This window comes from Nomascus leucogenys, chromosome 4 (assembly GCF_006542625.1).
Source record: "Nomascus leucogenys isolate Asia chromosome 4, Asia_NLE_v1, whole genome shotgun sequence".
NCBI lineage: Eukaryota > Metazoa > Chordata > Mammalia > Primates > Hylobatidae > Nomascus > Nomascus leucogenys.
This window is the reverse complement of record NC_044384.1, coordinates 98,623,744-99,759,049: the sequence shown is the minus strand read 5'-3', so window position 1 is coordinate 99,759,049 and position 1,135,306 is coordinate 98,623,744. Positions and strand designations below refer to the sequence as shown.

The window sequence follows — 1,135,306 nt, the reverse complement described above, 5'->3', positions numbered from 1 at the left end:
CCAGCTGATCCGGACCTCCCTGAGCTGTCGCTGCGCCCCTGAAGCCCCCAAGGCCTGGCCCAAAGAGGGTGCCCTCGCCTTTCCCGCACACAGCCCTGAGTCCTGGGTGCCAGCAGAGAAAGGGGCCTGCTGCTGGGGGCTGGAGTCAGGAGCTTTGCCTTTATTGTGGCTGGTTCTCACCACACCCTCAGAGTGGCCTCGCCTGTTAATCCCACGTTGCAGAGGAGGAAACAGGCTCAGAAAAGTAAAGCGACTTGCCCGTGATCACCCAGCTTTTTCTCCTCTGTCAAAGCCGCTCCTTGAAACTCTCCTGGGCGTGGACACTGAGACTCTCACACTCAGGTGGGAAGTGTGTCACCCAAGTGTGGGAAGTGTCATCCCAAGATGACAGCTTGGGAAAAGGAAGGGGACGCCTACCAGAAGGAGTGACCCTCTGGTGGACGGTGCTGAGGTGTCCGTGGAAGGTGGGGGCAGGTGCTGGGAAACTCAGGCCCACCTCATCCAGCAGGCGTCCCCCTGCAATATTGCATTTGTTAGTCCCTCTTTCTACATCAGCCCCATACCCACTCATTAGTTCTTCAAATTCTCAGGCAACCCCTCAGCAGGCAGCCACTGGCGAGGGCTGGGGAGCACAGTCCAGACCTGCCTGGATGCCAGGCAGCTGGGTGACCTTGAGCAGAGGCTCAACCCCAAGGCTCAGCTTCCTCATCTGGGAGAGGGGGAGCAGGGCATCACCTACTTGGCAGGCTGTGGTGGGGATCCAGGGACCCGTTCATTCTGAGCACCTACCAGGGCCTGGCCTGTGGACACTGCTCAGTCACCGGCTCACCCAGGCACTCCTCAGCCCTGGTTAATCCCCCAGCCACCTGCCTACTCCTGTGCCCACCTGTGGCTTTGGTCCCCATTTCCCGATAATCCTCAGGGCAGGTGCTGGCAGTCAGGGGGTCAGGGTTTTCCCCGCTCACCCAGCAGGTCTCCTAGGACAAGCCTCGGATTGGACAGATGACCAGGCAGGCAAAATGGGGGTCCTTCTCTGCCCTCCCCAATCTCCCCTGGTGGGCAGAGGCCGGTGGGGACAGAGGCAAAGAATCCCACCCAGAGTGGGGATAAGAGAAGGGGATGGCTCTGCGGTGGCCCTCCTCCCTGTGGGCAGGGCTGCTGGGGACAGGGTCAGATGAGGTTGGGCTGATAAGCGGCTGCTGAGCGGTGGCAGTGAGGGACATGTGGGGACCCCCACCCCTCCTAACAACGCAGCACCAGTGCCTAGGAGCCAGCGGGTGAGAGGCCCACGGTCCTGGCTCTGCCTGTCTCAGCGCCTGCTGCCTGCCTGGCACAGGGCCCCTGCAGCACTGGTTTTAATCGATCACTTTCTTTCCGCAAGCGGCTCCTGGAGGTGCGGGGGCGGCTTCCCCTTGACTCCAGTCTCCTGGAGGATGCAGCTTGGCTAAAAATAACTTGAATTACTGAGCTCCCACCCTGGCGCAGAGGAGGGGCCTGGGGGCTGCGGGGGCGGCTCCTGGAGGGAATGTTGCCGCAGCCAGGAGGGGGGTTCCCTGACAGGAAACGGAGAAGAGTGAGTGTGGCGGGTGGGAAGGAGTGCAGCTTGTTGAAGGGAGGCTGGCCCTTTCTCGCCCATTCCTCCAGGCTCAGGCCTGCCCCGTGGGGACAGTGCTTCTGGAGAAAACCTGGGGAAGGGCTGGCGCTGACCCCTGCACTTGCGTCACTGAGGGTGAGTGGCCTGGCTGTGGCGGGGGTGCTCCTCCCAGCACAGACACTGGATTTGGAGGAGACTCCCCCTGTAGATGCTCTGGGCAGGAGCCTCCTCCGTGTCCTCCCGCAGGGCACCAGAATGCAAGCCGTGTTGGACATCAGGCAGAGGAGTCAGGTCTGGTCTCATGTCCTGTTCCTTCTGTGTGACACTGAACTCAACTTTCTTATCTGATAACTGGATGCAACTGCAAAATCAAGCATTTACCTCCATCCCCATTCTGCAGGCAGCCTCCCATCTGTCTGGAGCAGCAGCATCAGGCCCCCTGTCACTCCTCACCCCCTTGGTGCCTGCAGAGGGGGCAAGTCCCGTGACCACTCTTCAGAGCAGAGTGGGTGCTATGTCCAGGTTGGGCAGGCAGGACCTGGGTCTCTCAAGGTGCAGCAGGGCAGGTCAGGGAGAATGGGGACTCCAGGGCCTCATGGAGAGTGGAAGGTGACTTCAGGGCCCAGGCAGAAGCCTGGGGTCAGGTGGCATGGTAATAGTCCCAGCTACTTGGGAGGCTGAGGCACAAGAATCACTTGAACCTGGGAGGTGGAGGTCACTGCTGCCCCCCTGCCATCCCCATCTTCACACCCCAGGGCCGGGCCAGAGCAGGATGCGATACAAGCAGTTCAAGGGCAGGTCCAGGGCTGCATGGCGGAAGGGGGACAGGAGGGCAATCCCTTGCACGCACACGGAGGCGGTGGGGACATACTGGTGTGGGACCAATCCGTCCTGCAGCAGGGAACAGGCTGGGAGCCTCCAGCCCCCGCCATTGCCTCAGTTCCCTCATCTGTAAAAGAGGTCTGGATTAGATGCTCTCTGAATTTCCTGACAGCATCTGGGGAAGATGGAGCATAGCAGCTGCCCTTGGGAAAACAGCAACAGCTACGACTTCAGCTTCCCTGCCCTTCACTGAGCACCTCTGGCGCTGAGATGCTCTGTGAGGACAGCACTGAGGTTATCCCCCGTCACACATGAGAAGACCGAGGCTCAGAAAGGGGGACTTGTCTGAGGTCACATGGCTTGGACATGATAGGCTGATTTTGAACCCGGCACTGTCCAACTGCAGTCTGTTTTCCCATTCCATCCTATTCTAAACATAGGGCCTGGGGGACGAGACGTGCTTTTGGGGGTGACTCAAGGTGGGGTGCAGGGGCATGGATCCACATAGAAGTTCCCTACAGCTGTGCCCCCTCCCACACCCCCTCCCATCCCCACCCAGGTTTGGTTCAGGTCACAAGGAGCCTCATTCTGGGACACCAATGGGACTGGGAAGTGGCCGTGCTTGCGGGAGGTTGGGAGGAGAGGAGGGAGTGTGAAACTGCTTGAATGGGAACAGGACCAGTGATAACAATAATGACAATAACTCCCACCCCCGACCCCAGAGACATTTTTAGCAACACTGTTCCGAAGGAGAAACTCAAATATCCGGTGACAGGCAAATTGAGAAATCAGCCGCAGCTCCGACAGCAGCATGGGTGAATCCTGAACCATCATGTGGGTGAAAAAGCAAATTGCAGGAGACTACATTCAGTTCAAAGCCATTTTTATAAAGCCCCCCTGAAGTACAACTAAATGATATAGTTTTAAGAGTTCAGGTGTGTATGATGACAGAACTATCTACAGGCTAGGAAGTGGTAAACCAAAATTTGTCATACTCGTGGAGAGGCAGGAGCTGGATAGGGAGACCCACGTGGGGGACCCCACCCACGGACACCTGCCACAGGCCCACAGGGTGCCGGGCACTCTTCATGGTGCTGGGGAGATACAGGCATGAGCAAGGCAGACATGAAGCCCGGGCCTTGTGGAGCTTATGGTCTAGCAAGGCAAGTTACGTGCCCATTCTGTGTTGTATGGTGGGTCACTGGTGTCCATTATACTATTTTGCATTGTCTGCATTGTCCCTTACAGATATTCTTTTTTTTCCTTTTTTTTTTTTTTTTTGAGATAGAGTCTTGAGACAGAGTCTGATTCTGTCACCCAGGCCGGAGTGCAGTGGTGCCATCTTGGCTCACTGCAACCTCCGCCTCCCAGGTTCAAGCGATTCTCCTGCTTCAGCCTCTCGAGTAGCTGGGATTACAGGCATGCACCAGCATACCTGGCTAATTTTTGTATTTTTTGTAGAGACGGGGTTTCACCATGTTGTCTAGGCTGGTCTTGAACTCCTGACCTCAGGTGATCCACCCACCTCAGCCTCCCAAAGTGCTGGCATTACAGGTGTGAGCCACCGTGTCCAGCCACAGATTTTGTTTTATTTTATTTTATTTTTTATTTATTTATCTTTTGAGAGGGAGTCTCGCTCTGTCGCCCAGGCTGGGGTGCAGTGGCACGATCTCGGCTCACTGATAGCTCCGCCTCCCAGGTTCACGCCATTCTCCTGCCTCAGCCTCCTAAGTAGCTGGGACTACAGGCGCCCGCCACCATGCCCTGCTAATTTTTTGTATTTTTAGTAGAGACAGGGTTTCACCGTGTTAGCCAGGATGGTCTCGATCTCCCGACCTCATGATCTGCCTGCCTTGGCCTCCCAAAGTGCTGGGATTACACTCATGAGCCGCCGCGCCTGGCCTTATATTCTTTTATATTAATCAAATACTGTATTTAGGCCAGGAGCAGTGGCTCACGCCTGTAATCTCAACACTTTGGGAGCCTGAGTCGGGTGGATCATTTGAGTCTAGGAGTTCGAGACCAGCCTAGGCAACATGGTAAAACCCAATCTCTACTAAAAATACAAAAATTAGCCGGGTGTGGTGGTACTACATGTCTGTAGTCCCAGCTACTTGGGAGGCTGAGGCACAAGAATCACTTGAACCTGGGAGGTGGAAGTCACAGTGAGCCAAGATCGCACGACTGCCCTCCAGCCTGGGCAACAGAGTAAGACTCAGTCTCCAAAAAAAAAAAAAAATATATATATATATATATATATATATTTAAATACTACTGTTTTATCTGTTTAAATACTATATATATATAATCTGTTTAAATGCTATATATAGGCCAGGTGCTGTGGCTCACACCTGTAATCCCAGCACTTTGGGAGGCCGAGGTGGACAGATGCCGAGGTCAGGAGATCAAGACCATCCTGGCTAACACGGTGAAAACCCGTGTCTACTAAAATACAAAAAAAAATTAGCTGGGCATGGTGGTGGGCACCTGTAGTCCCAGCTACTCGGGAGGCTGAGGCAGGAGAATGGCGTGAACCCGGGAGGCGGAGCTTGCAGTGAGCCAAGATAGCGCCACTGCACTCCAGCCTGGATGAGAGTGAGACTCCGTCTCAAAAAAATAAATAAAATAAAAATAAATAAATAAATACTATATACATATACACACACATATATACTATCTATAGTATATATGTGTATATATACCATATATATGTAGTGTATGTGTGTGTGTGTGTATATATATATATAGTATTTGGTATTTAAATAGATTAAAGGAATAAACACAAACTTAATTGACCTTCTTCTCTCCAGTAAAACATCCCACCCAAGTGGGGAGGTTCGGGGGTCTGAGCTCCTCTCCCTGCTACCCCTCATGGACATCCCATCACACTCACCTAGAGGGGGTATGAATCCCAGATCCCTTCCCCCATCTCAATCTCCCAGCCCAGCTGAATGTCCCACAAAGTTATTCTCTCATTCACCAGCAGGTAAGGGTCAAATATCGTTTGGAGTGCCAGGCTGGAAAGTGGGACAGAGTTCGCTACCTCTGGGAACACCAAAGCCATTTGGAAAGATAAAATGCAAGAGAAAGACATGCAGGGTGGAAGGGCGAGGTAGCTCACGCCTGTAATCCCAGCACTTTGGGAGGCTTGGGCTGGCAGATCAGTTGAGGTCAGAAGTTCGAGCCTGGCCAACATGGTGAAACCCCGTCTCTACTAAAAATACAAAAAATTTAGCTGGGTGTGGTGGTGCAAGCCTGTAATCCGAGCTATTTGGGAGGCCAAGACAGGAGAATCGCTTGAACCCAGGAGGCGGAGGTTTCAGTGAGCCAAAATCACACCACTGCACTCCAGCCTGGGCAACCAAGCGAGACTCCATCTCAAAAAAAAAACAACACAAAAAAAAGCATGCAGAGCCTGGCAAACATCCCTCTCCTGGTTCAGTGCTCTTGCACTATATTGATAGTGATACAGAGTGCAGGAGATGGGAGGTAACATGTATGACCTGTCTCAAGCTGTTCATTCCCGTCAAAGGCAGGGGGGTCAGGAGGGCTTAGTCTGCCATCCATCCATCCAACCATCTCCCCATCCATCCAACCCTCTATCCATCTGTCCATCCATCCATCCATCCATCCATCCATACATACATACATACACATACATCTATCCATACATCTACCCATCTATCCAACCAACCATCTATCTATCTGTAATAGGCAGACTAATGTCCCCCAAAAGATGTCTCCCTCCTAATCCTAGAGCCTGTGATTATGTTACTTAACATGGCAAAGGAGGATTAAGGTTTCGGATGGAATTAAGGTTGCTAATCATCTGGTGTTAAAATAGGGAGATTATCTTGGATTATCTGGGTGTGCCCAAGGTAATCATAAGGGTTCTTTTCTTTTTTTTTTTTTTTTTTGAGACGGAGTTTCACTCTCGTCGCCCAGGCTGGAGTGCAATGGTGCAATCTTGGCTCACTGCAACCTCTGCCTCCCAGGTTCAAACAATTCTCCTGCCTCAGCCTCCTGAGTAGCTGGGATTATAGGTGCCCACCACCACACCCAGCTAATTTTTGTATTTTTAGTACAGACGGGGTTTCACCATGTTGGCCAGGTTGGTCTCAAACTCCTGACCTCAGGTGATCCACCCACATCGGTCCCCCAGTGTGCTGGGATTACAGGCATGAGCCACATTGCCCGGTGAATTTTTTAAAAATTTGAATCAAAAAAGCCAACAATTGTGAGTCTCTGCAGCCAGCTCCTCACCTGAAGGCTGCCCCTTGAGGCCACTGTCCCTTGTTACCTCTGTCCTTGCCCCCGGGTACCTGGAACTCTTTGCCTTGTCCAAGGAGTAGGGCAAGAGGCCTGGTCCAACCAGGATTTGTCCTACTGTTGTGACTTCTGCCTCCTGCTCCTCAGCTCAGGCCTCATGCCTGCCATACCTTCTGCACAGCCCTGGGGCTCTGAGGTTCACTCTTGCTCCCACCTAAGCCACCAGCCCATCAATTAGTAATGAATGGCCATGACACCCACATTCTTGGTACCAGTGAGGAGCACCTGCTCAAGGGTCAGGCTGAGCCTAGTTCTTGGGCTGTGTGATCTCAGGACTACCCCTGTCTGGGTCTTCACACCCTCATCTGCGGAATGGGAATAATGATAGCTCCTCCTTTCAGGGCTGTGGTCAAGCTCAAGAGAACTCATGTTGAAGACCAGCCTGCACAGGCCCTGGCGTACAGGAACCCCACCACCATCACCACCTGGAAGGTGCTAGATTGTTATATTGGGGGATGGAGTTGTTGGCACTTAGCTCCTCCCCACAGGAAAGGACCAGTTTCCTGTCCATGAGTTGTTAGCTTTGACATGCTGAGCTATAGCCCCATGGAGCCTGATCACAGGGGAGCCTGCGATCCACTGACCAGAGAGTTGCCCAGTATCTTGTAGGGCCATGGGCACAGTACTCCCCAGCCCAGCTCATGTCACGATCTTCCAGGAACAGCCTGTACCTTGGCATGGCCCTGAGAAAGAGCAAAGACAGTGTTGCCCATCCTGTTCCAATCTTGTCACAGGAAGGATATGTGTCTGGCCATGTCCAGCAGATGCTTCAGGCCAAGTGTGTAGCCCAGGATAGCTTCCTGGGCAGCTGGCCCCAGGTTGGGTGTGGGGGAAGGGAGGGCAGAGGTCAACATTGAGAAGGGACAGCAAAAAGGGCTCAGGGTAGAATTTCAGACCCGATTGCCTAGGGCAGATTGGGGTAAGGTCTTCTCAAGCTTCTTACAGGGCCAGCCGCCATGAGGGTCACCCAGGTACCACGTTGGAGGCCTGCTTAGCCGACCTCGACTAGATGTGAGTGGCTCTTCTCTACACACCCAATTGAGACCACAAATCCCAGATGCATGAACCTGCTGGGTCTGGCCCACCCCAAGCCAGGGGGCAGTGTGGTCAGAATGCCACACCATATGACAGGAGCTTGGTGTGCCAGTCTTGGCTCTGCTATTGCTTTCAGGATGTCCCTTTATCTCTCCAGGACTCAGTTTCCCCTTCTGGAAAATGGAGCAATATGCAGTAGCCCACCATTTGTGGAATGCCTGGGGACTGTGCCCAGAGATCTTTTGATATTTAATCTCATTGCTCACCCGATTCTGAATACGAAAGTTGAGGCTTCAGGAGGAAGCAGGCTGCTCGAGTCCATGATCCATGGAGGCAGCTTGTACGTAGGTCTGGCTGACTGGGTGCTGGTGCAGAGCTGAGCTGGGGCAGCTGCCTGCCAGCTCTGAGACCACTGTGCTGCTGGGCTCGGTCTGCCCCACCCCATCCTCCCCTAGAACAGGTTTTCTACTCAGAAGTTGGCCTCTAAGGATCTCCCACCTGAAGGGCTGAAGCTCTGGATGCTCATTTTTCCCTGACTGGCTTGGGAGCCTGGTGAGATGTAAGGGACCCCCTGTTTTTCATCCCTCTCTTCACTCTCTCCTTCTAGCTGCATTCTCTGCCCAGCTCTGGATCCTGGAGGTGAGATCAAATGGGAGAATTCTGTTGGCCCAGGCAATGTCATCTTCCTTCAGATGTGTGACACCTTCCTAAGTCTGGCCAGGCAGCAGGGGCAGAGACTCAGGCCCACCTGGGACCTGGTGACCCAGGCTGTTCAGTGGCAGTCAGAGGTGGGGTCACAGACTAGGGGTGTTCATTGTACAGACACCCTTATATCCTGAAGGGGATCCAGCTGGGATTAGGCGGGATGCCAAATAAGACAGGCAGCATGTGGAAGCCCAGGACGCGGGTTCAAGTCCTACATCCACTAGAGCAGGCTAGGAGAGCTTAGATAAGTCACTCATCTGTCCATCCATGCATCAACCACCCACAATCCATACAACACACATTTATAAGGCATCCTCTGTGTGTTAGGCGCCATGAGCAGGTGAAAACCTGCCCTCAGAGGTTGCAAAGGTGTAAGCATGGGAACAATATTATAAGAACAGAGAGATGAGAGCAGGCTGTGTGCGAGCAGGGTCCTGGTGTGGTGCAGGGTACAGCTTGCCCTAGTGGGCAATGATGATGCAGCAGAGGTGGACCCAGAGATGACCAGGCAGTCGGGGCTCCAGGTTGGGTGCACACGTGTGCATGTGTCACAGGACTCTGACTCCGGGGGCTGTTGGTAGAAGCCTGGAGGCCCCATATCCCTGCGGTAGTCGCCACACTACAGCAAAGTAGTGTGTTTGACAGGAAATGCCTCGGCAGCCATTGCAATTTAGGTTGCAGAGCACAGAGCAGTTGCCCCCGCGATGGTCAGCAAGCCCAGACCAGCAGAAAGGGGTGGAGAGAAGGGGGCTTCACCTGCTCTACCCTCAGACTCTGCTCCCAGCTTCTGGCCTCAGGCTACACCAAGCCCCAGGATCCAGTGTGTGCATTAAAGGAAGTCCACAAAGCCTTCCTGGCCTTCTTATCGGGATGGCTTTGGGAAGGCGTGGGTTGGCAGCAAAGCCTCTAGGGGGCCACCCTGGAGTTAGGCTTAGGGACGAGGGGGTGGCGTGACTTTTTTGTGGCAGCTCTCAAATGCTGGTGTCCAGCCTCCCAGTGCAGTCCCATCTCCTTCCTATCTCTAACCTACCTCGTTGTGGTGGCTTCATCTCTGGCTGGGCCAGAACCCCACTGGAAGTTTACAGTGGACACCTCTCTGAGGCCCACTCCAGCCGACTGGGTGGGTGAACTCAGCTTAGTCTCTTGACCTCTTTGGGCTGGGAGTGCCCTTCTGAGCAGGTGCCTTTGGGCCTCCAAGTCCCCAGGGGAAACAAAGAAAGGGACTTTCGATCCTAGCACAGAACCAGGAAAGGAAACAGGTCAGGAAGGAGGTGGCCGAGGTACTTCCTGCATGCTGGATCTTGATGACAGGAGGCCCCACATCCCAGATCAGCCTCACTCTAGACTCCAGTGTGTCCACCCCACTCCCTCCTGGGGTAGGGCCCATCTAGCTGCTTCCAGCCAGTTGCCTGGTGCATGGTCGGTGCTTGCAGAGGGAGTGCCCTGACTCTCTGTCTGTGCTTTCTGTAGGGGAGGATCCACTTTCAGACCCTCATGCGCCCTGTTCCCTCTGCCTGGGACAGTGTACATCTCACCTGACGGAGCCTGAAGGTCACTGCCTCTGGGAAGCCCTCCAGGACCACTTTAGTCAGGCCAGGCCCTGCACGCTGGTCTTGCTTTGTCCAGCTCCATCTCCTCTTCTGAGTGAGGGGACTCCCCAAGGGCAGGCCTGGGCCCCCAGCATCCCCTGGGCTGTGCCAGGGCTCTCAGGAGAGCTTTTAACTTCCTCTTATCTGCCATTCCTACTCCTGAACGCAGTCTGCTATCTTTCCCCTGGAAGAGCTGAGCAGGAGGGGAAGCAGCCACTTCACCTCACCAAGACCTCTTGGAAGCCGCTTTCTGGGTTTTTGCCCCTCCCCTAGCAGCCATCTTCCCTGAGGGCTACCAGGGCTTTGGGCATCCGTCTCTTCTCTTCCAGAGCTACCTTCTGTGGGAGAGATCGTGAGCGGAAGGGAACAGGGCTAGGAAAGGGGGCTGGGGGCTCCAGGGGAAGATCCCTGAAAGACACACTGCACCCCAGCTTTCTGTCCCTGCAGCATGCGATGGAGGCTGGGGGTGGGGGATGGGGGAGATGGCAGGGGCTGGTCCTCGGTCCAAATCCAGGTCACTCCCAGCCTGTTCAGCAGCAGCTCAGTAATTAGGGGCCAGCAGGACGTGGGCAGGCAGGTGGCAGGAAGCCTAATTGTCTGATTTTTCAGGTAATTAACAGGCGGCTGTCTGGCCAGTCCCCACGGGGCCCAGCATCCGCCACCCCATCCCCTGGGCAGCCCTAGCTACCTAATGAGGCCAATTACTGAGTGGTGCCCAGGTTCTCATTAGCCACCTGGAAAGGTCATGTGGGACTGGCACCGGGGGGCAGGGCTCAGCCAGCCATGGTGGAGGCTGGGCCTCTCCCCCAGAAATTGGGGTGCAGCATGGACAGGCTGCTGGGCTCTGCTGCTGCGTGTTGAGGGGTAGCCCGTCCACCAGCTGGGACCTCCCTCCACAGCTCCCTTTTCAGGATAGCAGCTTTAGGTCAAACGCCAAACTCCCTTGCCACCTCCCAGCTATGTGGCCTTGGGTATGTCAAGCCCCAATCTGGCCCTAGGATTCCTGGATCAGAGATGATGGACGTGAAGCCCAGTAGGTGCCCCACACATGGGTGGGCGCTCACCTTCCAACACCACCAATTCCTGTCCTGACTCTACTTGTGAGGAGCAAGAGGCCAGAGGGGATAGAGCCTGAGGTCACCAGCATGTCAGAAGCCCACTCTGCAGGGCCCTGGAGGCTGAGGGCAGCAGCGACAGCTCCCTGGGATTCACCCCAGGGGACCTCAGCACCTGGGTGGGGAGTCTTAGGAGGGGTCAGTAGAGGTGGCCAGACCAGGTTGGGGGTGCTCTAGAAATGGCTGGACATCCAGGGCATCTGAGCTGGAGGAGGAGGGGAAGCAGGCAATCCCCAGGAAATGAGGGGATTCAGAGACCATGGTGGAGCCTTCCCCCTCCCTGGCTGCTCTGGGACATGTAGGGAAAGAGCCCAGAGTCCCCAGGCTCCTGTCCGAGGCAAGAGCTCATTTTTTCTTGGTCAATTCTCGCCATTTTCGGCCCAGGAAATAGGGGGAGGTCTGCATCCTGGGATGTTGAGCCTTTTGGGCTTCTGTGGCTCTTCTGTTTTAAGAATTTTGTGACCTAATTCCATGCTGACAAATTCCATGCTGTTCCGGCTCCTGTAATCGTCGGCTGACACTACTTTTGGTCCTGCTGCTGGCCTAGAATCTAAGTTAAGGGTTTCCAAAATGTGTTCCCCAGGAGCCCTTGGGTAGAGGTGGAAGCGAGGGGTGAAGGGATACCTGACCCCACAACTGGAGCAGCTTGCCTTTGGTCACTAGGAAAACATTGGTAGCTGCCCCTTTGTGAGCTCTTGCCTTGTGCAGGGAATCCACCTCTATGGTTGTGTTTTGTCCTCATAAAACTCCAAAAAGAAGATAACATCACAGTCCCATTTCCCAGATGAGGATGCTGAGGCTATTCCAGGCTAAGGCTGAGCAGCTTGCCTCAGGTCTCAGAGCTTATAGGAAGAGCCGGGACTTGGATCCAGTTTCCACTCTGAGCCACCGGGAATATGGGTTCCTTAGAAAGAAAACTAGCTGCAGAGTTGGGGATGTGTGTGTCACATTCATCTAAACTTGTTTCCTCCAAGTCGGGGTGTGGACGCTGGCCTCTGTGTCCCAGGGGAGCGTGGTTCTAGTGCCAGGTCACCCAAGGACCCCTGCATCCCGCCACACGGTGTGGTGTCTGTGTGTTTGAGGGCCCGTCTGCCTGTTTCCCTTCCCTCTGCTGTGGGCTCTGCTTTGCTCACGGTCCAAACCAATAAGATCTAGCCCAGAAATAGCATATGTTTCCAGCCTCTGCTCCTCCAAGTCATACATCGCCTGGTGTGATGTGTCCCTGTGTCAGCCTGCTTCAAGACTCAGGGCGGGGGTGGCTGAGGAGGGAGTGTGAGGAGCTCGCAGGGCCACCTCCAGGTTGAGAAACTTAGAGGTGAAGAGCTGGGTGAGCCCAGGACACAGCCTCAGAAGGCAAGTGGGGACCAGTATTCCCTAGGCCTGGGGCTGGGTTGGGGGCTCAGCCTGGGGTGGGAGTCAGAGGTTAATGGCCCAGATTCATCCTGGGTCTAAGGGTTGAGACTTTAGAAACTAGCTGGGCGCGGTGGCTCACACCTGTAATCCCAGCACTTTGGGAGGCCGAGGCGGGTGGATCACCTGAGGTCAAGACCAGCCTGAGGTCAAGACCTGAGGTCAAGACCAGGAGTTCGAGACCAGCCTGACCAACATGTAGAAACCCCGTCTCTACTAAAAATACAAAAAATTAGCCAGGCGTGGTGGCACGTGTCTGTAATCCCAGCTACTCAGGAGGCTGAGGCAGGAGAATCGCTTGAACACGGGAGGTGAAGGTTGTGGTGACCCAAGATCGTGTTATTGCACTCCAGCCTGGGCGACAAGAGCGAAACTCCGTCTCAAAAAAAAAAAAAAGAAACTAGAGTTGGGGCCCAGAGGTTTGGGCTTCAGTCTTGTCTAGCAGTCAGAGGTCCAGACTCAGCTTGGAGTTAGGAGTTAGAGGGCCGGGTTCACTGTTCACCCCAAACTGACCTTTGACCCTGCCCCCAAACTGAGCTTGGACCTTCATCCTCATCAGGACTCAGGCTGGTCCCAAAGGCCACAACTGCCTGAGGAAGAGGTCCCCAAAGACCCAGAAGCCTTCCTATTTTCTGGAGACAACTCGGAGCAGGACTAGTAACAAAGAGATGCCTGAAAAATGGGCATCTAGGGCGTGGACATGACCACGCACAGGGTGGTAGCCAGGTGCGGTGGCGCGTGCCTGCAGTCCCAGCTACTCAGGAAGCTGAGGCGGGAGGATCGCCGGAGCCCAGAAGTTTGAGGTTACTGTGAACTATGACAGTGCCACTGCACTCCAGCCTGAATGACAGAGCAAGACCGTGACTCTAGAAAGAAAGCAAAGGGCTTGGACCGAATCTTGTTCCCGAAGGCCTCCAGCCCTGGCTGCCTGCCTGCTCCCAGGGTGTGCTTCCCCTGAAAAGTTGGCTGCTCATCTCTGAAATGTGGGTGATCACAGCACCCACCTTCACGTTGATCATGCTCCCTCCGCGTTGCCGATTTCTACCCTCAAGGCTGTAGGCTCGAGGGACCAGGGGTAGCTGAGCTATTAAGTGTGGATGAGTGTTCGAGGTGGGTGTGTGAGACACCTAGTGTGGGTTCGTGCCCCTTTCCTACCTCCATGGCATGGGGGCCTCAGGGACGGAGCTGAGCCAAGGCTCTAGGTCTCCAGTCACAGCCCAGGGCCCCATCACTTCCCAGGCTACCTCCAAGAGGTAGCCCTGTGGCCTGTTCAGGCCTCATATGTCCCACCTGAGCAGGGGACAGGAAGTACTGTCCAGGGGACCTTTTCTAGGCCTCCGTTCGGCCAGCTGGGTTTTCCCGCCTCTTCTCCATTCTGGGCCCAGCGTGGACAGACATCTGGGGACCAGCCCACATGGCGGCCAGTGGAGGAGCCAGGGTGGGGTAAGCAAGCAGGAATGAGAGGCCAGCGGGCAGCGGAAAAGGGTGCGAGGGGGAAGCCTTATCACAGGCTTCTCTGTTCTCACCTCCCACGGGGCCTGGTCACAAACCAGCCTCAGGCACCAACCCACAACTGGGGCAAGAGGTCTCCCCCTCCCCAGGGGACCACAGGAAGATTCAACCAAGGGGGAAACCGGTTCTGTGTGAGGGGCAGAGGGGTGGGGGCTGGAGGAGGAGAGCACCCCTGGGGGACAGTAGTGGTGGCGTTCAGAGCCAGCAAGGGAGGGGTGGGCGACAGGGGGATTGCTCTGCTGCCCAGGATGGGAGGCCTCCAGGGTTTGGCTGTCAAAGCCCCAGTCACCTCCTCCAGCTGAGCTATTAATACCCAGCTACGACCCACGCACCCTTGCTGGGAGGACGCCGAGTTCCTCAGGGGGCTAAAAATGGTTTCCCATGGGGGCAGGCAAGCCCTCCTCCCTCTCTTCTTGTCAGAGGAGCTGAGGCCGAAGGCCAGGCTGGCTTGGAAGGGGACCGGGGCCAGAGTGGAGGTGCAGAGAGAAGCGAGTGGCTGAGGATTCCAGTTGGGAGTAGGAAGGCGCTCATCCAGTCCAATCCCCATTGCTCAGAAACCCGAGAGGGAGGGGGCTTGCCAGTGGCCGGTTCCAGGAGGGGACCACACCAAGGTCTCCTGGCTCCTTGCCCCCATCCAGACTTTCTCCTTTCCCTCAGGTCTTCGTTTGGTCCTCCCCAGGCTGCAGTGGGGCTGGAGACTGAGGACTGCCTGTCACCTCCTGCCAGGAGGGGCCTAGAGGAAAAAAATGGGGCTCCAGGGAGAGGTCGGAGCCTCTGGTAGGAGCTGGGCTGCCTAAAGCATAGCCACTTATGTTTCTGTTTCATGTGCAAAGTCTTGTTTATCCACAGCATTGTCTGAGAAGGGAATTACTGGCAGCACCATTTTACAGAGAGCAAAATTGAGGCTCAGTCATCTCCCCAGAGCTTGAGCTGGAAGGAGCCAGGCTGCCTGACTCCAGACCCTATCCTGTGTTGCCTCCTGTTATGAGTTATTGGAAAAGGAGACTTCCTGGTTTGTTTGGGGGGCCCATGAAAAAGGTGTTTCCATCCCAATGTCCTGGTCATCGCAGTGTCCGGGCCCACTGAGGGGCATGGACCAAGAATGAGGAGGCTGCACGGGTGCCCTTCTGCGTTAACCAACCCTCCTGCCTGGACCCATCGGCCACTTCTTTCTCCATTCCTGGGGCTCAAGGGCACATCCTCAAGGCCTGTGCTGGTCTTCTGGCCTCAAGGCCACCCAAGGCCACCTGTTTCCTGCTGTGTCCTTTTTTCTCATGGCAGATGCTCTAGGGTCCAGACATAGACCCCAGAAGAGTGCAGACTTGGCCAGCAGATTCCAGACAAGAGAGTGGCTGAGAGAGGTGTCAGCCCCAGAGGCCCCCCCGTGCTGGAAATCCCGACAGCTGCCTGGCTAATAGGTCCTGGGCACCAAGCCCTGACCCCGGGCAGCCAGCGGCCGTGTCAGGTGTCCAGAGAAGTTGGGGGAGGTGATGGCTGCAGCCAGGGCAGTCTGCCTGTGGTTAGCGAGGCTGTCAACACCTTCTGGGTTGCCAAGGCAGAGTGGGGTAGGGGTCTGGGAGAGGGGTCCTGCCCTGGCCTGGAGAGACAGTCTCTGGCCTGGCCTGGAGGTAAGGGTAGAGACAGCTTCTGCCCTAAGGGTTCTGGGAAGGCTAAAGGAAGTAGGCTGAAGAAGACCTGGCTCTACCTGAGGAATATAAGGAGGGAGACAGGCCCCTGGCCTTTGGAGCTGGTAGAGGGGGTTTATTTCCTAATGGCTGGTGGGGACTGGGGTGCTGAGGGGTTGTCTCAGACTGACTTCACTTCTCCATCCAGGAAATGAGCTGGCCTAACTCTGCCTGGATTTTCCTCAGCCCCTGGGGAGGATCCTTGCCTTTGAGCTGGGGTAGGGAGAGACTGGCCACCCTCAGAGACCGGGTTCCAAAGGAGCCTCTCCCAGGATGGGCCGGGTGGCTGCCACCTCCTACCTACTCCCCTGCCCCCCATGCCTTTGGTTCTCCTAATGTCCTAACATCCACATGCTCTCCTGCTCTGGGGCCACTCTCCAGGCAGTCTTCCTAGATTGATACAGGCTGGGAGGAACCATGTTCCCAACACCCAAAGCAGGCCTGGAATGCCCCTGCCTGCCCCAGCTCTTGGGAACCCTCCCCAGCAAGGCCTGGCCTGAGGCCGTGGACCTCCACCTTCCTTTTCCTGTTCTCTTCTCGGTGCTGTCTCTCTCCAGGCTCTCTCCTACACAGCAGCCCTCTGGTTCTCCCTTGTGTCTCTCCATCTTGTTTCCCTGGGTTTTATCTTTGTCCCTTGGTCTCAGACTCAGACCCGGCTGTGTCTCTGGTTCGGTCTCCATTTCTGCCTCTCTCTGCCTCTGCAGTTCGACAGGTGACTCCCTGTCCTCTCTCTAGCTCTGCCTGGCTCTCTCTTGTCCTGTCTCTGATTATCTCCGCCTCTCTGTCATTGTGACTCTGGAACCCTCTCTGCCTGGCCAGGATGCCTGCTCAGACATCTGCTCTAACTGCCACGCACTGGGCCCCATGAAGAGCTTAGGGGACTTGTAGTCTCAGCTCTGGCCCAGTGCCAGGGGAGCTCCTGTGATTCCCAGGAGGCAGGCGAGGGAGAGACAAGACAGAGGGCTGCGTGCCTGCTCTGCTTGTCCCTTGGGGAGCCTAATGACGCTGGGCCTCCCCTTGGTCAGGCCATTGGCCATGCCCCCCGACCCTGGCTCCCAACTCCCAGCACCACGTGGCTCATGGTCACCCCCCACGCCCCCCACTATGGCTGTGTGACCCTGGATCAGTTTCTGAGCCTCGGTTTCCTCTTCTATAGAGTGGAACCAATTCCAAGGCCAGCTTCAGCAGGCATCAGAGGGTTAAATGTCAATGCACGTGGCAGGCATCTGGCACTGTGCCCAGCATGCTGTGGTGCTCAGTAGAGTCCCCGTTACCATCACCGTGGCGGTTGTTCTTCAGGATCCCCAGAGCCGTGGCCAGTCGGATGGGGGCTGGGTGGAGCCTCTGCCGCTTGTCCCTATGTGCACCCTGCGTCCCACGCCCGTCCTTCCTCTGCTGGGCAGTAGACGCCCCCACAACCTGGGACCTGCCTGTCTTCGGAGCCAGTCTGAATTGTACACAGTGATGCTCACCCAATCAATTTTCACTGGCTTGGGGATATATTTTTTTAAGAAGACATTTTTTCCAGGGGGAAAAACACGCAGGAGCTATAATTAGTTGGGAAGAGGAAAGAAGAGCGGAGTGTGTGAATCACTAGCCCCAGTGACAGACTGTTGGAGCCGAGCAGAAGTTTCAAGAGAAGCCACTGGGGTGTGGGTGAGTTGGGGTGGTGTGTCGTGGGGATGGCGCGCTGCCGCAGGCAGGCTGGGGTCCTCGAACACCAGGTCCAGGGATGGGCACCTTCACCCCTCACCCTAAAGAGTCTTTTTGCCCCGCCTCTCCCCAGACCCTGTCACCCGACACCCTATCCCAGCGTTCAGCTTCTCTGCAGCCCCTGTCTGCCCTGACCGAACCCAGGACCTCTCCCCTCCCCAGTCCTTGCCGACACAAGCCTGAGCAGAGAGACTAGCACTCAAATGAGGAGAGAGAAACTGTAGAGGATTTGAGCTCCAGGGTTTGGAGACTGTCCAGTCCAACTCCTTATTCATTCATTCATTCATGCATGCATGCATTCATTCACTTAGTCATCAAATACTGAACTACTGCTCTGTGTCTAGCTCACAGACAAGCAAACTGAGGCCCAGGGAAGTGCCAGGCCTTGCCCAAGGCCATACATCTGTGAGTGGTGCAGCCTCTCTGCCTGTCCGTCATCACTAGCTCTGCTGAGCCAGGCCCTGGCCAGGGCTCTGACCACCAAGGTGACCACAACTGGAACCCACTCTCACAGAGCCCCTATCCCAATGGGGAGGCAACCAGGTACCCGTTAGACAAGGAACCTGGAGATGGTTCCTGACCAGCCTGGTGGACATAGAGGACTTCCCAGGGGAGGAGGAAAAGCAGCATGACAGCGGCCATCATGCTGGGAAGGACCTTAAGTGATTCAGTGTGCCTAAGCTCGGGGAGTGCCAGGAATTGGGGTCAGGGTTGCTAGAGACTGAGGCTTCTTGGACCAGGTCATTACAATGCCCATTTTGCCCACATTTCTCCTGAGCTCCTGCCTGAATGGGCGTGACCTGCTGGCCAGGGGCACCCTGGGGCAATGCTCACCATGTGGCCTTGGTCCTTGGAGACCCTCCACTAGTTCTTCCTGATGCCGGGAGCACCAGTCAGTCAGTGGGCCAGACAGTCAGTGACCAAGGAGTCTGGCCCTGGGTTTCTCCCTCCCTCCTTCTCCCCTGGCTGAGGACCAGCTGCCTGACTCTCTAGGGGCCCCAGCTCAGGCCTCAGGAGGGAGCACACTGGAGCAGTGTGGCCTGGAACTGAGAGCAGAGGCCCCAGGTCCCCAGGGAGGGGATGCTTCCTCCCCTGGGAGAGCGTGGCATCATTCGGCACACAGAGAGCTCCCTTCTAACCCCAGACCAAATTAGCCTTCCAAATTATAGGCTGCGTTTCCTCTAAATTGGAGACTGGGTGGGAGAACAGAGGCCCGGCTCTCCTTCCTGCTTCCTGTTCACAGAGGGCCCTCAGTTGGTCTAGTCCCAGATCACAGGACCAGATTCAGAAAGAATTCAGGACACACACACCCTCCTGCCCCTCAGTTCAGGGATCCCCAGGTCCCAGACCAGCATCCAGGGCTCAGGGGAAGCCTGTACCCTTCTGGGGTTTGACAACGAACTTAGAGCCAGCATGGTTCAGATAAGGCCAGCCCAGAGTTCTGAGGTCATTTTCGGGGGGAGGTCATTCATTCAAAACACACTTTCTGGGTACATTCTCTATGCCAGGTACAGGACAGAATGAGAAGGTGCACAGGTGGCTGTAGGAACGCCTGGTGAGGTTAGGGAGGGCTTCCTGGAGGAAGAGGCATATAAACTGAGACCCCAAAAATGAATGTGCTCTTGGTGAGGGGAAGAGAGCGGAAGACAATTATAGGCGGAAGGAGCATTGAACGAAAATCCCAGGAGCAGAGAGTGAGGGAGTGGGCATCAAGAAGTGGGTGGAAACATTGGTTTGCCCAGACTGGGGGGTGGGGAGGAGTGTCAGTCAGCCACATTGGGAGGATTGCATTTCATCAGGGAGGAGGCCTGTGAGCAGGGGTGAGGGGGTGGGGGTGCTGTGCAGAAGCAGGGCTGGACCCACTGCCTGACCCAGACAGAGGGCTCCTTGGGCTCTCTCACACTGGCCTCCCTTAGGCCCCTCCACATGGCCTCAGGCCTTTGGAGAAATAATTAAATTTACTTCAAGAAAAACATGGGACATGGGTTTTATTTCATGTGACCTGAAATGAAGGTGCCTTTCTATGTTTTTGCTAATTGGCTTGGGACTTTTCGTGGTTTTCTTTTAGAAGAAAATTATTTTAGATGTTGAGAATAAATGCAATTATTGTTTGGTGCTGCATGCAGAAATAAAAGGAAAACACCTCCCTGAGCTCACCCACTCCTGTGTCACAGAAGAGATAAGTGAGGTGGGGAGGGGAGACACCTGCACGACAAGGACCCATAGCCGTGACAGCCACAATAATTGCTCCGGGGCAGGAGAGGGATGGCTTTCAGGGCTCAAATAGGACAGACGATGCTTAGTGGGGAATATTCCTAACGGGGTGGAAGAGAGGAAATGGGAGATCCTCCAGCTTCTGATCTCACTTGCATACCTCTCCAGACATAGAGCTCACTGCTTACCAACTGCCTGGTAAATTTGCCTAGCTGCAGCTGTTGGACAGTCCTTCTTGAGTGAGGTGCTTCTCCCCTCAAACTCCCAGCCAAGGTTTTCTGCATCCTAACCTCTACCCACCCTCTGCCCTCAACTTTTCATCTTTCCCACCTTGGCCTGAATGGAGTCTGGGGCCAGGGTGGACTCCGTGGGTAGGGCCCTGGGCTTCTGCAGGCTGCATGACACTAGCTGTCCATTTGATCTGTCCTGGGAATATGGCCCCAGATGGCTGAGGTGGGTTCCAGGCTAGAGCCTCCCCAGCTGGCTGCCAACGTGTGCGCATGAGGAGAGGCACACAATCTGTTTCCTGGACGCCTGGGCTGTCAGCCTGCACATCCTGCCTGGACTGACCAGGTTGAGGACACAAGCCAGCGGGTAGAGGCAGGGCCAGACAATTTCATGGGCATTGACAGACAAGTGGAGCATCCCATTAGTGACCTCCCTCACTTAGCACACATCTGTTTGGCCCCTGTCACGTGTCTGGCCCTGTCATGGACACTGGGCCCTCAGAAATGAATTAGCCACGAACCCACACCCTGCCCTCCTAGACCAGGAGCCCTAGGTCTAGACAGGCATGGGGAGACCACAGGGAACAGTACAAAACCTGCGGTCCTGGCCATACCAGCAAAATCAACTCCAGACTTTTGGGAGTAAAATCCAACAGAAGCCACCTTCCACCCAGCAGCCAGAGAAGGACCTCTCAAAATCACCCCTGACCTCCTGCTCCTTCTGCATGGCCTGCCATGGCTCCCCAGTGCTGGACCTATGAGGCCCTGTGTGCCCCTGATCCCACCCACCCTCCAGCCTCCTCCCTGGAACTCGACTCCCTCCCTCCCTCCACTCCAGCTGCCCCGAATGCTCTCGGGTTTTCATAGTCCCTCTGGCCGTCTGGCCCTTGCCCAGGTTTTTCTCTCTGCCTGGAATATGTTCTCTGTCCTTTTCACCTGCTAACTCCTACTTACTCTTCAGATCCCAGCCCTCTCCCAGGGCAGCTTGCTCAGCCCCCAGACTATGACAGCTCTCATGGCACCTGCTCCTATAGCCCCTTGCTCTGCTCCTCATGGAATCTGCAGTGAGAACCTTAACTGTATGCTTATTCGATCGGTGTCTGCACCCACTACAAAAAGCAGTCTGTGTTCTCTTGGTCACTGCTGTATCCCATCACTTCACCCACTGGATGAGCCCTGGAGCACATGCTTAATCAATATATGTTCAAGCCGGGCACGGTGACTCACACCTGTAATCCCAGCACTTTGGGAGGCTGAGGTGGGTGGATCACCTGATGGCAGGATTTCGAGACCAGCCTGGCCAACGTGGTGAAACCCTGTCTCTACCAAACACACAAAAAGTAGTCAGGCATGGTGGTGCGCACCTGTAATCCCAGCTTCTTGGGAGAATGAGGCGGGAGAATCACTTGAACCCTGAAGGCGGAGGCTGCAGTGAGTTGAGATGCACTATTGCACTCCAGCTTGGGCGACAGAGTGAGACTCCATTTCCAGAAAAAAAAATACATATATATGTGTGTGTGTGTGTGTGTGTCCAGTGTGGAGTAAACAAATATAAAAACATATCTAGTATCAACTGAAATGTTGCCATTCCATTGTTGTAGTTAACATCATGAATGGACTTCCTAAGCTGATTACCCCACTGTGGGAATCAAATTGGATTCCTACTTCGTTGGCGTCTCTTTCCAGATTTTAACAATTTACCATCCCATTCTCTGCCCTGTGATTTTTTTAAAGCTTATTCAATGTTCTGCAGCATTGTGATTGTATGCTGGCTACACTGCTTTTAGAATGCTCTTTCTCATGAAGCAAGGAAATAAATTTGTTTGAAATGACAAAAATAAATAAATAAATATAAAAACCAGGGTTTCCGCTAGTAGAAATTTAAGGTCAGGATATCAGGCCAATAGCATTGAAAATGCACGTCAAGACTGTGTACGGTGGCTCATGCCTGTAATCCCAGCACTTTGGGAGGCCGAGGCGGGTGGAGTGCCTGAGCTCAGGAGTTCGAGACCAGCCTGGGCAACATGGTGAAATCCCGTCTCTACTAAAATACAAAAAATTAGTCGGGCGTGGCGGTGTGCACCTGTAGTCCCAGCTACTCAGGAGGCTGAGGCAGGAGAATTGCTTGAACCCAGGAGGCGGAGATTGCAGTGAGCCAAGATCGTGCCACTGCACTCCAGCCTGGGTGACAGAGTGGGACTCCATTTCCAAAAAAAGAAAGAAAGAAAGAAAATGCACGTCCATACCTTCATGCTGAGGATATCACAAAGATGGTTACCCTCAATCATAAAATGTAACCATCCCTGAGCCAGCCCCAGTGTCACTGGCAGTGGCTGGTTCCCAGGCAGCCGGGAAGCTAACCACAGCAGCAGTAACACTGACCATGTGTTGGGAGCCACCTGGGCACCGAATGAGTGAGGAAATTTTTTCAATGAAACACATTCGAATGTAAGAATTTAAATGTGTTTGAAAGTATCAAAGCAGGTGTAGCCAAGCTTCACTCATTGACAGCCATTTCTTTTTCTTTCTTTTTTTTTGGTGGGGGGGGGTGTGGATGGAGTCTCGCTCTGTGGCCCAGGCTGCAGTGCAGTGGTGTGATCTCAGCTCACTGCAAGCTCCGCCTCCCGGGTTCACGCCATTCTCCTGCCTCAGCCTCCCGAGTATCTGGGACTACAGGCGCCCGCCACCACACCCGGCTAATTTTTTGTATTTTTAGTAGAGATGGGGTTTCACCATGTTAGCCAGGACAGTCTGGATCTCCTGACCTCGTGATCTGCCTGCCTCAGCCTCCCAAAGTGCTGGGATTACAGGCGTGAGCCACCGCGCCTGGGCATCGACAGCCATTTCTTCAGTGCCAACTCGGTGCCAGGGGTTGCCTGGGCACTGAGGTTGTGGACAGACAGACCCTGCCTTTGCCCATCAGGCTGAAGCCAGGAGGCTCAATGGACCTGACCAAAGGGAAGGGAAGACATTTTCTCCCGTGGGAGGTGCGATCTCTGGGTATAGCTGCCATCTACAACGCAGCACAGACTGATCCTGTCCCGCAGGGCCCTGAGAGGCTTGGGCCAGCCTGGAGCCCTAGAACCTTCTGTCCCTCTGCTGGGGGCCTGGGCCGTCGCCCACGCCATCTGCGGCCAGCATTCAAGCAGCTGCGATAGCAGGTCTGGGCAGAAGGACCCACGGAGACAGGCTGGCAGCCTGCCCTGCTCATGCCTTCCCTTTCCGCAGGGCACCCTTCTGCCACCAGCCCGTGGGATGCAGCCTACAACCAGCTCCTGCTAAGGTCATGTACGAGTCACGGCTCAAAGCAGCCCCTCCCTGCTGCCTGGGCACAGCTCAGTGTGTCTCGATGACCCAGGCTGCGTGATGTGTGTGTGCTGGGTGGGGGTGTGCAGGGGATGGGGGTGCTCTGGGAGGAACGAGGCCTCCCCTTCCCCTCAGACTCAAGGCAGGACTGAGTCTCCCCATCAGACCAAAGTCCCCGAGGGCCCTAACCAGGAACATGATGCAGCCAGCCAGCTTCCCTGGGGCCAAGCCTCCATCCCCACCTGGCAAGACCTTTGGGTCAGTGGCCCGGGATCTTCAGCGGCCATGCTGATGTGCCTCAGCCCAAGGCTGCACCCAGCTGTGCCCTGTGCAGGCAGGCAGGGCTCTGAAGGATACAGGCAGCTCTTCCTCTGCCGGGATAGTGGGACCATCTATCAGGGAGACAAGCGGTAGCCAGAGGGCAGAGCTGGTGGAAGGAGCTGTCTGGAGGAGATAACCTGGGGTCACTCAAAGGCAGCTCATGGCCCCACTCTCAAGCCACCTAGACCTGGGCTCTGACACCCTGCCCCCATGCCTGCTGGCCACAGACATCTGGTTGCCATATCTCAGAGTAAACCCTAAGGCCCTCTGTGCACAGCTTACTCGGGACCTGCAGTTGGCATGGAGTGTGGTTCCTCTTTGTATTCTGTGCCATGGCAGGGCCCCTATTATGGTTCTGTCTCACTCATTTACAGACTTTACAGATGGGGAAACTGAGGTCTGGAAGTGGCTTTGGTCTGCTCTGGTCCGAGGGAGCAGGCACAGGGTCTTCACCCCCACCTCAGCCTCCCGAGCATTGGACGGGGAGGAAGCCACATGGCGCTGCACCACTGGGCATTTATTGTGCGTGTCCCCACGTGTCTGCGGTGCATGGCCCCTGTCCTGTTCCTGCTGCCCTGTGGACGAGGTCCTCCTTTTCTAGATGGAGACAATGCCCAGAGAGGTGAGGTCACCAGCTCAAGGTCACACCACTAGAAAGTGAAGTTTGAATGCAGGCCTCTTAGAGCTGCATTCAGAGCCTCAGCTGACCAGTGAACAGCACTGTCTGTCCAGAGGGGCCTCGGGTGCCCAGCAGAGGCCAGAACAAACCCCCAGGGAGAAAACGGCTAAAAGCTGTCACCCCCAAACTGTCAGAAGACCCTGGGCTGATCTGGCCACCCCACCTCTTATTTATCAAGTAGGACTCAATACATCTCTCTGAACAGATTAATAACTCAATATTGAGCAAATACATGGGAATAAATAATACAACATTTCCCCTTTCTGAGCCCCTGAGGTTGGTCTGGCCCATCTTTAGGGCTTCACACACTGGTCCTGACAGCTCCCTGGGACACATCTGTCCATCATCTGTTGGACTCTCAGGAAGAACCATCAATAGTGACAGTGCCACCTGTGGGAGCCAAGAAGAGCCCAGGCCTTGGATCACAGAGACAGGGAGGAGGAGTGTGAAGGAGTGAGGAGCCCCTCAGCCTGGACTGGGAGCCAGACTCATCATTGCCCTGTGGTGGAGACTTCTGCAGCCCTTGCTGTCAGGGTCTCTAAGGGCTGGCGTGTTCAGGTATTGAAGGAGGCCAGGGCCAGTCTTGGGGATGAACCCTGGCTTTCTTCTCTGCCCCAATGTCCAGAGCAGTGGACATAACCCAGAAGCAGTTGGGAGCTTTTCTGGAAAGTATTTTCCAGATGAATGGTGGGAAGGGGCACCTTGCGGAGTCTTGGAATTCATCTGGCAGGCAGTGGAGGAATGGGGGCCTTTAAGGGGCCTGGGACCTTTCTGGCCATGATCAGCATCGAGGGGCTTCTGGGTCCTCTTTAGCCTGGGCCATCCTGGGAAGGGACAGGTGTGTGTAAAAGGAAGCCTCTGGGTCCTGGGGAGGGAGCCAGGGGAAAAGATGGTCACTCAGAAAGGAGCCCACAGGCTGTCGGATGGGTGCCAGCCCCACCACCCCAGCCCCTGGGAGGCTTCCACACCGAACGGGTCCTTCTTTGAATGCGGCTGAGGGCCTCCATCTCCACCCAAGGCTGGATTCATGAGAACCTGAGGGTGTGGAAGGGTTTTTTGCCACATGACATGGGTTGAGTCACCTCATGCTAACCCAGAGGGGAGATCCAAGCCTCCAGTTCCCCTGAACCAGAGACCAGGCCCAGGCACGCTTCTCAGCAAAGCTCCCACCCTTAGGACCTGGGTGGTTGCTGGCTGCAGTATCCCAGCCAGACCAGGCAGATGACACTACTGACAAGAACAGAAACCTGGGGAACAGCACCCTTCTGCTCTTGCTCTGCGCCAGACACTGGCTGAGTTCAGCTTCCCAGCACTCTCTCATTTAACTTAATTCTCACGATCCTGGGAGATTTGCCCAATTATTTACCCCTGTTTTACAGATGAGGAGCTGAGGCCCAGGGGAGTTGAAGTTCTTGCCCAGAGTCACAGAGCACCAATAACCCTAGTACACAGATGCACACTCAGAGAGACTGAGACACTGCTCAGCTGTCTCGTTGCTCACGAGCACACTCCTTGCAAGGGGGGTCTGTGATGGCAGAATCCTTAATGGCAAATCCCTGGGAAACTGGAAATGTCCATGGCAGGTCTTTGCACAGGACTCCATTGAGGCAGACATGGAAGCTGGCACAGAAGGCAACGCAAGCTCGTGGTTGGGGGAAAGGCAGCTGCAGCTTGTATAGATCAATCCCACTTATGCGACACAAGTGTCAGAGATAAAAACCGGGGACGAGGCACGGTGGCTCACACCTGTATTCCCAGCACTCTGGGAGGCCAAGTCAGGGGGATTACCTGAGTCAGAAGTTCGAGACCAGCCTGGGCAACATAGTGAGAACTCATCTTTACAAAAAATACAACAAAAACTTAGCCAGGCATGGGGGCACTCACCTGCAGACCCAGCTACTCTGAAAGCTGAGGTGGGAGGATCACTTGAGCCCCTTGCTGCAGTGAGCCATGATCACACCACTGCATTCCAGCTTGGGTGACAGAGTAAGACCCTGCCTCAAAACAACAAAAACAAAACCAAAGCTAGGTGGCTTGGGGAGCAGATGGGACAGCCTGCTACATGCCCACTGGAGGGTAGACACAGACAGGGCCCAGGACCACACCGCCACATGTCTGCATGCTTGCACGCACACAGACCCCCCAGCCACCCGGCAGACCCTCCAAGCCTCTCTGCCTGGGCCTCCCTGCCTACCTGGCTGGGATGAAGGGACTGGTGGGCTGGGCCCAGGTCCACAGCATGGAGTCCTGGCCGGTCCATGGCAGTCTGGGGGCCTTGGCTCCGCCCTCTCCAGCAGCTCCCTCCTCCTTCCTTCCTCTCCTTTTATCCTGCTTGTTCCCACCTCTCTGTCACCTCTGAGAGGTCCCGAGAAGGAGTCCTCAATGGCACCAGCCACACACATGACATGTCATGCTGTTCAGTCACATACCGCATTCCTGCCCCCAGCCCGTAACTGCAACAGGCTGCCCCGTAAAGGCAGCTTCCCTCACTCCATCCCTCTTTTGCGACCACAGGGTGTGCCTTAGCCTTGCAGAACCTCAGTTTCTTCATCTGTAAGATGCGGAGAATGCCACACATATCTGGAGAATAGGTGTGTCTCGTGGGCTATTTGTGAAGATGCATTGTACACCCCAGTTTCATTGCTTGAAAGATGGGGAGAATAATTTCTTCCCATAAAGATGAAAGCATACAAAAGGCTTCGTGCAGAGCTTGCAGAGAACAAGGCCTCACTAAACGGAGACAGTGCTCTCACGATCACGCCAGGCCCTGCACTGCCCCACCTAAACCTCTGGGGTTCTGGTCTCACACTCCCCATTTTCCTAATGAGGAATCTGGAGCTTAGCAGGGTTAGCGATGTCCCCAAGGTCACACAGCTGTAGGTGGTGGAGCTGGGGCTCCAGCCCGGGGTTGTCCTATACCTGCAGGCTCAATTCCACTGGATGACCTGTTCAGCCCACGTGGAGGGCGTCTGTGGCCCTCACTGGAGGGCAGCCAGTTTTGCACAGGGTTCTTTGTCTGAGCCCCCAGAACACCAGGGGAGGAGGCTCAGGCACGCCTGCCTGGCTCTGCGTTCAGCCCTCTGGACAGGGCTCTGAGCCCAAGTGGGTGGCTGGGCAGCTGCCAGCTTGCAGAGAGGGGCTGAGGGCTCTGCAGGAGCTTCTGCTTCCCCTGGCACCACTCTCCCAGGTCCTAGGGTGGGGTGCAGTGGGGGCAGGAGCAGGTGGTCTTAGGTTAATTCACTCTCCTTTTCTCGTGTGAGGACCCCTGAGGCCACAGCACCTCATGCAGTGTGGGGAGACCAACCTGGCCTTGCCTGGAGCCAGCTAGGCTCTGGGCAGATGGTCTCTGCTGCTCAGCTTTGGAATTCCAGGCACATCCTGAGGCTGCAGCAGAGGCTGTGGGGGATAAAGCCAGGGTCTGGGCCTGCATGGCTGGGAGAGGCCAGAGCAGACACCCCCAGCACCTGCTGCGGCAGCACGAGGAGTGACGCTGCAAGGTCTCAGGAGGACAGGCGCTGTGAGTCCCTAAGAGGCCTCCACCTGGCCTGCGCCCCTCTCCCTGCTCTCATGCCTTCAAGGGCTCCCTCCCCACTGTTTGCAGGATTATAGCTGAGTTCCTTGGCTGGGTGCCTGAAACTCCCTGTACATCCCAATTTCACTGCCTAAAAGATGGGGAGAATAATCCCTTCCCATGAGGATGAAGTAAGGTGTGTGCCTAGAACAGAGCCTAATACACAGGAGGGGCTAAACCATGCAGGTTCCTCTTCCCTAAGACTTCTGAGTTCCCTGAGACTTCCCTGAGTTCCTCTTACCTGTGACTCCTGAGAAATCAGGTATCACAGTTTAAGCTGCCTAGTGCACGGTGCTGAATGGATTAAGTACCTTCTCACTGTGCTGCACCCCTTGCCCAGCAGCCTGGCCGGTGTCTCTGTTTCTCTCTCACTCTCTCTTTTTCTTTTGTTGAGACAGGGTCTCACTCTATCTTCCAAGCTGGAGTACAGTGGTGTGATCATAGCTCACAGCAGCCGTAAACTCCTGGGCCCAAGTGATCCTCCCACCTCAGCCTCCTGAGTAGGTTCAAGCCACCATGCCTGGTTAATGTTTTATTTATTTATTTATTTATTTATTTATTTATTTTGAGACAGAGTCTCTCTCTGTCGCCAGGCTGGAGTGCAGTGGCGCAATCTCGGCTCACTGCAACCTCTGCCTCCTGGGTTAAAGCGATTCTCATGCCTCAACCTCCCGAGTAGCTGGGATTACAGGTACGTGCCACCACACCCAGCTAATTTTTGTATTTTTAGTAGAAACAGGGTTTCACCATGTTGGCCAGGATGGTCTTGATCTTCTGACCTCGTGATACGTTTGCCTTGGCCTCCCAAAGTGCTGGGATTACAGGCATGAGCCACCGCGCCCGGCCAATGCCTGGCTAATTTTTTAATTTTTTGTAGAGATAGGGTGTTGCCATATTGCCCAGGCTGGTCTCAAATTCCTGGTTTCAAGCAATCCTCCCTCCTTGGCCTCCTAAAATGCTGGGACTACGTGCATGAGCCACTGCACCCAGCCACCTCTGTCTCTTGGACTTACAGGGAACACAGGGCAGAAGTTCACTCACCTCCTGCTGGAAAAATAGACTTTGTAGGCAGCAAGGGCTGGAGGCAGGGGGAAGAACAGATGACTCTCCGAGGGCCTAGAGAGGGAGGGGAAGAGGGAGGCCTTGCCTGTGTCCAGGCATCCCAGGCTATGCTATGTTGAGGCAGGGCACTGCCAAAGACGGGGAGCATGAGGCTGACCCACCAGGTGTGTTGTCATGGTGCCCACCCCTTCCCCCTAGGGAAGGACAGCAGTCCAGTCTCACACCCGCTAGAGACTCTTGGAATTCAGCAGGGAGTGGTCAAACAGCACTATGGAGAGTGGAGCCACCTCATACCCACAGGGAGGACAGAGGCCTCCAAAGACCTCCACCTGGGGGCACACAGGGTGCAGGATGCCCATGGATGAAATCTGAGCAGACTCCCTGGAGGAGGGGGCCTCTAGGATGCCCGTGTTTGGGCAGAGAGAAGCCTGAGTCCCAGAAAGGTGGAGGATGGACAGGGAAGGTCCATGAATGTGTAACACAGGCCTGGGCAATGGCCTGGCACCATGGGCCACATTCTTTGGGGAGGATGATGGATATGATCCTATGGGAGGGAATAAACTCATTGGGGGAGGCTGGACAACAGCCGCTGGGTCCAATGTGAGCCAGGGATCACGGAGCAAGTTAGAGGCTAACCACTTTACTTCTCCCTTCCTTCAAGCTATGATTTTCTTAGGGCAGATTCCCAGGAATGGGATTGCTGGATTAAAGGTTGTTCATATTTTTAGGCCTTTTGATTCAAGTTGCCAAATGGCCTGCAGAAAGCATCTCCAGATCCCCCGCCCTTGGTTGGTTACGGCGCAGCGAGGGAGAGCCGAGACACCGTCCCACCCCCACTTCCGAAGGTCGGTTATACCTGTGGTCTGGGACGAGGCTGCCTGAGCTCTCCCTAGGATAAAAGGACCTGCTGTAACATCATGGCCCACGCCATAGCCTCATGGCCCCTTCTCTGGGCTTCCCTCGCTCCCTCTGTGGGAACATAGGAGTGGGTGAGCCAGCCCTACTCTCGTGGAGTCTCATGGGTATTCCCACAGACAAACAAGCCCCACAGCACCAGGACAGGGTGGTGGGCACAGCGAAGGCATTTCACTCAGCCTGGGGCTAGGCAGCTTCCTGGAAGCGGCAATACCAGCCCACTAAGGAGGCAGCCAGCTGGGGACAGGAGGGATCAGGACAGGTGGGCCTTGGGGTGGCCTTGTCCCTGTGCCTCTCTAGGGCTGGGCCTGACCCCAGGATGAAGCATCCTCATTCTATCCCTTCTGTCTAGCCAAGGGCTGGGGCTTTGGGTTCCCCTCCCTCACATTCCTAGTCATTGAATTTCTCTGGGCCTCCGTCTCTATACTCACAGTCCAGTGGGAACCTCTTGGAGGAGTTAGAAGCACTTCTGTCAAGTCTTCACCTTGGAGCAGTGGTTACTGCTAGCCCGGGTACCTGGGAGGGAGAGTTCTTCTGGCAGGGGAAGCATGGCTGAGCCCACTGGGCACTGGCTGGAGTCCCGGGACTCCCCCAGCCCAGGGTCAGGCTCAGACTGCAGCATTCAAGGAGCCCTGCTGCCAGAGGAAAGACACCTGAGGCCACCTTCCTTCTGGGCCTGACCCCTGCGTCTCTCTGCCCTCTGTTCCTTGAGACCCAGTGCCAGGGCAGAGTGGCCTAGCACCCTGATCCTCCCAGCCACCCGCAGGGTCACCAGACGGTGTCCCCCATCTTCAAGGCAGAATTTCCATCCCCCCTGTCCTCCAGCTGGGGCACACTCCACAGTGGCTGCTTGGACAGCCCCTGACGGTGCATCCCCAGGGCTCTTCCCCCAGCAGGGTGAGGCACCCAAACTCACCCCCAGCCCAGAGGCTGCGGGGCGCTGAGGGATGCCTGGGAGCTATTGCTCCCATCCCCCAGCAGGCACAGCCCAATACCAGCTGCTCTTATCCCCCAGGGCCTGGTGGTTCAGACAAGTTCCCCCACACCTGATGAGACAAGTCCCTTTATGATCCCCATTTAAATGAGGCTCAGAGAAGGGAAGTACCCTGCCCAGGGGCATACAGCTGACGCCCTCTGAGGGTGACATTGGAAACCAGTCTGACTCAAAGCCAGACTCTCAGCTGTGCCGCAGAGCTCACCCCACTGGGATACTGTCATATGTGATGCTTACCACCTGGCTTGGCTGTGTCCAGATTTTTTTTTTTTTTTTTTTTTTTTTTTTACAGAATCTTGCTCTATTGGTTGCCCAGACTGGACTGCAGTGGTGCAGTCATAATTCTGTGGCCTCCACCTCCCGGGCTCAAAGGATTCTCCCACCTCAGCCTCTAGAGTAGCTGGGGCTGTAGGTGAGTGCCACCACACCCGGCTACTTTTTTTTTGGATTTTTTTTTTTTGGTAGAGATGAAGTCTCACTGTGATGCCCAGGCTGGTCTCGAACCCCTGAGCTCAAGCAATCTTCCCACTTCAGTCTCCTAAAGTGCTAGGATTACAGGTGGTTTTCAGAGCTTTTGTTCATCAGAGGTCTCTGATCCTTACCACAGCCCTTGGGGAGGGGATGTACTTACTGCCTACAGGTGGCAGCTGAGGCCCAGAGACCGAAGGGCTGGATCACATACCGATCACTCACAGACACCGGGTGCCAGTGGAGTGACACCTATAGAGAGGGAGGTGCTCAAGAGGTTCAGGGGTGGAGGCTGCTGGGCTGGGGGAAGGTGGGAGGAGGGTGCTGGGCTGCAAGGGGCTGTCTGCCTATCCCAGGCCCACCACCCCAGGGCTGCACTTTCAGCCGCCCCAATATTTTATTGCCTGAGTGGCAAAAAAGCTTTCAGCACAAACAGTGCCGTGTGAGTGTGGAACAAGGTCTACTAGGCTGGCCTTTTGAGGCCAGGTCTCCCTACCTCTGTGAGGACTCTGTCACCTGCCCCAGCTACAGCCCTGGATAGCCTTGCCATCAGAGCATCATTGTACTTTCCTCAGAGTGCCTCTTCACCAGAGGACAGAGTCTGAGGACAGAGTAGGATCCCCTCCCAGAAACCCTCAGGACAGGCAGGGTGACTGTAGGGGGCCTGATGGTGTATTCTGCCTAGCAGGTATGATGCAAGAACTTACAGTATCTGGACTGCCAATAGCGCTCTACAGGAGTCCAGCCAGTGTGCGGATGGGGAGACTGAGGCCCAGAAAAGCCAGGGACCTGACTGCAGGCCCACAGCCCTTCGGGAGCAGAGCTGGAGTCAGGATCCAGAGCCTCAGCCTCCTGGCCCCGCCTAGTAACACTCAGGTCAGCTGTGCTTCGCCCGCAGGCCCCAGCAACCTCCCCTGCCTAGCACAGCCCAGCTCAGGCAGGTGCCGGCCACCTCAGGGCTTGAGCCTGGGGCAGAGGCTGGAGTTGGCTATGTTGGAGCTGTGGCCCTGCCCTGGATCCAAAAGTTGCCTGAAGCCCCATCTCCCCTCCCATCACTCCCTGACGGCAGCTGCCGCAGATCATCCAGGGATCTCAGATGGGGCAGCCCCCAGTGTAATGAGGCCAAACTCCCACTTCTCTCCCAGACATCTTGGGGTAGCCTCGACCTCTCTGTTCCTTGGATGGACACAGTTCAGTGGATACCTTGAAACTGAAGGAGGTTAAAACTGGGCTCAGAGCCAAGGCTTTCCCCTTCTGCTGGAGGCTCAGCACCTAACCCCCTCCCTGGGTCTTGGGCTTGGCTAGCCTCGAGGAGGCTTTAGGAACCAAGGACTCTGAGGCTGGGGTGTCAGCAAGATTGGCAGCCAGGACAGAAGGGGCCCTTGGCCAGGTCTGGATGACAGAGCACCCCCGCTTCTACCCCCCCACTGCCTGATGTTGGCTCAGGCTGAGCCCAGCACCCTCAAACCAGGGGAGCAGCCTCACCCCCACCATGTGCTCCTGGCAGCCTCTGTCAAGGAGTCCAGAGAGAGGGTGACAGGGCAGGCACGCTCTGGGGAGGCTGGGCTGGGCATTTCCTGCCAACAAGTGCCAGGGCTTGAATCCCCTGAAGGGGTGAGTCTTTAGCTTTAGTCAGAGGAAGTGAGGCAGGGCAAATGGGCAATGTGTGTGTAGTGCTGCCGACCTGGCAGCGACCATGGCTGCGGGGATGGGCAGCCGTAGGGACTGCAGAGCAGGCCTGGCCCTGCAGGTCTCCGGCAGCCATGCAGCCATGTCTGCCCTCGGTGGCTGTGTACTGCCCAGCACCCAGGGCGGTCACCCTGAGACCAGGCCCTTGTGGTGACCAGCCCGATCCCAGCTGCATCCTGACCCAGTTGCTGAGTCTCTGTTCTGCCCGTCACCTGCCGTGGGGTTTCGAAGGTCACTTGATCTCTCTGAGCCTCAGGATTCTCATCTGGAAAGTGGGGAAGACTGTGGAACCCAGGTGCCCCTGGCTTCCCCCTCCCCAACATCAGGAGTTTACTCCTGAGTTAGAAAGAGCCCACCAGGGTAGAGTCTGCTGCGTTGAGAGGGGTGCCCTGCTTTGTTGAGCAGAAGGGGCATCTGGGCCCGGGCAGCAGGGCCTTCTCAACATGGACTGCCCGGATGGCTTGTGCTGCGCAGATGGCCCAGGGTGAGCCCCCAGACCCATCAGCCTTGAGAGTCATCAGCATTCCCATGGGGCTCAGCAAATTGAGCTTCCCTACTCACCCCTGGGTGATGAGTTATCAACACTATTGCCGTCTGCAGGCCCAAGGCTGTGAGCACCCTCCAGGAGGCCTCCAGCCTGTCCCGCAGGCCCTATTTCCGAGGATGTGGCTTGGGCCCCCAGTGGCTGGATTCTCAGGCATTTTTCCTGACCCAGCTCTGACCATGCGGGATAAGAGGTGCAGTTTCTGTCTTGGTCCCCAGACTAGGGTCTCTTCATCAAGAGCAAGACAAGGCCTCCCAAGCCTCTCCCTGCTAGGAAGCCTCCAGCAAACCTTGGCCACATGGAGAAGGGAGAAAACGTGGCACTCAGGGTCCCAAACCCCCAGGCCCTAACAAAGGCAGGAGGCAGGGCTGGGCATGGGGAAGAGAGTACCCTGGGTAAAGCCCTGTCCCCCTGGGCCTCTGTACAGCCTAGTATCCATGGAGGGCTCAGGCTAGCCCAAGAGTGAGCAAAGATGGCCTTGGGCTAGCTCACATCATGGAAAGTCACTGGGAACAAAAGGCTGGTCACGGTCCTGGCAAGGACTCAGACCACAGAGCCTCTTCTATTTCCTGTCCCCCATGGGCCAGGGACCCCTCCCCAAGGAGGCATTGCCCCATCCCACTTCAATGCTTCCTCTTGGGGACCAGGACTGGCTGGGGGCAGAGACTACAAGTAGAAAGGCTTACACCTTAGAGTCACAGACTTGAGCGGAGCCTGGGGGCCCATCTCTCCCAGCCCCCTTTCCGCAGATGGGGACACCAAGGCTTGGGGAAGGGAAAGAGCAGAGCAGAGCCAGGTGTCTTCATAGAAGGCCAGCGGTGAGCCCAAAAGGCAAAGGTGTGGGAACTGAGGAGGGTCCTGGGACGGATGTGGCTGGGCCAGATGGGAGACCGTCCCGGGCTCCGGCCAGCCTGGGCAGTCAGCCTCCCTTCCCGGGCCCGGCTGGGTGGGGGCAGCAGGGCTCAGGCGGGCGGGCTGTTGATCCAGCCCGACAATGATGAAACGGCCCCTTTGTCCTGCGGCGCCAAAGTTGCTATGACTGGAGGAGGCGTGACGTGAAAGGGTCATTGTTCCCACTTGGGCAACCACTCAGGGAGCTGGAGGACCGGCCCAGAGCAGGCTTCATGCCAGCACTGCAGCCCTGCCTGCTGCCTGTGGCCGGTCGGGGTGTCCTGGGCTCCCTGCTCCTACTGTGGCCAGTTCCTCCCTAGGGCCAGGGCCAGCTTGGGCACAGGTATCCCTCCCCACCACTGTGTCCCCCTCCCTTTCCCTCCTTCCTCCTGTCTGGAATAGATCACAAATGGGGTACTCCACATACATGTGAACGCTGCTAGGTCGGACGCCTGCAGGTACCAAGGAGAGCTGGCGGGTGGGGGGTAAAGAAGGTGCTTTATCCTGGGACAAGGAAACATGCCAGTGACATTCACATCCTGAGGCTGTGACCTCAGGAACATCTCCCCCCCACTCCCACCCCCCAACCCTGGCACCTCGTGGATGGAGGGAGAGAGGGCCAGAGAAGGGAATTGGGCAGCCCTGGGCACCTTGTGGATAGAGGGAGAGAGGGCAGAGAAGGGAAGTGGGTGGCCCCGGGCACCTTGTGGATGGAGGGAGAGAGGGCCAGAGAAGGGAAGTTGGCGGCCCCGGGCCATTCAGCACAAGCTCGTGGGCTGATGCCCAGGCTGGACCTCACTCCCCACCAGCCCCCAGACATGATGGACCTCCATTCTCTCTGGAAACCTGAGGCCCCTTCTCCATGCCCCCCATTCCTCCCTTGTCCCTTCAATCCACTCTCCCCTGAGCAGCTGTGCCCCATGAGATCTTTCTAAAACCAAAACTTAATTGGATTCCACCCTAGCTTCAAACCTGCCATGCCACGTCCAGAGAAATCCCAAGCTCTTGTGTGGCATTCAAGGCCCTCCCTGCATAGCAGCAGCCAGGGCTGGGAGCCCCTGTCTGGATCCTCCCTTAGCCCCTGTGCAGGAACACAGATCACAGTAAAGACTATTTCATCTTCCCAGATCCAGCCTCCACCCTTTTGCTCCCACAGGTCCTGTCTCTTGAGTACACATTTTACCTCCTCCGGGTCCCATTGCCTCTGGCCTCTGGGGCTCAGGGCTGGGGTGGTCAGGAGTGGCTGGTCTGGGCTGAAGTGAGAGTCTCCTTCTCCCCACCCTAGGTGGCCCACTGGCTTCAGTGCCCAGAACTACGCTCTTCTTGGGCTCTCCACTGCCCCCAGCAGCTGGCATCAGGCTCAGCCTGACCCAGGCTAATTAAACCCTCCTCCAGCTCAGAGGAAGCTCTGGCTCCAGCTCTAGACTTTTTCCCTGGAGGGACAGAGCTAATTAACCGAAAGGGTTTAATTAATCAATTAGCGTGGCCTCCAGACCCCTCCACTTAGCTGTGGCCATGGCAGATATTTATAAACAGGAGCTGCCAGACCCTTCTCTGGCTGGAACCTGACAGAGGGGAGGGCAGGCAATCATGGTGGGCACAGGAGCAGTAAACATGGCTACAGAGGCAGGACGTCCTGTCAGAGCTGCAGAAGTGCCAGCCCCAGCTCCTGAGTACCACCAAAGGCCTGGGCAGATGCAGTCAGTGATGCTCGGACATGTGAGGGGACACAGTGAGGCAGATACTCCAGGGCCCCATGCAACACCTCTTTGTGCACAAGTCACACAGGTCTGACACCCAGAGCTAGGTAAGTTCCCAGAGGTGCCCCAGACATATGGCCAGGGGTGCTGATGACGTCCAGCTGGACACAGCACCCTGGCCACCAAGACCTCCAGGGATGGACCTGCACAGAGGGCCATGGGAGCTAGAGGAGGCACCAGAACCCCAGCTTGGGGACAAGGTGAGGGAAGGCTTCCTGGAGGTGGAGACATGTGCACTAAACTCAGGGAAAGAGCAGACAGGCCAGGCACGGTGGTTCACACCTGTAATCCCAGGCGGGCAGATCTCTTGAGGTCAGGAGTTCTAGACCAACTTGGCCAACATGGCAAAACCCCATCTCTACAAAAAATACAAAAATTAGCTGGGCATGGTGGCTCATGCCTGTGATCCCAGCTACTCAGGAGGCTGAGGCAGGAGAATCACTTGAACCCGGGAGGCGGAGGTTGCAGTGAGCCAAGATCGTGCCATTGCACTCCAACCACACAAGAGCTTGGGATTTCTCTGGACGTGGCATGGCAGGTTTGAAGCTAGGGTGGAATCCAATTAAGTTTTTGTTTTAGAAAGTTCTCATGGGGGACAGCTGCTCAGGGGAGAGTGGATTGAAGGGACAAGGGAGGAATGGGGGGCATGAAGAAGGGGCCTCAGGTTTCCAGAGAGAATGGAGGTCCATCATGTCTGGGGGCTGGTGGGGAGTGAGGTCCAGCCTGGGCATCAGCCCACGAGCTTGTGCTGAATGGCCCAGGGCCGCCAACTTCCCTTCTCTGGCCCTCTCTCCCTCCAATAGTCAGAATGAGACTATGTCAAGAAAGAATGAAAGAATGCAAGAAAGGGAAGGAAGGAAAGAAGGAAGGAAGGCAGGCAGGCAGGCAGGCAGGCAGGCGGGCGCAGTGGCTCACGCCTGTAATCCCAGCACTTTGGGAGGCCAAGGTGAGCGGATCACGAGGTCGGGAGATCAAGACCATCCTGGCTAACATGGTGAAACCCCATCTCTACTAAAAACACACACACACACACAAAATTAGCCAGGCGTGGTGGAGGGCGCCTGTAGTCCCAGCTAATCGGGAGGCTGAGGCAGGAGAATGGTGTTTACCTGGGAGGCGGAGCTTGCAGTGAGCCGAGATCGCACCATTGCACTCCAGCCTGGGCGACAGAGCGAGACTCTGGAAAAAAAAAAGAAAGAGAGAGAGAAGGAAGGAAGGAAGGAGAGAGAGAGAGAGAAAGAAGAAGAAAGAAAGAGAAAGAAAGAAAGAAAAGAAAGAAAAGAAAGAAAGAAAGAAAGAAAGAAAGAAGAAAGAAAGGAGAGAAAGAAGGAAAGATAAGAAAAGAAAAGAAAAAAAGAAAAGAAAAGAAAAGAAAAGAAAGAAAAGAAGCCAGACACAGTGGCTCATGCCTGTAATCCCAGCACTTTGGGAGGCTGAGGCAGGCGGATCATCTGAGGTCAGGAGTTCAAGACCAGCTTGGCCAACATGGTGAAACCCCATCTCTACTAAAAATACAAAAATTAGCTGGGTGGGTGGTGGGCACCTGTAATTCCAGCTACTCAGGAGGCTGAGGCAGGAGAATTGCTTGAACCTGGGAGGTGGAGGTTGCAGTGAGCTGAGATCGTGCCATTGCACTCCAGCCTGGGCAACAAGAGTGAAATTCTGTCAAAAAAAGAAGAAAGAAGAGAAAGAGAGACAGAGAAAGAGGGAAGGAAGGAAGGAAGGGAGGGAGGAAGGGAGGGAGGGAGGGAGGAAAGAAAAGAAAAGAAAGAAAGAGAAAAGAAAAGAAAAGAAAAGAGGGAGCCAATTGAAGGGGGTGGTGGCAGGTGGAGAATGTTGCAGGGGGAGGAAACAGCACGCACAAAGGCTGGAAGCAGGAACAGCAGGAGGTTCATCTCCACTAGAAGATGTCCCCTTCTGGGAGATGCCCCCAGACTACCTTACCTGTTGGAACTGGGTGTCCCTGACTCTCTGCCCCTCCAGCCTGTGCACTCCAGGAGGACAGCCCTGACTCGACACTCCCTCCCAAGCCTTCCCAGCTGTTGCCAGCTCTTCTCTTCCATTTCCCCTGCCCCACCCAGGTAACCTACAGGTGCATCGCAGTCCCTTCAGAAAGGGAGCTCCGGGCTCCTTCCCACAACATGCTGCTTTCCTCGGGCTGGCATGGGTGGGAGCCCAGCTGGTGTCAGGGATGGGAGGGGGTCAAAACCCAAAGGTCTCCTGACCTCTCAGGCCTGGGGTAGTTGAGAGCAGAGACTCTCAAGGCAGCCAGACCTGCGCCCAGACCCCAGTGGGGCCCCTTCCTGACACATGGCTTCACAGTTCTCTGTCTTGGCTTCCTCATCTGTCCGTGGGGGATAATCCAGAACCTCCCTCCGAGAGCTGCTGGAGAGATAAGTGAGTTTATCATGTAAAGTCCGCAGGACACGTGGCCCAGCACAAGGGCCATGGCTGTGTGTTATTATTATGGCTTTTACTGCAATTTGAACTGCCAGGTGACTGACTACATCGGAACAGATCCCAGCCAGGGCCAGGCATGAGGGGCAGCCGTGGCAGGACCTCACGCCGAGGAATGATTCAGCCCCCAGTGCTGTCCTGGGCCCCTGCCGTGTGCCTGGCACTGCCAACACGTGGCTTCTCTAGATCAGCAACAGTAATAGCTGAACGTAAAAGACAAACAACTCTGCTTTCCTTTCAGAAGCCAGTCTGGAAAAATGGAAGCAGAGGTGTTTGTCCCAGAAATGCCACTTCTGGGCACGAGGCCCAGGGAAAGAATCTGAGATGCGGAAGAACCACACCCAGACTCCCTGCCCAGAGGTGCTGGTGAGACCACCTGAGTCCCAGCAACCAGGGAGGGACAGTGGCATCCAGCCTGCCTCTCTCCCAGCTGCCAGGGAATAGGGCTGCAGGGGCCTGGTGCCAGGGGTCTGGGGAGAAGTGTGAGCTGGGTCTTTGCTCCTGTAGTTCCTCCACCGGGAGCCCCATCCCAGGCCCCCCTGCTAGGTTCTGTGGGGTGAGGAGAGAACTGGGTTTCGGGCATGCGAATTGGGGGACCAGGGGCAGGCTCAAAGGGGCGTGGTGCTGAATCTGAGGGCCAGGTCCCTCAGGGTCATTATTCTATCTCTCGTCAGTGGAAACAGGGAATTGGAGAACTGAACGGGGGAGGAGGCTGGTGTGAGATCACACAGCAAATTGGCAATGGTTGGGCCAAAGAGGTGCCCCTCAGCAGGGGTGGGGATGCCACAGCTAAATGAACTCACCTGGGCTCCTGTTCCGGAGGTCTTGCTGAGCGACAGGCCCTTCATCCTGCTGTCTCCTTTTGAACTGGCAATTGTTATCCCCACTGTACAGATGAGGAAACGGAGGCCCTGAGATGGGCCGTCAGGGCTGTGCTGTCCTGGGGGACTTCCAGAATGCATAAGGATCTTGGGGCCCCCTGGCTCTCCCTGGGTGCCTAGCATGTGGCGGCACAATGAGGGTGAGGCAACCTTCCCTCAGGGGAGGTGAGTGGGGGCTCGGGGTCCTGTGGGCCCATGCATGCACCGGCTAAGCTTAATCCTTCTGCGTGGCACAGCGGCTGGCTTTCAGGCTGTGGACGTGGCGTCAGACAAGCTGGGACCCTCTGTTCACACCATGGGTCTCGATTCCCATGGGGCCCAAGTCCTGCTGGTCTGCAATGTGTCCTTCCCGCACCCTCTCCAGCCCTCCTGACCCACCCTCAACAACTGTCCTGGCCTCCTCCCTGTCCCCTGGCCTGCGAGCTTGCCTTTCAGGCCGCTCTCACTCACCAACTAGATCTTCATTGTGACAGCCAGACCCATCAGCCCTGTGCCTGATGCCCTCTAGGGGCTCCCCTGTCCCCTAAAGAGGCTCCTCCCTGGCCCATGACGCCCTGTGGAAAGGCACTGCAGCTTCTCCTCTGCCTGCAGCCCTGAGGCCAGAGGAGGAGTTGAAGGCACGGAGGGAGGCGTGTGGAGACCCCACACATGCACGGAAGCTACACGGCAGACAGTGGCCCCTGGAGGTGTGCAACAGGACAGCCCTGGGAAGGGGGCTGGCTGCCTGGGCAAAGAGGGGTTCTAGCAAGGGCCGGAGTCTGTGTCACAGTCACCTGTGGGGGCTCATCCGACCCAGCCAGAGACAATGGGGCCAAGGCCTCTAAAAGTTGCTAATGATAGTCTTCAATGACCATGCCTGGAAAGGGATGACTTCACCCAGGACGCACCCTGATGAGAGGAGGCTACAGTCACAGGCAGGCGGCTCCTCCATTGCTATGAGACCTGCATGGGCTTGTCTAGTCAGAGGATGGCGAAGCCGTGTGCGTGTGTGTGTGTGTGTGTGTGTGTCTGGTCCCTCACAGAGCCAAGGCCTAGTGAAAAGCCTCAGGGCAGCAGGATGGGGGGCCCAGCTTCTACCTTGCCTCACTCTATGACATCCCTCTGCAAACCTCACCTTCTCCATCAGCACAGGGCTGGGAAGCAGAGTGATTCTGAGCCTTCCCAGGGCTCTCAGGTCGGCTGGGTCTTAGGAGTCAGGTGAGAGCACTGTGACCTGGTGGGGCCCAAAAAAAGCAGGGGAAAAGATGTCAAGGATCAGGACCTGAACACCCTCCATCGGGGCACCCAGAGGTTAACATGCTACTGTGCTGCCTCCAGAGAAAGCTGGCTCCCATATCAGGCCCTCTGGCTTCTGCCAAGGATCTGGGGGTAGGTGTTGGTATCCCAGACACATCCATTCTGACACAGAGGGAGGTACAGTGCAGTCATGGTGTTGGCCCAGGTGCACAGTACATGGGCAGTGGCAGGGAGGGACAGGCTCCAGTGCAGGCTTGCCACCTACCCCCACCCTGGTCCATTCATGAGGCATGACTGCCCTCTGGGGAGGGGCCCCGTGGGGGTGGCAGGCAGAGCAGGGCCCCCTCCTGAGGGCTCCCTCTGCCCCCAGGCTCAGAGCGGGACCACCCTAGGGAAATGTTCATCTCTACTGCGGTCTCCTTGTCGGAACCCCTTCAAGGTCACCGCTCCACAGCGCTCCAAGTGCTTCCTCGTATCCAGCCTTAGTCCTCATGTTGCACTTGATTCATTTATCAGAGGACAAGTTGAGGGCCCCATTATCTTGCCACCCAGTGTGACATCACCGAGCTTCCCTCGGGCATATTCCCTCCCTGGGACTGCCCAGCCGGCACAGGAAATGGCTGCTGGATGAATGTGCAAGTGAGTAAGTGTCTTGGATCCTCCTCCCATGGGAACACTAAGCGGCTAAGGAGTGGACCAGGTGCCCGGGGCCAGGGCTGAAACGGAGGCAGAAACAGGGACCAAGGAGGCAAACAGGCTCAAGAGAGCAACAGGACTGGGGACAGAGATAAAGCAGGTGCACCCCCGGAGAGCCAAGTGTCCAAGAGCTCAGGACCGCTGGCACGGAGGGCCTCAGCCACAGATGGCCTGGAGCAAGCAGGGCCCGCGGGGGAGAGCATGGCAGAAACGGGGTGGGATAGGAGGAGCTCAGGACACGGGGCCATGAGATGGGAGCCCAAAACCCGGTGGTGGGGGACCACAGTCCAGTAAGCGTGGCCCGGCCCAAGGTCACAGAGCAAGGACCCAGGGCCCCAGCCACTCAGCCATGACCTGGCCCTCTGTCCCCCAGCAGGGAACCTTAGCCAGGCCCAGTGCTGAGGCAGGAGTTTCTACAGGTAAGGAGGACACAGACGGTCAGAGAGACCACTGGCCCCAGAGTGCACAGGGGTAAGTGGCGGGGCTGGCCCTCTTCAGGCACTCCCAGTCCTCCGTCTGAAGAGCCGGCTCAGGAGGTGGCTGCCGCTCCCACCCCCACCCCGTCCTGTGCTTGGGCACGCTGGCACTGCCAGGCACTTACTCGGTTTGTCGAGGGCCCAGCCCCCAGCCCAGCACCCGCGGGCTTCCCCAGGCCTGGGCGAGGGCAGCAGGAGGGAACAAAGGCCCAGTCTCTGCCTGCTCAGGCCCCCACCCCCTTTGCCTGCCCCTGGCACAGAAGGAACAGGGCCCTGAGGGAGCCCAGGAGCAATAGCAGCACCGCTCCCTTGTCGAGGATGCAGGGAGAAGCCCCCTCCCACCCACACAGGCCTGCCGGCTGAGCGGCAGGCTTCTCCCATGCTCCAGATGGGAGTGTTGGGGGGTAGAGCTGAGGGACTGCAGTCACATAGCTGAGATTTGCACCCAGGCCCCACAGTGGGCAGAACCTGCCCTCTACCCCTCGCCACAGGCTGCGCATGATGGTTGTGACTGTGTTCTGGTGCAGAGTAACTGAAGAGCAGAGACAAGGGAGAGAAGAGGAGAGCCTGGGCACCCCAACAGGGCGAGTCCCAGGCTGAGCCGCCCTCACCCTCTCGGCCCGCCGCACCTACCTTCCACCTGGGTCCAGCTCAGTGCTGATCACACAGTTTGCTGAAGGGATAGAGCTGGGGAATGTCAGAAATGGGGAAACTGAGTCAGCTTCCAGGCCTCTTAAGTCCTTGACTGGGGCTCACCTGATCCAGCCAGAGGCAAGGGAGACCTAAGCCACTCTGGAGCCTCCATTTCCTGATCTGTAACTCGGGGCTTGTTGCCTACTGGGGGCCTCACTTCCCCAGACTGTGGCCCCCATCGTTCTCCAGACCTCCTCCCTGCTCTAGCTCAGGGCCTCGCTTAGACCCCCACCCCCAGGGGAGCCTGGACCGAGGCCCGCGCCCACCCTTCCTCGTACATGCCTGAGCACGGCTGATTCCTCCCTGTGAGCCCAGGCCAATAATGTGCTCATCATTGCCACAAAGCTGAAAAGCACTCAGGAACCAGGGGCGATCGGCCTAAGGGACCTGTCCAAGGCCACCCAGCCCTTAAGAAGCAAAGAAGGGCTGATCTGTCACTGCCCACTGACATCCCAGGACCTGCAGGGGCAGGGTTAAATGCACATTCCCCTCTCACCCACACAGCAGCAAGAGAAAGGGTTAGGGTCCTGGGGGCTGCAATCTGGGCAATGCCTAAGCAGACAGCCTCGGACAATGAAGGGCGAGTCAGGGCTCAGTTATGTGAACTTGGTATATACAACCTCTCAAGCCTTGATTTCAGCAGAAGCCCACAGAGAAGGCCCTGATGCCTCTGCCTGCCAGTGCCTAAGGGCTGGGGAAATGCCACCTGCCCCAGCTTCATCCAGAAACTTTGGCTGCTCCCTCCCATCTGCGGGGCACCTTAATTAGTCTAAGCAAGTGCCCAGCAGACCCCAAGCAGAACCAGGCAAATGCCTCACACAGAGGAGGCACTAGGATGCCTGTCGACAGTACTCCTTCCCCCTCCTTCCCAGGCCCCAAGCCCTTATCGGACACGACTCATTTTAAAGAAAAAATAATATTTATTTGCAATATAAACAAAGTCCCGTTGTTGGTTCGGGATATATATATGTATGTGTGTGTATATATATATGTAGGGTCACAAATCTTCCTTCATAAGATCATAAAGCAAAACTGGCCACCTTCTGGCATACCCTCATTTACACAAATCTGGTACATCTTTCTGGGTTTTCTTTTTAAAAATAAAAGAGAGAAAAAGAGAACCATGTACAGCATGGAAGCTTGTTGTCAATTTCTCGACTGTGGCAAGATTTTAATCTGCTGCCCTAAAGAATCCCTGAAAGCCACCCCTGTGAGGTAAGAAGCAGTGGGGCAGAGTTTTTCTGGGGCCTCACTCACATGCTGAGTGCTGCTCCATCAGGGACCCTGGCCTGACCCCTCTGCCTGTCCCAGGCCCCCATGCAGTCCTGACACCTGGTGGAACTGAGGCTGGAGAAAGAACAAAACTGGTGGAAGATAACGGAATCCGTGGCTTTGTTCTGTGGAGGCAGGGGGAAGTGAACAGAGTCTCACTCCCCTTCTGCTGATCCATCCTTGCCCCACTTGCCCCTGCCCTAGGGTTGAAATGGGTGCAAGTCTCCTGGCAGTAGAAGGCATGGGCAAGATGAGGGCAGGGCAAGCTTCCAAGGGGACAAGGGGGCTGGGAGTGGCTAGACCAAAGCGACAGCTAGGGAGAGGGAAGAACCTGGAGGTAGGGCTGGGCCCCACCACCTAAGCTCTCCCCAGCCACTGGGCCTCCACTCCCAGTTACAACAAGAGAGAGGAGAGGGAGAGAGAGAGAGAGAGAAACAGACAGACAGACAGAAGTAGTGGCTAAGTATATAAAAGGGCTCAGAGCCCAGGCCCTCCTAGGGGCTGAGCCCAGGGGGCTAATGCTACTGCCTGGCAGCCCCCTGCGGCCCACCTCCTGGGGGACAGCGGCAGGGCCCCAGGTTCCCCACCTTCTGCCTCAGGGAGGTCTGCAGGGACCACCAGAGGGATGGATGAGAGGGCAGAAAATGCAAAGACCACCATCCAGCCCACCAATCACAACTTGCAGCAGTCATCACAGGCGAATGCAGGGCTAAGTCAGACTAGGCCAAGGGTGGGAGGCAGCACGACCCGGGGTCCCAATACCTGAAGAGCAGTAAGCCACCCCTTCAAGAAGGGCCCGCCGAGGAAACGGAGGCTTCACACATGTGCAAAACGCATTTGGTCAAGGTCAACATGGGGTCTGTCTTTTCCATTAAAAAACAAAAACAAAAACAAACACGATACTTGCTTTTTGAAATTGAACAAAAAACAAAACTGATAACATTTCTCTCTCTTGCAGGATCAGGAAAGGGATGAAATACTGGGTTATACAATCCACTGTTGCATGTAGCCTGAAAATAACACTTTTTGTTAAAAAAAAAAAAAAAAAAAAGAAAGAAAAATCAAGAAGAGCTCAAACACTCTTTGTGCTCCAGGGAGCTTGGATTTACCTGCCAAAAGTAAAAAGTAAACTCAGGTCTGTGGATGTGTCTTTAAAAAATAGCCAAACTGGCTGGGCCATCAGCAGAAAGGAGCGTCCTGGACAGGATGAGGCCCTGGTGGACGCCCAAAGCCACACGTCCGAGAGATGAGGCCTCTCCAGCAAGCCCTGCCGTGGGAGACCTTGCCTGTGGGCCCCGCCCCCAAGGATGGTGAGGGGCGCTCCGACACCGATCAGCCTGGGCCTCTGGGCACAGGCGACATCTGGGGGTTCCTCAGGCCAGAGGCGGCAGGCTTGGGCTCTCCCACCTAGCCCTGTGGAGAGCCGAGCAGGGGCCTGGTGCCATGCCCCCCCGTGCACCAGGCCTCACGTGGACTCCAGCGTATTGAGTGGGAACAGGTTGTGGTTGGTGGGCGTGGAAAAGTAGAGCTGCTCACTTGGCGCGTGGTTGTCGCACGGGCTGCTTAGCCCCAGCGTCCGCTCAAAGTCCAGCAGCTGCCCCATGAAGTTGAAGTTGGGCGAGATGTTGGACTTTTTCCTCTTGACAAAGTCGTAGGCGTCATTGAGTGACAGGTTCATCTTCTGCATCAGATAGGCCACAGTGACCGTCACTGAGCGGCTGATGCCTGCCAGGCAGTGCACCAGGACACCACACTTCTTGGAGCGGGCTTCGTCTGAAACACATTGGCATGGGTCAGGGAGGTGCCTCCTTCAAGGAGCCTTCCCACATGGGTGGGCAGGTAGGGCTGGGCCACAGAGGGCAGCATGGTCGCTGGCTGGTCTTGCCCGACCCCTGAGGGACTTGGCCAAACCCAGTGTGGGTAGGGCAGCAACTTGGAATAGAGGTCAACAGCACTGCTGTGGAGAGGGCTCTGCACACTTTAGCCCCAAGGCACTGGACACCCGTGTCTCAGTTTCCTCATCTATAAAATGGGCCTATTTATGCACAGTGGTCTCATAAGGACCTGAGCCAAGTGAGGGGTCAACAAACATGAACTACTGTAATGCCTGTGATCATGGCTAGTCCTGCCACTGCCATGTGCGTTATGACTGCTGTCACGGGTGTCACCTGCATCCTCTTGGGTCATCTGCACCATGGCCAGTAAGCCCATTTTATCAATGAGGAAACAGACACACAGACAAAGTGGCAAGCCCAAGGCCACACAGAAGCTCCTCCTAGCTCAGTGCCCGCTGCTGCCAGGCCATGACCTGGGACTGGGGGCTGGGCTGGTTCTCTTGGAGCCGCTCCCATGGGTTGTCCCGGAGAGTCTCCCAGGAAAGTGGCCTGAGGGAGGCTCCTCTGGAAGGAAATAGGTGGCCTGGCCCTGCACTTTGCTCTGCCCTCTGCCCAGTTAGTCCCCAAGGCCTTAACTCCAGCTCCTAAGACACAGGGACTGGGATGATGGCCACACTATCACTTGTGATGGGGCTTCATAAGTGAGGTGTGCTTAAATGGGCCCCACCCCTGCCACTTGCTAGACCTTCCGCAGCAGGCCCCTGTGTCAGTGATATCTCCTACCACAGCCAACTGGATGTGGCCAACCTTCCCATCCCCTTTCCCCTCCGACCCTCCCAGCTTCCCCCAGTGCCACCCTCAGACTCCTCTGTGACACATAGAAGCTCAATAAATACTGGCTGAGCTACTGAACAACTCAGTCCTGTAATCTCTCCTGGACCCTGGGGCAGCTGCCTGTGTGCCACAGCTGTGCCAGGGACATAGATTCACAAGAGGCAGCCATGGGGTCCTAGATGTCCCCACCACCCTGACTCTGAACCCTCCAGGAGCCAGGCACACAGCTAGCACTCAATCAATGCCTTCCTACAAGATGACACACGGGTTCACCCACTGTTCTTCGTTGCCTTTGTCCTGACAGAGCTTCCTCTCCCATCCCCGCCCAACCAAGGATTAAGCATACAGTAGGTGCTTCCTCCAGACTCAGGGACTGACAGGGGGCCCCACGGCTAAGGCACTGGGGCAGGATCATCTGGCGAGTAGACAGACATTGTGGCTTCATGTGGAGCTGTGTGGTCTGACCTCGAGATTGGGGGTGGGAGAAGGGGGTGCTGGGACCAGCCTCCAGTGGTGACACCAGGATGTGAGGAATGCCTGGCCTCCAAACCCACCTCCAGGTGATCCAAAGAGAGTCTGTTTCTGCTGGCTTTATTTTTGGCCTTTTCAGGGTGTAGCTGGTGACTGATCCTGTCCCACTGACTCCTAAGGGATGCCTGGGCCTCAATTCCTTCACTTGTCAAATGAGGAAAAAGGTCCCCCTACCCATATGGGGAGGGGCTTTCAGGAAGGATAAAGGTACCCACTAGCCAGGCCCAGCCTGGCGAAGCCTGCTTCCCTCTCTCTATTCCACTCCCTCGTTGGGGGAGTTCAAATGCTGAGGCAGCACCCCTAGCCCTCTTGGCCCAGGGGGTTGGGGGCAGGGCTGAGAAGCTCCCGGCAGCCCCAGTTGCAGCCCCTCCCCCAGGCCTCAGCTTCCTTCCTTCCTCCCAGCCAGGCACCTACTTTTGGTTCCCAGTAAGCGGATGAGGCGGGGAAGCCTCCCACTTCCTGTTGTTAAAGCTAGCCCAACCCAGCCGACACCAAAACGCCCTCCACTGGACACAGCTGCCATCGGGAAAAGACAGCCCAGGCCACCCCCACACCTTGCCACTGGAGGCTGGGCAGAAACACTGGGTTACCAGGCTCAGAGATGGAGCATTTACATTCATCCTGAGCCCCCGTACCCCTTCCTTGCACCCTGGGCCAGGGGAGATGACCTGTGGTCTCAGCATCCAGCTGGCCAAGGAGAAAGCAGCGGGGACCCGAGTCTGCTGAGGCTGGGGATACAGGGACTCAGAGGGCACTAAGCCAGACAGCAGGACACACTGCTCTGGGGAAGGCCTTTCTCCACTCCTCCACCTTCTCTTACACTCCTCCACCTTCTCTTACACTCCTCCCTACACTCCAAGCAAGTCCTACAGGCTGCAGAGAGCATCTGGAGCTTGACTGAGCTAGCAGTCACCACATTTCAACAGCTGCCTGTTTGGGGTGTGCCTCTGGCTCCAGGGCTACCTTTCAGCCCATCTTAGGTCCACATTAAAGCCCAAAGGGGCATTATGACAACCCCGTCCTGGAGAGACACGTGTGCTGAGGCGTGATGCGGAGCAAGTGAGACCAGTGGGAGGTCTGTGCGCTGTGATGTTTCAGCTTGCTAAGCCCGAAACATCTAAGCCAGGAAAACACAAGCTGGACAGCAGAGAGCCCATGAGGTGCTGCCAGCTAGGGGGAGCTCAGGACTCAGGAGACTGCTCAGGCCCCAACAGGTAGAGGGGCCCAAGGGACTCGGTGACTCACAGTAGGCATAGGTACACCCACGGGCACATGCTGGCACACGCAGGGCACACACAGGTCTCAACAGGCCCAGAGGTACCCAGTCAGGCGGGGGCGCCACCCAGAGTCCTGCATACACCTTGACGCGCCCACACCCCCCTGCCCAGCACACAGCACCTACCAATGAAGCTGATGGCCTCAGGGAAGAACTGGGAGAGGTTCTGGCTCCAGTGGTCAGAGATGGGGATCTGCTTGTAGGTGAACTCGCCGCCGTGCTCGAAGGCGTTGGGTAGGTTGGGTGTGACATTGAGGATATACTTGATGCCGTACTTGCCGAGCACGTCCAGGTTGGTGGAGTCCTTGGCGCAGCCGAGGTAGAGGTAGGGCAGGATCTGGACAGGGAAGGCTGGTTGGCTGGATGGCACAGGGCTGCCGTCCGACTCGGTGGCACTGCTGGGCAGCTCTCGGTCCGACTCGCCGTCGGAGCAGTCAGAGCTGATGCGTAGGCCCCCCAGGCCCAGCACTGAGGTGGGTGGCGAGCTGCTCGGCGAGGAAGAGCTGTCCACGTTGGTCTCGCAGTGCTCAGAGTACTCTGTCTGAAACTTGTTGAAACCACCTGTGTCCGGGGTGAGACAGGGCCTGGGTGAGAGGCTGGCGAGAGCCCAGATGGGCTGCACAAGACCAGAGATGGCCAGGACTCCCCACGCCAAACACCACACCACCGACGGTCAGCATGGGCCATGCCAAGCGTGTTACACGTGTGCCCTCTCTTGTGTTCTCTCCATCTAAACCATGACCACTTCACAGATAAGGAAACTGAGGCCCCAGGAGGTGAAGTGATATGCCTGGACTCCAAACTGGTACCCATAACACTTCAGGGCCCCCAGCCATGCCACCAGCTTTAGGGCACTTGAGGACAGGCCCCAGCTAATTCCTCTTCTGCAGCTCCCACGCACACCTAGCACCCATGGGTGTTCAGTAACAGCTAAGTGGTAAAGAAAAGCAGACAACCCCATCTTAGCCAGCACCTCTGGGTTGGCAAACTCCTCTTATAGATGAGACCACAGGTGCCAGAGCCACATCTGGCTCAGTTAGAGGCAGAGAGGTCCTTGGCTTCCTGAATGGGAGTCTAGTGGTTGCCCAGCCCCGAAACTAGAGCTGGGGAAGGTAGTGGGAAGGTACTGGCTGGCCCCTTCCCCCCAGCAGGGGCAGGGTTTTGAAGGGGGACCTGGCTCCACTTCTCTAGAACCCTCCCTTAGAACACAAGCCGCCCCCCACCCTTGGACCTGCAGCGGGGGAGGGCCACTGGGGCGATACAGGGACAGGAGAAATGGGGAGCCCCTTGCAGCGAGGCATGGGCCCTGCGCCCGAGGGTGCCGCAGGCCTCCCCTACCTCCCGCCCGCACGCCCGCCCCGCTGCCAGCAAGAGGCCATTTTGGAATGTTAATTGGAAACACCGGCCTCAGCCACTCGCCCCCCGGTGCTGCCTCTCCCTTCTGCAAGCTCCGGGGCAGCAGGCTAGGGACCTGGGGGTCCCGAGAGACCCGGGCCAGAGCAATGGACCCTGCCCATACCCTGCCCCAAGCGCCTCCTAGAGGCGGCAATTCTCCGGTGGAAGGAGCAATATCCGGACACAGGAGACCCCAACCCAAACGGTCTCCATGCGCTGGAGATGAGGATGGTGCTATGAAAGGTGCCCTTCCTGATCCTGGCCTTCCAGAAACACGAATTCCAGGCTGGACCTGGGCGCCCTGCCGCTTTTAGGGTTCTGGGAGACGGCGCCTTCCACCTCTGAGGGGCTCCAATGGAGCCTAGGCACTACTGTCGCCCCATCAACAGGAAAAAAAGGAAACCTCAGGCAGGGGAAAGTTTGTTCCACCCACTCGAATCGTGCCGAGAAAGGGGGCGCAGAGGGAGCCCCGCGCCTGCCAAACCACACAGTGGGGACCCGGCTCCAGGAGGGCGGATGCGGGCCGGGGACGACGTGGCGCCCAGAGGGGCAGGCCGAGCGCGTGGAGAGGAAAGCGCCTCCGAGGGGGGCGTCAGGGAGTCGCGGGGAGCCCCGATCCCGTAAGGCGTCTCCGTGCTGCCCTCACCTTGGAGGTAGTAGGCCTGGCAGCCGTCGTCGCGCAGCTTCTGTAGGAGCAGGCCGAGCACGGAGGCGGGAGCGCCGGGCTCGGGCTGCCACTCGGCCGTGGCCTCGTCGTAGAGCAGCACGGTGGCCGCCTTGCAGCGCGTGGCGAAGCGCTCCTTGTCGGCGTGGTTGGGGATGATGGAGCGGATGGGCAGGTTGCCCTTGCGCAGGCGGCGCAACATGAGGCCCGGGATGGCCAGGTTGATGGCCGTCTCGATGTGCGACGACTCGAAGAGCTCGTGCGGCCGGCAGTCGAGCAGCAGCAGGGACGCGCCGCCGCGCGCCTCCAGCTCCTCCTGCAGCCACTCGGCGCTCTTGCAGGGCATGGCCCCTGCCCCCGTCGCCGCGCCCGCCCCGGTGCCTGCGCCGGACCCCGATCCCGCACCGGGCTCGGACCCCGCCCGGGTGCCCCCAGCCGCCGCCGCCCCCGAAGTCGACATGTGCGCCCGCGCTGGGGGGCCGCGGAGCTGGTTTTTCATGGGGAGCGCGGGCGGCCCGGGGCCGGGGCCGGGCAGCCCTGCTCTGGGACGGCGCCCCGGCCGCGCGGGCCCCAGCCGCGTCTCCGGGCGCCCGCCTCCCGCCGAGCTGCGCGCCCGCCGCCCCGGCCTCCCGGCCTCCGTCCCGCCCGCCCGGCCCTCCGCGCGCACCGCGGCCTGACAGCCCCAATTAAACAGCGGCTCCGGCGGCCGCGCGCCGAGGCGTTCTCCGGGAGGCGGGGCCGCGGGGGCCGGCCCCCGGGCTTAAAGGCGCAGCGCCTCCACCGCCCCTCCCCAGGGGGTACGCGGGCGCGCTCGCGACCCGAGCCCGGGAGACCAGCGGCGGGGCCCTCCCCCACTGCCTCCGCACCGTCGCCCCCTGGACTAGCCCGGAGCTGACTACCATCCGCCTAGGGGCCCCGGCCCAGACGCCCTCACGGGTTCACTCTGCGTGTGTTCCCAAACTCTTCTGGACACTACGGGAAGAGAGGACCTGGGGGCGTCCTATGCCTGGCACCCCCACCCCACATTCACAAGAGCATAGTTTTCCTGGGACGGGGCGTGGTGGGGGGGTGGTCAAGCTGAGCAACCTCTCCTCCTTCCGCCTGTCATCCCATTCATTTTTTCTGTCATCCAGTTCATTCAACAAATGGGAATTGAACGCCTACTACGTGCCAGGCACTGTGCTAGGCGGTCACCGTTTCAGGGGACCTCATCATTCCCCTGACGGTCACAGGCTCCAGACCTGAGGCGGAACGTCTCACGCCAGCAGGCCTGATGGGAAATCAGAACCTGGGCAACTGGCAGGGTAGGAAGACTCAGGGCCGTGCCACCTTCCGTGGGCAGGGGTGGAGAAATCCTGGAAAAGACCAGCTCTGGGAAGGGAACGCCAGCCCCTTAAGAAAGCTTTACAAGCGGGGTGGTGACAGGCGCCCAGTGAAGCGCCACGTGACTTTTTCCACGGGGCCGGTGGGAGGGGAATGCTCCTTTATAATCAGCTTTCCTTCCCCTGCCTCCCTCTGAACAGACCAATCAACTTCCGCGGTAGGCGGGCGCCTGCCATGCAGATGGCCAATCCTGGCCGAAAGAGGCGGTGGCGGAGGGAGGCGGGGCCCGCCGCGGTTTCCACCCAGCTCGGGGAAGTGGGCGGGGCCTCCGCCAGCCTGTGTGTCGATTTGCAGGCAGGCGGGGCAGCGGAGGTGAATGGACCCGCAGGTAGCGCTAGAACAAAGCGGCTAGACGCAGGCGGCGCGCTTGCGCAGGACCTGCAGTGCTTTCCCTACGGAGCCTGGGTAGCAGCTCAAGGCTGGATCCTGCCGTCTATCTGGTCCATTCTTTTGCCTGGCGGGGTGCCCCTCCTTGGGGCTTAACCCCCCGACTCCGCCCGAGGCTGGTCGGCTCTGAGACACCTTGCCCCCATCCCTGACTGGGGGAGCGGTGATGCTTGAGGGACGGCCTCTGGAACCCCGAGGATTTGAGCTTTCCGCTAACCTCTGACCAGAAGGCACGAAAAGTGGTGACTCAGGAGCAGTCCCCGCCCGTCTTTCAAGCGAGCGATAGTCTTTCTGAAGGGTTTCATCCTGGGCCACAGGGCTGTGTCCCAAAGGAGCAGGGGTCTCTCCCACAGTCACACTCTCAGAGTGTGAAAGGAGAAGCAACTCTCCACCCAAGGTTGTCCTGGGGGTCCTGGGCCCGTGGAAAGAGCTTCCAGGGCCCGAGAGGCCAAGACCCAGATTCTGTCCTGCCACTTGCAGGTGTGTCGTGTGACCTTAGTATGGTTCTTCCCTATGGGCCTCGGTTCCCCCAGTGTAGGAGAGTGCTAGTGTGGACAGAGCCCAAGCCGTCTATGAATCCATCCAGCTGGGAGGACATGGTCTGAGGCCAGGCCTCTCGGCTGTCAGGCTGGATGCTGCTTGTCAGGGATGGAGGCAGCACTCAAAAGAAACTCCCAGGGGAGGGTGAGCTGCTGAGCAGTGCACCATTCACTCAGCAAGCCTTGCTGAGGGCCTCCTGAGTACTAGCCTGCCTGGAGCCGGAGTGACAACAGTGGAGCCTCCATCCTCCACTCAGGCCTGGCTACCTCTCCCCTCTGCTCCAACATGGGGCTGGATGCCGGTCTGGGTGCTCCCCCAGGCCTACCACAGGATGAACACAGACCCCCCTTTCTCTAGGGAAGAGACTGGTCTTGGTGTTCCCTCCCCAGACGGGTCCATGGTAGCTCAAGAAGGTGTCCAATAAGTCAGGGTGACATCCCTGAGGGGCAGGCCAGAGTCACATCAACAAGAGGCTCATGCCGTCCTCAAGTGAGACTGGGCGCGTGTCCCACGGTGCTGAAGCATACTCGCTTCTGAGTGCCTGGTGAGGAATGGGCCATTGCTCTCACTAGCAAGGGAACAACTCAAATGGGAGCCTTCTCTGAGCCTCCCCAGCCCCCACTACCCACGCATGAGGAAGAACTACCTTAGAGAGAGGAAAGGGGTCCCGCCATCCCTCACATTAGCCTGCAATGACTCCTGTCTCTCTCCCTTTAGACTCCTCTAGTGGGGCATACACCCTGGAGGAGAGATCTGTGAGAATGTGTGAAAAGCTCCCGCAGCAGGAGGAGAGGGCGTCCTCCAACAGGGAGGTAAAGAGAGGCAGATTTGGATGAGTGCAGGAGAAGGGGGAGCGTGTGGGGGGGGGGTGATGGTGGAAGCAAAGGGTTGGCAGGAAAATTAACCAGCCCCTGAGGTGCCAGCAGGACCCTGGGCCCCCACTGGGCAGGTTGGAGGAGGTTGGAGGAAAGGCCCTAAGTCTTGGTTCTCACTGTGGGGAAGAACCCTCAATCCCGGACTTACAAGGCCCAGAGCAGTGCAGGAACTCGCCTGTGGTCATATGGCAAGAGACCAGAGCTGTCCCTGTCCGGGGCCTTGCCTGGCAGCTGTAGGCTTCTCTCAAGGGAGAGGGTCTTTCTTGGCAGGAACCTGGTGCCCTGGGTGATTCCAAGGCCTTGGAATCATTCTTCCTCTTTAGAAATGTGGTCTTTCTTGCCTTTAGGGTTCAGGCCTTCCCTCACCTGCAGCTCCCAGGAGAGGTGTCCAGCTCACTAGGGTCTCCCTGAGGGGCAGGGTTGGGGAGTGGGAAAGAGGCTGCCGGAAAAGGTCTGTCCCTGGGGATGAGCTGGTTTCAGGAGGGAGAGGGGAAGTGCAGGTGGGACATGCTTGAACTCTCTGAGAGCTGTCCCTCCTTCCCACACAGCCTCAGGCCTTTGCGCAGGTATTTCCCCTGCCTGGACAGTTTTCATCCTCAGCCTTTGCCTGCCTTCTGATCCCAGCTCAGAGTCTCTGAGCACAGAGGCCTCCTCTCATCATCCAGGCCCAGATTAGCTTCCCTGATGCGTGCTCCAAGGACCCCATCCCCTCCTCACCCCATCTTTGCTCTGCACCCTATCACCGTCACTGTCCACCACCCAACACCATCCACCACCACACCACACTTGTCACCCAGAATCCCCAGGGGCAAGTCTGCCCTCCCTCAAGCCTGCTGCTCCTCCTGCCATCCCTTCTCATCGCATTCAGCCAACTGCCAGGCCTGAACCCACAAGGCACGTCTGGAGCTGCCTTCCCTGTCTGCACACATCCAACCTCAGAACCACACAAAGAAGGGGCCTTCCTGGCAGCACAAGGCCTCGCCATGGTGGGAATGTTTCATGGCCCTTTGCTATTCCTCTGGGGGGAGCTGAGGGTCCCTAAGAGCAGATGTGAGCTAGTGTGTACCCCCTTCCCCCCAACACACACATTCATATGGCTGGTTGACCAAGGAGCTGTATCATCAGAACAGTTCAAGTGCCTAAGAAACAGATTTACCTTTTCCCACTAGTGCCCATGGATTTCTTGCAAACGGGCCACCATGCTTCTAATGGACAGGCTGAGGCGAGGGGAGGGTCAGCTCCCTGCCCTCCTGGTCCTAAGGAGGCTGGCACAAATCTAAGCTAAGGAGGCGGCTTTCTACTATGGGTCTGTCTCACATCCCACTGTAAGGGATGAGCAAGGGCTGAGCAGTCTGTGGTGCCTGTTGCTGGAGAGTAAGCCAGCCTCTGCCCAGACCAGCTCCACCAGGCTGGAGAGGTGCTCCGATGGAGGCCTGCTGAGACATAGACTTGCTCTGCTTGCCCTTGAACTTTGGGACAGCTTCTTCCCCAACCCTTGGTGGGGTGCCTGCCTGGGCCGGTGTTCAGACAGCAGCATCTAAGCCAGGCCAGGAGAGGACCGTGAAGGGCTGGCAACTCTTCTGCCCTGTACAGAACTCCTGGCTGCACACATACACATATACATGTAAGGATACATACAACACAGGCACCAACACACATAGTCCTACCCATATAACCACATATGCCCATGGGCACATAAGTGTATGTACAGAAATACACAGATACGGACCTATACATCTGTGCAGAAATACACAATACATGTGCACACACACTCTGTTGTATGTAGACACACACGCTTCCAGACCCACGTCTGGGTGCTCGCCACTCCTATTAGGGGAATACCCACAGACATGTCCTCCAGAGGGGCGGTTACCAGGCTGGTGGGATCCACGGTCCTCTCCCCTCAGCCCTCTAGTCACCTAGGCTCACATTGTCCTATTGGCTGTTGCTGGTATCTCCATAGCAACAGGTTCTGGATGGAACCGGAGTCCACCCCTGCCTTTCCAGCAGGGGCCTGCCAGGCCCTGGGTAATGGCAGTGTAGTGTGGGAAAGCTGGGACAGCTCTGGGGTGGGGGAGCCACGTGCCCATTTATCTGCGCCCTCTCCTGCCCAGGTGTGCAGGGCAGACCTGGTGAGAGTGCAGGGCCTGGGGGAGCAAGTAGCCCTGGCAGAAAAGTGGGTCACACCCAGGATGATTAGAGCACAAGACATGGCAAGACGGAAGCAAGGGCCTGGGAGATCTGTGGGGAATCCCCAAGGCTGCTTGGAGAAGGCAAAGGGAAGGGGGAGGAGAGAGCCTGGCCAAGAGGGAAGCCTCCCTGTTCATTCTCAGACATTTTCTCAGCACCTGCCCCATACCAGGGAGTGTGCAGGACAGCGAAGGGGGGACTCAGATGGCACAGACCAACATAATTCTTCTCTCTCAGAGCTCCCCACCCAGCAGTGACAGAGCAAGCCCTTGGCCAGCCTCTCCACATGGAGTCCCTGGGGTCACTCACTTGAGGGTGTACCTTTCCAATCACAGCCCAAGGGGCCAGCCCAAGGATGGAAAACAGAGGACACACATCTACTGCTCTTCCATGCTTTGTCCCTGGCAGACATTACTAGTCAACCACAGCACATTTTCTTGCTGAGCCATGCCCTGGTCTCAAAACCCTTCCAAGCAGGCATGACCAGCCGATTGTCATAGGCAAGAAAGCTAAAACCTATTTGCTTAGGTTTTAGTTCATAGCCAGACCAGCTATGCCCTCCCTGTCCCCACTGCCAGCTCAGCTCACCCTGACTTCCTCCTGCTTGCTCCCTACACTGTGTGCCAGATACAGTGCCCCTGCCTCCACATGTGTCTTCATTCCATGCCCCCACCCTCTGAAATCATCTCCAGCTTCTGAGGGGCCACAGCTTCAGAAGGCCTTCCCTGCCTCATTGCAACAGTCTGCACCTTCTCCTAATCCTTTCCTGTGGGGCCCAGCATTTTACTTCATTTTGTTTTATTTTTATTGTTAGTTTTTTTGAGACAGTATCTTGCTCTGTCACCTAGGCTGGAGTGCAGTGGTTTGGCCACAGCTCACAGCAGCCTCGAACTCCTGGGCTTAAGTGATCCTCCTGCCTCAGCCTCCCAGAATGCTGCGATTACAGGTGTGAGCCACCACACTGGGCCAAGTCCAGCATTTTCTACCCTCTACCCACTTAAGGGCACCTCAGCCTGCAGGGTCTAGGGTGGGGCTTCACCTCTGTGGCTTCTTCCCCTAGGTTAGCCTTCCTTTCATCATTGAAGTCCCATCTCCTATGAGGTCACCAAGGTCCTGGGCCCCACCCTGCCCTCCATTCCAAGCTCTCCCAGGCATGGGGCGCCCCTCAGAGCAATGGGGATCTGCTGGGCTGGTCAGCCTAGGCAAGTGAGCATTTAAAACTCTGCTTGGAGCCAAGTTGGGACTGATGTCAAGAGGGCCTGGTTTCTGTTCCCGCAGAAAGACCACACCCTGCTTTGTCCCCACTCCATTGCAGCCTCTTGCTTTCACATCCTCAGCCCTGTATTCACCCCAGATTCCCCAGTGGGGTGAGCAGAGCAGGACCTGTCTGGCCGTTCTATAGATAGGAAAGCTGAGGCCCAGGAAGGGAAGTGTCTTGCCCAAGGGCCTGGCTCCAGCCTCAGCCAGTTACTCACTCACCCACCAGGCCTGGGGTGAGTCACGGTGGCCCAGGTGATGGGAAGGAAACACATAAACACGGGCAATTGGGAAGGACGGTCTGCAGGGAGGGTGGATGCCCGCCTCAGGCTCCCAGTGATGAGTTCCCACACAGGCTGTCTTGGGCTTAATGGGCTTGCACACTCCCAACTGTCTCAAAACATCTTCCCTTCTGGCCTCGAATCCAGGCTTTGCATCAGCCCTGGGAGCACTGCCAACCCATTTTACAAATGGAGAAACTGAGGCCCATGGCCACAAATCAAGCAGTGGCAGGGGGCTGGGCCCCAGACTAAAAACCTAGAGCTCCTTTCCCCCGCCCAGGGGTTCCCAGCTGGCTCTGACTGTGGCTCCAGTCTCCTCCAGGCTCAAGTACAGTCCACAGGGAGCCCTGCTCTGCCAGCTCTTTCCCGTCTCTGGGGAGGCCCAGCGCTAGCAGGGTGGGAGACAGACTGGGAGGACAGGCAGCTGTGCATGCCCATAAAGAGAAGGGCTCTGTCTTCCACAGAGCATTCGTGCTACCAAATGCCTTTTCCACTTCCATGACAGAGATGGCTAATCCATCCCAGTACTCAATTTCAGAAGCCATCTGGCCACCACTACACAGCCCAGATTCTCCCCCTTCTCCCCTAGACCACCTGCTGCGCCTCCTCCCCGGGCCTCTGCCTCCATCCCGACAGTCATTCCCCACACAGCAGCCAGAGGGATCTTTTGAGAAGGTGGAGGCAGCCTCTCCTCCTCCACAGCCTCCCACTGTCCCTGGCATAGAGTCTACACTCTGTATAGAGTCTACACTCTGCTCTGTGACCCCTCCTCTCCCTCTTCTCCTCATCCTGGATTCTCCAGCTGCTTTCACTCTCTCAACTGAACTTCCCCAGCCTAGGCTCCCTCTGCAGGGCCTCTGCCCTCATTGATCCCCCTGCTGAAACGCTCTTCTCCCAGCTCTCACCTTTGACTACCTTCTTATTCTGTCCCCGAAACCCACTCATCCTCTAAGGGCCACAGTGGGCACCTGGGAAGTGGCAGAGCCAGGATTGGAACCCTGGCCTACTTCTAGACTCTTCTGTGTTGTCAGCCATGAGCACATGGTCCTGTGATTTAAACATGTTTGGGGCCAGGCATGGTGGCTCACACCTGTAATCTCAGCACTTTGGGAGGCTGAGGTGGGTGGATCACTTGAACTCAGGAGTTCGAGACCAGCCTGGGCAACATGGCAAAACCCCATCTCTACAAAAAAAAAAAAAAAAATAGCTGGGTATGGTGGTGCTCATGTCTGTAGTCCCAGCTCCTCAGGACACTGGGTGGAAGGATCTCCTGAGCCTGAGGGGCAAAGGCTGCAGTGAGCCATGATCATGCCACTGCACTCCAGCCTGGGCGACAAAGCGAGAAGCTGTCTCAAAAAACCAAGGCAAACAAAACCCACAAACAAAACAAAGCATCTTTGGCCCTCCGTTGCCACACTCGATGATCCCAGAAGCCTCTTACTTCCATTCCCTCCTTGGGCCTTGGCCTGTTCTGTATGACCTGCCCAGAGTCACTCAGTGAGAGTCTCTGGAGCCAGAGGGCTCCCTGCCATGAAGGGATGGACCTGCTGGCACCTTGCCTGGCAGGCCTCATCTTGGCCTTGGACCATAGCCCTTGATCTCCCCCACCCAGCTACAGCTCCTCCGTCCTCCACAGAATGAGCCCAAACTCCCACCTTTTCATGGACCTGAGGGTCCCTGGGGTCTTAAGCCTGGGTTTTAGTCCTATACCACACCACCACCCCCCTTCAAGCCTGGAGGAGGGGCTGGGCTGGGTCAGGGGCTCTGACTCACCTGGGCACCCCATCTGCTGACACTGAGGTCATCCCTAGAGAGCCAGGAGAAGACACTCAACAGCCCAGGGAAATCAGGTGTGCTGCATCTGATGTCCTCGGGCCTCAGAGGCAGGCAGAGGAGAAGGGGAAAGGACTCAGATAAGCCCAGGTGGACTGGGTTCCCTGCTCCAAAGCCACAGGTGAGGGCTACACCTTCGCCTCTTGCATCCCCTTCCCCACGATCCTCAGCATCTCTGCCCTGGGATGATCTCTCGCCCTGCCTTACACTCCAGGGCTTGTGGGCTGCACGCCATGAGCCCGCCTGGGAGCCTGAGGGATGGGAGCCAGGGCTTTGCAGGAGCAGGAATCCTTAGCTGCATGCCCACCTGGCCACCATGGCACCCTTGGCCCCCTGCTCAAAGTTTCTGATCTTTTGAAGGCCACCTCTGCCAGGAAGGGCCTGGAGCCCAGGTGGTTTTAGCAGGGGATGGGGAGGGGGAGAGGACATCTCGGGCAGGCATTTGCTCAGCCAGAGCAATGGCAAGAAGTAGTGATGGGGCTGGGGTTGCCCTGGTTCTGTCCTTGCCAAACCAGCCTATGGTTTTTTGATTGGGAGAGCTGGCAGTGGGAGGTTCCTGACAGTGAAGACAGTCCAACCTTTGAGGCGGGGAGGGCAAAAGAGGCCAGGAGTTCTCATGGCACCTCGTGGGCGGATGTGCCAGGGGCTTAATTGCCTCATTAGCATCTGCCTGCTGCCTGGGCCTGTCTGGTCCCCTCCCTGCCTGCCCACGCGGCCCCGTTTTTCAGGAATCCTTCCTATGAGGCATTGATGGTGACAGTGAAGGTGACCATGACGAAGCTGGGAAATGGCTTGGGAGCCAGCTGGCCTGGCCCAGGTGCGGGGTTGCTGGCTTGAGGCCTCATAGCCCAGCACCATTCCACGTGGTTCAGCTGGCCAGCTGCCTGCCGGGACCTGGGTGCAGGCTGTTCCCAGGTAGGCAACAGCAGGAAATAGTCCAGGGACTCCCCTTCCTGCCCTGGCCCCGCCCAGCCTGACTCCGGCCACAGGGGCACATGCTTCAAGACTTGGATGACTCCCTTCCTGAAAAGATCAGGCCCTCGAGGAGGGAGGAGTTCAATGGCTCTCTCAGGGCTCCTAGTGGGCTCTCCAAGGTGGGGACAGGATGGACGAGGGCCTACTCTGCCTGGGACCCTGCCCACCTCCCTGCCCCTCCCTGTGGCTTATGTAGTCTCCCAGCAGAGGACAGCACTGCCCTGATACCCATCTCCAACAGGACAACCCTCTAGCCTGAGCCCTAGGAGCAGCTGAGAGCCCAGGGCTGGTGGGCTGAAGAGTGTTGGGAGGCATTTGGCTGGAACTGGAGCCCTCCCCAGAGACCCTGAAGCATCAGCCAGCCCACAGCCCCAAGGCCCCGCCCAAGAACTCAGTTTGAGGGGTAGCTGGATTCCCTAGGCCATGGGCACTACCCAGACTTGGAGCTCCCAGGAACAACTAAAAGGCCCGAGGAGCTGGAGCCCACGGAGCTGGGGAAACACAGCTCTGCTGCCTGCTATACACTTGGGGGGCCTCTGCAGTGCCCCAGCCCCTGGGCCTTAATCTCTCCATCTATAAAGCAGGGCAGTACCTTCTGCCTCCCCTGATTCCCAGGGAGTATGGGGCAGCCAGGGAAGTTCCACATTGGGCCCATCAGAGGAAAAGGAAAGGCCTCTTTGTCCTAAGTGGCTGGGTATGGGCCCTCGACTACCCCTATGCACTTTGGGCAGCAGGAGTGGCCTTGGCCTGACCCACCCGTGCCAGAGAAGGTCAAGTGCTGACCACCTGGCAGGCCCTTTGCCAGGCATAGCAGGACAGCCCTATGTGGCCCTCAGGTGACCAAGGTGTGAGTGTGCCATGTGTGTTGGGACAGAGCAGGGATAAGATTGGGTTGGGGTGGAGATAGGGGAGCTCCAATCTTGACCACCACTGGCCTCCCCTCTCCAAGCCTCAGTTTCTTCCTCTATAAGGAGTCCCCAGATCCCGGGCTGTGGAGAACCGCCTGAGCTCCACCTCCTATCAGGTCAGCGTCGGCATTAGATTCTCATAGCAGCGCGAACCCTATTGTGGACAGTGCATGAGAGGGATCTAGGTTGCACGCGCCATATGAGAATCTAATGCCTATGATCTGAGGTGGAACAGTTTCATCCCGAAACCATGCCTCCAGCCCAAGTCCATGGAAAAATTGTCTTCCACGAAACTGGTCCCCGGTGCCAAAAAGGTTGAGGACCGCTGGTCTATCAAATGGGGCTTCAGTCTACCAGGCAAGAGTGTTGCAAGGCAGCAGATGAGCTATGTTAAGGGCCTGGTCCTGCCTTCTGCTCAACCTCTTTGTGCCCAGAAAGTAGAGAGAGGACCTAGGGGTAGTCAAGGATTCCGTGTGGGAAGCCCCCTGGAGCAAAGGGATGAGAGGGGGCCTGTGAGCAGCTGTGCCAGGCAGTGTGGGCAGAGGGGGCTCTGAGCAGAGAAGCTGGCCCCCATAGGGAAATGGGGACAAAGGAGCTCGTCTGAGCCTAGAGCCAGGGGCTGCCCATCCCAAGGCTGATGTCGCAGTCGGAGAGTAGCGTGGACACTCCCAACACCCTGGGCCTGCCCGTGCAGGTCCCATCTCCTGGGGAAGGCCCTGCCTGCCAGCCTTTGCACCCACGCCGGCCCACTCGCCTGCCTGTTCTCCCACGGGGAAGAAACATCAGCGTAGGGAGAAACTCTGGGTCACCAGGACCCAGCTGGCTCAAGTGAGGTCCCACCAGCCCCCGCTGGCTTCTGGTCAGCCATCCTTTGCTGTCACCTCCATCAATTCCTACCCTTTGCTCAGACCCAGCAGGTAACAATTCCTGATGGGACCCTCAGGGAGCTTTCCCTGTTGTGGGGTTTTGACCCATCCTTACTGCCTCCTCACTGTTCTTTCTGTACCATTTTCTAAAGTGGGTTCTGTAGAATCTCAGGCCTGCCAGGTATGCTGCAATAAAAAGGACCATGTGGTCAAATGTCTGGAAACACTGTGAACTCTATGGCCCAGTGGCTGCACTGCATGGGAGTGTATTAAAGGCTCTGACAATCCTTCAGGGAAGTAGTTGTCTTTACTTTGTTCATCCTGGCATTTCCCAAATCCTGGTGACCATAGCACCAGTTTGTTTTGCATAACCTCCGCTAACAGCCCATGGAACCGGGCCTTCGCTGTGTCCTCTAGGGAGGATGTGGAACTCTGTTGCCTGGTGGCTGTTCTACGTACCATATTCTCTTCCCTGGACTTCCCTTCCCGTTTTTCGGATGGGAAGCTGAGGGCCATCGAGTTCGTCACTCAGAACTCCATACCCTTGGGCCTGCTCAAGTGGCCCTGGGATCTGCTTTTCACACACAGGTCCAGCTGCCCCGGTGGGATCAGAAACCACCCTGGCCCAGCTGCTGGGGCTAAGATGTCTCACCAGGCGCCAGGATGCGGCTGGAGAGGAGAGGAGTGAGATGAGCTGGCCGCCAGGCCATGCTTCCTCCACTGGCACCGGCTGGCTCCTTGTGCTTTCCAGCCTGTGACTGCACAGGGCCAGACAGGGGCCAGACGTGGGGAAGCCTCTGTGGCTCAGCATGGGGGCTGCGGACAGGGCCCCCTCCCCAAGCCCGGGCCAGAGTTGGGTTACGAGCCCTGAGGGTCTCCTAATGAGTTCCGCATGCTAGTGGATGCCTCAGAGAGGAAATGGGAAGGGGCTGGGGAAGGGAGAGGGGGCCTGAGAGGGAATTGGAAACATGTGTTTGTGGAGGAGGAGGAAGAAAGGGAGGAGGAAGGGAGAGGGAGGAGGGGAGCAGGAGGTGGGAGGAGAAGACGTTATCCCCAGGCGTTCTGGTGCTCATCCCCAGCAAGGTTGGCTGCCAGGCACACAGGCCCCTGCAGGAGGCCCCCAGGCCAGTGGTCTGCTGCGGGAGTGGTGGGAGAGGCCCCTTAGAGGCCTACTCCTCTCCTTCAGACAGAAAAAGCCCAAATCCCTTGCTCTGCTTGGCTGGGGTTCAGAGCCACTAGCTGGGGCAGGATAGAACCAGGTGGGTGGGAGGGTCTGTGGGGGCATGAGAAAGCCACCCCACATCTCATCGGCCAGCCAACAGTGAGATGCACATTTGAATCCAGCCCAGCCACCTGCACCCTACCCGAGAGGCCATGGTGCCTCGAGGCCACTGATCCCTCCAGCCCTGACACCACCTCTGCCTCTCTCAGCCAGCAACCGGCAGAGAGGCGGCCCCACTCTCGCACCCTGTCCTGTAGGGCTGGGTGAGGCACCTGGCTTGGCCTGGTGGTTGGAAGCCTCAATAGGAAAAGGCTGTGCAGGAGTCACGTGGGCACGTGGGGTGGGGTGTCCAGTGAGCAAGACCCATGGCAGTTACTGAGCAAAGTCCAAGGGCCTTACAGGGCACAATGGCTCCCACTCCCAGGAGCACTGGTTGAGCCCCAGGTTGGCCCAGCCGAGCAGCTGAGGCTGAGCCTGGAGTGGGCCTTGTAGCCAGCTGGTAATCAGCTCCCATTCCCACCCATCTCCCTGGGCCACCGATTGCAGTCCAGCAGGGACAGTGCCAGCTCTTAGCGCTTTGTGTGAATTGTCTCGGCAAGTCTTCCCAGCAGTCTTATGGGGTCACTTTTGCTCTTACCCCATGTTATGGATGAGGAGGCCGAGGCACAGAGAGGTGAAGTCAGAGTATTCCCAGCAGCAGGAACAGCAGGTGCAAAGGCCCTGGGGCTGGAATGTGCCTGGTGTGTCCAAGGAACAGTGAGAAGGCAGGTGTGGCTGGAGGAGAACGAGGGGAGCGGGGGAAGAGACAGTGGGTAGAGGTGGGCAAAACCGAGCAGGCCTCAGCTGTGGGGAGCACTCCTGTGGCCTGTACTTGGAGGAGGCTGGGAACTGCTTGGGAGGTTGGGCAGTGATGGCATGAGCTCTTTTACAAGTGTTCTTACTTTTTACTCTTGCATCTCAGCAGACTCTGGCTGTGTTGAGAACAGATGGGGTGGGCTGGGGGCAGAAGTGGGAGACCAGGTAGGAAGTGAGCAGGCAACATCTCAGCAGGTCTTGGCTCCTTGAGGGTCTCACTCCAGATGGCCTAAGAGGTGGGGAGGCCTGAAGGTGGGGCGGCTGGAGGTATGCTCACCTGACCCGCCCCAGCCTGAGGCTTCCATTCCCCACCAGAGGGGACCACGGAACTAAGACTCCCCTAAACCAGAGGCATTTATCCCCAACAGGAGATTTCGGGATACCTCTCAAAGGGCCACGGTGGGGCTTCACAGTGGCCCTATTCCTGGACACACTGTAATTACCTGGGGAGCGGGACCCAACCCCAAGAAGCAGGGGCAGCCCCGGGAGCACAGGTCAGCTTCACGGTTTCAGCCAAGGCGGCTCAGGGCAGCAGCCTAGATATGGGCCATTGCTGGCCTCTGCGACAGAAAGTACCTTCTGTTTCCAGTTAGCAGGTGCATGAGTGCTGCTGCCTGGAGGGCCAGGGAGCACTAATTACGTTGCTTCTCTTGCTTCAAGTTTCAGAGGCTTCTGAGGAACAAATCCAGGAGCAAGTTGTCTTAGGAGGAAGGTTCTGGGACCTGAGCTGGGGTGGACAGGGGGGATGTGATGGCCCTAGAGAGCATGGCCAGCACTCCCATTCCAACCTTGGGCACGAGGACATGCCTTTGGGGTGGCTGTGGCTGGAGTCAGAGTTTGAGGGGTCCAGTGCAGAGGTGGCGTGGGCACCATGGGAACTTCTGAGGGAGCTGGATGGTTCTAGAGAGACCTTCCAGGTCAAGGCAAGGACCCTGCCCAAGCCTAGCCAGGGAGGGCGGAGGTCTGGAAGAAGATACCAGGTGGGTAGGGCATCTGCAGAGCACATATGGCGTCAGCCAGGCTGGAGACCAAGACGACAACATGGGCTGGATAAATGTGGGCCCAGGTGCTCCGGCCGCTCATGGCTCTGAAGTCAGTCCTGACTTCAAAGTTGAGTCCAGATGCCAAGCTGGGAAGCATGGAGATGGACAAGGGCTGGCGTCAGTATGTGTGGCTGAGTGACACTGCTCAGCATGGGCCTTGGCTTCTGCAGGCCAGGCCTCTGCCCACTGGGTACCCACAAAAAGATGCCAAAGTCCCACTTTCAGGAACACACGCTGGTGCCTAAAAGAGAAGCTTAGGGCTGAGAAAAGGAAGCCGTAGGAAGACATCACTTCCTCTCCTGCCAGTGTTCCTTGTACCAGCGTTCCGATTTCTCATGGGTGGCAGGAGAGAGCGGGCAGGGGCAGAAGTGTCTGCCACAAGCAGCACTCCAGGCGGACAGGGCTCTAGATGGCCTCACCTAAAGTGAAAACAACTACTGGCCTTGCTCTATAAATAGGTTCTTGGGAGAGTGTTTCCACACGGGTAGCTCCTGGCAGGAGGAGGGGTTGGCACAGGATACACTTCCTAATGACTTTCCTGCAGGCTCTATGGGCTGGCTTCAGCCTCGTCTTGAGCATGGCCGTGGGGGCCCCATGGGTCACGGAGGCAGGGTGAATCTTCTAGGGAGGCACTCCCCACAGTGGCCGAGCGAGGGAACCCAGGGTGCCAGGGCGGCCTGGCTGGGGCAGGCTGAGCCTACCAGGCAGCAGGAAGAGGCCCTGTTCCAGGACGGCAATGCTCACAGAAAGTGGAGCCATGCCCCAGGGAACCAGGACCGCCTGGCCTGCCAGCGCTGCCTTAGCACATGTGGTTTCCTCAGCAGCCTGGGCGGGCAGAGCAGGGGTGGTAAGGAGAGAACCCCCAAGGGTTCTCTAGGGAGATTCTGCTACCCCTTAAATGACCACACACCAATTAAATTTGGAGCCATCAGGGGCCCATCTCAAGCAAATCATTTCGGAAATGAGGTTAATGACAGGGCACTGGGTTGACAGGACCAGTGTGACTCACCATGCCCTCGCTTATTCAGTGGGCTGGACTTCTGGGATTCGGGGCAATCACAAACACCCACCCTCAAGCCTGTGCTCTCCCCAGAGGTGGCCTTAGTGACAGCAGAAGAGATAGCCTTAGAGTGCTTGCTTTCTCGGGTGGGGAGGGGCCCAATCCCTTCTCACCACCGAGGACACCCATGGCAGGGGCCATGGGATCAGGAGATGAGAACTCTAGCTACCTAACATTACAAAGCCAGAGGGACCCTAGGACCACAAGCCCCCCCATCCCCACTGGCACATGGGGCCAAGTTCCAGGGAAGGGGCCTGACCCGCCAGGCCAGTGGTGGGATAACATCAATGGTCATACACTAACCACACTTTCTTGCACCAACCACTGTAGTGAGTGCCCAATGACACAAGCACTATTGTACAGAGGCCCATAAAGGTCACAGAACTAGTCGGAGAGAGCCAGGGTTTGGACCTGGGCCCGGGGTTGGGGACCTCCTGACCTCACCACTCTGCCCTTGCCCCACAGAGCACCCCCCCGCCCACCCACCACTGAGAAATCATGATGCTGTGGCAATCAAATCACAGGACAGAAGGCCAAGGACTGTGCTGGGTGGCAGGATGGCCGAGTTCCCACAGCAGACTGGCATGTGCTACCTGAGTCTCTGAAGTGGGTGACTAGGTGGCCACAAGCCTGTGGCAACCCCTCGACACAGCCTGTCAGGTGCTCCCAGGGTGTGGTGACTTGGGTGAGAGGCGGAAAGGCTTGCCACAGGCCGGGGCTGGACTTGATGGCTTCTACCTGGAAGCTGCCTGCCTTGGTCATCTCGGCCACCTCTCAGCTTCTCCAGCAGGAAGTACAGGTTTATCCCAGGAATCCACAGAAACTGGACAATGGTAGGCAGCAGGCTGCAGTTTAAATCACAGACATCTATTCTTTTATTTCACATTGGGAAAATTAGGGCATGAAGGGGTTGGGGAGGCGAACGATGGGGAATTGCTGCTGATATGCACTTTACTGACAAAAACGCTAAACTAACTTCATCTTCCTAACACAAAAGAGATTCCTGCAATTTGGTTTCTGAGAGCTCAGTTACCAAATCCAAAATTAGGAGAGATGACGGCTGAGCCGAGCCATTTGCATTTCCAGAAGGGCTGCTTTTGTGCTTGGCAGCAAGAGTGGGGGATCAGTAGCAGCCCCAGCTACAGGGAGCCATCGGGTAGGGCTGGCAGAGTGTCACTTAGGGAGATTCTGCAAGAAAGGCTCCGTCATGTGGCCCCCACACCTCGCCAAGCCACCTCAAACCCACCCAGGCCCCACACTCCTTGCTGCCTGTGAGGGCCCTACACTCCCAGGCAGTGTGGTGTGCAGCTCAGGGGGCCTGCAGCATGTCCACGGGGAGGGGGTGGGGGTACAGAACTGAGGCTAGAGGGACAGTGCCCACAGCGGTCACAGCTGCCTAGGACCCCGTTTCCCTCCCCCCAGATTCTCACTCAGAGCAGTGAGGTCCTGAGTCAAGCTTCGCATGAGCAAGAAAAGGAACTCAAGAAGAACTCAGGCCCCAGGTGAGAGCCTTAGCACCCACCCCACCCCCAGCTCTGCCCTCAGCATGGTGATACACATTGACCCCCTGGCTTGGTGGAGGCAGTCTCTGTGCTGCTTTTTGTTGTTTGTTTTTGAGACGGAGATTTGCTCTGTCCCCCAGGCTGGAGTGCAGTGGCATGATCTTGGCTCACTGCAACCTCCGCCTCCTGGGTTCAAGCAATTCTCCTGCCTCAGCCTTCCAAGTAGCTGGGATTACAGGCATGAGCCACTGCCCGGCTAATTTTTGTATTTTTAGTAGAGACGGGGTTTCTCCATGTTGGCCAGGCTGGTCTTGAACTCCTGGCCTCAAGTGATCCTCCCGCCTCGGCCTCCCAAAGTGCTGGGATTACAGGCATGAGCCACCGCCCCCAGCCTGTGCTGTTTTAAAGAGCAGCATTCCAAGAAGAACATCCTGCCCACAAATTCCGGGTCTGGCTGGTGGCTCCATCAAGGGAGGGGTGTGGGCGTGGACACCCAGACCACTCTAGCAGAGCCCTCCGACAGTCCGTGGGGCTTGAGCATGGGCCTATCCAAGCTTGGCCCTGGCTCTGGCCTGTCTCTATCTGGACAGCCCACGTCAGGCTGTCCCAGGACACGCCGATATCATACTACAAGAAGTGTGTGGGGGCGAGTCCTTCCTCCTGACCCCTTACATCTAGTAACCAGTGGAGCTTCCAATGGCAGTCAACAATCAGGGACAAATACCACACCACTACTCCTAAGACCACCTCCCGCAACTCCACATGTCCTCCAGCAGACAGAGGTGGATTTCACAGAGATTCCAAACTCGATCCTGATGTAAACTGAAGACAGGGGTGATGGCAACCTAGGTCTGGCCTGAGAGCAAGACCTGCCACACAACGCCTTGGAGACCCTGCGCATGTCCTGCTGCCCCCAGCGAAGGGCCGTCATCTGTCTCTGGAGATGACCTTGCCCTGGGCTGGTTGCTCAAATCATCACAGTCTCCACCCATGGTAAGTCCAAGTCCAGGTCCGGAAGCCACAACAGGCAGCCCAGTGCTGGTCCAGTGGCAGGAGGGCTGGCATGGGAGGGAACCGACATGACTGGCCCCACAAGTTGTACCTCCTCTTAGCAGGCTGACCTGCAGTTGCCCAGACTCTCCTTCAAAGCCTCCTGAGGTAGCCAAGAGACTTACCTGCCAGCATGGACCAGCAGGCCTGCCAGGCTCTTCCACACATCGGCAGGGCCACGTGGGAAAAGTGCGGCAGGTCCCAGCAGCCGCCAGAGCACCCTGAGCCCGCAGCTTCTTCCCATCAACAGTGCAGGGGGAGTATGGTGTTGATAGCAGACCCTGTAGATCCAGTGGGACTGGTGGGGATGGGGAGTGATGGGCTTCTCTTGAGCACCTGCTCTGCACTGAGCACAGTGCATTGCTTACCTTGTCACCAGAGGAGGGTATCACAACTGCTTCACACAATAAGAACCCAAGATTCAGAGAGGTTAGGTCACAATGTTGAGGCCACACAGGTGGCAACAGGCAGCTCCCTCCCCACCCAGTGTAGGCCAGAGAAAGCGTCCCGTCATCAGGACTCAACACAGCTGCCCTCTTGTCAGTCCAGGCTCTGAGGCATGCAGGCTCTGCTTCCACCTGGAGGCTGCAGAGGCTGTGAACCCACTGACCATGTGGTACTGACAGCGCCTGGGAAGATCTACCATCACCTCCCATTCCCCAGGGCAGGGCAGGTGTGTTTGAGGATAAAGACCTCCTTGGCTGGCTGAGCCCCAAGAAGCTGAAGACAGAAGGCATGGGTGACACATAGACACAGGGAAAACACTTGCCCTGGGTTCCCCAGCACAGGGGCAGAGGTAGGACCCTATGGAAGCCTTCAGGAGCAAATGGAAACTCGGGTGCCTGAGGCCTCTGAGTCCCAACAGAAGCAGTCAGTGGGGGCCAGCCAGAGGGAGGTGGGTGCATGCAAGGGCTCTGACTGCCCTTGTTCCCCGACACCCTGAACACCTGCAAACAGGGGTGTCCTGGCCTCGGAGGCAATCCTGGTGGAGGCCCTCCCAAGTCACCATTCTCATTCTGTTTGGGCCCAGGGGATGGGAAGATTGATTAAGTGTCATCCAGCATAAGCCACTCCTGCAACAAGTGCAATGAAGTCAGGTTTAATTTCGAGATTCCTGTGCCCTCACTCACGCAAGGAGGAAGTCACCTGGCTCCAGTGAACACATGTGGAACAGAAATCAGGGCCACTGAAAAGCCACCACCCACTTGAGAGGGCTTGTTCCCAACAAACCTGACTCAGATGGGCGCACTTTGGGCCTTTAGTCAGATTTAGAGAAAACCCCCGGCTCATCCAATCAATGTGCAGTCAATTGCTACGCCATGGCAGAGGTAGGAAAAGCCAGTCGCGTGTCCAAATGATGAGTGAAAATCAAGGCATCGTGGGGCCACCTCCTCCAGAGGACCCCGAGGGAGCAGACATTTTCAAGTGGCTCCTTTACATTAAGCAAAATGTAGTCCTCTCGGTTGGGTCTGAAGCATCATTTGTGTGTGAGCCCGGCCCACTGGGGACCTCTGGCTGCCAGGTGGAGAGCCTCCTGGTGCAGATAGCAAGGTGGAGGGCAGAACTGCAAAAATCCAGGGCTCCGGTATGGATGTGATTCCCACAGAGTTCAGTCCCCTTTATTTACCCAAGTCCCACAGTACAAATCCCTGGCCTGCCACCCGCAAATCAACCGAGCTCCTGATTCTTGCTCCCCTGATCACGGTGTTGCTCTCTGCATTATTAGCTGCTGGTTCTCCAGACACTGCTTCAGCTTGTCTTCTGTCAGTGTTAACCGCTGCTCCAGGATGGAGACTGTCTGCAAAATAAACAGTGGTTGGGTCAGAACACAGAAGGGCCACCAGGCTGCTCTAGGGACCCCCTTGGCCAGTCCCCACTTGGCCGCCTCAGCCACTGCCCAAATGCCAGCTGGCTCTTTCCACCCAGGGGTTCTGTCAGGCCCCTTGTCTCTGGTGCTATTGGGACAGCCCTTGCCTTTATGTCTGCTTCTCCTGGCTCTGGATGGCTGATCTCTGATGTTTGTGGGCAGGGGGTGGGGACACAGTGAGGGAAACTAGATGGCAGGTCCCATAGCCTTTGGTCATTTCTAAAGAGAACCAAGGGGTCAGGAACCCCCCACCCTGGTGGCCTGGCATTTATATTGGAGTTCTGGAGCAAAACCAGCTTCCTTGTCTGAACCAGGCACTGTCCATAAACAACTGGAGACCATCAACCACCTCCACTCCAGCGGTGAGAAAACTGCACCCACAAATGATGGCACTCCACTTGGGTCCTTCCCCTCACACCTGTAAGAGCCTCCCAGGCTGGCAGGGGACAAAGGCAGGGAGGTGACTCTCCTTATCCCAGGAGGGTCTCTGCCTGTCCAAGTCCAACCAATACTACTATAGGATATGTCATCTGGGACTTCAGCCCAGGGCAATCACAGGACATGACAACTTCATCTCTCTGAGCCCACTTTCTCCTCCCAGTGCACAGGACAACCAAGCTCATGGCCTAGGTAACTCAGCAGCCCAGTAGTTGCTCACTCTGACCATGCTTGTCATCATGCTGCCTTCCTGAAGCTGGGCCCTTGCTCTCCTGGCCTCTCTTACACACCCTGCACAATGGCTCACCTGCGGACCTGGCTGCCTGGCCTGCCAAAGGCCCCCAGCTGCTGGAGCTGCATGTGCTTCATGGGCCAGGGCCAGTCTTGTAGACATAGCTCCCGGAGAGGCTGGGAAAAGCTGCCTTCCTCCTCTGGCTTTGGACAGAGTGTCAGCAGAGGGGCGGCAGCACTGTCTGGGAGTCCGCATGCTCCCCAAAGAGGGGCTGGACCAGAGCAAGCCTGCCCCACTCATCACTTGTGCAGGTTGGACCATGCTGGCCATGACGCCTTTGGCGTCATTTCACTTCCCTCTTTAGGGTTGGCTGAGTGCCTTACTGTATGCCAGGCCCCTGCTGGCCACTGGATGAGCCCATGTGAGTATGGCAGCCTTGACTCCAGTACTGTGCAGCCCACAGGCATCAGGAGGGTCAGTTTAACCTCACCCGTGTGCTTTCCCAAGAGGTTTTGCCCCCTTCCCTGGGGCTCCATGAAGTCCCGGGCTTTGGTCCAGTGGAAAGGAAACTTTCTTTCATACATGTAATAAAACATTGAAACATTTTAGGAGGGAGTTTCCCCCTCTAAGGCTGCTATAAATTCTTGCAGCGTCCTGCACGGACATCAGCTGCTGTGGAGGGTGCTCCGCCTGGTGGCTGGCCCCTTCTAAACGAGCCAATCGGGGCTATGAGGCTCTGAACCCTGTGTCACTGGACAGAGCCGGGAAAAATTGCTGCCCATGGAACACAAACTGCACCCTGAGAGGCAGAGCTGAGCTGAAAGAGACCATCACATTCCCCCTGTGCTGGCCAGCCAGCCGGGGAGGGGGTCTGCAGCTTGTAAAAGTGGCAGCGGAAACAGTCCCTGGCTGGCCTGGGGCAGCATTCCTGGAAGTTTCCACTGGCTGCTGTGAAACTCACAGGGCCAAAATCATTCTTCATCCAGACTTTTTCCGATGGCCCCAAACTCAAGGCCGCAGCAGAGGAGCCTGTTTTTCCTCTTCTGCCTCTTTTTTTTTTTCAAACTTTTCACAGGAACCCAAACGTGGAGATAGTGGGCCCAGAAAACGTGGGTGAGGTGCTGGGCCAATGTCAATACAAGGGGCCTCCACTTGGTTCCATAGGGGCCCATACTTCAGCTCAGTAGGAATGTGACCACTGAATGTGTCTAAATTATTTGAAAAGAGAAGCATCACCTGTTTCACAACCAGCCCCCTGCATGAAGGGTGCCACCCCATTGAGGCCTTCCTCTCAGAGCTTTGAGGATCACTTCACAGCACAGTAGACAAACAGGCTTTTACGAGGCCCAACACCCCTCAAGGCAGTTTCTCCCCTCCAGCCTAGCTTCAGAGGAGCTGTGTCATCTCTGTGTTGGTCTCGGCTTCCCCTGTTCCTTCTCTGCCAAGGTGCCGGGTGGTGGCCACCATCAGGGAGAAAGAAGTCCACCAGGCCCTTCCCAGCACATGTGATCCCAGCTGCCCCCACTCTGAGCCAGGAGAAGGCCTGGAAGAGCAGGATGCTTTTTGGATTTCTGTACATTAGAATGCTGTCTGGCATTCTCTGCTCCATGTAGTTTAAAAAAAAAAAAATCCTTTCTTAAAAATTTTTATATTTTTCTTAAAAATCAAATTTTCTTAATAAAGCATAGGGCCTCATTTTCACAGAAAATGGTGACTCCTCATAGACAGTCAAACATGGAAATCTCTTTTTTTTTTTTTTTTTTTTTTTTTTTGAGACGGAGTCTCGTTCTGTCACCCAGGCTGGAGTGCAGTGGCACAATCTCGGCTCACTACAAGCTCCGCCTCCCGGGTTCACGCCATTCTCCTGCCTCAGCCTCCTGAGTAGCTGGGACTACAGGCACCCGCCACTGCGCCCAGCTAATATTTTTGTATTTTTAGTAAAGACGGGGTTTCACCGTGGTCTCGATCTCCTGACCTCGTGATCCGCCCGCCTCAGCCTCCCAAAATGTTGGGATTACAGGCGTGAGCCACTGCACCCGGCTGAAACATGGAAATCTCAAATGCTGCTGGTGTGCCTTCCCTCTACAAGGGGAAGGAAGGGGTTCCCCCATGATGGAAATGCCCCATCGGGCATCCAAGTGGCAAAGTGAAGACACACTCAGGGCTGGTGGCACACACAGGTGGGAGGGCTAGCAGGCCACCTGCAGGGAGTCTGTCTGGGCCACAGGCCCAGAGCAGCCAGGACAGGCCACCACAGTGCCACCGTGCTTCCCCAGCTGCACGGGAGCTGTGGGAGGAGGGCAGGAGAGCATCTGAGGTGGCAGAAGGGGTGTGGGGGGGGCATCCCTGGCACAGACTGGTTTGGAGCCATATCATGTGGCCTTGTTCAGAATATGTATGATCTTTACCTGTCGGTTCAGAACAAAAAGTAAGCACATCCCCATATACCCATATGAGGGTTCAGAAAATATGTGCTACCTGGGTGTACACAGGCCACTGCCGTTTCCGCCTGCTGCCTAGTGGCCCAACTCCCAGCGGGGCCCAGCCAAGCAGGCTGCTCTCATCGCCTCATGCTCCGTCCACCCCGGGAATTCTCCTGCTACACAGCGCCTGTCCTCGCCAGGCTGGAGACAAGGCCACACCTGCCCTGGAGGGTGAGGAGCGCTCTGCAGGCAAATACCTCTGCGGCCTCCCCGGGTCCACACTCCATAGCCTGGAAGCCACGACTTTCATTTATTCAAGGAAAAATGAGCGCTGACCTTCCAAACAGCTCCTTGATCACACTGCCTCTCACCCTGTGCTCTGTACAGGGGAGCAGGGGCCAGAGGTCTGGTCCTAGCCTCTCAGAAGGTCCCCAAAGAGGTACAGGCTGTGTCAGGTGCCAGGTGTCAACAAGGGAAACTGCTTTGCCTGACACAAGCATCCATGGCTTCTGGCTTTGGGGCAGGGTAAAGGGAAACTGACGAAGGGGTTGAGGAGTCCAGGGCTCTGGCTGCTAGAGGGGCAGCCTGGGCAAAGTGGCCAGGAAAGATGGCCCATCTCCCAGAACTCCCTCTTGCTGGGGTCCAACTCTCCCACAGTGCGGCCCCTTCTGTCTGCCGACCTTGGAGAAACCAGGCAGCTCATTCCCTCTCCTGGGACTTGGTGCCACCCTGGGAACATTCTTAAGTCCTCCGTGTAGTTGGGGTGTGGAGCCTAAACATGAGGGGGACCAGCAGGAGGTCCTGGGACAGGGCTCAGGGCGGTTCATCCTGATGATTGACTCTCTGCTCTGTGGGCTTCTCTTGGCAGCTGACTTTCATGGGACACTCATGTGTGCCAAAAACTTCAACAAACCTTAAGCGTAGGGGCTTTTATCATCCCCATTTTACAGATGAAGAAACTGAGGCACAGTGAGATTAAGTAACTTGCCTAAAGTTACACAGCTTATCAGTGACAAGCCTAGGCTGTGAGCCTAGGTGACCTGGCTGCAGTGCGCATGCTAAAGCACTGTGCAGTGTGCATCTTGGCTCTGTCCCCATCAAGAATGCCAAAAGAGAGGCCTGCTGGTGTCCCATCCCACTTCTTCCAGCCCTGATGCCCAAACCCAGGCAGCCTGAGGAAAGACTCGGGGATACCTGTCCTCACCCAGCAGCGGCACCTGCTGTCCTGGTTTAGGCTGCCTGGCCTAGCTGCTCCAAATTAAATGAGCAGAAGCTCCTACCTCAGCCATAGTGGGAATGGACAGCCCCCAGGGTCACCCAGCCCCTCACATTGTCAGGCCTCATGTGTCACCTCCCCCTGAAAAGCAGTCTCTTACCTGGCTAAACATTTAGGTTTGGAATTATTACAAAGGTCGTAAGGATAATTCATGTGAGCCATGAAAACTCAATGCTATAGGAACTGAAAGGACATAGTGACAAGAACCTCCTCCTGGATGCACCACGAGAAGCTGCCCCAATCGCTTCACTGTCAATGCTTCTTTCACCAGCACTTGTGCCACTGCAGCATTAAGTGATCAGCCCCAAAACACGCTGTGGAACTCGCCTAGGTCACTGCTGGGTGCCCCAACCCCTGAAGACAAGGTTCATCTTTAAACAAGGTACCTCTCTCGCCCTAAATCGGAGTGACAGGAAGCCGGAGTGAGGACCCTATGGCCGGGGCACTGTCACTCCTCACCCGATACTGTCTGCCTCCCAAGTCAAGGCCCTCATGGCCAGTGTCAGGAAGCTTCATGGGGTGTGGTCAGCAGGGCTCCAGAAGTTTTATCTTCAAAGTCACACCTGCCCCAGGTTCACCTGGGGGCTCATTTCTGAACCCTTTTCCTACTCGGTTATCAGCAATTTCCTGGAAGCCATGGCCCTTCTCAAGAAAACCTTGGCCTTGAAATCACTTGTTTGCCATCGAATGTATTCTGTTGTTCTCGAGACCAAGGGTTAGCAAACTACAGCCAGCTGCCCCTTTGTGTAAATAAGGTTTTATGGACATGCCTGCTGGCTTCCATATGGTCTCTGGCTGCCTTCTGGGTCCAATGGCAGGTTGACAGAGGCTGTATGGCCCACAAAGCCTAAAATCTTTACTGTTTAAATTTGCTGACCCTTGCCTCGCTCTTCACTTACTCAAACTTTCACAAAGCACCTCCCCGTGCTGGCCTGTGCCTGGCCCAGGATGATAATACGCAGACTCGGCTGGGCCCACAGGGTGCACCCCAGTTCAACGAGGCAGATGCCACGCAGGCGCATAGACAGTGGGCTGCACTGGGGGGACAGAGGGGCAAGAGGGGCAGGAAGAGGATCGGGACCCAAAGAATGGTGTGCGCGAAGGCCCTGAGCTGGCCACTAAGGTAAGAAACAGGAGGGATAGACCAAAGGAGGCGCGTGTGCTGGAGCAAGAAGAGGGGGCCTCGGGGCAGACAGGAGATGGGGCTGGGCTCTGCAAGTCACGCCAAGCAGCTTCATCTTCACCCTCAGAGCAGGAGGGTGCTAGGCTGAGGGGATTTGAGACCCCTCTGGCTACTACACAGGGACAGTCTGGGAGTGGCTTCATAGCTGTGGGAAGGTGAGGTGCAGGCAAGAGAGAACGAGAGGGGATGACAGTGGCTTGGACTGGGGCAGGAGAAGCCAGGAAGGAAAGTGGACAGAACCAGACAGAGCCACAAAGAATGAAGCACCAGTACCTGGTGACGAGTTAGATGGGGGTCTGAGAGAGGAGATGTGCTCCAAGACCAAGAACACAAGACAAGGACCGGCCCTGCAGGAGAGGCAGAAGACGGGCTCCAGATTGCACAGGCTGAGTATGAGGACCTCCAAGAATGCTGAGAGGGTCTGGCAGGCATGGGGTGGTCTGAGAAGCCTGAGCCAGCAGCAGAGTTGCACTGCATTGTTAAGACTGGGACTACTGAGGATCCTATCGAGGGCAGCCAGTGGATGAGGAGGGAAGGAAGAGGGGAGAGGGGGGAGGGCAGTGGACCCACAAGGCCCCTGCAGGCTGGAGAGCAGAGTCCAGCGCAGGGGAGCCGAGGGCCTTGACAGGACCCAGGGTGATGTCAGCGATTGGGCTGAACATCCTGGAAAGCTCCTTGGTGGGGATGAAGGAGGGACTGCCCAATCCAGATGACCCAACAGGCAGAATGCCGAGATGCTGGGGACCAAAACCAAAAGCATGGTGACAGGCTAGCTTGGGCTGGCTCTCAGTAGCTGGACAGTGGATCTAGGGGCTCGGGCCAGGTGGTAGGGCTTCCAGCCATGATTCATCAACCTGAGCTCTCCAAGGAAAATCCCCCCAAGAAAGGGTGAACAATGACATTCTATTTGAATCCTAAATTTTCCTGCTCAGGGGAGACACTGTGATCTGTCCTATTGGGGCAACATTCAGAGCGCGAGTGTGCCTTCTCTCACTCGCAGTTCAAGATGTGTAAGAAGTTTTATGTAACACCTTAAAGGGCCTTCTGAGCATGGTATAAAAAGAACTGATTTTAAAATGACAGGCTTTTATTTTTAGCCCCCTAAAAATTGTAGTGATGCCCAAAGAAATTGCACCGAAATACAAGTCCTCAGAGACATGTCTGGCACCTGGGCCCCCAACTCCAAGTAGAAGAGGAACACTGGGGACATTTCAACAGATACCCCCAGTCTGCACCTCACTACCTCAGATGCGTCCTTCTCTACTGACATAGAGTAATTAGGTGTCTGCTGAAAGCCTGCTATGGGCCCCACAGGCCTCCGAGATTGGAACAGTTGAGCCCAGATGCCATATCATCCTCCACGCCCACCAATGGCACAAACTGACCAGTTCAGGTGTCCTGCCTGGGACAGAGCCTGGGTTTATGCAGCTCTGCTGGCCTCTGAGGTGGCTGGGGGGAGAGTCTTAGCTCCTCTGAGGTATGTGATGGGGACTGGGGCATCACGAGAGTTCAGAGGGGCCTCCGTATGACCCTCCAGCTGGCGAGGGGCATGGGCAGTGCGACACTCCCATGGGCTCTGCAGAGGTACAGGAAGAGTTCCTCTCTGGACAGGAACAGAGGAGGTGGGAGCATAGTGCTTCCGGAGAGGGTGAAGCCTCCACCCTCATACGTGGCGAAACAGAGCAAACAAGGACAGGTGCGACTCACCTGGCTGCGCCTCACACCCCGTGGAGTGACGTACAGTCCTTTATGCCCACTTTCTCCCCCCAGGTCTAGTTACACCCCAGCACTCTCCCTGGGCTACGTGGGCTTTTCCTTTGTCCCTCCTTTCTCCTGCTGGCCACCTCCTCCCAGTGTGATCTCCCCTTCTTTCAGCCCCAGCCTCTTTTTCTCCCTGGCCTGGTTTTCTCTTGAGGTAGGCTTGTCCTGCACTTTTTTCTTAGCCTTTCTCCCAGTTCTCATTTCTATTTCCTTTCAAGGCCTCTTCATTCCCTTTTCACTCTGTGTTTGGTGAGAGGGCGAGGGGAACAGGAGCAGAGCGTGTGTCTGGCCACCTGGGACTGAGCTCCGGGTGGAGTCAGGCCCCTGCCACGGCTCACCTGCTATAGGGCTGATGCCAGGGCTGCCCGGCCTGGGAAGAAGAGCATCAACTCTGACAGGAAGCCTCTGGGAGAAAGCAACACAGGATGAGCCAATGCAAGTGCTTTCCAAGTACTAGGTGCAGCAGGTGCAAAGGCCCTGAGGCACACTCTTGGAACTGTCAGGAGGCCAGGGTGCTTGGCCTCAAGTGGTTGAGCAGGGAAGAGGTATAGGCCCCAGGGCCCTCAGCTCAAAACAGAAGGGAACAGAGAAGCCTCCACTCCCTGGCACTGCCTCACCAGGCTCACAGGTCTGAGTAGGCACAGCCAGGGAGGATGCTGCTACCACATGCCTGTGGCCAGTTTGTAGAACGCTGGTTCCAGAATAAACTCTGGGAGAAGAGCCTCGACCTAGGAACTGACCACAGCCACCTGGTCCTACAGTCCCTGAAACGGAAGTGAATGGACAGACTGGCACTTCAGAGAACAGACCAAGGGCACACCCTCAGAGACAGGTCCCTTCCAGGAGCTGCTCCTCCTCCCATGACCATTGTCGTCACCACCTTTGCTGAAGGCTTCCCTCATGCATTCATGTACAAATATGGCAGGGAAGCTGAAGCCGTAACTTCTCCAAAACTGAGGAGTTGTGGGACACTCACGACCCTCCTTGGGGGCAGCCAACAACATCATTCACTCCCACACCTCTGTCAGGCACCCACCACAGGCAGCCAACAAGGGACCCTAGCTCTTGGTGGCTTCCAAGCACTGACACGGCTGCAGCACCAGTCCCGTCTGGGCTGGGAGGAAAGCTACTCCACCACCACTGACAGCAAAGAACATCTTAGGGGCAGGAAAGAACAAGGGTGGCCAGATCCTTAAAAATATTTCTCCAAGTACAGGCTTCACTCGAGGCTTCCCCACTCCATCCCCCTGCCCCCCCAGCTCTGGGGCAGCCCCTCTTCCCAGGGGCCTCCTGCTCACCTTGGCCAGGGCCCTTCCCCCATATCCACAACCTGCTCTTAGCAGAGCCCTGGGTGGTGGTACCTGGGGCCCTCCTTGGTGAGTGGTACTGGTTCTTGTGGGAGCCTCTTCTGAGCTGGAAGACAGGTGGCATGGAGGTGGACAGGGTGGTTGGGCCAGACTGATGGGTGGAGGCGGAGCCAACATCCAGCCATGTGTCCCACCAAGCACTCTGCCTGGGCTGGGAACACAGTGGCAAGGGGAGCTGCAACTGGCCTGGGTTGTCAGGTTTGCAGGGAGGCCAGGAGATAAGGCATCAGTGGCTGATGGGGCAAGATGGAAAGCCACACTGACTGAGAGAAAGGAGAGGCAGCAGCTGGGTGATGCCTGGGAGAGGCAGTAGGAGGGTGAACACACAGGGTCATGCTATCCCAGGCCCCCTGGCGGTCACACTGGGTTGGTCAGCGTACCATTGGCAGGGGCGGCCACATCAGGGCTCCGCCCTCACCAGACTCAGGCAGGCACTGCATCCCCCGCCCCGGCTGGGCTCCTCCTGCACTAGGGCCTCCCAGGCAGGGCTCAAGGCACTTCCCTCTTGGCACTCAGGTGCCCCTCCTGCCTGCTCCTCTCAGTCCCTATCCTCACCCTAGGCTTCCTGGTGACTCCCCTTGCCCTGCTCCTGGGACACCTTTCACCTTCTGCCTCCTCACTGCTTCTCCGTGCCCCTTTCCTATCCAAGAGCTCAGGAATAAAGGCCAGACTCTGCGGCATGGCATTCCCGTGGCCCTCCAGGCCCTATGCTGCCCACCAATACTGCCTTCCCTGCCCAATCCCGCCCACCTGAGGCCCGCCCGCTCTCCTACCCTAGGAGCCTCCTTGCCCTGGCCCCGCTGCTAGGATGCCTGCCTTCCTCCCCTCATGGGTGTGGGCCCTTGGAAAATGCCACTGAGGGATTCCTAGTGGGGAACCTTGGTCCCATGCGGTAAGCACGAAGGCTCCTCAGCTATATGGCCTAGGTTCAAAGGGAAACTTGACCACTAACTTGCCGAGCAGCCTTGGGCAAGTTACCAGACTCAGGGCTTCAGTTTCCTTGTCTGTAAAACACATCTTTCAAAGTCACTGCAATATTCATATTAATAGCTAATATGCATGTAGCACTTGCTCTGTCTGGCTGGGCACAGGCATGCACTATGGGGAACATGACTCCTCTAGCCATTGCCCTGGCTGAGCTCTGGGATGTTGGGGGAGCCATGGGCACAGATGGGGCTTGACGAGGCCCCAAATAGGGCAGCATGTGGTCAGGTTTGGGAGGGTGTGAGCCATTGATGCACGTGGTGGTCTGGCTGCTTCTTTAAGTTCTCCTGTGATGAAAAGCTCCTTTTAATCATTTCCCGGGTTGTGGTTGATGTGGGCGCCCCCACGAGGTCTCCCTGGTGGGGCCGGAGTTCTCAGGTCTCCTCCCCACCAACACAGGAGCCAGATAACTGGGCCAGAGGTGGCGTGGCCCCCGCTGCTCTGAGTCTCAGGGAGAGGGCGCAGTCACCCAGCCACACCACTGAGGACATTTGTGGCAGGCCAGAGTAAATGTCCTGGGGCTGGCCATTGACTCAACACCCCTGGTCTCAACTGTGCTGCACTGAATGTCTAACTTTCCTTTGGCTTCACTGCAAAGATGAAAAATGTTGAATTAATCTCCCCTGTAGCATGGTTTTAACTTTACTCAGATTCTCTAGATCTAAAACAGATACAATGAAGGGGGAATCTCTTTGCTGTGGGGTCTCATGAGCTATCAAAACAAAGCAGGGCTGCCGGGCCCCACTGCCTACCCTGGCTCTGCGTTGTATCCTGCCAACTCCAGCTTTGTCACTTGGTGTACGCCTGTGTGTGTCCACATGCAGGACCCTGACTTGCTGGTGGTGCCCTTGCTAGCCTGCTGCCACATGTCAGCAGTGACTGGGGGACCAAGGGGCCAGCCTAGCCCTCTGCAGACAGGGCCTGCAGCACCTTCACACCACCCAAGGCTCTGCCTCCTGGCCCCAGCCACCAACCAGTACCTAATGGTCTGCAGCTCAGGAGCCTTCATGTCAGAGGGTACAAACGATGCCCCTCGAGCAGCCTGTGGACATCAGTCAGTCTGCATGCCAGTGACGAGGACAGAGATTGTTGTCTTTTCTTCCTCATCACTGTCTTCCTGCTCCTAGGCAGCACCTGGTACACAGCAGGTGCACACTGAGTACTGACTGGATGGACAAATGCCCAGCCCTGAGTGCTGTGGGAATGCAGGGAACACAGGTCTGGTGCCTGCCAGCCCAGGTCCCCCAGGCCAAAGGGCAGGCCTAATCTAGGGATGGGCCCACCCAGCTTGTGAGGAATACTCACCCCAGCGTGGGTCTTGGACCTGGTGAGCTTGAAGGGATAGAGGGAGAGTGGGGCGGGCAGTAGGAGGGGCCAGGCCCCACTAGCTAGTCTTGGGAGGGAGGAAGCCTTATTGCTTTGGCAGGTAGGGGCGGGGGTAAAGGAAGCAGTCCAGTTCCTCCCCTTCCCACCTCTGTCCTGGTCTGATGATGACTAAAATCTTTGAGGCCTGAACCTCAGAGGGGAAGGAATGGAGCTCCCCTCTCATGCTGATGTCTGACATGCTAACATGCCCAGGATCACACACAGCCGATTCACACAAAAAAACAATTTCTAAAAAAATTCCTCCCAATCTCTCTAGGCCCAGCAACCATCTTTTTAACCACTCCCCCAACCCCACAGTCTGCTGCAAACAACAGAAAATGAGCTTTTGGTCCCTTGAGCCTACAGTCCGCGGTTCTGTTTCACATTATCTCAGGGATATAGGATTTCTCTGACGGTTTTGCATCCCCCAGCCCCCACCTCTACTGAGAATTAGCTCTCTTTGGGAACTACATGAAACACTATTTTCTATTAGTGGATTAGCCACCAGATTAAGGAATCTTGGCTATTTGCCTTCCTCATGGCTTAAAAGCAACTCCTTTTAAATGAACACAGCTCCCTTTTCCATATCACTCTTTCCCCCAAAAGGAGAAGCTATAAAAAGTGGGTCCACTCAGACCATTCATAAAACTGGATGCTCCTGGGACCCGTGGGGTGCTGCTCACACCCAAAGGGAGGACCTGAGCCACAGCCCCACTGACACTGGGGAGGGTTCAAGCACATCTCTGCCAGCCATGTACAGGCCACCAGGGAAGCCAAGTAACTGACCGGGATAAACCCCAAGATGTAGGACACCAGTCATGCTTGGCCATAGGCTTTGCTGGACTCTGACTCCAGGGTGAGTCCAAACAGGGCTGAGCATGGGGTGTGGACCTTGGCCTTGGCCGCCTTCTGCAACCCATTTCTTCAGAGGCTGACTTTTCCAACAATCCATATAAAGTAGTTAGTTAACTACTTTCCCAAGACCCAATAAGACATGATCATCCTAAGCCAGACATCTTGATAGCTTGCTGGAGGCCTGGAAGTCTCAGTATAGCCTGGCAAGTCGGGCTGCAGCTACCACCCAGCAAGGCCACCTCCGGGAGGAAGAAGGGCACAAGCCACCAGGGATGGAGTCTTAAGGCTCCCCCATCCTGCCAAGCATCCACTGATCCACAGTGGGGAAACCTGGGCAATCATCTTGGCGGGCTTTCTGGAGCCACTGGCTGGGCCCAGATCAGAAGGGCAAGGGGCACATAATTGCTTCCCAAATGCCATGCTAAGTTCAAGACTTCCTGTGCTTCCTCTGCTTCCTCCGCCATGGCCACTGTGGGCATGATGAGGTTTTGTACCCATAGTACAGGCCTGGATCAGGGCCCTTTACAGACTGCATGGGAGGAAGCAGCAGGCCCGACTACAGCCCTTCCTGGCCCTGCTGTGGTGGTGCCTCATTCAGGAAAACACCAAGAGGTCACGGGGTCAGCTGTGATGAACTAGGCTGTGGCTTGCTTAATCTCAGAGCCGTGCAGGCCAGTTTGGGGTTCCTGTCATAACACAGGCCCCTTTCTTGTGGCCTGTGTTTGGCCTTTCCTTGGAGGGCCCTCAGGTCCCAGAGGAGCAAGGGCAAATCACGTGGAGTCCCCTCCCTTCCTCTTCTCAGAGCAAGCCTAGATTCAGCCCGAATGAGATGTCCCTGCAGGGGCCTCTCTCCCTGCTCCCTGCCTCTGCTCTCCACCACCCGCTCCCGCCCACCATCTCCCAGCCCTCCCCCATCTCCAAGCCTGCTCAGAGCCTCATAGAGGAAATCTCATACGTCCGACCATGAACATTCCCAGGCCCCAGAGATAACCACGGCCACTGCCGAGCCCATCTGGCAGGCAGGGGCCTTCAATCTTTGGGAAGGGGGTGCTTTCTGCCACAACCACAGACGGGATAAAAGATGGAAAACAAGAGTTTTTTGCCAGACCCCCATGGGAGCTGCCATCCAGTCCCCCTGCAAACACGAGCTTGCCCGTTTTTGAGTGCTGTTCGCAGGCTGCGTGTCACGAAGGAGGAAGGGCACTGGCCCTGACCTGCGACTTGGGGAAGACACAGGCTCCCCTGTCCTGCCACATTTGCGAAGCCAGAGGAGCCTTTGGGAAAAATGCCAAAAATAGTAACAGGGCTGGGGAATGGCCAGGGGCCCAGGCAGACAGACATTTCCCCCAGTCCCTCTGCCACCAAGTGTGTCCCTGGCACAGACCAGACAGTGTCTTGAGTCCCTCGTCCCCCAGAAGTAGCCTCTTAACAGAAGGAAAACAAGCCTCTTGTTTCCAAACCCCCACAAAGAAGTTCAGGTTGTCCTGAACATGACTCTGGCCAAAAAGGCAATCCATGAAGGTCCACAACAAGGAGGGTGGCTACATCCACTCTCGACCAAGTAGGTGAGCTGGCTAGATGTGCTGATGCAGAGAGGGGACCGATTTTTGCAGAAACAACCCACCACCACCCTTATGGCCCTGTCTGCGAGTGGGAGCAGTGTTAGGAGGGCTGCACACGCCCTCCTGGGATCATGGGAAGACGCACCGGGTGACTTTCACTCTATGCCCTCCCAACGAATTCTGTCTGGGTGCACGTGGGAGGACCAATCCCCAGGAAAAATTGTATAACTATAAAATTAGGGGTCTATTTCCATAAGCAACAGCAGGTCCTCCCAGGAAAAAGGGATACAGAGAGCCCCTGAGAGTAGTGAGGCAGCTTGGCCCACATCAGGGCCAGGCACTGCCAACTTCCCTGCCAGTGTGGAACCAGATGCCTCACCTGAGCAGCCTGTCAAATAGGAACTTCCAGGACTACCATGGGGGTGGGGGTGGGGGGGAGCAGGTTTACGGTATCTCAAAGCAAATAGGCCATTCTCTATCCCCAAAGCAAACAGGCAAAAATCCTTGGCCTTGCTGAGTTAGGACAGCAAAACGCAATGACTTGAACATTTAACAAAATCAAATGCCAAAGAGACCCAAACAAGCAGGGCTGGCGGGCCTGCTCCCTGCCTGCTCCCCACCACATGCATTTTCAAGTCCCGGAGCCCAGCAGCTTCCATGAGTCACAGGAACTGGAACGTGACATCACAGCATTGCTGTGGCCAGCCTGAAACACTGGGTGCCATAAAAAAACAGTTGGAGCAGGAATTTCATGGCTCGGTATTTTTAAAAAGCAGCAAGACATGAAACTGGAGTCAAAAATAACTTTGCTGTGGGCTTCTGAGGCAAAACCACCAAGCCGCGTGTTGGGCCTATGCAGGGCCCCCTCACAGCAGCCTCCCCAGCTCCTGGGTCATTGTCCACACCCCCGAGATCCACCTCCTTGCCCTAAGGAAGGCCCAGGGTCTCTGCAACTTCCAGACACCACTGGAACCTGTTACTCCTGAGGGCAGCTGAGCACTGTGCAGCAACCCTCTGGCCTCTTGAGGGTCCATGAAGGAAGCCACGGAGCCAGCGTGGAGGTGAGCTCATGTAGCAGTGGCTATTTGTGGAAACAGCCTCTCTCCCTGCTCACTCGTGAAGTTTTCCGGCATCTGTGAAAAAGACCCCTAGATCACCTGGCAGCACCCCCAAGAGCACAAGGGGAAAGAGTACCAGGGTCAGGGCCAGGGCCTCTGCTTGCACACCTACTGAGCGCCCATCCCTGGGCAGGCAGGCCTAACAGCCTTGGGGTCCGGCCTAGAGTCCTCCAGGGGTGCTCAGAACGGAGGAGCCTGGCCTGGGGACAGGCAGATGAAACAAGGCCCCAGGGGAAGTCCTGGCCCCACCTGAGAGGCTGACCTCTGCTGCCCACCCCATGAGACAGGCAGACAGAGGGGCAACACTTAACATCTCCCCTCGGTGGAAAGCCAAAAAGAGGCAGAGCCGGGTCTGAGCAGCTGCAGCTTCTGACTCCCTGTCTGGTTTTTCTCTGGAACCCTTGGGCCTCTGGGGTCAAGCCAACTTTCTCAGAAGACTTGAGGCAAGCCCAGCAGGTGAGTGACCCCAGGGCAGCCACAGGCGTGTGCTCTCTCCAGAGGGGATAGGGGAGGGGTGGGTCTCAGGACAGGCTCAGAGCAGGGCCCTTGGACCCTGAGGGAGGGGCGTGCGATCTCTTAGTGGGGCGGGGAGCTTGCAGCATGTGACGCCCATGCTCCTGACCTCAGGCCTAGCAGCTCCTGAGAATTCCCATAGGGGGCTCGAGGAACAAAAAGCCCTCCAAAGAAAATCTTCAGTTCCATTGTTAGGAAATACATGTTCCCTAAAAACCATTACAATATCTACATTCAAAGAACAGCTGTCACAGATACACCATATATATCTTCAAAGAGCTTCCATCTTGGCCCCTGTTGCCTAGGTCCAGGTGGAAGGGTCTGATCTAATGGGCCCCATGACCCATGCCTGATTTTCAACAGTGTCTATGTGCACCCCAGTGCTTCTGTCACCTCCTGTGCCCTCCTCCTTCCTGGGGTTGGGGAATGACTTCTTTCTCCCCTCTCTTATCCTCCTGCCTGGCCAGACACTAGTCTCACTGGCAACTCAAAAGCATTTCTGGGACTTGAGTCCAGCAGTATGGGGACTGTGGAATGTCTACTCCTGTCATTCCTGTGCCACAAGCCTGCCCCAGAGCTTTCCCATATTGCTCCCAGGAGAACATCGACTCACTGCTGTGCTTCACAGAACAGCTGGCACCAGTCTAGCACACCCAGTTAACCAAGAGCCGCACAGCAGAGCTCAGAGGACCCAATGAGGCGTCTCTCCCCATTTTACAAGGGAGGAGACTGAGGCTCTGGGATTGACGTCACCTGCCCAAGGTCACCCAGGTGATGAATGGTGGAGGTGTGCCCAGGCTGACGGGCAGGTGGCTCACTGGGTGAACAGAGCAGCCCTAAAACTCAAGAAGGAACAGTTGCTCCCCACAGCTGGTGGGGAAGTGTAAAGCTGAACAAACCCCAGCTGCTCAAAGTATGGCATCAGGTGGGATCAGGGCCCAGAGAGGCTTGGCGAAGAAACCAGTGACGCCCCAAACAGCAAGCTCAGTGTTTGCTGGGGCAAGGAGGGGTCATCCCCACACAGGGGCAGGCCAGGGCAAGGGTGTGTGTGCTCTTTGGCTGGTGACCTAAGGGGCCTGGCCTGCTGGGCTCTCTGATCACAGAGCCCTGGGCAAGAGCTTCTGGCCTTACCTTTCAGGGAGGTCAAGTTTGGTTTGCAGAATTTCTTGATGAAGCCATCCCTAACTCCACCAAACTGGCAAGGGAAGCTAGGGAAGCTCTGACCCACAGTGGTTGAGATCAGGATCACCTGGCCTCCTGGAGAAGCCCCAGGCTGGCTGGACCACGAGGCTGGTCCAGGCACAACAAGCCGTTATTAACACGTTATCTGCACCTGGCATGATGCTGCTGCCACGCGCCAGGTAGGAGGATAAAGTGAGGGCCACAAAGGGAAGTCCTTGGAAAGTGGCAGGCCTCAGATAAAAACCAGGAGGATGACAACTTTGATGAGTATGTGATCCCCACACTCTGAGGACTTTCCATCTAAAACAACTATGTGGGGAGGCCTGAAGACTGCACCTGCTCGGCTCACAAGGTCACCCCAAAGTCTATTTTCCCCATATAAATACACTTTTGAAAAATAATGTATGGATTTTATTAAAAAGGCACTCATAAAAAAGTAAAACACCAACCCCATTTCTGGAGTTAAAGGGTTTCTGATGCTGTACAAGTCCCACGGGCAGTTTGGTTTCCTCTTCATCTGAAAGGCCTCTTGGCCTGGGAAGGCTGGGGGAAGCTGCCCCACTTGCTGGCTTGCTCCAGAGACCAGGAGCCTTGCAGGGGCCAGCCAAAGTGCTGTTTGTCTCATCGCCCCTGGGATGGGGCCATGATAGCACTGCCCTTGTTCGCGTCTCAACTTCTCTGTGTCCCTATCTCCACTCTACCCCAGACCCTCAGCATGGGTCAGGCCTCGACTTTTCCTGGTGTCCCATCAGGTGAGGGTGAACTCCTGGGCTGCTGCTTCTGTTACCCCACACCAGAGGGCCCATGGCCTTGACCCAGTGTCTGGACTCCCACTTGTTTCCAGTGATTCCAGTTGCCAGCTCCTCTGGGGAGGCCTGGCTCTGACCTCGGCAGATTCAGTCCTGAGTTCTTCCTGAAGGTGGGACTGGGTCTCACACAGGGCCCACCACACAGAGTGGGCTCAGTAAATGTGTGTGCATGGAAGGAACCTGCCACCTCTGCTCTGAGGGCCAAGGAATGGCTCTCCTGGGTAGGGAAGGGTCTAGCTTCATGAGGCAGTGGAAAATTGGGAGAGCTATTTCTGGTGCTGTCATGCAGATCCCCCTGGCCCCCAAGCCTTGGATAACAACAATGGCAGCAACAGGAACAGCACCCAACACATCAGCAGTGCACGGCGTTGTCAGGTACTGTTCAAGGAGCTTCCCAAGAGGCGTATGAAGTGGGTACTATTATCAGCTCTGTGTTCCAGATTTGGAAAGTAAGGCACACAGACTCAAAGTGACTTGCCCAAGGTCACTGAGCTAGGCGGTGGGGAAGCCAGACAAAGCTTGAGCCACTCCTCTCCCTTGGCTCATTCAGCTTCCTGGCTTCCAGGCCTTTCCTTTACACAGAGAAGCTGCTGAAGGGGTCACCCTGGGGAGGACTGAGATTGGGCCCCTGACCCTCAGACTGGTGCCAGACAGGCCACAAACATCCACAGAGGTGACCTTGCCACATGGGGCCATACCAGCCTGTTGAGCAGGAAGGCAGGCTTTGAAGACTGTGAGCCTCTGAAATAGGGTGTCCTACCCAGGGGCTGGAGACTCTGTGACTCACTCAGAAAACATCCCTGGCTACTGCCCCCTGCATCCCCATGGCTCTCCCCTGGAAGGATGTTCTGCAGGATGGAGGCCTGAAGGACCCGGAAGGCAGCTTTCCTCTCAAAGGCCACTCTGAAGTAGACTTCCCTGTAGGGGAGTGAAGGGATGGTGGGGGCGACGGAGGAGAACAGCACAATTCACATGGATGACTTTGTAGTAGGAATCAGTATTGGGGTGGCTGGGCATCCCACCCCTCCAGAACACAAAGGCTCTTCAGGACTGGGCAGATAGCGAGGAGTGCTTGCTGATGGGGTGGCACCCGAGACCAGTATCCACAGACCAAGTAGGAAGCCCAGCTGAACAAGCCGCTTGGGAAGATGGATGGTGGTGGCCGCCTGGCACTAAGCTTCAGGGGAGGGCTGAGTCAGTCTGGACCATCCAGAGCAGGGCCTGCTGTGGGCCTGCCTCTGCTGGGCCAATGCCAAGAGAAAGGCACAGGGAAACTTTCAATCCCCTGGTGGAGATAGCTCTGGCTGTGGCTGGAACACCTCAGCTAGAGAAAGCCCCAACTCCAGGAGAGAAAGGTTGGCCTAGAAGACAACCAACAGCCAAGCCCGATGAGAACTTGCCAGGATTAGCACAAAGGCGCTATGCACAGTTCTGAAAATGGGTTGAACTTTAAGGCCTCAACTGGTGCTTCATCTGCAGAACTCAAGTTTCCTCGGGACGCATTGAGTCCGTCAAGAACATGCCTCGCTTTATGGCATCCAGAAACACACAGACACTGTCCGTTTTGCAAAGCAGGTGACTGGCTGATATTGTTGGCATCTGGTCGGGGGTGGCCTGCCAGTTGGATTTGCAAAGGGGCTGAATGGTGTGAGGTAGGAACAGGGTGCCACAGAGGCATTGAGACATCCAGACACCCAGCCATGGGCCAAAGGCCACAGACCACAGGCCACAGGCCAGCCTTCACTTATTCTCTGCAAGTTTTTTAAAAGATACTATCATACTCCTAACTGTGAACACATAACAAAACCTTCCATGTGCACCCCTAAAACACAGTGACAGGAAATGTTTTTAGTGTTATACTCCTCTGGATCCAATGAAGCTATTTTTAACCACCTTCTCAGACTTAATTTCCAATTTTATCCTATAAAGTTCTAATTGATTCCACCTCCCCTAATCTCTCACTTGGCGAGGCTGTGAAAAACATGAGGCAGTTGCTGACGGGTTTGAAGTGGGGTGATTTTTAAGTCTTTGCATGCTGCTCACATCTCTCTCAGCACATGCCTTCTTCTCAGGGCTTAACAGCCTCTCAGCAAGGTCTGTACACGGTGCCCTGGAGTCCCACAGCCCCCAGTCATGACATCTGGCCTTTCCCTTCAAGAGTGCTTTCTTCAGTGGGCCCAAGGTGTGCCATCCCAGCTGGGCTCTGGTGACACACCCTGGAAGAGCTTTTCTCACTTAGCCCACGATCCCAAGCTGGGGAAAGGATACCATGCCATCCCAGCTCCATTTCCATTAATGACATCAAGGGCCCTTTGCATCCTTCATGTAAGCTGGATTGGAGACCACTCTTCCTTGCTTCCCCATCCCCCGCCCCCTGGCTTTAACACCTCTTTTCCTAGTGGGCCACATGTGTCCCTCTTGCAGCCTCGCTCTACCCATGTGCTGGCATGGCAGAGGATGATCTGCAGAGTCCCAGCCTGGCCTCAGGAGCCAAGGAGATGAGGAATTGGGGAACCTCTAAATCCTGCCTTGCCCCCCACCCCATGACCACATATCCACATGCCAGCCACCTGGAGCTTCACTCATTCCCTGGACATGCCCATGGCCTCTCCAGAGCCGCAGGCAGCCAGGACCTCTCTTCTTCCCTCAAGTGAGATGGCCCTGCCAAGCATGCCCCTAGTGCCGGCCACCACTTGTCAGGGGATTTTGCTCTTACTGAAACTGCTACACTATGAGCCTGTGTTATGGCTGCCAACCTACGCTCCAGAGGGCAGGGCCCATATCCATCTCAGTGACGAGAGTGGCCAGGGCCACAACTAACATTTATTGAGCAGCTACCTAGGGCCAGGCATGGGCCAAACATTTCCCAGATTCATCTCCCTTAATTCTCACCATGAATGTGGCAGGCAGAGCCCACAACCACCAGCACATTACAGATAAACACAGCCGGGCTTGGAGAACAGAAGGGATTTCCCCAAGGTTGCACAGAGGATAAGGAAAGGGCCAGGCTCAAACTCAGAGCCTAGGCTCTCAGAAGCCCTGACTCACTACTCAGTTCCCTGGCGTGCCCCTGCAGTGCCCATCCAGCAAAGAGTGGGAGGAATAAACAAACACAGTGTTTCTTTCAAAGCTCTTCAGTGGCCCAGGCCAGCTCTAGGTGAGCACACTCCAGTAGTACCCAGCATTGGGGATTCTGGAGTCTAGTGGCCTGGCCAGGGCTTGAATGGCTCCAAGAGCCAGGATCCCCGGGAAGGCTCTGCAATGTCATTAATCTGGGCTGGAAAACAGGCCCATTATAATTATGTTTTTAAAAATCCAATACCTGTTGTCCAACTTCAAATGGTCCAAATGCGGGACCAAGTGCAGATGACGGGTGAACCCACAGTGTGGCCTACCTGAGTGAGGACATCCAGCTGGCCCACAATGTGCTCCAGCGTGCTAGTCAGTGTCTGGGGCACGCTCACAGGCTCCTGGGGCTGGCTCTGCACAGACTCCACACTCCTGCCTTTTCCTGGGGGGACAGGGAAGTCCACTTCTGGCTAAAGACAGAAAGAAAAAAGTTCCTCAGTCTATCCAGTGCTTGAAGAAATACTGTGAGAGGAATAGCTCCTCCAAAGGATGAAAGGGAAAACCACCAGCAAATTTGAGAAGGTAAGCTCTAAGTGTCAGTGAGAAACAGCAGCGTGGCAGCGTTCCCACATCTGGGTCCACACACACACCTTTCCAGGAAGAGGCCTTAAGTGGGGAGTGGAATCAGAACACCTCGTGGTCCAGGCAGGAAGGGGCCTGGGGAGGAGGGCAGGTAGGCCAGTGAGTGGCCTCAGCCTGCTCTTGGAGCCCCTCAGGGAGGCTAGCTGCCTCCCATCTCTTCAAGCAGCTGGCACTCACCAGCAGGCATCCAGGTGAGTCCAGAGATGCTGAAGCCTGGCCTGGGCCTGAAGTCCCTCCTCTTCCTGGTCAGCTCAACTCTAATTCCCCACCCTTCAATATGGGGATGTGCCAGGCTTCACAAATGCCTTTCCCAGGCCTGAGAAACCGTGGCCCAGAACTTGGTGGAAGTGTGTGTGTGGTGGGGAAAGGGGTGTTCCAACCCCACCCTGGCCCAGATCCCCTGGAAAAACAAAGATTTCTATGTGCATGTCCCAGGCTGGCACATGGCTGGCAGGAATCAGAATCCACAGGAAAGGCACCCCTGGGCTGCTTCAGATAGGACTCCAGGAGGTGAGAGGCTTCGTGTTTCTGTGTAAGGCCCTTCAGCCCCTAAATTCAGCAAAGTCAGCTCCTTGCCTTATGCACAAAGGCTTCTGTGGACCGAGGAAGTGCTGTGCACATGTTCAGTGGGCGGGATACTGGAGCCATGGGTGTCCAAGGGCAGGGCTGGTCTTACAGCCTGCAGTTCCTCTGTGGACTTGTTCCCGTGGGAATGCGGTTCAGCACGTGGACCCTACCTGCATGTTTTCCTTTATTAGGTAAGTATTCTATTCTCATAGATCACAAACTTTCAAGGGCATGCTGATTTGAACTTGGAAAAATCTGGCCCTCATGGTAGCTACAGGAGAACTTGAATGTGAGACATGAGCCAGAGGGATGTTCTTGAGATCATAAGCAGCACCGTGTCCACACACCTATCATCAGCATGTCGGCCACTTCTGTGGCCATTTCTAAGACTTCGGCCATCAGGGCTGGGTCTCTCCCAGTCCTCCAGGAATCAATGTGCTTCAGATCTCAATGCTTACCCAGAAGCCCATCCCAAAAGGAAATTTCAGAAGTCCACCAGTCTTGCTGGGAGAGACTTCAGCCTACCACAGTGGACCCTAGACTAAGGCAGTTCTGTCAGGAGACACAGCAGAGTGCAGTGGTGAGGAATGGTGACTCAGACAGTCACTAACCAGCTCTGGGCCTCCACTTCCTCATCTATAAAATAGGGATGAAGACTGGGCCAGTCCTTCAAACGGCTGGGCTGTGAGACATGCTTATCTGAAGCTACCAGCAGGCCTTTCTTAAGAAATGTTCAGTGCTGTGCCCACTCCTTCCAGAGGACCCCCTAACAGTGCAGACACACACTCTTCCACTGGAGGAAGGGTGTGAGCAGGGAACTGTTTTGTCCCACAGCCAGCATTGTCATGGAATGGGCCAGAGTCTGGTGCTGCTGGCTGCCTAGGAAGGAGGGAATGGAAAATGTGAGTTTCCGCAGAATGGCCCAGAAATGGACAGTGCTGAGCTCAGCCTCTGGAAGCACAGTGGACGCTGCAGGGAGGCAGTGTGAGTACCACTGACTTTAGCAATAGAAACCCTCCTGGATGAGCCAAAGCTGAGCCAGCTCCAAGGGAGTATTAAAGACAGCAGCCACGGCGCTCCAAGCTGGAGAGGTGGCCTTTACAACAGAGGGTTGCGGCAGCCACCATGTTTTCCCACCTATACCACACTTTCATGGGCTGTCTCCATTTGACAATAAAGAGAACTAAGGCTCAGTCAGAAAATGACTGTCCAAAGGTAACCAGCCTCAAACTCCAGGGCTGCCTTGAGCCATTTCCCTGCCTGCTTGCCCATTCCCATCAGAAAATATCACAGCACTTAACACTCCATCAGTCCAGCAATCACCATGGTTTACTTGCCATCCACTGTGTGCCCTCATTTAATGTCACCTCACTTAATACGTGTAACCTCACTTCATCCTTATGATGGCCCTTCCCAACAGGCATTATTAACCTTATTTTTCAGACATGGACCCTTGGGCTCAAAGAGGTTAAGTAACTTGTTCTAAGTTACCCAGCAAATAACAGAATTGGGATCTGAACCCAAAGTGCAGGCTCTTCCCGGACATGAGACAGCCTCTGGCAGGTGACATTGACTGTAGCTGGGCTTCCATGTGCACAAATCCTCTCCAACATCCCCGTGGAGGCCTCTGAATCCTGAGTCTAATGCCTTTTGCGTCACTTGCCCAACCCAGCTGCCCTGGAATGATTGCCCAGCACAGAGCTGAACGCAGAGCAGGCCCTCCACAAACACTCAACACCTCAAAGAACAGGGCCCACCAAGGTAAAATTCCTGTGTAATGAAACCTCCCCACTGTCTGCACTGCAGCAAAGGGCCAGTAGCCCCGCCCCTCACAGCTCTGTAGCCACTCACCTGCATGCCAGCACTCTGGAGCTGTGGCATTTCCCTGAGAGCTGGGCAAATAAGCAAGAAAGCAGAGATAAGAAAATGACACCCAAGAGTGGGAAGAGACAGTCGTACCAGAGCCATGAGTAATGACAGTGGCAGAATAACCCAAGCAGCATTTAAATGCAAAAGTCACATCAGCATTTTGTCTGTTCAACATCAAGGAGTCCTAGGGGTTTTGCCTGGTGGTTCTCAGTTAAGTATAACATGAATAAAATGACACAAAGAGGCCAGACACAGTGACTTACACCTGTAACCCCACCACTTTGGGAGGCCAAGACGGGTGGATCACTTGAGGTCAGGAGTTCAAGACAAGCCTGGCCAATATGGTGAAACCCTATCTCTACTAAAAATACAAAAATTAGCCAGGCATGGTGGTGGGCACCTGTAATCCCAGCTACTCGGGAGGCTGAGGCAGGAGAATCACTTGAACCCAGGAGGTGGAGGTTGCAGTGAGCTGAGATCACACCACTGCATTCCAGCCTGGGCAACAGAGCAAGACTCCGCCTCAAAAGAAAAAGTAATGCTCACTAAAATAACAACAAAGATTAACCCACACATATACTCGTATAGGCCTACAACAATTCAACAACATTTCACTTTTGCCAAATATAAACATCTTAATACCAAAACAAAAGAAGTTGACTCTCAAGAGATGGCTCTAACTTTGGGAAATATCACTTGGGGTCTGCAGGTGTCTCCTCTCATGCCACCCTGGGGTGGGACTCCGGCCTCTCACAGTCGGTTAATGTGTTGCCCTCCTCAGTTCCTGTTTCCTCTGCTGCCTGCTTTTCATACACCACCAGGAGCTCAGCACATCACACACAGTAAGAATTGCCTAAATGTCTGTGGCTGATACTCAGCTACCCAGACACATGAGGAACCAAACCATAACATTTCATTAAAAACAAAAGAAACAGCTTGTAGATCTTCCTTGTGACAAGAAATCAACCCATCTGGAGTTGACTTCTTGAGAGGTCTCTGAATTGACCGTGATCTCACTCTTCCATCAAGATACAAGTATGGATAAGGAGCTGTTGCCTAGGATATATAAAGCTGGGGAAAGTGTTAATTCCATCCTAACAAGAAAAAGACTGACAATCTAAAAGAATCATAACTTCTCTAAATCACAGAGCTGAAGTCACAGAGCAACCAGTAGCCTGAAATCTAAGGAAAGACAGACACTTCCAACGAAAATAGAAAGTGAGCATCAGCTGTGGGTCACCTATGGCAAAGCATGAGGAGAAGAGACACCAAATGCCATATGAGTGGGTAAGTTATAGTTTTAACAAATTGCTGGAGACCAAGTGCAGATTAGGGTAAGAGTGCAGAACCCCCAGGTGCCATAGACACAAGTAGAGCTTGCACCCATGCACAGGTTCTCCTCCACAGACCTCCACTGGTCTTTCATGACAAAAAAATGAGGGCAGAACAGTAGATGGAAGAAAACCATTCTTGGAGGTGCAGGCCTAGGGGAGGGGAGTGAGTAAGGAAAGGTATGAAGCCCTGCCAGGATCTCTCCCCTGGAGAAGAGCATCCTGAAGCTACTAGGGAGAAGCAAATATAAAAACACCTCTTCCCTTGAGGGAGAGGCAGCAAACTATCCTGAACTGAGATTATCAAGGTCTCCTTTGAATGAGGAAGGAGCAGGACCGCTAAGAATGTCTCACTTTTGAGACCCAGGGAGACAGAGTCTGCTTAAGACTGAAGCTGGGTCAAGACAACAGGGCCCATGCCAACCCCCTGCAAAACAAAACAAAACAAACAAACAAACAAACAAAAAAAACAAAGAACAAAGAACAAAACAAAACAAAAAAATAGCAAGCACCAAGCAATAAGCAACAGCAGCCTATCTAGGGAGGAGGGCCAAGAGCATGGAAAAAAGCATGCCCCTCTGACGGGCATGCCCACAGGGCTGGCTGAAAGGTGAGAGTGAGAAAAATGACTGAGAAAAGCCTCCATCACCCAGACCTCATCCTAGGTACGTTAGGTAACACTAAACTAAGCTCAACTCCTGATGAGACTATTTACCTCAGTCTTTACTGTCCTAAGCATGATGCCTGGCATTTAATAAAACATTATGAGACACAAAAAGGCAGGGAGAAAAAAAAACCCCACTGTCAAGAGACAAAGCAATCAGTAGAAGCAGACTCAGATGACCTACATGTTGAAACTATGAGATACAAAATTTAAAATAACTATGATTAATATGGTAAAGGCTCTACTGAACAACACACATGATCAAATGGAGAATTTCAGCAGAAAGGCAGAAATTGTAAGAAAGAGTCAAATGGAAAGAAAAGAAATAAGAAACCCAGTAACAGAGAAGTATGGCTACAATGGGCTCAATGGGAAAATAAATTAGTGATCTTAAAGATAGATCAATTCCTCAAACTGAAACACAGAAGGATAAAACAGAACAGAGCTTCCATAAGCTACAGGACAATACTGTCTCTAACAAATGGACAATTGAAATTCTAGAAGGAGAAGGGAGAGAAATTAGATATTTCTTATAATACAAATTTGCTGGTAAAAAATTGTCAGCTTTGGTTTGTCTGGAGGGGAAAAAAGGTCTTTATTTCCCCATCATTTCTAAAATATTTTTGCTGAGTACAGAACTTTGGGTTGGCAGTTTTTCTTTCAAACTTTAAAGATGTTACTCTTTCAGTTTGCATAGTTTCATGAGAATTCTTCATAATTCTTACATTTGATCCACATATATATGTCTTTTTTTCTCTGGCTACCTTCAAGATTTCTTAATCCTTGGTTTTCAGAAGTTTGAATATAACTCATCTAGGATTTTGTTTTGTTTTGTTTTTCTCCAGCTTGTTTGCTGTTTCTCTGAGCTTCTTGGAACTATGGTTTGATGCCTTTCATTATTTTTTGAAAATTCTTGGCCATTATCTTTTCAATAGCACCAAAACAACATGAAGTATATATTATTAATAGTTTCCTAGGGCTGCTGTAACAAATTGTCATATTTGATGGCGTAAAACAATCTAAATTAATTCTCTCACAGTTCTGGAAGTCTGAATCAAGGCAGGGCCACATTTCCTCTGGAGGCACTAAGGGAGAATGCTTCCTTCCCTCTTTCAGCTTCTGGTGGCTCCATAATTCCTTGGCTTATGGCTACATAACTCCAATCTCTGCCTCTGTCTTCATATGGCATTCTTCTCCTTTCTCTGTGTGTCTCTCTTCTGTGTGGCTCTTCTAAGGACACTTGTCATTCAATTTAGGACCACCAATCCAAGACGATCTCATCTTGAGATTCTTAATTACATCCACAAAGATCTTTTCCCCCAAGTAAAGTCATCTTCACAGTTTCTGGGGGTTAGGATGTAGACATATCTTTCAGGGAGGCTCTCATTCAACACACTACAAAATGCTTAAGTATAAATCTAACAACATATGTGTAAAATGTGTATGTTGGAAACTACAAAACACTAATGAGAAAAATTGAAGACCTATACCAATGAAGAGATATATCATGTTCACGTATTAAAGGCTCAGTGTTGTAAAGATGTCAATTTCCTCCCAAATCACCTATAGACATCAAGAAGTTGATTCTAAAATTTACATGGAAAGGCAAAGGAACTAGAAAAGCCAACACAATTTTGAAAAAAAGAATAAATTAGAGGAATCACATTACATGATTTCAAGACTTAGTCTAAAACTATATTAACCAAGACACTGTGATATTGGTAAAAGGATAGACACATAGATTAATGGAACAAAGAGAATCCAGAAACTCTAGACCAATATCCGGCCAGTTAATTTTTAATAAAGGTGCACAAGCAACTTAGTACAGAAAAGTTAGTATTTCCAACAGTTGATTAAACAACTGAGTATCCACACGCAAAAAAATGAACTTCGGTACATACCTTGCACCACATACAGAAACTAATTCAAAATGGATCATAGACCTAAGTGTAAAATCTAAAACTATAAGGCCGGGTGTAGTGGCTCATGCCTGTAATACCAGCACTTTGGGAGGCTGAGGCAGGTGGATCATCTGAGGTCAGGAGTTCGAGACCAGCCTGGCCAAAATGGCAAAACCACGTCTCTACTAAAATGCAAAAATTAGTCAGGTGTGGTGGCGGGCACCTGTAATCCCACCTATTAGGGAGGCTGAGGCAGAAGAATCGCTTGAACGTGGGAGGCAGAGGTTGTAGTGAGTCGAGATTGTGCCAACACATTCCAGCCTGGGCAACAAAGCAAGACTTCGTCTCAAAAAATAAAAATAAAAAACAAAAAACAAAATCTAAAACTATAAAACTGATACACATTTTTCCTGTAAAACATAGAAAATCTCTGTGACCTTGGGTTGGGCATATTCCTTAGATATGACACCTAAAGTATGATCCATAAAAGAAAAAATTGAAAAAATGAACTTCAAAATTCAAAACTTCTGCTCTTTGAAAGACACTGTTAAAAAGGATGGTGTACATCATTAATCATTAGGATAATGGAAGTTAAAACCACAGCGACATACAACTATATGCGTATTAGAATAGCCTAAAGGTAAAAAAAACTGATCATGCCAAGTGTTGGAAGGGAGGTGGAGTAACTTGAACTCTCATATACTGCTGGCACGAACGTAAGATGGCATAACCATTTTGAAAAGTTTGACAGTTATTAAAAAGCTAAACATACACCTATTATATGTCCCAGCCATTCCACTCCTACGTAATTACCCAAGAAAATGGAAGCATATTTCCATAGAAAAATATGTACATGAACGTTCATGGCAGCTTTATTTATAATAAAATTGCAAATAGCCCAAATGCTCACCAACAAAACAAAACTGTGGTATATCCATTTGATTAAATAAAAAGGAATGAACTACTGATACATATAACAATGTGGGTCAATCTCAAAATAATTAGGCTGAGTGAAAGAAACCAGACCAAAAAGAATATATAACTGTATAATTCCATTTATATCATACTCTAAAAAATACAAACTAATCAATAGTGACAGAAAGCAGATTAATGATTGCCTGGGGCTGGGAGTGGAGTGAGTAGATTGACTACAGAGAGGCAAAAGAGAACATTTTGGGATGATGGAAAGATTCTATATCTTGATTGTGGTGGTGGTTACATGACTGTATCTGTCAAAACTCAGAGAACTGTTTGCTTTCCAACATGGTGAATGTTACCATTTGTAAATTATAAAGCCTGACTAAAAACAAAAAACCTGTGGTTACAACTAAAATGTCCTTAGGGGACCAACCTACCCATCACAGGACACAGTTGACACCATCCATCACTGCCACTCTGCCCTCAAGGTGAAAATCACCAGCTCTCCACTGGGCATTACCAATGGGCCAAACCCAAGGCTGAAGACCCCAGGTGAGGCCCACAAGGTCCACCATCAGTCTGAGAATTACAGTTTCCAAATGCAAAGCCAGAGTCATAACTCAGTGCAGTTCAATTCCCAAAGCCCCAGTTTCCCAGTGGAATTCGAGAGAGCAGCAGAGATTCCCAGGCAGGGTCTCTCAAGCAGCAGCCATGCAGTCTATGGAGTGTCAGGCCTCTGCTGCTTAGGAGTCTGCACACACCTGGTCAGCAGGCTGGAGCTTGAGCAGAGATGGAACACACCCCTTTTAGGGGGTGAAATGGACAATTCTTAACAGCTGCTCAAGGTGGAACTTTCTACTTTTAATTTCTAACACTGGACCATGCCCTTTGCCCAGCCCGCTCCTGAAACTGAAACTCTGTAATAAACAAAAGCATCCAGGAACTGGTCCAAAGCTTGATTCTAGGCAAGAGAGGGGAGAAGAAGGTGACCTGGGGCCAAGAGCTGGACTATCACACTCACCCTTCCTGTACAGACCCAGGTGAACAGCATGTCTGGCCACTGCTCACTGAAAACCAAGGCACGTCACTACATTTCCAAAGCAGAGCTGCCCTGTGCAAAACTGGAAGAAATGGACACAAACACACCCCCAAGATTAAATCTTTTCAACTGAATCTTTGATTGGACTGTTCACTATACAGCCTGCTAAGTGTGGATGAGGAGACTCACAGACACAGATGTTTCTTAGTCCTGGCCTCAGGCCTTTGACAATTTGCCTTCATGAAAAGTTGACAGGCAGCCATGTCTGTCTACCTCCATGTTTGCTAAACCTGCCCCTGAGGCGGGAAGCAGGGAACACACCGAGCTCACTTGGACTCAGCCTCATGTCCATCTTCTCAAGAGGAAAGGCACGGGCGTTTTCTCAAATCAAAGCTCAAAAGAAGCCTGTACTGAATTCACCACACGTATCTGCAGGCTAGATACACTACAGCCTTATTTGCCCTGTAATTTAGGGTTCTGGCCTAGAATCCAACAGGAGAAGAAACTTCTGATTCCAAACATGGCCCTGAACCCAAGAGAAATTCTGGTTTCCTAAAACCATCTAACTTTTGGCAGTCCTGCCAGTCCTGCCTCCAGGCAACCTGAGCATGAGGGTGGGGTTTGGTCCCACCGCTGGCTTTCATCTAGGGGGTATGAAAATGCAGGGTGCCTTTTCACATTCCCCATGCCAGACTGTGAGTAGGGCAGGTGCTGGGTCATTTTTGAAAGTTCAGGCCGGGCGCAGTGGCTCACGCCTGTAATCCCAGCACTTTGGGAGGCCGAGGCGGGCGGATCACGAGGTCAGGAGATCGAGACCATCCTGGCTAACACGGTGAAACCCCGTCTCTACTAAAAATACAAAAAAATTAGCTGGGCGAGGTGGCAGGCATCTGTAGTCCCAGCTACTTGGGAGGCTGAGGCAGGAGAATGGCGTGAACCTGGGAGGTGGAGCTTGCAGTGAGCCGAGATCACGCCACTGTGACAGAGCGAGACTACGTCTCAAAAAAAAAAAAAAAAAAAAAAAGAAAGTTCAGAGACATGGGGCCTGGAGGTCCACAGTCCACACAGCAACCTCCAAAACCAAATCAGATGCTCTACAACTATAGATCACAGTCAGGCCTCAGAGCCACTCCTTGACCTCAGGCCCCTCTCTGCCTATGGGAAACCAACATGGTGTCCTTTGGACTAAAACTTGTGAAGGGGCCAGGTGTGATGGCATGTCCCTGTAGTCCCAGCTACTCATGAGGCTGAGGTAGGAGGATCACTTGAGCCCAGGAGTTGGAGGCTGCACTGAGCTATAATCCAGCCTGAGTGACATTGCGAGAGATCCTATTTCTAAATAAATATATAAAATAAAAATCGTGAAGGGGTTGAGGGGTAGGTCTAAAATGAAGGATGGGGAATCTGCATGCCTGACCAACCCCTGGATTCCAGGCCTTGTCACACACAGAACCAGGACCACCTGGTTCCCAGGACCACAGGCCATCTCCCAGTCCCCTCTCAGAAAGTGGTCCCTTTGAGGCAGGGATCACAGGTGCCTGTCATCCTATTTCAACCTGTGTTGCTCACAGGCCTTGGGCATGTAGGAGATGCTGTATGCACAAACCAAGACTCCGTTCTCCTCACCCAGGCCCATGGCAAGATGGAGGACCTGCCCCAGGGCTGTGATGGCCACTCCTGGGCTTGACCCCCATCAATCTGCTGACTCTCCAGCCTCTCTCTGCAAGTATTTCCAAGAATTTTCCCCCACACAAAGGGGTGATTTTTCAAAACAGTGAAAGGATTTCCTTGATAGGCAAGAAATGGCAAGTTATTTGGTGTCTGACATGCCCCCAGGAGAAAGAAGTTGATCTGGGAGGTCTATCTTACTGAAGTGACACACATAGGTGAGGGAAGCCAGGAAGAAGAGAGCGAGATGAAGCAGGGAGGTGACGGCTAAGTAACTTCAAACCAGCAGAGGCAGTGAGGAAGCAGCAAGAACATGCCTTGGCACAGTGCGGTTCCTTCCCTGGAGGGGTTCAGAGCTGGTTGGAAAACAACCCCAGCCTTTAGGGGCTGGAGCCCTCCAGGTCATCACACTTGTTACAGTGAGAAATGCACACAAGGGTGGGGGGCAGCAAGGTGGAGCCGGTTTTAGGAACACAGAGCGGGAGGGCTGCATGGTGGAGGCTAGGAAGCCTCAGGAGGAAGCAGGTCCATCCTGGGCCAAGCCCACACTCCTGCTGAGTCTGTTCTGGAGTTCCTGGAGCAGATGCACCTCTGGAGCATCTTCAGAAACCACCACATAGGCAAGCAGGCGACCTGCCCTGCCCAACACCTATGTGGGAACATTCCCTCTCAACACACACCTGCTTCCTTGAGGGCGGCTCTGGTTCAGTTCAGCTCCACGTACACTCCCAAGGGCTCACTACAAGCTGGTGCTGAGTATCTTAGGGTTACCTGCCCCCTACCTGGAGACAGAAATGCCTACCCTCTCATAGCACATACCTGAACCGAAGTACCCTGGGAGGGAGATCAAGGATTCCGATAAAGCCCAAGTGCTGACTGTAGATTTCTTGTATATTAAACTGCTTTGAACTAATTTTAGAATTGGAGAAAAGTTGCAAAAAATAGTACAGAGAATTTCCATATATCCCTCTGCTAGTGTTAATGTCTTACATAACCATAGGACAATGATCAGACCAGGAAACTAACGCTGTGACAATACCATTAACCAAAATAGGAACCCCATTTGAACTTTACCAGTTTTTCTACTAATGTCCTTAGATCCTGATGTTCCAGAATCCTACCGATGCATTTATTATGTATTTAGCCTCCTCCCATCTGTGTCAGTTCCTTAGTCCTCCCTTGTCTTTCATGACCTTGACACTTCTGAAGAATATTGATCAGTTATTTTATCAAATGTTCCCTGACTTGGGTTTTATCATTAGATTCAGGTTATAAATGTTGGACACCACCAGAAAAGTGATGTGCACAGTATCACAGGGTTCATGTGGAAGGGCTTATATTACAGGGAATGTTGACCTTGATCAATGGTGACACTGACCTCTCTGCCAGGTTTCTCCAATGCAAAGTTACTATCTTTCCTGTGTAGTTAATTTTTGGGGACTGTGGATATTTGAAAGGGAACGTGTTGCTGTCATTACAAACTCTGTGTGTCAGCTCCGCTTGCAGCTGCCCCACAGATGAGGCATCTAATGAAGACGAGCGGCAGAGCCGACATCTCTGGGAGACGCCACAGCTCTCAGTGACAAAGAGGAACAGTAGCGGTTTATTTATAGATCCACTTGAAGACAGCTCATTGTAACTACTGGAGTTGAATTTTTAAAACCTCGGAACAAAGGCTGGCTATTTTAAACTCTCCTTGCACTTAGTTCAATGGAGAGTGTTAGAGCCATCGACCACACCCCAGGCATCACTCCCAAGCTCCGTAATTCATACTTTGTGCAGCATCACAGGACACGAGCAAAGCCTGCCAAGATAGATAAACAGGACTGGCTCTGCCCAACCCGCAGAAGCAGCAGCCCTCCACCAGAGCCCTCAGAGCCACCTGAGCAAATCAGTCAGAGCCCTCCACCAGCAGCCCCACGATTCCCAGGGAGGGGTTGCAGGAGGCTGTGTCCCATGGGGTCAAACGGCCTCTCCTTTCCTGGAAAATGAAGTCGCAGACAGCTGTTATGAACCAAGGTTACATCACCTCTTCCCTTCCCTCCCCCTGCAGGCTTCAAAGACAGCCAGTGCCCCCCAGCGGATGCCTGGCCCAAGATAGCCAGCAGTAGCTGGCCCACCTGTGCCTGACCCACCTCCAGGAAGGAGTGAGGAGCTCACAGTACCAAACTCTCCTGGAGGACATCAGGAGTGTGGTGTGAGCCCAGACGCGCCTCTTTCCCCAAGCCCAAGACAGCTCCAGGCCAAAGCCCTCTCAGCTACTCCATCTACCAGAACCATGGCTCGGGGAAGGGGGAGCAGAGAACATGGGTTTTCTCAAAGCTTCCCGCATCCTTATTTGAACAATGACACAATGTGGGAAAATGTGAATGTGGACTAGATATTTGATATGAAGGAACTATTAATTTCATCAGATGTGATAAGAGCACTGCTATTATATAACTAAGAAATGGCCTTATTTGGAGTAAAAAATGATATATCTGGGATTTTTAAAACCACTCAAACTCTTCTTTAAAATGTGGGGGAAACAGATGAAATGAAATTAGCAAAATGTTGAAGCTAGGTGAGTGGTACATGGGGTTTGTTACATTATTCTATCTTTTGTGCTAGCTTGAAATTTCCACAATACAAAGGTTTTTCTGTTTTGTTTTGTTTTAATTAAAAAAAACAACAAAAAAAACCTTCCTGGCGACTGAAAGGAGCTGTGGAGCTGAGGCCAGGCAAGTGGGACTCCAAGAGGAAGCTCAGCCACAGGATCACCTCCACTCTGGTGTCCTGGGATTTGCAAGCATAGGAGGCAGATGACTTTGTCTAAGTCTACGGAACGTTCTGACCAGCCTTTAGCACTGCCACAGAGAAAGCCCCTGATGGCAACAAGTACTCAGCGAATCCTGCAGCAATGTCCGGACCTTCAAAGAAACTAATTGTAAGATAATCTCCATGGAAACCATCTATTCTGATTTTTTTTCCATGGCAACCAATAAGAACATAAACACAAGCACTATCCAACACCCTTACACCACATGGCAATGCTGCTGTCCAATCTGGAAAATATAAACCACAAAGGGTTTTTTTCCATTTAAAATGAAAAGAAGTTCTGAAACTTCTAGTCTAGGCATGCAGACGCTACCACCCTCTGTTGCCCCGCCACTGCCCACACCACCCCATGTCATCTGCCCCCCAAAACTGACAAATAAGGCCAGAAGGTAGCTTCCTTCTTTTAGTCTGAGACCATCAAAAATGCCAAAAGAAAAGACAGCCCGCCTCTAGCCTCACACACTCAACTTATGCTGCCCACAGACATGAGAATGCTTTGACTTCCTGAGCATTTTTTATGTGCCAGACACATACTGAGCACCATGGCAAGAGCAAGGCCCCAGCCCTCCAGGGAGAAAAGTTAGGTCTGTAAATAACAGACAACAGGAGAGGGGGGCTGCTCCAGGTAGGAGAGTGCTCCGGGCAGGTGGAGCAGGAAGAACTCACTGCTGCCGGCCTCCCAAGGAAGGCTGCATGGAGGAGGTGCCATCTGGAAAGAGACTAAAAGGATGAGCGCAACACCACTAGGAGCAGTCAATGGTGGCCCCCAAAATCAGTCAGACTTAAGAGACAGGTTTATTTCTACCTGTGGCTCATTTATTTCATTTTCAGGTTTCTGAGCTTAAAAAAGTAGAATGAGGCCGGGCGTGGTGGCTCACGCTTGTAATCCCAGCACTTTGGGAGGCCGAGGCGGGCGGATCATGAGGTCAGGAGATCGAGACCACGGTGAAACCCCATCCCTACTAAAAATACAAAAAATTAGCCGGGCGTGGTGGCGGGCGCCTGTAGTCCCAGCTACTCAGAGAGGCTGAGGCAGGAGAATGGCGTGAACCCGGGAGGCGGAAGTTGCGGTGAGCCGAGATTGCGCCACTGCACTCCAGCCTGGGCGACAGAGCGAGACTCCGTCTCAAAAAAAAAAAAAAAAAAAAGTAGAATGAAAACAAAAGAACAGAATAAAAGGGAAGAAAGATCCTTAAATGCCAAAGCCCTCGGTTCTTGTCTACCCTGTCTGCTTTGCAGCAAACAATTGTTACAAGACGATTCTTGTGGCCTCTGTGGGCTCTCCTGTGGAGAGGTGATGATGGGGCTTTAGATTGCCTGTCATCACTATCGGCAAAAAGGCAGTGTCATAGCAGTGGCCCCAGTGTGTGAAGCAAAAAGTCCTTCAAGGCATGCAGCCTGGCTCTGCCTGGGGCCATGTGTGCCTTGTAGGAAAGCATCACAGTGTTGAGACTCCACTTTCTGTCCTGTGACTCAGGTTCATTTCCCCACACACACATGTGGAATCTCCAATAACCCTGAGCCCAAGCTTTGGCTGCCAGGGGAAAAGGAAAACCCAAAACAGTTCTGGAACTCTTGAAAGAGATAACGAAGCTCTCAAAGGAGTGTGTGGGCCTGGGTTTATATGCCAAATGTGTACTGATGCACGCAGAGCTGGACCCAAGGGCCTCCAGACTTTGTCTGGATTCCTGAGTCAGGTTGCTCTGTCTTCCTGATACTGTGATTGTCTTAATACGCTTTTCCCTGGATGTCTGAGAACACACCTCCCATTGGTTTAAGTCATTAAATAGGCCTTCCTTCCTCAACATCATGCAACTCTCCTCTGGAGAGGAACCTACTTGCTTTTAGAATGGATGGGAATTTTTCTAGTGACAGGAAACACCATTAGCCCCTCAAGGGGGCAGTTCAGAGAAGGGAGTTCTGGCTTCCACTCCAACCTTGCCACCTCTACCCTAATCGCTGTTTCAGGGCTTGTTTCTGCTCTTGCTACCTGGAGGCACCTCTTCAAAAGGCTCTGCAGGCCGGGCACGGTGGCTCACACCTGTAATCCCAACACTTTGGGAGGCCAAGGCGGGCAGATCACCAGAGGTCAAGAGTTTGTGACAAGCCTGGCCAACATGGTGAAACCCTGTCTCTACTAAAAATACAAAAATTAGCCAGGCGTAGTGGCAGGCCTGTAATCCCAGCTACTCAGGAGGCTGAGGCAGAAGAATCTCTTGAACCGGAAGGCAGAGGTTACAGTAAGCCAAGATTGCGCTATTGCATTCCAGCCTAGGCAAGAATGGCTAGACTCCGTCTCAAAATAAAAATAAAAATTAAAATTAAAAAAAAAAAAAAGAGGCTCTGCAAATAAGACCTTCATCTGGGGTTCAAATGTTAAGCCATATACACCCAAGCCATCTCTGGCTCAGACAGAGACTCTCACCATCTGCTTCCCTAAAGCCTAGCAGGCTGTCTGGAGGATGGGAGCTGGCCTAGGCATCCACATGCGCAGGGTGAGAAGTGCGAGACAGGACATCAAGACAGCAAGGGAGACACCAAGGATAACACGGGAGACAGGTGGCCTGGAGAATACAGATCCAAGAATAGGTGACTGGACTAATGGCAGGAGTACTAAGGGGCAGGACAGAAGGCGGGACAGAACAACAGGCCTGGCAGAGGCTCACAGCAGAGCCACAGCGAGTCCCATCTTCCTTACTACTGATGTCCTCAGCTGGTAATAAAACCACATGCCTGCCTGTCTGGTTGTAAACAGAGCCTTGGTAGATGCCTTTGGGTTGAAAGGGCCCACGAGGCAGCACTGGACTTTCTTTCTTGCTTTCTTTATTTTTGAGACAGGGTCTCACGCTGTCACCCAGGCAGTGGTGCAATCATAGTTCACTGCAGCCTTGAACTCCTGGGCTCATGCAATTCTCCCACCTCACCCCTGAACAGCTGGGACTACAGATGCATGCCACCAAGCCTGGCTGGGCTTTCTTTAAACAGTGCACTGAGATTAGAACCAAGGTTGGCTGGGCGTGGTGGCTCACACCTGTAATCTCAGCACTTTGGGAGGCCAAGGTGGGTGGATCACCTGAGGTCAGGAGTTCAAGACCAGCTGGCCAACATGGCGAAATCCCATCTCTACTAAAAAAATACAACAAATTAGCCGGGTGTGGTGGTACATGCCTGTAATCCCAGCTACTCAGGAGGCTGAGACACGAGAATTGTTTGAACCCCGGAGGCGGAGGTTGCAGTGAGCCGAGATCACGCCACTGCACTCCAGCCTGGGTGACAGAGCCAGGCACTGTCTCAAAAAATACCAAAACCAAACAAACAAACACATAAAAAAAGAACCAAGGTCATACCCTTTTCCTGTTCTGGAAAGCAGCAGACTACAGCGGGCTGCGAAAGGACACTGATTTTCTGATTGCCTCTCCCAAGCTGTACCCACGACGAGTCATAGAAACTTCGAAGATAAAGAGACTTACTTCTTCCCCTAATTCCCCTGCCCGGGATGCCATGGTCACAATAGGCTAGACTGTTTTCCAAAAGACCAGTGGTTCTCCAAGTGAGTCCCTGGATCAGCAGCATCAGCATCACCTAGAAATCTGTTAGAAATGTGAATTCCCTATTAAATCGGATACTCTGGGTGTGGGGCCCAGCAAGCTGTGTTTTAACAAGCCCTCAGAGTGATTCTGAGGCACACTAAAGTTTGAGAACCACTGCAGGAGGCTTACTACGATAACTGTCAAATGTTAAAAGGCCTGTCTCTTCACCATCACTGCCTGGGAAGCCCAACTAGCACCTCCTAATGGATTTCTGCAAATGCTGTCCTCATGCTTATCAAAGGCAACTCCTCCCTCGTGGGAAACATAGTGACTATTTAACATTGTACCTGGCAATAACATCAGTGGTAGCCTCTGGACGAAAAAGGAGCTGGGACCCTGCCCTGGGCCTGGGTGGCCCCACTTCCAGGAGCACTGGCATCTTTGGTGCTCCTGGATCTTGCAAACACCACATTACTCACCAGCCACTGGCCAAAGGTGCTCTGTTTCAAGCCCCAAAACTGTAGTTTGGGGGCTGGGCACGGTGGCTCACGCCTGCAATCCCAGCATTTTGGGAGGCCGAGGTGGGTGGATCACCTGAGGTCAGGAGTTCAAGACCAGCCTAGCCAACATGGTGAAACACTGTCTCTACTAAAAATACAAAAGTTCGCCGGTGTGGTGGTGTGCACCTGTAATCCCAGCTACTCAGGTGGCTGAGACAGGAGAATCGCTTGAACTCGGGAGGCAGAGGTTGCAGTGAACTGAGATCACGCCACTACACTCCAGCCTGGGTGACAGAGAGAGACTCTGTCTCAAAAAACAAAAACAAACAAACAAAAAAACAAAAAAAACAAAACCTGTAGTTTGGTAACAAATATTGAATCTTTTTTATTTTTAGTATCCACTCTCTTACCACTGAAACTAAGAAACCCAGAGCACTTTCCACGAATTCTATTGAGATAAAGGTGGAGGAAAATGCAACCCGAGTATGAAAGGGGACATCTTATCTGGAGGCCCCTGCCACCCAAAGCAAAGACTGCTGTGGCCTCTCTTCTGCAGGAAGGTCTCTTGCAGAGTGAGCCCATGAAATGAAAAATGCACAAAGGACACAATGTCAACTGCTGGGGAGAAATCGGGGTGCAGAGAATTGAGACAACCTGCGTAAGGTTACAGGAGACACGCCACCTCAGGCTGGGTCCCAGCCTCGGCTCAGACCAGCACACTGGGGCAGCGCAGCTCTTACTGCCAACTAAGTTCTTGAAGTGGCTCCCAGGGCCAGAAGTTTCTAGTATCTACCTTCCACCTTCCTAGTGGGGCTGCCTGAAAATCCTTTCCAGGAAAGACATGCTTGTAAGCTGCCTGTTCTCATACCAGGAAGGTGCCTAGCCAGATCCCTGGCATCCCCCATGCTGTGCCCAGCCCCAGTACATCCCATGTAATCCGGAGATGCCCCACAGAACTGGAACCACAGGGTCTGCAGGGGGATTACACGGATGAGTACAAGGGAGGTGCACCTGACAGAGCATTGTGGGAATGTAGACACCAGGAGACCCTGAAGCAGCACTGACAGGGGTCCACACATGAGCATGCATGTGCACACACACAGGGGAAGGCATGGTTATCTGTCCCAGGGGTGAGGATGCTAGGCTCCTTTTTCCCACTGAGAAATGAGGAGACGCCCCCTTGCTCTTTTCCAGTCAGGGTCTCTTCTTAGTGTTCCTGCACTTCAGTCCCAGAGACAAGGACTTGGCTGGGGCCCAGGCTATTCACCAGCAGGTCACCTCTGGGCTCAAAGTTCCTCCTCTGTGTGGCATAGGGGGCAGGAATGAATTTCCCCCAAGAGCCAGAGATGGGCCACCTGGTAAGTCCCAGGAAACATGAAAAAGAAAGCCCCCACTGTTCCTAAGTCATCCCATAAAGCTGGCCCTGGCAAAGCCCCACAATAGCCACACGAGGTGGAATGGTGCCCCTTAGAAGAGGGTCTGCTTTGCCATTTCCACCAAGCTCTCATTCACACTGATAAAAAGGACTGTGGGCAATGCCAGCTATTCAGCCAAAGGGTGTGAGCAAAGTGAGAGCCACAACACATTAATAGGCACATCTTGACCCCCAGAGATGCCCTGAGCCCAAGGGCACGGGCAGCTTGAGGTGTTGGGGGTTTGGGCCCCATGAAGCCATGCCTTTTCCAAGTTGGGTAACTTGCCTGGGCATCTTCTGACTTGCCTGCAGCAGGCAGAAAGCCAATAGTTCCCTTTAATGGTATTGTTTTTTTAAGAGATGGGGGTCTCACTACGTTACCCAGGCTGGTCTTGAACTCCTGGGCTCAAGCCAGCCTCTTGCCTCAGCCTCCCAAAGTGCTGAGATTACAGGTGTGAGTCACTGCATCCTACCAACTTTAATGGTCTTGAAAAAATTAGATGCCAGGATTGGGGTCAAGTGGAGAAGGGAGAGGCTCTTCTCTAACACATATAAATCTGGGGTTCACTCCCACTCCAAACACCTACAACACCGCTCTTGCTAAGAATCCCTTGAACCCACACTTCTCCCCTCTACAGAAAGCGAATGCCAAACCATAAATCTATGTTCTCATTAAGCGACCCAAGTCCTCCCAAGTGAGAAGCAAATCTGCCGCAAGGTCTGAGGGCTAGTGTCCCCTAAAATTCCTGTGTTGAAATCCTAACCCCAAAGTAATGGTATTAGGAGGTGGGGCCTTTGGGAGGTGATTAGTTCATGTGGGTGGAGCCATCAGGTTTGGATTAGTGCCCTTATGAAAGAGACCCCAGAGATCTAGCTAGCCCCTTCCACCACGCGAGGACACAGTGAGAAGGAGCCATCTATGAAGCAGAAAACAAACCCTCACCAGACACTAAACCCGTTGGTGCTTTGCTTGGACTTCCCAGCCTCCAGAACTGTGAGAAATAAAATTTCTATATTTATAATCTACCTAGTCTATGGTATTTTGTTATAGCACCCTGAGCAGACTAACACATAATCTATGAGGCAAGGGATGAGAAAATACTTAACCAGTATAAGGTACATTATTTGGGTGATCGTTACACTAAAAGCCCAGACTTCACCCCTACACAATATACCAAGTAACAAAACTGCACTTGTACTTCTGAAATGTATACAAATAATTTTTAAAAATCCATGAGGCAGATGAGGTGGAAATGGGTCTCCTCTTCCTGCTTCTCCAACCCTCTAATTCCTCAGGCAAGGCACCTGGAGTGAGAACCCAGACCTTAAAAATCCACAGGCACCCAGGACCCCCAGATCCAAAGCATAAGGGAAAATCTAGTGCCAAGAATCTCTAGGCCAGGAATCAGGGTCCCACAAACCCCTAAGTGAAGCCCACCCCTGTGGCAATGCCCCAAAACAGAAATGTGGGAGCTGAAGGACAGGCACAGGAGGTGGCTGGTGCTTTACTCTCAGTATCAGAGGAACTAGGAAGAAGAAATAGGCCATCCTTCGGCACGGATGAGGCTCAGGTCAGATGTCCTCAAATGACCCACCTCCCTCTTCCAGAGGACAGTTCAAGCACTGAGGCTCTGGGGATCCTGGGCATCCTGTCCTGAGGAATTCCATGGCAGAAGGACAAGTCTGTTTCCACCCACTCACAGATCTGCTCTCTCATCTGGGAGCACAGAGGACTTGGGTCTGCCATCAGGAAACACAATTTTGATGCCTGCAAGGGTCTAAAAACCTCACTGGCCCTCACTACGATGACCTGCGGAGAGGGGTCAACATGGAAAATTATAAGTGCTCCCATTATTGCCCGCTGTCCCTCACCCCAGCAAGTTTTGAACACATAATCTCCTGGATTGGCTTTCAGTCAGGGAGGGGAAAAGAACCCTTTTTAAAGTAGCTAAAGCTTGGTGGGGCAGGCATGGTAGTTCACACCTATAATCCCAATGCTTTGGGAGGTGGAGGCAGGAGAACTGCTTGAGCCCAGGAATTTGAGACCAGCCTGGACAAGACAGGGAGACCCTTTCTCTACAAAAAATTTTAAAAATTAGGCCAAGTGCGGTGGCTCACGCCTGTAATCCTAGCACTTTGGGAGGCCGAGGCAGGTGGATCACCTGAGCTCGCGAGTTCGAGACCAGCCTGGCCAACATGATGAAATCCCGTCTCTACTAAAAATACAAATTTTAGTCAGGCGTGGAGGTGCATGCTTGTATTCCCAGCTACTCGGGAGGCTGAGGCACAAGAATCTCTTGAACCCGGGAGGCGGAGATTATAGTGAGCCAAGATCACGCCATTGCACTCCAGCCTGGGTGACAGCACAAGACTCTGTCTCAAAAAAAAAAAAAAAAAAAAAAAAAAAATTAGCTGGGTGTGGGGGCACACGCCTATAGTCCCAGCTACTCAGGAGGCCGAGACAGGAGGATCGCTTCAGCCTGGGAGGTTGAAGCTGCAGTGAGCCACAATTGTGCCACTGTAGTTCAGCCTGGGTGACAGAGCGAGACCCTGACTCAAAATAAATAGCTAAAGCTTGATGAGCACTTGTCATGTGCCAGGCAGATGCACCACGCATGAAATCCCACGAAGGAGGGCCCAGCTTCTCTCCAAACGACAGAAGAGAAAACCGTGCCTCACAGATGTCTGGCCACTTTCCCAGGGCCACACCCCAGGCATGGTAGAGCAAGGATTTAATCACAGGTTGGCTGGAAGCTAGAACCCAGGCTCTTAACCACAGATGAGCTTTCCTCCTTAAAATGAGATCTTGAGAGGTGAGTGGAGAAAAGCACTCAGCCCTAGAACTCAAGGTTAATGTGTGAACCGGACAGCAGCCAACCCTTAGAACTCAGAAAGTGGGGTTTTTTTTCCTCCCATTTCACTGAATTACCTAGAACTCTGTGTTCTCCTCCCACCCCACCCAGCGCAACCTTTCTTCCCCATTGCATAACGGGCCCTCAGACATTTGGAAGGAGGGCAAAAATAAGTCAATCAAGCAAATGCATTTTTGCTATTTAAAAAGTGGTTAAAAATGCTTCTGTGGTTGAGCAGAAGTCCATCCTATAGTGGCAGGGGTTTGGGAGGTGTTAAATTCAAGGTCAGCCAAGATACAGGGGTCTTTATGCCTCGGGGACAGGCCCCAAAGAACAGACAGCAAGAGGGTGGACAAGAGTAGAGGGGGCCAGGGCTGTGGCAGGGAACAGAGCTAAGCACTAGACCCTTGAAAACACTAGCACGGGCACCCGATGCAGACCACTCCCAGGGGCCCCCATCCCTTGCCCACACTCAAGCCCCTCTGGGAGGTGCTCATTTGCCTGCAAATGGCTCTTCTAACCTTCCTCTAGCCTTGTAGCATGTCACAAGGCAAAACATGGAGCTTCTGTCCACCCTCAGCCCAGAGCATGGCCTGGAATCCTTCATCTGCAATCTTCTAAGCAGAGAAGGTTCCCCAGCCACAAGCCCTGAAATCCCTCCTCATGCACAACTCAGCCAAGAATAGAGGGAAAATGGAACCCATTATTCTCATTCTGAATGGCTGGGAAATGGCTTTTGCTTTTCAACATGAAATGTGCCTAAAAATAAGCTGTGAATTTCAACCAGAGGTTGAAAATAGCTCTGCAGTGAACAGAGCTCTATTCAGAGTGGGCTCAAGGACAACCTTCATTCCAAGATCTGAGAGCTGAAGTACTGCAGTCAGAGAAAGGGTCATGGGCAGGGGGTTTTCCTGGGCAGAAGGACCATCATAGGCTCACAGGGCTGCCCTTGCCGTGGTCTGCTAGTGGGTAAGTAAAGTAGGGGGTCCATGCAGGGTCTGCCCCTCTGGCTTTCGACTGCTACACTGGAATGGGGACATGGTGAGGAATTCAACACCTACACCTGCCCAATGGGCTTCCTAGAATCCCCAAATGCCCAGGAGTGTTTCACAAGGCTTCAGGGCCTGAGGCCCAGGGTGTAGACAGAGCTGATGTAGGCAGAGGATCATTAGATTCATGAGTTCTTGGGGCATGGCTATGGTGCCCATGAGCTCTTTGAGAAGTCGAGCCACACTGGTCAGCCACCAAACCACTGACCAGATATTCTCCCAGAGCCAGGGGAGCCTTTAGTCAGGAAAGGCAAAAACACTCTCCAATTTTTAAGTGAAGAAAACCAAGTAGTTGCTAAAGGCAAAAGGTTTTTTTTTTTTTTTTGGTTGTTTACCATCACCTCCAGAAGACTGAGACCAAACAAGATTCCTACAAAATGACTTCTGTTAGAAACCCAGGCTGAGACACCTGGGCCACTATTGCTGCTGGTGGTGGGAGCCCAAATCTGGCCCAATTGAACAGAGTCCTCACACTCAGGGCTGCTGGAATAGCAGTCCTCGTCTGCATGCCCCTCTCCCACCTCATCCCCGTGCTCCTCCCACTGCTAAGACAGCCCCATCTCTAGACACATTCCCACACTCCTCCCACTGCTAGGTCAGCTTCTTTTCTGGGCTCCCCACTGAGGCAAGACTTATTGCAGTGATTCTAAGCTGGGGACAATTCTGCCCACCAGAGGGACATTTGGCAGCATCAGAAGACTTTTTTTTTTTCCAGAGACAGAGTCTCACTCTGTCATCCAAGCTGGAGTGCAGTGGTATGATCGTAGCTCACGATAGCCTCCAATTCCTGGGCTCAAGCGCTCTTTCCGTCTCAGCCTCTCAAGTGACTAGGACTACAGGGGAGTGCCATCATGCTCAGCTAATTTTTAAATTTTTTTGTAGAGACAGGATCTTGCTGTGTTGACCAGGCTGGTTTGAACTCCTAGGCACAAGCGATCCTCTAGTCTCAGCCTCTCAAAGTGCTGAGATTACAGGTGTGGGCCACCATGTCTGGCCCACATCTTTACTCACTAGATGCTACCGGCATCTAGTGAGTAAAGGCCAAGGATGCTGCTAAATATCCCACAATGCACAAAACGGCCCCCCACAGCAAAGAATGATCTGGCCCAAAATATCAATAGTGCTGAGGGTGAGAAACCCTGGGTTACTGGAAGGCCAGTACATGGACAGTGCTGGAGGGACAGAGGCTCATCAGACTCACAAGCTCCTGAGACATGGCTGCAGTGCTCCTGGGCTCCCTATGGGGCTGAGTCACTCTGGCCAGCCATGGAACCAGTCCCCAGATATGGTCTCAGTGCCAGGGAAGCCCTTGGGCAAGAAGGGCGAGAGCACACTCATCAGCTTCCCTTCCTATCTCAGAAGAAAACTGAACCACTGAACAGTGTTATAAAAAGTAGCTCTCCTCAGTTTGGAAAGATGAAGATCTGGAAATAGACGGTGATGGTTGCACAACACTGTGAATATATTTAATGCCACCAAATTGTACACTTAAAAATTGTTAAATTGGTAAACTTTGTGTTATATATGTATGTATCACAATAAAACAAGGCAAAACAAACTAAAAACCTAGCTCTCCTCTTGGCCTGGGAGTCCTCAGATTAGAGAAGTCCTGAAGGTTGACACCACATGGCATGTGTGTGTCAGTGAAAGTGTATCTGGAAGAGGACTTACATCCACTCAGGGTCTCAGAGGGGCTTATGACAAATAAGGAAAAGAGGTCCGATCTGAACCAAGAATGATTTTAGGATTAACAAGTCACTTGGCGGGGGTCTCAAAGTTCTTGTCAGAGCCTGCCTATGGGGGTATTCAGGTACCATGTGGAAATGTTGGTTTGGGAAGACCAGGTATTTTGCCTGGGGCCACACATCCAGGGTTCAGACCCAGTTCTCTGACCCCAGGACCCACATCCTTTCCCCTATTTGAGGCCCACGCAGTGAGGGCCAGTGGGCAGAGCTGTGACTACAACTCCAACGTGAGTCTGTAGATAGTATGGGAACAAGTGGTTGCTCTAAGCACTGCCGAGCTGTTCACCCACTCATGCCCCATCCTGCCATGCTGGGATCCCCCACTCATAGCTCTGGGAAGCAAAGGTGCTCCATACTCCATTGCTGAGCCAGGACTAAAGGAACAAGAAGCAGTTCATCCAAGTTATTTTCCTAATAGCTGTAAGAACATGGGATTCTCCCCCAGCTGGTAGATATTAACCATTCCCAAGCGGCAGATGTCAGTGCCCTCCCTTGAAATGCGGAAAAGCAGCCAGCAGTCCTCTGCCACCCAAGTTTCTAGCTTTGCTCAGAGGGGTCAGCCTGGTGGGACCCCAGGTCCAGGCATCTGGGGAAGGTGACTAAGCCCCAGGTGTCTCATCTGTGAATTGAGCAGTATATTTACCCACTCATTCTGATGAGATAAGGAATAAACAGGGTAGTGAGCATAAAAGGCCTTGGCTGTGGCTCACCAGAAGTGCCTAATAGAGAGGGATTCACAGGAAAGAGGGCAGGGACCTAGAGGTCTGCTGGGTCCCAGGGGCCTCAACCCTGCAGTGTGAAATGCCTTTCTGGGTAGAAGATGAACTGGCAGCAAACAGTGCATCATGCAGCCCAGTCATCCCCCAACAAACCCAAAAGCTGGAAACTGGCCACGGATTAGCAAGTACAGAGGACAGCCAAGAGACCAGCCAGGACGGCAACCCTTGTAAGAAAAACCATAAATCCCAACTGGGCCAATGCCTAGAGGCAGCCCAGGACACAAAACAGGGGGCATGTGTGTGTGTTGGGGTGGGGAGATGGAGGGTCTATCTGCTGCAGCCACAGAAGCCCTGGGACAGACTCAGGAGGCTTCCTAGTTCTATTCTGGGCCCCAGCCTTGACTTGCTGGAGGCCTTGGGTGAGCGGCTTCCTGTTGTTTGGGCCAGTATCCGTGTGGGGGGGGCCACGCTCTCTCTATGGTGGAACGGAGAGACATCTGAAGAGCCTGTGGCCATAGGAGCTTAAAACCCTCAAGGTTCCACAACCTTGGCTTCAATATTTATTTCAGCCCAAGCTGAATATGACCTTATTTAATGAGACTGTATCAGTTACCAATTTTTTCCCCAAATATTTATCAAAAATATTAACTATTTAAATTCAGGAACACTGAATATTCTTTTACCAACAGAGGTACTAAAAATGGTTTGTGGCTGAGGAACTTCCTCTCCATGGTTAGAAAAAAAAAGGGAGGGAAGTGAAAGCAACAGGGCTGGGCCTTTCCCATTTGTCCCAGCTGTGGCTTCAGGCCCTGAACTCTCTAGGAGCCCCACATTTGGGTCCCGTGACCCAGGGTTCAGTATGGGACGGGTCCCTCGTCTCCTAAGGCCTCAATCAAACAGCAGCAGATGCCATGGAAACACGCTCCCACCAAATGGCACAGGCCTGGGGCACCCGGCAGCTTGCTGTAACAGCCTCTTTGTGTCTTATTCGTTCACTCTAGATGGAAAACAAAGCACCAAACTTCCAAAGTATTTGGTAAATGACAAGATCTTACTAGGGTCCCTTTCCCGAGACAGGCCTAAACCTCCTCCCTCACCGTCTCCAAGCCCGGAGCTGTTCACCATGACCTAGCCCACCAGAGTCACACAGCTCAGGATATGCCTGCCAAGCCACTTACCAGATTCCCCATGGAGCTGGCCAGTGTGGCTGGGGGCCTCGGCACTTTCATGACTTCTCCATGATCAACAATATCAAAGTTACTCTTCCAAACCATCACCTGCCAAAACCAACAGGCACACCAAGTCAGGAGGAGAAAATCCCCTTGCCAGTCCTTCACTGAGGAAATGGGCTCAGAGGCCATGCCCAAAGTTCTGAGCCATGGTGGGATAGTGGTCCCCACCTGACACCCCAACTCAATTCCGGGACCTACCCCACCTCCCTGGGGAGCAGGCTTTGTGGACAGGCCTCAAGAGGACCTGGATGTGACCAGGATGGACTACCATAGCGTGACACCACCAGGCCTTCGCACTTGCTGGTTCATCTCCCTAGGGTGTCACAGGCCCGAGCTTCATGGGGTTGGCTCCTTCACAGGCTGAAGTGTCTGCTTCAACAGCACCACCTTCTCAGAGAGGCCTTCTGTGAATGTTCATCATAGCCCTCTATTTACTTCCTTCATAGCATCAGAGTAGGGAGTTATTTAATCCCCTTTTCATTGTTTATCATCTGCCTCTGAACTAAAATAGAAGCTCCTGCAGGCGGTGGCCTGGCCTGTTACACTGTGAGAAGTGGTTAACACATGGACTCCAGGCCAGAACACTCCTTACTGAATGGCCCAAGGCAAGGGACTCAACCTCGTGCCTCAGTTCCTGCATCTGCGAGACGGGGATGAGCCTAGTTCCCATCTCATGGGGCTGCTGTGAGGCTCACAGGAGACAGCCTGGCAGACGCGGGCACACAGGAAGTACTCAACAACACACTCATCATCCCAAGGCTAACTCAGCCATGAAAAACACGTCCTATTCCGGGTGTCCTCCTATCAACAGGACCATGTCCCTCGGCTCCTTGAACACAGCTGAGGGAGGCACCTGGCTGGGGAGCAAGAGCGCTCCCTGCTGGAGGCTGCTGGCCATGCATGACGGTGTGCTTCCAGGGCCACTTCCAGGATGGCTGGCTTGGGCGTCACAAGAGAACTGGGGAGTGTGTGGCCAGCGGTCACTGAGGCCACAGAAAAACCACCATATCCACACAAGATGAACACTCCATATGCCCTGGACACCATCTTTGTCTGTCAGGACACAGCTGTGAGCCTCGTTCTTCAGGAGGCTCCTCACCACTCTCCGAGCAGCTCCACTATTTCCTCTCCCAGATGGATGGTGTCTAGGGTCATGTACATATCACCTTACAAACAGAACGTTAGCACACACGCACCCTTGTTTACAGGGTCTTCATGTCACTGCAAATCTAACTGCTGAATAAATTCCTAACAGTAGAGTGGCTATCATGAATGCAAATAGACAATGCCAGTGTCACTCTGAAAAAGCTCAGAGTATATTAAACAGGCAGCCTGGGAGCTGATGGCAGCGCTGCTGGACCTACTTTCCAACAGGCTGCCTCTCCTACTATGTCAGTTGATTCTACCATGACTCTATTTACTGTGGGAAGTTACCAGTTTCCCTGTCTTCTAAGCAATAAGCCAGGCTTCATGCTCAGGGAAGGCTCAGGAGTCACTTTTGCCTTCTTCCTCCCTCGTCTGCTAGAGCAGGACTGGTGCTGGTGTGGGAAGACGCCTGCTGTCTCTAATCCAGGCTGTGGTCAAAGAGCCTCCAACTACCCTCTGCCTTACTGGAAGAGACTCAACCAAAATTGGTAAATTTGGCTGAGACCAGGACTCATATAGGCCAATAGGACTCTTCTAGGCTGAGCAGCCAGAGCTAAGAGACTGGGCAGCGGTGGAATAAACATTCTCAGCCATCCATCAGGTCAACAGTGGCACAGAACAGCCACCCTTTCCTCCTTGCCTCATCAGGGGCTGCAGTTCTCTGGACAAGAGGACCATGCGGACACTGGAGAAACACTGCTGACGGGTGGACTCTTCAGTGCTCCTGGCCTCCCCAGTGCCAGGGTCTGAACTAGGCCCCAGAAGCAGGATGCCTGCCAGGAGACAGGTCATTGGTGGGTAGCAGTCAGGGCAAAAGGCACCAGGGCTGACAGGCTGAAGCCTCAGAGCAGAGGGTGACAAGGTGGGATAGGACCTCTTCACAAAGTCCTCTCTCTGCAGCCAAAAATACTGAAAATGCTGACCCCTCAAACAGTGTCCAAGGGGGCTGGGAGCAAAGGGCAGCAGATGACAGAGCAGAGGCTCCCAGGGCAGGAGAATGACTCTGAAGTGAGACAGGCCCCAGTACTTGCCCCAGCTCTAGCATCTGCTGGGACTTAGTTTCCTCATCTACAGCATGGGAAGATGAGAGAGCCTCATCTCCCACATGGAGATGTCATGAGAATTAAGTGAGGTATGAAGCTCTTGTCACATTGGCCATATTCCCAGGCCTAAAGTAAGATCATCTTAATAATAATCATTATTTATTTATTTGGAATCAGGAAAATAACTAAAAAAGCAACTTTTCATGACAACCATAGCCTAGCCTCCTTCCACTAAGCACTAGCCTGAGCAGTGAAGATTCTGAGATGCGGCCATGAGGTCGGCACCTGCAGGAGGCCCATTCTGGGGTGGCAAGGGATCTGGATCTGGGTACCCCCAAGCTCCATCAGGGCCTTTTTAGTTGCTGAAAGCCACCAAGGAAGCCGGTGAAACCCAGCCTATCCCCCAAACACCCTGTTTGGTTCTGAGCAGAAATCAGCTCAGATTCCCTTCTTCATCATTTCATTCGACTACTCTTTACTTACTTGTTCATCAGAGCCTCCAGAAGCAAAATACTCCCCCGTTCTTGAAAAGGCAACAGTGGTGGCTGGTCCCTGGCAGAACAAACAAAAAATAACACACATCAAAGGTCATTCTCCATTCTAAATGCACAGGAAGAAAACGAGACGTTCCTGAATGAAAGCAGCAGCAGGATAAAGGACCAAGAGTCCATTCAGCCCACAGTCCTCCGTAACCTGTAGCCCAGGAGCCTGCCTGCAGCCAGGTGCAAGCGCCACCGCTCAGGCTTCTGTTCCTGAGCACCACAACAGGGACAAGGCCAGGCTATGAGAATGTGGGTGACAGAGATGAGTGAATGGGACAGTCTGTGCTGGCAGCCCTCCAGGGCTGGCCTCATTGTCCCACTTTCCCAGTAAGAAACCGCAGGTCAGAGAGATGCACTGAGTCACCCCAGCCACAGCACTGAGACCAGAACTTGGTCCCTTTGACCCAGACCAACCCCAATATCCAACATCTCCCCAACACCGCACAGCTGCTGACCAGAGAAATAGGGATCTCCAAGGAAGAGCCATTGGCTCAAGCAGACAGGGCATAGTTCAGGGCACAGGTGACAGGAAGGAGGTTTCCAAAGGTTCTTGGGCAGCAGAGCAACGTGACATGTCTCTCTAATGTGCATTCACTTTTCTTATGTTCAGGCCATGGGTAGTGATGTGCCCACTCTGGCTTCCCAGATGCTGAAGGTCTGCGTGACCATCTGAAGGGGAATGCCAGGCACGCGCCAGGCCGCACTCCAAGGGCTGGAGAGCAGTCCAGGCCGGAGGGGATGGGGGATGCATGATCTCCTAGTAAAGGAGGGTTCTTCCCCACATACCTAAAATCCATCCCAGAAAGGTGCTCAGATTAAGGATCTGTTTAGCTATGACACCATGACCACAGCTACCACCATCTCTTCCTCCCAGTTGAACTTTTACTGTGGCCAGTACCTGGTATTCCCAAGCAAAATCAGATAAAAGAGGTTCTCTCCTAGAAGACAGCACAGCCACTGTCACCAAGTCCACCTCAGTCCCCCCAGACCAGTGCAGGGAGTGGCAAGAGCCCCAACTGCCCATGAGATGGGCTCTGGCAGCACATCTACAGCTAACTCATCAGTGAGAGGAACACTGGGAGGTACCTTCCACTCAATGCCAGAAAAGACCAGCCAAGTTCTGGGAGGGAAAAGGGACCTCGAGGCCGTGGAGGAAGGCAGCTTTTGTCTCCCAGAGAGACAGGCAAGTTGAGAGGTGCCATTCAGCCTCAGACACACTGGACAGCAGTGAGTATGCCCACCCATGCTTCCAGAGTCCACCTTCGGCTCTTCCTCTCAGAGGTGCTCGTAACACCTCTGATGAAAAAAGCGAGTACAACATTGGTGAACACCGAGCACTCAGGCACTCAGAGCACAGCAGCACCTGCATTTACCCACTGAATCCTGAGAGGACAGTCTGTGCGGTGACCCTTTGCCTTAGTCCACTTCTGTTGCTATAATGGAATATCTGAGACTAAGTAATTCATAATGAGCAGAAATGTATTGGCTCACAGTTCCAGAGGCTGGGAAGTCCAAGATCAGGGGGCCAGCATCTAGGAAGGGCCTTCTTGCTGAGTCATCCCACAGCAGAAGGACAAAGAGAGGGTGACAAAGAAAAGGGGGCCAAAGTCATCCTTTTATAAGAAACCCACTCCCGTGGTAACAAACCCACTCCTCCAAGAATGGCATTAATTCATACATATGGGCATGGCCTCATGACCCAAACATCTCCCATTATGCCCCACTTCCCAACAACCCCACAATGGGGATCAAGTTTCTAATACATGAACTTTGGGGAACACATTCTAACCACACTACCCTTCCTAAGGGTGCCACGTCCAAATGCAGGGAACAAAGCCTGAGAGGACACAAAGACAAAGCCTCTGGCCTACACCTGCCCTCCTGCCTTCTTCACACAGGTAGAGCTGCAAGGGCCCAGGAATGCCCCACTCCCAGCAGCCCTGGGAATCCTAAGCCACCATTAACCAGGATAATATAGATCCACTTTTAGTAACAGGGGAACAATGCCCAATAACATCAATGTGAGGGTGAAATCCCAAGTGTAAGACATCACAGGCTGTGTGGCCCCTGCTCATGCAGGGCCTGACTGCAGGATGGGGGTAGGGCATCCATCACTCAGATACCCTTTCAGGTGGACAGTCACCAAGGGGTTAACAGAGGGGTGTGAGGTAATTTCAGGTAACTTTTACTTGATTCTTAGAAATTCTGTCATTTTTCCGTTACTTTGAACCTTTTTTTTTTTTTTTGAGACCGAGTCTCCCTCTGTCGCCCAGGCTGGAGTGCAGTGGCGCGATCTCGGCTCACTGCAAGCTCCACCTCCCGGGGTCACGCCATTCTCCTGTCTCAGCCTCTGAGTAGCTGGGACTACAGGTGCCCGCCACCACGCCCAGCTAATTTTTTGTATTTTTAGTAGAGACACGGTTTCACCGTGTTAGCCAGGATGGTCTCGATCTCCTGACCTCGTGATCCGCCCGCCTTGGCCTCCCAAAGTGCTGGGATTACAGGCGTGAGCCACCGCGTCCGGCCGAACCTTTTTTTTTTTTTGAGGCAGAGTCTCACTCTGTTGCCCGGGCTGGAGTGCAGTGGCGCGATCTTGGCTCACAGCAAGCTCCGCCTCCTGGGCTCACGCCATTCTCCTGCCTCAGCCTCCCGAGGAGCTGGGATTACAGGCACCCGCCACCACGCCTGGCTAAATTTTTTTTGTATTTTTATTAGAGACGGGGTTTCACCGTGTTAGCCAGGATGGTCTCGATCTCCTGACCTCGTGATCCACCCGTCTCAGCCTCCCAAAGTGCTGGGATTACGGACGTGGGCCACCGCACCCAGCCATGAACCTTTTTTTTTTTTTTTTTTTTGAGACAAAGTCTGGCTCTATCGCCCAGGCTGGAGAGCAATGGTACAGTCTCGGCTCACTGCAACCTCTGCCTCCTGGGTTCAAGCGATTCTTGTGCCTCAGCCTCCCAAGTAGCTGAGATTGCAGGCACCCTCCACCACACCCGGCTAATTTTTATATTTTTAGTAGAGATGGGGTTTCGCCATGTTGGCCAGGCTGGTCTGGAACTTCTGGCCCCAAGTGATCCACCCTCCTCAGCCTCCTAAAATGCTAGGATTACATGCATGAGCCACCACACCTGGCCTACTTTGAATTTTTTAATAATGAATATATGGCATTGCTACATTAATACGAACACCAAACAACAAAACTACTTTCATTGTGAGGAAAAACAAAGACGAAACAGAGAAAAGAGAAGGAAACCAGTACATGGAATGTCAAAAAAGATGGGCCTTTTGCCTGCCAAGAGCTCACTGAGTAATGGCAGGTTTCCAAGAAGTCACAGCAACTAAGGGACAAATACTTGCAGGTCACTCTTCTTTCCTGTCATGGCTCAACCACCAGAGGCCAAGTTGGGAAAACGTGGTGGAGTCAGAGCAGCAGCAACAGCAGCAGAACCAACAAAGCCTTCAGCTCAGCAGGGGTCAGGACCAGAGCGCAGGCGTTGGAAGCCCTGCAGATAAGGAGTGCTAGCGCTCCTTCACGAGACCAAGCCCCAGGAAGCTCCAGCGATGAAGCAAGTGATAAGCTGTGCAGATCTGCAGTCCTCCCTAACAGTGCCTGTTTACCAAGAGGACCACGCAGCCCCTGTTCCAGGTACCTTCCACGAAGGCTCCTGTTCCTCTGCCTAGCAGCCCAGGGCACTCAGAGGACAGCACAGAGAACACCTGGGCTCTGCTGTGGGCCAAAGCCAACATGTACTGTAGAAGAGACTGTCCACTGCTGACATGCTTCAGGGCCTAGTCTGGAGGCCCCAGACTACTTTGGCCCCTGCCGACCTTCCAGGCTCTCTCCTTCTCCCTGCCCCAGTGCTCCTCAAACACCATGATCTAGACAGAAAAGGTCCTCTCTTTCTCTATATTCTTTCTGCTGTCACCTGCACTGAGTTCTTAATTCAGGTATTTTCAATTTTTTTGGTTTTATATAAATCCATTTAAGGCTACAAATTTGCCTCTGATGATACCTTCAATAGATCCTGGAAGTTTCCAGTATGCAACATTTTCAGTCATTCACTTCCAAATGTTTAGTTTCCACTGTGATTTCCCCTTCAGCCCATTGGTTGTTTGGGAGTGCATTCTAGAATCTCCAGGCTGGGCATGGTGGCTCACACCTGTAATCCCAGTACTTTGGGAGGCCGAGGCAGGAGGATCATTTGAGGTCAGGAGTTCGAGACCACTCTGGTCAACATAGCGAAACCCCGCCTCTACTAAAAATACAAAATTAGCCAGGTGCAGTGGTGTGCACCTGTAATCCCAGCTACTCGGGAGGCTGAGGCAGAAGAATCACTTGAACCCAGGAGATGGAGGTTGCAGTGAGCCGAGATCATGCTACTGCACTCCACCCTGGGCAACAGAGCGAGACTCTGTCTCAAAAATAAATAAAATAAAATAAAGTTTCCAAACCATAGGTGCTTGAGGAGTCTCTTCTTACCATTGCCAGCAGCCAGATATGATACATGTTTTTGGAGACTGTTCTACCCTCATGATGGCTTATTCCTTTTATTTAATCAATCACTCTTCATGCATCAGGGTATCCACTTGGGGCAGGGATGTTGCCAAGTCCATCCTCTCCAAAGGCAAGACCTGTCTCTGGGTGTCTCTGCACACCCCTGAGGACTCCTCTGAGCAGCGGCTCCTGGCTGGGCCTTCAGCAGTGTGGATGCCGGCCTGCCCCCAGCTACCAGAGGCACCCACCTGTGGGAAGCCCCAGTCTCCCTCTGACTCCAGGCCAGGTCCATTAGCAGGGATGCCTCACAGGCTCAATAAGGGCCTCCCTCCCTCCCTTGAAAGACCAAGCAGAGTCTTCAGGGAGATGGTCCTGCTTAACCAGTCATGAATCCAGACACAGCCTGGCCTCCCTGCTACTCTCCTTGCTAACTGGGCCATACCTGGCCCTGGAGCTTGGCTGGACCCACATCCAGTCATTTTACCACACATCACCTTCTGTTGCCAATTTCCAGACCTAAAAAGGACCCACACTGCCTGCTTTCTTCAAACAACAAAGTATCAACAGAGAAAGATTTTTTTTTTTTAAGGCAAAACAAAGGAGCCCATGGTGTTTAGATTTCACAGTCGTGCTGGCTCTCGCTCTGCTGCTCCGACAGCTCACACTGACCTCACTGCTCTCCTCATCCTCCTCACCTTCTCCCCCCTGACTCTCGGAGGCCCCTGTGTGCCTGAACTCTGACTGCGTGCCCACAACAGCTATGCTGGCAAACCCACCACCACCTCTCAAGAGCTGCAAAATATTTTGTGTTGGCTCTCATATGCACGGTCTTCCAGTGAACAAATAGGATTGTCACACCACATGCCCCTCAGTCAGAGGTGAAAGCAGAGTGGCCATCACACAGAGAATGGGACTAAGGAGGCCCAACAGGCCTCTGGAGTGAGTGCTGTGGTCTCCAACCCCTGTGCTCAGACAGAGAAACAACAATCCAGCCCACTGGGATGCTTCTTCCAGAGCCCCACCAAGAGGCTTCTGCACTCACTTACCAGGGTCTGCTGTGAACTGGGCTCTCGGGGCTGAGTGGGGCCCATAGGAGGCCATCATAACTCCACGGACACGGAGTGACCTCCTGACCCTGGCTGAAGACACCTGCTCCCAGCCCTCAACTCTGGGCTGCTGGCAGGGGACAAAGGGCCAGGCCGACCTCTCGGTTTCTTAGTGTGAAATAAATGAGCTGTTCTCTCTCTGCATGTCCTCTCACCTCTCACAGGAGGTGCCCGACCACCCAAGCTAGGTGTGACCCTCCCAAGCATCAAAACAGTCCTCCAAAATGCCTAGACAGGAGCCACAGAGCTATCACAGAAACAAGGGAGAGGTGGCCCATTCCCAGAGCTGCCTTCCACCTGGGGTGGACAGAGGGACGGCCCACCGGCCCAGCCACTGTCACACAGCCACCTCCCCTCCTTGAGGGTGCGTCCCTTTTGCTGCTGCTATCCCAACCTCAACCTAGGGCCCAGCATGGCACAAGCACCCTGTAAGCATCAGTGGGTCCCCTACTCTGAGCTTGCAAGTTCCTGCCAACTAAGCCTCAAAGCATAGCCCTGAGCATAGACAGCAGCGCCTGTGCAGGTCTGGGTCCAGGGCAGGGGCTGCTCACCCACATGGGGTCGGGGGGAGGGTGGCGGGGGCGCATGGCACCGTGTGCAGCTCAGTCACTCTACAGCGACATGCACACCAACTGCACAGCCACAAACACCAGATTTAACTCCCCACCCACAACCCGCCCACCATCCTCTCCCAAATAGCTCTAGAGAACTTAAACCAAGTAAGTGTGGCTCAAGATTATGTTTCAGAAAATACAGAAAGATAAATCTGTATTTCTAGCACACTGCCCCCCACGCTTGCCACACATGGGGCTGTGAGGGCCTCACACGGGGCCTGAGGCTCTGAACGACAGTGGTAGTTGGTAGGGAAGCCTTCCCTCTCCTGACCAGTGTTCCCTTCTGTAAAACGAGGGGGTGAGATGGGATGATAAGGCTCCATTGCAGCTCTGACAACCCAAGTCTGTATGATATCCAGTGAGAGGCAGGGACTCCCTTTCCTCCTGCTTAACGTCACAGTTGTGTCACATCCCCTGACCAAGACTTTCCAGAGCCTCAAATAGGGCCTGGCACCAGTGCCACCACACGGGTCTCCTGATCCACCAGCCATCCTCCAGGAGTCAGGTCCTCGAGATGACTGGAAGGACAGGCCTGACAAAGGGCAGTGCACACGGACGTGTACACCAAGGCACCTGGCAAAGCAAACCCACGAGGGCAGCTGGTGGGGACACCGAGTCTGGGTCAGGGAGTCTCCCCAGCCCCCAACCAGGGGACAGATTCCATGAGCTGCGTGACAAGAGAAGCCAAAGCAGTATGTTCTGGGGGAGACAACAACCCTAAGCAAAAGTAAAAGGCAGATGAACCCCTGAGAGATTCCGAAGGTGCGCAGGAGAGGAAGCACGCACCTCCAACCCCGGGGGCAGAGGCCACAGCCCCATGCAAGAAATGGGGTGGCTAAGGCACCAGACACCCCCATGGACTTGTTTTCCTAACAAAGAGACTGCCCACCCACTCAGCATCACCAGGACCGTGTCCACAACAGAAACTTCTAATGCCCTTTTATTTATTTTTTATTTTTTTATTTTTTATTTTTTTTGAGATGGAGTCCCGCTCTGTCGCCCAGGCTGGAGTGCAGTGGCGCGATTTCGGCTCATTGCAAGCTCCGCCTCCCGGGTTCACGCCATTCGCCTCCCTCAGCCTCCCAAGTAGCTGGGACCACAGGTGCCCGCCACCTCGCCCGGCTAATTTTTTTGTATTTTTTTTTAGTAGAGACGGGGTTTCACCGTGTTAGCCAGTATGGTCTCGATCTCCTGACCTCGTGATCCGCCTGCCTCGGCCTCCCAAAGTGCTGGGATTACAGGCGTGAGCCACCGCGCCCGGCCTCTAATGCCCTTTTAAAGAGCTCTCACCTAAAACGGCATCACATCATTTTCCATGAGCTCAAGTGGAAAGGGATTAACATCTATGAGGACCTACGGTGTCCGGTGCTGGGAAATTTAGACACATCCTCTCCTACTATGAGACAGACAATGGGATGTCAGTCTCACAGATAAGAAAAGAGGCTCAGCAAAGTCAAGGTCTTGCCCAATGTCACATAAAAAGAGGCAACACTGGAATCATCTGACCCAGTGCCCAAGCCCATTCCTCCCCTCCTGAAGCTCAGGCTGTTTCAGATGAACAAGATGGGAGAGGACCCATGGTTTTTCAAAACCAGAAATGGGGGGGTACAAACTGTTTGTTCCTAAAAATACTGGGGTTTTCCTGAGAAAGCTAAGTATCATCCCCCACCAGACAAGGCTGTGTAACCTCCCCAACTGAACATATCCCAGCACTTGGCCTCAATCAAAGATGTTTGCAAAGGTGACCGATGCAGGCTCTGGTGTTCCCAGGGCAAAGGCTGTGGAAGGAGGGCAATGCACCATACCCTGCAGGCAGCACCTCCCCCATCTGTCCACTCTCGTCTCAGGATGGGCAGATTTGAGAGACAGAGGGCCCTTTGTCACCCAGAGTCCCCAAGCCAGGGAATGAATGTTTTTGTCCCCACCAAAATTGATATTGAAATTGAATCCCCAGCCAGGCATGGTGGCTCACGCCTGTAATCCCAGCACTTTGGAGAAGGTGGATCACTTGAGGTCAGGAGTTCGAGACCAGCCTGGCCAACATGGTGAAACCCTGTGTCCACTAAAAACACAAAAAATTAGCTGGGTGTGGTGGCGTGCTCCTGTAATCCCAGCTACTCAGGACACTGAGGTGGGAGGATTGCTTGAACCCGGGAGACGGAGGTTGCAGTGAGCCGAGATCGCGCCACTGCACTCCAGCCTCGGCAACAGAGTGAGACTCCATCAAAAAAGAAAGAAAGAAAGAAAAGAAAGAAAGAGAAGAAAGAAAAGAAAGAAAGAAAGAGAAAGAAAGAAAGAAAGAAAGAAAGAAAAAGAAAAGAAAGAAAGAAAGAAAGAAAGAAAGAAAGAGAAAGGAAGGAAAGAAAGGAAAGAAAATAAAGAAAAAGAAAGAAAGAAAAAAAAGAAAAAGAAAAAGAAAGAAAGAAAGAAAGAAAGAGAAATTGAATCCCCAAGGTAACAGTGTTGGGAGGTGTGGCCTTTGGGAAGTGATTGAGTCACAAGGGCTCCGCCCTCATGAAGGGGATTAGGTGCACTTATGAAAGGGCTTGACAAAGGGAGTTTGGTCCTTTCTGCCCTTCCACCTTCTGCATGTGAGGACAGTGTTACTCCCCTCAGAGGATGCAGCATTCAAGCCCCATCTCAGAAGCAGAGGGCAGCCTTCCCCAAGGCTAGTACCTTGATCTGGGACTTCCATCATCTGGAACTGAGAAATAACTTTCTGTTCTTGATAAGTTACCCAGTCTCCAGTATTTTATTACGACAGCACAGAACAGACTAAAATAACCCCTTACTCTCACAAAATGAGCCTGCCCAAACAAACGGCCTCTCAAATGGGCCCATGTGTGCCACTCATGTGCCAGAGAGCCACCAAACCACCTGCACGCTGACTCCTGGCTGATAAGCTGCCCTCAACACCAGCACACAGGTCCAGCCCAGGAGACCCAGGGCTACACTGGGTGATAATCATCTTAGCTGGCACTTGGCAAGTCCCTCTGTCCTGGCGCTCCCTGTACCTTAGGAGACAACTGAAAGGTACATCGGGGTGAGTTTGGCCTCAACTCAGACAATAGAGTTGCAGCCCAACAGCACTGCACCCTGACCCTCCTTTTTCTACCCCAAACCTCCCCCACAGTTTCCCCAGAGGGCTTGCTGGGGCCCTTCTCCTGGCACCCGCAGAGCCCCCATGCCCAGGTCAAGGTCTGCCTCGTCCCACAGCAGCTCCCTGTGGCTGACCTCACTGCTGCTCACCCCCAGCCTGCACTGTCCACTTCTCAGATGCAGAAATAGAAGCTGTCCCACCAGCCCTAAGAGGCAGTGGCCCTCTCTCTCGCAGCTCTCCCAAGCCAACTCTGAGGACACAGCAGGTCCTCTGCATCCAAACCAAAGTTTCATGGGGCTCCTTTCTGCTGGATCAGAATGGGGTCATGTAGCAGCAAGATGGGGACACAAGCCGACATAAGCCTGCTGGTACCCTACCCAGACCTGTGAGCTAAACACAGGAGTGACATCTGTGGGAGTTACGTGGATCTCATGAAGACAGAGTAGACTGGTGGTTACCAGGGCTGGGATGAGGAAGGGGAGCCAGGGAATGAAGGGGTTAAAAAAAAAGAGAATATAAATATACTTATTACCACTGAACTGTACACTTAAAAATGGTAAAGATGGTGAATTATATACATATATGCTACCCCAGTAAAGATATATAAGTAAATAAAAACAAGAAGGCTGAATGCAGTGGCTCAGGCCTGTAATCCCAGCACTTTGGGAGGCCAAGGCAGGTGGATCACCTGAGGTCAGGAGTTTGAGACCAGCCTGGCCAACATGGTGAAACCCTGTCTCTACTAAAAATACAAAAATTAGCCAGGTGTGGTGGCAGGTTCCTGTAATCCCAGCTACTTGGGAGGCTGAGGCAGGAGAATCGCTTGAACCTGGGAGGTGGAGGTTGCAGTGAGCTGAGATCGCACCACTGCACTCCAGCCTGGGCGACAGGGCGAGACTCCGTCTCTGAATGAATGAATGAAAGAAACAAGAGTGAAATTACAAATGGAATTTTAAAAGTCATATGTACATGTGATAGAAACTGCATAGACACAGGTACTTGTCCCAGCTCTGGCACCCTAGAAGTCATAAGACCCCCTACTAATCCAGACAGCTCTCATTTTCACCACCTGGACTAAAAAAAAAAAAAAAAAAATGCTTTCCAACCTGCCATCCTCCTTTTCCATAGGACAGAAGCCCCAGGCACCCGAGACCCACTCGGGAGCCTTGGGCTGCTCAGCCACACAACTCAGGAAGTGGCTGATAGCAGCTGCTCTCCATCAGGCCCTTGGCCACCAGGATCCTACCACATCGTCACCTCCCGGAACAGAATGTGAAAGATGAAGTCACCAAAGAACCAGCTGCACATCTTCCTGGAAGGTCTGGGTGAATGGGAGCCCATGAGGACTCTACACCCACTGCAGAGTGCCCAGGCGGAACCCAGCCCCTTTGTCAGCAGGCCCCTGTGATGTGGCCCCCAGCCAGGCCCTCATCAGTAATGAACATCCTCAGAACCAGTTGGGTGACAACACAGGCCCAGCCCCTACGGATTTCTACCCCCGGCTGGAGCAAAGCTGCCTCTGATCCTAGCCACAGATCTCCATAAGCACTAGGTATTCTGCCCAGCCAGTGGACCCCTATCTTAACCAAATGCCCAAATTAAGGCTGCTCGATTGCACTATGCTCCCTTAGGAAGCCAACATTAGCTGACTCTGTTTTTTGGGGGTTTTTCTGTTTTGAGACAGTGTCTTGCTTTGTCACCCAGGCTGGAGTACAGTGGCACAATCACAGATCACTGCAGCCCCAGCTTCCCAGGCTCAAGCAATCCTCCCACTTCAGGCTCCCCACAAAGTGCTGGGATGACAGGAGTGAGCTACCACGCCTGGCCCATTAGCTGACTCTGAATCACTCCAAACCCAGGGGCAGAGCTAAGCATGACAAGGAGCCACAGCAAACCCTGGCAGACCTGGGTCCCAGGGGTGCCAGGCTGTGGTATGGAAGTGAGCTGGTCTTTGCTGGAAGTAAATAAGGCCTTCTCTTGGGCATCCCTGCCCCATACGTACTCACACACTCACACCCCTACCTCAGCCCTCAGCCTGGCTCTTCAATCATGCTGCTGTACATCATTAGTAAGGACCCCAAAAGAAAGCCCTCTCAAGGCAGCAACCCCACACTGCAGGTGGGAGGGGCACAGGAATCAGGCCAGGTTTGTCCGCATCGGGACCTTTCAACCCAGGCCAGCTGTAGAACCCAGTATTGAGTTGCCACCACCAGTTGGAGTGCATGGTTGGTCTCACCATGGGTCTTAAAGAGGAGGGATGGGAGAGAATCAACCTCTAGAAAGGAGCAAGAATTAAAGCAAGTGCAGAGGTGGGGGCAGAGTCAGGGTGACCCTGGGCAATTTGTCTTCCTGAATCAGTTTGCAGAACCCTGAGCAAGCCAGGCCCAGGGGTTCCTACACCTGGATACCTGGAGTACCCCACAGAGGGGCTGGGTGTCGTCGGTATCCCAGGATGAAGAGCCCCTAAAACTTGTGGTAAATCAATCCTAAGTTCCTGTATTTGATAGGGAGTTTAGGGGGCTGGGAGCAGAAAATAATTTGAGCCGCATACCCTGACTCCCACCTTCATCTGAGCTGTACCCTGGGAGATGGGCAGGGCCTACCCACCTTCCCCTGCCCTCCAAGTACTTTCTAAGACTCAGCCTACCTCTCAGCCAGCCTAACTCATCTCATGCTGCCTTTAGCTCTGTCAGCCTCCCTGTGGAGTCCCCCTCTTCCCAGGCCAGGAAGCCCAGGAAGTAGAGCTATAACATCCATTTCTTATCCCTGGTGCCCAGCCCCGTGAGCTAGAGAGCCGATGATGAATGAACAAACAGACAGATGGCAAAATGAACAGAGGTCGGTTCGTTTCTCTTCTTCTCCTTTCCTCTGGGCATTGTGAGCCTGGTGCCCTGAAGAAGAAATGACCCAGCCCTATCCACACCCCAAACCATCAGCTGTCCCTCAGCCTGGTTCCCATATCTCTAGGTTTAACAGCAGACAAGCGACCACACAACGGAATGCGCCATGGTCCTTGCTTCACTTCCCGGAGAGAACAATGTCAATAGCTTTCGTTTATGTGCCGGATGTGATGCCAGAACACCAGGAATGACATTTTAGATCCCACATTCAAGTGTTCTCAGGCTAAGTGTGAGTTAGCTGTTTAAAGAACACTCACAAAAAGATGTGATCACTTGATAGGCATCTGTTTCAAACTGTTTCTGAGTTTTTTTTTTCTTTTTTAGGGGAGCAGGAGCAGTAGCAGCATTCACATGATTTTCAAATGCCCTCCTGGGCCTAAGATCCCAAACAGTTACACATGAAACTGTATAACTGGCTGTCCAAGGGCTTGGCTTGTGAACAGGCTTACACCAGGGCCAGCAGCCACCCCCTCTGGATGTGCTGGCCCAGGGAGAACAGGCCCACTAGTCCTGCGCACTGGATATGTCTCTGACAGGGAAGGCAAGGGGTCACAACAAGGCTGGGGGCGGCAAGCAGCCTCCAGACCTTGAGGAAACAGAAGAAAAGGCCTATGTCCCCATCCCCTAGTCATAGCCAAATGGCCCCCAGGTACCCTAACTCAGATGGCAGTGGAAACCCAAACAACAGCTCAGAAAGCACCAGGCTAGACATCTCAGACCTAGCTGATGGTCCAAGACACATAAGCACCCCCAGGGCCTCCCTCAGCCTGGCAGGCAGATTAGGGACAGACTTGAATTCAGTGGACTCCAGACCTCCCATCTCAAGTGGGCATGGTGACTACGCCCCAACAGGAGACATTCTGATGACTGCTCTGATCAGGAGGGCTCGGACACTACTTCCTAGTGGAAGTACTAGATGTGAAAGGCCCGGACGCAGGCCAGCTCCTGGAGAGAACTGCATGTGGCCTACTCCCCACAGCCGGCCCCCAGGGACCCAGCCCACCCAGGGAGACCAGGGAACCGGATGCTTTGAAGCTCACTGAGAAAGGAGGCCTCTGCTTCCTTGATTCCATTCCAGGAATTCTCAAACGACAAACATGAAGAAGATTTCCCTTCTTCATCCCAGCCTCTTCAAGACACGTGAGGTTGCCTCAGTCTCTAGACACACTGATGTCTGCCAGTCCGAGGGCCTCCATGAAACCCTGATATCAACTCAGAGCACGGGTTCCAAGACTCAACTCAACCTCTGGACCAAGGGATGGCTGAGGCCATTAGGGCACAGATTCCATTCAGGCCCCTAAGGGGCAGCTTGCTAACCATGCCCAGATGCAGCCCCCAACCCCTGCCCAATTCAACACTTATATACCCTTCTCAGCTGCACCAGTCCCAGGCCCAGCAATCTGCCCAGGTCACATGGAAATGCCTCCATCCATCTCCCTGCAGGCCGTGTGGGTGACAAGCCTGTTTCTGCATCTTGCCCACTGCCCAGACAGTGAGGGTACCACCACTCCACACCACTCAGCACCCGGCCGACACCTCTCACCTGATGCCCGTGGAGTGTGTAGAGCAGCCGACCCTCCATCAGGTCCAGGATCTTCAGGGTTGAGTCACTGGAGGCTGTGATCAGGTAGTTTCCCGACGGGTGGAAAGAGAGCCCGTTCACTGCTGCACTGTGCACTGGGGGAAGGACATCAGTCAGGTGCTGGCTGGGAGGCACAGGGAGCACAGCTGAAGCCCAAGACGGGCAATCAGGGCCAATTGAGGCTCAGCACAGGCCTGATGGGGCTGGGTCAGGATGGTCATTGCTCAAAGGAGCTGTGGGGAACCCAACGAGGATTTCCCAGGAGAGGGGCACAATCGAAAAACAGGAAAAGGCCTGTTCAGAGCCAAGGGCAGGCAGTGGAAGACAGGCAGACAGTAATAGATGCAAAAACCAGGGGCAGCAGACGATTCCTCCATCCTCTCCCACAGCACCAAGCGGTCAAGCCGGAGCAGAATAGAGTACTCGAACATACAAACATAGCCTTTGGTCTGTCCGATATGCTTTCTTTAAAGAAACCAATGGAAAACAAAACCCTTCAAATGTCAATACGATGCCACTGCCATACAGGGAGGACGTGTGCGGGGGCAGATGAGCAGAAAGCTAAGACACTCTTAGGAAGCAGTCAGGCCTGCATTCGGACCCCAAGCCTCCTGCCTGGGCTCACCCCATGACCTTTTTTGAGAGACGGAGTCTCGCTCTGTCGCCCAGGCTGGAGTGCAGTGGTGTGACCTCAGCTCATTGCAGCCTCCGTCTCCTGGGTTCAAGAGATTCTCCTGCCTCAGCCTCCTGAGTAGCTGAGACTACAGGTGTGCCACTACGTCCAGCTGATTTTTCTATTTTTAGTAGAGATGGGGTTTCACCATGTTAACCAGGCTGGTCTCAAACTCCTGACCTCAGGTGATCTGCCTGCCTCGGCCTCCCAAGGTGCTGAGATTACGGCCGTGAGCCACCACATCCATCCTGAGCAAACATCTTAACCACATTGAGCCTCAGTTTCTCCATCTGTACCATAGCACCTATGTGTAAGAGGTGCTGTGCGGATGCTAAGTTAAGCACATGAGGTCTTTGCAGAGTGAGCCATCCAATGCCAACATGGATGTTCCTCTCCTTTGCCCCATGTTCCATGCAACTCCAGGTCCTGCCACTTCACCCACTCAACAGCTTGGCCCTGTCCATGACTCTCTTTTCCCTACCATCCCAGGCTAACCCCACCATCTTTTCTGGTGTCCCTCACTCTCCAAGATCCAGCCACCCCAGCTCTGTCAATTCCCCCAGCCACAGAACTTTTTTACCCCTTGTTTCCAATGGGCCTGGGAGACTCTTGCCCTCCCCTTTCCCTGACCTTAAAGCTCAGTACTGGAAGCTGCCTTCTCCAGGAAGCCTCCCCTGGCCTCCCAATTAGGGCCACCCCCTTCATTTGTCCTTCCAAAGCACCACAAGCCTCCCATCGGTTCACTCTTCACATTCACATGCAACTATCTGACTCACATCTGGATCTCCCTTGAGACCATGAACTCCATCAGGCAGGGGCGGTGTTGAGTCCCTGGCTCCCAGCTCAGTGCCTGGCACCGAGCAGGACTCAGAAAGTGGTTGGTGAGCAGGTGCTTAAGCTGGGTATCCAGAAGCCCCAGCAGGTTACACAACTCTCCCTCAAGGTCAACAGCATGTTCTAGATGAAGCTGGGGGCACACTTGGGCAGTCTACATGGGGACAGAGCAACTCCACAGCCAATGCGTGGATCAGCTTTACCACAGCCTCCTAGGGTGGCTTCTGAGGAAAACCCCAGTTTCCTTCTTCCCATTACCACAGGCCTGATGAGGAAAACCAGTGGGGCTAAAATAACCATGAACCTGCCAAGTCAGAATTGCCACCAACATAAAGGCAGATTCAAAACCAACCGTCATCTTAGCACTGAAAGGCTGCAAGAACCACTACTGGGTTGGTAAACACACCCAACACGAAACGGCCCTCAACAAGGCCCACGGGGTGCACGCAGTCCCTCAGATGCCAGCCCAGCTGATGTGCTGATGTGCCGGGGAGTCTGGATACGTGTTCCCAGGCACTTAGGGGGAAACAGCCAAGGCTTTACGTAACATGATATTTATATCTGAACAACACCCTCCTAGCACCAGGATCTCCAGGAGGCAGCCTGGAGAGGTACCAGTGGGGTCTCTGAAGCCAGCTCTTGGAGGCAGAATTCAGAGACCTCCCCCAACCAGAAAGTCTGCACTGGGATAAAGGCCACCCCCACCCCTCCATGAGCAGAAGCTGCCAGAGGAACAGCCGGTGGCAGGAGGGTGCAGAAGGGAGGGCATGCTCAGGGAGCTCTGGGCTTCCTAGCATCACCAGGGTGACAGGGTCAGTGTATGGATGCCACACCAGGGGCCCCCACCTGATCAAGCCCATCCAAGGGAAAGAATCTCTCCCAGAGGAAGGGCAACAGAATCCCCACTCCACATAAATGCCAGGAATACCCAAGCCTGGGTAGAAACACCTAGAACCATTTACTCCAGAAGAGGGGCTGGCCTGGCATACCAGGCTTTGGGGGATACCCCAGACACCAGGACCCACCCCACCTTTCCCCACTTGCTCCCCTGCCTCACCCACTGGCCACACCAGCCTCCACTGTCGCTCCTCCTGCCTCTGTGGAGGTGGTGGGGAGCGGGTGGTCTATGGAGGCCTCATCGTAAGAACCACCCCTGCGTGAGAGTCTACCATGAAGACTAGGCTGTCACATGAGGGCATGAGCCTTCTATCGTGATGCCTTGAGCACCAAATGTCTGAGAATGATCCACTTTTTGTCAAGTCCAAAGCTGCAGGTCTCTTCTTGGCTCCATGGCAGAGATCAGTGATGACACACACTGCCACCTGGGTGGCAGCTGTGAGCTTGTGGCTCTTATCCCATCTCCACCCCCAAAGAGAGAACTCTGACTCCGGGTCAGAGATACACCAACATCAAACTTCTACAGATCCTCAGGGGCCCAGGGATGAGGCCACCACAGCCCCTGCTCCCAAATACCAAGAACTAGTCATGACTTGTGGGCAGTAGCTGGTCTAAGCAGAGACCTGAGTACCCCCACTCCATGCTGCTCTGCCTATAGAGGCCTTGGCAAACCTAGGCCCACTACCTAATGGGCTGCAAACCAGCCAAGGGCCCAGAGAAAGCCTGGGTGCCCAAGCAGGAGGTACCTCTCTGGAGAAGACCATGCCAGGGCCAAGCCCCACCCCAACATCCTTTCACAAAAGGACCGCTCATTTTCCCCAGGGTGGTCTCTTGCGACGCGCAACTGATGTTACTAGTGACATGGTGGCTCTGGGTTGACAAGAGGCTTTGGATTCATACCAGAAAGGTGCTCTGATACCAGCAGCAAAGGACACCCAAAACACCCCTCTGTGTAAATGCCGTGTAAATGCTCACCTCAGGACGGTGGGAGAGTAGGTTGGCTAGATCAGGTGGGACAGCACCATTGTACCCCAATCAACCCTTTTAGTCTCAAAACACCAAGTACAGGGTACAGGCCTGCCCTGCTAGCTGCAACTACTTAAAACCCTCCGGCCGAGCACGGTGACTCACGCCTGTAATCCCAGCACTTTGGGAGGCCAAGGTGGGAGGATTGCTTGAGCTCAGGAGTTCAAGACCAGCCTGGGAAATACAGTGAGACCCCAACCCCATCTCTGAAAGAAAAAAAAAAAGATAAAACCCTCCATGACAATGTATGAGGCCAGGCAGGGGTGCAGGGGTGCACTAAAGACCAACGGACAGAGAGCCTGGGACTCTATGAGTTCTAAGCCCTGCTGACAGCCAGCCAAAGAGACCACCTCTCCCAAGGAGCCTGGGGACTAAATGGCTAGAGTCACCGAAGTGCAAGGAACCAAGAGTGAGACAGTCAACAGAATGCCAGACTCAAAGGCCCTGAGGTGGAGACTCAGACCCATAGCTTTCCAGGTGTGTGACTGTGGGCTGCATGCTCCGCACCTGTGAAATGGAGGGTAGACCTACTTTGCTGGCCACCCAGGCCTGTCACTGGATAATGGACCTGCACGTGCTGTAAGGCACGAAGCACATTACAGGTTCTGGGATGGGGGCTGCTGCTTAGATGCCTGAACAGTCTTAACGTGGGCTCAGAGCATATGGAGCTAACCCACCACCACAGGGATTGGCACTCCCAGGGCTCCACCAGCCCAACTCCTTGCTGAATTGAGAAATCAGAACTGCTCTCTGCAGTGATAGGCCAGAGCCAAGAAACTCCTTACCTGGGAGGAGAGTCAGCCAGCACAAGACAAATGGCTCCAGCTGCCTCCAATAGCCCAAAGCCCCAAGTGGGCTTCAACTCCAACAACCCCAGCAGGAACAGGAAGTGCCCTCATAGAGCACAACCATGGACGGCTGGACGCAGGCAGGCTGCGGCCTGCTAGCCACACACTGCAGTATCATTAACCAAATCCTCTCACAACAGCCCATCAGCCTCCAACACCCGAAGGTCATTCTGGAAGTGCCTGGTGCCCATCCAGAGTCACTAGGGGAGACACTGAATGTCACTGTGTCCGTAGGTTTCCCTTGGGTTTCCTAGGGATCAGGGACAGAAAGCAGATCAGGCGTCTGTTGCCAGAGTCCTGGGAGCCCTTCCTGGGGAATGAGCCTCCAAAGAGATTCCACTGCACCTATGGGGGTGGGTGAGCCACTTGGGTAAAGGGTTTCCCCCTAGTTTCAGCTGAAGGTTTTCTGGGGAGCCCCAAGACCAGAGCAGACCATGTCCTCCCATCAGCAGAGGATGAGAGGTATGTTCCCCCTACCCAGGGAGCTCAGATCAACCTGGCTCACTGCACCCCTAAGGGTCAGCCTAGAGGCTATGGGATAACTCTACTATCCTGTGAACACAGACCACTGGTCACGGCATTGAGCAGGGAGGTCAGGGGGAACCGGCTGTGTTTATGGGGTACTCCAAATCCCGCTAAGCCTCCAATCTACACTAGGGGTGGCTTAGGGATGAGACACTGCAGGCCCACTGAGAGACTGTCATAAGAGGCAAGGCCAGAAGCACAAGCAGACTGCAATCTCCCAGCAGGGCCTGTCAGCCCACACACTCAGCTCCACTCAGGACTCAGCCCCTGGAGCTCATCTGAGTCCACCCACACCTCCCCAACCCTGCCATCATGGAGATCCGCCCCTGCCCTCCGCCAAGCCTGCTCCCTCCAGGACCCCGGCTCCCTCTCCCCAGTACCCACCACTCTCCTCGGCCGCTCTGCATTGCTCCACCTCCTGACAACCCTCTTCACAAGACCCCACTCTCCTTCGCTCCCCAGCCTCTGCCCTCCTCAGATCTCCCATGCTTGGAGACGGGGTTCATACCTCTCACTCTGGCTGCTTTGTGGACCTTTATCTTCTGTGGCCCCTCAATTATAGGGGCTCAGAATGTGACCTCAGCCATTCTCATATCCCAGATCCCTGGGTCCAGCTGGCCCCTCCACCCCAACAGGGTCAGCTTCTCTGCTTCTATTCAACCTCTGCAACCCATCCCCCACTCTGATGCCAGCCCCTACTTTGATACCGGGCACAGCCGGACACCTACCCATCACTGGAACACATGGGGCACACCAGCCCCCAACCCCAGCAGGCTCTGGACACCGCTATCCTCTCAGATGTCCTTCTTCCCTTCATACCTTAAATGAGGAGGCCAGTCCTAGCACTGCCAATCAGGCCACATCTTTGAGGCCCCAAGCCGGAGATGGCATCCAAGGCCCTTCCCAAGGGGTACCTGCTGTTATACATGTGAACACCAGGCCCAGGCTCCTGATCCATCAGAGATGGGCCTGGACCCTCCCAGGGTCACCTAGAGATCCTCTCTGCCCAGTGTCGGGACTTATGTAGCACAAACCACATACCCAGCCCTGTGTTATAATCCTTTTGTGGCTTTTCCCATCAGAGCCTCACAAAGCCATGAGGAAGGCCTATTGCCACCCCTTTTACAGAAAGGAACCAGAGCATGTGCTCCTGACCACTGTCCTGCCTCGTCACCTTCCACTCCCATCTCTCCCTGTCCAAGTCCTCCCTCCTCTGCACCTGCCCATGTTCCCCAGGCAGCTGTGCAGATGTGCCCCATCCCCGAGCCCCAGCCCTTCACTCAGGCCTGGCCCAGAGCAGAAGGCTGAAGGAGGCATGGGAGAGGTATGGGCTCCAAGTGGAGGCAAGCCCCACTGCTCTTCTGTTCCAGAAGCCTCTGTCTGAAAGAGCATTGGTAACAAACCCCAGGGCTTCCTATGGAGGGGGGTGGGGTGGGGGAACAGGTTCTTGTGGCTGGCCCCTGCCACCTGGTGGTGCTGTAGGGTACTACAGGCCTTAACCAACCAGGTTGGCCTCACCAGACCAGACAGGACCAAGACAGTGTCATTGTCATCATCACTAACATTGTACCTCCTTCCCCCCATTTTGTGCCAGCCACCCTCTCAATTCTTAATATGAAACAACTCATTAACCCTCCCAACGCCTTCTGCGAGACAGGCCCCATCATTGTCCTAGAGGCCCCACAGAGTCAAATCACCTGCCCAATATCACACAGCCAGGAATGCTTTAAAAGCCAGCGGCAGAGCCCACTCTCCACCACGTGCTGTTCAAGACCAGGATCTTCTCCCCATTCTGGGAAGGTGTGCTCACCTCCATTACCCCAAAGAAAGTGAAGAAAGTGCTGTCCTTGAACACCGTCAGCTAGGAAGGGTGTGTGTGGCGGGGGTGGGTGGGGTCGGAACCCCACACCTGTGTCCAGCCATGTCCTTCCCATTTCAGGTGTGGCTTAAGGAAGCGAGCCCAAGAACTTTAAGCTTAGTCCCAGGTTAACAACCACGGTTCTTCAAACAACTCCAGCTCTGCCTCCTTCCTGGTCTCAGCCCTGGTCGTCTTGCTCATCTCTGTTTTGCCAGCTACACAATTCCCAGTTTCTCCAATGACCCCTCACCAGCTCCCTTCCCTGAGCCCATCCCTGGAACTGGGGCGCCTCATGGCCCTGCCCACTCATACTTGCTCTCAGGCCAGTTCCCTACCCAATACTCTCAGCTAACTCATCCTGGGCACATCTAAGTCTGCCCTCGCCCTCCAACTCCCACCTGGAGCCTGACATGAGCCCATGTCCACTGCCTGCCACCCTGCCTTCCAAGGGCTACCATCCTGGGCCTGGCCCCTAGCTAAGTCAACCCTCCCTATGACTCTACATCTGTGGAGGACACTGTAAGACCAGAGGTGGCCACGGTCCCACCAATGCTGGCCTCTACTGACAGCCCTGTTCCCTTTACCACAGGTCAAGGGCTGTCACCTTGGCCCTGGAGGGCAGAGCCTCCATCACCAGGAAAGGCAAGTGGCATGCCCCTGAGAAGTGGTCCTCAAGGGAAGCCCTGGACAGAGCCCCAGTGAGGACTCCCCATCTGGCCCTGCAGTATATGTGAGATTCTGCCACTTCGGAGGTGGGCATTGAAGGGCTCAGAGGAAGCCAGGTAGCACCAGGCTCCATTTCCTGGCCAAGGTTCCAAGCCAGGCCAGCCATGCCACAGACTCTCACCCCTGGAATCCCAACAGACCCAGGACACCTTCCCGCCCAAGGCCATCTCAGGCCCATTTAAGCACTACAGCAGCGAACAACATCCAACACCAGCACAGTCCCACCAGGGCTGCCCTTGGGACCAGGAGGCTGTTCACCACTCACACTGATAATGCTGCAGCAGCCGGTGAGTCCGCACGTCCCACACCTTCACTGTGTTGTCCATGCCGGCAGCGGCAATGCACGTCCCACTGGGGTGGAAGTCCACGTAGGTGACAAAGCTGGAAAGACAGGGGCCACTATGCACTATAGGAGGTCTGCCCTGGTTCAGGATGGACCCAGAAACATTTAGTGCTTTCCCATCCCTGTGTCCTGCCCATGCTGTTCCCTTGACCCAGACACCTCCTTTCTGTCACATTTGTTTACCAGGTGGCCAAGGGAGAGCAAGAAGAAGTAAAAGGTGAGAACAGTGGCCAGCAACTAAGGTGGACTGACCAGGGAGCACATCCCACTGCCAATTTTAAATACAAGTTGAGAAAGCTATCTTCAAACCCAAAAGTCAGCCGGGCTCCCCTGGGGTTTTCAAAGTTGGAGCTGGTATCCTTCCCAGGGGTGGCTGCAGGGCAGATCCTGCCAGCTGAGGCACAGGTGGGAAGGTCCAGCAGGGCTACAGGGCCATTGGCCCACTCCTCTCTAGGAGACAGGCCAAGGACCCTCACTACACTCATATGTGATACCCAGGCTGGTACCATGTCCACCTCTCAAGGAGAAGCCCTTGTGGCTCCCAGCCCAACAAAGAACGGCAGAAGCTGGGGTCTCTATTCAAATGCGGGCACCTCTCTCTCCTGATGATGTGGCACAATATGAACAGGCTCCATCTGCTACAATAACCCAACGAGAATTTTATAAAGCCATCATCATGGATAACATACCAAGAGGCTTTAAAATGTAGTTTGGGTGACTGAGTGTCAACTGCTCACAGACAGACATGTTGTAATCCTGAGAAACAGAAAGTGAAGGAGAAAAAGAGGAGCACAAATAATTACACAGCTCCAAAGAATTGCATGGCTTGAGGTTAAGCACTCCTGCTATTCGTGGCATGGGGCCAAAGCTTCCATCCACACAGCAAAAGATATAATGCTAGGTTGCCAGACCTCACAAAAAGCACCAGACAAGGGGCAGCAGTGATAAGGCTGCTGGTCCCACGGCTCCAGCCACTGAAGGCCACTGGGCCTCCTCATGCCTAGGTCTGTGCTCTGTGCTTGAGCGCCTACAGGTGGAGGACAGCATCTGGGGACTCACCTGCCATGCTCACAATACGAGTGGACACATTCCCGGCTGCTCTTGTCCCACAGCTTAACAGTCTTGTCATCACTGGCAGACACGATGAGCCGCCCGTCGGGGGAGAACCTGAACCGGGTGGGGCGCAAGTCACACCACAGACCACAGACTAACAGACGACATGGGCGCCACACACCTTCTTCCACAGCCACTCTTCCCCGAGTGCCTACTATCTGCCTGCAGGAACTACCCAGGGTCACATGCCCTGCTGTGATTTTTTTTTTTTAATTTGAATACCCTAATTTGTCTTTTCAGGAACAAATGCATTGCATCCTAGGAGGCAATGTTACTTCTGTTTATTTGTTCATATCTTAAATTATACTTTGTTTCTGAAAATAGTTAACTTTTAGCACTTGATCAGTTTTCTTTTTTCCTTCTAAAGAGTTTTTCAGGAAACTGTGACTAAATTTTGGTTTTGGTTTTGTTGTTTTTTAGACAGGGTATCACTCTGTCACCCAGGCTGGAGTGCAGTGGTGTGATCTCAGCTCACTGCAGCCTCAACCTCCTGGGCTCAAGAGATCCTCCCACCTAAGCCTCCCGAGTAGCTGAGACTATAGGCGTGCACCACCACACCCAGCTAATTTTATTTTTTATTTTTGTAGAGATGGGAGTCTCACTATGTTGCCCAGGCTGGTCTTCTAACTCCTGGAGTCAAAGGATCTTCCCACCTCATCCACCCAAAGTGCTAGGATTACAGACATGCACCTTCAAGTTTGGCCTATGACTTAATTTTAAATGTTATAAAAATGTTTCCTTTATTTTTTTCTTCCTGAATCTGTGAAACTTATTGATCTTTCCTGTTGCTCTTGTTTTCATTTTCTTACGTAGCTTCATGCACAACCAGCCCCTCTCCCATCCCAACAGCAAACTCTGACCAAAAGGGAAAAAGAGAAATTCTTCCTGACTTACAGGAAAACCAAACATAAATAAACAAAAAGAAAAGAAAAAAAAAAAGGTGCCTGCCTCACGAGGGAGCACAGAGCAGCCTCATGCACATAAAGCCCCAGCACTGCCCCGACGCACAGCACATGGCAACATGCAGCCGACTGCCTGCTGGCAACATTTGCACAAAGGTGGCCAAAAGCTCACCATCAGTGTCATTACTCTGGGACCAGGTCCTCCGAGTCTACATTTGACTCAAGTGTGGGTCAGCAAGACACAATCTGCCAACAAAAGGCATGAGGTCCTGGGGACTGCCACCAAAGGCCCAGTATGGACTCGACACCCCAGTTTGCTGGCCTGGCCCCTCCTGATCTCAGGACCCTAGTCATAAAGCCTCTAAGAGCCATCAGGGGTCTCCCAGGACAAAGGAATGGGGGTGCCCTGGAGAACAGTAACTTGTATGGGGTCCCCAGAAGAACACAGCTCAATAGTCCCCAACTTCTGACTCATGTGGTTTCTTAATGTCACCTGGCACCCCAACCCCTTCCTCTGAAGCAAAGATATTTGACCCATGGGGCAGCTCTGTTGAAAGGAATGAAATAAGCTAGAAGTAGGACTATCTGTCTGCAATTCTTGGACCTTGAAAGGTCCTTTGGGTCACCTGGCCCCCTCTCTGCATAGCACTGGCTCCCTGGCCAGCGGGAAGGCTAGCCTCCAGGCTAAGCCCCCCATCTCCGAAGCCTGTGCCCCCATCTGGGAGCTCTGGAGCAAAATCATCCTCTGAGAATATCCCAGAGGAAAGTAGGCAAGCCTTACTGTCAGAGAGAGTTGGGTTCAAACTCCAGCTCTGCCACAGACCCACCATGTGCCCTGGGACAAGATACTACTATTCTGAGCCCCCATTTCCTCATCTGCAAAATGGAAATGTACCACCTAGCTTGCAGAACTGTCTTAAGGAACAAAAAGAAAATGTGTAGTGGTAGTACTGAAAGTACCTAATTGTTTTTGATAATAAATGGCCCCTGTTGACCTAGTTTGTGCTTTGCCAACACAGATGTCAGAGGGTCATCATGGCTGACTATGGACTAACTTACATGTCATGCATCAGCTCCATGAAGCTTCTCGACAACTTACAATGCAGGAGCTATTATTGTTCCCATTTTACAGATAAGGAAACTGAGGCTGAGGAAGCTTAAACAATGCCTAAGTAACTTCCCCAAGGTCACAAGTTGGTACCTAGCAGCCCCTGGGCCAGCCTCCAACCCCCAGGGTTCCTCCAAGGGTCTCCAGACAGAACAATGCTCACTTGGCACAGCGGACCCAGTTGATGTGCTGGCTCAGGGAGAACAGGAATTTCTGGCGATGAGTTGCCCACACTTTGACTGTCTTGTCGTCAGAGGCTGTCACGAAGGACTGGCCATCACTGCAGAAGTGGACACTCCTCACTGTGGCTGTGTGTGCACGAAACGCAGTTGACTCACCTTTGCTACAAGGACAGGCATCCAAGAGTGAGGAAACCCATAACAGTGACATGAGAGCCCACAAGCACATCAAAGCTCTCCTGCTCCTCAAGCACCCCTCCCAAAGTTAGCCAAGCCCAAGTACCCCAGTCTCCACGAGGGAAAGCCAGAGCCTCTCCTATGTGAACAGAGCACCATCTCTAGGCCCCATCCACATGAACACAGCATCAGGTGGCATTTCTTTAGGGATAGATGGGGTCAGCCCAGAACTCCTCTTCCAACCCTGAGGGGAGGGCTCCAACTGCAGCCCCAGCCTCTGATGGCACCTCTTCCAAAGCAGAGTAGAAGTCTCACTGTGACCAGTCCAGAGCCAAGCTAGGGGACCTGGGTGGGGATGGCTGTGGCACCAGGGCCCCAGACTCCAACAAGCCTCCTCAAAGTGTATGACTCACACATTGGGTACCCAGATGCGGACAGTCTTGTCTCGGGAGCCGGAAGCAAGCAGGTGTCCCGAAGGAGAGAAGTTCACACAGGTGATGGCATCCTTGTGGCCAGTGAAGCGGTAGGCGCGTGACTGCGGCTTCATGTGCCAGACCATGAGGCATGAGTCCATGGAGCCACTGGCTGAGGAGGACAGTGGGTGATGCTATGACCCGCAGCTCTAACGGGCTTCAAGCCTCCACCAAGACGTTGGAGAGGCAGGGGGAGCAACTGGCCCAGCTCCACCTTCCCTGGCATCCACAAACAGACCGTGAGAAGTCTCCCATGGAGCAGAGCACATCTCGAGGTATGGTCTGGAGGTGGAGAGCCTGTGGCCCAGAGTTCTCCAAGGAGCACACCCACATGGGAACAAGACCGAGCGAGGCCCTTCCCATGCTAGCCCTGGACTGCAATCCAGAGCTCTGGGAAAACTCATTCCCATGGGGCCCAGGGTCTCCCCCCAGACACATCCTGAGGGCACCAGAGAGCAAGTCCTCCCTGGCTGGGAAGCCAGACCCTCCCATTGAGAGGGCCCAACTCAGTACGAAGCCTAAAGGAGGTCCCCAAAACTGACCAAAAATCACTTCAGTTCCCTCTTAACCTTTACACATCAGAGGGTCTTGATGACAGGATGAAGGGGCAAGCCTCCTCTGCAGCAACCAGAAAGTGCAGTCATAAAAGCTGTGTACGAAACCTCATGCAACCAAGGAAGGGGGACACTCAGCTGCAGCATAAGAGCAGTGGGGTTGAGGGGGGTGCCCAGCTCTGCTCAACAGCCTTCTCACCGACAAGGCTCTTCAACAAGGTGTGCCTTATTACTGTGGGCAACAGAATCAATAAAGCTTCAAGGAAAAGGAGTCACTGTTTAGGGACCACACCAAAAGACAGACCCAAAAGGTGGCTAGGGTGTGCAGAAAAGACCCAGATCCCAGTCCCACCCTCAAAAGCTGTGTGGCCTTAGCAACGCCCCTAACCTCTCTGACCCTCAGGCTCTGCATGTAAAATGGAGCTCATGAAGCCCAGTGCCCAAAGAGCTGGCACACAGAAGCAAGAAGCAGGTCTAGACAAAGCTGTGCAGCCCTTGTGCTCTGCTTCTCACCCACCAACCCTCCAAGGTAAAAACTTGGCCTGTTCAGCTCATAACCTAGCACCTAGACAAGGTGCCTCTTCTTACCCAGCTGCTTTGTGTTGATACTGAAGTCCACACAGGTAACTGCATCTCGGTGGCCCTTAAAATGCCTTTCCAGCGAGGGGTCCTCCTGAGGGAGAGCCAGGGTCAAATGTGTAAAGCCTGGGTGAGGAAGGGGCTTCCCCAGGGCCAGCACTTTTCCTACAACAGCCAGGGGAGTAGGGTTAAAAATGCTCAAGGCATGATCTTATATAAACAAAATCCTAAGGAATCCACTTAGGATTAGTTTTTACTAGGAATAGTTTTTACTATTCGAATTAATACATCAACTGCGGAAATGCTTCAACAAAAACAAAAAAGAACAAATGAGTTCAGCAAAGTTGCAGGATACAAAATCAAGACACAAAAATCAATTGTCTTTCTGTACACTAGCAATGAATAATCCAAAAAATAAAACTATTTATGATACATAAAAAAAATAGGAATAATTTAAATTAGCTGGGCATGGTGGCGGGCGCCTGTAATCCCAGTTACTCAGGAGGCTGAGGCAGGAGAATGGTGTGAACCCGGGAGGCGGAGCTTGCAGTGAGCAGAGATCGTGCCACTGCACTCCAGCCTGGGCGACAGAGCGAGACTCCGTCTCAAAAAAAAAAAATAACAGGAATAATTTAACAAAAGAAGTGCAGGACTTATACAGTAAAGACGACAAAACATCACTAAGAGAAATGAAAGAAGACTTAAAAAATGGAAAGACATTCCACGTTCATGAACAGGAATACTATTGTTAAGATACAATACTACAATACTACTCAGATTGATCTACCGATTCCACATAATTCCTATCAAAATCCCAGGTGTCTTTTTTGCAGAAACTGACAAGCTGCTCCCAAGATTCACATGAAAATGCAAGACACCCAGAAAAAAAAAAAAAATCTTTAAAAAAAAAAAAAAACAGATACTGTAGAAAGCAATTTGGCAGTTCCTCAAAAAGTTAAACATAGGTCAGGAGCAGTGGCTCACACCTGTAATCCCCACACTTTGGGAGGCTGATGCAGGAGGATCACTTCAAGCCAGGGGTTCAAGCCCAACCTGGGCAACACAGCAAGACCCTGACCCTACAAAAAAATTAAAGAATTAGCCACACGTAGTGGCTCATGCCTGTATTCCCAGCTACTCAGGAGGGTGAGGTGGGAGGACTGCTTGAGCACAGGAGTTCAAGGTTGCAGTGAGCTGTGATCACATCACTGCACTCTAGCCTGTGCAACAGAGCAAGACCCTGACTAAAAAAAAAGTAGTTAGCCAGGCACAGTGGCTCACGCCTGTAATCCCAGCACTTTAGGAGGCCAAGGTGGGCAGATCACCTGAGGTCAAGAGTTCAAGATCAGCCTGGCCAACATGGTGAAAACCCCTCTCTACTAAAAATACAAAAATCAGCCGGGCGTGGTGGTAGGCGCCTATAGTCCCAGCTATTTGGGAGGCTGAGGCAGGAGAATCGCTTGAACCTGGGAGGAGGAGGTTGCAGTGAGTCGAGATCGCACCAGTGCACTCCAGCCTGGACGACAGAGTGAGACTCCTAATCAAAAAATAAATAAATAAAATAAACATAAATAAATAAAATAAAAAATGAAGTAGTTAAACGTGGTTAGCAAATGACCCAGCAATTCTAGGTAAACACCCCAAAGAGTTGGAAACATGGTTTACACAAAAACTTGTACACAAATGTTCAGAGCAGCATTTTCCTTAATAGCCAACAAGTGAATGAACCCAAATGATCCATCAACACATGACTGAATAAGCCAAATGTAGCATATTCATACAACAGAATATTATTCAGCCATAAAACGGACTGAAGTGCTGATGCTTGCTGCAACATGGGTGAACCTTGAAAATATCCTAAGTGAAAGAAGTCAAACACCAAAGGCCACATTTTATCTGATTCCATTCATATGAAAAGTTCAGAATAGTCAAATCTATAGAGACAGAAAGTATTAATATATTAGTTTGCCAAGGGTTGGGAGAAAATGGGGAAAGGGAAGAAGCGGCGTGACTGTTATTGAGTATGGAGTTTCTTTTTGGGATGATGAAAATATTCTGGAATTAGTGATTACAGTTGCACAACACTGTGAATATACTAAAAACTACTGAAATGTACACTTTAAAAGGTGAATTCTATGGTGTATGAATATCTTAATAAAGTTAAAACACCAGAGAGAATATTCTGGAGACTCTCTCCATCCAATAGCAGCTTGTGTCTTAACACTTGAAGGGTTATAATTCAGCCATCCAAACATCTCCCCCTACTCTAAGTATCAGAAACCTCAAAGAAGCATTTTGGGTGCTCCAGGAAGCCCAAAGGCTCCTCTTGGAAAAGGATGTCCTTGGGGCACAGCAAAGCCACTGCCACCCTACAGAGCAGTAACCAGAACAAAGGCCCTATGGCCTTGTGCCCAGCTCCACCCCTAACTCACCTGTCAGAGTCTCCTTTCAACAACAGCCTGGGGGAGGGTCCCCAACAGGGCCTTCTGCTCTCACCTGAGTTTCTTGAAAGAACATGCGTAAGAGAGTGTCCGCCTCTAGGCTCAGTGGGCAGAAGCAAGTTCAGGTCCACCCCTGACCAGTAGGTCCCGTGGTATCTCTCAACACCGCCTCCCCTCTGTAGTTCCCTACATGTGGGCCTCATCTCCCTCAACAGTGGTTTATACATGAGGGGACAGGAAGTGAGGTAGAGTACCAGATTAGGAGTCAAAAGGTCTGTATCCTAGCCTGGACTCTCCGTCCATGTCCTCAAGTGCCTCAGGGCATCACAGGCTACCACCCAGCCTCCCTGACTCTCCAATCAGCCAGAGGGCCTTGCCCGTTCAAAGGAATCTCTCGAAATGAGGACCTCTGGAGGAACGTGGACTCAGAGAGGGCGGCTCCGCCCGGCTCACACTGCAGGCCCGGGCATCCCAGCGTCCTGCTGTACCTACCTGCTGGAGCAGGGTGTACCCTCAACAAGACCCCACGCAGCCACCCACTGCTAAAGACAGGGAGAATGGCTAGAGAGGCCCGATACCGGCCCCAGGTCACACATGAGTCAGGACTTGGCCGTGTGTCCCTCGCTAGGATGCAAACTATGGAGGCAGAGGCCTGTTTGTTCGCTCCAGAAACCCAGCGCAGGGCCTGGCGCAGGAGGCGCTCAGAAAGTGCCCGACCCAGCGCCGCCTGCACAGACGGTAAACTGGACCTGAAGAGGACCACCCTGGAACCTGGCGCCCCGCCCGCCCGTCGCAGCCATCGCTCTGGCCACTAGACGCCCAGTGTCCCAGCGGGGAGATTGACGCCTGGGGAGTTGCATTCGGCTGGGCTTACCGCACAGGGCGCAGCCATGGCTGGGCTGGCGGCGCCGAAGGCAGCTGCGGTGGCCGTTGCGGCCCGTTCAGTTTCCGCGCCCCCAACGGCCACCAATAGCAACGCGGGCCGCGTCGGCACGCCCCGCCCACCGCAATTAAAGGAGAAGCGCCTCAGCTTTTTGCCCGACGACTGGTATGACCGGCGCCCGGCGCCACGGTCTCCGTGCCCAGTTCCCCAAGCCCAGACAACTCACAGACAGAGCAGCCAAAGGCCTCTGGCCACCGCCACTCGTTCCGCCTGAGAAATTAAAAGACCCAGGATGAGGGGTTCACCTCACCAGCCCGTCGTCCGGCTACTCTAACAGCGAGCGCAGCCTGCTGGGAAATGCAGTTCCAAGCCGCCCACGCCCCTATGTCTGGAGGAAGGTGGAACTACACTTCCCAACATGACATGAGGGCGGGCCGGGTTTTACCACCCGAAGCGACGGCCTTAAGGATCCCGGAAGCGGAGGACACGTGGGTTGCTGTGACCAGATTGCCTTAAAGCACCCCCGCGCGCCGGCGCAGCCAGGTTTTCCCCGCAGGAACCTATTGAGAGCTGAGTATTCGCCCCTCGGGAACTCTCAGTGGTTCGCCCGTCCGAACGTTCTTAAGACAAGTGTCGATTTAAAGTAACATGAGTTACTCGGATTCATAACCATGGAGTGGAGAGATCAAAGTTCGATTCTCAGTTCTCGCCCTGATTGGCTGTGTGTTCTCAGGAAAAACGCCTCTGCTCTGTGCCCCAGTTTCCCCATTTGTAACACGAGGGAGTGTGGTGCAGCCCGGCCCTGTCAGGATCCTTAAGGCCTGAGAAGCTGTTAGAATCCTAGTCTTTAAAAGAAGGAGAGGCCGGGCTCAGTGGCTCACGCCTGTAATCTCAGCACTTTGCCACTTTGGGAGGCCTAGGTGGGTGGATCACCTGAGGTCAGGAGTATGAGACCAGCCTGGCCAACATGGTGAAACCCCATGTCTACTAAAAATACAAAAATTAGCCGGGCGTGGTGGCACGCACCTGTAAACCCAGCTACTCGGGAGGCTGAAGGAGGAGAATTGCTCGAACTCCGGAGGCAGAGGTTGCAGTGAGCCAAGATCTCGCCGCTGCACTCCAGCCTGGGCAACAGAGGGAGACTCCGTCTCAAAAAATAAATAAATAAATATAAAATAAAATAAAATTTGAAGGCCACCAGCAACCATCTGAATAGACTCCCTGCTTGGCCAAGGCATTCAAATTTAACCTGAAAGAGTGGTTCAGGCCATGATGGGAAGTGGGGGTTGGACATGCCTCATTATACCCTACAGCATTAACATCAACAAAAACCTTAAGTCTGATAAGAAACTTTTACGATCTATTTTCTCTGAAACCTGCTACCTGGAGGCTTCATCTGCATGGTAAAACCTTGGTCTCCATAACCCCTTATCTTAACCGAGATATCCCTTTCTACTGATGATAATTCTTTCAACCAATTGCCAATCAGAATATGTTTAAATCTACCAATGACCTGGAAGTTTCCCACTTGGAGTTGTCTTGTCCTTCCAGATCAAACCAATGCAAATCTTACATGTACTGATTGATGTATTTTGTCTCCCTAAAATGTATAAAACCATGCTGTGCCCAGGCCCCTTGGGCACATGTTGTCAGGACCTCCTGAGGCTGTGTCATGGGTGCGTCCTTAACCTTAGCAAAATAAATTTTCTAAGTTGAGACCTGTCTCAGATATTTTGGGTTGACAGTTTGGCAACCACGAAAGGATTCTGAGTGGAGGTGCCCCTGACCTTTGACAGATCTCCTGTCGGTGCTTGGTACCAGCTTGAGCTATCTTTATGGCTCAAATCTACAGGACAATTTGCTAAGGCCTGGGAGCCCCCCTCCACAAAATTCCTGATCTTCCCAAATTTGGTTAACATCTAAAGTTTATTTTACTGTACAACTCCTTTTTCTGGAGTTTTACTTGTTTCCAACAAGGAAGGCAGGTTTTCCTGCTTCCCTGACGATGGAAGGCAGGTAATTCCTTTCTGGAGTTTGAGCTCGCTTCCAACAGAGAAGGCAAGTTTGAGTTTTCCCTACTTCTGGGTTGGTAGAGAGCAGTCTTTAGCCTAAGACCTGTTCTTAGGTAAGTAGCCGAATTGGAGATTTTCTTGGCTGAAGTTAAGGTTAACAACCAGCTGGTCTTAATTTTCCTTACCATTAGAGTGCTCAGTAATCATATAAATTGTGCGATCAAGCCCGGCGCGGTGGCTCACGCCTGTAATCCCAGCACTTTGGGAGGCCAAGGCGGGTGGATCACGAGGTCAGGACATCGCAGACCATCCTGGCTAACATGGTGAAACCCCATCTCTACTAAAAATACAAAAAATTAGCAGGGCGTGGTGGCTGGCGCCTGTAGTCCCAGCTACTCGAGAGGCTGAGGCAGGAGAATGGCATGAACCCGGGAGGCGGAGCTTGCAGTGAGCGGAGATCAAGCCCCTGCACTCCAGCCTGGGCGACAGAACGAGACTCCGTCTCAAAAAAAAATAAATAAATAAAATAAATAAACAAATTGTGCGATTTTTTTTTTTTTGCTTAACTGATTTTTGTTGTTGTTTGTTTCTGTTTTTGTTGTTTCATTCTTTTTCCCATTGAGGTTGACGAATTATATCTGACTTGATCAAATCTGAAGGAAAGTTCCAAAGTTTGGGGAACAAGGCCTCTGAATTGGCTAAATTCCCACAACAGAAAAAGAAAAAAGCCTGGGCATGGTGGCTCATGCCTGTAATTCCAACACTTTGGGAGGCCGAGATGGGTGGATCACCTGAGGTCAGAAGTTCGAGACCAGCCTGGCCTACATGGTGAAACCCCATCTCTACTAAAAATACAAAATTAGCTGGGCATGGTGGGGGGCATCTGTAATCCCAGCTACTCAGGAGGCTGAGGCAGGAGAATCGCTTAGAACCCGGGAGGCAGAGGTTGCAGTGAGCCGAGATTGCACGACTGCACTCCAGCCTGGGCGACACAGCGAGATTCCGTCTCAAAAAAAAAAAAAAAAAGAGAAAAACAGCCAGCAAAAAGAAAAAATAAGGAGAGATTTTTTATTTTGATTACCTAAGGGGCTTTATTTACATAACAAGGCCACCTTTTTGCTAACCAAGCCAAACTGAAAGAGGAATGCCATTGCCCCAAACTGCAATTCCATAGCTAAGGTTCTGCCCACTTTTTTTCACCAGGACAGCCTGGGTTTGGTTCCTAAATCAAGCCCTTTTTGGTTTGATATTTGTGTTACTTTTGAAATACCAGCTATTTGTTCTAGCTAAAATATGGTAATGATATTTAAAAGGATTTTTTTTAAAGGAGCTTAATGGCTAAAAGTCAGCTTACTTAAAAGCTAACATCCAAGATGGTGTGTGTGTGTGTGTCTGTGTGTGTGTTTAAAAGGCTTTTATGGTTTTTTCCTCTCCTAGTACTTTGGTTTCTTTCAGAAAAAAAATTATTTCTTCTCTATCAACTGAATTATTTTTTATTTTTATTATTTTTGTGTGTGTGAGATGGAGTCTCATCCCCGTTGCACAGGCTGGAGTGCAGTGGAGCGATCTCAGCTCACTGCAACCTCCACCTCCTGGGTTCAAACGATTCTGCTTCCTCAGCCTCCCAAGTAGCTGAGATTACAGGCGTGCACCACCACGCCCAGCTAATTTTTGTATTTTTAGTACAGGCGAGGTTTTGCCATGTTGGCCAGGCTGGTCTTGAACTCCTGACCTCAGGTGATCCACCTGCCTCAGCCTCCCCAAATGCTAGGATTATAGGCATGAGCCACCGCACCCAGCCCTGAATTCTGTTTTCTGTATTTCTTTTTTTTTTTTTTGAAAAGGAGTCTTGCTCTGTCACCCAGGCGGCTGGAGTGTAGTGGCTCAATCTTGGCTCACTGTAACCTCCACTTCCTAGGTTCAAGCAATTCTCCTGCCTCAGCCTCCTGAGTAGCTGGGATTACAGGCATGCACCACCATGCCTGGCTAATTTATGTTTTTTTGTTTGTTTGTTTTTTGTTTTTTGAGATGGAGTTTCATTCTTGTTGCCCAGGCTGGAATGCAATGGTGCAACCTCAGCTCATTGCAACCTCCACCTCCCGGGTTCAAGCGATTCTCCCACCTGTCTCCCAAGTAGCTGTGATTACAGGCATGTGCCACCACACCCGGCTAATTTTTTTGTATTTTTAGTACAGACGGGGTTTCTCCATGTTGGTCAGGCTGGTGTCAAACTCCCGACCTCAGGTGATCTGCCTGTCTTGGCCTCCCAAAGTGCTGGAATTACAGGCATGAGCCACCGTGCCTGGCCAATTTTTATATTTTTAGTAGAGACCGCATTTCACCATGTTGGCCAGGCTGGTCTCAAACTCCTGACCCCAGGTGATCTGCCCACCTCAGCCTCCCAAAGTGCTGGGATTACAGGAATAAACCATCGTGCCCAGCCTTTTTTTTTTTTTGAGACGGAGTCTTGCTCTGTCGCCCAGGCTGCAGTGCAGTGGCGCAATCTTGGCTCACTGCAACCTCTGCCTCCCGGGTTCACGCCATTCTCCTGCCTCAGCTTCCCGAGTAGCTGGGACTACAGGCGTCTGCCACCACGCCCAGCTAATTTTTTGTATTTTTATTAGAGACAGGGTTTCACCATGTTAGCCAGGATGGTCTCGATCGCCTGACCTCGTGATCCACCCTCCTCGGCCTCCCAAAGTGCTGGGATTACAGGAGTGAGCCACCATGCCCGGCCTTTTTTTTTTTTTTTTTTTTTGAGACAGAGTCTCACTGTGTGGGCCAGGCTGGAGTGCAGTGGCACAATCTTAGCTCACTAGAGCCTCCATCTCCTGGGCTCAAGCAATTCTCCTGCATCGGCCTCCCAAACAGCTGGGATTACAGGCATACGCCACCATGCCAAGCTAATTTTTGTATTTTTAGTAGAGAAAGGGTTTCACTGTATTGGCCAGGCTGGTCTTGACCTCCTGACATCAGGTAATCCACCCACCTCAGCCTCCCAAAGTACTGGGATTACAGGCGTGAGCCACCACTCCCAGCCTGAATTCTGCTTTCATTTATTTCTGCTGTCTCTCCTTTCTCTTGCCACCCTCTGCTGCATGAGGAACCTAAAATAGTTTCTAACAGCCTGAGATTCCTTAAAGAAAACAGAGAAGGTGTAAGACTCCCTTTTGGGGAGAAAACTCTGTTTTTCCTTAGGGAACCCCAAGAGTGTATATGGACAAGTTTATTTCAGATCTTAAACTGCTTGCTTTTGTATTGTGTTACCTGATTTCTTTTCTTTTTTCTTTTCTTTCTTTCTTTCTTTTTCTTTCCTTCTTTCCTTCTTTTTCTTTCTTTCTTTCTCTCTCTCTCTATCTCTTTCTTTCAAATAGTTATTACAAGAGAGGTTACTCTTGGGTGTTTAAAGTAAGGAAAAGTGTGTAGTTTAGGCACTTAAAGAAATGTCTTGTTTAAAAAAAAGGTGCACTGTAAATCATCATGTGGTCTAGCCTTATAGTAACTCTCTTTTCGGAGACCCAGTATTCAGATTGGGCTCTTCCCAGAGCTCAGAGAGCCAGTTAAAAGATAAAGACTAAATTTAGAACTACCTGTCAAAATAAAAGTGGTTTCCTTATACAATCTTATGATAGATTTCTGTAATTTTATGTTTGATTTGGCATCTTTTTTTTTTTTTTTTTTGAGACAGAGTCTTGCTCTGTCACCCACAGCCTGGAGTACAGTGGCATGATCTAGGCTCACTGTAAACTCTGCTTCTTGGGCTCAAGTGATTCTCCTGCCTCAGCTGTGATTACAGGTGCATACCACCACACCCAGCTAATTTTTGTATTTTTAGTAGAGATGGGGTTTTGCCATGTTGGTTTCAAACTCTTGACCTCAAGTGATCCGCCTGCCTTGGCCTCCCACAGTGCTGGGATTACAGGCACGAGCCACCACGCCTGGTTGGCATCCATCTTTAATCTCTTTAGTACCACTAGACTTTTCCTCTCTGTACCTTGAGATGTAAATTCAGCTATCCAATTTTTCACCTAAGAGTTTCCTTTATTTTTATTTTTATTTTTTTCAGACGGAGTCTCGCTCTGTCACCAGGCTGGAATGCGGTGGCACGATCTCAGCTCACTGCAACCTCCGCCTCCTAGGTTCAAGCGATTCTCGTGCCTCAGCCTCCTGAATAGCTGGGATTACAGGCACGTGCCACCACACCCAGCTAATTTTTGTATCTTTAGTAGAGAAGGGGTTTCACCATGTTGGCCAGGATGTTCTCGATCTCCTGACCTCATGATCCACCCGCCTCGGCCTCCCAAAGTGCTGGGATTACAGGCGTAAGCCACCGCGCCAGGCCAAGATTTGCCTTTAATATGCAAATTTAAGACTGTCTATCTGACAACTAACTGCCTCAGGTAATAAAATGGGTTATCAAGAAATTGGAAGTCTGAAATAGAAGGGAAAAAGGAGGACTTATGAATCTATAAGATCTATTTCTGTCTACATGTCTAATACATCTAGGCATTTATGTGTCGTGTAGATGGTTTCACTGCTAAAAATATATATATGTAAGAGCTCTAATTAATTGGCTTAAAGGAAAAAAGGCACTTAAATCAAATACTTTATCTGAAAAAATACAGACTTTTTCTTTTTTTTTTTTTTTTTTTTTGAGACAGAGTCTCATTCTGTCACCCTCACTGGAGTGCAATAGTATGATCTCAGCTCACTGCAACTTCCACCCCCGGGTTCAAGCAATTCTCGTGCCTCAGCCTCCCAAGTAGTTGGAATTACAGGCATGTGCCACCATGCCTGGCTAATTTTTGTATTTTTAGTAGAGAAATGGGTTTCACCATTTGGCCAGGCTGGTGTCGAACTCCTGACCTCAGGTGATCTGCCCACCTCAGCCTCCCAAAGTGCTAGGATTACAGGTGTGAGCCACCACACCCAGCCAGAATGACTTATTTTACAATGACCCATGATCCTATTTTGTGACATAGTTACTGGATCTCTGGGATGTCAATTTTTCTGCCTGGAAGCCTCTGTGGCCACAGCACCTTTCCCCAAATTCTTGTCTTGCATCCAGGAGGAATCAGGTATGCAGACAAATGAAGGGTGAAGAAGAGTTTTTGTTGTTGTTGTTGTTGTTGTTGTTGTTTTTGAGATGGAGTTTTGCTCTTGTTACCCAAGGTGGAGTGCAATGCTGCAATCTCGGCTCACTGCAACCCCTGCCTCCTGGGTTCAAGTGATTCTCCTGCCTCAGCCTCCCAAGTAGCTGGGATTACAGGCACCCACCACCACGCCCAGCTAATTTTTGTATTTTAGTAGAGACAGTGTTGCATCATGTTGGCCAGGCTGGTCTCAAACTTCTGACCTCAGGTGATCCACCCACCTCGGCCTCCCAAAGTGTTAGGATTACAGGCATGAGCCACCACACCCAGCCAAAGAAGAGTTTTATTTAACGTTAGAATAGCTTAGAGGAGTGGGTAGCTCCTGTCTGTAGGCAGGTCATCCTGTTGAGTGCTCAGCTCTCAGCAGAGAGGAGGACTTAGAGAGGGTGGCTCCTCTCCGCAGGCAAGTCATTCAGATGTCTCTGCAGGTCTCTGAAGCTCTCAGCAGAGAGGGTAGTTCCTCACTGCTGGCAGGTGGTCTGTGAAGCTCTCAGCAGAGAGATTACTCCTCTCTGTAGCTGATCATCCCATCCTGTCATCTCTGCCCTCTTCATCCTTTGGCCATGCTCTGCCCTACTCTGACTGAGCCCAGGGCTTTTATGGACCTCAGAGGAGAGGAAGTGTGTGCCAATTGGTCCATGGGCAGCCATGGGTGGGCCCAGGAGAGGCACCATGAGTCCCCACTCCCCACCCCATGGGACTGGCAGCCTGGACCCCAGCCTTCAGGCCTTCTCTGCCCTGAAGGTGGGACCTTACTAGGGACCTTCCCCCTTCCATCCAGGACTCTGCCTCCCACTGCCATTCAAATCTCCGGGGCTTAGCCCCAACCCTGCTCTGAGATCAGAGCAGGCGCCAGAAGTGGAGAGAGGCCAGGCAGTGAGAGCAGACACCCCCGAGCCTGCAAGGATGGGGTTAGTGGGTGGGGGAGGTCCTCCCTGGGGCCCCTGAGGGTGCAGGCTGCAAAGACAGCCAGGTCCTGTGCCCTAGAGGACAGCTGCACCCAGGAAGGCAGATCCTGCCTGCTCCCAGCCCTCGCCCAAGAGCACAGGGAGGTTAGGATCCATAGCTGCAGTTTGGGTGGCTGTAGCCCTGCCCAGGAGGGTGGAGCTCCTGCCTGCTCCATAAAGCAGGAGCCCTGGGTCTGCAGCTGCAGTTTGGGCAGCTTCAGTGGCACCTGAGGAGCTCCCGCCCCAACTCAGAAGAAGCGGGGCTCCCAGAGCTCCCACCATCTCCATGGTGTATGCAGCCCGAGCCGTGTCTCTGTGCTGCAGCCAGCCTGATGGCATAGCCACTGCCATCAGTATCAAGTGTTTTAAGCTTTTTATATTTGACAAACTCCTCAAAAGCACATTCTAACTTCAGTTTGCATTTTTTTTAATTAGTCACCTGAAGTCCAGAAGAGATATATTAGACTTGTTTGAGATAAATAATAAAATCATACGGGAAGTATTGTCAAATATGAAATGGTGTTTAACCTTCTTTGGATTATATTTATATAAATGTGTTATTATGTGTTCCAGAATTGTGTAAAATTCCTGTGATTCTGATATGTCTTAGCATATGTTATCAGAAGTAATTATGGGTCAGGCACGGTGGCTCATGCCTGTAATCCCAGCACTATGGGAGGCTGAGGTGGGTGGATCAACTGAGGTCAGGAGTTCAAGACCAGTGTGGCCAACATGGTGAAACCCCATCTCTGCTAAAAATACAAAAATTAGCTGGGCATCATGGCAGGCGCCTGTAATCCCAGCTACTTGGGAAGCTGAGGCAGGAGAATTGCTTGAACCCAGGAGGCAGAGGTTGCAGTGAGCTGAGATCGCGCCATTGCACTCCAGCCTGGGTGACAAGAGTGAAACTCCATCTCAAAAAAAACAAAAAAGTAATTATGGTTATTATGTAAAATTGTTGTATGCCACAGAAGTAACCAAATTTCCTTGTCAATTGTGTCTTTAACTATGACTGCTCTCAGACTTTATCATCCACAGTTGTTTTACTTTTATCCTTTACAAAAGATGTTTTTTGGCCGGGCGTGGTGGCTCACGCCTGTCATCCCAGCACTTTGGGAGGCCGAGGTGGGCGGATCACTCGAGGTTGGGAGTTTGAGACCAGCCTGACCAACATGGAGAAACCCCGTCTCTACTAAAAATACAAAATTAGCCAGGCATGGTGGCACATGCCTGTAATCCCAGCTACTCAGGAGGCTGAGGCAGGAGAATCGCTTGAACCCAGGAGGCGGAGGTTGCAGTGAGCCAAGATTGTGCCATTGCACTCCAGCCTGGGCAACAAGAGTGAAACTCTGTCTCAAAAAAAAAAAAGAAAAAGAAAAGATATTTTTTATAATCAGCTATAGGACTCTGACAGGTGCTCTTGAATGCAAGTTTCTGATAACTTTGGAGACTGTGCCAGAAGAATAGAGGAAAAGCTTCCAAGACTCCCATGGAGAGCTGAAATGTTCATGAATATCAAACAGAACAGGGATTAACTGCATGGACTGAACTAATAGAAGACTGAAAAAATCCTTTTATGATTTTTGCTTAAAACATTGCTTATCTGGCCGGGCATGGTGGCTCACACCTGTAATCCCATCACTTTGGGTGGCCCAGGCAGGCAGATCACCTGAAGTCAGGAGTTTGAGACCAGCCTGGCCAACATGGCAAAACCCCATCTCTACTAAAAATACAAAAATTAGCTGGGCATGGTGGCACATGCCTGTAATCCCAGCTACTTGGGAGGCTAAGGCAGAAGAATCACTTGAACCCAGGAGGCAAAGGTTGCAGTGAGCCAAGATCGCACCACTGCACTCCAGCCTGGGTGACAGAGTGAGACTCCATCTCAAAAAAAAAAAAAAAGAAAAAAAAGACTGGGCGCGGTGGCTCATGCCAGTAATCCCAGCACTTTGGGAGGCTGAGGCGGGCAGATCACCTGAGGTCGGGAGTTGGAGACCAGCCTGACCAACATGGAGAAACCCCATCTCTACTAAAAATACAAAACTAGCCAGGCATGATGGCACATGCCTGTAATCCCAGCTACTAGGGAGGCTGAGGCAGGAGAATTGCTTGAACCCAGGAGGCGGAGGTTGCGGTGAGCCGAGATTGCGCCATTGCACTCCAGCCTGGGCAACAAGAGTGAAACTTCGTCTCAAAAAAAAAAAAAATTGCTTAACTTTTGTTTTTCAGAGCCAAGAAAACTTTCTTTTTTCTTTTTTTTTTTCAAGACAGTCTTCCTCTGTCGCCCAAGCTGGAGTGCAGTGGTGCGATCTCGGCTCACTGCAACCTCTCCCTAGCAGGTTCAAGCGACTCTCATGCCTCAGCCTCCCAAGTAGCTGCGAGTACGGGTGCACCACCACACCAAGCTAATTTTTGTCTTTTTGGTTTTTTTGTTTTTTGTTTTGAGACGGAGTCTTGCTCTGTCTCCCAGGCCGGAGTGCAGTGGCGCGATCTCGGCTCATTGCAAGCTCCACCTCCCGGGTTCGTGCCATTCTCTCACCTCAGCCTCCCCAGTAGCTGGGACTACAGGCGCCTGTCATCGCGCCTGGCTAATTTTGTTTTTGTATTTTTAGTAGAGACGGGGTTTCACCGTGTTAGCCAGGATGGTCTCAATCTCCTGACCTCGTGAGCTGCCCGCCTCTGCCTCCCAAAGTGCTGGGATTACAGGCGTAAGCCACCACGCCCGATCAATTTTTGTATTTTTATTAGAGTTGAGGTTTTCCATGTTGCCCAGCTGGTCTTGAACTCTGAGCTTCAAGTGATCTGCCTGCCTCAGCCTCCCAAAGTTCTGGGATTACAGGCATTAGCCACCCCACCTGGCCCTGTTTTGAGCTATTTGCAGCTTTTAACAATTGAGTAAAGTGTATTGCTATAAACAAAATTTGGAACATATTTCTCTCTACCTCATTTTTTCCAAATTTGAAAACTATTTGTGAGTATTCTTTCTTTTCTTTTTTTTTTTTTTTTTTTTTGAGACGGAGTCTCGCTCTGTCGCCCAGGCTGGAGTGCAGTGGTGCGATCTCAGCTCACTGCAAGCTCCACCTCCTGGGTTCACTCCATTCTCCTGCCTCAGCCTCCCAAGTAGCTGGGACTACAGGCGTCCACCACCACACCCAGCTAATTTTTTTTTTTGTATTTTTAGTAGAAACAGGGTTTCACCATGTTAGCCAGGATGCTCTCAATCTCCTGACCTCGTGATCCGCCCACCTCGGCCTCCCAAAGTGCTGGGATTACAGGCTTGAGCCACCATGCCCGGCCATGAGTATTCTTAACTTACACTATATATTTATTTGTGTAAGTGCAATAAGAATCTGTTTTCTTTTGTAACAGGACACAATTGGAGACACTGGTTATTCTATCAAGGCTTTGACTGGAATGGCATGCTTTCAGACAGAAACACACTCCTTTAAGGAATCAAAGTTGACTTATAGAGCCAATAAAGCCCCTAAGGAAAACTGGCACCTTGTCTATACAGTACCTGTGCAGGGTTCCTGACCTGTGGTAAGTAAAGAATGTCACTTTCTGACAGGCTTAGGAGCCCCAGGTTATCTTGGGACCTCAAGAGGAGACAAATTTACGCAAACTCACATAGGTATTAATATTTGACAGCACAAACCCGGGGCTGGGCTCCAGGCTTTAAAAAAGTCTTATCTGAGATTCCTTATAAAACAAAATTCCATAAAAGCCAATTACAAAAAGATCCTATGTGGTAAATAGTTATTCTTGCTGCACTTTATACAAATAATCAGGCCAAGCATAAGACTAAAGCTTATTTTTGCAGACAAATCAATCCTACCATGATTTGTCTTTTGTGAAAACGGGGACTAGAGAGACAGAAATTATGTTTCAAGATAAACTATAGTACACTTGTTATTAGATTCTAGTCTTACCTAATGTTTTTCAATTTTTATTATTTTCTACAGTTTGGACTGAATTCTAAATTTGTCCTGGCTACAGGTCTCCAAAATGCTTTCCTTTTTTTTTTTTCCTTTCTTTTCCTTTTTTCCCTTCCTTCTTTCTTTTTCTTTTTTCCCCTATTTTCTCTGATTTGAAATCACTGAAAATTAAGCTGTGCTTTCTTAAAGCCCTGTGAACTGAAGCTAGACAACTTAAACTTCAGAACAAAATAACAGCAACCTATTTACATACATAAGCCACTTTCATACCTGCCTACCAATGTATGGACTTCAGGGTAATATGGCCTATATCAGTTTTCCAAGATTGTTCTTTTGTCGTTGTTCGGTTGTTGTTGTTTTTCTCCCTTCCTCCCCCTATTTTCTCTTCGTAGGACATGAGCCTTCACAGCCTGCTAAAAATGATCTTTCCTAATAACGTGGGACCTACTCCTCTAGGAATAAACCATCCTACCAATGAGAGATCAGACGAAACCTGAGACCAGAGTCTCATTTTCTTTTTCTTTCTTTTTTTTTTTTTTTTTATTAAGACAGAGTCTGGCTCTTGTCACCCAGGCTGGAGTGCAGTGGCACAATCCCGGCTCATTGCAGCCTCTGCCTCCTGGGTTCCAGCAATTCTCCTGCCTCAGCCTCCCAGGTAACTGGGATTACAGGTGTGTGCCACGTATACAGGCTAATTTTTGTATTTTTAGTAGAGACAGGGTTTCACCATGTTGGCCAGGCTAGTCTCAAACTCTTGACCTCAGGTGATCTGCCCACCTCAGCCTCCCAAAGTCCTGGGATTACAGGCAGGAGCCACCACGCCCAGCCCAGAGTCTCATTTTCTTCTAAAATGCTTTCTCTGAAAGATTTTAAAAAGAAAAGGAGGCCAGGCACAGTGGCCAGGTGCACTAAGGCATAAGTGACTATTTCCTCTACCCTTCTTTCATATATATTAATAAATTGTGTACTTAGTGAAAGGCTAATCAGAAACTCAAAGGAATGAAATCGTTTGTCTGTGATCTACCTAGGACCTGGAAGCCCCCTCCCTGCTTCGAGTTGTCCCACCTTTCTGGACCAAATCAATGTATATCTTGCAAGTATTGATTGATGTCTCATGTCTCCCTAAAACGTATAAAACCAAGCGGTGCCCCAACCACCTTTGGCACATGTCATCAGGACCTCCCGAGGCTGTGTCACAGGCACGTCCTTAACCTTGGCAAATTAAACTTTCTTTTTTTTTTTTGAGCGGAGTTTTGCTCTTCTTGCCCAAGCTGGAGTGCAATGGTGTAATCTCAGCCCACTGCAACCTCTGCCGCCCGGATTCAAGCAATTTTCCTGCCTCAGCCTCCCGAGTAGCTGGGATTACAGGCGTGCACCACCACACCCAGCTAATTTTTTGTATCTTTAGTAGAAATGGAGTTTCACCATGTTGGCCAAGCTGATCTTGAACTCCTGACCTCAGGTGATCCACCCGCCTCAGCGGGTGTCATGGCGCTGGCCAGGTAAAGGCTCCATTTGCATAATAAAAGCTTAAGGTGGGATGGTCAGTCTCTTCTCAGGCTATGTAAATAGAACACCTGGTCAAACCAATTCCCAGGGTCCTATGTAAATCAAACACTGCCTTGTCAAGCCTCTCTATAAAATCAACCGCATCTTGCCCCAAGCCCAGAAACCCACTTGGGCGCCCCGTTACTCTGAACAAGGAAGCTCTCTCTTCTTTCTTTTGCCTATTAAACTGTCCACTCTTAAATCCACTCTGTGTGCGCGTGCATGTGTGTGTGTGTCTCCACGTCTTTGTTCTCAACGAACCTTGGGTATTTCCCCAGACAATGACACCGCTTCAACTATACAAGCACCCTCCCTCTAGGCCCAGGGACTGTCATGGAAGAGGCAGGTATGTGAGACTGTAAGGGCCAGTTTTGAGGGATAGAATTTGGTCAAGGTCAGACTCTCCAAATCAAGGATGGGTACAAAGATGCCTAAACAGCTGGTAAAACAAGGGACTTTGCCTTCTAAGCTACTATGTGTCACCTTTGCATCCACTCCAACTGTAAATAATTTCCTGCTTCCTATGGAATTAGAAGAAAAAAATTACTGATAGGATAATGATACCTCATAACAAAGCCTTCTGGGTATAATACTCCCAGTTATGAGTTGTGCAGATTTTTTTTTTTTTTTTTTTTTTTTTTTTTTGAGGCAGAGTCTCGCTCTGTCGCCCAGGCTGGAGTGCAGTGGCATGATCTCTGCTCACTGCAAGCTCCGCCTCCCGGGTTCACACCATTCTCCTGCCTCAGCCTGCTGAGTAGCTAGGACTACAGGTATGCACCATCATGCCTGGCTAATTTTTGTATTTTTAGTAGAGACAGAATTTTTCCATGTTGGCCAGGCTGGTCTCGAACTCATGAGCTCAAGTGATCCACCTGCCTTGGCTTCCCAAAGTGCTGGGATTACAGGGGTTAACCATCACACACAGCCAAGATATATATTTCAGAATTTTTTTTTTGTCACAACAATGCTTATGTTTTGTATAGCTAATTGCTGTAAGCCTGTAACTAAAACCAAGATTATAGTAGCTCAGCTGGGCGCAGTGGCTCATGCCTGTAATCCCAGCACTTTGGGAGGCTGAGGTGGGTGGATCACTTGGTCAGGAGTTCGAGACCAGCCTGACCAACATGGTGAAACCCCATCTCTACTAAAAACACAAAAATTATCTGGGTGTGGTAGTGCGCGCCTGTGGTCCCAGCTACTCGGGATGCTGAGGCAGGAGAATTGCTGGAACCCCGGAGGCACAGGTTGCAGTGAGCTGAGATCACACCACTGCACTCTAGCCTGGACAACAGAGTGAGACTCCATCTCAAAAAAAAAAAAGATTATAGTAGCTCAACGTACAGAAGGTAAAAATAAGTCAGTTTTGTAACCTCACCTTTGGCTTTTGTTTGTTGGCTTTCTACTTAAAAATAGTAATAATATTAATAATAATTTTAAGGAGTAATGAATGCTTGTCCATGTCCATTCATATCTGGCCTAAAATAATTAATTGGCTGTAAGTCTTGTTGGCTCTAAGTCCCTTAGCCATAGGGAGTCCCACTGAGGGACAGGATGGACCCAGGGCAGGCAGCCATGCCACCCCAGCAATGCTATGGGAGAAAATTAAAATCTGGTGGCCATTGATGTTGCCTCTGGCAAATCTTGGCCAGAATGGGGAGAATGTAAACCAAAAATAAAATTTGGGCCAGGTGGCTCACACCTGTAATCCCAGCACTTTGGGAGGCCAGGGGGGGAGGATCACAAGGTCAAGAGATCGAGACCATCCTGGCGAACATGGTGAAACCCCATCTCTATTAAAAATACAAAAATTAGCTGGGCATGGTGGCTCATGCCTGTAATCCCAGCTATTTGGGAGCCTGAGGCAGGAGAATCGCTTGAATCAGTGAGCTGAGGTCATGCCACTGCACTTCAGCCTGGTGACATACTGGCAAGACTCCGCCTCAAAAAAAAAAAAAAAAAGAATAAATAAATAAAATTTGAAGGCCCCTGATAACCATCTGAATGGACTTCCTTCTTGGCCAGGGCACTCTAAAATTTAACCTGAAAGACTGGTTCAGGCCATGATGGGAAGTGGGGGTTGCACATGCCTCACTATATCCCTCCAGCATTAACATCAACACAGACCTTAAGTCTGATAGGAAACATTTACAATCTATTTTCTCTGAAACGTGCTGTCCGGAGGCTTCATCTGCATGGTAAAACCTTGATCTCCACGACCCCTCATCTTAACGAAGATATTCCTTTCTACTGATAATAACTCTTTCAACACATCACCAATCAGAATATGTTTAAATCTGGCCAGCCGCAGTGGCTGACACCTGTAATCCCAGCACTTTGGGAGGCCAAGACAGGCAGATCGCATGAGGTCAGGAGTTCAAGACTGGCCTGGCCAGCATGGTGAAACCCTGTCTCTCTCTACTAAAAATACAAAAATTAGCCAGGCGTGATGGCACGCATCTGTAGTCCCAGGTACTTGGGAGGCTGAGGCAGGAGAATCGCTTGAACCCGGGAGGCAGAGGTTGCAGTGAGCCAAGATTGCACCACTGCACTCCAGCCTGGGTGACAGAGCAAGACTCTGTCTCAAAAAAAAAAAAAAAAAAGAATATGTTTAAATCTTCCTATGACCTGAAAGCCCCTTCAGGTTGTCCTGCCCTTCCAGATCAAACCAATGTAAATCATACATGTATTGACTGATGTCTCCCTAAAATGTATAAAACCAAGCTGTGCCCAGACCATCTTGGGTACAGGTCGTTAGGACCTCCTGAGGGTCTGTCATGGCTCATTATTAACCATTTTGGCAAAGTAAATTTTCTTTTTTTTTTTTTTTTTTTTTTTTTTTTGTGAGACGGAGTCTCACTCTGTAGCCCAGGCTGGAGTGCAGTGGTGCAATCTGGACTCACTGCAAGCTCCGCCTCCCGGATTCACGCCATTCTCCTGCCTCAGCCTCTCCGAGGAGCTGGGACTACAGGCGCCCGCCACCACGCCCGGCTAATTTTTTGTATTTTTAGTAGAGACAGGGTTTCACCGTGGTCTTGATCTCCTGACCTCGTGATCCGCCCGCCTCGGCCTCCCAAAGTGCTGGGATTACAAGCGTGAGCCACCGCGCCCGGCCTGAAATAAATTTTCTAAATAGACTGAGACCTGTCTCAGATGTTTTGGGTTCACACCACCAACATTCACATCTTATTCAGTTGTTCTCTTGCCTGCCAGCCAAACATTTAGGGCAGAAAAATTAAGGAAGAAAAAAAATTAAATACAGAAAAATTGCAGTGAGCCATGATCACACCACTGAATCCCAGCCTGGGTGACAGAGCGAGACCCTATCTCAAAAAAAAGAAAAAAAAAAAAAAAGAGTTTAGCTTAACCTGCAGAACAAGCCCAGTGTCTCTTTTCTGTTCATCATGGGATATAAAAGCACGTGACTTTGAAATTAGCCGAACCTGAGTTCCACCACACTTCGCTTTCTTCCTTTTGCAAGCCATGAAATCTACAGCAAGCTAGTGAATATTTCAAAGCCTCTGGTCCCATCTTTTTAAGATGAAAAAAAAAAAAAATAGGCCTGGCGCTGTGGCTCATGCCTGTAATCCCAGCACTTTGGGAGGCCGAGGCGGGCAGATCACGAGGTCAGGAAATTGAGACCATCCTGGCTAACACGGTGAAACCCCGTCTCTACTAAAAATACAAAAATAATTAGCCGGGCGTGGTGGCGGGTGCCTGTAGTCCCAGCTACTCGGGAGGCTGAGGCAGGAGAATGGCATGAACCCGGGAGGTGGAGCTTGCAGTGAGCTGAGATGGCACCACTGCACTCCAGCCTGGGCGACAGAGCCAGACTCTGTCTAAAAAAATTTAAAAAAATAAAAAATAATAATAAAAACATTAATTGGAAGAATGAATGGATTAATTTAAATAAATTGTATCAATAAAGTTTCTGGAACACAGTAAGTCCTAACCTCCTAACCAAAAAAAAAAAAAAAAAAAAAAATCTACCCATTAAATGTAAGGCTTCCTTTATTGTTGTTGGGTGGTAGTTTTGGTTTTTGTCAATTTTAGCTATGGAATACTCTGGTCTACAGAAGCTTGTAACTTAGAAGATTGAATTTAGAGGCTGGGCGAGGTGGCTCAAGCCTATAATCCCAGCACTGCATTCCAACCTGGGCTATAGAGCAAGACTGTGTCTCTGAAAAAAAAAAAAAAAAAAAATTGAATTTAGAGAAACTCTTCCGTAAATGGTTTTCAAACGTTAGATTTATTCAAAGTGAGAGTCACTAGAAGATTTTACTCACCCTCCTAATCTTTCCAGATCCTTCTGTCTCCCATCCCTATTCACCAGGGAGGAGGAGCTGAAGGTGCCCCACCCCCTCTTGCTCATTTCTTCACCAAAAAATGCAAAGTCTCTGACAACATGTAAACAGCCCAGGATCTGCTGCTAGTACAACCTGCATAAACCAAGTGCCTCTATTCCCTGACTGGGCAGGCCCCTACCCCAGTACTACCTCCATTAGATTGGACTCCAGTTCTGACTGAGGCCTCCGTGTAGGGGCAGAGCTCAGTTTTGAAGGAGCCTCAATGTTGGGGGGACCTTCTTATTGAGGAAGCTGGAAGAGAGCTATTTTAGCTATCTTTTTCTTTTTCTTTTAAAACTTATTTTATTTATTATTATTATTATTATTATTATTATTATTGTTATTATCATTTGAGACAGAGTTTTACTCTTGTTGCCCAGGCTGGAGTGCAGTGGTGTGATCTCAGCTTACTACAACCTCTGCCTCCCAGGTTCAAGCGATTCTCCTGCCTCAGCCTCCCAAGTAGCTGGGATTGTAGGCACCCACCACCACACCTGGCTAATTGTGTATTTTTAGTAGAGATGAGGTTTCACCATGTTGGTCAGGCTGGTCTTGAACTCCTAACCTCAGGTAATCCATCTGCTTCAGCCTCCCAAAGTGCTGGTATTACAGGCATAAGCCACCACGCCCGGCCGTAGCTATCTTTTTCAAGTCCCCTTGTGGCAGGAAGGTGTCTACCCTGGTGCAAGCCCACAGGTGGACTCCCCTACAAGAGCCTGTCGTCACTCCCCAGCCTGCTGACCATGAGCCAAGGCCACCCAGGGTGGGGCAGAGAAAGAAGTGGGAAAGTCAGGGATCCCACCCACCAACTTAGCCCAGCCAGCCCGAAACCAGAAAGCCCCATCAATGCTATCAGTTTGCCCTACCAGCACCTGCTGGTGGCCGGGGTTTGAAACTCTGAGCAGGACAGCTCAGGGTTTGTCCCAAGGTCAGGCAGGCCTGTGGATGAGCCCAGGCCCTGCCACCTCTGAACTGGTGATCTAGCAGGAGTCATACCACCTCTCCCCACTGCAGTGTTCTCAACTGTAAAATAATCACAATAATATGCCTGCCATGATAGAGGAGGGGAGATTCCATGAGCTCTTCATTAGTGTCAGAGCTTGATGTTGAGCTGACACTTAATATGAACTATGTGACTTCATACTTTCCCTGCTCCGATGATCTGGCCCACACCTCTCTGCCTCTGCTCCCACTGCTCTGCCTGCTCCAGCCACATTGAGCTTCTTGCTGTTCCTTGAACAAGAATGTGCCAGCCACTCTCTCATCTCAGGACTCTTGCACCGGCTGTTGTCCCAGTGTCCCCATGGCTCTATCTGTCACTTCCATCAGGACTTTGTTCAAACATCAGCTTCTCAGTGTAGCCTTCTCTGACAACCCTACTTACAAATATCTGCCCACTCCTCCCCTTTCCCTGCTTTATTTTCCTGCAGTGACTTAACACCGTCTGATGCACTGGACCTGTTGTCTTCTCCCCATGAGAATGTCCACTCCAGAGACAGATGTGACTGTGTTCCTGCACCCAGCAGAGGGCCCAGATAGAGTGGGGTGCAATAAACATTTGGTGAATAAATAAATGACTCATTCCAACATTGCTCATAGATTGTAATGGAATCTGTGATGCGCAGGACTGGTTCTTGGCTGGAGAGAAGGGGAAGGGATCAAGGTAACGAAGGAAAGCTGCTCTCAGCAGGAGATAAGCTTTGGAACACAATGAGGGGTGCAGATGGACAGGAGAGAAGAGAAAGGGTGGTTTGGGTGCAGGGTGCAGACTAGGAAAAGGTCTGATAACAGGACTGAACATGTGGTGTCTTGGGAGTGGGACAAAGCAGATGAGGACCAGGAGTAGGGCCAGACTGGAACGGCACATATAGGCAAGGTCCCTGGGGATCCGCCTCTAAGGGTCAGGAGGCACATGTCCCCTGCTAGGACTGAGATGCACCAAAAGAGACCCCCCACAGATGGGGCTATTGCACTAGGCCCACCTGTTGTGGGAGTGACCCCACCTGTTGTGGGAGTGACCCCTGCAGAGTGCCCCTTCCCAGGGAGTCACATGGCAATTCTGGGCCTCAGTGGTACCCACTGTGGAACTAGTGTGCCCCTGTGGGTCAGCTTTCTCTAAAGGCAGGCCACACCCCAGAGTGAGGAGAGGTCTAACGGGATTATAGCCTTCAGCCTGGCCCAGCCCTGCTCCTCCATCCAATCGCAGTGGCTACTCTGGCAAAGCTCACACTGGTGGAGACATTAGGAAGTCCCCCTGCAGAAGCATCCAGCTTGGACCTTGCAGGCAGTGGATGGCATGACTGGCGCTGCCATGTGATTCCTGAAGACAGTGATTCAATGGACCCAGGGGTCCCTGGGACCAGTTTCCAAGCAGTGTGAGAACACATAGCTGGCCAGTAGCCACACTCACCCCATCCACTCAAGTCAGATGAGGAAGCCTCTGTGTGCTGAGTCCTTCTACCCACACCCAATGAGCATGACCCATGCCCCTCCTCCACTACTGCAGAATACCCCTTCGAGAGATGCCAGGCCTCTGTTTCACATCATCCAAGGAGAGGAAAAGGAGCTGGGGCAAAAGATCCCACAATATCGAAGGTCCCCACCTCAGCCTTGCACACATGGGCTGACAGCGAGGCGCAAACACTCGCATGAGTTCTGAGCTCAACACTAAGAACCTTTCCAGTAGATCATGCAGACAGAGCTTTGGAGCAGCGGTTCTCAGCCCCAGCTGCTGTTGGCAGAACCCCTGCAAGTGGAGCCCAGGCACTCGCATTTTATGAAAGCTCCCCAGGTGAGTCCAGTGGGCACCCAAGGCTGAGAACTGCTGCTTCTAGACCAGCATTGACCACAAGAGTTTTCTGGGAGGATGGAAATATTCTATCTGGGTTGTCCATAATGGTAGCCACTGGTCATATGTGATTATTGAACACTTGAAATGTGGCTACTGTGAGTGAGGAACTGAATTTTAAATTTTATTGAATTTTAATTCATTCCCATGCTATATGTGGCTAGTGGCTACTGTATGGCCAGTGCGGTTCTAGACTATAGACTGGCTCTGTGGCTGTGGGCAAGTCACTGAGCCTCTCAGACTTCAGTCTCCCGGTGAGGCCATGGGGGGCATGATGCCCAGTCCACAGTAGCTGTGGCAACCCTTTGTCCCTGTGCCCCACCGCCTAGCTGAGGGAGTTTTGGAGACAACCCAGCCCCAGGGACCTGAGGCAAAACAGAAGGATGCAGGCCACAGAGCTGTCCTCAGAGCATTTGGGGAGAGAAGATGGGGCCGGATGCCCAAGAGGCCAGATCATGGGATTTCCCTCTTCCATAGAGCCCTGAATTGTGCTGTGAAGCAGCCCAGAACAGTGCTAGAAAGAAAATAACTGACAACTTTCACTTACTGCAGAGTCACTCTATACCAAAGGCCACATGAGTCTTGACCACAACCCACAACAAGGAGCAGTGCATTTTACTGATGGAGAAACTGAGGCACAGAGTTAGTAAGTGAGAAGCCAGGATTAAAACCAAGCCTGTCTGCAAACCTGAACCATTAATCCTAATGCATCCATGAAGAAGGACTAAGAACTCTGAAATAGGGCCGGGCGCGGTGGCTCACGCCTGTAATCCCAGAACTTTGGGAGGCCAAGGTGGGTGGATCACAAGGTCAGGAGATCGAGACCATCCTGGCTAACACGGTGAAACCCCGTCTCTACTAAAAATACAAAAAAAATTAGCCGGGCGAGGTGGCGGGCGTCTGTAGTCCCAGCTACTCAGGAGGCTGAGGCAGGAGAATGGCGTGAACCCCGCGGGGCGGAGCCTGCAGTGAGCCGAGATCGCGCCACTGCACTCCAGCCTGGGCGACAGCGAGACTCCGTCTCAAAAAAAAAAAAAAAAAAAAAAAGAACTCTGAAATAGTTCAAGCCCCAGAGGAACTTAAGAGGGCCTCAAGATTTTCACCCAAACAGCAGAGATGGAGGCCAAAACTGTCCTAAAGTGGCCAAACCCATACCAGAAAATCCTTTATTGTCTCATATTTCATCTTTCATCTTTTTTGTGTGTGTGTGTGGCAAGGTATCACTCTGTCACCCAGGCTGGAGTGCATTGGTGCGATCTTGGCTCACTGCAACCTCCGCATCCTGGGTTCAAGCAATTCTCCTCCCTCAGCCTCCCGAGTAGTAGGGATTACAGGTCCATGCCACTACACCTGCCGAATTTTTTTTTTTTTTTTTTTGTATTTTTGGTAGAGATGGGGTTTCACCATGTTGGCCAGGCTGGTCTTGAACTAGTGATCCTCCAGCCTCGGCCTCCCAAAGTGCTGGGATTACAGGCGTGAGCCACCATGCCCGGCCTGTCTTGTATTCCATCTTAAACAATAAGTAAGTTTAGCATCTGTTCCTTAGTGCAACTGCGTCTTTTTTTTTTTTTTTTAAGGGAAAGGGTCTCACTATGTTGTCCAGGCTGGAGTACAGTGGCTATTCACAGGCGTGATCATAGCGCACTACAGCCTCAAACTCCTGGGCTCAAGTGATCCTCCTGCCTCCCCCTCCCAAGTTATCTGGGACTACAGGTATGTGCCATCGCACCAGGCACAACAGCCTCTTTTTAATATCAAATTAATATTTTAATGATGGACTAGTTAACTCCAAGTTAGGCTGATACTCAGGAACATGCACTATTTATGCTTTTATGGTTTCATGTCCTCCTCTCCATGAGTTTGAGAAGCAGGGTCACAGCTGGTCATTAAATGGGGCAAGCCAGTCAGGGCCAGGCCCACAGGGGGCTTTGAGCACAGGGTTTCCAGAATCTAGGGAATAGCTGATATAAATGCCCCTTGCCAGGACTGTCAGAGTCTGATTTGGTGGGTCTGGGTGGGGCCAGGAGTCTGTATTTGTAACATGTCCCTTCAGTGAAAAAAACAGCCCTGCCTTGCCCTCAAGGAGCAAGGGGACTGTCACCTGGCTATGATGCCCTGGCCAGGGACACAAGACTAGACAAGTCCCAACTCTGACCCCAGCTTGCTGGAGCCCTTCTGGTTTCAATGGATGGATGTGGTTAGGGGCCTCCCTGGAGGAAGCGGCTGGAGGCCTCCTTCGCCTCCCCTTCCTCATCATGGCACACTGGCCTCCTCACTGCCCTCCCACAAGCCAAGCTCAGGCCCTCCTCAGGGCCTTTGCACAGCTATTCCCTCTGCTTGGGCTGCTCGTCCGCCAGGTCATCATTCTGCTGGCTCATGATATTTCAGGCCTCAGCCTGAACATCACCTCAGAGTCGCATCCTCTGACACCGCCCCAGCACCCTCTCATGCCTCTCTGCTCCTCACTCCTGACATGTTGTGAGTTTATCATTCATTTCCCCCTATGACTATGAGCTCCCTGAAGGCAGGGACCACACCCTGCCGGTCACCGGTAAATGCGGAATACTTGGCCCTGGCCTGGCACAAAGAAAGATCACTCAGATTTGTCTGATGAATCAATCCCCAGAATCAGTGAGCCTGAGTGCACCAGGGAATCCCTCCCACCATCTCCAGCGATGCTTCCACTCAGGGACTTTCTGTAGAGTGAAGAACAGGGGATTCAATTCCACAAGTGTTCGGGGAATGCCAGCTGTGTGCCAGGGCCTGTGCTGGGGTCACCAGGCTCTAATGGAGTGGCAGGTGTATACCAGCCCCTGAGCCTGCCTCAGCGGGAGAAGTAGGTGACTAGCACCAGAGTCCTTGCTCCAAGGAAGCCAGAGAGGAAAAGGACCACCAAGCAGGTTGAGCTCAGGGAGTGTCCTCACGGGGGTTCAAGCTCAGCACCAGGAGGGCCCCTCGGGTGGCAGGATCAGGGGTTTCTGAGAAGAGGAGGAGAAAGCATTTTGTGTGTTCAGGGGGTACTGAAAGACAAGCAGGTATTCCACAGTGACATGGGTGCCCCAGACCATGGAAGGATAAGTGTGGGACAGAAGAGATGCACATCTTTTTTGGGCTGAGACAGGCAGTAGCAGGCCTGTCTGGTGCAGACTCACTTCTGCTGCCTTCTGCCCATCAGCTTCCTTGCCTCTCAGGTACTGTCCTGCCCCCCACAACCCAGCTCAGCTGCAAGGAACTGAGGGGCTCATTCAGGTGACAAAGGCCCCCCTCTGATGAGTCATCTTTGGGTCTCAAGTAGGCCTAACCCCCCCACAAGTCATTCACACACTCACTGCCAGAGCAGCCACCCTGTGCAGGGGCGAGACTGATCCCCAGAGAGGATGGACCTTGTCTTCCAGTCCTGGACGAGCACAAAATGGACTCGGACAGACGTGGGGTGATTGTACTTGTCAGCCTCCCTGGGGATCACTGTGTGCTCCCTCACGCAAAGCCCCTCTATGGTTCCCCATGCTCTTGGGATGAGGTCGGACTCTCCATTGCCCGCCTGCCCCACCACCTCTTCAGCCTCGCCTTGCACCCTGCTCCACCAGGATCACCCCATGGGCCAGACCTTTCCAGCCCATTACCTGCTCTAAGCTGTTCCCTCTACCTGGGAGGCTCCTGTGTCTGGGCTCTTTTGGAAAAATCCTGCCCCCAACGTTGGTTCAGATATCCCGACCTCCCATGTGCAGCCTCTCCTCTGGACCCCCCACCCCCACTCCGGGGCTCTGGCTGCTCAGCCTCCCTCAGGCCGGCTCCTCCTCCACTACGGCTACAGGAGCCAGATCTTAATCTAGCTGAGGATCCCTGTTGTCCTGGAGGGAGGGTCCTGTCAGTTCACTCTGCTGCCCTCTTTATCAGACGTGATGGATGAAGGTGTGTGCACCTGTGTCTGCATGCATGGCTGAAAGGGCGTGCATGTCTGTGCATGTGAGTGTCTGTGTGCATGCATAGGTATGCGAGTGTGGGTACAGCTGTGTCTGTGTGTCCATGGCTGTGCCTCTGTGTGCACGTGTGTGTGTGTTTGACTGTATCTGTATGTGCATCTCTGAATCTGTGTGTGCATGGCTATGTCTCTGAGTGCTGTGTGTGGTTCATGTGTGTGTGCCTATGTGAGACTCTGTGCCTGATCCTGTGCCTGTGTATCTTGGTCTGGGTTCCTCTAGAGGCCAACCCTGGGAAAGGATTCAAGAATAACTGTAATTCATTTATCTGGAGGTGATTCTAGGCAACAACCGGAGGGGGGCGTTATGAAGCAAGTGACTTCTGTGGGAGAGCCGGGCTCAATCCTGCTGGAGAGCTGTGGACAGGCTGCAGACCATGCCAAGGTCACCCCAGCTGAGGCATGAGGGAGTCGAGAGGTTTTTCCACCCATTCTCGGCAGCTCTGGTTTTTAAAAATGGCATCTCTTGTCTGCCCTACACACAGGCCTCAAGGCCCCTGGGCAAAGAAAGCCCTCAGGCACAGGGTCTCCAGTACTGGCAGCTGGAAGTCAGGCTTGTGTCACCCGGATTTGTCTGACAAATCAATGGTGACACATTTTTTTGGTCTGACAAAAAAATGGCGAGTGGGAGGGGCCCAGGTGGAAAGTCAACACAAGCCTCTCCACTGTGTGTCCATGTTTATGTGTATGCGCTGTGCCCTATCGTGACACCTGGACGCAGGGACTCCAGTGACCTCTCCTTGCACAAGCCTCTGCTGGTTTGGGAAAGATTGGCACAACATCAGCCAAACTCTGGCCTTGCCTTTTTTCCCTCCCGGAACCAGGCTGGCTGAAGATCTGAGCCATGGATCTGCACCCACTTTGGGGAGTTCCCGCCCTTGGGCTAGAGTAGAGGCCAAGAGTCAAAGTGTGGTGGGGGCTGAGGCAGCAGGATCGCTCGAGCCCAGGAGTTCAAGGTTACAGTTATGTTTGCATCGCTGCATTCCAGCCTGGGTAAGAGAGCAAGACCCTGTCTCAAAAAAAAAGAGTGGTGGGGGTAGGGACAGGGAGATGAGGAAGGCCCTACAGTGGAGAAACCACCAGGACCAGAACCCAGCCCTCCTTTGTCTGAATCTTGCTGCTCACAGGAGCCTGGACAGTGGCCAGGGAAGGTTCGAATGCCACACAGGTGAGCTTGGCCTCTGCCCTGTAGGCAGTGGGAAGTGCTGGGAGCTGGGCGTTCCTGTAAGGCGCATAGTCAACGTTGTGAGTAGGGCTGGATGTCGAGCTGTGAGAGGGAAACTAGAAGGTGGAACATCTAGAGGAGGCTTTTAAGAGAAGCAGAGCGGCCAGGTGCAGTGGCTGACACCTGTAATCCCAGCACTTTGGGTGGCCGAGGTGGGCAGAACACTTGAGGTCAGGAGTTTGAGACTGGGGTGACCAGCGTGGTGAAACCCCATCTCTACTAAAAATACAAAAAAAATTAGCCGTGTGTGGTGCTGCATGCCTGTAGTCCCAGCTACTCGGGAGGCTGAGGCAGGAGAATTGCTTGAACCCAGGACGTGGAGGTTGTAGTGAGCCAAGATCGAGCCACTGCACTCCAGCCTGGGTGACAGAGCAAGACTCTGTCTCAAAAAAAAAAAAAAAAGGAGCAGAGCTGGGCAGATGGTGCAAAGCCCTAAGTGTGAGAGGTGACTAGCCCAGGGCCAAAAGGGGTGTGACTGGGATGACACCGGCAGGGGGTTAGTTCTCCTCTTTGGGGAGGGGTAGTGGCCAGTTACCACTGTCTCAGCAAGGTTCAGAAATTCAGGAGCTATGGGACAGGGCCAATGACAAGGGGCCAAAGAATGGGGAAAGGGGGAGCTGCCAGGTCTCACTGGGAAGATCTAATGGTTATTGGGCCAAGGGGATTAGAAGGGGTTACGGAGGAAGTGTGAGAATAAATTGGGGAGGGTGTCAAGGAGCAGAGGAGGCTGGGGTGACACTGGAGGAGTTTCAGCACCCTCAACAAAGAGGGAGCATGGAGGCCCCTAGGCCTGGAGACCTGAGGAGCAGCAGGTAGAAGGGGGCCCAGCCCCAGGGAGACAGTGACAGCACAGAGATGCAGCAGGGGCACTGGGCAGTGCCAGGCTGTGAGGCACCAGAGTATCCAAATGCACAATTGGGAGCAGTATCAAGGACTGAGGCAGCTGTGGGGTTTAGGGAGACAGTGAGAGGCACCCCTGAAGCCTACTGGGGCAGAGCAGAAAGGAGCTGGGGCTGGAGCCTAGGGAAGCCAGGACCCTGGGGGAGTCTTTAGGAGCTAGCAGGGAAGGGATGGGTCTCTCCTGAGGTTTACAGAATGGGGTGCTGTAGAGGGTCAGGGCATGGGATCAAGAGAGAGGGTGACAGGTCAAGGGGGTCCATAGGGGTGAGCTGAGCTCATGGGCTTAGAGTTGCGTAGATAGACTCTAATCCCAGGTGCAACATTAGCTTGCTGTGTAACCCTAGGCAAGATCTTGAAGTCTCTGAGCCGCAGTTGCCTCATGTGAAATGAAGATTTTAACTGAAGCCAGGTGTACTATTTTCCAAGAACTGGGTGGCTCGAAACAACAGAAATGTATTCTCTTACAATTCTGGAGACTGAAACTCAGAAATCAAGGTGTTGCCAGAGCCAGTCTCCTTCCAAAGGCCCCAGAGGAGGACCCTTCCTTGACTCTTCCAGCTTCTGGTAGCCCCAGGAGCTCCTTGGATTGTGGCAGCATTACTCCAATCTCTGCCTCCTTCTTCACATGGCTGTCTTTTTTTTCTTTTTTTTTTTTAAGATAGGGTCTCTCTCTGTCACCCAGGCTGGAGTGCAGTAGTGCAATCTTGGCTCATTGCAACCTCCGCCTTCTGGGCTCAAGCGATTCTCTCGCCTCAGCCTCTCGAGTGGCTGGGATTACAGGCATGTGCCACCATGACCAGCTAATTTTTTTTTTTTTTTTTTTGGGATGGAGTTTCGCTCTTGTCGCCCAGATTGGAGTGCAATGACGTGATCTCGGCTCACCGCAACCTCTGCCTCCTGAGTTCAAGCAAGTCTCCTGCCTCAGCCTCCCAAGTAGCTGGGATTACAGGCATGCACCACCACCCCGACTAACTTTTTGTATTTTTAGTAGAGATGGGGTTTCTCCATGTTGGTCAGGCTGGTCTTGAACTCCTAACCTCAGGTGATCCACCCACCTCGGCCTCCCAAAGTGCTCAGATTACAGGCATGAGCAACTGCGCCCGGCCTAATTTTTGTATTTTTTAGTAGAGGCAAGGTTTCACCATGTTGACCAGGCTGGTCTCAAACTCTTGACCTCAAGTAATCTACCCGCCTCAGCCTCCCAAAGTGCTGGGATTACAGGCATGAGCCACCACGTCCGGCCTATAGTAGATTGATTTATAATCCTTTATACTCAGTAATGGGATTGCTGGGTCCAATGGTATTTCTGGTCCTTGAGGAACCACCACACTGTCTCCCACAATGGCTGAACTAATTTACACTCCCACCAGCAGTGTAAAAGCGTTCCTATTTCTCCACATCCTCTCCAGCATCTGTCCTTTCCTGACTTTTTAATGATCGCCATTCTAACTGGCGTGAGATGAAAAGAAAATTTCAGGAAAATCCTCAATAAAAGACTGGCAAACTGAATCCAGCAGCACATTAAGAAGCTTATCCACCACGATCAACTTGGCTTCATCCCTGGGATGCAAGGCTGGTTCAACATACGCAAATCAATAAACGTAATCCATCACATAAACAGAACCAAAGACAAAAACCACATGATTATCTCAATAGATGCAGAAAAGGCCTTTGACAAAATTCAACAGCCCCTCATGCTAAAAACTCTCAATAAACTAGGTATTGATGGTATCTCAAAATAATAAGAGCTATTTATGACAAACCCACAGCCAATATCATACTGAATGGGCAAAAGCTGGAAGCATTCCCTTTGAAAACCAGCACAAGACAAGGATGCTCTCTCTCACCACCTCTATTCAACACGGTATTGGAAGTTCTGGTCAGGGCAATCAGGCAAGAGAAAGAAATAAATGGTATTCGAATAAGAAGACAGGAAGTCAAATTGTCTCTGTTTGAAAATGACCTGATTGTATATTTAGAAAATCCCACTGTCGCAGGGTGTGGTGGCTAAGGCCAGTAATACCAGCACTTTGGGAGGCTGAGGTGGGCAGATCACAAGGTCAGGAGATCGAGACCATCCTGGCTAACATGGTGAAACCCCGTCTCTACTAAAAATACAAAAAAATTAGCCGGGCATGGTGGCAGGCGCCTGTAGTCCCAGCTACTCGGGAGGCTGAGGCAGGAGAATGGCGTGAACCCGGGGGCGGAGCTTGCGGTGAGCGGAGATCAAGCCCCTGCACTCCAGCCTGGGCGACAGAGCGAGACTCCATCTCAAAAAAAAAAAAAAAAAAAGAAAAGAAAACCCCACCTTCTCAGCCCAAAATCTCCTTAAGCAATTTAGCAGTCTCAGGATACAAAATCAATGTACAAAAATCACAAGCATTCCTATACACCAAAAATAGACAAACAGAGAGCCAAATCATGAGTGAACTCCCATTCACAATTGCTACAAAGAGAATAAAATACCTAGGAATACAGCTAACAAGGGATGTGAAGAACCTCTTCAAGGAGAACTACAAACCACTGCTCAAGGAAATAAGAGAGGACACAAATGGAAAAACTCTTTTTAATTTAATAACATCTGCAAAGCACCTATTTCCAAATAAGGTCATATTCACAGGTACTGGATGTTAGGATTTGAATATATCTTTATAACAACCCTAGGGCATAGGGTTGCTGTAAGGATTTAACCATAGGCCTAGAACATAGTAAACTCTCAATAAATGGTAGCTTTAAAAAGAAGGGCAGGCTAGGGGAGGCTGAGGGAGCTCAGGCTGGCAGACTTTCCCTGCATGTGTCCACATACTCACACATGCAGAGGAGGCAAAGGACCACCCATGGAATCCACCCAGGAGGGCCAGGACAGGGGACTCAGAGGCCTCAGCCTGCGCTCACCTGCTCAGCAGAGCTGAGCTCAGGGCATAACGTCAGCTTCCTGGGCAGAAGAGCTGCCAAAGTCAAAGCTTTGCTCGTCAGAAAATTCCTTGGGAATGTTGAGCAAGGCCACCACTGACATCATGTGCAAATTCGCAGACAGCCTCTGCACCTAAGGCTACTCAGACCCACAGCCTTGGCTTGATGGGATGGCAGACTCTGTATGCCACCAGCCCACCCATCCACAGGGCAGAGGGGTCAGGACATAGAATCAGAAAGGCCCCAGGGACCCCAGTGAAGATTATAGGCAGCCATTCCCCACTCAACAGAGGAGTAGGTCAGAGCCAAGTCTGACATTCCCCCATCCCCTCTCCATACCACCCATGCATCTGGCAGTCAGACAGGCCTAAGCTAAACCTTTTCCCCCCAGGTACCCACCGGGGTCATCTCCAAGCCAGGTCAGGGCCAGTGGAGGTTGGGGTGGAGAAGACAGGCTTGGCCCTAGTTCCTGCCCAACTCAGAACCTTCTGGTTTCTGCCACAGGATGCCTTGCGAGCTTTTCAGGGTCACTGTGGGCAGCTGGGTGAGCTAAGTTCATCTGTACTGCCGTGACCTCTGTGCAGATGCATCAAGAACACAGTGCTCCAGGGTTAGGATGAGGGCAGCGCTGATAAGGTTCATGGAACCAGTGACAGAGCACATAGCTGCCCACAGGGTCACTCCCCTGTGCCCCAGCCTGGACACCTCAGCTCCCTCTCAACCCCTTCCCAAGGTGCTAGGCGTATATGGGACCAGAAAGCCCCCTCTGTGTCCTCTTGTGTGAGAGCCCAGCTGCTTAGATGTTTGTGACTCTGGGCACCTGTGGGCCTGGGATTATGTGTATCTGAGAGATATTCAGGGCGTGCATCTACGAATGTGACCAACAGGCTGCCCTGCCAGAGCAGGCAGGGGTACAAGAGTAGGGGTGGAGGAATTGGGGGATGGGAACAGGTTGCCCCACCAACATCTGGGGCAGGACCATTATGGGCAGAAGGGAGCAAAGGCCTGAGGTGCTCTTGAGGACTTGCAGGGTGGGTTTAAGGGACAGAAAAGTGAGTTGTGAGTGAATGTCAATGAGGTCAGTGGGCCTTGTGGACTCCTGTAAGAACTTGGCTTCTACCTTGAGTGACAGTGAGCCCTGGGGGTGCTTTGAGCAGAGAAGGAACTTCACGCAGCTTAGCTTTTAAAAGATCACTCTGGCTGCTTTGAGATAGATCAGCGGTTTTCCAAGTGTGGTCCAACAGCAGCACCTGAGAACTTGCAGAAATGCAGATTCTCAGGCGCCCTGCTAAATCAGGTCACTGGGGCAGGGCACAGAGATGGCGTCACAGGAGCCCTCCAGGGATGGCTTATAGTCCTCCAGCAGCCTTGCTCCAGGACTCCTGGAGAACTCCAACCCCACCAGACCCCACCAGATAGCTGCTACGAGCAGAATGAGTTCTGTGGTCAGCTGCATGTGGGAAACGAGGCTCCTGCACTCACACCCCTAAGTTCTCTCAACACACAGCTTTTTTTCTTTTTGTTTTTCTCTCTTTTTTGAGACTGAGTCTTGCTCTGTCACCCAGGCTGGAATACAGTAGTGCCATCTCGGCTCACTGCAACCTCTGCCTCCCAGGTTCAAGCGATTCTCCTGCCTCAGCCTCCTGAGTAGCTGGGATTACAGGCGCCCGCCATCACACGCTCGGCTAATTTTTGTATTTTTAGTAGAGATGGGTTTCGCCATGTTGGCCAGGCTGGTCTTGAACTGCTGACCTTAGGTGATCCACCCACCTCGGCCTCCCGAAATGCTAGGATTACAGGCTTGAGCCACCAAACCCAGCCTAAACACACAGCCTTTTAAAGCTTCTTCAAATCCCACAAAAAAGAAACCAGTTCACCTTTGCTCAGGCCAAGTGAATTATATAATACCCTTTCTTAACTTACTTGACTATGGAATATTTTTTCCAGAGACCACTTCATGAACATAGGCCACACTGAAAAGTGGTACATTTTGGTTTATTTCTCCGGGCTCCTATACTGCACCTAACACAGAGTGACCACCCAACAACTGCCCTTTGAAAAATGCATGAAGCTCCCCCATGGTGACCCTGATGAAATTCAGGTGATTTATAAACCAGCTGACCTTTCCCCAAGCTCTGGAAGGACTTGGCTTCAGCACCTCATACACTGACTCCCTGGGCTGCCCTGGGAGTCCAGGGGACTGGAGGTTCCAAGCACAAGAAGGGGAAGAGGGAGGGGCTGCCGCCTTGGCTTTCACGGAACAATGACCTCTCTGGTGCTCAGGGTCCCCACCCTGCCTGAGCTCAGGGCCAAATCACAAGGCAGCTTCTGTAGAAGGCTTTTTTTTTCGCCCCAAGAACCACCCACTCAGCCCAGATGATGTGTTGTTTGTAGAAAGCTTAAGTGGGTCCCAGGAGGTCAGTCCAGCCTCCAGGCTGGGCAGCCACTCCTCTGGTCCTTGCACACAGCCAGGCATCAGGCCTGCCTCAGGGGCCCCTTTGAGGCCTCAAGAACAACTGAGCTCTCCTTTGTTCCCAAGGAAATCTCAGTGGAGGCCCATTCATTAGTGAGAGGCACCTGGCCATGAAGTTCAAGTAGACTCAGAAGCCCGAAGGTCCAGGAAATGCCAGAGGGGCCACAGAATCATAGCTTTCCCCATCACGGGTGCCAGAAGAGCCTTGAAACCACCAGGTTTATGCCTGTATTAACAGGTGGAGAATATGTACAACTATTATATATCAATAACATTTTTTAAAAAAACAGATGGAGAATCTGAGGTCCAGAAAAGAGACAGGACTGTTATGGTCACAGAGCTTGGCTCTCATGCCCTTGGGATCTCCCTGGTCCACGCTCTGGTCAGTTTAATAGTTCTCAGGGGTGTACAGAGCCATCAGGACAGACCTGAGCAGGATGGCCACAGAGGAGGCAGGCAGAGGGGGGCCCAGTCAGGGGCTCACGATAGTCCTGACTTCATCAGGAATGAGGCCAGGGGAAGGGATCACGATCCCAGGGAGCCAGGCTGCACTTGCGGTAGGGAGGTGGAGGTGAGGGGTGAAGCAGAGCAACCCTGTGGCCCTGCACAGCTCAGCCCGTGTGTGTGACCCCATGCATGATGACGTCCCAGTCATGGCACACCATGGCTGCACATGTGTGCCTCTGTGACAAGGTCACAGTCCCCGGGGCACGCTGTGATTACACCATGTATCTACCTGTCACAAGGTGCTGCTATCCCTATGACCGGAGCGGTTGGCCATGTGGCCATGTGTGAAAGGGTGTTTGTGACTCTGGGCACCTGTGGGCCTGGGATTATGCATGTATTTGAGAGATATTCAGAGTGTGCACCTAGGAATGTGACCAACAGACTGAGCTGCCAGACACTAGGCCCTAAGAACTTCCAAACTTGAAATGTCACTTCAGAGTGGCCAGCAGTTTTCTGTCTGCTAAGACACAGGCAGGCTGTGGGAAACTATTTTCTAAATGTTGTTACACAGATATAGAGTGAGAGCCCTTCTGCTGCACAGCTATGGTCATCTTCTGAGGTGGTGGTCAAGGAAGACAGTGGGAGAGGGACCAGGAGGGGGAACAAGGGTCTGACTGCAGCCTCCACCCCAGCTGAGCTTCAAGGGGCTTCAGTTGACTCCTGACCACACTGTCCACAGACCAGGCTGAGATCAGAGGTGGCCTATCCCAGGGTGAGCTTAAGGAGAGCCATTGGAAAGGATGACATAGACACCCGGGAGGGCCCATGGGAGCTTGTGTATGCATGGGTGGCAGTGGAGTGGCAGAGTGTTGGGACATGGGCACTTACAGATCTCCCCAAGGAAGGCTCCTGAAGATGCTCAACTGGGCCCCTAGTAAATGACCTTGCTCCATTTCCCTTGGCCTTCTCCAGGCCATCTGCTGACCAGCCATCTGACCCTAGCTTTCCACACTCACCTCTTTGCTGACACAACCTGCCCACAAATGGCCCCATCTCTGGGCCCACAAATGGCCCTATCTCTGGGGCCTGAGGACCCACCCACACACACTCACTTGCACATAGTTCACAGATAATCCTCGTTTATTTACCCACTCCATTCATTCATGCATTTATTCATATGTTCATTCATTCGTTCAACAAATGCTCATTGGGTACCTCTTGTGAGCCACCAGCCCTGCTGAACTTCTCCAACTCCCCAGGTCAGAGACATGAAGGCACAGTCCCAGTGGACCCCAGTGTGAGTAGCTCAGCAAAGAGGAACCTGGAGGTTGAGTGGGCTGATGGCCGTTAGCTGGGGGGAAGCACTGAGGGGTGTCACAATCAGGCCACTGCATCAAGCTGGATGGGCTTTGGAGGTTGGGTAAACACTGTGGCTGCCTTCCCCCAACCCCAGGCTGGATCTGGCACCTAATGAGTCGGGGTTGAGTCCCAAGGCTTCAGAGCTGTCCTCTAATCCCAAAGCCTACAGAACAAGACCTATTTCTTGGCTGGTTCTCAGGGCCCCCTCAGTTGGGCCCAGATTGCCTTAGCTGCCCCCATGCCCCCTTCCCACCAGCTACACCTGATAATGTGAGTTCCCTGAAGGCTTGGAGGACTATGGCCTTCCAGCTCCTCCGCATTGCCCCCTCCCAAGGGGGCCTGGAGCCCAGCTTCCAAGGCTCCCCATGTCCCTCCAACTTCTCTGCCATGCCTCCTTGCTCACATTTCAGTCATGATAATAGTAATCATAATTAGATCTATCCAGCATCTCCTTGGCACTGGGCATGGATGGGTGATTACTTCCAACCCTCCCATATTCCAAAGCATAGTGGCCAGAGCTGGAGGTGACCAAGAGTGTGGCACTAGATCCCCAGGCCTGAGGCACCGGTCAGCTCCTGGCCTGCTCCACCCCAAATCATCGCCAGCTTGGCTCCTCCTTCAGGACTCACTTTAAACATCCTCTCCTCAGAAAGGCCTCTCCAAGCCTCCAAACACAGCAGCCACTGTCGTCACTCAGAGCACCATGTGAGCTCTCACCCTCACAGGATGAGGGTGAGGATTATGTGTCTGGATGACGTGTCCTTCTGGACATCTGTCTCCCCCACCAGAGTGTCCACTCCACGAGAATAGGGACTACATCTACCTTGTTCACAGCGGCCATCCCAGAACCTAGTTCAACACTAGGCAAACAGTAGGTACACAGTAAGTATTTGCTGAATTAAAAAAGCCTATTGATCCATTTCCTGGAAGCTGCCTCACTCCATCAAGGATCTGAGGCCACTCACAAGAACACACTCAATTCAAGAGGAGAGAAAAAAAAAAAAAAACATAAAGTTGGAATAAAAGATTCTGACCTGGCCAGGCGCGGTGGCTCACCCCTGTAATCCCAGCACTTTGGGAGGCTGAGACAGGGGGATCACGAGGTCAGGAGATCAAGACCATCCTGGCTAACATGGGGAAACTCCGTCTCTACTAAAAATACAAAAAAAATTAGCCGGGCGAGGTGGCAGGCGCCTGTAGTCCCAGCTACTTGGGAGGCTGAGGCAGGAGAGTGGTGTGAACCTGGGAGGCAGAGCTTGTAGTGAGCCGAGATCGTGCTACTACACTCCAGCCTGGGTGACAGAGCGAGACTCCGTCTCAAAAAAAAAAAAAAAAAGATTCTGACCTTTGACCTGGTGGTTTTGTTTCTTCTTTTTTTTTTGAGATGGAGGAGTTTCGCTCTGTCACCCAGGCTGGAGCACAATGGCGTGATCTCTGCTCACTGCAACTTCCGCCACCTGGGTTCAAGCAATTCTCCTGCCTCAGCCTCCAGAGTAGCTGGGATTATAGGCGACTACCATCACGCCTGGCTAATTTTTGTATTTTTAGTAGAGACGGGGTTTCACCATGTTGGCCAGGCTGCGTTTTGTTTCTAAATACCCCACAGAAGTCCTCACCCCACATAAGGAAGCATGTTCAAGGACACTGATAGGAGTAACCCATCGGAAACTAGCAAATGAACAGTAAGGGGCTAGACAAGTGAATCATGGTGCATCAGCACAGCAGAATGCTATGCGGCTGTCAAAGGATGCAGCCCTCTTCAAGGCATAGTATGAAATAGAAAAAGCAAGGAGCAAATAAGAAAGACTTTTTTATATGTTCAGTGCTGGACTTGTAGTAGGTGATCAACTGATAAATGTTGAATGAATAAGTAGAATCTTTCTGAAAGGACCTATGAGAAATCGGGAGCAGTGGTCGTGTATGGAAAGAGACCTGGATAAGGGAAATCTCTTTGTTTACTCTGTTACACTATTTGCATTATCATATGCAAATATCTATTCAAATAAGCTTTTGTTATTAAAAAAAATGAAAATTCAAAGTGCTCATATAAAAATCCGGATGTGATTAGGCCAGGCCTAGTGACTCACACCTGTAATTCCAGCACTTTGGGAGGCCAAGGTGGGAGGATCACCTGAGGCCAGGGCCCGGCAACATAATGAGACCCCATCTCTATAAAAAAATAAAAAATTAGCCAGGCTTGGTGGTGCACATCTGAGTCCCAGCCACTCAGGAGGCTGAGGCTAGAGGATCACTTGAGTTCAGGAGGTTGAGGCTGCAGTGAGCCATGATTGTATCACTGCACTCCATCCTGGGGGAGAGAGCGAGACCATGTGTCTTAAAAAAAAAAAAATCTGGACATGAGTCTCTTCTAGAAATACAGGAAGAAGCCCTGGACACACCAGGCCCTGTTTCTAGGGATAACAATGGCCAGAGCTGAAATGTGTCTGTCCTTCAGCCCAGGGGTCCAGGGTGCCCACTGTCCTCACCTATCTGGACCCTACAGGCCTCTGCACTGCTGATCCCAGGTCTATGCTGCAAAAGCTAAGGCTTATTAGGTCTGCAGAGTGAGGAGCAGGGCTGAAAAGGCTTCCCCAAGATAAGGGGTTGTTACTTAGCTCTCCTTTGCTGATTTCACTCTCAACTCCAAAGGCCCCATCAAGGCCATGACAATTCTAAGGCAGGTGAACGTTGGTGCTGACATCACAAGCCTGCTAATCTTGCGTAAGAATCTGTTAACTCAGTGTCAGTGGGGACCCAATGGCCTCTGGTCTCACTTCCCATACCAGGGTCTGAGGGTTTTAATTAAATTCAAAGGCAAGCCCTGGAGAGAGGATGCCACCAGCAGCCCCTTGGGCAGCTTTGTCCGAGGGTCTTGACAAGGAGGTCGATGACAAGGTGAGGACCCAGTGATTGAGGTGCAGCTGCAGGTAGGCAGGCCAGCTTACATCCTGACTTCAGCTCTGAAACTTTGAACAAGTCACCTTCCCAATGCTCAGTTCCCTCATCTGTAACCCACAGCTAATATTACCTGCATGCTATTTCCAGGAACAGGTGCCTCCACCAATCACAGCAGCAGCGTCTCATTGACCTTTCCACTCATTGAGTGGAAAGCATGTCAGGGTTCTCCAGATAAACAGAACCAATAGGAGAGAGAGAGAGAGATGGATTTTAAGGAATTGGTTCACATGACCGTGGAGGCTGATAAGCTGGGACTTGGTAGGGCAGACTGGCTGGCTTGAAACTCAGACAATATCTCTACATTACATCTTGTGACAGAACTTCTCCTTTTCCAGGAAACCTTGGTTTTTGCTCTGAAGGCCTTCGGTTGATTGATTGAGGCCCACATTACTGGTGATAATCTCCTTTACTTAAAGTCAACTGGTTTTAGATATTAATTACATGTACAAAATACCTTCCCAGCAACATCTAGACTAGGTTTTTTGTTTGTTTTGTTTTGTTTTGTTTTGTTTCTGTTGTTGTTGTTGTTGTTTTTGAGATGGAGTTTCACTGTCGCCGAGGCTGGAGTGCAGTGGCTTGATCTCGGCTCACTGCAACCTCCGCCTCCTGGGTTCAAGTGATCCTCCTGCCTCAGCCTCCAGAGAAGCTGGGATTACAGGCACATGCCACCATGCCCAGCTAATTTTTGTATTTTTAGTAGAGATGGGGTTTCACCATGTTGGCCAGGGCCTCGGCCTCCCAAAGTGCTGGGATTACAGGCATGAGCCACCGCACCTGGCCTAGACTAGTATTTAATCAAACAACGGGCACCATAGCCTTGCCAAGTTGACACACAGCATTGAGCCAGTACAGAAAATATCACTCCCTTTCTGTGCATGAGGAAACTGAAGCTCAGAGAGGCTGTGCCAACTGCTTAAGGACATAGAGCACACAGAGGATGGAGGGGGGAGTCGAACTCAGGCAGCACACTGCCTCCACAATCTGAGAATGGGGCTGCAGGTAGCTGCTTCACAGGGGGCCTTTGAGAGTTGAAACACACAGTGCCCGGTACCACACTACAGTAGAGACACAATTCAATTTGGTAGTGACTGTTATTACTACCACGGTTAACACAAATCATTCAATAAAGGGGTGGCTGTGGGAGCAGGGAGAGGAGACAGGGAGGAGGGGCTGCTGTTCCCCACCATTGGAGATGGGTTTTAGGGTGACAGAAAACCCTTTCCTCTTTCCAGAGGGCCCCCTTTCCTCCTTCTAGGAACCTCCAAGGAGAGAGCCAAGGAGGGTGGGAGGCCTCTGCCAGGCTGCGGGCCCTGGGTGCTGTGCAACTGGGTCCAGAGCAGCTGGTCAGGTGCAGGGGAGAGAGTGAGCAGTGTCCACCAGTGTGTGGGGTCTGGAAGGAGTCCTGCCTTCTGAGGATGTGGCTGGCTGCCCAGAAGTTCCTGGAAGTGGGCAACCTCTCCTGAGTTGGATGGCCGGCAGCTGGCCAGAGCCTTGGCCAGCCTCTGCCTGTCTGAACTGGTCCTGTCACCCAGAAACAGAGAAATGCCTCCCCTGAGACCTGAGACCCTTGAAGCTGCCCCAGCCTCATTCCTCCCAGCTTCTTCACCCCGCCCCCACAGGGTGGAGCGCTGGACCAGAAGCCAGAAGCGCCAGGAGGTCAGCCACGCTCCCCACTTGCTGGCTGTATGACCTTGGGCAACTTAACCATTCTGAGCCTCTGTTCCTTGTATGGGACTGACATCTGTAGGGTGCACTGTGCAGGGGGTCTGGGGTCGTGCACATAATCACAGAGCCGGGTCAAACATTTGCACACAGCAGCTGCTGCTGCCATCTTTGCTCAGCAGATTCTCATGCTCCCTGGCCTTCTCCTTACTGGCCCTGCCCAGCCGATCAACATTCACTCTCTTCTCACTCCTCCTCCCCTTTGTTCCAGCTCCCTTGTGTCCGGGCAGAAGGGGTGCTAGGTAGGCCTTTAAATGCCAACAGGGCCAGAGAGAAATAAGGTCCCTGAATTGGTGGATAATTGCACTGTTGATGATGGCGAGATTCTAATGTCTCCCGGCCTGGCTCTGCCACACAACCCCCTCTCCCCTGCTGTCTTGACTCCAGCCTCCCTGTCTTCCTCCATACCCCTTCTCCATATCAGGCTCCCCCTAGCCTTCACTGGGGGCCCCTCGGCCTGGTCGCTCTGTCCCAGGTGGCATCTCCTTGACACCAGGGTGCAGCCCTGAGGTGGGTCCCCCTTCCCATCTCGCCATTCTGTAATCGAGCACCCTTGTCCACACTGGTCACAGCCTGCTACGGCTTCTTTGCTGATGTCTGTCTGCCCAGCAGCTCAGGAGGACAGGGAGGGAGGCTTCCCCACACTGCACATCCTCATCCCCCCAAGCCCCTGCATGTGGATCAGGCAGACCAGGGCCCCTTGAAGGTGATCAGGCAGGGGCAGGCACAGCCAGCCATAGGAGAGGGCTCAGCCTGTGCCTGCCCCTGCCCCATTACCTTCAAGGGGCCCTGATCTGCCTGATCCACATGCAGGGGCTTGGGGGGACGATGACAAGCATGGAGGAATCCACCTCTGGGCTAGTCCGTTCCAGGGGGCCCCTCATAGCTAGCCTGATTCTTCCCCTAGCCACTGACCCCAGACCCTCCTCCAGAAGCTGTGAGTGCAGTGTGGGAGACATAGAAATCAGGACACCTGGGTCCCCCTGCAGCCCAACATCACTTTCTGTGTGACCTCGAGCAAGTCCTCTCCCCTCTCTGAGTCTTAGTCTCCCTGGCTGTAAAATGGCTTAGGGCTGGGAAAACACACTGATGCCTACAAGGCCAGGGAGGTGTCACTGCTTGGACATTACATTCCTTAGGGTTGGGGATGCCCTGAAGGGAGAGCTGATAGAGAATTGGAGACAGCACACCCTGCCTGGGCTAGCCCAGGGGCTCCAGGTCTGCTGATTCCTCAAAAGAAGCTGAACATCTGAGGCTTGATGAGAAATCTCCTGCTGGTTAAATATTGACAATGAATTCACATTTTATTATAAAACAAGAATGCCGGGCCCAGTGGCTCATGCCTGTAATCCCAGCACTTTGGGAGGCCGAGGTGGGCGGATCACGAGGTCAGGAGATTGAGACCATCCTGGCTAACATGGTGAAACCCCGTCTCTACTAAAAATACAAAAAATTAGCTGGGAGTGGTGGCGGACGCCTGTAGCCCAGCTACTTGGGAGGCTGAGGCAGGAGGATGGCATGAACCTGGGAGGCAGAGCTTGCAGTGAGCCAAGATTGCACCACTGCACTCCAGCCTGGGTGACAGAGTGAGACTCTGTCTCAAAAAAAACCAAAAAAACAAAAAACAAAACAAAACAAACAAACAAAAACTACGTGGGCCACACAGAACTTATCTGGGCCACACAGAACTTATCTGGGCCACAGTTTGTGGGTGCTAGGCTGGAGGGCTGGGTTCAGGGGTCCTCTGGGGCTCTCTGGGCATTTTCTACTCTCTAGGATGGGGGCTGCTGCTACCTGCAAAGCCCCACCCCCCCACTCCAGACCTACCTCCTGAAGCATTTATTGGCTTTGCTCCACTCCAGCCCCTCTCTCTCTCTTCTCACAAACCAGAGTTCACCCCTTGCTCTGCAACCACAGTCTAACGGGATTCCAAAGGCAGGGTTAGGACAAGGCCAGCGCCAGAGACCTCAGAACGCTTTTGCTCTGCCAACCCCGCAATTCCATCTCACATGGTGGCTCCTGGGCCCCATCATGGTAAACTGGAACTCATGCCTCCAACTGTTCAGGGCAAAGCTGAGCTGTTTCCAGATCCTCTACCCACTGTGTGAGGCTGGCCCCCATCTACCACTGTATAGAAGGGCACTGACACCCCAAGGAGCAGCAGCAGCACAGGTTGGAGCTGTCCTATGTCCACCTGGGGTCTCCTTGAGAAGGATGCAGGATTTCTTGCTTGGCTGACAGATGTGGAAACTGAGGCCCAGAAGAAAGCAGCAGGTTTGCCAGACTGAGCTACCTCACCTTCTTGGAGGAGTGTGGCTAAAAATAGTTCCTGGGAGAAGGGGTCCTGGTGACGAGTGCTGCGTTCTCTCCTAAGTCCACTCGCCCGCCTGCCACCCTCCACCACCACACCCTGCAAACCCACCCCTCTCCTGTGCCAGGAACTTGCTAACACCAGTACCATGCCCTACCAATATCCATTGCTGACCCCAGAGCAGAAGGAGCTGTCTGATATCACTCATCGCATCGTGGCTCTGGGCAAGGGCATCCTGGCTGCAGATGAGTCCACTGGGAGCATTTCCAAGTGGCTGCAGTCCATTGGAACCGAGAATACCGAGGAGAACCAGTGCTTCTACCACCAGCTGTGGCTGACAGCTGACAACCGTGTGAACCCCTGCATCAAGGGCGTCATCCTCTTCCATGAGACGCTGTACCAAAAGGCGGATGATGGGCATCCCTTCCTCCAAGTTATCAAATCCAAGGGCAGTGTTGTGGGCATCAAGGTAGACAAGGGGGTGGTACCCCTAGAAAGGGCAAATGGCAAGACCACCACCCAAGGGCTGGATGGGCTGTCTGAGCACTGTGCCCCATACAAGAAGGATGGAGCCCACTTTGCCAAGTGGCATCATGTGCTGAAGATTGGGAAACACACCCCCTCAGCCCTCACCATCATTGAAAATGCCAACAACACCTGGGCACGGTGGCTCACGCCTGTAATCCCAGCGCTTTGGGAGGCCGAGGTAGGTGGATCACCTGTGGTCAGGAGTTTGAGACCAGCCTGGTCAACATGGTGAAACCCCATCTCTACTAAAAACACAAAAATGAGCTGGGCATGGTGGCACACACCTGTAGTCCCAGCTACTCAGGAGGCTGAGGCAGGAGAATCGCTTGAATCTGGGAGGTGGAGGTTGCATGAGCTGAGATTGCACCACTGCACTCCAGCCTGGGTGACAGAGTGAGATGCCACCTAAAAAAAAAGAAAGAAAGAAAGAAAAGAAAAGAAAATGCCAGTGTGTCAATGTCCTGGCCCGCTATGCCAGCATCTGCCAGCAGAATGGCATTGTGCTCATCGTGGAGCCTGAGATCCTCCCCAGTGGGGACCATAACTTGTAGTACTGCCAGTATGTAACCGAGAAGGTGTGGCTGCTCTACAAGGCTCTGAGAGACCATGACATCTACCTGGAAGGCACCTTGCTGAAGTCCAGTATGGTCACCCCAGGACATGCCTGCATCCAGAAGTTTTCTCACAAGGAGATTGCCATGGCAGCTGTCACAAGCGCTACACTCTGGGGAATAAGTGGCCTAGAAGGATCACAACTAGGCCAGAACAGGGCCCACCCAGACTCATCACTGAGGCAGGTGGGGTCAGCCTCATTTCACAGACACAAAAACTAAGTGATACACTGCACAGTGCCCCCCACTGTCCGTGGGATCACCTTCCTGTCTGGAGGCCAGAGTGAGGAAGTGTCCATCAACCTCAATGCCATTAACAAGTGCCCCCTCCTGAAGCCCTGGGGCCTAACCTTCTCCTATAGCTAAGCCCTGCAGGCCTCTGCCCTGAAGGCCTGGGGCAGGAAGAAGGAGAACCTGAAGGCTGTGCAGGAGGAGTATGTCAAGTGAGCCCTGGCAAATAGCCTCGCCTGTCAAGGAAAGTACACTCCAAGCGGTCAGGCCGGGGCTGCTGCCAGTGAGTCTCTCTTCGTCTTTAACCACGCCTAGTAAGCGGAGGTGTTCCCAGGCTTCCCCCCAACACTCCAGGCCCCATCCCCTCCCACAGTCTTGAAGAGGGGGACCCCTCCTCGGGGCTCCAGGCTGGCTTGCCCGCGCTCTTGCCTCCCTCATGACAGTGGTGTGTGTTTTCTGTGAATGCTAACTCCATCACCCTTTCTAGCACATTGCTAATAAACAGCTATTTAAGGGAGAAAAAATAAAAATAAAAATAAAAATAGTTCCTGGGGCCCAGAATAAAAAGGGTGAATTCTAGGGGCTGGGGTTGACATTTTCCTTTTGCCTTGACCATTGGGTGGGTACTATGTGCAGCAGCCCCTGACGGTGATAGTGATGGTGACGATGGCCATGATGCAGACTGGGTGGGAGGGAAAAAAGGCCCCAGCGTCATCCCTGGGATGGGGCCTAACCTTGCCTCAACTCTAGCTGCCCAGGGCCAGAGCGAGTGATAAGATGAGTTTATACTGTAGCTCTGAGAAGGAAGGGAGGGAGGGAGGGAGAAGGAGGGAAGGAGGGAAAAGGGAGGGAGGGGTAAGGGAGAGAGAAAAAGGGAGAGAAAGGGAAAAGAAGATGGGGAAGGAGGGAAGGACAAGGGAGGAGTGAGAGGCGAAGAAGAAGGAAAAGAAGAAAAAGAAAGAAGAAGAGGAGGAGTGGGCGGAGGGGGGAAGAAGAGGCCCAGAAGGATCACAACTGGAGCAGAATAGGGCCCACCCAGACTCATCACTGAGGCAGGTGGGGTCATCTCATTTCACAGACACAAAAACTAAGACTTAGGGCATGAGGTAATTTGCTCAAGATCTCAGAGTCAGGACTAGAACTCATGGCTTACGCCTTGCCCTTCAAGGTCTCAAACCTTGAACCACTCAAGAAACATATCCCAAGATACCTCACCCTTACCTCATCAGAAAGGTGAGCTGGTTAAAATGCAGATTTCTGGGTCAAAATCAAAGGAGTGTGGCCCAGGAATCTGCATTTTGACCAGTACCCTGGGGGTGGTTCTTTGGGCCCTGACACTGGGAAATCCCGTGGCTCATTTAGGGCCTTTCTGGTCTGACCTCTTGGCGCCAGGTCCTGACCGTACTCCCGTTGCCCAGCTATTTGGGCTGACTCACCCCCAACCACCACCCCTACAGGGCTGAGCCTTTTCCATCCAAGGCTTCACCCACAGTCTCCCAGTCGCATGTAGATCCACCCTTCCAGCCAGCACCCGCTTCTCTTCTGGAAGGCTTCCTCATGGTTGGGATCCTCCTCTTTCAGCGCCTGCTGGAGTAATAGCCTCCTCCTCTTTCTCCATCTGGAGTTGCTTACGACACTCTATTTCACTTTCCATGTGAGTCGGCCTTGTTTCCCAATCTTTCTCTATATTAAACAGGAAACTCCCAGAGGCCTAGGGACTTGCTGGTTTAAACAATAAGCCTCTGACACACAGGACTTCACCTGACCCTCCTGCCAGCCACAAGTGGCAGGGCTGGGAGAGCTTTACAAATCAGGAAACCAAGCCTTGAAGAGGTTGTGGCCTGCCCAAGTCTATGGCCAAGTAAGATTCAGAGCTGGGTTTGAAACCCATGCCCAACTCCACTATCCAGTTCTTTCTGCTTTGGCTTTGCCTCTGATCACCCCAAAAAAACCTTGTGAGGGCCAGGTGCAGTGGCTCATGCCTATAATCCCAGACCTTTGGGAAGCTGAGGGTGATCACTTGAGGTCAGGAGTTCAAGACCAGCCTGGCCAACATGGCGAAACCCCATCTCTACTAAAAATACAAAAATTAGCTGGGCGTGGTGGTGTAATCCCAGCTGCTCAGGAGGCTGAGGCAGGAGAATCGCTGGAACCTGGGAGGCAGAGGTTGCAGTGAGCCGAGATTGTGCCACTGCACTCCAGCCTGGGCAACAGAGGGAGACTCTGTCTCAAACAAACAAACAAAACAACAACAACAACAAAAACAACCTGTGAGGCAGGCATTTCAGGGATTATGATCCTATTGCCCAGATAAGGAAAGCAAGGCCCAAAAATGAGCAAAGCACTCAATATCATCCTTATTCTGTTCTCACTTCCAGCTGCACTTGGGTCCAAGTCCAAGTGCTGACCTTTTTTCTCTCATCTTCTCTGGGTGATGGGCACTGCCCAGGATCTCTTGGCTGAATGGCACAGAACTGGGTCTCGAGCTCTCAGACCAAAGCCCTCATCCTGGACTGGTCCCACTGCCACTCTGAACCCAGGTGCCTCCTCTGAAGGTGGAGACTCACCTCACCTGCCTTGCAACCAGCTGGGTGCTCAGAGACGGAAATGCAAAGTACCTGAACACACCCTAGTCACCATCATTCTGGACTTTGTCCCTCTTGTTAATGCTCAGCTGGGAAAGGAATACCCTCAAAGGCCCTTTCCTCAAGAATGGAGGAGAGTACCTTTGAGCCTGGCACATGCCCAGCCCAACACAGCCCAAGCGAAGCTGGGAAGGGTGTGGAGCAAGGAAGCCAGACTGGCATTCCTGAGAGGGGTTTGCCAAGCCCTACTCTTCATGTGTTGTACCGGGGAAACTCAATGGAGGTATGGTCCAATGCTGACCTTTGGGATGGAGGCCTAAGCCACCCTGCTGGTGCCCAGGGTGGCCAGCAAGGGGCTTCAGACAACCCTGGGTGGAAAATAAAAATAGTGGCTAATATTTGTTATGCGCTATTGACAGGCCCTGTGCCTTCCCCTCCTCCCCAAGTGCTCAGAGCTGTGGAGTGGATGGGTTCCATCCTAGCCCTGCTCCTCTGTCCCCTCTAGATCATCTTAGACCAGAAAGTGCCACAGCTGAGTGTCCCGCTTCCAGCTGAGTGTCTCGCTTCTTCCGCATCCTGCCAGGACCACTCCATCTGTGGGCGATACAGCCAGCTCCACCTCCTCCGGGGAGCCCTTGTTCACAGTTTCCAAAGCAAGCCGCAGGTGGGATGGATCCTGCTTAACACACCGGCCCAGAACCCCGTGGATCTCCTTCTTCCTCCATGTCCAAGACACCCAGCTTAACAACCCTGTATCCCCCAACTTGGCCCTAGCGGCACCTCGCCTGGACCTTGCCATTTTATATCCCACAATCGGGGCGTGGGGTTCTGAAGCCCAGGTTAGTTGGTGGGGAGGCAGCATGAGGGTGCAGGATGAGGTCGGGAAAAGAGACCTCGTCCGCCCGCCGCCTGACGCTTCCTACTCCCAGCAGGCGAGCCGGGGAATTCCCGGCGGCACCGATATCCGCAGAGCCCAAGAAGTGGCCCTCTCTGCCCCACCCCTCCGGCTCGCCGAGGGCTACGCGGCGCGCCTGCGCGGAAGAAGGCAGCGCCCATGGCGCAGGCGCAGCGGTCACTCCCGCTGTATATTAAGGCGCCGGCGATCGCGGCCTGAGACTACTCCCGGACAAGGGCAACGAACGTTTCGTTTGGACTTCTCGGCTTGAGTGCCCGCCTCTTTCGCCGCCGCCTCTGCAGAGTCCCCAGTGCAGGTGAGGGCCCGCGCGGTAGGTGCGGCGCCGGCCGAGGAAGCCCCGGGGTATCCTGCCAGCCGGGACACCGCTCCCCCGGGAGCTGGGACCCCATCCCCCACTGTCCCAGTCACCCACCGCCTTGAGGTCAGCGTTTATCCTCCAGATCTTTTGCCTAGACGGCCGCCTCAGTTTCCCCCTTTCGGCCCCTTCCGGCTATTCCCGGTTGAACCCGCCGCTTTAGAATTCCCTTCTCATACCCCTCCCGTCATTCTCGAGACCTCGACCGCGGGTCACCTCTGACCCCCACTGCCGGAGGACTGCCTTCTTTCTCCAGACTCAACTCCCTCGACTTTATAAGCCCCTGCGCTCCCCAGTGAGTCCCAAGGCGCTGGCCCTCATACCCCTACCCTCATTTATGCCCCTCCTTTCTCAGTTATGCCCAGTTCTTCCCGCTGTGGGGACACGACCGCGGAGGAATCCTAGCTTCAGGGACTCGGGACCCTGCTGGACCCCTTCCTCGGGTTTAGGGGATGTGGGGACCAGGAGAAAGTCAGGATCCCTAAGAGTCTTCCCTGCCTGGATGGATGAGTGGCTTCTTCCCTACCATCCCTTCTCCAGCTAGATGTAAGCCAAGATGTCTTATCTGCACTGTGCATCTCCCTAAGAAACCTCTGGCCTCCCAAACCTGTTCTTGACGTTTCCCCCATCCTTCCGCCCCCTTGGTTATGTACTGTCAGTATTTACTTCATTTGGTGAAGTTGCTTTGCAGATGCCTTTGTGTAGCGCTGGGGAATGAAGAAGCTGGTGACCCGGGTAAAGTGTGGTCACCATTCCTTAGCTGAGTCTCACATCGGTGCTGTCCTTAGGCATTTTTGAGGGAGAAGTGTTAGTATTCCAGGGTACCCTTTATATAAACTGCAGTTGACACCTGAATCCAGTGAGCTTGCGGTGATATTCGCCTGATTATTAACAACTGTTGATGTCACTCATCATCAGTCTTTCCACAGGAGCCAGCATATTTCTTGAACATGGAGACTGTTGTTCGCCGCTGCCCATTCTTATCCCGAGTCCCCCAGGCCTTTCTGCAGAAAGCAGGCAAATCTCTGTTGTTCTATGCTCAAAACTGCCCCAAGATGATGGAAGTCGGGGCCAAGCCAGCCCCTCGGGCATTGTCCACTGCAGCAGTACACTATCAACAGATCAAAGAAACCCCTCCGGCCAGTGAGAGTAAGTGTCATTGACAATGAAGGAGCAGGTATGGGTGTTTGTGCTCATTGGTAGACTAGAAGCAGTCCCCACAGTGGTGGTGAGGGTCACACTCAACTCACAGAGGTCTGCTATGTGCAGGCTGGGCTCTGAGCACAGATTATCTCATATGATTGTTGCCCCAAGGGTAGGCACTTTTAGCTTTTCCATCTTTAAAGGTGAAACAGTGGCCAGTGTTGCACATTACGGGTTTTTGGATTGCATGTTAGTGTCTGTTGGGGTTTTAGTGTTTCCTCAGTGCCTCGTTCACATAAATATTAAATTGGAATGTTCTAATTTCCCTCATTAAACATTTGGCCATCGGCTTTTTATTTATCTATTTTTTCTTTTTTGAGACAGAGTCTTGCTCTGTCGCCCAGGTTGGAGTGGTGATGCAATCTCGGCTTACTGCAACCTCCACCTCCCAGGTTCAAGCGATTCTCCTGCCTCAGCCTTCCAAGTATCTGGAATTACAGGAATGCACCACCACGCCCGGATAATTTTTGTACTTTTAGTAGGGTTTCACCTTGTTGGCCAGGCTGGTCTCGAACTCCTGACCTCAAATGATCCACCTGCCTCGCCTCCCAGAGTGCTGGGATTGCAGGCGTGAGCCACCGTGCCTGGCCCCTTTGGCTTTTAAAAGTAGTGTTTTTTTTTCCTTAAAAGTTTTTGTTTTATTGTGGTAAAATGCCCAAGAAAAATTATCATTTTAAGCACTTAAAAATGTGCAGTTCAGTGGTACATTCATATTGTTGTGTCATCACCACCATCCATCTCCAGAACTTTTTTCATCTTCCCACACTGAAATTCTATACCCATCAAACAGTAACTCTCCATTCCTCTCTCCCCAACTCCTGGCAACCACCATTCTGCTTTCTGTCTCTATGAATTTGACTATTCTAGGTACCTCATATAAGTGAAATTGTACAGTATTTATTAGTGATTTTTAAAAACAAATTTATCCTAGCTGTATGCAGTGGCTCACTCCTGTAATTCCAGCGCTTTGGGAGGCTGAGGCGGTTTGATCACCTGAGGCCAGGAGTTCGAGACCAGCCTGGCCACATGGTGAAACCCCATTGTTACAAAACATACAAAAATTAGCTGGATGTGGTGGTGTATGCCTGTAATCCCAGCTATTTGGGAGGCTGAGGCATGAGAATTGCTTGAACCCGGGAGGTGGAGGTTGCAGTGAGCTGAGATCATGCCATGTATCTTTATTTGTATATACATTTGTTGTTGTTGTTTTTAACAAAGAGAGTAGAGTTGAATTTAGTTTGCTCTGGTTCTGATAGGAGAGAACAAAGCTTTTCAGGTTCCACTTAATCCTAGAGAATATTTTAGAGGTTTTTCTTAGGCGTGTTCTCTGGGTGTGGGCTTGTAAGAAAAGAAATTTTTTTTTTCTTTAAGCAAAAAGGATTTAATCCTTTGTAGGGTTTATTTTCAAGAGTTAGTTATGTCTTTTTTACCAAAATGCTTGCAATGGTTATGTTTTAAATGATAGGATTTTTTTTCTTTTTCTAGACTTTAATGAATATGTGTTACTTTTATAATAAATGAAATTAACTTCAAAATAATTTTTTTGGCCTTCCTTTATAGAAGATTTTAATGAAAACTGTATTGAGACACCTTACCCAAATTATAGGAAAGGCTAGCCAATGACTCACAGGAGTATTCCAAAATGATGAAGAAAGACTTTTCTAGAAAGAAGGTGAATGAATTTGCTCAAGGGGAGAGGGAAGTCACTGTAACTAGAAAGATAATTACCAGCCAACTGTGTTAAGTCAGCAGACTTTGATGAATTTAGATGAGAAAGTAGATGAGGTATGTGAATGTGATATACCCCTATTTTTTCTTACTTTATTAGCAATCTAAAGACCTAAGTTTTAGTCTAATTTCTTTTGTTTAGATGAAAACCAATAGCTTTTATGTTAAGCAACAGCAAGCCTCTTTGTCAAGAATCTGTTTAGAAAATGTCAGCAGGGACAAGATGTGGTGGCTCATGCCTGTAATTCCAGCACTTTGGGAGGCTGAGGCGGGAGGATTGCTTGAGCCTAGGAGTTTGATAGAAGCTAGGGCCACATAACAAGACTCTGTCTCTACAAAAAATAAAAAATAAAAGAATTAGCTGGGCGCAGTAGAACACCTGCAGTCCAAGCTACTTGGAGGGCTAAGGTGAGAGGATCACTTGAGCCTGGAGGTCAAAGCTGCAGTTAGCTATGATTGCACCATGCACTCTAGCCTGGTTGACAGAGTGAGATCCTGTTTCAAAAAAAAGGAAAAGAAAATGTTAGCAGAGAAAAAAATGTGTGTGAATATTTCCATTTACCTTACAGAGTGTGTCCTCTCATAAAATAAGCTGAGTGTAGTTGGGGTAGAAATTACTGGAAATGATCCAACTCAAGGATTCCAAGTTGTCTAAAACTAGAAAATGGTACTTTTTTGGATTTATGAAGAGAAATACTATGGGTTTAAGAGGCAACTGGAATGTGCCAGTTAACTCTTCGTAGAAGCATTGTTTCCTGTGAAGCAGATGAAAAACTAGAGAGATTAGCAGAACTTAATAAAAATAAGCTTGTGGCTGAGTGCAGTGGTTCACGCCTATAATCCCAGCGCTTTGGGAGGCCAAGGCAGGTGGATAACCTGAGGTCAGGAGTTCAAGACCAGCCTGGACAACATGGACAACCCCATCTCTACTAAAAATACACAAATTAGCCAGGCATGGTGGTGCACACCTGTAATCCCAGCTACTTGGGAGGCTGAGGCATGAGAATCACTTGAACCCAGGAGGTGGAAGTTGTAGTGAGCCAAGATTATGCCACTGCACTCCAACCTGGGGTACAGAGCAAGACTCCATCTTAAAAAAAAAAAAAAAAAAAAAAAAAAAAAAACTTGCGTCTGGATGGTGGGGTAGAGTAAGTATTAAGTTTATCTTTGAGGCAATGAAAGAAAGAAGTGGTTTTCTTACACACTGTGCAACCAGATCTGATGCTTCACTTTTTCCATTTCCTCCCTCAGAAGACAAAACTGCCAAGGCCAAGGTCCAGCAGACTCCTGATGGATCCCAGCAGAGTCCAGATGGCATGCAGCTTCCGTCTGGACACCCCTGGCCTGCCGCAAGCCAGGGCACTGCAAGCAAATGCCCTTTCCTGGCAGCACAGATGAATCAGAGAGGCAGCAGTGTCTTCTGCAAAGCCAGTCTTGAGCTTCAGGAGGATGTGCAGGAAATGAATGCCGTGAGGAAAGGTAAAAGATGAGTTATGAACCATCAGTGGTAGTGAAGGGGTCCTTTTAGTTCTTTTGGGCCCTCAGATTTGTGTATGAGCTATTATTAGGGTAATATTTATGGAAACACCCTCCTCTTTTAGGGCCAGAGAGGAAGGTCTTCAAGATAGACAGTCAAGGGACTGTATTGCGAAAGTGGGACTTTCTTTCTGGTGCGTGTATAGGATGTGACCAGCTTTTATAGTTACTACTTAATTTCTGAAAATAACCTGCAGTCTTGAGCTGCCACCAGCTGCCTTTTGTCCGTTTGGTCTTTCCCATCATCTGGTAGGATAAAGATAGAAAACAATGGTTTTACTGCAGTAAGTGCTGGTCCTAGGGCTCCCAAGCTGTGTGTCTTACTGATGGTCATTGAATTGCAACCTTAACTCCACAATATATAGGTGTGGCTATATCTGCAGAGAACTCAAGGCTCCCCAAAAGTCTAACCAGCAGAAATTATGCATATGGCCAAAATTGTTTTCTATGAAGAAAGTTGAGATTAGGACTAGGCCCAGTGGCTCACACCTATAATCCTGGCACTTTGGGAGGCCAAGGCAGGTGGATCACTTGAGGCCAGGAGTTTAAGACCAGCCAGGCCAACATGGCAAAACCCCATCCCTACCAAAAATACAAAGATTAGCTGGGCGTGATGGCACATGCCTATAGTCCCATCTACTCAGGAGGTTGAGGAGGGAGGATCGCTTGAACCCAGGAGACAGAGGTTGCAATGAGTCGAGATCGTGCCACTGCTCTCCAGCCTGGGTGACAGAATGGGACTCTGTCTCAAAAAAAAAAAAAAAAAAAAAAAGAAAATTGAGATTAGGATTCGGGTGGGGATGTAGTGGAGTGAATAAAACATGCCAACCAGCAAGAAAGCTTTGGACTTTATTGTTCATTAAAGCTGGCCAGTAGCTCTGAAAACAACACCAAGAGTCTGCCATTACAGTAACTAAAATAGAAGAGATGCTTTGTACACTCAGTTACAACTAACTTTGGTTATGCTTGGCCTTTTTTGTGAACTAGGCCATAAGCCATTTTTGACAATATGTTTGGAAGATATTGTGAACTCAGAATAGAAAGTTGGTCCCATTTGTTTCTTGTTACTTTTGTTCCAGAGGTTGCTGAAACCTCAGCAGGCCCCAGTGTGGTTAGTGTGAAAACCGATGGAGGGGATCCCAGTGGACTGCTGAAGAACTTCCAGGACATCATGCAAAAGCAAAGACCAGAAAGAGTGTCTCATCTTCTTCAAGATAACTTGCCAAAATGTAAGTCTCCTCATTATTTGCCTGAGGTAGGAGAGAATTTATAATTTAAATGTACATTAGATTAAATATAAAATTGCATGGTGAGGCTGGGCACAGTGGCTCATACCCATAATCCCAGCACTTTGGGAGGCTGAGGCGGGAGAAGATCACTTGAGGCCAGGAGTTTGAGACCAGCCTTGGCAACATAGCAAGACACTATCTCTACAAGAACAATGTTTTTAATTAGCCAGGCATGATGGCTTGCATCTATAGTCCCAGCTACTCAGGAGGCTAAGGTAGGAAGATTGCTTAAGCCCAAGACTTCAAGGTTCAGTGAGCTATGATCATGCTATTGCACTCCAGCCTGAATGACAGAGAGAGACTCTGTCTCTAGGAAAAACAAAAAATGTATGGTGAGTTGAGGCTTGAAAGCCATATCCCTTGCTTGCGTGAGCAGGTGCTTTTGGTTGTGGTGACTACAGGCGCTGTCGGTAGCCTGCCTTCTGTCCTTTAATACCTACCGTCTACACATGGCACTGGGCCAAACACGACATACAGTCTTTCTTACTTACAAGATGAGGACATCAAATAAGCTGCCCAGAATCTCCCTCAGTTGCCAAGCTGAGACTTGTTGTCTTTCACCAAAACGCAGCTGTGTTTCACAACCATCATTCTGTACTGTCTTTTGTTCAATTTTTAGCTGTTTCCACTTTTCAGTATGATCGTTTCTTTGAGAAAAAAATTGATGAGAAAAAGAATGACCACACCTATCGAGTTTTTAAAACTGTGAACCGGCGAGCACACCTCTTCCCCATGGCAGATGACTATTCAGACTCCCTCATCACCAAAAAGCAGGTGTCAGTCTGGTGCAGTAATGACTACCTAGGAATGAGTCGCCACCCACGGGTTTGTGGGGCAGTTATGTAAGTAGCCCTTGGCTTTCAAATATTACTGGTGTTATTTGGCAAGCCAATGATGATGTATAGGGGTTGGATCTTTTATGGAGGGAACATTCAGTAGCTGAAAGTGTGCCATAGCAAAATACTATTCTTAGCTTCTGAAAAATATCTACAGATTACTTTTAAAGGAACTCTAATATGCAGGTAGCTGCTGGAGCCCCTTAGCTTGTGAGGGTTCAAGCTTATAGGCTCAACGACCACGCACGTCAGTCCACTTTCTATCACTTTGCAAGTGAGTGTGCCTTTAACACCAGGCAGCCTTTCACAGAGACATCCCTGGATGTGGCTGTGAGTGGAGAAATATGAATCTAGCAGCGCTAGAGAAAAAGCTACTTCAAAAGACCTGTTAAAAAGGATGGTAGATCCCATCACTCGTCCTTCAGGAGGCTCACCATCCTAGGGATGCTGGAGAGAGTTGCTTGCCAGATTCTCCAAAGGCTTGCTAAGGAGGATCTCGGTTTGAGGTTTAATGATAGTGATGTATCCTAACATTACATGACTGGCTTGCAGAGGGTAACCACCATCCAGGATGTCCCTCTAGAGTTTGCTTTTTCTTAAGCTAACATGTTATTGGAAAGAATAATGTTTCTCAGAGAAAATAAACCTTAGTTTCTTAGAAAAGAAACTCAGCTAATACCAAGCACTTACTGACTGTTAAATGAGCACTTGTTCTTGATGATTCCTGGAGGTATCATCACCCTAGCATTGACACCTTGTCCCACCTAGTCTGAAGATGAAATCAGTTGAAATTTCTGACCCCAGGTTTCACAGTGAGAGAGTTGCTACATCAACATGTTTCAGTCTCCTGGATCCTTGAAAGAGGAAAAAATTCACATGGTGTTTAGAACCATGAGCTTTATTTTCTGGCTTTGTTTGTTTGTATTTTTAAACAGGGACACTTTGAAACAACATGGTGCTGGGGCAGGTGGTACTAGAAATATTTCTGGAACTAGTAAATTCCACGTGGACTTAGAGAGGGAGCTGGCAGACCTCCATGGGAAAGATGCCGCACTCTTGTTTTCTTCGTGCTTTGTGGCCAATGACTCAACCCTCTTCACCCTGGCCAAGATGATGCCAGGTAAGGAAGCCTGGCATGGGTGCCTTAGAGTTTTTTGGGTTTCTTAGTAATAACAAGAATATTGGCAACAAAGAAGGCTTACTAGAACCTCTCCATTGAAAATCATAATCCTATCTGGGCATTTGTTCTGGGGTCAAGCATGAAATGCTAACTGTACATTATGGGTTCCAGGAGAACGTGATACCAGTGAAAATTCAAACTTGAAACGTCTCGTCCTTGAGCTAATTGCCTCAAATATGTTTTATATTCTAAGATGATCCTTTGGAGAAGTCTCTTAATCGTTTAGTTAGCTCTTGATTGAGTTTGGAGTGAGGCAGTCAGATTTAAGAGCAGATTAATTGCCTGCCACAAGGTTATTCTACACCTTTGGGCCTTCTCACGGGGGAAGCACCAACTAGTTATTTTGCCAGGAAGAAACTGGCACACAGTGTCTTTTTCCTACTAGGCATTTTCAAAGCATCATTTCCAAGGAAAAGTCTATTGTCTCTCTCTAGGAAATAATTTGTCTTCGATGACATGGCAATAAATAGCATTTTTGTTGTCTTAGGCTGTGAGATTTACTCTGATTCTGGGAACCATGCCTCCATGATCCAAGGGATTCGAAACAGCCGAGTGCCAAAGTACATCTTCCGCCACAATGATGTCAGCCATCTCAGAGAACTACTGCAAAGATCTGACCCCTCAGTCCCCAAGATTGTGGCATTTGAAACTGTCCATTCAATGGATGGTAAGTGTGGGTAGAGGTTCCTCTGAAACCTAAGATGAGAAACTAGGCCTGAACTCTTTAAAAGTATGGTGTTTTGTTGTGTTTTTTAATTTTTTTTTTTTTTTTTTTGTGACGGAGTCTCACTCTGTTGCCCAGGCTGAAGTGCAGTGGTGCGATCTTGGCTCACTGCAAGCTCTGCCTCCTGGGTTCACGCCATTCTCCTCCCGAGTAGCTGGGACTACAGGCACCTGCCACCACACCTGGCTAATTTTTTCTTTCTTTCTTTTTTTTTTGAGACGGAGTCTCGCTCTGTCACCCAGGCTGGAGTGCAGTGGCGCGATCTCAGCTCACTGCAAGCTCCACCTCCTGGGTTCACGCCATTCTCCTGCCTCAGCTTCCTGAGTAGCTGGGACTACAGGTGCCCGCCACCACACCCAGCTAATTTTTTGTATTTTTAGTAGAGACAGGGTTTCACCGTGTTAGCTAGGATGGTCTCGATCTCCTGACCTTGTGATCCGCCCGCCTCAGCCTCCCAAAGATCTGGGATTATAGGTGTGAGCCACCGCACCTGGCCTAACTTTTTGTATTTTTAGTAGACAGGGTTTCACCGTGTTAGTCAGGATGGTCTCAATCTCCTGACCTTGTGATCTGCCCGCCTTGGCCTCCCAACGTGCTGGGATTACAGGCGTGAGCCACCGCGCCCGGCTTGTTGTGTTTTTTAATTTTCTTTTCCTTTCTGCCAGGATTTTTTTTTTCTTCTTCCAACTTTTAGGTTCAGTGGGTACATGTGCAGGTTTATTGTATGGGTAAATTATGTGTCACAGGGTGTTGGTGTACAAATTATTTCATCACCTAGGTAATAAGCATAGTACTCGATAGGGAGTTTTTGATCTCACCCTCCTCCTACCCTCCACCCTCAAGTAGGTCCCTGGTGTCTGTTGCTCCCTTCTTTGTGTCCATGTGTTCTCAATGTTTAGCTTCCACTTGTAAGTGAGAGCAATATTTGGTTTTTCCGTTCCTGTATTAATTCACTTAGGATGGCCTCTAGCTCCATCCATATTGCTGTAAAGGACATGGTCTCATTCTTTTTTTATTGCTGTGTAGTATTGCATTCTGCCAAGATTTGTAATTGGTGGACTTTTTTTAAATAGATTTGGGTGAAAGTGGATTTTCTATTCTGGCTTTTACTAGGCTCTGGGACCCCAGGTAACCTAGAAATTGGAGGAAGTTCATTTTCTTTCCAATATTGAAAATGATACCTTAGAATATAAGTTTACATTGTTCTGACTCTAACCAAAACAGAAATTTCTGAAGTGACAAGCTCTTCAGAGCAGTCTGTGGTCTTTCCTCAGGGGCAGTGTGCCCACTGGAAGAGCTGTGCGATGTGGCCCATGAGTTTGGAGCAATCACCTTCGTGGATGAGGTCCATGCAGTGGGGCTGTATGGGGCTCGAGGCGGAGGGATTGGGGATCGGGATGGAGTCATGCCAAAAATGGACATCATTTCTGGAACACTTGGTATGTATACATTGCATTACATACACTAAAATTCCATTATCCTAACAAGGCCAAGGACTAACTAGTCTAACTGGGATCAGGTGAGGAGGCAGCCTGACAGCATATGAAGCCTGGGCCACTCTTTCTTTTGGCCCAGCTTAGTGGAATCCCTTGGGTCATGGAGGCATGGGTCTTAGAATCAAAGTAAATCCCACAGCCTAACACACAGATAGACCATTTATTGCCATCTGAGCTCATTTCAGACATAGTCGTGGGTCTAGCCACATGCCATGGCAAGAGCCTGTACTCTATGCCTCAGGCTGTTCTTATTTAAAAAGAAAAAGAATTCTAGTACTTTTCTCTTGGAGCACTTGTTAGGTTCAGGTGTTGTGAAGTGCTGAGCTCTGTGCCTGCCATGTGGGAACATTCTAATTCATCCTGGTTTTCCTCTGCGCTTCCTCATACAGAGGCTATGTGTCGTGGTAGGTGGGAGCTAGACTTTGGAGTCCTGCCACCTCACTAGTTGTGTGACCTTGAGTTGGTAGTTAACCTTTCTATACCTCAGTTTCATCATCAATATAATGGAGAAAACAATAGGACCTAAATCAAAATTTGTGTGGAGAAGGTAAATAAGTTGTATGCAAACAGTTACTATAGACATTCCCTCTGAGAACCTATGAGAACCCTAAAGAGATGAAAGTTACATAAATTTGAAGGTGTTTTTTTTAAGCCTTCAAAAGTGGGCAAGGCAGTTGGAAACCCATCTAGCAGTTAGCTAAAATGCCAGTTTATAGCCTGTGCTTGGTAAAGGAAGGGCAGGCTTTTTAAAAAGTGTCCTTCAGCACCGTCAAGGGGTATGAGAACCTAGTGCAGACCCAGAAAGCCTGGGAGTTCTAAGGGTGGAACCCCTACCAGGAGAAAAGCACCTGATCATCTGTCCTAATTCAAGAAGCTCTTTTCTTTTCTTTTTTTTTTTTTTTTTTTTTTTGAGACGGAGTCTCGCTCTGTTGCCCAGGCTGGAGTGCAATGGCACAATCTCAGCTCACTGCAAGCTCCACCTCCCGGGTTCATGCCATTCTCCTGCCTCAGCCTCCCGAGTAGCTGGGACTATAGGCACCCACCACCATGCCTGGCTAATTTTTTGTATTTTTAGTAGAGACGGGGTTTCACCGTGTTAGCCAGGATGGTCTCAATCTCCTGATCTCGTGATCTGCCTGCCTCAGCCTCCCAAAGTGCTGGGATTACAGGCGTGGGCCACTGTGCCTGGCCAGAGGCTCTTTTCTTTTAAGGATGTCTCCTGATGTGGGCTCTTTGAAGATATGGTCATTGTCAGATGGAAAAGGCTGGAGAGAGAAACTTTGTACCATAGGAGGTTGAACCAACCCAGCTTTGCATGTGGTTTTAGCAAAAACATTAATTATAGAATGTAATATTAAGATCTATGAAGACTCTTCTGGAGTTCTTTTTGTTTTTTGAGACAGGCTCTCACTCTGTCACCCACGTGTGATCACAGCTTATCTGCAGCCTCCACCTCCTGGGCTCAAGTGATCCTCCCACCTCAACCTCCTGAATAACTGAGACTACAGGTGTACGCTAGCATGCCTGGCTAATTATTGTATTTTTAGTAGAAACGGGGTTTCACCATGTTGGCCAGGCTGGTCTCTAACTCCTGAGCTCAAGTGATTTGCCTACCTCGGCCTCCCAAAGTGCTGGGACTGTAGGTGTGAGCCACTGCACCTGGCCTCTTCTGGAGTTTTTAATCCTGAAACTTGAGATGTAAATTATACAAAAGGACTCAATGAGAATTGAAAACCAAGTCTGGCCCTAAATCAATCCTAACAGGCTCTGAGTTTTCATATTTGTCTAGCAAATGCATTAATTGTCAAGAGTTTTGTTCTTAAGTAGGAAATAACACCAGTCACACCAAAATCGTTAATGCCTTAGCTGGGTAAAATTCCAGCTTCTGGGATAATGTTCGCTGTGGGAGGATGGTGCAAGCACTGCAGAGCCAGTCTTGTTCCAAAGAGCACATGCAGTGCAGACATGGGGAGTGGAGCTGTGCTGGCTGTCAGAGCAGCAAGCCTGGGTGAGAAAGGGAAAGGAGGATAAGATGGTGGGAAGGGAGGCAGCAGCAGGGTATTTGGGCACACTGGGACCAGTCACTGAAGTTTCAGGTCTGATTGGAAGACCTGCATTTTGATCCTGGTTAGACACCAGCTTGGCCATATGACTTTGGGCAAGACCCTTTTGTAACTTTCCTTAGCTTTTTTACCCTTTTAAAAATGAGTAGTCAGGCACGATAGCTCACACCTGAATCCCAGCACTTTGGGAGGCTGAGACAGGAGGATCACTTGAGCCCAGGAGTTTGAGACCAGCCCTGGGCAACGAAGCATGGCCTCCTCTTTACACAAAATAAAAATTTAAAAAATTAGCCAGGCATGGTGGTTGGCTGTCCTAGCTACATGGGAGGCTGAGGCGGAAGGAATACTTGAGCCCAGGAGGTTGAGGCTGCAGAGAGCTATGATCATGCCACTGCACTCCAGCCTGGGTGACAGAGCAAGACCCTGTCTCTAAAAAAAAAAAAGGAAGATCAGATATCCTTTTATAGTCATGCGTCGTTGCTTAACGATGGGGGATACGTTCTGAGAATTGCATCACTAGGCAATTTCATCACTGTGCAAACACCATAGAGTGTACTTACATAAACCTAGATGGTATAGCCTACTGCACACCTAGGCTTTGTGGTATGGCCTGTTGCTCCTAGGCTGCAAACCTGTACAACATGTTACTGTATTGGATACTGTTGGCAACACCATGGTATTTGTGTATCTAAACATACCTAAACATAGAAAAGGTACAGTAAAAATACGGTATTATAATCTTATGGGACCAGCATCATATATGTGGTCGTCATTGACTGAGACATCATTTATGCGGTGCATGACTACTCCAATCAGTCCAGGAACAAATTAAGAAGATAAGGAGAAAAGTCAGTGCTTTGAGGCTCCACAACACCTTGCTGTGTCCATTTAGAGGCTGTTGCTGTAATTAATGAAGCTATCTCCTCCCAGGCAAAGCCTTTGGCTGTGTTGGAGGGTACATCGCCAGCACGAGTTCTCTGATTGACACCGTACGGTCCTATGCTGCTGGCTTCATCTTCACCACCTCTCTGCCACCCATGCTGCTGGCTGGAGCCCTGGAGTCTGTGCGGATCCTGAAGAGCGCTGAGGGACGGGTGCTTCGCCGCCAGCACCAGCGCAACGTCAAACTCATGAGACAGATGCTAATGGATGCCGGCCTCCCTGTTGTCCACTGCCCCAGCCACATCATCCCTGTGCGGGTAATGGCCTGTCTCTGATTGGACTTGCTGTGGGGTGTGCCTCTACACATGATGTACGGATGTTCTGCTTCATACTTTCCTGAAGTTGGGCTTCAGCGGGGCGACTGCCAGGGCAGGGTTATAGCCAGCCACCCTCTGTCATGTTTCTGCCATTGGCTGACTTCACCTTGAGAAGAAAGCCTTTGAACCCAGCAGGCTGGGGCAAAAGTTCCCTCTCTGGAGCACTGACCTTAACAGGGTAAACACAGAGCTTGTATCTAGAAAGCTCCAGAAGCCTGAGCTTGGCCAGCTTTGAAGTATGGCTTTCTACTTAGTAAATTTCAAAATAGGTTTTGCCCTTCCTACTACAAATGGTAGCACTGTTGATGTCACAGTTGAATTAGTGTAATGAATACAGCTAGTATAACTGAATCTAGATTATACATCCTGGGTATGAGAGTCTGCTGGTATGAAAAGAACCAGTGTTTTCTCATTAAAAATGTATTTCTTTTTAATAAGGTTTTGGTTCTCTGGTGTTCACGAAACAATACTGGCTCCTTTTAAATGACAGGTGTTTGGGCAGTGCTTTCTCTCTGCCCCAAGCTTGCGTATGTTGCTACAGTCTGGTCTTGAGCCTGAGCATTGTGGGGACTGTGTTCGTTAGAATCTCTGCTAAGAGGTGGTCCTTCTGTTGTGACCTTACCTTCTGCTCTCATTGAACTTAGGTTGCAGATGCTGCTAAAAACACAGAAGTCTGTGATGAACTAATGAGCAGACATAACATCTACGTGCAAGCAATCAATTACCCTACGGTGCCCCGGGGAGAAGAGCTCCTACGGATTGCCCCCACCCCTCACCACACACCCCAGATGATGAACTACTTCCTTGGTGAGTACCTGGGGAGCTGCTGGTGCCTCACTGAGGAGTTGCATAAAGCTGTCTTTGCAGTGTTTACAATTGAAGCCCTTCAGAGGCATTCAGATTTGTTTCTTCTTCTTTTTTCAGTTTTGTTTTTGAGACAGAGTTTCGCTCTTGTTGCCCAGGCTGGAGTACAATGGCACAATCTCGGCTCACCGCAACCTCTGCCTCCCAGGTTCAAGTGATTCTCCTGCCTCAGCCTCCCGAGTAGCTGGGATTACAGGCATGTGCCACCATGCCTGGCTGATTTTGTATTTTTAGTAGAGATGGGGTTTCTCCATGTTGGTCAGGCTGGTCTTGAACTCCCGACCTCAGGTGATTCGCCCACCTCAGCATCCCAAAGTGCTGGGATTACAGGTGTGAGCCACGGCGCCCGGCCTGTTTCTTCTTTTTCCAAGTAACTAAGCATGCCCTCAAATGGTTCAAAACCCTAAAAGATATTTATTGTCTGATTCACATCAAGAGGGTGGAGAGTCATTTTGGGAGCTCTGAGGGAGCCTGGGAATCCGCTCAGTGTTCCCAGTGCCCCGTGGTCTACGTGGCTAAAGGATGCACGGTAATGACTTGCAGGGAGAAGAGGCCTCTGAAGGCTTGAGTCCCTGCTGGCCCTCCAGAGTCCAGCTCACATTTGTCTTCGCCACTGCCCTCTACTCCGTGATGTTGTATAATCCTTGAATAACCCCACATCTAATCGCCTCTGATAAGAGGAATTGCTAATATTTTCAACTGCCCCATGGTTCTATACTGCCCCACCCATGTCCAACCTAAAGGCAGAGACGGAAGGGGGCTGTTAGCCACAGGTCACCTCTGCCTCAAAGGTACCTTGCCCTCCCAAGCCCGACCAGCATGGCTCAGCTTCCTCACGGGCTCTCTGTCCTGTCGGAAATGCTGCGTTTAAACTGTCACGTGGCGGTGTTGAAACAGCTTCTTCCCTACAGGCCTGTGAAATCAAGCCCAACTCTGGGTTTTATTTTTCTCTTTATTTATTTTTATAAGAGCCTTAAAATTTTTATAAAAGCCTTATCTCAATAAAGATATAACTCACATACCATAAAATTCACCCTTTTAAAGTATCCAAGTCCATGATTTTTAAGTACACTCCCAGTGTTATGCAACCATCACTTCTATCTGATTCTAGAACATTTTCATCACCTCAGAAGCCCCTACCCATTAGGAGTCACTCCTCTTTTCCCCATCCTCAGCCCCTGTCAACCGTGGGTCTTTCTGTCTCTATGGATTTGCCTTTTCTGGACCTTGTGTCTAAGTGGAATCATACGGCCTGTGCTCCTTTGTGTCTGCCTTCTTCCAGCATCATGTCTGCAAGGCTCATCCATGCTGTAGCATTCATCAGCACTTCATTTCTTTCTATTACCAAATAACCTTCCATTGTATAGATTAACCACATTTTGTTTATCCGTCTATTGGTGGACATTTGGTTGTTTCTCTTGTTAACTATGATGAATAATGCTGCTATGAACATTTGTGTACAAGTTTTTGTGTGGACATATGTTTTCATTTCTCTTGTGTATATTACTCCCTTTAATATTTAAAAACTGTTTCTCCTCAGAGAATCTGCTAGTCACATGGAAGCAAGTGGGGCTGGAACTGAAGCCGCATTCCTCAGCTGAGTGCAACTTCTGCAGGAGGCCACTGCATTTTGAAGTGATGAGTGAAAGAGAGAAGTCCTATTTCTCAGGCTTGAGCAAGTTGGTATCTGCTCAGGCCTGAGCATGACCTCAATTATTCCACTTAACCCCAGGCCATTATCATATCCAGATAGTCTTCAGAGTTGTCTTTATATGTGAATTAAGTTATATTAAATTTTAATCTATAGTAAAAACATAGTCCTGGAAATAAATTCTTGCTTAAGTGGTGATTCTTTCTGCTATTGGCTACTGAATAAAATTCTTCATTGGCTAGACACAGTGGCTCACACCTGTAATCACAACACTTGGGAGGCCAAAGCAAGAGGATCACTTGAGGCCAGGAGTTTGAAGCTGCAGTGAGCTATGATTGCTCCACTGCACTCCGGCCTGGGTGACAGAGCAAGACCGCCTCTAAAATAAAAAATAATTGTCATCATCCCTGTAAGTTCAGTCTGTATTCTAGGAATGAATAAACTGAATAAAGTACTGGAGCTCTGGTAATGGCTTCAGAGCAGGAGCGGCAGAACCTCCCACTGCTTGAACCCTGCTACCTCCTTCATGCCTACTGTATCCAGTGGCTGACCCAGCCGCACCCGGCAACTGAACAGTTTTGAGTGACACCACCTTGGCGGCCAGTTTCACTTTAAACTTCTCACTTCACATCTTCAATGGACAGTCAGTGCTGCCCAGCAGTCCTGCTACAGCTGCCTCCCCCCGACTTTCAGCTACTGCCTTGACCCCATTCTTCCCTGTGAAAGTCTGGGCGTCAGAAGACTGGCTTGTCTGTCACCACCCCGTCCTCCAGCCTGTCGGCTTCCTTCACCTGTAGTTGTGTCCCATCCAGCTAAAGCGCAGGGGTTTGTGCTCCTCACCCTGCCTCTCTCCATTTGTATTTCAGGTCCTGTTGTTTCTTGCATGGTCCTGCAGCCATCTCTTTGCCACAGAATTTCTCCCCCTCTGCTAGTTCATTCTCCTTGGTCTGCAGAGGCTTTGTCCCCCTTCTGAAAAATAAGCTCGCTCTGTCTAGACCCCCTTCTTGCTGCCCCTGCCCCTCTGTGCTGCCCCTGTTCTAAGCAGTCGCCCTTTCATCTCTGTTCTCTAGGAAGGCTGCTCGTCTCTCACATCTGTCTCTATCTTGCCAAGTCCAGTGGCCAGTTCTGTCTTCCTTTGTTGGATCTCAGTGGTATTTGCAGTGGTTGTCCTTGGCCTTTTTGAAGCTTCTCCTCTAAGCGTCTGTGCCACTAACCTCTGCCGATTGTTTTCCCCCTACCTCATGAGCTGGTCCTTGCTCCATTTGGGTGGGTCTTCCTGTGAATGTTGATGGCCCCACCAGGCTCGTCTCTTAACTGTACTCAACTCCCCCACCCCACGGAATCTCTCGCAGCCTGGGCTTTAAGCTGCATCTGTGCACTGCCATCTCTGCCTGGGTGTCAAACAGGCACTGCCAACCACACAGGCACGGAGGGCACCCCGGGTCTGCCGCCCCTCCCTGCCTGGTCTTCTTCTTGCCTTATGATCTGCCCGGGCACCCAGACCTCTCCTGTGGAAATCAACCCTTTCCCTCACATGCACATTACTAGCAAGTCCTGTAAGTTCCACCTCTGAAGTGCATCTCAGGCCAGGCCACGTCTCATTCCCTCCTCCGCCACCACCCTCATCATGCCACCATATGGCATCTGCCCAACTCACCCCAAGAGCAGCCTGAGAGATCTTTTAAAAATAAAATCAGATCATGTCCCTACCCTGCAGAAAACTTTCCTGGGTCTTCCAGTCACACTCAGGTTAAATTCTAAATTCAGGCTGGGCATGGTGGCTGATGCCTGTATCCCAGCACTTTGGGAGGCTGAGGTGGGAGAATTGTTTGAGCCCAGGAGTTTGTGAGAGCAGGCTGGGCAACAATGGGAAATCCTATCTCTACAAATAATTTAAAAATTAGCCAGGTGTGGTGGTGCACACCTGTAGTCCAGCTGCTCGGGAGGCTGAGGCGTGAGGATCGTTTGAGCCCAGGCGATCGAGGCTGCAGTGAGCTGAGACTGCATCACTGCACCCCAGCCTGGGAGACAGAGCAAGACCCTGACTCAAAAACCCTAGGCCAGGCATGGTGGCTCACACCTGTAAGTAATCCCAGCACTTTGGGAGGGCAAGGCAGGTAGATCACTTGAGGTCAGGAGTTCGAGACCAGCCTGGCCAAGATGGTGAAACCCCCTCTCTACTAAAAATACAACAAATTAGCCAGGCGTAGTGGCATGCACCTGTAATCCCAGCCACTCAGGAGGCTAGGCAAGAGAATCACTTGAGCCCAGGAGGTGGAGGTTGTAGTGAGCCGAGATCATGCCACTGCACTCCAGCCTGGGTGACAGAGTGAGATTCCATCTCAAAACAAAACAAAACCCTAAGCTCCTCACACAGGCTGACAAAGTTGGGATCAATGTCCCCATCCAGTTCTCCAGACCCGTCTCCCATCCTACCCTCGTTTGTTCACTGTGGGCCTCAAATACCTAGGTTCTCTGCAACTTCCAGGCCCTGGTGTGAGCCATTCTTTCTCTGCCAGTATGCTTCTCCCCTGGATCATGGTGTGGCTGCCTCTCGTCACTCAGACAAGGGTCCCCAAGGAGACCCCCACTGAGCATGCCAGCTAAGGCAGACCATCTTGCAGTCTCACCATTGCTTGGCCTCTGACGTGATGCCCTTCAGAACTCTCGTCACCACCCACAATGACTTTTCCCCTGCTGGCCATTTGCCCTGTTGTAATGTCATCTCCCTGAGGACAGGTGCCCTGTATTCTCGCTTCCGTGTCCTCTAAAAGTCCAGCACAGTGCCTGATACATAGTGGATGCTAAACAAATGTGTACTGAATGAAAGAAAAAGAAACCCAATGGCAACAGGTCAAGTTTACTAGAAAGACTGAGACAGCTGAAGCAAAACCAAGCAGCTGGAGTTGAGCAGAGTCCTTTGACCTTGCCTCCCTTCTCGTAGCTCTAGAAACGGCAGCTGTGTTTTCTCCTCTCTGTACAGAGTTGGGCTGGCACCCCTTCCCAGGAAGCTGGCAGTGGGCCTGGGGCACACACCCTCAGAGCTCGGCTGAGTCACACTCCCATCAGGTAAAACCATACACCTAGGCAGGCTACAGGGCTTGATGGAAACCACATCACCTCGGAATCATGATTCAGTTCCTTCCTGCTCAGGAAACGAGCCTCGCTCAGCATTCCTGGCTCTACTGCCTCACAGGAGCTTTCAGGGCTTTCCACTGTCCCTCTCATTCCCACGCCCAGGACCCCATCACCTCCCTTCCTTCAAATGGGATTGTTTTCCTCCAGCTGGGGTAATGTTGCTACCTGAATGCTTAGGAAGATCCACTCTTCCTTCGTAAGACCCAGAGCCAGCAGCAGCAAGGCCCTCAGGTGCATGTGCCCCTCCCTGCTTCTTGGGGTTATGAGAACAAAGGACCAGGTGATCTGCAGGAAGTAGGCGGGATTCGTGAACTGCTTAAAAATGGAAGTTTGGGCCAGGCTCCATGGCTCACGCCTGTAATCCCAACACTCTGGGAGGCCAAAGCAGGTGGATCACTTGAGGTCAGGTGTTCGAGACCAGCCTGGCCAACATGATGAAACCCCATTTCTACTAAAAATACAATAAATTAGCCAGGCGTGGTGGTGCGCCCTTGTAATCCCGGCTACTTGGGAGGCTGAGGCAGGAGAATCACTTGAACCCGGGAGGTGGAGGTTGCAGTGAACCAAGATCACACCACTACACTCCAGCCTGGGTAACAGAGCGAGACTCCATCTTAGAAAGAAAGAAAAAAAAGAAGTTTGGCTTTTATAAGCAACTCTAGTGTGAAACTACGATGTCATGAAAGTTCTCTAAGGATATTTAGAAGCTGACGGCATTAAATAAGGTGTCCTAAAGGGAAAAGGGCAAACTGTATTTGAAATCTTAGTGAACAGACATTCCTCACCTTGAGGTTTTCCTCCTATCAGGTTGCCTGAGTCTCATGGCTGCTCCTCTACTTCTTGTGCTGGGAAGCACTCTCTGCTCCCCAACACGAGGGGACAACACCAGGTCCATGGACTTTCCCAGGAGCCCTGGTCCTGCTCCCAGAGTCAGGTACTGTCCCAGCTTCATGTGCCTCTGATGCAACCACATCTGAACCCTGTCAGTGCCCTGGGAGGCACCGGGTGGAGAGAGAAACACTGAAGCCACATCAGTTGAGGGTCCTGCCTGTAAATCCCATCACCGAACAATAACTCAGGCCTGCTCAGCGTTTCAGACCTTTACCCATAGTATACAAATCCCTCCAATGTCCTGCAGAGTGGCGCTGCGCATTCCCATTTATAGAGCGAGCAAGCTGAGGCTCCAGAAGGGGTGGTCACCTGCCCGAGACAACCCAAATGGCAGAACTGGCAGGCAAGCCTAGGCAATCTGGCCTGAGTCCTGTCTCTTTCCTGGCCGTGCTGACGGGCAAGGATGGCCGCTGTGTGGAGGAGAGAGCCTGGAGCCATCTCTGAGCACCCTTCCTGACTACAGTGCAGAGGGCGCTGCCTCCCACCCAGCCCCACCCTGGCCCAGCTCCAACCACTTCCTGCAGGACCTGAGATAGTGGTGCTCGGCTTCTCTGATCACGTAGATAGCACAGAGCCAAGTGCCACAGACCCCCAGACTCACTCGAGCTGAGCCCAACAGCCCCCCACCATGGCCCGTGTGCTTCCTCTCCAAATGCTGTCCTGAATCTCCAGCCCCAAAAGCATCAGGACTGTGAGCGTGGGCGGGGGATGGGGAGATGGAAGGTCCACCAGGAACTGCCGGAGAGTGGGCCTGGCAATCCCAAGAGAGGCAGGTTTGCCTTGCCTCCCACATGCAAAATGCAGTTCCCTGAATGGGACTCTGTTTCCAGCTTCCTGTCCCTGCCCCTGATTGTGGCCAGAATAGTCTCAGAGCCACTCAACAGGGGACTCGCCTAGACTCCAGCCTGGGGGAAAGGACTGATGTTTTCTTTTCTCTGCAGGCAGCCAAGGAAGGATGATAGGTTGGGTCAGAGCCCATGTGGGGTACGAGGCTTCCGATTGGAAGGTCGGAGACCCTCCTTCTTTCAGATGAGCAGATAACAGCGATCTACAGCCCACCACAGGAGCCCCTGTACCCAAGTCAGAAAGAGGATGGCAGCCTAGACTTCCCCCACAGCCATGCCCTGGGGAGTGGGGCAAAAGCAACCCTCCAAGGGCCTGCCCATGATCAGCCCACCAAGTTAGCTGTCTGCTGCCAGCTCCAGCTCTCCCCTCCAGAGGCCCTGAGTGGACGAGCAGATCTCAAACTGGCCTGGACCAGCCAAACTGGGCCCCAGCTCCGACCTGTCAGCCTGCATATTTCTCCCCTGCTCCTCAAAGGGCAGGTTTGGCTGTGGTAATGGTGTAGGCTGCCAGCCCAAGAGAGGGCCCCTCAGGGGCTCCAGGCCTGATGCTCCTCATGGCTCCACACAGAGTGTGGAGGAGATCCTGCTGAGGACAGACCCTGACCTCCCCAAACACTGGTCACTGGGGCTCCCAGCTCTATCCTGAAATGTACACTATCACATATAGACGCCGGGTGCAGTGGCTCACACATGTAATCCCAGCACTTTGGGAGGCCGAGGCAGGAGGATTGCTTGAGCCCAGGAGCTTAAGACCAGCCTGGGCAACATGGTGAAACCTGGTCTCTACTAAAAATATAAAATTTAGCTGGGTGTGGCCTGTAGTCTCAGCTACATGGGAGGGTGAGGTGGAGCACCTGGTCCCAGAAGGTTGAGGCTGCAGTGAGCTGTGATCCCACCATTGCATTGCACTCCAGCCTGGGTGACAGAGCAAGACTGTGGCAAAAAAAAAAAAAAAAAAAAAAAAGTCAGGCTTGGTGGCTCACGCCTATAATCCCAGCATTTTGTGGGGCTGAGGCTGGAGGATCACTTGCATCCAGGAGTTTGAGACCAGCCTAGGCAACATAGTGAGATCCTGTTTCTACAAAAAATATAAAAAATTAGCTGGGTATGGTGGGCACCCCTGTGGTCCCTAGCTACTCAGGAGGCTGAGATGGGAGGATCGCTTGAGCCCTGGAGGTCAACACTGCAGTGTTCATGCCACTGTACTCCAGCCTGGGTGACAGAGTGAGACCTTGCCTCAGAAAGAAAGGAGAGAGAGAGAGAAAGGAAGGAAGGAGGGAGGGAGGGAAGGAGGGAGGGAGGGAGGTGGCTTGCCTAGGTGTCCCTTTAATATCAGAATGGAGAGACCCAGCAAGCACCTGTAGGTGGAAAGAGAAAGGAGTGGATTCTCCTGTCTGCGGCTCCCAGCTCCCTGCTGCAGGGATGCACCCACAGGCCTTCCTCTCCCCACCCTGAACCAGCCTTCTCTGCCTGGCACAGGCATGGCCACCAGAGGGCGAAATCACCCCTCCACCCTTGCTGCAATTCATTCTCCCCTTCCGTTTTGGAATGAACAGTCCCCATAGCTGCTGCCACTGAAGACTTTGCTGAGCGCCAGAAAGGAACCAAGCCTGCAGCTTCTCTGCCCTCAAGGCATTCCAGTCCAGTACGTGAGGGAGACAGACAACCTGAGACCCATACACAACAAAGGGGTGCTGCCAAGTCTGTCACGGGCTGCCCGGTTCTGCATGGGAAAGGTAGGGCAGGGCATTCTGCGAGGGGCTAAAAGAGGCCCCTGCTTGGAAAAGAGGGTCCTTGGAAGGACCAAGACCACATCCAGTGACCATCATCAGACTCCCCAGAGAACAGAGCTTAGCAGCTTCCTCCCCTGCCGACCTCTGTCCCGTCTTTATGGCAATTTTCCCTAAGCTGCTTCGTGGAGGCCTGGAGAATTCTCCCTTCCCTCCTCCTGTCCATGCCTCCAGGGAGCTCAGGGTTAGCCATCTAGCCTTCGGTAGCATTTATTGAGTGCCTGCTCTGTGCCAGGTATGGGGGTGAGGGAGGCAAGAAGGGGAGGGTCAGAGCCAGGCAGGCAGAGGTGAAGTGAGTGTGGTGGTGGCACCGTGCAGGATTCTGGCTCAGGGCTATTCGGCCGTGGGTCCCTGGCAGAAGTTCCGGTTATAGAAGTGGTGGTTGTCTCTGGTCAGGGCCATGCCCAGCTGGGCCCAGAAGCTGCGCTGACCACTGGGCTGGTGGGGCCAGAGGAGGACACTCTGGCGGCAAAGGCGCTGGCGCAGCCGCACGTAGCGGGAGCGGCGGCCGTCGGGGCTCAGGATCACCAGCACCACGACATCCTTGCGGTCCTCCAGCAGGCGCTGCTGGGCCAGCAGGAAGCTGGCGCGCAAGAGACCACTGACCCGGTCCGTGTGGGCCAGCACAAACAGCGTCTTGCGGCTGCCATAGACCGAGGCCCACAGGTTCTCAAAGAGGGTCTTGCCAGGCAGCCAGTCACGCTCCTCCAGGCACAGGCGGAGTGCCCGGCGCCCACGGCGCTCCTCCAGCTGCCCCCGAAGCTCGTTGTACACCCAGTCTGCCACTGCACTCTGCGTCTTGTCGAAGACCACGAAGGCATCGTAGGGCAGGGCATCCTCTCCTTGCCCACTTTGCCGCCCCCGCCAGGGAAGCCAGGCCAGGCACAGGTGGAAGCAGTACCAGAGGTCCCAGCCACAGAGGTGATGCAGCATGGGCACACCCAGGCCCAGAGCCACAGCCAGCAGCGAGAGGGCGAAACAGTCCCAGGAGAGGGCCTCATCCAGGCAGAGGCGCAGGTCCTGCGCAAAGATGCTGAGGCCCTGGAGCTGGCCCGGACTGCCACACTTCACCCGGCTGGGCAGACCAGGCACGGCAGCCTGCACCTCCAGCAGGAAGTCCATAAAGGCCGCCCCACAGGCGCAGTGCAGAGGGTTGGCGCTTACATCTAGTGTTTTCAGGGCACTCGCCAGGGGCCCAAACCAGGAGTGGTCCACTGTTTTGAGGGCGTTGGCGCTGAGGTTGAGCTCTCGCAGCTCCTTGGCCTTGGAAAAGAAGCCGGGGGCCACGAAGCTGATGCTGTTGCAGCTGACGTCCAGCCTCCGGAGCCGGGTGCCAGCAGGCAGGCTGCCATTGGTCAGGGCCTTCAGCTGGTTTCCCGCAAGGTCGAGGACTTCCAGTTTGGGCAGGTATTTGAGGCTCCACCACTTAAAGAAGGCCAGGTAATTGTCACGGAGACGCAGCACCTGTAGGCTCTTGGGGAGGTTCTGCAGCGTGCGGGGCAGGAGGGTGTGCAGGCGATTCTGGGACAAGTCCAGCCAGATCAAGCCGCTCAGGCCTTGGAAGAAGTGCAGATAGAGATCTCCCTCGGCCCACATATGGCCCAGCGCATTGCCGCTGAAGTCCAGGGCCCGCAGCGATGTGCTGCAGAGCTGCTGGGACACTTGGCTGTGGATGTTGTTGTGGGCCAGGCTGAGGTGGCGCAGGGTACGCAGGTGAGCCAGGAAGCTGAAGTTGTGGCCCACGCCCTGCATGCCAAAGGGCTGGCTGTTATAGCTGAGGTCCAGGGCCTCCAGTCGCGGTAGCTCCGTGAATGAGTGCTCGTGGTACAGGTCCAGCTTATTGTGGGACAGGTCTAGCACCTGCAGATCAGTCAGCGGCAGGAACTGGGAGCCATTGACTGCCTGCGAGATGCAGTTGTGGCTCAGGCGCAGGCACTGCAGGTGCGAGAGCTGGGCAAACATCTCCGGCTGCACGGTCACCAGGTTGTTCCGTGACAGATCCAAGGTGAAGTTGAGGGTGCTGCAGTTGGGCCTGAAGTCTTCAGAGCTGGGAGTGTCCACTGGGGCCGGAGCAAGGTCCCCGGGATGCAGCCAGAACTTCTCCCCTCCATCTGCCTCCCCCATGGTGGCTGTCAGCTTCGAAGCTCCGCTGATGCGGTTGTCCGACAGGTCCACATAGCGCAGGCCAGGGAAGGCCCTGAAGATGCCGAGCTGGGCCTGGTTGATGAAGTTCATCTGCAGATGCAGAGTCTGGAGCATGGGCAGGCGGGCCAGCGGCCGGAGCGTGGTCTCATCGAGTGAGCGGAAGAAGATGCCGTGCATGTCCAGCTCCTTCAGTGCGACCAGGCTCCCGAAGGAAGGGGCCAGAGACAGGTGGGCAAAGGACACCCTCTTTTGGTAATTGAAGGACAGGTTAAGCTTGCGCAGCTGTGTTAGGCCCTGGAAGGCCTTGGTTTTGGTGATGCATTTGTAGAGGAAGTTCTCACTAAGGTCCAGCACTCGGAGGTTTCCCAGCCCACGGAACCAACTGGCATTCAGCCAGGAGAGAGAACTGTCCTTCAACACCAGGCCTTCGAGACGGCTCAGGTGGCTGAAGGTATCGGGATGTAGCTGGGGAAAGTGACGAGGGCACTCCATGCAGGGGTTGGGAGCGTGGTCGCAGCGGCGGCAATTTCCGCCCACATCCAGCACACGCAGGGCGGTCAGATTGGCCAGGTCCTCAGGCGCCAGTTTGACGATGCGGTTGTAGGACAACAGCAGATACTCCAGGCTGGAAGGCAGGTTGCGGGGCACTACAGTGAGGTTGTTGTACTTGAGTGACAGGTGGGTGAGGTTGCCCAGGCCAAGGAGGGCACCTGGGGCCACATCCAGTGCCTGCCTGCAGGGGTTCTTGTAATAACAGTTGCCATCCATGAATAGGAAGCGCAGGGCATGCAGGCCGGTGAGGCTGGCAGAGTCTAGCATCAGGATGTTGGTATGGCTGAGGGACAGGAATATGAGGGATTTGGGCAGCGCAGGCACAGTCATGATGTTGTTGTAGCTCAGGTTTAGCTCTTCCAGGGTGGGCACAGCCAAGAAGGTGCTAGGCTCGATTGTCATGTGGCAGGGGAAGTGCATGGGGCTGAGGCCAACCGGCGGGCAGTTCCACTTGAGGTTGAGACGCCGCAGGCTAGGCAGGTGGGCAAAGTCAGAATCATGGAGGTGGTGGATGCGGTTGGAGGACAAGGAAAGGCTGGTGACGTTGCCACGGGGTGCTGCCATGGAGAAGTGGGGCACAGACTTCAGGAACAGCCAGTTGCAGTTCACCAGGCCGTGGGGCTGGAGCTCACAGGGTAGGAAGGCAGGCAAGGTACCCAGGGCCAGGGTCATGGCCAGCACGATGGCCTGTACCAGGAGAGACAGCGGGTGCAGGGCAATGCGGCAGAAACCCTGTGGGGGTGGGAGGGCTGTGTGAGTGGCCGGCCCCCAGCTCCACCTCCATCCACTCCACTTCATGGGCATCTTCCAGCATCTTCCAATCCCCCTCTCCAAGCCCTACCTGCAGAAGTTCTTCCCTGGCTGCCAAGCCCCATTCCCATCCTCCATGGCTTGGGGGAACCTGAACTCGGTCTCAGACTCAGTCTTGGACTCAGAATTAGGCCTCAGAACCAGGACTGAGACCTAGAATCCAGACTTATGATCTGGAGCTTTCACCGTAACCAATCCCTGGCTATACAAGGCCAGGCAAAGTGGCCCACGGCCCCCCCGGTCTCTCCCCAACTTTCCCTTCCTGCTCCTGAGCAAGGTGGCAGCTGGCTCCCTCCCCTCCAGCTGCCCTGAAATCCACTCTCTGCCCTCCACCAGCCACCCACAACCTCTTCCTTTCCCTTCGACCAAGATTCAGGCAGGTGTGAGAGTCTCCCACTATGGCCCAGGCCGGCTGCCTCCCAGGTACCCTGGCCAGTGGGCACTGCACAGCTCCATCACTCTCTGCCTGCCTCACCTAGCCCGAGAGCCCTTGCCTTATGGGTCAGAACAGATGGAGAGAGGGTTGGCCAGCAAAGTGCCATACAGAGCCAGCCACAAGCTACAGGACCAGTGAGACCCAAACCCAGGCTCCAGCCCCAGCTCCATCAGTGCCTCAGCCTCCTCGTCCCCTCTGGGGGTTTGCGTCTCATTGCTCAGAAGAGGGCTTCAGTGGCCGGGCACAGTGTCTCACACCTGTAATCCCAGCAGTTTGGGAGGCCGAAGTGGGCAGATCACCTGAGGTCGGGAGTTCAAGATCAGCCTGACCAACATGGAGAAACCCTGGCTCTACTAAAAATACAAAATTAGCCGGGCATGGTGGCATGCGCCTGTAGTCCCAGCTATTTGGGAGGCTGAGGCAGGAGAACCGCTTGAACCCGGGAGGTGGAGATTGCAGTGAGCGGAGATCAAGCCACTGCACTCCAGCCTGGGCAACAAGAGCAAAACTCCGTCTCAAAAAAAAAAAAAAAAAGAAGAGGGCTTCAGCTCTGAAGTCTTCAGGATTCAGCGAGTGTCCCCAGGGCCATGTGGGTGACAACCCGTCACTGTTGCTTGCAGCTGCCAAGCCCACCTCTTTCCCCACCCCTTCCCAGGATATCCCCTTCCCCAGGGGACTGAGAGCTGTTGTCCTACCATGCTGGGGGGCAGGGGCTTCTCCAGAGGGTCTGGCGGGCAGACTGGACAGCAGCTGCAGGGAAGGACGCTTCACACTCGAGGTCCCTTCCCACGGGGGCAGCAGCGGCTCAGAGAATAGAGGAAGTAAGACTTTTATACCAGCCTAGTAGCTCCCCCTCCACTCCACCCTGCCCACAGTGAGGAGGACAGGGTCCCATGAGTCAAAGGCCATTTGCATAGTCAAGTGGCAGACAGCTCCTTCACCCCTTCCTCTTTCCACTCCCCTCTCAGACAGCCTACATCCCATGAGGGCCTCACACCTGTCCCCTACCAAACCCAGGGAGGAGCTAAGGCCCAGAGCTCAGGCAGAGAGCAGGCAGAGATGGGAATTTGGGGTAGCACCAGTAGTGGGTACACCTTTCTGGGCACTCCCCATTCGAAGAGGACTCTTCCACCCTCAGGTCTTGGCTCCCGCACCACAGCTGGTACCCTCAGGACAGCGGCTACCGACTTGTCCTTTCCTGCCCTTGTGAGCACCATCTCCAGAGTTCTGCAGGGCCTCGTGCATGGAGGGCCAGGGTGTAGCTTGAGTGGGAGGCTGGGCTGCACCTGCCTTCACCACAGCCTTGCAACCTCTTCCGGAAACAAGACCTCCTCCTCCGCATTCCCAAAACCCCTGGGGCCCCATCAGAGCACACACCACATCACTCCAGATGGGGCTCCTAGAGGCCAGGTGTGCGCTGGCCCAGCGGGGCCCCCAGCCAGTCCTCCCCGTCAGTTCTTTCCACACTCCTTCTGACCTAGGTGACAAGACTCAGATTCCTCAGGCCCAAAGCCTCGGGTGACCCCGGGCCCCTCAGCAAGTTCTGCTGGGTCCACCACGCTGAAGGGTGTGCCCACAGCCCACCGCCCCCATGTCCACCAGCCCCCATCCTCTCTCCTAGACCCATGCAGGTGCCACCACCCTTCTAGCTGTCCTGCCCTGCTCTCCACCCTCCAGGGGCTGGTCACATTCAGCCCCTGGAGGGACCTGTTCAAAGCTAAGTCACACTGGGTCCCTCCTCTGCTCAGATCCCTCCCTGGCTGACTCTGGAGTCAAAGCCACAGTCCACAGATGGCCAACAAGGCCCTATGGGACTTGCCTCCCGCTGTTCCCCTGAGTGTTCTCCAGACCCACTGGCCTGCTTGCGGTTGACTGAGTAGCATTCTCCTGCCTCAGGGCCTTGGGATGTGCTGTTCCCTCAGCCTGGAAACTCTCCCAAGTCTCACATGACCCCTCCTTCACCTCCATTATGTCTCTGCTCCCATGTCACCCTCTCAATAGGGCCATCCGGCCTTCTTACAAACCTCCCACCCCAGATCTGGCACTCCTGAGCTCCTTTGCCTGCTCTGTGTTTCTCTTTGTCCTAACATTTTTTAACTGCTAGCACACCGGATCATTGATCTTTCATGGTTTATTGTATATTGTCTTATTCCCCTGCTGGAATGTCAGCTTCTTGAGGGCAGTGATCTTTTATCTGCATCCCCAGGATCCACCACAGTGCCCAGCACATGGTAAGTCCTTGATATCTGCTGAATTATGTGTACCCGGCAGTCAGCTCTGGGCAGGCACAGACAGGGTATTTCTGAGTGAAGGCTGAATGAATGAATGAATGGTTGCTGCTGGGAGGAGGCAGGCTGCACATCTGCCAGCCTGCTCCCCCCAGGCCCACTCTGGGTGGTATCATGGCAGGCAGCCTCCAAAGTGCCAGGCATCCGGGTGGCTCAGCAGCAGGGGGCGATGGCATCGTCTTCCTGCCCACCTGGGAGTATTTAGGCTGGGCAAGGACAAGCCTCCTCTGGGTCCTAGCTAGGGTCTGACTCTCCTCTCTACAATTCTAGGGGCTTGAGCAGGGGCTCAGAAAGGCGCCAGGGATAGAATGTTGCCCTGAGCCAGGAGGGAGAGCAGTGCCCACTCAGTAGCTGGGCTGCAGGCATCAACCCCATGCTTCCACTCCTGCCTGCCTGGGGTGGAAGGCACCTGCATTCACTCCCTCCATCCACCTCTCAGAGGCATACACCAAAGCTCGGGCTCCTGTGGAGCCCCAAGCCCGAGACTTTCCCAGAGTCCCTTGGACCAGGGACCCAGATCCCCATACCCAGCAGTGGCCCTGCCTTCCTTGGAGGCAGAAAGAGAGGCCAGTAAGCTGACAGAGGGGTCTGCACACACATGTACAGACCCATGCACGTGGACACACTCAGCTTGGAGACACCGACACCGATGTCCACAGAAAAACTTGTCCTGGCCTCAGCCCAGGGAGGCTGGGAAGCCTTCGAGGAGGAGCCCTTATCCCATGTGGGAGGCTGCATAAAGTCCCTCTTAGAGACCCTTGTCCTAATTCCCCAAACCTGCAAACACATGACCCCAACGCCCCACATAGAGTGTGGCAAAAAGGACCTCGCCGATTGTGATTAAGTTACCCATCTTGAGGGGGGTAGGTGGTGGGGTCGGGGAGGGTGAATGCAATTACAATGTCCCTTATGAAATGGAGACAGAGGGAGATTCAACTACAAAAGGCCATAAGAGCCCAGAGGCCGAGAGAAGCAGAATCAGAGATATCACCTCTGGCTTTGAAGGTGGAGGAAGGGGCCCCAAGCCAAGGAATGCAGCCAGAAAAGGCCAGGAGATGGGTTCTTCCGAGGGGCCCAGACAGAGCCAGCCCTGCCAACACCTTAACTTTGGCCCTGTGAGACCCATCTCAGTCTTTCAGCCTCCAGAACTGTAAGAGAATACACTTGGGTTTCTTCTAAGCCACTTAGTTGGTGGTAATTTGTTACGGCAGCCTCAGCAAATGACCATACGCAGATCCCTCATGTCACAGTGGAGGCGCGCCTGCCTCTCCAGCAGGGCTCCTGTTGACTGGGAGACCTGAGTGAGGCTGCACCCCCCCTCACAGGCACAGCCTCTCCCACACACCTGGCGGCGGAGTGCTGGGGCTCCACCTCGCAGGCCGGCAGTCCCCTCTCCCCTGTTAGGAAAGGAGTTATATGCACAAGACTGCCCAATTCCCAGGGCCAGAGACGGTCTCTCAGGGCCAAGCACAAGTCTTGATTTAAAAATATTTTATTCTTTAGAAAATACAGCATTCAACCATCCCAAACTGCAGTGACCCCTGCCCCAGCCCTGACTGACCCCACCTCTTGTGGCCAAAGGCTTCTGGGCTGTGCTGGGACCCTAGTCTCAGCTCCCCAGGAGGCCAGGTTCATTCCAGGCCCCTGACCCAGCCCCCTTAAGCCAGCCAGGCAGGGTCCCTGGACATCCTGGGCACACAGATGAGATGCAGGAACAGCAACAGGGAAGGGTCACAAAATGCCAGCCCGGTGGCCCTCGGACGCTGCAAGTGCGTTCAGCTGCCAGCCCTCCTGCCCTCCCAGAAACACTTTCCTGGAGCCCAGGAAGGAGGATGGTGGCAGGGAGCGGAAGGCGGGCAGCCCCACAGTCCACACGCAGCCGGCCCTGCTCCAGCCTCCTAGCTGTCATCCCCATTTTCACCTGGGCCGCGGATGAGGCGCTTATGGCCCCGCTTGCCCCCTGGGCCCTTGGGCTTGGCGAAGGCCTGCTTGAAGGCATGTTGCTTGGGGTGCACCTCGTCGTAGAGGAACTCTGCCGTCAGCTCTGCCCCATCGCCAATCTCAATCTGCATGGGGCAAGCCAGTGGTCACCCCAATGGGAGGGGCTCTGACACACACCACCCCTGGTAGCCCCCACTCCTGGGGCACCCCTTCATCTCACATCCTAGCCCTGGGGTCTCCTGGGGTCTCCCCTTGAATCCCCACCTGGAATGCCACCCCCAGGAAAACAAGAGCTTAGGGCCTGCTGCCCTGCATGCCTTGGACTCTGCTCGCCGGGGTCACCTCCTCCTTGTCTCCAGGCCCAGGGAAAGGACATGACATGGTAGCCAGGACTTGGACTTTTCTGAGCCGCCAATCAGCTGGGCAGCCTTGGGCCATGCATGTCGCCCCTTGGGCCTCAGATGCCCTGTGATCAACACGGCAGCAACGATTCCTGCTCTGCTGTCATCTCAGGACCCCAGTGCCCCACATGGAGATTGGGGTGATAGGGCCTGGGGAGGCGAGGCCCTGGGGAGGGCGCCTACTTTCTTGGCGATCTCCAGATGGAAGTCTTGCTCCACAGAGTCGAGGAGGCGGCTCTTGCAGCTGGAGTAGAGCATGCGCTCCTTGATGCTGCACTTGTACCCCGGCATGGAGTAGATGAACACTGTGGGGGGGGCAGGAGGTGAGTCTGGGAAGCCTGGGAAACCTGCTGACCTTCGCACCCAGAGCGGGCCTGCCCCACTACAGACCAGCCCTGCTCCCACCCAGCCACAGGCTTGGTGGCCCTGCCATGGCCACTCACCTACAGACTCAAGGGGGTCGCCCTCATGGGTGTGCTTGTAGAGGAAGAAGTGGTAGCGGGCAGCATCTCGGGGCACCCGGGAGGGTAGCTGGGCCACATCCGTGGGCTCTGTGTGCACCAGCTCAATGGTTTCCCGCTCTAGGTCCAGCTTCTGCCCAGGGCCAAGGGAAGATGGGAGAGCACCAGGTTGGGGCGGGCCCAGGCCCCTCTCCCCAAGAAGCCCTCAAACAGGATTAGCTGGTGGGCAGGAGCCTGATGTGACCTCCCTCTCCCAAGACTCCTCTGCAATGGCCATCCCTCCATGGGGGTCCCTCTGAAGAGGCCAGTCCTGGGCCCAGCCCAAACTCTGCCCCTTTGAAGGTTGTGCTAGAGAAGGAACGCCCACCAAGGGTAGTAAACGGTAGTGACTCCTGGGACAGGATGGTGTGGAGGGTCTCAGCCTCAGGGAGATACTGCCACTGGGCCAGCCCATCCTCAGAGGCAAGGCCTCTGGCAGAAGCATCTTGGAAGGGAGGAGCCGTTTTGCTTGAAAGGGGCAGCCAGAACGGCCAGGGCAGAAGGACCCCGCCTAGGGAAACGGCGTGGCCAAGGAGACAACAGAGGGAATCTGTGACAGGAAGGGCCTCAGGGCTGAGGGGTCAGTGTGACCCCAGGGGTATGGATGGAGGGCAGAATGGGGCAGTGTGCTCACGGGTGTACCTGTGTATAAGCAGGGCCTGGGGACAAGGGACCAGAGTGCATCTATGTGCACATAGTGGCTGCGCCCGAGGCGGAACAGGTAGGGATCAGGGAGAGGTGGGGTGGACCATGTGTTCCCAAGAGCACATGGACAAGCTGAAGGGGACAGACTGCAGGCTGGTGGGGTGGGGACTCCATGTACATCTGCGCACGTGCATGGGCAGGAGTAGGGGTGGCGGCAGCGTGTCCCAGGGTAGGGAGCAGGCACCCACCATCTGGATGTAGTTGACCATCTTCTGCTTGAGCTGCTGGAGTGCCCGCTGGGCCTCAGGCTGCAGGGGGAAGGCGAGGCCCTGCAGGGTCTGGTGCTTGCTTTCCACACTGATCTCTGTCTTCACCTGTGGGTAGGGGAATGGTGAGGGAGGCCCTCACTGGCCCAAAGCAGGGTGTGGCTCCCAGGCAGCACAGGCTGCCACTGGGCCGATATGACCCTGAGGGCTCAAGGCTGGGGCCTCTGCTCCCCACCCACCTCATTAATGCGGATCTGCTGGAGCTCTCTCTCGGCGGAGGTCAGCGGGGCAGGTGCCGCACAGGATGACAGGTGTTTCTGGTACCCAGCAAAAGAGAGGTCATCCTGCAGGGGTGGGGGTGAATGCAGAGCCATAAATGGGCACCTGGGGATGGGCTAGAGGAGGCCCACCAAGCACGCCAGCTTGCAGCCCTTAGACTCCCCCAGCGCCCCCATCTTCCTCCCGAGTCTGGCACTAGCTTGCTCTCTGACCCTGCACAGTGACCCCTCTCTGTGGGCCCAGGATTGTGTCCTGGTAAGTCCTGGCTTAGGGTTACCTTCACAGTCCCGAAGAGCTCATCCTTGATGTGGCCACCTCCAAATTCCTTTTTCACTGTGGCCCGTGTGGCCGCATACAGCATCTTCAGCCGCACCTGAAGGGCAAGGGCCAAACCGTGAGAGGCCTCTGGGCAGGGCTGCCTCTCCCGGAACAGACAGGTGCCTCTGGAGGAACCCGGTGGGCTCACTGTGCTGGCACACCTGGCAGAGGGCCAGCCCGGGGCCAGGACGCAGCAGGTGGCCCCAGCTAGCAGGGGGAGCCCTCGTCCAGCCTGATCACAGCCTCCGGAGCCAGGCTGATGCCTGGAGAACGAGAGGTACCCAGGCTGTGGGCACAGGGCCTTGACCCTCTCTCAGACTCCCTCGGGCAGGGCCTGACAGCTCTTCCCCCACCCTCCAGGGGCAGGCCTGTGTCCCCTCTTAGATCCCCCAGGGCAAGGCCTTGTTGTCTGGCTCAGCCCCAGCTCCCCCTCCTCACTCCCCACTGGCCCAGGACTCACGGGGGAGTTATCAGGCGACCAGGCGAGGAAGAGCCATTCGAAGCCCTGAGCATTCTGTGAGTCGAGGCGGTAGAGCAGGTAGCAGGGCTGCTGGGCGTCCAGCAGTGGCAGCACAGCCCTGTCATAGTCCTGGTCCCAGCGGCCCACCGGCTCCTGCGAGGCACCCAGCACGAGCTGCTCTGGGGGCAGAGGCTGGGTAAGCAGCCACTCCCAGCTCCCACTGCACCTCCCACTGCAGAACTCCAGCCTCGCCGTGGCTGCCCAGCTGGCTCAGAGCCGCCGGCTGCCCCTCACCTTCCCTGGAGCCCCCAGATCCCAGAAGTATGAGGCTGTGTGGCTGAATGAGTGAGCAAGGGAAGGCACAAAGCTGCCACCTGGGGGCTGCCCCCCTGCACATCCCCAGCGCGTGCACACCCGTGCACACCCACCCACACACACACAATGTGCACAGATCACCAACAGAAACAGCCACACAAAGACACACAGCCGTCAGCCCCTCACAGACACCACACCCCTGGGTGCTCCCTTAGACCCCACCCCCACCGCACAGCTGCTCAGCCCACAGTCCCCATGAAACTGCCTCCTGCTGGCCTCCTCCCCTGGGGCTCCAGCAGAAGAACTGCAGCAGACCCCCCTCAGGACAAATGTGCTGAGGGGCAGGTCACAGCCCCAGGCCACAGGGACCTGCAGGGGCAAAAGCCTCTGGGAAGGAGGAGCAGGGGCTCCTACCAGACCTTGCATAAACAGACATCCTGCGGCTATCTGCCAGCTGCAGTCCCCTCGAAAATGTCACAGATCCTTGCCGGGCGCGGAAGCTCACACCTATAATCTCAGCACTTTGGGAGGCAGAGGCGGGCGCCTGAGGTTGGGAGTTCTAGACCACCCTGACCAACATGGAGAAACCCCATCTCTACTAAAAATACAAAATTAGCTGGGTGTAGTGGCCTGTAATCCCAGCTGCTCGGGAGGCTGAGGTGGGAGAATCGCTTGAACCCAGGAGGCGGAGGTTGTGGTGGGCCGGAGATCGCGCCATTGCACTCCAGCCTGGGCAACAAGAGCAAAACTCCGTCTCAAAAAAAAAAAAAAGAAAGAAAGAAAGAAAGAAAATGTCACAGATCCAAAGCAGCCACCATTTAAGTGCCTAGGCACTACAGGCCTGCCAGCTCCTTGGCTGAATGGGGCATCCAGCTGCACTTGTAGACTGGGACCTCATCTGGGCACCAGACACCAGCCTGGGTATACACAGGTCTAGCCTGGAGCAATAACTGGGGCAAAGGGGCAGTCAGCCTGGCTGGGGGTCCTGGTGTCAGTCCACCAGACTCTCCTGATGGGGGCAGGGGCCCCGATGCCCGGACGCCCCAACAGACCAGGCCCTCTGAGGCCTCGGCCTCCTCACCTGCCCACCCAGAACTCAGACGAGATCACAGTCACAGTGACTTTGAGTAGTCACGGCCTGTGTTGGCCCCTATAGCACCGTCAACATCGCTTAATTTGTTGCTAACATTTTCAAACTGGGAAATTTTACATAAGAAGTAGAATTCTCAGCCTCTCTAGAAAAATCAGGCCCTCTGGCCACACTGGAGCCACCCTCAGTTGGAGATGGACAGTGGCTGCCCATCGGGGGCCTGGACCCTCCTGGGCACTCCCAGGTACCCCAACAACTGTCATGCAGAACTGAGATAAAAGTCAATCCAGAGATTCCTCCTGCTTACAATCTTCAGGGACGGCCGGGCGCGGTGGCTCACGCCTGTAATCCCAGCACTTTGGGAGGCCGAGGCGGGCAGATCACGAGATCAGGAGATCGGCACCATGGTGAAACCCCATCTCTACTAAAAATACAAAATTAGCTGGGCGCAGCGGTGGTCGCCTGTAGTCCCAGCTACTCGGGAGGCTGAAGCAGGAGAATGGCATGAACCCGAGAGGCAGAGCTTGCAGTGAGCCGAGATCGCGCCACTGCACTCCAGCCTGGGCGACAGAGCGAGACTCCGTCTCAGAAAAAAAAAAAAAAACCGGTTTGAGGGACATCTTGTCTGGGAGGCAACAGGGAAGGCCGAGGACTGGGGTCAATGAGTGCAACTGCCTTTTTAAGGGTGGGTGGCTGTGGCCTGCCACTCCAGGAAGCCGTCACTAATATCCTGCCACAGTGACCCCTGCCCAGTCTCTGAGGGCATCAGAATTTGGAGTCCCTGGGCAAAGCACAGCCAAAGCCCTAAAACTTGGAATGGCAGACCCTGCTTTGAGCCAACACAACGCGTGAAAAGTCAGCTGAGCACCAGGCCCATTTGGGCAGCCATCCAAAGTGCGCGCTGCTGAATGGCTACTGAGAAGAGCTGGGAGGACCTCTGGGGAGCCTGGCCCACCCCAGTCCCAAAGTCTGTACCCCTCACCCAAAGGGACAGTCCGTTGGCATGGAGGAAAGGGGAAAAAATGTTCTCTGGCCTCTGGCCTCCCAATCCTCTTCAGTTTAATCCTCTGCCTCCCCAAACCCTCCCCACTTCAGGCCTCAGCTCAAGTCCCAGTGTCCCCAGCACTGCTCTCTATACAGCTCCCAGGTCCTCAGGGGCGAGGCCAAGGCCCAGCCAAGCCTAGAACCCTCCCATCCTGCTCTCAGATGAGCCAGACACCCAGACACTGGTCCCTTCTCCCCATCATGGGGGCACTTCCAAGAGAAGGGTGCAGGATCTCCTTAGGTCTCCCCTCGGCCAGCAGCTGAGCCAGGCCAGGCCACAAACAAATAGGGGCGGGTGGCACCAGCCACAAGGGGCGGTGCTGGATTCACTTATCCCCTGCCCCTCTGCCTAGCCCAGCTCAGCATCCTGACCAGGCCCATCTGAATATCCATGCAGCCTCTGGGAGGTGGCAGGATCCCAGGACAGGGCTCTGTTTGCTGACCCCAGCTTCGGCTTCCCACTCTGCATAACAGAGGTGACAATCGTGCCCACCTCTGATGCTGCCCTGTGAGGCTCTCCTTTGTAAGGATGGCCTCACACCCATTTCCAGAGTGGGAAATTGAGGTCCCGGCAGGCCAGGGGCCAACATCCTCCTTCCCCCACCCACAGAGGCAGCAGAGTCCACCCCCAAACCTATGCCCTGGCCTGTGAGGGGCACTCACCATCCTCAATCACAACCTTGATGAGCCGCACAGACCCAGCCCGTGCCTTGGCGAAGAATTCCTTCAGCTCTTCTGTGGCTATAAGAACAAGAAACATGGTGGGAGATGAGCGGGCAGAGTGGACAGAGACGAGTATGGGGCCTGCTCTGTCCCACAGGGTCTGGTGGCTGAGCTGGGAACCAGGTCAAATACAGCCCCCCATGTGACTGGGAACCTGAGACAGCCACTAACACAAGCTCCCAAATTTAGCCGGCAGAGGTGGCAGGCGAGTGGCCTGCTGGCTGGGATAGGTCTGATGATGGGGCGGGGTGGGCAGGGATGGGACAGCCCACCAGAAGATGGGCAGGCTCTGGCATAAGCCAGGCCAGCCACAGTGAATAGCCTCCATCTGCCCCGTCCCCCAGGATGGCCGAGCTCTGGGCTGGCCTGGGCACACTCAGCACAGTCATATACACAGACAAAGGAACACAGACAAATGCCCCCACTGTGCAATGACCACTATGCCCATTCACTCACACACACACAGCTCAATCCAGCATGTGTGAATGTAACACACAACACGCATGTGTGACAGAGGAACAGAAATTCAAACACCCTCATACATGAACACATGCTCAGTTGCTCAAACACAAATAGACACACGTTTAGATATGCAAACACACACAGAGATATAGTCCCTGACTTGCTAACACGCACACAGGCAGGCGAGTGCAGAGCTTGGCTGAGACGTGTGTACAGGCAACAGGATGTATCAAAGTGTACACAGACGCACATGGACACGCATGACACCCATGTGTGCAGCCCCAGTCCCAGCCCTCCAGCCAGGCTGTCTAACCCTGAGACACTGAGGAGCCACAGCCAGCCCAGACACAGCCCTGTGGGGGGTGAGGGGATAACATGCCCTTAACCCTCAGGCAGTCGGGGCAGCTTCTAGGAGAAGGAGTGCCCCCCCGAAACTCACTAAGAGACTCCATCTTGGTCAGGTGCGGTGGCTCTCGCCTGTAATCCCAGCACTTTGGGAGGCCAAGGCAGGCAGATCACCTGAGGTCAGGAGTTCAAGACCAGCTTGGCCAACATGGCAAAACCCCGTCTCTACTAAAAATACAAAAATTAGCCAGGCATGGTGGCATGTGCCTTTAATCCCAGCTACTCGGGAGGCTGAGGCAGGAGAATCGCTTGAACCTGGAAGGCAGAGGTTACAGTGAGCTGAGATCACACCATTGCACTCCAGCCTGGGCAACAAGAGTGAAACTCTGCCTCAGGAAAAAAAAAAAAGAGAGACTCCATCTTGGTCATTGGGCTGTAGAGCTGGAAGGTGAGAGCCAGTGAGTGACCAAGGACCCCAGGGCAGAGGTGAGGACCATGGTGAGAGCTAGGGAGCCATAAGTGGTGGATCTACTACTGGACAGGGAAACCACCATGGTCCACGTGGGGAAGGGCCCTGCTTGAGTCCCTGGGTGAGCAGCGCTAGGCCAGTGTGACCTTGAGGCTGCCCAAGGGTCAGGGGAATTCCATCAGGAACACAGCTGGAGGCCTGAGGTCAGAGAATATTTATAGGGCCAGGACTGGGCAACTCAGGGGCAGGGGGGCCTTTAGGAAAACAAACTCTGGTTATGTCCTCAGGTGCCTCCCCTTGCAGAGTGACTGTTAATCTGAGACCTCAGGCTATGCACCACCCTCCAAGGCCACTGGGTGGGCTGGGGCCCAACTAAGCTCAGCAGGCCCTTAGGGCTCAGAGAAACACGGCATGGAACTGTAGGCAGGTGGACACCGTCCCACTGGGCCAGGACAGAACTTTCCACTGGCAGATCCCAAGCAGGTCTCTGAGGCCCCAAGCCTGGCCTCTGGGGCTCCACCTCTCCCTCAGCTGTGTGACCCCTGACCTCTCTGAACTTCAGTGTATAAAATGGAGATAATAGCCCCAAACTTGGCAGGGCTGTGGTGAGGGGTAAATGGGAGAAAGGGCTTGGCGATGGTGGCCTCTATTAATAACAATTAATCTTTTATTACGATAGTAACAGCAAGCTGACTGTGCTGAGCTGCCCCTTCTACCTGCCCAGACCTTCCCAGAAGGAAGGCCAAGAAGCTCCCCTAAGGGACAGGCCGACGGGCCCCTTCTAGTGTTACCAGGGCAAACTGACACCCCAGCAGGGAAAGGCACATCCCTGCCCACCCCAGCCCCAATGCCTGCCCAGCCACCATCAATAATCCAGAGGCCAGGCCTGGGACACTTGAGCCTCTATTATCAATGATTCATGAACACCCTCCCTCCGACTCCAGTGAGCCTCACGTTACAGGTCCCTTTCCTGCCCTGCTCTGAGGTCAGCAGATCCACACCTATGGTCGGGACAGGGCTGGCACTTGGTCCTCCAGGGCGATCTCTGCTGCCAACTTCTCTGGCCAGAAATGGGAAGGAGTGGGCTGCTCACAGGTGGAAGGAGGGCTGGGGGCAGCCCAGTCCCAGTGACCCCCTCAGTGGGCCTGTCTCACTATGGGAAAGGAGGGAGTGAGGCAACAGGGAAGGGGTATGGGGTGGCTAACTTCCTGGGATCTCCTCCACCAGGGCTGGAAGCTAGGAGGCAGCAGCTATGACCAAACAAAGGGGAAGGAAGAAGCTGGCCAGGAGGCAGTTCCCTCCTGTGGGGCTGAGTCATGAAGCCCGGCCGCCAGCTCCTCCTGGAGAAAGGCTGGCCCATCTGGGAGCCCTGGCCCTGACCCAGGCCCCTGCCTTCACGGGGCCAGGGAAACCTTCTCAGGGCAGCCCAGCCACCAAGTGGCCACAACCGCACCAGGATTCAGGTGGTCAGGCAGGTCGATGGTGGCAGCCCCAAGCAGGGGATCCTAGTGTGGTGGGAGGGGTGGCTGATGGCCAAACCCGCCAGGCTGTCTGGGCAAACAGCCTGGGCCTTCCCCACAGGCCAGGCAGCCCTCTCAGGCCAGCGACAGATGAGGACACTGAGCCCCAGGTAGAGTCAGGGCACCTGGCTCCCAGCCATTGCTTCTCTCACAGCCTGTCCAAGAAGGAAACTGGGACCCCTGGGGGAGGGGGGTGGTGTGATGCTAGGGGATGGTGAAGCTTCCTAGGGATGGGGGCTGGGGGTGGGAGCTGGCCTGGATTCTTTAGGGCCAGGACTATCCCCCAAAAACCCCATATCTGGACCTCTTCCCTGTCTGCAGCCTGGAGCTGGGATCTTCCAACCAGACTGAGGCAGACTCAGAAAGTCACAGTGGAAAATGGGAAGGAGGTCAGAGGTCAAGGTCAGATAGGCAGCTTTCTCCATCCCACGTAGAAGTCTCCGTTCCGGGTTTTCCCTAGCCTGGGGAGAGTGAGTGTCCTGGAAGGAGCAAAGGTCAGGGCCTTCTCCTTACACACATACACAAGCCCATTCAAGTCAGACACATGCGGTATATGCATCCTTGGCAACAAATGCACACTGAGATGCGCTCCAACCGTGCACACACACAGACACCCACATACATGTGCACACTGCCATGAAACACTGATGTCTAAAGAGGGTCCTATGCGACCTACAGTGTCCATTCAAACAGCCACTAGTGCCAGTGCATGAATGACCCTAGATGTGCACAAGCGAGTCACATCCAGAGGTGCACAGGCAGGACTGTACACGGAAGACGTGTGCACATGCGTGTACACCCACTCCCGGAAAGGAACAAAAATATACAGATGGGCACACACAGCCACATTCATCTCCAGGTAGGCACACAGATACTTCCACCCCAGTTGTGTACGTACATGTACACCCACTCCTAGCTATGCACACCACGTCCGTACTCCCCTAGATGTGCCCACCCCAGGCGACCCGCGGCTGCAAAAGAGAACAGGAAGCTTTCTCCCGGCTGGTGCGGGGTGGAGGGAGGGGCCGAGAGCCGGGGAGGGGGCGCTTCCGAGAGCCGAGACCGAGGCCCCCTGCCCGCCCGCCATCCGCCCTCACCGTGGATGCCCGTCTGGTGCGCCATGGCTCGGCGCTTCGCTCCGTCCGCGCCGTCGAAGCCCTCCGCTTGACCCTGGCCCGGCTCCGCTCGCTGGACCAACAGAGGAGGAGGATGTGGCGGAGGCTGTCGAGCCTCGCGCAGCTTCCCGGGCGGTGCCGCAGGACCCGCCCCCAGCGGCGCCCCGCCCCTGACAGGCGCGGCTGGGAGGCGGGCACTCGGGGCCGCGCGTGCGCGCAGCCTGTGCCTCGGTCCGGGTGGGTCTAAGGGTGATGATTGATCCGCCGTGCGCACGCCAACGCGTTCCTCTGTAGCAGGAGAGGGGGCCTGCGTGTGACCGAGCGTGCGTGGGAGGACGCGCGTGTGTGTCTGTGCGCCCTGATCACGGTGGTCTGTGGGTGGGGCGGATCGTGCGCGCGCGCCCGATCTGTGCGCCCCAAGCCAGGTGGGTCTCCGCATAGGAGCGGGTCCCAGCATACACAGGTTTGCACCCAGGAAGGGGTCTGCCTGTGGGTGGGCGCGCCAGCTCTTCCCCAGGGGCCGTTTCTTGAGCGCCTCCCGTGGGGTCCTGGGCACCTCGGGGTGGTCATGGCCGCTAGGCTTTGCCCTCACGGGCTCAGGCCCGCCTTCATCCACTAGGTGGAGTGTATGGTGGTGAGAGCCCGTCGAGACAATGTGAGGGGCTGCCAGGAGAAGGCGAAGATTGGAAGCCTAGAGGGGAGAATGAAACAGTCCAGCAGAATGGAGGGAAAAGTTTTCTTTCTTTCTTTTTTTGTTTTTTTTTTTTTAATTTGAGATGGAGTTTCGCTCTTGTTGCCCAGGCTGGAGTGCAATGGCGCGATCTTGGCTCACTGCAACCTCCGCCTTCTGGGTTCAAGCGATTCTCCTGCCTCCGCCTCCCGAGTGGCTAGGATTACAGGCATGCGCCACCATGACTGGCTAATTTTGTATTTTTAGTAGAGATGGGGTTTCTCCGTGTTGGTCAGTCTGATCTCGAACTCCCGACCTCAGGTGATCTGCCCGCCTCGGACTCCCAAAGCGTTGGGATTACAGGGGTGAGCCACTCACTAGTCCCAGCCAGAAAGGTTTTCTGAGAAGAGGGCACTGCATGTGCAAACGCCCAGAAGTTGAAAGAGGGCCAGAGCCTGGTGAGGAACTTCCCATGTCCTAATGACCTTCTGTGTCTATATCCAGCAGCCTTGCTTTACTGGTACCAGTACCTGCCTGCTGCTACCAACCAGTCAACATGTGGCATCTTCCAGGCCACTGTGATGAGTCAGGGATGAGCATCTGACTCTGGTTGCTCCAATCAGCTTGTCCAGGGGCTTTGGCTGGGAAGATTGGAAAGGAGGCCAGCTTTTTGGGCTGGGGTTGCTGAGAGACATGATGATGAACTGTGTGGCCTACCTGGCATCTGGCCCCAGCTTCAGCTCCGTTTACTGTCTTGCTCCCCACCCTCACTAGCCTGCATTGAGGCCTCCTCTATGCCCCCCAACCCCTGAGTTTCTCATCCCCAGAGAGCCCAACATACACAGAATTGAAGGGTTTTCTCATTCATCTTCCTGTGCTCACCCTGAGGACTGGGCCTATGTCATCTGCTAACTACTGTCCCCCCAGCACTCACAGTGGAAAATGGAGTGCTATGCAGCCCTGCAGCTTGCCTTCTAGAACAGTTCACGGGCAAGGCCTCCCACACTGAACCCTGCTACAGCCAAATGGTGCCAGGCAACACAGAGCTACTTGTTACATCAGCTCAGACTAAGCCACATCCACAGGAGCATTTGGTGATTCCACAGAACCACAAGAGACTTGACCTCCTGGAAACGAATTAACCAAGATTAATGAAACAGATTAAGGTCATGTGCCCTGTAAAAATGTCCCTCACTGGATGAACTGTGACAAGGTAGGCTACTGCGTGGTCTCCCTGGCTGACCCTCTCCATGGGTCATTCTTTGCTTTTATCACTACCTGGCACATATCTTTACGTGTTTGTTTATTGTCTTACCTCCACCAGTAGTTAGGTGTTTGCCCTTGCTGTATCCCCTGTGCCTAGAACAGTGCCCAACATTGGCAGGTGGCCAATAATTGCAAAATAAGCAAATGTATGAATGAACCATTAGAGGCTTTGTGTTGTACACTTACTACCTGCTGGGCACGTTTATTTAATCCTCATGACAGCCCCTGAAGTAGGTGTTACTTTTTCCATCTTAGAGATAAAGACTCTGAGGTTTGGAGAGGTGAAGTGATTTGATCAATGTCACATGGTAGTGAGTGTGCCCAAGAATCATAGTTTCATTTTATTCAAGAAGTTGGGGGCCAGGTGCAGTGGTTCATGCCTGTAATCCCAACACTTTGGGAGGCCAGGGTGGGAAGATCTCTTGAGCCTAGGAGTTTGAGACCAGCCTGGGCAACAACATGGTGAGACTCCATCTCTACAAAAAAAAAAGAATTATTGGTGGCCGGGCGGGGTGGCTCAAGCCTGTAATCCCAGCACTTTGGGAGGCCGAGGCGGGTGGATCACGAGGTCAGGAGATCGAGACCATCCTGGCTAACACGGTGAAACCCCGTCTCTACTAAAAATACAAAAAATTAGCCGGACGTGTTGGCGGGCGCCTGTAGTCCCAGCTACTCGCGAGGCTGAGGCAGGAGAATGGTGTGAACCCGGGAGGCGGAGCTTGCAGTGAGCTGAGATCGCGCCATTGCACTCCAGCCTGGGGGACAGAGCATGACTCCGTCTCAAAAAAAAAAAAAAAAAAAAAAAATTATTTTAAAATTAGCCAGGCATGGTGATGTACACCTGTAGTCCCAACTACTCGGCTGAGACAGGAGGACTGCTTGAGGCCAGGAATTCAAGACCAGCCTGGTCAAGATGGCAAGACCCCATCTCTACATATACATATCTATAGATAGATAGATAGAGAGATAGATAGATAGATAGATTAATAGATATGTATTAGCCAGGCACAGTCACACGTTTGTAGTCCCAGCTACTTGGGAGGCTAAGGCAGAAGGATCACCTGAGCCCAGGAGTTAAGGGCTGTAGTGAGCCGTGATCACACCACTGCATTCCAGTTTGGGTGACAGAGTGAGACTCTCTAAAAAAATTTAAAAATACTAAAGAAACAAAGGGAGCAGTTTGTAGAATCTTGGAGTGGAGGAAACTTCTGTGTCACCAAACACAGAAACCATCAAAGAAAATGTTTCAGTTCCAAAATTAGTCTATAGAAAAAAAAAAAAAAAAAGAAAATCTTAACCCAAATAAGAGACTGAGGCAAGAGCTTCAATCAATCGAGGTTTACTGAGCCAGAGTGGGAGCATGCCCAGGAAAGCAACACAAGTCACAGAAACGTCTGTGGCCTGTGCTCTCCCAAGAAGTTTTCAGGAGGCTCAATATTTGTACATTTCTTTAAAGGGGAGAAGACAGTGAGGCAAATGGTTATGTTTTTGTGAGACTCTTAATTAGTGTCCCGTAAATCTAGGCTATATGGAAGATAGGGTGAACACTGGAAGAACAGGGAGTAACAGAAGAGCCAATTATGCAGAGGTCTCAGGGTAGGTGAAGGAATAATTGATCTCATCCTATCCTTGTTCTGCATCTGGGCAGATAGACTTGTAATTGACATTGTCAGTGTGAAATTTAACAGACTTTGGTTTTAGGAGTTAGGTTTAGGTTGCAGACTTAAAGTTGCAGTTGACATGTCCTTGTTTTATAGGAGGATATACATCCTGAAAGTTTTAGGGACTGGCAAAGAATTTACTGCTGAGCAATTTGTGAATGCAGTCACCTGGAGATTCATGAGGCTTTTTGCCTTTTTGTGGGGATCTGGTTAATGCATAATATTTTGACGCAATTTTGCAAGGTAACAGGTATCCATTTGGGAAAAGAATGACAGTTTTGGAGAACATTAGTTCTACAGCATAGAATGAAGTGTTGCCGGAAAAAAAAAAAAAAAAAAAAAAAAAGGCTGGGTGCGGTGGCTCATGCCTGTAATCCTAGCATGCCTGTAATCCCAGCACTTTGGGAGGCCGAGGTGGGTGGATCACCTGAGGTCAGGAGTTCCAGACCAGCCTGACCAATATGGGGAAACTCCGTCTCTACTAAAAATACAAAAATTAGCTGGGCATGGTGGCGGGTGCCTGTAATCCCAGCTACTGGGGAGGCTTAGGCAGAAGAATTGCTTGCACCCGGGAGGCGGAGGTTGCAGTGAGCCGAGATCGTGCCACTGCACTCCAGCCTGGGTGACAGAGCAAGACTCTGTCTCAAAAAAAAAAAAAAAGGAATGCCAGTGTTGTGTGACTCAGTCTCCAAGCTTAACTCTCCCTTTAGCATAACAAATTTGGGGGTCCTAAAGTTTTTATTTTCCTTTATGAAAAGATCAATAATCCATTTGCATTAAAAATAAAGTCTATGTGGAAAAAGCCACCATCACAGCCAAAACACAAATAACAAACAGTAACTTGTTACAAACAGCATACTTGTAACTCATTTCAAAATAAAGAGCTGATTTCTCTAATATATAAAGAGCTCTCATAAGTCAATAAGAAAAAGACCAATGGTAGCCAGGCGTGGTGGCACATGCCTGTAATCCCGGCTACTCAGGAGGCCAAGGCAGGAGAATTGCTTGAGCCCAGGAGGCAGAGGTTGTAGGGAGTGGAGATCACACCATTGCACTTCAGCCTGGGCGAAAAGAGCGAAACTCCGTATCAAACAAAAAAGAAAAAGAAAAAGACGAATGGCCCAGTAGAAAGTGTGGCAAAGGATACAAACAGACCATTCACAGAAAAAGATAGATAAATAATATCTCTCAGGAAAGTACCTCCCAGTCACCCTTTCTTCGAAAGCTGTTGAAGGATGCACTTCAGCAAAATGAGGGAGTAAGAGACATAGGCTTAAGATCCAGGCAAGAGTGAGGTGCTCAGGAGCCCTGGTAGCCAGAAGAGCCTGGTGGCACTGAAGGAACACTCAGGCCACCTTGGAACAGAGGGGATGGGATTGCCATGTGGTTCCACATGGCTCTGAAAATAGGCAATGGCTAAGCTGTGCAACAGACTGCCTATGACATCTGGTTGCCCAGAGCTTCTGTGAAAATACTTTAGGACACGGCTTTCCCCCACCCAGGGGTGGGTTGGGGAATAGAGTGTATGCACTTTGTTCTGTCCAATTTTAGACTTTAAAATCCTCTGAGGCATCAACTGGTGAGGGTGAGGAAGTGGCCCCATAGACTGAATTGGGCCTGCCCCACCCTGGTACATTTCTGTTCTGTCACAGTGACAGTTCTCAGCTCAGAGGTCCTTTGGGAAACTTTATCTGACGTCGCCCCTATCCCCTTGCCAGCTGGATGAAACAGCATCCACCAGAACTGCTACCATCACTGCAGGGGGCTCGGTGGGCAGAGGCCTGGCTAATCTCCATTAGCACTGTGTTCCTGTGCCCAGTGTGGCCCCAGCACACACTGTGGGTTCAGTCAATCAGCCCCCAGGCTGCTCTGGGACTGAGTCATCGGAGGGAGTGGGTGTTGAGCACAGCTCCCTGCCCTAAGAACCTTCCTTCTTGGGCCCGAGGAACTCCCACTGGGGCAGGGCTAGCTTCTGGGAGGAAGTGGGGCCTACTGAGCGTCTGCCTGGGCTAGGGAGTGGAGGTGAAGGTGGACTCCTCATATAGCTCATATGGGGGCACTGGGCTGTGGAGCCTTAGCCGCTTTCAATTGGCAAGCCCTGGCTTCCTGGAGGAGGAAACGGGAAGAGAAGTGCCCTGGGGACGAGGATTGAGTCAGCTGCATTGTCATAATGGAAATAGTACAGCCCTGGGTGTCCAAGACTTCCCTTCCATGGGCCTCAGAATCGTCCATATGAAGTAACACTCTTTTTTCTTTCTTTTTTTTTTTTTGAGACTGAGTCTCGCTCTATCGCCCTGGCTGGAGTGCAGTGGCTCCATCTCGGCTCACTGCAACTTCTGCCCCCTGGGTTCAACCGATTCTTGTGCCCCAGCCTTCTGAGTAACTGGGATTACAGGCGCACACCACCACGTCTGACTAATTTTTGTATTTTTAGTACAGACGGGGTTTCACCATATTGGCCAGGCTGGTCTCGAACTCCTGACCTCAAGTGATCCACCCGCCTCGGCCTCCCAAAGCACTGGGATTACAGGCGTGAGCCACTGCCTCCGGCCAAAGTAACACTTTTGCACAGGGAGTTGGACTTGAGTGACAAACGGGTGACAAAGTGCTTTGTTAACTCGCAGATGTGAAGGGGACACTGCCGCTGACTGCCTGGTGACAGCTAGCCAGTGGTTGAGAGACCGCAAGATGGTTCCTCGTCTTTCACTTCCCTTCGTCCCAGGTCTGAACTCGGACCAGCTGGAGCCTTTGGGGGACCACGGATTCCCCTTTACACTCACACGCATTTCTCTTGTCCGTCACTCACTCACAGTCCAGTAAGGATCCTGCTGTCTATTCCGCAAAGACATCTTGAATGCAGGGACAGCCATGTGGAAGACTGTCCTCGAGGGTGGCAGCAGCCTCTCAGGACGGGGAAAGCCAAGGTGACCACTAAGTCCGTCTGGGGTGGAGAAGATTGAAGGCCGCCTGAAGGAACCTGTGCTCGGTGGCATTTACTTAATGGGCAGGTCTGACACCTCCCAGCTCATCTTGTCCCCATCTTCCCCTTGCGTCAGGTCCCCACCCAGCAGGAGGAGGTCCGAGGCTCTGCGCGACGCTGGCCCCGCGGAGTGTGGGGGACTTTTCCTCTCAACCACCAGTGCCCCGCAAGCGTGGGTGAACAGTCCTCCCTGGCTACTGTGGGATGCTGGGCAGGCGACTTCGCTTCTCTGGGCCTCGGTTTTCCTGCTTGTCAAATGGGGCTGATGCTGGCGTGGGCTTCTTCGGGCGGTCGCAAGGGTTGACCCCTGGAATCAACGAGCCAGCCACGCACGCACTCCCGGCCGGAGGTCGGGGGCTGGGGGCGCACCTCCCGCCTACGCGCCCCGGCCCCGCCTCCCGCCGGCGAACCCCTCCCCCGGCCCCGCCCCCGGCCCGCTTCCTCCTCCCGCGGGCGGCGCAGCCCTAGCGCCCCGCGCCCCGCGGGCAGCCCCCTGCCGCCGCGCCATGTCCGCCGGCTGGTTCCGGCGCCGCTTCCTGCCAGGGGAGCCGCTCCCCGCGCCGCGGCCGCCCGGGCCGCGTGCCAGCCCCGTGCCCTACCGACGGCCCCGCTTCCTGCGCGGCTCCAGCTCCAGCCCTGGGGCAGCCGACGCCTCGCGCCGCCCAGACTCCCGGGCCGTGCGCAGCCCGGCACGAGGACGCACGCTACCCTGGAATGCAGGCTACGCCGAGTGAGTGCCCCTCCCCAACCCCCAGCTCGGGCGCGGGCCTGAGCCCGCTTCGGGTCCTGCGCCGGCCTAGAAAGTGGGAGGAGCTGAGTGAGTGACAGCCCCCACCCACCTGTGGACAGCCCCTTCTTGCCCTCACCTCCGAATCCTGACAACTTCCCCATCATCCCGACCCAGCGTTTTCCTTGGGATTCCGACCTCCCCCTCAGAGAAGACAGGAGGAGGTCGGGAAGGACCTGCAGCCCAGGGGCTTCCAAGATGAGGCCCAGAGACTCGGTAGACTTCCAGCATTCGGGGCTTTGAAGATTTCCCCTCGCCCCCTACCCCCACCATCTCACCCTGGGTATGACCTGCGCTGTATGGGACAGGGCTTTGGGCTGCGACAGGACAGGGACAGGACCGGAACCTACCCTTACCTTCTAGCCCTGGGTCACCAGGTAGGCTCCAGAGGAGCTGAGCCCTGACTTTCACCTTAGCCGTGAGGCCACTGAAGTTAGGAAGCTTATATCGTGGTTGTCTAAGTGTGTGTTAGGGACGGCACTGGGGAGCTGTTGCCCCAGAGGGAGGGGTCCTCTCCCTGTGCTGGCTCGGGTCCCTGTGCCCATGGGGACATACGTGTGTCCCTGGAGGGTCGCTTACCATTTCCCGGCCTCAGGATTATCAATGCAGAGAAATCTGAATTCAATGAGGATCAAGCTGCCTGTGGGAAGCTGTGCATCCGGAGATGTGAGTTTGGGGCTGAAGAAGAGTGGCTGACCCTGTGCCCAGAGGAGGTGAGTGCAGTCTGAGTTCTTGGCTGGAATCCCTTCTACAGGCTGGGGCCACGACCTGCAGGCTGAAGTTCTTACCCTGCTGCCCCAGGTCCTAGTTAGGTTGCGTCAGGGGACAACTGGGGAAGTCAGGCAGAGGCTGACACTGAGCCCTTCCTGTGCAGTTCCTGACAGGCCATTACTGGGCACTGTTCGATGGGCACGGCGGTCCTGCAGCAGCTATCTTGGCTGCCAACACCCTGCACTCCTGCTTGCGCCAGCAGCTGGAGGCCGTGGTAGAAGGCTTGGTGGCCACTCAGCCCCCCATGCACCTCAATGGCCGCTGCATCTGCCCCAGTGACCCTCAGTTTGTGGAGGAAAAGGGCATCAGGGCAGAAGACTTGGTGATCGGGGCATTGGAGAGTGCCTTTCAGGAATGTGTGAGTTTGTGGCTTTTGGCTGGGGAAGAAGTGGAGATTTTGCCCCTAGGGATCTCGGGAAATGGCATCTCTGTATACCCATGGTCATCACACCAGATCCTTGGATTGGGAGGATGAGATTGGGTTGGTTGGATTGTGACTAACGGCCATCACTATCAGCATAACCCTTCTCATTTATCCAGTGCCTACTGTGTGCTAACTGCTTTTACCTGCATCATGTAATTGAATACCCTATTGGTCCTTGGTGCAGGGGCTGGTTTCTCTTCCTATTTTGAGTAGCACTTCCCTTGTCTAGATCTCCTGACTGCAGGGATCTTGGAGGCATGGCTGGACTTTGGGCTGGGACTGTCAGGCCTGCTGGTGGAAGTGAACTGTAGGGTAGGGTGGGGATTGAGAGACAAAGCAGTATGGTGGCAGAACAGGCAGCAGCTAAAGTGGCCTCGGTTTGCCCCAGGATGAGGTGATCGGGCGGGAGCTGGAGGCCTCAGGCCAGGTGGGCGGCTGCACAGCCCTGGTGGCTGTGTCCCTGCAGGGAAAGCTGTACGTGGCCAATGCTGGGGATAGCAGGTGAGTGAGTCACCCCTTGGAGGGTGGGCAAGGGTGGGATGGGGAGGGCACAAGTAGCAATGGGGACGGCACAAGTAGCAATGGGGACAAGCAAAGGTGGCTAGAAGTGGAGGGATAGTAGGAAGGATTGACTGGCTGAATTGTGTGTGTACTTGGTATGTGTCGAGTGTGGACAGTGGCTGCTGGGGAGGGCAGGGACCTCAAAGGCCCCGCTAAAGGGCTAAGCCTTCACCCTTGCAGGTCTTAGGTAGTCATGGAGGGCTTTAAGGGATCATCATGGACAGAGCTGGGTCCTGGTGGTTGGAGGAGGGACTGGTAGGAGGGTGGCCATGGGTGAGGGTGGAGGCCCCCTCCTAGACCTCTCCCTTCTCTCCTCAATCCAGGGCCATCTTGGTGCGGAGAGATGAGATACGGCCACTGAGCTTCGAGTTCACCCCAGAGACTGAGCGGCAGCGGATCCAGCAGCTGGTAGGTGCCCTTGGCAGCATGGAGGCTGTGAAGCCCCAACTCCTGGGTCCAGGGCCATAAGAAGGAGTATGACCTGAGTGCAGCCTCCCCACCCCAGGCCTTTGTCTACCCTGAGCTTCTGGCTGGCGAGTTCACCCGACTGGAGTTCCCTCGGCGGCTGAAGGGGGATGACTTGGGACAGAAGGTTTTGTTCAGGGATCACCACATGAGTGGCTGGTGAGTGGGGATGGGGGACAGGTGGGAAGGGAGACCCCTGGGATCCAGACCCAGCTGTATGGCCTGGGGCCCCCCTCCACCTTGGCAGGGTGGCTGTGAGGGTGTGACAGCTGGGCCCTGAGTTGGGGAAAGATGAGATGGGGCACAGGGCTTGGGTTGATGCTGGCTCTGCTCCTGGTAGGAGCTACAAACGTGTGGAGAAATCTGATCTCAAGTACCCACTGATCCACGGACAGGGTAGGCAGGTCAGTGCCCGGTCCCCCTCAACCCCAAGAATCCCTCTTCATTGTCCCCTGCAGAGGTGGGAGCTCCTTTGCCTCTTGCTGGTAGCTGTGGCTGTCGGCCTGGGATTTGCTCTGAGACTAGGAATTTTCTCTCAATCCAAGGCTTCCAAGGGCCACAGTCCACCTCTCCCTGTGTGCTCTGCAGTGCTAGGGCCTGGTACTTGTGCATTTGCTGGAGCCGTTTGCCATCGCCTCACACCTCACTTTCCCTCAGGCTCGGTTACTAGGAACACTGGCTGTCTCCCGGGGCCTGGGAGACCATCAGCTCAGAGTCCTGGACACAAACATCCAGCTCAAGCCCTTCTTGCTCTCTGTCCCACAGGTAAGGAGGCAACGCTGTCCAACCCAGATTCCATCTGCCTAGAAAGGCAGACAGTGAGGCTGGTGGGAGTCAGGAAGGGAGTGTGCAGGATCCTCAGGCTTAACTTGTAGGTGACTGTGCTGGATGTGGACCAGCTGGAGCTACAGGAGGATGATGTGGTTGTCATGGCAACTGATGGACTCTGGGATGTCCTGTCCAACGAGCAGGTTGCATGGCTGGTGCGGAGCTTCCTCCCTGGGAACCAAGAGGACCCACACAGGTACTGTAGCTGCTGGGGACCTGCCTGGGCCTGGGTTGGTGCCAGCAGCAAGCCCAAGTAGTTATGGCTAAGACAGAGCACTGACAATGAGCTGGCAGCTGGCCAGGATCAGGGCTGTCTGAAGCTTCTTGGAGGAGGAGGGGAGACCGTGGGTTCCAAAAACCCCTGGATCTAGACTCTCATGGTTCAGCCCGTGGCCCTCCCAGACTTGCTGCTTGCTTGGTCCACAGTCGGACTGCATTGCTTGGGTCCCCATGTTCAGCCTTGTGCAGTGAGTTCTCCTAAGGTCTGGCCTTGCCCCTTTGCTCTGCCCCTGAAGTCTATCTGCAGGATGGTCTTCACAGGTTCTCAAAGCTGGCCCAGATGCTGATACACAGCACACAGGGAAAGGAAGACAGTCCCACAGAGGAAGGGCAGGTGTCCTACGATGACGTCTCTGTGTTCGTGATTCCCTTGCACAGTCAGGGCCAAGAGAGCAGTGGCCACTGAGGATTCAAGACACTGTATCCCAGAACTGCTCTAGTGCCCAGGTGTGGTCTGGGCATCCCTCCACTGTGACCAAGAGCAAATCCTGCCTGCCCTATCCCTAGCCACAGCCCAGTGCTCTCACTATCCACCTCAACACACATCCATCTCAAGAGGAACATTTATACCAGGCAGTCAGAGCTGGAAGTGTATGGAGAGCCCAGCCCACCAGGTCCTGCCTTTTGCAGTGATAACCTTCTCTGGCAGAGTGACTTTACAACTTAACTAGGAAACCCATGTGAGGCTCTTCAGACAGGATCTTCAACAGCCCAAAGTATCATTCTCAGATAGGGGCACCCAGGCTAAGGGTATTAGCCAAAGATGCCAGGATGAGCAGCTAGCCCATGTTTAGATCCAGGTCTCCAATTCATAGATGTCAGGGCATGTGTTCAACAACCCCCAAAGTCCATGCAGGGTGGCTTGTAGAAACCTTTGGGCAGCCTCATGTCTGCTAAAACAGCCATCTTCAAGACAGCCCCTGAAAAGAGACCAGTTCAGGTCCTGCCCTGCTGTTCTTTGCTGGAGATGAGGAACAGGCGCTGGGGCTAAAGTTTGGAGTAGAGCACAAGGGACAAGAGGAACTCTTGGAGTTGGCTGGGTGAGAGGGCTCTCCATTTGCTACCTGTAGTAGCCTGCCTCCTAACTGGTTGCTTCTCCCTAGTTCCAGCCCTGCCCTGGTCTGATGCCCCAACACTGCCCTTGCTTTGTTTTCCCTGTCACCTCCTTATTATTAAATGTTTTCTACAGAAGAGCCTTGTGAGTCATGAATTGCTGTACAGCTTGGATTAAGGATACCTATTGCTATTTCTTGTTACCTTTCAGCGGATTAGTTTTAGCTCCACCTTGTAAGCCTGCATATAATCAGGACTGTGTTTTCTTTGCAGTTTCCCTAGTTCTCAGCTTGGGTGAGCCCCAGTGAGATAATTTTTGGCCAGGAAACAGAAAAGTCTCTACCACCACTTTTTTTTTTTTTCCTTTTGAGATGGAGTCTCGCTCTGTCACCCAGGCTGGAGTGCAGTGGCATGGTATAGGCTCACTGCAACCTCCAACCTCCACCTCCCGGGTTCAAGCCATTCTCCTGCCTCAGCTTCCCAAGTAGCTGGGATTGAAGACATGTGCCATCACATTCAGCTAATTTTTGTATTTTTAGTAGAGACAGGGTTTCACCATGTTGGGCAGGCTGGTCTTGAATGCGACTCCAAGTGATCTACCTGCCTCAGCCTCCAAAGTGCTGGGGTTACAGGTGTGAGCCACCGCACTAGCTTTTTGTTTTGTTTTGTTTTGTTTTGTTTTTTGTTTGGGAGACAGGGTCTCACTCTGTCACCCAGGTTGGAGTGCAGTGGTGTGATCACAGCTCACTGCAGTTTTGACCTCCTGGGCTCAAGTGATCCTCCCACCTCAGCACTCCAAGTAGCCGGGACCACAGATACGTACCACCACACCCTGCTAACTTTTTATTTTTTGTAGAGACAGGGTCTGTGTTGCCCAGACTGGCTCAAACTCCTGGATGCAAGTGATAATCCCACCTCAGCCTCTCTGGGATTACAGGCGTGAGCGACCATGCCCAGCCTCCACTACTTGTAGGCTCTGGGCTTGAGATACTGCAAGGGTGGTCTTTTCACTTAAAAAAATAAAATAAAATGTAGGGCCAGGCATGGTGGCTCACACCTGTAATCCCAGCACTTTGGAAGGCTGAAGCAGGCCGATCGTGAAGTCAGTTCGAGACCAGCCTGGCCAATATGGTGAAACCGTCTCTACTAAAAATACAAAAATTAGCCAGGCATGGTCGCGCGTGCCTGTAGTACCAGCTGCTCAGGAGGCTGAGGCAGAAGAATCGTTTGAACCTGGGAGGTGGAGGTTGCAGTAAGCTGAGATTGTGCCACTGCATTCCAGCCTGGGCAACAGAGCGAGACTCCATCTCAAAAAACTAAAAATAAAAAGTAATGAGACAGGGTCTATTTTGCCCAGGATAGTCTCAAACTGCTGGGTTCAAGCAGTCCTCCCAGCCTGTAGCTGGAAGGACTAAGGACTAAGCTGGAAGGAAAAAGTCACAGTGTAGATGTACACTGTGACTTTTTCACTTACTTTTGAATGCAAATTTCCATAAAGCTAGAATTAGCTGGATAAAAGTTAGGGCCTTAGGGCTTGCTGTTTAATAAGCAGCTTAGTTCATCTTCTCCAAAAAGACTATGCTGTCATCTTGGCTGGGCACAGTGGCTCATGCCTGTAATCCCAGGACTTTGGGAGGCTGAGGCAGGCAGATCACTTGAGCTCAGGAGTTTGAGACCATCCTGAACAATATAGTGAAACCCCATCTCTATCAAAAATACAGAAAATTAGCAGGGCATGGTGATATATGCCTGTGGCCCCAGCTACTTGGGAGGCTGAGGTGGGAGGATCACCCGAACCCAGAAGGTGGAGGTTGCAGTGAGCGGAGATTGTGCCACTCCACTCCAGCCCGGGCAACACAGTGAGATTCTGTCTCAAAAAAATAAAAATAAAAAATAAAAAACGGGGCCTGGTGTGGTGGCTCAGGCATGTCATCCAGCACTTTGGGAGGCTGAGCAGGCGGGATCACCTGAGATCTGGAGTTTGAGACCAGCCTGACCAACATGTTGAAACCCTGTCTCTACTAAAAATACAAAATTAGCCAGGTGCGGTGGTGCATGCCTGTAATCCCAGCTACTCGGGAGGCTGAGGCAGGAGAATCGCTTGAACCCGGGAGGGGGAGGTTGCAGTGAGCCAAGATCGCGCCATTGTACTCCAGCCTGGGCAACAAGAGCAAAACTCTGTCTCAAAAACAAAACAAAACAAAACAAATCAAAAACAGCTATGCTGTCAACTAGAACGTACCAAAGCTCAAGTGCTCAGGAATTATCTATTGAATTACAAGGCAAACCACCTTCATGACCTCAGCTTTACTTGACCCTTCCCTGATTTACTCCTACTTTATAATTTAGGTGAATTCTCTTACCAGGCAACTGACAGCCCAAAATTGCAGCCAAGAATATCCAACAGGTCACAGAGCCAATGGTAAAACCTGTGTAATTAACTCAACTCAACTGAGAGGCTCTCAGAACCCACCCCACCCCAGCTTTTTTTTTTGTTTGTTTGAGATGGAGCTTCGCTCTTGTCGCCCAGGCTGGAGTGCAATGGTGCAATCTCAGCTCACTGCAACCTCTAGCCTCCTGGGTTCAAGTGATTCTCCGGCCTCAGCCTCCTGAATAGTTGGAATTACAGGCACACACCACCACACCCAGTATTTTTAGTAGAGATGGGGTTTCATTATGTTGGCCAGCCTGGTCTCAAACCCCTGACCCCAGGTGATCCACCCACCTCGGTCTCCCAAAGTGCTGGGATTACAGGCGTGAGCCACTGCGCCCAGCCTCAGACCCCCTTTCTTACCCATTAACTCTAGATTTCATTTCCTACACGTTCTCCAGGGAAGACTGGAAAAACTGCATCAGACATTTCCCACTGCTATATTCCACAGTGCAGGACTTCAGGGTTGAACCTGTCCACAGCTGGGCCCTATGGTAGTCTCGCCAGAACTCCTCTAGCCAGGGAGCTTGAGTGCTGTCGTACCAGCCTGTAGGAGTGTCACTTCCTCTTTCCTCACCACAGCCCCCACTACCTCACCACTCCGCCTGAGCAAAAAAAAAAAAAGTGTGGGCAGCATCCTGTGCCTGCTTCTCTTACCCACATCAACTGCTGAGCCAGCTCGCCCCCACAGCCTGCTTGCCTAGCTTGCTACCATGCCTGCTGTTGTTCTCACATCACAAGGCTGAATGAAGCCTGGGGAGTGGGTGAAGTGGGTCTTTTGAGTTGCGAGCAGGCCAGAGACCAGAGTGGCTGCTGTAAGGGCAGCCATGCTCACCTACTTCTTCATGTCTCCCAGCAGAGCTGAACACGGCAGCAGTCCTCCCACCAGACCAGGAGGGGGGTCTCTTCCTACATACGTAGTCTGTGTCAGAAGAGCCTATGCATGGCCTATCACACACAAGCTAGGATGTTCTCTCCGCCACTGTTGCAGAGTCCCATGAGCAATGTGAAAATGTGGCAGGCCCGAGGTTTTCTTCTCTGGTCCAGAAAGGGCGAGACAAGAGCAGGAAGCAGGTTCTACAGCTCTGAGAATGCTGAGCTAGAGCAGCAGCCTCCAGGCAAATGGGTTACCAAAGCAATTGCCTTCTGCCAGACTGGGTGGTGGGGCCTCAGAGACACTCCAGTATTCTTGCCCTCCTGAAGCCAGGGCCTAGCAGGACAAAACGTATTCCAACTAGAGGTTGTCAGTCTGGTCAAGGATTGAGGTAAACAGTAGGGGATCCAAGGCAGCCTGAGGTAAGTGCCAGACAGTCTCCGAAGATTCAGGCTGGCTCAGGCTTGCCTTTCCCAGTCATTGCTGGCTCTATGGCTATTACAGCCTGGGGTTGAAGGTTGGTTCTAGGGGTTCCTCCCACCAGCCCATAATCTTAGTTACCAAGGGGCAGTCAGAGGCAGTCCCAGGGAGCCCAGCAATCCGTCCACACAGCATTACAGCAAGCTGCAGTGTGAGCCAGGAGAACTAACAGGAGACGACCCAAGCCTCCCTCCAGCTCTGGGAACCAGGCAAACAATGCTACAGAAACTCAAATCGAAGAGGCTGCAGCCATAAAATTCTGTTTAAGACTGTAACATGGAAAAATGTTTATACGTTAAGTACAAAAGGGACATAAAATTGTATATACAGAATAATGACTATGTAAACACACCAAAAATCTATGCACAGAAATGTCTAGGGGGAACATTTAACACCAAAAGATTAACAGTGGTAGCATTTGGGTGGCAAACTTGATTCTTTCTAAAATTCCCAAATTTTCCTTAATAAGCAGTAATTATAATCGCAACGGGAAATAATTTCTTTAAGTACCCAGTGCAGTGTTGCTGTCAAATAAACATCAGTGGCTTTGGCCCCGATTCCTAAGGTGGCAAACGCCGCTGCCCCACTCCCCACCCATCCCCAATAGGGCAAGTACCTCTAGCTCTGCTGAGCACATCTGTGCAGCCCCAGCCCTCAGCATCTCTTCCACTCACTTCCAGCTGTATTTTTTCCCTTTCCTTCTTAATTCAGGAGGCAGCTTTGCAACCACAGGGCCCAACGATAGAGACCATGAGGTGGCATGTTTTTTTTTTTGAGACGGAGTTTTGCTGTTGTTGCCCAGGCCGGAGTGCAATGGCACGATCTCAACTCACCGCAACTTCCGCCTCCCGGGTTCAAGCAATTCTCCTGCCTCAGCCTCCCGAGTAGCTGAGATTATAGGCGCATGCCACCACGCCTGGCTAATTTTGTATTTTTAGTAGAGACAGGGTGTCTCCATGTTGGTCAGGCTAGTCTCGAACTCCCGACCTCCGGTGATCCGCCCACCTCAGCCTCCCAAAGTACTGGGATTACAGGCGTGACCCACTGCGCCTGGCCTTGAAGTGGCATGTTTTCAAAGAACATGGTGCCTCAGTTTTGGACACACAGGAACTCAAATACAATCATTTTCCTGCTGCTAAGTAATGCTTGGTGGCTGCTCTGGTTGCAGATATGTGAAGTTAGGTAGCCTTTCCTGTTAATCCCACGGTTCCAAGCACTCTCTCTTAACAATCATTCCTATTGCGAATTTTCTACCCTGAAAAGCCAGGGGTGGGCAGTAACAATTAAGATCATTTGGTTTCCAAAAGTTCTTCCTCTCTGGGAAAGCAGAGCTATACAGTGGGTGGCATCCTGCAGATTCTAGTCTACATTTGGGAAAGGTGTATGCCTCTTGCACTTTCAGTTGGAGGAACAAGTCAAAAAGTAATTGCTTAAAAAAAAAAAAAGTGCTAGCAATTCACAGCCTATTCCTGCCTGCTGAACAGAAGTTGTGATGCCTTGATTTACCCCCTAGCAGCTACATATTCTTGAGCAAATCATAACCCTATTGTGCCTCAGTTTCTGGATCTGCAAGGAGTGTTGCCTGTATAAATGTTTGTTTAGGAACTTTGTAAAATGACATACCACTCTCTCTGCTCTAAGAAGGCCATGAGCCAGCTGCAGCTCATCTCACTCAGCCTGGGCCTGACCAGAGTCACTTCCTCTTCCAAGAGAAAGCAAGGAAAAGCAGCAAGCAAGCAGGCATACCAGGTCAACGGGAGTGATCTATCATTGGCAACGAGGCCTCAAACAAACTGCAAATGCTCTGGCTTCAGCACCTTATCCCCAAATGCCACAAACCAGACACAGAAGCCATGCAGGAGTGACTATCACACACACACAGGCACAGACAGAGTACCACCAAGCAAAAAGGGGGCTAATACTGCAGAGATGGCCCCAAAGTGCAGCTTGAGGAACACAGCGAGTCATCCCAAGAACCTCACTTAGCTGCCAAAGAAACAGCAAACACCATAAGCTTTGCTTCAGTCTTCTGAAATGAAAATATTAATAAGGAAGACTCACTAATACTTGTGGCAAACACTATTAGCAGGGATGCAGTGTGTCTCCTGAGCTGCAGGACTCCATCTGCTTCAGCTGAACTCTCAGAAACTACCGATGAGAGATATATGCATACGCACACACATATATGCATATCTGTATGCACACAGATGTATTTAAATGAAGGTGCATACACTGTGCTAAAATACAAACAACAGAAATCAAAGGTCATATATAAAAAGGCTAAATATGACATATAACACAGGCCTCGAACCAGCTCTTCGCTGGGAGCTGGGGAAAGGGGTGGTATCATCTGAAGACTATGTACACAATCTGTGGTGGGCAGGGAAGGCATCAGTGTAAACAACTCAGACTCACTTCACAATATTGGCCCACAGGAAAGTGTGATGTATCTCATGTACAAAAATAGACTCCCACCTTGCTTTTGTACAAACCAAGCTTGGTAGGCACCCAGGAGGACCGTGGGTTTGTCTTCATGACAGGGCACTGCACCAGGCTGCTGTGAAACCTTCCTAGACCTTCCAGCCCTAGGAACTCACCTGCTACCCTCCCACTACCCTCCCCTTTCCCTCCCTTTCAGGCCCTTGGGTCTTTTCCCACCCAACACCTACAGCCTGAGGCCTGCCCAACCACCTAGCCTCACACGACTAACCGCAGAAACTAACTGCATGGCGTCCTGCAAGCAAGGTCCTTCTGTATCTGTCCCTTTCTCTGACCCCAGGATATATGAAAATGTTTCTGTAAATGTTTGGCACCTAAGAAACATGATGGTTGTGGATAATGCCACAAGTACACAGGGAGACCCAGTAACAAGACATGCAGGGTGAGGGCAAGCGGCTGAGCTGCCTAAGCGTTTCAAAACCAGGACTTTGGCTTCCCATGCAGTTGGAGGGTAGGAGAAGGGATGTGCGGAACTGATGACTTCACCGGCTCCTCAGCAGCATGTACATTCAAATTGAAGATGCTTGAGAGCCCCACTATACCAAATCGTGAGTCTGGTCACTCCTCTAGCAGAGCTTGGTGCAGTGACAGCTAGAAAAGCTGAGTTCCAACTGAGTCTGTTGCACCAAGAGTCCTTTTGAAGATGCTCATCAAAGTAATTATTTTCTTTTGAGCACATGTACAGCACATCCATGGGAAGGCCATGTAAAAGGATGTTCTCCAGCCCAGTCAAATGATCCAATCCCACTATTATCTCAGTTCCCTCTGAGTTTCTTTCTGCTGGCCGCCCTCACTGTACAGAAATAGCCGAGCAGCAACAGGGTCAGTCATCAATGGTGGGCAACCAAAAGGCCTAGAAGGAGAACATAAATCAACTTTAAAAAGCCAAGCATCTCTTCACTGCCAACGGTTCTTCACATCCCACCCCACAGCAAAAATGTGCCCAACCCCAATGGCTCTGGTAGCCCTCCCTCCTAACCAACCAACTGCTCTAAGGGGACAGAAACACTCTTCCCTCTATGTGAAAGTAAACTGGTTCTGTTTTTCGCCAATAATCACTGTCCACCTTCCACCAGAGTAGACCCCCCCCTTTTTTTTTAAAGGAAGGGAAAAAAAGGAGTGCTGCCTGGGAGGTGGGTGAATAGGTAACCTGCCCTCATTGCTAATCCACCAGGTTACCTCCAACAGGCCCCCTCCTTCCTGGGCTGTAAAAAGTAAGGAACTGGATGGTTTTGCTACATTTTTTCTAACATTTTTTTCTTGGTTAAAAAAAAAAAAAAAAAGCAAGGGGGCAGTGTGCTCTGGGTAGGCTAGTAATGAAATGTCTCATCCCCGAATACCCAGGCAGGTTTAGGAGATCGCAAGGGAAAATCGGAGCTGAGACTCACTGATCCTTTGTTCTGTTAGTATTATGTAGGAAGAGACAAGGGCCTGGAGTTAATTCCAAGTGGTGAGTTATGACCAACTGTAGAAATTTCTGGGAATTTGGTGTAAACCAACAGGAATGGAAAACTGAAATCACAAAAGGCCAGTTCAGAGTATTTTAAGGAGCAAAAAAATTGCCAGGCGTAGCCTAGGTAGTTTGGACCTAAAATTAGGGTCCAGAGCAAAAACTGGCCTATGATCTCCTTGGAGCTCAAAGGTGATTCCTGATCACCTCTAGGAAGAATAAAAATGAAAGACAAGACCAACCCAGCCAGAGATCAATAGGAGGTGAAATAGGGAAACCATCAGTTGAGAAACATGTACTTGGATGCTTGTAATGTACCTATGTAGAACACAGCTTGCTGTGCTTGTTGAGGCACTGACCACCCCAACTGGAAAGGGTCCCTGAGTGGCAGATACCTCTTACTGTTCACATACCATGTTGGAACACGCGCTGGCAAAAGTCATGAACTTGGGGTTGAATTGCAAACAGGTAATCGGGCCTGTGTGTTTACCATCCAACACAGCTACTTTTATACCGCTCTCTCCATTCCAGACATGGATCTTGCCATCCTCTGAACCTAAAGAGGATATTCAAGGAAAATGTAACAGCTCAAGGCACAATACAAAGACAACTGGAAATGAGACATGGATTGAGATCTGAAGATACGCCAAGCTTTAGGACACATCCCTCAGGCAAAATTGAGAGGGAGGAGAGGCAGTGAAGGAAGGACACTTTGGAAATTGATCTTGACCCTCGCTATTTGTTCACAGGCATGTCATTTCCCCTCTAACTTCAGTTTTCTCATCTAAAAAAGGGGCCGAATACCATTACCCTACCAACAGGCAGCCACTAAGATGACTGAATGTAGGGTTACACCAGGACATTAGTATTACTAATAAGGTAGTGCTTGTGGAGTTTGACTCAAATTTTGGTCCAGTCAGGGCAGTTAAAAGACACTATGTCCTTGGCATAATGTGCTATACAGAAATCTGAGAACATCTATCAAATAGATAATAATGTCTCAGTTAATAATTTAAACAAAGAAATGCATAGTACCAGAGAAATAACCCCCACAGGGGATAAAGGAAACTCACCAATCATAATGAACTGAGAGTCTGGAGTAAATGAAGCCTCCAGTGTGACAGCTTTGCTGTTGGCATAACCCTGAAACAGAGCAGTTCTTTTGTTGTTACAGAGCCATTAATAAAAACAGCTGCCTACAAACACTGACTCAGCACATGCATCACCTTCCTTTCCATGACACCCTTTCCTTGTCATGTACTACACCACCAAGCTTCCAAATGTGGTTGCCATCCTTGACAATCCACTCCCACCCTCAACTATGTATTCAAGGTATACTCAAGGGGGCAAGAAAACTTTATTGTTAGGAAATTATTTTATATCTAAATACCAAACTTGGGTCACTTGGTGAGAAATGAACGTCTACGAAATCCAAGAGAGGTAAGTTCATGAGCAGGAAGAAAATACAAGTGCATGCCTTCATGAGTAAGTCAAGAGTAACTGTTGGTCTCCACCAACCAGCTAACATAATTCTTAGCATAGGAAGTATGAGCATGGAAATAGCCATGCTTGAAGGCTGTCAGCTCACCCCAAACGTGTCTTAGCATAGGAAGTATGAGCATGGAAATAGCCATGCTTGAAGGCTGTCAGCTCACCCCAAACGTGTGCATCACCACTCCTTTGAATGCATCAATCAGACGAATGAAGCTGCCATTGGTGGAAATGAGGATGAGCTTGCCATCGTTGCTGAATTTAAGTCCTGTCCACTCACAAGTTCGATCATACTGCATCTTAAAGGTAGCAAAGGGCCCCTGCAAAAGATAAAAAACAGTAGCCCCAGGCCCAAGGCATATTAATAATTTCTTCTGCTAGAGCCAATTCCCATCCTATTCCTTTAGATTACTTTTTGACTAAGGAAAGCAGAGAATGGGCTACTTCTCTGCCATTCTCTAATATGTACCATATTTTTCCTTTTGTAGAAAAGGCTCTTACAGGGCTGGGCGCGGTGGCTCATGCCTGTAATCCCAGCACTTTGGGAGGCCGAGGTGGGTGGATCACCAGAGGTGAGGAGTTTGAGACCAGCCTGACCAACATGGTGAAACCCATCTCTACTAAATACAAAAAATTAGCCAGGTGTGGTGGCAGACATGTGTAATCCCAGCTACTTGGGAGGCTGAGGCAGGAGAAATCACTTGAACCCAGGAGGCAGAGGTTGCAGTGAGCTGAGATTACACCACTGCACTCCAGCCTGGGCAATAAGAGCAAAACTCTGTCTCACAAAAACAAACAAACAAACAAAACCAGCTCAAAGATCTCAAAGATTCAAAGATTTACCTTATCAAAAGAACGAAGGTCATAAAGCTTGACCATTTCAGAGTTGACACCTGCAGCGAAAATTAACCCTTCTGGATCAAAAGAACAAACTGGCTTCCCCTGCAGATGCATGAGGCCCTAAGAGAAAAGAAATAAGAAATACACTAAAACACACATACCACAACCCATATCTGGAATAACCAAAGACTGCTAGTACAATGGGGAAAAAAAAATGAATCCAGGACCTTACCACACTATATAATTTACTTTTCCCAATTAAAACTAAGAAAGGCATACAAATATCAGCCTACCTACAGAACAGAAAAAGCAAACATAAAACTAAAATGAAGCTTTTAAAAAACAGGTCTCTAGACAACAATTTCTGGTCAACTCTAACTGCACAATATTACAGACACATAATTCAAATAAAAATAAATCCCTTGAAGCTAAAAGCTCTAGGAACACTTTTAAAAACATTAAGCCGGCTGAGTGCAGTGGCTCACGCCTATAATCCCAGAACTTTGGGAGGCCAAGGTAGGAGGATCACCTGAGGTCAGGAGACCAGCCTGACCAACATGGAGAAACCCCATCTCTGCTAAAAATACAAAATTAGCCAGACATGGTGGTGCATGCCTGTAATCTCAGCTACTCGGGAGGCTGAGGCAGAAGAATCACTTGAACCCTGGAGGTGGAGGTTGCGGTGAGCCAAGATTGCGCCATTGCACTCCAGCCTGGGCAACAAGAGCGAAACCCTATCTCAAAACAAAAACAAAAACAAAACAAAACAACAAAAAACCCACAACAATTAAGCCACAGAGTATAATGCAATCTGCACTAGATTAGGTTATGTGCTTAGCAGCTACCAACTAAAAAAACAGATTTTCTCCAAAGTTTAAAAAGACCCTGTGATCCCAGAATGGAACCACTGTTTTCTCCCTTCTTTGAGAGGTGGAGTTCATTACAGCGCCTACCAAAGAAAATCCTCAAAAAGTGTAACTGTGAGGTACCATTACCTGGCAGTTAGGAGACCGGAGATCCCAGAGTCGAATGGTCTTATCAAGAGACCCAGAAATGAAAGTGTCATCCACAGGTGACATGGACAAGGCCACCACCCTGCAATACATCGAGATAAATAGGAGTTGATGTGAAATATTAGCAAAAATTGGATGTGAATTCTAAACCACTCTGCCTACCTATATATATATACCTGCTCTCCCAAAATTGCCATTTTAAGAAACACACTAAAACACGCATACCACAACCATATCTGGAACAAACAAAGGCAACTAGTATAACGCAAAAAATTTTTTTAAAGCTATAAAATAAAAATATATGATTCCAATGCAAATCAAAACCACAATGAGACTACTCCACACCCTCTAGCATAGCTATAATAAGAGAGATAACAAGTGTTGGTGAGGATGTAGAGAAATTGGAACCCTCATACATTGCTAATGGAAATGTAAAAATTGTACAGTTGCTTTGGAAAAGTTTTTCCAAAAAAAGTTACCATGTGACCCAGAAATTCCACTCCTAGGTATTTACCCAAGATAACTGAAAATATATGTCCACACACAAAAATGTACACATATGTTCAGAGCTGCACTATTCATAATAGCCAAAAAGTAGAAATAACCCAAATGTCCATTAACTAATGGATGGACAAACAAAATGTGCTACATCTATACAATGCAATATTATTTGGCAATAAAAAGTAATAAAGTACTGCTTCATGTGACAACATGGAGGAACCTTGGGAACACCATGCTAAGTAAAAGAAACCAGGCACAAAAGATCAGATATTAACTGATCCATTTACACAAAATGTCTAGAATAGGCAAATCTATAGAGACAGAAGTAGATCAGCGGTTGGTAGGGGCTGAGGGAGTGATTACTAATGGGTACAGAGTTTCTCTTTGGAGTGATAAAAATGTTCTGAAGTTAGATGATGGTGATAGTTGTCCAACTTTGCAAATATAGTAAAAACCACTGAATTGTACATTTTTAAAGGAATCATTTACAGTATGTAGACTGTATCTCAATTAAAAAAACACAAAAAAGCATGATTCCTTATCAAGATGTGTGAGGACTACACAGATATTCTCAAATCTAAGTGGCATCAGCATCACCTGGAGGGTGGGTTAAAACAGATTGCTAGGATCTACTCCCAGAGCCTCTAATCCAGTAGTCCTGACTTGGGGTCTGTGAATCTGAGCTTCTAACTAGCCCCCAGGTGATGGGTGAGGCTGCTGTTTGGGGCACCACACCTAGAGAACCACAAGCCTACGCTAACAGGAACTGTATTCCTTTTTTGGTTCCCTTTTGTGGTTATACCATCAAGAAACACTCACTTAAAAACACTTTCTTCCAATGTAACTCAACTAACATCTGCACCAGCTCCTCAACTTAAAATTTTAAAAGGTATTGTTAAAAGCCAAAATTTCCTGAGAATGCCAAGGAGGTAATAAAACACAATGAGCAGGCCGGGTGCGGTGGCTCACACCTGTAATCCCAGCACTTTGGGAGGCCAAGGTGGGCAGATCACCTGAGGTCAGGAGTTTGAAACCAGCTTGGCCAACATGGTGAAATCCCATCTCTACTAAAAATACAAAAATTAGCCGGGCCTGGTGGCGTGCACCTGTAATCCCAGCTACTCAAGAGGCTGAGGCAGGAGAATCGCTTAAACCCCAGAAATGGAGGCTGCAGTGAGCCGAGATCACACCACTGCACTCCAGCCTGGGAAACAGAGCAAGGCACCGTCTCAAAAAACAAAAACCAGAATGAGCAGAACACATTGTGGACATGTAATTTTATGCCATGGCATTCAGCCCAAGAGCTCAGCACAAGACTCTGTGCTGAGAAGTACAGGGAACATATGGAGAAGTAAGACCCCGACCATAAGGAATTTTAACTGTCCAGTCCACATGACTCCAAGAGGACCAGAGAAGGCTTCTGGAAAGATACAACATCTGAGGTGGAAAGGATTTCAAAGGGAGACGCCTTTCTGAAAGGTGCCAGACAGGAAGGCATGAGGCCCAAGTTCAAGAAGTAGCCCAGAGTTCACCTTAATGGGAATGGTAGGAGAAAATGCTGGGAAAATGGGTCAGAGCCAGAAGGGACAGAATCTGACTACAAGGGGAAGGAGCCATGAAAATGTAGAGAACCATTAAGGGAGATTGTGAAGCAATCAAACGGCAATCCAGGATGCTGAAGCAGGATGTTAAGAGATGGGATGATTAATTAGGAGCTAACGATAATTTACCTCACAGGGCATGAGCCAGGGCAGAAGCAAAGGAGAGAACACAGAGGAAAGTGACACATGAGGTTAAACCTAGGGAGAACTAAATAGTTTAACAACTCACTGAATATGATGGCACAGGAAAAAGAGTGAACTGACAACAGATGCTTTGAGCCAGAATTGGAAGAGACAGAGATGAAGAAATATGAGGAAGATAGAGAGAAGCTGGCCCAAAAAATGTCACAATGATGGACAGAGTACTACACCTAAGTATTGGAAAGAGTATTGGACAGAAGAGACAGCTACAAAGATGTGTATAAAACATGTAGGTGGTGCTGGGCGCTGTGGCTCATGCCTGTAATCCCAGCACTTTGGGAGGCCGAGGCGGGTGGATCACCTGAGGTCAGGAGTTTGAGACCAGCCTGGCCAACATGGTGAAACCCTGTCTCTACAAAAACACAAAAATTAGCCGGGCATGATGGTGCACACCTGTAATCCCAGCTACTCGGGAGGTTGAGGCAGGAGAATCGTTTGAACTCAGGAGGTGGAGGTTGCAGTGAGCCAAGATCAGGCCATTGCACTCCAGCCTGGGTGACACAGTGAGGCTCCATGTCAAAAAACAAAAAAACAAACAAAACCTGTAGGTGGAAGGTGGGTCTGAAATTCATAACAGACATGAGCTAAAAATACTGATTTGGGAAGCCACCTGAATGGAGGTGAATGAAATCAGCGATGGAGATTAGAAAGCAGATAAAATATTTGTTTATTTTAGAGTCAAAACAGAGGCTGAGAACTACAAGAACAGAACCAACATGGGAAAAGTCACCTGCCACGGGAAAGTAAGTTTTACTGAGAGGTTAAGCACCAAGAAAAGCCCAAACTAGTGGGTTTTTAACTAGAGGCAGCAGGGAATGAAGGATAAAGGTTTGGATAAAGCCCCATAGACGATTCTGGGACTAGTGCAAAAATGATTTCAACAGTGAACGTGCGTGAGGAGGTGGAGATGGGAATGTACAGATTCTTCTTTCAAGTTTGACAGTGACAAGGAGTGGGTGATAGGGTCAATAAGTAGATTTAAGATAAGAAAGACCAAGTAAATTTGTAGGTAGCAAAGGAAAGGCCAATTAAGGAGATGGAAGCAAGCAGAAAGAGGAAGGTTTTGTGAAAGAAGGACCACAGCTTTCTCAAGGAAAGGATTCCAAGGAAGAGAGGAATTTAGGTGGAAGGGATAGATGTTTAAAAGAACTCTTTTTTTTGGAGACATGGTCTTGCTTTGTCGCCCAGGCTGGAGTACAGTGGCACAATCATGGCTCACTGCAGCCTCAACCTCCCAGACTCAAGGGATCCTCTCACCTCAGCCTCCCAAAGTGCTGATAACAGGCCTGAACCACCACACCCAGCTGAAAGAACTCATTTTGCATAGCCTTGATTTTCTCATAAAAGGAGGGACAAAGTCATCTATCAAGAATCAGGAGGTCGCCCGGCCAGGTGCGGTGGCTCACGTCTGTAATCCCAGCACTTTGGGAGGCTGAGGCGGGCGGATCACGAGACCATCCTGGGTAACACGGTAAAATCTCGTCTCTACTAAAAATACAAAAAACTAGCCAGGCTTGGTAGCGGGTGCCTGTGGTCCCAGCTACTCGGGAGGCTGAGGCAGGAGAATGGCGTGAACCCGAAAGGCGGAGCCTGCAGTGAGCCAACATTGCACCACTGCACTCCAGCCTGGGTGACAGAGCGAGACTCCATCTCAAAAAAAAAAAGAATCAGGAGGTCAAGAGGCTGAATAATTCGGAAGACTGGAAAGCATGTCAAACAACTGCATCAACTCTTAATTACAAATAGTACATTTGTGAACATTAATTTGAATAAAAACAAGCAAAAACATCTACTTATCATGAGCCATCCTTTGTCTGAAACCAGTTACCACTGGCTGCCACCTTATTTCACAGAAGGGACAGAATCTGACTACAAGGGGAAGGAGCAATGAATAAAAACAAGCAAAAACATCAGCAACACAAATGGCCTGCCCAACTGGAAGTGCAACTTTTTTTTTTTTTTTTTTGAGACAGGGTCTCGCTCTGTCACCCAGGCTGGATGGAGTGCAGTGGCGCCACCTTGGCTCACTGCAGCCTCTGTCTCGCGGGTTCAAGCAATTCTCGTGCCTGAGCCTCCGAAGTAGTAGGAATTACAGGCGCACACCACCACTCCTGGCTAATTTTTGTATTTTTTGTAGAGGCAGGGTTTCACCATGTTGCCTAGGCTGGTTTCGAACTCCTGTACTCAAGCAATCTGTCCTCAGCCTTCCAAAGAGCTGAGATTACAGGCATTAAGCCACCATGCCCGGCCTGGAAGTGCAATTTCTAACAGGAGGCTCTCAGGCCATCTCCTGTCAGGGCTCCATACCAATCGAAACCATCCTGGGTTACTGTACATTTGCAAACGGATGCAGGAAAAAATCTCTCAAATGGTTAAAATATTATCCAGGGGAAAATGTGTTTAACATTCAAACAAAAGTTGAAAAATTTGAGAAAAAAGTAACTAGGGGCATTGGGGTGAAGAACAGAGAGAAGCAACCTGCATTACAATACAGAAAAAGGAGATAAACCTCTTGATTTTAAAAAAAGGACTTTCTTTTGCATTCTCATTAAGATCTTTAAATGGAACATTTTTACATAGGGGCCTGCTGAAATGGGGCCCACATATATCGGAAGGCCTCATAAACACAAATAGTCCTTTATTAAGGGATATGTGAGATTTGGTATTCCTAAATGCCAAATCTAATTTTTACTACATAGGTTTTCACTGAGTATCTTTAATCCACATTTTTTCTAGTTTTATATATATATATAAAACTAGAACTATGTATCTATAACTAGAAAAAATATATATATCCTTCCTTCCTTCTTTCTTTTCTTTCTTTCCTTCCTTCCTTCTTTCTTTTTTTCTTTTTTCTTCTCTCCATGGCCCAGGCTGGAGTATACTCAACTTGCTGCAGACTCCCTGCGTCCGGCTCCCGTGATTCTCCTGCCTCGGCCTGCGGGCTGCCTGGGATTGCGGGTGCGCGCCACCACCCCTGCCTGCTTTTTGTCCTTTGGCTGGAGGCGCGGTTTCGCCATGTTGGCCACGCTGCTCTCCAGCTCCTGACCTCGAGTGGTCTGCCCGCCTCGGCCTCCCGAGGTGCTGGGACTGCAGACGGAGTCTCGCTCACTCGGTGCTCCGTGTTGCCCGGGCTGGAGTGCGGTGGCGTGGTCTTGGCTCGCTGCAGCCTCCGCCTCCCAGCCGCCTGCCTTGGCCTCCCAGGGTGCTGGGATTGCAGCCTCTGCCCGGCCGCCACCCCGTCTGGCAGGTGGGGAGCGCCTCTGCCCGGCCGCCCATCGTCTGGGAAGTGAGGAGCGTCTCTGCCCGGCCACCCATCGTCTGGGAAGTGAGGAGCGCCTCTGCCTGGCCGCCCCGTCTGGGAGGTCTACCACGGAGGCCAGATGCAATGTGGGGGCTGGACGTGGTGGCTCACGCCTGTAGTTCCAGCACTCTAGGAGGCTGAGGCGGGTTGATCACTTGAGGCTAGGAGTTCGAGACCAGCCTGGCCAACATGGCGAAACATATGAAAAACACAACAGACCAACCAACCAACCCAGCAACAACAAAACAGGTCTACCCTGGAGTCACACTCTAATTTTTTCTATTTTCCTCCCTTTCTGATCCTTTATCCCACTTTCTTTTTCTTCCTCTTCCTTCTTCTTCTTTGTCAAATAGAGGATTGAGTTATTATCATTGATCCATACAAAGTCCCTCTCTCATTTATTTTAATTCCTACCCCCCATTTCTATTCCCCGTCTTCCCATGTGCAACCTTCCTAATATGTTTGATATGCATCTTTTTGTATGTATTTTTCGAAAATGTTTATCGTTTTGTGTGCAAAAAAAAATAATAATAAAACTGGCATGTCTTCAGGAAAAAAAAAAAAAAGAAAAAAAAAATATATGTAGCTTTGAGACGGAGTCTTGCTCTGTTGCCCAAGCTGGAGTGCAGTGGCGCGATCAAGGCTCATTGCAACCTCTGCCTCCTGGGTTTAAGCGATTCTACTGCCTCAGCCTCCCGAGTAGCTGGGATTGCAGGTGCCCGCCACCATACCTGGCCAATTTTTGTATTTTTAGTAGAGATGGGGTTTTGCCATGTTGGCCTGGCTGGTTTCAAACTCCCGGCCTCAAGTGATCCGCCCGCCTCAGCCTCCCAAAGTGCTGGGATTACAGGTGTGAGCCACTGCACTGGGCCTAGTTATATGTTAACTGAGGTATCTCTGAACACCTACCCCTGTACCTCTATAACCTCAGTAAATCAAGAGTTGACTATTTAAGAGAAGATGAAGAATGCCAAGCAGTAGTGAGGAAGTAGCTTCAGTTCACTAATAAGCTCTCTCTAGCCTTCTATTCTCTGGGTAACCTCAGGGATAAAAGAACTATCTGCTTCTATAATACGTGGATCTTACCTTTTGCTATGTCCAGGAAAGTATCTGATGTATTTGTTGTCATGCAAGGACAAGTAACGAATAGTATCTGTAAAAAGACAAACAAGGTATGATGATATCATACTATTTAAAAGAAATTTACTTTGCATTTTCATCTTGAAAAGACAAGGTAAAATAATCCATTGTATTCTATATCCTAAGCAAGGCAAGAATAAATAATGGTGAATAATTCTACTCTGCAGCTAAAGAGTGGGTATGTAGATTTCACCTAACTCAAAAGCAGAGTTCTTAAGCTGACAGCATAGAAAGCAATGTTTGAAATGACCTTTTATTACCAATTTGGCTTCTTCATAATTACAATGCAACCCCCACCCTGCAAATACACCCTGGCCAAAAAACAAAAAGAGTAAAGCACACATCATAATTTTAGATACTGGTCTAGTGTCCACAGAATGGCAAACCTTAAAGAAAAATATGTGGCTGTTGAGCGAACAGACTTAAAGAGGTAAGCAGCCACGGCAGTTAAACTGAAGATTAGGTTGAACCCTGGCAGCAATTTTTGTCTAGAGTTCTCCATCAGTGTGTTGACCCACCCTCAACTCATCTGAACGTTCTTCAATTGGACACACAAATTACAATGAAAATAAACAAAACGTCAGAGAAGTGATGTCAAGATCTGGGTTAAAAAGATCTTAAGACATTAAAAAAATCAAATTCTTATACCAATGAGTAATAGCAGTGAGATTTTGACAATATTAAAGAAAGGAACAATCAGAGATTTGTGCTTGGGGAAAAATAAGACAAACACTCTTAACCAAATGATTTTATCTGAAAGAGTAAACAAACAAAAAAGATGGTGGCGATAGAGAAATGAAGTGCCATAAAGAATAAAACTGCAAAATAGAAAAGTATTATCCCCTTAAAAAGACTAGGAATAAGGAAAAATTGTTGAGAAACAGCTAAGGGAAAATGGTACCAAAATGCAGAAAGAAAAGCACAGAAAGAACATTCTGAAGGCAAACAGAACATAGGAATAAAGGGGTTGAAAGCATCGAGTCATCCCAGGGGTTCACAGGGGTGCTTTCTAATAAGAGGGCATTTAACTTGGGAGGGGGAATAGGGGAAGAGGGATATTTGTATATTCCATAACTTGAACACTACATAATTTTCCTTGAAAACATCTTCAAACTTCTTGAATGACACCTACAAAGTATTTCTAGTTATTCTACTGCTAACAATGACTCACCTGCCCTAAGAAGAAAAAGACTTCCTCCCCATTACCTGGTTTCCCAGAGATGAGCAGGGTGACGCCATCCTCTCAGCCCCACTTGGCAGCTGGTGCGCTGTTCCTGGCAAGGCAGTGGCCTGTACAGTTATCTCCTGTACCGGGTGGTATCATAGACCCTCAAACTGTACAAACTACTACCTCAGCCTGGAATCAGGCAAAAGGAAACGGAGCACTGGAGGAATTCTTCAGGATGCACTTGAGACAGGAAAGGGAACATCCTCACAGCAGAGGCCTGGCAGCAAAGCTACAAGTGCCACACATTTGCCTCATCTTGCACCACATTTGGAGAATCCTCATTTAATCACTCAGAAAACAGCCCAACAGAAGAAATAAACCAGTCATTCAGATGATCACACAGACACGTTTCCTCAGGATCCTAAGGTTTTACATTCTTGTCCAAAATCACTAACTACACTGCTTCCTTAGAAAACCACTTCTGAAATACAGGCATGAAAAGTAGAAATGATATACTTAACTAAAAATCAGTACAGGCAGAAGAGTCTCATTAAAAAAAAAAAAAAAAAAAAAAAGAAACGGAAAAAAAAGGACTTCCGCCCATTCTGCTCTGAGATAGGCACAGCCAAAATAGCAGTATAAGCTATCCTTATGGAATGACATTAGAAAAATCTTTTTTGTTTTTTTGAGATGGAGCCTCACGCTGTCACCCAGGCTGGAGTGCAGTGGTATGATCACAGCTCACGACACTCTAGACCTCCAGGGCTCAAGCAATCCTCCCACCTCAGCCTTATAAGTGGCTGGGACTACAGGCGCGTCCCATCACACCTGGCTAATTTTTGTATTTTTTGTAGAGACAGGGTTTTCCCACGTTGCCCAGGCTAATCTCGAACTTCTGGGCTCAAGTGATCCACTCTCCTAGGCCTCCCTAAGTGCTGGGATTACAGGCATGAGCCACTATTTAGCCACTGGCCTAAAAAAAAACCCTACTGCAAAATGTGAGATGATCACCAATAAACCACTGAAGTAAGTTTAAACAGAATCCTGGCTGGGCGTGGTGGTTCACACCTGTAATCCCAGTACTTTGGGAGGCTGAGGCAGGCAGATGACTTGAGGTCAGGAGTTCGAGACCAGCCTGACTAACATGGTGAAGTCCCATCTCTACTAAAAATACAAAAATTAGCCGGGCGTGTTGGTGGGCGCCTGTAATACCAGCTACTTGGGAGGCTGAGGCAGGAGCATCATTTGAACCCAGGAGGCTGAGGTTGCAGTGAGCCGAGACTGCACCATTGCACTCCAGCCTGGGCAACAAGAGCAGGACTCCGTCTCAAAAGAATAAAGAATAGGCCGGGCACGGTGGCTCACAAGGTCAGGAGATCAAGACCCATCCTGGCTAACATGGTGAAACCCTGTCTCTACTAAAAATACAAAAAATTAGCTGGGCATGGTGGCATGCGCCTGTAGTCCCAGCTACTTGGGGGGCTGAGGCGGGAGAATTACTTGAACCCGGGAGGCGGAGGTTGCAGCGAGCTAAGATCGTGCCACTGCACTCCAGCCTAGGCAACAGAGTGAGGCTCCGTCTCAAAAAATAAAAAATAAATAAAAAAAAAACAAATAGAAAATAAACAAAATAAAAAAATTAAAGAATCCTAACATGAAAATAAGTGTTACAGTTCAGTTACCAAGACAATCTGTTAACTTAGGACTTCTCTCAAGAAATGAAATGCAGGCAAAAACAGAGATTGTTTATTATACAAAGAAACTCACAAGTTCAATTTCTAAAAGTAACTCTTTACTCTTTAGATCAAAAAACATTCCTGGAATCAGAAGTGACTAAGGTTGGGAAAACACCAAAACTGTTCTAACTTCCCTTAAACTATCATAGTTCAAGCATTTGTGAAACTTTTCTCAAATTTCTATCATTTTGAAAGAAAAAGTCCTGTTGTTTACCACTTGCTGTGTATCAAGTGTTCTTTCCTTTTATTTGTTCTAAAAGTGTTCTTTTTGGAGATGGAGTCTCGCTCTGTCGCCCAGGCTAGAGTGCAATGGCGTGATCTTGGCTCACCACAACCTCTGCCTCCCGGGTTCAAGCGATTCCCCTGCCTCAGCCTCCCAAGTAGCTGGGATTATAGGGGTTCACCACTGTCCCCAGCTAACTTCTGTATTTTTAGTAGAGACGAGGTTTCACCATATTGGCCAGGCTGGTCTTGAACTCCTGACCTCAAGTGATCCACCCACCTCGGCCTCCCAAAGTGTTGGGATTACAGGCGCGAGCCACTACGCCCGGCTTTAAAAGTGTTCTTTTAAGTTTCAGGAAGTACAAATCATAAATACAATCAGTTGCTTCCTTTTTCTACTCCCCACTCTGAATTGAAGACTTTTCATACTCAGTCCCAAGTCCTTCAAAAGTGCTAATGGCTTGCTTCCAGCATTCCTTCAGTCAAAACAATGTAATTAACATTACTAACATTATATGAAAATAGTTAAACTAAAGTAACTATAGTCAAACCAGAAGTAGTCACAAAGATTCCATGAACTATTTAACAAAAGAAACCATGACCTTGACTTCCTAAAAAGAAGGCTTGCTTACCGTCTATTTTGTTAGAGCTGTAAACAACTGTGTTTGCTGCATGAGTGTATCTGATGAGGTCCACGCCATATTTCTTACTGTACAGGGTTCTCTTTGGTCTGATAAGAAAATAGAGACAGAAAATCATGAACATTCTCCATCATCAAAATCTGGGATCTCCACATAAAGAGAAGCACTTGAATGATGTGGCAAAGGTGAGGATTTTTGGTAAGTTCTAATACTGGAAAGAAACTACTTCTTCCAAAAGGGAAAAAACAACGCTCAAGCAACAGCCATCTGAAGAAGCTTTCCACCTTAGAACACCTAATGGCAAGGTTAGGTAGGAAGTAAAATAAATCTGGGGATTCAATTCAGTCTTTACTACAATGTTCAAAAGTAAGCTTTGAGAAAAAATACAGTCATGTGCCATGTGATGACATTTTTATCAACAACAGACAGCACATAGGGTAATGGTCTCATAAGATTATAATGCAGCTGCCCTCTACAACAGATGTTTCATTTTTTAAATCCCTTAAACTGTTTTACGGTAACTTTTCTATGTTTAGATACACAAACACTTAACGCTGTATTATAATTGCCTACAGTATTCAGTACTGTAAAATGCTGTACAGGTTTGTAGCCTAGAGCAATGGGCCATACCAAACAGCTTAGGTGTGTACAGATTATACCGTCAGGTTTGTGTAAGTACACTCTATGATGCTGGTGCAACAAAAACTCACGTGATTATTCCCATCTAAGTGATGCATGGCTGTACATCTACTTGGGAAGTAAGGCACACAAAACAAGTCCTAACTTACAACAAAGAGGGATATGAGAATATGTCAAACCCAAGAGGCCAAACTTTTCTTCTTAAGACATTCATTTAGAAAGAAGCTCTGTTTTTTTTTTGTTTTTTTTTTTTCAAGACAGCAGTGATTTCTCAAAACTGAAACCAGATGCAAAACTGCTTGCCTTTGTTAATGTAACCTGCTCTTGCAGAAGACATCATCCTTCCTATCCTACAGGTCAAAAGCACTTGATGAGTCTTTTAGAAGGCAAGCCTAACTTTCTCTAGCAAAACCAGTTAAATATAGTTCCTTTGCTTTACTTTAATGCAAAAATCACACATTTCTGGCCACAAGGTGGTGGCTCACATCTGTAATCACAGCACTTTGGGAAGCCGAGCCAGGCAAATCACCTGTAGTCAGAAGTTCAAGAGCGGCCCAACACGGTGAAACCCCGTCTCTACTAAAAATACAAAAATTAGCCGGGTGTGGTGGCACGCACTTGTAATCCCAGCTACTCGAGAGGCTGAGGCAGGAGAATTCCTTGAACCCAGGAGGCAGAGGTTGCAGTAAGCCAAGATCGTGGCACTGCAATACAGCCTCTGCGACAGAGTGAGACTCCACTTCAAAAACAAACAGACAAAAAATCACACATTTCCAAGCTAGAGGTTACCAGTCTCCATTTGCTGAAGTTCCTTAAATGTCTCCCTCTACAAAACCTTGAAGAGCAAGGCTAAAACTGGTCTCAGCAGAACCTTTAACCAAAAACTCTAACACATACTGGTTAAGTTAGAAAAATTTTAGGCCGGGTGTGGTGGCTCACGCCTGTAATCCCAGCACTTTGGGAGGCCGAGGAGGGTGGATCAACTGAGGTCAGGAGTTTGAGACCAGCCTGGCCAACATGGCGAAATGCCATCTCTACTAAAAATACAAAAATTAGCTGGGCGTGGTGGCCAGCGCCTGTAGTCCCAGCTACTCAGGAGGCTGAGGCATGAGAATCGCTTGAGCCTGGGAGGCAGAGATTGTAGTGAGCTGAGATTGCGCCACTGCACTCTAGCCTGGGCAACAGAGCAAGACTCCATTTCAAAAAAAAGAAAAAGAAAAAAAAGAAAAAGAAAAATTTGAGCCTTAAATATCTATGTAAATCTAGATTTAAATGCTAAAATAACTCTCCAATACGACCAATTCAAAAAACAGGAAAGCCTTTAACATAATGTCCTACATTTAGTTCTTTAGAAAGATTTCATAAATCCTGTATCAATGTTAACCAAGAGTTCCAACTTATGAAAAGGAAAGCTAACCCTCTCAATGTAAAATCCTCTCAGAATCTAGATGCTAAACAATCACATGACTCAAGCAGTCTTTAAGAAGTCAGTTATTTGCACTTTCAATTTTTGTTAAAGCGAGGCCAAGGGCTTCCCTACATGAAACCCATTTCCAAAAGACTTCTCACTACAAATACACTGGATTTTCTACACTCTTACCTTTACTGAAATTAATACTTAACTCCTAAAAAGATCAGCAAAGGCTATTTTGCCAAGTCCACTGTCTGGGGTTCTGATGTGGGGTTACTATGTGGTAACCAGTGAGGGAGTCTGAGTGTGTGGCTGTATACTTACTCTCTAGATAGTTGACTTTGCTTCTACCAGTGGAAGAAGTTTGTATCAGTTATTTCATCCCATCTACAATAGCAAAGACAGAACCTGGCCGGGCGCAGTGGCTCACGCCTGTAATCTCAGGCTTTGGGAAGCCAAGGTGGGTGGATCACCTGAGGTCAGGAGTCTGAGACCAGCCTGGCTAACAGGGTGAAATCCCATCTCTACTAAAAATTAAAAAAATTAGCCAGGTGTGGTGGCGGACACCTGTAATCCCAGTTACTCGGGAGGCTGAGATAGAAGAATCACTGGAACCCGTGAGGTGGAGGTTGCATTGAGCCAGGATTGCGGCATTGTACTCCGACCTGGGCAACAAGAGCGAAACTCCGTCTTAAAAAAAAAAAAAAAAAAAGACAGAACATGAAGAGCCAACTCTAACTTGACAAGTTGAACGGGAATAGTGTCAGGAAAATTTCTGGTTCCACTTAGATCTGGTCTATTTGTCTCAAATTTATCAAAAACACTAACCTGAGATTTTTTTTCCTGATAACAGAAATCTAGTGCCTCATTTCATTCCCCAATTTGATTTTTATTATTTTTGTTTTTGAGACATTCTCGCTCTGTTACCCTGGCTGGAGTGCAGTGGCACGATCTTGGCTCACTGCAAACTCTGCGTCCCCGGTTCAAGCAATTCTCCCTGCCTCAGCCTCCTGAGTAGCTGGGATTACAGGCCCCCGCCACCAGGCTCAGCTAATTTTTGTATTTTTCTGTAGAGACAGTGTTTCACCACATTGGCCAGGCTGGTTTTGAACTCCTGACCCAGGCGATCCGCCCGCCTCGGCCTCCCAAAGTGCTGGGATTACAAGTGTGAGCCACCACACCTGGACTCATTTCCTAATTTGAAAGCAAGATTATACTGTACTGCATCCATGTGGGTCTTACAAAGTACATGCACAGCATTTTTCAAATATTTTGGTAAGCTTCCTTCCTCAAACTATAATTCTGGTGATCAAGCATCAACAAGGAAAATAATATTAACCTTTCGTTTTGAGTAATTTGCTTCACCTACCACAAACAATATCCTTTATATTCTTCCAAGTTGAAATATCACTCAATAGGCGAACTCCATTGTAAAGAAAATTTAAATGACCAGTAAACTGGAAAATACTAAGCACACAAAACCTTGCGTTAGCCATTTTCAAACTCCCAAATTCTAACATTAGGGTCATCTAATAAAGATACTATGCCTTCGGCTGGTCACAGTAGCTAACACCTGTAATCCCAGCACTTTGGGAGGCCTAGGTGAGAGGATCGCTTGAGTTCAGGAGTTTGAGACCAGCCTGGGCAACCTGGTGAGACCTTGCCTCCACTAAAAATAAAAATAGCCAAGTAAGTTGGCGAGTGCTTGTAGGCCCAACTACTTCGGAGATTGAGGTGGGAGGATCACCTGAGCCGGGAAGATGAAGGCTTTAGTGAGCTATAAGCATGCTACTGCACTCCAGCCTCAGCAACAGGGGAAAACCTTCGTCTTTAAAAAAAAAACACACACACACACACAAAAAAAACAAACAAAAAAACAGGGCCGGGTGCGGAGGCTCACATCTGTAATCCCAGCACTCTGGGAGGCCAAGGTGGGCGGATCACTTGAAGTAAGACGTTGAGACCAAGGTGGCCAACATTGTGAAACCCCATCTCTACTAAAAATACAAAAATTAGTGGGCACACTGATGGATGCCTGTAATCCCAGCTACTCGGGAGGCTGAGGCACGAGAATCGCTTGAATCCAGGAGCGAGGTTGCAGCAGTGAGCCAAGATTACGCCACTGCACTCCAGCCTAGGAAAGAGTGAGGCCGTCTCAAAAACAAACAAACAAACAAAAAAACAAAGGCCGGGCGCAGTGGCTCATGCCTGTAATCCCAGCACTTTGGGAGGCCAAGGTGGGCGGATCACCTGAGGTCAGGAGTTCGAGACCAGCCTGACCAACACGGAGAAATTCCGCATCTACTAAAAATACAAAATTAGCCAGGCGTGGTGGCACGTACCTGTAACCCCAGCTACTCAGGAGGCTGAGGCAGGAGAATCGCTTGAACTCAGGAGGCGGAGGTTGCAGTGAGCCGAGATGGAGCCACTGCACTCCAGCCTGGGCAACAAGAGCAAAAGTCCGTATCAAAAAAAAAAAAAAAAAAAAAAAAAAAAAGATACAATACCATGCCTTCCAAGGAAATACTTCTTTTCTTCTGAGGTTGCTTTGACCTATACTAGTGACAGAATTTTTCGTCATATTATTGCCTAGAATGGAAACTAAAGAGGTTGTCTAATATCCAAAGAAGTAATCTGACCAATGTCACATACCTAGTCACAGGCCAAACTAGAACCCAGTTCCCTCCTAAGTACCAGGCCACTCCTTCACCACAGATAATGAAACAAGGTCACAATTAATTGATCAGAGAAAACTCAAAAGAGCATGCCCTGTAGTATTGTATCAATACTAAATTTCCTAATTTGGATAACTGTGCTCTGGTTATGTAAGAATGTCTTTGTGCTTAGAAAATCCATGTTGAGCCGGCGCGGTGGCTCACGCCTGTAATCCCAACACTTTGGGAGGCCGAGGCAGGTAGATCACGAGATCGGGAGTTCAAGACCTGCCTGACCAACACGGTGAAACTCCGCCTCTACTAAAGATACAAAAATTAGCCAGGGATGGTGGCACGCACCTGTAATCCCAGCTACTCAGGAGGCTGAGGCAGGAGAATCGCTTGAACCCACGAGCCGGAGGTTGCAGTGAGCCAAGATCACGCCACTGCACTCCAGCCTGGGCGACTGAGCGAGACTCCATCTCAAAAAACAAAGAAAACCCATATTGAAGTGTTTAGGGATAAAGAGGCTTGATACCTCCAACTGTAAGCGTGGAGGGAGGCACACAGTACATATGAATATTTACCTACAGTGATGAAGCAAATGCAGAAAATGTAAACAGTTATCGAATCATATGGGAGTTCTTTGAAACGTTGTAACTTTCTGTTTGTAATTATGTAAAAATGCTACATGAGTAAATAAACTGCCTTACGTCATAAAACTAGCATTTTACTTTTAACAAGACAGGATTTGGCCAGGCGCAGCAGCTCATGCCTGTAATCCTAGCACTTTGGGAGGCCAAGGCGGGCAGATCACTTGAGGTCAGGAGTTCAAGACCAGCCTGGTCAACATGGTGAAACCCCATCTCTACTAAAAATACAAAAGTTAGGGCATGGTGGCAGGCGCCTGTAATCCCAGCTATTTGTGAAGTTGAGGCAGGAGAATCGCTTGAACCCGGGAGGCAGAGGTTGCAGTGAGCCAAGAGCGCGCCACTGCACTCCAGCCTGGGCGATGGAGAGAGACTCCGTCCCCCACCCCACCCCCCCCCAAAAAAAAAAAAAAAAAAAAGACAGGACTTTATGTCAAGGTCATCCTTCCCAAATCAAAATTACGCCAAATTTGGGGACAAACTGCAAAGAAATGCCATCACAACCTTCATTTCCTTTAAATGAGGATGTACATCTCCATCCTCAGGTTCTGGGAAGAGGTTCTAATCTGTGCATAAGCACTATACATTTCATGCAAGCCAGCTTCAAATTACTCCTCCAGGACCCCACAATGCTGACCCTACTACCACATCTTTAAATGTTACTTCCTCTTCCAAACTGATTCAAGTGACCAGACCAGGACAGAAATCTGTCTACTCGATGAGTAACACTGACTCAAATAACTTAAGTATTTGTCCAGCTAACAATCCCCTCTTTCTTAAGACCACCACCGCAGACCACTCTGCCACATACTGCAGGCAAATCCAGAGCCAGTTACATAATACTTTCTCACAGCCCCAGTGGGAAAAAAATTGGGGGGATATACCATTATAGCTCAGTCCAAACTAGCATTACTTCAGATAATCAAATTCACAAATGAAGAGATATGTTCCAAAATTAAGACACCAGTTTAAAAAACAAAAAAAAAGGCAAAAGGAACAGCTGGAGAAGGTAGAGAAAGACCCAATATCTCAAAAAAAAAAAATAAATAAATAAGATCTGTTACTAGGTAACAAAATCAAGTCTGAAAAAACCAGGGGCCACCGAATTAAACCAAACATCAGCAAGCCTTCTTGGGGAAGGTGGCTAAGGGTAAAGCGAATTTAATCTAAACTAGTTTTGGCTCCAAGGAGCTGCAAGTCCACAACGTGCGGTGAGGGGGGCTGACAAGGACCCCCAGGGAAAAAGGCAAAGTGCTGTGCTTAGATTTTGCGAAAAGATGTAGGTATGGTGGGTCTCCAGATGACTTGTGGCAACATAAAAGTTTCATGATCAGAATTGGAATTCAAAGTGGACCAAAAAGTATAATTGAAAAAAAAAGTATGAAAGGAAACCTGAAATTGTTTTACGATGCTTGCTTTGTTTTAACGGAAGCTCACAGTCAGGTCAGGATGGGACGACCAAGTTCGTTTGTGTGTGGCAAAAAAGAAGTTTTAGATGTTGCTGAAAAGTTCACTTAGGAACGTGGGCACCGAGTCCGAATGAGTAAGAGAAAGGCTAGGAGCAGAAAGAAAAAGCAAGGGGGCTCAAAGATGTACAACAAATAAATCCTGACAGTTAAGAACTGCAACCCACAAGGTCTGACGGCAGAAAGGCCGCGGGAAGCTGAGGGGCAGGGGATGGGCGGAGTGCCAGGGCGGAATCGAGGTCACAGTGGAGAGAGCACAAGAGAGAGCTCACGCTGCCGAAGGAGGCAGGAAAGCAGCCCCTGCAGTCCTGCGTCGAGGCCGGAGCAGACCAGCACCTTTGACAGCCTGAGGAGCTGAAAACGCTACCTGATGGGCCCAGGGTGGGCGGACCGGGCGTTTAAAGGTCAAGGTCAAGGTGGGGTTTGGCAAGTGATGCATAGCGCTCAAAGGAGACCGAAGACATACAAATAATAGTAATATAAAATTGTGACTATCGTTATCTTTTTTTTAAGAAGAAAAAATAAAAGGTCTCCTGGACGGCTGCGGGGTGGAGGCGGCCCTGGCAGGAACGCGTGCAAAATAGGCTAGGGGCTGAAGTCGGGACGGAGGGCGGGCCGAGGGACCTGTGCTGGGCCACCGGAGGGAGGGAGGCACTGAGACTCGGGCCCAGGGCCTCCGCCGCACTCACTTGCCCTCCTGGCAGTCATAGAGCACGATGGAGTCGTCGTCGCTACTCGAGATGACCGTCTCGCCGTTGGGGCTGAAATCGAAGCAGTTAATCTTGTCCGAGTTTTCGCGGAACACCTTAGCGACGCGGAAGCTCCGCAGCACGCTGTCGGTCAGCTTCATGGCGGCGGCTGGGGAAGGCAGCGGCGGCGCAAGGCCGGGGCGGGGCCCGGCGGCGAGCGGGCGCGCTGCCGAGGGGCCAACCCAGGCGGGGCGGGCGCCGCGCCGGCGGCTAGCGGGAAGTCGGCCAACAGTTGGGCCGCCTCCTCCTCTTCCTCCTGCTTGGACGAGGGTCTTCTGCCTGGACGGTGCAGCCTCGCCGACTGTTCGTCCTCACAGCCACCTCACGGACAACCAGCGCGTCGCCGGCTCATTGTGTCCGCCATTTTGGGGCGACAGGCAGAAGCTGAGGGCGAGGAGCCTTAGCAGCGGCGCACGCCGGGAAAGGGGGCGGGGCGGGAACGGCGGCGCGAGGCGGGGAGGAGGGGTGGTGACGTCAGCGCGGCCGCGGCGGAGAGTAGTGGCAGGGCGGGCTGCTGGCAGGGAGCGGCCGAGAGGTGCAGGGCCTTCCCCGGGGGTCGGAAGGTTGCGGGTGCCTTGGGAGCCGGGGGCCCTTGCGCGGGATTGCAACCCCCGCGAAGACTCTGGCGCCTCCTGCAGGCGCCCCGATCGCAGGCCGCGTGGGAGGGGGTACTGCAGGATCGGGTACGCCGCTGGAGGCCGGTTTTGGGGGTGACTCAGGTGAGCCGCTCGCAGGCAGACTTGACCGCTAGTCCACTGCAGCGCCCGCTTAGACAGCTTCGACCTCTTTACTTTTTTTTTTTTTTTTTTTTTTTTGAGATGGAGTCTCTCGCTCAGGCGCGCGCCACCACACCTAACTAATTTTGTATTTTTGGTAGAAACGGGGTTTCACCATGTTGGCCAGGCTGGTCTCGAACTCCTGACCTCACCCGCACCCGGCCTGGTGTTCTTAATCGAGGTAGACTTTAGGTACAGTAAAAATAAGCTTTTTTAGGCCGGGCGCGGTGGCTCACGCCTTTAAACCCACCACTTTGGGAGGCCGAGGCGGGATGATCGCTTGAGCTCAGGAGTTGAGACCAGCCTGGCCAACAAGACAAAATGCCACCTCTACTACAATACAAAAAATTAGCCGGGCATGATGGCGCGGCTGAGGCACGAGAATTGAGAAAGGCGGAGGCTGCAGTGAGCCGAAATCGTGCCACTGCATTCCAGCCTGGGCGACAGAGCAGACGGTCTCCCCCGACCAAAATTAGCCTTTTTAGTGGCTAGTTTTATGTTCTGACACCCATACACAGTCATGCAGTCACCACTACATTCAAGATTTGGAAGAGTTGCACTATCCTGTTTGTAGTCAACAGGATTATTTTAAAGGTTCTATCATATAAGTGATTCTTTGCCTTAAAAGAAAGTTTATCTCTAACAAAGGAAAGCAGTATTTGAACAGAAAATAGGAACCAAGCTTCCTAACCTTAACTTTCTGGGCAAGGGGTTAAACTCAATGCCAACCTATGTGGCTTCACAGATTTCTATCTTGTGTGAAGCTCCTCAAAAGGTTAATTGCCTGGGGTTTCCAACAATGGAGATGGGGATTATTTATTTTTGTTTTCTTTAGCTAAAGAGAAACAAAAACGAGGAAAGGCTGTGAGACATTTCAGCCGCTATTAGGAAGGTGTGATATCCAGAGACTTGTGCAATGGTAAAAAACAAAATGGAAACCTTGGGACAGTTGGGGTCTTTCTAGAAAGAACTAGAGGCTGTATCCCAGCCCCTTGGGTAAAAGGAGAGCCAGGATCCTCAAACATAAAAGAGAAGTTGTTCTCTAAGGGAAGAGGCAAGTTCCTGGCTAAGTCTGGGGTATAATTGCCTCCTGACAAAGAGCAGAGCTTCTGGCTACAATTCGTTCTGGGGTCTGGAAAAAGCCGGTTTGAGTGAAACCTGAATAGATGGCAACTTTCCAAACTGCACAGCAATGGAAGAAAAACCCTCCACGTCCCAGATCACTTGCTCTGCTTCCCTGTAATTCCCGTGCCTTTATTTCAGAAGCTAGAAAGTCTGATACAACGTCTGCTTCGAATAGTTTAGAAGGCAACAAGGACAGATCGAGTGCCATGTTCTAGAACTGTCAGGAAGTGAACACGCCCAGTAAGATGATGCCGTATTTTGATCCATGTTAATCTACAAAAATAACCACAGAAACAGCTGTAATCTACTGAATGTTGCCAGCCAAAATAAATCTTTGCAGGGTATCTTTCAAGTATTGTACTTCCTATACCTTTTCCAGATTTCACCGTTAAGACCAAACCTTCCTCCCAAGACTTGACTTTCTGCATTATTTTTGGAATGCAGTCTTTTTTTTTTTTTTTTTTTTCCCATTTTTAAGAGGGTCTTCAAATCCTCATCCTGTTTCACATTCTTACTGTTTCCAATTCCTAGCCTGGCTCCCTGCCCTATTATAGCGGGGCTCTCCTGGCTTCCAGCCCAACAGCATGCTTGCCTTAAAGGATGGACTTTAGGCCAGGTGCGATGGCACTTTGGGAGGCCGAGGTGGGTAGACCACAAGGTCGGGAGTTCGAAACCAGCCTGGCCAAAATGGTGAAACCCTGTCTCTATTAAAAATACAAAAATTAGCTGGGCGCGGTGGCGGGCGCCTGTAATCCCAGCTACTTGGGAGGCTGAGGCAGGAGAATCGCTTGAACCCAGGAGGCAGAGGTTGTAGTGAGCCGAGATCGCACCAATGTACTGGGCGTTAAAGCAAGACTCCATCTCAAAAAAAAAAAAAAAATGGACTTTAAAAAGTGACACAGAAAGCCAGCTCCAGTGGATGGGTGGATGGAGAGAAAGCTGCAGTCAAGAGTGAATCAGATGGCCTTTAAAAGAGCATCAGACTTAATTTTTTATATTTTCTTTTATTTGTAATCATTCTTTTACTTGTCACATATTCATTACAAAAAAATAAAAAATACAAATAATAACAGCATCCAGAGATAGCCACTGTTACAATCTTTTATTATAGTGAAATATATATAACATGAAATTTACCATTTTGATGTAGAACCTTTCCAGTTTTTTCATATATATATATATATATATATATTTTTTTTTTTTTTTTTCCTGCTTTGTCACCCAGACTGGAGTGCAGTGGTGTGCTCTCAGCTCACTGCAACCTCCACCTCCTGGGTTCAAGTGATTCTCCTGCCTCAGCCTCCTATAGATGCCCGCCACCACGCCCAGCTAATTTTTGTATTTTTAGTACAGATGAGGTTTTATCATGTTGGCCTGGCTGGTCTTGAACTCCTGACCTCCGGTGATCTGCCTGCCTCAGCCTCCCAAAGTGCTGGGATTACAGGCTTGAGCCACCACACCCAGCCAATCCCTGAAATATATTTTTAATGGGTTCATAGTATATTGTTTATAAGTTTACCCATACTATGAACATATTCCAGATCAATAAATATCGATACAATCATTTTGAATGGCTACAAACTATTCTATTATATGGCTGTAACTTTGCTTCCCATTTTGTCCAGAGCCCAGCCAGAGCTCAGTATGGATTAACTGAATAAATGCATTTATCCAAAGGATTCCAGATACTTGATTGGCCCATTTATTAAATTTTTCTATTTCATGCTGCACAATTGGAATGGAAACTGTCCTAAACAATGTATCCTCTTTCCAAAACACAGAGCTCCTTATGAATTCTAATTCTTTGAGATAAATTTCTGAGCTCCAGTGCCCAGCAGCAGGGCTTCTCTAGAGATTGACTAACTTCTTACACAACCCTTGGAATAAGTAGAATCAGGTGACTCTCTTCTTTGGGACAGCTGCATGTGTGTGAGTGTGTGTGTGTGTGTGTGTGTCTCAGTGCTTACACAGCCCTCGGAATAACTAGAATCAGGTGACTCTCTTCTTTGGGACAGTTGAGTGTGTGTGTGTGTAAGCTTAATTGCCACAGAGGAAATGCAGAACACTGGAACACAAAATGCCTGGTGAGGTGTCTGAGCCCCAGCACCAGGAAGTGGTCGCCTCACAGGTTGGCAAAAAGAATTTACTGACAACAGTATAGGTTTGAAAAAGGAAAATTTCTTAGAAAGAAAGAACGCTGCAGAAGAGTGCAGCAGGGCACCCCAGTGAGAGGACTGAGGGCCTTGGTGGATTTTCCTTAGGTGCATTTATGGACCTTCAGGCAGGCGCTTAGGGTTGTAAAATTAGTTTCAGCATGGCATTCCAGAGATGCCTAGAAATTTTAGTTACTTATAAAAGTTGAAAGAGGCCTGGAACCAGATGCCCACTTTAGATACTAGGGAAGTTTAATTACTTCTAATTTCCCCAGATAAGGAGTTTTGCCTCTGGATGGCCTGTTGGGTGGTCACTGGGTGGTCACCAGGTGGTCTTTGCTCCCTTCTAAATTCCTCAGATAACGGCCAGGCACAGTGGCTCATGCCTGTAATCCCAGCACTCTGGGAGGCCAAGGTGAGTGAATTACTTGAGGTCAGGAGTTCAAGACCAGCTTGGGCAATGTGGTGAAACTGCGTCTCCACCAAAAAATACAAAAATTAGCCAAGCATGGTGGTGTGTGCCTGTAGTCCCAGCTACTCGGGAGGCTGAGGCAGGAGAATTGCTTGAACCCGGGAGGCGGAGGTTGCAGAGCCGAGATCGCACTCCAGCCTGGGTGATAGAGTGAAACTCTGTGTCAAAAAAAAAAAAAAAGAAAAAAAGAAATATTGCAAGGATGAAGTAAGCCATTTTTATTTAGAGAGAATATAAGTGTGTGCATGGAAAATCTTGTGGGATATGCATGAATATTACTAGAAATAATAAATAAATTTAGTTACTAACGTATGTCTACTTTTACTGGAATTCCTCAGAGAGGTCCTGAGACTCCAGGACCAGGGGGCCTGGATAAAAAGAGGGTATCTTTCCCTGGCAGCAGGACCAACTACCCAATTTGTGGGGCCCCTTGTTAAAAAATTGCTAAGAATCTCAAGATGGCAACAACAGAATATTAAACGAAGTGCAGGGTCCTTCTGACTATACAAGTCACACACCCATGAAGCTGGCTCAACCCAGGACTAGCACAGCAACAACACTGAGCCTTTCTACATGCACTGGAAACACTGTGATGAAGACTCTGAAGTTCTGAGAGGTTAACTTTCTCAGGGTCACTTAACCAGTAAGCACTAAAGTCTGGATTCACACTCTGCTTCGGCACTGGAAAGCTTGTGTTCTGTTTCCAGGGCAAAGGACAAGCAATCATTCACATTTAACAAAGACCACTGTTAGTAAACAATACCTTCTTAGTCTGGAAGGAAAGGATGGAATCTTCCCAGATAAGCCTTGACTGCTCAGAGCCAGGAGGAACTGCCTAGAGTCTCAGGGCCAAGGCCACTGTCTCTAAAACTACAGCACTGTTTCCTAAGGCTTAAAAACTTTCCCAAACAATCCAACATACACAGCTTTAGTGGCCTCTCATCAGTGACTTGCCTAGAGTCATAGCTGAACTGCTTCTTAGTGCTTTGTTTTACTCTCCGTAACTCCTCCCAAGAAAAATAGCTTTAAGATGTTGTTTTTTGTGTGTGTTTTTTGTTTTTCTTTTTGAGACAGAGTCTCACCCAGGCTGGAGTGCAGTGGTGTGATCTCGGCTCACTGCAACCTCTACCTCCTGGGTTCAAGCAATTCTCCCACCTCAGCCTCCCAAGTAGCTGAGATTACAGGTGCATGACACCACATCCGGCTAATTTTTTGTTGTTGTTGGGTTTTTTTTTTTTTTTTTTTTTTGAGACGGAGTCTCGCTCTGTCACCCAGGCTGGAGTGCAGTGGCGCAATCTCGGCTCACTGCAAGCTCCGCCTCCCGGGTTCACGCCATTCTCCTGCCTCAGCCTCTCCGAGTAGCTGGGACTACAGGCGCCCGCCACCACGCCCGGCTAATTTTTTTGTATTTTTAGTAGAGATGGGGTTTCACCGTCGTCTCGATCTCCTGACCTCGTGATCCGCCCGCCTCGGCCTCCCAAAGTGCTGGGATTACAAGCGTGAGCCACCGCGCCTGGCCTGTTGTTTTTGTATTTTTAGTAGAAACGGGGTTTTGCCATGTTGGCCAGGCTGATCTCGAACTCCTGACCTGAAGTGATCTGCCCACCTTGGCCTCCCAGCTTTAAGGTGTTTTACAGCCCTTACACAGGACACAGCTCCACTTTACCCTGCCTCCAACACAGCTGACCTTCCCTTCCATGGAGTAACCCTGCAAGCCCAGGCTGGGCACAGTGGCTTACACCTATAGTCCCAGCACTTTCAGAGGCTGGGCAGAACTGCTTGAGCCCAGGAGTTTGTGACCAGCCTGGGCAACAAAGCAAGACCCTGTCTCCACAAAAAATTAGCCAGGCATGGTGGTGTGCACCTGTAGTCCCAGCTACTTGAAAGGCTGAGGCAGGAGGATCGCTACAATCCAGGAGGTTGAGGCTATAGTGAGCTGTAATCACCACTGTCATCCAGCCTGGACGACAGTGCGAGACTTTGTCTCCTAAAAACAAAAAAAATTAAAATTAAAAGTACCACTTCTTACCTATCCCAGCAGCTACAGCATTCGGCCCACACAGAAGGCACTCAGGAAATGTCTTGAATTATGTCTGAAGAAGGAATAAATGCATGCATGGATGAAGACAGCTGACTATAACCAAGAAAAAATAATAAAATTTTTAGTATTTACAACCTCTCCCACATTAAAAAGGGCAATTCCACCTAAGGATGCTTTTTTTTTTTTTTTTTTGAGACGGAGGCTTGCTCTGTCGTCCAGGCTGGAGTGCAGTGGCGCAATCTCGGCTCACTGCAAGCTCCGCCTCCCGGGGTCACGCTATTCTCCTGCCTCAGCCTCTCCGAGTAGCTGGGACTACAGGCGCCCGCCACCATGCCCGGCTAATTTTTTTGTATTTTTAGTAGAGACAGTGTTTCACCGTGGTCTCGATCTCCTGACCTCGTGATCCGCCCCCCTCAGCCTCCCAAAGTGCTGGGATTACAAGCGTGAGCCACCGCGCCCGGCCAGGATGCCTTTGTTTTGATGATGTGGTGGGAAATCATTTAGGAGAAGGAATACAAAGTCTCATATTTTAAAAGGAAAAATCCAGGGAGAAGGATGGGTGTGGTGGCTCACACCTGTAATCCCAGCACTTTGGGAGACAGAGGCAGGAAGATGGTTTGAGCACAGAAGTTTGAGACCAGCCTGGGCAACATGGCAAAGCCACTTCTCTACAAAAAATGCAAAAAATTAGCTGGGTGTGGTGTTGCATGCCTGTGGTCCCAGCTACTTGGGAGACTGAAGTGGGAGGATCACTTGAGCCTGGGAGGTGGAGGTTGCAATAATCCAAGATCATGCCACTGAACTCCAACCTGGGTGACAGAGTGAGAGCCTGTCTCAAATAAAAAAATATACATATATAAGAAAGAAAAATCCAGGGAGAGAGCTGGAAGTGGGGGCCAGGGGAAGGGAAAGGTTCATGACAAGAGCACAGCATGGTTTGGAGACCTACGGAGAGATGTAGCAACTGCCAAAGGGAGCAGGTAGGGGGTGTGAAAAGAAAATAAAATTTCAGGACATTCTCAATTTATAATGTGAAGGAGAAAAGTTAAGCCCTGGAAACTGAGCAGGCATTGCTTTTTTTTTCTTCTCTGATGCATGACTGCTGCTTCCTGACCTTTGTATTGAAATGTTATACATTAACCAGGCTCCCTATTCTTCATTCAGACTTAGACTAGATGATGTGGGAGATAGAGACCCTTGTGATTGTTGTCTCTTTACAATAGAATGTTAAGCAAACTCCTTCCAGTATAATCAATAGTAGCCAACCAAATCTTGTATTTATGTTAGCCTTTTTTTGGAAAATGTTGTAATTCTGGTCAGCACCCCTGTTTTTGCCTATATAAACAATCTTTTTTTTTTTTTTTTGAGACAGAGTCTCGCTTTGTCACCCAGGCTGGAGTGCAGTCGCACAATCTCAGTTCACTGCAACCTCCCAGGTTCAAGTGATCCTCCTGCCTCAGCCCCCTCAGTAGCTGGGATTACAGGCACACACCACCATGCCTGGCTAATTTTTGTATTTTTAGTAGAGACGGGGTTTCACCATATTGGTCAGGCCGGTCTTGAACTCCTGACCTCAAATGATCCCACCTGCCTCAGCCTCCCAAAGTACTGGGATTGCAGGCATGAGCCACTGCACCTGGCCCAAAAATGCATTTCTAATGTCAACCTAAAAATCATCAAAAGGTTCGAGATCCAGTTAAAAGAATTTATTCAAGCATAAAGTGTGAGGGCAGCCATCCAGGGAAACACAGACACCAAGCAGTGGCAATTAGTGTTCCCCAGCATGGGGAAAGGTGAAGATTGTTTATATAGGCTGGGCACCTGTAATTGTTTATACACCTGTAATCCCAGCACTTTGGGAAGCCAAAGGCGGTGGATCACAAGGTCAGGAGTTCGAGACCAGCCTGGCCAACATGGTGAAACTCTGTCTTTACTAAAAATACAAAAATTAGCTGGACGTGGTGGCGGGTGCCTGTAGTCCCAGCTATTCGGGAGGCTGAGGCAGGAGAATTGCTTGAACCTGGGAGGCAGAGGTTGCAGTGAGCCGACATCATGCCCAGGCTGCAGTGCAGTGGCAGTGAGCTGAGATTGTGTCATTGCACTCCAGCCTGGGTGACAGAGCAACACTCCACCTCAAAAACAAGAGAAGAAAATGTGTTTTTGTTTGTTGGTTGGTTTTTGAGACAGGGGCCCAGGCTGGAGTGCAGTGGCGTGATCAAGGTTCACTGCAGCCTCTACCTCCCAGGCTCAGGTGATCCTCCCATCTCAGCCTCCCGAGTAGCTGGGACTACAGGAGCATGCCACCACACCTGGCTCTTTTTTTTTTTTTTTTTTTGGTAGAGATAAGTTTCGCCATGTTCCCAGGCTGGTCTCGCATTCCTAGGCTCAAGCGATCCACCCACCTTGGCCTCCCCAATGTTGGGATTACAGGCGTGAAACACTGCGCCCTGCCAAGAAACATGTTTCAGTAAAATTGTTAGGAAATCAAGTGTGTGATTTGTGATGCAACTCTCTCCTCTATCTCCCTAAGAAAACATCAGTAAGAACAGTGAACTGTTTTGTATTTTTGGAGTCTGATCAGGACTCATCTTATGAATGTGGGAAGGCATCCAGCCAGCTCAGGGTGGGCCCAGGATGAGAGCAGGGACAGCGAGGTAGGCCCAGAGTCATTTGAGTTTACGTGCCGCTTATGTGCTTGAGGATCGCAGAATGGAACTCTTGCTAAGCCACAGCTGTATTTGGTGGCCCATGGTGGGAGAGGGAAGAACAATAGTAAGTTGTGGAATAAAAGCCATGGAGAGGAGCGGGAATTACTTAATCTGGCTCCAGAAGGGGTGAGTTGTGGGGAAGGGGTGAGTTGTGGGGAAGGGGTGAGTTGTGGGGAAGTAGTGATTCTCAGTTCGTTTGCTCAGCTCAGTGCCTGACACTCAGGGTGCATCTGCTGACTGATCGTAGAGGATAAAGGAAGGGAGGGGCCGGGCACGGAGGCTCAAGTCTGTAATCCCATCACTTTCGGAGGCTGAGGTGGGTGGATCGCTTGAGGTTAGGCGTTCGAGACCAGCCTGGCCAACATGGCGAAAGCCCGTCTCTATTAAAAAATACAAAAATTAGCCCGGAGTGGTGGCACATGCCTGTAATCCCAGCTACTCGGGAGGCTGAGGCATGAGAATCGCTTGAATCCGGGAGACGGAGGTTGTATTGGGCCGAAACCGCGCCTCTGCACTCCAGTCTGGGCGACAGAGTGAGACCCCGTCTCAAAATAAAAATCGGCAATCGGTGAGGCGGGGATCATTACCCTCAATGTAGAGATTAAAAAAATGAGGACTGAAGGTGACTCCTTCCAGGTCTGTCGGTGGCCAGCAAAGAGCCAATATCCTAAACTCTCCCCTCCCGGACACCGGCTTCGGCCAGAGCTCGCACCCGCCTGCGCCGCTCCACCCACCCACACTTCCGGCTTCCGCTCCGCCCACCCGCGAGTACTTCCGTTCTCCAGCGCTGGGCACCGCGGCCCGGAGCTGTGGGCTGGTAAGTCTGCGCCGCCAGGGCTCGCATGACCTTCAGAAGCAATCCCTGGGCTGGGCGACGACGGGTCCTGGTGGCAGCAGGCCCTTCTTTCTCGCATCACCGGGAATTACGCGGCAACCATTTCCCTCGCGAAGGCCCTACCTTAGGATGACGTAACTTCCGGCCCCTACTGGCTGGGGAAAGCCGGAAAAGGTGCCAGCCCCCTTTGGTGGCTGGGAGGAGTCTAGGCCGGTAGTCTTCCTATTTCCGTGTTTTGCTCAGGAGCCTCCCGGAGTTTCGGAGAGACCACGTCTTGGATAGAATTGGAGGACTTAGCAAATAAAAATGTAAAGCGTCCAGTTAAATTGTTTTTTGAGATAGAATCTCACTCTGTCACCCAGGCTGGAGTGCAGTGGCGCGATCTCGGCTCACTGCAACCTCCGCCTCCCCGGTTCAAACGATTCTCGTGCCGCAGTCTCCCGAGTAGCTGGGATTACGGGCGCCCACCACACCTGGCTAATTTTTGTATTTTTAGTAGAGACGGGGTTTCACCATGTTGGTCAGGCTGGTCTCGAACTCCTGACCTCAGGTGATGCGCCCGCCTCAGCCTTCCAAAGTGCCGGAATTACAGGCGTGAGCCACTGCGCCCGGCCACGTCCAGTTAAATTTGAGTTAAGATAAACGACGAATAATTGTTAAGTCCTAAACATTGTATGCACATACTTATACTTTAAAAATTACTTGTTTATTTGAAATTCAAATTTAACCGGACGTCCTGTATTTTCTGTGGCAGCCTTAGCATTGAGCATCCCCCTGTCCTGTGCTCATATCCAGTGACAAGGCTGGGATCTTCTAGGCTCTTGTCCATCTGGGAAATAGATACAAATTTCACCCAGGCTATAAAGACCGGCTGTCTTAGTTGCTAAGATGCTTTTAGCTCTGAGCCTAATAGGCAAGCTCCAGGGGTCCCCCTGGCCAAAACTGGACCCATTTTCAGAATCCCCATGACGATGCCCTCTGTGTTCCCTTTCACAACAGAAGTCAGGCATGGCTGTCTTCTTATAGGAGAGCTGAGAACTAGGCAGACAAAATGGTCAGAGTCTAGAAGTAACCACCATATTTGGGTGTGGGGTAAACCGGTGTTTGAGATCTGTGTTGCAGTGGACAGTATCAGAGAGCCTGAGGTTGTTAAGGGGAGAGCGTAGTGTTAATCTCACCTCATGTCTCATTTTGTGGATCAGGCCCAGTGAGAGAAATGGAGGTGTCCCAGCCACTTGGAAAACCTATAGTAGAGCTGGAACCTCAATTCCCAGCCTCCTTACCCTGCTCGGTCCATACTTGCTGATGAAGTCAGCTTGCAGCATTTATGGTAGGCATTTATTAAAGTAGATGCAATAGTAAATATGTAGTACAGATGAGCTCTTTGGGTCTTTGTTGTTCCTATACCCCTCTACAGCTTCCTGACCTTCACCCCAAGGCTTCTTTAGCTTTTACTCTGCCCAGTGGGGAAAATGGCTATGGGCTCAGTTATGGGGGCCTGGCCTTTGCTTACTTCAGCCCTTGGGCTCTCACCACTGTGGGTGGTGTGACCTAGGACTTGTTTTTGTTATCTTGGAACCAGAAGGGGTGTTCTTGGCAGAGTTGGGCCTGGCCAGCTATGTGGGTAGAAGGGCATCCTTTTCTGTCCTGCAATTGGGCTTCATGGCACATGGCCTCACATGGTGCCTGAGGACTTTTCTAAGGTTCCACCATGAGCCAGACTTTGCCCTCACTCCTGATTTGAACCTAAACCTCTTGCTGAACTGGTTCTGAATACTGAGATTCGTCAGATTGCTTGCCCTGAGGATGTGTTCTGGGCTTGACCTGATAAACCTGCAGCCTCCTGTAGACCCCGACTTCCCAGGCTGCTAATCCTGGTCTGATGAGATAATGAAATAGAGAAGGCTGGAGGTCAATGGGCTCAGGGTCAGTTGGTGGGACAATCAACAGCTTCCTGGCAGCAGAGGTGGTAAAGAGGCAAGGAAGGAGTGCCAGAAAGGGGTGTTGCCCCTGGGTAAGAGCTCAGAAGTGCAGGGGGTGGAAAAGGGGTGGGATAGGAGCCCACTGGTAGAAATTACTCCCTCTGTCAATGATTAACTCCCAGCCAAAGGGGTGACCTAGGAGGAGGGCCCAGCTAATAGGAACTTTGGACTTGAGGCAGAGTATCCAGAGGGCCGGCATATGGTCTGCAGAAGAGGAGGACATGGCTGGGTGGCAGGGCTGGTCTCCAAGGACGAGTGAGATCCTGCAGCTGTGGACTTCAGGAAGTCTCCTGGGGCTATCAGATGGCTCCTTCTTGTAGCAGCAGCTGTGGGGTCCACTGGCCCTGAGCCCTAAGAGGGGTGGCCGTGGGGGACCTCCTGTCTTTTGCCTTGCAAGGGCCTCAGTTGTGCTTTTTCCCTCTAGGCAGCCATGGGTGCCAGGCAGTGCTGAGAGCAGCGGGGCATGGCTGCAGCCGTGCAGGTCCTGCCCCGCTTGGCCCGAGCCCCCTTGCATCCACTCCTCTGGCGGGGCTCAGTGGCCCGTCTGGCCAGCAGCATGGCCTTGGCAGAGCAGGCCAGGCAGCTGTTTGAGAGTGCTATAGGTGCAGTGCTGCCGGGCCCCATGCTGCACCGGGCACTATCCTTGGACCCTGGTGGCAGACAGCTGAAGGTGCGGGACCGGAACTTTCAGCTGAGGCAAAACCTCTACCTGGTGGGCTTTGGCAAGGCTGTGCTGGGCATGGCAGCCGCAGCTGAGGAACTACTGGGCCAGCATCTTGTGCAGGGTGTGATCAGCGTTCCCAAGGGGATCCGTGCTGCCATGGAGCGCGCCGGCAAGCAGTAAGGAGCCATGGGGGGCTGCCTCCTGCTGTCTATCTGGAGGGAAACCTGGGCCCAGACCCAGGCTGAATCAGACCTCCCCTCCCCACCCGCTTCCCTTTTCTCCTGGGTCTGGCCTGGCCCCAGGATGCATGTCAGTGGGCATCTTCGTTCATGCCCCCCTCACCTGTAAAGTTGAGAGATCAGGTGGGAGGAGAGGAGTCCACCCCATCTCTTGCTCTCTGACCTTTCCCTCCCCAGGGAGATGCTGCTGAAGCCACATAGCCATGTCCAGGTATTCGAGGGTGCGGAGGACAACCTCCCGGACCGCGATGCGCTGCGGGCTGCGCTGGCCATCCGGCAACTGGCCGAGGGACTCACAGCTGATGACCTGCTGCTCGTGCTGATCTCAGGTGTGGCACCACATTGGCCCAAGACTGTTGGTGGGGGGTGCACCAAGTATCAGGTCTTTGAGAGATCAGGTCTGAGCCCCCAGGGTCACAGGGTGAAGTTAGGAGCAAGGGAGGTGGTGAGGAGCCTGGATGGTGACTCCTGGGTTGCCTTGGGCTAGTCGTCTGGTCTCCCCTGAGCAGTGGAGTCCTCCCCCTGAGCTGACCTTTTGGGTGACAGTGAGAGGGTGCATGGGGAGCACCTAATGCAGGGCCTGACACATCCATAGAGTCCTTGGAAAATGTCACTGCTATTGCTGCTGTCTGTATTAATGTCACCTGGGGCTAGGCCCTCAGATTTCACGGAGTCCTCTCCTTGATCTTCCATTGTGTGCCCCCTGCCCTGCCTCCTGTTCTAGTCTCTTAAGGAGTAGTTAGTTCTTCTGGTGCCTACTGGGACCTAGGGTACCCCAAGGCAGGGGCAACCTCAGGTGGCCAGGATGTGGTGACTGTACACATATTGCATATCCACACGGGGGCACCCTAACCCCACCTTTCCAGCCCCCTTTTTCTAATGTGGGCTTGTCACCCCTGCTTGCCTGGTTCCCTGGGTTGTGATAGCCCCTCTGCCTGATACCCTCATTGTCTTGGGAGGTGGGGGGTCAGCTCTGCTGCCTGCCCCCATCCCACCTGTCACACTGGAGGAGAAGCAGACACTCACCAGACTGCTGGCAGCCCGTGGAGCCACCATCCAGGAGTTGAACACCATTCGGAAGGCCCTGTCCCAGCTCAAGGGTGGGGGGCTGGCTCAGGCCGCCTACCCTGCCCAGGTATGAGTCCCTTCTTCCCCAGGCAGCCTTGGGTTGGTGGAGCCAGGCCCACATGTGCTGGGGATGTGAAAGCCTAGAACAGCATACAAATTGGCAGGGGCATGGTGTGAAAGACCATGGGGCCGGCTGGGTGACATCATGGGAGGGGTGCCAGAGATGAGGAGGAGGTGCCTGCATGACCAGGTGTTTTGCAAGCCCACGTGAGAGGAGTTAACCATGGGTAAGGAAATGCACTGAGTTGGGGGAGGGTGTGTGGATACCCAAGGGGCAGTTTGTCCTTATGGGCTCTGAGGGGAGGAGGAAGTGGGCCTGAGCCTTGTCTGGTGGCCCTTCCCCAGGTGGTGAGCCTCATCCTGTCAGATGTGGTGGGGGACCCTGTGGAGGTGATTGCCAGCGGCCCCACCGTGGCCAGTTCCCACAATGTGCAAGATTGCCTGCATATCCTCAATCGCTATGGCCTCCGTGCAGCCCTGCCACGTTCTGTGAAGACTGTGCTGTCTCGGGCCGACTCTGACCCCCATGGGCCACACACCTGTGGCCATGTCCTGAATGTGATCATTGGCTCTAATGTGCTGGCACTAGCTGAGGCCCAGCGGCAGGCCGAGGCACTGGGCTACCAGGCTGTGGTGCTGAGTGCAGCCATGCAAGGTGATGTAAAAAGTATGGCCCAGTTCTACGGGCTGCTGGCCCATGTGGCTAGAACCCGCCTCACCCCATCCATGGCTGGGGCTTCTGTGGAGGAAGATGCACAGCTCCATGAGCTGGCAGCTGAGCTTCAGATCCCAGACCTGCAGCTGAAGGAGGCTCTGGAGACCATGGCACGGGGAAGGGGCCCAGTCTGCCTGCTGGCTGGTGGCGAGCCCACAGTGCAGCTGCAGGGCTCGGGCAGGGGTGGCCGGAACCAGGAACTGGCCCTGCGTGTTGGAGCAGAGTTGAGAAGGTGGCCGCTGGGGCCGATAGATGTGCTGTTTTTGAGCGGTGGCACCGATGGGCAGGATGGGCCCACAGAAGCTGCTGGGGCCTGGGTCACACCTGAGCTTGCCAGCCAGGCTGTAGCTGAGGGCCTGGACATAGCCACCTTCCTAGCCCACAATGACTCACATACCTTCTTCTGCCGCCTCCAGGGTGGGGCACACCTGCTGCACACAGGGATGACAGGTACCAATGTCATGGACACCCACCTCTTGTTCCTGCGGCCTCGGTGATGGCATAGGTCACATTTTGGGAGTTCAGAGGAGGCCTACAAGGGCAAGGTCAGATGGCAGAGCAAGGTTGGTCCTCAGGGCCTCTCTAAGCCTTAGGGCTCCTCCTCTCCTTGGCCTTGGCTGTTTGTTTAGCTGTCACCTCCCACTCAGGGCCTCGGCTCTATGTCCATTCCCTTCCAGCCAGACTGGCAGATGGGGGCTTCCCCCTACCCCTGAGGACGAGGACAAGCCCCTCGGCCAGTTCCGTGTTCCTGTGATTCTCCCTTGGGCAGCCTCTCTCTTGAGCCCCTCACCCTGTTTCTTTCTGTGAAGCGAGAATGTCTGAAAATAAATAGGACCATGCCATGGGTTCTCAGCACGCCTTCCCTCAGAATGAGGCCTCACGGGGGAGCTGCTCGGAGGGGAGCATGGTATGGCTGCAGCCACAGTGCCAGGGCCTGGCAGGACTCTTAACGCCCCTTTGCTGGGCTGGGTACATGAAGGATGTGCCTCACATAACGGGAGCCTGTGCCTGTCTCTCTGGAGCATGTGAGGGTTGAGCTTGGCTCCTGACAGCTTTGATGTGCGTTAGCAGAGACCCCAGGGAGGACAGGCCTAAAGACTGCAGTCTGGGGTGACCAGCCACCCACCCACCCAACCATGACTCCCCCCATGGCACTGTCACCATGGCCTCTCCAGCCTCAGCTTGTAGGCCTCATTGGATGGACGTCCTTTCTGTCTTTGGACAGCCCTTAGCCACATACTGCACTTCTCGTTGAGCTGAAGTTTGTCCCACCCCTCAGTGCTGTCTCCTTGTGACAGCCCTTGTCCTAGGCTGAACATCCCCAGTTCCTTCAGCCACTCCTCTGGGGACCAAGTCCAGACCCTGATGTCAGCCCTTCAGTGGGGATCCCAGCACTGGGATGGTGGGTCCAGCCAGTGATGAGGTCCAGTGGCCCACACCCCTTCCCGTGACCACTGGCGGAAGAAGAGGCAAGTGGGAATAGAGGAACAGCTGTGTTGGCCTGGCCAGCAGCCTGGGTTGAGAGAGGGAGGTGCCACTGTCCTGCCTCCCTTTGGGCCCCCTTGCTCAGTGTCAGAGCCCTCCGCTGGCTGTCCCCGCCGTGCGCCACGGCTCCAATCCCTATATGAGTGAGAAGTAGAATCACATAGGAATAAAAAGCCATAGAGAACAGCGAGGCCTGGGGCTGCTCTTGCAGGCACTTCTTCCACCCCAGCCCTCCCCTCCTCCCTGAGTGTGTTGAGGGGCCCTGGGCCAGGGCTGGCGGGACTTTCCCCTGGGAAGGGTTTCCCTTCCCCACCGGGGCTCTGGGCAGCCTAGCTTGCACACGGTTCATGACCTGGGGGCCTGGCTCACACAGGGCAGGCTGGAGATTGGGAGGGAGGTGAACATGGTAAGCGGGCTCTGGGGACCAGGGAGGTTTAGGAAAAGGGGAGCTTGCACCCCACTGGGATGCGCGGGCACTACTTCCTTTCCTTCTGTGCTGGCGTGGAGTTCCTGCTGACTAGGGTCACAGTGTCTGGGGTTATGGTGATCCTCGCATGATCCTGTGCCGTGGTGCTCCTCTGGCAGCCTCTATACGTAGCCTGTTCCTGCCTCAGTCCTTGCTCTTGGGAGCATAAGTATTGGCCCTGGGTGCCAAGTTCCAGGCAAAAGCAGGATAGGAGAGCTGGGGCAGGGGCTGAGGGCCTGGCAGCCATGTCCCCAGTGTGTGTGTGTGTCGTGGGTGTGTGAGTATACAGACGTTGGTGTTGGCATACTGAGAGTGGGAATGCATCTGTGAGTGTACACATAGGTACTTAGTACAGGGCACATGACTCCCTGCATCCCGCTGAGGGCTTTGGGTATGGATGGGATCTTGCAGGAGGTTCCCCCTGCTCTACATTGATGCCTTCCCTATACTTCTTTTTGTAGGGGCTGGGAGGCCAGGGCCCGGATTGTACCCCATAGGGCCAAATAGTCTGTGAGCCTAACCCGTTAGATTTGCTGACTGGATACCCCAGAGATAAGAAAGGATGTATTTGGCCACAGTCTAGATGCTGAGATGAGATCAACCCTGCACAGTGAATGTTTTGATAGGATTCATTACTTGCTCCATAAATGTCAATTTTGGATCATTAAAGTGCCCCTCCCTTGCTCTTGGCTTCTGTTTCTTCCCTCTGCTGCTGCCCTTATGCCGACATCTTCATTTTCTGAAGCTTCCCCTGGCCCAGCTGGAGGATTTCACTATGGAGAGTGTCTGACCCTGCTGGATATAGCAACCCTCACAGGCCTCTCCATTCTCTGCACTTGGCATGAGCCAAGAGCAGTGGGGCAGTGGGCCTGGGCAGCCCTTCAGTGTCAGCTAGTCCCAACTGTTTGATTTATAGTTGGAGATTCAGAGAGAGAAGGTGGCTTACTGGGGACTGTACAGTCCCACATAAGGGCCACAGAACCAGGATAAGAACCTAGTTGGAACCTGCTTGACTATCTTCTGCCACTCTCTGGGGCCAAGCAAGGGCTCAGCTAGATCCAGGGGATCTACTTCTGCTTCCCCACTGCCCCTCAAGGGCTTGGGATGGCGACACAACCATGCTTGGCCTCTCCAGGGATCCACACAGCAGATGTGTTGGACCCTTCTTGGCTCAGAGGGACAGCTCCATTTTGTGGGTGATTTGGCAGAAAACCATGCGCAGTTGAGTGGTGGGCTTCTACATAAATGTATGTCTGCATCTGTATGCACATCTGTGTGTGTGTGTGCATGTGTGCGTGTGCATGGATACTTGTATAAGCATGTGTATGTGTAGTGCAGCCCACAGCCAGTCTCTGAGCTGTGCTGTGCCCCATCCCAGGGTGGAGACACACAGGTGTAGTTAGAGTATAGGGGATACAATGAGCAAGTTGGGCAAGGAGGCCCAAAAGACTGGCAGAGGCTAGTGTGCCTGGCCGAGGGAGCTGACTTCACATTGACATCAATGGCAAACCTCATGAAGATTTTGGCAGGGAACAATGTCATGAAGCTGTTTTGGGACTTTAATGCTGAAATCCAGCCTCCTTACTGCAGAGGGCAGGGGGTGGGGGCATGCAAGGAGATGGAAGGGGTTGCAGGTAGGAGAGGTGCATTACTAGGCTCTGAGAATGCTCTCCCACCTTCCCTATGCAGCCTCAGCTCCAAAGCCTTTAGCCAGCCCAGTGAACCCTTTAGATGCCTGCTTTGGAACCAAGGCTGAAAGCCCTGGCTCAAACACTGTTGGGAGTAACTGAGCCCCTCTGTCTCTGGGAATGCCTCAGGGTGTTGAGGATTTGTGGGGGCAGAGGCTGGGCAGCTAGTGGACACTTTGGTGGGCAAAGGGACCCCACTCTCATGTAAGATCTCACGAGGGTGGCAGTTAAGTGGCTTGGAAGGAGCACTGGAGTAGGAGTCAGGCGGTAAGTCCGAGTCCTGGCCTTCCCACCTTCCTTTCTCCAGGCCTGTTTTCTCGTCTGTTTAATGGGGAAAACATCCTTGCCCTATCGCCTCTTTAGAGAGGTATCAGCAGCAGGTGGATCTGTGCGGGAAAGCTCTGTGCAAGTGGGGAGCTCAGGGAGGGAGAGAAAGAAGGTAGAGGTATTGGCCTCTTCCAAGGGGAATCTCAGGGAGCTCTTGGCTCAGGTAGGCTCCCTTCTTCCATGGTAGGACCAGAGTTAGAGCCAGCGGGACCTTGGTGCTCACTGACTGAGGCTGAGTGAGCAACCTGCTGGCCTCTGGCACTAGGCAGGCACCAGCAGGGAATGGTATCTGAGTCTTTAATGGCCAGTAGGGTGTACAGTGCCCTAGGAGATCACGGAGCTGATGGATGATCACCTGGAGTCAGAGTGAGCTGAGCTGCCTGGAAGAGAGCCCCCTAATGTCTCTGGAAAATGGGTAGGGCAACCTGCCTCCCTCTGGGTCTGGGTCATGTGCGAGGGACATGATGAGGCCCAGACTGCGGTGAGGGAGGACTGGCTTAACCCCAGGCCAGGATGGCTAGCTAGGTAAGAGGATTTGGGATATGCTAGGGGAAGGGAGGGGATATGCAGGGGTGGGGGACACACACACCCTGGATGATAGGGAAGCCAGTGACCTAGGCAGGCTGCCACATGAGCTATAGGACCATGGGGCTGTCGTGAGCTCTGCCCAGCCCAGGAGAGATGGGCTTTCTCCCCAAGGCTGTGGGCCAGACATCTCCCCAGTAACCACTAGGGCCAGTTCTGAGGCTTTGCTCTCCACTTCCCCTGACTCAGGCTGGTTTGTAGTGGCTGGAGGAGGGTGGGCTGGGGGTGGACACTCAGCCTGGCACAAGCTCATGCCCACAGCTCTGATTCCACCTCTCTAGACATGTTGCTCCCATCTGGGGGTTTCTAGGGGGCAGGGGTGGGAGCAGGTGCAGCTGTCACCTTGCTCAGATGAGGAAGTTCTAGCCAAGGGAAGAGGGCAAGACAGTTGCCCCTGGAACAAGTGCCCCATCTGCCCAGTCCTATGAGGCCACTGCCCTTAGCAGCTCCGCCTCATGGGACCACTACTCACCAGGATTTGGTCCACCACTGCCTCCTTAGGGAGCCAGAGAGCTGTAGAACTTGGCTCTGCCCCAACCAGACAACCAGAGGCTAGACCCCCAAAATGCATCCCATTGAGAAGGTCTTCTCTGGTGTCCCCTCACATCTGGGCTGGCCTTTTCTTTTCCTCCACTAGCAGCCAACAGAGCCGCCCTGCCCATCTCCCTGGAAAGGTGTGAGCCATACTTTTCTCCCCATCTCCAGCCCTGCCTCTCCATCCCCACTACCAGCCAAGAAGGGGGCGGGGCCCTTGGCACTTGGCTTCTGCCCCTTTATATCATTCCCACCCACCTGCACAGCTTTAGAGTCTCAAGATCTCCTTGCGGCCCTTGGTGGTCTCCAAAAATCACACTTGTAGCCTCATTGGAGCCAGGCCTCTGTCTCCACCTGCTTTCCCCACCCCTATCCACAGAGCCCCCGTTCCTCCCTGTCCAGCCCAGTTCCAGGAAGCTGACTGCAGGAATATCTAGGCTCTGGGTTGAAACCCTGCTGTTTGCAACTCTGGGCAAAGCTCTTCTAGGGATGCTGTCTGGAGGGAGCTGGTCAAAGACCCCTAGGGGAGGGAGAAGTGCCTGTCTTTGCCATGTGGCTGTATGGGTCTGGGGATCAGTAGCTTGGAGTAAAACCTGTGAGCCTATGGCAGGGGGAAGATCTCTCCCTCTGCTCAGACTCTCCACCTGGGCAGTGGGAGCAGCCCCAGCACATTCCAGCCAGCGGCCAATCCTCCTGCTAGCACAGGCACTTGTGAGGGTCACAGTCCCCTGGACGGTGCCGCTGCTGGCACCCAGCAACCCCATAGCTGCAGCCCAGTCAGAGGCAGGGTCAGAGCCCTGGACTCCAGGACTGGGCATACACTCAAACCTTCAGGGGCAGCTGTTCCAGGTAGCCCAGCCCCCGCCCACCCTCTCAGGTCCCCCTGAGGGTCTCTCTCAGCCCAGGGCCACCCACAGAAACCAGGCACCCGGGCAGGAACAGAGCCTGCCAGCTCCCAGCCAGCCTTGTCCCTCGCGGCTAACTGGCCGCCCCTCTGCCTCCCATTCCTGCTGACCCCTGGGGGACCTGAAGCTGGCAGTCCACTGCTGCTCCCACTGCCTGGGGCAGAGAAGCATGCTTCCCATTCTCCCCACCTGCCTGCCCCGCAGGGCTCCAGCCGCCCCATGCCTGTGTCCCCAGATCCCCAAGGCTCACCTCAGTGGCGCTGTCTCCTCACCAGAGGCACTGCAGTGTGGGAACTGTCCCGAGGAGCTGGTTCTCAGCTGAAACAAAGAGGTGGGGGAGAAAGGGGGGGCAGCGGGAGAGGGAGAGGGTGAGTGAGCGGGCGAAGGAGTGGAGGCTGGAGGGGGAAGAGAGAAGGGAGAGGATGAGAGAGAAGAGGAGAGGGGAGGGGAGAACAACGAGCCTGCCGGCCGCCAGAGATAAAGCCTGACACCCAGGGACTAAAGGGCCAGTAGAGGAGGGGAGAGGAAATGGGGAGGGGGCGGGGGAGGTGAGGGGCCAGACTGAGAGCAGGGAGACTGTTAGGGGGGCGGGAGAGCAGGGACAGGGTGAGGAGGTGGAGGGCAAGTGAGGGGCGTGGGCAGGAGAGGAGCAGGGTGAAAGGCAGGTTGCAGGGGGCTGGTGGCTGATGGCTGAGCTGGGCAGAGGGGCCCCACCCCTGTCCCATGCCAGGCTCTGGACTCAGGGGAGACCAGTAGAACTTGAATGGCAGGCCGTGCACGAAGGGGACCGTCAGGGAGGGGAACCCCACCAGCCGTTGGGTAAGGGGCTGGGCTGGTGGGCTGGCTGGGAGGACTGCGGCCAGTGGCAAGGCGACAAAGACGTGAGAAGAAACAACGGCATCTGAATGGAGGAATCGGCTTCTGCTGACCCCTGGGTGCCCCAGCCCTGAGCATCCCAGCCAGAGCTTCCTGGAGTGGGGGCGGGGGGCAGATCCACTCTGGGGCGGTCCAGGCTCTGAAGTGGCGGCCTGAGGTGGAGGGGAGAGGAGATGGGCTGTGAGGCCAGGCAGGGGTCCCAGTCATTCTTTGAGAGCCCAGAACAACCAAGACACACGCCGTGATTGACCACACATCAGGATGCTGGTGTCACTGTCTTTTCAGGGAGGGGATGGTTGACGGGGCCTATCCTGTGACTGAGAACTGGGTAGGGGAAGCCCCCTCTTGGGGAGAGTGTGTGCCCCGCCTCCATCCCAGGGAGGAGGGCAGGGTAGGGAGCACAGGGAGGGAGGAGAGAAGTGGGGATGAAAGAGGTAGGGAAGCAGGGGAGAGAGAGCGGGTGGGGGGAAGGAAGCTGCAAGGGGTGGGCGCGGAGCTGCAAGATCGCCGAACCAGAGGCTCCCACTCCACACCCCACAATTCTCAGGCTGCCTAATGCCGAGCTAATGAAGGATGAAATAATGAGCCACTTCCCTGCTGCTGCCCTCCTACTGCCAAGTGCTGCTGTGACAGGCAAGGGCACTGCCTGGGGAAGTCAGCTCGGTGAGTCTGTGTGAGCGTTCGCTGGGAGGGAGGACAGGATGGCCTTGAGCAGGGCCATCCCATCCCTCTCACCCCACCAGGCACAGCCCCCGGGCCAGTTCAGCCTCCTCTCACACTCAAAGGCACAGAAGTTCCGGCCACCCTCCCACACCTTGTGACCAAGGGAAGTTCCCTTTCTTATCTCAGACTCCCAGAGCACATTCTTTGGAGAGTAGGAGGAGGGGAGGGAGCGAGGGCTTGCCTAAAGCTGTGACAGGGAGACTCCCAGAGAGTCAGCCCCTCAGTGCCACCCTCCATACAAGGGTCAGAGGTGTGTGCCCCTTAGACTCTGCCTCCCCAAGCCGTATCACCTCCTCAGGGAATCCCTCCTGGCCCCACCCAGCAGGGGTACAGTGACCTGGCTGCCACTGGTCCAGCTGTCTCTTCCTATAGCCTAGAGCTCAGAGAAAGGAAAAGACCTTTCCTTCCTTCTTTCTTTCCTTATTCTTCATTTATTTTTTATTTAGAAATGATTTCAAACTTACAGAAAAGTTGCCAGAATAGTAATAGTACAAAAGACACACATGTGCTCTTTTGGGGATATGTTCAACTACTGTGAATATTGTGCTCCGTTTGCTTTGTGTGTGTGTGTGCGTGTGTAGACACACTTTCTTTCCTACTCATTTGAGTACGTTGCAGACATTTGAAAGGATTGCTTCCTATCTGTCTCTGTCTCTGGAGCCAGCCCACGGGAGCCCAGACCACATTATGTGGAATGCATGAAGGCCTGGGACAGGCAAGGAATGAGCAGATGTCACCTACTGGGAGCTTGAGATCTGGGACTGGCCAAGGCCACCCTGGGAGTTGGGCCGGCCCAGGGCTTGAGTTGGGATAGGGGGCTGTGCTGGGCCTGGGGTCCTGGGAAGCAAGTGAGCAAGCGGGGAGGGAGCCATTGCCCACCAAAGCGAGCATGTGGTGTTTGCCGGGTGTGGAGCCGCAGCATATGTTTGTGGAGATGGCGGCAGGCAGGCAGGCGGGGTAGAGCTGGGAGAGTGGGATGGCCGTGCTGTGGCACCTGGCACACTTGGGAGACTGTGTGCTGTTGGGCCCTAAGTGATGTGAGAGGACCCAGCTGTTGGAGGCCCCAGCCCCACCCACCTGCCTTTGGGACTCACCCTACAACTCCGTAAAGGACAGGGCAGGGATGGAGTCCACCTGACCAGCTGGTCTGTGCTGATCTGCTCGGAAGGGGCATGATGGGGCTCCAGCCCTACTGAGGCTTACATAGCGGTCCCTGACACAGGGCTGCGTTCTTTCTGCACCCCCAGTACCCCCAAGTAGGTTGGAGTCCCATCCGGAGACCCTCCTTCAGATGGCTGTTCTCATTCCTCCCAACTCCCACCCAAAGGTCATGGTTAAGAATTTTGGTATTGGTCGGGCACGGTGGCTCACGCCTGTAATCCCAGCACTTTGGGAGGCCGAGGCAGGCGGATCACAAGGTCAGGAGATCGAGACCATCCTGGCTAACATGGTGAAACCCTGTCTCTACTAAAAATGGAAAAAAAAAAAAAAATAGCCGAGTGTGACGGCGCGCGCCTGTAGTCCCAGCTACTTGGGAGGCTGAGGCAGGAGAATGGCGTGAACTCGGGAGGCAGAGCTTGCAGCGAGCCGAGATCATGCCACTGCACTCCAGCCTGGGTGACAAGGCAAGACTCTGTCTCAAAAAAAAAAAAAAAAGAATTTTGGTATTTAGGCCAGACTTGGTGGCTCATACCTATAATCCTAGCACTTTGGGAGGCTGAGGCCAGTGGATTGCTTGAGGTTAGGAGTTTGGGACCAGCCTGGGGAACATGGTGAGACCCCTGTCTCTACAAAAAATACAAAAATTAGGCGGGTGTGATGGTGCGCACCTGTAGTCCCAGCTACTCGGGAGGCTGAGGTGGGAGGATCACCAGAGCCCAGGAGAGTCAGGCTGCAGTGAGCCACGATTGTGCCACTGCACTCCAGCCTGGGCAAAAGAGTAAGACTGTCTTAAGAAAAAAAAAAAAGTTTGGTATTATTTAGAAATCACATCTTGGAGATGACCTGAGTTCTAATGCAGTGATATTCTCCCTGCCTTGTAAGTGAAGTCCGCCTCCTTCAGAAAGCCCTCCAGACCTCCTCAGAGCATCCCTCCTCAGATGACTTCCTGGGAATGCCAGCCCTGTTTGTCCTTCTGCTAGTTTATTTGGGTGCTATGCCCAGGAACTGGGGCTCTGCTCAGTCATCAGCCATTTTTCCTCCTGCTGCCCCAGGCCAGGCACATAACTGGCATCCATAGATGACTAAACACCGGGCTCCTCTGGTGTCCCTGTGCCCGGCATGTCTGAAAGGCCACAGGCCCTGGGCTGGCTGAGGGGAAGGACAGCAAGGGGGCCCACGTCAAAAGAGGAAAGGGCTTATTCAAGACCACCAGCCTGTCGGGGTCAAGTCAGGCCTTCGACCTGGGTCTCTGACCACTTGGTCAACGGCTTCTGCACCCTCCCCTGCAGCACAGGCACACTAGTCTTGGGCTGTGGTCAAGGGCCCTCGCTGACGACCACTGGGTGACCCCAGGGAGGGGCGGGCCCCCACCCTCCTCTGTTACCTCCAGCCCACCCAAGTGAAGCCCAGGGGACACCAGTGCCCATCCCCCTGAAGAGATTTCAGCCAATTAGCACGTACAGTATTTACTTAATTAGGGTAATGACATAATTAGTGTAACTTGGGCTCCATCACATGGCTTCAACATGCAATTAGGAGCTGTCAGCGGGAGGCGACATTGTGAGAGCGCTCATTCAATTTTGGTTCCAGCATGGAGGCCTAGCAGCTGCCTCTGCTCGGAGGGAGGGAGATGGGTGGATGGTGGCGGCTGCTGTGTGTGTGAGGTGACTGCAGGCAGCCCATAGCCTAGGAGAGAAGAGTAAGTGGGGACAGAAAGGCAGTTTCCTGGGCTAATGGAGTCCCTGACTGAGCCTACTCACATCCCCGACAGACATTGCCACCCTTGACCCTAGCCCCAGGGCAAGGCAGGGGCGGTGGCTTGGCTGGGGTGTCTGCGATTAGGGGGCTGAGCACTGCAGGCTCCTCTGCCCCCAAGTTCTCTGCCTGAAATGCCACCATTAGCAGGCTGTCTTGTCTCTCTTTAGGGCTTTGCTGTTCATAAGAGCCACCGTCTCATACCCACTGGCCGGTTGGCTATTTTGGTAGCCCTGGGAGGCCACAGACTGGCAGGACTGGGATGATCCCTGTTATCCTCATTGGATTCATGGGGAAAGTGGGGCTCAGGTCAAGGAAGGTGGTAGAGCCAGTCATGGCAGTGCCAACCCCAAGAGGGAGCCTGTTATGGCTGGAGACTCCCCAAGCCTGGGCATATACCCCCTCACCCCCAAGGATGTCTCCTGTCCCATGGCCTCTTTCCCTTGGAAGGAGTGGGGCTGCCTTTGGAGTTACTGAGGTGGTCCCCAGGCTCCTGGCTCCCTTAGCCTCTCCTCCACCTTATACAAGGCTAGGAGGCAGGGCCCTGACTCTGTCTACAGCCTTCCCCTCGGTGAACCTCAGCAAACCTCACAGCTTTCTTGAGTGGGGGGGCATTGCGGGAGAAAGGGAAGAAAGGAAGATGGGAGTGCCACCATTGTGCAGGTAGGGAAACTGAGGCTCCAGGGCCTTCAAGGAGGTGCTGTTAGAACCGATATCAGCCCCTAGCAACCCTACTTCTGGCCCAGCAGGATGACCTGGGCTGAACCTCTCCCTTGGGTCTCTGTTTCCTCTTGTCAAAGGAGAGAGTTTACGCTCCATAATCTCAGACATCCTGGGCCTATCCAGAGCCCCCTAGGAGGTGGGACCCAAGGAACTTGCCATCTCTCTTCCCTCTTTCCCAATTAGGTCCTCAGAGCTGTCCCTTCCCTTTGTGACCTGCCCCTTTCTGGGTTAGCCCCATTGCATAAATGAAACAGACAAAGGTCCCTGGTTGCAGAGAAGGGAATCCATTTCCTAGGCCCTGTGATCTCACTCAATCCCTGTGCTCAGCCTGCAGTGCTGGAACCACAGCCTTCTTAAAGGCTAGACTGGTGTTTAATACCCCTCAACTCCCTGCTCCCACCTCAACAGCAATTCAGGTGAAGTCACCAATGCTAGGTTTACAATGTACTTCATGCTTCCATCTCATGGGCGTCACCTACATCCTGCTAAATGACAACGATGTCTCTGCCTCTTAGGTGGATAAACCAAGGCAGCAAGACCCAGTAAAGGACAGCACCAAGTCCCAAACCCCGGCTTTGGTCCCTGCAGGTCAGTGACTCCCCTCACACTGAGCGTCCTCAAGTCTGTCCTGCCCTGACCGCATGGCTCTAGATCTAGGATCCAGGGTGAGAGGGGCTCTGATGAGACCAGGGTCCAGCCAGCTGGGAATACTGCTAGTAAGATCGGGTGCCACTGAGTGGGAAGGTCTGGGATGACACCCAGAGCCCAGGCCTTCTAGATGGGAGACAGAGATTCTCCAGTTCAGAAGGGCAGAGGGTCTAGCCTGGACAAAGGGAATTGCCAGTCAGAACTGTCTCCAGGGGCCTAGCCCCTCAGGCAGGGCACAAGTGGGGTGGGCACACAGATGGCTGGTGGACAGCTCTGGTCACAGGCAATAGTCACAACAAGACTAAAACCCCCTTATTTCTGTGAAGGCTGGGGCATAATCTGTGAGATGGCATAGTGAAGATCCACTGGCAGAGGCCAGTGCTGCCAGGAGGAGAGAGGAGCTCACTCTCACCTCTCAGAGGAGGCGGGGGCTGTGGCCAGAGGGCCAGAAGGTCCTGAGCACCCAGCCATCTGGCCTGGTGTCCCTGGACTTTTCAGCCTCAGGAAAGAGGCCCTTTCAAGCCAAGGAGGTGAGGACTAGCACAGGAGGGGAGCCTGAGGCCAAGAAACAAATGGCATAGCCATAGTCATAGGGGAATGCTGGCTGGTGGGAGGATCCTGAATTGTCTATGTTAGGACTGGGCCTCCTGGAGCTAGGTAGAGCTGGAGGCAGCCTCTCCTCACTTGGGCTAGCTGCCTAGGCTCATACTCAGACCTGGCCACATCCTCAGCCCTGAGATGGGACCTGCAGCTGGGGGACCCCATGTACCTACCCACCCTCCTTCCTTCATCAGATGTTTGCTATGTGCTGACTCTAGGCCAGCCACCTTGGAATTGGCTACTGGGGCAGGAATGGGGAGCAATGAGCAGGCAGAGGTGAAGGCCAGCACCTCCAGAGGCTCATGTCCTTAGAGTCCAGACAGACACAGGCCCAAGGAGTTCTCTCCAAAGAGTAGGCAGAGAGAAATCCCAGGAAGAGACAAGGCCAAGGGCCAAGTCAAGCTCACTAGTTCAAACAGGTCATGGTCCCCACCCTGTCCCTCACTGGTCAGAAGTCTGGGGGCAGGCCAGAGTTTCTGTTGGCAAATGGTAGGAAAAGGGCATTCCAGGTGGTTGGACCATGTGAGCAGAGGCTGGGGGTCAGGACATAGGATTCAAGAATACTATGCTCTGGCCTGAGGTATTTGGGTGGGCTCTGGGCAGCTCAAGGAAGGGGCTGGGGACTCTAATCACTTGTGAAAAAGTCAAGGCATTCCTCCAACACCCATTTAGCAAAAAGTTCCTACAGTGTGCCAGGCATATGCTGTTATAAGCTGAGGATTCAGTAGGGATCAAAACAGATGAAGTTCAAGGGAGATAGAAACACAGCATTTTCAGATGCTAACAGGTACCATGCAGAAGATCCTAACAGGGTAATCTAGGAGGCGATCTAACAGGGCTAGGGCTTAGGAGCAGACTTTAGGGTGTGGGGCCAGAGAAGGCTGCAGTGATGTTTAAGCCAAGATCTGAGTGATCCAAAGGTCAGGGGAAGAGCATTCCAGGCAGAAGGAGTAGGCAGTGTAGAGGCCCTGAGGCCTATGAGGTCCTGAAGGGCAGCCCATGTCAATGGGGCAAGGAGAAGGGAAAGGAGGTGGATGGGACCAGCGAGGCAGGTGGGGCTCTGTAGGTTGGGCTAAGGCCTATGGACTTTATTCTAAGTGCCATGGGAAGTCATTGGATTTTGAACTAGGGAGTGATTTTTTTCCTTAAATCACTGTGACAGCTTCATGGAGACCAGATTGTGGAGGCTCCATGAAGACCAAGGGAGACCCTGTCGAGATGGGAGAGGACAGTGGCCAGGATTGGGTGCTTGCTGGGAGGTGGTGGGAAGCTGGCATTTGGGGATGTTATTTGGAGGCAGAGCCAACAGGACTTCAGTAAGGGTTGGCTGTAGGATGTGAGAGAGGGTTGTCCAGGGCAGTTCTTCAGTTTCTGGCTTAAGCACAGGAGCAAATGGCATGGCCATTTTCAGAAGAGGGGGATGCTGGGAAAAGCAGACCAGGGAGAGGGAAATCAAGGGTTCTGGGTTGTCTGTGTTAGGACTGGGACTCCTGGGGCTGGATAGGGCTGGAGGTGCCAAGGGAAACAGTTGTCAGATTTAAGCCTAGAGTTCCAGAGAGGGGGTTGCCCCAGAGATTGATCCATCTTTAGCATAGAGATGTATTGTGCTTATACAAGGGACAGGGTACCCCTCCAGCCCCAGGAACCCAGAGATTCAAATGAGCCATTGATCTGGAGGCCCCAGCAGGGTCAAGGCAGGGGCCAGTAAGGAAGGACTCTACTCTTGAAACCTCCCCCATATCTGTCTAGTGAACCAAGACCACCTCATCCCACCCCAAAGCTAGAGAAGTTGATGATGTAAACTTGGCTTTCAGAAGCCAAGGCCCAATTGGGGGTGGAAGGTGCTGCCGTAGGGACTGTGGAGGCCAACTGTCTAAGTGATCCTCTGCCTATCCTAGCCTGGCCTGGTGTGAAAGAGTCTAGACTCCACCCTGACAGGACCCCATCATGGCTTGAAGTGTTCCTTCAAAGGGCCTGGGAGCCATTCACGTCCATTGCCACCAATTAGCTGTGTGTCCTCAGGCAAGCCCTTCATCTCTCTGTGCCTTTCCCATTACAGGCAGTTGGAAGAGTAACTCTCTGAGCCCAGGTCCTCCCCTGTCAGAGGTGTGTGAATGCAAAAGCCAGCCAGGTCATGCCTGTTACACCCCCAACTGAGCAAAGTGTGGCTTCAGCCCCAGCTCAGACAGGGCAGTGGGAATGATGGGAGGCTGGAGCTGGGTGGGCTGCTGTTCTTGCAGCATGGCCCATGACCCCTGCCTCACCCATCCTCCTGGGATTCTCAGCTCTTTGGGGCCCACTCCAGGCAGACAGGCATCACCTCCTGAGTGTCTCTTCTTCAGGGAGAGGAGGTGGTTGCCACCGCCACCGCCAAAGCCACCCTCCGGGTCCTGTGCTCCTCCATGCCAAGCACATTAGGGGATAATTAAGTAAAAATAGGCATTCCGACCAGTGTAGCTCATTAAGGCCTAATTAAGTTAATTAGTTCCAGGTGTGGATGGCGAGGTTCAAGTGAGGCGGCGGCTGTTGTTTGCTGTAATTGCATTTTCGCAGTGGCAGTGATGGTGACAGTAATGGTGTGGCAGAGACAGCAGCTTTCTCCGAGGCCTGGAAGCCCGCCAGGAAGTTCAGGAGGCTGTCGCTGAGCTGTGAGGGGTACGAGGAAGCCAGGGGCCACCCATAGAGAGTGGTGACTGGAGGTTCAAGGTCTCCCAGGCCCAGGGACGCCTTGCTCAGTCTCTGTGTGGGGGAAGGTGTGTGTGTGTGTGTGTGTGTGTGTGTGGTGTGTGTGTGTACAAAGCCACAAAGAGGCGTCTTCCCCTCTGGTTGAGTAGGGGAGGTGCACTGTGGCTGGTGTTTTGGCCTTGGGCTCAGTTCCCTCACACCCCATCACAGTTCCCAGGAAAGACTTTAAAGTGACTTTGCTAAAAGGGAATCTGTGGGCCAGAGGGAGCGGGAGAGACCTCTAGGAATCTGCCTCACTCACTCTATTTGGCTTGAATCCCCCATTCCTGTCCCTTCTGGCAGGTGCGTGGATCTTAAGCTGTCCCCTCTTTGTGATTCAGGGCAGGAGAGGGGGCTACACAAGTCCGGGCCTCCACAGAGGACCTGTTGACCCAGTTAGTCTCCTGACCCAAACGTCTCCCTCAGTCCACTTTCTGTCATGGCTTCTGGACTCAGCTGTCCTTGGGGACCTGCCCATGTGGGACAGCCCTCTCAGCCTCGGTCACACTCTCATTCATGCATTCATGCTTGCATGCATTCAGCTGTTGCTCACTGAACATCCCCTCTGTGCCAGGCAGCAGGACCAGGGGATGGGAATATGGGCTGGGCAAGACAGGTTGGACTCTGCCCCATGGCACCTTTGGTCTCTCCAAGGAGGCAGACCTGTTAATGACTCTGGCCACACAATTTTGCCATGGCTGTGGGCACCTAGGGTTGTTTAACCCAGTCCAGGGAGGAAAGATGTCCAAGCTGCAGTGAATGTGATGCAGGTGACGGGGACAGGGTATGTGTCAGGAACTGAAAGGGCTTCCCTCTGGCTGGAGAACAGCATGAGGGCACTGAGTGGGGAGAGTGGGGCCAGATCAGGGAGGACTGTGGGGCTGCTGGGTAGAAAATGAACTGGCACTGGTGACTGGGAGGCCAGGGAGGAGGTGGCCAGGGCTGCATCTGTGGATCCAGAGAGGAGTGGATAGATTTGAGGGATATTTAGGAGGAGAACCGATGGGGGCACTGGTTGGGTGTAAGGGATGGGGTAGGAGGAGGCTGTCAGCCTTGCAGAGAGGGGCCTTGGAAGTGGGGTTGGGCTCTGAGATGTCCCCACAGGCTGGGACTAGCATGAGACAAGGGAAGTGCCTGGAGTGAAAAATTGGGGGAATTCGCTACCAGCCTTGTGTTCCCGCTTGTGCCTCTCTCGGGTGTCCTGAAATTTCTCGCTAAGAAAGACATATCTTGGAAAGTGGAAGCCACCCCTGGAGATGGGACAATGGGGGCATAGTTCTCAGCAGGGTGTGCCCCCTGGGCCCTTCAACCCCTACCTGGGAGGTTCTGTCTTCTCTGTACCTTCCAGCACTGGGCTGGGGCCAGGATTGACACCTTAGGGCCTCATTTGCTCTGGATAGGTACTCTCTTTCCATTCAGGTGTCCAAATGACAGGAAAGGTGCCCATTCAGCTTCCCCTGGTATGCCTCCCATGACAAGGAGCTCCTGCCATCTGGGCAGCCCAGTCCTTTGGTTGGGACCATTATAAAAATGTTGTATCCTGAGCCCAAATCTGTCTTCTTCCAACAGTTGACTCAGCCCTGCCTCCTACCCTCCCCTACTACCCAGGCAAGTCTGCCAACCCCCTTTCCCTGGCCAGCTTCACCTCTCGGAGTCTCAGTGTCCCCACCTGCAAAAAGGGAAACAGTAATAGCCACCCCCTTCTAGGACTGGTGTGAGGATTAAATGACATGTGTATAAACCTCATGGCATATGCTAACTTTTCTATTTTATTTTTCAGAGACAGGGTCTAACTGTGTCGCCCAGGCTGGAGTGCTGTGGCATGATCATGGTTCCCTGCAGCCTTGACCTCCTGGGCTCAAGCGATCCTCCCACCTTAGCCTCCCAAATAGCTGGGACTATAGGTGTACACATGTCACCATGCCCAGCTAATTTTTAAAAATCTTTTGTAGAGATGGGGGTCTTACCATGCTGCCTAGGCTGGCCTCAAACTCCTGGGCTCAAATAGTCTTCCTACCTTGCCTCAAACTCCTGGACTCAACAGTCCTCCTACCTTGGCTTCCCAAAGTGCTGGGATTACAGGTATGAGCCACCACACCTGGCCACATGCTAATTTCTTAGTAACTGGTTCCTAACCCATAGTAAGGATGAATAGCTGCAGAGGTGGACACTGTGCTCCTTCTGGCTTGGGCTGCCCAGTGGTACAGTCTTGTACCACTGGTACATCAGTGGTACCCATCTGTTGGCCCCAGGTAGCTGACCCTACCACCACCCCACTCACATCCAGTGTAGATGCAGAGCTAATTGCAGAGAAGAATGTCCATGGGGAAGAAGTGACATTTTGTTGGGATGGCAAAGCCACGATGACCTGCAGGGTCTGCCCTGCTGGTTATTGAATCAGTTCTCTGCTCAGCCCCAGCCCCTCCCCTCTGGTCCCCCTGCTCCTCAAGTCTCTCATTCAGGGGCACCAGTGGACCTGTCCTGCCTGTAAAGTGGCCCTGGTGGTGGAAGTCCCTCCTGAGCCTGAGGGCCCTGCTGAGCCCCAGATCCCTTGGAGGGTAGCAGACCCTTTAGAAACACGTCATTGTCTGGGGTGCCCATACTTTTCCCACAAGGCTGCAGGGTGTTGAGCCTGGGACAAGGGGCTTGCAGGAACCCCTGGCTTCCCTCAAAGATCAGAAGAACCGCCCCAGAAAGGACAAAGCCATCCTGCTGCCTTTTCCCGTGCGGTCCCATCCCAGAGCCTCTGTCTGCAGCAGTGAAACTGGCTTCCACAGCGCTCTCTGCTGCTGCTTCTGTTTCCCTGTTGAAAACCAGTGCTTGTCTCAAGGAGGAATTCTTTAGATTTAAAGGACAGTGGTGACCATTCTCCCCGAGCCCTGGTCACCGGGGACCACCAGGTTCCTGTTGGAAGACAGAGGGCACCACAGGGGAAGGCAACCACAAGGGCAAAGGAATGCCCAGAGCATGGGCAGGGCGGCCATTCAGGCAGTGCCGTGTCATGTGGGTGGGCAGGGGCGATGGGTGGGAACAGGGTGTGTGGTGTTTGTGGGATTGACAATGAGCTGGCATTGTGCAGAGCAGGCCTTACCTCCTTCTCACCCCAACTGAGGGAGGGTGGACTGTTTCTACACTCCCCCTTGTTTTTCACACCCGAGACTTGGCCCTAAGGGACTTTCCCAAAGGCACACAGCTGGTGGGGCCTGGGGGTGGATGATGGAGGTGTGGGCCCCCTCACACCCCTGCTGAGTCCTGCTGGCAAGGCTCCTTCCTATGGGGGCACCAGGAGAGAAACAACTGTGAGGCTCAGTTTGTTTGGTTTGGGGGCCTAATACCTTGAGGCCCTGGGCCTCCAGGAGGTCTGGCTCTGCCACTGGCTCACTGTGGGTGTGACCGGGACCGGGGCCTAGCTTTGCTCTATGCCTCAGTTTCCTCAGTTGCACAAAGGAGTTAAGTTCTGGGTTGGCTCATGCTTTTTTGCCTCCCACAGCAAATGGCACACCCGGGGAAAGGGGTCATCCGCAGTTACAGTCACAGATGGGAAAATGAGGCCCAGAGATGGGACAATTCACTCTGGGGCCAGCAGACTCAGTTCTGAGCATGTAGCCAGCAGGCAGGAGAGGAGGCTGCAGGGGGAAATGCCAGCAAAGCCCAGCCTTTTTGCATCTCCAGTTTTCTTTAACCTGCCCTCCAGCCCTCCTTTGCCTGAGTTCACAACTCAACCCCAGCTGAGTGTATCCTGACGCAAGGCCCCCTTCCCTCCACCCAGCAATTATGGCTGGTCACAAAAGCTGGACCGTGACCAGACAAAGGGACAGGGATGAAAGTGCTGGTTGTCATGGCAACCTGGTGGGGTTGCTAGGACCCAGGGGAGGGGCCTGGCTGTATGCCTGAGCCCAGGCATCAGGATGACCTCTGAGCATGAGCCAGGGCAGCCTGACGGCCCACAGGGACCCCCCTCCTGCTCTGAGCCCACCAAAGCCGGGCATACAATGGCAACCTCAGCCCCTCCATGGGCAGCACCTGCTCCCTGGGCCTCCCCCAGTGGCCCCATTATCCTGCACCTGCTGACCACCGCCCCCCCCAACCTGCTTCCCAGCCCAAGCTCCCTCCCCAGGGCAGGCCCTGCCCATCCTCAGGCCCACCTGCCTTCTCTGAGAGCCAGCCAAGAGGGCTGGGGAACCAGAAGGGGTAGCAGGGAAGGCCCCGGGCAGGGACCGAGGCTCCAGCTGCCAAGCCAGCTCTGCCTGGCCAGCAGTGTGTGTGCTTGCAACAAGGTTCTGCTCCAGGACCTCAGTCTGCTCATCTGAAAACTGGGAGCAGCCAATCCTGCCTTCAGGGCCTGCAAGGGCCAGTTTCTCTCTGCTTGGAGGGAGGGCTGAGGCCAGGTTGGGAAGAGAACAGAGATGGGGGTATCTTGGGTCATACTCTCAGGGCCGCATCTGTTGGACCACGTGGAGACCTGAGCCCCTTCTGTACACTTCAGAGTCACTGCTTAGGTTTGGAGGTGACATTTTCCAGAGGCCTCCAAGGGTACAGAGGAAGTGGGCAGGAGACCCAGTATTGCCATGCTCTTTTTTTTTTTTTTTTTTGAGATGGAGTCTCTCTCTGTCACCGAAGCTGGAGCACAGTGGCATGATCTCGGCTCACTGGAACCTCTATCTCCTGGGTTCAGGCAGCTCTCCTGCCTCAGCCTCCCATGTAGCTGGGACTACAGGCATGCGCCACCATGTCTGGCTAATTTTCGTGTTTGTGTTGTTTTGTTTTGTTTTTTGAGACGGAGTCTTGCTCTGTCGCCCAGGCTGGAGTGCAGTGGCGCGATCTGGGCTCACTGCAAGCTCCGCCTCCTAGGTTCATGCCATTCTCCTGCCTCAGCCTCCCAAGTAGCTGGGACTATAGGCGTCCACCACCACACCTGGCTATTTTTTTGTATTTTTAGTAGAGACAGGGTTTCACTGTGTTAGCCAGGATGGTCTTGATCTCCTGACCTCGTGACCTGCCCGCCTCAGCCTCCCAAAGTGCTGGGATTACAGGTGTGAGCCACCATGCCCAGCCTAATTTTTGTATTTTTTAGTAGAGACAGGGTTTCACCATGTTGCCCACTGGTCTCGAACTCCCGAACTCAAATGATCCGCCCACCTCAGCCTCCCAAAGTGCTGGGATTACAGGCATGAGCCGTCATGCCCAGCCAGTGCCAGGCTCTTGAGTGGCCTATCAGGAGTACTGAGGAAAGAGAAAGACAGTGGGGTGAGGACTCTCCAGGAGGAGAGTGCTCCACAGGGGGCAGCTGGAGGCTGGCTGGGGGCCCTGGTGATGGACAGTCCAGTTCTTCCATAAACAGAGAAACTGAGACTCTAGCAACTATCAGTGTCTGGCGCAAAAGGTAGGCCTGCCTGCCAGCTCCCTGATGCCCCACCTCAGTGAATGTGAGGATGGTGGAGTGGAGGAGGGACAAGGAGTGAGAGGAGTGTGAGGCCAGGCAGATGTCCCTCCTCCTCCTGTAAAGGGAAGTGGGATTCTCATGGCAACGGGTCTTTGTCTCATGGTCTTTTCCTTGCGGCTCCCTATATCCTGCAGTACAGCCCCAGGTTCCCGTCCCACTCTGCCATGACTTTGGGTGAGGCCTCTCCCTTTTTGCCACCTCAGTTTGCAGACCCAGAGTGTGGGAGCGGACTGCCAAGGAAGTTGACAGCTCTAACTGCCACCCTAGCTGTTTGAATGTCCCTAGGCCAAAGCAGGCAGGCCATTTGCAAGGGGTGGTGGGGAGGAGGGCTGCCCCACCTCTTTGGGAGTGAGGGATTCCATCTCTTTGGAACAAACCCTTCCTTACTGACCTGCTGGGAGTTTTTTACACACTCGCTCCTGGAGGTCTGGCAAGGGCAGTGCTTTTACCAGGAATGGAAGTAGTCGGGGCAGGAAAAGTCTTGGTGTCCCTCACACCACTCTGTACTGATAACCCCACTATGACGCTGGGTAAGGTTTCTGTTCCTCGTTGTGCAGAAGAAAAACAGGTCTAACAAACGAAGGGACTTGCCTGGTGAGTCATCAGAAGAATCCAGGCCTCCTGCCCCGTCCAGAGCCCTTTCTAGGGGTGGATGAAAGGTCAGGCTGGCAGTCTGGTCCCCAAAGTGGCCAGCCTTGGGGGACGAGTGGATGGGAGGGCCCAGCTAAGCCTCAGCAAACCCAGGCTCCCTGGAAGGTGGGAGTGGGGGCACTTGATGGGTCACAGGGCCAAGTTGATGAAGTCACCCACTCTGCCAAGATATTACTCAGCTGATGCTCACCAAACTCCTTGGGACTGAGGGAAAATCAGAGGTGCTCAGAGCCTAATTATAATAAACAGTTTCCTGTGCAGCTCCTAGAGCCCCCCTGGGAAATGTCCTGTGGAAGATGTCTTTGTCTCAGAGCCTGCCATCTGGCGCTTTGGCCCAGGAAGATGGGGACCAGCAGGCATCCCCCCCTCGGGCCGCTGCTCCTGGAGCACAGAGCCTCAGCATCCTGCACCCTCAGATGGAGGTCAGAGAAAAGTAGGCTGGGGGAGAGGAGGTGAGGGTGAGATCATGTGGGGTCATGTGCAACTGGGCTGGTGTCAACAGCCACTATCTTTGAGGTGATGGCCCCAGTGTGGGTTGCTGTATCTTCCAGTCATTGCTATGGGTCTTTCCTGGACTGACGCATGGGCAGGGCCGCTGAGAAAAGCTGTGCCTCTGCCCCAGCACCCCCTGACCCCATCCATCAAGTCCACCCTCCAGTTGAGAGAAACAGCAGTGACCATCACATGGTAGGGAGTGAGTGGTTCTCTGAGCTGGGTTTCCTGAGAGTGGACCCTTTCAGCTGTGGCCTGTCCATCTGTCTAGCAGCCACATCCCCTGTGATGTCACTGGCCCACAGCACAAGCCCAATGTCCTGGTGAGGGACTCAGCAGTGACCATTGTAAGGTCATCTACCAAATGGTACTGACCATGGTCCTCTGGGGCCCTGAGGAGAGTGTGTGTTCTGTTGGCCAAGGCACTCAGGGAGGGCGTCCTGAGAAGTAGCCCAAGATGGGATGGAAGATCATAGAAAAACAAAGAGGGAAGAGACTCTGGCAGGGAGGCTGCACAGGAGTAAAGGTGGGCACGGGATTAGGTGGGGGCTGTGATGGATGAAGATTGTCTGTTCATGGGCCAGTGGTCTCCAGTCCTCCAGCCCCCGAGAAACTCCGTTCTACTCCTTGCTTGAGCTCTGGGCTTTCAAGGTCTTGTCTGTCAAGGTGATCATGTGGATCAAAGGAGAATTAATTTTTCTCCATTTTTATTCATCAAAGAGATGATTATGCTGGTCAGAACTGCTGAGGGCAGCTGAGCAATGGCAGGGAGGCTTATGTCGGGGAGGCCTGGGGAGGCGGTGAATCCTAGACCTCACCCAGTCCCTTCTCTGACACCCCCCGCCCCCGATGCCTGCAACTCACTTTCTCGTGGCATAGCTCAGAGCTCCAGGCCTAGAAAATCAGAGGAAGATCCTGGGGGCCCAAGAGGCAGGCTGGGGGCAGGTGGGGAGCGGGTAGCTCAGCCACTCAGTCTCGATGCCTGTCACCTTCCGTTCTGGCTGGCCGGCCACATGAAGGGCCCATTCCGCTGCCCGTTCACAAGGGGCTTTCATCTCTGCAGCCAGTGAAGCATTGCTCCCGTCTCAGCCAGCAAGGAGACACAGGGGAGGGGGCATGCAGACCTGCCATGCCCTCAGACTCCATGCTGGAAAGGCATGGCCCTGGGCCAGGGCATCCTAAGCAGCCCATCTGCCCCAATCCCCTAGCTTCCAGGCCACCAGAGTCCTCAGCAAGGGGGATCTGAGCAAGAGATGGGCGGTGACTCCCCAACTCTTGTAGAAACCTAGTCCTCCCATTTCAACAAGGGTAAGGCTGACCTCTCTTCCAGCTTATTCGGGGCAAAAGATAGCCCTCCCATCACAAGAGGGGCAGGAGTCCAGTGGGTCATGGCTCAGCCCCTTGCTCCTTTCCCAGGGAGCAAGGTAAGTATGGTAGCCTTCAGGACAGGGCAGGAAGACCAAAGCCTGAACCCTTGCGCAGCCATGGGAGAAGACAGTGCATTAGAGGGTAGCCCCTGAGACCCAGGAGAACAGGGACTGACTCACGGTCTCCTTCCAGGGAGGAGGGAGGCAGTCATATCCACATCCCGCCCTTGAAGAGGCACGAAGTGGAGCTGGCAGGGCTGCTGGTAAAAGCAGCACCCTCTGGCCCCCACCCCTCAAGTCCATTCTCCAGTTGGGAGAAACAGCAGTGACCATCACATGGTAAGCAGTGAGTGGTTCTGTGAGCTGGGCCTCCTGAGAGTGGACCCTTTCAGCTGTGGCCTGTCCATCTGTCCAGCAGCCACAGCCCCTGTGATGTCACCAGCCCACCGTGTTGCTTGGCAACTTTCCAGGATTAGCATTCTGCCCCTCTCATCCCTGACGTCCCACCATAGGCTGATGTTGCCGTGGCAACCCGGATGGATGCTGCAGCTTTTTGGACAGCTGTACCCAGTGTGGGAAGTGCCAGGCAAAAGCAGGGAAGCAGGTGCCTCTCTACAGGCCAAGGGGGGTACTCAGCCTATACCCAGACCCACTGAGCAGCCAGACTGCCCTAAACAGGGCTATGGGGTCCCTGTCCCTTCTAAGAGCTGTGGACACCTTGCCTCCAGTTCCCCTCACGCTCCTTTCTTCCTTCTGCAGTGATCACTGAGTATCTGTGTGAATGCCAACAAGAAAAAACCACAGTTTGGATTCAGGAAAGGTTGCACCAGCATCAGGTCTTGAAGGGTGAGTAGGAGTCCAGCCAGATGCAGGAGTGGATGGAGACAGGTTCTAGACAGAGGAAGCAGAAGCCTGTGCAAGAGCTGAACCACTGTCTCCAGGCACAGCTTACACCCTGCCTCTAGGTTCCTCATGGCCTGGCCTCTCCATCTTTCCTACTCAATACACTTTATGGTGGGGATAGGGTCCAATTCGGTTCCAGACACTTAGTGCCCAGCAACAGGCCTGGCACCAAGCCAGCACGACTAAAATGCCAAGTAAAATTCAACATCAGGGCCTATGACCTCCCCTGGTACTAACCGTCTCATCAAGTCTTGCTTCCCCATCTATGAAATGGGGCCAGTTTTGAGAAGGCTCTGGGCAGGGGTTCTCAGGTACAGATGGGATGATGTTTTTCTTTTGGTTCTTTTGGTTTGTAAACCACTTCTTTCCCTTACAGAAAAAATTGGAAGACTGGTACAGTGGACATCTGTGACCTTCAGATTCCCTAATTGTTATATTGCGGCACTTTTGCTTTATCTCCTCTTTCTCTTTTTATCTAGCTATGCTTACCTATATATATAATTTTTGCTGAACTATTTGAAAGGAAATTGTAGCGGACATTCTGACGTGTTTCTTGAAACATTTCAGGCCACATCAACTAAGGACAGTCTGATACAACCATAGTAGCATTATCACATCTAAGAAAATTAACAATAATTCCATATTCAGAATAGGGTAGGAGGATCAAAACCTGAACCCATGCCAGGTCCTGAGAGCAGATGAGGGGCATCAGAGGGTGGGCGCTTGAGCCAAGGGGTGTCGGGCGCATCCGCTGCCCAGCGGAAGCGGCGGCCTGAGTGGAGTCACCGTGCAATGGGTGGGTGTGGCTTTGTGAGCCAAGCCCCAGGAGAACCAGAACCCACCTTTTCCTCAGTGCCTGACAAGCTGTCCCGCAGCTGTGGCTTAAATGCCAACTTCCAATTCGTAAATTTCTCCAATTATTCCTCCCCAAATTATTTACATATGTATATGTATTTAAATCAGGATTTAATCAAAGTTCTCACGCTGCATTTAGCTGTTTCGCTTCTTACTCTAAAAGGGCACAGGAGGGAAGATGGGTGGGTAATGGAGCCTAGAAGAGTGACGCTCCCTGGCCGGCCCTAATCCTGCTGATCGGGGCATGTGCTGGAACACCCCAGTCCCAGCGTCCTGGGCGGAAGTAATCGAGACCTGGAGTTGGTGAGTAGGTATGGGTTCACGCTGGGGAGGTTCGCGGACGGAAGCTCCCGCCCTGCGGTGCCGGATGGCCCCGCCCCTTAGCAACGGCCTAGCGTCCCTCCCTAGAGACGGGGCTGACGCATCCTCGCACTGCTCGGTGGAACCGGTAGGTCGGTGAGGCGGAGGGGTTGCGGGCAGCGGGACCTCGAAAAGGAGCGGAGGGCGAGTGGACGGGGGTGGGGAATCGGGTCTCCCAGGAGTCTGGTTGCTGAGCCTTGGCCAGAGGGAAAGAAGGGAGGTGCACTTTATTATTTTTGAGACGGAGTCTCGCTCTGTCGCCCAGGTTGGAGTGCAATGGCGCGATCTCGGCTCACTGCAACCTCCACCTCCCAGGTTCAAGCGATTCTCCCGCCTCAGCCTCCTGAATAGCTGGGATTATAGGCACCCGCCATCATGCCGGCTAATTTTTGTATTTTTGTAGAGACGGGGTTTCACCCTGTTGACCAAGCTGGTCTTAAACTGCTGACCTCAGGTGATCTGCCCGCCTTGGCCCAAGTGTTTGGATTACAGGCGGGAGCCACTGCGCCCGGCCTGGAGGTGCACTTTAAACACTTCGCCTTGCAGTGAAGTCCTGTACTTGCCAGACCAGTTTTTGGGCCCCATCCCCATGCTGAGCATGTGGCAGTCCCATCAGCTACCCAATCCCTCTCCAGATCCCTACGAGAGTTGTTACAGAGGTCAACTTCATTCCTTTCTCCACTTCGCCCATCCATTAGTTCATTTGTTCACACAATCATTCAGCAAGTACTTTCTAGGCACCAGCTGTGTGCCAAGCCCATGCCAGTCTCATGCTAGGTGCTAGGTGCCAAGTTTCCAGAGATCAGCGTTACTTGAAAATGCCTGCACAGCTGACAGGAAAGACAGATGTGCACATATAATACAGGGAGACGTACACTGGAGGGGAAAGACACAGTTGTGGGGGGCAGTTTGCATCAGGTGAATGCCTCAAAACGGTGGAGAGAACCCCAAGCCTGGGGGAGCAATAACCATTCATGGTGTTGTTTGCCTGGTCGCCCCAAGGGCAGATACTTCCCAAATCCCTTAAAGTCACAGATCCATTTGTCTGCTTATGCAGAACCCCGGGGTGTGAAATGGATAAAGGTGCAGGATCCTTGTTGAATCAGGGGTGAGTGGCATAGAAGCCCTCCTGCTTATGTGGCTCCCCACAGGCACCCACTTTGCAGAATCTCAGCACCCAGTTGGAGAACCACTGTTGCGGTGCTAGAACATGGACCTTTGGGTCAGCCAGAAGTGAAGACCTCAGTTTCCATTCTGGTTCTGCCAAGTGTTTGGTTGTGTGACCTTTGCAAGTTTCTTTACTTTCCTGGGCCCTAGTTTCCTCAATTGTAAATTGGCAATAATAGTAGTACCTGCTGTGAGGTTGGAATACCTCTATTCATCTGTGTCTATTCAGCCAAGTGCTTGGCTACTGGTTGAGTCAAGTGGGGTTGAATGTCAGTGAATCCAACCAGAAGCTTCCTCTGGCTCAAGCCAATAGGGCTCCCAGGTGATCTGAGTGGGGAGAAAGAAGAACTTGGGTTCAGATTTCAACTGTGGCTCTTGCTGGCTCTGTGACCTTGGGCAGGTCACTTAACTTCTCTAAGCTTCGTTTTCCTGCCTCTAAGAAATGAGGATACTCTCAGTTCCCACCTCAGAAGTTTAAATGAGATGATGCATAAAATAAGTCTAAGCCACCAATAACATTCACCATTCCCAACACTGTGCCCACCAGGGCCACCCCTGCCATCTCACTGGCCAGTTCCCTTCAACACACAGGGGGAACTGCCCAGAATGACCAGAGGCAGAGGCCTTGCTGGGAGCCATGTCCTTCTCCCCTCTGCCAGTCACACTCATTCCCAGGCAGAGACTGCTGTCACCTATGAGGCCATGGCAGGAGGCAGACTGGGTCTTTCTTTCTGTCTGTCTGTCTAGCTCCTGAGTATACTGGTAATGCACAGGTGCACAAAGTTGTGGCAAGGCTGGAAGGGAGCCATTGTGAAGGGCTGAGGGATGGAGGGGAAACAGGTTCTGAGTTTGCAGCTCACTCTCACACCTTCTTTGGGACACACCTCGGTGCATCCCCCCCACTGCCAGCTTGCATGGAGGGAAACAGTTTACCGGGGCAGCAAGTTCATCCATTATGGATTCCTTTTGCCCCCAGCAACCCTGCAGTTTCTTAGACATTTGCACATCTGTTATCTCCTAAGATCCCTATAACTCCTTATAATGCACCAGTAAAGCAATGTTCAGGCCCATCTGAGAGCTGAGGAAGTCATGGAATGGAATGCTCTCCTGTGGAGCTGGGACCCTGGCCTCTCCAAGCCCTACTCTGTTGGGCGATTTTGTTCAAAGATGAAACAGACATCTGTGGGTTTGCAGCATGATGAAGCTGAGCCCCAAGGGGTCCTCTGTTCTTTGGGGTGCTCCGGGAAGGGTTGGTGACTGTTAGACGGGGGGGCCAGACTCAGCATTATCTTCAGCACCTGCCGTGGGAGGCAGCTGGCCACCAGAGACTGGATTCAGGGAGCAGAGTTCCGCTGGGGGAGGCCTGGCAGGCCCAACTGTTTGGAGGCAGGTCGGCCTTTGGGCTGAGTGTCTGGGGCTTCATGCCAGAGTCCCATCTGCCCTTCTTCGGCCCTCAGGCACCCTGACAACTCACCATCCCCTTCTTAGAAATGGACTCAGCTGCTGCATGCTGCTTCAGCACTGCTGGGTAGTTTTGCTCTAGACAGCCCTGGCCACCCACCCCACTCCTCAAGTCAGTGCAAGCAAGGGCTCCCTGCCGTGATCCATCAGGAGGCCTACACTAGCACAAAACACCCAGCAGAAAGAGTGCCCTGTTCTTCAAGCTCTTGGCTCTTTGTCTTAGTGTGCAGAAGGGATGGGAAAATGGGATGGGGCCGGGGAAGGAGGACTTGCTTGGGCTAGGCCTCTATTTCCTTTCGTTAAGATGCTTTCCTTTTCTTTCTTTCTTTTTTTTTTTGATGGAATCTCGCTCTGTCGCCTAGGCTGGAATGCAGTGGCATGATCTTGGCTCATTGTAACGTCTGTCTCCCGGGTTCAAGCGATTCTCCTGCCTCAGCCTCCGGAGTAGCTAGGATTACAAGTGTGCACCACCACACCCAGCTAATTTTTGTATTTTTAGTAGAGATGGGGTTTTGCTGTGTTGGCCAGGCTGGTCTCTAACTCCTGACCTCAAGTGATCCGCCCACGTCAGCCTCCCGACGTGCTGGGATTACAGGCGTGAGCCACCAAGCCTGGCCATTTCTTTCTTTTTTCTTTTTTTTTTTTTTTGAGGTGGAGTTTTGCTCGTCACCCAGGCTGGGGTGCAATGGCGCGATCTCAGCTCACTGCAAACTCTGCCTCCCGGGTTCAAGTGATTCTCCTGCCTCATCCTTCCAAGTAGCTGGGATTACAGGCATGTGCCACCACACCTGGCTAATTTTGTATTTTTAGTAGAAATGGGGTTTTACCGTGTTGCTCAGGCTGGTCTTAAACTCCTGACCTCAGGTGATCCACCCGCCTCGGCCTCCCAAAGTGCTGGGATTATAGGAGGGAGCCACTGCCCTGGCCTCTTTTTTTCTAATTGCAATTTTTATTGAGATAATTGTAGACCCCCTTTTTATTTTTTGCACTAGCATTATGTACAAACCTCTTCTTCATCATACCCTTGTCCAATTTCTCCTTGTCATGTTCTCCTGCCCAAGGATTCTCCGTGGTGATGAATTTTGAGGTAGCCAAAAGCAACAGTGGCTTTGCAAGGGCTTGCTCCTCCCACAGTAAAAACTCTATAAACCCTTGTCCTCCAGGTGGTGGATGTGCATGCACCCTGGCGGCATCTGCTACTCCCTTTGCATAAGACGGGAGGGTATACGTTTCCTGAGCTGATCTGACCCTGAGAGCCAGGGTGGGTGAATGCTATTTTGTTGCTGGTAGATCTGTGAGCCAATGGAGGGTCAGGATTGGGGTCCTGCTGGGGAGACCATTTAGTCGTCTGGCTCCAGGGTATGGGGGGAGGTAGAGTGGGCAAACACAGGGGAGGCAGGGCATGGTCCAGCGCTCACAGGTGCTAGGGAGGCTCATGCACCACATTGGAAAAAGGTAGGGAAGTCTAGCAGGGCTGGGCTGGGGGTGCTGGGGCTGCTACTGGCTGAAAGTCATTTTAGGGAAATTTACTGGGTGAGCAAGCTCTGGGCCTCCCTCCCTATCTCCTGCTACTGAGAAGTCAGGCCTTGCGCTATAAAATGGGGGAGAGGGGTGGACAAGTGCAGTCGCATGCATGGGTTGGGGGCATCTGCAGTGCTTCCCCTCACTCAGCCCTTAACTCTGGGTGGGCTCATTTCTCACATGCAGTGTCCAGGGCAGGCCCCACCATCTCCTGGTGGGACTTGGGGTACTTTATGCCTGTTCAGATTAGGAGAAGACCACTCCCTCCTTCTTGCTCTTCTGTTACCCGTGGGTCATGGGCTGGGGCTTGTGGCAGGCAGGCAGTCTAGGCATCCACGTGTCTGGGGGCTGAGACAGAGGCTGGCAAGGGCTGACTGACGCTGGGTTCTTCTCCTAGGAGCTTCGGCTGGGGCATCTCCCTGAGGAGCAGCATGGAGCAGCCTAACAGTAAAGGCTATAGCCCAGGAAGGGCCCCTCAGGGCCCAGAGTGCAGCAGTGCTCCTGCAGTCCAAGCGGGGACCCACAGGGGCCTAGAATATAACCCGGGGAAGATTCTTCTAGGATCAGACTACGGATTGGGAAATCCTCCAGCCCTTGACCCCAAGCTCCCACATTTACCCCTGCCCCCGGCCCCACCCACGCTCTCAGACTTGGGGCAGCCCCGGAAGTCACCCCTGACAGGCACTGATAAGAAGTACCCGCTGATGAAGCAGCGTGGGTTCTACTCCGACATCCTCAGCCCTGGAACCTTGGATCAACTTGGGGTGAGTATGGCAGCCATCCCTTACCAAGCCTCAACCCTTCCTCTGGGCTCCGTTCACCCATCCTTTCATCCTTCTCTCCATCAGTCAGTCCATCTGTTCATTTAGCTGTCTGTCTATCAATCTGTCCATCTGTCTTTCTATCCATCTACCCCCTATTCCCCCCTCATCCATCCTTCCATCCATTTTTCTCACCACCCATCCATCTGTCCATTCATTTGACAACTCATTACTGAGCTCCTGCTGTGTGCCAGGTCCTGGATGGAGCCCTGGAGATGCAGCAGGGATGAGACGCCCACGTCCCTATTGTCGTTGTCGTGGGGCAGTGGCTTTGGTAGGGAAGACCCCTTCCCCTGGCTCTGGTTGGGAAGGTTCCACAGATGAGGTGATGTATTGCTGAGATCTAAGAGACAGGATGTAAGAGTGGGGCCTGGGAGCATGTTCCAGGCAGAGGAGACAACAGGTACAAAGACCTGGGGTCCCTGAGAGAGGGCATGGCTGTGTGAAGAAGAAGGCTAGAATGCGAGGGGAGAGATAGAGGGAGGAGGCTGGGGGCAGGGGAAAGAGGGGAGGGAATGACGAGGAGAGAATTCAGAGTCCTGTAGGTCCCAGGCAGCCTTAGGCTTTAGGCCAGGGAGGGGCCAAGAAAGACAGGGTAAGGACCCCCTGATATGCATTAAACCTGCAGTGCCAGTGGCCCTTGGGAGAGGAGGTATGTACAGAGATACCTGCTGGCCTTGCAGTACCTGCTTCATGGCTCAGCCCCGGGATGCACTGTGGAGTGTTCTCTGATCAAGGAGGGGAGCTGGGCTGGACCAGAATGGGGTGGGGCCAGGATGTCCTGGGTAGCCACAGCTTGTTGCCCACTGTGGCCTTTGAACGGGGAATTGTGCATACTCACTGGTTCTACCCACTCCTGTGCTCCTGGAGTGCTCCCTGGTAGGCCTCAAGGGAGGCGCCTGGGCTCGCGGTCCCTCCTGGGTCCTGCCTGTCCCTGGGAGGTTGACACATACTCAGGGCTCCATGGTTTGGTTTCAGGAGGTGTGTCGTGGCCCCCGAATGAGCCAGAACCTCCTGCGGCAGGCTGACCTCGACAAGTTCACCCCAAGAGGTCAGTGCTCAGGAGGGCTGTGTGAGTGGGTCCCGGTAGGTATTTCAAAGCAGGCTTTTGGCCTCAGGGAGACAGCCTTTTCTTGGCTGTGGGCCCCAGCTTCCTTAACTGTGGAGCAGGGATAATAAGAAACAGGGTGCTTCACAAATTCCCACTCATGCTGAGTGCTCAGCCACAGCTACCGAGTCATTACTCTTAGTGGAGCCATGACCTTGACACTGGGCTGGGCTGGGCTGCCAGGGATCAGAGCTACAGCTTTCTTTCCCTGGCTGAGGTCAGAAGGGCATATGGGTGTATTTTCTGCCTCCTCTGGAATGTGGGCCCTGAAGAGGCCAGGACTGTCTGAGTTGCTTCCTGCTGGGGCCCCAGCACCTAGAATAGGACCTGGCTCAGATAGATGCCTGGGAGATCCCTGCTGAAGGAGGAAAGGGGGCCTCTCCTCTCAGGCTCATGGAGAGTCTCAGAGCACAGCTGGGGTGGCGAACACTGGGACAGGTCTGCAGGGGCCTTCCCCAGTGGCAGAGGGGAGAACAGGGGCTCCAGGAGAAGCTCTGAGTGGTGGTGAGGAACTGCGCAGGTGGCCTCCCACCTGGCCAGGGTTTGTGCCTCTCCCCTGGCAGACAGGATGTCTGGATCAGGCCCAGATGCCCTGTGGCTCCCCCTGTCTGCCCTTCCTCCCCACCCCCAGGAAAGACTTGGCTCCTTCCTGCCGCTGTCCAGACCAGTCCTCTTGGAGCCCACAGGCCTTAGAAAACATCACAAGCATGTACATTTGTGCACTTATCTGAGGGTCTGGCCTATTGTTTCCAACAGTCTCACAAGTATCTGTGACCCAGAAAATGATTACTAACCACAGATCTCAGCACTGGGGGTATTGGGAATGGTGCTCCTGCCACACATGGCAGGGTGGGCAGGGGGTGATCGGCAGATGGCAGCTTTGCCCACATGAGAAAAAACAGCCCCTAGCGGCACAGGGTAGTGTCAGTCAGGGCTCTCGGCAGCCAGTAGTGGACATTCACTCTGCTGCCCGAGGGCTGGGGTAGCCTGCCCTGGCCCGCAGACGCAGCAGGGTTGGGAGGCCAGGCATGGGTCTCTTCGCCCTGGCTCCTTCTTGGCCACTGAGTGGGTCCTTCTCCATTGACCATCTGGTGTCGCGGGCAAACTGAGATGGATGGTCACCCTATCAATGGGTCTCTCCCCACCAACTCCCCTTCCCCCAGGTATGGAATGGAAGCCTCTGTATACCCTGCTCATCTAAGTAGGGACAGTCATTTTGTGACTTGAGGGTCCTGCAGGGCCAGAGTGGTGGAGCCACCCACAGTATCCAGGATGCCTCAAGCTGGCAATGGCCTCAGGGAATGAATATCAGACTCCGATATGCTGAGGGGGCCTCTGCAGTAGGGGTGGGAGGAGACCATCCCATTTCATCTTCCTACCCAGTGGTAACCCTCTCCCTTGTTGAACTCAACACCTGGCTTGAGCAATGGCCCCTGGTGCTGGGTGGTATGGAAAGGAGTGGTCAAGCATGCTGGCTCTGGACAGGGAGAGCAGGGCCAGGACAGACCTTCTGGAAGCCACCGTCCCTCCAGGCTCATAGCCCCAGGACACCTGGTGCCATGCCTGTGTTCTCCCAGCCACTGCCCAGCCACAGGCAAGCTCTGAGCTTCCCACACGCCAAAGCATACTACCTGGTTGGTGATTTATTTTATGGGGTGGAGGCTGGTTGTTGGGTGCTGGCCTGAGCCCCGAAGCCCCTGCCCCTGCTTCTGCCTGCAGTTGGAACCTTTGAGGTTCCTGAGGACTTCCAGGAGCGCATGGAGCAGCAGTGCATCGGGTCCACCACCCAGCTGCTCACCCAGACTGACTTCCCACTGCAGGCCTACGAGCCCAAGGTGCAGGTGCCTTTCCAGGTGCTGCCAGGCCAGCGTCCTCGCAAGATTGAGATCGAGAGGTACGGCTGGGTGGGCTGTGGGGAGACTGTCCGGGAGGTGGCATCCACCCGTCTCGGGATGAGGAACTTCAGATCGCCAGGTGACAATCTTCATGGCAGAGCCTGTGCACAAGTGTTTAGATCGAATCTTCTAGCCCTTTGGTGTCTTAATAGGAACAATTTACATATTATGGAGTTGGGGAAGGTGGCATTGAGGTCAATGAATGGGACTGTGGGGTGGGACAGAAGGGCAGTTGGAGCCCAGGACACCAGCCCCACCCACCACACCACTTCCTGATGAGTCTCAGAGGGGCAGAGGGCTTCAGAGGGGTCTCTCGGCCACACCCCTGTCCCCACAACCCCGTAGGCCCTTGTGGACACCCATGGAGCCACCTCACACGAGCCAAGCCATCCTGAGGTCCCCTCCCTGCCCTTGACCAGGAGGAAACAGCAGTACCTGAGCCTGGACATTGAGCAGCTGCTGTTCAGCCAGGGCATCGACTCCAGCAAGCTCATGCCCAGGCACCTGGACCCCCAGCATCCCCAAACCATTGAGCAGGGCCATGACCCACTCTTCCCCATCTACCTCCCACTGAAGGTGAGCCGGGCTTCCACAGATGGTTGAGGGACAGGGGCAGAAGTGCAGGACCTCAGTGGAAGCTCAGGAGTCAGATCTGAAAGGGGATTCCCACACCAGTCACCAGCACTCCCTTGTCAAACAGGGCAGGTCAACAATAGGAACCCATCCTAGGTACTTTGAGCATCCTAGATGGGGCAGGTGGGGCCCCCAGCCTCCCTGGAATGCTGAGTCTTTGCTTCTTCCCTGGGCAGCCTGTATGCCTGGCCTCGGCCTCGGTGCCACCCATGTGCAACCTAGATGCAGCCCAGCTGGACTGTGGAGTAGTCCTCCCTGACCAGTGCCCGCCTCAGGGTAGGCAGCTGCTTCTGGGCTCACTGAAATGAGAAGAGCAGGGATGGAAGAGGGAATCAGTGCCACCCCCTTGGGGTATAAATCAGGAAACGAATCCAGGGAGGAGAAAGAGGGAGCATGGCCTGGCTCTGGCTTTCACCTACCTCCCCTCCCCTCCTCTCTGCGGCCCTGAGTGTCTTTCGCCTGGTGGTCCCTGTAAGGAGGTAAAGCTGAGTCTAGCTAAGGGCTGCCTCCTGACAGCCCCGAATCTCACCAGTTCCAAGTTGAAGTAGGGTCCCCTGGAAAACCCAAGGGCCACCTCTTCCCTTGGTCCTGAGCTAGGTGGCCCTGGGCAGTGGGAGAAAGAACCCACCACCTGCTCTGGGTCCCTGGACACCCCTCTGCCTGAGCCTCAGGTGGCTTGGCTGGATGGGGATCTAGGGTTTCACCCAACCAGATGCTGTGTACCCCTGGGAGCAGCAGTGGAGAGGCTCAACCCCCAGTCCTAGCAGTGGAGAGGGTCAGCCCCCAGCCCCCAGTCCCACCTTGCAGCTCTCTCACCTGGGGAGGGGATTACTTAGGCACCCCATCCTTTGGCACACCCAGTCCCACCTGGGCCCTACTAGAGGAGCTGCTTCCTCCCAGTGTTGGCCTGCTTTCTTCCAGGTATTTGACAATGAGGACTTTGACTGCCGGACTCCCAGAGAGTGGATCAACATGGGCTTGGAGCCAGGGTCTCTGGACAGGAAACCTGTCCCAGGAAAAGCCCTCCTGCCCACTGATGACTTCCTGGGGCATGGTGAGCAAGGCCAGTCTGGAGTGGGGGCACTATCTCATTCCAGTAGCAGCCCTGTCACAGACTCCTGGGCTCCCCTGGGACCTGGCAGCCACCAGAGGTGAGGGGTCTTTCAAGACCTCTCAGCTGGTAGACAGGCCTAGGAGCTGGCCTCACAGAGGCAGGAATGCAAGGACCAGGGAGAACATTGTTGGGAGAGCTGGAAAAGGGACAGCTGTCTAGTGTTTTGAAAAATCGTTGATTTATTGGTAGTAAAATATGTACATGCTCATTGGGAATGTTGAAACATGCACGAGGGGCACAATTCCACTCTCCATCCCTCCACCCAGAAGCCCCATTGTTGCAGCTCTAACCGTGGCCTCTCAGCTTTCACTTTTGTGTGCACAACACACACCATCACACGCTTGCTCACAAACACACATCCCCATCATCACACACATTGACAAGCACATTCACTGTCACACGCCCCCAACAACCGCTCTCATGTACACATTTTCACCACACGGAAACACACTCGCCTACTGTCACCCATCCACAACCACTGTCACACCTCACCATGCCCACTTGATGCCACACAGGTTTGCCTTGTCTTGGCCTTGTCCGTATCTGCCCAGGGAGTGCCCCTGGCTACTCCTTTGGCCTCAGGCCTGCCCCAGCGGCTGTGGAGGCTCTCCCGTTTCCTGCTGTGGAAAGCAGTGCCAGGTGGGCATCCATGGCTGACATCTCGGCCTGCACGGCTGGGTGTCGATGCAACATCCTAGGAAGGTGTGGGCCATCATTTGGGAAGTTGGAGGTGGCTGTTCCCCTGTGCAGGGCTGAAGGCTGCTCTGCTCCCCACCTGATGGGTGGACAAGATGCTGTGAGTGGGGAGTGGGAGTGGTCAGCTCCAGGTGGGAAGCAGGATTGTGAGAGCCATGACTGGTTTTAAGACTGCGCAGTGAGTCCATTGAGCAGGCTGTAAATTTATGTTTCATTTTAAAAACATGTTAGTGCTAGAATCAATTTCTCTGAACTAGACAAGAAGCCCAGAATGTTCCCTTTATTTTGGACTTAATTACAAAAATAATTTACTCAACTGTTCCCAGATCGCCAATTCCTGGTGAGAAAACCAGAAGGTTTGGGGCTGCATTAGCCTTAAATGCACCAAGTAGCAGCCTCCACCAAGGTGCTCTGCTTACACCCCTTCACATGGCCCTGGTCTGGGGTGGTGGCATGCGGGGGAGGAGGGGTGAGCAGGGAGGGGCTCTGCCGGGGACCTCTTGTTTTCTGCTGGGAGCTTCCAGTGACATCTTTTCATCTGAGTTGAGCCGAGACAAGGCCAGCATTTTCAGAAAGGCAATCTACTAGGAAGGGAAGGGAAAAGCAAAACAGAGAAGCAAAATAGGTGAGCTGTAGGCCTTCTTTACCCATCCTTTACTCAGCTAGCTGGTGTCAACAGGTGGGGAGCATTTCCTGAGAATTCCAGCCCTTCCTTCCTCAACCCAGTCTGTAGAACTCAAACAAAACAAAACAAACAAACAAACAAAAAACCAGGGGGCCAGGTGTGGTGGCTCATGCCTGTAATCCCAATACTTTGGGAAGCCAAGGCAGGCGGATCATGAGGTCAGGAGTTCAAGACCAGCCTGAACAACATGATGAAACCCCGTCTCTACTAAAAATACAAAAATTAGCTGGGCATGGTGGTGTGCACCTGTAATCCCAGCTACTCGGGAGGCTGAGGCAGGAGAATTGCTTCAACCTGGAAGGCGGAGTTTGCAGTGAGTGGAGCTCACGCCATTGCACTCCAGCCTGGGCAACAGAGCGAGACTCCATCTCAAAAACAAAAACAAAAACAGAAACAAACAAAGCAAAAATAAACAGTTTTTATCTCGGCTCACTGAAACTTCCACCTCCCAGGTTTAAATAATTTTTGTGCCTCAGCCTCCCGAGTAGCTGGGACTTCAGGCACACATCACTACTCCCAGCTAATTTTCTCGTATTTTTGTAGAGACGGGGTTTCACCAAGTTGCCCAAGGTGGTCTCGAACTCCTGAGCTCAGGTAATCCGCCCACCTCTGCCTCTCAGAGTGCTGGGATTATAGGCATGAGCCATCGCGCCTGGCCTCAGTTTGTTTTTAAGCCACTATGTATTGCGGCTGCTCTGCTGGGCACCATGTGTGTGCATCTTCCTTCTGCAAAAGTTTATCGAACACCTGCAAGGTACTAGTTTCCATTCCAGGCCCAGGGACACAGCTGTGACTGAGATGGGACAAAGTCGCTCCTGCCCTTAGTGAGTTGACACTAGTGTGAGCAGGTCAGCTGTGAACCAGGAGCTGATGCATAAGTAGTATGACTTTCAGCACTGTGAGGAACAGAATGGGGTAACAAGTCAGAGAGTGCCTGGGACAGGGGTGCTATTTTAGGCACAGAGGTTTCTCCTTGGTGAAGGGAACAACTAGCAATGAGGCGACCTGAGTGGAGAGTGTTCCAAGCCAAGGGCACAGCCAGTGCAGAGGCTCTGCAGTGGGAACAAGGTCGAAACTCACAGGAATAGCCAGACATACAGTGTGGCTGGAGAGAAATGTGTGAGGGGCAGCGGCAGGAGGTAAGCTAGAGAAGTGGGCACAGGCTTTCAGCCCAGGAAACCAGTGGGAGGCCCAGCCTGACCAAAGAGCGGCTCCTGGCCTGCCCTGCCCTGCCGTGCCCTGTTCTCAGATGAGGGGCCCGGGGACCGAGCAGCCAGGGGCAGCCTGTGGGGAGGGCTTCACCTTGGCCATGGTCACCTTGAAGGGGGTCCAACTCATTCATGACCTTTACAACTGGGTTCTCAGCAGGTCTCCTTTAACTTGGGGCTTTCGTGCCACCTGTCCCAGCCTCCCGTTGACCTGTGTGTCTCTCTGCCCTGGTGGAGGTTATGCTGAGCACCAGGGCAGAGAAGCCTGGTCTTTCTGGCTCTGCCTGCAGCACGGGGTTCCTCAGAGGCCAGCTCAGCTGGGAGGAAGCAGGGCCCTGGCTCTGCTGGAGCAGAGAGGAGCATCCCAGCGGGAGAGACACCAGACTGGTGATCTCTGAGACCCATTCCCAGCGCTGCTGCCAGCACTCAGAGGCCCCTTCCTGCCCCCATGGCAGGGGGCACTGTTGGAATTTCCCCTCCTATTTCAGAGGACCCCAAGAGTCAGAAGCTGAAGTACAAATGGTGCGAGGTCGGCGTCCTGGACTACGACGAGGAGAAGAAGCTGTACCTGGTACACAAGACAGACGAGAAAGGCCTGGTGCGAGATGAGATGGGGAGGCCCATCCTGAATGCAGGGGTCACCCCTGAAGGTATGAGGTCCTGCCGCTGCCCCAAGTAGACCCCCAGCTTGGGCCTGGCCGGCCTGTGACTGAGGCCAACTCTGCCCAGGGCACTGCCAGATCAGGTCTGAATTCAACTTTTCTGTTTGCCCAATGCCCTGACCGGTGAGGACCAGAGGACTCATCACTCAGAGACCCCAGAAAGGGCAAGTGGCCATTATTTGGCATGTCAGCTCTGAGCCCAAGTCCCATCAATAAGTGATGCCTGCCCTGGGTGTGGGATCAAGGGATGGGCACTTGAGCAGCCATGCCTGTATAACTCCTTGTCTAAATACTTTTCTTTTTTTTTTTTTTTTTTTTTTTTTGAGACAGAGTCTGGCTCTGTCACCCAGGCTGGAGTGCAGTGGTGCAATCTTGGCTCATTGTAACCTCTTCCTCCCGGGTTCAAGTGATTCCTGTGCCTCAGTCTCCCAAGTAGCTAGGATTACAGGCGCCCACGACCACACCCCAGCTACTTTTTTGTATTTTTAGTAGAGACAGGGTTTTACCATGGTGGCCAGGTTGGTCTCGAACTCCTGGCCTCAAGCATCCTCCCTCCTCGGCCTCCCAAAGTGCTGGGATTACAGGTGTCAGCCACTGCGCCCCAGCCTTGTCTAAGTGCTTTCCCATCCGTCCATGACACCTTGTGAGATGGGCTGGGCAGGGAGTGTCGTCATGCCCATTTCACAGATGCAACAGGGGGTCAGAAGAGGGAAACAATTTGTTCAGGGCCACTGGGCATCCACGGCACAGCCGGCCGGAACCTAGTGTTTCAGCCCAGAAAGCCTGACTGTGTGTCCCCTTCTCCCTCTCACCCGGCCCCCAGGAAGGCCACCCCTTCAGGTCTGTCAGTACTGGGTGCCACGGATCCAGCTTCTCTTCTGCGCTGAGGACCCTTGCATGTTCGCACAACGTGTGGTCCAGGCCAACGCCCTGCGCAAGAACACGGAGGCGCTGCTGCTCTACAACTTGTATGTGGACTGCATACCCTCTGACGGCCAGCGTGTCATCAGTGAACAGAGCCTGAGCAAGATCAAGCAATGGGCCCTGAGCACGCCTCGGATTCGCAAAGTCCCCTCGTGAGTCCCCGCTCGGCCTTCCCCATTCTGGGCATCGCCTTCTCCAGGGAACCTTCCCATAGGAAGTTGGTGCTACTCCAGGGTGGAGCTCCCTCAGGGCTCATCTGTTTGAGACTGTCCTGCCTATTGCCCTATGGACTTGGTGGGGCCTCAAACAATTTTTTGTTCATCTCCAGGTCTCTCATTATCCATATGGACTCCTGGATCCTTATTTTATTCAAAGGGTTACAATTGACTACTTTTTAAAATTTTTGGTGCTCAAATTGTCCTAGATTTGGCCAACGGGAGACTTTTCAAGCTAATTCCTGTGTCGTTTTACCATGTTTCCATCATTCTTCAAAACCCTTAGATGATGATTTATTAGCAAGATGCCCCTAAGATAACTTTACTTTCTGGCACAGCAAGAATTTCCAGGCTCATTATGTACTTTCCCAGGTCCAGTCCTGAAACCAGCTGTTTCTCCAAGGAAGCTCTTTTTATTTATTATTTTAGTGTATTTTTTGAGACAGGTTCTTACTCTGTCACCCAGGCTGGAGTGCCTGGAGTGCAGTGGGGCGATCTTGGCTCACTGTAGCCTCAGTTTCCTGGGCTCAAGCAAGCCTCCCACCTCAGCCTCCTGAGCAGCTGGGACCTCGTGATCTACCTGCCTTGGCCTCCCAAAGTGCTGGGATTACAGGCGTGAGCCACTGTGCCCGGCCAACTTTTCTAAACTTTTAATTTTTAAAAAAAACTTTTTTTTTTTTTTTGAGATGGAGTCTCACTCTGTCACCCAGGCTGGAGTGCAATAGGTGGATCACTTGAGGTCAGGAGTTCGAGACCAGCCTGGCCAATATGGTGAAACCCCGTCTCTACTAAAAATACAAAAGTTAGCTGGGCCTGGTCATGGGTGCCTGTAATCCCAGCTACCCAGGAGGCTGGGGCAGGAGAATCTCTTGAACCCGGGAGGTGGAGGTTGCAGTGAGCCAAGATCACACCACTGCACTCCAGCCTGGGTGACAGAGTGAGACTCCATTAAAAAAAAATTTATATGTATATATAATGTGTATATATATAAAATGTATATATATATATTTTTTGGTTTCACTTTCTTCCCTCTTTTTTTTTATTGTACTTTAAGTTTTAGGGTACATGTGTACAACCTGCAGGTTTGTTACATATGTATACATGTGCCATGTTGGTGTGCTGCACCCATTAGGTATATCTCCTAATGCTATCCCTCCCCCCTCCCCCCACCCCACAACAGGCCCTGGTGTGTGATGTTCCCCTTCCTGTGTCCATGTGTTCTCGTATTTTTTTCTTAAATCCTTATTCTATAAGCTTTTTTTTTTTGAGACGGGAGTCTCGCTCTGTTGCTGGAGCGACAGGCTGGAGTGCAGTGGCACAATCTCGGCTCACTGCAAGCTCCGTCTCCCGGGTTCACACCATTCTCCTGCCTCAGCCTCCCAAGTAGCTGGGACTACAGGTGCCCGCCACCACGCCCGGCTAATTTTTTTGTATTTTTAGCAGAGACGGGGTTTCACCATGCTAGCCAGGATGGTCTCGATCTCCTGACTTCGTGATCCGCCCACCTCAGCCTCCCAAAGTGCTGGGATTACAGGCATGATCTATAAGCTTTTTAAAAAATGTGTGATTTTTTTTTGCTTTTTAAACAAAAAAAGCAATGGGTGATTGTTTTGGTTTTTTTTGTTGTTTTTTTTTTTTGCTACTCTCCCGAGTAGCTGGAATTACAGGTGCCTGCCACCATGCCCAGCTAATTTTTGTATTTTTAGTAGAGACGGGGTTTCACCATGTTGGCCAGGTTGGTTTTGAACTCCTGACCTCAGGTGATCCGTCTGCCTCGGCCTCCCAAAGTGCTGGGATTATAGATGTGAGCCACCGCACCTGGCCCTTTTTCCCTTTTTTTTTTTGTTTTTTTGAGATGGAGTTTTGTTCTTGTTGCCCAGGCTGGAGGGCAATGGCGCAATCTCAGCTCACTGCAACCTCCGTCTTCTGGGTTCAAGCGATTCTCCTGCCTCCAAGCGATTCTCCTGCCTCAGCCTCCCGAGTGGCTGGGATTACAGGCATGTGCCACCATGCCCGGCTAATTTTGTATTTTTAGTAGAGACGGGGTTTCTCCATGTTGGTCAGGCGGGTCTCGAACTCCTGACCTCAAGTGATCTGCCCACCTTGGCCTCCGAAAGTGCTGGGATTACAAGCCTGAGCCACTGCGCCCGGCTCCTTTTCCCCATTTTTTAAATGGGATTATTCATTTTTTCCTTGTACAGTTGTTTAAGTTTCTTATAGATTCTGGATATTAGACCTTTGTCAGATGCATAGTTTGTGAATATTTTCTCCAGTTCTGCAGGTTGTCTGTTTACGCTGTTGATAGTTTCTTTTGCTGTGCAAAAGCTCTTGAAGTAGGTCCCACTCTTCTATTTTTGTTTTTCTTGCAATTGCTTTTGAGGACTTAGTCATAAATTCTTTCCCAAGGGCAACATCCAGAATGGTGATTCCTAGGTTTTCTTCTAGGATTCTTATGGTTTGAAGTCTGACATTTAAATCTTTAATCCTGGCTGGACGAGATGGCTGACACCTGTAATCTCAGCACTTTGGGAGGCCGAGCAAGGTGGATGGTTTGAGCTCAGGAGTTCAAGATTAGCCTGGACGACATGGTGAAACCCCATCTCTACCAAAAATTACAAAATAATTAGCCAGGCATGGTGGGGCGTGCCTGTTGTCCCAGCTCCTTGGGAGGCTGAGGTGGGAGGATCACTTGAACCTAGGAGGTGGAGGTTGCAGTGAGCCGTGCTGGTACTGCTGCACTCCAACCTGGGTGACAGAGCCAGACCCTTTCTCAGGAAAAAAAAAAAAGAACAACTTAAATCTTTAATCCATCCTGAGTTAATTTTTGTTTATGGTGAAAGGTAAGGGTCCGGTTTCAATCTTCTGCATATGGCTAGCCAGCTATCCCAGCACCATTTATTGAATAGGGAGTCCTTTCCCCATTGCATATTTTTGGCAACTTTGTTGAAGATCAGATGGCTGTAGGTGTGTGGCTTTATTTCTGGGCTCTCTATTCTGTTACATTGGACTATGTGTCTGTTTTTGTAACAGTACTATGGTGTTTTGGTTACTGTAGCTTTGTAGTACAGTTTGAAGATAAGGTGATGCCTCCAGCTTTGTTCTTTTTGCTTAGGTTTGCTTTGGCTATGCAGGCTCTTTTTAGGTTTCATATGAATTTTAGGCTAATTTTTTCCTAGTTCTGTGAAAAATGACTTGGTAGTTTGATGGGAATTGTGTTGAATCTGTAGATTGCTTTAGACAGTGTGGCCATATTAACAGTATTGATTCTTCCAGTCCATCAGCATGGAGTGTTTTTCCATTTGTTTGTGTCATCTCTGATTTCTTTTAGCAGTGTTTTGTAGTTCTTCTAGAGATCATTTACCTCCTTGGTTAAATGTGTTCCTAGGTATTTTTTTTTTTTTTGTGGCAATTGTAAATGGGATTGTGTTCTTGATTTGGCTCTTAGCTTGAACATTATTGGTGTATGGAAATGCTCCTGATTTTTGTACATTGATTTTGTTTCCCGAAACTTCACTGAAGTTGTTTATCAGTTCCAGGAGCCTTTTGGCGGAGTTCTAATGCTTTTGGATCTGCATTTTACTTTGTTTGATATCAACATAGCAACCTGACATTTTATTATTTCTATTTGCCTGATAAATCCCTCTATTTTGAGCCTTTCTAAACGAATTCATTTTAGATCAGTTTCTTACTTTCAGCATATAGTTTGGGTTTTATTTGTGAGCCAAATTTAAAACCTTTTTCTCGTAATAAGTTAAGCCCATTCACATTTATTGGTATGGCTAATAGGTTTGGCCTCAACTCAGTCATATTACTTCATATTATAATCATTATGTGTATTGTAATACAATGCTATGTTTCTTTCTCTACATGATATGTTTTCTTAGTTCTCCTATTTTAAAAATTTCTTTTGGCGTTTAGGAAGGTCTGTACCTTTAGTGGTTTCTTTTATAGTCTCCATTATCCCCTGCTTTCCTACTTAACCCTTTAGTATCTGGCCTGTTTCATTGTTGTTGTTTGTTTTGTTTTGTTTTGAGACAGGGTCTTGCTCTGTCACCCATGCCACAGTGCAGTAGCACGACAATCATAGCTCACTTCAGCCTTGACCTTCTGGGCTCAAGCTATCCTCATACTTCAGCCTCCTGAGTAGCTGGGACCACAGGTGTTAGCTATCACGCTTGGTTAATTTTTGTATTTTTGTAGAGATGGGGTGTCCCTATGTTGCCCAAGCTGGTCTCAAACTCTTGGGCTCAAGCAATCTGCTCACCTCAGCCTCCCAAAGTGCTGGGATTATAGGAGTGAGTCACCATGCTCAGCTCTACTTAATTAATTAATTTATTTATTTATTTTTGAGATGGAGTCTTGTTCTGTCACCCAGGCTGGGGTGCAATGGTGCGATCTCTGCTCACTGCAACCTCTGCCTCCTGGGCTCAAGCTATTCTCCTGCCCCAGCCTCCTGAGTAGCTGGGATTACAGGCGCCTACCACCATGCCTGGCTATTTTTTGTATTTTTAGTAAAGAAGGGATTTCATCATGTTGGCCAGGCTGTTTTCGAACTCCTGACCTCAAATGATCCATCTGCCTCGGCCTCCCGAAGTGCTGGGATTACAGGCATGAGCCACTGTGCCCAGCCTCTACTTAATATTTTAACTGTTAAAATATTATTACTATTCCTCCACACTCATCTCCACCTTTTAGTCTTCAACTTACAATAAACTCTATTAAACGTATCAATCTTTTTTCTGAAGTCTCCTATCATCTCTTGGTTGTATAAAGTTCCTTTTCTAGTAGATTCCTCATGAAGAGCTCAAGGGTATAGAGTTCCTTGAGTTGTCACACATTTAAAACGTGAAGGACAGCTTGACCAGATATAAAATTCTTAGTTCACAGCTTTTATTCTACAAGTTTTTAAAAAATGCTCCACTTTGGTTGCCTTGCCTGTGTGGTGCTTTTAAGAAGTCTGAGGCTGGCCAGGCATGGTGGTTCACGCCTGTAATCCCAGCACTTTGGGAGGCTGAGGTGGGTGGATCGCCTGAGGTCAGGAGTTTGAGACCAGCCTGGTCAACATGGTGAAACCCCATCTCTACTAAAAATAACAAAAAAAAAAAAATTAGCCAGGTGTGGTGGCAGGTGCCTGTAATCCCAGCTACTTGGGAGGCTGAGGCAGGAGAATTGCTTGAACCTGGGAGGCAGAGCTTGCAGTTAGCTGAGTTTGTGCCACTGCACTCCAGCCTGGGTGACAGAGCCAGACTCCGTCTAAAAAAAAAAAAAAAAAAAAAAAAATTCCCTTGAATTATAGTTTTAAATCTTGGTTCTGTTCCATTCTTTTGTTTTTCTTCATCAAGGATTCCATTATGTATCTATATCTCTATGTAGGTATGTATGTATCTTTTTATATATTGCTGCTGGTTTGCGTATCTTTTAATTCAACCAGTTTCCGACCCTTTTTAGTTTTTTCTTTCTAATTTTATTTATTTTTAAAAATTTATTTTCTTTCTTTTACTTCTTTTATTTTCTCTCATTTTTATTCTCTTGGTTATATCCTGCCTTTCTTCAATTTACTTCATTATGCTTTGATTTGACTCTGTTTTCTCTTGAGCACCTTGTAATTTCAGCTTCCTCCCTGAGAAAATTTTATTTTCCATTTTTTCCTTGAGCTTAATTAAGTCTCTTTTCTTACCAACATTTGTCCATTTATATGTTTTATGTTTGAATTTCTGATTCAAGGTGGTTTTTCAGATGCCCAAACATTTGTTTAGGCTATTTAGCTGAAGTGTTGTTTTACAGTTTTCTTCTGCTTGGTCCTTGTTTATTTTTTTAGGGGTGATGGAAATTTTATCAGTTAAAATGTTCTTGTCTTCTCAAACGTCCAAACAAAGCTAAAAGATGCTCTCTTTTTCTTATAGAAGCAAATGTAGTCGGTGTTCACCTATTCATTTCAGGATTTGGAGTGATTTGCAAGCTTTCTAGTTCAAGGGCGCCCTCTTCTGTCAGTATTGCACATTAGTTTTTTTGTTTTGTTTTTTTTTTTTAGAATGCGCTCTGTGTGTGTGTGTGTGTGTGTGTGTGTGTGTGTGTGTGTGTGTGTCTGTGTACACACGTGCTGGGAAGAGGGATGTGGATCCTCCAAGGTTTTTGTCCTCTTATCTTGCGGAACTCAAAATTTCACTTTTGCTTCTTTTCCCTTATCCTCCAGTCTACAAATGACCCCTTTCCTTCTACCTCCTGTCCCATAAGTCATGCCTTTCAAAGAACACTGCCTTGAATTGCATGCCCTTAAATCCCTTTCTTGTAGTAAGTGCTCTGATTTACCAGGGCTTTTTTTCAGTATTTTTACAGTTAGGGTTACTTTCTCTTTTTTTGAGATACAGTCTCACTTTGACCCAGGCTGGAGTACCGTGGCATAATCACAGCTAACTGCAACCACAAACTCTTGGGCTCAAGTAATCCTCCTGCCTCAGCCTCCCTGGTAGCTGGGACTACAGGCATGTGCCACCACACCCGCTATTTTTTTTATTTTTTGTAGAGATGGGGGTCTCACTTTGTTGCCCAGGCTGGTCTCGAATTCCTGGGCTCAATTCATCCACCCGCATCGGCCTCCCAAAGTTCTGGGATTACAGGCATTAGCCACTGCGCCCAGCCTGGGTTACTTTCTCTTTCTGGTAGGATTTTATTTATTTATTTATTTATATTTATTTTTTGAGATGAAGTCTTGCTCTGTCACCCAGTCTGGAGTGCAGTGGTGTGATCTCAGCTTACTGCAACCTCTGCCCTCTGTGTTCAAATGATTCTCCTGCCTCAGCCTCCCTACTAGCTGGGACTACAGGCGCTTACCACCATGCCTAGCTAATTTTTGTATTTTTAGTAGAGACAGGGCTTCACCATGTTGGCCAGGCTGGTCTTGAACTCCTGACCTCAGGTGATCCACCCACCTCGGCCTCCCAAAGTGCTGGGATTACAGGCATGAGCCACTGCGCCCGGCCTCTGGTAGGATTTTACAGCCATCTTAGGGTTACCACTATTTCCCTTTTCTGCAGTTTTTCTTAGACTGCCCTTGTTCTCTGTGAAAACTTGCAGCAAGAGTGTGAGAGACAGCTCACTGGAGATAGACTTTTTTTTTTTTAATTTAAAGATAATTTGAAGTCTAGGCATTCTGCTTATTCTAGTTGTGCTGAAGGTGTGGGTTTTGGTAGTGTTAGTTTTTCCTTCCTTCCTTCCTTCCTTCCTTCCTTCCTTCCTTCCTTCCTTCCTTCCTTCCTAGGATATGTTGGGAAATTTGAATCAATATAGCCACCTTACCTCGGCTGTCCAGAAGTCTGTTTCTTGAATTTTGTTCAATTTATAATGTTTTTGGCTTTAAGTATCAAAGATGCTGGTCTCGGATTGTCTTAGACAGCAGGGAAGTGCATTCCTGTACCTGTAGCAGGAAAACCAATGCAGGACGCCCCAGGGTTGGTGCATCAGGGCTCTGTCTGCAGTGTATGCTGGCTTCATCTTCAGGTGAGATGGCAGCAGCAGTTTCATGACCACAACAAGGGTTGTCTTAGATTGGGTTCCCTAGAAGCAGACCCTGATTTGGGGACTCTTATGCAAGCGATTGATGAAATCCTCTCAGGAGAAATCTATAAGGAAGTGAAGGAAGCAGGGTATAATAGAAGAAGCAGCTGGTAAAATATGGTTTTAGAAGTCTAGTCTCAGCCTGATCCTGTGGGAAACTCTGGAGCAAGCATGGCACCACCGAATTTGTGCTGGAGGGAGCCAGAACAAGAGGGCTTGACTTTTTTTTTTTTTTTTTTTTTGAGGCAGGGTCTTGCTCTGTCCCCCAAGCTAGAGTGCAGTGGAGCAATCTTAGCTCACTGCAAAGGGCTTGACTTTTATATCTCTGCATCAGTGGTTGATCATAACTGGGACATGTTCCCACACCTAAACCAACTGCAGTCGGGGCAAGCTCCACCACGACTGGCTTGGACTAGCTGAGATGTACCCCTGTAGCTGGGGCTGTAGTCATCTTCCCCTGAGTCAAGTGAGGAAGGATGGAATTCTGGAACAAAACTGAGGAAGAAGGGAGGGAGTGGATGTCAGGCCAGCAAGCAGCCATGTGTGGAAGTACCCATTTTGTGCCAGGCACTGGGGACAGAGCAGTGAACATTTCCAACAAAGAGCCTGCACCCTGGGGACTCTCAGCCTGGCCAGAAAGACAATGAAAAATCTGGGTTTTTAGGGTTCTAATAAGTGCTGTGAAGACCAAGCGAGAGAAGGGAATAGAAATGTCTCAGAAGGGCTTCTTTATATTAGGCGGTCAGGGAAAGCCTTCCTCACAGTGGTGATAACATTTGAGTTGAGGTCTAAAAAAGTAAGGGAAGAAAAGGATTCTGGCAGAAGGAACAGCATTGCAGAGGCTGAGGTAGGGACAAGTTTGTGGTACTTGAGGAGCAGGGCAGGGTTACTGTGGCTGGGATGCGGAGAGAGATGTTGGTCGGGGAGGCTGGACCACAAGCAGGGGCAGAGACGCGGCCACGGGCCGACAGTCTGTGCAAGCCATGGGTGGTGGTGAGCAGAGGAGTGGCTTGATCATTTGCATGTTTAAAATATATTTTTTCCAACTCAAGTGGAGAATGAGTTGTAAGGGGGCAAGAGTGGAAGCAGGGAGATCAATGAGGAGACTAATGCCATAATCAGGGCCAGAGATCATGATGGTGGCTTGAACCAGAATAGTAGCTGAGCAGCAGGGGAGAAAGAGATATATTTGAGGTTTCCTCAGAGGTGGAGCCAATGAGAGCTGCTAATGGACTAAATGCAAGCTCACCCCAGGTCTGGGGATTTCCAATCTCAAAGCCCAGTTTCAGGATCAGGTGCAGGGGTCACCCACCCTCGGGCCCAGTCATGGTGTTGCACATCCAGTAGCGGGAAGAGACCAGGGACCCCTCCCTAGGGCTTTGGTCAGTAGGGTGTGTGCAATGCTGTTCAGAGACAAGGAGGCTAGTGGGGATAGGGGGCAAGCGAGGGACAGGGGATGGAGAGAAATGAAGAGCTTGCTTTCCGACATGCTGGTTCTGACACGTTGTGAGGCCCCCAGTGTCAGTGTTGAGTGGGCTAGTGGATAAATGAGGGGAGAGAACTGCAGATAGGTGTGAGGGTTCTGGCTGAATAGAATAGGTGGTGTTCAGAGTCCGAGGCTGGAGGAGCTCACCTGGTGGGAGGTGTAGCTGGGGAAGACAAGGGGTCTCAGGACCCCTGGCATAGGCCAACGTTTAGAAGTCAGGGAGGTGAGGAAGATCCAGGGGAAGGGTGTCCCAGAAGCTCCGTGAGGACAGCAGTGCAGCAGAGTAGGAGGGAGCCACTGTGCCAAGTCTCTGAGAGGCCAGTGAGATGAGGCAGAGCCTGGAGCGGCCTCAGGGGCAGCGAGGGAAGAGATGAGGATGGGAAGAAGTGAGCACACCAGTTTTTCTTAAAGAAACACAAAGAGGGCCGGGCGCGGTGGCTCACGCTTGTAATCCCAGGGCTTTGGGAGGCCGAGGCGGGCGGATCACGAGGTCAGGAGATCGAGACCACGGTGAAACCCCATCTCTACTAAAAATACAAAAAATTAGCCGGGCGTGGTGGCGGGCGCCTGTAGTCCCAGCTACTCGGAGAGGCTGAGGCAGGAGAATGGCGTGAACCCGGGAGGCGGAGCTTGCAGTGAGCCGAGATTGCGCCACTGCACTCCAGCCTGGGTGACAGAGCCAGACTCCGTCTCAAAAAAAAAAAAAAAAAAAGAAACACAAAGAGATAAAGTCAAGGGAGGGAAGGAAGTCAAGGAGCGGCTTCTAACGTGGGACATACTGGAGTGTGTGGGGACCCCTGGGAGGGCGTGGGAGGGAAGGCAAAGAGACTGAGGTGGCTGAGCTTGCTGGGCTCTTCCTGAGAGCAGGGCATGCCTTCTACCCTGGCAGAAGGCAGGGAGATTCCGGGGTGCGGAGATGGGGTCATTTCTGTCCAATGGCTTCTGAGTTCCAGATGAAATTCGAGGGACTTCACCCAGTGAGGGAGGGCGTGTCTGTGAGTTGGCAGAGAAGGTGAGAAAGAGTCTTTTCCAGGTTCGGAGGGAGTGAGTAGATTTCTAGGCCAGGTTGAGGGTGTGTGGAAGGTGAGACCAGTCCCCTGCCTGTGAAGTTCTCCAACATCCCCCAGCTCTGGTGCAAGTATGGGCTGCAGGAAACTGAGGTTCCCTTGTGGTGCCATTACCAGGGCTAAAGGGACTATTCAGAGGTGGCAGGGGTGGGAGGGAGGGAGAGATCAATGGAAGAGACCAACTCAAGGAACAGAAAGGCCCGTCCACAAAGGATGGAGATGCCGGCTGGCTCAGATGAGGCCTGAGCAAGCCAGGTGCCGGAACACAGCAGCATAGGCAATGTGTGCTGAGGAGTGAGTGAGTGAGCGAGCAAGCGAGCAAGTGAGTGAGTGAAATGGCCTCCAAGGGGTCTGCCTGTGTGAGGACGGGGGAGATGGTATGCACGCTCACCCCAGGTCTGCTGATTTCCAATCTCAGAGCCCAGTTTCAAAGTGAAGTGCAGGGGTCACCCACCCTCAGGCCCAGTCATGGGCACATCCTGAGTTCTCAGCACCTTCCAGGCGCTGCCATGATTGCTCGGTGAAAGCAAAGGAGCTCAGTGGCAGGCATCTTCCACTGCGCCATGGGGTAGCGGGCGGGGGTGCTGCAGGGGAGGTGCAGGCAGTGAGTGGCACTCTGTGAGGCTTCCAGGCCCAGGACTTCCTGCACCCCATCCCACTGTCTGGGGCCTGCCTTGGCTCCCAGAGACTGGCAACAGAAAATGGGGACAAGGGGCAGAAAATAGGGGACAGAAAATGGGGACAAGGGGCATGAAAGAAGCAGGGGAGGTGCACTTAGAGGTTAGTGGCTCAGGGCCGGATGGGGGTGTGCCCATGAATCCAGAGGGGAAGCCCTAAATGCGTGTCCCCAGGTCCATGCCAGAGCAGAGCCTGGGCCCTGGCTGGGGTTCACAGGGTGTGGAGCCCCTGATTCCCCTGTCTCCCATCTCCATGGGCAGGGTTCTAGAGCACCTCAGCAGTCTCGCCAGAGAAGTGAGCTTGGACTATGAGCGCAGCATGAACAAGATCAACTTTGACCACATTGTCTCTTCCAAGCCCGAGACCTTCTCCTACGTGACCCTCCCCAAGAAGGAGGAGGAGCAGGTGCCTGAGCGAGGTGAGCGTCACTGGACCAAGACGGGGGCCCCATGGCCATCCACCTGGCCAGAGCCCCCTCCCACCTTCCCCTCCAGGATCGTCTGCCCTGCCACTGAGGGCATCATCAGCCCAACACTCCCTGCACCTCCCCTGTCTCCAGCACTTGTCCCACTTCTCCCCGCTGCCTGGAGGGCTCTGGACCGGGGGAGGGGAAGAAGGCTCTTTTTGAACATATTAGTGGGAATAGCACAGAAGTTGCAAGGTGAATGTGTACTAGGAAACAATGCTTCAGCAGTAGGTGGAAGGGGCTCTGCTGATCTGACCTAGAGGATAGTCCTTCTTCCTCCAGTAGCAAGAGAGGAGACCGAGTCTCAGAGCAGGACCCCGGGGCCTGAGAACCCTCCTTGCTTTCAGCTCATCTGCCAACCTTCCTAGACTCAGCTTCCTGCATGTCACGTACTCCCGACGCAGGCTGGGGTGTGGACAGTGGGCATTCCAAGAGGTTCTGGTACCCACCCTTTCCTTCCTTGGTGCCCCAGGGCAGGCTGTGCACAGACCTTAAGCTTGTGTGCAGCATGGGCAGGAGTGGATGAGGAGAGGGTTCTTGGTTCTCATCTACTTCTCAGAGGAGCCTGTGACTAGGGGGTCCTGGAAGGAATTCCTTTACCCATCTCAGAGTAGGCACCTCACTGAAGAGCTTCAGCGCCACTCTGGCAAACTATGGAAAGGCGGGGCTCAGGGAACGCCAGTCACTCTTCAGGGAGAAGGCAGGAGTCACAGCCCTCCTTCAAGCACCGTGTGGATCTGTCCTGTCCACTGGTTTGGCCAGGCAGGGTCTGATCCTGGCCCTTGGCCCCTACCCCTGCAGGGCTGGAGAGTGTCCCCAAGTACCACTTCCGGGAGCAGAAGGAGGACTTCACTTTCTTGTCCCTGCTCACACGGCCAGATGTCATCACGGCCCTCAGCAAGGTGAGGGCCGAGTGCAACAAGGTGACCGCCATGTCCCTGTTCCACTCGAGCCTCTCCAAGTACAGCCGCCTGGAGGAGTTTGAGCAGATCCAGTCACAGACCTTCTCCCAGGTTTGTGGGCGTCAAGGGCACAGAGGGGCAAACGCAGGGCAGACCCTTAGAACTGGCAGGTACGGGTCGCGGCTGCAGCGGAAGGCTAGGGTCAATGGGCCACGTGGTGAGGCTGTGAGCCCCTGCTTTTCTCAAAACCTGGCCTCAGCCTCTTCCTAGACCTTACTGGAGGCTGGGGTGGGGATCAAGGGTAGTGGCTCATCTTGGAGAGAAAGGGAAAACCAGGGCAGGCTCTCTTTCCAATCCCTTTCCATCCCAACTCTGGTTGCCTCTGAAGCAGATCCCTTGTCTTAGAAGGGGGAGCAGGAGCCTCAGGCACCCCCATGTTGACCTGTGGATTGGCGTGTGAGGGAGGTAGGGGTGTACCCCCTCCTCACTCAACTCTGTCTCTGTCAGTCTCTCCACCTCATTCTCTGTCCTTCCCTCTTGGCCCGTTTTTGTCTTGTTCTCTGTCTCTCTGCTTCTCTCATCTCATTCTCTGGGTCTCTGTCTCTCGCTCATGGCTGGAGGGAAAGTCCTGCTTCTGCTGCCCTGTCCTCCCTCCCTCCTTTCTTCCCTCCTTCCCTGCCCAGCAGCCCTGGGCCCCCAGGGTCACATGAGGCTGTTGGTTGGCAGGGCTTGGCAGTAAGTTGGGGTAGGGGACATCCCTCCGCAGTCAGATGAGCCCTGAGCCGCCCCAAGTGCCCTGGTGCATAGAGTCCCTGAGTGCAGCTATAGGTGGTGGGTCCCCAGGGTGGCCATATGATGATGACTGTGGCCACTCCAGGTGCAGATGTTCCTCAAGGACAGCTGGATCAGCTCGCTAAAGGTGGCCATGCGCAGCAGCCTGCGCGACATGAGCAAGGGCTGGTACAACCTCTATGAGACCAACTGGGAGGTGTACCTCATGTCCAAGCTGCGCAAGCTGATGGAGCTGGTGAAGTACATGCTGCAGGACACACTGCGCTTCCTGGTGCAGGACTCACTTGCCAGCTTCTCACAGTTCATCAGCGACACCTGTTGCAGCGTGCTCAACTGCACCGATGACATGGTCTGGGGTGACGACTTAATTAACAGCCCTTACAGGTGGGGCCTGGCAGGGCGGAGGCACCTGTTGACACCAGAACTGTTCCTTGCTAGGCCCCAGTGGCTGGGATGGAGCAGGGTCAGGGACCAGGGCCAGGGTGCCCATCCATGCCAGGTCCCAGGCAGTAAGGAGAGCCGAGCTCCCTGCAGGCTGCTGGGCAGTGTCCTGCCAGCCCTGGCTTGCATTGCTTCTGGTGACCTTCATTCACTCGATCATTGAGTTACTCAGTGGAGAAATATTCTTTGAGCACTTGCCATGAACCAGGCATGGTTCTAGGGGAACAAGAGAGGCCCAGTCCCTGGTCTCATGGGAAAGACAGGCAGCAAGCAGATAAGTAAATACACATGGTCATTGCTGGTTTTGGCAGGGGCCATGATAGACACTGGGGGTGGGTCAAGGAGGAGGTGGCATCTGTGCCAAGACCTGAGATGTAAGAAGAAACAAGTTGTGAGGCGATGCGAGGTGGAGGCAGGTACAGGCGGAGAGATCAGCATGGGCAGAGGCACTGAGGGGAGGATGGGCCTGGCGCAGTTGAGGAAGGAAAGACTGGCCAGTGTGGCTGGAGTCAGGGAGGGGAGGGAGGGCTGCTCAGGATGGAGTGAGAGAGCTCGCAGGGACCAGGCCAGATATCACGGGGCCTCCTGAGGTCTCAGCTGGGGGCTGGATTTATTCTAAGTACAGTCAGAAGCCATCAGAGGGTTCCAGCTGGGATCCAGGCTTGGTTCTTGCTGCGTAGCGGAGATGGGAAGCCAAGGAAGATGGGCTCCTGGGGAGAGTGGGGGGGCTACAATGCCTAGGCCCTGGCAACCTCAGCACAGGGGTGGGGGGCCTCCCTCTCTTGTGGTGCTCATGGACCTTGGGTCATCTGAGGAGCAGAGGAACCTGTTTGGTTGGCCCGGGTCTTCCTCTCTGGTAACTTGGAGGTGTCTGGGAGGAAGGAGAAGGCAAGTATTGTGCATGGAGAGGCTCAAGGGTCATAGCGCTGGCAGGAAGGGCAGAGGACTGCCCCTGCACACAGGCCTCCTTGGCCTCTGCCCACAGTCAGCCCGCCATTGCCTGCAGGCCCCGGAAGAATCCCCTGTTCATCGTGGACCTGGTGCTGGACAGCTCTGGGGTGCACTATAGCACCCCACTGGAGCAGTTTGAGGCATCTCTGCTGAACCTCTTCAACAAGGGCATCCTGGCCACCCATGCGGTGCCCCAGCTGGAGAAGGTACATGCTGCAGCCTGAGCAGGCCCCAGGCACCTGCTGCCCTGGCTGCTGATGGCTCCCTGAGCTCGGGGTGCTGCCACAGTTCAACTGTATCACAGGCCTCCTGTCGGGCAGGCAGCATGCTCAGCCCTGTAAATCTCAAATATCCCATTTAATCCTCATCACAAGCTGCACTGTGACCTATTAACATTCGCATTCTGTAGGTTGGGCTTGGAGAAGTGTAATAGCCTAAGATTGTGTAGCTGCTAGTGTCAGATTTTATAGGTGAGGCTTGGAGAAGTGTAATAGCCTAAGATTGCATAGCTGCTAAGTGTCGGAACTGCGATCTGAACCCTGGGCTTGCTGGTCCTCTGCTGCCACAGCCAGATCTGATGTAGACCCCACGCTCTTGATCCCACCCAGCTCTTGGCCTCTCTCTTCATCTCCAGAGGTGTACATAGGCCAGCTTCCACATACAGACCCTCTGTCCAACGTCCCCACCAGTCACTGCCACTGCACACACACCCAGCTGCACACAGCCCACTTCCAGGCCCAAGAGCCCCTGTAGTCCTAGCCCTTCTTGTTGCCTTTGCTGGTCAGTTAGAGCCCTCATGACCCGGCTGTCTTTTCTGCACCTTTTCTTGGTCGTGGGCTGAGTCAGGCCCAGGCAGAGTCATGCTCAGGCAGAGGAAGATGCTGCCCCTTGGTGGGCCTCACAGGCGCTTCTGGCCTTGTAAAGAGACAGCACAGCAAACCCCCTCCTCCCGCTGCATCCCCACTTTCTGTGTTTGGCCACCCTGCCACACACTAGGCTTCAGGCCACATCCTGCCCCTGCTTGCCCTGCTCCTCGGGAGGACTCCCCATCTCCCCTCTGCTCATTCACCCCCTGGCTCATCCAGGTCTGCCCTGCCACATGGCTTCCCTCCGCAGCTGGTGATGGAGGACATCTTCATCAGCGGTGACCCCCTGCTGGAGTCGGTGGGCCTTCATGAGCCACTAGTGGAGGAGCTACGGGCCACCATCGCCAGTGCCGTGGCCAAGGCCATGATCCCACTGCAGGCCTACGCCAAGGAGTACCAAAAGTACCTGGAGCTGAACAACAATGACATTGCCTCCTTTCTCAAGTGCGTACGTGTGCCCATGCGCGTCGGAGGGTGTCCGTGTGTCTGTGCATGTGTATCCCCTGTGCACCCTGCTCACCGTCCTCTGCCCCCTCCCATGTGCTTGCTGTCCTCAGAGCCTACCAGATGCAGGGCCTGTTGGCCCAGGAGGTGCGGGAGGTAGTGCTCACCCACCTGCGGGAGAAGGAGATCCTGGACAGCTCGCTGCCCAGCAGCATCATCATTGGGCCTTTCTACATCAACACCGACAACGTCAAGCAGAGCCTGTCCAAGAAACGCAAGGCCCTGGCCACTTCCATGCTGGACATCCTTGCCAAGAACCTGCACAAGGAGGTGGATAGTGTAAGTGCCCACCTGCCCCGCCTCAGTGACCACAGCAGCACACACCACAGCAGCACACACCACAGCAGCACACACGGACCCTCACATACACGGCAAGATGTCCCCAAGCAGGGTCTGGAGTGTCTGTGGACGCCCAGGCCAAGGGAAGGAGCTGGAAATCACCCTGCCCCATCCCTGCCTGTCTGCAGAGAGCTGTCCCATATGGGAAGTCCCAGGAAACGGGGGTTTCCACCTCCTTCCCCAGACTTGTAGAGGCCTGGGAAGCCTCACGAAGGACACCCTTGACGGACTTGTTTCATGGAGCTAGGGGATTCGAGTGCAGGCCTCAGAAGCCCTGCGTGTGTTGGTAGGGCTGGAGGAGGCTGAAAGGGTGAGGTGTGCCGGGTCACGCCCTTGCCCCGCTGACAGTCCTCAGCAACCCAGGGAGCCCACCAGGAGCACCCCTCTTGGAAAGCGCCGCAGGGCGTTGGGGTGGAGGGAACAGTTACCTATAGGGAGATGCTGGAGACCAAGGAGGAGGAGCAGGTGAGGGAAGGCAAGGGAGCAGCACGCTGCCCTCACCAGCGCCTCCTCCCACTGCCAGATCTGCGAGGAGTTCCGCAGCATCAGCCGCAAGATCTATGAGAAGCCCAACAGCATTGAGGAGCTGGCTGAGCTGCGAGAGTGGATGAAGGGCATCCCGGAGAGGCTGGTGGGCCTGGAGGTGAGGCAGGCACATGGGCACTGGGACCAGGGAGGCACAGGGCTGGTGTTAAGAGTCTGAGGGCTGGGGCAGGCAGGGGCTGGGAGGTCGGACTCAGGAGGCTGAGGGTGAGGTAGTTGGACAGAGGACAGGTGGGGTTTAGGGGGTTGTGATCTGTGGCTTCAGAGCTCTGCTGTCTGGGGGTAGGGGGGCTGGAAGCTGGAGGTGTGGCAGCCATGGCTCTTGGAGCCCTGAGCCTGATGCTGCCCTTGCACCCTGGGCCTCCTCCCCTGGCCCAGGCCTCCCCACTCTGAAAGAGAGCAGCCCCTCTCTAGTACCCATCTCTCTGGGGAGCCGGGTTCCAATTACCCACCCCCTCCCTGGCACACGTGAAGTTCTCATTACCACCTGTCTGTGCAGGAGCGGATTGTGAAGGTCATGGATGACTACCAGGTCATGGATGAATTCCTCTACAACCTCAGCTCAGATGACTTCAATGACAAGTGAGTGGGAGCTTGGCCCCCATGCCAGGTGCGGGGTGGAGCATGAGGGGAGCTGCTAAGCTGCAGAGGCTCCCAAATGCCCCAGCTGCCACAGTCTGTGCAGTCTCCCCAGAAACACCCCACTGACATTCCAGAAGCCAGGGCTCCACACATGGGCTGGGACCAGCCAGGGCCAGGTGGCCAGTGGGGCAGAAGGAATTCATTTGGGCCTCTTGGCCTCAGCTGCTCCCCAACCCTGTGTCTGTCCTGTCAATGGCCTGGCACACGTTTTGCTTGTTGTTTTTTGGAATAGAGTTTTGCTCTGTCACCCGGGCTGGAGTGCAGTGGCGCCATCTCAGCTCACTGCAACCTCCGCCTCCAGGGTTCAAGTGATTTTCCCTGCCTCAGCCTCCTGAGTAGCTGGGATTACAGGTGCCCACAACCATGCCTGGCTAATTTTTATATTTTCAGGGGTTTCACCATGTAGGCTGGTCTCGAACTCCTGACCTCAGGTGATCCACCCGCCTCGCCCTCCCAAACAGCTAGGATTATAGGCGTGAGCCACCACGCCCAGCCTGACACACGTATTTTACTGTGGACCTAGGGTTTCCTGTTTGTGGCTGGTGCCCTTTGGGGTTCTTGGGAGCACTGAGAGAGGCAAAGCTCAGCCTGGTGGGCAGTCCCTGGAGAGGGGCATTTGTCCCCACCCAAGTCAAAAGCCTTGTGGGAAACAGCCTTAGGTGCCCTTTTCCAACCAAGCCTTACTGAGGCCGCCAGAGACTCCATACCCAGTGCTGCCTCACAGATGTTGGGGGAGTCAGGACCGTCAGGGCCCTGCCCAGGAAAGGGAGATACTGGCAGACAGGGCACCTGGGTGCTCAGGGGGAACTCCCCCAGGGCCAGCGTCCCCAGGCCGGCTGCAGGTGGAAGCCCCACATCCCACAGATCCCCTGTGTCAGCTGGGCAAAGGGAGTTGGTCTGACCTGAAGGCAGCTGGCCTGAGGGCCCTGGCTAGAGACTGTGGCTTTGCCTTCTCTGAGGAAAGGCCCCTCTGGCCCCTGAGGCTTAAGAGGGGAACTTGGCCTCACTCTTCTCACTTCCCCTTGGTCCCTGTCACTACACTGGGCACCTTGGGTCTGCATCTCACTGGATGCAGACTGCAGCTCCCAGGGGGCAGGGCAGCCTCCCTGATGGTGGCAGTCGCGCCTCCCAGCTCACCTGTACTTCCCAGTTGTCCGGCCCCAAGTGGCCTCCACAGCTGCCTGGATTTCCCCTGAACCCCTTCTCACTGGCTGCCTGGGTGCCTGGTGGGATGCCCCTGCCTGGCCTTGCCACTCCACCACTTCAGCCATGATATTTCTCCCAATCTCCACCCCCATCCCGGCCAGATGGATTGCCAGCAACTGGCCTTCTAAGATCCTTGGGCAGATAGAGCTGGTGCAGCAGCAGCATGTGGAGGATGAGGAGAAGTTCCGCAAAATCCAGATCATGGATCAGAACAACTTCCAAGAGAAGCTGGAAGGGCTGCAGGTGGGGCACGGCTGCAGGCTTGGTGCTAGACACACCCCCCACCACATACATGCACAGTTCTCCAGGGCCTGGCCTCACTTCTTGCATTCAGGAGGTGCTGAGTCAACATGTGATAGGCGAGCAGATGGATGAATGAATAAATGGCTGAAAGAATGAACCCAAAGGCCAAAGAGATGCCTAGGCAGCAAGCTCCAGAAAGATTCAGAGCAGTAAAGTCCCCAGCTCTTCTGTTGTGTCCTTGGCGGCCTACTGGGCAGTGGGCACAGTGTCAGGGCACTGGGTCTCCCCTAGCTTTGCTGTGAGGAACCTGCTCACTCCAGGAGAACAACCTCCTTAGAACTGGGAGGAGTGGACGTTCTGGGACCTCCAGTTCCCTGGGTTTGCATGGGAAGGCGTGGACACAAGTGGGGCTGCAGGGGCATCTGACCCATTGCTCCTTGGCCTGCAGCTGGTGGTAGCTGGCTTCTCCATCCACGTGGAGATTTCGCGGGCACACGAGATCGCCAATGAGGTACGGCGTGTCAAGAAGCAGCTGAAGGACTGCCAGCAGCTGGCCATGCTCTACAACAACCGCGAGCGCATCTTCAGCTTGCCCATCACCAATGTAGGCCTCCTGCAGGCACTCTGCCCCCAGTCCCCCAGGCTTGAGGAAGCAGCTCATGTAGATGCAGCTGCCAGGAGGCAGGGCTCTGGCATTTGGGGGCAGGACCCAGCAGGCTGCACAGTGGAGACAGCCCAACCCTGGCCCTCAGGTTGAGGAGGCCCCTGGTACCAGGCAGGGGGCCTGAGGGTCAGCCCAGGTCGGGTGCAACAGCTCAGAGCCCAGATCTCAGGTGGGAAGAGAAGAAGGGAAGCCAGGCCCAAGTGTGTGGGGGCAGGGTCAGGGACATCAGCCAGGAGCAAGGGAGAGGGATAGGACCTGGCCCAAGAAGGGGCAACATGGAGAGAGACTGGAGAGCGTCCCAAGACAGCCCCGGCCCTGCCCTCCTGTCCCTGCAGTATGACAAACTCTCCAGGATGGTGAAGGAGTTCCAACCCTACCTGGACCTTTGGACCACAGCCTCTGACTGGCTGCGCTGGTCAGAGAGCTGGATGAATGACCCCCTCTCCGCCATTGATGCTGAGCAACTGGAGAAGAACGTGGTTGAAGCCTTCAAAACCATGCACAAGTGCGTGAAGCAGTTCAAGGACATGCCAGGTAAGGAGCCAAGCCGGCCAATCCCCTCCTCCCTGCCTCTGCCGCCTGCCTCTCATGCCTTTCTGTCTTACCCGACAGCCTGCCAGGAAGTGGCCTTGGACATCCGGGCCCGCATCGAGGAGTTCAAACCATACATCCCGCTGATCCAGGGGCTGCGCAACCCTGGCATGCGGAACCGGCACTGGGAGACACTGTCCAACCAGATCAACATCAACGTCAGGCCCAAGGCCAATCTGACGTTTGCTCGTTGCCTCAAGATGAACCTGCAGGACCATATCGAGAGCATCAGCAAGGTGGCCGAGGTGGCTGGCAAGGAGTACGCCATCGAGCAGGTGGGCAGCCACCAGCGGGCCCAGCCACCCCAGCCAGGCCCTGCCGGACAGCCTGGACTCCTGCTCTGGCAACCACAGCCACTTGCGAGGATGACAGTAATAAGCCCCATCCCTGGGGTCATGAGGCCCAGGGGTTGAGATGCGTTCTATTAAGTGAGTTAATAATGCACATAAAATTCTTGACAGTGTCCACCATTGCTATTATTCTTCAGTTACTCCTCTCAAGAGCCCCAGGAAGGAGCTAAAAGCATTAGCCTCAATTTAACAGATGAGTCAGGCCGGGTGCAGTGACACATGCCTGTAAATCCCAGCACTTTGGGAGGCTGAGAAGGAATGATCGCTTGAGCCCAGGAGTTTGAGACCAGCCTGGGCAACATAGGGAGACCCCCATCTCTACAAAAAAGATATTAGCCAGGCATGGTGGCACATGCTTGTGGTCCCAGCTTCTTGGGAGGCTGAGGCTGCAGTGAGCAGTGATTATGCCACTGCGCTGCAGCCAGAGAGACAGACTGAGACCCTGTCTCAAAACAAAACAAAAGAAAACAAACAAACAAAAAACCAGATAAGTCAATTAAGGCTCAGAAAGGTTCAGCAACTGGCCAGGGTGACACAGTAAATGCTGGAGGTGAGACCAGTGCCCACACTCCTCCTAACCTTAGCTGCCTCCCAACATGTGCGTACAACCACATGCAGCCCACATGTAACAGTGAACTGGGCTGAACACAGTGGCTCATGCCTATAATCCCAGCACTTTGGGAGGCCGAGGCGGGTGGATCACCTGAGGTCAGGAGTTCGAGACCAGCCTGGCCAACATGGTGAAACCCAATCTCTACTAAAAATACAAGAAATAGCCGAGTGTGGTGGCACATGCCTGTAGTCCCAGCTACTCGGGAGGCTGAGGCAGGAGAATTGCTTGAATCTGGGAGGCAGAGATTGCAGTGAACCAAGATTGTGCCACTGTGCTCCAGCCTGGGTGACAGAGCAAGACTCCACCTCAGAAAAAAAAAAAAAAAAAAAGAGTGAATTGGCCCTGAATTTAGATGAGGGGCTCACACAGGACTTGTTGCCAGACAAGCCGAGAGTATTTGCCAGAGCGGCCATGTGGAGGTCATGGCCAGGTACTGTCTGCTGCTTCCCTGGGCAGGGCTGATCAGATAGCATCAGGACAAACCCCTCCCAGGACTCAGTCTGGCTTGTCCCCCACCCCAGGCACTGGACAAGATGGAGAAGGAGTGGGCGACCATCCTGTTCAATGTACTGCCCTACAAGGCGACAGACACCTACATCCTGAAGAGCCCGGACGAGGCCTCACAGCTGCTGGACGACCACATCGTCATGACCCAGAGCATGTCATTTTCACCCTACAAGAAGCCTTTTGAGCAGCGCATCAACTCCTGGGAGAACAAACTGAAGCTGACCCAGGTCAGCCCTCCCCGCAGTCCTTCCCTCATCGCTCCCCAACTTCAGAGAGCCCAGCCCACAGGTGTCACTGATGGTCTCCGGGTGGGGTTCAAAGCATCGCAGTGCCTTGCCCCCATTCACACAGCCCCTGGCTCTCTGGCAGGCCCCGCCCTACTGCATTCAGAGGGGGGCAACTAGGATGGGCTCTCCATCCATGAGGTTCAGCTACTGGATGAAGCAGATAAGGGTGCGTAGGGGCAGCATTTGGGTCCCAAAATGTGGCTGAGGATGGGCCTGAGAACTGCCAGCTGGCCTCCCCAGGGCTGCCTGAGCTTGGGACAACCAGGACCTCCACTACTGATACTTTCTGGGCCGGATGTCACAAGGCCCCAGAGCACCTCAGTGCCCTTTCCCACCCTGTCCTGAGCTGTTCTCATCTCATTTGGAGCTACCTTGGTTGAGGGGACTGGGCCACCAGGGACTGCACTTGTCTTGGGATCTCAAGGCCAGAGGCAAGGGCTGCCCCAGGGCCAGCCTGCAGGTGTGACTGTGATATCCCCTTCCCCGGGCCTCCCTGAGAGCTGTTCAGAGACCTCCGGCAAAGGCCAGAAGCAGGTGGGGAGGGCTCATCTGTGTGCCTGGACCACGCAGAGATGCCTGAGCTGGTCAGCACTGTCCCAGGTCCCCCTCTGCTCATGCTGTTCACTCGACCTGGAGTTCGACACCCGCCTTCCATCTCCTCCAAGGCCCAGCAACAAGCAGCCTCGCCGACTCTCCCTCACCCTCCTTCAAGGGGTTCCCACCGAGGCCATTGTCAGTGCCTCTCACAGAGTCCACTACACATGCTGGGCCCATGATTCAGGGGCAGATACGGCCCCTTAGTGGGCTGTGGGCCCCTCGAGGGAAGGGACCAGGCCACATTCCCCTCTCTTTCCCCTAGTGCCCACCAGGGCCTGGCACAGTCCTGACACTGCTGACTGTGACCCCCATCCCATGAGGAAGAAATGGATGAGTGCGTGAGTTTGCGCTGAGGGGAGAAGACAAGAGATACATCCTGAATGGGGAATTTGGAGGCAGAAGGGGGAAATGGCTCATTTTGAAGATGTCTCACCCTTGGACTCATGTTTCAGAGAGTATTTTAGGACGCTCACACTCAAGACCCATTGCATCTCAGAGAATCCTGGGGTCATGGACCCAGAAGTCCTTCCAGGAAGGAGGCTGGTTTGTCTCCCAGGCACCGAGTCTCTCCTGTCACTGCAGGCTTTGCTGGCGTGGGCGTGTTCCTCCCTTTGGAAGAGCAGCTCCCCCGGCTCCTTTGGAGGCTTGGGCGTCCTGTGGGGATGTGGGACTTCTCTGGAGGGCAGGCATCCCTGTATCCTCTTTGTTCCCTGGAGTATCACAGATGACAGCACCATCTAGAAATCTCCCTGTAGACATTGGCTTTGGTGTCCAGTGCCCAACATGCTGATGGGGTGAAATGTCTCAGTCATTGGGACAAATCCCAGCTTGGACCCTGACAGTCTGTATCACACCCCTCCCTGCCCCTTCCCTCCCCAGGAGGTTCTGGAGGAGTGGCTGAACTGTCAGCGGTCTTGGCTCTACCTGGAGCCCATCTTTAGCTCTGAGGACATCAACCGGCAGCTGCCTGTGGAGAGCAAGCGCTACCAGACCATGGAGCAGATCTGGAAGAAGATCATGAAGAATGCCTACGAGAACCGGGAGGCAAGCTCAGTGGGGGCAGCTGGGATCCCCAAGGGCCCTGGTCACATTGCTGGTAGCCTCCTAGTCTCTTCCCTCCCTACACAGAAAAGGCTGGTGGACAAGCGTGAGGATTTGGTCTCGACCCATGTCCTCCAGAGTGGGCTCCCCAGCCTCAGAGTTGCTCCTTAGAGGCAGAGTCACTGACAGTTTTTCTCTTGGAGATCCACAGCCCATATTAGCATTTGTTTGTTTGTTTGTTTTTTGTTTTTTTTTGAAACGGAGTTTTGCTCTTGTTGCCCAGGCTGGAGTGCCATGGTGCAATCTCGGCTCACTGCAACCTTCACCTCCCTGGTTCACCTCCCGGAGGCTGAGACAGGATTCCCCTGTCTCAGCCTACCAAGTAGCTGGGATTACAGGCATGCGCCACCACGCCCGGCTGATTTTTTTTTTTTTTTTTTTGTATTTAGTAGAGCTGGGGTTTCACCATATTGGTCAGGCTGGTCTCAAACTCCTGACCTCAGGTGATCCACCCACCTCAGCCTCCCAAAGCGCTGGGATTACAGACGTGAGCCGCCACACCTGGCCCATATTAGCATTTTAGAAGCCCTGACAAGTCCTGCAGCAAAGCAAAATCTTTAGCTTTGTTTAACTCTAACTTGTTTGACCATAGAATTTTTTCTGTGGGGCTGATGGATGCAGCCACTGGCTCAGGGAGAATTTTTCTGCATCTTCCTTCCCAGGCCCTGCTGAGGGGCTCTGGCTAGTGTGGGTGCTCTGGGATGAGCCTGCCTTGCTACCTGGACCATGCTCACTGCCCACTTCGGTGCATGGCCCGGGCCCTGCAGGTGATCAATGTGTGTTCTGACCTGAGAATGCTGGATAGCCTGCGGGACTGCAACAAGATTCTGGACCTGGTGCAGAAGGGCCTCAGCGAGTATCTGGAGACCAAGCGGAGCGCCTTCCCCAGGTGAGTGCCACCTGGCCCATGCCTGGTCTGCCACTGTCTGCCCATGAGGCTGAGGCATCCAGGGCCCTGCTCAGGCTAGGGTGCGGAGATGTCAGCAGGGCTGGGGCAGCTGGGGCCCAGGAAGCCTGCACCACCCGCTTCCTCACCCCTGTTCCCCTGGCAGATTCTACTTCCTGTCAGATGACGAACTACTAGAGATCTTGTCGCAGACAAAGGACCCCACGGCCGTGCAGCCACACCTGCACAAGTGCTTCGAGAACATCGCCCGGGTGGGCAGCTGGGCCCGGGGCTCAGGGCCGGGAGCATGGGGTGTCTTCCCAGGGAGAACGTCTCTCCTTTTGTGATGAGCCCTTTTAGCAGGAAATGTGGCAAATGACATTCCTCGTCTTTGGAGACACACCTGGGGCCTGTGGGAGGAAGGTCAACTGCAGAATCCCCAGCTCAGGGCTGGGGGCCCTGGATTTCCAACTCACCAGGTGCTCCCTGTGCCCCCAGCACACTGCAAAACCCATGAGGCCAGATGTGACCCGCCTTGTCTTCCCTCATCTATGCAGGAGGCCGGGGACATGCAAGGCAGTCAGCCTCCTTCCCCAAAGCCTGCTTCATGCCGGGCCTGGGCTGGGGCCTGACCACTGCTGGGGAGAAGGCAGGCCATCCAGCCTGGGAAGGCCCAGCCAAGATAGACTTTCGGGGGGACGGGAAGGCAGGGCTTTCTTCCTGAGGTGGAGGGCACTGGGCAGGCTCAGCGCTGGGGCTGTGGTGGCCAGGGCATCTGGGCACACCAGGGGTGACCCCACTCCTGCCCCTCCACTGCTTGCAGCTGCTGTTCCAGGAGGACCTGGAGATCACACACATGTACTCAGCCGAGGGGGAGGAGGTGCAGTTGTCCTTCTCCATCTACCCCACCAGCAATGTGGAGGACTGGCTGTGGGAGGTGGAGCGCAGCATGAAGGCCAGTGTGCACGACATCATTGAGAAGGCCATCAGGGCCTACCCCACGGTGAGCCGCCCGCAGCCCGTGCAGCCTTCCACCCCTGCGCCCCTCTGCTCCCTCTCAGTGCCCCTCCTGCTCCAGCCGGCCTCGTCCTCAGGCTGCAGCCATGAGGTCCCTGGGGGCTCAGGTGGGACTCTGGAGTCTTTCCTTTCCACACACACTCCAGAAAGTGAGACTCACTCCTAATGATCATCGGGATGGCTGTACCAGTTCCCAGCACTCACTGGGTGTCAGGCTCCAGGCTGGGCCCTCTCCTGCAGTCTTTCTCTCAGCTCTATGACCATAACTGGCAGCTGGGCTCTAGGTGACTCCCCAGCCTGCAGAGTCAGTTCAGAGATATCTCTGCCACCCTGAGAAGCCCAGAGCATAAGGGCTTCCCTGCTCTGAAGGGACTGGTGGCATCAACAACTGGAGCCAAGTCTGAAAGGCCAGAGCACAGACAGCATTCAGAGGAAGAAGAAAGAATGGGATTGGGGCTGCGGCTGTCCAGGTCAGCCTGCCCATGCTGTCTTCCCAGATGCCCAGGACCCAGTGGGTTCTGAACTGGCCTGGCCAGGTGACTATCGCTGGGTGCCAGACCTACTGGACCATGGAGGTGGCAGAGGCTCTGGAGGCCGGCGACCTCAGAAGCCAACTGTTCCCCCAGCTCTGCCAGCAGGTTGGAGTCAAGAAGACCCCTGTCTGTCCCCCTCCACCCCTCACATGGCAAAGGAGAGCCCAGTCCCTCCGGAAGCTTTCTTCTATGTTGAGCCCGGAAGAGGCCCGGGGTTGGGTCTAAAGGGGAGGTCAGACACCCTTGAAGTGTCTCACAACCAGCCACCTGCAGGAAGGACAGGCCTGAGGCGATGCCCCCTCCCCGAGGGTCAGTGAGGGAGCCACGCGCCTGGTCCCTCCTGCACAGTACCGCAGGCACCCCTTGCCCTGTGCTCCAGCACCTTGCCAGGCTCCCCCTCCCGGCCTTGAGGGTTCAGACAGCACCACATGCTGCAGGGAGGCAGACGCCAGGCGTGTGCCTTCATTCTACTTCCTTCCTTCCCCTGCCCGGTCCCTGGTCCCCTCCCAATTCAGACCATCAGAGCCCCCCAGGATAGAGGGACTGTTCGTGGTGGAAGCCCACCCTCTGTGAAAGGGGAGGGTGAGCCTCCTCGTGGTACCCTGATGTTTGACAGTGCGCCCCATTCCTGCAGCTCAGTGATCTGGTGGCCCTGGTGCGGGGGAAGCTGTCCCGCATGCAGCGGGCGGTGCTGTCAGCGCTAATCGTCATTGAGGTCCACGCCAAGGACGTGGTGAGCAAGCTAATCCAGGAGAACGTGGTCAGCGTGAAGGACTTCGAGTGGATCTCACAGCTGAGGTGAGGACGTGGGGGATGCCTCCAGGGCCAGAGCAGCTGCCAGAAGGGGCAGGGGAAAAGAGGAAAGTCAGTTAGCAATAAGCTGGTCCCTGTCCTCGAGGTTCTGGGACAAGCTGGGTATGGGTGCCTTGATGCCCTCATTCCCAAAATGAACCCTCTCTCCTTGACTATATACCCTGCCCAGTGGCCCAAGGCCCCATGGCCAGGCCCTCATCTCCCTGCACCGCCAGGTACTACTGGACAAATAATGACCTGTATATCCGTGCTGTGAATGCTGAGTTCATCTATGGCTACGAGTACCTGGGCAACAGTGGGAGGCTGGTGATCACGCCCCTCACCGACAGGTGAGGGTTCCCCTCTTGCTCCTTCCTACACTGAGACCCTCCCTCCAGTTCTCTCTGGCCCAGGAATCCAGGGACCATGGCCACTCTGGGGTGATCTAGTCCATCAGAGCAGTGCAGGATTAGGACCAAGGGCTTTGGGCTCAGACCTCAGTTCTGCCCGTCACAGGCAGAGTGACTTCGGGCAGGTGACTTGACCCCTCTGTGCCTGAGTTTCCTCTGAGGCCTCCTCATGGTGGTAATGAGAATTTCATGAGCTGATACATGTAGAGCTCTCAGCACAGATGTGGCACTCAGTGAGCATCTAATGGGTATGCGCTTTCCTGTTTTTATCCGTCAATTCTTCCTTTAATATGCAGAGAAACTGAGCTTAGAGACATCATGGGTGAGCTCTTCTCTAATAGTTCTCTCCTAGCTCAGTCAGTCATGTCATCTTGCCGCCTGTGTCTAGCACCAGCTGGATTTTCAGGCTGTGTTTTGAGTGAGGGAAGTGAAGTGTGGCCACATGTCGGCCATCCCCAGGGGTCCCTGGGCCAAGCTGGGCAGGGCGGTGAAATGGGACAGGGAAAGCGCTACGCAGGTGTCCACAGGCTCCAGTCCTGACCCCAGAGCCAGGGCTGGGCACACCCCAGTCCCCCAAAAGGGGACGGGGCAAGAGGCCCCAGTCCACAGGAAATTCCAAGGAAAGGGGGAGTGTCCAGGCCATGTGCGGCCCGAGCCCACCTCCTCTCTGTCCTGCAGGTGCTACCTGACACTGACCGGAGCTCTGCACCTCAAGTTTGGGGGTGCCCCAGCTGGCCCAGCAGGCACAGGCAAAACTGAGACCACCAAAGACCTGGGCAAGGCCTTGGCCATACAGACTGTTGTGTTCAACTGCTCTGACCAGCTCGACTTCATGGCCATGGGCAAGTTCTTCAAGGGCCTGGCCAGGTGAGGCTGGGCGTGAGCGTGGCACAGGATGGGATAGCACGGATAGCACGGCCTAGCTCTCCTTGGGGAGGGCTAAGTGAGGGCACTGCCTGAGAGGGGCCTTGAAGGATGGTGGAGGGGACAGAAGGGGTGATAGGCATCAGGGCTTGGTCCCGGGGGCATTGGGGTGGGGAGTGTTGGTGGGTTGAAGACTGAGCTGATGGAGATTGCCCCTGAGGGCTTCCTCCCAAGTGGAGTTGGAGGGGGCCCTCAGAGGGAGGTGGTGCCCAGGTTGGGCTCTGAACACGTGCCCCATCCAATGTTCCGGCCTCACTCAGTGCTGGGGCCTGGGCCTGCTTCGACGAGTTCAATCGCATCGACATCGAGGTGCTGTCTGTGGTGGCGCAGCAGATCACCACCATCCAGAAGGCGCAGCAGCAGCGGGTGAGCCTGGGGCCCCCACCTTACTCCCTCAGATCTGCCACGCTCACACCGCCATACTGCTCCCCATTGCAGGCTGAGAAGCCAGGCGCTAGGGTCCACCCTGGGTCCAGCCTCTCTTGTCCCAGGGGGCGCACCCTCACCCCAGTCTGTGGGCAGCTCCCAGGCCAAGCTGCAGGGGATGAAGGGGTCCCCTCCTCATTACATCCTGACCTTTATGGAAAGCCCTAGGCATTGTTCCTCTCTCTAGCCATGTGCAGGGCGGCCAGGGACCTTGTTCTGGGGACAGGAGCTGAGAGGCTGGCAGTTACCCCCTCCCCCACTTCCCCTAGTCAGGCTGAGCTTGCCTGGGGCTGGGGAATTGGGGGTGGAGTGAGTGGGAAGCAGGAGATGTGGAGACCTCCAAGGGCCTGAAGCCAGGAGCTGGGAGGCCATGGGTAGCCACTGGGATCTGAGGTTTCAGGCCAGATCCTGAGAGAGGGTACAACCCATGATCAGGGGTCCAGGCCTAGCCCACCAGCTACAGCCAGGACAGGGGCATCAACAGGGAACAAGGGGCCCACTCAGAGGAGGGGACAAGGTTGGGCACCCTAGTCCCAGGCAAGTCAACCTCTCCCCACTGCAGGTGGAACGCTTCATGTTTGAGGGTGTGGAGATCCCACTGGTGCCATCCTGCGCAGTGTTTATCACCATGAACCCAGGCTATGCTGGCCGCACGGAGCTGCCTGACAATCTGAAGGCAAGTGCAGGCCCAGAGTGGCCCAGGAAGCACTAGAGCTCTAGCCTGAGTTCAGAGATGCTAAGCCACTTATGCAAGGACACAGTTGTTTGGACTCCAGGGACTGTGATTCCCTTTGGCAGCCCCCTAGCCATGGTGGGGAGGCCTCAGGGCCTCAGACTTGTCCTCAGGGCATGGGAGAAGTCAGGCTGCCTATGGATGTGGTGTGGAGGGGGAATCTTGTGAGACCTGTTCACCCTGGGCCTTCAGGAGAAACAGGAAAACAGGAGCCAAGAGTGGCATCTCCTGGGAGTCATGTGGGGGCAGGTTTGGATCAACACAAAGGATCCACTCCATTGGCAGAGCTACCAGCCTCAGGGGAGTGAAAGCCTCAGCTGTGGCAGGCTTGGTGCAGCAGGGAGTCCCAGTGCATTAGGGAGGAGGGCCAGATGAAGCTGGGGGTGCTCTGGGGGTGAGCTCTGTCTGCTGTTCACATGTGCACCGTGTGTCCCAGGCGCTCTTCCGACCCGTGGCCATGATGGTTCCAGATTACGCCATGATCGCTGAGATCTCCCTCTATTCCTTTGGCTTTAATGAGGCCAGTGTGCTGGCTAAGAAGATCACAGCCACCTTCAAGCTGTCTTCTGAGCAGCTCAGCTCCCAGGTGCGGTCCTGCCCTGATGGGGTTCCAGGGTCTGAGAACTTCTGCCTGCTCCCAGCCTCCAGGGCACCTGCTGAGGGCCAGGCTCTATGTCTGGTGCTTTACAGGCATTACCTTGTGGGCTTCTCCCAGCAACCCTTGGAGATAGGAGTTACATGCCCATTTGTCAGCTGAGGATACTGAGGTCGTAGGTAGCTAAAGGTCTGGCCAGGCTCATGCAGTACACAGCAGCGCTGGAGCAGGAGCCAGGAACAGATGCCCATGTGGCTAGTTCAGGTGCAAGGGCCTTGATCATTAGGGCACCAACAGTTTCAGAACCCCAGGCTGGGGAGCAAGTGCACCTGGGCCTTGTGGGGACCAGAGCAGGACAGCCAGGCCCTCCGAGCCTCCCAGCACCACCATCCTTCCACTCAGCTTGCTGAGCCCAGATTCCAAGGACAGATGGGGCGGCCCAAGCACCAGTGCTGGTGGATGAACTTTCCTGTTCAGCTTGGTTCCCAAACAGGCCCCCACTTTGCAGCAGCAGAGACGAGTCCCACCTGTGGGCTGACATGCTATCAACTTAGTTTGTCTTCCATCATGATTTCAGAAAAAAATCCCTGGTGTCACCCTAATGGGCCTTCTCTGGGTCACGTGCTCATCCATGAACACCAATCACTGTGGCCAGGGGTAATCAGTACTACCTTTGGCCAGATGCAGTCCACCAAAATCTATGAGCTAGAATAGATACAGCCTGTTACCAGGAAAAGCAGTGGCAGTTCATCACAGTGCACTCCTGGGTGCTGGCACTCCCACACACCCTTCTTTCCAAAATGCTCCCCACCCCCAATCAGAGCAACTATCCCACATGGTTTTGGAAATGCACTCAACTCTTCCCAAGTAGAAATGACCCAAAGTCAAGCCCAGCCTCTTTGTGCAGCTCCAAGTCCAAGATTTCTGGAACATATGCTAGTCTATGGGTTGGGTCTAGATGGAGTCCTCTTGGTTGGGCACCATGGGGCAGAATGATTAATTTAACTATTTCCAGCACACTTACTGTGTAATGAAGAGAAACAGGCTGGGGGAAAAAGCTCGGTGGTGTGGCCAGAAAGACGGGTCTGGAGAGATGTTATGGGAGAATGTTAGAAGGAAGCTCAAGGGCCATCAAGGCCAAGCTGATTGTTACACAGATGGGAAACTCCTTCATTCACTTTTCCAGCACAGCTAGAGGGCCCTCCTGCCCCTGGCCATGTGCTGGGACCGTGACCAAAGGATGCAGGATGGGTATCGGATAAAGGAGGGGGCTATCGGGACAATAAAGTACAGGGTGCCAGGGGAGCCCAAAGAAGGTGCACCTGCCCAGGCTGGGCATGTAGGTGGTCCCAGCAGGTCTGCAAGGGAAGTGCTGTGAGCTGGTGATGAGACTTGGCCAGCTGCCAGGTGGGAGGCAGAGTGTTCCAGGCAGAAGCCTCGGAGAGGGACAGTGCTCACCCATGCCTCCTTCTGTATGGCGACAGGATCACTATGACTTTGGGATGAGAGCCGTGAAGACTGTGATCTCGGCTGCTGGGAACCTCAAGAGAGAAAACCCCAGCATGAATGAGGTGAGCTCCACCCAGCAGGGCTCCAGGAGTGGAACTCTGGGAGGGCTCCTGGGCAGCTGGAGGGCAGCTGGCCCACTGCCCTGAAGGCTCAGCTGGCACCTGCTGCAGGAGCTGATCTGCCTCCGGGCCATCCGTGACGTGAATGTGCCCAAGTTCCTGCAGGAGGACCTCAAGCTCTTCTCTGGGATCGTGTCCGACCTGTTTCCCACCGTCAAGGAGGAGGACACGGACTACGGCATCCTGGACAAGGCCATCCGCGAGGCCTGCAGGAACAGCAACCTCAAGGATGTGGAGGGTGAGCCTCGGGCCCTGAGAGTTCGTGGAGGGGCTGGCCCTGGCCACCTTGGAGTCCAGGTCAGGGGGACAGAGACAGGACAATCCAGCCCCAGGGGCCTTCACACCTGGCCAAGTGTGCTGCAGGCCCAGGCTCTCAGCCGAGCAATCCAGAGGCAGGGCAGATGTCCCGGCCCGGTCTCCACTAAAACCCACCTGGTGGTGGGGAGGCAGGTGTTGTCCCCTTCCCAGGCCCTCCTTCCCGTGTGGGCTGAGAGCCCTGGGCTCCTCTTGGGCCTTGCTTCATCAGGGCCTGGCCCTCGCTGGGATGTAACTGGAGTTTCAAGGCCATATTCCTTGCACCCCAGCCCACCTCACCGCGGCCACCACTCACTCTTCCAGAGGCCTCTTGGCTCCACCCCACTAGTGGGACTTGCCCACGTTCCTTGTTGAGTGACACCCCTGGTGTCACCGCGCTAAAGAAAGAACATTTGGGCCCTTCCTTCACTGACTTGTTGCAAAGGCCACCATGTGTGTGGGAGGGCTGGGGGCACACTGCCCTCAAATAGACTCCCTCTCATCCTGAACCCTGGCCCCTCATAGTAGGATGAGGGTCTCAGTTCATCCCCAGCCAGCCACCCTTTCCAGCAGGTCCTTTGGTGGGGCTGCGGGAGGAGCTCCTCCGGGAAGCCATGGCCAGTCACCCTGGCCACACAGGGCCCTTCTCGGGACCCCAGGCAGTTCCTGCTCAGCCCTGCAAGGCCTCTCCCAGGTGCCCTCCACTGCGCTTCAATTCCAAGTGCAGCTCGAATGCTTCCTCCTCTGGTCACCTCCAACACCCGACCCCAGCAGGCTTGTTGAATGAAGCCTCAAACTCTTCTCTCCCTCACAGCCTTAGGTCACCTTTGCCATCCCTGGTTGATTGGGCCCTATCCCTTTGGCAGGAACCCCCGGACCTGCAGGGCCATAGCCACCACCACCCTTCTTGGGCCAAAGTGAGGCATTTATTCCCTACCCCCATGGGCCTGGCCTCTGCCTGCTGGCAGCTGTCTCTATAGCTCCTGACTGACCCTAGGATCTTGTCTCTAGGAGTTTGCTCATAGGAGTCAGCACTTACTTGGGGTGGTGCTCTCAGCAGGCTGGGGCTGAAGTTGGGGCCTATGACACCTGACACTGAGCAAGCTGGTGATGGCTGACCACCTGACCAATGGCTGTGAAGGAATTGTAGTCACAGTGGAAAGAATGGCTGGCATTTACAGAGTTTCTACTCTGTGCCAAGTTCTGTGCTTAGGGCTTCACCTGCCCATGCCTATGATGTATGGTGCTACCACCATCCTCATTTTGTAGATGAGGAAATTGAGGCTCAGGGAGTGCAGTGACTCACCCAAGGTCACACAAGCTAGTGGTGTGGCCAGGACCCAAGCCCATGCTCTGACCCTTGGGCCCCATGCCATGTCCCCCAGGCTTCCTGACCAAGTGCATCCAGCTCTACGAGACCACGGTGGTGCGACACGGTCTCATGCTCATCGGGCCCACAGGCTCCGGCAAGAGTACTGTAAGCAGAGCCAAGCCTGGCAGCCAGTGTCCGGATAGTGGGCCTGCAGGGGGGTGCAGCTTGAACAGGGGTTGGCCTCCATTTGTGCCCCTTGGCATAGAATACCCCTCCCCCTCCCCGTGGCCCCCAGCCCACTCCAGCCCTGCTCTCTGGGAGCCTCACTCTCAGGCGGTCTGTCTCCCAGTGTTACAGAGTCCTGGCAGCTGCCATGACGTCATTGAAAGGGCAGCCATCCATCAGTGGTGGCATGTACGAGGCTGTCAACTACTACGTGCTCAACCCCAAGTCCATCACGATGGGCCAGCTGTACGGGGAGTTTGACCTCCTCACCCATGAGTGGTGAGTGACTCCCCAGCCTCGCCAGTGACGCCCTGCTCCCAGACCTCTGGAGGCTGTGGGCCGTGGTCACCCTTCCCTCCATTAGCCCAGTGGAAGGCCGGGCTCTGCAACCCAACGCTTGGGATTCTATTCTCCATTCTACTTCCTCGCTGAGTGACCCTCCTCACCCCCCAGGCCATGGTTCCCTCATCTGCAAAGTGGGGACAATAATGGCACCATGCTTATGGTAAGGCAAGAATGACTTAACACGCTCAGTGCCTCTGCAGTATCTGGCCATTGTCATGATCTGAGAGAAGCTGGTGGGCCCTCTCCGGGCCCCTGCTCCCAGGCTGGTGTGTGCATTTTAGGGGAAGTGCACTGAGATAGGAGAAGGGCAGCTGGATGGAGACTGCTGAGACATCGGCACCTCAGGGGCATTTCTCTAAGGCTATTCTGTTTCTCCAGACAAGAGTCTCCAGTTCTCTGCTGGGGGTGTCTGCTTGGCTCCAGTGTTCTGGGAGCCCTGTAGGGAATGGTCACTGGGGAGGGACAGTCACCCACCTTCCACAACGTGAACCTGTACTGCTTCCCCCATTTCTGGTGAAGATTCTCCCCCATATCCACTCCAGTCTCTTATGTAGGTAGGTGGAGGGGCTGGGGGTCAGACCAGAAAAAAGTCTCCTATTAAAGAAAAAAAATTATTCGATGATACTTTTTTTTTTTTTTGAGACGTAGTTTCGCTCTTGTTGCCCAGGCTGGAGTGCAATGGCGCCATCTCGGCTCACCGCAACCTCCACCTCCTGGTTCAAGCGATTCTCCTGCCTCAGCCTCCCAAGTAGCTGGGATTACAAGCATATGCCACCATGCCCAGCTAATTTTGTATTTTTAGTAGAGACAAGATTTCACCATGTTGGTCAGGCTGGCCTCGAACTCCCTATCTCAGGTGATCTGCCCGCCTTGGCCTCCCAAAGTGCTGGGATTACAGGCGTGAGCCACTGCACCCAGCCCTCAATGATACTTTTTAAAGCATGCTGAGGAAGAACGTATTCAGGAGCATGGCAGGCACAGGGACCACTGCACTGGGGCCTTACAGTTAAGGGGAGAGACTGGGCTCTGAATACAGCATGGGCCAGTGGGAATCTATAGCCAAGGGGCAGGGTGAGCATCAGTGGGTGGAAAATCCAGAGGAAACATCAGTGGTGAGAGGGATTCTGGTTGAACCAACCTAACAGGATTCCGACTGAAGACAAGCCTCAGGGTAACCGGACGTCGCCTTCTGGTGGTGCAGGGAAGGAGCCTCAAGAGTGACCAGATATCAAGGGTTCTGGCTAAACTGACTTAGCAGGGTTCTTTACTGAAACTGGATTTTACAAGGACATGCATATGTGGGCACTTAGGAGAAGGTTCTGGAGCCTAAGGCTGGACCAAGCACAGCATCTTTGTCAGCCCTACCAGCCCCTTCCCTGGTGCGTGCTGCCTCTGAGGTCTGAGCCCCCTGGGTTCTGAGGCAGGACCTGGCCACTTCTCACCACGCTGCTTTCTCTGCCCTGTCATTTACCCTCCTCCGTCCTTGTCCATCGTCTTCCAGAGCTGCACTGCCTCCATCTCTGCTATTGCCTCCTCCCCTGCTCCCTTTTTTCTGTTGGGATTTCACCTTTAATGGGGTTTCAGCAGGGCAGGGACATAAGCACATGCTTTCATTACACCATGTGACACCAAAAAGTCCAACTTTTCCTATTATAATTTTTAAAAGAACAGAGATTGAAGGAAAACGTAAAGTAGAGCCCGCCCACCCGGCGGCCAGGCTTCCCTGGGAGCCAGCTGTGCTCGAAGCACTGCCTCCCTGATATCTCCAGCCCTCTCCTCCCTGGCGCTGCAGGACAGACGGGATTTTCTCCTCGCTCATCCGGGCGGGGGCCATCACCTCCGACACCAACAAGAAGTGGTACGTGTTCGATGGGCCGGTGGATGCCATCTGGATTGAGAACATGAACACGGTGCTGGATGACAACAAGAAGCTGTGCCTCAGCTCTGGGGAGATCATCAAGCTCACGGAGGTGCACCCACCTGTCCACCTGCCCACTCTCCTCCAAGGCTGGGTGGGCCTGGAGGCTGCATCATGCTGGCCAAACTCTGCCCCCTCACCCCTTTCTCTCAGGGCCATGGGTCCATCTCAGGCTGTCACCATGACTCAGCAAGAGCCCTCCTGCTAGCAGGAGCTTAGGCTCAGCTCCTAGTGCCCCTCCCTGGCCTGAGCTCCCACACCTCAGGGTGTCCCGCACAGTTGCTCAGAGCACCCTTTACACAGACCCTCTTTATTTTGTGCTCTGAGCCTACCAGGATGCCTGTCCCACTGCTCCCCGGCTGATGCTGCCTCTTGCCTCCCAGGCCCACTTTCAGCCATGTTGCCCCAGTCAGGTCAGGTGGGGTCAGGTGTGCACCTGGCCCTGGCAGTGTGCCCGGGGTCTGGGAGATGGATGGCATAGACACCACGGGGATCTGTCTGGTGTGTGAGGAGCAGCTGTCAGAGAAATAGGGATATGGCCTGGGCACAAGCGCAGCTCACGGGTCTACACTGAGTCCAGCTCTTGAATCCTTCTAAAAGCAAATACCTGGCAGTCAATGTGGACCTGTGTCTATGTGCCCAGGGGTGGGGGGCTCTGGAGCAAAATACACAGTTCCCATCAGATGTCCCCAGGCCTCCGGAGACCCCAAAATGCCCTGACCTCAGTCTGGCCAGTGAACTTCAGGAATCCTCTGACTTGGGGTCCTCCTCAGGGCTCCAGGGAGAGCCACATTATCAGCTAAGGACCCAGCGGTTTCTGCATCCCACCCAGCACTGCCCCGGCCCCACAGCCTGCCCACACCACCCACTTACAGGATGTGCAGCCCCTCCCCGCAGCCCTGCAGCCCTGCAGCCCTTTCTCTAGGCCTGGGGACTGGCAGCCAGCCCACTCTGCGGTTCATCTTGGCACCAGGCAATGACCATGATGTTCGAAGTGCAAGACCTGGCGGTGGCTTCACCAGCTACAGTCTCCCGCTGTGGCATGGTGTACCTGGAGCCCAGCATCCTGGGGCTCATGCCCTTCATCGAATGCTGGCTGAGGAAGTTGCCCCCCTTGCTGAAGCCCTACGAGGAGCATTTCAAGGCCCTCTTTGTCAGCTTCCTGGAGGTGAGTGAGGCCACGGGTATGTCTGACCCCGGCAGGGCAGCAGGGCATTGTGGCTGCCAGCCATGAGAACCGGGTGCCTACTCTCTGCAGGAATCCATCGCCTTTGTTCGGTCTTCAGTGAAGGAGGTGATCGCCTCAACCAACTGCAACCTGACCATGAGCCTCCTCAAGCTGCTGGACTGCTTCTTCAAGCCCTTTCTGCCTAGAGAGGTACAGCCCTGAGAGTGGGGCTAGATGCACCTAGTCCCTCTCCCCACACTGCTCTCCTTGCTCTCTGGGGCCTGAAAGAGAGAATCGGATTGGTGCAACATGGGTCACGAGACTACCTGTCCAATTGGCTGTAGAGAAACAAAGCTGTGTAGCAGAGGTCAAGACATGCCCCTGCCCCACTTCCTCAGGCCGCTTGATACTGTTCCTGTCTCAGCCTGATACTGTTCCTTTCATCCCCAGGGCCTCAAGAAAATACCCTCTGAAAAGCTGAGTCGCATCATAGAGTTGATCGAGCCCTGGTTCATCTTCTCCCTGATCTGGAGCGTGGGTGCCACTGGGGACAGCAGTGGCCGCACCAGCTTCAGCCACTGGCTAAGGCTCAAGATGGAGAACGAACAGGTGAGAGCCGGCGGCCCCCAGGGACCAGGAGCCTCAGTCCTACCAGGCCTCACAGCCTGCTTCTCCTCCTGGTTCCCGGCAGCTGACTCTGCTCTTCCCAGAAGAAGGGCTGGTGTTCGATTACAGGCTGGAGGATGCGGGCATCAGTGGCACCAATGACAATGAGGATGAAGAGGAAGAATATAAGCAGGTGGCCGCAGGCCCTCCCCAGAGACTGCACAGGGAGGGACCACTGGGTGGCTGCTGTTCCCGCAATGAATTATGGCCACACAGGGAGCGGTCACGTTGATGGCCACCGGGTCTCAGGCGGGGGTTATTTGCATCATCTCATGAATCCTCATGGCCCTGTAGAGTGGTTATTATTGTGCCTATTTTCCAGATGTGGCAGAACTGTACTTGAACCTAGGGCTGGGCTAAGAGGGGAGACGTTCGAGTACCTCCCTTTCCAGCCATACACACCGTCTCCTCCACATTGATGTGGAGCCCAGGGACTGGCCACCTCAGTTCCACTTAAAAGCCCCATTTTCCCAGAGACTGGGCTCCCCGGAGCTGAGAGCAAGCTCTTGAAGCCTGCTTCAGTGTCCTCATCGCTACTATCCGCTAGCAAGGGCTCCAGGAGCCCACCCTCATCCCAAGGTCAAGACCCCAGCCCAGGAGGACAGAGGTGGAAAGGTGTCTGCAGAGACCTGTCCATTACTGTGCAGGGTCCTGCTGCGGGCTCCCAGGGCACACTTGGGTCTAACGGTTAGGACTGTGCCCAGTGGGATGCATTGGTTTGACCATAGTGATCCCCCCATCAGGGGACATCTGCAAGCTGGGTCAGGGCTGCTGTGAGTAAAGGGATTTGTGCAGGCAGGGACGGTGTTGGGAAGACTGGACCCAGTGGCCTCTCAGCTTCCAGCTGACACCAGCGGTTCTGGCCCCCACATTTCTTGGGTAGCCTGAAACTAAACAGCAAACACCTTTGCATTCTGGGTTGTTCAATTCTTGGAGCTTCTCCTTTCTGCAGAGACTCAGGGCCTGGCAGTCCTTAGGGAGCCCCCAACCTGGGCAGGGAGAGCCCTCCTATGCAGTTGTGCTCAGAGTCCCCATTCTTGGCTGTTTGTGCTGGGAGTCCCCCTCCCCAGGCAGAAAGCAGGGCACAGGACTTTCCGTTTTCGCCGGAAGCAGCCCTGCACCTGGACCCGCTTGCCAAAGCCCAGCTGTGCAGCTCCTGGCCCTTCTGCACTTGGCCATGGGGCCGCAGCCAGGAGTGGGGCAGGGAGGGGTTCCAGGCCCACTGCTGAGCCACCTGTGATTCCAGGTTGCCTGGGTGAAGTGGATGGACTCCTCAGCTCCGTTCACCATGGTACCAGACACCAACTACTGCAACATCATTGTGCCCACCATGGACACCGTGCAGATGTCCCATTTACTGGACATGCTGCTCACCAACAAGAAGCCCGTGAGCACCCCCCAGGCCCTGCCTCCACTGTCCCCAAGGCCTATATTGGGGGTTGACCAGCCTCCCACATGGATGCGGGGGCAGCTCCTCCTGTGCACCAGGCCCACCGCGTGCTCCTTCTGTGCCATCCCCGCTCTGCCAGGTGCTGTGCATTGGGCCAACAGGCACAGGGAAGACGCTCACCATCTCTGACAAGCTCCTCAAGAACCTGGCACTGGATTATGTCAGCCACTTCCTCACCTTCTCAGCCCGCACTTCAGCCAACCAGACCCAGGACCTCATTGACAGCAAGCTGGACAAGAGGCAGGGCACCCCTCCTTCCTTCCTCACCCCTGCATCCCCCCAGCCTGGCGGATCCAGCTGCTGTCCCACCTCTCCACCAAATTATGCTCCTGGGTTTGCCAGAAACCTCCCAGGGGGAGCTGACAGCCCCCCAAGGGGCCCAGGGTTCCCTCACAGACTGTTCTAGAGCCTTCCCTGTATCAAAAATTCCTACAAAGCCAGTCAGCGAGTGGGTGCTCACCCTGGCTGGGCCCTTGGACAGGGCCCTGGGTCTCTCTGTGAGAAGCCTGTTGTCCATCTGCCTGGGAGGCGAGACTGACTTTGAGGGAGCTCAGACTCAGGTCAGCCTGTCCCAGCTGTCCCAGGACACTCAGAACAAGGATGAGGGTGGGTCAAGACATCTAGCAATTTGGAGGAGGCTGAAATTTAGAAAGGGCTTCCCAGAGGCAAAGCTGCCACTCCGTCGCCCCTGGATTCTCAGAGGACCTAGTGCCTGTGGGTGCTGGGCTCACACAGCCCCTCCCCTCAGGCGGAAGGGTGTGTTTGGACCACCTCTGGGGCGCAACTTTATCTTCTTCATCGATGACCTGAACATGCCGGCCCTGGAAACCTACGGCGCACAGCCACCCATTGAGCTGTTGCGCCAGTGGATGGACCACGGCGGCTGGTACGATCGCAAGATCATTGGTGAGTGTGGCCGGCCTGGCTCGCAGGGCAAGGGCTAGGCGTGCTGTGCAGGGGCACAGGAGGCGCAGCACTGAAGGCCTACAATACTTTAAGGCACCCACAAAAATGTTTTAATTTCTCTTAAAATTAAAGGGGAGGAGGGGGGCCGGCCGGGGGAGGGGCGGAGAGACGCCGCCTCCGCGGCTGTGGCAGCCTCTGGAAGCCTGGAAAAGGGGAAGGGAGAGCAAGCGAACGTCTCAGTCCCCAGGCGGCGGCGGTGGCCGCGGGGGCGCGACGGCTGGGGCGGGGGCAATGTTGCTGCGGGGGCAGGCGGCGGCAAGGGCGGCGGCGGCCCGCTCCAGCCATGCCGAATAAAACAAGAAGGAGAAAGAATCACCAAAAGCAGGGAAGAGTGGAAAAAGTTCAAAAGAAGGACAAGACACAGTAGAATCAGAGCAAATTTCCGTCAGGAAAAAACAGCCTTGTTGCTGTCCCGTCTACAATGTCTGCTAAAATAAAAGTACCCATCTCTCAGCCCATAGTGAAGAAAGACAAATGGCAAAATTCTTCAAGGTTTAGCGCAAGCAATAATAAAGAACTTCAAAAACTACCATCCTTAAAAGATGTCCCTCCTGCTGGTCAAGAGAAGCTTTTTATCCAGAAGTTATGTCAGTGTTGCGTCTTTTTTGACTTTGTTTCTGATCCACTAAGTGACCTAAAGTGGAAGGAAGTAAAACGAGCTGCTGTAAGTGAAATGGTAGAATATATCACCCATAATTGGAATGTGATCACAGAGCCTATTTACCCAGAAGTAGTCCATATGTTTGCAGTTAACATGTTTCGAACGTTACTACCTTCCTCCAATCCTACAGGAGCAGAATTTGACCCAGAGGAAGATGAACCAACATTAGAAGCAGCTGGCTTCATCTACACTTGTTTATGAATTTTTCTTAAGATTTTTAGAGTCTCCAGATTTCCAACCTAATATAGCGAAGAAATATATTGATCAGAAGTTTGTATTGCAGCTTTTAAAGCTCTTTGACAGTGAAGATCCTCGGGAGAGAGATGTTCTTAAAACCACCCTTCACAGAATCTATGGGAAATTCCTAGGCTTGAGAGCTTACATCAGAAAACAGATAAATAATATATTTTATAGGTTTATTTATGAAACAGGGCATCATAATGGCATAGCAGAGTTACTGGAAATATTGGGAAGTATAATCAATGGATTTGCCTTACCATAAAAAAAGAACACAAGATTTTCTTATTGAAGGTGTTACTACCTTTGCACAAAGTGAAATCTCTGAGTGTCTACCACCCCCAGCTGGCATACTGTGGAGTGCAGTTTTTAGAAAAGGACAGCACCCCCACAGAACCAGTGGTGATGGCACTTCTCAAATACTGGCCAAAGACTCACAGTCCAAAAGAAGTAATGTTCTTAAACGAATTAGAAGCGATTTTAGATGTCATTGAACCATCAGAATTTGTGAAGACCATGGAGCCCCTCTTCCGGCAGTTGGCCAAATGTGTCTCCAGCCCACACTTCCAGGTGGCAGGGCGAGCTCTCTATTACTGGAATAATGAATACATCATGAGTTTAATCAGTGACAACGCAGCGAAGATTCTGCCCATCATGTTTCCTTCCTTGTACCACAACTCAAAGACCCATTGGAACAAGATAATACATAGCTTGATATATACAACGCCCTGAAGCTGTTCATGGAGATGAACCAAAAGCTGTTTGATGACTGTACACAACAGTTCAAAGCAGAGAAACTAAAAGAGAAGCTAAAAATGAAAGTATGGGAAGAAGCATGGGTTAAAATAGAAGATCTAGCCAAAGCCAATCCCCAGGTACTGAAAAAGAGAGTGACATGAAAACGTCCAGGGTTACTTGAAATGTTGTTATAAGATAGGAATATGTCTTCACCATGGCGGAGTGGGGGGCTCAATTTCACTAACGTTGTATATGAGAATGTCTGCAATAAAAAGTACTTTTGAACTTTGTAAAAACAAAGTTAAAGGAGAGGAGGATGAATTTTTAGGGCAAAGAAAAATTTTCCTGTGTAATATTGATGTATTTGTCTTTATTCCAATACTATTCTAAAGTATAATTTTGAATTTTTGTATGGAGAAGGGGCCACAAAGGTCATAATGCAGCCCTGGCCAGGGCCCTTCCTGACTTCCTGCCCCTACTCCAGGTGCCTTCAAGAACCTAGTGGACATCAACTTTGTCTGTGCCATGGGCCCCCCGGGTGGAGGCAGGAACACCATCACCCCGCGGCTGACGCGTCACTTCAACTACCTGTCTTTCGCTGAGATGGACGAGGTCAGCAAGAAACGCATCTTCTCCACCATCCTGGGCAACTGGATGGGTGAGTATTGGTGGGGGTGAGCATGGACAAAGGCAGAAGCCCAGGCCAGGGAGGCCACACCAAGGACAGCTGGGTGGCCACCAGAAAGGGTGGAATGGCTAAACCATGACTGCAACCCTTGCTTCACCTCTCAGCTGTGTGACCTTTGGCAGCTCATGAATCTCTCTGAGCCTGTTTCTTCATCTGTACCTACCATTCCAGGTCTGGAGGGTTAAGTATGATATTGCATGTAGAGCACCTAGCATGAAGCCTGGCACGTGGTGATTGCTGGATGTATGATACACACAGATATGCACTCACTCACATACGTACATACGTATACATTAGTACCTGCCCAGAAACTCTGGGGGAGGCATGTTACTTTTGTAAATCAGGAAAAGCCCCCAGGTAGGATGGACGGAGTGTCTCTGAGCCTTTATGGGGTTTGGGGAAAAGCTTACCCCAAGATGCTGTTTTCCCCACCATCTCACCTGGCCAGGGTGAGCAGCAAGAGGTCCACCTAACCCTGAGCCCCGTGTTTCTCCCTCCATCCTCTAGATGGACTCCTCGGAGAAAAAAGCTACCGGGAGCCTGTGCGTAAGTGTGGGCCTGGGCGGGAATGGGGCACTGGTTCCAGGAGGAGCTCTGGGCTCTGGTTGGGTGTGTTGAGGCTGGGACCAGGCACCATGGTGAACCATCCTCAGGTTCATGCGGGGACCTTGGGCCACTGGGTGCCAGAGCGAAGGTTGACACAGGCACTGGCTGCCCCATAGGCTCATTCACCCATTCTTAGAGTCAGCAAGCCCTTTCCTGCCTGTGTTAGTGTCCAGCTGATGATAGATGCAAATTAAATGCAAAATGAATGTATGAATAAGGGAATCCAACAAACTCCCACCCTGTGCAAAGAATCAGAACTCCAGGGAGCAGGTGTGTGCAGGAAAGCCGGGAGTGGTTTGTGTGGGGCAGGCATTGTGGTGAATCTGCCCGTCGTCATGGCAAGGCGGCTGACCACTGCAGTCCCTGTCCTTGCCCAGGCCTGCCTCCTCCCCCTGCCTTCAGCTGAAACAGGCTGTCGGGAGACAGCTGCCTTTTGGGTCTGCACCCACCTGCTTACCTGTGCCCTGCCTTCCCTCCTGTGGCTGGGAATGGACTGCTGCTCCACAGCAAAGCCCAGCCTCCTCCTGGGCCTGCCTGGGAATGTGGCTCCCCCTTCCCCGCCGACACGAGTGCTCCCTTCGCCACTGGGCCTTCCACAAACAAGCCCCGTTCTCCGTCTTAAACACCAAATGCAAAACAGCCTCTCTGGGCCCCCTTCCCACCCGTCCCAGCCCATCACTGAGCAAAACTCCTCCAAAGCATTGTCTTTCTCGCTGCACCCGCCCTCCCCTCCCACTTTCCTGTGAATGCCCCCCTCACCCTCTGAGAGTGTTCTTGTCACCAGTTGCCTTCTGTGGCCAGACCAGCAGTCAGCCCTCGTCCTCGCCTTCCCAGGGGTCAGTAGTGCTGGCCGGCAGACGTCCCCTTCCTGCCACAGGCTTCTCTCAGGCCTCCCCCATCCCTAGCTGCCCATCTCAGATGGACTGGGGCTTGGTCTCCAGCCTCTTCTCCCTCCAACCACACTCTCCTGAGACAGTCTCATCCCGCCTCTGATGGGGAAAACTATCTTTGTGCTGGCAACTCCCAAGTCTACCTCCTCAGCCCGGACCTCTCCCCTGAATGCCTGATTCCACATCTCCCCTGGGATGTCCACAGGGTATCTCAGGCCAAACCTGTCCAGAGCCAACCTCCCGAGTGCCCCGGTCCCCGCACTCTTCTCATCTCAGGTGATGGCAGCGCCATCCTTCCAGGTGCTCCAGGCAAGACGGAGTCTTGGCGCCATCCTCCATTCCCGCTTCCCTCACCCCACAGCTCACCTGTCAGGAGGTCCCGTAGGTTCTCCCTTGAGAACCCATCCCGATCGGCCACTGCTCACCACCCTGTCCTCGCCCACCCGGCCAGTGCTATAGCCCCGCCATGGTCTCCTGGCGGCTGCCTTTACCTGCCTAAGATCTGTCTTCCGCTCGGGGCCACAGGGACCCATGAAATCATTCCATCAGGCCACATTCCTCCTCTCTCACCCATCGCATCCAGGCAAGAGCCCGGGTCCTGACAGTGGTAGGCAAAGCCGTCCTCGGTTCGTCCCACCTTGTCCTCTCTCTGATCTCACTGCCTCCTGCTCACCCCCTTGTTGCTGGTCCTTAAAATGCCAGGCCTGCTCCCACCTTTAGGCCTTTGCCCTTGCTGTCCCCTCTGCCTGGCACAATTTTTCTCCAGTTATGTGCAAGCTTGCATCTCACTTCTCTGCTTGACCGTCCCCTTCCTCAGTGAGGCCTCCTCCAGCATTCCATAAAATCGCCCCCAAGCCCAACTCTGGCAGTCCCCCGGCCCATCTCCTGCTGCAGGGCTGCCCGTAGCCCTTGGCACCTATTTGCTGTCTTTGTTACTTGCTAATCTGATCATTGTCGTCCTTACTGACAAGATTGTCAGCTTGAGGGCAAGGAGTGTGTCTGTTTGGGTCACTCCGTGCCCAGTGCCTGCGTCAACAGACAAGCTCCTCTCCTGCCCTTCCTTTCCATTTTCTCCACTTCTCCGCCAAGTTTCCACTGACAGAATTTGGGTTCCCAGCACAGAATTGAATAGTTTTCAAAGAACAGGCCGATAGGTGTGTGAGTGGTGAAAATGCAGGCTGAGAGGTGGGCAGCCCCGAAGTGGGTGGTGAGCTGTCAAGGTTGGGGGTGTGCTACAGGCCTCCCCACGCCCACCCTTAGGCATCTTGAGGCCTACGTGGATCATGAGACCCTCCCCAAGTGCGGCTCAGAGGTGGAATGTTCAGGTTTGGGCACAGCCCCCATAGGACAAGGCAGTAATGGCCCCGCCCAGCACTGACCCCACGACCGCCCCCAATTCCATGATGAGTCCCAGTGCTCCAACAGGCCATGTCAGCATAAAGGTATAAGGGGGTGCAGAGCAGGAGATTCTTCACCTCGCGCAAGCTGGGGGCATCCGAGATAAGGCCAAAGGGTATGTGGAATCCAAGCCTGAAGGCTGGGGAAGGGGCTTGGTGGGGGGCACAGCACAGCAAAGGCAAGGAGGTCAGGACCTGCAGAGGTGGCAGAGGGAGCTCCTGGCATGTGACCCAGGCCATTCTCCTTTTCCCCCAGCTGGGGCCCCCCACATTGCCTACTTCACGGAGCCCCTTGTGGAAGCCACCATCATGGTGTATGCAACCATCACCTCCCAGCTGCTGCCCACTCCAGCCAAGTCCCACTACACCTTCAACCTGAGGGACCTCTCCAAGGTCTTCCAAGGCATGCTCATGGCTAACCCGGCCAAGGTCAAGGTGAGGACCGGGCAGGCACCCTCCCCAATGCCCACACTGCTCTCCCCATCCTCCCCAGCCCCACCAATTTCAGGCCTTCCTGCCCAAACAGGCCCTGAGTGGGCTTCCTGGAACATGGAGGTGCCAGGCCCTCCAGAGCCCAGCCTTGGTGCAGCTGAGCCCAGTCTTGTTGGTTGAACCCTCACCTGGAATGTGGCTGAGACGGGGATCACATGAGAGAGCCAGGGCAAGAAGAGGGAGAAAGAGGGCTTCTGGTGTGGGCCCTGCATGTGAGAACGCTTGAGGGATAGTGAGCAGGGTGCCCTCTGGGAACCAAAAACACCCAGGTGGAAGGAGGAGGAAGTGTAGCAGGGAGCCAGGTGTCTGGGGCACTGGCAGGGGTGGGGCCAGGCGCTAGGCACAGTGGGGGGTCAGCACGGAGCTTAAATTTGCTCTGAGGGTGTAATGAGCCATGTGGGTGGGCGGGGGACAGACTTGCACTTTGGAATGGGACTGAGCGGCCAGTGTGTGTGTAGCCCAGGCTAAGGAGATGGGGTGAGCAGGACAGAAGCTGACCCTGGCCTTGTAGCCACGCTTGTAGCCAACAAAGTCTACAGAAAAGGCTGGGAGCTTCCGGAGGGCAGTCCTGTCACCCAGGGAGATGCAGGGAAGCTGGGACAGAGGGGGCAGCTGAGATGGAGAGAGGGGGCGGGTTCAGAGGAGATTGGTGGGTCATGTCAGTGTGGCTTGGTGGGTGGTTAGATGTGGGGTGTTGGGAAGGTGTTAGGAGCATCAAGCATCCCTCCCAGGTTTGGGGTTAGGGGATCCACAGGGGGCTAAAAGGTGGAAGTGAGGTGCTTGTGACAAGCTAGCAGAGCCAGACACCCAGAGGGCACTTGGCCAGCTGGACTCGGAGCTGAGGCATGAGGAGGCCCAGGCAGCACTGTGCAATCCACCCCATCCTCAGCCAGCCAGCAGTTGCACTTGCCAGCAGCCCCCACACACTGTCCCTGGGCCGTGGTGGGAGAGCCAGGCTCCAGTCAGGACCCCAGGAACTGGGGCCCACCCTCCCTTGCCTGGTGGTTTGAGAGATAGCTGAGGGCTCGGGGGCCAAGGACAGGCACCGATGCTGGGGCTACCGCAGGACAAAGTGCAGCTGCTGCGACTGTGGTATCACGAGAACTGCCGCGTGTTCCGGGACCGACTGGTGAATGAGGAGGACTGCAGCTGGTTCGACCAGCTCCTCAAGCACTGCATGGAGCAGTGGGAGGTGACCTTCAACAAGGTCTGCCCCTTCCAGCCCATTCTTTACGGGGACTTCATGTCACCAGGCTCCGATGTCAAGTCCTACGAGCTCATCACCAGTGAGAGTAAGGTGAGGGGCCCAGGCAGGCGCCCTACCGCTGGTGGGGTCCTCTTCAATCTGCCTCCCTGGGGCCCAGGCCCCCTGCAGTCACCACTAACAGACTACCACACTATAACCAGGGGGCCAGGACGCGGGGTAAGTAGGCCAGCTCCAGGAGACTCCCGGCATGCCCTTGCTCTCTCTGGGTACAGGTTTCTTCACTTATCTCTGAGAACCAGCCTGTGGTCCAGCTGAGATGGGCTCTAGACACAGGGTCAATCATCCCTCCACAGGCGGCCAGGGGCGGGGCCTGGGGCCATGGGTCTCAGTCAGGACCCCAGGGAGGCAGGGAAGAGGCCTCACTTGGTTGCCCCAGTGCTGCATGGCTGAAGCAGGCCTCCCGACAGTTTCTCTCCACACGCATCCTCTCCTAATTCCCAGAGCTCCCACCAGGGTCACGGGGTCAGCACACCCTGGTAAGCCCCAGAAGGAGCAGGCAGGGCTCTGACCCAACTCTCAGGCCTCCATGTGTCCCTGGGTCAGGCCTCGTGCAGGGGGGCCTGGCTTCTTAAGGCCCAGCATCCCCACCATGCACAGGAGGAACAGGGTATGCTGTGGCAGGTGAGCTCCCCATCGGGGAGGGCCCCAGTACACGGTGCTCTGATCAGCCGAGCCCATGGCTAGAGTCACCCCAAAAGTGGCAGCGAGCAAGTTCCTACAAGGGACTGCCCCCAAGCCATCCCTAGATTGGGCTGGTTGAGATTCCAAAGAAAGAAGCATTGAATTACAGGGTAATTAGTCCAGAGCATTTATTAGGGGAACTCACATACGGGGGAGAGCAGAGATGTTCTAGCTCAGTATGTCTGCAACGAGGGAGTCATGTGGGTTATGGAGTTCACATGAGGACTGAAGGAATTTGGGTGGGCTGGGGCTAGCTTCTATGTGTTTAACAATATGCTTGATCCCTCCGTGGGTTTTGTTTTTGCTTTTGTTTTTGTTTGTGTGTGTGTGTGTATATTTGACTGGGTCTTGCTCCATCACCCAGGCTGGAGGGCAGTGGCACAAACTTGGCTTACTGCAGCCTCTACCTCGTGGGCTCTATCAGTCGCCCCACCTCAGTCTCCTGAGTAGCTGGGACCACAGGCACACACCACCACGCCCAGCTAATTTTTATTTTTATTTTTATTTTTATTTTTTATTTTGGTAGAGGCAGAGTTTCGCCATGTTGCCCAGGCTGGTGTTGAACTCCTGGGCTCAAGTGATCCTCCTGCCTTGGCTTCCCACAGTGCTGGGATTACAGGCGTGAGCCACCGCGCTAGGCCAATCCCTCAGTGTTTTGAACAACAATCTAAGCAAGTTTATCAGTGTCTGGGAATGTTCAGCTTGGGCTCGAGCCTGCAGGGGAAACATGCAGCTGGCCGGGTCACAGGGTGGTCAAGGCACCTGTGCTTCTCAGTCAGGACAGAGAAGAAAGCGGGTGGGTGTGGGGGAGCGGGGAGACCCTACAGTAAGAGAGACCCCGCCTTCCCCATCCTCGCCTTGGTGCGCAGATGATGCAGGTGATCGAGGAGTACATAGAGGACTACAATCAGATCAACACGGCCAAGCTGAAGCTGGTCCTCTTCATGGACGCCATGAGCCACATCTGCCGCATCAGCCGCACCCTACGCCAGGCACTGGGCAATGCACTCCTGCTGGGCGTGGGTGGCAGCGGCCGCAGCTCCCTCACACGGCTCGCCTCGCACATGTGAGGGCCTCTGGGGCATGCTGGGCAGTGGGCAGCCGGGGCTGGCTGGTCGGTTTGACTGACCCATGCTTTTGCACAGTGGTGGAGGCCTCGGGCAGCCCTGAAGCAGGCCCGTGCAGCCCACAGGCTTCTGGAAAGACTAGTAGCAGGATCTGGGCTCCAGGGAGAGGCAGCAGCAGTGCCCTGTGGTGCTGTGGGTAGGAAAGTGTAGTGCAGGCATCCCAGAGGGATTACTAGGGGAGGTGGCCAGGGCTGCTCGCAGAATCAGAGCTGGGAGAATGGAAGGGAAGAGCGTTTAGACTGAGGGAACAACTTGGGCAAAGGTCTGGAGGCAAAAAAGTAGGTTCAGGGCCCGAAGGGTCTGCAGGTCTGCCTAGGATGGGAGCAGAACTCCGGGTGGTCAGGGTAGGGTGTGGTCACCCACCACCCTTCAGCGTCTGGCCCCAAGCCCCTGGCATGCTTCAACCCAAACTTCTGCCTCCAGGGCCGAGTACGAGTGCTTCCAGATTGAACTATCCAAGAACTACAGCACGTCCGAATGGCGAGATGATGTGAAAAAGGTCCTGTTCAAGGCGGGCCTGCAGAACCTACCCATCACCTTCCTCTTCTCAGACACCCAGGTGCCACTGCCACAGCAGAGGACAGGGCTCGGGGGGCTGTACACAACCCCATCTGAGCACAGCATCCCGGAAGGTGGCCAGTCCTTCATGCCCAGCTCACAGTCAGGGCAGATCTCAGAAGAGACCACCAGGACCAGGTGGGGCCACAGATGGGCAGGTTGAGAGCATGAGACCAAACCCAACCTCTCAGAGCTAAGGTGGGGTATAGATCATCACTCATGCCCCGAAGGTAAAGAAGGCCCTGGTAGCATAGCACCCCACTCACTGGCCAATGGCGTCCCACCTCAAGGACCACAGGGCTTGTCCCCAAAGTGCTGGGGACCCATGGTTTCCCTGCTCCCTCTTGGGATGGCACGAGGCTTCTCCCTAGATCTCTGAGAAGTTGTCTAGGGTCACAAGACAGAATAGGCTTCAGCCTGGCTGGTGGTCAGGGTCGGGCCCAGGGGCCCAGCCCGAAGCCCCTGAATGTGCCCCACCCTAGATAAAGGCCCCTCTGCTCCCAGCTCTGTCCCAACCCCAGAGCTCCCTTCAAGGCAGCCACTGTGTGAGTCAGGAAAGGGAGGATGCCATCTAACACAAGCCAGGCCCAGGCTGTATGAGACGGGCAAGGACCTATCTCTGCCCGTGGCCATGGTTTCCTCTTGTGAGTAAACTGAGGCATGGAGAGGGGTGAAGAGGAAGATGCCACAACCCCCACTGAGGACCCAGGGTCCTGCCACAACCTAGTGGTTTTCAGAGCTTCTGCACGGGGGCAAGTCCTAGACTATGACTGCAGGCTAGTCTCTTATGAGGTCACTTGTGTGACTCTGGGCTTCTCTGAGCCTTAGTGGTACAGTCTGTCAAATGGAGCTGTTGTGAAGGTCCAGCAAGACTGTGGTCATGGAGTCCAACATGCAGAGGCTTAGCTCCCCAACCCTTCACCCCTCCCCAGATCAAGAATGAATCCTTCCTGGAAGATATCAACAATGTCCTAAACTCTGGTGACATTCCCAACCTCTATACTGCGGACGAGCAGGACCAGATCATCAGCACCATGCGGCCCTATATCCAGGAGCAGGGCCTGCAGCCCACCAAGGCCAACCTCATGGCTGCTTACACCGGGCGTGTGCGCAGCAACATCCACATGGTGCTGTGCATGAGGTACAGGCAGCTGTCGCCAGGCTGCGCCGGGGCAGCGGAGCTGGATGTGTACAGGGGCTGGCCCCGGGGACACTGGACACCACGTGCTGGGGCTTGAGATGAGGAGACGCGGCCCTGGGCCTGGCCATCATGCCATTGGGCCCAGGCTGCTGTGCTGCTGTGTCCTGGCTGCCATGCCACAGGGCTATGCAAGGGCCCTGGGTCCTGGGCTCCTGGGGGCGCTGGTCAGTGTCTCTGGACCTCATTTGGATTCCTGACTTTCCAGTCCCATGGGAGAGGTCTTCCGAGCTCGTCTGAGGCAGTTTCCCTCCCTGGTCAACTGCTGTACCATCGACTGGTTTAACGAGTGGCCGGCAGAAGCCCTGAAGTCTGTGGCCACCATGTTTCTCAATGAGATCCCAGAACTGGAATCCTCCCAGGAAGAAATCCAAGGACTGGTGGGTGTCTTGCTGAAGCTCAGGCCCTTGGGGAGACCTGTTTAGCTTGGGGCATGGGCTCAGGGTCACCAAGGTCTGGGTGAGATTCCCAGGCCCACCACCGAGGGTAAGCTTTTGGTCAGGCTGTGTTTCCTGTCTAAGCCTCCGTTTCCTCATCTGTAAATGGGCAGAGCCACAGGTCATCACAGTGACTAGGGTGCTGTGCACACAGCTGCACGGGTACTGCTTCCCTTATTCCCTGAGGGCCTCATGGTGCTTTCTTCCAAGAACCCCCTGATAGAACTCCAGAGACCACAGATGGGGGTGTAGATTTGCCTGGTCCAGCCTGAGACAGTGACAGTCCCAACATTTCCCTACCCAGCTATGCTGAGGCCTTGGGCCCTCTCTCCCCCTAGATCCAGCCTCAGGGGGAACCACCTCAGGGCTCTCAGAGAGAGGCAGGTCATGGGGGCTGTGACAAGACCACTGGGCCAAGAGCTGGGAGACAGCTAGGTCCAAGTTCAAAGCCAGCCCTGCCCTTGACAGCTATGTGAACTTGAACTAACCCCTGGACTTCCCTGGGCCTGGGGTTTTTCATCTGCCCAAAAGATGACCTCGACCTGGAGGTCATGAGGCTCACAGAGTGAGTGTGAGAGGCATGGAGGTTCCTGCTGTGGCCCCCTCCTCGGCCCAGGCTGCAGTGGCTGTGGGCACCCAGTCCCTGTCTTTCCTGGGGCCTCTACCAGGCCAGCATCCATGGTCTTCCTCCCCCAGATCCAGGTCTGTGTGTACATCCACCAGTCGGTGTCCAAGAAGTGCATCGAGTACCTGGCAGAGCTGACCCGCCACAACTATGTGACCCCCAAGAGCTACTTGGAGCTGCTTCATATTTTCTCCATCCTCATCGGGCAGAAGAAACTGGAGCTGAAAACTGCCAAGAACCGCATGAAGAGCGGCCTCGACAAGGTGGGCCCAGGCGAGTCCCCGTGGACAAGGTCAGCTGCCTGCAGGCTGCCCGCTCACTCAGCCCTGACTGCAGGGTGACACCGTGCTCTGCCTTTCAAACTGCAGCCCATGATGTTGAAGTGGGTGGCTTTCCCCCTCATCAAAAGAAAAAAGTTGCCAGTCAAGGGCCAGGCCAAAGCATGGCACCCCACAGATACTTGGGGGACTGATGCCCTTCCTCTGGGGTCGGCTGGGCAACGTGGGGGCCACTGAAGCTGCCGGCCACAGCCTCTCTTTCATGAATGAGGGCGGCCCAGCAGGCCCTGTGCTCTCTCTGTCCCTGCCACACCTGTTTTCCTGTCTCTACCCCAACCCCTAGCTGCTGCGCACTTCTGAGGACATAGCCAAGATGCAGGAGGACCTGGAGAGTATGCACCCCCTGCTGGAGGAGGCTGCCAAGGACACCATGCTCACCATGGAGCAGATCAAGGTTGGGGTGCTCCCGAACCCCTCCCCGATGCCTGACTCTGAGGAAGCTTGGCACCCCCACACAGGCGCAGGCTCACTAGCTGCCTGGCTGCCGCAAGTCATCTGGCCTCCGTGTGCCCCAGCTTCCTCAATCAGTAGCCATCCATTTAGCCATGGAATGTTTGTCCAGTAGCTCTTCTATGCCAGGCACTGCACTGGGCAGGGGGTCGGTGAGGAGCAAGGCAGAGGAATCCGAACGATTCCAATAACCACAACCCGGAGTCTGCCCAGCACGGGGCCCCGCGTTGGAGGGCCCGATCCTCATTGCAGACCTTGCAGTTTGTGTATTCCTTATGACAGCTTTCTGGAAGGAATAGTCAAGTGTCCTGCTCGGCAAAGTCAGTGCATTGCAAAATTTCCCAGCAGATAGAAAGAAGCTAGAAGAAAGGCAGGAGGAGGGTCTTTCTCTGTCTTGCATGAAGGTGCCTGCAGGCTTAGGGGGCCCTGCTTGTGGGGCACTTATATCCAAACTTGTAAGGCCCCAAGCCGCATGCCAGGCCCATGGTGAGCACTCAGGAGGTGGAAGGGGCTCCTGGTATTCCCAGACCTCTCTGGCCTGTCACAGCTGGAGGGCCCTTGGAGAACAGGGCACCCCAATGCTCCTTCCATCTGGGGAGACTGAGATGCAGAGAAGAGAAAAGGGAGGAGGACACCCCTATGTCTCCCATCCCCAGGTGGATACGGCCATCGCCGAGGAGACCCGGAATTCAGTGCAGACAGAGGAGATCAAAGCCAATGAGAAAGCCAAGAAGGCACAAGCTATTGCTGACGATGCCCAGAAGGACCTCGATGAGGCATTGCCAGCCCTGGATGCGGCTCTGGCCAGCCTGCGCAACCTCAACAAGAACGACGTGACCGAGGTGGGCAGCAGGGCATCTCCTGGCATTCCCTCTCATATGTCTCTGTCCTCAAGCCTTCCCTCTGCACATCCCCTGGGACCCGGCTGCCTGCCCCGCCCTCCTCGTTCCAGCCCCCAGGGCCCAGGTAGGAGCATGGGTACCTGGGTTGGGGAACAGAAGGAACTGTGGGCTGAGGCCAACCTCGGTGGATCTCTGGATATGCCCGTGTCCTGTGGTAGTAGGGACTTTGTTGGTAGGGCCAACCTTTCTGGCAGGATCCCCGCCGAGGGGTGCCCACTGGGTCTGAGTCTTCCCCACTTGGTGGCTGGGCCTGCAGGTACGTGCCATGCAGCGGCCACCCCCGGGTGTGAAGCTGGTCATAGAAGCTGTGTGCATCATGAAAGGCATCAAGCCCAAGAAGATGCCTGGAGAAAAGCCAGGCACCAAGGTGGATGACTACTGGGAGCCTGGCAAGGGGCTGCTGCAGGACCCGGGCCGCTTCCTCGAGAGCCTCTTCAAGTTTGACAAGGTAAGCATGCCAGGCACCCTGGCCAGCCAGCGAGTGAGGACAAGGCCTGCCCGGCAGAACAGTGAAGCTGGAGAGGAGCCTGCCCCACCACATCATCTGCATGTGCAGTGCCCTCTGTCCCGTCTCTCTCTGTCCACCTCACCACCACCAGCACCACACAAGGGCCCGAGGGCCACACAGATGGCTGGAACCAGAGCCTGGCCCCAAGGAGTTCTCAGTCTGGTAGGGTGACAGACCCACCCACAGAAAGGTATTGAGGAAATTAGGACCTGGACAGGCTCCTGTGCCCCATAGGAAGTCACCCATGGTCATTCCAAGTCTCCACAGCCTGGGGATTCTCTTTCATGCCCTTTGATCCCACAAACCCCCAGGCCTTGGCCAAGACCTTCACCATCTGCCCAGTCATCCCCTCTCTCCCTCAGCCTCAGCACCTGGGGCCCAGCTTCCCTGTCTGTCTCTGGGTTTCCCTGTCCATCTGGGGCCATCAGTATCCTTGGGCATGTGCTCTCTCGGGGGCTGTGCCATGGTTAAGTAGCCTGGAGCTCATAGCCTCTGGGGGTTTCCTCTGCATCCCAGAAATTAGCTAGGGGGCAGCTGCCTGTCCCACACAGGCCGCCATCCACTGTGTGTCAGTATCAGGCCCTGGGCACATCCCACACCCATTTCAGCAGCATCTGGACCCCTTATGGGCTACCCCATCCTTCCTTCTCCTCTTCCATCAGACAGGAAACTAGAGGCCCCACAGGCCTAATCAAGTCCCTCTGAGAGAAGCGCCCAAGTCAGGAGTGCTCAAGGCTGGTGCTTAGGCTCCCCTGGGCCCAAGCTCTGACCTCTGGGAGCTCATGAGCAATGCAAATACCTGGGCCTATTATGAACTACAGGGCTGGACTCTCCCTGGGTGGGACAAGAGCCCCAGGGGGTGGGGTAGGCTCTTGAGGTTGAACATGAGCCTGATGGGCCTCAGAACCATTCACTCATCCCAATACCTGCTGATGGTCTTACTTTCAGGAAGTAACCCTTGCCTTCAAATGAGCTTTTAAGTGGGGTCTTGTGTGTTATGGGCTCTTGAGACTGCCGCAGTATCCCAAGGAAGATCTCCCTAATCATATGATCTAAAATCCTGGGGACCAAAGATTACTTTCTGGCCAGCCTTTCTGGGCTATGTTGTTCCTTAAGGAGAAAGAATCTAGGCCGGGCGCGGTGGCTCACGCTTGTAATCCCAGCACTTTGGGAGGCTGAGGCGGGCGGATCACGAGTTCAGGAGATCGAGACCACGGTGAAACCCCGTCTCTACTAAAAATACAAAAAAATTAGCCGGGCGGGCTAATTTGGTGGCGGGCGCCTGTAGTCCCAGCTACTCGGAGAGGCTGAGGCAGGAGAATGGCGTGAACCCGGGAGGCGGAGCTTGCAGTAAGCCGAGATTGCGCCACTGCACTCCAGCCTGGGCGACAGAGCAAGACTCCGTCTCAAAAAAAAAAAAAAAAAAAAAAAGAATCTATACTAAGGCCTGCACAGGGCATAAAAGCCAGGGTGTCCCTCAGCAGGCACCACCTCCCAGCAGAGCCCTTCCCCTGTCACCCTTGAGAAGCAGCATCTTGAGACCCAGGCTTCCCACCTCAGGACAACATTGGGGACATGGTGATCAAAGCCATCCAGCCATACATCGATAATGAAGAGTTCCAACCAGCCGCCATTGCCAGGGTGTCCAAGGCTTGCACCTCCATCTGCCAGTGGGTGCGCGCCATGCACAAGTACTACTTCGTGGCCAAGGCCGTGGAGCCCAAGCGGGTGAGGGCTGAGTGGAGCTGGTGGGGGTGGGCTCCCCTCCCCGGGGTACTCAGCGAGCTAACCCTGCGCCCTCCGCCCTACAGCAAGCCCTGCGGGAGGCCCAGGACGACCTGGGGGTGACACAGCGGATCCTGGATGAGGCAAAACAGCGCCTTCGTGAGGTGGAGGATGGCATCGCCACAATGCAGGCTAAGTACCAGGAATGCATTACCAAGAAGGAGGAGCTGGAGCTGAAGTGTGAGCAGTGTGAGCAGCGGCTGGGCCGTGCTGGCAAGGTGCGCACCGTCCTCCTGCAAGGCCTGCGGGCGGGCCCAGCCCAGACAGGGGCCAGAAAGGACCAGGGCATGGGTGGGTCCTGGGGTGGCCGTCCGCACCCCCTCCCTGGCAACCCCAGGTGCTACAGTGGGTAGGGCCAGCCCCAGGCCCCTAGCCCAGCCTCCCAGAGCCCACCCCATGGGGCTGCCCCTCCAGCTCATCAACGGGCTGTCGGATGAGAAGGTGCGCTGGCAGGAGACGGTAGAGAACCTGCAGTACATGCTCAACAACGTCTCCGGCGATGTCCTGGTGGCCGCTGGCTTTGTGGCCTACCTGGGCCCCTTCACGGTAAGAAGTCCCCACCTCTGTCTCTGACCAGCCTCGCCTTCCCAAAGAGACCCTTCCTCCTTGAGGCCTCGCCTCCATGACAGGCAGCCTGCAGGTGGCTCTCTGCTCACTCAGTCATTCAACAAGCACTTAGCAGGCTCCCTCTCTGAGCCAGGCGCTGTAAAGCACTGGGGATACAGCAGTGTACAAAACAACCAGAAAAGCCAGCTAGTGGGAACATAGAAGAGCTCACACTTCTGCACTTGCTGCGTGCCAGGCACTGTTCTAAACATGCCATCTGTGTCCCATTTAATCCTCATAGCTGCCATTACAGGCAGGCATCGTTAGCATTGCCCGTTTCACAGATGAAGGGCTGAGGTTTGTGGAGGCCAAGAAAGTCACCCAAAGTGGGATTAGAATGCAGGTATCTGGCTCCATGTCTGAGCTCAGATCTCTGCAACTGCCAAGCACTGTGGCTTAGTGGGAGTTGGGAGGTCTCTGTGGGTGTCATGGTGGGGTGGTCCTGAGTCTGGCATCTCCCCAGGGCCAGTACCGCACAGTGCTCTACGACAGCTGGGTCAAGCAGCTCAGGAGCCACAATGTCCCACACACCTCCGAGCCCACGCTAATCGGGACGCTGGGGAACCCTGTGAAGATCCGCTCGTGGCAGGTGCCCACCCCAGGGGCAGGAGTGCCCAGGCAGGGCCTGTAGTGTGGTCCAGGCTGGGCCAGGAGCCTTCTGCCTCTTTCCTACCCTGCTTTCCAGGGCCTGGCTCGGAGCTGCCTCTGCTGAACCCCCCTGTGCCCAGCAAGAGGGTGGTGGGAGGACAGGAGGAGAAAGCTGGGCTGAGTGTGGCACAGATGCTAGCTAAATGTGGGGAGAGGAAATTAGGGGTACTTTTAAGAGTGTGATGGACCAGGCATGATGGCTCACGCCTGTAATCCCAGCATTTTGGGAGGCCAAGGTGGGTGGATCACCTGAGGTCAGGAGTTAGAGACCAGCTTGGCCAACACCGTGAAACCCCCTCTCTACTAAAACTACAAAAATTAGCCTGGTGTGGGGGCACACACTTGTAATCCCAGCTACTCAGGAGGCTGAGGCAGGAGAATTGGCTTGAACCCAGGAGGTGGGGGTTGCAGTGAGCAGAGATTGTGCCACTGCACTCCAGCCTGGGTGACAGAGCGAGACTCCGTCTCAAAAAAAAAAAAAAAAAAAAAAAAAATGGGTGGAGGTTGAGAAACAATGTCCACAGTAGGGTTTAGAAGGGTTGTCTGGTCAGATGCAGTGTAATCCCAGCACTTTGGGAGGCCAAGGCAGGTGGATTGCTTGAGCCCAGAAGTTCGAGACTAGTCTTGGCAACATGGCAAACCCCTTCTCTACTAAAAATTCAAAAATTTGCCAGGCATGGTCGTGCATGCCTGTAGTCCCAGCTACTCAGGAGACTAAGATGGGAGGATCACCTGAACCCAGGAGGCGGAGGCTCCAGTGAGCCAAGATGATGCCATTGCCAAAAAAGAAAAGAAAGGAAAAGAAAAGAAAAGGAAAGAAAAGGAAAGAAAAGAAAAGAAAGGAAAAGAAAGGAAAAGAAAAGAAAAGGAAAGGAAAAGAAAGGAAAGGAAAGGAAAAGAAAAGAAAGGAAAAGAAAGGAAAAGAAAAGAAAGGAAAAGAAAGGAAAAGAAAAGAAAAGGAAAGAAAAGAAAGGAAAAGAAAGGAAAGGAAAGGAAAAGAAAAGAAAAGAAAGAAAAGAAAAGAAAGAAAAGAAAAGAAAAGAAAAGAAAGCTTTCCTAAAGAAAGTATCTGAGCGAGACTCCAAAGGGCAGGGAGAGTTGGCAAAGAGAGAGAACGAAGAGGCCGTAGGCAAAGGCCAGGCGTGGGCAGAGGCCAGGCGTGGGCAGAGGCCAGGAGGGTCAGTGGGGTATGGGCTGTATGAAGATGGTCTCACCGAGTGAGCACTCGGTAGGCAAGAGGACAGAAAGACACAGCGAAGGAGGGCCTTTCTGTCTGTGGGTTTCTCTGTCCATCTGGGGCCATCAGTGTCCTTGGGCCTGTGCTCTCTCAGGGGCTGTGCCATGGTTAGGTATCCAGCCAGGAGCGAGGGAGAGGCAGGAGTCCTGGGGGTGAGGCATTGCCCACATTGTCACCTGCCCCCAACCTCCAAGGGGATGCAGTAAGGAGAGGGAAGTCCATAGCCGAAACACGAGGCCGGGAGATGTGATGCCCTCAGTGACCCTGCTTGCAGGAAAGCCCTGACCCAGTCCAGTGCCTGGCTCTCCACAGATCGCTGGCCTCCCCAACGACACACTGTCGGTGGAGAACGGGGTCATCAACCAGTTTTCCCAGCGCTGGACCCACTTCATTGACCCTCAGAGCCAGGCCAACAAATGGATCAAGAACATGGTGAGCCCACCCACCAGGCACCACCACCCCACCCCAGCTAGGCATAGCAAGGGCAGTGGTGAGCCACAGAGCCTCAGGCTGGCTCTCAGTCCCTGCAACCCCTTCTTTTCCCCTTCCCTTACAGGAGAAGGACAATGGGCTGGACGTGTTCAAGTTGAGTGACCGCGACTTCCTGCGCAGCATGGAGAACGCCATCCGCTTTGGCAAGCCATGCCTCCTGGAGAACGTGGGCGAGGAGCTAGACCCAGCCCTGGAGCCCGTGCTGCTCAAGCAGGTGGGTCTGCAGTGGTGATGGCAGAGTGGCAGTAGGCCTGGACAGAGCAGTTCCCTTCCCCTGCCCCACTGGTGATGCTCAGGCCACAGTACCCACCGGTCCCACCCACCACAGACGTACAAGCAGCAGGGAAACACGGTGCTGAAGCTGGGGGACACAGTGATCCCCTACCATGAGGACTTCAGGATGTACATCACCACCAAGCTGCCCAATCCACACTACACGCCCGAGATCTCCACCAAACTCACCCTCATCAACTTCACCCTGTCGCCCAGGTGAGCCCCCACCCCTGGGGTCTCCCAAGCATCAGCTCTGCCTCTGCCTGCCCAGCTGCCCCTCTCCCACCCCCAGGTCAGGAGTCAGTGGGACTTTCCCCCACTCAAAATCTCCACTAGTTTCCCCCCAGGCACTCACATTCCAAGCCTTTCTAGCACTTCCACCAGCTCCTCCTACCCGCCACTGTTTCCACCTAAGAACCTTCATCCCCACCTCATCCAGATCCCTGGTGAGGGTCCCCAGCCTCTGTGTCTAGCACCAGCCTCACCTCCTCCAGGGACCCCTTCTCTCCTGCTGAGCCCTCGCCAGGCCCTGTGCCCTCATCCTCAGAGCTGACCCAGAGCCCTGAGTCGGGCACACTCTGGCTCCTTGAACCCAAATGCCCTGCTTCTTATCCTTGCTGCCACGAGCCCAGGCACTGTGGTTTTCGCTGGCCATCCATACACAGCCCACAGCCCACAGGCCTGCTTTGTGCAAGGCCTCCATTTCAGTGGTCAGTGTGAACCTCTCCACAAAGCCGGGGGCAAAAACACCCTGAAGGCCTGCCCTGGGTATCACAGCCCCCACTTGCCAAGGAGGTATTGTCCAGAGACCCCAGCCGCTCACACATCCAATTGCTCAGCCCCTTCTAGGATTCCAGGCTGCCACCCAAGGTCTCACTGAGAACTGATGTCTTTGAAGGCAGGCTCTGCACTAGCCCTGCAGCCTGAGATGGAGGCTAGGCCTCCTAGGCCAACACTGGCAAGGATGCTGGGCTCTTGGAGCCCCAGAAGCACAGGTGGATAGGTGAGCAGGTTCACGGCTGGCCCTCCAGGGCCCACCAGGTATTACAGACTTGGTGTCCCCTGCCCCCGGCAGTGGCCTAGAGGACCAGCTGCTGGGCCAGGTAGTGGCAGAAGAGCGACCCGACCTGGAGGAGGCCAAGAACCAGCTGATTATCAGTAATGCCAAGATGCGCCAGGAGCTGAAGGACATTGAGGACCAGATCCTGTACCGGCTCAGCTCCTCCGAGGGCAACCCTGTAGATGACATGGAACTCATCAAGGTGCTAGAAGCCTCCAAGATGAAGGCTGCTGAGATCCAGGTCAGCTGCTGCCTGCCCACCCACCTGCCCCGGGCGTGCCCCCCACCTCTCCCTGCCTGCCCTAGGCCTGCCCCCCAAACCCCCTGCCTTCTGCTGTTTGACCCCTCCCCCCACCCACTGCAACCACAGGCCAAAGTCAGGATTGCAGAGCAGACGGAGAAGGACATCGACCTGACGCGCATGGAGTACATACCCGTGGCCGTCCGCACCCAGATCCTCTTCTTCTGTGTGTCCGACCTGGCCAACGTGGACCCCATGTACCAGTACTCCCTTGAGTGGTTTCTCAACATCTTCCTCTCGGGCATCGCCAACTCAGAGAGAGCAGGTAGCACCGGCATGCCAGGCTCCTACCCTGCACAGATATGACCCATGTGGACACATTTCCACTGTGGGGCAGACACAAACTCACAACTGTGTTCACTGACATACACTCTCCTCTTAGACTCACAATACATAAGAATGCACACAGCACGCCTATCCTCCTCCGAGCCCCTTCACTGGGAACACCAAGTGCCCAAGGGGAGGCCCAGGCTGCCCCTACGGCTGCTGGGGAGACTGGCTAGGCTGGGCTGGACCCTGGGGCTCTTCCTTCCTCTCACCTCTCCGCGCTGCCATCACTTCTCCACTCCACAGACAACCTGAAGAAGCGCATCTCCAACATCAACCGCTACCTGACCTACAGCCTCTATAGCAACGTCTGCCGCAGCCTCTTTGAGAAGCACAAGCTGATGTTTGCCTTCCTGCTGTGTGTTCGCATCATGATGAACGAGGGCAAAATCAACCAGGTGCTGGCAGAGACGCCTAGGACAGACTGCCTGAGGGGTGGCCCTGTGGCAGGGCCTGAGAACAGGGTAGAAGGAAAGGGAAAGCCAGGCATGAAGGCACCACAAGAGCAAAGGGGCAGAGGAAACACAATTCCTTGATTAAAAGCAGCCAGGGCCGGGCACGGTGACTCAGGCCTGCAATCCCAGCACTTTGGGAGGCCAAGGCAGGTGGATCACTTGAGGCCAGGAGTTCAAGACCACCCTGGTCTCTACTAAAAATACAAAAATTAGCTGGGTGTGGTGGTGCACGCCTGTAATCCCAGCTACTCAGGAGGCTGAGGCAGGAGAATCGCTTAAACCCAGAAGGTGGAGGTTGCAGTGGGCTGAGATCGTGCCACTGCACTCCAGCCTGGAAGACAGAGCGAGACTCTGCCTCAAAATAAATAAATAAATAAAAAGAGCCAGAAGACCCTGGGTTAATTGTGCTCCAACCAATGGCTCAAGGTTCAAGAAGTCCAATGTTGTGAGCACAGGCCTTTTCGAGCCTTGAGTGTGCTGGTGAGCACGAAGACTGTCCCCAGGGACGGACTGTCCTGAGCCTCCCACACCTGCTTGGCCAGGAACTCACACTCTCATGAAGCCCTACGCATTTCGTGGTGCAGCAGAAAGCCCTGCTGAGACAGTGAGAGTGACAGCCCCCACTGTCAGAGCCCTAACTGCGTGCCTGGCACAGGACTCTGGCCTGGGAAGCAGTCAGCCTTCTGATTCTTTCTACTCCCAAATGAGGAGGCAGAGGCCCAGAGACGTCACATCTCTTGCCCTAAGGGCACACAGCCAGGAAAAGGCAGGGTGGGAACACTAACCCAGACCTGTTTGACTACCACCCCTAAGGGAGACTCAGTTTCTCCAGGTGAGGGTGGTTGGAGAGGCACTACTGGGTGGGGGTGCCCAGAGCAGGAGGAGCTGGCCAGGGCCGGAGCATCAACCTCCTCCTGTCCTCTGCCAGAGTGAGTGGCGCCACCTCCTGTCCGGGGGCTCCATCCAGATCATGACTGAGAATCCGGCACCGGACTGGCTGTCAGACCGGGCCTGGCGAGACATCCTAGCACTCTCGAACCTGCCAACCTTTTCTTCCTTCTCTTCCGACTTCGTGAAGCACCTCTCAGAATTCCGGGTCATCTTCGACAGCCTTGAGCCCCACCGGTTAGCTGGGCCCCAGAATATGGCAGGATGAGCCCATCGAGGGGACGAGTCCCTAGGAAAGTCTTGTCTGGGAGCCTTCTCTAAGGGGCCACCCAGGGTTGCCCTGTGGCTGTGGCCACATCTCCTCTGTGCCCCCAGTGCCATACCCCAGGGATAGCCCACTCTCCCCAGCTGTCCAGCCGGCCAAATCCCTGGGGCCACCAACCTCCTTCCAACAGGCTGGCTCTCAGGGAGGTGTGGGCCACTGTTGCAGGGAGCCTTTGCCTGGCATCTGGGACCAGTACCTAGACCAGTTTCAGAAGCTGCTAGTCCTCCGCTGCCTCCGCGGGGACAAGGTCACCAACGCCATGCAGGACTTTGTGGCCACCAACCTGGAGCCACGCTTCATTGAGCCCCAGGCAAGTGGTGGAACCCTGGCAGGACTGGCACCTTGAGCTTGTCCCCACCCTGGGTCTCAGGGCCCTGGCTGCATCTGGATAGACTACTTGGCCAGGCCAGGACCCCTGCTTGCTCCCTAAAGGCTCTGAGAGTTTCCAGCCCCCACCAGGAAGCCCACTGGGGACCACTCTGAGAACCCCAGATCCCCCTCGCTTGCCCTGATCTCTCTCTAGCCCCAGGTGGTCTCAGCATCTCCCCCTGCCCTTGCAGACAGCCAACCTGTCAGTGGTGTTCAAAGACTCCAACTCCACTACGCCCCTCATCTTTGTGCTGTCACCTGGCACAGACCCTGCTGCCGACCTCTACAAGTTTGCCGAAGAAATGAAGTTCTCCAAAAAGCTCTCTGCCATCTCCCTGGGCCAGGGGCAGGTCAGGGCTAGGCAGGGAGGAAGTGAGTGGGCTGGGAGGTGGGCTAGCTGGCCCCCCTGCTCAGTGCTCCTGCCCCTGCAGGGCCCTCGGGCAGAAGCCATGATGCGCAGCTCCATAGAGAGGGGCAAATGGGTCTTCTTCCAGAACTGCCACCTGGCACCAAGCTGGATGCCAGCCCTAGAACGCCTCATCGAGCACATCAACCCCGACAAGGTGTGTTGCCCTGCGCATCACAGACCCAATGGGGCCTCCTCTGCATCCATCGGGGACTAATGAGGCAGAAATAAGAGAATCATGCAAAGCACTCCACCCAGCCTCCAGCACGTAGCAAGTGCTCAGCAACTGACATGTGCCACACATCGACATCATTAATCCTCTCAATCTACCCCCACCCCCAGTTACCTGTACAAGTGGTGATGTGACTTGTCCAGGGACACCCAGCACAGACCGTGACCTGGGACTTGCCAAAGACCCCCCCCCCTTTTTTTTTTTTTTTTTTTTTTTTCAGACGGAGTCTCACTCTGTCACCAGGGCTGGAGTGCAGTGGTGCAATCTCAGATCACTGCAACCTCCACCTCCCGGTTCAAGCGATTCTTCTGCCTCAGCCTCCCGAGTAGCTGGTAGTAGCCCGCCACTATGCCCACCTAATTTTTTGTATTTTTAGTGGAGACGGGGTTTCACCGTGTTGGCCAGGCTGTTCTCGAACTCCTGACCTCGTGATTCGCCTGCCTTGGCCTTCTAAAGTGCTGTGATTACAGATGTGAGCCACCGCGCCCGGCCAAAAGCCCAATTCTTAACCAGTTGTCTGTGCAGGCTCGCTTGACCTACCTCAGGGTCCCTGGGCAGGAGGGAGCCTGGTGTCAGGGTGGCCACCAGGTATGGGTCTCAATGCTCACGTGGAGTCATGGCCACCAGGTACACAGGGACTTCCGCCTCTGGCTCACCAGCCTGCCCAGCAACAAATTCCCAGTGTCCATCCTGCAGAACGGCTCCAAGATAACCATTGAGCCGCCACGCGGTGTCAAGGCCAACCTGCTGAAGTCCTACAGTAGCCTTGGTGAAGACTTCCTCAACTGCTGCCACAAGGTGAGGCACACTTGGTGCAGGCCCACCCTACCTGCCCCCTGTCCCCGCTCCTCACCTCCCCTGCCTCCCACCTCCCCCAGGTGATGGAGTTCAAGTCTCTGCTGCTGTCTCTGTGCTTGTTCCATGGGAACGCCCTGGAGCGCCGTAAGTTTGGGCCCCTGGGCTTCAACATCCCCTATGAGTTCACGGATGGAGATCTGCGCATCTGCATCAGCCAGCTCAAGATGTTCCTGGATGAATATGATGACATCCCCTACAAGGTGGGCCTGGGGCAGACTGGGGCCTGGGAGACTGGGCACTTAGGGGAGCCCTCACCCACCCACCCCATAGGTCCTCAGGTACACGGCAGGGGAGATCAATTACGGGGGCCGTATCACTGATGACTGGGACCGGCGCTGCATCATGAACATCCTAGAGGACTTCTACAACCCTGACGTGCTCTCCCCTGAGCACAGCTACAGCGCCTCGGGCACCTACCACCAGATCCCGCCCACCTACGACCTCCACGTGAGTCTAGCCCAAAGGGCTGCACAGGAGGGGCCTGCCAGGCTGGGGTTCTGGGGTACCATGAGCACCTTGGTGCTGGGTGGGAGGAGACGCAGCCCCCACCCTCCATCAGCTGTCTTTTCATCAATCAATCCATCCCATCCCACAAAGACAGCCTTGGCGAGGGAGTCAGGCCCTGCCCGCTGGGGCTCGCCTTTGTGAGTGAACTCCTGGTCAGCCACTCCCTGGGTGGAATCACTCAGTGAAGGCTTGGGGCAGCTCCTCCAAGGCGGTAACCAGGCCCAGACTCCGCAGTCAGGGAGGGCTGCCACAGAAAGGATGCTTCCCTTAAGATGTGTGAGGAGAAGCCATGAGCCGGGGCTGGGTTGTGTGGGTCATCAGTGCAAAGGGCCTGTGGCAGGAAGGAGCCTGACAAATTTGGGCCACTGAACAGAGGAGCAGGGAATGGATGGCAGTAACAGGGGGACTGGGAGGGAAGCAAGGGCCACGCCACACAGTGCCTCGGAGGCCTGGAGTCCCAAGAGCAGGGACATGCATAAGGGTAATAAGCAGGAGTGACAAGTGGGGGATGTGACAAGTGGGGATGTGCTCCATTGGCGGGCAACTCTGAAGGCTGGGGCAGAGCAAGCCAGGGGCTTCCATGTTGGTCTCCTCTCTCCTAGGGCTACCTCTCCTACATCAGGAGCCTCCCACTCAATGATATGCCTGAGATCTTTGGCCTGCATGACAATGCCAACATCACCTTTGCCCAGAACGAGACGTTCGCCCTCCTGGGCACCATTATCCAGCTGCAACCCAAATCATCTTCTGCAGGCAGCCAGGGCCGGGAGGAGGTGGGTGGTGTCAGAGGAAGGGGCCCAAGGGCTGGACGGGCTGGGCTTCACCATCCTGCCCACTACCCTGTGGGAAGGAGCCCTGTGCATGTGGAATCCCACAGGGGATAAGGGGGCCCAGCCTTGACCCCACAGTGTTCCTTTGCCCCTGCAGATAGTGGAGGACGTCACCCAAAACATTCTGCTCAAGGTGCCTGAGCCTATCAACTTGCAATGGGTGATGGCCAAGTACCCAGTGCTGTATGAGGAATCAATGAACACAGTGCTAGTACAAGAGGTCATTAGGTAATCACCCCACCACACCCCGGCCCCAAGTCATCGGCCACTGGACTGTAGAGAAATGACAACAGGAGTTACTGTGGGCCAGGTGCCATGTCAAGTGCTACACATCCTCTAACTCAGCTATTTTTTGTTGTTGTTGACACGGAGTCTCTCTCTGTTGCCATGCTGGAGTGCAGCGATATGATCTCAGCTCACTGCAACCTCCACCTCCCGGGTTCAAGCGATTCTCCTGCCTCAGCCTCCTGAGTAACAGACTATAGGCCGGGCGCGGTGGCTCACGCTTGTAATCCCAGCACTTCGGGAGGCCGAGGCGGGTGGATCACGAGGTCAGGAGATCGAGACCACGGTGAAACCCCGTCTCTACTAAAAATACAAAAAAAAAATTAGCCGGGCTTGGTGGCGGGCGCCTGTAGTCCCAGCTACTCGGAGAGGCTGAGGCAGGAGAATGGCGTGAACCCGGGAGGCGGAGCTTGCAGTGAGCCGAGATTGCGCCACTGCACTCCAGCCTGGGTGATAGAGCGAGACTCCGTCTCAAAAAAAAAAAAAAAAAAAAAAAAAACTGGGACTATAGGCGCACACCACCTAATTAGCGCGCCCAGCTAATTTTTGTATTTTTAATAGAGACGGGGTTTCACCATGTTGGCCACGATGGTCTCGATCTCCTGACCTCATGATCTGCCTGCCTCAGCCTCCCGAAGTGCTGGGATTACAGGCATGAGCCACCACACCCAGCCAACTCAGCCGTATTTTTATTATTCACATTTTGTAGACGAGTAGACTGTGACCCCAAAATGTTCAGTAAGCTATCCAAGTCCAAGTTCGCACATTTGCTAAGGGCCAGAGCTGGGATTTGTACCCAGGCCACCTGACCCAGCTCTCTGCTCTTAGCCTCTATGTTTTGCCATTGTTTTTCAGTCTGTGGCCTTGAGCTGGGGAGCATAGCTACTGCCACGTGACCCCAGCCCACTACCTATTCTCTTGCCACTGGCCTCACAGGTACAATCGGCTGCTGCAGGTGATCACACAGACACTGCAAGACCTGCTCAAGGCACTCAGGGGGCTGGTTGTGATGTCCTCTCAGCTGGAGCTGATGGCTGCCAGCCTGTACAACAACACTGTGCCTGAGCTCTGGAGTGCCAAGGCCTACCCATCGCTGAAGCCTCTGTCCTCATGGGTCATGGACCTGCTGCAACGCCTGGACTTTCTGCAGGCCTGGATCCAAGGTGGCATCCCAGCTGTCTTCTGGATCAGTGGCTTCTTCTTCCCCCAGGCTTTCTTAACAGGCACTCTGCAGAATTTTGCCCGCAAATTTGTCATCTCCATCGACACCATCTCCTTTGATTTCAAGGTCTGGGCACAGCCAGGGCCAGGTCAGGTGACAGGCTAGGGTACAGCCCAGGGAGGAGAGGCTCTGAGGCCACGGTCGGTTGGCAGTTGGGGAACCCCTAAGCCAGGGCATGGAAAGACCCAAGCCAGAAGAGGCCGTGAGTCCCAGGAACGGGTCTGGGCTGGGTCCATCAGAAATCCACAGGGGCAGGGTACAGACCACAGGCCATGGGCTAAAGTGGTAGGTACATGATGATGGACAGGCAGGCAGCATTAGGCAGCTCTCTCAGAAGGGAGTTTTGTGCCTCCTAACCCAGATTCTGGGTATTGTTATGTGTGTGGGGTGTGTCTGTGTCTACCCACAGGTGATGTTTGAGGCACCATCGGAGTTAACACAAAGACCCCAAGTAGGGTGCTATATCCATGGATTATTCCTGGAAGGTGCCCGCTGGGATCCAGAGGCCTTCCAGCTGGCCGACTCTCGGCCCAAGGAGCTGTACACAGAGATGGCCGTTATCTGGCTCTTGCCAACACCCAACCGCAAGGCCCAGGACCAGGACTTTTACCTGTGCCCCATCTACAAGACACTGACTCGTGCTGGTATGAGGCCTGGGACGGGAGCCTACACTATGGGCGGGGACACAGGACTAACCCAGCCCAGCCCAAGCCAGTCACTTATCCAGGTTAGCTGAATAAGGAAGGACAATAGAGATTTGGGCCAAGCCAGCAAGCAGCAGGCAGGTTAATGCCCAAGGCCTGCCATCTGGCTGTGGGGAGCACCCCTGAACTCCTGTCCTACATGCCTCCCTCAGCAGGCCCACCTTGGGCCCCAAGAGCCTACAAGCCCCAGCCTGTCATTGGGAGTTCAGAGGGGTAACTGAGGCCCAGGGCAGGAACTTGTCTGGACTGGGTCCATCAGAGAATGAAAAGTGGCATCAACTCTGCCATCCCTATCTTCAGTCCCCAATACAGTAACCCTGGGGAGGCTTGAACCCTGGCCAGACCCCCTCACCAGGCAGGCTTCCTCTTGGGTCAAGGCCCCCTCCCTGTCCTCGGCTTAGTCTGCCCAATGCCCTGCCCCTACGCTATCCTTGCTCTAGTAGTAATAGGGCATGACCTAACCCATCCCCTTCCTTGCCCATTCCAGGAACACTATCAACCACAGGACACTCTACCAACTATGTCATTGCTGTGGAGATCCCCACCCATCAGCCCCAGCGACACTGGATAAAGCGTGGTGTGGCCCTCATCTGTGCCCTGGACTACTAGACTCAGACAGAAGGACTGGGGCCATTAAAGCTGAATTTTCTAAGCAGTCCAGCTGTGCCTTAGCTGCTTGCATGAGGACCCCTTTGCAGGACTCACTGCCAGGGGGCTGGTGAGGGGCTGCAGCAGCCTCAGCAGACGATGCAGTCAGCAGAGGAGAGCAGAACAGAGGTGGCAGCTTTGACCTGCTTTACCTGTCCAAACGCAACAAGGAAGAGATGCCCAGCACCCTCCCAGGGAGAACACACCACTCGAGATTAGATTAGAGGCAGCCCTGCCTCTTTGACCCAGAGTCCCAGCACCTCTCCTGGTTGCAAAGCCACAGATTTGGTGAAAGCCATGGCCCTCTCCCCAGCAAGTGCACCCTGTCTACAGTCCACCTGAAGCCCCTCCTCAGCTCAGGTCCTAAATCCCAGGCCTAGGATTCCAAGGATATCTGGCCCAAGACAGCTGGACACTCAAGGATCATATACTTCTTACCTTTCTGGTCCCAGGGCCCTGGGCCCACAAGGTCTAGTAAGGCCCTCCCTCCCACCACACACGTCTAGCCCAGCCTCCATATCTCAGGCCAGCAACCACAGGAGGGTTCATTTCTCAGGAGATTCTTAGGAGAGTTTTATTCATTCATTGATCCAGTATTTACAGGGGCTAGAGGGGTCAAGCTGTGCTCAGCCCAGAGGCAGCTGCCACACTTGCCAGCACCCCCCACTCAGTCACTATGTACAGATAAAGGGGCCTGCTTGAATCACCTTTTTCAAAGCCATCTGGCAGAGGCCATGGGGCTGTGTTGGGGCCTGGGCTCCAGAGGCACTGCTGGGCCCATTACCCCTTGGCATCAGGCCCTCTGGAACACAAGGGCTCCAACTGGTTGTCTTGATCCTGCTGTCCCCCACCCTGAGTGCCTTGCAGAGGCTGAGGAAGCTGGAGTAGCAGGAAGAGCTGAGCGGTGCCAGCTTCCGATAAGCAAGCTAGGGTACAGCTGCTACCTGTCTCTGCTACCCCTGAGAGGGAGACATGGTAATACTGAGGGGCTGGACAGAGGCTCTTCTGAGCCTCAAGCTCCAGGGACAGAGACCTAGAGCCTAATTTAGGCCCATAGCTAGGGCCACAACACTGAAGGCGAAGAGCCCCAGAACCTTGCTGTGGAGAGCAGTCTTGAACAGCCTGGCTAGAACAAGGAAGACAGTTCACAGGCCACTGAACAGTTCCCACATGCTCTGCTCAGGCCATGGGATCCCAGCAGCCTGCTCACCCCAACCCCACTGGGACACCCTACTCCCAACCCAGCCCAGTGCTGGGTCCCTGAGTTTGGCACTCTCCTAAGAGGAATGGAGAAGGCCTGGCTTCCTTACAACAGGGACAGGCTGGTGGCTGGGGCTAGAGCAGCAGGACCCAGAGCCCAGGACCCACCCAGGCCCCCAGCTAGGACGCTGTAGTTGGGACCATGGCATGATACAAGGACCTGGGCCCACCAGGACAGCTCCTAGGAGAGAAAGCATAGTCAGGTAGGAACTTATGTCAACATGGTGGCATGCTGGGTTGGAGCCCAGAAAAATAGATGTCTCTGATAGGTAAAATATATATTCTGCTGCCCAGGCAGAAGGGCCAGGTCCTGCTGCTCCACAGCCGGCTGTGGAGGAAGCTGCAGTACCTCGCTGTGCCCCAACTCCAGATGCTGCCTCCTGAGCACTACGGGGCTGATCTGCCGTGTCAGGCCTCAGGGCACCATGGAAGGAATGTGGCCTGGTTCCTCCCATTCCCAGGGCCTGGACTCTCTGGCTGGGACTATTCAGTAATACTGGGAAAAGGGGAAGTGGGGCAAGAAAGGACCCTGGTGAGGGCCACACGGCAAGAGTGGGCTGCAAAGTCAGGGCCAGCAGTCCTCACTGGCGCTTGGCCTTGTAGGGGCGAGAGCGTTTCCGCCGGTCAGGCTTCCGCTGCTTGTGGAGCCGGCCGATGCTGACCCCTTGGCGCCGCCGCACGGAGATGTTCTGCTCCACTAGGTTGGCCAGCATGCCTGCAAAGAGGTAGAGACCCTTGAGCAGGTGCTGGCTGCCTCAGGCCAGGAGCTGAGGCTCTCATGGCCCTCCCTGTGCCCCAAGGTCTGCTCAAGCCTCAGGAAAGGCCAGAGGAGGGGAGCTGAAGGACACCACCCTCAGCAGGGCATTCCAGTTAAGACAGCAGCGCATCCCCTCACCTTCCTGAGCCAGCATGGAGATAAAGGTGCAGATGAACTCATCATAGTTGTGGGTCCTTCTCTGGTCATCAATCTGTAAGAAAGAAGAAGGCTGAGAGCACTGGAGCCAATCTTGCCAGAGCAGCCACCAGCGGACCTCGGGAGAGGCCAGATCAGGCAACTGGAGAAATCACCCACCTTGAACTTCTTCCTCTTCTCTACCTCTTCCTTGAGGCACGCCTCATAGTTTGCAATCTCAGCCTCCACACACTTTAGCAGTGCCAGCAGCTCCTGCCAAAACCCAGCATTGCACCTCTGATGGGGGCGGGCCAGCAACAAAGCCCCACGAGCAATAGGCAGCTAGAGGCAAGGATGAGCAGCGAGTCCATGCCTATGGAGGCCCCTGCCACCACCCAACCCAGAAAGTCTTCTGGCACATGGCTCCAGCCACCAATCTTCACACCAAAGTTCCAATCAAGAACTTGGCACCTGGGCAGGAGGAGCTCAGGCCTTACCCTCTGCCAGGATTAAAGGAGAAAACCACAAAGGAGGCTCACCTTGGGTGAGTATTTCTCCCCACTCAAGGGCTCGCCAGGCCTCACCATCCCTGTCTTCTCTCTGCTGTCCGTGGCTTCCACAACCTCCTTCTCCACCGGGCTGCTGGACCCCTGGCTGCCTTGGATTGGTCTGATGGAGGGCGAGGAACCCTTCCCACCCTCTGGGAAGAGAGGTCACAAGAAAATCATCAGAGCGCAGGACACTTTGTGGTCACTTGGCCATTTCCCTCCTCCCTCCTGGGTGCACCAAGTGGCCAGTGAGCCAGTCCAAGGCCCACCTGTCAGCGCCAGGGGACTAAGCACCCCATCCTCAGCCAGGTGCAGCAGGCCTGTGCTGATGACAGGACCCAGGTCGCGGACAGCACGGTTGTAGCGTATGCAGTCAACACGCAGCAGGCTGTCATCCTCTCCAAAAAGCACCTTGGAGATGTGGGAGGTGACAGGGCTGGAGGGCCGCGTCGGGTTGGCCGAGCGGATGGGAGAGCGCAGTGGCGAGTTGAAAGCACTGCCGATCTCAGAGGCCGTGTCCGTACTCTCATTGCTGGGGGTGGGTGAGGGCTGCGAGTGTGTGGGCACTGCCACAGCTGGACTCCCAGCCCCACTGCTAGTCTTGATGGACAGAGGAATTGAGAGGTCCTTCTGGGACTCTTTGAGCTTCTCAGCCAAGACGTTGATGGTGTTGGGCTGCAGCACTGACAGTTGCCCATCAGCAGAACCGCTCAATGCCCCTGGCTTCCCTGTTCCCTTCCCCTTATACCTGTGGGGCCCGAGAAGATGTGAAGCAAGGGAATGGGCCAGGTGACCATACCCAGCAGTACCCAGAATGGCTTAAATACATCCCGACCTCCAGGGGCTGACCCTAAAACTCCTTATACTTGGTCCAAGCAGCTTGAACTAGCCATGCTAAGCCTGGCATCAAGTTCTGTCAGCTGCAGCCAAGCGTCCTCAAAAGACACTTCCTCTATTCCAGCCATCTCATTCCTGGCCTTTTGCCAGTGCCCTGTGTTCCAGCAAAGCTGCCTCCCCACCACCCACATCTCCTCCATCCTTGCCCCAACCAATCCTTCAAGGCCTGGCTAAAAGGCCACTTCCAATAGGTGATGATATATGCTTATGTGCTCAGCCTTACCCCCCAGCCCACCAAAAATTTCCTGGGGACTTGGGGTCAGCCCTATCATGCCAGCCTCCCCCAGGGCCCCAAACTCCACAGGTGGTCAACATTATCTGCTGCAGGGCATTCTCAGACATAGACTGAGATATTCAGGATGGGATCTGAAGCACCCAGAACCTGGTAGCCTTAGAAAGCTGGGCTGACCTAAGGGCAGAGTTGGTGTTCTGCACGTCATCCTCCTCGTCATCCTCATAGTCATCCTCGTCATCTGAGTACTGCTGGGGTGGGCGGACTGGAACTCGGCTGCGGCCCACACCTGCCGCCAGGTCTTCTTCCTCCTGAGACAAAGACCAGGGCAGTTATAAAGAAGTGCTGCTCGGCGCAGGCTGAGCCTAGACACTCACAGCCAGAGAGAAAGCCAACATGGTTTTCCAGACTGAGTCAGCGGAACCCCTCCAGGTGTTCCATGGCCTATCCTTGGCTTGTGGGGAGGCTGCCACCCACTTACACTGCATAGAAACCTATGGAGGAGTTTTAAGAGAAACAGAGTGCCCTGAAACACATGCCTTTATTTTGCCAGTAAAACCCAACCCATAAAGTTGTACCAAGGAGCGTGACCTAAACATTTAATCCCACAGCCATGTAATTAGATTAAATTCAAAGGAGCTCTCCTGGCCTCTCTAAGCTCCTGCTGTTATGGGGCCCTTTTTGTATCAGGCAGAGGAACCTAGCAACCCAGGCCCAGGCAGCTTGACCCAGCCATGCCAAGGGTGAACACCAAGGAACCACATGGGGAAATTGCCTGTTGCAGGCTCTCAAGAGAATCAAGTAGAGAATCCTGCAAGGGTGCTCCCAGCTTACCTGCATGGGGGACTTGGCATAATTGTGATTGTCTAGAAAGGCCGGCAGCCGCTGGACAATGGGAGTGGGGTTGGGGGGAACCCCATTGAGGCTGCTGCCTGGAGGCTTCACCACCAGCTTGGGTTTGTTGGGAGGGCTGTGGGATGGGGCTTGTGTACATGAACCAGCCGCCTCCTCTGCACCATCTGAGACAGGGCAAGAACACAGGCAGGACCTCCAGTAGGATCTCCAAGAAAAGCTCACAGTCTCCCCAGCCCTGTGAAACAGCACCTCCCAGAGAAGAACAGCCAAGCCAGCTGGTGCAATGGGAGTCAGCAAGCTCTAAGTCATGATCCCGCAATGAGACAGGGCAAAGAATTAGATGGGAAAAAAGAGGCAGAAAAAAAAAAAAAAACCGCCTCTAGAGAAAACAAGAAAGGGAGTGTACATTACAGAGAAGGGCCCAGGGGCCTGTGGTAACAGCGGCCCTTTACAGGTGCTTTTCTTTAGGGAAGGACTGCTTTCCCTCTACCTTCTGACGGGGGAAGAACACTGCCCAAGGACATCCCCAGAAAAAGACTCTCCCTGCTTAGGCCTCCCACGCCAGACATTAGGGGGTGGCTCTGAGGCCCACAAGAGGTCCCAAACCCCCCAGTACCTGTGTGGGTGCCCTCAGAGGCTGCAGGGGCCCTGTTTGCTTCCAGCACCAGTGGGGACTTGTTGCTGGCTGATTTGGACTCCTCAGGCAGCTGTGACTCTTGAGACTTGTGGGTCTGAATCAGCTCTGGCTGTGTTACTCTTATCAGCTAACAACAGAATCCAGGGCTCAGAGGAGAAAGGGTACACCTGGGCTTCTACCTTAAATAGCTAAGGGCTGAGGACCTAAAGGAATAATGGCCTTGGCTCTACCCATTCACTCACAGGGAAATAAAACACCCAAACCCAAACTACCTTTTAGAAGCTATTCTCCCTCGCCACTCCAAGTCCCACCTTTCCCACAACGGGGGCAAAGAAAAGATGTGGTTAGCTGAAGCCCAGATCTACAAGAGCGTATGTTCGCTAATCAGAGACAAATGCTGTGGGGGAAGGGAGGAGGAATGCAGGGAGGGTTGGGCTGGGCAGAGGCCAGGGAGAAAGGGCACCTACCTGCTGCAGAGCCTCTAGTACTGTCTGACGGTTCACCTTCAGCACGTGCAGCCTGGCCTCATACTTGATCCTGCGGTCGGGCACCACTGCCATCAGGTTGAAGCGGATGTCGTGGTAGGGCTCCCTGCAGTCACAGCCGCAGCCGTGAGAGCAGCTCCTGCCCCGGCCCCGCCATCAGGTTGAGGCAGATATCCTGGCAGGGCTCCCTGCAGTCACACCTGCAGCTGTAGGTATAGGCCCCACCCCAACAGGCAGGCAGCGACTAGCCATACACACCAGGCACCTGAGCTGGTACCTTCCAACAGGCTGTATGAGGGGCCTATCCAGAAGTGAACTAGCAGACCTGGGCTGCCTAAGGCTCCACTGAGGCCTGCCCCTCCCCGAGCCCACCCAGGAGCAGGCCACAGGCAGCCCAGGCAGGAAATAAGACAACAAGTTGAGAGCCCATGATCTAAGCCTGATCTTGCCAGATTCACCATATGGCCTCGCAATTTACAAATCACCTGGATACTCTCTGTCCCTCCCAAAGTAGGTATAGCTCCAGAGAGTAGAACAGGGCAGGCACAGGGCCCTTACCCTGCAGTGGCGAGGCCGATACGCTCCATGATGACCCGCCGGGCCTTGTCTGTCCACTCCTCATCCTCCCCCCAGGGCCCTAGTGGAGACCAAGACAAGGAATCAGCGAGAAGGAAACCCTGAGTTTGGGTAGGCCAGGAGTGGGAAGGAAGACAGAGAAGAGCAGTTGAGCCAGGGAATCAGGAGCTGGTTGGGCAATATGGTGTAGGGTGAAACCCCAGCCAGAGCCGGGTGTCGGTACCCACAACCCCTGCCACTGGGTCCCACATACCAGAAGTCCCTGAGCCCCAGCTCCCTAGGAGGCAGGCAGAGACACCCAACAGGCCTCCAGCTCATGGTGCCTACCATGGTCAATGGGGTAGACCTTCAGCCCATCCAGCTCAAAGAGCCGGCCTGTAATAGGCACATAGCTGACAAAGTGGAACGCCTCCATGGTCCGCACTGCACTAAGGCCATTCTGCTTCTCAGGGAGGTGGCGTGGCTCAGGCCTGGGGAAAGACAAAGTCAGGGCCCAAAAAATGATACTCCCCCTACTCCCACCTCACATCAGCTCCCACAGCTCCCACACACCTGGCATGGCTATTATGTGCCTTGGCCAACTCCGGGGCATTGCCAATCGCATATCCTTTGCTCTACGGGGAAGAAAATAAGGCCATATCAGAATAATTTCTCCTCAGGTAGGACTATGGGTGGAAGGCAAAGCTTCAGAGAGCAGCCTGGAGGCATTCCAGGAATCGGAAGGAACACAGACAAACTTTCTTAAAGGGCTGGTGGGGGCAGAAAAGAGCTCTGGAGTCCCAAAGAGATGGACTGTGCTGGCCTTGCATGGTAATTAGTGGACACTAGGAAGCAACATGGCCTGAGAGGAAAAGTCCTGACAGAGAAGGTTCTGACATGGTGTGACTTAAGGAAAGTCTCCTCCCTCCCTAGGCCTGTCTCCTTTCGCCACAACTGCGCCTAAAAACAATGGCCTTACACAATTTATTTAAGAGTCAGATGTAATATAAACGATCATTTGAAAAAGAAACAGCCTAATAGTACCCAATATCATGTGATAGCATTCCCAGTGGCCCTCAGGGTCAGATCTGCCCAGTTGGCTGTGAGCCAGGATGAAGGCACTGCAGCCTACCTCAGGGCTGAAGCCCTTGGTGAAGTCCTTCATGCGACTCAGGGTGGGTCCCAGGTCCACGTTGCTGCAGTTCAGGAGCACACTCAGCAAGGCATGAGTGGCACAAGAGTTGGGTATCAGCTGTGAAACCAAGAATAGTCACCCATACACAGCACCCCTCACTGCAAGCCCCAAGCCCATATACATCAAGAATGGGGATCCACAGCAGGTCAGTCATATCTGGACAACTCCCCTTCTCAGCTCCCTTCATCTTTGCCTAACGTTTATTAACAAGCACTTACCAAATACCCACTGGATATCTGAAGACACAGAGAGTAGACTCAGACACCCCCCTACTCTAAAACTGTTCCCTTTAATGAATTAGAGCTCAGTTCCTTCTGCCAGAGGATTTCTGTAGCTACCGCCCCTAGAATCTGCCTATCTCCTCCTCCTGTCTTCCTCCATTTCCACTTCCCCAGCAAAAAAATGGCAGCATCCCACCCTCCAAACAAAACACAGAGTCCAGCAGACCTGGTGGGCAAAGAACATGTTATTCACAATATCATCATCAATCACGGACGTATCATCCACCAAGGTAGAGACCTTTCGCCGGGACCGGCGCTCTTCGATCCATTTGAACAGGAAGATAAATCCATATACAGGGCTGGGGGAAGTAAGGGGCAGAGCCAGATCAGCGAAAGGGGAGAAGGCAATCAGCATTCCCTTCTTTCTCCCACTAATCCTTTGCACTGCGTCATCACTCAGGTGTCCTTGCTGTGATCCCAACTCTCCCCTGGCTACTTCCCAACACTGGGTCTGAAGTGGCCTTGTGCCCTCACACACGAAAGGCCTGCCACAGGCAGAGCAAAGCATAAGCTTCGGGCTGTGATGCTCCAGGAGTCCACCCAGTCTCCTTATGAAGTCTATGGTTCTGGGTACGAGAAGAAAAGCTGGAACTGAGGGCCAAGGATGGGACAAGGTAGGAACACAAAGTAAGACAAGAACAAAAACTCTGGTGAGGAACTGAGGCACTCCTTCTCACTTGTGGGCCCCAATGCAGTCAGGAAAGCAAATGAACACCCACACTAATCTCTTTTGTTCCAGGAAATTAAAGTAGACTTCTTGGTTCAGTCACGGTTGCTACTGTTGCTACTCTCTTACACCTCTATTCTGCAGGACCATTGGGACAAGACTCTAAGTGTGGGCACCCAGGAGGGGCCTTATCACCCCAACCAATCAATAGAGGATGACTTTGTGTTAGAATTAAAGCCAGACACACATGGGCACACTGAAATTAACACATTACACAACTGCACAAAAGGCATTGTGTGACCTGGGTCTTCCCGCTGCAAGGCCAGGAAAGCAGCTGAACCAAACGACGCTTAGGGGTGGGGAGGGGGCTGCTACAAAAAGGGAAGCGCTAAGAAGATTGGGAGAAAAAGTATCAGTTTCATCAGGAGCCGGCACTCAGAGCGCAAGGCTGCTTCTTTATGTGAGACTTTACAACGTAGGGTTCCTGGCACTGCCTTCCCTAAGGGGCCCTGTTCTCTGGGACCTTCCCCAGCACTCTGGGTGTAAGGGGCAGCCCTGGTGTGCAGCCACTCACCCCTGGCATTTGCTCTGAAGGTCGTAGATCTCCTCCACTTGCACCCCTTTGACACCTGCGATGAGGAAAGGAAAGCGGTAGGGAAGGACAGCCCCTGATGAGTGAGGGCGCAGGTCTGGGCCCCCACAACCCCGGTCCGGCAGGGAGAAGGGGCTCTTACCGAAATCTTCCACGAGCAGGGTGAAGAGGCCTGGGTGGGGAGACAAGAGGAGGGGGTGATGGTCAGGCAGGCGCGTCCCGGGCCCATCCGGCCTCCCCAGCTCCTGGCCCTCCCGGTCCCCTCCTCACCTGGGTCGCTCTCCAGCTCCAGCCAGCCCTTATTCATCTTCCCGCGGGGCAGCCCCTCAACGCCATGTCCAGGCCCTCCCGCCCCACCGCTGCCCCCAACGGGAGCCCCCACCGCCCCCGGGGCTCCTCAGTCCCACACACAGACAACGGGCCCAGCCGCGTCACCCGCCCGCGCCGGCGGCACGACGTCACCAAGGTGCGACGGCCCTGCTCCGCCTCTGGGCTCGTCTTCCGCCGGTCCGACAGCAGATGCGGGCACGCGCTCGAAGGCGAAAATCGCACGCGCGGAGGGACGGGGGCGAAGGGGAGGGCGGGACGGCGGCGAAGGGGAGGGGCGGGACGAGGCGGGCGAAGGGAAGAGGGGGTCCGGGCGATGCTGAGCGCTGAGGCTCGAGAGGAGGGGCGGGACGGGCGACGGGAAGGGGCGGGGCCGGGCAGTACTAGGCCCGGGTGGTGCGAGAGGAGGGGCGGGGCGGGCGAGGGGAAAAGGCGGGGCCAGGAAGTGCTGGGCGCGGGAAGTGCGAGAGGAGGCGCGGAGCAGGCTAGGGGAAAAGGCGGGGATGGGCGGGGCTGGGCGCGGGTGGTGGGAGAGGAGGGATGGGGCGGCGAGGGGAAGGGGCGGGGGCGGCGAGGGGAAGGGGCGGGGGCGGCGAGGGGAAGGGGCGGGGGCGGCGAGGGGAAGGGGCGGGGGCGGCGAGGGGAAGGGGCGGGGGCGGCGAGGGGAAGGGGCGGGGGCGGCGAGGGGAAGGGGCGGGGGCGGCGAGGGGAAGGGGCGGGGGCGGGAGGTGTTGGGCGCTGAGGCGCGAGACTGGGAGACGGGAGGGGCGCGCGGCCGTTAGCGGTCGCTTTCTACCAACGGTAGGGGTCGCAGCTGTTCCCGAAGGTCACAGTTCGCGTGACCCGCCCCCTTTTGCGCGCTGGCAGTCTTCGCCGGCGCAGTCACCGCGCAGGGCGGCCGCCCGGAGGTAGCTACCACGGCTTGTGTCAACGACTAAAGCTCCAGTACAGCGGCGCCCTCAGAGACAGCTGGGAGGGTGGCTCTGGCCGGGAGTGGCGGCCGGTGAGCTACCGCGAGTAGGAGCGGCGGAGGCGACCTCGGCCCGGCCCTGCACTGGCCGCCCGGCAGGCGCGACATGAGCCTGGTCTGGCATCCGCGGGATGCCCCTTGAGCCCCTTCTCAGGCGGTTAACCTCCGGGGAACGGTTGTGACCACACCGACACGTATTTTACAAATAAATCATTCTTGGCGGCGGCGGGTCGAACACGTTTATTTATTTTTGATTTTCTCAACAAGCATTTACCCAGCACCTGTCCAGTGAAACAACTTGTTAAGCGTTCCGAGGAGCGTCCGCCGGGTTAGGAGGCCACTGCCTGGCAGCTCGTAGAAGCCTCATTTGCAACGCCCCCCTCCTCAGATGTTTTGAAGATCGTGACGTCTTGTAACTAGCAGTGTGTGCACAGAATCCTGCTCGAGGAACGTCTTGGCCCAGCGATGCAAAGAACTGAAGTTTCAAGGTTTTATGTTTATTGCTGGATGGTCGGGGTAGCCCCAATAACTGGGAACTGCTTCGCAGTCCGCTCACGTGGACCCCTGTGGGAACAGCGAGGTCAGGACATGCCCTTCTCTCTCCTCTTCCAGCCTGTCCAGTGTTTTCCTTGAGGAAGAAGCCATCAGATGTCATTGCTTCTGCAACTCTTGGGTTAGAGGAGGAGACAGAACAAGCACAAAGAAGGGGAAGGCAGGGTGGCTTTGGTTTCTTGAACAGTAATTTCCTCAGTCGTCCTTATTCATGCAGAATAGTTTAAAGTCCCTGAAGATATTCACGATCTCCAGCCGTGATCGGAGGCCATGGATACTGGAGTGTCTCTGGAGTGACCTGATTTCACCCAGCGCTCCTTCTAAGAAATGCTGTCCTTCTCCTCTCCTCTGACTAGACAGTCCTTGCTTCACAGCGGTGGATTTTCTTTCGTTCCCGTTCACTTTCAGGGATCTCCCCGTTAACCAGTGAAACTGTACATTTGTTTTACAGTTTGTTTACTAACGAAAACAGGTAACAGCCGGAGTTGGCTGACATTGGAAATAGGAGACAAGGTACCTTCTGCACTTTTGGCTATTGTACTCGGCTCAGATAGAGACAAAGGTTGGGTACAGACCATATCTCAGTGGCCACCTGAGCCTAGGTGAAAATTGATAGGAGAGGCCAGGCCTGGTGGCTCACGCCTGTAATCCCAGCACTTTGGGAGGCTGAGGCGGAAGGATCGCTGGAGCCCAGGCGTTGAAGACCAGCCTGGGCAACATGGCAAAACCCCGTCTCTACAAAAAATTAGCTGGTGCGGTGGCATGGCACCTGTGGTCCCAGCTACTTGGAAGGCTGAGTCAGGAAGATCATCTGAGCCTAGGAAAGTGGCACTTTCATGCACTCACCCACTGCACTCCAGCCTGGGCAACAATGAGAGACCCTGTCTCAAAAAAAAAAAAAAAAGTGATAGAGCCCATGGGGTGTTTGTCAGTGTTACCTCTTGTCTCTCACTAGAGGGAGTTTTTGCTTTTAGGCAGCCCAAATCTCACAGGCTCCTTTGCCTAGGAAAAAGCTACCTTATCTAGCTTTCACTGGGTAGAGTTAAGGCACCCATACTTAGGTGCAAAAGGAGACTTTTTTTCCCTGAGTGCTACTTCACGTATTTTTTTGTAAGCACAAAGAAACAACCATTTAGCTATGTCAAGTAATGTTCTAAGTTCTTTTGCTACTGTGTGATAGCAGTATAACATGAGAGTTAGTGTTGGCCTCTGGAGCCAGGCTACCTGAGTTCAGATCTCATGTATATCACTTACTAACTCTTACCTTGGGCAGGATACTTAAACCTCTCTGTGCCTCAGTCCCCTCATCTTGAAAATGGAGATAGTAATGGTATCTACTGCATGGCGTGTTTGTGAATTAACACATGTCAAGTACCTAGAACAGTCCCTTTTATTCCATCACATGGGTTGGGAGGTGAAGTGCACCATTGCCATGACCCTGGGGAACTTGATAACCAAATCTAGAATTAAATTGCTTACCAAACCCCATTTATACTTATAGCTGGAAGAGCCTGTATTGTCCTCACAATAGTATAGAAGAATTCAAGAGAGGAGAGAGAGACAGCACCGAATGAAGACTGTAAAAGAAAAGAAGGAACACCAAAGATTGAGGTAGAAGTAGTTGACACAGGGAATTTGGGAGAAATTGTCCAATGGCCTGTGGTATAGGCTGCACTTTTTCCCCCTTTTGTCGTAGTCTTGGGGGTTGAGATTGGACAGTGTGGAAGCACACACTGGGAGCTGGGAGCTGTCATACCTGACTTACCAGTGTTGTCCCTAGTAGCAAAGTGCTGACTCTGGAACCTTGCTACCCAGATTCATATCCTAGCTCTGTCACTTGCCAACAACTGTGACAGAAGGCACTTCATTTCTTTATGCCTCAGTTTCCTCATCTGGAAAATGTACATACTAATGGCATGTACTTTTTAGAGTATTCTGTAGATTCATTGAGCTACTGTAGATTAATTGAGCCAATACATGTAAAGTGCCAAGAATAGTGCCTCGCAACGGGAAATACTTTTATCAATTTTGGTTCATTTTAGTATGCTTTGTAAAGGTGGTACCACCTGAGATTCAGAGTAGTTGGCAGAAGAAACAGTAAAAAAGTAAAAGAGGGTTTGCTCTTGCATTCATTCAGTCAACATAGGCAGTACAGGCACTGGGGAGAGAAAGATGCTTACAATCCGGTTCCTGCCCTCAAATAACTCAGTATGTTTTGCACTTAAAAAAAAATATACGAAATATGGCCAGGTGCGGTGGCTCATGCGTGTAATGTCAGCACTTTGGGAGGCCGAGGTGGGTGGATCACCTGAGGTCAGGAGTTTGAGACCAGCCTGGCCAACATGGTGAAACCCCATCTCTACTAAAAATATAGAAATTAGCTGGGCGTGGTGACAGGCGCCTGTAATCCCATCTCCTCGGGGGGCTGAGGCAGGAGAATTGCTTGAACCCAGGAGGTGGAGGTTGCAGTAAGTGAGATCGCGCCACAGCACTCCAGCCTGGGCAACAGAGCAAGACTCTGTCTCAAAAACATATATATATGAAATATGAAAAGAAGCTGATGTCTTAGGCTTTAGATATGTTGGTCCTTCATCAGACCCATGAATGGCATTTTAAGGGAAATGTTAAAAAGGTTATCAACAAGATCCTCAAAGAACACCTCATGCTTCTTCTTTCTCTTGTTTAGAAAATCTGCCAAGACTAGGAGGGTAACCCAGAGGAAACCGTCTTCAGGGCCTGGTAAGAAAGACTGGAGCTTGTGTTCACCCACTGCCTCCAGCCCTCAGCAAAGAAGGCCACCTGTATGTGGCAGTATACTTGCTGCTTCTCTCTCTCCCAGCCCTACTTCCTTCCTAGATTCTCTAAGATCTTGAGGACTCAGGAACTGCCATTTTAAATTACCATGTCTGAAGTTCAAGAAACAAGTTATTAAAGTCACTTTAGAACAAAACAAAACAGAAGTGAAGTGAGCAGTTGTGGCCAACTTGTTCATTGTAACCAGAATTACGTGACAGCCTAATTGATACCAAATAAGACCTCATCCCAACCTTCCTCCTTGCCAAAATGACCCTTTTCCTAGTATTCTACTCCTTCCTTAGAGGAATGGTTACATTCTCACCCTTCTCTTCCATTCTTAATGGTCAACTTAGGCCAAATTCTGAGTGTCCTCTCTTCCAGTTTGCTGGCTATGCCTTCGAGAACCTGGGGATCCCGAAAAATTAGGGGAATTTCTTCAGAAAGACAGTATCAGCGTGCATTATTTCTGTCTTGTGAGTATGAGGCCTCCTTTGCTTTGAATATCCTATGGCTTTTGGTGTACTGACTGTTCTCTGTTACATTCATCCTCAGATCCACAGCCTTGTTTTTTTTGTTTTTCTTAATAGCTTTTTTGTTTTAAAATCTATTTTTAAGGCTGGGCGCAGTGGCTCGCGCCTGTAATCCCAGCACTTTGGGAGGCTGAGGCAGGAGGATCTCTTGAACCCAGGAGTTCGAGACCAGCCTGGGCAACCTTGTCTCTACAAAAAAATTAAAAAAAAAAAAAAAAAAAAGCTGGGCATAGTGGCAAACGCCCGTAGTCCCAGCAACTCCGGAGGCTGAGGCAAGAGGATCGCTTGAGCCCTGGAGGTGGAGGCTGCAGTGAGCAGTGATCACACCACCACACTCCAGCCTGGGTGATAGAGGAAGACCTTGCCTCAAAAAAAGAAAAATGTATGTGTCTGGTATAAAATCCTGACAGTATAAAGTAAGTTCAGTAAAAAAGTCTCTTCCCTAAATAATGTTCCCAATCCTTCTCCCTCTCCCCAGAAACAAATGCTGTCAAAGTTGTAACATCCTTCCAATTGCTTTTTCCCAGTATTTTTTTATTAGGTATAATTTCCATACTGTAAAAATCACCAGTTTTTTTCTTTTTTTGAGAATGGAGTCTCACTCTCTCGCCCAGGCTGAAGTGCAGTGGCGTGATCCCGGCTCACTGCAACCTCTGCCTCCCTGGTTCCAGTGATTCTCCTGCCTCAGCCTCCCAAGTAGCTGGGATTACAGGCACCTACCACCATGCCTGGCTAATTTTGTATTTTTAGTAGAGACAGGTTTCACCATGTTAGCCAGGCTGGTCTTGAACAAAATTCACTAATTTTAAGGGTCCAGTCTGATAAGTTTTGATAAATGTATGTCCCCATATAACCACCACCCCAATCAAAATAAGTAACATTTTCATCACCCTAGAAAGTTCCCTCCTGCCTCCTTTTCCAGTCAATCCCACTAGACGTAATCACTGTTCTGATATATGAATTATTTTTGGCTATTCTTTTACTTCATGTAAGTGAAATCATATAGTTTTGTATCTGGCTTTTTTCTCCCAACACAGTGTTTTGAAGATTCATCCATGTTGTTGCATGCATTAGTAGCTCGTGCCTTTTTATTACTTGGTAGTATTCAGTTGCATGAATAAGTTACTATTTGCTTATCTGTTCACCTGTTAATGAACATCTGAATTGTTTCCGTTTGAGGACTATTATGAATAAAGCTACTTTTAAGCATTCATGTACAAGTCTTTTTGTGAACATGTGCTTTCACTTCTCTTGTGCAAATGCCTAGAAGTGGAATTACTAGTTGTATGCCAATTAGATATTTAACTTTATGTGAGGTTGCCACATCACTGTCCAAAGCGGTTGTACCAGCTTACACTCCTACCAGCAATTTATAAGAATTCCAGTTGCACAGTATTCTTGCCAAAACTTCATTTTGTCAGTGTTTTTAATTTTAGCCATTCTACTGGCTGTGTATTGGTATTTCATTGTGGTTTTAATTTCCATTTTTCTGATGACTAAAGCTTCTTTTCATGTGCTTATTGGCCATTCACATATTTTCTTTTGTTTTTTGCTTTTTTTTTTTTTTTTTGAGATGGAGTCTCGCTCTGTCGCCCAGGCTGGAGTGCAATGGTGCGATCTTGGCTCACTGAAACCTCCACTTCCCAGGTTGGAGCAATTCTCCTGCATCAGCCTCCCAAGTAGCTGGGACTACAGGTGCCCGCCACCACGCCTGGCTAATTTTTGTATTTTTAGTAGAGACAGGGTTTCACTGTGTTAGCCAGGATGGTCTCAATCTCTTGACCTCGTGATCTGCCCACCTCCGCCTCCCAAAGTGCTGGGATTACAGGCGTGAGCCACCACGCCTGGCCCAGCCCACATATTTTCGTTTGTTAAGTATCTGTACAAATATTTTTGCCCATTTAAAAACATTGAGTGGTGGTCGGGCGCGGTGGCTCACACCTGTAATCCCAGCACTTTGGGAGGCCAAGGCGAGCAGATCAGGAGGTCAGGAGATGGAGACCATACTGACTAACACGGTGAAACCCTGTCTCTACTAAAAATACAAAAAATTAGCCGGGCATGGTGGGGGGCGCCCGTAGTCCCAGCTACTTGGGAGGCTGAGGCAGGAGAATGGCGTGAACCCAGGAAGTGGAGCTTGCAGTGAGCCGAGATCACGCCACTGCACTCCAGCCTGGGCGACAGTGCCAGACTCCGTCTCAAAAAAAAAAAAAAAACAAAACAAAAAAAAACATTGAGTGGTTTTATTATTGAGTTGTAGGAATTGCTTATATATTTCGGATACAAATTGTTTTTCAAATATATGTATTGAGACTATTTTCTTCCTAGTCTTTGGCTTGTCTTTTCATTTTCTTAATGGTGTCTTTCAAAGAACAAGTTTGTAATTGTAATGGAGCCCAGTTTATCCATTTTTTCTTTTATGGTCAGTGCTTTTTGTGTGTTGCAAGAAATCTTTGCCTACCCATAGAATTGCCTTGGTGCCTTTGTCAAAATCAATTGACCATATATCTGTGGATCTGGATAATCTATTTATGTCATTGATCTATGTATCTATTCTTACACCAGTCCCCACTGTCTTGATTATTATGGCTTTATAGTGTCTTGAAATTCAGTATTGTTAGGTTCTACAATCTTTTACAAGATTGTTTTGACTATCAGGTCCTTTCTTTATAAAGTTTATATTAAGCTTGTCAATTTTTCTTTAAAAAAAAGTCTACTGGGATTGTGATTGGGATTGCATTGAATATATAGGTCAATTTGGGAAGAATTGACAAATAATATTGAACCTTCCAATCCATGGACATGGTATATTTCTCCACTTATTTGGGTCTTTTAAAATATATCTCAGCAATGTTTTGTAGTTTTAGTGACGAAGTCTTGTACATCTTTTGTTAAATGTATTCCTAAATATTTTGTGGTTATGCTATTGTAAATAGTATTTTTATTTCATTTTTAAGTTTATTGCTGGTATATAGAAATGCATTTTATTTTTGTATATTGATTCGTATCGTGTAATCTTGTTAAATTGAGTTTGATTAGTTGTTTTTGTTTTTATTTTGTTGTAAATGCCTTGTGTACACAGGATTCCCTATGCACATAACCATGTCATGTGCGAATAAAGACAGTTCTACTTCTTCCTCTCAATCTTTGCCTTTTATTTCTTCTTGCCTTGTTGTATTGGTTAGGACCTTTAACCTAACATTGAATAGGAGTGGTGTGAGTTGTTATCCTTGTCTTGTTCCCAACATCAGGGGACAGCATCTAGTTTTTCACTATTTTTTTTTTTTTTTTTTTTTTTTTTTGAAACGGAGTCTCGCTCTGTCGCCCAGGCTGGAGTGCAGTGGCGCGATCTCGGCTCACTGCAAGCTCCGCCTCCTGGGTTCACGCCATTCTCCTGCCTCAGCCTCTCCGAGTAGCTGGGACTACAGGCGCCCGCCACCACGCCCGGCTAATTTGTTTTGTATTTTTAGTAGAGACGGGGTTTCACCGTGGTCTTGATCTCCTGACCTCGTGATCCGCCCACCTCGGCCTCCCAAAGTGCTGGGATTACAAGCGTGAGCCACCGCGCCCGGCCAGTTTTTCCACTATTAAAGTATGTTAGCTGTAGGTTTTTTCATAGATGTTTTTATCATGTTGAAGATCCCTTTTATTCATATATAGTTTGCCCAGAGTATCATGAATGGGTGTTGAATTTTGTCACTTTTCCTGTATTTGTTGAGATTACCTTGATTTTTCTCTTTAATTTTGTTAATGTAGTTTGTTACATCAACTAAATGCTCTAATGTTAAGCGAGTCTTGCATTCTTGGTATAAACTCTACTTGGTATGATGTATTGTCCTTTTTATATGGTGCTGGATTCAGTTTGGATGTTTTGTTTGATTTTTATATCTGTGCTCATGAGAAAGATTGGTCTGTGATTTTCCTTTCTTGTAAGTCCTATCAGGTGTCAGGGCTTAGTTAGAATTTTGATGCATTTACAAGCATATACATTTTTTACATAAAAATTAAACATTATACAGAGTGCTTTGTATCTTGGCTTTTTTCCATCATACATATTTTGGAGATCTTTCTGTATAGAACATATAGATTTAGTTTTTTCTTTTTAGTAGCTAATTTATAGAATCAATACATGCTTATTGCAGAAAACATGAATGATACTTAAAAATATAAAGAAAACAAATCACTCATCCCAAAACCCTGAGATAACTAGTTTTAAAATATATGTTTCAAAAGTCCAATTCCTTCCCCCATAATACAGAATGACAACAATCAAGAGATATTAAAACCATGTTTTTCTTCCTGTATTACTCTGAGAAGAGTATTTACTCTGTACTAAGAGGTGATGCAGCAGGAAGGGTAAGAGTGGGGATTCCACGGGCCTGGGTGTGAATAGCCAGCTCTGCTCCTCCTTGTCCTATAACCCCGGTGGGCAGTGTCACTTGCCACACTGCACCTCAGTGGCCTCCTCTGTAAGATGAGCGTCATAATAGCATCTGCCATTACAGGATTTTTTTTTTTTTTTTTTTTGAAACGGAGTCTTGCTCTGTCGCCCAGGCTAGAGTGCAGTGGCATGATCTCGGTCACTGCAACCTCCGCCTCCCGGGTTCAAGCGATTCTCCTGCCTGAGCCTCCCGAGTAGCTGGGATTACAGGCGCGCACCACCACGCCCTAGTTTTTGTATTTTTAATAGAGACAGGGTTTCACCATGTTGGCCAGGCTGGTCTCGAACTCCTGACCTCAGATGGTCTGCCCGCCTCGGCTTCCCAAAGTGCTAGGATTACAGGCGTGAGCCACTGTGCCTGGCCAAGGATTGTAAGCATAAAATGACTAAATACAAAGGAAATGTTTCCCCCAAAGTCCCAGCACACAATAGCAGCCCTCAGTAAATGAGAGGCAGCCTAGAGCAAAAGTTAAGAGTCCAGGTTCCAGAGTTCTGTGGCCTTGAGCAAGTCACATCATCTCTCCTATAAAATGAGGACAATAATAGTACCTACCTCCTAGGGCTGTTGGGAGGACTCAATGAGTTAATATTTAAAACCACTTAGAGTACTCAACACATGGTTGGTGCCATGTAAGCCTTCATTAAATAAATTACCCTGTCAATGCATATATATTCCACCAAGCTGTATTCTTTTTTTTCTTTTTCTTTTTCTTTTTCTTTTTTTTTTTTTTTTGAGACAGTCTTGTTCTGTTGCCCAGGCTGGAGTGCAGTGGCATGATCTCGGCTCACTGCAAGCTCCACCCTCCCGGGCTCACGCCATTTTCCTGCCTCAGCCTCCTGAGTAGCTGGGACTACAGGTGCATGCCACCACGCCCGGCTAATTTTTTTGTATTTTTAGTAGAGACGGGGTTTCACCGTGTTAGCCAGGATGGTCTCCATCTCCTGACCTCATGATCCGCCCATCTCGGCCTCCCAAAGTGCTGGGATTACAGGCATGAGCCACCGCACCCAGCCCAAGCTCTATTCTTTAGCTCTCTTACCCTGTCCTTCTCCTCACCTCACTGCACTGTTTCACTGATCATCAATGTTAACAGCCTGGTTCTACTGCCCCCCCAGATCTTATCTAGTAAGCTGCCTCAGAGGGGCCAGTCCAACAGAGGTTTCCATGGATTCCTGCCTGAAGACATCAAAAAGGAGGCAGCCCGGGCTTCTAGGAAGGTTAGAATCCCCTGAAGTGAGGAGCTTGGGGTAGGCCTCTTTTCATACCTCACCCATCATTCCTGTTTCTATTCTCTTCCCTACTTCCTAGTTTAGATGTCAAAGGACTCTTGGAGTTTCCAACTAGTCCTTAAGTCCCATATTCCTCTGGGGTATGGTGTCCTAAGTGAGAAGAGGGAGAAACATCTTGAGAAAATAGGAAAGAACTCAGTGCTGCTTGAAGCTCAGCTTCCAGGTGCCCCAGAGCATTCAGGACCACTGAGGACAGGGAATGGCTATTATTTCACAAAACTTCCATTTAATAGAAAGATGTGCCACACTGTCTGTCTGTCTTTCTTGGGGTCCTGAGCACTGTCTGGGAACTCATTTGCAGATCTGCTTTGTGTGCAAGAAAAAGGGAGCTGCTATCAACTGCCAGAAGGATCAGTGCATCAGAAACTTCCATCTGCCTTGTGGCCAAGAAAGGGGTTGCCTTTCACAATTTTTTGGAGAGTACAAGTGAGTGAGGAAGGGGAAAAGTCTGGCTTCCTTTTTGCAACTTATTATTCAGCCACTAATGAAATCAGAGTCCAGTTCTCACAAGCAGGCCTGTTTTGATTCACCAGTGAATCTGTCCCTCCATTCAGTAATAAGAAACAGTGTCTTGACTTGGAGATTTCACAGGGGTTTCTTCTTGTTTCCTGCCCCTCCTTAAATTACAAACAGCTGGGGTTCTTAGACAGCTGCTCAGCACTAAGTGGGGCTTTCAGGAACAAGAGGCTATGGAGACAGTCCTGGGAACTTTGCTCAGTAGACGAGCAGCCATGAGAAGGCATGTGGCTGTTCTTCACTCTGTCTCTCCTCTTGCCCATGAGTGTGGAGGTTCACTGGGCACCAGCCTGGGTGGCTGGCTGCCCCTCCTAGAGCGGGCCATTGGGAAACTACATCGATGACAATCCAGAAACCAAGTCTGTTTACCGGCCACAGATCATTTTGTGACAAACATCGCCCAACACAGAACATCCAACATGGGAATGTGGGGGAGGAAAGCTGCATCTTATGTTGTGAAGACTTATCCCAACAGAGTGTTGAGAACATCCAGAGCCCGTGTTGTAGTCAAGCCATCTACCACCGCAAGTGCATACAGGTGGGGCTTTTTCTGCCCTGGGTCCCTTCCACCATTGCCCTAGTTCTCTGCCTGGAACCAGAGCACCCTGGGAATGCTCAGGTGTGCCTCAGCTTTGGTGCTCCATGCTGGAGGCCTGTATTCAGGGCTGGTTTCAGGCAGTTAGAGGAAAGTCAGTCCAGTCTGTGGTCATTCCTGGCCTATAGGACCTCACCCATGATAAGATTTAGAATAAGCAAAATCTTCGGCATTGCTAGAGCAAATGGGCTTCATCCCAGAATGAGCTGAGGATCCTCTATGTCAGCCTCACTTCCTGGGATGAAAGAAAAGGGAAACATGTATCCAGGTACCTGACTCCTACTCAGTACTGCTGAGCCCTATGGCCAGAGATGACAGCTGAGGTACTCCTGGGAATTCTCTTGAAAGTATTTTGGTCCCAGGTCTGACACCTGGATTTGCAGCCCTCACCCTAGCCCACCCAAACTCCTTTTCCTGTACCCTCAAACTCTCTCAGCAACATCCTCTTTGTAGGGGTGAGGGTGGGAGGGGAAAGAAGGTAGTCAAAGGGTTTTTACAAACACAGAGCTCTTCCCTGTTTCTCTTACAGAAATATGCCCACACATCAGCAAAGCATTTCTTCAAATGTCCACAGTGTAACAATCGAAAAGAGTTTCCTCAAGAAATGCTGAGAATGGGAATTCATATTCCAGACAGGTAGTGGGAACCCCAAAGCAGGAACTGAGCCAGGGAGTGGGTTGCCTAGATTTCTAGAGAGGAGGTGAGTGAGAGGATAGTTCAGAGAATGAGAGCAGCAGAGGCACTGATAAGAAGGAAGGGGAGGAGGGAGTGCTTTTCAATTATCAAAACAGAAGGGAGGGGGAAGAAGTTTGCGGGGGAAGGGGGTGCTTATTGCTAAAAAGGGCATTTGGGGAATCAGAATTCCCTGGGGGGTTGAGTTATTGGATTCCAGAGTGGAACTAAGGAACCTGCATGCACGTTCCATTCATCCTGCTTCAACCCTCTCCCACTGCCAGGCCACTTGACCAGCCTTGTTGGAAGTGTTCGGGCAGCCTACTGAACTCTTGCTGTGCTTAGCTTGGGTTCTTCCTAACTCCTCCCTGATAGACAAAAGTTTCACCAACCCATTATGTTCTTATTCACTGTTTCTTCTCCCACTGCAGAGATGCTGCCTGGGAACTCGAGCCAGGGGCTTTCTCAGACTTATATCAGCGCTATCAGCACTGTGATGCCACCATCTGTCTGTATGAACAAGGCAGAGACAGCTTTGAGGATGAAGGGTAGGGGAAGGCTTCTGGCTAGAAAGAGCTCTCATCAGTGCTATCTTAGAGTTAGACCTTGGCACAGTTATTAAAAGTAAGAAATTCACTCTTGTATGCAGACCTTAGGATAAACACGATTGCTAAGTCTCATTCTTGACCAGCCCCTGACTCACTTGTGTGCAAGTGAACAGGTCTCCCCTGCAAGGTCCGCTTCACCTTGTGCCCAGTGGAGAGACATTCAGAGCCAATTCCTTTCCTAATCTACCTTTCAAGGGATTATGACTGATGGCAGGTTTCCAGGATCAGCACTCATCCTCTCTGAGCCATACATTCATCTTGGGTAAAATGTGCTGTAAAAAATGCCTGGCCCATAGCAAACGTCCAAGAATGGCAGTTGGTGTTCTGTATGTCTCCACAACCCTTCCTGGGCTCTTCCTTTAGGAGGTGGTGCCTCATTCTGTGTGCTACATGCGGATCCCACGGAACCCACAGGGACTGCTCCTTTCTTAGATCTAACAGTAAGAAATGGGAGTGTGAGGAGTGCTCACCTGCTGCAGCCACAGGTGAGGCTGGAGGGATGGGCCGGCCTCAGAGCAAGGAGGGGGCTGTAGGGACTTGCGGTGCCTGGGAAAGGAGGAAGACATCCTACCAGAGGGGGATTAATAGTTGGTGCCTTTGACTTTGGAAGGAAAGTGGCTAGAGAGGAGCTTAAGGACCTGTGCCTGGGAGAAGCAGAGGCTTGAGTTTTCCTATCCTGCCTTTCTCTCACCACAGACTACATACCTGAAAATTCAGGGGACATCCCTTGCTGCAGCACCACCTTCCACCCTGAGGAGCATTTCTGCAGAGACAACACCCTGGAAGAGAATCCGGGCCTTTCTTGGACTGATTGGCCAGAACCTTCCTTATTAGAACAGCCAGAGTCCTCTCGTGGCAGGAGGAGCTGCTCCTGGAGGTCCAAGGGCGTCAGAATCACTAACAGCTGCAAAAAATCCAAGTGACACCTTCTGAGTAGCTGCTATCCCACACAATAGGGTATGAAGCTGCGCTCCTCCATCGGGTTTGGGGAGGGAGCGCTCTGGGACTGTGAGACAAGGAAGCAGGGCCAGCAGTGAGACTATGAGCCAAGCAAAGAGAAGTCCCAGTGGAGCATGAGGAGGGAGCAGTCCAGATGCCAACAAAGAAATGCGTTTATGGCTACAAGAGTGCCTCTGCCTTCTCCTCCTCTCCTCCCACCAAGGATTCTTCCACCTTAATCTTGTTTTCGTATGCCTCTTCTTACTTCACCCATGTTTGTTGTTATGCAAATAAAGGTTTTCTCTCCGTTGGTGTTTCCTTATAAATTCATTCTGAAATTTGTCTGGGTAGTAAAGATTCTACGGGGTAGAGTACGAGAATAAGAAAACTCACCCTCCTAATCCATAAAATTTAGGGAATTAATGTAGAACTTTTAGCTTAGAATATAGACATGTTTCTTTGGAGGGAAAGAAACCTGTTTATACGGAAATTGGCATTACAGGGACAGAGAATCTTCGTCAATCATTGTGCAAATAATAACTACACAGGTTCTCATTAGGGAGGTGAGCCAGCATAGCAGTCCACACTGGATGGAGAATAGACCCTTGTTGCAAGGCTTGGGGCCCTGGACTCAAACAGGTCAAGGACTGCCATGCTTATACATGGGGCATAAGGGACTCCATTCTCTCCAGACTGGTGTGGGCTTCAGCACACCTCCACAGCATGAGTGAGCCCAGTCAAACCCTCACTGCCGGGTGGTTCGAGCATTTCCGTCCAGAGTTTAAATATGAATTTGCATGCCAGGACATTCAAATTAGGCAAGGTGGCCGGGCGCAGTGGCTCATACCTGTAATCCCAGCACTTTGGGAGGCCAAGGCAGACCACTTGAGGTCAGGAGTTCTAGACCAGCCTAGCCAACATGGTGAAACCCCATCTCTACTGAAAATACAAAAATTTGCTGGGCATTGTGGCAGGCGCCTGTAACCCCAGCTACTCAGGAGGCTGAGGCAGGAGAATTGCTTGAATCGGGGAGGCGGAGGTTACAGTGAGCCGAGATTGTGCCACTGCCCTCCAGCCTGGGCGACAGAGCAAGACTCTGTCTCAAACAAAAGAAAAACAGGCAAGACAACTAGGATGGGAATCTGGCAGAAGGCTTACGGAGAAATTGAACAAAGCCTATCTTACATTTTTATGTTTTTAAAGATTTCATGGGATTTGGTTAGTGGGGAGAACTCAGAACCATTGCCAGATAGTTCTCAACATCTTGCCACTGAATCATCACCACTAACGGTGGAAGACAATGTTCTCATTCCAAACATTGCAGACCCTGAAGATTTATATCCAAGGTGTGTATGCAATGAGTGCCTTCAGATTTGAGCAAATTCGCTTGAAATCAAATGGAGGCTATCTGTGTGTTTTTGTTACTATCAAAGTATACAGGCAAAGTAACACAGACTTTTAAAAGTCTAATAGTACTAGAAGGATTATAATGAAAAACAGTTTTGACTTACCCGTCCCTACTTCCATTCCTACTCTCTAAAGGCAACTACTTCCCATTTTTTAAAGCTGTTTCTTAATTTATTAATCTTAGACATTATTGACTTTCTATTACGTTACATAAAGATTTAGCACCTTTAGAATCTTCCCATTTTTGGCTGGGCACGGTGGCTCACACTTGTTAATCTCAGCACTTTGGGAGGCTGAGGCGGGCGGATGACTTAAGGTCAGGAGTTCACGACCAGCCTTGCCAACATGGTGAAACCCCATCTCCACTAAAAATACAAAAATTAACCGGGCACGGTGGTGAGTGCCTATAATCCCAGATACTCGGGAGGCTGAGGCAGGAGAATCGTTTGAGTCTGGGAGGTGGAGGTTGCAGTGAGCCGAGATTGCGCCATTGCACTCCAGCCTGGGCAACAGAGCAAAACTCTGTCTCAAAAAAAAAAAAAATTGAATTAAAAAAACATAATCTTCCCGTTTTCATTCACATCAGATAATAGTATCACAATTTTTATTAACTTTCAACGTTTATATTATTATGATGCTAGAAATACTGTTCACCACTGAGCCAGGCAGTACACTATGGTTACCTTTCCTCTTTTGTACAATGTTTTTTTCTGAAATTAATAATTGCTTCTTTTTTGGTATATACCTATTGCTAATTCTTCTGAAATGTTGCAAATGATCAACAAAATGTCTTAAAATGCAATTTTCCTCATAGATCAGGCATCAGATCACTATCAGCTGCACTTCTTTTCCTGAAGACCTGCCTCACAGAGACGCCTCCTCCTGGGCTGGCTGCTCCTAGAGCTCCTGCACAGCTGTCCTCCTAGGGCTCCCCACAATTTTGTTTTGTTTTTTTTTTTTTTTTTTTTTTTTTGAGACGGAGTCTCGCTCTGTCACCCAGGCACCCAGGCTGGAGTGCAGTGGCCCGATCTCGGCTCATTGCAAGCTCCGCCTCCCGGGTTCACGCCATTCTCCTGCCTCAGCCTCCCCGAGTAGCTGGGACTACAGGCGCCCGCCACCACGCCCGGCTAATTTTTTTTTGTATTTTTAGTAGAGACAGGGTTTCACCGTGGTCTCGATCTCCTGACCTCGTGATCCGCCCGCCTCGGCCTCCCAAAGTGCTGGGATTACAAGCGTGAGCCACCGTGCCCAGCCAGGCTCCCCACAATTATGCCCTTTTTCTTCATTTCCTTTCTCTTGGGTTTGACAACTCAATGCTATCCTTGCTTATCCGGGCGTCCAGGGAAATCCTGTCAGAGCTCTGCAAGTAGCAGGAACATTTTTTAATTGTGAGCTTTCATATAAAACACAATATTTAACCCATTCTAAAGATTCAACTCTTGCAGTGATAATTCACAACTGAAAGACGCTCCTTAGATTAAGACTTTAGTTCTAAACCTAGAGTTTCTGTAACTTGGGTCAGCAGGCATATTCTTAGGGATCTGTGGTAGTATGAATATCTTTTCTTAAGGAGTCTATTTGTATACTCAAGTGTGAGAAACACTATCTTAACTGAGAGTAATGGTTCCTAACAGTGCCCTCACGACTTTAGCTTCAGTGGGTAGAAAGGGAGCTGGAGAGGGGGCAGTTTTTGTCACCCAGATGTCAGCTGCCCTACCTCTGTGTACAGTTGGCTTTGTGGGTACTTGCTTAGCTAACAGGACAGTGCATACACACACACACACACACACACACACCCCTATTAACTCTTTCTTACTCTTTGTATTTTTAGTCTCCACTGATGTTAATAGCCAGCCCTATTTTTATAGGCTGGAAAGTCCAACCTTGAAATGTTCTATTCTTCATCTGGGCCTAATGAGTCATTCTCCACTAAATAACTGGCTTATTTCTTTTTTTTTTTTTTTGAGACAGAGTCTCTTTGACCTCGTGATCCACCCACCTCAGCTCCCAAAGTGCTGAAATTACAGGTGTGAGCCACCACGCCTGGACTCTTTTTGCTTTTTTCTTTTTTTTTTTTTTTTTTTTTTTGAGGGGGAGTCTCACTCTGTTGCCCAGGTGGGAGTGCAGTGCAGTGGTGTGATCTCAGCTCACTGCAACCTCCACCTCCCAGGTTCAAGCAATTCTCCTTCCTCAGCCTCCTGAGTAGCTGGGATTACAGGCATGTGCCACTATGCCAGGCTAATTTTGTATTTTTAGTAGAGACGGGGTTTCACCAAGTTGGTCAGGCTGGTCTCGAACTCCTGACTGCCTCGGCTGCCCAAAGTGCTGGGATTACAGGCGTGAGCCACTGCGCCCAGCCCCTTTTTTTTTTTTTTTTTTGAGTCAGGGTCTCACTCTGTTCAGTGGCATGATCATGGCTCACTGCCCCGACCTCCCTAGGCTCAGGTAATCCTCCCACCTCAGCCTTCCAAGTAGCTGAGACTATAGGCATGCATCACCATGCCTGGCTAATTTTTTTATTTTTTTTTAGAGATGAGGTTTCACCATGTTGCCAAGGCTGGTCTTGAACTCCTGGGCTCAAGGGATCTGCCCACCTTGGCCTCCTAAAGTGCTGAGATTACAGGTGTGAGCCACCACACCCAGCCAGCTTCTTTCTTAAATAAGCTTTTAATTTAGAATAGTTTTAGACTAACAGAAACATTGTAAAGATAGTATAGAGTCCCCATATATTCCAAACCTAATTTCTCCTACTATTAACACATTAGTATAGCAAATTTGTCACAATTAAAGAACGAATATTGATACATCATTATTAACTAAAGCCCAAATTTTATTGAGATTTTCTTGTCTTTTCTGTTCCAGGATACCACATTGCACTGTGTCATATCTCCTTAGGTTCCTCTTGGCTGTGATGGAATGGCAGACTTCCCTTGATTGTGAAGACCTTGACACTTCTGAGGAGTACTGGTCAAGTATTTTGCAGAGTGTCTCTCAAATGGGATTGTTCTGATGTTTTTCTCATGATTAGACTGGGGTTATGGGTTTTGGAGGAAGACACAAGAGAAGTGCCATTTTCATCACATCATATCAAAGTTACATAGTATCAACATGACCTGTCACTGTTGAGGTTGACTTTGATCATTTGGCTGAGGTAGGTTTTGTCAGATTTCTCCACTGTAAAGTTACCCTTTCTCCCCCTTTTCTTTTCTTTTCTTTTTTTTTTTTTTTTTTTTTTTTTTTTTGAGATGGAGTTGTACTCTGTTGCCCAGGCTGGAATGCAGTGGTACAATCTTGGTTCACTGCAACCTCTGCCTCCCAGGTTCAAGCAATTCTCCTGCCTCAGCCTCCTAAGTAGCTTGGATTACAGGTGTGCACCACCACACCAGCTAATTTTTTTTTAGTAGAGATGGGGTTTCACCATGTTGGCCAGGCTGGTCTCGAACTCCTGACCTCGAGATCCACCCACCTCAGCCTACCAAAGTGCTGGGGTTACCGGTGTGAGCCACCGCACCCAGGCTTTTCCTCTTTTCATACTGTACCTTCCAAAGGGAAGTCACTGTGTGGAACCTACAGTTAAGTAGAGATTTCTATGCAACTCCTCCTTGAGGATGGAGTATCTACATAAATTATTTGGAATGGTTCTGCATGGGAGATTTACCTATTCTCTCCTGCTTATTTATTTAGTCAATCTTTTTTTTTTTTTTTTTGAGACAGAGTTTCGCTCTTGTTGCCCAGGCTGGAGTGCAGTGGTGCGATCTTAGCTCACTGCAACCTCTGCCTCCCGGGTTCAAGTGATTCTCCTGCCTCAGCCTCCCAAGTAGCTGGGATTATAGGCGTGCGCCACCATGCCCGGCTAATTTTGTATTTTTAGTAGAGAAGGGGTTCACCAGGTTGGTCAGGCTGGTCTTGAACTCCTGACCTCAGGTGACCCACCCACCTCGGCCCCCCAAAATGCTGGGATTACAGGCGTGAGCCACTGTGTACAGCCTATTCAATCATTTAGTATGGACTCCTGGACATGCATTTTATACTTTGGGTTACAATGTAATAATACTTTATTTTGTTGCTCAAATCACTTTGGCCATTGAGTGTTCATGTGTCCTTTTCACACATCCCTATCACTGTGTGTTTGGCTTTGTTTTGTTTTGTTTTTGAGCACTTTTTTACTTTCTGACACTACAAGATGCCCCAAGCTCATCTTCTTTTAAATGCCTGTTTCATTACAAACACGTTTAAAATTTTTAATACCTATTTTCATAACTGATGTGTCTTATTAGAATTAATTACTGTTTCATAACTTAGGAGCTGAGAGAAATTAGTTCACTTAGGGATAGTAGAAATAGATGTTAAATAAAACTTTCCCAAAGCACCTGCTCCCCTTCCTCTAATCGTTACCTTTACCAGAAACATAAATTAAGGCCAGAAACCTCATAATTTCCTTCAGCTTCCCTCTCTCTTCGGCCAACCTCTTTCTTGTCAGTGTGACTGTTTTTCAAATGTTTGCCTTCCTCTCCTTCCCAATGTCAGTGCTCAGCTCAGACCTTGATGCCTCACAGGATGGGCAGCAAAAGTCTTCTGTCTGCATGGTTTCCTGTGTCCACTTGCTTCTCTGACACATCCACCCTTTTCCCTTCTGCCAATTACCATAAAACATCTGCTAACTCTTTGCTCAGGATGGCCCTGCTGAGATTGGCATTCAAGACCTTCTACAAATAGGGCCTTCCATAGCTGCATCTCCCAGGACACCCCACCCACAGGCGTTCTGCTCTGGCTGCCTCAGAATACTGGGCCCTGGGCCTGGGGTTCTCAGCCTGGAGAGTCCTGGCATCCATCTTCAGCCTGTTAAACACAGCCTAAGGGCTACTTCTTCATCTCTAGGCACTCGTACTGTCTCTGTTTGTACCCCTTGTTATAGCCCATGTCATTCTCTGTCTGTCCTACAGTTGTGGGTCTGTCTCTCCTGCTAGATCAGAAGCTCCAGGGACCTATCTGTCTTATTAACCTTTCTTCCCCTCATGATGCCTGGCCCAGGACTCCACATTCAGAGGCAGTTTAATGTCTACAGAACTGATGGATGCTCCGTACCCTGTATTCATAAGCCTGTGTTTTGCTGCCAAACACCAGAGGGCACTGTTAGCATGTTGATGACGATTATAAACCTTCAGACCTGGAAGGCTGGGAATGGCTCATGAAAATCTTGCTTCTGTTTTGAGATTGCATAAGACTTATTGAGCCTCAATTGTTCTAAACACATCTGTTCAAGTTTATTCATGAGGCACGTTCCTGTTGGGGTTAGAGATGAGTTTGAAAGCTCCCCCTCACAGGTCAAATCCTTAGACAAGACTGCCTTCATAGTCTCTCCAGACCCAAAGTGGCTCTCCTAACCCACCAAAAATGTCTCCCAATTACTCATTGAGAGGCATCCAGATGCCCTCTCCTCCACCAAAAATGGCGACTGCCAGTCCCAAGGGGGAATGTGTGATATGGTTCTATTCCTTTTCTGCCCCACCCTCCTCCCACATGCACACATGCACAGGTACCTGTCCACACGAATGCACACTCACTGACATCAGGACCTCTGGGTGGTGGCTCAAAGGCTCTAGCCTCTATGGGCGGGGTGAGAGGATGCTGTGAGAAGCAGCACCTCCACTGGCCCTGACCCCAGGGAGACAGCATCAGTTTCCCATGTGCTCCCAGTCACAGCATCATGGGGGCCCCCAGGTGTGAGAAGTCTCCCTAGTGACTAAGCCAGGGCGCTCCATTCTAAAGGAGCTGGCTATTCGCAAAGGTGTCATGGCTTATACATTTTTCCAAAAAATGACAGAAAAACTGAAGAACTGATTTTTTTCCCAAAACAAAAAACCCTTGCCCTCACTTCTCCCTAGCAAACCTGCTTTAACCCTGGGATCCCTGAGCAACATTGACAGCATGAGGTCCAGATGGAAGGGGTAAGCCCCAGGAGCCCCTTCCCCTTGTCTTTGGTGTAAACTGGCTTCTTGACCCTGCCCTGCACACACCTCTAATAAACAGGAAGGCATCCGCGCCATTAGTATCCATCCTTTTCAGAGCATCTGAGACTTGTCTGGACCATCAAAGCCATCCCCAGCCCCCAGGAGCCTACTGGAGGAGACACCAGCCTCGCCAAAACAATTCTCCATTGTGTTCTTCCCCTTAGAAATCATGGGTTTGTAAACAGGCCCTTACATTTCAGCAGGTCCTGCCCTGGCTTTGTGCTGGTGTGTTGTTTTTTCTTCCCTGAACAATGTCCTTTCCAGTAGGGCCAGCCGTTCACACCATTGTCTGAGACCCTTGGACTACAGGAAACATCGCCAGATTCTTATCAGTTGGGGGCAGGAGTGGGGGGGTGAACAGATGAGATCATGTCCACAGAGCAAGTGGCTGGTGTGCCACGTCATTCCCCATGCCTTCATCTGTGAGGGCAGAGCCCGCTCGCCCTCCATCAATCTGGGCTTCATGTGTCCAGAGTCCAGTCCCCTCTATTTGGTGGTAGACACCTGGACTCTGTTCCAAGCCTCTGTTGAGTCACTTTGGAATCCTATCAGCCCGCAACTGTCCCCTTGCCCTGGTCATTCCTCAGAGCAGTGAAACAGGCCCTTTTGGGTGGATTAGGGGGTACTCTGGTCATCATACTCTCTGGGGTCTTTAGAGGTCAAGACTGGTCAGCTGAGTCCTCCCATCAGCAGTGTCCCTGCGTGCAGGCTATTAGCTAGCTGCTGGAGGCCTGGCCCAAAGACAGCCCCATATCCCTTACACGGCCTCCCTGGAGACTTTGCAGCAGCCCTCGTCCTCAGTGGAGAGTAATTTTTTTAAAGGCTTCATGAGGAACCAGGAGTTTCCTTAATGGAAATCCAGCAAGGAAAGTGAAAGGCTTCATTAGGATGCAGTCTCTAAAGGAGAGGGGCCCAGTAGTGATACCCCCAGCAAAGGTGGCCAGGGACTGGGCAGTGGGAATGGGCACAGGGCCACAGCTGCCTTGCTTCGTCTCCTGTACATCCGAGGGATGGCTGAGTACGGAAGGAGAGCCAGGGTGGGGCCCAACAATTCCCAGGCACCTTATCAGATTTCTATTTATTTATTTATTTATTGAGACAGAGTCTTGCTCTGTTGCCCAGGCTGGAGTACAGTGGCGTGATCTTGGCTCACTGTAACCTCTACCTCCCGGGTTCAAATGATTCTCATGCCTCAGTCTCCGGAGTAGCTGGGATTACAGGTGTGTGCCACCAGCTAATTTTTGTATTTTTAGTAGAGAAGGGGTTTCACCATGTTGGCCAGGCTGGTCTCGAACTCCTGACCTCAGGTGATCCACCTGCCTTGGCCTCTGAAAGTGATGGGATTGCAGGTGTGAGCCATCGTGCCTGGCAACCTTATCAGATATTGTGTCCAAACCTAGCCCTACCCACTGTCCCTCTTTCCGAGTTTAGAGTCTTAGAAGACCCTGGGAATTTGTTCTTGATGTGTGTTGAACTTTATTCTTGTAGAACCCACTGCAATCCAAGACTTAGGTGAGGCTGGGATGGGACCTTAAGTGGGATGGAAATTGGGCTATTTCTGAGCAACTACCCCCTAGCTCTAAGATGTGGTTGGCCAGAGGTGCCTCTGTTTGCTGGATTTCCAGAGGCATGTGAGCCAGTCTTCTGGGGCCCAACTGGCTGGAGCTGCAGTTGGACCCCCTGCCAGCCCACAAAGAGGACAGGCTGGCTGGAGGTACACCAGGTTCCTGGGGGCTGCTACCTGACCATTCCTCCAAGCAGGGGATTCTAGGGCTGTCTAGGACCTGACCCCGAGCTTAGCCAATGAAAGAAAAGCCTGGGAGTCATTTGAGAAAGTGGAAACTGCTGTTTTCCTCTCTTATTCTGACTCCTCCCTGCCCCTCACCTTCTTAGAAACGAGTCTGTTGGATGGCAGGACAGCCACAGACTAGGGGTGAATGCTAGCCCTCCACAGAGGACCATGCCAGACACAGGAGGGGCCAGAAATAGGCTGGGTATGGGAGCACGAGAGCCGGGAACAGAGCACAGTCCAGGCCCAAAGGGCAGCAGATTGGCCGCTTGGCAGCCCTGTCCCGGGGTAACAGAGTCTACTCTGGCGAGGGTCATAGGAAACCAAGATGTGGCTATTTCATCAGGAGGCCGGGGCTTCCAGAGCCTACAGGCTGGGAAGGCAATTACTAATTAATCAAGCTCACATGTTAAGGGAGGGAATTAACCTAATCAACATTTTTCCAAAGTGTGTTCTTCAAAATGTTAGAAACATGAGATGTTAGCTGCTCCGTGGGAAAAAAAAAAGAACCAAATGTTTTGGAAAAGCACATAGCACATAGTAGGCATGCATGTTAGCAAGAGATCATCACAGGACTTCTCAGGGCCTTCACAGGGCAAGCCAGCAGGTAGCATTTTAGCTCTGTCAGGGCCAAAGGGGCAGAACACGGGGACCACGAGATCGTGGAGGGTCCCATGGGATTATAGTATCTCTTGGAACCACTGGGCCAGTCTCATTCTCTAAGCCCCTTTCCAGCTCTAAACCTGTTTGGGAAGTCATGGAACAGAGGCCCAAAGAGCAGAGGAAGCATTAGATGCAGAGGAAAGAGCTGTAACAAGACAACAGAGAGAGGCTGAAATCGCTGAGGCAGGAAATAGGGCTCGAGATGGGAGGGGGAGGTGGCGTGGACCAGGGAGGGGTCTGGTCCAGAGGGGTCTTCCGGACCACCCTCGGGACAGTGATGCATGAGGGAAGAAGGGGTCTCTGGAGGCCGCCTTCACACGCCCCTCCCAGCCCAGCACACTGTGCCAGGTGGGTGCCCTGGTGACACTTCTCAGTCAGAGGTGATGTTGCTTCCTGGGGTGGGGTGACAGGGTTTCAGGTTCTGTCAGGCCTAAGTGATTGTGGAGGAGGCAAGGAACAAAAGGAAAGGCCAGCTCCAGGGCCTGGGCTGCAAGATGACACTTATGACTGACCTGTTAAGACCCCTAGTCTACAGCATGGATTGAGGGGGCTGTTCAAGCAAGAGGCCCAGGGAAGTCTCCCTGGGAAGGTGGGCTTATGACCCTTCCATCTTGCTCCAGCACCAGTGGAGTCTGCTCTTTGGGCTGGGGTGTTGATGTCACTGGGGAGTGGGAGCCATGCCCAGACGGACCTCCTACAGTGTGCCCAATAGGTCAGATGTTCGGGGCCTCCTCTCCTTTCCAGAAGCCACAGCCCCCACAGCACAGCCCCAGTCCCCCAGCCATGAGGACTTAATATCTGTTGGTATGTGGCTTGGGATGAAGGCAGGAACCATGCCAAGTGTCACTGTGACAAATGTCAAGTGTTGTTGTGAAAAAGCAGCAGAGCTGCCTACGGGCCCAGCTGCCCTTTGCCAATGTTTTTTTTTTTTTTCTTTTTTCTTTTAGTTCAAGATCCTCCTGAAGTCCCAAGAAGGTCAGTCTTACAAGCCCACAGGCCAGGATGTTCCTCATTTAATGAGCAATCTTGGCTTCATAGACAAAGTCCTCTAACTCCTTCCTTCCCCTGATACCCATCTTCCTCCTTTCTAGAAAGCACCACCCAGTCTCTTTCTTTAAGTCCTTTTCCAGCTCTAAAACCTGTTTGGGAAATCATGAAACAGAGGTCACTCAGGGTGACCTTCTTTCTCATGGAATGGATGGGAGGGCTCTTCATTTTCAGCTCATGTGCGCGGCATCAGTCCATTTAGTACAATACACAGATACACAGTAATGATATAATTATGTGATGCAAATATTAACTTCATCCCTTTCCTTGTAAATTCAGCTTTTCTCACCAGAGCTCAGGGGCAGTCATGACAATAAAAATAACAATAGTAATTACAAGAAATGTGCTCTGAGAACAGAGAAACCACAAGGCCCATCTCAACATACAAATACAAAAACAACTCGCATATACGGGGCATTTCCAGGAGTTAGTAGCATACAGTACCGTGGGTAGGGTGTGGTTGGCAGAAGCTGTCTACTTTTTCTAAACGCAGGTGTTCATTGCTGAGGATCTTGTGCTCCTCCTCCCTTCGTTTTCTAGAGTAACTTCCCATAGGACCCTGCCTGGAGCCTACCAAGCCAGAGTCCAGCATAAAGGCCCGGAGGGCTATTTGTGTCTTTCTGGCCTCCCTAGGCTAGAGGGGAGAGCTGGCTGCAGCTCTGATACCCTTTCCTGGAGCTCTGCCCTCTCTCCTCCCCTCTTTAATCCCCTCTGTCTCCCCTCACTTCTGCTCTTCAGCCCCCATCCTTTCCTCCTCTCCTCTGCCTTGGTCAGCTGATCTCCCAGCAGACAGCACCACAGGCCGGAAGGCTTCTCAGGGCGTTGATAGGTTAATCTCAGTGCTTCTGGTTCATTTATTACATGGCCAAAGGGGAGAAAGGAGGGACTATTTCAGGTCCCAGTTCTCTAGAGGCGCCAGGGGTAAGGGAAAGATAAAACCCAAGGCAGTCTGGGTTTGAGTTTCAGTGGGGCAGGGAACTCTGACTTGCTTTTTATCCTTTTTTCCCCTCCTTTCTTTGTCTTGGTTGTTTTAATGGAGGGAATCTCAAACCCAGTGCTCTTATCTCCTTCCAGTCAGTTTTGTGCATCACGAATGTGTTCATGTGCAGGCTGGGAACAACTTTTCATTTAGTCCTCCTCCTCCCCTCTGTGCTCCCCAGCATGAGAAACTGCTGATGGCAAAAACGCCTCCCCTACATGCCCAGGCAGAATGCGTCCTTGCCATCCGAGCCTTACCCCCGAGAATCAGCGGGACTTACACTTCGTTTTTTTCTCTACCTTGTTTCCCCCTTAAAAGAAAAACAGTCTTCCTAAATCCATTTAGCATAAAACAGAGATCTCAGAGATGGAAACACTGGGTCTTCCAGGTGGCTTCTGAGCTAACTGATGCCATCCTGAGTTCTTGTGGACACCTGTTCCTGCCTGGGTCCCACAGTCTATCCTAAGGGTCTCCTGCCCTCTCTCCATCTCCATATCCTCTCAATCTTCTGCATCCCTGGCCCTGATTCTGAGGACTGCAGGGCTCACAGAGCGTCCACATTCCCAGCCTCCAGGACTGCGGCATGCTTGCATCACCCTGGGAAAGACAGCCCACTCTTCCTGCCTGCACCCTTCCCCAGCTCCCCCGCCCTATCTCTAGTCCACAGACACAAGGGACAACAATGCCCCAGAACCCACCCCTCCCTGCTCGTGGACGTGGAGAGCCTGACAGTGGGGAGGGGGTCCTCTCAGGAGGGGCAGGCATCCCAGCAACCCTGGCCTGGGGAAGGGAAGTCAGGCTGTGAGATGCCCCCACCTGGTTTACAAAGTGAAGCCTGAGCCCTGACCACCCCAGATCCCGGGGGGCTCTAGCAGTCTATGCCTCTAGATTATCTGCGCCTCTCCGTGATTCTCAGATGGAGAAGAGGCGGTGGGCAGTGGCAGGGAGCCACCAAGATATCACGGCGTGACAGGAGGGGAGGTGCATTGTTGCTCCACCTTCCCAACACCTCTGTGTTCCCTCCCCAAGTTGGTCAGGTGGGCTCTTCTTACAGGGTGCTAGCTTAGAGGCCATTTCCACCCTCCTCTGGCTCCCTGCAGGCCCCCTACCGGGATACCCCCTAGACCCACCCATACACCCACTCTGAGGGTCACTCAGAATGGCCATTGTTCTGTAGGCTGGGAAAGAACCACCCAACCCTCTTGCCTCTGGGCACACCCGGAAATGTGCTCTGGAAGCCAGGCCATCTCTGAGAACAAATGGCAGATCCATTGGGGCTGCCAGGAGCCAGAGGGTGCTGGCTCCAGCTGGGTCTAAGAGCACAGAGAGGGGCAGGGAACAGGCCTCAAGAACCCAGCCCCTCCATTAGACCCCAGTCTTTTCTGCAGGTGGCCCAGTATCGGTGTGGGGGTAGAGACACCTGTCTCTAAGAGGCAAATAGACGTCCTGACCCCTCTGCCCTAGCTGGGTGGGTGGGAGATGCTGGGGGCTGCTAGTGGGCCCCCCAGCCCATCCTGACCACCCCTCCTCTGCGCCCTTCTATGTGGCCTCCACCTCCCGGGGCGTCCGATTGTGCTCAGCATGCACTCGGCTCTTCATCCTCTTGCCTAGCTCCAGCCCTGCCCAGCTCTTGCCCTTGGTCTGCTTGCCCCGGCTCCGGCTCCGGAAGGAGCCTGAGCATTCCATGGTGCCCCTGCACCACACGCGCTCACAGTACTCATCCACCCGGGGCAGGTTGGCAAAGCCAATGAGCTGCAGGATGTCCTTGTACCAAGCCTTAGGAGGGGTGGAAGCCAGGCCTCCCCGGGCTGGGGGCTCCTCTGGCTTTGGCTCCAGAGGGAACAGGTTGTCCAGCTGTGAGGCCACAATCACCACCAGAGCCAGGCGGACCACAGTCTGGGAGAAGCCATGCTCCAGAGTGGTGCAGGTGTAGGTGCCCGCATCGAAACGGCTGAGCCTGCGGAACAGCAGCCCTCGGTCCGTGTGCAAGACTCGCTCGTCTGTCTTCACCTGCCAGGCGGGCGGGAGGGCATGAGTGGGGTGCGAAGTGGGAGTTTACCATTGGCTTCTGTGCCCCAGCTTTTCTAACATCCTTGGGGCCCAGTGCCTGGGCACTTCTTGCCCTGTTCTCCCCTTCCCAGGAGGGGACCAGCAGCGTGGCAGTCTGGGCCTCCTCTAGACCACCAGCTAATTCAGGTGGGGCCTCACCTCCCCATAGCCCAGGAAGGGGCCTTCTCAAGGATTTGACTGGCTGGTTTCTCCCTTAGTCAGAGGACACCAATCTTGGCCTCGGAAGGCCTTGGCACACATTCCCAAGGAACAGAGGGGCTAAGATGTTATCCCCTTAGCCCTTCTGGAGGTGCCATCCCATCTACAGGCTTTTCTCAAGGGAGGGGCTATGCCCCCAGGCCCAGAACTAGGCTTCAGAACCTCCCTATGCTACACACACACAATGTGCATGTGCCCACGCACACACACACACACACACACACACACACACACACACACACACACGGCCTTCCCATCCTGGTCTGAACCGTTCACTCCCCCAACAGTGCAAGCTGACAGCCCCAGCCCAGGGTGGGCTGAGCGCCCATCACAGCGTGGGAAGTAGGAGTGCCGCCCTGATCCCAGCCCGCCTCTGGCCTGGACCCTGTGTGGGTTTTAGTCTGCACATCTGTGTGTTGGGGGTGGATTGCTTGAGCCATTAGCTAGTGTTGTGAAACACCATCTTGTTGCTCCCCTCCTCCCCTGGGGAATCTTCTCAGTGCCCAGCCCAACAGCTGGCCCAAGGCTGGCCTCCCCCAGTTCCCAGGCTGGAGGGAGAGCCCCTCCTGTAATCAATCCACTCCTGCCCCTCCCCTTCCCTGCCCTGGCCAATGCCCATCCTCAGGCCCCAGACTTAAACCATCCCTGGGGTCGACAGACCTTTCCGGATGGGGGAGGAGAGGGTCTGAGCAGACAGCTGGACTCCAGGGAGGAAGTGTGGGGCCAGGCTTTGAGGGTGGAGGGCAAGGACCAGTGGTTAGGGACCCAGAAGGTTCTCTTCTGTTGTGTGTGTGTAGCATAGGGAGGTTCTGAAGCCTAGTCCTGGGCCCAGGGCACAGCCCTCTCCCCTGCCTGGGGCAGAAGAGAACCAAGAACCCCTGGAGAAGAGAATCCTTCAAAGATGAGCCACGTGTGTAAACATGGAAGACTTACTGGCCTGCCCAGACCCTCTTCTCTCTCTTCCATCACCCACCCCTCAGACTGGGGGAGTTCCAGCCACATCTGGCCTGGGCATTCCCAGAAGGCAAAAATAGGGCACCTCCTTCTAGGCACCCCAGGAGCCTAATACACACTTTTCTTAGGTTAATCTTGGCAGGTTCCCCCCAGAACCCCTTTCTAGTGCTCAGGTCTTGGGGTTCAGGATGGGAGGTGACCTCAGGACACACGGAGGCTAGAGGCAGGGGTCTCCTCACTCACCTGGTCAGGCCCCTCATCCCCTGGCCTCTGCAAGAGCCAGTGCACAGCAGCCTGGGGAGACTTGGGCAGGCACTCCAGGAAGGTGCTGTTGTGCTCCGTGCCGTAGACCGTGGTGGCTGCCACAAGTCCCACTGCCTCTTCTGGAGAGAGGCAGAGGTTGGCTCAGCTTGGGAACTATGGGACCCAGATCCCAATGCCACCACCTGACACCACAGCCCAGGAGCCCCACTAGTATGACAAGAACTTAGGCATGCATGGATCCCCAAGCCAGCCACTGTGTCCAAAGACCCTGCTTCCACGCACTAGCAGGAGCTACACAGAGAGGGAAACTGAGGACTATCCGTCATGACAAGACCAGTTTGAGAACGCACTTCGCAGGGGTGGAGCCGGACCACAGGGGTGAGTTCCAGCCCAGTCTGGGCCCTCCCACCTGCCACCACTCACCTTCCTGGCTCTGGCCCAGGCACTGCAGGGCAGGGTTGCCATGCCGGATGTCCTGCCGGCGGAACCGGCGCTTGCCAAGGCTGGGGCGGTAGTGGGTACAGGAGGCACCATCCCAGGCACAGTATGGGTCCCGGGCCAGGCAGCACTCTGCACAGGCAGTGCCGTATGTCTCACATTGGTGCAGCCGCAGCTGGGCCACACCCAGCCGAGAGCCCACGTATAGCATTTGCTGAGGAGGGACAGAAGCAGAGCCTGAGGTGAACCCAGGCTTCGCCCACACGCAGCCAGGTTCTCAGCCCCTCAGCTTCCTGAGACCCCTGCCACTTGCAGGAAGTCTTCCAGAACCTCTTGGATTCATTCAAAAAACAAAAAGTGTTTATCACCCATCTGCTGCATACCAGATTCTGTGCCAGGACACAGAAGGGATGGAGGAGAATCAAGACCTGGGATGTTTTCTCTATGGGGCTTCTCCAGGCCCTCCCAGCTGCTGACCTTTGCCCTCTTTCCAAGGGGCCTTTATCCTGACTTGTCCCTGACCTTAGAGGTGCACCTTGCTTTAAGCAATCCTTGCACAAAAGTTAGGATTTACACAAAGATACACTGGAGCAGATAAATATGGGGAGATGGGTTTTACCACTTGGCAAATATAGTAGGCCTCTAAAAAGTGGCCTTGTTGGACTTAACATCTGGATTTTGTTTTCAGGCACACTTTTGCCTCCTTTAGGAACTAGCCTTTGTGGCTATCCCCTTATCTGGACATGGCCCCACGAACTCGGTGCCTCCAGTGCCCACTGGCCACTTGTTGCAGGGGCTAATCAGGCCTGCCTCAGCACAGCTTTCCCCAGACTACAGCGGAGCTCGAGGAGGCTGTGGAGCAGGGGCAGAGGAGGAGGCTGCAGAGCAGGGGCTAAAGGGGGGCCCGAGAGGAGGGTGGCAGCTGTTCTTACCCTTTTGACAGAGATCTCCATTTCAGTGATAGGTGTTGGCACCTGGGGAAGGAGAAGGGTCTCAGTGTGGGTGGGGTGGACCAAGACCTGCCCCTGCACCCCTGCTTTCAGTCTCCTCCAACCCTGGGGTGGGAACCACCTAGCTCCCAGGCTGGGTCTTGCACTCCCTGGCAGCTAAGGCTAGACAGTCTTTCCCAGACGATGGGTTACAAGAAAAGCCCCCTGGTCATGGCTGGCCTCCAAGCAGGAGGCTTGGCTGAAAGCACAGAGCTAGAGTGTCCGCTCTCTCAGCCTGTTCCCCAGCAATGAGGCAGCTGTCCCAAATTACCCAGCTCAGGTCCAGGAGGCACAACAGGCCCCAAACACAGACGATCCCCTTCCTGAGTCTCTAGAGGGGCCAAGAGAACATCTAGGGGCCTTGGGGTCTCAACCATCTCCTCCTTGCAACTTGAGCCCAACAGAGTTTTGCAAAGCGTTGCTCCCCTTGACCATCCCTCCCAACACCCCAGGCACTTTCAGCTCACAGGCTGTAGCTCTGGGCCTCCAGTCATTCATAAGTGGCTGCGAGGCCTCTGCCACAGCGGAGGTGCGGGGCGGAGGGGGGCATCTCTTTCTGCACCCCCTCCCCAGCATCCTGCCAGCTGCAAATTCAGTAAAGACAGGCTGGCTCCCTACTGGGCTTGCTCCTGCATCCCTGTAGCCAGGCTCAGACCCAGAGATGGGGCTTGGAGGGACCCTTCCATCAGCCCCTTGCTTACCTTAAACACCTGGAGCTCCTCCAGAACCACTTCCTCGGGTTCAGCTGAGCCCCCTGCCTGGAGGGCGATGACTTTGAGCACGGAGCCTGAGTCTGGGGCCAGGGAGGAGGGGTCAGCGTGACAGGAGGGGACAGCCGGAGACCCCGCACCCCTCTCCAGCCTGGCCACCCTTGCTCAGCTGTCCTACCAGTCCCCAGGAAGATGACATCATAGGTCCCATCCTCTGCCTCCACGCGGTCCACCACGATCTGGTGCAGCTGCTGGGCCAGGTGGGTCTTGACAAGGACAGGGCGGCCATGCCGAGGCCGCACAGGCCAGAACATGACGGGGTGGGCTCGGGCAAACTGCAGCACCTCGTCTGGGTAGTCCTTGGTGCTGTCAAAAGGCCGTCCTGGCTGTGCGGTCATCTTGCTGGGGCACTGTGGGCAGCAGGGAAAGGAGTGCCTGAAGTATCCTGAGACAGCACACACCCTCCACCGCCAGTCTGTTTCCAACCCAACCAGGGGGACCTCTCTCACTGCAGGAGGGCTCTCCTCTCCCACCACACCCACCCCACCCCACCCAGGCCCTCTGGAGCCCCGGCTTGGCCAACATCCACTGCCGTGGGGGTGCATGGGGACACGGGGCCACTCCAAGGAGCCCTTCCCCACATCTGCTCAGGCCTCGCTTCCCTGGCCTGGCCCCGGCAGATACTCACCACGCCGGGGCGAGGGAAGGGCACCTTGCCCCCATAGGGCCCCCATTGGTGCTGAGGCCCATCTCGGTGGGCAAAGGGCCCGTTGAAGACCTCCCAGATGTCTGCCATGTGGTACACACAGACGGCGAAGCCCTGGAACACGGCACTGCCGGGGCACACGGGACAGTCAGGCCAGAGTGGCCATCAAGGACAAGAAGGGGATAGCCTGGTTCCATGGGCAGGACAGAGGGTGACAGTGCCTGCAGCAAGCAGAGACTCCGAAAAGCAAAGACCCCAAGACAAAGGCAAAGAGAGAGTCAGAGAGTACAGTCACAGGTCACCGAATCAGGGACAAAGACGGGCCCATCGCAAGGCCACGGTGCTGGGTGCAGGGAGGCTGGGCGTGCCCACCTGACGGTGCTGAACAGCGCGTACACCTCGAGGCTCTTCCCGGCCTTGGGCCATAGCAGGAACACGTCCTCTGGGGTAGAGAAGGGAGTATGAGTGTCATGGCCACCGCCAATGCCCTGACTCACCAGCTCTCAGCCCTCCCCACTCTCAAGCCCTAGGCCTGCTTGGCCAGGCCCTCACCTAGCTGGTCAAAGTGGGTCTCAGCACCGCCAGGGCCAGGCACCGAGCAGACCAGCCTGGCCTTGAGGAAAGTGCTCCATTTGTTCACCAGCACCCGCTGGCCCCCAGCATCATTCTGCAGGATAAGGGGCCAGAGTCAGCCTTGGGCCCCACGAGGGCCCTCACCCACTCGGGGAGAGGTATGCATGCCAGCTTTGCATCCTTGCCTCAGTTTCCCTACTGCTGGCCAGGGTAGGGGGAGAAAGGTCTGGAAATGGGAGGGTGTAGCAGGGACTTGAACCTCACCACCCCTTCCCAGCTCTTACCACGCAGACGCGGCCCACGCGGCTGACAGTGACATGGTTCGAGCCACCATCGGGCGAGGGGACCGTCTCCGAGAAGAAGAAGTACACCTTGTCATTGTCCTGGTCAGAGTTCTCAGGGATCCGGGCGGCCATCACAAACCGGGGGTCTGGAAGGGTGACAGGGTCATGCTGGGTGGAGGGGCCCCACAGGGGAGGATGGAAGCAGAACCCAGTGGGGAGAGGAATGGGGCAGGGGACTCCCACTGGAGGCTGGTGTCCTAGCCGGGAAAGTAGCCTCTTCACCCCTGCCAGTTCCAGGGGCAGGCCTCACCGTGCAAGAGGCTCTGGTCAGAGTCAGAACGCAGAGCTGGCCGAGGACCTCCACTTCGGAAGATCATGGCCTCTCGCCCCAGAAAGTCAGCGGTGAGACCCGTGTACAGCTCCCCGCCTGGGGTGGGGGTTGGGGAACAGAGTCAGGGGAGGAGGCCCAGGCCCAGCAGCTGGGTCCCTCCCTTCCCAGTGACATAGGCCAGCTGCCACCCTCCCTGTTCCCACCCTGGCCTGGGCATCACCGACCTATGAAGGTGCTGGCAAAGGGACGGCTGGGCTCATGAGGGCACCGCCCCCGGCCGCTTTCCACACTGCCGGGCTCCAGGTGGAGCACATGCTAGTGGGAGGGAGAGAGGGAGGGAGGGGCGTCACCTGGGAGAGAGGCACCAGCAGCCCACACCCAAGCAGGAGCCCTCGCGTGCGGCCAGAGAGCAGCGGCGGGCAGAAGGCGCCCTCACCCAGGGCCCCTCTAATGGGGTCAGCTCCCCGACACAAAGGCGCCTTTCAGGCCCCTGCCCCTCTGTCCCTACCCAGGCTCAATGGGAATGTTCAGGCAGCAGGGAGGAAATGTCACTGCCTCCCAGTCCCTTGTGTGGCCTGGCCCAGGCTCACCTCCCCACGGTGGCCAACTGTGATGAGGGCACAGGTGGGTTGGAAGGCCCCAGTGCCACAGGCTAGCAGGTGGGTCCGGTTGTGAGGCTGCAGCACCCGCACGAAGTTGGCACACTCTGTCTGCGGGGAGAAGGAGGGGGTGGCTGAGGGGTGAGAGGGGGTGCCCACCATCTCCTTGGGGCCCAAGGCTCAGCCCTGTCTGGCAGTCAGCTCTGGGGAAGGGGGTGTGTGTGACATTCCCAGCAGACCTTCAAAAGCCCTCAGATCTGCTCCAAATGCCCCTGGTAGAGGCACCTGGGGTGTGGTCACAGACTGTCCTGGGGGTCAGGGCAGGGTGTCAGGTTGGGGGACCATCCCTCCCAACAGCACTCACCAAAGGATCTCTTCCCTTTCGAACACACTCCTCCCTCTGTCCTGGCTGCGGCGGCCACAGGACCTAGAACACAGCCCGGCTGACCTCAGGTCCTCCCCTGATCTCACAGGCTCAGTTTCCCCATCTGGCCTCCCATCTGGAGGTGCCCAGTTCTCAAACAGACCCTCTTCCCTGCCAGTCCAGCTCACCTCCCGGGGATCTGGCCATGCCTGGTCCAGCCGTAGAGAGTAGAGGGCGTCCAGGCCACCCAGAAAGAGGCGGTCCCGGTACTCATCTAGGTACATGGCCTGGAGGTTCAGGGAGCCCTGGGGGCCCAGAAAGATGGCAGAGCGGTTGGCAGACAGGAGGTCTAGGAGGATGTACGGGGAGGCGGATCAGGGCCACAGCTCAGCCTAGTTCCCCAGCCAAGGAGTGGAGGTGGAGGCCCCGGCTGAGCATCCAGCCCCGACACACTCACATCTGGAAAATGTTTCCATCCACATGGTGCTGGAAGGCTTTCGGACCATGGCTCCTGGGGACAGGTGGGACGGGAGGCTCAGAGCCTCCCACCCAGCCCAGCCTACCCTGGGGCCTACCTCCCACCCCTCCATTCCTTAGCCCTTCGTCGTGCAGCTAACATCTTCCCACTGTCCCATCTGTGCCCTACGCAGTCCCCAGGGAAGATGGCCCCAACCAGCAGAAACTAGAACAAAGTGCTGGAAGATCCTGGAGGAAGGGCAGGAGTCTTTGCAGGCCGCCTGACTCAGCTGGAGGGTGGGCCAGCAGGCGAAACTGTTGCCAGCGGAGGGGACCCCTGGCAATGGCCTGGGTGCAGAAGAGGGCAGGTATGGCCAGGAAGGGCCCCCACCTCCAGTCCAGGGATGTGGCCAAAGATAATTTTCTCCCCGTAGATGCTGGCCAACCTGCCCCAGAAATGAGAGCGGGGAGCCGTCTGGGGTCATCGGTCCCAGGAGCTGAGGATCCTGAGGTAGGTCCTCCGGGCTTGGCTGGGGAGGTGGAGGTAATGGCGCAGTAGGATGTGGTAGGAAGGGGGCGCTGGCCACCTTTGGGAAGGCCCAGAGTGTCCTATGCCTTCCCTACAGAAGCACCTCCACCCAACACCCATTCCACCCTCAAAACTCATCAACAGCCTCTTCCAGGAAGCCCTCCATGGATGACAGTACCTTGGGAAACTTTCCCTATTTGGGGCTTTTTCTAGTAGTCTGATCTCCCCCCAAAACCACAGCTCCCGGAACAAGACCACGTTCCCCTCAGCCTCTCCAGGGATGAGCGCCATCTCCCCCGGCAGACTGGGCTTCCCAGGGGAAGGTGGTCACCCCTCTGGTTTCCTCAGGAAGGATCTGCCAAGAGCCTGTCTCAGGGGCCTTCCCCGGGCCCATCCGTGGAGGCCAGAGCCGGCTCACATGTCTAGGGTAGAACACAGGAACCCCCAGGCTGGGATGTGCAAAGAGGGGAGGTGAAACTCCCCCCTGGGCTGAGGCGCTTCTTGGGTGCGGGAGCACATGAACAAGCCCACTCTGGGAAGTGGGCTGCAAGGGGGGTCCTCCCCTTCTCTGTGGCCCCAGGACCAAGGGATAGCGTGCTGCCGGCTCTCCCATTGGCCGCCCTGGGCAAAAAGTGCCAGCTGAGCCCAGACAGACCCTTCAGCCCTACCCTCTCTGTCCCTCTCCCCTGCCTGGTCCCTTCCTCTGTCTCCTCCCCATCTTTATTGAGCTCTCTCGGGGTCTCCATCGGCCCCTTTCTCAGCAGTCCCCCTCAGGTCCCTCCCACCACCACCCTGGTCCTGTCTCCCAGGACCTGCCTCCCTCCCACTCCCTGAGAGCTGTGCAGGGAGAGGCTCCCTCCCCTACAGCTGACCAGGGACCCAAGAGCCCAAGCCACCCAAACAGGGCACATGCACCCAAACAGGGCACACGCACACAAACACGGCACATGCACACAAACGGCACACACACACAAACGGCACACGCACACAAACAGGGCACACAGGGGCTGGTACCTCGGTAGGAGAGCCGCAGGCGGGGCACACTGGGGCCAGGGCTGGGGCCAGAGCTACCCCCATGGAGCAGGAGGCCCCCCAGCAGCCAGCAGATGGCCCAGGCCGAGGGGGCCATGCTGGGGAACTGAGGGCACCACTGCCGCCTGCCTGCAGAGCCGCCCTCTGGTCCTGCTGGCCGCCGGTTGTAGTTTGCTCTGCTGCCACCAGGCCACCACTTAGAAGGCAGTGGCTCCACCCAGTCCTGGGCGGGAAGAGGGGTGGAGGAGAGGAGGCGGCCGGGGCCTTGCCGTCCACCTGCGGCTTCTCCTTCCACCTTGTTGGCCCAGTGCAGGCTTTTGTGTCACACTGGTCGGCTCCCCATTGGGAAGACTTTCCCAGCTAGGGCATGGGCCATGTGTACAGAGATGTCCACAAATGCAGGTCCTCAGGCTCCAGCAAAGTGACAAGTGGAGAGAGAGCCTGGAAGGGAGGTCAGGGATCAGAGGTCAAGGTTGATGGGCTGGGTAGGGGCCTAGCTGGGCTCTGCCTTCTTCTCTGCCCCTCCACTGCCCACAGCAGAGACCTTCCAAACTGGCCCTGCCCCAATTCCAGGATGTTCCAGCCCCCTGAAGCTTTGGCCAGACTCTCCAGCTCCCCTGGGTAGGGGTGGAGGGCCATTCCCAGCCCAAGGGGTGCCATGTCCTAGGCAGGTGTTTGAGGTCTGGCAACACTTCATAGAGCCAGCAAGAGATGACTGCCCAGCCTCCTCCACCCAGGCCTGTCCCCATCTGGCTTCCAGGCACCCCAGCCTCCCCCCACATTTACATGCCCCATCTCAGCTCACCAGGTTTGCTTTGGGGTAGGGGACAGGGGCATCAGGGGACTCCATGCCGAGGGAACCTCCCCTTGCCCTGCCTCCCTCAGGCCTCCAGTCCTTCCAGAGACTCAGGGTCCAGAGCTTCACCAGGTCAGTGATGGTTCTTCCCAGGGACCCCATGCCCCATAGGCCCTACAGACACCTATGATCTCTTAGAGGTCACTTCCCCCACCCTGAATGCTGACTGGGCGGCAGGGGGCACAGAAAGCCACAGAAGAGGGCCAAAGGGGAAATGGGACTGAGGGCCTGAATCTGGGGTGAGTGACAGGACCTCCCCATGCTCCCTGCCCCAGAACAGTCCCCACCTCACCCCACCCCAGAACCCTACACTCAGAACCTGAGGCCCTGGGCACTAAAGAGATTTAAATTTTGAGCTGGAGTTTGAGTTCCCAGGATTCTAACAGCTTCTGCAGGTTGGGCCTCCCACATGGACCAGCTTGGGCCCTCCGATGGTGGTCAGGGAACTTGGGGGGCACTCAGAGAGGGAAGAACCTGGCCCAGGCCACAGAGCAGGCTGAGAATGGGTCCAGCTCAGCTCTGCCCCTTCCTGGGACTCTCCTTTGCTTCTGGGCCTTCTTGGGAGTATGGGGACCCCACCCTCCTCCCCTACCTCAATCCTGAAATGGAAACAGGTTGGCTTCTTGGGTCAGCATGACAGGTCCCAGAGACCTACAACTCTGCCTCCCTGTCCCCATCTCCCTTCACTCACACATGCCTCCTTCAGTGGGGGGCTGGCCTGGAGGTGGGCAAGGGGCTGCCCACAGAGGCCAGTGATGGAGCTCAGCCCAGCCCTGCCTCTGGCCCTGCTGGAGAGCCTTGGCCAAGGCCCTTCCATCTCTGGGTCTGCCTCCTCCTCCCAGGGCCAGGGACCAGCCACCCTGGGTGTAAGCAGCCTTTATAACCTGATGAGTGGGCTTGCTCAGGGGCTGCTGTCAGGGTGGCCATGTCCTGGGACCTTGGGTGGACTGCGCCTGCCTCTGTTTCCCTGGGGAGGTGTGGCCAGCACACTGCCCAAGCTGGGGCCAACTTCTAACTGGAGACTGAGCCAGGCAGCCCTTCAGCCAGCATGTGACCACCAGTGGTGGGCAGGAGGCCCAACACTCCTCAGCCTGCCAGCCCACCCTGGGGTCTCAGCTCAGCCAGACACCCAGCAGGGGCTGCAGGGAGGCCTGGGTGGACTGGGGCAGGGTGTGGGAGCAGCCTACTCCACACTGCGGAAAGAGCCTGTGGCAGGCTGGGAGTCCAAACTCTACTGTTAACATGTGTGGCCTCAGTCAGGTCCTCTCCCTCTCTGGGCTTCAGTTTTCCAGGCTTGGGGGCAGAGGGTAGGGATCGTCTCTAAAGGCCCCGCTGCTTGCCAGCTGCAGGTGGGAAAGACCACAAGGGTGCTCTGAATTCGAGGATCAATGGGCCCAGACACAGGTATCATGTGCCATCTAGTGGACAAAGAAGGAACTGCAGAGGCCCCCAAACTCGCTGTGTCAGGCCCTGTGTTGGGGTAGCAGAGCTACCCAGCAGAAACTGCAGCCTCTTGAGGATGCTAGCAGTAACCAGGCAAACACAATATAAAGAAGCAGAAGCAGTGGAAGATGCTCCAGTGATTGCTCTTGATGGAGGATATCAAGGGAGGCTTCATGGAGGAAGCACTATCCAAGCAAAAGCCCAGAAATGGAAAGGACGCAGCGAAACAGGCAAAACTAGGTGAGGCATGAAGGCTGCAAAATGCCAGGTACTGGCGGGAGATGGTGAGCTGTGCTGATACCTATGTGAAGTGTGTGTTCATGCAGCAGGTGCCACCAGGTGGGTATGTGGAGGGTCACAGCCCAGCCTCTCCCAGCCAGAATTCTGGGGTGGGCATGCCTGGAAGGAAAGGATGCCCCCAGTCCCCTCCCCACCAATTTCATGGATGGAACAGGGATATTAGGACAATGCCATGCCCCCTCCACCCCCACGGACCTCCAGCTGTTTGCAGAGGGTGAGCCCCCTGCTTCCCATCAGCCATCCCTCACAGCTCCTCCCTCCCCACCCCAACCCTCCTACAGTCTCCTCTGGGGCTTCCATCTGCAAGCACGGCCATTCATCTCCTCCTCCTGTCCCAGGACCTGTCCCCCTCCCCACCACAGCTGATGAAAAGAGAGCCAGGACGTGGCAAAGCCCTCCTTCCCCCACTGCCCCTTCCTGGCAATCCTGATTCCCTTCAGCCCAAGCACCCGTGGCCCTTGTCTGAGCTTCCCTGGACCCCATATCGCCCCTCAGCTTGGGTCCCTTTCTCTGTTCCCTGGGTGTTGCCCACACCTGCCATCTCCCCTGTACTTCAGCTCACTCCTGTCGGGCTCCCACCCCTCTGCTCCACGGAAACCCTCCTGCTCAGGCGGCCGAGGCCTGGGGGCCTGCAAGTTCCCAAACCCTGGGGCCACCAGACAAACCCAAAGTGAGTGAGATTCTATGGAATAACTGGCCTGAGCTCTTCGGAGGTGATGAGGAAACACTGAGGACCATCACAGGCTGGTGGGGAGTAAGGAGACAGGAGGATGAGGTCACGTTAGTGCCATCTTGGATTGGTTCCTGCTCCAGGACAAGGACTTTAAGACAACTGACAGAACTTCGATAAGCGCTGCAGATTAATTAGCAGTGTTTACGTCAATATTCATTTCCTGTGTTTGATCCTTCTGTGGTTAAAATGCTAACATTTAGGGAAGCTGGGGTACCTGTAAATGGGAGTTCTTTGTACTATTTTTGCAAGCCTGGAATTTCAAAATGAAAAGAAAAAAACAAAAAAACCCACTAAAACCTAGTGTTGGGAAGTAACCTCCACTTCCCAATACCCGATGACTGAACCTGTGTCTCCTCCCAGAGTCCATATCTCAGGAAATGGCAGTTTGGCCAAAAAGCTAAGGGTCATTTTGGATTTTCTTATTTCTCACCCTTCACATTCAAGCCTTCAGCAAACTCTGTCCATTCTAGTTCCAAAATGTGCCTTGAATCCATGTACCCCCACCCGCTCTCCCCAGCACCCCACTGTACTGGGAGCCACCGGGCTTTCTTGCCCAGAGCCTGCCCCTGCTTCAGGCCAGCTCCTGGCTCCCTCTCTCCCACTCCTTTTGCCCTCTGCAGCCATCACCCCTCATATCGACTGGGTCCTCATGGGGCCTGGCACTGCCCATGTCTCCCAAGACTGCTGGGACTTGGTCTCCAGCCCAATACTGCCTTTCTGCTCCTGACACCTTCCCAGTCTTTCTCCATGGCCTCCCACGGCTCGTTCCCCGTGGTTCCCCCAGATCTCACGCAGAGTCAGCTCCTCTAGGGAGCTTTCCCATACCACTGTAACTCATGGGCCCACCATGCCTCCAGTCTCCACTCCAGCCCGTGCTGGTTTTCCCACTGTACTCATCTCCTTAAAATTCCACCAGATTAGGCCAGGCGCGGTGGCTCACACCTGTAATCCCAGCACTTTGGGAGGCCAAGGTGGGCAAATCACTTGAGCTCAGGAGGTCAAGACTAGCCTGGGAAACATGGTGAAACCTTGTCTCTACTAAAAATACAAATATTAGCCAGATGTGGTGGCGGACGCCTGTAATCCCAGCTACTCGGGTGGCTGAGGCACGAGAATTGCTTGAGCCTGGGAGGCAGGGGTTACAGTGAGCTGAGATTGTGCCACTGCGCTCCAGTCTGGTGACAGAGCGAGACTGTCTCAAAAAAAGAAAAAGGCTGGGCGCGGTGGCTCACGCCTGTAATCCTAGCACTTTGGAAGGCCGAGGCGGATGGATCACGAAGTCAGGAGATCGAGACCATCCTGGCTAACATGGTGAAACCCCGTCTCTAGTAAAAATACAAAAAATTAGCTGAGTGTGGTGATGGGCGCCTGTAGTCCCAGCTACTCAGGAGGCTGAGGTGGGAGAATGGGGTGAACCCGGGAGGCGGAGCTTGCAGTGAGCTGAGATCGCGCCACTGCACACCAGCCTGGGTGACAGAGCGAAACTCCATCTCAAAAAAAAGAAAAAAAAATCCACCAGATTAGGGACTGGGCCTCACTGTGACATGCCCTAGCATCCAGCCCTGTGCGGGGCACGTGGTAGGTATGCGAATGAACCACTGAGTGGTGCACTGGCTGGTGGTGCTGCCCAATATGGTCCTTCCTTTTCTCCTTGGATGTCACCCTTCCTGGATCACTCTGGGTGTCTATAGAGGTCCCCAATTCTCCAGCTCACAAGGGCAGACCTGAAGGGACTCCTCTCCGCTCCCCTCAGGTCTCTCCAGGGACCAGAAAGCTCTTGCTAGCTCTGGCCTCCATCAGAGGCATCTTTAGAATTCCAAGACCATCTCTGGAATGCCGGGCCTGTCTGGGGAATGCCAAGGCTGGCGCACAGGTGCAGAGAGAGTGTAGTGGCTGGGCAGGGCAAGGACAGCTGACGGCATTCTGGCTATAGCCTGGGTGCTGCTGGCAGCTGTCCCTCCTGTGAACACCTCTGCTGACACTTCCCCTTCCTTGCAGCCCCCAACGCCCAGGCCCCCAAGAAAGCATCACTGTCTGGTGGCAGCTCTGGACTGGGCGCTCCCACTAAGCTGAGAGCTGCCAGGCCTTGGGCCTCCGTCCCTGTCAGGGAGAGAGACTGGGCCACAAGAGACGAGCCACTGAGGTTCACCGGAGCTGGAAATCATGCCCATTTGGATGTGGCCCATCCGGCAGGGCCCTTGGCTGGAAGCCAGTTGGCTCTGCTCTTCCCCATACTCACTGGATGACCTTGACAGGTCCCCTGCACCTCTCTGGGCCAAACAGGTGAGGGGAGATAGAGCTGACTCCATGCCCCTCTGTCCCTGGGAGTCAATGTTGCTGGCAGGAAATACAAGTGAGTGGGCGGGTGGATTAGCACGGTGGGCCTGCAGGGACCCCACAGGCTCAGCCCCATTCCAGCCACGGCTGAGAGGTAACAGGGGTTGCTGTGCCAGGGAGCATCCAGGGCCTGGCTGTGTACCACAGTGAACCACTCTCTCCAAGTAGAGGACCCCTAGGCTGCCACAGTGGTTGACCAAAGTGATGGCCCCCAGGAACTTGTGGGGGTTCTAGGCCCCCACAGACTCCAGATGCTGAATCCCTAGAGATGGTGCCTGGGCCTGAGGAGTGATAGAGGGCAGCCAGCAGGGCAGGCCACACAGCAGTCTCCGATCTCATCTCACCCCCCGCAGTGGAGCAGCGGTCAGGCGCCAGGCTCTGCAGCCAGCCTGCCTAGGACAGGGAAGGAAGTGGCCATCGGGTAAGAGTGGGTCCTGGGGAAGAGTCCATGGCCCAGGGACACCATAGCCAGACAGCAGACCTCAGGAGAGCAGGCTTTATTTTCATCCCCCAGGACAGATCTGGGGAGGGAGTCGGGGGATTTGGGGTTGAGGATATGGCCAGGCTCAGGTCCTGAGACCCCGACGCCCTCCCCAACCCCAGGACTCAGCTGGAGTTGGAGGCTGGGCATGGGCAGCTCTGGGTGAAGGTCAGCATCTACTCCACACCCTTCATGAACTCCAGGAACTCTGTGGAAAGAGGGGCAGATGTGGGTTGCCGGTAGGGGCTGGGCAGGGCATGGAGGCAGGGTGATTGCCCACCCACCCGCTTACCATCATAGTCGATGCGGCCGTCGTTGTTCTTGTCTCCATCCTTCATGAGCTCCTCGATGTCGTCCTCCGTGATTGTCTCGCCTGTAGCCTGCAGCATTATCTTCAGCTCATCCAGGTCGATGTAGCCATCAGCGTTTCTGTGGGGAGGGGGCTCAGCGTAGGGCTGTGGGGAGAGCAGAGGCAGCCCCACCCATGCCCCAGGAGGCAGAGCAGGGACACTGGGAGATGGGGCATCCCTCTCCCCCATCAGGCAGAGGCCACAGGGTCCCTGGGCCTGGAATCTGAGACTGCCCTCCTGTATAGCTCGGCTTGAGTGTGGGTCAGGGTCAGAGGTCAAGGGTCACATGCTTACTTGTCAAACATGCGGAAGAGGTCAGACAGCTCCTCCTCAGATTTCCCTTTGCTGTCGTCCTTCATGCACCGAACCATCATGACCAGGAACTCATCAAAGTCCACCGTGCCGCTGCCTGGGGGTGGGCGGCATGGCTGTTACAGAAGCCAGGGTAGGTACTGCAGGCAGCACCTTCGACACGAACCCCCATGTTCTCACCACATCCTCACACCAAACGCCAGGCTTGTGTGGCCATTATGCCCATTTTATAGATGAGGCAACCAAGGCTCGGATAGGCTAAACCGCTCCCAGCTAAATAGAGCCAGCATTCCAGCCCCCGGCCAGCTGGGGTTCTTCTGGAGCCTGGGAAGGAGGGGGCTCACCGTCCTCGTCCACCTCGTCGATCATCTCCTGCAGCTCCTCAGGGGTGGGGTTCTGGCCCAGCATCCTCATCACCTTGCCCAGCTCCTTCGTGCTGATGCAGCCATCCTCAGCGCCCAGCACGAAGATGTCGAAGGCTGCCTTGAACTCTGTGTTCAGGTGTTGGGGGGCACAGTAGTCAGGGCTCAGCAGCCAGGACCTCGGAGGGCCAGAATCCTGGGGCCACCTGCCAACCTGCCCACCTCCCTCGGAGACCTCTCTGAGGTCAGAGCAAGAGGGACCAAGCCTCTGGTCTCTGGCCTGAGATCCTCTTCTGGTAAGGGGTCCCCATGCCAGCCTGGCCCTGCTGGTCTCCCACATGTGTGATAGGGGTTCTCACCATTTTTCTGCTCTTCTGTCAGCTGCTCTACCTAGAAAGGAAAGGGAATCTCAGGGCTCAGACTCAGGTATAGCTGCTGCTGAGGAAACCAACCCATTCCACAGGTGAGAAGGCTGGAGCTGGAGGAGGCAGGCTATTTCCAGGCCACAGAGCGGAGGTCTCAGTCCTCCCTCCCTGCCCCCAAAGCCCTGATGTGACCCAGCTGGTCTCACTGAGACTGGGCTCAGGGCCAGGGTGACAGGTGGGCACCCCCTTCAGGACCAAGGTGACCCTCAGTAACAATAGTCAGTGACCACTCAATGCCCTTTCGGCCCCTGATGAAACTCAAGCTGGGTGGCCCGAGGGACAGCTGTCCCTCAAGTTGGGACAATAAAACCAGTGTGGGGCAGGCAAGCCACCCACTGTAACCTGACCAGGGTGGCCACTGGGCTATTTTTAACGAGGAACAAAGTTAAACCTGGTGATTGTTCTGGGGACTTTGGCATGCAGGGGGTGGGGCAACGTTATCTGGCCCCCTGGCCTGCTAGTGCCGCCTCAGGAGCCAAAATTAGTCCCCAGCTCCGCCAGGCCTTGTATGGGCACTGGGTGGAGGGCTGCCCCCACCCCGGCTCCATGGACTCCCACAGGATAAGCAGGTGTGCCCCCAGAGCTGGCTATAGCACTTCCCGCCCAGGAGTGAGGGAGGCTGAGGGAGGGGTTCCCCTGGGGACAGCTGGCCATGCCAGGATGTCCTTGCTCTGGGGTTGGGGGAGGTCACCACCACCCCGGATAGAATAGCATCTGAAGACCCTCAGTGACCCAGGAGGCTGCAGGGACTCGGGGTGACCACTCTCCAGCCCTCGTTCCCTCGCTCTCACTCCTAGCTAAGCCACTGAGCCCTGAGCCTGCCAGGCATGACGGGAGCTGGGGCCCCAGTTCTCTGTTCCTTCTTCCTTGGTTCTCCCTCATGTCCAGAACTTCCCTGCCTCAAACTTCAAAGCCCCATCTCCAGCCCAGGACTCAGGCTCTGCAGCCCCCTCCTCTCACACCCTCCACCCTCCAAAGCATCTTTGGCCAGCCAAGGGGCTGGAGTGGCGTGGCAGATTTTGAGCATGTGAGAAGCAGAATGTGAGGGGCAGAAATGGGGGTTGGGGACAGGGAGACAGTAATGGGGACTCAGACAGCTCAGGAGGAAGAGATGAAAAGAGAAAGGCAAAAATGTCCAGAGACAAATGCAGAGACATGTGGCTGAGCGACAGTGCCACAGACCACAGACACTTGGAAACAGAGAGTGAGACATGATGCTGAAAGCTGCGACCTCCTCCACCACCCTTCAGACCCTGAACCCCCTACCCCTTCTGCATCCTCAAACACCAGAACCACTGTCCCTGTGAGGGCCTGGGTTGAAGGCACGTAGGCCTTCTCCTGGGTCCCTACCACTTCTCTGGGGCTACTAACCCCCCACTCTCAGCTGAGTGAGCCCCCAGTGGGCCTGCCCACCCCAGCCCTACCCAGTCCTGTCCCTCACCGCAGCCTTGTAGATGTCATCCATGCTGGCGGCTCACAGGACAGCCTGCTGGGGTTGCCAGCCGGCCTTTGACTTAAATAGCCCTGCCCCGGCGCATTCCCGGCCCAGCCCAGCCCAGCCCAGCCCAGCCCACCCCTGCATGTAGTATCCTCCAGCTCCTCCTCTGGTCCCAGTGATCTCAGGCTGGCCTGAGTCCCCGTGTCCTCTGCCCAGGGCAGGGAGCAGACGAATGGCCACAAGGACCAGGTTTCTTTCCCTCCTGTCCCCCACACTCCCCAAAGGGACTCTGAAAAGGTTTCTGGAATGAATGAAAACATAAGCCCAGTGCAGGACAGGAGCTACAAAGTCGTGGGCCCCAGGCGAGGTGCAACACAACAGCTCAGGCTCCCACCCAACCAGGTTGGCAGGTTGCCATGACCTCCACTTTCCAGATAAGGAAACTGAGGCTCTGGAGGAGTGGTGACTTGCCCAAGATCTGACTGACTTGGCAACCCCTGCCTTTAACTAAACCTCTTTGGAATGGGGGTGCAATGTGCAAGGAGAGGCTGGGAGTGCAGGGCCCTGCCAAGAGAAGCCTCGAATGCCAAGCTCATAGTACGATGCTGTGGAACTGGTGAAGGAGTAAGTGACTGACCCACCTTAGGACAGGGTGGCCAGGAGCCCTTCTGCCAGAGGAGCCTGCCCCAGACCTCCCATATGCCCAGGGAAAAGTACCCACTTCGGGCTTAAGTCAGCTGCTCTGTTATTCAACAGCACCCCTACAGATGCCCCATCTGTGGCAGGCTCTTTCCCTCCTCACCCTCCAGTTAGGTTACCACCTCCCTCTTCTAGGTCTCATCTTTCCCTGGTTTAGGATTCAGCACTGTAGTTCCTGGGTCCAGGTCAACCTGTCTCCCTCGTTTTGAACTTTGGCAGGCCACCCCGTGGGGTTCTTGTGCTCAGTGGCAGCACACACCCCTCCATCCACCTACACCCTCCTCCGTACAGAGTTCGTATCAAGTGTATCCCTCTTGATAAACACGCTCCCTGCCTCGAGCACTACTGCGTGCTGGGCCGCGCATGAATCAACCCACTCAGTTGTCCAGGAGCCCCACTGACAAGAGATCTCCGAGTCTCAGAGAGGTTCAGAACTGGCCCAGAATCACTCTCGCCCTGCTCCGGCGGTAAGTACAGGTCCTATTTTCCCCTCCAACCCGCCTTGCCCTAAAGAGAAAGAGCCCAACAGCCAGGTGAGGCACTATTATGGCCTCCTTTATCCGGAGGAGTAAACTGAGGCCAGGAAGAGCAGTGACTTGCTTCGTGTAGCCTGGGAGGCTCGGAACCTTCTGTCCCCTCTTCCCGGGGACCGAGGGGCGATGCCCAGAGCTGTCACCACCCGAGGTCTCAGTTTCCAGCAGGCTGCGCAGGGTACCGCCCGCGGCGCCACGCAGGTAGATTACGCAAGCGAGCACCGCGCACGCGCGCCGAGTGGCCCCTGTCAATCACGTGCGAGGGGCGGGGCGAGGGCGCAGGAAGAAGGCGGGGCCAAGATGGCGGCGCAGCGCGCGGCGGGGGCGTGGGGCGTCGGGGGCTGGGGGGCGGTGGGACGTTGACCCCGCCCCCTGCTGCTGCCAGTCTGCGACGGGCGGCGGCGGCGGCGGCGGCTGAGGAGACCCGAACATGGCGACCACGCGCACCTTCGGGCCCGAGCGGGAAGCCGAGCCGGCCAAGGAAGCGCGCGTCGTGGGCTCGGAGCTTGTGGACACTTACACGGTGTGTTGGGGGCGCGGGCACCCGAAGCCGGGGGTGGTGGCTGGAACCGGGAGTCCGACTCGGCTTGGGGAGGGGTCCGGGATCTGCAGCCCCAAGGAGCGGGTAGAAGGGTCTGCGATTGCGAGGAGAGGGCTGGGACGGGGGATCTAGGAAAGGGATCTGGGCCCCGCAGGTCCGGGAGAAGGGTTGCTCGGGGCCCGGGGAGGCGGTTTGGAAAAGGGTACGCGATCAGAAAGGGAGGCTCGGGCTGGGGACGGCATCTGGGGATAAAGGGGGCCTGGGGAGGGGGTTGTCTAGATGAGGCGGAACCCCTCTAAATCCTCTAGGACTGGAGGGGCCCCGGCCTGGGAGACCGTTACTGGGGTCCAGGAGGAAGACGATGGGGAGAGGGTCTCAGATGGATGGAATCAGGGAAAAGGGTCAGGCTCCTCAGGCCTTGAAGAAAGAGAAGGCGTCAGGACCCTGATCTGGGGATCCTGCGGTGGTGGTTGAGATTTTCTCTGAGAAGTGCCGGAGAGGCCTAGGGAGCAGATGCCTTGGGGGTCGGGCGGAGACAAGAACGGAGGAGGGGTGGAGCCCAGCTATGGAGAAATGGGGGTGGTCTCAGTGCTGAAGCGCAGGCCCTATAAACCTTAGGAATCTTCGTGACTTTGGGCTGTGGGAGCGAGATGGGGCAACAAGCTGCCCACACACGCTTCTAAGCTATGGGGGACACAGAGGACAAATTGGGGGTAGTTCCCGACTCTGACGGGGTTGGATGCCAAGGCTGTGAGCCTGGTGGGCTGCCTGGCAAAAACCGGCCCTCGATCAGGCATTGAGCACCTCCCTGCCTCCTCCCCTTTGTTCCCGCAGGGTAGGGAGTGGGTGGGGGCCTTGGCCCTGCCTGCACCCCCGCTCCGTGGCCCTCATCCTAACCTCCGCCTCTGAGGGCCATTCTTCTGGCTCTTTTCTCCTTTCCTGAAGGCAAGGGGAAGGAATCAGGCAGAATGGGAAGAGGAGATGGGTGGATCTTGAAGCAACAGGCCAGCCTGGAGAAATGGCTGCTCCTCAGGGCTGGAGGAGGCTTCAGCTCCATGCTGCAGAGAGGAGAGGGAAACTAGGTGTAGGAGGCGGTTGAGGTCTCTGAGCTGATGGCTGGCTGGCCATCAGCTATGGGCACATTCAGCCAGAGGGCCATCTTCAAAAAGCTCTCCCCATTGTGGACTGCACCCCTCCTCTGCATGTATGTCGGGGGAGGTGGGGATCTAGATTGGACCCTACCATCCTCTCTCCGGGTGTGTCGAGTTGGATATTATTAACACACCTACCTTTTGAACACTTGCCATGGGTCAGGCCCATGTACAAAGCATTTTACATGCATTGCCTTACTTGGTCCTCGATTCTAAGACGGAGGAACTAAGGCTCAGAGAGAACTTAGGCTCCAAGTTACTTATATAAGTGACACATAAGCTGCAGCCAGGAAATGGCAGAACCAAGTTTTTAACCCAGGCCTTCCTTAACCTCTAGGCCATATTGCCTCCTGATAGAGCTTAGTTGCTACCACTCCCTCCCCACATCAGCTGCTTGTGCCTTGATTCCAGGCTCAGTAGCAGAAATCACAGCCATGAACCAGTTGAAAGGGTTGGAAAATGACTTGCTTCCAGGAGGTAGTCAGGGCACCTGGAAAGAAGTACAACAGAGAAGATGCTCAGGCTAGAACTGGCCCTGCTCTGCCTCCCTTGGAAGAAATGGCCTTGCCTGCAGCTCCGGTTGGGTTTTGAGTTACCTAGAGGCAGGAGGTAAAAAACTAAAGAAGTGACTTGTGGTAATCACCTTTTTCATTCCTTACTGATGGATGGAGCCACAGGCTTGTCTCGTGTGCCTCCCAGCCCTAGTGCTTGGGCCATGGAGGAAGCTGAGAGGGGCCCTGCTGGTCAGCAAGGGTCAGGTGCAGAGGCTGGTGGGCAAGGGCAGCCTGACTTTGGCCTTGGGGTGGGTCTGAGTTGCAGAGAGAAAGACTGATAAAAGATAATTGGGAAAGATAATTGCAGCTTTTGCTGTTGGGGGAGGAGACTCCTTGTTGCTGGGCTCCCTTGCCACAAGGGCTGTTGGTTTCCCCCTTTTAGGTTTACATCATCCAGGTCACTGATGGCAGCCATGAGTGGACAGTAAAGCACCGCTACAGCGACTTCCATGACCTGCATGAAAAGGTAACTGTTAAGACCTGGGAGCACGTATCTCAGGGCTGGAGGGCCTGTAGGCCAAGTTTCCATTGTGCCACATATTAGTTTTAGGGCAAAACAGGTTTCATGTCTATAGTTCTTTAATAAACCACTTTGTTAATATAACTGAGTTCATTAATATAGCATGTAAATGCTAGCCTTCAGCTCTAGCATGAGCCACTCTGCAAGGAGCATATTTGAATTTCAGTTTTAATATTTCCAGTCCTAGCTTGGATACGAGATGCTGAGACAGTTTCCTGGGAAGGGGACAGGTTTGAACTTGTTCGACCTAGCTATAGCTATTCCAAAGCCTGTACTTTAATATCTGGCTGTGATTCCATCTTTTCTTTGCTTTTGGAGATGCTTTCTCTGGGTCATTTGCAGCATAAGTGTTTTAAAGACACACCGCTGCCCTGAGTGGTTTTTACTCTGGCTTGGAAAAGATGGCAATTTTAGGGGCAAAAGGTGTTACTTTTCTGAATGTCTCTAAAGTCTCCAGATGGAATTCCTTGTCTGGAATTGTATTGGTATTTCTAATGCTAATTGGAGTTAAAGAGGCCAAATCCCAGGTGCACTAGTTTGGTCACTGATTTTGGTACTACTGCAGGGAGGGGCTGTGCAAGTGCTGACAAGCACCTGCCCTCAAGCTTCTTGTCTTGGCCTTACATAGGCACAGAGCCTCTTAGTCTGTGGTTGATGTGCTTGTGTTTTTTTACAGCTCGTTGCAGAGAGAAAGATTGATAAGAATCTGCTTCCGCCCAAAAAGATAATTGGGAAAAACTCAAGAAGCTTGGTAGAGAAGAGGGAGAAGGATCTGGAGGTCTACCTCCAGAAACTCCTGGCTGCCTTCCCTGGCGTGACCCCCAGAGTGCTGGCCCACTTCTTGCATTTTCACTTCTATGTAAGTTCCTCATCGGGTTTTCACCTGTGCCTGCAAACCCACAACTGCCAAGCTTGAGGCAGCAAACCAGGGGAGACCTCAGCTTTGAGGTGGGCTGGGGTTTGACCCTAGGTTAGAAGATGGAGGAACGTCACCCTGGTTAGGGATGTGTTGTGGCCAGAAGCATGTTAGTTGACAGATTTGCCTTAAATGAGACCAAGTGTGGCCACAGAGATGCTTTCCTCCACCACGAGGCATTTTGTTTAGCAAAAATGGCCTGTGGGTGTTTAAGCTAGGTTTCCATCCAGATGGATGAGGCTGGAAACAGCTGACACCTGGGAGAGACTATTGTTGAGTTGTTGGTTCACAGCTCAAAACTAATTAAGGGATTAGTTTGTGATGGTGGAATATCACCATCTTGGGGCATGTCCTCAGGGTCCGCGCTGCCAGGGTGCTAAGGTTGAGGGTAGACACCTTCCTGTGATGGGAGAGTGTGTCATAGCACAGCTCTGTACTCCGTCCTGGACAGAGGAACAACTTTCATAGGTTGCTGGTGACAGAATGCGTTGTCAAACTTTAAGAAGGGCACTTAGGCAGTGTGAAACCACAATATTTGTTTTTTTGAGACGGAGTCTTGCTCTGTCACCTAGGCTGGAGTGCAGTGGCGCGATCTCGGCTCACTACAACCTCTGCCTCTTGGGTTCAAGCAATTCTCCTGCCTCAGCCTCCTGAGTAGCTGGGACTACAGACTTGCACCACCACACCCAGCTAATTTTTGTATTTTTAGTAGAGATGGAGTTTCACCACGTTGGCCAGACTGGTCTGGAACTCCTAACCTCAGGTGATCTGCCTGCCTCAGCCTCCCAAAGTGCTGGGATTACAGGCGTGTGCCACCGCACCTGGCTGAAACCACAATATTAAATAGCAGTTCTATTTATGAGAATGTCTTCTAAGGAAAAATCAGGCAACTGCAAAAAGGATATATGAACAAAGGTAGTCATTCCAGGATTGTAACAAGATAGTAAGCACAACCCTAAAGTCTAGTAGAAGAGGTTAAAAAAAAAAAAAAAAATCACGCCAGGCGCAGTGGCTCATGCCTGTAATCCCAGCACTTTGAGAGGCCAAGGTGAGCAGATCACTTGAGATCAGGAGTTCGAGACCATCCTGGCTAACACGGTGAAACCCCATCTCTACTAAAAATACAAAAATTAGCTGGGCGTGGTGGCGGATGCCTGTAATCCCAGCTATTTGGGAGGCTGAGGCAGGATAATCACTTAAACCCAAGAGGCAGAGGTTGCAGTGAGTCGAGATCATGCCACTGCACTCCAGCCTGGGCAACAGAGTGAGAGTAAGACTTCATCTCAAAAAAAAAAAAAAAAAAATCAAAGGGTACAGCCAGGCTGAGCACAGTGGCTCATGCCTGTGATCCCAGCTCTTTGGGAAAATAAACAAAAAACAAATCTGCAGCTCCACCATCATTATCCCAGCAGCACACCAGTCTTCCCAGCAGACACTGTCTCAAAAAAAAATGCAACTTTCTTAAGCAATATCCAATTGTATGGCTGTACTTTTTTTTTTTTTTTTTTTTTTTGAGACAGGGTCTCACTCCTTTGCTCAGGCTGGAGTACTGTGGCCTGATCATGGGTCACTGCAACCTCAAACTCCTGGGCTCAAGGGATCTTCCTGCCTCAACGTCCCAAGTAGCTGGAACTACAGGTGCATGCCACCATGCCCAGCTAATTTTTAAAATTTTTTTGTAAAGATGGGGTCTTGCACTATTGCTCAGGTTGGCCTCAAATTCGAACTCAAGCAATCCTCCCACCTCTGCCTCTTAAAGTGCTTTCTAGGTGTGAGCCACTGCACCTGGCTGACTATGGTCCCATTTTTACAAAAAACAAGTTGATATGGACATATTTGTCTAGGAAAATTCTAGGAGGTTTACGTGCACCAAAATGCTAAGAGTAGTTTTCTCTGAGTGATAGATTTTCAGATAATTTATATTTACTTGTTTTCCTTTTATATGATGAAGACAGGGAAGAATCCACTCCCTTTTCAGGCTTACCTTGAGTTAACCTGTGGGTTATGGTCCTAAAAGTCCAGCTGTATTTAAAATACAACTTTCTTGGCCAGGTACAGTGGCTCACGCCTGTAATCCCAGCACTTTGGGAAGGCCCAGACAGGCAGATCACTTGAGGCCAGGAGTTCGAGACCAGCCTGGCCAACATAGCAAAACCCCATCGCTACTAAAAATACAAAAATTAGCTGCGCGTGGTGGCGCATGCCTGTAGTCCCAGCTACTCAGGAGAGAGGCATGAGAGTCACTTGAACCTGGGAAGGGGAGGTTGCAGTGAGCTGAGGTCATGCCACTGCACTTCAGCCTAGGCCACAGAGTGAGACTCCGTCTCAAAAAAAAAAAAAAAAAAAACTTCCTTAAAGTCTTTTCAGAGTAAGACAGTTGAACCTTTCTTGGATCACTAAAGAGCCTAGAAATTTGGTGGCAGTGCTAACCTTGGGCCACTGAGCTTGGCAGGGACAGGTGGAAAAGTAGATAGCATTCACAGATGGGCCCTGTGTATATGCTTTGGATTTTATTTAGCATATACCAGCAAGTATAGGGTTAGCAACATACCCTTTTGTAAACATATTTTTACACTTTCTTATGTGAGAAAAAATTTGCATTTCTTATGCAAGTGTTTCAGATAAACTTTACTGGTTAGTATTTTAAGAAATAATGTACTTTAAAGGCCGGGCGCAGTGGCTTACGCCTGTAATCCCAGCACTTTGGGAGGCCGAGGCGGGTGGATCACGAGGTCAGGAGATCAAGACCATCCTGGCTAACATGATGAAACCCCGTCTCTACTAAAAATACAAAAAATTAGCCACGCATGGTGGTGGATGCCTGTAGTCCTAGCTACTTGGGAGGCTGAGGCAGGAGAATGGCATGAACCCGGGAGGCGGAGCTTGCAGTGAGCCAAGATCGTGTCACTGCACTCCAGCCTGGGCGACAGAGCAAGACTCCGTCTCAAAAAAAAAAAAAAAAGAAAAGAAATGTTGTACTTTAAGAAAGCTTTGGTTAGCCATTTAGGGATGAAACTTGACATGCAGTCCTTTGACGGTATTAATTCCTTGCTTGAGACCTGTGCCTTTGAGGAGAGGAGGTCTCGCTGGCTGCCTCACGTGTGCCTGGCTCTGAGGGTGGAAAGGCCTAGACTGCTCTTTTGAAACTGGTTTGCCTGAGATGGGCCTGGGGCCGGCTACATCTGGTTCTGGCTTGAGGCAGGCTCCGCTACTTGTAGAAGTTTTGACATATTTGGAATTAGTATTATCAAACAGGTCCCTAGGTTATATAAATCCTAGGATTTAAAAAAGCAATTGAACCCATCGTTGGATTAAACCCACAGTTGATCAGCCATAGCACTGCTGACATTTTGGACTGGATAATTTGTTTCTGTAAGGAGCTGTCCCATGCATTGTTTAGCAGCACCCTGGCTTCTACCCACTGGATGCCAGTAGTACTTCCCCACCCAGCTATGGCAACTAACGATGTCTCCAGACTTTGCCAAATGTCCCACTGGGGGGCAAAATTGCCCCCGACTTGAAAACCACTGGATTAGATCTTCATTTGGGGCCTAAAGATTTGTGAGCCTTTTCTCCAGGCTGGGAGCTCTCTAGGGAATGTTTCTCTTAACTTTTATACCATCTGTGTCCTTTCTGAAATTGTTCCACATGTGTTCTGCCTCTTGTGTTGCTGACATTGGATAGGGTGGACCCAGGGAACCCTATTTGGCTATAGTATGAATTTTTTTATTTTTATTTTTTGAGATGAAGTTTCATTCTTATTGGCCAGGCTGGAGTGCAGTGGCATGATCTTGGCTCACTGCAACCTCCGCCTCCCAGGTTTAAGTGATTCTCCTGCCTCAGCCTCCCGAGTAGCTGGGTTTACGGGTGGCCCGCCACCACACCCAGCTAATTTTTTGTATTTTTAGTAGAGACGGGGTTTCACTATGTTGGCGAGGCTGGTCTTGAACGCTTGACCTCGTGATCCACCTGCCTCAGCCTCCCAAAGTGCTGGGATTACAGGCGTGAGCCACCACGCCTGGCCGTGGTGTGGATTTTTAAAAATTGAGATATAATTTACATACCATAAAATTAACTCTTTTTAATGTGTACAATTCAGTAGTTTTTAGTATATTCACAAAGTTGAGTGACCATCACCACTTTCTAATTCCGGAACATTTCATCAGCTCAAAAAGGAACCTGTACCTGTTAGCAGGAGCTTCCCATCCCTCTGTCCCCCAGCCCCTGGCAATCACTAATCTACTTTCTGTCCTTATGGATTTGCCTGTTCTGGACATTTCATATAAATAGAATCATACAGTGTGTGGCCTTTTGTGACTGGCTTCTTTCATTTAGCCTTATTTTTCAAGGTCTGTTCATATTGTAGCATGACTCCGTCGGTCCTTTTATGACAGAGTAATAGTGTATTATTTGGATATGCCACATTATGTTTATTTATTAGCAGTTGATGGGTGTTAGGTTTGTTTCCATTTTTGGCCATTGTGAATGATGCTGCTATGAGCATTTGTATGTTAATTTTTGTGTGAACTTATGTTTTCATTTTTGTTGGATATATAGCCAAAAGTGGAACCTGAGTTATATGGTAACTCTATGTTTGACTTTTTGAGGAACTAACAAATTGTTCTCCAAAGTTGTTGCACTATTTGACGTTTCCATCGGCAGCGTATAGGTTCTAATTTCCCCACATTCTTGCTTAACACTTCTTGTCCATTTTTTTTTTAACCTTAGTTGTTCTGGTGGGTGTGAAGTGGTATCTCATGGTGGTTTTAATTTGCATTTCCCTAATGACTAATGTTATTGAGCCTCTTTTTTTTTTTTGTTTCTTTCTGAGACAGAGTCTCGCTCTGTCGCACAGGCTGGGGTGCAGGGGTGTGATCCCGGCTCACTACAACCCTGCCTCCTGGGTTCAAGCGATTCTCGTGCCTCAGCCTCCCGAGTCGCTGGGACTACAGGCATGCACCACCATGCCTGGCTAATTTTTGTATTTTTTTCAGTAGAGACGGGGTTTTCACCGTGTTAGCCAGGATGGTCTCGAACTTCTGGCCTCAAGTGATTCGCCCATCTTGGCCTCCCAAAGTGCTGAGATTACAGGTGTGAGCCACCACACCTGGCCTGAGCCTCTTTTCATATATTTGGCCATTTGCATATTTTCTTTGGAGATAAGTATCCAATTCTTTGTCCTTTTAAAAATCAGATTGGGCGGGGTGCAGGTGGCTCATGCCTGTAATCCCAGCACTTCGGAAGGCTGAGGCGGGCGGATCACTTGAGGCCTGGAGTTCGAGACCAGCCTGGCCAACAGGGAGAAACCCTGTCTCTACTAAAAATACAGAAATTAGCCGGGCATGGTGGTGTGTGCCTGTAATCTCAGCTCCTCGGGAGGCTGAGGCACGAGAATGGCTCGAACCTGAGAGGCAAAGGTTGCAGTGAGCCAAAACCACACCACTGCACTCCAGCCTGGGTGACAGAGTAAGACTGTCTAAAAAAAAAAATCAGATTATCTGTGTTGTTGAGTTGTAAGAGTTCTTTATATATTCTGGCTACTAGACTTTTGGAAACATGCAAATACTTTTTCACATTCTGTGAGTTGTCTTTTTTTTTTTTTTTTGAGACAGATTCTTGTTCTGTTGCCCAAGCCGGAGTATAGTGGCGTGATCTTGACTCACTGCAACCTCCACCCTTGGGGTTCAAGCGATTCTCGTGCCTCAGCCTCCTGAGTAGCTGGGACTGCAGGCACATGCCATCATGCATGGCTAATTTTTTTTGAGACAGAGTCTCGCTGCGTCACCCAGGCTGGAGTCTAGTGGTGCAATCTCAGCTCACTGCAACCTCCACCTCCTGGGTTCAAGCAATTCTCCTGTCTCAGCCTCCCAAGTAGCTGGGACTACAGGCATACGCAACCACGTCTGGCTGATTTTTGTATTTTTAGTAGAGATGGGGTTTTACCATGTTGGCCAGGCTGGTCTTGAACGCCTGACCTTAGGTGATCCACCCGTCTCGGCCTCCCAAAGCACTGGGTTTACAGGCGTGAGCCACCACACCCAGCCTGCGGTGTGGATTTTAATAACAAGGAAAGAAAGCACTACTTGTTTACCAGCCCACTTTAGGTGAGAGTGCAGGGATTGCCGCCTGTGTGAGGGGCACACTGCAGCACTGGCCTGTTGCTGTGCTGCTCTTCAGATTGCTGTGTCCTGACCCTCCTGGACGCGTGGTGACAGGGCTCATCCCAGAACCCCTGAAACAGAGGTTTCCAAACTCAGTGAAATGGAATCCCACCTGGAATTCTAGCACACCATGTGGGCCAGGACCTCCAACTGTGGTGGACTTGGAGGCAGGCAGAGGCAAGTTTATCTTCCACCCCTACTTCCCAACAGTTTAGTCCAAATCAGTCATTTAACCTGCCTGTGAGCTGGAGGCTGGTAAGCTGGGGTCCTTGTGAGGTCTGCAAGAGACTGTGCAGTGAAGGTCAATGGCTTAGAAGAGTGTTGGGCCTGAGGTTAGGGCTGACCACGTGCTAGCCATTACTAGGTGGTTCCGGAAAGAAAAGGAATTCAGTTCTCTTGAAGGGTGTTTATATTGTTGTCTCCTTTTAAAGTTAGTTGGCTAGAACGAAGATCCTTTTCAAAATTTGGAATCAGGGGCTATGTTGAACTGTTACAATCTTAGCATTGGCTTTAGCATCCAATTTATTTCCATAATTTGTTTTAGTTGCAAAGTACTGAGGCTGTGAATTATAACAGATTTTCTTTTGAACTTACAGTCTTGCAACTCTCTTCAGTTAAAGCTGAGGTTTGAATCCATCAATGGGGAATTTTAGCTTAAAGTTGAATCACACATATTATGCCTGACTCCTGCTAGAATGCCTCATCACCAACATAAATTAAAGTGAGACGAGGAGGGCCGGGCATGGTGGCTCACGCCTGTAATCCCAGCACTTTGGGAGGCTGAGGCAGATGGATCACAAGGTCAGGAGTTCAAGACCAGCCTGGGCAACATGGTGAAACCCCCTTCTTTACTAAAGATACAAAAAATTAGCCAGGCATGGTGGCACACACCTGTAATCCCAGCTACTCCAGAGACTGAGGCAGGAGAATTGCTTGAACCTGGGAGGCGGAGGTTGCAGTGAGCCGAGATCGCGCCATTGCACTCAGCCTGGGTGACAGGGCAAGACTCCGTCTCAAAAAAAAAAAAAAAGTGAGACAAGGATTCCAGCCCATGTGTGTCTCAGCCACACTTGGGGATGGCCTCAGTGACATGTAATTCACTTGCTGGTTAGTGCCCCACAGATAAGCACACTGCCTGGGCGTGTGCCAAGCCGAAGCATCTAGGCCTGGCCTGGGGTTTGCATTGAGTGTAGGTGTATGTGTTTTGAAGTATACTTGGTTGCAGGGCATGTGCGCAGGCATGCTCAGTTAGAATTTAAGTTGCAGGACCACAGCCCAGCTAGTGTTTACGTGAAGCTCAAACCTTTGCCCACGGCTGCACACCAACACAGAATCCTGGCAGGTGGTGGGCAGGTGGTGCGGCTGATCTCTTGGTCAGTAACACACTGGGAGGGTGAGTGTTAACAGTTTGTAAACATAGCTGATATTAAGTTTCTTTTTTTTTTTTTTTTTTTTGAGACAGAGTCTCACTCTTGTTGCCCAGGCTGGAGTGCAGTGATGCAATCTCGGCTCACTGCAACCTCCACTTCCCAGGTTCAAGTGATTCTCCTGCCTCAGCCTCCAGAGTAGATGGTAATACAGGCATGTGCCACCACACCTGGCTAATTTTTGTATTTTTAGTAGAGACGGGGTTTCACCATGTTGGCCAGGCTGGTCTTGAACTCCTGACCTCAAGTGATCTGCCCGCCTCGGCCTCCCAAAGGGCTGGGATGACAGGGGTGAGCCATCATGCCCAGCCAAGAATGTCCTTCAAAAAATACCTTTCAATTCAGACATTTATGGCACCCCAAAGCAATTCAAGTCCCTTCAGCACAGATGGGGTAGGGCATGTGGGCTCGGGCCACTGACACCCCACCCCGCCTCCTCCTGGCGTGGGGAGGCCTGACTCTGTCCACCTTTACTCATGAGCCCACCGTTTGACCACCGAACTCTCTGAGGAGGCCCATGTGCTAGGTTTGGGGGCTGAGGCATTTCTGTGCTCTTCTCTGGTTCAGTCTCCCTCCCAAGGTGAAGAACAGCCTGGAAAACCAAGTAGAAAGTGTTGCAGCAGTATGTGCTTTCTGTGCCCTAAAGAGCAAACTTGTTACACAAATTGCTTTGAGATTCCTTAGAAATGAAAGCTTTCTCTTTGCTTAGTAGGAGCCAGTGGCCCTTGCTTTCTCTCAACTTTCCGTGTGTTCCAGAAATTCCAGCTCTATCCCCTTAGAGGGGCTGTCATCCAGGAGGGTGATTTCATTTTTCTTTTTGAGAGACAGGGTCTTGCTATGTTGCCCAGGCTCGACTCTGAACTTAGGGGCTCAAGTGATCCTTCTGCCTCAGCCTCCCAAGTAGCTGGGACTACACGCCTAGCCCAGGGTGATTTTTTGCTCTGTGTCCTTTCTGAGCTGACACCAGCTACACTGAAGAAATGTGCCGTTGGCCGAGCATGGTGGCTCACGCCTGTAATCCCAGCACTTTGGGAGGCCAAGGCAGGCGGATCACTTGAGGTCAGGAGTTCAAGACCAGCCTGGCTAACATGGTGAAACCCCATCTCTACTAAAAATACAAAAATTAGCCGGGTGTGGTGGCGCAGGCCTGTGATCCCAGCTACTCAGGGGGCTGAGGCAGGAGAATCACTTGAACCCAGGAGGTGGAGGGTGCAGTGAGCCAGGATCACGCCACTGCACTCCAGCCTGGGAGACACAGCGAGACTCCGTCTCAAAAAAAAGAAATGTGCCGTTGAAAATGAGGTTTGTTCAGTACATGGGGAACCCTTTCCCCTGAGATAATTGTAAGAGCCTTGTGTCCTGACAGGCCCTGGAGCTATTCTTGGGGAATTGAGGTGGGCAGAGATTGGCAGCCCCTGGGACCTGCTCAGCTCCAGGCGATCTGACAGCAGGGAGGATTGCGAAGTGCAGATCTGTAGATGGGGCGTGGTTCTCAAAACCATCCATGGAGAAACAAGCCTTTGGATCACTCCAGGCTCTTCCTAATCTTCAGTTCTTCACAGCTGCCAAGGAAAATGTCATTTAGCTTATGTGGCTGCAAGAGACTGAAGCTGAACTTCAGAGTACACCCGTCACCTCTGCCCTCACTTCCAGCCGGAGCCCTGTCCTGCTGTGTGCCTGCCGTGCCCCTCTCCTTGCCCTTTTCCATTCGGCCCTGTACCCTGATGAGCCCTTAAAGCTGAGGCTCTGTGTGCTCATTTTGCTCCCTTTGCTTTTTGTCCAGGGGATACAGGGAGGAGTTATTCTCATGCTGTATGTAAACTGAATTTCAAGTAGATTAAATGAATAAACACATTTTTTAAAGATACCATAAAGGACCAAAAGAAAATTAAGAGAATATTTTTATAATCATGGAGTGAGAGAAGAGGCCCAAGAATTCATGAAGGATAAAAATAATTAGAGGTTAAACAATGTAAAAATGAAAAATCTCTGTCAGAAAAAGCACCATGAACAAAGGTAAAGGGTATACGCAGACTGGGAGGAAATGTTTACAACATATAAACCACCATTAAAATGGCCACAGTGTATAAAAGATAAGAAAGAGACAAACAACCCAAGAGAAAAACAGGAAAAGGACACCCTGTCTCCTGTGTCTTTAGAATCCCATAAACATGTGAATTGCTTGTCCTGGGGGAAGCGATGTTCCCAGTGTTCCTGTGAGTTACGAGGATTATGCAGCCTCCATCTGGAGCTGTTTACGAAAAGGCCTGTTGGCTGCCATCTGTCGAGGAGTTAAAATTCTTACCTGTGGGATGTGGGGGTGGGGGGCCGAGGGCCTTGGGGGCACTGCCAACCACACAGTTATTACACTGAAGTGCTGAGGCAACGGGTTTCCTATGCAGAGGCCCAAGGCCAAGGGCTTCAGTCTGGCTTTGCTGGTTTTTAGCCATGTAAAATTGAGGGTGTCGGCACTTGTCCACCTCAGTTTGTTCATTTGTGAAACGGAGCTCAAGATAGAAGCTTCCATTGCTGGGTGCAGTGGTTCACGCCTGTAATCCCAACAACTTGGGAGGCCGAGGTGGGGGGATCTCTTGAGGCCAGAAGTTCAAGACCACCCTGGGCAACATAGTGAGACCCTGTCTCTACAAAATATTTTCTTAAAAATTAGTTGGTTGGCTGGGGGCAGTGGCTCATGCCTGTAATCCTGACACTTTGGGAGGCTGAGGCGGGTGGATCACTTGAGGTTAGGAGTTTGAGATCAGCCTGGCCAACATGGTGAAACCCTGTCTCTACTAAAAATGCAAGAATTAGCTGGGCACCTTGGCACATGCCTGTAATCCAAGCTACTCGGCAGGCTGAGGCAGGAGAATCTCTTGAACCTGGGAGGCGGAGGTGGCAGTGAGCCGAGATCACACCACTGCACTCCAGCCTGGGCAACAGAGCGAGACTCCGTCTCAAAAAATAAATAAATAAAAAAAATAAGCAGGTCATGCTGATGCACACCTATAGTCCCAGCTACTTGGGAGGTTGAGACAGGAGGATTACTTGGGCCCAGGAGTTCCAAGCTGCAGTGAGCTATGGTCATACCATTGCACTCCAGCCTGAGTGACAGAGCAAGACCCTGTCTCTATTTAAAAAAAAAAAAAAGGCAGTTACCTCTTTTCCTCTTGTAGGATGTTGGGGGGGATTCAGGAGCCTTCAGTGGCTCAGGGCATGACCCAGTATGAATTAGGATCCAAGCGTGTTGTTTGTATGACTGGAGGCTTGGCCTTGTCCTGCCTCCTTCATCACATCATTTAAAAAGGAAATCCTTCCCGCTTCTTTCTTGGGACCCTGGGGCTGAGTCTTACTGTTGTGAATCTGGAAGGGATGAGCACAAGAAGAAAACAAGTGTTCACTCTTTTCCTGAGACACATTTGAAACGTAAGAGAAAGTGGAAATGGTCATTCCCAGAGAGGGTTAGCTCTGGGTGGTCCTTCATCCCACCAGGGTGATAGGAGCCTCTCTTCCAGAAAAAACAGGACTTTTCTCTCTGCCACACGCTCTCCTAGGAACACCCAGAGCCAGTTTTGGGAGCTGCTGGCTTCCCAAAAGCTCTTAGCGTAATGCAGCTCTGCTGGCCTCCTGGGCTACAGTGCCTTTGGCCCTATGGACTGGAGTCGCAGCATTAGGCTGATTTCCCTTCTGCTTTGGAGGAGACATTTCAGGTATCCACATAACTAGAATATTTAGTTTCCCTTTCTAAGCTTCTTGCTTCATTGTAGGTTTATGCCCTCCTTTCTTTAGTTTAACTTTCTAGAGAGATGGCACTGGCACAACAGAGGGGATAGATAGCGGGGAATGTGCAAATCCCAGGGACTGGGGGCAGGTGGACTTTCTAAGGGCAAATTTTGTGTTCTCTGCAGGAGATACATGGCATCACTGCGGCGCTGGCTGAAGAGCTCTTTGAGAAAGGTACATGGCCACAGGTCCCTGAAATACTGGGCATAAGTTTTGTAGTTTTATGAGGCTGCCAGAGGCACAGGATGGCATAGAAGTCACTCTAGAGCCCACCTACCTGCCCTGTAGGTGGCCAGGTCTGAGGAGCTGTGGTCCCTCAGTACTCTTGAGTACCGTGTCAGGGGCTCAGCCCAGACTTGGGCTCTGTTCCAAAGCGCTCTGGTGGGTGCTGGAAGGTGGGTAGCGCACTGCTCCCTCGCACCTGGTTTGTGCTTACCTGAAAGGGCTCAGATGGCAGATAGAAGCTGACCCTGGGTCCCATCCCTGCCGGAGAACACAGCTATAGTAGCTAATGTGTGATGAATGCTTCCTGTTTGCATCTTACTGCCTTCCCCCAGGAGCCACAGGTATAGAGGAGGATATAGGGTCAGCAGTCCAGTCACCAGCCTGAGGGCACATGTCTGGGAGGAGTGGAGCGAGGACCAAGCAGCAGTCAGTTGGGCTCAGAACCCATCCTGCTCCCAGGCTCTGCACCATGCTGGCACTATAGGCCTGCACCTGACCTGGGTGTTTGCATTTCGGAGGTTGCAGCATAGGTGTGTCACCCAGAATGCTGCCTCTCTCGGCAGCCTCACTCTGGCCCAGTGCCTTTGGTCTTGACTCCGGCTCACTCCTCCCTCAGTGGCTCCCCAGCCTCACAGCCCCACAGCCCTGCCCTCTTCTGTCATCACATGTCTAGGGTTGCCCTGTGCCTAGCAGGCACCCAGGAGGGCAGCAGCTCCTGCATGCCCAGGGCCCTTGCTTTGCCCTGACACAGTGGGTGCTTGCCAACTGCTTGTTGACAGAAAAGATGTGGAAATCCCGGCTGCACGAGGGCTGGGGCTGCGGCTGGACACTTATCCTTCAGGGCATGGCTCTTGCAGGAGAACACCTCCTGGGGGCCGGCGAGGTCTTTGCCATTGGACCCCTGCAGCTGTATGCCGTCACGGAGCAGCTGCAGCAGGGAAAGCCCACGTGCGCCAGTGGGGATGCCAAGACCGACCTCGGGCACATCCTGGACTTCACCTGTCGCCTTAAGTACCTTAAGGTAAAGCTGCAGCAGCTCAGTCATGGAGAGCCCCTCAGTCGGTGGGGGTGCAACCTGCGGGGGACTGGCTGGCAGTTTGTGTGAAGGAAACCATGGGGAACTCTTGGAAGGAAGGCCGCCCGGTTATTCTTGGCACTGTGCTTCTGGCTGTGGGCACCAGGGGGCAGTCTTGACCCAGTGTCCCGTTAAATTAAGTCCTGGCCTGAGCCTGCTTTGTTGAAGGCAGAAGTGGTCAAAGTTGTCTTCAACTTGTCAGCTGCTGCAGCACTCCCCGATGGGCGTGCGGCGCTGTTCCCAATTTAAGCCTTATCTTTGGCCTCAGGTTTCTGGCACAGAAGGACCTTTTGGGACCAGCAACATTCAGGAGCAGCTCCTGCCGTTCGACCTATCAATATTCAAGTCCCTGCATCAGGTGGAGGTAAGGCCCAGCGCTGCTGGAGTGCAGGAGGGCCAAGCCCTGCACAGCATCCTCTCGCTCCCAACTCAGAGGCTAGAGAGTGTTTGTGATGTTGAGTGTCCTAATTTAATCATAAGGTGCTGTGCTTTCGTGTTTGGCAGTATGTGACAGGTTCTGTGTAGGTGACCAGGCCCTCTGAAGGCGGAGAAAGAGAAGCCTCTCCTGTTCCTGGCTGGTCTGCACGCCTCTGACCTGGCGTGAGCTGCAGGGGCGGTTAGCCGGGGTGGAGCACCAGCACCTGGCTCCTTCTGGGCCTCCTCATAGGGGCAGGGGGCATGTGTACCTCAAGTTCGAGTCCTGGGAAGTCATCCTGAGGGTCAGACAGAACTAAATACAAGTCTGTATTTCTCAAGGCCGATTGGCAAAGAGCTTTGAAGATGCCCTGTCCTCTGGGGCACCCACACAGGAAACACTCTGCATTTGTCACTACTGGGCTCCTTGGTTTGCAATGCCAATTTTAGCATTTTTGAAAAGAAAAGTCAGTAATGAATACAAAAAAAGTTTCAAAGCATAATTTTTTGAGCATGGCTTTTGTGTTCTGCCCTGTGGCCCCATGTCTCCTCGATTGAATCTTCCCAACAGCCCTGTGAAGAGGGCACTTTTATTTCCATTTTACAGTTGGGGAAACTGAGGCTTGGGCAGATAAGGAAGTTTAGCCAGGGCCACACAGTTAATGAACAGAAAGCTGGGATTTGAATTCAGCTGAGACTGCCTCCAGAGCCTTTGCTGTGCACTGGGCTATTCTGTCTACAGTGGTCTAGGGAAACTTGTGGTGTGCCCTGCTGCCGAGTGAGAACAGGGAAGTGAAGGGGAAACCCGACCCAGCCCTGCCGAGCAGGCTGAGGCTCTGGATCTGGGTCTTGGGTGTGCTTGGGCAGGTGGCTCAGGGAGTGTGCTTTGGCCTGTGGCCTGCACCTCCTCACCACAAGACAGCTGAGTTCCATGGAGTGGGGGCTGGGTGAACAGGCAGACCCACCCCACTCGCTGTGCTGTGGAGGCCCCTTGTTCTCCCCAGCAGTTTCCATGACCCACACTTTATGTTCACCTGCCAAGCCCCAGGCAGCCCTTACAGAGGAAATGGAATTTGTGGTCCATTGTGAGTCTGAGAGGCCAGGCACCTTTCTTACTAGATACTTCAGGGAATGTTTGGTCAGCACTGACATTGGGAAAAAGAGAGACTTTGGTCTTGAGTGACCTCCCATCTCTGAGGATCTGGGTTGCCCGTCATTGTGCTTTTGTATGGGGGTGGGAAGCACCTACATCTGGGGACTTCTAATGGAGCAAGGATTCTGTTTCTGAGATGCAGCTGTTCCTTGTTCCAGATAAGTCACTGTGATGCTAAGCACATCAGAGGGCTGGTCGCATCGAAGCCCACCTTAGCCACGCTGAGTGTCTGCTTCTCAGCAACCTCGATGAAGGTAAGCTTCACCTATATCCTGCCTGGGGCAATGTCTATGGGTCAGAGTCCTGGGCTATGGTCTCTACCACTGAGGATGGGTGAGGATACTGCTATGTCTATCAGTATTCAGAGGCTGGACCTTCCGTCTGGTAGCCACACACTCATGGGGGGCCTCCCAGCACTTGACAACCCCTGGGACCCTTTAGTTCACATTTGCATAAAAAGTTCATGTTATTAACAGGACATTTTAAGGAACTTGGCTTCTTTCCCCCAAAAATAAAGTCATTGGTGTTCTTGTTTTGTTTTGTTTTTGTTTTGAGCTAGAGTCTCGCTCTGTGGCCCAGACTGGAGTACAGTGGTATGATCTCAGCTCAGTGCAACCTCTACCTCCTGGGGTCAAGCGATTCTCCTACCTCAGCCTCCCAAGTAGCTGGGATTACAGGTGCCTGCCACCATGCCCCGCTAAGTTTTGTTTTTTGTTGTTGTTGCTGTTGTTTTTTGAGATGGAGTTTCGCTCTGTAGCCCAGGCTGGAGTGCAGTGGCACGATCTTGGCTCACTGTAAGCTCCGCCTCCCGGGTTCACGCCGTTCTCCTGCCTCAGCCTCCCGAGTGGCTGGGACTACAGGCGCCCACCACCACACCCAGCTAATTTTTTGTATTTTTAGTAGAGATGGGGTTTCACCGTGTTAGCCAGGATGGTCTCAATCTCCTAACCTCGTGATCCGCCCGTCTCGGCCTCCCAAAGTGCTGGGATTGCAGGCGTGAGCCACCGCGCCCAGCCTAGGTTTTGTATTTTTAGTAGAGACAAGGTTTTACCACGTTGGCCAGGCTGATCTCGAACTCCTGACCTCAAGTGATCCACCAGCCTCAGCCTCCCAAAGTGCTGGGATTACAGGCATGAGCCACTTCACCTGGCCGTCATTGGTTTTTTAATGAATAAATTGCTAAGCTGTGGCAAGTGGCGGGACCTTTATTAATTAGATTGATAACTAAGCTTAGATTGCTCCTCTAAGCTTTAGCAATCCCTGGCTAAGCACTCATTTGTATCTTTTTCTCCACAGCTTGATTAGAAGGTGAGGTTGTGGAAATGCTAGGTCCTGTTGTTTACATGTGAGCAGCAGAAACATTCAAATTGGGAATGTTTCTGTTTACCTTTTTTATGGATTACATCTTGCTAATGTTAAAATCTTCCTGGGTATAGAAAAGGCATGTAGTGGCTAATATTATGACTTAAGGTTCCTGTTCAAGACTTAGGTTTGGGCCAGGTGTGGTGGCTCATGCCTGTAATCCTAGCATTTTGGGAGGCCAAGGCAGGAGGATTCCTTGAGCCCAGGAGTTGGAGACCAACCTGGGCAACATAGGGAGACCTTGTCTCTTAAAAAAAAAAAAAAAATTGGATTTGGTGAAAAATTTTCCTCTTGAGGCTTGCAGAGAGTGTGTTGGGCCACCTGGTCCCTCTCTGAGCACTTCTCAGTGTCTTGCTGAAGGAGCCCAGGGCGACCCATTGTGAGAAGAAAGGGCTTGTCAAAACAAATAGGCCTGCCTTTCTCCATTTTGATGGTCTCTGGGCTTTGTGCACTCCCCTTATCTTAGCATTGTCTGACTTTATTCCTGTGAAATAACGGTTTTAAAGGCCTGGTGTCCACAGTGAGGACCACATCATCAGCTTGGAAAGCACAGCTGCCTGGAAACTGAATTCTCACCTTCAGCCTCTGAGAAGCTAGAAAAGACGGTTGGCTGGCCGGTACCAGTGGCTTGCACCTATAATCCCAGCACTTTGGGAGGCCAAGGCGGGAGGATCACTTGAGCCCAGGAGTTTGAGATCAGTCTGGGCTGTGTAGGGAGACCTCGTTTCTACAGAAAAAAATTTTTTAATTAGCTGGGCAAGGTGGTGTGCGCCTGTAGTCCCAGCTACTCAAGAGGCTGAGATGGGAGGATTTGCTTGTGCCTGCGAGTTTGAGGCTGCAGTGAGCCGTGATGGCGCCACTGCACTCCAGCCTGCGCAACAGAGTGAGACTGTGTCTCAAAGAAAAAACGGCTAGGCGCTGTGGTTCACGTCTGGAATCCCAGCACTTTGGGAGGCTGAGGTGGGTGGATCACCTGAAGTCAGGAGTTTGAGACCAGCCTGGCCAACATGGTGAAACCCCCATCTCTATTAAAAATGCAAAAATTAGCCAGGCATGGTGGTACACACCTCTAGTCCCAGCTACTGGGGAGGCTAAGACAGGAGGATCGCTTGAGCCTGTGAGGCAGATGTTGCAGTGAACTGAGATTGCGCCACTGCATTCCAGCCTGGGTGACAGAACGAGACTCCATCTCAAAAAAGAGAACGGGCTAGAAAAGGCATCACCAGGTCACCAGGGCAAAGGCCCTTTGGGCTTGAAAAGCATTGCTCCTAAAGCAGGGCCAGGACTTATTCTAAGTGGCTGTTATGTGGTGAATTGTTCAGCTTTGAACGATTTCACAATCGTTTAAAGACATAGGAACCAAAGGCATGCTTTAATGTAAGTTTACTTCCACATGCTAAATATGCTCCAGCCCTTCCTTAAATTCTGCAACGACTGTGTTCCCAGTGAGTGTCGCGTGAGGGCCCGAGTGTGGTGCTCAACAGATGTTTTTATGCAGGAAGTCCTTGTTCCTGAAGCCTCAGAATTTGATGAGTGGGAGCCTGAAGGCACAACCCTAGAAGGCCCTGTGACTGCCGTCATCCCCACTTGGCAGGCATTGACCACGCTTGACCTGAGCCACAACAGCATCTCCGAGATCGACGAGTCTGTGGTATGCTCTCAACAGCAGGTGCCAGGGGCTTCTCTGGCCCCACCAAACCCTGAGTTTGAGTATTTAACTCAGCTTTTTTAGGAAGGACCACAGAAAACCTATATCTAGTGCTCTGTGCATTGCCTGCCATTTTAAGTTAATTACAAAATGGGGGCTGGACGCAGTGGCTCATGCCTGTAATCCCAGCATTTTGGGAGGCCGAGGTGGGAGGATCACCTGAGGTCAGGAGTTCGAGACCAGCCTGACCAATGTGGTGAAACCCCATCTCTACTAAAAATACAAAAATTAGCTGGGTGTGGTGGCGCACGCCTGTAATCCCAGCTACTTCGGGAGGCTTAGGCAGGAGAATCACTTGAACCCGGGAGGCAGATGTTGCAGTGAGCTGAGATAGGGCCACTGCATTCCAGCCTGGGTGACAGAGTGAGACTCCGTCTCAAAAGAAGAAAAAAAAAAATGGGATCATTTAAAATTGGTGAGGTAGTACTTAGAACCAAATAAAACATTAATTTCATATAAATTTGGTAAACTATAACACACTAAGTGATGACATTTACTCCAAAGAGTGGAGCAGAAAAATCACTCCTTAGATGATAGATGTGCCCATAAAAGAATGACATCCAGAGGGCATTTGGGCAGTAAGAGTGTCGTTCCCGTGTTTGCGCTGCTCAGGGAGGGTGGGCAGGGTTGAAGAAGGACAGACTCTCTTCTCTGTCTGGGACCTTGCCATGTGTCATTTTCACAAGCCAAGTATTCCATGAAAACAATGAGTAGTGCCCAGCACTGGGGGCCCTGTGTGTGCCTTTGGATGTGCTACTGGCTGGGCAGTGGGAGGTGTCCCACCAGTGGTCCTGCAGGGACGGCCCGTGGGAGTCCATGGTCAGGAGGAAGCATCCTGGGGTGCCCGTCCACCGTGTGGGGGACCGTGTTTGGGGTCCAGCCCCCTACAGTAACATCGGATGTTCTTTTCTTTCACAAGAAACTGATCCCAAAGATTGAGTTCCTGGACCTGAGTCACAATGGATTGCTGGTTGTGGACAATCTGCAGGTAGTGCCTTTGGAGACCAGTGCTGCCCGCACACACTCCCAAGGCCCGGTTCTGAGAGTTCAGGAGACTGATGCAGCCTTGGGAATTGGCCAGGGGTTGTAAGGGCAGGGGTTGCTGTCTTCCCTTTAGGATCCCAGCAATGCACTCAGTGATTGTTGCTCTAGTTCCAAAGAATTAGGAAGCATGAGTAAATACAAACCAGGCATGATGATGCACCTCCGTCCTGAAGGTGGACAGCCATGTTTTCAACGCCCATCCCAACTGTCTGCAGGGGTGCCACTGTGCTGTGGCATGTGCGGCAGAGAAGAGGGACTTCCCTTCCTAAAATAACTGTCAGAGTGACTTGCAGAACTGGGTATTTGGGTTGGAAGGCCCATCCTGCCATTAGTGTCAGGCCCCTATCTTTGGAGACTTGACCTGAGCCACTTTACGCTGTTCTCCACGCCGCTGCAGCACCTGTATAACCTTGTGCATCTGGACCTGTCCTACAACAAGCTCTCCTCCTTGGAAGGGCTTCACACCAAGCTGGGGAACATCAAGACCTTAAACCTGGCAGGCAACCTCCTAGAGAGTCTGAGTGGCCTGCACAAGCTCTACTCACTGGTCAACCTGGATCTCCGGGACAACAGGATCGAACAGGTGAGCCCAAGGACCTCACGGTTTTGGGATTTCTGTGCCTTGGTGTGTATCATGTTAAAGAAGAATGTTAAGATTCCTTTCATTTAAAAGAGACCATGAAACGTGTTGGCATGTTGCTGAAGTGTTAAGAGAAGGGACCAAAGGGGATGGAACTCATACCTTGCAGATGGAGGAGGTCCGGAGCATAGGCAGCCTCCCGTGTCTGGAGCACGTGTCTCTGCTGAACAACCCTCTGAGCATCATCCCTGACTACCGGACCAAGGTGCTGGCTCAGTTCGGAGAGAGGGCCTCAGAGGTGAGCCCCAGCACAGTCAGCCCAGGGAGACCCTCGGGATGCAGTCAAGTCTGCATGGGTGGTAGGGGGATATATGTCCATTGTTCTACCCTTGCCTGCTTCAGAAGGAGGTCCTGTTCCTTAGGGGCTTTTCGGTTCTGGGAAGTCCGCTATCTCCCCAGGAAAAAGCTTCCTTGCATCTCCTGCCTGTACTGTCTGGGATAACATGGTTTATTCTAGGAAAGGGTCAGAAATAAGATCCTTAAAATATTCATATCTCCTGGACAACCTGTGGCCATAGTGCCTGACTGTAAACCCAAAGGGTTTGCCTTTGCCAGTGTAGCCCAGCCTGGTGTCTGCTGCCCCTCGCTGTGTCTGTGCACCTGCCACAATGCTGACCAGACACCCTTAACCAGGTTCACCCATCGCCTGGGCCTGGAGCAGGCCCCCTGATTCTCTGATTGGTCCTTGGACCTTCTGTTCTCCCAAAATCCCAGGTCAGAAAATACCTGGGAGTCTATTCGTGTCCCACCTCCCTCTTTTTGGCCACAAGTGCCCCTTCCTCCACACAGTCACAAGACCATGAGATGCCATCTCCTCCCCTCCTGGGCTCCAGACCTTGGGAAGCTCCCAGGCCACAGAGTGTCAGCTCCTGTCCAGGCCCTTGGGACCTTCCCTCATTCAACCACGCTACCCAACCCCCCACTGCCTGCCAGCCACCACTCCCTCCCAAATTTGCAGGTGGGGGCCCTGCCCTCTCCCGCTGCTGGTTCCCCTACCCAGAAGGCTCTCCCATTGCTCTTTTGAGAGTCTGCCTCCCGCCTCTAACTGGGGGCTTAGTTCAAGTTGCCCCCTTACCCCAGTCCAGCTGCCCAAGAGCTTGCTGCCTCCTGTTCTTGGTGAGGGACTCCAGGGACAGATGTGGGACCTCCCTGGACCCCTCCAAAGCATTCCCAGGTCACTTCCATGAGTAGTGAAGAGCCGCCTCTGAGCAGGCTGAGCCTCCCTCAGCCTGTGGTGTCCTCACGTGGCCTGGCCCACAGCAGATGCTCACGCCTCCTTCTCAGCAGGGCCCTACCATCCTCCTGCCATGCTCACCAGTCCCCATGCTGATAGCCACTTTCTGGATGTATCTAGGTCTGTTTGGATGACACAGTGACCACAGAGAAGGAGCTGGACACTGTGGAAGTGCTGAAAGCAATTCAGAAAGCCAAGGAGGTCAAGTCCAAACTGAGCAACCCAGAGAAGAAGGTGGGTTTGTGTGGCAGGTGGGAGGGCAGCAGTGCAGAGCCAGCCGGGATAGGAGCCAGTTCGGGGGGCTTGGACCATGGGACTGCTCAGGGCTGCCGAGTCCCAGCTGTGCTCCTCCCTGGCTGCATGACCTCGGGCAAGTCGTGGCCTCTGTATTCTCTGTGGGTTGGGGACGGTGGTAGTTCCTGCTCTAAGGATGTGATGAGACCATCTTTACCACCCAGTTGGTGGGAACTGTTGCACTCCCTCCTCACACCCCTGGCCTTGGGGAGCTCTGTGCTTCCTGTTCTCTCCCGGGGTTGACTCAAACACTCGTCCTCAGGGTGGTGAAGACTCCCGGCTCTCAGCTGCCCCCGGCATCAGACCCAGCAGCTCCCCTCCCACTGTGGCTCCCGCATCTGCCTCCCTGCCCCAGCCCATCCTCTCCAACCAAGGTAATCGTGTATGTATCTTGCTTCCAGTCGAGCCACACAGGCCTGCCTGGGCCCCCTGGCTGGGCTGGGGTTGGGGGAGAGGTGCCAGCACCTGCTTCTGACAGGGTCAGACACAGGGAGGGCAGTGCCTTCTGCAGGCTGGTCCTTGCGGGGGGACACATGGCAGGGGTGCCCGGCCTGATGCCAGCTGTTGCTTGCTTGGTGAGGACTCCCAATTGCTCTGTTGCCCACATTCAGCTCCTCTAGGAGACCACAGGGTGTCTGATAGGCCCTGAGGCTGCCCTCTGAACAGGCTCAGGGCTGTTGGCTCATGGGACCCATTCCCTCACCGGCAGCACACGCAGGTTGGCTCCTGGTTACGGGCTTGTGACTTTACTGTCTAGAGCCCAAATCCCCGTGCAGGGAAAAGCTTGCTTTTATCACTGCCTCATCTCTGTGGTGTGGCCCAGCCCCAGAACACCATGTTTGTGGGGCCAAGATGGGCCATCTGTGTCCCTGTGGACCCATGGAAGACCAGGCCCATTCGTCTGCCCACTGTCTTAGCGTTTTCAAAGGGCTTTCACCTCTGAACCCAGGCATCCTCGGAGATGAGTGAGTGAAGCAGGTCCCATGAGCGTGTCTGCTGGCCCGGCCCCCACGGAAGAGGGGAGGGTGTGCCGTCCCGAGTGGAGCAGAGGCTCGGGACACGCAGGAAAGGACGCCGCCTGCCCGGGTTCCTGGAGACGCAGAACTTGGTGTGAGGTCTTGGGAAAACAGTTCAACCCGATGTTTTAAGAGCCAGAAAAACATTCCCACCCCTTGACCTGGTAACCCCACTGGTGGGGATTTTCTCTTAGAGGGATAAGATACCGGGAAGGGGAGGTGAAATGCTCACCACTGCCAAAACACGGGCTGCAACTGCAACATCGAAGGATGAGAGGGAGAGTCGGCTGTGGCGCAGAATGCTCGGCAGCCCTCCCAGCAGGGACAGGAAGACTGGGCAGGAAGAGGGGAGAAGCATTCAAGTTAAGGCAGAAGGCCCGACGCAGAGCAGCACATTGAGGTCACACCTGTGAGATGTGGAAGAGAATTCCTGAGCGTGGAGCGATGGGGTTAGGTGCCAGGATGATTGCCCATTTTTCTTCTGTCAGACTCTTGACTAAGGATTTCTGGTTGCATTTTATTACATAAAAGCCAGGGAGGTTATATCACGGTGAGGAAGCCGCCTCCTGCAGCGCGGCCAAGCGAGCCTGTGGAGGTACCATATGACTGTAGGCCTCTGGGGACAGGGAGCTGCATCTGCTTCTCAAGGCCAGGGACACAGCCATTTCTGCCAGCATCTGTTGATCAGTGAGTGAGTGAGTGGGCAGGTAGAGCAGGAGCCGGTGAAGAGCAGGCCCTGGATGGGTGGGGATGTACCATGCCCCCAGGCTGCAGCTGCAGGCAGCCCCCCACGTTGTCGGAGAAGCCTCTGCACCAGCTCAGCCCCCTCCTCACTCCCCTTGTGCCCTGGGGACACTCTGCAGAGGGGCACTCTGCAGTCTGTCCCCGCCATCGCTGGACTTCTGGACATTGCCTCCAGATTTGCACCTCTTAAATAAAACTGCAGTGGATGTCTTTGTGTGCACCTCTCTTTCCTTTTGGTGAGAAACAGCAAAGGTCGGACCCCTAAGGACTCTCCTGATGTCTCCGCTCTATTCGCTGAGTGCCCTTTCCGACCACTTGTTTGTACAGGCCACAGTCCAGGACGGGAGCAGACAGACTGTCCCTGTCCCTGTTCACGTTTCCTTGGTCCAAACAGGGCTTGTGGGGGGTAGTGGCAAAAGGTGTTGGTCTTTTTCTCACTGATTCGGAGGCCTCCCCGTGTGTTTGTTCAGCCGCGTATTCCTGGGTCTTGCCTGGATGGACAGGGTTTTTGAGCACGTGGGAGCAGCTTTGCTGACCCATGCCTGTTGCTTCCAGCCTGGTTCCCAAGAAGGGAGCCTGCTTGCGAAGGAACTGGCACTCAGGCCTGTCTGAAGGGGCCGCTGTCCAGACAACACCCAGCCTCCTGTTGTGGCAGGCGCTGTCGGAGCCATGGATGATTGTGACCAATAGGGGTGGTCGCCAGAGTTGATTGTCCAGCCAGGCCCAGGGGCTGAGAGGAGGCTGTGTGGAGAGGTGGTTAGGAGCCAGGGCTCGGTCAGCTGAGTTCGCATCCCAGCTTCCTAGCTGTGGGACCTCAAGCAACTTGTAGCCTCTCTGAAGCTGTTTTCTCAACTGTGAAGTGGACGCACCCTACTTCATTGATTCTAAGAGGCACGCATTTCCACCTTGTGACTTCTCTGAAATTGAGGTGCGTCTTTCAGTCAGTGGCGTCTCATAGTCGCTGTCAGCCAGCTGGTATTCGAGATGGAGTCGTGGAAAACCCGTGGACACCTTCCGCTAGGACCAAGATGGCGCCACCTGCCGCATCTTAGATTTGATGAAATGTGGTAAATAACGAGAGGCATGCATGAGCGAATGCTGGGGAGGCGCTTGGCACTACTCAGAGCTCCACAGAGGTGGTCGATGAGGGCTGCTCTTTCCCACATCCTTAGTGGGGGGTTCAAGACGACCCAGACAGTGCCCCTGGGGAGCTTGGAGCCATGCGGGAGGATGCGCCCTGTGCTGGAGGAGAACAGGGTAGGATGGTGTGGGGCTTTTGTAGACTGTCTAGAGCAGAAAAGTTCTGCAGTGGAGGTGGTGTCTGAGGTGAATCTCGAAGGATGGATAGGAGTTGAACGTTAGCAGGCAGAGGGTGGATTACAGGAGAGCAGTGGCCTGGGCAGGTGCCCAGCGTGGCCCATCAGGGCGCTTCATGCATGGCTGTGTGCTTGCCATCCTTCCTGGCTGCCTACCCCCTGCTGCTTCGCTTTGTGGGGGCGTCTGAACTTGGGCCCACCTGCCTGCCTCGCTTGTGGGCAGAGAGGACCCAGGCTGTGTGAGTTGTCCTGTCCCGGGGAGCAGCTGAGCTGGTCGGGGGTCTTGACCTGTGGGGCTCAGAGGGCTCGGGGTCATTTCACTGGGCTGTGGCGATGTTGGGTTGTGGAGGCAGGCCTAGGGCTCCTGTAGGCCTCAGTGAGACTGGCGGCCAATGCCCAGTGTTCACCCTGCTGGCGGCAGTCAGGAACATGTTCACAAAGGCTTTACCTTCAAGCGATCTAGAGGTGATCTGAAGTGGAGTAACAGGTCCAGATAGGCTATGTTCATAATACAGCTTCAGCAGGGTTTAGGAACGCTATGCATTTATAGGACGCAGCAGGTCAGAGTGCTGCTGTCCGTGGGAAGTGGCCCCAGGGCAGGTCAGTGGGCACGTCCTGTGGTAAGTGGGACTGTGGATGTGGGCTCAGGCTGGACTCAGCAGCCCTGCTGGATACCAAGGCCTGCAAGGGCTGGCCCCCTGGTGAATTGTCCCGTGCCCTGTGTATCTCTGAGTCCTGCAGAGATGACAAATCAGGGGACAGGGTCATGTCTAGTCACCATCTGGGAAAATGCTCCAGGAGTGAACACATTTCAGGCTCTTGATGGATGTACCTCCAAACTCTTCTCTGGATGGGTGGGCCAGCTCGCATGCCTGTGCCGGCCTCTGCCCAGTGAGGTCAGGGCCAGGCCACACAGTCAGTCTGACTTTGGCAAAAGTTGAGAGGCAAAACTTGTCTCTTATTTCAGCTTGCCTTTCTTTGTGTACTTCTGAGAGTGAGCATTCTTTTCATGTTCTATCCGCTGGCCATTCTTCTGCGGAATGTCTGTTCATGTCCTTTGCAGTCTGTTAATGGGGTTTCCAACCTTCCCCCATTTTTGTAATCTGTAAGAACTTTTTACAGACCAGCAATATAAATCCTTGTCAAATATTGCAAACACTTTTCTCATTTCATCTGGTTTTAATTTATCCTGGTTTTAAAAAATGTGTCTGTGGAAGTTTAATTTTTATGTAGTCACATCTATCAGTTTTTTTTCCCATTGCATTTATTCTCAGAATGCTTCTCCCTGCTCCAAGATTAGATAAGCAGTCATTTGTTCTTTCTTGAGTTATTTTGAGATTTCAGTTTTAACATTTTCTTCTATAATCCGTGTGGCTGGGTTTTGGGGTCTGGCTAACCCCCGGCCATGCCAGTAGCCTGAGGTGCCCAGCCCCACTTGTTGAACAGCCGCTCTCCCCGCCCCACCCACCCTGCCCGCCCGCCCGCCCGCCTGCCCGCCCTGGTCTTTCCAGGAATCATGTTCGTTCAGGAGGAGGCCCTGGCCAGCAGCCTCTCATCCACCGGCAGTCTGACTCCCGAGGACCAGCCCATTGCCCAGGGATGTTCTGATTCCTTGGAGTCCATCCCTGCGGGACAGGTAATGCCCTCTTCCCGCTTCTGGGGACCCTTCTGCTCGGGGTTGTGTGCAGTAGGAAGTGGCCTAGCTGGATCTGAGGCAGATGCTTCCAGGGTTTGGCGTCCTCTGCTTTGCGCCACGGTCTTTCTCTTGGACCTGTCTCTAGTTGAGTGTCTTCCTGACAAACCCAGTGGTTAAGGGTTTATTTTCAGCCTCCCTCCTTCCCCTCCCCACCCCCCTTGGTTGATGAGAACAGGCAGTTCTCTGTCACTGGGCCCAGGGCGTGATGGGGGCAGGTGGAGAGGGTGGCCCTTGACCCTGTGAGCAGGCTTCCCTGGGGAAGGCATTTCAAAAGGCCCTTGTGCGGGGGCTTGTTTGGGTTTCTTCTGTTTCCTGGCACCCCTGGAGCCACTCGGCCCCTTTCCGTATGTCACCCTGGTGGTCTGGGAAACAGTCTCACTCCGGCGCCTCCTCTGTGGTTGTTACTGAGAGTTGCGGGGCCCCTTCCTGTGTCCTGAGAAAAGAGAGGAGGAAAGCAAGGGTGCTTGCTGTGTGCTTGGCAAATGTGCTTGGTGCCTGGGCCTCCCTCCAGCCCCATCTCTGCAGCAGCACAAGGTTATGGCCTGTGACACTGGGACAGTTGGCGGAGTCCTTGTCTGTCCTCAGTACTCCACAGCACTCTCCCATCACCCTTCCCAGGGTCACACAGCAAGAGGTTCCCAAGCCCTAGGTCTTCCCCAGTGCACAGAGACCATTGGGAGGGACTTGCCAGGGCTGTGTCCACTGCCGGCCAATTAGGGTCGGACCAAATTTGTAGACTGTCTACCTGGACCCCTGTGTGGCACAGGGAGCAGTCAGATGCTGGATCCCTGGAGAGTGGCGAGAGGCTCTGGCCCTAGGTCGGGAGTGGGAATCCCAGCCCTGTTGTGTGCTGGTGGGATAACCAAGTGGGTCTCTGCCCTTGGGTCCCAGAGTAGGCCCCAGGGGAGAGCGTGGGGATGGGGAGCTTCCTCAGGGCGGTGATGGAGGGCAGAATGCCCAGCTCAGGGTCTGGCACCCAGTAAATGGCTGGGGCTGGCTGCAACATGTGGGGACTGACTGTTTCTTTCTCCATCAGGCAGCTTCTGATGATTTAAGGGACGTGCCGGGAGCTGTTGGTGGTGCAAGGTAAGGAAGAGGTTGGAAAGGGACCTGGGCCTGGCCGCACAGCCTTCTGCAGACACTCTGCTGTGGGCCAGGGGTGGCCAGTCAGGTTTTTTTAAAAATCTGTTCACAGAAGTCCAACAGAACTATTTCTTCCTCTAAAGAGACACAGATGAGATGGACTTTTCAATCTGTTTCCCAATTCTAATACCTAAACTCTGCTCAGCACATGTTGCCCTATACCAGGGGTTGGCAAATCAAGGCCTGTGTGTGGCCCACAGCCTGGGAGCTAAGAATGACAGTTACATTCTTTTTTCTTTTTTTGAGACGGAGTCTTGCTCTGTCGCCCAGGCTGGAGTGCAGTGGTGTGTTCTCGGCTCACTGCAACCCCTGCCTCCCAGATTAATGCAATTTTCCTGTCTCAGCCTCAGCCTCCTGAGTAGCCCGGACCACAGGTGCACGCCACCACGCCCAACTAATTTTTTATATTTTTAGTAGAGGCAGAGATTCACCATGTTGCCTAGGCTGGTCTCGAACTCCTGAACTCCAGTGATCCATCCACCTCGGCCTCCTAAAGTACTGGAATTACAGGCATGAGCCACCGCGCCAGGCCAGAATAACAGTTACTTTTTTTTTCTTTGAGACGGAGTCTTGCTCTGTCACCCAGGCTGGAGTGCAGTGGCACAATCTCAGCTCGCTGCAACCTCCACCTCCCAGGGTCAAGCGATTCTCCTGCCTCAGCCACCCAAGATGCCCGTCACCACACCTGGCTAATTTTTCTATTTTTAGTAGAGACAGGGTTTCGCCATTGTTGGACAGTTACATTCTTAAAGGGCTGCTAAAGATCATATGGACAGGGTAGCCCATAAATCCCAAAATGTGTACTCTGACCCTTTACAGAAGTTTACCAACTCCCACTCTACATGCGAGGGCTGCTGTGGCCAAGAAGAGCTGGAATTTAAGTGTGAAGGTCCTAAGACCTGCCCCAGCCCATTTCCCTGCCCTGGAGGCCACCAGGGGTGACATGCCCTGGAGTGTTCATTCTCTCCAGGTCTTATGGCAGCAACTGAATGATTTAGAAGTCCATGGGAGTGCTTCTGTTGTGGGAACTCGTGTGGTCTGGGCATAGCTGTGCCAGGCACCTGTGGTCCAAGCACCTAAAAGCATAGACTCTGACCACACTGGCGACCCAGCCTTCCAGCAGGCAGCACTGGCTCCCACCAGGGCCCTCATCCTGGGAACTGACTTGGCTGTGTGGGAGGCTTGGGAGACCCATGGGTTGGTTCCTCAGGGTCAGGGTGTAGCAGCGGGCTCCAGATGTGGGAGGTGGGAGGAGCCCCTCCCCGCATGCCACTGACCTGGCCTCTCCTTGCACAGCCCAGAACATGCCGAGCCGGAGGTCCAGGTGGTGCCCGGGTCTGGCCAGATCATCTTCCTGCCTTTCACCTGCATTGGCTACACGGCCACCAATCAGGACTTCATCCAGCGCCTAAGCACGCTGATCCGGCAGGCCATCGAGCGGCAGCTGCCTGCCTGGATCGAGGCTGCCAACCAGCGGGAGGAGGGCCAGGGTGAACAGGGCGAGGAGGAGGATGAGGAGGAGGAGGAAGAGGAGGACGTTGCTGAGAACCGCTACTTTGAAATGGGGCCCCCAGACGTGGAGGAGGAGGAGGAAGGAGGCCAGGGGGAGGAAGAGGAGGAGGAGGAAGAGGAGGATGAAGAGGCCGAGGAGGAGCGCCTGGCTCTGGAATGGGCCCTGGGCGCGGACGAGGACTTCCTGCTGGAGCACATCCGCATCCTCAAGGTGCTGTGGTGCTTCCTGATCCATGTGCAGGGCAGTATCCGCCAGTTCGCCGCCTGCCTTGTGCTCACCGACTTCGGCATCGCAGTCTTCGAGATCCCGCACCAGGAGTCTCGGGGCAGCAGCCAGCACATCCTCTCCTCCCTGCGCTTTGTCTTCTGCTTCCCGCATGGTGACCTCACCGAGTTTGGCTTCCTCATGCCGGAGCTGTGTCTGGTGCTCAAGGTACGGCACAGTGAGAACACGCTCTTCATCATCTCGGACGCCGCCAACCTGCACGAGTTCCACGCGGACCTGCGCTCATGCTTTGCACCCCAGCACATGGCCATGCTGTGTAGTCCCATCCTCTACGGCAGCCACACCAGCCTGCAGGAGTTCCTGCGCCAGCTGCTCACTTTCTACAAGGTGGCTGGCGGCTGCCAGGAGCGCAGCCAGGGCTGCTTCCCCGTCTACCTGGTCTACAGTGACAAGCGCATGGTGCAGACCGCCGCCGGGGACTACTCAGGCAACATCGAGTGGGCCAGCTGCACGCTCTGTTCAGCCGTGCGGCGTTCCTGCTGCGCGCCCTCTGAGGCCGTCAAGTCCGCCGCCATCCCCTACTGGCTGTTGCTCACACCCCAGCACCTCAATGTCATCAAGGCTGACTTCAACCCCATGCCCAACCGTGGCACCCACAACTGTCGCAACCGCAACAGCTTCAAGCTCAGCCGCGTGCCGCTCTCCACCGTGCTGCTGGACCCCACACGCAGCTGCACCCAGCCTCGGGGCGCCTTTGCTGATGGCCACGTGCTAGAGCTGCTCGTGGGGTACCGCTTTGTCACTGCCATCTTCGTGCTGCCCCACGAGAAGTTCCACTTCCTGCGCATCTACAACCAGCTGCGGGCCTCTCTGCAGGACCTGAAGACTGTGGTCATCGCCAAGACCCCTGGGACGGGAGGCAGCCCCCAGGGCCCCTTTGCGGATGGCCAGCCTGCCGAGCACAGGGCCAGGTGAGATCAAGCACAGCTCTCGGGCCCGGGGGCATGGGTCTGGCATGTGTGTGATCTCAGCATCTGCGGCTCATGTGTGGGCCGGGGGTTGCTGCGAGAGCTGGGCCCCCCCCCCCCCCCGCCCCTTGCCCCCCGGCCTCCCTCTACATCACCACCCCAGGTTTGGTGCCAGGCTTCTCCTTATCTCAGTGCTGTAGAAGAAGCCCAGTAAAGCTGTCTTCTCACAAAATGGGTTGGCCCAGCCTCTTGCCACCCATGAAGGGCAGGCCAAGGGGGCTACCCCAACTTTGCCTGCCCAGTGGGAGAGCAACAGGCTGCAGCACACCGAGGCCAGAAGAGCTGTCGCCCTGGCTGCTGTGCTCCACTGGGCCCAAGCATGGCCTCTGGGCACCACCCCTGCCAGGGTCACAGTCCCATGGATGGCTCTGTGGGCCAGGATCTGCCTTAGGCTTCACCCACCTCAACATCTTGCTGTGTTGTTCAGGCTGGTCTCAAATTTTGGGCTCAAACAATCCTCCGCCTCAGCCTCCCAAAGTGCTGGGATTACAGACGTGAGCCACCGTGCCCGGCCGTGCTGTTCTGTTCTCCAGTAGAGAAGCTGGTGGAAGTCCCCAGTAACCCATAGGTGATGTGTGATGCACACAGTCTCCTCACTCTGAAGCTGCACATGCAATGTGAATCTTCTTTGGGGTCCGCTGTTAATATGGTGTTTTTTGGGGGATGCAGCAATGACCAGCGTCCCCAGGAGGTCCCAGCAGAGGCTCTGGCCCCAGCCCCAGCGGAAGTCCCAGCTCCAGCCCCTGCAGAGGCCTCAACTTCAGCTTTGGTCCCAGAGGACACCCCAGTGGAGGCTCCAGCCCCACCCCCAGCCGAGGCCCCTGCCCAGTACCCGAGTGAGCACCTCATCCAGGCCACCTCGGAGGAGAATCAGATCCCCTCGCACTTGCCTGCCTGCCCGTCACTCCGGCACGTCGCCAGCCTGCGGGGCAGCGCCATCATCGAGCTCTTCCACAGCAGCATTGCTGAGGTAGCGGCCCGGGTGTGGGTGCCGGCTATGGCATGGCCAGTCTTGAGGGTGAGACCAAGCTTGGCTTCAGGTCAGCCTCAGGTCCCTGGACTTCCCTGATGTCGGAGTCCTCAGCTGAGCTGCTCACAGCTTTGAGGACCTGGGCAGTGAGGTCCTGAGTTGCCCTCCCCTGGCCATTTGTGCTGTGTCACCACCTCCTGTGCCACTTCCAGCCCCAGGTAGACCCCCCCCAGCCATCTCCCACCCCTCTCTTCCTCACTGCCTTGAAGCATACGGATTCATTGGTGAGCCAAGAGGGGCTTCCCATGTCTCCTTGTGGGAGCTGTGGGCATGTCCCTGGTATGTGCAGGTTGCTAGGGTGGTGGAGCTGACAGGAGGCCCCCCGTCTCCAGGTTGAAAACGAGGAGTTGAGGCACCTCATGTGGTCCTCGGTGGTGTTCTACCAGACCCCAGGGCTGGAGGTGACCGCCTGTGTGCTGCTCTCCACCAAGGCTGTGTACTTTGTGCTCCACGACGGCCTCCGCCGCTACTTCTCAGAGCCACTGCAGGGTAGGCACAGGGCCTGCTGGGGCTCAGGAGCTTGGAGTGTGTGGTTGGGGCAGGCTGGGGGGTCATTCTCTGGAGCCAGCTGTGTGGCTTCAGGCAGCAGTCAGCGACTTGGCTGCAGTGGGCTGAGAGTTCCTTGTCTGAGGAAGGGGAGCTGTCATGAGGGAGGGGTCCATGGCTGGTTGTGAACGCAGAATGCACTGAGCCAGGGCCCGGTGACTGCTTGGGAACAGCCTGTGATGAGAAGGGGTTAGGCAGCCTCTGCCCCTGGGGCTGCACAGGAAGCCTTAGCTAGTGACCTGGTGACTCCCCTGAGCTGGAAGAGGCTCAGACTCCAGAGGGCATTGCCTATGAGGCTTTGCATGGGTGGAAGCCAGGCCAGCCAAGAGGACCTGTTCCTGCTGGACGTGCTGCACGCCTAGGAACCTTGTGCTTGCCTGCCACCGCCTCCCTCTGTCCCTTTCTCCATCACACAGATTTCTGGCATCAGAAAAACACCGACTACAACAACAGCCCTTTCCACATCTCCCAGTGCTTTGTGCTAAAGCTTAGTGACTTGCAGTCAGTCAACGTGGGGCTTTTCGACCAGCATTTCCGGCTGACGGGTGGGTGACCCTCTGTGCTTTGTCCTATTTCGGGTGAAGGCCAGCATCACCAGTGGGCTTCCACCTTCCGTACGTGGGTGGGTTGTCATAGACAGTTATCTCTGTGCTCAAGAGCCACTTCTTACCGGGGCGGGAGGAAGCAGCTTCAGGAACTGCTGAGAGAGCAGAACTCACGCTCCAGGGCTCGGAGCAGGAGGCAGGGTGTGCGGCAAGCGCTGGCCCGGACAGAAGCAGAGTGGGCCCTGGTCTCGGGCAGGATGTTTCTGACTCACACTTCCTGAGGAGAGAAAGCTAAGCTCTTTGCCTAATGCCTCTGTCTCCCCTTCCAGAAAAATGCCTCAGCTCTTCCGGCCCGAAGGAAGGGCCTCCTCCCGGGCCCCATGATGCTTTCCTATGTGGGCCCTCCTGGCCCTGGCCTCTGGGCTGAGGCTTGCTAGGGACTCGGGGTGGCTCTAAGGGGCAGGGATAGGGCTGGGGAGCGGTGGCCCGTGGCCCTGACCAGCCCCGTCTCGTTCAGGTTCCACCCCGATGCAGGTGGTCACGTGCTTGACGCGGGACAGCTACCTGACGCACTGCTTCCTCCAGCACCTCATGGTCGTGCTGTCCTCTCTGGAACGCACGCCCTCGCCGGAGCCTGTTGACAAGGACTTCTACTCCGAGTTTGGGAACAAGACCACAGGTACCCCTGTCTACCTCAGGCTGCAGACAGGCTGCCTAGACAGACGTCACGGGCCCTAGGGTGGCTCTCTGTGCCCCAGAACCCTCTCTGCCTCTATGTCTCTCTTTTCTCACTTAGCTGGCCAGGGTTTTATAAAAGTGGGGCTTTTCGATGGCAGAGTCTCCACCCCAGCAGTCCCTCAACCATCTGGCAGACACATCTCCGGTGCCTGCTTTGGGCTCCTGGCCTGTGGGCCCCACAGTTGGAGCATCCTCTCCTGCCTCTCTCATGCCGGGGTCTCTCAGTTGGCTTGGGGCCCTTGGTGCTCCCAGCCCCACCAGGGGCCAGTTCCAGGCTACAGCCCAGGTGGCATCTCTCTGCAGGGAAGATGGAGAACTATGAGCTGATCCACTCTAGTCGCGTGAAGTTCACCTACCCCAGTGAGGAGGAGATTGGGGACCTGACGTTCATTGTGGCCCAAAAGATGGCTGAGCCAGAGAAGGCCCCAGCCCTCAGCATCCTGCTGTACGTGCAGGCCTTCCAGGTGGGCATGCCACCCCCTGGGTGCTGCAGGGGCCCCCTGCGCCCCAAGACACTCCTGCTCACCAGCTCCGAGATCTTCCTCCTGGATGAGGACTGTGTCCACTACCCGCTGCCCGAGTTTGCCAAAGAGCCGCCGCAGAGAGACAGGTACCGGCTGGACGATGGCCGCCGCGTCCGGGACCTGGACCGAGTGCTCATGGGCTACCAGACCTACCCACAGGCCCTCACCCTCGTCTTCGATGACGTGCAGGGTCATGACCTCATGGGCAGTGTCACCCTGGACCACTTTGGGGAGGTGCCAGGTGGCCTGGCTAGAGCCGGCCAGGGCCGTGAAGTCCAGTGGCAGGTGTTCGTCCCCAGTGCCGAGAGCAGAGAGAAGCTCATCTCGCTGTTGGCTCGCCAGTGGGAGGCCCTGTGTGGCCGTGAGCTGCCTGTCGAGCTCACCGGCTAGCCCAGGCCACAGCCAGCTTGCCGTGTCCGGCCTGACGCCTACTGGGGCAGGGCAGCAGGCTTTTGTGTTCTCTTAAAGTGTTTTCTCCTCCCTTTGGTACCTTAATTTGACTGTCCTCGCAGAGATTGTGAACATGTGTGTGTGTTGTGTTAATTCTTTCTCACGTTGGGAGTGAGAATGCCGGGCCCCTCCAGGGCTGACGGTGTGCCGTCAGCCTCCTGCAGGTGGTACAGCCGTGCACACCAGTGTTGTGTCTGCTGTTGTGGGACCGTTGTTAACACGTGACACTGTGGGTCTGACTTTCTCTTCTACGCGTCCTTTCCTGAAGTGTCGAGTCCAGTCCTTTGTTGCTGTTGCTGTTGCTGTTGTTGTGGGCATCTTGCTGCTAATCCTGAGGCTGGTAGCAGAATGCACATTGGAAGCTCCCACCCCATACTGTTCTTCAAAGTGGAGGTCTCCCCTGATCCAGACAAGTGGGAGAGCCCGTGGGGGCAGGGGACCTGGGGCTGCCAGCACCAAGCGTGATTCCTGCTGCCTGTATTCTCTATTCCAATAAAGCAGAGTTTGACACCGTCTACATCTTCTAAGTCAAGGGTCACTGGGATCCCAGCAGGGCTTCCGTCCAGGGCATGGTCGCATCGGGGAGAGAGGGTGCCCTGGAGACAGGAGGGTGAGGGGTTGGGGGAAAGGAAGGAGCAGCCCTCCAGGAGCCAGATGCTTCTTGGAACATGGGAGGTATGACAGGGCCATGGCCTCTCTGGACGGTGCCATGCTGGGCTGTGGCTAAACCATGAGCCCAGGACAAACAAGTCTGTGAAACTCCTCAGGGCACCCCTGACAACCACCGCTGCCCCTCTGCCGGGGTGCAGGGCATGCCACCCTCTTCAGGCTGTCCTGCAGGTCTTGTGTGTCAGTCACCCCTGGGCCCAACCCCACCTGTCTCACAACCCCTGTTGAGAGTGGGGGAGGGGCGAGGGGGACAGAGAGATCCCAGAGTCTGGGATGGCTGGTGGGGGCCGGGGCATCTCACCAAGGTGGCCCTTGAATGGCAGCAGGGGAGGTCTGTGGGGAGGTGGACCCAGGTGGTGGACAGTGGAGGGAGGGGCGCATGCCTGTCTGTGCCTGTCTTCATGTCCCTGAAACATGAGGCTCATGGGCCCCTCCCTGAGGGTTGCTTCAGGGAGCCTGCTGAGGTAGGACCTGGGATTTTGGGAGCCAACCCCATGCCACGCTCTTCCCCAACCCCATTCCTGCTGCCAGAGCAGGGCCTATGAGCCCCACATAACTCATCCTGGCCCAGCCAGGAGCCTCAGCCCCCAAGACCTTGGGGCCTCCAGGCCAGGCAGGGCTGTGGAGAGCTGGGTGGTGTGGCCAGCCTGGCTCCCAGGCCTGCTTCTTCTGCTCCCCAGTTTCCCTTGGTGCCAGCAGAGTGGGGGTCCTGCCTGGAGGACCCTTCATCCCCAGGAAGACTGTGGGTGTGGGGAATGCGGGGAGGGTCTCCCCTTGCAACCCCCATCCCAGCCAGATCTCAGAGGCCTGCCTGAAGGCCCCTCCAAACTGATGGGAGTGGAGATGTGCTGGGGAGGAGAAACTTTCCCCAGCCTGGCCTTTACCAAAGCATTTACAGATGGCCACCAGGCTCTGGCCCACTCCTGTCTCCCCAACTGTTACACCATCTGCAGTTGGGGGTAGTGACAACTAGAGGCAAGGCCCACCACATGCAGCCCTGGCACGCAGAGGCCCTCAGCCTGGGCCCACTGCACCTCCTGGGGGTGCTGGCTGTGCAGGCAGCGATGGCTTCACAGACAGTAGCCCTGGGATTGGATATGAAAACTGATTACCTCGGACAAGCTACCCAGCCCCTCTGAGCCTCAGTTTTCCCACCAGCAACAGAGGGATCATAAAAGTAGCCACCTCCATTCATTTATTCCTTCTGCACACGTGTATTGAGCATCCACTGTGCGTATCAGCCAGCGCCCCTACTCCTTCCACAGCTAATGTTCCAGGGGAGACAAATGAAACAAGCCAATGTCAGCTGGTGGCCGGTGCTGCCAAGTGAACCAGGTGCAGGGCCACCTGCAGGCTGAGACCAGGGAGGTTCTCTGAAGTGGTGGCCCTTGACCTGAGACTGCACCTGTGAGAAGGAGCCAGAGTGTGACAATCTGGGGTAGCAGTGCATGCCGGGAGAGCTCACTGAAGGAGCAGAGAGGCCTGCGCGGCGGAAGCAGACCTGTCTAGGGAGAGTCCAGAGAGACCAGCCGGCTGGAGAGGGGTTTGGAGGTGCTGCAGCAAGCTGGCTGAGCATGGGCTGCTGAGTGGAGGGCAGATAGGGAAGGAGGGAGGGTGGATGGGGGTTGGCGGGCAGGACCAGCGGCTCAGGAGTGGCTGGGGCTGGTGAGGGGATGCGGGTCTGGTGGGCTAGCAGGGTGCCTGTAGCGAGTCAGAGCCCCATGAGCGCCCTGGAGTTGGAAAGGTGGAGGCAGGAACATACAGACCCATTCAGGGGCTGCCCTGCCTTCCGCCGACCAGGACCCCAAGAGCCTGTGAATGAAACACACTGGGCTCGCAGGCGGGGCACTCGTTCACGTGTGCCTTTGGATTTGCTTCAGAACCTCTGATAGAGCCCAGGTCCCGGGGCTCATGGTGGCCTGGACTTCCAGGTTGTGATGCCAGGAGGGTCCCGGCTGGGAAGCCCCGAGCAGGGCTCAGGCCGTCCATGGGGGGGTCAGTGGCCAGCACCTTCCCTTCCGCCTGCAGGCTGCTGATACGCAGGAGGAAATCCTGGCGGGTTCCTGTGGGGGTGAGCTGGCGGGGCCTCCGGGCTGCTTTTAAGGCCACTGCCCGCCCCGTCCTGCCTGTCTGTGCTGTGCCTGCCTCCTAGAGCTCTTTCCCTACGCCCCGACTCTGTCCTGGACAGCGTGCCCAGCAGCCATGGCGGGGCCCCGGGGCCTCCTCCCACTCTGCCTCCTGGCCTTCTGCCTGGCAGGCTTCAGCTTCGTCAGGGGCCAGGTAAGTGTGAGCCAGTCGCAGGGGCACACGGCATCCAGGCCCTGCCGGCCAGCGGTGGGAACAGGGAGGGACTGGACATGGAGGGGCATGGGCCTGGGGAGAAACCGCAGCTGGCGCCTGTCTGGCCTCTTAGCAGGCCTGGGGGCTGGCTATTGTGCCCACCACCCCAGGCTGAGGTCTGTGTCCAGCCACCCAGGGTTCAGGGGTGTGTCAGCCTGCCCTCCTCTGACTATGCTGGGCCAGGGCTCCCCAGCCTGCAGCTGAAGGGTACAGAGGCAGGCCTGTCCTGCCCTTCCAGCCCAGACGGAGGCCCAGGTCTTATGTGGCCCTCACCTGGGGGTTGAAGATGTGATCACCTCCAACCCCTGAGGACTACAGATTCATGTGGGGCATGTGTGTGCACATGTGTGTGCCTGTGTCCAGCCCCAAGAGTACTGGGAAGCAGAATGAGTCACTCACCCTCAGTGTCCGGGGTTATGAGCAGCTGGCAAGGACACACTTCAGCCTCAGAGCAGCCACAGCCCCGGGCAGGTCCCCTTGAATCCTCACAGCCTCGGGGCAACTCCTCCTGTCCTCCTCGTGAGGAACCCGAAGCCCTAGGATGACGGGGACAGGCCATTCCCACTCTAAAGCCATGCTCCAAACCCCTGCCTGTGATGGCCATCCGTGTGTGCTGGCAAGCAGACAGGGTCCTGGTATGCAGCCACAGCCAGCCCCTTGGTCAGGTCCCTGTGACAGTCTCCTGGCTGCAGGTCTGCTCAGGCCCTATGGTAGGGGCCTCCGGGGGCTTCTGGAAGAGCCTCCCACCCTGGTGATGGGGGTGGTCTCTCTCCTGTGAGGCAGAGCATGCCTGCCTCTTGGGGCAGCTACCACCGTCCCCATGGCACAGATGGGCACACTAAGGTCCAGAGAGGGGAGGACTTGCCCAGGATCCCACAAGCAGTCCAGCCAGGGGCCTAGGCCCCCGGCCACCATCAGGTGCTTTCTCTTGGATGCCTGTGGTCCCTCAGAGAGGCAGCAGGGAGAAGGGCCTCACCAGCTTCAGGACCAGGCCAGGGTTGGGGACAGGAAGATATGAGGCTGAGAAGGCGACAGTGATGGGGGAAGAGCCAAGGGCTCCAGGGCTGTGCTGAGAGCCCTGCAGGTGAGCTCCTGCCCTCCCCTTAACTCAGTTTCCCCCTGTGTACCATGCAAGGGAATTTCAAAGGCCTCCGCCGCCACCTCATGCTCTGGGCAGTGAGGACAGAGGTGAGTGAGGGGCCTCAGATTCGAGTTTTTTCCTTGTCAGAGACCTATGGCTCTGACCACTCCTTGTGGATGGGGCTGCAGCAGTGCTGGCCACTCTAACACAGCCACGTGGCCTCTATTCCAGCACCCTGTATAGCTGAGAGCCACTGTAAGTGCACTTGGCCCTCTGTATCTGTGCACCCTGCACTTGGGTTCAACCAACCCTGGATTGAAAATATTCAGGAAAAAAAATGACATCTCTACTGAACATGTTCAGACTTTTTTTCTTTTGAGATGGAGTCTTGCTCTGTTGCCCAGGCTGGAGGGCAGTGGCACGATCTGGCTCTGTGCGACCTCCACCTCCCAGGTTCAAGCAATTCTCCTGCCTCAGCCTCCCGAGTAACTGGGATTACAGGCGCCCGCCACCACACCCAGCTAATTTTTGAATTTTTAGTAGAGACGGGGTTTCACCATGTTGGCCAGGCTGGTCTCTAACTCCTGACCTCAGGTGATCCACCTGCCTCAGCCTCCCAAAGTGCTGGGATTACAGGCGTGAGCCACTGTGCCCAGCCCCATGTTCAGACTTTTCTATGTACATAGCATTTACATTGTATTTGGTATTATAAGTCATCTAAGGATGACTTAAGGTATACGAGAGGATGTGCATAGATTGTATGTGAATTCGATGCCTTTGTTTGTTTGTTTGTTTTGAGATGGTGTCTTGCTCTATTGTCTGGGCTGCATTACAGTGGCACTATCTCAGCTCACTGCAAACTATGCCTCCCAAATTCAAGGGATTCTCCTGACTCAGCCTCCCAAGTAGCTGGGACTACGGGCGCACACCACCACACCTGGCTAATTTTTGTGTTTTTATTAGAGACGGGGTTTCTCCATGTTAGCCAGCCTGGTCTTGAACTCCTGATCTCAGGTGGTCTACCCTCTTCGGCCTCCCAAAGTGCTGGGATTACAGATGAGAGCCACCACTCCCAGCCTCGATTCCATTTTATATCAGGGACTTGAGCATCCACAGATTTTGGTATCTGAGGAGGGTCCTGGAACCAGTCCCCCACAGACACCAAGGAACAACTCTATTAGGAGTGGAAGCTCTGAGGGGAAAGGATGTCCCGGGTAACCTGTTCAGTAAGGGCAGCAACAGGACTGGAGTGAAGATGGATTTGGGCAGCAAGGCAGGAAGGCTTTCCTGGAAGGCCCTTAGCACTTGCCCATTCAGCAGCTTTTCACCGAGGGCACGTGGCTAGGCATGTGCGGTGGAGCCTGCGGTGGGAGAGGAGCACGGCCCAGAACCCAGCCCTGCGCCCTCCCTGATCTGACCGAAGGTAGGGGGAAGCAGTTTGGGGTTCCTTCCTCTCTGACAGGGTTTGGATTCTGGGCTCTCAGCCTTAAAAGGTCCCCATGAACAGGGTCCCAGCTTGGGAGAATTTCATCCACCTTCTCACCAAAGACTTCACACTTCGTGTCTCCTCAACTTCCCCCAGCAGCAGAGCTCTGTGGGAAGCAGACATTGCAAAATCAGGTCTGCGGGGGGTGTGGGGTCGGGGGAGACAGCACCCGCTCTGGCTCAGTCCCGAGGTGCCCCCAGGAAGGAGGGAATCTGACTCAGCACTCAGGCCGTGATCCAGCCTCACTCCACCCAGCTGGACCAACGGCGAGATGTGGGCTCAGACCGCCGATGCTCCTTCCAGGCCACGGGGTGGAGGCAGGGCCCCTCGGCTGTGGTCTCGGAGAAGCACTGATGTGGCAGCAGGCTTACCATTCATCAGCATTTCACGCACGTTTACAAACACCCAGGTCCTGTGAGTGAGTGTCCACACCAGGCCCCAAAGCTCCCGCTTCCTTCTGGGCCCTAACTCACCCATCACTCCATCTAGCCCTGACTGTCTCAGAGTGCGACCAGCGCAGTCTTACTCAGCCTGAGCCCTTATCCAGAGCTGACCACCATTCCTCCAAGAGCTGGCCCACAGCCAGAATGGTGACTGCGCTGGCAGCTTTGCCCAGCTGGCCAGGTGGCTTTGAGGGGAGCCCACCTCCTGCCAAGCCTCTACCCTGAGCCAGCAGCTGCTCAGCCCTCAAGTTACCCAATTTCCTAGTCATTCCCTGGCTCAGCAAAGGCGAGCCTCAGGATGGGGAACGAGACCACAACATCCCAGCTCCGCCGCTCAACACAGGCTGCTCTGAGCAACTTCCCTGTTTGCAGACCACAGAGGCATGAGCGGAAAAGGCCAAATCACGGTAGCACAGAGGCTCTGGGGCCCTGGTATTTGCCATAAGAAAGTGTCAGGGGCACCATTTCTCCTTTTCTCTTGCTTTGAGAAGCCACACATCTGTAAATTATTCCAGGAAAGGGATGTTCTGGGGTCACTCCCTTTGGACCACAGTGTGGTCAGCATTTTTCAAGATGAGAACATCTCCGCTTCTCTGGGCCAGGCCCAAAGCCTCCCAAACACCTCCCCTCCACCCTATGCCCCTTCCCATGCCCCTTCCCTGTGCCCCTTCCTCCCACTAGAACTGGGAGTTTAGCTTCACGCCTCCTGGGTTCAGTGCTGAAGGTTGCTGGGACTTTGTTGCCGTAGAAGGCTGGTGGACTTCCAGGAGCTATGGCAGGCCAGTGAATGGGACTCCAGGCCTAGGGCTTTTGTCAGCATCCTTGTGCCCAGGCTGTGCTGGCAGGCTGGACTCCTCCCATCTTCCATGCCCCACCCAGTTGCTGAGACCTTCTCCCATTTCATCTCACCACCCCAAGCCCTCTCAAATATCTCCCAATCCATTTCCACTGTCCCTGCCTTGGCCCAGGCCACCTTCAGGTAATGATGGCCTCTTTCCCACCTACACCTGCCCCCGCGACTCTATTCTCCATGCAGCAGCCAGAGGGCCAATTTAAAACAAACTGGCCAGGCACAGTGGCACATGCCTGTAGTCCCAGCTACTCAGGAGGCTGAGGCAGGAGGATCGCCTAAGCCCAGGAGTTCAAGATTACAGTGAGCTAGGGTCACACCACTGCACTCCAGCCAGGGCGACACAGTGAGACCCTTTCTCACAGACAAAAAACCATAAACTGAGTCATGGGGCTGCCCCAGACTCTGCCTCACCCAGGTTTACGGAGCTCCTGCACCCCAGCTGCCAGCCCCTCTCTAGCCTCCCCTCGGGCCACTGCCTGCCTTGTCACACGTTTGTTTTTACTTCTTTCCGCTCCCGGCCTTTGCTTCTGCTGTCCCCTGGGCCAGGAGCACTGTCCTTGGCCAACTCTTATGCATCCTTCAGGTCCCAAGTCAATGACCACCTCCCTCAGGAAACCACCTGGGGACCCAGCCAGGATGCCCTGGGTTTCCTCAGAGGCTGGCATGGCCCATTGTCTCCTGTGACTGCCCAGCCCAAATACATGCAGACCAGAGCCCCTGCACACAGCTGCTCACGTGAGCCCAGCCTGTCAGGGCCGGGGCCCTTAGTCTCTGACCCCTGGGAAGCGGAGAAAGCCCTTGCGCTTGGTTAGAGAGGGTCATTTGGTAGCAACGTGGGAAAATGCTCAGAGCAGAGTGGTGGCTGGAGGTCCAGCCCCACGGTGCATGACTGGAGCCGGCATCGTGCCTGTGCCCATGAGTTGAGGATGGAGTCACCGTGTCCTTCCAAGACAGCATCAGCTCTGTCATTTATTGTTTCTTTATCTTTAAACAAAAGGCAAAAGTGAGCACTAGGCTGGGAGTCTGGGTTTAGTCCCTGGTTCACACCCTGTTCCTGGATGAGATTGGGCAGCAGCCATGTCCTGGGCTTCAGTTTCCTCACCTGAAATGGGCTGGGGGGAGCAACGTGGCTAGATTCTCTAGTGTCAGAGGGTGTGGACTCAGAGCCTTCTGGGCCGGGCACATAAGGACTTGATGTGACATTAACAACGTGTAACAGACAGGTTTCACAGGGCCTTCCCCGTCTGCACTGCATTCCTACTGAGTGCCCCCAGGGCATTCTGTGAACCATTCTGTGGACCCCCATAGAACTCAGCTCCTCGCCCAGAACCCTCTGCTTACTCTGACCCCTGAGCAGATGGGAAGTGGCAGCTGGAGGGGTGTGAGCCCTTCCAGCACTCAGGACAGGGTCGGGGCTGGGCGTGGGGTCCAGGCCCCTGACCACACCCTGCCTGTGACCCAGGTGCTGTTCAAAGGCTGTGATGTGAAAACCACGTTTGTCACTCACGTACCCTGCACCTCGTGCGCAGCCATCAAGAAGCAGACGTGTCCCTCAGGCTGGCTGCGGGAGCTCCCGGATCAGATAACCCAGGACTGCCGGTGCGGGCCACCCCCGTCCTCACCTGTGTCCAGGAGCATCCTGTGGGGTGGCAGGGACTCAGGGAGACTGACAGGTCCACAAAATGGGGAGAAGCACTCACTTATCCATGCCCCTGTGGCCCCTCCTGGGTGGCAGAGATAGGCGGGGAGGAAGGGGTAAAGGCAAGGGGCAGGAGGGGTTTATGGGGCACCTGCTATGTGCTAGGCCCTGTGCTCAGCTCTGGGCCAGGCAGAGCAGGGAGGTGGGTGGGAGCCCCGGAAGCCAGTGTGCGGAGGCTGGGTGGGGGCTGTGCATGGGAGCCTTTTCCATCACCCTGCCCCACCCTCTGCCCCCAGCTACGAAGTACAGCTGGGGGGCTCTATGGTGTCCATGAGTGGCTGCAGACGGAAGTGCCGGAAGCAAGTGGTGCAGAAGGCCTGCTGCCCTGGCTACTGGGGTTCCCGGTGCTATGGTATGGGAGAAAGGGGGACCCCGCCTTGCTCCTCTCACCCAGCCCCAGCTCTGGGCAAGCCCTCTGCAGGAGCCACCTGCATTCTCCTTCAACTTGTTCGTTTAATGAATACACACCGAGCGCCTCCAAGGCTCGGTCCCCTCGCTCTTGTGGCCCAGGGGGAGGGGCCGAGTCTGGGGTTGGCCAGAGCTGCTGGGATCAGGGTAAGCGGAGGGTTCTGGGCACAGAGCTGAGTTCTGTGGGGTCCACAGAATGTCCTGGGGGCGCTGAGACCCCATGCAATGGCCACGGGACCTGCTTGGATGGCATGGACAGGAATGGGACCTGTGTGTGCCAGGTAAGGACTGGGCAGGGTGGGGTGGAGGCTCAGAAGGGCCACGCTGACTTGGTGCATCCACCACCAGGAAAACTTCCGCGGTTCAGCCTGCCAGGAGTGCCAAGACCCCAACCGGTTCGGGCCTGACTGCCAATCGGGTGAGTGCTTACAAGGCAAGAGGGCACGGCCAGCGTCCACCTGGGGGCCCACGCGGATGCAGTCCCTACAACCAGCTCCCACCTGTCCCTTCAGCCTCTGTCCCAGCCCCTCAGATTTGCACATCCCTTTCAGGAACGTGTGCTTTGTTTTATCACACCTCCAGCCCTTTGCACATGCTATTCCCCTGAGAGGCCTTCTCCAGGAAGCCCTCTGTGAGCCCCAGGCCGGGCCAGTGCCTTCTGTGATCTCCTACCACCCCTGTGATCCTGCATCACAGCTCTGTGCTCTTCAGGTTGTACCTGTCTGAGCTGAGTTCTAAAAATACAGAGAGCAGGGACCCGACGTCCCAGTGTATGCCTGGGAGAGGCTGGGGTCCCATCTGTCTCTGTGTGTCCCCTCCCAGTGTGCAGCTGTGTGCACGGCGTGTGCAACCATGGGCCACGTGGGGATGGAAGCTGCCTGTGCTTTGCTGGATACACTGGCCCCCACTGTGATCAAGGTGAGCAGTGCCACTGGGATAGCCTAGGGCAGCAGGTCCCTGTGGCCAGAGCAAAAGAGACCGACTGGGTGAGGATGGGGCCTGAACCTCAGCAGGACCTCTGCCTGGAGCCTAGTTGGGGAAGGAGTGTCATCTGAGACCTCCACTGTCCAGAGGCCCAGGAAGGGCAGGGCCCTACTCCAAGTCACACAGAACAGGCAGGGCCCCTTTGCCCCTGTGTTCCTCCCCAGCCTGGGCTTGGGCTCATCAGTGCTCTCTCCACTCTGCTCAGAGCTGCCCGTCTGCCAGAAGCTGCGCTGTCCCCAGAACACCCAGTGCTCCGCAGAGGCTCCCAGCTGCAGGTGCCTGCCTGGCTACACGCAGCAGGGCAGTGAATGCCGAGGTGAGCCTGGACTCGGAGGCCAGGGACTTCAGCTCAGGGCGGGCAGGGGCTGGGAGAGCATCCTTTAACCCAGCAAGTGCAACGTAATTCACAAGGAGGGAGAGCCATCCCTAAGGGGAGCCTATCCTCAAGGCCTAGGTCACCCTGCTGGCCCCAGCCTTCCTGGTGAAAGCTGTGGTGGAGACAGGGCTCCTGGGTGCTTGGCTCACCTGGGCTCTCTCTCTGCCCTGGCAGCCCCCAACCCCTGCTGGCCATCACCCTGCTCACTGCTGGCCCAGTGCTCGGTGAGCCCCAAGGGGCAGGCTCAGTGTCACTGCCCCGAGAACTACCATGGCGATGGGATGGTGTGTCTGCCCAAGGACCCATGCACTGACAACCTTGGTGGCTGCCCCAGCAACTCTACCTTGTGTGTGTACCAGAAGCCGGGCCAGGTGAGCCAGGGTCCCAGGCTGGAACTGTCCCCACAGTGCACCCACACACTGGCTGTGGGACCCTGGGCAAGTCACAGGCCTTCTGGTAGCCTCAGTTTCCCCATTTGTAAAATGGGGAGAGGATAACCATCCTCTTCGGGGAGGGGCTGAGCAGGGCTCTATGGGTAGGGCAGACACCAGTGGTTCTTGGGGTTGGACGTGGTGTTCCCCTCCTGCCCTGTTGGGGGCCAGGCCTTCTGCACCTGCCGGCCAGGCCTGGTCAGCATCAACGGCAACGCCTCTGCGGGCTGCTTCGCCTTCTGCTCCCCCTTCTCCTGTGACCGGTCTGCCACCTGCCAGGTGACTGCTGATGGGAAGACCAGGTGAGCACAGGGGCCTGGGAGCAGAGACAGTGGGTTGGGCAAGCGTGCCCCCTGTGGGGAGGCGTCGGGGGGCGGGGGGGGGGCCTCAGCCTCTGCCCTGACTGGCTGTCCCTGGGCCCCCAGCTGTGTGTGCAGGGAAAGCGAGGTGGGGGATGGGCGTGCCTGCTACGGACACCTGCTCCACGAAGTGCAGAAGGCCACGCAGACAGGCCGGGTGTTCCTGCAGCTGAGGGTTGCCGTGGCCATGATGGGTGCGTGACCCCACTGCTTGCCCACGACCCGACCCCTCACCCCCAGCACAGCTGGCAGGGAGGGAGGGGCTGCCTCTGCAGATTCTGGTTTCTCTGCCCCAGGGCTGTGGGAACAAACAGCGGGCTATGGGGGGTGCATGCAGGGGGTGGGAGCTGCTCTCCAACCTCAAGGCCCCCATCTACCCTAAATCTAGGGCGAATACCCCCACCCCAACTCCCCCACACCAGGTCTGATGCCCGAAGGTCTTCTGAGACCCCCAGGGTCTCCCCAGCTCCCTTCTGATGCTCCCTCGCCCTGCCCCCCAGACCAGGGCTGCCGGGAGATCCTTACCACAGCGGGCCCTTTCACCGTGCTGGTGCCATCCGTCTCCTCCTTCTCCTCCAGGACCATGAATGTAAGCCCCTCCCCATGGTGGAGCTGGCCACCGGCCCTCACCTCCTCCCCTGGATGCGTCCCCAGTCTTCAGGGCCTGAGAACCTGGAAGGCATTAGGGCCTGGGAGGCATCCTGTCCCCTCCATCGCTTGGGTAGAGGTGGTGTGAAGAGGACGGGCTCCCCTGGCTCACTTTGCTCCCCGCCTTGCGTCTGCAGGCATCCCTTGCCCAGCAGCTCTGCAGACAGCACATCATCGCAGGGCAGCATATCCTGGAGGACACAAGGACCCAACAAACACGAAGGTGGTGGACGCTGGCTGGGCAGGAGATCACCGTCACCTTCAACCAATTCACGGTGAGGGAGGAGCCTCAGCCTGGGGACAAGAGGAGTCACAGCCTGGCAAGGGTGTGCAGGTGGGAGGGAGCCTCGGGACGGGGGGCTGGCATATGGGATCTGGCCAGACCTCTTGTGTCTCACCAGAAATACTCCTACAAGTACAAAGACCAGCCCCAGCAGACGTTCAACATCTACAAGGCCAACAACATAGCAGCCAATGGCGTCTTCCACGTGGTCACTGGCCTGCGGTGGCAGGTCCCCTCTGGGACCCCTGGGGATCCCAAGGTGAGCCAGCATCCTCCCCTCCCCTCGCCTGTGCTGCTGGGTAACCTCAGACCCCTGCAGAGAGCAGTGAGTGGGCAGGAGCCATTCTGCTCGGGGCTGGAGCACAGCTTCTCCCCGATGGGCTGAAGCAGCCTCACCCCCTTCCCTGGGGCCCTCACACTCATCCCTCCTTACAGAGAACTATCGGACAGATCCTTGCCTCTACCGAGGCCTTCAGCCGCTTTGAAACCATCCTGGAGGTAAGCTCGGGGGAGGGGTCCTAGCCCATGTGGGCTTCTGGGCTTCTGGGCCAGGACTCATTATCCCAGATTCTGCCCCACAGTGACCTGGGGTTCTGAAGTAGCATGGCCTCTGCCCATGCCCCCGTCCTCAAGCCTGAGGTTCTGTGGTAGCATGGACCCATTGCCCGTGTCTCCCACTTACTCAGTGGGAGTTTCCTGCAGGCCAAAGCTGGCAGGGCCCAGGCAGGACTCAGAGGTGGAGGCTGGCCATGCAGCCCCCTGAGCCTCCCTTGCACCGCCACAGAACTGTGGGCTGCCCTCCATCCTGGACGGACCTGGGCCCTTCACAGTCTTTGCCCCAAGCAATGAGGCTGTGGACAGCTTGCGTGACGGCCGCCTGATCTACCTCTTCACAGCGGTAAGCTCAGCGGGAGAAGGGGCTGCGGGTATGGGGGCACCAGGACCTCCACACTCCCCCACAGTTCCTCTAGGAGCCACACCCTCTCTCCCTGCCAGGGTCTCTCTAAACTGCAGGAGTTGGTGCGGTACCACATCTACAACCACGGCCAGGTGCGAGGTCTTTCTCTGGGGGGCAGCCAGCTTGTACCCAGTGGGCCTGCCTGCAGGTTCTGGACTTCCCCAATGCCCCATCTCTTCTCCATCTCCCCTCCCTTCTCATCTGTTCTGCTATAGCACAGAGTCTAGGGACCAAGGGGGTGGCCGTGAGCCTCCTGGGCAGGACTGGGCATGGCCCCAAAGTGTGGCCAGAGCCCCGCCTAAAGCCACACTGTCCCTTGCCCCAGCTGACCGTTGAGAAGCTCATCTCCAAGGGTCGGATCCTCACCATGGCGAACCAGGTCCTGGCTGTGAACATCTCTGAGGAGGTGAGGTGCATGGACACCTGGGCGGATGGTGTGGCTGGGGGTGACCAGTGCCCACTGGCCTCTCAGCCTTGTGTGCTCCGAGCCCTGTGGTGGGCAGGACACTGCTAGGCCCTGGTGGGGTCATGGGGAAGGAAGCAGGCAGAGATCAAATTCCTCTGCTGGGGCCCAATGAGGGTTAAGGGGGAGGACTCCAAAAAGGAGCCTGGAGCACACAGTAGGGCTGCCCCATGTGGTAGAAGCCATGTGGGTAAGGGCCCGGAGCCTGGAGCAGTGTCGTTGGCCAGAGCTGAGGGAGAGGTGGCTGGCATGGCAGGTGGGGCCTTCAGCAGCTCACTGAGCTGCCTGTCTGCTCTAACTGGGCTGCAGGGGTGGAGGCGGGCAGCCCCACTGGGCCAAGGCCAGCTGGGCTGGGGGTTGGCTCAGTGGGTCTCTGCCGCAGGGGCGCATCCTGCTGGGACCCGAGGGGGTCCCGCTGCAGAGGGTAGACGTGATGGCCGCCAATGGCGTGATCCACATGCTGGATGGCATCCTGCTGCCCCCGACCATCCTGCCCATCCTCCCCAAGCACTGCAGCGAGGAGCAGCACAAGATCGTGGCGGTGAGCCTCACCTGCACAGCCAGGGCCCTGCTCACTAACCCCCGTCAGCGCTGGAGCGGCGATCCTCTTCCCAGGGAGAGGCGCTAAGTCAGGGCTGGGCTGACGCCGGCTCTGAGGCCCTGCTGGCAGACTCCCAAGAACTCACCTGTCCTTCCCCCACACTCACCCTCACCAGGACTACGATTCCATCTTTGAGATTTTTTTTTTTTTTTTTTGAGGTAGGGTCTCGCTCTGTCGCCTAGGCTGGAGTGCAGTGGCGCAATCCCAACTCACTGTAGCCTCCGCATCCTGGGTTCAAGCGATTCTCGTGCCTCAGCCTCCCGAGTAGCTGGGATTACAGGCGTCTGCCAACATGCCTGGCTAATTTTTGTATTTTTAGTAGAGACGGGGTTTCACCATGTTGGCCAGGCTGGTCTCAAACCTCTGACCTCAGGTGATCCGCCCACCTCAGCCTCCCAAAGTGCTGGGATTACAGGCATGAGGCACTGCGCCTGGCCTGAGATAACTCTTGCATCCTCCACTGCTCCATCACCTTTCACTCACTCTGTGCCTGCCTCTGTCCTCTCTGCTGTTTTCCAGAGACTCTAGCTCTGCCCGGCTCAGGGCCTCTGCCCCTGCTCTCCCCTGCCTGGAACGCCAGTGCTGGGCTTCCTGTGGTTGGCTCTTCTCATCCCTTAATCCCCACTCAATGTTCCCTTCTCTGGGTTTGCCGAGTAAATAAACAATGACTAACCCCTCTCCCCATCCTGCCTCTGCCCTGCCCAGGGCTCCTGTGTGGACTGCCAAGCCCTGAACACCAGCACGTGTCCCCCCAACAGTGTGAAGCTGGTGAGCACCCTTTGGCCCAGCTCTCAGGGCTTCCTGACTGCCTGTTGAGGTTTCTGCCCTGGGTCACAGGGGTGGGTGGGGGAAGCAGAGGCTAGGAGGCTAGATCAGACCTGGAGGCTAAGTGCTTCACAGCCCCACTGGACCAGGGTGGGAGTTCTGGACCCAGGGGGCAGAGGTCCCTTAACCAGGGCTGCCTAGCAAAGGGGCTGGCCCAGAACCCACACCCACTGACTGGCTTTGCATGGCCCACCCCAGGACATCTTCCCCAAGGAGTGTGTCTACATCCATGATCCAACTGGGCTCAATGTGCTAAAGAAGGGCTGTGCCAGCTACTGCAACCAAACCATCATGGTAAGCATGGGCATGGGGGCCCACTCCCAGGTCACCTGGGCACCTGCTGCTCCTCAGGGGTCCCCAAGCTGGGGCTGAGTGGGCTACCTTCCTCAGAGGATGCACTGCAGCCTAACGGTGGAAAAGGGGTCCCAGAGAAACCTTATCCACTCCGTCACTCTGCAGATGGGGCCAGGGAGCAGAGGCAGCCTGGGCAGGGAGGGCATGGCCCCAGATGGCCTCTTGGACCTGCCCTGTCTCTTATAGGAACAAGGCTGCTGCAAAGGTTTTTTCGGGCCTGACTGCACGCAGTGTCCTGGGGGCTTCTCCAACCCCTGCTATGGCAAAGGCAATGTGAGTCCCATCCTCTCCTGGGGTGAGGTATGGGGAAGACAGGGACTCCTTCACCGGTTGGCCAGTGACTGGCTGTGTGTCTGGGCCAAGCCTGCCACTCTATGGCCTTGGGTCCTCTTATCTAGGCAGTGGAAAGTTGGGTCAAATTATTTCTCATATTTTAATTAAAAATAATTAGGCCGGGTGCAATGTCTCACGCCTGTAATCCCAGCACTTTGAGAGGCTCAGGCGGGCAGATCACTTGAGGTCAGGAATTCAAGACCAGCCTGGTCAACATGGCAAAACCCTGTCTCTACTAAAAATACAAAAATTAGTCTGGTGTCATGGCACACACCTGTAATCCCAGCTACTCAGGAGGCTGAGGCAGGAAAATCACTTGAACCTGGGAGGCGGAGGTTGCAGTGAGCCAAGATCGCCCCACTGCACTCCAGCCTGGGCAACAGAGTGAGATTCCATCCCAAAATAATAATAATAATAGATAGATAGATGATAGATAGATAGATGGATAGATAGATAGATAGTTTTGGCATTTATTTCCAAAAAGGCTACTTGGCAGTTTTCTTTTGTGTTCTGTTTTTACCACTTTGTAATATCAGGGTTACTTTAGCACCTGGCTATGGAAGAACACAGGAGTTATGTGTTTCTGGTTTGAGCAAATGTTGCTCATAAAGCCTCCAAGGCCAGGTGCCTTTTAGGGGCTAGGTCTTTGGCGGCATCAGTGATTTTGAAGATCCCTTCCAGGATGAGCTCTCATGGGTAGCGAGAGCTCAGAGCCAGCCCATGAAAGGAGGGGGTGTTGGGAGAGGGGATGTAGAGAGTCCCTTTCCCATGACTGAACCTGCCTTCTGCTCACTCTCTAGTGCAGTGATGGGATCCAGGGCAACGGGGCCTGCCTCTGCTTCTCAGACTACAAGGGCATCGCCTGCCACATCTGCTCCAACCCAAACAAGCATGGAGATCAATGCCAGGAAGGTGAGTGGTCCTGGCTCAGGCCACCTCCTAGGGAGAAAAAAGGTCTGCTTAGAAATGGGTCTGGGGGCTCTCAAGAGGGGAAATGAAGCCCCAGGAGGAGGGATGAAGGCCAAGGAGAGTGGAGGAAGATTTGAGAACAGAAAGGAGATGCTGTCTGCTTCACCCATGCCAGGAAGGGAACTGTGGCTTAATTTAAAGTATGCGGGACTTAGGTCAGACACACTGAAGAACTTCCTGATGGTGGTGTTGGGATCAGGGCAACTAGAATGGGATAAGTGAAAGCTCAGAATGCCCCCCTCACATTTCATCTGCCTGCCCATTGAGTCTGAGATAACCTCTGATTTTTCCACCCTGAAGTCAAATCTGTACTGGCTGCCCCACTCACTATATCCCCCAAACCCATCCTGGCCCCCAGCCAGCCCTGCCTCCTGCTTCTCAGTTTCCCTGCTCCCATCTACTCCCTACAGACTGCGGCTGTGTCCATGGTCTCTGCGACAACCGCCCAGGCAGTGGGGGGGTGTGCCAGCAGGGCACGTGTGCCCCTGGCTTCAGCGGCCAGTTCTGCAATGAGTCCATGGGGGACTGTGGGCCCACAGGGCTGGCCCAGCACTGCCACCTGCATGCCCGCTGTGTTAGCCAGGAGGGTGTTGTCAGGTGAGGACCCACACCTTCTGTCTGCCCCACCCGTGACCTTTCATACCTGAGGCTCACTGGAGCCCCCTCCTTCACCCACCCCCAGATGTCGCTGTCTTGATGGCTTTGAGGGTGATGGCTTCTCCTGCACACCCAGCAACCCCTGCTCCCACCCGGACCGTGGAGGCTGCTCAGAGAATGTCAGTCCCCTTGCTCCTTCCCTGAAGTTCTGACCCAGAGGCAGGAGGTGGGATGCCCTGGCCCTCTGCCTACATTCCTGTGTCCCTGAGTTATTTATCCATGGCTCTCATAGGCTGAGTGTGTCCCTGGGTCCCTGGGCACCCACCACTGCACATGCCACAAAGGCTGGAGTGGGGATGGCCGCGTCTGTGTGGCTATTGACGAGTGTGAGCTGGACGTGAGAGGTGGCTGCCACACCGATGCCCTCTGCAGCTATGTGGGCCCCGGGCAGGTGAGGTGCAGCAGAGAAGGGGTGGGGGCCTTGGTTCTGGGGGACTCTCTCCCTGCCCCATCTGACTCCTGGAAAGCAGAGTCAGGTGCTCAGGGTCTGGAACCTCAGGTGCAGATGAGAACCCAGTGCTGACATGCTGAGTAGTAGCATCTGGGATTCGCTCCTTCATCCAGCCACTCATTGCTTTCCCAGGTGTTTTCAGGCACCTATTCCATGCTAGTCCCTGTTCTAGACGTAGGGAATGCAATACTGAGCAAAGCAAGAAAAGCCTCTGCCCGTGGGAGTGACCTCCCCAAAACTTTAGCCTCATGGAAATCCAGCCCCGGAGCTTTGCAGTGTCTGAATCTAGTCACGGGAGCTCAGAACCTGGAGCCTTCCATGTGGAGCATTTCAGGACCGGTGAACCAGCGTTTGGACAGGCATTAAAGACTGTCTAACGCGCCAAGTGGGAGGCCAGGCCTGGCTGGTCAGGGTCAGCCTCTGCATGGCCAGGCCTGTGGGGCTCCCTGTCCTCCCAACTCCAAGGTGGCCTCTGGACACCAGCACGTGGGGTCTTAGCAGTAAGAACTGACAGGTGTAAGAGCTGGAGCTCCAAACCCCATTAGGGCCTTAATTCAGAACAGAGGTGTTGAATGAGCCAATGAGATTCCCCCAACGTGCAAACAAGGGCACCTGAGAGCTGAGGGTTCTCACTGGTCACTCACTTGCAGTGTAGACAAGCCCAGGGGCACTGGCATTTGGTTGGGGGACTAGAGCAGTTGAGTAGGGTGGCAGGGCTGGAGGTGTGATCTAAGCCACTATCCTGGGGCTGGCCTTGGCAGGTACCTACCCACTTGCCACAAGCTGTTGGCCTTAATGGCCCTGGCAGGGCCCCAGGCTCCAAGTGCAGGGGGACCAAGTCTCCATGGGCGCTTCTCTGCGAATGCTGTCACCTCTGTGGACTCATCCTGAGAGCCAGTCTCCCCTTAGGGCCTCTGTCTCCCCATCTGGAGCACAGATCTCTGAGAGGAGGGCTGGGAGAAGTTCCTCTGGGGTCTGGGCAGACCTCCCCGGGGGCAGTGACGAGAGAGAGCCAAGTAACGGAGGAAGAAAGGGTTGGATGCTCATCATGAGAAAAGGCCATCTGTTCCTAACCTTTCCAGAGCCGATGCACCTGCAAGCTGGGCTTTGCCGGGGATGGCTACCAGTGCAGCCCCATCGACCCCTGCCGAGCAGGCAATGGCGGCTGCCACGGCCTGGTAAGGGGGTGCAAGGCTCAGAGCCCTGGGGAAGCTTTCTGGGGTGAGCCTGGGCTGCAGCTGTCTCCCTCCCTCCCCATCTCTGGGTGTCTCTCTGTGTCCTGTCAGGATTGAGATCTTTCTAAACTTCAAATCCAACCATGTCACTCCTCTCCCCCTTCACCTGCCCCTGCCCAGCCTCCTCTCTCTGTTCCACTCCTGCCCCGCTTCCACTGTCCTTGGCTGCGCTGAGCTCCTCGCCTTCCCCTGCCCTTGCTCCACCCTACCACACCCCTGCCTCTGCGAGCCGCACCTGGGCCTGGCTAGCTCCTCCTGCTCTCAGCTCTGGCTCCTGAGGATACAGGGCCTCCTGGGTGCTCCCACAGCCGTGAGCTCCCTCGCACCCACCTGGCATGGGTAATGCTTGTGTCACATGCCCAGTGATCCTGGGGAGCAGGGCTAGGCACACCGAAGGAGTGCCACCAACACAGACTGGGTGGCTGCAGAGCAAAGGGCAGGGGCTGGGGCTGGACAGGCAGAGAGATGGGGGAGGGAGGGGCCCAGCTGCCATCTGGTTCTGAATGGAGGCCCTTTCTCACTCCCACCCCAGGCCACCTGCCGGGCAGTGGGGGGAGGTCAGCGGGTCTGCACGTGCCCCCCTGGCTTTGGGGGTGATGGCTTCAGCTGTTATGGAGACATCTTCCGGGTAAGAGGTGCTCAGACTCGTTTTCTGTCTTCCCTGTGCTTGGGGAGGAGCCCTCTCCACCACCTCAGGTGGGAAAGGGACACTGCTCAGGATCCGTGGTGGGGAAGGGGCTTGAATTTGCCCTTGGTCCTGTGACCTCAGCCTTTTCCCTTCCCTTAGGAGCTGGAGGCAAATGCCCACTTCTCCATCTTCTACCAGTGGTTTAAGGTAGGACAGGGCAGAATGCTGGGATTGAGGGCTCAAATCCAGGAGGCCTGCCTGGATGGAGGGGTGCCATATAACATCTCCAAGAGTGGGAGGTTGGGGGCAGGCCTGGAGCCTAGAGCAGGGGATCTGAAGATGATGGCTGCCTTCCTCACTCCTCCTGCCCCTGCTCCCTGTGTGCGTGCAGAGTGCCGGCATCACGCTTCCTGCTGACCGCCGAGTCACAGCCCTGGTGCCCTCCGAGGCTGCGGTCCGTCAGCTGAGCCCCGAGGACCGAGCTTTCTGGCTGCAGCCAAGGATGCTGCCGAACCTGGTCAGGTGGGGCTGCCATTGCCAGGCTGTGGGAGGGGGCTTCCTTGCGGGACCCAGTCCCTCCCCAGCGAGTCCTTAGCCTGGCAGGCACTCACCCCTTGGGGTGGGCCCAGTCCCAAAGGTCTCTGTAAGTTACACTAACCTGATTCCATGACCCCCCTAAACTGTGCCCTGTCAGGGCCCATTTTCTCCAGGGTGCCCTGTTCGAGGAGGAGCTGGCCCGGCTGGGTGGGCAGGAAGTGGCCACCCTGAACCCCACCACACGCTGGGAGATTCGCAACATTAGTGGGGTATGTGGTGAACTCTGGGCAGAAAAGGGGACTGGGTGGGGCAGGGGAGGGAGCCTGAGTGGCTGCAGGCTCTCCCACTTCAGAGGCCCCATGGGATGAGATTGGGGTCCCCTCGCCCTGCCCAGAGCCGGGCTCAAAGGACGCATTGCTGATGGGCACTGAGTCGCTGGGCCAGGAGTGACTGCCTGCATGGGCTCTCTGTCCATCTGAGTCTGCACATGCACACCCGCCCCTCTCACCACGGGCCCTGGGGAGGGTCTGTGTGCCCAGCTGCTGGGTCCTGAGTCTGACTCAGGATCTGAGTCAGCTCCTGGGAGGAGCTTCTGTGCAGAACCCAGCCCGTGGGCCAGCCTGCGGACCACCTGTGGGTGCCTGTGTGCCTGGCAGTCTCTCTGTTGGGGCTGCCCCACCTTTAAGGGTCTATCTGTGCCCACCTGTGGCTAAGCTCTGCTGCTGCCTTCCAGAGGGTCCGGGTGCAGAATGCCAGCGTGGACGTGGCTGACCTCCTTGCGACCAACGGTGTCCTACACATCCTCAGCCAGGTACAGCAGGAGGAGGGTGTGTGCAGGGAAACTTGCAAGCAGGCCGTGAAGCAATGACATACTGACCAGGCCCTGTGCTCTGTACCAGGTCTTATTGCCCCCCCGAGGGGATGTGCCCGGTGGGCAGGGGTTGCTGCAGCAGCTGAACTTGGTGCCTGCCTTCAGCCTCTTCCGGGAGTTGCTGCAGGTACGGAAGGCTGGCAAGAGGGGACGTGCCTGCTCGGGGGACACTGTGCCCCAGGTCCAGAGGGACCTGGCTGGCTCCCAGTGTCAGGACTGACAACTAATATGCCCATCCCTGACCTCCACCCCATCCCTAGCACCATAGGTTGGTGCCCCAGATTGAGGCTGCCACTGCCTACACCATCTTTGTGCCCACCAACCGCTCCCTGGAGGCCCAGGGCAACAGCAGCCACCTGGTGAGGCCATGGGGATGGGGCAATGGCGGGGAGGGCAAAGGCACAGAGGGCAAGCCTCCAATCCCACCACGAAGGGACACGGTGGGTGTGGCGTGCTGTCCAGGGCACTTAGTTATCCTGCAGTCCCCTGGGTTCTCTCTTTCTCTGCCAGGACGCAGACACAGTGCGGCACCATGTGGTCCTGGGGGAGGCCCTCTCCATGGAAACCCTGCGGAAGGGTGGACACCGCAACTCCCTCCTGGGCCCTGCCCACTGGATCGTCTTCTACAACCACAGTGGCCAGGTTTGGGGGTCAGGGAGCAAGGAGACCCTAGCCTGGGCCCCTACCCCTGAAGATCCCTTTCCTTTGGAGTTTCCCCAGCTGTGAGCCTCCAACCTCTAACCTCTGCTCCAGGGAGCCCCCCCGCCCTGGAGTACTGCCTGACCTTACAGCCCTGCCAGGTGAGGGTGGTGGGTGGGTGGATTCAGCCTCCATCCCTCTCCCCAGCCTGAGGTGAACCATGTGCCACTGGAAGGCCCCATGCTGGAGGCCCCTGGCCGCTCGCTGATTGGCCTGTCGGGGGTCCTGACGGTGGGCTCAAGTCGCTGCCTGCATAGCCATGCTGAGGCCCTGCGGGTGAGAGGCTGGGGCCAGAGGAAGGCTGGCACGGGAGTTCAGAGCTGGGAGGGGCTGGCTGACCTGACTAGTGGGGAGGGGCGCATGGTCAGCCTGTCCTGGAGGAAGGGCAGGGATCCAGGCCTGGACTGCCTGATGCCCCGCCCTTTTTCCCTCTAGGAGAAATGTGTAAACTGCACCAGGAAATTCCGCTGCACTCAGGGCTTCCAGCTGCAGGTGAGACTGGGCTTAGCGCAACTCTGTCCCTGCGTGGCCTGCCGTCGCTTCTTCCAAGGTGCCCAATCCCCTCACCCTCCAGCCCAGTTTTGCTTGGCCCAGGCATCCAGGCACAGGGAACTGGGTGACTGACGTCCCCATAGAGGCCTGGAGGGCTGGCCTGGCTCTGCTGAGGGGAGATTCCCTCAGACTTGCGGCCTGAGGCTTGGATCCTGTCCACCCTCTCCCATCAGTCTGTCTGTCTTGGTCCCTCTCTGACCCTTCTGCTGTTCTGCTCAGCTGCCTAACACCTGTAGTCCATCTGTCTGTCTCCCCATTCACTGCCCTGCCCCTGCCCAAGCCACTGGCTGACCCCTCCTGCCTGTCCCCGTTTCCAGGACACACCCAAGAAGAGCTGTGTCTACCGATCTGGCTTCTCCTTCTCCCGGGGCTGCTCTTACACATGTGCCAAGAAGATCCAGGTTTGCCCTGAAGCCCCCACCCCAAGCCTGTCCAGAGAGAAGGAGGTGGGAGTGGGTGGGGGCCCAGGGAGGAGCCTAGTTTGGATCTTAAGGGCAGAGACTGGGCTGGGACTAGGGTGAGGCCAGAACCCAGAGGAAGGAGAGGGGAGAGAGGTCTGAAGTCAGAGGGCGTTTGTCCCTGTGTCAACTCCCCCAGGGAGTGGGAGTGGAGACGGTGAGAGGAAGAAAGGGCAGTTCAGAGCTGGCTCCATCAGCGAAACCCCAGGGGCAGCGACTGGGCCTGGCTCGGCCCCTCACTGTGGGATCTGGGTGCAGCCCTTCCTTGCTTGAGCCTCAGTTTCCCCACCCTGCCAGAGGGAGGGTTTTAGGAGGTATCTCTGTGTCTCTTTCAGCTCTGAGCTGCTCGTCCCTGGGTCTGGGGTTCTGAGGGGTTTTGCTCCGTGGCTCTGTGGCCCTGAGATGCCCCCATTCCCCTTCCCCCTGACACCTTGCCGGGCCTCTCTCGCCCTCTCTCCCACCCCCACGCTGACAGGTGCCGGACTGCTGCCCTGGTTTCTTTGGCACGCTGTGTGAGCCATGCCCAGGGGGCCTGGGGGGGGTGTGCTCAGGCCATGGGCAGTGCCAGGACAGGTTCCTGGGCAGCGGGGAGTGCCACTGCCATGAGGGCTTCCATGGAACGGCCTGTGAGATGTGTGAGCTGGGCCGCTACGGGCCCAACTGCACTGGAGGTGAGGACTGGGGAGGGGCGGGGGTGGGCTTCCTGGCAGCAGAGAGCAGCCTGGAGACCCCAGCTAGGACAGGATGGAGGCACTGGGCAACTCCTGTCCTCCTTTATCCCACTGCAGTGTGTGACTGTGCCCATGGTCTGTGCCAGGAGGGGCTGCAAGGGGACGGAAGCTGTGTCTGTAACGTGGGTTGGCAGGGCCTCCGCTGTGACCAGAGTGAGTGGGTCCCAAGGGGGAGGTGGCAGGTGGCTACTGAGGAGGCTGTTCCTGGGTCTGAATGACCAGAGTCATCCTCCTGCCCCCCAGAAATCACCAGCCCTCAGTGCCCTAGGAAGTGCGACCCCAATGCCAAGTGAGTGGGCCCAGCCTGGGGCAGGTGGGCAAGTGGTGGGGAGCCTGGCGGTCAAGGCACGGCTGGACAGGCATGGGCTGAGCTGCTGCTACCACCCCTCCCAGCTGCGTGCAGGACTCGGCCGGAGCCTCCACCTGCGCCTGTGCTGCGGGATACTCTGGCAATGGCATCTTCTGTTCAGGTCCAGCCACATGGATGTCCAGGGCCCTCCCTGAAATTTTGGGGTGGCTGTCCCCACAGAGCCCCCTTCACTTCCTCTAGGCCCAGCCCTCCTCACTGTCCCATCTCAGGACTCACCCTTCCCTCTGACCTTTTCCTTTCTCTCACGCCCTCCTTTCCTGTCCTGCCCCTGGCCCCGTGCCTGCTCCTAAGGACTCTCTGGGACCATCTCCCCTTAGAGGTGGACCCCTGTGCCCATGGCCATGGGGGCTGCTCCCCTCATGCCAACTGTACCAAGGTGGCACCTGGGCAGCGGACATGCACCTGCCAGGATGGCTACATGGGCGACGGGGAGCTGTGCCAGGGTGAGACTAGGCCCCCAACCTGGGTTGTATGTGGGGCTAGGGGTCTGGCTGCAGTGATCTGAGTCAGATTAGGAAGGGCTGAAGGGGCGCATGGGACTTGTGGGGACTGGGGGCGCTGAGAGAGGAGAGGGTGGGACAGATGAAGGTACAGAGGACAGATGAAGGTGGGGGGCCGCTAAGGGCCACCCCCATCCCAGTGTCTCTTCCCCCAGAAATTAACAGCTGTCTCATCCACCACGGGGGCTGCCACATTCACGCCGAGTGCATCCCCACTGGCCCCCAGCAGGTCAGCATGGCAGGGTTGGACACGGGGGGCCATGCCATGCCCTCACAGGATGGGGCCTCCCTTCGGGGCAGGCCCAGGGAGGGGGTGACCCTTTTACCCAGGGTGCTGGCCAGCTGTTGGCTCCCAGTAGCCCCACTGATCAAGACTGGGGACAGGTCTCCTGCAGCTGCCGCGAGGGTTACAGCGGGGATGGCATCCGGACCTGCGAGCTCCTGGACCCCTGCTCTAAGGTCAGACCCCTAGTCCTGCCCTCCTCCTTCACTGAGGAGAAGGAGAGGGGACTGAGGCAGGAACCAGCCCTTCTCACCTCCAGCAGGGTCCTAAGGGCCTCTGCAGGGTGGGCTGTCCTGCCCTCAAGCTCGAGTTTAATCAGTAGCAAATAGGATCTGGGGGGCTGAGCAGAGGCCTTCATGGCCTCTTTCACAGGGCTGAGTGGGATAGAGAAGTCCTGGAAGCCACTGATACCTTCCTCTCCTGTCCCTGCCTCAGAATAATGGAGGCTGCAGCCCATATGCCACCTGCAAAAGCACAGGGGATGGCCAGAGGACATGTACCTGCGACACAGCCCACACCGTGGGGGATGGCCTCACCTGCCGTGCCCGAGTCGGCCTGGTAATGATGCCCAAGTCAGACCCCTGATCTGGTCTTGGCTGTGCCCCATGGGCCTGACCCATGGTCTTGGCAAAGACCCGATTTGATCCTGATCCTGGCCCTGACCATGACACTGAGCCTGACCCCTGACTGTATCTGGGCCTGACCCCAGCTATGACCTATGAAACTAGCCGTGACCCCAACTCAGACCCCGCGGCTTTCCTTTCCTCATGTCTGCCTTGGCTAGACCTTGGGCCGCAGGTGCTGGGACAGGCACCAGGCCCTGAATGGGGGCCGCCCCAAATCTGAGCTGACCCTCGCCCCCCCAGGAGCTCCTGAGGGATAAGCATGCCTCATTCTTCAGCCTCCGCCTCCTGGTGAGTGGCCAGCTTGGGCCTCTGTGACCTGCAAGTCCCACTCCTCTCTGGGCTTCTGTTCCCATCTGGTCAGGGGGTTGGCTGGTTTGTTCTCTCTGAGTCCAGGTCTTCCCCAGGAGATCCATGGACGCCTCAGGCTTCTCCCCTTCCACTCATGCTGTTGCTGCCTCCCGCAGGAATACAAGGAGCTCAAGGGCGATGGGCCTTTCACCATCTTCGTGCCGCACGCAGATCTAATGAGCAACCTGTCACAGGTATGCAGCCCCCAGAGCGAGGCTGGGCAGGGCTGGGCGCTCTGGTGGTGGCCCTGCGTGGGCTGAGGCGGCAGTCAGGGACCCCACTCCCCTCGCGACTCCGCTCCAGGATGAGCTGGCCCGGATTCGCGCGCATCGCCAGCTGGTGTTTCGCTACCACGTGGTTGGCTGTCGGCGGCTGCGGAGCGAGGACCTGCTGGAGCAGGGGTACGCCACGGCCCTCTCAGGGCACCCACTGCGCTTCAGCGAGAGGGAGGTGAGCCCTGGCCCTGGCCTGCCCCGCCCCGCCCCTGGCCTGCCCCGCCCCGCCCCTGGCCCGCCCCGCCCCGCCCCGCCCCGCCCCTGCGCGCCTGTGCCCTGGGCCTCACGCAGTCAAGACCCTCACCTCCCCTAGCCAGGGGGCGCCTCCAGCTGAGTCCAACCCGGGACTCCGCCTTTGACCTGGGCCTCGCCCACTGCTGTGGGCCTGTCCTGTCCAGCGCCCTTGTGTCCTTCTGAGGACTGAGCCCCGCCCGCTGCCCTGACTTCGCCCCGGACCCCGCCCACCTCTTGTCCTGGTCCCGAACCGGGACTGCCTGCACCCTGACTCGCCCAGCCCAGGCTCCGCCCCCACCTCAGGCCCCGACAGCTTCCGAGCACCCCACCTATCTGCTTCATCAGACCCGTGCCCCGCCCCCAGGGCAGCATATACCTCAATGACTTTGCGCGCGTGGTGAGCAGCGACCATGAGGCCGTGAACGGCATCCTGCACTTCATTGACCACGTCCTGCTGCCCCCCGAGGCGCTGCACTGGGAGCCTGATGATGCTCCCATCCCGAGGGTATGACAGGCACGGGCCTGGGAGCTGGAAGACAGGCAGCTGGGGGCCTGGGATCCTCCCTTCCCGCCTGGCCTAGCTGTTTATGAGAGCCTTTCCTCAGAGAAATGTCACCGCCGCCGCCAAGGGCTTCGGTTACAAGATCTTCAGCGGCCTCCTGAAGGTACTGCTCCCATGTGGGCCTGTCATTGTGATCACATATGCACGTGTAAGTGTGTGCAAGTGTGCATGCATACCTGTGAGTGCATACCCACCTGTGTGTGCACTGTCCCGTGCGAGCCTGTGTGAACTCACGCGTGCACAAGCCACATCTGTGTGCATGAGCACCCCAGGTTGAGCACATGGGTGTGCTTATGGGTGCCCACATTCCTGACAGCAGTGTGTACAGTTGAGATGTGTGCACACACACGCCTGCCTGGGATGGTCACAGATGAGTGTGCGTGAGTGTGGAGCCCCTTCCTGCTCTGTGGCACAGCCCCCTGCCTTTGCTCACTAGTCTCTGACTGGGCTGCGACTGCCACACCTTTGCTGCACCCCACCAGGTGGCCGGCCTCCTGCCCCTGCTTCGAGAGGCATCCCATAGGCCCTTCACAATGCTGTGGCCCACAGACGCCGCCTTTCGAGCCTTGCCTCCAGATCGCCAGGCCTGGCTGTACCATGAGGACCACCGTGACAAGCTAGCAGCCGTTCTGCGGGGCCACATGATTCGCAATGTCGAGGTGGGTGCAGCCCCCAACCTTGATCTTCACCGTCTGCAGCTCAGCCTGCCTCTCCACCTCCAACCATGACTCCACTTGCTCAGGCCTTGGCATCTGACCTGCCCAACCTGGGCCCACTTCGAACCATGCATGGGACCCCCATCTCTTTCTCCTGCAGTCGAGCGCGGCCCGTGAGTCTGGGGAGAGGGTTGGATGAAGGGAGTAGGAGGCAGGGGCCCTGGCAGTGGCAGCTGGAGTGCACCTGTGACCCTCGCATACCTCATATTCTCTCCTTGCAGGGTGAGCTCATGGTGGGTGAGGATGAAGCTCGCATTGTGCAGCGGCACTTGCCCTTTGAGGGTGGCCTGGCCTATGGCATCGACCAGCTGCTGGAGCCACCTGGCCTTGGTGCTCGCTGTGACCACTTTGAGACCCGGCCCCTGCGACTGGTGAGGGAGGCCAGAGGCAGACGGGCAGAAGCCCACCCCGCCTGTGGTGTCCGTCCACCTGACTTTGCTGTGTTGGCCTCCCTCCCTTCCAGAACACCTGCAGCATCTGTGGGCTGGAGCCACCCTGTCCTGAGGGGTCACAGGAACAGGTACAGGGCTAGGGGCTGAGTGGGGGTGGTGGGGTGGGGGCAGGCAGAGCCCAAGGACCACCAAACTCAGAACCACCCGACTTCGGCCTGACTCCTTTGGCCCAGGGCAGCCCTGAGGCCTGCTGGCGCTTCTACCCGAAGTTCTGGACGTCCCCTCCGCTGCGCTCTTTGGGATTACGCAGTGTCTGGGTCCAGCCCAGCCTTTGGGGTAGGCCCCAAGGCCTGGGAAGGGGCTGCCACCGCAATTGTGTCACCACCACCTGGAAGCCCAGCTGCTGCCCTGGTCACTATGGCAGTGAGTGCCAAGGTGAGCATTGCAGACACTGTTGACTAGCTCTTCTGTTCCCCAAGAGAGCCAAGGCACAGCTCTGGCCATTGTCCCTGAGAGAGTGTTGGGGCATCCAGGGCTGGGGAGCTCTGGGTGGTGAGTAGATTTTACTAGCGGGAGTGCTTGGGAGAGGCAGGGCCGGGAGTGTGGACGGTGCAGAACCTGGGGAGGAGTGCTGGGGGGTCTGGATGTTCTCCAGAACATGGGCCTGGAGGGATATTAGCAGTGTGGGGACATGGGTCAGGGACAGATGGCAGGGCTAGGCTGGAGGTACATATATGGGGGTCCTGGTGACAGCCTCTGGCCCCACCTCACTTCTCCTACCCCATCCCCAGCTTGCCCTGGCGGCCCCAGCAGCCCTTGTAGTGACCGTGGCGTGTGCATGGACGGCATGAGTGGCAGTGGGCAGTGTCTGTGCCGTTCAGGTTTTGCTGGGACAGCCTGTGAACTCTGTGCTCCTGGTGCCTTTGGGCCCCATTGTCAAGGTGGGCCATCCCTGCCTGCCCCACGGCCCGATTCCTTTGGCCCTTGTGGGCCAATCTTTATCTTCCTGCCTGTCCCTCTCCCCAGCCTGCCGCTGCACTGTGCATGGCCGCTGTGATGAGGGCCTTGGGGGCTCTGGCTCCTGCTTCTGTGATGAAGGCTGGAATGGGCCACGCTGTGAGGTGCAACTGGGTGAGTAGCCCCGTGCTCGTGCCCACCCTACACACTTGTGTACATTTGCACACATCAGTAAAGGCACCAAGGGTGGGTGGAATGGGCACAGGCAGGAAGGCAACTACTAACCTGGTTCTGGGGGCTGGGCCCCGGGGGACAGAGCTGCAGCCTGTGTGTACCCCACCCTGTGCACCCGAGGCTGTGTGCCGTGCAGGCAACAGCTGCGAGTGCAGCCTAGGCTATGAAGGGGATGGCCGCGTGTGTACAGGTAAGCAGATGGGCGGGGACATGGAGGTGGGAGGCCCCCACTCCCTTGCAGTCACTAGGTCCAACCACTCCCTCCCTGCCCTCAGTGGCAGACCTGTGCCAGGACGGGCATGGTGGCTGCAGTGAGCACGCCAACTGTAGCCAGGTAGGAACAGTGGTCACTTGTACCTGCCTGCCCGACTACGAGGGTGATGGCTGGAGCTGCCGGGCCCGCAACCCCTGCACAGATGGCCACCGCGGGGGCTGCAGCGAGCATGCCGACTGCTTGAGCACCGGCCTGGTGAGCAGGTGGGGGAACCGAGCAGCCAGGGTGGGGAGGCCTGGCAGACCTTCCGACCTCTGAAGGGTGAAAGGCACCCACTGCTCTCCCCAACCCCAGAACACACGGCGCTGTGAGTGCCATGCAGGCTACGTAGGCGATGGACTGCAGTGTCTGGAGGAGTCGGAACCACCTGTGGACCGCTGCCTGGGCCAGCCACCGCCCTGCCACTCAGATGCCGTGTGCACTGACCTGCACTTCCAGGGTGTGTCCCCCTGCCCACTCCCAGTGCCCATTTCATTCCTCAGAGCCAGCAAGCTGACCATGCACCCCTCCGTTCTGCAGAGAAACGGGCTGGCGTCTTCCACCTCCAGGCCACCAGCGGCCCTTATGGTCTGAACTTTTCGGAGGCTGAGGCGGCATGCGAAGCACAGGGAGCCGTCCTTGCTTCATTCCCTCAGCTCTCTGCTGCCCAGCAGGTGTGTGGGGCCCAGAAGTTGGGGCCAAGTGTTGGGGGAGGCCTTGACTGGGTCTTGGGTCTCAGTATCCCCTCCTGTTCCTACAGCTGGGCTTCCACCTGTGCCTCATGGGCTGGCTGGCCAATGGCTCCACTGCCCACCCTGTGGTTTTCCCTGCGGCAGACTGTGGCAATGGTCGGGTGGGCATAGTCAGCCTGGGTGCCCGCAAGAACCTCTCGGAGCACTGGGATGCCTACTGCTTCCGTGTGCAAGGTGTGTCCACCCCACCAAATCCTACTTCCCCTGCTCTGCCCCTTCCCACCAATCTGCTGAGCCACTGACCTGCCTTTCCTGCAGATGTGGCCTGCCGATGCCGAGATGGCTTCGTGGGTGACGGGATCAGCACATGCAATGGGAAGCTGCTGGATGTGCTGGCTGCCACTGCCAACTTCTCCACCTTCTATGGGGTGTGTGGGGCCCACCCTTGGGGGTGGGGGGTGTTGGAATCCCCGAGGAGGGAGCCTGCTCATAGTTCTGTCTTTCCACCGTGTCAGATGCTATTGGGCTACGCCAATGCCACCCAGCGGGGTCTCGACTTCCTGGACTTCCTGGATGATGAGCTCACGTATAAGACACTCTTCGTCCCTGTCAATGAAGGCTTTGTGGACAACATGGTAACCCCCAAGGGTGTGGGCAGAGCAGAGCCCGTATTGGCCATCTCCATCCGGCCCAGGCCAACAGGCCTTGCTCTGCTCACAGACACTGAGTGGCCCAGACTTGGAGCTGCATGCCTCCAACGCCACCCTCCTAAGTGCCAACGCCAGCCAGGGGAAGTTGCTTCCGGCCCACTCAGGCCTCAGCCTCATCATCAGTGACGCAGGCCCTGACAACAGTTCCTGGGCCCCTGTGGTGAGTCTGGCCACTGTCCCACCCTGTTGGCCTTGGCCCTCACTCACCGTGGGCCTGACTCTGGTCTCCCTGCAGGCCCCGGGAACAGTTGTGGTTAGCCATATCATCGTGTGGGACATCATGGCCTTCAATGGCATCATCCATGCTCTGGCCAGCCCCCTCCTGGCACCCCCACAGCCTGTGAGTTGAGGAAGGGGGAGGCAGAGCCCTTCCTGGCACCCCCACAACCTGTGAGCCTGGGGAAGGTGGTGGGACAGCTCCCACCAGGTCAACACTCTCCCTGTTTGTAGCAGGCAGTGTTGGCACCTGAGGCCCCACCTGTGGCGGCAGGCGTGGGGGCTGTGCTTGCTGCTGGAGCACTGCTTGGCTTGGTGGCCGGAGCTCTCTACCTCCGTGCCCGAGGCAAGCCCACAGGCTTTGGCTTCTCTGCCTTCCAGGTAGGGCTGGGTTGGGGCTGCCATGGCGGGTCCTTGGATCTCGCTCGAGGCGCCTCGCCACTCACCCCTCTGCTGCTCCCAGGCGGAAGATGATGCTGACAATGACTTCTCACCGTGGCAAGAAGGGACCAACCCCACCCTGGTCTCTGTCCCCAACCCTGTCTTTGGCAGCGACGCCTTTTGTGAACCCTTCGATGTGAGCATGGAAGTGTGGCAGATGTGGGATGGGCCCCAGCCCTGGTCACACCCTCCACCAACAAACAACACTGCTCTTCTAGGACTCACTCCTGGAGGAGGACTTCCCCGACACCCAGAGGATCCTCACAGTCAAGTGACGAGGCTGGGGCTGAAAGCAGAGGCATGCACAGGGAGGAGACCACTTTTATTGCTTGTCTGGGTGGATGCCCAGGGTGGACGGGGCGGGAGGGGCTGGGGGGCCTGTCCCAGACAATAAAGGTGCCCTCAGCGGATGTGGGCCATGTCGCCAAGGAAGGGGGTCTTCATGCAGCCCGTGCAGAGCTGGTCCATCCAGAGGGGTGCCTCGTGCTGCAGCGGCGTGCGGCGCGGGTAGAAGGTGAAGTCCACGCGGTAGTTGAGCAGGCAGCTGAGGGAGGCCATGTAGAGGTCAGAGAAGCGCACAAGGCGCCTCGAGAAGTAGGTGGGGTTGTGGAAGGTGCGGAAGATGCTGCCAAACTGCGCGTTGAACAGGGCCTTGGTGATGCACCTGGCGAGGGAGACACGATGCACTCAAGGGGTGGGCCTGGGGTGGTGGCTTGGCTGGGACTCCTGCCCTGGCCCCACCTGCTCACCTCAGCTCCTGCCGCTCTTTCATCCAGGCAGCCAGCACCTGCCTGCACTCCGCGTCCTGATAGGTCTGGGGATACAAGGTGTGCATTGGGTGCGTGCACCCAGGAGGCTACTGCCCTGGCTCTCCCACAGCCACCCCGGCCCATACCTGCATGCGCTCCAGCAGCCCCGTGAGCGCCTGCTGCCACGTCAGCGAGTGCATGTACTGCTCCGTGTTGATGATGCGGATCTCACGCTCCAGCTCGGGGATGATGGCGCCTGTGCGCCAGCCGTGCCGCAGCATGAGATCCTGGTGGGTGGGGCGGCGGAACTGGGCTCAGCGCCAGTTGCTGGGGGGCGGGGGGGGGGAGTTCCTGGCCCTACCCCACTGCAGCCCAGCCCTGCCTCCCTCACCGCCAGATCACTATAGAGGTGGTCCCCGAAGTAGAGCACGCGGGGGCCACGCCATTCCGTCAAGCGTAAGAAGTCAAACAGGTTTCCCTAGGGAGAGGAGGGGAATGCTGCTGAGCCAAGTGTGCCTTGTCCTCCACCAGTCCTCCCTCCCGAATCCCCAGAGGCAGCCCAAATCCAGCCGGATGCTGGCTGCCCTTTCCCGTGGCCTTGCTGCTCCCTCCCTGGGCCCTGGTCTTTGTCACTTTCCCCTCCTACTTGGGAAGGGGATTCTGCCTGCTGCAGGAAGGTGCCCTACAGGCCTGGCATGGTGCCCATGCCTTGAGGGCCTCCTCCCTGTGGTCTCACATGTAGCCCAGGTTAGGGATTGAATCCCTGTTTGTAAGGAAGAAACTGCAGCGAAGGCTCCGCAGCCCTGAAGTCCTTGCTGGCCTCCCCTGCCTCAGTGCAGACGGACCTGGCAGACCTCACCAGGGCCACCAGCATCTTGGAGCCAGAGAAAGATGGAGACACTCAGCCAGGCCCACATGTAACTGGGGAAGCTCACAGGGCAGCAGAAACTGAGAGGCCCAGAGCAGGAATCACCGGACTAGTGCTCAGGCAACAGCCACCAGGGCAGGAGTCCACACCCCAAAAGTGAGAATAATTGACACCCAGCAAGCACAGTTCTTGGAGCAGTCTGTGCATCCCAAGCCTCAGAAGTGGAAGCGCTGGGGGAAACAGGTGGTGTGGGAGAAGCCAGTTGCTGAACTAAGTTCAAGTGGAGGGGCAGAGGCCCAGCCAGGCCCTAGGCCAAGAGAAAGAAAGAGTCTCAAAGGGCAGGAGACTGAGAGATTCCTAGTGACAGGCAGGATTCAACACACAGTGGAAGGCAGCTTCGGAATATTGGGCATAAAGAACTGCCTGAAAGCTGCCAGGGAAGAAAGTCATGTGTTTCTCACGAAGGTGTATGACCCTCTTTAGCTGAGACCAGATGCCAAGGCAGGGGAGAGCAGCGCCCTCAGAGCTGAAGGGATGCACCTGGGCCCTAGGGCTGTGGAGAGTGGGTGCAGAAGGGTGGGAGGCAGAGAAGTGGGCAGGGCTGAGAGGGTGGGAGTGTTTCCTGCAGGCCAGGCCTGGGCATTGGCCACCCCCACACTGCTCCCCTGGCCAGCTGCTGCCTTCCCCTCCTCCAGCCCCAAGGCCTTTAGAACCCCTAGCCTGAAGAAGCCCAGCTCAGCCAGGATTTCCGCATTCCAGCCAGGGCTAAACCTTAATCACTGCCTGCTCATAGACACCGAATCCCACCTCAACACCAGTCCCTCTCATTTTCCTAGCCAGGTAGGAAGGAGTAGTTTCTCTAGATCACCCAGTGAGCTGCCCCCAAACAGACTTGTTCTGGCTACAGCAGTGCTCAGCCCCAAGAAATGACACCATTCATCAGGCATTTCACAATCTCTGACCATTCTTGTTTTTTGAAGACAGGGTCTTGCATTGTTGCCCAGGCTAGAGTGCAGTGGTGTGATCACAGCTCACCGCAGCCTCGAACTCCTGGGCTCAAGTGATCCTCCCACCTCAGCCTCTGGAGTAGCTGGGACCACAGGCTCATGCTACCATGCCCCACTAATTTTTTCTATTTTTAGTAGAGATGGGGTTTTCGCCATGTTGGCCAGGCTGGTCTCAAACTCCTGAGCTCAACAAGCTATCCTGCAGCCTCAGCCTCCCAAACTGCTGGGATTACAGGCATGAGCCACCGCGCCTGGCCCACTGGCCATTCTGAGGGCTTTATACCACAGCTTCAGTAGAGAGTATTACACCTCTTTTGCAGACAAGGGAAGCAAGGCACAGAGGTCAGGCAACCAGGCCAGGCTCCCTCTGCTGAGTAGTGGAGTTAGGAATTCAAAGCCAGGCAGCTTGACCCAGAGGTCAAGCTCTCAAGGCCACCCAGACCGGCTCCCTGCCAGCCATTGCCTGTTTGAGGCTGCTCAGGGCCAAGGAGCTGTGCTGCTTCTTCAGAGGCTGCCTCTGCACAGCCTGGGGCCCTAGCTAGGCCCTGTGGCCCCACCACATGCTCCTCTCCCCAGATGGCCCTTACCTGCCGATAGATCTTGCCCTTTTCCAAGCGGGTGATCCGGTCCCACTGAAGTGAGCCCTTTTCATCGAGTTTTCTGAAAGGCCTGGGGTGCAGGTAAAGGGCTTGACTTCCAGTCTGTGGCTGGGCCACGGGCCAGGCAACCCCCATCCCTCCTCCGTAAAGGCCCACCTGCTCAAGTGGATCCATGCCAGCAAGGGGGTGTTCTCACCCCAAGCACATTGGGCAGTGGGCAAGGGCCAGGTTGGCCTCCTGCTTCAGTCCCCTCATTGGGGTGGGGCCTCTATTCCCCTTCCGTGGCCCTGCAACCCCCACCATGCCCATACTTGCGCCGGTCAGTGAAGAAGCTGGGCTTGTCTGCCTGGACAATGACCACATCGAAGAGCTGGCGCCAATCGGGACCCACCATGTGCCGCATCCCCTTGTCTCTGTGTGGAGATCAGGTGGCAAGTAGTCTGAGGGCGGCTCTGTGCCTGCCCTCCCCACCCAGAGCCCTGGCCCTGCTGTCCCTCCATCCACAGGGGCTGGACTCACACAAAGCTGAAAGGACTGTTGGTGATGAGGAACAGCTGTTTCCCATGGGCCACCAGGCGGCTCAGGACAGCAAACGTCTCGTCCCCTCTCAAGATGTACTTCTCTAATGGAGCAGATGGGTCTGTGAGGGCCAGCCCTGGCACCTGCTCAGGCCGGCCACAGCAGGGCTTCTGTCCACGCTTACCCATGTCCTGCTCGATCCACTGGTACATGAGGCCCTTCACATGCACGTCTCGGATGGCATCCTGGGGGCAGTGGAGGACAATGAGGGTGCAGCAGGACCCAGGTGGGCTTGTCCCGCTGTGGCTGGACTTAGCCTTTCCTGCCATCCGAGGGCAGGCCCAGCATTCTCACCGTCACGTCCTTGTAGAGGTGTGCTTGGTCAAACTCCAGGCTGTGGCCCAGAAAGTAGTCCACCACGCAGGACAGCAGAGCCATCTCCGGTAGCGAGAAGATGTCCATGAACTGCTTAATGGAGGGACCCTGGGGAGGGGGCCATTGTCTCAGACACCCTTTGGGTCCCCAACCCCTTCAGTGCTGGAGATGAGGGCCCCAAATCTGCCTTGGGACATGGGCACATGTCCGTGGGGCAGGCTGGCTGCTGGGGTATGGAGTACCTTGCCATAGAAGCCACTCATCTGGTATAGTGGGATGTGCTGGGTACCCCCATACAGCTCAATCACCTCCTCATCTGGCACAGGCTGGAGGCCCCTGAACAGGCCCAAGATACCATCAGTCCAAGGTAGTCCTGAGCCAGAACAGCAGTGTAGGGTGGGGCGGGGGTGGGGTTGGGGCAGAGCCAACTGACCTGTAGGCTGTCCCCAGCTGCACGTAGTGGAAGGCGTCAATCTTCATCAGAAGGCTCTGGGGGCACCAGGGAGGCAGGACGGACGGTGAGGAGACAGTTTCACCACGGCCCCAAGCCAGCCTCTTTCAGCCCATGCCAGAACCCCAGCTGGATGGTATGGAGGGGTAATGACCATACCAACAGGAGGCCAAGGAGGGAGCCCCTATACAGGTCCAGCCACTCACCTTCTGAATGTCATAGTGGAGGCCACGGATGGCAAAGCTGGGGTTGTAGTCATACTTCCGAATCCCCTCTGGGTACTGCCAGGGGAAAGGGGCCAGGCCTAAGCCAATAGCCCTGCCAGACCTGCTGGCTGGGTGGCCACCCCAGGGGGTCAATCTAGCCACCTGCCCAGGGCAGCTGCCAGGCAAGAGGGCCAGGGGAGCCCCACAACTCAGCCCTGAGCTTAGGCCAAGGTGGGTCTGGCCAGCCTCCAAGCCCTGGGTGTGTTGGTGGCAAGGACCCCCGTCTCACCTTGTAGTGCTCGATCAGGATGTCACGGGCGGCACTGAAGATCTCGGGGTGCAGTGCGTCTGCATACTGGGCCAGGGTGTAGTCGTAGTCAAAGCCGTAGACCTCAACGTCACGCAGGCTGATCTCGTTGTTGGCGTAGATGGCTGCCGGGTTCAGAAGACTGCAGACCTCGGGAGGCAGGAGGTCTAGAGGAAGGAGATGCAGGGAGGCAGTGATGGGGGTGATGATCCCCGCAGCAGCTGTGGCTCCTGAGCACTCTGTGGGGGCCTAGCCCTGTGAGCCTCAGAAACGCCCCACAATCGCACCTGTTATTCCAGTGCTGCAGATGGTCAAACAGGCCCAGAGAGAAGTCACTTGCCCAGGGTCACGTGGTTAGGGTAAAGCAGAGCCCCTGGCTGGAGCTCCTCCCTATGGTTACACCTGCCTGCATTACACTATCTCTTGTAGCCCACCAGGTGTACTGAGCCCATGACTACTCCAGGCCCTCACCACTAAGCCCCATCAGACACAGGGCCATGCTAGAAGCCTGGCAGCAGTCACTCAACTCCCCACTGCCTAGCCTCAGAACAGCTGCTTTTGGGATGCTCTACAGTGCAAAGCCTCCCACTTGCTCAAAACCCATGCAGGAACACCACTGTCTGGCCCCCCACAATTCAGCGCCTCCTCTGTTCCTCTCAGCTGCCCTGTCCTGCCCCCTGGCCTCATCTCTCAGCCTCCCTGGGATTATGTCTGAGGATAGCACGTGGGCACTGAGGACTCCAACCCAGAGGGGCTGGCTCTGTACGGCCAGACTAGGGGGCTGAGGCCACGGATGCTGACTTTTCTACCTTGCCCAGAGCTGGGACTGGGGCTCAGGAACATTAGTGGGAGGGGGAGCCCCTCTGCCAATCAGGCTGCCAGCTCTGTGCACTTCCCACAGCCCAGGGAGAGTGAGGCCCCTCTAATCAGATTTCAGCTGCCCGCCAGCCCATATAATGACATTTGCTGGCTGTAGCCAGGGAACATTGCTAATTACGACAGGCAGGACGTGATGTCAGGTTCTGGGCCATTATCCGGGTTCCTCCTTCTGGGGATGTGGTCGTGGCCACCCCAAGTCCCTGGCTGCTCCCAGGAGGCTACAGTTGGCTTTGAGGCCCACAGCAGGGTGCTGAGCAGAGCACTGTGTGGCATGGGCTCTGGGGTCCCAAGGAGGCAGATGGGGCTGAGATGCCCCATGTTACCTGCCCTGGTTTCCCTATGTGTATAATGGGGAAAGTGGAAGGGAAGGGAAAGGGAAGGAGATGTGCTAGGAAGGCCACATGCAATGAGGTCAGCCAGACAAGACCAGGCCCTCCCTTTCATGGCTATGACTTCAGGAATGTCACCTCACCTCTTGGGCCTGTTTCCTAGTTTCTAAAAGGGTAGGAAAAATTGTACCAAGTGGGACATGGTGGCACACGCCTATAGTCCCAGCTACTCAGGAGGCTGAGGCGAGAGGATTGCTTGAAACCCAGTACAAGACCAGTCTAAGCCATATAGCGATACCCTGTCTCTGTGAAAACATTTTTAAAAAGAAAAAAAAATTGTACCAACCTACAGAATTACTAAGAGGGTCATACGGAAGATGCTGCTCTGTGCAGCAATCTCACTCTGCACCCGCACATATGCAGGATTAAATGCGTGATGTTTCCTGAGCCTATGAGCATCCCGTCCCCAATTTCCCAGTGTCCCTCCAGAAGCAGGGGCTGCAGGGAGAAGGGAGCAGGCAGGACTAGATGCACAGGGCACTGCCTTGCAGGGGCCCCAGCTCTAAGACTCCAGGGGATCCCTGTCTCAGCCACAACCCCAGTGTCGATGACAAAGCAGGAGCTGCCAGGCCAGAAGGCCAGGGAAGTCCCACAGTGTGCCTGGCAGCTGCTGCACTCGAGGCAGACACCTCGCTGATGTGCTCCGTGTCCAGAGCACTTGCCTCAGAGGCACTCTGGGAACACAGGGCTCCATTCCCACCTCTTTCCTTTGGAGCCAAGTTCAGGGTGTGGGTGGGAGATCAGGTGTGGCTGGTTCCCCAGGCCAGCACAGAGCGGCTGCTCCGAAGATCCGTGGGTGTAGACAAGAGTCTTCACTTGGATGCAAGTGAGACAGTTGACTGCAAAGCTCTAGGGAGCTGCTTCTCAGCCACCCCTCAAGGCCCAGGGTTCTGGTGTCACTAGGACCCTGGGCCTTGCCCTTCCTACGGCCCTGAGTTCCCGGGTACCAACTGTGACTGTGACTCTTGGTGCAGAAGACCTGGGAGGGTCTGCTTGGCAGTGCAGCCCCTTGCTGGCACAGAGTCCTGGTTAGGTCCAGGCCTTCACCTCTGCCCTTAAGGATGTTCCCAGGGGCAGACAGTCCTCCCAAGAACAAAGCAGGATGGGGAAAGAGCCACAGGGCCTGGCGGCCTGGCCTGATTTCTAGACTAGAACTTCGGCTCTGGGGCGACAGTGGCCTGTTCCCTTCCATAGGTGGTGTGGGTGGTGGTGGGGTGGGGGCAGCTGAGGGTGTGTCCCACCCAGCATGTCCAGCAATTGCCCTCCTTTCTTCTCAGCCCTAGCTCCCACACCTGCCCATGGTTCCAGGTCCCAGGGCCAACTGCTCCCTAGCAGCCGTGACACTTGTGGATGCCTTAGAGGCTTGTCTTGTTCAATCCTCACTCCCATCCTGTGAGGCAGTCCCACTTATTCCCCCATCGTCCGGAGGAAGAAACTGGGGCTCAGGGAGGTGAAGTCACTTGCTCCAAACCACCCAGTAACAGGCACCGGGGTTGAGATCACCATTCAAGTCACCCCACCTACATTAATCACTCTGTCGCTCAGCCTAGCCTCCCAATGTCACCACACAGAGGCCAGGCGGGTGAGGGCGGGGGGACTGAGGGACCTGCTGCGCTGCTCTCAGCCCACGGGCATTAGCCCAAAGCGGACCTCGGCGCCCAGAGGTGTGAAGCTGGCTCCTGCTGGTGCTCACCATGGGATCTTGGTGGAAATGACTTTGCTCCTTGTATGACAAGAGGAGCTTAGAGGGCTGTGAGGCTCCAAAGATGCAGGCAGGCCCAGGAGGACAATGTCCAGTAGATCCCCGTGCTCCTCCCTGAAACCTCCAAGGCAGGCTTCTCAGGATACTCTGAGGGTCGTCTCCGGGCCCAGAGCAAAGACTTCTTAGATAACGCTGGGCCACCCCTCCACAGACACAAACTCAACCCCGGACCTCGAGGGTGGACAGATGCCCAAAGCTTCAAAATGACCATTCCTCAGGGGCCTTTACCATCCTGCCTTCACTGGTCAAGAAGTGATTCTCCGCCACCCCACAAAGCCAGAGTGAAAACCCGTCTAGCCAGTTGGAAATCTTCCAGACAGGACCACTTTGTCTTATCAGACAATGAAAGCCACATCACCCCTGGGGGTTCCCCCGGAAGCTCTCCTGCCCTGCTTGGCCTGGTTCCAGTCATCACCCAACCCTGGGACAGAGAGGCCCCAGGACTGCCTTTCATGCTTGAGAGAGGGTGAGGCTTGCCGGGGGGCCACCCAACTGGTCAGTGATAGGGTCACGACCCAAACCACATCTGTCTGCTGCAGAAGCAGGGCCCCACTAGACCCACGGAGACAAGCAGGCAGATGTTCAGCACTCTCAGCTCTGGGGCCTCACTAGTGCGCCCCAGCCGGCCCCCTTCAAGATGGGGCCTCAGCCTCCTCACACCGTTTCTCAGAGGGAGAGAGCAGAGACAGGGAGGTTAAGTGCCCTTTGCAGCCCTAGTCTGGGCTCCAGGGGGCGGGGGTGACTTGGCTTCTCCCAGCCTTCGCTTCCCGGGCTGAGAGTGGGCCGGACCTCCAGGGCAACATCGAGGTGTGTCTGGGAAGTCCAACCGGTGTCCCCTTTGGTCCGGCCGTCCCCAGAAGCCCGTTCCGCCCGGCGCCGCTCGCTGGCTTTGTCCACAGCACTCTCCCGCCCCAACTAATGGCTGGCCGAGAACAAGGGGTTGGGGGCGTTTCCGCCGCGGCTTCACTGCAGGCAGGACCCCGAAGGAAGTCGGCGGGGGCCCAGCACTCCTGCAGCCGCTCGAGGAGCCCCGAGCTCCTGCAGACCGAGCCGGGGAACAAACCTCCCGCCCGCCCCCGGGCGTCGGGGCGCCCCAGAGGTCCCCGAGATGAACGTCCGGAGCTTCTCGCGAAAAGCCGCCCGGCCCTTGGGCTCCGGGGCCCTGGCGAGCCCCACTGAGTGTTTCCCCGGAGGAGCGGCGCCCTGGGGCTCGGTCCGTCCGTCCGTCCACGCGCAAGACACCCCGGCGCACGTCCCGCTCCGGCTCACCCACCGTGCACCAGTCTCCGCATGTCCTGGTAGCGAGCCCATAGGTGAGCGCTGAGGTCGGCGCCGCCGGCGGGTGCCTGGGCGGGCGCGGAGCGCGGGGCGCCGGGGCAGTGGGCGCCGGGACCCGGAGGGCCGCAGCCAGGGCAGGAGGGCGAGGACGAGGCGGCTCGCGGCCCGCCGTGGCCTCCGCACAGCAGCCAGCGCCGAGCGGCCGCCCGCAGCCCCGCACCCGCCATGCCCGCCGCCCGCCGCCCGCCGCCCGTGCTGCCCTCGGCCCTCCAGCCGCCCGCCGCCCTCCGACTGCGCGCCCGCCACGGTGGCCTCGTGCTCCTCACGGCGGCCGGCCAATGGGTGCGGCGCGCGGAGCCCGGCCTGCCAATGGGCGCGCCCCTCAGCCCGGGGGGCGGGAGGCTCCGGACCCGGCGGGGCGGGGCGGGGAAGGCTCCCCAGCCCCCTCCCCCAGTCTTCGGCGCGGCCCGGGAGGACTCTGCGCCCCCCTTCGGCCGTCACGCCGGCGATGGCGGCGCCTTTCCCTGGCCCCAGCCCTGGAAGTCAGAGGGCCTAAGAGCGGCCGTCCCTGAGAGGCTCCGGACGGCCGAGGCGCCGAGAGGAGACAGCCGGAGCGCGACGCGTACCCCCCGGGCCCCCGGGTCCTCTGCCGCCCTCTCCGCTCCCGGGTCCGCCCGCCCTATCCTGCGCCTCTGGATGCTTCTGACCCCAGGTCCTCCGCTCCTCCCCCTAGTCCTGGTGCTCTCCTTTCCCGGGGTCCTGGTCCCCCGTCTCTGGGCTCGGACTGACTGCCTGCTGACCAGAGCCCGGGCCAGTCCACTCACTGGTCTAACAAATAAAGAGCCCTTCCCGCGCTCCCCGGTGCCAGGCCCACGCTGGGGGAGGCCGAGGGGCCTGCAGGGCAGCCGACGTCCACTAACCAGGTGACTGGGCCGTGCATTGCAGTGTTGTGGGCCACGGTCACTGCGCCCGCTTGGTTCGGACCTCGGTAACTGGCCGCACTGACCCGTCAACTCCCGGTTTCCCGGCGCACGCCCCTCGTGAGATGCTGTGGTCTTTTCTAGCAACGTTGCCAGGCTTTCCAACAAAATTCCTCTTTCCTGCGCAGAACCGCTCTCCACTCGCATTTCTTCTGCTCAGATCCGTATTCCGAGCCCGCACGCATACCAGGCTGTGCTCAGGGTCCGGAGGAGGCCGACACAGTACCCGTGGGCCCTGTCGGAGGGGAGCCAGCTGGGCGCGCGTTGTTTTCTGACGGGGCCTTGCTGTCTTTCAGGGTGTGTGTACATTCGAAACTCCACTGAACCTTGACTGAAGACCTACAGTGTGGCAGTCCATGGCCTGGGGACTGGTAAGGATTGAGGCCATAGGATGGGCTCGAGTGTGGCGGTGTTCCCAGGGCCCCAGTGAGCTAGTGGGTGTGCTGGGAACCTGGCCACACGTGAACCTCCTCCAGGCGAGGAGATGCCCTGCAGCGTCCAGCCGTCAAAACCTCCTGTAGAAATGGGAGCGAGCATCAAGCCCGTGTGTGTGCATGCTTGGGCGGAGCCTACCCGGAGGAGAAAGAGGCTTCTGGGCTGGCCCTCCAAAGCCGGTTGTACAGGTGGCAGCTCAGGCTGCTCACTGCGGGCTCTATGACCCTTTCTGGGGCCCTGCTTGCTCTCTCCAGTCTGCTTTTGTATATTTTGTGTCCATATCACTTATTGGTTCTAAGCTTTCATTTACCTTCCTTAGATTGTCTAATAGTTGTCTCCCTTCTCAAAGCTGTTCCTGCAGTTTTTATTTTAGTCCTAGGTAATGGGGTGACAGCCCCTTTCAGCAAGCACAGCAGCATGAGAAGATGCAATTACAAGTGAAGTCTCTTAAGTCAGAGCCCTGCTTCTACCTGGCATAGTCTCTTAGCTGTCAGTAAGAGAATACATGTAAAGAATACACGTTCAGACTGGGCGCGGTGGCTCACGCCTGTAATCACAGCACTTTGGGAGGCCAAGGCAGGAGGATCTCTTGAGCCCAGGAGTTTGAGACCAGCCTGGGCAATATAGTGGGACCCCCGTCTTTACAAAAAATTAAAAAATTAGCCGGGCGTGGTGGTGCACGCCTGTAGTGGTGGGAGGATGGCTTAAGCCGGGGAGGAGGGGGTTGCAGTGAGCCGAGATTGCGCCACTGCACTTCAGCCTGGATGACAGAACGAGGTCCTGTCTCAAAAAACAAACAAAAACCATGTTTGGGAGTACATGTGAAGAGCGAGGGCTCTGCCAATCATTATCATCATCATAATGAATATTCTAACTAATATTAATCAGTTACTATGCTCCAGGGTTGTGTTTAGTGCATCATTCCTATTACCGCACTAAATTCTCACAGCGTCAGAACAAGGCCTCCGTTTTACGGCTTAGGGAATTGAGGCACAGATGGGCTAAGGGAGCACCTGTAGAGCAGGGATGTGGTTTGGTAACAGAGTGCATGCTCTTTATACTGCTCTTCTGCGATTATTGTGAATAAAGCACCTACAAGTGCCTGTAAAACTGTAAGTGCCCCATACAAGATAGCTTTTTTTTTTTTTTTTGAGACAGAGTCTCGCTCTGTCGCCCAGGCTGGAGTGCAGTGGCACAATCTCGGCTCACTGCAAGCTCCGCCTCCCGGGTTCACGCCATTCTCCTGCCTCAGCCTCTCCGAGTAGCTGGGACTACAGGCGCCCGCCACCACGCCTGGCTAATTTTTTGTATTTTTAGTAGAGACGGGGTTTCACCGTGGTCTCGATCTCCTGACCTCGTGATCCGCCCGCCTCGGCCTCCCAAAGTGCTGGGATTACAAGCGTGAGCCACTGCGCCCGGCCTCAAGATAGCTTTTATTAATTTTAGGGATCTCACGCAGCGCTTACTTAGATTTTTGCTGTGATAATTGATAAAGTTCAGCTTTCAACACTCTGTATCAAATTCTGTTACTTTAGAAGTCTAGGCACCAGTCACGTCTCCGAAATGCAAGGCATTGCATAATTGCATTTTGGAATGTGGTGCTGTACATAGTCCATCAGAGAGGGTCATCACTTCTATCTAGGTATTAGGAATAAAAATGGCGGTGGCAGAGTAGGGGGCGCGGCTGCCAACTCCGAGCTCAGACCTGCACTGGGGAGGCAGGGGGCGGGGCCGGGCCGGCGCCACGTGGGCTGTCCTTCCCTTTTGGGCCGCCCCACCTCCAGAGCTGAGGCGCCTGCGCCAGCTGCTTCTGGCCCTGCTCGGCTTCAGGGAGCACGCGCGCCCTGCCGTATTCTGATTGGCGGAGCTGCACGCCCCCGCTGCAGTCTGATTGGCGGATCCGCCTCGCTTTAGAAGGTCGGCGCCCAGTTCTGGCACTCGTGCGCTTACCAGACAGTGGCGGAGGACGGCGCTCGCTAGTCGCCTAGGTCGCCGTACACGGCGAGAACGGGCGGGGCGGCCTCGGCTGCGTCTGGGCGATCCAGTGCCTAGTTCCGCCATATCCCTCTCCACGACCTCGGTCGAGCATGTTCACCAGGGCCCAGGTGAGACGGATTCTGCAGCGGGTGCCCGGGAAGCAGCGATTTGGCATCTACCGGTTCCTGCCCTTCTTTTTTGTCCTGGGAGGAACGATGGAGTGGATCATGATTAAAGTGCGCGTGGGCCAGGAGACCTTCTGTAAGTGAGCGGGTAGCAGTCTCTATTTCCTTTCAGGAAGGCACGAGGCGATAGGCATCCGTTTTTCTGGGGAGTATTCTCAGATTGCAGACCGCGCATTCCACTCAGAGCGCTGGGCAAGTGCAGCTTGGCAGTCAGGGCGGCCCGGCTCTCCTGTAGGCCGGGCACATTGGCGTCCAGCCTTGTGACCTTCCCTGTACTTAAAGGCGAGATCACGTGCTTCCAGCCCTCTCACGCCTGCCCTTCACCCTTGCCGGTGACATCGTTTGGGCTTAAGGAACAGACTTGCTCACAACAATCGTAGAAGAGGGTGGATATGAGGGGTCAGGGAAACTCCTGCTGACTAGCCATTTCTCTTTGGACTCTTCTGTCCAAACTCTGGAGGGAGCTGATCTGCCTGGCTTTGCTAATTACCACTGCCTTTACAGGGCAGTCATTGGCACCAGGTCTTTGGTCTGGGTCCAGATGATCAGCACTGTAAAGATAGTGGTAACACCTGGCACTGCATTACTGAGCATTAACTCTGGACAGGCCAGTCCCTTTCAGGAGGACTTCCCCAACCCCTCAGCCCTTTCTGCTTTGTCCCTCTCCTGAAACGCTATCACTTGTGAATTGCCAACCCACATTTTAAAGAATTGTTACATTAGTGATTCCTAAAGATCCTTAGTCCTTCTGTTCATCCATTCATTGATACTTAATGAGCATTCTTGAGGGGCTATAATGAACAAGGCAGAGGTGTCCCTTACCCCAGAAGAGCTCTAATGGGAAAGACGATGATAAAGACAATTACCACAAAGTGATCAGTGCTGTGAGAAGGCAGTGGGAGGAACATAGGACTCTCGGGTGGGCGCCTCAACTGGACTAGATGGTGCAGGGAAGGCTTCCGGAAGCAGCTACCAAGTAAAGTAGGACCTGAAGACTGAGTAGGTGTCAGTCAGATGAGGGCAAGGTGTGTGGAATTGAAAACATCTCCATTGGCAGTGGTAGTAGCACTTGTGTGAGAGTATGCTGTGTGTTTGAGGGATTGAAGCAGATCAACAAAGTGGGGATGGCTAGAAGGGTGCCTGGGCAGTGTGGCAAAGGGACTGGAGAACCAAGAATGGATCCCAAGGACTGAGTCGTTTTAAGGAGAGGCTTTAACATGTGGAGAATGGCTCCTTGTGGACAGACTGGTAGGAACAGTTACGCTGTATGGCTGTCCAGAGTTGAGACCTGGACTAGGTTGGGGCAGAAAGGATACCAAGAAGGGGTGGAAGTAAGAGACAGCCCAGAGGTAGTACTGACAGGGCATGGTGATTAAGTGGACTCAGGAGATGAGGAGTGGAGGCTTCTGGTGGGACACCTGGGGCAGGGGTAGTGCATTTCCTGAAGGTGCCGAACACAGGCAGGGCCATCCTGGGCACCATCTGGGACGTGACGAGGTAGATACGGTTATACAGAGCTGAAGCTCAGGAGGCAAATCTGGGCCAGAAATTGGGATTTGTGAACCATTCACAAGCAAATTGTGATGGAAGTCAAATCCCAACATTTTAATTTATTTATTTTTTGAGACCGAGTTTCGCTCTTGTTGCCCAGGCTGGAGTGCAGTGGTGCGATCTTGGCTCACTGCAACCTCTGCCTCCCAGGTTCAAGTGATTCTCCTGCCTCAGCCTCTGGAGTAGCTGGGATTACAGGCATGCGCCACCACACTCGGCTAATTTTGTATTTTTAGTAGACATGGGGTGTCTCCATGTTGGTCAGGCTGGTCTCGAACTCCCGACCTCAGGTGATCTGCCCACCTTGGCCTCCCAACGTGCTGGGATTACAGGCGTGAGCCACCGCGCCTGGCCCAAATCCCAACATTTTAAGGGTAACTGAGAATGGCCAGAGAGGCAAGGAGGGAAACTAGGAGGATTTGTTATCATAGAAGACAGGAGGTTAAGTAAGTCTGGCTCTGTGAAGGGGAGGTAACCCCCCTTCCTCTAGGAGAGACTGCAGGATATGCAAATAATGATCTAGAAGGAGAGGGTGGAGAGAGGCTGGAGATAGTGGACCCTTGAGAGGGTGGGACCAGAGCTGGGTGACAGGAGTAAGCCCTTGGAAGTTAGCTGGAAGAGTTCCTTATGATGACTTTCCTCTGTGAAGGAAGAGAGGAAATGGCCATTTTGGGGTGGGTGAAAAAGAGTCAGGATTGATGGCTGAGGAAACAGGATTGTCAGACACCTCAATGGACCCAGTTAGAGGCATCAGTTGGCCCCTCAGTACACAGCAAGCAGGGTGAGGCATGGGGAAGGAAGTTGGATTAATCGGTGGTTGGGGTTTTGAGGGTGTGTCAGGAAGTTAAGATACTGACAAGAGTATGAAGGAATTTTAGCTGATTTTCCAGGAGAGAGAACAAGAAGCAGCTGAGTGGGTAAGATGGGGCCAAGGGCCTGGGGAAGAAACGTGAGGTCCAAGGACAGGAGGGCTGGAAAGGGAATGGGGGTTGTGGTGTGAACAGAAATCCTTCAGAGGAGCCCTGCAAGTGACTGGAAGATGTTGAAGGTGAAGGGGACTGGAGCTTCATCCCCATGGGTGATAGTGGTATCTGAGGAGAAGGCACAGGACAGGGGCAAGGAACCTGAGCTAGAGGCCAGCACTTTTGGTGACTGAAGGGGCATGATGGAGAGCAGGTGCCAAAGAAAGATGGTGGCAGACAAATGGCATGAGCCATGAAGGAAGAAGTTTTTATTTTTTATTTTTTTTGAGACAGAGTCTTGCTCTGTCGCCCAGGCTGGAGTGTGGTGGCACGATCTTGGCTCACTGCAACCTCTGCCTCCCGGGTTCAAGCGACTCTCCTGCCTCAGCCTCCCGAGTAGCTGGGACTATAGGTGCCTGCCACCACACCGGGTTAATTTTTGTATTTTTAGTAGCGACGGGGTTTCACTATATTGGCCAGGCTGGTCTCAAACTCCTGACCTTGTGATCCACCTGCCTCGGCCTCCCAAAGTGCTGGGATTACAGGCGTGAGCCACTGTGCCCGGCCTGGAAGAAGATTCTTTACATGAAGGTGGAGAGTCAAAGGTTTGGCAAAGCAGCAGCTGGAACAAGGAAACTGCTCTCCTCTCCCCACCTAAGGTTTCTGGGTATGGGAGAGGGAGCATCAGAGAGCCAAGAGGCAAGAAGTGCCTTTGAGAAGCCAGGTTTTAGTTAAGAAGTATGACTTCAGAGCACAGAATAGAAATTATGTGGGAGAAGGAAGTGAGAGAAATCTTAAAACACTAAGAGATGTGCTAAGACATGATTCTATCTTTCAAGACACTGACCTTTACCCTATTTAAGTCTAGAACTCCATTATCATAGTCCTCATCTAACTCAAGTTTTGTTTTAAGTTTATTTTGGCATTGAGTTAAATATTAATGCCAAGATTCAGAAGTAGGTGACAGACCTAGACTATTGGTTAAATTATTCAGATTGAGTGTTTTAATTTTAAATATGTTTCTTAAACATCTGAGCAACTTTTTGTTTGATACAGATGATGTCTACCGTAGAAAAGCCTCAGAAAGACAGTATCAGAGAAGGCTGGAAGATGAATGAGATTGAACTTCAGCAGTCAATAAAGTCAATGTGAATTTTTACTATTGGTTTCAGTGCCTTATAAAATATACTTTTCAGATCTCTTGTTCTGACACAGCTTGTCCTTTATCAGCTGCACAATATTCCAATAACTGTTTTTGCAAAGAATTTTTATAGTTCTGTCTCTGCTTGAGTACTTCCCAAGTCACTGCTGGACAGCACTTGTGGGAAAATTATTTCCTCCTAAAACACTCACTCGATGATCTAGTCCATGAAATACTTCTTAAAAAATTCAAGGATCAATCAGGATGCTTTTCAGTGAAGCCTGAATTGTTTTTGGCAACTTTGTTTTTAGGCAACTAATTATAACCTTATTTACTTTTTTGCAGAATTCAAATTAAATTATGGACACATTCTCTATTGCAAGATCATTTAAATCAGGATAATTATGCAGGTTATATTTCTGCCAGCTACTAGACTATAAACTTTTTGCTAGGGTGGTGGAAATTCTTGATTGACTACGGATTTCTCATGCTAGTGTTCTTGTGAACAGAAATATGCTCCTCCCTTGCTTGGCTCCACTAAACTGCAAGGGCTGGATCTTCATGAGGACTCTGGGCAACAGATTTCACACTACTCTAGGATGAAAATGCTGCTCTTCCATTCAGCTGCTAGAAACAGTTGCTCCTTCCATGAGAAAGTGAACCTACACAGTATAATGCAATCCCAGACTTGAGCTAAATCAGACACTCAGTCTATTGAGTGATTTGGCAATTTGACCCAGTGTAAGTTTGGATCAGCCTGGTAGAAAAAGCAGACACCTTTCTTTCCATGCTTGCATAACCACATCTAACATCGTTTCAAGCAAGAAAATATCTACATACTAAAGACTAAGTTTCAGAATAGTTTCTAACTATTGCACGAGAATCAAGCTGATGCTTAAGGCCATAGGGTATCCTCAAGTTAATGATCTCTGCCACCAACATGCCTCCTAATTTTTTCTAGATTTTTCTTCTAATTTTAGTCCACTTATCTTAGAACCAATTCAGTAAAGAACCATTAACTGCTCACATCTCCTTAAAGCACTACCTACACTACAGTACAGCAAGCCCAGAGTCACAGCTGGGAGATGGCTTGAATGTGAAAGGCCAGTAATGACCTCTGCCACCATGGAGAGGATGGTGGTTCATTGTATTCTCATGCCCAGTTGTGTCATCTAGGATTCCTGGTAAACCTAATCTGATAAACCATTTTTAGAGACTTGACTGCTGTATAAAAACTATAGTATGATTCTCAATTATATGGCCATATTCCATGTTTGCCCTTAACCCACCTTGTTTTAGGAGTTTAATATTTGATACATATAGAAAATATGTCATACCTTTTTACAAAGAATAATAGTAACCACTAATAAAACCATTGGCTAACTTTTGTGTCTTCTGTGGGTTCATTCCCTGGCCCATCCCCCTGCTTCCACCCCACAGAGAACCATTAGACTGAATTTTGTGTTAGCCTTCCCTAGAGCTTTCCTCTCCATTTCTTTTTCTTCTTTCCGTTAGAATGTTAATTTATCGAAGGACAACAGACTTTGAAAATGATGGCCAGAGTTGGTGGTTCAAGCCCGTAATCCAAGCACTTTGGGAGGCTCAGGCAGGAGGATTGCTTGAGGCCAGCCTGGGCAACATACACTCTGTCTCTATTAAAAAAAGAAGGCCGGGTGCAGTGGCTCACACCTGTACTTTCAGCACTTTGGGTGGCCGAGGCAGGTGGATCACCTGAAGTCAGGAGTTCGAGACCAGCCTGACCAACACAGAAAAACCCCGTCTCTACTAAAAATATAAAATTAGCTGGGTGTATGGCTGGGCAAGGTGGCTTACGCCTGTAATCCCAGCACTTTGGGAGGCCGAGGTGGGTGGATCACGAGGTCAGGAGATCGAGACTATCCTGGCTAATACAATGAAACCCCGTCTCTACTAAAAATACAAAAAATTAGCCAGGCGTGGTGGCGGGCGCCTGTGGTCCCAACTACTCGGGAGGCTGAGGCAGGAAAATGGCATGAATCCGGGAGGCGGAGCTTGCAGTGAGCCGAGATTGCGCCACTGCACACCAGCCTGGGCGACAAAGCGAGACTCCGTCTCAAAAAAAAAAAAAAAAAAAAAAAAAAAATTAGCCAGGTGTGATGGCAGGCACCTATAATCCCAACTACTTAGGAGGCTGAAGCAGGAGAATCGCTTGAACCTGGGAGGTGGAGGTTGCGGTGAGCCGAGATCGCACCATTGCACTCCAGCCTGGGCAACAAGAGTGAAACTCTGTCTCAAAAAAAAAAAAAAGATTGGACAACTTCTGACTTTTAGGCAGGTAGACTACCAAAGCAATTATTGTATTCAATGGAAGACAGGTTTTCAGAGCATATTGGTTTGGATGTTGTGAGTGAGAACTCATTTGTTAGGGTGCAAGCTTTTTTTGAGATAGAATTTCACTGTCACCCAGGCTGGAGTGCAGTGGCATGATTATAGTTCACTGCAGCCTTGAACTCTTGGGCTCAAGCGATCCTCCTGCCTCAGCCTCCTAGGTAGCTGGGACTAGCTAGCTACCATGCTTGGCTAATTTTTAAATTTTTTGTAGACACAAGGTCTTGCTGTGTTGACCAGGCTGGTCTCAAAATCCTGGGCTCAAGCAGTGCTCCCACTTCAGCCTCCCAAAGTGTTGGGATTACAGGCATGAGCCACTGCGCCCAGCTAAGGTATATAAGCTTTTAATTTTCCCTCAAAAATATTTTTAATTCTCCTACTAGGAATATGACTCTATCCTACTTATCAGACACTGAACTATTTAAGGGAACTTAAAGTGAGGCCAGGAGTAGTGGCTCATGTCTATAATCCCAGCACTTTGGGAGGCTGAGGTAGGAGGATTACTTGAGCCCAGCAGTTCAAGACTAGCCTGGGCAACGTGGTGAAACCTTGTCTCTACAAAAAGTACAAAAAATTAGCCAGGCCTGGTGGTGTGCACCTGTAGTCCCAGCTATTTGGGAGGCTGAGGTGGGAGAATCACCTGAGCCAGGTCAAGACTGCAGTAAGTGTGATCCCAACACTGCACTCTAACCTGGGCAATGGAGTGAGACCCTGTCTCGGAAAACAAAACAAAACTGTGAAAAGAACTGCAGTACCACCAACTGTAAACTACAGGGCATAAATTTTAATAAATTTCAAGAACTATACTTCTTTCAGAATGCTGAAAACCTGATTAGCATTTATTGCTAGAACTCCACCTCCACTGCGGTGTTGGGGAAAGAACATGGGCTTTGGAGTGTCACTTTATTATCTGAATTTATAGAGAAAGTACCTAATAATAGTACAAGAATATTACAGCCCCCCCCCCAAAAAAAAGAGAAAAAGTAGTGAATAAATGAGTTATTTTTGTTCATCTAGCAGTTCTATTTTGGAAGTCTTACCTACATCCCTGATGTAATATTTAATCTCCATTTTTTTTGTGTGTTTAAATTTTTCACACTGAATTAACTCTCTTTAAAAAAATATACTCTTAGCCGGGTGTGGTGGCTCATGCCTGTAATCCCAGCACTTTGGGAGGCCGAGGCAGGCGGATCATGACATCAGGAGATCAAGACCATCCTGGCTAACACAGTGAAACCCCATCTCTACTAAAAACACAAAAAATTTAGCCGGGTGTGGTGGCGGGAGCCTGTAGTCCCAGCTACTCAGGAGGCTAAGGCAGGCAAATGGTGTCAACAACAACAACAACAAAATATATATATACACACACACACACACACTCTTGGACCCTGTTGTTTTCCAAAGTAATTTATCTCCTAGTAAAGCATGTTAGTGCTTAGTCTTCACATGTGTATTAAATCTGGAGTTTCTTGTCTCATGTGCTATCTGCAAGACATAAATACCATGAAATAGCCAAAACAGGGAAAAGGGACAGTCCATTAATTTGTTTAGTTCTGAACTTTCATTCAGGGACCTAGCATACTTCCAGGCTAAAAAGGAACAGGGTAGGCTGGGTGCAGTGGCTCACACCTGTAACCTTAGCACTTTGGGAGGCTGAGGCAGGTGGATCACTTGAGGCCAGGAGTTCAAAACCAGCCTAGCCAATATGGAGAAACCCTGTTTCTACTAAAAATTCAAAAATTAGCCAGGCATGGTGGCGCATGCTGCAGTGAGCCAAGGTTGCACCACTGCACTCCAGCCTGGGTGACAGAGTGAGGTTCCGTCTCAAAAGAAAAAAAAAAAAAAGGAACAGAATAATAGCAATATTTGTTTGCTCAGTGTTCAGATGGGATGTCTAACTATACATCAATGACTGTTCAAAATATGCTCAGGGGCACAGATGGCAGTACTATCCTAAATTCAGGAGAACAGAACCACAGCGATTTGCAAAGTGATATTAGAGGAAAACAGTTGGTTGATTTTACTAACACTTTCTATTAAAAGCGTGGTCATGTTTTAAGAGTTTATAAAGATGTTAAAGACACCTGGGCCACCTGTTTCTTCTGGCCACAGACAAGCTATTTGAAGTGGGCTATACTGCTTTATGATAGAGGACATGCTTTCCTCACTTTCCGCTCTCAGTAACTCTCCAATTTTAATTTCAACCTGCATTTCTGCCCATGCTGAGGACATGTAGGAATTCCTTGACTGCCAGCCTGAGGCGTGGCGTGGGGCACTTCAGGCTGCAGTCTGACTACATTTGGCTCTGCATTAATGCAGCCTGAGCCCTGAACCAGAGGTCTGGACACTGACTTTCATCTCCACCTGTGGAGCTTTGTTCTCTTAAATTGGCAGTCACATCCTTGTCAGCATGAAATAAGGGCTTGCAGGAGTTAAATCTGCTTGAAACATCTGACACCACTTTAACAGAACAACCAAACCTGGTTAATCCAAATCACTTTGCAAACTCTGTATTTATTTGGATTAAAAAGCTTTAGATGAACAACAAAAAAATGATACATACATGTTATAAGACTAGTTACCACATAAACCTCAGATGATATGATACAGAAATTAGAATAAACCAAGTTTTAATCAGGTATGAAAACATTCAAGCTCAAAATCATCAACACCAATTTGGGGATTTTACAGAAATAGGTGCCCCTCTCAATTCTTCCTCATAGGAAGGGGAGAGTGGCTTGAAAAAAACAACAACCAAAACAGTTAAAGGCCTTTTAAATCAGTTGGCTGACAAACACTGTTTTAAACCTATAGGTTCCCCTCAGTCCCCCCTGTTTGCAATATAAACAATTCTTCTCCACAGGAACTTACATTTTGAAAACATTTAGGCCATTATACTTTCTAAGCCACATTACTACAGTTCCTAAAACTTACGAAAAAAAGATGTATAGTTTATTTGTACTTTCTTAAGTCAATTTTTTTTTTTGTTTTCCTTTTTTTAAGATGGCTGACCTCAAATCTTATATCCTAAATATTAATGATATCCCCCAAGTTAATATACAGAAAAACATGATTCTAAAATAAATACACAGGCTTTTTAAAAAAAACTTAATTAGGGCCTGTCTAGTGATGCCCTGGGCCAGTGCTGCACTGCCTTAGGGAAGCCCCTGGCTGGATCTATGTTTCCTATAGCACCTCTAGGCACTGGGAAGGAGCCTGGAGGAGAGCTCTGGCTTCTAACGACCCACGTGGCCCCCAGTGAATAATTTTTTTAGAGGCTCCCCAAAGAAGTCTCATCCAGACCTTAAGGGAAATAAAATGAATGCATGAAATAAATAAATAATTTAACCACAACTAAATTTCATGTTCTTTGGTGTAATTCAAGGATGTCTAGAAACAAAATAATCTGATTGCATTATACAGTCCATGATGATTCAATTGCCCAAATAACCAGGAATTGAAGATTTATCTGACTCACTTTAACAATAAGGTACTGACACACTACTGCAATACATTTTTTTAAATTCAATATTATTTAAAATACTTGATGCAAATTCAAATCCAGTGGTTGACTAAAGGCAATTAAGTTAAAGGGCCTCCTGTATTTAAAGTATCTAGATACAAGAGACTTTTTTCCACTCTACACTCTTTTGCCCTCATGATTTAATAAGTACAGTAATCCTAAACATCTGGGTACTGATTCATAGCAGATTAAAAGGAAAATAGCATCCTCTGAGAGTAACTCTCTCAGATTATAAACAGCAGTGGAAGCTCTACCACAATGGCAATCACCCAGTTACTATAAAGCAGGTTTCAAAAACATGCCGCCAAGTGAAACAATGTTCCTACTGTCTGCCATCCTATGCTGCCTTCAAATGTTTATTATAGGGTCATATAAGAAAGACAGGGTCACCAAACCCAAGTGTTTGGGATCTGTAATGGTCTTTCTAGTGAGCATTTTATTAAATTATGATTCCCTTCTCCTGTAATTCAAAAGCACAAGCTAAATTTAAAAAATATTTTAGAAAGTATTAAATTTCTGGTTGAGAATTATAACATTGAAACTTAAAAGAAAAAATACATCTGATAATAAGGAAATAAGGAATACTAAAACATACTTATATATGAAGGCAATCAATCTACTCGTTCACAATTATGCTTCTTATACAGCTCATATCTAGTTACATACTCTCTTCCCCATGTTAGGTTAGGTGTTATGTTTAAAAATAAATCACCTCCATGCATACCTTAATGCTTTCTTCAAGATGAACTTCAATGTTTTTCAGTGCAACCGGTTTAAAATTTTAAATCATCTGAAATTTATAGGCATAAATTGTGAATTCATTATAAATAGATCAAAATACCCTTAAACGTACCTGCCTAGACTAAACATACCTCAGGGTTGTGCACGTGTTCTGCAAAAATCAATGACACCATAGTCTAACTCACAGATGTCTAACTCAGCACAATTGAAAAAGTGCTTTTTCCCCTCCTGGTGTCCAGGAGGTACATTAGCCGCAGACAGATGCACAGCACTGATTACGTATTTCTGTAGTGAGCCTCTGAGTTAATAAAGCAAATGTGCCATGTCTATTAAACATCTAAAACCTAAATAACCACCTTTCAAAGAAAGCACTTCATCTGTAAGAAACAGCTTTTGCAGAAAGTGGCTTAAGATATTCAGGCACATGAAACAAAAACAAGTATACTCCCCTCTCTAAGATGTAAACTAGGATAAACTTCACATTTCATTATCAATTTAAACTAATCTGTAAACTCTTGTGTGTGTGTTTTTTTTTCATTTTGTTCTTTTATATATATAAAAAAACCCAAAACCAAGAAAACAAAAACCCCAAGCCAAGACAAAACCTCTAATGGTTTCAGTTCCATGGCAACAAGTAAAAAGATAAAACTCCAAGTCTACATATACAACCAATTATGAAACTGGTTTTAAACGAAGGAAACATATGCAAAAAAATCTTTGTGTATTTGATAAAGTCAACTTAATATAACAAACAAATTGAAATAGCTTATTAAAAGTGTCCTTATATAAAAATGGCCTTGTGATGTACAGTAAAATGCAATAAAAATTATCCTCCTTTGTTCCTTCCCCCCACCCCCAGTAACTAAAATGGCTACTGATCCACAACTCTTTATGCTTCTATATAAAAGAAACATAATGATGTGATTAAACATTTTCTAGGTTGTATGCTTGGCGAATGTTGAGGGTGTCCCGGAGCATCAAATCTCGAAGGCGCCAGAGGGCATCTGCCATGGTGGTGTGGGCCCCTTTGCTTTTCAGCCAGTGAGAGGGTAGGCGGCTCTCCTGTTCTTTCGACAAATGGACGTCACGTCTTCGAGCTGAAAATTAAAGTACAGAGAGACAGAAATTAGAATTTTAAGTTGGCAAAATTTCCCTCAGTTCTAAGGTCTGATGAACTTATTAAAACACAAAACATTGAATATTTATTAAATATTATGAATTTTACTGCAGAATATTTCCAGGCACATTTCTTACATCATTTTACTAGGCACCATTACTAGCATCATTTTAAGATTTGATCATAAATTTTTTACTAGCATTTACTAGCATCATTTTAAGATTTGATCATAATTTTTTTTTTTTTTTTTTGGGATGGAGTCTCCCTCTGTTGCCCTCGCTGGAGTGCAGTGGCGTGATCTCAGCTCACTGTAACCTCTGTCCCCTGGGTTCAAGCGATTCTCCTGCCTCAGGCTCCAGAGTAGCTGGGATTACAGGAATCTGCCACCAAGCCTGGCTGATTTTTCTATTTTTAGTAGAGACAGGTTTCACCATGTTGGCCAGGCTGGTCTTGAACTCCTGACCTCAGGTGATCTGCCTACCTTGGCCTCCCAAAGTGCTGGGATTACAGGTGTGAGCCACTGCACCCGGCCTGATCATTATTTTTTTGTAGGCATCCCTGATATTTAATAATTACTTCAATGTTAACAAAAATTCCTAAAAAGGTAAACATGTGAAGAAAGGGAAAACATACCTTCTACTCAAAAGAAATGAAATGAGATGACCAAAGTTGGTTTAGAAATCAAGAATAAGTAGAAACTTCCAAACTTCTCTCCAGAAACTACACAAATACTTCAGTACATACTGAAAATACATAAGTATGTTGAACTAAATGAATAGCCTAATAGGTTTCTAATATTTTTTTCCTTTTGTTAAACTGAGGTAAAATAGTTTTTTTTGTTGTTGTTTTTTGTTTTTTTTAGACAGAGTCTTATTCTGTCACCCAGGCTGGAGTGCAGTGGTGTGATCTTGGCTCACTGCAACCTCCACCTCCGGGTTCAAATGATTCTCATGCCTTAGCCTCCCAAGTAGCTGGGATTACAGACACCAGACACCACGCCCAGCTAATTTTTGTATTTTTAGTAGAGATGGGATTTCACCATGTTGGCCAGACTGGTCTTGATCTCCTGACCTCAAGTGATCTGCCCGCCTCAGCCTCCCAAAGTGCTGGGATTACAGGCGTGAGCCACCACTCCTGGCCCTCATCTGGCTAATTTTTAACTTTTTTGTAGAGACGGGGTTTTGCCATGTTGCCCAGGCTGGTTTCAAACTCCTGAACTCAATCCATCTGTCCACTTCAGCCTCCCAAAGTGGGAGCCACTGTGCCTGGCCAATAATTTTTAATTTACCCAATGCATCTATGCTAACGTCCAAATGACTGAAACAAAACAAAACAAAACAACAAACAAAAAACAATGTACTTAAAAAGATGGCAGTGATGTTTATGAGAAAACTAGGCTTTGAAATTTGGCAAAAAAAAAACAAACAAAACACTTTTAGGCAGGGCACCGTGACTCATTCCTATAATCCCAGCTCTTTGGGAGGCTGAGGTGAGTAGATCACCTGAGGTCAGGAGTTCGGGACCAGCCTGGCCAAAATGGCGAAATCCCATCTCTACTAAAAATAAAACAATTAGCTGGGCTTGGTGGTGAGCACCTGTAATTCCAGCTGCTCAGGAGGCTAAGGCACAAGAATCGCTTGAACCTGGGGGTTGGAGGTTGCAGTGAGTCGAGACTGTACCACTGCACTCCAGCCTGGGCGACAGAGTGAGACTGTCTCAAAAATCAAAACAAAAAAAAACCCAAAAACCATTTTCAGGCCAGGCATAGTGGCTTACACCTGTAATCCCAGCACTTTGAGAGGCCGAGGCAGGTGGATCACTTGAGGTCAAGAGTTTGAGACCAGCCTGGCCAATATGGTGAAACCCCATCTCTACTAAAAATATAAACATTAGCCAGGTGTGGTGGCACATGCCTGTAATCCCAGCTACTGGGGAGGCTGAGACAGAAGAATCACTTGAACCTGGGAGGTGGAGACTGCAGTGAGCCAAGATCGCACCACTGCACTCCAGCCTGGGCAACAGAGCGAGACCCTGTCTCAAAAACAAAACAAACCATTTTCAGTGTGTTATGTCAACATGCAAAGAAACTCCAAACCATTTATAAAATATATTATTTATTTATTTATTTATTTATTTTTTGAGACAGAGTCTCGCTGTCGCCCAGGCTGGAGTGCAGTGGCACGATCTCAGCTCACTGCAGGCTCCGCCTCCGGGGTTCACGCCATTCTTCTGCCTCAGCCTCCCTAGTAGCTGGGACTACAGGCACCCGCCACCTCGCCCAGCTAATTTTTTTGTATTTTCAGTAGAGACGGGGTTTCACTGTGTTAGCCAGGATGGTCTCGATCTCCTGACCTCGTGATCCGCCCGCCTCAGCCTCCCAAAGTGCTGGGATTACAGGCGTGAGCCACCATGCCTGGCCAAAATACATAATTTATTTTAATTGTATAAGAAAAAGGGGTGTTTATTGTATGATATAATATACTAACAGCAGTAAGACAGCTTTGAGGAAGCATGTATTTCACAAAGGCTTATTTAGAAGGAAACTCCTTACCTGCCAGTGTCTGATCCCACTTGCTAATACTGTTGGACTCAGCACTGAGTCCTTCAATGTATTTCAGGTAGGCCTCTGAGTGAAGAAGCCGCTGGGTCTTTGGTGGGGGAGCTACAAACATGGGTGTTGTTGGCTGCTGTATGACAGGGGGTCCAGCTGGATGTGGGCCGGGATATGGAGGTGGTGCCTGCTGCCCTGGAGGCCCCAAAACTCCCACCTGAAAGAGCACAGGACCACATGGTGAGGCAAAAAGAGACTCTGCACATGTTCTGAGAAGGAGGATAACTCGAATTCTGTCAAGTCCTAGAAAATCAAACTGGGAGGCTCACCTGTTGTCCATATGGACTTCCACCTGGTGCTGGAGTCCCTACCATAGGGGCCACTCCTTGGTTCATCACACCTATAATTCAGAATGCAATGGCACAGTTAGAGGCTCTGGGTTGAAATGACTGAAAAACTACTGTCTGATAAGAAATGATGCCATTCATAATTCAAACCTATGTACCTCTGCCCTTGAATCTTTGTGGCTAGGAATCCTAAGCACCCCAACAGGATTTGAATAGAAAGTTGTTTTGTTTCTAGGTACTTAAGTATAATACTAGAACAATCTGTCAGATGTACATCAATTATGGCTTAGAAATGATTTGAACCTTGCATAAAATTCTAGTATTTCTAGTATTTCTCTAGGTAAGCTATTGTCAGAATATACCTCTACATTCAAGGTGTTTTTCTTCTGACAACACATTCTCCTGCAATTGAAGCCTGTATTTAATTTCAGCAGGAATGGCACTGGAATCAGGCTCAGCAGTAAGCAACGTACTAGGACAGCAGGGACACAAGGGAAGAGGCTGTGGAAGTGCATAGTTAAATGAGCTTTGTGAAGGCTGAAGGCACAGCCTTGCTATCCCCTCCCAGACCATCAGCAGCTGGTTCTAACTGGAGTCACTAGTGTTGGCAGAGAGAGAACACTTCCATCTGATAGAGTAGCACTCTGAAAAGGAATCAAGTGAAGTAACCTTGTTGCTATCACTTTATATGCAAAATGACAAAGGAACAGAGAGACTTCATGGCCCTACTAGATTTGTACTATGTCCCTGATAATAATTTTGTAAGCTTCCCTCAGTGAATGCTCACGAGCAATTGTTGTCTCACAGGCACAGGTGATAATAATGAGATGTCCTAAATTTAGTGTCAGAGGCTCTTTTGATTTCAGGGTGCATATTTGCTATTCTGATAAAATACAGAAATAGGCAAGGGACCCAGTTCATTAAAAACAAATAAACCTAAAACTGTGGTGAACTGTTCTTGAAAACTTAAATCCTGCTGGCTATGTAGAAGAATTGAGAGGAGGTTTAACTTCATAGTGTACAGTCCCTTCAGATCAAAAATCGTAATATACTGTCCAGGCAGAAGCAGCTCCTCATTCTAAAGTTCAGAACTGTTTCATGAGTTTGCATGTCATCCTTGTGCCATGCTCATCTCCATATTGTTCCAATTTTAGTGTATGTGCTGCTGAAGCGAGCACTAAGGTTCAGAATTGTTAAATGCCACTTCCAGGAAGCGTAAGAGAGCCTCTTATTTGTTAGAAAATAACAAGTAAAAAAGCATCTGTTTAAAGCAGGGAGTTTTATGTTCCAAGTACCCAGAAGTCCACCCGGATCACCAAAGTAGGATCCTGATGATTATTCGTGAATGAATGAAGAGGTTGTGGGGGGTAAGCTGGTGCTCCAGCAATATATTATTAACCTCTGTGCCCATCACCTCCCTGTGCCCTGGGACACTCACCCACCTTAGACTCCAGAACACGGTGTGGCTCCCTAAACTGTGTAAATCATTGCTTTGCAGGGCAGCACAAATCAGCAAACTCTTCTGCTTCCTCTATTGACAAATGCCATACTGGGGCAGCTGGTGAGAATGTGAGCTGAGCCACCAGAAGAGCTCAATGAATCCCCTACTCCTCTAAGCCTGCTCAGACATGTGCATTTGTAGGCACTAAGAGGGGATCTTCCCTGACTCCTGGCTTCTTTTTTAATTAAATAAAATAGATATGGGGGTTTCACCATGTTGCCCACTGGTCTTGAACTGCTGAGCTCAAAGCAATCCTCCCACCTCAGCCTCACAAAGTGCTGGGATTACAGGATTGAGTCACCGCGTCCGGCCCTGTCTCCTCAATTCTAAGCAGGTGTGTTGGGCTTCCCTCCAATTGAATTTAGGATTTCAGGAAGGGGGAAAGGAAGACAGCTATGTCCCAACACCCACCAAAAGACATCTGCAACCTAGAGGGTACTGGCGTTAGACATGGCTCCCACTAAGTGCACCTAGAAGGTGTCAACTCCAGCCTGGTCTTATTGGCTTAGTGATAGCCTGTGTCAAGGTGACAGGGCAAAAAATTAAGGCCAAGTCTACCTGCCACATGGGAACATTTACCTTATGACTGACTCCTGCTGCAACAGCAATTCACACAGTCCACTGTTTTCATAAGAAGCACCTAACCCTACAAACACTTCCTCCTCTGGGAACACCTGGAGCAAATGCTTCTGTGGAATTATGGTCATATTCTAAGCAACACTCACAAAGAGTGTGGCTGGAAGCTCCAGGCCAGGCCACCAAGTTTGCTCACTCTGCACACTGCTGGGTGCACCCTCCAAAGCATCATTTGGTACCCTGCAAAACCCTATCACTGGTAGGTCCAACACTGGTACAAGCAAATTTAACAAGTTTCCACCCACATTTTACCATTTGGGTTGGGCCCTTAGCTAATGTTTTAGGTAATGGACCAAATGCTTTCCGAGTCTTCCGAAGGTCACATTCCCTCCATCCAGATTACAGCTAAGAATTCTTTTGCATATGCTGGCAATTAATATGGGAACATGTAACTTTCCTTTCGTTTAGGTTTTCTTTAAAATAATCTTTCAACTTGCTAATTCACATTTTAAAGTGAAAATGAATGTAGCTATTTCTGGAATCCATTTATATATTTCTATATAAAAGAACTTCTAAGCTTCTGCTGACAGACAAACCCGTATCTACAGCTAGGAAGGTAGGCTAGGTTGTTCTTTAATGTCAGGCTTTTTTTTTTTTTTTTTGAGACAGGATCTCACTCTGTTGCTCAGGCTAGAGTGCAGTGGTGCGATCACCGCTCACTGCAGCCTCAGTCTCCCCAGGCTCAGGTAATTCTCCCACCTCAGCCTCCTGAGTAGCTGGGACTACAGGCACATGCCACCACACCTGGCTAATTTTTCCTTTTTCCTTTTTTTTTTTTTTGAGACAGAGTCTTGCTGTCGCCCAGGCTGGAGTGTAGTGGTGCAATCTTGGCTCACTGCAACCTCTGCCTCCTGGGTTCAAATGATTCTTCTGCCTCAGCCTCTCGAGTAGCTGGGACTACAGGCGCCCGCCACCACGCCCAGCTAATTTTTGTATTTTTAGTACAGACAGGGTTTCACCCTATTGGCCAGGCTGGTCTCGAACTCCTGACCTCAAGTGATCCGCCCACCTTGGCCTCCCAAAGTGCTGGGATTACAGGCATGAGCCACCGTGCCCGACCTAACACCTGGCTAATTTTTATAGAGATGGGGGTCTCACCAGGTTGCCCAGGCTGGTCTTGAACTCCTGGGCTCAAGTGATCCACCTTCCTCATTCTCTGAAAGTGCTGGGATTATAGGCATAAGCCATTACACCTGGCATGTCATGCCTCTTAGGGAACTCACATACAGAACACTAATTCAGTGAAAATGCATTCCCCTCCCTGCTTTTTGTTCTAAGACAGACTGAGTGAAAGATTTCTGAAGAGTTCTACATTAGCAGCTCTGCAATCCCCTTAGAAAGGTTGCTTGAGGAGAAGTAGGAGATGGAACAGATACTCTATACCCTGTGAGATAAGAATTGCACCAGAGGGAGAAATGCAACTCAGGGGCAAAAAGTGCTTTTATATGTTACTCTGAACTAGCAATTTGGGAAACTTCATTCACTGATAAGAGGACACAGCCTTCTAGGCTGTCTGGCTTTTCAAGGACATGTCAAATTAGTTGAGTGATTATCGATAGAGTATGCCTCTTGTCCCTTGGTTTGCTGACTCTGGCCTCTGCCATGTGTCCTGTGCTGCTGCCAGCAGCCGGGTGCACAAGGGCACAAGTGCTGGGCCACCTGCTGAATGCGCAGGACATGCCCTGCTGCTGACAACCTTTGGATTCTCAGGGAGGGAAGGCCTGGCCACAATGGGCCACGGGTGCCTCCTGGAACAACTGGTTGAAAGAGGAAAAAGAGAATATGAAGATGAGATTAATGAGTGAATGAGGATGAAGTTCTTACCCGGTGGTGGGATGCCCGGGAGCCCAGGCACACCTGGTGGAAGATGGTGGGGTGGAGGCCCCCCAGGGTGAAGTGGCTGCATGCTGCCCATGCTAACAAGGCCATCAACTGGGCCCTGCAAAGGTGGAAGGCCTGGCGGATAGCCACCCATCATGCCTTGAAGGACACAACAAATTTCAGACATGCATCATTAACATGCAACATGAGCTAAGTAATAACAACCACCCCCCACATGCACTACCAATGAATAAAGCACCCTTAGTACTGCATGATATAACAGCAATTAGTGCAATTACTTTGTTGCAATAATGAACAAAATAAAAAGTTACAAATATCAGACCCAACACTTTGGGATGAATTAGTACTTAGTACACTATTATTTGTAGTTATTTTCCCTGGGGTAAATATGCTGCATGTTTTCAGTTAAATAATAGTAAAGAGTTCTAGTAACAGCCTTCCCAAGGTCGTAATTATTGCAAGCTGTTCAAACAGAGTGACCAGTTCTGCTGACTGCAATTCTAACTGAATAGTATAAACCCCATCATTCCACTCTGCCCACACTCATATGCCTATCATGGGTACACATGAGGAGTAACAGGAAGGGAAGGAAATGAGGCGCATAGTCCTGATCACAAAGCATGGTTCTCCAGCTTGGGGGCAGGAATTGTTCAAGACTTCTACATCTACTCCTCCTTTCTAGCCTTACCACTGCTGGTAAGAATGGATTGTGCTTGAGCTTGAGTTGGGGAACAGCTTCTAAGAACCATCACAGTGAATGGTATTTCCTTCTTTAGATCTAAAAATGTGATAAAGATAAAACCTAAACCCTCCCAAACAAGCCAACCAAGTCCAGGTCACTCAGGAGCCTACACATAGACTTCACGGAGGGATGGCTGGAGAATCGGGCTCTGCTGCTATGAGAAAATGCCAAATGTCATCAGTCTCCAAGCTCTAATGTCCTCATATAAACCTTAACAGGGAGCATTTTAATTTGAGGTACACAATTTCTGTGAACAGAGGCTTTTATTCCTTTATTTTCAAAGTGTACCTACACATGACAAAATATTTTCTACTGGCTAGAGAAGAGTTTCAGCAAACAAGTATTTTTGGCAGAAGGAATAAATGTAAGAAAAAAAATTCAAAATGTCAAGGACTCACCTATCAAAAGACCTTTAAAACCACATGGCATTTTTTTTAAAACAAGAAAAACAACTTGACTTTTCTGGGATTTGTAATGATCATGATGAACAAGAACACAAAGCTCCCCCCAAAATGCAGTCACCTTTGGTCACAGCTTCTTGCAAAGGGAGGGTTGAGGGACTGGTGTCAAACCTCATTTTTATAAAATACTCTTTGTAGAGGGACTCTGTCAAACCGTGGAAAAACTTCAGATTCTGAGAATTTTACTCTTGGACATTCCCTGAAGATTTCAAAGATATTTATTTATAAAAGTTTAGTCTTTTAAGGCTATGAAATTACTAAAAATTCTGAGATCGATTCACCCTGCTTCACTAGTCATACCTAAGCTGACTGACAAACTTACAATTACATAAACCAAATGACAAAAATTTGAATAATCTCTCTATACATAAAATAAGATCATGAGTTTTCATTTTTTTTAAATGAAGAGTTCAGACGTAAAAACTACTTTTGAACAGACACCATTATCTTAATTAAACATGAAGAAATCCAATGCTACCAATCTTTTAACCACACCACCAGTTATAGCATTTAGGGTTAAGTAGGTGGGAAATTTAAGGATGTTAAGAGGCTTTGCTTTCAATTACAAAAGCCCATCTGAACGCAGCCTTCATGGGCTGTGGTTGAAGAAATTATTAAGAACTGAAAGACATGACACTTGTCTTCATTAAACTGTACTTTGGCATTTATTATCCCAGTCACATGTGTTCAAATGAGCTTCAATGCTTGTAAGCAAAGCTGGTCTCAAGACAGCAACAAGGCTAATAAGTAAGACTCAGGCCCTAAGAAACCTGTAAAACCATGAAAAATCACCCTCTTAGCTGCAGGGTTCCCCATGAGGACCAAAGAGTGGTTACTGTAGAGAATGCTTGCTTTTCACTCCCAGGGCCCAGAAGTCTAGCCAGCACACCCTAAATAATGGAGCAGGGGCTTTCTAGAGGGACCACCTTCCTCATCCATAGAGTTCTATAATGTTCTTCCCCAACAGGGAGCTAAAATGCTGCAGCTGCTGTTTTTTTTTAAAATTGTTTTTAGCTGTTTGTATTCATTTTGTTAATGTGTCCCTGGGTTTTGAAGTCAAGGGCACAGTGCCACAACATCACACATCAAATAGAACAAAACACGATGTCAGTGAGGGAATTCTAACTTTCAAAGTCCCCATGTTCAAGGCCTGATTTCTAAAAACCTCTGGAACCCCATTAACCAAAATGGGCCATGGAATAGAGCAGGCGATTATGAGATTTGTTAGATCAACATCAGTTACACTGAAAGTACCGAAAGCCATGATTCAGATGTGCTTTGGCGAGTGCAACTGCTGAGTTCAGCGACAGTGCATTTGAGAACTTGCCATCACAAAAGTTAGGAGCGACAATGGAAAAGTTATCGTATGCTACTCTTCCTTAAAAAGCAAAAACGAAACAGCAAAAACAGCATCCCAACAAGCCTGCCTTGAACAACACTATCTTGGACTCCCTGTGAAAGAGGTCAGACTGCTTGCTTAAGAAGAAACACAGGTGGCTTGTACAGACCTCACCAGGATTGGAGAGATCTCAGAGAAGGGGCCCGAGAAGTGGTCTGCAGGCTTCTCATTGGAGACATGTCAGACAAAGATACTCAATTCAAGAAGAGTCAAATTTGCTATGGCTACCAGAACCAGAGACAACACACACAAGCAAACCACATTCATCATTTTCTTTTTCTTTTTTTTTTCTCAAATATGTGACTGGGATACTAACAGAAAATGCAGTTTAATGTAATTAAATAGAAAAGCATTACAGAGTGGGCACAATGAATTGAATAAGGACTTTGTATTCTATTTAGCAGTCATGCACATTGGTGACCAAGAAAGGATTTACAATTCATTGTCAAAAAATCCTTTTAAATGGTCAGTCTTTTAAGGATGGCTGCAGCAGAACAAGGCAAACTGAATACTGGAATGAGACAGGAAAATCAACACCACCTAAAGACTGGTTTTGTGTTTTCTCTTGGGAGTCCCTCTAGAACAGAATTCAGTGTCTACTTTCATATTTTCTGCTATAGTGCTCTATCAAGAGCAGGCTGGGGTGGAGAACATCACCAGACCATGCCCACAGCCAGGGAAGAGCTACTCCCTACCAATTACCAGGGTTAGGCCCAGGGCCCATTTCTGGGGCAGAAGGGAGGCATTGCCCGTACGGGAAAGGCAATATAGGACAACATGGATGACTTCAAACTTTGAATCTGTCATGAGAAAAGGCAATAGACTGTGGCCTACTCCTTATTGGAGAAAAAAAAAATGAAGGAATTTCTTAAAGTGGAAAAAAATGGTCTTAGCTCCTGTTTTTACCTGCAACAGGTGTCAACTGCTGATTGAGCATCCCCATTGGTGTTGGTGGTGGCACCACCCCCATGAGAGCCCCCACAGGGGTGCCTGCTCGGGGAGAAGCACTCGGCTGCTGTTGCTGTGCTGCTCGCTCTCTCTCCTGCTGCTCAGCAACTTTAGCTGCCCGCTCTGTAAAGGCATTTCAGATTTTCAATTCTGTTTTTAACCCAGGAATTCAAAATACCATCCATTGCATTCAACAGGACTAGTAAAAACACAGGCAACAGTTCTGTCTCAATGGAAGGAACAGTAGATGACTAGTCTCAACACAGGAGGAGTCGGGCCGATTTCACTTGGTAACCTAGAGTCCAGCTTTCCTATCCCATCTTGAGAACTGGTCTGCAAAGATTTCAAGAATGTTAAGACTGCAACACACATTCAGAAAGCACAGGTTTTATGTAAACACGTCACCAGCATAACCACCATGGTTAATCTCACGAGGCACCCTGAAGATGAGAAGCGCTACCATTATTCTAGTATTAATAGCATTACAGATTATTTATAATTTCAACATGAAGCAATTCCATGGCCCATTATAATTTTTGGTACAATTGTTACTTACTATATATATTTCCTGATTCTTTGTACACAATTTTACTAAGATTTGAGGACTCATCATGAGTGTCATGGAGTTTAGCAGCTGAAGAAAATTAACTCTGTAAGGGAAAAGTAGCTGACTGCCTCCTTCAGAAGGTTTTAGGGAAACAACTAATTTCTACATTCTAATGAAGCAAAGAAGTCATGTTTAATAAACCCCAAAGGAAAAAAATGCATTATACTTCAGGCTACAATCATCAGAAGCAGAGAATTATATAAACGCGTATGTAGCAATGGACAATGTACTGAAAGAACCAGGTTTCCTGAAGCTGAGCAGTTCAATACTGACCATAAACCACCCTAAATCAATGAAAGTTCCAGAATCCCTCTTATTTCATTCAAAATGCAAAAAGAGCATTTGCTGTGGCAGTTCTGGGCCGTAGAATACATCCTGCTACCTCCCCAGTCCCCGGTCCTGACCTACTCTGTTTGCGTCTCCAGAGCCGGAAGCTCCAATGATCACGTTTCCAGTCTTTTTGGGAGCTAGCAGACTGAACCCCTACTGAAGAACTCCTGAAATGTTGTATTTCCAAAGCTCCCACCATACAGGGTTTCTTATCTCACCATTCATAAATAGAAGATCGCCCCACTCATCACATGGGCAAATGGAGGCTGGGAGACAGGCAGTCACTTGTCCAAGGATACAGAGAGAACCAGCAACCTATGGCCCTAACTCCTGGTATCACACTCCAACTGCCACACATAAACCCTCCAACATGGAACTCAACACCACTGATTTGAGGAGGGGGAAAATAGCTTGAGGTCATATGGCTTTACAGAGAATCAAGAAGCTACAGCTCCAGTCCTCCTTTAAGAATATGAAAGTCAAGCAATCAAAGGCCTCTTGGCTGTGACAGAGTTGCCTGCATAGCCTTATCATCATTAAGACTGTCCTAGTTTACAGACCCTTTGTACAATGAGTATGAGGGGTGAAGGCCATTTGAACAAACTATTTACTTGAGCTAGCAGTAAAAAAAAAAAAAAATCGACCTAGGGTCCCACTTCAAATTCTAGTATTTTCATTATACAAGTGACACAGTAAAGTGGGAAAGCAAAAAAATGAAATGGGAAAAAAAATAAGGCCTGTGGATTGAATATTGGACTGGCTACCCAAACTCTAAACTCTGGGCTTTGAATTCAATGAGAGAAAACATCAAAAGTTCAGATTTTATGTCTCAGGTAGATGCTGCTGAGTCATGTAACTCCCCCCTCGCTAGGTTCTCACTCACTTTCAGACTCCCCTTCGAATTTGCAAGGATGTTCCAGACGCCATCACCTTCTCCCTCTCTTCATTCCTACTTCAGTGTTTTTACTTTCACAGTGTCTTCAGGTATCTCTCTCCTGCTCACACTCTAAATAACCAGCCACCTAGCACTGGCTTCATTTGCCTTGCTGCTGCTGCTGTGCTGCTCGCTCAGCAATATTCATGTGAGCTTAATTTTCAACACTCCTCCATCTCAGTGGTATAGTAGGTCTTAACTTTCAATAAGGTCAGAAATAAAGCTCCACAAAGTTCTAGGTTCTTATGGAACTGACTAGGGTTTTCCAAAGAATATTCTGCAAAATATTAGTTCTTTAGAGTATTCATAGGTACTACATAAATACCTGGTCAAATTTCAGAAAATGCCAGATAATATAAAACGGGTTACTTACTGGCGGTCTTAAAGCCTTTAATATGGGAATATGCGTGCTGTATGAAAGGAGAGAAGGTTAGCACTCCCCTTGATAAGGACAGAGGAGGCCCTTGGGCCTGACAACACACATACGGGAATATGCACCATAAGTTTCCAAGAGAGAGAGTTTGGAATGCTTCTCAAACTGGTTTTGCCACAAAATGTTTTTTGGCTAAACATCTTGCAGGATTAGGATTCTCTGCAGAAGATCCTTGGGGAAGCCTGTCAGATAATTTCATAGCCATCAATCAATTATAATATATGACCTTTTTTTTTTTTAAAGAAGTTTCTTTGGAGACTTCATAAATTTTAATAAAAGGGGCAGCCTAAATAGTTAATGTTTGCCAGAAAATAATAGAACTGTACCCACCTAAGAAGAGTAGTGGTTGACCATTGTAGAGAGGAGCTCTAAACTGGCAAAATGAACCAATATATAAAATTCCAGATGGAAAAAATATAGCTCAAAGGGCAATAGTACTGCCTAATCTAATGCTTACTACTAATTTCTTTACTAAGTCCATGTCTGATATTAAAAAAAAACCATAAAAACAAAAACCCAACAACAAAAAACAAAAAATCTCAAGTATTTGTCTCTAAATGGCTAAGAACCACCAAATTCTTGAATGACAGCTCACTGCCCAAAGTGATTTAATTAGAATAAAAGGAAAATAAATGCAGTTGAGCTTTATAAAAAAGACCCAAATACCTTAGAAGTAGCTATGAATACAGACACAGTATAGGCCAGGACTGACCTAGGAAACCAAGCATTTTAGCAAAGACTCAGCCTGAAGTTTAAATATATGGCTTACCAAGAGCTATAACACAAGATCGTTGATTTTAAGAGGCCCTTTTCAGATGAATTTTAATTAAAATTATATTTAACATCATTGTACAATAATTCCCTAGCTCAACATGTGTGCTTACAGGGCTCAATGAAAGAAAAAAATCATGCAATTTTTAGTAGCAAAATATTTTGGAGAAACTCGCAGGGGAAATACAACACCAGGATCAGAGGCCAAGTCAGGGGCAGCGCTCTGCTCAGTCAGGACAAGGCTAGCATCTAAAATACTGGTTGGGTGCCATTTGGAACAGTCCCCAAAATAAAAGTTCGTGTGCAAGTGATAAGAACGAGAGTAAAACCTGTCTGCGCGCGTGCATTCCTGAAACACCCCCTTGCTTCGAAAGACAGTTGTGCCTAGGCTCTATTTACCTTCATATTCTGCTTTCTTGGCTGTCTCAAGATTTCTCCATTCTGTCCCCACCAGGCGGCTGAGCTCCCCGAAAGAGTAGTCTGGGTGTTGGGCCTTAATCACAGCCCTCATCTCACTGCTGAACAGGATGTAGCCACTCATGTTGATTTTACGTTTGGAGCCTTCCTTCTTTGCACTGCCTTTGGCAGACTTTGGGGTAGACTGTAAGACAGAAAGGTCTTATGGTGCATCAAAACATTACATTTGGTTAACTGCTCAAAATTTCAGAAGCCAGCCAGGCGCGGTGGCTCACGCCTGTAATCCCAGCACTTTTGGAGGCCGAGGCAGGCAGATCACAAGGTCAGGAGATCGAGACCATCCTGGCTAACACAGTGAAACCCCGTTTCTACTAAAAAAAAATACAAAAAATTAGCCAGGCGTGGTGGTGGGCGCCTGTAGTCCCAGCTACTCGGGAGGCTGAGGCAGGAGAATGGTATGAACCCAGGAGATGGAGCTTGCAGTAAGCCAAGACTGTGCCACTGCACTCCAGCCTGGGTGACAAAGCGAGACTCCATCTCAAAAAAAAGAAAAAAAAAAAAAAAAAAAGAAAAAAATTTCAGAAGCCACGAACATGTGATTCTGTGATTCACTAGTTACTGCTTTATTGACACGTTTGGTTTATAGCTGGCTATTTTCTTGGTAAAAACACACCTCTTCCTTATCTATTACATGTAAGAAATAAATGCAAGTTTCACTTAATTCCATGGCTGCAATCTGTAATGGTGACCTCACAATTAAGTCTTGAGAAAATTCTTTTTTTTTTTTTTAATGATACAGGGTCTTGCTCTGTCACCAGGCTGGAGTACAGTGGTGCAATCATATCTCACTGCAGCCTTGATCTCCCAGGCTCAAATGATTCTCCTGCCTCAGCCTGCCGAGTAGCTGGGACTACAGGTGTGCATCACCATCCCTGACTAATTTGTAAAATTTTTAGTAGAGATGAGATCTCACTATGTTGCCCAATGTGGTCTTGAACTCCTAAACTCAAGTGATCCTCCTGCCTTGGCCTCCCAAAGTGCTGGGATTACAGACATGAGCCACCAGGCCTGGTCACGTCTTGTAAAAATTCTGAATGAGAAAAAAATACCAACAGAGATCACCTCAACCAAAAGATGAGGTCCTACATAAGGAGAGATTAAAAAGACATGGGTAATAAAAGCTAAAGATAAACAGGGTGATGTTGCTCCTTACTGCTTTTCTTCAGCACAAGGAAGAGTCTTCTAACTAAGCCCACCATTAAAACAGCTATGAAATTTTAAAGATATTAATTTTAAATTATTAATGGTATTAATATAAATTATTAATGGGATAATGACATGATATAATTTTTGTCAATTAAACATAAATGAATAAATCATGGCACTGACAAATTAAAATCTGTTCCTTCCTGTAGAATTCTAAGTTAAAGCTCACATATGGAGGAGCTGGATGTCACTTTACTTTGGTTTTGAGTCTGCTGCAAACCAAAGGTGGTAATAAGACAAGTAACAGGAACTTGTCACCTTCACCTGTGGGGGTGTGTAGGGCATGAGGTCCAGCTCACTGGCCAGGGGGGTCTGAAGCTGAGGTAGAGAAGGAGGTTCAATGACTTCACTATCTTCTTCTCCCATCTCTTCAATATCATCATCTCCACCTTCTAACTCGGCAAATTTAGCTTCTAGCAACTGGATCTTCTTTTCCAACAAAGGTGACGGCTCCTTCTGAGGAACAATTGGTTTCCTGAAAAAAGTGACATAAAAAACCTAAAATCACCTAATGCCCCTCCAGAATGAGCCGGAAAGCAGTGTTCTACCTTAACAACTAGAAGTGACTTCCTGCAATCTGCAAATATGCTCTAAAGGCAGCATGGAAAGAGTTTAAATGTGTATTTATGAAATTACTTCTACTTAGAGATGCTTGTTTTTAAATAATTATGCTGAATATCCACTAAAGTATTGTGTCCAAAGTTGGGATCTAGTTGCCTATATACAGCAAAAAGAGTTTTCATAATTTGTGGAACTGAGAAATCTCCTGACAGGATATAAACCAGAACCAAGTGTTTCTGCCTCATTCCACAATTACTGGAGTCTACGCCAAGGGCACTATTAGAGCAGCCACCAGGCCCCAGCAGATTATGAAGTCTTTCCTTTAATCTTTAACTGTATAAATATTTTCTATTTGAAATATTTACTACTCTAGTTTAAGATCTAATAAAAAATTAAAAACACTGGACTACACTGTGTTGGTATCAGTTAACGGAAGTGCTCTTTTTTCCTTAAGTTTTTCAAGCTTTACCTGAAGTAGTAAATTTCATCATCTACCACTTTAGCAGAGAGTGAAAACCTCTTCAATCCTTTGAATTTCTTCATCTGCTTGTCGCTCTCATTGTAGCGGCTCTCACAAAGCAGAATGTCATTTTCTGGTATTTCAGTTGGCCTGCAGGAGAGGAAGTCCTTGAATGACAACACAGCACACTTTCCTGAAAGAGAAAATTTGAAAGAAATTAAAGGAGTAAACTGTGGTCACAGTTAATAATTGTTTTAACATTTTATTATTTTTGGATGAATACATTCATATAATTAAAATTTTTAAAGATATGAAAGGGGCTAGGCGTGGTGGCTCACCAGCACTTTGAGAGGCTGAGGTGGGCAGATCTCTTGAGCTCAGGAGTTTGAGACCAGCCTGGGCAACATAGTGAGATCCCCAAATTCTACAAAAAATACAAAAAATTAGCTGGGTGTGGTGGTGCATGCCTGTAGTCCCAGCTACTTGGAAGGCTGAGGTGGGAATCATCTGAGTCTGGGAAGTCTGAGTCTGAGGCTACAGTGAGCTGTGATTGCACTACTGTACTCCAGCCTGGGTGATAGAGTGAGACCCTATCTCAAGAAAAAAAAAAAAGATATAATACGGTATGTATTGGCATAAGTATAAAATATATAGGTCAATAGAATAGAACTGAAAGTGTATAAATAAACCAATACAATAGGGCTTTTATGGGCAATTGATTTTTGATAAGAGTTCCAAGACAATTCAGTGGGGGAAAGAACACTCTTTTCAACAGATGGTATGGTACCAGGACAACTGGATTTCCACTTCTGCACATGAATGCAGTCGAACTCCTACCTCCTATCATATATAAAAATTAATTTGGCCAGGCACGGTGGCTCATGCCTGTAATCCCAGTACTTTGGGGAGGTCGAGGCAGGCGAAACACGAGGTCAAGAGATCGAGACCGTCCTGGCCAACATGATGAAACCCCATCTCTACTAAAAATACAAAAATTAGCTGGGCGTGGTGGTGTGCACCTGTAGTCCCAGCTACTCAGGAGGCTGAGGCAGGAAAATTGCTTGAACCTGGAAGGCGGAGGTTGCAGAGAGCCAGGATGATGCCACTGCACTCCAGCCTGAGCAACAGAGTGAGACTCTGTCTCAAAAAAAAAAAAAAAAAAAAAAAAAAATTAATTCAAAATGGGCTGGGTGCAGTGGCTCAGGCCTGTAATCCCAGCACTTTGGGAGGCCGAGGAGGGTGGATCACCTGAGGTCAGGAGTTTGAGAGCAGCCTGGCCAACATGGTGAAACCTCGTCTCTACTAAAAACACAAAAAAGTTAGCTGGGTGTGGTGGTGCGCTCCTGTAAGCCCAGCTACTCAGGAGGCTGAGGCAGAAGAACTGCTTGAACCCGGGAGGCAGAGGCTGCAGTGAGCCAAGAGCACCCCACTGTACTCCAGCCTGGGCAATAGAGCAAGACTCAGTCTCAAAAAAAAAAAAAGGGCTTTATCAAAATTAAGAACTTTTGTGCTCCAAAGGATACTATCAAGAAAGTGAAAAGATAAGCCATAGAAGAAAATATTTGCAAATCATATATCTAGTAAGAGTCTATTATATAGAATATATATTCCTACAACTCAACATTAAGACAAATATATAACCCAATTAAAAACGTGCAAAAGACATAAATTGACATTTCTCTAAAAAAAGACATATAAATGTCCAATAGGCACATGAAACAATGCTTAGCCAGGTGCGGTGGCTCATGTCTGTAATCCCAGCACTTTGGGAGGCCGAGGCGGGTGGATCATGAGGTCAGGAGATCAAGATCGTCCTGGCTAACACAGTGAAACCTCGTCTCTACTAACAATACAAAAAATTAGCCGGGCGTGGTTGCAGGCGCCTGTAGTCCCAGCTACTCGGGAGGCTGAGGCAGGAGAATGGCCTGAATCCAGGAGGCAGAGCTTGCAGTGAGCCAAGATTGTGCCACTGCACTCCAGCCTGGGCGAAAGAGCGAGACTCCGTCTCAAAAAAAAAACCCCAAAAACCCAAAAAAACCACAATGCTTAACAGCATTCATCATCAGAGAAATGCAAATCAAAACGGCAATGTAATACTACTTCACACCCCATTAAGATGCCTGTATTAAAAAAAAACCCAAAACAGAAAATAACAAGTGGTGGCAAGGATGTGAAGAAAATGGAACCCTTGTATCTTGGTGGGACTGTAAAATGGTGCAGCTGCTGTGGAAAATAGTTAGGCAGTTTCTCCAAAAAGTTAAACACTGAGTTACCATATGACCTAGCAATTCTACTTCTAGGTATATATCCAAAAGAAATCAGAGGATCAAATACTTGTACACCACTGATAAGAGCAGTTTTACTCACAATAGCTAAAATGTGAAAACAACCTACATGTCCATTAACAGATGTAATATACATATAATGGAATATACAGCCTTAGGAATAAAATTCTGATATATGATACAACATGGATGAGCCCTGAAAACATTAGGCTAATAGGCCAGATACAAAGGGACAAATATTGTATGATTCCACTTAAATGCAGTATCTAGAATAGGCAAAATTCATGAACAAAAAGTAGAACAGAGATTACTAGGGCCAGGGGGAAGGGGAAAATAGAGTTGTTTAACAGATACAAAGTTTTTATTTGGGATAATGGAAAAATTCTAGAAATGAACAGTGATGATAGCTGTACGGTATCGTCAACGGACTTAAAGCCACTGAACTGTGTGTTTAAAAACGGTTAAGGCTGGGCATGGTAATCCTAGCACTTTGGGAGGCCAAGGTGGGTGGATCACTTGAGGTCAGGAGTTTGAGACCAGCCTGGCCAACACGGCGAAACCCCGTCTCTACTAAAAATACAAAAATTAGCCAGGTGTGGTAGTAATCCCAGCTACTCAGAAGGCTGAGGCAGGAGAATCGCTTGAACCTGGGAGGCAGAGGTTGCAGGGAGCCGAGACTGTGCCACTGACTCCAGCCTGGGTGACAGAGAAAGACTCCATCTCAAAAAAAAAAAAAAAAGGTTAAAATGATGAATTCTATGACATATATATAAAACAATAAAAAACTCCCATAAATGGTAGCATATCACTTAAAACTGTTTTGCATCTGAATTTTGTCACAAAATAATATGTCTTAGAGATCACAGCTTGTATGAATGTACTGTTTATTCAACTAGCTCCCTATTGATGGATATCTATGTTGTTTCCCAATGTTTGCTCTTCTGCTGACGCTTAATAATGCTGAAATAAATAATTTAAGACATATCAATTTGCACATAGGTGAATATATCTGAAGCATAAATTTCTAGAAGTATAAAAGCTGGGTCAAAGGGTACATATACACTTTTTAAATTTTTGTAGGTATTATCAAATTGCCTTCCATAAAGGGTATCCTAATTCACAGACTACCCACAAAGTAGGTAAATACCATTTCCTCAGGCTCTTGTCAACTAGTGAGAAATGATGTCTTCTGGATCTTTGACAATTTGATACGTAATCTCAAAAAAAAAAAAAGAAAAAGAAAAATGAAGAAGAAAAGAAAAAAAGCATCTGGGTAGCTTTACCTAGCATTTCTCTAATGGCTGAGGTTGGGTATATTTTCTTTTCTTTTCTTTTTTGATCTCAGCTCACCGCAGCCTCTGCCTCCCGGTTTCAAGCAATTATCCTGCCTCAGCCTCCTGAGTAGCTGGGATTACAGGCGTGTGCCACCATGCCTGGCTAATTTTTGTGTTTTTTTTTGTTTTTTGTTTTTTTTTTAGTGGAAATGGGGTTTCACCATGTTGGCCAGGCTGGTCTCGAACTCCTGACCTCAGATGATCTGCCTCCCTCAGCCTCCCAAAGTGCTAGGATTACAGGCGTGAACCACTGCGCCCAGCCGGGTATATTTTCATTTGTTTAAGAATCACTGGTAGTTTCTTTTAAGATGGAATCTCGCTCTATCACTCAGGCTGGAGCGCAGTGGTGCGATTCTGGCTCACTGCAACCTCTGCCTCCTGGGTTCAAGTGATTCTCCTGCTTCAGTCTCCCGAGTAGCTGGGACTATAGACGCCTATATGTCCAGCTAATTTTTGTAGTTTTAGTACAGACACGGTTTCACTATGTTGGCCAGGCTAGTCTCCAACTCCTGACCTCAGGTGATCCACCCACCTTGGCCTCCCAAATGGTGCTGGCATTACAGGCATGAGTCATCACACTGGGCCCTAGTAATTTATTTCTGCTCTCCCTTATCTTCTTTGCCTATTTCCCTGCTGGATGTTGATCTTTATCTAATTGCTTTATAGGAGCTCTTCATCTACGAGGAAAATCAGATCTTTGTCTATGATAAACATTGCAAATATTTTCTCAAGATTGTCATTTTTGTTTTTGCCAGTTTTGGTCATATAGATATTCTCCATTTTTATATAGTTGAATTTATCAGTATTTCATTGTATGAGTTCTGGCTTTTATGCCAGAGATTAACAAAATTTCTTTCTCATGGTTTCTTTTGGTATCTTTGTTGTTTAATTTTATGTTTATTTAAATTTATAATTCATCTGGGAATCTAACCTGAAGTTAAGATGTGGGATATGGCTACAATTTTATTTTTCCAAATGGTTATTGAATTTCCAAATACCATTTGGAGAAAAATACATCTTTCCCCACTTACCTGATATGCTACTTTTACCATATATTTGCTAAACTTTCTATTTTGTTCAAATAACTTGTTTACTCATATATCATATAGTTTTAATTATTGTAGTGCTATAATGTTTTAATATCTGGTAAGGATAGATCCCCTTTCACTATACTTTTCAGAATTTTCCTGAGTTTCTTTTTCTTTTTTTGAGACAGGGTCTCACTTTGTTTCCCAGCCTGGAGTGCAGTGGTGAGATGACAGCTGCTGCAGCCTCAACCTCCTGGGCTCAAGCGGTCCTCACACCTCAGCCCCCCACCCCGGGCAGCTGGGACTACAGGCAAGTGCCACTCAGCTAATTTCTGTACTTTTTGTAGAAATGGGGTTTTGCCATCTTGCCCAGGCTGGTCTCAAACTCCTAGGCTCAAGTGATCCACCCACCTTGGCCTCCCAAAGTGCTGGGAATGATAACAGGAGTGAGCCATTGCACCCGATCCTAAGTTTCTTTTTCAATATGATTTTTTTTTTTTTTTTTTTTTTTTTGAGATAGAGTCTTGCTCTGTTTCCCAGGCTGGAGTGCAGTGGCGTGATCTTGGCTCACTGCAAGCTCCGCCTCCCCAGTTCACCCCATTCTCCTGCCTCAGCCTCCTGAGTAGCTGGGACTACAGGCGCCCGCCGCCATGCCCGGCTAATTTTTTGTATTTTTAGTAAAGACAGGGTTTCACCATGTTAGTGAGGATGGTCCTGATCTCCTGACCTCGTGATCCGCCCGCCTCAGCCTCCCAAAGTGCTAGGATTATAGGCATGAGCCACCGCGCCCGGCCTTCAATATGATTTTTAAAATGAGTTCACGTAGTATCAACTTCCTCACAAGCAAATTCCCACTGGTATATCTAATGGGATTATATTAAAGATTAATTTAGGGAGGATGGACATCTTTATGACATTGAAACCTACCTAGGCATATGGTATTGCTTTGCAATTTGTTCAAACATTCATTCAATAGCATTTTAAAACTTTTTTCATACAGATGTGGCATATATCTTGTTAAGTTTATCTAAGGTATTTTATTAGTACTGAATCTTTTAAGATAATAGGTTTGTTATTTATTTATATTCAATCATCTTACTTCTCTGTTTGCCATGATTTCTTAGTTGATGCTCTTGAATTTTCACCTCCTTATGTTTCTTATTTTAGACTTCTGTTTCTTCTAACTCCACTGGCTAGTACCTCTAGAACAATGTTAAATAAGTGTGATAAGGACATCCCTATTTTGTTTCTTTTCTTTTTTTGTTTTTTGTTTGAGACAGAGTCTTACTCTGTCACTGGGCTGCAGTGTAGTGGCTAGATCTTGGCTCACTGCAACCTCCACCTCCCAAGTTCAAGTGATTCTCTTGCCTCAGCCTCCCCAGTAGCTGGGATTAAAGGCAACTGCCACCACGCCCACACCAGCTGATTTTTGTATTTTTAGTAGAGACAGAGTTTCACCATGTTGACCAGGCTGGTCTCGAATTCCTGACCTCAGGTGATCCGCTCACCTTGGCCTCTCAAAGTGCTGGGATTACAGTTATGAGCCATTGCATCCAGCCAGAACATCCCTATTTTGTTCTTGACCTTAACAGGAATGTTCATAGCTAACAACTTATTAAACATGTATATGAAAAACAGGTCAGAAACATTTCCAAAGCTTAAAATAGCTACAATTACTATCACTGCTTTGAACTTACACAGCACTTTATTTACATAATTCAAAGGCCTTTTAATTCAGAAAAGGGATAATTACAATTTTTCCATATTTTATAGAAGGAAAAATAGACAGTAGGAAAAAATAATAATTCTGCTTACAACCAAAGAGTAAAAGTGATTGGTGGCTTTGGAATGGAGGTGGTATCTCTATGTCCTGACTTGGGGCTCCTACCAAGCCCCCAAAAGACAGGGAAAAGATGAAAGTTTAGAAAACTTCATTTAATAAAGTATAAAAAAATTATCAAGACCTGCTAGATTTTGATTGGAACTGCAATGAACCAATAGATCAATTTGAGGGGAACTGGTATCTTTATAATATTGAATTTTCCAGCTATAAATATGATGGATAACTTTCATTTATGTCTTCAATTTCTCAATAATTTTCTTATAGGTGTGTGTGTGTGCGTGCATGTGCGCACGTGCGTGTGCAGGTGCCCTACACATCTGTTTCTTTGTTTTTCTTTTTTTTTTTTTTTTTTTTTTGGTAGAGTTTCCTTCTGTTGTCCAGGCTGGTCTTGAACTCCTGGTCTCAAGCGACTCTCCCATCTTGGCTTCTCAAAGTGTTGGGACTACAGGCATGAGCCACCACGTTGGCTATCTTTTAAAGATTTATTCCTGGCTGGGCGCCATGGCTCACGCCTGTAATCTCAGCACTTTGGGAGGCCGAGGCAGGCGCCTCACGAGGTCAAGAGATCGAGACCATCCTGGCCAACATGGTGAAACGCTGTCTCTACTAAATATACAAAAATTAGCTGGGCATGGTGGCACATGCCTGTAGTCCCAGCTGCTCGGGAGGCTGAAGCAGGAGAATCGCTTGAACCCAGGAGGTGTAGGTTGCAGTGAGCCGAGATCGTGCCACTGCACTGCAGCCTGGACGACAGCGCGAGACTCCGTCTCAAAAAAAAAAAAAAAAAAAAAAAAAAAAAAAAGATTGGCCAGGCACGGTGGCTCACGCCTGTAATCCCAGCACTTTGGGAGGCTGAGGAGGGTGGATCACGAGGTCAGGAGATCAAGACCATCCTGGCCAACATGGTGAAACCCCGTTTCTACTAAAATACAAACAATTATCCTGGTGGCACATGCCTGTAGTCCCAGCTATTCAGGAGGCTGAGGCAGGGGAATAGCTTGAACCCAGGAGGTGGAGGTTGCGGTGAACCGAGATTGCACCATTGCACTCCAGCCTGGGCAACAAGAGCGAAACTCTGTCTCAAAAAAAAAAAAAAAAAAAAGATTTATTCCTAGGTATTGAATGCAATATGAAAATGTAATAATTTTCTAATTGCTCACTGATGGGATACGGATACAGAAATAGAAACATTGGGGCCAGGTAAGGTAGCTCATGCCTATAATCCCAGCACTTTTGGGGAGGCTGAGCAGGGAGGATGCTTGAGGCCAGGAGTTTGAGACAAGCCTGGGCAACAGGGATACCTCATCTCCACAAAAAATAAATTAAAAAAAAAAATTAGCTGGGAGTGGTGGTACATCCCTATAGTCCCAGCTACTTGGAAGGCTGAGATGGGAGGACTGCTTGCGCCTAGGAGTTGGAGGCTGCAGTGAGTTATGATTGTACCATTGCACTCCAGTTTGAATAACAAAGCGAGATCTTGTCTCCAAAAACAAAAGAAAAAAAACTACTTCATATTTTCATTTACTAATTTTAATATTTATCTGAATATCTCTTGGATTTTCTACATACCTAATGTTTTTGGAAAAAAAAAAAAAAAAAAAAAAAAAAAAGGCCCTTTTGTTTTTCCTTTCAAATCTTTAGATCTTTTATCTTCCTTGCCTTACTGAGGACAGTTTTTAAATTAATGAAATGTTATAAAAATCTACTGTGAAGGGAACAAAACCTGCAAATAAATTAGGAATTGGCATGTTTCAAGGGCCCAGGTTCCTGGAAATTTTATCACCTAAGGGGTTAAGGGTAGAGGTACTGTCTGCCAGATGTGGCCATCTGATTACTGTTTAAGTTCTTTTTTTTTTGAGACGGAGTCTCACCCTGTCACTCAGGCTGGAGTCCACTGGAGTGATCTCGGTGCACTGCAACCTCTCCCTCACAGGTTCTAGTGATTCTCCTCCCTCAGCCTCCTGAGTAGCTGGGATTACAGGCATGCGCCACCACAACTGGCTAATTTTTTTTGTATTTTTAGTAGAGATGGGGTTGTACCATGTTGGCCAGGCTGGTCTTGAACACCTGATCTCAAGTGATCCACCTGCTTCAGCCTCCCAAAGTGCTGGGATTATAGGCGTGAGCCACTGTGCCCAGCTTGATTACTGTTTAAGTTAATGAAAACAATTCTTCAACAAAACTGAAGAAAGAACATAACCGTTGGAAAAACAGGAATGTCTCCTTCTGTGTATGTAACAGAAGATGAAAAAATGATACCTCATCTAATTATCTTCAAAACTTCTATTTGAGAGAGACAAAAAAGTGCAAAAATATGATTTACATTTAATAGTGATTATAGTTAATACAATGAAATTATAAATTCTCTAAAGCTTATATAACAAAACCCTTTTTCCTTGCAGGCTGGGGACAGTGAATTCCACAAGCTAGGCTGAAATCCCACTTTGTGATTACTAGATGCATTTTCTTTTGGGTTTTATCTCAAGATGAAGTTACTTATATTTCATTGTATGCCTGTTGTCCTACCTAATATTACTGGCACCTCCTTTAATTCTCAAGTGTGCCAGCTAGCTGTAGACTAACTAAAGAAGAATTAGGAAAACCTAGGTTTTAGTTCTGGCCCACTCCTTGGGTAGTAACTTCACCTTTCTGACAATATCAGCATCTTTCTTCCAGGGTCATGTTGAGAATTAAATGAGATCCTGGATATAAAACTGGTAGATAAACTGTAGAATCCAACACATTTTCTTTCTTTCTTTTTTTTTTTGTTACACAGAGTCTCTTGCTCTGTCACCCAGGCTGGAGTGCAGTGGCTTGATCTCAGCTCACTGCAACCTCCACCTCTTGGGTTCAAACGATTCTCCTGCCTCAGCCTCCCTAGTAGCTGGGATTACAAGTGTACACCACCACGCCCGGCTAATTTTTGTATTTTTAGTAGAGACGGGGTTTCACCACATTGGCCAAGCTGGTCTCTAACTCCTGATTAGAGACCAGGAGATCTGGTGATCTGCTCGCCTCAACCTCCCAAAGTACTGGGATTACAGGCATGAGCCACCGTGTCCAGCCAGAATGTAACACATTCTAACAGGCATCTTTAGAAAGAAATTACTCCAAGTTATGTCAGTGAATATGGAGGAGTAGCGAGCTCTAAGGGCCATTACTTCATAGAAACAGTGAAAAAAGCAGAATAAACTTTATTGGAACTCTGTTAAGATAGTCAAAGGTTTATCACAACCAAGCAAATGCTTAATTAAGAAAAAAAGTGACTGAAACTTGGCAGGAGAGCTCTGTGGCATTTTAACTTATCCTCACTCCATCCCTTGTCTCAGTGGCAGCCTTGAAGATGGCAGCCTCTATTCCTGGTGTAAGATTGTGGTGATAGAGGAAGCAAAACAGCTCTATGCTCAAAGAACTGTGGTCATCTGTTTTGACCTGTCAGGCAGCTTTCTAAACACTAATGCAAAGTGCTTGCCTTTATTTTGCTTAACTTGGAATTCCCTTGGTGTAGAAGTGTCTAAACGTCAAAACGTTTTATCTTAGTCTGTTTGTGCTGCTATAACAGAATACCACAGACTGGGTAATTTATAAAGAACAGTTTTCTCACAGTTCTGGAGGCTGCAAAGTCCAAGACAAAGGTGCCAGCATCTGGCAAGGGCTTTCTTGCTATGTCATCATATGGCAGAAGGCAGAGGGCAAGAATATATGAGACAGCAAACCCATTCAGACAGAGCAGATCCATTTACATGAGCCCTTTTAATAAAAGCAATATTGTATTCACGAGGACAAGCCCTCATGACCTAAACATCTCCTAAAAGGCCCCACTTCCCAACACTGTTGCACTAGGGATTACATTTTAAGTCATGAATTTTGAAGGGGGCACAAACATTCAAATCACAGCACATTTTAAGTCAAATGAACCAGCTGTTGCCGGCTGGGGCAAAGGGTATCAGTTGGGGCCAACAGTAGATATGACAAAAGGCCTCAGAGGAAAAGATGAGGAGTGAGATGCTTTGGCCAATAAAGGTTTTGAAAAGTTTCTGGGAGCCTAGAAGGCCACACACATGCCAACAATAGTGTACATGCTCTGAAAGGACCTAAGAAGGCCCTAAGATCTCATTTCTGGCTGACCTTCAAGCTCTGCACAAGTAGGAAGTAAAGGCAAAGCAGAGTTGTAACCTGCATGGCTGAGTGTTGAAGGTGTGCTCCACCATACGCAGAGAAGTCAGCCGTGAAGACTGGGAGTTTTGTGGTTTTATTGGCTCCAGGTATTTACGAAAACCTCTGTCAAATCACTGGCTGATCACTAAGCTTATATAACAGAGACTGTAGTAACCACATACAACAACAACAACAAAAATCTTATTTTTTGAGACAGGGTCTCACTCTGTTGCCCAGGCTGGAGGGCAGTGGCATGATCATGGCTCACTGCAGCCTCGACCTCCCTGGGCTCAGGTGATCCTACCACCTCAGCCTCCTGAGTAGCTGGGACCATGGGTATAGACCACCACACCTGGATAATTTTTGTATTTTTTGTAGAGACAGGGTTTCGCCATGTTGCCCAGGCTGGTCTTGAACTTCTGGGCTCAAGCGATCTGCCCACGTCAGCCTCCCAAAGTGCTGGGATTAAAGGTGTGAGCCACTGTGCCCAGCCAAAAATACAATCTTTAAAACAAACAAACAAACAAACAAACAAAAGTTTAGAAGAGTCACTGAACAAACAACCATAACCCATGATAAGTAGTAAGAACAAAGCCTGAGGATGGGGAGAATCTGATTTCCAGAGTTATCACATTATAATACCCAAAATAAGCAGTTTTCAACAAAAAATTATCAGGCATGCAAAGAAACAAGAAGGCACAGCCCATTCATAGGAAATAACAAAATGAATAGAAATTGTTCCTGAGAAACTCCAGACACTGGATTTACTAAACAAATACTTTAAATCAATTGTCTTTTTTTTTTTTTTTTTTTTTGAGACAGTCTTGCTCTGTCATTCAGGCTAGAGTGCAGTGGTGTGATCTTGGCTCACTGCAGCCTCTGCCTCTGCCTCAGCCTCCAGAGTAACTGGGATTACAGACATGTGCCACCATGACCAGATAATCTTTTTTTTTTTTTTTTTTAGCAGGAACAAGGTTTCACTATGTTGGCAGGCTGTTCTCAAACTCTTGACCTTAGGTGATCCACCCGCCTCGGCCTCCCAAAGTGCTGGGATTACAGGCGTGAGCCACCATGCCTGGCCTTAAATCAACTGTTTTAAATATACTCAAAGATCTAAAGGAAACCAGTAAAATGTCATAGCAAATAGTGAATATAAATGAAGAGACAAATTATAAAAACTAAATTCTGGGGCTGAAAAGTACAATGGCTGAAATGAAAAATTTATTAGAAGGGTTCAACAGAAGATTTGAGCAGGCAGAGGATGAATGCACCTGAAGACAGGTCATTTGAAGTTATCCAGTCTGAGGAGCAGAAAGGAAAAAAAAAAGGTAAAGAAAAATGAAGAGTCTGAGAGACCTGTGAGGCACCATTAAATGTACCAACATAAGCATAATGGGAGTTCCCGAAGGAAGCAGAGAAAGGAGCAGAAAGAATATTTGAAGAAATGGCCAGAAACTCCCCAAATCTGATGAAAGACATGAACAAAAAAACTATCAATGGAGAATTCTATATCTAGGAAAACTATCTTTCAAAAATTAGCTCAGTGCAGTGGTGCATGCCTATAGTCCCAGCGACTTGGAAGGCTGAGGTGAGAGGTTTGGTTGTGCCCTAATTACCACCTGATATTCTATATATTTATTTTTTAATTTATTTACTGACTCCCCAACCTCTGCCCTAACATAAGAGAACAGAGATTTGGATTTGGGCACTGCTCTATACCTAACACCTAGAAAAGTGCCTAGCACAGAAGTAGTATTCCATCAGTTTTGATGGAATAAACACAATTAAATAAAAAAGCACAAATACCTACCGAGAATACATGTCATGGGGCAGGTTTCTTCCAGATTACTCAGAAATACTTCTTTTTTGTAGAACATTTTTGTGGGCTCATGCTCCGTTTCTTCTGGGTGAATGAAGATGGGGCCATAAAAATATGCAGCTCCATCTCGAACCCATACTTTTTCAATTCTTGGGGAGGAAAATATATAAATTACATTAAAAGTTTCCTTCTTGAAGGATTAATCTAACAAAAATTCCATTAACCAAAAACTTAGTAATGTGTACCATTCAGAGGAGTTTCAATGGCTGTTTTGGTAAGACAACTTCATTAATTTTTCCCCCATTAAACACATGAAAAGATACTTAGAAAAAGAGAAAGGAACATTTGGCTATTTTTCCAAGTGAAAAAAATTTTTTAACATAATATCAAGGCACAAAACTTAATAGTTTTATCTAATGACCAGGTTTTCTTCCTGAGACATTCATGATGAAAACAGAACTAAGCATTTGTCATTGGACTTGTGAACCAAACAAAGACATAAACCATCAATATTTGGGGTCAGATCACATGAGTGGCAAACATTCCTTTAAGACAGTGGTTTATAATCTTTTGAAGGTCAAGATCTAATATCCCTGGCTGGGCCCAGTGGCTCACGCTTGTAATCCCAGCACTTTAGGAGGCCAAGGTGGGTGAATCACGTGAGCTCAGGAGTTCAAGACCAGCCTGGGCAACATGGTGAAACCCCATCTCCACTAAAAATACAAAAATTAGTCAGCTGTGGCAGTGTGCACCTATAGTCCCAGCTACTTGGGAGGCTGAGGTGGGAAGATGACTTGAGCCCAGGAGGTGGAGGTTGCAGTGAGCCAAGATCATGCCACTGCACTCCAGCGTAGGTGACAGAACCAGACACTGTCTCAAAAAAAAAAAAAAAAAAAAAAAAAGATCTAGTGCCCCTTCACCCCTTCAGAGTTTGATGAAAGCCATTATTCTTGACAACTAACCCATAAAGTTGACATTATTATTGCTCCATATTATCGTGATTCCTGACATGAAGTATCATACTTATTTCAGTTTATGGTAACTGCACCCTTCCTGTCCTCAGGCTTACACACAGGAGTCACCCTTGACTTTTTTATCTTTCTCAGACCCCACACTCCATTTATCAAGAATACTATTAACTTGACCTTCAAAATACTATCTTTTGCAATCACCCTGGTCTGAAGCATGATCGTTCTTGCCTGGATTATTGCAACAGCATCCTGGGCGGTGGATCTCCTTGCTTCTGCCTTGACTTTTTACAGTCTATTCTCAACAACCAATAGGCAGAGCAATCCTATTAAGATCTAAATCAAATGTCACTCTGTGCTTGAAACAATCGATGGCACTCCATTAACTCAGTATAAAACCCAAATCCCTATAATGGTCTCTGAGGCCCTATGTGATATGCACCCCACCCCTGGCACTTATCTCTTACTAACTCATTAATGGCTCACTCTCCTAGTAACAAACAGCCCTGGCATGCTTCTCCTCAGGTGTTTATACTGGCTGTTCCCACTGCCTGGAATCTTTTCTCCCTGGATATTCACATTATTCACTTTCTCAGTTTCTTCAAGTGCTGGTTCAGCTGCCGACTTCTCAGTGAGGCCTATATAAACCATTCTCCCTGCTCTGACCATGGGACCCCCTTCTCCCCTTGTTCTGCTCTATTTTTTCTACAGCATGTATCATGACCTAACATACTATACACTTTACTTATTCACGATGTTGTTTGTCTTCACACTAGAAAAAAGCTCCCCAGGACTAAGAATATTTGTCTGTTTTATTCACTAATGTATCCACAGAGCCTGGTAAATAGTAGGTATAATAAATGCTCACTGAATGATGAACAGATACAAACTGAAGTCTAGAGGGCTAAATCATTCACCTAAGGACCTACAACTAACAGAGCTGGGACTCAGGGAATGAACTACTGTTCTTAGCCACTATCCTTTCCTACCCAACCCTATACCAGACTCTGCTGTGTTTGCCATTCAACCATACTGTCATCCTTTTGTCATTTACTTGTTCATCAAATATCTGAGCCCCTACTATGTTTCATGCACTATAATTTGAGCAGGGAATACAAGGGTGAAACCTGACAATAACACAATCAACACCAATATGTGATATATACGCTAAGGAGAAGGAAATATGTGGTGCTTTGAGAGTGTGCAACAGGGAGACTTAACCCAGTCTGCAGTGGACAGGAAAGACTTCCTTTTAAGGAAGCGTCACTTCAAATTTATGCTAAAGGAGTTTACCATATGAAGTAGGCAGGGAGATTTCTGAGCTGAGAGTTCTGTAAATAGTGGAAGAAAACAAAAGAGCCCAAAGGAATAATCTAAAGAAGAAAGTATGGTTGGAGGGGAACGTGGTGTGAGAAGAAGCTGGAGAAACTGCCAGGGGAAGGACTTTTGTCTTCATCCGAAGGGTGATTAATTTCTACTGGTTCCAAATTTCTCAGATTCAACCTTATCTTCCCTATTTCAATGACACTCACCTGCCCACACGAGGACGCACCAGGCCATGGGACTTGATGAAGACACAATCGCCAACCTTCAGCCACATGTCATTGTAATGGAGCTGCTCAAAGTAGTGGCAACCTGGTTCACCATTGGACATTTCCACAGGGACATCTTCTTTTTCCTGTTGTAAAGAAAACTAGCTGAAGAAAGGTAGCTGATAATCAAGGAATAGAGAAGGTAAGAAACGAAAGCAGAATTTCTTTCACATTAACTTAAAAGAAAAAACCACCATTGGTTACGTGGCTCACGTAATCCTAGCATTTTGGGGGGCCAAGGCAGGACGATCCCTTGAGCCCAAGAGTTTGAGACCAGCTTGGGCAACATAGTGAGACCTTGTCTCAACTAAAGAAAGAAATTAAAATAAAAAATTAGTCGGGCATGGTAGTGCACGCCTGTAGTCCCAGCTACTCAGGAGACTGAGGTGGGTAGATCACTCGAGCTCAGGAGGTCAAGGCTGCAGTGAGCTAGGATCATGCCATTGTACTCCAGTCTGGGCGACGAGCAAGACCCTGTCTCAAAAAAAAAAGTAAATTAAAACAAACAAACAAAAAAACATAGAAACTTTGAAGGAGGCTAGGAAACAAAACAATTAGGTTATTGAAATAAACGAAGTCTTATCAAGTTATCTATTTTAAATTTCTAGTTAATTTTCATAAAACAATATTATCCCAAGACGCTTTTATCCTGTCTCCCTCCTGCTCTCAATTCCCATTGCCTTTAGAAACAAACAAAAAAACTGGAGAGGATTTATCGGTATTTAAAAGCAGACTCATTCATGCATTACTATAGTGTAAGGGGCAAATTCTATACAAGCTTCCTCTCTATCACATTTACTGGGCTCCCTTAATGTCTTAACATTAACAGTTGATAAGATTTAGGCCAGGCACAGTGGCTTATGTCATAACCCCAGCACACTGGGAGGACAAGGTGGGAGGACTGCTTGAGCCAGGAGTTCAAGACCAGCCTGGGCAATACAGTGAGATCTCATTTCCAAAAAAATTTAAAAATTAGCTGTGTTTGGTGACATGCACCTGTATTCACAGCTACTTGGGAGGCTGAGGTAGGAAGACTGCTTGGGCCTAGGAATTGGGGTTTGCAGTGAGCTGAGATCGTGCCACTGCACTCCAGCCTGGGTAACAGAATGAGACCCTATCTCAAACAAAAGAAAACAAACCACAAAAAACAACTGATAGATCTAAAATTTTTACTATTTTGATTTATTCCAAAATGGAAAGGAATAGCATAGCCTCTGTGATATAAACACGCTGTTTTTGTTGTTGTTGTTTTCTTGAGACGGAGTCTTGCTTTGTCGCCCAAGCTGGAGTGCAGTGGCACGATCTCAGCTCACTGCAAGCTCCGCCTCCCGGGTTCACGCCATTCTCCTGCCTCAGCCTCTGGAGTAGCTGGGACTACAGGCACCTGCTACCACACCCAGTTCTTTTTTTTTGTATTTTTAGTAGAGACAGGGTTTCACTGTGTTAGCCAGGATGGTCTTGATCTCCTGACTTCGTGATCCACCCGCCTCAGCCTCCCAAAGTGCTGGGATTACAGGAGTGAGCCACCATGCCCGGCCAAACACGCTCTGTTTTTTAATAAATTACAGCATCTGTCACCTACTGACTGCTATGGCTTTGGGCAAATTATTTCACCTCTTATGCCTTAGTTTCCTAGAGTTGTGAAGATAATGATAGTGTGGCCACCAGGTAGGGTTGTTTACGAAGCTTAAGTGACATAATCCATGCTCAAGTACATAGAAAAATGCCTGACTCATAAAACCACTTAACAGACATCATTATCATTGTTGTTGTTTTATAGTCCTGACTAAAAAAGAAAAAGCAAAAAGAAGATACTTCTAACTAATGTAAAGATGGTAAAGAAGAACCATCATTTACTGAGAACCTAGCTGATAATTGGCACAAGGCTAGATGCTATAAATATCTTAACTCCAAAACATATATAAGCTGAGGAAACTCCAAAGCCTCCAAGTTTTCTATAGCATCTTCCCGAGAATACTTCAAACTTCACACTTAAAAAAATTACTCCTTTACAATGTCCAAATAATTTAACATTCTGATCTTTATGACTTCAAATGTGATACTGAAATGGTATTCTTGGAAAATCATTAAGAATGTGGGAAGGCCGGGAGTGGTGGCTTACGCCTGTAATCCTAGCACTTTAGAAGGCCAAGGCAGGCGGATCACTTGAGGCCAGGAGTTCCAGACCAGACTGGCCAACATGGTGAAATCCCATCTCTATTAAAGATACAAAAATTAGCCAGGCATGGTGGTGCATGCCTGTAGTCCCAGGAACTTGGGAAACAGACACAAGAATTGCTTGAACTCAGGAGGCAGAGGTTGCAGTGAGCCGAGATTGTGCCACTATACTCCAACCTGGGCAGACTCTGTCTCAAAAAAAAAAAAAGAATCAGAGAGGTTCCATATACATGACAGGCAAGGGACATCTGAAAGAATGGAAGCTGTGAATAAAACAACCCATGAGATTAATAATATCTTTTCCTTTAAGGAATGGGTTCTATTCTAAAGTAATTCTTCTTGTTTTTTTTTGATACAGAGTCTCGCTCTGTTGACAGGCTGGAGTGCAGTGGCACAATCCCGGCTCACTGCAACCTCCCCCTCCTGGGTTCAAGTGATTTTCTTGCCTCAGCCTCCTGAGAAGCTGAGATTACAGGCACGCACCACCACGCCTGGCTAATTCTTGTATTTTTAGTAGAGACAGGGTTTCACCATGTTGGCCCGGATGGTCTTGATCTCCTGACCTTGTGATCCGCCCACCTCAGTCTCCCAAAGTGATGGGATTACAGGCATGAGCCACCGAGCACGGCCTAAAGTTATTCTTTAAAAAAGTTCTGGTTGGGAGTGGTGGCTCTCACCTGTAATCCCAGCACTTTGGGAAGGTGAGGTGGGTGGGTCACCTGAGGTCAGGAGTTCAAGACCAGCTTGACCAATATGGTAGAAATCCGTCTCTACTAAAAATACAAAAATAGCCGGGCATGGTGGTGTGCGCCTGTAGTCCCAGCTACTCGGGAGGCTAAGAGAGGAGAATCACTTGAACCTGGGAAGTGGAGGCTGCAGTGAGCTGAGACTGCGTCACTGCACTCCAGCCTGGGTGACAGAGCGAGACTCTGTTTCAAAAAAAAAAAGCAAAAAAGCTCCTGAATGACCTGTCTTGGTCATGTAATATTGAAATAAAGATATGAGACCAAAAAGATCAAGTAACTCATATACAGAGAGTTGCTAGAGACTTCTAAATACCAGGTAAGAAATCTAAGTTAATTATCATGCTGACTTCCATTGATAATTTTTTTTTTTTTTTTTTTAGACGGAGTCTCGCTCTGTTGCCTAGGCTGGAATGCAGTGGCATGATCTCAGCTCACTGCAACCTACACCTACTGGGTTCAAGTGATTCTCCTGCCTCAGCCTCCCAAGTAACTGGGATTATAGGCACCTGCCACCACGCCAACCTCCTCAGCCTCCCAAAGTGCTCAGATTACAGGTGTGAGCCACTGAGCCCAACCGGATAATTCTTCTTTTAAAAGAAATTATTTTATGACTCCAACACATTCCCATACTGATAAAATATAAAAAATCACATTCTTTCCCAGCCCCATGATGTCGCCTCTTACGGAGAATCTTTTGGAGCACCTGTTTGAGTACTACCATTGGAGCATATATCTTTGCCATCAAACTGCTGGGTCAGACACTGGGCCGGGTGCGGTGGCTCACGCCTGTAATCCCAGCACTTTGGGAGGCCAAGGCGGGTGGATCACGAGGTCAGGAGACTGAGACCATCCTGGCTAACATGATGAAACGCCGTCTCTACTAAGAATACAAAAAATTAGACGGGCGTGGTGGTGGGCACCTGTAGTCCCAACTACTCAGGAGGCTGAGGCAGGAGAATGGTGTGAATCTGGGAGGTGGAGCTTGCAGTGAGCTGAGATCACGCCACTGCACTCCAGCCTTGGGGACAGAGCGAGACTCCATCTCAAAAAAAAAAAAAAAGACACCAATAGGGGTGGGGGCGGTGGCTCACACCTGTAATACCAGCACTTTGGGAGGCCGAGGCAGGCGGATTATCAGAGGTCAGGAGTTTGTGACCAGCCTGGCCAACATGGTGAAACCCTGTCTCTACTAAAAATACAAAAATTAGCTAGGTGTGGTGGTGCACACCTGCAATCCCAGCTACTCAGGAGGGTGAGGCAGCAGAATCACTTGAACCCAGGAGGCGGAGGTTGCAGTGAGCTGAGATCACGCCACCGCACTTCAGCCTGGGCAACAGTGAGACTCCATCTAAAAAACAAAAAAGACACCAATAGGAGAAAAGTGTGTGTGGTCTCATCCTGTACCAGGCTACACATATTATTAATCTTTTCAACTCTAGCCGTCCTGTTAGGTATTATACAAACTATTAGGTTAACTAATACATGTTTTTTTGCTGCCTTCTTTCTGTAAATTATCTGTTTGGGCCTCTGCTCATTTTTGTACTCCTACTTTCCCCCCTAGACCCTAAAGAGCTCTTTGTGTATTAGAAACAGTAGTCCCTAGACTGTTTTATTAACCTTGTATTTTCAACCATAAATCAATAAAATGATCAATGGTTTTATATAATGAACAGAAAATCCTCGTCTATTCCAAGTTTATTATTGAAAAAAATTATAGGTAAATAAATGACTGTTTTCTAAATTAAATAAAATTCTAAAAATTTTCTGTAGAGACAAGGTCTTGCTATGCTGCCCAGGGCCGTCTGAACTCCTGGCTTCAACTGATCCACTTGTCTTGGCATCCCAAAATGCTGGGATTACAGGCGTGTGACACTGTACTGGGTTTTAATTTTGTTTTTTAACTGTAGTTTTATAAAATGTAATACATCTGGCAGGGCAAAGCTCTAATTTTTAAATTAAAAAAAAAATCCCTCAGTTCACTGTCAAAGGGCAAAGCTCTCTTTCATACCCTTTCTTCCCCCTTCTTTTCTGGTGACTGTCACATATTTATTCTTAACAAGAATGCTAGAATAATTTTGTCAAGTTTCAAAAACAATCTATGCAAGTCTTTTATGTCCTTCAGTAAATTTTTTTCCTAGAGGTTCTATATATTCCTTGTTAAGGTTATTTCTTAAAGTATTTTGTTGTTAGTGTGAAATGGATATTTTCTTCCATAAGATTTTTCTAACAGTTGCTAAAGTGTATTCAACACTTTCACTTTACTTTCAAAAGTCTTATTAGTTTATATATGAAGACTATTCATTTACATATGGATTTTGAAATTTCAATTTGCTAAATTTTCTGTTTCCAAACCTTTTCAGTTAATTTCCCCCAATTATCTGCAAAAAAGTATTCTTCCTTCTTTTTTGAGATGGTCTTGCTCTGTTGACCAGGCTGGAGTGCAGTGGTGCAATCACAATTTACTGCAGCCTCTACCTCCTGGGCTCATGGGATACCCCCATCTCAGCTATCCAAGTAGTTGGGTCTACAGGCATGTGCTACCATGCCTGGCTAATTTTTGTACTTTTTGTAGAGATGGGGTTTCACCATGATTCCCAGGGTAGTCTCAAAATCCTGGACTCAATACCTGCCTTGGCCTCCCAAAGTTCTAGGATTACAGGTATGAGCCAACACGCCTGTCCTCTTGCTTCTTTATTGTCAATGTTTTTACTGCTTTTGTTTATCTAACTACATTGGCTAATTTCAGAAAAATATTAAGTAACACTAGAACAGTAAGCCCCTTTGTCCAGTGTGTAACTTTAAAAAGAAATTTGTTTTATAGGCTTTAGGCTTGAGACACAAATATGAATTAAAAAAAAATTACACTAGAAGAAATACCTATTGAAAGTCTTAAAAAAAATCAAGATGGGTTCTCCACCAAATAATTTTTCCTTTGATCTAATGGAATAATGAATGAAATTTAAAGATCTCCCTAACTTTGAACAATTCTTGCTTTCTTAGAATGAATTCTCACTTCTTGGTCATGTTGTTCTCAGAGAAGTAATTTGATTTCACTTACTTTCTTCCCCCAAGTAATTTTTGCGTCAATATACATGAATAAGACTGAGTTGCAGTTTTTTGTTTTTATTTTTCAGGTCGTGAAATCAAGATTATCCTGGCTTTGCAAAACAAACTGGAAATTTCTTGTTCTCCCTGCTCTGAAACAGCTTCAACAGTATAATAATCACAGGTCCCTTAAAGAAAAAGTCACCTATGGAACTGTCTGACCTCAGTACTCTTTGGGGTCAGTTCTATGATACTTTAAAAAATTTCCTCATGTTGTTGTACATTCTGTATTATATCTCTTCTTGATTCCATTTTGGTAATTTGTAATATCCTAGACAATTAGCCATTTTATTTAGGTTTTCAAATTTATTAGCAGAAATATACAGTCTTTACATTTCTTCCACATTTATTTATTTATTTATTTTTTGAGACAGAGTTTTGCTCTTGTTGCCCAGGCTGGACTGCAATAGCGTGATCTCGGCTCACTGCAACCTCCGCCTCCTGGGTTCAAGCGATTCTCCTGCCTCAGCTTCCCAAGTAGTTGGGATTACAGGCACCCACCACCTCACCTGGCTAATTTTTTGTATTTTTAGTAGAGACAGGGTTTCACCAAGTTGGCCAGGCTGGTCTTGAACTCCTGACCTCAGGTAATCCACCCACCTCGGCCTCCCAAAGTGCTGGGATTACAGGTGTGAGCCACCGTGCCCGGCCTTCTTCCACATTTTGTGTCGAAGTTTAACCCCTTTCTTTTCCCATTATTATATAGTTGGCAGTTTATCTAATTGGACTTGTCAAATAATTAGCTCTCAGATTTAAATTTTTTTTTTTTTTTTTTTGAGACAGTCTCACTCTGTTGCCCAGGCTGGAGTAGAGTGGCATGGTCTTGGCTCACTGCAGCCTCCGCCTCCCGGGTTCACGCCATTCTCCTGCCTCAGCCTCCCGGGTAGCTGGGATTACAGGCACGTACCACCACACCCAGCTAATTTTTGTATTTTTAGTAGAGATGGGGTTTCACCATGTTGGTCAGGCTGGTCTTGAACTCCTGACCTTGTGATCTGCCTGCCTTGGCCTTCCAAAATCCTGGGATTACAGGCGTGAACCAATGCGCCTGGCCTGATTTACTTTTAAATTATAATGTACAGTTTTGAAAGTATAAATTTCTTTCTGTTATAGTTTCCTTCTTTCTGTCTGGCTAAGGTTTTGTGTTTTTGCTCTTTTTCTAAGTTTGAATACTTTATTCACTTATTTTCTGGAATAGGTTTTTTGAGATGTAAAATTTTTTTCTGTGTGGCTATTATCTGCATACCTTTTCCAAGTTAAAATTGTCTTCAGCTCGACTGTCCTCTGAGTTGTCTGTATTCTTCTCATCATCACCTTTATCTGCATTTGCAAATACAGAGGCCACGCGAACCACAGGCAGAGGCACATCCCGAGGGACAAACCTAACTGAGCTGATGGGCATCGTCCACAGTTTAATTTTCTTAAAAGATTTGGTTTTGGCAGAATACCGTGATTCACAGACAAAAACATCCTCATCTCGGAAGTTTTCTGGGCATAACTTAAAGTATTCCTGGGGGGTGGGGAGGGCATAAGAATAAAACTAGTTAGGTGAATTTTCTGAAAACCAGTTAAAAAAAAAAAAAAAAAAAAAAAAAGCAAATAACCAACCAACCAAACAAAAGCTGAACTGACTAGACTTTCTGGCAGTTAACAAAAAATAATAAACGACCAGAGATTTAGAAGTATTTCTTTGGCTACAGAATGGACTTATTATACATACACCCTTTAAATTATAAAAACAAATAATTCCATTTAGCTTACAATTGCTCTTCGAAAACATATGAACATTTCATATAGCTATAATGTTCCTTAAAGCTTTGAAGAGGGCTCGTGTGTGTGTATCAGATACACAAAAGCACACATTATTACCTAAAAACCAAACTGAAAATTTGTAATGATTATCTTTCAAAAAACATCATACTTAAAAATTAGCCTGGCAGCCGGGCGCGGTGGCTCACGCTTGTAATCCCAGCACTTTGGGAGGCCGAGGCGGGCGGATCACGAGGTCAGGAGATCGAGACCACGGTGAAACCCCGTCTCTACTAAAAAATACAAAAAAAAAAAAAATTAGCCGGGCGCGGTGGCGGGCGCCTGTAGTCCCAGCTACTCGGAGAGGCTGAGGCAGGAGAATGGCGTGAACCCAGGAGGCAGAGCTTGCAGTGAGCCGAGATTGCGCCACTGCACTCCAGCCTGGGCGACAGAGCGAGACTCCGTCTCAAAAAAAAAAAAAAAAAAAAAAAAAAAAAAAAAAAATTAGCCTGGCAATATTAAAAACTTAACCTAACTGCATTATAGCCAAACAGTTTAAGCAGCAAGTGGTCTTTCACAACCAAGTTCAGGTTAATTTCTTCCCAAATCTTTACATATAGCTATATAGACACGGCTTAAAAAACAGTTTAAAACAGAGTTCCTAATTTTGTAAATATTGATTATTTTCTGTGTTTTAAAATTTTATTCCTAGGGAATAAGTGATACTTTGGGATTTAATGAGTTTCTTACCTTGACAAACATGACCACACACTTGCCTAGAATTTTACTAACTGGAACTTTGTTGTAATAGTCACTCTTAAAAACTTCTTTTTCTAGAAATTTTCGTGTAGCCAGGTGGAATGTTTCATTTGGTCGGTAAAACCAACAGCCATACAACCATTTTTCACCTCAAAAATGGGGGGTGGGGGAAGGGGAAGAGAAAGAGAATCATTGTTAACAGAAATCACTTTTTTTTTTTAAGAGTCTGGGTCTCACTATATTTGCCCAGGCTGGACTTGAATTCCTGGGCCAAAGTGGTCCTCCAACCTCAGCCTCCTGAGTAGCTGGGACTACAAGTATAAGTCACTGTGTCCAGCTCAGAAATCACACATTCTTTGCAAAATTAGGAAATACACCATCAATCCATTCTGCCATGATCTGAACCTAGCACTGTGCTTATTTTTACAGCTACAGTTTCTTAATATAATTATCCATAGGAGAAATAATACTCTAAAATAATAAAGTGTAATGAGGCCTAAAAAATGCATGCTACTTTTTCCCCCTCATATATACGTATATATATGTATACGTATATAGATATATATACACACACGTATATATATGTATATATATCCACCCTCAACCTCTTGGTCTCAAGTGATCCTCCTGCCTCAGCCTCTCAAGTTGCTGGGACCACAGCAAGTGCAACCACACCCTGCTAATTTTCTTATTTTTTCTAGAGAAGGGGTCTTGCCATGTTGCCCAGGCTCTTCTTCATATTAAAAGCCATATAAAATACATAATGAGGAGGACAGGTGATGAGACCTGCTCCACTCTGCTCTGGTTAGCACATACCTAGAGTTGTGCACTTTAGTAAGGGGATAGATATGCTACTGAAGGACATATTTAGCTCTCTGGTGAAGGAATACAAAAGTATTTCATGTGATAGGCAGCTCAAAGAACTGGATTTCCTGGATCACATTTCCACCAACTTTTGGCTTCATTAACTTCTTTTTTTTTTTTTGAGACGGAGTCTCGCTCTGTCACCCAGGCTGGAGTGCAGTGGTGCGATCTCGGCTCACTGCAAGCTCCGCCTCCTGGGTTCACGCCATTCTCCTGCCTCAGCCTCTCCGAGTAGCTGGGACTACAGGCGCCCGCCACCACGCCCGGCTAATTTTTTGTATTTTTTTTAGTAGAGCCGGGGTTTCACCGTGGTCTCGATCTCCTGACCTCGGGATCCGCCCGCCTCGGCCTCCCAAAGTGCTGGGATTACAAGCGTGAGCCACCGCGCCCGGCCTGGCTTCATTAACTTCTATGCATACTCCATGTCTCAATTTAAAGGCAACTGTTCTAGAAAGCCTTTTTGAAAACAAATGCTAAGCCAAGGCATGTCATTCTATAATAATTTCTTTTTTGATCATAATCTTCCTTACTGGAGTAGTTTTACGAGGGAAAATATCAGCTTTTTGTTCTTCTGAATCTATGTCACTCTACATAAAGTTTGGCTCAAAGTATGTTTTTAATAAGTATCAATTGAATGAACGAATCTCAACCAGACTTTAAGAAGTTTTTTTTTTTTTTTTTTTTTTTGAGACAAGAGTCTTACTCTGTCACCCAGGCTGGAGTGCAATGGCGTGATCTCGGCTCCCTTGCAAGCTCTGCCCCCTGGGTTCACGCCATTCTCCTGCCTCAGCCTCCAGAGTAGCTGGGACTACAGGTGCCCGCCACCACGCTCGGCTCATTTTTTGTATCTTTTTAGTAGAGACGGGGTTTCACTGTGTTAGCCAGGATGGTCTCGATCTCCTGACCTCGTGATCTGCCCGCCTCGGCTTCCCAAAGTGCTGGGATTACAGGCATGACCCACGGCGCCCGACCTAGAAGCTGTATTTCTTTTGACTCAACTATGACACTTGCCCAATAGGTCCTATGTTTTTCATATGATGGGTGTTTATTTACATTTATTGATATATTGAACAATTATTATGGAAAGGCTTAAGATGTCTGAGTTAAAATTTTCTTCCCTGAGGAGCAAGGAGAAGTCAAACAGTCATATCTCACTAAACTGTCCTTTGATTTAAAACAAACTTACCAGCTGAATCCTCCCACAGTCTTTCAATACAGACTATATGTGGTTGTAGGTTGGCCTCTGCAGGTTCCACATAGACGTAATCTCCAACATGGTACATGCTGTTTTTAAAGCTACAGTCCTGGCTGTATGTGCGATGTAAGCCTGAGAGGCCTGCAGTACCAGAGGAATCTTCACTCTTTTCAGCTTCTTAGGTAAAAAAATAAATAAATAAAGGAAAAAGGTACTCACCAAAGGGATGCTGAAGTCAGATGTAGGGTTCAAACAACACATACTAATAACACATTTAATAAATTTAATTCCATTTGCAACATGCGAAGGCAGGAATCAGCAATAGTATGATCTTCACATTCCTAATAGCCTCTACTCAAAACTGTATTTTTGAATTACAACCATCATTAATTTAAATGAATATATAACTATACAAAGGATGTAGAGAATAAAAACATCACCTTACTAATATATGATCATATGGCCGTTTTGGATAATATCGAAAGGCATAAAGAAGTACGTATGTTGTTTCAAATCGAGTAATTCTAAAGATAATCTCTGATATACTTCATCTCCACCTTAATGCTTCTCAATGTGTTTCATTTCACTAACAGTTATTACACGAATATGACACAATTAATGGTGTCTTAGAATTGAAGAAATATAGAATATGTGTTCTACAATATACTATAAACTATATATAGTATATATATTTAATATATCATGAACACTAGCTCTGAGAGGAAATGCTTTTCAAAATGACTTTTATTTTTATTTATTTATTTTTTTCGAGACGGAGTTTCGCTGTTGCCCAGGCTGGAGTGCAATGGCACAATCTCAGCTCATGCCAACCTCTGCCTCCCAGGTTCAAGCAATTCTCCTGCCTCAGCCTCCCAAGTAGCTGGGATTACAGGCATGCGCCACCACGCCTGACTAATTTTATATTTTTAGTAGAGATAGGGTTTCTCCATGTTGGTCAGGCTGGTCTCCATCTCTCGACCTCAGATCCACCTGCCTCAGCCTCCCAAAATGCTGGGATTATAGGCGTGAGCCACTGCGCCCAGACGACTTTTATTTTTGTTAAGTAAAACTTATTAGTTCCAGTACAGGCCGGTAGCAGTAGCTCATGCCTGTAATCCCAGCACTTTGGGAGGCCGAGGCGGGCAGATCACTTGAGGTCAAGAGTTCAAGGCCAGCCTGGCCAACATGGTGAAACCCCATCTCTACTAAAAATATTAAAAAATTAGCCGGCATGGTGGCAGGTGCCTGTAGTCCCAGCTACTTGGGAGGTTGAGACAGAAGAATCGCTTAAACCTAGGAGGTGAATGTTGTAGTGAGCCAAGATCACGCCACTGCACTCCAGCCTGGGTGACAGAGCAACACTGCGTCTCAAAAGAAAAAAAAAAAAAAGTTCCAGTACAAGCTATCATTTGCAAATATCATAGGGTTTTTATTGAGGATAAAGCTTTGCCCAAATCTTTGATTACTTCCTTAGGTTAATTTCCCATAAATGTAAGAGCTAATAATAAGCATTTTAAATGTTATTTATTTTATTGCGCCTGAAACATTAAATTTTTTTTTCTTTTTCTTTTTTTAGATGGAGTCTCACTCTGTCACCCAGTCTTGAACTCCTGACCTCAAGTGATGTGCCCGCCTTGGCCTCCTAAAGTGCTGGGATTACAAGCATGAGCCACCATGCCTGGCTATCTAAATTTTAAAATAGTTTTTCCAGTTCTGTGAAGAATGTCATTGGTAATTTGATAGGATTAGGATTGAATCTGTAAATTGCTTTGGGCAGTATGGCCATTTTAATAATACTGATTCTTCCTATCCATGAGCATGGAATGTTTTTCCATTGGCTTCTGTCATCTCTGATTTCTTTGGGCAGTGAGTAATTCTCATGGTAGGGATCTTTCACCTCCCTGGTTAGCTGTATTTCTAGGTATTTTATTCTTTTTGTGGCAATTGTAAATGACAATGCGTTCCTGATCTGGCTCTTGGCTTGGCTGCTATTGGTGCATAAGAACGATAGTAATTTTTGTACATTGATTGTGTATCCTGACACTTTGCTGAAGTTTATCAGCTGAAGGAGCTTTTGGGCTGAGACTATGGGTTTATTAGATACAGAATTATGTCATCTGCAAAGAGACGTAGTTTGACTTCCCCTCTTCCTATCTGAATGCCCTTTATTTCTCTCTTACCTGATTGCCCTGGCCAGGACTTCCAATACTATGCTGAATAGGAGTGGTGGGAGACAGCATTCTTGTCTTGTGTCAGTTTTCAAAGGGAATGTTTCCAGCTTTTGGTTATTTCAGTATGACGTTGGGTGGCTTTGTAATAGATGGCTCTTATTATTTAGAGGTATGTTCCTTTAATACCTAGTTTATCTAGAGTTTTTAACATGTCAAAAACCTTTTGAAATAATGTAGTTTTTGTCTTTAGTTTTTTTTTTTTTTTTTTTTTTTTGAGACGGAGTCTTGCTCTGTCACCCAGGCTGGAGTGCAGTGGCGCAATCTCGGCTCACTGCAAGCTCCACCTCCCGGGTTCCCGCCATTCTCCTGCCTCAGCCTCTCCGAGTAGCTGGGACTACAGGCGCCCGTCACCATGCCCGGCTAATTTTTTTTATTTTTAGTAGAGACGGGGTTTCACCGTGGTCTCGATCTCCTGACCTCGTGATCCACCCGCCTCGGCCTCCCAAAGTGCTGGGATTACAAGCGTGAGCCACCGCGCCCGGCCTTTTTTTTTTTTTTTTTTTTTTTGAGACGGAGTCTTGCTCTTGTCTCCCAGGCTGGAATGGCATGATCTCGGCTCACTGCAACCCCCGCCTCCCAAGTTCAAGCAATTCTCCTGCTTCAGCCTCCTGAGTAGCTGGGATTACAGGTGCCCATCACCATGCCCGGCTAATTTTTGTATTTTTAGTAGAGATGGGGTTTCACCATCTTGGCCAGCTGGTCTTGAACTCCTGACCTCGTGATCCACCCGCCTTGGCCTCCCAAGGTACTGGGATTACAGGTGTGAGCCACCGCACCAGGTTTTTTTTTTGTTTTAGACTTGAGACGGACTCTCGCTCTGTCGCCCAGGCTGGAGTGCAGTGGTGTGATCTTGGCTCACTGCAGTCTGCCTCCTGGGTTCAAGTGATTCTCCTGCCTCGGCCTCTCGAATAGCTAGGACTACAGATGTGCGCCACCACACCTGGCTAATTTTTGTATTCTTTGTAGAGACAGGGTTTCATCATGTTGGTTAGGCTCGTCTCGAACTCCTGACCTCAGGGATCCACCCACCTCGGCCTACCAAAGTGCTGGGATTACAGGCATGAGTCACCACACCCGGCTGTCTTTAGTTCTTTTTTATGTGATGAATCACATTTATTGATTTGCATATGCTGAACCAACCTTGCATCCCAGGAATAAAGCCTACTTGACCATGGTGGATTAGCTATTCGATATACTGCTGGATTTGGTTTGCTAGTTATTTTCTTAAGGATTTCTGCATTAATGAACATCAAGGATATTGGCCTAAAGTTTCTTCTGTTGTCTCTGCCAGGTTTTGGTATCAAGATGATGCTGGCCTCAAAGAATGAGTTGAGGAGGAGTCCCTCCTCCTCAGTTGGTTGCAACAGTTTCAGTAGAAATGGTACCAGCTCTTCTTTGTACATCTGGTAGAATTTGGCTGTGAATTCACCTGGTCCTGGGCCTTTCTTGGTTGCTAGGCTATATATTACTAACTCAATCTCAGAGCTTGTTATTGGTCTGTTCAGGGATTCAATTTCCTCCTGGCTTCAGTCTTGCGAGGGTGTATGTGTTCAGGAATTTATCCATTTCTTCTAGATTTTCTAGTTTGTGTGCATAGAGGTGTTCATAGTAGTATCTGCTGGTTATTTGTATTTCTGAGGGGTCAGTGGCAACACCCGCTTTGTTGTTTCTAATCGTGTTTACTTGGATTTTCTCTCTTCTTCATCAGTCTAGCTAGCGGTCCATCTTACTAACTTTTTCAAAAAACCAACTCCTAGATTTGTTAATCTTTTGAATGGTTTTTCCTGTCTCAGTCTCCTTCAGTTTTTAGCTCTGATTATTTCTTTTTTTCTGTTAGCTTTGGGATTGGTTTGCTCTTGCTTTCCTAGTTCTTTCTCCTACAAAGTTAGGTTGTTAATGTGAGATCTTTCTAGCTTTTTTTTTTTTTTTTTTTTTTTTAAACAAGAGTCTTGCTCTGTCACCCAGGCTGCAGTGCTGTGGCACAATCTCGGCTCACTGCCACCTCCACCTCCTGGGTTCAGGTGATTCTTGTGCCTCAGCCTTCCGAATAGCTGGGACTACAGGCACACACTGCCATACCCAGCTAAATTTTGCATTTTTAGTAGAGAAGAGGTTTTGCCATGTTGGCTAGGGTGGTCTCAAACTCCTAGCCTCAAGCAATCCACTCTCCTTGGTCTCCCAAAGTGCTTGGATTACAGGCATGCGCCACCGTGCCTGGCCACTGACCTACCTTTTTGATGTGGGTGTTTAGTGTGATAAATTTCCCTCTTAACACTGCCTTAGCTGTGTCCCAGACATTCTGGTATGTTGTGTCTTTGTTTTTGTTTGTTTCAAAGAACTTCTTGGTATCTACCTTAATTTCATTATTTACCCAAAAGTCATCCAGGAGTAGGTTGGTTAATTTCCATATAATTGTATGGTTCTGAGTGATTTTGTGTTGATTTCTATTGTGCTGTGGTCTAAGAGAGTGGCTGGTATAATTTTCCTTCTTTTGCATTTTCTGAGGATTATTTTATGTCCAATTGTGTGGTTGATATTAGGGTATGTGCCATGTGGTAATGAGAAGAATGCATATTCTGTTGATCTTTGGGTGGAGAGTTCTCTAAATGTCTATCAGGTACATTTGGCCCAGTGTTGTGTTCAGGTCTGGAATATCATTGTTAATTTTCTGCTCTGATGATCTGTCTAATACTGTCAGTTGGGTGTTAAAGTCTCCCAGTATTGTGTGGGAGTTTTAAGAGATGAGGTGAGGTCCTGCTGTGTTACCCAGGGTGGTCTTGAAGGCCTAGGCTCAAGCAATCCTCCTGCCTTGGCCTCTCACAGTGGCGGGATTACAGGCATGAGCCACTGTACCCAGTCCTTTTTCTTCTTTTATTGTGTGGGAGTGTAAGTCTCTCTGAAGGTCTCTAAGAACTTGCTTTATGAGTCTGGGTGCTCCTGTATTGTGTGCATATATTATTTAGGATAAGTCTTCTTGTTGAATTGAACCCTTTACCATTATGTAATGCCCTTGTCTTTTTTGGTCTTTGCTGGTTTAAAGTCTGTTTTGTCTGAAATGAGATTACAACCCTTGCTTTTTTCTGTTTTCTGTTTGCTTGGTAGATTTTTTTCCATGTCTTTATTTTGAGCTTATGGGTGTCATTATGGTTCTCATGGGATGAGAGATGGGTTTCTTGAAGACAGCATCCCATTAGATCTTGCTTATTTATCCAGCTTGCCACTGTTGTTTCTTTTAATTGGGGCATTTAGCCCATTTACATTCAAAGTCAGTATTGATATGTGTGGATCTGATCTTGTCATCGTGTTGTTAGCTGGAAGCAATCTTGTTTGTGTGGTTGCTTTATAGTGTCATTGGTCTATATACTTCAGTGTGTTTTTGTAGTGTCTGGTAACAGTCTTTCCTTTTCATATTTAGTGCTTCTTTTAGGAGCTACTGTAAGGCAGGTCTGGTGGTAACAAATTCCCTCAGCATCTGCTTGAGGAAAAAGGACTCTATTTCTCCTTTGCTTATGAAGCTTGGTTTGGCCGGATAGAAATTACTGGTTGGAATTTCTTTTCCTTAAGAATGTCGAATACAGGCCCCCAATCTCTTCTTGGCTTGCAGGGTTTGTGCTGACAGGTCCACAGTTAGTCTTCTGGGCTTTCCTTTGAAGGTGACCTGTCATTTTTTTCTTTCATTTTGACCTTGGAGAATCTGATGATTGTGTGTCTTGGAGATGATCTTGTGAAGTATTTTGTAGGGATTCTCTGAGTTTCCTGAATTGCAACGTTGGAGGAAAGAAGGCACTCTGGCTTTTGAGTTGTCAGTGTTCTTGTGCTGGTTCTTTCTCATCTTTGTGGGCTAATGTTCCTTCAATCTTTAAAGTTGCTGTCCTTTGGCTATTTTTTTTTTCATTCTTTTATCCTATTTGATGACCTTGGGTGTTTGATTGTGGTGTAACATGGGTTCAGTTGATGGGCTTAGTTTCTAGAGGATTTTAGGGGGCCCAGGCTCAGCTCAGGACTCCTGGACTGTGTGCCCCAACTCTGGGGGACTGGTATCAGGCCCTGGCTTTTGGATAAAAGCCATTTTAACTGGAGTGATATGATATCTCATTGTTTTTTCTGATGATCAGTGATGTTGAGCACCTTTTCATATACCTGTTTGCCATTTGTATGTCTCCTTTTGGGAAATGTATATTCAGGTCTTTTGCCCACTTTTTAATTGGATTATTACATTTTCTCTTAAGGAGTTGAGTTCCTCATACATTCTGGTTACTAATCCACTGCGAGATGGTTAGTTTGCAGATAGTTTTTTCCCACTCTGTGGGTTGTCCCCTCACTTTGTTTCCTTTGCTGTGCAGAGCCTTTTTAACTTGATGTAATCCCATTTATCTACTTTTGCTTTGGTTGCCTGTGCCTGTGGGGAATTAAGAAATTTTTGCCTAGTCCAGTTTTATTCTAGTAGTTTCATAGTTTCAGGTATTAGATTTAAGTCTTTAATCCATTTTGATTTTTGTACATGGCAAGAGACAGGTGGCTAATTTCATTACTCTGTATACTGATATCCAGTTTTCCCAGCACCATTTATTGAAGAGACTGTCCTTTCCCCAATGTATATTCTTGGCACTGTTGTCAAAAATGAGTTCACTGTAGATGTATGGATTTGTTTCTGGGTTCTCTACTCTTTTCCATTGGTATATATGTCTGTTTTTATGCCAGCACCATGCTGTTTCAGATACTATATAGCTCTATAATATAAATTGAAGTCGGGTAATGTGATTCCTCCAGTTTTCTTTTGGCTCAAAATAATTTTAGCTATTCTGAGTCTTTTATGGTTCCATATAAATTGTAGGATTGTGGCTGGGCATGGTGGCTCACGCCTGTAATCCCAGCACTTTGGTAGGCCGAGGCAGGCGGGTCACGAGGTCAAGAGATCGAGACCATCCTGGCCAACATGGTGAAACCCTGTCTCTACTAAAAATATAAAAATTAGCTGGGCTTGGTGGTGCGCGCCTGTAGTCCCAGCTACTCGGGGGGCTGAGGCAGGAGAATCGCTTGAACCCAGGAGGCAGAGGTTGCAGTGAGCCGAGATTGTGCCACTGCACTCCAGCCTGGTGACAGAGTGAGACTCTGTCTCAAAAAAAAAAAAAAAAAAAAAAAAGAAATGTATCCTGCAGGCATACTACCTGGCTACTGTTGCTGATTATTCAGGGCCCAAGGGCTCTTTAGTCAGCAGGTGATGAATTCTACCAAGACTGGGTCCCTCTCTTCAAGGCAGTGTATTCCCTTCTGGCTCAGGGGCATGTCTAGAAATGCTGCATGGGAGCTAGGGCCTGGAATGGGTGCCTCAGGACTCTGCCCAGTGCCTTATCCTACTGTGGCTGAGCTGGTATCTAAGCTGCAGACAAAGACCTCTTTACTCTTCCCTCTCCTCTCCTCAAGTGGAAGGAAGAAGTCTTTTTCAGAGCTGCCCAGGGTTGGGGAGGGGTGGTGCAAGTACTCCCCTGCTTACCCTGCTGGTGTCTCACATGCCATGTGCCCCCTAAGTCCACTGGCTCTGAGCCCAGTACAGCACTAGGACTTGCCTAATAGTTGTAGTCCTTGTGGCCTACACTTCCCTTCAAGTTTATTTAGGACCCCGGAACCCTTTAGCACACAGTGGCAAGGCTTGCTGGAACTCAAGTTCTGACAATTGTCCAGTCCATTGGGCTGGACAATTCCCTTCTGATGAGGGCTGGCCTGAATGTTTCCTCTGTGGGCATTGGCTGAGTTCTAATGCAAATCCCGCAATCACTGTGCTCTAACTCCTGCAAGCACAAAGATTCTCTGTGCCACACAGCTGATGCTGGGGTATGGGAGAAGGGTGGTGCCAGCAATTCAAGACTGTGTTTTCTACCCTCTTTCAGTGATATGAAGTTAAAACTAGGTACTGTGATTGTTTACCTGATTTTTGGTTCTTATGAAGGTGCTTTGTGTGTAGATAGTTGTTAAATTTGGTGTTCCTGTGGGGAGGACAATTCGTGGAGGCTTCTATTCGGCCATCTTGCTCTATCTCCTAATTCTCCTAATTCTTGGTATTATATACATAATTTTTAAAAGTTCTGCCAATTTTGGTGAAAACTGTTATCTAGCAATTGATTAATCAAGTGAATCCCTGTGTTATACACAGCAGATCTATAAGGTTCTTGAGAATTTTATACCAGCAGTAACACTATCAGTTTACTGAAAGGGACCGAGAGATTAGAATTTTTTTGTTTGTTTTTTTACAGACAGGGTTAAACCAGGTTTCAGGGTACTGGCACCATCACAGCTCACTACAACCCTGAACTCCTGGGCTCAAGTGATCCAGCGATCCTCCCATCTTAGTCTCGTGTGGTGGCACATGCCTGTAGTTCCAGCTACTCGGGAGAGTCTCACTGTGTCGCCCAGGCTGGAGTGCAGTGGCGCAATCTCGGCTCACTGCAACCTCTGCCACCCGGGTTCAAGCAATTCTCTTGCCTCAGCCTCCCGAGTAGCTGGGACTATAGGCATGTACCACCACACCCGGCTAATTTTTGTATTTTTAGTCGAGACAGGGTTTCACCATGTTGGTCAGGCTGGTCTCGAACTCCTGACCTCAGATGATCTACCCACTTTAGCCTTCCAAAGTGCTGGGATTACAGCTTGAGCCACTGCGCCCTGCCAGTTATCTTTTTCTTCCTTTTATTTCTGTTGTTGTTCTACTTCTGGGAGACTTCTTCAACTTTATATTCTAGTATTTCTCTGAATGGAAAACAACTTCATATGTCGTTCACACACCACATAATTCACCTACCTAAAGTTCAACAGTTTTTGGTATATTACATTATTAGTTTTTAATAATTGTAGTAAAACATATAATACAAAACAGTTATCATTCTGACCACTTTTAAGTGTACCATTCAGTGGCAATAATTTAGTGTTGTGCAACCATAACCACAAACTATTTCCAAAACTTTTTCATTATCCCAAACAGAAACTTTAATCATTAAACAATAATTACCCATTTCTCCACTCTGCAACCTGGCCCCTAGCAACCTCTATTCCACTTTCTGTCCCTATGAATTTGCCAATTCTATATACTTCAAAAAAGTATAATCATACAATATTTGTCCTTTTCAGTTTGGCTTACTTCACTTATCATAAGGTTTTCAATGTTCATTTACATAGCATGAATAAGGATGTCATTCCTTTTTATGGTGGAATAATATTCCATTGTATGAATATACCACTTTTTGGGCTTTTGTTATTTTTCATTGACATATGATAATCATGTGGCTCGTGTCTGCAATCCCAGCACTTTCGAATCTGAGGAGAGAGGATCCCTTGAGCCCAGGAGTTTGAAACCAGCCTGGGCAACACAGCAAGATCTCATCTCTACAAGTAATTTAAAAAATTAGGCCAGGTGCAGTGGCTCACGCCTGTAATCCTAGCACTTTGGGAGGTGGAAGCAGGCAGATCACCTGAGGTCAGGAGTTAGAGACCAGCCTGGCCAACATGGTGAAGCCCCTTCTCTACTAAAAATACGAAAATCAGCTGGGTGTGGTGGCGCACGCCTGTAATCCCAGCTACTCAGGAGGCTGAGGCAGGAGAATCGCTGGAACCTGGGAAGCAGAGGTTGCAGTGAGCTGAGATCACACCGCTGCACTCCAGCCTTAGCAACAGAGCAAGACTACATCTCAAACAAACAAAACAAACAAACAAAAAATTAGGCGGGTGTGGCACATGCCTCTAGTCTCAACTACTCAGGAGACTGAGGCAAGAGACTCGCTTGAGCTCAGGAGGTTGAGGGTGTAGTGAGCCATGATCGTGCCACTGCACTCTAGCCTGGATGACAGAATGAGATGCCATCACACACACAAAAAATTGCACATATTTATGGAGTACAGTGTGATATTTCGATAACATGGATACAACATATAACAATCAAATCAGGGTAATTAGCATATTAATAATCTCAAGCATTTATGACTTCTTTATGTTGAGAAGACTCAAAATCCACTCTTCTAGTTATTTGAAAATATAAAATAAATTGTTAATTATAGTCAGTCTGTAGTACTATTGAACACTAGTAACTTATTCTTCCTATCTAACTATAAACATATAGATGGTCAATATGCATATGATAAAATGCTCAACATAACTATAAACTTCAGGGAAATGCAAATCAAATTAAAAAAAAATTTTTACTGTTGGCCAGGCATGGTGGCTCACGCCTGTAATCCCAGCACTTTGGGCAGCCGAGGTGGGTGGATCACAAGGTCAGGAGATCGAGACCATCCTGGCTAACACAGTGAAACCCTGTCTCTACCAAAAATACCAAAAAAAAAAAAAAAAAAAAAAAAAAAAAAAAAAAAAAAAAAAATTAGCCAAGTGTGGTGGTGGGCGCGCCTGTAATCCCGACTACTTGGGAGGCTGAGGCAGGAGAATGGTGTGAACCCAGGAGGTGGAGCTTGCAGTGAACCGAGATCACGCCACTGCACTCCAGCCTGGGTGACAGAGCAAGACTCCATCTCAAAAAAAAAAAAAAAAAAAAAAAAAAAAAATTTTTAACTGTCAATCTCACTTGCATATGAAAATATTTTTTATAAAAACACTAACATTTCATGGATGTATTATTTTTAAATACATTTTAAAATTGTGATAAAAAATCTATAACAAAATCTGCCATTTAAACCAATGTAAAGTGTGCATTTCAGTGATATTAATTACAATCACAATTTTTGTTTTTTCATTGATATATAATATTATAAATATTTATGGGGGACATGTGACACTTTGTTGCATTTATAGAATGTGTAATGATCAAGTCAGCGTATTTGGGGTAACCATCCTTTCTATGTGTTGGGAACATTTTAAGTTCTCTCTTTTTATCTATTTGGGGACCTTTGACTCTTCTGTAGCTGGATGTCTGAATTTCTTGATACACTTGGAAAGTTTTCATTCATTATTTCACTAAACAGGTTTTTCAACCTTTTTAAATTTCCTCTTTACCTTCAGGAATACTGAAAATTTGAGAATTTGGTCACTTTATGGTGTCCCTTATGTTACCAAGCTTTGCTCATTCATTTTTATTTTTCTTTGAATGAGTTATCACTATTTCAAAAGACCTGTCATCAATTCCTGAAATTATTTTTTCTGCTTGATATAGTCTGTTCTTAAAGCTTTCAAATATCTTCTGTATTTCATTCAATAAATTCTTCAGTTCCAGAATTTTTTAGTTCTTTTCCATGATATCTATTTGATAAAGTTGTCATTCACATCCTGAATTGTTTTTCTGATTTCTTTGTAATGTTTCTAAGAATTCTCTTGTATCAAACTTTGAATTATTTTCCTGGAATCTGATAAATTACTGTTTGTTTTTGAGATGGAGTCTTGCTCTGTCCCAGGCTGGAGTGCAATGGTGCGATCTTGGCTCACTACAACCTCCACCTCCTGGGTTAAAGGTATTCTTCTGCCTCAGCCTTCCGAGTAGTTGGGACTACAAGTGCGCGCCACCACGCCTGGCTAATTTTTGTATTTTTAGTGGAGACAGGGTTTCACCATGTTGGCCAGGCTGGTCTTGAACTCCTGACCTCATGATCTGCTGGCCTTGGTCTCCCAAAGTGCTGGGATTACAGTCATGAGCCACCGCACCCAGCCAATAAATTACTTTTCGACTGAAATCTATTGCTAGAGAATTACTGGGTTCTTTTGGAGGTGTAATATTTCCTTGCTTTTTCTTGATTCCTGTGTCCTTATATTGATATTATATGTGTGTCTGGTATAACAGTCACTTCTTCCAATGTTCTGAATTTACTTTCGTAGAAGAGGCCTGAAGATCTATCTGTGGTGTTGGTTGGGCAGGATACTTTGGTTTTGAATCTGGGTGTGTACAGTAGTGTAATCTCTGTACGATTCCTTCTACTGTAAACAGTATCAGTGGTATCCATGACTTAATAAGTGGCTTCGGGCAGCAACCCCCAATGTTTTTGGCACCAGGGACCAGTTTCGTGGAAGATAATTTTTCCACAGACAGGGATGGGGTTTGTGGGGGTAAGGGATGAGGGTTGGGTGGGATGGTTTCAGGATGAAACTGTTCCATCTCAGATCATCAGGCATTAGAGTTTCATAAGCAGTGCACAGCCTAGATCCCTCACATACACAGTCCACGAGAGGGTTCATGCTCCTATGAGAATCTAATGCCACCATTGATCTAACAGGAAGAGGAGCTCAGGGGGTAATGTTCGCTTGCCTGCCACTCACCGACTCCTGTGGAGCCCAGTTCCTAACTAATGTGGGGGGTGGGGAGGAGGTGGGTGCCCCTGGCTTGGGGTGCAGTTGACAGTGGAGGCTGTGGTAAAGTACTGCTGGGGACTGGGCTGTCAAGTGGGCCACGCTTTGGGCCCCAGAGTGGTGTATACTGGCACTGGTGTTAACCAGTCCAGGAAGGCCAATTCTTGGGATTCCAGCTGGCTTGCTGGAGTGCCAGGAATGGCAGCAGTGGATCGAGCAGGTGGGTGGGTTCCCGAGCCCTTGGGCAGTGGATGTGGCAAGGGTGAAAGCAGTAGCAGTGCTGGGACAACTCTCTGGGACCCAAGTGTTCTGCACCAGTGCTGGCAATGGCTATGATGGGTGGGCTAGTACCCGGACCGACAGGTAACACATGAAGATGGGTGCCAGTTGTGGTGGTAGTGACAGATTGAGTGGCCCTGACCCCACATGCTGGGAAAAGTGCTCAGGTATCACTAATTGTCAATTGGGCTGGACAATCCCCAGGCCCCTGGATGGAATGTGCAGATAATTACATGTATGTGATCAATCAGTTGCTGCTTTCAAGATTTTCATCAGTTTGATGATGATGTATCTAAATGGGGCTCTCTTTGTGATTATCTTACTTGAAATTCTTGGAGCTGTAGGTTAATGTTTTTCATCAATTTGAGAGGTTTTCAGCATTATGTCTTCAAATCTTTTTTTCCCCCTTTCTCTTCTCTCCTCTGGAGCTCCCACTATAGGTCTACAAGGAAACTTGACACTAGGGGTTGCTCCTCCTTTCTATAGCCAATGACTTAAGTGAAGGTTGTACTTAACTACCTCAAGCCCATAAGGATGTACCATGTGCTGACAGATCTGTGTATAGGTTGGGGGATGCACTCAAAGTTGCGGCCAATTTTCAAGTAACCTTTGGATTTTGCTTTTCACCAGGTTATTTTGCATCTTCCCCCACAGCATGTGTAGGTTTTACAGCTGGCTGGGAATGTGTGGAGAGCTTATCTCAGTCCTTTCATAGATGTCTAATTTTCAGAATATTCTTTAACTTGGATCATCACCTTGGGCCATACAAGTTGCAGCTTCACTCCATGCATTTCTGCATCAACCACTTTTAGCTGGCAAAGTCATAGATTCCCCTCTCCCCTAAACCCCACACATATATATTCACTATCTTCCTTAATGAGTATATCATATATCTCCTTTGGTGACAAAGCTGTTGGTTTTGCAGTTAGTTCTATGCTGGCAAAATTACTACTCTCACCAGCCAGGTTTCTTTCCCTTCTTTTTGGGGTATGCCATCGCTTATAAGAATTTGCTTCAAATCAATCTATTTTGTTTTCTTGCCTAAGGGAAAAAACCTATGGAGGACATTTGATGCCAAAGATTAACATAACTTAGAGTCACATATTCTAGGAATCTATATGAACTTGAACTTTATCAGAAATGATCCAATTTGTAATCATAAGGTCCTGTTATCAAAATATTTCTTAATTCTGGCAAGTGACCCAAAGTAATATTTTATAGTTTGATACAATTAAAATAAAACTTTTCTCCAGCTATGTGATTCAACCAAAACATCATCTACTTGTCTGGTCCAAAGTATCTATGAGGAAACCAATGCTACTGTATGATGTGGCAAAAACTTCATGGACTCACTGTTGAGAATGCTTTCTAGTTCTAGCTGGCCTGCTTAGGTTTTGATCTACCAATAATATAAACAGGCATTAAGCCCCCACACTTGTGAATTAACTGACTTTTTTCCTTGAATGCTAGGATAACAGCTGTGTCACAGGTAACTTTCAATCTTTCCCAGTTCTGATGACCAAATTGATAACTATACAAATATTTGCATCTCATTGCGTCTACTCTAATATAGTCAATACCCTGCGTTTTCATTCGTACAAACAGGACTCTTTTACAGCTAATTATGAGAACAGCTAGAAGACAGTATATTTTTTCATATTCAATAGAATGAAAAGAAACCAACCTCTTTTTTCTTCTTCTCGTTTTAGTTTATCTTCCTCTATTTCTTTTGGCAATTTTTCCTTTTTCTCTTTCTCCACATCATTATGCAAATGTTTTGTGGTATAGCTGAGTGCCGGTGAAAGAAGAATCTCTCCATTTTTGCAGAGTTCATCACGAATTTTAATAAAAAACTGCTGAAGTTCTACCGCATCTTCATATATTTCTGAATCTGTCCTATAACAGCATCAAGAGTATCCATTGACACACAAGCTGTTTCTTTTAAACACCTCAATTATATGTTAAATTCTATTAAATGCTTAATTGATATAGTGGTATTTCCGTACAGGCCTATGAAGAGTATCTTTCTGAAGTTTGTTAGAACAAAATCCGAAGTGTCATTTTACCATGGTAAGCCCCATGCCCACCATTTTCCTTTACTTCAAGGCTCACTTCTTGTACAGCTCATGTAAAAGGAAAGGCCTCATGTATTTTCTCTTGGAGATACATGGCACACGCATCAATCGATTCTGGCAGGGGAAGGTGGCTGCCAGAACCAAGAATTGTACCAAGGCTCCACAATATGTTCAACACTTACTCGTATCTATTCTTTGAATTTTTACTTTCTATTAATAGCAGACCGATGTGTTACATAATAGGCTCTATTTTCTTCCTTTTGGTCCTACATCATGGTTGCTTAGGCTAGTGAGACCCTGAATCTAAAGTGAGTGAGTACCTGAACCTAAAGCAAAGCCATGAAGGTATTCTATAATGGTTACAGGCCTCAGAGTTAGTGTTCATTTTAGGTTCCCAGAAATAACTGTGTAATTCTGGGGAACCGGCAAAGGCAACACAGTGAAAGATGGAAAAAAGATTATGTATGTCATACCCAGAACTTTTCTGAGTCTCTTTCCTCATTTATGAAATAAGGCGGCCAGGCATGGTGGCTCATGCCTATAATTCCAATGCTTTGAGAGGCCGAGGCAGGAGGACTGCTTAAGGCCAGGAGTTTGAGACCAGCCTAAGCAACACAGCAAGACACTGTCTCAACAAAAAATTAGCCAGGCATTGGAGTACATGTTAGGCAACAGGGGTACCTTAATGGCGCCGGTTCCGGGTTCTTCTCCCCTCTTTGGGCACTGTCTGAACCCGCCAAAGGAGGGCCAATCAGAAAGAAGCATCTCCTGCCTTCCCTTGGGCCCGTCCCACGTAGGCCCAAGGGATATAAAACCCAGCACACCAGCAGCTCTCTCTCTCTCTCTTCTCTTCTCTCTCTCCCCCCTGCGCAACCTGACCTCTACCTCTCCAATAAAGATCTCTTGGCTGCCACCGGTGTCGTCTCTGACTAGCCTGTCGCCCTTCAGTACACACCTGCAGTCCTAGCTATCTGGGAAGCTGAGGCGGGAGGGTCACTTGAGCCCAGGAGTTCGAAGGTGCAGTAAGTTATGATGGCACCACTGCATTCCCACTCTGGGCAACAGAGCAAGACCCTGTCTCTTAAAAAAAAAAAAAATCAATAAACAGGCCAGTTGTGGTGGCTCACACCTACAATCTCAGCACTCTGGGAGGCCAAGGCGGGCCAAAATGGTGAAACCCAGTCTCTACTGAAAATACAAAAACTGATGGTGCACACATGTAATCTCAGCTACTCAGGAGGCTGAGGCAGGACAGTCACTTGAACCCGGGAGGTGGAGGTTGCAGTGAGCCAAGATCGTGCCACTGCACTCTAGTCTGGGCAACAGATTGAGTGGGACTCTGTCTCAAAATAAATAAATAAATAAATAAATAAAATGTGTGGAGTGGGCAAAATAAACTTCAGACTTTGGAATTTTGACTGGAGGAAATTTTATTACTGTTTCTAGTCCACTGTGGTCTGAGGAAGGTTTACATACAATTGTTTTTATTTTATTTTATTTTTTTTTTGAGACTGGGTCTTGCTCTGTCACCCAGACTGCAGTGCAGTGGCGTGATCACAGCTCACCATAGCCTCAACTTCTTGGGCTCAGGCTGGCTAATTTTAAAATTTTTTGTAGCAACAGGGTCCTCCCTGTGTTGCCCAGGCTGGTCTCGAACTCCTGGCCTCAAGTGATCCTCCCTCTTCAGCCTTCCAAAGTGCTTAAATTACAGATGTCAGCCACCACACCTGGCTGGCTTAAATAGAATTCTATTAACTAAGAATATCAGCGTCTAAAAACTTATTCACAAAACTAACCACAAAGGTCTTAGCAGTTAGAGACATTCTGGTCAGAGGAGTGTGGTCAAGTAGGCCACCTGCTGATACATGCCACTAGAGCATCAAACTTCAGAGAGGTCCCCAGAATGCTGCTCCCATCAGCAAAGGTGAACTGACAAACAATTAAAAGACACGATCAATAACCTAAATGGGTGTTTCTAGAAAGTCTTTTTTTTTTTTTTTTTTTTTCAGACAGAGTTTCGTTCTTGTTGCCCAGGCTGGAGTACAGTGGTGCAGTCTCAGCTCATTGCAACCTCTGCCTCCCAGGTTCAAGTGATTCTCTTGCCTCAGCCTCTCAAGTAGCTGGGATTATAGGCACCCACAACCACGCCTGGCTAATTTTTGTACTTTTAGTAGAAACAAGGCTTCACCATGTTGGCCAGGCTGGTCTCGAACTCCTGACCTCAGGTGATCCGCCCGCCGTGGCCTCCCAAAGTGCTGGGATTACAGGTGTGAGCCACTGTGTCCCGCCTTGGAAAGGTTTTAAATATCTTTTGGGGTCATAGAAATGCTAATACTTGTAGGAAAGCAATAAAAATAAAACTTACCAAGGGAAGAGACCCCTGAAACACTTTTTTTTTCTTCCTGAGACAGAGTCTCACTCTGCTGCCCAGGCTGGAGTACAGTGGCACGATCATGTCTCACTACAGCCTCAATCTCCTGGCTCAAGCAATCCTCCCACCTCAACCTCTCGAGTAGCTGGGACTACAGGCATATGTCACCAAGCTTGGCTGATTTTTTAAATTTTATTTTAAGTAGAGATAAGGAAGGTCTTGCTATGTTGTCCAGACTGGTCTCAAACTCCTGAGTGCAAGCCATCCTCCCACCTTGGGCTCCCAAAGTGCTGGGATTACAGGTGTGAGCCACTGTACCTGGCCCCTAAAACATAATTTTATGTCTGTTTTCTGAATGAAGGTATTTGAATTCTGTTCATTTGAAATTAAAGTTCATTTTATAATAGTGTACAATTTTAAGTATAAAATTAAAAGTGAAAATTTTTGTAAATAAAAAGTAAAAAATTTTTGTAAATACCTTTCATGGTACACTAAAAGGGCAGATCACAATTCCATCATATTGCATGGTTTAGAAATGAACATTTTGTACAAGATTCACTAAACACCTAGTATATGCTTTTTTGTTTATTCAAAGCACTACAAAGAATTTATTAATCTAAGAGGTCAGGTATTCATTGAATGTGCAGGAACATAAACTCAAGCTGGAAAAAGAACTCTAAATTCCCCTCAATTGGTAAGTAATCTTTTTATATAAGGCAGACATTCAGCAAAAGAAAATAATTAAGAATACAGGAGGCTCTTAATGCTTCCCTTGTTCATCTTCCCACAGGTCTCTTTTACCTGCAAGGGGGTCACAGTGTTTAGTCTGGGAATACTGCCAGCAGTTTAGGAAAGCCAGCAGCAGCCAACTGGCATGAGTCAGCACTGTGCTGTTTCTAAATACTGTTGATGGACAAACTATTGTCACCTGAGTGAATTTTTCTCTTGTTATGTCTCACTGTTCAGATTCCTTCTATTTTAGCCTGTGAAGTCCTAGGTGATGTTGAGTAACAGTGGTGGGTAGGGGTAGGGGAAATGGTGATGAAGCATGAAGACTCTTATTAGACATCAACATGGAAATCTACTGTATGTAGACTTCATTGAATTTATGAACTAATATTTCTGGGATGCCTAGCTTTGTTACTGATAATATAGTAGATAAAGGCATAGTTTATCATTCACTAAATTGATGCATCCCCACCAATTCTTATTAAGTACTTATTCTTAATAAGTACTATAAGCAATCACAATACTATCTTCGTTCACAAGGTTAAGAATGGCTCCCCGTATGTTTTTCTTTTAAAATTTTTCCTAACTACTAAATTACCAGGGATCCCTTTTGTTTTTCAACAAAGCTCTGGGCATGAGGGTAAAACTGTGTGCATCACTATCTCGTAAAAATACACCTCGGACTCTTCCAGGCCTCAAAAGCAAAAAACAATCATGTCAACAATGGGAGAATGAAAAGAGCTAATTTCCTAGAGATACAAATCTTAATTCTTAAAATAAACATCATCTATACAACATAAACAAAGTTCCTAATAATCTAGAAGACAAATACTCATTGAAAGACTCATAGAACTAACACCAAGATGTAATGGGGCTAAGCAGGGAGGGGAGGAAGGGAGGGGTGTTAGACTTAAGGACTACTTAAGCCAAGAACAAGAACAGAAAGAAGTCTAAGCTACATGAAAGCAGAGTTTGTTTTGTCCACTGGTGTATTCCATGCATCTAGAATATGCTCATTAAGTAGCCTCTCAATAAATATGTGTTGAATAAATGAGTAACTCCAAGAGTTTTTGACTGCAAGATGTCCCTCCATCCTTCTCTTTATTTCTATTCAATTGCTGAAGAACCATATTATTAAGGACCATTTCTTAAAGGTGTCACACATGGGCCTCACCAAACTGGCCCCAACTCTATCCCTGTCTCTTAAACATACCATATTCATTTCCTAACTCCATTCTTTTGCTCACAACATTCATTTTATTTGAAATATCCTCTTGCCTATTCATTTGAACCCTACCTATCATCCCATTCTTTCCTGATGCCTCATGCCTTTTTAGGAGAACTGTGGCCCACAGAGTTCCTTACATCACCATCTGTACTAAATACAAGGTTGTGGTATATTGTCTCATGTCTGGAATTATTTTTCCCTTAAGCATAAGTCCTGGCCCATCCATCAGACTTCAAGCTTTTAGAGCACAGAGCTCAAGGCTTATCATCCATGGCTGTGCTCCATGACTTGTCCTGGTAACTGGCTCAGGAGTAGCCCTCTGCAGTGGAGAGCAAGACAAGTCACATCACTTACTAGTTGTATGACTATGGGTAACTTTTCTCTGCCTATGCCTCTAATTCTTTCACATGCAAACTGAAAAGATTATCACTTATCTAGAAGGGCTATCATAAGGGTTAGAGATTGCCTTCATAAAGTGCTTAGCATGGTGCTTTACAAAGAGCTAGTGCTTAACACAAGCAGCAAATGTTACTGTTTTTTTTCTTTTATTTGCAAAGACACTGAAAGCAAACATTATTACTTGCTTTTCTTTAAAGGTTCAGAGCAAATTCTGATTTCATAGATTCCCTAGCTGGCATTACACTGCCTAAAGGTCTAGTTCTAAACATGATAGGCTGTAAGCTCCAGGATGGTAAGGTTTGTATCTTTATTTTTTTATATTTTCCCAACTGTCTCTAAGAGCACATATAAAATAAACTGTAATTGCTGAATTTAATAGTCAAGTTTGCTACTGACATGCAGCAAAGATATGTCACAGATAAAAATTAGAAGGAAATTTAAGTTTAATGTAAATCTAAATTTGACTGCTCCTTTTAGAACGTTTAATGTCTTCAGCAAGCTCTTAAAGTAAGAAACCTGAGATTAAAAAAAAAAAGAAACCCTCTGAGGTACTTAATATGGTGATCAAATTTCTATCAGTCTAACCTCAGGTCAACACCTTAGAGCTATTTTATTTAAAGCATTCGTGCACTGAAGCCAAACCTTAAAAGAAAGATGCTGTTACTATTTCCAATTAGAAACATTTATCTTTTTAAAAAACACGTTCTATGAAAGGCTGTATTTTAAGTTTATGCTTTTCAAGATATTTTCAATTTTGTCTTCCTCCTCACTGGCCTTAATCTAAGTGACTTAGTGGTGTGCCTTCTCTCCCCCACAGAATATACTCACTCTTAAGAAGTTCTGGCTAATTAGAATTCAGAATAGCATGCTACCAACTACAATCATGTATGTAAGTGGAAATAGTACATCAAAGCAATATTCTTTCATCTGTTTTGTATTAAATAGCACACATCCTCAAAATGAAAATGGCTTTGAAAACATACCGATTCATCCTTCTTGCTCGTTCCAATACTTCAAACATATGCTCTTGAAATAAATCAAGCCGCCGGTAGCGATTATTTTCAACATTCTTCCTAATTATGTCAAATGTAAGGGGTGGTTTGTTAGGAAAGTTGGGATCCACAGCAGGAATTTCTGCTAAAGAATCACTGTAGCATCTTCCCTCATCATCCTGATGACTCATGACTGACACAAAAAGATTGTGGATAAGCTCTTGAATCAGCAAAGTCACATTTGGGACATGAGAGTCCTCATCTCCCTCCAGGTCTCTGCGTGTTTCAAGCAGGACTTTGTGTAGAACAAGAGCATCTTTGTAGATCAAAGACTCAGGCTCATTGTATGTACAGGCATTATTAAACATCATGACAAAGTCCTCAACCATAGAGTCAATATCTTGGTACTTGTTGGCCATCATGTGACTTCGAATTTTTTCCATGTCCATGGGCTTTTTAATAGTCAGATAGTAGTCAGGCAACTCAGATCTAGAGGGAAGCCTCAGAAATATGGCACTGAGGCGGCGACCCCTCTTATCAGTATAGTTCTTTACAGCTTCATAGACCTCATTTAGTTTCTGCTGCATTGGAGTCATGTATTTTGATTTTTTAGGAGAAATGCCACTCTTCCTACCTAAAGAGAGAGATTTAATGTTAAATGAATAAAATAAATGAACCTAAATTTGTATACAGATGGTAGCATAACCACAAGGGACGATTCCAAGTAATCTGTAAAACCTAGCAATTAGCATGTCTATAGTGAAATATATAGACAAAAAAGAACTAAAAAAATTTTTTTAACTGTTTTCAGTAATTGTATTTTTGATGGGAGACTACTGTAAGGTTGAGAAAGCTGTGAATAAGAAGGAATAAAGCAAATGAGTAGCTATGTGACATTCTATCACCTCTGGTATCCCTGAGAACTGAGATTTTCATCATGGGATAAAAAGAGATAACGGATGTTAAAACATAGGACATTAATAATTACCTTGAGGCCTTTAATCTCAATTGAAAATATCAGTATGAACTTATGATGTATTTTATCTTTAAATATAAACATACAAACACACAAATTTCCTAGCTCTGTCCACTGAAAATCATACAAACAATGACTACCTCAGTAGCAGTATAGCCCACACTAGAGTTTTAAAATACTAATTCCAAATACTAATGTTGAGGAGCCCTCACCTTTCAGCAGAAACATGAAAAAGGTAGGGCTCCTTGGCAAATGGCTGATTCCCAGTCTGGTATATCTTCAAACACTAGACAGTAAAGAATCTATCAATGACTTCTTACTATGACTTCATGTCAACAGGATATAGGAACCGGCTGGGCGTGGTGGCTCATGCCTGTAATCCCAACACTTTGGGAGGCCAAGGTGGTGGATCACCTGAGGTCAGGAGTTCAAGATCAGCCTGGCCAACATGGCGAAACCCTGTGTCTATTAAAAATACAAAAAATTAGCCAGGTGTGGTGGTGGCACCTATAATTCCAGTTACTCGGGAGGCTGAGGCAGGGTAATTGCTTGAACCCAGGAGGCAGAGGTTGCAGCGAGCTGAGATCAAGCCATTGCACTCCAGCCTGGGCGACAGAGTGAGACTCTGTCTCAAAAAAACAAAACAAAAAGAATATAGGAACCAGCCTGATTATCAATAAGGACAATAACTTCAATTACAACTCAGCCATATGTTTAAGTCTGGTAGTTCTTAATAATACATACAAACAAACAACAAAATGGGTAAATATTGAAGGATGTTAGTAAACCAATGCATATTTTGAAAACTGGTAAAGAGGAAAACAAAATAAAACAAAAATCAAGCCTTTATCCTTTCAAAAAGCAAGACACACACAAAAAAACACTGTACCACTGGCTAATCAAATATTAGATAAGGCAAAGTTTCTCTATAGCTGATAAGGAATAAAATTAAAAACTATCACAATTTTACATCCCTTTCATGAATTAATAATTAATTATGTATGCAACAACACCTGTTAACAGAAAGACATAAATAGATTTCACATGTACCTGATGGAAGACCATATATTACCTATGAAGTCGGTTTTTCTGCCTAAGGGAGAGAACAGGCGATCAGATCTCAATCTGATCAAGCCTCTGGCTCCAACTACCAATTTATAGGAAATACAAAGGACAGAGGAACACATGAAAGTACAACATCGTGGGGCAGGAGCTGTGGCTTATGCCTGTAATACTAGTACTGTGGGAGGCCAAGGTGGGCAGATCATTTGAGCCCAGGAGTTCAAGACCAGCCTGGCAACATAGCAAAACCTTGTCTCTACTAAAAATACAAAAAAATGAGCTGGACATTTTGGCGTGTACCTGTAGTCCTAGCTACCCGAGAGGCTAAAGTGGGAGGATTGCTTCAGAAGGAAGGTGGAGGTGGCAATGAGCCAACAATGTGCCACTACACTCCAGCCTGGGTGACAGAGTGAGATCCTGTCTCCAAAAAACAAAACAAAACAAAACACAAAACACACAAAACCCCCCACAACAAATGGATGCAATCAGCAAAACCCAGACTATGGGAAACTATAGCACAAATCTAATTTCTTCAACAGATAAATGGTAAGGGGTGGAAAAAGAGAGAGATGGAGGGGAGTTTACAGATTAAAAGAAGTATCGGGCTGGGTGTGGTGGCTCACACCTTTAATCCCAGCACTTTGGGAGGCCAAGGCGGGCAGATCACGAGGTCAGGAGTTCGAGACCAGCCTGGCCAATATGGTGAAACCCCACCTCTACTAAAAATACACAAAAAACTAGCCGGCTGTGGTGGCGCACACCTGTAGTCCCAGCTACTTGGGAGGCTAAGGCAGGAGAATCACTTGAACCCAGGAGGCAGAGGTTGCAGTGAGCCGAGATTGTGCCACTGACTCCAGCCTAGGCAACAGAGTGAGATTCCGTCTCAAAAAAAAAAAAAAGAAGTATCAATCAGTTGCAGTATGTGGACTTTATCTGGATTCTACTTTAACCAGACACTGCCTCAAGACATGATACAACATAAGGGCAGCGAACCCCTTATACAGTATCACCACCAAGGTGAAACTTAATCTAATTGCACCTTCAAAGTTAACTTCTATTTATAAGAAATAAGGGAAATAAAGAAAAAAGTTACAGATATCACAAGGAAGCAAGCCTGTCTAACCTAGAACTTGGGACACTGTACAGGAAAGTGACCTGATTTCTTCAATGAGTTAATGGCATGTGGAAAGAAAAGGAAGGAGACTGCTCTAGATCATGGGTTTAAGAGTATAATAAACTGCTGGGCGTGGTGGCTCACGCCTGTAATCCTAGCACTTTGGGAGGCGGAGGCGGATGGATCACTTGAGGTCAGGAGATTGAGACCAGTCTGGCCAACATGGTGAAGCCCTGTCTCTATTAAAAATACAAAAAAATTAGCTAGGCGTGGTGGTGTGTCCCTGTAGTTACAGCTACCCTGCAGGCTGAGGCAGAAGAATTGCTGGAACCCAGGAGGCGGAGTCTGCAGTGAGCCGAGATCGTGCCACTGCACTCCAGCCTGGGCAACAGAGTGAGACTCCGTCTCAAAAAAAAAAAAAAAAGAGAGTATAATAATCAAATTTATTATATACAACTTAATGAGAGCCTGATTTGAAGAAATCAACCATAAAAATACATTTGTGAGACAATCAGTAGAACTTGACAATTTATCAAGTATTAGATGAAACCAAGAAATTACTGCTAATTTTGTTAGGTATGATAATTACTTCATTGTTATTTATGAAAATGTCTGCATATTTTATTTTATTTTGTTTTTGTTTGTTTTATCCTCAAAGACAAAGTGGCAGATATCTGCACATATTACAGATGCATACTGAACTATGTGGAAGTGAAATGACATGATTGGATTTGTTTTAAAATAATTTAAGAAAAAAAGAAGAAAAAGGGGATAGGAAATAAGTTTGCCACGATTTTGACAAATGATGGGTAACAAGTATATACAGGGGTTCATTGTACTATTCTTTTTTTTTTTTGGAGGCAGGGTCTAGCTCTGTTGCCCATGCTAGAGTGCAGTGGCATGATCAGGGTTCACTGCAGCCTTGACCTCCTGGGCTCAAGCAATCCTTCCATCTCAGCCTCCCAAATAGCTAGGACCACAGGCACATGCATGTGCCACCATGCCTGGCTAATTTTCTATATATTTTTTTGTAGAGACAGGGTCTCCCTATGTTGCCCAGGCTGGTCTCAAACTCCTGGGCTGAAGTGATCCTACTGCCTTGGCCTCCCAAAGCACTGGAATTACAAGAGTGAGTCACTACCCCTGGCCACTGTACTTTATATTTATATATGTTTGAAATTTTTCATTAAAAAACATAGAGAAATAAAAAGGAGGCCAGGCACCGTGGCTCATGCCTGTAATCCCAACACTTTAGAAGGCAGAGCTCGCAGAAGGATTGCTTGAGCCCAGGAGTTCAAGACCAGCCTGGCCAATACAGGGAGACCCTGCCTCTATTAAACAAACAAACAAACAAACAAAAGAAATAAAAAGGAAATTAACATTCCACATAAAAAGCCCTTTTTTCCTGAACTTTAAAAGTTATTGTGTTCCTACAAAGTGGAATGAAAGTTTTACATTTCTGCAAACCTTCTGTATGCTTTTACAATTCCATGAAAAGATAAATGCCTTAAAAAGGATTCATCACTTAGCAGTAAATCATACCCAAATCTACTATCAAATTTAGTTGACAGTAATTTCAGATAAAAAAGCTAGTCTGGGCCAGGCGGGGTGGCTCATGCCCGTAATCCCAGCACTTTGGGAGGCCAAGGCAGGCAAATCACTTGAGGTCAGGAGTTTTGACAGCAGCCTGGCTAACATGGTGGAACCCCATCTCTACTAAAAATACAAAAAATTGTCTGCGCCTGGTGGCGTACACCTGTAGTCCCATCTATGTGGGAGGCTGAGTGAAGGATCACTTGAACCTGGGAGGCAGAGGTTGCAGTGAGCCAAGATCACGCCACTGCACTCCAACCTGTGACAGGGCAAGATGCTTCATCAAAAAAAAAAAAAAAAAAAAAAAAAAGCTAGTCTGTCTGTTTTCCCCCTTTTCAGCAAATATGGCTCCAATGAATATCATTATCAATTGCTTGGTATCTATTTTATTTACATTATTTACATTATTTTAAAGAAGACAGAAATCTCTTATCTAATGGCATTAATAACTTTTCCTGTCTTCTCTTCCAACCTTTTTCTTCCTTTTTTTTTTTTTTTCCCGAGGCAGAGTCTCACTTATTCTGTCGCCCAGGCTGGAGTACAGTGGTGTGATCTTGGCTCACTGCAACCTCCGCCTCCCAGGTTCAAGCAATTCTCCTGACTTAGCCTCCCAAGGAGCTGGGATTACAGGCATGTACCCCCATGTCCGGCTAATTTTTGTATTTTTAGTAAAGATGGGGATTCACCATGTTGGCTGGGCTGGTCCTGAACTCCTCTCCTCAAGTGATCTGCCCACCTCAGCCTCTCAAAGTGCTGGGATTACAGGTATGAGTCACTGTCCCTGGCCTTCACTTACAACTTTTAATAAAACAACCAACCACAGACTACACTCAAATGATAGCTGAGTATAGTACAGTGGCTGGACATCTCTACTCCTCAAATTCTGTCCAGTTGGAACTGCTGGGATTCATTTTTAATTCTAGTAATTGTCAGACACACATACCAAGGAAAAAAAAATCTGCTACTATATTCTTACAGCATTATATGTAGAGAAAAATCTATTCTTACTATTTAAAATTTATAAAATGTCTACTGCATTTAAGAAAGTAAACAAAACCCCTGACATTTTACTCCCCACATGCTTGTCAGTTTAGCTACTTAAAATACAGTAAATGAGAGGGCTTGACAAGAAGGAAGAACTCCATGCTGGAGTACAGTGATTTCAAATATATTCATAATTTAATTAAATATTATTTCAGAAAAATCAGCAATCTCTCCTTGATAGACTAAACTAAATAATGAAGTGTGAGGCTGCCTTACTCAGCTTGAGTTTGGGAGAAGCCATGTCATCATCATCAGGCAGTGGGCCCAGCTCTTTCCTTTTCTCCTTGAGTAACTTCTCCAGGATATGTGCATCATTGTATACCTACATTCCAAAAATATATTTCAATTATTTTCTAAAAACTTTTTATTAAGGTATAAAATGCATCCATAAAGAAGTTTTAAAAAGACAGTTTAGGATAGTTGGGAGCTTAAAGAAAACCAAAACCAGCCTCACTACAGAGCAATAAAATCACTGTATCTGTGGGAGAGCCTAGGCCTTAACTGGTTTGTTTTTAAGCTTCCCAGGTGATTCTAATGCACAGACATGCATGTTAATGTTTGAGAACCACTGTAGTAGAATCACTGCAGGTTTTAATAGAAGTCCTGAAACACATTTACATGTGTTGTTTTCTTCAAAAACCTTTCTTCTCCACTGGACACTCAAGGTAGCAGACTTAGCCCAATAGAAATTAGAGACTAAAAATATCTGATAGCTGGAGAGCAGTATCTCAGTATCTTAAATTCCAAATCTGAGTTCACAGTCTGAAGCTTAATCTATAAAAAAACAATTATCCTTGCTTAGGGATCTCTCTCTGAGGACTGAGCCAAGGGTAGTAATATGTAGTCAAGAACAAGGTTACTCACCTTATGCTTTGCATCCATAGCTCCCTCCTCTTACCTCCTCAGCAGACGCTATGTCCTCCCTTGGCCACCCACCAAAGCAGAGGAGCTGAGGGAATAAGTGACCTCCCTTGTCTGGCCACCTCTCTTAAAGGTGGCTTTTTCCTCTACCAGTGATAGACAAGTGGTACATTAGCCAGTGACACTGAGGACTGTGTAAACCCTTAAGATAGAACCATTTTTTTTTTATCTATAAGCATCTTCAATGCATACTTTATTTTATAATCAAATGTAACTGCAGAGGGAAACAAATGACTTGAAAATGTTATTTTATTTCTGGGAGATGTAAAGTGGATAAAAAGATATCAAATAGAAAAAGTTTCAAAGAAGGGAGACCGTATCTTAGTTACACTGATAAAGAACTAAAAACCAAGATACTTTGGCCAGGCACGGTGGCTCACGCCTGTAATCCCAGCACTTTGGGAGGCTGGGGCAGGGGGATCACAACGTCAGGAGATCAAGACCATCCTGGCTAACATGGTGAAACCCCATCTCTACTAAAAATACAAAAAATTAGCTGGGCGTGGTGGCGGGCACCTGTAGTCCCAGATACTTGGGAGGCCAAGGCAGGAGAATGGCATGAACCCAGGAGATGGAGCTTATAGTGAGCCGAGATGGCGCCACTGCACCCCAGCCTGGGTGACAGAGCGAGACTCCATCTCAAAAAAAAATCAAGATGCTTTGTAGCAAAATCAATTAAATCAATTATTTAGAGGTGCATTTATGGGACTATCATGCTGATTTTTATATAATTATACATTTTCTATATAGGCTGTCTTTGGAGAAGTATGGTCGTTGAGGATCGTAGTAATGATGATGATGAAAGATTTTAATAACATTGGCTTTCCTTTGAGTGCTTATTCAGTACCAGGCACTCTGCTAAATGCTCAGTATACATTATCTCTTTTAAATCCTACAACAACCCTGATGCAAGTACTATTATTAGCCCTAATTTATAGATGAAGAAACTGAGGCTCAGGAAGGATAAATTACTTACACAGGGATTGGCAGAGCAAAATTCAAATGTAGGATGTCAGATTACAAAGTAGGAATGTTTAATCTTTATAATGTACCGCCTCTGATTGTAAACAATGAAGAAAAATCAATTAACCTAGTCACCAAAAAGAATAATCTAAGTTAAGCCTCTAGAGCTGGTCTCTCAAAATGCATTATTCTATAAGCACCCCTCTCCCCCAAAATGTGCCTACTTCAGGACCCCTGGCCCTCCTTACCTGGGAGCCCTCCTCGTTATAGTGCCTGGCATTCCGGAACATCAGCTTCATGTCTTCTATCATTCCCTCTTCACCGGCATATTTGTCATTGCGGATGTTATGCTCAATTATTTTCAAGTCCATTGGCTCCAAGATGATTTTATAATAATCAGGATAGTCCTTTTTGGATGGTTTAACCATAAATAGGTCACAAAGTCTTCTGCCTGAACCTGGCTCTCGAGCTTCAAGAACAACATTGAATAAGATTTTCATTCGCTGCTTTCTTATGTTCTTTTTACTGTTGAGGGGGAGGTAGAAAAGGGGAAAAATTAGAATAGGCTCAGTTTTCTTAATATAAGGATGACCACAAAATGAAACAAATTATTTGTGGTGCTTTATAATGATTACAATTTATCGATTACATATGCCACAAACACAGTATCCATGCTGGAAGTTATAAGCAAATATTAGGAAAATTTCCCAAATAGTTAAAACACAGTAATTCTGGCAGCAGCAGTTAAAGAACACCAAACAAACTTTTTAGATATGTCATGAAAGGCAATGTTTGAAAAAAGATCCTCTCTGATACCAAAAGAAAATGAATTATATAGTCAACTGAGATATATTTTTTGTTTAAAGATGAGTAGAGCCAAAGTGCAATAAAACTAGCAATTCCCTATGGTTATAATATCCTCACTTCCAAGTACAAAAACAAAACGAAATAAAAAACCTAAAAAGAGAAGTGTTTCATCTCTTAAGACAAGTACTCCTGAACACTTGTGTATTTCGGTTGTCTGAAAACAAAAGGAGACTGTCTGCCAGACTAGTGTCTTTACAGTGGGTATGAGCCTCTCTTGCATTGATTCTGTCAGGGTCGTCCTTGCTCTCTCCATCAGCATTATTCCGCAATTCCAACCTACTTTAAAGAATAAACGGTATGGTTAATCTGAGTTCTCTAGAGTAAAATTTCCATCCTTGAGCATGAATCCCTGTCTTGTTCTCCAAATTCCCCCAGTGAGATGTGATGCTGAGAAGCTGATTTAAGCAGTATGGAACAAAGCATAAGGGACTATAGATTAGATCCAGAGTTCAAAAGGGCTCCAAGAGAGCAGATGGCCTATCTCTTAATTGTTGAGAAAACTGGCTCAGAGAGGGTAAAAGACTTGCCCAAGGTGAGTTTCCCAGTAAATTATTAGAAGCGATGCTCTTCCGATATGGCTTCTGGCTAACTGTTCTTATGTACTCAGGACACGGCTAAAGAAATTCTAGCCAGATAAAGAAATTCTAGTCAGACTAACCAGCAGTCTCCAAGTGAACAGTGAAGTAGGTAATAACAAGAAATGACTTATGACTTATTTTTTTTTTTTTTTTTTTTTTGAGACGGAGTTCCACTCTTGTTGCCCAGGCTTGAGTGCAATGGCACGATTTCAGCTCACCGCAACCTCTGCCTCCTGGGTTCAAGCAATTCTCCTGCCTCAGCCTCCCGAGTAGCTAGGATTACACGCATGCACCACCACGCCTGGCTAATTTTGTATTTTTAGTAGACAGGGTTTCTCCATGTTGGTCAGGCTAGTCTCACTCCCGACCTCAGGTGATCTGCCCACCTCGGCCTCCCAAAGTGCTGGGATTACAGACTTAAGCCATGGCGCTCAGCCATGCCCGGCTAATTTTTGTATTTTTAGTAGAGACGGGGTTTCACCATGTTAGCCAGGCTGGTCTCAAACTCCCAACCTCAGGTGATCTGCCCACCTTGGCCTCCCAAAGTGTTGGGATTACAGGTGTGAGCCACCGTGCCTGGCCAACTTAATTTCTATTAAAAAAAATATTTACTAAGATCCTATAGTATAGTCATCCCTTGGTATTCATGGGGAATTGGTTTCAGGATCTCCCTTGGATACTGAAATACACAGATGCTCAAGTCCCTGATATAAAATGGTGTAGTATTTGCAAATAACATGTGCACATCCTCCTATATACTTTAAATCATCTCTACATTACTTATAATACCTAATACATTAAAAATGCTATATAGTTGTTTTGTTATACTGTATTGCTTAGGACATGACAAGAAAAAAAGTCTGTACATGTACAGTAAAGATGCAATTAAAAATTTTTTTTTTCTATCCGTAGTTGGTTGAATCCCTGGATGTGGAAGCCATGGATACAGAGGGCCAACTGTACTTAGAGGTAAATATTTTGTATCTGTTTCCTATTCTGTAGGTGGAAGAAAGTTCATTCCTCAGGCAAACTATATGTGGCTGTATAGGTCTTCTGGTCCAGTCCCCTGACTACCTGCACTACTCCTGGGTGATGAAGAAGCCAAAGGCCAGATCTTTTCTCTCCAAGGTTCAAAATACACTTTTTTAAAACAAAGAAAGAAAAATCAAGAATTAACAGTTGAGAAAATAAATATCTATCCTTAAGATCTTTAGGCTTCTCAGGCCGGGCACGGTGGCTCACGCCTGTAATCCCAGCACTTTGGGAGGCCAAGGCGGGTGGATCATGAGGTCAGGAGATCGAGACCATTCTGGCTAACACGGTGAAACCCCGTTTCTACTAAAAATACAAAAAATTAGCTGGGTGTGGTGGCGGGCGCCTGTAGACCCAGCTACTCAGGAGGCCGAGGCAGGAGAATGGCGTGAACCCGGGAGGTGGAGCTTGCAGTGAGCTGAGATCACGCCACTGCACTCCAGCCTGGGTGACAGAGCAATACTCCATCTCAAAAAAAAAAAAAAAAAAAAAAAGATTTTTAAGCTTCTCAGAAATGCCTATAACTCAAGGCAAACAAAGTGATTTAATTAGGAAAGAACAGACAAGAGCCTGTTTCCTGCTAGAGTTGGGATCATCCTCATAACTTGTGTCTTCACTCTGACTGCTTATTTCCTGCTCATTGTGGACCTCAGACAATTCCTGCCATTTTCTCCCCTCAGGACTTTTTTTTCTGTTAAATAAGTTTGTTAGATGATGGCAAAACATTTGTTAGATATTTTACCTAGTGGAAACTCCTTCTCCAAGGAGACATCCTGCGGCAATGATGTGACAGGAAGAGTTCTCTCATTCTAAGTCTTTGGCAAGTGGATAATACAAGGGAAGGTGGGACAAAGCTCCAATACCACAGAGCTCCACATCTGGGCAGAGACTGGAACACAGATGACTTTAACCTTCAGGAAGTCTCTAAAGAAAAATTTCAGAACCTGACTTTGAAGTCAGATGTGGTTTGATTAGGTCTCACATGTGGGGTGGACTTTAAAAGGAAGACAGAAGAATTCAATTTTGAAGCTCTAAGCTTACAGGATCTCTTCAGTAAACAGGACAGGATGAAATTAGTCCTCATTCTAGCAATTTCAAGCAGCTTAACAGTTCAGTCAAGGCCGTGCGTGACCTGGACCAGGAGGCACTCACCCCATTCCCATCTGGGTTTCAGCACACTAAGCCCAATTATCATTAGGTTTTTCTGTATGAAGCTGCAAATACTCTCAGATGGGAGTAAATCTAGGGCAGATTTTTATAAGAGGAGAGGAAGTTTTTAACTAAATTTTGCCAGTAAAGTAAAAGAATGGCAAGCGGTCCATTCTTCCAATGCCAGTAATTCTGATACTTGGCAGCTTTGAGTGAGACATACCAGAATGTGGAAATCTAGTTGTATATAAGAAACTGCTCTAATTTAATAACTGAAATTTACTGTTTCAGCACTCATATTACTAGTAGTATCCTTCCTCCATTTGTATCATTTATTCCTTAAGAAAAGGATGTGTAATTGATTTCCAGCCTCAAAGAAAGCAAAACTTCTATTACTAGAGTCACTTATGACCTTCTCTGAAAAAATCCAGTTTCATCTTTCATTTACATTTTTCCAGATCCTTACAGTGCCTTAGAGACTGAGAGCCACTGGCCCATTAATTTTAATCCGGCTGCCAGAAAAAACTCAGAGCCAACTTCATACTCTTTTACAATAATAACTGTATTAGCTTGGACAGCTGGTATGTTTGCTTTATCTTCTTCCAGTATGGAGGCTGAGCCTTATATCCATGACTTCTGAAAGTTTAAAATACTTTCTGAAATGAGATAAACTCTATAACCAAAACATAACCATGACAGAACCCTATTTGATACTTCTGGCTACTGTTTTCTTTCTTTTTTTTTTTTTTTTTTGAGACGGAGTCTCGCTCTGTCTCCCAGGCTGGAGTGCAGTGGTGCCATCTCGGCTCACTGCAAGCTCCGCCTCCCAGGTTCACACCATTCTCCTGCCTCAGCCTCCCAAGTAGCTGGGACTACAGGCGCCTGCCACCACGCCTGGCTAATTTTTTGTATTTTTAGTAGAAATGGGGTTTCACCGTGTTAGACAGGATGGTCTCTATCTCCTGACCTCGTGATCTGGCCGTCTCGGCCTCCCAAAATGCTGGGATTAGAGGCGTGAGCCACTGCGCCCGGCTCTGGCTACTGTTTTCAATGTCACTTTGCTTTTCAGATTTTTCTTAGAATTTCCCAATGTCTTTTCCTCTTCCTTCAAACCATTAACTGCGAATAGTTTCTTTATTCTTCTCCATTTTTGGAAAGGTAATTAATTACCTTTGATTAAAAGGCATACAATTAAATCCCAGGCCTTGTAACTGGCATAATCATTCTCCTTTTTAAAATCAGCACCTTTAAGCATATTAAAGTATAAAATACATCTTAAAGGAATTCAAAATCAGGACTGTTCATCATTGTGCATTCAAGGGGCCATAATACTTAAGGGGAGCCAGGTGTGGTAGCTCCTGTCTGTAATCCCAGCACTTTGGGAGGCTGAAGTGGGAGGATTGCTTGAGCCTAGGAGTTCGAGACCAGCCTGGGCAATACAGTGAGACACCATCTCTTTAAGCATAGTCAGGCATGGTGGCACATGCCTGTGATCCTAGCTACCCATGAGGCTGAGGTGGGAGGATTATTTGAACCCAGAAGATCATGGCTGCAGTGAGCCATGATGGTGCCACTGCACTCCAGCCTGGGCACCAGAGGGAGACTGTCTCAAAAAAGACAAAAGGCCAAGCATGGTGGCTCACGCATGTAATCCCAGCACTACGAGAGGCCGAGGCAGGCAGATCACCTGAGGTCAGGAGTTCGAGACCAGCCTGGCCAACATGGCAAATCCTGTCTCTACTAAAAATACAAAAATTAGCTAGGTGTGGTGGCATGCGCCTGTAATCCCAGCTACTTAGGAGGCTGAGGTAGGGGAATCACCTGAACCCAGGAGGCGGAGGTTGCAGTGAGCCAAGATCGTGTCACTGCACTCCAGCCTGGGAGACAGAGCGAGACTCCATCTCAAAAAAAAAAAAAAAAAAAAAAGGAAGACAAAAAAATACTTAGGAGGACAACAATTCAGATCACAGATACTGTTGTAATAAGTACACTACAATTTTAGAATTTCATAGGAAATGGGACATAAAGGGTCCTGTGCCATCAAAATAAGTATATTACAACAATTTTCCAATTCATGCAAGTCAAGTGTCTTGAGAAATGGCTGCTTTTTCTAATTTGCACAAAGTTTATGCACTAGCAGAGGCTCTATTCTGAATCCCTGATGTGAGATGGCAAATGTGATTTTCCAGGATCACCATCAACACTATCCTCCGGAACCCAACCCAACCTGAAACACCTAAACCAGTCACTTTTTCTCCCCCTGGCTGATCAGCAAGTTCTAGAAGACTTCCACAGCCCTTCTACATCCTGTTTTCCTTTTAATGTTTCATGCCACAGTGTAAGTCCTCGGCTCTCATACTTTGTGGCTGACCACTTTGTCAAATGCCCTTATCAATATTGTTCCTCTAAAAAAAGCTACTATTTATTATTATATATACTAATATTTGCAAATACACACACACACAATTCCTATATACAGTTGTAAACTATAGCTACTAATACTTCTACCAAATGTTAAACACTATGCACTCTCATTTAATCTTCAAATTCAGAATCAAGTACAATTATTACCCCAACTATGCAGATATAAAAACTGAGGCTTAGAGACAGCAAATGAATACCTAAGGCCATAAAGTAAATAACCAGAACAGACATTTGAATCAGCTGATAATCACCATGCTGCTTTTATGTCCCTTCCTTTCCCAAAAGTTGGCACAGCCCGGCAAAGTGATGCATCCCTATAGTCCCAGCTACTCAGGAGGCTGAGGTGGGAGGATCACATGAGCCCAGGAGTTTGAGGCTACAATGTGTCACGATCACACCTGTGAATAGCCACCGCACTCCAGTCTGGGCAACACAGCGAGATCCTGTTTCCTAAAAAATAACAGTTGGCACTTACCAACAACCTCTCTAATCAAAGTCAACCCTGTTTACAGGCTTTAAGGTGTCCCAGCATTTAGCTCCCCCACCTAAAGAGCTTCAGTTGTGCTTACTAGTAAGCTAAGTAAACCCAAACGTTCTTTCTTTTACAAGGCTTGCTATATTTCACCTTCAAGTCTTCAAGAAATAAAACCTTTTCATTCATCTTTTCCAATGAGTCTTCCCAGACAAGTAACATCTGACTAAAAACAAAACCAAAATCTACCTAGTCCTGAGATCAATAGGCGCTACTTCAAGAAAATAATCAGCTACATTTACTGCGTACTCAGTGCATCCAGACCCAGTTCTAAGAGCTTTAAACATATTAACTGGGTCCTCACAGCAATCCTATGAAGGTACTGTCATTAACTTGTTTTTCAGATAAAGTTGAAATGAGGCTTAGATTACAGAGCTAATAAGAACAGCTGGGATTGGAACTTAGGCAGTCAGGCTCTAGAACTCAGGGTTATAACACTACCCAGTGATGCCTTCCATTTCTATTTCCACTACCACCTAGTTTTAATGCCATACATTATGAATAATATGAAAGAATATAATCCATGGTCTTTTTCTTAAATTTACCATTTAATTAAGAAAACTTTTCTTTAGGAAAATATTAGGAAGATGACAATGATGACATAGCAATTTTACTGAGTGGAATACATATGGTAGTAACATGTGGGTAAGCTCAAGACACTTAACTTTCAAGGGAAAGTATGGTGGGAAAATAATCTTTCCTAAAGCTATCTGGGCAATCATGCAATGATACTGTACAACTGCTTAGTAGTGTACCTTATGCAATTATTTTACTACCTTGCTTCCAAATGACTTCATTTGTTTTCAACCTGCCTCTTTCCTTGGCCTATATGTTCCTGGCAGGTAAAAGAGATGACTAAATGTTCTCCTTTATAAACTGTAAGAGCAGAGTTTAGTGTTCTATAAGCAACTGATACTTTGTGAACGTCAGATGGCAAATTCACATGAAAACAAAAGCACTACACAATTATTACATAGGTTGTTTTCAAATCATAAGTAACATGCAAAAGAATGCTTTTTATAAAAGACATGAACAAGATCAGAGACTGAGGAAATGTATTCATGCTCAAGAAGCACTGACCCAATGCATAGGTGTCCACATGCACTGATGTCACTCGGACTGTGAAGCTGATTTTGATCCCTCCACCACCCTCAATCTGTAAAACGCATCCCTGAAAGGGAATCAGCACCTGCCAGTCCTGCACCAGCACTGCCACATTCTACCTTTCGCTACAGAAACACAGCCACAATGATTGGTGAGGGGGCTTTCTGTCCCTGGCAAAGCTAGCAACAAATTAAGGCTACTTCTGAACTAGGTTAATTCTGAATTTATTTTGCTAACAAGATTTTTTTAAGCTGTACTGCTTTCTTTATTCATAAAATAAACTGGCACCCCAATAAAGACTTTTTTTCACATGCTTAAGGCTTCACTTTTCACCTAATCAGTACTGATCATGCCACAGAAGATACACTTTAAAAGAATGTTTATGCATAAAAAAGGACTGCACACCTGGATAGCCTCCTGAGACCCAACATCTCACTGTCATGAGTGTTCCTGGGAAAGCAGAAACAAACATTACATGTAAAGAGAAACAAAACAAGCAACATTGGAGGATAATGTACAAACCATGTATGGTTGAAGAAAAATATTATTCAGTCCAAAGTACCAAAGAAAATATTTGAAACATTTCAACAAGGAAGACAGATGTTGGCAGAAAGAATGCACCTCCAGAATGAAGAGAATATACCCACAATCAATTTTTCTCACATTCTTTGGTATTAAAAAAAAAGGCGAAGGCAGAATCATACACAGCACTTAGAAGTCAAGTCAAGTGGTACTTGGAAAACTTAGCCCTGACTTCTGCGGCCAAGATTAGCTTAATTTTCTAGACTACTGTCTGCCTGACTTCTGAAGAAATCTCTTATTACCAAAACCTCTCAACATAACTCTGATCATGTTATTTCCTTTTTCATAGTCCAAAGTATAAGACTTAATCCTTTCAATCTTTTAACGTCCACTCATGTCTACATTTCAAACTCAGATTCTTTTATTTTTTTAGTGGATGATTTATATTCTTTTGTGTTTTTCACTTCATTTGTACAAAACACTTCCCTAGGAAACCTCTTTGTAAAGAGACTTATTGTCTGAAGTAAGATTTTTTTTTATTATTTTAAGAACATAATGCTTAACTGCCTTTTTACAGGAGGTTTTAGGGCAAAAACTTTTTTTTTTTTTTTGAGACAGAGTTTTGCTCTTGTCACCCAGGCTGGAGTGCAATGGCACAATCTCGGCTCACTGCAACCTCCACTTCCCAGGTTCAAGCGATTCTCCTGCCTCAGCCTCCCGAGTAGCTGGGATTACAGGCGCCCACCATCACGCCTGGCTAATTTTTTTGTATTTTCAGTAGAGATGAGGTTTCACCACGTTGTCCAGGCTTGTCTCGAACTCCTGACCTCAAGTGATCCACCTGCCTTGGCCTCCCAAACTGTTGGGATTACAGGTGTGTGCCACTGTGCCTGGCCAAAAACTTTAGCTTATTTGGGTGTCCCACAGACTACTAGCCACAGAGATATGTAATTTTCGAGGATCTGGCCTGGGCTAATGCTTCGTTGGAACTGTTTTCTTAATACTCAACTAATTTAAGATCTTTCTTTTCATCCAGTGTTGGCACTAATTGTACCATCACTTTTGCCTCCATTACCTTCTTTTGCCTGATAAGTTTTTATCTTTGATAGGTGACTGATCTGGAAAACACAGGTGATGCTGTAGTAGAGTTACATAATTACACTCAAAGTTGTTCTTGATTTGATATCTTTGATCTGGTTTCACACTTTTCCTCCACTGTTGCTGGTATAACAAGGAATTAAGAACTTGGAAGGATGAAATTCTTAGTAGTGGACCTCTTAATGCAGGTACAGACTGTGTCAACAGTTACTAAAGACTTCATTCAACTTTGAATCTGCCAAGCCTTGCTATTAGTGATTAGCTTATTCCTTATTGAAGGTATCTTCCCTGGATTGACTGTTGCTGCAAAGATGGTGAGGCAGTCATAATTAAAGGACAATATAGTGTTCCACAACGATCAGGCGAGAGAAACTTTTGCGTGGCGAGAGATAATATTGCAAAATTCCTTATAGGATCCCAGCTTCAGAATCTCACAGTAAGATCCCCTTCCACAAAACCCGTGAGAAGGAGAAAAGGTTAGGGAAGTTGAGAGAAAGGTTAGATAGGAAAAAAAAACCAAAAATCTAGCTCAACATTTTATGAGCTATAAGAAGTTATGATTTGTTATTTTATAATCTGACTTTTTTTTTTTTTTTTTGAGACGGAGTCTTGCTCTGTCGCCCAGGCTGGAGTGCAGTGGCGCAATCTCGGCTCACTGCAAGCTCCGCCTCCTGGGTTCACGCCATTCTCCTGCCTCAGCCTCTCCGAGTAGCTGGGACTACAGGCACCCGCCACCACGCCCGGCTAATTTTTTTGTATTTTTAGTAGAGACGGGGTTTCACCGTGGTCTCGATCTCCTGACCTTGTGATCCGCCCACCTCGGCCTCCCAAAGTGCTGGGATTACAAGCGTGAGCCACTGCGCCCGGCTATAATCTGACATTCTTAAAATGGCAAATAAAGATGAGGTGAACAAGGACAAACAAAGGGTAGGACCAATGGCTTACCTCACTGCAGTGGTAGTATCAAATTTCTCCTTACCTTTCCTAATTCAAATTGCATCTTGGTAATTCACCATGTAGAAATTACCCAAGTTAGATTTAAGTGGCATTCTTAAAATGCCACATTAAAAAAAAAAAACAAAAAACCAGACGGCAAACAGAATAACATGTTTTGCCAAGCTACATACGTAGTAGTCATTTTCATCTGGGTCATCTAAAAGTAACATGGCACTTTTACAAAAAAAAGCTAATCATCCAATTGCAAATGAATTTTAAAAGAGAACACATTACCATATATTTAAAGCTTACAACTTGATAGCTTAAAAAATATATATTTTCTTCACTTATCTAAAACAAAATTAATAGGAACTGAGATGTCCCCAGCTATAAGAAGAGTATATACCTTTTTCTTTTGGCACTACCAGTATCAGAGGTGGCTGAAGAGATCATGCTGTCTCCATCCTCGATATCGTCTCTCCTGGCAAGCTCTTTCTTCTTTGCCTAAAACAGAGCATATCTCAGGAGTTGAGCTCATGTGCCAAACAGTCCTCTGAATATATGAATGTTAAAGAGCTAGACATATCAGATTCACTCAGAAAAATAAAATCACATGCAAGATGTACAAAATGAAAGAGTCATTAAACATTTTCAATAACCAATTTTAACAAAAGCCTGCATGACAAAAAGAGTAGGTTAAAAAATGGATCTATAGGGTTGAGGAGTCAATACCAGCCAGAGCATTTACGACTATAATGGGTGCTAACTGGTTAAAAGCACTGAGGCAAGCTGTAGAAGCATCCTGCTCTGGTTGTCCTACTTAAGTAAAACCAACTCAAAGAGGGCCTTTGGTACTCCTGACTTCTAAGGGACAGTGTGGCTAAGAATAAAGTTTAATGCAAGAAGTTAAAGAAGATCTACTTTTCAACACATGCATTTTTAAAGGCCTTCTGCCAAACAGAGCTGAAAGTCTAGGCACAGCAGGCTTAGGGAATGTACAGAGTACTAAAAAGGTAATACCTGAAAGTCTTAGCACTAAGGTTCAGTCTTAATCATATAAAATGAAGATTCTATGGGTGATCTAAAATTGCCTTTGTTGCTTCCTTGTTCAGAGATTTGCCTTTCCAGAAAGATTCTACCAAAAACTGTCAGATAGACCCAATTTGTATTTCATATCTACCTTTTCATCTTAAAACCCCCAGATGAACCATGACCTGAGATGTCCTTCCAACGGTTCTCAGAGAGGATCTGATAAATTCATAGACAATATACAAAGATTAATTTGCTTTCAGATGTCCTTTCTCATAGAATCAGCCCTACTTTAACAAAGTCTAGAACCAAAGGAATAAAATCTAAATGATGGAATATCATCTGTGATTACAGGGTGACTTCATGAGAATCCCAAAATTACTGTACAGGGACTAATCCCTGCTTCCTCCAATCAGAAGGCTAGCCCCATCTCAATTATTATTTCTACTCTATATGGCCATGACAACTCCAAAAAAATATTCAGCAGTACTTGTGGATGAAATATATAATAAATATATAATATATAAGTATAATATATAAAATACATATTTTATATATATATATAGTTTGTTTGAGACAGGGTCTCACTTGGTTGCCCAAGCTGGAGTGCAGTGGCATAATCTTGGCTCACTGCAACCTCCACCTCCCGGGCTCCAGCAATCCTCCCACCACAGCCTCCTGAGTAGCTGGGACTACAGGTGTGTGCCATCAGGACCGGCTAATTTTTGCAGTTTTTGTAGAGATGGGGGTCTCGCTATGTTGCCCAGGCTGGTCTTGAACTCCTGAGCTCAAGTGATTCTCTTACCTTGGCCTCCCAAAGTGCTGGGATTACAGGTGTGAGCCACCACACCCAGCCAAATGATGTAATATTACTGCTGAGGGTGGGGGGATCACACATCTTACTAGAACACACTCAAAACATGCAAAATTATTTTAATCATATATACAACAAACTCAGCAAAAACAATAAATCACACCTGCATAACTTGCTGCAATTTTAGAACTCGCTTGTAGATGGCTGAATTGGGCACATTATAGCGTTTGGCATTTTCAAACATTAAATTCAGATCACACTCCAAATGATCTAAAGTTTCATATTCTTGATTCTTCAGCTTTGTTCTGTGAAAGACAAAGAAATTGCCAGAATTTTCTATCATGAAAATTATGAAACATTTTTCCTGTAAGTTCAATGCAAAATCTTGACAAGCACTAGATGGTATCTTTACTGGTAATACTGATTAGGAACTTAAAAATGACTTTTGAGATACAAAGTAAGGAGGCAAAAGCACCATTACATTAAGGTAATATGAGAGTTTACTTGAAAATCCAAAAGAATAAACTAAAACACTATAAGAAATAATAAGACCTAGTAAAGACCTAGTAAAGAAGGCAATTACAAAGCAAATATTCTACTTGGAAAAAACCCTAATGGAAAAATCCTAATAGTTAATAAGCGAACCTTATGAAGGGACGAAAATTAGGGAGGTTTTAAGTGACCTCAGTGAAGAATCATGGTGATCTACCCATTTCTGAAAACAAAAGGCCATTCTAGTTCATAAGGGTTAAAGAGACAGTACTGACAGTGCAAAGTATTTATAAAGAGTGGTCTCATGATGGTAAAAGAGAGATAGATATATCAGAGTCCATTCACTTCTATTCTTCCAATATAAACACATAATAAATTGGCAGCTTAAAATTGGGATTTTTACTTAAAAGTCTTAAGATTTCAAGTATCTCCCTTAAACACAATCATTATTATTGTATCAACTATCATAAAGCCCTATGTACTTTGTACAAAGTATAATCACTATTTGCTGTAACACTATATGGATTTAGACAAGATAGACTTTAAATCTTTTGATTGTAGCATTTGCATGTTAACCATCAAAATCACAAAGACAGTTAACAATAATATGTATAAACAGCTTCACAGAATAAATGAATTTTCTCTTAGAATGGCATCTCCATGTAAAGTTTTATTTAAAATTTACCAAAATCATACTCAGATTCTGTGTTGTTCTCCAACAGATGAATATTAGAGAACATCTCTGTGATGAAGCAAACAACAGCTAAGCACAAATTCAGCTCTCAGTACCAGGTTGTGTAGCTAGCACCTAGAGTTCAAATTACAGCCTCAGACTTGTTCCCGTCAGCTCAAAGAGTGGAGTGCTAGATGTTCTCAACACCCTCAAATAGACAGAAAACCCAAACTTGCAAATAACAACAAATAATAAACCTGCAGATATTTATCAGATTACTATTAATCAAGGGTTGTGGGGGAGGAAAAAGAAAAAAAAATAGGGGGGACAAATCCCAGTACAGCAGAAGGTAGCATATGGAGTCCACACTATCTAGTTCCTGCTTACTCTTCCATTTTTGTTGCTTTTGGGGAAACTCAACTATCTTCCTTCTGCCAATAGATCTTCCTAGGGGTACACTGTACAATATAGTAGCCACTAGCCATGTGTGGCTATTTAAATTAAAATTAAATAAAACTTAAAATCTAATTCCTTAATTGCACTAGCCACATTTCAGGTGCTCACTAGCCACATGTGACTAGTGTCTATCACATCGGAATATTGATAATAAAACATTTTCATCATTGCAGAAAGTTCTGTTGAATAGCACTGCCCCTAGACCTCCCTGTTGCTCTGTAGACCACAATGGAAGGGATCATAGGCACAGTAAGGCTCCTGTCAGGCACCAGTGGCTCACAATCCGCGGAAGGCAGCAATATTAGACATAATAGTTGACCCTTCAGAACTTTAGTGTGCTGGGCTTCAACAACTTCCCTATTCCTTACTCTCCCCTGTGTGCCACACAATGGCCATTATAAATTAGAAAGGGGAGGGGAGATATTACTGACTTAAAGCAAAGTTTATATTAGAAAATTTCAACTTGGAAGAAGGCTGTGTTGGCAGGAGACTGAGCTGGCTAAGAATTTGTCTTCTTTTGAACTAAGCTACTATAATAAGACTATTTAAATAATTAAAAAAATAATAATGAAGGAGAAAGGAAACCAAGAACAAAAATTGTTCAAAATTTTGGACAGGGAACTTCTTAACATCTGTAAGACTATATCACTATCTTTTCCCAACGCAAAGAATATAAAAGACATATTTCTAGGCTATTTCCCTAATGAATGTCAGCCTTAATTTCCATGTTATTTTAGTAAGACCAAAAAAACTAATTTTCTGTATCCTACTTGTATACAGGACCTCCAAGGTCTGGATTAAATAAAAGCACCATAAATCCTACTGATCAAGGCCAGGTGTGGTGACTCACGCCTGTAATCCCAGCACTTTGGGAGGTCAAGGCGGGCAGATTGCTTGAGCTCAGGAGTTTGAGGCCAGCCTGGGCAATATGGCAAAACCCTGTCTCTATTAAAAAAAAAAAAAATTACTACCGATCAAATGGTGAAAATGAAAGTTACAAATGCAAAAGCATGAAACATACCTTGTTAGCCAGCCTTATTTCCTAGAATCCAGCAAGCACAAGAATTTTAATCCCTCCTATTTGGAAGCTTAAATATCTGCCATGAAGCCAACTTACTGTTACTTAGCTAAGGTAGTTTTATCTGCTTCTTGACTCTATCTGGGTATTCCGCTATAAAGCATCATATTTTATAATATTACTTCTTCCTTTTTGTTGAGACAGGGTCTTACTCTGTTACCTAGGCTGGAGTGCAGCGGCATGATCTTGGCTTACTGCAACCTCCATCTCCCACGTTCAAGCGATCCTCTGGCGTCAGCCTCCCAAAGTGCTGGGATTACAGATGGATGTGAGCCACCTCATCTGGCCAACTTTTGATATTTTTAAGTTTATTTTTAATTTAAATAAACAAGAAGACACAGCGGGACCAATTAAACTTTTTCTGTTCTTTATACCAAAAAGTCTAGGAATTTTTATTGATTTCCTGAAAACAATAAATATCTTAGAAAATTTGTAATGTAAGAAAGGAGCTTGGAATGTACAGGTAATAACAAAATTCACAGAGATTGATTAAAAGATGGAAGGCAAACCAAGTGATTTTGAACACATTCATTTGATTCCAGCTTAAGATTTTTGGTTAACTTTCCTTAAAGATATTTATTCTTTGGAATGTTTTGAATTTTTATGATTCTTTGGGAATGGTCACCTGTTCTGCTTTTTACAGAAACAGAAATTTTAGCTATTGTGAATGCTGCTGCTGTGAACACAGGTTTACAAATACCTCTTTGAGACCCTGCTGTTTTTACAGAAACAGAAATTAGGTCAGGATCTATTTAAAAATAAATTAAAAGCTCATGAATTTTGTGTCTATCTGGAAATCAGGGTTTTTGACTTTCAGAGATATTACACAGAGTCCAAAAATATACTCCATGACATTACGGATTTTTTTTAGCTTTCACAGAAGAGATTTTAAAAGGCCGGGTATGGTGGCTCACACCTGTAATCCCAATATTTTGGGAGGCTGAGGTGAGAGGATTATTTAAGGCCAGAAATTCAAGACCTGGGCAACAAGCAAGACTTGGTCTCTACAGAAACATTTAAAAAAATTAGCGGGGCATGGTGGCATGTGTCTGTGATCCCAGGCAGAAGGATCCCTTGAGCCCAGAGGTTCGAGGTGATCATGCCAGCTTACGCAACAGAGCAGAGACCCTGTCTCTCTAACAAAAAGAAAAAAGCAATTTGATATTGGGAGGTATGGAGAGAAAATGGGCACTGAAGAAAAGGTTACTTCCCCCCCCAATTTGAAAAACACAAAATTTACCACCTTGACCTTTTTTTTTTTTTTTTTTTTTTTTTAAGAGATGGAGTCTCACTCTGTCACCCAGGCTGGAGTGCAGTGGTGCGACCTAGGCTCACTGCAATGCAACCTCCACCTTCCCGGTTCAAGCAATTCTCCTACCTCAGCCGCCCGAGTAGCTAGGATTACTAGCTCCTGCCACTAGGCCTGGCTAATTTTTGTATTTTTAGTGGAGACGGGTTTCACAATGTTGGGCAGGCTAATCTCAAACTCCTGATCTCAAGTGATTTGCCCACCTTGGCTAACCAAAGTGCTGGGATTATAGGTGTGAGCCTCTGCACCCAGCCTACTTTGACCATTTTTAAGTGTACAGTTTAGTAGTATAAAATACATCCATAATGCTATGCAATTAATATGACTATCCATCTTTAGAACTCTTTCCATTTTGTACGACTGACACTCTATACCCATTAAACAGTAACTTCCTGTTTCCCTCTTTCCCTAGTCCCTGGCAACTACCATTCTATTTTGTCTCTGATTTTTTTTTTTTTTTTAATGTTCTGGATCATTGTCTATGTCTCTATGACTTCTGACTACGCCTATACTCATATCAATAGAATCATACAGTATTTGTCTTTTGTGACTGGGTTATTTCACTTAGCATAATGTCCTCAAGCTTCATCCATGTTACAGCATATCAAAATTTCTTTTAAAGGTTGAATATTCCATTGTATGTACACACCATTTTGCATATCCCCTCACCTCTTGATGGATACTTGAATTGCTTCCATGTTTTAGCTATTGTGAATGCTGCTGCTGTGAACATAGGTTTACAAATACCTCTTTGAGACCCTGCTTTCATTTCTTTGGGGAACATATGCAAAATGGAATTTCTTAATCACGTGGTAATTCTATGTTTAATTTTTTGAGGAACTGCCACACTGTTTTCCACAGCATCTATACCATTTTACATTCCCACTATCTGCACAGAGGTTCCAATTTCTCCACATACACACCAATAATAATAATAATTATTTTTTTAAAGTAACCATCCTAATGAGTGTGAAGCGGTATCACACAATAGTTTTGAACGGCATTTTCCTAATAATTAGTGATGCTGAGCATCTTTTCATGTGCTTATTAGCCAGCTGTATATTTTCCTTGGAGAAAGGTCCATTCAAGTCCTTTGCCCATTTCTGAATTGGGTTTTTTTTTGTGGTTGAGATGTCCTACTATTTTTAATGATACTATTGTGATTTAAGAATTCTGTCTGGTAGCCCAATGATCACTTTAACATTTTCTAAATAGAAAAAAGAGAACAAGATGAATCATCTTTCTGGTATGGTTTCAGTTAATGAATTCTCCAGCAACTGACTATGCTTATCCTGGGGTTTCAACTATAGGTACTTAACCTGAATACAGATTAACTGTCATAATTAAAATATTAATAAAAGATGTAGGTTGAAAGATTTTTGTACTTTGCTCAGTTATAAGATAATGAACAGTTAAGGCTGGGTGCAGAGGCTCACACCTGTAACCCCAGCACTTTGGGAGGCTGAGGTGGGCAGATCATGAGGTCAGGAGATTGAGACCATCCTGGCCAAAGTGGTGAAACCCAGTCTCTAATAAAAATACAAAAATTAACTGGGTGTGGTGGCGCACACCTGTAGTCCCAGCTACTCAGGGGGCTGAGGCAAGAGAATCACCTGAACCCAGGAGGCGGAGGTTGCAGTGAGCCGAGATCGCGCCACTGCACTCCAGTCTGGCAACGGAGTGAGACTCCGTCTCAAAAAAAAAAAAAAGGTAATGAACAGTTAAAATTTGAGGTTAAAAAAAAAAAAAACACCATTTTTACCTTTAATATCCTTATCCATTTTAGGAAGGAATACATTATGTGCAGGCTCAACCACAACAAAATAAAATTATATTGAATAATGTAGAAGACATCTTACCGGATCTGTTGTAGTGATATGGGCATTTTAATTTGCTGGTAATAATCAGGGTATTTTTTCTTTGAAGGCAAATGGAAAAAAGGTTCAGCTATTAGCTGCCCTTGGTTATTCCGACAACTCCTAACTGTGTCATAAAGCTGATAAAAAGGATTTGAAACATCCATAAAGGAAGTGATGCTTTCTGCTTCTGACTCTCCCTCTTCATAACGTGCAGCTGGAAAGACAAAAAAAGTATTTATAAAGGGACGGATGAGATGAAGAAAGAACCATACTTTAAAGTTCATTTAACAACCTTCCAGATTGAACTAAATATATTTGAAAATTATTATTACTATTATTTTTGAGACAGGGTCTGGCTTTGTCACCCAGGCTGGAGTGCAAGGGCATGATATTGGCTCCCTGCAGTCTCTGCCTCTGGGACTCAAGCAATTCTCCCAGATCAGTCTCCCGAGTAGCTAAGAAGACAGGCGCACACCACCACACCCAGTTAATTTTTGGATTTTTCAGTAGAGATGGGGTTTCGTCATGTTGCCCAGACTGGTCTCAAGCTCCTGAGCTTAGGCGATCTGCCAGCCTCAGCCTCCTAAAATGCTGGGATTACAGGTGTGAGCCACCATGCCTGGCCCTTTAAAAAAAAAAATTCTAAGATAAAGGGAATAATTACTTTAAAAAAATAGTCTCTAAGGCTGGGCGTGATGGCTCACGCCTGTAATCCCAGCACTTTGAGAGGCCAAGGTGGGTGAATCACAAGGTCAGGAGTTCGAGACCAGCCTGGCCAACATGGTGAAATCCCGTCTCTACTAAAAATAGAAAAATTAGCTGGGCATGGTGGCGTGCACCTGTAATCCCAGCTACTCAGGAGGCTGAGGCAGAAGAATTGCTTGAACCCAGGAGGTGGAGGTTGCAGTGAGCAGCGATCACACCACTGTACTCCAGCCTGGGTGACAGACTAAGACTCCGTCTCAAAAACAAAAACAAAAACAAAAAAACCTCTCTAATGTTTATTAAAGAAAATGCTAAAAATGCTTAACATAATTGCATGTTTAGAGAAATATTACATAGAAATAGAATATTAAATAGTAAAAGTACACTAGTTTTAAAGGTGGCAAAATAGTCTCTTTTTGAAATGTGCTTTCTTCAGAGACTGTTTGCTATGCTTGGCCAAAAGGAGCAAGTAACCACTCAGAGATCCCAGAACTAAAACACTAACATGAAGTTTAGGATAGTATAAATTTAGATTGGGCTGATTCTTTTTTATTTATTTATTTACTTATTTACTTATTTATTTATTTATTTATTTATTTATTTTTGAGACGGGGTCTCATTCTGTCGCCCAGGCTGGAGTGCAGTAGCGTGATCTCAGCTCACTGCAACCTCCGCCTCCCGAGTTCAAATGATTCTCCTGCCTCAGCCTCCCGAGTAGCTGGGACTACAGGCACGTGCCACCATGCCTGGCTAATTTGCTTTTTTTTGTATTTTTAGTAGAAAAGGGGTTTCACCACATTAGCCAGGATGGTCTCGATCTCCTGACCTCGTGATCTGCCCGCCTCGGCCTCCCAAAGTGCTGGGATTACAGGCGTGAGCCACCATGCCCAGCCTAGATTGGGCTGATTCTATCAGACATGATTTAGCCTTAAATCTCTGTGACTTTGCCCACTGATTTAAAACATCCCTGAGGAGTATTCCCTTGCTGAGGGAATTTTTAGGTAGAAGCAAATCATAAAAACACCAAAGCAAACAAAACGTAATTTTTATAAAAATAAAAAATATGTTGCTCATTTCCCCAAACTCCTGAACAGTGTGTAAGGACCATAATTTAAATTTTTCTTGATGGATCAGAATAAACATATAGTTGCTATGTACCCCCAGGTAAGAACAATAACCATTTATTAAGAATTTAGGCTGGGCGCGGTGGCTCATGCCTGTAATCCCAGCACTTTGGGAGGCCAAGGTGGACAAATCATGAGGTCAGTAGTTCAAGACCAGCCTGGCCAACATGGTGAAACCCTGTCTCTACTAAAAATAAAAAAAATTAGCCGGGTGTGGTAGCAGGTGACTGTAATCCCAGCTACTCGGGAGGCTGAAGCAGGAGAATCACTTGAAACTGGAAGGCGGAGACTGTAGTAAGCGGGGATTACACCACTGTACTCCAGCCTGGGCAAAAGAGCGAAACTCTGTCTCCAAAAAAAAAAAAAAAGAATTTAATTAGGCCGGGCGCAGTGACTCACGCTTGTAATCCTGCCTGGGCGACAGAGTGAGACTCCGCCTTAAAAAAAAAAAAAATTAATTATGTGTTAAGAGCTTGATAAGTACCAGCCTCAGGTAATCCTAAAACCAACACACAAGATGGGTATTATTTCTTTTTCAAATGGGAAAACTGGGCATATGCATATAAGGTTAATTACTTCCACAAATTCAGCCACCACATAAAGCAGTTGAAGGGGATTAGGAACCAGAGTCATAGAGCTAGAAGCAGATAAGAATTTGAAACTAGTCTTTTCTCACTCTACTACCTCTGATCTTTCCCCTGAAGGGCCTGCAGTTGGATTTACACCTAGGTATATATTTTGTTGCTACTGTAAGTGGCATCTTTTAAAAAAACTGTCAACTGTAATCCTTATACATCTTTTCTGATCCTTACACCACTGTTGTCACTGTAGGCTGGCTGATACTGTGACTAACAAAGGTAACAGTATTACCTTGTTTCTGTTGGTAAGGGAAATGCTGTTACCTCTTCTCCATTAAAAATGGAGATACCCTTGGTGGGCACAGTGGCTCACATATGTAACCCCGACGATTTGAGAGGCAGAGGTGGGTAGATTGCCTGAGCTCAGGAGTTAGAGACCAGTATGGGCAAAATGATGAAAGTCCATCTCTATCACAAATATAAAAAATTTGCTGGGTGTGGTGGCACGTGCCTGTGGTCCCAGCTACACCAGAGGCTGATGTGGAAAGACTGCGTGAGCCTGGGAGGTGGAGGTTGCAGTGAGCTGAGATCACGCCACTGCACTCTAGTCTGGGTGACACAGTAAGACCCAGTCTCAAGAAAAAAAGGAGGCTGGGCGCAGTAGCTCATGCTTGTAATCTCAGCACTTTGGGAGGCCGAGGCGGGCGGATCATTTGAGGCCAGGAGTTTGAGATCAGCCTGGCCAACATGGCGAAACCATGTCTCTACTAAAAATACAAAAAAAAAAAAAAAAAAAAAAAAAATTAGCCGGGCATGGTGACGGGCTCCTATAATCCCAGCTACTCAGAGGCTGAGGCAGGAGAATCACTTGAACCCAGGAGGCAGAGGTTGCAGTGAGCGGGGATTGTGCCATTGTGTACTCCAGCCTGGGCAACAACAGCAAAACTCCGTCTCAAGAGAAAAGAAAAAAAGGAGATACTCTATATCAATATCCCCCTCTCTTACTAGTTAGCAAATAATTTTTATCTTGAATGGGAACTGAAACAATTATCAAATCCATCTGCTGAGCAAATCATATGATTTTACTCTTATAATTTGTTACTGTGGTAAAGATTACTTTTTTTATCTTTTCTAATCCTAAACCCAACTGTGTCATTATCTACTATCTTTTATACACACTGCTAGACAGTGTGCTTATATTTTGTTCAGCTTTGGTGTCTAGGTTATATTAGATTCACAGGTTATGTTAGATTCACAGAATGAACTGCGGAGCTCTCTTTCTATTCTCTGCATGAGTTTATTTAAAATTCTATTCCTTAAATGTTTGGCCTGGTATTTTCTATGTGGGAAGATTTCATTTTATTTGTTTATTTTTTTTTGAGACGGAGTCTCGTTCTGTCACCAAGGCTGGGGTGCGATGGCGTGATCTCAGCTCACTGCAACCTCCGCCTCCTGGGTTCAAGCAATTCTCCTGTCTCAGCGTCCTGAGTAGCTGGGATTACAGGTGTGCACCACCACGCCTAGCTAATTTTTCTATTTTTAGTAGAGACGGGGTTTCACCATGTTGGTCAGGCTGGTCTCAAATTCCTGACCTCGTATTCTCTCTTTTTTTTTAAGAGACAGAGTCTCGCTCTGTTGCCAAGGCTAGAGTGTAGTGGAATAATCATAGCTTAGGGCAAACTTGAACTCCTGGGCTCAGGCAATCCTCCTGCCTTAGCCTACCAAGTAGGTAGGACTACAGACATGCACCACACCACGCCCAGCTAATTTTTCTTTTTCTTTTTGTAGAGATGAGGTCTCGCTATGTTGCCCAGGCTGGTCTTGAACTCCTGGACTCAAGTGATTCTCCTGCCTCTGCCTCCCAAAGTGTTGGGATTACAGGTGTGAGCCAGCCTTTTTATTCTTGAATCCACTTTAGGCACTTATTTTCTAGAAATCTGTTCATCTAAATTTTTAAATATATTTGCATAACGTTATTCACATTTTTTTGGGGAGGAGCGGGGGACAAAGTTTTGCTCTTGTTGCCCAGGCTGGAGTGCAATGGCACAATCTTGGCTCATAGCAACCTCCACCTCCCGGGTTCAAGCGATTCTCCTGCCTCAGCCTCCCAAGTAGCTGGGATTACAGACACGTGCCACCACATGTATTTGTAGTAGAGACGGGGAAAGTTTCTCCATGTTGGCCAGGATGGTCTTGAACTCCCAACCTCAGGTGATCTGTCCACCTCAGGTTCCAGAAGTGCCAGGATTACAGGCGTGAGCCACCAAGCCTGGCCTTATTCACACACTCTTTTTAAAAACTCTGTATGCTCTCCTCCCTGCCAATATTGTTTATTTATGCCTTTTTGATAATCTCACCTCAGACTTGTTTATTTTATTCAGGGTTTTAACAGAATAACTTTTGACTTTATTGATCTTTCCTGTTAAAGGTTTCCTTTCTTTTCTTTTTTTTTTTTGGAGGCAGGGCTGGAGTGCAGTGGTGGCATCACGACTCATTGTAGCCTCAACCTCCCATGCTCAAGTGATCCTCCCATCTCAGCCTCTGGAGTAGCTACACATGGCTAATTTTTAAATTTTTCTTGTAGAATTAGCTGGGTGTGGTGGCAAGTACCTGTGGTCCCAGCTACTAGGGAGGCTGAGGCGGGAGGACTGCTTGAGCCCAGAGGTAGAGGTTGTAGGGAGCCAAGATCACACCACTGCTCCAGCCTGGGTGACAGAGGGAGACCCTGTCTTAAAATTTTTTATTTATTTATTTTTTTTTTTTTGTAGAGGCAGGGTGTTTCTATGTTGAGCAGGCTGGTCTCTATCTTCTGGACTCAAGTGATGCTCCTGCCTCAGCCTCTAAAAGTGCTGGGATAAGAGGCGTGAGCCAGTGTACCAGCCTGCATTGTTTTAAGCCACTAAGTTTGTGGTACTGTGTCAGCAGCAATAGGAAACAAATACTTACATGAAGAACTGTGTTCAAATCTCTATCTTCATTGGTTTTCTGTTTAGCTCTTGAAAGAAGACGGCTCCCAGACTAAGGGTAGTGTTTTGAATTTCTCTGTAAAGTTTCATCTGCTTGTTTTACATATTTTGAGCTCTTCTACAATTTAACTTGCTGATGAAATTAACCTTCTACCATCATTAGGTAATCCTTTTTATCTGTGTAATGATCTCTGTTTGAAAGTCCATCTTATCAAAAGTCAGTGTAGCTACTCTGGTTATTATTTGCCTGGTGTATCTTTCAGCCATATTTTTCTTTTTTTCAAGACAAAAGCCCAATTTTATTATTTTCATTTTTTGAGACAGGGTCTCACTCTGTTGCCCAGGCTGGAGTGGAGTCGTGTGATCACTTCAGGCTCGACCTCCCTGGGCTCAGGATCCTCCCATCTCAGCCTCCCAAGTAGCTAGGACTACAGGCATGCACCAACATGCCTGAATAAATTTTGTATTTTTTGTAGAGACAGTGTTTTGCCATGTTGCCCAGGTTGGTCTTGAACTTCTTGGCTCAAGCAATCCTCCCACCTAGGCCTCTCAAAGTGCTGGGATTATGGGTGTGAGTCACCACACCTGGCCTTATCCATCCTTTTAGATTCAACTTTCTTATGTTTTTATATTTGATGTGTCTCTTGTAACCAGCCATATAACCTCTTTTTTTTTTTCTCCCAAGACAGAGTCTTGCTCTGTTGCCCAGGCTGAAGTACAGCAGTGTGATCTCGGCTTACTGCAGTCTCCACTTCCTTGGTTCAAGTGATCTTCCTAAGCCTTCCCAGTAGCTGAGACTACAGGTGTGCTCCACCATGCCTGGTCAATTTTTTGTATTTTTAGTAGAGACACAGTTTCACCATGTTGGCCAGGCTGGTCTTGAACTCCTGACCTCAAGTGATCCACCCACCTCAGCCTCTCAAAGTGCTGAGATCACAGGTGTGAGCCACTGTGCCCGGCTGTGTGTCACTTTTATAATCAGTAAAAAACAATGCTAACAAGATAATATTTTTTCAATTTCCGATAAGATGAGGCCCAATTTAAATAAAAAAAATACTTAATTCTGTAGATCAATGTTTCAAAAAAGTAAATTTATACATAATAGTCTATAGTGATTATGAAATTTCTATAGGAGATTTAGTTAAAAACAAGATACAACTAGAGAAGTCTGTTGTGTAACATTCAGTAATAAAATTGAGGCCAGGCGTGGTGTAATCCCAGCACATTGGGAGGCTGAGGCAGGCGGATCACGAGGACAGGAATTCAAGACCAGCCTGGCCAATATGGTAAAACCCCGTCTCTATTAAAAATACAAAAATTAGTCAGGCGTGGTGGAGCGTAAAGTTACTCAGGAGGCTGAGGCAGGAGAATCGCTTGAACCCGGGAGGCGGATGTTGCAGTGAGCTAAGGTCACGCCACTGCACTCCAGCCTGGGCAACAGAGCGAGACTCCATCTCCAAAAAAAAAAAAAGAATATACCAGAATAATTTAATGAAACAAATTTTATCTTTACACATAAAAAATCTATAGTAAAGGGGAAAATATTATATCAAACTTAAGAGAAAGACAAGCCAAATTAGAGTTTACTGAAAATATAAGCTAAAGCCTGAAAATCTAAGATGAATGTGGATTTCTGAGATTTTCTGATGCTTTTACTAGTACTCACTATTTATCACTACAGGTTTTAAACCGGGATCTGCTAAGTTATCAATTATTTTTGCAGAAGTATTATTTACCCAAATATGAGTTTTAAGACAAGATAAAGCATTAACCTTTTGATAGGTCTGACAACCAGAGTACAATCAAATGCAACAAAATAGCATGTACTTCCCAACCAGCAAACCGTAGGCCAGAACAAAATCACTGCAATTTCATTTAGCCAGAAGGATCCACTAAGAAGGCATTTCACTAGTCAAAACCTAATGCCTACCAGCTAAAGCAGCATCTTCTTCACTTTCTGAGCCATATTGAAGTGCCATTGTAATTGCTGATAAACGACCTCCTTGTACTGCTCTTTTATTACTACAAAAAAAAAAAAAAGCAATTAGAAGACAAGGAAGGATGTTACCATAATTAGGTTACTTTACAGGGAACAGGAACTATTAACAAAGTGTTAAGATAAAAGAAAAATAATTTCTATTCAATTGCCTCCTTAGTTTATCTCTGTACTTAATGGTCCTCATAATCAGTCTTAGCCAAGGAAACTATTTTTTTCCTCATAGAAAAGAGGGAGTGGAAAATAAGAACTCAGTCACAGTTGCTGATAATTCTAAGATGTTCATATTTTACAATACAAATTCTATTACGAGGCTGGGTGTGGTGGCTCATGCCTGTAATCCCAGCACTTTGGGAGGCCGAGGCGGGTGGATCACCTGAGGTCAGGAGTTTGAGACCAGCCTGGCCAACATGGTGAAAACCCATCTCTACTAAAAATACAAAAAATTAGCCGGGCATGGTAGTAGGCACCTGTAATCCCAGCTATTCGGGAGGCTGAGGCAGGCAAATCACTCGAATCCAGGAGGCAGAGGTTGCAGAGATTGTGCCGCTGCACTCCAGCCTGGGCAACAAGAGCAAACTTCATCTCAAAAAAAAAAAAATCAAAAACAAACAAAAACAAATTCTACTATGAATTTAAAAAACCTATTAGATTTAACCTCACATTTTATTGGTAGCTAATATTAAACACTGCCTGAGAAATGATGCTTAAGCATCATCTGAGAGGTGATATAAGGCCTACTTTAGTAATTCAATCTTTTTTTTTTTTTTTTGAGATGGAGTTTCCCTCTGTTGCCCTGGCTGGAGTGCTGTGCCACGATCTCGGCTCACTGCAAACTCCGCCTCCCGAGTTCAAGCGATTCTCCTGCCTCAGCCTCCCAAGCAGCTGGGATTACAGGCACCCGCCACCACACCCAGCTAATTTTTGTAGTTTTTAAGTATAGACAGAGTTTCACCATGTTGGCCAGGCTGGTCTGGAACACCTGACCTCAAGTGATCCACCCGCATCAACCTCCCAAAGTGCTGGGATTACAGGCGTGAGCCACTGTGCCCAACCTAGTAACTCAACCTTTTAAATAAACCATTTGACGGCCAGGCGCGGTGGCTCACACTTGTAATCCCAGCACTTTGGGAGGCCGAGCGGGCGGATCACGAGGTTAGGAGATCGAGACCACGGTGAAACCCCGTCTCTACTAAAAATACAAAAAATTAGCCCGGCGTGGTGGCGGGCGCCTGTAGTCCCAGCTACTCAGAGAGGCTGAGGCAGGAGAATGGTGTGAACCCGGGAGGCGGAGCTTGCTGTGAGCCGAGATTGTGCCACTGCACTCCAGCCTGGGCGACAGAGTGAGACTCCATCTCAAAAAAAATAAATAAATAAAATAAATAAAATAAATAAATAAATAAATAAATAAACCATTTGACAACAGATTTTCATTAACAACCAAACTATACCCAAAAATATTCCTTCAAGATAGCCACTGGGCAAATACTAGTATGCCTATCTTTATAAGCACAGGCCAACTCTCAGACTAAACACTCTTTTTCTCACCGGTAATACTTGCTAGTGGGATTTCTCTCTTCACCAAGACTGCCTTTACTGTGTGAAGGACCTGTCAGTCTGGCTGCAGCCAAGTTGGATGGAGTCCTATCCAGAGACAAAATAAAAAGCTTAGAAACTTGGTAGCTGAAATTAGAGTGCTGGGTAAACAAATAAACACACATACAACCATTTTCTTCTCTTCTAAATAGAAATGCTAAAATACTTCTGAACTTCTACTATGCAGCAGATTCTGCTTCAGGCCCTGGGGACTCTGCAGGGAAGAAAAGACCAGTGCTAGTCCTAGAGAGCTTTTGGTCACTGCAGTGACCAGAGGACCTGGTACTGAAACAATGTCAAGGCCAGAGGAAAGCTTTGAAAGTAGTCACCCAACCTTCCCATTTCAGGTAGGGGGAAATGCAATCCTAGAACTAAGACTAGTTCAAGATCACAGTCCTGGCCAGATGCGGTGGCTCACGCCTGTAGTCCCGGCACTTTGGGAGGCCGAGGTGGGTGGATCACGAGGTCAGGAGTTCAAGACCAGCCTGGCCAACATAGTGAAACCCCATCTCTACTAAAAATACAAAAAGATTAGCCGGGTATGGCAGCGTGTACCTGTAGTCCCAGCTACTTGGGAGGCTAAGGCAAAAGAATTGCTTGAACTTGGGAGGGGTGGAGGTTGCAGTGGGCTGAGATTGTGCCACTGCATGCCAGCTTGGGCAACAGAGTGAGACTCTGTCTCCAAAAAAAAAAAAAAAAAAAAAAAAAAAATCACAGTCCTAATACAAGGAAAAGCCAGGATGAGACTGGATCTCCTGATACCTGCTAAACAGCCTTACCAAAAATAAGAATATATACTACTAATATTATATACAAATATACTATTATCTATTCTGTGTAATATTAATATATACCATATATTATATGTATATATATTCATATTTGTACAAAGCAATAATATTTGTACAAAGTATATAGTGATGTAAACTTTTAAAAAATGTTTCTTCTTAAATGAAGCCCTTCAGCAGCAAAGGGGCTAAGAGTTACTACTATCTTCAGAATTATAATATCAACTGTATCATCTTGAAATGCAACACAAACCGTGTTTATGTTTATTGATTTCACTACCCAGAAAATTCAGCAAATATAAAGGCATAAGGGTTTTAGACATTTTCCGTTTTTTTTTTTTGAGACCGAGTCTCGCTGTGTCACCAGGCTGGAGTGCAGTGGTGCGGTCTCAGCTCACTGTAACCTCCGCCTCCCGGGTTCAAGCAATTCTCTTGTCTTCGCCTCCTGAGTAGCCGGGACTACTGGCGTATGCCACCACGCCCGGCTAATTTTTGTATTTTTAGTAGAGATGGGGTTTCGCCATGTTGACCAGGATGGTCTTGATCTCTTGACCTCATGATCTGCCCACCTCAGCCTCCCAAAGTGCTGAGATTACAGGCATGAGCCACCACGCCCAGCCTAGACATTTTCTTAAACCTACCTCATTCGAAGACTTGACTTGGCCATTTCGTGATGTTCAATTTCAGCCTTTTTCATATAAAATATTTTTTTAATTGAATTTGCATCCTGTCAAGATAAAATTACTTGGTTTAAAAAAGGAACAGATAAAAGGACAGCTTAATGCCCCCAACTCATGCAATGGGCACCTTCTATGGCACTCTTTCCACTTGGAGCAGTCTTTCATTCAATACCCACAAAGCTGCATCCTCCAACATTTCTACAAGCTTCCAAAATATCTATCTTCATAAAGTCATCACTAATTAAATATAAGTTAAAATGCCTACTGGTTCTTTCATGATTAGTCAAGTAATATTTAGACAAAGATCTAATGGTATAATACGGTAATGCCCCACTGTCCATGGAGGATACATTCCAAGACCCCCAGTGGATGCCTGAAACCTTGGACAGTACCAAACCTGGAACACATTTCTGTCTATGTCTTCCATCCACAAATTTAATTTCTTTTCCATATTAACGAAGCACTTTTCATGCACTGTGGCTGTAACTTTTTGCAGTCTGAGGTACAACAGTAAAACTAGCAGAAACTTCTTTTTTTTCCTTCTTTACAATTTCATGAATAGCAGATTCATCTTTTTTTTTTTTTTTGGTGGAGTCAAGAGTCTTACCATGTAGACCAGGCTGGTCTCAAACCCCTAGCCTCGAGTGATCCTCCTGCCTTGCCCTCTCAAAGTGCTGGGATTACAGGCCTAAATCACAGTGCCCAGCAGGGAGATTTGTTCTTACTGTAGATCTCAGCAATCTCAGCATACTTTTTTTTTTTTTCCTTTCTTAAGAACTTTCACCTTTCACTTAAAGGGAGCACTTTAAAGCTTCTTGAATTGCCAGCATCACAACTCTTGTGCTTTGGGGCCATTATTAAGTACAATAAGGTTACTTGAAATAAGCACTGTGATACCACAACAGTCGATCTGATAACCGAGATGGCTACTTAGTGACTAACGGCAGGTGGTGTATATAGTGTGGATAGGCTGAACAAAGGAATGATTCATGTCCCAGGTGAGACCGGATAGGACAGAGGTGGATGGCATGAATTTCATCACAATACTCAGAATGGTGTGCAATTTAAACTTATGAAGTGCTTATTTCTGGAATTTTCCATTTAATATTTTCTGACCTCAGAACCATACGAAAGCAAAACCGTAGATAAGGTGAGGGACTATGGACAATTAACTCTACTTGTGTACACTGACCTAAAAATCAAAATAAAGATGCACTTCTAAGATTAAAGATTATATACACAAGTTTAGAATGAATGTACTTGCTTAAGTTTCCCTTCTCTTTAAAACTTATGTTAGAAAAAATAATTAGACCCAAAAGTAAAATTCTTAACTGTAACAACAAACAATTAGTACTGTATATTATTAAAATGTCCTATTAGGGACTAGGAATACAAGGACTTCATAGTTCATTCCTGATTTTCTCTCAGAATTTCTTAAAAGATGAAAAATAAAAGTTATCACTAACTACCAACAGCAATTTTGAGTATTTGAGTCAGCATTCAGAAAATTTAAATGATTTTATTCCCAAAAGATTTTCTGAGTCTCCTCTGGCAAATTCCCAATGATACACGATTAATTCAATAAATTTCTACAAGCAATTATTCATTACAGAACTATAAAACTTCTAAGATGCAATTTGCAAAGCAATGAAACAGTCATTTTACATTGTGTACTGCACTACACAGATTGCTTTTTATATTTATGAAGTTTAAATGCAGGGAATAAGTCAATATTTAACTAAAAAACGGATTCAAAACTAACCAGGTCTGGCATAAAGACAGAAATTTAGGTGAGTGGAATAGAAACAAGAATCTAGAAATAAACCCATACATCTATGGTCAACTGATTTCTAACAAAGTTGTCAAGACAATTCAATAGGGAAAGAATAATCTTTTCAATATATAGTGCTGGGATAATATCTCATATCAAAGAATGAATTTGGACTCCTACCTTACATGTACCTCACATATACAAAAATTACTTCAAACTGGATCAAAGATCTAAGTACGTTAAGAGCTAAACTATAAACTTCTTACAAGAAAACATAGGTGTAAATCTTTGTGATTTTGGATTAGGCAATGATTTATTTGATATGACACTTAAGCATTAGCAACCAAAGAAAAAAATAAAGTGAACTTCAAAATGAAAAACTTCTGTGTGTCAACAGACACAATCACAAAAGTGAAAAGACAAGAGAATGGGAGAAAATATTTGCAAACCATTTACATGATAAGGGTATAATATCCAGAACATATAAAGAACTCTTACAACTCAACAACAAAAAAACAGGTAACACAATTAAAAAATGGGCAAATGATCTGAACATTTCTCTAAAGACATATGAATGACCTAAAAATCAAAATAAAGAATAAAATAAAAAGATGTTCAGCATCATTAATCATTACGGAGATGTAAATCAAAATCACAATGCCATACCACTGCACACTCCCTAGGATATCCATAATAAGAACAAAAACAAAAATGGAAAACAAGTGTTGGTGAGGATGTGGAGAAATGGTAACACCTGGATATTGCTGGTGGGGATGTAAAATGGTAGAGTTTGGAAAACAGTTTGGCAGTTCTTCAGAAAGTCAAATACACAGTTACCACATATGACCCTGCAATTCCATTCCTAGGTATGTATCAAAGAGAAAAAAAAAATATATATATATATGTAGTATTTATATGTCCACATAAAAATGTATATGTGAACGTTCACAACAGCATTATTTATAATAGCCAATAAGTAGAAACTATCCAAATATCTATCAACTGATGAATGGGTAAATAAAATACAGTATATCCCTACAGCAGAATATTATTCTGCAATAAAAAGAACATAGTACTGACACATGCTACAAAATGGATAAACCCTGAAAACATTATGCTAACTGAAGGAATCTAGTCGCAAAAAATCCATATCACATATTATATGATTCCATTTGTGTAAAATGGCAACAGGCAAACACAGAGACTGAAAATAGATTTGAGGCTGCTTAGGGCTAGAGAAGTTGGGGGGACATAAAGGGTGACTGTTAACTGACTGGAGTGATGGCTGCCCAACTCCATGAATATAACAAAGACCATTAAATTAAATACTTTTTTTACTTTTTGAGACAGAATCTTGCACTGTCACCCGGACTATGGTGCAGTGGCACAATCTCAGCTCACTGCAACCTCTGCCTCCCGGATTCAACCAATTCTCCTACCTCAGCCTCCCGATTGGCTGGGATTACAGGCGCCTGCCATCACGCCTGGCTAATTATTGTATTTTTGTAAAGATGGGGTTTCACTACGTTGGCCAGGCTGGTCTGGAACGCCTGACCTCGTGATCCACCCACCTAGGCTTCCCAAAGTGCCAGGATTATAGGCGTGAGCCACTGTGCCCAGCCTAAATTAAATACTTTTAATGGGTAAAGTGCATGGTATGTGAATTATATCTCAATAAAGTTGTTTTATAAAAATTACTGACCTTAAACTATCTACTATTACCAAGGAAAACAGCAACAACAACAACAACAACAACAAAACTAACCTTGAATACTTGAGAGCCAGGCTCATTATACGTTTTGGCATTTTTTGCGAGGAGATCTATATCTTTGGCCATTGCATGAATACTTTTGTAGCTTCCATTCTACAATAAACAACAAAATATAGCAGTTCCTTTTAATGAGAGTTCATCGGTACAACCTTTAAAAAAAGAACCCCACATATTTCTAAATTGTCACCATATTCCAAGACTTTATTGGAAAGTACACATACGAACAACATGTAAAGTCATTTTCTTTTTCATAAATTATTACTGTACCCATTTATAAGTAAGTTTTTGAGATAGGTAACAAAACCAGAGCAGCATTATTCTCATAAAAATAAATTACAATTTTTAAAAAGTCAAATAAGGTAAAAGTTTTATTTTGCAAACACATAGTGTTTACTATGTGCCAGGCACAGTTCTAAGTGCTTCATGAATACTAATTCTTTAAAGTGGATTTAATAGTGTGAAGCAAAACTCCCTCTAGTTACATGAACCACTCAGGGTAAAATATGAAATCAGTCCAGCACAGAGGCTAACATTTTCTGAGTACCTACTGTGTGCTAGAGCTGTCACATCTTAAGGCTCACTCAATCCAAAACAACCCAGGAATACTCATATAGTTGCCTAAATTTACAAAGGAAATGAAAGACGGACACACTTTTAGGTAAGAAGCACACATGACTAATGATAAGTACACGGAAATGAAAAAGACATGGTCTAGAGAGAGTAAGGAAACCAAACTGAGTGAAATGGAAAGTGGAGAAGGGTAGAACCATAAGCACAGATAGGGTAAAAACAAAAAAGGCAGAATCCAGAAAGCCAGGCAAAGGAGTGTAGCTATTTGCCACATGGGACTACCAACAACTACACATCCTTCTTACATGGAGGGAATCAGCACAGGCAAAGGGAGGGCTCTACCTCCCACAATGAGGATGAAAGTGGGCAGATGGTCACTTTGCCAGCAGCCTGGCAGCCAGGGCAAGGGGAAATAACCACAGGTCAGCTAATTCATGCTTGGGTCTAGAGGGATTAATGCAATGGCCAGGAATTCATTCCTGACTCCTGTAGAGGAGAGTCTAGCAGTAGAGCAGCAAGTATCCAGGGACCACAGTGGCAAATTACAGTGGTAACAGCAATGGCACCACAAAGAGGCTGTGCATGATTTCAGCTGTGCCATGATGTTCCTGAGTTCTGCCTAGTATCCAAAGGCTAGTTCCTCAACCTTTCTTCTCAACATTTCTATGAGCTATCCAATATGCTTTTCAAAAATTCCTTTTCCACTTAAATTAGTCAGAGTCAGTTTTATTCAACTGGTACAAGGAGTTGTGATGTGCTTTAGCAGGCATTGGAAAACAAGTGAATTAAGTCTCTGAACAGGGGACTGGTAGGAAGAAAGCCAAGGTCAGGAGGCAAGATATAGAAAGGACTAGAAAGTTTTTCATCAGAGAGGTAAAATAGATTATTCCAGTAATTTGGACATAAGAGGACAAGGACCTTGAATCGGGTGATGGCAAAAGGTGACTCAGACTTTTGGAAAGAAGAAAGGACAAGGTAAGGCAAGAAGTCAAAAAGAGAAGACTGGGGCTGAGATAGAGATGATTAAAGATCTGATTCAATTTCTAGGATTATGAAAACATAATCCTCCTACACAGATGTTAGAAATTCCAGGGATTTAGGAGACTTGAGTCATTCTCAGTAGCAGTTATTGGGCTGATTTAAAAACCTGATGAGGCCTGGCAGGGTGGCTCACACCTATAATCTCAGCACTTTGAGAGGCCAAGGCGGGTGGATCACTTGAAGTCAGGAATTCGAGATTAGCCTGGCCAACATGGTGAAACCCTGCCTCTATCAAAAATACAAAAATCAGCCAGGTTTGGTGGCAGGCACCTATAATCCCAGCTACTCGGGAGGCTGAGGCAGGAGAATGACTTGAGTCCAAGAGGTGGAGGTTGCAGTGAGGTGAGATGGTGCCACTGCACTCCAGCCTGGGCGGCAGGGCAAGACTGTCTCAAAAACAAAAACAAAAAAAAAACCCCTAAAAAAAAAAAGATGATACATTAGGGAATCTGTATTTTATCATTCTGTGAAAATTTATCTGTGGTACCAGTAATTAAACACTGTTACTCTTTACTACTCTCTTAGAATTTAAAGTCAAAGAAGTTTCTCCTTCCTGGCAAACCACAGTGGCTATCAGTCTCATTTCTCAATGAAACTATGTAACACACCGTTTTCCTTTTTGCCTTACCTCCTGGGAGCAGCAAACCCTTCTTATCCTGGGAAGATCAGTGACTCACATTTATGAGGACCTCATGCTGTAGGTTCTATGTGAGATGCTTTATCTATATTATCACTAACCTCTATGACTCTGCAAAGTAGCGATACTACATGCAATATACAGCAGAGGAAGCGGGCAAATCACCTGACCAAAGTGACATAGCTGGTTAAGTAGTAGAGCTAGAAAAAGAACTATATCAGTTCTACTCTAAATACTCAATTTCTGGTACAATTTAGCTCTTTTTCCCTATACTTTCCCTTACTTCTAATAATCAAATTTTAAATCCTAGTCACTCAGTCACACAATTAATATTTATTAAGCACCTACTCTGTAGAGAAACAGTAAGTGTAAGGGTTGAGAACACAGACTACAGCTAGACTGTCTGGATTCAAATCCTAGTTCTCCCTACTAGGCGGTGATTTGGGCAAGTTACTTAACATTTCTGTGCTTCGGTTTTCTAACTTCTAAAATGGGAATAATAACAGTACTACCCTGTGGAGTTTTATTAATTAGCTAATACACATAAAGCACTTAAAACAGTGCTAGGTACATAGCAAGTCTATGTGAGTGTTTACCTGCCACTATTTACTGCTAGGGATACGGTGAAGGGGTAGGGTAGAGAGGGCCAAAGAGAAAAAAGTAGTATCTAATTCCACTGACCTATCACTCTAACATCCGTTGTGGGTAGCTTTTATTCTAACGTATCCTAAAGCTATTTGGAAGCAGATAAAAATAAACAACAGGTTACCCCGTCTACCCTGATGTAATTATTATGCATTGTATGCCAGTATCAAAATTTCATGTACCCCATAAATACATACACCTGCTATGTACCCACAAAAATAAAAAATAAAAAAATTAAAAATGAAATAACGAAGCTTTTGTCACAAATGTATCTTTTATAATCGGAAATGTTGGTAACCAATGTGTTTTAATTTTTGTCCTAAGATGCAATCCAAAGCTACAATCAGTAACACTATTTTAATTTATTTACTGATTTGCTAATAACCCCTTACAGAGACAACTAGCTTCTCTGTTTTCTAAAAGCTCCTAGGAAAGATCATAGGCCAATCTGCTCTAAACCACAATCATTTACTTATGGTCATCTTCATACCTGTATCCTCTGGGCAATGGTCTTGAGATCTATAGGCTCCTTAATTATTGCATAATAATCTGGATATTGCTGGAAGACAAAAAACCAAGCATGCTCAATAAGTTAAACTATTCAGCTAATGAGAAAAGAAGGAAGTACATTGACAATCTGTTGTTCAAACAACCAATTAAGCAGCTTTGTGAGATTCAAGGCTAAAGACATGGCTGTATAGCACGTTTATTATATCAGAACCATAAAGAATTTAATTTTAAGAAGCTTCATGATCTATCCAACAGCATGACATAGGAGTTAAAACTTGGTATTTGAGTGTTATTATTATGCAACTAGCATACAATTTAATGTTTTAAAAAATTCTAGGCTGGGGCCAGGCGTGGTGGCTCACGCCTGCAATCCCAGCACTTTGGGAGGCCAAGGCAGGTGGATCACCTGAGGTCAGGAGTTCAAGACCAGCCTGGCCAACATGATGAAACCCAATCTCTACTAAAAATACAAAAATTAGCCGGGTGTGGTGGCAGGCACCTGTCATCCCAGCTACTCAGGAGGCTGAGGCAAGAGAATTGCGTGAACGTGGGAGGCGGAGGTTGCAGTGAGCGAGATCGTGCCATTGTACTCCAGCCTGGGGGACAAGAAAGAGACTTTGTCTCAAAAAAAAAAAAAATTCTTGGGAGGCCGAGGCGGGCGGATCACAAGGTCAGGAGATCGAGACCACGGTGAAACCCCGTCTCTACTAAAAATACAAAAAATTAGCCGGGCGTGGTGGCAGGCGCCTGTAGTCCCAGCTACTCAGAGAGGCTGAGGCAGGAGAATGGCGTGAACCCAGGAGGCGGAGCTTGCAGTGAGCCGAGATTGCGCCACTGCACTCCAGCCTGGGCGACAGAGCAAGACTCCGTCTCAAAAAAAAAAAAAAAATTCTAGGCAGGGCTGCGGTGGCTCACACCTGTAATCCCAGAACTTTGGGAGGCCGAGGTGGGTGGTTCACGAGGTTAGGAGATTGAGACCATCCTGGCTAACATGGTGAAACCCTGTCTCTACTAAAAATAGAAAAAAAAATTGGCTGGGCATGGTGGCACACAACTATAGTCCCAGCTACTCTGGAGGCTGAGGGAGGAGAATCGCTTGAACCCAAGAGGCGGAGGTTGCAGTGAGCCGAGATCGTGCCACTGCACTCCAGCCTGGGCGACACAGCAAGACTCCACCTCAAAAAAAAATAAATAAATAATCTAAATTCGACCAGGCACGGTGGCTCACACCTGTAATCCCAGCACTCTGGGAGGCTGAGGCAGCTGGATCACTTGAGATCAGAAGTTCAAGACCAACCTGGCCAACATAGCGAAACCCCGTCTCCAATAAAAATACAAAAATTAGCCGGGCATGGTGGTGTGTGCCTGTAATCCCAGCTACTTAGGAGGCTAAGGCAGGGGAATCGCTTGAACACAGGGGACGGAGGTTGCAGTGAGCCGAGATCACGCCATTGTACTCCAGCCTGTGCAACAGAGCAAGATTCCATCTCAAAAAACAAACAAAAATTCTAAATTCACAGAATTATACAATTTTTCATTTAAGGTCCCAAGATATCTATGCTTAGAAATAAAGTAAAAGAAATGCTCTTCAGGAGTTTGTTACAAGCTCTTTTAATTTTGCAATCTAAATAATGTTATTATATAATATTCACATAAACTTTCATAAGGATCTGTAAGAAGTCAGGTTGCAAAATTTGTTAGCTTCATGTTTAACCTGATGCTTCTGCTTATTTCAGTCAAAGTAAGTTTTTTCAAAATAAAATACCTTTTGAATGAAATTTTGTTAAAGAAATGAAGCATGGCTGGGCATGGTGGCTCACGCCTGTAATCCCAGCACTTTGGGAGGCTGAGGTGGGTGGATCACCTGAAGTCCAGGAGTTCAGACTAGCCTGGCCAACATGATGAAACCCCATCTCTACTAAAAATACAAAATTAGCCTGGTGTGTTGGTGCATGCATGTCATCCCAGCTACTTGGGAGGCTGAGGCAGGAGAATCACTTGAACCTGGGAGGTGGAGGTTGCAGTGAGCTGAGATTGCGCCACTGCACTCCAGCATGGGCAAGAAGAGCAGAACTCTGTCTCAAAAAAAAAAAAAAAAAAAAAAAAAAAAAAAAAAAAGAAATGAAGCAAAATTCTAGTCAGGCATGGTGGCTCACGCTTGTAATCCTAGCACTTCGGGAGGCTGAGATGGGCAGATCACGAGGTCAGGAGTTCAAGACCAGCCTGGCCAATATGGTGAAACCCCGTCTCTACTAAAAATACAAAAATTAGCTGGGCGGCGCCTGTAATCCCAGCTACTCAGGAGGCTGAGGCAGGAGAATCGCTTGAACCCAGGAGGCAGAGGTTGCAGTGGGCTGAGATTGCGCCACTGCACTCCAGCCTGGGTGACAGCGCAAGACTGTCTTGAAAAAAAAGAAAAAGAAATGAAGCAAAATTATTAGTCACTTCTGATTTATCAAATACTAGCTCATCCCAAGAAGTTGAACATGTTGAGGAATATCCTTGAAGCTTTCACAACAACCTAGAATCACTCACTGCCCTCAGGCTTTCCTACAGATTTTCTTCCTTGGAGGAAATAACTGAAGTTGCCCAAATATCAAAAGTTGCTCTTATCAGATGGGAGGGGTTCAGGGGAAGTCAGATTGTGCTTTCCCAGCTCTTCCTACCTGTTCAAACCCTACTGAAGCCCAAGCAGCAACAACAAAAACAGAAAGCCACAGCCTTCACTCAGTTACTGGGCTGAACAGATGACCTCAGTGTTGCTTTATCTCATCTATCCTCTAAGTTTACCACTACTTTCTTAACCCTACATCTTCCTTTACTTGGATCAATCTCCATTGCTGCTGCTTCTCTTCACCAGTTCTACTTCTGAGAGAAAGTTCAGAGGACAAATTATGGCAAGGCTACCCAGCATGGGGTACAAAGTAATTCGAAGTCATCCAATCCCACAAATTCCCAATCTACCTCTCCCATGCAGCCAGCCTGCTTGGGACGGACTTACTAAGGAAAGGTGAAAACTGCCCTGCCCCTTCAGGTCTCAATCCTTGTTGTCTTTCAAATTGTCACACCCTGAGGGACCAATAGAAACCTGCTTTTCCCAACCAGCTCCTTCAATGTGACCTTGAAGGGAGAATGGGGGGAACTAATTATTGATGTTTCATTGCCCCAAATCACTGTTGTTGATTTGACCATCACTGATTATCTCCTGCAGGGTAAGAATAAATCTTGAGCGAAGACAGTACTTCTATTTTGTGTGTATATGTGTGTGTGTGTGAATGAGAGTGACAGAGAGCGAGACAGAGAAAAAGAGACAGGGTCTCTTTCTGTTGCCTAGGTTGGAGTGAAGTGGCATGATCACAGCTCACTGCAGCCTTGAACTCCTAGGCTCAAGTGATCCTCCAAACTCAGCCCCCACAAACAGCTGTGACTACAGGTGCACACCACCATGACTAGCTAATTAAAAAAATTTTTTTTATAGAGACAGAGTCTCAGCTATGCTGGCCTCTCAAAGCGCTGGGATTACAGGTGTGGGTCACTACACCTATCCTGTACTTCTTTTATAATTTTTTTTACTGTAATAAAATAAATTTCATGTAGTAACATGAAATTTGCCATTTTTAAGTGTACAGTTCTGTGGCATTAGGTACACTCACACTGCTGTGCAACTATCACCAACATCCACTTCCAGAACTTTTTAATCTTGCAAAATGGAAACTCTGTACACGTTAAACAACTCCCCATTCCCTCCAGCCCCTGGCAACCACCATTCTAACTTTATGTCTCTAAGATTTTGAGTATTCTAGGTACCTCATATAAGAAATCATACAGTATTTGTCCTTTTGCGACTGGCTCATTTTGCTTAAAATAATGTCTTTAGAGTTCATCCATGTAGGATGTTTCAGAATTTCCTTCCTTTTTAACGCCAAATAATATGCCACTGTATATATATGTCACATATACATTCATTCACTGATGGACACCTGAGTTGCTTCCATTTTTAGCTATTGTGAATAATGCTGCTATGAATATGGGTATACAAACATCTCTTCAATATCCTGCTTTCACTTTCTTTGGAGTATATATCCAAAGTGGAACTGCTGGATTATATGGTAATTCCATGTTTAATTCTCTAGAGAATCATCATACTGTTTTCTCCTTTTCTTAAAATTTTAAGTCATATGGCCAATATTAATAATTATATCTTTCTAGTAAGATTCACACATAGGACAGCAGTGGTCAGTTGCTTTATTTCTAATGTTGTAACTATCTTATAGCTAGTCAAGACACATCTTTAAATAACTAGTCTTGCCAATGACTGATGAGGAAAGCTGCGTGCTACTCATCAGTCAACAAGCATCTTGCATACCTATGACCACCCAGCATGGGGTACAAAGTAATCTGAAGTCATCCAATCCTTTGGATCGGGTTCCAGTTATAGACAGTAATACAAAGGTAAATACAGCACAGTCACTGTCCTCAAGAAATTCAGGGAGTAGAAAAGGAGGTAGACAGAAAAGTAAATGATCACAATAGGGCTAAGTGCTACCATAGAGTACTTCTGAAAGTATATCCTTACCTAGAAATATAAGAATGCTGAGACCATGAAAATGTTTGCAGTTTCATAGGCTAATGTGAGTCAAATCTATATGTTAATTATCTTTTGGGTGTAAAGGCATATGGAACTCTGATACTTTTTAAAGGTCTCGCTTGTCTAGAAAACCTCTTCCTTTTTCAGGTAGAAGAGTACCTAATTCGTTTTTCTTTTTTCAGCATCACCAGATCAAAGAGAACTAAAAGGAGGAAGAACTCATTTATCTTCCTCTTACCCTGTCTCCTACACAAAGAGAAAGTTTCTACTCTTAAAAATGCAAGGTTTAGGCCGGGTGTAGTAGCTCATGTCTGTAATCCCAGCACTCTGGGAGGCTGAGGCAGGTGCATCACTTGAGGTCAGGAGTTCAAGGTCAGCCTGGCCAACATGGTGAAAGCTTGTCTCTACTAAAAAATAGAAAAATTAGCCAGGTGTGGTGGTGCATGCCTGTAATCCCAGCTACTTGGGAGGCTGAGGCAGGACAATCGCTTGAACTCGGGAGGTGGAGGTTGCAGTGAGCCAAGATCACGCCACTGCACTTCAGCCTGGGTGACAGAGCGAGACTCCGTCTCAAAAATAAATAAATAAAAAAGGTTTAGTTAAGGTGCTTATTTTATCAATGAAGAATTATCAATCTTGGAAACAACCCAATGTCCATTGACAGATGAATGAGTAAACAAAATGTAGTAAGGCATGGTGGCACAAGCCTGTACACCCAGCTACTTGGGAGGCTGAGGTGGGAGAATCACTTGAGCCCAGGAGTTTGAGGTCAGCCTAGGCAACACAGCAAGACCCTATCTCTAAACAAAACAAAACACCCCAAAAAACTTATAAACAAAAGGTATTATATATAAATAACAAAATGCTATTCGGTTTTAAAAAGGAATGAAATTCTGATTCAGGCTACAATATAGATGAATCCTGAACATATGTTAAGTGAAATAAGCCAGTCACAGGACAAATATTGAATGATTCTTCTTCTATGACGTACCTAGAATAGTCAAATTCATAGACAGAAAGCAGAATGGTGGTTGCCAGAAGCTGGGAGAAGAGGAGAGTGGACTTGGTGTTTAATGGGTATGGAGTTTTGGTTTTGTAAGACTAAAAAGTTCCAGATAGTGGTGATGGCTGCATAAAAATGTGAATGTACTTAATGCCACAGAACTGTCCACTTAAAAATGGCTAAAATGATAAATTTTATGATACATATCCTTTACCACAACAAGAAACAACCAAAAATAATTACCAATCAAAAAACAAAAAACATAAAAACAAAAAAATAAAAATCACAACCTTCTGATCATGTAAAATGATAGACCGTATACATTTTGTGCTGCTGTGAGGAGGATCTCTTGGCTGCCTCCAACATCTTCCTTTTATTTATTTATTTTTTGAGATGGACTCTTGCTCTGTCACCCAGGCTGGAGTGCAATGGCATGATGTTAGCTCACTGTAACTTCCACCTCCCAGGTTCAATGAATTCTCCTGCCTCAGCCTCCCGAGTAGGTGGGATTATAGGCACGCACCACCACACTAAGGTAATTTTTATACTTTTACTAGGGATGGGTTTTCACCATGTTGGCCAGGCTGGTCTCAAACTCCTGACCTCAGGTGATCTGCCTGTCTTGGCCTCCCAAAGTGCTGGGATTACAGGCATGAGCCACTGCGCCTGGCCCAACATCTTCCTTTTTTTTTTTTTTTTAAATTTGAGATGGGGTTTTGCTCTTGTTGCCCAGGCTGGAGTGCAATGGCGCAATCTTGGCTCACCCACTGCAACCTCTGCCTCCAGGGTTCAAGCGATTCTCCTACCTCACCCTCCCAAGTAGCTGGGATTATAGGCATGCGCCACCACGCCCGGCTAATTTTTTGTATTTTTAGTAAAGATGGGGTTTCTCCATGTTGGTCAGGCTGGTCTCGAACTCCCAACCTCAGGTGATCCACCTGCCTCGGCCTCCCAAAGTGCTGGGATTACAGGCATGAGCCACCACGCCTGGCCCAACATCTTCCTTTTAAACTTACTTTATTTATCAGTGATTAATACAATTCTTTTTTTTTTTTTTTTTTGAGACGGAGTCTCGCTCTTTCACCCAGGCTGGAGTGCAGTGGCGTGATCTCGGCTCACTGCAGGCTCCGCCCCCCGGGGTTCACGCCATTCTCCTGCCTCAGCCTCCCCAGTAGCTGGGACTACAGGCGCCTGCCACCTCGCCCGGCTAATTTTTTGTATTTTTAGTAGAGACGGGGTTTCACCGTGTTAGCCAGGATGGTCTCGATCTCCTGACCTCGTGATCCGCCCGCCTTGGCCTCCCAAAGTGCTGGGATTACAGGCGTGAGCCACCGTGCCCGGCAATACAATTCTTAAAGTACTAAAAACAAAACACTGACATGTACCTGTTTTTAATTGCATCACTTACCACTTTAGAAGGCAGTTTCTGAAAAAGTTCGCTAATGAGACGTCCTGATGGATTTGTAGCTACAACTATGGCTTCAAGAAGCTGCTCCAGGATCTCCTTCAAGTAAGTTGGAGAAGACTGGTAATGTGGAGAAAAAAGGACTTTGTAAGAGAAATAATAAAATGCTGAATATTACGTAGTTTCTAAAATTGTAAAGCTAATTCAAAACAGCAACGTTTTTTTTTTTTTTTTTTTGAGATGGAGAGGCTGGAGTACAGTGGCACAATTTCAGCTCACTGCAACCTCTACCTCCTGGGTTTAAGTAATTCTGCCTCAGCCTCCCGAGTAGCTGGGATTATAGGCGTACGCCACCCAGGCCCAGCTAAATTCTGTATTTTTAGTAGAGACGGGGTTTCACTATGTTGGCCAGGCTGGTCTCAAACTCCTGACCTCGTGTCCGCCCACCTCGGCCTCTCAAAGTGCTGGGATTACAGGCATGAGCCACTGTGCCTGGCCAAAAAAAGCAACTCCTAAGCAGTACTTATTTTAACTCCAAATTTCAAGAATATCCTATAATGTTCTGATGCTGGACATACGCATTGTATCCCTAGAACAACCTATGTGAACCTAATGAGGTGCCTTATATTATTTTTGCAATGAAATCCCTTGTACTAGGTCCTTTTACTGAACCTTTTTCTACAGTAAATATTGTAATGGCAAAGTTTAAGTGCTACAAATGTGAAATGAGCAACTAGGCAGGAGAAAACATGTCCCATAATAGTTCGTCATTTCTATATCTGCTGTTCACATCTACTGAAGTCTTCATATTCTTATAGGACAATGACTACTTACATAGAGTTGAGACTACATACTTTTAACCATGGGGTGCTCTACCAGGTCTAACTGAATTCAAATTAAGTCAAAACTAAATAGCGATTAAGTAAATCAATGTACACCATTTCTGTTCTTTAGACTCACTGGCTTATACCCTAGCTTAGTCACTGTTTCAACATAGGAAGCATATGCCCCAAAGAGTACTTGACCAGGGAGAGTCCAAGTCTGAAGCAAGTTTCTAGAATAAGCAATGGAATGTCTCAGTCAAGGATTAAATTATGCTTCTAGTCCAAATCATTCTTTATACATATAAAATAAAGAGTAATTTTTTTTCTGGTTTAAATCATAAAAGTACTGGTATTCTGTCCTAATCCAACAGAAGCTCTTTTTATTTAGTATGGTCTCAATTTTAAGGTCCAACACTTTTTTTTCTCCCCACTCTGTTGCCCAGGTTGGAGTGAAGCGGTGTGACCATGGCTCACTGCAGCCTCAAACTCCAGGGCTCAAGCAATCCTCCCACATCAGTTTTTCAAGTAGCTGGGACCACAGATGTGTACCACTATGCTTGGCTAATTTTTTTACTTTTTGTAGACATGGGTGTCTCACTACATTGCCCAGGCTGGTCTCAAACACTTGGGCTCAAGTGATCCTCCAGTCTCAGCTTCCTAAAGTGTTGGGACTGCAGGCGTGAGCCACCGCACCAGACCCAAGAAAATCATCCTTGATTTAAAAATTAGAAACCTGAAAATTTCTTCTCCCTCCATGAGAATCATTGAGTTATAAAATGAGTCTTGGGGTCTGGTATGGTGGCTCACGTCTGTAATCCCAAGCACTTTGGGAAGGTGAAGTGGGAGGATCACCTGAGGTCAAGAGTTCGAGACCAGTCTGGCCAACGTGGTGAAACCTCATCTATACTAAAAATACGAAAATTAGCTGGTGTGGTGACAGGCATCTGCAATCGCAGCTACTCAGGAGGCCGAGGCAGAAGAATCATTTGAATCCAAGAGGTGGAGGTTGCAGTGAGCTGTGATCGTGCCATTGCACTGCAGCCTGGGCCGAAGAGCAAGACACTGTCTCAAAAAAACAAAATTTGAAAGAGGCATGGGAGGTATAAATGTGAATGTACAAGACCCTCCCAATTTCTCATCAATTATGCATTACAGAAATATGGGCAAGTCCTAAATAGAGGCATTTTAATTTTTCGACTAGAGCCCTGAAGGTCTACACTAAGGGTGGGGCCTCTGCAAGCAGTGTTCTACCGAAGAAAGCATGGGCTGCTTCTCCTGTATTCATATCAGAGAGTAAAATTCCAGGAAATTCCTATTTTTAGCCTTCTATCTAGTTACAATCACTTAACTACTTAAAGAAATTGACAAGGTGCTGAGGAACTATATACATATATTTACATATCATATATAAAATATAAAATTTTATACGTATAAAATATAATTTATACGAACTACATGTATATATATATTTTGTGTGTATCTGTCTATCTATATATACAGATTTTTTTTTTTTTTGGAGACAGCGTCTCATTCTACCACCCAGGCTGGAGTACAGTGGCATGATCTCAGCTCACTGCAACCTCTGCCTCCTGGTTGTTCAAGCGATTCTCCTGCCTCAGCCTCCCGAGTAGCAGGGACTACAGGTGCCCACCACCATGCCCAGCTAATTTTTGTATTTTTAGTAGAAATGGGGTTTCACCATGTTGGCCAGGCTGGTCTCAAACTCCTGACCTCAGGTGATCTGCCTGCCTTGGCCTCCCAAAGTGCTGGGATTACAGGGGTGAGCCACAGCACCTGACTAGGAACTGTATTTTGAGACTCTAAGAAGTAATTATATTTTTGAGAAATTCACCCATCACTGCTTCTCTGTATTCCAGCAAAAGGCCTATGTAGATAAGTTACAGAAGGGGAATATTCTGCATTGTACTTCTTACAATTTAGCTGTAGAAAAGAGTTGTGATCCCCTCTACTATTCTTTTTTCTCTTTTCAAATATGTCTTTTTATTTTCTGTCTTTCATTTTTTTTTTTGAGATGGAGTCTCACTCTGTCGCCCAGTCTGGAGTACAGTGGCGCCATCTCGGCTCACTGAACCCTCCACCTCCCGGGTTCAAGCGATTATCCTGCCTCAGCCTCCTGAGTAGCTGGGATTACAGGCATGTGCCATGCCTAGCTAATTTTTGTATTTTTGGTAGAGACGGGGTTTTACCATGTTGGCCAGGCTGTTCTTGAACTCCTAACCTCAAGTGATCCTCCCGCCTTGGCCTCCCAAAGTGCTGGGATTACAGGTGTGAGCCACCATGCCTGGCCATGAAGCACGTGTCTTTATTTAGTAAATATTTATCAGCACCTACATGTCAGGTATAGTGCAGATATGAGGAATAAATGAACAAGAAGATACCTGCTTAGGAGCTATCATTCTACTTGGGGGAAGAGAGAAAAACATGTAAACTAGTATGTTATTTCACATATAGTGACATTATAAAAACTGAAGACAATCCTGTGATGACAGGGTGGGGTAGGGGCTGAAAAGGAGGAAGGCGGAGCAAACAATGGAGATAGGGTGGTCAGGAAAGTCCTGTCTCAGTAGACCCCATTTTAGATGGTGTTAGAACAATAAAAAAGAGCCAGTCACGGGAAAAGCCAAAGGAAGCATTTTCTACGCAGAAGAACAACTGCAAAATTCCAGAGGCAGAAATATACCTGGTATGTTCTAGGAACAGTAACCATTCTAACCTACAGAAATATTCCTCACTAAGGTGATTACATTCCAACTTCTAATCACAACACTGCCTTTCCTTACATGATGTCTCAATGTAGCAATACTGGACTAATCCTTGATAATATCAAGATTCTCTTTAAAACTGAGCAGGAAATATGCACTAATGTAAGTACAATTCATGAAAAATCACCACACATGGCACACGTTGTCCAGGATATCCTAGGATCCCTTAAAAATGGAGTGGGGCTCTCTGGCTGAATGTCCTTTTATCCTCCCAGTTACTAATACAATTGCACAGGAATTCTAGTTGCCCAAAACAGCCCAGAGGGAATCACAAGCAGGGGCCCTCTCTGCCTTCCAGGAGCCCATCCATCACAAGTTCCAGCTACACACTTACTCCTTCAGTCACTGTGCCCTGATTGTCTTGCCCATCTTCATCATCATCTTCGTCATCTGCTTCTCCTTTCTGAACAAACTCATTTCTTGTTCGAAGGTACAAATCCCAGAGTTTGCAAGCGGCTTTATATTCAGGAGAATCTGGCTGTATGTTAGCAAAGACAAAAAAAAATCACTTTAGTAATGTACTGGAAATTAGTTGCTACTTTTAAAGCAACTGTTTCAGCAAAGACCAAAAATTCTATTACAAATTTTAACATCCTCATGATTAAAACATATATGGGTCTAAATCCTGTTTCCAAAAAATGAAGTGTATGTTTTAAAGACATTCTGAAATCAAATTATTTACGTCTTATCTCATTACAGAAAGACTTGAGGCAGAAGACAAATGATTTGCTAAATTAAAACTAATTATGACCGGGTGCGGTGGCTCACACGCCTGTAATCCCAGCACTTTGGGAGGCCAAGGCAGGCGGATCATGAGGTCAAGAGATCGAGACCATCCTGGCCAACATGGTGAAACCCCGTCTCTACTAAAAATACAAAAATTAGCTGGGCGTGGTGGTACGTGCCTGTATTCCCAACTACTCGGGAGGCTGAGGCAGGAGAATCACTTGAACCAGAGAGGCAGAGGTTGCAGTGAGCCGAGATTGCGCCACTGCACTCCAGCCTGGTGACAGAGCAAGACTCTGTCTTAAAAAAAAAAAAAAACCCAAAAAACCCCAAAAAACTAATTATTACTAATACACTAAGAAAGACAACTTAAAGAGATTTGATTTAAAGGATAGAAGCTAATGATGGTTCTGATGTTATTAATACTTCTAGTTTGAAATTCTTTAATACCTTGTTTCAAAATGTCTGCTCATGAAGTATAGTGGGCATAATAAACTCTTGACTGAAACCTTCTAGTAAAAACAACGTTGGACGCAATGTTTAAAAAATGAAATAAAACTTTAAAAATGCATACATGGGATGCCAATAGGAAGTAAGGATGTTCATAAAATTAAAGGAGTAAAAGCAGGAACCCAGACGAAAACCCACAACACTTAAGTCAAATGTTCACTTTGAGGGCATTTATTTGTGATAAAACCAAGCTTTCATTTCCAAGGCTTCTCTGGGCAGCAAGGAGGGAAGACAAAGGTCAGGGTCTACCAGAAGCTGGGAATCCAAAGGCCACGGCTGCACTGTTAGTGGGAACTCAAATCAGTTTCTGCACTGCCAGGGAGCAAGGACGACTGCCCATCTCAACCTCTACCTATCTAAACTCACGCCTATCTCAAACCATGGCACTGAAAGGAGAGGAGACGCATGAAATGAATCTCTGAGAACTCTTCATCATAAGTTAGCCTTAATAAAGACAAGCCACTCATCCTGGACAAGCAACAAATCATTTCTGGATGAAACTAACTTCAATTTAATGCTCCAATGATCTCTACAGATAAAGTTCCAAGAAATATGAGCCCATAGTAAAAAAATCATGAGGCACATAAGAATCAAAGAATCACAAGAGAAAGCTAGAAAAAATGACAGTGACAACAAATATATGTATTAGATATTGGAATTCAAATATTAGATTATCAGAATAATCTACCATAGAATAAAAAACAGGTGTGTTAAAAATGTTTAAAAGTTGGGCATGGTGGCCAGGCGCGGTGGCTCACGCCTGTAATCCCAGCACTTTGGGAGGCTGAAGCAGGGGGATCACGAGGTCAGGAGATTGACACCATCCTGGCTAACACAGTGAAACCTCGTCTCTACTGAAAATACAAAAAAATTAGCTGGGTGTGGTGGCGGGTGCCTGTAGTCCCAGCTACTTGGGAGGCTGAGGCAGGAGAATGGTGTGAACTGGGGAGGTGGAGCTTGCAGTGAGCCAAAATCGCGCCACTGAACTCCAGCCTGGGTGACAAAGCGAGATTCCGTCTCAAAAAAAAAAAAAAGTTGGGCATGGTGGCGCACACCTGTAGTCCTAGCTACTTAGGTGGCTGAGGCAGGAGGATCACTTAAGCCCAGGAGTTTAAGGCTGCAGTGAGCTACAACTGTGCCTGTGAATAGCCAGTGCACTCCAGCCTGGGTGACAGAGCAAGACTTTCTCTCTTTAAGAAAAAGAAAAGGGCCGGGCACGGTGGCTCACGCCTGTAATCCCAGCATTTTGGGAGGCCGAGGCGGGCGGATCATGAGGTCAGGAGATCGAGACCACGGTGAAACCCCGTCTCTACTAAAAATACAAAAAATTAGCCGGGTGAGGTGGCGGGCACCTGTAGTCCCAGCTACTCGGGAGGCTGAGGCAGGAGAATGGCGTGAACCCCGGGGGGCGGAGCCTGCAGTGAGCCGAGATCGCGCCACTGCACTCCAGCCTGGGCAACAGCGAGTCTCCATCTCAAAAAAAAAAAAAAAAAAAAAAAAGTTTAAAGAAACAATGAGTTTGAAAACAATGAGTAAAGTCCTACAGACTCTAAAAAAGACGCTACTTCCTATATGTAGAAAAATTAAAATGCAAATACTAAATTTATATTTAACTAAGAGATTTCACCAAGAAAACTGAAAGAACAACAAAAAAAAAGATTATCTAAAAAGCAACACAGACGCTGGGCGCGGTGGCTCACGCCTGTAATCCCAGCACTTTGGGAGGCTGAGGCGAGAGGATCACCTGAGGTCAGGAGTTCAAGACCAGCCTGGCCAACATGGTGAAACCCTGTCTCTACTAAAATACAAAAATTAGCCGGGCGTGGTGGCAGGTGCCTGTAATCCCAGCTACTCAGAGGCTGAGGCAGGAGAATCGCTTCAACCCAGGAGGCAGAGGAAGCAGTGAGCCAAGATCACACCACTGCACTCCAGCCTGGGCATCAGAGCCAGACTCTATCTCACACACACACACACACACACACACACAAAAGGCAACACAGACACAAAAGCAGGAAATATGAAAAGTTAAGAGAAATGGAGACCTGTGGGAAGTCTAATATAACACCCAATCAGAGTTTCTACAAGAACAGGGCAAAGGCAAAATGCAAAGACACGGCTAAAAAAAAGATGATGAGAAACACCAATCTAAGATTTATGAAACATTACTACTTGCAAATTCTATAAAGATATCCACATCTAAATATATCACAATGAAACTATAAAATACAAAAGAGAAAAAGATACTAAAGATGGCCAGAAAAGACAAGACACATAACCTTTAAAGGAACTACAATCATACTGGCGGATGACTTCTCAACAGCAAAATGGAATGAAGAATAAAGAAAGTAGTAATAATGAATGGTACTGACTCTATAAATCAATATTATTATTATTATTATTATTGTTTTTAAAGACAGGATCTCACTGTTGCCCAGGCTGGAGTGCAGTGGCATGATCATAGCACATTGCAGCCTTGAACTCTTGGGCTCAAATGATCCTTCCACCTCAGCCCCTCAAGTAGCTGGGACTACGGGTGCATGCCACCATGCTCAGCCAATTAAAACAATTTTTTTTTTTTTTTGTAGAGATGGGATCTTAGTACACTGCCTAGGCTGGTTTCACACTCTTGGCTTCAAGCAATCCTCCTGTCTCAACCTCCCAAAGCGCTGGGATTATAGGCATGAGCCATCATGCCTGGCTGAATAGTATTTTATGGCAGGGGTCCCCAACCCCCAGGCCACGAACAGCTACCAGTCCATGGCCTGTTTGGAACTGGGCCGCACAGAAGGAAGTGAGCAGCAGGCAAGACAGCATTATCGCCTGAGCTCCTCCTGTCACATCAGCAGTGGCATTAGATTCTCATAGGAGTGTGAACCCTGTTGTGAACTGAGCATGCAAGAGATCTAGGCTGTGAGCTCCTTATAAGAATCTAATGCCTGATGACATGAGAAGGAAGAGTTTCATCCTGACCCTGCCCCCTACATCCACTGCTGTCCATGGAAAAATTGTCTTCCACAAAACTGGTCCCTGGTGCCAAAAAGCTTGGGGACCACTGCTCTATGAGATTCAAAAATCACCACAAAAGAACTAAAGTACACAGCACCAGCATTATAAATAAGGAAAAGAGTGATCAGAGTTGAATTATTCTAAAGTTTTTGTATTGTTTGGAGGATTAAGATCCTGATTAGCTTCTGGCTTTGATAAGTTAATGATGCATATTAAAACTTCTTAGATAAGAACTAAAAGGTTATCCATAGGTGTTACAATTTCCAAATTTTAGAGATAATAAGAAGAAAAAAGTTTTGAAAAAAATGACATCAAAGGAAGGCACAGAGGAAAAAAATAACAAAAGGTACTGAAGAGTGAAATAAACTGAGCAAGGTGGTGTGCACCTGCAGTCCTAGCTACCTGGTAGGCTGAGGTGGGATGACTGCTTGAGTCCAGGAGTTTGAGTCTGGCCTTGGCAACTTAGTGAGACCTCATCTCTTAAAAATATTTAAGGCCGGGCATGGTGGCTCACGCCTGTAATCCTAGGACTTCTGGGAGGCCGAGGCAGGCAGATCACCTGAGGTCAGGAGTTCAGGACCAGCCTGGCCAACATGGCAAAACCCCGTAAAAATACAAAAATTAGCCGGGCATGATGGTGGGTGCCTGTAATCCCAGCTACTCGGGAGGCTGAGGCAGGAGAATGGCGTGAATCTGGAAGACGGAGCTTGCAGTGAGCCGAGATCGTGCCACTGCACTCCAGCCTGGGCAACAGAGCGAGACTCTGTCTCAAAAAAAAAAAAAAAAAAAAAAAAAAAAAAGGCAAAGGGTCAAGTATAATTAACCTACTTTCTAACCAGAAAAAAAAGTATAAAGCAAGCTGGGCATGGTGGTTCATGCCTGTAATCCCAGCACTTGGGAGGCTGAGGTGGGTCGATTGCTTGAGCCCAGGAGTTTAAGACTAGCCTGGGCAACATGGCGAAATCCTGTCTCTATCAAAAATACAAAAAATTAGCCATGTGTAATGGTGCGCACCTGCAGTCCCAGCTAATCAGGAGGCTAAGGTAGGAAGATTGCTTGAGCCCAGGAGACAAGGGCTGTAGTGAGCCAAGATCACACCACTGCACTCCAGCCTGGGCAACAAGGGAGATCATGTCTCAAAAAAAAAAAAAAAAATTATGAAGCCGAAGTAATTAAGATAGAAATAGAATGGCCTAGTAACAGATAAACTGGCCTGTGGAACAGAATAAAAGGACAGAAACAGATCCATGAATACACGGAAATGATGACAGCAACAACCGCGAACAAATGCAGAGAGAGAATAGTGTTGGTTACACCTGTGGGAAAAAAATTGATTCCTACCTTATAAAAGACAAAAATCAATCCCAGCTGCATTTATTCCTACCTTATAAAAGACAAAAATCAATCCCAGCTGCATTAAAGGCTTATATGAAAGACAAAACTATAAATCTTTAAGAAAAGCATATTAATAGATGAATATCTTGGGCAAGAGGAATCTCTGAAACAAGATACAAATAAACCCAATTTGAAGATTGATCAATTTGATTATACTAAAATAAAACATTTCTGTTCATCAAAAAATACCATGAAAGGTGAAAAGATATGCACACAGTGGGAGAAGATATTTGAAACACACAAAATCAAATACAAAAATTTAAAAAAACTAAAACACATATAATCAAAAAAGCTTTAGTATCCACAATAATTAAAAAATTTCTATGGCCTGGCATGGTCGCTCATGCCTGTTGTCCCAGCACTTTGGGAGGCCAAGGTGGGTGGATCACTTGAGGTCAGGAGTTCAAGACTAGCCTGGCCAACATGGTAAAATCCCATCTCTACTAAAAATATAAAAATTAGCCGGGCGTGGTGGTGGGCACCTGTAATCCCAGCTACTCAGGAGGCTGAGGCAGAAGAATCACTTGAACCTGGGAAGAAGAGGCTGCAGTGAGCTGAGATCATGCCACTGCACTCCAGCCTGGGCAATAGACTTTGTCTCAAAAAAAAAAAAAAAAAAAAAAAAAATTTCTAAAGCCAGGAGTGGTGGCTCATGTCTGTAGTCCCAGCTATTCACAAGGCTGAGGCAGGAGGATCACTTGAGGCCAGGAGTTTGAGATCAGCCTGAGTAACATAGGGAGACTCTGTCTCTAAAAAAAAAAAAGAAAAAAAAATTCCAGAAATATGAAAATGACTAACAAACCAAGAGAAAAATGGGCAAAAGATGTGAGCAGACAGAGAAATAAGAATAGTTCATAATCACGTGAATGTGGGTTGGGCACAGTGGCTCACGCCCATATCCCTGCACTTTGGGAGGCCAAGGCAGGCAGATTGCTTGAGCCCAGAAGTTCAAGACCAGCCTGGGCTCTTGTTTCATGGTGAAATGTTAAGGACATGACTTGTGTCCTTAACATGGTTAAGGACAATTCAACATGGTGAAACCCTGGTCTCTACAAAACATGCAAAAATTAGCTGGGCATGGTGGCACATGCCGGCAGTGCCAGCTACTCAGAAGGCTGAGGTGGGAGGATTGCTTGAACCTGGGAGGCAGAGGTTGCCGTGAGCCAAGATCTCACCACTGCACTCCAGCCCGTGTAACAGAGCAAGACCCTGTCTCAAAAGATAATAAATTAAAATACGTAAATAAATAAGAAATAAAAATCATATGAATGTTGTCTCTTTACGAGTAAGACAAATGTGAACTCAAGCCAGAAAAAGAAACTACTACTCACCTGCCAGGTTTATAAATATTAAGAAGCCAATTATCAAATTGGTATCTTCCAATTGGTATCTTTCCAAATTTCATAATTTCTTACCTTATAATAGGCCTTTGCATTGTTAAAAAGAAGCTGGAAGTCAGCAGTCAGCAAATTAACATCATCATACTCTTCCATTTTTAGTTTCTGTTGTATTTTCATCAAGTCAATGGGCTGAGAAACCACTTCATAATAGTCTGGTTGATTTCTGTTATAATTTAAATTTTTTAAAGGAGATATTAATCTGAAGCTTACAAAAAGTTTTATTTCAAAACTATTGATGGTAATGTTCAACATTCCAAGTGACAGAGCATATTAGAATCTTTCATGGACTTTGAAGCTTACTAAAAAAAAAAAAAAAAATCTGCCATCAAACTCACATTATTAGAACTAAAAGAGAAGAAGAAAAGCAAGATGCACATTCATTCCCTTTTCAAAACATATGTTAATGATATAAAAACCTAAATTAACATCTGTGATGGTCTTTTATATGCTAAATATTTAATGTTTAGGGCACCAACGCTAAACCTATGTCAATGGTATCCTTTATAAATAAAGATGACTTACCTTTCATAGTGCTCAAAAGTGTGAAAACAGAGATATGTCTCAACACTCTTTATAAACTTACAAAACAGACTCTTTCTTCAGTAAGTGACCACATAAATTTTTTCTGCCAAGTACTATCAAATGCCTATCATAAATGCTGCTACAATACCAATTACTAAAATTACAAAGGAGGAAGATGAGCCCTTGGCTTACTTAGCTTAACAAAGATGAATGGACATCAGATACATCTAAACACAACCAAACTCTTGGAAAAAAAAAAAAAGCATGGGACTAAGAAATACAAAATTTGGCTTAGTAGTTATACCTTGCAGGACAGGGGTAGTGAGGAACACACAAGAAACTTTTGAGGTAATTATAATGACAAAATTTCTTAAAATAATTAAGCAATTTCCTTCTTTAATTCCTTAAGTAATTTTAATGACAATTTCTTAAGTTCCCAAAGTAACTTCTTGGGTTTAGGGTTCATGGATGTTTAGTATTTTTTCTGGCTTTCTTCAAATGAAGTTCCAGGAGACAAGTAAACCTACTGAAAAACGATGTGACTATTTTCTCAATTCTCCCACGGGGTAGGTATTCAGCCCCATTCTAGATGTGTAAGAGGTAAGTTATTACAAATAACATCATGGCGATTAAGGCTAAAATCTCTCTTGGAACCTTAGCTGACAGCTTATAGCCACTCTTTTATTATGTATATTTAAATTATTTTTTAACTTGTATTCTGACATAAAAGTTGCAAAAATAGTACTTTTTTTCTGAACCATTTGAATAAGCTCTGACATGATGCCCCATCACGCCTGATAATTTAGTGTTTGTTTCGCACAAACAAGGACCACAACTCAATCATCAAAATCAGGAAGTGAATGTTAATACAGTACAGTTGACCACTGAACTGTGCAGGTCCACTTACATGGGAACTTTTTCCAACCAAAAAAATCAGAATATTGAGAAATCAGAGAAAAAGCAGAAAGAATACTGATGCTGTCTGTGGTATCAAGGAACCTTCTCACAGCAAACATTAAGGCTTTGATAACTTAATATCCAAGATGGTCCTCTCCATCTGGGCCTACTGGACCCACAGTCCAGTGCTCCTTGCTGAGGCAGGACCCCAGCAGTGTCTCAAGCTAAGGGGATTATCTGTAGACAATTGAGAATTCAATGAGGACATGTGCCTACAAAGGACACTATCCCCCAGAACCACTGCTACAAGGTTCCTCACAAACATTTTTAGAATTACCACAAAGACAAAAGAAAAGTCAAGATCCCAACCTCTCAGTCTATGTCATATGGTCAAAACAGGGTCCCCCCATTTCAAAACGAAATACTTCTAATTTCTAACAGTACTAAGTTTTTCGGAAATCAAACATACAGAAAACCATCAAAAGTAAGAATCATCCTTGTAATCCAGAATAAACAGCACCATTTGTATTTTTATAGACATTCTTCCAGACTTCTCTATAGGCACATGTACACACAAACCAAATTTAACATAAACAGGATTATATTGTATGTTCTTTCAAAACAACTTTTCTCTTTCAACAATAGGTGAGGGCAGTCTGGCATATGGCTGCAAAGTAACCAAAATGCAAAGTTTTAATCAGAATAACGAGAAACACTAGCCCTGGTGTGCAGAGAGCCTGCCGGCTACTCCCTACCCCATTCTCCCTTCTTCTCAGGATGACAGCATTCTAAGCTGCTGCATGGCTACTAAAGACTGTATTCTCAACCAGCATGGTGTTGCATGCCTGTAGTCCCAGCTACTTGGGCGGTTGAGGGAGGACTGCTTGAGCCCAGGAGGTCAAGGCTGCAGTGTGCAAAGATGGTGCTTGTGAGTAGCCTGCATTCCAGCCTATGTGACATGGCAAAACCTCGTCTCTAAGGAAAACAAAACAAAACAAAACCTTAAAGACCATATTTATTCTCCAGCCTCACTGCAGCTAGGTTCTAGCCAATATGAGAGCTGAAGTGTGTCATATCCAAGTCATGTCCTTAACATTCATTCTTTTTCCATACTGGCTGGAAGGTAGTTGTGGTAGTGAGTCATCTCAGAACATGCAGGCAAGGGTGATACCACAAAGACTGCAGAATACAGTTGGCTAATACTTGTACCTTGACAACTTCACAGAACAAGACTTTTACACAAGAGAAATTTCTCTTTTGTTTCAGCCATTGTTGATTTGGATGTCCTAGCACAAAGCAGACTAATACAGTAACTGAAACAAAGTATCAAAAAGGTATTCACAAATTGTGTAGCTCTGAGGAATACTAATTCTCATAAGTACTTGAGAAAAAACATACATTCCACAGAGGAGCGTCAGAAAAAAGGCACCATTATCTTCGAGGTTGTAACATGACAGTGGTCCAGCACCCAAGGTGTGTATCCTGTGCCCCTCAGCACTAGCCTGCCGGCGAAAAGGAGGCAGCAGAGGGACGGTATCTTCTATAAAAGTTGTTTTGTATACTTCAGCATGATGCTGCTACTCTATACCACATAATGGTTAACAGCACAGGCTTTGGAGTTAGAACGACTTTAGTCTAAACACCAGTTATCTTTTAGTAGTTACAAGAACTTGTGCAAGTTCTCACCTATAAACTGTGATAACTCAGAATTTTAAATAAGATATGATCGGGAAAATGCTTGGTATTGTGTCTAGAATGTGGCAAACAATAAATACATGCTTTTACTACTTTATGCTAATTAAATAACAACTTTCAGAAGACTATTATTGACAAACCAACTCAAATACGGAGACGGTTACCTCATTTTAAAAACAATGCTTCCTTTTTGGCCATGGCTAATTTGCTAACTTACAGGGCTCTCCTAATTCAGGATGATGATGCTGCACTCAGTGGCTCACTCGTTGAGGTGAGAAATTTGCCTCCAGTTCAACTTAGAACTTGGTAGCTACCCACTGTAGCATCAACAATCATGAAAGAATCTAAATCTTTAGTTAACTCACAGCTTTCTACAGCTGCTGTAACAAATTACCACAAACTTCAGGGCTTAAAACAAAACCCATTTATTCTATTAGTTCTAGAGGTCAGAAGTCCAAATGGGTCTCACTGGTCTAAAATCAAGGTATTAGCAGGGCTGCATGCCCTCTGGATATTCTAGTACAGAGCATCTAGCGAAAAAGGTTTCCTTGCCTTTTTCAGCTTCTAGAGCTCACCTGCATCCCTTGGCTTGTAGTCTCCTTCCTCCATCTTCAAAGCCAGCAGTGTAGCATCTTCAAATCTCTGACTGAACTTGTCTCTCTCTTCCCCATTTAAGGACCCCTGTCATTACACTGGACCCACATGGATAATCCAGGATAACCACTCCAATTCAAGATCAGCTGATTAGCAAACTTAATTCCCCTCTGCCATGTAACACAATATATTCACAGGTTTCAGGGATTAGAATGTGGAAATATTTGGGGACCAGTTTTCTGACTAACACACTCATATACGTTTTCAGAACAAATAACTTCAATTCCCAGAGGGTTTTTCTTTGGCTTTTTTTTTTTTTTTTTTTGAGTCAGAGTTTCACTCTTGTTGCCCAGGCTGGAGTGCAACGGCATGATCTCCGCACACCGCAACCTCTGCCTCCTGGGTTCAAGTGATTCTCCTGCCTCAGCCTCCCGAGTAGCTGAGATTATAGGCGCATGCCACCACGCCCAGCTAATTTTGTATTTTTAGTAGAGATGGGCTTTCTCCATGTTGGTCAGGCTGGTCTCAAACTCCTGCACTCAGGTGATCCACCTGTCTCGGCCTCCCAAAGTGTTGGGATTACGGGCATGAGCCACCACACCTGGCCAATTGCCAGTGTTTTGAAGAGAATAGTGATTATATTTTGAGAGCAAGAGAGGAAAGATGTTCGAGTTAGGGGAACATACCTTCCATAGGAAGGTATGTGCAAGATGTCTCTCTGTGTAATTTAAAAAAACTGATCCCTTTTAACTATCACTGTGACAACCTCAATACTGTCTTAACAGCTATTAATTTTTTTTATTAATTTTTAATTTTTTTGAGACGGCATTTTGCTCTTATTGTCCAGGCTGGAGTGCAATGGTGCGATCTCAGCTCACTGCAACCTCCGCCTCCCGGGTTCAAGCAATTCTCCCACCTCAGCCTCCCAAGTAGCTGGGATTACAGGCATCCACCACCATGCCCGGCTAATTTTTGCATTTTTAGTAGAGACAGGGTTTCACCATGTTGGCCAGGCTGGTCTTGAACTCCTGACCTCAAGTGATCCACCCGCCTCGGCCTCCCAAAGTGATGGGATTACAGGCATGAGCCACTGCGCCCAGCCATAAGAACTATTAATTTTTATACTGCCTGTGTGAACCAGGTGTTAAAAAACAAAATGAAACAAAAAAATTACGTAATTTAAAAAATATGCTTCACTCTTGGCCAGGTGCAGTGGCTCATGCCTGTAATCCCAGTACTTTGGGAGGCTGAGGCGGGTGGATCACCTGAGGTCAGGAGTTCGAGACCAGCCTGGCCAATATGGCAAAACTCCGTCTCTACTAAAAGTACAAAAAAAATTAGCCAGGCATAGTGGTGTATGCCTGTAATCCCACTTACTCGGGAGGCTGAGGCAGGAGAATCGCTTGAACCCAGGAGGTGGAAGTTGCAGTGAGCCAAGACTGTGCCACTGCACTCCAGCCTGGGCAACAGAGCCAGACACCATCTCAAAAAAAAAAAAAAAAAAAAAAAAAAAAAAAACAGCTTCAGTCTCAAGGAATTAGAGAAAAGAAGAGCAAAATAAACCCAAAGCTAGCAGTAGATAATAAATAGAAAGGAGGGCTAGTGCGGTAGTTCATGCCTGTAATCCCAGCACTTTGGGAGGATGAGGTGGACAGATCACTTGAGGTCAAGAGTTTAAGAACAGCCTGGGCAACAAAGTGAAACCCTATCTCTACTAAAAATACAAAAATTAGCCAGGCATGGTGGCACACGCCTGTAATCCCAGCTACCTGGGAGGCTGAAGCATAAGAATCGCTAGAACCTGGAAGGCAGAGGCTGCAATAAGCCATGATCACGCCACTGCACTCCAGCCTGGGCAACAGAGCAAGACACTGTCTCAAAAAAAAACAAACAGTTGTTTTTTTCAAAAGATCAACAAAATTGGTAAACCCTTAGCTAGATTAAGTAAGAAAGAAAGAGCTGAGCACGGTGGCTCATGCCTGTAATCCCAGCACTTTGGGAGGCCAAGGTGGGCGGATCACCTAAGGTCGGGAGTTTGAGACCAGCCTGACCAACATAGAGAAACCCCGTTTCTACTAAAAATACAAAATTAGCTCGGCGTGGTGGCGCATGCCTGTAATCCCAGCTACTCGGGAGGCTGGGGCAGGAGAATCGCTTGAACCTGGGAAATGGAGGGTGCGGTGAGCTGCGATCGAGATCACACCACTGCACTCCAGCCTGGTGCAAAACTCCATCTCAAACAAAAAAAAGAAAAAAAAGAGAGAGAGGCTGGGTGTGGTGGCTCACACTTGTGATCCTAGCACTTCGGGAGGCCAAGGTAGAAGGATCACTTGAGCCCAGGAGTTTGAGACCAGCCTGGGCAACACAGGGAAACCCTGTCTCTACAAAAAAAATAAAATAAAATAAAATAAAATAAAATAAAAAATATATATATATATCTCCTAACACTACATACATATTTTTTAATATGTATGTAGTGTTAGGTAAGAATCCAGCATATTTTTACGTATATAAATAAAAAATACACGTTGTATATGCAATATATATATTTTATGTGTTTACTATATACATACACACATATATATAACATATATATTAGCCGGGTATGGTGGCATGCAGGTGAGAGGACTGCTTGAGTCCAGGAAGTTGAGTCTGCACTGAACTGTGATTGCCACTGCCCTCCAGCCTGGGTGCCAAAGCAAGATCCTGTCTTCAAGAAAGACAGAAAGAAGGAAGGAGGGAGGGAAGAAGGAAGGGAGAAACAAGATGCAAATAACTAAAATCATAAAGAGGAGACATTACAACCAATGCCACAAAAATAAAAAGGATTATGAGAGTTCTAGGAAAACATGTATGCCAACAAATTAGATAAACTAGAAGAAATGGATGATTTCCTAGAAACACACAACCTGCTAAAGAAATGTCTGGTTAGAATTCATCAGCAAAGCTATCAGTCGACGGCTTTTCTTTGTGGGAGATTTTTTATTACTGATTCAGTCTCCTTACTAGTTATAGGTTTACTCAGGCTTTGTATTTCTTTAGCAGGCACCCGCCACCAAGCCCGGCTGTATTTTTAGTAGAGACGGGGTTTCACCACGTTGGCCAGGCTGGTCTTGAACTCCTGACTTCAGGTGATCCACCCGCCTTGGCCTCCCAAAGTGTGGGGATTACAGGAATGAGCCACTGCACCCGGCCTTGCGCCTGGCTAATTTTTGTATTTTTTAGTAGAGACAAGGTTTCGCCATGTTGGCCAGGCTGGTCTCGAACTCCTGGCCTCAGGTGATTTGTCCACCTATAGACCTCCCGCAGTGGTGGGATTACAGGCGTAAGCCACTGCGTCCGGTCAGTACTCTTTTTTAAATATTTATTTTTAGGCAAGCTCTTGCTCCATCACCCAGGTTGGAGTGCAGTGACACTCATGGCTCACTGCAGCCTCAAACTCCCAGGCTCAAACAATCCTCCCACCCCAGCCTCCCTAGTAGCTGGGTCTATAGGTGAGCACCACCACACCTGGCTAATTTTAAAAAAAATTTTTTGTAGAGATGGGTCTCACTATGTTGCCCAGGCTGGTCTCAAATTCTTGGCCTCAAGAGATCTTTCTGCATAGGTCATTTTTTTGTTTTTGTTTTTAAGAGACGGCGTCTCATTATGTTGCCCAGGCTGGTGTCAAACTCCTTGGATCAAGCAATTCTCTTGCCTCAGTCTCTCACGTAGCTGGGATTACAAGTGCATGCTCCTGTGCCTGGCTCAAAAAATCAAGTAGCTGGGATTATAGGTGCATGTTACTGTGCATGGCTCAACAGATTTTTAATTTAAAAAAAGCTTCACTACAGCTTGACTACTAAAGACTAAAATTGGACCCCAGTATCATTTAAGCCATTCTCGCCAACAAAAAGCTCAATTTCCAAACACTTTAATACACATGAACTCTGGACCAAATGCCCCCCAACTGTACTGATGTACTTCCAACTCACCTTCGCTTTGGTGCCCTAATGAAGAGCTCGCAGAGAAGTCTGCCCTGTTCATCCTTATAGTCTCGGATGGTATTATAGAGTTCATGGCACACGGCAATCTACACATTAGCAAAGGAGGAAAAAATCACTAAAAAAGTGAACAGAAAGCCAGTGTAGACATAAGAATTATTTTCTATTCTTCAATAAAAGGCAAGTAGAGAAGAAAAATGATGACTCTCAATATTACTGAACATGCAAAAGTCTGAAATATGCTGACAATATGTCTCCTTTCAAACAATTGAGTTGACTAACTTTTTGGTATCTTTCATCAGATCTATGCTCCTGGTGATTTTGTCTTTTAAACTATATCAGTTCATCACTTTCTTGCTTAAAGTCATCCAACTGAAGGGTTTTTTTTCTTTTAAACTAAATCAGTTCATCACTCTCTTGCTTAAAGCCATCCGACAGAAGGGTTTATCACTTCACAGAGAATAAAATCTAAACTCCAAATATTGCTTGTGTGGGCCCTACACACTGAATGGGTGGAGCTTGCCAGTTTCCTTCTCCTTCCTGACCATCTACTGCTCTGTAAAGACACACAAAACTCATCCCTGACCCAACCCCTCCGCACTGGTTCTCTCTGTCTGGAACTCTCTTCCAGGTGATTCAGGCCAAAACAGCCCAAATCACCCAAAATTTTCTTCTTAGCATTTATTACTAGCTGAGGATACATTATTATTAATTTGTTTACTTGTTTACATTCTACTTCCCCCACCTGGAATCTAAGTTCCATGTGGAAAATGGGCTTGTTTCCCACATGGCTATACCCCAACTGTGAGAACAGTGCTTGTCACGCGATAGTCACACAGTTATTTGCTGAATTAATATATGATGTAACATACCGAAATTATTCATAAGATCACACTATTACTCTAAGACTTAGCTGAATACATAATGTTCATAAAAGAAAAGACTATCAATCAAGAGAATCTTAAAAAAGTGGAGATGCCTTCCATCATAACAATTTTACCATTAAAGGGAAGATAGGGGAATTGTGGGAAAAGCAGGCAGAAACAATGTAATCCAAGTTACTCACAGGATCTACAGTTGGAAGATTGGAAAGTCTCCTCCTTTTCCTGCTTGGGCCTGGTGTTGACACAGAATGGTGCCCATCATCAAAGTCCCCGCTGACACTGCTGGAAGGGGAGGTAGCTCTTCTTCTCTTGGAACCCATGGAATCCAACTTCTTCTATAAGAAATAATTAGCCATGTTTTTACATTTAAATAGACTCTGTCACCAAGTCTTCAGCTGGACACATGCTACCAAACTCCTGGCTCACTTAGGAGGATATTTTAACGTGTTGTAGTTTAACTAGCTATAAGTTTTTTCGTTTTTTTTTTTTTTTTTTTTTTAAGCCCTGGACTTCCTTGTTTTAGTCTTTCACTTACCAGAATGCTGTACTTTCGATTTTGATGGGACAAATTCAACAAAAGCATACTCATTTGTATATCACCAATCTTGAGTGACTCAACTTCTGGCTCCAAATTTGCCCTAGACTATAGAGTTTCCCAACCTACATGTAGCAGTACATTAGTGTGCTGAAGGTATTAAGCCTTCAGCCCATGAGGCAGTCAGGCAGGCCTGGGGTATAGAGGCCCCAAGGTATCCACCTCTGGAGTCAGCACCTCATCTGCTTCTCCATGTGCCTTACAATTATGATCATTTGCTAGGTGGGCCATCACGTGGAAAAGAGCAAGAAGCAGAGCTTAGGACAAATGAGTAGTGCAAAAAGGTAAGGGGACAGACGACAATTAACCTTCTAGCATCTTAGATGTACTCTAAAATTAATACCCTGAAAATGAATGTTCTCCATTCATTAAAGCAGGATCCACAAGACATATTCCTGGAAAACACTTAATGAGACTTGCTATACCTAGACAGAGGTACAAACTATCCTTTGAAACTCTTCTGTCAATTCAAACTAATCACCTTTTAGTGATATGACATACTCTATTTAACTATAACACCTACTCTATTTAACTATAACACTTTTAACTATAACTCTATTTACAACACAAGAAATGCAACCACTGAAATGATCTGCTACAGATAGTATATACCCAAGAAAGTCCTGCAATGCTTATATTGCAATACAATCTAACAACACTATCAAACAGTATATTGTGATTTGAAAGGCCTTTTTCTTTCTTTTTTTTTTTTAGATGGAGTCTCGCTCTGTCACCAGGCTGGAGTACAGTGGCACGATCTCTGCTCACTGCAACCTCCGCCTCCCAGTTTCAAGCGATTCTCCTGCCTCAGCCTCCAGAGTAGCTGGGACTAAGGCGTGTGCCACCACACCCAGCTAATTTTTGTATTGTTAGTAGAGACGGGGGTTTCACCATGTTGGCTAGGATGGTCTCGATCTCTTGACCTCATGATCCGCCCATCAAAGGCCTTTTTCTAAAGCTAAAAGAAAAAAAAAAGATCCCAGTTTCACTCATCAACACTGAAGGTGCAGATCCTTCAGCCCCTGAGGTAGTCAGGCAGGCCTGGGGTTCAGAGGCCCCAAGGTATTCACTTCTTGAGTCAGCACCTCATCTGCTTTTCCATGTGCCTTACAATTATGAGGAACCTCATAGAACTAGAGTACCTCATAATTGTAAGGCACATGGAAACACTGAATTTCAGGACACTACGACGCCAGCAGCTGAATGATTAGAACAGGAGAACACTGGTTGCCAGCAGTATGGAAAGAAAATTTGGAGATCTCCAGGAAACAGAAAGAAGGAGCAAAAGAATCACATTTGAAAATCCTGGTGGGCAATTAAGGAAAAAGAGAAGTCTCAGATCTCTTTTTCCAAACTAAAGTCCACATGGTGTTTAAAACAAAATCTACCACGATGATGTTCCTTACTCTAGGCTTCGGTTTGTTATACAGTATTATTAGTTTGAAGTTGGCTAAAAGTAGTTAAAAGCGTCAAAAGGATTAGCCAAAACTTAGCCAAGTTTTGCTGATTTTTGTTCCTTTTATAAAAAGCTGATCAACAGGGCTCAATTCATTAAGATAAAGGAATTAAGGACCAATCCCTTTTAAACAATCTATGGCAAAGACACAAGTGAATTTGATGAACATAAGGAGGGAATCTTTATGGAAAGGATAACAAAAATTTAAGAAAGGTGGAAGGAAAAACTCAAGGAAGGACAGAAAAGGGAAAGGGTGTAGATAATCAGTAATTTACCAGCTTTACCAGAGCACAACCAGCGCCTCGAAAAGCCAGTCTCCTCATTATGTCTGAAAGCCAAGTGAAGCCAGTGGGAGAAGGAAGGGCTTTAGAAGTGCTGATTCAGTGTTAGTATATTCAAAACTGAAAAAGAAGAACAAGGCAGAGAAGGGGCAAATAGAAAAGAAGGGTCAGAAGGAGTAAAAATGAGTACGAATAGATAGAAAACATTCAAATAGAACTACTAAAGGAAGATAAAGAGAACTGGAGAAAACAGGCATATCAGTTCTCTTGTACCTATCAAACAAATTGCTGCAAAGGCTCAGGCACTAACAGTACCTGACAGTTCTTCCATTTTAAAACCAAATGCTTTCATATGTTTAAAGATGTCTCATTGACGTTCCCCTTTACTCACATTAGGAATGACTGTCAATTCCAGGAATGAAGCATGCCTGCCCAACTGCCCCCTAGTCAATAAGAGCAGAGTTCAATCACAGAGCTGGAATGGAGAGTGAATACATGTGGGAGGCTCACATGTGACACCAAGTGTTGGCAAGCTGGAATAAACCAAGAATGGCTCATGTGAGCAAAAGGTCTAGAAAACACCCTCCCCCACAAAAAAAAAAAATTCAGAGAAAGAACATTTATTTCCAAAAGTCCTATCTGCATTGGAGACACCATATAAAAATTTGACAAGGTTTAAAAAAAAAAAAAAAGGCCAACCATTTTGGCAGGAGTTCAAAATTACTTTTATAAATAATCCACTGAAAATCAAATGACAAAAAACATAAATTATCAGCATGTGTATGTTGTTCAGATGACACAATGTCCCAATATCCTTGAATCATTAATTTACTTTGGTAAGATAAGAAAAAGTTTCAACTTAAGGATAATTTTCAAGTATTTTATTATCCATGGGACACATTTTAAAATGTATTTTGAAAGTCTGACAAGAAGGGCAATGTTATGAGGTGGGAGAAACAACAGGACCTTTGCTCCTAAGACCAGAATAGGAGTCCTAAGTCTTCTACCTGTCATTATCAGCTTGATGTTGTCTGATCAGTTGATGTAACCTCTCAGATCTGTTTCTTCACCTCTAAAATGAGAACGTAATGCCAGGAGTGGTGGGTCATGCCTGTAATCCCAGCACTTTGCAAGGCCGAGGCCAGTGGATCACTTGGGGCCAGGAGTTCGAGACCAGACTGGCCAACGTGGTGAAACCCTGTCTCTACTTAAAAAAAAATACAAAAATTCGGCCGGGCGCAGTGGCTCATGTCTGTAATCCCAGCGCTTTGGGAGGCAGAGGCGGGTGGATCACCTGAGGTCAGGAGATCAAGACCATCCTGGTTAACACGGTGAAACCCCGTCTCTACTAAAAATACAAAAAAAGTTGGCTGGGCGTGGTGGCACGCGCCTGTAATCCCAGCTACTCGGGAGACTGAGGCAGGAGAATCGCTTGAACCCGGGAGGCAGAAGTTGCAGTGAGCCGAGATGGCACCACTGCACTCCAGCCTGGGCAACAGAGCAAGACTGTCTCAAAAAAATTAAAAAATAAAAAATTAGCTGGCTGAGGCAGTGCATGCCTGTAAACCCAGTTACTCGGGAGGCTGAGGCATGAGAATTGCTTGAACCCAGGAGGCGGAGGTTGCAGCAAGCCGAGATAGTACCACTGCACTCCAGTCTGGGTGACAGAGCGAGACCGTCTCAAGGAAAAAAAAAAAAAACACATAAAGTGAAATCACTTCTGCATGTTCCCCAGGCACAGGAACAGCATGTTCATTTTTGTAGACCTGTCTTATAGAATAGTATTTGGTATAGATTATGTGCTCAATTTATCTTTTAATAAATGTATTAAAAGTGCACTTAGGGCCAGGCACCGTGGCTCATGCCTGTAATCCCAGCAATTTAGGAGGCTGAGGTGGGCAGATCACCTGAGGTCAGGAGTTCAAGACCAGCCTGGCCAACATGGTGAAACTCTGTCTCTATCAAAAATACAAAAAATTATCTAGGCAAGGTGGTGGCATGCGCCTGTAATCCCAGGTACTCTAGAGGGTGAGGCACAAGAATTGCTTGAACCAGGGAGGCAGAGATTGCAGTGAGCCGGCATCGCGCCACTGCACTCCAGGCTGGGGGACAGAGTAAGACTTTGTCTCCACAAGAAAAAAAAAAAGTGCACTTGAGAACTTTAAAAAAAAAAAAAGTTTATTTGTATAGTTTAAAAGGCCTCAGCCAGGCACAGGGTCTCATATCTGTAATCCCAGCACTTGGAGAGGCTGCGGCAGGATGACCGCTTGAGGCAGAGAGTTCAAGACCAGATTCGATAGCATAGATTGACCTTGTCTCTACAAAAATAAAAATTAGCTGGGTGTGGTGCTGCACATCAGTAATCCCAGCTACTCGGGATGCTGAGGTGAGAGGATTGCTTGAGCCTAGGAGCACAAGGCTTCAGTGAGCCATGATCACTTTACTGAACTCCAGCCTGGGCAACAAAGTCAGACCTTGTCTCAAAAAAAAAATAAAATAAAAATAAATAAAATAAAAAATAAAAAGCCTGTAAGCATCCCTTCAGCAATTTTGTCTTTCCATGAAGAGGAAAGACAGATTCCAGAGTTCAATTCCAAGTTTTAAAATGGCCTTGATTACAGTTACAAGTTCAAAAGTCTAACAATCAATAATTTATAGTGGACAGTTAAGAATACTTAATAATGTGCAACTGGGAGAATATCGACTTACTATAGACAAACAGTGTATTTCGACCGTTTATGAACTTTAGCCCTCTCCTGTATTTCTGGTAATATTTAGCAATACAATACATGCTTAAAACAAAATCTTGGAAAACAAGACTCAAAGGAAAAAAAAAACCACCTATAAACGTACTTCCAAGAAAAAAACCATTCTTAACGTTGTCATTCAGTTTTTGGTATTTATGCCTTAGTTACCTATTATTTTTTACCAAAACGTTAACAAACCACATATTATTCTACAGCCTGTGTTTTAGTGAAGATTCTTCCAAGTCAACATTCTTCCTCATGATGTTTGATGACTTGATAGTAATCTATCATATAGATATACCACAATTTACTTATCTTGGGAATTTTGGTAGGATATTAACATTTGAGGTATTTTGTACATTCCCAAAGCCAAAGAAAGCGGTCAAGGCCCTTCCATTCATCCACACATAAACTCTTTATTGTTTTAATTTGAAACACCTCTTCAAAACATATTTTCCAATCTTCCATTTTGGAGCTCAAAATCAAATATGGGCGACCTGTAAGTAATAAAGCAAAAATTATGCTACTCTTTTATGTGCATGAGTCCAATCTGCACTTTTTGGGGAAAAGCACATAGCCAAATGGAGAAAAAAATAATACCTAAAATTATTTGTCAAGAATCCTAATGTGTTGGAAAGTAAGTTAATTAAAACATTTTACCCCAACATACGCTTCTATAATTATTGTAAGAATTTCTATATCCACTATACCGTGTACTTATTTTTCAGGACTTTTTCTATATTTTTGCAACTCTTTCTTCCCCTTTAAATTAAAACTTATTATAATAACAAAACCGTGCTTCCCCAAACCAAGAAATATACACAGTTCCCAAAATCCCGGATTCTTTGTGGTGTTGAGATGAGAAGCTGAAATATCTGGCCTCTACTATAAATACAAGTCCCATTGATTAAAATACCCGGAAAAAATACGGAAAGAAAATCACTAAGAGTTTGTGTCGAACCGTCAAGAAACAACAACAAAAAAAAGAGGCCCTGAGCAACGGAGGAAATGAAGGACTTTCCCGACCTGTCACTGGTATTGGGGACTGAGGGAAACGTTGACAGCTTTGAAGCTGCCCCGCGACGAGCGGGAAAGAGGAGCGCGGGGAGTTTCCGACCCGTAGTGCGCCTTTGTCCCTGCCGGCAGGTGCGACAAGGCTACTGGGCCCATCCGGAGGCCCGCCGCCGCGCCCCGCCCAGCATCGCGCGCCCGGCCCGACCGGCTCGTCCCCACGGCCGGGGCGGGGCTTCCGCCGCGGCTCCCGCCCGCCCGGGCCCACACAAAGGCCCGGCAGCTGGCCGAGGGGGAGCGGCCCCACCCGCCCTGGGCCCGGCCTTACCCAGCCGCTCCGCCGCCTGCAGCCCCGGCCGCGGTCACCGACCGCCGCGCCCCGCCCCGTGGCCGCCACGGCTGCTGCTATTGCTCTTCCGGACGCGGCCGCTGCCGTCGCTCCGGCACCCGCCACCCTCACCTCCCTTACCCCTCCCGGTGCCGCCGCAAAACCAGTCCCGCGGCCGCCAAGCGATCCCTGCTCCGCGCGACACTGCGTGCGCGCGCACGCAGAGGGGCGGTGACGCACTTTACGGCGGCAGCGTAAGTGCGTGACGCTAGTCAGTGGCTTCAGTTCACACGTGGCGCCAGCGGAGGCAGGTTGTCGTGCTCGTGCTGCTTTCTACAGCCAATATGAAAAGGCCTAGTAAGTGGGGTCGGGAGGCGGGTGTGGAGGGACCCACGTCTGGAAGTTGCTGCAGCCACCACGACGCTCTTCTACGGCTACGGCTTTGTCTATGCTGGTATGGGGGTGGGAGCCTACGCGTAGGCCTTGGCTCTATTTCCTGGTAGAACCGACAGTTGGAAGTCCCTACGGCGATCATGTTAACCGCGCGGGCTCATTCTGCGGAACGAAGTCGGGCAGAGGGTGGGGAAGACTTTCCTAAGGAAGCAGCGTCTGGTTTCAGGCCCAGTATTTTCCTTTCCGTGGCCACGTGCAGACTGGCCCAGGTGAGAGCTGAGAATCGCCTCCCAGACTCAGTGTTCCTCTCCTGCCTTATGATTCGTGCTGTTTGACACGAAGTGGCTGTCGTTTTGGGTCTCATACGCTGCTGTGTATGATCCCATTCTAATATTGTAAGAGTAGGTGCAGGGAATTTGGACTCCATTCTGGATCTACTGAATCTAGTTCTCTGGGATTTGAAAGCACGTATGTTTGCATTAGGCATTTCGCATTAGACTTAACGTTAGGTTTGGTGGCCAATAACACAAGAAAAGGATATAACTCTATAGTGCGTTAACCTAGAACTCATCATTTGGGTTAACAGATTTGTGATGTGTTTCTTTGTAGAGTTAAAGAAAGCAAGTAAACGCATGACCTGCCATAAGCGGTATAAAATCCAAAAAAAGGTAAGTGCGTGAGAGAGCTATACCAAACACATTGCTAAACTGATTTTGCCCTGTTCCTTTGCAGGAAAGTCTGGGTTAATGTGATTTGGTTTCGGGAAATGGCATTGGATAGACTGACCATGGGCACAAGCTCTTAGGCCTCACGAGCGCAGCTGTGAGAAAGTGCAGTGATTTGGTGATAAGTCTCTAAATTTGTTCAGCATGTTGATCTCTGCATAGAGAGCCTTCTAGTTACAATTTCTTGCTGTTTTATACTTACACATGCATTACTTTGTAAGATTCCAATTAAAGCTCCATTTTCCTAGGACATTTTATAGGCATAACTAAATTGCAGCCAGACTGGTTTCTCACTTGAATTCTGCTTAAGTATGAAGATATTTTTGTAAGCAGACAAAATCTCTTTATTTTAATAGGTTCGAGAACATCATCGAAAATTAAGGAAGGAGGCTAAAAAGCGGGGTCACAAGAAGCCTAGGAAAGACCCAGGAGTTCCAAACAGTGCTCCCTTTAAGGAGGCTCTTCTTAGGGAAGCTGAGCTAAGGAAACAGAGGGTAAGTTATGTTAGCCAGAATTTTCAGTGAGTGGTGTAGTGTGTTATGTGTGATATTTTTCAGAGTAAGGTAACAACACTAGTCACTGGTTCACCTATTTCCCTTACGGCTCTGACACAGCTTGAAGAACTAAAACAGCAGCAGAAACTTGACAGGCAGAAGGAACTAGAAAAGAAAAGAAAACTTGAAACTAATCCTGATATTAAGCCATCAAATGTGGAACCTATGGAAAAGGTATGATTAGGTCTCTTTATGAATGAGAGATCAGGGGTTTTGATTTTGGTTTTGTTGCTTGGGCTTAAGTGCAGTGGCACAATCACAGCTCACTGCAACCTGGACCACCCAGGCTCAAGCAGTCTTACCACCTCAGTCTCCAAGTAGCTGGGACTACAGAAGCACACCATCACACCTGGCTAATTTTTTTTAGTAGACACAGGCTTTCACTATATTGCCAAGGCTGGTCTCAAACTCTTGGGCTCAAGTGATCCACCCACCTCAGCCTCCCGAAGTTTCTGGTATTACAGGTGTGGGCTGTTGTGCCTGGCTGAGAGATGAGTTCTGATGCAGAAATAAAAGCACATCCACAGGCTGCTGAGCTTCTTGGGAGGAAGACAACTGAGTTCAGACTCCATCTTACCTATTTAACAACTGCAAGTGCTGCTACTCAGCTGTGGAAAATGGAGTTAGAGGTTACAACTGCTCTACTTCTAATTTTGTGTTCTTTATCCTCTAGGAGTTTGGGCTTTGCAAAACTGAGAACAAAGCCAAGTCGGGCAAACAGAATTCAAAGAAGCTGTACTGCCAAGAACTTAAAAAGGTATCTTAGCCTAGGTCAGTGTCTGACAGTGGTAATGAGGTTTAAAAGACTCAAGTCAGGTTTTTTTAACCTTTTAAGATCAAGGGTGCATGTGCAGGTTTGTTATATGGGTAAACTTGTGTCGGGGGGGGTTTGTTGTACAGATTATTTCATCACCCAGGTATTAAGCCTAGTACGCATTAGTTATCTTTCCTGATCCTCTCCCTCCTCCCACCTTTCACCAACAAATCATTTCATGACTCAACTCTAGCTTATGCTGTTTAATGCCTTTCCTGCTATGTTTACCTGACAGAAATAGTTTCTTTGGTTCTAAATATTTGCACAAAACTGGTTCTGCCTGTAAGCATGATTTACAACATTAAAAAAAAGTTGAGATTGAGAAAAGTATATTGGAGTAAGCAATGTCACGCTAAGGGTCTCTAAAGTACTCTGTTGAAACCTAAGTGAAGGAGGACAACTTGGTGTAGTTGCTCTCCAGCACTCCCGTCCCCAGCATCCGTTTTCCCAAGCTCACTCCCCCATGGATAGAACCTGACTGCCCTTCAGCAGCTTTTGGCAAGGCCAAAAGGACCTATCAAACTACGTCATTCACTATGGGAGGATTCAGACGGGGATATTTTCATTTTTGAAATCCATCTTGATCAGAGACTGCTGAGCAAGCCTATGTTTTACTTTCCTGTGTGAGAAATGATGAGGGTCAACATTCTTCATACCAAAGTGAAGACATGAGATCCAACTCTGAGCTCACCCTGTTGCTAAATGGATAATGCCAGTACTCTCTTGCGGAAGGTATTACCAGAGCAAGGGATGTAGTTCTGATCATTTTCTCCTTGATAATGTAGTTCTGGTCATTTTTTCCTTGATAGGTGATTGAAGCCTCCGATGTTGTCCTAGAGGTGTTGGATGCCAGAGATCCTCTTGGTTGCAGATGTCCTCAGGTAGAAGAGGCCATTGTCCAGAGTGGACAGAAAAAGCTGGTACTTATATTAAATAAATCAGGTGAGTAAAGAGGGTACCCTTTGTCTTCCGTGTACATTGGTGAGGTATGAGGATACAGTCTGATAGTCACTGAAGACTGATTAGATCCAACTTTGATCTCAGCAAAGCCGGAGTACGTGCACTTTGCCAGAGACAGTGCTAGGCAGTGGGGACGAGGTGACTTTTACAACTGACTCAACTGGTTTCTACTATTCTTTTGCCATTCAGTATTTACCGTCTTTTAAATAAAGAGTGTAAGCTGCTATACCCAGCTTATTGTGTAGTATATTTCATCTAGGAAGTGATGACAGTGTGACAAATTCCCCACACCTACACAATGTCGGGTATTAGTTCAAGAGTGAAATAAATTGGAATGTATGTGACAAAATATTTAAATGAAATGCATAATTATGCATCTGAGTTTGAGCAGCAGGAACAAGAAAACCCAGAACAGAGAATTACAAAGCAGAAAATGGGAATGAGATCTAAAATTATTGTTGGGGTTAAGAAACAATTGGCTGCTTGGGAGGCTAAAGTGGGCACATCACTTGAGGCCAGGAGTTCGAGAAAAGCCTGGCTAACACGGTGAAACCCCATCTATATACTAAAATACAAATATTAACCGGGCATGGTGGTGGGCACTTGTAGTCCCAGCTACTTGGGAGGCTGACGCAGCAGAATTGCTTGAACCCGGGAGGCGGAGGTTGCAGTGGGCTGATACTGTGCCACTGCACTCCAGCCTGGGCAACAGAACAACACTTCGTCTCAAAAAAAAAAAAAATGAATGAATAAAAAAAACAATTGGCTGCTAGCTAAAGGTAAATTCTGGAAACATAGCTCTAGGGTTAGTAGGGTTGTAATCCAGACGTTGAGTCTGTCCTGAAGTTTTCGAGTGAGCAAATACAAGGGGAATTGAAATAGCGAAGTGCAGATGCTGAGCTTTGTTAAGATACAGGCAGCATGGTAGGGGAGCTTACCCTGCCCTGATTTTCTAGTTAAATCCTTTTGAAAAGACTGGGAAAATGTAAACCAGAGTAAAATCTATAGTTGCCAGATTTTGCAAATGCATCTCAACAAAATAGCCAAATTGGAGCAAATGTCTTATTTCTTTCTTTTTTCTTTTTTTTTTGAGATGGAGTCTTGCTCTATCACCTAGGCTGGAGTGCAGTGGCACGATCTCAGCTCACTGCAAGCTCCGCCTCCGGGGTTCACGCCATTCTCCTGCCTCAGCCTCCCGAGTAGCTGGGACTACAGGTGCCCACCACCACGCCTAGCTAATTTTTTTGTATTTTTAGTATAGACGGGGTTTTACCGTGTTAGCCAGGATGGTCTCAATCTCTTGAACTCGTGATCCGCCCATCTCGGCCTCCCAAAGTGCTGGGATTACAGGCATGAGCCAGCGCGCCTGGCCGCAAATGTCTTATTTCTAATTCCTATCAGATCTGGTACCAAAGGAGAATTTGGAGAGCTGGCTAAATTGTTTGAAGAAAGAATTGCCAACAGTGGTGTTCAGAGCCTCAACAAAACCAAAGGATAAAGGGAAGATAACCAAGGTATCCTTTATTAGCGGTAAGAAATGTGATTCTTTCAGATTTTGGTTGAAATATGATGAGTGTACAAAATCTTGATTTAAGTAAATGAAAAATTACAAGATCCAACTCTGATTTCAGCCAGAGATCATCTGACAGGCAATGTAGTTATCTTAAGAGCTGGGCTCTGGAGCCTGATTGCTTGGGGTTTGTTGAAATAATTTATCAGGTAAGTTGCCAGAATAATTCAACTGTTTGGAATTTTAGCGTGTGAAGGCAAAGAAGAATGCTGCTCCATTCAGAAGTGAAGTCTGCTTTGGGAAAGAGGGCCTTTGGAAACTTCTTGGAGGTTTTCAGGAGACTTGCGGCAAAGCCATTCGGGTTGGAGTAATTGGTGAGTTTCAGTTCATTACTTTTTACTTTTTAAGTGTTGAAATAGTTAAGTTTAGCCAGCTCTCCAAGTGCCCAAGCAGCAGTATATGGAGTTGTTGTCAAGTAAAAGGCTCACTCAAATACTAGCTTCTTGCCTATACCTTACTGAAAGCACATAACCACACACAATTTAAAGAAAAAAACTTACAACTGCTGCCAGATTCAGGTTTTTTGTTGGGACTGATTACTGTAGGAAGCTGGTTTCTAAAAGTTCTTGGTTTGTTTGAATTTATAGTATTTTCCTGCCTTTGCATTACTTGTGCAAGAAATGAAGAAACCAAAATTGGTCTTAGTATTGAAGTGAAGACACTGAGATCCAACTCTGATCTTGCCCTAAACATCAGAAATGAAAAATTAGGCAGTGAAAATTTCATAAGTGCCAACATATAATGCTTTTTATATCTGGATTTCCCATTTATTTGTAGGTTTCCCAAATGTGGGGAAAAGCAGCATTATCAATAGCTTAAAACAAGAACAGATGTGTAATGTTGGTGTATCCATGGGGCTTACAAGGTAAATGGAGGTGTCCATAATTATAATATTATAGTGACACACTATTTTATTTTGGTTATCTCAAGGAAGGTGATTTTTTTTTTTTTTTTTTTTTTTTTTTTTTTTTTTTTTGAGACAGTTTCACTCTTGTTCCCAGGCTGGAGTGCAATGGCACAATCTCAGCTCACTGCAACCTCCACCTCTCAGGTTCAAGCGATTCTCCTGCCTCAGCCTCCCAAGTAGCTGGGATTATAGGAATGTGCCCCTACGCCTGGCTAATTTTGTATTTTTAGTAGAGACAGGTTTCTCCATGTTGGTTAGGCTGGTCTCGAACTCCTGACCTCAGGTGATCCACCCACCTCGGCCTCCCAAAGTGCTGGGATTACAGGCGTGAGCCACCGCGCCCAGCCAGAAGGCGGCATATTTATAGCAAAGGAAATAGCATGTGTTTTGGTTGATGTAAATATATAAGCTATAACATGTAGTGTTTCTCTTTAGAACAGTCGGGTATGCTTTTACAGATAAATGTGAAGCAAATGATGATAAACTGGATCTGACTGACTGTGCTGAGTCTGTTCAATCCAACCCTGAGCTTCATGTTCTGTCTCTTACCCTCCAAATAGACCAATGCCCTCATCAATTCCATTGCTCTTCTTTCAGGAGCATGCAAGTTGTCCCCTTGGACAAACAGATCACAATCATAGATAGTCCGAGCTTCATCGTATCTCCATTTAATTCCTCCTCTGCGCTTGCTCTGCGAAGTCCAGCAAGTATTGAAGTAGTAAAACCGATGGAGGCTGCCAGTGCCATCCTTTCCCAGGCTGATGCTCGACAGGTAAAAGGACCCCTTCTCATGAACTCCTTGGAGCCATCTTCTTTCATCATAAGCGTTTTGAGTAGAAAAATTTTGGAAGTGTTTTAAAGTACTGGCATGTCAGATGAAGGACAGCTCCTTTGTTTGTTTGTTTGTTTTTTAAGGTAGTACTGAAATATACTGTCCCAGGCTACAGGAATTCTCTGGAATTTTTTACTATGCTTGCTCAGAGAAGAGGTATGCACCAAAAAGGTGGAATCCCAAATGTTGAAGGTGCTGCCAGACTGCTGTGGTCTGAGTGGACAGGGTAAGCTTTCTTTTCTGTTGGCATTTTGGTGACCACCAGAATAAACCTCCTTTTGACACATCTTATTTTTAATATCAGTGCCTCATTAGCTTACTATTGCCATCCCCCTACATCTTGGACGACTCCTCCATATTTTAATGAGAGTATTGTGGTAGACATGAAAAGGGGCTTCAATCTGGAAGAACTGGAAAAGAACAATGCACAGAGTATAAGAGGTGAGAATTGTGTGTCTCTGCTCTCTTCATCAGCTGACAGGCCAGTAGAGCTCTTACCTGTTTACATGGACTTTCTTTCCCAGCCATCAAGGGCCCTCATTTGGCCAATAGCATCCTTTTCCAGTCTTCCGGTCTGACAAATGGAATAATAGAAGAAAAGGACATACGTGAAGAATTGCCAAAATGGAAAGAAAGGAAGCAGGAGGAGAGGGAGGATGACAAAGACAGTGACCAGGAAATTGTTGATGAAGAAGTTGATGTAAGTGTGTCCTCCATGAGTTGTTTAAAACTGAAGTGAGTTTTCTAGCATTATAATATATAATGGGAAGGAACTGAAGATAGGAAATATTTGAGGCTTGTGATCCGTTAGCCTTAATTTTGCACATCCCGTTATATGTACCTCCAAAGAGTTAATTTTTCAGGTACGTAACTACTTGGATTAAATGAGCAGACAAGGGCTACTAATCCAGCACTATTTTTGTCACACAGGAAAATAGCTCAGGCATGGTCGATGCAGAAGAGACGGGGGAGGCACTGTCTGAGGAGACTACAGGTGAGGCAGGCAAAAGGGGTTCTTCTAACGAAGCAGCATGGTGTAGAATCACTTTTACTTTTTGAAAATAAAATCTCTCTGTTTTCCTGCAATATAGGTGAACAGTCTACACGGTCTTTTATCTTGGATAAAATGATTGAAGAGGATGATGCTTATGACTTCAGTACAGATTATGTGTAACAGAACCATGGCTTTTTATGAGATTTTTTTTTTTTTGAAATGGGGTCTCGCTGTCGCCCAGGATGGAGTGCAGTGGTGCGATCTCCGCTCACTGCAGGCTCCGCCCCCCAGGGTTCATGCCATTCTCCTGCCTCAGCCTTTCTGAGTAGCTGGGACTACAGGCGCCCGCCACCACGCCCGGCTAATTTTTTTTTTTTTTTGTATTTTTTAGTAGAGACGGGGTTTCACCGTGGTCTCGATCTCCTGACCTCGTGATCCGCCCACCTCGGCCTCCCAAAGTGCTGGGATTACAAGCGTGAGCCACCGTGCCTGGCCTAATTTTTTTTTTTGTATTTTTAGTAGAGACGGGGTTTCACCGTGTCAGCCAGGATGGTCTCGATCTCCTGACCTCGTGATCCGCCCGCCTCAGCCTCCCAAAGTGCTGGGATTACAGGCGTGAGCCACCGTGCCTGGCCTTTTTTTTTTTTTTTTAACATTCTAAGCAGACTGCTAAACTGTTCTCTGTATAATGTGTGTTAAGTTATGGTATGCATGAGCTGTGTAAATTTTGTGAATATTATATTAAAACCAGGCAATGTGGAATCCCTAAATTCTGTAAAAAGACAATTCATCTCACTGTGAGTGGAAGTAGTTATCTGGAATAAAAAAAGAAGATACCTATTGAAAAATGTAAGTTTTATTTACAGATCAGGCCACAGGTTACAAAATTAAAACCAACAGCAGTTTTGAATTATCTGTACCAGCTAGCTGAACTAGCCATATCAGTTGTTCTTTCCAGTCATTCAGCATTGTAGTAAGAAAACACTTGGTAAGGCAGATGGAGACATATTTACAGTCTATAGTCTGTCTGGGAAGCTGACTGCCAGACAGAGCAGTTTGTCATCTTTACCCAGCTGACACATCTTTTTCCATGGCTTGCTACTGATAGGCATCGAAGCCTAGCAACTGTTACTTCCCACACATGCTATCTTCCAGGACTTCCTGAGAAATGCTTATAGTTCAAATTCTGTTTCACTTTATGTTTGAGATCTCGGTATATCTTCGGATTAGGTTGAATTTTCCTGTTGGGTCTGGAATATACCATTTTTCCCAAACATCAGTATATGAAGCAGTCCTTCCCCATGGCTTAAAATGTCCATTCCAATGGAGTAACTTGGCAGCCTTTACAAACTGAGGTGAATATCGTTTTCCAGCACTGGAACCTTATATTTGAGACAAATAGCCACATCATTGCGCCATGTGAAATTGTGCAGAAAACTTAAGGGAAAGAAAGAATATACCCCATCCCTGAGGATAGTTCTTTAGATAGCAATTCTTTACTAGCTTATGCCACTGGTTAATTCTACTTACCAAGGTGGCGTACATTCCACATAGGATCGATGGTAGAGTGCTGTTGATAAAATACGATAAGCAGAGGAGGTGTTGTGATGCTACCAGCCAGGGTTCTGCTATACAATCCCTCTCTTGGGACAGAAAACAAATGTTTGTTAGTGAAAAGTACTGACTAACTCCTGTTACTCAAGACTCACTCTCGGAATTGAAATGCAACAGTTTTTCACAGCTAGGCTAGTTACATACTTACTCTACATTGAGTTTCATCCATTTTTCCAGTTGGTTAGTTATATTCTGTCGTTTCCATTCTGTCAGGTTTGCAACAAAAACTCCAGGATTAAATGAGCAAGTGCTGGCTTTCATGGAAAGCTTACGAATTCTTTCCTTTTTATAGTCAAGATAGCCAATGTAATTGTACTAAAAACACAAATAGGATATATGTACTTACTGCTTCAAACAGAATAGATACAATGTTATAACCAGTAGAGAGAAGAGCTGTTAAACTATGACTTCTTCAGATTAGAAAATAGATACTTGAAATTCCAAGTTAGAATAGGAACCTAGATGTTGACATAATAAACCAGATGTTCAAGAAGAACATCTGTCCATGAAGAAGTCTACAGAAAAGCAGGCTTGAGTTTTGGGATGAAATGATTGGGGAGTGTAAATTGCAGCAAAGAGATCCCTGAATTTGCAACCTCTTCCCATTAAACGATAATGTAGCAAGAGGGGTGTTTGGTAAGCAATTTACCTGGTTTCCTGCTCCACGGATGACAACTTTAGTAGAGGCTGAATCACAATCTTCTGAAAATGCAGCTGCATGTCCTGGCTTCAGTGGTGTATTGTAAAGGGCAAGAATATCACCTGAAATAGACAAGATGTTAAGATGTACATTTCAGTTGCCTTGAGAGTTCCCTGTTACTCCCACTTCTCCCTATGGTGATCTTTTATAAAACCATAAATAATCACTACAGCCCACTGTAGCCCATTATTTAGCAATTGTACTCAGTCTGGGTGGAGAACAGCACTCATGGTGACATTTTTGATACCTTGCACAATTACATCATCATCCATGTATATGGCCTTCTTTGCGCTGGGAACCAGAATTGGCAAGTAGAACCTTGCAAAGGTTAACTGGAAAAGGAAAGAATAATTGGCATAGGATACTGCACTGGCTGTGCCTTTATTTACATAGAAACTCCTAGGATGCTTTCAGTACCCATTCAGGAGAAGAAAGGACTCTTAGAACCACCCAGGCTTGGTCCCCAGGAAACTACTTGCACTATACCCACAGATACCCAGGTATTCCATTATTTCCTAATACTGCCAAGTACAAAGAAGGATGCATGGAACTCACAGGTTTCATGGATTCCCCCTGGTCAGGATCCTCCTTTACTTTCCCTTCCAAAAGTTTAGGGTCAAAATTGACAATTTTGTATCTGATGCTTTTCAGGGAATCACTGTTGAGCCAGGACCTGATGAAGATAAAACACTACATTTTAGTTTCAAATAATGTCTCCAAACCAATGAGGGAATAATGCAAAAGAAACCCTATGGACCAAATAGGTGTTTTCAAGCTCCTTTTATCTCTGAGCTTTGGTTTCCTCGTCTGAAGTGAGGGTAATTCTCACCAAAGTCCCTCCCTGAATTAAGATTTTATGGCAATTATCTTCTAACACTAAAACTACTCTAGAAAAACAATATAGAATTGAGAACATTTCATCACCACCTGGACCATCCAACTCTTAATCCTCCAAATACACTAGGAAGAAAAGGAGTCAAAGTGACGGTACCAACAGTAATCTCTTATCTACAGACTGACTTCTTAATTCACTGTGGTGACCCTAATTGCACCACTGAAGTCTGAGGCACTACCTGTAAGAAAAAACTGTTTGCTAAAGGAGTACTGCACATTTTTTCTAGGTCAGTTTCAAATCAGTGTTTTGTGGATACTTAGTGTTATTTCTGTAGTCTATTTTTATACAGCTTCTGTTTCTGTATTTTAAATGGGTTCAGAATTTACAGCTTTAAAAACTAAATATGAACCATGGAGAGGGCCACAAGGACCAAAATGTTTTAGAAATTTGACAACTGGTTAATTTGTTAGACCAACAAATTTGGAGTAAGTTTTATAAGTCTTATTCATTTTCAAAACGGATTGGACTATCCAAGTTTCCCCAGATCACTCTGGGCCAGGATTTGGATCAGGATCTGTGATCAGCTTCATAACACTACCTTGCCATTGTTGCTAAGTCCCTTCCCACTCTAGACCAGAACTGCTCTGAGCATGTCCATGTAATAAGAACTTGTGACTTGTAAATCAACATTTACTGCTGCCTTCACTGAGAAAGTATTATCAAAACACCGTCAGGTGGGGTTAACAGTTCAGAGTGACAGTTGACTTACTTCCTGGCATGAGCTCCTTGTATCACTTCTCCTATTATGGGGATATGCTCATAATACAGTCCTAAAAAAATATGTCATTTGTACGGTTTATCAGTGGTACAATTTCAATTGTATAAAACAACACACAAACCACAGAAAAACAGTTCCTGGATTGGCAGCTGGCCTGCTCTAGATCATCCTCTAGAAGCAGAAACACGTAAGCAGAGCTCACCGGAGATGGTCTGCTGTATTGTTGAGAGTAACAATGTAGAAAATCACATTGGAGCGAGTGTTCTGCTGAATGCTGTTTATGGCTGCAATGGCCCCCCCAAGCCTGTCTTCAGATGCAGCAATGACCACAGGAATCTCCTCTTGTCTCCCATCTACTGCATGTCGGAGAGCATTTGGGACAAAGTCTATAGGTTGAGGCCCCACAATTCCTGAATCTGAAAAAACAAGGAAGGCACTGTGATACAATCTCATGGGCTTTTGATATAGAGTCCAAGACATGGAAAAAGGGAAGGTAAGGATTATGGTACTGATTTACCTCATTCTCCCCCATTAAACTGAAGCATATAGCCCTGAAACTTTCCCTGTATGTAAATAAGCTTTTGGAAAAGTGGAGGAAGCATTTTTTAAAATACACTGACAGCACTTTGATATACTACTGGTAGGAAAATTGTGGGCGGCAAGCCACCCAGGCGCCGAGGCAAGAGACCGAGGACACGAGCTGTTCCAGTATAATAAAATATAAAACAAGAATAGTTATACCAGATATAGATCTTAGATATGATTATATATTAATATCATTAATCATTAGTTTGTAGCAATTACTCTTTATTCCAATATTATAATAATCCTCGCTCTATAATCATAACCTAGGAAAAACCAGGCCATACAGAGATAGGAGCTGAGGGGACATAGTGAGGTGTGACCAGAAGACAAGAGTGCGAGCCTTCTGTTATGCCCAGACAGGGCCACCAGAAGGGCTCCTTGGTCTAGCGGTGACGCCAGCGTCTGGGAAGACGCCCGTTGCCAGGCGGACCGTGGTCTAGCGGTAGCGAAAAGCGTCAAGGAACAATACCCGCTACTTAGCAGACCTGGAAAGGGAGTCTCCTTTTCCCCGGGGGAGTTTAGAGAAGACTCTGCTCCTCCACCTCTTGTGGAGGGCCTGACATCAGTCAGGCTTGCCCGCAGTTATCCGGAGGCCTAACCGTCACCCTGTGATGCTGTGCTTCAGTGGTCACGCTCCTAGTCCGCCTTCATGTTCCATCCTGTACACCTGGCTCTGCCTTCTAGCTAGCAGTAGAAAATTAGTGAAAGTACTAATAGTCTCTAATATGCAGAAATAATGGCGTAAGCTGTCTTTCTCTTTGTCTCCTCTCTCTGCCTCAGCTGCCAGGCAGGGAAGGGCCCCCTGTCCAGTGGACACATGACCCACGTGACCTTACCTATCATTGGAGATGACTCACACTCCTTACCCTGCCGCTTTTGCTTTGTATCCAATAAATAACAGCGCAGCCAGACATTCGGGGCCACTACTGGTCTCCGCGCATTGGTGGTAGTGGTCCCCCAGGCCCAGCTGTCTTTTATCTCTGTCTTGTGTCTTTATTTCTACACTCTCTCGTCGCCACACACAGGGCAGAAGCCCACTGACCCTGTGGGGCTGCCTGGACCCTACATCTTTAAAATATACTGACAGCACTTTGATATACTACTGGTAGGAAAATAACAGAACCTGTTAGAATGTATTGTGGCAATTTGTATCAAGAGTTTCCTAAGGACAAAATCTGAAATATAATCAAAAGAAAGAATTTTACTTAAATTTGAAAACTTAGCAGCTCACTAAATCAATGTTTTTCAAGTCACAAATCACAAGTAGGCATGAAACCAACTGAGTGAGTCACAATCAATTTATACACAAAAAGTTTCTGGATTGCAATAGAAAACTGAAGTAGAGGCTGGGCGTGGTGGGTCACGCCTGTAATCCCAGCACTTTGGGAGGCTGAGGCGGGTGGATCACTTGAGATCAGGAGTTTGAGACCAGCCTGATCAACATGGTGAAACCCCATCTCTACTAAAAATACAAAATGAGCCAGGTGTAGTGGTGAACGCCTGTAATCCCAGCTACTTGGGAGACTGAGGCAGGAGAATCGCTTGAACTCGGGAGGTGGAGGTTGCAGTGAGCTGAGATTGTGCCACTGCACTCCAGCCTGGGCAGCAATAGGAAAACTCCGTCTCAAAAAAAAAGAAAACTGAATTAGAATACCAAAGAAAATATAGTGTATCACATAAGGAAACTGCAATTACTGTCCTGTATACATTCTTGGCTTTCATTTTTTTTTTTTAATTCCTCATTGAACTCTGGTATTTACTATGTGCCAGGCAATATCTAGGCACTGGGGTTACAGCCATGAATAAAACATCCCTAACTTTCTGAGGATAGACAGCCAATAAGCAAATACACATGTATGTACATGTGCTACATGTAATGTATTTCCTATTGTAGGGCTGCCATCAAAAAGTCTGAAAGCTGTTGTACCAAAAGATGTTATCCTGTGGAAACAAATTAATAGACATTAAAATTATGTATGAAGAGTTTCTACCATCACAGTGACATGCTTATGATATACAGAAAAACATGTCATGTACAGTTTATATATAGTACAATCTCAACTGTACAGAAAAAAAGATGTGTAGGAAAAAACTGGAAGGTACTAAGCCAAAATTGTAAATGAAATCATTCAACCAACCAATATTTATTGAACAGCTAGTATCAGCCATCATCCATAGGCACAGAAGATAAAACTACACAAATTGCCTTCATGGAGCTTGAATACTGTTGTCTCTTTTTTTTTTTTTTTTTTTTTGAGACGAAGACTCACTCTGTCACCAGGCTTGAGTGCAGTGGCGTGATCTTGACTCACTGCAACCTCCGCCTCCTGGGTTCAAGCAATTCTCCTGCCTCAGCTTCCTGAGTAACTGGGACTACAGGGGCATACCACCACGCCCAGCTAATTTTTGTATTTTTAGTAGAGACGGGGTTTCACCATGTTGGCCAGACTGGTCTTGTACTCCTGACCTTGTGATCTGCCCACCTCGGCCTCCCAAAATGCTGAGATGGTCTCGATCTCTTGACCTTGTGAGATGCCCACCTCGGCCTCCCAAAGTTTTGGGATTACAGACGTGAGCCATTGCTCCTGGCCGCTATTCTCTTTTTTATAAACTTTCCTACCAGGAACATGCATTACTTTATATGTATCATACATATATACACGTGATAAAACATGCTATCAGAGCACTCCGTGAAAGTCAGGGGAAAGCTATTATAGTCTCTCACTCTGGTCAACTATGGTGGGTGGCAATCCAAAAATGATTTTTGACAAACACTCAAGCCTCAAACATTCCTCAATACCAAGGGAGAACAGTACGAATGACTAATTCAATATACTGGGCAATATATTATACAACACAGTGATTTTTAAAAATCATTTGACAAACTTTTATTGCTACAGTCCCACTGATGCAGCTGCACAGCTGAAGGAAAGTAACTAGACTGACACTCCAGTGACTAGAGCAAGCATGAAACACCAAGGACACTTGTCTGCCCTCACTTTCTGAAGCCCTGTCCTGCTGACATATGAACAGATGGCAGCCCTCAGAGGCTCTCCTAAGGCCTCTGATTTGGTGAAAAGGAATATTCTGTCAGATCAAACCCTTAACAAACAACTGATAGTACTACTGGAAAAAGAAGAACTTAGGATGTGCGACAGAGAATACCAGGTCCGCAACAGATTCTAAGGCATTATTAGTAGTGTTCCCATACCTGTAACCTCATTCCTTAACAAACTGCTCAAGCGGAGGAAGTTATGGTGCAAAACCAGTAAGAAGAGAGCAACAGCCAGGACCAAGATGATGATGTTTACTGAAATAGATAGGGAAAACCTATGTTATACCTCTTTATCTTTGACCAGGTATAAAAACAACTTAACTTGTAGAAAGAGCATACCTTTACGGAATGACATCTTTTTCTTCTGTCATATAAATATTAGTTTTTAACCCTACAAAACAAAAACAAGCCCCCAAAGTCAGTAAGTACATGAGAAGGGACATCAAAATGCCCTAACGCTTTTTTTTTTTTTTTTAATTCAGGAAGAAACGAGGCATATACAGTATTCTGCCAGAAACTCATTTTGAATTAACAGTTTCCAAGAACCCAATTTGGGATCTGAAATTTTTGTGGTAGTCATTAATAAAAAACTTAAAAATAAGTTGGAGAAATAGATAGCCTTAGCCTTGTACATTATACATCACAAGATGAAAAGCAAAAGAAACATTTAAGAATTAAGTTTCAGCCAGGCAGGGTGTCTCATGCCTGTAATCCCAGCACTTTGGGAGGCCAAGTGGGGTGGATCACGAGATCAGGAGTTCAAGACCAGCCTGGCCAAGATGGTGAAACCTCGTCTCTACTAAAAACTGCAAAAATAATTAGCAGCTGCTCAGGAGGCTGAGGCAGGAGAATCCCTTGAACCTGGGCAACAGAGGTTGCAGTGAGCCGAGATCACGCCATTGCACTCCAGCCTGGGCGACAGAGAGACTCTGTCTTTAAAATAAAAAATAACGTAACATAACATACTTAAGTTTCTACTTAAAATTCCTAAAGTAGACATGGATTCAGGTTGTCTATGACCAAGTAACATAAGGTCTTAGCCTCATCAGTAAAAGCATGCCTGTTCAGAGTTGTATCCCATTCACCTTTAACATGAGTGTCCTCAGAGAAAAGAATATTATCCAAATTCACTTGACAAACCCACAGCAGAGAAAAAGTTACAAAAATTCACAAAATCCAATCGATATCAAAAGTATGGAGTGCATTTCTAGCCATTGTAACTAGCAAAAAAAAAAAAAAAAAGGCTTATTTTAGTTTATTATTTTTTGAAACGGAGTCTCATTCTGTCGTCCAGGCTGGAGTGCAGTGGCACGATCTCAGCTCACTGCAACCTCTGCCTCCCTCATTCAAGCGATTCTCCTGCCTCAGCCTTCCCAATAGCTGGGATTACAGGTGTGCGCCACCATGCCCAGCTAATTTTTGTATTTTTAGTAGAGATGGGGTTTCACCATGTTGGCCAGACTGGTCTTGAACTCCTGACCTCGTGATCTGCCCACCTCAGCCTCCCAAAGTGCTGAGATTACAGGCGTGAGCCACAGCGCCCGGCCAAGAAAACATTTAAGGTGCTATTTTCAAAAACCATCTCTGTTAGCTAGCTATTCATCTCTTAAGAAGGTGGTGTCTAATTGTCACCCTGTCCTGGTTGGTCCTCCTCAGCTCATCTGACCTTCACTTTTTCAAAACAATTCAGTGGAAACAAGATAGTAGGTGGAACTAAATTTATTAAAAAAATAAATTCCTTCAACAAGCTCTGGGTAAAATGTTTCCTTAAAGACATTTTACCAACCAAGATATCGTGAACCTACCTTTTAACCCTTTCTTACTTCATCTTCACCCATAGTAGTACCCAACACTTACATAAGGCTATTAATTTTGCAAAGCACTTTCAAACATAGCATATTGCAATGCAAGTTAGTTCATTTGTTTTTTTAGACAGGGTCTCACCATGTTGCCCAGGCTGGCCTCTAACTCCTAGGCTCAAGCAAGCCTCCTGCCTCAGCCTCCCAAGTAGCAGGGACTACGGACAAAGTAAGTTTGAATTAACTTCATGCTAGGAAAATTGTGTGCCTACCAGGCACTTAATTTCTCAAGGCCTTTGTAAAGAAGAGAAATATATTGAAAAACTGTTTAAAAAATTAGGGTCTGGGCACAGTGGCTCATGCCTATAATCCCAAAATGAAAACAACAAGGCTAGGATGGGCGGATCAACTGAGCTCAGGAGTTCAAGACCAGCCTGGGTAACATTGTGAAAGCTCATCTCTACAAAAAATACAAAAATTAGCCAGGCATGGTGATGTGCACCTGTAGTCCCAAGCATTTGGGAGGCTAAGGCAGGAGGATCACCTGAGCCAGGGAGGTCAAGGCTACAGTAAGCCATATTCATGCCACTGCACTCCAGCCTTGGGTGACAAAGCGACACTCTGTCTCAAAAAAATAAAAAATAAAAAACAAAACGGGATCAGCCAGGCACTGTGGCTGATACCTATAATCCCAACTATTCAGGTGGCTGGGGTGGGAGGCTACCTGAGCCCAGGAGTTCGAGACCAGCCTGAGCAACATAGTATGACCATCCCCTGACCCCATATCTAAAAAAAATTTCTTTTTAAAAACGGGATCACAGGCCAGATTACAAATTAGGGGGAAAATACACATCTTTCTTTCTTTCCTTTTTTTTTTTTTTGAAACAGAGTCTGGCTCTGTCAGCCACGCTGCAGTGCAGTGGCGCCGTCTCGGCTCACTGCAACCTCTGCCTCTCAGATTCAGGCAATTCTCGTGCCTCAACCTCCCGAGCAGCAGGGACTACAGGTGTGCACCACCACGCCCAGCTAATTTTAATAGAGAGAGGGTTTCACCATGTTGGCCAGGCTGGTCTTGAACTCCTGACCTCAGGTGATCCACCTGCCTCCGCCTTCCAAAGTGCTGGGATTACAGGCCTGAGCCACCAGGCTCAGCCCACACACATCTTTCCAAAGCAGTATATATGAAGTACAATGTATCAGTGAACTTCCTCTCATACACATCAGGGCCGCATGGCTCATGTCTGTAATCCCAGCAATTTCGGAGGCCGAGGTGGGTGGATCACTTGAGGTCAGGCGTTTGAGACTAGTCTGGCCAACACAGTGAAACCCCGTCTCCACTAAAAACAAAAATTAGCTGGGCGTGGTGGCGCATGCCTGTAATCCCAGCTACTCAGGAGGCTGAGGCAGGACAATCCCTTGAACCCAGGAGGCGGAGGTTGCAGTGAGCTGCGATTGGACCACTGCACTCCAGCCTAGGCAACAGAGCGAGTCTTCGTCTCGAAAAAAAAAAAAAAGGCCACACAGAGATATATCTATTTATACACACAACAGAAAGTCTGTTCAAACACACCAACAAATACAGAGCATGGGAAGGAAACAGGAATAAACTCTTGCCCATCCCTCTTTCTGCCTTCTACACGTCCTGACTCCTGAGGTCAGAAAAGTGTCAAACGTGTCTGCATTTTACTGTTTGGTCTCTGCCACGTGCAAGGATGAAAGGGCACTGAGGATATACAAACACTTTCTCCTACCCTTTCATCTGGCTGGCTCCCACTTGGCATTCAGAAGTCAAGGTAGCCTCCTCCAAACTCCACGTTGAGCTGCACCTCCCCCGAGCTCCCACATCTGGGCCTCCCTCTCCCAGGGCTAATCCTTCTGTCATGTATTTCTGGCGTGATGTGGCTGTCTCCCTTGACACGCTCTGGGCTCTTCCAAGGCAACAGCCTGGTCTTGGTAACAACCGTGTCCTCGGTCTGCTGTCTGGCACAAACAAGGTGCCGTGAATATTTGCTGGTTGCATGAATGAGGACAGCAGTCCCACCCTGTCCCAGGAGTGCCTAGAATCCCACTGTTTGTGGCTAACCCAGAATACATAACCTGGGGGCCGGAGAGCCAGCTGGGACCCAGAGGCCCGGGTTCCTCAGAACGGTTTCTCTCCAAAACGTGGGCATCCCACCTGGCTGACGGTAACGGAGGAGGGTCTAAGATTTAGAGATACACCACCCTTGAAAGAGAGGCTGAGTGAACCTTTGGCTGGCCTCTATCGGGAGGGCCCAGCCTGGGTCTGTGAGGGTCAGTAAAGGCGGCCAGAATGTGAGAGGGCAGAGTTCGGGAGCCCCCAGATGAGGGACTCTCTACGCGGATGAGAGGGACAGCCGAGCACCGGGGTCCCCTCTCCAAGGGAATTCTCTCTCTTGTGGATGCCGCCTAGGGTAGCCCCCCTAAATTCCAAGGGTCAGTAGGGCCCCCCTTACACTTTGAAGTGATCGGAAAGTGATGTGACGCTCCAGGGATCCCGCCAGGCTCAGAGATACCCCTGGTTAGGACTCCGACAAGTCGTTCTCCTCAAAGGCTCGCCGCGGCCGCCCTTACTGCAGGCGATGGAGGAGATGAGGATGCAGCCCGCGTCCCGGCCCGCCCTGCCAGCTCAGCGCCTGCGCCGCAGGCCCCGGAGCCCAGCCTGTTGTCTGGCCGCCCGCGTACCCTGCACGCTGGGCCAAGCCCACTTGCCCTCTAGCTCCGTGGCAGCCGCGCAGCCCCACAACGCCCAGCCAGCCCGCGGCGGTAACCGCTAGAGCGTCGCGCCAAGCAGGCGCCGCGGGGCAGCCCTGCCGCCGAGGTCCTCGCAGGGAAAAGGCCGTCGCCATGGAGACGCGACGCGCCCCGGCGGCCACTGGGCCGCGCAGGCACTGTCAAGGACAGTTTTCGAGACGGGGTCCGCGGCTCCAGGCACCCAGCAGCACTGACGGCGAACCCTTCACGGGCGCGCGATGCCTCGACACGGCGGCCGCCACCACCACCTCAGCTGCCCTCGCGAGCGGCACGCCGCGGCAAAAGCGCACGTCGCCTAGCGATGGCGCGGGGCGGGGACACGGGCTGTACCGGCCCGTCGGAGACTTCCGCTTCCGGGGCCGCCGCCATCGCTCTCCCGAGCTTAGAAGGCCCGGCTGCCGACGCGCAGTGCCAGACCTTGGCCCTCACGGTCCCTAAGTCTCGATCGCCCTCGCCTCGCAGCCTGCCACCCGCGCTCGGCTGCCCGCCTCCTCAGCCAGCCATGCTGGAGCATCTGAGCTCGCTGCCCACGCAGATGGTGAGGGCGCAGCCCGGGGACCTCCGCACGCCGTTCTTGTGCCTGGCAGCTTCGAAGCCCATGTCGGAGCACCGACCGGGTGCTGCGCTGTTCCGGGCCAGGATGGTTACCCTCCACCCTCTTTCCCGAATTGCCTCCTGGGTCCCCTTCTCTTCTACTCCGCGAGAATCTCCTGTCCGTTCTCCGTGAGGGTGTTTCAGTTCCTCCCGGGAAGCCCAGAATTTAATACCTTGCCCAGGCCCTTAGGAGAGCGGGAGACCCTGATGTTGGGGTTACCCTGTGCCAAAGTTGTGAGGTCAGGGCAGGAATTGTATCTCTTCGGCGGTGGAACCAATTCTTTTTTTCCTCTGCTTCACCCCAGGATTACAAGGGCCAGAAGCTAGCTGAACAGATGTTTCAGGGAATTATTCTTTTTTCTGCAGTAAGTATTGGTTTTACATTTAATCTCCGCCCCCGCCTCCCTCCCAACCCTCAGTTTGAGTGTGTTTAATATACTTCATTTGTCTCTAGATAGTTGGATTTATCTACGGGTACGTGGCTGAACAGTTCGGGTGGACTGTCTATATAGTTATGGCCGGATTTGCTTTTTCATGTTTGGTAAGGAATTTGTGGGTGTTAGTGGCAACTTGGGTTTTGTGAGTCGGGTTGGTTAGACCTCAGTAGTGAGACCCAAAGCCAACGTTTCCCTCATTCTTCCAAACAGCGTTTCCCTTTGCTATCATTGGAAAAGTAGAATGCGTTTCCCTTTGCTATCATTGGAAAGGTGGTGTCGGATGGTGCGAACTATATAAAAGGACACAGCTTATTTCCTTTGGCAGCTACTCTAGGTAATAATCTTAAGGTCAAAGCCAGCAGGAGTTTTTCATGGTGCTCACATTGCCCCCTCACCTTTTATTTATTTATTTATTTTAAATTTTTTGAGACGGAGTTTCACTGTTGCCCAGGCTGCAGTGCACTGGGGCGATTTCGGCTCACTGCACCTTCTGGCTCCCGGGTTTAATCGATTCTCCTGCCTCAGCCTCCCGAGTAGCTGGGACTACAGGCGCCCACCACCACACCCAGCTAATTTTTGTATTTTTAGTAGAGACAGGGTTTCCCTGTGTTGGCCAGGCTGGTCTCAAGCAATCCGCCCACTTTGGCCTCCCAAAGTGCTTGGATTACAGGCGAGAGCCACCACGCCTGGCCCCCAACCTTTCTTTTAGGTTTTAAAGCCATTTGTGTAGGCAGTGAGCCTGTTGCCATCATCTTACAGTATTTTGCATGGATGGTGGCACAGAGCCTTTATCGGAATATGGATTTTTTTGCTTTTTGTTCCCTCAGCATAGGAGTCATTTGGGAACCTGGTATTATATGTAATGATTTTTTAAACTTTTAATAGCTATAATTTATGCATTTCCTCTTTTCTGGCCCAGCTGACACTTCCTCCATGGCCCATCTATCGCCGGCATCCTCTCAAGTGGTTACCTGTTCAAGAATCAAGCACAGACGACAAGAAACCAGGGGAAAGAAAAATTAAGAGGCATGCTAAAAATAATTGAGGTTTTCATGATTCAGCACCTGCTTTTGTTTCCTGTGAGATAAGCTAAATTGCTTTCATACCCCAGATAAGAGCTAAAACCACCTAATGCTCTTATGGCACAGCTGTGTATAGATTTAGTTCTCTTTATACTTCATTTCTAGCCCAGTTGGGTTTTGATTTATATAAGTAGTTTAGACCTTCTCTTCATAATCTTGCTCTGAGATGGGGAACAGAACACACAAGTATGCAGTTTCTTTCAGGTGTAAATAATGAAGAATAAATGCCTCATAAATGATAGTACAATGTAACTATCAAAGTTTTATAATTCATTATGAGTTGTTTAACCATTTTGATGTTTCCAATTAAACCTCATAGTGCAAGTTCTTTGTCTAAAGGGTCTTCTGTTCATTATTCTGCAAGGAAGATAATTAGTAAAAGCCTAAGTTAGAAGTTCATGGCCAGGTGCAGTGGCTCTCACCTATAATCCCAGCACTTTGGGAGGCTAAGGCAGGAGGATGACTTGAGCCCAGGAGTTTGAGACATTTCATGGTATATAATTAATAGTTGTCACTAGAACATTAGTTTCATGTGAACAGGGACCTTGTTTTGCTCACTGCTGTCTGCCCAGTACATAGAAGAGTACACGATGCATTGTAAGTACTTAAGATTTATTGAATGAATGAGAACTGCATTGTACAATATGGTGCCACTAGACACGTCTATTTAAATTAAAATATAAAACTTACCAAACTAGCCATGATTCAAAGGCTCAATAGCTATATGTGACTAGTGGCTACCATATAAAACATTTCCATCACAAAGTTTCATTTATCAGATCTTCTATAGAACCTTGAATAAAATTTAATAGACAAGTGATTTTGTATTTAACATTTCACCTTTATTGAATACCTATAAGGCCATTCCAATAATGGATCATGTACTAAGCAACAGGAAAAAAAAAATGCAAGAAGTAAAGGTTGTGCAGGTGATATTCAGTAACACTGCAGTATAGCCAGAGCAAGGACATAAAACTTCCTTAGCTTTATAAGTCTATGGAAATCAAAACTTCTAAAAGTGAAAACCAAAATCAGAATTACTGACACTTTAGGCCAGGCATGGTGCCTCAAGCCTGTAATCCCAGCATTTAGGGAGGCCAAGGCAGGCAGATCACCTGAGGTCAGGAGTTCAAGACCAACCTGGCCAACATGGTGAAACTCCATCTCTACTAAAAATACAAAAATAAGCCAGGCATGGTGGCATGTGCCTGTAATCCCAGCCACTCGGGAGGCTGAGGGAGGGGAACTTGAACCCAGGAGGTGGAGGCTGCAGTGAACCAAGATCGCACCACTGTATTCCAGCCTGGGCAACAAGAAGACCATCTCGAAAAAAAAAGAATGATTGACATTTTAGAACTAATGCTAAAAGAGTATCACATCAAAGTCTCTGAACTGTGGCCAAGGGTATATTCGGAAGAAAATTCATAGTCTTAAAGATGAGTTTTTAAATTAATTTAGGAAGATGAATTAAGCACTCAAGTAAAAACAATAAAAGTGGGAAGAAAACAATGTTTAAACAAAACAAATATATACGGCATGGGAATAAGAAAGTATGGGGGAAGTCAGGTGTGGTGGTTCATGCCTATAATCCCAGCACTTTCGGAGGCCGAGGTAGGAGGACTGCTTGAATGCAGTTTTAGACCAGCCTGGGCAAGAGACTTCCTCTCCACAAAAAATTTTAAGAATTAGCCAGGTGTGGTGGTGCATGCCTGTGGTCCTAGCTACTTGAGGGGCTGAGGTGGGAGGATCACTTAAGCCCAGGAAGTCAAGGCTGCAGTGAGCTATGATCACCTCACTGCACTCCAGGCTGGGTTACAGACCAAGACCCTGTCTCAAAAAAAAAAAAAAAAAGATACGGGTGAGATTCCTTTAATTCTAATAAAATATCTACTTTATACCAATACATTAGAAAAATTAAGTAAAACTGATGACTCTCCAGAACGATGCAGATTTCCAAAACATGCACGGAAAGGTGAATAGCTCAAGGATACCAAGTTTGCCAAAGATTTGTTCCCAACTGGGCATTGGGACTTGATGGTTTTGCAAGTTTGAGTTCTAGCAAACCCTTCAAAGGGAAAATAAGAGTTATCAGAAACCAGGCTGTGAACACTGTAAAAGGGCAGGAAGTATTGTTTTATTCACCACTATATCCCCAGCTCCTGGCAGAGAACCTGGCACACAGTAAACTCTTAAATAAAAATTTGTTAAGTGTGCCGGGCACGGTGGCTCACGCCTGTAATCCCACCACTTTGGGAGGCCGAGGCGGGCGGATCACGAGGTCAGGAGATCGAGACCATCCTGGCTAACACGGTGAAACCCTGTCTCTACTAAAAAAATACAAAAAAATTAGCCAGGCATGGTGGCGGGCAACTGTAGTCCCAGCTACTCGAGAGGATGAGGCAGGAGAATGGAGTGAACCTGGGAGGTGGAGCTTGCAGTGATCCGAGATCACGCCACTGCACTTCGGCCCGGGTGACAGAGCGAGACTGTCTCAAAAAAAAAATTGGTTAAGTGGCTGTAAAGGAAACATTTCATTAGAGTATTTCTGTGAGTGTGTATAATTTTCAAAGATATATTTTTAGTTATAGAAACTGAAAACAGGGCTGGGCACAGTGGCTCATGCCTGTAATCCTGGCACTTTGGGAGGCTGAGGTGAATGGATTGCTTGAGCCCAGGAGTTCGAGATCAGCCTGGGCAATATGGTGTAACCCTGTCTCCACAAAAAATACAAAAACTAGCCAGGTGTGGTGGCACACGCCTGTGGTCTCAGCTACTAGGGAGGCTCAGGCAGGAGTATCACTTGAGCCCCAGAAGTGGAGGCTGCAGTGAGTTGAGATCATGCCACTGCACTCCAGCCTGACTGACAGAGTGAAACGCTGTCTCAAAAAAAACCACCTGAAAACATTTCTGGAGCAATATTTATTTTTAGAGTCCCTCGAATACAGAAGTGAAAATGTACTATTCAAGACTTGTATTTAACTTCATAAAATTTCTTTCCTAGATGGGTATCACCTCTTATTAAACAACTAATAAAATATGTGCTATATAATCATACATTTAAAACATGGAAAGACAGCTAATATCTTAGAGTACATGAAGACAAACTTCAGGAGACAAACATTAAATATATCCAAAAACTAAATGGACCTGGACTTTGCTTACAAATTGCTTAAATGGAAATGAAATTTGTGTTTAAGAAATGTTTTCACTGATGGAAAAATAAATCTAACAAAACCATTATGTAAAAACATACTGATTTACAAAGCCAATGTGTCTCAGTTTTAATTTGTATATACTCTAGATGAGGTTTACATTAAATGAGACTATTAAAAGTCCATCAATGTGTAGAAAAGAAATTCAGGTGCTCAAGTACTAGATAGAACTTCATATTCTTTAAATCTATTTCTAGAACTGTGAATTGACTTTTTAAAATTTTATAATTTATCAACTACTCCTTAAGGTTATTAACACTAGCAGGAATTATGATGACATATTATGTCATGTTTCTCCTATTGCTTTTATCTCTACATTACAATATAAAATTTTCAATCCAGCATTTTATAGCTCTGTGTTTAAGTTAATTAGTACCTTAAAAAAATAAAATTCTAAATATAAACTTGGTGGATTAAGGCTCAGTAAACAAACAAACAAACAACAGATTTGTCCTCATAAAGAGAATATGAAAGCCAAAGTTTTTTTTCTTTCGTGATCCTGCTTCATATTCTGTTCTGTCCAATTTCTTTTCTGTAGGAAAACCCCAAAGAGATATAAAAAAGAGATATAAAACAGTGGTGAATGGCTTCCAAATGACTGTTTGCCCTTGTTTTTTAAGCCAAACACCTCTAAAAATAGGTCTTTAATTCTGGCAGCAGATTAGGACAAATGCTCAAAAATTCATGTTTTCTTCAAAAAATTTCAACTGGCGAGCTTTCACACTGTAAGTTGTATACTTTTCACCCATGTGCTCCTGCAAACGTACCTGTTTGAGAAACAAAAAGAAAATCAGTATGTAGTAGGAAAAAATATTTCTGTAATCTTAGAGGAAGGGCTTTTCTAAGCATGACATCCAAGGTGGAAACCATACAGGAAAATACTAATAGTTCAGTTTACATAAAAATTTTAAACTTCAAGATGTTTTGAAAAGTCATAAGAAATTAAAGAGCAAACAATAAACTAGGGAAAACATTTGCAACATTCATGCCAAAGGATTAATAGCATTCGTATATAAAGAGTTCTTAAAACAAAATCAATTTCATAGATAATTCAGCAAATTCATTTATATATGTATGTAAATGTAAATCCCATATATTTACAAAATAATCATATAAATAACCACTTAGTGAAATGGGAAAAGTTCCCTTGTCCCTCCTGCAGGGCGTGCGATGGGGGTGTGGCTCGCTTCTTCAGTGCCCCACTGCTCAAACCTCTAGGGGACCATACAGACAGGCAGGCTTTGGGGCTCCGACCCCATGGTAGTGTCTAGCAGTGAATGTTTACAGCTGAAGCCCCAGTGGGCGTGTGTTACAAGGTGCTCTTTTAGTTTAGCCATCTGTAGGCAGCTTGTGTTAGCTCAATTAGACCCTTGCCCTATCACAAGGACAGAGGGCTTTCTGTACCCCAGGGTTCTTGCCTTGGTGTACCGGAAGAATCAGATCACACGTGGGCTTGGAGAATGACTGCAAGGTTTTATTGAGTGAAAGTAGCTCTCAGCAGATGCGGGAACCTACAGATGAAGGGAGATGGTTTTCCCCTGGAGTCTGGCCGCTCAGCGGACACGGTTCTCCTCCAGCTACCCTGGCCAAACTCCACCTCGTTCTGCTGGTCGATGGCTTGCTGGCATGCTGGCATCTGTCAGTGTGCTCTTCCGCTGGCATGCTCCCCTCGATGTCCTCTCAATGTCCAGCTGCTTGTGTCTTCTTCTGCCAATGTGTTCCTCTCAACATCCAACCTCTTATCTGTGTTCCTGCGAGGGTCTCGGGGGGGTTTTATAGGCACAGGATGGGGGAGTGGCAGGCCAGGGTGGTCTTGGGAAATGCAACATTTGGGCACAAACCAGCAGTGCCTGTTCTCGCCTAGGTCCATGGGCACAGATCTGAGGGTGGAGCCCTAGCCAGAGGCCACGCCCTCCCTTACCCAGTACTTCCGTCCCCCTTCCATATCATTAGCATACATAAAATTCAACCTGACCAGTAATAAAAAAAGTACTATGTGACATTCAATGTATGCTTGTGGAAAGAACTGTTCAAAATTAAAATAACACCTAGTATGTTAAACAGATACTGTGAACCTCCTGAAACAATGCACTGAGGGCATATCACTTCTATGGTATTCCTGCCAAAAATGTATAACCTAAATCTATTCATGAAAAAACATCGGAAAAATCCAAACCAAGGGACATTTTATAAAACACACAGCCCAGGCTGTCTCATCCTTCTGAGCAGCCTGCCCTGAATCCTCTCTCTCTCAGGGTGTACTGCCTATTCTGCACTTAACTTTCAAAATATTATTTTTCTTTTGCAATAAATTATTCTATGCTGCAAAAAATAAAATAAACATATGGCCCTTACTCCTCAAAAATGTCAAAGTCAGCCAGGCATAGTAGCTCACGCCTGTAATCCCAGCACTTTGGGAGGCCAAGGCAGGCAGATCACCTGAGGTCGGGAGTTTGAGACCAGCCTGACCAACATGGAGAAACCCCATCTCTACTAAAAATACAAAATTAGCCGGGCGTGGTGGCGCATGCCTGTAATCCCAGCTACTCGGAAGGCTGAGGCAGGAGAATCGCTTGAACCCGGGAGGCGGAGGTTGCGGTGAGCCAAGATCGCACCATTGCACTCCAGCCTGGGCAACAAGAGCAAAACTCCCTCTCAAAAAAAAAAAAAAAAAAAAGTCAAAGTCAGGAAAAACAAAGTGAGGAAATGTTTCAAATTTAAAAAAACATACAATTAAATATAAAATGTAATCCTGTTTGGTTCCACATCCAGCATGACACCATAAGGAGCTCTGTAAACCTCCCACCACCCTCAGTGGCCAGGTACCGTGGTTCACATCTGTAATTCCAGCACTTTGCAAGGCCAAAGCGGGCTGATCCCTTGAGCTCAGGAGTTCAAGACCAGCCTAGGCAACAGGGTGAAACTTTGTCTCTACAAAGACTACAAAAAATTAGCCAGGTGTGGTGGTGTGCACCTGTAGTCCTAGGTACTTGGGAGGCTGAGGTGGGAGAATGACTTCAGCTGGGGAGGCAGAGACTGCAGTGAGCCGTGATCATGCCACTGCACTTCAGCCCAGGCTACAGAGCAACTCAAAAAAACCAAAGTCTCTGGAAATGGTGCTAAGAGAAAATGACATTCGAATTTTTAAATAAAAATTATAGGAGGCTATTGTTTTGGACTGAACTCCTGCACCACTGATGGCAGTCGCGGGCCATCCGGAGCAGCCGCTACCATCGCGCTGGCAGCAGCAGGGAGGTGTGAGCGGTGATGGCAGGAGCAGCTGCAGAAGAGCAGTGGCACCACTGGCATCTGTACCCCTGAAGCAGCTGACCAGGCCACGCCCACCTTCGCATGGTCAGGACCTGCCCCCAGATCCGGATCCTCCACCACTCCGGACACCTGCTACAGCTGTGGGGAGGGCGAGGGGAGGTAGCAGACAGTCCCCAGAGCCGCCCCTGGGAGCCCCGCCCAGAGCCCACTGCCCTGGAGGTTGCTAGGATGGGGCCAGGCTGTCACCTGCCGGTGGGGGAGCAGCATGGTCGGGCGCAAAGGGGCAGGCAGAGAGGTGCCCCAAGGCAGAGCCAGGCCCGAGCGGCCCCAACTGTCCCCGCAGGCTCGGGGGTGTCTGTTCCCACTACCTGGCCTCTCCCTATTACCCCCACCCCCAGCTCCAATCTCAGAGTGGGGTAAGCCCAGGCACGGTCAAAGCCCGGCCAGGTCTGCGCATGTTTGGGGCAGCAATGACACACCAGCACCCTGCCACTTTGTCCCCCTCCGGACTTTGGGCTCCAACAAGCGCAGGATGGAGAGAGTAAGCTGAGCAGGAGCGGAGGGCAGCTTGGCACTGGCCTGCACGTGTACCGTGGCATGAGCAGCCTGGGCCCGAGCAGGAGGCAGACAGGCTACTGGGCAGAAGGGGGCAGGTCCCCGGTGAGGCCCCACCTTTGGGCCAGGGAGGGTGCGAAGGCTGGGGACCAGGCTGCTAGTCCCATAGACCAGAGTGGGAACTTGTGGTGCCTTTTCTGGGCCTATCCATGGACCAGTCGGCAGGTACTTCCTCCCATTTAAGCCCCCTAAAAGCCCTGGGCTCAGCCAGAGCAGAACAATGGGACGGCCAGCTGCAGGGAGGAGCTACCCTCTCTGCTGAGAGCTCAATACTCATCAAGATGAGTGGGGCTGAATACTCCATGAGATATCCTGTCTATGGAAAGGAGATGCCCCCTGTGGATCTCCTCTGAGCTGTTCTCCCTTTTTTTCTGAGACGGAGCCTTGCTCTGTCACCCAGGCTGTAGTGCAGTGGCGCAATCATGGCTCACTGCAACCTCTGCCTCCTGGGTTCAAGCGATTCTCTTGCCTCAGCCTGCCCCGTAGCTGGGATTACAGGCACATGCCATCAGGCCCAGTGAATTTTTTTTGGTATTTTTAGTAGAGACGGGATTTCACCATGTTGGCCAGGCTGGTGTTGAACTCCTGACCTCGTGATCTACCCACCTCGGCCTCCCAAAGTGTTGGGATTACAGGCATGAGCCACCACGTCCAGCCTGAACTGTTCTCTCAAAGAAACTCCTCTTCCTCTTGCTTACCCTTCACTTGTCCGCATACCTCTTCCTGGTCACAGGACAAGACCTCGGGACCCATGAATGGTGAGGCTAAAAGAACTGTAAACAAACATGTTAGGAGCTGAAACATGCCTCTTTCTCACCACGTTGCATGTGAAGAGGAGAGAAGAGCTGTGGCCCTTCAAGGAGCCCAGACCTGGGAGCTCCCCAAGCCAGGGCTGTGACTTCCTCTTTGGGGCACTGTGGTCCCTGGCATCTCCAAGCTTCCCCAGTGTTCCCCGGTGCCAGCAGTGGAAGCTGCTTGAGGTGCACCTGGTCTGGCCGTAGCTTCGCAGAGGACCAGTACCCATGCCAGCACCTGGAGCTGCCCGCCCCGCTGCAGCAACTAGCGTGTCTGACTGCACAGTAGCTGGACCCCATGCTCACTCCCACACCCCTCACCGCTCCATGCCTGACTCTCCCTTGGCAGGCATGGGATACAGGCTGGTAATATAGTGCAATGCCAGGCCATGGGCAGAACAAGCCCAGTGGGCCCAAGTAAAACTCAGGCAAAGGCGCCATCAGCCACAGACGTTTCTGGCCAGAAAAGTGACACCCCAAAGATCTCGTAACACTAGGCCCAACTGTCCAGACTAAAAATCATAATGGAGTCACTCATGCTCACCAAACCGAAATTGAGCTGTCATCTGGCCTTTCAAGAAATCGAGAGAATGAAAGAGGTAACAGCCTAATTTCCCAAAGAGGCCAGTTTCAACTGACGTCGTATGAAGCTCTCTGTTTTAATCTTTCATCTGCAGTAACCTGATGTTAACCAATCAGCTTATTTTTCCATTATTCTGTCTCCGTGTCCCCACCCTAAAATGACCAATCCACTTTTTTTCTGGAGCAACCCTATTAACTGAGACCAATCCACTTTTTGTTCTTTTTTTCTTCTTTATCCAACCCCTTTTCTGTCTATAAAGCCAATCTCCTCTGCTTCACTCATTAGAACACTTTTTCTATTTTATAGAATGAAGTGTTGCCCAATGCTAGAATCACAATAAACCCAATTGAGATCTTTAAACAAAATGTGTTATAATTTTGTCTTTTGACAGAAGAAACATTTATTTGAGAAAATCTAAACTTTGCTAAGAACGTTAAGAGTCAGTGCTATGAGAATCATGACCAACTGCCACCTTTCTCCACCCCACCTAAGTGAGACAAAAATTCTACTCCAGGCCAGTGAAGGCAAGAACACAGGCCTTTGTTTCCCTGCAACTTCCAGTTGAAAGGTTATCTTCTTGGGAGGGCAGGACATTGGCAGATCTCATCCTGCTGCCTGTTGTTGAGGCTACATTTCAGGAGGGTGCAGGCAAGAAGTGGGAGCTCCCTTCTTCCACCTAGCCCAGGGTACTAGGATGTAGGTTCTACTTTGGGTACAGGACTGCTAAAAATTATGGGGCCCAGGCCAGGTGTGTTGGCTCACACCTGCAATCCCAGCACTTTGGGAGACCGAGATGGGTGGATCACTTGAGGTCAGGAGTTTGAGACCCAGCCTGGCCAACATGGTGAAACTGCATCTCTACTAAAAATACAAAAATTGGCTGGGTGTGGTGGTGAGTGCCTATAATCTCAGCTACTTGGGAGGCTGAGGTAGGAGAATCACTTGAATCCAGCAAGCAGAGGTTGCAGTGAGCTGAGATCGCGCCTCTGCACTACAGCCTGAGTGACAAAGCAAGACTCCATCTCAAAAAAAAAATTATGGGGCCCCAAATCACCTCTTCCCCAGACCATAAAGTGAAGATTCCATGTTAGTGAAATGCCAAGAAGTATGCCAAGAAGACCAGAGGCTACTGCCCATCTCCCTCCAAAACCGAGTGCTAAGTTTCTAAAGTGGGGGTATCACTCGGAAGAGTGCCATTGTCTCCACCCACAGCTCCATAGCCATCCTCACAAACTTTGCTTGGGAATAGAAACAGGCCATAAAACAGAGCACCAAATCTCTTCCTAAATGAACTGACTTCATTTGGAACAGAATATGGAGTTCCAGCCTCAGAGTGCTTTCAAAAAGAGTGGAAGTATAACTGAGTACCTCCACTTTAATTAAATTATTATTATTTTTTTTTTTTTTTTTTTGAGACAGAGTCTTGCTCAGTCACCTAGGCTGGAGTGCAGTGGCACGATTTCAGCTCACTGCAAGATCTGCCTCCCAGGTTCATGCCATTCTCCTGCCTCAGCTTCCCAAGTAGCTGGGACTACAGGTGCCCGCCACCACACCTGGCTAATTTTTTTTGTATTTTTAGTAGAGACGGGGTTTCACCATGTTAGCCAGAATGGTCTCGATCTCCTGACCTCGTGATCCACCTGCCTCGGCCTCCCAAAGTGCTGGGATTACAGGCATGAGCCACCACACCCGGCTTATTATTATTATTCTTTGAGACAGTCTCACTCTGTCGTCCAGGCTGGAGTGCAGTGGCACAATCTCAGCTTACTGCAACCTCTGCCCCCCGGGTTCAAGCAATTCCCATGCCTCAGCCTCCCTAGTAGCTGGGAGCGTATGCCACCACACCAGGCTAATTTTTGTATTTTTAGTAGAGACGGAGTTTCGTCATGTTGGCCAGGCTGGTCTCAAACTCTTGACCTCAAGTGACCTGCCCACCTCAGCCTCCCAAGGTGCTGGGATTACAGGCATGAGCTACTGTACCTGGCCTCAATTATTTAATTATTTTAAAATTCTTTATTTTCTCTCTCTTCTTTTCCTCCTTTTTCCCACTTCCTACTTAGCTCTTTAGAAATACAATTATAGGCTGGGCATTGTGGCTCATGCCTGTAATCCCAGCACTCTCTGGGAGGCCGAGGCAGGTTGATTACCTAAGGTCAGGAGTTTGAGACCAGCCTGGCCAACATGGCGAAACACTGTCTCTATTAAAAATAAAAAAATTAGCCAGGCATGGTGGCAGATGCCTGCAATCCCAGCTACTTGGGAGGATGAGGCAAGAGAATCGCTTGAACCCGGGAGGTAGAGGTTGCAGTGAGCCGAGATCATGCCACTGCACTCTAGCCTGGGCGACAGAGTAAGACTCCGTCCGTCTCAAAAAAAAAAAAAAAAGGAAATACAATTATAGCCTTTTACCTTCTCTTCATCAGACACTCCCTACAGGGGTAGTTCAACTATGTGCTTAGAAGCTCCAGAGCAGAACTCTTTCTTACCCACTAGGAGGTTGTCTCGAGAGATAACAGTAGATTCACAACCCAATGCCTGCCCACAAAGAAACCAGCAGTCACCACCTTGATCACCTGGTAGATAAGCCACCAAGCTAGCACGCAGACCCCTACAACTGCTCGCTTCCCCCCAACCCGCCATGTCCCATTCATGTTAGGCCCTTTTTTTTGAGATGGAGTTCCGCTCTCGTTGCCCAGGCTGGAGTGCAATGGCACAATCTCGGCTCACCGACCGCGACCTCCACTTCCTGGGCTCAAGTGATTCTCCTGTCTCAGCCTCCCAAGTAGCTGGGATAATAGGCATGCGCCACCACGCCTGGCTAATTTTTTTTTTTTTTTTTTTTTTTTTTGAGACGGAGTCTTGCTCTGTCACCCAGGCTGGAGTGCGGTGGCGCAATCTCGGCTCACTGCAAGCTCCGCCTCCCGGGTTCACGCCATTCTCCTGCCTCAGCCTCTCCGAGTAGCTGGGACTACAGGCACCCGCCACCACGCCCGGCTAATTTTTTTTGTATTTTTAGTAGAGACAGGGTTTCACCGTGGTCTCGATCTCCTGACCTTGTGATCCGCCCGCCTCGGCCTCCCAAAGTGCTGGGATTACAAGCGTGAGCCACCGCACCCGGCCACGCCTGGCTAATTTTGTATTTTCAGTAGAGACAGGGTTTCTCCATGTTGGTCAAGCTGGTCTCGAACTCCCAACCTCAGGTGATCTGCCCGCCTTGGCTTCCCAAAGTGCTGGGCATACAGGGGTGCGCCACCGCACCTGGCCTACGCCCCCTTTAAAAGTGCTTGCTTTCTGCTCCAAAGGAGGAGTACCCTTAAAGGCAAAAATCCTCTACTTCCCCTAAGCTAAGCTTTGGAATAAAAAGTCACTTTATACCAGACCTTGCTCTTGTTAATTGGACTCTGCAAGCGGCAAGCAACTGAACCTGTGTTTCAGACACAGCAGTAGAAAGGCAACTGGGAGGAGATAAGCCAATTCATTGGAGATGTAAACTAAACTATAGGCTGGGCTAGTTTGCAGAGAGGATTACAAAGCTGGGAGGAGGCCTCTTGGGGTCAGAAAAAAATCTCAGATACTGACATTGCGAGCAATCCTGTCAAAAGAGTCCAAATTTAATCAGATCAGTCTGTGGAGTGATGTATGCCCCATGGCATTGTTGAAAACAATAAAGCAATCAGCCAGAAACTATAGGGTCTTAAAAGTTAGGTGAAGTCAGGGAAAGAGAGTAAAGAAAGCCCTTGTACAACTATAGACATTCCAAGGTAACTGTTAGCACCCAAGGCCGCACGCATGGATGGGCAACATCAGGGGCTTTATACTACAGGGAAGGGAAAGAGGAAGGAGACAGACTTACTAAAACAACTCAGTCCAGGAACGGTGGCTCACACCTGTAATCCCAACACTTTAGGAGGCCGAGGGGGGCGGATCATGAGGTCAGAAGATCGAGACCATCCTGGCCAACATGATGAAACCCCGTCTCTATTAAAAATACAAAAATTAGCTGGGCGGGGTGACATGTGCCTGTAGTCCCAGCTACTCGGGAGGCTGAGGCAGGAGAATCACTTGAACCAGAGTTGGAAGTTACGGTGAGCCAAGATCGTGCCATTGCCCTTCAGCCTGGCAACAGACCAAGACTCCACCTCAAAAAATAAATAAATAAATACAAATCCAGCCAGTTACTATACAAATAAATAAGTATATAACAATCCCCAAGGGGGCCAATACCGAGTGAAACAATGCATTATCTAAAATGTCCAGCTTCCAGTAAAAAGTTGTAAGAAATGCAAAGAAATAGGATAGTATGACACATATGCTGGAAAAAAGCAAACAAGAGAAACTGCCTGTGAAAGCGGCCAGATGTTAGATTCAACAGACAAAGATTTCAAAGTACGCAGGGCACGGTGGCTCACGCCTGTAATCCCAGCACTTTGGGAGGCCGAGGTGGGCAGATCACAAGGTTAGGAGTACAAGACCAGCCTGACCAATATGGTGAAACCCCGTCTCTACTAAAAATACAAAAATTAGCCAGGTGTGGTGGCATGCACCTGTAGTCCCACTTACTCGGGAGGCTGAGGCAGGAGAATCGCTTGAACCTGGGAGGCGGAGGTTGTAGTGAGCGAAGATCGTGCCACTGCACTCCAGCCTGGGTGACAGATTGAGACTCTGTCTCAAAAAAAGAAAAAAAAAAAAGATTTCAAAGTAGCCATTATAAATATGTTCAAAGAACGAAGGGAAACCATAATTTAAAAAGTAAAGGAAGGTATAATGACAGTGTCATATCAAATAGAGAATATTAAGAAACAGAAAAAAATTATTAATTAAAAGACCCAAATGGAAATTCTAGAGCTAAAAAGTACAATAACTGAAAAGAAAAATTCACTAGAGAGGCTCAACAGCGTACTTACACTGGCAGAACAATTAGCAAGCTTGGGGACAGACCAATAGAAATTATGCAATCCAAATAACGGAGAAAAAACTAAAATGAAAAATGAACAGAGACTCAGAGAAATGAAGGGCACCATTAACTGCACCAAATACGTATAAGCTTCAGTTATACAGCAGGAGTAAGTATTTTGAGATACACTGCACAACGTGGTGGCTACATTTAATAATAACGTATTACATATTTCAAAATTGCTAACAGAATTTCAAATGTCCTCATCACAACAAAATGATAAATACTTGAGGTGACAGATATGTTTATTAGCTTGATTTAATCAAACCACATTGTATATATATATCAGGACATCACATTGTACTCTATAAATATGTACAATTACGATTTGTTGATTAACAATAAAAATATATTTGTAAAAGAAATCTCTTTGGTAAAGGTAAACAGATGGGCAACTATAAAAGCTAGTATTATAGTAACAGTTGTTTGTAATTTCTTTTTTTTGCTTTCTACAAGATTTAAGAGGCTAATACATTACAAAACAATTAGACTAAAAGCTAATATTACTGTAACTTTGGTTTGCAATTCCACATTTTGCTTTCCATATAATTTAAGAGACTAATGCATTTTAAAAAAACAATTTTTAGATCCCGTTTTTAAACATATAATGCACAGGCCGGGCGCTGTGGCTCACGCCTGTAATCCCAGCACTTTGGGAGGCCGAGGCGGGTGGATCACGAGGTCAGGAGATCGAGACCATCCTGGCTAACATGGTGAAACCCCGTCTCTACTAAAAATACAAAAAAAAATTAGCCGGGCATGGTGGTGGGTGCCTGTAGTCCCAGCTACTTGGGAGGCTGAGGCATGAACCCATGAGGCAGAGCTTGCAGTGAGCCGAGACTGCATCACTGCACTCCAGCCTGGGCAACAGAGCAAGCCTCTGTCTCAAAAAAAAAAACATATAATGTACAAAGATATACTTTTGTGACATCAATAACTAGAAGGAGTTGGGGCAGAGCTGTTAAAAGGGTACAGTTTTTGTATGTTATTGAAGTTAAGCTGGCATAAATTCAAACTAGAGTATTATAATTTTAGGACGTTAAATATAATCTCCATGGTAACCACAGAGAAAACAGTTACAGGACATGTTACATATTATATTAAAATTTTTCACTACAAAAAAAATCAACTAAACACAAAAGAAGACAGTACTGCAGCAAATAAGGAATTAAAAAACTATAATGCATACAGAACATAAATTAGTAAAATAACATAAGTCCCTCCTTATCAATAATTACTTTAAATGTAAATGGATTAAACTCTCCAAAGATAGAAATTGGCAGAATGGATTTAAAAAAACACAGAATCCACCTATATGCTATCTATAAGAGACTCTAGATCTAAAGACACAAAAAGATTGCAAGTAAAAATTTTGAAAAAAAATATTCCACATAAATTGTAACCAAAGGAGATTAGGGATGGCTTTACAAATATCAGACAAAATAGTCTTTAAATTAAAAAAAGGTTATAAGAGACAAAAAAGGAGACATATACAGCAAGAAGATTAGAACAATTATTAACATTTATGCACCTAAATGTACAAGTGAGGATATTGATGGTTTGTTTTTAGGTGTAAAAAACAAACCATGACTAATAGTTGCAGACTTCAATACCCCACTCTCAGTAATGGATAGAACAACCTGGCAGAAGATAATTAAGAAAATGGAGGACTTGGGGCCAGGCGTGGTGGCTCACACCTATAATCCCAGCACTTTGGGAGGCCGAGGCAGGCAGATCACAAGCTCAGGAGATCAACACCATCCTGGCTAACACGGTGAAACTCCATCTCTACTAAAAATACAAAAAAAATTAGCTAGGCGTGGTGGCGGGCACCTGTAGTCCCAGCTACTCGGGAGGCTGAGGCAGGAGAATGCTGTGAATCCAGGAGGTGGAGCTTGCAGTGAGCCCAGATCACGCCATTGCACTCCAGCCTGGGTGACGGAGCGAGACTCCATCTCAAAAAAAAAATAGAGGACTTGGCTGGGCACAGTGGCTCACGCCTGTAATCCCAGAACTTTGGGAGGCTGAGGTGGGTGGATCACAAAGTCAGGAGTTCAAGACCTGCCTGGCCAAGATGGTGAAACCCCATCTCTACTAAAAATACAAAAATTAGCTGGGCGTGGTGGTGGGTGCCTGTAGTGGCAGCTACTCGAAGGCTGAGGCAGAGAACTGCTTGCACCTGGGAGGTGGAGGTTGCAGTGAGCTGAGATGGCACCACTGCACTCCAGCCTGGGCAACAGAGCGAGACTCCGTCTCAAATAAATAATTTAAAAAAAAAAAAAATTTAAAAAGAGCAAGACTCTGTCTCAAATAAATAAATAAGAGGACTTAAACAATGCAGTAAACCAACTAGATCTAACAGGCATCTAAAACTCTTTTTTTTTTTTTTTTGAGACAGAGTTTCACTCTTGTTGCCCAGGCTAGAGTGCAATGGCTCGATCTTAGCTCACCACCACCTCTGCCTCCTGGGTTCAAGCGATTCTCCTGCCTCAGCCTCTCTGGTAGCTGAGATTACAGGTGTGCACCACCACGCCCAGCTAATTTTGTATTTTTAGTAGAGATGGAGTTTCACCATGTTGGTCAGGCTGGTCTCGAACTCCTGACCTTGGGTAATCCACCAGCCTCAGCCTCCCAAAATGCTGGGATTACAGGCATGAGCCACCATGCCTGACCTACATCTAAAATTCTTTACCTAACAATAGGCATTCTTCTCAAGTGCACATGGGTCATTCTCCAGGACAGACCATACTACAGACCACAAATTGTCTCAATAGATTTTAAAAAAAAGATAGCACACAGAATATCTTCTCCAACCACAGTGGGATGAAGTTAGAAATCAGTAACTAGGAAAACTAAAATTCCCAAATTTGTGGGAACCAAATAACACTTTTTGTTTTTGAGATGGAGTCACCCAGGCTGGAGTGTGGTAATGTGATCTCTGCTCACGCCAACCTCCACCTCCCAGGTTCAAGCAATTCTGCCTCAGCCTCTTGAATAGCTGGGATCACAGGTGCCCAACACCACAACCAGCTAATTTTTGTATTTTTAGTAGAGACAGGGTTTCACAGGTTGGACAGGCTGGTGTGAACTCCTGACCTCAAGTGATCCACCCACTTCAGCCTCCCAAAGTGCTGGGATTACAGGCATAAGCCACTGTGTCCAGTCTAAATAACACACTCTTAAATCACCAATGAATCAAAGAAGAAATCAAAAGGAAAATTAGAAAATACTTAGAGACAAATGAAAATAAAAAACAATATACTGAAACTTTTGGAATTCAGCAAAAGCAGTGCTAAGGGGGGAATTTATAGCTGTAAACACTTACATTAAAAAAGAAAGATCTGGCCGGGCGCGGTGGCTCACGCTTGTAATCCCAGCACTTTGGGAGGCCGAGGCGGGCGGATCACGAGGTCAGGAGATCGAGACCACGGTGAAACCCCGTCTCTACTAAAAAATACAAAAAATTAGCCGGGCGTGGTGGCGGGCGCCTGTAGTCCCAGCTACTCGGAGAGGCTGAGGCAGGAGAATGGCGTGAACCCGGGAGGCGGAGCTTGCAGTGAGCCGAGATTGAGCCACTGCACTCCAACCTGGGCGACAGAGCGATACTCCGTCTCAAAAAAAAAAAAAAAAAAAAAAAAAAAGAAAGATCTTGGGCTGGGCACGGTGGCTAAAGACTGTAATCCCAGCACTTTGGGAGACATAGATGAGAGGATTGCATGAGGTCAGGAGTTCAAGACCAGCCTGGGCAATATAGACAGACCTTGTTTCTACAAAAAATTTAAAAAATTAAGGTGCCAGGCATGGTAACTCACACCTGTAACCCCAGTACTTTAGGAGTCTGACACAGGCAGATCACTTGAGCCCAAGAGTTCAAGACCAGCCTGGGGAACACAGTGAAAGCCCATCTCTACAAAATGTACAAAAATAATTAGCGCACATGGTGCCCCACACCTGTAGTCCCAGCTATTCTAGAGACTGAGGTGGGAGGATCACTTGAGCCTGGGAGGTAGAGGTTGCAGCGAGCCAAAATTGCACCACTGCACTGTTGCGGGAAGTCAGGGACTCTGAACAGAGGGACCGGCTGGAGCTGCAGCAGAGGAACATAAATTGTGAAGATTTCATGGACATTTATCAGTTCCCAAATAATACTTTCATAATTTCTTATACTGTTTTACTTTAATCTCTTAATCCTGTTATCTTTGTAAGCTGAGGATGTAAGTCACCTCAGGACCACCATGATAATTGTGTTAACTGTACAAATTGATTGTAAAACATGTGTGTTTGAACAATATGAAATCAATGCACCTTAAAAAAGAACAGAGTAACAGCGATTTTCAGGGAACAAGGGAAGAGAACCATAAGGTCTGACTGCCTGAGGGGGTGGGCAAAATAGAGCCATATTTTTCTTCTTGCAGAGAGCCTCTAAACGGACGTGCAAGTAGGGAAGATATCGCTAAATTATTTTCCTAGCAAGGAATATTAATAATTAATACCCTGGGGAAGGAATGCATTCCTGGGGGGGAGGTCTATAAACGGCTGCTCTGGGAGTGTCTGTCTTATGCAGTTGAGATAAGGACTGAAATATGCCCTGGTCTCCTGCAGTACCCTCAGGCTTGTTAGGGTGGGGAAAAAACTCCGCCCTGGTAAATTTGTGGTCAGACCGGTTCTCTGCTCTCGAACCATGTTTTCTGTTGTTTAAGATGTTTATCAAGACAATATGTGCACAGCTGAACATAGATCCTTATCAGTAGTTCTGACTTTGCCCTTGTCCTGTTTCCTCAGAAGCATGTGATATTTGTTCTGCCTTTTGCCCTTTGAAGCATGTGATCTTTTTGACCTACTCCTTGTTTGTACACCCCCTCCCCTTTTGAAATCCTTAATAAAAACTTGCTGGTTTTAAGGCTCAGGTGGGCATCACAGTCCTACCGATATGTGATGTCACCCCCAGAGGCCCAGCTGTAAAATTCCTCTCTTTGTACTCTTTCTATTTCTCAGCTGGCCGACACTTACGGAAAATAGAAAGAACCTACGTTGAAATATTGGGGGCAGGTTCCCCCCGATACTGCACTCCAGCCTGAGGGATGGAACGAAACCCTGTTTCAAATATTTTAAATTAAAAAAAAAAAAGGGCGGGCATGGTGGCTCAAACCTGTAATCCTAGCACTTTGGAAGGCCAAGGCGGGTGGATCACCTGAGGTCAGGAGTTCAAGACCAGACTGGCCAACATGGTGAAACCCCATCTCTACTAAAATACAAAAATTAGCCAGGCATGATGGCAGTTGCCTATAATCCCAGCTACTTGGGAGGCTGAGATGGGAGAATCACTTGAACCCGGGAGACGGTGGTTGCAGTGAGCCGAAATCATGCCACTGCACTCTAGCCTGGGCGGCTGAGCAAGACTCCATCTCAAAAAAAAAAAAAAGATTGCTTCACTTGACTAGCCAAAAAATAAAAAATAAAAAGACTCAAATTACCAAAATAAGAAATTAAAATGGATGCATTACTACCAGCTCTACAGAAATAAAAAGAATTGGCTGGGCATGGTGGCTCATGCCTGTAATCCCAACACTTTGGGAAGCTAAGGTGGGCGGATCACAAGGTCAGGAGATCAAGACCTCCTGGTCAACATGGTGAAACCCCATCTCTACTAAAAATGCAAAAATTAGCTGGGTGTGGTGGCGTGTGCCCGTAATTCCAGCTACTTGGGAAGCTGAGGCAGGAGAATCACTTGAAACCGGGAGGCAGAGATTGCAGTGAGCTGAAATTGCGCCACTGCACTCCAGCTTGGTGATGGAGCGAGACTCCGTCTCAAAAATAAATAAAATAAAAAAGAATCGTAAGAGAACTATGAACAATTGTATGCCAACAAGTTGCATAAACCTAGATGAAATGGACACATTCCTAGAAACATAAAACCTACTGAGACTGAATCACAAAGAAATAGAAAATCTGAATAGACCCATAACTAGTGTAAGGAGAATGAATCAATCATCAACAAACTCCCAAAAAGGAAAGGTCCTAGACCTGATGGCTTTGCTGGTGATTCTACCAAACATTTGGAGAGGAACTGATGCCAATCCTTCTCAAACTTTTCCAGACAGTTGAGGAGGAAGGGGTAATTCCTGGTTCATTTTATGAGGCCGCTGACAATGCCCTGGTGCTGGGGCCAGACAGGGACACTACAGGAAAAGAGAAATGCATATGAATATCCCTTATGAACATTCATTCGAAAATCTTTAACAAAATCCAGATGATTAAAGTTTTTTTTCAACTCTGTTCATGAGAGATATTGATCTGATATTTTCTCCTGTAGTGTCCTTCTTGAGTTTTGATGTCGGAGTTGTGCTGGTTTTGTGGATAAGGTGGGAAGTATCTCCTCTTAAAGTATTCTGGAAGACTTTGTGCAGGATTGGTGTTCTTTCTTTCTTAGATGGTTGGAAGAATTCACCAGTAAAGCATCTGAGCATGGAGCTTTCTTTGTGGGCCAGTTTTACTTTTTATGTCTCGGCTTTGTGCAAATGCTTAGGATAGTCAAATTCAGAGAGACAGAAAGTAGATGGGTGGTTGCCAGGGGCTGGTGGGGGCAGGAAATGGGGAACTATTGTTAAATAGGTGTAGAATTTCAGTTTTGCAACATGAAAAAAGTTCTGATGATAGATGGTGGTGAGTGTTGTACAACAATGTGAATGTACTTAATACCACTGAACTGTATGCTTTAAAATGGCTAAAATGGTATATTTTATCTCCATTTTATTACAATTTTAAAAAATGTATATATTGTTGAGCCTATAACATATAGAAATATAATATATTTGCCAATAACAAAACAAAGGAGGTAAGTGGGAGCAAAGCTGTATTAGGCTACAGAAATGACTCCACATGGAAAGTTGAATCCAAAGGAACAAATAAAGAGATCCAGAAATGATAGAGTTACAACAACAAAATTTACGAACATACTTTTCTTTCTTAATTTCTTTAAGACAGCTGGCTTCTTTGTGGAAACTGACAAGCAAATTCTAAAATTCATATGTAATTGCAAGGGACCCAGAATAACCAAAACAATCTTGAGAAAGAATAATAGTGGAAGACTCACCCTTCCTGATTTCAAATCTTACTCCAAAGTAACAGTAAGCAAAGTGTGGTAGTGGCATAAGGATAGATATATAGATCCGCGGAATAGAAATGAGAGTCCAGAAATAAGCCCATGTGTCTATAGTCAACTGATTTTTAACAAGGTGAAAAAATAGTCTTTGCAACACATGGTGATGGGACAAAAGGACAGCCACATACACAATGAAGTTGGAGCTTTACTTCATCATGCCATATACAAGAATTAACTCAAAATGTGTCCAATGAGACCTGGAAGCTGATCGCGTGGAGTGAAGGTCATGCCGCAGCACACACAGGAGCCTCGCCATCTCGAAACTTCTCAGGCCCGTCTCAAACTTCTGAGTTCAGGCAATTTGTCCACCTCGTCCTCCAAAAGTATGGTTTGGCTGTGTCCCCACCCAAATCTCATCTTGAATTGTATCTCCCATAATCCCCACGTGTCCTGGGAGGGACCCGGTGGGAGGTTAACTGAATCATGGGGGCGGGTTTTTCCCATGTGGTTCTCATGATAGCGAGTAAGTCTCACGAGATCTGACAGTTTTATAAAGGGCAGTCCCCCTGCACACACTCTTTTGCCTGCTGCCATGTAAGACGTGTCTTGCTTCCCCTTCACCATCTGCTGTGATTGTTAAGGCCTCCCCAGCCATATGGAACTGTGAGTCAATGAATCTTCTTTTCTTTATAAACTACGCAATCTCAGGTATGTCTTTATTAGCAGTGTGAGAACAGACTAACACATGCTGGGATTATAGGCGTAAGCCACCATGCGCCCGGCCTCACAGATTGATTTCTTTCTTTTTTTCTTTTTGAGACAGAGTCTCTCTCAGTTGCCCAGGCTGCAGTGCAGTGGTGCGATCTTGGCTCACTGCAAGCTCCGCCTCCCAGGTTCATGCCATTCTCCTGCCTCAGCCTCCCGAGTAGCTAGGACTACAGGCACCTGCCACTACGCCCAGCTAATTTTTTTGTATTTTTAGTAGAGATGGGGTTTCACTGTGTTAAGTCAGGATGGTCTCCATCTCCTGACCTCATGATCTGCCCATCTCGGCCTCCCAAGGTGTTGGGATTACAGGCGTGAGCCACCGCACCAGGCCACAGATTGATTTCTTATGAGTCAGGCTGTGTGATGAAGAAGCCCAGAAGAGAAAGAAGAGGAAAGAAAAGGAATCAGGAAGGACTCTTATTTAGCATCACTTGACATTCATGGATGTGGCTACAGAATTCTCTCAGGAGGAGCGGAAATAACTGGACCCTGCACAGATGGCTTTATACAGGGAAGTGATGTAGAACTACAGGAACCTGGTCTTCCTGGGAATCTGTCTTCCTGACCTGAGCATTATCTCCATGTTGGAGATAAAGCAAGAGCTCTGGACTCTGCAGGGTGAAGACAGCAAACAATCCAGATGGCAGGGAATGCATCAAAGGTGTGAACACAGGGAGGAGCTGTATATTGGGAAGTAATACAGAAAATGAGCCTATTAAAAATCAACTTGGATTAACCCTTCAGTCACATCTGCCTGAATTGCAGCTATTTTAAGCTGGAAAGAAAATTATGGAAGTAATCAAATTTAAAAGTTTACAAACCATAGTTCCTCAGTTCCACCACTTCAAAAAATTTCTTCTAGTGTTAAAACACACGCTTTAAATAAATACAGAAATCATTTCATTGATTTCCCATTACTCTCACAAGAAGACAAAGCACACATTAGAGGAAAAATCTTATGAACGTAGTTAAGATGGCAAAGTTTTTAGAGTGTCTGCAAGCCTTACTAATCATCAAGTAATCCATACTGCAGATAAACCTTACAAATGCAGTGAATGTGGCAAGGTCTTTAGTTGCAATCCACAACTTGTAGATCACTGGAGAATTCATATTGGACAGAAGCCTTACAAACGTAGTGACTGTCACAAGGTGTTTAACAGCAATTCAAACCTTGCACAACATCAAAGACTTCACACTGGAGAGAGGCCTTGTAAATGTAACGAATGTGATAAAGCATTTAAAGAGTGTTCAGGACTTACTGCCCATCTTGTAATCCATACTGGAGAAAAACCTTACAAATGTAACGAGTGTACAAGAACTTCAGGCACAAATTTTCCCTCACTCAACAGAGAAGTCATACTGCAGAAAAACCTTACACATGTAATGAACGTGGCAAGGTCTTTCGTCAATTGCACAGCATCAAATAATTCATAGTACAGAGAAGCCTTACAAATGTAACAGAAGTTGAAAGCATTTGTTCAGGACTTATGGCCCATCTTCTAATCCATACTGCAAAGCGTTCAGGACTTATGGCCCATCTTCTAATCCATACTGGAGAGAAACTTTACAAATATAGTGAATGCGGCAAGGTCTTCGGACGCAAGTTATACCTAATCAACCATCAGATAATTCATACCGGAGAGAGACCTTACAAGTGTAATTCATGTGGCAAGGTCAATCAAAATTTACACCTTGCATGACATTGGAAAATTCATACTGGAGAGAATTCACTGCACACCTTACAGATGCAAAAATGTGGCAAAGTCTTCAGTCGTACTTCATAGCTAACACAACACTGGAGGACTCACATGGGTCAGAAACATTATAAATGTAATAAATGTGGCAAAGAATTCAGTTTGCATTCAAGCCTCAGTACCCATCTACTGATCCATACACTGAAAGGTAACCTTACAAATGTAAAGATAATATATATAAAAATAATATATAAAGAGAGAACAGTTGGCCAGGCACAGTGGTTCACGCCTGTAATCCCAGCACTTGAGGAGGCCAAGGCGGGTGGATCATGAGGTCAAGAGATCGAGACCATAGGCCAGGCGCAGTGGCTCACGCCTGTAATTCCAGCATGTTGGGAGGCCAAGGCAGGTGGATCACGAGTTCAGGAGTTCAAGACCAGCCTGGCCAAAATGGTGAAACCCCGTCTCTACTAAATATACAAAAATTAGCCAGGCATGGTGGTGGGCACCTGTAATCCCAGCTACTCGGGAGGCTGAGGCAGGAGAATTGCTTGAACCCAGGAGGCGGAGGTTGCGGTGAGCCAATATCATGCCACTGCACTCCAGCCTGCTAGGTAACAGAGTGAGACTCCAACTCAAAAAAAAGAGATCGAGACCATCCTGGCCAACATGGTGAAACTCTGTCTCTACTAAAAATACAAAAATTAGCCATGTGTGGTGGCGCACGCCTGTAGTCCCAGCTGAGGGAGGCTGAGGCAGAAGAATCGCTTGAACCTAGGAGGTGGAGGTGAGCCGAGATCGTGCCACTGCACTCCAGCCTGGGTGACACAGCGAGACTCCGTCTCAAAAAAAAAAAAAAAAAAAAAAAAAGAAAGAACAGTTATATCGGAGCAGAGAGTTTAATCAAAACTACCAGCACAATTCATCCCGCCAGTGGCCAAGTCTACAACATTGAATTCAACCCTCCCAAAACTGTTGGCATTGATGATCTGACTGGGGAGCCTCTCATTCAGCAAGAGGATGATAAACTAGAGATGGTTATCAAGAGACTAAAGGCTTGTGAGATGAAACAAAGCCAGTCTTAGAATATCACCAGAAAAAAAGGGGTAATGGAAACATTCTCCAGAACAGAAACCAAGAAGATTTGGCCCTATGTATATGCTTTCCTACCAACTAAAATTCCACAAACAAGCCAGAAAGCTCTTCAGTTACTCCATGAGGAGAAATACATGTAACGAGTAAGATGAGCAAACCTCCTAGGCCTTCCATTTAGAGGCTGCTTTTCGTAAGACTTCCAGTATGTATGAATTCTTTGAAAAGTATACTACTTTTATTTCTACTAATTTTATTCTGAATACTAAGGAAGTGTCAAATGAGATGGATACCAAGATTCATCTTTTGAAATCATCTAGTGTGTTTTATCCAGTTATCTTCAAAAACATCAGAGATGTCTAAACTTTTAAAACATTTGTTAGAGCAAAATTTATTTTGGTGTTAAACACACTTTTAGTTTACTCAGAATTTTCAATTTGCTATAAAAATGTATCAATTACATAGATAAAAATATTACTTTAAGATCACTTGTTTTCTTTTGAAAATACGTATGTACTGAGGGTTATTATTTATGTCAGAAATTGACATTGTAAGTTCTTGGATAAGCACCAAAGTTGAATGAATTTTTCAACAAAATGTAGTTAAAGTCTATGTTTACAGATGTTACTCAGGTAAAGAAATGTGTTTTACGATCTACTTACCAGTTTCTCTTTTTGATCCAATGTATGAGATCTGCCCTGATAAATAACAAGGTATTGTACACCCCTCCCAAAAATAAAAGAAAAAGAGAAAACCCATGGCACTATGTAAAGTAAGCACACTTTGTCATTAGTAAATAGCTCAGGCATGCTTGGGGAATGTTCCTTTGCCATAAATAGCAATCAATTGTCATTAGTAAACAGGTGTGCCAATAAAAAGAATTTACATGATAGGTTAACAAGGATCAGGAAAGTAAGTTAATTTCCTGAAGGAGTTGTTTGTTTCTGATCAAAGAAATTGATACCTGTTAGCATTCACTGCCACCTTATCTTAAGGGGAAAGAACTCTACTGGTGTCATCTGATCAGCCATTTAAAAATTGGAATCTAAAGTGATTCCTTAGTGGGGCAACAAGGATGGTTGCTGATGTACTGTATGGTCTGGTAGGAGAAGTGGGGCAATATGAGAAGTGGAGGAAAAACCCGACTATGTCTTCCATGGCATATTTACTCTTATTTTACTTGGTGCTAAATCAAATGAAACAAGTCCTTGTAACAGCTGGTATTAATTGCCTTTAGAAATCTGTCCTGTTTTTTTCCAGGTACTTAAAATACAAGTGCCAGTAAGTGGTTCTTATGTATTTTTGGCGGGGAGAAATTTATTTTCCTTTTCTTCTGATATTTTAAAAATCCATCGATCTTTCAAGATGAACCAACGTTTTTAAAAAGAATTATAGCAGGCCGGGCCCAGTGGCTCACACCTGTAATCCCAGCACTTTGGGGGGCCGAGGTGGGCAGATCATGAGGTCAGGAGATCGAGACCATCCTGGCTGACACAGTGAAACCCAGTCTCTACTAAAAATACAAAACATTAGCCGGGCATGGTGGCGGGCACCTGTAGTCCTAGCTATTCAGGAGGCTGAGGCAGGAGAATGGCGTGAACCGGGGAGGCAGAGCTTGCAGTGAGCCGAGATCGCGCCACTGCACTCCAGCCTAGGAGACAGAGCAAGACTCCATCTCATAAAAAAAAAAAAGAATTATAGTAAACACTTCATTCTTTTCTTTTTGTCCCACCCATCCCTGCCCAACTAGCACTTCATTCTTTATAAAATTTTCTATAATGCTTTATTTGAATGTTAATATTATGTGGTTTCTAAAAATGTTGTGAATTACCAAACTTATGGATTATTACTAGGTGATCAGGCATACATTAGTCTTTACCAGAATAAAATGAAATTTCATTTTAAAAAAGAAAACTACCAATATAGAAATTCTTGAGTATGATTCACATTTAACTGCTGGCACTATAATTTGTAACTCTTTGATTTAGAATGTACATAGTTCTCATGTTTTACGTAATAGCTAATACAGTTTATTTTATTTTTTTCGAGACAGAGTCTTGCTGTCACCCAGGCTAGAGTGCAGTAGCGTAATCTCGGCTCACTGCAACCTCCGCCTCCTAGGTTCAAACAATTCTCCTGCCTCAGCCTCCCCTGCCACTGGGATTACAGGTGCGTGCCACCGTGCCCAGTTAATTTTTGTATTTTTAGTAGAGACAGGCTTTCACCACTCACCACGTTGGCCAGGCTGGTCTGGAACTCCTGACCTCAGGTGATCCACCCACCTCAGCCTCCTAAAGTGCTGTGATTACAGGTGTGAGCCACCACGCCCAAGCTAAAGTTTAAATTTTCCTTAAAAAAAAAAAGTGTCCAAAGACCTAAAAGGGCTAAAACTAAAAAAACTCTTAGAAGAAAATATAAAAATAAATCTTCATGACTTCAGATTTGGCAATGTGGACCATGGGGAGTGACTGCTAACAGGTGCAGGGTTTCTTGGGGGGTAATGAAAATGTTCCAATATCAATCGTGGTAATGATTGTACAACGTTGTAAACACATTAAAAACCATTGAACTGTACACTTTAGATGAGTGAATTGTTATGTGTGATTTATATTTCAAAAGGTTGTTTAAAAAATTCTATAACATAAGCAGCTTGATACAGCTAATGAGACACTCACCTCTCTCTCAAATTCATCCTCCTCCTCCAAAAGATCATACACCTGCTCTAAAAGCTGAACTCCCAGGCCACGAATTACATCAGTTCTCAAGACTTCAACTAGTCTCCTGATCTTTTCAGAACCTGGCATGATAGCTAAAAGGCAACAACAAAGACAAAGGGAAAAATAAACACTTTTACCACTCTAGCAAGAACACTGCAATTTTTTAAAATTTTGTATTTTATTTTATTTATTTTTATTTTTTTATTTTTGAGACGGAGTCTTGCTCTGTTGCCCAGGCTGAAGTGCAGTGGCACGATCTCAGCTCACTACAAGCTCCACCCCCTGGGTTCATGCCATTCTCCTGCTTCAGCCTCCCAACTAATTGGGACTACAGGTGCCCACCACCACGCCCGGCTAATTTTTTGTATTTTTAGTAGAGACAGGGTTTCACTGTGTTAGCCAGGATGGTCTCGATCTCCTAACCTTGTGATCTGCCCACCTCGGCCTCCCAAAGTGCTGGGATTACAGGCATGAGTCACTGCGCCCGGCCTATTTTTTTTTTTAAGTGACAGGGTCTTGCACTGTCACAGGGATGTAGTGCAGTGTGACCATAGCTCACTATAGCCTCTAATTCCTGAGCTTAAGCAATCATCCTGCCTCAGCCTCCCAAGTAGCCAGAACTATAGGAATGCACTACCATGTCCAACTAATTCTTAAATTTTTTGTGGTGATGGGGTCTATGTTGTCCCGGTTGGTCTTGAACTCCCGGCCTCAAGCAATCCTCCCACCTCGGCCTCCCAAAGCAATGAGATTACAGACATGATTATACCACACCAGGCCTTTTTTTTTTTTTTTTTGGTATTTTATTTTATTATTTTATTTTTATTTCATTTCATTTGATTTTTTGAGATAGGGTCTTGCTCTGTCGCTCAGGCTGGAGTGCAGCGGCATGCTCATGGCTCACTGCAGCCTCAACCTCCTGGGTTCAAGAAATCCTCTTACCTCAGCCTCCTGAGTAGCTGGGACTACAGGCATGAGCCACTTTGCCTGGCTAATTTTTGTATTTTTTGTAGACACAAGTTTTCATCATGTTGCCCAGGCTGGTCTCAAACTCCTGGACTCAAGCAATCTGCCCTCCTCAGCCTCCCAAAGTACAGGCATGAGCCACCGTACCCAGCAGGCCTGTTTTTTAAAAAATCTTGTTATACTGACATTCTTTTTTCCCTATGACAAGAGTTTGGTTTAATGACTTAATATTTACATATGAACTTAAGCTTCACTACCATCTCTTAAACCTAAAAAACAACACAACTGTCTAACTTGAAGAAAAGTCACATGAAAAACCACAAACATTTACCTATTTATTTATTTTTAAAAATCAATTTTCATGTAACTTTTCAGGAATACCTCTGTTGCATAACATAGGATATACCTTTTATGGAGACATGCAAATGAAATAATTTTAAAAACACGAAAAAATTTATAGGCATTAGTTCCTTGTTTTGACACAATTCTCCAATAAACACATGCTCTCCAGTTTGTTGCAAAAGAATAAACTAGGCCAGGCGTGGTGGCTCACACCTGTAATCCCAGCACTTTGGGAGGCCAAGGTGGGAGGATCACCTGAAGTCAGGAGTTCAAGACCAGCCTGGCCAAATGGTGAAACCCCGCCTCTACCAAAAACACAAAAATTAGCCGGGCATGGTGGTGCATGCCTGTAGTCCCAGCTACTTGGGAGGCTGATGCAGGAGAATCGCTTGAACCCGGGAGGCAGAGGTTGCAGTGAGCCAAGATCACGCTACCGCACTCCAGCCTGGGTGACAGAGTGAGACTCCATCTAAAAAACAAAAAATAATAATAAGCTGATCACCTGAAGGTAGCTCTTTAAAATGGATTTCCTCTGCCTCTTCTGCAACCTTCCCATGAAGTATCAGTGTGTCCCGATATTTCCGATGAAGTTTGAATTCTGACGCTGGGTTTGCTACCGGGACATCTTCACAGCTCTCTTTAGAATCCAGTTTCAGGGTCTGAGTCATCAGTTGTACCAAGGCATTAATTTCATTTGTCTGACCTTTCCTGGGGGAAAAAAATATCCCTTTGTTGTTTAATTGGCTTCATGAGAATTTTTCATTAAAAAATTACGTGCAAAACGACCTTTCGGGAGTTCTGCTTTGAAATGTCCAAGTAAGCTCCTACAGACTGGCCTGACCCTTCCACAAATAACAACTACAAATTCTAGACAAAATACAAAACTCAACAACATAAAGGCAATGCAGAATAAACAAAATCTGCAGGCAGATCTTGGAGAAGAGTCAACACCTTTAAGCCTAAGGGCAGGCTATGGGCAGATCAAAGTACAAGAGAACTCACAATCTTATGGAAAGCACAGAGTTCAGAACAAGCACTGTCACTAGAAAGTGAGACAGGAACCTTGGAGAGATTCTAAAAGAAACGGCCCCAGATTCTGTGTACAAATTCTGCCTATTTCAAAGTAACTTAACTATACTCAAGTACAAAGCTCAAGAATATTTAAAGAAACACAAAATACCAGCTTCCAATGAGGTAAAATTCAGTGTCTAGCATCCCATCAAAAATAACCAGATGGGCAAAGAAGCAGGAAAATATCATACATTTGTGAAGAGAAAGAAATCAGTTAATAGAAACATATCCAAAAGTGACATGACTGATAGAATTAATAAATGAGGACATTAAAATGGGTAGTATAAATATATTCCATATGGCCAAGGTAGAAGAAAACATGAACATGTTAAGGAGAGACACAAAGACATTAAAAAAAGACCCAAATCAAATTTATAGAAATGAAAGATACAATATATTAAATACATGGGATAGGATTAACAGATTAGACACTGCAGAAGAAAAGATTAATGAACTCAAAGACATAGCAATAGAATCTATGAAATGTGAAACAGAAAAAAAGTAAAAATAGGCCAGGTGCAGTGGCTCATGCCTGTAATACCAGCACTCTGGGAGGCCGAGGCGGGCAGATCACCTGAGATCAGGAGTTCGAGACCAGCCTGGCCAATATGGTGAAACCCGGTTTCTACTAAAAATACAAAAATGTAGCTGGGCGTGGTGGCATGTGCCTGTAATCCCAGCTACTTGGCAGGGCTGAGACAAGAGAATACCTTGAACTCAGGAGGCAGAGGTTGCAGTGAGCCGAAATCATGCCATTGCACTCCAGTCTGGACAACAGAGTGAGACTCTGTCTCAAAAAATAAATAAAATAAATAAAATATTTTTTAAAAAAGTAAAAATAAACAGAGCATCAGTGAGCTGTGGCACAAATTTAAGGAACCTAATATACATGTAATTGGAATCCCTAAGAGGGCAGGAAGAAGTCCAAAAAAAAAAAAATGTGAAGAAATAATGGTCAGGCGGGGTGTGGTGGCTCACGCCTGTAATCCTAGCACTTTGGGAGGCCGAGGTGGGCGGATCACAAGGTCAGGAGATCGAGACCATCCTGGTGAACATGGTGAAAGCCCATCTCTACTAAAAAAATACAAAAAATTAGCCGGGTGTGGTGGCGGGCGCTTGTGGTCCCAGCTATTTGGGAGGCTGAGTCAGGAGAACGGTGGCGGAGCTTGAGCTTGCAGTGAGCTGAGATCGTGCCACTGCACTTCAGCCTGGGCACAGAGTGAAATAATGGCCAAAGTTTTCCTTTATTTATTTACTTTTTTTTTTTGAGACGGAGTCTCACTCTGTCACCCAGGCTGGAGTGCAGTGGCGCAACCTCAGCTCACTGCAAGCTCCACCTCCTTGGTTCATGCCATTCGCCTGCCTCAGCCTCCTGAGTAGCTGGGACTACAGGTGCCTACCACTACGCCCGGCTAATTTTTTTTGTATTCTTAGTAGAGACGAGGTTTCACCGTGTTAGCCAGGATAGTCTCGATCCGATCTCCTAACCTCATGATCTGCCTGCCTCAGCCTCCCAAAGTGCTGGGATTACAGGCGTGAGCCACCACGCCCGGCCTCTTTATTCTTTTTTTAGTCTTGCTCTGTCGCCAAGGCTGGAGTACAGTGACATGATCTCACCCGGCTCATTGCATTCTCCGCCTTCCGGGTTCAAGTGATTCTCCTGACTCAGCCTTCTGAGTAGCTGGGATTACAGGCATGTGCCACCACGCCCAGCTAACTTTTTTGAATTTTTAGTAGAGACAGGGTTTCACCATGTTGGCCAGGCTGGTCTTGAACTCCTGGCCTCAAGTGATCTGCCCGCCTTGGCCTCCCAAAGTGCCGGGATTACAGGCGTGAGCCACTGCACCTGGCCAGCCAAAGTTTTTCTAAATCTGATGAAAACTATGTATCTACACATCTAACAAGACATTCTTTAAGAATTCTGAATGAAAATCAGATGTGTGGCCGGGCACGGTGGCTCAGGCCTATAATCTCAGCACTTTGGGAGGCGGAGGCGAGTGGATCACAACGTCAGGAGATCGAGACCATCCTGGCTAATACGGTCAAACCCCGTCTCCACTAAAAATACAAAAAATTAGCGGGGTGTGGTGGTACGTGCCTGTAGTCCCAGCTACTTGGGAGGCTGAGGCAGAAAAATTGCTTGAACCCAGGAGGCAAAGGTTGCAGCAAGCCGAGATTGTGCCACTGCACTCCAGGCTGGGCGACAGAGCAAGACTCCGTCTCAAAAAAAAAAAAAAAAGAAGAAAATCAGACGTGTGCATAGAAGAGACATTTTTGGCCAGGCGCAGTGGTTCACACCTGTAATCTCAGCACTTAAAGAAGCCGAGGCAGGCGGATCACCTGAGGTCAGAAGTCAAGACCCGCCTGACCAACATGGAGAAATGCTGTTTCTACTAAAAATACAAAATTAGCCAGGTGCGGTGGCGGGCACCTGTAATCCCAGCTACTAGGGAGGCTGAGGCAGAAGAATTGCTTGAACCCAGGAGGCAGAGGTTGCAGTGAGCCGAGATCGTGCCACTGCACTCCAGCCTGGGCAACAAGAGCGAAACTCTGTCTCAAAAAAAAAAAAAAAAAGAGACATTTTTAGCTCCAGCATATGCCACAAACCATTTATAATTTTATCAGTGGGAATACTAGAGATCTGAATACTACTGAAAATGTACATTTAATATTCATTAAAACAGAAATAGTTTATAAAGGGAGACAGAAAAACAAGAACTTACCCTTCCCTGTAATCCCCATCTGACTTATCAGTTGAACTTGTAGAAGAACTTAACTCATCCTCAGACAGACAATGAATCAGTTTCCTTTCCTAATAAATGTTTGGAAGAAATAAAATTCTACATGACAACACAACCAGAATGTGATACTTGAACCAGTCTTAGATGCAACAACTAGACACAATACATTCCTAGGTGCAATATAACAGGAGAATCTAACAAATACAAAAATTGTTCCCATATGATTTGTGGCAAAATGAAAAAAACATTGAAGTGATTTTACCCATATGATATCCCAGTTCACTCATAAAGTTCACAAGAATAACTGAAGAACATCAGGTGAAGTTTTTTATTTTGTTTGTTTTGTTTTTTGATTTTTGTGTTTTTTTGAGACAGGCTAGAGTGCAGTGGCACGATCTGGCTCACGGCAACTTCCGACTCTCTGGTTCAAGTGATTTTCCTGCGAGTAGCTGGGATTACAGGCATGTGCCACAACGCCCACCTAATTTTTGTATTTTTAGTAGAGACAGGGTTTCACCATTTTGGCCAGGCTGGTCTCCAACTCCTGACCTCATGATCTGCCCGCCTCGGCCTCCCAAAGTGCTGGGATTACAGGCGTGAGCCACCACGCCTGGCCAAGGTGAAGTTTTACGAGGGTCCTGGAGAGTCTCAGCTATGAATAAATTTCCAGAGGACAGTGGATGGCTAGTTCTGGTTTATCAACTCCTAAGCAGAAGGCTTGTTCTATAGGAATGTTGGCATTTTAAATTACCTAGGCAACCTCAGTTTGTCTTTTTTTGTTTTGTTTTTTTGGATAAGGGGTGTCACTATGTTGCCCAGGCTGGCCACAAACTCCTGGGCTCAAGCAATCCTCCTTCCTTGGCCTCCCAAGTAGCTGGGATAACACCCACAAGCCACCATGCCCAGCTTCAGCTTGCTCTTAATGTGAGACTGTTAAAGTGCTTTAAAGGATTACCTAAAAATACACATAAACCTTACAACTCTGGGATATGGAAGGCAGCCTCTATCAGTGAAATAACTAAATGATATAGTTAAAGAAATAATACATCCAATACTTTCAAAGAGCAGGAAGAATTCCCAGAGTATTATACAGAGAGGTATATGGGTTAGAAACCTAGCAATTACCCATTTAGCTATCAGATGGTGTCCCTACATCATCTACAGGCAAGAAGGTAAACTACATTGACACAAATAAGAAACTGAGGAATGATTAGCAGGTGAGACTCAAATCTGGCGACACAGATGGGTATGTGGTATCACAGCAGATTGAGCAAAATGTTGCCTAGTGCAAGCCCTTAGAAAGTTGTTATTTATTATTTATTTATTTATTTATTTATTTATATTTTTGAGACAGAGTCTTGCTCTGTCACCCAGGCTAAAGCACAGTGGTGTGAACACAACTCACTTAGCCTCGACCTCTTGGGCTCAAGCGATCCTTCCACCTCAGCCTCTGAGTGGCTGGGACTACAAGTGTGCGCCACCTTGCCAGGGAATTTTTTTTTCTTAGAGACAGGGTCCAACTATGTTGCCCAGATTGATCTCAAACTCCTGGGCTAAAGCAATCTTCTCACCTTGGCCTCCCAAAGTGCAAGTATTATAAGCGTGAGCCACTGCATCAGGAAGTCCTGTTTTAAAGAACAACCTACAAAATATTTTTAATTAGGCTATCAATTGTTTACAAGAGTACCTGAAAAATTTATTCCCTTAATGGGTCAAACATAATCCTTTTGACTATTATTTACCAGTTCCTTTCTTTATCAAGAGTGAAAAGATGTAACAAGCTGGCCGTGTCCCAAAAATAAATGGAGCTGACATTTAAAAGGTTTACTGCATTAGGCCTGCCAGATGCAGACTGTCCACCTTCTCTCTTAGGAGTACGTAATGCACCTGAGTGACGCTGCAGTCAGAGGAGAGCCGTCGGGCAGGCATGGGCTGGTCTTCCTCCTGGGGTTTTCCTGGCCCTGCTACACTCAGAGAAGCTTTCCTCCCTGGAGGGCCTGAAAAAGGAAACATCCCCAGTAGTTGTTTGTGATGGGCTGCCCCAACTGAAGAGGGCTTTGTATTTGGTATGGAACATACCCCAGCAAGAGCTAGCCCAAAAGTAACTCAAACAGCATATTTATCATTTCTCTGGCGTCTGATACCTTAGCTGAAATCTTAGCTCTGGGTCCACCAGCTCTGTGACCTTGGGCAAGTTACTTAACTCCTCAGAGCCTCTGTTTCCTTAGCTGCAAAATGGGGATAATGCTGCATATTTTGGCAGTACTGTAAATATGAAATGAGATAATTTCCTTAGCTGCAAAATGGGGATAATGCTGCATATTTTGCCAGTACTGTAAATATGAAACTTAACATGTTTACCATAATGCCTAAGACATGGTCAGCATTCAATAAATGGAAACTGCTAGTACTATCTTTAAAAAATAATAAAAAGAATGATAGCCCTCAGCCTAGAGCAGCACCACTCCTCGAGCAACCTCCCTCTGTTCCTAAGATGGGAGCAATTCACTGACCAGTGGACACTGGACATGGAAAAATGTTAAACATTCACTTGATTTCTGGTCTAAAACCTCCCAGGACTTACTGCCACTCAAAGCCCTCTTGTTATTTCTTTAATATCCCCCTCCTCTGATATTTGAACCAGATTCAACATCCTATGATTATTTCTTAAAAGACTTGACTAAGAAATTTCAAAATCTTTTCCAAATAGGTTTCCTACATGTTTTACTGCGGCTGGCAAGTTTCAACCTCTCATAGTCAGAACCAGTGTTTCTGTCCACGAACCATACACCCCTAACTGCCAATTAGATGAAGAAAAGAAGTCAACTTTACCTGAAGAGGACATTTCTTCCTGTGACTGCTTTAGTCGCCTCCTCTCTCTGGCTGATAATGGTCGATCCTTTAAAAGAAAGTCACAGAGTCACTTCCATTCCTACTTGCTATTCTTATAACACCTACAATCCATGATGTATCATTCAGCATTAAGAAAAAGGTCTCGGCTGGATGTGGTGGCTCACACTTGTAATCCCAGCACTCTGGGAGGCTGGGGTGGGCAGATCACGAGGTCAGGAGTTCGAGGCCAGACTGGCCAACATGGTGAAACCCCGTCTCTACTAAAAATACAAAAATTAGCCGAACATGGTGGCGCGTGCCTATAATCCCAGCTACTCGGGAGGCTGAGGCAGGAGAATTGCTTGAACCTGGGAGGCGGTGGTTGCAATGAGCTGATATCACGCCATTGCACTCCAGCCTGGGTGACAGAGCAACACTCCGTCTCAAAAAAAAAGAAAAAGGTCTTACTCCAGCCTGGGTGACACAGCAAGACCAAAAAAATCAGGTCTTGTGCTGGACTTAGAGGAGTGTCCATTGGAAACCAGCCCACAGCAGGGTTATAGCTACTAGTGAGAAGTGATCACAATGATCACAGCCCTCGTTTCTGGGAGGTGCTCATTTTTGGAAGGGCAAATGGGGACTTTCACATTTGTCATATTCAGAATCTACTTGGTTTCTTTTTTTTTTTTTTTTTTTTTGAGATGGAGTCTCGCTCACCAGGCTAAAGTGCAGTGGCCTGATCTCAGCTCACTGCAAGCTCTGCCTCCCGGGTTCACGCCATTCTCCTGCCTCAGCCTCTCGAGTAGCTGGGACCACAGGCGCCCGCCACCACGCCCAGCTAATTTTATTTTTGTATTTTTAGTAGAGATGGGGTTTCATTGTGTTAGCCAGGATGGTCTCAATCTCCTGACCTCGTGATCTGCCCACCTCAGCCTCCCAAAGTGCTGGGATTACAGGCGTGAGCCACCACGCCTGGCCTACTTGGTTTCTTTAATTCACTGGAAGTGACCATCTCTGAAACCACAGAATCTGTCCATTTCAATCAAAGATTCTGCTGAGGCTGGGTGCAGTGGCTCATACTTATAATCCCAGCACTTTGGGAGGCCAAGGCAGGTAGATCATCTGAGGTCAGGAGTTTGAGACAAGCCTGGCCAAATGGCGAAACCCTATCTCTACTAAAATACAAAAATTAGCTGAGCATGGTGGCTGGCACCTGTAGTTCCAGCTACTCAGGAGGCTGAGGCAGGAGAATTGCTTGAACCCAGGAGACGGAGGTTGTAGTGAGCCAAGATTGTGCCACTGCACTCCAGCCTGGGCAACAGAGCGAGAATCCATCTCAAAAAAAAAAAAAAGATTCTGCTGAGATCACATCTGTCCCATCTGTTCCTTCCAGTGTTTGGCAAGAAGCAGAGCTAAGACGTTTTAATACAAAACTTCATAATATACACAAGACTTTACAACCAAAAAGCTTTATAAGAAGGTTTTAGAGGGTTTTTGCTTTGAGACAGGTTATCGCTCTGTCACCCAGGCTGAAGTACAGTGGCACGATCTCGGCTCACCTTAACCTCCGCCTTTTGGGTTCAAGCCATCCTCCCAACTCGGCCTGATGAGTAGCTGGGACTATAGGCACGTGCCACCACATTTCGCTAATTTTTAAATTTTTTGTAGAGACAAGGTCTCACTATATTGCCCAGGCCAGTCTTGAACTCTTGGGCTCAACTGATCCTCTTGCTTCAGCCTCCCCAAGTGCTGGGATTACATGCATGAGCCACCACACCTGGTTATAAGGTTTTTAAAAATCCAGCATATGTTCCCACCAACCTTTGATGATGACATCTCACTGCTCCTTGAACTGCTCACAGACCCAGTGACCACTCTACGTTGGTTTTCAGCCTCTTTTTGTGTTGATGTGATATCCACTTTCCCAACAATGGGATGAGAAGGGAAAAATCGAGGAGGCGACTCTTGGAACTTAAATAATTAAAAAAGAAGATTATCCGTTTCAAATATAGCCCCTTCCAATGTTCCCCTATCAGCAGGTTCCCTATGTATTTGTCTGTGGTTTGCTCTTAAAACCTTCAAAACATTGCATTTTTTTTGGAAAGACTCTGCCAAAAGTCAATCATCTAAGAAGGTTATGGAGAGGATACGTGTTGAAGTTATTTCTAGAAATGAGATGTCAACATGATTCTGTGGAGAATCTGAAGAAAGAACTGTTCATCCGTACAATACAGATGGGGCCAAAGGTTTACCCTCATTAGCCTATTCCTTTAACTTTCAAAATGATCTGTCCATCTTTGCTGGATAAGATAAAATCCTTACTCTGCTTCAAACTCACTGATATTTGAAAACTAGTATTTAGCATGTTGCCATTGTCGCTCTTCTGTATATGTTCCTTGCATTTCTTACATGCCTTTTTGGCAATTGTTAATTGCTCTAAATAGAAATTGAGCTTCCCAAAGTCCACCTCCCAAACCAAAGCAAAATGACTTATAGCAAAGAGATCTCTGCCAACCTGTCTCTTTTCCCCTCTGTGCTCAGTCTGTTCTCTCTTCTTCTGCCGTCGCTGTCGAGACAGGGAAGGTTCAGACCCAGAGTTGTGTGGCTGTAAATCTGGGTGGATTCTGCCCTGTTTTTCTATAATACATTCACCAGCAACTTGATCCTTAAAGAGAATAAAATAACATTTTAAAGTATAGCAGCAACCTGGTACATTGTAATCCAAAGTAAGTTGTCCATAAAAAGTGGCTTTTGTCTTTAGCATGAAAACTTTCCTCAGTTTTAAAAACTGGTTTCCATATTGCAATTTAAAGTGTTACATGGAAGTTCTAAAATGACCCATCACAATGTAAAGTTCACAATATGGTTCAAACATAACAATGCAGAATTGAATACAGAGGTATACATAATCTTCCTCTTAGAAAACAAAAGAAGCGGGCCAGCATGGTGGCTCATGCCTGTAATCCCAGCACTTTGGGAGGCTGAGGCAGGAGGATCACGAGGTCAGGAGTTCGAGACCAGCCTGGCCAACATCGTGAAACCCCGTCTCTACAAAAATACAAAAATTAGCTGGGCATGGTGGCAGGCACCTGCAATCCCAGCTACTCGGAAGGCTGAGGTAGGAGAATTGCTTGAACCCGGGAGGGGGAGGTTGCAGTGAACTGAGATCGCGCCATTGCACTCCAGCCTGGGTGACAGAGTGAGACGACTCCGTCTCAAAAAAAAAAAAAAAAAAAAAAAAAGAAAAGAAAAGAAAACAAAAGCAGTTGCAATTTCAAATTTTTGTGCAATGAAATTAAATCATAATGCAACAGTTAAAAAATAATGATTATAAAATGAAGCAAACACACACAAAAACATAAAATAATGAAAAGTCTTTTGAACATCCAAATGGCCAAACTCTCCATGCCTACTTTTAAAATTGTAAATGAAAATGAGAAGAAGCTGAGTGTGGTAGCTCACACCTGTAATCCAACACTCTGGGAAGCCAAGTCAGGAAGACCACTGGAGGCCACGAGTTCAAGATCTGCCTGAGCAACATAGTGAGACCTCCATCTCCATTAAAAAAAAAAAAAAAAAGTCAGATGTAGTGATATGCCAGGTAGTCGCAGCTACCCAGGAGGCTGAGGTGAGTGGATTGCATGAGTCCAGGAAGTCAAAGCTACCATGAGCCGTGATCATGCCACTGTCCTCTAACCTGGGTGACACAGCAAGAGTGTCTCAAAAAAAAAAAATTTATTTATTTATGTTATCTTATTTTATTTTATTTTATTTTTTTGAGACAGAGTCTCACTCTGTCGCCCAGGCTGGAGTGCAATGGCGCGATCTTGGCTCACTGCAAGCTCCGCCTCCTGGGTTCACGCCATTCTCCTGCCTCAGCCTCCCGAGTAGCTGGGACTACAGGCGCCCGCCACCACACCCAGCTAATTTTTTTTTTTTGTATTTTTAGTAGAGACGGGGTTTCACCGTGTTAGCCAGGATGGTCTCGGTCTCCTGACCTTATGATCCGCCCGCCTCGGCCTCCCAAAGTGCTGGGATTACAGGTGTGAGCCACTGTACCTGGCCAAAATTTTTTAATAAATTAAAAAGAAAATTAGTTGTCTTTCTCAAAATGAACGTTTATTTGCAGTGTTGACAGGCAAAGACAAAATGCCGACATCAGTTATCCAAATGTTCTGATTTTTTTCTCTTCCTCCAAATAAAAATAATTGTTTTAATTCAATCACTTAAATTGTGTTTAATCTAAAACTACTGATGTTTGATTCAATTATTTTTAAAAATCTCCTAACTTTTCATAGGTTTTCCATTCTGAAAATGAACAAATGTTTTAAGTGAATTCCAATTTAATACAAATTTATTTCCCAAGTAAACATCAGTTATTTGGATGTACCCTAAAAAGCACAACAAAAAGACCATTGAGCTTGGCATTAGATGGAGTCTTATGCGAGAAACTTAATTTCCCTGAGCCCAGTTTCATCATTTAAAAATGGATCTAATACCCACAGCCATATTGTATTACTGTTTGAGGATTAGCTGAGAGAATACACTAAAAGTACTTAGGACTATGTCTGATGCATGTTAATTAGATGCTCAGCCAGGCGCAGTGGCTCACATCCTTAATCACAGCACTTTGAGAGGCCAAGGTGGGAGGATGATTTGAGCCCAGCCAGGAGTTTGAGACCAGCCTAGACAACACAGGGAGACCCTGTCTCTACAAAAAATAGAAAAAATTAGCCAGGCGTGCTGGCGTACGCCCATAGTCCCAGCTACTCGAGAGGCTAAGATTGGAGGATCACTTGAGCCTAGGAGGCGGAGGCTGCAGTGAGCTGAGATCACATCACTGCACTCCAGCCTCAGCAACAGAGCAAGGCCCTGAAGAAGAGGAAGAGGGGAGGGGAGGTGAGGATGGGAGACAATATTTTATTTTATTTTTTTGTTTTTTTGAGATGGAGTCTTGCTCTGTCACCCAGGCTGGAGTGCACTGGGGCAATCTCAGCTCACTGCAACCCCTGCCTCCCAGGTTCAAGCGATTCTCCTGCCTCAGCGTCCTGAGTAGCTGGAATTATAGGCGCGTGCCACCATGCCCGGCTAATTTTTGTATTTTTAGTAGAAACAGGGTTTCACTATGTTGGCCAGGCTGGTCTTGAACTCCTGAGCTCAAGGGATCCTCCTGCCTTGGCCTCCCAAAGTGCTGGGATTACAGGTGTGAGCCACCATTCCTGGACGGGAGACAATATTTTCAAATGCTGTATCTAATAAGGAACTGGTATCTAGAATAAAGAACTCTTAGAATTCAATAATAAAATGATAAATAAACCAATTTTGAAATTGGCAAAGAATTCAAATAGATTATTTCTCCAAAGGAGAAATACTGGCCAAAGTATATAAAAAGATGCTCAAGGCTGGGCGTGGTGGCTCAGGCCTGTAATCCCAGCACTTTGGGAGGCCAAGGCAGGCTGGTCACTTGAGGTCAGAAGTTTGTGACCAGCCTGAACAACATGGTAAAACCCCATCTCTGCTAGAAAAACTACAAAAATTAGCCGGGCGTGGTGGCACACGCCTGTAATCCCAGCTACTCTGGAGGCTGAGGCTGGAGAATCACTTGAACCCAGGAGGCGGAGGTTGCTGTGAGCCAAGATTGTGCCACTGCACTCCCGCTTGGGCGACAGGTCAAGACTATGTCTCAAAAAAAAAAGAAAACGAAAAACATGCTCAACATCATTGGTCACTAGGGAGATGCAAATCACAACCACTTCATACCTACTAGGATGACTATGTTCAAGTCGATGAACAGTAACAAGTGTTAGCATGGATGCAGATAAACTGGAACCCTCATATATTGCTGGCAGAAACAAAATTATATAGTTGTTTTGGAAAATAATTTTGTAGTTTCTCAAAAAGTTTAATACATAGAGTTACCATATGACCCAGCAATTCTACTCCTAGGTACATACTCAACAGAACTGAAAATATATGTCCACACAGAAACTGGTATGCAAGTGTTCATAGCAGCATTATCCACATATAACCTTCCTCTTAGAAAACAAAAGTACCTAAAAAGTAGAAACAACCCAAATTTACATCAACTGATGAATGGATGAATAAAATATATATGGGCTGGGCATAGTGGCTCACACTTGTAATCCCAGCACTTTGGGAGGCCAAGGCAGGCAATTCACTTGAGGTCAGGAGTTTGAGACCAGTCTGGCCAACATGGTGAAACCCCATCTCTACTAAAAATACTAAAATTAGCTGGGCATGGTGGTATGCACCTGCGGTCCCAGCTACTTGGGAGACTGAGGCACGAGAATCATTGAACCCACGGGGCGGAGGTTATAGTGAGCTGAGATCGCGCCACTGTACTCTAGCCTGGGTGACAGAGTGAGACTGAAACAAACAAAAAATACATTTATGTGTGTATATATATATACACACACACACACACGCACACAAATACAAATACAGTATATTATTTGGCAATAAAAAGGAATGAGGCAGGGTGCAGTGGCTCACGCCTATAATCCCAGCATGCTGGGAGGCCAAGTTGGGAGGACTGCTTGAGCCCAGGAGTTTGAGACCAGCCTGGGCAACATGGCCATGGCAAGGCCCCATCTCTCTACAAGAAATAGAAATAAAAAAATTAGCTGAGCATGTCTGTGGTCCCAGCTACTTGGGAGGCTGAGGCAGGAGGATCACTTAAGCCCAGGAAGTCAAGGCTGCTGTAAGCTGTGTTTGCCACATTGCACTCTAGCCTGAGCAGCAGAGACCCTGTCTCAAAAAAATTAAACAATTAAATTTTTTTAAAAAAGGAATAAAATTTTGGTACATCCTACATCATAGATAAACCTTGAAAACATCACGTTAAGTGAAAGAAGGCAGGCCAGGCCCAGTGGCTTACGTCTGTAATCCCAGCACTTTGGGAGGCCAAAGCAGGCGATCCCCTGAGGTCGGGAGTTCGAGACCAGCCTGACCAATATGAAGAAACCCCGTCTAAAAATACAAAATTAGCCGGGCGTCGGCCGAGCGCGGTGGCTCATGCCTGTAATTCCAGCACTTTGGAAGGCCGGAATGGGCAGATCACGAGGTCAGGAGATCAAGACCATCCTGACTAACACGGTGAAACCTCGTCTCTACTAAAAATACAAAACAATTAGCCAGGTGTAGTGGCGGGTGCTTGTAGTCCCAGCTACTCAGGAGGCTGAGGCAGGAGAATGGCGTGAACCCGGGAGGCGGAGGTTGCAGTGAGCCGAGATCATGCCACTGCACTCCAGCCTGGGCGACAGTGAGACTCCGTCTCAAAAAAAAAAAAAATTAGCTGGGTGTGGTGGCAAATGCCTGTAATCCCAGCTACTCAGGAGGCTGAGGCATCAGAATTACTTGAACCTAGGAGGCAGAGGTTGCAGTGAGCCGAGATCGCGCCATTGCAATCCAGCCTGGGAAACAAGAGTGAAACTCCGTCTCAAAAAAAAAAAAAAAAAAAGCCAAACACACAAAGCCATAAATTGTATGATTCCATTTATATGAAATCCTCAGAATAGGCAAATCCATAGAGACAAATGTTGCCAGGGGTTGTGGGCAAGAAGGAATGGTGAGTGACTGTTATAGGGTACTGGGTTTCTTTTTGGTTTGATGCAAATATTCTTCTATGTTTAAACTGATACACAGAATTACTGATTTTCCTAAAATGACAACAGAACCCACACATTTGTAACTGCACTTTCAGTCTTCTCTCCGAAACCAATATCTCATGTGTGCATATCACTCACCTGGTCCTTTGGCTTTTGTTCTTTGATTAGGGACTGCAGAGGCTTCACTGGTTCATTCTTTTCTCCAGTGACAATGTCAGAGGACCACGTGGGAATCAGGTTTTCAGGCTGGGCACTGGATTTAGTGTTGTCCTGCAGCATCTCCTCTTCCACTTGAGAAATACTGCATATACCTCCTAACTCATTAGAGGCATCCAAATGTCTTGGCTGATTCTCCTGAACGAAGCCATCACTCACTGAATCCCTCCCTTTTGCAGGTAAGATGTCAATATTTACCCTACTGATTGTGGCTAGTTCTGTGGTATTGCTCAAGTCCTGTTTGCAGGTATGGGCTTTCAGACTGGCAGGTGACTTCAAGAGACCAGAGGCCCTGGACTTCTCCTGGGACAAACATTTGCCTTCACCCTGAATGAAAACATGTTTGGAAATTATTATAGCACTCCTCATACCTTATACAAAATCAACTCAAAATGCAACAAGAGGTTCCTCAAAAAGTTAAACATAGAATTAACATATGACCAGCAATTCCACTACTAAGTATGTAATCAAAAATCCAAGGAACTGAAAGCAGGGACTCAAGTAAGTATTTGTACACCAATGTTTACCGCAGCTTTATTCAAAATAGTCAAAAGGCGGAAACAATCCAAAAGTCCATCAGCAGATGAAGGGATAAACAAAATGTGGCAAATACTGCCAGGCACAATGGCTCACTCCTGTAATCCCAGCAGTTTGGGAGGCCAAAGCAGGTGAATCACTTGAGGCCAGGAGCTCAAGACCAGCCTGGGCAACATGATGAAATCCCATCTCTACTAAAAATACAAAAATTAGCCAGGTGTGGTGGTGCATGTCTGTAGTCCCAGTTACCTGGGAGGCTGATGCAGGAAGTTTGCTTGAGCCTAGGAGGCGGAGGTTGTATTGAGCCGAGAGCCTACCACTGCACTCCAGCCTGGGCAACAGGAGTGAAACCCTGTCTCAAAAAGGAAAAAAAAAAAAAAACATACAATGGAATATTTCTAATCCATAAAAAGGAATGAAGTTCTGATACATGCTAAAACATGAATGAACCCTGAAAACATGCTAAGTAAAATAAGCCAGGCCGGGTGTGGTGGCTCACACCTATCATCCCAGCACTTTGGGAGGCAGAGGCAGGAGGATCACTTGAGCTCAGGAGTTTGAGACCAGCCTAGGCAACATGGCGAAACCCCATTTCTATAAAAAATACCAAAAAATTAGCTGGGCATGGTGGCAAGTACCTATAGTCCCAGCTACTTGGAAGCCTGAGTGGGAGGACTGCTTGAGCCAGGAGGTCAAGGCTGCAGTGAGCCGTGATCACACCACTGCGCTCCAGCCTGGTTGACACAGTGAGATCCTGTCTCAGAAAAGAAAAGAAATAAGCCAGGACAGGGCAGGGGGCAAGCAGGGGCAGGACTGGCACTGTGGCCAGAGATGCTGCTGGGCCACAAAGGCGATGGGGTAGCTGGGAACTCTACATTGAAGGCACAGAGGTGAGGCACAATGCCCGGAAGGCTGGTAAATTGAATGCTGAGGACAGAAGAGTCTGATGACATACTACTGAATTTCTTTGTTTGGAGTACACATTATGTACTCTTTCTGGAGCGTGTCTACAAGCTCTATATGGAAACGATCTGAAGCTGAATACATTGGCAGGGGATGCGAAAATCAGTCTTCGATGAACTATGCCAAAGAAACAGCTGCCTTCTATTCCCAAAAATGCTTTGCCCATAACTAAGCCTACATCTCCTGCCCCAGCAGCAGTCAACAAATGGCATGCATGCTTCCTACAGACTCGTCCACCTGAAATACTCTCTTCTTGCTGAATTTACCTTGGTTGCGGAGCAGACGTTACTAGGTGTCTATGTGCAGCCATCTTATCCCTCTGTATTAAAGTGGTTTGGACTAATATTCATAGGGCACAGACTTTATCAAGATGGCATATTCAGGCCAGGCGTGGTGGCTCACACCTATAATCCTAGCACTTTAAGAGTCCGAGGCGGTGGAGCACTCAGGAGTTCGAGACCAGCCTGGCTAACATGGTGAAACCCCGTCTCTAACCAAAAATATAACAACTTGCTGGTGTGGTGCCACATGCCTGTAATCCCAGCTACTTAGGAGGCTGAGGCAGGAGATCACTTGAACCCAGGAGGCAGAGGTTGTGGTGAGCCAAGATCGCACCACTGCACTCTAGCCTGGGAAACAGAGCGAGACTCCATCTCAAAAAAAAAAAAAAAGATGGTGTATTTAAGTTTGCAGTTTACAACCATCCCTAATTACTATCCAGATGGTGACTATCCATGCTTGATATTTGGTATTCCCATCTTTCACCTACTAGGTGATGCCACCTCAGAAGAACTGGATGTGAAGAGCATTTGGAAAATGGAGGTGGAATCATAACCAAATTTGGCAAGTACTAACAATATGCAGGGAGAGTTTTCTACAAGATTGATACAAAAAGCCCCCTAAACCCAGAGGCTGCAATACTGTATGAGAAAGATGTTCAGCTTTTTAAGAGTAAAGTGGTTGACAGTGTTAAGGTGTGTATTACTCGTTTGTTTGACCAATCTAAAATAGAAGACTCATGCAATTAGCTTTTCTCCATGGAATCCTTCTGTAAATGATGAAGTCAGAGAAAAGATGCTGACTCAGAAAGGCCTGAAGAACAGCACAATAAGTGTTCGTGTCGCTGGTTTGTCATAGGTAAAGCCTGGCTCAGTACAATCTTTCAGTAAAGAAGAGGAAACAGTAGCAACTTAAGAGATGGTGAATCTGGTACACCATGCACTTTCCTGCTGGACTCTGGACTAGTTCAAGCTGACCAATGGCAATGGACAGCTTGAAAAACAAAACTGTGGGCCGGGCGCCGTGGCTCACGCCTGTAATCCTAGAACTTTGGGAGGCCAAGATGGGCGGATCACGAGGTCAGGAGATCCAGACCATCCTGGCTAACACGGTGAAACCCCGTCTCTACTAAAAATGCAAAAAAATTAGCCGGGCATGATGGCGGGCGCCTGTAGTCCCAGCTACTCGGGAGGCTGAGGCAGGAGAATGGCGTGAACCTGGGAGGCAGAGCTTGCAGTGAGCCAAGGTCACACCACTGGACTCCAGCCTGAGCAACAGAGCAAGACTCCGTCTCAAAAAAAAAAAAAAAAGAAAGAAAAAGAAAAACAAAACTTCTTAACAAAAAAGAAAAAGAAGAAAGAAAGAAGCCAGAAACAGAAAGACAAATATTGTATGATTCCACTTATATAAAATATCTAGAACAGGCAAATCCATGAAGACAAAAAGTAGATGAGAGCTTACCAGGGCCTGACGATAGAGGGAACAGAAGATTATTGCTCAATGGGTACAAAGTTTCTGTTTGAAATGATGAAAAGGTTTTGGAAGATGGTGGTGATGGCTGCATGATACTGTGAATGTAATTAAGGACAATGAATTATATGCTTCATATGTAGTATTAGACCACATTAACAGAATGAAGGAAAAAAACCACATGATCATCAACACCCTTATGTGATGATTTTCAGGGCTGTGAAAAAAAAAAAAAACACCTTTTCATGGTTAAAAAAAATTCAACAAACTAGGAATAGAAAAACAAATTCATAACATAATAAAAGTCATATATGAAACACCCACAGTAAACATCACATTTAATGGTGAAAGACTGAAAGCTTTTCCTCTAAGATAGGAACAAGGCAAGAATGCCTGTTTTCACCTCTTCTAGTCAATATAGTACTAGAAATTCTAGCCAGAGCAATTAGGCAAGGAAAAAAAATAAAAGGCATCAAAATTAGAAAAGAAGTAAAATTATCTCCTTTTGCAGATGATATGATCTTGTGTCTAGGAAACCCTAAAGATTCCACACACAGAAACTGTTGGAACTAATAAACAAACTGAGCAAGGAAGCAAGAGGCAAAGTCAACATACAAAAATCAGTTGCATTTCTATACACTAACAATAAACAATCTGAGAAGCAAATTACAAGAACAATTCAATTTACAACAGTATCAAAAATAATAAAATAATTAGGAATTAACCAAAAGGCGAAAGAAAGACTTACATAGTGAAATCTACAAAATGGTGCTGAAAGAAATTTAAAGAAGACATAAATAAATGGAAACACATCCCATGTTCATGGATTGAAAGACAACATTGTTCTTTCTTTTTTTCTCTTTTTACATTTGGGCATCTCCTTGAGAAGAGCTTAATATTGTCAATATATTAATATTACCCAGAGAAATACAGATTCAATCTAATCCCTGTCAAAATCCCAATGACATTCTTTGGAAAAATAGAAAAATCCATCCTAAAATTCAATGGAATCTCAAGGGATCCCAAATAGCCAAAACAATCTTGAAAAAGAATAGAGATGGAGGACTCATGCTTCATGATTTTAAAGCATACCACAAAACCACATTATCAAAACAGTGTAGTATTAGTATAAAAACAGACATTAGACATAGAAACCAATGGAACAGAAAGGGGAACCCAGAAATAAACCTTCGCATATGTGGTCAAATGATTTTTGACAAAGATGCCAAGATCATTCAATGAGGAAAGGACAGTTTTTTCAACAAATAGTGCTGAAAAAGCTAGATATCTATATACAGAAGAATGAAGTCAGATCTTTACCTAATACCATATATAAAAATTAACTCAAAATTGGCCAGGCGCAGTGGCTCACGCTTGTAATCTCAGCACTTTGGGAGGCCGAGGCAGGCGGGTCACGAGGTCAGGAGAGTGAGACCACGGTGAAACCCCATCTCTACTAAAAATACAAAACATTAGCCGGGCGTGGTGGCGGGCGCCTGTAGTCCCAGCTACTCGGAGAGGCTGAGGCAGGAGAATGGCATGAACCCGGGAGGCGGATCTTGCAGTGAGCCGAGATTGCGCCACTGCACTCCAACCTGGGCGACAGAGAGAGACTCCGTCTCAAAAAAAAAAAAAAAATTAACTCAAAATTAACAAAAAACCTAAATGTAAGACCTAAAACTATAAAACTCTCAGAAGACGACATAAGGCAAAGGCTTCACAACATTGGATTTGCCAGTGATTTTCTGGATAGGACACCAAAGGCACAGGCAACACAAGAAAAAGACACACTGGATTTCACAAAAATTAAAAATTTTGTGCATCAAAAGTTACTATCAACAGAGTAAAAAGGTAACCCACAAAATGAGAGAAAATATTTGCAAATCATATATGTGATAAGGGATTGACATCATGAATATATGGAGAACTCCTAAAATTCAACAGCAAAAAATGAACGACCCAACTCAAAAATGGGCAAAGGACTTGAATAGACACTCCTCCCAAAAAGATATGCAAACGGTCAATAAGCACACAAAAAATGCTCAATATAACTAATCACTAAGGAAATGCAAATCAAAACTACAATGAGATACCATCTCATGCTCATTGGGATGGCTGTTACTAAAAAATCTCAGAAAATAACAAGTACTGGTGAGAATGTAGAGAAATTGGAACCTTTGTGTACTGCTGATAGGAATGCAAAATGATACAGAAGTTGTGGAAAACAGTACTACAGGTCCTCAAAAAGTTAAAAATAGAATTACCATGTGGTCTGTAGTTCCACTTCTGGTTATATACCCAAAAAAATAGAAATCAGGGTCTTAGTTGGGAGCAGTGGCTCACGCCTGTAATTCCAGCACTTTGGAAGGCCGAGGGGGGTGGATCACCTGAGGTCAGGAGTTTGAGACCAGCCTGGCCAACATGGTGAAATCCCATCCCTACTAAAAATACAAAAATTAGCTGGGCATGATGGCACATGCCTGTAATCCCAGTTACTTGGGAGGCTGAGGCAGGAGAATCGCTTGAACCTGGGAGATGAAGGTTACAGTGAGCCAAGATTGCGCCATTGCACTCCAACCTGGGTAACAGTGAGACTCTGTCTCAAAAAAAAAAAAAAGAAATCAGGGTCTCAAAGAGACATATGTACATTCATGTTCATAGCAGCATTATTCACAATAGCAAAAAAGGTGGAAACAACACAAATGTACATCTGCAGATGAAACAGATAAACAAAATGTGGGATATACATACAACAGAATATTATTCAGCATTAAAAAGGAAGACAATTCTGACATGTCACAATATGGATGAACCTTGAGGATATTATGTGAAACGAAATAAGGCAGTCATGAAAGACAAATACTGCAAGATCCCCTTATCCGAGGTACTTACAGTAGTCAAAACCATGGAGACAGAAAGTAGAATGGTGGGCCAGGCACAGTGGCTCACACCTGTAATCTCAGCATTTTGGGAGGCCGAGGTGAGTGGATTGCCTGAGGTCAGGGGTTCAAGACCAGTCTGGCCAACATGGTGAAACCCTGTCTCTACTAAAAATACAAAAAAATTAGCCAGATGTCGTGGCGTGCACCTGTAATCCCAGCTATTCAGGAGGCTGAGGCAGGGGAATTGCTTGAACCAGGGAGGTAGAGGTTGCAGTGAGCCGAGATCATGCTACTGCACTCCAGCCTGGGTGACACAGCAAAACTCCATCTCAAAAAAAAAAAAAAAAAAGAAAGAAAGTAGAATGGTAGAACAGTGGTTGCCAGGGACTGGGGTAGTAGGGAATGGGGAGATACTGTTTAATGGTAACAGAGTTCAGTTTTACAATATGAGAGTTATGAAGATGAGGGGTGATGGCTGCATAGCATTATAGATGTATTTAACACCACTAAATTGTACACTTACAAATGGCTAAGATAGTAAATTTTACATTATGTGTATTTTATCATAATGAAAAAATTAAAACTAAAAATTGGATCAACAACCTAAATATAAGAGCTAAAACTATAAAATTGTTAGAAGAAACTATGGCATAAACCTTCAAGACGTTGGATTTGGCAAGGGATTCTTAGCTATGACAACAAAATAAAAAAATAGATAAACTGGGCTTCATCAAAATTTGAAGCTTTTGTGAAAAGGATATTATCAAGAAAGTAAAAAAAGAAATTTTTAAAAACAAAAAAAATTTTTTTAATTAAAAAAGGAAAGAAAAGACAACCTATACAATGGAGAAAATACTTGCAAGTTGTCTGACAAGGGACTAGTATCTGGAACACAGATCGAGAACTCTTACAGCTCAACAACAAAAAGACAAAAACACAATTTAAAACTGGGCAGGGGCTGGGTGATGTGGCTCATACCTGTAATATCAGCACTTTGGGAGGAAAACGCAGAAGAACTGTTTGAGCCCAGGAGTTCAAGACCAGCCTGAGCAACACAGTGAGACCCACCTCTACAAAAATAATCATAGTAATTAGCCAGGTATGGTGGCGTGCACCTGTAGACCCAGCTAATCGGAAGGCTGAGGTAGGAGGATCCCTTGAGGCAAGGAGTTCAGAGGCTGTAGTGAGCTATGATGATGCCACTATACTCCAGCCTAGGTAACAGAGCAAGATCCTCTCTTAAAAAAAAAAAAAAAAAAAAAAGCCTGGGCACAGTGGCTCATGCCTGTAATCCCAGCACTTTGTTTGGGAAGCCAAGGTGGGAGGATCTCCTGAGCCCAGGAGTTTGAGACCAGCCTGGGCAACACAGTAAGACGTTGTCTCTACAAATAAAAAAATTAGCCAGGCATGGTGGCATGCTGTGGTCCCAGCCACTCAGGAGGCCGAGGTGGGAGGATCACTTGATCTGGAGAGGAGGAGGCTAGATTGAGCCATGATCGCACCACTGCACTCCAGCCTAGGCAACAGAGTGAGACCCTGTATCAAAAAAAAAAAAGGCAAAAGCTTTAGCAGATATTTCTCCAAAGACATATAAATGGCCAACAAGCATGTGAAAAGATGCTGTATGTCATTAATCATTAGGGAAATACAAATCAAAAATACAGTAGGATACCACTTTACACCCACTAGGATGGCTAGAATCAAAAAATCAGAAAATAACTAGTGTTGGCAAAGATGTGGAGAAACTGGAACCCTTGTGCACTGCTGATGGGAATGTCAAATGGTGCAGCCACTGTAGAAAACAGTGCAACAGTTCCTCAAAAAGTCAAACCAAAAAAAAAAGTCAAACCAAAAATTACCATTTGACTCAGCAATTCCACTGCTAGGTAGGTACTCAAAAGAACGGAAAACAGGTACTCAACTACTTGCACACATATGTTCATAGCAACAGCCAAAAGGTGAAAAAAACCCAAATGTCTACTAATGGATGAATGGATAAACAAACTGTGGTATATCCATACAATGGTAGCCAGACCTAAAAAGAAATGAAGTATTCATACATGCTACATGGATGAACCTTGAAAATCTGCTATGTGGAAGACACCAGAAACAAAAGGTCATATACTTAATGATTCTATTTACATGAAATATCCAGGACAGGTAACTTCATAGAGACAGGAAACACACTGGTGGTTGCCAGAGGCTGGGTGAAGGACAAAATGGGGAATGACTGCTTAATGAGGAAGAGATTTCCTTTGGGGTGATGAAAATGTTTTGGAACTATATAGAAGTGACAGTTGTACTACACTGTGAATGTACTGGCCACATTTAATTGATCACTTTATTTATTTATTTATTTTTATTTATTTTTATTTTTGAGACAGTGTCTCATTCTGTCACCCAGGCTGGAGTGCAGTAGTGCAATCTTGGCTCATTGCAACTTCCACCTCTCAGGTTCAAGCGATTCTCCTCCCTCAGCCTCCCAAGTAGCTAGGACTACAGGTATATGCCACCACAGCCGGCAAATTTTTGTATTTTTAGTAAAGATGAGGTTTCACCATGTTGGCCAGGCTGGTCTTGAACTCCTGACCTCAGGTGATATGCCAGCCTCGGCCTCCCAGAGTGCTGGGATTGCAGGCATGAGCCACCGTGCTCAGCCTTGTTTACTTTAAAATGGTTAATTTTGTTATATAAATTTCACCTAAAAACTTCTTTTTTTTTTTCTTTTTTTGAGACGGAGTCTCGCTCTGTCCCCCAGGCTGGAGTGCAATGGCGGGATCTCCGCTCACTGCAAGCTCCGCCCCCTGGGTTCACGCCATTCTCCTGCCTCAGCTTCCCAAGTAGCTGAGACTACAGGCGCCCGCCACAACACCCTGCTAATTTTTTTTTTTTGTATATTTAGTAGAGACGGGGTTTCACCACGTTAGCCAGGATGGTCTCGATCTCCTGACCTCGTGATCCACCCGCCTCGGCCTCCCAAAGTGCTAGGATTACAGGCTTGAGCCACCGTGCCCGGCCAAAAACTTCTTAAAGTTATTACAACACTGACTTTGTGAACAATTTGACAGCCCAATTTGGATAAAGCTAAATCAATCACCTTAACCAGTATTCTTTCTTTACAATAAGGAATTAATTGCACAACAGAATCTCTAGTAAAGCATAATCATTTCACATAAAATAATTTGCTTAGATGGCCCATTTTTCTAAGTGCAGTTTCTAAAACACATACCCTTTAAAAAGAAACGTACCATTATATATGTCTGGGAGCCCTCAGAAGAGTGTGGTTGGGGGTGGATTACTTCATGATTTGATTCTGTCTTTCCGGAAACCACTGTAGCAAAAGGCTTGGATTTAGAGTCACCATTTTTAATGTTATTTTTGGAGGTTTTTCTTTATAAAGAAGAAAAGAAAGAGTTATTATCAATATACTGAAGATTAAGGGTTTTTAGGTATATGTGGGAGTGTGTGTATACAATGAATTCCCTTACAGAACTGCACCATTTATAGAGAACAGTTTTCTAAAAATCTAAGGGGCATCCTACAAAACACCTGACCAGTAGTCTTTGAAACAATCACTGTCATAAAAAATAAAGAAAGTGAGAAACGATCACAGAACCCTGATTAGATGTATTTATATCCTGGATTGTATCCTGGAACAGAAAAGAGACCTTAGAGAAAAAAACTGGTGAAAGCCAACGAAAGTCTGGAATTTAGTCAATAGTAATATTTTTCTTTCTTTTTTTTTAAAATTTGATAGAGTCTCACTCTGTCACCCAGGCTAGAGTGCAGTGGCGTGATCTCAGCTCACTGCAACCTCCGCTGCCCGGGTTCAAGTGATTCTTGTGCCTCAGCCTCCCGAGTAGCTGGGACTACAGGTGTGCGCCACCACGCCTGGCTAATTTTTTTGTATTTTTTTTTTTTTTTTAGTAGAGACAGGGTTTTGCCATGTTGGCCAGGCTGGTCTTAATCTCCTGACCTCAGGTGATCTGCCAGCCTCGGCCTCCCAAAGTGCTGGGATTACAGGCGTGAGCCACCATGCCTGGCCAAGTCAACAGTAATATTTCGATGTTGGTTTCTTAGTTTTGACAAATGCATTAGGGTATGTAATCTCATAATCACAGAAGAAACTAGATGAGGGGTATACAGGAACTCTCCACACTATCTTTCCAACTTTTCTGTTTATACAAAATTATTCCAAAATAAAAATTCTATGGGAGATTGCCTCACATACCGGAGTATCAGGTTAATTTTCATTTTCAAATTTTACATGTCTGTAATAATATCACAACTGCTTGGCTAACTTTGAGAGTGAAACTGATTGGTATACTTAGTCCTGACTTATAGAATAAATGTATACAGGAATAACATCCCCAACTATTTTAGTATGTCATTTCTAAAACTGGGCTAAACCTCTGGAGAATTCAAGAGGAGCATGGAGATCAGTGCACTGGAAGGCCAAAGGTCTGCTTGGTGGGAAATTATATAGACAATGTACACAAAAAGATGGTTCTTCTTTATTCCCTGAGGCATCTCTGGCATTGCCTCCTCTCTTTCCAAATTTAACATGCCACAAGGCAAGAGGAGAAGCCAAACAGATTGTGATAGTTTTGTCCAGCCCTAAGTCTTAGATCCTGGAACACCTGTTTAATAAAGGTAGGATCTGCAAGCCAAAGCAAGGAATTCTCTTGGGAAGTTATATGAATGAAGAGGGAACTTTATGCAAGCTCTCAGAAATGTGAACACTACTTTTTAAATATTACTATCTTACACAGTAAGATGTATAAGTTTCTCAGATAATCTCTAATTATTATATGATTTCTAAAATATATGCCCTCTTTTTTTTTTTATTTGGCTGCTCCTTGAGAACAGGACTAACTCATAGGCAGTAAGCCCAGAGTAGTGCATATGTCCTTTAAAAAAAAATTTACACTATATGTCTTAGAACCCTCTGAGGAATGTGACGGTGGTTCTCCAAATTTCTGATTTTAGCAATTAAGCAAATTTCAACATGCATTTTAAGACTGGGAGAATATGCCATGCCAAAATATGCTACTTTGGCATAAAGATTATTTTGGGCTAAGGTTCTTTAAAAAGTAAGTGCAAGCTTTGGGAGGCCGAGGTGGGCAGATCACGAGGTCAGGAGTTCAAGACCAGCCTGGCCAACATGGTGAAACCCTGTCTCTACTAAAAATACAAAAATTAGCTGGGCATGGTGGCGGGCGCCTGTAATCCCAGCTACTGGGGAGGCTGAGGCAGGAGAATTGCTTGAACCCGGGAGGCGGCGGTTGCAGTGAGCTGAGATCATGCCACTGCACTCCAGCCTGGGTGACACAGCAAGAATCCATCTCAAAAAAAACAAAAAAAAAGGAAGTGCAAGAAGGGCACTCTGATCTTCCCTTTTTCTTCCAGAAAGCAGAAGATAAAACTCCCATATGAAATATGTCCTCCCTGAACCAGAAGGAAAGTAACATTCTTATTACCAAGAATGGAAAGCTGAAACTGAGAGAATTCTATAAATAGACCTTATTAAAATAATTCTTATCTTCCTTTAGCCTCTCCACATAGTTTACTTTTCCACAATTGCCTCTCTTTGTTCAATCAAGCACAAAAGCATTTAGGTTTTGTATTTTTAGTAGAAGTTAGATCTTCATTTCCTTATGAGGGCTCCTGTGTCACATGAAACTTATTCAGGTATTAAATAAATCTATATGCTTTTCTCCTGTTAAATTACAAGTTTAATTCTCAAGCTCAGCCAAAAAACCCTAAGAGGGTAGAATTTTGCCTCCTCTACATATGTAATCATGCCATTTTATTTCTTGTTTTTAAGAAAACTCACCATTAATTCTTGCATATGAATATTATAGAAGCCACCCTCTTTTACCCCATCTATTTAGCCCAGCTATTTGCAAGGGAAGTATCTTACATCTTTGTGGCCTCCAAAAAGAAGGAGATTTGCCGCTTTATATAAGGCTGCCTCAGGATGCTCCTCACAGATGGCCTTTCTTCAGGCCTTTTGCTCAGCATTGTTTTTATCAGTTCTGCCAGCTCTGGGCTGTAATCTCTTGGCATTGGTGGCAGCTACAAAGAAAAATAATACTGTAACTATGACTAATGGTCTTGTGAAACAAAGTAAAAGCTGGTAGAGGTTTCCCAATATTTATTTATAGTCATATATCCACATAAGCAGAAAACAATCAGTATATTAGTCTACAGGAAGTGTACTGGTATCCCAGTTGTAAGATAACAAGTTGTAAAATTATAAAAGTATATCCTTCAACCCAGCAGCCCCATCTGATGACACTCTCATTCAGAAATAAATGAGTTTCCTAAAGACTTATGTATCGGGATGTTCCATGCAGTACTGTTCTTGCAGTAGTAAACAATTGGAAACATAAATGTCCCATAGGGGATTTGTGGAATAAATTATCATACATTCTTCTTATAAAAACTAGGGCCAGTCGCAGTGGCTTACGCCTGTAATCCCAGCACTTTGGGAGGCTGAGGCGCGTGGATTGCCTGAGGTCAGGAGTTTGAGACCAGTCTGGCCAACATGGTGAAACCCCGTCTCCACTAAAAATACAAAAAAATTAGCTGGGCGTGGTGGCATGCACCTATAATCCCAGCTACTCGGGAGGCTGGGGCAGGGGAATTGCTTGAACCAGAGAGGTGGAGGTTGCAGTGAGCCAAGATCACGCCACCACACTCCCGCCTGGCAACAGAGAGAGATTCTGTCTCAAAAAAAAAAAAAAAAAAGAAAAGAAAAAAAGAAACTAGGCAGCAGGTTAAAAAAATACAAGACTTGGGCCGGGTGTGGTGGCTCACACCTGTAATCTCAGCACTTTGGGAGGCCGAGGTGGGTGGATCACGAGGTCAGGAGATGGAGACCATCCTGGCTAACACGGTGAAACCCCGTCTCTACTAAAAATACAAAAAAGTAGACAGGCGTGGTGGTGGGCGCCTGTAGTCCCAGCTACTTGGGAGGCCGAGGCAGGAGAATGGCATGAACCCAAGAGGCAGAGGTTGCAGTGAGCCAAGATCGCACCACTGCACTCCAGCCTGGGTGACAGAGTGAGACTCTGTCTCAAAAAAAGAAAAAAAAAAAAAAAAAAAAACAAGACTTGCCTTGCAGGTGCCGACTTGGAAGGATGTGTTCCTCATATATTAAGTCAAAAAAACAAGTTATGTACCATGTGAACAGCCTGATTCCAGTTCAGTTTAAGAATCTGTGGGTGTGCACGTGTGCGTGCACACACACACACAGAGTTATGTCTGTATAAAGACAGGAAAAAACCAGAAAGGCCATGTACCAATTTGCTAGCAATGGTCATCTTCCAGGGAATGGGAATAGAAAGAGAAGAGAATTTCACTCCCTTCTTGTTTGATTCTTAAGTAGTGGCATTATGGGAAAATTTTACTTTTTCAGTATGTTTGAAATGTGTTTTTCAATATGTTTCAAATTGAAAAATTAAATAAGTTGTGGGATAGTATTAAAATCAATAGGTGATTTATGGCCTTTAAAACTTAACGGTACATTGGCCAGACACGGTGGCTCACACCTGTAATCCCAGCATTTTGGGAGGCTGAGGCGGGCAGATCACCTGAGGTGAGGAGTTCGAGACCAATCTGGCCAACATGGTGAAACCCCGTCTGTACTAAAAATACAAAAATTAGCTGGGCGTGGCGGCATATGCCTGTAATCCCAGCTACTTGGTAAGCTAAGGCATGAGAATCACTTGAACCTAGGAGGTTGAGGTTGCTGTGAGCTGAGATCATGCCATTGCACTCCAGCCTGGGAGACAAGAGCAAAACTCCATCTCCAAAAAAAAAAAAAAAAAAACCTTAATGATACATGGATGCCTGACACTATAAAGGGCAAGGGCAACTAGCCTCATGGAACATACAAAGCCAGTCACTCTGGAGTCTGTAACAGACACAATGCTTTCTGTGGTTCTTAACTAGTTACTGATTGTTGTGATGATTATCAAAGGAATGACAAGTTCAAACAGAGTAAACTCATTTTAAATGTAGCTCATTGAATCATAGACTGCTTAGAAGAAGAGACAAATAGCCTCTCAGGGCATCTGCACATGCTATGACTATAGGCACAGGTTTTCAAAAAGCCAATTCTTTTGAGCCATTAAGCCATCTTATAGATTAATATTAAGAAATCATCCATCAATCCCTCTTCCTCTAGTCTGACCTTCCCCACAGAAGGGACCCACCATTGTTAACTATCAACCCAATCTCAATAATTACTCATTGACTCATCAAAATCATCAATGATTTTGCTAGTAGCTATTTATAAAGCTGCACTATAGAAACATTGGTCAATTAGTTCTAGATTATTCTTTACCTTTCCTTCAATAATCCGATAAACTAAAGAATTCATATCTTTTGCATTGAAAGCATGCTTCAAGGTGGCCATTTCATAGACACAGCATCCTAGAGCCCAAACATCAGACTAGAAAATAAAAACAGTAAATGGTTAAATGTCAGAATAGCTTATTTACATTTTTTCCCTTTAAAAAAAGAAAACATTTTCCTTAAACCAATTCATAGATAATTCTCTGACTTAACTAACTTCTGAAATTATGACTACTCTCCCAGAGACAAGGTAAGCCAGCATACAGAGCCCAATCCTACCTTATAGTTGTAGGGTTTGTTTGAGAACAATTCAGGACTCATGTAGTATGGTGTGCCAATGAGGGTGCTAGCCATGTCACAGTGGTTCTCTAACACTCGGGCAATTCCTAGGTCCCCCACTTTGATGATGTTTGTTCTTGTTAGGAAGACATTTTGAGTTTTCAGATCTCGATGAAGGATGTGTTTTTCATGTAAATACTGAGGAAAGAAACAAGATTTTATTACACATAAATAGACTTAATTATGTATTTGTTCCTGGCTTATTATATACCATCAGCAATGGCACGAGTTAGAGTCTTTGACCGTAAAGAGTAACCAACCATAGAATTCCTTATTCAACAAACAAATACCTACCAAACATTATTGCTTTATAATCTCTAAATAAAAGGTCTAATTTACAATTTTTGAAATGAGAAAATTAAGTTCCATGTGTTGACTTACCCAGTACCCATCAAAACTGTTCCCTGGTAGCTTGACAATTATACCATTTTGGCATTACATGAATCCAGTTTAAAAATATGTTTACAGGCCAGGCGCAGTGTTCAGCAATTTGGGAGGCCGAGGTGGGCAGATCATTTGAGGCCAGGAGTTCAAGACCAGCCTGGCCAACATGGCAAAACCCCATCTCTACTTAAAAAATACAAAAATTAGCTGGGCATGGTGACGCATGCCTATAATCCCAGCTACTTGGGAGGCTGAGGCACAAGAATCACTTGAACCCAGGAGGTGGAGGTTGGCATGAGCCATGATTTTGCCACTGCACTCGAATCAGGGCAACAGTGACACTCTGTCTCAAAAAAAAAAAAAAATGCTTACAAACTCCCACTGACGGTAGGACAACTTATACAAAGTCAGACGCACAGTCCTCTCAGACCCATGAAATCCTCAGCTTAATAATATTTTCAAGTATAGCAAGAGCATTTTTATTTAGAGAAAATATCTCAGCCGGGCGCAGTGGCTCATGCCTGTAATTCCAGCACTTTGCGAGGCCGAGGCGGGCGGATCACCTGAGGTCAAGAGTTCGAGACTAGCCTGGCCAACATCGTAAAACCTCATCTGTACTAAAAATACAAAAAAAAAATTAGCCAGGTGTGGTGGCAGGCACCTGTAATCCCAGCTACTTGGGAGGCTGAGGCAGGATAATCACTTGAACCTGGGAGGTGGAGGTTGCAGTGAGCCGAGATCATGCCATTGCACTCCAGCCTAGGTAACAAGAGCAAAACTCCGTCTCAAAAAAAAAAAAAAGAGAAAGTATCTCAGAATTTAAACATGGTCAGTTAATTCTGGACAAGTCTACCCAGCTCCAAAATAGTATTTCATAAACAGTCTCGCTTTTGAGTTATATGCATATTAAAACACAAACTTGTAGGAACACTTATTCTATCTTACGGAATGATGTGCTGCCCAATTCTAAAAAATAAAAAAAAGAAAACTTCTTTTGCATTCCCATCTACTGTACCCAAGCAGAGTGACAGATGAAATCACTGGGCATATCAATTAGCCTAGCCACCTTTCAGCATGACACAACTGACCAATGGATAACAAACATAGTCACTCTTTGCTCTTGGTTGCCTCAGGGTCCTTAAAATTGACTTTGCTATAAATAGTAAATGAGTGGGCTTCCCCTGCAATTAGACATGAAAGCTATGTCTATTTTAATATAGGTATCACTTGCTTAGAAAAGTTCCAATGCTACAGCAAGAGTGATTGGGTCAACTTCACAAATGAATTTTCCAAAAAATACATTTCTATATGTAAGTATCTGAAGAAAAATTTTCCTAAAATACACCTGCCATCTTCTTGACATCTGGGAACAAGCTAGGATGCTATTAGTCTACACAGTACCTGCAAAGCCATGGCGATCTGTACAAACCACTCTACCACCTGATTCTCAGGCAGAAGCTGCCCTTTCTGCTCCTTGAGCTTTCGGTACAGATCACCTCCTTCACAGAAGCCCATGACAATGTAGAGCAGACCATCTCCTCCTTCCCATGACTCCTTGTAGGTGACAATGTTGGGATGCTTCAGCTGAGACAAGAGCTGGGCTTCCTGTTCAGCAGCTCGCCGCTCTCGGCTAGAAGCATTTCGGAGGTTCAGTTTTTTGATGACATACTAAAAACAAAACATGTATTTTTACAATGTGCAAATAAACATAAGATTTGTGGCCTCAGAGTTATCTAAGAGCTCTCAAGAATACCCTCAAAACCAACCTTGCGGAGCCTGTCAGATAACCTATTCATTATGTTTTTCACCAAGCACAAAATCGGGGAAAATATTTGCTATTATTGATACTTCTTATAAGTTAGATTTATAGCAGTGTAGGGCCACAAAAAAAATTACCTTTTCCATCTGCATTTCACAATTTCATTAATGACTAAAAAAAGTGAGTTCAAGATAACCTACCATTGGATCAATTATAAAACCTGTGTTAGCAATTCCTTAATATCTGGCCATACACAGTGGCTCACACCTGTAATCCCAGCACTTTGGGAGGGCGAGGCGGGTGGATCACCTGAGGTCAGGGGTTCAAGACCAGCCTGGTCAACATGGTGAAACCTGTCTCTACCAAAAACACAAAAATTAGCCCAGCGTGGTTGGTGTGTACCTGTAGTCCCAGTAACTCGGGAGGCTGACACAGGAGAATTCCTTGAACCTGGGAGGCAGTAGTTGCAGCAGTGAGCCAACATCGCACCACTGCACTCCAGCCTGGGGGGCAGAGCAAGACTCTGTCTCAAAAAAAATTAAAAAAAAAAAAAAAAGAAATTCCTTAATATCTAAGCTCTCCCAAAAAGGTGCATAAAATATAGCCTGACTATACATTTGCAGACAGAATGGTCTGTGGATTATATTAGAAACTCGAAGGGATCCATGGCCCCCATAAGTTTAATAGTCACTGATCTTCAGCATACAAAATTATTCACACTTAAAAGAAATCAATAGCCTCTAACACCTAATACATTGCCCTCAATCATTTCAAAGACCATACAATTCATTTCTTCGACACATACATAAATGTGTTTTGTGAAGTGTAAACTAAAGCTCAAATAACTAGCTATTGCTAGTTCCCTATCATCAGCCCCAAAATCCAATGATTCCCCCAATGCCTACTGAATAAATCTCTAATGCATGAGCTTGTGTTCCATGCAAAGCAACTAGCACCAGAGACAAGGAAGAACAGGCAATTGGGCCCTATATCTAGGGGGGACATCTCCTCTCAGTTTGCCTGGAGCAGTCCTACTGTCCTGGTGTAACTATTAATAATGCCTCCTTTCAGTTTCAAAATTGTCCCAGTTTGTACAATACATTATATTGTCACCCTATTAATAAACCACATTGAAGAATTGGCTCATTATCCTGAGAGTAATGGGATAAAGTGTTTTAAACAGAGGAGTGACAACATCAGATTTAAATTTGAGAAAGATCACTGAGGCTGCAGTGAAAGTGATGCATTGGAGAAAAGCAAGTCAAGTGGCGGCGACCAGTTGGGAAACCGTGGCCATAGCTTTGCTAGAGACAACAGGGTGTCCTGGATTGGGGTGGTACCAGTAGAGATGAGAGGAGGCCTATTGTCTTAGTGATAGATGAATATAATCAGTGTTGGGGTGCGTGGGAAGGCTTAAAAATGACTCCAGGTGTCCGGCTTGGGCAACTGGTGGGTTGGTGTCACTATTCACTGAAATGGAAGACATGAGAGAAGGTTTGGCGGGAAGAAAATGGGTCGAGTTTTAAGCGAGTCCAGCAGTCTACAGTGGAGACGTCTGGGGCCCTTCATTCAAGGAATAATGCTTGCTAGGCGCTGTATTAAGTCCTGGGAATGCATGATACCTGCTCTCATGAGAGTGTCGGGGTTGGGAGAAAGGTGTGTAAATCAAGCATGCCAATTAACACAACAAAGAAGTAGATAGGCAGAGACTGAAAATTTTTACATAAAACTTAGAATCGTAAGTAAAGAAAATGAAAATTAAAAGGAAAAAAATTTAACACAACAGAAAGTAGAAGTAGTTCTGGGCGCATATTACAGGGAGACCTGGCCTCGTCTTGGTCTGGGACCATTTCCCTGAGAAAATGCCATCCGAGATGAGCCCCTTGCGACCACCCCCGACCTAATCTACCGGTCGGCGCCCTCGGCGCACCTCTGCCCGCCCCCGCCCCTTGCCAGGCCCCACTCCTGCAGACCTGCTTGCCGTCCCGTCGGTGCTTCACAAGCGTCACCTCTCCGTAGCTCCCCTTGCCCACGACCCGCAGGTAGCAGTAGGCGGCCAGGGGCATGTTCCCAGCGCTGGCCCAGGGTCGGGATGCGGCGGCAGCGGCGGGTAGGGCAACGGGCGGCAACAAGAAGCCCGGTTCATGCCCGAGAAGGGGCAGTGGGGGCGGTTGTTGAGGCAGCAGGGCCCGGGCGGGATCGCGGGGGCCCGGCCCACGGCGACGCCGCTGCCATAGAGATCCGGGCCGGGAGCAGTCCTGCGCATGCTCCTGCGTCCCCAAAGGCCCGCCATAGAGCGGACGCCACGAGCGGCTAGAGAGGTTCCGCAGCCCCGGGAGGACCCGCCATAGAGCAGAGGCTCCAGGAGGCCAGAGCGACTCCGCCAGACCCCGCGCGCTTTCTGTGCGTCCGTTCCACCGTCCGGGTCCCTGCCACAACAGAGTCAGGGAAAGCTTCCTCTTTTTGTGAACTTGTTTGTCCTAAGCCCGTTACAAGTATTGTTCGTTCATTCTGCAAATGTTTATTGACCGCCTATGTGCCAGGCCAACAAAGTCCCTGCCCTCCTGGAGCTCATGTTCTAATGATTGGGTGACAGACTCTCTACCAGTAACATTTGCTGTATCCGCTTTATCACATGCCTTCTCTGCATCCAGCAATCCATCCTATTGTTTGATACATTCAAAGTAAATTGGAGATATCAGTACCTTTCATCCCTAAAAACTTTCACCTGCTAATTGAGAACTACAAAGACTCCTCAGCATTTAACGACTACCCTAACCACTGCACTAAGAGACTTGACTAAACTCTAACATGGCGTCATGCTAAGTTAACAGCCTAAGGGCGGATCTCTAGGTGGACCTAGGCCCCTTTAAAATGCCTGCCCAAGAAAGCTCAGGGGTGCCAAAAGAATTCACCATTTATTCCAGCCAAAGCCTCCCTTTCCCAGAGCGCTTCCTATTTTTTTTTTTTTTTTTTTTTTTTTTGAGACAGGGTCTCGCCCTGTCACCCAGGTTGGAGTGCAGTGGTGCAATGGTGCTCACTGCTGCCTAGACCACCTGGGCTGAAGCCATCCTCCCAACTACAGGCACACACCTCCATGCCTGGCTAATCCTATTTTATTTTTTTTCAGAGACAGGGTCTCACTATGTTCCCCAGACCGGTCTTGAACTCCTGGGCTCAAGCAATTCACCCACGTTGGCCTCCCAAAATGCCGATATTACAGGTGTGCGCCATAGTGCCTGGCCTCTTTCCCTTTTATGGCCAAATAATATTCCATTATATGTATATACCACAATTTGTTTATCCATTCATGCAGTCATGGACACGGATAGCTTCCATTTTTTGGCTATTGTGAATAATTCGGCTATGAACATGGGTGCACGAATATCTGTTTGAGTCCCTGCTTTCTTTTTAATTCATTTGGGTATACACTCAGAAGTGAAATTGCTGGATCATATGCTAATTCTAGTTTAATGTATTAAGAAACCACCACACCATTTTTTACAGCAAGCTGAACCATTTTACATTCCCATTAGCAATCTGCAGGGGTTCAAATTCCTCATCCTTGATCTATATCTTGATAGGAGATTTGGGTGTATGAATTTGTCAAAATTATCTAATGGTACATTTAGTATTTGCACATTTTACTCAAAGCAATTTCATCTTCACTAGAAAACCAAATAAAAAGAACCATAAATAAAGATTGAACTCTAGTTAATGATATTATTAAAAATAAACAAAGCCAGGCATTAAAATGATGAAAATAGATTTTATTCAGTAACTACTGACAGTAGGGGAAACAGCTGAACTCTATTCCATTTGTGCAGGGGTGATTGGGCATTCCAAAGGAAGAATAAGGGAGTAGGCAGGGGAGCATGCAGGGCCTCACTTAGAGTCTGGGAAGTGAAAAATTAAAAGGAGTGGTTAGCGTAAATGTGATTAGGCCAACTGTGTCTGCTAGCTGGCAATTAGAGAAGTTAGGATTCTATTCTCCCACATAGACTGGGAGACATGAGCCCTACCTTTATGATGATTACATTTCAAAGGAATGGATTTCAGGTCCTTGAGAAAGACATTCCTAGGTTGTAGGAAATACACAGGTATATATCTCAGAGGGACAGAGGAAGGATTTGTAATTGTTAGCTTTTTAAAGTTAGTGCTCTAGAGGCCGCACACTATGACTCACACCTAATCCCAGCACTTTGAGAGGCCAAGGTGGGAGGATCACTTGAGACCAGCCTACGCAACACAGTGAGACCCCCTTCTCTACAAAAAATTTAAAAAATTAGCTGGGTGTGGTGGCGCGTGCCTGTAGTCCCAGCTACCTGGGAGGCTGAGGTGGGAGAATCAGTTGAGCCCCAGAAGTTGAGGCTGCAGTGAGCCATGATCCTGCCACTGCACTCCAGCCTGAGTGACAGAGTGAAACTCTGTCTCAAAATAAATAAATTTTTAAAAAGGAAGGATGTTCTGACATGCTACAACATGGATGACCCCTGAGGACATGATGCTAAACAAAATAAGGCAGTCACAAGAGGACAAAAGTATGATTTCACTTATGTGAGGTATCTGTAGTAGTCAAAATCATAGATTCAGAAAGTAGAATGGTGGTTGCCAGTTGTTGAGGAGAGGAGGGAATTGGTGGTTGGTGTTTAATGGGTGCAGAGTTTTAGCTGGGGAAAATGAAAAAGTCCTGCAGATGGATGGTGGTGATGGCTGCACAACATGAATGTACTTATGCCACTGAACTGTATTCTTAAAAATGGTTAAATAACAAATTTTATGTTTTGTATATTTTACCACAGTAAAAAATTGTGGCACACTGCTCTTGTAATCCCAGCTACTCAGGAGGCCGAGGCATGAGAATCACATGAACACAGGAGGCGGAGATTGCATTGAGCCGAGATCGTGTCACTGCACTACAGCCTGGGCGACAGAGCGATACTCCTTCTAAAAAAAAAAAAAAAAAAAAAAAAGAAACGTATCATTCATTCTACGGACATTTAGCAAGGGTCTTCTAGCCTGGCCCCTGGAGGACAACTATAAACAAGACAGACAAGGGCCTGCCCCTGTGGGGCTTACAGGCGAAGGGGGAGACGGCCATGCATACTAACAAGCTACCCTTGCCAACTGAGATCAGTACTGTTCAGAAAAGCCGCCAGGCCCAGCCTGGCCATCCAGGAAAGGTTGCCCCAAGCAAGCACTGCATGAGTGGAAGTTTAAACAAAAACTTTTTCAGGCAGAGGAGCAACATGTGCTAAGACCCAATGGACTCATTTTGTGACTTTACCTCCACATCTCAGCGTGAACTCCCTGAGGACTGGGCCAGGCCTGTCTGCTTCAACACCCTAAACCCAGCAGGTGTAAAGGAAGGAATTGCCGGTTGCTGAATGAATGAGTGGAGAAGCACCTGCCTACCTGGATCTAAAAGAAGTCTCTGCAGTTGAAGCTGAGAGACTCAGAGGGGCCATGGGCTAGGTGACATAGAGGGGTCAGCAGGGGCCGTACCACTCAGGATAGGGTGTGTGAGACAGGGAAAGGCCTGCAGCAGACTGACCTTTCTAAATGGTGACTCTGGCTGCTGCCTGGAGCAGAGCAGAAGAAGGAGATGAGCCGTCTTAATGAGGGATGAGGGCAGCTTGAACTAGGTGGTGACTGGGGATGGGGAGAGAAGTTAATAGATTAGAGGGATATTCAGAGGGTGGGAGGTGGGGTAGGTGGTCAAGGAGACTGAGGCACCCAGGATGCCACCCAGCCTTCTGGCTTGGATGACCAACTGGATGGCGGTGGCCTTGACTGGAGTGGACAACAGGGGGAAGACCTGGCTTAGTAGCGGGGTGTGGGGAGGAGGAGACAAAGGTCAGGAGTTCAGTTTGGACATACCAGATGGAGGGGCTGTGGGCACATCAAGCAGACAGTTGGCTGTGTGTGGGTGGAGCTCAGAGCAGGTCTGGGCCCATGTGCTGTCCCGCCGGCACCAGCAGCACAGCTACCCTCCCCATTCTCAATCCTCAGCAACCATAGCTGCTTTCTGTCCACCCTGGCCGCCACCTCTCACATGCATATGGTGGGCCAACTTCTTTTCCTCTGTACCATGAGGATAATATTAACAATAATATCTGTCTCTTGGGGGGAGTTGTGAGCAGTAAATGAATTTGGACGCGATGCTAAGAAGCATGACAGGCACGGGTCATAGTTAGCTCTCCCCATCTCCTGTCCACCCTCCCCCTGTGCAAACATGCTTCTAGCACTTTACATGGACGAGGCTTGGTGCTAGCCATCTCTCAACAGCCCAGTCTTGAACTCATCACACCCTTGCTCAAAATATCTTAAGTATCTCCCACCCAAAAGGCTAATCACTTTCAGACCCCTGCGCCAGCTGGTCCCAACCCCCTTCCCAGCCACCTTTCCCACCCTCTTCATCAGCTCCTGCTCCCATCCCAGACACCTCCACCTTCCCACAGCATACATCCCACCTGCCCATCTGCTTTTCTCTCCCTCCCTTCCCACCTTCCCCTTCCCAAGCACTGCTCTTTTTTCCCGGCACCTTATCCAGGAACCTTCTCCTAATCCCTGTGGGAGATGAGCCTCTGCCTCTCCAAATTTCTATCTCTTCAGCTTCTCATCATTCCTTGCGATTCAGTGGGCTCCCTTTGACTTGTCTGATTCCCTTTTCCCCTGACGTCAGCTCACTGAACACAGCAGGGCACCCAAGTTTCTGTATGGCGGCGTCCCAGTGCCTGGCATTGTGCCCAACACACTGCAGGGCTCGGTCGATACTGGTGCAGGAAATAAGCAGAACTTCAAATGTACAGTGTCATGTAGATCCAGCTTCTCTTCCACAAAGGCCAGAAGACAGGCCAGAAGGTGACCCTGGCCTAAGGACAATAAACTCTTCCCAGAAGCTGCTCTGTGAGACAAAGTCCAGGACAAGCAAACAGAGATCAGTGAGGGCTCTGGGCCCCCTCCTCTTATCAGGGTCACAGCAGCCAGCATATCCCAGCCCAGGTCACAGACTGGACTGGCCAGGGGCCCTGTCTGCCCAGTATGCTGTGGTTTTTGGGGAACAGGGTGGGTTTGACCATAAAAAAATAAGAAACTGCAGGTGCAAGATGGGTCTCTGGGAACTCCTGTCTCTAGGATCTTCAAGTCTGCTTCTCTGTCATTACATGATGGGCTTGGGCTTCAGAGCCTGAGAGACCTGGTTTGAATCCCTGTTCTGTCGCTTGGTATGGGGCCAGTGTCCCAGGATTGTTTCGAGGATAAAATTAGACAATAAAGGGTTTAGAGGAATGCATGACACAAATGAGTCCTCGATTATGAAAACATGTCATTCATCTTCAGCTCCCCTTTATCTGCCAGGCCTCCCTGCCCAGGTGCAGGAATGAGGAAGCTCACTTCTGTTCTTTCTAGATCTGGGTAAGAACCTCCAGAGAGGTGAAGCAACTGGCCTAAAGCGTGGATCTCCCATCATGCCTCACCCCGACTGTCTAGACTGTCTCTGACAGAGCTAATACCAGGTTAGCACTGTGAGAATCACCAGCATGGCTGGATGTCACACAATTTCTAAGCCACCATGTCTGCCTCCCTGGCCAAAGCATCACTGAAAAGTGTGTTGATGCTGAAAGAATTTTGAAACAGTCTGGGCAACAAAGTGAGACCCTGTTTCCCTCCTTCCCTCCCTCCCTCCCTCCCTTCTTTCTTTCTTTCTTTCTTTCTTTCTTTCTTTCTCTCACTCTCTCTTTTTCTTTTCTTTTCTTTCTTTCGTTTTGGAGACAGTCTCGCTCTGTCACCCAGGCTAGACTGCAGAGGCACAATCTCGCCTCACTGCAACCACCACTTCCCAGGCTCAAGCTATTCTCCTGCCTCAGCCTCCTGAGTAGCTGGAACCACAGACGCATGCCACCATGCCTGGCTAATTTTTGTACTTTTGGTAGAGATGGGGTTTCACCATGTTGCCCGGGCTGGGCTGGAACTTCTGGCCTCAAGTGATCTGCCTCCCTCAGCCTCCCAAAGTGCTGAGATTACAGGCATGAGCCACCTCGCCCGACTGAAACCCTGTTTCAACAAAAAAATAAAAATAATCAGCTGGGTGTGGTGCCACATTCCTGTGGTTCCAGTTACTCAGAAGGCTGAGGTGGGAAGATCAGTTGAGTCCAGGAGGTCGAGGCTGCAGTGAGCCGAGATCACACCACTGTACTCCAGCCTGTGTGACAGAGGGAGACCCTGTCTTAAAAAAAAAAAAAAAAAAAAAAGAGAGAATTTTGAAAGTAAAGCCTGGCCGGGCCCGGTGGCTCACTCCTGTAATCCCAGCACCTTGGGAGGCTGAGGCGGGCAGATCACCTGAGGTCAGGAGTTCGAGACCAGCATGGCCAATGTGGCGAAACCCTGTCTTTACTAAAAATACAAAAATTAGCTGGGCATGGTGGTGTGCACCTGTAATCCCAGCTACTTGGGAGGCTGAGGCAGGAGAATCTCTTGAACCCAGGAGGCGGAGGTTGCAGTGAGCCAAGATCTTGCCATTGCACTCTAGCACTCAAGACCAAAACTCCATCTCAAAAAAAAAAAAAAAGTAAAGCCTAATGAAGTTTAGAAACCCATTTTTAACTGTTGCTTCTTGCCACATGTCACCGTGTCACTGGTGCTGCCCTGTGCCAGCCTGAGGATGAGATGAGCCATCCGGGGGTCCTCACACTTCACATAGGCTAAGCGCAGTTCTACACAGAGGGACACGGTCTGGAGCCCCATCAGTAGTTTACACCGCCCAAAGCTGGGAACCCACCCCCCGCAGGCAAAAAGCTTCCACTGCCAAATTTTGATTCCACAAAATGTGTTAGGTTGATGCAAAAGTCATTGCGGTTTTGTCATTAATATTTGCCTGCACCTTGTCTAATGTTTAATCCATGTTTATCCAGCACTGTATTGATTACTGGTCTGACTGAGGTGACAGGGCAGCGGAAGTCTTAGAGCATGGACGGTGCCATGGGGCCTCGGGGGCTGCTGTTGTGCATGTACCTGGTATCTCTCCTCGTCCTGCAGGCCATGCCTGCCCTGGGCTCGGCTACAGGGAGGTCCAAGAGCAGCGAGGTATGTGGCTAAGCCCACAGGGCAGAAATAGGCAGCTGAACCTGGATGAGGCCCTGGGCGGGACACAAGACCCCCACTCCAGGGGCCAGGGTCACCCCCACCGCCTCCACCACTTCTGAGTGGAGAGGTGACCTCCCAGCAGCACCAAGGAGGTGAAGCGAAGGGGCAGAGGACACAGGCTGTGTTCCACTCCCACCCCTGAACTGGCAGGCCGGTAGTCCCCTGAGTTTTCCTCTCACACTTGACCCTGATTTTGTTTTGCAGAAGCGACAGGCTGTGGACACCGTGAGTAAGAGTCCTGGCAAAGGGGTCTGTGACAGAGCCCTTTTTACAGGCTTGCTTTCCCCAACCTGTCAGGGGTGGACCCCTCTATCAGGGCCGTAGGCAGGGGGTACTCTCCAGGGTCCTAGAAATGGGGACTTGTTCCCATCTCACCTCATGCCCCACAGCACAGTCTCAGCCAGAGAGCAGGGGTCTTCCTGGGAGGTCTGGTCTGTTCTTCCGGCATCTGGGCACCATGCACTGGAGCTGAGTGCCAAGCCCCCGTACCACAGGAAGTCCCTCGCTGACAGAGGCCCTGTCTCAGACCACAGCTCCTTCATGTCTCACTTTAGGCTGTCGATGGCGTGTTCATCCGGAGTTTGAAAGTCAACTGCAAAGTCACCTCTCGCTTCGCCCACTATGTTGTCACCAGCCAAGTGGTCAACACCGCCAATGAAGCCAGGGAAGTGGCCTTCGACGTGGAAATCCCCAAGACAGCATTCATCAGTGACTTTGCCATGTGCGTGCCTGCCCAACTCCCATTCCCTCTCCCAGGGGTGCCTCTTACTAGTCCCAGCTTAAGAACAAGGATCGGAGTGGCCAGATAGCGCAGAGCATCTCCTCATTCTAGAAGGGCCACAGACCAGCCCTGGCTTTGAAGGGAGGAAGAAGCCCTTTAGGTCTGTGCTTGGCTCCTATCTTGGAGGCAAACTGGGGCCCATGACAGCATGTTTCAGGCTAGAACCCAAGGAGCCAAGGCCAGAGTCTGAGGCTTCTTGCCGGCCTCTGACCTGGGCTGCTCACCTCATTGCCCATGGACCCCTGAGTTCCACCATGGGCAGTGGAAGGCTGGTCAGGAGACGTCCTTATCCAAGGGCTCACATGGACAGGCCATCTCAGGACCTGTGTGGTCAGGAGGCTCATCTTTCCTGAGGGTGTCCTTCCCTCCCTGCAGTACGGCAGATGGAAACGCATTTATCGGAGACATAAAGGACAAGGTGACTGCATGGAAGCAGTACCGGAAAGCGGCTATCTCAGGAGAGAATGCTGGCCTTGTCAGGTGAGTTCTGGGCCCTGCTGGTCTCATCTCTAGGGTGGCCCTCCCCAGCCAGGACACATCTGACGGCTGCAAGGTGGCTTTAGTGGAGAACAGCCCAGGATGATGGAAGGGTAAGCAAACTGCCCAAACCCAGATGCCAGCACGGTGCACTGAACAGGCTGCTGTGCAGTTGCCCTTTTCCCAGATCTGCCACTGGGAGAAGTGGGCCCCCCCATCTTGGGCCCTGACCCTGACCAGCCAGCTGACACATTTGTGAGGTCCAAGGAAACCTGGGAGCAACACTCATCTAACAGAAATAAATTCTGAGGGCCACATGTTAGGTGACAAGGACCCACATGTCATTTACCCTCTGTCTGTCTGCTGTTGCCTCTGTGGCACATCCAGGGCCTCGGGAAGAACTATGGAGCAATTCACCATCCACCTCACCGTCAATCCCCAGAGCAAGGTCACGTTTCAGCTGACTTATGAGGAAGTGCTGAAGAGAAACCATATGCAGTATGAAATTGTCATCAAAGTCAAGCCCAAGCAGCTGGTGCATCATTTTGAGGTAGATCACAGGTCCCAGGGCAGGGCTCCTGCCCCTCTCTCCGTCACCATGGCTCCCAACACTGGTCGAGCACCCACCATGTGTCACCCAGGCCTGAGAACACAGAGATGGGGACTAACTCCTCAGGGTGAGCTCTGATGTGCTCTTCTTGGGCAGGGAACTCCCTGAACTCTCTAACTTCCTCTTTATCTCTGAGCTTCAGTTTGCTCATCTGCTAAATGGGGGATTTCTATTGGTCCCAGGACCGCCACAGGGATCACGAGAAGTACTGAATGTCCAGGTAATTTTGTAAACTAGAAAGTCCCGCGCAGCCTGAGAGCCTGGAATTATTGCTGGCACCTAAGTGGTGGCTGAGTTGAGGGATGCAAGCATGTACACCTTCATTTGGTCAGTATTTCTGGAGTGCCTACTGAGTACCAGGCCCTGTGATCAGGGCTGGGTGGGTGCTGTACACAGTAGGTGGCCAGGACACATGCTGGCTCTTGGCTGAGACTCTGTGAGTAGGAGCCCTGGTAGAGAATTTGCTTCAGTGTGGTGTGAGCCCATAATCCCAGTTACGTGGGAGGCTGAGGCAGGAGGACGGCTTGAGCCCAGGAGTTTCAGGCCAGCCTGGGCAACAAAGCAAGATCCCATCTTTTTTTAAAAAAAAATAATTTGCTTCAATGATGCAGATCGATGTGGACATCTTCGAGCCCCAGGGGATCAGCAAGCTGGATGCCCAGGCCTCTTTCCTGCCCAAGGAACTGGCAGCCCAAACTATCAAGAAGTCCTTCTCAGGAAAAAAGGTACATAGGATAGCAAGGGGGTGGTGGTGGGCCCTTTGGGGACTTCTCAGCCTGCCCACCCCTTATGGAATGTCCAGCCTTAGCCCAGAAACCAGGCAGGGGCCGTGGTCTGCCCTTAGGATGAGAGAAGCTGGTGTCATGTGATTGGTGCCTAGGAGAACTCAGCAATCCTGGTTGTCAGAGCAATTTAGCAAAAGCCTGCAGGCTGAGGTGGGGAAGGAGACAGCTCCAGCTCCACCACACATGGGCTGCATGGTCCAGGGTGAGTTGCTGGCTTGCTTGAGCCTCAGTGCCCTCATTGCCTGCCTCATGCCCATGGGAGAGCATTCAGGGAAATATCCAGCACATAAGTAAACCTCATATGCTGGTGTGGTTAGGACTCCAAGCTTCAGGTTTCTTGGAAACATAAGTTTGGAAAGACCTTTGGCCTACCCAGCGACTTGTTGCTTGCCACCGTTTGCAGGAATCCCAAAAGCCCCTGGCTCACCCCCACTCCAGGTTCCTGGAGGAGAGTGGTGTATGGATGGGCAATGCCCTGCTTCCTGACTTGCCCCCAACCCGAGCCGAGAACAAATCCTTTAGTTCCCACTTATGTAGAGCCTGCACCACAATTCATTTAAAAGAAGTACTTCTTACAGTTTGGAGGGGTTTCTTTTTAAACTAAATATGACACCTCAACAGTGTTAGCAAACATGCTTGCTTTCTGTGGGGGAACAAAGGGATGGGTCCTTGTCTTCCCAAGAATTTTTCAAGGTTCTATTTTATCTTCCATCCTTTCTCTCCTCTTCCTCCTCCTCCTTCTCCTCCTCTTCTTTTCTCCTTCTCCTTCTCCTCCTCCTCCTCCTTCTTCTTCCTCCTCCCCTTCTTCTTTTCTGCTGCTGCTTCTTCCTTTTGCTTCTGCTTCTTTTTGGTGAGCTTATCTTACTTTTATAACAAACAAAAATTTCTTTATAGAAAAATGTATGAAGTCCAGGAATATAGAAAGTATTGAATAAAAACCGTCACTAGCTTCCCCAAGCACATCACCAACTCCAACCAGACCTCAGCTTCCATTCTGGACCCTTCCTTCCAGTCTCTGTTCTTTGTCAACCTGGGCAGCTTTTATTTCCCACCACAGTATTGCAGTGCTGCTTTTTCACTCAACAGTTTGAGTTGACAGATGTATCACATTGCTATTATTTTGTTATTATTTATATACCCAAAATGATGATGTTCATTGTTGAAAATCTCAATGATTCAGAAGCATATAAGCAAGGGAATGGGTCATCTCTCCCACCACCTACAGGTGTGTGCTCTCAGCAGCTAGGTGAGTGAGTGGCCCACTGAACTCGTTTCTCTGTCCGTGCAAACACACACACACACACACACACACACACACGTGCATGCCTTCTTATGTTGTCTTTGCAAACATCCTGTTTGTGGTTACACAAACCAGTAATAGCTCACACTCTCGACGGTTCCAGGGTCACGTGCTGTTCCGTCCCACTGTGAGCCAGCAGCAGTCCTGCCCCACATGCTCTACATCCTTACTGAACGGGCATTTCAAGGTGACCTACGATGTCAGTCGAGACAAGATCTGCGACCTCCTGGTGAGCCCTGAGCTTCTGGCTCAGCACCCAGAGGATGGGCAAGGGGTGCTGTGAGAGTGGCCTCACTCGTTCTCCTCTATTTCAGGTAGCCAATAACCACTTTGCCCACTTCTTCGCCCCCCAAAACCTGACAAACATGAACAAGAACGTGGTTTTTGTGATTGACATCAGTGGCTCCATGAGAGGCCAGAAAGTGAAGCAGGTGGGCTGCAGCTTAAAACAGCTCACCCAGCAGAAGCTTCCACAGCCCCATCACTCACCACATGCCAGTTTTGCTGCCAGAGTCTGGTTTGGGATTTATCCTCCTGGTCAGAGGCAGGGTGATTTAACAGGAAATCCCAGTGGTTAGCATCCCTGGAATCAGCATCACTTCCTCACTGTGCAGTCGTGAGGAAGTGCATTCACCTCTCCTCAATGGCAAAAAATGGGAATGACAATGGTGTCCACAGGGTCATGGAGTTACCCCCTGGGGGAAGTGCTTAGAAGAGGAAACTGGTGTACTACAAGTGCCGGGGGTAATTACGGTGGTCCGTGGGGAGGCATCTTATAGCAGGGAATAGCTCTCCGCCCATAGGGTTTGGAGTGCCCTGTCCATGGTGCAGTGTAGACATGGCTGGACAAGGAGTATTCTAGAAGCACAGCTCCTGGGGTCCTTTCTCTTAATCCTGCCCCTCCCGAACTCGTGATTATGTCTTTTCCCATGGTGGGTTCCTTTGCCTTCTCCACCCCCACTCATCCACCCCAAGGCCTGGCAGGATGCTCCTGTCTCGGGGCCACCTGGTTGTCCTATCTCCTCCTGCTTGTCCACCCTGTGGATCTCTGAAACGGGTATCTGGAGTTGGAAGGTGCTGTCCTGGGGCCACCCTGGGGCCCTGTCTGTCTACTGACTGTTCTGTCCTTGCAGACCAAGGAGGCACTCCTTAAAATTCTGGGGGACATGCCCCCAGGGGACTACTTTGACCTGGTTCTTTTTGGGACTCGAGTACAATCGTGGAAGGGCTCGCTGGTGCAAGCATCTGAGGCCAACCTACGAGCGGCTCAAGACTTTGTGCGGGGCTTTTCCCTGGATGAGGGTAAGGGTGGGGGTCTCAGGCCACCTTGATGTCACCTCCGTCCCCTCAGAATGAGGGCATACACTGGTCTGCTTTCTCTTCTTTGCAGCCACAAACCTGAATGGAGGTTTGCTCCGGGGAATTGAGATCTTGAACCAAGTTCAGGAAAGCCTCCCAGAACTCAGCAACCATGCCGCAATTCTCATCATGTTGACAGATGGCGATCCCACAGAGGGTAAGCACTTTGGAGGCTGCCTTGGGAGGTGGTGATCTCCTTGTCACCTGAGACGTGCAAGCTGAAGTTGGAAACCCAACCACTGGGGGCAGAAAAGCTCAGGGCAAAGTCAAGAACTGGTCTAAAAACACAGTTCAGACCACAAAGTCTGCGGGAGCTCCATGGTGTTCCTCTGTCCTGTGAGTCGAGAAATTGGAGACGTTTCTAAATGACACAGGTCTGTACGAGTCCCTGGAAGATGGGCAGGATTCCATGCTTCTGTTTACAGTTTAATGAACTATTTATTTATCACTTACTGTATGCTAAGGAAGGGGCTAGGGACTGAAATACAAAGGGAACAAGACGTATCTCTGCCCTCAAAGAGCCCAGGACCTACTGTGGGAAGCAGATCCAGGAGTAGATACTGAGGGCCCTGAAAGAACAAGGTGCTTGGGGCTGTGGAACCATAGACAAAGGACACCTCACCCAGGATGATGTCCGGGAAGGCCTCCTGGAGGAGGTGACTCCTGAGCTCAGTCTAGAAAGAGGAGAGAGTGGTAGGAAGGGATCCCAGGCAGAAGAGGCAGCTTAAGTCATAAAAAGGGTGTGTGCACCGGCAGGGCCTGCCCAGGAACCGTGGGCATGTGCAGAATGGGGTGAAACAAGGGTGGGAAGGTCAGCAGGGTCTCGCAGTCCATGGCAAAGGAGCCATGGCAGGGTTTCGAGCAGAATCGGACCTGCTGGTGATGGACCCACCTAGATGGGCGGGGTCTGTGAGGAGCCGTTGGTAGCTGCTGCAGTCTCCCAGGAGAGCCAGGAGGAGGCGATGCCTCAGGACGCCCAGGAGCCTGGAGATGCTCTGAGATGGAAGGCTTGAGCCCCAGGGAGTGTTCCCCAGAGCCCCCTCGTGCCCCACATGCCCGTGGGCCAGCATCCCGTCACTACCCAGGTGTGTGGCTGCAGGGGTGACGGACCGTTCACAAATCCTCAAGAACATCCGCAGCGCCATCCGGGGCAGGTTCCCGCTCTACAACCTGGGTTTCGGCCACAATGTGGACTTTAACTTTCTGGAGGTCATGTCCATGGAGAACAACGGACGGGCCCAGAGAATCTACGAGGACCGTGACGCCACCCAGCAGCTGCAGGTCTCCCCTCACAACCCCCTGTACCTCCAATGGCATGCCATAGGGAGCCCAGCCTTGGTGGCCGTTTGCCCATCAGCCTAGAGGAGCAGATAAAGCTCTGGCATAGAGTTCAAATCAGCTGCATGGGCCAGGCATGGTGGCTCAAGCCTGTAATCCCAGCACTTTGGGAGGCCAAGGTGGGTGGATCGGGAGTTCGAGACCAGCTTGGCCAACATAGTGAAACCCCGTCTCTACTAAAGATACAAAAATTAGCCGGGTGTGGTGGTGGGTGCCTGTAATCTCAGCTACCTGGGAGGCTAAGGCAGGAGAATCGCTTGAGCCCAGGAGGTGGAGGTTGCAATGAGCTGAGATTGTGCCACTGCACTCCAGCCTGGCAACGCAGAGAGACTCTCTCAAAAAAAAAAAAAAAAAAATCAGCATCATGACCTTGAGCCAGCTACTTGACCTCTCAGACCCTCAGATTCCTTCTCTAACTTGGGAATTCCCAACACTCCACTTTGTGGGCAGGCTTCCCATCAGGGGCCCAGGGTGCTCAGCTCTAAGGCTGCATCCTCTCTATCCCTGCAGGGTTTCTACAGCCAGGTAGCCAAACCCCTGCTGGTGGATGTGGATTTGCAGTACCCCCAGGATGCTGTCTTGGCCCTGACCCAGAACCGCCATAAACAGTACTACGAAGGCTCAGAGATTGTGGTGGCCGGGCGCATTGCTGACAACAAACAGAGCAGCTTCAAGGCTGATGTGCAGGCCCATGGGGTAAATGGTGGGCCATGGAGGGTGGAGAGGCCAGGCAGCACCCTAGAGGCCCCAAACCCACACTGTTCCCCATTCCTGACAACCCCCAGAGGCCTCTCTTTCCCCAGAGTAGTACCCTCATCCCCACCATGCCACATACACCCCAGGCCTGAACATCCCTCCACACAGGCATCCTGGGGGCTGGATTGGCTGGAATGGAGCCAATATGGCCTTGATCAGTTGCAGTCCCTTGGCCCCCAGTGACCAATTGTTATTTTTCGCATCATTCATCCCAAGGTGCAAGAGAGCAAGAGACCAACCTCTCCCTTCTCATTTGATAACCATTTCCTGAACACCTACTGTGTGCCAGGCTTTGTGCCATGGTGCAATGCATGCGTGTATGTGCACCTGTGTGTGGTGGGGACAGGCATGTGAGACCTGGACCCTGCCCTCCAGGACACAGACAACACCCTAAGTGTGGTCGAAGGTTCAGAACTCAGGCTTTGAGTAAGGAGAGTTGAGCTGGACCTTGGCTCCATCCTGACCAGCTGGGCATCCTTGGGCAAGGGGTCCAGTTCTCTAGGCCTCAGTTTCCTTTTCTGTACGATACTGCACCAGAGCATTGTGTGGAGTAAATGAAATAATCCATATAATACCCGTAGGCAGCAGCTGGTGGATAGGATGCCCTTGGGAAGTGGTGCCCCGGTTAATGTAGCTGGATGGAGGAGGCACATTTGTGTGCCGTGGCAAGTTGAATAGTGCAGCCCACCTAGAATTTGGTGGGCATTTGGAGTGGGTCATAGTGGAAACAGCCGGGTGCTTATTGGCCTCCCCCAGAGAAACTCCACAAGGCAGGGCCTGGTTCTCCCATTCCATGGGATCCCTAGGGTCCAGGGCAAGCCTGGCTTGCAGAGGGTGCTTGGCAAGAATGAACAAATAGGATGAGGCAAACAGGCTCAGGGAAGCAGGTGATGCTGAGGATGAAGCTGCAGATACCAGATGAAATGGGCCCTTCAGAGCCCCGAGCACCAGCCAGGGGCTGTGCTCATCATGGTGCACCGCGCCTCTCTGTACCTCAACTCTCAGGAGGGACAAGAATTCAGTACAACCTGCCTAGTGGATGAGGAGGAGATGAAGAAACTGCTCCAAGAGCGTGGCCACATGCTGGAGAACCACGTCGAGCGCCTCTGGGCCTACCTCACCATCCAGGAGCTGCTGGCCAAGCGGTAGGGCGCCTGCAGCTGCCCCGGGTGGGCACTGCCCACCCCAGAGTCCCCCCACCCCTTGGAGGTGAGCAGAGGAAGGGTGGTTCTGGGGCAAGTAGGTCAGATTTACTTTCCTCTTCTGCTTTGCTCACTGAGTTAATATCAACCAGTTAGTCAACAGTCCGGGCAGGCCCACCAGGGCACAAGGCAGCCTGCTATTTACCCACACTCAGCACACAGAGGCTCAGCGAGGTTAGACCTCTTGACCCGGATCTCACAGCTGTTAACGTCTCTGCGTATCTCTGAGGCATGCCCCTCAACCCCACCAAATCTCCAAGTGATCTCTGTAAGAGATCATTAAACCTGGAGGCCCCTGAGGACGTAGCCACTGCACAGGACAGCATGGGGGCTTAATACTTATATGTCGAATGAATGAATGAATGAATGAGTGAATGGATAGGTGAAAGGATGAGGGCCGTGCAAGTCGGGGCTTGGAGCCAGCCTCTGTCTTGAATGCAGGATGAAGGTGGACGGTGAGGAGAGGGCCAACCTTTCATCCCAGGCCCTACGGATGTCGCTGGACTATGGGTTTGTGACCCCACTGACCTCCATGAGCATCAGGGGCATGGTGGACCAGGACGGCCTGAAGCCCACCATCGACAAGCCCTCAGAGGGTATAGGCTGCAGAGGTCTACAGAGGGGGGAGGCCATGGGCCAAAAACCTCTGGGGCTTTAATTCTTTTCTCTTTCCCTCCCTTCCAGATTCTCCGCCTTTGGGTGAGTTTTAAATTGCATTAGTTTCAGCTCTGGGCTTCGGTAGCTGGGCAGGTGGCGGGTGCTCCGGCCCCAGGCTCGCAGCTCCCCATCCCCCGTCTTCCCTGACTCCACTCTTTCCTGTTCTTCTGTCCCTTGAGCCACCTTTCTGCACGTCACTGCGAACTCCCTGCTGCGCTTTGTGAGCTTTTATGCAGGCTGAACCCCCAGCAGCCTCCACTGGTCCTCTCTTGGTGTGAGCGTATGTCTGTGAGGAGGCAGGACCCCAGGGGAGGGCTGAGACCCCCAGAGGGAGGGCTGGGCCCAGGCCTGTTGTGGACAGAGCTGCATGCCTTTCGTGTGGGGCACCGTGGGTGACACTGTCTTCTATAATACGTCCTTGTCTTCTACAGAGATGCTGGGACCCAGAAGGAGTAAGTGGCAGCCATCCTGGCCATTCACATCTCTACCCCTCCTTGATTAGCACCCCGTTGGCTTTCTTCCTCCATTCTAGCTGTCTTCACTGCTTGTCACTGGGAATCTTTAGAACAGACCCCTGAACAGCCTGGCCTCCCCAACCTGAGGTCCCTGGGGGAAGAGACAGAGAGGGGGCCAGCTGAACTTGCCAGGCCAAGCTTCTGTCCCCGTGTCCCAAGAGCCAATCAAGGGCATGTGATTTGAGTGGACATCCCTGCTTGGTGGCCTCAGGCCAGCCCCACCAGTGAGGAAAGAGTCATCAGAGGGATCAGCAGCTCCAGGGAAGGCCTGGCTGCCCCGCTTCTAAATGCCACTCCCCCTCCCATCAGCGTTCATGCTGTCAGCCTTGCAGCCTTCTCCTACTCATTCCAGCTCCAATACCCAGCGGCTGCCAGACCGAGTGACCGGCGGTGAGTCCTTGGAAGGGTCTGAGGGACACCCCTGTTTGGGACCCACCCTGCCTGGCTGTCTCTCTCTCTCTCTGTCTCTCTCTGGGACCTGCCTAGCTGAACCCCAGCCCCTGGCCGGCCCCATCTGCCCGATGTCCAATCTAACGAATTCCATGCTGTGCCCCCAGTGGACACGGACCCTCACTTCATCATCCACGTGCCCCAGAAAGAGGACACCCTGTGCTTCAACATCAACGAGGAGCCTGGTGTTATCCTGAGCCTGGTACAGGACCCCGACACAGGTATGGTGGGCATCATGCCTCTGCCAGACAGGGCCAGGGCTCCTCTGCCCTCAACATTCAGCCACAAACAGGACTATGACCAAGGCCCTCACTGCCCTCTGCCTGGGCACCATCCACCTGGCTGGGCTCTGCCCGCTGCCTTCCCATCCCATCCTCCTGGCTGCACCTACACAGGGCCAGCTTCATCGGCATGTGACTGGGGTAGGCACACAGGGGCTTTCTTTTTTTTTTTTTCTGAGACAGAGTCTTGCTCTGTTGCCCAGGCTGGAGTACAGTGGCGTTATCTCGGCTCACTGCAACCTCTGCCTCCTGGGTTCAAGTGATTCTCCTGCCTCAGCCTCCCAAGTAGCTGGGACTACAGGGGCATGCCAGCATGACTGGCTTATTTTTGTATTTTTAGTAGAGATGGGGTTTCACCATGTTGGCCTGGCTTGTCTCAAACTCCTGACCTCAGGTGATCCACCCACCTCGGCCTCTAAAGTGCTGGGATTACAGGCGTGAGCCACCGCGCCCAGCCAGTTTAATGCTCTTCCATTGCCGCCTTGAAACCCTTAATGCTTTTTAAACAAGGGGCCCTTCCTTTTTATTTCATACTAGGTCCTGCAAATGTGTCACGGTCCTGCCCCACCTTCCCCACAAAGCATGGCTGAGCAGAGCACCTCTCTCCCAGCAGTGCCTTGATGATGGGGAACAGCTCCCTCTCCTTCTCTCACCCCTGCTCCCTCCTGTCTCCCTCCCTCCCTGTCCAGTTAGTTCATCTGCAAGTGTTTGTTGTGCACCAGCGAGGGGCTGGGAATGCAGTGGGAGCCAAGATAGTCCTGGCTTTCATAGAGTTTAGGGAAGGGGAAGACAAACAGGTGAACACATTCTGAGATGATCATTTCAGAGCATGAGATGTGCTGGGTTGGCAGAGTGAGGGTGGGGAGGGGGCTTTGTGGCTGTCCAGGTCAGCGGAGACCTCTGTGAAGAGGTCCCACAATGCATTTCCAGCACGATGGGAGCCTGTCCCTGTGTGAGGGGCTGGGGCCACAGAGAAGGAGCAGGCTGGGTCCTGTCCTTGGGGAGGCACGACCTCCGTTAGGACCCAGAACCGAGAGCTGAGTATGGGATATTTGGCATGGCAGGAGGGGTGGAGAGGAAGGGGAGGTGGTGCTGTGTGCGGGACCAGACCTGCAGACCCCGAGGCAGGAGACTCTCAAAGACAGAGTGGCACAGGCAGGGCGTAGGGGCCTCTTAGGAAGGAGGCACGATCCTGCTGAGCAAAGGCAGGCAGGCCCCTTCCCAACCCGGATGCCCTCTTGCTCCATTGCAGGCTTCTCAGTGAATGGGCAGCTCATTGGCAACAAGGCCAGGAGCCCTGGGCAGCATGATGGCACGTACTTCGGGCGGCTGGGAATCGCAAACCCTGCCACGGACTTTCAGTTGGAAGTGACTCCTCAGAACATTACGCTGAACCCCGGCTCCGGTGGGCCTGTGTTTTCCTGGAGGGACCAAGCTGTGCTGCGGCAGGACGGGTAACCTGCCAGGGCCTGGGCAAGAAGCAGGGGGAGGTGTGGCCTGGGCCTGGGATTCTGCTGAGTCTGCAGGGCTCTCGTCCTTGAGCCATGTCTGTGGGTGACGCCCATGTGGCCTGTGCAGACATGTCAGACTCCATGGTCCACCCAGCCCTCCATTTCCCTTGGTTCCTGGATATGTCCTCTGGGCCCAGCTGCGTAGCAACTGTGCTCCCACCGCACCTTAGCTCTGAATGCCGCCCCTGTCTCTACCAAGCAAAGCCAGCTCATCCTCCCAGGCCCAGCAAAGAGGCCACCTCTTCCCCTCAGCCCTCCTGCTCTCTTCCTCTGCTGAACTCCAGATTTCTCTGGGCTTCTCATTTGGCATGTCTTAGTCTGCATTGTCTCATGATTTTTCCTTCCTTTACTAATTCATTCATCATTCATTCATTCATTCATTCAACAAACTCTGCTGAGCACCAGAGCAATGCTGGGCAGCAGAGCTATAGGAAGAGGTGGGGAGAGTCTGCTGTGGAGGTCACAGGTGATGAGTGGGAGTCACAGAACACGGACTCTGATACTAGACAGCCTGAAGTCCAAGTCCTGGCTACACTGCTTACCAGCTGTGCCACCTTGGGCAAGTTACTTAACCTCTCTGAGCCTTGGACTTCACAGGCTCGGAATGAGAATTGAATGATGCGGTTTGCATAGAGGGCTTAGCACAGGGCCTGGCACATTGCAAGGGCCCCAGGCACCATAGCAACATGTGGGAAGGGGTGTGGAACAGGTAATAGCCGGCCATCTGGGGATGAAGGCCATGGGCTGGGGGCGTGGTCATAAGGGTTGGGTCCCAGATGACAAGGGCAGCTGAATGGAGAGGGATGCAGTGCAGCCGCACCTGCCCTCTCGGCCACATGGCTCTGCAGGGTGGTGGTGACCATCAACAAGAAGAGGAACCTGGTGGTGTCTGTGGACGATGGCGGCACCTTTGAGGTTGTTTTGCACCGAGTGTGGAAGGGGAGTTCGGTCCACCAGGACTTCCTGGGCTTCTATGTGCTGGACAGTCATCGGATGTCAGCCCGGACGCATGGGCTGCTGGGTACGGCTGGCCAGGCTGGCAGGGCTGTGGGGCAGGGTGTTGAAGCCAGAGGACATGTGGGACCTGGGGCCACCAGTCAGCTCTATAGCTGGGCACCAGGACAGGCCCACCTCCAGTGTGGCCTCCAAGGAGCAGAGCCGTCTGAGGGGCTGTCTTGGTGAGGCTGTGAGCAAACACACAGTGAAACAAATGCTTAAGTGAGCCTGGGAGCAAGTGAGGGGCAGAGGTCTGATCGCAAAAAGAAAGGCCCAGAGGGTTCCCAGCGACCTTGTGAGTAGGGTGGGTCACTGACCACACTGCTCCTGTGTGGCCTTTCTACAGACACTGCTCTCTATGGGCACCTGCCCCTCAAACCTCTCCCCCCAGACAGATCCCATTTTAAAAGACAGGAGGTAGAACCACCTAGAAATGTATCTACTTCTCCATAGCAAGTGAACCAAAGGTAGCTTTTTGTGCTGGGACTGTTAGCAGAAACAGTCAAGCTCTGGAAAAAAAGCAGTCCAGCAATGCTCTAACCCCACAGTGAGCACCTGCTGAGTGCAGGGCAGGAGCAAGTCCCCGAGACAGTAACCGCTGTCTCCAATGTGCCTTTCTAGGGCAATTTTTCCACCCCATCAGTTTTGAAGTGTCTGACATCCGCCCAGGCTCCGACCCCACAAAGCCAGATGCCACAATGGTGGTGAGGAACCGCCGGCTCATGGTCACCAGGTGGGTGGGCTGCTTGCCCAGCACGTCTGCCCTCGGCCACTTTGCAGTTCTTCTGGGCCTTCCTCCAGGTGTCACATGGGTGGGGTGAGCTTCCTGGGGAGGTGCTGCCCTACTGGTCCGAAGGGTGACCCCAGCTGACTTGTCTCTGCACAGGGGTTTGCAAAAAGACTACAGCAAGGACCCGCGGCATGGGGCCGAGGTGTCCTGCTGGTTCATTCACAACAATGGGGCTGGACTCATCGATGGTGCCTACACTGACTATATCGTCTCTGACATCTTCTGAGCCCTCTGGCCAGCACGCCCGTCCTTCCCTGGGGCCAAGGCAGAGGAGGAGGACGACATCCTGACCTGCTGCTGAGGCTGCACCTCCTTGACTAAGTTGGTTCCTTGTGTCAAAGCACCTCATGCCTTCCATTAAAGAGAGGCCGTGTCCACCCCGAGCTGGTTGATTTTGGGGAGGGAGGATGGCAGGCAGGCAGCCCAAGATGCTGCCCCTCAGATGGACTTAGGGGTTACAGCAGACCCAGGGACAGGAGAAGCAGGTCAGAGGCTGGGAAGAAAGCTCACACCATTTCCCTGCCAAGGGTGTGTAACGTCTGACAGCCAGGCTGGTATTTTCCAAAGGCAGAGATGGTCCCTGCCCAGAAGCTGTGATTTCAGGGGGCCAGGAGTGGCACCCTACCATCTCCTCATATGAATGTCTGGAATTACCCCATCAGGGTCCCCTCCCTTGGCTTGGCCTTGGGGCCCATTCAAAACGCAACATCACGGGTGCAGGGAAGTGAGCCACACTTTAGAGAGCTCTGTGTGTGAATGCGCACAGGCCTCCACCCACTGCTTTCCAGAGGCTTTCTGCTTTTTCTTGCTAGTTTCTGTCCAGTTTCCACTACAAGTGAGGCTCACAAGGGACCAGATAGAACAAGGACTGGTTTTGAGGGCCTGGATCAATAACACCAATGCTGAGCTCAAAGGCTGCCCCAGGCCCTATGAACACAGAGCCCCTAGCGGCAGGCTGTGGGGCGGCCAGCCCACCTTCCCAGGTATCCTGGGGTTCTCCAGGAAGAGCTGCGAGCTGCCAGCTGTCAGGGTCACCCTTGGCAAGGCCTGCCCGATGGGGGCCTCATCTCCCTCTCCTGTAGAATGGAAGGGGGGTGAACCCAAAGATCTCTTAGATTCCATCTAATTATAAAGTCTGCGTGACGACTCTGGTTCCTCCAAGTCCGCAGCCATCCCTTGAGGCCGCTTGAGCAGCTCCAGAATCCCTATTTCGAGTTGTCCCTCTTCCCAGACTCCAGGCACTTGGAGATGGGGCAGTGGTCCAGATGAGAGAGGACAGGAGAAGCTCTGCAGGCGGCTGCAGGTCCGTGAGGAGGAGCCATTGGGCAACAGCGCCAGCCACCCAGTGCCAGCAGCCACAGGACTGAAAACATCCCAGGAGCCAGGAAATGAGGCCATGGCAGCTCTGAGGGGTCCTCTCTCCACACCCGGGCGCCAGCACCTGCTGGGTTTGGCCTCCATCAGGCCCGAGCTTGGTGCCTGCTGCCAGTGAGGTTGGTGTAAAGGTTCAGGAGGCCTGAGGGAAACAGGCACCGCCCAGCCAGACACCAAGCACAGGCAGCATCTGCTGCTTGGCCATCATTTCACTGGCTTGGAAACTCTCTCTTTTCAATTTTTTTTTTTTTTTTTTTTTAAGATGGGGGTCTCACCCTGTCACCCAGACTGGAGCGCAGTGGCATGAACACAGCGCTCACTGCAGCCTCGAACTCCTGGGCCCAGGTGATCCTCCAGCCTCAGCCTCCCCAAGAGCTGGGATTACAGGCAAGAGCCATAGTGCCTGGCTGATTTGGCAACTCTCCGTCATTGCTCTGTGGCTGCCGCCTCTTCCGCCATTAGACCACACCCTCCTCAGGGCTTCCGCTGGCCCGTGGCATCTGCCTTCTGCCTTCTTGGTTCCTCTGCTCCCAATAACTCTCTCTGCACATCTCCCAGTCAGCACCAGAGCTTTCAGCTGAGGCCGCTGAACTCCCTATAAGTTAGTTGTCCTGGACCCAGCCGTCCTTGTCTACTCCATTCAGTAGTGGGCTGCCCAGTGGGAGGGTCACAGGGTCAGCTTGGCTCAGAGAAGCCATGGGTATGGTGGGCATTAAACAGCTGGCCTGAAGGGGCTAGGCTGGCAGGGTCCTGAGGTGGCTCAGGAGGTCCCAGCCCCCACTGAGACCAGGTCCTGCCTCTAAAGCTCCTGTCGTCCTGGAAGCTGGAGCCCAGCCTCACTATAGACTTTTAGGGCAATGACTCCCCGAAAGGCTGAGGGCAGCCAAGTCCTTGGCTGGGCCCTGGAAGCACAGAGGGAAACATGACATGGTCCAGTCTCCAGGAGCTCTGGGTGCAGAGGGGGCAGGCAGACCTGAGCACATCGACCTCAACATAAGGTGATGACAAAGCAGGCCCTCAGGGGGCTTGGGGCTTGGAGCAGGGATGTCCCATAGTCTCCCCCCTGGATATTACAATCCACATCGCAGGGGGGCGGGTGCCCCCCGGAGTAATATCACCCCCCTCTCCCCCCCTGGATATTACGATCCACGGTGGTCCCACAGCGTGTGGACGGTATTGTCAGTAATATCTTCTCCGCCTCTGGAAATTACCAACTATAATCACAGACAGGTGTACATCCTCTGCACTCTTTGCAGTAATAGCATCCTCTTGCCCCTGGATATTAAGAACAATATCATGGGAGTGTTTCTACCCCCAGCAGCATTGGGTGTAGTGTCATCCTCTCCCACGCTGAAATTAGGAACAATGTCACTGGGAGCGTGTCCACCCCATGCGATATTGAAAGTAACATCATCCTCTTCTCTCCTGGATCATGGGAACAATATCCCTGGGGTGGCATACACTTTCTGCGATATTGGGAGTAGGGTCATCCTCTCCCCCTTGGAATATTCAGGACCATATCACAGGGGGGCTGTACACACCCTGCGCTATTAAGAAGAATATTATCCTCCCCCGCCCTGCACATTAGAAAAAATATCAGAGTGGGTGTACACCTCCTGCGATATGGGGGTAATATCATCTTCTCTTCTTCTGGGTAGTAGGAACAATATTACACAGGTTTGTACACTTTCTGATGGCCAGGGAAGGGTCCTGGAGGCGAGGCACTGGGACTGGCAGGGCGATGAAAGATGTGACATGTGCAGAAGGGGAGGGTGTGCTGGTGCAAGAGAGTAAGCTCAGAAAAACAAGCTTGGGTCAGATCACCGAGAGAGCTGGGCTTCCGAGATCATCGTGTGTCCTTTCCCTGGGGCTTTGGGGGCCATAGAAGGGTAGTGAGCAAGGGGCTCCACTGTGGAGGTCCCAGCCTGCAGGTGACAGTCTAGTTTCATGCCCTGGCTGCCTCAAGAAGGGAGGGGCTGCAATCCAGGAGGCCAGAGAGAGGCTGTCCCAGTGGTAGGGATAAGAGGCAACAATGCTGAGATGCCCTTTGCTCTAAATGCAACTCCACATCCCATCTCCATCATCCATGCCAGGGAGTCCCAGGGTCCATTTGTTGGCACACAGCTTCTGCTTTCCTGGGGGCCTCTTCCGAGTCCCCCGGTCTGTCAGGAATGAAGCCCCAACACTGTTGGCAAGACCCACCAGGCCTTCTTCAGATAGACACATCGAGAGACCCGTCATTCCACCCATGCCCAGCTTCCCGGAGGCCCTTCCTGCCTCCACTCCTCCCACCCCCGCTGCAGGTCACTGACCCTGCTTGGAAAACACCAGGCTTGCTCATATAAGGAGCGTGGGCCAGGCCTGAGTATTCAGCGATGGCATCTGCATGGTGGCCCTGTCTCATCTTGGCTCTGCTCTCCAGCTTGGCAGCCTCTGGCTTCCCGAGAAGCCCCTTTCGGCTGCTTGGGGTGAGTCTGCCCCCTCTTTGCCATCTGGGTGTTGGTGTGGAATGGGCAGAAGGCATCATGCTGGGCAAGGCCTCTGAGTGGAGTGAAGAGGAGGCAGAGGGCTAGGCACTGAGCTGCTGGGAGTAGTGTGGACACTGGGAGAACTGGGCTCCAGCTGAGGCCTCTGCTAACCTGTTGTCTAACCCTGGGAAGGCTCTTAAAACTCCCTGGGCCTCAGCTTCCCACCCCGTCAAAAGAGCAATGCACCATGAACTTCTCACTTCACTGAGGGGCAATGAAGGTTCAAGTCTCAAACGAGTGTGACCTCTACAAAACGCTCAGTTGAGCCCTGTGGGGTGTGGCGGGGGCAGGGGTGCTCTGGAAGGAGGCCTAAAGGGGCCTGGGGGCCAGGGAAAGGCAGAATGGGAGATAGAATGAGGTGGGGCATGTAGGGGGTGAAGAGAGCTCTGGGTTCAGTTCCCCCGGCCCTGCTCTCCTGGAAACCTGGAGACCTGCCCCTCTCTGGACCTCAGTTTCCCCATCTATTCAGAGTTCTTCCTACTCTGACATGTGGCTCTGGAGGGTCCTATGTCTGGGGGCCACTCAGGTGCGTGGGCGGCAGGGCACTACTGGACTCCTGGTCTCAGCCCAGAGCCTCCCAGGCTATGCAGCCTTGGCATTGGCCTTGGCCTGATGCCTCTGTTTGTGTTTGTTTTTGCTTTTTCAGAAACGGAGCCTCCCGGAAGGGGTGAGAACTTTCACCAGGGGGTGGGACCGAGTGGGGCAGGGCAGGATGGAGCTGGTTGCCCAACTGCTGAAGGTGTAGGCTAAAACAGCAGACTCCTCACAGCTGGCAAACAGCTTACAGCCCCCTGCCCTGGCAGCCTCCAACAGCGCAAGACTCCTGGGAAAGAGCACCACAGAATGACGACCCCTCCAACCTTGCAGGACGTAGCTGAAGAGGGCCCCTCACAGGCATCCCTTCCTTCCGCAGACACTTCCTTAGCACTTGCTGGTACCCGGCTCTGTGAAGCGGACCCTGCCACACCCTCATGAAGCATCTTTATATCCCTAGGGGGAGGGGGCTGGAACACCTCCCTAGAGCCTCTCAAAATCCAACACCCCTGTTGGGAAGAGCGTGTCTGGAGACTTCCCTTGGCACAGGAAATCAGTTCCTCTTTGGGAGACAGAATGAGGCAATTACCTAAAGACCCAGGAGGTGGGCTGGGCTGTGTGCTAGAGGGAGTGTGAGGTGTGGAGGATGAGCAGGAAGAGCCAGGGGCAGGTGCTCCAGAGCCAGTGTCCTGCACATGGCTGGAGCTCGGGGTGACTGGACGGGAGAGGGCAAGCTCTCACTGGCTGCAGCAGTGTGTAAACAGATTACAGAATTGAGGAGGCAGGACAAGCATCTGAATAATGGTGGCCGCCAGAACATGGAGACTGGAGACACCACCAAGTCTTCCAATGTAGGAGACCTGGAGGATGAGGGTTGCGTGCCAGGCAGGGGCCTCAGAGCCTGCAAGGTTTGCAAGAGAGGTGGCCAGGTTGCAAACCTGCTTCTCCAGTGTCCCAGTCTGGCTGATTCTCCACCCACCTCCCCAAAGGTGGCCAATGGCATCGAGGTCTACAGTACCAAAATCAACTCCAAGGTGACCTCCCGTTTTGCTCACAATGTTGTCACCACGAGAACGGTCAACCGTGCAGACACGGCCAAGGAGGTTTCCTTTGATGTGGAGCTGCCCAAGACGGCCTTCATCACCAACTTCACCTTGTGGGTACCACCATGGCTGCTGGCTCTGGGCTCGGGAACAGGGGGTCTGGCCCAGTGTGATCCCCCTACCCCCAACTCTCTTTCCCTGCAGGACCATCGACGGTGTTACCTACCCTGGGAATGTCAAGGAGAAGGAAGTTGCCAAGAAGCAGTATGAAAAGGCTGTGTCCCAGGGCAAGACGGCCGGCTTGGTCAAGTAAGTGTGGACTCCCAGGCCTTGGGGAGAATGTCTGGGATTCGAGGGCCTTCAGGGCTACAAAAAACAACAACAGCTATTATTATCGGTATAGCAAAATGTGCCCATAATTTTGCCATTATCCCATGTTGAGGCTGAGGCAAGTGAGGCTTGGCGTGGGGATGAGGGCCGAGGAAGGGTGGGCTCCTGCAGTCTTTGAGGAAGTCACCATCTCACACCCTGTTCAGGGCCTCTGGGAGGAAGCTGGAGAAGTTCACAGTCTCGGTCAATGTGGCTGCAGGCAGCAAAGTCACCTTCGAGCTAACCTACGAGGAGCTGCTGAAGAGGCACAAGGGCAAGTACGAGATGTACCTCAAGGTCCAGCCTAAGCAACTGGTCAAACACTTCGAGGTAATCAACCGCCCCTGCAGCCCTGGGGGGACGGCAGCGGGGTGAAGGAACCGGCCCATGGGGCAGTCTCAGACAGGGGTCAAAAACACAAAAGTTCTGCCTCACCGCATCCCCCATCCTTGGCTGGGAAGGCTGGAGGAATTCAATGGTTCTGGCCACAGCATCTGGGGCCAAGGGGAAGAGGCTGGGATGGACCCCACAGATGCAGATTCGGTGCTGGGCCCTCGAGAGCAACACCAGCAAGTGCCTCTGTAAGGCTTCTCACTGGGCACATGGGCATTTTTCCTACCTCAAAGCTGAAAGCCAAAGGAAAAGCATCACTGGTGGAATTTCGGGTGCATATGGCAGGTGGTGGTAACACCTCAGGATCAGCATACTCTCCTCCAAGCCCCTGTGGTCGCTTTCCCAGTGGGAGACACCAGGCTTGGCCCTCAGCACTGCCCTAGAGGGTCCCTGCATCACTACAGACCCATCTCATTCCCACTGGCCTTGTTCTGGGAACTGGCCTCTGCAGTCACTGAGTGACATTTCCTTACTTTGGCCATTTCAGATCGAGGTAGACATCTTCGAGCCTCAGGGAATCAGCATGCTGGATGCTGAGGCCTCGTTCATCACCAATGACCTCCTGGGAAGTGCCCTCACCAAGTCCTTCTCACAGAAAAAGGTGGTGTAGATGCCTCTCAGACCTGGTGGGGCAGGGGACAGGAACACTGACTCCAGCAGAACAAGCCTGCAGCCCAGGGCTTAGCAGCTGCAAGCATGCATGTGTTGGGGTGGGGCTGGGGATCAATCTGCAACTATCACCTTCCTCCTTGCCCACTGGGGTTGGGAGTGAGGATGCTGAGGGCAGGGGCTGCTGACAATGACCTGGCAGAGGAGCCATTTACAAAGCCTGATCCCATTCCCCCTTGGGAAATGGACAGGGCAGGGCTTATCTTCCCTGTTTTACATACAGGTCTGGAGGCTGAGGCCCAAGGGAGTCATTTAGATTTACTGATTCCACAAGGAGGGGTGAAAGACTAAAGAGAACTTCATTCTTGGTGCTGGGTGGTTGGCTCCAGTCCCCAAGGCTCCCAGCTGTTCCAGAGGCCTTAATGGCAGTGGACAGTGGGTGAATAAATGTTTGTATAAACAACAAACCAGTCATCCAGGACTTCCAGGGAGAGGCCCGAGGGGCACACACTCAGAGGACTGCTGGCTTCTGGAGGGCCACATCCCGCCCCGGGACCCTCCTCCCCCCCATTCTCCTCCTTTCTCCTTCCCCTCCCCTTGGCATCCACACACCAACATTCCAAACCTACAAGAAATCCCTTTTAATGGGAAGCTACCCCTTCCCTAAGTAGCTTCTCAGTGCTGAGCTCCAAGGTAGCCTGGGCTAATGGGTGTGTGAGGCCAAGAAAAAGGGAGCTGGAAGCTGAATCGGACAAGGCCTGTGCTCCGCCAGAGCCTGATCTCCAAGGGGAAGAGCGGTGCTCCGAAAGGCCGGAGCGTGGTCAACAGTGCCTTCCACTGAGTCCTGGGAGATGCAGAGCACACCGCCGGCGGGCAGGGCTGCCCAGGCCTCCAGCTCTTGCTAGCTTCTGCCCTGCTAAGGGCTCCTCCCTGCAAGGCTGCACCTCTGCTCCCTCAGCTAAGGACTGAGGTCTCCCTGGCCCTGGCCAAGCTGAGCAAGGTCTTTCATCTCCGTCCCTTAGGGCCACGTGTCCTTCAAGCCCAGCTTAGACCAACAGCGTTCATGCCCAACCTGTACAGACTCCCTCCTCGATGGAGATTTCACCATCACTTACGACGTGAACAGAGAATCTCCTGGCAACGTGCAGGTACCCGGGCTAGCTGATTCATCATCAGGGTGGGGTGAGGGCTGGTGGGGAGGGGCTGCAGCTGCATCTAGTGCCATCACCCTGGGTCCTCAGCCCATGGCTGTTTTCCTACGGGATGTGGGACAGCTGATGGCCTAGAGCCTGGTGCAGCACCCCCTAGAGGGTGGGATAGGAACGTCTTTTTCTTGGGCTGGTAAATGTCTGGCTTCTACCTGCAAGAATAGTCAATGTGGTGTTGCTAAAAGGACACCGGCCTCCGTCCCCTCTCCCCACTTTCCAGATAGTCAATGGCTACTTCGTGCACTTCTTTGCACCTCAAGGCCTTCCAGTGGTGCCTAAGAACGTGGCCTTCGTGATTGATATCAGCGGCTCCATGGCTGGTCGGAAATTAGAGCAGGTACTCAGTGCCAGTGGCACAGCCAGGGCTCGGGGGAGTAGGGGGTAGAGGAGATTTCTTTTTTAAGTGGAAAAAGCTGATCCTATGGTGAATGAGGAGAAAGGGGACAGGATAAGAGAAGGCTCATGGCCTCTGCCCGCTTCTGTGGCAAGCCTCAGGCAGGGCTCACTGGTGCAGATGGCGTGGGCTGCACCGCCTGCTGAGCTGAGAAGGGACCTCACTCTCTGTTGCGGCTTCTCCCAGCTCTTTGTCTCTCTCTCCTCCAGACAAAGGAGGCCCTTCTCAGAATCCTGGAAGATATGAAAGAGGAAGACTATCTGAATTTCATCCTGTTCAGTGGAGATGTGTCCACATGGAAAGAGCACTTAGTCCAGGCCACGCCCGAGAACCTCCAGGAGGCCAGGACGTTTGTGAAGAGCATGGAGGATAAAGGAAGTAAGAGCAGAGCTGGAGCCCACGCGCCTCCTAGCAGCGCCTCCCTCTGTCCCTAAGCAGCCTGCAACCCCCCTCTTAGGGCAGGGACTCTGCTGGTCTCAGGCCCTTCGGATCCGAGCTGGGGTAGAGGTGGGAGTGGATGGTCCTCAGGCTTGAAGACAGAATATCGGCTGTCTGGTCCAGGGAAACCCATTCTTTCTGTTTCTAATCCATGATCCCGGTATCCCACAAGTCTCAGCAAGATAAGGCCACAGAGAACCCTTCTTCTTGGCCCTGTTTCATATGGAAAATGGCAAATGATGTCTACACCGCTCCCCTCTCCTCCCAGCAAGAGGGGCTGGGAGTCCATCCAACTCTTTGCCAAAGGGCTTTCACAATCACCACGTACTTTTCGTCTTCACCATGTGCCTTTCATCCCCATTTGAAAGTGGAAGTTGTTTGTTTGTTTATGTGGTGATTCATTCATTGTTTGCTGAGTACCACCATGGGCCGGCAGATAGGGTCCTTGGGCACATGAGTGGGGCCGGCTGTCCCGGCCTCCTCCGCTCCAGCCTGTCTGCACACTGGCACCCTGAGGACACCCTCCCATGGTGCTGTCTGTGTCCCAGTGACCAACATCAATGACGGGCTGCTGAGGGGCATCAGTATGCTGAACAAGGCCCGAGAGGAGCACAGAGTCCCAGAGAGGAGCACCTCCATCGTCATCATGCTGACTGACGGGGATGCCAATGTTGGTGAGGAGCACGGGCATGGTTTTGAGCTAGGGTCAGAGCGCTTGGCTGCTGCTTCTGGCTCTGTAGCTGGCTTGTTGGAAAACCTGGGACAGCTCTTCCCTGGGTTCCCTGTGGTCTGGGAGCCCCTTAAGGGCAGGGTCCTGCCTCCCTCTGCCAGGGCTCTCCACCACCTGCCCCACAAGGGCTGATGGTTGTGACTCCACCAACTCTGCATGTGCTGGAGTCCAGTCTCCCCAGACAGAGCTGGTCTAGACCATCCCCAGGGCTGGGGCTGGACTGTGAATATCCCCTTCTCCAACAGGTGAGAGCAGACCCGAAAAAATCCAAGAGAATGTGCGGAATGCCATCGGGGGCAAGTTCCCCTTGTATAACCTGGGCTTTGGCAACAATCTGAATTATAACTTCCTGGAGAACATGGCCCTGGAGAACCATGGGTTTGCCCGGCGCATTTACGAGGACTCTGATGCCGATTTGCAGTTGCAGGTATGCCTTGTCTTGCACACTTCCGGGCATAAGGAGCTCACTACTTCCTCAGACAGCTGCTCCATAAGGTGATGCTTCTAGTTATCAGGAAGAGCTTCCTCTTGGGTCCAAATCCACCTCTGACTATCTCTCACCCATCAATAAAGATTCTGATTTTGTCCTTGGGCTACACAACAGGCCTGCTTCTTCAATAGGATTATCAGAGCAAACACAGGACGTCTGGTTCAATATGAATTTCTGATAAGTAATGAATTTTTTATAGCATAAGTATGCCCCAAATATTGCACAGGACATTGTATTAGTGTACTGCGGCTGCCATACCAAAGTACCGAGTGGCTTCAATGAGAGAAACGTATTGTCTCCCAGTTCCAGAGCCCGGACATCCCAGATCCATGTGGCGGTGGGTTGGTTCCTTCTGAGGGCTGTGAGGGCAGATCTTTCTAGGCCTCTTTCCTTTTCTCCATGGCTTATCAACGGCTGTCTTCTCCCTGTGTCTGCACACGTCTTCCCTCTGGATGTCTGTGTCCAACTCCCCTTTTAATAAGGACATCAATCATATTGGATTAGGGCCCACAGTCATGACCTTATTTTGTAGACCCTATCTCCAAATAAGGTTGAACTTTAGGAGTACACTATTCAACCCATAACAGACATACCTACACTAAAAAATTATTCATTGTTTATTTGACCTTCAACGTAGCTGCATGTCCTGTCTTTGTATTTGCTGAATCTGGCAATTTTGTTCCTTCTCTAGGCAGGTAACGGCATCTCCACCTCTGCAGGGCGACCACCCCATCCCTTCCCTCCTCTGTCTCCGGATCTCTGCACTCCTGTCCACGTCACCTTCTCATCTGCCTCTCTTTACTTCCTTTTCTCCTTCTTGCTTTCATTCCAACAGACATTCCTTAAATACTTTCTTTGTGCCAAGAACTCTGTCCTTTCATATTTCTTTTTTTGATAGGAAATACTTCTGAAACTGTCCTTTCTAGTCTTCCTTGTGTCTATCTGGGAGCAGGGAGTTGCGGGGGGGAGGCCCCCACAGACTGAAGGACGCAGTCAGGGACAGGCAGAGTGAACATTAGGACGGGCCCAGCCCTGGGGCACGGATGCCCAGCTGCAGCGTCAGTGGGAGCCTGACCTGGGGCTCGAGATGACCGGCCCCATCCGAACTTCAGGGCTTCTATGAGGAGGTGGCCAACCCACTGCTGACGGGCGTGGAGATGGAGTACCCCGAGAACGCTGTCCTGGACCTCACCCAGAACACTTACCAGCACTTCTACGATGGCTCTGAGATCGTGGTGGCCGGGCGCCTGGTGGACGAGGACATGAACAGCTTTAAGGCAGATGTGAAGGGCCATGGGGTGAGTGTTGATAGGGCCTGGAAGTGTGCTGGGGATGGGGTATCAGCAGTGGTATGGCTCTGGCCTCATGAGGGTCCAGGAGTGGTGGCCCCTGAACCTGATCCACCCAGGCCTCCAGACCCTTGCCTCCTTCCACCCCCACCCCAGGCCACCAACGACCTGACCTTCACAGAGGAGGTGGACATGAAGGAGATGGAGAAGGCCCTGCAGGAGCGGGACTACATCTTCGGGAATTACATTGAGCGGCTCTGGGCCTACCTCACCATCGAGCAGCTGCTGGAGAAGCGGTGAGCAGGGGCCCAGCACCCACCTGTGCCTACCCCTGGCTGGGCTCCAATGCAAGGGCACCCCCATACGCAGTCCCAGCGGTCCTGCCCTCTTCTTGGCCCAGCCCAGGAACTGTCTGTAGAGCAGTCTGTAAGGAACCCCAGGCCGCCACTCCCCATCCTGTCAGCCCCAAGGCTCAAGCGGGCAAGCCCCGTGGCCAGCAGCCTGGGAGTGCCCCGGGGTAGGGGGGACCTCAGCACCCTGCTGCCCACACTGGGCATGGCCCGGGGTGGTGAGGCTGAGTGGAACTGAAGGCCGGGATCCCAGCCTTCAGTGCCCAGAGGGCAGAGCTGAGCCCACTGAGAGGGTCAGTGTTGGTGTGGGTGGGATTAGCCTGTGAAGCCGTCAGTACACAATCTAGCACATGCTGAGCGCTCCGCACATGGACACCACTGAGAGTGGCTGTCGTAGCCCCTTATTTTATTTATTTATTTACTTATTTATTTTTTGAGAGGGGGTCTCACTCTGTCGCCCAGGCTGGAGTGCAATGGTGCGATCTCGGTTCACTGCAACCTCCACCTCCTGGGTTGAAAACAATTCTCCTGCCTCAGCCTCCCAAGTAGCTGGAATTACAGGCATGCACCACCACGCCTGGCTAATTTTTGTATTTTTAGTAGAGATGGGGTTTCACCATGTTGGCCAGGCTGATCTCGAACTCCTGACCTCAGGTGATTCACCCGCCTTGGCCTCCCAAAGTGCTGGGATTACAGGCGTGAGCCACCATGCCCCGCCAGTCCTTATGTTTTATAGGTGGGGAAACCAAGGCCCAGCAAGGAAACAGGGCTTGTTTACATGCCCCAGGGAGCTGTGAGCCAGCCTCCTCTGAGCCCAACTGGGCTGTACCCTGGGGCACCCCACAATGGGGAAGGTGGAGTGGGGATCCCCAGCTGCGTCCAGCGCTCCAGTGCAGGGGAAGCGGGCAGGGTGCTGCTCTCTAGGCTGTCCTCCTGACTGGCCCCTCCTCACAGCAAGAACGCCCATAGCGAGGAGAAGGAGAACCTCACAGCCCGGGCCCTGGACCTGTCCCTCAAGTATCACTTTGTGACTCCACTGACCTCCATGGTGGTGACCAAGCCTGAGGACAACGAGGATGAGAGGGCCATTGCCGACAAGCCTGGGGAAGGTGGGGATAGGGATGGAGGCCGGAACCTGGAAGCCTCCTTCTAGGACCCTGCGCTGGGCACCCTCCCTGGGTGTCCAGTGGAGGAGTGGGCCAGGCTGGGGAGACCCAGACCAGCTGAAGTGGGGCATCTGAAGGAAAACTGGCCACGGGCTGGGGAAAGTGGGGTGGAGCGTGAAGCAGTCAGCATGGACAGTGGGGTGTGGGGTGAATAGGAGCCTCTGCACCTCTAAAGGGAAGTGAGTAAAGGGGGCACACTGCCCATGGGACATTTCAAGGAAAAGGACTGAGGCTGCAGCATGGAAGGGCTTAGTTAGACAAGAAGAAGCACTTCCAACATGAAAGGCCTGGAGCAGGCTACCAGGCACCTGGAGATTGTTAGGGGAAGAGTCCCTGCGAGCTGGAGGCTGGGACCCCCTCAACCAGACCCCAGACTGCCCTACTCAACAGGGGGTCCCAAATGCCCACTGCAGCTAGGTACAGGGTCTGTGTGTGGTGGTGGGGGATTGGCATTGGAAGACACGGGAGGCAAAGAGCTGGGCCTGGCCAGGCCAGGCCTCTGGCTTCCAAGAACTCCTAGTTCCACGGGACACCCAGTGGGGGAACAGCTGGCTGCTGGGAGGCCCACAGCCTAGGGCTGGTTGGCCAAGCAGCCGGCTTTGGTCCCTGCTCACTAGTGCCCTATGGCTTCTAATGCATTTCTCCTCTTCCTCCCTCGCTGCACCTGCAGATGCAGAAGGTAAGCTTTAGCCAGCCACCAGGGTGGGCATTATGGAAGGGAGACAAGAGGGAACTGAGGAGGCCTTTCCAAGCAAGATAGGACCCCTAGCCATGGGGGCACACTTGGGACACCTGGGCTCAGGCCCAGCCCTATTGCCAAATCATGACTCTGCCCCTCTCTGAGCCTGAGGATCCCTGTAAGTTAACTGGGGGTGGCTTCCCTTGCCCAGGGAGAGACAATCACTATGACAGTATCTATGACCTGCAAAAATGAGCAATTTAGCATGTCAGTCATTTATATTCCATTAATCCCATAGCAACCCTCCAAGAGGGCCCTTTTATGATCCCCATTTTACAATGGGGAAATTGAGGCACAGACTCAGCAGATGGCCAAGCTGGTACTTAGGCCAAGGCAGTCTGGCCCCAATGCCCATGCTGGGAATTGCTGGGGATCACAGTCCTCTGTGCCTCTCTCATCACAAAACTGGAACCTCACAAACTCCCTGCCACTAGGCAGGGCCTCCCCAGCCCCTACTGGCCTGCCCCACCTCCATCCATAAGCACGGCACATTTGGACTGGGCCACCACGTTCCCCTCAGAACAGCCCTGACGAATGTACCGGTGCATGTGAGTACATATATGCATGTGCACGCATATGTGTGCGCCTGTGTGCACGTGTGGGTGGGTGTTTACTACCAAGAAGCAACAGACAGCCATGAGCCTCACTCACCCCAACTAGGGGGTGGGAAGCCCAGGGGTGGGGCAGATGTTTGCTGTGAGCATTACTCAAGAGAGAGAAGCTGATGACTTAATGGCTTGCATTTCAGCCACATCAAAAAGCCCTGCCCCAACATTAAAATCACATCCCATTGTCACCAGCCCCATAAAGGGCTTCCCTGGATGTGCCCGATTTCCAAAGCCTAATCTTTGGGGTCACATCTCCACTTCTATCTGCCAGTGTTGGGGCCCCTCTGGGGCCCAGCAGCACTAAGACAGGCAGAAAGCATGGGGCTGGGGGAGAAGGAACCCCTGGACCCTGCTCACCATTGCTCTTCGGCTTCTTTTCAGCCACACCGCTGAGCCCTGCCATGTCCTACCTGAGTTGAGTACACAATGGCGGCTGCCACTCCTCCCACTGCTTAGAGCCTGCCCCTGCCATGTGTCCCTCCGCGGTGGCTACTCACTCAGCTCTCCGGGACGGGCAGATGGACAATGTGCCCTGAGGAGATTGTGGGGTGGGAGGGCAATGGCATTAGCAAGCGGGAAGGGGAGGGGCATGAGCTGAACTCCTATGGGGGTCATCAGGCGCCTCCCAGGGCCACTTGCTTAGCTCAGCCCCCTCTCCCTTTGTATCTGCAGCCAGCTACCAGCCTCCTCAAAACCCCTACTACTATGGTGAGTCCCTGGCTGCTCCTGGGGAAGGCTCAGGGGCCTGGGCACGTGCTCCTGCCTGTCTCGGAGTCGAGCCCATGGAGGCCAGAAGGCTGGGGGAGGCCCCAGGTATGATGAGAGGCCCCAGGAGTCAGCCCCTTCTCTAATGTGTCACCAGTGGATGGGGACCCCCACTTCATCATCCAAGTTCCGGAGAAAGACGATGCCCTCTGCTTCAACATCGATGAAGCCCCAGGCACAGTGCTGCGCCTTATTCGGGATCCAGTCACAGGTGAGGCTTGTGGGCTAGGGCCGGGGCCAGGGGGCTCCTCCTGGGAGGGCTTGGGTCCCCCCAGGTAGGCACAGGGACCAGGTTCTCACTCTGCCCAGTAAGGCATCGTCTTCACATGCAAAGAAACCCCTGGGGGTGGGGAGTGCCCAGGGCCACAGGCTTGCTCAGCCCCACATGTCAGTGCTATTGGGAGATGATTAGCGTGAATGGGCCACCTGGGCCTAGGGTAGGACCCAGCCTGTGTCTGGGGAATAGTTTTTCTCTGAACAACACTCCCTGGCCCAGGCAAGGGGCAGACCCACAATGTCCCAGCATGACCCAAACCTAGAGTGTCTAGGAACCAACAGGCTTGGGCTCTGAAGTCCTGGTCTCTCTTGTGGCCCCCGCTCTGCTGCCCCTCAGCCAGTCTGGTTGAAGAGGAAGGCACACCCCTAAAGGCAATCTGGACTCAGAAGTTCTCGCTGGTCTCTCTCCCTGCCCCATCCCTCTGGCAGGCCTCACAGTTAACGGGCAGATCATCGGCGACAAGAGAGGCAGCCCTGACTCCAAGACCAGAAAGACTTACTTTGGAAAACTGGGCATTGCCAATGCTCAGATGGACTTCCAGGTGGAGGTGACAACGGAGAAGATCACCCTGTGGAACAGGGCCGTGCCGAGCACTTTCAGCTGGCTGGACACAGTCACAGTCACGCAGGATGGGTAAGCTCCCCTACAAGGTCTCCAAGGTGGACTACAGGCTGAGAGTCTAAGGAGGCTCTTGAGGGATTTAGACAAATCCCAGGAAAGGAGATCCATGGGGGTCACAGGAAAGATCAGAGACCCCAGAATCCAGTCTCCTGCCACAGGGGAGAATGACCATAGTGGCCCCCAACCAAACCCTGGGGCCCTGTCAGAGCCAGAATTGGTAGCTGCACAGTTCAGCTGGTTGGGTGAAGGCGTTAGGTGATAATGGCCCCATTTGCCTCTTCTGTGGCTGCTCTTGTCTTCTTAGCTCTCCTGTCTTCAGATCCCCCAGAACCTCCCATTGAGGCTCAGAGAAGGTGTGGAGCCTGCCCAATGTCACTCAGGAAGCCAGTGGCTTAGCTGGGGCTGGACCACAGGCCTCCAGATTCATAGGCCAGCCCTCTCTTTCCCACTTACAGACACGCAAGGATCCACTCATGGGACGGGAGACAGCGTGCATGAGGCATCCTCTTTCTAATGCCCCTGACATAGTTTCTGGAGTCTGTGGGCCCTCGGGTGCCATGTACAGGGGAGGCTCCACCAAGACGCCCTTGAGGCAGATGCCCAGTGTCATGGCCACTGGGCCCCACAGCCACTTTCTGGCTTCCTCTCGTAGGCTGTCCATGATGATCAACAGGAAGAACATGGTGGTCTCCTTTGGAGATGGGGTTACCTTTGTGGTCATCCTACACCAGGTGTGGAAGAAACATCCTGTCCACCGTGACTTTCTAGGCTTCTACGTGGTGGACAGTCACCGGATGTCAGCACAGACACATGGGCTGCTGGGTACGAAGTGTTCAGACTGCAGGCTGTTCAGGCCTGAAAGCAGCATGGGAAAGACATAAACAAGGCCTTCCTAGGCACCCCGTACCCAGCTCACAACACCCCATTCAGCCTTTGCATCAACCCTGAAAGGCCAGTGGCCACGTTACCTGTGGCAATGGCCAGGGGCTGACAGCATGAATATTTTTCTTCCCAGGGCAATTTTTCCAACCCTTTGACTTTAAAGTGTCTGACATCCGGCCAGGCTCTGACCCTGCAAAGCCAGATGCCACATTGGTGGTGAAGAACCATCAGCTGATTGTCACCAGGTGAGGAGACTTCTCCAACACCCTCACCTGCTCAGCAACAAGAGGAGGAAAGAGCCCCCGCTGCCCAGGCACATTAGTCTGGTGGGCTTTTGTCTTCTGTGGGGTACCCTTGTTTCCCTTTGAGGTCTTGGCCCCTACCAGGCTCTTCCTAATCAAGAAAAAGCCCAAACTTGGCTTCCTAGAAACAGTAATCATGTAACTTCATTCTTGACCAAAGAATTCTGGGCTGTTAGAATTGCCAACTTCCCACCCTTTTTCAATCTCAGGTCCGCTAGCCTAGCAGCCATCTTACCCACCCTGTGTATTGCAGCATCTCTCTTCTTTCCCCAGGGGCTCCCAGAAAGACTACAGAAAGGATGCCAGCATCGGCGCGAAGGTTGTCTGCTGGTTTGTCCACAACAACGGAGAAGGGCTGATTGATGGTGTCCACACAGACTACATTGTCCCCAACCTGTTTTGAGTAGACACGCCAGCTCCTGTTGGGATGGATGGCGCAGATTTTGTGGCATCTGGAACATGGGCACAGAGAGGGGCCTGTGGGAGGGGCTGGGAAAATAAAGGCCAAGGTCGAGACCAGACAGCTGCCAGCCTCTACATGCCTTCATGAGCCTCTGCTCCAGGGAACAGGCAACTGGGACCCATGGCAGCTCAAAAGAGGGGATGGCTAGCAGGAAGGCAACTTCTTGGGCCTCTCCACTGACACAGCTGAGACAGAGTTGGTTGGACTGGAACTTTAGGGAGTCAAATGTATGACAGCCTAGGGGAAAAAATAAAGAACTGACTCTGAAGGAAAGGGGCTCTGAGAAGTCAGGAAGGGTTGAATGTATTTCAGTATCCAGGAAAGTCATAAGGTAAGTAAATGGTCCCAGCTCAGGAGCTCCAATCAGGACCTTTAGAAGTGGATAATACGCCAGTGCAGACACAGCCCACATCTAAATAGGGATGTCAGCCACCCTTCCATCTATCCATCCATCTACCCACCATCCATCCACCCATCTCTCCACCCATCCATCCATTCACTCACCCACTCACCCATTCACCATTCAACCATCTGTTCACCCACGTGTCCACTCATCCATCCCTCCACCATGCATACATCCACCCATCAACCTATCTATCCATCCCTCCAACCATCTGTCCATTCATCCATTCATCCCCCAGCTACCTATTCATCATCCAACTATGCATCCATCCACCCACCCATCCTACCATCTGTCCATCTCTCCATTTGTCCATCCTTCCATCCATCCATCCAACCATCAATTCACCCACCCATCCACCCACATACCCATTCATCAATTCAGCAGATAAACACAATACCTTGGGCCAGGATCTGGGGGTACAGTTGAGTAATCCAGTTCCTATTTTCATGAGTGCTCAAGTTTGTTTTCAGCTGGGCTAGGCATCTCTGGGATCCTCTGATTGTACCTTATGATGACCACTTGGTGTATCCTCCCAATGAGTCTGTGGTGGGGTAGAGGGTCAGAGAGAGGTTCCTGGACGAGGGGCTCTGAGACCTCTCCAGTCTGGATAACCCTCTCCCACCTGGACAACTGCAATTGCCGCTTCCTGAGTCTTCCTGCCTCCTCTATTGCTTCCCATAGAGAGCTTTTTACAGAGCAGATGTGATCACCGCTCGCTGACTAAATCCCCACAAATGACATCTTCCATCCTTTGCTCTTGGAACCATGACCAGGCTGCTCTCAACTGTGCAAACATAAGCCCTCCTGCCCACATCCTCTGCCTCTGCTGTTCTCTCTGCCTGGGGGTGGGGAGGGGGTAAGGGCATGCTGGGCAGACAGTACCCCGTCAGAGGACGCAGTGAGTGGCTTTGCCTGATGTCAGAGCAGGGGCCACAATAAGACTGGATGAGGTTGGAATCAGACTGGGGAATGCCACAAATGTCAGCGGGGCGTGGCATGTGGCCTTGGGGACATGAAAGGAAGTTGTCCTGCCTCCCAGGGCAGGGGTCCCTGGAGAGAGGACTAGAGGCCATTAAGGGCAGTCCAGGGGCAAATGTCTGTCATCAGAGGAGCCCCCCAGGTGGCTACAGGATGCTAATGGCAGATCGGTGCCTGTTGTTGCTCTAGGGAGGGGTCCACATAGACATGGCTCCCATCTTGAAGGCCTCCTCATAGCCCCAGGGTGAATGTGGCAGAAGGCCAGGCTGGACTGGCTAAAAGGGCCCAGGCCTGAGAAAGGAACCCTCCATAGTGGGCAAGTCCCACCATTCTGTTCAAGTCTGGGTTGGTTGAGGAGCCATATGGCTATTATTATTATTATTATTTTTCTTGAGATGGGGTCTCACTCCCATCGCCCGGGCCGCAGTGGTGCAGTGGTATGATCACGGGTCACTGCAGCCTCGACTTCTCAGGCTCAGGTGATCCTCCCACTTCAGCCTCCAGAGCAGCTGGGACTACAGGCATGTGCAATCACACCCGGCTAATTTTTGTATTTTTTGCAGAGACAGGGTTTTGCCATGTTGTTCAGGCTGGTCTCAAACTCCTGGGCTCAAGCGATCTGCCCGCCTCAGCCTCCCAAAGTGCTGGGATTATAGGTGTGAGCCACTGCCCCCCGGCCCACATAGCTTTAAAACAGTCATCTTGAGGTCAGTTTCCACATCTATGCAGTGGGGAGAAGGATCCTGCCACGCGAAGGATGTGAAAAGCCGTCCTCGTTACGGTTTCTGGTCCTCCTCAGGTGTCTCCAGGAGGACAGCTCCAGGTAGCAGCCATGTGAACAGGTTGGGAGGCAGGAGTCGGCTGCCCTCAACCCATAGGCCGGGAGGCCATCTATGCGGGCAAAAGCTAGGTGGTCTCTGCCTTCTCCCCATTCCACGTCACCCTGGTCCCTCCTGTCCCTGGCTGGCTCTCCCTACCCTTTCACGGTAGAAGCCATGCTCTGTGGTGAGGTGTGCACCACCTGTGCTGGCCTGGCCCCCCTCCCCTTCCACCTCATCCCACAGCATCTCCTTCCGTAATCTTCCCCAAACTTAGCACACAGTGTCCTGGCTCTAGGTCTGGACGCATGCTGTTCCCACCACCTGGTGTCCTTGCCCTCCTTTTCCACTGGGCTAACTTCCCTCCATTTTTCAAATCTCAGCTCCCACATTACCTGCAGAAAGCTTTCCCTGCCACCCCCAGGCTTCCTGGTCATCCCCATGTCTCCCTCTGGGCTCCCGCAGCACCTGGCTATTTTCTGGGTGGCAGTTATCACCACAGGCATTGTGTCTGCCATGGTGCCCAATGTGCCCACAGTACTCAGCCCAGGGCCTGGCACAAGCTGGAAAGCACTTGCTGGATGAAAGAGTGAAGAACATGGGCCTATTTCCAACTCTCACAGAAAACACCTGCCCCGCAGGTGCTGGCAGGGCCAGAAAATCAACTGTGACTCCTCTGCTGTTGCATAAATTCAGCAGCCAGTCCAGGGGTTCATGTCCCAGAAGGGTAAGCTTGGGGTGGCACTCCTCTCTCATCCCTGTATGTCAGGGCTAGCCCCACAGCAAGTCCCTCTGAGCTACTCTCATGTCACACAGCCCTGGCCCGAGCCCCCTGTAACAGCCTTTACAAAGCAACTCTGCCTGAGATTCCTATCTGCCAAGGAGGCTCAATGGGGAGGCAGCAATGCAGGGAGGAGCATTTCTGTGTGTTGGGCAAACCTGCTGCTGGCGACCCCTCCCACCAGCCAGTACTTTGACCCTTTTAGAAAGACCCATCCAGCAAATATCCTCTTCTAGCTCAAGAGCAGGGAAAGGATGTTTCCCTGATGATCTGGTGTTTTTTAGCAAGCAAATGAGCTCAGTTTCTGCTTTACATTGGCTTCCAGGAAGCCCATAGCAAAGCCCTGTGCTCCATCACTGCTGCAGCTTCCCCTACCCTGATGCCCCTGACTTCACTATCCTTCTGCTTGGCTCTTTTAGCCTTATACTCATAGATTTTGGTTTTTTCCTCTTGAAGCTTTGTATTGGTAAGCCATAGACTCATATCCTTTTTTCAGAAGTAGGTGGGGTAATAGTAATTTTTGTTTCTTCTCTGAGACAGGGTCTTGCTCTGTTGCCCAGGCTGGAATGCAGTGGCACGATCACGGCTCTCTGCAGCCATGACCTCCCAGGCTCAAGCGATCCTCCAACCTCAGTCTCCCGAGTAGCTGGGACTACAGGCATGCACCACCATGCCAGCTAATTTTTGTAATTTTTGTAGAGATGGGGTTTCGTCACGTTGCCCAGGCTGGTCTCAAATTCCTGGACTCAATCAATCCTCCGGCCTTGGCCTCTCAAAGTGCTGGAATTACAGGTGTGAGCCACTACACCCAGCCGTAAATTCTTTAAAGTATACGTTGCCCATACAGGAATTGGTGGAATCTTTGGGGTGCCTAACCCTGGGGCAAGAACAGGAAAGGAGACCCTCAAGCACAGGATTTAGAGTTGGGACCCAGATCAGCCCCATTAGACTAGAGGTTCCTGGGAACAGGCCGTATTTCCCCGCTGCACCTGGGGCCTTGCCTCTGTGTCCCCTTCGAAGATCCAGTGCTTCCTTACAAGACAATGAGCAGACAGGCCTGCTCCTCAGCACAGGCGTGAAAATCAAATTGTGTAAGGCAAATCCCATTGCAGAGAGGTCCAAAAGCTCACTGAGAAAGTTTAGGAGTTAGACTAGAAAGAATTCCAACCCAGTTCACTCTTTTTTTTTTTTGTAGTCAAAACTGGTTCAAGTGACCATGAAGCAGACTGAACCTCTGCTCCTGGAGAATGCTCCCAGCCCTGGGCCCCTAGCTGGCAGCCAGAGTGACATCTCAAATGGGTGGTTCGAGCTCAATTTCCTTGTTTGTAAAATGAAGCTCAGCATGGGCCCTCCTGGCCATGGGCCCTTGAGAGCTGACAGTGGAAGCTTCTACGTTCCACGATGCTAAGGTTCAGGATGCGAGGTTGAGGCCCTAGGATGTGGCCACATGGAACTGGAGACACCCACTTCCTGGGCTCACACCACCTTTCTTTATTTGTAATGAGTGGGACTCTTCCTCCCCATGGTGGTCCAGGCCCCAGAAGCGGCCCTGCAGTTGCAGGGGGCAGCCAAGTGTACAGGGTGGGCACAGCTCCTTCCATCAGAACTACAGCTCCACAGACCAGCAGGAAATCTCCACTCCTGGGGGCCCCTCCTGGTAATCCAGCCTGCGCTCTCTGAAATGGAAAGACAGACAGACAGATAGGCAGGTGGGCAGCAAATCACAGGTGTGGTGGGAAAAGAGGGAGACAGCTGGGGACAGGAACATGGAGGGTAGGGAGTCCTGGGGTCCCTCTAGAATTCCCTCCAGCACAGGCCAACAAGGCCCAGTCACCCGGAGCATTACCCTAGAGAAGCCAGTACGTGAGGTCTCCAGGGTTTAGGCTCTGGGAGTTCAGGGTGTGGACAGGAAGAGGTTCCTACTGTCCCCAACCAACCCCAGGGATCTCAGGCCCATGTGTTTTCTGTGGGTCTGAGATGGCCATCCATCTTTTGTGGGGTCACTGAAAGCTGGCTCAGACACCTCTGCAGCATCAACCTTCCACTGGACTGTGTCTAGTTCCTGGGCAAGGACAGGAGTGGGGCCCTGGAGAGCCTGGCTCCTGGCCTCCCAGTTCCCACCCCACCCCAGCTGGGCTCAGCGGTCTGCTTGTGCCGAGTCACCTGGTGGCAGAGTGGTCACTGCCCTGAACCCTCAGCATGCGTCTGCCGTCATCTGATGCTGCTGGAGATCCCCAGAGCACCTCCTGGTAAAACTGGCCTGAGATACAAAGGGTGGGTCAGTAAGGGTTAGAGACAGAGGGAGCCTGGGAGACACACGCAGGGGAGGGGCGCCGCCTGTTCCCAAGCACAGCTGGTTTCTGAGGAGGGCCTGGGCCCCGGCAATGGGCACAGTACCAAGGGTCCCTCCAACGTGGCTGGAGAAGCGGTCAGTGTCACGCAGAAGGAGCCGGAGCCCCTCCCCACGGCCATCCCAGAACAACAGGCCGATGGTCACTCTGTCTGGGTCACTGAGCAGCAGGAGACCCGTCTTGTCCATGGTCATCTTCAGGCTGTGGAAAGACCCAGCGTCTTGAGCAGGAAGGTAGAGACGTGTGCACGGAACCTCAGTAGTCAGGGTGGGGAGTGGGCTGGGCTTCCCCTCTTGTCCAGGAAGTCATGGAGTGGCCTTGGATGGGAAGGCCCTTAAATCTTCTGGATTTCAGTTTCCTCATTGGTAAAATAGGACCAAAGTTAACCTAATGATGTCTGGTTTCCCCATCACTTTTTTTCTTTCTCTTTTTTGGCGGGGCAGGCTGCAGTGCAGTGGTGTGATCTCAGCTCGCTGCAACCTGTGCCTCCTCGGCTCAAGTGATTCTCCCACCTCTACCTCCCAAGTAGCTGGTACTGCAGGTACATGCCACCATGCCCAGCTAATTTTTTTATTTTTAAGAGAGACAGGGTTTCACCATGTTGCCCAGGCTGGTCTCAAACTCCTGAGCTGAAGCAATCTGCCTGCCTCAGCATCCCAAGGTGCTGGGATTACAGGCGTGAGCCACTGCACCCGGCCTCTGGTTTTCTTAAATTCAGCTTGTCATAAATTAGTTTTATATGACTGAAGGAATTTCTCTGATGCATCCACTCTGTCCCTTTTGTTCTACAGCTGGTGTACTCTCTTTGGATGACTTGTGTTTAATCATGTGTTTAATGTCTAAAGGATAGGCCTCTTCTCATTCTGTCTCCTCAGTTTTTTAGTTAAAATAACCCTTGAAATTCTTGCCTTTCTGGTGTTCTCATGAACGTTAGGTTCCTTTAAGCATGTTGAATAAGACCCTGCTGTTACTCAGAGGTTATTTGAAACAAATTTTCCCTAAACATACACTGTTCTGTTGCTTCAATTCAATCTAAAAGATTTGGGGTTTTTTTTCTTTTCTCTTTTTTTTTTTTTTGAGATGAAGTCTCGCTCTGTCGCCCAGGCTGAAGTGCAGTGGCGCAATCTCAGCTTCTCAGCTCACTGCAACCTCCACCTCCTGGGTTCAAGCAATTCTCCTGCCTCAGCCTCCTGAGCAGCTAATACTACAGGCGCATGCCACCACACCCAGCTAATTTTTGTATTTTTAGTAGAGACGGGGTTTCGCCATGTTGGCCAGGCTGGTCTCCAATTCCTGACCTTAGGTGATCCACCTGCCTTGGCCTCCCAAAGTGCTGGGATTACAGCCATGAGCCACCGCGCTCGGCCTATTTTTCTTTATGTCTTCTGTAGCTCATGAAAGTATTTGGACTTTCTCTCCCTACAATTAATAAGATTTTACTTCTATTTCATTTTCTAGGCATAAAAATGCTATTGATTTTGGTGAATCTACCAGATAGCAAGGAATTTTAGATCTTTTTTTTTTTCCTTTTTTTGGAGATAGTGTCTCACTCTGTTGCCCAGGCTGGCGTGCAGTGGTATTAATTCAGCTCACTGCAACCTCCGTCTCCCAGGTTCAAGCAATTCTCAGCCTCCTGAGTAGCCAGGATTACAGGTGCCCGCCACCATACCTAGCTAGTTTTTGTATTCTTAGTAGAGACGGGGTTTCACTATGTTGGCCAGGCTAGTCTCAAACTCCTGGCCTCAAGTGATCCACCTGCCTCGGCCTCCCAAAGTGTTGGGATTACACTTGTGTTGGGTGTCATGAACCACCGTGCCCGGCCAACTTTTAGAACTTTTATTTATTTTTTGAGACACAGTCTCGCTCTGTTGCCCAGGCTGGAGTGCAGTGGCATGATCTTGGCTCACTGCAACCTCTGCCTCCCGGGTTCAAGTGATTCTCCTGTCTTGGCCTCTCGAGGAGCTGGGATCACAGGTGCACACTGCCACACCTGGCTAATTTTTTGTATTTTAGTAGAGATGGGGTTTCACCGTGTTGCCCAGGCTGGTCTCAAACTTCTGAGCTCAGGCAATCCACCCACCTTGGCCTCCCAAAGTGCTGGGATTACAGGCGTGAGCCACCACACCGGGCCTGGATCTTTTATGAAATTGGGAAGGTTTTTGGGTGAGCCTTTGGATTAGCTGGGTGTGCACTCATCTGTCAAGTGCAAGGGAGTTCCCGCTGAGGGCTGGGTGAGGAAGGGCTGGACAAGGCTGTCCATACTTGGAAAAGGGTGAGCTGTGGCACAGGGCGGGGGCTTGGAGGCCACTGCCCACAGAGGACGAGGGCCTCAGCCCTTCCCCGAGGCCCCTCGTGATCTGCAAAGCTGGAAGACTGTCCCTGGAAGGCCACTGTGAAGCAGTGAGCTTCCTCACCCAGAAGAGGTGGGCTTCTGCCTCCATTATTCACCAGCTGCTCAGTATTTGAGGCTACTGACTTGTGTCTCCTTAGCAGAGCTCCAAGGATACGCTAAAAAGAATGCTGGTAACATGCTGTCAACAATGCTCTCCAGCTTCTCACTATTGTCATCAGAACATCACGTCACTACGTAGGCAGCACTGTCCTGCGGGGTGCCTGGGGGGCACTGTATCATCTGACAGCAAAGTGCTCCCAACTACACTCTCTCATTGGGTTCTCCCTCCAGCCTTCTGACTCTGGGCCAGGATGATTAGTACTGGTTATTAGTGAAGAAACTGAGGCTCAGAGGGACTAAGCTGCCTGCCCAGGGTCACAAGGATTAGCAGCAGAGCTAGCTCCAAACCACACTGTCTCCTGCATGGGATAGTGACCTGGGTTAGGTCCCCAGGACAACTGCTCAGTGCCCTCCGGAGCTGCAGGGGTATACGGCAGGGCTCTTGTCTCTTTGCCCCTCCTGTGAGTGTAGCCGCTCCATTCTCAGGTCCATGGCCTCAGGCCACCTGCTTGTACCATCATCAGCCACTGTAGCCTGAAGGGTCAACCCCTGCCCCAGGCTCCAGCCTGGGCCTTACCCGGGCATCACTGAGAACAGCGTCTCCTTCCACTTGTACGCAGAGCTTCTTCGGTTCCGAGTCACCACCACGTGTTCAGGGGATGCGTGAACCCGTACTGGGGGGTTCTTGAAGGTCACTTCGATCCATGAGAACCCAGTCTTCTCCCTCTCATACTGGCCAGTCACCTCAACCCCTGGGAGGACCAGACCAGAGAGGTAAAAGCTGGGCCCCAACCAGGGCTGACACCGACCTGCACGGGGAGTCCTCCCTGATCACACCCCCTGGAGTTCTGCAGCAGCTCCCTCCCTCATCAGGAGGGGGTGCCCCTTTCTCAGCACTCCTTCACACTGGGGGCTGGCTCCCACAATCTCTCCACTGTCCCTTGGTGTCTAAGGCTTTGGAGGGGCCCCTAAATCCTTGGCGACGGCCACCCTCAGATGAGGCCTTTGAGAATTAACTTGTCTCCAGTCAATAAGCCTTCAGAACACCCCATGGAGCGCCCGGCCCTGAGCTAGATGCCACGGCCAAGGGTAAGATGGAGAATCGTTGCTCCCTGCCCTCAGGAAAGACATTCCCAGGCCTGAGTGAGGAAGTGGGTGACACATGCATCTGAGGAATGAGAAAGCCGTGGATGTCCCTTGGCTTTGAGCGGGGCTGGGCGGTGGGGAGGTGAGCATTGCTGAGTGGAGTGCGTCCCCATGTCTGGTCCAGGATTGAAGGGGCGGGGCCCAGCCAGCACCCCTGTCTCTTCCTGCCATTCCCCTCATCCACACCTTCTAGGTCTCATCTTTTGGGGCTCTGTACTCTGCAGGCACTAACTCCTCCACCTGGAACATCCTCATGCTGGTCTCTGTGCACCCGCCAGGGCCCCGCCATCCCTGTGCGACCCCAGGCAGCTCCCCTGACCCTTGCCCCACCCTGGCTCCTCCTCTAGGCTCACCTCCACATGGCTGCCATGCTTATCTGTGCCTAGGCCACCCACACCTGCACACAAGGTGCCCAGCGGAAGGTCCCTGGGGTGTCTGTGTATGTGCCCATGCCGGCGCTGGGAGGCAGGAGCATGCTATGATCTGGGAGGGGCCTGTGTGGGGCCAGCCTGCACGTGCTGTGTGTGTCTCTGTAGGCAGGTGGTGGGTGTGTGCCAGTGGTGTCTGCGTCTCTCTGGGTGTGCCCCTCTTACCTTGCTCAGGGTCTGAGAGCAGGTTCACTGGCCCCTGGCGGTGTCTGGGGTCCACACAGAGCCGCTCCACGCTCTGCCCAGGCAGTGGCAGGATGGCAGAGGGAGCCTGTATGGGGGCTGGGACAGCCGGGGCACGGCTCCTGGAGCAGGAAGGGCAGGCTGGGGGCAAGGATACGGAAGGGGGCCAAGGGGGCTGGGAACGTACCTGGGGTTTGGGCTGTCATGGTTGTTTCTAAAAGAAGAAAAAGTCTGGGTTTAGGCAGCCCCTTCCTCAGGAGTGGGAGGTTGAGGGAGGGAGCAGTGACTAGGTGTGGCCGGGTTCCCTCACTACTTCAACATCGGGACACGTGACAGGTCACTCCCCTCCCAGGATCCCCGTTAGGACAGGGCCTCTGGCCTTGGGGGCACCTTTGATTTTGGTGTTCATGACACGAGACACAGCTGGATCAGGATTTGAGGTGGCTGGTGGTGCTAAAGCAGGCGCTAGGGCAGGAACATCCGGAAACAGAAAGGGAGCAGAAAGGCAGTCAGGAGGCAAGCAACCAGCGGCGTAGCCACTGCTGTCACCAAGCTCCAGCCCCCCATCCTGCCACACATACACTCCACCTAGAATGGCCTTTGTCACAGGAGATTTTCAAACAGAAGAGCATGCTGTCAGGGATACGTCCAGCCTGGCTCTGCAGCTGCATTCGAGTGCAGATTTGGGGATCAGAAAACAGTTCAAGGGATCTCTGTTGGCTTTCTGAACGGAGGAAGCCCTCCCTTCCTAGAAGGTTTCCTCATGAGTCAGCCTCTAGAGTATAGTGGATCCTACTCAGTGAAAGTAAAGGACAGGTGAAGTCCTGCCTTGGGGAGGGAAGGCCTGATGTTCACACACTGGGTAGTGGGGAGAGGGGCCTTCAGAGAGAGGAAGCTGGTAAGGACTGCTCCAAAGAGCGCTGTGACGTGCATGCTTGGCCAGTCCCTGCCCCTCTTAGGGCCTAGGGTCCCCTCTGAACAAGGAGTGTGGGAGAGGCTGCTCTGTCATGGCCTGTGGTCTGACAACCTAGGGACAGCTAAAGGACCTGGGTGAGCTCGCATCTGAGGAGGTGAGATGCTGAGGACAGGGCAGGGGGCAGCTGCAAAGAGCTGGGAAGGCGAGGACACCTCCTTAGGAAAGGCACTCCCACCCCAGCCCCAGTAAATGATCCCAGGTTGAAATGACCCACAATTACTTCACATCATGCCCTCAGCAGCCGTCCCTGGCCTGGCCCTGTGGTGCGTGCTTTACCCCACCCCCCTCTATGGGGCAGGCTCAAGGACCACCATGAGGAAACCAAGGCCCTCGCAGGGCCGGAAGGCGGCTTACAGATGGCCAGACGGCGGAAGGGGTGGAGAGCAGCATGGTCAGGAGCATCAGGAGGTCCTGGGAGTCCAACTTGCCTGGGGCTGAGAACCCCAGGTCTGAAATTCATCCGGGAGACAGCAGCTCCAGCTTTGGAGAAATTGACAGATGCAGTCTTCTCTCAGGTGGGGTGTGGGTCCTCACAGCCAGGGCTTGAGATCCACCCAGGTGTGGGTGCGGAGAGGGCAGCTATGTCCCCTCTCCCCACACCCGGCCAACTTGGGGAGCCTCTCCCCCAACAGCTGGGAGATAATCAATGCTGGAACAATAATGGACCTCCCTCGAACTACCCCCCAGGGATGTCATGCCTCCCCCTGACAGAACCCCTCAAACTACCTTGTCTACTCCATCCTCTTCTTGGAGAAAAGGAAGCCTCTGTGTGGTCAAGTCCTGATCAGATACAACTGAACTGAGGCCCAAGGGCTGTCACCAGCCAGAGGAGCTGGGCAAGGCACTACCCTCCACAGCCAGGACCGAGCCCAATCTGTCAATCTTCCCTCCCCCCACCTCCTACTTTGTCACCTGGTTTTGGTATTTTTGCTCCCTGGAGATAATATTTGAAGAAAGTGGAACCTGGAAATCAGTGGGACCTGGATTTGCATCTTGCACCCACCTTCCTGTGGCCCCACTTGGATGGGGACTGTATTCCTAGTGCTGGGGACAGGGCCTGAGGCACAGCCAATATTTGAATGCACAGGCGACTAAATGCACCAGCATGCTGGGTCAGATAACGCTGCTTCCTGGCAGCAGGGCTGGGCTGGAGCGGCCTGGGCGGACCTGGGCCCTGGCCAGCAACCTCACAGGGCTGGTGCCCTGGACCCTGTGTTAGCAGACCACCACCCAGCACAGCCTTTGAGGATGTTCGCTGCTTACCTGAGTGGACATTCCTGTTTCTACTTTCTGGATAAAACAAAGAGAGAGAGAGACAGACAGACAGAGACACAGACAGACACCATCAGGGTGGTTTTCATCAATTTGAAGCGCTTGTGTTTAATCTTGCTACCCAATCCCGGACTATATCGTAGGTGAAATGAATTTGGGGAGATAGGAGACCCGGCTTCACTTTCCTCATCAGTGAATAGGCTGAATCTCCCAGGGGGAGTCTGTTGGGGGCACGGTTGGGGTCTTGGTCAGGATGCAGGGAAGATCGGGGAGAATGCTGGGTCCAAACTCTGCTACCTGGGAGGCTGAGATCTCAACCCCACACCCACCGCCTTCCACGGGCTTCTCAGCAACTTGAGACTGCTCTTGGTCTTCGGGTTTGGTGACTACCATAGATGTGAGAGGCGTGACAAAGCTGTAGGCAAGCGATAAATTCAGCGCTTGGGTCCGGAGGGCCTGCTGATCAGCATCGGATGCGGAGACACTGTAGGTGGAGCACATCAGAGCTCAGGAGGTCCTTGAATTCGGGAACAGATTTTCCATCCAGCCCCTTCTGGGGAGGTCCCTCTGGGAGAATCTGGAGCTTGGACATGATACAAAGACCCCCGTCTCTCCATGCTTAGGCGGTCCCGTGCCACCTGTGCCTGCCCCCTAGTGACAGGCTTAGGGAGGTGCTGATGCACTCACGTTTGCTCCAGCAGCTGCTGGATAGTCAGGTATGCCCAGAGCCTCTCCATGAAGTTGTGGAAGATATACTTGGGGCTCTGGAAATCTGCCTCCTGCTCTGCCACGCTGGACTCCGTTTGGAAAGTGATGTTCTGTGTAGGCTGGAAAGAGGGGCCCAGCCAGGGCAGGAGCAGTGAGGGCCGGACATCTGCATCTGGCCTGGCAGTTCCGAGCTCTTCCATGATTGGAGCTGGGGCAGGTCCCACACACTGACTGCGAGGACTGCATTTCCTTTGAGTGGGGGTAAGGAGGGGGCTTAGGGATGCAAAGGGCTCAGTCACAGAACATACAGGGATGAGAAGGAGGTGAAAAGGTAGCAAAGTAGCCCAGGTACAACAAAGCAGGCACAGCGCCAGGACTCACATCAGCCAAACCTCTGGAAGAAAGGGATGGGAAACCCAGGCCAGTGTAGAAACAGCAGCAGGAAGGATTTGCAAGTGCAGTGTGGAGCAGGAAGTGTGTCTAGCTACAGCCTGCCCTTACCCCCAAAGGTGGGGGAAAGGGACAGAGAGGAAGGACCTTCCCAGGGGTCAGAGGCAGAGTTGAGAACAGAACTCAGATGTCGTGGCTCCGGGTTTGGGGCTCCATCTACCCCAATGGCTGCCCCTGTCCAAGCTGGCCCCTCTGTGGCTGGCCACCGTGGGACAATGACAGGAAAGCGTGCACCTAAGCTCTGTGTGAACCTGCTCCCTCCTCCCTCAGGGAGGGGCCTGTGGTCTCAGACTGACCTAGCTCGCTGCCTGGGAAATGGGCTCCTAGGGCAGAGGAATCCCAGGCCTCTCCCACCAGAGCTCCCCTAGTGGCCAACAGACCTTTTCACAATGTGGATCAGACCTGTGGTCTACTCCCACTGGAGCAGCCTGTCTCTAGCCCAGAGCCTGGCTGGCTTTCCAAAGCTTTGGCATACATAGGCTACCTGCATGAATTTTGCCCCATCCACACATACAGCTATTTAATTGACATTTTTCCTTAAATGAACTTTAAGTAGGCTAACAATTTTTACTTGGCTTTATACCCATAACATCTTAGATCTGGGCCGGGAGTGATGGCTCATGCCTGTAATCCCAGCACTTTGGGAGGCCAAGGTGGGCGGATCACAAGTTCAGGAGATTGAGACCACCCTGGCTAACACGGTGAAACTCCATCTCTACTAAAAATACAAAAAATTAGCCGGGCGTGGTGGTGGGTGCCGGTAGTCCTAGCTACTCGGGAGGCTGAGGCAGGAGAATGGCGTGAACCTGGGAGGTGGAGCTTGCAGTGAGCCGAGATAGAACCACTGCACTCCAGCCTGGGAGACAGAGCAAGACTCCATCTCAAAAAAAAAAAAAAAAACTTAGGTCTGAAGTTCAGGTCATATTTTTCAGAATACACATTAAAATAAGTAAATAACCACTAAAACAAAGCCATGTCTGTCTGTGAACTCCCCTGAGTCACCTTGGGTTCTGTACTTTGGGAACCCACGGCCTCCAAACTAAATCGGCTGCTGACATGTATGGAGTGCTTATCACTGGACATCAATCACAGTGACTTTATGAGGGGGGCATGAGACTTATTCCCATGTTTACATAGGAGGAAACTGTGGTACATGGAGGTTAAGTGACTTCTCCATGTCTCCTATCTGGGAGGTGGCAGAGCTGGGTTTGAAGTCAGGCAGGGTGGCCACACAGCCTGTACCAACAGTCATGACACTTGGGGATTTGTCCTGAGACAAGGCCATGGGCCCCCAACGCCCACGGCTATTCTCTTCACACATGCTGCCCTCATGCCACAGGGGCCTAACATATTCCTCCATTGCCCCATCTGGACTCTTCCCACCTCCTACTTATCCCTTTGTCTCTGCTGGGCCTCCTCCAGGAAGCCCTCCCTGATCCCCAGGCCAGGCTGGGGCTCCTAGTGCTGTTCTCCTGAGTCCAGGGTTAGAGCCCAGCCTGTAGCTGGTTTGTGTGGTGATATGTCCTTGGGTTGTCTCTCCCATGAGGGCACGGAGGGGTCCAGCCTCATTCACTGCTGCATCCCAGGGCCTGAAGAAGGCTCTGCCGCAGAGCTCGTGCTCAGTTTCTCTTTATGGAATGACAGGGGATCCTTGGAAAGAGGCAGGGAAGGCTGGGCAAGGACAGGGTGCCACGTGGCAAGCTGGGCTCTTGGCCTGGTTGCAGTGGGGCCCAGGGCAAGCTGCCTGCCCTGCCTAGAGCTCAGTCTGCTCATCTGTGAAATAGGAGCAGTCCTCCCTGTCCAACTGCAACCTGAGAGGGTTGTGGTACCAGGACAGGAGGGGATGACAACTAGGGAGGAATCCCTGCCCTCACCTGTGCTCACAGGTGCACAGCCCGGCTGCCGAGGGCCTGTATGTGCTGGTCTCATGAGAATCCCTCTATTGTCTCATTGAATCCCTGCCATGCCCCTCTGTCATCCACAGGCAGCAGAGGGGAAAGCTGGAGCTGGGCAGGTCTGGGATTTGAGTCCAGCCCCTCTGGCTGCACCCCTCCAGGGTGGCTCTGGACACACTCACCAGCTTCCCACTGACTGTGGCTGTGAGCACATCAGGCCCCTGGTCCTGGAGCTTCCCAGCCACCACCATCTCTGAGCCCTTGAAGAGGAGCCGGAAGTTGTTCTGAGTGACCTCCTCCACGGCATTGCTTGGGTACTCAAAGGTCACTGCTGTCAGCAGTGGGTTGGCCACTTCCTGGTAGAAGTCCTGCAGGGTTGGGGGTGTCATAAAGGCTGGGCTTTATGACTGCCCACTTCTCTGTGCAGCCCACCTGGGGCACACTGGCACCTGGAGCTGCAGGGCGGAGTCTGAGTCCTCATGGATGCGTCGGGCCAGGCCGCCGTTGTCCAGTGCCAGCTTCTCCAGGAAGGCATAGCTGACGTCGAAGCCAAAGCCCAGGCAGAAGAGGCTGTACCGGCCACTTACAGCTTCCCGCACGTTCTTCTGGATGCTCCTGGGGTTAGTCTCCCCTGGACCCAGGGGTTTGGGATGAGGGCGAGAAAATAGTGATTTGCTCGATGAATATTTCTGGAACCTCAGAGCTGAGGGGCCTCAGTGACCCCCTCTCCCTGCCCAGGTCCCACAGCAAGCCCAGGTGCAGCCCCAGCCGCCTCCCCTGTGCAGCGTGCCCTGGAGTCGCGGGCAGGGCCCTCACCCACGGTGGGGTCGCCATCGGTGAGCAGGATGACGAGTGAGACACTCCCGTCGGGCAGCCGCTCCTCCTGGTTGCTGCTGTCCAGTAGCTGCACAGCCATCAGCATTGCATCATTGATGTTGGTCCCTGAGGAGCATGCACTCTCAAGGTGGCCCCCAGCCAGGAGCCCTGGAAGCCCCTACCCTGCAGGGCCGCAGAGGCACTTACCTCCCAGGGCCTGGATGCCGGCAGCAAAGCTCCTGGCCTTGTTCACGTTCTCGGCTGAGGCTGGCACCAGTGATGGCCTCCACTGAATTGCTTCTGTACTGAAGACGATGAGGTTGAACTGGTCTCTGGGGCTGAGGTCATCCAGGATCTTGATTAGTGCTTCCCGGGTCTGGTCAGGGAGAGGAAATGTGGGTGCTTCAGAAGGGCTCCCTGAGGGCTCATGTGCCCTTGGGCTGGCATCCTTGGACTCCTGTCTCAGGGGTGAGGTCATGGTATCTGCTCTAGGAACAGGGGCTGCCCTAGGCTCTGGCCAACCTTGGCTCCTGAGAGCCACCCGCCCCATGGTGCCGAAAGGTGAAGGAAGGGGGTCCGCCTGTCAGACCACAGCTGATAGTGTGAAGGGCCTGGGAGTTTTCAGGGCCTTGCCCTGGGCCACAGGACCTACCTGCTGGATTTTCCTGCCACTCATGGAGCCGCTCTTGTCAATGACAAAGACCACATTCTTGGGCATTGCGGTTAGGCCCTCGGGGGCAAAGTAGTGTACAAAGTAGCCGTTCTCGATCTGTGGCCAGAGTGAGACCCACCCAGGCCGTCAGAGCTACGATTGTGCCCTATCCCCATTCAGCCCCCTTACCCCAAATTCTTGGGTTTCTGTGCTCTGTTCCAATCCCATTTCCATCCTACTGCTACCCTCCCCAAAACCTTGCCCTTTTTCAGGGCTCAGACCAGCCCCTTTCTTGCGGAAGCCTACCCTGCTCATGCATAGCTCACTAGAACTCTCCCTACAACTTTTCCTTCTATTTGTTTTAGTATTTCAGACGGCTTATATTAAAAAGTTCAGACATCATAAACCTGACAACCATCAAAAGAGGGAAGACTTCAAAAACACGGAGTAAAAGGGAAGTATAATAACAATGGCAGAAATGGCTGGGTGTGGTGAATCACGCCTGTAATTCCAGCACTTTGGGAGGCTTAGGTGGGAGGATCACTTGAGCCCAGGAATTCAAGACCAGCCTGGGCAATCTTGTCTCTACTGGAAAAAAAAAAAAAAAATTAGCCAGGTGTGGTGGTGCATGTGGGCAGTCCCAGCTACTAGGGAGGCTGAGGCAGGAGGATCTTTTGAACCTGGGAGTTTGACGGTGCAGTGAGCCATGATCATACCAAAATATAACAACAATAATAATAACAGAAACTAGTGTGCAAGAAACTACTGCAAATGTGCGTAAAACTGAGTTGTGAGCCTCCTAGCAGCAGAGGCAAAGAGGGAAACCCCACAGAGCAGCTCTTCTCAGAGACAAACCTTTTCTGCCTGGGAAAGGGAATAGTTTCAGGGACAACACAACTAAATCACGTGTTTTCTGTCTGTGCCGGTCCCTGGTGCACACTGCTAAGTAAGGGTGGTTCTTTTCCTCTTCTAAAATACCCAAGCTCAGGCCCTTGGGGGTGGACAGACTTCCAGGCTGCTCTGCCCTTGCCTGGAGTCCACCCACCTGAATGGAGCCCCCGGAGATGGCCCGGTCCACATCATAGCGGATAATGAGGTTGCCGTCCAGGACTGTTTCTTGCTGTTCTGGGGACTTTTGCTGCTGGGAAAGTGTTGGCTTGAACCGGATGTGAGCCTGGAGGAATAATCCGGGCTGAAATTGGGAGGAACAGCAAAGCCAGGCCAACAACACCCTCTACCCCTGTCTGTATACTGGGAAATCAGAATTCCAGGATGCAGCCTTGGGTCCGTATTCCAGGGCACTTTCTTTCAGGCTGAGTTATTGATGGACCACTTTCAGGTAGGGGAGGGGTGTGATGAGCGCCCTGTTCCTGGAGCCGCGCAAGCAGAGGCTGTTCCAGGATGTGTGCCATCCAACCATCTCCTCCTCTCCACCTGGCCCCAGGACCCTCACATCAGTCTACTATCCAGCCCCTTCCCAGACAGATCTCAGGGCTCATACGAGGGCCCCATAGTCCTTCTCTAGGCTTTGCCCTCCCCATCTGCCAAATGACAGCAAGGATGCAGAGATCTCAGGAGCCTCTCCAGCTCACAGCTCACAGGATGGACAGTCCATCCTGCTTTCCAGAAATCCAGGCTCATAGGGCTGGCCTGAAGGCAGGGCCCTTGGTACCCTCACCTGCTGACCACAACAGGCCCACCTTGGTCTTATTCTGCCAAGTGGTGAGGGCGTCTACCAGCTGGTTGGTCATGAAGGTGCTCTCTGTCTCCAGGAAGCTGATGCCCTGGGGCTCAAAGATGTGAATGTCCATCTGGAGGCAAGATGTGGGTCCCTGGGTCAGCCAGGAGCCTGGGCTGGGGCTCACAGGAGGCCCAGGGACAAAGAGGGGCCGCCCTCAGCAGGTCAAGGGTCACGCAGGAGGCCTCCCCGGAAGAAGTAGCAGCAGGTACCTGCAGGTGCTTGACCAGCTGTTGGGGCCGCACTTTCAGCAGCAGCTCATACACCCCCAAACGCCGCTTGAGCAGCTCCTCATAGACCAGCTCAAAGGTGATCTTGGCATTGGGAGCCACACTGACCGACACCTGGAACTGCTCCATGTTTCTCCCGGTGGCCCTGGAGGAGAAAGGCATCAGGCCTGCCCCTCCAGGACAGGTGGGGTAAGGCTGGTGGAGGTGGGAGCAGGACTAAGGGCCAAAGGCAAGGTGGCCTTTGTCTAGACCCTCCCCACCGAAGCTGCCCCCCGCCAGCTCACTTGACGAGGCCAGCGCTCTTTCCCTTGGCCACTGCTGCACTGTACTGTGCCTGGGCTTCAGCCTTCTCCTTGATGATCCCTGGGTAGGTCATGCCATCGATGATCCTGGGGGCAGAAGGGTGGGAGTTGTTGAGAGCCTGGTGGCAGGAGCCCATTCCACTCCTGCCTCCTCCAGAGAGCCTTTCTGGACTCGGTGTGCCTCTTGACACAGTGACTCCCATCTTTGCCTGAGCCCAGTGCCATTTATTATGCACCTACCGCATACAGGACCCTGTGCAGGGCACTCTGCAAAGTGCGCCAGGCCTCTAGCTCCTGGAGGTGTGTACAGTAACAGTAAGCATTCATTTTATAGAAGGGACGAAGGGGAGGCTGCAGAGGGGCAGGGCCGGGCTAAATCCTGCCTTCCCTCCACCTGTCCAGTCTGGCCCAAGCTGGCCCACATTCCCACCTGTCCCTTCCACTTCACGGACTGTTCCAGGGGAACCAGTTCATCACCAGCAAGAGCTCTCTGAGTCACACTTGTTCCCAGCCCTGCGTGCAGCCGTGTGGGGCCAGGACTGAGGAGGAAGGAGACGCAGGGCTGGAGGCTCTAAGCCCTTTCCCCCTACAGCAGTCTCCCCCATCCCTCCCACAAGAGGCAGGCACCCTATAGGGAGGCTGGCACATCTGGAAGGAAGTTTTGGACAATTGGTGGACGGGACTCTTGGGTGTGTGGACACACTCCTAGCAGCCATCCTTTGGGGGCTGAGAAAGAATGGCCCAGACCATTTCTCAGGGAGGAAAACGACTTCTCCAGAGCCTCCTTGTCGGGTGAGTAGGGATGTGCCTGGTCAACTTCGCCTGCTCCATCTGGGGGTGGTATGAAAGTGTAGGAGTGTGTGGCAGTGGGCAGGAGGGGGAGCAGCCAGAATGTCAGGACTACGCGTCCCTCCTGCCTGATCTTCCTGGTTATAATTTAACTCCAGCCCACGATGGGGCTGGTGAGTGGGCAGTGGCGCTCCTCCCCCTGGGTAGGCAGTGCTTCATCTCTCCAGATGGGGCTCCTAGCCAGGTCAGGGAGCAGGAAACCTGCTCTCTGCTCCTCTAACTCATGCAGCAACAGGATCTGGGTCCAGAGAAGGCAAGTGACAGTCTTCAGCTCTCAGCAGATGCCACGGGCCTGGACCTGGCAACTGCTGACCCTGGCACCCATGTCGAAGGCTGACACAGCCCATAGGGCTTGCACTGCAAGCTGGGCAGCATAGGCCCGGGCTCTGGGTTAGGAAAAGTAGGGGCTGCTGTGGAGTGGGGGATGCGTGGGGCCTGACAGAGGAGACTAGCCCCCACTGCAGTTTTCCAGAGGCCGCAGTGTGGGACCTCGCATGAGAGACACTCCCTGTCTGCCCCACCATCGCCCTCTCTGTTTCTGGGAAGAGTCTTGCCCTTGTCCTAAATCACAGCTTTTCCTGGCAGCAAGGGACAGACAGCGTCCTGGTGCATTTAGTAAACATTGGAAACTGAGTTGGGAAGGGTAGGGGAGGGTGGCAGAGGACAAAGTGAGGACCATCACTGGCTCATGGAATTCAGAGAAACCTCAGGCATCTCTCATGCAGCCTGAGCAAAAATGTCCTCTGCAGGATCCCAGCTGGGGCATAACTAGGAGAACCCCCCTCAAGCCACTCTCCACTGTGGAGAAGCCAAGGGTCTAGGAGGTTTTCTGTACTTTGAGCTGGAATGTGCATTTTGGTGACTCCCTCTTGCCTGGTCTGGCCTCAGGAGGCCTCAAGTCTGTGCTCCTCAAAGGCAAAGTCACAAAGATGCTGTGGTTCTCTGCCTAACACCTGGACAGCACTTAGGGATGATGAATGGCTGGATGGAGGGAAGGACGGGGGCATCTTTGAGAATAAGTCCCTTGGCGAGCCCCTGTTCCTGTGTGACCCCCAGATGCAGGGTGTACTCCTGAATATGTACACCCTGGCATGCCTTACTTCAAGAAGAGGGTTTGCTGGCACAGAGCAGATGGGAGTCATAGCACTGGGGGGCGTAGAGAGGGGAGGAGGGTGGGAAGGCACCTACATGGAGAAGTTGGTGATGAAGGCTTTCTTGGGCAGCTCCATCTGGAAGGTGGCCTCCTGCACAGTATTGGCCCTATTGACCACTCGGCTGGTGACGACCGTGTGGGCAAATCGGGATGAGACCCTGGAGTCCACGGTGAGGCTGTAGATGTCGACGCCATTCTGGACCAGCAAAGAAGAAGGGGGTTGCAGGGTTTCAATGCCACCTCTGTTCAGGGTGACACTCTTCAAGAGTTGGCCCTGACTCTGGCTCCAGACCAAACCCTGGCTCCCAATCTGACTGAGCCACTGACCAAGCCTCAGGCTGAACCCAGTGAGGCATCTCATATGTGAACATTTGTCTCAGGTAAGAGGTAGCAGTGTGCTTCATTCCCCACCCTACAGCACCACAGGGCAGGGGCCATGTCCTTCTTGATCTATGGGGGCCCAGAGCGCCCCTTGCAGAAGAACAAGTATGCAGGGGGTGGAGCTGGTGAAGCCAGGGCCAGTGTCTGGGAGGGGCATCACATTCAGCCTTTGGGCAGGGGTGAGAGCGCTGGTGGCGTCAGGGAGCTTTGCATGCTGGCTTAGCTTTGCCCAGAAAAAGGGCAGTGACCAGGTCCTTTGATTTCTGGAGACTTTGGCCTCTGTGGCAACAGGGAAGCTCCCACCAGTCTCCTAGAAGGAAGCCCCCGGAGCTGGGAGAATTCGGAGGTAGACTAGAGTCTGGTCTCTAAGAGTTGGGAATCTTCCTCTCTGCTCCGCAGTGGGCCCTCCCCAACTCATCCCCCCTTCTGCAGGGCACTGCCCTAGCACGTGCCATTTGCCTCGAGGCCTGTGTCCCCCGAGGAGGGGCACACGGGCACCTCTTACCCATGGATTAGTAACTTGTGTGCGACATGCTCATGCGCACTGCACCAACTCTGCTCGGCTGCATGCGGCTGCCTGAATGCAGTTTGGCACAGAGGTGCCAAGTGGCTTGTTTATGTGCTTGGGTATTTGCTCTGCGACAAGCACTGTCCTAGGCACTTTATAGACACAATGGGTTTGGTTTTCACAACCGCCACCCTCTGAATAGGTCCTAGTATTACCCTGTTTTACAGATGAGGAAATTGAGACATAGACAGCATAAATCATTCCCCTGAGGTCACTTACTAGAAGGCAGTAGAGCCAGGCTTGTAAAACTGTATTTCCTCATTTGCAAAATGGAAATGATTGGATCATCCCCTCTATTAGGTGGGAGAATACCAATAAGGCCCTTGGGGTAGTGCCTGGCGGGAGATCTGCACCATTTTTTTGCACACACACTGATGCACACGCACTTGTGCTGACACGCTCGCACATGCGGAGGCTCTTCCCCACTTCCCAGGCGTTCTCTCATCCCCCAGCTCACGCCACACCCATGGACGCTGGCTACCTTTTGGGCAGTGGTGGTCTGGTGGATGGCCAGCAGTGAAAGCAGGACCAGAACTTTGCTGCAGGTACAGACAGGCCTTGGGGGCTTCATCGTGGCTCCAGTGTCTGCCAGGAGGCTTCTGAACTTGACAGCAAGTGGGGAATGGATTAGTAACTTGTTTGCTGCCCCACCCACATGGGGGCAGGTTCTGGGAAATTGGGATCTACAAGCCAAAAACCACAGTGACCTCAGATAAGCAAATGACGAACGTCCCGTGGACCTTGGCTGGGGGCAGGAATGTATACCAAAGAAAGGTAGGCTCAGGTTGGAGTGGGGGTATGTGCCCCTTCTGAAAAGTGCGAAATCTTCACCAGGACCCTTCACACCAGGCATTCCACCAAGCTCCACAGGGCTGGGAGGGAATTGACAGTGAAGATGTCAGTCTGCTCTCCATAAGTCCAGCCTGGAGAGAAACAGGGGGGGATGGTGGGGAAGACTAGGGCTATAGGGCTACCCTAGCAGCTTCCCGGAGGAAGGGGGCTTGGCCACCAGGTAAGTGTGACTGGCTGATGGGAGGGCCCAAAGGCATGGAGTGACTCTGGGAGGTGTCTGTGTGGGGCAAGATCTAGAGTCAAGATAGATACACCGTATTTCTGAAGTGAGAGGTGCTGGGCACGGGGCGCCTCCTTCTCTCTCCTGGGGTCCCAGGCTGCTGTTTGGGTGCCATTAATCTAGCCAAGGCTTTAGGTTCAACCCCAGCAAGGCCCCCAAAACAAGAATGGCAATACAACTGAGTCATAAAGCTGCCACATCCTGTGGCACACAGGTCTCCATGCAGGGAGTTTAGACAGGACAGCATGGAACAGAAGACAGAGCTGACAGTGCCAGCAGCTTCTGAGGGGTGACTGGGGAGGCATTCGGTGGAGTGGAGGGAGCCCAGGAATCGCTGGTTGAGAGAGGGCAGAATGCTGTTGTCATGAGCAGTGTGATGCCGCCTCAGCCCAGACCCAGGGGAGCGCTGCCCAAAGGCCTGGGGTGGGTCCCGGCCTTGCTAAAGTTGAAGCGCTCTGCTCCTTGTCAAGTGGGATCGAGTGAGTACATATTATGCGCTCTGGGCACCGCTGGGGCTCGTGTTCCCTGGTGGCTCTGGGGAAGCCAGCAACTGAGTCTGTGGCCACAGATGGGTAAAGATGAGTCATAAAAGTGTGGCCAGATGCCAAGTCCTGGATCAGGGAAGGAGGACGGCTCCGTGACACCAGCCCTGAGGGGGCCAGCTGCCTTGGGAACCTATCAGGGGCCTTGGGGCAGCCAGTGGCTTCCAGAGGCTGGGGAGGATTTTCCCCACCAGTCCTGTCTCCATTAGAGGTGGCAGCAGGCCTGGGTCAAAGGTGCCACAGACTGGAGCTATTTCTACAGCTACAAGGAAGACGCTCCCCTTCCTTAGCATGACTGGCCAGAAGCCTCATCTCTGCGCACGTCTCCACTGCTCACCCTTTTGGCTCTGGATATGATTGGGATTACACAGGGGAACACACACCTTCCAGTGTCTGGGGGAAAAGTTTCCCCATGGGGTCCAGCAAGTAGGACTGGGCCCTTCCTCACAGCAGGTCTGCTCCCTTGGGGCACAGAGCACAGGCCCAGCCCAGACCCAGGGCTATATAAGGAGACCAGGCTGGCTGAGACTGTGGGAAGCGTTCTGGGCAGCCAGAACCTCCTGGGACAGGAGGACATCCCCAGCAGGCGCCAGCCCCGAGCCAGGCACCACAAGCCCAGGCTCTGCCAGTCCAGCTCCGAAAGGAGCCAGTCAGCCTGTCCATGGTCATGGTCTTGCCATCACAATGGGACAGGCCTCTATGGGTCTTTTGAACCTGGCAGTTCCAGGTACACAGCGGACAGAGGACTGGAGAGGGAAGGGTCATGCAGGCTGAGAATCTGGTGTTCCATGCCCAGACAGCCTGGTTGGAGCAGAATGTGGGAGTCTTACCCCTGCTGTTTGGAAGAGACAGTAGCTCCGGAAACAGACTGCCAGAGAGGAATCTCAATCTGGCTTTGTCTTGGAGGGGACAAAAGCTGGGAGGAGGCAGTGTGAACAAAAGTGCAGGGAGAGGGGTTTTGAGGTCCCTAGGTGCTGCAGAGCCTGCAGGTCCTCAGAGGCTTCTCAGCAGCTTCTGTGGAAGGCAGGAGGAGAGGTGGTCCCTGAGACCCCACCCACTTCACTCTGAGCAGTGTCGTCATGGCCTGCTTTATGGAATAGGCTCCAGCTCAACTCCCCTGTAGTAAAAAAGGGGAAACTGAGGCTCAGAAGAGTCTGGTCTGAAGTCATAGGTCAGCACTGGGTCTCCATGTCCAAGGCAGCATGTGGCAATGGCCGTAATAGCACCTGTGCTATCCCCTGGGATCCTCCTAAATAGACATGTTCCACGTTCCCACCCTGTCCTCCCTCTTAATAGTGGCCATAGCCAGGGACCAACCAACACCTTCTGACTGCCGGGGCCACGCGGGCATCCTCTTTATTGGTGCTTCCAAGGTGCTGGTGCAGAGCCCTTGGCTGAAGGGCCTGGACTGTGGGGGAGGGTGGCAGCCCCAGAGTCAGCAGGGGAGAGGAAGAGCATAAAAAAGAGTTCCTGGGAAAGGCTTCTGTTTCTGAGCATTCGGGCAGCAAGGGGAGTGGCGCGCACTTCTCAGCCGAAGACACTCTTGGCGGGTCCCGCTTTGGGCTTCTCAAAGACAGTCTCGGTGCCTGTGCGGGTGCGGCTGAAAACCGACGGGGCGGCCGAGCCAGCTTGCTCTGTGGGAGGAGGTAAAGTCAAGGGCCAGCCTGGCTTCCTGGGAGGGAAGGTCCCTTGTGATGGGAGCACCCTTTCTTGAGCCCAGGAACACTGGATTCTCAGAAAAGGATCCTTGACCGCCTCCCCCCACCACTGACACACACCTGCACCCCCATCCCCAGCCCCAGATGGCATGAGGACACTCACCACACTCTCGCATGACCTGGTAGGTCTTGGACTTGATTTCCTGGTTCTTGGTCAGGTTTCCTCGGGCCCCCTTCAGGTCCTCCTCCTTCACAGGGGGGCGGCGCTTCTTCTTGATAGGGGCTTCCTGGGCACCAGCCTTGGAGATCCAAGAGCCTCATCTTACTACCTGAAGCCTTGAGGCGGGGACACCTACCTCTGTGCCTTGGCCAAGACCCCTCTTCTCTGCTCACTAAACCCAAGCCTATTCAAGGCTCTACTCCTCTTCCAGAGAAAGCCTTCCCAACTATACTCCACCTGCTGCAGGTCTCCCAGCTGTCTTGGTCTGACTTGCCCATGTGCCCTTCCCCTACAGCCTGGGAGCTCCTGGGAGCAGTGGCTGCTGCAGCCTCACACTGGTGTGTCTGGCTGCCTGGTCAAGCTCAGGGCTGGGCACAGTGGGGAACGGTGAAGGGGACTAGCTCTGAGGCTGGCAATACTAGGGAATTTGGTTAGTTCCAAAACCTGTTCACTGGGTGGCAAGCAGTCCCTCAAGGATTGCCACTCTTCCAGAAAAGCGCCAGTATTTACTTTGTGTCTTTGGGGCTGGAAATGGGGTAGAAGGACCAGATGCCCGCAGAGTTACAGTCCAAAGTGGCCACCCACCCACAGAGCAGGCAGCAAGGACAATCCTCTCTCTTGGCAGGCTGGTCTGTCCCTCCAGGGTGGGGGACACCCAGGCTCGGTGTTTACCCTACCCCTCAACCCCAGGCGCCTGTGAATCTCAGACCTGCCTGTGCTTGGGTGCAGGTGCAGGCATTTCCTCCCTCAGCCTGGGCCAGGCTCCTCAGAGCAACACACTATACCCCTGCACAGGGATGCACCCAGCTGTGTCCCTCCAGCCTCATGTGCACACACATACAGCTTCATGCATGTATCATACAGAGACAGACAGACCTATGTGTGTAGCTACACACAGACTGCATGGCTGCAGGGCCCATAGCTACAAATGCAAAAAGCTCTACACACTAAGCTATACCGGCAGCACACACATGCACGCGCACAAACGCGCGCACACACACAGATGCACACACACACACACGCACATGCAAAGATCTATCTAGGACCCCCCACCCCCAACATTTCTCTCCACTCCTCCTAACAAACCATGGAATACCACCAAAGCCACATAGAAGAGGGGTTCTTCAGGGAGTCCTCCCTGAGCCCCCATCTCCCAAGGGCTGCAGAGCCTCCAGTTCATGCTTGGGGCTCAGATCAAGACACAGCTGCCAGAGCCGAAAGTGTCCAGGACTCCACCTCCACTCCCTCTGGCATCAACACAGCCTGTGCTGGGTCCTCCTACCTGGGACATGGTGGGTATTGTGTAAGCGCTGGGTCTCTGAAGGCGCCTCTCTGGCAGGCAGCAGCTGCTGGAAAAGATCTGAGTGGAGCCCAGCCTTCTGAAACTTATATAGCCTGCTTGCTTGTCCCAGAGAGTCACTGCCCCTCCTCTGACAGGCTCCCTGATGATTCAGGTCCGCAGGGTCGCTGGCTTCAGAGTTTATTCTCGGAGATGAGAGGGGCTCCGAGTACTGCTGCCTGGGAGCTGCAGCCCTGATGAAAGCAGATGGCTGCAGAGACCCTGCGCCCTCTGGGACAGCTGCTTGATTCGCCGGGGGCGGGGAGGTGCTGGCACTGGCGGACATGCTTTGTGTTTACGGATTTGGGTCCTGGAACGTGACCATCTGAATTGTTCCTCTGCAAGGGTTCATCCCAGTGTATGGGGTGGGTGTGGGGTGTCCCTGAGGGAACGGAGGGCCCTAGCCGGGTTGGACTGCTCCAAGCTTGTTTTTCTTCCTCTTCCATCCCTTCCCCTGGATTCCAGTGGAGAGATTTTCCATCCCTGCATGGTGGCAGAGCACGAGCTTCCCATGTCTGCTGCATCTGCTCACGGCAAGCTCACTGGGCCCTCACAGCAAACTCAGGGAGAGGGGCTACCACAGGTTCACAGGTGGAGAAAGTGAGGTAAAGGGAGCCTGGGGAGTTGCTCATGTTTTTGCTGATGTCCTTGTCCTCTGTCCTATTCCAACTGCAAGTTCAGCGAGGGGGGAGTAAGGGGTCTGGAAAGGACCAGGGAGGAAACCATGCTCGATGGTGACAGCACTGATGAGACAGAGGTGGGAAACAGGCTCAGGCTCAGGCCTCCGAGTAGGTGAGGCCACCACAGGGGGGCTGGCCTGCAGGACAGTTTCAGTTGCTCAAAGAAGGTGGGGGAGAGTGAAGCCCACTCCAGGTACCGAGCTGCAGAGACAAGAACAGGCCCAAGGGCTCCCCGGAAGGTCACTTAGCTCTCCTTTGCTAGAAGCTCCTAACACGCCTCTCCTTGCAAGGGGAAGATCCCCCAGGGCACAGGCCAGGACCCTAAGCCTGGGGTGGGTGTGGGGAATAGGTGTGCGTAGGAGGTCGGAGCCCTCCCAGTAACACACATATCTAAGTCCTTTTCAGTTTATGATGGAGATTATTTTTATCCTTGAAGTCTCCAGGCAGATGGAACCCAACCAGGCACTGACATTTGGTTATCCCAAATGCCACTCCATTGCTGTCATACTTTGAACCCCACCCCAATCCCCCTCCTGTCATCCTGGCTCCAGGAGGCCAATGAGAGGACTGCCAGGCTTGATCTGAGACAAGTGCTGACATGAGGAATGCCCAGGATGTGGCACATGGGCCAAGAGGCAGCCAAGGGCAGGCCAGGCCTCGTGGGGGCCTTCCACTAGCTCCAGGGGTGCCTCTGCAGATGGCACCTGACGCTGCAGCTCTGCCCAGGGACCTGCCTTCTAGCCCCGCAGCCTCAGGGACAGGGATTTGGACTGCTCACTGCTTATATTCTACCTCCCCAACACGATGTCCTCCTCAGAGACGGACTTGCTTTAATACTCACTAGTGAGGAAGTGGAGATGGACATGGCAAGAGCATGTTTGGCTTTTCCCTGGGCAGTTGCTGGCTCCCACTCCTGCCATGAGGCTTTGTAAGGTTCCTTCTCACTCTGGTTCCTGGGGAGAACCTTCTAATTCACAGGGGAATCTTTTTTGACCCTGCCAAGCTGTTTCAACTCCAGAGAACCCACAACCAACAACCACAAATGTGATGGTTTCTTTTTTTAAAAAACTGTAATAAGATGCCAAACTTTATTGTAAACCATTTTACAATGTAAGTACATCATTTTCTCTTTCATTGCAAAAAAACGTTTCCATGAATCCTACCACCACCGATTAAGCACCCCCACTGGATGGCTGCTGAAGTGGGCCATGGTTTTGCTCGCATAGGTCTGACTTCTAACAAACTTCAGGAAAAGAAAAATCAAATTTAAAACAACCCAACCAACCAACCACCAACCAACCCAGGAGCTCAAGGTGCTTGTGGCAAGTCAGACCATAAGTCCCTTACCAAAAGCCAAGCCCCTCAGAGCTGCCAATGTTTCACGAAGTAAAACAGAGAGCTCTGCACTCTTAGCTGCAAGCATGTGAAACTTCTAAAAGCCAGCCCCACATTCTACCAGGCAGCTGCTCTGGCCAGTGGGAAGCTCCTTGCACTGCCTATCTTAGCCTGGCTGCGAAAAGGCCAGTGAACTGCAAGGGCAGAGTGAGCTGCCAGCTGGGCGCTGCTCCCTCCAGGGTTCTGAGGCAGCCTTTCGACATAAACTTGGGGCTGCACCCTACAGGCTTACACTGTCTAGGGGAAGTCATGGCTTTGATTTGAGCCTTTTAATATTTTCCCTGAAGAAAGAGGCATGACAGGTGACATTAACCCATGACTCCCTGTCGCCAGGGAGGGCACAAGTTAAAGCTTGAGGAAGGAGGCCACCAGCACGGCCGAGGGGCCACAGACCCCCTCTTGCAAGTGTGCAAGCTGAGTGGACCAAGAAGCCACCACCACCTGGATCTCACTAACATCCCCCCTTGCCATTGTCAACAACCTTCTGACAGCAAAAGGAGGTAACAGTACCAACCACCTCTTCCATCTGGATACGACAGTTCTACCTCATTAGTTTATTTCCAGTAGTTACAAGAAATTTGTTCATGACCTTGACTTGCAAGGTTCCACCACAGGTGGCTTGGCTGAGGTCCAGATTTGGACAAATCAGATTGATAGCACACAATATCCAGCCAACGTCCCACCATTTCTCAACACGGTGATGGATGCCATGTGGCCAGGTGAAGAGCTGCACCTCGTAAGGCACCTTGGAGCAGGTGGAGAGGAAACTCATCCCAGGGAGGGAGGGCAGCTTGGGAGGAAGTCCTGACCACAGCCCTCTGATCTGCTCTCATGGGATGGTGCACCATGGAAGAGCCCCCAGTGACTGCAGGAGGCACTCCTGGGGATACAGATTTGTGTGTGTACATGTGTGTGCACAAGCGTGTGCACACACACATATATGCACACACACACACACACACACACACACACAAGAAAGGGAAGGCCAAACACGAGAGGTGCCCTATGGTCAGACCCCCTATTAGACCCCGGTCCTCTGGTCAGCCAGCTACTAGCTGCAGCTCAGAGACTAAAGCCCTTTCTGAAAATCAGGATACAGGGAAAAACCATCACTCCTCAGCTACCTCTTTGTTCCCCAAACCCTCTGCTCACTGGGAAGTGGGCCAAGCCTTCAGATAAGACCATCTGAGGTCTACACAACCCAGGGTTTGTTTCACAGCTTTCACAGATTATGGCTCTCCTATCCCCTGCCCTGTTTGGAAACATTAGGAGCTCAAGACTGAACATGAAGCTCCGATTGTGAGCTCCAGGAAGGTAGAAGAAACAGCTGCAGGCACAGGTTGTTCAAACCAAAATGAAACAGGAGGGGAGGCATTAGAATTGAGTCAGTGATGCCATGAAGGAATGACCATCCTGTCAGGAACATGAGTCTTGGTCTTCCCAAATTCGACTGAGAATGGCCTGGTTCCAGCCACTCTTCCCCACTAGAGAGCTGCTGGGGAAATACTGGCTACCATAGCTGTGGATGGGAGGGGGCACAAAGTCAATCCGAGCAGGAACGGCACCAGCAAAGTTGCCTCCTACTGTAGTTACAGTCCCTGCTCCTCTCAGCACCCTGGCTCTGCACTCCTGGCGGAAGATGGGCTGAGAAGGCCTGCCTGATGCTCGCCTTCAAGTCCAGGACAGGCAGGGCTCTGAGAGGCAGAGGGCAGTCCCAGGGTACCTGGATTAACAGCTGGGTTCACGCGCCACAATTCGAACCCAATGTGCTTTAAGTGAAACACATGTTCGTGCAGGTCTAAAAGGAAGGTTCTAAGTGGAGTGGCCTCCTCTGCACTTGTCTCACTTGAAGTTCAGGATGTCTCCCTTCTAGTTCATCACACCTTAGCAGTGTGGCTTCCTGTTCCTAACCATCCGTGGCTGCCTCTGACTTGACAAACCACTGAGCAGCGCCCCTACCTTGCTGCTTCCACAGCAGGGAAACGGCTGGGGTCTGCCCATTTCACAGTCACTCAGCAAACTCCCAAAACCACAGGGGCCTGTGGCCATGCTGAGGAGTAGTGACCATTCCCCAGGGAGGGGACACGGCCTAGAAGCGCCTTGCCCTGCCTGTGGTTTAGAGAGTGAGCTCTCTCACCCCTGCCTGCCTTAGCCACCTCAGCTTTGGAGGGCGAGAAAAACAGGATCACTTCGTGAGGCAGATGTTCTTCAGAATGCTGTGCAAAACAAATAGGTGACACTAGGATGGCAGGTACCAGGGCAGCAGGAGAGGAGCTTCCTGGCCCTGTGTCCAGAGGCTGGCTCTGAAGGCTGCAGCAGTGGGGGCTGAGAGGCCGAGACTACTTTACACCGTGATTGGAGGCTCTGCAGACAGGCAGACCGCACAAGAGTCTGGTAGTCTTGGGTCCTCTGGACACAAAGACCTCTTAGCTAAGCTCCTTTCTTGGTCAAATTTAACTAAGATCTCTAATCTGCCGGCAGGAATGCTAGAGCTCGTGGGCCCTGGGCAGAGCCCTTCCTATTCCACACACACTGCAGCTCCTGGATCTGCATCCAGACCAGCTGCTCCAAGCTTGGGTCTGACCTTCACAGAACCACTGGGTTTGCTGATTCTAGAGAAGGGCCATCCTCCTTCCCTCCCCAGTCATTTGTCTCATCTTATCATCTAATAATATTCCAAATAAAAAACTCCCGACTTTTTCCTCCTGCCAGCCCACACCTCATGAAAGGCAAATAAACCAATTTCTTTGGGGATTAAAAAGAGTTTTTAAATACAATAGTATGAAAATATAACTTAAAAATATAAAAGTCAAACAGCATACGGAAGACTTAAAAATCTCTGTTTTGCCCATTAGTCCCATAAGTACTTTGTAGGAAATAAACACATACCCCCAACCCGGTAACACTGTCACAGCTCATAAAACCAGCTTCAGAAATCAATAGTTACAAAAGCCATTTCGAGGAAGAAAGCATTCCGGTTCCAACATGGTCAACGAGTCACTTTTAGCCCAAAGGCGTTACGTGTTCGCACTGCCCACAGCCGCGGTGAGGAGACCCACCCACGGTCTGTGTGCCTGTGCTTCCTTCCACCTTGCCACTCGGTTGGACACGGGGCAGGGCCTCAGGTCCCTCACAACACTGTCTGGGACGACAACGAACAAACACAACTCCTTCCTTGCATATTTGGTCAGTTTTTGTAGTGCAACTGAATGGGGACCTCCAGCCGCCCGTGGCCCCCTCGGGCGCTGGCTCCTCTTCCCTCTTTGTAAGTCACAGTAGTCTGGGGGCAGGCGAGAGTGGGCAGAGACAGCAAGAGGAGCAGAGGTAGAAAGGAAGGGCAGAGAGAGGGTAAGGAATGATGCTGCGGGATGACCTCTGCACACCAGCGGCTGGCGGGGCCCTCCCATCACCCCCAGCATGGGAATGTGTCATACGGGCAGCCCAAAGCGGTGCTTCTTTTTCTTCATAGGCTTGAGGGGGGTCAGTCTGCGGAGGTCCTCCTCCACATCGGACTCCTCCATCTCGTCATCCGCTGAGATCAGGATCTGAGGCAGTGGAGAGGCAGGGCCTGAGTCACCCCCAGCAGGGCCTTCTTCATTTGCCCTCCCTGGACCCTGGGCCCTTCAAATCTCGTATTTCTTTTTTTTTTTTTGGACAGTCTCACCCTGTCACCCAGGCTAGAGTACAATGGCACGATCTCGCCTCACTGCAACCTCTGCCTCCTGGGTTCGAGTGATTCTCTTGCCTCAGCCTCCTGAGTAGCTGATTACAGGTGCATGGCACCATGCCCGGTTAAATTTTTTTTTTTTTTTTTTTTTGCTACTTTTAGTAGACATGAGGTTTCACCATGTTGGCCAGGCTGGTCTCAGACTGCTGACCTCAAGTAATCCACCTGCTTCGGCCTCCCAAAGTGCTGGGATTACAGGCGTGAGCCACCATGCCTGGCCAAGTCTTAACGTTTCTTTACAAGAGTGAGGGGAAGCTCCCTGTACTCAATGAGACGTGCTAGCCTCCACAGGCCACATTCACCCCAAGGACACTCATGGGCTACTGAAGCCAGCACTGAGTCGACAGACCCCCTTCCTCTGCTAATGCTCCCCACTTCTTGGTCCACCTCCAGGGGAACCGACCTCCATCAGGACAAACTCAGCAGGAATCTGCAGCCTAAGGTCACCCTGGCTAAAAAAAGCTCAACCATGACCACATGCAGCTGTTGAAGCTGCCTTAAATACTGCAGAGGCAGACTGAAAAGCCTCTTTCAAAAGGAAGAGAAAGCATCTGTGGGCAGGGGGAGTTCAGCGTGGCTGCTCTGAGCCAACTCTGTAACTGCTGAAGACAAATAGCAGCACTTTGCTGTTCTAAGCCCCTGGAATGACTCAGCCATGCAGCTGGGGCAAACACACTCATCCCCTGCCCACCTGCCTGGCTCCTTAGACCTCTGAATACCAGGGAAAGGTTGGAACCACCTAGGTTGGGATCAGGAGGTCCAAAGCCCACCTGTGTAGGGAAACATGAACTCCTGTTCTAGGGCAGGGCAGGCAGTCTCACCTCCTCTTCCCTGCACTGTTCCCTCGCAGGGCTTCCTGCCTCTAGTCTCGGTCCCGACCACCATACTTCCCCTGCTCCTCACCGCCTATACAAGTACATCCCAATGCCTCAGCCTGGATCACAGGGCATTGCCCATCTAGCTCAGCCTGTGCCTCACTTCTTGTCCTTCTGTCCTATGCTCCAGAATACAAGCCACAGTACATTTCACACTATGGCCCAGACACTAAATCATGTGACTGTGAATACTCATGAGCTGCTGCTTCTGCCCACAACACTGTTTGCCACTCACCTAATGTTCACCAAGTTCTCATATGACAGGTGCTGGCCAAATTCTAGAGACAAGCACCTAGAGAAGACATGGCTTCCCCTCTGTCCTACTATCTATTCGTCTTCTGAAACTCCCTCCAGGCTGTCCCAGGGCCCTCGTTGGGTTCTGCCTATGCTTCAATCTTTGAACATATTACGGTGTCATGACAAGCTACTTATGTGTCCACCTGCACCTCACCCACGTGTCTGACAGCCTCTCCGGGGAAGATGTTCGTCTCAGCTTTTCTGCAGCTCCCACCTGCACACTTCCTAGGCCTCCCATGCCTCCCACGAGCTGGCCCTGCACGCAGATGTGGGGTGAGTGCTGCGGGGCCGCCAGAACACATATCCTGGCCTCAGGGCTGCTATTCATGGCCACCGTTCTTTCCTGAGGTCCAAACCTTTGAACTCAGAAGACCAGAAAATAAGGGGGTGGGGGGATGAGGTTCCTCCTGCAAGGTCTGGCTACCCCTATATTTTAGAAGTTTCGGCCAGGCGCGGTGGCTCACGCTTGTAATCCCAGCACTTTGGGAGGCCGAGGCGGGTGGATCACGAGGTCAGGAGATCGAGACCACGGTGAAACCCCGTCTCTACTAAAAATACAAAAAAATTAGCCGGGCGTGGTGGCGGGCGCCTGTAGTCCCAGCTACTTGGAGAGGCTGAGGCAGGAGAATGGCGTGAACCCGGGAGGCGGAGCTTGCAGTGAGCCGAGATTGCGCCACTGCACTCCAGCCTGGGTGACAGAGCAAGACTCCGTCTCAAAAAAATAAAATAAAATAAAAATAAATAGAAGTTTCCAGCTGTCTGAGCCAACACTTCCCTTGCTCTTTAGTGTTGGGCAGAGATTCAAATACCCTAATGCTTGAAGATCAACCATTAGGCCCATGACGGTACTTGCCGGCTCACCAAACGAGGCAGCACTTCCCTCTCCTGCCTGTCATCTCCACTGACAGAGGAACTGTCGCAGGCAAGCCACCCCCATCTGCTCTGCCCTCCTGCCCTAGGCAGGCCCAAGGGACAGTGGGAATGGGTCCTGGCTGGACAGAGCTGTCTGTCCCTCGCTCATCTCTGGCTCAGCCTCTTCTCCCGCCCTCTGACTCGCACTGTGACTCAGCACTCAAGGGAAGAACATACACAAACGTGAGACCAGAGACCCCCCTTGGGCCAGCGATATGACAGCTTGGGCCCTTGGAGAGTCAGGGAGGCCGTACCTCAGACTCAGACTCCTCGTGGGATGCGGCCCTCCGGTAGCGGACCTTGCTCCCATTCCTCGAGTCCTGGTTGGCTCCCCTTTCTTCTAGCTTAGCTTTCGTCTTCCCCTTCCTCATGAGGAAATTGTCCACTACCCAAAACATCAAAGCCTGTGGGAAGGAAAAGTGCAGGTTACTTTGGGATAAACCATTTTTCAAAGCAAAGCCGAACGGCCCCCATCCGCCCACTCCCATTCCAGGTTATAAGATCCAGAGCTATGCAAAGAAAAACCCAATCCAATCACCCTGCTATCTCCCAAAGCTTAGAGAGAGATTCCCAGTCTCCACATCCTCGGGTTCAGTTTTCTGATCAGAGTGTGCAAGGAACGTGCCCTGAGGGGTTTTTGTTGTGGTAATTGGGGGAATAGCCTTATTGGGGCCTGGAAGCAAGGTCTCTGGACACGCCTTCCGGGCCCCTCCCCACAGACTCCGTGTGGGTGGCCGGCACACCCTGCCATCATCTGTTTGTCCCAGCTTCCCTCACCACTTCTGTTGATTAACTTCTAGCCATTGTGCTCGGGAGTTTCTCAAGATCTGTGGTCAGGAATGAACGATGGGTACGTTTGGAATGATCCTGAACTAGAGGCTGGCGTTACACATGGGTGGGGCTTCTTGGTGGGAGACCCCTCGGCAGGGAGGACAAGACAAAGCTCCCAGGCCCCTCCATCCTGGATGGGAGCCCTGGGATGGGGCCCTGCCTTTTGAGGGGGTAATCCTGCCATTTCCAGGTCTAGGGGTGGGAGAGGTGGCAAATGGTCATACAAAGACCTGAGGGCTACAAGGTGAGCTGTCAGACTCAGAACTTTGGACCGGAACCCTGCCAGGCAGGGAGCAAACCAGGATAAAAACGCAACATGGCACTGACGTTGACAAAGAAGGGGACAATCAGCATGACGATGGCCAGCTTCAAGTCTGGGTTTTCAATGGGATTCAACAGGGCCACCTGTAAAGAGAAGCAGACTCAGTGAGGTAGGGAGAGGCCACCAAGAGTGTGCCTGGGGTGGGTGGGTGGTACCCACAGGCCCTGAGGGAGCCTTAGCTTAGACGCTTTCCCCAAAGCCCAACGGGAGCAGCACCTCATGCCCAGGGTTCCCAGATGAGACTGTCCACAAGGAACCCTTGGAGACCACATTAAGCAGCTGGTGCTTTGGCAGCTTTCCCCTCAGTGTGGACTTGCAAAGTGCAGTGGGCTCACAGCCACCAAGCCAGGGCAAAGCAAGCAGTGCCCACCAGGAGAGTGGAGTGTGGGCTTCAGGGGGCTGGAGGGGTTAACACAGTGCATGCTCATTATAGACACCAGCAATGAGGCCCCAGACCACTTTCTAACAGAAATCCCACACCTCAACCACCCCTAAAAGACAACAGCTCTGAAAAGCCTTGGCTTATTTTCTTAAATAAAATCCAAACACAAATAAAACCCAAAGGAGGCCAAGCTGAGCCACTTCTTCTCAAAGGCTTCTGGCTGGTCTCATGTGGGCATTCGGGGATGAGGAGTGGGGGTTTATCTACACAGAACTGGGGTCAGAGGGCAGAAGCCATGCTTGGGGAGCCCGTGGGCTGGCCAGGGCATCGGCACGCTGAAGGTCACAGACTGTGGAAGCTGCCCGTGGCACCACATGGCTCCGTTAAACTACCAGCCAAGAGAGGTGTGTGACAGGATGTTTGCCGATGTAGAAACATGTATCGTCGCAAGGCCTAAAAACCACCATCGGATGGTAAGCTGAGGGCAGGGACTGTATTTCATTAGTTTTATACATCCCAAGGCTTCATCTAGAACAGACATTTAAAGTGGATGGATGCTAAGAATTGACAAGCTCTTTGGAGTAGTTGCCATATCAGACCAAATCCAGGACACATTCACAGAGTTAAAACGGAAGTTTGGTTTTCCTAGAGTTGGCATGTGTGGGTGATGGGGAGGAAGTGCTGCTTGCTCAGCGTGGCAAGGAGCTGCTAATGCAGGGACGAAGCAAACCTTTTTCCACTGAAGTATTAGGAGGACGATGAAGACGACAGATTTTTCAAAAATCATGATCACGATGTAAAGAGCGCACTGCCCGACCCAGGCTCCACACTGCAGAGGGTCTCCTGCAGGGACAGGTGGGTGCTTAGTCACACGGGGCCCAGGCATCTGAGTGAGATGATGTCCCCACCCCACTCCCCCACACGCACCCCAGAACCCTTGCTCTAAAGGTAATGAGCCCCCCAAAAGTCCAAAGGATTACCTCATCCTTAACAGACAAATGCAGTATTTTAAATAAAATCAGAGAATTCCTTATTTGAAGATACTAAAATGGCCTTTCTTTTAAAAGATTCTAAGATAGGATTAAAAAGCACTAAAGTTAGGAAGTGCTTATTGCTGGAGCTCAGAAAAGCTGTTCTTTCTGCCTGCTGGCAGCAGAAGCTGTATGAAGCAAGACTGCTATTCTTATCCGTTGTTGATTTTTCCAGTGACGGCAGGGCTGCCCCTCCCTTCTCTGTCCATGAGTGGACTGATGTTTGTGGATGATGAAGCAGGACCCAGTCGCTTTGTTTGTCTCCCACCTCCCCACCTCCCATCCCTTACCCAACTCCCCGGGCTGTCCCTGATACCTCAGCCTCTTGAGAGCAGAAACGTGACTCTGGAGGAATTTGGACTCTGACTGTCCAGCATGGGTCACCCCAAACACCTTGGCCAGGGACAAGGAAGTGAAGAGAGAAGTCCTTGGGGCAAGGAGGTGGGAGGGATGGGCCAGGGCCCAGGGCTGTGACAAAGGTCCATCTGGGACCCCTTCAGTCACCATGCTTGAGAAACCGGGGGACCTAATAGTCCAAGCTGGGGGACGTGCAGGCCCTGGAATGCCTCCAAGACATTTTGAATGGAGAGAAGACCAGCCCCTCCAGGGAATGATCCTGTGATATGAAGAACCCTAGGGTGGCTCCTGGGAGCCATACAGGCCTCCCCAAAGTGGGAGACCCTGGGGGAGAGTGGGATGTGGGAAGGCCGCCTGGGGCTCACTCTGGAAGTTCTGCCAGAGCTGCCTTACCACAGCTGGCCAGAAGAGGGGGTACAGGGTAGCATTTTGGGGGCGGCGTGGGGGCAGGGGGCTGGGGGGCAAAGGCCGTAATCCAGGCTGTGAGAAGATAATTTGGTCCAAAGAGAAATCTCCAGCTTCTCATTTGGCTTTATTGTTTCTGCAGCAATCCCTGTTTGGGCACCCGTGCTGGAGGCCCACGCCCTGCCCAAGCCTGTCAGCTGTACACAAGGGAATGACTTTATGCAGCTGCAATGGACAAAACACCAGGCCATTCCCTTTTCTGGAAAACTCTGGGAGAAGTGTGGCAGAAACACATCAGTTGCCTCTTCTGAGGTCTTCCTTTCTACTTTCACTTAAGGGATAGGAAACATTTGAGCCAAAAAACCCATTTCATAAGCATAATCCCTCCTTGCTAGGTTGTTAATGAGTTTTGCAATCCTTTTCCTTTCGGTAAGTCACCTAACCTTATCGAGAACAGTTCTCAAAACAACAGATGAACTTATTTGTGAGAACCCATTAAGTAGGTTTGAGGACAGTTGGACAGAGAGCGCCACTAGGAAATCTCTCTGCGAGGACTGGAGTGTTCGGGAGCCAGCAGAGCGCGCGGCACCGCTTATTTACTATGGAAGGATGTCCGCTAGCTCAGTGTGCTCAGTCCATCTGCTCTTCAGTTTTAAGTGACTGACAAGGAGGAAAATGCTTTTCCTCCCATATGCCTCACGTTGCCCCAGTGTTCTAGGTTTCTGCTACACAACTTAGCTGCAGCTGCCTCTTTAGATGCTAAAATAAGAAAGTTCAGAAATGTGAGAAAAGAGAAAAAGCACCTGTGACCCCGTCTGGCACACCATTTCCTCTGGGAACCCAGATCTCACACAGCCACCACTGGGAGAAGCGCACATGGCTGCTGTATTTCCTGATTCCTGTTTCACTTGCGAGTCTTTCAAATGTCCCCCACAGTCTCCTCTTTAAAGGACAGACATGCCAGGCAGTGTTGTATGTCCTGCTTTGTCATTACTGTTATTGTTTTCTTAGAGATGGGGTCTCACTCTGTCGTTCAGACTGGAGTGCAGTGGCATGAACACGGCTTACTGCATCCTCAAACTCCTAGGCTTGAGTGATCCTCCTGCCTCAGCCTCCCATGTAGCTGGGACTAAGGATGCATGTCATTGTGCCTGGCTAATTTAAAAAAAATTTTTTTTGTAGAGATGGGGTCTTGCTTTGTTTCCAAGGCTGGTCTTAAGCTCCTGGGCTCAAGCGATCCTCCCCGCTTAAGCCTCCCAAAATGTTGGGAATGATGGGTGTGAGCCACTGTACCCAGCCCTTTTGTGTCTTGCTTTTTACTGCAATGAACAACCTCAGGCATGTGGGTGTTTTGTTTGGATTTAATTATTTCCTCAGTAGAAGTCACAGCAATAGGGGCCAAAAGGAGGGAACACATCTGTGGTGAGAGGCTTCCAAAAGGGAGAGTTTGGCCAGGCACGGGCAGCAAGACCCATGAAGCACCGTGACCCAGATGTCAGGGCTTCCACATGGGAAAGAGTGGCCTGGTAATCAGAGTGCAGACACCATATGTCACCTGGATCTGGTCTCAACCGCCGGGGCTGTGTGGCTTATTTCCCTAAGTCCCACATTCTCATCAGCAAACTCTTGGCCTTCTCTTCTAGGAACAAAAGACACATCCTAGAAAAATAAGCCCCTCTTGTTCATTTACGTGAGAAGAGAGCTGTGGGGACCTCTGCCTCAAATGAATGGGCAGGATAACAGGTGTGGGAGGCGGAATAACAGCCCGACACAGTTGCCCACATCCAAATCCCTGGAACCTGTGAGTGTGTAGCATCACACAGCAAAGGGGAATTGAGGCTGCAAATGGAATTAAGGTTGCTAGTCAGCTGCCTTTAAGACAGGGAGAGTGTTCTGAGTGTCCAGGTGGGGCCAATGTAATCACAAGGACACTTTAAAGTGGAAGGCCGCAGGAAGTCAGGGCAACTCGATGTGGGATAAACCCAGCGACTGTTGTTGGCTTTGAAGATGGAAGGAGGGGCCGTGAGCCAAGGCTTACAGACAGACTCTAGAGGCTGGAAAGGGCGAGAAAACAATCTTCCCAGAGGCTCCAGAAGCCAGCCCCATTGACACCGGGACTTTAGCCCAGTGAGACCCATGGCAGACTTCTGAACAAAAAAAGATAATCAACTTGTGTTGTTTCAATTTGTGCCATGAAGTTTGTGGAAATCTGTTACAGTAGCAATAGAAAACAACAGAAATTGATGGAAATAGAAAACAACAGGTAACTGAGCAGACAAGCTATCCTTCCTCAGCCTGGGGAGGACTCAGGATGGTCCCCCCAGCTTTATTTGGAGACATTCTGGCTTGAAGACTCTGGCTCCCAAAGGCAGTGGTGGGATGACCCAGGGGCAGGGGCCGAGGCAGGCCAAGAGATTGAGGAGGCAGCTGAAACACAACCACTGCCTTTTTCCTTTCCATCCACCCTTGGGGACGAAGACAAACTGTGAGGGAACGGCTGGTAGCATTAATGCTTGGTGTATCTGAACCAGACCTGATCTTCACTCCCAGGTCACTGAGCGGCACCTGACAGACTGTGGTGGATTCACCTTAGCACTGGTCAGCTATAGTAGAGCTGGGAGTCACGCCTTCTAGAAGAGATCTCAACTGCAAAGGAGAGTTGTGAGCACTGTTTGTGGGGGTGGTGGGAGGGTTTAGGTATCCTGGTGCAGCAGGCCCAGGCTCCCATAGCCATGCACTGGCTGGGTGAGCTTTGTGTGTCACTTAACTCCTTTGGGTGCCCATTCTATAAATGAAGATGATGCTGTGCTGGTCCCCCCGCTGTGGTCCATTTCTGTTCTGCAGCTGAGGACTCAATGACTCGCAGCTTCTCAGAAGCCTTCCCTGGAGCCATAGGAGGCACACGCTGTGTGTTGGACACTATCTTAAGTCAGTGACTCATCAGGCATCAAGTAACAGGGCTAAGAAAAGCCCTCCCCTGAGCTCATCTCCCCTCAACGGAGACAAACAATTACTTAACATTTCTGGAAATACCCAAGGCACTCATAGCCAGCTCCCCTTTTAAACTGTGAGTGCCCTGTAAATCTTCAGCCATCTAGAAGTGAGTGGCCCTTGAGCCCACAGCCATGAGCTCTTTGGGAGGCATGACCAGGACAGGAGAGTGGGGATCCCGAATTCCATCGGCTCTCCCTCCCTCTTGTCCTCTGTGGCCCTCTCTCAAGGCAAAGGCTCCACTGATGCTGCTCCACCTGGAAGAGGAGCTTCTGTCTGCAGACACCTAGGGCCAGCTGTGAGGGTGGCAGAGAGCTGATGTTACCCCTAACTCTGTCCTGAAACCTCAGAGGGCAGTGAGGGCCTGAGGAAGGCGCCCTCCAGTACCAGCCATGTGGAATGGCCTAGCAACAGGACAAGCACAGATGTGCAGCAGAAAGAGGGGCAGGGCTTGCCACCTCGTTACTAAACACCTTCAAAAAATGAGAGCTGCCCCATCTCTTTAACCTGGTAGGCAGGTGGTGTGAGCTCTACAGGAAGCTTGGCAGAATGAAGAAGTCCTGCGGCCCTGTATGTGGGACTGCTGGTGTCTTCTATGAGAAGGAGCAGACATTCAGCCCTCTCTCTGCGTCTAGTGTCTCCTGCCTCCTGCCACCTTCCCTGCCATAAGGTGAGGGCCTTGGTGGTAAAGCAGGCACCCATACCCACAGGAAGGTGTGCTCAAACCCAGAACAGCCCCCTCTACCACACAGAGGAGACAGTGGCAGCTCTCCAGCCATTTCTGGATCTGTTTGCCTGGTGGGCCGCATGGGGCAAGGAGCAGAGACCTCCAGCAGTTCCCTCACGCCCTGTCCGGCATCCACAGCACATTACCATATTCGCCGAAGCGCAGGGACTCCCACTGCTGCCACTCCACCAGGACGCTGACGGCGCGAACCCCTACATAGATGAGCAGCATGCCCACAGTGGCATCCAGGAGGAAGTTGATGAGGTACCTGTGAGGACAGGGCACACGCATGGTCACGGCAGAAGCCACGGGGCCAGAGGTCATGGCTGATGCAGGGTGGCCTGAGGGAAGCGGATGGACTCAGCATTTGTTTGGGCCCGTTCTGGGGGCTGGGAGCCCTCATGTGCCAGTGTAGCTGTCACTTCCAGGTGCCCCCCAACCATGTGCCGAAGCTCATCAGGAGTGGGACCACCTGAGGGAGGTGAGTGAGGGACAAAGACACTTTAAAACTGCCAGTGCTGGCTGGGCGCGGTGGCTCACGCCTCTAATCCCAGCACTTTGGGAGGCCAAGGCGGGTGGATCACGAGGTCAGGAGATAGACACCACCCTGGCTAACACGGTGAAACCTGTCTCTACTGAAAATACAAAAAAAATAGCTGGGCGTGGTGGCACGCACCTGTAGTCCCAGCTACTCGGGGGGCTGAGGCAGGGGAATCACTTGAACCCAGGAGGTGGAGGTTGCAGTGAGCTGAGATCGCACCACTGCACTCCAGCCTGGGTGACACAGCGAGACTCTGTCTCAAAAAAACAAAACAAAACAAAATAAAACAAAACAAAACAAAAACCTGCCAGTGCTTCTGCCAGGCGAAGGTTCAATGGAAGACAGAGTACCTGGAAGCAGCCAAGGAAATCAACAGTAAACAGAACTTAACTGATGACAGAAACACCTACGCAATGATTCTGCTCACTCCCTGACAGTCCAGCCCAGGAGGCCCAGAACAGTGCTGCTGCACCAGAGAGGTTCAGGAAAACAGCCTCTCGGGTTTCACAGACAAAGAGGGCAGGGCCACATGGTCTTCGCCCATCCCCATCTGCAGTCAAGCATAAGTAGTATTTTTATACTTTTTTTTTTTTTTTGAGACGGAGTCTCCCTCTATTGCCCAGGCTAGAGTGTAGTGGCGCAATCTCAGCTCACTGCAGCCTCCGCCTCCTGGGTTCAAGTGATTCTCCTGCCTCAGCCTCCCAAGTAGCTGGGATTACAGGCACCCACCAGCACACCCAGCTAATTTTTGTATTTTTAGTAGAGACAGGTTTCATCATGTTGGCCAGGCTGATCTTGAACTCCCGGCCTCAAGGGATCTGCCCGCCTCAGCCTCCCAAAGTGTTGGGATTACAGGCCTGAGCCACTGCGCCCGGCCTACACTTTAAAGAGAGAGCTTTACTCCCCATGGGAAAAGGCAAGATAACTGGGGGAGTGAGAGGAGGAGGCTCTGAAGGGCATGCCACACGGACTGTGTTCTTGTAAGGTCTGTTTCCATCTAACACAAAATCTCTTCTCTCACCAAAGAAAGGCCCTTTTCCACTCACCCTCTCTTGAGGGCCTTGTACCCAGATCCAGCTGGGCACTGCTGACCACAAGCCCCAGCTCTCTATGGTAGACAGAGTGGGAGACAAGGGCACTGGGTCCAGTACTGACCCTCTGCGATACCATGTGGCTCTGAAATCCTTGCAGGTAAGCTGCAGGACACTACACGCTCCAGGTGTAGTGAGCTTTCCAGTTGCTGAGGCTTGAGACATTTTGTGTAGCCTCACAGCCTCCTATCCCGGGCTGGAGCTTTGGTGATGTGCACACAGCACTCTGATGCCAGAGGGCGCAGCCTGTGCTAGGGTAGGTCAGCAGGAAAACCAGTGCAAAGAGGGAGGGGGCATTTCTCCTGCCTGCCCTTCCTCTGTAAAATCACAAGGGGTCACTCTCAGACCAGAGATGGCAGGAGCAGCAACTGCTTCCAAGGCAATTTCCCTCTAGCTTGAGGCTATGCTGCTCTCGGCTACTTTAATTTGTGTCCAGAGCATCTCACGCCTGCGAGAACAGGGACATGTGATGTACACACAGACCTTACTTTTATTCATTCACTTAGCAAACATTTACAAGCTTACTGTGTGCCATGCCTCGGGAATCAAAAGAGAAAGTTCTATGTTCCATCCTCAACACAGACGATTCTGACAGACAGCAAAGCATCATGTGGGCCCTGGAAGCCAGACTGGCTGGGCTCCATGACTCCTGAGCGGTATGAACTTACAGTATATATAACCTCTCTGTGCCTCAGTTCCACAACTGTAAAACGGGGATAATCAAAGTCTCCATTAATATATGGCAGGCTGCTATGAGGACAAAGGGAGGCAGAAGATGGGGCCAGGATGAGGTAGGCAAGCCTCCTCTGCCACTCCACCTGCTAAGAGAAGCACTATGTGGGTGCCATCAGCAAGGAGGACAGAATATCCTGGCCGGATTGAGGTCACAGATGGATTGCTCTGGGGGCTGCATGGAAGGCACGTTGCAATGATAAGGTGGAAGAGGTCAATGAGGGTCAACAACAGTTTTGACCCTGAATGGCTGATGTCACAGAGAAGCCCCGGTGTGTCCTGGTTCCAGCACAGAGACACTCCTGTAGGGCATTATCCTTCCTTGCCAGGGGCGGCTTGGAAATTGGGAGACATAAGGACACTAGAAAATCAAAGGACAGAACTTGGATTGATGAACAGAAAGCCAGTGCACGGGGAAAGTGTCACCACGCAAAGCCCTACAAGCCAACTGACAGCTGTGTATGTGAGCTTCAGGACAGCATGTACAGGATGGTCTCTCAGAGGAGCACAGAGGAAAAGGGGAGCACCCTCTCCTCAAGCCAGAGGGAGCAGGACCAGCAGCAGAAAGTAAGGCCAGCCTATATTTTCAATGGGGGGGCAGCTGATGTTTGCACTCAAATAGGGGCCACTTACAGTGAACAAGGGTCCTCTTCAGTGAGATCTGCTAGGTATACATTTGCAAAGTGGATGAACAGCATCCCTATGGCTTGTTTGGAAGTGTCTAAAAACCTGTACAAAATAAAACCAACACTGGTTGTTAGCCTGACAGGAGGGCAATATCCAATTTGAGGAAAATGAGAAGACTGAAACAGGAAAAAAGCCACCCCAACCTTCCAATCACTGGCCATCTCTTCCTGGGGCCTTGAGCACTAACTCAGGCTTGGCATCTCAGCCACCTTTCAAAGCCTTCAATAACATTGCCTTTGAAATCCCTAAAAGGTCAAGGATTGATATTTAAAATATGTTTTAAATTTTTTTACTTCAAAATAAAATGCTCAATCACTGCTTTGTGATGAAGTCCAAGGTGCCTCTATTTTAAAGAGCTCCCATTCAACTTCACTCACAATGAGCTAAATTATGTGTGAAATTAACAAGATGTGCACAAATCCAGTACTGCAGCTGGAACCCTAAAGAAATTTCAGCTGCTGCCATTTAAACAATGGGCTAGATCAGGGTAGGCAAATTTTTTCTGTAAAGGACCAAAGAATAAATATTTGAGGTTTTGTGCACCATACGATCTCTGTCTCAATTCCTCAGCCCTGCCGCTAGAGAATGATGCATAGACACAGCTATTCCAATCATACACACCGGGCCTGCGGGCTGTAGCGTGCCAGCCCCTGGACTAGATGGTAAGCATTTCAAAAAAGAAAAAACAAGGGCGTTAATCTCTGAGAGGAGCTATCCCCCACCCATGTGACAGGAGCATGGTGGAGACAGCGTGTGCCTTTAGTATGTACTCCACCACGAGCACCAGGCAGCCACTCTCCTCTGTGGTCGAGGCACCTCTTAGTCATGGCTGTCTCTCACAGCCTCCCAGCTGGGCAGGGTCTCAGGACTGCAGAGATTATCCAGAGCAACCCAGTGACAGTGGCTGGAAAATCATTCCCTAGACTCACTGGAAAGGAGGAGTTACCAAAGGACAACGCACGTAAGACTCAGAGAGCTCCAAAGCTAGGTCTGCCCCAGCCCTGAGGTGGGAGTCACATATTCTAAAGTTAACAGGGTTTGAGAAAAATCAATGGGGGGAAAATAAAAAGAATTATCAAATTCGCCAGCAACACGTTTAAGAAAAAGCAAGAACACGCTTAAAAATTTTATCACAGTCATTACTGACGTTTCCTCTGAAGGATAAAATGGCTATTTTGTTAGGAAAGGTAGAAGCCCAAGGCAGCCTAAAACAGGCAGCTTCTTGTGGACACAGTGCTGTCTTGAAGAGCTGACGGTATCCTTCCAAGTGATGTATTATTTTGGAGTTTTGTCTTTAGAACCTACTTCTTTACCACCATTTTACGAAGGAAAAATTGTGACTGCAGGATCATCCTCTGTGAAATAAATATATGCCTGATATATATATCAAAGTCTATTTAAGAAATATATGTATTTGGTCTCTGTCCTGGTTTCCGACACAGAGCTCCTAAAACACTTGTAATCTCCTGAGTAACAGAGGTGCTAAGAGGAGTTTTTGTTCTAGTATTTGGTCTTTGGCCTTGGTCCTGATACGAGCACCTAAACCTCATGGAATTTCCCGGAAGACAGGGGGCTTTTGCTCTAATGAAGCAAGTCTTAGTGGGCTCCTGGATAGCTTCAGGATGGGGCTAGTCACCAAAAGGACCAAGTCGTGATTAGAAACTTAGAACTTTCAGCCCTAATCCCCCACCCTCCAGGGAGAAGGGAGGGGCTGGAGACTGAGTTAACAATCAGTCATGCCTACATGATGAACCCACCATAAAAATCCCTAAACAATGGGATTTGGAGCGCTTCCGGGCTGGTGAACACATCCACGTGCTGGGAGTGGGGCACACCCCAACTCCTGTGCTCAGGACCCTTCTGGACCTCGCCCTATGCACCTCTTCATCTAGCGTTCATCTGTGTCCTTTATAATAAATCAGTAAATGTTTCCCTGAGTTTTATGAGCCGTTCTAGCAAATTACTGAACCTTAGTGGGGAAGTGGGGGTTGTGGGAACCCCTGACTTTGTAGCAAAGTTGGACAGAAATGTGGATACCCTGAGGACCCCACTACTTGCAACTGGCATTGAAGAAGGGGGCAGTTTGTGGAACTGAGCCCTTAACCTGTGGATTCTGTTCTAACTCCAGGTAGTTAAGTGTCAGAAGTGAATTAAATTATGGGACATCCAAGTGGTATTTACAGAGTCGGAAAGCTGGTTGATGCTGGAGGAAGAAAACCCTCATATATTTGGTGTCAGAAGTATTTTGAGTAGAGAAATAGTTTTCCTTTACGCTAGGACCAAGAAAGACTCATTTGGAGAGAGGAGCATTTATATGCTATGTTTGATCTCCAAATTTAGGTTAGTTTTTGCTTGCACATACAGACTACAGAATCCAGGAATTTAAACCAAATCTAACAACAGGTAGATGAAGGAGCCAGCATCGGGGACTGATGTATTTGCGTATCTTCCATCTTCTGGAAGTGGAAGCAGAGTGATTCTAAAATAAAGGTAGGATCAAAAGTTACCTGGAGAAACAGAAATGGTTTCATAATATACTTAGTTCCTAATGAATTTAATTCAGGGATTCCAGATACATTATATTATGTATCATTTCTCACATTCCATGCCCTCCCCACTCCAACACCATACCCCACCCCCAGCCCCAAGACCCCCAACATAGTCAAAAGTACTCCAGAATGAACTAATACCTAAACACATACCATATCCTCCACGGACGTCTTTCATGCTTTGGTTCTCTGAAGCGTTTGACTGAAAGAAAAGACAGACATCCGTAGTTTTCCAAAGAAGTAACATAAAGCAAGATGCACATAACAAGCTGGGTTATCAGTCTACTCACTGTGTGTATAACCAAGGTAATACACACACTCTTTTAACATGTAACAACATATAGTAAGCCCTGCGAAGATCACTGAGGTCCTGTGTTGCTGATGATTGGTATGGACTCTTTAGAACTGGACACTTAGGGAGAAGGACTCCTCATAGCATGTGGAAAACTGTATTTTTCCCTTTGTGACACACAAGGCTCACTCAGACAAGGACTGGTAATGACAAAGTGTAACGCAGCTGCTTCTAACTTCAGGATGTGGCTCTATTCAAGGACAAATCCATCATCAACTCAAACGTTTACTGAGTGCCTACTCCAACCCAGGCACTAAGGATACAAAGGTAAAACCAGTTGTCTTGCAACCAGGGGGCTAGACACGTACATATCACATACGGTGTGACACATGCTAGAGAAGAGTGAAGTCTGTGGCAGAATGATGGCACAAGGGAAGGATGGCCAACCCTGCAGTGGGGATCGAAGTGTTTGTATGTCTTCCATCTTCCAGTGAAGAAGAGACTTTACTGATGGGGGACGGTCAAGCCAAGCCCTGAAGGCTGGGTAAGAATTTGGCAAATGGATCAGGGAGGGGAGAAAAGATACGTTCTGGGAAATATCACAAGCCAACAGGTACAGGGACAAAGCATGGCAGAGTGTGTCTGGCCTCATTTAATTTGGCTTTAATACAATAGGTAACAAGAGAACCTCCTGGGGGAGCAGCAGGTAACAGGGTGACAAATTGAGCAGGGGCCAAATGAGAGAGGGTCTTGAATGCTGGGCCAAGGAAACTGGAATGAATCCTGTAGGAAAGGAAAAGCCAGGGAAGAGTTCTAAGCAGAGTCAAAGACATGTTGGGACTAAGTTTTAGAAAGGCAGCTCTATGGCCGGGTGTGGTGGCTCATGCCTGTAATCCCAGCACTTTGCGAAGCTGAGGCATGAGGACCGCTTGAGCCCAGGAGTTCAAGACCAGCCTGGGTAACAGAGTGAGACCACGTCTCTATAAAATATTTTTTAAAAATTAGCCATGTGTGTTGGCGCACACCTCTGGTTCTAGCTACTCCGGAAGCTGAGGTGGAGGATCACTTGAGCCCAGGAGGTTGAGGCTGCGGTGAGCCAAGACTGCACCATTGCACTTCTGTCTGGGCAACAGAGCGAGACTCTACCTCAAAAAAAAAAAAAAAAAAAAAAAAAAAAAGAAAAGAAAAGAAAAGAAGCTCTGTTAATTGAGCAGACAGTGGATGTCTGGGCACTCATTCAGCAACAACCTGATTGGCCTTGGATAGCAAAGAACTTGCCCGATTTACGTCTGAACCTTGGGTCTGTAGACACGATGGCCTGAACAAGAGGAAATGAAAAGTTTTGAAGCTACGTATCCTCCATTGAGGTGCTAGGCAAGTACTTCCACAATGATTCTATCTACTAAAACAAACACTGAAAGTGCTGCCTGTGTGATATTTTCCCACAGAAAAGTACTGAGGAAGAAACAGACGCTGTTGCAAGCCCACAGAAGATGCCTCGTTACTCCTGGTGGCGGGCAAGAACCAACTTCTGGCAGAGTCCTGGGCTGCCAGCGAGGGTGCAGGAGAAGGGAGACAGGGAAAGAGAAAATGGTAGCCAAGACAGTAAACCCTACTCTCTGAATAAACACAGGCAGTCTGCATTTGCCAGGCAAGGACTGCCTATACAAAGAATTGCAGTAACAAGTCTGTTTAGAGAGACATGTTGAGAGAGAGATCAATGAGCAGGTGAAGTTGTGAGGAGGTCTGTCATCTCTTTGACACATCACAGATCCCAAACCTCAACAATGCCAGAGAATATGGAGTCGAGGCCAAGAGGTTCTGCTTGCCTGAACAGCTCTTGGAAGCCGGAGGCCCCTTCCCTTAAGCATGCCAGGTCTCACTTGGGGGCTGGAACTCAGGAAGGAGACAGGAGAAAACTAGGCCAGGACAAAACCATTTGGAGGGAACGCCCCCATTCAGGGCCAGAGCCACTGCATGCTCATTTCTCCTTCTGCTTCAGGGGATCTGTCCCCATCACTGTAAAATAAAGGACATCAAATATATCCTGAGGGGCATGTCCTTGTTCCTAGGAGATGCACGCTGAAGTAACAGAGTGGCTGCAATTTACTTCTGAGTGGTTTGGGGGAATATATTTTACATTACAATTATGTATAATAAATATATTACATTATAAATGGTTTTATAATTATAAATAATACAACAAATTGTATAATAAATATGTTATAATTATATTAACATTATATATATATACACACACACACACACACACACATATATATATGGAAAGAGAAGCAAATGTGGTATTATAGGCTGAATTGTGCCCCCTCCACCAAAGTCATCTGTTGAAGTCCAAACCCACAGCACCTCAGAGCGAGACTATTTGGAGACCGGGCCTTTGAAGGGGTAATTAAGGTTTAATGAGAGCATGTGGGCGGGCCCTAATCCAATATGACTGGTATCCTTATAAGAGGAGGAGATTAGGGCACAGATGTGTGAGTGCAACAAGAAAAGACCATGCAAGAACACTGAGAAGATGGTCATCTGCAAGTCAAGGAGAGAGGCCTGGGAGGAAACCCAACCTGCTGACACCTTCATTGTGGTCTTCCAGCTTCCAGAAACTGTGAGAAAATAAGTGTCTATTGTTTAAGCCACCCAGTCTGTGATATTTGGTTATGGCAGCCTGAGCAAACGAAAACATGTAGCATCACAATACTGGTGAACCTAGGTGAAAGGTATTTGGCTATTCATTACACTATTATTTAGGCTTTTCTGAAAGTTTAATACTTTTCTGTAAGTTTAATATTTTTCGAAATAAAAAGTTTGAGGAAAAACATCCCAGAAGAATGAACCAGTGTAACCATTCAAAGGTCAACATGGGCTGGATGCAGTGGCTCACACCTGTAATCCAAACTTAGGGAGTGGATTGCTTGAGCCCAGGAGTTTGAGACCAGCCTGGGCAACACCGTGAGACTCCATCTCCACAAAAAACAAACAAAATAAGCTAAGTGTCTTGACGCATGGCTGTGGTCCTAGCTACTTGGGAAGGCTGAGTTGGGAGGATTGGTTGAGCCCAGGAGGTTGAGGCTGCAGTGAGCTATCGCATCACTGCATTGCAGCCTGGGAAAGACTGTCTCAAAAAAATTTAAAAAAACCAAAGAAACAAAAAACAAAGGTCAACTTGGCAATATCTATCAAAATTTTAAATGTCCATGCTCTTTTAATCTACAATGCACTGCCAGATGCATGCTATACAAGTATTATTGCAGGTGTGTCAGGATGTATAGGAATATTCACTGCAATACTGTCATAACTAAAACTGATGCCTGTCGGTATGGGGTTAGGTCTATGACATGGTACATACATTCAATACAATACTAAGCAGTTGCTAAAAACAACAAGGTAGGCCAGGCGTGGTGGCTCACACCTGTAATCCCAGCACTTAGGGAGGCCAATGTGGGCAGATCACCTGAGGTCAGGAGTTCAAGACCAGCCTGGTCAACAAGGCAAAACCCTGTCTCTACTAAAAATACAAAAAAACCTTAGCTGGGCGTGGTGGCGTGTGCCTGTAATCCCAGCTATTTGGGAGGCTGAGGCAGGAGAATCACTTGAACCCGGGAGGCGGAGGTTGCAGTGAGCCAAGATCGCACCACTGCACTCTAGCCTGGGCGACAAGAGTGAGACTCCATCTCAAAAAAAAATAAATAAATAAAATAAAATAAAATAAAATTAAAAACAATGAGGTAGATCTATATGGACTAATATAGAAGATTTTCAAATTATATTAATAAATTCTAGAATAATATGCCTACCATGATTCTGTTCATGTCCACTTTGAATGGATATACATTTATGCTGGTATTATGTATTCTTTTTTCCTAGAAGAATACATAAGTGACTATTAACAAAGGCTATGCTGGGTGTGATGGCTCAAACCTGTAATCCCAGCACTTTGGGAGGCCAAGGCATGAAGATCACTTGAGGCCAGGAGTTTGAGACCAGCCTGAGCAACAAAGCAAGACCCATTTCTCCAAAAAATATATATTTTTTTTGCTGGGCATGATGGTATGCACCCGTAGTCCCAGCTACTTGGGAGGCTGAGGCGGGAAGGGATTACTTAAGCTCAAGAGGTTAAGCTCAAGAGTGTCACTGCACTCTACCCTGGGGAACAAAGTGAGACCCTGATTCAAAAAAAAAAAGAAAAAAATCCAAAGGCTACTTTTGATTAAAGGAATTATGGATCAAGGAATTCACATTGCTTTTATTTCAGAATTTACAAAAGAAAAGACAAACCTATCTCAGAGATTTGAGCCAATGTAGTAAAGTGGGATGTGGGAGAATCAGTGTGACCTACAGCTGGGCTTCAGACAAGGAATGGAGGAGAATGGTGTGCCCGTGCCCGTGGGTGTCCTGCGACAGCCACATATAGGAGCACCTTTGATCAAGTTCAGAATGGAATCAGATTCTTCTGAATCAGAGCAGAAGTGTGGGGCTCCTGCCTCCTTCCTCTCCACCTCCTATCCCCTTTCCCTAGAACAGTCCAGAGTCTTTTTTTTTTTTTTTTTTTTTTTTTTAAGGAAGAGGAAATACTAAGAGAGCTTCTCCAAATCAAATTTGGTAAAGGGGGTAAAAAAACAGAAAAATTCATTCATCTACCATCATATGTTATTGAGGGGCCTGCTGTGTGACAAGCCCCATTCAGCAGGAGATGAAATGCACAAAACCCTTGCCTTCATCACATCCTAGTAGGGAGAGGAATAACCTATGGAGCATGGCAGATGGTGCCAAGTGTGGAGGTAAACACAGAGGCAGGTGAAGAGAGAAGAGGGCTGGCACGTGGGGTCTGAAATGTCAGTGAGGAGGTATGAAGGAGAGCCCAGGCTCGAGGATGGTGCAGGCCAAGTCACGAGGGTCTCGGGAAGAGCCGTCCAGGCAGAGAGCTGGAGGCCAGCAGGCAGAGCAGCAGGGCGTGCGGGAGAGGCAGCTGGACCTCCGCCCAGAGCCCAGGCTAAGAGCTCCACCTGGGCCTGTGTGTGGTGGCCAGGCAGCTGTAGCCACAGCCCAACAGGCTCCCTCTGCCTGCTGTGCTGAGAGCAGCCCACAGGGATGGTGTGGCAGCAGGAAACCCACTAGAGACAACCACCCACCACCATTCACCTCCCGCAGTAACTAGGACCACATGCTGGCACTGACTGGGGCAACAGGAGACGGGAGAAGAGGTCAGATTCCAGTTGGGTCTTAAACGCTGAGCTGAAGGCTCTGCTGACAGTGGAAGTGGGGTGTGGAAGAAAGGATGGCTGGGGCTGACTCGGGAGGTGGGAGTTTACACTGTTCCATGTGGTGGCGGGGGTACTTATCTCCAGGCAACAAACAAGGAGGGGTCTCTGTGTGCCTCACAGTGAGCCAGGCACCCCGTCCCATGGAAACAGCTGCGCCCTGCGTGGGCCTGGAAGCTGCTCCTGCAGAAGCCACACCATGCTCAGAGTGGCCCCGGCAGGGTCCTAGGACCACAGACCTTTCTTAATTAGTAGTGCTTTGCAGGATGAAGGGGACTCGCTCAGATGGAGCCAGAGCCAGGAAAGCATAAGCCACCCTTTCTAGCACATCCTCATCCCCACACACCCCTGAGGTGGAGGCTGGTGGAGGGTACCAGCCACACCTCAAGTGCAGGTCAGGTTCCCGACCACAGAGCTGGAAGCCAAGGCTGATGCAGTGATTCCTGAAAGAGCCCTAGTGAGCAGAGAAAGGGGAGAAGGGGGAGGTAGAGACTGAGGCCTGCAGCACCCAGTGGCACTGCCTCTGCACACAGGTCCCATTCCGTTGCTTCTGTGATGAGGTGCGCCAATTGTCCCCAGGCCACAGCAGGCTCCTAAGCAGACTTGTGGCCTTTTGTGAACAGGTGTCCTGAAGACAGGCATGGGTTTCATCAGCCCTGAAAAGGAGGAGTGGTCAACAGCCTGGGCACAGTCAGACAGATGTGGCTTTGAATCCTGTCTCTGCTACTATCTAGCTTTGTGACTTTTGTATATCACAAAAAAGGGGAAGGTGGGGGGCTGCTATGACCTGCCAGGCAGGTTGTCTCCAGGATTAAATGAGAAGACAGATGGAAACGTCAGTAATGAACATGCACTCAGGACAGCAAACCTCACTGTGGCGTCCCTATCCTGCACCCTGTCTTCCCTCTCCTCTCTGTGTCCGTTTTCGCCACTCCTGGGGCTGAGCCACCCCCGTCCTGGTTTCTGTGAAACGTGAGACCTTAGGTCTGCCAGCTGCAACCCTCCATACCAATCCCTCCTTTGGCCCTCCAGGCAGCAAAGGGGCCCAATCCTAGGAGGATCCTATGATTCTCCAACCCTGCTCACCTCCCTGCCATCCTCCCAGCACTCTGAACGTTCTCCTCTATCTCCCGTGGTTCTGTCCTCCCTCCACAGCCTCCTCTTCCTCCTCTTGACTCCTGGGGAAAAGTTCCCCTCTCAGGGCTCCTATGCCGAAGGATTGCCAGCCTCCACCTCCAGCCCTGGCCTCCCAGTGATGCTCCAACTGCAGGCTGGCCCAGTCTGCTGGGTCCCTCATAGCCAAGTTATCTCCTGCCCACCCTGCTAGTCCTGCCCAGCTCTGCCATTTCTGCGTAGAATGGAAGTGTCCTCACCCTGGGGCTCCTTACTCTCCTCCCTCCTTCCCACTCAGCTGTCAATCTCCCCTGCCAAGTTGCAACTGAAGAGTCTTCTGCATATGCCCCTTTCCCCATTTCTACCAGCAAGCTAGCCCAGCCCCTCAGGACTGCTTTCCTGGGCTGATGAGACTGCCTCCTAACAGGCTTCCCTGCCCCGATCTCTTCAACCGCCTTTCCTATCCACCCACCCATCCACTCCACCAGCACTGAGCACTTACTCTGTGCTGAGGATACAGTAATGGACAATACAGACATGGTCCTTGTCCTCAAGGGGCTTTCAGTCTAGTTATGCTGTGTACCATCTAACTTGCCTAAAAACTTGCCTCATCTTAGAATTAAAGTACATCTTTTGGAAAAGGTGAATATATGGAGAGTATATAAAATTCAAAAAGTATATTCTTTTAGTAGGGTTTTATGGTATGTTTTTCAATCTTTCTTCTTTCAATTTTATATTTAAGTGTAAGAAGCATATAGGTGAGTTTTCCCCTCAAAATCTAGTTGGCAATGATAATGGCTGAATGGTGGTGCCCCACATGGTATGTCCCACAACCCCCAATACCTGCAAATGCAACCTTATTTGGAGAAAAGGTCTTGGCAGATGTAATTAAAGATCATGAGATGAGATCATTCTGGACTAACTAGGTGGGCTCTAAATCCAGTTACAAGTATTCTTATGAGAGATGGAGGAGTAGAGACAGAGGGGGAAGAGAAGAAGGACCTGTGAAGATGGAAGCAGAGAATGGAGTTATGCAGCCACATGCCAAGGAATCCTGGAGCCACCAGAAGCTGGAAGAGGCAAAAAAGGGTCCTCTCCTAGAACTGTTGGAAGGACTGTGGCCCCTGCCCACACCTTGACTCTGGACTTGGGGCCTCAGAACAGTTAGAATACATTTCTGCTGTTTTAGGCCAAGAAGTTTGTGATTATTTCTTATGGCATCTCTAGTAAACTAATAAAGATTCTTTTCTCTTTTTCCTTCAATGAAATTCAAAGAGTACATGTATTAGTCCGCTGCTGATAAAGACATACCCAAGATTGGGAAGAAAAAGGGGTTTAATTGGACTTACAGTTCCACATGGCTGGGGAGGCCTCAGAATCATGGCAGGAGGCAAAAGGCACTTCTTACATGGCCGTGGCAAGAGAAAATGAGGAAGACGAAAAAGTGGAAACCTCCAATGAAATCATCAGATCTTCTGAGACTTATTCACTACCACAGGAACAGTATGGGGGAAACCACCCCCATGATTCAAATTATCTCCCACCAGGTCCCTCCCACAACATGTGGGAATTATGGGAGTACAATTCAAGGTGAGATTTGGGTGGGGACACAGAGCCAAACCATATCATTCTGCCACTGGCCCTTCAAATCTCACGTCCTCACATTTCAAAATCAATCATGCCATCCTAACAGTCCCCCAAAGTCTTAACTCATTTCAGTATTAACCTAAAAGTCCACAGTCCAAAGTCTCATCTGAGACAAGGCAAGTTCCTTCCACCTATAACCCTGTAAAATCAAAAGCAAGTTAGTTACTTCCTAGATACAACAGGAGTACAGGTATTGGGTAAATACAGTCGCTCCAAATGGGAGAAATTGGCCAAAACAAAGTGGTTACAGGGCCCATGCAAGTCTGAAATCCAGCTGGGCAGTCAAATTTTAAAGCTCCAAAATGATCTCCTTTGATTCAAGGAGATTCTTTGATGATCATGCTGATTCAAGAGGTGGGTTCCCACAGTCTTGGGCAGCTCCACCCCTGTGGCTTTGCAGGGTATGGCCTCCCTCCCGGCTGCTTTGATGGGCTGGCGTTCAGTGTCTGCAGCTTTTCCAGGCTAACAGCGCAAGCTGTTGGTGGATCTACCATTCTGGGATCTAAAGGACAGTGGCCCTCTTCTTACAGCTCCACTAGGCGGTATCCCAGTGGGGACTCTGTGTGGGGGCTCCGACCTCACATTTCCCTTCCACACTGCCCTAGCAGAGGTTCTCCATGAGAGCCCCGCCCCTGCAGCAAACTTCTGCCTGGGCATCCAGGCATTTCCATACATGTTCTGAAATCTAGGCGGACGTTCCCAAACTCCAATTCTTGACTTCTGTGCACTCACAGGCTCAACATTATGTGGAAGCTGCCAAAGTTTGGAGCTCACACCCTCTGAAGCTACAGCCTGAGCTCTACATTGACCCCTTTCAGCCATGGCTGGAGTGGCTGGGATGCAGGGCACCAAGTTCCTAGGCTGCATACAGCACAGGGACCTGGCCCACGAAACCATTTTCTCCTAGGCCTGTGATAGGAGGTGCTGCTGTGAAGACCTCTGACATGCCCTGGAGACATTTTCCCTATGATCTTGGGGATTAAATTTGACTCCTTGTTACTTATGCAAATTTCTGCAGCCGGCTTTTATTTCTCCCCAGAAAATGGGTTTTTCTTTTCTATCACATTGTCAGGCTGCAAATTTTCCAAACTTTTATTCTGCTCTGCTTCCCTTACAAGACTGAATGTCTTTAACAGCACCCAAGTCACCTCCTGAATGCTTTGCTGCTTAGAAATTTCTTCCTCCAGATACCCTAAATCATGTCTCTCAAGTTCAAAGTTCCACAAGTCTCTAGGGCAGGGGCAAAGTGCCACCAGTCTCGTTGCTAAAACATAGCAAGAATCACCTTTGCTCCAGTTCCCAACAAGTTCCTCATTTCCATCTGAGACCACTTCAGCCTGGACCTTGTCTATATCACTATCAGTATTTTGGGCAAAGGCACTCAACAAGTCTCTCTTTTTTTTTTTTTTTTGAGATGGAGTCTTGCTCTGTCACCCAGGCTGGAGTGCAGTGGCGTGATCTCGGCTTACTGCAACCTCTGCCTCCTGGGTTCAAGCAACTCTTTTGCCTCAGCCTCCTGAGTAGCTGGGACTATAGGCGCCCGCCACCACACCCGGCTAATTTTTGTATTTTTAGTACAGATGGGGTTTCACTATCTTGGCAAGGCTGGTTTTGAACTCCTGACCTCATGATCCACCCGCCTTGGCCTCCCAAAGTGCTGGGATTACAGGCGTGAGCCACGGTGCCTGACCGCCATTCAACAAGTTTCTAGAGAGTTCCAAACTTTCCCACATTTTCCTTTCTTCCGCACCCTCCAAACTATTCCAACCTCTGCCTGATACCCAGTTCCAAAGTTGCTTCCACATTTTCGGGTATCTTTTCAGCAATGCCCCACTCTACTGGTACCAATTTACTGTATGATAAAGACGCATCCAAGACGGGGAAGAAAAAGAGGTTTAATTGGACTTATAGTTCCACATGGCTGGGGAGGCCTCAGAATCATGGTGGGAGGCAAAAGGCACTTCTTACATGGCGGCGGCAAGAAAACATGAGGAAGATGCAAAAGCAGAAACCCCTGATAAACCCATCAGCTCTCCTGAGACTTATTCACTGCCACAAGAACAATGTGGGGGAAACCGCCCCCATGATTCAAATTATCAGGTCCCCCCCACAACGTGGGAATTATGGGCGTACAATTCAAGGTGAGATTTGGTTGGGGACACAGAGCCAAACCATTATCAGTACAAAATATATTCAGTGAAGTCTCCCTTCTGGCTGACATCCCAGTCCCTCTGTTTCCCTTCTCAGGGCCAACTACTGTCCCCAAGACCTTACATATCCTTTCAAAGACATGCTGGACAACCACACAGATGCACAGATCTGTGTGTGTGGGGGGGGGGCGGGGAGGGGGACAAGCCATCACATGCTTTACACGCTGTCTAACCTTCCTGCTCTCACCTACTGTACACATGGCTCCATTTTCTTTCATTAGAGGCTACATGGCATCCCACAGTGTGGCTGTGCCATCTCATTTACTCTATGAGCTGCTGCCGCAAATGTCCCTGCCATGTGCTGTCTCTGCCTGTGCAGGCCCGTATCTGAGGGGCAGATTCCTAGAGGCACACTTGCTACATCAAAAGCTATGTGCAGCTTATTCTGTGGCGCCGCTCTCCACAGAGGCTGTGCCAACTCACACTCCCACTAATAGCACGAGTACCCATTCCCACATTCTTGCCAGCATGGTGTACTAGCAAACCTTCTCACTCTGACAATTTTGATCACTGAAGAGGCTGTCTCAGCAGGGCCACAGCGTGCACCCATCAGGCCACTTGGGTGCCGGGGCACCTGTGGGGCTTGCCACCGTCTACTGCCTTGAGTGGCCTGGCAGGGCTCCCAGTCCCACTCGATCTCACTTGCTCTCTCTTCTCGGACATGAGCCCAGAGCCCCTCCTTTTCCCCATGCTCACGCCCTCCCCTGAGGATACCAGGGTGTGGTGCTCACTCTCCCAGAAGTTTGGGCAGTGCTACTGATGCCACACAATAGGACGGCAATTATGGATGACTCAACTCTACCTGTCTACTTCACACAGCACCCAGGTCACCGACTGCTCACTTAACATTATGTTGTTTGGTTTTCCACTCGGCATGTGGAGGATGGAGACCAGGCACCCAGCTCCACTGTCCTCCTCAGAGCCCAATCCGGGCTGGTGCTCCACGTGGACCCATTGACTGGCAGAAGGAAGTTGGAATTTTACACTTGATGTCACAGAGTGGTAGGATAACAAGTCAAAAAACACACGTGTTGGAAGGGATATAATTTCCAGGTAGCAGCTGCAGCCCTATTTAGAAACTGAGTCAAAAAGTACAACTGTCTTGAGATTAAATACTCAATTTAAGGGAGCTGTCTGGTCAACACGAGGCGCAGCCCAAGAGATGCAGGGTTAGGAAGAATGTGGTGGGCTCCTGTCAGGTGCAGGGAAAGGCGTGTGGCTGCATAAAGACAGGGAAGCCGGGGTCTCCCGGCTGCAGCCCTGGCTACCAGGTGGTGCAGTCCCTTGCATCCCTCTTACCAGATGGCATTTTTCAGACCAGCACAACATGGGTGGAAAATCACCCCTTGCTGAGGATACAGAACAGGAAGAGGCTCATGAACCTTTCAGGGCTCTTGGCACAAAGCTGCTCTTTGCCATGAAGATCCACCGAGGCAATTCAGTTAAATATTTGTATTGTTACACCTACAGTGTAACCTTAAAGCAGGAGGGTCATCACAGGCCTCCCAGTGGCCTTTTTAGCTTATGACTTTCCAAAAGTAGAAACTAAGATGCTTTGGATCACTCTCCCTCACAGACAGCAGGAAGTCAGTCACAGGCTCTGCTGGGACACAAAACCGCTGGTCCTTGTATGAGACGTTGGACCTCAGTGCTGAGCAGGTTTCTCAACTCTCAGGAATGGGGTGCTCTGGAAGCCATGAGCTCATACGCCATAAGCCTGTATGCTTTCTCGTTCATTCCTGGGGAAAAATACTCCCGCCTTCCGATGACCCGGAGGCAGAAACACACCCATAGTTTTGGAGCCCTCTGCCCCATGGCATGTTGCTGAACAGGACCACTCCCTGATGGCCTCGTTTCTCAAGCTGTCTCATGGGCCAGTGCCTCCTGCTACACAGGCGAGTGCTGAGGCAGCGGACTCTTTCCCTGGGCAAGTGGCAAGCAGCACCACCCCCAGTTGAGTATCAGCTCATAAACGAGGCAGTGTGGCTCCCATTCAGAGCCAGAAGGGTCCTTGAGTGTCCAACCCCCTCCAGTGTAGGGTGTGGAAAATGGTAGGGGAAGAATTGACTTGTCCAGAATCACCCCAGCAATTAGCAGAGGAGCCGCAAAGAAAGCCAAGTCACCCGGGCCAAGCCTTTCTCTAACCAGCACTGTTCAGGCCAGTGACCTCAAGCCATGCCTGGCTGGTCCTATGGAGCCCAGGCCCCTTCTCCACAATTCTTAACCAGGTCTCCAATGCTCCAAAGGGCAGAAACTGTCCTGAGGGGTGAACAAACCTATCTGCTGGAGGGAACCAGCAGTCAAGGAAAAACCCAGAAGTGTTTCTGCACCTTCCCTAAGTGATAAACGAACATCCCAACAACCAGGCCCCATCTCAAACCTCCTCAATGCCCCGTAGTAGGGCTAAAAACCCAGAGATGCCCAGGGAAAAAGTGCCCAGGGAAAAAGTCCCCAGAAGTCACTGAGGTAGACTGCTGGCTGCTTCCCCAAATCCATTCTCTCATTCTTCCTTGCTAAGAGAAGCCCCTTGGTCAGGCAACTTAAAGACTACATTTCCCAGCCTCCCATGCTGCTGGTGTGGCCATGTGACTCAGTCCTACCCTAGTAGAACTCTAAATCCACTTCGGGCCACTTTTTAAGGAGAAATGGAGGTCCAGGTGATTCTTATGGCAGGGAACTAAAGGCAGTCAAGTCGGGAATAGCTTGAAATCTAGTTCCAGCTTTATCCAAAACGTTATGATTTTAAGCCAGTCGCTTAAGTTTTCAGAGTCTGTTTCTTCAGTTGTCCACTTCATGGGTTCACTGTGGGGAGAAGAGCAGCTGCTGTTGTGGCTGTCATGCTGTCACCATCTACTGAGTACTCACGTCAGGAACTTCATTATTTTATTATTTTATTTTTTGAGACAGTGTTTTGCTCTTGTCGCTCAGGCTGGAGTGCAGTGGCGAGATCTCGGCTCACTGAAACCTCTGCCTCCCAGGTTCATGTGATTCTCCTGCCTCAGCCTCCCGGGTAGCTAGGATTACACACACGTGCCACCATGCCTGGCTAATTCTGTATTTTTAGTAGACGAGGTTTTACCGTGTTGGCTAGGATGGTCTCGAATTCCTGACCTTAAGTGATCCGCCTGCCTTGGCCTCCCAAAGTGCTGAGATTACAGGTGTGAGCCAATGCACCTGGCCACACCTCAGGAACGTTATATCATTGCTTCTAATCTGTCTGACAACCCGGCAAAGTATCATCTCTATTTTACAGATAAGGTCACGGGGTTTGCCATTGCCAAAATGGCACCACCAAGAGTTGCATCTAAGTCTACCTGAATCCAAAGCCCACATTTCCCCCGCCGTCTTGAGGGGAATACAAAACTGACTATAATCATCCAGTGAGAAATCATCCAACTGATCCCTCAAGTTGGCAGAAAAGGCACTGGTCTGGTGCTCAAAAAACTCCCAGAATCAAGGCCATCCCTTTGCCTTAGCAAGTCCTCCTGACTACAGTCCTCTCTCCTGAATCCACCCTGACACTGGACCAGAGTGAACCGAGCACGCTGCTCCTGGCCTAAAACCCTCCAGTGCCAGCCCCACATCCCCATCATTGGATAACATAATGCAGGCTTTGTAAGTTGGCAAAAAAGGGCCCCGATGGCCTGGCATCTCCTACCTTAGTGCTGTCACTCATACTGTCCCCTTGGCGTAGGAGGGACCCTCCATTTCTTCTCTTGGATAGTTCTTAGGCATTCTTCCACATAGTTCCCATTGCTCTAAGACATCTTGCTTAGCTCCCTGCAATTGAACCAAGTGCCCTCCCTTCTCCTGGGTCCCCAAAGTCTCTTATGCGCATCTCTGGACAACACTTCATATGCAATACTAAGTATCTGCCTGTCTCCCACTAGACAGTTAAGGAGGGATATAGAGACCATATCTTATTCATATTTATACCCTTGGCACCCAGTCCAGTATGTGGGATGAAGTAGGCACTTAACTACTAAACTGAACAAACAGAGCAGAACACACTGGTGTCCCATGACAAGTCAAAGACGGCAGAGCTTAGTGTTTGTGAGTATGAGCTCTGGGTTCAAAACCTGGCTTTAGTGCCGACTGTGGGACCAGGGAGACTTGCTTAACGCCTCTGGGCTTCAACTGGACTCTATAAGATGGAAGAAATTATAGTACACAGCTCACAGGAGTATTAATAAAACAATATACTTAGAGTACTACAGCTATGCTTTGTACTTGGCAAGCACCATGCACATGCTAGCAAGAAGCAGCAGCTAGAGGAACTGCTGGAGGAAGAGTAAATCTTTAAGCACAAAGTCCACCTGCAGCAAACAAGAAAGCACACATCTGGCTTTAGCCTCCCGAGTAGCTGGGATTACGTCATGCCCGGTTAATTTTTGTATTTTTGTAGAGATGGGGTTTCACCATGCTGGCCAGGCTGGTCTTGAACTCCTGACCTCAGGTGATCCACCTGCCTTGGCCTCCCAAAGTGCTGGGATTACAGGTGTGGGCCACCGCACCTGGCCTCTTTTGTTCTTTTAAATTATAAATCATTGTAGTAAGTTTGGAAACCAAGGAAAGAGAAAAATTATCTAAAATGTCACCATCTGAAAACAACCACGATCACTGGTTGTTGTATCACCACGGTTGTGGTTCCAAATCTCGCCTGCGCTTCCCACGTGGGAACGGACCCAAGAGATATCAAGCTACCCCAGCCTGCTCGGCCTCTGTCAGCCCAAAGGCTGAATGCTGGTGCTGGGAGGTGAGCACATGAGAGTGGCAACAGGGACAACCTGGGCCCACAGGAGAGAAATACGAAGCCATCAAGACTCTCAAGTTCTAGGCCTGACACCCTCTGCCCAGGGCGAGGGCACTAGTGACTCCACGCGAAGTGAATGCATGGCGTCCCGCTGCGCAGGCAGGGTGGCCCCACGGGAGGCAAAGTGGCAGGTGCTCCTCAGGCTGGTCAGGTGAGTCCTCTCCTCCCGCCTCACCAGCAGCAGGGCAGGGGCCTGGGAGGTGCCCAGGAAACACGGCAGGATTGACAGGGAGCAGGACTCAGCATATCTCATGCTTTTGGCTGATGATGGGAGACCACCTCAGCAGAGTGCTGAGGTCAGGGGTCGCTAAGGTGCTCCGAGTAATTGTGCCCCCTCTCACTGGAAGGCCTGGGGGAAGGCGGGGCGGTGCCTGAGGAGCCTCCAGCACCTTCTCGACACTCCCACAACCACTCCCAAGGCTTCCCACTCAGCACCTGAGTGCCTCAGGACCTGAATCTTGCCCAATTCCCCAGCAACCTTCACACTCGCCTACCCCACATCCTGCTCCCTTCATCGTTGCGTTCGGAGGCAATTCAATCAAGTACCGCCACCTCCTGTCATATGGGATAGTGACTCATGACAGTTTCATATGCTCAAAACCAAGATATTTTCATGCTGGAATTTCAGGTACCAAACAAAGGGTGATGGAAAAACTATCTCTGAAGAGGGACCTTTTTTAACAACCCTCAAGAATCACACCACATGGATGAACATCCACAGGCCTGTCCCGTCAAGAAGGCCACAGGACTCACACCCTGCGCAGAGAGGACGCTGGGGGCTCGGTGCAGTGGGGGAGTGGAACCCAGGCCGGACTGCTCACGACAGTCAGCAAGCACCTCATCTGTGTGGGAGCACCTGCGGAGGACTGCAGAACCCTGGCATCTCCCATCTTAGTGGGAGTCAGCCAGCACACAACCCTGGATTCCAAACCCACTCCTCCTGCCTCACCTTCTAGCCTCTCCCTGAGGCAGGGACAGCTTCCAATGCCACCTTCTGTCACTCTTTTCCACAGAAGAGGCTCAGAGCAGAAGCCTCAGAGCCTCACTATGTTTTATTAAATAAGATGGGACTATTATTCACTCACTCACTCACTCATTCATTCATCCATCCACCAACCCATCCGCCCATCCTCCACGCAGCTGTCAGTGGGGTCTTTGTAAAGTATAAACAAAATTATGTCACCCTCCACTCAAAACTTCCATGACACAAATCTGTCAAAAGTCCAACTTCACATTTAAGATCTGTGCAATTTACTTCATGTAAACAATACTTCCATAAAGTTGAAACACACAAACACAACCTCCCCCATGCCTTCCCACGGCAGATAGAAGAAACGGCAGGCTCCTTTCTCTGGCCAACGTCCCACATGACTTAGGCTCCGCATAGTCACACAGGGCTTCTCTTGATGCGGCACCCACAAGCTCCACCCTGCCTCTGCCCCTCTGGCTCATGCGGCACCTTCCATCTGGAACACTCTTCTCCCGGGTCACCAAGTGGCTGTCTTCTTTTTGTTCCTGTCTCAGCTCTCAGGAAGCCTCCTCCAACTGCCTCAACCATGGGTGTGCTTGTCCCACCTTGTCCCATCCCTCAGTCTCATTTCCCTGTTTGGTTTTCTTCATGGCATTAATCTCAGAAATTCTTACGTTTTCTTACTACTGTCTTCTCCCTACTAGAATGTAAGCTCTATAAGACCGGGACCTTCTGCTCTGTTTACCTCTGTATTCCTAGCACCTACAGGGAGCCTGGCTCCAAACAGGTAGCTAAACAGTATTTGTTGAACAAAGGAATTCATTCAGTCTGCCACTTTTAAGCCATATTTATTGAGTCCTGTCCAGGCGTTTACTGTCAATTAACAAGTTTCATGAATTTCTGTGATGGGTTCTCCTAGAAGCAGAGTTTGCAAGTTATTAGTCCTACAACAGGAAGGACTAAACTGCTTTGGTTATGGATGAGGTAAGCTGTACGCAAGACTGTCAAAGGCCAACTACTCCAAATCTTTCTTCCTCGTAAATAACTGGAAGGCAGGATGAACTGGCTCGGCAAAGGCTCCCTCACCATATCTGACCTGATTTTTAATTATTTATTTTTTAAATTTTATTTTTTGAGACGGAGTCTCACTCTGTCGCCCAGGCTGGACTGCAATGGCACAATCTCGGCTCACTGCAACCTTCGCCTCCTGGGTTCAAGTGATTCTCCTACCTCAGCCTCCTAAGTAGCTGGGATTACAGGCGTGCACCACCACACCCAGCTAATTTTTGTATTTTTAGTAGAGATGGGGTTTCACCATGTTGGCCAGGCTGGTCTCAAACTCCTGACCTCCAGTGATTCATCCACCTTGGCCTCCCAAAGTGTTGAGATTACAGGCGTGAGCCACTGCGCCCAGCAACCATATCTGACCTTAAAAATGAGAAGCTGATAATCTGGTCTAAGTGCTCATGAACATTTTTTGGTAAAGACTTAATTTTTTCTGAACCAGATGAAGCCCAGGTTCTAAGTTAGCCAGCTTTAATCCTGCTCCATGGAGGTTTGGCCGAAGGCTGAGAAATAAATAACAAAAACAAAACGCAACAACCTCTCCCCACCACCCTAAATTGTCTAGCAAATAAATATGCTAAATTCTCTGAACACAGGCCTCCTTGAAACCACTGCTTCCCCCAGGAGCAGGGCTGTGGTGTCATCTGCTAAGATAATGATGGCAGTAGGAGTGAGGGGGCATTATCACTGTATGTGTGTTCCATGGGGAATTCTGTTTGATGGAAAGAAATACAAATGGCTGATAAACACATACGCAACCTTAATAATAGCAGTTTTGAAAATGCAAATTAGTATTGATTTTTGCCCAGATTAGCAAAGGTTAAAACATTTGGTGAGGATATTAGGAAATAGGTACTCTTAAAACACTGGTAGAAAAGCGAGTTGTACAACCATTTGGTAAGCGTGGGGAAGTGGATTTGCAATCCTAGGCTTCAGAACCACCCAGGTTAAAGAGGTCATTAAACTGGTACCAAGGGTAGCTTCAGTGAACTGAGCCTTCTGGAAACCAGAGACACTATAGGCAGAGATGTCAGAGTTGCTGCTCCAAGAGCCCTGGGGGTGGGGTGGGAGGTGGAGGGATGAGGCTTCCAGGATGCAGAATTTGACCTAACAGCCAAGAAGCGCTGGGGACCTGTAAGTACTTGCTAATGAGGGCTTGTTAGTGTACATTCTTCCTGAATACTGATGGAAGCCCCAAGAATAATGGGGCTGTCCTAGAAGGACCCTACCCTGTGAGCCAGTATCCTGGGCAGCTGGGGAACTCACAGAGAAATGCTGCATCTGTTCCTGCCATGCATCACCACTACACTGCTAACCCCAATTCCCTGGACAAATAAATTCAGGAATTTCATTTAATCTCATAGCCGGCAACGATGTGTGTGTGTGTGTGTTTTCCACCAGTCCACAAAACACATGAAAAGTTGCGTCAGGTATTTTGGCATATCTATTACGATTTTAAATGTTTATAAACTGTGACTCAGCTTTTCCTCTACAGTTACACCTCCACAAATGCCCACAAGTCTATGTAGAAGAGCACTCACTGCAGCATTGTTTTTAAGAGTGGAAGATTTAGAAACCAGCTAAATGTCCATCGATAGGGAAGGGGTTGATTATATGTGATTATGCAATGGATGTCAACTGTGAAGTATACTTACAATGCGTGAGTTTTATGGTACATAAATTATACTTCAATAAAACTATTTAAAAAGTGAGGTAGATCTATCTGCATTGAAATGGAAAAAACCCTCATGCGAATGGTGGGGAAAAGCAAATCATTAAAACGGTCAGTGTGTAATATGAACCTATTTTTATACATCAACAAAAGATACACACACACACACACACAGAAATTCAGAGGCATATACAATAAATTATTAACCATGGTTAGCTCTCTAGAGGATGGACTTACAGTGAACTGAACTTTCACTTTCTATGCTGTCTTTTCATAATGTTTTAGTTGCTTACAGTAAGCATGTATTACTTTTGTAGTAACAACAAAAAAGAGGCCGGTCATGGTAGCTCACACCTGTAATCTCAGCACTTTGGGAGGCTGAGCCGGGCGGATCACTTGAGGTCAGGAGTTTGAGACCAGCCTGGCCAACATGGGGAAACCCAATCTCTACTAAAAATATAAAAATTAGCTGGGCACGGTGGCTACTTGGGGGGCTGAGACACAAGAATCGCTTGAACCTGGGAGGTGGAGGTTGCAGTGAGCCAAGATCGTGCCACTGCACTCCAGCCTGGGCGACAGAGGGAGATTCTGTCTCAAAAAATAATAATAAATAAATAAAATAAAGGTCTCTGCTGCTAAAAACAATAAATTAAAAATGACTAAATTACAATTTTGCACATTAGGTAATTAAAAACCTTCCTCAAACCCAACTCATTTAGAAAATCTCCTTCTAAGAGAAAAGCTTCCAGCAGGCAGAACTCATAAGAGACAGAAAATGCGCCACTTTAGTCTGCACTGAACCCACATCAAGCAGGTCTAGGATCACTGCTGCGCTGTTATCTCTGGTAGATGGGAGGTCCCTGTGCTCCTGTCTGTTAACAGGCATAAGCTGGAATAAAATGTTCATTGTGTATGTTTCTATTTTTTTGTATTCCCCAGTTTCACTACCTCTTAAAATTAACAACTAGTTCTAATTTGTGTTGGATAAGAGGACCTTGACTATAAAAAGTTTTCTTTACCCAAAGAACTGATCTTCACTGCACTTTGTGGTTAGTCAAATTCTTAGAAAAAGGCATGGCCGTGGAGTCTGCATTTCTCAGAGGTAACACATGTAGCCCCTGGCCAGCCCCACTACAGAAGCTCATCCTCAGCTCAAGCAGCACAGACACTTATCTCTCTGCCTCCTAGTCAGAGGAGACACCTGCTGGCCCCATCACACAGTGGCCCCATCACACAGCAAATTGCAGGTTAGATTTCTGTCCCTGTAACCCAAGGCTCCCACACCACTCTAGCTGCTTAGAGTGGTCCCAACTTGGCAGAGAACAGAATGAATAACGGGTATGGAGAGGGGTACTTGTGATGTTGTTTTCACTCTGAATCTGGAAGGAAAGGGTGGGAGTCTTGAGGTCCACCTGCCAAGAGTTAAGTCCAGAAGCCAAAGGACATCACAGTTGCCAACCCACTTAACTAGGTCACTCAACTCACTAGGATAAACCCCCAATGCAGTGTGTTTCATTCATAAAGATGACTCCACCTGCCCTCTTGCCATCTGTAGGTCAAATACTTTAAATGCCATTCCCTGGCACGGGTGGAGGGGCCACTCAGCCGGCCCCCTCCCTCATCCAGAAGCCCTTGTGAGCACTGAGAGGTACCCATGAGCAGCCAGCTCACCTGGAGAAGCAGTGTGAGGGTGGCTGGCAAGGACAGGCTCACCTGACATGTTCCCCAACAACACCCTGCTTTACCATCAAAGACAGCCTCCTCAACTCCCTAAAGCCAGTATGCATTCAACTGAGTCCCCATAGGAGATCTGAGAAAGTCTCATCACATAAGGTGTGATCAACATCAGCAATACTGATGGCCCCAGACACTTAAGCTAAATTAAATTCCATCATTCCTCACTCAACCCTAGGAGGTGGACAGAATCATCCTAATTTTCAGATGACAAAACTGCTCAGAGCAGCTAAGGAACTTGCTGAAGTCCAGCAGGCAGCAAGCACTAAGGTCAGGACCAGAACCCAGGCCACTGCTGACCCTCACCCACCACTGAACAGCGAGGCACCAGCACCAGGACTGATGGAGCCTGGTCCCTTGATACAAAACGCAAAGCTTGTCAAACTTGGGCCTTTATGTGCAACCCAGACAGCATTATCGAAAAACAAGAATGGCTTCTAAAAGAGAATTAGCATAGAACACTTAAATCTACAGTTGGCCCTTGAAGAACATGAGTTTGAACTGCATGGGTCCACTTATATGTGGATTTTCTCCCATCTCTGCCACCCGACACAGCAAGACGAACCCTGCATCCTCCTCCTCCTCGGCTTTCAATGTGAAGATCAAGAGGATGAAAACCATTAGGAACACAAGTTCTCATGATAATCCACTTCCATTTAATGAACAGCAGATACATTTTTCTCTTTCTTATGATTTTTCTTAGTAACATTTCTTAATAACATTTTCTTTTCTCATTTTATTGTAAGAATACCATATATAATACATATATAAAATATGTGTTAATTGGCTGTTTATGTTATTGGGTCAGGCTTCTAGTCAACACTAGGCTATTAGCAGTTAAGTTTTTGGGGAGTCAGAAGTTATATGCGGGTTTTCAACTGTGTGGGTGTTGACTGCTCTAACCCCCACGCTGTTCAAGGATCAACTGTGAGTGGAAAAACAATTCAAGAATGTTATTCTACACTGAAGGTGGCTGGTGTCTACATTTATAATACATACACAGTCCAAAATTTCAAGGCTTGTGATAAAAAGTCAACTCAAGTCTTAATGCAGGTTAAAACTGAGAATGACCATTGAAGTTCACTGGCACAGGCCACACTGGCTGAGTCCACAAAAGGTCTCCTCTGACACACCCTGCCTGGGGCTGCTTCTGCCATCATGCTTTTGGGCAACCCAGTGCCTGCCTCTGCCAGACCAGCCTGAAGCTGGGAGAGGGAAGGAAGAAAGCCCATGTTTCCCAAGAGTGTGCAACATCCCTCCACCTTCACATGCCTCAGCCAACTGCCACTGGCTGCAGCTCCAGGCTTGTGCTCTTGGGCTGTCATGACCAAGTGGCACAATGTTAGGAAGGTCAGTTCACAGGTGGGAAGAGTTCCCTTTCTCATGCCATAGTCTAGAACAAACTCCCTGGACAAACCAATGAGCATAAGTAAATGTGTGCCATGGCAGGGGGCACAGAAACAGCAGCAAGAGTAGGCATTGGAGGGGAAAGGGCAGAGGCCTAGGACAGAGGAATTCTGGGTTCTAGTCCTGGCTCAGCCTCTGACCTGCTGGAAAGTCTCAGGTGAGCCATTCAATCCCTCCAGTTCCACCTGTACACAAAGTCTTGGATTAAGCTATCTGTATTTTCCCAATTCTAATAACTGATGACATGGTGTGAACTGTCCTACCTCCCCAGGGTTGTGTGATGTGGCGGCCAGTCAGCCATGGTGGGCCTCAGTGAGCTAACACTCACTCAGCACCCACCCTGCACCCAGCAGTGCCAAGCACTATATCTCACTTAATTCTCATAACCCATTAAGACAGGTAATCACCAGCCGGGTGCGGTGGCTCACGCTTGTAATCCCAGCACTTTGGAAGGCCGAGGTGGGCGGATCACGAGGTCAGGAGATCGAGACCATCCTGGCTAACACGGTGAAACCCTGTCTCTACTACAAAAAATTAGCCAGTGTGGTGGCACATGCCTGTAGTCCCAGCTACTCGGGAGGCAGAGGCAGGAGAATAGCATGAACCCGGGAGGTGAAGCTTGCAGTGAGCTGAGATCACGCCACTGCACTCCAGCCTAGGCGACAGAGCAAGACTCCGTCTCAAAAAAAAAAAAAAAAAAAAAAAAGACAGGTAATCACCATCACCTCCCCTATCTTGAGAACAAGAAACAATCTCACACAGACAAAGTCAGACAGCACTGGAAAAACTACCATAACGTGGCCATGAGAGGCAAGGGCCCAAATTTAGGCAGTCTGATGCTAGACACCATGCATGTGACCAATAGGCTGTACCATCTCTGTTCCCTGGTCTAGGAACCCTATGGTCCAGGCTATACCACCTCATGCCCTGGTCTAGAAGTCCGATGGTCCTGGCTGTACCATCTCTGCTCCCTGGCCTAGGAACCCTATGGTCCAGGCTGTATCGCCTCTTTGCCTGGTTTAGGAATCCTATGGTCCTGGCTGTATCACCTCATTCCCTGGTCTAGGAACCCTGTGGTTCTGGATGTATTACTTTTGTGTCCTTGTGTAGAAACCCTACATTCCTGGCTACACTATCTCTGTTCCCTGGTCCCTTTGGATGACAAAGACTTTTCTCCCTGATTGTCTCGTGAGCCTACCTAAATGCATTTTTGTTCTGATAGCGTTGAACAGAAACATCTCCACTGGTTTTCCAAGGGCACACACCTACAACCAAGAGAAGCTGGCTGGTTATGAAGCTACATAAAGAAGTCAAGGACAAGTCCAAGTTCAGAGGACCAGCTCCCCAGGGTTCCAGAAGGCCATATCTAACCTTCTCAACAGATAAGAGCCGATAGGACACTGCCTTCAGGAGTGGGTGGGAATGCCAATAGCATGGCAGACGAGGAGTCTACCGAGAGGCTCCAACGGCAGTGCAAGTGCACGGATGTTGCAATAGCATCCACTGGCTTTGTGAGGGTGCTACACCTTTACTCAAGCAAAAAAACTCTTCTTCTGGGAACACTGGGCTTTACCTTACAATTTTATTGATGGAAGAGAATTAATAAGCATGCTAGACAGAACAATTAAAGGAAGATCAGCTCTTCTCATGACACCAGAATTATTAAATTACACATAAGACCTTTGCCCTAGCTCCTCAGCCCAATGAAGTTGGCATCCAGAGTCTTCTCCTTTCAAACCATACAAGTTGTGTAACTAGGGAGAATCTCAGAAGAGAAACAACAGAGCTCATGTCCTCAGTCCCCAGGCCTAGGAGTCAGGTGGCCAGAGACAGGGCAGCAGACAGCAGCCAAGGCAGCCTCCCACCGCCAGGAGGCTGGGACCTTAAGAAATCATCACCTGCTATGAGCTAAAATATCTGCAGCCCTCTTTGGCGGGCAGTGGGAATCCCTTCCAGAGTAGTCTGATGGATACTTCAGGAGCCTTGAGGTTCTTTTCACAGCTACTGACGCCTCTCCTCCACTTAGGAAGAACAGGAGGACCAGGAGGGAAGAACAAGTGACATGAGAAGCATGTACACCAGTACAGGGGGATATACAATATAAATAAGCCAAGACTCTGAGAACTGGGAACACCGGCTGCATGAGGAAAGGGAGAGTCTCAGTCAGAATAGGATTCCTCAACTCCCAGGGCTCACTTTGTTCATCTCTCTACTTGGATCTCTCAAATTTTCCTTCCACAAAGGAGCTGGAAAAACCACCATCACATGGCATGGAAGTCATAAAAGGCACCATGAAATTAAGTTTTTCTGCCCCTCTTGTCCTGCAGAGCGCATGGTAAGCACCCCAAGGCATGAGGCTGGCAGAGAGCTTGCTTAAAGAACACGTAGAAAAGGAGCTCTGCCTCCTAGCCAGTCTCCTTCCCTGAGGGCTCTGAACCCTAGCTACATGAAGTGAGGGGAAGCCACCTGAGCCTCTGGAATTCTGGAGAGGGGCTTGCTGGGTGATGTTTCTGGGGTTGTATCACAATGGTGTCTTCCTTGATTCCTGCCTTCCTAAAATTCTAGAAAAAACATAAATCAACCCCAGAAAATCAGCATGCTCTGGCCCTGCTATTTCTCATTTGAAACAGGTCTGCTATGCCAGCTCCCGCTCAGAAAGGCCAAGCACAGTTCATGAGATCCTAGACAAAAGGAGGCTTAGGGCCCGGGTGGGGCCCTCCAACCTGTCCTCAGACTCTCCAACCAGGCAACGGTGTGCATCAACCAGGCGAGAGTCCCAATCAGCACGCATCCTTCTGACGTGCTCTTCACCAAGCCGCCTGTAGGAGACTTAGCTTCACACACCTGATGCTATACAAGAGGGGCCAGAAGTGGGTGGGCAAGCACAGAACCAGGGAAAGCAGAGTTAAAACACTGTCAAGAGTGGACCAAACAACAAATATGTACAATTATTACATATTCATTATAAGTAAAAAGAAAAAAAGACCAAACCATCTGCTATAAGAACCAGGAGAGTGGTGACTGCGTCTCAGCACATTCTAGGGACAGGAGAAGAGCAGGTGGCTGGGGAAAAACCCAGTGGGAGTGCTCACGGCAGAGAACGAAGACTCAGCCAAGCTCCATTCCCGTAGCACTTTACTTTCCCGTAGCATTGGAGACAGAGCTCCTGGGGCTGCTGGTACCTTTGAAAGGGCTCGTAGGAAAAGGAAGATCCATCAACTGCCTCCTTACAAAGGAGGTACTGAAACAAAGCCACACAACTAAGACCAAAAATGTGTAGAAAGTCACTATGCATGGAATGAGCTGGCTGTTTCAATATTAGCTTCTGTTTGACTCCCACATGCAACTCAAAGGCTCATTATATAACAAAAATAGTCTGAAATTCATCTTCGTTCACCAATCCATTGTGGACTATAGAAACTCAGATTTCCTACCAGTTAAAATGTAAGCAGTAAAGCCGGGTGTGGTGGCTCATGCCTGTAATCCCAGCACTTTGGGAGGCCGAGGCAGGTGGATCACTTGAGGTCAGGAGTTTGAGATCAGCCTGTCTAACATGGTGAAACCCTGTCTGTACTAAAAATACAAAATTAGCCAGATGTGGTGGGCATGCCTGTAATCCCAGCTACTCGGGAGGCTGAGGCAGGAGAATCACTTGAACCCACCCGGGAGGCAGAGATTGCAGTGAGCCAAAGGTTGCAGTGAGCCGAGATGGTGCCATTGTACTCCAGCCTGGGCAAGAAGAGCGAAACTCAGTCTTAAAAAAAAAAAAAAAAAAAAAAAAAAAAAAAAAAGTAAACAGTGAGAATCAGGTAGGCTTGCTGAGGGTAAGGCACATATGCAATCAAAAATAATAGAAAATGTGGGAAAAAAAAAAAAGAATACGACAAACCACCTCTCTGAAATCCTTAAGACTGAAAAAGTAGCTAACTCCTACTCTGGATGACAGGTTTGCTGGTATCTGAGCCTGTCTAAACTACCTTCAAGAACTCAGGAGGGCTGGGCGCAGTGGCTCACGCCTGTAATCCCAGCACTTTGGGAGGCCAAGGTGGGCAGATCACGAGGTCAGGAGATTGAGACCATCCTGGCTAACAAGGTGAAACCCCATCTCTACTAAAAATACAAAAATTAGCTGGGCGTGGTGGTGGGCACCTGTATCCCAGCTACTTGGGAGGCTGAGGCAGAAGAATGGCGTGAACCAGGGAGGCAGAGCTTGCGGTGAGCTGAGATTGCACCACTGCACTCCAGCCTGGGTGACAGGGTGAGACTCCGTCTCTAAATAAATAAGAACGAACGAACTCAGGAGGAACAGCAATGCTACAAACCACTCGGATTCCGACAGCCCTGCTCACTAAGATGAAATCCAATTGGTAAGCCCAATAGGTAAATATACCTGAATCAGTCTTTGCTCACTTAGCATACAAGCCTAGAATAGTTACTTGCTCAAGTGGTCTACCTTCCTAAGCAGGCTATGGACTCTTAGAGAACAGGAATCAAGTTTCCTAACTTCTCTCACAGCTTTGCTATGTTAGTTTTGTACCACTGTGTCACAAATTACTACAAAACTTAATGGCCTAAAGAAGTAAACATTTACTACTGGCTGCGTAGTTCTAGCTCATGTTCTCTTGTAAGGCTGCAGCCAATCTGTCAGCCAGGGCGGCATCACCGAAGTCTTGACTGGGGCTGGAGGATGCGCTCCTCAGAAGGCTCACACAGGGCTAGGGGCTGGGATCCTTAGCTCCTCACCACGTGGGTCTCTTCACAGGACTGCCTGAATGTCCTCGAGACATGACGGCTGGCTTTCCCCAGAGCAAGGGACCCAGCAGGGAGCAAGCAAGCAAGTACCCTCAAGATGGAAGCTGCAGTCTTCATAATAACCTGATCTTGGAAGCCATGTGGCTTCACTTCTAGCACATTCTACTGGTCTCATAAATTAACTTTGACACATGTGGAAAGGGACTATACAAGGGTGTGAACATCATGAGTGGGGATGATTGGGGTCCACCATGGAGGCGACCTGCCACATTTGTCATTCTAAGTTCTCAGGACATTTTTACTGGATGTGGCATGGATGTATCTTTCAAGGGCGAACTTCAAGCTGCTGCTTTGCTTTCAAATTCAGTCTTGGCTGACACGCTCATGTTCTCTGCTGACCTACTCGGCTAACAGCTCTTCAAGGTAGGAAAAAAGAACAAGGCACTAGAAGTAGTCACCACAGTGTTTCTGTCCACCCTGAAAGGAGATTTCCTTTCCCCTATTCTACTTCAACAACCAAAAAAGGTATTTGAAGCTAAATTTGGTTTTTCATTCCCCCAAACAAGGGGTATCCTATCAGTGCAATGAGGAGTCTGCTAACAAGGGCAGTTTGGACAAAAATGATGCCACAGAGGGGTATGAAGAAGGGCTTAGGTCCTGGCACTTAGAGTCGGCCACAGCAGTGCATGGGAGGATGGAGAAAGGCATCATAAACAGGAGATGCCGAGAGCACCTGATTTCCCAGCATGGCTTCTAGGAGCCTAAAACCACATCCCTGCACTGCTTCTCATATAGCAGTGGCAAGTAGTTTTTAATTAAAGAAAGCAACTCAATTTCTTCCAAACGTCTGTAACTTGTTACTATCACACTTAACTCATGACATGGTAACTAAAGATGTCAAAACTTACAAAGGGGCCAAGGAGCTGAGTTGGAATGGTCATTATCAGGTTTGGAGCCACCTACTTTGAGGAAGGATCAAAGTGCTCTCGTCCAGTTTTTAAATCTGCTTTCATTTATAAAAGGTATTTCTCACTGGCTATAGAATCCTAGATTGACAGGCTTTCACTTTGAGGACTTTAAAGATGTTGTTCCATTGTCTTCAGGCTTGAATAGCTTGACAAAAAGTCCAAATTAGTTCTTATGTTGATTTCTCTGTATAAAATGTCTTCTTTTCCTCTGATTGCTTTTACAATTTTCTTTTCATCATCTGTTTTTCAACAGTTTGATTATGATATGGCTTAGTGTGATTTTCTTTGCATTTATCTTGCCTGGGGTTCATCAAGCTTCTTACATCTATGAGTTTATAATTTTCATCAACTTTGGAAAATGTTCAGCCATTATTTCTTCTAACATTTTTCTGCCTTTTCCTCCCCTGCCTCTTTAGGAAATCCAATTACACGTTAGACCTTTGATATTTTCCCATGGGTCACTAAGGCTCTGTTCCTTTGTTTTTTTTTTAAGACTTTCTTCTCTCTGCACTTTAATTTATAAAGCTCTGTTGCTATGTTTTCACATACGCTATTCTTTCATAGTTTAATTTTCGGTTTATAAGTTCATGAATTTTTCAGAAATTGTATTTTCAGTTCTAGAAGTTCCATTTGCTTTGCTTTTCTATTTTCCATTGTGCTTATTATTTTTCTTTAAAACTTTAGCATATTTATAACTGGTTTTCAATCCTTTCTTGGTGATTCTAAAATCTCTGTAATTTCTTGGTCTACTAATATTAGCTGATTCTTCTCCTGATTATAGGCTACAATTTCCTGCTTCTTTATCTAACCTGTCTAGAAATTGTTGATTGGGGCTATACATCATGATTGTTAGTTACATTTTTAAGTGTTTACATTTTGTCTGCCTTTAGTGAGCACTTAAGTTTATTTGGGCAAGCAGTGAACTCTGTAGAGCAGCCTGATCATTCCAAGCCTTTTTTTCCCTTTCTCTTCTAAAACAATTCTGAGGTAAAATTTACATAACAAAAATGCACTTATATTATGCATACAGTTTAGTGAGTTTTGGGAAATGTGTACGCTGATGTAACCCTACTACAATCAAGATACAGTAATTTCCATCACCCAAAAAGTTCTTTTTTTTTTTTTTTTTTTTTGAGACGGAGTCTCACTCTGTCGCCCATGCTGGAGGGCAGTGGCAAAATCTTGGCTCACTGCAACCTCCGCTTCCCAGGTTCAAGCGATTCTCTTGCCTCAGCCTCCCAAGTAGCTGGGACTACAGGCACCCGCCACCACGCCCGGCTAATTTTTATATTTTTAGTAGGGACAGGGTTTCACCATGTTGGCCAGCCTGGCCTCAAACTTCTGACCTCAAGTGATCCACCCACCTCAGCCTCCCAAAGTGCTGGGATTACAGGTGTGACCCACCGCGCCCACTCAAAAAGTCCTTTTGCAGTCAGTCCCATTCCTACTACCCCAAGGCAACCACTAATCTGCTTTCTGTCACTATAGATTAGAATTCCCTTTTCTAGAATTTCATATAAATGGAGTCATTCGGTATGTATTCCTTTTATCTGGCTTCTTTTGCTCAGCATACTCAACCATGAGATTCAATCATATTGTTGCATGTATCAATAGTTTGTTCCTTTTAGCTGCTGACATTTATTCCACTACGTGGACATACTACAATTTGTTTATCCATTCATGTGTTGTTGAACATTTGAACTGTTCCTAGTTTGGGGCAATTACAAATGAAGGTGCTATAAATATTTATGCACACGTCCTTCTATGGCCATGTGTTTTCTTTTCTCTTGGGTAAATCTCAAGGGGTGAAATTGCTGAGTTGTATGGTACGTTTCATTTTCTTTATAAGAAACTTTCAAACAATTCTCCAAAGTGGTTGTACCATTTTGCATTTTTACCAGCAATGCATAGGAGTTCTACAGTTCATATTCTCTTCTTAGTATTGTTCATTAATTTTAATTTTAGCCATTCTTGTCTTGTGAGTATATATTGGTATCTCATCATATTTTAATTTGCATTTTCCTGATGAGTAATGATATTGAGCATCTTTTCATGTGCTTATTGGCCATTTGTAAATCTTTTCTGGAGAAATGTCTTCAGATCCTTTGCCAATTTTTAAATTGCATTTTTTTTCTGAGTTCTAAGAATTCTTTACATATTCTGGTTATAAGCACCTGGTCAGATAGTCATATTTGCAAGTATTTTCTCCCAGTCTGTGACCTATTTCCAGTCAATTTTTGTATATGGCTTCAAGGCTTGTTTTTAAACTTTGTCCTCTTTTCTCTAGAGCTAGATAAAACCTAACATTAAGGCATGATGACTCTTTTGAGGGGTCTACAGATGTCCCAGGTGTTCAACAATGTCTCTCTGCTCTATTTGGAAAGAACTCAAACGTCTCTCCGTCCCGGACGTAGTTCCACTTACAGTTCTCTAGCAGTAGTTCTTCAATTTGCTTCCTGTGCCCTATACAACAGATCTGTTCATAAAAAGTCTCGAGGAGACCCCTAAGCTAAGGTGAAGAGCTGTCCTTCTGCATAGCTCTTTTTTCTCTGTACTGTCCCCTGCAAATTCCAACTGCATTGGCCTCCTCAGATGTGTCTTCTCAATGCAGCGAGACTGCTGGGCTTCGCTTGGGTTCCTCTTTGCTGCTCTGAGATCTGGAAACTGCCTCCAGCAGAATGTTGGAGGGAAGACCGTAGGGCTCATCTCATTACTTCTTTTCCCTTAGGCTCACTGTCTTGATGCCTGCTGTCTGATATTTGCAAAGTTGCTTTATACATTTTGGCCTGTTTTCTGGTTGCTTACAGAAGATGGGCAAGTTCTATATCTGTTACTCCTTCATGGGCTAAAGCCTCCTCATCCTTTAGCACAGGCTTAAATGTTAAATTTATCCACATAGGAAAGATTCTTCTGGCTTCCAGGACAAGGCCCATGGACTCCAATCTCAAAATGAAAAGCCTTTGGCTTCTTCCCAGTCTGTCTATCACGCCTAGAAAAAAGATTTCAGTGAGGCTCTCAGTCAAAAAAACCAAGCAGGTCAGGGACAGTGGGGACCAAATGGTGTTTAAGACCTCCACATGCAGAGGACAGGAACGTGCACAGGTCAGAGAAGTAGCATTGTGTGTCAAGCAGCACACGTGTATGCTGCACATGGCAGCAGGCAGGCAGAATGGCAGGGGACGCAAGGCCCCACCACTGCAGTGAGGCCCACTGGGTTTGAATTCCAGTTCTGCCACACAGTGATTGTCACATCCTTAGACAGGGGCCTTAACCTCTCAGTGCCTGTTTTCCCAGGTGTAAAGTAAGATGATATGAGTACTCATCTCATAGGGATAATATGAAAAGTAAATGAGTTGACATATGTGAAGCACTTACAAGACTTGACACGTAATGAGTACTCTACACATGTGACTCAGTTTCATCACCAGAGAGTTACCAGATCAAAAATTGGCTGCAGGACCTTCACTCTGTATTTGTGGCTCCCTTCCAAATGGGGGAGGCTTTCCAAGAAAGACTGAAAACATTGTCTCAAAATATCTCCCTGTAAATCAGTTATTAATTACAAGGGAAAAACTGTAACTTCACAGTGGAGACAGCTGGAGGAGCGACCCTATCCCAGTTATCAATGAAATCTTCACCAACACTAGAATCAGCTGACACCAGGCACCTCAGGTTACGATGCACTGAGTAGGCCACGGCATCATGTATGCAGGCAGCAGCCTGCCAAAAACATGTAGCCTGAATGTAATCTTGAGAAAATATCAGACAAACCCAATCTGGGACATTTTACAGAATCACTGACCTACACTTCTCAAAAGTGTCAAGGCTAGGAAGGAAAATGAAAGGCTAAAGAACAATTCCAGACTAAAGGAGACTAAAGCAATGTGGCAATTAAACGTCAAGTGTGCCTCTGGACCATGAAAAAAAAAGCGATGATAGTATTCAGGCAACTGATGAAATGTGAACATGGACTGTGCATTGTTAATAACATATTAATGTTAAATTTCCTGAGTTTTGATCATTATACTGTGGTTACATAAAAGAACACCTGTGTCCTTGGAAAATGCATGCTGAAGTATTTAGTAGTTAGAAAAGAAAATAATCCCAGCCTCCTTCCACCTCCCAAGATCTCACTGCTCAGGAGCAAACCTGGACTGGAGGAGCACTTCGCCAGAGCATCATCAGGTGGCACTGTGCGCTAGCACAGCCTGGCTGGTGGACCGGACCCAGGCACAGGCAGAGGCCTATCCTGTACCACACAGACTGGATGTCTGCGGCACAGGAAAAGCTGGGAAAAGGAGGACGGGGGCAGTAAGGCTCTGGAGCCTGGCTGTCCTGCAAGACACAAGGATGCTGCCTTAGACCTACACTAAGAAGGACCACACATGGCACTACAGCAGCTACAGCCAGTGGGAACAAGCACCAAGCAGCTCCCTGGTAGGGCTCAGCAGTTCACATGCCATGGAACATGAGCTAACAAACACTTTGAGACACTGCCTCTCCTACCCACCACCCGCCTCCATGCCCTTATGCCTCACATCACCCCAGACCAAACTTCATCTGTCACCACGTCCACACTAGCCTGGCCTGAGGACCTCCGTGACTGGAAGAATGAGATTTCACTATAAAATGGCTGCATCCAGGATAAGGTCCTGTCTGTAGCAGCAACATTCCAACCCAGCTCATGGTGACACTACGGCACGTGTGCTGGACATTTCCCTGAAGGTTTTTACCTATTTAGAATATTAGTAAATGATTTATTTAAACACACTGGGAAAAAAATTAATATGTAATCTGCTAAATGGATTAATAGGCAATTTAGCATCCCTGTTTGCTCTAACTTCATATAAAAGAATCAGTTTTTTTTTTTTTTTTTGCTAGTAATTGATAGGGTTTCTCACAGAAATCTGAAGGTAGAATAAAGCCAGGGCTCTTGACAGAAAAAAAAAACACTTGAATTTTCCTACACTATGTCTTTAGGACTGTAACACATGTCCCTCATCTCCAGCCTCTCACGTGCTTCTGAACCCCCTTTTTGCTCCAGGGCTTGGACTGAGGGTCAGGGCATAATGGAATAGCAGACTTGTGACATACAATGGGCTGCCTCAGACACCCCCAAGGGCAAGCCCTGGCAAGTGAAGGGTAGCCACGTCAGTAACACGCTTGCTTAAATGTGCTCTGAGCAAGCCTCCCTGACATATTCCACTGCTCCCCATGCGAAGACTGGATGCACATAAACAGCGTGCAGAGAGCCCTGCTTGATGTAACCACCTGCAGATATTTTGCCCAAAACTCCCTACCCAAACAGAAAGCTGCTCTAATGATCCGATGGTGCACACTGCACAGGACTCCGGGCAAAAGGACGCGGCATGCACCGTGTGGCTGTGTTTCAACTATTCCTATAGGACAGTGTCTTATGCTTACATCATTTAAATGCATTGTTACTACCTCATGCCTCTACGTCATTTCACACTATTAAATGAAGATGTCTTCTAACAAAATGGAAAAGCCCACGAAGAACACAGATGAGCTCAAGAGGCCTGGAAAAGCCCATGGACTAGACAAAAGCTTGGCAGAGGAAGCATTTTAAGTAAGATGAATGTATGAAAAAGCAGAGTTGGCCCCGTATGTGTCCTGACTTAACTCCGCATACAAGAAATAAAAAGAAAGCATGAAAGTTGTCGATGCCCATCAACGGTTGGTGATCGGAAAAACCATGAATACACAACATCACGTCTTTAAAAGATGTTTTAAAGCCAAGAAAAACACTGGTTGGGTATCCCCAGCCTCTCCCTCCTTCCTCGTGCCACCCCACCCAATGTCCGCACCATGAAACCTGCTCTCAGTGTGCTGAGCTCACCAGCCTCTGCCTCCTCCTCCCCCAAATGGCTTGAGTGGAACCTGCTTACAGCACAAAATGCCCCTTAGAATGAAGAGGGCACACTAAACCAGAAGATGCAGCAGGAGGGCATGTGATGATCAGATGGGGCTGTAGTAAGTCAACGGAGAAGGCTTCTCATAGGCACTAAGGCGACTTCGATGCATGACAATCCTGCCGTAGTAGGTACAGAATTTTTAGAATGTACCAACAACTGAACTTCTGTCAGAGATGTTCTGTAGCAAAGCCCAACCCCTCCAAAGCCTGCAACCATGCTCAGTGGGCGACAGTGGTTCCCAGGGCTTGCCTAACCTGGCATGACGATCTGTGCCCACACCTCGAGAGCTACATATAATCCAGGCTGAAAGTATCTCTACCTTCTCCACATCCGTGTGGATATGGCAGACAATCCATAAAAGCTAGTTAACAATAAGGAGCGGCTTTGTTACTATCCAAATGGAAGGTCTGCACAACCGCACTGCCTAGCTCTACCACTTACTGGCTGTGTGACTTTGAGTGGGTTACCTAATCTCTCTGCGACTCAATCTCCTCATCTATAAGATGGAGATACTATCAGTCCCTACTTCTCAGGCTGTGTGAGGACTAAATGCCCAACCTGGGCGAGCACGGCACGTCTGCCCACATCACCACCATCTAGCTCAGAAGGCACTGCCAAGAGGAGGGGAGCCAGGTGGTTACTGGGTCCCTGTTTCTTCTTCTGTGGCCCCAAAGATAAACAGTGTATGTTTCTCAGGGGCTGCCACATGAGATGTAAAACTGCTTTAAAAGAAAGGTTCTCAAGGAAATAATACAAATGGAGCAAGTAGTATATGCAGACCCTGACTTGACACCCAATAATTTAATTCATCCTCTTTAAATGCACCCATAAGAGAGGCCTGAAATGGAATAAGGAAGGCTCTCTGGAAAGCCTCCGAGTACACTGCCTCTTTTTCCTGAGACCCTCTGCCTCTATCCTCTCCAGCGCTGGTCTCTTCTACGTGAACCTATGCTCTTACCACCCGCTCCGTGTCGAGAGCCCTTAGCCTGGTGCTCAGGTGGAGCTTCCCCAGGGACACTTCCTCGAGTCCCCAGGCAGAACCCCTCATTCCCCTCTCCAGTGTGTTCAAGCTTCTACAATCCTCTTCACGCTATACTAGAATTGCCCGCCCGCCTGCCTACAGCCTGTTCCAGCTGTGAGCCCCTCAAGGACTGGGCACCAGTCTCAACTCTTCGTCAAGGAAACATCCAATAGTGGGCTTGGCACCAAAGTACTTAAGAGATCCTAATAGTCCACTGTTCTTATACTTTGGAAACAACACACTGACCTTCTAATCTGTTCTTCTAGAACAAATATGAGTTTGCTGAGAAATTCACAAACTGAACAGATGCAGTGGTTCTTAAACACGGGCGATTTGGCCCCCCAGGGGACAGCTGGCAATGTCGGGAGACATTTTTGGTTGTCACAATGAGAGATTCTACTGGCATTTAGTGGGTAGAGGCAGGCTGGGGATGCTGTTAAATGCCTTGCAATGCACAGGACAGCCTCCCACAAGAAAGAATTATCTCATCCAAAGTGCCAACAGTGCCAGGCTGAAAAACTCTGGATTCAATGGATAGCTTTCCTAGCAGTGGAGTAATCTAAAAGAGACTCACCAACTGCTTCTATGCATACACAAGGAAAAGGATAATTCTTCTGGGTAAACCTCAAGATTATTAACTACCTTCCTTATAGTCATATGGCAAGCAACAGGGAAACGAACTCCGTGAAACTCAGCATGTAACCTGAAGCCACCCAGAGCCCTGCAGACCCTTCCTCACCAGCGAGTAAAGGGACTCCGTGCTCCCTGCTTCTGCTGCTCTGGGGTAGGGCGGGGGTGCCTCCGCCTCAGATGCTAGACCTCAGCCTTGGGGTAGAATCACCACCCTCTGACCAGCCAAGGAAAATCTTCACAAAGGCCCAGAAAAGCAGACCTAGGGTGTGACTCATGTATGCATGAAGTGATTGATGAGTCATTTCAAATTTATATTTTTAATGTTATCAACAGTCATAAAACAATAATGCTTTAAATAAAATTACTTAAATAAAAATAATTATCAAGAAAGAAAATCAGAATTGTTCAGATAGAAAAAAAATGAGGTGAGGTAGCCACAGATACAGAGTAATCAGAAAGTGCACCTGTGTGTAAAGAGGGGTGGAAAAAGCAGGCAGGCACAGAGGAAGTGGCTCAGGGTGTCTGGGGTCCCAGGGACCTGGCTTACATTTCAGTTCTGCACTTACTAACCAGGAGCCCTTGTACATGGCACTTCACCTGCTCACCGGCCGCTTCTGTACAGGGTTCCTGTGAGGGGGCTGGCATGCTGGGAACTCAGTGAAGAGCAGGCTGCAGGAAAGAGGCCGGCTCCAGGGGACAGCGCCACCACCTACTACCATGGGCCCTGGGCAAAGAAAAGCCAGCGACTTGAAGCAGGTTCATCACCTGGAAGTGGGGCAGCCCCAGGCACCCACTGCCCTCTCTCTCAGAGCCCACATGGGGGCTTATTTTGGCCACGAAAGCCACCTGGTTTTGGCACATGCTAATCTGGATTCACACTCACTGTGCTGGCTGGGCTAAAGGTGCTTTTCTTTCTTTTTTTTTTTTTTTTTCACTGCCATGCACTCTGTGAAGAGGGCTAAAGGTAAAGACATTGTACAAACAAGAAAGAAAGGGAAATGTTTAAACTAATTCAGAAAATAAGTTACTTAAGCACTTGTGAAACATTCTTCAGCCCAACTCATGAATACAAACAATGTAATAACAAGGATGAAGACACACCCCCAAGGAGGGCCTAACATGTGCCTGACACCAACCCAGCTTCCTCAAACACATTCTTTCTCATCTCCATAGCCCCAGAAAAGACGGATTATTATCCACATGTTACTGGGGAAAAAACTGAAGCTTTGAGAAATGCAGAAGTTGCTCAGGGGCACCACATGGCAGAGCGAAGCAGACATGGATGCCGGGTCAGGCTGGATCCAGAGCCAGGGATCCCGTTATTTTTAACCACTTGTAAAACCCCTTCAACAAATCTTCATGTTTGTGCAAATATACTAACTGCAAAAGACTTTAAACAGATATTAAAGCAGCGGAAGCATGAGAGGCCCCAACAGGGCAACATGTGGCCAATAGAGGTATTTAAAAGTTTAAAAAAATGCATTTGGTAAGTTATTCTACAACTCAAGATTGTCCCCTAATTCAGACAACTTCCTCTTGTCCTGATTTTATTCTAAATTAATGAAGTTACATGATAAATCAAGCAGCAGATCATCATTATGGATAAATGCTACCAAATAAATAAACATTTAGAAAACCTGAAAACTTTCTAAAAATGAAAGCTCTAAGCCAGCCAGTATGCTAACATTGGCCACAACACCAGCCTGGCATGAAAAAAGGGGCGTTCTTCCTTTGCCCGTGCTGGCACTGCAGAGGGAGGAAAGGACAGCAACATTGATTGAGTTTGTGCTGGGCTCCAGACCCAAAGACAGGAGCCTTCACTCGTGACTCCAGTTCCAATTCAGCTGTCACTGTATTCTGTTATTTTACCAGAAGGAGGTGATCACTGGGTGAAAGGCTACTGGGAAACAGAGTATTCACATGATCTCAAAGTATTATCACTGTAGAGATCCCTTATTAATTGCCCAGGGGAAGATGTACCTTTATAAGGGGGAGACTGAGCGGTCTTCCATCCACCATCACCAAGTCATCAACCTTATTAACACTAATAGTGGGGCAGCATGATGTCACATGCCTCCTGGTGGAACGTACATGAAACAGACAGCGCCGCTTATGGCATGTTCTTGCCATAAAACAGGGTATCTGAATCTAATAACTGCTCCAGACCAAACTCAGGAAAACAGGGGTTGGTGAAACAATTCAATCACCACAAGGAAACACCCAGACAACTCCAGAATGTGGGGCACTCCACACAACAAGCAGCCAGGACTCTTCAAAAAGCCAGAAACATTAAAAAAAAAAAAAGTGTGCACGTATGTGTAGGAGAAGGTTCGTCTAGAAATGAAAGTGACTGAAAACATGACCAAACACAACGTGTGGACCTTGATTGGATCTTAGCTTTTAAAAACTCCAGCTATAAAAGACTTGTGACATTTGGGGAAACGTGACTATGGACTGGATATGAGATGATATCATGGAGTTATTATTAATTCTTTTAAGTGTGATGATGCAATTGTGGTTATGTGGGAGATTGTCCTTATTTTGGGCAGACTTAGCTGAAGTATTTGGCAGTAAAGTGTGATGCTGGTCGCAACTTACCTTCAAATGGCTCAGCCAAAAAAAAAAAAAAGAATAAAGAGATAAATGTGACAAAATGTGAACAACTGCTAAATCTAGGTAGAGGGCAGACAGATGTTCAGTGTATTATTTTTCATCTTTTCTATGTTTGACATGTTTAGAGATAAAAACCAGGATGGGGTGGGGAGAGGTGATCGTAGGGAAGGTTGTGCCAACTCAAGTCTGTTCACACAGAGCACACAGGGAGGCCAGTTTACCATGGAGAAAACCCCAGAAACTCTCATTTAAGATATCAAAGCTGAGTGGACCGGTTTGTGATTTTACTTTGGATTGCAGGAAAAAAGCTATCACTTCTCAATGTCAGCAGTGTTTTTGTAAAACATGGACACATTTCTCCCAGCTGGCTAGCCCCCATGTCTATAACAAAAATAGGCAGGCAGATTTATCCAAGCTCTCAAAATGCTTGTTTTATTAAAAACCAATTCTGTCTACACCTCAGCCCAGAACCCTGACTGTGCACGGTGAGGGAGGCTTGAGTTTGCTTTGCATTCACATGTACTGAGAGTAAACACCCCCAAATGCCAACACACACACTGGCCAACACGACCTTTGGCTGACAGCTGGGTGGCTACCCTGTACTGGAACAGTCTGCTGAGCTCCAGGACTGCTCAGCTCTGTTCTGTTGAGACCCTAGCTGAGCAACTTTGTCAAGTCACAGACTATAGACAAAATCACCAAAACGAGGAAATCCTTGGCAGGCCGACTATGACAAAGCCCCCTCGTTTAAAGCATTTCTTTCTATGCAGATACCTAGTAGACACTTCAGAAAACTCTAAGTGGAAAGTATCTTCATAAGCTTCACTCTGAGTATGTTCATCTTTCCTCGCGTACACGGGGTACCTTAGCTGGAGCCTCTAGGAAGACCGCCAACTCAACAAGGTGGTGCTGACACTGGGACATGTGTGTGGGTGATGCCTGTAACAGTCTGTATGTTTATGCAGCTTGAAGAATGGGCTACAGGCCGGGCGCGGTGGCTCACGCTTGTAATCCCAGCACTTTGGGAGGCCAAGGCGGGCGGATCACGAGGTCAGGAGATCGAGACCACGGTGAAACCCCGTCTCTACTAAAAATACAAAAAATTCGCTGGGCGTGGTGGCGGGCGCCTGTAGTCCCAGCTACTCAGAGAGGCTGAGGCAGGAGAATGGCGTGAACCCGGGAGGCGGAGCTTGCACTGAGCCGAGATTGCGCCACTGCACTCCAGCCTGGGCGACAGAGCAAGACTCCGTCTCAAAAAAAAAAAAAAAAAAAAAAAAAAAGAATGGGCTACCATGTATGACCTGGCATATACGTTCTCAACTGCCTGGACCAAGAAGGTCTATAAACCCTACACAGTAAGGCAAGAAGTCTATCAAAGCACCAGAATGAGAAATTCTTGCAGAACCAGAATCCTCCCCAGAGACATTAATATATATAAGCAATCTTCCTTCAGGACAAACCTCCCCAGATTAAAAACAAAACAAAACAAACAAAAAAAAACAAGGCAATGTGTAAGTGGAGAAAAAAGTGATTTTTCTGGATAGAAAAAGGAACATAAAGACAGTGGTCTGAGGGGTCACCGAAATCAGGGAGGTGAAGTAAGAAAAATTACCTCACAGCTTGTCTGCAGAGAAGTGGGTTCATTCTACAGTCAGAGCTGGTCCAACAGGAAACAATAGTGTTGGCCATCAGGACTGGAGAAGCGTTCCAGAAGAGAGGCAGCGAGCCCATTGCCTCGAGGGCCACGGGTACTTGGAAGGGAAAAGATTGTGATCTCAAAAACAGCCCCTCAAAGGATAGCAGCTGTTTAAACTGCTCAGAACAGACTGGTTGGTATTTAAAATATTTGAAGATAACAGAACTGAGGAAGGATGGAGTGGCCTCACCTTAACACACACTAAGACTTCCCTCCCTCAGGGCTGCGAGGGGGACCCTGGTCAGGGGAGCCTGGCCTTCAACAGATGCCCCTCCTGGCAGCTCCACCAGACTGAGAAGGAAGGAGGACTAAAAGCCCAGGACAAAGCCAAATGGCTCGCAGATGTACTTCCTTAAGGCTACCTTGATCTCTTTCCTCTTCCACCTTAGAGATGTCTTCCTCTTCCCAGTAGTTCAAGAAGGAAAAGCCTCGCAGTTCTATTTCAACAGGACCAAGAAATCTGAGAGATAAGAAGGGCCCCACCCTGACTGCATCCCAGTCAGTGGGCTTCTCCTTGTCCAGCTCCCAGAGTGCCATTGCCCTGGCCTGCTCTGTCTGCTTCTAGGTAGGGGGAGGAGTCTCTTGCTCTCACCTCCATTTCTGTGTCGGGGCAGACATAGCTCTAGCCTTTCCAACTCTTCTCCCCATCACTCCTACCCACATCACCCCAGGACCCACCAGCCATTTCCACAAGCTCTGTCCACGTCAAGCCTCACAGTGAACAAGAGACTGCTTTCTAGTCCAATCTCTGCACACAGAAAGTACCAACCACAGTGGGATTTGCACATGTGCTCACGCTGAAGATTAAGTAAAGAAGTGAGTATGTCCCTGAAGACTCCACTCAGAACACATTCAACCTAACACACTTCTCAGCTGCGAGCAACTCTGCCCTGTCATCATCACATTTCCTTCTCTGAATCACAAGTGTCAAACCCTAGGGGATAAGCCGGGCCATCAGCATCAATCAAACCTATGGAAACAGCCAGAGCTAGGCTAAGAAACCTCAGGTTAGGGAGTGAAATAAAAATTTAACCTACAGTTCCTTCAGAGAGAAAGGAAGGCTGTCTGGAGGACAGAGAAGTAGGAGGGGTATGAAGATCCACTCATCATGTCTTGAAAACACACACGTACAGTACATGCTTGTACACTACAAGCAGCAGATTTTGGCTAAGTTGTCACAAATTATTACTGTGGGTACAAGTGGGTATTTGTTTAGCACAGAAAAAGCAAGGCAAGTTGGAACTAAAAAGGAAAGAAAAAGTGGCAAACATAGACAGTTGGGCACTTGTAAGACTTATCAAGGACAGGCCACCAGAAGAACGCGGTATCCATGATCAGAGCCTCTTCAGGGTTACTTAAAGCCTGAGAGAATTCACTCAAAGAAACCCCAAGTTATAAACAAGCAAGGTGGCCACTCCAGCAACTGGACCCTACAAGACATAGGCACACAGCTGCAAGATCCCTCCTGAGTACCCCAAAGCATACTCTCTGCAGGAACTCTCCACTCTGTCCACACAAGCACAGTGGGGAAGTTTTGAGAACAAGTCATTTTTGGAATTAATGACTCTGCACAGATAGTTATAACCTTTCCTTCCCCCTAAAACGCAGTCACAAGGGCACTCCTAGGCTTACATGCCGAGCAAAACTTCTTGTTACTTTAATAAGGGAAGGATGTACACAATGAAAAACAGAAGCCCCCCCCCCCCACCCCGTCCCCTCAGCAGCACACATGACAACAGGGTGGGGGCTTCCTTCTCTATTCAGCCACTAGGGTGCCCAAGTTTAATGGAAAAGGAAACTTAAAATATAAAGAATAAAAGTGGAAAGGGTACAGCCAGGGGAAGCTATAGATGCGGCTTATTAGGAAAGCTTGGGACAGAGATGGAGCAGGTGGGCCTGTTCCGGAAGAAACGAGAGGAAGGGGATCTGGGGAAGAAGGCAGACTGGGTGGGTCCTGCCCTGACAAAAGGGAAACTAAAGCTGAGGAAGAAGGGCCACGGAGAGGGACGCGGGTACTGGGAAACGGAAGGCATGGCCCTAACACTCCAGGTGTTGAGAGGGATGCAAAGTAGCAGGATTTAAATGTGAACGGAGAAGGTAAATCCTTGAAGAGTGAAGGGGCAGAAAAGAGCTCAGCATCGCACTGGGGATTGAGGGATGTGGGTTCTGAGCACTAAGAGCCCCTGAGAAGGGGCGGACAAGGGGATGTCACCCTTGGGGGTCATGACTCCAGGCTGGGAAGTGGGGTAACAATTCGAGATGGTAAGGTGGAAGGTAGGAGAGTTTTAGACTGGCGTCTCAAAGGACTGACGTTTAAAGTGGAAAGGGGAAGGGTCACTCCTGGCTGGAGGCCACAGCGAGGGGCTCGGGCTACCCCTAGTGCAGGAATACCCAGACTTGGTTTGCGGGGGAGGAGGAATTCGGGTCCCAAGGCCTGAACTCTCCGCGCAGGAGGGGCCCCCAGGGGGGCCGGGCCGCGGCTGCCGCGCAGGGCCTCCGAGGGGCGGGGGTCCCAGACTCACGCATTAACGTGCTGAAGGCCACGACGCCGAGCAGCCCCTGCAGGAAGATGCCGAAGCTGTGCATGAGCGCGCCGCTCTCGCAGCGGCCCGCCCCGGACGCGACTGTGGAGGGTGGCCCGCCTGGCAGTCCCCGGCTCGCGTTCCCGGCGGGGCTCTGCATGGCAGGCCTCGCGGGAGGGGCGCGAGGGCCCAGGGCCCGCCCGGCCTCGCTGCCTGCCGGCGAAGCGCCGCCAAACCCGCGCCTGGAGCCCGAGCCCAAGCCCGAGCCGGTACCTCCGCCCGGCCTCCGACTCCGCGCCGCGCGTAACCCGACGTCTGAGATCGCAGTGCCTGATTGGCGCAGCCAAGGTTGGGGCGGGCCTCGGCCGCGGCAGCTCTCCCCCCCGAGGGGCGGGGCTCCGGCCGGGCCAGGGGGCGGGGTCGCAGGTCGCACTCCGCTCTCCAACCCCGCCACGCCCGCAGGTAGACAGGCCAGGTGAGCCGGGCACCGCAGACCGGAATGAGAGCCTGGGAATCACGAGCTCCAGGTCCGGAGGTAGGAGCTGGGACGGCCTGTAGTCAAATTATTTTTCCCTCTAAGGCAAATCCCTATATCCTGGAGAATGTATTAACATTCCTGAATTCCACCCTCAGAGATCCTGATTCAGTAGTTCTGGGGTGGGGCCCGATAGTTTGCAGCCTGGATTATCCTGAAGCAAGTGAATAAGGAAAACAACCTAAGACTGCGCACAGGAGTCTTCCTTCCAACCCAGACATTTGAGTCTTTTTCCTACTTCCCTAGCTAAAGGTTTATCAAGGCCCCAAGTCTATTTTCTTTTTTCATAGACATAATTTAAATGGTCACCTGAATCCAATCACTTTCATTTTGAAATATACCAGGTTTCACACTGAAAACCTGACGTGCACATGTCCCACTTTATTCACTTGGGGAGCACAACTACCTTCAGAGTGTAAAAGACAAATGGTTGGTATTTTCCAGGCTCCAACAGCCCCCTGCACACACACACTCCCACCTAACCCTTTCCAACTTCTCAGAACCTGGACTCTGCCTTTAACAAGACCCTGAGTCCCCATTCTCTCATCCATTTTCCCAGCCCAATCTGGGCTCTCTCTGGATACCCTCTTGTTGGTGTTCTAGAGCCCCGGACCTTCCTGCTGCAGAATGTCAGTGAACACATGGTGTGAGTCCAGTTGACACTGAGCTACATGTTTTCAACAGTAAATATCATCTCTAGGAAAAAGGTTCCTATTAAGTAGCCCCCCAAATTCCAATTACCTAAGAGGGTTAAATGCTACCTAAAAGCTTTCTTGGTGAACAGGAATATTAACCTGATTAGAGAATAAAAATGCAATTCTCCAGCCTTCTCTTAAACTTTCACTCCTCTGTGCCTTTATGTGGCATTCTAGCTGCATGGATGCCATTCCCTTTTCCCTGCTCCATGAACTGCTCCTCATGCGTCAAAGCCTTTCTGACCTCCCTCTCCCTCTTGCTCTCACATTACCTTGTGTGTACTGTTCCACCAAAACTTTTCAGACTGCTAAATTTGACAGCTGTACACATGTCTCTCACCCACAGCTAAGTGTGAGCCTCCTGAGGGCAGGAATTATTTTTATTTACCCTTCAATTCAAATTCAATATAGTGCCTGGTACACAGAACATGCGACAAAATGCTTAATTTAAATGGAATTTTAATTTATAAAATTTTAAACTCTCCACAAGTACTGGCCGTGGGCAAATACAGAAAATCAGATTAAGAAAATAAATGGATAAGGGAAAATTAAAATTGCATGACTGTCTTTTAGTCTAAGAGGGATCTTATGAGGATGCTCAACAGTTAACAGTACATGTTTAGAGAGAATCAAACAAGAGGCTGCATCTTAAAGCAGAAGAGATTGTGGTTGGGCATAAGGAGACTATTGATTGCTTGAAGACACAGACAGCTCAAGGAAAATTGGACACAGAGCTGAAAAGTGATGTTTTTGACAAAGAATTGTTCCGCACATCCAGCTGTGGAGGAATCCTTAAGGCTCACAGAGGAACAAACAAGAAGCAGTCTTCAGAGATCAGGGGCAGAATCCCCAATGCCAGGAGCAAGGTTGCTGTGGGGAAATTCTACTCTTCCTAGCTTTCCTGAACTGGAATTAAAAAGCACCTAAATCCAGAAGGTAAAGGATGAGACAGCAAGAGAGGGGGAAGAATTCTGGAGTTTTATTAAAGTAGGAAGGAACTTCTCATCCATTTGGAAATGATTCTCTGAGGTCTCGCTGGAAAGTTTTTAAAAAAATTTACTCTGGCCAAAATGCCTTCCTTGCTGTCAAATCAGCACAAAGTTAAGGTTAAACATAGCTTAAGACCTGTTTTCTTTAGTTTTCTCACAACCACTTAAAACTTTCACAACGTACCACCAGTTTATATACAATCATATTTACAAAAAACACACAAAGTATTAATCCAAAATAGTTTTTTTTTAATCCTTTGAAGTTATACCATCAAACTTGATGGGAGTTATTTTAATAGGTATTCTTGTGCATACTTCTTAAGTGTACTTTTATCTTCAATGCATAACTTTTGAAATTAAGAGGAAAAACAGCAAGCAGGAAGGATACAATGCAATAAGTATTTGATTTTATTCTAAATGAGCAGCTTAAAAAAAAAAGGTAAAATACATTAAACAAAGTGCATCAGTTCCAACAAGTTAGTGTTAAAAAGAGGCCTAAGGACAGTGCTGGAACCAGCCGAGTCCCTCCCTGGCAGGCCTCTGATTGTCTTCAGAGAATATTCAATGAAAAAAAAAAAAAAAAAAGGGAAGAAGAAAGGGAGGGGAAAAGAAATGAGCACTTAAAATCTCAAGAGAAACATTCAAACTACCTTCTCCAGAGATTCTTGCAAAAGGAGCTAACGGACTGCCCAACTTTAACTTTGCCTAAGCTTTGTAACCTCCCTCAATCATCTGCTTTGTGACTTGATTTGCCCTAAAAGCCTACCCTCATCCTTCCAGCACTTTTGTCCACCTCCATTCTGCCAAGCTAGGTATGCAGTTGGATTGAATAAACCATGTAGAAACCCTCAGGCCTGAGTTTCCACACATCCTGAGAACAGGCACCCCCATCAGCAAATGGTGGCACCATTTCACTAGAAAGCACCATTTGCCTCCAGAAATAATGGGAGACCCTTGCCTCCCACAGATCAGGGTCCGTGCTTTTCTGCTGGTGTTGGAGACTTATCTGGCAAGGCTGTGGCTTGCTTCTCTCTTAAAACAGTCCTTTGTGATAGGCCATAGCACCAGGACAGACCCAATGGTGTATTAAGTCAAAAAAGACACAAGAAGAGGGAGTTTTAGGCCTACATCTCTATCTCCCCAACTCTCCACTCCTGGTTTTGCTGGTTCTTGTGAAAATCTCAGGCTTCTTAAACACCATACCCAAGAAAATGACTCTGCAGTGCATTTGCTGCCCACCACCTTTTACACCTCCCCATAAAGCTGCCCTCAGAAACAAGGCTACCTGTGTGGTCTGGGACAAGTACTGAAAAAACACCCCTGGAACCACCCTTGGAGTGGGCCTGGAACCAGATCCATTTGGACTGAGCACTGAATTTAAAACTTATGCCCAAATGCTAAGTCATAGGTAGCTTGTTTGAATAAATTCAAGTTTCCAAAGTATGCACATTCTCACATAAGGGGTGAGAGTCATCAAAACTCACTAGTAAAACATCTAAAGTGAACAAAGTCAAGGAAGAATTATAATCGCAGGAAAGTAACATTTCTTTTTGGTTTTGCAGGAGGCTCTCTGTCCCACGATTTCTGAGTCAGCACCATGACAAACATATGGTTGCTTACAGTGGACCCAGGAGCAAGGAAATCCAAGCTTGAAAAGGGGGCATCTGGTCCCCACCAAGATTTATACTTCATTTTTTGTAGTGATGCCTTCTTCTCATTTAGCTTCATAAGGCCAACAGATTTCCTACTGATAACACAGAACACTTTTGAACTGGTGTGTGCACACAGGGCACATCCTCAATACACAGGATCAGAGTTCAAATCCAGGGTGTGTTCCACTGTTGATCAATTAAGCCAGTAAATGGTGTCTCAAATAGAACAATCTTTGGTGATATAGGTGCCAAGTAAATATAATTGCCTGTGATAGTTTTCCTGAATGTTCCCATCTAGATCGATTGATGTTCTATGTGTCCCTCAGAAACACTTTTTGGCTTGAGAGAGGGAAATGATTCTGAGTCCCACCCTACCTAAGGCCTCCTAAAGCTTTTAAATTGTATTCAGGTACCACATTAGTGACTGAATTGGTACTAGAGAGCGAGTAAAATGTATCCAGGTCCTCTGGAAGCTAAGGTCCAATGTCTTCTCTCTCACAGTGAGAATATTTTACTTCCAGGAGAAAAGGCATATTAAGGCTATGAGTTCAGAACTAGTTCAAAACTAAGTTCTGAATTAGTTTTCTATGTTTGCTTCTACCATAAGTCAATAAATATTTACCAAGAAGCTCATCTTTTCCAGAGGTTAGTAGGTACCCTTCCCTGACCTCACATATCTATAACATAGATAAATGCTAGGAGCCACCTGCATTGCTGAACAAAGGCAGATAGGGTGCAAGCTTCCATAAATGCATTCCCTGCGTTAGCCACTTCAACTCTGCTTCAAATGAGAAGGATGAAGATGATTTACAAAGGAAAACAGCGTAGTCCCCAGAAGCCCTCAAAATCTAGTCAAAATGTCACAGAAAAATCTGCATGTGCAGCAAAAAGGTTTCCCTAGCACACTAATGTAGCAGTAATAGTCTAATATTGGTCAGCCAGCTTTTCAAGGTCCAGGAGAATGAAATAGTCCATTAACCTGTTTTCTAAACTTGTCAATTCAGGGTAAAAAATGGGTCATGAAAAATTTTCTGACCTCAGGCAGGCTGTGGGCCCAGCTGCAGGTGAAATCCAGACAAATGCAGTCCCTTCACAATGTAACTGTTACACATTTAAGAAGTTAGTCTCTCTAAAAAACAAAGTTCTTGCACCTGTATGCAACATACCAACATTTTACCCCAACATGGTAAGGCTTGAAATCTGTTTCAGCATCACAGTAACCAGAACATCATTGTTATCCAGCCCAGTCCCAGTAGCTTTGTGAGGTAAATTAAGTCCAAATTTTAAGTTAAAAAAGTGCCCTGTGCTAAATTCCATTATCCTCGCTTACATAATATACGGGAGTCGGGGCTGGTGATATAATTCTTTATGCAATTACCTAATAAACTATGCCTTAATAGGAGAATGCAAGAAATATTAAGGGAAACTCAACTTACTTGACCATTTAGAGTCAGCCTTTCTCTAGGAGAAGGCTGAGCCTGAATAATCATGATATAAACGAGCCTGTTGGGCTCTGACTCTACCCAGATCAGAGACTACTTAGGGCTGTATGTTTCACCCTTCGGGGCCTTCATCGACCCTCACCTGTGAAGGGAGATGATTCTTAATTCTGTGGTTTCTGGAGAAGTCAAAAGAGAGACAAAATAAAGCATTCATTGTTCTTGTGTTTGGTAAATTCCCTCTTACAGGAAATATATTTCACTTTCCTAAATAAGATAGTAACACAAGGCCCTAAACATTAATTCCAGAAATTCGGTCCCATTGTTCTTCCTCAAGGGGCCCTCTTTTCCTTAGTGTCTTGACTGAACTCTCAGGAAATTTCATTAAGCAAGATTACCATCGCTACCCACCAAAAGCTTAATGTTTAATGCTAATTATTCCCTAGCATTCCCTATATATCCTTCTCTTCCAGACACAGAATTAAATCTTTAAAAACTGGATCTCTTAAGTTTCAAACATATTAATTTTTACTTAAATGAAGCTTCTACCCAGATAGATCTGGTAGGAACCTAAGCGAAGAGTTAATGATTTAATGTATGATTTAGTTGCAGGGCTTGAGTTAAGTTGGTTTATGAATTACCCAATGAAGAGAGGCTCCAGATTATTTGCCAATGTCCACAAAAATAGGTTGGGTTGGTGGGGAATAGGAAAAAAAAATCACAATCGGTTAAAATTTGCTGTAATATTTCCTTATATTTATAGAGCTGTTTAGAATTCACCCAGTTTGCAGGAGTAAAACATTTTCAAATCTTGAGGAAGAATGATTGGGTTATAAATTTGCAGGTGATTAGGATAAAAAACCATTCAGCAGAGCAAACCATTTAAGGGAGACAACCTATGTATGTTTTTCCTCACTCCTCATGACTAGAATAGTGCAGCAAACGCTATTATTCTATAATAGCTAGCAATGGAATCATAAGTGAAAATTCACCTGGAGTTTCATGTTAACTTGAGCTGGGCTAAAAGACACACTTAAAAGAATACTGAGTTGTTTAAATGGGAATCCTCGGACTAAAGATTATATTCAATTTAAAGGGTTAGCTGAAAAAAGTCTAAGTGTGGCTAGGCAAAGAGGTTTCCAGAATCCTTAACCACGTCTCAGTATTTATCCTGCCACTGAGGACGCTGCTACAGAAACTCCATGCTCTGCGTTACCCTCCAAAACATGTTTTCTGTGCTGTGCTTCTACAGTGGAGACACCTGGAAAGTAGGACAAATTGGCTTTGCTGTGGGTCCATGGAACACCTACTGATTTTCACCCAAAGTAAAGACCATAGAAATGAAACAGAGGTAGACAAACAACTGTAGAGAAAAGTAAACACAAAATAAAAGTCACCGAAGTCCCTCTGAGAATGAATAGGAAGAAAGCAATTAAACAGAAATACTAACAGTCTTGGTGATGTTACTTAACACAGGCAGCCCAGGCTGGGTCAAGATGGAGAACAGTAACAGCAGAGTTCTCAGATCAGGTCAGTTAAGGAACTGGTGTAAGTGCCTCATATAATGTTTTTAAGAAAGCAAACAGTTTTCCCCCCCTCCAAATTCTGTCATAATTTTAGTGTTCACGTAGCTTAAAAATGGCATCATACAAAAAACCTCATACATGGCTGTAAGCTCAATTGTCAACAGAGGTAGTAAACAAAGGAACTCCTAAGAATCGATTTTAAAATGATCAAAGTGTGACTATACATTCAAAACCCTAGAGCCACATAATCATCCCCAAAATGAACTGTTTTAATTTTAAAAAGCTTAAAAACACAATGACAATGAAGCACTGATATGCCTTAGGAACAGTCCCAAATCAGTGCTGACTTAAAGCTAGGTCCTCTCTTTCCAAGAAAAAGAAAGCAGAGAACAAAGTTCAATCTACAATGGGAGGGAACAGAATGAAAACAACCAAAAGGGTGCTTTCCAGCAGCCTAGGTTATTCTTTGTTTTCAGGCCACACCACTGGAAATGCTTTTCTTCTTATATAAGTCTTTTCCTCACAACCTTTATTTTTTTAAAACTGCCATCTGCTGAATAAGAGATGTCCACATTTCCACCAGCAGGTGATCCGCTTCTGTGCACAGTTTTTGCTTCCTCACTGTGAGTCCTCCTTCCCCGAAAGTGCAAAGAGAGCAAGCTGATACCTGCAGGCCCCAGAGCCCCAGGACTATTCCAGCTCCACTTATAAAGCAGGGTGAAGGATTTGCTGCATTTGTGCTTCAAAGATCCAGCTCACTTTGGTTGTCCTTCTCAGTTGGCAAACTGCTCATAAAAAGCAAACTTGATCCTCTCTATGTGATGGCAAAGTTTGATGGCAGGGCCCAATTTTAAGTCCATGCATTCTTGAACAGTGGGAAGGGTAAGGAGCAACAGGGCCTGCCCATCAATTTCCTGTTAAAGCATAAAAGACAAATTATCTGTGATGTGCACATGAAAGGCAGCTTGATCATGACAGCCTCTCCTCACATTAGCTTTGTCAAAACTGGAACCCCTATGCTTTCCTTTCCTTACTTTTTCATCTTAGGTATCACATACTTCCTTTTAAGTGACTCCATAGTCTTCCATACTAATGAAGCTTCAGAATTAATAAAGTTTTACTGAGGACAATAAAGTTTTACCAAGGATAAGAATCCATTCCACAGAGTCTCTGCCCCATAGAAATTTAGTAAACTGACTAGCCCTGTAACTGGCAACTAATTGTGCCATCTTTTTAGAGGGTTCCTTCTAAATCTGAAACAAAGGATTAACTATCAACTTCAATGTTTTCCTACTCTGTAACATTCATAAAAACCCGATAAGCTCTTGAACCTCCCTAATTTTCTAAACAAAACTTATTTCAATGTTTAAGGCCACTGACTGTGTTTCAGCAAGCTTGCCTTAAAACTTATCGCCACTCGAGAGCCTAATGTGACAGATGCTGTTTTTTTTAAACAAGCAAATCATTATTGTTGAAAAGATGTGGACAATTAAGCATGGTATGCTTGATATTGGAGGGATGGAATCAAATTCTTAGGAAAAATTGGAATGCAATGATAATCTCCTTCTACTATGAAGCAAGTCTGATAAGTAACTTTTTATCATCTTTGATTCCTAAAAATGGAATTAAGACAATTCTTTTCTTTTGGATCAAAACATTTTTCCTAAAACTTGTAAATAAATTGTTGACTATTACATCCATAATTTATTGCTAAAGAGACATTACTAAAAATTATAGGTATCTGTGATTACCTGGTCTAGGAATATTCTTGCTAATGGAGCACAGTCAGTGGATCTGATGAATCGCACAACGTCTGCCACACTCCACTTCAAGGGGTTACTGTCCAGGTGAAGCCTTTCAGCAACTTCGATCCTTATTTCCTTCATTCCCCACAACACAATCAAACCAGTGTTAAGCCTATTTTATTCTAAAAAAGTCTCTCTACCTAAAATCATAATCTTTCAAGACATGATTTAAAGTGGTCTTAGGACATGATTTCTCCCAGCAAAGATGGCAAAGACCCATGTGCATCAGGTACTCAGAAAATGTCTGTCTTTTATAATACGAAGTATCAATGGGAAAGAATTTATCTCAAAGTTTCAGCACAGATAATTTAGACAATTTAACTAAGAAAAATAGGGTGCTGAAGAGAAGGGGATGATAATTCCATGGAGAGAAGGCTTAACTACCAGGAGGAATCTTTACTGCTTCTGTTCATGGAATATTCTTAAAAAGCAATCTAGTTTTTGAACACTAAATTGTTCTTTAGTGTTATATATATGTTATAAAATGTTCATACGTATATAGTAAATATACTAAACCAAATGGCTTAACCAGAATCAAAAGGATAACTTTTTTCTACAAAACCATATATATTATGAAACATATTAAAAAGGCAGTTTTCCCAAAAATAAATGACAAGCTACAAATAAGCTAGCAATGGAGCTTTTTTTGTTGTTGTTAAAACAAGCAGCTACTCTGAGAGAGACTTTCCCCCTATAAGTAGATGATCTCAACTAATCCTTGAAACACATGTAAATCACTGCATTTGGGGTCACTTTACAAGAGACCCTGGAAATTCTACATAAGTCTGTATTGAAAGAAGTAGAATGCCAATATCACTAATAATCATATTCCAGATGGAAATTTTAGAAAGAAATAAAAAAGAAACTATTTTTTAAATGGTACCTTTGGTGAAGGAGGTTTATTTTCATCGTCAGAAAATGAAAAGGTGCGAAGCTCCCTTTTTCTCCTTTGTCTATCTGGAGGCAGCGATGTGGATATCTCACTTTGGGTGGGAGAAGAGGAGCATGACTTTTTTTCTGACATTTCTGATTCTTCCTGTAGCTCATCCTGCTGCTCGGATGTACTGCCTTCACTTAGGGAATCATCATCCCCTTCATCTGGGTCATCCTCATCTTCACCCCCACTTCCCTGCAGGAAAAGGAGAGAAGTCTCATTGACATTCAGGACATCAATCCCAGGTTTCATATGATTTAAAAAAAATAATAAAGAAAAGATATTCAGGACAAACCAGTTCTTGGGCCACAAAACCATCTTCTATTAGCCAGAGATCTGAGTTAGAAAGACCTGCAGGTATTCTGTGTCCATACTATAAAGCAGTGGTCACTTGGCTTCAAGACATTACAGGCACATCACAGATCTCCTACCTGGGGAGAGCCTGCTGGGGTATTATCAACAGATGCAGAGGAGCGTTTCTTCTTATGAACAAAAACATTTTTCCGCCTCTTTCTCCTCTTACTGGCTTTTTTCAGGGCACAAGCTAAGTTACTATGCCCACCAGGTGGCCTCCCAATTCTTTTATTTTTCTTCTTTCCGTAATAGTGTGCTAAATGCGGATGACAAAGAAAAATGAAGTAGCTTCATTATTTTTGTGTACCTCAAAACCACAAGAGATTTTATTAGCATAGCAAAAAACAGGTACATTGTATTTGATTGGGGTTTAGATTCCATAGAGTGGAATAAACAGATCTGAAGTGCACGGTTTGACTAGTACTGAATGATCCCTCCATATCAAAGTATATAGAACATCTTCAACCCAGAAAGCTCCCATGGTCCCTTCCCAGTCAGTACCCCTTACTAGAAGCAGCCACTATTCTAAACACTATCACTATAGATTAGCTTTGCCTCTATGGAACCACACAGTAAGCACTTTTTTGTGTGTGACTTTTTTTTTTTTTTTTTTTTTTTGAGATGGAGTCTTGCTGTGTCGCCAGGCTGGAGTGGAGTGGCACAATCTCGGCTCACTGCAACCTCTGCCCCCCAGGTTCAAGCAATTCATCTGCCTCGGCCTCCTGAGTAGCTGGGATTACAGGCACAGACCACCATGCCTGGCTAATTTTTGTACTTTTAGTAGAGACAGGGTTTCACCCATGTTAGCCAGGATGGTTTCAATCTCTTGACCTCATGATCTGCCCGCCTCGGCCTCCCAAAGTGCTGGGACTACAGGTGTGAGCCACTGCATTAACTATTCTTTAATGCCACACTCTTTTGATTATTATAACTTTATGGTTAAAAAGAGAGAGTAAGTCTTCCAACTTTATTCTTTTTTCCAAATTGTTTCAGCTATTCTAGATCCTCTGCATTTTCATATAAATTTTAGAATATACATTCCAGAAATGAAACATACATATTCTAGCTGAGTTATGTATTAAAGTAATATCAAAATATAATAAAATTTTATGAAAAAAATTGAAATTTTCTAAAGGATATGAATCCATTTGACATCATTCAAATTACTAACTGGGAAAAATTATAACTGTCCTTCTAAATTCTAGGCTAATTTCAACTATATTATTATGAAAGATAAATTCAGACAAAAGGCACAATAAAATCCACGTATCTTCCCCTCACATATCTTCCTTCAGAGTAGTGTACTTATATGAATAGTATTTTTAACTCAGCTCCTAATAATTGCAGTTTCCTAAACTAAGTGCTGAGTCTGATACAAGAGGCTAAGATAATTCCTACTCTTAAGGAGTTTACAATCCAATAAATATAAATAGAAACTAGAAGGTTAGACTTACAAGATTTTATAATTTAAATACTGATTAGAAAGCTCGTCATACTAAGTATGGACCTTGGATCAATAGCATCAGTGGCATCTGGGAACTTTTGGAAATGCAGATAGATACTCAGGACCCAGATACCCACAGACCTGATACATCAGAAGCTCCATTTTAACAAGATCCTTCAGTGATCTGTATGCACTATAGTTTAAGAGGCACAGATCCCTAAAAGAAACCTTTCCATTTTAACAAGGTAAAAATCCTCCTCTGTATTGATTCTCCCAAGTGACATAGGGCTTGTAGGATTTAAGGAAAGGTAGGATCAGAATTTTGTCGTTGGGTGGCAATGCCTTGACAAGGCTCCAAATTGTAAATTTCATCTTATGTGACCCCTGCCCCAGTTTCTCAAAGGAGAAGATAAGCAAGGACAGCGAATAGGTGCTATGACAGTTCAAGGTGAGGTTGCAACTACCTCCTCTCCTATTTCCACCTACCCAACTACTGTAGCTTCATTGCTTCTCTTCAGAGACACTAAGCAAGCTTCTGCCTCAAGCCTGTGCCCTTGATGCCCCCTCCCCAGAACACTCCCACCCAGCTCTCTGCAAAGCTGGCTCCCGTTTCCTTCAAGGTGTCACCTGTCAGAAAGACTTCCTTGACCCCTTGCATAAACAGCACCCCACCTCCCAGCCTTCCTCACTGTCCTATTTTGCTTGCCCACCTTGCTTCACTGTTCCCCACAGTATTTCTCTAAATACTAACCTCTCTCTAAATTTCTTCCCTTGTTCGTTATCTGTCTCCCACATTAAAAGTAAACTCACTGAGGACAGGAATTTGTTTTCTTTATTGTTGTATCCCAGTGCTAGAACAGCATAAGCACACAATGAGCACAAAATATATACTTGCAGATTGTATGAATGAATTACATATCCTATTAGATACAATAACTAATTTATATACATGCTATATATAAAAGTTGGCACACTAAAGCCCATGGGTCAAGTCTGGCCCATGACCTGTTTTGGTATAGCTCCCAAGCCAAAAATTACCCTTACATTTTTTAAAGGGTTCTTTTTTTTTTTTTTTGGAGACAGAGTCTCATTTTGTCACCCAGGCTGGAGTGCAGTGGCGCAATCTCAGCTCACTGCAACCTTCATCTCCCGCTTTCAAGTGATTCTCCTGCCTCAGCCTCCCAAGTAGCTGGGATTACAGGCATGTGCCACCACACCCAGCTAGTTTTTCTATTTTTAGTAGAGACGGGGTTTCACCATGTTGGCCAGACTGGTCTCGAAACTCCTGACCTCAAGTGATCCACCTGCCTCGGCCTCCCAAAGTGCTAGGATTACAGGCATGAGCCACCATGCCCGGCCGAAAGGGTTCTTAAAAAATGAAAACACAACACATAGAAAAAGAATATGTGACAGAAAGCATATGACCCACAGCGTGAAATATTTATCATCTGGCCCTTTACAGAAGAAGTTCGTGTGCCTCTGCTATATATGAATGTCTGTAAAGTAAAAAACTTTCCAAGATGTAAGGTATGGTCAGCTGCTACGGTTAACACATTGGAAAAACATGACTCACTGTATTTGGTCTTTGTAAGTACAGAACAGTTCTCAGAACACTTATCCAGAACCATCCGTGGACCGAAGAGGTTAGGACAGCATTCCAGTTTGATACAGGTTTGCCGGCAGAATTCAGTCACCCGATCTGCTGTTTTCACTATCTCAACAGTAGCCCGATAACTCTTTCCTTTATATCTGCCATTGGAAGACATCAGATGCCAAATATATTGGGCTAATGATTACCCAGAGAAAAATCAAACATATTAATACACCTAAAAACTATTTTTGCTTCTTGGAATATTCTATGTCCTTTATAGTTCAAGGGCCCTGAAAACAACAAGGAAGTTCTGCATATTGAACTTAAATCAAATTAAATCTGGTAAGCTATGACAACTAAAAGCTGAGTTATTTCAATTAGCAAAATTAAGCTCCTGCTTTCTGTTCCTAAGTTAAGGTTTTCAAATAGTAATCTCACTAACTGCTCTAAAAAGAAAAGTGACTTTTCACTAAGTCTTTCTTTACCCTTGGCAGTGATCCTCAGACTGTTATCCAAGGACCAGTATGACCTGCCAATTGCCATCCATCCATGACAAGATCAGAAAGCAAGAGTACATGTTTATAACCTTTCACAGTAATTTGAAAAAGTAATTTTATGTCTCTTACATCTAATAACAAAAACTGTTCTTGCATTTTTGTCTTAAATTTCTTATTCCCTTTTTGTTTTTGAGATAGTCTCGCTCTGTCACCCAGGCTGGATGAAGTGCAGTGGCATGATCTTGGCTCACTGCAACCTCCGCCTCCCAGGTCAAGAGATTCTCCTGCCTCAGCCTCCCAAGTAGCTGGGATTACAGGCGCACACCACCACACCTGGCTAATTTTTGTATTTTGAGTAGAGACGGGGTTTCACTATGTTGGCCAGGCTGGTCTTGAACTCCTGACCTCAGGTGATCTGCCCGCCTCAGCCTCCCAGAGTGCTAGGATTACAGGCGTGAGCCACAGTGCCCGGTCTTAAATTTCATATTTCTTATAATTCATTCTATCATATTTTATAAATGTATTGATCCATGAAAGAACAGAAATCTAAAAAAGAAAAACAAGCCTGGTCCTTCACCACAAATAGCTGAAAAAGCCCCCTGCCTAAGGAAACATAAGGCTTCTGATATTATCCACAGAACTGATTCTGTGAATTTTTGTTTGTTTGTTTGTTTGAGATAGAATCTCCCTCTGTCACCCAGGCTAGAGTGTAGTGGCACGATCTCAGCTCACCGCAACCTCCACCTCCTGGGTTCAAGCAATCCTCCTGCCTCAGCCTCCCAAGTAGCTGGGATTACAGGTGTGTGCACCGTGCCTGGCTAATTTTTGTATTTTTAGTAGAGATGGGGTTTCATCATGTTTACCAGGTTGGTCTTGAACTCCTGACCTTGTGATCCACTCACCTCGGCCTCCCAAAGTGATGGGATTACAGGCGTGAGCCACTGTGCCCTGCCGATTCTGTGACTTTTTAAAGACAAGTAAAAGTAAAGAGTAAAAACAAGTAGTCTACTCACTTGGCTTTTAGGACTTCCCCACATCCGTGCCACACAGAGTCTTTGTCCAGCTGGAGCTCCCGAAGGACACGGCTGGGTTTGTAGGCTGCATTGATAAGTAAAGTGAGGACCTGAGCTCAGTTTTAAAACAGAAACACAGATTGGGAAGGAGAAAAGCAGACCATTAGAATCTTGTCATCTCTTCCTTAAAATGTTAAGGTTATTTAGGAGGTTAATTCTAGTCATATGAATTAACAAATGTTAACAAAATAATAGTATCGGAGATATTACAGCCACCCAAAGATGCAAATAAGAGGGTAACCAGATCCTCTTCAACATTTTTTAAATGTTATGGTCATGGAAAAAACAGGTACCATGATTTTCAAATTGCTCCAGAAAATGCTTCCAAATGCTTTCCCAGCCACGGTACACACAGAAAATTATATTTGTTTGGACCACTGTGTAGACAGCTGAGCCGCCTTGTGGCTGGAGGAGTCTGGTCCAGATGCTCTGGCTTCCCCAGATCCTGACTTGCCACCCTGAGGGCTGAAAGGTCTCTTATCTGTTACTTGCAGCATTTCACACGGGCTGGGAAGAACAGAAAGCCCAGCAGATGTGTAGCTTTATCATGGCCGCTAGGTTAACACCACATAGCCACTTCCTTTCAGTCATAGGGTAACCTCACAGTTCCCTTTTGTATAGTTCTCTTCTGGTCTCTGACAGAAGACCTTTCTACCCTGACAGAGGTGAACCTGCTGTGTGAAGAGTTGTTTACGTGAATGTTTCCTAGGGAGGAGAAATAATTACATACCCTCTTCACTGTCCAAAACATGAGAAAAGTTAGTAACTTTTGATAAAACCTAGAACTGTCACATCTATGGCATGTGGCTCCCTGTAGAAATGACCATAGGAGAATGCTGTGAAATTTCCAAGTTATTTTGCTCTAGGCCAGAACCTTACCTCTCTAAGGACCAGAACACAGTTCCCAGGTCCTACACATTGAGGCAGCTCAGCAATTCTTCCTTTGTTAAGATATGGCCCTGAGAAGCAACGGTGGTTGAAGTATATCTTTGGACAGCAATATTTTCCATTAATCATAACTGGGAAATGAAGAAAAACAAATATTCAAAACAGTCATTCTCTACCCCATGTTTCCAAAGCTGAACTGCCAGGAAAGAAAAACCAAGCACATGTACCATTATATTAATATAAAGTTTAGAATTACTTATTTTGAAGCTTAACATGTTGTCTGAGAATGCTCTTAAGTAACTTACAGAGCTTATCACTCTGCTGAAATCAAACAGGGTCCTGAATTAAGATGCTAATTAGTTCCTAGGTTACTGCAAAATTGATAGAAGAACCTTATCTTCTATTAATAAAGAAAGTAGAGGATGTATTTCAAGAACACATGAGGATTCTGGACGATCAATGATTTCTTTTCCAGGTCTTCAAAAACCAACTTTCAATAATCTATTCTGGAATACTTATAGAAATTGTTGAATATTATTTAGAATTACAGTTTGTCTCCTAAAAACCACCAAACTAATATGTTGGCAGCCTTTGATGTTGTGAGAGCTCTCCCATCTCTGAGATTTCTCAGAGGGCTAAAAGTATGCTGTGACCATATCTCTACTTTTTTTTTGTACTGTGGGGTATAACTGGGTCTAGAGACCCTTTTCTTCAACTATTTGTCTGTATCAATACTGTCCTTCAATTTAATGTTTTAAAAAAATCCCCTCATAGTGGTAGGCATGTCAGCTGTTGAATGTAAAAAATTCAAAGACACTAAAACACTGCTATAAAGCACAGAGAAGCTCTTCTAATAGATATGCCTGTTAATCCAATGTTAAGGAAAGATATGCGCACACTGCCCATTGTTGATAGGATCCTGCAGTTCATAATGTTTTCTCTTTAATTAAGAATAGTCATGGCCAGGTGTGGTGGCTCATGCCCGTAATCCCAGCAATTTGGGAGGCCAAGGGGGGAGCACGTCGCTTGAGTCCAGTTCGAGACCAGCCTGGGTAACACAGTGAAGCCCCATCTCTACAAAAATCAAAAACAAAAACAAAAAAATCAGCTACATGCGGTGGCATATGCCTGTAGTCCCAGCTACTCGGGAGGCTGATGTAGGAGGACAGCTTGAGCTCAGGAGGTGGAGGTTGCAGTGAGCTGATATCACTCCACTGCACTCCAACCTGGATGACACAGCGAGACTCTGTCTCAAAACAAAACAAAACAAAACAAAACAAAAAAAGATGGTCTATCATAGTGGCCAGTATGCTGGTGCTCACATTTCCAGTTGAACCCTGCAACCCAAATGCCTCTCTTCAGAATTAAGGCACTCATATCCCTGCTGCTGGGTATGTTGGCAGCTTACAGCTCCCAGTTTTAAGTCTATTCTGGAATCACCCTGAATTGGGTACTGCTCTCAGCAGGAGAGGGCCACCTTGCCCCTTGTGAGGTGGGGAGGGAGCAGTGGCTTACTTCCAATAACTGGTCAGTAAAGTGTGGCCACCACACCTGAATTAGGATCAACTCTGAGTGGTTAGATCAGCTTCAGGGCTCCCAGTGGAACTAGAAGAAACTTCTGCTGCAACTGCATCATGGTTCAACTTATCTCTTTGCCCAATCCTACTTCCTTTACTCCTTCTAAGGAGCTGTTCCCAAAAATATTCCTCAATGAAACTCCTGAATGCATATGTCAGAGTCTCAGACTCTGTTTCCCAGGGAACCTGACCTATGACAAAATCCAAACCACAAGGCCTTGGCTGAGGTTGTACAGAAGATATTAATGTCTTAAATTCTGTGGTTTCAGTAGGCATTCGAATGGCCAGGAATGCATCAAAAGCAAGGAGTTACACAGTCCTAACCCTCTATGTACAAATGATGTAATGAAAAGGCAGGAGGTAGAAGAGATGGAAGTACGGGTTTCTAATTTGTGAAAGACTTCAGTTTCATTTCTGGTCTTTCTACTCATAAGCTGTGTGATCTCTCTGAGCTTCGATTTCTCTTCTAGACATTTACTAAATATCAACCGAATGCGCAATCTGTGCTAGAATACACACAGCCAGCATGCTAAACATTATACGACAAGCACGTGGAAGTTAAGAATAGTTCAAGACAGAACCCTGGACAAAAGGCTTGAACCTCCAGCAAGGATTTTTCTCTCATTTATCAGGCATTGCCTCTGGGACAATTTCTTTTTCCATTGCTTTATTTTTTTCACATAAATTGTGAAATTTATATACAAAGTATGCATATCATAAAAAAGGGTTTTAAAAAGAATAAACTTCTAACTCTCAACCATCTAGCTTAAGAAAGAACACTGCCTGGAAAACTTCAGGTTCTTTAGCTATAAAGTCAAGGATGGTAACATCGGCCTTCTGAACCCTTGGCACACAACCGGTGTGTAAAGAATAGCTACAATTATTAGAATTGGATGGAACTATCAGCCTAGAGATGATTATTAAACTAAACACATCTTAGACAGTTATAACTCTAAAGTCACAAGAGACTCCTCTATGAAGTCACATACTATACATCAAATGTACTGTTTTAAGTTATTTTCAGATATAGTCCATTAAAAGAAACTAAGTCTTCTTTTCTGCAAGATGACATGTGCTTATACCTGACTCTGTGGAGTTCAGCTCCTGATTCCTCAGGCCCTCGTGGACAGTCCTCGAGGATGGTACTCTGGGTCAAGAAAACACAGTAAAATAGTGAGATAATTCTTAAGATCAGTAAAGTGTGAGGCTTAGTTTCCTTCAAATCTAAGAAGAAAGCAAATGTGGCATGTTGCAAAATCTGTAACAGAAGGTACTCCCTTGATGATACTTTTTTTTTTTTAAAAGAACAAGGCTGGATGCAGTGGCTCACGCATAATCCCAGCACTTTGGGAGGCTGAGGTGGGTGCGTCACGAGGTCAGGAGATTGAGACCATCCTGGCTAACACGGTGAAACCCCGTCTCTACTAAAAATACAAAAAATTAGCCGGGCGTGGTGGCGGGCACCTGTAGTCCCAGCTACTAAGGAGGCTGAGGCAGGAGAGTGGTGTGAACCCGGGAGGCGGAGCTTGCAGTAAGCCGAGATCCCGAGATCGTGCCACTGCACTCCAGCCTGGGCAACAGAGCAGGACTCCGTGTCAAAAAAACCAAAACAAAAAAAAAAAAAACAAAAAAACTACAGCAATAAAAAAGAACAATTGTTTTTAAAACTATATATAGGGCATAATGAGCCAATGGACAGTCTGTATACAGCATTGTGATACTACATGTTCAAATTTTCTCTTCATTCATTGGGCAAAAAAATTACAAAATTTCTTGTGAGATGCTTAAATCACAAATAAACTACTCATTTTTTAACAAAGAACAGAAACTTTATATAGGGTGTGTTTTCTTCGTCCATCAGTTTTCAAATTAAAGACAAATCATGTTATTTAAAAAAAAACAGAGGCTTATTCTGAAAAAAGGCTAATTTATCTTTTAGAATGCAACCTGACTAAACCTTTGGATCAGTTTTGGCAACTTAGTCAAGGAAAAATCCAAGGCCAGTCTTTTTTTCATTGTTACCTCACTTCTCTACTTGGGATAAATGTCTATGGCCTTTCTCTCCACTTCTGTTGTTAGTTTTATTACCCACATGGTTACAAAGGTTTAGGTAGTTATAGAATTCGCTATATACAGAATTGTTTCCTCCTACTCAAATTCATATGTTGAAGCCCTAGTGCTTCAAATCTTACTGTATTTGAAGATAGGGCCTTGGGGAGGTAATTAAGATTAAATGAGGTCATAAGGGTAGGCTGTAATCCAATAGCATTGATAGCCTTATAAGAAGAGAGGGGTTGGGGGGTGCCGGGGAGAGAAAGATTTTTCCACCAAGCATGGACACAGCCAGAAGACAGCCATCTGCTAGCCAGGGAGAATGTCCTCACTAGGAACCAAATCCACCAGCACTTTGATCTTGGATTTCCCAGCCTCCAGAATGTAAGAAAATAAATTTCTGTGGTTTAAAGCAGGGGTCCCCAACCCCAGGGCCACAGACCAGTACCCGTCTATGGCCTGTTAGGAATGGGGCTGCACAGCAGGCGAGGGAGCATTACGGCCTGAACTCGGCCTCCTGTCACATTGGCAGCAGCATTAGATTCTCACAGGAGTGTGAACCCCATTGTGAACTGTGCATTTGAGGGATCTAGGTTGCATGCCCGTTAGGATAATCTAATGCCTGATGATCTGAGGTGGAACAGTTTCATCCCAAAACCATTTCCCACCCCAGTCTGTAGAAAAACTGTCTTCCACGAAACCTTGGTCCCTGGTGCCAAAAGCGTTGGGGACTGCTGGTTTAAAGCAACCGAGCCTGTGGTATTTTGTATGGCAGCCCCAGCAGATTAATAGAGAATTCAACACCCAATGTTTTAAAACACACATATACACACAGAAACATTTGTACTTTTAAGGTTTGAAGGCACTACTAATTAACTGTTTCTCAAAAGCTGTGTGTGCAGTTATGTTACAAACGAAGAATTTCTTGATGGGCACAAAGCCACTCCTTTGAATGTGTCTTTTCTTTTAGAGTTGTCTTCTACCCCAAGCTTTATTTTTTTCCACTGTGACAAATCATATCCTAATTTACAATTTTTGCTCTTCCTTAATGAATACCAGCATGGGTACTCTTATTTTCTTTCTTTTATTCAACTACCTCAAGGCTCTAAAAGCCAAAGAAAACTCAATTTAGACACCATCTTGAGAATGCATTTTACCCTTTTGTATATAATGCCATTTTAGAAAATGCATATACTGCAAAGAGAAGTATACAAATGATCAAATGTTGAATTAAAAAATTATGCTTCCATCTGAGAAAATGAGGAAATATACCCTCTGAAATAGTTATTTTTCTAGATATTCTAACTTGTAAACTGTTCATATTATTACATTACTTACTGTTTTTCTGGCTGAACCACTGCAATTTTCCTCTGTTTATGTACTGTAGGAAGAAAAAAATATATAAATGCCAAGAAAAATAAAAAGACAATGGAAAATTTATATGTGTATTAAGGTTACATTAGCATATTTAAAACCTGGTTCTGTGTGAGTGTGTGTGTATATATGTGTGTGTGTGTATATATATATACACACATATATAGTACTATAAATTAATACTTATGTCTGAATATCTAGACTGAGACACATTTTCTTGGTAGGGGTCTTTATACAAAGAGCAAAAATAATATTTTCAAGGCTCCCTGGGTCAGTAAGTGTTGGGAAAGCTCAATGAATAACGTTGGACCCTTACGTTAGATCAGTGGTCCCCAACCTTTTTGGCACCAGGGACTGGCTTCATGGAAGACAATTTTTCCATGGACCAGGGGGTGGGGGGACATTTCAGGATGAGACTGTTCTACCTCAGATCATCAGGCATTAGATCGTGCAACCTAGATCCCTCACAAGACAGTTCACAATAAGATTCGCACTCCTATGAGAATCTAATGCCGCCCCGATCTGACAGGAGGTGGAGCTCAGGCACTAATACTCACTCGCCCGCCACTCACCTCCTGCTGTGTGGCCCGGTTCCTAACAGGCCATGGACCACTACTGGTCCATGGCCCAGGGGTTGGGGACCCCTGCCTCATATCATATATAAAACTTAACCCAAAGGGGATCAAAGATCTAAACATAAATGTAAGGGTTAAAACTATAAAACTCTTAGAGAAAAGCACAGGAGAAAACTATAAAACTTATTCTTAATAGTCAAAAAATGGAAACAATTCAAATGTCCATCAACTGTTAAACAGATAAACAAAATGTGTTAGATTTATAGCATGGAATATTATTCAGCTATATAAAGGAATAAAGAACGGACACACACTACAACATGGATGAACTCTGAGAGCAGTACACTAAGTGAAAGAAGCCAGTCACACAAGACCATGATCCCATTTATGTGAAATGTCTAGAATAGGCAAACCTATGGAGACAGAAAGTAGATTCGTGGATGCTGGGGTAGGGGTTGATTGCTAATTAGTATAGGGTTTCTTTCTGAAATGATGAAAATGTTCTCAATCTGACTATGGTGATAGTTGGTATGTCAATTGTAACACCATAAAGCTGTTTAAGAAGGGGGAAAGTGGGTAGCCACTTTCGAGGTTAGGTTGCAGAAAGACTCTGGCTTCCATCTTCCTCAACCTCTCTTGCTCTCTTGCTTCCTCACTCTGATAGAAGCCAGTTGTCATGTTGTGAGCTGCCTTACGGAGAGGCCCACATGGCAACAAACAGAAGGGAAGGCTCCAGCCAACACCCAGCAAGGAGCTCAGGCCCTCAGTCCAACAGCCCACAAAAAGATGCATTCTTGCTGCTATGGTCTGAATGTTCGTACTCTCCAAATTTCACATTGAAACTTATCTACTAATGTGCTGGTATGAGAAGATGGGGCCTTTAGAAGGTTATTAGGTCACAAGGGCAGAACCTTCATGATGCAGATTAGTACTCTTAAAAAAGAGACCCACAGAGCTAGTAGTCCCTTCTACCATGTGACGACACAACAAGAAGGTGCCAACTATGGACCAGGAAACGCGCCCTCACCAGACACTGAATCTGCCAATGCCTGGATCTTGGGCTTCCCAGTCTCCAGAACTGTGAGAAATAAATTTCTGTTATTTATAAACTTCCCAGTGTATGGTATTTGGTTACAGCAGCTAGAATGCACTAAGACACTTGCCAATAATCATCTGCGTAAAGCTGGGAGCAGATCCTCCCCACGTTGAGCCTTGAGATGACTGGAGCCCTGGCTGACACTTTGAGCGCAGCCTGTGAGAGACTCAGATCCAGACGACCCACCTAAGTTGCACCCAAATTCCTGACCCACAGAAACTGTAAGATATTAAATATTTGTTACAATAAATAATTTCCTATGCAGGAACAGATAACCAGAATGTCATTTTTTTTTTTCTCTGAAATGTCCAGATTAGTTTTAATTGGCAGCAGCCACACAGAAGATTATTTAACAATCAATCCTCTAACCCAGAAATAGATACCTCGTGCTCGGCGAGGAGTGCTGAGGGGGTGGCCATTGGTTTCACACCAGCCCAAAGGAAATATATCCATGGATTCCACACTTACAATACATTCAGGTATAGGCTTCTTAGAACCTGTTTAGATTAAAAAAAAAAAAAAAAAAAAAAAAAAAAAACAACTTTTTTTAGACCATTAAATAACCTTCTTCATAAACTATTTTCTAGATAACGTTCTACTCTTATAATAATGCAGACACAAGTCTCTTGACACAGAAGTCATACATTTTCATGTATGATAAACATTATGAAAAAAAACTGTCCTCCATGTAAAACTGTATCAGGACCAAAATGGGTAGAGAATATACAGGGTGACACTTAAGCTAGGGAACAGCAAATAAGAAACTGGAACTACCACTGGTATCATTCAGATGGTTAATAAATATCAGTCATTTCAGACAAATGGAAACCAAATGGCAAAGGTGACAATTCTACTCAATGAGAACATCAGTTCTGATACTTCAGGAATAAGCCAGAAAAGAAGAACAGTAAATTCAAATCAAGAAGTGATTTGGCAAGCTGCTGAACAAGGATTGCATAAAAGTCTACATTCGATATTATCCTTGACATCCACATTAAATGCCAATTCTACAAATCAGAAACAGTAGGTACCTTCTCAAAGTCTGACTATTTGGCAGCAGGATAAAAAAGCAGCTCAGGGCATATATGGTAACCGTACCACTGAATACTCACGCAGTGCCTTGCATCCACAAACCTGTCCAATTATTGAATATTACTTTTAGCGCAGTTTACCATTTCTACTCTATATACTTTTTGGTTCTATTGGGCTGCAGCAACCAAAATATTATCTCTTCAATAAGCTAGGTGTTAATGTCCATGCTCATATAACTTGGTCACATCAAAATATATGCTGTTTGACTTATGTTCTCCCCTTCCAGAAAATAGGGGACTCTGTAGTAATGAATTTTTATTCATATTCATTTCCTAAAATTTGGAATTTGAAAGCCAAGGACAGGAAAATAAATATTTCGCTTAGAGTCTTGCATTACAAAAGTCTCTGAACAAGATCCCTATTTAACTAATCCATTAAGTTTAACAGGCAACATTACAGGAGTAAACAGGAAGCTCAAAGGAGAGTGGCCACAGGAAGGCTTCTGGAGTGCTGGCACTCACCCTCCAGCTGGAGCCACAGGTAGGAGCCTCTCACTGCAGTGATGGTAGCAACACACACTTCTTCAGGGAGAATGGGGTTCACTGCCTCGAGCTTCATGTTCTCCTTAAATTCATGTTCAGAAATTAACTAGAAAATGAATCAATCAAATCCATTTACTGGATTAACACAGTATTAACTCGTGCTCAGCCAGAAAACCTTTTTCAAGTAGTACTTAATCCCTAGGTTTGAAGATAACATTTATTTTGCATTGTTTTGCTTTTTAATGAAGCAAAAGGAAAATGTCTGCCTTTCCTGGTGTTATCGGAAGTATACAGGAAGTACACTCTTTGATGTCACATATTCCTGCATTATTGCTACCTGTATGACCTTGCTCAAGCTGTATAACCTCTTTTTGCCTCAGTTTCTTCACCTGTCAGATGAGGTTAAGAACTCCCATCTGGCTGTGCTATTACAAGGTATCAATGAAATAAAGTCTCTAAGGTTCTGTGTCCTGAACCAAGTGACTATCAACACTGTTGACTCACTTCCCCTCATATAAAGCACCCTATCATACCACAAACTGCCTGGTTCATACTTGTATGTGTATCATAAGAGGCAGTCAGGATAAAGAATGTTTATCAACAGTGGGAAAGGGTCATTTAAAACAGAAAAATATCCAGCATCCGTGTCAAAATGGACAACTGAACATCTGCATTTGAGTGTTCTCTCTTCTGACATCTAACTTAAAAACTAAAGTTGTTTTTGGTTTGCTTCTCTTTTGAAGACAAAAACTTAACATCTATCTTAAGATGGATATAACAGGAAAGGAAACAACATTTTATAAGCTAAAATTTAGAACAGGGTCTAGAAACTAAGTTAAAGGCGACTCTAAGCTGGCAGTAAAGAAAGCTAAGAACTGGAAGAACTGCCAGGTACTAGGCAACTGGAGGTAGAGGAGACATAGTTAAAACAAGGAGGATTTGTTGAAAACATTTAAGAAACATTTAGGTTATGCCATTGGCTCCTCGACTCTATGCATTAGGGAAACCATTCCTTCCTCTCCCCTACAGAAGGTGAGATTTATCCTCTGGACAGGGTAAAAGAGAAGATGCTTAGGCAAGAGGACACAAGGAACTGCTGAGGCATGTATGCCGTGACCAAAACAGCGGTTAGCCTATGGACTGCTGAGAGGCCCAGCCCTCCGCCTCTACCCACCAGGCAGGGGACTAGAAGACACTTCTTATGGTGATATAATAAGCCCAGGAAGAAACACATAATGATATGGATTCAGGTTTCCCCAACAAATGACCAATCAGATTCTATCCTATAGGAAAGTTCAAGGTTGACAAGCTCCATCTACCTGCTCAGAGCTTTCAATCAGCTCTTCCTTTTAGTCACCCATTCTTAAATATAGCAACAACCAAGAATTACCAGACATCTAAGAAGATGAAAGTTAAGAGACCAAAACAGACAAGCAACTTGGAAAAAGCAGTGATTATGCAAGAAGAAAACTTCCCAAAAGGTGTGTGTGGGGGGTGGTGGATTAATTAACAGCCTCTGAGAGATAAGAAAAACTACTGCATCCTTAGAGCAAGAATAGTATGATATTAAAAATAAAGAAGTACCTGTAATCCCAGCACTTTGGGAGGCTGAGGCGGGTGGATCGCCTGAGGTCAGGAATTCGACAGAAGCCTGGCCAACATAGTGAAACCCCGTCCCTACTAAAAATACAAAAAATTAGCTGGGTGTGGTGGCGGGCACCTATAATCCCAGCTACTAGGGAGGCCGAGGCAGGAGAATCTCTCAAACCCAGGAGGTGGAGGTTGCAGTGAGCCGGGATCGTGCCATTGCACTCCAACCTGAGCAACAAGAGCAAAGCTCCATCAAAAAAAAAAAAGAAAGAACTACTCAGAGTTCCAGAAAATAGAAAACATGATGTCAAAAATTAAAAACTCAAAAGGAAGGCTGAAAGACAAAGTTTAGGAAATCTTCCAGAAAACAAAGCAAAACAACTAAGAAACATAAAACAGGATAAAAAGATTAAAAAAGCAGAGGTTTGATCCAGAGGGCCACAAACAAATAAAAGAACTTCCAGAAAGAGAAAAGAGACAAAATGGAAGGAAGGAAATCAAAGAAGTGATTTAAAAAAAATTTCCCAACACAGAAAGGAATGAAGGTCCAGAGAGAAAGTGCCCACTGAGAACCCAGCACAGCGGATGAAAACAGGCTCGCATCAAGGTTCATCACTGTGAAAAGGGGTTCTATACCTTCCAGAAAGGGTCGGGGAAAAAGCGGGTCATCTACAAAAGAACAAAAATAAAAATAGCTTTATAGCTTTTAACTTCTTGACAGTAACACTAGAAGTTAGAAAACAACTGAGCAATGTTTTCTGAATTCTCAAGTAAAATAACTTCCACATTGAGCCAAACTATGATGCAAGTCAGTAGAGTGAAGACATTTTCAAATATACAGAATCAACAAAAATTTACTTCCCTTGCACCCTGTTACAGGAAGCTACTGAGAGATGGGGATCCATCAAAACAAGGAAGCAAACCAAGAAAGAGGAGGCCATGAGATCTCTACAAAACAAGGGACCCCAAATCATACAAAAGGGGAGTGTGCAATTCCCTGGGTGACAAGGGCATTTCCATAATTAAAACTACACGGCAAGGCTGGCACAGTGGCTCACACTTGTAATCCCAGCACTACGGGAGGCTGAGGCGGGTGGATCACCTGAGGTCAGGAGTTTGAGACCAGCCTGGCCAACATGGTGAAACCCAGTCTCTACTAAAAATACAAAAATTAGCCAGGCATGGTGGCGGGCACCTATAATCCCAGCTACTCAGGAGGGCGAGGCAGGAGAATCGATTGAACCCAGGAGGCGGAGGTTGCAGTGAGCTGAGATCGCACCACTACACTCCAGCCTGGGTGACAAGAGCAAGATCCTGTCAAAACAAACAAACAACAACAACAACAACAACAAAAAAAAAACCCACAAAAACTACATGGCAAACCTAAAGAGCAACCCATCCAGACAGAGAGTGGAGGTTGCTAAGAGGGATGTCTCTTTAACAAAAGTGTTAGGAATAACAGATTTCTTGATGTGACTGCTTTTGGTAATGAGAGACTACTGGGAGGTGTGGAAAGCGGCAGCAATAGATAAAATTAAGTAAATTAAAAACAAGGCAATTATTATTGAGGATAAAAATTCTTAAAAAGAAACAATCATAAAATATTGCCGTGCCAGGTGCAGTGGCTCATACCTGTAATCCCAGCACTTTGGGAGGCTGAGGTGGGCAGATCACTTGAGGTCAGGAGTTCGAGACCAGCCTGGCCAACATGGTGAAACCTCGTCTCTACTATAAAAATGAAAATTAAGCGGGTGTGCTGGTGGGCGCCTGTAATCCCAGCTACTTGGGAGGATGAGGCAGGAGAATCTCTTGAACCTGGGAGGCAGAGGCTATAGTGAGCTGAAATCGTGCCACTGCACTCCAGCCTCGGTGACAGAGCAAGATTCTGTCTCAAAACAAAACAAAACGAAACTGCAGTGCTCAGCTGTAATATCTGAATGCATATCATAATGTAAAAACTCATTTTGTATTTAACCAAAAATTGTAATATAACTCTAAAGGAAGAAGAATGTGGTAAGACAGAGAGGAAAGGTAATAAAAAGTAATTAAATGCTCATTTATCATAATTTAGAACCAAGAGACTCAGCACCGTTAGACAGGATGAATTTAATTTGTTTTAATAAAGTCAAAGTTTTTAAATTAGAACCAAGTGACATGTCTAAAATAAATGACTCAAAAGATAGAAGCTTTTTATTTTGAAAATGAAGAAATACAAATACTAGAATTACAGTGAGAAGAACAGGAAGTATTATTTCTGGGAAGGGAGACTGTGAAAAGGGGTAGGGCAGGGACTGCTATTTTACCTTCTAAGCCTTTTACTGCTACATGGCTCTTTAAACCACATGCATGTATTATTTGGATAGAAGAATTTAAATAAGCTTAACAATTTTTCTCCACTTAATATTTCAACAGTTTTTCCTATTATTGAATCATGAAAAATAATCATAAAATTTCAAATTCACATGATTTCAGCTAAGAAAAAATAAAACCAATAAACTTATAAAACTAACTTAATTAGCAAACTAACTGATTCACTTCTGCAGTAAATGTATTTTCCTTTAGACCATGTGATTACAATCACCACTGTGCTCATCTGGATTGAGTGAGATGACTATCTTCAGAGTAATAACATGGAAAGCAAGGGAAGCACAGCAGTCCCCGCAGCCCTGCATAGTGGCCATGAGGCCATGGGGTGGTCCTCACCGGAGGGAAGCACCTCTGGGGAGCAGCTTCAGCACCACACTGTTTGAGGTAGTCAGCCCAGTCAAAGTCCTGGCTTGGGTAGCCTAGGTGGGGACAAATGAACAGTGAGTCACACTACCAAACTGCACACGTTTGCCTGGCTTCACCACTCACCAAGGGTCCACTCACAACTTCCAGTGCTGCTAGTCTGACAACTTTGATCATTTTAGAGGGGCGAAAAGCATTCTATAAATCTAGAGCACTGTTAATTTTATAAAATAGAGCAACTGTGGTCAAACTGTAATAAGACAATGAGACTCTTTGAATAAATTTGTAAACTTTCAAATTTCAAACTAGGCATTTATTTTGAGCACTATTTTATATGATTAGTTGCTGGCAATTTACCAAAAGAATTTAAGACAGTTATGACTGAATTTGATTTGTATATATAAATCCATTCTTATTGTCAATTCTAAAGGGACTCAGGCTCTTAAGGAAAAGAGACAGCAAATAGTATTAGTTAATCTGCAAAGACGAAGACTTTTTTTCTTTGTTAAAGCTATCTCCTGAAATGTGTCTCAGATATCACTGATACAAATCCTCTTGTCATTTTCAGATTCATATATTACAGAATATCAATGCTTTTATAATCTAAATCATGTATTTATTTCAGAAAAAACAAGCTTAGCACCCCACTTAAGTCTACTAAGGTTCTTGATGGAAGCATGTCCAAACTGCTGCTGACTCAGCACCATCTACATGCAAAGAGCTGAGCGAGGCCCAACTGCCTACTGTGTCTGAGTTGCTCTCAGCCTCCAGAGAGCTTAATGTCTCACAGGCAAAAAAATAGGCTACTCAAGTCTATGCCCTCTGACAGCCCAACAGTCCCTGCCTACCTAAGACTGGCACCATGTTCTCCCTTTGCCCCCACCTCAATGCCTGACAGTACATTTTCTGCCATTTTCAGTTATGTAATCTACTACCTTCCCTCTATTTACAAAGACACAGTTGATTCGTCTATAACAACACTGAAAGCTTCAGTATTTTTAACAATTGTTTCTTCCTTTTCACATAGAGGTGGCAAGCAGAATAAAGAACTTGGGATGTCTAGAGCGTGCCTGCAAAGCAAGAACTTCCTTCTATGGCTGTTCCACACCACACCCTCCAACCAGGCATTCATCTGCTGTGTTCACTGATGGAAGAGAAACTAGGAAGTTCTGTTAATATTTCCCCCTATTTGCCCCTTGAAGGGACTGGGTTGTACTCATTGAGCTTGTCACTCTCCCCAGGGATAAGCTCAATGCCTGGCTTATAGCAAACATTACACAAATGTTTGTTGAATGAATAAAAGCTGATGGAAGACAAAGGTTCTGAGTTTATGATCCTTGTTAACAAGAAAGAGTACTTCCAGCCCAGTGTTCCAGCAGTCACCATTTAGAAAAGTGATGCTATGCTTTACTGAAAACCTACTGATAACATATACAGACTGCCAATCAAATAATCTGATTTGCTAATATTAAAAATTCAGATAAACATCTGACATGTTCTAGATTCTCTAAGTTTAAAAATATTAAAAATTTCAGTCAAGCTCAACTAACCCATTAATTAAGGGCCTTGATTAAAGGATCAAAAACTATATTTGGCAAAGTTGCAAATATCAGGAAAATGAGCTTTTATTTTCCTACCTACTGCCTGAGTTCTACTCTTCACCATAAACTTCTCTCTAGAAAGTCCCCTCCATGACAAGGCTCAGACACCTAAAGATAATCAGTAATCTACCTTCTAACTCTGGCTCTATGGCCTCTTCTCACAAGTCAGCCCCCAATGCTCACTGTGCATCCAAGCCCACCCCTCTGCCACCCCTAACAGACATAAAAGGGACTAAGGAGCCAGCACAGAATCCAGGTTGGAACCTGGCTTTCCAGGGGGTTATGAGGGCATAGATATCAGAGGATAGAACACACTCTCTTTAACAGTTTTTTAGCTCAATTTATAACTTTCAAATATGTAAATATATGCAATCTAGACCTTTCCTTATACTTTTCTCAGACCCCAAAAAATGTTAGGAACAGGCTAGGGCAAGAGGAGAGGGACAAAAGATTTAAGCAATGCCATCTGATATGTCTCATTTCAAGGAGAAGCTCTCAAGTGACAACTCAGAAGAGAGCGAATGTGCACCTGGAGGGGGGCTGATGTGTAGGCCATTCTTCAGACTCCACTGCACAGGGAAGATGCCAGGACTGTCAGCGTGGCACACAAAGGATCGCCGTGCGTGGTTCTCAGGACGCAAGTCATCCATTTCCACCAGAAAGTACTTTTCATCAAAAACCTATACATGCAATTAATAGATGAAATAGACAAATGCACACATATATATGTGCTTTTTCCTTGACACAGCCAAACATATTACAAAAGTTCATAGTCATGTGGGTATTAATAATACTAAACACTAAATGTTAGCTCTGTGTTATATAATACATATAATTACTGTTTTAATTAAATGCTTTTCATGTATCAATTCAGTTTTAATCTTCTTAACAATCGAATGAGGTAAGTACCATTATATATATATATACGTATATATGTATATACCTATATATATATGTGTGTGTGTGTGTGTGTATATATATATATATATATATACACATACACACATAGTTTGTTTTTTGGTTTTTTTTGGAGACAGGGTCTTGCTGTGTTACCCAGGCTGGAGTGCAGTTGCATGAACGTGGCTCACCGAAGCACTGCAGTCTTGACTTCCTGGGCTCAGTTGATCCTCCCACTTCAGTCCCTTGAGTAGCTGGGACAACAGGCATGCACCACCATGCCCAGCTAATTTTTAAAATTTTTGTAGAGACGTGGTCTTGCTATATTGACCAGGCTTGTCTCAAACTCCTGGGCTCAAGCGATCCTCCTGCCTCAGCCTCCCAAAGTGCTGGGATTACATGCATGAGCCACCACACCCAGCCCAAGTACCATTATCAACTCCATTTCGCAGATAAGGAGAATGAGTTCAAACAGAGGTTAAATAACTTGCCCTAGGTTACAAAACGAAGAAGAAGCAAAACCTGGATCCAAAGCCATATAGTTCGGCTCCAAACAAAATTTAGTCTAAGTTTAGTGAGAAACTTAGTTTAAGCTTATGCTACTATGAATTAGTTTTTCAAATCCTAGCCCAGTTTCAAATGCCAAAGAACGAACTTTATTTATTTATTTATTTAGAGACAGAGTTTTGCTTTTGTTATCCAGGCTGGAGTGCAATGGCACAATCTTGGCTCACCACAACCTCCGCCTCCCGGGTTCAAGCAATTCTCCCGCCTCAGCCTCCCGAGCAGATGGGATTAGAGGCATGTGCCACCACGTCCGGCTAATTTTGTATTTTTAGTAGAGACGGGGTTTCTCCATGTTGGTCAGGCTGGTCTTGAACTCCTGACCTCAGGTGATCTGCCCGCCCTGGCGTCCCAAAGTGCTAGGATGACAGGCGTAAGCCACCGTGCCCGGCCAAAGAGATAACTTTATGAACCTCCTCTGGCTTCCCACTAGCCCTCCCTTCAGACTCTAGGTAGGGTGTTCTGGCCCCACTTGCAGGCTCAGAATCCCTCTTTGCTTTGAGAATAATCTTCTTCCAAGACAGAGAAAACTTAAATCTCAATAGGTCAGATGATTTAGCACCCAAGCAACTATTCCTCTAGTCACATTCAACTTTGGCTTCTATTTTCAGTAAATGTGCTTCTGCTCTAGTTGGAAACTGAAATTCTCTCGCCAATGCCTCAGTTGTAGTGACTGGGCAGGGCCTCGATAACCTTACTTCTTAGTTTTGTCAGTATTCCAAAAGATTAAATCTGAATCTGGAATACACAGCTGGAGCCAGGCCACTGCCAGAACTTTTAACACTAACTGCCTGATCCCCATTCATCTCTTCATTCCAACGAGCTCTGCATCTGGTTAGACGGTGATGAGACTGCCTGCCTCCAACTTTACAGATACCCTGGCCTCCTAAAGGAATTAAATCTCCTTTACTTATATACAGCTAGGCCTGCCCCAAAGAATGCATCCCCTACTAGTCTAGTGCCCAGGCCCAAGACTGCTTTGGCTAGGGCTACCAAGCTCTGAAGGAGGAATGGGCCGCAGCAAACTGGACAAACACAAAACGTGCACAGAAGTAATTCTAGCTGCACGGCTTAGAAGGAAAAATGGGTTGGATCAATAGAGCTTAAAGATCAAAACATTACCCATTTCCTAAACCCGTCACCTTGACAGGGATTCTTACCAAGAGAGTTATCCCCATTTTACCTTAACAACTGTAGCAGGAGAGATCCCAAAAGGAGACCAGGGGTCTACAGCTTCCAATTTCATGTTTACAGAGAATGTATGAATGCCAATAACTTGTTTGTCCTGAAATGCAGACACCAAAAGGGGATGAAAACATAGTATCTGTATCAATTTTACACTCACATGTAGCTGAATCCTACTGTGATTAATAGAAATGTCCAGCTCTGATAAATCCTATAGTTTTCTTCTTTTTTTTTTAAATGTGCAAAACTAGCCAATATAATTTTCTACTCTGGAAAAAACTATCCAGGAAAAAACAAAAACACAGAAAGTGCTTCTACTCTCTACATTCAAAGACAAGGAATATCTGGAGGAAAAAACAAATTTATTTTATCAGTTAGGTCTGTGTAGTTAAGGGTAGAAAAGAAAAGGTTCAAACTACTTGAGGAGAACTTGGGGAGAAAATCTAGACAACTGTTAGAAGAAAACAAGGATAATCATCAGTCCAGTCTTAACATACCCTCCTCCTTCAGAGACCACGGCATTCTTACCGACTGCAGGGGCTACTTTACACTTTCACCTGCCGCGTTTCTTTACTCTACTGTAAGGGAAGCAATACCGATCTATCACATGTTTTGTTTTTACCTTAAATAAGTAAGATGGTAATGGCTCTTCCTCTTCCTCTTTCACTTTGGCCAAAATCTCTTGCCACTCAGCTTCATTTTTTAGATGTCTGATGGCTTTAATAAAACATGACAACATGCTTTAGATGATGAGAAACTTATACTTTTTACTGTCCTGAAAGCATTCACATAAACAAAAACAAGTCACTTTCCACTGGAACTAGAAAAGGGTTCAAGCCCACTTATATCCCTCTACACTCAAAGAACTTGCACCTTAACTTCAGTACTTTGCTCTATGCAGAGCCTGGACAGCTTGGCTTTACGAAAATACCTACAGTAAGATCATAAGGATTGTTGTAATCCATAAAATTGTAATACGACATCCAAATTGGGGCACATAATAATAAATGCAAATTGATTTAAACAGTAACTCTAAAAATACCAATATTATTGGTATTTCTTTAATCAACAATTTGCTGTGACCCAATTTTCTATATACCTAGCTAAATGCTCCCTAGATAATTTTTTCTTTATTTTATCTTGGTCAAGGGTCAGTATGGGTTGGCACAGTAATCTATGAGGTATATTAATATGTGTGGAAAATTATAAAAGCAATAAAAACAAAAGAAAAATAGGCACTTGGCCAGGTACAGTGTCTCACGCCTGTAATCCCAGCATTACGGGAGGCTGAGGTGGGCAGATCACTTGAGGTCAAGAGTTCCAGACCAGACTGGCCAACATGGTGAAACCCCATCTCTACTAAAACTACAAAAATTAGCCGGGTGTGGTGGCATGTGCCTGTAATCCTAGCTACTGGGGAGGCTGAGGCACAAGAATCGCTTGAACCCAGGAGGCGGAGGTTGCAGTGAGCCGAGATCATGACACTGCACTTCAGCCTGGGTAACAGAGCAAGACTCTGTCTCAAAAAACAAAACAAAACAAAACAAAAACCAAAAGCAGAACAACAACAACAAAAAAGAAAAATAGGCACTTAATTTAACAACTCCATAAAACTGTTTTGTAATAGCTCTATTATGAGAACAAAGGTTTTCATAATATGCAGAATATATTTTTTTCAGCCTCATAGATATTAATAACATAGCATGTTAATGTCACAGAAGAAAAATATCCTATTACTCTTCACCTGAAGGGGGCTGAAGCTCATATCCCTGTTGAGCAGCCCAACCAACGTGATGCAGAAATGGATCCAAGTAATACAACCAATGTTCATAATTGTCAGAACTTTCAAGTCCTTCATAACGTAGCTTCAGCCTTCCTCCAATGTTTTCTACTACAGTAACAATCCAAGTGCTTAAAGAGTCCTGGAAAGCTTGACATTCTAGTCTGGATCCTGGAGCAATGAGATCTAAAGGATTCCTCCCATTACGGAGCTGTAGGATTAAAAAGTAAAACAATCCAGTAAGAGAAATTAATATAATATCTTTGAAAAGCCAACTTCTAAATGATCTCAAACCAGCCTTCGTATTTTTTACCCATTCAAAAGCCACTGACACTAAACTGTCTATCATCATACAAGCCTCTTACAGTATGATTTCTAGGAGATATGAAAATGTTTATCTTAAAGAAAATCTATCTATAATGCAGTACAATTACTCTAACACATCTCTATCTCTAGGACTATGTTATGTAGTTTCATTTAGTAAGAATTTTTAAAATATCATCATTCCTTATCTATTATAAAACAAATATGGGCCAGGCATGGTGGCTCACACCTGTAATCCTAGCACTTTGGGAAGCTGAGGTGGGCAGATCACTTGAGGTCAGGAGTTCGAGACCAGCCTGGCCAACATGGTGAAACCCCATCTCTACTAAAAATACAAAAATTAGCCGGGCACGGTGGCAGGCACCTGTAGTCCCAGCTACTTGGGAGGCTGAGGCAGGAGTATCACTTGAACCCAGGAGGCGGAGGTTATGATGAGCCAAGATCAATGCCACTGCACTCTAGCCTAGGCAACAGAGCAAGATTCTGTCTTCATAAAAAGTTTAAAAATTAAAAGAAGCAAATATCAAAATACCATCATCATCATTAAAGAAAAAAAATAAAAGTCAAAGTCAAAGTCACCTATAATCCCACCTCAAAGAAAGAACCACAAGAAACACTTTGGCATACACTCTTTTTCTCCATACAAGTCAGTATCCACCTCTGCCAGTCTGTCTGTTCCTATTTTTTGAAAAATGGAAACACTGTATACTGTTTCTTAATTTGTTCTTCACTTAGTACATCATAGGTATCTTTCTATGATAGCACATATAACTCTTCCTCACGTTTTATAGTATTTTATGATATTTTACATTGTAAATGGGCAATAATTTATCCAGTTACCTACAGATAGTATTTCAGTTGCTTCTGATTTTTTATTGATGTCACAACAATGTTCAAATGAACAGAGTAAAAGCTTTTGATCACAGTGATGGAAAGGAAAAGTTTAACTCTCACTATCTAGAAGTATATTAAAAACTACAATAAAGAAAAGAAATTCATTATCAAGTTATCACTTAACCATTTCTAATACACAACTTACATTTTTTTCCTACTAAAAACTGCTCTGTGACACTTACATATCCAGATATGCAAAGGGACATATGAACAAGTGGAGGAAAAGATTCAGAGCTAAAAGTCAGCATGGCAGAGTCATGGTCAATAAAGAGTAGAATTGTTTATCAATTCATCCATTCATTAAAATGTTACTGAGTTTTTAGTACGTATAAGGCCCTGGCTAAGCATAAATAAATGAGTCAGAGTATAAAAAATAAAAACCAGTTTGAAATAGAGTATTCACCAATCAAAATTTAAAAGGGAATGTGAATGGATCATAGAAGTAAATGTAACCATAAAACTCTTAGAAAATACAGGAGTAAATCTTCTTGACCTTGGGTTAAGCAAAACCTTCTTAGATATGATACCAAAAGCACAAGCAACAAAAGAAAAAAAGAGAATCTGGATTACATCAAAATAAAAAATGTTTATGCTGCAAACAATAAAAAGACAAACCACAGAATGGGAAAAAATATTTTCAATATTTTGAAATGTATGTATATTTTGAATGTATAATAATACATTCAACTCAATAATAAAAAGACAACCCAATTTAAAAATGGGCAAAGAAATGTCTCCAAAAAGGATACAGAAATGGCCCATAAGCACAAAAAAACATACTCAACATCAACAGCCATTATAGAAATGTAAATCAAAATGAGATGCCACTTCATACCCACTTAGTCAGCTATAATAAAAAAGATAACAAGTGTTGGCAAGGATGTAGAGGGATGGGAACCTTCATACATTGCATTTCACATATGCCACAAAGAATTTTACCAGTATGACAGAAAGTGACAAGATATAACTTAGAAATGTAATAACCAATAAATCCATTTCACAAAATCAAGAGATCTATATTACTAACAAGCTTAAAGGCCACACTAATTTAAAAGGACTGCTGAAAAGCAGGTGGAAGGCACAAGTACAACAGGTCCAATATCTTCTGAGCAAAAAAAAAAAAAAAAAGGGTGGGTTGGGGGTCTCCAAGTCACCTGGTGTGGGAGTTACAAATGTCCACCCTGAAGCAGAATCGACCCCTGCTCAGTTTCAGAGTGAAAGCCCTCAGAAGGTCCTATTTTCCAACTGTATAAAAGAATCTGGGAAATTAGATTTTTTTATGTGTTAGCAACTAATTCAGAAAATATTTAGGCACTAAGCAAGCCACCAGTTTGCAACCTCTGAGGGTAAGTTTAAACTTCCCAATACCTATGCCTATGTCTCTAATAATAACGTTTATTTGCTTCAGAGTGGTAAATAAGCAACCGATTTTAAGATTCTTTGAAAGATCAGATGGGTTTTCCACGCTGATGTGGCATGTAGTAATACTCACGCCCTCTAGCAGCGGAACAGGAGGACTACATGCTCCTAGCAGGGTCTGCCGCAGAAACTCATCCCAGTCAGATACTTTATCTCTGATGCCTAGATGAGGGAATAAATGACTGATTACTCAAAATGCCAGCCAACAGAATGCAGACAAACCAAACCAGTGGAGATGGTTTAGAGGTATTTCTCATTTTAAGATCTAAGAGTCCAACATACTGCTTCTTTGAGAGCCTGAAAAGATAAAACAAAATAAAACCAAAAATGCTTCTCTAGATGGAGCTACTTTCTGGTTAGTTTATTAAGAGTTGCATACAAAACAAAGAGAATATAGTCCCAACTACCTGTTCCTATAATATCCAGAAGGTACCTTACTTTATTTTTTATGATGGAAACTTTCAAACATATAAAAAGAAAAATGATCTAATGAATCCTAAGTGCCCTGGCGTCAACAACTGTCACCTCATGGCCAATCTGTTTCATCTAAACCAGGATTTACAAGCTACAACTCGAGGGCTTAATCCAGCCCGCTGTCTGTTTTTGTTAATAAAGTTTTACTGGAACATGGCCATACCCATTTGTTTACATATTGTCTGTGGCTGCTTTCACACTACAAAGGTAGGGTTTTAGCAGCTTTGACAGAGATTGTATGACTAGTAAAGCCTAAAATATTTACTATCTTGCCCTTTACAGATAATTTGCCAATGCCTGGCTTATACCCTCACAGTCCACCCATGCCCAACCAAGGATCAGTTAGAAGACAATTCCAGATAGCATATAATTTCAACCATATATATATTTTAGTACATATTTCTAAAATAAAATATTTTCTTACAAAACCACAATAACATCATCACACCTTTAAAAAATTAACAATAATTCCTTAATATCAAACATCCAGTCTATGTTCAAACTTCCCCAATTGTCTCATAAACAGTTTTGTCAATTTGTTTGATTACATCAGGACCCAAGTGAGATGCACGCATTGCAAATGTCTCCTTGATTTCTTTTCATCAGTAGGCTTCTACTCCTTCCTCCCCTCCCTTGCCCCTATACTCTCTCTTTTTTTACTCTACATTTGTTGAGACCTGGCCTTTGTCCTCTATGGAGTTTTTTAGAGTCTGATTTCATTGGTTGCGTCCCTGTGGTGACCAGTTGTTCTACTGTTCCCTGTATTTGCCATAAATCAGTATTTAGAGCTAGAAGCTTGATCAAATTCAGGTTAGACTTCGGGGGGTTGAGGGTGAAAGAATACTTCACAAGTGGAATAAGTTATACCCTTCCATCAAGAGCATGAAGAGGCACATATGGTCTGGCTGTCTCTCCTTTTGTGACATTAGCAGCTTTTAACGGTTACTACATAGATGCACTGATTCATTAGGGGCTCAATGGTGATATTCTAATTCTATTATTCCTTCTTCATTTACTAACCAAAGAACTTCTATAAAGAAAAATTTCTCTTTATCAGCTATTTGATTACGCTGAGGTAGAGTTCACAGAAAGAAGGCTTTCTTTGAACATATACTTGATTGCCTTTACTCTTTCTCTACATTTACCACCCTTTAAAATAAACAGTTGATTGGCAGGCATCTTCCAAGAGCGGCTAATGAGGATTTTGTTTCAAAACTTCACTACGAACTCATACATTAAAACAAATACATTTCAAGCCATTACAGCTGTTGTGCTTACTGACACTCTATCTTCAACCAGAGGCAGTCTCTTCAGGTTGGCTCCTGAGACCTTTTGGCATGACACTAGTAAAGAGCCAGTGATAACTTTTTTGCTTTTTGGTATGACAAGATGTTCCAGGATCATCTAGGAAATTGCCTGACCTAGTGCAGGACTCAGCTACTTCTGCAAGAAGCCCCAGTTTATTTCCGTGGAAATGGTATTTAGAGACCCGGGCGTGCTCATTGTCACTGGGTTAGTGTTTCTCGGCCTTTTCAGTGTCTAGAGTTAATGCATTTCTTCTTCTCAGGATAAATTACATCACAATACTTCCAATACAAATTCAGAAAGATAGTGCTTTCATTTAACTCACCCATCTAAGCTCTATTTCCTTTCTATCATGCTGAAAATCCTAGTTCCCAATTACACATTTCATTCTTTTTTTTTTTTTTTTTTTTTTGAGACAGAGTCTCGCTCTGTCCCAGGTTCACGCCATTCTCCTGCCTCAGCCTCCCGAGTAGCTGGGACTACAGGCGCCCGCCACCATGCTCGGCTAATTGTTTGTATTTTTAGCAGAGACGGGGTTTCACCATGTTAGCCAGGATGGTCTTGATCTGACCTTGTGATCCGCCTGCCTCAGCCTCCCAAAGTGCTGGGATTACAGGTGTGAGCCACCACGCCCGGCCACACATTTCATTCTTTATTTGCTTTTGCCTACCATATACAAACAACTATTTCAAAGTAACAACATCAAGTCTACCACCAACAATAGGATTACTAAAAATAGGTTAAGATTTTTTCTTTGCATTTTTTTTTTGTTATTGTTGTCCTTAGAGTATATATCCCTAACTGGGGACGTACTTTCATATTTTATTGTGTTTTTAAGTCACTGAAATAGTTCCTCTTTGTGTGGTTATCCCACAAGCTCCATATACAGTTAGGTTTCCTTGATTTTGCTTTTGATTTTTAGTAATTGCTTTCTAAACATTTAATTTTGCTTTCTAGTTGCATAAAATATTTACAAGGTTCAAAAGTCAAATCTACAAAATAAAATAAGGTACACTCATAAGATTTAGCTTCTATTCCTATCTCCTTCATTCTATTCCCTTCTTTCCCCATAGGTAACTTTTTTCTAAATGATTTATTCTTTTTTTTCTTTTTTTTTGAGACGGAGTCTTGCTCTGTCGCCCAGGCTGGAGTGCAGTGGCACAATCTTGGCTCACTGCAACCTCCGCCTCCCGGGTCCAAGTGGTTCTTCTACCTCAGCCTCCCGAGTAGCTGGGATTACAGGCACACACCACCATGGTCGGCTAATTTTTGTATTTTTAGTAGAGATGGGGTTTCACCATGTTGGCCAGGATGGTCTTGATCTCCTAACCTCGTGATCCACCCGCCTCAGCCTTCCAAAGTGCTGGGATTATAGGAGTGAGTCACCGTGCCTGGCCAATGATTTTTTCTTTTATTTTGAAAAAAATAAGTTCACATATACACATTCGTATCATCATATCCTTGAGCTCTCCTCCTCCTCAAGCCTGTACACATTTTTCTTTTTTTCATACAATAACATATCCTGAGCCCACTCCTTGGTTGTATGTAGACCCTCCTCCTTTTTATTGCTGTCTATAGCTGCTTTTCTTACAAAGTATCCTTTGTCAGCTATCAAGACTGACAGCTGGTTTCTTTTCTACTGGCAGTTGTCTGTACATCTTTGTCCTTTTATTTTTACTCTTTTGTAGTCTCTCTGCTTAGGTATGTCTCCTATACAGAGGACAAGAGTGGATTTTGCTTTATGAGGCAATCTGAATTTATTTGTTTACTTCTAATAAAAGAGTACGTCCAGTAACACTTATTGATATTATTAATATGCATGGCCTAAATTTCATACTGTTAAATGTTATATACTTTGTGTGTATGTAGTTTTTTTTTTACTATGTGATCTATCCTGTTTACACATACAGTTTCTCTTTCTAAGTCTCTTTCGGCATATAGAAAGGTTCTTATTTTTGTTCTACTGATTACCTTTACATAACACTTTCAGTCCTCTCTATTTTTGGACTTTCTATTTTGTTGTTGTTGTTGTTGTTTCCATAAACAATACTGAAGTTAGCTATAAGCCCTTTGTTTTCTCTCCTTCAGCATCTCATTTCAGGTAATATCCTTTTACTCCCAGTTAACACTTAAATAGTTAAATTACATGGCAATAAAGCTGGTTTTTTTTTTAAGACAATGAGTGGGCTTATACAACTATGCACGTTTTCCCCATTCTTGTCCCATACTTTTTATAGTAATAATGTAACTACATTTTCAGAGCATACAGCTATTAACATACCACAGTGTCTCCCTTACAACCATCATTTAGTTTAAGTTCTATAGCTATACATGTATTTAATGTTTCACTACCATTTCTCATGCTAACGTTACCTCATTAATTTGCTCAGCTGAAGCTCATTCCCTAGTGGACTCCTTAGGAAGGGCTCATGGGAACAATATTACTTAGTTCTTACCTGTTCATAACAGTTTGCATATAGCCTTTAGATCTGAAGTTCAGTTTGGCTAGATATAAAATCCCTGTCTCATATTTTCTCTTTCATTAAATTTCTTAAATATGTTACATTCCATTGTCTTTTGGCATAAACCATTGCTAATAACTCTTGACGAAAATCTTGTTTTCTTTCCTTTATAAGAAACTTGGTGTTTTTCCTAAATAGCCGTGATATTATTTTTTGCTTTCAAGTTCAATACTTTCATTAGAATAATGTTGACGTAGCTGCCCTCATTTGATTTTCCTACATACTTAGTAATCCCTTTCAGTATGTATTACAAGGCCTCTTTTATTTCTGTAACGTTTACCTGAATTATGGTCCAGCATGGTAGCTGGATTACACCTGTAATCCCAGCAATTTGGGAAGCTCAGGCGGGCAGATCACTTGAGGTCAGGAGTTTGAGACCAGCCTGGCCAACATGGTGAAACCCCCTCTCAACTAAAAATATAAAAATTAGCTGGGCATGGTGGCATGTACCTGTAGTCCCAGCTACTCGGGAGGCTGAGGCAGGAGAACTGCTTGAACCTGGGAGGCAGAGGTTGTAGTGGGCCGAGATCGTGCCACTGTACTCCAGCCTGGGTGACAAAGAGTGACACTCTGTCTCAAAAAATAAATAAATAAATGTTTACCTAAATCATAGTTTATAGTATTTTGTTGTTTCATTGCTTCAGTTTTCTTCTTCAAGGACTTCTACTGCAGGTATGTTAAATCATTTTTACCTAGCTGTATAAGGTGTTTCTCAAGTCCTTTTTATTTCTTTCTGTTTGGTTTTTATTTTAAAATTTCTTTCCTTTTTTTCATCTGTTTTTCTTCAGATAGTATCCATGGTGCTGACTCACTCCTGTGCTCATTTTAACTAAGTCTTCATTTCCAATATTCTTTTATTTCCAGTTCTTGCCTAAGTTTTACTTTTTCTCTTTTCAAATCTTCCCTTTTTTAATCCCTTCATTTCTGAATGTTTATAAATTTTATTTATAATTTTTTTCACTGTTTCTATTATTGTTACTACTTTTTTGTTAGCTTATTTTGAAATGTTTTTATCTGACACAATGTTCACTTCTTCTGTGGTTGTTTCTACTCTTTTTTCACTGTAATAATCTTGTATGAGATTCAACTGAAATCCTTTTCTGTTGTTCACATTTAAATGAGATGCATTTTCCTACATACTTTAGGATGAGACAGTAGGCCAGGTGGCTTCATGTCTCTAGAGCTCCCTCTTCTATTGTTCCTCACAAGGTAAAAAACCTTCACAAAGGAGAAGCCCACAAACATCCCAGGACCCGAATACTCAGATCTTCGTTTCCAAATACCATTCTTCACTAAAAGAAAAGACTTCTTGGGGAAATGGCTGATTTCAGGGCTGAGACAGGAAAATGCTTCTTGAGCCAAAAAATAAGAAACTGCTTAAAGAATAATAAGGACATATTTAAAGGATACAGTAGTCCGCTTGAAGGGGTAACCACTCACCAAATCTAGGACAGTTTCAGGATCAAAAGAAATAGTAAAGGATTATAACCCATTAAATAAAATCAGAATCATGAGTCTACACAGATAAACATACCTACATATACACATACATACATACATAAATAGAGGAAAGGGGGAAGCTCTTTCTATAGTGTAGTAGAAAGCCAATTAAGAAATGTAGAAAAAAAATTTTAAAACACCATTTGGTAATTATTGAAAAAATAATTGTTTCAGATAAAATTTATAAATGGATACTAAGAATAGTGGGTTAAAGTGTGAAGAGTAATGGGATACTTTCATATTCTCCAAGTATCTTCCAACAAGACACTAACTAAAAAGCAAAAAATAATACCTTTACGATGAAAAACCTTGGCATATACGAACCTAATCAAGTGATGGAAGTTAATTTTACCTATAATAAGACAAATCAATAGCATGTATCTTCTGATATCATGCACTGGAAGGGCACAGCTTTTGCATTTTTCCTACCAAAAGTGAACAACCTGAATGAAAGGAAGCATCAGATAAACCCAAATTGTGGGAAATCTGACAGAATGACTGGCCTGTTCTTCAAAAATGTCAAGTTCAAAAAAGAAAAAGAATGGTTAAGAAAACTAGAGAGACATGACAACTAAATGCAATGTGATTCTAGACAGGAATCTTGGACCAGGAAAAGAAATACAGCATAATGAACATTATTGGGACCAGGATAGAATGAACATTGGGAAAACTGGCCTGTAACTTTCAAAATATCAAAGTCATGAAAGACGAAGCCCTGAGGAACTGTTCCAGATTACAGGAAACTTATGAGACATGACAACTGAATGTAACACATGATCTGGGATTTTTCTTTAATTAAAAAAAAGTTATTGGCCAGGCGCGGTGGCTCATGCCTGTAATCCCAGCACTTTGGGAGGCCAAAGAGGGCAGATCACCTGAGGTCAGGGGTTCAAGACCAGCCTGGCCAACATGGCAAAACCCTGTCTCTACTAAAATGCAAAAAATTAGCTGGGTGTGGTGGCGGGTGCCTGTAATCTTAGCTACTTGGGAGGCTGAGGGAGGAGAATTGCTTGAACCCAGGAGGCAGAGGCTGCAGTGAGCTGAGATTGCGCCATTGCACTCCAGCCTAGGCAACAGAGCGAGACTCTGTTTCAAAAAAAAAAAAAAGTTATTGGGCCAAGTGTGGTGGTTCATGCCTGTAATCCCAACACTTTGGAAGGAGGAACACTTAAGGCCAGGAGTTTGAGACTGGCCTGGGCAACACAGCAAAACTCTGTCTCTACAAAAAAAGTTTAAAAATTAGTTGGGTATGGTGACACACACCTGTAGACCCAGCTACTTGGCAGGGGTGAGGTGGGAGAATCACTTGAGCCCGGGAGTTCAAGGACACAGTGAGCTAGGATCACGCCACTGCACTCCAGCCTGGCTGACAGAGCGAGACTCTGTCTCAAAAAAATAAAATAGAACGAAATTATCTTAAATGTTATTGGAATAGCTGGTAAAAACTGAATAAGGCCCAGGCATGATGCATGATGGCTCATGCCTGTGGTACTAGCTATTAGGGAGGCTGAGGCAGGATAATCACTTGAGCCCAGGAGTTGGAGACCAGCCTGGGTGATATAGCAAGACCCTGCCTCAAGAAAATAGAAATGAAAATAAAAACAAAAATACTAGAAAGTGATATAAATATAAAAATAAGACCATGTTTATTAAACAATGTTCCTTTTAAAAAACTGAGTACTATCTGTAAACAGTATTGTATCAAAGTTAATTTCCTCATTTTCATATTTTACTGTAATATGAATACCTTATTTTTAGAAATACATACAGTATTTTTGAATAAAAGGGCATCATATCTAAAACTGACTCTCATGTGGTTCATTAAAAGAACATACGTAAAGCAGTGGAGACAAGATAAACATCATATATGTCAACATTAACAACATTTGGAGAAACTTGGCAAAAAGTCTCCAATAATTTTCCATATGATTCTCATAACTTTTTGGTAAATCTGAAATTACATCAAAGTAAGAAGTTAAAAGAAAAATATCAAAAGTCAGGTATTTTCTTTCTTTTGAGACAGAATCTCACTCTGTCACCCAGGCTGGAGTGCAGTGGCGCAATCTCGGCTCAATACAACCTCCGCCTCCTGGGTTCAAGTGATTCTCCTGCCTCAGCCTCCTGAGTAGCTGGAATTATAGTTGTGAACCACCACACTCAGCTAATTGTTTTGTATTTTTAGTAGAGACGGGGTTTCGCCACATTGGCCAGGCTGGCCTCGAACTCCTGACCTCAGGTGATCCACCCGCCTCAGCCTCCCAAAGTGCTACCATTACAGGCATGAGCCATCCCGCCCAGACAACTCAGATATTTTCTTAAATCTGGAGTCCTCTTATCTTTCCCCACCTTTATCTCGCCCTTCTCTTTTCTTTTGCCTTTATTGTCTCTCTTCTGCTTAATTTGGTTTTTACTCCTTCTGGAATGGTGCTTGATTTGGTTCATTTAAGAGTTCCTAGTTACCAGATTGCTTGAGGATATGAGGAGAGAGGACAATAAAAACAAAAGAAAATCAACAAAACATCAGTCTGGCCCAACGGGCTTAAAAACAACCAGATCTACAAATCTCAAACTCAGAGAACCTCACAGTCTGAAAGGATGACAAGCAGCTAGTGTTCCCTATGAGCATCATAAAAACCTGAGGCTTTACGTAGCAAAGAAAATAATTTTAAAGGACAGGGAAATGAGTATTATTCCTTATAAATATTTTTACTCAAAATGCTAACCTAGAAAAGCTGGGTAAACCTATATGCTCGAGAGACTGAAAACCTCAAGACTGTGGACAATCCAAATTTTCTTACAGCAAAATCACATCACGTCTTGATAGGAAGTATTTCATTACCTTCTGGGGCTTCAAGGGTCTTCTTATTCTGCTCACACCACCCAATGGGGTAGAGATCAGCCTTCCTGATGTCACACCAGAAATCTGCTCTCCGATCCTCCCCATAGCCATCATAGCGGAGAAGGAGCAACTGCTCACAGGTGGTGATGATGGTGGCAACCCAGTAGGTTTCAGGATCTGTTCTCACAGCCACCTCCAGCTTCATCCCAGGAGCAAATCCATTTTGCAAACGTGTGTCCACCTTAACAGGGAAATGTTATTAAGCACCAGACAAGTATCTTAAATGAGTATTTCTTTGACCAATGTTCTTTTTTACGACTTACAATTCTGAAGCACTAAATACAGTAACATCTCAAGGAAAGCCTGAGAAATTCCAATTCTAACTTACAGAAGTAATCCAGATAAAACAAACAAATAGCAATGCTGCTCTGTTCCATCTGACAATGAAGGAACTCAATATTTTCACCAAAGCAGTCTATTATGATTACAGGAAATGCTTCCTATTAAGTATATAAATTACTAGTCACCATTTTAATAGCTTTCAACACATTGTTTACAAGAATGATTTCTGCATCAATCAATAGGAAATGTATGACGCTAGAAAAGTGAAAAGACAAAAATAAACCGTAATGATAATAAATTAGTACAATATGTACCATATACAGGGAGCCATACTTCCCAGTTTCCCTAAAAGTCTATGTTTCCACCAATTAGTCTTAAATAATAATTAATAACATCCCCTCTTTCCCGCTCAAAAGTGTTCTAATTTAGATGAAACATTATATGGTCACAAAGGTCTGGGTTAACAAATCTGGAACTATTAATACTTTATACTAACATTAAATAAATATACTATGAACAATAAGATCCAGGTTTCTCACCATGGGAAAAAAGTGACGAATAAGCAAAGGGAAGCCTGTGGTGTTGGACTGGAATCAGATGTATCTGAACAGGGACATGATGATTGATTGGTAGGCACATAGAGACAGACAGACAGGCAGATAGACAGATGGATGGATGGATAAAGAAATGAATGAATAACAGAGATGGAGACAACCACACACATGTATTTCCCAACTCTGTGAATTGAGAGAGACTACAAATAATGACATGTAGTCACAATAAGCAAATATAGTGTACAAATTTTGATTTCTTTCTTTTCTTTTTTATTTTTTTGAGACAAAGTTTCGCTCTGTTCACCCAGGCTGGAGTGCAATGGTGTGATCTCGGCTCACTGCAACCTCTGCCTCCTGGGTACAAGCGATTTTCTTGCCTCAGCCTCCTGAGTAGCTAGGGTTACAGGCGCCCGCCACCACACCCAGCTAATTTTTTGTATTTTTAGTAGAGATGGGGTTTCACCATGTTGTCCAGGCTGGTCTTGAACTACTGACCTCAGGTGATCCACCCACCTCAGCCTCCCAAAGTGCTGGGATTACAGGCGTGAGCCACCACACCCGGCCTCTTTTTTATTTTTTTAGACAGGGACTGGCTCTGCCACCCACGCTAAAGTGCAGTGGTGCAATCTCGGCTCATGCAACCTGAAGTCCTCCCACATCAGCCTCCTGAATAGCTGAGACCACAGATGTGCGCCACCATGCCTGGCTAATTTTTGTATTTTCTGTAGAGACGGGGTTTTGCCATGTTGCCCAGGCTGGTCTCAAACTCCCAACCTCAAGCAATCTGCCCATCTTGGCCTCCTAAAGTGCTGAGATTACAGTCATGAACCACCGTGCCTGGCCCAAATTTTGATTTCTAAATACCACCTTCCAATAAAAAAAAAAAAAAAAAAAGGACTTTGGGGAAAAAAACTTATTCCAATTCTGGGATAGGAAAAATACAATTAGAGCCTGGAATATCTCGTGATGCCAGAAAGTAAGGAAATGATAAAAAAATTATGGGAGTATGCTGAAGGAATATACAAGACAACTAGAAGGATCTCACTGGCTACATCTGGGACAATTTGAGCAATAAAATAAATAGTGAGAGTAATGCATTATAACTAATAGATTTAAATAAGTATCTATGAGTCCACACTGATACAAATAAATAGGGGAGAGGGGACAGATCTTCGTTAGAGTAGAAAACCAGTTAATAAATATTGAAAAAAAAAGGTGGAAATAGAAAATCACTAGTAGACAAATACCAAAGAAATAAACATTGCAAGAGCCGGGCGCGGTGGCTCACACCTGTAATCCCAGCACTTTGGGAGGCCGAGGCAGGCAGATCACAAGGTCAGGAGATCGAGACCATCCTGGCTAACATGGTGAAACCGTCTCTACTAAAAATACAAAAAAAAAAATTAGCCAAGCGTGGTGGCGGGCGCCTGTAGTCCCAGCTACTCAGAAGGCAGAGGCAGGAGAATGGCATGAACCCAGGAGGCGGAGCTTGCAGTGAGCCGAGATCGCGCCATGGCAGGCAATCCAGCCTGGGCAACAGAGCGAGACTCCGTCTCAAAAAAAAAAGAAAAAGAAAAAAAGATAAACATTGCAGGCAAGAATTATTGATGGACTCTAAAATACTGTGATAAGAAACAGGATATCTGCAAAATCTCAAAGGTTCTCCCAGTAAGATTCTTTTTAACTTCAAAGGGGAAAACAGCAACATTACAGTGAAAAAATCTGGCAGATGCCACGTAACTAACCAATCAAAATTTGCATCAATATCATGTAGCCTTGATTTCATAGAAGATAACTACAATACCATTCCTACAACATTATTACCAAATCTGCACAAATTCAATCCAATCATGAGAAAAAAACAAATCCAAATTGAGGAATATTCCACAAATAATTGACATGCAATATAGGCTCATCAAAAGTGTCAAGTCCATAAAAGACAAAGAAAGAACGAGGAACTGTTATATACCAGAGGAGACTATGAAGACATGACAAATAAATGCAATATGGCAACCACAGACACTGGAAAATGCAAGTGGAATCCTGGAGACAGCCAGAGAGGGAAAGTCCCACATTCTGTGTAAAAAGTCTTCCCCTGCTAGTCACTACCTGTTCTATCACTATCCTAAACACTATGGTTATATTGACTATGTTTCCACACTATGTTAATGAAATTATGCAATATGAACATTTTTTGAGTGGAGCTTCTCTCGTCGAACATTACCTATGAGATTTACTCATGCTCTTGCATGTAACGGTAGTTTACTTCTTTTCACTACTGTGTAGTATTCCACTAAATGAATATGTCACAATTTATTCATTCCATTTCTACTAGTTAACTAGGTATTTGGGCAGTTCACAGTTTTGGGAAGCTACAAATAATGATACCATAAACATTTTTGCTTGTCTCTTGGTACATACATACATGAATTTCTAAAATAGGTAACAACCAAACTGTTTTCCAAAGAAGTTGTAGCAATTTAGTTTCCCAATAGCATATGAGAAATCCTTTTGTTCTATTCCTTTTTTTTTTTTTTGAGACAGAGTCTTGCTCTGTCACCCAGGCTGGACTACAGTGGAGTGATCTTGGCTCACTGCAAACTCCACCTTTCAGGTTCAAGTGATTCTCATGCCTCAGCCTCCCAAGTAGCTGGGACCACAGGCACGTGCCACCACACCTGGTTGATTTTTGTATTTTTTGTAGCAACAAGGTTTCACCATATTGGCCAGGCTGGCTCAAACTCCTGGCCTCAAGTGATCCACCTGCCTTAGCCTCCTAAAGTGCTGGGATTACAGGCGTGAGTCACCATGCCTGGCTCCTTTTGCTCCCCATTCTGACCAACATTTTTCTATTTTCAGTCTTTTTCACTTTTTTTTGAGACGAAGGCTTACTCTGTTGCCCAGGCTGGAGTGCAGTGGCGCCATCTCTGCTCACTGCAAGCTCCGCCTCCTGGGTTCACACCATTCTCCTGCCTCAGCCTCTTGAGTAGCAGGGACTACAGGCACCCGCCACCAAGCCCGGCTAATTTTTTGTATTTTTAGTAGAGACCGGGTTTCACTGTGTTGGCCAGGATGGTCTCGATCTCCTGACCTCATGATCCACCCGCCTCGGCCTCCCAAAGTGCTGGGATTACAGGCACGAGCCACTGCGCCCGGCCCCCTTTTTCACTTTTAACCATTTTGGAAGATGTGTCACGTATCTTATTGTAATTTTAATTTGTATGATCTGATTATTAATCAAGTTGACAACCTTTATATTTATTAGTTATTTAGATTTCTTCTTTTGGGAAATGCTTAAGTTCTTTACCTATTTTTAAATTCAGTCTATATTGTGGACATCAGTTCTCTGACAGTTGTGTTGCAAATATTTTTCTCATTTCACTATGATGTCTTGATAAACAGAAGTTCTTAAATTTATTGTAGTCTAATTTATCAATATTTTTCCTTAAAAAAGGTAGTGCTTTTTCTATATATATATTTGTTTGTTTGTTTGTTTTTTTCTCGAGACAGCGTCTCCTTCTGTCGCCCAGGCTGGAGTGCAGTGGTGCAGCTCACTACAACCTCTGCCTCCCGGACTCAAGTGATTCTCCTGCCTCAGTCTCCCGAGCAGCTGGGACTACAGGCATGCACCACCATGCCCGGCTAAGTTTTGTATTTTTAGTAGAGATGGGGTTTCACCATGTCGTCTAGGCTGGTCTCGAACTCCTGACCTCAAGCAATCCGCCTGCCTCGGCCTCCCAAAGTGCTGGGATTACAGGCGTGAGACACCGCACCCAGCTGCTTTTTCTGTATTTTTAAACAAATCTTTTCCTATCTTTAAAGGTCATAAGGATCATAAACTACATTATTATCTAGGAGCTATCATATTTAGAACATACACCTGGAATTAATGAAGTTAATATGAAGTTAAATATGGGTAAGGGTTTATTTGTTTCAACATGTGTATACAATTAAACCAGCACTTTTCCCAACCACTATAAGTCATCACCTTTGTAATAAATCAAGTGTCCCTACAAAAGTGGATCTGTTTCTGATTTACTTTTCCTTAGAGTAGCACTATACTATCTTAATTAAACTTGATATCTAGTACAGCAAGTCTTCTCATTTTGTCTTATTCTTTAGGTGTGTCTGGCTATCCTTGATCCATGATATATCCATATAAAAATCAGAATCAGCTTGTCAATTTCGACCTAAAATTTTATATATATGTATTTTTTGGAATTTAATTTGTTTGCAGTAAATCTACAGACCTAGTTAGGGAAAACTGGTATCTTTACAATAGTGACTCTCTCATTACATGAACAAGTGTATCCCTTCATGTATAAAGGTCTTTATTTTACATCAATAAAGAATGGGAGTTGCCTTACAATTATTATTATTATTATTATTATTATTATTTTTGGAGACAGGGTTTCTCATTCTGCCGCCCAGGCTGAAGTACAGCGGCACAATCTCGGGTCACTGTAACCTCTGTCTCCTGGGCTCAAAGGATCCCCCCACCCAGCCTCTGATGTAGCTAGGATTACAGGTGTGCTCCACCATGCCTGGCTAATTTTTAATTTTTTTTTTTTATTTTTGTAGAAAAGGTCTCACTATATTGCCCAGGCTGGTCTCGCATTCCTTGGCTCAAGCAATTCTCCCACCTTGGCCTCCCAAAGTGCTGGGATTACAGGTGTGAGCCACTGCACCCAGCCTCCTTGCAATTTTTTTTACATTTAATCCTAGACATTTTGTTTCTAATGTTACTGTATTTTCATTTAGTTCCAAATATTTCAAAGTTTCCCCTGAGGTTGCTTCCTTTATCTATGTGTTATTTACAAGTGTGTTGTTTAATCTCTAAGTAACTAGGGACTTTGCAGCTATCTTTCTGTTATTGATTTCTAGTTTAATTTCACTGTGGTCTGAGAGCACACTGTATGATTTATATTATTTTTAATTTGTTAAGGTGTGCTTTATGGGCCTGCTATGGTCCATCTTTGTGAATGTTCCATGTGAGCTTGAGAAGAATGTGTCTTCTGCTGTTGTTGAAGTAGTCTATAGATGTCCATTATATCCAGTTGATTTATGCTACTGCAGAGCTCAACAATGTCCTTACTAATTTTCTGCCTGCTGGATCTGTCCATTTTTGATAGGAGGGTGTTGAATTTTCTGACTAATAATATTGAATCCATTTGTTTCTCCATGCAGTTCTACCAGGTTTTGACTCGTGTATTTTTACATTCTGTTGTTAGATGCATACATTTTAAGGACTGTTACGTCTTCTTGAAGAACTGACCCCTTTATTATTATGTAATGTCCTTCTTTTTTTTTTTGATACCGAGTTTCGCTCTTGTTGCCCAAGCTGGAGTGCAGTGGGATGATCTCGGCTCACCGCAACCTCCGCCTCCTGGATTCAAGCGATTCTTCTGCCTGAGCCTTCCTGAGTAGCTGGGATTACAGGCATGCGCCACCACGCCTGGCTAATTTTGTATTTTTAGTAGAGACAGGGTTTCTCCATGTTGGTCAGGCTGGTCTTGAACTCCCGACCTCAAATGATCCACTCATCTCGGCCTCCCAAAGTGCTGGGATTACAGGCATAATGTCCTTTTTTATCCCTAATAACATTCCTTGCTTTGAAGTCAGCTCTGTCTGACATTAATATAGCTAGCTACTCTCTTTTTTTGTTAGTGTTAGCGTGGTGTATCTTTCTCCATCCATTTACTTTTAACCTATATGTCTCTTTATATTTAAAGTGCTTTTATTATAGACAACATATAGTTGGGTCATATTTTTTGATCCACTCTGATAATCTCCACCTTTTTAACAGTGCATTTAGACCACTGACATTCAAAGTGATTACTGATATAGTTGGATTAATATCTACCATACATGTTAGTGTTTTCTATTTGTTGCCTTGTTCTTTGTTTCTATTTTGTCTTCCACTCTTTATCTGCCTTCTGTGGTTTTAAACAGGCATTTTATATTATTCCACTTTGCCTTCTTAGCATACCATATTTCTTTTAACTGTTTTTAGTACTTGCCCTAGAGTTCACAATATACATTTAAACTAATCCAAATCCACTCTGTGATTAAAAAAAACCCTTATAATAACAATTCTAATTCCGCTATTTCTTCCCTTGTATCATTGCTACCATTTATATACGTAAGCATGCCTTAGCATATATTTATACATACGCATACATAATCAAATAAATTGTTGCTGTCATTACTTTTTTTGTTTTTTGAGATGGAGTCTCGCTCTGTCGCCCAGGCTGGAATGCAATGGCACAATCTCGGCTCACTGCAACCTCTGCCTCCCAGGTTCAAGCAATTCTCCCGTCTCAGCCTCCCAAGCAGCTGCAATTACAGGCACCCACCATCATGCCTGTGTAATTTTTGTATTTTTGCAGAGACAAGGTTTCACCATGTTGGCCAGGCTGGTCTTGAACTCCTGACCTCAGGTGATCCGCCTGCCATGGCCTCCCAAAGTGCTGAGATTACAGGCATGAGCCACCGCACCTGACTGCTGTTATTATTTTGAATAAACTGTTATATGTTCCCTCAACAAAGAATAAGAAATATTAGGCCAGGCATGGTGGCTCACGGCATAATCCCAGCATTTTGGGAGGCCAAGGCAGGAGGTTCCCTTGAGGCAAGGAGTTTGAGACCAGCCTGGGCAACATAGTAAGACCCATCTCTACCAAAATATATATATATTTTTAAGTTAGTCAAGCATGGTAGTGGGTGTCTGTAGTCTCAGCTACTCTGGAGGCTGAGGCAGGAGGACTGCTTGAGCCTGAAGCTGCAGTGAGCTAGGATCACACCACTGTACTCCAGTCTGGGCAACAGAGCAAGACTCTTATCTAAAAAAAAAAAAAAAAAAAAAAAAAAGAAGAAGAAGAAGAAGAAGAAGAAGAAAAGAAATATCAAAGGTTTTCTTTTACATTTTAAAATTCCTTCTCCAAAAAAAAAAGAAACACATTCCTTCTCTAACAGTCTTTTTTTTTTTCCTTCCTCAGAAACCATGCAAGCAAGGATAGAGAGAACTGAAATAGTTAAGGCATTTAAAGCAAAAAGCCACTAATTTAGAGCTGTGTATCAAGCAAAATTATCCTTAAAAAGTACTAAAGATTTTCTCAAGCAAACAAAAATTAAGGGATTCTGTCACCAGTAGACCTGCCTTGCAAGAAATATTAAAAGAAATTATTATTTTTTTGAGATGGCATTTCACTCTTGTTGCCCAGGCTGGAGTGCAGTGGCACGATCTTGGCTCACTGCAACCTCCGCCTCTCAGGTTCAAGTGATTCTCCTGCCTCAGCCTCCCGAGTAGCTGGGATTACAGGTGCTTGCCACGACGACTGGCTAATTTTTGTATTTTTAGTAGAGAAGGGGTTTCATCATGTTGGCCAGGCTGGTCTCGAACTTCTGACCTCAGGTGATCTACCCACCGTAGTTTCCCAAAGTGCTGGGATTACAGGTGTGAGCCACCATGCTTGGCCCAATTCTTTACAAAGAAGGAAAATTATCAGTCAGAAACTCAGATCTACATAAAGAAAAGAAGCACATTAGAAAAGAAATAAAAGAAGGTAAAATAGAATCTTTTTCTTTTTTTTTTTTGAGACAGAATCTACTGTCACCCAGGATGGAGTGCAGTGGCACAATCATAGCTCACTGCAACCTCAGCCTCCAGGAGTCAAGCGATCCTCCCACTTGAGCCTCTCTAGTAGCTGTGACTACAAGTACATGCCACCATGCCCAGCTAATTTTTAAATTTTTTGTAGAGACAGGGTCTCACTACATTGATCGGCCTGGTCTCAAACTCCTGGACTCAAGCAACCTTCCCACCGTGGCCTCCCAAAGTGCTGGGATTACAGGCATGAGCCACTGTGCCCAGTCTAATTTTTCTTATTCTGAATTGAACTATCAGATAATGGCTTGTTCAAAATAATAATAGCAACAAAGTATTTGGTGATCATAGCTTATGAATATTACAGCTTGTAAATTAATGAATGACAGCAATGTTATAAGGCACATGAGGGAGGAATTGCTAATACTTTGGTATAAGCTACTTGCACTACCTGTGAAGTCGTATAGTGTTATTTGAAAGAGGACTTGGATTAGTTGTAAATGTATATTGCAAACTCAAGGGCAACCACTAAAAAGAAAATTGAAAACATGTTAAGAGCACTGTGTTAAGTTAAATAAGACAGACAAAAAAGGACAAATATTACACAATTCTTACGTGAGGTACACAGAAAGAAGAATAGAGGTTACCGGGGTGTCAGGGAAGGACAGAATAGAAAGTCAGTATTTAGTGTACACAGTTTCTATTTGAGATGATAAAAAAGAAGTTCTGCTGATGGATGTACAACATTGTAAATGTACTTAATGCCACTGAACTATGCACTTAAAAATTATTAAAATGAGGCCAGGTATGGTGGCTCACACTTGTAATCTCAGCACTTTGGGAGGTCAATGCAGGAGGACTGCTTGAGCCCCAAGGGTTTGAGACCAGCCTGGGCAGCACAGTGAGACCCTGTCTCTATAAAAAATACAAAAATTAGCTAGGCATGGTGGTGCATGCCTGTAGTCCTATCTGCTCAGGATGCTAGGGTGGGAGGATTGCTTAAGCCTAGGAGTTCAAGGTTACAGTAAGCTATGATTGCACCACTACATTCCAGCCTGGGCAGGGTCTTACTTTTATAAGACCCTGTCTATGAAAATAAATAATTAATTTTTAAAAATGATTAAAATGGCAAATTTTACGTATATTTTACCACAATAATTTTTTTAATTTAGTGGTTGCCGAAAGGTTTTCAATATGCATCTTTAATTGCAGTCTACTTACAAATGATATTTTACCACTTCACATGTTGTGTAAAGATCTTAGAATGGTATACTACTCCCAATCTTCTGTCCCATCATTTGTGTTATTATAGTTACATATGCTATAAACACACGGTATATTTCTACTAGTTTTGCTTCAAAGTTATCTTTTAGAGATATTGAAATTAAGAAAAAATGAACTTTTTATCTATCTACATTTATACCACTCCCATAATTCTTTGTGTAGATTCAAGTTTCTGTCTTATAGCAAATTCCTTCTGTCTTAAGAAGTTTCCTTACTGTTTTTTGTAGTGCAGGTCTCCTGGTGATGAATTCCCTTACTTTGTTTTCCTTTAAAAAGTCTTTATTTCTCCTTCACTTTTGGATGAAATTTTTGCTAGATATAGAATTCCGGGTTAAGTTTTTTTCTTTCAACATCTTAAAAATCTTACCCAACTATCTTGGTTGCACAGTGTCTCTAAAGAATTTTCCTCTTTCTCCTTGGTTCTCAGTAGTCTGAATATGATGTGTCTGCGTGGGTTTTATTTGTTTAGTAATTATTCTGTTTGCATTATCTGAGTTTCTTGGATCTGTGGTATAGTATCTTTCTTTTCTTTGGAAAATTGTCCATCTCATCAAATATCTTTTCCTCGCTTTTCTTTTTCCTTCTGAGATTCCAATTATAAATATATTACACTTTTTGATATTATCTCACACTGTTGGTTGCTCTGGTCTCTTTTAAATTCCCACTCTTTTTTCTCTTTGTATTTCAATCTGGGCTATTTCTATTGATCTGTCTTCAAATCATGGATCCTTTCCTCAGCTGTGTCAAATCTACTGGTGAGCCTGCCAAAGGTATTCAACTTTGTTATCACATTTTTCATTTCTATTATTTCTATTTCATTTTTTCTAACAGTTTCCATCTCTGCTGCAATTCCTTTTCTGTTCATGCATGTTCTCCACCTATTCTGCTAGAGCTTTTAACATATTAGTCACAGTTATTTAAAATTCCAACATCTGGGTCATATGAGTCTGGTTCTGTTGATTGCTTTGTCTTTTGACAGTTTGCTGTTTGTCTCTGGCTTCTTTACGTGCCCCATAATATTCGGTTGGAAGCCAGACATTATGTATAGAATAGTCAAGAATGAGGCAAATAGTATTTATGCCTGGAAATGGGCATGCTTCTTCTTTTCTTAGGCCTTTAGTTTCAGAGAGAAAGTTAAGTCAATCTAGTCAGAAGTGAAGCTGGATTTGTGTTTTATTGTTGCTATGGTGCATTCACAAGTACACCGCAGGCTTCAAAGTCCTCTAGTATTATCTATGATTTAGGGTATAGGCTCATTTGCCAGAGGGTTTTTCTTTTTATCTCAATGTCTCCTGTTCCACCCTCAGATTTAGGTCTTCTGTTGGTGACTACACCTCAGAGACCATCTCTCTCCATGCTCTTGCCTCTCCCATACAACAGACCACCATTTTTCAACACTCACTTGGTGGTGGGGGACAGGTATGAGAGAGTACTCTGTGAGACTCAGCCACAGTCTTGGAGGCTCTGTGTCTCTGGGTCTAGGGGGTGGGAACTTCTCAGTGATCCTACCTGTCCCTCAACTGTAGGGAATCCATTATGCTCCAGTATGTATTCCTATCCCTCTCCCAAGGTACAGAGGGCTTATTTTCCCTTCTATTCTACTTCCCAGGGTATAATGGGTCTGTACCTTTGTCGCAGGATTAATAAGAGTTTGTAATCCTTCCCTAACAGTTTAAAGCTTTTGTCCTAGAGCATGTAGGTAACACTTAGTGCCTTTCCCACAACGCGTGCCTTTCCTTCCACCAGAATGCACACAAGCAAGGCTTTTTCACTCTTTGAGACCCTTTCTCCCTGCAAATCTGATTGACCTCTAATTCCTCCTTCCTGTGTTCCAAATTGGATCCTGTAAAACTCTTGCTATAGGCCTGCACATCTATCTCCTTTGATTTGGAGATCTGAGTTCTACCAGCTTTGCCTATGATCTACTAGCCACAAGCATCCCATCTCAGAATCTTCCCACACTTATGCTAGATTTTCACTGTATTTGGCAGCCCTTCACCACAAATTATGATTCAGATTTACAAATATTTCCTACATTTGACAATAAAGAAGTTTTGCATTTGTTTTCTACTCTCCTGGTTGCTTTGTCATTCAAAGAGGAGGAGGTGAAATCTGTTTCTTTAACATGACATTTTTAGAACCAGAATCTTTGTAAGAAAACTTGTTCTCCATTTGAATATTAGTACAAATAAATAAGCTTGGGTAAATACTATCAGAATAACACCAAAAACAAGAATTCAAAGGTATTACATAACCACTAAATAGGCTTTTCATGTTAAAAAAGAATATTGAAAACAATTACAAAAGATTAATGCTGCCGAGACCAGCTCGGTCGGGGAGAACCTAACCCAGCGGTGCTAGAGGAATTAAAGACATACACACAGAAATACAGAGGTGTGAAGTGGGAAATCAGGGGTCTCACAGCCTTCAGAGCTGAGAGCCCTGAACAGAGATTTACCCACATATTTATTAACAGCAAACCAGTCATTAGCATTGTTTCTATAGATATTAAATTAACTAAAAGTATCCCTTAACGGAAACGAAGGGATGGGCCGAATTAAATGAATACGTTGGGCTATTTAACTGCAGCAGGAGCATGCCCTTAAAGACACAGATTGTTCATGCTTTTGTTTGTGTCTAAAGAATGCCTTTAAGCGGTTTTCTGCCCTAGGCGGGCCAGGTGTTCCTTGTCCTCATTCCCGTAAACCCACAACCTTCCAGCTTGGGCCATTATAGACATGTTACAGTCCTGCAGAGATTTTATTTGGGGCCAGTTTATGGCCAGACTTTGGGGGGCTTGCTCCCAACAATGCAATATGAAATAAAATCCTTATCTGAAATATGTAATTCTCACCACTTTAAGAGAGATATAAATGAACAAAGAATAATCAAAAAGGGCAGCTAACATGACTGAGTTTTTACACATGGAAAACTAAAAATAGTGGGACTCGCTGTGCACGGTGGTTCACGCCTGTAATCCCAGCACTTTGGGAGGCCGAGGCGGGCAGATCACGAGGTCAGGAGATCGAGACCATCCTGGCTAACACGGTGAAACCCCATCTCTACTAAAAGTACAAAAAATTGGCAGGGCATGATGGCAGGTGCCTGTAGTCCCAGCTACTCGGGAGGCTGAGGCAGGAGAATGGCGGGACTCTTAAGCATATAAAGACAAAGCAGCTAAAATAATATGGTTTATATTCACAGACAACACTGACTGTGCATCAGTGTCTTCACAAATCCTAGAACAAAAGAAGTATTCCCTATTGAACATTGCTATGGGCTAAACTGTTCACCCCAAAATTTGTATGTTCGAACCCTAAGCTCCAGTATGACTGGATATAGGCCCTTTATGAAAGTTGTCTTAGTCCATCTGGGGTGCTACACCAAAATATCTTAGACTGGAAAATGTATAAACAACAGAAATTTACTGCTCACAATTCTGGAGGCTGGAAAGTCCAAGATCAAGGCCCCAGCGGATTCAGGATCTGCTGAGGGTTCACCTTCTGCTTCAAAGATGGTGCCTTCTTGCTGTCTTCAAATGGTGGAAGTTGAGCAAACAAGCTCTCTCAAGCCTCCTTTATAATGGCGGCGCTAATCCCATTCATGAGAAAAAACCTTTATGGCCTAATCACCTCCCCAAGGCCCCACCTCTTCATACCACCACAATGGGGATTAGGTTTCAACATATAAATTTTGGGAGGGTGCAAACATTTAGAGGTCATAAGGATGGAGCCCTGATCCAACAGAATTGGTTCTTCTTCCTTTAAGAAGAGACACCACAGAGCTCTTGCTGTTTCTACCATGTGAGGACACAGCAAGGTGGCAACTATCTGCAAGCCAGAAAGAGGGCCCTCACCAGAAAGCAGCTACACACCTAGGCTTTCAGTCTCCACAACTGTGAGAAGATAAATGTCGTTGTTTAAGCCACCTAGTCTATGATATTTTGTTATGGCAGCCCAAGCAGACTATGACAAATATGAAATAAGTAGTTTTAGAATTAATTATTCTGTGTGTTTTAAGAGGGAGTTAGAGTAAACAGGTTAAAAACTAGGTCTAGGATGGGCACAGTAGCTCATGCCTGTAATCCCAGCACTTTGGGAGGCCAACGCAGGAAGATTGCTTGAGCCCAGGAGTTTGAGACTGGCCAACATGGTGAAACACCATCTCAACTAAAAATTAGCTGGGTGTGGTGGTGTACACCTGTAGTCCCAGTTACTTAAGAGGCTGAGGTGGGAGGGTCACCTGAGCCCAGGGGGTTGAGGCTGCAGTGAGCTGTGATGGGCGATGGAGTGAGACACTGACCCCTCACCCCCCTCACCAAAAAAAAATCTACGTCTAGATACAAATTACGAACAAAATTTGGGGTACTTTCTTACATTCTAAAGTCATTACACAGGGCAAATATGTTGTCATTGACAAGGCATTAAACTGGGTTGTTAGGGCATAAAACTGGGTTGCACAGGCCACTAATATGACATGTAATTATGTATGTCATACTTATGTTCTGCTCAATAAGAGTGACAGCAAATAATGCTATTGAAATTACTTTCAATGAATGCAACAAAGTAAATGCAACAAAGTACAATAATTTTTTTCAATTTATGACAAGGTTTTTTGACAAAAGTAAAGGAATATTCATAAATGGTCAAAAAGATAAGTCATGCATTGAGTGGCAGAAAATATACAAAACCAAAAAGGATTTTAGAATATGGCAAGTGTGACCAGGCATGGTGGCTCACGCCTGTAATCCCAGCACTTTGGGAGGCTGAGGCAGGAGGATCACACAGTCAGGAGATCGAGACCATCCTGGCAATGGTGAAACCCCGTCTCTACTAAAAATACAAAAAATTAGCTAGGCGTGGTGGCGGGCACCTGTACTCCCAGCTACTCGGGAGGCTGAGGCAGGAGAATGGTATGAACCCGGGAGGCAGAGCTTGCAGTGAGCCAAGATGGTGCCACTGGACTCCAGTCTGGGTGACAAAGCGAGACTCCGTCTCAAAAAAAGAAAAAAAAAAGAGAATATGGCAAGTGTTCTTACTAAGGGTGGCAGGAGGAAAGAAAAAGCTCTTAAATTCTTTCAAGTACCACAAATTAAAATAACTTTAAATTCTCTAATGATAATACAGAGATTCGAAATAAAGGGATATAACACCAGTAAGGCAAATATAGTTATTGCTTACATGTTTAAAAGACCCATAGGGAACTGCTGTGGACCCTGTTTCTTCTAGATAATCTTCCCAGCTTAATTCTACCTCTTCCATACCAGAGCCGGCATCTAGAATTAAAAATAAAACAAAAACAGGTGAATCCCAATTAAAGAAAACTCAAGGTATAAAAACATAAACCTAATAAACCTAACTTTACAGAATTTACTTCACAACTGATTTTGCACAAAAGAATTAAGTGGGATTTTGTTTTGTTTTGTTTTTGTTTTTTAAATGATAGGTGCCCTTAGTGCACTGATTGTCAACGAATCTTCACAGAACAGCAGTTTGACATGCTATCTCTTGCTGAAGAGGCACCCAAATCTAGAGTTCACCCAAATGGATCATATAAAACTGGTAGGAGTATAAACCATTACTATCACTTTGGACTGAAATTTAGTATTCTCACGTCAAACATTGAAGATACTTAATAGCATTTCAAACTTAAATTTTCAACTTGATCCTTTCTTAGTACTCTCTGAGTGAAAGATACTCCTAGTAAATATTTTACCTTAATCAAAAAAAAGTGTCGGCCGGGCGCGGTGGCTCACGCCTGTAATCCCAGCACTTTGGGAGGCCGAGGCAGGCGGATCACAAGGTCAGGAGATCAAGACCATCCTGGCTAACACAGTGAAACCCCGTCTCTACTAAAAATACAAAAAATTAGCTGGGCGAGGTGGCGGGCGCCTGTAGTCCCAGGTACTTGGGAGGCTGAGGCAGGAAAATGGCGTGAACCCCAGGGGGCGGAGCCTGCAGTGAGCCGAGATCGCGCCACTGCACTCCAGCCTGGGCGACAGCGAGACTCTGTCTCAAAAAAAAAAAAAAAAAAAAAAAAAAAAAAAGTGTCATTATCCTTGCCTCCCTCCCTTTTTCTCCATACCTTATATCCAATCCATAGAAGAATTCCGTAGGTACTATCTTTAAAATATCCAAAAGCTAGAAAGATCTCCTAACGACACAACTAAATCAACTACAGAACCAAGAGCAAACAAACCCCAAAGCTAGCAGGAGACAAGAAATAACCAAGATCAGAATGGAACTGAAGGAGATAGAGACACGAAAAACCCTTCAAAAAAATAAACAAATACAGGCACTGGTTTTTTGAAAAAATTAATAAAATACCTGTAATCCCAGCACTTTGGGAGGCTGAGGTGGGCAGATCACTTGAGGTCAAGAGTTCAAGACCAGCCTGGCCAACATGGTGAAACCCCGTCTCTACTAAAAATGCAAAAATTAGCCAGGCATGGTGGCACATGCCTGTAATCCCAGCTACTCAGAAGACTGAGTCAGGAGAACTGCTTGAACCCAGGAGGCAGAGGTTGCAGTGAGCCGAGATCGTGCCACTGCACTCCTGCCTGGGTGACAGAGCGAGACTCTATCTCAAAAATAAATAAATAAATAAATAATAAAATAGAACACTAACTAGACTAATAAAGAAGAAAAAAGAGAAAAATCACATGGACACATTAAAAAATGATAAAGGAGATATCACCACCGATCCCATAGAAATATAAACAACCATCAGAGAATACTATAAATATTTCTATGCAAATAAATTAGAAAATTTACAAGAAACGGATAAATTCCTGGACACATACACCCTCCCAAGACTGAACCAGGAAGAAGCTGAATCCCTGAATAGACCAATAATGAGTTCTGAAATTGAGGCAGTAATGAACAGCCTACCAACCAAAAAAGGCTCAGGACAGATGGATTCACAGCAGATTTCTACCAGAGGTACAAAGAAGAGTTGGTATCATTTCTTCTAAAACTATTCCAAAAAACTGAAAATGAGGCACTCCTCCCTAACTCAGTTTATGAGGCCAGCATCATCCTGATACCAAAACCTATCAGAAAAACAACAAAAAAAATAAAACTTCAGGCCAATATTCCTGATGAACATCAATGCAAAAATCCTCAATAAAATACTGGCAAACAGAATGCAGAAGCACATCAGAAAGCTTATCTACCACAATTACGTAGGCTTCATCCCTGAAATGCAAAGCTGGTTCAACAGACGCAAATCAATAAACGTAGTTCATCACATAAACAGAACTAAAGATAAAAACCACATGATTATCTCAAAAGACACAGAAAAGCCTTTGAAAAAATTCAACATTCCTTCATGTTAAAAACTCTCAATAGGCTGGGCGTGGTAGCTCATGCCTGTAATCCCAGCACTGTGGGAGGCTGCGGCGGGCAGATCACGAGGTCAAGAGATGGAGACCATCCTGGACAACGTGGTGACACCCCGTCTCTACTAAAAATACAAAAATTAGCTGGGTGTGGCCGCACGCACCTGTAGTCCCAGCTACTCCAGAGGCTGAGGCAGGAGGATTGCTTGAACCCGGGAAGCAGAGGTTGCAGTGAGCTGAGATCGCGCCACTGCACTCCAGCCTGGTGATGGAGCGAGGCACTGTCTCAAAAATAAATAAATAAATAAAATAGGCTGGGTGCAGTGGCTCACGCCTGTAATCCCAGCACTTTGGAAGGCCGAGGCAGGTGGATGACAGGGTCAGGAGTTCGAGACCAGCCCGGCCAACATGGTTAAATCCCATCTCTACCAAAAATACAAAAAAATTAGCCAGGCGTGGTGGCGTGTGCTTATAGTCCCAGCTACTCAGGAGGCTGAGGGAGAAGAATCACTTGAACCGGGGAGGTGGAGGTTGCAGTGAGCCGAGGTTGCACCACTGCACTCCAGCCTGGGCGACACAGCGAGATTCCATCTCAAAAAATAAATAAAATAAAATAAAATAAAAACTCTCAATAAACTAGGTATTGATGGAACATATCTCAAAATAATAAGAGCCATTTATGACAAACCCACAGCCAATATCATACTGAATGGGCAAAAGCTGGAGGCATTCCCCTTGAAAACTGGCACAAGACAAGGATGCCCTCTTTCACCACTCCTATTAAACATAGTATTGGAAGTTCTGGCTGCGGCAATCAGGCAAGAGAGAGTGACAAAGCGTATTCAAACAGGAAGAGAGGAAGTCAAACTGTCTCTGTTTGCAGGTGACATGATCCTATATCTAGAAAACCCCATCGCTTCAGCCCAAAAGCTTCTTAAGCTGAGAAGCAACTTCCGCAAAATCTCACGATACAAAATCAATGTGCAAAACTCACAAGCATTCCTATACACCAACAACGGACAAGCAGAAAGCCAAATCATGAATGAACTTCCATTCACAATTGCTGCAGAGAATAAAATACCTAAGAATACAGTTAACAATGGAAGTGAAGGACCCCTTCAAGGAGAGCTACAAACCACTGCTCAAGGAAATCAGAGAGGACACAAACAAATGGAAAAACATTCTATGCTCATAGACAGGAAGAATCAAAATATCATGAAAATGGTCATACTACCCAAAGTAATTTATAGATTCAATACTATTCCCATTAAACTACCACTGACATTCTTCACAGAATTAGAAACAAACTTTTAAATTTCACAGGAAACCAAAAAAGAGCCTGTATAGCCAAGACAATCCTAAGCAAGAAGAACAAAGGTGGAGGCATAACCCTACCTGACTTCAAACTATACAAGTCGACACTAATCAAAACAGCATGATACTTGTACAAAAACAGACATCTAGACCAATGGAACAGAATAGAGAACTCAGAAATAAGACTGCACATCTACAACCATCTGATTTTCAACAAACCTGACAAAAACAAGCACTAAGGATTCCCTATTTAATAAATGGTGCTGGGAGAACTGACTAAGCCATAAGCAGAAAATTGAAACTGGATTCCTTCCTTACACCTTATACAAAAATTAACTCAAGATGCATTAAAGACTTCAGTGTAAAACCCAAAACTATACAAACCCTGGAATAAAATCTGGGCACTAACATTCAGGGCATAGGCATGGGCAAAGATTTCATGACAAAAATGTCAAAAGCAATTGCAACAAAAGCAAAAATTGACAAACGGGATCTAATTAAACTAAAGAGCTTCTGCATAGCAAAAGAAACGATCACCAGAGCGAACAGACAACCTAAAGAATGGGAGAACATTTTTGTAATCTCTCCATCTGACAAAGGTCTAATATCCAGAATCTACAAGGAACTTAAACAAATTTAGAAGAAAAAACCCAATAACCCCACTAAAAAGCGGACAAAGGACATGAACAGACATCTTACAAAAGAAGACATTTATGTGGGCAACAAACATATAAAAAAAAGCTCAACATCACTGATGATTAGAGAAATGCAAATCAAAACCACAATGAGATACCATCTCACACCAGTCAGAATGATGATTATTAAAAAGCCAAGAAACAGGCTGGGCAGGGTGGCTCATGCCTGTAATCCTGGCACTTTGGGAGGCCATGGCAGGTGGATCACTTGAGGTCAGGAACTCAACACCAGCCTGGCTAACATAGTGAAACCCCATCTCTACTAAAAATACAAAAATTAGCCAGGCGTGGTGGTGTGTGCCTGTAATCCCATCTACTCAGGAGGCTGAGGCAGGAGAATCACTCAAACCTGGGAGGCAGAGGTGGCAGTGAGCAGAGATCACACCACTGCACTCCAGCCTGGGTGACAGAGTGAGACTCTGTCTCAAAAAAATTAAATTAAATTAAAAAGTCAAGAAACAACAGATGCTGTTGAGGCTGCAGAGAAATAGGAACACTTTTACACTGTTGGTGGGAATGTAAATTAGTTCAACCATTAGTGGAAGACAGTGTGCCAATTCCTCAAAGACCTGGAACCAGAAATACCATTTGACCCAGCAATCCCATTACTGGGTACCTACCCAAAGGAATATAAATCATTCTATCATAAAGATACATGTACATGTATGTTCATGGCAGTACTATTCTCAATAGCAAAGACATGGAATCAACCCAAATGCCCATCAACAATAGACTGGATAAAGAAAACCTGGTACATATACACCATGGAATACTATGCAGCCATAAAAAGGAACGAGATCATGTCCTTTGCATGAACATGGATGGAGCTGGAACCCATTATCTTCAGCAAACTAACACAGCAACAGAAAAGCAAACCCCACATGTTCTCACTTATAAGTGGGAGCTGAACAATGTGAAAACATGGACACATCGGGGGGAAAAGCATACACTGGGGTCTGTCAAGGGGGACAGGGGGAGGAGAGCATCAGGAAAAATAGTTAATGTATATTGGGCTTAATACCTAGGTGATGAGTTGATAAGTGCAGCAAATCACCATGGCACACGTTTACCCATGTAACAAACCTGCACATCCTGCATATGTATCCTGGAAATAAAAACAAACAAAAAACATATCTCAAATCAAATCACTTCCCACCATATCTACTGGCTATCTCTAGTCCAAGGCCTAACCACAATATCTTCCACCTTTCAATCCACCTTTCAATTACACTTAAAATCTAAAATCTGTGGGACACTACAAAGGCCGTACATGACCTGATCCCTGGCTGCCTACCCTACCACTTTATCCTCAGCCAAACTCTCCATGCTCACCACACTCGGGTGACAATGAGGTTCTTGCCATTCTTTAATCATACTCTTTCTACAAACCCTCTACATTTGCTATCCCTCAACTCAAAGAATCATCTCCCAGTGTCCTTCATGCTCCATTTCATTCAAGTCTCTACTCAAATGTTCGTCTTCAGAAAGGCAACAGTATCCATCTTTAGGCTCTGCTTCCCTTTTCTTCATGGCATTCATTCCTATTGACAATATACCTGTTAGATCATAAACTCCATAAAGTCAGGAATTTGCCACCTAGATTCTTAAAATACTCTTGTTAAGTGAGCCAAGACTCAAGTACTCTATAATCCAATAATCTCACTTCACATAAACTCCCTAAGAGCAGGGATGGTTGTTTTGTTGTTGTTGTTGTTCATTGATGTATTCCTCTGCCCAGAACAATGCTTGTTATACAGAAGACTCTCAATAAACTGCTGAATGAGTACACCCTAGGGGAAACCATACTCCACATGACCACAAGGAGGTAAATATAAGGATGTTCATCCCAGCAGCATTTGTGATATCAACAAACTGGAAGCAGTAAGTAGAATAGGTAAGTTATGGCAATTCTTCAATGGAATACTACTATACAGCAGTTGAAATGAATGCTAGTGTTGACATAGATAAGTCTCAAAAACACACATGAAGCAGAAAAGGCAAGTGCAGAATGAAAAGCGCAGCTAGGTTTCAAAACAAAACTTTGCAGTGTAATGTTTATGAATATATGCATATTAATATAAGAGTGTAAAGAAAAGGATAAAAAGAATACGTATCAACTTCAACAAAGTTACCTTTGGGGATAAAGAGAAGGAAACAGATTAGAAGGGAAACACAAAAGAGGCTTAAACTGTATTATGTTTCACTTCTTTTAAAAAATGAAAATGCATGAAAAGATATTCAACATTACTAATCATTAGGGAAATGCAAATCAAAACTACAATGAAATGCCATTTCACACATATTAGAATAACTATAAACAAAAAGGCAAAAAATAATAAGTGTTGGTGAGGATGTGGAGAATTAAAGATGGTTGTATATTTCTGGTGGGAATGTAAAATGGTACAGCCACTACAGAAAACTGTACAGTACTTCCTCAAAATATTTTTTAATTATCATATGATCGATCTGTCTGTCTGTCTATCTATCTATCTATCTATGCATGTCTGTGTATATACCCAAAAAGAATTAAAAAGAGGACTCAAACATGTATTTGTACACAAACGTTTATAGCAGCAATATTCACAATAACCAAAAGGTAGAAGCAACCCAAGTGTCCATCAACAGATGAATGGATAACAAAAAGAATGTAGTATATACATACAATGGAATATTATTTAGCCTTTTAAAAAAAGGAAATTCTGGCCGGGTGCGGTGGCTCATGCCTGTAATCCCAACACTTTGGGAAGCCAAGGCAGAGGATAGCTTAAGCCCAGGAGTTTGATACCAGCCTGAGCAACAGAGGGAAATCTCGTGTCTACAAAAATATTTTTAGAAGTAAGCTGAGCATGGTGGTGAGTGGCTGTAGTCCCAGCTACTTGAGAGGCTGAGGTGGGAGGATCACTTGTGAGGTTGGGGCTACAGTGAGCAGTGATCACATCACTGAACTCCAGCCTGGGCTGTTAGCGACCCCATCCTCCCAAAAATAAAGTTCTGACACATACTACAACATTGATAAACAATGAAGACATTATGCTAAGAGAAATAAGCCCATCACAAAAGACAAATGGATACCTATAGTAGTCAAATTCATAGAAACGGAAAATTAAATGGTGGGTGCTAGGGCCTAGGGAAACTGGGGAATGGGGAGTTACTGTTGAACAGGTATACCTTTCCATTTGGAAAGATAAGGAGATGGCTGGCAGTGATTATTGCCCAACAATGTGAATGTACTTAATGCCAATAAACTATACACTTAAAAATTGTTAAAACGGCCTGTAATCCCAGCTACTCAGGAGGCTGAAGCAAGAGAACTGCTTGATCCCAGGAGTTCAAGACTGTAGTGCCTCTGAACTACAAGACATGATTGTGCCTGTGAATAGCCACTGCACTCCAGCCTGGGCAATGTTGCAAGACCCCATCTCTTTAAAAAAGGCGAAAATGGTAAATTTTACATGATGGACATTCTACCACAATAAAAAATTAAAAACAAATATTGAACATTAACATTTATTAAATATTTATGCTAGGCACATGGCTGTTTGTTATAGTCTTTTCCATAGTTTTAATGTATTTGAAATGTTTTCATTAGAAATACAAGCCAATAATAAAGACGGCTTTGAGGGCATCTTGAAAGTACAGGCCAGTAGAAAGTCAATTTACATTACTAAAACATAACAAGGCTGGGCATTCGTGGCCCTTAGCAAGGACTCTAGGCCCTTAAATAGCATGTTAATTTAAAAATAAAAAATAAATAACAATTAAAATGATGAATCACTCAACTAAAATCTCTCACACAATGCTGAGAAGAAACAAGACTAATGATGTGATGAGATGATGAGCAAGATATGAGAATTTACTAAAGAAAGAAATGCATAATCCTTAAATATATGAAAATGTGCAAATTTTAAGAGAAATGCAAATTAAAACAACAGAGATATCAGATTGAAAAGAATTCCAAAGTGTGACAAGCCTCTATGGTGAGGCTGTAGTTACACAGGTAAAGCATAATGACACAACCTCTGTGGAAGAAAACTTGGCAATATCCAACAAAATTACATATGTATTTACCTTTTGATCCAGCAATCCCAATTCTAGGAATCTATCCCAAAGATATTTTGGCAAAAATACAAAAAGACATATGTACAAAGCCATTCATTGCAGCACTATTTGTAATACCAAGACTGGAAATAACCCTGACGTCCATCAATAAAGAAATGGTTGAATAAATATGGTATATGTATTCAGTACAGGTTGTTGTAAAAAGCAATGAGAACAATTTCTATATACTGATGTGGAATAATCTCCAAAATATACTGTTAAGAGTAACCACACTACCAAACAGTATTTTTTTTGTATCCCTACTTTTTGTATAAGATGGGAGAGAGGCCAGGCGCAGTGGCTCATGCCTATAATCCTAGCACTTTGGGAGGCCGAGGCGGGTGGATCACATGAGGCCAGGAGTTCGAGAGGAGACTGGCCAACATGGTGAAACCCCATCTCTACTAAAAATACAAAAATTAGCCGGGTGCATGGTGGCACGTGCCTGTAATTCCAGCTACTCAGGAGGCTAAGGCATGAGAATTGTTTGAACCCGGAGGCAGGGGTTGCAGTGAGCCGAGGTTGTGCCACTGCACTCCAGCCTGGGTGACAGAGCAAGGCTCCCTGTCTCAAAAAAAAAATAAATAAAAAATAAATAAATAAATAAATAAAAGGAGAGAGAGATGTGAGTATGAGGATATATGTATATACACTCACATATATTAGTTTATATTTTAAAAAATGAACAACAGGAGAATAAATTTAAAAGTAATAAAACTGGCTATATATATGGAAAAAGAGAAAGAATTAGTGATATCAGGTTGAAGTTATTTTATTTTATTTTATTTTTTTGAGATGGAGTTTCACTCTGTCACCCAGGCTGGAATGCAGTGGTGCGATCTCAGCTCACTGCAACCTCCACCTCCTGGGTACAAGTGGTTCTCTTGCCTTAGCCTTCCTAGTAGCTGGGATTACAGGCGCATACCACCATGCCCGGCTAATTTTTTGTATTTTTAGTAGAGATGGGGTTTTACCATGTTGGCCAGGCTAGTCTCAAATCCCTGACCTCAGGTGGTCCACCCGCCTCGCCCTCCCAAAGTGCTGGGATTACAGGCATGACCCACTGCCTGGCCAATTTTGACTTTAGAAGTATGCAGACTCCTTATACAATTTAGAAACAATTAAATTGAAATAAAAAAATTCTATAAATTTCAAATGAACTGAAACACATGAGCTAACTGTTGGTGGGAAAAACACAAGAAAACAGGATTCCTTTAAGTAACGTTATTTATTTTTATTTGTTTTTGAGACAGGGTCTTGCTCTGTCACCCAGGCTGGAGTGCTGTGGTACAATAAAAGCTCTCTGAAGCCTCAGCCACCCTGGCTCAAGCAATCTTCCCACCTCAGACTCCCAAGTAGCTGGGACTACAGGTACATGCCACTGCACCTGGCTAATTTTTTTTTTCTTTTTGGTAGAGACAGAGTTTCCCTATGTTGCCCAGACTGGTCTTGAACCCCTGGGCTCAAGCAATCCTCCTGCCTTTGCCTCCCAAAGTGCTGGATTACAGGCGTGAGCCACCGGGTCTGGCCTACACCATATTAAAATACAATACTCTGACTATAAACACCAGTGGAATATATTTAAAAGCAAAAACTATAAAGAAATCTTAAACTGCACACTGTGGTTGATATCCGAAATGTTGGTATTATTATTTTAAAATAATTAGAGGACTTTTATAGGATAAAAACAAAGAAGTAATAATATTACCATCATTAGCAAACAAGACACTTCTAAAAGGGAAGAGATAAAAGCATAAAATCAAAGAAGAAAAAACCTTGTAACCCTGTTTTATTTTTTGTTTGTTTTGTTTTTCTGAGATGGAGTTTCCCTATATTGCCCCAGCTGGCCTTGAATTCCCAGGCTCAAGCCACCTCAGCCTCCCAAGTAGCAGGACTACAGGTGCATGCCACTGTGCCCAGCTAAAACCCTGTAATTTTAAATTTAAATTGTAAGTATCATGTAAAACCATTATTTTCTTTACTTTTCAAAAGATGTGTATTTTCATGGCTGAGCATGGTGGCTCACACCTGTAAATCCCAGCAATTTGGGAGGCTGAGGCAGGAAGATCACTTGAAGCCAGGAGTTTGAAACCAGCCTGGGTAACATAGCAAGACCCCATCTCTACAAAAATAAAAAAAATTGCTGGGGATGATGGCACGTGCCTGTGTTCCCAGCTACTTGGGAGGCTGAGGTGGGAAGATCACTTGAACACAGGAGTTTGAGGCTGCAGTGAGCCATGATCATGCCACTGTACTCCATCCTGACTGACAAAGCAAGATTTTGTCTCTAAAAAATAGAAAATAATTTTAAATGTGTATTTTCTAGCTATGTCTGTAAGTAAGGCCTAGAATAAATTACAACCTAGTATCAAATTGGCACTCCAGCACCCAGATTGTGGTCTCTAAATATCATACCTACTTTAAAGAAAAAAAAAGCTCCTCAGAGAAACAGCAGATTGCAAGTTTGGGGCAGAATATGTTCAGGAGGTACTTGGGAATCTTACTGGTCCAGAAGGCAAGGACTAACTGTATCAAAGATACATGACATCACATCAGAAGAACACAGGAACCAGTCTGAAAGAACTCTTGCTGCTCTAGAATTTGATCATCAAATGAATGATGACAGCAATGAATTCAAACTCATCAAACGTATACATATACATATACGTACTTAAATATATGAGTTAATAATATTCAAAACAAAGGAAAAATCAGCTTCTGAAATGGCAAAATGATTATCGCAGTGAACCCACTCTCCCATAAAAGAACCAAAAGACTGGCTAAACAATGAAAATCATCATTTCAAAGTCCTAAAATTAACCAAAGGCACAGAACAAGCTAAAAAGCATCAATTCAAGATAAGCCACTAAACCTCAGTTAGAAGAGTGAAATGTGACATTTTAAGTTGGGACTATTCCCTTCCCTCTTCCTTCTCCAGCTCAAAAAGAGAATTTTAGAACTGAAAATAACCCAATTAATAAAAAACAAACCCTCTATGGATAAGTTCAACAGCAGAATGAAGCAGACAAGAAAGAATGAGTAAAATTGAAGACAAAACAACAGAAAAAACCCAATCTAAACAACAGAGAGAAAACATTAAAAAAAAAATGAAGAGAGTCTGAGGGACCTGTGGGACAGTAAGAGAAGCTCTAATATTAGTTTTATCAAAGTTTCAGAAGAAGAAAAAATGAAGACTGAAAAAGTATTTGAAGAAATAATGGCTACAAATTTTCTAAACCTGGCAAAAGATAAAATGTCTATAAACTCAAGAAGTTAGGTAAACCCCAAACAAGATAAACCCCAAAAGAAACATACACCAGACTCAAACTTCCAAAAATTAAAGGCAAAAAAAAAAAAAAAATCTTAACAACACAGAAACCTCTCTTTTAAAGCAAAGCGTTGGAGGTGGGAGGTGGGAGAGTGTCCAATGACAGTAGATTTCTCATCAGAAACCATGGAGGCCAGAAAGAATTAGTACAATTATTTTCTGAGAGCTGAAAGAAATGAGCTTTCAACCCAGGATTCCATATCCAGCAAAAATATCCCTCAATAATGAATGGGGAAATCAACACATTCTCAAATGAAAGGAAATGAAAACAATCTGTCACTAGTAGACCTCCTTTAAAAAAAAGACTAAAGGCCTGGTGCAGTGGCTCACGCCTGTAATCCCAGCACTTTGAGAGGCTGAGGCGGACAGATCAGGAGGTCAGGAGATCAAGACCACCCTGGCTAACACGGTGAAACCCCGTCTCTACTAAAAACACAAAAAATTAGCCGGGCGTGGTAGCAGGTGCCTGTAGTCCCAGCTACTCGGGAGGCTGAGGCAGGAGAATGGCGTGAACTCGGGAGAGGGAGCTTGCAGTGAGCCGAGCCGAGATCGCGCCACTGCACTCCAGTCTGGGCGACAGAGCAAGACTCTGTGTCCAAAAAAAAAAAAAAGGACTAAAGCCGGCGCGGTGGCTCACGCCTGTAATCCCAGCACTTTGGGAGGCCGAGACAGGTGGATCATGAGGTCAGGAGATCGAGACCATCCTGGCCAACACAGTGAAACCCCGTCTCTACTAAAAATACAAAAAATTAGCCGGGCGTGGTGGCGGGCGCCTGTAGTCCCAGATACTCGGAAGGCTGAGGCAGGAGAATGGTGTGAACCCAGGAGGCGGAGCCTGCAGTGAGCCGACATCACGCCACTGCACTCCAGCCTGGGTGACAGAGCGAGACTCCGTCTCAAAAAAAAAAAAAAAGACTAAAGAAAATTCTCTCAATAGAAATGAAGTGACAAAAGAAAGAATCTTGCAAAATCAGGAAAAGAATAAATGACAACAGAAAGAGTAAAAATATTGAAAAATATAATAAATTTTCCTTCACTCAAGTGTTCTAAATTATGTTTGACAGTTTAAACAAAAATGTTAAGCATGTCTGATGTGGTTCTCAACATATGCAGAGAAAATATTTAAGGCAATTATAAATAAAAGAGGGTAAAGAGAAGTAAAAGTAGGTAAGGTTTCTATACTTCACTTAAAGTAATAAAATGAAGATTGTGATAAGTTATATACATATGTAATATAATATCTAAGTGCTACAAGAGGATATACTCAAAAACACTACAAATCAAAATGGAATTCTAAAAAAAAGTTCAAGTAACCCACAGGAAAGCAGAGGGAAAAAAAGAACACAGAAGCCAGTCTGAAGGAAATCTCACTGCTCTAGAGAAACAAACAAACAAAAACAGAAAAAAATAAATAAGCAAAAAAGGCAGACTTGAATCCAAACATATCAATAATTACATTAAGTATAAATGGTATATATACATCCTGTAAGGCCAAAATTTTTAAAAATTAGTGTATGCTGTGTCAAGAACCTTATTTCAAATATAATGATACAGGCATGTTGAAAAGAAAAGGATGAAAAAGATATACCATGCAAACGTTAATAAAAGAAAGCAGGAATAGGTAAATCCTAGAGACACAAAGTAGATTATGGATGCCAGAGTCTGGGTGGAAAAGGAAACGATGGCTAATGGTTTGTTGTGATGGAATGTTCTGGAATTAGATAGCAGTGATGGTTGAAAAACTTTGTGAATAGACTAAAAACCTCTGAATTATGTACTCTAAAAGGGTTGATTTTATGGTATGTGTATTGCATCTCAAAAAAAACATATTTCAATAAAGTATTTTGAAAAACAAACCTCAACAAAAAAAAAATCTTTATTAAGTAAAAATAAACCAATTAATAATGAGCCAAAGACATGAAAAGATATTTCACTGAAGAGGATATACAGATGCCAAGTAGGAACACGTAAAGATGTTCAATATCACTGGCGGCCATTAGGGAGGTACAAATTAACACCATGATGAGCTGTCACTACCCACCTATCAGAATGGCTTAAACAAAAGTAATGACAACACCAGATAATAGTGAGGATGTAGAGAAACTAGATCTCTCATATACTGCTGGTGAGAATGAAAAATGGCACAGCCACTCTGGAGCATAATTTTGCAGTTTTCTTTACTAAATATGATCTAGTGATTGTGCTGCTGGGTATGTACCCCAGAAAAACAAATAAAGTATTATATACATAATTGTTAATAGCAACTTACGTGTTTGTAACAGCCAAAAACTGGAAACAACCAAAATGTACTACAATAGATGAATGGTTAACCAAACTGTAGTACATTCATGACTACTCCTCCACAATAAAAAGGAACAAACTGTCAATATACGCAAAAGCTTGGATGGATCTCAAGGGCATTATTAAAGCCCATCTCAAAAAGCCATGTACCGTGTTATTCTATTTATGTAACATTCTTTAAATGACAAAATTATAGAGATGGAGAACACATTAACAGTTGCCTGGGATTAGGGAAAGTGGGGGGAAGGAGGATAGGTGTGGGAGCTCTTTGTGGTGATGGAATAGTTGTGTATTTTGACTGAGGGGATGGTTCCAGGAATCTACACATGTGATAAAATGACATAGAATTACACATTCTTTATACTAATATCAATTTCCTCAGTTTTATATCATACTATAGTAACTAATGAGAGAAACTGGGTGAAAGGAACATGAAGTCTGTCAGTAAGTACTATCTTTGCAAACTCCTGTGAATGCATAATTACTTCAAAATAACTAGAAAGTAATCATCAAAATTTTTATGCTATTTTAAAAAAGAAGTCTACTCAAAACAGTTCCTTTTTTTTTTTGAGAAGGAGTCTCGCTCCATTGCCCAGGCTGGAGTGCAGTGGTGCGATCTCGGCTCACTGCAAGCTCTGCCTCCCGGGTTCACACCATTCTCCTGCCTCAGCCTCCTGAGTAGCTGGGACTACAGGCGCCCGCCACCATGCCTAGCTAATTTTTTGTATTTTGTTTAGTAGAGACGGGGTTTCACCGTGTTAGCCAGGAGGTCTCAATCTCCTGACCTCATGATCTGCCCACCTCAGCCTCCCAAAGTGTTATGATTACAGGCGTGAACCACCATGCCCGGCCTTGTTCATAACAGTTTCTTTTCAGCAAACATTATTAGTAGCCCCTAGTGCCAGGTTCTCTGAGAGGTACAGAAGATGGCAATGAAAAACAACTTAAGACTTCAAAGAGCTTCCAGTTCAGTGGTAGAGAAACAGACAATATAACAAAGGCAAGTAATATAATTGTGCATCCTAGAGAATAAATTCTGAGAATAAAACCAATACCTGCATCAAGCTGCTGCTCCCCGTTCATTTCCACAGCATATAGGCTATATCCTCCCAACACAAAGGAAAGGCCTATGGTTCTGCTAGGATCTGAAGATTACTTGCAGGTTTCAAGCATCTGTTCAATGGGTATCCAAGGGTCCAAATGAAAGTGCTGAAAAATGAAAAAGAACACATGAATAGCCTGAAGCCCAAGTGTGCTCACTCACTCATCAAACAGGGCACTCGACTGGTTGAGAGATGAGATAAGACAAAAACATACTGGCAGAATAGATAGGACTGGAGGAAAAATTGACACCTTTTCTAATTCTGAAGAGTCTGTATGTGTATGTGTGCGCTCATGTGTGTCTGTATGTGTAGAGAACGCACACTATCGAGATCTTGATAATAAATCTAAAACTCACAACAAAGTAAGATGTATATGAATCATTACCCTTTAAATTTACATTACCATATTTAGCACCATGATTCCTATCCACAAAACTCCAGTTCCTAATGGTCTCCTAGGGAGACGGGAGAGTTAGCTTTCAATGCTGTCTTACACAACAAATGATTCAGGATACAGTATTACTTTATCTGATTTTCCATTTCATCTATCTAGAATATTATGCAGAACCATAAATATCAACTGTATTAGCCTACAATTATAAAGAGAATTCCTCCAAAATAAGCTTTGAACCTGCTTATTCTTTTTTTAAAAAACAGCTTTAGGGCTGGAAGCGGTGGCTCATGCCTGTAATCCCAACACTCTGGGAGGCTGAGGTGAGAGGACTGCTTTGAGCCCAGGAGTTTGGGACCAGCCTGGGCAACATGGCAAAACCTCATCGGTACTAAAAATACAAAAACTAGCTGGGTATGGTGGCGCATGCCTGTAGTTTCAGCCACTCGGGAGGCTGAAGTGGGAGGATGGCTTGAGTCTGGGGGACAGAGGTTGCAGTGAGCCAAGATCGCACCACTGCACTCCAGCCTGGGTGACAGAGCCAGACACTGTATCACAAAAAAAAGAAAAAAAAAACCTTTATTGAGATATAAATCACATACCAAAATTTCCCATTTTAAGTGTACAAATTAATAATTTTTAGTAAATGTACAAAGTGTAACCATCATAATTGAATTTGAGAATACTTCTATTATCCTGAAAAGAAGCCAAATGCTCACTTGCAGCTCCTTCCCATTCCATCCCTAAGCTCAAGCAACCACTCATCCGCTTTGTCTCTACAGATTTTGCCTTTCCCAAACATTTCACATAAATGGAACCATATGAAATGTGGTCTTTCATATTTGGTTGTCTTTCACTTATCATGTTTTTGAGGTTCATCCACGTTGCAGTATGGATGAATCTATTTATTCTTGCTTTACATACATGTAAAATAATCTAAGCTATTATCTTAATATGTGCCTAATAGATTAGAAAGAGAAAATGAAAGGGAGAAAAGAGCTGCTACAGGAAGGCACGGCATGAACTAACTGCAAAAGCGACAATACAGAAAACTATAGCATTGGGATGGGTACTTAACAGCACAGCTTTGGGGGTGATATTTGTAGGATCAAGCAATTCTATACCTCTCAGAAGTTTTGAGTGTGTATTAGAGCTCCCAGTAAATGATTCTCATAAGCAACTTTAATCATGAAGAAAAAGCTTAGCTTTTAATACATCCTTATATCACTTTGAAAAGGTACCAGCTACCTAAAGGACAATAGCTTAAAATGGGTAGGGATGGCCGGGTGTGTGGCTCATGCCTCTAATCCTAGCACTTTGGGAGGCCAAGGCGGGCAGATCACTTGAGCCTAGGAGTGAAAGACCAGCCTGGGCAACACAGCAAAACTCTGTCTCAAAAAATATATATGAAAATTAGCTGGGTGTGGTAGTGCATGCCTGTAGTCCCGGCTACTTGGGTGGCTGAGGCAGGAGAATCACTTGAGCCCAGGAGGCTGAGGGTGAGGCTGCAATGAGCCAAGATCACGCCACTGCACTCTAGCCTGGGCAATGGGAGTGAAACCCTGTCTCAAAAAAAAGGTGGGGAGGTAAGGAAACCTAGATTCTAGTGCCAGCTCTACTGATAACTAGCTATGCAATCTGATACACTACCATATTATGTCCATTTTTTATCTATAAAACAAATAAAGATCTTTTTCAGATTTTAAATTTTCATTTCATAATGAGCGTAGAAAAAGTTTTGATAACTATTAAAATTGTGAACATCCCACTTGAGATAAATGCCAGTTATCCCAGATCGTATCACAGAATATAAGCACCGAAACCCACACTTTCAAAGATGGGAACAATTGAATAGAAACTTGAGAGTGATGTTTACGGCTTCTAAATGTGCTCTCTTCCCTCAATTTACTTTTCTACACCAATCCCAAAACATCCAAACTGTATCACTCCACCTACTAATTTATTCTTTCCCTATATACTTATCAAACACCAGCTCCTTACCAACCACTACTGTAGGGGATGGGGTAAGGTAATCAAGAGAGATATGGTTCCTGCTTTCATGGAGCTTATTTTCAACTGGAGGGAGACAAATTAAGCCAACAATAAAAAAATTATTTAAATTGCTATGAAGTAAAAGTACTGGGTGATAAGAAAGAATATAAAGGCAGGTCTAACCTAAGGTCACTGACAGTGTCCCTGAGAAAATGATACAGCAGCTAGGCAAAAGGGGGAGAAAAGGAGGACTATTCCAGGCACCAAGAACAGCAAAAACCAAGGCTCTATGGTGGGAAGGACCTGAAGGCTGCTGTGGCTAGAGCATGCAAACCAATAGAGTAAGTGGCAAATAAAAGATTGAACAGCAAGAGACGGGATAACAGCAATTAATATTTACTGAGGACTGCCTACGTGCTGGGGCACTGTTTTAAGCAGGCTGTTGACAGGTTCAAATTCCTATGGCTCTAATTTAGTAGATAATCTCCACATATAAAGTCTTGACACTTCAGCATGGTTTTGACAGAACGAAGTCAGTGCTAAATAAATATCTGTTGGGTCACTAGGCTTTGAAGATGTCATCTACTGTTTAAGTTCATGAACTCTTGGAACATGCTGGAGTATTTTGTGCAGAGAGCCACAAAGTACAAAAATAATAATGAAGCTTCAAAGCCACAAGGCATGAAGTGGAGGGATACAAGTCTTACGTAGCAGAAAGCTAAGGCTGTGACATTTTTTCAACCTTACATCAATCATTTAGATTTCAGCCAATAAGCAATCAGTTCATCATCTTAATAGGATCACAAGAAATAGACTGATGAAGTCTTCTGCTGTGGAACATCTGTTCACGCTCTCTCTTTATTGTTAGCCTGCTGTCTTTTCATGCAGTAAAGAAAAAACGGGGGCGCGGTGGCTCACGCTTGTAATCCCAGCACTTTGGGAGGCCGAGGCGGGCGGATCACGAGGTCAGGAGATCGAGACCACGGTGAAACCCCGTCTCTACTAAAAATACAAAAAATTAGCCGGGCGTGGTGGCGGGCGCCTGTAGTCCCAGCTACTCAGAGAGGCTGAGGCAGGAGAATGGCGTGAACCCAGGAGGCGGAGCTTGCAGTGAGCCGAGATTGCGCCACTGCACTCCAGCCTGGGGGACAGAGCAAGACTCCGTCTCAAAAAAAACCAAAAAAAACAAAACAAACAAACAAAAAAAAACGGTAAAATATCCAGGAGCTTAGTATATGAAAATTTAATTCACTTTTCCTTTATTTCCTGTTCATATTAAAATTGTTTTACTGTCATCATTTATTTTATCATTTATTTTGGTATTATCACCCTCTTGTAGTGAACAGAACACACTAAGAGTTACTCATTTAAGGCCTGGTGAGGTAGCTCACGCCTGTAATCCTAGCACTTTGAGAGGCCCAGGCGGGTGGATTGCTTGCGGTCAGGAGTTTGAGGCCAGCCTCGCCAACTTGGTAAAACCCCATCTCTACTGAAAACACACACACACACACACACACACACACACACACACACACACTAGCTGAGTGTGGTGGCAGGCACCTGTAATCCCAGCTATTTGGGAGGCTGAGAAGAGAATCACTTGAGTCCAGGAGGGTGAGGCTTCAGAGAGCCAAGATCGCACCACTGCACTCCAACATGGGCGAAAGAGCGAGACTCCGTCTCAGAAAAGGAAAAAAAGAAAGAGTTATTCATTTAAGTAAGTGCTTATAAGGCTGGGCCCAATGGCTCACCCCTGTAGTCCCAGTGCTTTGGAAGCCTGAGGCGGAAGGATCTCTTGAGCCCAGGAGTCTGAGGTTCCTGTGAGCAATGATCACACCACTGCATTCTAGCCTGGGCAACAGAGAGAGACCCTGTCTCAAAAATAAATCAGTAAAAATAAATAAATAAATAAATAAATAAATAAATAAATAAATAAATAAAAGTAAAAATAAATAAATTCTCATGAATTAACTGATCTGGATCTTACTCATCTTATTTAATACTTTAGTGAACTAAATAGGTGCCTAGATATTTGGAGGGGGTTCTAAGAAAATATACTGAAGCTTGGAGAAATTTTAAATACTTCTAAGAAATATAAACAAAAATTGAAAAGGCAAAGCTAATTGGATAAAATAAGCTTTCAAGACAAATATTAAAAAAGAACAACAACTAAACCCAGGCAGTAAAATCAAACTGAATAGCTATTTCATTTTTAAGTGGTACATCAATACAAAATAAAACTACCATGGAATTTTAACAGATTTTTTTAAGACCTAAAAGTCATCTGAACAACAAATATGTTAGACAAAATTTTCCCCTCCCATCTTGGTGGGGTTTTTTAGACACAGTCTTGCTCTGTTGCCCAGGCTGGAGTGCAGCGGCACAATCTCGGCTCACTGCAACCTCTGCCTCCCGGGTTGAAGTGATTCTCCTGCCTTAGCCTCCCAAGTAGCTGGGATTACAGATATAAGCTACCACGCCTGGCTAATTTTGTATTTTTTGTATTTTGGTAGAGACCATGTTGGCCAGGCTGTTCTCGAACCCCTGACCTCAAGTGATCCGCCTGCCTCAGCCCTCCCATCTTGTTTTAGATTACACATACAGTCCACACTCTAAGCCTAGTAGTAGTAACCTGGCTTCATGTTAATGCCCGTTGTTTTCAAGGCCAAGATAAACATTGAGTAAGATGAGTGATGACATGGGGAAGTTGCAATAATGCAAGAAAAATTTCTGTGGGAAGTATCCTCAGCCAAATGATTTAACATGTCTGACATAAGTAACTTTTAAAGGGCTTAGAAAGGACAGGACCTCAGTGTGGTTCTAAAGATCACTGATAACGTTCGGTGGTTGGAAAAAAAAACACTTTAATTCAATAAATACCAGGCAGTTAGCAAGAAAATTCCTATTGAAATGTTTGAATTTGTACACTTATCCCTCAACAGATACAAGTCCAACAATAATTTCAAGTATGTTGTTAAATATACTAATTGCAACAATTCAGCAAATCAGATGCTCCATTTTCAGCAGATCTGCAAAGTTAACTCTGACCTTGACAGTGCAGTCAGCGGTACAGTCACCTTATATTTTCTGTTCCCATTCCCCAACAGGTGTAGCTTTCTGTCGACCTTTCACTCTTACTATAGTCAACCGTCACTACATGTTTTATTTGACTATCTAAATTAAACGTTGTCTTTCCATTTGTCAAATGCCAACGTAACTCAGGGGCAGAAACCTTCTATTGTTTCATTAAGTTGTTTGTTGTGTCATTTTTATTCTTTTAACCCACTGCTACATGTCTGACTAGAGAGATTAAAAAATAAAGTCTGATGAAGTCAAGGTTTTAGTTCAATTTTGAGAGAAAAATCTTAGCCACTCATATCATCTAAATTAAATCTAAGGCCAGGCACGTCACGCCTGTAATCCCAGCACTTTGAGGGGCCGAGGTGGCGAATCACTTGAGCTCAGGAGTTCGAGATAAGCCTGAGCAATATGGCAAGACCCTGTCTCTACAAAAAGTGAAAAAAAAAAAAAAAATTAGCTGGGTGTGGTGGCACATGCTACTCAGGAAGCTGCAGTGGGAGAATTGCTCGAACCCAGGGCAGAGGTTGCAGTGAGCCAAGTTTGCGCCACTGCACTCCAGCCTGGGTGACAGGGCAAGACCCTGTATAGGAAAAAAAAAAAAAAAAATCTGAGCCAAACCTTTTCATGATTTTATAAACCCAACACAGGGCAAATCCATCTCAGTTGAATAAACTGGTACTAATAAATTTATAAAACCACTGAAAGTTCTAAACAAAACCCAAACTCAAGAATAACCTAAACTGGAAAAAAAGAAAACAAAGAAAGTCAAACTGTGGAGTCAATATTTTTAAAGATTTTGGACAACAATGAGAAATTGTTAAGTAAAATATAGCATAAGCATACAATGCACCATACATGACCATTGGAAACTGTGTTAGAGAAATGGTTTTCTCCTCCAAATCCCAATAGGGCATTTTTTTTTCTTCTGATTCTATGGTTGACCCAATAGGCCACTGTATGACTTGATAAGCTAATTTTAGAACGCATCTAAGCTGGGCATAGTGGCTCACGCCTGTAATCTCAGCACTGTGGGAAGCCAAGGCGGGAGGATAGCTTGCGCCCAGGAGTTGCAGACCAGCCTGGGCAATATAGTAAGACCTCATCTCTATGAAAAATTTAAAGAACCAAAATTAGCTAAATGTGTGACACATGCCTGTAATCCCAGCTACTCAGGAAGCTGAGATTCTTTTGTTTGTTTGTTTTGAGACAGTCTACTTCTGTTACCCAGGCTGGAATGCAGTGGCGCAATCTCGTTTTACTGCAACCTCTGCCTCCCAGGCTCAAGCAATTCTCGTGCCTTAGCCTCCTGAGTAACTGGGATTACAGGTGTGTGCTACCATGCCCGGCTACTTTTTGAATTTTTGGTAGAGACAGGGTTTCACCATGTTAGCCAGGCTGGTCTCGAACTCCTGACCTCAGGTGAGGTGATCTGCTCTCGCCTCAGACTCCCAAAGTGCTGGGATTACAGGAATGACCCATGGCGCAACCAGCCAGGAAGTTGATAATTGCTTGAGTCTGAGACGCAGAGGCTGTAATGACCCAAGATCATACCACCGCACTCCAATCTGGGTGATAGAGCAAGACTGTGTCCCAAAAAAACAAAAAATAAAATTAAATGCATCTAAAAGAGAAAATATACAATCCAGCTACATTTTTGTAAAAGATGACATAAGGCAAGCTCCTTCTATCAAAATATTAGGCCAGACACAGTGGCTCATGCCTGTAATCCCAGCACTTTAGGAGGCCGAGACAGGAGGATCATGAGGCTGGGAGTTCGAGACCAACCTGGACAGCATAGTGAGACCCCATCTCTACAAAAAAAAAAAATTCTTAAATCAAAATAGTGTAATATTAGCATAAGAAAAGACAAACATCAATAAAGTAAAATAAAGTTGAACAAAATAGATCAATTTTTATGAGAGTGCAGTTTGTGATTAAGAGGGCATTCCATATAAATCGTGAAAGGATACAATTAGTGTTAAAGAACTGGCTATCCATTTTGGGAGGAAAAAAAATTAGAACCTTACTTTATGCTGCCACATAAATAAATTACAGATGAATTAAAAGAGAAAAACATGAAAAAGAAGATTCCAAAGAAATTAAAACATACGTGAATAGGGTTATAGCCTTGGAATAGCATAGATTTCCTTAAGCAAGGAAGCCATAAAATGGATACATTTGAGTAAATAAACATTTAAAACTTTCAACTGGCAAAAAGAACAATAAACAAATTTAAAAAACAAGCTACAGAAAAAAAACTATCTCCAGCATATATAGCAGACAAAATATTAATAGCCATAATAACAGCACCTATTAGATAAATAAGAAAGACCAAACCTAATAACATGGACATTTTTTAAAAGGTCAGATATGAACGATAATTGTAGGGAATGACTGGTAATCATATGAAAACATATTCAACCTCAACAGCTAAAATTTTATTTTTCACCCAGATTGGCAAAAACAAAAGATTAGTAACACTGAATATAGTTGAAGACATGGAGAAATGGAAGCCATCATTATCAGTTCAGGAGCACACATGGATATAGCCCTTTTAGACAGAAATTTTATTCTATCAAAATTTTAATTTGCATTCTCTACAACCCACCAGTTCCACTTCCAACATATTTCAGAAAAATATCCTGAGACAACAAGCAAGTAAGTAGCACAACAATTTCAAAGAAAGAGTTTAAATTGTCCTTATTTCAGGGCATACACAGAGAAACATCCCCATGTGTACAAAGTAGCAAGAACCAAAATGTTTGCTTGAGCAATGCCTGTATTAAGAAAAAACGGGAGGCCGGGAGCGGTGGCTAACACCTGTAATCCCAGCACTTTGGGAGGCCGAGGCAGGTGGATCACGAGGTCAGGAGTTCGAGACCAGCCTGAACAACATGGTGAAACCCCGTCTCTATTAAAAATACAAAAAGATTAGCCAGGCCTAGTGGCGGGTGCCTGTAATCCCAGCTACTCGGGAGGCTGAGGCAGGAGAATCGCTTGAACCCAGGAGGCGGAGGTTGCAGTGAGCCGAGATTGCACCACTGCACTCCAGCCCAGGCGACAGTGTGAGACTTTGTCTCAAAAAGAAAGGAAAAAGAAAAAGAAAAGAAAAAACTGGAAACCTCAGGGTCAATCAATACATAATGGCACATCCACAAGATGAAACTTAAAAAGAATAAGACAGCTTAGTAAGGATAAAGTTTATGCTGGGGTGATGAAATAAGCTTTGGATTTGGATAGTGGTTTTACCTAGACATATATATATATAACCTGTATCTATATAAAACTGAACAAAAACAAAACTACGTATTTCTATAGGTACACATATATATGTGCAGATACCTTTAACGTAGTCAGGAAGGATACATCCAAATCATTAATAGGAAAGTGAGATTCAGGGGCAGGGCAAAAGGGAGTGTTTGTTTTAACTGTATTGGGTAAACTTTTTAAGATAAAAATGTATTCATATGTTTACTTCAGTGATTTAAAATTTTAAGACAAAAAATGCATTTATTGACATGGAAAGCTATTTATTCATTCTTTCAACAAATATTTACTGGAAACTTACTATGTGTCGGGCACAATAAAAAAAAATTAGAGATATATCAGTGAAGAAAACAGACCAAAATCTCTGCCCTCATGAAGCTTATATTTTAGCGTAAGGAAGAAAGTATAATACTTTTTCTAAATGTTGTAAGTGATAGAGCTGGGGAGGAATGACAGTGTGGGGTGGTTAAATCGGGTGGAAAGGAGGCTTCACTGACAAGGTAACATATGGACAAAGATTTGAGGGAGCTATAGAAGGAAAGAGCATGCCAGGCAGAGAGAAAAGCCAGCACAAAGGGCCTAAAGGGAGAACATGTGAGAGTGAGCTATGTTCTAGGAATAGCAGGGAGGCCAGGGTAGTTGGTGCCAAGTAAGCAAGCAAGAACAAGTAGAAGAAGAGGCAGGAGAGAGGTCAACCTCACACTGCCTGCCACCCCCAGGTGCCTCTGTGAGCACCCCCCACCTACAGCCTTTAAGGAACTATACTTACCAGGTGACCCTACTCCTCTGGTGGTAACAAAACGTAAAGGCAATGTTGGTGGGAATGTAAAATGATGCAACCACCTGGGAAAACAGTCTGGCAGTTCCTCAGTGTTAAACATAGAGTTACCATATGGCCCAGTATTTCACTCCTCGATATATACCCAAGACATATGAAAACATATGTCCAAACATAAACTTGTTCGTGAATGTTCGTAGTATTATTTATAAGTCAAAAAATAGAAACAAATCAAATGTATCAACCAATTAATGGATAAGTAAAATGTAATATATCTAATATAATGGAATATTATTCAGCCATAAAAAGAAATGAAGTACGAATACATACTACAACAAGGATAACCTTGAAAATATTGTACATGAAAAGACAGACAGACACTAAAGGCCACATATTATATGCTTCCATTTATATAAAACGACCAGAATAGGCAAATTCACAGAGACAGAGGGTAGATTGTGGTTGCCAAGAGCTGGTAGAGAAAAGTTAATGGATAACAACTACTAATATGTACAGGGTTGCTTTTGGGGGTATTAAAACATTCTAATATTAGAATGTGGTGAGAGTTGTACTATTCTGTGAATAAAAAAACTATTTAACTGTAAACTTTAAATAAGTGAGTTTTATGGTCTGTGAAATGTATCTCAGTAAAACTATAAAAATGGTACTTATATTCAAGGACACAACTGCGCTTTTAAATAACATTTCAAATACAGAAGCCAATGACAAAAAATAAAGACAAGATATCTGGGTTACCCTTAGGATATGCAACAGAAAGAGAAAGAAAATAATTTGGCTGTTACTGGTTTGTATCAGTTAAGGTAATGCTATGCTTTAACAGATAAATTTCAATTTTTAATTGCTTCATCCAACAGATATGTATTTCCCACTCAGCTGAAGTCCAAACAGGTGTTCCTAATCAGTAGGCAACTCTCCATGTGATTATTCATGAAGCCAAAAGCCTTCCGCCACATAGCTCTACCATCTTCAACAAAGTCTTCACAAATCATTCACTGTAGGGGATCACACATGGGAGGTTTTCATGGGACAGACCTAAAAGTGGTACATCCCTTCCACCCACATTCCACTAATTAAAATCCGGTCACAAGACCCCATCCAACTACAAAGGAAGCTGCAAACTATAGTATGGCACTTCCCACCATTAGTAACAGAGTGCTTAAATTAGTATTGCCATTCACCAGAATTTATATTAACAGTGAATAGCAGTTATTTTATTTAAAGGAGGCTCTATGAATCAACAGTAGTGATACTATGAACTGTCATGGAATTCTGTCAATAAATATTTACTGAGCACTTATCATCGCCTCACCACATTTGTTCTAGGTGAACAAATATTTTGAAACCTGCCCTCACGAATCTCATAATCTAAAGTGTGTAGATAGCAGCAATAAAATAAATACAGCTGAGCCTTGAACAACATGGGCATGAAATACATGGGTCCACTTACAGATTTTTAAAAATAACTATCTTGGAAAAATTTTTGGAGATTTATGACAATTTGAAAAAACTTGCAGACAAACCATGTAGCTTAAAAATATCAAAAAATTAAGAAAAAGGTGTGTTGTGAATGCATAGAATACACGTACCTATTAGTCTTACCATTTACCACTTTAAAATATATACAAATCTATTATTAAAAGTTAAAAAATATCAAAACTTATACAAACAGACTGTACATGGTGTCATTCCCAGTCCTGAGAAATGTAAACAAACCTAAAGATGTAGTTTTACATCATAACTACACAAAATTAAGTGTAGTACATATTGCACTACTGCAATCATTTTGCAGCTATCTCCTGTTGCTATTGCCTTGAGCTCAAGTGTTGCGACCATCTCCTTAAAATGCTGTATGACACTAATCATCTCCACGTGGGCAGTTCATCTCTCCAGTAAAATGCATAAATAATATCACAATAAAAAGTGATCTCCCATGGTTCTTACACATTTTTCATGACGCTTAGTGCAGTACTGAATTTAACAACACCCTAAGACCCATAGAAAGTACCGCTAGAGATGCTGGACGCACTCTCAAGAAGCAGAGAGAAGTGGTGACATTATAAGAAAAAGCTGGATTACTTGATATGTACAATAGATTGAGGGCTACAGCTGCAGCTGCCTCCATTTCAAGATAAGTAAATCCAGCATAAGGACCATTGTTTAAAAAAAAAAAAAAAGCAAAGGAAATCTGTGAAGCCATCACTGCAGCTACGCCAACAGGTGCAAAAACCTTGCATTTTGTGTGAATTATGTTTCTATCTCGTGTTGAAAATGCAGCTTTTATGTGAGTGCACGACTGCTGGAGAAAGGCATACCTATAAACTTTCATATGATTTGAGAAAAAGCAAAGTCATTATATGACAACTTAAAGCAAAAGAAAGGTGAAAGAGGCCGGGTATGGTGGCTCATGCCTGTAATCCCAGCACTTTGGGAGGCTGAGGCGGGTGGATCACCTGAGGTCCGGAGTTCGAGACCAGCTTGACCAACATGGAGAAACCCCATCTCAACTAAAAGTACAAAATTAGCCGGGCGTGGTGGCACATGCCTGTAATCCCAGCTACTCGTGAGGCTGAGGCAAGAGAATCACTTGAACCCGGGAGGCAGTGGTTGCAGTGAGCTGAAATCATGCCACTGCGCTCCAGCATGGGCAACAAGAGTGAAATTCCATCTCAGAAAAAAAAAAAAAAAAAAAAGGTGAAGGATCTAAAGCTGGAGGATTTAATGCCAGCAAAGGATGGTTTGATAATTTTAGAAAGTGGTTTGGCTTTAAAACTTTAATAGGAGAAGCAGCTTCTGCTGACCAACAGGCAGCAAATGAGTTCCCCAATGCCATTAAGAAAATCATTGAGGATAAAGGATTTCCGCCTGAATAGGTTTCTGTGGGATTTTTTTGAGACAGGGTCTTGTTCTGTCACCCAGGCTGGAGTGCAGTGGCATGAGCTCAGATCACTGCAACCTCCACTTCCCAGGCTCAAGCAATCCTGTCACCTCAACCTCCCTAATAGCTAAGACTACAGGGACGTGCCACCACACTCAGCTAATTTTTTTTTTACTTTTCTGCAGAGACGAGATCTCACTACATTAGGCAGACTAGTCTGGAACTCCTGGGCTCAAGCAATCCTCCCATCTTGGCCTCCCAAAATGCTAGGATTTCAAGAATGAGCCACTGCACCCAACCTGAACAGGTTTTTAAGGCTGATGAAAAAGTGCTCTACCTTGGGGGAAAACGTGCTACAAAGGACATTTATTAGTAAGGAGAAGAAAGCACCCGGATTTAAGGGAGGAAAGGATAGTCTAACTTGACTATTTTGAGCAAGTGCAGTTGGGTTTATAATCAGGACAGCCCGCTAACTCCCATGCCTCGAAGGGAAAAGATAAAAGCCAGATGCTAGTCCTTTGGTTCTACAAAAAGGCCTGGACAACAAGAACCCTTTTCCTGAATTGGTTCCATCAATGATTTGTCCCTGAAGTCAGGAAGTACCTTGCCAGTAAGGGTCTGCTTTTTAAAGTTCTTTTGATATTTGACAATGCCCCCAGCCACCCACGAGTTCAACTCACCCCATGAGTTCAACGCCAAAAGTGGTGATGGGAGTCTACTTGCCCCCAAACACAATGTCTCTAATTCAGTCTCTAGATCAGGAGCTCAGAAGGGCCTTTAAGGCTCATTACACACATTCCTTTATGGAAAGGACTGTCAACACTATGCAAGAGAATCCTGATAGAACATCATGAAAGTCTGGAAGGATTACACTATTGAAGATTCCATTGTTATAGAAAAAGTCCTGAAAGCCATCAAGCCTGAAACAACAGACTCCTGCTAGAGAAAATTGTCCAGAGGTCCTACATAACTTCACAGGATTGACAACAGAGCCAATCACGAAAATCATGAAAGAGGTTGTAGATATGGCCAAAAAGGTTGGAGGTGAAGGGTTAAGATACAGATCATGGGCCGGGCGCGGTGGCTCACGCCTGTAATGCCAGCACTTTGGGAGGCCAAGGCGGGCAGATCACTTGAGGTCAGGTGTTCCAGACCAGCCTGGCCAACAAAGTGAAACCTCGTCTCTATTAAAAACACAAAAATTAGCCGGACGTGGTGGCATATGCCTGTAATCCCAGCTACTCAGGAGGCTAAGGCAGGAGAATCGCTTGAACCCAGGAGGCGGAGGTTGAAGTAAGCTGAGATCGCAGCACTGCACTACAGCCTGGGCGACAGAGCAAGACTCCCATCTCAAAAAAAAAAAAAAAAAAAGATACAGATCATGGAGAAATTGAAGAGCTAAAACACAGCACATCAGAGGAATTAACAGAAGACAACTTAATGGAGATGAATTATTCCAAAACCAGTGCCAATAAGGAAGAAGATGTAGGAGAAGTAGTGCCAGAAAATAAATCAACACTGACAATCTGGCAGAAGGGTTTGGATTATTCAGGACTGCTTTTATGACAAGATCCCTCTATGATATGGCACTGAAACTAAAGCAAACAGTGGAAGAGGAGTTGATACCATATAGAAACAGTTTTAGAGAAAGGAAAAGGCAAACATTCAGACAGAAATTATAACGTATTTCTGCAAAGTTACACCAAGTGCACCTGCCCCTCTTGTCTTCCTTTCTGCCTCCTCCCCTCTTCCATCTGTGGCACCCTGAGACAACAACACCAACCTCTCTTCTTACTCCTCCTCAGCCTACTCAATGTGAAGATGACAAGGATGAAGACCTTTATGATGATCCACTTCCACTCGATGAAGAGTCAATATATTTTCTCTGCCTTATGATTTTCTTTGTAACATTTTTTCTCCAGCTTACTCTATTGTAAGAAAACAGTATGTAATATATAACATATAAAATACGTGTTGATTGACTGCTTATGTTATTGGTAAGGCTTCTGGTCAACAGTAGGCTATTGGTAAAGTTTTTGAGAAGTCAAAAGTTATATGCAGATCTTCAACTGCGTGTGGGGTCAACACCTCTGTGTTGTTCAAGTGTCAACTATAATATGTATGTTGAATGAAAACAAATGTTAGGAGAAAAAAACTGAACAAGGGAGGAGGACAGGGAGTCCTACTTTTAACAGAGTGATCAAAGTCTTAGTGTTGAGGTAACACGAAACAACACCAGAGGGAAATGAGGAAGTGAGCCATGTGGGTACCTGCGGAAGAATATTCAAGGCAGAAAAACAAAAAGTGCAAAGTCTCTGAAGTGGGAGCTTGTGTGGCGTATCTGAGGCCACAGTGGTTGGAACAAAATGATCACAGTAGAGATGCTAGGAGATGAACTCAGGAAGCTATCAGGGAGTCATATTTTGTATGAACTTGCAGGCTGCTGTGACGATTTTGGCTTTGGGGAAGCCTTGAAGGATTCTGAGCAGAGGAGGAACATAATTTGATTTATCTTTTAAAAGGATCATTCTGCAGCTATGTGAGAACAAAGCAAGAGCAGAAGCAGGAAGACCAATTAAAAAGACCACAGAATAATCCCAGTGAAAGGTGTTGGTCGCTAGGTCCAGGACAGGAGAAGTGAAAATGTGGAGGATTTGGGGTATTAAGATGGATTTGGGGTATGAGAGAAAGAGCAGTATCTGGGCTGACTGAAGTTTCTGGCTTAAGCAACTGGAAGGACAGAACGGCCACTTGTGGAAAAAGGCAAGTCTGAAGTAGGAATGGTTTGAGGAAGAAAAATTATGACGAGCTTCAGTGCAAAATAGGGCAATATGATTACTTTCCTCACCACTAAAGGTTTGCTCTTGGAGTTTTCAGGAAAATGTTTTCAATCAACAAAAGTACAATTATTACACCCCTTATCTGTGTAGTGTCGCCAATTTATAAGCTTTTTTTCACCCACGATGCTTCATCTGAACATAATAAAAAAACTCTTTTAGACAGCAAGAATGGGGCCAATTCTTTTTTTTTGCCCCTTGGGAACCTCCTTGTCGGCTTCAATCCCATGTTACATTTCACCTTCTCTAGGTTTACCAATCAGCCTTGAAGGCATTTCCCCATAGCAATTCAGTAATTTATGCTGCCTTATCTTTTAAAATTCCAATTTCAACACCCGCATACTTTCCAATACATGCACTTCAATGACAAATTTTCTAGCTTTCTTTAATGTATGTCTTTCAATAATCTCAGGCATAAATAATCTTTAAAAATTCATACTATAATGGATACTATATTGAATATAGGTAATATATATAATTATAATATATAATGAATACTATACTAAATACTATGAATATATATATATATATTTTTTTTCATACTATAATGATTCATACTGTAATGAGTTTGGAAATCTCAGGCTGACCACCCTATAAATCCCTGGTCCACAGTTGGCTAAGTATGACCACTTTGCGGCCCTGCTTCCTTAGCAATTACTGATTAGTACCAGGATATTGAGCACCTCCTCTTTGCCAGATACCAAGATGACTAAATTGCAGTTTTGAAATTATCCTTCACTGTACCAAAATATGACAAAAGCATTTAAAATCATTTCTTTATCCTTATATTATCTTATAGGCTGGAACGGTAGCTCTTCCAGAGTTCAAATATGATTACATTTTCATCAATTAAATGCTTTATTTATGGGAGCCAGTAACATGAGCACATGTTGACACAGTATGTCTTTGCTCCGATTAAATCAGGAGCTATTTGATTCACCAACACAAGCACTGTCAAAATGTACCAATTCCAATAGTATTATAAAAAGATTAGGCCGGGCGCGGTGGCTCACACTTGTAATCCCAGCACTTTGGGAGGCCGAGGCGGGCGGATCACGAGGTCAGGAGATTGAGACCACGGTGAAACCCCGTCTCTACTAAAAACACAAAAAATTAGCCGGGCGTGGTGGCGGGCGCCTGTAGTCCCAGCTACTCAGAGAGGCTGAGGCAGGAGAATGGCGTGAACCCGGGAGGCGGAGCTTGCAGTGAGCCGAGACTGCGCCACTGCACTCCAACCTGGGTGACAGAGCGAGACTCCGTCTCAAAAAAAAAAAAAAAAGATTATAGGAAAAGTCCATGTTCAGTTATGAAAAGACTTGAAATTATTCTGTAATTTCATCGTTGCTGTTTCTCAGCTTTCTCGTGTCAAGTCACAGATCAGAAACTTCATTTCAATAGAACAAATGCTTGTTAACCATTTATCAAGAAAAAAGAAAAGATTATTTGAGTATCTACTATGTATGTGCCTGGTACTTTTTATGTATTGTATACTAAATAATTAGGCACACAGAACACTGTCCAACACATGGTAAGCTTAATATTTAAGTGTTTATTATTTTTTAATGATCTCTTATTTAATCCTAGCTATTCTGCTTAACTCATACAATGATAACTCCATTTTACAGATGAGGAAAAGTTAACATGTCAGTTCATATACAGTCATGCATCGCTTAATAATGAGGATATGTCCTGAGAAGTTTGTTGTTTGGCAATTTTGTCATTATTCAAACATTATAGGGTGTATTTACACACACCTAGACGGTGTGGCCTACTATACACCTATAGGCTATACGGTATAGCCTATTGCCCCTACGCTACAAACCTGTAGGCAACTGTAACACAATGGTAAGTATTTGTGTATCTAAATATATTTAAACATAGGAAAGGTATAGTCAAAATATGTCATAAAAGATAAAAAATGAGGCCAGGCGCAGTGGCTCACGCCTATAATCCCAGCACTTTGGGAGGCCAAGGCGGGCAGATCACTTGAGGTGAGGAGTTTGAGACAGGCCTGGCCAACACGGTGAAACCCCGTCTCTACTAAAAATACAAAAATTAGCTCGGTGTGGTGGTGGGCGCCTATAGTCCCAGCTACTCAGGAGGCTGAGGCAGGAGAATTGCTTGAACCTGGGAAGTGGAGGTTGCAGTGAGCTGAGATCATGCCACTACACTTCAGCCTGGGCGACAGAGTGAGACTCCATCTCAGGAAAAAAAAAAAAAAAGACAAAAAATGGAACATTTATATAGGGCACTTATCATGAATGGAGCTTGCAGGACTGGGAAGTTGTTCTGGGTGAGTCAGTGAGTGGTGAGTGAATGTGAAGGCCTGGGATATTACTGTATACTACTGTAGACTTTCTAAACATTGTACATGTAGGCTACACTAAATTTGTTTTAAGAATACTTTTCTTCCTTCAATAATAAATTAACCTTAGCTTCCTGTAACTTTATAAACTTTTTGATTTTAAAATTTTTTTTGACTTTCTTGTAATAACACATAGCTTAAATTTTTACACTGTATAGCTGTATAAAAAATATTTTTTTCGGTCGGACGCCATGCCTCACGTCTGTAATCCAATACTTTGGGAGGCTGAGGTGGGCGGGTGACCTGAGGTCAGGAGTTTGAGACCAGCCTGGCCAACATAGCAAAACCCCATCTCTACTAAAAATACAAAAAAAAAAAAAAATTAGGCAGCCAGGCATGGCGGCAGGTGCCTGTAGTCCCAGCTACTCGGGAGGTTGAGGCAGGGGAATCGCTTTAACCTGGGAGGCGGAGGTTGCAGTGAACCAAGATTGCGCCACTGCACTTTAGCCTGGTGACAGAGCAAGACTCTGTCTCAAAAAAAAAAAAAAAAAAAAAAAAAAAATTAGCAGGGCGTGGCGGCGAGTGCCTGTAATCGCAGCTACTCAGGAGGCTGAGGCAGCAGAATCGCTTGAACCCGGGAGGTGGAGGTTGCAGTGAGCCGAGATCGTGCCACTGCTCTCCAGTCTGGGTGACAGAGTGAGACTCCATCTCAAAATATATATATATATATTTTTCTTTATATCCTTATTCTATAACCTTTTTTCTATTAACTTTTAATTTACTTTTTGAAACTTTTTGTTAAAAACTAACACAACAGCCTAGGCCTACACAGGACCAGGATCATCAATATCGTTGTCTTTCACCTCCACATCCTGTCCCACTGGAAGATCTTCGGGAGCAATAACATGCATGGAGCTGCCATCTCCTTGGTAACAATGCCTCCTTCTGGAATAACTCCTGAAGGACCTGTCTGAGGCTGGCTTACGGTTAATTTTTTTTAATAAGTAAAAGGCATATACTCTAAAATAATGATTAAAAAGTACAGTAAATAAACCACAGTTATTTATTATGATCAAGTATTATATACTGTACATAACTGTATGTGTTATGCTTTTATATAACTGCCAGTGCAGTAGGTTTATTTACACCAGTACCATAACAAACACGAGTATGTATCTCACTATGACTTTAGGATGGCTACTACATCATCATTAGGCCATAGGAATTTTTCAGCTCCATTATAATTGTATGGGACCACTGTCATATATACAGTCCACCATTGACTGAAACACCATCATGCCATGCATGACTGTAGATAGGAAGCAGCAGAGGCAGCATCTGAACCCTCATCTGATTCCAGAGCCTGAGCTCCTTAGTCTTTCTGGGCTCTGGGGGTTTTCTTGGAGCTCAGAGAATACAAGGATAATTGTGAGGTATGTCTTATACCATAGAGTGACGGCCCTAGATGATCTACGCACAAGTTGTTTTATTCATTCATTCATTTAACTTCTAAGTTCCATACTGTTCTACTTAGAATGGTGAGTAACCAAGAGTCTGGATGGCACCTAGACAGATGCTGCCATCTATAAGCTTCTAAAATCTTATTCTAGTAGGGCCCCAAAACAGATTAATTCATATGAAAGGATAAAAGCTAAAACCAAAACTCTAAATTAATGAACACCTAACTGGTATATACACTTAGAAACTACTTTCTTCACAGCACTGTATAAAGTTAAGCCCAGTCTAGATTCAACTCTCTCCAATTCTGTAAATGGTCACTACTAGTAGCCTAATAAGTCATTCCCTCTACCTCTTCCTCTTTGCCGCTAAATCCCTCATTTGTTCGGGTAGCAAAGTTCCATATACTGGATTGTGCCCAGTTAATCTCATGCCTCTTTGTCAGGTAATTGTGTTCTAAGTCTTCCTTGTGGCCATGTGACCCAGTCCTGGCTAAAGAGAAGAGAAAGTTTGCTGAGGAGCTTGTAGGAAATACACGTTCATTCCTAAGAGAGGCAACATAGTTTCAAAAATGTCTTGAGTCTGCGTAATATCAACAACGTTCATCTGACAGTGGTAATTCTCTCAGGTCAGCAAACACATCACATTAAAATGGTTTCAGCCTATATATTCTACTTCTCTCAGAACCCATGGCTATTATGTGTCAAGTCCTGTTCTAGGCACCAGCATAGAATAATGAACAAATCAGACTAAAATCTCTGCTCCTGAAACATAGTTGGTACTCAATAAATACTTGTTTAAATAATTAATTGTAAATCCAAATAATTAATAAACTAAAACTTTGATAGAATAAACCACTTACTAGTTCTAAAATAGTTAAGTTTAACTTAAACTCATATTCAGATAATTTTATATATTGAACCTCTGAGACCAAATGATTTTTGCTATACAGCTAAAAATGTATCTTTTTGACACCAGAAAATACTGAATGTAAAAGGTATTGGCAGGCAAACATACTTACTACAAGAAAAGTAGGCCGGGCGCGGTGGCTCACGCCTGTAATCCCAGCACTTCGCGAGTCTGAGGCAGGTGGATCACAAGGTCAGGAGATTGAGACGGCTAACATAGTGAAACCCCGTCTCTACTAAAAAATACAAAAAATTAGCTGGGCGTGGTAGCAGGCGCCTGTAGTCTCAGCTACTCGGGAGGCTGAGGCAGGAGAATGGTGTGAACCCGGGAGGCAGAGCTTGCAGTGAGCCAAGATCGTGCCACTGCACTCCAGCCTGGGCGACAGAGTGAGACTCCATCTCAAAACATAAATAAATAAAATAAAAATAAAAATAAAAGAAAACTAAAGAATTTCTGATTTTCCAACAAAAAATATATGTATGCAAATTGAAAAGGAAAGTGCTCTTTTAGTATTAATTTTGCTATACCTCTAAGGGATATGTCTAAAGAATACACTAAACACAAAGAAGTACTCAATGAAGATTTAAATCAAACTTCAGAATGTGATTTCTGGCAAAAAAAAAAAAAAAAAAAAAAAGAAAGAAAACACAAACAACTTGTGAAAGGAAAAAGGGAAAGTGGAGCTGGGAAACAAAATAATGAACATTTTGAATTATTCATGGATTTTGATGTCCTTCCCCTTCCTAATCTCTTTCCAATTACCATGATCAAGAACAGGCCATATGACTAATTTTGACATTTGGTAGGGTAGCTTAAAGCTCTCTGGCACTTCATCAAATTTACATTAAGCAACAAGGAGTCTGGCAATGGGGCAGTTTAATCCTTAAAGAGATAGCCGAGAGACCAGTCAGGGACACTAAAGTAGTTTAACTGCAAGAGCTCAGCTACAGACAGAACAAAGCGGAAACCTGAAATAAAGGCCTCCAAATGTTTTTGAGGTTCTTAGTTAGCTCTAGGTTTAGGAACTGACCACAAACCAAAGAGACCTGATTCTAATCAGGCCTAGAAAGTTACTTAATTATCTTTACCCCACAAATAGCCACCTCTGTGCTCATCTCAGTGTAGCCAACCCCACAAAAAGGAAGACAACTGGGAGAGGAGAAGAGGAGGAGGAAAGATTTGAAAGCTCCCTGATGACCACAATTAAAGATCAGAAAGACAGGTCAATTAAAGGAGATATCAAGTGCACATACATGTGCCAGGAAAAAAGGCAGCTTCCGACAGGACCAAAGAAACCTCCATTTGACAGTCTTCACTTTTTCCCCTACTAAATCCCTTGTTGCCTCAGATGTGATATTATGTCTACAAATTCCCTGGCACATGAACTGTTGAGAAAGAACTGGAAGCAACATAAAAGCCAATTACATTACATTGAAAGCAGATTATTCTCGTGAGGAGGTTGAAAAATCAACTGAAGCTGAATACTGAGTATAACTAAACTTGTTCTACCCAAAGCTAGGCATAGTTAGTATCTCGAAAAAGATCCCTCACCAGAAGAGGTGCTTAAGATGAGAACACAAGTCTTTGACTTTACACTTCTGTCTTCATCAGCTGGGGAAAATATTTCTCCGAAAACTGAACAACAAAATTCACATGCTGGGGAATGACCACTAGTTAGACTAGACTAACCATAAAAAATGAGACCCAGCTTAAGTTGCACAGTCTACCACTTACCAGCTCAGTTTCCTTATCTGTTACGTAGGGAATATGGTGAAGGGCTGTTGTGCAGACTAAAATAATTTATGTAAAATACCACACCATACAAACAGCAACTATCTAATAAATTCTATTTATTAGAATATTAGAAGCATGTCTAAAACCCCTCATATTCCCATGCAACCATGTCTCCCAGCTAAGGGAGTTAGGGGTCATAAATTTTGAGGCTACTGAACCTAGGCTACAACTTTCCAACATACAAAATTTTTACGTGTTTACTTAGACCTCAAAACAGGAGAAAATCAAGGTACATGAATGGTAACACCATATCAAAAGTAACAGGGCAGTCCTGGCAAGGAAGCATGTGGTCTTGGCAGCCAGACTGCTGGGTGTGAGTCCCGACTACCCAGCCTGCTTGCTGTGTGGCTGTGGCCTAGTGAAGTAATCAGTTTATGTCTCAGTGTCCTCATCTGTAAAATGCAAATGTTAACAACAGTACCTATCTCATAAAGTTACCTTGATTATTCAATTAATGTACTTAAAAGTTTATTGCATAGTAAGCCCTCAACTATTACTGCTGTAACAAGCCTCTTACTAGAATGAATGTTTACTGTTTCAAAGATGATTCCCAACCCATAAGGAAGTGAGATGCCTTCTATTTTTTTTTCTCAACAAATACCCTTCTAACCTCTCCTAGCAAACTTATACAGTACACATTTTTAAATTAAAACACATTTCCTTATTAACTCTTTAATGGAATGGAATAACACTGAATTAAGAGAGCAGCCAAAAGGCTAAAAAAATCAGTGTAATAAACAGCCATCATCAATAATGTCAGAATCATCAGGAAAGCATAAAAAACAAAGTCTTTCCCCAAGGGAGTAAGAGGCTCTGCCTCAACCCAGAAGAGAGCTAAGGGGAAGTTATAGTGGTTGACTTAGAGAGACCCTTGGGAGGTTCAATCACTCACCAAACTTTAACTCGTGATTATAAGGCAGGATGCTCTGGGGATTTTGCTGCTTTGTATTGTTACATTAAACATACAAGCATTTTTAAAAGCTCTATGTTAGAATTTAAAGATGCCTAGACTATAGACACATATGCTGTACAATTAATTCACTGGAATTTTTTTAAGTTTAAGGCCCTATAAAAACTAGATTATCAGTTATAAATATTGAGAACTTTTGGATAGGCTACCACCCCTCAAAAATCACGACAGGCAACCATACAGGTCAGTCCCTCAAGAACACCTCAAGAACCTGTCCCTCAAGAACCTGTCCCTCAAGAACGCCTCCCAACTCCAGGGTAATGCTGCTGCGAGGGTATCCTCGGGGAAACACAGTGGTGAATGTCTGCTGCAAAACACTGAGCCAATACCTAAGAGGCATGCTGAACATTAACAACAATGATACAAGGAACAAGTATTAGTTATTTAGAAAAAGTATAAATTATTTAGAACACAAAACAACTCTTTAGGAGCTTTTAAAATAAGTGCTTCCAAAAAAAGGAGTAAATCTCTGGTTACTACTAGAGATGTACTACATAACACATTAAATCTGTAAAATAATTTGGCACAAAAAGTTAAATAGACATGAGGAAAAAAACCAGCCTAGGTTATGATAATTAATTAGGAATCTAAACAGACTCATAAGTAAGATGTAAAACCAAAACCGTAATTGGCAGAATAGCAGTCTACTTACTTACCTGTTATTTCCAAAGCACAGCAGGACACTTGGCAGCCTTCTGTTTGGTTAGTATTAGACCCTAGTCATACCTTAATAGTTGTTTTTATAGATTTCAGTACCCCCACATCTTTCAATCTAACATATGTAAACATTCTCTGAAAACCAAAAGTATCTATGTTAAATATATAGAAATTTTTGGTTAAATCTCTATACCTGTTAAACAAAGATTCCTCTTCCTGATTTCTTTTCTCCACTTTTCTATTCTTTCCCTAAAAATAATTTGGTTTCTTTCCTACCACACTAAATTATTATTTTGCGAACTTAAATGCAATATTACAAAGGTGGCCAGTTTTCTAAGATTAGGACTTACCAATTCCACTTTACAGCGCTTAGTACAAAATTATTGGTATAATTTTCAATCCTTAATAATACTATGCTACTAATGGTCATGTTTTCATGTGTTATAAGAAACATGCCTTCTGGGAGGCTGAGGCAGGAGAATGGTGTGAACCCGGGAGGTAGAGCTTGCAGTGAGCTGAGATTGCGCCACTGCACTCCAGCCTGACTCCATCTCAAAAAAAAAAAAGAAAGAAAGAAACATGCCTTCCATAAAACTATTCCTACTAATGCTCATGTTTTATAAGAAAAAAATAAGGCCAGGTGTGGTGGCTCACACCTGTAATCCCAACACTTTGGGAGGCTGAAGTGGGCGGATCACGAGGTCAGGAGATAGAGAACAGCCTGGCTAACATGGTGAAATGCTGTCTCTACTAAAAATACAAAAATTAGCTGGGCATAGTGGCACGCGCCTGTAGTCCCAGCTGCTTGGGAGGCTGGGAGAATCGCTTGAACCCGGGAGGCAGACGGTGCAGTAAGCTGAGATTGCGCCACTGCACTCCAGCCTAGTGACAGAGCTAGACACCATCTCAAAAAAAAAAAGAAAAAGAAAGAAACAGTGTTTACATAATGTATAACTTCTTTCAGTCTTGGACAAAACTATCATTGAAACAGACAGGTGCCTGAAGTCATCCAAACAGGCTGACAAGAATTTAAAACTTCGTTATTTGCAAATTAACAACACAAAAGGTAGGCTTGAGGCAGACAATTGGTTACTAATGTCTCCTTCGAGAAAAGATTTCCAGCACCGTCTATTAAAACTGTTCGGATATATTCCAAAGGCTAGGTGTCTTTTAGGATTTTTCTTGGGAGGGGTTGTTATTTTAATTGTTGCATTTAAACTGTTCAAAAAATAAATAGGCTTAGTTGGGCAAAACACAACCACTCACTCAGGAAAAATATCATCATAAAGGTAAAAATAACTCAAAGCATACACCTGAAGTCATTAAAAGGTTTTTCCTCAGTTTTCTCTTATAGGATGTGAGATAAATGCAGTATTATTCTCTATTAAAGTATAAAAGACAACTCAACTCAGTTGTTTAACTCACATTAAATTCCTCCAAAATGGTATTTTGAAGCGTATCACAGGCTCAGCCACATCGAGTTTGGAATTTTGTGCCACAGAGTCAGATGACAGAACACTCAGTCCTTCCTGACTTGGAAACCAAAACCAAATGCTTGAAGAGACTTAATGTCAAATCTAACTATCCAAAGTCTTAGGTTTACTTCAATTTCATCTCAAAGCAATCGTTAAAGAAAAAAAATCAATAAGCCATTCAAACACCAGAATACTACTTTTCTCGGAATCTTTAACAAAACGTCAAAGAAATTCAGACTGTTGGACAGTTAAACTTCAAAGAGCCACCTTAATATTTGAAAACGTCAAGAAAAAGTTGAGCAAGAAAGAGAGGAAAGAGAGGGGGAGAAGAAAGAAAGAAGGATGGATGGAAAGAAGGAAGGAAGGAAAAGTTTTCTCAACTTTAACAAATACTATTATCAAAACTAAGGAGCTTTGGCCTTGGGAATTCAGACATTACGCATAAAGCAAGGAAATAAACCTAATGAACAAACATTACTACTATGGGGTGATATCAACCTTGCAATTCTGGAGAGATATTAATGAAGTGGGGTGAAGTATAAAGAGAATAATTTTTTCACTTCAAATGATGAGTAATGAAGTTCAACATATAAACATTTTTTGTTTGCTCATTTTTTCCCAAATAACTTTACACCCACATTACTTTACACCCACATTACTGTCTCATTTGCAAACGTCTGCATAGTATCTTCAGCAACTATACCTAGCACTGCACTTTTACATACATTAAGCCAGCTGCCTGGATGATTTTTTAAAATTGCTCTTTGTTTCACTGAATAACTGAGGCTGGTGACTCTAAAAGTTAGAAAAAACTTTAATAAGTAACACCCAGTCCAACGGTCCTCAACAGTTCTGTGGTACACACCATTCTCATGTGCCAACATTTCCACAAATAACAACAGCTCTCCATTACCCTACAGTGCTTTTCTAGAGAATTCTTTCCTATCTGCTGTGGTTTGAATGTTGTGTCCCACCCAAAATTCACATGCTGAAACTTTTTTTTTTTTTTTGAGATGGAGTTTCGCTCTTGTTGCATAGGCTGGAGTGCAGTGGCACAATCTCAGCTCACTGCAACCTCCACCTCTTGGGTTCAAGCAATTAACGTGCCTCAGCCTCCCGAGTAGCTGGGACTACAGGCAAGCACCACCACGCCTGGCTAATTTTTGTATCTTTAGTAGAGATGGGGTTTCACCATGTTGGCCAGGCTGGTCTCGAACTCCTGACCTCAGGAGATCCGCCCACCTCGGCCTCCCAAAGTGCTGTGATTACAGGCGTGAGCCACCTCGCCCAGCCTGAACGTTGAAAGTTAATCCCTAACATGACAGTATTAAGACGTGGGGCCTTTCAGGAAGCGATTGGATCAATGCCATTATAAGAAGCTTCTGAGAGCTGCCTGCCCCTTCTTGCTCTCACATTCCCATCCGCCTTCCACCACGTGAGGATGCACCATCAATGAGGAATGACACCTCCCCAGACACTAAATCTGCCAGCACCTTGATTTTGGACTTCTGACTCCAGAATAGTGAGAAAATAAGTTTCTATTATTCATAAGTTACTGAGTCTCAGGTGTTCTGTCATAGCAGCACAAATGACTAAAACATCATCCATCCCCGAGGAGGAGGTTGTCCATTTCTGTGTTCCAACACCATCAATGACACAGGGATAAAAAACTCCCATAACTACCTTCTAGGATAATCTATTCCACTTCTAAGCAGCTCCACCACAAAGCCTATCCTTAACCTGCTGCCAAGTCCCTATGGCTTCTGCCCACGGCTGTTGCCCACTCAGAATGAGTCTGTGCTCATTCACTCACACAGAGCCCTTCACATAGCTGAGAGAACTAACATTCATCAACTGTTCTTCCTAAACAGGTCCTGAGTTGCCTCACCTTCCTAGTCGCTCCTCTAAAATACATTCCAGTTTATCTGTAGTCCAAAACAGAATATAGAAGAATAAAGTATTGTTTGTAACACAAAGGATAAGTGTTTGAGGATGGATACCTCTATTTTACATTATGTGATTATTACACATTGTATGTCTGTATCAAAACATCTCACATACCCCATAAATATATACACCTCTATGTAGCCATAAAAATTAAAATAAAAATTTTTTAAAAAGAATAAAATGTTAAAGTGATTTTGATTTCTGCTTTATATCTTGTATTTCTGTGACTAGGCAAAACAGATCATGGGTAAATCTGCTCAGTTAATTAGACTTTGATATTGAGATCTTGGTAATCAGTCTTAATGGAACAAAAACTACTCCTTCCTCAGTATGTTTCCTTAAACTAACCAATAATTTTATAAAAGCAGATCATCTTTCAGAAGGAAAAACTAAGGGAAATCATAGGTGGGTTGGCACACTCCACAAGTAAAGGAAACAATAAATATACATTCCCATGCAGAATTCAATTCTCTCCCTTCAAAACTACCACAGCATTTTGTGGGACCCTCTAGAAGGGCATTTCACCTGGAGTGATTAAGGCCTACCTGCTCCTCAGGGTCTGGGCCCCACCTTCATCTTTCTCTGTGATTTTACACTGTGCCTGACAGTGGTGAGCTTGCAACTTCTGTCTGAATGAAACTGATCAGGAGTAGTTCTGGCAGCTATTTAGATAGAATTGGAGTCTCAACACATTATTTATCATACTTATCCTTTAATTTAAAAGAGGGCCAAGAAAACTAATTTAAAGATTTCTCAATTTCTGAAAATATAACGCTGTATCTTTTTTTTTTTTTAAACAGCTCAAAAAATAGCACGTAGAGCGGGTAAAAAGGGTAGGAAAATTTTTTTTCTATGCAAAACCCTTAACATTTATAAACTTCAACCAAAACCCCATAAAAAACATGTAGTTTTTTGCACTGTGTAGTCCATATGCTAAATGGACATGTTTAGTTACATGTTTATTGAGTAATACTTTTTATCTGTAGCAAAGCTATTACATCTTATACATTATATTACACGTAAAAGTCCATTTTAAACCAAATTACTTCAAAATTTGACCTATATTACATCTGGCACAGACTAGCTGTTCTGCTATACTGTTTAAATGCCTGCTATATTGGCAGCAGTTACTTTATAAAACACATAATCTTTATGTGCTAGCAGTAAATTTCTATACTGCTATTTTTAAGGGATAATTCTAGGCTAATCAATTAGTATACCAACCTTCCCTATCCCCGACCCCATTCATTCACTTGGCCCTGACAATGCTAAGCATCTGCTACATGTAACTCCTAGGAGGAGGTACAACTATGTAGAAACACTACAAAGTTACTGTGACAGTATTTAAAACAGATGCACTGACAGCCAAAAAAAGGGGGAAAAAATCCCATACAAAAATTCTGAAAATAGTTAAGATACAAAAGAAAAACAATAACAGTAAAATAGCAAGAGCTCAATATAATTTATGTCAATTTTGTAACTTTTCTTATTTATACACAAGATCAAGGAAAGAACAGAAAATCCTTTTATAACAATAAAACAGTATAAGAGACAGAAACATCATAAGTCAAAGCTAAAAAAAAAAGCAACCGATTATCACATACTCATTACAAAATAATACACTGGGAAAAGGTTAAAATTGTAATTGGCTCTTATAAAGCAGTAATTCAGGATATATACAGTCTATGACTATAAAGCACATCTTTGTAATACGAGTAGAACACTTTCATACAGTTTCCTACAGAAGGGTTTATTCATAAGCCATTACTGCAGAGGAAAACAACAACAGACAAATCCTCAACCTGCTAATAAGTTCAAACTGTTTGCCAATTCAACTGGGAAATAATGCATTAGAAAAAATACCTACTTGTTAACAAAGTCATTTCATTTGTAACTAAAGAGATCACACACAACTGTGCCATCTGGTCACAAAACAGAAGATAAGGAGAAGTTTCTTTTTATAAAAGTATTCCAGCTAATAAATGATGAAGGAATGACAGAATCTCCATTAAATTACTGGATCTAGGTGTTGACCATCAATAACAGAGACACATCAATCACAAGAGACAACCTGAAACATTACGTGCCTCTTAATGGAAGAACACAACACCAACTATTGAAGTATCTTTCAAAAAAAAAATCAAACTTGAATCTGATTGAGCTTCTAAACACCATACAGAAGTTAGAGGAACATGTTTGGTTGTTTGTTTTTTAAGACGGAGTCTCACTCTGTGGCCCAGGCTGGAATGTAGTGGGGCCATCTTGGCTCACCACAAGCTCTGCCTCCTGGATTCAAGCAATTCTCCGGCCTCAGCCTCCCAAGTAGCTGGGATTACAGGTGTGCACCATCACACCCAGCTAATTTTTATATTTTTAGTAGAGATGGGGTTTCACTGTGTTGGCTGGGCTGGTCTCAAACTCCTGACCTCAGGTGATCTGCCCACCTTGGCTTCCCAAAGTGCTGGGATTACAGGCATGAGCCACCGTGCCCCACCTAGAGGAACATGTTAAACACCACAATGGTGAGCCAATCAGCAAAATCAAACTCTGGAAAACACCGTTAAGACAAACTACCTGGTTTTATCAAACAAATTGGAAAGAAAAAAAGAGCAAGAAATTGAGAAGGACACTATAGGTTAAAAGAGATTTAAAATGAAATTTTAAAAACAATTTGAAAAAAATCTATTCATTGTAGCATCAAGAAAAGAAAGAAAGAAAGAAAGAAAGAAAGAAAGAAAGAAAGAAAGAAAGAGCAAGAAAAAAAAGAAAAGGAAAAGAAAAGCCTGTACACTGAAACTGGAAAATATGGCTTAGTTAACTAAAAAAATACCTAAATAAATGGAGAAGCATACCATACTCACGGACTAAAAGATCCAAAGATGCCAAAGGTAATTCAATGGAAATGGAAAAAGGATAGTATTTTCAACAAATGGTACAGAAACAACTGGATATCCACATGGACAAAAATGAACCTCAACCTTGCCCCATACCATACATAAAAACTCAAAATGGACCATAAATCTAAATGTAAGAGCCAATATTTTTTAATATCCAGAAAAAGAAAACAGAAAATCTTTCTGAGCTTGGACTGGCAAAGAATTTTTATTTTTATTTTAAGGCAGGGTCTTGCTCTGTTGCCAAGTTTGGAATGCAATGGGCACGATCACTGCTCACTGCAGCCTTGACCTCCCGGGCTCAAACAATCCTCCCATTCTCAGCCTACTGAGTAGCTAGGACTACAGGCATATGCCACCATGCCTTGCTAACTTTATGTTTTGTAGAGAAGTGGTCGAAGTTGGTCTCACTGTGCTGCCAGGTTGGTCTCAAACTCCTAAACTCAAGCAATCCTTCTGCCTCAGCCTCCCAAAGTGCTGGGATTACAAGTGTAAGCTACTGCACCCAACCTGGCAAATAACTTTAAAACATGACACCAAAAAAAGCACAAACAATAAACTGGGACTGTATCAAAGTTTAAAATGTTTGCTCTTCAGGCCGGGTGCCACCCCCCAGCTCACGCCTATAATCCTAGCACTTTGGGAGGCTGAGGCACGTGGATCACCTCAGGTCAAGAGTTCGAGACCAGCCTGGCCAACATGGCGAAACCCCATCTCTACTAAAAATACAAAAATTAGCCAGGACAGTGGTATGTGCCTGTAGTCCCAGTTACTTAGGTGGCTGAGGCAGGAGAATCACTTGAACCTGGGAGGCGGAGGTTGCGGTGAGCCAAGATGGCCCCACTACACTCTAGCCTGGGCGACAGGGTGAGACTCCATCTCAAAAAAAAAACAAAACTTTTGCTCTTCAAAGACACAATGATGAAAAAAGACAAGCCAGGGGCTTAAAAAGAAAATTTTTTGCAAAACATATACCTAATATGGATTTATATCAAAAAGCTCTTAAAAATAAACAATCCTTTTTTTTTTTTTGAGACAGGGTCTCCCTCTGGTCACTGGGCTGCAGTGCAGTAGCACCATCTCGGCTCACTGCAGCCTCAACCTCCTGGGTTCAAGTGATCCTCCTGCCTCAGACCTGCCAAGTACCTGGGACTACAGGCGCACACCACCACACCCAGCTAATTTTTTAATTTTTTTAGTAGAGACAGAGTTTCACCTGTTACCCAGGCTGGTTCGAGTTCCTGAGCTCAAGCGATCTGCCCACCTCAGCCTCCCAAAGTGCTAGGATTACAGGCATGAGTCACCACACCCAGACAACAATCCAATTTTTCAATCAAAAGATTTGAATAGGTACTTCAGCAAAGAAAATATATGAATGGCAAATAAGCACATGAAAAGATAATTAGTCACTGGGAAAATACAAATTGAAACCACAATGAAGTATCATTACACACCAACTAAAATGGCTAAAAGACGGACAATAGGAAATTTAATAAGGATGGAGAAGTGAGTCCTCATACAATGCTGGTGCAAATGTAAAAATGGTACAGCCACTTTGAAAATGGTTTGGCAATTTCTTAAAAAGCTAAACACAGGCCAGGCACAGTGGCTCATGCCTGCAATCCCAGCACTTTGGGAGGCTGAGACAGGCGGATCATGAGGTCAGGAGATTGAGACCACCCTGGCTAAAACGGTGAAACCCCGTCTCTCTAAAAATACAAAAAATTAGCCGGGCGTAGTGGCGGGCGCCTGTAGTCCCAGCTACTCTGGAGGCTGAGGTAGGAGAATGGCGTCAACCTGGAAGGCGGAGACTGCAGCGAGCCAAGATCGCGCCACTGCACTCCAGCCTGGGCGACTGAGCAAGACTCAGTCTCAAAAAAAACAAAAACAAAAACAAAAAAAAAGCTAAACAAAGACTTATCATACAACCCAGCAATTCCACTCTTGAGGATCACCAAAAAGAAATGAAAACAGCCACACAAAGACTTTAACACAAGTGTTCACTGTTAAGAACTAGAGATAACCCAAATGTCCATCAACTAGTGAATGGATAAACAAAATGTTTTACCTATTTATACAACGGAATTATTCTCCCAGCACTTTGGGAGGCCGAAGCGGGTGGATCACGAGGTCAGGAGATCGAGACCATCCTGGCTAACACTGTGAAACCCTGTCTCTACTAAAAACACAAAAAGTTAGTCTGGTGTGGTGGTGGGCACCTGTAGTCCCAGCTACTCGGGAGGCTGAGGCAGGAGAATGGCGTGAACCCGGGAGGCAGAGCTAGTAGTGAGCCGAGATCATGCCACTGCACTCCAGCCTGGGCGACAGAGCGAGAGTCCATCTCAAAAAAAAAAAAAAGAAAAAAAAAAAGGAATTATTCTCAGCAATAAAAACAAACTACTGATACATGCAGTAACAAGGATAAATCTCAAAAACTTCACGCCATATGAAACATGCCAGACACAAAAGACTACATATTGGATGATTCTATTTATGTGAAATTTCTAGAAAAGGCAAAATTGTATAGAAAATACATCAGCGGTTTCCCAGAATCGGGATGCATTGTCTGTAAATGACCACATTTTGGGGGTGATGAAATGTTCTAAAACTAAATGGTGATGATGGTTGCATAACTCTATACAATTACTAAAATTCATCAAGCAGGTCACTTACAATATAAAACATGCTTCAATAAAACATTTTTTAAACAGAAGATATCAACACAACGTGTTGGTCATTTGGATCCTATAAACAATATTTTTTAAATTTATTTTTGTTATTGTAAAATACACATAAAATTTACCATTCTAATCACCTTAAATGTATAGTTCTGTGGCATTAAGGACATTCACAAAGTTGTACAAGAAAATTTTTTAAATTACAGCATGTGTAACAATGGGAACTGAGCTCTGCATAAATTCTAGTGCTCGTAAGAAAAAATGTAGATCAGGCCGGGCACAGTGGCTCATGCCTGTAATCCCAGCACTTTGGGAGGCCAAGGCGGGCGGATCACGAGGCTAACACAGAGAAACCCCGTCTCTACTAACAATACAAAAAATTAGCCGGGCGTGGTGGCGGGCGCCCGTAGTCCCAGCTACTCCGGAGGCTGAGGCAGAAGAATGGCGTGAACCCAGGAGGTGAAGCTTGCAGTGAGCCGAGATCACGCCACTGCACTCTAGCCTGGGCGACAGAGAGAGACTCCGTCTCAAAAAAGGAAAAGAAAGAAAAGAAAAAATGTAGATCAATAATATTATTTTGCTGACGCATTGGAGAAAGTAAAGGCTGGGTGCAGCTTCAAGCTGAGGGCCACCCACCATGCCCCCATCGTGGTGGTTTCCCTAGGTGCTGAAGGGCCCAGCCATAGCTCTGGCTCTCGCAGGCTCCCTCCAGGGTCTCTGCTGTTTCCTACCTTGGGGTGGCTGCAGCCATGGCTAAGAAAACGCCAGCGCCCACCCACCTGGGCCAAGGGACTGGTTCTGCTCATGCTACACTGGTTCTGCTCCTCGCCATCTCGGCGGTTCAGGAAGAACTCCAACGAGCTTGTGATCTCCTGGGTCCTGTGGGCGTATGAACAGGGGGCCAGCCCTGTCCCTCAACCCTGGGGAGCTGGTGCTGCCGGTCGACCTGACTGGCCCACAACGTCTTCAGCTACCACCGCAAGGGCCTGCAGGGTGACGGCTGTGCAGCGCTGCTCGCCTGGCTGTTGATGGCCTGGCACCCGCAGAGCTGTCCTGCCGGCCACCGACCACCATGGAGGGAGCATTCAGCTGGTGCGCGAGCTGGGTACTAAACTGGCTCTACTGTGAGCCGCCCTCGGCCCCTCCATCTCCTCTTACCCCTCGTCCTCCATGCGTAAGCCGGGGACGCCCGAGGACATGCTCTTCGCCCAAGGCCTGCGCCGGCGTCTGCTGATCAAGGGCCCAGTACAAAGGCCGTCATGGAGATCCAGGCTTTCGCCAACAGCGGCCTGCTCTGGTGCCAGGGCCAGGCGGGCAGCGCCAAGGACCTCACGACTGGCTGCTGGGTCAAGGCGTTCCCAGGGTGAAGGTGGATAAGCAGAACACCAAGGGCTTCTGGAACCCTACGTGAAGGAGGCCAAGCACAGCCGTGGACACCGGCGTGCAGGCTGGAAAAGGAGCCGACGCTCCACCTCCTCTGACCAGGCCTGCGGGGAGGAGCCACCCACGCGCCACAGCAAGTCCTGGACCTGGCCCTGCATTCCAGGGTGGGGCAGGGAAGCTGGATTCTGGGAGAGCTGCTTCCGGACTGTGTTGGGGTAGTCAAGGAGCTCGGGACATCGCAGGGAAGGCAAAAAGCCTTGGCCAGTGCTCTTTTGGTGTATCCCTCCAGCTTCCAGAGGGGAAGCCACACCCTGATTCTATGTTCAAAGGTCCACAAGACAGGAGTTCGTGTCCTTGCCCCTAATCACTGCTGTGGGTGTCACTGGCCAAAGGTCATGAGGGGAGTGGGCCACATGAGTGGCCACTTGCCATGACTCCCTGAGGAGGGTGAGCCCCCACTCATCCTGTGCCATATTATGTTTCCACCCAAGCAGCAGGGTAGGAGGCACAGTGAGTGCCCACCCCTCTGCCTGATGGGCCCCCCAAGCTCTATAGACCAAGCAAGGAGACCCCATGACCCACGGCATGAAAGCATCTTGAAGTTTTTACTTTTTTTTGGAGACAGAGTCTCGCTCTGTCGCCCAGGCTGGAATGCAGTGGCACAATCTCGGCTCACTGCAACCTCCGCCTCCCGGGTTCAAGCAATTCTCCTGCCTCAGCCTCGTGAGTGGCTGGGACTGCAGGCATGTGCCACCGCATTAGCCCGGCTAATTTTTTGTATTTTTAGTAGAGACAGGGTTTCACCGTGTTAGCCAGGATGGTCTCAATCTCCTGACCTCGTGATCCGCCCACCCCAGCCTCCCAAAGTGCTGCGATTACAGGCGTGAGCCACCGCGCCCAGCCTACTCTTAAATTTTTTTAGGTTTTTATTTACTCACTGCTTTAAGCATACATGACACTTTGGTTTTATTCCTCCCTTTGTAATGTTTTTTTCTCTTAAGCCATTTTTTTTTTTTTTTTTTGCAATGCCCTCCTCTTTGAAAGCATTAAAAAAACAGTATTTGTTTATGTTTCAACAACAACAAAGAGACCTTAATGTTTGGCATGCTAAAATATTTACCAATAAAACAAACTGATATTTGGAATTTTTTTAAGTTTTAAAAGTGTGGTTCACTGTATTGTGATCACACAATTACATTAGGAAAATGTCTTATTCTTAGAGATGTACACTAAAGTATTAAGAGTACTGAGTGATAATGTCTGCAACAGAGCCTCAAATGTTTCACAGGGGACTATATAAATACATATATATGCCTATATATACATATATTACATATATACACATATATAAAAGACAAACAGAGAAAGCAAACAGTGATTCTAGGTGAAAGACAAGTGAGAACACAGCAAAAATGTAAATTAGTACAGGTTTGTTGGAAAGCAATGTGACGACATCTCAAAATTGGAAGAAATTTACAAAAACTAAAACATGCCTAATGCATGCTCTTTGACCCAACACTCCTTCTAGGAAGTTATCTTTAAAAAACTCACACAAGACCACAAAGCAAGAAAGGGTATTAATTACAATATTTTTTAATGGTTTAATACTCAAATATCTACCAATAGGTGGTTGGGTAAATAAGTTATTGCAAATGCTTGAAATGAAAAAAAGAAGAAGAAGAAAGGGGTGTGGGTACAGATGAAACCGCATTGGCTGTGAGTTTATTACAGAAGCAATCTTTGAATAGTGGATATTTGGATATTCATCTCACTGTTTAGTCTACTTTTATATATGTTTGACGTTCTCCCTAACAAGTCAAAACCAAAAAAGAACCACACAAAATTCCAAGGGCACAATTCTTTACAAGTGATCATCGACCCCCTTTCTTTCCCAAATTAATAACATCAACATGGGAGGGAAGGTTCTACACTACATAAAAAAGTACACATAAATATTAAAGTTCTTTCAGCCTGGGCAACATAGTGAGACCCTGTCTCTTAAAAAAAGATTTTCTTTTAGTTAGCTAGGTGTGGTGATTCACATCTGTAGTCCTAGCTACTAGAGTGACTGAGACAGAAGGACTGCTTGAGCCCAGTTCAAGGGTGCAGTGAGCCATGATCGTGTGTCACTTTAGTTTGTGTGACACAGACTCCAACTCTTCAAAAAAGAAAAAGTTCCATCACTCTTAATTGTTCTTACATCCTCAGATCATCCCTAAACAGAAGAGTTTTGCTTTCAAGCATCTTGAATCCAGTAGTAAGTAGATGGCAGCTCACATTTACTGTGCTCCCACCAGCAAGCAGGTCTTCATTTCTAATAGAGGAACCACACTGCTCTAGCTAAGGAAAGAAACAAGTGCAGAAAAAGCCAGGCACGGTGGCCACGCCTGTAAATTTTAGCACTTTAGAAGGCCAAAGCAGGAGGACCACTTGAGCCCAGGAGTTTGAGACCAGCCTGGACAACACAGGGAAATGGGAGATCCCATCTCTACCAAAAAAAAAAAAAATTGTAAAAAATTTGCCAGGCATGGTGGCTCATGACTGTGGTCCCAACTACCTGGGGAGGCTGAGGCTGGAGGATCACATAAGCCCAGGAGGTCAAGGCTGCAGTGAGCACTGATCCTGCCACTGCATTCCAGCCTGGGCAACAGAGCAAGACCCAGTCTCAAACACACACACACACACACACACACACACACACACACACAAATGAAAGATTGCCTGTTTTAAACTTTGTTTTCTATGGAGTTGTTCAGATTTTCCTATTAAAAGTTCAAATATGTGTACTACATATTGTGCCATTTCTGAATTATAACAAAAGCAAGAGAGCTTAGAAATCACCCAGCCCAGTTGGGCGCAGTGGCTCACACCTGTAATCCCAGCACTTTGGGAGGCCAAGGCGGGCGGATCACAGGGTCAGGAGATTGAGACCATCCTGGCTAACACGGTGAACCCCGTCTCTACTAAAAATACAAAAAATCAGCTGGGCGTGGTGGCGGGCACCTGTAGTCCCAGCTACTTGGGAGGCTGAGGCAGGAGAATGGCGTGAACCCAGGAGGCGAAGCTTGCAGTGAGCCGAGATCGCACCACTGCACTCCAGCCTGGGCGACAGGGCGAGACTCCATCTCAAAAAAAAAAAAAAAAAAAAAAGAAAGAAATCACCCAGCCCAGTATCTTGAATTAACAAATAAGCAAAACTATCCAGGCCCAAAGTTATTATTTCAAATTATAATAACTTCAGTATTCTGTAGTTAGGAGGTATTCTCCTCAGTCTAATTTGAATAAACTAAGTGCTCACTGAACACCTGCCGCAGCGAACTGTAATGAATAACGAGCAAAAATTGGAAGTCTGTCTTGAGGGTGCTAAACTCACAGTCCAAGGCCCCTGACTACCATCCAAAACCCTACAGTCATTGGGCTCAAGAGCCCACAAACTCAACACCTGCTCAGCGCCAGCCTGCTTAAACTTGAAGCAAGAATTTTCAAAACAGCCTCCTCTTTCTTTCAGCAAGTCATATGATATTCATTAACTTTCAAAGCAATCAGAAAATATAATGTAAGTTAAAATTAACCAAGACTGATTATATGAAGATGTCTAGTTATTGGGTGTTTTTCCCCCCCTCTCTGATCCTGGCTGAGGCAAGCAGATCACTTGAAGTCAGGAGTTTGAGGGTAAAACCCTGTCACTACTCAAAATATAAAAATTAGCCAGGTATGGTAGCACATGCTTGTAATCCCAGCTACCTGGGAGGCTGAGGCAGGAGGATCACTTGAACCCAGGAGGCAGAGGCTGCAGTGAGCTGAGATAGTGTCACTGCACTCCAGCCTGGGTGATAGAGTGGGACTCCATCTCAAAAAAAAAAAAAAAAAAAGATGATGGTGTTTAAATTTTCATTCCAGAAACAGGGTTATTCTTTTTATACTCCAATTTCAAAAGAAAAACTCTCTTTATCTTCTGCATCAAGCTAATACCACAATTAAAACATATTCTTCACATGATAGAGAATTTAAAATAATGATGACACAACTAGATACTTGATAATATTAAGGAATTATTCATTTTACATGTGATAAAGGTATTATGGCTTAAAAAGTCATCATTTTAGAGATACTGAATTATTTATGAGGTGATATAATACTTGAGATTTGCTATAAAACAATGCAATGAGGGACGCAAAATTGTGAATGTGCATGAGAGCAAAGTATAGATAAAATAAGTGGGCCACATGTTGATAATTGTGGGAACCAAGTAACATGATATTCTCTGTTTTTCCGTATGCTCAAATACCTCCATAATAAAAAGTAAGCCAAAAAATAAAATTATAGTAACAAATCAGCCTTCTCAGAGGGCATACCACAGAAGCAGTAGCATCATAATTAGTTGTTGTAAACACAGGTATTAAAGAGCACATAGTGACTGACAGCATTATATTCATGGATGCTACTACTCTGCTGAAGAAACTGCTGCATTTCAGTCAATACCACAGAAAGATCAAAAAATAAAAAAGAAACTGCTGCATTTCAGCAGCGTGAGAGGTGATTCCCATGACTAATATCCAAAATTACATGACATTACATCCAAAATACATTTTATATCTTAGAAATCTTTCTGAGAAATCAACAATACTTAACAAGTATGGAATGACTATAAGATTATCACCATTAGCTAGATATTTCCAATTCCTAACCATTCTTTTCCTCAACAACCTACTCCTTCAATAATGAGTGCTGAAGCTAGAATGGTAAGGGAGAAACAATGGTCACTGGAAACTCATCTTTTAAAGTTATAGATATGAGGTTTTAACTCAAAAAGAAGGAATTTCATCAAGTATTAGATCATATTCAGTTACTGAAACAAATTCAAATTTCCTCGTTTCATGTTCTCACGGCACAAAATACTTTACCTTCATGGTACTCAGGAGCATTTCCTTCCTTCCTTCTTCCCTTCCTTTCTCCCTCCCTCCCTCCCTCCCTCTTCTTCCTTCCCTCCTTCCCTTCTTTCTTTCTCTCTCTCTCTCTCTCTCCTCCTCTCTCTTTCTTTTAGATAGAGTCTCGCTCTGTAGCCAGGGTGGAGTGCAGTGGCATGATCTCGGCTCACTGAAAGCTCCACCTCCTGGGTTCAAGCGATTCTCCTGCCTCAGCCTCCCAAGCAGCTGGAACTACAGGCACGTGCTACCACGCCCAGTTAATTTTTGAATTTTTAGTAGAGAAGGGGTTTCACCATGTTGGCCAGGATGGTCTTGATCTCTTGTGATCCCCCTGCCTTGGCCTCCCAGAGTGCTGGGATTACAGGTGTGAGCCACTGTGCTCTTTTTTAAAGAAAGAATTGCATTTAATGACCTAGGTGGCTTTATTCTGATTTTCACTTTTAATTATGGTAGACAACCAAATGATAGAGCTCTGAAATTCTGAGACACAACCTCTTGTGTACAAAGAGAAATGCAGGGTTCTCCATCTTAAGCCCCTAAAGCCTTCAGGAGCCTTCATTCATGTGTGTAATGTGGGGCCTCCACCTTGATGCCAGCCAACACAAAACATGTGCTAAGCCGAAGCAGCCATCCCTGGAACCGGAAAGAATGAGAAGGGAACATGATTGTCTCAAGTTTGAGGCTTCCTTCTTGACAACAATATTCGCAGTACAAAAGTGATTATCTTCTGCTGAGAGGAGACACAAATCAGATAAGCTGTAACTTTTCACAAAATGCACAATTAGTATAAAGTTTAATAATTTTTTTTCTTCCAGTGTAAATTCAGTTTGTTTATTGCTTTGTAGTTTTGAAAAGTCAGGAGTTCTTTTTAAATTCTTGGGAGCTGGTCTGAATGTAGTCAGGTCACTTTTCTTATCAACAGCAAAAACTTATTCAAGATTACATAAAAATGGGAAATATAAACACATGTTACATACAGTCCGTACACTTTGAGAGCATGTTACGCCAGTTGGAAAAACCTAACAGCAACTTTACGATGGTAAATGATGACTACCAAATGCTCTGAATAGGCTGTACGAATGATGGGAGTAAAGTGAAGAGGGGGTTTAAGCCATGTGGTTTTTTTGTTTAAGAGACAGGATTTCACTCTGTCACCTAGGCCAAAGTGCAGTGGTACAATCATAGCTCACTACAGCCTTAAACTCCTGGGCCCAAATGATCCTCCTACCTTATCCTGCCATACAGTAGCTAGGACTACAGGTGCATGCCAGCACATCCTGCTAATTGTTTTTGTAGAAACAGGATTGGGTCTCACTGTGTTGCCGGGGCTGGTCTCAAACTCCTGGCCTCAAATGATCCTCCCACCTTGGCCTTCCAAAGTGTTGGGATTACAGGCAGGAGCCACAGTGCCCTGCTGGGATTTAATTTTGAAAAACAGAGAAGAGGAAGAGAATTCTAGGCAGGAGGATAAAAGCAAAAACTAGAGATGACAACACACAATATGTGTTTCAGGCACAGTAACTAGACCAATTTGGCTGGAGTATTTTTTCTCCTTTGTGTCATCTTTATTTTTCTACCTGGGATGTAAACGATGTGAACATGGGTCAGAAAAATCAGCTGCATAGAAACAACTCAGCCAATTGTAAGACAGAGAGAGGGTGGACATGCTTGAAGGGGCAGTAGCAATTCCAGACCAGCCTTCTGAAAGAGTTTGTGGTCCAAGCCGGCAACCAGAAGGGCACTCTGGGTGGGGCAGGCAGGACCATGCAGTGCAGGTTCTTGGGAGGAGGGATGAGGAGGAGCAGTCACAGCAGATGCTGTGGCTGAGCTCCAACAAGTTTATTGGACTCTGCCTTCAAACTGCTGCCTGAAAAAGTTGATTAGCCCATTGGCAGAAGCATAGTGAGAGGTCACTTCAAGGCAAGTAACAAAAGACTGGAAAGCTAGGTTGGAGTTAGCCTGGAGGCCTTATATATCAAGAGTTTGAACTTCAGACTGAAGGCTTCTGAATGGGATTAAAATGACAGGAAAGTAAGCAGCAGTGCACATATAGAGAGATCAGAGACCGATGATGTTCAGGATGGAGTGGGGAGGAAGAGCCTGGAGGTTAGTTCTGAGGGGATGTTTACTCTAGCAATCATGAAAAGAGTCCAGGCCTGGCGCGGTGGCTCACACCTGTAATCCCAGCACTTTGGGAGGCCAAGGTGGGCAGATCACCAGGTCAGGAGTTCAAGACCAGCCTGACCAACATGGTGAAATCCCGTCTCTACTAAAAATACAAAAATTAGCCAGGCGTGTTGGCACATGCCTGTAACCCTAGCTACTCAGGAGGCTGAAGCAGGAAAATCGCTTGAACCCGGGAGGCAGAGGTTGTAGTGAGCCGAGATCCTGCCACTGCACTCCAGCCTGGGCGACAGAGCAAAACTCCACCTCAAAAAAAAAAAAAAAGTATACAGGAGGATGTGTGTAGATTATATCCAAATATTACATCATTTTATATAAGGGTCTTGAGCATCTATGAATTTTGCATATGGAGGGGTCCTGGAACCAATCCCCTGCAAACACCAAGGGAAGACTGTACTTCATTTATGTAACCTTCCACAGTTTACAAAGGACTTTTGCTTACATAATCTCATTTTACCTTCAGAACAATTTGTAAAGTAGAACATTTGCTATATTTCACAAGTGAGGAATTGCTGCTCCGGGCAGTTCCTTTTATGACCACCATTCCATGTTTCATTTTATAGCTCTGTCTCTTAACCAGTAGACTGTAAGCTCCATGTGGGTATGCAAGGACCACACTGAATTTTGTTTGGCTTTGTAGCCCTGGCTGCCTCATGAAGAGCCATGGTCCCTGATCCCAGTAGACACATGCTCACTAAGTATGTGACAGATGGGTGAGGAGCACATCCCCTCTCCCACTCTTGTTTCAATGATACTGAAATGCTTTATCAATCAAAAGTGTTTGGGGGCTTTTTGTGTTTGTTTTAAATTATTGTTCTGACAATTAAAAGGCTTTGACAATTTTAATACCTCTACTTAGCACTTCCTAAACAAGACCTCTTTTCCCCTGCTAGGTAGGAAAAAGGAAAAATACACAGAAAAGGAATATCAGGCTGCCTGCCACCTTCACAGTTGTATCAAAAAGTCACTCTAAGTGATATATTAGACTAACGACCAAAAAAAGTCAATATTTGCTAATTATTTTTTCAAATATCTTCTATTTCTTTGCAGAATGGAATGTATGCTGAAACAAATAACCACACATATGAGTACGTACAGTGCCAGAGTTGAGAAATTCTGGCCTAGAACACTTGTGCCAGAAAACAAGAAAATGATCCAAGAATAATGGAGACATGTCAAAAGGGCAAAGCAGCAGCTTGAAGGGCCTCCCACTGGCCAAATCTGAGACAATTTAAGCATCAATACAAACAATAAAAGATTATAGCTCATTGATTAAAATAAAAAACATGAGTTCATATTATATAATAAATCAATAAATTGAAAATATGATGAAGAATGAGATAGTTAACATAATTTGAAAGTACTTATCCATAAAATACCCATTATATATGGAAGAATAATTCAGCAGTGGAAAAATGCAAAAAATTGAAATTGTATGTCACCTATTAGGAGGCAATGAGACATAGCATCATTTCTGCCATATTCCTGCCAAAGATATGCAACCTGAGTTTAATCATGAGAAAACATCAGACAAACCCAAATGGAAGGACAGGCTACAAAATACCTGGCTTATAATTTCCAACTCATCAAGACCATGAAAATCAAAAGAAGGCTGAGAAAGACTTGGCAACTAAAAGCAAAGCATGTGAATCTGAACTGAATCCTTTTGCTTGTCCCAAAAAAAAAAAAGGGCAGTGGGGAAAGGAGTTGAAAGGTCTTTATTGGGACTAGGACTATTGGTCAAAGTTGAATGGGGAATGGGGAGGTCTGAGGAGTATTTGATGGTAATATAATGTGTCAATGTTAATTTCCTGCTTTTGTTATGTTGTACTTATGTAGAAGAATGTCCTTACCATTGGAAACATACACACACTAGGGTAATTCCAGAGTGATGAAGCATCAGGCGGACAACTTATTGCCAAAGGTTCTGGAGAAGAAAACACAAGTTTTCTCTACTGTACTTGTAACTTTTCTGTTTTGGGCTGTTTCAAAAGTTTTCAAAAACATTTTAAATGATTAGTATCTCTCCAAAATGAAAGTAATGGATACAATCTTAATACATACACACACATTCTTTCCAACAAGAATGTTCTCTTTGTAAAAGTACTAAATAAGTCTTCCATTTGGTCACTAGGGAAGTAGTATAAAATAGTGTTGCATAACAAAAAAGAAAAACCAGGCTTTACATATAGTAACATTGACTTCAAACTCCAGTTCATCACAAACAAATTTCATGACCCTAGGTAGACCTTTTTTTTTTTTTGAGACAGAGTCTTGCTCTGTCGCCCAGGCTGGAGTGCAGTGGCGGGATCTAGGCTCACCGCAAGCTCCGCCTCCTGGGTTTACTTACACCATTCTCCTGCCTCAGCCTCCTGAGTAGCTGGGACTACAGGCGCCTGCCACCATGACTGGCTAATTTTTTGTATTTTTAGTAGAGACGGGGTTTCACTGTGTTAGCCAGGATGGTCTCCATCTCCTGACCTCATGATCTGCCCACCTCGGCCTCCCAAAGTGCTGGGATTACAGGCGTGAGTCACCATGCCGGGCCGGAAGATTTTGTTTACCCTTCCGGGTCTTGATATCCTACTCTGTAAAGTGAGAATACCAGCCAGGCATGGTGGCTCACGCCTGTAATCCCAACTACTCGGAAGGCTTGAGGTAGGAGGATCACTTAAGCCCAGGAGTTGGAGATCAATCTGGGCAACATAGCAAGACCCTGTGTCTATAAAAAGGAAGAAAATGAAAAAAGAAAAAACAGGAAGTGAGAATACCACTTTTGGCTGGGCACAGTGGCTTATGCCTGTAATCCTGGCATTTTGGGAGGCCAAGGTGGGCAGATCACTTGAGGTCAGAGTTCAAGACCAGCCAGGCCAACATGGTAAAACCCCGTCTCTACTAAAAATACAAAAATTAGCCTGGTGCATGGTGACACATGCCTGTAATCCCAGCTACTCGGGAGGCTGAGGCAGGAAAATCGCTTGAACCCGGGAGGCAGAGATTGCAGTGAGCCGAGATCACGCCACTGTACTCCAGAGACTCCATCTCAAAAAAAAAAAGAATCCCTCATTTTGAACAACAAAAGTTGTTAATCTGCTGAGAATACAGGAGAATACAAGGGTGGGAGGAAATCTGGTGCTAGGTAATATAATCCCTCACTCTTTCAGTAAGTTTGGTTTTTAAACAGATGAATCACTTATTCATTCAACAAATATTTACAGTTGACCCTTGAACAACACAGGCGTCAGGATTACCAACTGCCCTCGCAGGAAAAAATCTGCATATAACTTTTGACTCCCCAAAACTTTGCTAATAGCCTACAGCTGACCAGAAGCCTTACTGATAACATAAACTGTGGATTAACATGTTTTGTATATGTATTATACACTGTATTCTTACAATAAAATAAGCTAGAGAAAAGAAATTAGAAAAATTGTAAGGAAGAGAAAATATATTTACTATTCACTAAGTGGAATGGATTATCATAAAGGTTTTCATCCTCATGGTCTTCACACTGAGTAGGCTGAGAAGGAAGAGGATGGGTTGGTCTTGCTGTCTCAGGGGTGGCAGAGGCAGAAGAAAATCCACATAAAGTGGACCCATGTGATTTGACCTGTGCTGTTCAAGGTCAAATATATTTGGTTTCTATACTATGCTCTACTATGTAGCAGCTACAGAGATTTAAAACATGATCTCTTTGCCTCAAGCCAATAGGAAACAAGCTAAAAGCAAGCAATCATAATGAAAAGGAAGGATGTTTTAAGTAGTAAAGGAGAAAGAAAAAAGAAACTCAAATGGATTCTCTCATTCTCAACAAACAAGCAAGTGAAACTTCTTTGGGTAAAGAGAGAACAACCAGAAAGCTATTCTGATTCTTCAATGCTCCTACTGCAAGGAGTGCAAGGGGGTGTGGTGCAGGAAGCCTGAGCTACCTATCCCAGGGAAGGACAAAGAGAGACAAAGGCATCAAGAGAGAGCGACTGGGCAGTGACCGAACATGGCTGCCAGGCCAGGGGAAAGTAGCACGTGGGTCCTGACTGAACCCTCTGTGGGGCTGGTAAGCCCTTTCTAGTCCAGAGATGCTTTTGGGAGGAGGAGGTGAGTGGCAGAAAGAAAATTATACAAGAAATTTTCTTAATGTTCTTTACACAATATAGACGGGGAAAATGCACAAGGAGGTAATTGTGGAGCCATGTTTCAAAGTGAGATGACATTCACTTAATTTGTACAACCAAAATAAACTGTGTTTTTCTGTAATGATATGTTATTTATAGCCTAGTACTTGTTTTACAGTAGCTGACTGAGAAAGTGACAAACATCTCTGTATATATAGAACTTAACTTATAACACATGCTTAAATAAGGTAATTTGCCCAAACCTTCTCCATTGAATTTTAATTCCACAATATATGTTATATCACATCAACAAAATGACACCAGATAAAAAAGACCACTAAGCTCAGAAACATCTATTTGGTATCTGTATCTTCAGAACTGTCTTCCAGTCAGTATTTACCAACACAGTTAAAAACCAGCATATTTACAATGCTTCTTTACCAGCCTGCTAGCAACTTGTCTCCATCTACTACTGAGCACCTCCTTTGTTCTTGGTACTTCCCAGGGGATGATGGGGGAGCCCAATATGAAGCTCAGTCTTGCCCTAAAGGATTTTACAGTTACAGACAGAATCACTAGGGAAATTTCTGAAATGCAAGGCTTTTCAAAATTAGCTGCCAAAAAAGGGAGAGTTAACTGTGGGTCAAAATAGCTGCAAACAGCTTTACCAAAAGAAAGGCATAAATTTCATCTTCAAGGACAGACAGAATCTTGGAAAGGTAGAGGAAAGGGTGGAAGGCATTCCCGGCAGGCCAAGCAGCACGCAAAGGGTACCAAGGCAGGCATCAGGCTGGCACCAGGTCAGCAAGGGGCAGGGTGGAAAGTATGCTCGTGTGTAAGGTGGCAGGAGGGATCAATCTGCTGGCATAGATAACAAGGCCCCACAGAAGAGTACATATAATACATAAAAGTTCTATAGTACACAAACAGCACCAAACAGGAAAGACTTGAGGAGTGCTACAACTTATAGCTGCCAAGTGACATATACTCAGTTAAAGGGCAGTTAGGACCAGCGGCGGACCAGCAGGAAGGTGGTGGACTAGAACAGAGATCAAAAGCTGTGGGCTTAAAGCAGAGAAGCGGCCATCAGAATGGTGTCAAAGGATTGAGCCTAAGAGACATTTCAAAGTAGGAAATGACAGAAAAATCAAAGATGACTCCAAATTCTAGCATGTGAAAAGGAAAATAAATACTGGTGCCACTGAAAATACTGGGATAGTAGTTAAGAAGAACTGAGGTTTGGGAGTGAGGGAAGTGTAAAAGACTGGTGTGTTCACCATGACTAGTGAACTCTGGGGTAATGAGAGTGGCCACCCAGGTGAAGAAGTCCTGGAATCAGCTACAAACCAGGCTGTTGTCAGATGACAAAGTATAAGAAAGGTTGGATTGTAGGTTTACAAGTCAACCGGCATGCTGAAGGTAACTACTAATCAGAAAATCTCACGGAGAAATGAACAGAGAATGAAGGCGAGACCACAAAAAAGGAGAGAAAGGAACTAACACTTTTTAAGTATCTATGTGCCAGCCACTACATGAGCCACTTTGTATAAATTAAATACAGAAAAAATTGAGAGGTAGGAAACCTAGAAAGTTTCCTCTCACAAAGAGGAGTGCACCAATGACAAAGCCAAACATGAAAGGAAATTCAAGAGAATAAAGGCTGAGAAAGGAAAGGACACTGGCCTTGCCACTACAAAGGTCACTGGCACCCTCTGGGAGAGATTTCCAGTTGTGTGGTGGAAGCCGAGGCTACGATGTGGGTTCTGAGAAGAGAAAGACAGACACAAACTGAAGGCAGTGAATAAGAAGTAGGCATTTAAGTCACTGGGCAGCAAATGGACAAGATTCAGTGGCTGCTAAAAAGGACAGAAGTGCCTTGCAGTGAGTGCTCTTAATCCTTTGCTTATTTTAGTAATAGGAAAACACTGACCAACAAACCCAAAAGTCAAAGGTTAGGGCCTACATATCATATGATTCAAGGTAATGCAATTACGGGAAAATGGAAGACACACTTTAGTTTTTGCAGGCTAAATTTCCATCACCAACAAATCTAGTTCAGCTATAAATATAACAAATTAACATATACTGATTGGAGCATATTTCACCTGCTTTATAGTTGAAAAGCTAACATCTCTCAAAACTCAATGCTAAAGAGACTAATAACAAAAACACAAAAAAAGCCATAAAAAATTATAAATATTTTATACTACCTTTCCCAAACCGTAAACCATAATTTGAAAAATAAAGCATCTAAAAGACCAATCACAATCATCTGAAAATCTGCTTTAGGAATTGTGGAGCTACTGGATTTGATTATAATGTTGGCAAAAACACCTGCTGCTTCAATGGAAAATATTTTCATCAATATTTCCAATGATGGGCCCTAAGTTGAGATACTACAATTCATTCATGAAACTTGCTAAGTTATAATTTATGCACTAGTTTCTACTCAAAATGGTAAGGGTAATCATTCTTCAATCTTTCACCTAAAGAGTAAACTCTTTTAAGTGGACAACAGGGAACAGGTAAACTTAGAATTGGCAAAAGAATATTACATCTTGAGTATAACTCATAGTGGTATTGTATGGCTAAGTTGTCCAAAACAGACCAGAGGTGAGTTTTCTGCTAAATTCACTTTTCTATCCACTGCTAGCTGGAATCAACTTTTTTCACATTCTAGAAAATGATTATATTACTATATTTGCTCTTGCCAAAATGCTCTCGCCATTTTGTTACTATTAGATAATAATCCATTAATAGTAAATTTAATTACTTCAAGAAGGAACACAGTTTATTTATAAAGAATCTTTTTTTTTTTTGAGACGGAGTCTGGCTCTGTCATCCAGGCTGGAGTGCAATGGCGCAATCTCAGCTCACTGCAACCTCCGCCTCCTGGGTTCAAGCGATTCTCCTGTCTCAGCCTCCCAAGTAGCTGGGATTATAGGCGCCCACCACCACACCCAGCTAATTTTTGTATTTTTAGTAGAGATGGGGTTTCACCATGTTGGTCAGGCTGGTCTCGATCTCCTGATCCCAGGTGATCTGCCCATCTCAGCCTCCCAAAGTGCTGGGATTATAGGCGTGAGCCACTGCTCCCGGCCAAGAATCATTTTATTTAAATAAACTGCCTTGCAGTCAGGGAGGAAGAGAGCTGACACTTAGTGCTTACTGCACTAGGCACCATGTCATATGATACCTCTTCCATCCCACCACCATTTGAAATATTCCCATTTTAAAGGTCAGGAAATAGAGACTCAAAGAAGTTATTTAACTTGTCCGGTATCACACAACTAGTAAATGACAGCCAAATCCATAACCTAAGTTATTTTGCCAACACACCGAGCTGTCTGCCACTCAAAAATAAAATCTTTACACGTAAGGCTTTTTCCAAAACGGATTTCCTCATCTTCTATCATTTCTTCTTAGGCATTTCACTGAATGTCCTAAAGCCTCAATTCAGGAAAGAATTGAGATCACTTCTTAGAAAGCTTTTAGGCCAGGCGCAGCAGCTCATGTCTGTAATGCCAGCACTTTGGGAGGCTGAGGCAGGAGAATCGCTTGAGCCCAGGAGGTCAAGTTCGCAGTGAGCCGTGATCACACCACTGCACTCCAGCCTGGGTGACAGAGTGAGAGACCCTGTATTAAAAAAAAAAAAAAAAATAGTTTTTAGAACCACCACCCAATAAATCAACTGACAACAAGAAACCTATCTGAGAGCTTTTACTGATAACAGATCTTCATAAAAAGCTCTGGAGACCAACAGTACATCTAGTCTACCTTATAAACTGTACAACTATTTTTACAATATTATTTATTTTTGCAACACAAAATCAGGTGTCACAGTCCCTGACAGGGGTGAGTCCTAGGCTCTCTTGGGACTAGACTCTAAAGGACAGGCCCTCAGTGTGTGATGGAGTGAGTGAATGAATAAAGACACAGCCAGCATAAATGTTAATACAGCAGAGAGAAATTATGAATCTGGAGGACCCCCAAAATGAAAGCATAAAGCAACCTCCCTCAACAAATGTCATTTAAAAAGCCAGAATCATGTTTGAGTTATATAAAAAGTAACAGGACCGGGAGCAGTGGCTCACGCCTGTAATCCCAGCACTTTGGGAGGCTGGCACAGGCAGATCGCTTGAGCTCAGGAGTGGGAGGCCAGCCCGGTCAACACGGTGAAACCTCATCTCTACAAAACTTAGCTGGGCATGGTGGTGTACGCCTGTAGTCACAGCTACGGAGGAGGCTGAGTGGAAGGATCATTTGAACCCAAGAGGCAGAGGTTGCAGTGAGCCAAGATCATGCCACTGCACTCCAGCCTGGGTGACAGGTGAGAGAGACCCTGTCCCAAGAAAAAAAAAAAAACTCACTGTATTTTAATTTGCAATACCCCAATTAAAGCTACAAGAATGGTTATCATAAAAAAAAAAAAGAGAATAACAAGTGCTGTCAAGGATGTGGAGAAACCAGAAAGTAAAATGGTATAGGCAATTTGAAAAAACAGTGTGGCAATTCTTCAGAAAGTTAAACATAAGAGTTACCATAGACCCAGCAATTCCACTCCTAGGTATACACCCAAGAGAAATGAAAACAAATGTTCACACAAAAACTTGTATAGCAATGTTCACAGCAGCATTACTGACAACAGCCAAAATGTACAAACAACCCAAATGTTCATCAACTGACGAGCAGATAAATAAGATGTGACATAGCCATACAGTAGACTATTATCTGGTAATAAAAACAAATGAAATACTGATACACACACAATATGGATGAACTTCAAAAACTTTATGCTAAATTAACACCAGGCCCAAAAGACCACATATTATATGATATCATTTACACAAAATGTCCACCACATGCAAATCTAGAGAGACAGAAAGTAAACTAGTGGTTGCCTTAGGCTGAAAAAGCAGGGAAAGCGCATAACTGCTAATGGGTACAAGGTTTCTTTTCTGGAATAATGAAAATGTTCTAAAATTAGATTATCATGATGGTTACACCACCCTGTAAATATACTGAAAACCAATGAATTGTATACTTTAAGTAGGTGATTTTCCTCTTATTTTTTAAATAAAACTATTTTTAAAATAAGAAAAAGCTTACAATTGTTTGCTTCTCATTTTTCTTCTTCACACAGCAAGGCATGCAGTAGGGAAGACTTATTTCATCAAGAACAATATACTATGGTTTTTCTTTGATTTAGAATACTGTCTTTCTAGCACCCTACTTTTAGCAGTAAAAGAAAATAAAGTTAAGAATTTCTAACATTTAGAAAATAATCATTAATAAATTTAAGGACAAAGTAAAAAAAAAAATAGAACTTTAAGCTTACACCTCTAACTCCAAAGCAGGAGGAATTTGCTTGGTCCAGCTCAGCACACCAGACACTACTACACTCTCTGAGCTCTAATAACACTTACCATCATAGCCTTGATCATGGATCACGGTGCGAACCTCCAGAGATTGCCTCAAGCCAAAGACATGTCAATCTAGCTGAGGTCAGGGTGAACATATACCCAACTTTCAAAGCATACAATCAATGTCCAACCTTCCCAATGTGGTTGTATCAACACATATACCACAAGCGTGAATAACAGCTCCAGTGGCTCTACGTACTCAGTGACAGTGGGTTTTAAAATTCCTGCAAATCTAGTGAGTGTGTAATGATATATCCCCGTGTTTTAATTTGCATCCCCCAATTAAAGTTAGACAATGCCTTTTCTTATGTTTACTGACCACTGGATTCCCTCTTTTGAGAAGTGCCTTCTCAAGTCATTTTCCTACTGGGCTGTCTTCCTTATTTATTGATTTGAAGGAATTCCTCACATATTCCGACAGTTCTATGTGATTATTTATTCTCCCATTCTGTGGCTCATTTTTTTCACTCTCTTTATGTCGTCTGTTGATAATGGTTTTAATTTTAATGCAGTCATATTTATCAACCCTTTCCTTTACAGTTAGTGCTTTTTGCCTCTTGTTTTAAGAAATTCTTCCCCATTCTGAAGCCACAAAGATCTTCTCTTATATTTTTGCCTTTCACATTGGAAATTTCTATTTTGATTCATATTGGAAAGATCCAATTTCCTTTTTATTTTTCCCATCTGTAAAACTGATTATTGTTAACTAGATTTGTCTCCAGTGTCTAGACTTATATAACCACTAAGAAAAACAGGAACGAATGAGATCCTCCTTTTGCTGAGGATCTACTATGCTACTATGCTGAGTACTTTATATACAGTATACAAATATACAGTAATTCTGCAAAGTACATTATTACTAGTCCCATCTTAAAGAAAATGAAACCAAGACGAAGAAACACACCCAAGCTGTTGGAAGATAAAGATGGGATCCATGCCCGTCTAATCTAGTGCCCATAATATTTCTGCACACCATACTACTTTAGGTAAGAATGTCATCTCTGGATAAAAGAGGAAATATTTTCATTTTGAGGATGTTGCAGTCACTTTACTCTCCACGTCCACTAGTATAGTGACACTTATTTTTATTTAGCAGTTCTTTTACTAATTCACTCAACATGTATTTCTTGAGTTCCTATTACCTGCCAGGTACTATTCCAGGATCCAGGGATGAAATAGTGAGCAAAACAAAATCCCTACCCTCTTGGGGGTTTATAGTCTAATCAGATCAGAAGTGTAGTCTCCCATGTCTATTCTACATTAAGTCTTACACAGTTAATAAAGGAAACTTTCCTCCAACAGCGAGTGACAGGACTGCAACATGAAGCACTCTCATGGAGCAAGAAGGAACTTAAAGAGCAACTTGGAGAAATACCAGTACTCATATGAAACAACGCCCATGAAATAAAGCATCCCATGCCTCTTCCCTTCTCCTGCAGCTTATACCTTCACTCTTCAAAAAAAGCAATAAAAATCCTTAACAAAATGAGCATGAATTCTTGTAAACATCTATATACACCTAGTGCTGTTTCTAAACTCTTTTCCTTCTCTATTTAAAAAAGATGCTTTTCAGTGTGTGGCAAGTAATAATAAACTGCTTTTTCATTTCTTTAATACCAACTGAAGTCTACGCATACTTAGAAAATTGAAGAATAGGCTGGGCGTGGTGGCTCACGCCTGTAATCCCAGCACTTTGAGAAGCTGAGGCAGGTGGATCACGAGGTCAGGAGATCGAGACCATCCTGGCTAACACGGTGAACCCCTGTCTCTACTAAAAATACAAAAATTACCTGGACATGGTGGTACAGGCTTGTAGTCCCAGCTACTTGGGAGGTTGAAGCAGGAGAATCGCTTGAACCAGGGGAGGTGGAGGTTGTAGTGAGCTGAGATCGCATCACTGCACTACAGCCTGGGTGACAGAGTGAGACTCCGTCTCAAAAAAAAAAAAAAAAAAAAAAAAAAGAAAGAAAATTGAAGAATACAAGAAGCAGGCAAGAAAAAAAGTTAGTTCTGCAGTACAATATGAAGGCCAAGAACTTCCTTTATTTTCCCACCACCTGCCTGGATCTGTTTTCATCCTTCAGAGAAAGGAAAATCCTTTCCCTGAAGCTCTAGACACCACCCTGTTCCCATATTTACTCTGTAACCTAGAACCTTCAGTTAGACCTCATGTTCTACACCCATATCTACCATAACAGTCCCATAAGATCAGCACACAAACAGGCTCTCATGTTGCTATCTCAATAGTAAAAGAAAACCCCTTTGTGCCCTCCAAGCACTTCTCCATTTCTCTGCTTCCTCCTCACAGCAAGCTGTCTCATCTCAGAGGTTTGCCTTCATATGGCATATTTCCTCATTTCCTCCCCAGTCTGGCTACAGCCTCACCTAACTCACTGGTACTGCTCCTGTCCAGGTCATCAATGACCTTCCAATTGCTAAATCCAATGGTTTGCTCTCTTATCTTACCAGATCCCCTCCATTCTACACAGTAAACTGCCACTTCTCAGAGGATTTTCTTCTCTCAGGTACTGTGACACTACTCTCCTGGTTTTCCTTCTTCCTCTTTAGCCAATCCTGTCTCCTTTGCTGCCTCCTCCAGAATCACAAGCTCTAAAGCTTGGAATTCCTTGGGGTTTGGTGCTGTGTTCTCTTCTTTTTTTCCCATCCACACTGGAATTCTCTTCCTAGGTGATGTCATGCAAACTCATGGCTATAAATATTATCAACACTCATACCTGTAATCCCAGCACTTTGGGAGGCTGAGGTGGAAGGATTGCTTGAGCCCAGGAGCTTGGGACCAGCCTGGACAACATAGTGAGACTTCGCTTCTACAAAAAAAAATGTTTTTAATTAACTGGATGTGGTGGCCTGTATCTGTAGTCCCAGCTACTGGGGAGGCTGAGGTGGGAGGATCATGTGAGTCCAGGAGGTCAAGAGGGCTGCAGTGAGCTATGATTCTACCACTGCACTCCAGCCTGGGCAACAGAGAAAGACCTTGTCTCAAAAAACAAACAAAAAAAAGCACACGCACGTGCACGTGTGTGTGAAATCAATGACTAGGAGGACTCAGTCACTGGTGTGTGTGTGGGGGGGGAGGTGTGTGTGTATGTGTGAAATCAATGATTAGGACTCACTCACTGAGCTCCAGACTCACATATCCAACTACTCATTTGGAATTTCCATTTTAATGTTACATGGGCAACCAAAACTTTTTCCTTCTCAACCCAACTCTCCCCAGGTTTCCCCATCTCAATATTGCAGGACCAACCTAGTTAAAAACTTAGAAACCACTGTTGATGGCTTCCTCATCCTCACCCTGTCCACGAGCAAGTCCTATTGAGTCTAGCCACCATAAATTTTGAAATCGAACACTTCTCTCCATTTTTCACTGTCATCATCCTAGTCCATGCCACCTAGACTAACTATTGCAGCGGCCTCCAAACTGTCTCCCTTTCCGCATTTGGAAGTCCATTCTCCATAAAGCATACAGGCATTTTTTAAAACACAAAGCAAATCATGACACAATCCTACTTAAAACCTTTCAGTAACTGCTTAAATAGTAAAATCAAAACTCCTTACTGGGATATACGAGGCCCTGCAAGATCTGGTGTCCCCACTTACCACTTCAGCTTCTTTCCATTCATACTCCCACTGTTGGTTCCTAGTTCACCACAGACTCCAATCTCACGGCCTCTGCAGGTGCTCTCCCCCTCACCCAGCCTTCTCTATACATGACTGCTTCTTGCCTTCCACAGCTTAGTCTAAAACCAGTACATAAAGATTTTTTTTTCTTGCCGTGGTCAGTGAGTACCAAGAAAAAAAAGTAGGCCAGGCGTGATGTAATCCCAGCACTTTGGGAGGCCGAGGCAGGTGGATCACCTAAGGTCAGGAGTTCAAGACCAGTCTGGCCAACACGGTGAAACCCCGTCTCTACTAAAAACACAAAAATTGGCCAGGCGTGGTGGTGCATGCCTGTAATCCTAGCTACTCGGGAGGCTGAGACAGGAGAAAGGCTTGAACCTGGGAGGTGGAGGTTGCAGTGAGCCAAGATCGCACCACTGCACTCCCGCCGGGGTGACAGAATGAGACTCCATCTTAAAACAAACAAACAAAGAAAAAACAAAAAAAAAAAAGAAAAAAGGAAAAAAGAGATTTTTCACTCTATTGAACACATTCCCATCTTATTTTCTAACATATCAGTCAGATTTCCTGCTAGCATTTATCACAATTACTAGATTTTACTTATTTCCTTACTGGTTTATTATCTCCCTACCTTCCTGCAATACAAGCTGTTGTCTTTTTTGGGTAGTATATTAAAGCCAATACATGTTTGTAGAATGAATGGCAGAAAAACAAGTCAAGGATGGAAGAAGGAGGGAGAAGGGGAAACCAAGAACAGAGAACACATTTCCAATCTATACCCAGGCTTCCACCCAGAGTTTTGTAATACAGGTTTTTCCATACTAAGTGAAAGTAGAGGCCAGGCATGGTGGTTCACACCTGTCATCTCAGCACTTTGGGAGGCTTAGGCGGGCGGATCACCTGAGGTCAGGAGGTTGAGACCAGCCTGGCCAACATGGAGAAACCCTGTCTCTACTAAAAATACAAAAAATTAGCCGGGCATGGTGGTGTGTCCCTGTAATCCTAGCTACATGAGAGGCCGAGGCAGGAGAATCGCTTGAACCCAGGAAGCAGAGGTTGCAGTGAGCTGAGATCGCGCCACTGCACTCCAGCCTGGGCAACAAGAGTGAGACTCTGTCTCAAAAAAAGAAAAAAGAAAAGAAAGTAGAGGTCCCCTATTGGCTAGCTAAGCCTAACAGTAATATATAATAAACTTAATCTATTCATAAAGGACATCTCTAACAACAATCTTTTTTACACTTAGTATATTTCTAATGAAAGATCAAATTCAGTTATCACTTCTCTACAACTAGTCTTGGAAGTAACTAGTGTGTACCTAAATTTGCTGAAGTAAATCTGGAGACAATTTTGCTTAAAACCTAACGTCAAGGGGAGGAAAAGGTAATATAAAACTCAAGTGCTTTATGCCTACCCTCATTAGAAAATGTCTCTAGGAAAGCAAAATGTTAAAGCCAGGTGATGTGTAAATTGGGGGTATACTATATTATCTCTACTTCTGTGTTATGTTTAAATTTTTCCATAATAAAGAGTTAAATAAATAAAAGTAAATGCCTCTATGAAGCCAAAAGACAGCAAGTATCTGTGGGTCACAGACATACTCCTGGCTCAAGTGCACTCTGTTGCCATTTGGAGATTTAATCTAAATCAGCTGATGGTTGCTAACAGTGTCTCCATAAGTCTTATGACCTAAGGCCTTCATCAGGGCCTTTTTGGGAGAATCGGAGGACACAAGGAAGCAGGACTCCCCTTTCACCTGCTCTGTGTCACAGCCTTCCAGCCCCAGCACCACCAGCCCAGCCCCTTTCTATGGGAGTTTCCAATAACCACAGCTCAAAAACAGCAACCGCAGGGAGAAATAAAATCATTTACAAGGGGAAAAGAGAAAAAGCACACAGAAGGGGAACATATTAATACATTATTTTTGCTTAAATTCAAACCAACCATTTTCCCCTAGAATTCTGATGAGATAATATTTCTTCTAAAGCAGCACTTCAAATTCAGGAAGGGATTCATAGAAGACTAAACGCAAAAACAGCAGAGGCCAGCAACCCCACCCAATAAAATTTCTTCTCTCAAAGATTCCTCACCACTCTCTAGGATTCGTCTGTGGCATTAAATAAAAAGTGGTTAAGAGGTGAAAATTAAGGCCTCACTTACCAGGTGAAACAAAGAACAGAAGAATCTAAGCTACTCTAGCAGGTGTTTGTTTTCTTATGTAGAAACAACCTAGCTGGACTGAGTGCGGTGGCTCACACCTGTAATCCCAGTGCTTTGGGAGGCCAAGGTGGGCAGATCACTTGAGCCCAGGAGTTGGAGACCAAACTGGGCAACATGGCGAAACCCCATCTCTAGTAAAAACACAAAAATTAGCTGAACATGGTGGCATGTGCCTGTAGTCCCAGCTACTTGGGAGGCTGAGGCAGGAGAATTGCTTGGGCCCAGGAGGTAGATGCTGCAGTCAGCCATGATCACACCACTGCACTCCAGCCTGGGTGACAGGGTGAGGTACTGTCTCAAAAAAAAAAAAGGCAAACATAAGACCCTGTTTCTATAAAAAACAAATAAATAAATAAACCGGAATGAAGAAGCAAAATACACTATAGACATACAGTGGAATATTATTCAGTCTTTAAAATGAAGGCGATTCTGACACGTGTTACAATGTGGATGAACCTGGATGATACTATGCTAAGTGAAATAAGCCAGTCAGTCACAAAAAGACAAGTACATGACTCCACTTCTATGAGGTACCTAAAGTAGTCAATTTCATAGAACTGAAAAACAGAATGCTGGTTACCTGGAGCGGGGTGGAGCAGGAAATGGAAAGTTATTATTTAATGGGTATGGAGTTTAAGTTTTACAAGATGAAAAGAGTGATGGAGACGGACTGTGGTAATGGTTGCACAACACTATGAACATAGTCATACCACTGTACACTTAAAAGTAGTTAAGATGGTAAGCTTTATGAATGCATTTAATACCACTAAACTATACATTTAAAAATGGTTAAGATGCTAAATTTTATTTTGCCACAATAAAAAATTTAAAAAATGTCATCCCTAATAAATAGCTTATTAATAACTTCATATCATAAATCATGTCATTACCAACCAAGTATGTTTAGATTTTGGTGTCCTTGTTCATAAAGTGAGAAGAGGAAAAAAAGAGGAGCAACCCGACCTTTAAATGACAGCAGGGCCCTGAGTAACAGATGACTCTAATCAGATCAGGAGAGGTCAATGTGATCCTTTACGTGACAGAGATCTAATCTGGGACACAGTTGGGCCTAAACACAGATTTACTGAACTCAAGGAAATGAGCACTTAATCACACTAAGAGATCAGGGCCACAGTGAAGATATGTTTCCTGTCTTGTTCCATTTCTAGAGGCTGAGTTCAGTTTTGTGGTTCAACACATGGATATGACTAGGCTAAACTGGGATTTAATTCTTAGCTTTCTTATATTTCAGTCATGGTCTAAGATCTCACTCTGTGTTATTATTTGGTGGCACAAACCAAACTACTCAGTTTAATTTGTTCTACATCTAAATTTATCTCCATACATGAATTAAATAAATACCATCTGTGCTGGATAGTGTATGCTGGTACTTAGTCCCACATCTACCCTTCCAGACTCTCCCAGCATCATCAGGCCTGAAATCTACATTTCCAAACCCCCCGTCAGCTGTGCTCCCATTAGGCTCTGGCAGCAGCACTGGCAGGAGTACAGGTTCCTGCTTGGCTGCAGCCAACTCCAGTAGCATCAGTGAGAAATAGGGGTCTGTGGGCTCTGGTTTGTGGGCACCTTCTCCCTTTTGTTCCTTCAGCCCTTCCTTTTTGTAAACAATTCCTGGAATTACATCCCTCTTGAATGAAACACCTGGAATGGTTTCCTGACTAGACACTCACTAATAGCCCTCCAAATTCAAAATTTACATAACTCATGGGCCAGGGTGGGGAGCTATGCTATGAAATATTGATTCATCCATTCATTCAACAAATTTTTAGTGAGCAACCACTATGGACCAGATGCTGTTCTAGGTACTGGAGATATAGTAGGAAACAACACAGACAAAAATCCTTGTCCTCAAGGAGCTTACATTCTAGTGAAGGAGAGGCAATACTCAGGACAAATAAATAAAACACATAGTGTGTAACACAAGTGCTAAGGAGAAAAAAAATTAATCAGGGGCAGGGATATGAAATGTTGGAGAAGGGTTGAAATTTTAGATATGTTGACTGTCTGCGTGTCGCAGTTGGGTGGTGTGCTTGCTTCCAAGTCTGGAGGTGGGTGGTTAGAGCCTGTTCTATGAAATTTTAGATACACAGGTCACTGAGATGATTGTGGGGTAAAAAACCCCAAAGAGGTAAGGGAGCTAGTTACTCACGTAACTGTAGGAAGAGCATTCCAGGCAAGTGCAAGAGTCCTAAGGAGGAAGTCTCCTCGGCATGTTCCTATGTGGAACAGAACAGGCAATGGGGAGGATATCTGAGAGATGGGGAGGGCCGGCCATGAGAGCCTTGTTGGCTATGATAAAGGCTTTAGCCACTGCAGTAAATTCTGAGCTGAGTAACATCATCTGACTTACTTGTTAACAGGGTCGTTGTGTGTCAACAACAGACTGCAAGCGGCAAAGGGAGAAGTAACAGGGAAGACAGCTAAGAGGCTCCCGAAATAATCCAAGTCAAACTGAATGATCACTGGGACCAATGTGCTAGCACTACTTAGAGGATGCTAAGCAAATTCTGAATATATTTTGAACTCCCATCTGGGCCTTAAAAAGTCAGGGGCCGGTCCAACAATCTCGCTGGAAATCACACAACAGAAACTTCGAAGGGACTCCTACCAGGTGTAAGAATGTAACGAATATGATAGAATTATTTAATTATCTTTGTCTAAAGCCATTATATTGTTTATGTTTTGATATTTAACCAAATATAAGAATATAAAGGCTTTAACCATTATATATAAGAATATAAAGTATATAATAACTTTAGCCAAAAATAAATAATTGCAAATTAACATTCTCCAATAGTTATTATAGGGGAAAACTAATTTATAACATGCCAGAGTTATAAAATTTTTAAGGCCGGGCGCGGTGGCTCACGCTTGTAATCCCAGCACTTTGGGAGGCCGAGGCAGGCGGATCACGAGGTCAGGAGATCGAGACCACAATGAAACCCCGTCTCTACTAAAAATACAAAAAATTAGCCGGGCATGGTGGCGGGCGCCTGTAGTCCCAGCTACTCGGAGAGGCTGAGGCAGGAGAATGGCGTGAACCCGGGAGGCGGAGCTTGCAGTGAGCTGAGATTGCGCCACTGCACTCCAGCCTGGGCGACAGAGCAAGACTCCGTCTCAAAAAAATAAATAAATAAATAAAATTTTTAATATTTTTATATAAGTATTATAGAAACAGTACAGAAATATATAAGTACCTATAAATCCAGTTTTTATTAAACTGGTCAAGTTATAGAAAAAATATGACCTTCTTAACTGTATTTCCAAGAGGATATTTATCAAAATGTAAATTTTCTAGACAGCCAATGAAGAAAGAAATTTAGAACTAGAAAAAATCTGGGAGTCCCATTCCCTTCATTTTTGGACTAAGGTAATAAAGCCCAGATATAAATGAAGCCTGGTCATTCTTCAAGCACCAAAACATATTTCAGGCTGGGTGCAGTGGCTCACGCCTGTATCCTAACACTTTGGGAGGCTGAAGTGGAGGGATCTCTTTAATTCAGGAATTTGAGACCAGCCTGGGCAATGTTGGGAGACTTTGTCTCTACAAAAAATTTTAAAAATTTAAAAACTAGCCAGGCATGGTGGCACATGCTTATGGTCCCACCTACTTGGGAAGCTGAGGTGAGAGGTCACTTGGGCCCAGGAGGTAGATGATTCAGTGAGCCATGACTGTGCCACTGCATTCCAGCCTGGGTGACAGAGTGAACCCCATCTTAAAAAAAAAAAAAAGAAATTCAGTACTGTGATGGAAATATTTCTAGAATATATTTTTACTTCCCTATCTTCTTAAAACAGAGACTCCTAAACATACTTCATCTTTGCCTTGGTAACTCTAGCCTCTCTAAAGAGCAACTATACCCAGCCCGGGTGTGATGCTGGACTTTGCTAACTGCTGCCTCCACTATGCAGCCCTAACAATCTCTACTCATCTTGCTCCCAGCTGATGGTGTCTAATCTATATGGAAGGCTGGAAAACAGTTAACAACCATACATCAGCTTTGGTGCGGGAGCTTTATAACAAATATTGTCAGCACTTGAAAACTGATTTTGCTTGCTCTCAGTGTTGGGCTGTGTTTTGAAGAGCTAATATTGCGTCCAAATGGACGGGTAAGTGATGTAAGCACATTGCTTTAGAAAAAGTTCTACCCCCAAATGCAACTGATCACTTTAAAGAAAGTGTAGTTTTACATTATTAAAAGCAAAATTAATTATCTGAAAAATATTAACACCATAAACATCACTACATGAAAACACAAACTGCCACAGTAATGCTTATGTCTCAAGTAACAGCTTACAAGTATCAACAGTAAATTAATAAGCTGTAATAAAAAGGCACTTCATCTCTTCAAAACCTGCAATCCCACCAAAATTCTCCAGTAAGTTAACATGAACTAAATTTATGGTCCCTTTCCTAGCATTCTACCAAAATCAGTTTAATTTTTAAAATAATAAAAATATTTTATTGTATTACAAAGGAAAGATTCTAAAAACACAAAACCGTTAAGTCAAGACAGCAAACGACTGGCACATAGCCACTCAGTAAGGATAGTAAGTCCTCCTTAGCAATTAAAGAGCAAATAGAGGAACTCAACAGAGAATACAAAGTAAAAAGGCTGAGGCCCTTTAAGGATATGCTGGAATTCCTGCCAAGCTGCATGTTCATGGCCACAAGTTAACAGAGTTTACCCTCACTCCCTGTGCCCCCACAGCTGGTCACTGCAGTTACAGGTGGGTCCCCATGGGGCTGCCTACAGTCCTAGATATAACAGCCCAGAGATCTGTGTGGTTGGTTCTTAGCCGCTTCTACTACTCTCAAAAAGGAAGAGTTGGCAAGAACCTCGCCAAAATTAAATAATAGCTTAAGAAGGAGGCAGCACTAAAGATAAAGATTTGAGAATGGATTTTTTTCTTCTTTTAGAGACAGGGTCTTGCTCTGTCCCTGGAGAGGCTGGAGTACAATGGTGCAATCACGGCTTACTGCAGCCTGGACCTCCTGGGTTCAGCCTCCCAAGTAGCTAAGACTACGCAATCATGCCACCGCACCTGGCTAATTTTTCAATTTTTTGTAGAGATGGGGTCTCGCTAGGTTGCCCAAGCTGGTCTCAAACTCCTGGTCTCAAGTGATCCTCCCGCCTTGGCCTCCCAAAGTGCTAGGATTATAGGCGTGACCCACCATGCCCAACAGGGAAGGGAATTCAAAAGAAAATTTCAGGGTTACTTTCTTATTTTACACGAGATGTTTCCTCTATTAAGACCTGAAATTTTTAGCTTATTAGAAATTCTTACACTAATAATACAATATATAAGTATTCACAAATCACTAACTCACTGCCCTTTACTCCTACAAAAAATACTTTCTCAAAACAAAACTCTACAAATGTTAGCCCATTCCCCCACCCCCATTAAAACACCTTCCATAGTAGACGCTTTACACTTTTTTGACAACACTTAAACACAGGTTCTGTATCATTTCCTATCCTGGTACTATAAGCTTCTCTAGGCCAGGGAACTTACTCAATTTTGCATTCCCTAAACCCCTGGCACCACTGCTTCATGTCACAGCTACTTAGTGTCTGCTAAATTACTATGGTATCAGATCATGGCACCTCCAATTCACTAATGAGAAAATTCAACTTTTTAACACAGCAATAACATTTCTGCCTCCAGGAATACTGTCATTTTCACAGAAGAAGGAAATTCAGTGATTCAGTGCCTACCATCTGCCCCAGAGGTCAGCTATTTCTGACAAGTCCTAGTGTGCACATGAGCCAATCAGGCTGCAGCTGCCTTTTTCAACAGGCATGGATGGAAAAATGAGAAAGGTCACTAAAGCAGAGTCCATGTGTAAATTCGTTAGGCATCATCCACAGGAAATTTGCTTCCTCTTCAGTCCTCTTAAAATCCTGTGAAGTTAAAACATGCCTTTAAGCCATTGTTTCTTCCCCCTGTTCTTTACCCAATTTATGCTGGAGGTTGCAAATTTTTTTGTGTGAAAACTCAGACCTTGGTGATAACCTTGAGCACTATGATATAAATAACTCCCACAAGCTTAGCATTCCACTAATAGAACAGTAGGCATAAATGGGTTAAACTTTGGATAGTCCAACTTGCCAGGTTACCCCATTGTTTACAAAGCCTTTCACAGTACAAAAAACTTGATTAACCCTAATTGCCTGCTGACGTCTACCGTTACTTCTTTTTCTCAGACCACTTTTTCTGAGACAGGGTCTTGCTCTGTCATCCAGGGTGGAGTACAGTGGCTCAAACACGGCTCACTTGGAGCCAGATTCAAGTGACCTTCCTGCCTCAACCACCTGGGTAGCTGAGATTACAGGTGCACACACCACCACACTCAACTAATTTTTATATTTTTTGTAGAGACAGGGTTTTGTCATGTTGCCCAGGCTGGTCTCGAACTCCTGGGCTCAAGCAATCCACCTGCCTTGGCCTCCCAAAATGCTGGGATTACAGGCATGAGCCACCATGCCTGGCTTTCAGACCACTTCTTGAAGTCACCTTAGTTCCATTAAACTTGTGTTTTGACATCCAGTGTGATACTGTTTCTTTGCCACAAATTCAACTCTACAAGTCACATCTCTTTGTCTGCCTTCATGGGTCAAAACTACTTACTAGCTGGGCATGGTGGCACATGCTTGTACCACTAGTCCCAGCTACTCGGGAGGCTGAGATGGGAAGACAGCTTGAGCCCAGGAGTTGGAGGCTGTAATGTGCTATCATGATCATATCTGTGTATGGCCACTGCATTCCAGTCTGGGTGACATAGCAAGACCCCAACTTAAAAAAAAATTACCTGCTAGAACACAGAATAAATGGCAGAAAGAAGGCCATAGCAGAACAAACACACCACTCAGAAACGCCCAGTCTAGCACTCGTGGCTGGAAACCCTTGCAGGGAAGTGCACAAGTACTCTCAAAGGGGACCTGCCTGCCTGTCACTGGCTCAGTGTGCACACTCTCTGAGCAAGTCACAAGAGTCATGGGCTAGGCCGGGCGCGGTGGCTCATTCCTATAATCCCAGCACTTTAGACGGCCAAGACAGGCAGATCACAAGGTCAGGAGCTTGAGAAGATCTTGGCTAACATGGTGAAACCCTGTCTCTTCTAAAAATACAAAAAATTAGCCAGGCGTGGCGGCGGGCACCTGTAGTCCCAGCTACTCGGGAGGCTGAGGCAGGAGAATGGCGCGAACCTGGGAGGCAGAGCTTGCAGTGAGCCAAGATGCACCACTGCACTCCAGCCTGGGCGACAGAGAGAGACTCCGTCTCAAAAACAAAAGAGTCATGGGCTAGAAATGTACTACCATGGGGGAGAAAAAGAATAGACTACCACAAATTGTCACACTTTTTAGGAAAATATTTTACAGAAAATGGCAGTATGCAGAGCGTTATTGAAGGGGTATAAATATATTCTCTGAGGGGTATTCTGAAGTTCTTTTAATGAAGGATAATAACTAAGAGCTTGGACTACAAAGGCATATACAACACTGTAAGAGGCAACTATAGAATGCCTCAAGATTCCAAACTCAGTTTCTTTAAAAATTCTGCACCAGAACAGGAGCATCATGTTTAAAATTCCTTACCAAGTAGCCCAGGTAAAAACCAACTTTTAAAAACTTAGCTATATTTCTGCCAATGTACAAAAGAATACCACCCAAATCCAGAAATTGATATAATTTGTTAATCCTTGCTGCTGCAATTTTCTCAAAACGAAAATACAAAAGCAAACTATCTGAATTCACAACAAGCAGCACACATTCAGGCCTTAGGCTTCAAAAGCATGGTCAACACCTCAGTAGTCTAAAGACATCTTCAGATGCTTTAGTCTCCCAAGACTCAGCCGGGGATTCTGCCTATGCCATCCCTTCTGCAACATGTGGTGGGTGGAGGGTGGGGAGAATGGGGGTGGTAGAAGGCCTCTCCACGACTCCCTACCTCCAACTCCTCTTACTCCACTGCACCCAGTTCCTCTACCTTCTGCATCTTGGGGGCAGGGAGGCTGGAGAACAGTCTACCCCCACAAATACACTAACTTAGAAAAAAAAAACACTTTAAGTATTAGAAATACTAACTTAGAAAAAAAAACACTTTAAGTATTAGAAAACTTTTCTTAATCCAAGCAAATTCAATTATCATTAGTCTATGGTACTGTTTGCAGCAGCAAAAAAAAAAACCCAAAATATACATAAATATGGAAACAACTAAATAAATTATGGTGCATCCATGCAATAAACTACTAGGCAACCATTAAAAGAATGCAGCAGATCTATGTGTACTTGGATATATCCAAGATATTTTCAGTGAAAAGAGCAAAGTGCAAAACAATGTCTAAAATATACCACCATTTGAGTTTTTTTAATGTGGATGCGGAAATATATGATCTACACACATAGAATGTTTCTGTAAAAATACAAAAGAAACTGGGAATAATAGTGGCCTACAGAAGGGACTGAGGAACTAGGGGTTTCAGTAAAAAGGAATACACTCTTTTTTGATATTCAAAAAAAAATTCTACCATGTACGTGTATCCCTGTTTAAAATGTTTTAAAGGTGTACTTAAGTCTGTGATTATGATTTTAAAAAATAAAGCAACAGAAGAAAAAGTAATGCCCATTAAAAGCAATCTCATTTTTCTTAACTATTTCTAAAGTCTTTGTGGCACAATTTGAATTCAGTAAAACAGGGGAGAGTGGAGTGATTCGGAGTTTGGAGAGGTCCCTTTCACCCTCCTTTAAAATTACTAACTTTCAACTGGCCATAATGCTTAAAAAAAAAAAAAATCTACTTGCTTCTCCAACAAAAATATTTGGCTCCATTGTAACCAACATTTAAAAGATACAAATACATTAGCAAGTCTGTGACTAAAGTTCAATTACATTTTATATGCTAATATTAAATGCTAATCATATTTTTTATGAGTCAACAGTTTTACATAAGATTATTTTGTTTCTAAATTAACAAAGAACTTTAGAATTACTGAAGCATCCAAATTACCTAAACTCACTCCAGTTAAGCATCAGTTCAGTAAAAAACTAAAAGGTTTTCCCCCATAGCTTCAAAACTCCCAATCTTCTCCATTTCCAAGCACGATGGGGGGCAGGGGCAAGGGAGATGGCAGGCAAAGCCTAAGCCTGTCCAACCCTCTTCAGACTCTGTAGATGGCTCCTCCTGGTTTCAGGGATCCCAGTTCCTCATATAGATAAAGCCATCATCAGCAATCCCACATGAAGTGCACTGATTCCATTAACAACAGTGGGAGGCAAGGGGCTCCACTGGCTTGGATTCTGAAGCTCAACCTGTGGCCCATGCACCTGCGAATAACAACAGGCTCTCTCATCAGTCACACAGGGCAAAGGAAGTGGAGCTGCCCCACCCCACACCCACACAGAACCAGACTGATGGTTGCCTCTTTGTAACTACTGCCACAAAAAGTAAAGCAAATGCCCTGCAATTGGATTTTTACTAACGGAAATGCATTTGTTGAGAATCCAAAGATGCTCAGTTATCTTGGAAAAAAAGTTATAACATGATCTTCAAAAATGAAGATGAGGAAAGGAATTTTGCCAACTTAAAACATTCATCAAAATAGATATTTAAAGCAGCAAAATATGACAAAATACTAGTTTCTCATTTTTTTAAAAACCTGAACATTCAGAACTAAAACTATAACACTATAAAAAAAAGTGTCCAGGGATAGGAAAAAAATATTTCTTAATCATGTATAAATTGGTTATTTATTCATACCTCCATTTACATACACATATTTGCCAGGTGCTCAGTACCAGGATGCCATGGTGATTAAAAGACAGACACAGTCGCTACCTTCAGAGCTTACAATAGTAAATGAACACAAGGAATAATGCATTGGTGTATAGTTTATCTCTCCCACAAGGGACAATTAGGAAAAACATCCTGGAAGTAGGTGGACAGGTTTTAATATTCTCTATAGAGTGGCTTTAAAGCATTTTATGATAAATTAAAATTAAAATATTAAAATGAGCTAAAAATAAAATATTTCATATAGTGAAAAGTGTCACTAAGAAAATCAATGGTGAGAAAAAAGTGCCTCTGGAATGGAGGTAAGGATGTCTAGGGAAGGCTTACTGAGCTGAACCCTCCATGATTAAAAGGAACTAAATGTAACAAACTTGATGTCCGGCCAGCTGGATACAATGGCTCATGCCTGTAATCCCAGCACTTTCAGAGCCCAAGGCAGGTGGAATGTTTGAGGTCAGGGGTTCAAGACCAGCCTGGACAACATGGCAAAACCCCATCTCTACTAAAAATATAAAAAGTAGCTGAGCATGGTGGTGCATACCTATGGTCCCAGCTACTTGGGAGGCTGATGTGGGAGGATCTCCTGAGCCCAGGAGGCAGAGGCTGCAGTGAGCCGGGATCACAACACTGCACTCCAGCCTGGGTGACAGAGCGAGACCCTGTCTCAAAAAAAATAAATAAATAAAAATTGATATCCTTGGGATGGAGAGAAGACCCATATGGGAAAGCAAGTGGAAAAGTGGCAGAGGTGGGCAGCGAACAAGAAACAAAGAGTATTGTGGGCCACACAAGGAGTTTGGATTTTATTCTAATTACAATGGAAAGCCACTGGCAGCCTCTAAGCCTGGAAATGACAAGATGAGATCTCATTAAACATAATCATTTCTTGTTTAGAACGTAATACATTTTCAAATAGGAATAACATTATAAGTGGATATGTTGCAGTATTGCTTCCATGCCTTCATTCAGCTATAATTTATTTAGTGTCTACTCTGTGCTAGATTGTGTGCAAGGTACTAACTAGGAATAAAACAGCATCTCTGACCTTGAGCTCACAGTTTAGTAGAGATGAGAAACACTGAACAAATAATCACAATTGTAATATTTATAAGAGTGGAATATGTGGAATGCTGTGAGTGCCCAGAGCAAAGAGTGGCTAATGCAACCTGCGGGAGTCCAGGAGGGAAGGCTTCACAGAAGCCCTGGGCCTTAAAGGACAAACAGGGATATCTTTTTTTTTTTTTTTTGAGACGGAGTCTTGCTCTGTCGCCCAGGCTGGAGTGCAGTGGCGTGATCTCGGCTCACTGCAAGCTCCGCCTCCCGGGTTCACGCCATTCTCCTGCCTCAGCCTCTGGAGTAGCTGGGACTACAAGTGCCTGCCACCACGCCCGGCTAATTTTTTTGTATTCTTAGTAGAGACGGTGTTTCACCGTGTTAGTCAGGATGGTCTCGATCTCCTGACCTCGTGATCCACCCGTCTCGGCCTCCCAAAGTGCTGGGATTACAGGCGTGAGCCATCGCGCCCAGCCCAAACAGGGATTTCTTTAGCAGAGCATTCCCCCCACATCTAAGCCTCTGACAGAATACAAGAAAATTCGGGGCCTACCAAAGACTCTGCCTTTTGAAGTATTTACGGGCCAGGTGCAAGAGCTCATGCCTGTAATCCCAGTGCTTTGGGAAGCTGAGGCCAGGAGTTTGAGACCAGCCTGAGCAACAGAGCAAGACCCCGCCTCTACAAAATTTTTAAATAAAATCTGTTTTTTTTTTTTTTTTTTTTTTTGAGATGGAGTCTTGCTCTGTCGCCCAGGCTGGAGTACAGTGGCATGATCTTGGCTCACTGCAGCCTCCGCCTCCCAGGTTCCAGCAATTCTCCTGTCTCAGCCTCCCAAGTAGCTGGGATTACAGGCACGCCCCACCACACCCAGCTAATTTTTGTATTTTTAGTAGAGACGGGGTTTCACCATGTTGGCCAGTCTGGTCTCAAATGCCTGACCTCAAGTGATCCACCCACCTCAGCCTCCCAAAGTGCTGGGATTACCGGTGTGAGCCACTGCACCTGGCCCAAAATTTTTTTAATATCAACTTTTTTTGCAGCCATTTTTACCCCCCTCAACTACAAGCTTTTATCAAAATTTTGAAACAGAGATTTTGAAAAAATTCCAAATACTCTCCACTTAGATTCAAAAATTTTAAATTTCCTGATTTTCTTTACCTTTCTACATACATAAAGATTTATACACACACACACATTTTATGAGCCATCTGAAAATGCTGAGGATATCATACCTTACCCTCTAAACTCTTCAGCTTGCATCTCCCAAGAATAAGCACATTCTCCTTTATGTATAACTACAATCACATTATCACACCAAAAAAGACAAAAAAAAAAAAAAAAAAACCATCGCCCTGGCACAGTGGCTCACGCCTGTAAACCCAGCACTTTGAGAGGCCAAGGCAGGTGGGTCACCTGAGGTCGGGAGTTCAAGACCAGCCTGATCAACATGGAGAAACCCTGTCTCTACTAAAAATAAAAAAATTAGCGGGGTGTGGTGGCGCATGCCTGTAATCCCAGCTACTTGGGAGGCTGAGGCAGGAGAACTGCTTGAACCCGGGAGGCAGAGGTTGCAGTAAGCCGAGATGGCACCATTGCACTCCAGCCTGGGCAACAAGAGCAAAACTCTGACTCAAAAAAAAAAAAAAAATCAATAATTCCTTAATATCGTCTATTATCAGGTACTTCTTTTTTTTAAATACAAAGGACTTTGCTGAAAATTTTATTGAAGGAATGTGTTTTAATAAACTGGTTAGATTTATTACTTGCATTGCATTTTGACATTTTTAAAATGTAATAATACTTTATAAAATTTAAGTTAAGGAATCTTTCCTTGGCAAGATTCATTACCAGCATGGGCATGGTGGCTCATGCCTATAATCCCAACACCGTGGGAGGCCCAGGCGGGCAGATCACTTGAGGTGAGGAGTTCGAGACCAGCCTGGCCAACATGGTGAAATCGCGTCTCTACTAAAACTACAAAAATTAGCCGGGTGTGGTGGTGTGTGCCTGTCTATAATTCCAGTTGCTCAGGAGGCTGAGGCAGGAGAATCACTTGAACAGGAGGCGGAGGTTGCAGTGAGCCAAGATCGCACCACTATACTCCAGACTGGGTGACACAGTCTGTTTCAAAAATAAATTAATTAATTAATTAAAAATAAATTTAAAAAATAAATAAAAATTAAAAACATATTAAAAGAATAATTGTGGGCCAGGCATAGTGGCTCATGCCTATGAACCCAGCATTTTGGGAGGCTGAGGCAGGCAGATCACTTGAGATCACGAGTTCGAGACCCGCTTGGCCAACACGGAGAAACCCCCATCGCTACTAAAAATATAAAAAATTAGCCAGGCGTGGTGGCGCGTGCCTGTAATCTCAGCTACTTGGGAGGCTGAGGCAGGAAAATCGCTTGAACCCAGGGGGCAGAGGCTGCAATGAACCAAGATCGAGCCACTGCACTCCAGTCTGGGTGACAGAGCGAGACTCCGTCTCAAAATAATAATAATAATAATAATAATAATAATAATAATTTTGGTAATCAAATATACCAAAAAGCGTGACAGCAGTCCATGCGAGACTGACATTTTGGGAGCACTGCCTTAGCAGAAGAACACCCTAAGCAGATGGAACATGGCAAGAAAGGATTTACAGGAGAGTGGGTTGGTGAGGCTGCAGAGGCCATGAGAGAAGGGAATAAGCTGGACAAATGGACTGGGCCCTAGTGCTTCAAGGATTCCACATGCCTTCCTGAGGAGTCTGGACTTTACCCGGCCAATTGTGGGATTTTATGTGACTAAAATCAAGTTTGTTTAGAAAGCTCTACTTGGCTTCAGTGTAGCTGGACGGATGGGAGAGGTGGGGAAAGTAGGGGGACTATTTGGAAGCAACAGAACAAGGTTTGTATTCTTCACTGCAAATATGTAACATTTTAGTTTTATGGGTTGAATAAGCCTAATACATTGATAAATGAACAAAACAAAAACAGTAAAACTAAACAAAGTTTATCTTGAAAATGTTCATGTTGGTAGAACACCAACTTTCAAAAGAGTCAGCAGAGACTTAAGTAAATCTTTTTTAAATGGAGTCTCACTGTGTTGCCCAGGCTGGAGTGCAGCAGTGCCATCTCACCTCACTGAAACCCCCGCCTCCCAGGTTCAAGTGATTCTCCTGCCTCAGCCTCCCCAGTAGCTGGTATTACAGGCACATGCCACCATGCCCAGCTAATTTTTTATTAAAATTGATGGGGTTTCACTATGTTGGCCAGGCTGGTCTCAAACTCCTGGCCTCAAGTGATCCGCCCACCTCAGCCTCCCAAAATACTGGGATTACAGGCGTGAGCAACCGCGCCCGGCCAGAGACGTAAGTAAATTTTGAAAGGAGCCCTTCAGAACTTTTGACAGTCTCAGCATTTGATGAAGCTCTTTTTAATATCTAGTTTCACTTTCCAAGGTGTCTTTCCTTTTCCTTGCCAAGGTTCATCACTGGCACTAGTTTTACATTTATCAGTCACAATCAAAATTTAAATTTCCAAAGGAAAGAAGTGGGGTACAGAATAGATAAAATGGTTTAAAACATAGAACATGTCCTCAAAGCAGTGCTGACAGCAACTCCGAGGAGCTCCATATATGCACAATCCACGGGGAAGGCTGCCCCAAGAGCCAGCCGCCAGTCCTGCCTGGGAGGAGAGGGAAGCAGAGAATGTCCAGCTATCCTGCCATGGGACAGGATGCTGGCCCTTTACCCCTACTCCACTAAGAGGACTCTCATTTTATTTTACTTATTGAGCTTCCTAGAAAGATTTCATTTGAACAAAGGGTTCCACAACTTTAAAAACATTTGAAAACCAAGGAGTCAGAACTGTACGTTCTAACTCCAAGGTTGGCAATTGAAGAATAAGACCTCAAGTTCCACAGGAAAGCTGCCAGTGGACAAAACAAACACCATCGCTGAGGAGCAACGTAAAGAAAGAGACCTGGGCAAACAGGCCTACTAGAGGACTGGCATCTTTGGGATAGAAGGAGAAATTATATTTTGGACCTGTGGATTCTGAGGTGCCAGTGTGGCACCCAACTTGGAAGCCCAACGGGCAGGGATGTAGGGGTCTTAGAGGAACGCAGGAGCTAGACAAACTCTAAATGTGGACAACTTCATTGAGAGAAATGTAAATAGAAAAAAGGCAAGGTCTTAAAAGGTTACAGAAGGCAAAGACAGAAAGGTCTGCCTCAAGACAGGGCTTTCTGGAGAACCTGAATTCTCCTCCAAGGTAGTCTATATCCAGGAGCAGAGAGAGGCACTGGCTGGAAGGCTGCAGGTGGCTTATGGGGCCACAGAAGGGAAAGAGGGAAAGAACAAAGTAGTTTGGCTAGGGAGCAGCTCAAAGATTAGACAACGGGTCCAGGCCTGATGGGGCTGGGACTCTGGGAGAAAATGAAGGTCACAATGAGATAAAAGACAAGGCGCAGGGAGGACAGGGAAGCCTCTCAAGGAGGCTGTAGAGAATGCAACATTTCACCAGCACACTATTCCGGAAAGCACTCCTGTCACACAGTCAATGGAAAGCCAAAAACAGGAGTAAAAGTCAATGGCTAGGAGAGGAGCTAGGGTGAGGGCAGTTGTGTCTTACCGCCCTGACTGGCTGCGGGATCATGCAGCCCTCCTCAAGCACTTGCTGCAGAAAAGGAAGACTCTCCCTAGAAGGGGAGGCCAGAAAAGACCACCCAGCCCTCTGCTTCCCTTGCCATAGCCATTCCTGAGAATGGAGCCTGACAACAAAGAAAGTCATTTGAAGCTCTTCTCTGTTGATTGAGGAGCCCAGTTGAATACTTACAGGAAAACTGGATACAGATAATGCCTAGGAGAAGATCTAAGCCTGTTTCCCAATTTGCATACGGTCTTATTCATATTAACGATAAAGAAAACTATGTACTTTTAAGTGCAACTATAACTTGATTGAGGACTGGAAAGTCAACATTAAAAGAGAAATAAAATTAAACTAATATTAATTACATTAAGAGATCAAAGGATTCAGATGTTTTAATACCATCATAAACACCTATAAAAACAATAATACACCCAAAGTTTCTCAAATTTCTATCTTTAGCTAGACCACCCAACCCTGTTCATTTTGCTCAATGATAAAAATGAAAACCTGGCTGGGCATAGTGGCTCATGCCCGTAATCCCAGCACTTTGGGAAGCTGAAGAATCGCTTGAGGCCAGGAGTTTTGAGACCAGCTTGGACAACACTGAGAGACCCCATCTCTACAGAAAATGTTTTAAAGGCCCGGCGCAGTGGCTGACGCCTGTAATCTCAGCACTTTAGGAGGCCAAGGCAGATGGATCACCTGAGGTCAGGGGTTCAAGACCAGCCTGGCCAACATGAAGAAACCCTGTCTCTACTAAAAATACAAAAAATTAGCCAGGCATGGTGGCAGGCACCTGTAATCCCAGCTACCTGGGAGGCTGAGGCAGGAGAATCACTTGAATCGGGGAGGTGGAGGTGGCCAAGATTGCACCGCTGCACTCCAGCCTGGACAACAAGAGCAAAACTTTGTATAAAAAAAAAAAGTTTTAAAAAATTAGCCAGGTGCTGTGGCATGCACCTGTAGTCCTAGCTACACAAGAGGCTGAGGCAGGAGAATTGCTTGAGCCCAGGCACGCCAGCTTAGACAACTGTCTCCTACCATGTATCTCCTCCCCTAACCATTGACTTTTACTACCGTGGCTCTATGCCCTATTAGACAACATCATGCCAAAGAAACTGATACTTTCAGAAAAGCCTTACTAACTCTAGGAAACAACTAACCATTCTTAAGAATTGAATAGTTACATAAGGCACAATAAAAATCAGGCTTCATGACATTCACTGTCAATTCTTCAATGGTTTCCAGAAAGTCATGTTTTTGCCATGAAGAGAGGAGAGTAATTAAGAGAAGGCCTCCCCGCCGGTAACAAACAGTATTAGGAAACTCATCCCACATTTACTACATTAATACAGCCATTAAAAATAATAATGGAGGAAAATAATAAAAGGAAAATATAACTCTTTAACCATTCTGAAAGTACATACCTGCTCAACTCTCCACTACCCTTAACTGTCAAACCTGCTTTCTCTCCAACCAGGATTGGACATCTATATTTCACAAATACAGAATTAAAGTGATATAGTAAATCTAAAATACAAAGCATTAATTAGGTGGTATCATTATTATGTAAGTCATTAAGCCTCTTTAAACACTTACTAGTTTTCTATCAATACAGAAACAAGAGTGAAATATGGCAAAACCTCAACTAACCAGAACAGCTGGGGACTGAGTCACTGAATATGCCTTTCAGATAGGTGAAGGCTTATTTACAATTCTGAACACACTTTTTGGTTAACTGTTCTGGACGACATGCTTTGACACAGGCCAACATCACGAATGTCAGTGATCACACAGTAAGATGGCATCCTGAGACCCACAAGGCCTTACTCCTTACTCAATGTGACCCCAGACTCCAGCAACCTTTGCTTTTATATTTTCCTTGTCTTCCACCCTGCTGTCACAATCTGCTCTGTTTCTTTTGTTCGAATAAGCAAGTGTGCCCAAACTATATCTAAGGACAAGGTACCTGGTTCTCTCGGCTCTGCTGGGCACATACGGAGTTCTTCCAAGGAGGTAAACAAATCCTAGCAAACAGTATTCTGTGACCTGACCTCCACTTTACCTGCTGTGGAAGTCTTTCAAATAATTTACTTCCTCAAAAAAAATTCTGACACATGCTACAATATGGATGAACCTTAAAGACATTATGTTAAGTGAACTAAGGCAATCACAAAAGGATAAATACTGTATGATTCCACTTAGATGAAGTACCTAGAATAGTCAAAATCATAAAGACAGAAAGTAGGACAGTGGCTGTCTAGGGTGGGAGGAGGGGAGTTGGGGAATCACTGTTTCATGGGTACAGAGTTCCAGTCTGGGAAGATTAAAAAAGTTCTAGAGATGGACGGTGGTAATGGTTACACAACAATGTGAATGTACTTAATGCCACTGTACATGTAAAAGTGGTTAAAATGGTAAAGTTCATGCTATATGTATATAACTTACCACAACCATAAGTTTGTTGTTTCTTTTTTTTTTTTTTTTTTTTTTTTTTTTTTTTTTTTTTTTTTTTTTTTTTTTTGGAGACAGAGTCTCTCTGTTGCCCAAGCTGGAGTGCAGTGGTGTCATCTCAGCTCACTGCAACTCCCACCTCCTGGGTTCAAGCAATTCTCCTGCCTCAGCTTCCCAAGCAGCTGGGACTACAGGCGCCCGCCACCACGCCTGACTACTTTTGGTATACATTTTTTTTTTAATTTGATTTCATTTAAAGTTCCAGAATACATGTGCAGGATGTGCAAGTTTGTTACATATAAACATTTTTAATAATAAAAATTTACATCCTCATTATATATCACTATGTTCTAGACAGGCAATATGCTAAGTGCATCGGTGTGATCACCATCTAACCACTCCAAGAGGGTTATTTCATGACGCAAGTCAAAATGAGCCCAAAAGGTATCTTAAAGTTACAATTCAAAATTACCATATACTATTTTTAACACAGAAAAAGCATATTTTAGAGGAACTGATCCTTAAGAAAGAACACTAGAAAAAACTGAGAGACAGGAAAGCACTCTAGTCTGGGGAGCAAATTAATGTGAACAGAAATGAAGAACCAGTGGCAACCCATGGGCAGCCTTACTACTGAGCAAATATTCCACAGTAGCCACCTCAAATGCTTTTTTAAAAACTCTTCAGGGTATAAAAAATAATAATTTGGAATTCAAATCTGAGTACTTGTTGGTTAACACTTTAAATTGAGTATCAGCAAGAAAAACTCCTGAGGCATTTTAGTAATTGCTACATTTCTCATCCCAGCTCATGTTGTCATTCCAAATGTGTGACTGTCCCACACTTTCAAATGCCAACAAACCACCTTCCATCTCTCATCTAAGATCCTCTCCAAATACCATCTCAGACAGAAGAATCCAACTTTCCCAGATAAACAGATACTGACACTTAACAACCCTATCTGCCCCACATCAGTTTAATAATTAACCTTTCTCTAGACTAAGCAAAAACATCAAAAAAGAACCAATGCACCAGACCAGTATGCCAATTAAAAAAAAAAAAAAAGACCCAATGCACACAGCACTGTGCATCATGTTAAAAATATCACCTTATAGCCTCTCTCTGCATAGTGACATGCTTGGCTCACTGAAGTTACTCAACTGTTCAAACCACAGAGTTCAACAGGGACTTAATTCATCATTTAATACACAATATACAGACTACTTTGTTTTTGTTTTTATTTATTTTTTTGAGACAGGGTCTCGCTATGTCACCAGGCTGAAGGGGTGTGATCACAGCCCACTGCAACGTCTGTCTCCCTGGCTCAAGAGATCTACCTGCCTCAGCCTCCCAAGTAGCTGAGACTACAGGCATGTACCAAGACACCTGAATTTTGTTGTTGTTGTTGTTGTTGTTGTTTTTGTAGAGACAGGGCTTCCCTATGTTATCCAGGCTGGTATCAAACTCCTGGACTCCAGAGATCTGCCTGCCTTGGTCTCCAAAAATGCTGGGATTACAGGTGTAAGTCACTGCGCCCGGTCTATTTTTTGTTTTTAAATAATTTCCTTGAGTTATTGCCTAAAGACAAAAGAGAGCTAAATAAGGTTATAAACATCCTCTTGAAAAAAAGAAAGAATAATTACACACACGTTTTCAGGTGTCTCTGAGTTAGAGGAAAAGGTTTACAATCAAATCATTAAAACTTATGCAGTGAAGTCATATAATTTTTCTATTAACAATGTGTCGTTGTTCTTATCCTTCCTCCCCCTTTTGAAAAGTTTAAACATGAATCTGCAACAACCTGACCACATTCTTTCTATTTTAGATCACTTTCCGCCAGGCACGGTGGCTCACACCTGTAATCTCAGCACTTTGGGAGGCCAAGGAGGGTGGATCACCTGAGATCAGGAGTTCAAGGCTAGCCTGACCAACATGGTGAAACCCCATCTTTACTAAAAATACCAAAATTAGCCAGGCATGGTGGCGCATGCCCATAATCCCAGCTACTTTGGAGGCTGAGGCAGGAGAATTGCTTGAACCTGGGAGGCAGAGGTTGCACTGAGCCGAGATCGTGCCATTGCACTCCAGCCTGGGCGACAAGAGTAAAAGTCTGTCTCAAAAAAAAAAAAAAAAAAAATTATTTTCCAATGAGGTTAGTATCCCCTGAAGAATGGGAGACTCCTATCAAAATCCCACTCCCCAAACTCTAATAGTTCAAAATCTCCCAGGTAACCAAAATCCCCACACACTTTTATCACATTTAATAACTATGTATATACAGAAACATTATTTTCAAATACAAAATACCCCAGTTAGGTAACAAATGCTATATACTAAAAGAAAAATACTCTGCCATAAGGAAGTTGTATCATTTATTCATTACAAGTTCTTTTATTTTATGTAATTATTCCAAAATACTGGTTATCAGTCAAATAATCCCAGAAAGCAAAATTTTGGAAAATTATGAGAAAAAATGTAACATTAAAAATATTAAAGATGTAAAATGTCTGTCTAAATAATGGCCTTCTGGTTTTTGGACTGTATCTATTTACTTAATGTGAACATAACATGAAGTCAAAATAAAAAACCAATGAAGTTTGTATAGTTCATCTTTTCTACACACTTTAGAGTTAAATGATACCTGCTGCTACACCACCATTCCACAGCTAAACCCAGTCTAGGTATCACTGTGAAAGCAAAAGCATACTACAGAAGCAGTAGGATTATGGATAGGCAAATCATATTGGGTTGGTTGGTTTGTTTTTTGAGACAGTCTCACTCTGTTACCCAGGCTGGAGTGCAGCAGTGCAATCATAGCTCACTGCAACCTCAAACTCCTGGGCTCAAGGGACCCTCCTACCTCAGCCTCCTGAAGAGCTGGGACTATAGGTGCCCGCCACTGCGCCTGGCTAATTTTTTTATTTTTTGTAGACACAGGGTCTCCCTTTTCTTTCATCCAGGCTGGCCTCGAACTCCTGGTCTCAAGCGATCCTCTTGCCTAGCCTCCCAAAGTGCTGGGATTATAGGCGTGAGCCACTGTGCCTAGCCAGCATCATTTTTAAAAGGAAAAATCTGAGCTTACAACAAAACATAGCAAAAAAAGGAAATTCCCTTTCATTGTGTATTTTGTTTCTCATTGTGTATCTCTTTAGTTGCTTCTCTTAAAAATGTAATAGATTTTAAATTAAACAATCTGATCACATAAAAGCCAAGAAATTTAAAAAGAGCCACAAAAAGAAACAATGGATCAGTAATAGCTAAGTCATCAATTACTCTCTTGGCTAATGAGGCTGTGAATCTTGGGTGGAGTGACCAAATCCAGCTTAGTTGGCTGGTCAGTCAGTTGGCTAGCTAACTTAACACAGAAAGACAGAATTATTCAGCGAAATCATTTCACAAAAGAAAACCTTTTAACTTTGTGGACTATTCCCCATGGATCCCTACACCACAGGCCTTAGAACATTCCCAACTTCTATCACACAGATATCTTTACAGTAAAAGACACAAGCCTTTGTTAGGAACTAACAAAATAAGAATTCACTTACAACATCTAACCCATCTCCTTTACAGTAGAAACAAGAAAAGGCACAAGAAGACATTGGTGAAGGAAATGCAAATTGTTGCAGCATTTGCTTCAGTGGAGAATATTTAAAAGTCCACCTTCCTAGAGAGAAGGTTAATAAAAAAAAAGGTATCTTAGTCATGCTGATTTTTTTTAATCACACCTGACATGATTTTAGTTAACCTTTTGTTTTTGCTTTCATTGTTGGACTTTAAATGATTTGATAAACCAGCTGACTACCCTGTATATATAAGTTAACTGCTGTCATTGAAAAGGTTGTTAAAGCTTTATACACACATTCTTAATTCACTCAACTTTAAAAAACCAATTTTCATTCAATTTTCTCAGTAAATTCTAGGCATTAAGAAACTGATTCATCTACTGACACCTTAAACTCTAACTTGTTGGGAAAATTCATGATTCATTCTTCAAATCTGTTGTCTACAAATATATAGTACCTATATTCTAAAAATGGGAAGTAATAGATTAATACCATTGTCTGTGAACATAAAGACTCCCAAGAACTACCAATCGTAACCTGCAAAGTATTGCCCCCACAGAAAAGTGACCTTCCAAGAAGTCTCTCGGGACAGAATTTTAAGTTATTCTGGATTATAAAAACCCTAAGAATCATTATAAAAGCAAAGGGTCATGGCTAACACGGCCATAACTCCAAGTTTACATACAAGCTATCCTCAATTTGTTAGCATTGCCCCTTTAACCCTCAAAAGGGTCCTGTTTTGAGGCAAAACTCATCTGTGGTGACAGATGTCAGAATTGTGGTTGCCTTGGGGAGCGGGAATGTGTTTACTGAATGGAAAGGATACGAGGCCTGAAAATGTTCCATATCTTGATCTGGGTGTGGTTATCAGGGCATATACATATATAAAAAGTCATTGAATTGTACCCTTAAGATCTTTCGGTAGGTTATATACACCTCAATAAAAATACATATAATTTTTAAGCACATTGAAATACACTGTTAAAAATCTATTCAAATAATCATAGAAAACCATTCTGGATCTAGCTACCAAGATGTTTTTTCCAAATGAATTTTAATAAAGACACACATTGCGAGCACTTTTATGTAGAACCTCTCAAAATAAACTGTGATTTCTAAGAATCAGTTAAGAAAGCCACCGAATTTTCGAACTGAAAGCACCCCCAAAAATGATCTGTTTATCTTAATGTTGCAAATAAGGAAAATCAAAGCTACAATGGGTAAGAAAAGTGCCCAAGATAAGGCAGTTAGTCAATGACAACGGTAATAGCAGAACTGTTTCCTGATCTCTGGCCGTTTCTACCAGGCCGTTACTTTTCTGACATCGCAAACAAATCTTAACTCCGAATCTACCTGTGGCCTAGTTCAACAAATGCCTCAAAACGCTAGTCAACAGGCCTCAAAGTGTACACATCTTCCTTCATCTTCTCAAGCCAGTTGACAAATTAACAATTACATGTTCAGGTACTTTACCCAGATGCAATAAAATTAAGTATGACATCTTAGAAAATGTGGTTCAAGAGAAGACATACGCGGGGATTGACAAAATCCATCTTACTTCCTTTCGAATCTCTTTGATGGTTACTAGGTTTTCAAACACAGATCACTGCTAACAGGACTCAAAAACACCACTTGGGACCATCAACCGGTGCTGCTTCGGGCGACCCGCTGGGAACACCCCCACCTGACCCTAGCGTCCACCACTCCTTGAGCACAAGCTCTGGGGGTGACCTGTGCCTGCCGGCTTAGTTTTAGACCCTACGGGAACACTGACATCTTGTGAAAAACTTAGCATAACGTACATCCTTTCCGCGGGAATTTATTTCTGTTCGCACAAGGCGTTTCTGCTCCGCACAGAGCAGGCCTTGCTTCCCAGGACGCCGCTCGCCCCTCCACAGCCTCCTTTTCAGCGTCCAAAATCGGACTTTAGGAACAGAAATCGAAACGGTCGCGGACCTCCCGAGCGGCAGGTCGGGGCGCTGCCGGGTCGGCGCGGGGTCCAGCGGCGGTGCCCGGCGGGCCGCGGCGCGGGAGAGGCCCGCTCACTTCACAACGGCGGCCCGGAGCCACCGGTTGCGGCGGCCACTAGACGCTCCGCCACCGCGCAGCGACCGCCCGGGCCCTCCGAAGTTCCGACCAGCCGCGCGCCCGGCCCCAGCTGCGGGTTCGCGCCCCGCCCGGAGCGAGCCCGGGGGGCGGGTCCGCGGGGGCTCGGCGGGCGGAGCGCGGAGCGCGCGCGGGGAGGGGCGCGCGGCGGGCCCGGCGCGCCGGGGAACTTGGGCGCCCGCCACTGCCGCCGCCCGGCCACTTTCCTTTCACGCCTCCCGCGGGCTGACGCGCGCAGCGCTGCCTGCCAGGGGCTGACGGCCACCGCCGCTCTCCGCCGCGGCGAGGCGCCCAGGCGCGCCCCTGCAGTCGGCCGGCCGGCGCGCGGGACCGCGGGGCCGCGCGCGGGCGCCGCGCTCCCCCCCCGCCCCGCCCCCGCCCCCAACGTGCCGCCGCCGCCGCCCGTTGGCGCCTCAGCCCGCGCGCCCGCCGGCGCCCGGCGGTTTCCCGTTGGCAAAGTTGCGCGGCCGCTTCGAAGAGGACGTCGTACGGTCCCCCGCCCCGGCGCCGCCGCCGCCCCTCCAGGCCGCCGCGCGGGAAGGCCCAGCCGGCGGCCCCGCTTTTTTACCTGCCGGGAGTTTTCGCGCGCGCGCTCGCTCGATCGCTCGCTTTTTCCCCTCTCGCGCTCGTTTTCTTTCTTTCTTTCCTTCTTTTCGCTCCCTCGCGCGGGCGCTTTTTCCTCCCGCGCTGCCCGCGCTCGCCCGCTCGCGCCCTCCTTCCTGCTGGGTTCGGCGGAGCGGGGCGGCCGGCAGCTCTCCCCGCCCCCCTCCACCCGCGCTCCGGCGGAGGCGGCGGCGGCGCTCCGCGCTCCGACTCATTCCAATATGGCACGGACGCAGGGCGCATGCGCCCGCGCCCCCCCACCCCCAGCTCCGCGGTCCTCCCGGCAGCCTGCGCCCCTCGCGCCGCGCCCGTGGAGCTCCCGGGCCCGGCTGCCCCGCTCCCGCCCCAGCGCCATCCCTCCCGGCTGGGGCCGCGCGGGAGGCAAGGACTCCGCGGGCTGGTGTGCCGGGGGTCCGGCGCCGCGGGCCACCCACGCCCCCAGCCAGCAACTCGGCGCGGACGGCCCCAAGGCCGTGGCGCAGGACACGCGGCGGCGCCTCGGGCCCCCGACGGCGCTGTGGCCCCGAGCGGAATGGCCCGGAAGAGGAGACGGGTCCCCGGGAGCCCAGTGCCCGCCCTGGCCCGGCCCCGACCCAGCCTGCGCCTCACCTCAGGTTGTGGACAGAGCAGCGGGGATCCCAGAGGGGTTCGCGGGTCGGACCTGGAGTACCGGCCCGGCGAAGCGCGCCGCTGTCGCCCGCACGTGACTGGCTCGGACAAGATGGCATGAGCGGAGAAGCGGCCGGATCCCAGATGCGCGCGTGCCGCCGCCGCGGGGACTGCGCCCGTTTGCCTGCCCCTCGTCGGGGAGCGGGCGCGCCCTCTGAGACCTGAAAGGGCACCCAAGTGCCCCCTGTCTGCGAAGTCCGGCACGGGCCCTTCGGCGCCCCCGATGTCTCTAGGCTTCCGCAGGAGGCGCCCTGTAAATCTTGAGTCTTCCTGCAGCGAGGGGGCACAGGACAGCTGTGAATTGGGACGAACGAGCCCAGAGCCCCGGGAAGGATCAGAACCTCGAAGGCGGCTTCAAGTCGGCCCCGCAGCCCGAGGTGACCGTGGGCGGTTACGTTGCCCGAGCTCGCCCCCTCCTCCTGAGCGCAGGTGCGCGTTGGACATACACCCGCCCACCTGCTCCGGAAAGTTCCCTCCAGAAGGGAGTTCCCGCGCCACCGAGACACGGGAGCTCCCGATCAGACTCCCGGGCCCTGAAAGGAGTTCTCGGACAGGGCCCAGAGGCGCCCTCACCGCAAGAAGAAAGTCTGGGGTTCCCACCGTGTGCCAGGTGCGAGCTCAGGCCACCTCCCTCAACCGCTCTGAGAAATATCCCACTTCACAAACTTGCTCAAAGTCACGCTGCTGGCTGGATTTGAATCCAGATTTTTTTTTTTAGCACCACTGAAAAAACAATATGACAACGAGAGAGAGAAAGGAAAATCTAAAAAAAAATACAATAATCCATATTGTTACAATGAAATGCAACTTTTCACGACTTGAAACATATATATACTGTATATAGTTGCAACCACACTTTTTTTTGTTACTACTTTCACTACCATTTTTATTTTGTTCACATGATTGATTTTTAAGGTGTGCAGGTATCCTTAACTAGTCACTCAGCCCCCTAATGTTTTTGGTTATTTACGGTTGTTTGCTAACGTATCCTTGAATTCTGCACTTGGGACAAATACCTGGGAGTGGGAAGGCTCCCAGGTAGAAGGCTGTGAATGGCCAAGTGGTCTTGGCTTACAGCGTCATATTTTTCCCAAGAGCTGCCCCAATTGTTCTACCGCCTCCAAGGAACAAGTGTAACGAGTTTAACACACTTATAAATATTGAGTGCCATTTCGCCCCTACTTTAATAGTCTATTGCTAGGTCAATGTTACTTAGCATTTCTTACGTGACACAACATTCAAAAATGAATGTTTTTCCATGCATTTACTATATGCATTCCCTCTTCTGTGAATAAACTATTCATATCCGTCTTCTGGGGACTTGAACCTCTTCTAACTTTGAACAAGCATTTTTTTATATTATAGATACTACTCCTTTGTCGTCATTGATGCAAATATTTTCTAGCCTGTTGTTCTTTCTTGTTTTATCCTAATGTTCAATGTGTCATTCTAATGGTTTTTTTAATTGCTTCACTGCTGACAAAGTGAGCTTTCTGCTGCCCATCTGATACTTTTTTCTGCTAGTTTTGTACAATTTCATTTCATATTTCATTCTCTGATGACTATCCCGATTTTATTTTGGCTTATTTATTTGGAGTAAAGTATGGACATAACTCACTACCACTGTCATCGGTTGTTATTAATTCTGCAGTTACCATTTATTAAATAATTTGACCAGACGTGGTGACTTACACCTGTAGTCCTAGCATTTTGGGAGGTTGAGGCCGGAGGATCACTTTAGGCCAGGAGTTTTAGGCTGCAGTGAGCCGTGATTGTGCCAGTGCACTCCAACCTGGGTGACAGAGCAAGACTGCATCTCAAAAACAAAAACAAAACAAAAAAAAAGGTCGGGCGCCATGGCTCACGCCTGTAATCCCAGCACTTTGGGAGGCCAAGACGGGTAGATCACGAGGTCAGGAGATCGAGACCATCCTGGCTAACACAGTGAAACCCCGTCTCTACTAAAAATACAAAAAAATTAGCCAGTCGTGGTAGCGGGCGCCTGTAGTCCCAGCTACTCAGGAGGCTGAGGCAGGAGAATGGCGTGAACCTGGGAGGCGGAGCTTGCAGTGAGCTTAGATCGCACCACTGCACTCCAGCCTGGGTGACAAAGCGAGACTCCGTCTCAAAAAAAAAAAAAAAAAAATTTCCTTTGGTAAAATCTACTTTTACACTAGACTTTTGATTTTGATTAATGTATTTCTGAATTCTCCATTTCCTTCCGTAGACCTAAGTTTGAGCAAATACCATGTGAATCTAAATATTGGTTCTTTGGAATAGGTTCTAACATATGAAAAGGTTTGATTCCCTCTCATGCCCTTATGAAGTCTTCTTTTTTCAGAATATCAGTTGATATCCACACTGGTTTATGTGTGTCTACACATCCTAGGATAATCATATAAGGGTTCAGAGGACTGGCTTTGAGGACGGACCATCCAGGTTCAACAACCAGCCCTGTGACCTTGGCAACTTATCTATCCCCTCTGGGCCTTCAGGTCTTGGTCTGTAAAATTAGGATAAGAGTAACAGCTGCCTCTGGCCTGGCGCACTGGCTCACGCCTGTAATCCCAACACTTTGGGAAGCCGAGGTGGGCGGATCACAAGGTCAGGAGATTGAGACCATCCTGGCTAACACAGTGAAACTGTCTCTACTAAAAATACAAAAAAATTAGCCAGGCATAGTGGCGAGCGCCTGTAGTCCCAGCTACCTGGGAGGCTGAGGCAGGAGAATGGCATGAACTGGGGAGACAGAACTTCCAGTGAGCCAAGATCGTGCCACTGCACTCCAGCCTGGGTGACAGAGCAAGACTCCATCTCAAAAAAAAAAAAAAAAAAGATTAACAGCTGCCTCACAAGCTCAACGCCTAGGACATAGTAAATGTTTTGTAAATGTTAGCTATTGTTAATGATTTTTTTGAGACAGAGTATCGCTCTGTCATCTAGGCTGGAGTGCAGTGGTGCAATCTTGGCTCACTGCAACCTCTGCCTCCTGGGTGCAAGCGATTCTCCAGCCTCAGCCTCCCCAGTAGCTGGGATTACAGGCGCATGCTACCACACCCGGCTAATTTTTGTATTTTTAGTAGAGACGGGGTTTCACCATGTTGGTCAGTCTGGTCTCGAACTCCTGACCTCATGATCCACCCGCCTCAGCCTCCCAAAGTGCTGGGATTACAGGTGTGAGCCACCGCACCCAGCCTTTTTTAAATTTTTTCTGAGAGAGGGTCTCACTCTGTCACTCAGGCTGCAGTCCAATGGTGCTATCATGGCTCACCGCAGCCTCTACCTCCCAGGCTCAAGCAATCCTCCCACCTCAGCCCCCTGAGTAGCTGGGACTACAGGTGTGCACTACCATGCCCGGCTAATTTTTGTATCTTTTGTAGAGACAGGATTTTGCCATGTTGCCCAGGCTGGTCTTGAACTCTTGGGCTCAAGTGATCCACCCGCCTTGGCCTCCCAAAGTGCTGGCCACCACATCCGGTCCTATCTTTCAATTTATTCAAATATTGTAAAACTCTCTTGCCTTTCTCCAGTGCTCACCTTCATGACCCCTAAGGAAGAAGTACAGAGAACTCAAGGAACAGTTTAAAACCGTCTGCACATCTGACTTGTGTCAGACACTGTGTAGATGTGGGTGTGAGTACGCACATGTGAAGTTGGACAGAATCTCCTTTAACTCTTGCAACATCCTTCAGGACAGGCCGTAACATTCCCTATGGACAAAGAGCAAACTGAGAGCTTCCAGGTCATCCTTAAAGAGAAGCAAAGCTTAGCCACAAACCAGGCATGCCAGCTTCTCAACCACTCTGCTGGGAAATTCAAGTTGGGGATTGTTGACAGAAGATGCAGCCCCAGAGGAGCATGGAACGAGGGGTAACGTATGGAAAACTGACTTCTGGTCATGACTCACCCCAGCTGAAAAGCCTTTCCAGGTTCCCTATTGCACTTTGCAGAAGTCCAAAAGTCTCACTTTGGCCTATAAGGCACCAGGGCCAGGTGCAGTGGCTCACGCCTGTAAGCCCAAAAGTTTGGGAGCCCAAGGTGGGCGGATCATGAGGTCAGGAGTCCGAGACCAGCCTGGCTAACATGGCGAAACCCCATCTCTACTAAAGATACAAAAAATTAGCCGGGTGTGGTAGCACACACCTGTAATCCCAGCTACTCGGGAGGCTGAGGCAGGAGAATCACTTGAACCTGGGAGGCAGAGGTTGCAGTGAGCCAAGATGGCGCCATTGCACTCCAGGCTGGGCGACAAGGTGAGACCCCGTCTCAAAAAAAAAAAAAAAAAAAAAAAGACTGGCCCTGGCCTGGTGCAGTGGCTGACACCTGTAATCCCAACACTTTGGGAGGCTGAGGTGGGCAGATCACGAGATCAGGAGTTCGAGACCAGACTGGCCAACATGGCGAAACCCCGTCTCTACTAAAAATACAAAAATTAGCTGGGCATGGTGGTGCGCGCCTGTAATCCCAGCTACATGGGAGGCTGAGGCAGGAGAATTGCTTGAAGCCAGGGGGCGGAGGTTGCAGTGAGCCAAGATTGTGCCATTGCACACCAGCCTGGGTGACAAGAGTGAAACCCTGTCTCAAAAAAAAAAAAAAAAGACTGGCCTGGCCCACCTTCACCTGTCCCATTCAGCTGTCCTATTCACCTGCCTTGCTTGCTGTATTTTAGCTGCACCTGTCTCCTTTCCATTTCTTGGGTATGTCACTGTCCTTCCCACTGGCACACTCCCCATCCCACTTCCTGCACCCACCTTTACATAGGTGACACCTTATTGTTCCAGTATCTGCTTAACAAGATGGTCTCCTCAGAGAGGCTTTCCCTGCCCACCCCATCTGAACAGGTTCTCTGTCTCCCCAGTGGTGATATTTCTAATTTATACCTGCATTTGTTTGTCATTTATTTGGGTTCTGCCCCCTTGTAATCCCACAGATAGACATCAGTCCCCTTGAGCAGAAAGACATGCCTGTCACCGTAACCACGAGGTCAGCCCTTTCCCCGAGAGGCAGTGGGAAGACAAGAGGGCGGCTAGTGGGTCATTTGGCAGCATCCAAGACCAGAGGCTGGCACACCCAGAAGGCATCCTGGCCATTCCCAACTTAGTTTCCACTTCCTGCTGGCTTCATGGGGTAGGGTTTGTAACCCTCTGTTATCATTGACCAAGGGGTCAGTGTTCAACCATTCTGTATGAACCCCGTATGCCCTGAAGCCTTGCCTGCCCATAAAGCAGGCCTGCTTTCTGCGGGTGGGCATCAACCTGGGGACTTGTACTGGGTGAGAACCTGAGGGCCAGGCCTGGACCCTTGGGATTGGCAGAACCCTTGGCCAGGGCATCATGCTGTTTTAACCCATGAAGAACTGAATGAAATTCCACAAGCCAGCCAGGCCTGCTGTCAGTGATCAGCGGCCCTCCATTGCCACTGACCAGCCAGCTTCCTTCAGTCAGTCCAAATGAGGCCAGTCACATAATGACTCCCTGTGGCTAATTACCCAAGCAATCAGGTGATCCCCACTATAGAGTCACTGCTCACCCCATGCCATTCTTCACTGAGGTCCAGCTGACTATGCTGGCCCTGCTGCCTCGGGAGCACAGACCATGACTCCACATTCTCCGTAACACCTGCCCTGCTTCCCTCCATGTCTTGGCTCCTGCAAACCCTGCTCCACCAGGTGTCCTTCTCACCTGCGCTGTGTTGTCAGGGAAAAAACAATGGGTATGGAGGCAGACAGCTGGGGTCAAGTTGAGTTAGTCACTGCTTCTCTATGAGACCTTCTATGGGACCCTTCACCTCTTTGGGCTCAGTTTCCTCATCTTTGTAAAATGGAGAGGAAACCACCTACTTTGCTGGGTCATAGGATCCAAGAACAAAATGTGTATAAACATTCTTTGCAAACTGTAAAGCACAACAGAATGATGAGAAATAATTGTCCTGACCTCAAAGCCATCTCCTCCAGGAGGCCTCCCAAGATTGCTCCCCTTCTTTCTCTGTCTTCCTAAAGCACTTAGCTTGCTTTTCCTCAGTTGCTTACCACGGAAGAGGCACTGGCCCTCTTGACCCCTTTTTCTATCCTTGAGTGCCACAAGCCCAGGATTATGCCGCCATTCATCCCCAAAGACCGCTTCTCTTGGAGAAAATATATTAAAGGGCACAGTGTTCCAATTTTATGTTATTGAGCCATGCATTTTTCTTATTTTGCACCTTCAACTTCTTATCTGCTAATAAGAGGTCACAGGCACCAAATGAGCGACCAAGGACGCTCAGCAATACATGAAAAAACAGGGAGCAGTTCTTTGAGTTGGAGTGTCTTTTTTTTTTTTTTTTTTTTTTGAGACGGAGTCTTGCTCTGTCTCCCTCTGTGGATCACTTGAGCTCATGAGTTTGAAACCAGCCTGGGCAACATGGTGAAACCCCATCTCTACAAAGAATACAAAAATTAGCCAGGTGTGGTGGTGCACACCTGTAGTCCCAGCTACTTGGGAGGCTGAGGTGGGAGGATGGCTTGAGCCTGGGAGGTGGAGGTTGCAGTGAGCTGAGATGATGCCACTGCACTCCAGCCTGGGCAATAGAGCCAGACCTTGTCTAAGAAAAAGAAAAAAAATTGTATGAGGAATGTATACGGTGACTGGGACAGAGGACACAAACTGGTAGGCCCTGTGTCAAATGTGGCCCAGATGGCGATTTGCTTGACCAGCACAGTGAGGTGCTTTTTGTTGTTGTTGTTGTTTTATTTTGTTGCTTTTTTTGTGAGATAGGCTCTTGCTCTGTCACCCAGGCTGGAGTGCAGTGGCACAATCATGGCTCACTGCAGCCTTGATCTCCCAGGCTCTAGTGATCCCTCCACCTCAGACTCCCAAGTAGCTGAGACTACAGGTGCGTGCCACCATGCCTGGCTAATTTTCGTACTTTTTTAGAGATGGGGGTCTCACTATGTTGCCTAGGCTGGTCTCAAACTCCTAAGCTCAAGTGATCTGCCCCCCACTGGCCTTCCAAAGTGCTAGGATTACAGGCATGAGTGTGGCCGAGATTTTTTTTTTTTTAGGTATAATTTGCATGCAATAAAATATACCCATTTTGGGCTGTGCATGGTGGTTCACGCCTGTAATCCCAGCACTTTGGGAGGCTGAGGTGGGCAGATCACATGAGGTCGGGAGTTTGAGACCAGCCTGGCCAACATTGTGAAACCTTGTCTCTACTAAAAATACAACAATTAGCCAGGTGTGGTGGTGCACGCCTGTAATCCCAGCTATGAGCCATGAGAATCCCTTGAACCCAGGAGACGGAGGTTGCAGTGAGCCAAGATCTCCCCACTGCCCTCCAGCCTGGGTGATAGAATGAGGCTCTGTCTCAAAAAAAAAAAAAAAAAAAAAATATATATATATATATATATATATATATACACACACACATACCTATTTTATAAGCGTAGAGTTCTCTTAGTGCTCACAGAGGTGCAGCCCATGTAACCACCACCACGAAGACACAGAGACTTCTTTTTTTTTTTAAGGGAGTCTCTCTGTGTCACCCAGCTTGGAGTGCAGTGTTGTGATCTCAGCTCACTGCAGCCTCTGCCTCCCAGGTTCAAGCAATTCTTCTGCCTCAGCCTCCCAGGTAGCTGGGATCACAGGCACATGCCACAATGCCCGGCTAATTTTTGTATTTTTAGTAGACGGGGTTTCACCATGTTGGCCAGGCTGGTCTCGAACTCCTGATCTCAGGTGATTTGCCAGCCTCGGCCTCCCAAAGTGCTAGGATTACAGGCGTGAGCCACTGCTCCTGGCCAACACAGAGCCTTCTAACGACTCCCCTCACCCATAGGCAAACACTGATCTGATTTCTAGTTTCAAGATTAGTTTTGCCTGTTTTTATAAACTTCATCATAGGCCAGGCATGGTGGCTCATGCCTGTAAACCCAGCACTTTAGGAGGCCAAGGTGGGAGGATTGATTGAGGCCAGGAGTTCGAGACCAGCCTGGGCAACATAGCAAGACCCCATCTCTACAGAAAATTTAAAAATTAGCCAGATATGGTGGCCGAAGCCTGTAGTCCTAGCTACTCAGGAGGCTAAGGTGGGAGGATCACTTGAGCCTGGAGGTCAAGACTGCAGTGAGCTGTGATTATGCCACAGCACTCTAGCCTGGGTGACAGAGTGAGACTTTGCCTCAAAAAAAAAAAAAAAGAAAAAATGGAAAAAAAGAAAAGAATAAAGAAAGAGATGAGAAAAAAATTTCATCATAGAGCAATACTCTCTTATGTCTGTTTTTTATTATTATTTTTTGTTCAGCTCCTCCAAGTAGCAATCCTGTCTGGTTGCTTTTTTCTTTGTTGTTGTTGTTGTTGTTGTTGTTTTCGAGACAGTGTCTCACTCTGTCGTCCAGGCTGGAATGCAGTGGCGCCATCTCAGGTCACTGCAACCACTGCCTCCCAGTTCAAGCAGTTCTCCTGCCTCAGCCTCGCGAGTAGCTGTGATTACAGGTGTGAGCCACAGCGCTCAGCTAATTTGTGTGTGTGTGTGTGTGTGTATGTGTGTTTTCAATAGAGACATGGTTTCTCATGTTGGCCAGGCTGGTTTTGAACTACTGACCTCAAGTGATCTGCCCATCTCAGCCTCTCAAAGTGCTTGCGTTACAGGCGTGAGCCCCAGTTCCTGTCTGGCTTTTTGTTTTGAGACAGGGTCTCACTTCATAGGTGCAATAATTGTGCACTGCAGCCTCTAACTCTTGGCTTCAAGTGATCCTCCTGCCTTAGCCTCCTGAGTAGCTGGGACTACAGGCATGTGTCACTCACTACATCTTTTCTTATTTTTTGTACAAATGGGGTCTCACCATGTTGCCCAAGCTGGCCTTGAACTCTAGTCTCAAGTGATTCTACCACTTCAGCCTCCCAAAGTGCTGAGTTTACAAGTGTGACCTGCTGTGTCAGGCGTCCTGTTTGTTTCTGAGATTCATCCATGTTTCTACATGTATCAGATTATTCGTTTTTTTCTTTTTCTTTCTTTCTTTCTTTTTTTTCTTTTTCTTTCTTTCTTTTTTTTTTTTTTTTTTTGAGATGGAGTCTCGCCCTGTCACCCAGGCTGGAGTGCAGTGGCACAATCTCGGCTCACTGCAAGCTCCACCTCTCGGGTTCAAGCGATTCTCCTGCCTCAGCCTCCAGAGTAACTAGGATTATAGGCGTGTGCCTGTAATTACCACCCCTGGTTAATTTTTGTATTTTTAGTAGAGATGGGATTTCACCATATTGGCCAGGTTGGTCTTGAACTCCTGACCTCAGGTGATCTGCCCACTTCAGCGTCCCGAAGTGCTGAGATTACAGGTGTGAGCCACTGCACCCGGCCTCTTTTTTTCTTTAATGTTAAACTACTCCTTTATTGCAAGATAAATCATATTATTTCTATCATATAGAATGCCCAGGGGATGGAGATTCAAGAGTTCCCTTTTGTACTGGCCTTCAAAATATTGTACCCACATGAATGTATGCCTTCCAAAATACTTAAATCATATTATTTAATATATTTATACTAGTCTAATAAAACATTACATATATTGTAAAACACAAAATATAGAAATGTTAAAAAGAAGAAGTAAAGAGGAGATAAATACTATTTTTAAATTATTTTGTTTGCCAAAGAAGTATAATCATTTTGCCCCCATAAAATATTATATTAAATCATGTTATTATATTAAATGATATTAAAGACAATTATGATATTAAAATATTAATAGTATTTTAATGAAATGAATATGATTGAAAATGTTTCTGTTTTTCTATACTACTGAAGTATAGCTGAAGTACAAAAAGACACATATCTATAAAGTGATAGCCCCTCAGCGCTACCTGACCCCCAGGACTTGGAATTGACCTCTCCAGGGTGAAACCTGGGTGACAGCTTATTTTCAACATGGCATCCAGCACAGGCAAGAGCATTCTCCACGACCCTCATGGCCCTTTTGGAGAGGCCAGGGCAGGAGGTTTGTGAAGAAGGCTGTTCATCTGGCCCTTGGAAGGGACTTGGCAAGGCAGGCCCAACCAGGGGAAGAGAGGATAAAGGGAGATACCACCAGGGACCCTCCTACACTCTCTCTCCATAGCCACCTGCTGGGCTTAGACAAGCACTGCCCGAATCCCTCTGCTGCCCAGAGTCCCTCATAGCCCCCACCTTTTCACCATGAGTGGAGACCACAGTTCCTGCCTGTCCGATGCCCTCTGTCACAGTCCCTGCCTCTCCCTACTCTGCCATTCTTTCTTTCATATTAAGGTATAGCCTACATATTTAGGTTGGTGCAAAAGCAATTGCAGTTTTTGCTATTACTTTTAATGGCAAAAACTGTGATTAGTTTTGCACCAATGTAATACAATAACTGTCAGGATATTGCTGCGAAGCTACAAGATGTTCACAAGGACATTTCATGTGTTTGTTTGATGCCTGTTACAGCTACAGAGTAGTTTATTTTTTTATTTTTTATTTATTTTTTTGAGATGGAGTCTTGCTGTGTCACCCAGGCTGGAGTGCAATGCCACCATCTCGGCTCACTGCAACCTCTGCCTCCCGGGTTCAAGCGATTCTCTTGCCTCAGCCTCCCAGTAGCTGGGACTGCAGACATGCACCACCACACCCAGCTAATTTTTGTATTTTTAGTAGAGATGGGGTTTCACCACATTGGCCAGGCTGGTCTTGAACTCCTGACCTCAGGTGATCACCCACCTCGGCCTCCCAAAGTGTTGGGATTACAGACGTGAGCCACCACGCCCAGCCTGGAGCGGTTAAATCTCCCTGGTTGGTAAGAGTCTCATAGTTTCCTGCCTGGGCTTACCAGCCAAATTGATGGTGCCACCTCTAGGCCCCCACTTGGTTCCCGCATGTTAGCACTAGATGGATTTGAGAAGAAAGAAATTTCTGCATAGTACAGACAAAATCGGGAAAATGCCCATAGATCTTGCTTTACCCAGTAGCTTTGTACAAAGTGAAGTGTGGCCAATTGAATCCTAATTTTCTCATTACTTATTTTATAATACCTGGAATATATGATCTTCATTCCTGATGGAGCTTGTTTGTAAGGCCACCGGTTTTCATTTTCCACCATCTTTATCTAGTCATTCTGTCAAGTCTGGAGTTAAAAACCTGAGGTAGTCGGCCGGGTGCGGTGGCTCACGCCTGTAATCCCAGCACTTTGGGAGGCTGAGGCAGGTGGATCACAAGGTCAGGAGATCGAGACCATCCTGGCTAATACGGTGAAACCCTGTCTCTACTAAAAATACCAAAAAAAATTAGCCAGGTGTGGTGGCGGGCACCTGTAGTCCCAGCTACTCGGGAGGCTGAGGCAGGAGAATGGCGTGAACCCAGGAGGCAGAGCTTGCAGTTAGCCGAGATCGCACCACTGCACTCCAGCCTGGGCGACAGAGCAAGACTCCATCTCAAAAAAAAAAAAAAAAAAATGAGGTAGTCACTTTACCTCCTGATATAAATTATGTTCTTAAAATGCAGCTAGTACATGTGATCTATTGAAAGCAGAGCGCTGCACTCAAAGAGGTCTGGAGGTTCTTTCAGCTGTAAGATTTGGGCTTGAGCTGTGAACAAACTTGTGAATATTTCAGAGGAGTTTTTTTTTTTTTTTTAAGTTACCACCATCTTTTATATAAACTTTCTTGCACATACAAGTCTCAGGAAGAGTAATGTCATACAAGCGTACTAGGAATTGTCACATACTCCAAAATGGGCGGCAAAAGGAACAAACATTACTAATTTTAAATACTAAGTACATGCATAATACCTCAAAAATATAATTTGGTAAATAATTTTCTAACTCGTGTGGGTAATTTTTTCTCTTCCATTTGGAAGTGAACACTTGACTACTAGTTTAGTACAGAAGTAATCAATAGCACAAAAGCTGAATTCTTTCCAAATGGGCATTCTAAGCTCTAAAAAAAAAAAGTCTCCAGGAGCCATTGATTTCTGCCCCAGCTCAACCTATGGAGTTTACTTACCTATATAAAATGTTCATAATTCTCATCTCATGTAAAAACCTCTTTGTACAACACAAAGGACTTACACAAAGTGATCAGAAAAATGTCACTAAATGTGAAATGCTAAACTATAATCATGTTTTTTTGTTTTTGTTTTGTTTTGTTTTTTGTTTTTTTTTTTGAAATGGAGTCTCGCTCTGTTGCCCAGGCTGGAGTGCAGTGGCGCAATCTTGGCTCACTGCAAGCTTCACTTCCCGGGTTCACGCCATTCTCCTGCCTCAGCCTCCCGAGTAGCTGGGACTACAGGCAGCCACCACCACACCCGGCTAATTTTTTGTATTTTTAGTAGAGACAGGGTTTCACTGTGCTAGCCAGGATGGCCTCGATCTCCTGACCTCGTGATCTGCACACCTCGGCTTCCCAAAGTGCTGGGATTACAGGCGTGAGCCACCTCGCCTGGCTGGTTTTTGTTTATTTTTTTGTTTTGTTTTGTTTTTTTTTTAGACGGAGCCTCGCTTTGTCAGCCAGGCTGGAGTGCAGTGGCGTGATCTCGGCTCACTGCAACCTCTGCCTCCTGGGTTCAAGCGATTCTCCTGCCTCAGCCTCCTGAGCAGCTGGGATTACAGGCATGTGCAACCACACCCAGCTAATTTTTGTATTTTTAGTAGAGACGGAATTTCACGGTGTTGGCCAGGATGATATCCATCTCTTGACCTCATGATCCGCCCACCTTGGCCTCCCAAAGTGCTGGGATTACAGGCGTGAGCCACCACGCCTGGCCCCAATGTTCATATTTTCATCTGTGGCCAAAATCTTGATGGTTTTAACAATTTATATTCTAATCATTTCCTAAACTTAAGCTTCTCATGTTTAGATTACAAACTTGCTTTCTCTATTTTCTTGAAATTACCTACTTCCTCAGCCTGAAAGATTTATTTCAATCACTTCACATAACCTCCAAATTTGAACTTAAAAATCAAGGAAGATTTTAAGTTAGGAAACATGCCTAGAAGCACGCCTAAGGTAAAAGGTAATCCCAGGGCACAGCTAAGCCAAATGACAAGTTAGATTTCTGGGAAGCTGCCACTTACTATTAATCTCAACCTGACAATTGTCTTCCAAATGATAAATCATTTAATTACTATGGTCCAGTTCAAATATGTATCATTTTACTGCCTTGTTACCAGTTATGGCATAAAAAGCACAGTAAATAATGAAGTTTCTGGGCTTTTCTTAGTTAACCTGAAGATCTGGCTTGCTTGTCAGTGTTCAGACTTGCTAAAACTTATTTACATATTTATCTCAGTATAATCCAAATGTCTGGGTTAGAATCTATTTTCTAAGTGTTTACTTTCTTTAGAAAGTAGAATTGCATGCACCTGAGACCTCTGGAATTTGCTATAGCATTGGACTAGATGTCCACTAATATGCCTGAACAATCTTACCTTTAAAGTCAACATCCGTTAGGTTCTAGCAACTAGGAAGTTTCTCATTCCTTTAAACCTTTCAATATTTATTGTTTCCTTCCACATACTAGTAATTTCCTAAAGACATATTAGGTTGGCGCAAAAGTAATTGCACCAATCTAGTATTTTCAAAATCCAGGACACATTTAGGCTTTGTATGCAACTCCCCATAACATTTTTCTATTTCGGTGCAACCATCTCTGGCAATTAGAAAAATAACAAAATTAGAATGAATGAATACTTAATATCCTCCATCCAAATCCCTACCAAAAACAAGCCCCAAATATATTGACAACCCTGGAAATGATGTGTTCTACTTTCATTTAAAAAATAAAACAGGGCTGGGTGCAGTGGCTCATGCCTGTAATCCTAGAACTTTGGGAGGCCGAGGTGGGCGGATCACGAGGTCAGGAGATCGAGACCATCCTGGCCAACATGGTGAAACCCTGTCTCTACTAAAAATACAAAAAATTAGCCGGGCGTGGTGGCGGGTGCCTCTAGTCCCAGCTACTCAGCAGGCTGAGGCAGGAGAATGGCGTGAACCCAGGAGGTGGAGCTTGCAGTGAGCCGAGATCCCGCCACTGCACTCCAGCCTGGGTGACAGAGTGAGACTCCGTCTCAAAAAAAATAAAAATAAATAAAAATAAAATAAAACAGAGTAAAGGAACTAACTAGATGTATAATACCTGATGCCACATTTTTTTGAGACGGAGTTTTGCTCTTGTTGCCCAGTCTGGAGTGCAGTGGTGCAATCTCAGCTCACCGCAACCTCCACCTCCCAGATTCAAGCGATTCTCTTGCCTCAGCCTCCCAAGTAACTGGGAGTACACGTCATCACACCCCGCTAATTTTTTGTATTTTTAGTAGAGACGAGGTTTCACCACGTTGTCCAGGCTGGTCTTGAACTCCCGATCTCAGGTGATCCACCCGCCTTGGCCTCCCAAAGTGCTGGGATTACAGGCGTGAGCCACCGCGCCTGGGCCCCTGGTGCCACCTTTTAAAAATCTTGCATAACTCCACAGTTCTCAAAATAGCTAATAAAGAAATATCATGTCTCCAATAATTTCAATACAAGCTGTAAGTGCCTTAAAAATTTCAGCTCTGGCATTACTTCTATTTAAAAGTGTCAAGATAAAAGTTCACTGAAACATCTGCTGCCACTATTACTTTAGGAATCTGTATCCATTTAGGGATTTTTTTCTTCTAGAGTATTATAGCCAGTTTGTCAATAAAAAGTAGCATTCAGTACGCTTAACTTTCACTATCAAAAAAGTGATCTGCTAAGAAGTGACAATTGGATTCAATCCAAGAAGTCCTTGTTTTCTATTTTATAAGAACTCAACTTTCCCAATTAAGTTGTTAGTCATTAAGATAGGTACCCTTTCCAAATGTGATTCAACAGCCTGGTTTTTAGCAAATAAAAACTCCATATAAAATTCAATTTAAAAATTAAATATAAGCACACAGGAGGCCAGGCGTGGTGGCTCACGCCTGTAAGCCTAGCACTTTGGGAGGCCAAGGCGGGTGGATCACCTGAGGTTGGGAGTTTGAGACCAGCCTGGCCAACATGGTGAAACCTCGTCTCTACCAAAAATACAAAAATTAGCTGGGCATGATGGTGCACGCCTGTAATCCCAGCTACTCTGGAGGCTGAGGAAGAAGAATTGCTTGAACCTGGGAGGTGGAGGTTGCAGTGAGCCAAGATGGTGCCACTGCACTCCAACCTGGGCAACGGGAGCGAGATTCCATCTCAAAAAAAAAAAAACAACGCACACAGGGGTGTGCACACAGTTCAGAAACCAGGAAACGCATGACGATAAACAGGATCCTATTTGATTGTCTTTATGACTTTTAAGAAGTGAGCATGATGCCGGACGTGGTGGCTCACGCCTGTAATCCCAGCACTTTGGGAGGCCGAGGTGGGTGGATCACCTGAGGTCAGGAGTTCAAGATCAGTCTGGCCAACATGGTGAAACTCCGTCTTTACTAACAATACAAAAATTAGCCGGGGTGGTGGCGTGTACTCCTAGCTACTCTGGAGGCTGAGGCAAGAGAATCGCTTGAACCTGGGAGGCAGAGGTTGCAGTGAGCTGAGATCGCACCACTGCACTCCAGCCTGGGTGACAGAGCGAGACTCCATCTCAATAAAAAAAAAAAAAAAAAAAAGAAGTGAGCATGAAAATAAATCTTTATTTTCAGTTATTACCCACCAGTAAGAGAAAGTTAGGTTCACAGTTTTAGCTCTTGACACAAAGTGAACTAGGAGGCAAATTTATATCCATCAGATACAACTAATGGACCAACTTTTAAAGTTCTGGCTATCTTGAAAACTTGCAACATACCAGGTATTGCTGTGTTGTCTCTCAAGATAGCAATGGGTGACACTGAGTAGAAGTTGTGAAGTGTTTTTAATAGCAGGTGTTTTCTATAGTATGCTGCTGGAAATCAGAGGTTTATAAACATGGTACATGTTCAGAAATTAGTTAGATACTTGAAAAGTCTAAACACACTGATTTAGGAGTGTGTATGTTGCAGTCTCAAGAGGGGTCAATAGTCCATATGGACTAAATTAATCTCTGGGTAGCAGATATATTAGACATTAGCATCAGTGCAGAACATGCTCAGCATAAGATCCAAAACACCAGCACAAGTTTATCCATCATTAAAAACAATTATCTCCTTCCTAAAATGTCAGAATAGTAGGTAACTGAGATTAATAAATCTAATCCAAATAAGTAACTCTTGTAATCTGCAATTTCTCTTTTAGAAGTATGTGTGAGAACAATCAGCTAAATAGAAATGTTTAAGATTGAAGATGTCCAATATTTTAAAACTGGACATTACCATATACAGGTAGAACATTTCTAAAAATGAAGGGACGAATGATTCTTAAAACTTTTTTAAAAATTCCTTCCCTGTTTAACAATAAATGTGGCAGAATAAAAGAGAATCCTAGAAAACTATTCTTATTCATCATTCTCTCCATGGATGTTTTAATACGTGGTGATGCTCCCATTAAAGGAATCCATTATTAACCTAATTTTCTAATGGAGGAAGAGGGAAAAGATAATTATCACTTTCTGTGGAACAAATACTCAACTTAGGACCAAATAATAACAATCTAGGAAATCTAGAAACAGTAAAGATTTTCGGTTTATATTTAATGGATGGTGCTGCTGTTCTAACCTTATAAAGTAAAGCTGTTTGCTTCCCAAATTCCAAAAATTAAAGTACTCCCCAACCTCATCCTACCAACCAGTGCCCTTTGGATTTTTTTGTTTGTTTTAGAACAAGGAAGGGTTAAATGGTTGCTGATTATGGATATACCATTTTGATTTTAGGACCTTTCACACACAGAAATCATACCAAATGGCCAGACACTTACTTTACAGAACACTTTAAATATTACACATTGGCCAAATCAACTTATTCCACCCACCGTGGTGGAGGCGGGGCGGGAAAACCCATACCTATAAAGCTGCTTCACTTGACAGGATGTGTCTACCAACAATAGGTAGCTTAAACAACTTGCACCAATAAGATGCCTAGCTTAGATTTTAAAGTCACGCATTTAAAAGGTAAATATAGTTGAAAATGTGAATCAGTTATAATTTGAACCTGATGAACCATGCAAGGAGCAAGGGTTAATAAACCAATGTGCTTTGAATTTGTTCAAGTACTGATATTTCTGTATATCAAGATTTAGCATATATATAAATATATATATATATAAAACAGCTATCATGGGAAGTGAAAAAAGATTTTTCCCCAAAAATGAAAATATTAAAACTAAGTTAAAATACATGTAGTTAGTATCCCACAGCATAAAATTTGACAAATCAAAGTTTAACATGTCCCAGTTGACCATGTGTGAAAACGCAAAGCAGATATTAAAACCAATATGTCCAATATTTAAAACCAGTTTGTAATTGTGGAACTTCTAAATCCTTAATTAAAAAACACAAATGAAGTGAAAGCTTTAAACTGGTACACACTGTTCACACCTATATTTCAGGTTTGGAAATGCATATTTGCAAGTAGCAATACAAAAGTATTCATGAAGAATGCATAATCTCTGAAAATTATGAAAACATCCCTGCTACCATTACCTTTTTTTTCTTTCTTTCTTTTTTTTTTTTTTTTTTTTTTTTTTTGAGATGGAGTCTCCTCTGTCACCCAGGCTGGAATAGAGTGGCGCAATCGTGGCTCACTGCAACCTCTGCCTCCCAGGTTCAGTTGATTCTCTTGCCTCAGCCTCCCAAGTAGCTGGGACCACAGGCAAGTGCCTCCACGCCCGGCTAATTTTTTGTATTTTTAGTGCAGACGGGGTTTCACCATGTTAGTCAGGATGCTCTTGATCTCCTGACCTCTTGATCTGCCCACCTCGGCCTCCTAAGCGCCCAGCCACCAATACATTTCTAAATACAAAACTATCATATTTGTTACTTCTGTGTAGCAAGAGATGCTCATTTCTAAAACAGATAAAACTCAGTCTTTAGGTGTGAATGGTATGAATGACATTTTTTTTTTAATTTCTTAGTTGTTTGGAATCCTTAAGTGTGCAAAAGCTTTGAACTGAAGAGTTCACAAAGGAACCAGTGTTGTCTTACGGCACCAGTTACGCCAGAGCTGGGAATGCCTCTGGGTCACCCACATCAGGAGCAGAAGCATTCGTTGGTCCTGCTGCCACGGTTTGGGCGCCCACCATGCCCACGTCCACCTTGTCCTCCCCTGCCACCACATCCTGGGCGGCCAAGGTCTCCAAAATTGATCTCCAGCTGAGATGTTATATCATTTGCTGGCTTCTGGAAATGATGGTCCATAACCAATTCTTCAGCATGAGTCTCTTCACTTTTTGATTTATGAAGAACAAATCCCTTCTTCCACTGCCCATCGGCACCTTCATTTGGTTTTCAGATATTAAATTTTACTTTTGCCCAGTCTTTATTTTGAATAGCCTTCCACTCATCCAAAGTCATCTCTTTCGGACCCTCCTCTTTTACCTCTTCCACTTCATTCTCCTTATTTTCAGTGACTGCCACTGGATGATGTACCTCACCTTCAGGTGTTTCCTCAGTCACATTTGATGGATCCAAGTCAGTTAATTCATCTTTGACAGTTCCCCAGCGGTAAGATCCGCTACCTCCACGTTTGTCCTCATGCTTCAGGCCACTGTAATGTGAAAAAGAAGATCACTTCCACGATGCCTATCAAATTCACGTTTGCCACAAGAATCAGATCCAACTCCTCAGCCCATTCCACATCCACGACCTCAAATAGGTTGGTCAATAATCGGTCTATCTAGTGAAAATTCACCTCCTTCACCCTTTTCTTCAATGGGCTTTTCAAATCTTCGTTCATGAGGTGGTTGCCTTTCTGGCCTTCTATCAGTTATTTTCCCTTCACCCTGAAGTTGTTGATCAGGTCTTCGTCCAACTCCTCATCTTATTCTTCCTTCCTTCCTTCCTTCATTCCTTCCTTCCTTTCTTTCTTTTTCTTCTCTTTCTTTTCTTTCTTTCTTTCCTTCTCTCTCCTTCCTTCCTTCCTTCCTTCTCTCCCTCTTTTTTTTTTTTGACGGAGTCTTGCTCTGTCACCCAGGCTAGAGTGCAGCGGCTCATTGTAAGCTCCGCCTCCCGGGTTCACGCCATTCTCCTGTCTCAGTGTCCTGAGTAGCTGGGACTACAGATGCCCGCCACCACGCCTGGCTAATTTTTTGTATTTTTAGTAGAGACGGGGTTTCACTTCACCGTGTTAGTCAGGATGGTCTCGATCTCCTGACCTTGTGATCCGCCCACCTCGGCCTCCCAAAGTGCTGAGATTACAGGCGTGAGCCACAGCTCCCGGCCTCTCTTTTTCCTTTCTTTCCTTTCTTTCCTTCCCTTCCCTTCCCTTCCCTTCCCTTTCCTTCCTTCCTTCCTTCCTTCCTTCCTTCCTTCCTTCCTTCCTCCCTTTCTTCCTTCCTTTTCTTTTTTCTTTTTCTTTTTTCTTTTCTTTCTTTCTTTCTTTTTCTCTCTCCCTCTCCCCCCTCTCTCTCTTTCTTTCTTTCCTTTCTTTCTTTCTTTCCTTTCTCTTTCTTTTCTTTCTTTCTTCTTTTTCTTTTTTTCGACAGAGTCTTGCTCTGTAGCCCAGGCTGGAGTGCAATGGCGTGATCTTGGCTCACTGGAACCTCTGCCTCCCAGGTTCAAGCGATTCTCCTCCCTCGGCCTCCCAAGTAGATGGGACTACAGACGCATGCCACCATGCCCAGCTAATTTTTTGTATGTTTAATAGAGATGAGGTTTCGCCATGTTGGCCAGGCTGGTTTCAAACTCCTGACTTGAAGTGATCTGACCCACCTCGGCCTCCCCAAGTGCTAGGATTACAAGCATGAGCCACTGCGCCCGGCCTCTTCCTTCTTTTCACTGATGCCTGCTGTGTGCCTGCACTGGCTGGGCTGGCTGCTACCACTAGGCAGGACTGTGACACGCACCCCCCTAGCAGTGCTCCCAGATGAGTGAAGCCCTCCCTAAGGTTGATTTGATGAGAAAGGAGCATAGAAAAGGACTGTCTCTAAGAGAGGAGGCCTGATTTTCTCTCCTGAGCTGGGAGCAGAAAAGTCGAGTTGTTTCCCAGCTCTGCTTATAACCATGGGGCCAAACTCTCTTCTCTCCCTGGGCCTTGCTCTGGGCAGTGGGGTAATGGAGAGAAGCTCTACAGACCTTCTCAGTGCCTTTGTGCTGGGTCATGTGATAGATCTAATATGATGGCCAGGGAGGGGCTGCTGGGGATGGGCAGTCTTGGCAGGTGGAGGCAGGGCAGTCTGCAGGCACTAAATGTTTTGTCTGCCATTGTTGGCAAGACTCCAGCACATAGAGGATTAAATAGGGCATACAAATAATAGCCTTACTGTGGTGACTGACTCATAACTGGTGCTTACCAAATGGAGCTAGCTCCCTGAGGGTGTAACTGGCACCTGCACACATCAGCCAGATCCCTCCCTTGCAGCAAGATTTTGGGTTCCTGGAGGATGCCTGCCATCCCCTACAGCCAGGCCCACCTCCAGATGGGATGATAGGTGGGCTCTTTAAGGAAACTGAGGGTCTGGGGCAGAGAAACCTCAAAAGAAGAGGAGCAACTGGAATGCTCATCCATTGCCGTTGGCAGTTTCTTATGACATCATACGCTCTTACCTTCTGAGGCAGCTACTCCATTCTGAAGATTTACTCAAGAGAAATAAAAACATATTCTCACACAAACGTGCACAGGACTATTCATAGCAGCTTTGTTCATAGTAGCCAAAAACTGGAAACAACCCGAATATCCATCAATAGGAGAATAAATAAACCAGTGTGGCCTATCCATCCATACAATGGAGACGACTACTCAATGATAAAAAAGAAAGAACAACTGTTACACAGGGCAGCATGGAGGAATCTGGAAAACATTATATTGGCTGGGCGCAGTGGCTCACGCCTGTAATCCCAGCACTTTGGGAGGACGAGGTGGGCGGAGCGCTTGAGCCTAGGAGTTAGAGACCAGCCTGGGTAACATAGTGAAACCCTGTCTCCAAAAACAAACAAACAAAAAAAATAGAAAAAATTAGCCGGGCATGGTGGAGCATGTCTGTAGTCCCAGCTACAACTTGGGAGGCTGAGGTGGGAGAATCACTTGAGCCTGGGAGTTGGAGGCTGCAGTGAGCCGTGATGGCGCCACTGCACTATGGAAGGAGAACAGAGCAAGACCCTGTCTCAAAAAATATACAAAAATAAAAAACATTATATTGAGGAAACGAGGCCACACACAGAAGAAAACACATGTATGATGACATTTGGGTGAAATTCTAGGACAGCAAAACTGATCTCTGATGATGGAGGTCAGAACACTGGTTACTTCTGGGCTAGGGGACACTGGCCGGGAAGGGGCACAAGGGAATTTCCTAGGGTGAGGAAGTTTGCTCAGGGTCATGGTTACACGGGTGTCCATCTATGTAAAAGTCATTGAGCTGTATTATACATTCATGATTGGTGTAGTGTACCGAATGTAAGTTACTCCTCAGTAAGAAAATAAGCCTCCAGGGTACGCTCGATAGGAGGAGTCTCTTGGGAGGGAGCAGCTGCAAGGAGGAGCAGGCAGTGGCCCTGGGCCTGCATATTAGTGCTTCCTTTTTTCAACTCACCCTGCAGGCCCCTGGCTGAGAATTGAGTCTCCTGGACAGTGACAATGGGAATATCTAGCCGACTGGCTGGGGAATCAGGTCATAGACATGTAAATGGCAGTTTACAGCAGGGCGATTTTGGAGGCTTTTATCACCAGTATGTCAGTGCCTTTTATGGCAACTCATAAATATACCTCCTATTAGTTTCAGCAGATTACAGCCAAGGCCAAGTCATGCCTTCAAGTGGGCCGGACCACATGTCACCTCCAAAGGGCTTTTCTGAGGCCCCAGGATTGCCTGGCAGGAGTGGGACCAGAGGGTCAGCTGTAGCCAGCTTGGCTGGAGGAAGTCAGCCCAACACTTTCCTTTGGCGATCCTGATGCGGGAGGGGACAGGGCTTGACCTTAGTAGACCCTCACAACTGCACCCAATATGAGCCAACCCTGCGGTGTCTTCTCCCTAAGCTCAGCCCATCCACTTCTCCCTTCCTCCAAGCACCAGCCCTGTCTCAGACTGTCCCCCATCCATGCTAAACTTCTGAGCACTGGCTCTGCAGGAGAGACCCCCCCCCACCACCAAGGGACCCACATACACTCACTGGGCACAGAGACCACAGTCATCGTTTATCGGGCACCTACTTGACACGGTGCCTCCTGCCCAGCAGTTGTCCACCTCACATGTATGTGGCACTCATCAGGTGACCTGTCCATGGGTGGGTTCCTTTAATCCTCACCACAACCCTGCATGGTAGGCAGTATTCTGCCCACTTTACAGGTGACAGAACAGAGGCTTTCAGAAAAGTCACCTGGCCATGGTCTCTCCACCTAGCCAGGGTTAGACATTTTCCAACATAACATCCAAGAGCTGCAGCCAGGCAGAAAGCCTGGTCCCGGCCCTGTCCCCTGCACTCCCTCTAGAGTCAACCTCTCCATGTGGGGCAAAGGGAAGCGAGAAAATACAACAAAGGATTTAAATCCAGAATATACAGATGGTCCCTGACTTACATGGCTCAACTTGGGATTTTTTTTTTACTTTACAATGGTGCAAAAGTCTTATACATTTAGTAAAAATCATACTTCAAGTATCCATATGACCATTCTGGTTTTCACTTTGAGCACAATATTTGATCATTACATGAGATATTCAACACTTTATTATAAAACAGGCTTTGTGTTAGGTGACTTTGTTTTTTTGTTGTTTGTTTTTGTTTTTGAGATGGAGTTTCACTTTTGTTGCCCAGGCTGGAGTGCAATGGCACAATCTCAGCTCATCGCAACCTACGCCTCCCAGGTTCATGCGATTCTCCTGCCTCAGCCTCCCGGTAGCTGGGACTACAGGCATGTGCCACCACGCCTGGCTAATTTTTGTATTTTTAGTAGAAACAGGGTTTCACCATGTTGGCGAGGCTGGTCTCGAACTTCTGACCTAAAGTGCTCCGCCCTCCTCAGCCTCCCAAAGTGCTGGGATTATAGGTGTGAGCCACTGTGCCCAGACTGTGTCAGGTGACTTTGACCAACTGTAGGCTAATGTCAGTGTTGTGGGCATGTTTAAGGAAGGCTGGGCTAAGCTATGATGTTCAGTAGGTTAGGCATATTAAATACGTTTTCATTTTACAGTATTTTTAACTTGTAAAGGGTTTATTGGGATGAAACTCCATAGCGGGTTGAGGAGCATCTGTATAAAGATCTATAAGTGAATAAGGAAAAGATAAAAACCATAGTGGAAAAATGGGGAAAGGATATAAGCAGATTCTTCATGGAAAAAGGAAATAAATAAAATTCAGAGAGGTGAGGGGGAAAAAGAAAAAAAGGAAATAAAAATGATCACTCAGTAAGAAAAGATAAGCAAACTCATAAGTAATGAGATTAATTCCCATTGAAGAGAGAGGTTTTAGCAAAGTGTTAGTACAACAAGTGCCTATGCTGGGGGTGGGCACAGGCTTTTTGGAGGGTGACTTAGCCCCTGCCCCCCAGCTCAGCAATTCCACTTCCCGGCGCCTCCCCGTAGAGAGCCTGGCAGAGACCTGCACTGTGGCGGCCACTGCAGTGAGCTGTAACAGCACTGCTGAAAACAGCCTGGATGTTCAGCAATAGGGGATGAGGTAAACCCTGTGGGTTTCCCATATATGCACAGCCTAGTGGCAATTACAAGGACTGAGGAGGGAAATGTTTGGCTTTGGGATGCTGTGTGTCTATGGAGACAGACTACTCCCCACTGTCCCCTGCAGCAGAGCAGGCTCTCCGGGAAGCACCCTAGCTGTGGATTGGGGAAGATGGGGCTGGCTAGATGTTTCCTGCCCTGCTTGGAGGTTGGCTTCCCCCATCTCCCACCTGCCCCCATCCCAACCCAAACCTAACTGCAGTGGTTGGGGATAAAGGAGAAAAATAAGTCTGGGTGTGATAGCTCATGCCTGAAAATCTAAAACTCTGGGAAGCAGAAGCAGGAGGATAGCTTGAGCCCAGAAGTTCAAGACCAGTGTGGGCAACATAGTGAGACCTCATCTCTTGAAAAAAATCAAAACAGGCTGGGCACGGTGGCTGACGCCTGTAATCCCAGCACTTTGGGAGGCCAAGGTGGGAGGATTGCCTGAGCCCAGAAGTATGCTGGGATTATAAATGTGAGCCACCATGACCAGCCCTGTATTATGGTTTTGTTTTGTTTTTTTTTTTTTGAGACGGAGTCTCACTCTGTCGCCCAGGCTGGAGTGCAGTGGCACGATCTTGGCTTATCGCAACCTCCGCCTCCCGAGTTCAAGCAATTCTCCTGCCTCAGCCTCCTGAGTAGCTGGGATTACAGGCGCCTGCCACCAAGCCCAGCTAATTTTTGTATTTTTAGTAGAGACAAGGTTCCACCGTGTTGACCAGGCTGGTCTGGAACTCCTGACCTCAGGTGATCCACCTGCCTCAGCCTCCCAAAGTGCTGGGTGTATTATGTTTTTAAAGTAAAAATGTATTCATGTATTTCTTATATAATAAGCCACTAAATAATTTTAAAAGTTTTTTTTTTTTTTTTGGCCAGGTATGGTTGCTCACACCTGTAATCCGAGCACTTTGGGAGGCTGAGGTGGGCAGATCACCTGAGGTTAGGAATTCAAGACCAGCCTGGCTCAGCCTTCCAAGGAGCTGGGATTACAGGCACATGCCACCACGCCTGGCTAATTTGTATTTTTAGTAGAGACAGGGTTTCACCATGTTGGCCAGGCTGGTCTAGAACTCCTGATTCAGATAATCCGCCCACTTTGGCCTCCCAAAGTGCTAGGATTACAGGCATGAGCCCACGCCCAGCCAAAATGTTTAAATTAGTAAAAAAAAGAAAATTCTGGAATTTTTTGTAGAGGTGGGATCTCACTAAGTTGCCCAGGCTGGTCTCAAACCCCTAGGCTCAAGCAATCCACCCAAAGTGCTGGGATTACAGGCAGGAGTCACTACACCCAGCCTAAAAAAATTTTTTGAAAGCTTAAAACAAGGAAGGAAAAGGGAAAACAGAAGCTAAAGAGACCAGTGAAGAAGCTGTTGGCAAAGGGTGGTAAGACCTGAGCCTGGGTGTCCTCATCTGTGAAATGGGTACACCGATCCCTATGGTCACTGAAGCTGTTGAGAGGACCCCTGTGCTAATGAGAGTGAACTCTGCAGTCTGTGAGGTTGGTGCCCCAGATACTTAGCTGGAGGACAGGACTCTGCCCAAGTCCCTTTTATGGGCCTACCTATGGGGCCACCCTACCCGCTATGCCTGATCCTCACAGGTTTCAGCACACTGGCCCCAGGTCACAGGGGCCGACCTGGGACATAGAGAAAGATCCGGCCATGGGGCTACCTCCCAGAGCAGACACTAGCCCTTGACGGGCCCAGCAGCCACGCTGGGTCTCCATGCAATTTAGTCTTATGAGCCACAGCTCAGCTTAGACTCAGGCTCCAGGAATAGGTCCCCAAGACACTCTCATTCCCCAGTGGTTCCCAGCAGTATTGGGACAACCAAAATCAGCCTCAAACTGCTCAGGCCTTCCCCAGGGATATGACACTTAGCAGCTCCTGGGGCTGCCCAGGCTGAGAACTACCTATCCCCAGCCCCAGGCAGAGAGCCCCAAGCCTGGTTGAAAGAACAAGGTGAAGCCAAAGATTCAAAAGCAGGTCCTTGCCTCCTGTGACTGCAGGCACAGCCCAGGGAGGAGCAGCAGGGCTGCCAATGGTACCCTGAATTGGCACCCACTTCCTGGGTTTAGCACCACTGTGGACTCAAAAGGCCCTAAAGGAGGGTTGTCATGGCATGGACCACGGGTTCCTCACATAGTTCCTCTGGCCCAGGGGAACACGTGTCCTAGAGGCAGCTGCTCCTGGCATCACTGTTGGCAGGTCCAGATGAAGGACAGGCCTCTGCCTGGGAGTGTCAGGATGCAGAGAGGCCGCCTCATTCCTATTGCGGCAACCAGGGTCGCCACACACTCACACTCACGTCAGCGAGGTCACAGGAGGTCGTCTCTACATGAGGCTGTGATAAGGCTGCATGGGAGCCTGCATGCAGGCTCAGCATCATCCTGCCCGGGCGGGAACCCTGGTCCACCCTTGCTGTGGCACTTCAGTCAAATGACAGCCTCTCTGACCTTCAGTTTCCTCAACTGCAAAAGTAGCACCCGACGACGTGCACTGACCCCCCAGGGCTGCCGTGTGTGCTTGGCTAATGGTTTACTCTCAGAAGTACCTGTCCCTACCCACCTCATAGGTGCCGTCAGGTGAGTTCTTCTCTGCCTCTGTTTCCTCATCGCACCTGGAAGAAGCTGGAGGACCTGCTCTCCTAATTGCTCCTCTACCACTGGTGTTCTAAGAAGGGGACACTGACTTGTCACTCTGCCAATGTAGGAGCCAGGCACTGTCCCTGTTGGCTCAGGGCTGGGCTCCCAGGAAGTAAAAGCCTAAAGGCTCAGGGAGGTCATTTAAGGTCTAGGGTCCAGTGGACTTTTGGACGCATCGCAGCCTCCGCTGAGCCCTTCTAGCGGGCTTGTGGTGACTGCGCCCTGGGGCGGCTGCTCCATTGTCTCCTGTCAGTCCCGCTCATCTGCTCAACAACCCTTTGGAGGAAACACACAGGAGGGTCCTGCCCTCTAGTGGCCGCCGGCGGCCAGGCCTCTTCTCACAGGGCTCCGCCCGCGACCTCAGAGGAGCCCACTGCCCTCTCTGCCTGCTCTAGTGCCTGCCGCATAGCAACAAGCAAGCATTTCCTGGGGGTGAAGCTGAGGCTGGCCCCATGAGCTGGCACCCAGCAATCTTCATCTCCGAGCACCTTTGAGTCCTGAGGGGCTCTGCTTCCAGATGTGAGCCCCCAGTCCATGGGGCTGGGTGGTCCTGGGCTGTGCCTCAAGGTTTCAGTCCACTGCGAAGGAGGCCTGACGGCGTCCAGGTCAAGGGCACCTGTGGGCAATGATTGACATTAACACTGCAGAGAGAGAGCCTGGTGGGGCACCGTCCTCTGCCCAGGCTGGGGTCCAGGGCCTTCCCCCCATGTGCCCACATGCCATGCTTCCCCCGTTACAGCCTCTGCCGTCAGACTGCCCACCAGCATCTGTGGGTGGGGAGAGAACCTGGGCTGGGGCTTGACACAAAAGGAGCTTTGCCTCTGGACACCCCCACCTCTGCCCCAAGTGGAGGGGGCAGGGAACACGGGGAGGAGGGAAACTAATGGGAAGTCCCGCCTCTCTAGAAGCGCCTCTGCACCCTTTGTCCCCCAAGGGAAGCACAGGTGTGTGGCCAGTCAGATAAAGCAGGCCTTTCCTTGCCTTTATGGAGCCACGGGCTGAGGCTGGGACCAAGGGTCAGTGAGAAGTTCAGGAGGCCCCCTCTGCGCCTCTTCCCCGGGTCCTGAGCCCATCATCCCTTCGTTCTTAGAGTGAAACTGTGAAGAGCGGCAGCTCTGTGCCAGGCGAGGAGGATTTGGCAGTGAAAAGGGTGAGCTTGCCCTGCCCTGGGGGCAACTGGCACCTGGGGTAAGAGGTGGCCGGTGAGAGCCTGAGCCCTCTGGAGACCAGAGGCCCCGTTGTGCACAGAACCAGTACACCCAATGCTCGGGGAGCTCCCAACAACCCCCCCCCAGCCCTGTGGGAGACCACAAAGCTCTAGGGAAGAGCCTGTCCCAGGAAGCACAGGGCCTCGAAGTTCTGACAAGGACATCGGAGTTCCAGGCCCACCCCACACAGGCACACACTTCCTGCTTCCAATTAGCACTAATTGGATGACTGGGAAAACCCACAGACCATGAAGCAGAAGCAGTTAAGTCCATAGGGCCCCGGTGAGGCAGGCCCTGTGAGGGCCCAGGTGAGCCGGGCTCTGGGGGATGGGCCCTGGGGTCTCTGTCTCTCTGAGAGGGGATCAGGCGATAGGGCCACATCTGCCAGGGTCCCTAGTGGCCCCTCTGGAAGATGGGAGTTGTCCCAGGGCCAGGGCAGAAGCGGGGTGTGGGGGAACCTGAAAAATACCCCCCTCTCAGCCTGGCATTTAAGGCTCCCCTAAACCTGGCCCTACCATCATCCCCCCTCCCAACCTGGTCTCTTTCATTTCTTCTGCTCCTAGTTCTCACTGCCTAAGTCACCCACTGATTAATTCTTTATTTCACTCCATTTATTCATGTATTACGTGTCCAGGAGCCCTCCTGTGGCCAGATCCTGGGACCACAGAGATGGATGTGCCAGGCTTGGCTGGTCAGGTGGGCCTTGGAGCCAGGACCTTTTCCAGGGTCCCCAAAGCATTAGATGGTCAGAATCAAAACAGGGCTAAGGCAGGTCCGGGGGCAGGGGAGGGTCCCGATGCTCACCTCCTTCCTACTTGAGCAGCCCTCTCTCCTGCCACCTATCCAGCCAGGCGTGGCCCAGGTTGGCAGAGACCACATTGCAGGGCAACCCCTCTGCTGGCTCCACTTCATTCTTGGTGGGAAGGAGGAGGCCAGGCTGAGCACTGCGTGCTTATGAATAGAAGTATCAGCTTTGCTTGGCACTCTCTGGGTGAGGCTATGGGTCCCTTGATCCTTCAGACCGCACTCAGGGTATGTGCCAGGCTGTGTCCACATCTATGGCCAAGCTCAAGACAGAAGCTCTGCCAGGAACAGCTAGGACAAGGGAACAAGAAGAGAAGCAGGCATCAAATCTGAGCTGCTCTGGGGTGGGTCTAGCCTGTGGGGAGAAGCAGGGACTGGCCCTTAGCAAGAGGCTGGCTCTGGCACTTGCATGCTTGAGTAGTCTGGGCCCCAGCCCCACAGTGAGGGCCCCGAGTCAACCCTTTATATAACACTGCATGGCTCAGGCCCTCAGCCCTGAGCAGGGGTACTGAGAACCAGGCCCCTCGCCCCACAGGTGTGTGTCCGGCCTGACCCTTGGGCCCCATTCTCCAGAACATCGCCACCACAGAGACAGAGGCTCAGCTCCACTCCCTTCCCTTCCCCTGCTTAGAGACCAACCTGGTCCTGGGCAATTTGGTGTTGCCATGACAACCACATACTTTCTTCTTCCCTGTTTAGCCGATTGAATCTGAGTTGCAGATGAAATCCTGGTGAGTTGTGTGTTTAGAAAGCATGCAGCCATTTGGAGTGCTCCATGCATCTTTCATTTCCCGGCACCTCTGACACCCATCCCTTGTCTCTTGATGGCTGAGGGAGAGGATATGCACCCTGTACCCTCTCCCTATGCGTGGGGTAATCCTGGCCCAATGGCACAGCCTCCTTGAGGTACAGCCTCTGGCATGCAGGAACACATGGATGACATTCTCATGGGCAGCCTCTGTGGTGAGTGGGCCCTGTGAGCTGGATGGCAGTCACGAGGAGCCTCCGACAATGCATATCCTCTCCATTGTGAGGCATGTGGTGTCTGGGCAAGAGCTCTTGACTCAGGAGGCTCTCTCTGTCCCCTTCAGGAATTGTGCTGCCCTTAAGAACTTGGGCCACCAAGACTGGGAGTTGCTGGCCAGGGGCCCCCAGCATCATCTTAACTTTCATGCATTCCCTAGGGCTGACTTTAGCCTCCTCTGACCAGCAATGAAGAGTCACCTGCAGTGCAAAGCTCACTGGGAGCAGGCTCAGAGCTCAGCCCCGAGATGGGGGAGATGAGACATGGGGAATAAAAGTGGCCCCATCTGTGATGAGCAGGGTGCTGGTGGCCCTGGGAGGCGACTTCAGCTTGGCAGTTGGGTAGGGCTGGTTTAGCAAGTTTAAGGGGAAGTTAACATGGGGTGGTCAGAGAAAAGTGGGGCTGGCTCTTTCTCCGATCTGCCTGGGTGGGGGATGGAAATCAGCATGGGGCATCTTACCATGAATGGTCACTCAGGATGGACAGGGAGACCTGTCTCTGTCCTCTACACTCATGACCAGAGGCCCCTGCCCCACACTGCAGATAAACCCACCAAGTGGTCCCATTTGTGTGGCTGCCGCCCCACTGGGCTGCAGCATCCTGGGCAGGCGGTTGGCCCTTGAGCATAACTGTACCTCCTTATCTAGGCCTGCATTTCCACCCGGATCTTACTACCTTTCTGAGCCTCAATGTCTTCACTCTGGGGAAGGGAGGCAGGGGCAAACAGACAGGTTGGTAAGAGTGGAATAAGTAGTGAGGGGTTCCTGGAGCAATGTCTCCAGGGAAAGCACACCTGTTGGGTGTATTTGGTCAGATTTTTATGATTTTGTAGGGAAGAACATAAAGTACAAATATAAAAAAGCAAACAAAAAAGAGAGATAATTATAGCTTGAGGAAAAACAAAGAATTATAGCAGAAAGGAAATAGAATACTACTTGGTTTAGCAGAAAACAATGTTTGCATAGCGTTAAACATGTAAACACTGAATATCAACTTATGCCAAATCATAGCATTGGAAGGATGGGGAGGAAATGTATGGAGAGGTGGCTACCAGCTCATTTTCCATAGTAGGAAGTCAATGTTCTAAAGGTGAAAGAGGCAGGGTGCAGTGGCTCATGCTTGCAATCCCAACAATTTGGGCCAAGGCAGGAGGATCGCTTGAGGCCAGGAGTTCAAGACCAGCCTGGGCAACATAGTGTGACTCCATCTCTACAAATCACTTTAAAATTAGGCGGGCATGGTAGCGCACACCTGTAGTCCCAGCGACTCAGGAGGCTGAAGTGGGAGGATTGCTTGACCCCAGGAGTTTGAGGCTGCAGTGAGCTGTGATTGTGCCACTGCTCTCCAGCTCAGCCTGGGCAACAGAGGGAGACCTCATCTCAAAAAAAAAAAAAAAAAAAAAAAAAAAAAGAGTGAAAGAATCAAAAGAACTGAAAGCAATGGGTCAAGAAGAGGGGAATTAGTATTTCCAGCCTTGCAGTATTGTTCAACCTTTAAAACTATGTACCATAAACGTATTGTTTTGATCAAAAGAAATTAAATATAAAAGCAGGAAGGATTAATATAAAACCTCTTAAACACTGAGGCTTGAGAGGTTTAGTAAACTGCCCAAGGTCATGCTGTAAAGAACACAGTGGAGCTGGAACCTACACTAGGGTCTGTCTGTGCCAGAGCCCACAGCAGGCATGAGCGTGGAGTGGGCTTGTCAAAACCTTAGAATCCACCCTTGGACCAGGCAGCTCAAAGACCTTCCTCAAGCACCCATGCGGGCTACAAAGATGAGCCTCCAACATAAGGGGCTGCACCCCATGTCTGTGGGCAGGGAAACAAGGCCCTTGAGCAAACACCTTCCAAAGCCACTAGCCCACAGAGGCCCTGTCACCCACGGAAGGAGCCAGAGCAGTCGGCAGAGCCCCTTCCTCGGCTGTTCCACTTCTATTTACTGGGTGGCTTTTGTTCCCTAGCTTCCCATCCAGCTAGGCTGGTTAATCAGATTCTCTGAGGGAAGGGCTGAGGCATCAGTGACTTTACTGACACCCAGAGGAATTGCTTCTTGGGAAGCAATTACTTGTGACAGGTACACACTTCCAGCGGCTGAGCTTGTCTGTGGCTGAGGATGCTGTGGAGCTTGGGGGGCCAGGTCCTTGTTGCTGGCTTGTGCTCAGTAGGGACACCAAGGTCCACTGCTCCTCCATGGTTTTCTTGGCCTCTGCAGGAGGAAAGACTGTCAGCTGAATGACCAAGTGACAGGTTGCCACGATGTCACAATTAATACAGACCATTGACTGGGCGGCTGGCATCGTGCAAAGCCCTTTTCAGATGTGGAACCCAGGCGATCTGAACGGTTTGGCCCACTGACCTACAGGTCCTGAGTCTCAGGCTCCAGGCTGGCTGGTCATCAACTCAATATGACCTGGGCAGGCTCCCTTCCATCCTAGGCTCCCTAGGAACTTCACTGAGAGGCAGTGAAGTTCACTCTCAGGGTTCATCAGCAGGCAAAATGGAGAAGGAGACCAGGCTCTTGGAGGACTCTGTGTCAGGATATTCACTTAACAGTTTACAACATAGAAAGTGCTGGGAATAACCTGCAATGGCATATTATAGTAAAAAAGGACGCTGTGCAGGACAGTGTGAGCAAGGCACAGGTGCATATCACGGGCAAAGTCAGGACTGGCCTCGGGCAGGACATGGGCCCAGTGTTTCTGTGACTATCTGCAGGGCACTGGTTGCTCTCAGGATAATTTGTAATTAAATAGCAAGAAATACATAAAATACATAATATCAGGAGATAAAATCACTTATCAGGAAAAATAACACACGGTACAGAATATTTTAAACTTGGCCAGGCACAGTGGCTCACGCCTGTAATCCCAGTACTTTAGGAGGTCAAGGTGGGAGGATCAAGAGTGTGAGACTAGCCTGGGCAACATAGTGAGACCCTATCTCTACTAATAATTTTTTAAAAATTAGGCGGGTATGGTGGCTCATGCCTGTGGTCCCAGCTACTCCAGAGGCTGAGGCTAGAGGATCACTTGAGCCCTGGAGATTGAGGCTGCAGTAAGCTATGACTGCATCACCGCACTCCAGCCCAGGCAGCAGCTCCAGATCCTGTTTCAAAAAAAGGAATATTTTAATCTCCACCGTGACCTCTGTGCTGGACTAGCTCCCCTGCAGGACCCAGGCTCCAGCCTTGGTATGCACAGGCCCACTGGCTCCCCAACTCTCCATTCCACCCCAAAGAACTGCTGAACCCCAACTTTTCCTTGGCCCCACAATGGCCCTGGAGCAAGAGTGAGCAGGGATTAGAACCTTCTGCAGATGGAGAAAAGGCAAAGCCACCTGCTAGGATCTCCCAAGGAGTAAAAGGCAGGGCTCGGATCGGAACACAGTTCCAGGCTCTCCAGCTCTGTTGATTGTCTGGATCGACAGCAGGTCCTCTGGCCCAGGGGGCAGTGGGGATGTGGTAAAACATCCTTTCCAAGCTGCAAAGGCAACCAGGGCCCCTGCAGAATTGAAGGGAATGTCGCACAGAGGCTGATAGAAATGAGGGAGGCCTTTAGCAGTGGGCTGTTGGATCAGAACCAGTTAACGCTCAGGTCATGGCTCTTTGACAAGGAGAATGAGGAAGAGGAAGGCCTGATGGATCCCCACTACTCAGATGTGACCCACACCCCAAATGTCCATGGCCTCACACCTACCCCAAGGATCAGCACTGGGCCCAGACACATCTGGTGTCTCCTTGATGTCCACAAGTCTGTAGGCAGAACACACTTCCCTTCCCAGGAAAACTCTACCTTATCAATAGTGTTCAGGACAGCACCCTAGGCTGGGCACGGTGGCTCACACGTGTAATCCCAGCAATTTGGGAGGCTGAGACGAGTGGATCACCCGAGGTCAGGAGTTCAAGACCAGTCTGGCCAACAGGGCAAAACCCTGTCTCTAGTAAAAATAGAAAAATTAGCTGGGCGTGGTGGTGGGCGCCTGTAATCCCAGCTACTTGAGAGGCTGAGGCAGGAGAATCGCAGAGATTGCAGTGAGCCTAGATCGCACTACTGCACACCAGCCTGGGCAACAGACCAAGACTCCGTCAAAAGAAAAAGACAGCACCCTCTGGGCATCCTAAATTCAAAGCTGCTTCTGGCAGGAGAAACCAGTCCATCTTAACCTGGCATCCTACATCCCAGTAAAGTGAAAAAAACAACAAAGCAAATCAGTGTTTGCAACAAAACAAAACTCAGCAAGGTTCTGGATCAGCCTGTGATGAGTGGGTTCAAGGTGAGGACATTGGCAATTGGTGGGTGAGGCCATGTGGGGGTTCAGGGGTGTCCTCGTGGGCCACCGTGGCCTGGGCCTTGGAAAGCCGAGACCAGGAGAGCTCATGCCTGTGGCCACCCAACACATGGCAGGGCCCATTCATGCCTTTCCACTTTCTTCAGAAACTGCCCACAGCAGCTGTCCCTCCCTGGACAAAGGCACCTTCTCTCCTGACGCCAGGGCCCCATTTTCTTTCTGTCTTAATCTAAGGCTGATGGGAACTCTAAACAACTAGCTGAGGCAATTTCTGAAATTGATGGAAATCATTTAACAAGCTTCTGGAGCATCCCTTCTTGTCCTGGGGAGGTGTGCGGAATGTGCATCTGAGAGCATTTGCTGGCAGCCATGGCGTTTCTTCCCCAGGCCTCGTTGCTGGGGTTTCCAAGGCTAAGGACACCTCAAATCCACATCCAGATGCCTGGCTCTGCACAGTCTCCCTGCCTGACACCCTTACCCCCCAAAGCTCCTGCAGGGCCAGCTGGGTCTAAAAGGAGTTTTCATTTCTTCTTCACCTGCAACTTCGTCTTTCAGGAGAGGGTAAAGCAATGTTTCCATTGAAATTTTAAAAGATGCTCCACCACCACATGCACTTCTGTGGACTGGGGTTAGGTGGGAGGAGGAAGCAGTAGTGGGGAAACAAACATTCCCAGGGACCACGGTCCCCTCTGTAACCTTGTGTTGGGCAGATTTAAAATTCCACTCGTTGAAGTCCACTAGGCTAGAGCTAGGCATCCCTGTCTAGTGCTTTACCTACATCCTCTCACTCCTTGCTACACCCTATGAGGCAAGTGCTATTGTGCCATTTTTAGATGAGTAAACTGAGGCACAGGGGGATCAAGCACTTTGCTCAAAGATTTACAGCTTGAAGGGGGTAGGGTAGCAGGGTAGCTGGGCTGGGTCCAGTGACTAGGCCTGGGGAAGCAAAGCCACAGCTGCCTCAAAACCCTCTCTGGACACGTTTCCCTCCCTGCCAAACTCCCAGCCCCACCACACACACCTGCCTTTCTAATTCTCAAGGGAGAAAGAATATAGGGCTGTTGTAAGAAAGGATGAGGAGCCTGATGGGGACAGACCAGCCTGGGGGGGTCATAAGAACAGGGCCACCAGGCCTGACACAGGCGAGTGCCTCCCTGGCTGGGGCATGGGGAGAGGTGTGAGGATGAGGCTGGGCAGTGCTGGTTCCAGGGCTCCTGAGGACATCATAAGAACCAGCCCAAATGAAGCCAAGGGAAAGAAACGGTGACCTGGGTTCATCAATGCCATGCATTCTGGGCCAGGTGCCTTCTGCAGGTAATGGGGCTAAAGGAAAAGCCATCAAATCATGAGTATTTATAATGCCCTCGACCTCCCTCCTTTGCTGGCTCAGCCACAGCAGGCCTTTGAGCTGGATCAATAGGGGTGAGGGTGGAGGGGAGCGGGGCCTGGCACAGCCATAGAGGTGAGGTGCAGGGTGTAGGGAGAGAACTACCTCGGCACGGGGACCAGAAGAGGAAAGAAGGGCGGATGTGGGTCAAGTGGACACCTAGGAAGCCTTGCTGTGGCTTGGGGTTTCCAATGCTTTTGGAGCTGAATTTGCCTCCCATTTCTGCTCTCCTTTCATCTTTCCTGGACCACATAAGGTGGGTGACAGATGAGGAAACTGAGGCACAGAGAGGCAAGATCTCCTGCCCATGGTTCCAAAGTGAGGAATTAGACCCAAGAGGCCAAAAGTGAGGTGCCTTCCCACTCCTTGGTGGTGCTGCCCAGGGTCAAGGCCCCAACAGACAGGGACCCTGGGATATACAAAACCTTTTCTTTGTAATGTACCATAATTTTTTTTGGCCAGATTTATTTCTCCCAAATATTTCTTATTATGCCAACGTTTGTGCAAAACAATTACCCTAAATTCCTTAAGATGGGATGAAGACAGAGGCAGGGGAGGAACTGTAGAGAAAAATAAGCCATGGAAGGTCAGGGATGGATTGAAAACAATCAAATCCTGTGGGTTCCAAACTTGCTGGTTTTTTGGTTTTGTTTTGTTTTTGAAACACAGTCTCACTCTGTCACCCAGGCTGGAGTGCAGCGGTGTGATCATGGCTTACTGCAGCCTCGACTTCCTGGGCTCCAGTGATCTTCCTGCCTCAGCCTCCTGAGTAGCTGGGACCACAGGTGTGAGCCACCGCGCCCAGCTAATTTTTTATTACTTATAGAAACAGAATCTCCCTATGTGGCCCAGGCTAGTCTCAAACTCCTGGGCTCTAATAGAGGGAGGAACTTGGCCGGCCATGGTGGCTCACGCCTGTAATTCCAGCACTTTGGGAGGCCAAAATGGGTGGGTTGCTTGAGGCCAGGAGTTCAAAACCAGCCTGACCAACATGCAAAACCCCATCTCTACTAAACATACAAAAATTAGTTGGGTGTGGTGGTGCACACCTGTACTACTCAGGAGGCCGAGGCAGGAGAATTGCTTGAACCTGGGAAGTAGAGGTTGCAGTGAGCTGAGATCATGCCACTGCACTCCAGCCTGGGTGATAGAGCAAGACTGTCTCAAAAAAAGTAAAATGAAATAATAATAATAATAATAATAATAGAGGGGGAAAATTAGCCCAGAGCTAAAGGGGGCTCTGTAATCAGACAGTCCAGGGGTTGACCCCAGCTGTGCCATATTCTTCCTAGCTGTGTGGCTCAGGGAAAATAGAGTCACTTCTCTGTGCCTCAGTTTCCTCACCTGTAGCCCATAAATAGATGGAGTCTGTTGTGAAGATCTCACAGGTAACACCTGTAAAATGTGTCTCCACACAAACGTGGCACGTGCTCAGGGCTCTGTAACTGCTGGAGTGAGGGAGACTTGTTCAAGGCCACCCACGAATTTGAGAAGGGCAGTTGGGTGGGGGTGGGGAAGTATAACAGAAGGCATGGATGCAACATGCTGTGCCATTTAGAAGACGAAATACACATGAAGCAAAACCCTGTTCGTGTACTTCAAAAGACAGACACAGGGCTGGGCATGGTGGCTCATGCCTGTAATCCCAGCACTTTGGGAGGCTAAGGTGGGAGGATCACTTGAAGTCAGGAGTTCAAGACCAGCCTGGCCAAAATGGTGAAACCCCATCTCTAATAAAAATAATTTTTAAAAAATTAGCTGGGTGTGGTGGTGGGCACCTGTAATCCCAACTATTTGGGAGGCTGAGGCAGGAGAGTCACTTGAGCCTGGGAGGCAGAGGTTGCAGTGTCCTGAGATTGCGCCACTGCACCTCAGCCTGGATGACAGAGTGAGACTCCCTCTCAAAAAAAAAAAAAAAAAAAAAAGACACAGGCTGGGAGCAGTGGCTCACACCTGTAATCCCAGCAATTTGGGAGGCCAAGCTGGGAGGATCACTTGAGCTTAGGAGTGTAAGACCAGTCTGGGCAACATAGTGAGACTCTGTCCCTACTAAAAATTAAAAAAAAAAAAAAATTAGGCAGGTACTCAGGAGGCTGAGGAGGGAGGATCACTTGAGCCCAGGAGATTAAGGCTGCAGGGAGCTATGATCATGCCACTGCACTCCAACCTGGGCAACAGAGCAAGACCCTATCTAAAAAAAAAAAAGTAAATAAATGAAAGACATGGTCGCAGATGGATTTCTCCAGTGATGGTGCAGATGGAAGAAGTGCTGAAGACAGGGCACCCCTGGGGTCCTTCCACCTAGAGCCTGGCGCTTGGCCCTGTGCTTGCAGATTTGTGGCAGGCAGAGCTGAGAGCAGGCAAAGACAAGTCACCACTGTGCTTGGGCATCCTGCCCACCAGCCCCACCGGGCAGCCAGAGCTCCACATGGTTTCCATCATGGTTACAAAAGAAAAAAATTAAAGTCACTCTGTCCCTTCTGTGGCCCCCCACAGCCCGACATCTGCACACCTGCAAGAACATTCTCTTGTCATTAGAGAGACGCCACTTGGGGATCTCAGAAGCCATGCGGGGAAGACAGAAACCTTCAGCTCTAGTTCAGGAACATTAAACGCACTATGCTATCCCAGTTTGTTCATAAAATTCTTGTGTTAATGTCCTAGGGGAAACAAAAAGGATAGCTATTTTAGCAGCATTCTCTAGTTTGGTTGGGATTCTGTGTGGAGGAGAAGAGCTCTGTTTTTCTTCTGGCTGCAATGTCCTGATTCTCTGGGTCTTTGTGGTTCTCCCTGCATGGCCCTGCCGGGCTCTGGTGAGGGGAGGTAAGAGTGTGCTCCAAGGCTGGCGAGGCTGGGGTTTTCGTCTGCACCTGGTGAAAGGACTGGCTCCTACATCACCAGCTCTCCTCTGAATATTCTCAGAATTCTCCTGGGAACAGTGGTAGACAACAAAAGCCTTCTGAAAGAGGTCCTCTGGCACCCCTTATGCCATTCCCCTGGTGTCACCTTTCGTGATTTTCAATTGAAAGGGCAAAGAAGTGAGGAGTAGATGAGCCGGGAACAAAACCAGCGCTGCCCGCAGAGAGTCATGCTTTCATTTCAGGCTCCCCCTGCTCTCCCACCCCACATGGCCATGTGGAAGCCGCACACTATTAGTTCCACATAATTGGAAAGTGTGTCAGGATCTCCCAGACACAAACCAGAAACATGCTGCTCAGTTGTCACCTCCAATATGACTAATGCAGCCGTGTCTTAATTAGTCACTGCTCACTGACTGCGATGACAGCTCCTGAGCCTGTTCCAAGGCCCCAACCTGTGATGGGGCACTGCAGAGGAGATTAAAGGTGAGAGGCCGTGGGGAAGGAAGGATCAGGAGTTGCCAGTTTTTCAGGTCTCTTTCCCACTGAGCACTGTGAACCCAGGTGGCTTCTGCCAAACCCCTTTGTCAACATTGTGACAGTAGAGTCAATAGGGTCATAACATTGGGACATATTTATTGGAGGGAGAGAAGAAATGTGGCAGGGAAATGGTCTAGAAGATTTCTTCACAAGTCAGCTGTTATGTCACGGGTCCCCATGCAGCTCCCCTGGGAAGGGGCAATGAGGGATGAACCGTGCCACTCTGGCAGCAAATGCTTCTCAGGCCAGGGTAGCCCATCTCCTGGCTAATGTATGACCTGTGATCTATAGTGGCCGTCTTATCAAGAAAATCTGAGCCAGTTCCATTTCTCCTGCAGGGGCTTTGCACTCAGAAGCAAAGAGGAGGGAGGGGGCTGGGGGCTGGAAGTAAAAGGTAAGAGACTGCCTCCTCAGTGGAAGCGCCTAGGCCTCTACCCTGAGAGCAGTCGCCATGTCTGGGTCCTCCTCCTCTCACTGCCCACCAGCCTGAGGGCTGGCCTGCTGTCTGGGCCCCAGGAAAAATGAGAATCACCCCAGGGTGAAGCCAGGAGAAGCAGAGAGGGCTGGGAGCTGCCCCAGGGCCTGGCCCCTGCCAGGCTCACAGCGAGGCAGCCTCCAGGCACCACCTCCCTGCTCCTGGAATCCCCTTCCCTCCTTCCTAAGCGCCCAAGGCCCAGTGTCCATTTGGCCTCACAGGTGGAGCACTCAGGGCCCTTTAACTCTTCAGGCCCCTCAGAAATGAGATGAAGACAAAATTTACTGGCTCCAAAATAGAACGTTTCAAAATTGCTTTTTCAATGCTTTTTCAATTGCTACAGAACATACCACCATATCAGTTAGGCAGCCACCACTCTTGTGTCCTTATCCTTATATACGGTTGTGTTCAACGTGGGACATGATATACTGCAGTAGGTTCCACAAGCTGGGGGTGGAGTCTCCAAACGTGTGTGGAGCCTGCAGAGGTAGGGACAGAGTTCCGGGCACGCTTACTTTGCTGAGGATCTATGACTTGCAAGGAAAGACCTAATTCTCTACATCTCACCTGCAGCACTTTCCTTTTAAGCAGCACTTCCCAAGAAGAATGGAGAAGTCAACTGGTGAAGAATCGAATGCACTGGAACAGGGGCTAACAGCAACTGCTGCTAATTCATCTGAAGGATAATTAAGAAGTATTTTTAAGTCCTCCTTCATTAGGCCCCTAAAGGAGGCTGAACTACATTAAGAGCCCATCTTCCCAATTGTGCTCTGATACACCCAGACAGTTCTGGTTAAAAATGAGTAACACTAAATAATGGGACTGATTATGCCAAGGTAATTGGGGACTGACTGATAATGCAAATCAATGGTCTTCCCTCTCCTCAAATTCTTCAAGTAAAACACCTTTTCTGCTACCTTGAAAGTTAGTTGGCAAATGAAATATTTACAACATTAAGGACCAATTCACTCAGGTAAGTAAATAATAGTGAAGCAAATAATTTTTCATCTGCATCTGATTGTCTCAGAAGTCTCATTTCCAAATTAAATACACAAGTCTCAGTTACTATCTGGACACTCATGAAATATTCAGTAAATAAATTTTAGAGTAGTGATCTTGTTCAGTTGCTTTTTTTTTTTCTTTTTTACTTATTTTTTTGGAGACAGAGTCTCGCTCTGTCACCCAGGTTGGAGTGCAGTGGCACGATCTCGGCTCACTGCAACCTCTGCCTCCTGGGTTCAAGTGACCCTCCTGCCTCAGCCTCCTGAGTAGCTGGAATTACAAGCACCTGCCACCATGCCCAGCTAATTTTTGCATTTTTAGTAGTAACAGGGTTTCACCATGTTGGTCAGACTGGTCTCAAACTCCTGACCTCAGGTGATCTACCTTCCTCGGCCTCCCAAAGTGCTGGGATTATAGGCATGAGCCACTGCACCCAGCCTTCAGTTGCTTTTTCTAGTTTGCTGTGTTTCATTGTCTTTGAGAAATTTCTAGGGGACTCCTGATACTTGAGCCTTAGCTCATCTTCTTTCCAAATCTGGTCCTTTCTGACAGGCTCCACAGGCCTACCGGCTTCCAGTGTGCCTTCCAGAACCCTTCCTTAGGGCCACTGAGAACCTTGTGCAAGCAGTTTCATGAGTCCGTGGGTCAGCTCCCAAAGGTGCTCAGGATCGAGCTGCTGGTGGAAGCTGTCCTCACTAGCAAGCCCCCTGCACACCCGTCTCACTTGCCATCGGTGCCTGGCCCCCATAAACTGCAGGAGTGTGTAAATATGTGAAGGAGGCCAGGCGTGGTGGCTCACGCCTGTAATCCCAGCACTTTGGGAGGCGGAGGCAGGCAGATCACTTGAGGTCAGGAGTTCCAGACCAGCCTGGCCAACATGGTGAAACCCCGTCTCTACTAAAAATACAAAAATTAGCCAGGTGTGGTGGTGCATGCCTGCAGTCCCAGCTACTGGGAGGCTGAGGCACGAGAACTGCTTGCACCTGGGAGGCAGAAGTTGCCGTGAGCTGAGATCGCGCCACTGCACTCCAGCCCGGGCAACAGAGCGAGACTCTCTCAAAAAATAAATAAATAAAATATGTGAAGGGTGTCCCCTGTTCGGATTCTTTCTCTTCTTTAGTCCCCACCCCGTTTCCAGCCATGGCTCTTCTAAGACTAGGCCAGGGATCATGCTGCCCCTGATTTCCCACTGGGAACTGAACTCCATCCATCCCAGAGGCCACACAGCAACACTCACAGCTCCCACCTTCCGGGCCTGCCCAGCCTCTCACCTGAGCCCCTTCTCCTCCAGGTTCTGGATGCTCCCAGCTCCTGCCTGTCTCTTCCTCAACATCAAAAGCTGCTCAGGAAATAATTCCTTTTTTGGGGGGGGCGGGGACAGGGTCTTGCTCTGTCATCCAGGTTGGAGCGCGAACATGCTCACTGCAGCCTCGAAATCCTGGGCTCAAGCAATCCTTTGCACCTCAGCCTCCCGTGTAGGGAATACAGGTGCGTGCCACCACGCCCAGCTAGTTTTTAAATTTTTTTGTAGAGATGGGGTCTCCCTGTGTTGCCCAGGTTGGTCTCAAAATCCTGGGCTCAAGCAATCCTTCTGCTTCAGCCTCCCAAAGTGTTGAGATTATAGGCGCAAGCCACGGTGCCTGGCCCGGCAAATAATTCTTTTTTCTTTTTTCTTCCCACCAGAGAACAAAAAGGAAATAAATCTTGATGGGGTTATTTTACATCTTAGTGTGAATGAGTCACTGAGTTCTCTGTGGAATCTGAATTTCCAGTATCCTCTCTAATTCTGGAATAACAGCCTTTGAACTAGGTGAAAGGAAATTCTATCACCTGATGGAGGAGGATATGAGAGTGAAGGGGCTGTCCTAGACCCCCTGAAATCACACACTTGCCCTGCTCTGTGCTGAAACTAGTCCTGACTTCTCAAGGAATGGCCGTTTAATAGAAAAACAAAACAAGGACCAGGCCAGACGGAGAAGACAGGAGAGAAGTCCTGCAAACAACGGGAAATACAGCTTAAGGCGGGATGGCGAGAGGAGCAAAGGAGACACCAGGCCTTTCAGTCCCAGACACAGGAGGTTCTGTGGCACAGGCCAGGACACCATGTCTCTTCCAAAGTCAAGAAGTCCAGTCCCAGCTACAACGTCAACGGAGAAACGTTCCAGCTGAGGAACACCAAAGGTTCACATCCTCAAGTTACTTACCTACCCTCCTTATGAAAAAGTTAAAGAATTTTTGTCCCTTTTGGAGGGAGGAGGGGTATGAAAGAAGAAAGGTCTTTACAAAAGTGTGAAGAAAATATTTTATTTCTTATTAAACCAGGGGACTGATGTGAAACTAGCAACAGGTATGCATGATTAAAGAAAAAAATGGCTGGTCTGGAATCCCAGCACTTTGAGAGGCTGAGGCAGGAGGATCACTTGAGCCCAGGAGTTCAAGGCAACAGTGAGATCTAGTCTCTACAAAAAAAATTAGAAATTAGCTCGGCAAGGTAGCACACACCTGTGATCCCAGCTACTCAGGAGGCTGAGGTGGGAGGATTGCTTAAGCCCAGGAGTTTGAGGCTGCAATGAGCTATGATGACACCACTGCACTCCAGCCTGGGTGAGAGGACAGAGTGAGACCTTGTCTCTGAAAAGAAAAGAATAGGCCAGGCGTGGTGGCTTATGCTTGTAATCCCAGCACTTTGGGAGGCCGAGGCAGGCGGATCATGAGGTCAGGAGTTCAAGAACAGCCTGGCCAATACGGTGAAACCCCGTCTCTACTAAAAATACGAAAACTAGCCAGGTGTGGTGGCGGGCGCCTGTAGTCCCAGCTACTCAGGAGGCTGAGGCAAGAGAATCGCTTGAACCCAGGAGGCAGAGCTCGCAGTGAGCCGAGATCGTGGCTACTGCACTCCAGCCTGGGTGACAGAGTGAGACTCTGTCTCAAAAAAGGAAAAAATAAATAAATAAATAAAGACAGGAGGAAGGAGGGGCCCTGCTTGAATCAGATTGGGAAGTGGCTGGGAACAGGACAGAGTAGCGGTTCCAGAGCCAGGAGTTGCCATCAGGTAAGCATTAAACAGCGCAGCAGCAGCTCCTCACTGAGAGACCTCAAGCCAAGTCTGAAGTGACCAACAGTTACCTGTGGCCAGATGAGCACAGGAAGTCAGCGATACTGTTCTTCTCACCAACGAAGGCTCCTTCCTTTCATAAAGGTTGTGCCTCAGAGACTTGTTTCCATGGAGAAGTAGCCTCACTATATTTTAAGTGGTATTGAAAGCCAAAAGTATGATTTCTGCTCCCCAAATCCGCTTGGGTAAAGTGAGGCAGGCTGGCCCACATGTATGCAAGCTCCCTGAGGCACAGGTGTGGCTCTAGGGGGTCCAGCAGGGGAAATGCTAAAGGCCTGGTCAGGTCCAGCTGAGCTTTAGGGAGGCGCCAGAGGCAGAGAATCACAGAGGACCTGCTGCCAAAGTGCTGACAGCCCAGGCGGCAGGTGCTAGTCCTGGGAAAACACGCAGCCACATGCACGACTCTCCCTAGACACAGGGAAACAGGACACCAGAAGCAGCCCTGGGCTGCCTTCGCAGCTGGCTGTCTTTCAAGAGGAGCTGGCCCTGACAGCAGCACTAGGCGAACAGCAGGGGAGGGATGAGAGAGTGAGCACTGCCTTCAGACATAGAGCTTCTCTCAAGCTGAGAGAGCACAAGCCTGGGGAGTCCTGCTCCCAGGGGCCCCAGAGTCACAAGGCTGCTCGTGGAACAGCAGCTCTGTTCCCGGAGCAGAGAACAGGCACCGTGAGCATGAGCATGATGGTCCTGGGCCTGTCGCGAAGGAAGACAATGGGGCGTGCCAACCTTGGTGGCATCAAAGCCACGTGGGCTTGCCAGAAAAGCCAATCTCAGAGCCCTCCTCCTGGGAGACACAGACCCTGAAGGCCTGGAGTGGGTCCTGGGAAGCCATGTTCTGACTTGCAATCCAGGTGATTCCGAGGCAGGTATGTTTGAGTCTGGGGTCAGGTGGGCACGGGATAGGTGCAGGGTTCTGGGAGGGTGATCAGCAGCTGCAGAGAAGAAGCTCTTGAGGACTCAAGGTCCCTTTCTGTGGATGCCAGGGACAGAGAAAGGACATGGAAGGGAAGGAGGACCGCCTTCTGTGTGTGCTCCACTTGGCCCTATGGGACCATCCATTTTTCTGAGCTGGCCTGACCTTGCCCTATGAAGGCATGACTGAGGCCATGCTTTGGAGGTCCTCTAATTGCTCAGGACACCTTGCATTTAGCTGCTTTTCTCCCACTTAGTGCAAAGCATTCTCCCTCTGAGTAGATAAAAACCTGCAGGGTGACTGGGCCCCAGTCTTGCTGTACTGACAGGTCTTGATCCTTAGCTCCTGGGTACTGGCTCTGGGCAAGCAGATTTAAATACATGCATTTTAATGCATGATAGGAGTTGCCCTTACTGGCCCTCTCTCTAGGTGTAGACACAGAAGGTTTGGGGCACTGAGTGACAGGATTATTAACATCCAAGTTATAGTTTGTGCATGTAGTTCTGAGGGGGGTTAATATCTAAAAGGAATTAATACATTAACGAAAAAAGAAAAACACTTCACACTCCAGAACACTGCTCATGATCTCACCTGCAGGGTGCAGGCTGCAAGGTGCAGAATGCCTGGGCTCACACTGTAGGCTGGAGCACCAGGCCCCCATGCCTGCCACTCTTGTCCTGGGCCTGGAATTTGGTTGTATTGATCTGTGCTGGAATTAATGGGTCAGCGGGAGGGACCTGACTCAGTAATACTTGCCATATAGAGTTCGCCCTGTCTTATTCCAAAGATAAAAAAATACATCTGTTAAACCTTATCTGTCAACAGTCCAATTCCCATGTGAGAAGTTACAGAAAGGTGCAAAGCAGCATTCCCCTCAGGGACAAAGTTGCTCAACTGGATCACAGTTTTCTTCAAAGTCGGCCTCTTGCAGATGGCCAGGCCAGGAGTCTCCAGCCAGCTTTCACCCACCCTTCAATCAACAAATCCTGAGAACCCACTCTGGGTCAAGTATGTGCTGACCCGGGGTGGCGGGGAACAGTGTGATCATGACAGGCAAGATTCTCCCGAACTCACTCTGGGAAATGTGATCTGAAAACCTTCCTGGTTTCATTTCCTGGATTTCTCACTGAGTAGCATTTTTCCTTCTCTGAAAACTCAGACCACAGTGTTGACATAGAGAAAGCCACAACTTCAGGGCCACACTCTGTTTTCATGTGGTATATGAAAGAGAGAGGTTTCTCTCTCTCTTTTACAGAAGAATTTCAATATCCCTGTGAAGGGTAAAATCACTGCATCTCTTTTTCTGGGCCAGATAATTATTAACAATTAACAATTAAGATATAGTTTGTTGGAGCATGTAGCTCCAAAGGCCAATCATACTCAAAAGGAATGAGTACATTAGTAAAAGACAAAATGCTGATTACTATAAAACGATGAAAAAACTATTATTTTTAAAGGGCTTTTTGGTCTTCATTAAAAATGAAACTCCTCCCCCACATTTCAGACTTTGAATGGTCACAGGTGTCTCATGCAGTGGCTCTCTCTGGTGCCTCACCTCCGTGGTTGCTGTCACTCCGCTGCAGAGCCCTCAGTGGGGCTCTTACACAGAATATGTGTTCCGCCCACAGAACTGCCCATAGCTGGTCCAGGTGCCTCAGGTGTCCAGGCTTCCCTGAAGTCACATCATTTTGTCAGTGCGTCTGGGCACACCTAACTGAGTCCTGAGGAAATGGATCAGCTTGGTCTCTGTGAGGAATGCTGTCCCAAGAGTTGCTCCCAGACAGAAGGCCCCCACAGCAGTGTGTGCCAGTCTGGCTGGCCAGCCCTGCTCACAGCAGAGGAGTACCTGGGGAAAGAAACCATTGTCATTGCCCGTTCCTCAGTCTATACCTCCTTCCTCTGGGATCAGCCAGGGAAGACAACTGTGGCACCAGCTTCTAAGTCAGATAAAAGGCATAACAGCCATACTGCAGGCCCATTCTCTCCCCACTGGCAACATTCTCTTGTCACATCTATCAGAAGATGCTGCCCTAGAGGCCTAGGGAGGGGACAGGAGGAGGCAAACACTTGTCCAGTTGGTTCAGGCAGGGCGGGAAGGGGAGGCCTAGCGGGAGGCACAGCGGGGCAGCTGCAGAAGCATGTGGCATGATGGCTCAGGAAGTCTCACCTCTGAAACAGCAGTAACCCCACCGCTGAGGGCAAATGTCCCGAGCAGGACCGGCGATAGGTGCAGGCCAGCAAGGGGCCTGTGGAGGCTCCTTCGGTAGTAGCGGTGGATGAAGCAAAGGCTCTGTGTGATCCGAATGCCCATGTTAAAGCAGTTGGCCAAGATGAAGCCCACGCTGCCACACCAACGGGTCAAGAGATAGGATAACACCAGGAATGAGGAGGACAGGGCCAGCATCACAAAATTGTACCTGGGGAGGAGACAGGAAAAGGAGGGCAGTGGGGACCTCGCCCCGGACAAGGCTGCTCCCAAAACAGCAGCCATGAACATCAACTCATAGAAAGAACCTGAGTTCCCGGAATCCAGGTTTTCATAACATCGAATGCTACACAGAGAGCATGGGAATGTCCCTGTCCCCTTACCCTGAACAGAAAGGTAAGAAACAACTCAAGAGATGTATGTTTTTTGAAGACAATAATTAGTTAGTTAAGTGACACTTTGTGATCAAAACATAAAAACCCTGTTCAGCCCAAGTTCTCAATGTGAGATACAAGAATGTGACCCGGGTAATAATTAGACATTGGATGCTAACTCTGTGACAGGCCCTGTGAGGAGTGCTGGGGACACACTGGTGAATGAACACACATGGGCCTTGCCCTGCAGAGTTTGGATTTATTTCATAAACAAGGGAAGCAGCACAGAGAAGTTGAGTAATTTGCCTCACGAGTGAGGTAACACTCAGCTGGACTTCTGACCCCTAAGCTTCAGTACCTCACACCACTGTCCTTGGGAAATGTAGCACCCAGTAACCTTGGGCAGTAGACCCCATTCAAAGCAAATGACTGGCCTCCAAAATGAAATGGGAACTGAAACCAAAGCCTGGATCACCTTTGCTATTTTCCAGACTCTCACATATCCTCACTCCCACTCTCTGTATCTCTAGAGCTCTTTGGATCCTGGCGCTTCTTGCACTTCTCTGATTTCAAAGTGGCACATCACTTAGTTATCTTCAGTTCTCCAAAAAGAAAACAGATTCTCAGCAAACACAAAATAGCTGCGATAGTCCTCCAAAAGGCTTGTACAGCCAAGAACAAAATCCCCTAGCCTCTGGTTTCCGCCTAGCACCAGGCAGGCACTCTAAGTATATAGCTGTTGAAGGAACCAAGCTTTTGACATCCTCAAGCCGTGTCTGCTGGGTTAGAAAACCTCAGAGGCCACCACCCAGGTTGTGAACATGAGGGGTGGTAAGAAAGCAGAATCCCAGTGCTTTGAGAGGCTGAGGTGGTGGGAGGATTGCTTGAGGCCAGGAGTTCGAGATCAGCCTGAACAACATAGCTAGTAGACCCCTGTCTCTACAAAAACCAGTAAAAATTACCCAGGGATGGTGGCACACGCCTGCAGTCCTAGCTACTCGGGAGGTTGAAGTGGGAGGATCGCTTGAGCCTAAGAGTTTCAGATCAGCCTGGGCAACATCATGAGACCCTGTCTCTACAAAAAATTAAAAAATTAGCCGTGATACACACCTGTTGTCCCAGCTACTTGGGAGGCTGAGAGAGGAGGAAGGCTGGAGCACAGGAGTTCAAGGCTATGGTGAGCTATGATCATGCCACCGCACTCCAGCCTCGGCAACCGAGCAACACCCTGTCTCAAAATATAACGATGACTTAAAAATGCATATGGCTGGCCCTCACCACCAGAGTTCCTGATTCTGCAGGTGTGGGAGGAGGTCCTAGAACTTGGCCAGTACCCTAGAACTATGCTTGTAATCCCAGCACATTGGGAGGTTGAGGCAGGAGAATTGCTTGAGGCCAAGAGTTTGAGACCAGCTTGGACAACATAGTGAGACCATGTCTCTACCAAAAAGAAAAAAGGCAAGCCACTGTATGCCTCAAATGCCCAGGTATGGGTCCTTGGCTGATTCAGGCCAAGGTGCTGTGTGCTGTGGAGATAAGCTTTATCAAAGTGGGTGGTAAAAATACTACACACACACACACACACACACACACACACACACAATACTATACTCCAATAGGAGAGATGTGCTTTACTCTGGAGTTCCAGAGAGGGAGTTTATTGGCTTTTCAGTCCAGAGAGAGTCTCTTTTAATGAAGTACAAGAGCCTGTACCTCACAGGGGAAGTTTTTTCACTACTAATCAGTGATCAGAAAGATCAACTTCAGAATAAGCCACTCAAATGGGACCCATCATAGATCAGTACTTTGACTTCTTTTCCACAAAGCAGCAGAGATATGTAACCTGTTTTTCAGAAACTATCTCAGAAAGGTCTACTATACCAATCCTTGGAGTTTAAGTCATAGATTCACAAACTTTTAGCCATCCTTCCCCAACTCCGAGTAAAATAACGATAATGAATAAAACCAATAGTTAATTCATGCTAATTCAAGCAGAGACGCATTCAACAGCACAGCCTCTTTGATATGGCCATCTGAGAGGAGCTGATGATGGGGGTCCGTTGTCTGCCACTAGAAGAGGGCTCTGCAGCTGCTGAACTTTCCAGAATTCACAAATCTATAGCCTTAAAGGCATAATCCACTTCAGGAAAAAATGAGAATTTAAAAAATGCAATTAAAATATCACTTTTTTGGCCAGGCATGATGGCTCATGCCTGTAATCCCAGCACTTTGGGAGGCTGAGGTGGGTAGATTGCGAGGTCAAGAGATCGAGACCGTCCTGGCCAACATGTTTCTTCCTCCACAAAGGGGAGGCAAAGAGTAGTTGCTGCCTCCCAGCCCTACAGTGGGGAGCACTTGCTGAACCATGCTGGTGCCACAGAGTTCCCAGGGGAGCACCACACTGGTGGACTAAGTGTTGCCTCTAAAACAGCCATCTGTAAATGCGTGTTCAGAATGAAAAGCAAAAAGCTTGACAAGTTACTTCATTTTGGCTGAAGGCCATGACTAAAGGTGTACTTGTTAGGTTACCCACCTGTCGACCTCCTCTTTGCTCATGGCAGCAAATGTGAAACACTCTGTCACTCCATTGATGGCAAGCAGGAGAACATAGAGGCAGTAGGAACGCAGCAAAACAGGACCTACAAGGAAACAACTCACTGAGACTCCAGAGCCCAATCAGAAGGCCCACATGTACCCTCAGTGCTGCTGAGTACCCAGAGAACCAGAACCAGACTATGAGGTCTGCTGGTATCAGCAATGGGCAGACTGCATGCTAGAGCCCAGGGTCTTAATTATCTAGAAGGATTCCCAGCATTCTATGGCATTGACTAAATAATCAGCAAAAAACAAAAGGACAGGTTGGGAACGGTGGCTCATGCCTGTAATCCTAGCACTTTGGGAAGCCCAAGGCCGGCAGACTGCTAGAGCCCAGAGGTTCGAGAACAGCCTGGGCAACATGATGAAACCCCATGTCTACCAAAAATACAAAAGTTAGCTGTGTGTGGTGGGCACACCTGTAGTCCCAGCTACTCGGGAGGTTGAGGTAGGAGGATCACCTGAGTCTGGGGAGGTCAGAGCTGCAGTGAGCCATGATAGTGCCACTGAACTCCAGCCTGAGTGACAGAACAAGACCTTATCACATACACAAAAAAGAACAATTATGACTAAATGTACAGATCTCTTGCTGGACAACTAAAAGCTTATCTGGCTAGCAAGCAAGTCTGTTCCCTTTTTTCATCAGCATGAATAGGCCTGCTGGTTTGAACTCAAAGTCACTAGTGACCCTGCATGTTAAGGGAATCTCAGTTGAGCAGGTCCTGAAGAAAAGATCTTTAACAAAAGCCCAGGGCCCAGGACTAGCAGAAAATTACACAAATCCAAAGTGAGAACCAGGGCCCATATGGTATTTTCTTCTAAAACAAAGTAATGCAGTTCTATAGCTAACAAGCTTCGGGAAAATCTTCTAACCAGAGAACAGGAGGCTTACAAATGGGATTGATTCCCCCCTTTTAAGAGGGCCATAATCAAGCACCTAATAAAATAAACATACACCTAACCTACGACCCGGCAATTGCACCCCTAGGTATATATCCAACAGAAATGAACACACATGTTCACAAAAACACTTACACAAAAACATCTGTAGCACTTTGATTCATAATAGCCAAAACTGACCATCAACAGAAGAAAGAATAAACAAAACGTGGGCCATCCACACAAAGGAATACTTAGCAAGAACAGATAACAAAAATCACTGATCCATGCGAAACCATGGAAGAATCTCAAAAACTGTATATGAAGGAAATATGCCAAATGCAAGAGCGCACATGCCGCATTTCATTGATATGAAATTATTTTTAAAAGAAATACTGGGGCTGGGCGCGGTGGCTCACGCTTGTAATCCCAGCACTTTGGGAGGCCGAGGCGGGCGGATCACGAGGTCAGGAGATCGAGACCACGGTGAAACCCCGTCTTTACTAAAAATACAAAAAAAAATTAGCCTGGTGTGGTGGTGGGCGCCTGTAGTCCCAGCTACTCGGAGAGGCTGAGGCAGGAGAATGGCGTGAACCCAGGAGGCGGAGCTTGCAGTGAGCTGAGATTGCGCCACTGCACGCCAGCCTGGGAGACAGAGCGAGACTCCGTCTCAAAAAAAAAAAAAAAAAAAAAAAAAGAAATACTGATCCATGGTGATAGAAATCAGATTTCTTCTGATTTCTCTTTGTCTCTGAGGTGGAGTGGGGTGGTGACTACAAAGGGTCCCAAAAGAACTTTCTGGGGAAATGGAGATATTCTATGTCTGAATCTGTTTGGTTAGTTACGTGGGATTTTTTTGTACATATTTGTCAAAACTTAGCAAACTGTACTCTTAAGAGAACAGCATTTTACTTTATGTAAATTATACCTCAACAAAGGAAAAAAAAAAAACGTAACCACTAAAAGAAAAGCAGCGGGGACTGAAGTTCCGGAGTCTCAGAATCTGGAACTCATTCAGGGTTTATGAAAGCTGTTTAACAGAAAAGATCTCCATGCTGTGGGACCCCTAAACAGTTTTATGGCAGTCACAAAATTGTAAAAGGAATACTAACAGGGCAGCCCTGACGCCCAATAAAAAACCGTTTTCCACGGCCCTGTCTCAGATTCCATGTTTATCACCTCACATTGCATTTTGCTTGTCAAGCCGCTGCGGGAAGTAGCCTGGTCCCCACCCCAGCTGACGGTGACTCCAGGAAGGGAGGCGGGGACCAGGCTCTGCACCCGGGAGGCTCAAGGCTATGCTCAAGTGTGCCTCCTGCTTCTCCTCATCCTCCTCTCCCTGGCAGAAGCAGAGAGGAGTGGGGGGCCTCCTTACCTGGTAACTGAACGCTAATGGCACAGGAGGGCCCATCAGTAGGTGAACAGTGGGCTGTTGTGAGGCATGGAGAACAACACAAACTCTGGCACCAAGCAGTGACTCACGTAAAGGGTTTTGTGTCCATTTGGGGAATTCAAGAATGGAACCAACCTTTGATTGTAGACTGAATTGAGGGGTGTTTTAGGTTGAACTGTCCCCCCAAAATAGACATGTTGATGTCCTGACCAGTGGTACCTGAGAATCTGTCCTTATTTGGAAACAGGTGTTCATGAAGAAAACTGAGTTAAAATGAGGTCATTAGGGCAGGCCCTGATCCAATATGACAGGTGTCCTTATAAAAAGGGGAAACTTGGCCAAGGTGCAGTGGCTCATGCTTGCAATCCCAGCACTTTGGGAGGCCGAAGGGGGGCAGATCACCTGAGGTCAGGAGTTTGAGACCAGCCTGGCCAACATAGTGAAACCCCGTCTCTACTAAATATACAAAAACTTAGTCAGGTGTGGTAGGGTGTGCCTGTAATCCCAGCTACTCGGGAGGCTGAGGCGGGAGTCTCTTGAACCCGGGAGGTGGAGGTTGCAGTGAGCCGAGATCGCGCCACTGCACTCCAGCCTGGGTGACAGAGTGAGACTTCATCTCATGAAAAAAAAAAAAAAAAAAAAAGTGGGGGAAATTTGCACACTGAGGCAGACATGCGCAGGGAGATGACAACGTGAAGAGTGCAGGAGGATGACGATGTGAAGACAGAGAGAACACAGCCGTGTGACCACAGTGCTGCAGCTGCAAGTCAAGGAACGCCAGGATGCCAGCAACCACTAGAAACTAGAAGAGGTAGGAAGGGGCCTCTCCTCAAGCCTTCAGAGAGAACACGGCCCTGGCCATAGCTTCATTGTGCACTTCTGGCCTCCACAACTGACGGACAGTATGTTCTGTTGTTTAAAGCCGTGCGGTCTGTGGTACTTTGTCATGGCAGCCCTAGTTCATTAAGACAAGGGGATAGAGAAGGAAAAAAGTAAAAGGCAGAGGGGCAAGAGAGAAGCACCTAAGAGAGAAATGTGAGAAATCTTGGGGAAATTCTGTGAATGTTTGGGTTTTGCTTAAGGATAGAAAAGCTAGGTGTTGTTCTGTGAGTTACCAAGAAAAAAGAAAAGAAAAAGCAAAGCAAAGCTAGGTGTGAGAAAGATTTCTAAGAAAAGCCCCCAGAACACTTACAAAGACCCTAATTAAATACAGTGCTAATCCCAAACAATGGAAAAGAAGCCACACTCCTACACAAAAGCCTGTCTGTGCTGTGTCCGAGTCCCACACCTGGAGATGGCCAGTACAGCTCACAAGTAGTCCACTTCCAGGGTGAAGACAAAGACAAGTACACAACTGGGGACAGCAGTGTTGCGAGTTCCACTTTCAAAACTAAGATGATGGGCTGAGTCATGACAATGATGGGACAGCCCCCTCCTTGAGGCAACGCCCTGTGATTGTGTGGCATTAAAGGCTGCTCCTTGGTGATTGCTTTCTAAAGGGGAAGAGCTGCTACAGAATAGTTGAGTTCCCAATCTCTGCCCATAAACTTACTAATGCCTTCCTAATGAGGCCTCCCGGCAGCTGCCTGATGGAAATATACTTCTCACAGCACAAGCCCCAGGGAGCTGCAAACCACTTCATTGGTTTCACAGCAGGTGTTTCTCCAAACTTAATGACCTTTGCTCTAGTACAGAAACCTGGCCCTTCTTCCCCTAACGCCAAAAGTTTGGGCCCTATTGTAGTGGAGACTAAAACATGCTAGTGAACTTGTAAAATGGCATTTGACAAAGCCCTTTATATTGAGATGGGGCAGCAGAAAGAAGTCCTCAGGGTTCTTGTCCAGTGACCTGAGAAATTAAAAACATCTTTGCTAAACCCAAGATGAAGCACTGCAAATGGACTGCCAGCTTACAGCCCAGCACATTTTGAAATTGGTGAAGTCCCCAAGGCCTAACAAGTGCTGTGAGATCCTCAGCGGCCTGGTGTTTCAAAATTAGACGACACATTCAATACTTTCCTTCTTCAAAAACTGAGAGTCACTGGACTAAATATACCATTTTATTTGCAGAGATCAATTTTATTCTCTGCAAATGGCTTTGGGTTATCCTTCAGAGGCTTTTATGCACCAGGCTGGGAGATTTATGTGGCATTTACTATCTTCAGATGTGTTTAGTACCAAGTGGAGACTCATTACTGCCTGCCCTCTGCCTTCCTCCCTCACCCCAGAGGGAGCACAGGGAAGCGCTTGGCAAAACACATTCTAGGCCCGAGAGGAAAGCCAACAGCAAGGAGAAGTCCTAATAAATTCTCCAAGTGAGGCTGGGGAAGCTGATCGTCCTGGCACCAACGCCCCTGCCTATACCTTGAGTGTGTGTCTGGAGTTGAATAAGAGGAACAGTCCCACAGCCCCCGCCACCAGACAGTTTTCCCCACACTGACACAGATAACAACTGTGTGTGCACAAGTTCTTGAATTTCGTGACTCTTCTATTTCTGTTGGGAAATCAGAAAAAATCCAGAAAAACTCTTGTGCGTACCGTATCCTGAGCTAAGCATGGCCCCTCCGTAGATATCCAGAGCCAGTTGAGAATAGGCAAAGCCAAAAACAGTGATGGTCAGGCCGGCTAGCAGGGCCAGCTTGAGCAGGGACTCCAAGACTGCAGCGGCCACAGCAACGTCCTCCTGGGGCCAGGGAAGAGGGAAGGAAGTTGGATGAATCATGAGCTGAAGAAAACCTTCATCCTTCATGTCTGGCCTTCTCCCTTCACTGTTTTACAGTTCACTCTTCCAACAGCGTGATGGATATCACTATTTTTTTGTAGTGTGTTTGTTTTCACGTCAATTAGCAAACGAAGGAAAAAGTGTGTGTCTCCTTAGGTAGTAAGGGGGAGGGTTAGTTTTCAATTCACTTGGGATAAATTGTTTCAAATATTGCTTAGGAAACACTCACTTTCCCCTCTGATATTTATTATTCTTTTTTTTTTTAATAGAAATAGAGAAGGGATTCTCACTATGTTGACCAGGCGAATCTCAAACTCCTGGCCTCAAGCAATCCTCCTGCCTTGGCCTCCCAAAGCGTGAGGCTTACAGGCATGAGCCACTGTACCAGGCCACTAATATTTATTCCTAAATGTGCAGCAAGTTTTCATATACACTAGCCAGCTCTGTGCTTCTCCTGCTAAACATTCCAAAATTATGATGATACTGTGAATGTACTCTTAGGAAAATACTCCTACATCAGACTGAGTACCAGATTAGCTCATTTTGAGATATTGTGCATAAACTGTATTTTACTAAATTTCTTCTAAGACATGCAAGAGGCTGAACTAGCTTGCTATTCTAAGAAAACTCAGACATTTTCAGTGGTTTGGGAAAAAGTGAAGCTCCTACAACAAAATACTCCTAGATTAAAATCTCTTCTGTATTTACCAGCCCGAGTATATAGAATCTTACAGTCAGAGTGTAGCTCTGGGCACATCCCAGTTGTAAGAAGCTTAAACAATTTGTGTGGTGAGTGAAAGCCAACAACCACATCCTCTCCTCCCTATGTCCTCGATTAGCCTGGCTCCAACTTCTGCGTCCTTTGGCTCTTGAGACTCTGAGGATAAAGGAGGCATTCTTATGCCTAAGACTAGCCCATGGCTGGGCATCTGCAGGGCAGTGGGGACAGCTTTAGAGTCCTGAGAGGGCTGGATCAAGAGTAAGGTCACATGGCCGGGTATGGGGGCTCACGCCTGTAATCTTGGCACTTTGGGAGGCTGAGGTGGGCAGATTGCCTGAGGTCAGGAGTTCAAGACCAGCCTGGCCAACATGGCAAAACCCCATCTCTACTAAAAATACAAAAATTAGCTGGGTGTGGTGGCGCATGCCTGTAGTCCCAGCTACTCAGGAGGCTGAGGCAGGAAAATCATTTGAACCTGGGAGGTGGAGGTTGCAGTGAGCCGAGGTCATGCCCCTGCACTCCAGGCTGGGTGTCAGAGCAAGATTCTATCTCAAAAAAAAAAAAAAAAAAAAGAGTAAGGTCACAAAGAATAACAAAGGGGTGAGAAGGGACAGCCAAGAGCAAAGGGAGAATGCCACCAAAGAAGAGGTGAGCCCTCGGTCCCACTATCATACAGAATGTAATAGAAGAATGACATCTATAAGAAAATTCCTGATCAAACAGAAGAGAAACAGACTGCTTCACGTTCCTGTCTGTCTTGCAATTAAAGGGAGAATTCACTTGAGAGATGACATAAGAACCAACATTACCTGCTTCTGAAGTGTGGCATCCTTTTCCCTCTCCAGTACCTTAGCAAAAAATATATAAAAACTTTCCTCTATGGGCTGGAAAATTAATCTGGCCACAAGGGAGCCAAGATTATTCACTATATCATACACACCTACAAGACAAAAAAGAAGAAACAACCATCATGTTGGTTTTTCTACTTTAATTTTTGTAGCACTATTAAAATTATTTAATATTTTCATTAAAGTTTGTTTATCTTGAGGTAATTATAGATTCACACAGAGTTATAAGAAGTAATAGTGGCCAGGCACGGTGGCTCATGCCTATAATCCCAGCACTTTGGGAGGCCAGGGTGGGTGGACTGCTTGAGCCTGGGAGTTTGAGATGAGCCTGGGAAACATGGAAAAACCCTGTCTCTACAAAAATGGAAAAAATTAGCCAGGCGTGGTGGTGTACATCTGTAGTCCCAGTTATTTGGGAGGCTGAGGTGGGAGGATCACCCAAGCCCAGGAGGTTGAGGCTGCAGTGAGCTGTGATGGTACCACTGCACTCCAGCCTGGGAAAGAAAATGAGACCCTGTCTCAAAAAAAAAAAAAAAAAGACAAAAAAATAGGAAGTAATAGAGGGATCCCATATATATATACCCTTTACCCAGTGGTAACATTTTGTGAAACTATATAGTACAATATCACAACCAGGATACCAACATTGATACAGTCAAGATACAGAATGCTTCCATCAACAGTGCTTTCTTATACAGGTCATTAATGCAAAGTTGATGTTTTTCTAATTGATTTCCATTACTTTGGGATTACATTAAAAGATAAAAATGAAAATACTGAAAGACTATCTAGCCACACAAACATGGGGCAGATTCTTGTGGCTGTGACAGTGAGTTCCCTTTTCTCCTCTCTTGGCACCTCCCACCCCCCAAAATGAACACCAGAGCTCTTAGGAGGCGAACTAGAGGGCCGGGGTCTCACCAGAACACCTGCCACCAAAGTCACATTGGAGGGCACAGTCAGTACAAAGACCTACAATTTACAATATTCAGGATTTTCTTTAATCTTCAGGTTCATCTTTCATTAAATATATCAGAGAAAAATATTAGGGAGTATCTATTAATAGTATTCACCTTTAATTAAAACACTACACAATTTCATCTTACCCTGATCACCAAAATTCAATACATTCAAAAATGTCATCACATATCGCTCGCCTATAAACAAAAAAGCAAAATAATTAGCAAGGTCAAATACACATTACTTTATTGTTTCCTTTCTTTTACCAGCTATCAACTTTTCCAGCTGACAAATAAAGGAGAAATATTAGATAATCAGTTAAAGACATGTCCTTGTCCTAATGTTGATTTCAAATAATCTCAAAGTAACAATTTGGAAAGTGCTGAGGACTTTATTGACAGCAAATCTCCAAGCCAGTTAAATTAAAAATTAAAAAAATTAATAAAAGAATTCTAAAAATAAGTTTTTTTGTTGTTGTTGTTGTTTTTGAGATGGAGTCTCGCTCTGTTGCCCAGGCTGGAGTACAGTGGCACGATTTTGGCTCACTGCAAGCTCTGCCTCCTGGGTTCATGCCATTCTCCTGCCTCAGCCTCCTGAGCAGCTGGGACTACAGGCGCCCGCCACCACACCCGGCTAGTTTTTTTTGTATCTTTAGTAGAGACAGGGTTTCACTGTGTTAGCCAGGATGGTCTCGATCTCCTGACCTCATGATCCACCCGCCTCAGCCTCCCAAAGTGCTGGGATTACAGGTGTGAGCCACCGCGCCCGGCCCTAAAAATAAGTTTTTTAAAAAGTATGTGGAGATTATTAAACGTTAACAATGAAAATGATGGTCCCAAGTTTTAAGGGGAGGTCAGATAATCTGAGCGTAAATTATCTGTGAAGAGTCCATGATTATATGCACAAGCTTATCCAAAGGTTCCTCGGGGTGGAGACAGCTCCCTGGGGCTGGCAGACCTGAGTTCTGATTCAAATCTAAGACAGTCTAATGCCTTCAAGGTGAAGACACCAGCCAGGGCCCCCATCCCCCTGGCTTTCATGAAGTTTCTCATCTATGAGGAAAAAGAGTTGACCACTATGGAAAAGGAGCACTAAACAGTGCCCATGCCCTGAAGGGCAAATTCTCACCTTCTAGTAACTTGCTCAAAAAGGAAAGCATCTAGAGGCTGGAAGCAGTGAGCATCTTCTCTCAAGACTTTCTCCCACCCTGACTCTCCAAGCCCCTGCCACTGTGTTTGTGGTAGGGACCACTGCAGGTCCTCACAGGCCTGTGTCTCTGTGCTGCTTGGATCCACCCTCACTGCTTACAGTTCCAGCTTCTGCAAATACAGTTTTGTTTTGTTGTTGTTGTTGTTGTTATTTTGAGACGGAGTCTTGTTCTGTCGCCCAGGCTGGAGTGCAGTGGCGCGATCTCAGCTCACTGCAACCTCCGCCTCCCAGACATAAGAGATTCTCCTGCCTCAGCCTCCTGAGTAGCTGGGATTACAGGTGCCCACCACCATGCCCGGCACTTTTTTTTTTTTTTGTATTTTTAGTAGATGGGTTTCACCATGTTGGCCAGGCCAGTTTCGAACTCCTGACCTCAAGTGATTCACCTGCCTTGGCCTCCCAAAGTGCTGGGATTACAGGTGTGAGCCACTGTGCCTGGCCTTAAACACAGCTCTTAAATCAGTCTCTGCTTTCGTATCTTTTTTTTTTTTTTCGAAACCTAGTCTTGATCTGTCACCCAGACTGGAGTGTAGTGGCGTGATCTCGTTCACTGCAACTTCTGCTTCCTGGGTTCATGCGATTCTTCTGCCTCAGCCTCCTGAGTAGCTGGGATTACAGGCGCCCGCCACCACGCCCAGCTAATTTGTTTTTTTATTTTTTAGTGGAGACGGGGTTTCGCCATGTTGGCCAGACTGGTCTTACACTCCTGACCTCCTGCCTCGGCCTCCCAAAGTGCTGGGATTACAGGCATGAGCCAACGCACCCGGCTTGCTTTCATATCTTTAAATGTTTTTTTTGTTTGTTTTGGTTTTTTTTGAGACAGAGTTTCGCTCTTGTCACCCAAGCTGGAGTGCAATGGTGCTATCTGAGCTCACTGCAACCTCTGCCTCCCGAGTAGCTGGGATTACAGGCGCCTGCCACCATGCCCAGCTAATTTTTGTATTTTTAGTAGAGATGGGGTTCCACTATGCTAGCCAGGCTGGTCTTGAACTCCTGACCCCAGGTGATCCACCCACCTTGGCTTCCCACAGTGCTGGGATTACAGGTGTGAGCCATCGTGCCTGGCCAAAATGACTCTTTAATGTTTGAAAAAGTCCAGGCTCCTTAATTCTGTATTTGTGGGTTTTTATACACTGACCCCAAGCTATCATTTTGGATTGCCTTCATCAACCTCACCCTCATCACCTTGTCATTTTCTGCTGCACCCTACCTCCCAGGTTTTAGCCCTCCAGCTGCTTTGAGTCATGCTGGGCCCGCTTGGCTCTTGTCATTCTCACCACCTAGAGTGTCTTTTTTGCAGGGCCCTCCCTGTCTTTTGGCAGAATAGGCCTCTCCTTCCTACATTCTGTAAACTCCCTGAGGGCAGGAGCCCCTCTCAGTCATCTCTATGACCCTGGTTTCCTAGCAAAGCTCTAGGAAATGAGTTTCCAAGTACTACACCCCTCACAGCCCAGTAACAGTTAACCACACAAATGTCTGTGTCTTTGGTGAAAGAATGAAATGCTTGAGGCCATGGCCTGTTACTCATTCATCTCAGTATTCTCAGCACCTGGCATAGTGTTCAGGAAATGTGGGGGCAGAAGTAACAGCACATACATTTTTGCTACTACAGAAAGTGATTTCAGGCTGAGCTCAGTGGCTCATGCCTGTAATTCCAGCACTTTGGGAGGCCAAGGCAGGAGGATCGCTTGAGTCCAGGAGTTCAAGACCAGTCTGGGCAACATCACAAGACCCTGTCTCTACAAAAAAATTAAAATATTAGCTAGGCGTAATGGTAGGTGCCTTGCCTGTAGTCCCAGCTACTTGGCAGGCTGAGGTGGGAGGATCACTTGAGCCCTAGAGGTCAAGGCTACAGTGAGCTGTGTTTGCACCACTGCATTCCAGCCTGGGTGACAGAGTGAGACCCTATCTACAAACAAACAAACAAACAACAACAACAAAAAAAACAAAAAAACCCCAAAAAAACCACACCAGAGATTTCAACTTTTTTAGAGCTGTAGTTTTAAAAATATATCGAATCTGAGGATCTCAGTCAGGCAACTTCCTTATTTCACAGCCATGGAGATGGAGGCCCCAAGAAGTTCCTAATGGCACTCTGCCAGTCAGGGAGTCAGGCTAGGGGGATCCAACCATGGAGCAGGCTCCTGGCACCACATTCAGGTTGAGCTCCGAAGGCTTTAGTTTGCAGTAAGCTTAAACCACATGTCTAGAGACATGTGTTGTCTGCAATCCAGAAAACCAATTTAGGGCCATCACTTGGACTGGATCCATTCCTTCAAACTCATTAAAACTGCTCTTAAAACCTTGGAAGGAAAAAAGTGCGTATGAGCAACCGTCCTTTCCAAAACTCCCTCCACCGATTTTCCTGTTCTTACAACAACGTGAACTATCATCATACACCATTTCACAATAGTTACCTTGTTGCTTTTCTTACCCCATTCACAAATACATGCTGAATAGCCCGCCTGTGCCAGGCCACAGGGAGGCAGTGGTGAACGGCACAGTCTCTGCTCTCCAGGAGCTAAGTGCTCAGGCCCTTCACTCAGCTCTTCTGAGGCTTCTGACTCTCCCTTCCCTAAGAAGGCCTCGGAACGGTTTCATTTTTGTAATAGCAAAGTTATCAGGTTAGGCTAGAAACGTGTGCACTCTCAAAGATCAGAGAGCCCTCAGACACTGCCTGGTCCTATCCCTTGTTCACAGATGGGGAAAGTGAGGCATAGGGGGAGTTGCTTTCCTTTGGAGACATAATGAACAAAAATACAGATGGGGGGGAATCAAATAACAAGATAATAACAGTTGTATTAGAATACTAGTATTTTTTTTTCTATTTTCTTATTTTTTTCTAATGGGACTATATTTTATAATTAAAAGATATAATTAAAAGAATTTTTGAAAAGATTAAAAATACATTCAGTAATAGGTATATGGATACGAAATATACATGGAGAAACAACTACCTTCAGCAACTTATAGCTGCCTTAAATCTCACTTTTTAAATTAAAGCTGGGTACAAATAAACCAACACATATACATACAAAAACCAAATATGCTTCCAGCCCCTTGCTGGCCCTCCACATTGAGAGCTCTGTCATAGGTAAACTGAAAAGACCAAAGTCTGACCAAACTCTCATACAAGTGCATTTTGTTGTTTAAGAAAATAAATCCAGGATTAGGGAATTGACATAATTTTTAAGAAGAAGAAGAAAATAAAATGATATAAATAAATGATATAAAATGATAAAAAGGCTGGGCGCGGTGGCTCACGCCTATAATCCCAGCACTCTGAGGCAGGCAGATCACGAGGTCAGGAGATCGAGACCATCCTGGCTAACATGGTGAAACTCCATCTCTACTAAAAATACAAAAATATTAGCCGGGTGTTGTGGCGGGCACCTGTAGTCCCAGCTACTCGGGAGGCTGAGGCAGGAGAATCGCATGAACCTGGGAGGTGGAGCTTGCAGTGAGCTGAGATAGTGCCACTGTACTCCAGCTTGGGCAACCGAGCAAGACTCCATCTCAAAAAAAAAATGATAAAAATACTTTTATGTAACTGATATAATACTTTTATAATAAATTCATAAAAATCATATAACATGGGGTTTTGGAGTTAGACCTGGATCCCAGTTAAGCTGTTCCTTCTTACTATAAAACCCTGAAGAAGTTCTGCAACCTCACTGACCCTCAGTTTCCTTGTCCATGATGAAGGGGAACAACATGTTTCTTACAAGGCTGTGGAGAGATTTAAATTAGACCACCTAGGTAAAGCATAAAACTAAACAGACGTTGGTTTCTCTCTCCGTATTAAGCCCCCTCCTCCCATTTCTGAAATTCTTCTGCCCCAGAGGCTCTAGACAGGTGGTCTGGACCCAGGTAATTGGCAGTCCTATGAAATCCCCTTCTACTATGGTCTCCCGACCATTCAGAGTGACCGTCTATTTACCTTCTGTCAAAATCTGTTTCAAGAAAGACTGTTTGAAAAAACTCCAAGTCAGTTTAGCCTCTTTCCAGTTTATAAATGCCTAGAAGAGAAAACAAAACAAAACAAAACAAAAACATCACAGGCATTGCAAGTCTAAGAATGCAATGCTACGTGAGAGGCAAATGCAATCTGGTCCCTAAATCCCAACTTGGATAGTCTCCACTGAATCCTCATTCAATGCTAGGCACACAGAAGGCATCTCACAAACACTGGAGAAGAATTTCCATCACTAAACACAAAGTCAAAGTCTATAAGGGCCTGCCCAAGACTCATATACTGAGACCCCTAAAGAATTGCTGCTGTCCCTTGGGGGACCACATAGTACACTGACCACAGCTAACACGTACAGCTCACAGTTTGTTCTTTCCTTAAAAACTGTCTAAAGCATGCCAGGCTGCAGAACAAATTCTGCTCCATATACTGCACATTGTAATGCTATGTTCAGCCATCCAGGGCCCTTTTACGCAAAGTATAGGAGCTGCCCTTCTGTATTACAAAAGAAATTTAGCCTTCAAAGGTCAGGTAAACCACTCAGAATGGGTATGACAGAGGAACAGAGAAAATAAAATTTCTGATATGACTCTTCTAAAACTCCAGGCCAGGTGAGGTGGCTCACACCTATGATCACAACACTTTGGGAGGCTGAGGTGGGTGGATCACTTGAGGCCAGGAGCTTGAGACCAGCCTGGCCAACATGGCAAAAACCCCATCTCTACTAAAAATACAAAAATTAGCTGGGCATGGTGGTATGTGGCTGTAATCTCAACTACTTGGGAGGCTGTGGCACAAGAATCACTTGAACCTGGAAGGCGGAGGTTGCAGTGAGCCGAGATGGCACCACTGCACTCCAGCCTGGGTGACAGAGCGAAAATCTGGCTCAAAAATAAATAAATAAATAAATAAATAAATAAATAAAACTCCCAGCAGCATCAAATGACCCATTTCCTAAGGACAAGGAAACACTTAGGTAGGGTAGAGGTCAACCTATTAAGAGACAGGTGGCCTCAAAGCCAGGGAGCTGAGCACAAAATGGAAGAGCAAGGCAGCCAGGGAGCTCAGTATCCTCCGACTCCTGTTTTTCTACCTCCCACAGTTCTCTCTGGAGCCCCCTCCTCTATCTTGTAGGCACCCTGGGATCCCAGAATATTTAGACTAGGTGTTTGGTTTTTTGTTGTTTGTTTTGTTTTAGAAACAGGGTCTCACTCTATCACCCAGTTGGAATGCAGTGGCATGATCACAGCTCACTATAACCTGAAACTCCTGGGCTCAAGCCATCTTCCCCCCTCAGCCTCCAGAATAGCTGGGACTACAGGTGTGTGCCACCATGCCTAGCTCATTTTTAAAATTTTTGTAGAGATGAGGGTCTTGCTGCATTGCCCAGGCTGGTCTCAAACTCCTGGCCTCAAGCAATCCTCCCACCTCGGCTCCCAAAGTACTGGGATTCCAGGCGTGAGCCACCATGCCTGGTTGATATTAGGTTCTTAATCCTAGGGTACTTGCATTTTGAAAAGTTGTGATTATCCAAAGTGATGACTTCTGAATGGTAGGATTTCAGAGGGCTCTTGGGGAGGGGAGGGCTGAATTACAAAGGCTAAGCCCACTCTACCTCTCCAAAAGGTCAGCCACAGCTCTGGAAGTGGGCCCAAGGGCAGGCCTGGAACCTGTCTCAGTCATGTGGGCCCCGGTTTTGGGCAGAAAGCCCATCCGTAAAGAGCAACGCTATCCAGTAGAAATGTAATGTTAAATTTTCTAGCAGCCACAGTGCACAGGAAAAAGAAACAAGTGAAATTAATTTTAATATATTTTATTTAACCAAAATATTATCATTTCAACGAGTAATCCCTGTAAAAAATATTTTTTTCATATTAAGACTTTGAAATCCAATATGTATTTTGCATTTATGACTCATCTGAATTCAGACTAGCCATATTCCAGAATGCTCTATAGCCACATGTGGCTGGTGGCTAACATTTAGGACAGGGCAAGCCTAGAGCACCTCTGAAAGCAAGGATCATTTCTAGCCCCCATTATCTTTACTCCTTGGTTTCTGAGACTTTTTTCCAGACACAGAGAGCACAAGTGTGAATCCTCCCAAACAGTGCTGCCCTCAGGGAATCAGAGAACCTAGAGCAGATGCCAGGTTATCTCTTTAGCCCAGGAGTAAATCTTCCCTGATGAGAAGGAAATTGGGCCACAAGATGTTTAAAACAGGCCATCTCCTTTCCCTGGAACAGAGCACCAGACAACTTCCCACCACTAGGGGGCACTGGGGACCACGTCATCTTCAGACTTGGATTCTGACCACAGCCGGCTTAAGCACCTTCTCTCTCTCACACTGCTCCTCACCCTTTGCCATGCTGTGGTGGTCCTCCCGGGGGTCAGCAAAGTAGGACCTGTCCCCTTTTAAAAGGAAACGAAGGCTGCTGCTTGCCATGAGGCTCTGGTGACGCCTGCTTGCCTGCAGGTTGTGAATGGATTTGGGAAGATGATTGAGCTCTTTAAAGACAAAGTTCTTTGGGAGAATGAAATCATGACGGTGTACCTAATCTGAGAGCTCATACTTGATTTTCCTAATGCCTTTGGTTTAAATGGGCTTGTGGTTCAGAAGGAATGGCGACACCACTTACTAAAGTGCTCATTAAGGACTTTAGTAAGGCAGGAAATCCAATCTGAGATGTGGCTTCTCCAGGCAGGGGCTGAGTGGTGGGAGAGAGGAAGCATGTGGTGGACTTTTACCATTCTATTCAGAATGGAGGTGTCACTTGGGGCAGTCAAAAGAGGCCTATTTCGCAATAGCTGGGTTGGTACTGATGAGCTGATCTAAATAGCCGGGAATTTCCCTGGAATACCCTGACCAACAAGCCATTCCACTGCCTCACTGTACTAATGGAGAAACAGTGGCTGGGGTGGTAAAAGGTGATGGACGGTAACTCCAGGGAAGGTCCGGAATCAGAACTCAGAGGCTCATCACACTTTCACCTGAGTCACTCGTCCACTTCCCAAACTCTTCTGACTCAGGATGATCTGATCAGCCACATCCTTACCACAATGACAAGAGTCACTGGGGAGTGTGGGGCTACCATCCTGTCCACTGCCCTCCATCACCTCCTCCACCCTACAGAGCACTCCTTCCTCTCCCTCTTGCTCCACCTATCCCAGTCACTCTGGGGCTATCGACGTTGCCCCAGCTTTATCCGTCCTTCCACTTTCATCCATCCTTCCCCTGTCCTTACTCCTCACCTGGACAATTGCCACAGGCTCCCAATGAGCTTTTTTTGCTTCTTACTCTTTCTCTAGCCTATCCTTCTCATTGCAGGTTCAGGCTTTGGAGTCAAGCTTGGAGACTGGGGCTCGACCTGCAGTTCCTTGAGTTATTAGTGTAAATGTCGCCGTGAACAAGATACTTAACTTTGCTAAGCCTTGGCTTTCTCATCTGCAAAATGGGATAAGAAGTCCTGTCTCATGGAGCCGGTATGAGGGTTGAATGAAAAAAAATAAGACACTGTAACTCTGTAAGAGACGGCAAGCTCCTCAATACAGACAGTTTGATCATGCTGCTGTTCAAAAATTAAACCCAAGCTCCATAGCACTGAGGCCACTGCCACCTGACCCTAGCCTGGCAGCCAGGTTTACTTCCCTTCATAACTTCCTGCCACCTTTTCCTTTCTCTCCCTTCCCCCATTGTTCAGCCAACCTAAGTACCCCAGTCATCTCTACATTCCCAATTCCAACACAATGATGGGCAGATAACAAGCACTGAGCAAATTTTCTTTCCTTCTGTGGTCACGAATGCCCATCTCTACCACACATATACATTTAACCTCTGCCCACCCATGTGTCAAAGTCTGGCACAAAAGAAGCTTCCTCCATGAAGCCTTCCTTGATGTTCCTAGATGGAATTCAGCAGTCCTTCCCCTGTGCTTCTATTTTGATAACGCTAGACACACACTGTCCTATAGCATAGTTGAGTACAGATCCTATCTCTCCATCACCATGCAAGTTCTGAGGGTACGGGCCTCACTCAGGGCACCTGGTACAGTGCCTAACATATAATAATGTTTAATACATGCTTGCTGAGTCAAATTCCTCAGCTTTACTTAAATATTAGCATACCTCTCATATTAAATCCCTCAGAAATGTCAATGAATATAAACGGAAGCCATTATTTGAAGTATCATTAATTTATTATAAGGTTAAATAAGTATCTTTAAAGAAGATGGAATCCTACAAGAACGGGAAGGGAAATCTCACAATTAGGTCAAATTGATAGTAAATATAATTATTTGACCAGCTTCCATTAAGGAAGTCCCCAGTGCAGAAAGCTGCTCTGGGGAGTCAAGTCAGGCATGCTGCCCATGGTAAAGTCATACACTGCATTCATGCATTCAGAATCATCTCATTTCTTTTCTTTTCTTTTTTTTTTTTTTTTGTTTTGAGACAAGGTTTCGCTCTGTTGCCCAGGCTAAAGTGCAGTAGCATGAACACAGCTTACTGCAGCCTCAGCCTCCAGGGCTCAAGTGCTCCTCCTGCCTCAGCCTCTTGAGCAGCTGGGATCACAGGCATGTGCCACCATGCCCAGCTAATTTTTATATGTTTTGTAGAGATGGGTTCTTACTATGTTTCCCAGGCTGGTCTCAAACTCCTGGGCTCAAGCAATCCTCCCACTTCAGTCTCCCAAAGTGCTGGGATTACAGGCTTGAGCCACCACACCCGGCCTCTTTTTTTCTTTTTCTTTTTACTTTTTTTTTTTTTTTTTTTTGAGACAGAGTCTTGCTCTGTCACCTACGCTGGAATGCAGTGGCACGATCTTGGCTCACTGCAACCTCCACCTCCTGGGTTCAAGCAGTTCTCCTGCCTCAGCCTCCCAAGTAGCCGGGATTACAGGCGCATGCCACCATGCCCAGCTAACTGTTTTGTATTTTTCATAGAGACAGGGTTTCATCATGTGGGCCAGGCTGGTTTCGAACTCCTGACCTCAAGTGATCTGTCCGCTCAGCCTCCCAAAGTGCTGAGATTACAGGTGTGAGCCACCATGCCCTGCCTTCTTTTTAAAATAATAAACCTGAATTATGAATTGTTCCACCTGGAACTTCCTAATCTCTGTGTAAACAATAACTACTATGGGCAATAAGCCAATTTCTTTTGGAAGGCTACATAACATAGGGGTAGACCACAGCCTAAAACTAGTCCCCAGCAAAAGGTGGAGAGAAGTGGGTCCAAAATCAGCTATGTGATTTTGGGTTAGTCACTTAACTCCTCTGAACCTCAGTTTTCTTGTCTGTAAAATGGAGCTAACAGTATTTATCTCATACGTTACTATGAGAATTAAACACAAAATCCATGTAAAGTGCTTGGTGTAGTGCATGGCACAAAACATGCAGTCAATGGCAGTTATTGTAAATGGCTCTTTGTCAAGGTTCAAATACTTTCATGGAACTCCTGAAGTCTTCAGAGGGGCCTCACAGGTCATGCAGGCCAACAATCTCACTTTAAAAATGAAGACCCTGAGGTCTGGGGAGTGTCCCGCAGGCTTCAGATCTATATCAGGTGCCTCTCAAGCCCACAGGAACCTCCCTGAGACCCAGGAATCACCTCTCCTACATGTCTGTATCCCTGATGGCACCAAGCATGGTGCCATGTTCTTACTGTATGTCAGCGGGAACAGTATCACTATGTGTGACAGGTACACACAGCCTTCTCATGATCAGGGCTTGGGTCCTTGCAGTCTGGGGCATGGGTACTTTCAGAGCATATTGCCAGATTAAACAGCTGAGCTCCCACACCAATACCATCAGAGCTGCCTAGCTAGGGTGCCCCTGCGGAGCCAGCTCTGCTCTCAGGGCTGCTCAGTGTGATGGTGGTGATATCAGCTGTCACTTAAGGATACCCACTTGTGCCAGGCCACAATGTTAAGACCTTTCATGCCCCAACTCATCAGGCCCTCAAAACAGCCTTAGGAAGGAGGTACTATTATTATTCCCATTTGACAGATAAAGAAACTAAGCTTAGAGTTCTGAGCCCATCACGGGTTTTATTTATTTAGTTATTTATTTGAGACAGGGTCTCACTCTGTTGCCCAGGCTGGAGTGCAGTGGCACAATCATGGCTCACTGCAGCCTTGACCTGTGCTCAAGCGACCCTCCCACCTCAGCCTCCTGAGTAGCTGGGACTACAGGTGCACACCATTATACCTGGCTAATAAAAAAAATTTTTTTTTGTAGAGACAGTTTTGCCATGTTGCTCAGGCTAGCCACCATGAAGTTTAATAAACAATTGGCAGACTCTTTCCTTTACCTCCTCTCTTTGCTCATACTAATGGTTCAAATGTTCCTTCCCAAAATACTGCTGGGGCACAGGGACAGGCCCAGTATGAAAATCTGCCAGGCTTGGTACATGTGGGCACCAGGGGACACTAAGGGGAAGAAGAACTCTTCTGCACTCTCGGACCTGCTCTGGGGGCAGGTGGCAGAAGCTCTAGGCAAGAGAAGCGATCCTGAGTCCTAACCATCTAAGCCTCATCTAAGATGAGGCACAGTGGTATCCAAAACATCCTGTTGGTTTAGGTTATAGGTGAAATCTAGCTGAGCAGAATGGAGAACTCTGAGCTCACAAATGAGAACATATCTGGCTTTGACACATAGGATCTAGTTTTTCTTGAAAAGTTGTGTGACAGGATTCTGTAAATTCTGAGACTTAAGTCTCACATATTTTACTACTTTTTCAGGTATCACAAGAGGAATAAGGACAAATCCAGCATGTACCTTACCACAACCAAGTGTACTACATCTGGCAAGCAAACGAGCATGGAGAGAGGGGAAAGTGCCCAGAATGGAGGAGCTCACAAAGTGTCTTAGCAGAGACAACGTGGCAACATCATCACATGTGCAGCTCCAGTGGCATGGGCAGCAGCGCTGACCCCAGAAGAGCCAGAAAATGAAAGTCCAATGGCCTGAGTGTGAAGGAATTGAGTAGAAAAGATTATGCTCCACTCCACATGTCAGCTGTAGAATCCACAGTGCTCTAGATGGGAAAGTGTATCACCTGAAAGACTAGCCTGACAATCAGAAGGAGACCATGTGAGGCCGGGCGTGGTGGCTCATAATCCCAGCACTTTGGGAGGCCGAGGTGGGAGGATTGCTTAAACTCAGGAGTTCAACACTAGCCTGGACAACATAGTGAGACCCTGTCTCTACAAAAAAACATTTTTTAATTAGCTGGGCATGGTGGCACGTACCTGTAGTCCCACCTACTTGGGAGACTAAGGCAGGAGGATCACTTGAGCCCAGGAGGTCAAGGCTGTAGCGAGCTATGATCACGCCACTCTGGGCAACAGAATGAGACTGTCTCAAGGAGGAAAAAAAAAAAAAAGACCATTTTGGGTTCATCCCTACTTTCTCAGAACTCTCAACTATGTGTGCTAGAAGTCAACTGAGGAAGAAAACCAAAACCACAGCAGAACAGAGAGTGGAGCACAATGGTGGAGCCTGTGCTCTGCTGGCATGTGAGCCCCTCCAGGCTGCTGTCCTCACTCTGACCCTCACCTAGGACAGGTATTTATTCACTAAGCCTTAGTTTCTCAACCCTAAAATAGAAACAGACAGTGTCAGCCTTTCAGAGTTGTTGTAAGCATTAAATAAGGCAGGTAAAGCATTCAACATAGGGTCTAGCACAGTGGTTGTCAACTGGGGGCAATTTTATCCCCCAGGGGACATTTGGCAATGTCTGGAGACATTTTGGGGTGCTCCACTGAGGGGTGGTTGCTACTGGCATCTAGTGATTTGAGGTCAGAGATGCTGTTAAACACCTTACAATGCACAGGACAGCCCCTACAACAAAGAATCGAGCAGCCCAAAATGTCCATAGTGCAAAGATTTAGAAACCCTGGCCTGGCACAGAGCAAGCACTCCATAAATATGAGCTATAAAATTCTATTTATGATTATAACAATAAACCAGTTGCAGTTTCTTTCTCTCAAGGATAAGCAGCACCTATGATTAAAATGATAAGAGATAAAATGTATTACTTACTCTATTTCTTGTAATATTGGGTAACAGATCTCTTATTCTGGAGACAGGAAGAGTTTGAAGCTTGGTTGATTCTGGGGAAACCAGTAACTTTGTGAAATAAATAACATAGCAGAGCACCAGAACTGTGGCATAGAAAAGCTGAGAAAAAAAAAAAACTGTTTTAATAAAGGCATAATTAAGATATGCCTATAAATTTGATCTCAAAGGCCAGTCAAGTAATACAACTCTCTTGATTAACTGCACTTTCTATTCAGCAATGCCTTACCCTCTGGGAAATGGCACTATTCACTTAGACCCAACTCCACTGCAGCATCTACCTGCAAAGTGTTCCCAACACTTCACTTAACTGGGAGAACATAATCGTCTTGGCAGGCAGAATGTAATTTCCCTAACAGATATACACTAGCTCAATTACCACAGCAATGTCCGATACATTCTCAAAAAGTGTGTATTTGGCCAAAGGAATGGCTCTTCCACCTAGCCAGCACACTGCAAAGATACATGTAACCTAACTGTGCTAATATCCAAGGACTTGCCATCATCAAGGACTGTGGGTTTTCCATAAACCCCGGAAACCTGTGCCATTAATGATTACAAAGCACAAGTGAGCTGCTGACTCTCTCCTCTTCGCCAGGGCAAGAGCCACTACAGATGGGGGAAGAAAGGGTAGAGTGATAAAAGGGCCCACCCCTCCCTCCACCCATCCAGGACAAAAGAATGGCTTCTGGCCAGGAGCAGCCAGATGGGTTTTGTCTGCAAATTGAGGAGGAAAGTCCAAACAAGCCCCTGTTCACAAGCTCCCTTCGACCCTCTTTCCCTCCTGAGAACGGCAGTGCACACTGGTTCAAGAAAGACTGGGACCTCTAGACTTGCTTTCAACCTGGCAATATCAAGGCTGCTCCTGTAGTAAAGGCACAGGGCAAGGAAAAAGAAGAGTCTCAGTTTAGTAGGTGTGGGCCCCTCTGCTCTCCACTCCCAACCATGCCTGAGACGGAGCCCATCATCCATCAGCCTTCTTTCCTCATGCTCCAAGCCCTTAAAGCTCCAGCAGCACTGCTGTGAGCCACCCACCTGATGCCAATGTCCTCTGTGAGAAGTACCCTTCACATAAATCATGACTAAGAATCTTAATTTATCTTCCTAAACATTAATGAAAACTACAACTGCTTTGCACTGTAAAATGTTCTGGTAACTATCTGATCTTAAATTTCATTTTTAAAAATAGCACCTGTACTCTAGTTATATTTTTATTAGAACTAGAAATATGAACTAGAACTAGGAAATAATGGGATGGAAATGAAGCCTAAGTTGCTAAAACTGAACATATACCTACTCTGACTTGATTCATGCCCTCTGAATTATGTGAGATTTCAATCTAAGTTTAAAACAGGCTTAGCAGAGTTTCCACCTATTCTGCAAAAAACTGATGGAAATCCAGGGAAAATAATACACATGCAATTTGATTCCCACCCCACCCCCCACTGGTTTTTTTCTCCTTTACGAGACTATCAGACGACCAAAGATCAGTTTGAAACAGGCTTGCCCACTGAATGTCTAAAAGGGGTTTTTGATGTTTGACAATGAAGTCCAGTGTGTGGCCCTCACCAGGTCCCTAGAAACACCTACGGTCTCAGTGTATGGAACACAATGGACCTGGCAGCCAGAGAAGCGGAACCAAGGCCATCCTTCTGGTGCTTCCACCTCCTGCACAGGCATGGGTACTGCGAATGCAGACCACACGGCGGTGGGAACAAGAAGAAAAACCAGTTGGAGAAACAAAGATCATATAAAAAGTTAAAAGCCATGAGTCTTACCTGGGCCAAAGAGAAAATGTACAATCCCCAGTGAGGCAACCACAGCACGAGAAAAGCTGTCAGAATGCTCTTAAGAATTACCGACAGGCTCTCAGCAATCACCTGCAAACATGTGGTTAAGGTGCAGTTTACAAATATCATCAAAAAGTCAAGATGTAATGGAATGATAGGCAGAAAATCTAGGGCAGTGGTTACCCTGGCTGTGGGGGCGGGGCACACAGCTGGACATAAGTATCAGTAATGTTTTACTTCTTGGGTAGGGTAGGTTCATGGATCTTTCAGTATATTATGCTTTAAGATTTACATTATATATATATATATTCTTTTGTAATCTATTATAAAAGATGAAGAGAGAAAAGTTAATATTAGTATACAACTAAATATAACCACTAGAAAAATCTGAAAAACCTTTACAGTCCTTCTAAATTCTGACTTGAACTAATAAATTATTAGCAAATCTGTTTTTTATTTATGGTAAAACAGAGGTGAACTTTAGCCTAGCCTATCTGACAAATTTCAAGTGGAAGAACTTAACTGACCATGTTATCTTTTTCTAAATACATTTTTAGGTGCAAATCTGGAAAAATCATTCATTCTCTCCTGTAAAAGCGTTTTAAAAAAACAACGCTTTTTCTTATTCTTCCCATTTCCCATTCACAGCAGAAGGCGCACTGACCTTGAGCTTCACAAACATATGTGCTTGTGCCAAGACCCAAAAGGGCTCTCCTAGAAGCTCCACCACTGCCGAGAGACCAAACAGCACCACTCCAGTTGCATAGTGAGGGACAACATTAGGGTCAGGCACTTCAAGCAGCTGCAACCAGATCCAGCCCAGGAATAAGGACCAAAACACACCCAGGGGGACTCTGGAAGAGGAGAAAAAAATAATTCACTACATTTCAAAATAAATATAAATATATATTAAAATAGTAACACTGAACAGAAAAAAATAGTTATAATACAAACAGCTACCATTTATTTATTAAGATACTAACTACATGCCAGGCACTACGATTCACGCCCCTTATCTCACTGACACCTCACAATGATCCTCTGTCATTATCTCCATTAAAAAAATGAGGAAACTGAGGCTGACAGGCACTGGGCAATTTGGCCAAGGTCATGAACAGCTAATCAAGAGCAGAAGCAAGACCCAATCCTGCTATAACTCCAAAGCCTAAACTTCTATCTACTGGGTTACACATACTGACCCCATAAGCAAAATTCCCAGAAGGAAGATGCCTGTTGTCAGAATGACTGACAGACTGTGTACAGCTGTTCCTTGCATCCCAAATAACCAACAGAGCAGTGCTCAGTATCCTTTCACATGTTGCACATGTGTACCATGGGGCACTTAAATATGACTGGGTGGTTAACAGTTGTTCCTCTAATAAAATGAACACCTACCAGCCCTCATGACAGTCACTTCTGTGAGGCAATAAGCAATTATGCAAGGGCAGCACTGGGAAATAACCTCAAACTCCAGCCCTCCCTGCAGGGACCTAGCTGGAGAAAAGCCATTGCAATTTGAAGCTAATGTATTTGATCTTCAAGAATATCCTAAAAGACTCAGAACTGAAGTCACATAACAAAATTGAAGAAAAATGTAATGAAACCCATAAGAGGCTTTCAGGAAATACTAAATCTAAGTGGCTGTTAAAAGCTCAAAAGATGTTATGGAGCAAAAAGATTAGGAATAAAAAAGATGGCACAGGCCAAGTGGAGCCCACAGTGGTGATCAGAAACAGCAAGAAACCACCTCCAAAGAGGATGAAACCAGGGCTAGAAACCTGGCCCAGAAACCCCAACCCAGAACCTCTTCCTGGCTCCTGGACATCCAGAGAGAAAATGAGCCAAGGAGTTCCTTTTACACAAACACTCTCCCCTTCTTGTTGTATGCCTGCTCCCAGAAACCCATGGCAAAACTGAATCTGGAGGCAATTTAGCTTTAGGCACGTGTTACTGTTTCATTTCCAATGCTCGCTACACCTGCCTTCCCGAAACGTGTCTCCTGCCAAAGCACAACTCACGTTAGCCACAGCAGGTTGAGGGTCTGGCTCCAATCTCGCTGGGTGCCCCCACTGAGACATGCTCTGCGGAAGGCCTCTCTGGCCAGGAAGAGGGTGGTTGAGTAAAGCAGCGTTAATCTGTAAATGAAAGGGAGAAATAAATAAGGTCTCGAGTTTTTTCATAGACAGAACTTCTGGGATTTTTCCAGCAACAGGGAGGAGATAAAGTCTTGGTCATAAACCACTGGTGGTGATGTGGAGGGCAGTGGGCTCTTACAGGACCCCCTACCAGTCTGATCCATGAGAACTAATAAGTTAGGAACCAAACAAAAGACACCTGAGGGTGTGTGCCTACAGTTAAGTGAAGGATAGAAGCTGCTGCAGTGGCCTCAAAAGGCTTCAGCCTTCATGGCTACAGGCAGAGGTGTGGCCATGACCACAAGGAGGAGAAGAAGATAAGATTATAACCCCACCCTTCTTGGTCACACTGACCCGAGTGACCAATAGCCCCTGTGAGAAAAGCTGAGCCTCTACCGAGTGGAGGCTCTGGCCAAAAGAATCTCAAGACAGGCAATAAGGCTGGCAACCATTACAGAGGCTGCTGCAACCCAGATCAGCAAGGCTTGCCTGGGTACCTCCCAGGTGGGCAGCACCTGGGTGAGCCTTCCTGCACCTTAGCGAGGAGTAGCTGAGACTTCCCCTCCTCAATAGGCAGCCATCTGGGTGAAGCCAGAGTGGGGACAGCCCAGGGTTAAGGTCTCTGGGGTTGTCCAAGGATTATCCTGCTACCCAGTGCCTCTGTGGGACACTGCAAATAAGGAGATGGAACCAAACCTTAAGCAAGGGGGCAGGGCAGGCCAGACAAGGGCTGTCAAAGCAGGGACCTGCCAATCTCAGGAAGGCTGCCTGGGGAGAAAAATCTGAGCCCCTAGGAGGATTTGCCCCTCTTCCTTCCTGCTTTTAAAACAATATTTCTTAGGGCCAAGTGCCTATATTTCTCAGGCTCATGCCTATAATCCCAGCACTTTGGGAGACTAAGATGGGAGGATTGCTTGAGCCCAGGAGTTCGAGACCAGCCTGGGCAACACAGTAAGACCTCATCTCTACAAAAAATACCAAAATTATTCAGGTGTGGTGGTGCACACCTGTAGTCCCAGCTGCTCAGGAGGCTGATATGGGAGCATCGCTTAAGCCCAAGAGGTCAAGGCTGCAGTGATCCATGATGGCGCCATTACACTCCAGCCTGGGTGACAGGGCAAAAGCCTGTCTCAAAAGAAGAAGAAGAAGAAGGTGAAGAAGAGGAAAAGAAAACAGTATTTCTCAAAGAATGGTCCCTGTTTCAAAATCACCTAAGGAGCTTATAAAAATTCAGATTCCTGGGCCCTTGTTCAGCACTACATGCTGCAAAACTCCACAGATGATTCCTTTGCTCAAAGCTTGAGTCCTGCCACTAAGCTCTGAGACCAGAGCCAAGAGTATATGTTTGGTAAGTATTAAACATGAAATGCTGTCTGGAACATATTGTCTTATCTATCAGGACATGAAGACACACCTGAGAAGCTGAGCTATTCCGAGCACTCAAATCATTTCATATGCTTTATGTTATTTGTGAAGACAAAATATGCGTGGGTGTCCTTGAACAGAAAGGAGGCGAGTAGAAGAAACAAGCTGAGTCTAAAAGACAAAGAAGTCACCTTTCCAAGAGCCTCCAAGAAACTAATGACAAAGACTCAAGCTCGAATTCCAGTTGCCATATCCCAATTATAAAATCACTGAGGAGGGAAGGAAGGTGGCTGCTCCAGCCCTGCAATTATGAAGCGCATCCTCACAAACTGCCGAATTTCTGTTTCCTTTGCTGTCAGCAGGACAAGAACATAGGATTATACCTGAGAGAGAGTTTTTAATGAATTACTCCCACTCTTCTCCTTCCTGACTTCCAAGAGCAGGAAAACCAGAACAGCTGGCAAAAAAATGTGCATTTGGAGGCTGCTAATGGAAAACAATCCATGGGTCCATTAAAATCAACATCGCCTGCGCGTCCCTCCACTCCTGCACGCTTCTCCTCAGCCCACTGCTAAGACATTCTGCTTCTGGTAAAGGTCCACGCTTCTAGAATCCAAGGATGACACACAGGTACAGGGTTTGAAGAAAGCCTGGCTAGGAAGGTGAACTCTGACGGTGCCAGAGTGCGTCTCCTCCTACCTTACATTTACTACGCCAACGATTTCCTTTGACAGGAAGCGAAGAATAAATGCATTCAAGACAAAGGTGATCAACCGAAACAACACCTGTAAAAAAAGAGGAAAAATACGTAAGAATAAATGACGTTAGGAGTGTTTACTTAGCTGAAATGAGAACAATGTGGCTATTCTTCCTAACGTGATGTAATGACATACAGCAGCTTGGTCACGGAGACTCTCCTCTAAGACGCCCAACCTGTCTGCATTTCTCCTGAAATTTCATCCCTTGGGATCTCTCAGCACTCCCGTGCAGTAGTCAAAGAACCCAGGAAGGCACTTGGAAGGCTCCCTAATTTATTAATAACAAGAAAGAGGCCCCAACAGACTGAGTTTCTTCAGGTTCAAAGTCAAGCCCTTGAGGAAGCAGAAAGATAATTCTAGTTAGTGGTTCACCTTGCCGAGCCCTAGCCACACTCCCCCACCCCAGCCTGTTTAGAAATAGCATACATTTAGCAAGTGGGAGCCTTAAGGGTACAGCAGACTCACCAGAAATCATGGGGACTAATTTCTCTTTTATTCTCTGCCTCATAATATCTAGGAATTTCAATAATGTCATTTATATCGTTCTGAACTTCAGTTTTCTCAATTAGAACACAGAAAATGTATTTCTTTACTGTATGCTTGTCTCTTTCCAGGGAGAAGTTGAAATACCTTTTAAATGATGCCGCAAAAATAAGATAACGTAATGTAACATGGGGGAAGGGAAAGAGAGTCCAGTTATTGCCGCTTGAAAGGAACATATCCTGAGACTTTCCAATCTGTCAATTCAAGAAAACCATCTAAGCAAAAAACTTCTCCCATGAGACACAGAGAACAAGAAGACTGTAATTAAACAGGGTTGCTAAATGGGGATGCTGGGAAGAGTGCAAACCTCATTCACTAAATGACTCCCTTCTGCATCCCAGCAGCAAATGAAAATCACTTCTGTGTTAAGCACCCTCAGAGTTATCTGTGAAGAGTTGCAATTTGGAAGATTTGATCTAAGCATATCAATGGACTACTGTGGTCTGAAAATCTCTGGGGACAGCTATGACCAAAAAGGGACATTGTGTAACACTGTACCTAAAGTGTCACAGAGCAGGAAGGTCTCCAAAGCCAAGAAATCACCATCTTAACCGTTATGGAGTCAAAGGTGGTCTTTTGAGTCTGATGACAGCTCTGTAGCTGCTCCTTAGAAACATGCAGATATGGCTGGGCATGGTGGCTCATGCCTGTAATCCCAGCACCTTGGGAGGCCGAGGCGGGTGGATCAGCTGAGGTCAGGAGTTCGAGACCAGCCTGACTAACATGGTGAAATGCCATCTCTACTAAAAATACAATTCACCATTTAGCTCTTCTATCTGTTAACTTCTAATTGTTATAAGCCTCAATTTCCTCGGTCAAATGAGGTTACCTATCACATAGGGTTGATTAAAAGGATCAAAAGAGATTGTAGGGCTGGGGACAGTGGCTCATGCCTGTAATCCCAACACTTAGCTGGGCGCAGTGGCTCATGCCTGTAATCCCACCACTTTGGGAGGTCGAGGCAGGTGGATCATGAGGTCAGGAGATCGAGACCGTCCTGGCTCACACGGTGAAACCCCGTCTCTACTAAAAATACAAAAAATTAGCCGGGCATGGTGGCGGGCACCTGTAGTCCCAGCTACTCGGAAGGCTGAGGCAGGAGAATGGCGTGAAGCCTGGGCGACAGAGCTAGACTCCATCTTAAAAAAAAAAAAAGAAACTCAACACTTTGGGAGGCTGAAAGGTAGGAGGATCACTTGAAGCCAGGAATTTGAGACCAGCCTGGGCAATACAGTGAGACCTCATCTCTACAAGAAATATTTTTAAAAGAAATGAGACTGTAGAAGTGAAAGCATTTTTTAAGTGCATACAAATGAAAGGCATTAATACTTTCGGCATAGGTGGCTTAGAATTAAGATAGAACAAGCTCTCAAATTCTTGCAGAATAAAATATAACCACAAAGCTACCTGAAGTGTCTACAGTGTAATTCGAGAAAGCATACAAGAATGAAAACACTCAAGAAACCATATAAAAATATGGTTATTAAAAAAAAAAATCCGAGCACAGTAGCTCACACCTGTAATCCCAGCACTTCGGGAGGCTGAGGCAGGTGGATCACTTGAGGTCAGAAGTTCGAGACCAGCCTGTCCAACATGGTGAAACCCTATCTCTACTAAAAATACAAAAATTAGCCAGGTGTGGTGGCAGGTACCTATAATCCCAGCTACTTGGGAGGCTGAGGCCTGAGAATCACTTGAGCCTGAGAGGCGGATGTCGCAGTGAGCCGAGATAGTGCCACCACACTCCAGCCTGGGCAACAGAGCGAGACTCCATCTCAAAAACAAAAAACAAAACACCATGTGTACACACTTATGTCAACCTCAAAGTTATCACTGTCTAAGAAACTTAATGTTCCAGGCCATATCCATATCTCCTAATTGGTTTGAATAAAGGTTGCAGCTAATGAAACTGAGGCTGCTTATGCCACCCAGTATTTGCTACACACTGTAGCCCTTATTAGCAACACAGCCTTCATTTACTTCTGCAAAGGACTTTACAGCTTTTGTTTTAAGACAGGGTCTCACTCTGTTGCTCAGGCTGGAGTGCAGTGGCATAATCACAGCTCACTGCGGCCTCAACCTCCCAGGCTTGAGATCATCCCACCTCAGCCTCCTGAGTAGCTGGGACTACAGGTGCATGCCACCACGCCCGTCTAATTTTTGTATTTTTTGTAAAGACAAGGTTTCACCATGTTGCCCAGGCTGGTCTTTAACTCCTGAGCTCAAGCAATCTTCCTGCCTTGGCCTCCCAAAGTGCTGGGATGACAGGCATGAGCCACCGTGTCCAGCCAACTTTACAGCTTAAAAAAAAAGGCTCTCTCACATCTGTTAAATTATTTGACACTAAAAACAACCAGGTAAATACACAGGAAGCAAGACTGGGGGTTAAGTGATTTCCTCAATGTCACACGGCAAGCAAATGACACAGCTTGACCTTACAGGTAGGCCACCTGACTCATAGTCCAGTGTGTTTTCCGCTATAATTTGTTTTCGTTTTATGAAGTCTATCTGAGTAGTAAGATATTATCAAAGGCTGAAAAAAACCAACATTGTGGATAAAACAATAAACTCAGTTATTTATGTAGTGAAACAGAAAAAAAAAAACCCTAGGTAAACTTAGAATGGCTAACATTTACTAAGCACATATCACATGCAAGGCACTCGTCAACACGCTTTCCACAGGTTATCTCATTTCATTCCTACATTGACTATTTTAAAAATACTTATTACCCTAATAAAAATAGCTACATTTATTAAGTACTTGTATTGTGCCAGGCACTTAAGAGGCATGATTTCATCTAATCTTCCTAATGACCCTGTGAGGTTGCACTATGATTCTCATTTAAGATGAAGAAACTGATACTCACAGAAGTCATGGGATTTATCCCGAAGGCAGGTATCTAGCAAGTGACAAGGCCCAGACTCAAGCCCCATTCTGCTTGGTTCTTTCTTCTGCCCTCCATGTGCCTCTCTAAGATAAGGGGTAGGGTAGATTCAGGACTTGTGTGAAGTAGGGTTGATTGGCTCAAGAGTGAGACAGGGAGATACTGAGCCACTTGACTTAAGAGGTTCAGCTCCTGGGGTTGAAAGAATCTTCAGATACCATTTGGACTAACTGGCATGTATCATATCTGACAGATGACAAAAATTAGGGCCAAGAAGGGAAGTGACTTGTCCAAGATCACATAAACAGAAGATGCAGCCAACATGTATTAAATGCATACTAAGAGCCGGGTACTGTGTTAAGTACGTTTATTTGAATGATCCCTATCAATCCTTGCTTATGAGCTAGGTACGACATATTATTACCCCCATTTTACTAGTGAGGAACTCAGGCACTGCAGGTGAAGTCACTTGTCCTGGGTCATGGAGCAATCCAAGCCTGTCTAACTCCAGATTTCTGTTCTTAGCTATGCCATATGGTCTCTCGGAACTCAGTGGGACTCAAAGTTTGAGGACGGTGTTTGATGAAGGAAATGAACCCCTTGCCTGAAAAATACCAGATTCTCGAGCACGAAATACCAGTCCCTTACCCCTGCCACCTGATCTAATTCACTCCTACTGCCATATGGGAAACAGAATGCTCAGAAGGAAAGCGGCTTGTCTGCAGTCACCCGGCCTAGACTTTAAAGGCAGGCTCCCATCTCCGGGCCAGGGTCCCCCCTCATCAATGCCACCGTCTCCGGTCGACCCCCCACCCCCTCCATTGCGGGGTCCACCTCGGGACTGGGTCGGCCCTGGGGCAGGATCTCAAGGGCCCGAGGGCTGCCATCCAGCGAATCCCGGCTGCAGTACAAGCTGGAACCTGACGGGCAGAGAGTACCTGCAGGAGGAGACCGGAGGAGGCCAGCCGGGCCGCCTGGCCCAGCACCTCCTGGCTGCCCATAGCCTCCGCGCCGGGCTCAGACACCAGGAAATGCCGCCGCCACTCCGCTTAGTCGCGATAAGATGGCGTCACGGAGCGTCTCGCTCTCTAATTGATGGCCTTGAGACAGGGGGGCGGGACACGAGAAGTTCTGGCCCTTTAAGTGGGCCTGGCTCGGGCCGTCTGTTATGGCGCCTGGCTCTTCCTGTTTCGGTAGGTCCTGCGCTGTCTGTCGCTTGTGCGCTGTCTGTCCCTCTCTTCCTCGTATAAACGAAATAGTGTGGCGAGTACTAAGAGATACCGTTAAAGAATCCAAAGTTCCTTCTCTGAGGCTTTCAGCCACCAACCAAGAAGCACTAACTTTCCCGGCCTCATCTGCCAAAAGGGGAACAAACTTCTCACTGGCCTGTTGAGAAGATTCTTACCATTGACTTTTGCTTACAGAATCACAGCCACAGCCCCTCTGAATTAGGCTGGACAGGAATTGTCCTCATTTAACAGAGAAAGAACTGAGGACCAGAAAATATAGCACTGTCACGTGTATGGTTTTGTGAAACCCTTCCGAAAGCTCTGATAATTGGCCCCTGTGGTTAGAGATGAGTAAAGCCTTGGAGATGGGAAGTGACTTGTTCGAATCTACACAATTTGTTTCCTGACTAAGTGGATACCAGGCTCCTGATCCTAAACTTATCGCTCTTGCCTGTATGCTAGAAATTATGAGAGCAGAGTGGAAGAAGGACTGGAAGTGCTTTGTAAAATGTAAAACGCCCAACATACACAATCAGCTGTTGCTCCGTCAGTGTTCTTATTATCTACCACGCAGGCTCTAGGAAGCCCAGTCTTTCCCCAATCTCTTTTAGGCCTCACGTGATTTGGCCCCAACCTATCTTCTACTACCTTTGACACGATCATTGCCCTTCCCAACACTATCTAGGCCATAGCCATTCCGAGTCCTCACCTGTCCTCAAACAGGCGGTGACTCACTGGCCTTTGCTCCTCCACCCTCTTTGTCCAAAGTGTCTTCCCTGACAGCACCCCTTGCCCTCCTAGACCACACTGTCCTGACTTTCCTGGCCAGCCACAGCTGGTACCTGGTGTGGACTAAATGTTTGTGTCGCCTCAAAATTCATATGTTGAAGCCTAATCCCCAGTGTGATAGTATTAGGAGGTAAGGCCTTTGGGAAGTAATT

At 48.8% G+C, this 1,135,306-nt stretch overlaps 29 protein-coding genes, 2 long non-coding RNA genes, 4 other non-coding genes and 6 pseudogenes across 86 annotated transcripts; 23 read left to right on the top strand and 18 right to left on the bottom strand.

Annotated features, from left to right (window-relative positions):
- Positions 1-43,489: 43,489 nt before the first annotated feature.
- Positions 43,490-51,061, bottom strand: DUSP7 (dual specificity phosphatase 7). Its single transcript, XM_030811657.1, has 3 exons — positions 50,379-51,061; positions 48,464-48,898; positions 43,490-45,634 (listed from the first exon to the last, which is right to left on the bottom strand). Exons 1-3 carry the CDS (start codon positions 50,893-50,895, stop codon positions 45,327-45,329), a joined length of 1,260 nt encoding a protein of 419 aa, XP_030667517.1. The 5' UTR covers positions 50,896-51,061; the 3' UTR covers positions 43,490-45,326.
- Positions 51,062-69,706: 18,645 nt separating this feature from the next.
- POC1A (POC1 centriolar protein A) lies at positions 69,707-150,070 on the bottom strand. Of its 3 annotated transcripts, none has more exons than XM_003257152.3 (11): positions 149,746-149,808; positions 146,440-146,595; positions 145,238-145,409; positions 144,632-144,811; positions 142,405-142,512; positions 141,268-141,383; positions 133,577-133,710; positions 119,757-119,825; positions 117,031-117,129; positions 90,954-91,097; positions 70,216-70,421 (listed from the first exon to the last, which is right to left on the bottom strand). In XM_003257152.3, exons 3-11 carry the CDS (start codon positions 145,396-145,398, stop codon positions 70,323-70,325), a joined length of 1,110 nt encoding a protein of 369 aa, XP_003257200.1. In that variant the 5' UTR covers positions 145,399-145,409; positions 146,440-146,595; positions 149,746-149,808; the 3' UTR covers positions 70,216-70,322. The 3 variants fall into 3 exon arrangements, with proteins under 3 accessions (XP_003257199.1, XP_003257200.1, XP_003257198.1); XM_003257150.2 differs by having other exon boundaries at positions 146,440-146,524; XM_003257151.2 differs by lacking the exon at positions 90,954-91,097 and having other exon boundaries at positions 69,707-70,421; positions 146,440-146,524; positions 149,746-150,070.
- Positions 150,071-190,960: 40,890 nt separating this feature from the next.
- On the top strand, positions 190,961-192,512 carry LOC100598962 (annotated as a pseudogene).
- Positions 192,513-195,818: 3,306 nt separating this feature from the next.
- Positions 195,819-212,062, top strand: ALAS1 (5'-aminolevulinate synthase 1). Of its 2 annotated transcripts, none has more exons than XM_003257155.4 (11): positions 195,819-195,993; positions 196,972-197,202; positions 200,236-200,463; positions 201,600-201,749; positions 202,429-202,651; positions 203,581-203,765; positions 204,313-204,492; positions 205,824-205,988; positions 209,039-209,307; positions 210,012-210,174; positions 211,772-212,062. In XM_003257155.4, exons 2-11 carry the CDS (start codon positions 197,004-197,006, stop codon positions 211,930-211,932), a joined length of 1,923 nt encoding a protein of 640 aa, XP_003257203.1. In that variant the 5' UTR covers positions 195,819-195,993; positions 196,972-197,003; the 3' UTR covers positions 211,933-212,062. The 2 variants fall into 2 exon arrangements, with proteins under 2 accessions (XP_003257203.1, XP_012353540.1); XM_012498086.1 differs by having other exon boundaries at positions 195,821-195,993; positions 196,983-197,202.
- A 6,678-nt stretch (positions 212,063-218,740) lies between these two features.
- Positions 218,741-237,112, bottom strand: LOC100607067 (twinfilin-2). 3 transcript variants are annotated; one of them, XM_030811656.1, is made up of 9 exons: positions 236,653-237,112; positions 232,700-232,777; positions 229,588-229,766; positions 229,087-229,182; positions 228,770-228,874; positions 228,513-228,638; positions 227,563-227,713; positions 227,303-227,424; positions 218,741-221,975 (listed from the first exon to the last, which is right to left on the bottom strand). In XM_030811656.1, the coding sequence occupies exons 1-9, from the start codon at positions 237,107-237,109 to the stop codon at positions 218,880-218,882; spliced, it is 4,410 nt and encodes a 1,469-aa protein (XP_030667516.1). In that variant the 5' UTR covers positions 237,110-237,112; the 3' UTR covers positions 218,741-218,879. The 3 variants fall into 3 exon arrangements, with proteins under 3 accessions (XP_030667516.1, XP_003257201.2, XP_003257202.1); XM_003257154.4 differs by lacking the exon at positions 218,741-221,975 and adding an exon at positions 226,252-226,843 and having other exon boundaries at positions 236,653-236,914; XM_003257153.4 differs by lacking the exons at positions 227,303-227,424; positions 227,563-227,713; positions 228,513-228,638; ... (3 more) ...; positions 232,700-232,777; positions 236,653-237,112 and adding an exon at positions 223,185-223,817.
- LOC105738007 lies at positions 236,899-243,640 on the top strand. Its single transcript, XR_001113728.2, has 4 exons — positions 236,899-237,095; positions 237,845-238,553; positions 242,892-243,191; positions 243,324-243,640. It is a non-coding gene; the product is annotated as an uncharacterized LOC105738007 (long non-coding RNA).
- Positions 243,641-243,689: 49 nt separating this feature from the next.
- Positions 243,690-248,555, top strand: PPM1M (protein phosphatase, Mg2+/Mn2+ dependent 1M). 4 transcript variants are annotated; one of them, XM_003257156.3, is made up of 10 exons: positions 243,690-243,977; positions 244,630-244,747; positions 244,909-245,163; positions 245,618-245,730; positions 246,114-246,198; positions 246,296-246,414; positions 246,596-246,659; positions 246,913-247,020; positions 247,131-247,279; positions 247,624-248,555. In XM_003257156.3, the coding sequence occupies exons 1-10, from the start codon at positions 243,754-243,756 to the stop codon at positions 247,766-247,768; spliced, it is 1,380 nt and encodes a 459-aa protein (XP_003257204.1). In that variant the 5' UTR covers positions 243,690-243,753; the 3' UTR covers positions 247,769-248,555. The 4 variants fall into 4 exon arrangements, with proteins under 4 accessions (XP_003257204.1, XP_030667513.1, XP_030667514.1 ...); XM_030811654.1 differs by having other exon boundaries at positions 243,817-244,411; XM_030811655.1 differs by having other exon boundaries at positions 243,885-244,064.
- A 3,889-nt stretch (positions 248,556-252,444) lies between these two features.
- On the bottom strand, positions 252,445-277,965 carry WDR82 (WD repeat domain 82). Its single transcript, XM_003257157.4, has 9 exons — positions 277,517-277,965; positions 269,999-270,096; positions 266,187-266,253; positions 259,476-259,575; positions 258,484-258,600; positions 257,805-257,960; positions 257,223-257,292; positions 256,563-256,705; positions 252,445-255,552 (listed from the first exon to the last, which is right to left on the bottom strand). The coding sequence occupies exons 1-9, from the start codon at positions 277,675-277,677 to the stop codon at positions 255,523-255,525; spliced, it is 942 nt and encodes a 313-aa protein (XP_003257205.1). The 5' UTR covers positions 277,678-277,965; the 3' UTR covers positions 252,445-255,522.
- Positions 277,966-287,597: 9,632 nt separating this feature from the next.
- Positions 287,598-295,034, top strand: GLYCTK (glycerate kinase). 2 transcript variants are annotated; one of them, XM_012498728.2, is made up of 5 exons: positions 287,598-287,668; positions 290,093-290,508; positions 290,749-290,900; positions 291,531-291,706; positions 292,045-295,034. In XM_012498728.2, the coding sequence occupies exons 2-5, from the start codon at positions 290,132-290,134 to the stop codon at positions 292,909-292,911; spliced, it is 1,572 nt and encodes a 523-aa protein (XP_012354182.1). In that variant the 5' UTR covers positions 287,598-287,668; positions 290,093-290,131; the 3' UTR covers positions 292,912-295,034. The 2 variants fall into 2 exon arrangements, with proteins under 2 accessions (XP_012354182.1, XP_012354186.1); XM_012498732.2 differs by lacking the exon at positions 291,531-291,706 and having other exon boundaries at positions 292,045-293,222.
- A 20,805-nt stretch (positions 295,035-315,839) lies between these two features.
- Positions 315,840-399,743, top strand: DNAH1 (dynein axonemal heavy chain 1). The gene is made up of 79 exons (XM_030811652.1): positions 315,840-315,906; positions 316,327-316,413; positions 322,232-322,598; positions 323,634-323,706; positions 325,483-325,657; positions 326,078-326,234; positions 327,213-327,345; positions 330,483-330,644; positions 331,480-331,732; positions 342,841-342,998; positions 343,848-344,059; positions 344,826-345,124; positions 346,188-346,338; positions 347,249-347,442; positions 347,556-347,781; positions 348,365-348,484; positions 348,884-348,966; positions 350,334-350,475; positions 350,924-351,079; positions 351,475-351,673; positions 351,752-352,005; positions 353,215-353,427; positions 354,964-355,128; positions 355,953-356,074; positions 356,238-356,343; positions 356,895-357,074; positions 357,586-357,726; positions 358,256-358,419; positions 358,650-358,763; positions 359,502-359,690; positions 360,008-360,113; positions 360,736-360,849; positions 361,343-361,492; positions 362,986-363,072; positions 363,181-363,367; positions 364,809-364,900; positions 365,085-365,239; positions 367,098-367,275; positions 368,197-368,391; positions 368,482-368,601; positions 368,842-369,000; positions 369,083-369,190; positions 370,304-370,444; positions 370,587-370,747; positions 371,256-371,413; positions 373,594-373,767; positions 374,305-374,343; positions 376,947-377,125; positions 378,249-378,479; positions 380,000-380,196; positions 380,681-380,816; positions 381,748-381,956; positions 382,222-382,393; positions 383,147-383,338; positions 383,697-383,807; positions 384,520-384,705; positions 385,022-385,213; positions 386,834-387,001; positions 387,085-387,276; positions 387,473-387,604; positions 388,128-388,253; positions 389,862-389,981; positions 390,106-390,255; positions 390,370-390,530; positions 391,390-391,615; positions 391,745-391,940; positions 392,249-392,400; positions 393,386-393,582; positions 393,836-393,980; positions 394,231-394,389; positions 394,471-394,602; positions 395,305-395,475; positions 395,556-395,735; positions 395,806-395,982; positions 396,645-396,815; positions 396,970-397,100; positions 398,094-398,445; positions 398,789-399,023; positions 399,571-399,743. Exons 2-79 carry the CDS (start codon positions 316,349-316,351, stop codon positions 399,690-399,692), a joined length of 12,897 nt encoding a protein of 4,298 aa, XP_030667512.1. The 5' UTR covers positions 315,840-315,906; positions 316,327-316,348; the 3' UTR covers positions 399,693-399,743.
- On the top strand, positions 371,678-373,270 carry LOC101179061 (annotated as a pseudogene). The gene has a single exon (XR_178184.3). The product of XR_178184.3 is annotated as a serine/threonine-protein phosphatase 2A 56 kDa regulatory subunit gamma isoform pseudogene (transcript).
- Positions 399,744-400,279: 536 nt separating the features above from the next.
- BAP1 (BRCA1 associated protein 1) lies at positions 400,280-409,566 on the bottom strand. Of its 2 annotated transcripts, none has more exons than XM_030811651.1 (17): positions 409,098-409,566; positions 408,970-408,999; positions 408,810-408,864; positions 407,735-407,867; positions 407,225-407,344; positions 406,666-406,727; positions 406,441-406,583; positions 406,096-406,174; positions 405,520-405,643; positions 405,032-405,179; positions 404,395-404,579; positions 403,738-403,871; positions 402,701-403,179; positions 402,423-402,583; positions 402,064-402,225; positions 401,887-401,959; positions 400,280-401,706 (listed from the first exon to the last, which is right to left on the bottom strand). In XM_030811651.1, the coding sequence occupies exons 1-17, from the start codon at positions 409,132-409,134 to the stop codon at positions 401,573-401,575; spliced, it is 2,259 nt and encodes a 752-aa protein (XP_030667511.1). In that variant the 5' UTR covers positions 409,135-409,566; the 3' UTR covers positions 400,280-401,572. The 2 variants fall into 2 exon arrangements, with proteins under 2 accessions (XP_030667511.1, XP_003257209.2); XM_003257161.3 differs by having other exon boundaries at positions 402,064-402,156.
- Positions 409,567-409,803: 237 nt separating this feature from the next.
- PHF7 (PHD finger protein 7) lies at positions 409,804-423,365 on the top strand. The gene is made up of 11 exons (XM_003257162.4): positions 409,804-410,612; positions 412,178-412,287; positions 413,363-413,415; positions 413,854-413,945; positions 419,560-419,661; positions 420,035-420,159; positions 420,628-420,787; positions 421,374-421,480; positions 421,948-422,064; positions 422,488-422,609; positions 422,821-423,365. The coding sequence occupies exons 2-11, from the start codon at positions 412,247-412,249 to the stop codon at positions 423,045-423,047; spliced, it is 1,146 nt and encodes a 381-aa protein (XP_003257210.1). The 5' UTR covers positions 409,804-410,612; positions 412,178-412,246; the 3' UTR covers positions 423,048-423,365.
- Positions 423,366-434,182: 10,817 nt separating this feature from the next.
- Positions 434,183-445,623, bottom strand: SEMA3G (semaphorin 3G). Of its 4 annotated transcripts, XM_003257164.3 has the most exons (16): positions 445,439-445,623; positions 443,628-443,788; positions 443,440-443,502; positions 443,067-443,186; positions 442,701-442,791; positions 442,456-442,572; positions 442,146-442,291; positions 441,841-441,955; positions 441,661-441,730; positions 441,271-441,415; positions 440,761-440,992; positions 440,574-440,665; positions 439,816-439,857; positions 438,869-439,097; positions 438,425-438,564; positions 434,183-436,969 (listed from the first exon to the last, which is right to left on the bottom strand). In XM_003257164.3, the coding sequence occupies exons 1-16, from the start codon at positions 445,551-445,553 to the stop codon at positions 436,499-436,501; spliced, it is 2,349 nt and encodes a 782-aa protein (XP_003257212.1). In that variant the 5' UTR covers positions 445,554-445,623; the 3' UTR covers positions 434,183-436,498. The 4 variants fall into 4 exon arrangements, with proteins under 4 accessions (XP_003257212.1, XP_030667508.1, XP_030667509.1 ...); XM_030811648.1 differs by lacking the exon at positions 443,628-443,788 and having other exon boundaries at positions 445,439-445,579; XM_030811649.1 differs by lacking the exons at positions 442,701-442,791; positions 443,628-443,788 and having other exon boundaries at positions 445,439-445,604.
- Positions 445,624-451,607: 5,984 nt separating this feature from the next.
- TNNC1 (troponin C1, slow skeletal and cardiac type) lies at positions 451,608-454,575 on the bottom strand. The gene is made up of 6 exons (XM_030811647.1): positions 454,497-454,575; positions 452,990-453,020; positions 452,613-452,759; positions 452,251-452,365; positions 451,899-452,035; positions 451,608-451,814 (listed from the first exon to the last, which is right to left on the bottom strand). Exons 1-6 carry the CDS (start codon positions 454,518-454,520, stop codon positions 451,783-451,785), a joined length of 486 nt encoding a protein of 161 aa, XP_030667507.1. The 5' UTR covers positions 454,521-454,575; the 3' UTR covers positions 451,608-451,782.
- Positions 454,576-455,996: 1,421 nt separating this feature from the next.
- On the top strand, positions 455,997-492,955 carry NISCH (nischarin). 2 transcript variants are annotated; one of them, XM_003257166.4, is made up of 21 exons: positions 456,003-456,248; positions 458,354-458,437; positions 459,168-459,350; positions 470,901-470,949; positions 471,858-472,021; positions 472,344-472,439; positions 473,801-473,896; positions 476,503-476,655; positions 477,632-477,700; positions 478,154-478,339; positions 478,506-478,634; positions 479,751-479,864; positions 480,187-480,298; positions 484,512-484,636; positions 485,733-485,782; positions 487,136-488,548; positions 489,275-489,575; positions 489,968-490,124; positions 490,598-490,726; positions 491,244-491,405; positions 491,768-492,955. In XM_003257166.4, the coding sequence occupies exons 1-21, from the start codon at positions 456,156-456,158 to the stop codon at positions 492,376-492,378; spliced, it is 4,476 nt and encodes a 1,491-aa protein (XP_003257214.1). In that variant the 5' UTR covers positions 456,003-456,155; the 3' UTR covers positions 492,379-492,955. The 2 variants fall into 2 exon arrangements, with proteins under 2 accessions (XP_012352001.1, XP_003257214.1); XM_012496547.2 differs by lacking the exons at positions 484,512-484,636; positions 485,733-485,782; positions 487,136-488,548; ... (3 more) ...; positions 491,244-491,405; positions 491,768-492,955 and adding an exon at positions 480,874-481,894 and having other exon boundaries at positions 455,997-456,248.
- A 2,284-nt stretch (positions 492,956-495,239) lies between these two features.
- Positions 495,240-524,058, top strand: STAB1 (stabilin 1). The gene is made up of 69 exons (XM_030811630.1): positions 495,240-495,387; positions 500,773-500,909; positions 501,246-501,361; positions 501,613-501,698; positions 501,766-501,835; positions 502,240-502,335; positions 502,607-502,717; positions 502,952-503,148; positions 503,380-503,510; positions 503,634-503,761; positions 504,068-504,156; positions 504,353-504,490; positions 504,617-504,757; positions 504,934-504,996; positions 505,283-505,396; positions 505,495-505,548; positions 505,782-505,862; positions 506,302-506,460; positions 507,226-507,288; positions 507,544-507,639; positions 507,886-507,972; positions 508,833-508,944; positions 509,412-509,598; positions 509,684-509,777; positions 509,891-510,049; positions 511,192-511,287; positions 511,877-511,972; positions 512,132-512,179; positions 512,364-512,494; positions 512,667-512,778; positions 513,243-513,320; positions 513,409-513,507; positions 513,641-513,739; positions 513,891-514,022; positions 514,227-514,355; positions 514,515-514,571; positions 514,949-515,032; positions 515,565-515,760; positions 515,878-515,973; positions 516,064-516,109; positions 516,214-516,290; positions 516,508-516,633; positions 516,846-516,919; positions 517,075-517,149; positions 517,409-517,531; positions 517,840-517,887; positions 518,064-518,141; positions 518,251-518,397; positions 518,821-518,961; positions 519,062-519,121; positions 519,501-519,677; positions 519,761-519,847; positions 519,956-520,105; positions 520,198-520,254; positions 520,360-520,561; positions 520,918-521,067; positions 521,153-521,257; positions 521,400-521,507; positions 521,593-521,786; positions 521,886-522,030; positions 522,111-522,244; positions 522,331-522,496; positions 522,581-522,690; positions 522,778-522,897; positions 522,983-523,132; positions 523,208-523,312; positions 523,423-523,569; positions 523,652-523,765; positions 523,848-524,058. Exons 1-69 carry the CDS (start codon positions 495,310-495,312, stop codon positions 523,902-523,904), a joined length of 7,713 nt encoding a protein of 2,570 aa, XP_030667490.1. The 5' UTR covers positions 495,240-495,309; the 3' UTR covers positions 523,905-524,058.
- NT5DC2 (5'-nucleotidase domain containing 2) lies at positions 523,933-534,160 on the bottom strand. Of its 4 annotated transcripts, none has more exons than XM_030811646.1 (14): positions 534,025-534,160; positions 528,693-528,877; positions 528,404-528,478; positions 528,180-528,235; positions 527,989-528,082; positions 527,726-527,854; positions 527,556-527,616; positions 527,372-527,474; positions 527,164-527,265; positions 526,841-526,922; positions 524,770-524,856; positions 524,525-524,665; positions 524,379-524,443; positions 523,933-524,293 (listed from the first exon to the last, which is right to left on the bottom strand). In XM_030811646.1, the coding sequence occupies exons 1-14, from the start codon at positions 534,143-534,145 to the stop codon at positions 524,032-524,034; spliced, it is 1,563 nt and encodes a 520-aa protein (XP_030667506.1). In that variant the 5' UTR covers positions 534,146-534,160; the 3' UTR covers positions 523,933-524,031. The 4 variants fall into 4 exon arrangements, with proteins under 4 accessions (XP_030667506.1, XP_030667504.1, XP_012352022.2 ...); XM_030811644.1 differs by lacking the exon at positions 534,025-534,160 and adding an exon at positions 533,014-533,352; XM_030811645.1 differs by lacking the exon at positions 534,025-534,160 and adding an exon at positions 533,014-533,286 and having other exon boundaries at positions 523,935-524,293; positions 528,055-528,082.
- A 2,209-nt stretch (positions 534,161-536,369) lies between these two features.
- On the top strand, positions 536,370-541,632 carry SMIM4 (small integral membrane protein 4). Its single transcript, XM_003257176.3, has 2 exons — positions 536,370-536,671; positions 540,165-541,632. Exons 1-2 carry the CDS (start codon positions 536,521-536,523, stop codon positions 540,224-540,226), a joined length of 213 nt encoding a protein of 70 aa, XP_003257224.1. The 5' UTR covers positions 536,370-536,520; the 3' UTR covers positions 540,227-541,632.
- Positions 541,633-545,110: 3,478 nt separating this feature from the next.
- Positions 545,111-686,216, bottom strand: PBRM1 (polybromo 1). Of its 13 annotated transcripts, XM_030811637.1 has the most exons (33): positions 685,729-685,892; positions 685,141-685,199; positions 682,347-682,488; positions 681,959-682,075; positions 679,806-679,958; positions 678,731-678,828; positions 671,064-671,211; positions 664,346-664,489; positions 660,408-660,524; positions 653,389-653,457; positions 650,000-650,098; positions 646,425-646,510; positions 644,948-645,043; positions 643,334-643,425; positions 636,031-636,244; positions 630,327-630,468; positions 628,727-628,824; positions 626,170-626,214; positions 618,327-618,603; positions 616,411-616,516; positions 610,397-611,039; positions 604,296-604,507; positions 589,818-590,003; positions 587,759-587,916; positions 586,506-586,769; positions 579,171-579,316; positions 576,662-576,819; positions 564,213-564,396; positions 563,447-563,657; positions 561,899-562,100; positions 550,878-550,948; positions 550,549-550,765; positions 545,230-547,977 (listed from the first exon to the last, which is right to left on the bottom strand). In XM_030811637.1, exons 4-33 carry the CDS (start codon positions 681,995-681,997, stop codon positions 547,805-547,807), a joined length of 4,848 nt encoding a protein of 1,615 aa, XP_030667497.1. In that variant the 5' UTR covers positions 681,998-682,075; positions 682,347-682,488; positions 685,141-685,199; positions 685,729-685,892; the 3' UTR covers positions 545,230-547,804. The 13 variants fall into 13 exon arrangements, with proteins under 13 accessions (XP_012351984.1, XP_030667491.1, XP_030667497.1 ...); XM_012496530.2 differs by lacking the exons at positions 681,959-682,075; positions 682,347-682,488; positions 685,141-685,199; positions 685,729-685,892 and adding exons at positions 554,857-555,012; positions 558,383-558,547; positions 686,042-686,216 and having other exon boundaries at positions 545,111-547,977; XM_030811631.1 differs by lacking the exons at positions 685,141-685,199; positions 685,729-685,892 and adding an exon at positions 558,383-558,547 and having other exon boundaries at positions 545,111-547,977; positions 681,950-682,075; positions 682,347-683,057.
- LOC115834914 lies at positions 551,976-552,073 on the bottom strand (annotated as a pseudogene).
- Positions 560,703-560,840, top strand: LOC115834974 (annotated as a pseudogene).
- Positions 686,213-694,051, top strand: GNL3 (G protein nucleolar 3). Its single transcript, XM_003257177.3, has 15 exons — positions 686,213-686,398; positions 687,044-687,102; positions 687,516-687,653; positions 687,774-687,887; positions 688,387-688,470; positions 689,337-689,469; positions 690,889-691,001; positions 691,245-691,371; positions 691,835-691,922; positions 692,562-692,736; positions 692,880-693,022; positions 693,101-693,237; positions 693,321-693,496; positions 693,727-693,790; positions 693,888-694,051. Exons 1-15 carry the CDS (start codon positions 686,386-686,388, stop codon positions 693,968-693,970), a joined length of 1,647 nt encoding a protein of 548 aa, XP_003257225.2. The 5' UTR covers positions 686,213-686,385; the 3' UTR covers positions 693,971-694,051.
- LOC115834967 lies at positions 689,511-689,578 on the top strand. Its single transcript, XR_004029949.1, has one exon. It is a non-coding gene; the product is annotated as a small nucleolar RNA SNORD19 (small nucleolar RNA).
- Positions 691,041-691,124, top strand: LOC115834976. The gene has a single exon (XR_004029957.1). It is a non-coding gene; the product is annotated as a small nucleolar RNA SNORD19B (small nucleolar RNA).
- LOC115834968 lies at positions 691,673-691,748 on the top strand. Its single transcript, XR_004029950.1, has one exon. It is a non-coding gene; the product is annotated as a small nucleolar RNA SNORD19 (small nucleolar RNA).
- LOC115834969 lies at positions 692,426-692,502 on the top strand. The gene has a single exon (XR_004029951.1). It is a non-coding gene; the product is annotated as a small nucleolar RNA SNORD69 (small nucleolar RNA).
- Positions 694,052-694,626: 575 nt separating the features above from the next.
- On the bottom strand, positions 694,627-706,267 carry GLT8D1 (glycosyltransferase 8 domain containing 1). 3 transcript variants are annotated; one of them, XM_003257171.3, is made up of 10 exons: positions 705,631-706,267; positions 701,697-701,748; positions 701,514-701,612; positions 697,920-698,133; positions 696,660-696,777; positions 696,352-696,436; positions 696,054-696,166; positions 695,553-695,719; positions 695,321-695,433; positions 694,627-695,172 (listed from the first exon to the last, which is right to left on the bottom strand). In XM_003257171.3, the coding sequence occupies exons 2-10, from the start codon at positions 701,710-701,712 to the stop codon at positions 694,982-694,984; spliced, it is 1,116 nt and encodes a 371-aa protein (XP_003257219.1). In that variant the 5' UTR covers positions 701,713-701,748; positions 705,631-706,267; the 3' UTR covers positions 694,627-694,981. The 3 variants fall into 3 exon arrangements, with proteins under 3 accessions (XP_003257219.1, XP_030667489.1, XP_030667488.1); XM_030811629.1 differs by having other exon boundaries at positions 694,627-695,227; positions 705,631-705,949; XM_030811628.1 differs by having other exon boundaries at positions 705,860-705,941.
- SPCS1 (signal peptidase complex subunit 1) lies at positions 706,166-708,365 on the top strand. Its single transcript, XM_003257175.4, has 4 exons — positions 706,166-706,466; positions 706,828-706,887; positions 706,977-707,063; positions 707,879-708,365. The coding sequence occupies exons 1-4, from the start codon at positions 706,230-706,232 to the stop codon at positions 708,002-708,004; spliced, it is 510 nt and encodes a 169-aa protein (XP_003257223.1). The 5' UTR covers positions 706,166-706,229; the 3' UTR covers positions 708,005-708,365.
- Positions 708,366-709,892: 1,527 nt separating this feature from the next.
- NEK4 (NIMA related kinase 4) lies at positions 709,893-769,878 on the bottom strand. 6 transcript variants are annotated; one of them, XM_030811624.1, is made up of 15 exons: positions 769,589-769,878; positions 767,258-767,524; positions 765,413-765,610; positions 765,123-765,230; positions 762,693-762,847; positions 760,018-760,159; positions 750,561-750,965; positions 745,310-745,459; positions 744,616-744,765; positions 742,795-742,861; positions 741,850-741,959; positions 739,945-740,033; positions 736,653-736,858; positions 734,801-734,934; positions 709,893-710,106 (listed from the first exon to the last, which is right to left on the bottom strand). In XM_030811624.1, exons 1-15 carry the CDS (start codon positions 769,679-769,681, stop codon positions 710,023-710,025), a joined length of 2,358 nt encoding a protein of 785 aa, XP_030667484.1. In that variant the 5' UTR covers positions 769,682-769,878; the 3' UTR covers positions 709,893-710,022. The 6 variants fall into 6 exon arrangements, with proteins under 6 accessions (XP_030667484.1, XP_030667483.1, XP_030667482.1 ...); XM_030811623.1 differs by lacking the exon at positions 709,893-710,106 and adding an exon at positions 710,942-712,020; XM_030811622.1 differs by lacking the exon at positions 709,893-710,106 and adding an exon at positions 729,614-730,019.
- Positions 751,978-753,332, top strand: LOC100586772 (annotated as a pseudogene).
- Positions 769,879-776,558: 6,680 nt separating the features above from the next.
- Positions 776,559-790,944, top strand: ITIH1 (inter-alpha-trypsin inhibitor heavy chain 1). 4 transcript variants are annotated; one of them, XM_003257182.4, is made up of 22 exons: positions 776,559-776,699; positions 776,964-776,984; positions 777,314-777,480; positions 777,916-778,020; positions 778,405-778,567; positions 779,239-779,352; positions 780,816-780,941; positions 781,027-781,143; positions 781,846-782,014; positions 782,103-782,228; positions 783,171-783,352; positions 783,920-784,105; positions 785,171-785,310; positions 785,809-785,963; positions 786,052-786,066; positions 786,456-786,476; positions 786,849-786,929; positions 787,097-787,210; positions 788,523-788,724; positions 789,630-789,802; positions 790,399-790,510; positions 790,664-790,944. In XM_003257182.4, exons 1-22 carry the CDS (start codon positions 776,583-776,585, stop codon positions 790,791-790,793), a joined length of 2,736 nt encoding a protein of 911 aa, XP_003257230.1. In that variant the 5' UTR covers positions 776,559-776,582; the 3' UTR covers positions 790,794-790,944. The 4 variants fall into 4 exon arrangements, with proteins under 4 accessions (XP_003257230.1, XP_003257231.1, XP_003257232.1 ...); XM_003257183.4 differs by lacking the exons at positions 776,559-776,699; positions 776,964-776,984 and having other exon boundaries at positions 777,460-777,640; XM_003257184.4 differs by lacking the exons at positions 776,559-776,699; positions 776,964-776,984; positions 777,314-777,480; positions 777,916-778,020; positions 778,405-778,567 and adding an exon at positions 778,891-779,063.
- A 3,364-nt stretch (positions 790,945-794,308) lies between these two features.
- ITIH3 (inter-alpha-trypsin inhibitor heavy chain 3) lies at positions 794,309-808,086 on the top strand. The gene is made up of 20 exons (XM_030811621.1): positions 794,309-794,409; positions 795,116-795,136; positions 795,993-796,159; positions 796,251-796,355; positions 796,583-796,745; positions 797,296-797,409; positions 798,440-798,565; positions 798,846-798,962; positions 799,229-799,397; positions 800,006-800,131; positions 800,433-800,614; positions 801,790-802,262; positions 803,271-803,425; positions 804,153-804,161; positions 805,502-805,537; positions 805,692-805,805; positions 806,300-806,504; positions 807,145-807,314; positions 807,508-807,619; positions 807,950-808,086. The coding sequence occupies exons 1-20, from the start codon at positions 794,317-794,319 to the stop codon at positions 808,077-808,079; spliced, it is 2,787 nt and encodes a 928-aa protein (XP_030667481.1). The 5' UTR covers positions 794,309-794,316; the 3' UTR covers positions 808,080-808,086.
- On the bottom strand, positions 808,043-832,696 carry ITIH4 (inter-alpha-trypsin inhibitor heavy chain 4). Of its 11 annotated transcripts, XR_004029744.1 has the most exons (26): positions 832,607-832,696; positions 830,151-830,273; positions 828,756-828,916; positions 826,701-826,805; positions 826,399-826,561; positions 826,149-826,259; positions 825,494-825,622; positions 824,449-824,565; positions 824,004-824,172; positions 823,797-823,922; positions 823,430-823,611; positions 823,163-823,348; positions 820,615-820,754; positions 820,257-820,411; positions 819,919-819,945; positions 819,568-819,618; positions 819,382-819,420; positions 819,010-819,135; positions 818,070-818,144; positions 817,867-817,893; positions 817,662-817,778; positions 816,500-816,674; positions 813,517-813,671; positions 812,605-812,795; positions 808,940-809,083; positions 808,043-808,128 (listed from the first exon to the last, which is right to left on the bottom strand). XR_004029744.1 is itself a non-coding variant. In XM_012498809.2 (24 exons), exons 1-24 carry the CDS (start codon positions 830,520-830,522, stop codon positions 812,726-812,728), a joined length of 3,075 nt encoding a protein of 1,024 aa, XP_012354263.2. In that variant the 5' UTR covers positions 830,523-832,599; the 3' UTR covers positions 812,591-812,725. The 11 variants fall into 11 exon arrangements, 4 of the variants coding, with proteins under 4 accessions (XP_030667477.1, XP_030667479.1, XP_012354263.2 ...); XR_004029739.1 differs by lacking the exon at positions 832,607-832,696 and having other exon boundaries at positions 830,151-832,599; XR_004029742.1 differs by lacking the exon at positions 832,607-832,696 and having other exon boundaries at positions 808,047-808,095; positions 830,151-832,599.
- On the top strand, positions 823,542-824,923 carry LOC105738128. Its single transcript, XR_001113861.2, has 3 exons — positions 823,542-823,600; positions 823,719-823,944; positions 824,814-824,923. It is a non-coding gene; the product is annotated as an uncharacterized LOC105738128 (long non-coding RNA).
- On the bottom strand, positions 832,611-835,671 carry MUSTN1 (musculoskeletal, embryonic nuclear protein 1). Its single transcript, XM_012498816.2, has 3 exons — positions 834,444-835,671; positions 833,105-833,240; positions 832,611-832,917 (listed from the first exon to the last, which is right to left on the bottom strand). The coding sequence occupies exons 1-3, from the start codon at positions 834,450-834,452 to the stop codon at positions 832,811-832,813; spliced, it is 252 nt and encodes an 83-aa protein (XP_012354270.2). The 5' UTR covers positions 834,453-835,671; the 3' UTR covers positions 832,611-832,810.
- A 3,723-nt stretch (positions 835,672-839,394) lies between these two features.
- STIMATE (STIM activating enhancer) lies at positions 839,395-897,677 on the bottom strand. Its single transcript, XM_012498814.2, has 8 exons — positions 897,373-897,677; positions 855,186-855,234; positions 852,430-852,525; positions 849,579-849,700; positions 844,652-844,764; positions 843,545-843,622; positions 842,641-842,790; positions 839,395-840,120 (listed from the first exon to the last, which is right to left on the bottom strand). Exons 1-8 carry the CDS (start codon positions 897,530-897,532, stop codon positions 840,004-840,006), a joined length of 885 nt encoding a protein of 294 aa, XP_012354268.1. The 5' UTR covers positions 897,533-897,677; the 3' UTR covers positions 839,395-840,003.
- A 1,367-nt stretch (positions 897,678-899,044) lies between these two features.
- On the bottom strand, positions 899,045-972,739 carry SFMBT1 (Scm like with four mbt domains 1). Its single transcript, XM_030811616.1, has 20 exons — positions 972,583-972,739; positions 957,633-957,727; positions 942,667-942,907; positions 934,100-934,188; positions 931,354-931,600; positions 930,232-930,326; positions 929,608-929,709; positions 927,493-927,643; positions 925,336-925,418; positions 921,022-921,148; positions 919,852-919,965; positions 917,762-917,804; positions 915,454-915,518; positions 912,786-912,925; positions 911,847-911,956; positions 910,319-910,494; positions 907,379-907,557; positions 906,897-907,142; positions 905,960-906,088; positions 899,045-905,122 (listed from the first exon to the last, which is right to left on the bottom strand). Exons 1-20 carry the CDS (start codon positions 972,608-972,610, stop codon positions 904,982-904,984), a joined length of 2,601 nt encoding a protein of 866 aa, XP_030667476.1. The 5' UTR covers positions 972,611-972,739; the 3' UTR covers positions 899,045-904,981.
- Positions 972,740-1,053,684: 80,945 nt separating this feature from the next.
- Positions 1,053,685-1,055,425, top strand: LOC100590353. The gene has a single exon (XM_012499188.2). It carries the CDS (start codon positions 1,053,977-1,053,979, stop codon positions 1,054,469-1,054,471), a length of 495 nt encoding a protein of 164 aa, XP_012354642.2. The 5' UTR covers positions 1,053,685-1,053,976; the 3' UTR covers positions 1,054,472-1,055,425.
- Positions 1,055,426-1,071,794: 16,369 nt separating this feature from the next.
- Positions 1,071,795-1,075,930, bottom strand: LOC101177908 (annotated as a pseudogene).
- Positions 1,075,931-1,095,966: 20,036 nt separating this feature from the next.
- On the bottom strand, positions 1,095,967-1,134,201 carry RFT1 (RFT1 homolog). Of its 2 annotated transcripts, XM_003257195.4 has the most exons (13): positions 1,134,075-1,134,201; positions 1,129,650-1,129,735; positions 1,127,469-1,127,585; positions 1,126,115-1,126,304; positions 1,125,439-1,125,540; positions 1,123,625-1,123,762; positions 1,115,559-1,115,637; positions 1,110,556-1,110,606; positions 1,109,411-1,109,541; positions 1,107,697-1,107,841; positions 1,102,826-1,102,931; positions 1,099,880-1,100,129; positions 1,095,967-1,099,558 (listed from the first exon to the last, which is right to left on the bottom strand). In XM_003257195.4, exons 1-13 carry the CDS (start codon positions 1,134,135-1,134,137, stop codon positions 1,099,391-1,099,393), a joined length of 1,626 nt encoding a protein of 541 aa, XP_003257243.2. In that variant the 5' UTR covers positions 1,134,138-1,134,201; the 3' UTR covers positions 1,095,967-1,099,390. The 2 variants fall into 2 exon arrangements, with proteins under 2 accessions (XP_003257243.2, XP_030667475.1); XM_030811615.1 differs by lacking the exon at positions 1,125,439-1,125,540 and having other exon boundaries at positions 1,098,473-1,099,558.
- Between the last annotated feature and the right edge of the window lie 1,105 nt (positions 1,134,202-1,135,306).

Coding starts and splice junctions, on each gene's coding strand:
- SFMBT1 (XM_030811616.1), bottom strand. CDS start 972,610: ATGAACGGGGAGCAGCAGCTTGATGCAG. Junction 934,189..942,666: donor GACCCTTGAAGCCCCAGAAG/GTAATGAAATAC, acceptor TCCCTCATCTAG/GCATCAGAGATAAAGTATCT. Junction 910,495..911,846: donor GGGGAAGTCCTAAAAGCCAA/GTGAGTAGACTA, acceptor TTCCAATGGCAG/ATATAAAGGAAAGAGTTATC.
- BAP1 (XM_030811651.1), bottom strand. CDS start 409,134: ATGAATAAGGGCTGGCTGGAGCTGGAGAGCGACCCAG. Junction 406,728..407,224: donor CCAAGGGCTTCAGCCCTGAG/GTAGGCTGCAGT, acceptor TCTTCCCCGTAG/AGCAAAGGATATGCGATTGG. Junction 401,960..402,063: donor AGAAGAGGAAGAAGTTCAAG/GTGGGTGATTTC, acceptor TCTTTCTTACAG/ATTGATGACCAGAGAAGGAC.
- WDR82 (XM_003257157.4), bottom strand. CDS start 277,677: ATGAAGCTGACCGACAGCGTGCTGCGGAGCTTCCGCGTCGCTAAGGTG. Junction 270,097..277,516: donor TATGACTGCCAGGAGGGCAA/GTGAGTGCGGCG, acceptor TTTTCTTATCAG/ACCAAAGAGAACCCTGTACA. Junction 259,576..266,186: donor TTTCCTGGACATAGCAAAAG/GTAAGATCCACG, acceptor GATGTATTGCAG/GGTGGTGGCCTTGTCCATGT.
- ALAS1 (XM_003257155.4), top strand. CDS start 197,004: ATGGAGACTGTTGTTCGCCGCTGCCCATTCTTATCCCGAGTCCCCCAG. Junction 204,493..205,823: donor AACTGTCCATTCAATGGATG/GTAAGTGTGGGT, acceptor GTCTTTCCTCAG/GGGCAGTGTGCCCACTGGAA. Junction 205,989..209,038: donor CATCATTTCTGGAACACTTG/GTATGTATACAT, acceptor ATCTCCTCCCAG/GCAAAGCCTTTGGCTGTGTT.
- PHF7 (XM_003257162.4), top strand. CDS start 412,247: ATGAAGACTGTAAAAGAAAAGAAGGAACACCAAAGATTGAG. Junction 412,288..413,362: donor AAGGAACACCAAAGATTGAG/GTAGAAGTAGTT, acceptor TCTCTTGTTTAG/AAAATCTGCCAAGACTAGGA. Junction 422,065..422,487: donor GACAGCTTTGAGGATGAAGG/GTAGGGGAAGGC, acceptor CTCTTCCTTTAG/GAGGTGGTGCCTCATTCTGT.
- LOC100607067 (XM_030811656.1), bottom strand. CDS start 237,109: ATGCGGAGACCCACCTGGCTTGGGGCGCACAGATCGGGCGCGCGCGCA. Junction 229,767..232,699: donor CAAGGTTGTGATTGAGGATG/GTGAGTGCCCCT, acceptor CTCTGCCCCCAG/AGCAGCTCGTGCTGGGTGCC. Junction 228,639..228,769: donor AGCAGATCCGCATTAATGAG/GTGGGTGGGGAG, acceptor CCCTACCCACAG/GTGAAGACAGAGATCAGTGT.
- PPM1M (XM_003257156.3), top strand. CDS start 243,754: ATGTCCGCCGGCTGGTTCCGGCGCCGCTTCCTGCCAGGGGAGCCGCTC. Junction 245,731..246,113: donor GCCAATGCTGGGGATAGCAG/GTGAGTGAGTCA, acceptor TCCTCAATCCAG/GGCCATCTTGGTGCGGAGAG. Junction 247,280..247,623: donor AACCAAGAGGACCCACACAG/GTACTGTAGCTG, acceptor TGGTCTTCACAG/GTTCTCAAAGCTGGCCCAGA.
- GLT8D1 (XM_003257171.3), bottom strand. Junction 698,134..701,513: donor GTTAAGGAATGAGGTTACAG/GTATGGGAACAC, acceptor TTGTTTTTTCAG/ATTCAGGAATTGTGGGGCCT. Junction 695,173..695,320: donor GTGGAATGTACGCCACCTTG/GTAAGTAGAATT, acceptor CTCAAATATAAG/GTTCCAGTGCTGGAAAACGA.
- ITIH3 (XM_030811621.1), top strand. CDS start 794,317: ATGGCATCTGCATGGTGGCCCTGTCTCATCTTGGCTCTGCTCTCCAGC. Junction 798,566..798,845: donor AATCTCCTGGCAACGTGCAG/GTACCCGGGCTA, acceptor CCCACTTTCCAG/ATAGTCAATGGCTACTTCGT. Junction 805,806..806,299: donor TATTCGGGATCCAGTCACAG/GTGAGGCTTGTG, acceptor TCCCTCTGGCAG/GCCTCACAGTTAACGGGCAG.
- ITIH1 (XM_003257182.4), top strand. CDS start 776,583: ATGGACGGTGCCATGGGGCCTCGGGGGCTGCTGTTGTGCATGTACCTG. Junction 776,700..776,963: donor GGAGGTCCAAGAGCAGCGAG/GTATGTGGCTAA, acceptor TTTGTTTTGCAG/AAGCGACAGGCTGTGGACAC. Junction 780,942..781,026: donor ACAAGATCTGCGACCTCCTG/GTGAGCCCTGAG, acceptor CCTCTATTTCAG/GTAGCCAATAACCACTTTGC.
- STIMATE (XM_012498814.2), bottom strand. CDS start 897,532: ATGCAGAGCCCCGCCGGGAACGCGAGCCGGGGACTGCCAGGCGGGCCA. Junction 852,526..855,185: donor AGACGTCCGTGGAGGATATG/GTATGTGTTTAG, acceptor TATTTTGTACAG/GTTTTTAGACACTTCCAAAC. Junction 843,623..844,651: donor TAATACTTCAGTGGAAAAAG/GTTTGCTTCGTC, acceptor TTCTCTTTACAG/GTGGCCCTGTTGAATCCCAT.
- GNL3 (XM_003257177.3), top strand. Junction 687,103..687,515: donor GGTATAAAATCCAAAAAAAG/GTAAGTGCGTGA, acceptor TTATTTTAATAG/GTTCGAGAACATCATCGAAA. Junction 688,471..689,336: donor ACTGCCAAGAACTTAAAAAG/GTATCTTAGCCT, acceptor TTTCCTTGATAG/GTGATTGAAGCCTCCGATGT.
- DUSP7 (XM_030811657.1), bottom strand. CDS start 50,895: ATGAAAAACCAGCTCCGCGGCCCCCCAGCGCGGGCGCACATGTCGACT. Junction 48,899..50,378: donor CCAGGCCTACTACCTCCAAG/GTGAGGGCAGCA, acceptor CCCCGGACACAG/GTGGTTTCAACAAGTTTCAG. Junction 45,635..48,463: donor TGAGGCCATCAGCTTCATTG/GTAGGTGCTGTG, acceptor AATGTGTTTCAG/ACGAAGCCCGCTCCAAGAAG.
- NT5DC2 (XM_030811644.1), bottom strand. CDS start 533,245: ATGGCGGGTGCGGGGCTGCGGGCGGCCGCTCGGCGCTGGCTGCTGTGC. Junction 527,475..527,555: donor GTGGATCGAGCAGGACATGG/GTAAGCGTGGAC, acceptor CTGCTCCATTAG/AGAAGTACATCTTGAGAGGG. Junction 526,923..527,163: donor TTCTTCACTGACCGGCGCAA/GTATGGGCATGG, acceptor CCTGCACCCCAG/GCCTTTCAGAAAACTCGATG.
- DNAH1 (XM_030811652.1), top strand. CDS start 316,349: ATGCCAACAAGAAAAAACCACAGTTTGGATTCAGGAAAGGTTGCACCA. Junction 383,808..384,519: donor TCACCATGGAGCAGATCAAG/GTTGGGGTGCTC, acceptor TCCCATCCCCAG/GTGGATACGGCCATCGCCGA. Junction 398,446..398,788: donor CCATCTCCTTTGATTTCAAG/GTCTGGGCACAG, acceptor GTCTACCCACAG/GTGATGTTTGAGGCACCATC.
- LOC100590353 (XM_012499188.2), top strand. CDS start 1,053,977: ATGTCTCTAGGCTTCCGCAGGAGGCGCCCTGTAAATCTTGAGTCTTCC.
- TNNC1 (XM_030811647.1), bottom strand. CDS start 454,520: ATGGATGACATCTACAAGGCTGCG. Junction 453,021..454,496: donor ATGACATCTACAAGGCTGCG/GTGAGGGACAGG, acceptor TTTCCTTTCTAG/GTAGAGCAGCTGACAGAAGA. Junction 452,760..452,989: donor GACAGAAGAGCAGAAAAATG/GTGAGAACCCCT, acceptor ACCTGAACACAG/AGTTCAAGGCAGCCTTCGAC.
- RFT1 (XM_003257195.4), bottom strand. CDS start 1,134,137: ATGGGCAGCCAGGAGGTGCTGGGCCAGGCGGCCCGGCTGGCCTCCTCC. Junction 1,100,130..1,102,825: donor AGCAAAGAGGAGGTCGACAG/GTGGGTAACCTA, acceptor TCTCCTCCCCAG/GTACAATTTTGTGATGCTGG. Junction 1,099,559..1,099,879: donor GGGTTACTGCTGTTTCAGAG/GTGAGACTTCCT, acceptor TTCTTTCCCCAG/GTACTCCTCTGCTGTGAGCA.
- ITIH4 (XM_030811617.1), bottom strand. CDS start 830,522: ATGCCTGGTGTGAAGGGTCCTGGTGAAGATTTCGCACTTTTCAGAAGG. Junction 826,806..828,755: donor TTCATCACCAACTTCTCCAT/GTAGGTGCCTTC, acceptor TTCTGCCCCCAG/GATCATCGATGGCATGACCT. Junction 819,136..819,381: donor AAGAGGATGGAGTAGACAAG/GTAGTTTGAGGG, acceptor ATTTCTCCAAAG/CTGGAGCTGCTGTCTCCCGG.
- STAB1 (XM_030811630.1), top strand. CDS start 495,310: ATGGCGGGGCCCCGGGGCCTCCTCCCACTCTGCCTCCTGGCCTTCTGC. Junction 503,762..504,067: donor GGTTGCCGTGGCCATGATGG/GTGCGTGACCCC, acceptor CCTGCCCCCCAG/ACCAGGGCTGCCGGGAGATC. Junction 507,973..508,832: donor CCTGCTATGGCAAAGGCAAT/GTGAGTCCCATC, acceptor CTCACTCTCTAG/TGCAGTGATGGGATCCAGGG.
- PBRM1 (XM_012496530.2), bottom strand. CDS start 679,943: ATGGGTTCCAAGAGAAGAAGAGCTACCTCCCCTTCCAGCAGTGTCAGC. Junction 646,511..649,999: donor CTGGCTCTCAAGTATTCAAG/GTTAGTTTTGTT, acceptor TTATCTTGACAG/GATGCAAATTCAATTAAAAA. Junction 555,013..558,382: donor GCAGTTGACACCTGTTGCAG/GTAAAAACAGGA, acceptor GTGTCCTTCAAG/GCATGATGGGTGGCTATCCG.
- SEMA3G (XM_003257164.3), bottom strand. CDS start 445,553: ATGGCCCCCTCGGCCTGGGCCATCTGCTGGCTGCTGGGGGGCCTCCTG. Junction 441,731..441,840: donor GACCCACTTTGACCAGCTAG/GTGAGGGCCTGG, acceptor TCTCTACCCCAG/AGGACGTGTTCCTGCTATGG. Junction 440,666..440,760: donor TGTCATCTTCCTGGGGACTG/GTAGGACAGCTG, acceptor CCCTGGCCCCAG/ACTCAGGCTCCGTGCTCAAA.
- NISCH (XM_003257166.4), top strand. CDS start 456,156: ATGGCGACCACGCGCACCTTCGGGCCCGAGCGGGAAGCCGAGCCGGCC. Junction 470,950..471,857: donor TGAAGAGCTCTTTGAGAAAG/GTACATGGCCAC, acceptor TGGCTCTTGCAG/GAGAACACCTCCTGGGGGCC. Junction 490,125..490,597: donor CTTCTCAGAGCCACTGCAGG/GTAGGCACAGGG, acceptor TCCATCACACAG/ATTTCTGGCATCAGAAAAAC.
- SPCS1 (XM_003257175.4), top strand. CDS start 706,230: ATGGCGCGGGGCGGGGACACGGGCTGTACCGGCCCGTCGGAGACTTCC. Junction 706,888..706,976: donor GAATTATTCTTTTTTCTGCA/GTAAGTATTGGT, acceptor ATTTGTCTCTAG/ATAGTTGGATTTATCTACGG. Junction 707,064..707,878: donor GATTTGCTTTTTCATGTTTG/GTAAGGAATTTG, acceptor TTTCTGGCCCAG/CTGACACTTCCTCCATGGCC.
- GLYCTK (XM_012498728.2), top strand. CDS start 290,132: ATGGCTGCAGCCGTGCAGGTCCTGCCCCGCTTGGCCCGAGCCCCCTTG. Junction 290,509..290,748: donor ATGGAGCGCGCCGGCAAGCA/GTAAGGAGCCAT, acceptor TTCCCTCCCCAG/GGAGATGCTGCTGAAGCCAC. Junction 290,901..291,530: donor GCTGCTCGTGCTGATCTCAG/GTGTGGCACCAC, acceptor TTGTCTTGGGAG/GTGGGGGGTCAGCTCTGCTG.
- NEK4 (XM_030811622.1), bottom strand. CDS start 769,681: ATGCCCCTGGCCGCCTACTGCTACCTGCGGGTCGTGGGCAAGGGGAGC. Junction 750,966..760,017: donor GCTCCCAGACATATATAATG/GTACGTTTCTTT, acceptor GTTTTCATTCAG/GGTGAAGGCAAATGTTTGTC. Junction 745,460..750,560: donor AACAAAAGCCAAAGGACCAG/GTGAGTGATATG, acceptor ATTCTCTTTAAG/GATCAAGTTGCTGGTGAATG.
- POC1A (XM_003257150.2), bottom strand. Junction 142,513..144,631: donor AACTGGGTCCGCTGTGCCAA/GTGAGCATTGTT, acceptor CACCCGGTTCAG/GTTCTCCCCCGACGGGCGGC. Junction 117,130..119,756: donor CTGGAGGCTCTGATGAACAA/GTAAGTAAAGAG, acceptor TGGTTTTGGCAG/GTGATGGTTTGGAAGAGTAA.
- MUSTN1 (XM_012498816.2), bottom strand. Junction 832,918..833,104: donor CCAGGTCATGCGAGAGTGTG/GTGAGTGTCCTC, acceptor CTCCTCCCACAG/AGCAAGCTGGCTCGGCCGCC.
- SMIM4 (XM_003257176.3), top strand. CDS start 536,521: ATGTTCACCAGGGCCCAGGTGAGACGGATTCTGCAGCGGGTGCCCGGG. Junction 536,672..540,164: donor CGTGGGCCAGGAGACCTTCT/GTAAGTGAGCGG, acceptor TGTTTGATACAG/ATGATGTCTACCGTAGAAAA.